Source organism: Geotrypetes seraphini, chromosome 3 (genome assembly GCF_902459505.1).
Source record: "Geotrypetes seraphini chromosome 3, aGeoSer1.1, whole genome shotgun sequence".
NCBI lineage: Eukaryota > Metazoa > Chordata > Amphibia > Gymnophiona > Dermophiidae > Geotrypetes > Geotrypetes seraphini.
The window spans coordinates 277,968,686-278,941,089 of NC_047086.1; the positions used below are offsets into that span (position 1 = coordinate 277,968,686).

The window sequence follows — 972,404 nt, forward strand, 5'->3', positions numbered from 1 at the left end:
AGGAGCTGACACCATTTGAGGCCTCCCAGATCTTTGGTCTCGAAATCTCCATGCTGAAAGTTTGCACACCACTTCTTCACTGTGAAGTATGATGGGCATTTGTCACTCAATGTTTGCATCATACATTCACAGATTCCTTTGAAGTTTTCTTCTGCAGGAATAGGAACTTCATGACAGCTTGGAGGTCCACACTTGAAAATTCCACACTTTTCATTTCTATGGTTCAATCAGTGATCTGAAACAATGTCAAAACACAGCAATACCATTCTGCAAATTGACACATTGCAAAATAAAATAACATTTTTTTCAGCAACAGTGGAAAAATAACGCTCAGAATTTAGGAAATTGATTGGACTGAGAACTTTTTAGCACTCCCCCCCTTCAGTTTTTAATGCTATAATGAAAATGACAGAGAATGACTCACCTTGGATGCTTTGGAAATGCGTTTGCTCTGTTTTCTGTAATGAATAATTACAGTGGGCCTCAGGATATTCATTTTTTATTCAGAATTTGTGGGCTCTTGTTTTTTGTTTAGTGTAAATAAAGTTCCATTCTGACTGTCACGTAACTGGCATTGAACACTATTGTATCTGGACTCTTATTATGCTGTGAGCATACAAAAAAAACTAAAAAAAAAGTTCCTGAATAAATCCATTCAAAGCCTGGTTCCTCCCTTCTTTGACAAATGGAAGTTGAGGGGGAGGGGGAATTCCATAACCCTGCCTCTCTTTTTTTTTCCGGCGCTGAAACGCGGCTGGGACAAATCTGGGCCTCATCCCAGGCTTTTTCCACATAGGATCTCCCCCTGACGTCATGTCTGCTGGAGATTGGCTGTCGGAGCTGACAGGCTGCCCCTGGCGTACACATACACAAACTTTTTAAAGCCTGGGAGCATCATCTGCCTTAAATAATATTTCTGAAGTGCACATGCACGGCACGCACTACAACTATTTCCAGCTCGCCACAGAAGTCCCGGACAACACCCCCCTCGGTTATTTCGCTGTACTGCTGTTTTAGGCAACTCTTGACGGCGACAGGATCTTTTCAAATTTTTTCTTTTAACTTTGCAATCCCCAGGTTGTTTGCCGAGGAGACTTTTTCACTTCCTGCAGAAGCCGGGTGAAGTAGCCGCGCTTCTTTGGGTTGTTTCCCCCTCTCCTGCTAGGCAGGTTGACGGCGGGAGTTGCGGGCTCGCTCAGGCCATGTCCGGGCTCGGCTGGGACCGCGCGTTCTTTCTCCTGCTCGTGGCATGTGCGCTGTTGGCAGCGGCGCGCGCTCCTCCGGACAGCAGCAGCAACGGCGGCGGCACGCGGAGGAGCAGTAGTAGCAGAAGGATCACGTACGTGCTGCAGCCAGGCCATCAACGGACTTACCTGCAATTCAGTGCCGACTATAATGCGCAGGAGCGGAGCCGTAGGACGAGTAGCAGCAGCAGCAAGCCAAATCCCGGGGCACAGATCCAGCAAAAGCAGCCTCTGCAGGGGTAAGGTCAATGGGTCTCTGGGCATTAAGCTTCTAAAATCTGGCAAGCCTCAGCTGCTAATTTTTTCAAGATATGCTCAATAATTATTGCATCATGGAATAAATGTGCATACTTTAGAAACCCAGTGGGTCATATTAGAAAAAAGGCGCCTGTAAGTCTCCACAGTTGCCTATGTGGTTTATAAAATAGATTCCGCCAGTAATCACCGGCTGCAGACCAGTGTCCTCCCTCCATCTCTGAAAATGGTGTACTGTATATTTGGTATGCACATCACAACTTCATCCTGAGAACACCTGCATGCAGTCTCTCATTTCATCTTCGTGTGCATGTACTGTACCTCTGTACAGTTTTTTTAAAGAGCCCTTTTTCACATATAAAGCATCACAGAGGAAGGAAGTTGTGGAAATAGTAACTTTTATGGCTAATCATAGTGAGAGTTGAATTTAGTTCTATGTTGAGAGCCAGCTGTGGTGTTCAGAGTTTTAAATTAAATAATAATCTCTTCTCCCAGAATGAAAATCCTTTTAACAATGCTGCCCCTAACCCAGTGTCTCTCAAACTTTATTTTAGCTCTGGCACTAACCCCCTCCTTTACAAAGCGCCGGCCGCAGCGGTAACAGCTTCAACGCTCATAGAATTCCTATGAGTGTTCGAACTGTTACCGCCACGGCCGGTGCTAAAAACGCTAGTGTAAAGGAGGGGGTAAATAAAGTAAAATGTTTTTCATGGCACATTATAATTGAAATTATAAAATTGCAAAACCAGCAAAAAAATAAATTTGAGAATTATTTAAAATTCTTTAAGCTATGTTTGGGTAATTGTAACAATGTAATGTAATGTAATTTATTTCTTATATACCGCTACATCCGTTAGGTTCTAAGCGGTTTGAAGAAAATATACATTAAGATTATAAATGAGAAGTAAGAAGGTACTTAAAAAATTCCCTTACTGCCCCGAAGGCTCACAATCTAACTAAAGTACCTGGAAATTAATAAAGAAGAGAAAATAATGATGGTGAAACTAAAGTAAATAGAATAGAATTGCTAATCATTGTGATGGATGTGCTTATTTTTGTGTAGAAATTAACTCAAAATGTGGCTCAATAGTCGACAAGCAAACACGCATTTCATCATCCACCATCTGTAGTCATTCTCTTTTTTTCGATTTAATTTCTGTCAGAGCTGAAAATCCAAGTTCGCAAAGATAACAAGATCCAAATGGTAACAAAGCCTTGATTGTTTTGTTGCTCAAGTTAGGATAACTACAAAAAAATAAAAATTAAATTACTTGCCTTTAGTTTTCAAGAATGATGCTTGTCTGGACGGTTGTATCCTTACACATACAGTCTCTCATAACATTGACAGACTTTTGCATACACGGTGTACATGTCATCTATTCTAGTGCATACTTAAGAAGGGAATTTTTTTTAAAATAAATGCCCCCTTTTACAAAACAGCGAAAGCGGTTTTTAATGCAGGCCAGCGTGCTGAATGCTCTGCGCTGCTCCCGATACTCATAGAACTCTGTGAGCGTCGGGAGCAGTGCAGAGCATTTAGCGCGTCAGCTGGTGCTAAAAAACACTTTTTCAGTTTTGTAAAAAGGGGGGAAAGTAAAATTCTGGAATTTCCCGAAATCTCTTTGGGGCACACAGTTTGAGAGACACTGCTCTATGAAAGGTTAGGGTTAAAGCAGCAAGAAGATCAGTTCAGGTGCTAGTGGTCAATAGAGTATTAAAATAAAATGTGTGAAATATTTTTTTCTGTAGCTTTCATTTCTTTTAAATTCATGACTTCTCACATCTCAGCAATATGTCTGAGTTTACAAAATCTGGACATGAAAATTACTGAAATTTAGACTTGAGCTAAGTAAATAGCTTTTTTCACATGCTGCTTTTCAGCAAGGTCATACTTTTTGCAGGAGCATGCACTGTAGTATTAAGACAAACTGCAAGAAATGCAGCAATAAGTGACTTTGCATTAAGTAAGGTCAATTGGTGGATAAGGTCAATTTAAATACTGGCTACCCAGTCCTATCTATAGTTCTGGATCTGTGTGCACATGTATGTGCTGTTGAGGAGACATGATTAGTAGTTCAGTATTTCTTGTACATGTGTAATCCTGTTTCTCTAACCCTTCTTGGCCATATTACTGGAGAATCACAAAATCCAGATTAGTTTTGATCCATCTTTAAATTTACCATTTTCAAAAAGAAAAGAAAGGTGGAACAAGAGTTGAATGCCATCTAATTTTAAGTAGACTGTATTCTTTGCAGGGTATAAAACCTTTTTCTAATGGGGATACAAGAATTGTTTAAAAGATGATGCTGTAGTGTAGAGAAGCATTCAAGAGCCCCTTTTCAGTCATACCAATTCAGTCGACAGGAAACACCAAACCTCACTATGGCCAGCTTTTATGAAATTGTGCTAGAGGTTTTTAGTGCGGGTCAGCATGGTAAATGCTCAGACACAAATAGAATTCATATGAGCATCGGAGCACTTACCTCGCCAGCCCATGCTAAAAACCTCTGACAGCTTGATAAAAGAGGGGGTATATGCTGCCTGAGGTAATATTCATATATGACAAAAGCGAAAAACCAGGAGCCTGTTTTCTCTGTATTTATGAAGCAATACAATAGTGCTCGGAAGTAAAAACTAGACTAGCACTAATCTACTACTTCTCTCAATCAGAAGTGAGAGACCTCACCAGTCCAAAAACTTGAATTACTTAGATTGCTTTGACATTGCACACAGAAAATGTTCACTTATCTCATTCCACGTTGATGGGTTCTGACGTGTTTCACCAAAGCTGCTTCAGAAAACCCAAACTCCAAAAACATTCATAAAAACTGTGGTCTCGGTCAAGCTAAAAACATTCATTAAAAGTATGGTCTCGCTCTTACGAAGAAGTCATACACAGCTTGAGCGAGACCACAGTTTTTTATGAATGTTTTTTGGAGTTTGGGTTTTCTGAAGCAGCTTTGGCATAACGCATCAGAACCCATCAACGTGGAATGAGATAAGTGAACTTTTTCTGTGTGCAATGTCAAAGCAATCTAAGTAATTCAAGTTTTTGGACTGGGGAGTTTTCTCACTTGTGCAGTGATTAAGAGAAGTAGTAGAGTAGTTCTGGGCTTGACCCTGTCTTTGGTCTCTTGTTTTTACTTCCGAGCAATATTGTACTACATCACAAATACAGAAAAAAAAAGGCTGCTGGGGTTTTGGGGCTTTTGTTTTGCCTTTTCATATACAAACAGCAAAAAAAAATCCAAACACTTGTAAGAAATTTGTAAGATCTCCACTGATTAAACTTGTTACAAGTTTTGTTGTCCTTTTTATAGTAACAGATACAAATCATCTGAGCTGCTCCTTCTGTCATCATCTTTGGATAATCCTTATGGTAGTTTTTAGGCAGGGGTTAGGGGCAGAGCCGGCACGTGAATATGGAAAAACCGCGAATAATATTTGGGCCGGTTCTGCCCTTATCCCCGGCTTCCCCTGGCTACTTTTAGCCCTGTAAGCCCCCCTTTAAGCCTTACCTGGTGGTCTAGCGGGTTTTCAGGCAGGAGCAATCTTCCCTTGATCCTGTTCCATGCAGATCGCTCATAGGAAATGGCTGCCTTGAGCTCCTGTAGTCTCTCGAGCCATTTCCTGTGAGCGATCTGCAAGGGGCAGGAGCATGGGAAGATCGCTCCTGCCCCCAAAACCCGCTAGACCACCAGGTAAGGATTAAGGGGGGGGGGTGGCTTACAGGGCTATAAAAGCCCCAAAAAATTAAAATTTACTTTTTTGGTCAAAAATCGCGAATAACCAAATCCATAGATACGGAATTCGCAAATACGGAGGGGAAAGTGTAATTCAGTTTTATCCAGAGCCACTACAACTACTGTATTTGCTGTTTTAGAGAGACATGGCGCAGTTTTCATTCATTAATTTTCACGGATAACAACAAAATCTCTTTTGAGCTCTGCATCAGACTGTACCATTTTGAAGTCTTTTGCCTGATATTTTTGATAATCAGAAAACATGGTACAGTTAATAGGGCAGTTTGTTTCTCTCTGAGTAGTGCTTGTTTGATAAGTTGATCAAATTTAGCAACAAGGAAAAAGTTGACTTTGAAAAACCAGGAGCAACCAAGAGCAAATGCTTTTAATATTCCATTAGGGTTATACTAAAAATGTTTCTGCAAGCCAGTGAAAATACCGTCTATCCAACATCTCATGTGAATGAATTCTCTAAGAACCTGTGGGTCAAAAGTGAACCAGTACTAGGTAACCACTTTGTTTTAAACCGCACTAGAGAGTTTCTTTTCTTGCTGCTGTTGCAGAGTGAATGTCTGTGGAGGACAGTGCTGCCACGGTTGGAGCAGAGCTCCTGGATCAGTGAGGTGTACAAAACGTGAGTACAGTATATTGGTTGTATGTAACAAAGCTGCACCCTGTACCACGGGTCATTTCAGTAGGAGCTGGAGGGATATAAATGCCAGTGGCTGTCACTTTGAGCAGAAGCTGAATTCCTAGAGTGCTTTTGCCAAACAGAACTGGCACTCTCTCCTAGAACAGTGGCTGCGATTTTCCTAAATACTCATTAAATTATTCCTTTTGACTAGTATTAAGTTGCCGCTACTTGCCCTGGGATCGGTAGCATGGAATGTTGCTACTATTTGGGTTCCGCCAGGTACTTGTGACCTGGATTGGTCACTTTTGGAAACGAGATACTGGGTTAGATGACGTTATCAGACACAGACGGCTCCAGTGAGAAAGTCGCGAAGCAGCCTGTTAGTGCTGCTGGCCTGACGCTCCTCTGTAGCAAGGCTTTTATGGTTATGGTCGGCGGTGATCGATTGGGAGAGAAGGATAGAGGGTCATTGGTGGTTTGGCTGCGTTGCGAGTGTGGTGGCGGGTGCTCAAGAGTTCTGCTGCACGTGGGATGGGAGGGAGGGAAGGATGGAAGCTGGGCAAAGGGCTCTGCTGCACGAGGGATGGGAGGGAGGGAAGGATGTAATGTAATGTAATGTAATGTAATTTATTTCTTATATACCGCTACATCCGTTAGGTTCTAAGCGGTTTGAAGAAAATATACATTAAGATTATAAATGAGAAGTAAGAAGGTACTTAAAAAATTCCCTTACTGTCCCGAAGGCTCACAATCTAACTAAAGTACCTGGAAATTAATAAAGAAGAGAAAATAAAGATGGTTGAAAAAAGAAAAATTCTATGTGAACTTATAGGATGGAAATTAAACTGACAGTGAAGAACTGTATGAAAAATACATATGGAAGCTGGGCAAGGGTTGTGCTGCACAGGGGGATGGAGGGATAGAAAGATGCTGCAGAGGGAAGGCACAAGGGTATGGGTGAGAGGGGAGGAAAGATGTTACACATGTGGGGGAAAGCAAAGAGGAAGAATTGGGGTGAAGGAGAGGAAGGGAGAGATGATCATGTACATGAAAAAAATAAGCCCTACCCGAAAATAAGACCTAGTGCCTTTTTTGGGCCCCAAATGAATATAAGATACTGTCTTATTTTCGGGGAAACATGGTACTACTACTACTACTATTTATTATTTTTATAGCACTGAAAGGCGTATGCAGCACTATACATTCTAACACAGAATGTAGAGTCTAATCTAATTTAGACAGGACATTTACGGGTTGGGGAGATTATAGTGGGTAAGGTATCTGACAGCAGTGAGTGGGAGTTAAGAATTGAAAGCAGTTTCAAAAAAGTGGGCCTTTAGCTTGGATTTGAACACTGCCAGGGATGGAGCATGACGTATTGATTCAGACAGCCTGTTCCAAGCGTACAGTGCTGCATGAAAGAAGAGACTGAGTCTGGAGTTGGCAGTGGAAGAGAAGGGTACAGATAAGAGGGGCTTGTCTGGTCATGTTCAGGCACTGACATTGAATTTCTGGGTTTGTGGAGCTGGCTAATGCACTTAACTGGCCTTGGGGTACATTATAAAGATAAGACTGACTTTTATGTGGTCCTGTGTATGCAGTTACCTCATCCAGTGCTGAATATTGGCATATAACTGGAAAAGTGCCAATTTCACTCTCAGAATGTCTCCACTATAGTTGGTTTTCAGTTTGGTGCTAACTGGCTATTTTCAGCAGCATTCACCTGCTGAAAATTAGTGATTAGCCCTGATAAGGCAAGTTAATCACTTAGGAACCTCTTCAGGCCAGTTATATCACTTTGAATATCATTAGGACTCATCCAGGTAGCGCCTTCCTAAATTTTTTTCTAGATATTAAGTGCTGGATTTACTAAATGATGTCCTAGGTGCCTTTAAGATCCGTGCTAAGTGCCAATTCTGCAAGGTCTAGAGGTGTAGTCAGGGTAGAAGCAGTGGATTTTACAACCTATGAGTGTAAGTGCCACTGTTTACACAAGCAATAGACATGGCATAAGTGGCCGTGTCCAACGTTTGGTGCATAACTTCAGACAAGCTGCGGTTGTGTAACAGAGGTGGCATGCAACTCTGTTGTTACAGAATACTAGCTTAGTGACCAATTTTTGGCACCTAACTTTTAGCAACCTAGATATATATATATATTTGTAAAACTTTATTAATTTTTCAATCAGAAACAATGCATTAAAATGTACATATACATATTATTAACTTCAAAATTGCATTTTCATCAATCATAGAAATACTTCAAAAACATTTCACTCCCCTCCCTTCCCAATACAAGATTGAAAACAAAATACATTAGTTCAGTCCTGTAGTGAAAATCATATTGAACTTTTTGATCAATGATGACATCAAAATATAATACCTATATTGAATTTACCCCTATATGGATAGAGCTACTGCTACTGCATTTCCTTACAAACTGCCTCAGTGCTATCCAGGTACTGCCAGGGCAGTGAGTGGATGAAGTAAGGGCAGACTAATGGTATTCAGATTGCTATACAGATTATTATCCAGATAAATTTAGGGTAGCAACTTAACCGCTTGTAATCCAGATTATCCTTAAAATCTGTGGCCGCCATTTTAAAATAGAAAATGTCGATCACGTTGTTTAAATTTTCATCTGATTTGTTTTAAGTGAGAGGCATTACCTGGGCTGGACAATGGTTGACATTTTTATTTTTTTGCATTTTTATGGAAAATTTATTCTCTTTAACTCCTAATCTATGTGATTAATTTGAGCACTGTTCAGGTAAATGTGAACTTAGGCCCTCTTTTACTAAGGTGTGCTAACCGATTAGTGCACGTTAATCGACTTAGCATGCGCTAAACGCTAACGCGTGTATGTTAGTTTATGGACGCATTAGCGTTTAGCACACCTTAGTAAACGAGAGGGTAAGTAGCTGGAGATTTCAAGCAGTAGTTGATTTTATTCAAGAACTTGTTGGCTGCAATATATTTAAAATGTAGGCGGGTATAGAGTAACTCATGCAATGGATGATAAATATTATTTATTTATTTTAAGAATTTCCATACTGTTTAAGACCTAAACGGTTTACATGATATTACGTACATAATATTATAAGACAAAATAAAAACAGGTAAACATAAATAAACAGATCCTGGGGAAATCAGCAATAAAAATCAAAATGAAAAGAGGCTATGCAAACAATTGTAGAGAGATTCTCAGAAACCATCAATCATGAGGAATGAATATCTAGAAGAAGGCATTTACGAACAGTTGAGTTTTAAGTAGTTTCTTAAATTTGCCTTTTTCACCACATTTCCATACTTGACTCACGAGTGAGTTCCACAGTTTAACCCCTGCACAACAAAAAGTCATTGCGCTGGTCTCAACATATATGGGGTTAACATTTGCCTTTAATAGGGCTAAGTTCTCAGAGCGAAGTGATCTATTTGGTAGATAATTAGTCATCTTGCTCTTAAAAAGTTCAGGTATAGTATAAATAAATGTGTGTTTACGGTCCATGTCTTCTCTTCAAGTCATCATCCTCCTGTGTGTAACCAGGGGGGGATAATGACTCTTGGGAGGCTGGCCAAGGTTCTTATTGGGTGCATTTTGCCTAAGTATTTGCTCCTATTGAAGTGGCTTCATCCATATGTTTATTCATATATGCACATATATACCTTATACAGCCCGTCACCCCAGCAAGAAAAGTCTTACTATGTCTTTTCACACCTAGTCCATGAATAGATATGCATGTTATTTTTTAAAAGGATGAAATGGTACCAGGATGTATGCAATTTTCAACTTGTATATCTAGGCTCTGAGGTGAGAATACCGATGAAATTTATTAATTTTATTTTTTTATTAATTCAGTTTTTTATACCGTTCTCCCAGGAGAGTTCAAAATGGTTTACATGAATTTATTCAGGTACTCAAACATTTTCCCTTGCCTGTCCTGGCAGGCTCACAATCTGTCTAATGTACTTGGGGCAGTGGGGGAATTAAGTGACTTGCCCAGGGTCACAAGGAGCAGCGTGAGTTTGAACTCACAACTTCAGGATGCTGAGGCTGTAGCTTTAACCACTGCACTACACACTCCCCCATTACTCTCACATTTTCTGAAACGAATCCATTTCAGGAAATGTGAGAGTAATGTAGTATTTTCACTTCTTGTCCTCTGTAATAGTTACTGAGACCACATATTGAGGTATAACTATTCTTTTTTTTTTTAAGTTCTATGGGTTTTACTTCAGTCTATCTTTCAAACAACTTAATTTAAATATATATTTCAAAATACATAGAATCACCTTGAGACTGCTTTAGGAATCCTCTTAAAATGTAAGGAATAGTAGGTGAGATCCCAGTGAACGATATTCTAGTGGAACATCCCGTGTTCAGAATCTCTTATTTATTATACTAATTATATTTGCACCGAAAACAATCTTTTAAAGTAAACAGAGACAAGGAGGAGATTAGACTTGCCTGGCACAGCTGAACAGTTGTTTTCTTGTCATGGAGACTTGTATACTTACCTTTTTGGGGATAAGAAGTTCTTTTTAGGCATCAGAGTAACGGGATTAGTTTCTCATTCTTACAAGATGAGCTAGAAAGTATCTGAAAGTAGTGGCTGAGCTTCTTGCTGTCTTTAATAGATGTTCATTTCGGTTGGCGGTTCTGCCGGTTTTCTGTCACCGTAGTGTTTTGTTTTGCCCCCTTTGGGAAGTGTGGCGACGGGTGCTGCCTTTATGGCGACAGGATCCTCATGTTAGTGTGTTACTGCCTCTGACTGGTAATCTTTCCTTTCTCCCGGGGCTACTTCCCTCGAGGGTTTGAGTTTCTTTTTCATATGATGCGGGATGATGGGACGCTCCTCTCTTGCGCTGAGTTGCTGCGTTGTGGTCTGCCTTCATCGGGTCTTCTCTTTGCTCATTGTCAATTGCGGCATTATGAGCAGTCCCTTCCTCAGAGCTCTCTTTCTTTGGATTTTGGGATTAGTTTTCGCACCTTTTTGGAGGGGGGGGAGGACCCTGCCTCTGGGATCTCGGTCTCCGTATATCACAAACAGCTTGGGGCTCTTGGGCCACCGAGGGATTTTACCGTGGTGCTGGAGGCTTGGCAGAGGGATTTGGGGCGGGAGCTCGGGGTGGGGTTTTTGCTTCGGGCTATTCGCCATATCCCTACTTTGGTGCATAGTACGGAGCTTCGAGAGTGCCACTTCAGGACCTTGATGAGAGCGTATGCCTCCCAGAGCCGGGCCTACCATATGGGATGTGTCGATACCCAATACTGTCTCACCTGTCATGCGGAGGTGAACTCTTATTTTCATGGTCTTTGGGAGTGTGAGAGTATTCAGAGTTTTTGGGGGGCCTTGGCTTCCTTTCTTCAGGGTCTACTACGGGTTTCTGTTCCTGTCTCTGCATATCATATGCTGATCGCTCATTTTTCTTTATTTTCTGTGAATACCTCTGCGGAGAAACTGTTTTTGAGCAAATGTTATATTTTGGGGAAAAAGTGTATATTGAATTTCTGGCTGGCGGATGTCCCGCCCTCCTTCTGGTACTGGAGGAATAAATTACATGACCTTCTAGGATGGGAGGCCACGCTGGTTTCTTCCTCTCGTCGACGGAGCAGAGACTTTGTTCATATTTGGACTCCCTATTTGGACAGTTTATCTCCCCGGGTTCGTAGTCGTATCTTGAATAGACTGCAGTTGTATTCCATTCCGCCTGTCTGATCTGGGGGGCGGGGGGTTGGGGGGGGTTGGGGGTGTGGGGTTTTGGGAGGGGTCTGCTTTTGGGGGGGATGGGGGGGTGGGGCGCTTTGTAACCTGAGAGGACATAAGAGTCCAGTCCTCTTGGGGGAGGGGAGCCATGTTTTCTATATTTGACTTTTTGCCTGCTGTTTGTACTTGTTGTAGTTTGTCGCTTAATAAAAAACAGATTTCACCTTAATAGATGTTCAGTTTCTGGGGAAGAGTTGCCTGTGAGACCTTATGAGCAGTGGGAAAGGGGTGTGAGTGTCTGGGGGAGGGATCAGGAACTGAATTTTGTTCAGAAGTCCTGCTTTTAAATGAAGCTTTTATATTAGTAGTGGGTTTATATCGCTGTTAGGGAATAATATAAAATTTTGCTTTTGGGGCTGAGGGTCCTGACTCTAGTATGGTGCATTTCACATAATTCCTCCCCCTCTTTCTACTCCTTATGGTTCCTATACTGGTATGAAGACAGACTGGTATTCATTGAGAGTCAAGTATAGCTTACAATCAGGTCATCTTGGGTTTACAACCGGGTTACAATTTAAGTTAATATACTTAGAGGGGCATAATTTTAAAAAGTCTGTTTTGGGCCTAGAATGCTAGTCATCCAAAGTCGGCTGCGTCCAAGGTCCATTCTCGAAAAATACATCCCCAATTTTTTGGGAGGAGATAGTTCTACTTCTACATCCAGACTGCTAAGTCGTGTATCTTCATACCACATTCTCATCCAAAAATTTGCCCATGTCCCAAATGCCTAGAAAAAGACCTTTTGGACATGGGAGAGGTCAGCCAAGTGATGGACTGACCACCCAGACATGGGTGTCTGGGTGGCCAGTCCATCTGGCAAAGATGTTTCATCTTAGGTTTAGAATTTATATAAGCTTGCTTATTCTATAAACTTAGATTCTTTAGCACTCTCCAGACCGGTATAGGATTAATCTTACAAGTGGGTATATATCTCATCATGACCAGCAGGTAGAGACTGAGCCAAAACTTTGGAACTGTACATATCATGTGACCCCTTCCTAATTACCTCAGTATTTTCTCAGTCTCCAGCAGGTGTGATGAGGTATACCTATCTCCCTTGGTAGGGCTGTTGGAATTTGTTTAGGAATTTTTGTCCCTTTTTGTTGCCGGATTGAGCTTGGGTGGACCCTGTTTGGGGGTCCATCCAACCTCAAGGGTGTCAAACCCGGCAGGTATCAAACGGGGTCCCTCCCCCCATCTTCCTTCACCTCCCTACATTTTTGTAGAGGTGCCTCAACAGTAAGCCTTACCTCCTGGTGGTAAGGCATATTGTTTAGAGAGCCAGTGGAGTCTGTTCAGTGAAAAAAAAAAAAAAATCCGGAGGCAGTGCCGATCTAAAGGGTTGCTTTCCCTTTAAATATGCTGTAAATTACTGTATTTTTCAACTAACCGGCATTTTTCTTTCAGCTAGGTCGCGTATAGAGCAATTGAGCACTTCTCAGGGGGAGAGGTGCAAAACAGCTGGCATGAAAACAGCTGTTCGGTCTGGTGCAGTTGTGGACGTCTCATCAGCATCGGTTGCTGATATTCAAGGCTACTTGCTGCTAGTGCTTTGTGGCCGACAGAGCTTTATATGGAAGCCCAGTCTTTTCCTGCCGCCCATGGAGGGATTTCCTGTTAGATATTTTTTCTCTCAGCTGATGCTGGCTTTTGCCTGTTTTAGCAGCTGGGACAGTTCAGTCTTCTCAGCCGCTACAGGCTCTGAAGGGGCTATTTTTGGCATGTTTTGTGCTGTTTTTCCTCAGATAGCCCCTCCATCTTGTATTTAGCCTCAGGTACCTTCTCCCTGTTTTGACAGAACAGGAACAGGTTACAGTAGGGTCCCTTGCTGGGGTTCCCCCCCCTCATTTTCTTTTTGCTTTGTGTAAAGTATATAGGCAGTCGGGGGTCCTACTTGTGTCCAGGGGGTGTCGGGGGTTTGTTCCCTCTGCGCCTCCTGATGTTTTGACCCCTTAATTCTTTTTGCATCCCCCCTCCTCCTCCCTCGTCCAGGCGCCCACATTCCGCTTTGGACGAGGACTTGTTGTCTGAGGAGAGTTTTAACTAATGCATGAGGACGTAGACCCTTGGGGACACCTCCAGGATCCTCTCGAGGGGACGGCCGCTGGTACCGGGGACTTGTTTTTTTCTGTCTACCAGTGAGGACGCATTTGAGATGCGCCTTTTTCAGAGGGACAAGCACTCAGATCTGATTCAGCAGATCTCCTCGGTGTTGCGCTTTGAGGAGGCACCGCCTGCGACCCCAAATGTGGAGGACCCTCTTCTTTGGGGGATTTCCTCTGCTTCTCTCTCTTGTCCAATACATCTGGTTTTTATTTCTGGATTTTATCCTGGCGCAGTGGACTTCACCGGAGATGTCTTTTCAGTTTGCGCACTCTGTGGCTTGTTTGTATCCCGTCCTGGTGGGGGATAGGGCTATGTTAAAGTCGCCAGTGATGGACGCGGTGGTCTCAGCTATTGGTATGCAGCAAACTGTGCCCGTCCAGGGCAGTTCTGTCTTAACAGACTCTGAGGAGCGTAAGTTGGAGACCATTCTTAAACAGAATTTTGATGTCTGCCTTGGGGGTGTCCAGGCAGCTATTTGTGCAGGACTGGTGACTCGGGCCATATTTCAGTGGGCTGAGTGGGCCCTTGGCAGTGAGTATGATGGTCAGGAGGTGGCAAAGATTCAGATGGCTGCCTCTTTCCTCTCAGACGCCCTCTATGACTTCTTGCGGTCGTCTGCCAAATCCATAGCTGCACGTCAGACCTTCTGCCTTCGGGCTTGGTCGACGGACACAGTGTCCATCTCTAAACTCTCTAAATTTTCTTTTTCGGGGGTCTTTGTTGTTTGCCAGAGGTTTTGGACTAGTTAGTTCAAACTCTGATGGGCTATAAAGTGCCCTGTCTGCCTGAAGACAGTGCTTGGCACTGCTCAGGGGAGTCTGCGAGATTTCCGCAGGTACTGCCTTGAATACGGGACTGCTTACTACCCGACCTCTGATTTTGCCAGGGGTTGTTTCTTTCAGCGAATACAGTCCTGTTGGGCCTGTCAGGAGGCTGAGAATCCCTCCGTCGATTCCCCCGCTGTCTGTCCTGCCTAATGACTCTGTGCCCGTGCCCCCTCTGGTTCCGGTGGGTGCTCGACTGGAGGTGATTCGGGATGGTTCTGCTCTGCAGTTTGCCCATTCCCTGCTTGGCTCGCTCCAGTCTTCGTTGGTGGCTCCAGACCTCCCATCTTGTTCAAGGGATGAGTCTGGATCAGCCACTGTGGATGGTGCTTCTCACGGATGCCAGTCTTCTCAGTTGGGGAGCTCAGTGTCTAGGTCACTCAGCTCAGGGCACCTGGTCCACAGAGGAAGCGTCCTAGTCGGTCAATGTTTTGGAAACCAGAGCCATCCATCTGGCGCTGTTAGCCTTCCACTCCTTCTTGTCAGGCAAATTGGTCCAGGTTCTGTCAGACTTTGCCATGGCGGTGGCCTATGTCACTCGTCAGGGGGGCACCAAGAGCACTCAGGTGGCCTAGGAGGTGACTGCTCATGCTCTGAGCAGAGTCGCCTCTTTAGGACATCTCAGCCTCCCACATAGCCGGAGTGGAGAATGTTCAAGCGGACTTCCTCAGTTGTCACACATTGGATCCTGGAGAGCGGTGTCTAAGCCACGTGGCCTTTCAGTTGATGTCTTGGGGTCAGCCCCTAATGGACCTGATGGCCACACAAGTCAATGCCAAAACTCCCCGCTTCTTTAGTCATTGTAGAGATGGTCAGGCTGAGAGTCTGGATACTCTGGTTGAACCATGGCTAACGGAGGGGCTGTTATATGTATTCCCTCTGTGGCCATTAGTGGGCAGAGTTCTACTCCGCATTGTTAATCACCCGGACATGGTGGTTCTGGTGGCTCTGGATTGGCCATGCGACCGTGGTACGTGAATTTAGTAAGGCATCTGGTGTTGGATCCTCTTCCTATTTCACACAATCTTATGACTCAGGGCCCCTTTCCTATGTTCGATCCGAGTCCCTTTTGTCTTACGGCTTGGCTCTTGAAAGGTCTCACCTAGGTAAGAACAGGTATTCAGACAAAGTGATCTCCACTTTCTTGGGGTCCCACAGACTTTCCACTTCTCGGACTTATGTGCGAGTTTGGCATATATTTGAGTAGTGGTGTACGGCATGAGGAGTGGTTGCTTTTCGTGCTTCCCTGCCTAACATCTTAGAGTTTTTGCAAGATAGCCTGGACAGAGGTCTGGCTTGGTTTTCTCTCCGGGTTCAGCTTGTGGCCCTTTCAGACTTTCGTGGGTTATTACGGGGTCAGCGTCTGACTACCATTCCTGATGTCGTTTGCTTTTTGCGGGTGGCCAAGTTTCTCAAGCCTCCCATGCGACCGTCTGTTAAGAACATAAGAACATAAGCAATGCCTCCGCTGGGTCAGACTTGTGGTCCATCGCGCCCAGTAGCCCGCTCATGCGGTGACCCAACAGGTCCAGGACCTGTGCAGTAATCCTCTATCTATACCCTTCTATCCCCTTCTCCAGTAGGAGAAGGGGATAGAAGAATCTTGTCCTGTCTGGGCTTGTGCACCCCCCTTTTGAGCCTTTGGGTGCCTGCACATTGAAGGACCTTACTTTTAAGGTGGTCTTCTTGGTGGCTATTACTTCTGCTAGACATGATTCGGAGCTGCAGGCTCTCTTTCATCAGTCTCCCTTCCTCGGGTTTTCTAGGGAGCGGGTAGTGTTGCAGCCTGTTCATTCCTTTCTGCCAAAGGTAGTTTTTCCTTTTCAAGTCAATCAATCAATCAATCAGTGGTCCTCCCAGTCCTGGGTAGTCGGGCAGGTTCTTCTGAGTAGAAACAGTTGCGCAAATTGGATGTTGGACAGGTCCTTTGCGTCAACTTGCGCAGGACCCAGGAGATCAGGAAATCAGATCATCTTTTTGTCCTTCTTATGGGTCTTCATAGGGGGATGGTGCTTCCAAGGCTCCCATTGTGCGCCGGATCAAGGATATTGCTTCCGCTTATCTTCTTCAGAAAAATACTGTTCCGGACTTTCTCAAGGGTCATTCTACTTGGGGTCAGGCAGTTTCTTGGGCTGTCTTCGCTGGTGCCTTCTGTGGATATTTGTAAGGCGGTGGACTGGTCTTCCCTACATTTGTCAGTCACTACCGTGTGGACGTTCAGGCACATCAGGACGCGGTGTTTGGTGTGCGTGTTATGGTGTCAGCCCTTTGTGGGTCCCACCCATGATGGGGACTGCTTTGGTACGTCCCAATTGTAAGATTACTCCTATACCAGTCTGGAGAGTGCTAAAGAAGGAGAAAATAGGTTCTTACTTGCTAATTTACTTTCTTTTAGGAACCCACCCTTTCTATTGTCGTATTCTTGCGTGCAGATTTTCATTTTGTAATCGGTTTCTAGTATTTTTCTAGGGCAGAGGAGATTAAGAACAGCGTCTGTGGCTTAGCTGGCGAACTGTGGGGACCTTTGCTATTTGCATTTGTTCCTTTGCATTTTCCAACAGCATTTCTGGTTTTATTTGTTGATACTCTTGTTCGGAGTCTTGTTTGTTTTTCTGTATATAGTTCTTAGTTCTGCTTGGCTATTCAGCAGACTAAGGTAATTAGGGAGGGGTCACATATGTACAGTTCCAAAGTTTTGTGTCAGTCTCCACCTGTTGGTCATGATGAGATATATACCCACTTGTAAGATTAATTCTATACTGGTCTGGAGAAGCTAAAAGAAAGTAAATTAGCAGGTAAGAACTTAATTTCTCCTTTATTTATATACTGTATTTGGTTGGTAAGTTGGGAGGGGCTTATATAAATACCACTATGTTTCATCGCTTTTTAGGCAATAGCTCCAATGAATATTGAGCTATAACTGGAGGGGCTCATAGGAAGACTTATGTGCTATAACTGGAGGGGCTCGTAGGAAGACTGTTTTACTCCTTTTAGAATCAGGGCTAATATAGGGGTGTCAAGTGCAGAGGACAAAGTTTTAGCAATACATTCCTCTCATTTATGAAGCCACATAAGAGGGTTTTTAGTGTCAACCGGCGCGCTGAATGCTCTACACTGCTCTGACATTCATAGGAACTCTATGATTATCAGAACGGTGCAGAGCATTCAGCGCACCAGCCACGCTAAAAATCTCTTGTGCAGTTTTGTAAAAGGGGGGGGGGGAGGAGAGGAGGTTTCCGCTTTCCTCCTTCCTCTTCCCCTCCCCAGGGCCGCCATCAGGGCAGTACTACCAGTCCTGCATTCAGGGGCCCGGAGCTGACAGGGGGCCCGGGCTCCCCCAGGGTCCTAGACCACAGTCTAGGGAGGGGGCGGGCCGCCCCAGGTGCACAGGAGAGAGCTGGACGGTGAACCCGCGGAGTTCAATACATCTCGAGCCGCGAGGCTCGTCTTCTGTTCCTACCTGCTCTGCCGCTCACATATAGCCGATCGGAAGTGTTCCCCGATGTCAGCGCTGACGTCGGAGGGAGGGCTTAAGCAAAGCCCGCCCTCCGACATCAGCGCTGACGTTGGATAACACTTCCGGTTGGCTATTTGTGCGCGGTAGGGCAGGCAGGAAACAGAAGACAAGCCTCGCGGCTCGAGCTCCGTTTTGCTGAGAAAATTGCAAAGATTGGTTGGGAGGCAAACGTGGAACACAAAAGGGGGGAGGGAGTGCGTTTTGGACACAGAAGGCATGGACTTGGGAGAGAGGAAGGGAGGAAAAGAGATGCTGAGGTGGGGGAGGGAATGGGTTTTTGGACACAGAAGGCATGGACTTGGGAGAGAGGAAGGGAGGGAAAGAGATGCTGAGGTGGGGGAGGGAATGGGTTTTTGGCACAGAAGGCATCGATTTGGGAGAGAGGAAGGGAGGGAAAGAGATGGTAGTGTACACGGGGAATAGAAGAAAGGAGAATTTTTGGTCATAGGGAGGGAGTGAGGTACAGATAGTGGCATACCAAGGTGGGGGGGGGCGGTCCACCCCGCCCCGGGTTTATGTCCCAAGGGGGTGCACAACTGGCCACCCTCCAGTGTTCTCCCTAGGCTGGCAAACTGCGGCTCTTTAGCCACTTGAGTGCCACCGCCGCCATCGGGAACAGGCTGGCGACGAGTTCTCCCTGCTTTTCCCTGTGGGGCCGACCAACTCTCGCCACTCACGTCAATTCTGACATTGGAGAGGACGTTCTGGGCCAGCCAATCGCTGCCTGGATGGCCTAGAACATCCTCTCCGACGTTAGAATTGACGTCGGGTGGCGAGAGTTGGTCGGCCCCGCGGGGAAGAGAAGCAGGGCAAACTCGGCGCCGGCCTGTTCCTGATGGCGGCAGTGGCAGCCTATTCCCCAGTGGCGGTGGCAGCATTTTCCCAATGGTGGTGGCATAGGGGAGGGCAGGGAGAAAGAAAGAAAGGGGGGGGGGGGACAGGAAGCCAGAAAGAAAGAAAGGGGGCAGGGTGAAACAAAGAAAAATGGGGCACGGAGAGAGAGAGAAAGACAGACATACAGAACGAAAGAGGGTGTGGAGAGAGAAAGAAAGAAGGGGGCAGGGTGAGAGAGAGAAAAACAGACATACAGAAAGAAAGGGGGTATGGAGAGAGAGAAAAAGAAAGAAGGGGCAGGGTGAAACAAAGAAAAAGTTTGGGGAGGGAATGAGGTCTGGAGGAGAGGAAGTATACAGGAGGCTGAAAGAAGGGAAGAAATATTGGATGCACAGTCAGAAGAATAAAGTGCAACCAGAGACTGATGAAATTACCAAAGGTAGGAAAAATGATTTTATTTTCAATTTAGTGATGAAAATGTGTCTGCTTTGAGAATTTATATATGCTGTCTATATTTTGCACTATGGCTCCCTTTTACTAAACCGCAATAGCGTTTTTTTAGCGCAGGGAGCCTATGAGCGTTGAGAGCAGCATGGGGCATTCAGCGCAGCTCCCTGCGCTAAAAACCACTATCGCGTTTTAGTAAAAAAGGAGGGGGAAAATTTGTCTATTTTTGTATAGTTACTGAGGTGACATTGCATAAAGTCATCTGCCTTGACCTCTTTGAAAACCCGCGGAATATAAATGATAATTAACATTTTCTCTGCGTACAGCGTGCTTTGTGCTTTTAAAATTTTATTATTGGTAGATCATTTTGACTTGGCCACAAAGGTAAAGGGGAGGGAGGGGAGCTGCTGAAAGACATCTAGTAATCTTTGCAGGCTTGACTGTGCAGGGAATTATTTTTGTAAAATCATGTTTTGTTATGTGACTGGCATTATTTAGACTTTAATTTCTATGAATGAATAGAATGAAAATGATATAAATTACTTGCTTGTTTTTATGTGCGTGCGCTGAAGGAAAGTGGAGAGAGTGGGCTGAGGACGCTGAAGGGAAATGGGGAAGAGAGAGTGGGGAGAAGATGCTGATTTATAAATTGACAATTGTACAGAATATTGTTTCTTTTTTATATTCATCCATAGCTGCATGTTAATGATGTGCTCATATGCACTTATTTATCATCATTAACATGCAGCTGTGGATGTGTAAGGACAGGCTGAGGAGGATGGATGGGAAGGAAGGAAGGTGCACATATCAACATATCAGGCAAGCTGAGGAGGATGGGATCATACAGATGTGTATGTTCAGATATGCGCTCAGATGTGTAGTTTTTTCTGATATATTTATTAAGCTTACAGTATTTATAAAAACACATTTAATACTTGTTACAAAAAATATTGTGCAATTGTGATCTACTTCTGGCCTACAAAGGTCAAAAGAAATCCTTAACTGAGATTTTATATTCAAAAGTGAATTATAGCTACTAGCACTATTATTTATTAGTTATTTATTATGCAGATGTTTGCTAGTTTGTTATTAGTTCAGTATTAGACATATGTTAGTTTAGAATAGATAGGTATAGATTAGTTTAGGTTAGGTTAGGTCCCTGCTGAAAGAGTCTACCTTGACGTGGTTGCAGGCTTACAAATATTTTGGTCAAAGAGTGCGGCGACAGAGAAAAGTATGTGTGTATTCGGCCCATGGAAGAAGGGGGGGTCGGGGGGAAGGGGTGCATGGGGGGCCCAATAGGATTGCTCAGTAAGGGGCCCAGAAATTTCTGATGGCGGCCCCTTAATTTTGATAATTAAACACAGCAATGATCATCTTTGAACCAAAATGCATAATTGAGCTTTCTACTTTTTGATATAACATTTGTTTGAGTAATGGGCTATTTGAACACTGCTTACCTTCTTCTGGTAACAGTCTATGCTGATGATTCTTTATGCTAGTGTGATTCAGGACCTACTATTTTGCTTTGAATGTACTGCTTTTTGCCACTCGCCCCTCAGAAGCTGCCACCCAAGGCAGCCATCTCATTTGTCTAATTGTTAAGCTGGACCTGCTTTTTGGAGGAGTGGCAGCAGGGAGGTAGTGCAGTGTTTTCAAAAAATTGTGATAATAAGTAATCTTCAAAGATTCTCTGGTAATGTGGGTCCTACTGTCAGGCAGGGTTATTTTTGTATCATCAACAGAGATCATGCAGAAATGGTCGGGTATGGTGAGAAGACTGTGCTGGGTCAAGACACAAAGAGTAATTATAAGCAGGCACCTGTGGTTACTTGCCCCTTGCATCTATAAATGAACAATTAGCACTTAAGTGCATCAGCGCCCCAAGTATTATTCTATAAGGACATGTGCAGTGGCATAGTAAGAAGGGGATGGGAGGGCAGACCACCCTGGGTACTGTGTTCATTTCGGCACCTCTCCACACCCAATGTACCTATTTAAATGTTCGTTAGTGTGAGCAACATCTTCCAATTGCTGCTCATGTTGGCTCTGGCTCCCTTCTCATGTCACTTCTGTTTGCAAGACCAGGACGTGTCGTCAGCAACGAGCCGAGATTAGTACAAGCAGCAGGTGGAAGATACTGCTCGCACCAGCGAACATTTCAAGAGGTAAGCAAAGGGGGAGGGCACATGGTGTGGTGATGCCGGGCACCACTTCCTGAGGTGTCAACCTCCCTCGGTATGCCATTGAGCATGTGTAAGTGCATGTTGAGAGGCATAATCAAAAACATGCCTGTCTGAGGTTGGACGTTTTATGCAAGATGTCTACAAACCCAGCAGAAAAATGTCCATTTTCAAAGCTGCCAAACGAATATCTTTTATTTTTGAAAATGAAGTAGATATAAGTTTTGGTTATTAGGACGTCTACCTTTCTTGCCCATTTTCGAAAATAAAAACGTCCATGTGAAAAATGTACAAAGCAAGTTTTGTAGACGTACCCACCCATCTTGTCTGATCGCGCCAGAAAGAATCTCCATCAGCTAAGCCGGTTTCAGAGATTCCTGGTAGCTTAGCTGATGAGGATTCCCCCTGATAGAATCAGCTGAGCTGCAGAGTCCTACACCCCTCCCCCTGACATCCCCCGGTCATTCCCGACATCCTCCTGACATCCCCCTGATATCCCATACCTCCCCTGACATCTCCATCCCCCACATCCCCCCAACATTCCTGGGCCCCCCTCCCACCTTCAGAAGAGCAAATGGCAGGAGGGAAGCTCACTTCCTCCTGCCTACAGGGCTGCGTGTTGCAAATGACAGGGCTTGCCCCTCCCAATGCATCTTGGGATATTTATTATATTCATTCCCAGCTATTTTTAGGCACTCACACTTACACCAGGACTATGGCTGGCATAACCACAGGCATATAAATTTTATATATACTATTGCCAGGTTACACTATTATTCTATAAGGCAGTGGTCTCAAACTCACGGCCTGCCAGGTACTATTTTGAGGCCAGCGGTATGTTTATCATAATCACAAAAGTAAAATAAAACAGTTTCTTGAACATATGTCTCTTTAGCTATAAATTACAATATTATTATTAAGACTTAGCCAAAAGGAAAGAATTATAAACTATAAAGAGTTTTACCTCAAGAAAAATTGTCATTTCTTTAATATGACATTAACTATTTTTTCTGAGGCCCTCCAAGTACCTATAAATCCAAAATGTGGCCCTGCAAAGGGTTTGAGTTTGAGACCACTGCTATAAGGGTCTTGCCTTTATAGCATTATAGAATAGAATCTCATACAGCATTCGGATGCCTAAAAGGAGGTGCCAACTTATAGAATTCCCCCATTGAATATAGCTTTCTGTTGTCTTCAGCATTCGGTTAGGGATTTTGTTTTTATTATGATTGTCTTGGGTAATGTCAAGTGCGGTACTCACAAGCACTGGAATTTGCTGATGCAAGACATTCATTTTGGGGTATTCTGTGTGTTATGCAGCATTGCTTAAATGCTTCGAATCATGAAAAAATGATTGAAAGGAACCAGTCCAAACTATCAGGTCCATATCCATCCTTCACCCTTCAGGCAAGACCCACTGCACCTTTAAACCATCGACAGGATCCTCAACAGTGTGGAAGAAGAAGATACGGCGGTGGTGATCCATGTGGGTACGAACAACGTGAGCAATAGGAACTATAACAGGGAAGTACTGAAGGACCAGTTCCGGATGCTAGGAAGGAAGCTGAAGACCAGAACGCAGAGGATAGCATTCTCGGAGATCCTGCCGGTACCCAGGGCAAATGAGAAGAGGCAGATGGAGCTGCAAGCAGTCAACGCGTGGATGCGGCGCTGGTGTGAGGAAGAAGGATTCCACTTCGTGCGCAATTGGACAACGTTCTGGGGGAAGAGCAAGCTCTACAGGAAGGATGGACTCCACATCAGCAGAGACGGAACGAGGCTACTTGCAAGCAACATCAAGAGAGAAGTGGACAAGTTTTTAAACTAGGAAGAAGGGGAAAGCCGACAGTCGACAGAGAGAGAGAGTCGATGGTTCAGGAACCGATATACCCAGAGGATACCATGCAAGAAGATAGAGGGAAAGACTCACCGGATTACAGGCAAGAGAGATCGAAAAGGACACAAGAGGGAAGGAAATGCAAGAAAGGAAAAAGCTGCAAACTCAATTGTATGTACACAAACGCAAGGAGCCTTACAAATAAGATGGGTGAATTAGAAGCCATAGCACAAAAAGATAACGTTGACTTCATAGGCATCATGGAAACATGGTGGACTGAGGAAAATGTCTGGGACATTGTGCTACCGGGATACAAACTATACCGCAGAGACAGAGTGGCTCAAAAAGGTGGGGGGCGTTGCCATATACGTCAAAGAGGAAATTGAATCTGCTGGAGAGAACACGCCACAACTGACGGATAAGTTAGAGTCTCTATGGGTCAAAATTCCAGGAACAAATGGCCTGGAAACGAAGATCGGTATCTACTACCGACCCCCAGGGCAGTCCAAAGAAATTGATGGAGAAATGACAGACGAGATTAAACGCAACTGCAAGGGAGGCAACACAGTTATCATGGGTAACTTCAACTTTCCGGGAATAGACTGGAACCTAGGCATCTCTGGCTGCATTTGAGAGACCAAGTTCTTGGATGCTGTAGGCGATTGCTTCCTGGAACAACTTGTCAAGGAAAATACTAGAGGAAATGCAATTCTGGACTTAATTCTAAATGGCCTGCGAGGACCAGCACAAGAAGTAGAAGTAGAAGGGATGCTGGGAAGCAGTGATCACAATATGATCCACTTTGATCTGGATGCAGGGGAGAAACATCGGTCCAAAACGACAGCCACGGCACTGAACTTCCGAAAAGGGAATTACGAAGGGATGAGACTCATGATAGGGAAGAAGATTAAGAAGAGGATAAGCACTGTAAAAACGCTAGAATAAGCTTGGTCCCTTTTTAAGGACATAGTCACCGAGGCGCAAAATATATATATACCGCGTATCAAAAAGGGATCCAAGAGGAAAAAGAACAAAGAACCGGCGTGGCTCACTGTAGAGGTGAAGGAAGCGATCAGAGACAAGAAAACTTCATTTAAGGAATGGAAAAGGTCAAAAACGGATGAAAACTGGAACAAGCACAAACAACATCAGCGCAGGTGCCATAAAGTGGTAAAAGGGGCCAAAAGAGACTACGAGGAAAAAATAGCCAAGGAGGCAAAGAACTTCAAACCGTTCTTGCGATATATTAAGGGGAAACGACCCGCAAAGGAAGTGGTGGGACCATTGGATGACCATGGAATAAAGGGAGCACTAAAGGAGGACAAAGCAATCGCTGACAAACTGAACACATTTTTTTGCATCTGTATTTACCGAAGAAGATGTACACAGCATACCGGAACCCATCAGGCTATATGCTGGAAACTAAGACGGAAAGCTGACAGGATTGACGGTCAGTCTAGAGGAGGCATGTAGGCAGATTGATAGGCTTAAGAGCGATAAATCCCCGGGACCGGATGGCATCCATCCGAGGGTCATCAAGGAACTGAAAGAGACCATAGCTGAACTGCTTCAACTAATAGCCAATCTGTCGATCAAATCGGGAAAGATTCCGGAAGACTGGAAGGTAGCGAATGTTACACCTATCTTCAAGAAAGGTTCGAGGGGAGATCCGGGGAACTACAGACCGGTGAGTCTGACCTCTGTACCGGGAAAGATGGTAGAGTCACTGATAAAGGACAGCATCGTTGATCACCTTGACGGAAACGGGCTGATGATGACCAGTCAGCACGGTTTTAGCAAAGGCAGATCGTGTTTGACGAACTTGCTGCACTTTTGAGGGAGTAAACAGACAGATAGACAAGGGCGTTCCAGTCGACATTGTATATCTGGATTTTCAGAAGGTGTTCGACAAGGTTCCGCATGAACGACTACTTCGGAAAATTGCAAGCCATGGAATTGAGGGTGAAATACTCACGTGGATTAAAAACTGGCTGGAGCATAGGAAACAGAGAGTGGGTGTAAATGGACAATACTTGGACTGGAAGAGCGTCACCAGTGGGGTGCCGCAGGGCTCGGTGCTTGGACCTGTGCTCTTTAACATCTTTATAAATGATTTGGACATAGGTACGACGAGCGAGGTGATTAAATTTGCGGATGATACGAAGTTATTCAGAGTAGTAAAGACGCAGGGGGATTGCGAAGATCTGCAACGTGACATAATCAAGCTTGAGGAATGGGCATCGACATGGCAGATGAGGTTCAACGTGGATAAGTGTAAAGTGATGCATGTCGGTAACAAAAATCTCATGCACGAATACAGGATATCCGGGGTGGTACTTGAGAGACCTCCCAGGAAAGAGACTTGGGAGTTCTGATCGCCAAGTCGATGAAGCCGTCCACACAATGTGTGGCGACAGCAAAAAGGGCAAACAGAATGCTAGGAATGATAAAGAAGGGGATCATGAACAGATCAGAGAAGGTTATCATGTCGCTGTACCGGGCCATGGTACGCCCTCACCTGGAGTACTTCGTCCAGCACTGGTCGCCGTACCTGAAGAAGGACACGGTACTACTCGAAAGGGTCCAGAGAAGAGCGACTAAGATGGTTAAGGGGCTGGAGGAGCTGCCGTACAGTGAGAGATTAGAAAAACTGGGCCTCTTCTCCCTCGAACAGAGGAGATTGAGAGGGGACATGATCGAAATATTCAAGGTACTGAAGGGGATAGACTTAGTAGATAAGGACAGGTTGTTCACCCTCTCCAAGGTAGGGAAAACAAGAGGGCACTCTCTAAAGTTGAAAGGGGATAGATTCCGTACAAACATAAGGAAGTTCTTCTTCACCCAGAGAGTGGTAGAAAGCTGGAACGCCCCTTCCAGAGGCTATTATAGGGGAAAACACCCTCCAAGGATTCAAGACAAAGTTAGACAAGTTTCTGTTGAACAAGAACGTGCGCTGGTAGGGTTAGTCTCAGGATGCTGATCTTAGACCAGAGGGCCGCCGCGTGAGCAGACTACTGGGCATGATGGACCACTGGTCTGACTCAGCAGTGGCAATTCTTATGTTCTTATGTTCATTCAAAACAATATGTTTTTTGAATCATCCCTTAAATTCAGGGTGTATAAGATATGTGAACAAAATCTCAAGTTATTTGTTTTTTTGAGTGTACATTTGAAATGGAGAATGTTCACCTCACTGAAGTGACTAGAACATTGGTTTCAGATCCAATCTTGAAATAGTAATATATAAAATTCTTAAATCTGATTGAGGTATGAATGCTAAGAACAGTGAAAGGAAGCTGAGATTCTGTCCCATGCTTAGAGGTCATGTTTACACGATTGTGGAGGTCACTTTAAGAATGCATCAGATGAAAATAGACCTGCTAAGAATTCCAATGACAACACAAATGCATACTGGGTGTTCTATGTAGGAAACCAACTCCCTCAAACCCAGAAGATAAGAGACCACAAAGCCCATGCAGAGAAAGATTTCAGCCTCTTTTTTTTTGAGAAAAAGTCTAGGCTGCCCTACTCAGCCTCTTCACTCACAGCACATTTATTGAGTTCACCACTTTCAATTCTGGCCTTGCTTACTACTGTTCCCTCTCTCTAACTGCAAAGTCACAAACATGATCAGGGGAACTGGAGCGCCTGAATCCAGTAGTTTTTGACTTCGAGGCTGGAAAAGGTAGGGTGGCTGGAGCTATTATTTTGAACTTTTATTGATTTAGTATAAAACTATTTAGCTTGTTCATCATTTGTAGTAGAAGGGTATGCTGGATAGGGGGAAAGGTACTGATTTATAAGGAAGTCATCTCAGATAATTTATGAGAGGCTATAAAAATCAAAGCCTCCTATAGTCTACTAGTGGTATTTTAATTACCTTGAGAGAACAAGAGAGAGTTTAGAATAGGGAGGAGAGGGAGTATAAAGGGGGGATTGCTTGGTAAGGAGTTGAGAAATTTTAGCTTTTATTGCAGTTTTTATAATCTGAGAATCTGGCAAAGATGCTTCATCTTAGGTTTAGAGTTTATGTAAGCTTGCTTATTACCTTTTGTAATTCCATAAACTTTGATTTATTTATATATTTGGTTGGCAAGTTGGGAGGGGCTTATATAAACACCACTATGGGCTCCTTTTATTAAGGTGTGGTAGGGGTTTAACACGCGGAATACTGCGCTTTAAACCGCCTGCTGCGCTAGTCACTAACGCCTCCATTGACGAGGCATTAGCGCGTGATGAAATGTCCGACGCACTAACCCCCATAGATCACCTTGATAAAAGGAGCCCTATGTTTCATTGCTTTTTAGGGAATAGCTCCAATGAATATTGATGGATCTTTCTTTGTGTTCTAATTATGTAAACTGAATCGAGCTTCTAATTTTAGGAGATGATTCGATATATAAGACTAAGAATTAGATTAGATATAATGAATATTGTATACTATTTTTCTGTGTTATCTTTATCTTTATATTCAATAAAAAGATTTCATAATAATAAAACTATTCTTCCAACATGCCAAAAACTAACCCCTGCAACTGCCCTAACTCCCTCTCTCTCCAGCACAGTACATGCAATGCACACATGGAGCACACAACAGAGATGCACATTAATATAAAAATACCTACTGTTCCTGATTTGTACTGTGGTTCAATAGCATTTGGGCTTTAGGTGGTATGTAAGAAATTTAATATAAAAATATAAAATACATACAAACAGAGGTTGGAAAGAATATCAGGAGCCATATCTTGCATACTAAGAAAATAAGAATTGCTGCTATTGGGTCAGACCAGCAGTCCATCATGCCCAGCTGTCCGCTCACGCAGCAGCCCTCTGGTCAAAGACCAGTGCTCTAACTGAGACTAGCCCTTCCAGCGCACGTTCTTGTTCAGCAGGAACTTGTCTAACTATGTCTTGAATCCCTGGAGGGTGTTTTCCCCTATGACAGCCTCCAGAAGAGCATTCCAGTTTTCCACCACTCTCTGGGTGAAGAAGAACTTCCTTACGTTCGTACGGAATCTATCCCCTTTCAACTTTAGAGAGTGCCCTCTCGTTCTCCCTACCCTGGAGAGGGTGAACAACCTGTCCTTGTCTACTAAATCTATCCCCTTCAGTACCTTGAATGTTTCAATCATGTCCCCTCTCATTCTCCTCTGTTCGAGGGAGAAGAGGCCCCGTTTCTCTAATCTTTCACTGTATGATAGCTCCTCCAACCCCTTAACCATCTTGGTCGCTCTTCCTTCTTGGTTGAAACTGTACGTAAAATAATTGCTTTTGTTGGTACTGTAGGCATCAAATAATACCTCTTCATCTTTTGTTCCTAATTTTCCAGTATTTTCAGTATACTTTACTGTAAGTAGGCATACATTGTTATCCTTGATTTAGCAGAAGGGATTCTGAGAGCTAGCTTCTAAATTTGGGGATATCAATTGCATATGATCCAAACGAGAGTACACAGTTTGTAAAGCAGGAATATTAGGGGAATGCCAACATTATGCCCAAGCCAAGCGAGCAACCGTAAATACACAGGCTGCTAACTTCTGTTCTGGGAGAGCAAAACCAGGAACTTCCACATTGAGTAAACAGCATTCCATTAAAACACAACAATGTTTCTGTAAGATTTTAACTAAAACATAACCTACCTGCTGCCAATATAAACACACACCCGGACATGTCCACCAAATATGGATAAAATCCCCCTTCTGCCCACAGTTGCGCCAACAACGTTCATTGCCCAAATGGAATATAGAAAACAGGCGTTCAGGGGTATAATACCAACGGTAATACATTTTATAGCCATTTTCTTTTCTTTATTTATTTATATTTTCAAACATAAATCAATCAAGCATTTACATCTTGTACAGAAAGTCAGTTTGAGATAATATAAATTCACATCCATATTGAAAATATGAATTTAAAAATAATAAAAGAAAATAAATACATTTCTCAATCCATCTCAAGTCCACAGTGGTAGAAGATCCAAGAATAAGTCAGAGTGATTAGAAAAAGTAAAGAAATAATTAAGTACAATAGCTGTAGTCTGCAGCTGGTAAGAGAGTTTTTCTATTCTTTAGAGGTTGTTACATTATTTTCTTTTCCAAGACTCTTGAGAGATATAAAACTAGATAACTGAGAAGACTCGAAGAAAACATGTTTAACTGATTGATATCTTATTATGCACTTGCACAGATATCTTAGAAATAAAATTCCATCTATTGAGGTTATTCCAGGTCTCAATAAAAGAAACTGTTGCCTCTTTTTTTGTGTTTCCCTTGAAACATCAGGATAAATCTGGATTTTATATCCAAGAAATTCTTTAGACCTATTCTTAAAGTACATTCTCATTATCCAGTCTTTATCTGATAAAAGTACCACTGTTAATATAAGTGTTGCTGGAGTTGCAACACTTACATATGAGGCTTCCTTTAAGTTTGTTTCATCCAACGGGGTCTCTTGTTGATTTTTGACATCGACTTGTTGCCCTTGTTCTTCGGAATATAATAAGCTCTGACAAAAGGAGGAATAGACTGCTTGGGTACATTTACCGTATTTTCACGCATATAACGCGCGCATTATACACAATTTTTACGAACCGTGCATAACCTTGCATGTTATACACGTGAGCGAGTTTTACAACTTTTTTTTTACATAGTTCCCCCCCCGACGTCCGATTCACCCCCCCGCAGGACCGCTCACACCCCCACCCCGAAGGACCGCTCGCACGCACCCGCACCCCCACCCCGAAGGACCGCTTGCACGCACTCCCACCCGCACCCGCACCCCCACCCTGAAGGACCGCTTGCACCCCCACAGCCTCCCGACCCCCCCATCCTATAGAAGCTCCTACCGGTGTCCTGCTGCTTCCTCTTGGCGGTCCCAGCTCTTCTGTGAGCCCTGCGTCTGCGCTGCTTCCTCTTCCGGCGGTCCCGCCCTTTCTCTGACATTGTAAGTAGACGTGGCCGCTATACTTAATCGCAGCAAGGGAACTCCCTGCCGTGATTAGTAGAGCAGCTGTGGCTGCCAGTCTCCCCCTCCCCCTAAACGAACGAGGCAGGAGGGATGCCTAATCCCTCCTGCCGGTAGGCCCCCCCTATGATCACGGCAGGCCCAGGCCCCCCCGACGATCACGGCAGAAGGGTGCCCAACCCCTCCTGCCCAATGACTGCCCACCCTTTCTCGAAGATCGCCAGCAGGAGGGTGCCCAGTCCCTACTGCCAGACCCCCCCAATGAACCCTCCCATCCCTGAATCCCAATAAAACTCCTGAGCCTCCTCTTCCTGGACCCTCCCCTGGGCTCACCTAGCAAGTTAGCCGGATGGGTCCTCGTGCCTTACGGCCGTATGCCCGCCTTTGTCCAAATGAGGCAGACACACCCCTCCCCTGCCCAACCCACAGGAGCCTAGGGCTTGATTGAGTATAGCGGCTGCATCTACTGTAACCCGGTTCTGTAACAGGTTTATTTTGGGTGGGCCTAGGCCCGATTCTGTATAAGACGCCATTCCCAGGCATCCTAAACAGAATTTGGGCCTTGGTGTGGAGGTGAAGGATGGGGACAACCCCTCCAGTGTGTGATCAAATACTGTGGGCTTATGAATTACTGCCTCCCTCACTGCCGAGAAAAGGGTTTTAGCTATTAATATTCTAGTCATGCATAAATATTATAAGTATTTGAATAAAAAGTATAATCATTGTAATATGGGTGAAGGAGGCGCCATATGTCCAATAACTCTTAAGTGTTGAGACAGGAAATTTTAACCCTTCCCTAATATCATGGTCTTCTGTGCATTCCCTAGGGGGATGACAATCTATCATTGGATCATCAGTGCTATTAAAATATCCCCCATAATCACTTTGTAATCAAGGTAGCATGACAGATGAGATAGGATGGTAGAGAAAAATGTATGGCAATATATATATTCAGAGCGTAAATATTGCATAGCAACAATTTTAACCCCAAAGTTCTCCCAGGACTATGATGAACTTACCATCCTTATCTTGTATTTGTTTGTGAAACTGAAAAGGTAAGTGCAGGAGAAAATCCCTATGAAGTGCCTAAAAATGAAGTTTCAAGTTTATTTAAACGTTCTCATACCGCCCAATCAGCCTTCTAGGTGGTGTACAAATTCATAAAAACATAAAACATGCTTTAGCTAAAATACAAGTTTAAGCTGACATTGTGTCACCAAACTGTAACAATAACTTTCTAAGACTTTTAAAAACAAAGACAAACAGGAACAAAAGGTAAAAAGGCAAGAACTACAATAGTCAAAGTAAAAGAGAACAATTAAGGAAAAAACAATAGGAGGGGCTGCTATAAATAATGTTGAACTCAATTGCCCTTAAAAGGATAGTTAAGTCTCAAAGACATCAAGAAAGAGAAATGTCTTTAGCTTCATCTTAAAATTATTAAGAATTGATTCTTCGCTTAAGTAATTTGGGATACTATTCCAAAGAGAGGGGGTAGTAACAGAGAAGATAGTAGGCCTCATTGTATTTATATACTTCAGTGACGGAATAGAAAAAAGGTTATTAGCTATCGTTCTTAGGGTCTGTAATTGCTTTTTTTGCCACTATAGTAGAATTCTATTGTACTACTGTATTTCTGGAGTAGAATGCTATGGGGGTAATTCTATAAAGTAGACACTAACATTTATCCACCGATTTTACAGGTAGGTGTACACATAGGCAGGGCCGGATTTAGATGAAAAGAGGCCCTAGGCTATTCCACTTATGAGGCCCTTTCACCTCCCATTTTTAAGTTTGTAAATTACATTACTGTGATATATATCAATATGTTAAATGAAACATGTTGTTATTGGTACTAACCGTTATAAAAAATGTGACACGGATAATAAATAAAAAAAAGTCGAAAACACTTATTTGGACATTTATTCTCAGCACCATATATAGTACTTGTAACAATAACTAATCAAACATAACACACAACATTGCCCCTTCCTATGTCCATAGTGCCCCCAGTGCGTCCTTCCTCACCTCACCCCCCCTCCGATGCCCGCCTGCCTCCCATCCCCCTTCCATTGAACACTCCCATGCCATCCTGCCTGCCTGCCTGCCTTCCATTAAACCTCCCCACCCCCCCTCCGATGCCAGCCTGCCTGCCTCCCATCCCCCTTCCACTGAAACACCCCCCACTCCCCACCCCCCCGATGCCAGTCTGGGCCGCCCTGTCCTGACGGATCCATGTTTTGCCTCTCTCCCCGCGGGGCTGGGCTTTGCCCAGGTGTTTCTGGACTGAAGTCTTTCCCTCCCTGATCCTCCTCCCAGGGCAAAAAAAAGAAAGGGAGAAGCCGAGTTGGCGCCCCGTTGCGGCCGGAGCCAGTTCCGATCCCGAAGCATAGAATTTCTCCTTATTTTCAGTTCAGTGTTATAGTGTTCACTGTTTTTAGAATAGTGTAATTTTAATTTTGCTAACAATTTGAATGTAGGCCCCTCTTGATCTTGAGGCCCTAGGCTGAAGCCTAGTTAGTCTATAGGAAAATCCGGCCCTGCACATAGGTGGCGAATTCATATATGTTCAAGCTAATGGAGATTTAAATTTGTTTCAATCATTTTGTAGAACACTGAAAACATTATAATTCTCTAAGTATCTAACATCTTGTTCCTTTTAATTTTCTTATTGCCTTCCCTACGTCTTTCGGTTTCTTTTTCTTTTTTTTAAATTTAATCTTTAATATTATTGTGGCTATTATTAGTTCACTAGTATTATAGCCCGTTACATTAACGGGTGCTAGAATATATGTCTGTCTGTCTTTATTTCTGTCTCTCTCTCTGTCCCGCTGTCTTTCTTTCTGTCTGTCTCTCTCCCTGGCCCCCTTTGTCTGTCTGTCTTTCTGTGTCTCTCCCTGTCCCTGTGTCTTTCTTCTTTTCTTTCTGTCTCCCTTCCTCCCGCTGGTGGTAGAATATATGTCTGTCTTTCTTTCTGTTTCTCTCACTACCCCTGTCTTTTTCTTTCTGTCTCTCTTCCTCCCGCTGTCTTTCTTTCTGTCTCTCTCCCTCCCTGGCCCCCTTTGTCTGTCTGTCTTTCTGTCTCTCTCCCTGCCCCTGTCTCTGTGTCTTTCTTCCTATCTCCTTCCCTGTGCAGCAGCCGCCGCATTCCCTCTCCTTCCATTTACCGCGAGAGGAGCCTGCACGGACCGAACAGCCTGTGCCCCGACCAGTGTAACTTTCTGGCAGCTCCTCACAATCGCCGCCTTCTCCGACGCAGGAGCGGCTCGTGAGAGGAGCCGCTGAAGCGTCTTTTAAGCTAAAACAGAAACTTTGGCCCGGCCTGTAGGTCAGGGGTTTCTTCGGCTGACCGCCACCTGCTGCTGGTGGCTCCGTGCTCCGCCACCTACTACTGGTGGCTCCGTGCTCGCCCGCTGCGGCCTGCAGCTGCCGACAGCCGTGGCGGCCTGCAGTTGCCAGCAGCCGACAGCCGCCACGACCTGCAGCCGCCTACAGCCGCCGCAGCCGACATCTGCCTCGGGGGAAGAGAGAAAGAGAGAGAGATTTGCACGCATGCGCACTCCTACCTGCGGTGCCCTACAGCGCACAGAAAACGGGAGCACGCAGTGGGAGTGCGCATCCGTGGCTTAGGGTTTTATTATATTAGATGATTGTTAACCGAGTCGAGCTCCATTTGCATGGAGATGACCCGGTCTGTAAACTTAAGTTTTAGTTTAGTTTAGTCTTGGTGCACCATGGAACTCACACAGGTGTAATTTGAAGATTACTATAATAAGTGCATATCTCTGGTATTCAGACACAAGCACTTACCTGAGCTCTATGGCTGATGTAAGTGCTTGTGCTGAAATTAGAAGTGTGTATTTTACCTGTTGCACTACATTATATAAAGTACTTACTTTTCTTTATAGCAGTGTGTTGCAAACTGTGTGCTGTGGTGAGATTTCAGGTGTGCTGCAAGATGCCGGCGAGGAGTAGAGGCGCCGGCTGACTGCCTGCAGGACGTGCCTCTCACAGCAAGAGGCACATCCTGTAGGCAGTCAGCTGGCACCCATGCCTCTTCTCCTCGCAGCTGCCTCTCCTCTTCTCTGTGCCTCTCCTGCTCCAGCTTGCCCCACCCCCCCACTGGCGGCTCAGGACCCTATCTGGAGGGCCTTCACACATGTGCGTGATATCATCACATCGACATCCACGCATTTCTGGGTGCCCTCTAGCCGTGGCCCGGAGTTTATTGTGCTGCCGAGTAAAAAAAGTTTACGGGACACTGCTTTATAGAATAGGTGTCTGTGCATATGTTTATACTGTAGGTGCACAATATAAACGACTGGGGAGATATAAGAAGGAAGTTCCTAAAGGTCAATGATATCCTGACACTGGTAAAGGAACCAATTAAGCTACTTTAAATGCTTTTAACCTAGAGTAGTGCTCAGACTCCAAAGATGGATTGTAAGAACTCAATATGGGGACAAGCCCCTGTAGAGATTCTTATGGTATCTATCATTGCACCATTTTGTGGTTAAAGGTAGTTTAAAGTATTGTTAAAGCCTTGTTCATGATTGAATTAGTCCATAAAGAAGCGTAATGTCCAATAGTAAATAAACTTCAAATTGATAATCTCAAAAATAGACTTAGCTTGAAAAATATCAACAGCAAGTGTTCAGCTGGGTCCTGACGCGTTTCGCCGCTATGGCTTCCTCAGAGAACCCGCTAAATAGCTGGAAAAGTTCAATGCTGTGAATATCCTAAACATACAAAACACAGTGCATGAGGTTATAAAGCTGAAAATCCAAGTAAATAATCAATACCTATAAAACACTCACAGCACTACCGGCTGAGTACCTGATTCAAAAAGTAGTTTTTTCTGTTTCCTGTGACGTAAGTGCTCAGCTGAGCACCCCATATTTATACTGTGGAAGATGTGTCAATCACCTAGTGGAGAAACGCCCACCACTCCACTTCTTTGTTAAGGCCAGCAGGAGAAACCGTCTGCCAGTGATAAATCCACTTTTGCTCATGCTTCCACAACCAAGCTTTATCATTTCCCCCTCTGATGTTATGAGCCACTTCCAAAACAACAAATTGTAAGTCCTGTAGCTGATGTGGTGTAGCGTGCCAGTGCTGAACAAGAGGGGCATTCATATCTCCCTATTCTGATTGGCCCACGCGCCTTAGGCCCCACCAGTAGGCGGAGCTTTAGGATGGATGGGCCAATCCGGCCTCATTCCTTCGTTGGCTGCCTGCCGGACAGGCGGGTTTGGCTCCCGTCTGTCCGGCCAACTACCAAAGGTACGGGGAAGGGGGGTGGGGGGGTCGTGGGGGTTGCCAGGGGGGTCGCAGGTCGGCTGGGGGAGCGGTCGGAGGTTCTTGGGGGGGGCGGTCGTTGGGGGGGGGGGGGGGTTTGCGTCGAGGGCAGGAGGGCCTGGGATCCCTCCTGCCCGTAATGTAGTGCGGGGTGGGGTTAGGGGGTCGCCGTGGCCAGGAGGGTTTGGGCTCCCTCCTGGCCCAACTACCAAAGGTACGGGGAAGGGGGGTGGGGGGGTCGTGGGGGTCACCAGGGGGGTCGCGGGTCGGCTGGGGGAGCGGTCGGAGGTTCTTGGGGGGGGGCGGTCGTTGGGGGGGGGGGGGTTTGCGTCGAGGGCAGGAGGGCCTGGGATCCCTCCTGCCCGTAATGTAGTGCGGGGTGGGGTTAGGGGGTCGCCATGGCCAGGAGGATTTGGGCTCCCTCCTGGCCCGATATTGTTGGGGAGTCGGCGGTCCTTCGGGGGGAGGGATGTATCGGACGTCGGGGGGGGGCATCAGGCTTTCAGGATGGGGACAGACCTTCAAGGGGGGACAGTGCACGGAAGTCAGGGGGGGTGAACGGAGAGTCGGAAAGTCAGGGCGGGCGAAAGGAGCGTCGGGCAGCATGCGCGGTATACCCGTGAGCGCGGTATACCAAAGTTTTTGTACATATCATCGTGATTTCTGCGCGCTATACCCGTGTGCGCGTTTTATACGGGTGCGCGTTATTTGCGTGAAAATACGGTAGGTATACAATTGATGAGCCCATTTAAAAATACATATTATTTCTTCAAGACAACATGTTATAATATGATAGAAAGACAGTGTCCAGAATTACCGTTGTAAAGATATCAATTGAGTTCCCATCTAAGGAAAAGTATGAGAGAAAAATACAAGTGGAATTTTTCAATTAATACACAAGTGGAATTTTTCAATTAATTTACCATTTTCAGCAGGGACTACACTTCCAATTAAATCAAGTCAGACATAACCATTTGAAATACCCAAAACATGCATTATATCATTGTGTGATTATGAAGAATGTCTTTGAGGCTCTCTGGATTTAGAAAACAACAACAAATAAAACATCATGTAACAAGATCACAGACTTAACAAACGATATCCTCGTGCTAGTATTAAAGTCTATATTTATCTTTGAAATCTGTAACTGATTTTTCAAGACCTTTCTGTAGTCATTGAGGGTCTTGGCCTCTTATGTACTGCAACTGGTGTTGTGTCATTCTAATTCGGGCTTTTACAAAAGTGTGTTGCTGAGCAGTGGCGTATATAGGGTGTATGACACCCTGGGCCGATCAGTTATTAATACTGCCCCCAAATCAGTTGTATGACTATGCCACTGAATACAATACAAAAATAATTGTTCAGACAACAAAGTAGAAAAAATTGTTTTCTGGACGTTTTGTTTTAAGAACATAAGAAGCGCCATCTCCGGAACAGACCCTAGGTCCATCAAGTCCGGCGATCCGCACACGCGGAGGCCCTGCCAGGTGTACCCTGGCATAGTTTTGGTCCCCATATTGCTCTAAGCTTCTCGTAAAGAGAAGTGCATCTAGCTTACCCTTACCCATGTCACTTCATGCCACTCATAAGGAGATGTACATCTAACTTACCCTTAAATCTACCCCTCCAGCCCCAACCTAACCCTTCACCTCTCTCTATCCAATTCAGTAAGGCCCAACATGCCTAATTTCATAGGAAAACTGCTAACCCTCCTCCTTCTCTATCTACTCAGCACGAGAAACTGGATCACCAGAACCTTAGCATTCGAACTCATCCCCACCTACCTCACTTGGAACAGAACCATCAAACCAGACAAACCACTTCTCCTCTCCAGTACTTTCCATGACTACAAGGAAACAGGTCCATTCCCGATCGCCGTAGTTAACACCACCCGACACTCCTCTAGACCAACGCAAAAAAGAAACAGACTCCTAAAAAATCTACCAAGTACACAGTCCATCACTCCCCCAGAACACCACACAATTTCGGGTGCCTATCTGAGCATTCGCTCGGCTAGAAACAAAGCCCAACTAATCAAGGACTGGCTAGAAGAAACCCACCTCGACATCCTACTCCTTACCGAAACATGGCTAATTTCCGATCAGGACACCATCATCAGAGACCTACTCCCTCTAAATTACAAAATCATTCTACTATCAAGAAACTTTAGAAGAGGAGGCGGCCTAGCCATAATCCTCCGTGACCACTTCCAGTTCCAAATCCTCGATTCCAAACTGACCAACGCCCTGGAAATCCTCTCCTGCAAAATCTCCAAAGCTGACTGTAAAGATAATCTAACCATTACTCTATTCTACACCCCCCCAGCAAATGAAACCAAGCCAAAGAAGATTTCTACGAATTCCTCCTCACAAATTCCGTCACGGGCACTCACAATCTTCTCGCAGGCGACGTCAATCTACACCTTGAACAGGAAGAGAATTCCAACGTGGCTGATCTCCTCTCCTTCCTAACATCCCTAGGTTTCTCTAAACCACCTCCTACAAAAACCCATGACAAAGGCCATCACCTAGATCTGATCTCTTTCCTCTCCAATACCCCTTCCATCCCCAGCATAAGCTTTAAAGAAGAAAACTGGACCACCACCCCCTGGTCTGACCACCTCCGATGCAATTTCAAATTACACTGGCTTAAAAAACAAACCAAAAGACAACCAAGAACCATCCACAAAAAAAAAACAATATGGTCTAGAGGCCAACTTAACCCTGAAGAATTCTGGTCCCACTACATTCCCAACATCCATCCCAGACCTTGACCCTAATTTCATCTCAGACTGGAACAATTTCAGCAATAAGGTCCTAAACGACATTGCTCCACTGAAACTTTGCAAGAAAAAACACTGCTCCTCTGCTAATTGGTTTGATGCTGACCTACTTACCCTCAAACGAGAAGTACGCTACTGGAAAGAACCTGGTGCAAATCAGGCACAAACACTGACAGACACTCCTGGCGAATTAAAGTTACAGAATACAAAAAAATGATCAAAGAAAAGCGCCACAAGCACTACTCCCAATCTATCAACACCCCATCCCTGAACACCAATAAACTCTTCAGACTAGTTAACTCCTTATTTGACACCGTCCCACATAAAAGCTCCCCCACAGATCTACCACCCTCCCCGACAAATCTAGCTGGCCACTTCGCCAACAAAATTCTTAACTTAAAAACAACGCTCATATCCACCTACCTTCTCCAGAAAACGATGGCTCAACTGCTGACATGACCTGGTCTCACTTCAAAAACCCAGAATGGAACCTATTTCTCAAGCTATACTCAAAATATTCCAAATCCAACTGCCTACTAGATAACTGCCCTCCATCCATCATGAAAACTGCCCCCCTCCCCTTCAAAGCTGAACTCTTCAACTGGGTCACCCTCTGCTTGTCTACCGGCCACTTCCCACTGGAACTTGGCCAAAGAATCTCCCTCTGTAGCCTCCAACTACAGACCCATCGCCAATATTCCTCTCTTCCTTAAAATCATGGAAGGACTTGTCAATTACAATCTCATGTCATACTAGAGAAATTTAACATCCTTCACGACTCCCAGTCTGGATTCCGCACTAACTACAGTACGGAAACCGTTCTAGCCTCACTAACCAATCACCTCCTCCAACTATTCTCACTGGGAAACAGTGCACTATTACTCCAGTTTGACCTCAGCAGTGCTTTCGACCTAGTAGACCATGACATTCTGATTAGTTGCCTCGACTCCATTGGCATTTCCGGACAAGTACTAACCTGGCTCACAGGCTTCCTAAAAAACCGAACCTACCAAGTCCATAACGACGGAACCTTCTCCCATACCTGATGCAACCCCAGCGGAGTTCCCCAAGGCTCCCCCCTATCCCCGTCACTATTCAATATCTACATGGCATCACTGGGACACAAGTAGTATAATGGGTACACCTCATGTCAAAATGATTGACAGCTGTCAGAGATAAGGATCGACCAATCAGCGTTCACTTCCGGGTTAAGCCCCACCCATTGTCCCGCCTTAGTCTCCGCCCATGCCCCGCCCCTCCCATAGGAATGAATTGTGGTAGCCCCGCCCATGGCCCCGCCCCACCCATGGCCCCACCCCACTCTTCACCTATGCTCTGCCCCTCCCATAGGAATGAATGGTGGTAGCCCCACCCATGACCCCACCCCCCCATGACCCCGCCCCTCAAGCCCCACCCCTCCCATTGCCCCGCCCCCCTCATGTCCCACCCCGGAAATGCACTTTTTGATGACATCACTGGAAATGGGGGCATGTTTGACCCCGGAAATACGCTTTCTGATGACATCACTGGAAATGGGAGTGCCTGCCCCTACCGGAAATGCGCTTTTCTGATGACATAGGCGGAAATAGGGTAAATGAAGCGACGGAAATGCGCTTTTCTGACCACGTAGGCGGAAATAGAGTAAATGACGTGGCGGAAATGCGCTTTTCTGACCACGTAGGTGGAAATAGGGGAAACAGACAGTCAAAACCCCCACCCGGAAATGATGTGGCCAGAAAAGAAGCGTCTTTATTTTAACAGTTTTTAGTTAAAAGACAGGGTTTAAGAGCTCACGGATAGAGCAGATCACAAAACAAAAGGCATTCACAAAATCTTTCCTGCTTTTAAAACAGAGCAGGGGCAGAAACAATCGAGAAAAGGTTGCATTTGCTTTTAACACACTTTCAGTAGGAATTCTGAGCTAATGGTTAATGGGCCAGCTCCCCTATTGTCATGGTAACATCTGATAAGCCCCTTGCAGCCCCCCTCCTCTGATAAAGCCAAGGGGGGAGAGAGGTGGAGGTGTGTTTAAACATGTCTGAACTTGTCCCGGCCCCCTACTGTTGTCTTAACAATCTGAAAAAAAACAAAAACAAAAGCAGCTGTCACCTAACAGGGCTCTGTTAAAAAGGCAGAGCTATGAAAGAATCTTTATTGAAGCAAATTTATTATGATCCATACGCGGCAGGAAGCTATGGAGGCATTAACCCTCTACTTCAAGCAGCTAAAAAGAGTGATATAACAGTCTGGAGAAAAGATGTGGTGGATTGGATCACCGGTCAAAACGCATACAATTTACACAGATCGGCTAGAATCCATTTTAAAAGAAATAAAACAATTGTGTCGGAAGTTGACAGACAGTGGCAAAGTGACTTAGTCGACATGTCAGCCTTTGCCCGTTATAACAACGGTTACAAATACATCTTAACGGTAATAGATATCCTGTCAAAATATGCATGGGTCGTTTGTTTAAAAACAAAAACCGGTCATGAAGTTACCGAAGCCTTTGAAACAATATTTAATTTAGGGCGTACACCTGAAAAACTTCAAACAGACAAGGGTAAAGAATTTTTAAATAAGTCTCTGAAGAATTTATTAAAACAAAAAGGTGTTAGCCATTTTGTGACCCATAATGATGTTAAAGCAGCTGTAGTGGAAAGATTTAACAGGACTTTAAAATCCAAAATGTGGAGATATTTTACAGCCCATAATACCTTTACTTATCAAGACGTCCTACAGGCTATAGTGCACAGCTATAATTATAGTTTTCACAGAACGATACAGGCGAGGCCTGTAGATTTGACACCCTCAAACTCTTTGCAGATTTGGAAAACAGTCTACGGCAGTAACATCAAATGCGATCCCACCAAGGATCTCTTAATGAAAGGAGACCATGTAAGGCTATCAAAACTTAAAGGAAGATTTCAGAAAGGTTACGAGCAAACATGGACGGATGAGATATTTATAATAAAAGATGTTTTAAACAGGGGTCAGAGAACAATATACAAGATACAGGATTACGATAGCGAAGCTATACAAGGTTCTTTTTATCCTGAAGAATTACTAAAAGTCAAGCCTCTAGAGGACAGAATATACCATATCGAAAAGGTTCTAAAGATAAAAGGAGGGGGTAAGAACAAAATTTGTCTCGTGAAATGGAAGGGGTGGCCTGATAAATTTAACAGTTGGGTGAAGGCCTCAGAGATTCAAGACATCTGATTTTGTCTTTTGAAGCAGCACAGAGAGAAAAAAACCAAAATGAATGACGGTGGCTTTTATATCACATTGCCTAGCAATGCTTCGGCAGCTATGTTTCCCCATAATACCAGCTCTAATTTCACCATACAAATATATAGGCCTTTGGAGTTACAAGGTCCGTGGGAAGCGGGGCTGGTGGAAATACAATACCCACATACTTGGGAAAATATTAAGGAAGACATAAAGTACGTTGTCACCTCTGCAGAAGGAAATGTACGCCAATTTACAATCCAGAGAGGATATTATGCGACCATGGGGAGGTTATTGGAAACCATGAATCATGACATTAGAAGCGCCTATGAGTCTGAGAGACTGCCAAGAATCATATATGACCCCAATACGCGAAGAATTCATGTAAAATCAGAGGATAAGTCTGTTATTTCTGCAAGGGGTGATTTGGCAACCATTTTGGGGGTAAAGGCTAACGTTAATACAAGGCTTTCTCATTTCCCAGCAAATATCAAGACCGGCTTTAATACCCTCTACGTGTACACCGATATTGTAGAGCACCAGTTAGTAGGTGACCATTTTGTACAACTTTTGCGCTGTGTTTCAGCTCTGGGGTCAGCGGATAAGTTTATCACCCTCATGTACGATAAACCGCACTATGTACCTGTGAACAAGCAGCACATCGATACCATCACATTTGAAATAAATACAGATCATAAGAACATAAGAAGTTGCCTCCACTGGGTCAGACCGAGGTCCATCTCGCCCAGCAGTCCGCTCCCGCGGCGGCCCATCAGGTCTGCGACCTGTGAAGTGGTTTCTGACCACCTCTATAACCTACCTCAAGTTCTATCTGTACCCCTCTATCCCCTTATCCTCCAGGAACCTATCCAAACCCTCCTTGAACCCCTGTACAGAGTTCTGGCCTATCACATCTTCCGGAAGCGCGTTCCATGTTTCCACCACCCTCTGGGTAAAAAAGAACTTCCTAGCATTTGTTCTAAACTGTCCCCTTTCAATTTCTCCGAGTGACCCCTAGTGCTTGTGGCTCCCCACAGTTTGAAGAATCTGTCCTTGTTCACTTTCTCTATGCCCTTAAGGATTTTGAAGGTTTCTATCATGTCCCCTCTAAGTCTCCTCTTCTCCAGGGAGAACAGCCCCAGCATTTTTAATCTGTCAGCGTATGAAAAATTTTCCATACCTTTTATCTGTTTAGTCGCCCTCCTCTGCACTCCCTCGAGTACCGCCATGTCCTTCTTGAGGTACAGCGACCAGTATTGAACACAGTACTCCAGGTGCGGGCGCACCATTGCGCGATACAGCGGCATGATGACTTCCTTCGTCCTGGTTGTGATACCCTTTTTGATGATGCCCAGCATTCTGTTTGCTTTCTTTGAGGCTGTCGCACATTGCGCCGATGGTTTCAGTGATGTGTCGACCATCACCCCCAGGTCCCTTTCCAGGCTACTCACCCCTAGCAGTGTTCCCCCCATTTTGTAGCTGAACATTGGGTTCTTTTTCCCCACATGCATGACCTTGCATTTTTCTACGTTAAAACTCATTTGCCACTTTTTTGCCCATTCTTCCAGTCTCGTTAGGTCCCTTTGCAGGTCTTCACAGTCTTCCGTGTTTCTAACCCTGCTGCAGAGTTTGGTGTCATCAGCAAATTTGATAACTTCACATTTTGTCCCTGTCTCCAGATCGTTAATAAATATATTGAACAATAGAGGTCCCAGCACCGACCCCTGTGGAACTCCGCTCGTGACCCATTGCCAATCTGAGTATTGGCCCTTTACTCCAACCCTCTGTTTCCTGCCTGCAAACCAGTGTTTGATCCATCGGTAGATATCCCCTTGCACCCCGTGGTTCCACAGCTTTTTAAGTAGCCGTTCGTGAGGTACCTTGTCGAAGGCTTTTTGGAAGTCAAGGTAAATGATGTCTATGGATTCCCCCTTATCCATCTGGCTGTTTATTCCCTCAAAGAAGTACAGCAAGTTCGTAAGGCATGACCTTCCCTTGCAGAAGCCATGCTGGCTCGCCTTCAGTTGTCCATTGTTTTCTATGTGTTCGCAGATTGTGTCCTTTACCATTGCTTCCATCATCTTTCCTGGAACCGAGGTCAAGCTCACAGGCCTGTAGTTTCCCGGATCACCCCTTGATCCCTTCTTAAAGATGGGCGTGACATTTGCTATTTTCCAGTCCTCTGGGATCTCCCCAGTTTTTAGGGAGAGGTTACATATTTGGCGAAGTGTCTCTGCTATTTCGTTTCTCAGTTCTTTTAGTACCCTTGGGTGGATGCCGTCCGGGCCTGGTGATTTGTCGCTTTTTAGTCTGTCTATCTGTCTGAGGACATTCTCTTTGCTTACCTCTAGTTGTACCAGCCTTTCGTCGTGTTCTCCGTTTATAATCACCTCGGGTTCTTGGATATTAGATGTGTCCTCTCTGGTGAAGACTGACGAGAAGAATTTGTTTAACCTGTCAGCTATCTCTTTTTCCTCCTTTATCGCTCCTTTCCTGTCTCCATCGTCCAGTGGTCCCACTTCCTCTCTGGCTGGTTGTTTCCCTTTCACATACCTAAAGAAGGGTTTGAAGTTTCTTGCTTCTCCTGCCAGTCTTTCCTCATATTCTCTCTTTGCTTTCCTGACCTCTCGATGACATTCTTTCTGGTGTCTTTTGTGCTCTTCCTGGTTTTCCTTTGTTGGTTCCTTTTTCCATTTCTTGAAGAATGATTTCTTGTCGCTTATCGTCTTTTTAACTGCAGTTGTTATCCATGCTGGGTTTCTAGTTCGATTTTTTTGCACCCTTTCCTAAACCTTGGGATGTACAGGTCTTGTGCCTTTAAGCAGTGTCCAGGCTTCCTTTACGGTCTTCACCTTCCCTGAGCTATTCCTGAGCTTTTTTCCTACCATTTTCCTCATGTCCTTGTAGTTTCCTTTTCTGAAGTTGAGTGCTGTCGTTGTGGTTCTTTTCACTTTTGATGTTCCCATGTTTAATTTGTACTGGATCATGTTGTGATCGCTGTTCCCTAATGGTGCTAGTACCACCACTTCCTTAGCGGGTCCCTCTAGCCCGTTGAGGATTAGGTAAGGAGTGGCATCCCCTCGCGTTGGTTCCGTGACCAGCTGCTCCATGAAACAGTCCCTTATCACCTCTAGGAATTTAGTTTCTCTCGTGCAATTTGAGTGCCCAATGTCCCAGTCTATTCCTGGATAGTTGAAATCCCCCATAACCACCACCCTTTTGCACACCTGCCTCAGTTCGGCCTCCAGGTCCAGGTCGTTTGCTTCTGGCTGTCCTGGTGGGCGATAGTATAGTCCCAATTTGATGTCAGCTCCTTCCCCTCTTAACCCATAGTGACTCCAGACTGTCTGCCCTTATTGTTGTTTCTGTTCTGGATGAAGGAATGGAGTCCTTTATATACAGTGCTATTCCTCCCCCCTTCTTGTGTTCCCTGTCCCTCCTGTAGAGTTTGTACCCTGGTAGGGCCACATCCCATTTGTTGTCCTCTGACCACCATGTCTCTGTGATTCCTATTATGTCTAGGTCCTTATTTCCGGCTATAACTTCTAGCTCCCCCATTTTAGTCCTTAGGCTCCTAGCATTTGTATATAGGCAATTTAAGTCCCAGTTTGTTACCTTTTCTTTTGGATCTACTCTTGATTTGTTGCTCCTGCTGGTCTCCTCATGTGCTGCCTCCTGTGGTGTGTCTATCCCGTCCTCTGCCCGCTTCTTTGTTCTTTGATAGCCCTCTGGTTCCGGCTGTTTCCTCCTTGTCTTTAGCTCTAATTGCCTCTCGGGTCCCTGTGCTGCATCTTTGGGTTTATGTCCATAAAGTGTCCATTTTGTCTCTAGTCCACTATCGCCATTTCCTGTTTCAGTATCCTTGCTCGATACTGTGGTCCGATGTGTCGAGGTCAGAACGACTATCGGCTTTCCCCTTGTTATCAGTTTAAAGTCATGTCTATGCAGGTCTGGATGTTACGTGCCAGCATCCTCGTCCCAGCCGTGCTCAAATGCAGTCCGTCTCTCCTGTAGAGCTTGTTTTTCCCCAGGAAGGTTGACCAGTTCCGTACAAAGAGGAAACCCTCCTCGTCACACCATCGCCTCAGCCATCCATTTGTTGCTTGCAGCTCGGTCTGCCTCCTCGCATCTGCCCTTGGTACTGGCAGGATCTCTGAAAAGGCTATCTTCCCTGTCCTCAGCTTCAGCTTCCTCCCCAGGATCTTAAACTGCTCAGTGTAGTCATGTTGAAATTCCTTCTGCTGACGTCATTTGTTCCGACGTGGATTATCACTGCTGTGTCCTCTGTCTCAGCTCCCTCCATGATTCTCTCGATTCTGTCGGAGATGTCCTTTGTCCTTGCCCCTGGGAGACATGTCACTAGGCGATCCACTCTGCCTCCTGCTATGTGAATGTCCACCTCTCTCAGGATTGAGTCTCCCACCACGATAGCAGATTTTCCTCTCCTCAGCTTCCTCCTGGGTCTCAGGTCTGTGTCGATGATTGGGTTCTACAATCCTTCCTTCTCGTGGTTGGTTCCTCCGCAAGGTTCCTCTCCCTAGGCTCCTGGTGGGTCCTGGTGGCTCCTGGCGGGTCCTGTCCTCCATCCATTTGTTCCCTTCTGAAGAGCGGGTGATCCTGTGTTTCTACCATCTTGCAGGCCTCCTCGATGAATCTTTCGAGCTCTCTGACCTGTTCGTTGATGTGGTTTTCTCTGGTGGTGTCCTCAGTTGGTTCAAATTCCCTTGGTTCCTCTATGGAGCGGAGTCCCTCTAGTTCCTGTACTTTGATCTGCAGTCTCCCGACCTCCTTTTTTAGGCTAGCCAGTTCCTGACATCGACTGCATATGTAGGCCTGCCTCCCGGAAGGGAGGTAGTCATACATGTGACAATCAATGCAGTATACTGGAAAGCTTCGCTGGCCTTCTGCTGCCTCCATTATTCCTTCCTTGTGATTAAAGTTGTTGCACTGGTGTGTGCCCGACGTGTATCTAGGTGGAGAAGTAGAGAGAGAAGAAATAATGAGTATAGAAGAAAGGGTATATATATATATATATATATATATTTTTTTTTTTTTTTATTTAAGAAGATTGAAGATTGAATTTGCTGCTGAGCAGCCTGGACTCCTGGCTCCTTCTCTCGGCTCCTTCGCAAAGGCGCCCTCGCTAAGGCGAGCGCCTTTGCCGTGCGCCGAACGGCTGCGCGCCGTTGGCTCGCCCCCTTTTAAGGGGGAGCCTGGGCACCGAAGCGACCTCTGACGCGGAGGGGGTGGGCGGAGCTATTTCTCGCCGCTACCCCGATCAGCCTTCCACCCTTCCTGGCTTCCCCTGCGTCTCTCCTCACAGCCCTCTCAGCCCTGGCTTCCTCCCTGCTGCCTCCCGATCCTGTCCTGTAAGTAGAAATAAGCAAGAACAAAAATTAGAACGCCGTCGCGGTCTGCCTCGTGCTCAGGCTTCCTGCCTTTTAAGGGGGAGCCTGGGCACCGAAGCGACCTCTGACGCGGAGGGGGTGGGCGGAGCTATCTCTCGCCGCTACCCCGATCAGCCTTCCACCCTTCCTGGCTTCCCCTGCATCTCTCCTCACAGCCCTCTCAGCCCTGGCTTCCTCCCTGCTGCCTCCCGATCCTGTCCTGTAAGTAGAAATAAGCAAGAACAAAAATTAGAACGCCGCCGCGGTCTGCCTCGTGCTCAGGCTTCCTGCCTTTTAAGGGGGAGCCTGGGCACCGAAGCGACCTCTGACGCGGAGGGGGTGGGCGGAGCTATCTCTCGCCGCTACCCCGATCAGCCTTCCACCCTTCCTGGCTTCCCCTGCGTCTCTCCTCTCAGCCCTCTCAGCCCTGGCTTCCTCCCTGCTGCCTCCTGATCCTGTCCTGTAAGTAGAAATAAGCAAGAACAAAAATTAGAACGCCACCGCGGTCTGCCTCGGGAAGGTGATCCTTAAGCTTCACCTGCGGCCTAGGAAGACTGTTGTGTTTTAAAATGTTAGTGTCTAAAGATTACGGAGACCCCAAAGCATACAAAAATTATTACACAGCACAAGCCGGTTATGGACTTTCAGGATATCACGGAGCCCCTGTCATGTACGGTGCCGGTGTAGGTGGTGTATTTCGTAGTCTCTTTAGAAAAGCAATACCGCTTTTGAGAAGGGGTTTTGAAATTATTAAACCACAGGTGAAAGGAGCCGCAAAAAACATAGCTAAAGATGTCATGGGCCATGTCGCAACAACCGTTCTAAATAAAATAAACCATTCCGCAGAGCAGGCGGGGTCTGCTGTGGTTAGACGGGCTGTTAAAAGAAAGAGGACCCACCCTCAAGATATTCTGCAAGGACCTCCAAAACCTTTTAAAAGAAAGAAACCTTAAGGTAACAAATCACAGAAGCTATCCAGCGGATCCAAGAAGAGAAGGACCCGTTCTACGAAACGTGATATATTCTAAAAAACCATGGCTTTTGTACACAACGGCTCTAAAGAATGCGTTAAATCAGAACTAGATCTGTTTGAGCTATCCCCAACCCAAACCAGTATTGAAAAAAGCATCTATGTGGAAATACCACCATTATCAGCTTTATCGGAAACAGCACCTTTGGACTTCTACATAGCAGGGCACGGTGAAGACTACATTGATTTAAACAACACTCTCCTGCATCTGACCTGTAAAATTGTGAAAGAAGACGGTTCAGACATTGACGCAGCCGCCAAAGTAGCCCTGGTAAACTACCCGATTGCATCTATTTTTAGCCAATTGGATGTTACCCTGGGAGACCAGCTGATTAGTCAGAGTAATAACTATTACCCCTACAGAGCCCTCATAGAGCTGATCCTCAATTACGGTGAAGGAGCCCTCAAATCACAGTTCACAAGCGGCCTGTTTTATAAGGATACAGCCGAACATCACGACGTTAGAGATATAGGTGCACGTAATGTGGGTTTTACCGAAAGGGCTCACTTTACAGCATCTAGCCACAAGGTGGAACTGTTGGGGCATTTACACAGAGATCTATTTTTTCAAGAAAAGCTACTCATAAACGGCGTAGATCTTAAAATAAAACTGTCACGTAACAAAAACTCTTTCTGTTTAATGAGCGGTGATGCTGACCAAAATTATAAACTCCTTATCTTAAACGCTGCCCTCTTTGTAAAGAGAGTTAAAGTGGCCCCTGGAGTGCGCTTGGGACATGCTGAAGCTCTACTGAAAGCTAACGCCAAGTATGCGATAGACCGTGTGGGGTTGAAGGTGTTTAGCATACCGGCCGGCGCCCGTGTGACTAATCAGGAAAATCTCTTTTTGGGGCAGTTACCAAAGCTCATCGTGTTGGGCTTTGTGGATAATGACGCTTTCAGTGGTAATTACGCTAAAAACCCTTTCAATTTTAAACATTACGATATTAATTTTGCAACTCTGTATGTAGATGGTGAACAAGTACCCGGAAAACCTCTACAACCTGACTTTGAAAATGGAAATTGTGTGAGAGAATATATGCAGCTTATTCAAGCGACCGGTAAACACCTGAAAGACAACACCCTCCTGGTTGATCGTCAGGAGTTTTACAAAGGTTATATGCTGCTAGCCTTTGACCTATCGCCGGACCAGGAGTGCGCTGACCACTACTTGCTGATCAAAACCGGTAACTTGCGGGCTGAAATACGTTTGCCAGAGCTTTACCTCACACTGTGAACATGATTGTGTATGGGGTTTTCGACAACGTGATAGAAGTTAATCATAGAAGGAATGTTCTTTTTGACCATTCTTGAACATGAACACCGTACAGATCTTCCGTGTTTTAAAGAAGGACTCCTGTGTTGCCGAATCTTTTTTAGATGTACTGCCCAGTGACTGGTTAACAGGATTAGAAATACCAAGGAAACCTGTGGGAATTGTCATGAACACACACCCACACAACCTACCAGGTGAACACTGGTTGGCCCTCTATGTGACCGGGGACGGAACAGGAGAATTTTTTGATTCTTACGGACAACCACCGGATAGTTTATTCTTTCCTAACAGCATTATGAACTTTTTCAATAAACACTGTAACGCTGTATTATATCATAATAGAAAGTTACAGCCTGTGGCTATCACTGTGTGTTTTTTTTACATCATCACTGTAAAGGGCAACCTTTTGAAAATATTTTAGAAATGTATTCTGAAGATTTAATGCAAAATGATGAAATGGTACTGAAATTTGTAAAAAATAAAAACAAGTCTTGTGTAGACCTTTTCAAAACCCGTTTCATACACCCCGGGGCTGTGTTTCCTACCATGAATGTCATGCTGTTTCTAAATAAAAAAAGTAAACCTTAAAATCAAAATGTCTGCAGTCTTTTATTTTCATTTTTAAAAAACATTCTTTTATTGAAGATATGTTTTTATACACTCAGCCATCGGTAACTGGGTAATAATTTACGTCTTTTATGAGGAAGGAGTTCTTTGGTCTTGGCAGGTTTTGTATATAGTTCAGGAACCTTCATAGCTGGGCTCTCCTTGAGGCGTAACAGTACCTCTCTGTTGGCAGCGTTACCCACAACCGAGGAAGGCATATTTAATTGAGCTAAGGTTTGCATGAACTCCCCCCAGCCTAGGGGCCTTCTTTGCTCTGAAAGAGCATGGATCTGCGTAACACTGCGAACGAGGTCGAGCAGGTTAGAACCACTGATAGGTGTTCCTTGGTATACAAGTGTACCATCTCCCACCCAGGATGCAACACTTTTGTTTTTTGACAGTTTGTTAAGCAGGACTTCGGCATTTTTCCTATAGCGCGTATTGATGCTGTTTAACACTTCTTGAACCACAGAGTCGGGTGGTATACTATTTTCTGGAGCAGAGGTTGTTGAAGCATCAACCGGTCCCTGTAGATACACATTTAGCTTTTCTTTCTCCATATCCCTTTGTCAGTTCAACACGAGATAACGTTGTAACACTTCTGAATAACGTTTAACTTTTTCATGGTCGGACATACCAGGGCTCTGCAGTATGTTTTTCATTTCCTCGTCTAACCTAAGTATGGTTGAGGTTCTAATATTTTCTTCCCGGTCTATGGGGTTTCTCAAGCGCTCGAGTTGTTGACTAGGGACCAGGTACATTTTTTCAGCGTGATGCATCAGCGGTTTGTCAGAAGACCCGTTATCAACGGTATAGCAAAACTTAACAAGGGCCCTATAAATCCGCCCGATTGTTTCACCAACTGCTTCTTTTTTTTCTTAAGGGTTAATCTTTTATCACACAGTCTTTTTATGGCGTGACGCTTCCCTTTTAAAACCTTTATCTGGTTTTGTGAAAGCGGGATGTTACCTTTTAGGGTGTTGAGAGCGATTTCAGCTATAGCAGCCACCAAATCATCAGAGGCTGTATTCAGGATGGCTTTTCTGTGCTGCGGCGAGGCTTGGACTAAAAGTTTTAAAAGGGGCAGGTTTCTCTTTACACGGCTAGACATGTTACCTGAGACACGCCCCAGCATATATGAAGGGATCTGGTTATGTATTCACAGCCTTTTACGGGTTGATTGTGGTTTTGAGTGCTTCCAAGACACGCAGGCTGTTTCATCATCGATAAAGTCACACGATGAAACCTCAAATTCAGGGGAAAACAGATATTTAAAGAGATCATCAGGCTCTCTGACAATGCTAACGGTAGGCAGGTTTGTCCTTTGACCAAATTTCCCCCACAGAGAATTTAAGAAAAGTTTTGCTATTTGGCGTTTAGCAGGGTTTAACTGAATATGGTCTGCCCGCAAAAGTACACCTTCTTTTCTATAGAAATCAGAGATGTACATGTTTTGTTTTTCTGTATCATTGCACCACCGGGGATAGTCAGAAGCCTCTTGTTTTTGACGGAGGTGTATTTTGATGTATTCAGAAAAGAGACTGTCAGATTTTTGTTCGAAATGCCAGATTTCATAGATTTCAACAACCACATAACCTTTTGCAATGGCAACATCCATCTCCACCGTGCACCAGGTCCCCACGAAAGCTCTCTCTTCATCCATATGGGCACACGTTTCTGGTTGCCGTGCGTCGGCACACGTACGGCACAAAGGAAACATAAGCTTACCCCCCACCCTGACGGGTAACACCGGGAAAAAGAGCTTTCTTGGAGGATATACTTTTGCTTTTATAAAACCAAAGTAATTTGTGGGTGGACCAAAGTTGTCATAAATGATTTGCGGATGGCCTGTTGGATATTCCTTTGTTTTATTGACAAATGGGTATAGGCTGGTAAAATCGTAATAGTGTATTTTTTCCCCAGGTTTTGTTTTGTAGTATAGAGAAACAGCATTTGTTCTACCCCCAAAAAGGGCATCTCGTGGGGCCAAGGGTTGCGGTAATGCAGCGCTAGCCAGGAAGTCTGCACAGCCCCTATCATTTTCTTTGACCATCCACTTCCACTCATGCTCCCACAGACTTACGACCTTGAAGCCCAGGCTTTCCAGGTAGGCTGTCTTTAGCTGCTTTTTGTAATAAAGAGAGCCATAGGTCGTGGCTGCTACAGGATTCTGGTCTTTATCATTATAACAGACCGGACAGCCGTGATAAAAGCAACTATTAAATTCAAAAGCTGTTTCTACCCCATCAATGACAGCGTAACCGTCAAGAAAATAAGACCCCACCTTTCTTTCACCACCGTTCAGAGCATGCATGATCTGTATATTTTGTGCAGCCTCTTGATACAGCAACCATTGAATAGAGGGGGATGAATATCTCTTTTTGTGTCTGTGATAGTTATCCGGGGGGATGAGCGCTATGGTCTTGGATTCTAAAAACATAAATCTGAACATGGCCATACATACAGAGGCTAGGGTTATATATTGGAAAGGGTCTAAACAATTCATTAGAATTTCTGAAATAACCTCACGTTCTACAACCACATCTTTCTGTGTCATTTTCATGATTTCTGCTCTGTAGAGAACACATGCCTGTCGCAAAATAGCCACATCCTGTTGACAGTAATAAGCCAACTCTTTTTGCAAATCAAACGTCTTGTGCTGGTTGTCCTTGTACCATTTTAAAAATTCCTCTTTTTCTTCAGGCATCATGTTTCTCACACCAAAATGCTCCTTATCCGGCATACACCCCACATAGTTTTGATTTTCCTGAGTATTAAAAAAATGCGGGAAATAACCCTTACAGCCTGGAAAACCTAAGGCCTTTGGAAGTTTGCTAAGTTTAATAGGTAGGAAATTTAGAGAGTCTATGAAACGAATAGCTAAAGGTTCTACTGTGATTTGTAAAAGCTTACCACCTTGAACCAACAGATCTGTGTCCATCTTTTCCTTTAACAGTTGGCTAAGAACAAAATACCCGTCATAGCCTTTGGCATTATGGGCTATGAAGATATAGTCTTTAAATTTTTTGTCACAAAAAACCTGTATAAAAGCAAAAATACACTCAAGACCCTTGAATTCCCATTTTCTTGTTTCGTACAAGTCCTCGTCATATATGTAATTAGGAATGTGCCAGCCCGTTTCCTGCATACATTCGCAATCGTAAATAATATACTTTTCAGATGTTTTGAGTTTATCGATGGGTTCACGGCATAGCTTACACATCCTACCCTTACATTTATGTTTTTCGTTCACATAGGATTCACATTTCAGACACAGTGTTTTAGATAAACACTCCACTTCTTTTTTCTGCGCCAGCTGCATATGTCTATCTAAACAGTCTTTAGAGCGACAACACATCTTGCAATTAGGACACCTCTGCTGTATACCGTCATTGTTCAAACATGTCTGTGTCGAACAAAGACGGCACCATAATGTACAGGAGTGGTCGTGACTATAGGGCTTCTGGCAAAAAGTACAGCAATTACGCTCCCCATAGAATTTTTTGACATCGGTTATGCCGTAGAAATGATCGTCATGTAGCAATAAGAAAACCGTTTTTGGATAAATGGGCTGGTCTGATGTTTTAAAGCAACACCACGAGTTTGTATAAAACACAACTCTTATATTTATCTTTAAATGTTGTTCTATGGTTGCTACATCATTGAGCATGACTTTTTTATGTACCGACCACCCCAAATCATTATGTAGCTTTTCAGCACCTATTAACAGTTCAGCATCTGTGAGTTTTACGGAGGACATAAGGGTTGTAAGGCTACCGGCAAAACACAGGTTATTGCCTGTGTTATTCAAATCTATTAAATACATCCTTTTTTTCTGCAAAATCTGGCTAAACAGTATAGATTTTAACACCCTACGACCCCCACTACCCTTGTTTCTTATTACAAGTACAACAACACGGAATAAATCACAGACCTGTATTTCTCTGTGACTTTGAAGGAGTTTAGCAACCTGGTCTAAGAAATCATCAGCATCTAGCAATTCGGGATTTAATTTACCAGAAAACAAGGAGTTGTGAAAAAGTGACGAATGTAGATGCACTTGTAGGTAGTCACCGGGCGATACTCTGTTGCTAACATCGTCCAGGATATGTTGAATGCATTGGCGTATAGCATTTTGAGCATCACTTAATGATGCTATCCTGTCTAAATTAATGAAACGAAATTCTTCTGAATAAAGCACACCATGAAACTCGTCCAGTTTACGATCCCATCTTTTCACAAATTGGACATAGTTGATTGGTTCTGAATCTTCAGAAGGACCTGATGCACCCTTATTTGAACCATCCTCTGACACTTTGCTGCTATCAGAATAATTATCAATTTCATAACATTCTCCTTCTTCTGTGCTGTCTGGCTGTGCTTCTGTGCTGTTAAACTTTTCTGTCGGCTTCACGGTATCTGCTTGTGACTTTCTAACATTTTCCCGATCTACAATTTATAACATAGCATAACCGTTAATACTTTTTCCCCATCCTTGAGGATCTGTCTGTGCTTAACATTTTCTTCATCAATCATTATAAAAGTAATGACATTTTCTTTTACACTAGTCTCCTTACAAAATCAGAATACTTACTATTTCGTTTATCTTTTGGTTTCCTGTAAGCAGCTTTGGACTCTGGTTCCCCGTGTAAGAAGCTTTTCCTGTTATACTTTTCCGTCAGGTTCATGGTATCTGCTTGCGACTTTCTAACATTTTCCCGATCTACAATTTATAACATAGCATAACCGTTAATACTTTTTCCCCACCCTTGAGGATCTGACTGCCTAATATTTTCTTGATCAACCATTATAAAAGTAATGACATTTTCTTTTAACCCTAGTCTCCTTACAAAACCAGGATACCTACTATTTCGTTTATCTTTTGGCTTCCGGTAAGGAGCCGGTTGTTGGTTAGAACTTGTCGATGTAGAAGGTGTCGGCTCTCCAGCCGTTTCTTGGTCTAATCATAACGAAAAAAAGAATGTTTTGTAGATGCTGTTTTTAAAAACCAACATATGTGCCAGATAATACATTTGTCACTTACTGTTTAATATCTGTTGTCTTTTTCTGGTAAGAGATAGTTTATTTCTACCATCAGATCCCCGTTCCTGTTTTTAAATGCAATGATAGAAAATATGCAGAGAAATATGCAGAGAAAGAAAATATGATGTCCCTAAAACCAAAAATAAAAGCCCCTTTTCTACTCACCATGTTAGCAGTTGATGTATCCGGGGTCCGGTGTAGCTCCCACAAAAACCAGAATGCTTGCTGGTCTTCTCATAGTTTATTTTATACACTTACACCCCCCTCTATAGAGGTTATCCATTCACAAAGGCTTTATTGTATGTCTAAGGCCTCTGCTAGAGCTTGTTTGTCTTGGTTAGTCATTTTAGATCCAAAATGACCCCTACGTGTCTAGAGCCTAGTTCCTTATAACCTGTCACACCTTCTATTGTTTTAGTTTGGGCTGATAATACATGTGGCTAGCCATTTCTAAAACACACCACACATTTTATAATTTTTAAGAAAATCTTTATTTTACAACAATAAAATGTTTAAACTTTTATACAAACAAACATACCATTACACACTGTATTTCCCACAATCCCGAGAATAAAAACAAAACAAAACAAAACATGTTTTAAAAAGCATTTCTTTTGAAGAATGATTTATAATCGGTGTCACGGATTAAATCATTTACAATCTCTACATATGCACCATCTCTCATGAAATTGACCAATCTATTGAGTAGTCGTGGCCCGTTTATAGAGGTCTTAATATCTCTGATTAAATCAATGATTATATTAATGCTTTCATTACAAAGCATCAATATTTTCATTTTATAGCCTACAAAAGTGACTACATTTACCACACGTCCCAGGCATAGCATGTCACAAGTTTTTTTGAGTTTCTGCTGTATTTCCTTATGTCCCCATATCAAGCAATCATGGTGTTTTTGCCCACCAGCACGTATTAAGCAGGCTCCACAATCTTCATCCTTCACGCCTTGCAGACATTTATTTAGAATGCAGTATACAGCTACCTTTATAACTGATTTAAGTTCTGTTGGTGTTTTGGAAAGGCCTATGCCGGTCCACAGTCCATAATCACAAGAATCTTCAGGTTTACGCTCATTCACCGCTGGTTCTCTTTGAAACGAGCAGAAAAAACACAAACATGATAGATTTATCATCGGCATGTACACCTTGTCCACAGGTTTCTGTGATCGTGAAGATCCGCCACTTCCCTACAAAAAAAACAAACATACAGAAATAAATTTTCCTTTTTAAAACACATGAACACATTCAGCTTCATAAACCCTTCAACGACCCCTGGTAATAAAAAGTGCGTGTGTGTCTCTCTCTTACTGTGGAAGATCCTGGCTTTTCCAACATGTCTGTTGCTTCGGCTTCAGCAGCGGCTTCATAAAATTCAATATCTGAAGTATTATCCTCTGGTAGTTCATAGCCTACATCTTCATTTTCTGTGTCTGAATCATATAGCTTTTGAGCATCTGGAAACTCTTGTATTTCAAAATCTGTTAATTCGTGCGTATGCTCCCCGGTATCTGCCGTCATGTCAATCGGTTTTTCAGCCGGTGAGTAACCCTCTTTCTCCGCATTACAGTCTTTAAGAAAGTTACGAGGCCTCTTGGTAGGCCTTTTTTCAGTTACCTGCGTGTTAAAGGGGTCCATATTTTCTTTGTCTGATTCGTACAGTTTTTCTGTCTTTGGGTAACCCTCTTTTTCTACATCATGATCTTTAAGAAAGTAACTCAATCTACGAGCCTTCGTGACAGTCATTTTGTTTGACGGCTTGAGAACCTTTATTTCTGTTGCTAACAGCTGTGAGAACTTTTTATTTCTGATGTTAACAGCTGTTAAAGATCTAAGACATACGTCATTATGACAACACCAGGGGGACTGGGACAGGTTTAAACACACCTCCTCCCTCTCCCCCTTGACTTTATCAAGAAGGATGAACCAATGAGCTGTAAGTGCTGTTAAATCTTTCCACTACAGCTGCTTTAACAGGATTGTAAAATATCTCCACATTTTGGATTTTAAAGTCCTGTTAAATCTTTCCACTACAGCTGCTTTAACATCATTATGGGTCATAAAATGGCTAACACCTTTTTGTTTTAATAAATTCTTCAGAGACTTATTTTAAAATTCTTTACCCTTGTCTGTTTGAAGTTTTTCAGGTGTACGCCCTAAATCAAATATTGTTTCAAAGGCTTCGATAACTTCATGACCGGTTTTTGTTTTTAAACAAACGACCCATGCATATTTTGACAGGATATCTATTACCGTTAAGATGTATTTGTAACCGTTGTTATAACGGGCAAAGGCTGACATGTCGACTAAGTCACTTTGCCACTGTCTGTCAACTTCCGACACAATTGTTTTATTTCTTTTAAAATGGATTCTAGCCGATCTGTGTAAATTGTATGCGTTTTGACCGGTGATCCAATCCACCACATCTTTTCTCCGGACTGTTATATCACTCTTTTTAGCCGCTTGAAGTAGAGGGTTAATGCCTCCATAGCTTCCTGCCGCGTATGGATCATAATAAATTTGCTTCAATAAAGATTCTTTCATAGCTCTGCCTTTTTAACAGAGCCCTGTTAGGTGACAGCTGCTTTTGTTTTTTTTTTTTTAGATTGTTGAGACAACAGTAGGGGTCCGGGACAAGTTCAGACATGTTTAAACACACCTCCACCTCTCTCCCCCTTGGCTTTATCAGGGGAGGGGGGGCTGCAAGGGGCTTATCAGCTGTTACCATGACAATAGGGGAGCTGGCCCATTAACCATTAGCTCAGAATTCCTACTGAAAGTGTGTCAAAAGCAAATGCAACCTTTTCTCGATTGTTTCTGCCCCTGCTCTGTTTTAAAAACAGGAAAGATTTTGTGAATGCCTTTTGTTTTGTGATCTGCTCTATCCGTGAGCTCTTAAACCCTGTCTTTTAACTAAAAACTGTTAAAATAAAGACGCTTCTTTTCTGGCCACATCATTTCCGGGTGGGGGTTTTGACTAAGTCTGTTTCCCCTATTTCCACCTACGTGGTCAGAAAAGCGCATTTCCGCCGTGTCATTTACCCTATTTCCGCCTACGTGGTCAGAAAAGCGCATTTCCGTCGCTTCATTTACCCTATTTCCGCCTATGTCATCAGAAAAGCGCATTTCTGGTAGGGGCAGGCACTCCCATTTCCGGTGATGTCATCAGAAAGCGTATTTCCGGGGTCAAACACGCCCCCATTTCCGGTGATGTCATCAAAAAGTGCATTTCTGGGGCGGGACATGAGGGGCGTGGCAATGGGAGGGGCAGGGCTTGAGGGGCGGGGCCATGGGCAGGGGGCATGGGCGGGGCTACCACCATTCATTCCTATGGGAGGGGCGGGGCATAGGTGAAGAGTGGGGCGGGGCCATTGGTGGGGCGGGGCTACCACCATTCATTCCTATGGGAGGGGCGGGGCATGGCGGAGACTAAGGTGGGGCAATGGGCGGGGCTTAACCCAGAAGTGAATGCTGATTGGTCGATTCTTATCTCTGACAGCTGTCAATCATTTTGACATGAGGTGTACCCATTATACTACTGACATGTTATCGAACCATAACTTGAAATCCTATATTTACGCAGATGACATTACAATCATCATACCTATCACCTCACTGTCACATGAGACAGAACAATACATCTCAACTGTCCTCACCATGGTAGAAAACTGGACCACATGCTTCAAACTGAAACTAAACCCAGAAAAAACCAAGTTCTTCCTTGCAAGTCCCAACCACAAACTAACGACCACCACCCTGAAACTTAATGGTTTAACGTATCCAATCAATTCCACTATTAAAATTCTCGGAGTCATCTTGGACTGATGCCTCACTTTGGAAGATCACACCAATGCCCAGGTCAAAAAATGCTTTTCCACCCTTTGGAAACTCCGTTCTATCAAACTATTTCCCCACCTTCAGTTTGCTGGTCCAATCCCTAATCTTAAACACCCTGGATTACTGTAACATCATATACCTGGGCTCCTACAAGAAAACCATTAAACGACTAAGATTCATCCAGAACACCGCCGTCCGCCTCATCTATGGGCTCAAAAAGTCAGACCATATTAGCCCTTTCTACAGAAAACTTCATTGGCTACCGTTTGAAGCAAGGGTCATCTTCAAATTTGCCTGCCTCTGCTTCAAAACCCTAACTGGCTCAGCCCCGATATACCTGTCACGCCACTTCGTCTTCCCAGGCTCTAACCGTACACACAATGCCCACCTGTTTGCCTACCCCTCTCCAAAAGGATGCATCTACAAAAGATTCTTCAACAAAACCCTCTCTTTCCAAGCTGGCAAATGGAATGACTGTTTGACCACCCTCATCTCTCTTGCCCCAACTTATCTATCCTTCAGGAAATCTCTCAAATCATACCTCTTTGATAAATTCCTCTAACTCCCGCCCTCCCAACCAAACTACTAATCTCAACATCGCCTCCCTCCCTCCCCTTCCTCCCCCTCTTCCCCGGTTATTTTTCCTTTCCCCTTTCTGCACCCCCCTTGCAACAGTTATTGGATCATTTTGTAATTGCCATTGGTTTATACCATACACTTGATAACTAATTCTCTGTACCTTCATTGCATATGTACAGTTCTCATCTCCTGTAAACTGCTCTGAACTGTTTTCTGATATTCTGTAACTTCGCTGTATATGTACAGTCTCTTCTCCTGTAAACCACTCTGAACTGTTTTGTGGTATTGCGGTATACAAAAATAAAGTTATTATTTTTATTATTATTATTAAATCCTAGAATGAAGGATTCCACAATTACCTCTTCTGGGAGAGCATTCCAGGTGTCCACCATTCGTTGCGTGAAGCAGAACTTCCTGATATTTTTCTGGAACTTGTCCCCCCTTAGCTTCAGCCCATGTCCTCTTGTCTGTGCCACATTGGACATTGTAAATAACGTTTTTTCCTGCTCTATTTTGTCGATTCCTTTCAGTATTTTGAATGTCTCGATCATAACCCCTCATAGTCTCCTTTTCTCAAGGGAGAACAACCCCAGTCTCTTAAGTCTTTCCTCGTAATCCAGGTTCTCCATACCTTTCACCAGCTTTGTTGCTCGTCTCTGCATCCTCTCTAGCAGTTTGATATCCTTCTTTAGGTATGGAGACCAATGCTTCATGCATCATCTTGGTTTTTTTTAAAAAACATCTTTATTCATTTTAAAGCTTAAAATAAGTGCAATATATTATACAGACATTTTACACTTTAACGGCACTTAAATTCACTCAAATTATATTTCATAACAAATACATGTATCATCCCCCCTTCTATATGTCAAACAATTGCATGTAACCATAATTAAATTAAAAGTATTTCTCCACCCCTCTCCCACCCACCCTGAACGTGTATGTTCAAAGGGCAAAATTAGCAATCACTCCTTACAGAATTTTGTCAATGGCTCCCAAGCATCCTTAAATTTCCTATAATGTCCCTGCTGTATAGCAATCATACGTTCCATTTTAAAAATGTGGCATAAAGATTCCCACCAGAAATTATAGTTTAACCAGTCCCAGTTTTTCCAGTTCTTCAAAATAAGTTGTATGGCAACTCCTGTCATGATAAAGAAAAATTTATTATTATGGGAAGATATTGGGCTTTTAGCCCTCATTAATGTGCCAAATAGCACGGTATCGTACGTCAATGCCACTGGATTTTCCAAAATTTTATTCACTTGACTCTAAATGGATTTTCAAAACTTAAGTATGAAGGAACAATAGTACAGTAGATGATCCAATGTCCCTACATCGAGATGACAGTGCCAGCATCTATTAGACTTAGAACTATCCAATTTCTGTAAACGAACAGGGGTCCAAAAAGATCTATGTAATAAGAAAAACCATGCTTGTCTCATAGATGCATGTACATCTTATCCTCCAAGTCCAAATTCGTGGCCATTGAGACGCAGAAATCTGCTGCTTTATCTCAATGCTCCAAATATCACGAAGACCAGTTTTTGGTTTCTTATTCAAAAATTCAGATATTAATTTATACCACTGCGCAGCCTGATGCCCTAGGAAATATGTCTGGAAGCACAGGATTGGCAAGCTATACTGATTTTTAAGATTTTGCCAATCAGGCAACCCCTTCTGAATGGCTTGCTTCAACTGCAACCACTTATAGAATTGAGACTTGGCAATACCAAATGTTTGTTGCAGTCGTGAAAAGTCAAGCAGCTTTCCCTCTGATACTACATCATCCAGAGTATGTATGCCTGCCTGCATCCAATGCTTTCAGAGGATCTTAAACCCGCCAATTTGAATCTTGGAGTTCAGCCAAAGGGACTGACAGGTGGATTTATGAATCAGAATAGGTGTTAAATTATTAATAAATTTTAATGTCTGCCAAGTGTCTAATAAAATTCTATTATCCCTTATACATCCTAGGTAACTTGATACTTAAAATGTGTTTTTCCATCATCTTGGTCCCAGTTTCTCTTTTTGCTTTTTCTTTATCTTCTACTAATTCTCTTTTCAGTGTCTGCTCTCCATTTTTTCTCCTCCTCTCTTGTTCCATTTCCTCCTTATGCCTGTCTCCAATGTAACCCTTCTTCCATAACTCTTTTTGTAATCCGCTTTGAACCGAAAGATAATAGCGGAATAGAAATCTGTAATGTAATGTAATGTAATCTATCACATTTCTACCATTGTACTTGCTCATCTTGTCATCTCCCTTTTGACCTCATCCACATGGTTCACCACTTTCAGAATCCCCCTCCCTCTCTCCTCTGGTCAGGTTATAACTCCCTATCCCTTTCTCTCCATCCCCTAGCATCTTCTTATCCCAGGTCTCTTCCCCCCCCTGCCCTCCCATGGGTCTATCTCTCCTCTCTCCCCATGGTCCAACATTTTACTCCATCTCTTTTCTGTTGTTCTTCTTCCCTCCCCCCCCTTGATTCGGAATAATGCGTTGGAGGGAAAAAAAAAGAGATGCTGCATTTCTCTCTCCATCTCCAGGCTTAACATTTCTCTTTCCTTCCCTTCCATTCCATCTCTCCCCCTGCCTGCCTCTCTCCCTGAGATCTACCATATCTCCCTTTCTCTTCCCAACAGTTCTCCCTTCAAGTATCTTTTTCCCTCTTCTTCCACACCACCGCAGGTTCAACTTTTCTCCCTTCAGACCATTGCCCATCATTTTTCTCTGTCCTCTGTTTCAGGCCCCATAAGCTCTCCCCCCACACCCAATCTGGCATTTCTTTTAATAGCCTCCTCCTTCATACTTAAAGCCCAGTTAGTCCAGGAGGCTTCCTCAACCCAGCATGTTCTCCCCTTCTCTCCGTGCCAGTCCAGATGTTGCCCTCATCTTCTGTCTCACTGAAAAATCTTCAGACCTTGACAACGATTCAGTAACGTTGCCCACGGTTCTCCTTCCTGCTTTCCTTCTGCCATGGTCTGTGACAGAACTTCCTGTTTCCGCCTGGGTGGACTGCAGCAGATGGAAAGCAGGAAGGGGAACCAAAAACAATGTTTCTGAACCACTGCTGAGGCCGGTAGATTTTTCAGCAAGAGAGAAGGTGAGGGCAACATCGGATTGGCACAGAGAGAAGGGGGAAGACATGCTGGGCCAAGGGTCCCCCCACTCCTGAGCCTTGGGACCCAGGGCAGCTGCCCTGTTTGCCCACCTCTAATACAGCATAGTCCCTCCCATCCCCCTGTGCAGTATCTCCTGACTGAAACACCCCCTCCCCCCCACACACAAGCAGCAGCAGCAGTGGCCGGGCTGTTAGAAGCAGTTGCTGTGAACAGGCCATTTGTGGCCTTCTCTGCCATGTCATCAGTGATGCGGCAGAGGGAAGGCCCCTGTAGTGCAGGCTACAGGCAACCTGTTCAGAGCACTGCTTCTAACAGCCCAATCACTGCTGCTGCTGCTTTAGGAGGCAGCCAGCCCAGAGAGATATGTCAGTTCTGTCAACTTGCTGCTCTGCCAGGACCTGGCAGAAAGGAAGGCCCGACATCAGCACTGCCGGAAGGGGAAGTTCCAAGGCTGGAAGCACCCAGGGCGGACCACTCCTCCCCCTCTCTTTGGTACACCACTGCTGCTGAGGTAGTCATGGGTAGCTCAGCATTTAGCATGTACTGCTTGGCATAGCACCTTTGTAAGAGGATCTGTAAGTTTGTGCATGGAAAACAGTACATTCAGGATCAATTTTAAAATGTGTCCTCTAGAAGATCATTCATGATCCGCAAGTGAAGAAAGCCGAATGGCTTATAAATGTAGCCAATGCAGCTATAAATTAGGTATTGGTTGGGCCATGTATGCAATATCATTTGAGAAGAGGAAGATTTGAGATGAATGCTAAATGTAAAGTACCATATAGTATGATATTGAAACAGCAACTTAGGGAGTAGGAGACTGCTCCTGCTCCACGGCTAGACACTAGAGCAGGGGTGCCCAAAAGATCGATCATGATTGACTGGTAGATTGCGAAGGCAACACAAGTTGATCGCGTTGCCTTTGCGTTCTACTTGCTTCCTGACTCAGAAGCGCTGAGCCGACCAACTTCCCCCACTCGTCAATTCTGACGTCGGAGAGGAAGTTCCAGGCCAGCCAATCGCTGCCTGGCTGGCCTGGAACTTCCTCTCCGACATCAGAAATAACATCAGGGAGGGGAAATCTAGTCGGCCTGACGCTTCTGTGTGGGGAAGCAGGGAGAGCTTGTAGCGGCAGTGGTTTGGAGGCCTGTTCCCCGATGGCGGTGGCAGTGGCTTGGGAGCAGGCAAAGAGACAGAAAGAAGGGGGAGCAGGTAGACAGAAAGAAGGGAAAAAGAAAGAAAGGGGGACAGAAAGGGGGCATGGAGAGAGAAAGACAGACAGAAAGAGGGGCAGGGAGACAGAAAGAAAGAAAGGGGGGGATCCGGAAGACAGAAAGAAAGGGGGCATGGAGAGAGAAAGACAGACAGAAAGAAAGGGGTGGCAGAAAGACAGAAAGAAAGAAAGGGGAGGGGGAAGGGAGGGAGGGAGGGAGGGAAGAATAAAAAGTTGGCGGAGGGAATGAAGTCTGGAAGCGTACAGCAGGCTGAAAGAAGCAAATAAATATTGGATGCACAGTCAGAAGAATAAAGTGCAGCCGGAGACTGATGAAATTACCAGACAACAAAATGATTTTATTTTCAATTTAGTGATCAAATTGTGTCCGTTTTGAGAATTTATATTTGCTGTCTATATTTTGTACTATGGCCCCGTTTTACTAAACCGCAATAGAGTTTTTTTGCGCAGGGAATCTATGAGCATCGAAAGCAGCGCAGGGCATTCAGCGCAGCTCCCTGTGCTAAAAACCGCTATCGCGGTTTAGTAAAAAGGGAGGGGATATATTTTCTATTTTTGTATAGTTGTTCCTGAGGTGACATTAGAAACATAGAAACATAGAAATAGACGGCAGATAAGGGCCACGGCCCATCAAGTCTGCCCACTCCAGTGATCCTCGCTATCTATCTTTGCGGATAGATCCCACATGTCTATCCCATCTGGCCTTAAAATCCGCCACACTGGTGGCCTCAATAACCCGAAGTGGAACACTATTCCAGCGATCAACCACCCTTTCAGTGAAGAAGAACTTCCTAGTGTCACTGTGCAGTTTCCCGCCCCTGATTTTCCACGAATGCCCCCTTGTTGCCGCGGGACCCTTGAAGAAGAAGATGTCTTCTTCCACCTTGATGCGGCCCGTGAGATATTTGAATGTCTCGATCATATCTCCCCTCTCTCGTCGCTCCTCGAGTGAGTAGAGCTGCAAATTCCCCAACCGCTCCTCGTACGGGAGCTCCCTGAGTCCCGAGAACATCCTGGTGGCCATCCTCTGGACCGACTCCAGTCTCAGCACATCCTTGCGGTAATGCGGCCTCCAGAATTGCACACAATACTCCAGGTGCGGTCTCACCATGGATCTATACAGTGGCATAATGACTTCAGGTTTACGGCTGATGAAACTCCTGCGTATGCAACCTATGATTTGCCTTGCTTTGGATGAAGCTTGCTCCACTTGGTTTGCCGACTTCATGTCTTCCCTGACAATCACTCCCAAGTCTCTTTCTGCTACAGTTCTTGTCAGGATCTCGCCATTTAGGGTGTAGATCTTGCATGGATTCTGGCTTCCCAGGTGCATGACTTTGCATTTTTTGGCATTGAAACTGAGTTGCCAGGACCTAGACCAGTGCTCCAGCAGAAGTAAGTCATGCACCATATCGTCTGTCATTGCTTTTTTGTCTGTTGTGCTTTTGCTCACTACATTGCACAGTTTGGCATCATCGGCAAACAATGTTATTTTACCTCGAAGCCCTTCTGTCAGGTCTCTTATATAGATGTTGAACAAGATCGGGCCCAGGACGGAGCCCTGTGGCACTCCACTTATCACCTCCGACATCTCGGAGGGAGTGCCATTCACCATCACCCTCTGAAGCCTACCTCCAAGCCAGTTCCCAACCCATTTGGTTAAAGTGTCGCCCAAACCTAAAGAACTCATCTTGTTCAGCAACCTGCGGTGTGGCACGCTATCAAATGCTTTGCTGAAATCCAGGTAGACGATGTCCAGGGACTCACCAACATCCAGCTTCCTCGTCACCCAGTCAAAGAAGCCGATCAGGTTGGATTGGCACGATCTCCCCTTAGTAAATCCATGTTGGCGGGGATCCCGCAGATTCTCCTCGTCCATGATCCTATCCATTTGGTGTTTGATTAGGGTTTCCATTAGTTTGCTCACTATTGAAGTGAGACTCACTGGTCTGTAGTTTGCCATATCCACCCTGGAGCCTTTCTTGTGTAGTGGAATGACGTTAGCCGTCTTCCAGTCCATCGGGACGTTACCTGTACTAAGGGAGAGATTAAAGAGCGCGGATAGTGGTTCCGCCAAGACATCTCCCAACTCCCTGAGTACCCTAGGGTGTAGGTTGTCAGGCCCCATTGCCTTGTTGACCTTGATTTTTGACAGCTCGCAGTAGACGCTGCTGGGTGTAAATTTGAAATTACTAAACGGGTCTACTGATTTAGTCCTTGTATGTGGTTGAGGGCCGATTCCCGGCACCTCGCGGGTGAAGACTGAACAGAAGTATTCATTTAACAGTTGGGCCTTTTCCGAGTCCGTCTCCACATGGTCTCCGTCTGGTTTTCTGAGTCGTACTATCCCACCTGAGTTCTTTTTCCTGTCACTAATATACCTGAAGAAGGATTTATCTCCCTTCTGGATATTCTTTGCTAGAGACTCCTCCATGCGGAATTTGGCCTCTCTAACTGCCGCTTTGACGGCTCTTGATTTGGTCAGATAATCTACTCTGGAGTCCTGTGTCCCTGATTGTTTGTAAGAGATGAATGCTTTTTTCTTCTCTTTGATGAGGTCTGAGATCTCCATAGAGAACCACTGTGGCTTGTTGTTCCTACTCCATTTGCTTACTGATTTAACATAGCGGTTTGTTGCTTCCTGTATGGTGGTTTTCAAGGTTGACCACATTTCTTCCACGCTGTCGGTATCTGCTTGGGTTTGTAGCACCTGGTGAACGAAGTCTCCCATGTCCTGGAAGTTTGTGTCCTTGAACTTGAGAACCTTGGTCAATGTGGTAGATCTCGTGAAACCTTTCCTGAGATTGAACCATATCATATTGTGGTCACTGGAGGCCAAAGTTTCACCCACCGAGACCTCTGTGATACTTTCTCCGTTGCTAAGTACCAGGTCCAAAATTGCCTGATCCCTTGTTGGCTCAAATACCAGTTGCCTGAGTCCTGCTCCATTCAAAGAGTTTAATAGCTTCCTGCTGCTGCCGGAAGCAGAGGAAAGCGTGACCCAATCCACATCGGGCATGTTGAAGTCACCTACCAATACTGTGTCCCCCCGCAAGGTGATATTCTCTATATCTCCGATTAATTCCAAATCTAGGTCTTCTTGATGTTTTGGGGGTCTGTATACCACGCCAAGATATAGGCATTTGTCCTTCCCTCTGGCCAAATTTACCCAAAGGGATTCCCCAGTGTACTGTACATCTGTGATTCTGGTGACCTTAATGCCATCTTTAGTATATAATGCTACCCCACCTCCCATTTTGCCCTCCCTGTCCCGACGAAGCAAGTTGTAACCTGGTATGACCATGTCCCACCCGTGGGAGTCTGTGAGCCAGGTCTCAGATATCGCCACCACATCCAGGTCGGCATTCCTCATTTCTGTCTCCAAATCTAGTATCTTGTTTCCCAGACTGTGGGCGTTGACGTACATAGCCCTCCATGTTGTGTGCTTGTTGTATCTCAGTGGGGACAATCCCTCTATATCAACTAGACCACCATTAGTATTTTTCGCTTGTCTCTTACACTCCCTAGACCCAGAGCTACAGCGTGTACCTATCCCGGACTCCCCATAACTGCAGTGCGCTCCTATCAGAGACTTGGAAATGTGTGTACCCTGTGGGAGTATTCCCGTTTGGGCTACTTGAGCTCCTTTAGTGCAATTTGCAGCGTGTGCACTCTCGCTGGTCCCAGAATTACAGTGTGTACTCCCTCTAGACCTAGAATTGCTACGTGTACTCCCCTTAGACCCAGAATTGTAATGTGACCCAATGCAGTGTTTACTTAGTTCAGTTCCAAAATAGTATTGGTAGCCAACAAAATAGTATTGGTAGCCAACTCACCTAGTTTAAAGTTCGTACCCTCCCCCAACTTACTTAGTTTAAAGCCCTGTGTAGTAGGCGGGCTACACGGTGTCCAAGGACGTTCTTCCCCCTCTTGGTCAGGTGTAACCCGTCTGGTCCAAGCAGTCCTTGCAGTGCCTCTCCGTGGTGCAGGAACCCAAAGTTCATCTCCTTGCACCATTCCTGCAGCCAGTCGTTCACCCTCCGGACACGATCCTCCCTGGCACTGCCCTTGCCCCTCACTGGCATAAAGTCATCTGCCTTGACCTCTTTGAAAACCCGCAGAATATAAATGATAATTAACATTTTCTCTGCGTACAGTGTGCTTTGTGTTTTTTAAAATTTTATTGTTGGTAGATCATTTTGACTTGGTCATTTTAAAAGTAGCTCACAAGCCCAAAAAGTGTGGGCGTCTCTGCACTAGAGATTGCAGAGGCAGGTATGGGGGATGTTTACGAGAAGGTTAAAGGGGCTCTTGCTGGAAAGTTTAGAGGTACTGTTGGGGATGGGATTTATTTGCTGGGGAGTCTGTGTGGAGGGTAGCTGTCTGCTGGGGTAGGGTTAGTGGCTGGGGGTCTTATTTTATACACTGTCCCTGGAGCATCAGGTAATGTAACCGGGCAGAGCTTTGGATTCTTGCCCAGAAATAGCTAAGAAGAAAAAAAAAAAAACCCAACAAATTTTTAGATTGAATCAGGTTGAGCAGACTGGATGGACTATTCGGGTCTTTATCTGCTGTCATCTACTATGTTACTATGGGGGTAATAATGTTCCTCAGGCCCCGCCCCCAGGAGGGGCCTAAGGCTCCTGGGCCTATTCTGATTGGCCCAGGGCCTTAGGCCCCACCAGTAGGTGGGGCTTTGGGACGGATGGGCCAATCCGGCCTCATTCTGTCGTTGGCTGCCTGCCGGACAGGCGGGTTTGGCTCCCGTCTGTCCGGCCAACTAAACAAAGGTACGGGGAAGGGGGGTGGGGGTGTTGGGGTCAGCCAGGGGGGTTGCAGGTCGGCTGGGGGGGTGGTTGGAGGTTCTTGGGGGGGCAGTCATTGGGGGAAGGAGGGTTTGCGTCGAGGGCAGGAAGGCCTGGGATCCCTCCTGCCCGTAATGTAGTGCGGGGTGGGGGTAGGGGGTCGCCGTGGCCAGGAGGGTTTGGGCTCCCTCCTGGCCCGATGTTGTCGGGGGGGCAGGATCGGCTGGGCCAGGAGGGTTTGGGCTCCCTCCTGGCCCGAACAACTAGCGGGGGGGGGGGGGGGGCGCCAGGGCCAGGAGGGCTTGGGCTCCCTCCTGGCCCGATATTGTCGGGGAGTTGGGGAGTCGGCGGGGCAAGAGGGCTTGAGCTCCCTCTTGCCCCGATCGTGTCGGGGAGTCGGGGGGGGGGGCAAGAGGGCTTGAGCTCCCTCTTGCCCCGATCGTGTCGGGGAGTCGAGGGGGGCAAGAGGGCTTGAGCTCCCTCTTGCCCCGATCATGTCAGGGAGTCGGGGTGTCGGCGGGGCAAGAAGGCTCAAGCCCTCTTGCCCCCCCGACTCCCCGACACGATGTTGTCGGGAGGTGAGGGGGGGGGGGGGGCGGTCGCGGCAGGAGGGCTTGGGCACCCTCCTGCCTGGATCATTGTGTGTGGGGGTATTCTGTAACCGGTGTTGTTTTTGACAGACACCGGTTGCAGAATCCAGCTTTTAGGACTGGCTCCTCCTTCGCCTAAAAGCCCTTCTGTTGGACATTTGTGGCCTAGGCGTGTTTTTGTTTCATTATGGCTAAAAAGTGTAGACGTGCTGTGGGGGTACTTGTAGACGTAGTGGAGATTGGGTGTTTAGGCAGAGGAAGGCCGTAATCAAAACATGGACGTTTGTTTTGGTTATGGACACTTTCCCTGCTTCTGGCTTGAATGTTTAGGGACTTAGGCCAAAAGGGGACTTAGACACTTTTTTTGATTATGCCCCTCCACGTGTTTAAACATAATGATATTTATTAGAGTGATGTTCAGTGTAATAACAGGCCCATCTGGAAAGTCACCATTTAGTGTTAAAGGCAAATCTGTTTGGCTTTATATGAAAGTTCCTTGTGTATTACAAAAATAAAACCCCCAAACAGCCTCTGTTTACTACATCTGTCTTTCATTGTGCAGGAAAATAGGTATGATTATGTATTATGTTTTAACTCATTAATTTCTAGAATTAGGTAGCATGTTGAAACAGTTTGATATGATTGATGTGGAAAAAGTGCATCATTTATATAGTGAAATAAAGTTGGGGGTGAGTGAATGCAAGGTTTGTTAAAAATTGGTGTCCAACTATGATTAATACTTTGGCCCAGAAACTTAGGAGGGGGGGGGGATGTTGAAATGACATCATTTGCACAAATTGTGTGTTGTTTATAGTGACCTTATTTGATTATTATTATAGGTTCATTGCATCATAGCACTGATTGAACTTTTAGTAGTATAAGAGAGATTGATTTGCCTGCTACTTTCGCTGTTATTGAGACACAGCTGTAAGGTGTCCAAGCTGAGCTTTGTGAAATAATAACACTTTTATTAACTAATTACTGAATATAGAATCAAGCTGTGGAATTCTGTTGCTAGATGTGGTCACAGCATCCAGCAAAGCTGGTTTTATAGGGGGTTTGAGGAATTCCTGGAAGAAAAATCCTTAAACTATTATCATTTGGTTAGACTTAGAAAAGTCAGTGCTTATCACTGGAAATAAATGCTGGAAATAAAACTATTCTTAGAAATTCTTCTGGATTCTTGGAGAAGATTCAATATAGCATTCATAGTAATATATAGTAACATAGTAGATAATGGCAGATAAAGACCCGAATGGTCCATCTAGTCTACACAACCTGATTCAATCTAAAAATTTGTTGTGTTGTTGTTTTTTTTTTCTTTTTCTCCTTAGCTGTTTCTGAGCAAGGATCTAAAGCTCTGTCTGGTACTGTTCTTAGGTTCCAACTACTGAAGTCTACGTCAAAGCTCACTCCAGTCCATCTACACCAGTGGTCTCAAACTCAAACCCTTTGCAGGGCCACATTTTGAATTTGCAGGTACTTAGAGGGCCTCAGAAAAAAATAGTTAATGTCTTATTAAAGAAATGACAATTTTGCATGAGGTAAAACTCTTTATAGTTTATAAATCTTTCCTTTTGGCTAAGTCTTAATAATAATATTTTAATTTATAGCTAAAGAGACATATGATCAAGAAACTGTTTTATTTTACTTTTATGATTATGATAAACATACCGCTGGCCTCAAAATAGTACCTGGCGAGCCACATGTGGCCCTCGGGCCGCGAGTTTGAGACCACTGATCTACACCCTCCCAGCCATTGAAGCCCTCCCCAGCCCATCCTCCCTCAAATGGCCATATACAGACACAGACGGTGTAAGTCGGCACAGTACTGGCCTTAGTTCTTCAATATGTACTATTATTTTCTGATGCTAGATCCTCTGTGTTCATCCCACGCTTTTTTGAACTCCGTCACCGTTTTCCTCTCCACCACCTCTCTCGGGAGCGCATTCCAGGCATCCATCACCCTCTCTGTTAAGAAGAATTTCCTTACATTGCTCTTGAGTCTCCACCCCTCAACCTCAAATTATGTCCTCTGGTTTTACCATTTTCCTTTCTCTGGAAAAGATTTTGTTCTAAGTTAATACCTTTCAAGTATTTGAACGTCTGATTCATATCTCCCCTGTCCCTCCTTTCCTCTAAGGTATACATATTCAGGGCTTCCAGTCTCTCCTCATACGTCTTTTGTCGCAAACCTCCTATCATTTTCGTCGCCCTCCTCTGGACCGCTTCAAGTCTTCTTATGTCCTTTGCCAGATATGGTCTCCAAAACTGAACACACGAAGTAGGGCCTCACCAACGACTTGTACAGGGGCATCAACACCTTCGTTCTTTTTCTGGTTATGCCTCTCTTTATACAGCCCAGCATCCTTCTGGCAGCAGCCACTGCCTTGTTGCACTGTTTTTACGCCTTTAGATCTTTGGACACTATCATAACATAACATAACATAAAACTCACTTGTATACCGAATACCATTAAGTTCTATGTGGTTCACAAAAATTAGTAATACAAATGAATAAGGATCCAGATTCTAACTTCCAAAAGATTCCCTAAAAAGATACATTTTTAAGGCACGATGAAATTGTTGGTATGAAATTGGAAATGTAAATATATGAGTTAAATCCCTAATCCATGAGGCTGCGCAGTCATTCCTGAAATTTCTTGTATTTACTTCCCTTAACTGAGGGGAATGAAAACTGTGGATGCAATTTTCTAAGATGCTTAGAACTTGTGATAATAAAATATTCCATGAGATACTCAGGAATGGAACCTGTTAGTGCCTTAAAGCAAATGCAGCCAAGCTTAAACTTAACCCGCGCCTCAACTGGAAGCCAATGCAGTCGATGATAAAAATCAGTAATGTGGTCAAACTTCCTCAAGTTGAAAATCAATCTGACTGCTGTATTCTGAATTATGCGCAGTCTATGGAGGTTTTTCTGGGTACCAACAAGATGAACAATGTTGCAATAGTCTAACTGACTGAGGATAAGTGATTGAACCAGCAATCGAAAGGAATTAACAGCAAAATATGCTCTAATAGTTCTTAATTTTCACAAAGTATAAAAGCCCTTTCGAACCAACAAGTCAACCTGATTTTTCATTGTAAGAGTACGATCTAAAATTATGCCAAGTATCTTTATAGTTGACTGGATGCTATAAATTGTATCATTTACAACAATTGATGTAACATCTTCATTTAAATTTGGTGATGCAAAGAAAAACTTGTTTTTTTCCTTATTCATTTTCAATTTAAATTCTGACATCCAAAATTCAATTATCTGTAAGATTTCTGCTACAGTTTGATTTACTTGAGAAAGAGAAGTATAAACAGGGATTAGAATAGTAATATCGTCGGCATAACTAAATAGCTTAATTTTAAACTGAGATAATCTGTTGCCCAAAGAGGCCAAATAAACATTAAAAAGCAGGGGACAGAGGAGACCCCTGGGGTACTCCGCATAGATTACTCCAACTGTTTGAGAGCTTATTATTAAGTTTTACTTGATAAGTTCAAGATTTAAGAAAACCCTCAAACCATTTCAAAACTTGGCTGTGTATTCCTATAGCATCCAGACATTCCAACAATTTATCATGATCCAAGGTCCCTCTCCCCATCTGTGCATATCAGCCTCTTCCCTCCAGCATATTCGGCTCCTTCTGATTATTAATCTCCAAATGCATTACTCTGCATTTCTTTGCAATGAATTATAGGTGCCAGATTTTAGACCATTCCTCTAACTTTTGTAGATCCCTTTTCATGTTTTCCACTCCCTCCTCAGTATCTACTCTGTTACAAATCTTGGTATCATCCGCAAAAAGGCAAACTTTTCCTTCTAACCCTTCAGCAATGTCACTCACAAACATATTGAACAGGATCGGCCCCAGCACCAAACCCTGAGGGACTCCACTACTCACTTTTCCTTCCTCCGAGCGACTTTCATTAACTATAAAAGGGTAAATAAAATATCAAAAATGATTCTCAAGTGAGTCCACAGGACCCAACACAGTTCGTGTTTTGGAAAATACTCCTTCCTCAGATGTCCAAAATGTGATGCAAATTCACAAAGCACCTGACAAACCAAGCCCGTAAGGTGCATGAATCCTCTAATCCAGCAGCAGTTCAAAGTGCTTACAGACAGCGAAAATGACCCTTGAGGAAGGAGTGATTCTGAAACACGGACCGTGTCGTGTCTTGTAGACTCACACCTGAGAACCATTTTTGATATTTTTATTTACCTTTTTATTTATTTATTTTTGAATGCTACATTGAATCTTCTTTAATAAAGATCAGTTTCATACCTTGTACATCATATCTGCAGTTTTTCCTTTGTTTTGGTGTTTCGACTTTTAGCTGCAGTTTGTTTGGATATTGTTTTTTCGTTTTTGCTTTGTCTGGATTCTTGGGACCATGATTGTAGAAAGCACGTGAGCGCAGTGGACCCTTGGAGTTACACAACATGGGACATCTCATGTTTGTAACCATTTTTTCTTAACATAGAATTAGGAAATTCTTTAGCACATCTGGTCTAAAAAACTAAACAGTCGATTGAAAAACAAGTGGGGAAGGCATGCAAAGCTTGTCCCATGGAATTCTTTCTCGTTTCTCTGCATATGTTTGTTGGATTGTAGGGTAATTAGAGCATTGGGAGTAGGTTTTGCAGTTAAGGCAGTTTAAAAGGCAGTTGCAATGGGGCTGTGTTTGGGAGGGGGCAATTTGTAGGGCGGGGCAGGTTTGGGGGTGCGAACAGTTTGTGGAGTAGGGCTGGTTGGTGTAGTTTTTGAGGATGGGGTTTTTTGAAAATAAGGGCAGTTTGTGGAGTGGTAGTGTATTTGCAGGGGTATAGTTTTTGGAACCAGGACAGTTTGCAAAGTGGTGGGGTGGTTTTCTGTGTCATGGGGCAATTGGGAGGGTAGGTTATAGGGTGGTGTGGCAGTTTTGGAAGGGGCAGTATGGCATGGCGACAAAAATGGTAGGAGGTGTGCACCAAAAGACATATGAGGAGAGACTAGAAGTCCTGAATACTTGTATATATAACCTAGAGCAGGGGTAGGCAATTCCGGTCCTTGAGAGCCACAGGCAGGTCAGGTTTTCAGGCTATCCACAATGAATATGTATGAGATGGATTTGCATGCACTGCCTCCTGGAGATGCAAATCTATCTCATGCATATTGTGAATATCCCAAAAACCTGACCTGCCTGTGGCTCTCGAGGACCGGAATTGCCTACCCCTGGCCTAGAGCAGGGACTGGTGGTGGTCCGCAAAATTCCTGCTGGTCTGTACAGAGCTGGCAACAGTGGCTTCCTCCCTTCCCTTCCCAGCAGCTCTCAGTACTTGCCTGCAGCAGCGATTTACTTAGGCAGCCTTAGGACTTTTGCTGAGTCACGGCCCGCCTCTGATGATTCAATTTCCTCTTTCTTCAGAGGCGGGTGTGACCCATCAAAGGACCCAAGGCTGCCTAAGTGAACCGCTACTGCAGGCAATTACTGAGAGCTGCTGGGAGGGGAGAAGGGAATGGGAAGGGAAGAGAGTTACTGTTGGATAGGGGAGGAGGGAAGGGAAAAGGGGTACTGCTGGACAGGGGAGAAGTTAAAAAGGAAGGACACAGCTGGCAGGGAAGAGGGGAAGGGGTCAGGGTGGAATGGAGAGATCAGATGAGGGAAAGGGGAGAGACAAAGGAATGAGAAAGTAGAGAGAGATTGATGCTGGGAAGGGGGTCAACAGAGAAATAAGGAGAGAGGGCCAAAGATGCTAGAGCTGGTATAGGAGAGATAAAAATGAAGAGAGCAGTGAAGCTAGAATGAATCAAGTAAAAAGGAGGGAGGGGGCACAGGCTGGATGGAAAGGGCAGAGGGGCATAGAAAGAACGCAGATACCATATGGAAGGGGTAGAGGGCAGATAGTGGATTGAAGGGGCAGATGCTGGATTGAAGAGACAGAGGGCAGATGCTAGAAGGAAGAGAGTGAAAAGAAAATGAAAGCAGAAACCAGAGATGACAAAAGGTAGAAAAAAATAATTTTATTTGTATTTTGTGATTAGAATATATCAGATTTGCAATATGTAACCTGCTAGAGCTGGTGTTAGACATAACTGTGGGATTACAAAGCCCAGGCAGTGCTTCTTTAGCTTCCAGCTTCCAGTTGCCCTCGTTGCACTCCCCTAACACTATTCCTGTCATGTGTGACTGCGGTATTCTGTTAGCATGATATTTCTGTGTAGCATTCTGTAATAATTGGGCTTATTCAGTTTTATTGATAGTAGAGGGTATATATGTGAAGGGGAGGGGAGACGGGGTTTTTTGTTGATCCTTACTCTGTATTATTTGTATTCATAAAATGATAATTGTACAGAATATTGTTTCTTTTTATACTTTAATAAAATATGTTCATTATAAAATCATAACTGAGGCTTGTGCAGAAGGGATCAGATGGTTTGCGGGGACCGAGCTTTTTAAGCGTAAAAAGGTTGAAGAACACTGCCCTGGAGGACAGGAGGGACCGGGGAGATATGATTCAGATGTTCAAATATTTGAAAGGTATTAACATAGAACAAAATCTTTTCCAGAGAAAGGAAAATGCTAAAACCAGAGGACATAATTTGAGGTTGAGGGGTAATAGGCTTAACAGTAATGTTACAAAATTCTCCTTTATGGAGAGGGTGGTGGATGCATGGAATGCCCTCCCAAGGGAGGTTGTGAAGAGGAAAATGGTAACAGAGTTCAAAAAAGCATGGGATGAACACAGAAGATCTCTAATCAGAAAATAATGGGTATATATTAAAGAACTAAGGCCAGTACTGTGCAGACTTATAAAGTCTGTGTCCCGTATATGGCCATTCAGTCGAGGTTGGATGGGAAAGGCTTTGACGACTAAAATGATGTAGATGTGCTGGAGTGAGCTTTAACAGATACTCCAGTTGATGGAACTTAAACACAGTATCGGGCAGAGTTCTGGGTTTCTGGCCCAGAAATATCTAAGAAAAAGGACAATTTAATTTAAATCATGAATTTATAGAGTGTGTACTGTTGGGCAGACTGGATAGTCTATTTGGGTTTTTATCTGCCGTCATTTACTATGTTACTAAGCTCCTCTTTTCCTAGAGCAGTACACAGACTTTAAACTGAAGCTTATTGTGAGGTCTGACTTTAAACCTGAAGCTTGCTAAAAGGTCAAGCTGGAATAATAAACAATTTTCCTGCAGATGAGAACCAAACTTTCCAAAACAGTAAAGGAACAGAGGTGTTTTTTTTTTTTTTTTTTGGTGGGGGAGGGTGTTATCTGTTTGTTTTAACTAGCTGAAAACAGGGAAAGTTATAAGATGCTATGCTAAAATCAAAATCAGGATTACATTTCAGGATTACTTAGCTCTTAGAGACTTCCAGTGCTTTAAGCACATGTGTTACTACCAAGGCTTTGTCCCAGGAAATTCATCTGCTTTAGTGAGCCACTCCAAATTAATCAGCACTGGAATGGATTTACTGACTAACAGACACCACTGTCTACTAATATGTTCGATTTTACCCTTATCCAATTTATACCAATAGTTTTACATTTAAAGCACCCTTTTGATTGAAATCAGATGATATGGACTCTGTTCCCCAATGAACTTGGTTATAGTAAGAAGCCATATTAATATCATCCATACCAATGACTCTGCGCTACCTCCCATTAAATAAAATCCTAATAAAATTTGCCCAAAGAAAATGTATTTCTATCTTATCCAATCATATTTTCCAAATATGAACTTATTAAACGAGGAAATAAGTTGTTAAAATTCATTAAGAAGTTAAGTGTTGAATAAGAAAAAAGGGCAAATAAAAATACAGATATTCTCCTCAGTCTGAGGCAGGAGAAGTTATCAGCTGGCACTTTTATCTTCAGTGGTCCCAACAGGCTAAGTGCTAGTGTTGCCCGATTCAGTGAAAAATATTTTGATTCGATTCGATTCGATTCATTTTCAATGATACAGCTTTTTAAGTTTAAACATTTTATTTAAATAAGGCAATATCAAGGAAATCGGGTGGCACTACCATATTCCCCCTCCACAGCCCCCTTCCCCGATTCTCAGCTTCCCCAGAGCATCCCCAAAGAAAGGACCCCATATTCCCCCTCCCCAGCTCCCCCGATTCTCAACTTCCCCAGGCCCAGAGCATCCCCAAAGAAATAGGCCCCATATTCACCCTTCCCAGCCCCCTCCACGATTCTCAGCTTCCCCAGAGCATCCCCAAAGAAAGGACCCCATATTCCCCCTCTCCACCCTACAGAGATGAGTCTCAGCTTCCCAAGAGCATCCCCAAAGAAATAGGCCCCATATTCTCCCTCCCAAGCCCCCTCCCCGATTCTCAGCTTCCCCAGAGCATCCCCAAAGAAAGGACCCCATATTCCCCCTCCCCAGCTCCCCCGATTCTCAACTTCCCCAGGCCCAGAGCATCCCCAAAGAAATAGGCCCCATATTCACCCTTCCCAGCCCCCTCCACGATTCTCAGCTTCCCCAGAGCATCCCCAAAGAAAGGACCCCATATTCCCCCTCTCCACCCTACAGAGATGAGTCTCAGCTTCCCAAGAGCATCCCCAAAGAAATAGGCCCCATATTCTCCCTCCCAAGCCCCCTCCCCGATTCTCAGATTCCCCAGAGCATCCCCAAATAAAGAGTCTCCATATTCCCCCTCCCCAATTCTCAGCTTCCCCAGGCCCAGAGCATCCCCAAAGAAATAGGCCCCATATTTCTCCTCCCTAGCCCCCCTTCCCGATTCTCAGTTTTCCTAAAGAAAGGTCCTCAGCTTCCCCCTTCCCCTCCCAATTCCATGGCCTCAGGAAAAGAACAGAGCACTGCAGCAGAGAGATTCTTTACTTACGCTGAAAGTTAGATGCAGGGCCTCGAGAGGAGAAATGCTTTTGGGAATGAGCCAGGCAAGAGCCAACAACTACAAAAAAATCAAAGTGCTTGCAAGTTGCTGTCGCTGCCATCGCCACAGATTGCACACTCACTTTTCTTTCTCCTGCGCTCATTGGCTGTGAGCGCCTTCGCTTCCCCAGTCTATTTCCCCAGCCCGCTGCCCGGAGAGATGGGCTGCGACTATTCCACGGCTGCCACCGGCACCTACAGGGGAGTTAAATCAAGGGATCACTTACTTCCTGGAGAGAACCCACCCCTTGCTCCCCCCCAGCCCTGATCAGCAGCTCCCAGGTTTGCCTTTCCTGTTACCTCCGGCTCTTTCGCTTTGACATGTCTGCATTAGATGAAGGACTTCAGCGGCCATGGCAGAGGGAAAGCCTGAACGTGAGCGGGTCTCAAGGGGGCCGACCTTTGAATCGGTGACTTTGATTTTTTGTGCAAATGAATCGATTTGAACCGATTCACCTAAAGTGAATCGGCGAATTGGGCAGCACTACTAAGTGCTGTTGATAATGAGCAGTTAGCCCAGAACAAGCAATTAACTGGCCAGAGCCATTCCTAAGTAGGTTGATCACTCCATTTTCCAGGGTGAGTTACCTCATGAATGTGAATGTCCCTATTGGACTCAAAATCTAAATTTGGAGGGTTAAATTACTTGCCCATAGCCAAAAGGAACCACAGGAGAATCTGAACTTATTCCTTAGTTCTCAATCTAACCATTAGGCTACTCCTCCATTCCAAGACCATAAAGTGAGGGAACTAATATTACATGGACTGTTGAGGTTTAGCAGCAGCTGAAAATAAAGAACAGAGTGATTGGATCAGGGCAGAATGGAATGGGACTAAAGGAGAGATACAGCATAACAGACCTTTCCTAGTTGATAGAAGATCCAGTGCATGGCCATCAGCTGGGGCCACACTATCATCTTGTATTCTGAGTGGCTTGTCTGGGACAGCAGTCTTAGGATGGCCACAGCTGTAAAAATGCTCCCTTGGTCAAGTACTTGGATACAATTTTGAGTTACCTGAGTGCTTAGAATTTTAACACTTTGATTGAAAATTAGGCCAGCAGGGGCACTTGTTTGCACTGAGAGACTTAGTTTAATAATTCTGACCTGTCTCATTTTTTAAGTTTTCTACTTTGTTTAGCTACAGATAACTTTGTAGTTGCTGATGCCGTGTTTCCCCGAAAATAAGACCTACCCCGAAAATAAGCCCTAGTATGAGTTTCGGGGTAGGTCTTAATATAAGCCCTACCCCAAAAATAAGCCCTAGTCCCTGGATTCACTAGCAGCAGCTCTTCCCCCCTGCCCCCCTACTTTGCAGCCGAATCCCTGATGACCCTCTATCCTTCTCTCCCATCTGAATCCTGCTGACCGCGAGCCCTACATACCTTCCTCCAGAGTAGTGTCGGGCCGGCAGCTCTCTAAACAGGCTGCTTCATGGCCTTCTTCTGCCAGGGCCTTCCGTGTGCCGCATTACTGATGACATCATCCCCAGCAGGAGAAGCAGCCTGTGTAGAGTCCTGCCATCCTGACGCTGCTCTAGAGGGAGGTATGTAAGGCTCACGGTCGGTGGGGTTTGGCTGGGATGATAGGATGGGAGGGTCAGCAGGGCTTTGGCTGCATGGTGGGGGGTGCTTAAGGGTTCTGATGCACAAGGGATGGGAGGGAGGGAAGGATAGAAGCTGGGCAAGAGTTCTGCTGCACAAGGGATGAGATAGAGGGAAGGATAGAAGCTGGGCAAGGGTTGTGCTGGACAGGGGGATAGGAGGGAGGGATAGGAAAGATGCTGCAGAGGCGAGGCACAAAAGGATGGGTGAGAATTGAAGAAATATGCTGCACATGTGGGGAAGTGAAAGGAAAGAGGAAGAATTGGGGTGAAGGAGAGGAAGGGAGAGATGATCATATACATGAAAATAATAAACCCTACCCTGAAAATAAGACCTAGTGTGTTTTTTGGGCCCCCAAATTAATATAAGACACTGTCTTATTTTCGGGGAAACACAGTAGTTTGTTTTTCCTTTCGGTAGTGATTCATATAAGATACTGAAAACCTCCCTACAGAATCAAAGTCAGATTTTATAAATAATGCTTTGACAGGGGGGGTGGGGGAGAGGGGGAGGAGGTTATTTCATTCTGTTTTATTTGGCATGTGATCAATTTACTACTAGCAGCCACCTACTTTGTTCTTTTTTGTGGTTGAGGGTGGGCAACGGGGTTGATCTTGTCTATGTTCTGTAAACAATCACTCCTTATACTTGGATAAGATGGGAGGGAGGGAATCAATGTGTGCTCCACTGCTTCATAAAGTAAAGTAAAAACAAAATTTAAATTAGTAGTACATGTCTTCAAAGATGGGATGTGCCTATGGACTCAAAATGGGAGAAAACATTTTGTTGAATCTAATAAGATTCCAACAGCTATAACTTGAGAATATATTTAGTAATGGCAAAAATAGTATACTAAGAAGGGAAGTTACTTATGTGTGTTAAGGGCTCCTTTTACAAAGCCGTGGTAGTGATTCTCCTGCGGCAAATGCACTGAAGCCCATAGGAATTGGGGGTAACCGCTATTGCGGCTTGGTAAAAGGAGCCCTAAGGGAATAACACACATTGGGCTCCTTTTACTGGAGTACATTAGTGACTTTAGTGCATGCTAACGATTAGCACGTGCTAAATGCTAAGATGCCCATAGGAATAAAATGGGGCTCTTAGGAATTAACATGCATCCTCCTTTTTGTTGTTGTTTTTCTTCTATTATCCCTGATCCATATTGTAATTTTCCCTGCACCATGATGGATTCTATGATGGTGAGCTGGCCAGGTCCTGCTGCAGCAAAGCATCCCCAAACCATGACACTTCCACCTCGTATGTAACTAGGCATACACAGAATTGATTCATGGTGCTATTACATTACATTAGTGATTTCTATTCCGCCATTACCTTGCGGTTCAAGGCGGATTACATCCAAACTAAAACAAGAATTACATTCAAAATTTGAAGGACTAGAATAAGCGATGACATAAAATTTTTAAGGTAATAAAAAACGTTGGAAAAAGAGTTACCAACGGGAAGTAGAGGTCTTTAGGAGATAAGAATAGGGTGAATTATGGGGTTTTAGATAACGTTTGGTAGATAGAAGAATATTAGAGAGTACTAAGGGTATATAGAGTGTTGGATGTTGGGTTGGGATTGGTCGTACTGGATAGGTTTTATGTGTTTTTTGAAGAGTATGGTTTTAATATCTCTCTTGAAGGTTTTGTAGTTTGTAGTTGAAGATAACAGAGTGGTGATTTGTCTGTCCAGTTTAGCTGCTTTGGAGGCTATTAGGTTGTCATAAAGTTTTTTTCGTTTGACATTTTTGGATGATGGGTGAAAGATAAGTGAGTGGGTTCTTCTGTGTCTGGTTGAGGGGAATTGATTTAGTCAGTTATTCCAGTAGGTTGGGCTTTCTCCGTTGATAGCCTTGTAAAGTAAGCAGTAGAATTTGAAGTGTACTCTCGCTTCTATTAGAAGCCAGTGCGAGTCATGGTATGCCTCTTTGATATGGTCATATTTTTTTAGTGAATAGACAAGTCTTAGGGCTGTATTCTGTATTGTCTGCAATTGCTTCATCATGGTCGCGGGACATGGTAGGTATAGCATGTTGCAGTAGTCTATCATCCCAAGGATAAGAGATTGTACCAATAGTAGAAATTGCTTCTTTTCGAAGAATGTTCGGATTTTTCTTAGATTTCTCATGGTCATGAACGATGCCTTTATTATTTTGTTAATTTGGGGTTGCATGGTGCAGCCTCTGTCAATTGTGATTCCAAGCAATTTTAGTGTAGGTTGTATTGGGTATGAGAATGAATTTATTACAAGATTAGTTAATGTTGGAGATTTGTTGTTTTCTAGTAGGATGAAATTTGTTTTGTCAGGGTTAAGTTTTAATTTGTGCTCTGTCATCCAAATTGCAACTGATTCGAGGGTTTTGTGTATTATGCTTGTCATGATGGGGATTTTCTGTGGATTTTGGTTTTAGGTTTTTCTGGGGCTAGTTCGTTTAGGGTGGCCTTACTTCCGACGGTGGGAACGTCCATGTTTCTGACTTCATAGCTGCTACATGTCTAAAGGTTGAACGCTGCACTGTGTGTGTATGAACTATCCAACAGGCAATGTACGAGTACATATGTTATATTTTGCTAGCTCTGTTCCAGTTATCGCATAATTTAACAATTGCCCTTAATTTTTGATTCGCCCTCATATAACGTAAAAGAGATAATGGTTACTGTGGATGGGCAGACTAGATGGGCCATTTGGCCTTTATCTGCTGTCATGTTTCCATGTTTCTATTAGAAATTAATATAGCAACTAGTTAATAGCAATACAATACCAATGAAGCATATAAAAGGAACCAACTAAAAACATAAATAATCAATTGATGCATATATAGTTACTAGAAAACAGTATGAATCGAACTTCTACAGAAAAAAAAAAAAAAATCAATGATAAATACTACTGACCTGTTGGAATAAACTCAATAGTATGATGAAAAAGTCCAATTGAGCAGTCTAAATACATATCAATGAATCAATGTATCAATGTATCAATGAATATGACTTAAAATTTTTTTAAATTTAAAGTTACAGAATGAATTAATTAAAATAAGTTTGCAAATAAATTAAATAGCCAATAATTAATAATCAAAGTCAGAATGGGTCCATGAAAACAAATATCAATATAAATTCATGAAAAACTTTGCTAATGGTGTAGACAATGAGGCAAGGCAACATAATAGCATCATAGAAAGTTGTGAAAAAAAGAAGTAAAATGTACTTCTTAATAATATAATTATATAATACAATACCAAAAAGTCCAATATTACTTAAGAATATAAGAATTGCAGCTGCTGGGTCAGACTAGTGGTCCTTCGTGACCAGCAGTCCACTCATGTGGTGGCCCTTAGGTCAAAGACCAGTGCCCTAACTGAGACTAGCCTTACCTGCGTACGTTCTGGTTCAGCAGGAACTTGTCTAACTTTGTCTTGATTCACTGGAGGGTGTTTTCCCCTATGACAGCCTCCGGAAGAGTGTTCCAGTTTTCTACCACTCTCTGAGTGAAGAAGAATTTCCTTATGTTTGAACAGAATCTATCCCCTTTTTACTTTAGAGAGTGCCCTCTCGTTTTCTCTACCTTGGAGAGGGTGAACAACATGTCTTTATCTACTAAGTCTATTCCCTTCATTTTCTTGAATGTTTCGATTATGTCCCCTCTCAGTATCCTCTTCAAGAAAAGGCCCAGTTTCTCTAATCTCTCACTGTACGGCAACTCCTCCAGCCCCTTAACCATTTTAGTCACTCTTCTCTGGACCCTTTCGAGTAGTACCGTGTCCTTCTTCATGTACGGCAGCCAGTGCTGGACGTAGTATTCCAGGTGAGGGCGTACCATGGCCCAGTACAGCAGCATGATAACCTTCTCCGATCTGTTTGTGATCCCCTTCTTAATCATTCCTAGCATTCTGTTCGCCCTTTTTGCCGCCGCCACGCATTACGCGGATGGCTTCATTGTCTTGTCGACCAGTACTCCCAAGTCTCTTTCCTGGGGGGGGGGGTCTCTCCAAGTACTGCACCATCCTATATTCGTGTATAAGATTTTTTTGTTACCGACATGCATCACCTTACACTTATCCACGTTAAACCTCATTTGCCATGTCGCAGCCCATTTCTCGATCATGTTTATGTCACGTTGCAGCTCTTCGCAATCCTCCTATGTCTTCACTACTCTGAATAACTTCGTATCATCTGCAAATTTAATCAACTCACTCATCGTAACAATTTCAAGGTCATTTATAAATATGTTGAAAGCACGGGTCCAAGCACTGAACTCTGCGGCATTCTACTCGTGACGCTTTTCCAGTTCGAGTATTGTCCATTTACCCCCACTCTCTATTTCCTATGCTCCAGCCAGTTTTTTACCCACATGAGTATTTCACCCTCGATTCCATGGCTTGCAATTTTTTGAAGTAGTTATTCATTAGGGACCTTGTCGAACGCCTTCTGAAAATCCAGATATACAATGTCGACTGGGTCACCCTTGTCTATCTGCCTGTTTACTCCCTCGAAGAAGTGCAGCAAGTTCGTCAAGCAAGTTCTTCCCTTGCTGAAGCTGTGCTGGCTGGTCCTCATCAGATTGTGTTCGTCAAGGTGATCAATGATATGGTCCTTTATCAGTGCCTCAACCATCTTTCCCGGTACCGAGGTCAGATTCACTGGTCTTTAGTTTCCTGGATCTCCCCTTGAACCTTTCTTGAAGATCGGCGTAACATTCGCCACTTTCTAGTCTTCCGAAATCCTTCGTGATTTGATCGACAGATTGGCTATTAGTTGAAGCAGTTCAGCTATAGCCCATTTCAGTTCCTTGATTACCCTCGGATGGATGCCATCTGGTCCCAGGGAATTAACGTTTATAAGTCTATCAATCTGCCTGCATACCTCTTCTAGACTGACCGTCAACCCTATCAGTTTCCCGTCTTCGTTTCCTGCATATAGCCTATCAGCTTCCAGTATGTTGTGTATATAGTATCCTCTTCGGTAAATACAGATGCAAAAAATGTGTTTGTCAGTGATGGCTTTGTCCTATTTTAGCATTCCCTTTATTCCATGGTCATCCAACGGCCCCACCGCTTCCTTCATGGGTCGTTTCCCCTTAATATAGCGAAAGAATGGCTTGAAGTGTTTTGCCTCCTTGGCTATTTTTTCCTTGTAGTCTCCTTTGGCCCCTCTTGCCGCCTTATGGCACCTGCTTTGATGTTTGTGCTTTTTCCAGTTTTCGTCCGTTTTTGACCTTTTGCGTTTCTTAAACAAGGTCTTCTTGTCTCTGATCGCTTCCTTCACCGCTACGGTGAGCCATGCTGTTCCTAGTTCTTTTTCCTCTTGGATCCCTTGTTGATACTTGGTGTATATATATTTTGTGCCTCGGTGACTGTGTCCTTAAAAAGTGATTATGCATGCTCTAGCATTTTTACAGTGCTCATCCTCTTCTTAATTTTCTTCCCCACCATGAGTCTCATCCCTTTGGAATTCCCTTTGCAGAAGTTCAGTGCCATGGCCGTTGTTCTGGATCGATGTTTTGCCCCTGTGTCCAGTTTGAAGCGGATCACATTGTGATCACTGCTTCCCAGTGTCCCTTCTACTTCTACACCTTGTGCCGGTCCTCGTAGTCCATTTAGAATTAAGCCCAGAATTGCATTTCCTCTCATATTTTCCTTGAGAAGTTGTTCCAGGCAGCAATCGCCTACAGTATCCAGGAACTTGGTCTCCCTACTGCATCCTGAGTGGCCTAGGTTCCAGTCTGTTCCTGGATAATTGAAGTCACCCAAAATAACTGTGTTGCCTCCCTTGCAGTTGCTTTTAATCTCGTCCGTCATTTCTCCATCAATTTCTTCTGACTGCCCTGGGGGTCGGTAGTAAATGTCGATCTTCATTTCCGTTGTATTTGTTCCCAGAATTTTGACCTATAGAGACTCTACCTTATTTTTCGTTTCCGAAGTGTTCTCTCCGGTAGACTCAATTCCCTCTTTGAAGTATAGGGCAATACCCCCACCTTTTTGACCTACTCTGTCTCTGCGGTATAGCTTGTATCCCAGTAGCACAGTGTCCCAGACGTTTTCCTCGTTCCACCATGTTTCCGTGATGCCGATGATGTCAAGGTTATCTTTTTGTGCCATAGCTTCCAATTCCCCCATCTTATTCCTTAGGCTCCTTGCATTCGTGTACATACACTTGAGTTTGCGGCCTGTTACTTTCTTGCATTTCCTTCCCTCTTGTGTCCCTTTTGATCCATCAGGATTTTTGTCTTCCCTATGATCCGGTGAGTCTTCCCTGCTATCTTCCTTTTCGGTATCCTCTGGGTATACCGGTTCCCGAACCATTGACTCTTGGTCGACTGTCAGCATTCCCCCTTCTTCCTAGTTTAAAAACTTCTCAATTTCTCTCTTGATATTGCTTGCAAGTAGCCTTGTTCCGTCTCCTCTGAGGTGGAGTCCATCCTTCCTGAATAGCTTGCTCCTTCCCCAGAATGTTGTCCAGTTGCTCACGAAGTGGAATCCTTCTTCCTCACATCAGCATCACATCAGCGCCTCATCCATGCGTTGACTATTTGGAGCTCTGTCTGCCTCTTCTCGTTGGCCCTGGGTACCGACAGGATCTCCGAGAACATTGCCCTCGGCATTCTGGTCTTCAGTTTACCTCCTAGCATCCGGAACTGGTCTTTCAGTCCTTCCCTGCCGTATCTTCCTCTTCCACGCTGTCGATGATCCTGTCGATGCGGCTCACTATATCTTCTACCTTGGCTCCCAGTAGGCAGGTCACCAGCCGATCCTGTCTTCCTCCCGCTATGTGGCTGTCGAGTTGTCTGATGATGGAGTCCCCCACGATGATTGCTGTCCTCTCTATCTTCTCTTGCCTCTTTAGCTGCAGGTCCGTGTCCCTGGAGTATGACCATCTCTCCAGCCGTAGGCCCATATCCTCTGTGCACTTCCATCTGCCGTCATCCTGGCATTGGCTTGCACCAGACGTGTCTTCCTTGTGGTTGTCCTCCAGGTGGTCCTTACTCACTGTAGGTGTATCTTGGTCCTCGCTCACTGTAGGTGTATCTTGGCAGTGCCACTGTTGTTGGTTATTTTCCATGGCCTTCCTTTATGCCTATTTGATGAACTTTTCTAACTCCTTGACTTCTTCTTCAACGGTTTCCTCTGTCATGAAGTTTTCTGCCTCTCTATCCTCCTCTTCCACTGCTCGAAGTGCTTCTAGGTCCAGTATTCTGCCCTCCAGGAGTCTGACTTGCTTCTTCAGGCCCTCCAGTTCCTCGCATCGAGTGCATACATAAGACCACCTCCCAGAGGGGAGGTAGTCATACATAAGGCAAACGGTACAGAAAACTGGGTAGCTCAACATCCTGCTTCTGTCTGCTGCATCTATTGCTGTCCACTTGCTGGTCTGTCGACTGAAGTAGCTTCTCCTTGTGTAGGAATCTGTGTAGAGTCCTCGGTGTTTACTATGAAGTCCTTTTCTTGATTTTAAACCTGCTACCCCTGTTACTTGTGTGTGTCCTCTGTGTCTGCTGTGATTGCCCTCTGCTACTATTGCGTTTGTTTATCTACTGTTTGTCTGTCCTGTTGCCCTTGTGGTACTTGCAGGTTTAGGTGTCCTTCCTTAGTGTTTCTTCTTTGCTTGTCCCTTCTTAAGGCTCTTCGCAAAAACGCTCTCGCTAAGGAGAGCGCCTTTAATGCTCACCTTTGACGCGCGCCGAATGGCTAAGCGCCATTAGCCCCTCCCCTTTTAAGGGGAAGCTCCGGTGGATGATGTTGGGGGTGGGCGGAGCTACCTCTTGCCGATGCCCCTTGCTCTCTCCTGCCTTTCTTGTTCCTTCTTCCTCTCTCCTGTTCTCTTCTTCAGCTTTTCTCTTCTGCTTTCCTGCCTCCTGCTTGCCTGCCCAAGCCTGTTTAACTGAGCTCTGTTGGCCCCTCCCCTTTAAGGAGGAGCTCCAGTGGATGAGGTCGGGGGTTGGGCAGGGCTACCTCTCGCTGATGCCCCTTGCTCTCACTTGCCTTCTTCTTGTTCCTTTTCCCCCTCTCCTGTTCTCTTCTCTGCTTTTCTCTCCTGCCTCCTGCTTGCCTGCCCAAGTCTGTTTTTTTTTTTTTTTTGTTAAACTCTCCTGTTCTCTCCTTCTGCTTTCCTGCCTCCTGCTTGCCTGCACAAGCTGTTGTTTTGGGGATTTTTTGGTTAAACTTTAAAAACATATGGTCCATTTACTACACCGCAGCAGTCCGGCAAGGTGGCAACCCTGAAATCGACAGGAATACCATGAATGTCTGAGCAGCCACCCCTCCATCAGACTGCAGCAGATCCACCCACCATGGTCAGGCAAAACCCGTGAATCAAATGCTCTGCATGAATCAAATGCTCTGTGAACCATTACTAAAATAAACTACTTCTAAACACTAATGCAAATAAAACACAAAAATTGTGAAAGTGTCAAAAGTCATAATAAACAGTGATTCATAAGAAAGAGAAAATCAATATTACATTGAGATAAAATCTTCTAATTGTCATATGTGTAACACAAAGGTTATATTAAAGATATAACTTAGTAAATTAATATTCCACAATGATGAAAAAGAGATAAGTATTGTAAAAGTGATATCACCAAAAAATAAAATCACCATAGATTCAAATAAACTAAGAAATCATACCAGAATAAACCTTAGCTCAGTGTCAGTAAAAGCTGCTGCCAAATGGCATGAAAACAAAAGTGTATCAAATGAATCAACCTATATATATATTGACGTGGTGATGTCAGAATGAATGTTCTCCAGAATGGACAAAATAAAATTAAAAATGGCGAATTGTGACCTACTGAAACAAACAAGTTAACAGTCTATATGTATTGAAGTAAAGATGTTAAAATAATAGTCCTCTATGATGGACAAAATAAAAAATGGTGAATTGTGGCCTACTAAAACATCAGTTCTCCGTGATGGACAAAATGAAAAAGTAAGATGTTATGAAGATGTTATGTTACATTATAGAAAAAGAAGATGTTATGTTACATTATAGAAAATTTGGTATTAAACAAATATAAAGAAATGTTAACAATTGATTAATTGTAAACTGCTAAGTTGGTTGTACAAAACAAAAAAGTTAGTTTTACAAAACAAAACAAAAAAATCATGTTTCTAAATGAAAAATTTTTTGGAAATTCCATCCATACTGTATGAGGGGCATTTTTGATAGGACATATAAGTCTGAGATTGGATGTTTTGGGCAGGATGTCTATAAACCCATGAAAAAAAATGTCCATTTTCAAAGCTGCCAGACGTTTATCTTTTATTTTTGAAAATGACCTAGGTATAAGTTTTGGTCCTTAGGATGTCTACCTTTTTTGGCCATTTTCAAAAATAAAAATGTCCCTGTGAAAAACATACTAAAAGCAACTTTTGTAGATGTATCCAACTACCTTGCCTGATCGTGGCAGGGGAATTCTCATCAGCTGAGCCAGTTTTGGGGATTCCTGCCTGCTCAGCTGATGGGGATTCCCCCTGCCAGGATTAGCTAGAACCCTACAACTCTCCCCCTGACTTTCCCAGACCCCCCAACCCCCCATCACATCCCCCACATTTTTGGACCCCATCACATCACCCGACACCACCCAACATTGTTTATTGTTTATTTAGTTTTTTGATTAAACGCTTTTTCAATTCTACAAAGCGTTGTACAGAGAATAAAATAACATTTCAACAAAAAAATGTAACAATTAAGACATACTTTCTATGAACTACGAGGCTGACAACAATACATACTAGGTTATTATGGACTAACAAGCAATGGACACAAGTAGGAAAGGGGGGGGTGAAATACAATTGATATAGTAAATGGGAGAAACATTTAAGGTAAACACAAAAGGGACTGGGAAAATAAATGTAGTTAAAAAAGAACAGATATAGATTAATCTCTAAAATACAATACTTCAGTTAAAAGCATCTTTAAAAAGAAAGCATTTTAAGTTGCTTTTAAAATTTTTTACGTTTTTTTTCCATTTTTAAGTAAAGCGGAAGAGCATTCCAGATCGTAGGGGCTGTCACAGAAAAAGTGGAGGTGCGGCGTGTGCCAATAATTTTTAGAGAAGGAATATTAAGGTTAAATTGAGATATAGATCTTAAAGATCTCGGAGGGTCGTATGGAATCAAAACTCTATCTATAAAAGCTGGGGTATTAGTCTGCATAGTTTTGAATGTCAGAAGGGCGATTTTGTATGTTACCCTATGTGAGACCGGCAACCAGTGGGCATTTTGAAGCAGAGGGGTAACATGATCATATTTCTTTGCTCCCGAGATTATCTTAATGGCCGTGTTTTGAATAAGCTGCAGGCGTTTTAAGTCCTTATGATAGATTCCTTTTAAAAGTGAGTTACAGTAGTCTATTTTTGATATTACAAGTGTATGGATCAGAACGTTAAGGGAACTAATATCAAGAAGAGGGGCCAGCGATCGAATCATTCTTAATTTATAAAAACAGTTTTTAACCAATGCGCTTATTTGTGGTCGAAATGTTAGCTTATTATCTATAAGGACACCTAAAATTTTTGTAGTTGTAATTGGTGAAAGTGGGATGTTTTCGATGATGACTTGAGAAATTAATTGTGGTCCTCTTTTCCGGGGAATAGGAGAGTATTAGTTTTTGAAATACTTAATGAAAGCTTATTGATATTTAACCATTCATGAACTTTAGTTAATTTATGATTAATTGCCTGAATCTCGGATTGGTTATTTGGATCAATGGGATGCAATAGTTGGAGATCATCAGCGTAAGCATACACCGTAAACCCTATTGATTGACAGAGGGTCAGAAGAGGGGCCAAGTAGATATTAAATAATAGAGGTGATAAAATAGAACCTTGTGGGATACCAAAGTTAGAATGATAGGGTTTTGATTTTGAATTATTGAAATGTACTGTAGAGGCTCTATCAGAAAAATAAGAACGAAACCATTCGAGGGCTTGATCGGCTACACCTATGGAAGAAAGACGTTGTAATAAGAAATGATGGTCGATGGTGTCAAACGCTGCAGCAAGATCTAAGGAGATTAGAAGAACAGATTTATGATGGTCAAGATAGTAATTTATGGATGTAGTGAGACCAAGTAGTGAGTACTCTGTAGAATGGTTTATACGGAAACCAGTTTGATTGGGATGGAGTATGTGCGTTTTATCAACATAATCAGCCAATTGTTGAGAGACAATTTTTTCAGTGAAGCAACATCGCCCTCCCATATCACCTGATACCCCATTACCTTCCAATGCAAAATCAGCAGGAGGGAAGCCCTGCCTGCATGGGCCTTCCCCTTCCCAATGCATCTTGGGATGCGGTGGGAAGGGCCTAAGGCCCTGATTATTTTGAGCCAATTTTATTTTGGAGTAATAATAATTTTCTCTTTTTTATGAAACACTGTTGATATGACTTTTCACATTTTCACACTTTTTGTGCTAATTTGCATTAGTATATAAAAGTTGTTTATTTTAATAATGGTTCACAGAGCATTTGATTCACATAGAGTATAGTATTTGATTCACACTGGGTTTTGCCTGACTGTGGTGAGTGATTCTGCTGCTGTCTGATGGAAGGGTAGCTGCTCAGATGCTCATGGTATTCCTGTGGATTTCAGGGTTGTCACTTTGCTGGACTGTGTTGGAAAGTTTTGCTGCAGTGTAGTAAAAAGAGCCCTAAATTTGATACCTTATATATATTTTTTAGTTTAGACAATTTGAATATGCTTTACAAGTGATTTTGGAAGATTTTTATGTTGTATTTATATAATTATATTATTATCAAGCATGTTTTACTTCTTTTTTTCACAACTTTCTATGACGCTATTACTTTGTTCACACCATTAGCAAACTTTTAAATATGAATTTATATTGATATTTGCATTCATCGGCTCAATCTGACTTTGATTATTAACATTTTATCTATTTGCAAACTTGTTTTAATTCATTTGTTTTGTAATTAATTTTTTTTCATTTTAAGTCATATTAATGATATGGCTACATATTTAGATCGCTCAATTAGACTTTTTCAGCATACTATTGAGATTATTCCAAAACAGGTCAATATAATGTATTATTATTATTTTTTAATTTCTTTATTCATTATAAAGCCATGATATAATACAATCATATAACTCTATAAAAGCACTTAAATACATTTATAATTATAATTTATGACAGAGATATATCACCCCCCAATTTTATTAAAAAAATATACTCAAATTCAGAAATTGAAAAATACATTCCAACCCGCCCTCCCATCCACCCACCCACCCTTGACATGTATGACCAAAGGGCATAATCACTAATTACTCTTTGCAAAATTTTGTCAATGACTCCCAAATCTTCAGAAACTTGTTATAATGTCCCTTATGTATAGCCATATTTTGTTCCATCTTAAACATATGACATATAAACTCCCGCCAAAAGGTATATTTCAGTCTATCCCAGTTTTTCCAATTCCTTAAAATAAGCTGAATGGCAACCCCTGTCATAATAAATAATTTATTATTGATTTTTATGCTTTAGAAGTTCATTTCATACTGTTTTATAATTACTCTTTAAGCATCAATTTGATTGCCCCCCCCCCTTTTTACAAAACAATAGCGTGGTTTATAGCACCAGAATTACTATGAGCGTCGGAGATGTTACCGCTGTGGCTGGAGCCTTTTAGTTGGCTCCTTTTGTATTTGTTTCATTGGTATTGTTTTATATGTATTGCTATTATCTAGTTTTATAGTAATTTCTAATAATGCTTTTATGTTTTTACGTTATAAATGTCACTTTTTATATTTTGTCATTCATACTGTTATGTATTATTACATTTAGGGTTCCTTTTACAAAGCCGCGCTAGACCCTTAACACGCAGAATAGCGCGCGTTAGGCGGTAGATTTTCAGATAGCGTGTGCTAATCCGGTGCGTGCATTTAAAATGCTAGAGTACCTTTGCAAAAGGAGCCCTAAGACCTGAGGCAGGTATTTTTCACTGAAATCATGGACTGTGTTGGGTCCCACAATAAATAGAATTTAATTTTTCCGCTGTGCATGGTCCTTGGTGGGTTTTTTTTTTGCAGATATTCAGTGCTAGGCCGTTTCCAGGTACCATCATTGAATATTTGGTTTATTTTTGACCTTACTAGAGGTCAACTAAACCCTGAAGAATTCTGGTCCCATTTCAACCCAACACCCAACACCCAACACAGACCCAAACCCCAACTTCATCCCAGGTTGGAATAATTTCAGCATCCAGACTCTAAACGACTTGGCTCCACTGAAACCCTGCAAGAAAAAACACTGTTCATCTGCCAACTGGTTTGACGCCAACCTTCTAGCTCTGAAACGAGAAGTGCGCAAGCTGGAAAGAATTTTGTGCAAATCCGGCACAGACACTGACAGACACTCCTGGTGAAAAAAAGTTACTGAATATAAAAGAACGATCAAAGAGAAATGCTCTAAATACTACGCCCAATCAATTAACACCCCATCCCTGAACAGCAATAAACTCTTCAGACTAGTCAACTCCTTATTTGACATCAACTCTTATAAAAGCTCCGCCACAGATCTTCCACCCTCCCCAACAAACCTAGCCAACTACTTCGCCAATAAAATTCTTAACTTAAAAGCCTCTCTCGCCACAACAAACACCAGCCCATTAATCCATCTGCCCCCCCCAAATAATGAAGGTACTACCGCCGACATGACTTGGAATCGCTTTAAAAACCCAGACTGGAACCTATTTCTAGAGCTATACTCCAAATACTCCAAATCCAACTGCCTACTAGATAACTGCCCACCCTCCATTATGAAAATAGCTTCCCCCTCCTTCAAAGTGGAGCTCTTCAACTGGGTCACTCTCTGCCTATCCACCGGCTACTTCCCGCTGGAACTTGGCCACATCCTCATATCCCCAACTATCAAAAACCCCAAAGAACCACTCTCCACAGCCACCAACTACAGACCCATTGCCAACATACCATTCTTCCTCAAAATTATGGAAGGCCTTGTTAACCAGGACCTCATGTCACACCTTGAAAAATTCAACATTCTGCATGACTCCCAGTCTGGATTCCGCACTAACTACAGCACGGAAACTGTCATAGCATCACTAACCGACTACCTCCTCCAACTATTCTCCCAGGGAAACAACGCTCTGTTACTCCAGTTTGACCTCAGTAGTGCCTTTGACCTGATAGAACATAACATTCTGTTTAGTTGCCTTGATTCTATAGGCATTTCGGGACAGGTAGTAACCTGGCTCACAGGCTTCCTAAAAAACTGCACCTACCAAGTACACACTGAGGGAGCCTACTCCCATACCTGGTCCAACCCCTGTGGAGTCCCACAAGGCTCCCCCCTATTACCTTCCCTATTCAATATCTACATGGCATCACTGGGTCACATGTTGTCAGACCAAAAACTGAAATCCTACATTTATGCAGATGACATTACAATTGTCATCCCCATCTCCTCATTATCACAAGAAACAGAACAGCACATCTCATCAGTTCTCACCATGGTCGAACACTGGACAACTCGGTTCAAACTGAAACTAAATCCAGAAAAGATTAAACTCTTTCTTGCAAGTCCCAACCACAAATTAACGACCACCACCCTACAACTCAATGGTCTAACTTACCCTATTAATCCCACCATCAAAATCCTTGGAGTCATCCTAGACCGATGCCTGACCTTCGAAGATCACACCAATGCCCAGGTCAAAAAATGTTTTCATACCCTCTAGAAACTCCGCACCATCAAACACTACTTCGACTTCCTCTCCTTAAGACTGCTGGTCCAATCCCTAATCTTAAACACCCTGGATTACTGTAATATTATATATTTGGGCTCCTATAAGAAAACCATCAAACGTCTAAGACTCATTCAAAACACCGCCGTCCGATTAATCTATGGCCTCAAAAAATCAGACCACATCAGCCCTTACTACAGAAAACTTCACTGGTTGCCACTAGAAGCGAGAATCATCTTCAAATTCGCCTGCCTCTGCTTCAAAACCCTAACTGGCTTGTCACCGATATATCTCTCTCACCACTTTGCGTTCCCAGGCACCACTCGCACACGCAATGCCTATCTGTTTACCTACCCATCTCCAAAGGGATGCACTTACAAAAGATTCCTTAACAGAACTTTCTCATTCCAAGCTGGCAGATGGACAGATTGCCTGACCACCCTCATCTCATCTGCCCCATCTTACTCTTACTTCAGGAAATCCCTCAAATCTTACCTCTATGATAAATTTCTCGAACCCCTCCCCCCCAAATAACCAAACCCTACCACCTCTATCTTACTCTTTAATTCTCTCAAACAGTATTTTCACTATATAAATATCGATGCTGTAGATGTACAAACTCCTGCACTGTAATTCTGCTTTGTCTTCCGCTGTATTAATACCTATGCTAAACTATGTACAGTCCCCTGCATTGTAACTTGCTCTCAACTGCATAGTACATTTTATATACTGCGCACACCCGTATACCGCGCCCTTTCTCTGAAGTCAGAGAAAGGGCGGGACTGCCGGAAGATGAAGCAGCGCAGACGCAGGGCTCACAGAAGGGCCGGGACCGCCAAGAGGAAGCAGCAGGACACCGGTAGGAGCTTCTACATGATGAGCGGGGGTGGGGGGTCAGGAGGCTGTGGGGGTGCGAGCGGTCCTCCAGGGTGGGGGTGTGGGTGCGGGTGGGAGTGCGTGCGAGCAGTCCTTCGGGGTGGGGGTGCGGGTGCGTACGAGCGGTCCTTCGGGGTGGGGGTGCGAGCGGTGCTGTGGGGGGGGGGGTGAATCGGACGTCGGGGGGGGGCATCAGACTTTCAGGGTGGGGACAGGACTTCAAGGGGGAGAGGAGAATCAGGGCGGGGGAAAGGAGAGTCAGGGTGGCCAGAGGAGAGTCGGGGCGGGCGAAAGGAGAGTCGGGCGGCGACGGGAGAGTCGGGGCAGCATGCGCGGTATACGGGTGTGCGCAGTATATAAATTTTTTTTTACATATATGTCGGTTTCCCGCGCGCTATACCCGTGTGCGCGTTTTACATGGGTGCGCGTTATCTACGTGAAAATACGGTAATTTCCCACTTAATATTGACGGTTAACTGGCAAAGCACTATTTAATCGGCCAGGAGCTGTTCCTGGTTTGTTAAATAGCACTGAATATAGGCAACATGTGCCTTTCTCTCTTCCCCACCTTCTGCCAGACTCTGGGATACATGTTTTGTTCCTCCAAGGTATTTCTTCTGCAGGAGAGAATCTGCAAGCATCAGTTGCAAATACTTTAGGTCTTTCTGCACTTGACAGCCACAAGAGCCTGGAATTACCCTTGGCTTCTGGGGTCAATTTATTTCTATTGTGACAAAAATGATAACAATATCAAGTATTTGTTAAGAGGAAAGTATCAGGATGGAATTTGCACATTGTAGTACAAATCTTCCTGGCTCACTTTCTGTATCAACAACTATAACCCTAAAGGATAATCTGCCAGTAAAATCAAAACTCAGTTCCCAAGAGAAAACTGGACAGAACTCTAGTTCTTATGGAAAAAATGTTTGGAGAATAAAGGAACAGTAAAATTGTCTTTAAATAATGGACATCAGTATGAGCCTTGGTGATGCCGCACGAGAGATTATTTGGCTCAGGCAGAAACTCATTAGTTACTAGCACTAGACTTTAAGTCTAAATAAGGACTGCCTCATACATCACATTGTCCGTGTATATATAAATTTCAACAAACATTTTCTCCAGTGGAACTGACCATTGACTATCTCCCAAGACTAAAAAAATATATATAAAGTGCTAGGGTGCTAGGAAATAAAGTGCTAGAAAAATACATTAAAAAGCTTATAAAGTTATAAAGTGCAGGTGCAAACACTTAACAAACTATCAGGTTGAACCCAGTCCTCGATTTCAGGGTTGCCACCTTGCCGGACTGCTGCGGTGTAGTAAATGGACCATATGTTTTTAAAGTTTAACCAAAAAAACTCAGTCCATGAATCGTGTCTTGTTCCCCTAGGCGATAGCTTCATTTATACACTCCCTGGTGGACGGTGCTGACGGCCAGCAATAGTGGCCTATCGCCCGACGGCTTCAATAGTGGCTTGTCGTCTTTATTATTCTTCTGTATTAATCCCGCTCCTGAGGAAGGTGTCGAAACGGAGCTCTGTCGAGTGGAGACTTCTTCTTATACAGTTCCAAACGAAGCTAAGTATTTTGAGTTTTAGGACTTTGTATGTGCAAACAGCCTTTGGACTAATTTTAATGAATTTTCTTATGAATTGCTAAAGAAGACACACTCACATCAATGGAACTATTGTTTTTGTTATGAGTTATGTTTACTAATTTTTTTCATTTTTGATGTTTCATCGTATGATTAATTTTTGATGTTTCATTGCATGATTAATTTTCATGCTTATAGGTTTTTATGGGAACAAGACACGATTCATGGACTGGGTTCAACCTGATAGTTTAAGTGTTTGCGCCTGCACTTTATAACTTTTTCTAAGCTTTTTTATGTATTTTTCTAGCACTTTATTTCCTAGTACCCTAGCACTTTATATATTTTTTTTTAGTCTTGGGAGATAGTCAATGGTCAGTTCCACTGGAGAAAATGTTTGTTGAAATTTATATATACACGGACAATGTGATGTATGAGGCAGTCCTTATTTAGACTTAAAGTCTAGTGCTAGTCAATAATGAGTTTCTGCTTGAGCCAAATAATCTCTCATGCGGCATCACCAAGGCTCATACTGATGTCCATTATTTAAAGACAATTTTACTGTTCCTTTATTCTCCAAACATTTTTTCCATAAGAACTAGAGTTCTGTCCAGTTTTCTCTTGGGAACTCACTTTCTGTATGACAGATGGTTGATGTGTGAGGCAATGATTGTTTTCTTTTAGGTCTCATTGAAAATTAAATTTTGTTTAAATTTACATGTCTCCCACTCTGTTTAAAGTGTGGCTTAAGACCTGCAAAATCTGCTCAATATTCTTTCTACATTTTAGTTTTTAAATGTTTTTTACCCTTTCCAGCACTCTTCAGTAAGAGGCACATAATAATCTTTTAGATCTAATAACTTTTCTCACATTTAAAAGTATTTTTGTTAGACAGTGATTGGCTGCCAGCCTATTACCTCCCCCCCTCCAGTATTTAGGTCTCCACATCAGATTAGTGATGAGAAAAGTCTGTGAATCCCATAGGACTGCCTGTGGTTTAGCTCAATTTATACTTGAAACATGATTATGTCTAAATCATGATAAGAGAGAAAACTTACATCCTTTTTGTCTGATTTATTCATTCGATGAAATGTGTTGATTTTTTTTCCAGAAAAAAATTATCCTCATATGAAAAAGTATATGAGCCCTGAGTAACTGATTGCTTCTCTTTGAGTGCTAAAACTTCCATAGTTCCATGTAACATGTAGATGGTCAGTCTGTCACATCACATTTGAGGAATTTCGGCCCTTTGTCCCCTTTGTTAAGACAGCTTGCTTTGGATCTTGCCACAAAATTTCAGTAGAATTTAGGTCAGGACTTTGATTTGGCCAATCCAAAACAGAAAAATCTCTTCAGCTATTTTGTAGTAGTTTTACTTGAATGATTAGATCATTGTTTTACTGACAACCCACTTTTGATTCAACTTCAGTTCACATATGGATTGACTTACATTCTCCTATAAAATGTTTTGGCATATAGCACAATTCATGGTCTGTTAATGATGACAAACTAGCAAGGCCGTCATGCAACATGTAGTTGCACACATAACTCACCTCCATGTTTGAGAGATAGGTTGAGGTTCTTTGGAAGGTGATATTGCTTTTCACCAAACAAAATATTTGTTCTTTGACTTAAAAAGTTACATTTTTGACTCATCTTTGCAGAGAATGTTATTCCAGAAGCCTTGTAGGTTGTCCAGAGGCTCTTTGGTAAATCTGAGGAAGGCTGCAATGCTCACTGTAGTCTCTTGTTATCTTCCCATGAATGTCATTCTCATTCATTTTTTTCACTGATGGTTAATGCGTTAATCTTCATAGCAGCTGTAGGTAGGTAGGCCCACAGATCTGTAGATATTCTTATGATTTGTGAATGGTTTTCCAGTTTGCATTTGAGGCAGTCTTGCAAGTTGACCTGTCCTAGGTAGAGTCACTATATTTTTCGAGGGGGGGGGGGGTCCCATTTGTGGACTATCTGGCAGTGTCAGGATGTTTAGAATAGTCTTGTTAACCTATGCTTACAGATGAGTATGAACAATTTTTACGTAGGACATCTGAAACATATTTTGATCATGGTGTGATTAGCTCATAGGTGTTGGAATGGGAGAGGCCATAGGGGCCATGGCCTCCCCAAAAGTTGGCAATTGGAAGTATGGCTCTCCTGAATCCCCTACCTATCACCTCCCCGCCGCTGTAATTTAAAATCTTCGGGCAGCTGGTGGCATAACAAAGCGAGCCTCCCGCTGTCGGCCTGCCCCAGAAGTGTTCTTTCTGCAGCATCCTGCCTACTTGGGAAAAGGATGCGCTTGCAGAAAGAACACTTCCAGGGCAGGCCGACAGCAGGAGGTTCACTTTATTGTGCCGCTGGCTGCCTGAAGATTTTAAATTACAGCGGTGGGGAGGTGATAGGTGATGGTGTTGGGAACTGGGGAGAGGTCATACTACAGGATCCAGCTGAGAAGGGGGAGGACTGGGGTTGGGAATGAGGGAAGGACAGATGTTGCATGGGTGGCAGGGGTTGGGAAAGCAAGGAGGACTGATATTGCACAGACTGGGAGGGGTTTGTGAAGGCAGGGAAGGACAGATACTGCATAGGCTGGGGGGATGGGAAGGGAGAGAAAGAGATGTTTGGGTGGGGTTGTAGGAAGGGAGGGAAAGAAAGATGCTGCCAGTGGGTGAGGGAAGAGAAAAAGAGAATTGTTGGACATAGGTGTGTAGAGTGGGAGAGAAAAAGAGATGGTATACATGGGGAAAGGGAGAATTGCTGGACATGATGGTGGTAGAATGGAGAGAGTAAGAAATGTCACACTGGGAGGGAGGAGATATGACTCAAAGAAGGGAGAGATGTCAGATTCCAGAAAAGGGTGATGGAAGGAGGGAAGAGAGAGATGCCAGACTACTGGAATGGGAAGGAAAGAGAGATGCCAGACCAGGGAATGGAAGGGAAGGAGAGATGCCAGACTGCAGGAAGGAGAAGAGAGAGATGCCAGACTGTGGAAAGGAGAGGAGAGATGTTAGACCACAAGAAGAGGGATGGAAGGAGAGAAAGATGCTAGACCATGGGAGAGGAGAGAGATTCCAGGTTATGGGAAGGAGAGGAAAAAGATACCAGACATTAGGAAGGGGGAAAGGGGAAGACAGAGATGTCTGACCATGGGAGAGAGATGGATGAGATGGTGCACAGGGATGCAGGAGAAGGGTAGACAAAGGGAGGAGATGGCATGGCAGGGAAGAACATAAGAACATAAGCAATGCCTCTGCTGGGTCAGACCTGAGGTCCATCGTGCCCAGCAGCCCGCTCACGCGGCAGCCCCAACAGGTCCAGGACCTGTGCACTGATCCTCTATTTATACCCTTCTATCCCCCTTTCCAGCAGGAAATTGTCCAATCCTTTCTTAAACCCCAATACCGTACTCTGCCCTATTATGTCCTCTGGAAGCGCATTCCAGGTGTCCACCACACGCTGGGTAAAGAAGAACTTCCTAGCATTTGTTTTGAATCTGTCCCCTTTCAGTTTTTCTGAATGCCCTCTTGTTCTTATATTTTTTGAAAGTTTAAAGAATCTGTCCCTCTCTACTCTCTCTATGCCCTTCATGATCTTGTAAGTCTCTATCATATCCCCTCTAAGTCTCCTCTTCTCCAGGGAAAAGAGACCCAGTTTCTCCAATCTCTCAGCGTATGAAAGGTTTTCCATCCCTTTTATCAGACGTGTTGCTCTCCTCTGAACCCTCTCGAGTAACGCCATATCCTTCTTAAGGTACGGCGACCAATATTGGACGCAGTATTCCAAATGCGGGCGCACCATCGCCCGATACAGCTGCAGGATAACTTCTTTCGTCCTGGTTGTAATACCCTTTTTGATTTTACCTAGCATTCTATTTGCTCTCTTAGCGGCCGCTGCGCACTGTGCCGTCGGCTTCATTGTCATGTCCACCATTACCCCCAAGTCCCTTTCTTGGGTACTCTCGTTCACTAACATCCCTCCCATTGTATAGTTGTACCTAGGGTTTCTGCTTCCCAGATGCAATACTTTACATTTCTCAACGTTGAACTTCATCTGCCATCTTGTTGCCCATTCTCCTAGTTTGCTCAAGTCCCTTTGCAATTCTTCGCAGTCCTCTTTAGTCCAAGCTCCACTAAATAGTTTGGTGTCATCTGCAAATTTTATTATCTCATACTTCGTCCCTGTTTCTAGATCATTTATGAATATATTAAATAGCAGCGGCCCGAGCACCAAGCCCTGCGGAACACCACTCGTGACCCTCCTCCATTCCGAGTAGTGGCCCTTCACCCCTACCCTCTGTTTCCTACCCGCCAACCAGTTTCTGATCCATCTAAGTACGTCTCCGTCCACCCCATGGTTCTTCAGTTTCCGGAGTAGATGCTCGTGTGGCACCTTGTTAAAGGCTTTTTGGAAATCCAGGTATATGATGTCTATGGGGTCTCCTCTGTCCATCTGTTTGTTAATTCCTTCGAAGAAGTGCAATAAGTTAGTTAGGCACGATCTCCCCCTGCAGAAACCATATTGGCTTGTTTTCAGAAGTTTCCGCTGCCTATGGATTACCTCACTAACTTTTAGTGATGAAGCTCAAACTCAAAAACTTTTGAACCTTTTATATATACGTATATATATTTATATAAAATACCTAATATGAATTTGTCAATAATTCATAATCAATATATGAAATACTAACAGTGCCTTCATGTGCTTAGCACAGTTAATTGTATTCCGTCTCCTTCCCCCCACCAATATTTTACCGTGGTAGTTGGTGTTTTGGTAAAACACCAGCTGGTGCAGTTAAAGTAAAGTATATTGGACACCTGCTGGCACTTCACATCTGTTGACCAGCAGCACTATTCAGACTACCACCTGGATAAACTTAGGACAACCTTTTTGCTGTCCTAAGTTTATCTGGTTAGCCATATGCAGTGGTGTAGTAAGGGGGTGGTCCTCCCCAGGCGCCGTCTAGGTGCGGGCTCTGACATCCATCCTCCTCTCTGCCCCCCTGCTCCTTCCCACTCCTCCTCCCACCAGGTGCACGCCTACACTTCCCCCCACCGTACCTCTAGCTCTTCGCTGGCATGAGCAGCAACTCCAACCTGCTGCTCAAGCTAGCGTCGGCTCTCCCTCTCATGTCACTTCTGGGTCCCGCACCTAGGAAGTGATGTCAAAGGGAGAACAGATGCTGACCCGGGCAGCAAGTTGGTGATTCTGCTTGTGCCGGGAAAGTTAGAGGTACAGGGGAAGGGAAGGGGGGTGCGTGCGGCAAGTGGGGCAGGGAAGAAGCAGTGGGGGGAGGCAGACAAGAAGATGGGGGGAGGGGCGCCACTGCCTTGGGCGCCTCTCATCTTCACTATGCCTCTGGCCTTATGGTTTATTTGTCAAATTTATATCTCACATAATCCAGTGTTCTAAGTGGGTTACAAATTATACATTTCATAATTAAAATTACTTACATAATTAATATCATAGTAGCAACATAAAATCAAATAAAAACATATAATTAAATTATCAACAGGGCATTCATCCTGTGTACTAATTTTTTTTTTACAGATCAGAACACAAGTTGTACAAAAGTGCCATATATGCCTGCATAAATAAAATAATTTGGAACTCTTTCTTGCAAAGGTCAAAATTGGACAGACAGAATGTGGACCTCTATTGGCAACTGGTTCCAGTACTTAGGGCTAACAATTCTAAACAAACATTTTCTATAAGTCTCTAGATGGAAGATCGAAAAGAAGGGATTTCATTCTTAGTGGTGTTTTCAGCCCTTGTGGTCTCATTGTGGGGTGGTTATTGTGTTGGGATTTCTAATCATACATTATTCATAGGACGTAAATTTCTTGGAGAATAGTATATTGTTAGCATTGAAGCAATCGCTAAAGAAATTAATCTTTAAAAACAATATACAATATTTTGAACATGATCCTTTGCTCCAGAGGTAACAAATGGAGTGAAATCAAAGCAAGGAATGACCGTGCTTTGCATTGTTAATTAAAACTCTGAATATTGCTGCTAACCATATAACCTGTGGCTTCTCCCACAGACCACCCCCAACAGCATCTGAATAGTACTGAGGCAGTCAGAGGAAATATTCAGCAGTGCTATCTAATTGGTGCCACTGTCTGTCCTTCTCATCAGCATGTAACTGATTAGCTGCCAAGTGCCAACTGGATAAGTGACTTTGAAAATGTATGCCATCGTTTCTGCTTTGTGTGTTGTCATGGCTCAGAGAACATGGAATTGTTTGTTTTATGCTAAGCTTGCCCAATCCTTGAGGCTGCAAACAGGTCAAATTTGCAGGATATTCATACTGAATATGCATGAACAAGATTAGCATGCTTATTATCTTGGCTGTATGCAAATCTTTCTCATGCTTATTCATTAGGGCAGTGATTCCCAACCCTGTCCTGGAGGAACACCAGGCCAATCGGGTTTTCAGGCTAGCCCTAATGAATATGCATGAGAGAGATTTGCATATGATGGAAGTGATAGGCATGCAAATTTGCTTCATGCATATTCATTAAGGCTAGCCTGAAAACCCAATTGGCCTGGTGTTCCTCCAGGACAGGGTTGGGAACCACTGCATTAGGGATATCCTAAAACTCTGGCATATTTATGGCCCTTGAATTGAAATTGAACAAGACTAATTTCTACATGTTTTATTCCATAATATGATGGTTTTAAAGTAAACAAGGACATTATGTAATTCTTGTTATACAGGGTGCCCACAAAAACACTCCTTAATTTTAAATGGTTACAAAACCAAAATTTATTGCAATATTCTTTCACCTTTGAGGCTACAGTTTCATTAACTCATAAAGTTCATATGGTATCTGTTGATTACATACATTTGATGTGTGCCCCACCTGTTATTCAGCAAACATTGATGTGATAATCGAGCTCAGACCAGACTCTCTAAAGCATATCTGGCGTGATTGTGTTTATAGCTTCAGTGATACGTTCCTGCAGATCATCCATAGTTGCGGGTAGTGGAGGTACGTACACTCTGTCTTTCACATACCCCCAAAGGAAAAAGTCACAAACAGTAATGTCCGGTGATCTCAGGGGCCACTTGATGAACACCTGGTCATTTTGTCAAATTGCATTGTCTGAAGGTTGTAACTTCTGCACCAACTGCAGCTTATAAGGGTAAAAGTGCAAGCGATTGTGTAATATTTTGCTAACCGTGCTTTTTGGGACTTGTATTTGCTGTCATCTTATTTATAAACATATTCCAATAAGTTTTGATTTTGTAACCATTTAAAATCATGGAGTGTTTTTGTGGGCACCCTGTACTTGGGGTTCACGGACTTTTTCTTCCAGCATGGTATTTTGCTTGGGCTCAATTAAAGTAACACTGCTGGTTGCTGAATATGTGTCCATTGATCACACAGATGAGACAGTGTAGAAGAATTATACCATTCTTGCATTAAATGCATCTTTAGTGGAGGCCACCTCTTCCAGGCATGAAGTGTGTGCGTGTGTGCTGCTTCCATTAGGAAGAATGTTGACATAGATTACTGAACCATAATTCTGGCTTGTGACATGTGTGCTTCATTTATTATGATGTAAATCTTTACAGATGAATTTCTGGTTTAAAGTTACAGAAGAGGATGGATTTTGCATGATTCTTTTTGCAGACTTTTAGTAAGCAGCCAGCCAGACAGTAGCACAATTTTCTTGTTACAGATGTATTAAATCAAAATTTCATGTCCCCCTTTGGAATGGTAATTTTGGAAGATTTTGGCTTATTAAAAATAAGAGTCAGGTTTGTGTTGGGGGAGAACCCTCAACATGTGTTTATTTCATTGTTTAAAATGAATTTCTAGCCTGCTCATCCACAGTCCTGGGCAATTAACTTACTTTTCCATTTCTTTGTTTTTATACAAAACGCTTCAGTCTGTGTAGTGATTGTCATCAGATTTGTTATGGAAATCTACTTATGAATCTCACATGCAAGCAGAGTAGCAGGGATGGAAAGAAGTTTTAATTCATCTGACATTTCAGTAAGCGCTGTCTCACTTGGGAAATATTATATATAAATTATGTGGCAGTTGGATTATTTTATACATTTTAACCTCTTTGGGGGCAAAATAGAGCATCTAAAGTTAGTTGCCAGAGTGATGCATGCCCAAATGTGGATTCTGTGATAATAGTTGTACATGCAGTTACTATTATAGAATACTAGCATAGGTGTGTAAATGTAGACTTAACTGTAGGTTCAAACTCTTACAGTAGCTTAGTGGTTGGTGTAAATAGTCATGCCTAACTGTAAGCATAGGTATGAAAATTGTCATAGACTTACAGTATATAACCCCAAAGTTAATCAATGGATCTGTGTGAATCAAATTGCTTAGCAATCAACTGTGTGTTCAAAATTTTTTTTGCCTAGGGGAAAAAGACTTCAAGTGCTCATGGCTGCCTGAATTTAGAACTTGTCGTAACAGGTCAGCCTCTTGCGAGCTATCATTAGTTAAAAACCTCTTATTTTAAATATGTCTATTTTTAAATTATTTAAATATTTGTGCAATAATCAAAACAGATAAGCATAAATGAATAATCTTTGTTCTTAGCTGAGAACAGGGGTAGGGCACGCCGGTCCTTGAGAGCCATATTCCAGTCGGGTTTTCAGGATTTCCCCAATGAATATGCATTGAAAGCAGTGCATGCAAATAGATTTCATACATATTCATTGGGGAAATCCTGAAAACCTGACTGGAATACGGCTCTCGAGGACCGGAGTTCCCTACCCCTGGCTTAGAATCTTAATGTCCAAGCTTAGTGCTAAGTACAAAGATTATTCATTTATGCTTATCTGTTTTGATTATTGCACAAATATTTAAATAAGAGGATAGGTACTAAAATGGTTGGTGGGTTTTGTCATAAAGCATATGCAGACAGACATAAAGAAATCAGTATGTATACTTTGGAGGAAAGGTAGGAGAGTGGAGATATGATAAAGATGTTTTAAATGCATACATCCATTAACAAACCACAAACCACTGCTATGATCTTCTCAAAGATACAATATAATATGCAGAGTGCAAAAATGTTTCAACAGGAAACTGTGTTCAGAAAGAAACTTTAGTAGCAACTCAGACTAATATAAAGTGATAATGTGAATCCTCAGTGTGGGATAGTGAGCTATAAGGAATCAATCCCTCTGAAATGGGGGACCTCAGTTCTAGTGCTCAACTTGGCTCCGGTTTCCTTTTTACCGGTGAGAGACTTAACTTTCCGTTTTAGCCGCACGCCATCATAAGAATTCACATGTGTGCTAAAATAAATGTGATTAGTGACAAACTATATGTGATGTATTCCAATGAAGTTTCTTTCAAAGTCCACAAACACAGCCCTGTGATAGTAGCCCAAATTCAAAGTAAAGCATGAGTAAAAATACACTTAACTATTATCCAGCGCTACCACATTCATCAATATATCAAATGTCGGTGATTCTTTCCTCCATAGTTAAAGCACCAAAGTAATGGTTCAACCAAGCTTGGTTTCAGAGCAAAACATTCCTTCCTCAAGAACCCTATACATGCTGTAGCTTCCTACGGGCTGAAAGAGGGGAGTGACCCAGCAGAGCGTCAAAGGCATTTAAACTGATGTGATGACGGCGTGCATAAATCCAAAAGTCAATTTGTTTAAAGACCATTACAAAGTGTCATTTAAGAACACTACAGAGGGAAAACCACTCACAGGATGAAAGGGAGAGATGAAAATATAATGAAAAGATTTAAAACTGTAATGCACTTGTACATAATATCCCACTACTAAAATAATCATGTTCCATTCAATGAACTCATTAAGACCATAAGCTTGGACAGATTTTTTTTTTTTTAACTTTATTAATTTTTCAAGCCAACAAAAGTACAGAACAATATATATACAATCATTAATCCACCACAGTAAGCACTTATAATCTGTCAATAATAATACATAAAGAATAACCCCCTTCCCTTTCCTTCTATAACCTGTAGACATAGAACATAACAAAGCAAAGATATACCCCCCTCCCAACCTCCCGCCCTACCCTGGATGTGTGTATAATTCCACAAAAAACTAAAGATAAAAGACAATTATAACGAAGTAATAAAACACGTCAATGGGCCCCAAATCAAATTAAATAATGTGCTATGCCCCAACATATCAGCATTTCTCATACCTATAGCAGAGGCATACATTTGCCCACCAAAAAGGAAAATTAAGGCGATCACAATTTTTCCAATTACGAGTAACCATCTGCATGGTGTGACAAACCGGCTGGATCCCCAAGGTTAGTCACAGAGAAATATAGGAAGATATACAAACCCCGGTGCAGAAGAGCTGACCAGGTCAGTGCCCAAGAGAGTAATTCAGTTGACTACCCTGTAAGCAGTGAGGAAGACATGGAGACAGAACAAGAAAGCTTTGCCTTACCTAAGTTAGTGTCTAGGCAAAAGCAGAAATCTCTGCTCTCTCATTATCCAGTGCCTGGGAAGCAGAAGGCAGGCAAGCAGTTGTCCCTGAGAAACGTTACAAGCAGAGGGAAGGAAAGCCCTTCCCCCACCCAGTAAGAGGGGTTTCTTCCCTCAGCTTATAGCGAGGCTCTGTAGAGAGCTAGGGGAGATGGAGGAGGAAGGAACCAGGAGAGCCCTCGAGGCAGTAGTGCAGAGGCAGGGAGCCCAGCATGATGCTGTGTTTGCCTGGAAGCAGCCAGGGCAGCTTGTTGAGTCTGATTGGGACATGAAGGAGGAACAGGTTGGGAACTCTCCTTTAGAATCCTGTATGCCTGAGCCCATAGTGATTGAAGAAAGTAATGTTCCGTTTGAAACACAGCCTGAGCAAATGGAGATTGCATAAGAACTGTGAGTCCAAAAGGAAAGGTTCTTTTACCTTGCTGTTATGGCAGGAGTTATACTATTGGAAGCTGCCAGGTTTGTTTCCTGATTACATGGCTGGGTAAAGCACAGGAGCCTATATGTTTTCTGTACAAACCTTAATTTAGCTAAGACAAACACTGTGTAGAAAGACAGCCTGGAATTGCTCTGGTTTCATGTTACCAAACCTCCGTGCATGCTTACAGCTGTTAGCTAATTACTATAGCAACCTGTGAAAGACAATTAGCCCTGCCTGCCTAAGAAGTTAGAAAAATCTCTGACTAGAAGACTGCTCTGTTTGTCTGCTTGGTAACTTCAGTTCAAGCTCAAGGAATAGTTTCTATCTATCCCAGGGGTGTCCAACCTGCGGCCCCGTGAAGTATTTTGTGCGGCCCTGGTCGAGGGCAATGCAGTGTTTTCCTCTGCTGCCCTCGGGTGTTTACCGTCTTGCCGGCTCCCTCCTCTGTCTTTCTGCAGCGTTTGCACATTTGTGCAGCCCCCAAAACATTTTTTTTCGGCGAATGTGGCCCAGGGATGCCTAAAGGTTGGACACCCCTGTTCTAGCCATTTTCAGCAGGACTTTATTAAGGCTGAAAGAACCTTGGACTTTGATGGCGATTATAAAACTCTGGTGAAGAGAAATGCTAGGACTGTGTTGTATTTGATAAAGCCCAGAGCAGACTAAATTATGTTTTAGTTTGAAGAAGTCATTGATAGTTGGTAAAGTTCATGCCACTGGTGGAACCAGGATTACTTTGTGTTGCTGAGGCCAGTGGCCTAATAAAGCTTATAATTTCCACTGAAGCCATTCTGACTCATGGATTCTCTATAAAGGAACACACACTGGCTGTGCTAGGTGGTAACCTAGGGGTGTCCTACTTGAAAGGTTTCCCTACTTCAAAGGGGCTCATGCCAGTAGTTGAGCATATGTTGTTGCCTGGCTACCTAAAACCGCTCGGCCAAAGCATAGGTGGTGACAATGGCTACCTTGGTCATAATAAGGAGTAGCCAGCTTTTATATCGGTCCAAAGGGGGTTTAAGATGTAATAACGTCCCACATATGACTATATCATATGTCAGTGGGATTAAAGACTCCGGAACAATGTTAATCTGTCCCCATATCGACTTCCAACTTTAAACTAAGTATTAAAGGACAGGAAAACAACAGATGGTCCAATGTCCCAATGTCAAGAGGACAGTGCCAGCATCTGTTAGATTTAGAATTATCTAACTTCTGTAGATGAACCGGGGTCCAAAAAAATCCTATGCAACAAGAAAAAACAAGTTTGTCTCAGAGATGCTGACGTTGTACATCTCATCCTCCAAGACCAAATTCGTGGCCATTGAGTAGCAGAAATCTCAATGCTCCAAATATCTCTCAAATTTGTTTTTGGTTTCTTATTCATATAGCCAGATATTAATTTATACCACTTGGCTGCCTGATGCCCTAGCAAATCTGTCTGGAAGCATAGGACCAGCAAGCTATACTGATTTGAAAGGGGATAGATTCCATACAAACGTAAGGAAGTTCTTCTTCACCCAGAGAGTGGTAGAAATCTGGAACGCTTATAGGGGAAAACACCCTCCAGGGATTCAAGATAAAGTTAGACAAGTTCCTGCTGAACAAAAACGTGCGCTGTTAGGGCTAGTCTCGGTTAGGGTGCTGGTCTTTGACCAGAGTGCCGCCGCGTGAGCGGACTGCTGGGCATGATGGACCACTGGTCTGACCAAGCAGCGGCAATTCTTATGTTCTTAGTTTTTAGATTGCGCCAATCAGGGAACCCTTTCTGAATGGCCTGCTTAAACTGCAACCACTTATAAATTTGAGACTTTAAAATACCGAATGATTGTTGCAGTCGTGAAAAATCAAGCATTTTCCCATTTGATAAAACATCATCTAGTCTACGTATACCTGCCTGCATCCAATGCTTCTAGATCTTAGACTCGCCAATTTGAATCTTGGAGTTTAGCCATAAGGATTGACATGTGAATTTTTCTACTGTAATATCTGTTAAGTTAATAAATTTCAAGGTTGTCCTTAACATATCTGGGTAACTTGATACTTAAAACATGACACAATCTCAAAGGAGACATGAGTTGCCATTCTAAATAAAGCCAATCTGGAAGATGTTCCATGAGCTCAGGAAAGATCCAATACATACCCTGTCTCATGATAAAAGCTTGATGGTATCTGTAGAAATTGGGAAAATTTACCCCACCCTCCACAATTGTTTTTTGCAAAGATACTAGAGCTATTTTAGCAGTTTTACCCAGCCAAATAAAGTTAGTGAGAATTCTATTTAATTTCTTATAAAAGGACCCCTGAAAATAAACTGGCAACATTCCCATTTGGTAGCAAACTACAGGCAATATCATCATCTTGACAGTTTATACTCTCTCCCACCAAGAAAGATGTAAAGGGTTCCAATGCTCACACATCTCTTTGACTTTCAGCAATAAAGATTTTTCATTTACTGTCATTGTGTCTTCCAGAGTATTTTGAATCATAACACCTAAATATTTTACACCCTCTTCCTTCCAAAGGAATGGGAATGGATCAAATAGTCCTTTTACACAATGTACATTTAGCGGAAGAACCTCTGATTTACCGTATTTTCACGCATATAACGCGCGCGTTATACGCGTTTTTACCTACTGCGCATACCCCTCGCGCGTTATATGCGTGAGCGCGGTATACAAAAGTTTTAAAACATAGTTCCCACCCCGCCCGACGCCCGATTCACCCCCCCCAGCAGGACCGCTCGCACCCCCACCCCGAACGACCGCTCGCACGCGCTCCCACCCGCACCCGCATCCACGATCGGAGCAAGAGGGAGCCCAAGCTCTCTTGCCCGGCCGACTCCCTGACGTCCGATACATCCCCCCCCCGGCAGGACCACTCGCACCCCCACCCCGAACGACCGCTCGCACGCGCTCCCACCCGCACCCGCATCCACGATCGGAGCAAGAGGGAGCCCAAGCCCTCTTGCCCGGCCGACTCCCCGACGTCCGATACACCCCCCCCCCGGCAGGACCACTCGCACCCCCACCCCGAAGGACCGCCGACTTCCCGACAATATCGGGCCAGAAGGGAGCCCAAACCCTCCTGGCCACGGCGACCCCCTAACCCCACCCCGCACTACATTACGGGCAGGAGGGATCCCAGGCCCTCCTGCCCTCGACGCAAACCCCCCTCCCCCCCAACGACCGCCCCCCCCAAGAACCTCCGACCACCCCCCAGCCGACCCGCGATCCCCCTGGCGACCCCCACGACCCCCCCACCCCCCTTCCCCGTACCTTTGGTAGTTGGCCGGACAGACGGGAGCCAAACCCGCCTGTCCGGCAGGCAGCCAACGAAGGAATGAGACCGGATTGGCCCATCCATCCTAAAGCTCCGCCTACTGGTGGGGCCTAAGGCGCGTGGGCCAATCAGAATAGGCCCTGGAGCCTTAGGTCCCACCTGGGGGCGCGGCCTGAGGCACATGGGCCCAACCCGACCATGTGCCTCAGGCCGCGCCCCCAGGTGGGACCTAAGGCTCCAGGGCCTATTCTGATTGGCCCACGCGCCTTAGGCCCCACCAGTAGGCGGAGCTTTAGGATGGATGGGCCAATCCGGCCTCATTCCTTCGTTGGCTGCCTGCCGGACAGGCGGGTTTGGCTCCCGTCTGTCCGGCCAACTACCAAAGGTACGGGGAAGGGGGGTGGGGGGGTCGTGGGGGTCGCCAGGGGGGTCGCGGGTCGGCTGGGGGAGCAGTCGGAGGTTCTTGGGGGGGGCGGTCGTTGGGGGGGGGGGGGGTTTGCGTCGAGGGCAGGAGGGCCTGGGATCCCTCCTGCCCGTAATGTAGTGCGGGGTGGGGTTAGGGGGTCGCCGTGGCCAGGAGGGTTTGGGCTCCCTTCTGGCCCAACTACCAAAGGGACGGGGAAGGGGGGTGGGGGGGTCGTGGGGGTCGCCAGGGGGGGTCGCGGGTCGGCTGGGGGGGCGGTCGGAGGTTCTTGGGGGGGGGGCAGTCGTTGGGGGAGGGGGGTTTGCGTCGAGGGCAGGAGGGCCTGGGATCCCTCCTGCCCGTAATGTAGTGCGGGGTGGGGTTAGGGGGTCGCCGTGGCCAGGAGGATTTGGGCTCCCTCCTGGCCCGATATTGTTGGGGAGTCGGCGGTCCTTCGGGGGGAGGGATGTATCGGACGTCGGGGGGGGGCATCAGGCTTTCAGGATGGGGACAGACCTTCAAGGGGGGACAGTGCACGGAAGTCAGGGGGGGTGAACGGAGAGTCGGAAAGTCAGGGCGGGCGAAAGGAGCGTCGGGCAGCATGCGCGGTATACCCGTGAGCGCGGTATACCAAAGTTTTTGTACATATCATCGTGATTTCTGCGCGCTATACCCGTGTGCGCGTTTTATACGGGTGCGCGTTATTTGCGTGAAAATACGGTACTCCAATTTATTTTATAACCAGAAAATTTACCAAATTGGTCAATCAATTCCAGTAAATACGGAATGGTAAAATCAGGATTTCTCAAATGAAGTTAGATATCATCTGCATACACAGAGACCTTATATTCCCGACCTGCATAAGGAATTCCCTGTATCTCCTTTGCCTGCTGTATAGCCAACAACAAGGGTTCCAACACAATATCAAAAAGCAAAGGAGACAAGGGACATCCCTGTCTAACTTCTTCTCCAGACGTAAATGCTCTGAGAAAGTATTATTAATATATAATCTGGCCGAAGGGGAGCTATACAAGGTACGAATCATTTGTATAAATCCAGATCCTATACCAAACCAATCCATTGCTTGATACATGAAAGTACACTCCACTCGATCAAAAGCCTTCTCTGCATCCAAAGAGACAGAGAAAGCCGGATTATTGATTGTTTTTCATAAATTTAGCATATGAAATGCCAATCTAGTATTATTTGAAGAGTGCCTCTGAGCAACGAAACCCGTTTGATGCATACCGATCATGTATGAGAGAGCCTTGGTTAACCTTAAAGCCAATAACTTATCCAGGCCTGTAATTTGAGACCAACATGGGATCTCTATTTGGCTTTGGCAAAACAATAGTTAAAGACTCAGACATAGTACCTGAAATACAATCTTTAGTCAGTTGCGATTGACATAATTTTAGAAGATGAGGTAAAAGTGTAATTTGAAATGATTTGAAAAACTCCACCGTAAATCTATCACCACCCGGAGTGGATCCAGCTCTGAGGGACTTCAACGCTGTCTGAAGTTCTTTTAGTGACATAGGTGCATCAAGATTTCCTTTTATATGCTCGGGAATTTTTGGTCCCTGAGGGTTGGATAGAATTGATCTCAAAATTGTTCATGCAGTTGTATGCGAGCCAGTTTATCTCCTCTAAAATTGGCTGGAATCTGTTCAATAATAAACTATCTTAAATCCTGAAAAGAGTGTCTATTTTCCATGCAATGAGGCATTAGAGGGGCTGACATAGTCCCAGTATGTATTCTACTTTTATGTTCTGCTAATTGCACCTTAATTTGCCGTGAGGTGCGTCCCACATATGAGGTTGCACGGGCATATGATGACATATACAACCCGTTGGGATTTACAGGATGTCACGTCTTAATAAATATGTTGTCTGCCCGAAGTGGTTCCCAATGTCAAATTAATACTTCTCATGGGACTTTTGAGATAATTAGGCAAATTCTTGGAATGAGAAAATGCCATGCATGGTCCTTCCGTAAATATCTCATGCATCGCCAATATTTACCAATATTTAAAAAAAAATAATATTGGCTACAGTTTTAGCATGGTCAGAATATATGTAAATACACAGATTTGTTTATCTATAGCAGGTTTATTTTGAGATTGCAATTAAAAATTGGGGTTGGTGCATACAAGGCAGTGTACTTAAGTTTTCTTCTAATGGTCAGCAGCAATAAACATTGATTCTTGCAGCTTGCTCTCACCAAATGCACCAATATGGATGCAGGAAGTTACATCAGAGAGAAGGCTGTTGAATTGCTGCTGCTGCTGCTGCTGACACTGACTGCTAGTGTCAAGCAAATTTTAAAAAGGTAAATGGGGGGGGGGGAGGGAGGGGGTCAAGAAAGACAAAGTGAAATGCAGGATAATTTATTGGGGAGGGAACATGAAGAAAATTAGTAGTCCACTGGTGGTGATATCACTTCTGTGGCTCAAGAACTACTGCAATGCTGTTCCATTCCATTTTGGCACAAGTTAAGCCCTGGAAAGGCCTGGCCAGTGACTTTCATCGAGACAACAGTTGCTGTAGTTCAGATAAGCGCTTTTAAATGTTGGTCCTATTATTTTTTTACAGAAATGTCTATAAATTTGGTCCTTTTATAAATAAAGATTTTTAATAAATTGATTTTTAAAGAAAAGCCACTTTGAGAACCACATGGCTTATCGTTTATTTTTTTTTCTTATCTAGTTAGGGGTGTTCTTGGCAATTCATCCTGTTAAAGCAGATGTTTAATCTGACATTTCCTTCAACTTGCCTTGATCTACTCATAAAATGTTGAGCTAAGTAAAAAAAAAAAAAAAATAAAAAAATAAATCTTTTGCTTGCTACTGCTGTATGTTCCTGAATGGCAAAACAAGTATGCATTGAGAGGTGCAGAGCAATACACAGAAAATCCTAAGCCAAGAAAAGCAATACAAATTGTGTTTTCATTTTTTTATTGGTCAGAAACTGAGACGATGCAGTCATTACAACCACTACGATGGAGTTGCTCAGTGAACCTGATCACTCCCCAGTGTGGGATTTATTTCTAGAGGTGAAAAGGCTTTGTTATGTCTGATTCTTTCAAACGATTCAGGTTTTTTTAAAAAACTTAATATTTTTGACAGAATTTCAGGAGTCAATATGTTTTCCTCAGACAATAATGGAATGTTTCTTTCTACTATGTTTTAAGGATCCCTGCTTTCTACAAAATGAGAAGAAAAGATACAACGTGGGTGCTCCTAGCATAAACATTTTCCTTTTTATGTTTCCTCATTCAGTTAGTGATTTCCAGACATGTTTTGTGTCCTGAAGAGCCCTGCACACATGCACAAAATAATACCTCCACGTTTTCTTGTACTACTGAATTGGAGGCACTTCTCCAGAAGGTCTTGGGTCAAGACACAAATGAATTCACTGTGTCTTTAAATCAGACACTTGAGAAGGGGGCTTGCAATGTCTTGAGATCCAATATAAAATAACACTTTTTTTTGTTAGTCAATAACTCATAATCGCAGCTTCCAAGGCATATGATTGACTGAGATATATGGATTAAGAAACAATTTATAAAGCCTGAGAAGAGATTAAGTAGTCCTGTGAGTATGTATGTGCACTATGGAGCTGTTAAAACTTCAAGAACTCTTCTTGGAACCTGCTCAGGGTTTTCAAGGCTTTGGGACAGTGCTTTTTACTAAATAATAGAGATACAGCAGCGCAGAATAGAACAGGGAAGAAATTCCTTCTCAAGTTGAAAAAGGACAAAAAAGATTTTAAGGTGATTTGAGATTCACTTCTCTGCTTAAGGATCTCTGGGGGGGGGGGGCTCTTTACAAAAGGCTTTCTTTTATTTTGTGCTGATGGGAAATATGCATTGTAAATAAGACACCAAATAACAAATTTGGGTACATTAAGAAAAATATAAACTTATCCTTGTAAAGGTCACTAGTGAGGCTCTATCTCAAGTATTGTGTTCAGTTCTGGTACTCGATACTTTCATAAGGGGTGACCCATCAAATGTGTGCAGGACATTGGCGCGCCAACAGTCCCGCCCCGACATTTGCGTGCAGGACAAATGCGTGTCACCCTTTTACTTCCCGTTTACGCTCTGAGGGTGTGTGTGTGGGGGGGAGGGGGGGTCACTGGCACTCTCGTTCAGGGATGGTAGGGGGGAACCCCCTGACTACACCTACAACTCTTTCTGCCACCCTATCCATTCCCATTTGCACTTTGAGTGGGTATGTGTGTGTGTGAAACCCCCCCCAGTACATTTGTGTTCTCATTCAGAGGGTGTATGCAATGCTTTGCCGACACGCTCTTTAGAAGATTGCCACAAATCCCCCAATACACTTACAATTGCGCCCCGACAATTCCGCTCCCTTCATGCGCACACTTGTCTGTGCATGCATTTGACAGAACAGACTTGTCGGGGCACAATTGTCCAGCGCACTACAGTCGGTGTACCTCATAAGGACATTGAAAAGAGAGAAGCAGCTTAGATTGAGCTTCCAGGATAGTAAAAGGACCATAACACAAAGGCTACAAAAGAGTCTTTAAGAACTTAAAAAAAAAAAAAAAAAGTACTCAGAAGAAAAAGGGGATGGCAGAGGTAAGACAAAGAATTATATAGTTGGCTTTGATACATTTTATACTGTTTATTTATTTTTATTAACAGTTGGGGTCCTTTTACTAAGGCATGCTAGCCGTTTTAGTGCACGCTAAATATTAGCGTTCGTTAAACGCTAACACAGCCATAAAATATAATGGACATGTTAGTGCGTGCTAAAGCGGCTAGTACGCCTTAGTAAAAGGACTCCAGTATAATGAACAGTAAGTTTTATGTCAAGCTATATCTTCCGTACACTGCCTTGGGTGAATAAAAGCGATTAATATATCCCAATAAATAAGGTGTTATGACCCTTATTCTTAGATTCCCTTTTTTTTAATGGGCTGGAGTTGGAAGGAGTGAGGGAATTTGAGGAAATAGATCCCTAGTATGAGGGTGAAAGCCAGCCTGCAGAGGAACCAGTGAGCGAAACTTTTACAAAATTTTGGGACAGAATGAGCAGAGCAGTGAGAAGAGCAAGGGGAGAGGAATGGGGGAACTGCAAATATTCCCCTTTCCCTCCTGCTCTTATTTATAAAGAGGGAAAAGACAGGTTAAACTGCAAATCATTAGGCCTGTTTGCTCAATTCTTGCCTTAAAATATTTCTAAAAGTTCAGCAAATCATATTGGAAAGAGGTCTCTCCCTTTATATTGACCACAGATCAGATTGGGTTTCTTAAAGTTGATCTTTTGCAAACAGCACTAGGCAGCTTTTTAAACTTTGTATTTTTGGCAAGGAAAAAAGAACTAGTCATATCTTGGCTTTATTTAAATTTAATAAAGTTATGATAGAATCATTTCATCATGTTCTTTTCTCTGAAGCATACTCCCATCCTAGAGCTCAAACTTAATTAAGGGCCATCTTTTGGGTTACTTTCTTGGATAAGCGATGTCATGTTTTCAGTGGCGTACCTAGGGTATGTGCCCATCATTTTTTGACACCCCCCCCCCCATGTAAAAAAATATTTTTTGTAATGACCATGAAACGGAATAAATGGTCAGAATAGAAACAGGCAGTGAAAATTTTCTTATATTCCAAACATAACATAACATAACATAAATTATGTCTGAATTGTCATGACATCAGAAGTACATATGGAGTAGTTGCAGGTGATGCTTGGGACAGTTCTGATTGTGTTAGTTCGGTTTTATGTGTTTTTTGAATAGAAGGGTTTTTATTTCTTTTTGAAGGTTTTGCAGTCTGTGGTCGATGTCAATTGGTTGTAGAGTTGGGGGTCCAGTGTTGCAGCTCGAATGGCTAGGAGGTTGTCAAACAGTTTTTTTCTTTTGACGTTTTTGGTTGGAGGGTGTGTGAATGGTGCGTGAGTTCTCCTATGTCTGTTTGAAGTGGATTGAATTATTTAGCTGAAGAAATTAGTTACCCCCTCATCCCACACACATTAATTCTCTTCCATTTTTGTTCCCATTATAAAAAACACTGATAAGTTCCCAGAAAAAAAATACATTAAAATAAGAAGTGAAAACAAAGGCCCCTACAGATGAGAACATAACATAAGAATAGCCTAACTGGGTCAGACCAATGGTCCATCATGCCCAGTAGCCCATTCTCATGGTAGCCAATCCAGGATACTAATACCTGGTCAAAACCCAAAGAGTAGCAACATTCCATGCTACCGATCCAGGGCAAGCAGACACTTCCCCCATGTCTTAATAACAGATTATGGACTTTTCCTCCAGGAATTTGTCCAAATCTTTCTTAAAACCAGCTACACTATCTGCTTTTACCATAACTTCTGGCCACTTCATTTTTAAGTTTAGATCTTTCCTTTCAAACAGAGACCTTGCTAGATGTCAAATACAGCACAAGGTAACTTCACATGGACTTAGCTGTGCAGGAAATGTGAATCTCCTCATACACCCACCATATAGTGCAAAAATGTGCAAAGGTCTGTTTTTTTCTTTCGATCACTACATAGCCTAATGCCACACAAGCAGCGCTGTTACAAACATATTCTGTAGGTCAATGCTAAGGATAACAAAGTTTCCTTCCTTGGACCAGATAAACCACTGGAAGAGATCCCAACACAACACCCAATGACCCACTCAGTGTGTGAACCAGTTGAGTGGAGTGGACTAACTGGGGGGTGGAAATGGGCCCGGAGTTTGCTCAGCAGAATTTCCCAGACCACCTCTTCCTCTCAACACATTGACACGCTGCCACCACCACCACCACTAGAAACACCTCACTGGGTAGGCCAGCTATGCTATAAACTTTATAAAACACATTATTATATTTTCTTATAAAGCACATATTTTAACTGAATTCTCTGACATCCTCAGCCTTTCCATTCACAAAAATAGAAGGAAGAAAAATTCCCATTTCCTGCTGTTTCATGTCCCCGGCCTATACAATATTTTTTTCTGCAGACCCTTCAAAAGTCTGACCAAATCCTCGTTTCACTTGCATTATAAAGTACTGAGGATGCCATCTCTCCCCAATCCCAGGTCCTAAAGTCTAAGACAGTAGCGCAAACTAATGCTGCCAGATTCAGGAAAAAAAATTTCGATTCGATTCAGCCTATTGAATTGGTTTTTCAATTCGATTTTCCTGCCCAGTTGGGTGATTTTTTTCAAAACTCCTGGTGGGTTTTATAGCTTTTTCACCCCCTTTGGCTTCTCCTAACCACACTGGCGCTGTGGTGTAAATAAAATAAAGAAACAAAAAGGACTTTTCCTCTCTCTGTTAAATCCTAGCTCACGTTTGCAGTCCAACACCAGCTCTGTCAAGATATACATTTCAAATCTGACATATTATAATCACAAAACAGAAAATAAAATTAATTTTTCTACCTTTTGTTATCTGGTTATATTTCAAATCTTGTTGGTCCAAGGCTCTGGTTTTCTTCTGATAACTTGCTTGCCAGGGTCTCCTTCTTTCTGCATGCTAACCATCCATCTGCCAATTCTGTCCTCCCTTTCCATTTCCCTTCCCTTCCCAGGAAGTCTGGTATCTTTCCTTTTTTTCATCTCCCTCCACAGATCCACCTTTTCTTAAATACCCCTTCATCCGGCATCTCTCCCTCCTTCCCCACCACCCCAGAGTCCACCATCTCTCCCTTTCTTTTCCCAATTACCCTCCTATCCAGTATCTCTATCCCTCCTCCACACCATCCCTTGTGTCCAATTTCTCTCCCTTTCAGTTCCTTCCCTCCCTAAATCCCATGGTCCATCATTTCTCTCCCTCTCCTCTATTTTCAGACCCATTATTTCTTCATCCCCCCTCCAAAGTTTGGCATATGCACGTCTCTTTGAACACCCCCTTCCCTCTGTGTACTTCTAAACCAGGGTCCCCCCCAAAGGCCTGTCCCCCCTTAAAGATCTGCCTGTCCCCCCTTGAAGGCCTGCACCCCCCTTGAAGGCATGTCCCACCCCCTTGTAGGCCTGTCCCCCCCCCTTGAAGGCCTGTCCCTCCCCCTTGTAGGCCTGTCCCCCCACCTTGAAGACCTGCCTGCCTGTCCCCCCCTTGAAGGCCTGTCCCCCCCCTTGAAGGTCTGCACCCCCCCGAAGGCCTGCACCCCCCTGAAGGCCTGTCCCCACTTGAAGGCCTGTCCCACCCCCTTGTAGGCCTGTCCCCCCCCTTGTAGGCCTGTCCCCCTCTTGAAGGCCTGCCTGCCTGTCCCCCCCTTGAAGGCCTGTCCCCCCCTTGAAGGCCTGCACCCCCCCGAAGTCCTGCACCCCCCCTGAAGGCCTGCACCCCCCCTGAAGGCCTGTCCCACCCCCTTGTAGGCCTGCCCACCCTCTTGTAGGCCTGTCCCCCCTTGTAGACCTGTCCCCCCTTGAAGGCCTGCCTGCCCCCCCCACTTGAAGGCCTGTCCCTCCCCCTTGAAGGTCTGCACCCCCCCCCGAAGGCCTGTCCCCCCCCTTGAAGGCCTGCCTGCCTGTCACCCCCCTCCCCCTTGAATGCCTGCCTGCCCACCCGCCCCACCCCGAAGGACCGCTCGCCCCCCTGGCCTCCCCGCACCACCTATGAAGCAGCACTACCTATGCTCCCGGCCTTGCCGTTCAGTCCCCACCACCACCACCACCCCCGAAGGACCGCTCGCCCCACTAACCTTCCTGCACCACCTATGAAGCAGCCGCAGCAGGATCGCGACGTCAGCTATCCCTGCGCTGCTTCCTGCGCCGTGTTCCCGCCCCTCCTCTGACGTCAGAGGAGGGGCGGGACTGCGGCACAGGAAGCAGCGCCCAAGCAGCTCAGGGATAGCTGACCTCGCGATCCTGCTGCTTGCTGCTTCACAGGTGGTGCAGGAAGGTCAGTGGGGCGAGCGGTCCTTCGGGGGTGTGGTGGGACTGAACGGCAAGGCCGGGAGCACCCCTTCAGGGCTGGCACCCGGGGCGGACTGCCCCTCCCGCCCCCCCCTTGGTACGCCACTGCATGTTTTCAGTTCTTTGCTAATACAAGAAAAAGCATTCCTAGTTTTTAGTGTGTGGCCTATAGTATTTCATTTATATATGGATGATTCTGTAGTAAGTAAAGACTAAGACCACAGATGCCAAATAAGGCAATGCTTTGAATGAGAATATATTTGCCATGTAATTATTTACATATGTAGTTATTTACCTTTAACTCAGATGTCAAGTACATTTGTAGGCCTCTTATAGATTCGGTTGAAAAAGTGTGCCTAGTCTTTTGGGTCATAGAGAACCTGTATCTCCTGCCTTAATTTAATATAGACATTTTATTTATTTATTTAATTCAATTTGTATCCCATCCTCCCCAAGGAGCCCAGAGCGGGTTATATGATAACATACATAACAGTTAGCAAACAAAACACATTAACAACAAGGAACAGAAGACTTAAGGGCTGCTTTTACTAAGCCGCGTTAGGGCTTTAACGCGCGGAATAGCACCTTAACGCCAGCATTGAGCGCGGGTAATTTCCTGCGTGCGCTAAAAATGCTAGCGCACCTTAGTAAAAGGAGCCCTAAGGCAATAGAGTACAGTGAGATGTGTCTAGTTCAGTTGTTCTGGATTAGCAGACACTTGGAGCCTGAAGCATGCACAGAAAGAGAATCAATGTGTGCAAAGGGAGAGAGTCAGCTGAATATCTATTAATGGTCTGAATGCTAGCTTGTCCTGAGGAGTCAGGTGAAGAGGTAGGTTTTTATTGCTTTTCTAAAGTTCAAAAGACCATCATGGGATCTGATGTTAGGAGGCAGCTGATTCTAGTACTTTGGTAAGAAGTAAGACTATGACCTTCGTCTGGCACTTTCGAGTTGGAGGCTCCGACCAGGGGATATTTCAAGATGTGTTTCCTCCTGGGAGCAGAGGAGTCTGTTTGGGAAATAGGATGGGAGTTTGGCTGATACATAGCCGGGGGCCATGTCATATAAGGACTTGAATGTAAGTAAGCCTTTGAAGATGCAGTATTTGGCTACAGGTAGCCAGTGGGTCAACGCTAGCGCTTGGGATACTGAATCACGGGTGTGAAGGTTCTTCAGTAGTCTGACAGCTGCATTTTGTGCACGCTGGAGACGCTTTATATTTTTGGCCATCAGTCCATTGAATAATGCGTTGCAGTAGGTAGTCCATGTGGGTGAGGACAGAGGCATAGAGAAATTGCGTGAAATCCGGTTCAGAGAAATAGTTTTTTATTTTCCGTAGTTGTCTTAGACAGTAGAATGAAGCTGAGACCACTTGTGAGATATGGTCAGTAAGTGATAAATTAAGAGTTAAGAAGTACACCTCGGCTGTGGACTTGGTCTTTGGCAGTTATGGTAGTTGATTCCCAGAGTAGATAGGATCAGTTGTAGGTGCAATGTTCTTTGCGGATCCAAAGGTGTTGTATTCCCCTTAAACGCTAAGTTCTAAATTGATTGTAATGGTGAACATTATGCAGCATAAAATATATAATTCTGTACAACTATAAAACTAACAGAACAAATGAGTTTGGCTCACAGTTTTGATGCCCTGTATGTTTCAATATAATCTACAACTCCAGTGGTAAAGCCTCTAGATTCCACATCTTTTTCTCATAATATTCTTTCTTCTGGTCTCCTGTAGGCAAAATTGTTTGACAGTAGTCCAACCAAATCTGCACATACTGGCCGAACCTAACTGTTGTTCTGTAACATACTGTGATATAACCAAGTTCAAAAAATGTGGAGGGGCAAAATAAAAAAAAACGTCTAAGTCCCCTTTTGGCCTAAGTCCCTAAACGTTCAACCCAGAAGCAGGGAAAGTGTCCATAACCAAAACATACGTCCATGTTTTGATTATGGCCTTCCTCTGCCTAAACGCCTAATCTCCACTACGTCTAAAAGTACCCCCACAGCACGTCTACACTTTTTAACCATAATGAAAAAAAAAACACAAAACGTCCAACAGAAGGGCTTTTAGGCGAAGGAGGAGCCAGTCCTTCGCCTAAAAGCTGGATTCTGTAACCGGTGTCTGTCAAAAACAACACCGGTTACAGAATCCTCCCCCCCCCAACAACGATCCAGGCAGGAGGGTGCCCAAGCCCTCCTGCCATGTCAAACCGCGACCCCCCCCTTCCCGACGATATCGGGGCAAGAGGGAGTCCAAGCCCTCTTGCCCCGTTGAAGCCGCGACCCCCTCCGATAACATCGGGGCATGAGGGAGTCCAAGTCCTCTTGCCCCGTTGAAGCCACGACCCCCCTTGATAACATCGGGGCAAGAGGGAGCCCAAGCCCTCTTGCCCCAGGCACCCGCGGCATCCCCGACTCGTTCGGGCCAGGAGGGAGCTCAAGCCCTCCTGGCCCAGGCGACCCCCCTACCCCCACCCCCACTACAGTACGGGCAGGAGGGATCCCAGGCCCTCCTGCCCTCGACGCACCCCCATCCCCCCCAACGTCCGCCCCCCCAAAGAACCCCCGATCGGCCCCCTCAGCCGTCCCGCGACCCCCCCGGCCAACCCCACGACCCCCCCACCCCACCCCACCCCCCCTTCCCCGTACCTATTTTAGGTTGGCCGGACAGACGGGTGCCAAACCCGTCCGTCCGGCATGCAGCTCAACGAAGAATGGGGCTGGATTGGCTCAGGGGCACCAAACCCCCACCTCCTGGTGGGGCCTAAGGCGCCTGGCCAATCAGAATAGGCCCAGGAGCCATAGGCCCCTCCTGTGGGTGGGGCCTTAGGCACATGGGCCCACCTGGGCCATGTGCCTAAGGCTTGGGCTCCCTCTTGCCCCAATGTTGTGTTGGGGGGGGGGGAGTGATTCATCGCGGCAGGAGAGATGCCTCATCTCCCCTACAGTGATGCCATCACTCCTCTACCCGAACTGCTGCGGGTCGCGGCAGTTCGGGTAGAAGAGTGATGGCATCGCGGTAGGGGAGATGAGGCATCTCTTCTGCCGCGATGATTAAGTTTCCGGGCCGCTGAACTGATGGCGCCAGCAGCCATCAGCTCAGCGGCCCGTTTTTCGGCACTTAGACCTGGTTTTATTTTGTCTAAGTGAAAAAGGTCTAAGTGCCGACAAAACTGTATTGGTTATACCTGTTGTACGGCTAGGTGTAGGTCGGCCCGCCCACTGCCCGCCCTTTCCCCTCCTCTAAACACACCTCTTTTCTCTCTGTGCGTTTAGAGGCAGGGGAAAGGCCTAAGTTGGTTTTAGATACGTCTAAAAACCAGCTTTGGCTATGGGTACTTGGACGATCAGGCTTTTTGATCGTCCAAGTAGCCACTTAGGACACTTTTTAGACGTTTTTTTTTTTTTTTTTATTATGAACCTCATAGTGTCCAAACTGCACTTCTGCCCATAGTGGAAGCCAATGCAATTCAGTCAAGCTTAGTGTAGTTTAGTTTATTAATTTGTATTCTACCTCTTCCAAAGCATTTTACATCCATAAAATAACAAAAATAAAGGGTAAAAGGGATGAGATTTGTATACTGCTTTTTCTGTATTATATACAATTATATACAATTGCATTATATACAATTATATACAATTGCATTATATACAATTATATACAATTGCATTAGCCTCAGTGAATAAATGTGTTGTTAAGTTTTTTTATGTTTCAATCATTTTTATTAAACACCACAAAGCGCAACAAATCACATTGTCATAACAGAATACAACTCCAATCCCTACCCTCCCAACCATCCACCCTCCCACCCTCCACCCCACCCAGGCAGCAGCGGTAGCAGAAATTCAAATAAAGTTAAAAAATAATGTAAGAGGCAGACTAATTAATTTTTCCAAATTTGGTTTTGAACGTAAGGAGTAAAAGTCAAACTAAAAGGGTACCAACATTGATAAAACAATCGTCCAGCTTTAGTCGACATATCCACAATATCTCGTCGTTCCAATAGCATTTGATGTAACATTAATGCTCTCCATTGAGGGATAGTTGGAGGCTGTGGTGAGAGCCACTGCGATAAAATACATTTCCGTCCCAGCAACACAGTTTTTCGAAGGAAGGCTGTGCAACCTGGTCTAAATGGGTGAAAACTAATCTGTAAGGTGAAAAGGAAACTGGGGTGCAATCTCCAAGAGCAGCTCCAAAGCCGCACCACCAAAGACACCAATTATATCCAAAAGGAAGATACCAAGGGGCAAGTCCAGAACATGTGGCCAAAATATGCCATAGGATATGCACACTTCCCACAACAATGTCCCGCACTGATCCCCATCACATGTGCTCTCTTTGGTGTGTAAAATGCACGCAACAGGAACTTGTAATTTCTCTCTCTCTCTACCGATGACACGGTAGAGGCATTTCCCAGACGAATACCTTTACGGATCATATCAGCTGAAATAGGTAGCTGGAGATCTATTGACCACTTCTGGGCCAAGGTGGGAAAGTCCAAGTCGCCAGCACATTCCAGCAACCACTTATGATAGAATCTTAGCGGTATGGGCTCCTGAGCTGTGAGGGAAATCGCCTCCTGTAATCTGTCCTGAACATCCTCCCGTAGCACTGTCAGAGTCAAGGTCTGTAGATAGTGTTGAAGTTGTCGGTACGCAAACCAATCCATGGGCAATAGACAAAACTTCGTCTGCAGTTCAGTGAAAGAGACAGGAGAACCAGTATGTTGCACAGCCTGCGACACATATTGAAGGCCCGCACTGGACCAACGCCGGAACACTGTAGATTCCAAGCCAGGTAAGAAGTCCCCGTTGCCAACTATAGGAAGGCAAGGTGTTCTGCGTGAAGAAATCTGCAACATCTTACACAACAACTTCCAGGCTTTGCGCATAGCAGGTAAAAGCGGGTGAGACTGCAACTGGGGCAATGGTAAGGCTGAAAATGAAAACATTCAATCTCAGGTAATGAAAAATCAGCAGTATTACAAAACCAATCATGAATGTGACGTAATTGACATGCAAGGTTGAACCTAGATACACATAAAAGCCCTAACCCCCCTCTGAGCAATTGGAAGCATCAACTTAGCCAAAGAAATCCTAGCTCGTTTACCCTGCCACAGATATGCTGATAGATGAGACTTATGTAGTGATAAATGGTGTGCAGTTAACATAATAGGAAGCATTTGTAATATATAAAGCCATTGGGGCAGTATCATAAGAACATAAGAACATAAGCAGTGCCTCTGCCAGGTCAGACCACAGGTCCATCCCGCCCAGCAGTCCGCTCCCGCGGCGGCCCAAACAGGTCACGACCTGTCTGTATCACCAGAAGGGGCTCCCTTGCCACCTTGGTTTCTCATTTAAGTCCTGTCTTCCTATCGAGGTCCTAACCCTCCGGTCTTGCACATGCACGACCTGGTTTGGTTTCTATACTCATTACCTGGTTAGTTTTCTATACTTGTGTTACATCCCAGCTCCTCCCTCAGTATCCCATGATCCCTTTATCCTTCAGGAATCCGTCCAATCCCTGTTTGAATCCCTGTACCGTATTCTGCCTGATCACTTCCTCCGGTAGCGCATTCCAAGTGTCCACGACCCTTTGGGTGAAAAAAAACTTCCTTGCGTTTGTTCTGAACCTATCTCCCTTCAGTTTCTCCGAATGCCCCCTCGTACCTGTTGTCCCCTTCAGTCTGAAGAATCTGTCCCTATCCACCCTCTCTATGCCCCTCATGATCTTGAAGGTCTCTATCATATCTCCCCTGAGCCTCCTCTTTTCCAGAGAGAAGAGCCCCAGCCTATCCAACCTCTCGGCGTATGGGCAGTGTTCCAGCCCTTTTACCATTTTCGTTGCTCTCCTTTGGACTCTCTCAAGTACCGCCATGTCCTTCTTGAGGTGCGGCGACCAATACTGAACGCAGTATTCCAGATGCGGACGCACCATCGCCCGATACAATGGCATGATGACTTCCCTTGTTCTGGTTGTTATGCCCTTCTTTATGATGCCAAGCATCCTGTTGGCTTTTTTCGAGGCTGCTGCGCACTGTGCAGATGGCTTCAGTGATGCATCCACCAGCACACCCAAGTCTCTCTCAAGTCTGCTGTCTCCCAACAATACCCCCCCCAATTTGTAGTTGAACAACGGGTTCTTTTTCCCTATATGCATGACCTTGCATTTGTCCACGTTAAAGCGCATTTGCCATTTGTTTGCCCAGTCTTCCAGCTTGTCCAGGTCTCTTTGTAAGTCCTCACACTCCTCCCTGGTCCTAACTCTGCCGCACAGTTTGGTATCGTCTGCAAATTTTATAACCTCGCACTTTGCCTCCTTTTCCAGGTCATTGATAAATATGTTAAAGAGTAATGGCCCCAGCACCGACCCCTGTGGTACACCACTCGTGACTCCCCGCCAGTCAGAATATTGACCTTTTACTCCGACCCTCTGCAGTCTGCCCGACAACCAGTGCTTGATCCATCTGTGCACATCCCCTCCCACCCCGTGGTTCCACAGCTTCTTAAGCAGCCTTTCATGTGGCACCTTGTCGAAAGCCTTTTGAAAATCGAGGTAAATGATGTCTATGGGTTCCCCATTGTCCACCCGACTGCTTATTCCCTCAAAGAAGTACAGAAGGTTCGTAAGGCACGACCTTCCCTTACAGAATCCGTGCTGGCTTGTTCTCAATAGGTCATTTTTCTCGATGTGCTCGCAAATGCCGTCCTTGATCATAGCTTCCACCATCTTCCCTATAATTGAAGTCAGGCTCACCGGCCTGTAGTTCCCGGGGTCACCCCTCGATCCCTTCTTGAAGATAGGTGTGACATTCGCCAATTTCCAGTCCTCTGGTACCTCACCAGTTTTCAAGGATAGGTTGCAAACATGCTGGATTGTGCCTGCTATTTCTTGTCTTAGTTCCTTCAGAACCCTTGGGTGGATCCCGTCCGGGCCCGGCGATTTGCCGCATTTTAGCCTGTCTATCTGTTTGAGGACATCCTCCTTACTTACCTCTATGTGATCCAATTTTTCAGCCTGTTCCCCACTCATGAGCTCCTCTGAGTCCGGTATATTAGATGTGTCTTCACTCGTGAAAACCGACGAGAAGAACGTGTTCAACCTCTCAGCTACCTCTTTATCCTCCTTAATCACTCCCTTCCTATCCCCATCGTCCAACGGCCCCACCTCCTCTCTCGCTGGTCGCTTTCCCTTAACGTAACTGAAGAATGCCTTGAAGTTTTTCGCCTCTCTGGCCAGCCCCTCTTCGTATTCCCCCTTTGCTTTTCTAACCTCCCGGTGGCATTCCTTTTGGCATTTCCTGTGCGTCTGGTGATTTTCCTCCGTTGGGTCCTTTTTCCATCTCCGGAAGGATACCTTTTTGTCCTTTGTCGCCCTCTTTACTTCTGTTGACATCCAAACTGGGTCCTTTGATCGCTTGTTCTTGCAGCCTTTCCTGAAACTGGGGACGTACATTCTCTGTGCTTCCTGCAGGGTGTCCCTGAATAGGGTCCAGGCGCTTCCCACAGTCTCCATCCTAAAGATGTTTCTGAGCTTCCTCCCCACCATTTCCCTCATAGCAACATAGTTCCCTTTCTTGAAATTCAGTGCAGTTGTTGCGGTCCTCCTTACTATGGGTGTCTCTCTTTCTAATGTGAATCTGATCGTGTTGTGATCACTATTGCCTAGTGGTCCTCCCACTTCTATCCCTCTAGCAGGCCCCCCTAATCCGTTTAGGATGAGGTCAAGAGTAGTACCCCCTCGCGTCGGTTCTTTGACTAGTTGCTCCATGAAGCAGTCCTTCACAGTTTCTACAAATCCTGTCTCCCTAGTGCAGTTGGAGTGACCAGTACTCCAGTCTATTCCCGGGTAGTTGAAGTCCCCCATCACTGTTACACTTCCAGTCCTGCATTCCTGTCTCAATTCTGCTTCCAAGTCGTGTCCGACTCCCTCTGGCGCACCAGGTGGTCGATAGTTATGTTATAAAGAGCTATGCGGCCAGAGAGAGAAATAGGGAATTTCCGCCAGTTATGTAACAGACTTGAAGTTCGACGGAGCAAAGGCAAAATATTAGCTGTATAAAGCCTATTTAGATTTTGGGGAATAATCACTCCTATATACTTCAAATGAGAGGGGGCCCACTGCAGAGAAAACTCTCCAGGCCAAGTCAGTCGCACCTCAGATAGGGTAGGAAGCGCCAAAGACTTCTGCCTGTTGAGGACTAGACCTGAATAAATGTGAAATTCATCCAAGATTTCTAATGCTCGCGGCAACGATCTATGAGGATTGCCCAATGCAAGCAAAAGATCGTCTGCAAAGGCTAGTACCCTTAACTGCGAAGCACCCTCAGATAAGCCCATAATCTCATCATCTCTCTGGAGAGTGCGTAACAGGGGATCTAAATATAAAAGAAAAAGAAGGGGTGATAGCAGACAGCCCTGTCTTGTCCCCCTACCAATGGAAAAGGAGGGAGATCTCACTCCATTGACCAACACCGAGGCCGTTGGTCCAGTGTATAGCGCCTGTACCGATGTCAAATAACTGACGGGAATCCCCATATATTGTAAAACCTGAAATAAGTAATGCCAGTGAACCTTATCAAAGGCTTTTGCAGCATCCAACCCAACAAGCAGACCAGGACATTGTACCTGTTGCGCACGAGAAAAAGCTAGAAGAACCCGTCTAACATTAAGTACTGATTGTCGATTCCGAACAAAACCCACCTGTTCAGGTACAATAATAGAAGGCAAAATGGGTGCTAACCGATCAGCCAAAATTCTAGCAAATATTTTAATATCAACATTCAGTAATGATATCGGTCGATAGGATTCTATGTCAGCTGGAGGTTTAGATGGTTTCGGAATTAATGTAATCAGGGCGTCATTAGAATAACGGGGGAATACACCCTGTTCCTGAATAGTCAAGTAGTAGTCTAAAAGAGAGCCGCCTATGGAGAAGGATAAGATCTTGTAAAACTCCGGTGAGTAACTGTCCGGTCCCGGTGCAGTGCAAGGTTTCAATTTCTGTATTGCTTGCATCACCTCCTGTAAATGTAAAGGCCTATCCAACATGGATATCTGAGTCGCCGTCAGTCGAGGTAACCCCATATCCTCCAGGTAATCACACACATCAGGACCCGTGTAAGGACCTGGGGACGCGTAAAAGGCCTCAAAATAATTCTGAAAGCTAGCCAAGATATCCACCGAGGATGTTAAAATCCTCCCCGAGCTCTCCTGTATCATAGAAACGTATCTAGATCCTTTCCAACTTTTAGTTATAGACGCTAGTAATTTCCCGGCTTTATTGCCATATTTGTGAAAATGGAATTTACGAAAAAATAACAGTTTCTTCGTACATTCCTCTCTTCTAGAAATCCCGTCAATCACTCTTCCTCATACTATTAAAAAAATTCCTAACGAATTGAGATGTGGACTCATTAATGCCAGATCTATTAAATCTAAATTCCATCTATTAAAGGACGAAATTCTCCAAAATAAGTTACATATTCTCTTCATTACAGAAACTTGGCTCACCGAGGGTGAGGAAGCTTACTTATCCTATTGCTGTCCCTCCAATTATGATTACCTTTTTAACCATCGTCACAATCGCAAAGGCGGTGGGTTAGCAGTTATCTTTCAAAGCAACCTTTTAAATCTTTATGATCATTCCTCAAAAGACGCCACTATTGAATACCTTCACCTTAAATGCAACTCCAATAATAAACTCAACTTTTTACTACTTTACATGCCCCCTCCCCTAGGACAAAATAAATTTGCTCTCCTTCAAGACATCTTAACTGACTTTTGTTCTTCATCAACCATTCCCCTTATTTTGGGCGACTTCAACATTCACTTTGATAATATCACTGATTCATATACCAAAGATTTACTCAATACTCTAATCCCTCTTAACTTATACCCAAAAATAGAAGAGCCAACCCACACTGCTAACCATACTTTAGATATGATTTTTGCCCCACTATCTCACCATCTTATTCTTTCTGATCTGACTACTATTTCCGTTCCCTGGTCGGACCACCATTTCATCTCTTTTTCCCTGGAACTAAGCAAATCCAGACTATCCCAATCAGCACCTAAAACAAAAACCATTTCATTCCGAGACTATTCCAAACTAGATAACATAGACATAACTTCCTTTCTTGATCCAACTATTCTTACTCCTTCTTCCAATTCCATAGAAAACCTCTTATCTACATGGAACCAATCTTTGTCATCTTTCTTAGATAACAAAGCTCCACTAACTACTAAAATCATTTCAGTGCATAAATTATCAAATCCTTGGTTCTCGGGTGAACTCCTTTTGATAAAACAACAACTACGTTCATTAGAGCGAAGATGGAGACATAACAAAACTCAATCTAATCTCCAAATTTATAAGGATAACGTTATACTGTACAAAGATAAAATCAATCAAGCAAAAAAGACATATTACTCCAATAAAATTGATAAAGCCAAAAATTCTTCCACCTTATTCAATATTCTAAAGACAATAGACTCAAAAAATAAAATAAACAACACTACTCATAAATCTACATTAACAGCACAAGACTTAGCTGATGCTTTTACTCAAAAAATTAACAATATTCGTATTTCTTTTACCTCAAACATAACAAGCAATCCAATTAGTACAAGCCAAACAAAATCCGTACCAACAGCAAAATGTTCAAATTTCAAAATCCCCTCAATTACTGATATAGAATCTCTTATTCAACAAGTCAACCTAAAGAATTCCGGATCTGAGATTATTCCACCTTACTATCTAAAAAAATATTTTTCCCATTTTGGACCTTTTATCCACTCACTAATTCAGGAGAGTTTAATCACAGCCACCGTCCCCTCCCTCTGGAAAACCGCTATCATTACCCCCATCATTAAAGATCACAAAATTAGCATAAACTACCTATTTATTTAATTTTCTCATATTATTTTTATTGTACACCGGCCAGATACTTGCTGATGGTCGGTATATTAAAAACCAATAAACTTGAAACTTGAACAAACTATCGGCCAATAGCTAACTTGCCATTCTTGGCGAAATTAATAGAGAAACTCATATTTAATCAACTCTCTGACTTCATAGAGAGCACTAATGCATTACACCCAAACCAAACAGGTTTTCGAAAATTTCATAACACAGAATATTCACTAATAGGATTAACTTCAAACATTCAATATCATTTGGACCATCACAAATCCATCATTCTTTTCTCTCTAGATATCTCAGCAGCTTTTGACACTATAGATCACAGTTCTTCAACCGCCGGTCCGCAAAAAAATCTTGCCAGTCCGCGAAGGATTCGGTCCCCGCTGCAACGAAAGGCCGGCGTCAGCTGACTTGCAACTTCCTGTTGCAGTCGCTGTGCCGGGACTCCTGCCTTCCACCGCGTTTGCTTCCTGCCTTGTCTCCGCACCTCCAGACCAGCAGCGGCAGCTCTGCGTGCTTTTAACTTCGGCACAGAGCTGCCCCTAATCAATAGTTTAGCGCGGTTTCATAAGGCAGCCTCGGGGCCTTTGCTAGGCCGGCCCACATCGCATCATCGAAGTGGGCCGGCTATCAAAGGCCCCGAGGCTGCCTCATGAAACCGCGCTAAACTATTGATTAGGGGCAGCTCTGTGCCAAAGTTAAAAGCATACAGAGCTGCCGCTGCTGGTCTGGACTCTTGGGCCGCTGAAGGAGGGCAAAGAGCAGCTGTCCTGGAGGTCTCCCTTCCTCTCGCCTTTGCAGGTCCCTTTTTTCAACCTTTTTTTTTTTTTCCCTTCAAACGGCAACGGGCCCCAGCATCGACATCAATCAAGTAAGTTTCACTGTTCCTTGCAAGCGGTTCTGCTCGGCCAAAGCTTCCCCTCTGACATGAGCCACCCTCAGGGGAAAGAAAGTGACCCGCAAAGGTGAGGGGAAGGGGGGAAGATGATGGAAGTTGGGGGGGGGAGAGAGAGAGAGAAGGGGCAGATGATGGAATGGAGGAGATGAGAGAGAGAAGGGGACAGATGATGGAAGTGAGAAGAAGGGAGAGAGAGCAGAAGGCAGATGGATGTCAGTTGAGAGGGGAGAGCAGCTGCTGAATGGAAGTGGGGAAAGAACACATACTGGATGGAAGGAGGAGATAAATAAAGGGGGAAGAAAATAGTAAGATAATGGAGGGATGAGGGAAAGGGGTGACAAGCTGTGGGTAGACACAGTGAAAACAGGGAAACAGGACTAAATAGTAAGAAAAAATTTAATTTAGATAGAGGCAGAAAATAGAGAAGGAAGACCTGAGAAGAAAAGGGAAGAGAGAGCAGAGAATGATAACAGATCTGAGTGGAGGAAATGAGAAGAGAGAGATGCTAAAAAACACAGGGGGGAGGGAAGGACAGAGATGCCAGACCATGAGGGGAACAGAAGGAAGATGATGGATGCCAGACCAAATTGGGGGGGGGGGGGGAGGAGGAGTGATGGCAGGGAAAGACAGACAGTGACTGGAAGGGGCAGATGCTGGACTGAAGAGAACAGAGAAGGTTATCATGCCACTGTACGCCCTCACCTGAAGTATTGCGTCCAGCACTGGTCACTGTACATGAAGAAGGACATGGTACTACTCGAAAGGGTCCAGAGAAGAGCAACTAAGATGGTTAAGGGGTTGGAGGAGCTGCCGTACAGTGAAAGATTAGAGAAACTGGGCCTCTTCTCCCTCGAACAGAGGAGATTAAGAGGGGACATAATCGAAACATTCAAGATACTGAAGGGAATAGACTTAGTAGAGAAAGACACTATTCACCCTCTCCAAGGTAGGGAGAATAAGAGGGCACTCTAAAGTTGAAAGGCGATAGATTCTGTACAAACGTAAGGAAGTTCTTCTTCACCCAGAGAGTGGTAGAAAGCTGGAACGCTCTTCCAGAGGCTGTTATAGGGGAAAACACCCTCCAAGGATTCAAGACAAAGTTAGACAAGTTCCTGCTGAACAAGAACGTGTGCTGGTAGGGCTAGTCTCAGTTAGGGTGCTGATCTTAGACCAGAGGGCCGCCGCGTGAGCGGACTGCTGGGCATGATGGACCACTGGTCTGACCCAGCAGTGGCAATTCTTATGTTCTTAGGGCAGACGCTGGATGGAAGAGAGTGAAAAGGCAATGAAAGCAGAAACAGAAACGACAAAAGGTAGAAAAAAATAATTTTATTTCTATCTTGTGATTCAAATATATCAGATTTGAAATATGTATCTTGCTAGACATAACTGGGGAGTGCAAAGCCCAGGCAGTGCTTCTTTAGCTTCCAGCTGGCTTAGGGCTCTCTCTGACCAGGGGGCAGTTGCCCTAATTCCACTCCCCTAACACCATTCCTGTCATGTATGACTGTGGTATTCTGTTACATGATATTTGTGTAGCATTCTGTAATAATTTGGCTTATTCAGTTTTCTTGATAGTAGAGGGGATATATGTGAAGGGAAGGGGAGACAGGGGTTTTGTTGATCTTTGCCCTGTATTATTTGTATTTATAAAAGACAATTGTATAGAATATTGTTTCTTTTTATAGTTTAATAAAATATGTTCAATATAAAATCATAACTATTTGAGGCTTGTACGGATGGGATCAGATGGTTTGTGGGACCGACCTCGCGAGGACGGGGCGGCGATGGTTTTTAAAAAAAAATTTCAGTCTTAGTAGTTTGCCGGTCCACAAAATAATTATTTTATTTCCGCCGGTCCATAGGTGTAAAAAGGTTGAAGAACACTGCTATAGATCACGACTTACTCTTACGTAGGCTAGAATCAATAGGCATTACTGACAATGTCCTAAATTGGCTAACTTCATATCTTTCCAATCGCACTTCTTTCATTAAGTTCAATAATGACATGTCCAAAACTTATTCCTCTTCATTCGGTATCCCTCAGGGATCCATCTTGTCTCCTATTTTGTTTAACTTATTTCTTTCCCCTCTGCTAAATATTTGCCAATCCATAGGCTTCACCCCATTCGCCTACGCTGATGATATTCAACTTATACATCCCTTAGATCCAAAATGTGATAAAGAAATCAAATCCATTAATCACAAACTGGAAATAATACATACCTGGCTTAATTCAAATAAATTAGCTCTCAACATAAAGAAGACTAAATCTGTACTATTTACTTGGAGAAAAGATATAACGCTGTTAAATGCATTTACCCTCAATAACACTACACTAAACTTAGTCCCTTCAGTTAAAATTCTTGGAGTAGTAATCGATGAAAAATTTACCTATCATGATCACATTTCCCTCACTATTAAAAACTGTTTTTTCAAACTACGTCTTATTAGGTCGATATCTAAATTCCTGAGCCCTAGTTCCATTAGGATACTAATCCATTCTCTAGTAATAGCAAAACTCGATTATTGCAACGCACTTTTTCTTAATATCTCTCAGAAAGAAAAAAGGAGATTACAATTGATTCAAAACACCGCTATTAAACTAATATATAATGCCAGGAAATATGACCATGTCTCGCCACTACTGATAGATTCTCATTGGCTCCCAATTAGTCACAGAATCACCTTCAAAATAATACTGCTCATCTTCAAAACTTTGGCCTCCGACGAACCCCAATTCATATCTAGACTCTTAATTCCTTACAATTCCCAACGCTCACTTCATTCTGCTGGCCAGAACCTTCTTTCAGTCCCCTCCCTGAAAATCATTGGTACAAGAAGAGCAGACATATTCTCCGTGACGGGTCCCCTATGGTGGAATGCTCTTCCATAATACATTCGTAATGAAAAAGATATTTTAACATTTAAAAAACTTTTAAAATCCTATTTATTTAAAGACGCTTTCAATATTTAAATGCAGAGTTAGATTCCTAAGAATGCTGTGGCTTACTTCCCTTTTCCTTTTGTTATTTCCCTTCTTCTACCCCAATTGAAAATTGTAACTTTTATCCTTTCCTTCCCAATCTCACGTCTGTTTATGACATAAGAATATTGTTAAATGTGTACCTCTTTTATCTTACTATATTTTTGATTTGTACATCGCTTAGTGATTATAATAGGCGATTCATCAAATTTTATTAATAAACTTGAAACTTGAATAAGAGAGTTTAACGCTACCAACACCGTCTTATACGCCTCTCTATTGGCCTCTGAGGGATCATGCAATAAATCCCGTTTCAACAACACCAGCTGTCGTTCAAGCTGTACTATGCGATGTGCTATTCGACGAGTTCTAGTAGCCACATAAGCAATGATATCCCCACGTAATACCGCTTTGGCAGCATCCCAGAACAAGATAGGTTGGTCTACGTGTTGGGCGTTGTTATAGTAATACGCCTCCCACTTCTCAATCAAAAATTTCTGGAAATGGGTATCTTTGTGTAAATAGGAGGGAAATCTCCAACCAGACCCCGGGCCTACTGGACCACCCATCGCTACATCAATCTAAATCATGTTGTGATCTGATATTTCAAGGGGGCCTATTGTGGCTTCAGAGACCCGAGCAAACAGTGTTTCAGAAATTAAAGTGTAATCAAGCCTAGAAAAGGAACCGTGTGCTCTAGACTGGTGGGTATAATCTCGTTCGGTAGGGTGAAGCAATCTCCAGGGATCCACCAATCCCAAAGCTCGACAAAGATAAGGAATACCTTTAGTGTACTTCACCGTCGCCACTCCAGAACTCCCAGAGCGATCCACACCGGAGTCCAAAACTTGATTCAGATCTCCCATCAATATTAATGGGCAATCAGAAATCTGCAAGCAAATATTAACCAAATTCTGAAAGAAAGAGTGCTGATAACCATTAGGGCCATATCCCACCAACAATCGAAATGTCCCACCAGGTCCAACCACCTTTACTAAAAGGTAACGGCCCTGGGGATCACGTCTTAGGACCTGAATCTCGCATGGGAAGCCCTTTCGAATCAGTATAGCTACCCCCGCCTTCTTCCCAGGTGATGAGGCATAGTGTAACTCCCCCACCCAACCTTTCCTAAGTTTCTAATGTTCTAAATCAGTAAGCCTAGTCTCCTGGAGACAAGCTATATCTGCAGAGTGATGTTTCAATTGTGATAGGATTTTTGTGCGTTTAACTGGGGACGTGATTCCCGATACATTCCAGGAGAGTATACGTATCTTACGATCACCCATAAGGATCCCTACCATAAACACTAAAGCAATTAATCTGTAGAATAAGAACTGTCCCAGGGCGCCCAGCCTCACCCCAAGACATCACATACATACTCCAGTCATACCATGTGCACAGCTCTATATAGAGATACCTCAAACAAAAAGCAAAATAAATCACAACATACCCATACCATACCGCTGCTGCCCCCCAGAAATTAACCCCCACCCAACGTCTCCCAACTCCCCCAACTAATCCAGTAACCCCCATCCTATGGGAGGAATGCGGTCACGAAAGACATCTCTCCCAGGGCCACCCTGACCATCAAGGAATAAAGCCTCAGATGGCCTATTAGACAAGTATCCCATCAAGTGTGTAGCACAGAACTGTCTTATCCCACCAGCTAACCCCTCAAAAGAAAGAGAGGTCCCATCAGTCAATTGGCCCCAGAACCGGAGCCAGCAAGCTGTTTAATGTATTCCGCTGCTACCTCAGGGGTCGGAAAAGATTTCCAGACTCCATTACATTGAATTCGTAGCAGAGCCGGGTAATTGAATTGAAAACGCTGTTTAAGTTCAGATAATTGTGCACAGATGGGATAGTACGGTCTCCTCCGCTCCTGAAGCGCCACGGAAAAGTCCTGGCTCATACGGATCAAATGTCCATCATATTTTAATCCATCATTCTTGGTTCGATATTGTCGTAATAATTCCATTTTGTGCCTGAAGTTTAAAAGCTTCAGGATGACCACCCGCGGTCGCGATTCCAAACCAGGGCGAGGGCCCAAACGATGCGCCCGTTCCAGACGCAAAGGCCCCACCGAGGTCGAAAGAGGGAACTCATCCTGCAGCCAGCGTTCCAGTATCTCCACTAATAGCCGGTCAGCGATCGTTTCGGGGATCCCCATCAAACGCAGGTTGGAGCGTCTGGACCTATTCTCCAAATCGTCCAGTTTTTCCGCCTGAGCTCGTACCTGCGCCTGCAACGCGCTGAGGTCTGTGCCACGTGTTGTAGAGGAGTCCTCTAAATCAGATACCCGTTGTTCTAACTCCGCCGTGCGAGCTGTAGCAGCGGCCAGCAATAGCTCAATGTTTGAAATTTGTGCTGTAAGCGATTCCATTTTAGGACCTAGCACTTGCGACAATGCCTCCTTAATGTCACTCAGCACCGTCTCGGTGAGGTGGGAGACCGCCGCTGCGGGGCTTGTCGCCATCTTGGTTTCAAGCGGCCGTGCTCGCTCGCGGTCTTTCTGCGCCGATTTTGGTAGCATGGAGTCTTGGGACCTGGTTAAATATCTTTCCATGCAGGTATTTTATCTCACAGTGGATCTCGCTCTCGTTGAAAGTAGGGGAATAGTCTGTAGATGCGCAAATTAAGCAGGGTAGCCCCGGAGCGAATGAGGAGACGTCTTCACTCGTTCATGACATCACGTGACCTCCGTGTTGTTAAGTTTTTAAAATCTTTTCAGTGTCTTTCACCATTCAGATATGTAAGGGAGCTGATTCCATATTTTAGGGCCTGCAATTAAAAATGCTCTTTTCCTCAAAGTGTATCTTTTCTTTTTTTTATTTAAATGCTGGAATAGTTAGACATTGTACATCTTATGACTTAAAAGTTCAGTTTTGATGGTGTATTTTCAAAACTGTAGACAAGATAGTGATCTACTGTGAATGAAAAGTAATATTAAAAAAAAAATGTTTTTTTCAAGAACATCCAGATACTAGTCTAGCTGCAGTATTCTGGCCAATCTGCAAAGCCCCAATGCTTGATGTTGGTAATTTTAAGTATCGAGCATTGCGGTAGTCCAGACCATCAACTATTAGATTCTGAATGACCAATTTAAAGTCTTTCAATGAAATACAGCCTTTCAGTTTCCTTAACATCTGTAATTTAAAGAAGGAGCCTCTCACCACCCTTTGAATATGAGGTTTAAAAATGAGATATGCATCTAATGCCCTCAAATTATACACTTGTTGCACCAGACAGACTTCTTGATTATACAAATTGATTTTTTTCTGGAATATGTTCCCCATAAACTTTTCCTATCAACATCACTTCCATTTTGAAGGCTCACAGCAAACTTTTTTCTATATTTTTTGAGTCTTTGTGTTTCAGACTGCATGGCAAAAAAGTTTGATGTGAGTGGCATAAAATCAAATTCTGGGCCCCCACGCAAATATTCCAGACAGGGCAGTTTTCTTGCTGAAGATTCTGGAGTCCTCTAGGAGTAGCAAGGTGAGAGGGAGCAGTTGACACATCTTAGATCCTACAGTTCTTAAATCACCCTCCTACTCTTCTGGTCCTCACCTTGTTTGGTCGTAGACCAAGCGCAAGGCTTGAATCTTCCTGTCACAGAGCTACAGAAGCAGGGACAACATTCTGCGGTGCTCTTTGAACTACCACGATGCGAAAAAGGCCAACATAGAAACTGTGAGCAGGCACAAATCCATATGCCCTGCCATTGCTTCCACCTAGTCCTAAGGAAGCCTGCATAGGAGACAGGCCTGATGATAGCTTCCAGAGATCTCCACAGGAGGCAACGATAAATCCCATTTCAACAGCTTCAGGATATATACCGTCAGGCCCATATATGCTTGCATCTCCCACATGGCAAGGGGTGGCTTGGGTGGTAATATTGATGTGAACCCCACTGAGCAGCAAAGTCACTGAGGGGGTGGTTTACTTGCCATAAATGAAATATAGGGCTCAATTCATAAAAGGTGCTAAGGTCCAGTTCTATAACAATAATATCACACATAGTTACCATTATAGAATACTAGAGTGAGTCCATATTATGGTGTCTACTCTAAACATGAGCATTTATACCATGTCAAGGGCTGGTGTAATTGTATATGCCCAAATACTGGTAGCAGCATGTGAAACAGACAGTATTCTATAAGTTAGTGCTTAATTGCTTGGCACAGCCCTAACCTACCCTTAACCCTCTATGAAGAAGCGGGTTTCCATTAGAGAGTTGCGCGGGGACAGAATCCCACCCGTCCCTGCCAAAATCCCACCCATCCCCACCTGTCCACGCGAGGAATCCCCTTCGTCCCTGCCTGTCCCTATAAACTTCAGAAATAGTTATTTCATTTAATTATGCTACTGAATTAAAGGCTATGGTAGAGACCCATTTACAAATAAGCATAGACACTTTATTAATTTGGAAATATTAATTGGGAAAAATACATACTTTGTAAATGGGTTTCTACCAGAGCCTCTAATGTAAATATAAAATATAAATACTCAGCTGAAGAGAATCCCCAAGCTGTCAGCTGAGAACTTCCTTTGCAGTTGGCTGGGGCTCCCTTTTGCCAAGCTTGGCAGGCAGCATTAGCGTCCCTGAGTCACAGAGCTGGCACCTTAGTGGCTCATGGATGCTGCCAATGACTGCTGTGCTTGGTGGAGGGGAGTTCTGGCCATCTCTAGAGGAGGTCCTCTGCTGGCTGTGCTTGGGGATCTCCACCAGTCACAGCAAGGGTCAGCAAGTACTTCAACACTGTAGAAATAAAACCAGAAATGCATTTCCTTTTCTTTTGAACACAATACAAAGACATCTGCTATATACATTTCCCAAAGCTAACATATTTTAGTCAATAAATTCCGTTTTTTACCTTTGTTGTCTGAAGACTTATTTTTCCATAAAGTTGGTCCCAGTTTCTTTTTTCCGCTTTCCCATCTTCTGTAAATTATTCTGTTGCTGTCCATTGGTTCTTCCTACCATGGTCTAGCATTTATCCCTTTCTCATCTTTTGTGCCTGCCCACCAGCCCCATGCCCAACATTTCTCCTTCTACCACCCCTCTCCAGCACCATGCCACATCTCTCCCTCCATTCCCTTCACCACTATGTCCAACATTCCCCCCTCTTGCATCCATTTCAATCTGTCCCACTGTTCCCTTTCCACCACAATATTTCTCCCTCTTATCTGTACCTCACTCCCTCCCTATGACCAAAAATTCTCCTTTCTTCAATTCCCGTGTACACAACCATCCCTTTCCCTCCCTTCCTCTCTCCCAAGTTCATGCCTTCTGTGTCCAAAAACACATTCCCTCCCCCACCTCAGCATCTCTTTCCCTCCCTTCCTCTCTCCCAAGTTCATGCCTTCTGTGTCCAAAAATGCATTTCCTCCCCCACCTCAACATCTCTTTCCCTCCCTTCCTCCATCCTCTTTCCCAAGTTCATGCCTAGTGTCCAAAAACGCACTCCCTCCCCCACCTCAGTATCTCTTTCCCTCCCTTCCTCTCTCCCAAGTTCATGCCTTCTGTGTCCAAAAACTCATTCCCTCCCCCCACCTCAGCATCTCTTTCCCTCCCTTCCTCTCTCCCAAGTTCATGCCTTCTGTGTCCAAAAATGCATTTCCTCTCCCACCTCAACATCTCTTTCCCTCCCTTTCTCCATCCTCTTTCCCAAGTTCATGCCTTGTGTCCAAAAACGCACTCCATCCCCCACCTCAGCATCTCTTTCCCTCCTCCTCCATCCTCTTTCCCAAGTTTATGCTTTGTATCCAAAAACGCACTCCCTCCCCCACCTCAGCATCTCTTTCCCTCCCTTCCTCCATACTCTTTCCCACATTCATGCCTTGTGTCCAAAAATGCACTCCCTCCCCCACCTGAGCATCTCTTTCCCTCCCTTCCTCCATCCTCTTTCCCAAGTTCATGCTTTGTATCCAAAAACGCACTCCCTCCCCCACCTCAGCATCTCTTTCCCTCCCTTCCTCCATCCTCTTTCCCACATTCATGCCTTGTGTCCAAAAATGCACTCCCTCCCCCACCTGAGCATCTCTTTCCCTCCCTTCCTCCATCCTCTTTCCCAAGTTCATGCTTTGTATCCAAAAACGCACTCCCTCCCCTACCTCAGCATCTCTTTCCCTCCCTTCCTCCATCCTCTTTCCCAAGTTCATGCTTTGTATCCAAAAACGCACTCCTTCCCCCACCTCAGCATCTCTTTCCCTCTCTTCCTCCATCCTCTTTCCCAAGTTCATGCCTTGTGTCCAAAAACGCACTCCCTCCCCCCTATTGTGTTCCGCCTCCCAGCCCTCATCTGCAAGCAAATTACCAGCAAAATGGAGCTCGAGCCACGAGGCTCGTCTTCTATTTCCTGTCTGCACTGCCCCAGCACACATAGCCGACTGGAAGTCTTCCCTGGTGTCAGCGCTGACGTTGGAGGGAGGGAGGGCTTTGCTGATATCGGGGAAGACTTCCGGTCAGCTGTGTGCTGCGGCAGGGCAGGTAGGAAAAGGAAGACGATCCTCGCGGCTTGAGTTACATCAAACCCCGCAGGATCCCCGCGACCCTAGGAGGCGTCCCCATGGGATTCCCGTGACCCAAGGGGGCGTCCCCAGGGGATCCCTGCGACCCTAGGGGGCATCCCCACGGGATCCCCGTGATCCGAAGGGGGAACTCACGGGATTCCCGTCATCCCCGTTCCCGTGCAGTTCTCTAGTTTCCATACACAAACCGGTACAGAGTTCAAATTATACACAAGACCTCAAACACCCAAGACACTACTATAATGTATTTTGTGTCCTTACTGGGGGTGAAGTGTTCATCATCGTTCTTGTACAGGATTCATTATTTAGTACAGACAAAATAATTTTTGTACTCTGTTATGGTGGATGCTTTATCTTTGTGGTGTGAGGAGAGCACATGAGCACTTCTAACGTCAAAATAAACATAGGTGTGATTTTGAAGAGCATTAGCCCCTGAGGAAACTTACCAGTGAAATGGTTGGGTAGCCATCGAACCTTAAGTTAAGTGCTCTTCTTAATATGAATTATTCCACCACAATAGAGTACAAAAATTATTTTGTCTGTAATAAATAATGAATCCTGTACGATGATGAACACTTCACCCCAGTAAGGACACAAAGTACATTATAGTAGTGTCTTGGGTGTTTGAGGTCTTGTGTATAATTTGAACTCTGTACTGGTTTGTTCATAGCCAGTTGTGAATTTATAAGTTGAACAAACTGTTTTTCCATTCACAGTCCTGAGTTTCCATAGAATCACTCCCATACTGAGGCTGAAGTTGAACCACCTTACAGCAGGTGGTGCTAGACTGAGTTAGAGGGGTAGGGCTCAGGCAGGAAGGAGTTTTACTACCCTTAGGGTTACCAGACATCCTGGAAAACCCAGACACGTCCTCTTTATAGCGTGGGGTGGTGGGGTCGGCATGGCAGGAAGTGGGCATTCCTCCTGTCATTTCTGCTGGTAAAGGGGGGGGGGGTGTTAGGATCGGTTCTTCAGGGAGGGCCATCATCGGGGGGGGGGGGGGGAGATGCTTTTTTTCTAATGGGGCAGGTATTGTGCATGTGTAATATGCACAGTATCTGTGCCCATTAAAAAGAAAAAACGGTTAGACAGGTAAGCGACTGGTCTTGACCAGTCGGGATTTTTTTTTTTTTTAATCGCTAAAAGCAATCATTTTTTTAGTGCATCGAGAAGCCATATTAGAGCATCAATTGCTCTACTAGTTTACGTGGCACTTTAATATTAATCAGCTTATTTGCATGGTCGGATTGGGGAATGAGTGATTGTGCAGAAAAGCAGGCGGTAAGCCATTTTCTGCTTCAGGTTGACAAATGCAGTCGTCACTAAAGCTGTTAAAAACAGGTTTCACAATTGCTGGCATTAGTGCATCTGGGCCCCAGGTCTAAGTCATTTACATGCATAATTAAAAATTAGTGCCAATTAATGCATGTTGATGCCAATCATTGGTGCTTAATGTCAGCACTAATTATCTAATTTAGTTATGTGAGGAAATGACTCCTGAGGACCCAACTTTCAGTACCCTAATTATGGAACATGTAGACAAACATGATTTAATGAGACGGAGTCAGCATGGGTTCAGTCGAGGGAGATCTTGCCTCACAAATTTACTTGACTTCTTTGAAGGTGTGAGTAAACATGTGGATAAAGGTTAGCCAGTTGATATAGTGTATCTAGATTTTCAGAAAGCTTTTGATAAAGTTTCTCACGAGAAGCTCCTGAGAAAATTAGAGTCATGGGATAGGTGGCAAAGTTCAGTTGTGGATAAGGGGGGGACAGGCCTTCGGGGGGGGTGCAGGCCTTCGGGGGGGTGCAGACCTTCAAGGGGGGGACAGGCCTTCAAGGGGGGGACAGGCCTTCAAGGGGGGGACAGGCCTACAAGGGGGTGGGACAGGCCTTCAAGGGGGGACAGGCACACCTTTAAGGGGGGACAGTTCTTTGGGGGGGACCCTGGTTTAGAAGTACACGGAGGGAAGGGGGTGTTCAAAGACGTGCATATGCCAAACTTTGGAGGGGGAGGAAGAAATAATGGGTCTGAAAATAGAGGAGAGGGAGAGAGATGATGGCCCATGGGATTTAGGGAGGGAAGGAACAGAACTGGAGAGAAATTGGACACAAGGGATGGTGTGGAGGAGGGATGGAGATACTGGATAGGAGGGTAATTGGGAAAAGAAAGGGAGAGATGGTGGACTCTGGGGTGGTGGGGAAGGAGGGAGAGATGCCGGATGAAAGGGTAGTTAAGAAAAGGTGGATCTGTGGAGGGAGATGAAAAAAAGGAAAGATACCAGACTTCCTGGGGAGGGAAGGGAAATGGAAAGGGAGGACAGAGTTGGCAGATGGATGGTTAGCATGCAGAAAGAAGAAAGAAGGAGACTCTGGCAAGCAAGTTATCAGAAGAAAACCAGAGCCTTGGACCAACAAGATTTGAAATATAACCAAAAAAACAAAAGGAATTGACCCCAAAATATCCAGAAAGAAGAAAATCCAGAGAAAACCAAAAAAACTCTGTGGAGTGACGATGTTCCTAAATGGACTTTATTTGAAAATATCAAAGTTCCTTTTTCACCAACTCATTTTTATTAGTGCCATTTACATCACTGTGTCCTTTTATCACATATCTTTCATACTCTTTGCATGCCAGATATCATTCACAGTTTCACATTTTATCACCACTACTATTCATAACTTACATGCATTCTTAATGTACCCCTCATTATTTATAGGACCCCTGAAGAAGACTTTTTGTCGAAACGCGGACCGTGTTGGGTCCTGTATCCCTAGCGGACTAGGTCCTTTAAGGCTCTTATGTGGATGATTTATTTTTATGTGGATGGAATTATTTTATGTGGATGATTTTAGTGTACCTTTGGAACTTTGATATTTTCAAATAAAGTCCATTTAGGAACATCGTCACTCCACAGAGTTTTTTTGAAATATAACCAGACAACAAAAGGTAGAAAAATTAATTTTATTTTCTGTTTTGTGATTATAATATGTCAGATTTGAAATGTGTATCCTACCAGAGCTGGTGTTGGACTGCAAACGTGAGCTAGGATTTAACAGAGAGAGGAAAAGTCCTTTTTGTTTCTTTATTTTATTTACACCACAGCGCCAGTGTGGTTAGGAGAAGCCAAAGGGGGTGAAAAAGCTATAAAACCCACCAGGAGTTTTGAAAAAAAAATCGAATTGAAAAAACAATTCAATAGGCTGAATCGAATCGAAATTTTTTTTCCTGAATCTGGCAGCATTAGTTTGCGCTACTGTCTTAGACTTTAGGACCTGGGATTGGGGAGAGATGGCATCCTCAGTACTTTATAATGCAAGTGAAACGAGGATTTGGTCAGACTTTTGAAGGGTCTGCAGAAAAAAAATATTGTATAGGCCGGGGACATGAGACAGCAGGAAATGGGAACTTTCTTCCTTCTATTTTTGTGAATGGAAAGGCTGAGGATGTCAGAGAGTTCAGTTAAAATATGTGCTTTATAAGAAAATATAATAATGTGTTTTATAAAGTTTATAGCATAGCTGGCCTACCCAGTGGTGGTGGTGGCAGCGTGTCAATGTGTTGAGAGGAAGAGGTGGTCTGGGAAATTCTGCTGAGCAAACTCCGGGCCCATTTCCACCCCCCAGTTAGTCCACTCCACTCAACTGGTTCACACACTGAGTGGGTCTTTGGGTGTTGTTTTGGGATCTCTTCCAGTGGTTTATCAGTATCTCCTTCTGGTCCAAGGAAGGAAACTTTGTTATCCTTAGCATTGACCTACAGAATATGTTTGTAACAGCGCTGCTTGTGTGGCATTAGGCTATGTAGTGATCGAAAGAAAAAAACAGACCTTTGCACATTTTTGCACTATATGGTGGGTGTATTAGGAGATTCACATTTCCTGCACAGCTAAGTCCATGTTAAGTTACCTTGTGCTGTATTTGACATCTAGCAAGGTCTCTGTTTGAAAGGAAAGATCTAAACTTAAAAATGAAGTGGCCAGAAGTTATGGTAAAAGCAGATAGTGTAGCTGGTTTTAAGAAAGATTTGGACAAATTCCTGGAGGAAAAGTCCATAATCTGTTATTAAGACATGGGGGAAGTGTCTGCTTGCCTTGGATCGGTAGCATGGAATGTTGCTACTCTTTGGGTTTTGACCAGGTATTAGTGTCCTGGATTGACTACCATGAGAATGGGCTACTGGGCATGATGGGCTACTCTGGCATTGGGCTACTCTGGCATTGGCCTGACCCAGTTAGGCTATTCTTATGTTATGTTCTCATCTGTAGGGGCCTTTGTTTTCACTTCTTATTTTAATGTATTTTTTTTCTGGGAACTTATCAGTGTTTTTTATAATGGGAACAAAAATGGAAGAGAATTAATGTGTGTGGGATGAGGGGGTAACTAATTTCTTCAGCTAAATAATTCAATCCACTTCAAACAGACATAGGAGAACTCACGCACCATTCACACACCCTCCAACCAAAAACGTCAAAAGAAAAAAACTGTTCGACAACCTCCTAACACTCGACCCCCAACTCTACAACCAATTGACATCGACCACAGACTGCAAAACCTTCAAAAAGAAATAAAAACCCTTCTATTCAAAAAACACATAAAACCGAACTAACACAATCAGAACTGTCCCAAGCATCACCTGCAACTACTCCATATGTACTTCTGATGTCATGACAATTCAGACATAATTTATGTTATGTTATGTTTGGAATATAAGAAAATTTTCACTGCCTGTTTCTATTCTGACCATTTATTCCGTTTCATGGTCATTACAAAAAATATTTTTTTACATGGGGGTGTGTGTGTGTCAAAAAATGATGGGCCCCGGGTGCCACATACCCTAGGTATGCCACTGCTCCCAAAAATCCTTGTGTGGCTCACAGGAGCCCAGAGGAGCCAAATTCTTGTCAAAGGTAGCTCAGAGCACATTGCTCTGAAGGTGCCTATGACAACTTTCAGCACCTGAGTCAAATACCAAGGTATCACATAGTGTAATACTTTAAATATCAGCACTAAAACTTTATGCACAATTTGATATTTGACTGGTAACCAGTGGAGTTGTTTCATTAAAGGCATCACATGATCAAATCTGCTCCCTCCACAAATCAGTCTTGCAGCTGCATTCTGGATAGTCTGCAGAGATTTATGTCTCTCTGAGATCATCCCCAGATCAAGCGCATAACCCCCAAATCATAGTTTGGCAGCATTGGTTTTAACCTACTAAGAACTCGCATTTGGAAGAAAGCAGACTTGATCACAGCCAACACCCGATCTTTCATACTCAAGGCATCATAAAGAGGGGCATAACAACCAGGACACGGGAAGTCATCATGCCATTGTATCGAGCGATGGTGCATCCGCATCTGGAATACTGTGTTCAATATTGGTCGCCGTACCTCAAGAAGGACATGGCGGTACTTGAGAGAGTCCAAAGGAGAGCAACGAAACTGGTAAGAGGGCTGGAACACTGCCCATACGCTGAGAGGTTGGATAGGCTGGGACTCTTCTCTCTGGAAAAAAGGAGGCTCAGGGGAGATATGATAGAGACCTTCAAGATCATGAGGGGCATAGAGAGGGTGGATAGGGACAGATTCTTCAGGCTGAAGGGGACAACAGGTACGAGGGGGCATTCGGAGAAACTGAAGGGAGATAGGTTCAAAACAAATGCAAGGAAGTTTTTTTTCACCCAAATGCGCTACCGGAGGAAGTGATCAGGCAGAGTACGGTACAGGGATTCAAACAGGGATTGGACGGATTCCTGAGGGATAAAGAGATCGTGGGATACTGAGGGAGGAGCTGGGATGTAACACAAGTATAGAAAGCTAATAAGTATAGAAACCCAACCAGGTCGTGCATGCGCAAGACCAGAGGGTTAGGACTTCGATGGGAAGATAGGACTTCAATGAGAAACCAAGGTGGCAAGGGAGCCCCTTCTGGTGATTCAGACAGGTCGTGACCTGTTTGGGCCGCCGTGGGAGCGGACTGCCGGGCAGGATGGACTTATGGTCTGACCCGGCGGAGGCACTGCTTATGTTCTTATGTTCTTAAGGTAGAATCCAGCTAAGACACCCCCATACTTTTGAGATTTTCACATTATTAACCTTGATGTTTTCTGGCCACCTACAATCCTCATCCTTTCCAATCAACATCACATCAGTCTTAGCAATATTCAACACTAACTTATCATCCATCATGCACTCTTCAATGGCTTGCAAATATGCAGATAATTTGGGCTGCAACTCAATTCCCCAATTCTTCATCGGGGAAAAATTGGATGTCATCAGCGTAAAAAAGGTAGCTCACTTGCAAATTTTGAAATATTTAATTGCAGGTCCTTTGTTTATACTAGTTCTTTTCAACTGAAGTATTCAAGAGAGAACTAGATCTAGTCTCTCAGAGGAGCTGACTGAGCAGGTGGCCTCAGAATGAGCAATTTCAAAGGAGAATTAATTATGGTGCCTGGTGATCCTTGGAGCCTGGGAATAAATCTTGGGGGAGCAGGGTTGGGAAGACCTGGCTGAGTATGGAATGTTTGAATTAGATGCCTTATCTGCGTTTTTAACATCCTTCTTGCCACTTCATGCAGACCTAATGTTTCCTTTTTACTTAGAGCTCTGGCATAGAGATCCACTTTCAGTTTTATTAGTTTAATTTAGGACACATTTGAAAGAAGATGGATGACGAATGTTTTGGGTTAAATGTATACAATTTCTACACAGCTTGCCTTGAAATCAAGACTTTACTTCACCAGTGGTGACCCTGACTCCCACCTTCTCCTTTCATAATTAAACATTATTATTTAAACACTGCAGTCAATGCAGACTGCAAACGCTGACTGTGGCATTTAAATTTAATATCTGGATATTAAATCCTGGATATTTAGGGATGTTTATGCTTATTGAAAGCTTCTATACAACTACTAATGACTAAGTGAGTCAGTTTAGAGCGGTGTACATGAGCTTCTGCACAAGTGTTACAATACAGAGAGAGTGTTTCTGTGATGGTTTTTGGTATAGCACTCCTTTTGATTTTGGTGTATTTAGGCATTGTGATGCATTTTTATATCTTTTGCATTTACTCTTTTTGACTGAGCATACAGTGTTTACACACTATCCTATGCATTTGCATTGTTGCACTATTGTATATTTATGTTAAGTTTATACACATCCTACGTACTTCTTGCAAATGTATGATATTCAGGATTACAGTTAACCATTCTAACTTAGTTTACTATATTTACACCATCCTACTAGGTTAACCATTTCAACTAAGTAAATGTATTTACATGCATCCTAATTAGCTCCAGTAACGGTATTATATTATATTTTCCTCTTTGTTGTGTCAGTAATAAGATCTTGAATTTCACTCTGCTTTCATTTGGGAGCCATTGTAACTCTTTCAGTAGCGCTTGGCACTTGTCTGTCTTGATTTTCCTAGCAGAATCCTTGCTGCAGCGTTTTGTACTGTTTGGATTCATTTGATTATATACTGTATTTTGGTAATCCCAGTAAGGTTGCATTGCAGTAATCGAAGATTATGCGTACCAGGGATATTACTACATTGGACATTGCTTGGTGGGAGAGTGTGTGTGTAAGGGATTGTGTGTGTGTGTTATACACTCACACAACACATGCATAACAGCTGTGCCCTCTCCCATCCCCCCCCAAACCCCTTACAGCTGAGCAGGAAGCCCCTGCTCTCCCTGCCGGTGCATCTTGATCACTGCTGTGGAGCTTCAATCAGCTGAGTAGCAGGTAGCCTTACTTTCCATCAGACACTTTTGGGAAATCCTCAGGGGTCCAGTGGACCTCTCCTGAAGCCCCTGACCCACTTGAAGCTACAGCATATTGACCTCAAACTCTTCTACCACCCCTAAGCCCTCCAAGAGTGCCCCCTGATTCCTGCAACCACTGATTCTGCCCCCCTGAACCCAACAAAGATGCCCCCGCCCAAAAATAACTGTTGGTCTATTGGGCTGGGTCATATTAGACTGGACTTCCCAGCTCATGGACCCTCTACCCTAACTGGCCATAAGGGCTGGGATTGGGATCCCCCCCACAACACCCCTCAACCACCCCCATACTTTTGCATTGAAGATTGACAGGGGGAATGCCCATTCCCTCCTGTTCAGGGCCAATCTCTTCAAAATAGCGGCCCTGCCCCTGTCTGGTGTATCTTGGGATGTACTGGGAGGGGCCTAAATACTATATAAGGCTCCAGAGCATTGTGCATGAATATGTATGAGGAAAATTTAACATATAATAGAGGTGACAAGCATGCAAATCTGCCTCAGGTATATTAGGGATATCTTGAAAACCCGACTGGCTGGGGGTCCTCCAGGACAGATTTTAAGAACCACTGATCCAGACAACACAACGATTGGCAACAACTGGTTGCAGCTTTATTTAATTACCAATATCACATCTTACAATTTTCTTACATTCCAATCCATAAGCATTCATATACCTCAACCTTGCAGATGGTTAATAACAAACTAACCTTGGCAATAAGATTAATAATTAAACACTCCCTTGTCAGGATCTGCGGTGACACAAGATTCCAGCATGCGTTCCTCCAAAACATTCGGTCCATGATGGTGCTATACATAAACCATTTTTTAAACCCATTTTCTTACTCCCTATTTATCCTCACCAGTGTCATCATCATTCATAGTTGACTCTGCAGCTGTGACACCCCTCCCCCCTCAAACCCACTACCCATTCCATTATACTGCAAAACTCCGGACTCTTACACTTGGGTATGCTGAATGGCCCGTGCTGCTCCCGTGCTAAAACCGCTAGCGCGGTTTAGTAGAAGAAGGGGGTAAGTACTTAAAAACAATTTGCAGTACTTTTACTTGTAATTAGTTACAAGTGAACATTATATCAAAAAAGTAACTGTTTACAAATAAGCAGTACTTTTGTACTTAGTCGCACGGTACAAGTTTAAAAATTCTTTTTTTAAAGTATTTTCCAGGACTATAGATCTGACACAAGACAAGGGTATCATACGCATGCTCACGAAGCAATGTCGGCTTTTAACAAGCGCGCATAAAACATGCTTGTCTCTCTCAAAAACTCAAAAGAAGCGTGATTTCAATACACTGTCTTTTTTTTTTTCATTAGCCACAGTCAAAACAAGTGTTAGCGCTGTAACGGCACCCCTGGACCAGTCGCTGCTTTTTGTTGCCAAAAGTTGACACCGCTCTTCGAAAATGCCTCGGCGATTTTTAAAGAATGCATCGGACGGCTCATTTAAATGTTGAAGAGCACATTTGCATGCCATTGTCGGAGACTGCTAGAAACCTTGCTAAAGATAGAGATAATCAATTTTGATAATCTGCTGCTAAAATGCATGCAGGCTAAACCGCCGGAAAACAGTTTAGTGACGGTATTAAAGTTTTGAGAATCTTGCCCTGAAACTAAAAATGCAACTAATCAAATAAAATCTAGACGTGCAGATAGGCTAGAAGAATACTGAATAATTTTCTGCTACAGTACATTTGCTAGAGAATTTTTATCCACCACTACAACAGATTTTTCTTGTGTAACTTTTGAATAGTAGTTGATGCTTGAAAGTGAAATATTTCTATCCTGCTGCTCTATCATAGGTATTATTTGACCTTGGTTTGCTGATATCTGTGTACATATCAGTTTACCTTGTAGTAAGGCACTTGTGACATTTGTCCTTTCTATTGGCAACTTAGATGGAGGCCATATGTTAGTGTGCTACTCATTCATCTGCCCCAGAGATGACTGTGTATGCTGCGATTCATATTTTAATTCTAGAGTATTTAACTCATGGTGGTCAGTGGTTTTGAAGCCACTGGCAGCCACAGGCTGAAACAAGCCCAGATATTTAATGCTGGCCATTTGTGAACTTTGGCAAGGAATATCCTGATCAGTATGGTCACCTGGAAGTTAATCAGGTACCAGCCAATATTCAGAATGGTGTTCAGTTAGGACAAACTTTACTGTCCTAACTAGTGGTACACCTAGAACAGTGGTCTCAAACTCAAACCCTTTGCAGGGCCACATTTTGGATTTGTAGGTACTTGGAGGGCTGTAGAAAAAATAGTTAATGTTTTCAGCTGTGTATAGCTGAAATTATCAGAAGCAATTAAGGAAATATTTATAAACTTTAGTTTTACCTCATGCAAAATTGTGATTTAGATTCTAATCTAAAGTATCAACTGCAAGAGACAAGATTTTGGTGTAGTCCTCGGGGCTTTTTTGTAGAGGGGAGAATCAATATCTGACTTGTTCCTGGAAAACTTGTGCCTTAAGTGTCCGGTGGTTGCATCCGAAGCCGCCTTCAGCTCTCATCTCCTCTAGCACTGGACACAACCCCCATCTTACATCAGGCAGTCACCACCAGGAGAGGTGACAAATTTTGCGAGAGTTCACGAGATTACGTACACACGTATAAGCTGCACTGCCTCCAATGGTTACCTTACATTCTGGAACGTTGCCTGCCTCACTGCTGTAACCTCACGCAAGCACTTTCCTGCATCTGTACGCGATTGTGAGGTGGAGTGGAGAGGACAATCGTGGATTAACTATTTTTTCTACAGCCCTCCAAGTAGATACACTCTTGTTGTTCAACATTTGGATTATTACTAAAAATATATTTTTCATATAGAGGAGGGAAGTGTTAAAACATGATGAGCCCTGGGTGTTACATATTCTAGGTCAGTGGTCTCAAACTCACAGTCCGGGGGCCACATGCAGCCCGCCAGGTACTATTTTGAAGCCCTTGGTATGTTACCATTGTTCTGGAACGTTGCCTGCTTCACTGCTGTAACCTCACGCAAGCACTTTCTTGCATCTGTACACGATTGTCCTCTCCACTCCACCTCACAATCGCGTACAGATGCAGGAAAGTGCTTGCGTGAGGTTACAGCAGTGAAGCAGGCAACGTTCCAGAACAATGGTAACATACCAAGGGCTTCAAAATAGTACCTGGCGGGCTGCATGTGGCCCCCGGACTGTGAGTTTGAGACCACTGACCTAGAATATGTAACACCCAGGGCTCATCATGTTTTAACACTTCCCTCCTCTATATGAAAAATATATTTTTAGTAATAATCCAAATGTTGAACAACAAGAGTGTATCTAGCAAAAGGCAGCATCTTACACGTAGTAGAACCTCAATGCACCCATTGTAAAACTAAACAAGCCAGACTAGTACAGATCATAGAAACATAGAAACATAGAAATAGACGGCAGATAAGGGCCACGGCCCATCAAGTCTGCCCACTCCAATGACCCTCCCTATCTATCTTTGCGGATAGATCCCACATGTTTGTCCCATTTGGCCTTAAAATCTGGCACACTTCTGGCCTCAATAACCTGAAGTGGAAGACTATTCCAGCGATCAACCACCCTTTCGGTGAAGAAGAACTTCCTAGTGTCACCGTGCAGTTTCCCGCCCCTGATTTTCCACTGATGTCCCCTTGTTGCTGCGGGACCCTTGAAAAAGAAGATATCCTCTTCCACTTCGATGCGACCCGTGAGGTACTTGAATGTCTCGATCATATCTCCCCTCTCTCTACGTTCCTCGAGTGAGTAGAGCTGCAACTTCCCTAACCGCTCCTCGTATGGGAGCTCCTTGAGTCCCGAGACCATCCTGGTGGCCATTCTCTGGACCGATTCCAGTCTCAGTACATCCTTGCGGTAATGTGGCTTCCAAAATTGCACACAGTACTCCAGGTGCGGTCTCACCATGGATCTATATAGTGGCATAATGACTTCAGGTTTACGGCTGACGAAACTCCTGCGTATGCAACCTATGATTTGCCTTGCTTTGGATGAAGCTTGCTCAACTTGGTTTGCAGACTTCATGTCATCCCTGACAATCACCCCTAAGTCTCTTTCTGCTTCAGTTTTTGTCAAGATCTCGCCATTTAGGGTGTAAATCTTGCATGGATTTCGGCTTCCCAGGTGCATGACTTTGCATTTTTTGGCCTTGAAACTGAGTTGCCAGGACCTAGACCAGCGCTCCAGTAGAAGTAGGTCATGCTTCTAGATATCATCTGCCATCGAATTATTGTCTGTTGTGCTCTTGTTCACTACATTGCTTAGCTTGGCATCATCGGCGAATAATGTTATTCTTCCTCAGAGGCCTTCTGTCAAGTCTCTTATGTAGATGTTGAACAAGATTGGGCCCAGGACGGAGCCCTGTGGCACTCCACTTATCACCTCCAACATTTCGGAGGGGGTGCCATTCACCACCACCCTCTGAAGCCTACCTCCAAGCCAGTTCCCAACCCAATTTGTCAATGTGTCGCCCAAACCTAAAGAACTCATCTTGCTTAGCAACCTGCGGTGTGGTACGCTATCAAATGCCTTGCTGAAATCTAGGTAGACAATGTCCAGGGACTCACCAGCATCCAGCTTCCTCGTCACCCAGTCAAAGAAGCTGATCAGGTTGGATTGGCAGGATCTCCCCTTAGTAAATCCATGTTGGCGGGGATCCCGTAGTTTCTCCTCGTCCATGATTCTATCCAATTGGTGTTTGATTAGGGTTTCCATTAGTTTGCTCACTATCGATGTGAGACTCACTGGTCTGTAATTTGCCATCTCCATCTTGGAGCCTTTCTTGTGGAGTGGGATGACGTTAGCTGTCTTCCAGTCCATCGGGACGTTACCTGTACTAAGGGAGAGATTGAAGAGCGCGGGTTGTCAGGCCCCATTGCCTTGTTGACCTTGATTTTTGACAGCTCGCAATAGACGCTGCTGGGTGTAAACTTGAAATTACTAAACGGGTCAACTGATTTAACCCTTGTCTGTGGCTGAGGGCCGATTCCCGGCGCCTCGTGGGTGAAGACTGAGCAGAAGTATTCATTTAACAGTTGGGCTTTTTCCGAGTCCGTTTCTACATAGTCTCCGTAGATCAATCCTGCACATTCAATGCTAACAGAAAACCATGCCTTTTGTACACACAAAACACAGAAACACCCTCACCCAGTATGGAATATGTAATCACAAACTAAAAATAGAAATATCTAGACAAAATTTAAACTGAACCACAAAGTAGCCAGACTGCAATGCAACACCACAGAAACTGATGCATGCCCCTTAATGTTGTGCAAAATATAAAGATAGCAGATGTAAATTTGAAAAACAGAGAAATAGCAATCATCACTCTACAAATTAGCAAATAAAACAGAAAATGGAAAATAAGATACCATTTTATTGGACTAATACATTTTTCAATTAGCTTTCAGAGTCCAAAACCTCTTTCCTCAGGTCAGTATACTGCTGTTACGGTATCCTATCCTGTCCTGTCCTGTCCTGAGGAAGGGGGTTTTGGTCTCTGAATTAGTCAAAAATGTATTAAAATTAGTCCAATAAAAAGATCACCTTATTTCCATTTTCTGTTTATAAAAGTTTATCAGTACATCTACATACAATACTACTCTATCCTAAAGCAAAATAATAAATAAAAGAAATATAATTTTTTTTCTACATTTGTCGCCTCTGGTTTCTGCTTTCCTCATCTTCTCGTCATTCTCTTCCTTCCATCCATCCATCCACTGTCTGCCCTCTCTCTGCCCCTTCCATAAGACATCTTCTCTCTTTCTATGCCCCTTCCATCTCTCCTTTCACCCCCATTGGTCTGGCATCCATCTTCTTCCTTTCCCTCCCCTCACTTCCCCTAATGGTCTGACATCTCTTTGCTCTCCTCTCCTTCCCCCATTCCTACCATGGTCTGGAATTTGACTCTCTCCCTTCCCTTCCCGTTCCTTGTCTTCCTTCTCAATTTATTTTCTGTATCTATCTAAATTAAATTCTTTCTTATTATTCAGTCCTCAGTTTCCTTCTTTTCACTGTCTGCCTACAGCTTGCCACCTCTTTCTCTCATCCCCTCCAGTATTTCACTAACTCTGTCCTCTTCCCCCCAACCAGCATGTGCCCTATTTTATTTATCTCCTCCTTCCATCATATGCCTTCTTTCTCTACCCCTTCCATCCAGCATCTTCTCTCTGTCCTCTCCACTTCCATCCAGAGTCTGCTCCCCTCTTCACTTCCATTCAGTGTTTGCTCCCCTCTTTCTCTCCTCCCCACTTCCTTCCTGTGTCTGCTCCCCCCTTTCCATTTCCACTTCCATCCAGTGATGCTCCCTCCTCCCCTCCCTACTAACATCCAATGTCTGCCCCTACCCTCTTTCCATCCACCCCACTTCCATCAGCATTTTCTCCTTCTCTCTCCCTCCTCCCCCATCTTTCTCCAACACACCTTCCATACCAGTATCTCATTCCCTTCTTTCTCCCTCCACCCAGTATCCTGCTCCCTCACCTCTTCACTGCTGCTGTATGCTTCTCAAACCTGCAGCAGTAGCTGTAAACTTAAATGCAGTCATCACAGGACCTTTCTGCACTTCCCTGCGGCTGCCGGCTCTGCTCCGGAACAAAGAAGTGACGTCAGAGGGGGTGGACCGGCAGCCTTGGGAAAGTGTAGGGAGGTTCCACGATGGCTAAATTAAAGTTTATTGCCACTGCTGCTAGTTCAGAAGAGCAATAGTGGCAGAGTAGGGCAGGAAGTCCCAGACCTGGTGTGCCAACTGTGCACCTCGTTAGAGCACGCACCCGGGGTGGACCACTCCTCCTCCTCCCCTTGGTATGCCACTGGTCCTAACTTTATGTGCTTACTGACCAGGTTAAGTGCTAGTTCCGCCCAAGCACCAAGTGGGCAGTGCTGCACTGATTTGAGCCAGTTTTCAGCAGCAGGCCTGCTCAGCATGGTTTAAACAGGCAGGAGTCTCTCCTCTGCTTCTGAATGACGTTCATTCTGTTGAAGAATGCCATTATGTGTGAACAGAACCTGTTTTCCCAATACATTTTTTAAAACTGCATTTTTGTTTTGCTTCTCCAATGTTAAACTGACTAATATGGACCACCCTCTAACTATAAACAGATTGCAGATCTTTTTTTTAACCTGATAACCATAACTAATGATATGCAGACTTACACTGTAAGTAATACTTCTCTAAAGTATATGGACTTTAGTAGGATTATGTCTAGAGCTGGACTGTGTTCTCAGTAATACTCTGAATTCTTGGACCATTATAACATCATCTTTCATTTTTACATGCTGATGCATTTCTAAAACTTTTTGTGGGTGTGCATCTCTCTGTGTGAGGCATTTGGAACAGGGAGACTTTATTTTCTTAACACAGTTTTCTTTCCATCAAAAAGCATTAAGGAAATGTATAGGGATATGTGTTCTTTAGTACATACTCACTTTGTTAGTGCTCCAAAGAACATTTAGGACTAGATTCAGTAAATGATGCTGAAAAAAATCCATACAGAGCTCTGTTCTATAAATAGCACTCTTGAGTTGCATGTAGTTTATAGAACTGTGCATAGAGCTGATTTATACACCAAGGGGCTCATAATAAAAAAAAAACCCATCTAAAAGTGGCCTAAATGGCTACTTGGACGATCAAAAAGCCTGACCGTCCAAGTACCCATAATCAAAGCTGGTTTTAGGCATTTTTAGAGGAGGGGAAAGGGCTGGCGGTAGGCGGGAGGTGGGCTGACCTACACCATATAACCATATAGCCAGAGGGGCCTAAGGCTCCTGGGCCTATTCTGGTTGGCCCAGGCGCTTCAGGCCCACCTGTAGGCGGGGTTTGAGCTGCCTGGGTCAATCCAGCCCCATTCTTGGGACGGCTGGCCTGCCGGACAGGCAGGCTTGGCACCCATTTGTCTGGCCAATGATCTCAAGGTACGGGGGTGGGATTGGGGGTGGTGGGGTTGTGGGGTCGGCGGGGGGGCTGATCGGGGATTTGGGGGGGCAGTCATGGAGGGGGGGTTGTGTCGAGGGCAGGAGGGCCTGGGATCCCTCCTGCCCGTATTTTAGTGGGGGGTGGGGGTTAGAGGTTGTCCCCGGGCCAGGAGGAGTTGGTCTTCCTCCTGGTTGGATCGTGTGTGTGTGTGGGTGGGGGTTGGGAATCGCGGGGCAAGAGGGCTTGGGCTCCCTCTTGGCCAGATGTCATCTAGGGGGGTTGGGGATCGCGGGGCAAGAGGGCTTGGGCTCCCTCTTGCCCGGATCGTTGTAGGGGGGTTGCGGTTCGACAGGGCAGGAGGGCTTGGGCTCCCTCCTGCCTGGATTGTTGTAGGAGGGGGTGGATTCTATAATGGTGTTGTTTTTGACAGACACCGGTTACAGAATCCAGCTTTTAGGTGAAGGACTGGCTCCTCCTTCACCTAAAAGCCCTTGTTTTGGACGTTTGGGGCTTAGGCTTTTTTTAGGTTGATAATATGGTATAAGTTTAGACGTAGTGGTGGTCTGGGCATTTAAACAGCTGAACATAGAGGCAGGTCATTATAAAAAAAAACCTCCTTTTGGATGTTTTTTTTGATAATGGACATTTTCCCTGCTTCTACTTTCAACGTTTAAGGCCTTAGGCCAAAAGGGGACTTATACTTTTTTTTATTATGCCTTTCCACACTTTAAGGGTAAGGATTTACACTAATTGAAACCTGGTGTAAATCCTGTTGCATAATGTAGGTACGAATCTCCAGTATTCAGTAATACTGCACACTAGTGCTGCCCGATTCACAATTCAAATTGATTCACTGATTCGAATCAGGTGAATTGATTCGATTCAATTTTAAAAAAATTTGGCCTCCCGAATCGATGACTGACCCTTCCCCCCGTGCCTTCCTAAAGCAGGAGCGGCAGCGCTGCCTCTTGCTGGCTGTCCGCTGCTGCTCCTGCTTGAGGGGGGAGGGTCAGTCGGGAAGGCCTGCATGTCCCCCTAGCTTCCCCGCTCTTACCTTAAGCTAATACGGCAGCCTGCGGGATTTGTGGTGCTATAGTGATCGCTGCAGCTGCTGTCATCCTCAGCGGCACGTTCTCTCCTCTATGGTCCCACCCCTCCTCTGACATCAGGGTCAGGATCGTGGCAGAGGAAATTTGTCGCTGAGGATGATGGCAGCTGCAGGGATCGCTATAGCACCAGCGATCCTACAGGCTGCTGTATTAGCTTAAGGTAAAAGCGGGTAAGCTGGGGGAACATGCAGGCTTGCCGGAGAGCAGGCCTTCGCATCAGGGAGGCAGGCCTGTGCAGAGGGAGGAGAAGGAAGAGTGCCTTCATGGTGGGGAGGCAGGCCTGTGCAGAGGGAGGAGGAGGAAGGAGTAAGAGAGGTTAGGGGAGATGCCAGACCTGGGGTGAAGTGAAGGGAAGAGAGAGACCAAACCAAAAAGAGGGGAAGGAAAGCAGAGGAGAGGTGCTGGAGTAATGGAGAGAGGGAGAGAGAAATGCAAGACCACAAGGGGAAGGGTACAAGAGGGACAGATACTGCTCCTAAGTAGGTGGGCAGAGATCAGGATGGCAGAAGAGATAGTAGGAGAAAGCCTGGGGATACAGGAGGTAAGGAAGAGAGAAAGAAGAAGATGGTTATGGGGAAAGACATGAAACAGAGATAATATGCTGGGCATGCGGGGAGCATAGGAACAGGGACACAAGGGGGACACTACTGGAGAGGAGAATAGGGACAGGTACACAGAAGAGAGATGCTGGATGAAAGGGTAGTTGAGAAAAGGAGAGATGGTGGATCTGTGGATGGTGGGGTATATCGCTGCAGCTTCGGGGGGATGGAGATGAAAAAAAGGAAAGATGCCAGACCTCCGGGGGAGGAAAGGGAAACAGAAGGGGAGGACAGAGATGGAAGATGGATGGTTTGCACAGAGAAAGAAGAAAGAAGGAGAGCCTGATCAGAAGACAACCAGAGCCTGGGACCAACATGATTTGAAAAATGACCAGACAACAAAAGGTATTTTTTGTGATTACAATATGTCAGATTTGAAATGTGTATCTTTCCAGAGCTGATGTTAGTCCGTAAATGTGAGCTAAGATTTAAGAGAGAGAGGAAAAGTATTTTTTGTTTGTTTGTTTTGTTTACACCACGGGACCAGTGTGAGTAGGAGAGGGCAAAGGGGGTGAAGAGGCTATAAAATAAACTCACAGGATGTTTGGAAAAAACTACTCAATTGGGCAGGAAAATCAAATTGAAAAATCGATTCAATAGGCTGAATCGAATCGAAATTTTTTTCCCCTGAATCAGGCAGCACTACTGCACACATCTTTTGTGAATGCCCAGAACTAGGTTTACCATATTTTGGGCTGCAAACCCCAGGCATATGGCCATGCCCTGTTCCTCCTCCAGCCTCACTCCATTCTGCCCCATCCCCACCCTGTTACACCCCCCAGATACACAAAGCTCCCACACCATGGTAAAAAATACCTTGGTGGGAGCAATTTTTCTTTTACCAGTGATGCTCAGCACAATAGCATGCAAATTATATGCATGCTATTTGTGCAGAGAATCACAGGTAAAAGTGGGAAGAAACTATGCCTGACACTTGCTCCTTATCCTGCCTGCCATGGCAAAAAAAAAAGCAGTCCCTTGCCTGCCAGTACAGCTGACCGGGGCAGAGGAATCTTCCATCATCTGAGCTGGCAGACTCCCTAAAACCTGCAATTCCCCTTCCCTAATCAGCTCAACCAGGAGGCAGGCAGGGGCTGCTGTTTAATTTTTTTTAATGGGTGCAGCTGTTGTGCTTACACAGCTGCGCCCATTAAAAAAAATAAAGGTCATGTGAGCCCAAACTGGGATCCCCTGACACCCCTCACCTTCCATTCCCTCCTGCCTTGAAGGGCCACCTCTTCAAAACGGCGGCCTTTCCCCACTCCCGGTACATACTTTGGCATATCAGGCATCTCCCGGTACAAACTTTGGCATCTCAGGCAGCTCTTCATGACAACGAATTCCGAATATTGTTGCTTACTATCCATTCCTATGGCCATTTTAGAAAACAATTGAAGACCTATCTTTTTTCTAAATATTGGACTGTTTAACAAATCATCTTATTTCATGTAATGTTTACTTTTATAACTTTTTGTAAACCGTGTTGAACTTCTGGTTACGCGGTCAATAAGCACAATATTATGTTATGTTATGTTATCCTGGGATGTACTGGGAGGGATCTAAGGTCCTGATTGGCTCAGCTGACTAAGGTTCCTCCCTGGGGAGGGGCCTTATGTATCTTAGCCAATGAGGGCCTTAGACCCCTCCCAGTGCATCCCAGGATGCACCAGGAAGGAAAATGGTTGCCATTATGAAACGGCCCTTCAAGGCAGGAGAGAGTGGGCATCCCTCCTGCCTGATTTGTGACAAAAGGTATGAGGGGGTCCTTGAGTGTGTGAGGGGGTGTCTGACCTGACCCCCCCAAAGAGAGGTAAGGCCAGTAGGAAAAAGGAGGTATTGATGCCCCTGTATAAGACTCTGGTGAGATCATATTTAGAATATTGTATACAATTCTGGAGGCCGCACCTTCAAAAAGATATAAAAAGGATAGAATCGGTCAAGAGGAAGGCTAATAAATGGTGAATGGTCTTGGTCAGGGGTGCCCACACTTTTTGGACTTGCGAGCTGCTTTTAAAATGACAAAGTCAAAATGATCTACCAACAATAAAATTTAAAAATAAAATGTTAATTATCATTTATATTCTGCGGGTTTTCAAAGAGGTCAAGGTAGATGACTTTATGCAATGTCACCTCAGGAACAACTATACAAAAATAGACAAATATACCCCCTCCCTTTTTACTAAATTGCAATAGCGGTTTTTAGCACAGGGAGCTGCACTGAATGCCCTGCGCTGTTCTCGATGCTCATAGGCTCCCTGCGCTAATAAATGCTATTGCGGGTTAGTAAAAGGGGGCCATAGTGCAAAATATAGACATCAGATATAAATTGTCAAAATGGACACATTTTGATTACTAAATTGAAAATAAAATAATTTTTCCTACCTTTGTTTTCTGGTGATTTCATGAGTTTCTGGTTGCACTTTATTCTTCTGACTGTGCATCCAATATTTCTTTCCTTCTTTCAGCCTGCTTTATGCTTCCAGACTTCATTCTCTCCGCCAACTTTTTCTTCCTCTGCCCCCCTTTCTTTTTGTCTGTCTTTCTGTCTGTCTTTCTCTCTCCATGCCCCCTTTCTTTATGTCTTCCTGTTCCCCCTTTCTTTCTTTTTTCCCTTCTTTCTTTCTGTCTCTCTGCCTGCTCCCAAGCTGCCGCCATCGGGGAATGGGCCTCCAAACCACCATCGCCGCCATGAGGGAACAGACCTCCAAACCACCACTGCCCCAAGCTCTCCCTGCTTCCCCACACAGAAGCATCAGGCCGACCTTATTTCCTCTCCCCGATGTCATTTCTGAAATCGGAGAGGAAGTTCCGGGCCAGCCAGGCAGCAATTGGCTGGCCCAGAACTTCCTCTCCGATGTTGGGTGGGGAAAGTTGGTCGGCTCAGCGCTTCTGAGTCAGGAAGCAAGTAGAACGCAAAGGCAACGTGATTGACTCGCGTTGCCTTCACGATCTACCAGTCAATCGTGATCGACCTTTTGGGCACCCCTGGTCTTGGTTTTAAGGTGTTTGAGGGACAGACTTAAGATTTCAATATGTATACTTTGGAGGGAAGGCATAACAGGAGAGATATGATAGAGTCGTTTAAATACATACATGGCATAAATGCGCATGAGTCGAGTCTCTTTCTTTTGAAAGGAAGTTGTGCAATGAGAGGGCATAGGATGAAGTTAAGACATGCTAGGCTCAGGAGTAATCTAAGGACACTTTTTTACAGAATGGGTGGTAGATGTATGGAACAGTCTCCCGGAAGAGGTGGTGGAGACAGAGACTGTGTCTGAATTCAAGAAAGCCTGGAATTGTCATGTGGGATCTCTTAGAAAGAGGAAGAGATAATGGTTACTGCGGATGGGCAGACTGGATGGGCCATTTGGCCTTTATCTGCCAACATGTTTCTATGTTTCTATCTTGTTTGGAATAATGTTTCTTTCTGTTTGCCCTTTTCCATGCTTCCCTTAAATCTCTAAATATATAACCCAGGTGACAACGTTTTCTCACCCTTACTTCCTTGCGCAAGGAAGTAAGGGTGAGAAAACGTTGTCACCTGGGTTATATTTATAGATACCTGATCCTTGTGAATAAACTTTATTGTACTATATACGGCCAGATATATCAATCCCTTAAATCTCTGTCACCACTGCAGCTCCTCTAGCACAGTCACTGTAGCATTAACAGCAAAAGGATCAATTAAGAGGGCCACCGAGCCTCAGTGTTGAGGTGTTCTTCTGGCCCCGTCCCCATACTAGCAGGAAGTGTGCATCATGGGAGGGGTGGGGTAGTAGAGCCTTGCAGAGCACCTGAGCCAAGGCTTTGTATTCCCTTTAATCAGTCTTTTTGCTATTAATGCTGTCATAGCCATGCTGGAGATGTGACAGAGACCAAGGTTTGAGGGGAGCATGGACGAGGGGAAGATGCTTATACCATGTGGGTAGGAGATAAGCCACAAAGTGACAACACTCCCCAGCAAGTAAGATGGATTAGAAAGCCAAACTTGCAGCACAAACTAAAGTTGAAATTATGGCTTCTAGTAACAAATAAAAGGTGTTTGGTTTTATATGAGTAGAAAAAGGAACTCGGAAACCTGCTCAGAAGCTGATGAAATACTAAAAAATTTAAGTCTGAGATGCCATTGAAAAGAGCAGTCTGTTAGTACTCGGAGCTGACACTTTAAAAATCATCTTGAGCCAGTTCTATTTAATTCAGTCCTGTTTGTATCCCCGGAAGAAGCCAATACAAGTCTGGCGAAATGGGCTCCATCTGGATTGGACTGTTGTGAAACTTTAAGACAAGTTTGGTGGCTCTCTATTTTTTCTGTCAGCTATTTTCACTCTATGTGCATTTGATTACATTCCAGAACAACTTCATTCTTTAGACATAAATAAAGGGCTTAATGATTGCATAGTAGTGTTTGAAGTCAGTAAAGTTGAAATATACAAAAAAAACCCATATACATTTAAAAATATTGAAAATTAATTAACCCACAAAATAGGGTGTTTGAAAATATGAGAGGTTTTTTTTTTTTTATAGGACCAGTGATTGAAATCTGGAACTGATAAGTCTCAGACTTAAATCTTTTAGTATTTCATCAGTTTCTGAGCAGATTTCTGAGTTTCTTTTTCCTCTCATATAAAACCAAACACCTTTTATTTGTTACTAGAAGCCATAATTTTGCTTTAGCTTGTGCTGGTAGGAGATAAGCCCACATTCCCACCTCGAATGCCTGCAGCAACTACACCCATTCCTTACAGGTAAGAGAAAGGGGCAGCAAGCAGGATAATTATGGTGAAGCCAGGGCCCATGTACCCTTTTCTCTGTTCACCAAATATGGTTGAGGTGTCCGGGTAGGGGAGATACTCAGTTCCTCCAGTATTTCATAAAAGTCTCACTCAAATGTGGATCCTTTTGTAAAATATGTTGAAAAACACCAACATATAAACATGGCCTATGGGGGGGCATCGATATGAAAACTATATGTAGATTTAACATAATCATATAAAGTATTCTCTATTTCATAATGTTCACATTTAAATGCTAATACTTATATATATATATATATATATATAGGCCACTATACATTCAGATGACGCCAATCAATAAGGAAAACCACCAGAGTAAATTTTTTTTAATTTGAAGGGACAAAAAATAGGTAGGGGATTGAGGGCATTAACCTTTATTCTTTCATGTTAAGCCGTTTGAAAGGAGTATTTCTAAACATCTTGTATTTGCTGTAAATTAGATGCAAAACCCGACAGAGAAATGTAGAAACACAGTAACGTAGTAAATAATGGTAGAAAAAGACCCTCTTAGTCCATCCAATCTGCCTAACATAGGCATCACCTATTTTTAAATGCTGGTTGTGAAGTCACCACTGTGTCAACCATATAAGCAGCCAAACATGATGGGGATGATATGTGGTGTACTACTGACAGTATTTAACTGATCAGTCAAGATGACTTCCTCTCCCTCCTAAGCTGCACAATTCCCCCATTCGCAGTATGTGACAATAAAATGGTCATAAGTTTCTAACCTTCATCCACCTCTCACCATGTGCAGGACACAAGACTGTACACATCTATCCAGCATCAGCCTCCATTCCCCCTTGCTGGATATGGCCATGTGCAAGACTCAGACCATACAAGTCTGTCCGACATCAGCCTCTGTTCCTCCATGCTCAGTTATAATGCCAAATTATTACATGATAGCCACTGTGATAATTATTAGGTGTGTGCTCAATATCTTCCCAGTGCATTTACCATGTGTTAACAGCATTATAGATATTGGATACAGTCGAGGGCACCTACCTCTGTATTTAACAAAGTAGGGTACATTCTCCAGCCCATAACACATTTGATAGTTAAGATGGGAAATAGCTTGTGCTGTCAAGCTGTCTTACTGTTAGTACTCACTCTATCAACTGTGTTAAGTGTTTAGCATACTTTAGTATAGGGGTAGGCAATTCCAGTCCTCGAGAGCCACTTGTAGGTCAGGTTTTCAGGATATCCACAATAAATATGCATGAGATAGATTTGCATCTCAAGGAGGTGGTACGTGCAAATCCATTTCATACATTTTCATTGTAGATATCCTGAAAACCTGACCTGCCTGTGGCTCTCGAGGACCGGAATTGCCTACTCCTGCTTTAGTAGATAGAACCTTTTAGTTTTTCCTCACAAATTTATTTAAAACCAATGTAGTTCAGTATGCATTGCGAAGTAATTGAAGACAGCTAAGTTGTCAGTGATGAACTAGTGGTCTCAAAATGGTTGCAGATTCATTTATACCCTCTCTTATTAAGACGTGCTGCCAAACAACATGGTTTATGGTTTATTTATTTTTATCCTGCCTTTTCCAAGGTGGGTCACCAAATTTATCATCACGGCATGACGTGAGCTAAATGTCAAACCACCCGTAGGAATAGTCTGAGCGGCTTGGCGTTTAGCTTGCACTGTTTGCCAGTGTGGCTTGATTAAAAGGGAGAGAAGGGGGATTAATTAAAAAGTTAATAGAAGATTGTAGTTGAAGTGTTTTTGCAGCTGAATTTGGTGCTAGTCCCCACACAAAAGTTACCAGAATATCCTTGCTCATACCAGAACCCTACTCTGCCTTACATGGAGCAGGGTTACCTATTCAAACCATGCTGTATGCATCTTTGATATTTTTCACCAGATTTTACTTTTTTTTTTTTTTAACCTTTTAGCTAACTGTATACCACCGTGTCAGAATGGAGGGATGTGTCTGCGACCACAGCTGTGCATATGTAAGCCTGGGACCAAAGGTAAAACTTGTGAGGAATCCTCTGTCCCAGGTGCCACTTCTACCTCTATATCTGGAAGCCAGGGCCTTGCTGCTTCTAGTCGGCCCATTTCCCTGCAAAATGCCAAGAAGATCCCGCCTAAAGACAACAGAGGGAGCCAGATGACCTTGACATTGAAACAGAGACCAATTGTCCCCCAGCAGTTAAAGGCACCGTAAGTGTCAAATATATCTTCTTTATCCTCTCTCTCCACTCCTCCCAATATGTCAATTTATGATGATGCTTTAATGGTTTCATTTTTATATTTTATGTTTAAATATTATCTACATGGTAGTTGTGATATTTTTTTTGAGATGTAGGGTTGTGTTTTTTTGTGAATTCCATTGTTTATGCCCTTTTTAAAAAAATTTGTGAATGTCTTTACTGTATAGATTGATTTCTGGCTTTATCTGATCATTTTATATACTAGCTTTGCTAAATTCTTTTAGAGTTGTGCTGAAGCTGCAGTGTTTCTTAAAGCAAAGGTAAAGTTTGTGTTGGGGTAATAATGTGAAGGTGTAAAGGAGAAAACTTCTCTCTTTTTTTTTTTTTACATTTCCTGATTTCTTTCCTATACCACTCAGGCACTGCTTTACTCTGTGATATTCTATTCACTGAAGGACAATAATTTAAAATTAGTGTATATAGATGCCCCAGACTGCTGAACTAGATGTCCAAGTGCTTGAAACAGCAGGATTTGGACTTCCATCACTGCTGTATGTTGAAATAGCAAAGGACCGTATTGGGGGGGGGGGGGGGTTGTTTTGGGCAGGACGTCCAACAGCGATTACCGCAGGGGAAGAAATGTCCAAGTCTATAAAGGAAATCCTTATGTAGACCTGTTTCAGGAACATCCAGGGTAAAAAATGGTTCTCTGATTGAGCAGCTGTTCATTATAGGGTTTAAGGCAGGGGTATCCAAACTTTTGGCTTTCCTGGGCCGCATTGGCTGAAAAACTTTTTTTCTGGGGCCGCGCAAACACTGCAGCAAGACAGAAGAGAGAGTCGGCAAGATGGTAAACACTCGGGGGCAGCAGAGGAAAACACTGCATCGCCCTCGACCAGGGCCGCACAAAATACTTCACGGGGCCGCAGGTTGGACACCCCAGGTTTAAGGCATGACACCTCTTTACCTTTGGTAGGTAGATGCTGTAATTTTAATCCTCCTACAGGGTTTACTGGACCCCTGTTGTACGATAGGTAAACATTGTCCCAGTTCTAGCCTTGCCTTCAGTTCAGCCTTGACTAGAATTTTCTCTCCCTCTCCTGCTCCCTCCTTTCTCTTATTGAGAGTTCTTATGAATACACAGTTAGATCCTAAACCCACTGACAAATTAATGGGAAAACTTTTCTTATTGACCTTATGGGAAGATATTTACTATAGGCCCATGATTCAAAGCTCATTATAGCATAAACATTTCTAACAAAAAATTAACAGAAAATAAATGGTGGCTTATTACAACAGCTTAAAGGTCTCACCCTCTGTATTCTGTTCATATCCTGGTATCAATTTCTGTTCAGCTTTGCTGTTTTAATGCACCAGTTCTGAATAGTTCATGAGGATTTCCTTTTCCTCTTTTCCTTTCAGCTGTCAATATGTGTATTATTCACAAAACAGAATAATAATTTTGTCATGATATAAATATTTCCTGCAATAATGATTTTTGAGAGACTTCTAGAGGATCTTTTCTTATATGTTGATTAATAGCAAACATTGTAAATTGTCCATTTATGCAAAGTATCCTGTTTCTAACAGTGACCAACCCAGGTCAGAAGTACCTGGCAAGATCCCAAAGAGTAAAATAGATTTTATGCTGCTTATCCTGGGAATAAGCAGTGGATTTTCCCAAGTTCATCTTAATAATGGCTTATGGACTTTTGATTTAGGAAAACCTTTTCTAAACCCTGCAAAGCTAACTGCTTTCATGACATTCTCTGGCAACAAATTTTAAAGTTTAATTACACATTGAGTGAAGGAATATTTTCTCTGGTTTCTTTTAAATCTACTACTTAGTAGCTTGATTGCATGCCCCCTAGTCCTAGTATTTTTGGAAAGAGTAAACCAAGTGATTCACATCTACCCGTTCCACTCCACTCAGTATTTTATAGACCTCTATCATATCTTCATTGAGCTATCTCTTCTTCAGTCTGAAGAACCCTAGCCACTTTAGCTTTTCTTTCATAAGGATGTTGTAACATCCCTTTTAAAATTTTCATCGCCTTTCTCTGTACCTTTTCTAATTCTGCTATATCTTTTTTGAGATGTGGCAACAAGAATAGTACATAGTATTCGAGCAGCTGCACAATAGAGCAATACAAGGGTGTTATAATATTCTCATCTTCATTTTCCATTCCTTTTCTTATAATTCCTAACATTCTGTCTGCTTTCTTAGCTATTGCTGCACACTGAGCTGAGGGTTTCAACATATCCTCAACAATGTCACCTAGATCCTCTTCCTGGGCGAAGACATGGAACCCTGCATCATGTAGCTATAGTTTAGGTTCCTCTTTCCCACATGCCTCACTTTTCATTTGTTCACACTAAGGGCTCCTTTTACTAAGCTGCGATAGCGGTTTTTGCGTGCGCTGAATTGCCATGCGCGCTAGACCTTAACGCCAGCATTGAGCTGGCATTAGTTCTAGCCTTGTAGCACGGGTTTAGCGCACGTTAAAATCCTACATGTGCTAAAAACACTATCGCAGCTTAGTAAAAGGAGCCCTAAATCTTGCCATTTTGATGCCCAGTCTCACAAGATGCTCTGCAAGAGGATTGTGAAAAATTGCAAATTTAACAACTTGGTGTCATCAGAAAAATTTAAATTATCTCACTAGTTATTTCCATCTCTAGATCATTGATAAATATGTTAAAAAGCAGTGGTCCCAATTCTCATCTCGTCCCTGCGGACTCTGTCCTCATTTGCACAGGCCTCAAACACTTGTGATTTTATATTTAAATCTTTTTATTAAAGTATAAAAAGGGACAATATTCTGTACAACTGTTTATAAATCACAAATAAAGCCCTCCATTTTGATCTGGTTTTGGTACAATTTTCCCCAAGATTCAGTTGCCTATATTTTTACATCATCTGAGAAGGTAACTGAATTGGATTGTCTTTCAGACATGGGTGTAGAAGTGAACCTAAACAGTGTAGTGGATGAACAGGAAAATAAGTGCCTGTTATATGTTGGAAATGTTCCTTGATGCCAGCAATGATGGATAAATCTGTTGCAGTAACAGTAAGAATCTTGAACAGCTGGGCACATGATGGAAGGATGTTGCAGATGGTAGGAGTCTGATCAGCAGACACAGATGCAAATGATGTCATTTAACAGTAGTTAATATAAATCCAAAAGCAGCTTCTGCATTTTTAAAAATCACTGAATTCAGTTCCTAATTGTCTAAGACAGTGATCTTCAATACAAGGCCTGGGAGCCAGTGGCAGCCCCTGGATACCTTTGGTGAGGCCCTCCTCATCGTTCTGTTTTTTTTCTTCACTACTATCTGCCTTTATTTCTAAGCTTGTAACAGAAAGCAAGAGGGCTGCATGCTTGAAGGACAAGGCATTTCTCAGTAGAAGAAAAGTGTGAATGGAAATGTCTGCCTCCTTGAGGATATTCTTAATGAAGTTTCAAGTTTTTATTAAAATTTGATTGAGTCGCTTATCCAATTTCTAAGCAAGATACAAATTAAAATATAATAGGGAAACATCAAATAAATGGCGTACTAATGGTTGACAGATTGAACGACAAACATGAGACAGAAAGGAAGCTGGGTTGGAACTACAAGTTATATAGGAAAGAAAGACAAATAAGGAACAAACAAAAGGAAGGGGAACATTGCTACTTGTTTATGAAGGGATAGATGTCATTGTCACTTGCTAGTAAGTGTTGTGGCTTTATGCATGAAAATATTTTGCGGCTCTCCTTTAGCTCATTTAGATTCAAAGTGGCCCCCTCTTAAAAACTAGTGAAGACAACTAACTGGTGTAAGATATGTTAAGTTTCTACATATTGATACTGCTCAAGTTTTTAGAGAATAACACTGGGACAACGTTTTTGTCTCTATCCCATGGGCTCTGGCCCTGTCCTCACAGGCTCTGTCCCTGCCTTGTCCTCATGGGCTCTGCCCCTTTCCCCACCCCAGTACCCGTCCAGTGTCACTCTCTTATTTCTGATTTCCTCTAGGTGTCATTCTCTTATTTCTGATTTCCTCTAGGTGCCTAACTGTGGGCATCTTTTATAGAATCAGGGTCTTTATGCTTCTCAGGTGCAAATGTCTATGTGCAAATTACACGCATATATTAAAATATGCATGTAAATTACAACTCCACCTACACTCTGCCTAAACTCCTTTGTTGAGCTTGCCTATGCACATACTGGTACTGCATGCAATTTTAAAGGCACAACCTAATTTTGAGGCCTTCTTTTTTTTTTTTTTCACACACAAATCAGTGCATTACATGTGAAGAACGACATATGAAATTACTTCCGTACTCTTAAAATAAATAAATAGCATTTCATATGCATTTTTAACCAATGCATTCAAAGGCGTTAGGAAACACACAGATTACAGATCTAATTTGGATTAATTTTCTGGCCCATGGCTAATACTTCTTTAAATTAGAAGGGTATCATTTGCTAATGAGCTCAGTTAAGTTTACATGGACAGCTGGATTTTCTTTCTTTTTTTTGACATATGTAATGCTGGATACCTTACCGATTGCACTTTTTTCTCTACCTTTCTTTTAACTAATGCGTCCTCTGAAGACCTGGGTCTCTGCTTATGTTAGATGCACTCTGCTCTGAAGCTCCTGCTCCCATTGACTTTTGTTGGAGCAGGACAGGGTAGAAATTAAAAATTAGAAATGATTTGGATAGTCTTGAAGAGTGATAACTGTAAGTTTTAATACATAGAAAAGCATACATTTGGAACACAAAGTCTAAGGAACTAGTGCAGGGGCGTAGCCAGCCCTCTGACTTGGGGGGGAATGGATTCCCTCCCTCCCTCCACACCTCTCCCCCTGCGGTGCCAAATTTATTACCTTTCTTGGCAGAGATGCTGAAGCTCCTCCTACTAAACCTCATTCTCACACTGCTGCACTATAGAAGAAATTGGCGGCATGTCAACAACCGCTGATGCCAGGAACTCCCCAAGCATGCTCATTTCTTGCATGAATTAAGCATTTGCAAGAAATTTCAGCATTGGCAGCTGGGGGTACTCTGCCAACAATTTCTGTACTGCAGCAGTGTGAGGAGGAAGGGAGCAGCTTAGCAACAAATTTCTTTGGCTTGCCAGGGCTTCAGCATCCCTGCCAGCCATTTAATGGGAGCTGCACATTTGGAGAGGGCCTGAGCCCAAAGTGGAGGGGCCCGGGGTCCCAAAGATTCTCCTTGTGGCTACACTTCTAGTTAACCATGGAGGAACAGGCGAAAGAGAAAAATACTGACTTGCACCCAACAGAAGTCTGTTTTGTGTTCAACAATTTAAACACACAATATGACCTATGTTCCCTAGGTTGTTCAGATCAGAATTGAGACGCCAGGTCAGGATGTGCTCAGTGCTGCAAGAAATTTTGCTAAACATGGAATCTTTGAGGAAGTACATAAAACACCATGTATTTTCTGGCATATGGATAAAAAGAATATAATCACGTGGCAGCTTCCACATATGTGTCATTTCTACATTGAAGTGGCCACATATAAATGCTAACACTTATATGTATAGTAACCATTTATACTTTATGTATATTTTTGTAAAATTGAATGTCTAAGCCAGAGGTACTCTACTTATATCTGAGAACTTCCAGTCTACCACAAGCCCCAGAAATATGAGTTAGCTCACAATTTTTTATGGCTCAAAATGTAACACCTGGATTAAGGTATTTCCTCAAGAGTTTTACTCTACCTCTGCACAGGAGTACAGTGTTTAATCTTGTCACTTAAATGAACATAAAGATGTGCTAATTTTAGCTCACATTTTTACTCATGTTTCAATTCTTGCCAGTCACTAATGGTTCCAGGTGGTCATGCATACAGTTGAAATTACAGAGTAATACTTTTAAAACAAATAGGAGGAAATATTTTTTTTACTCAGAGAATAGTTAAGCTCTGGAATGCATTGCTAGAAGATGTGGTAAGATTGGTTAATATAACTAGTTTTTAAAAAGGTTTGGACAAGTTCCCAGAGGAAAGTCTATAGTTTGCTATTGAGACAGACTATGGACTTAACTACTGCTTGCCCTGGATCGGTAGCATGGAATGCTGGGTTTTTGCCAGGTACTTGTGACTTGGATTGGCCTCCTTGAAGATGGGATACTGGGTGGATGGACCATTGGATACTGGGTGGATGGACATTTTCAGATGTGACACGGACAAGAGGTCATAGCCTGAAACTGAATGGCAGCAGGTTCAGGACAAATGTCAGGAAGTTCTGTTTCACACAACGAGTGGTGGGCGCTTGGAATGCTCTCCCGGAGGATGTGGTGGCAGAGACTACTGTTCTGGGTTTCAAACGCAAGTTGGATGCACACCTTCTTGCAAATCATATTGAGGGATACGGGAAATCCGGGTCTCCAACAAGGAGCACCTAAATGGGCCTCCACATGTGCGGATCGCCGGACTAGATGGACCTTGGTCTGATCCGGTGAAGGCGTTTCTTATGTTCTTATGGTCTGAACTGGTAAGGCTATTCTTATGTAAAGATATGCTAAGCTTAGCATGCTTTATTATTTCATTAGTCTTAGTTTCCAATATGTTCTGCCTCCCTTAACCTTTGCAGCATTCTGCTTTAGTAATGCCAGATATTTGCTCTGATCTTATTCTTCAATTGCCTTGTTGTAGCTTCTATGGAAATCACAATTGCAGTAAGTTTAAAAAGGTTGTATTTGATTGGACAGGAATGCATTCAGATAAGCTGAAGAAATTCTTAAATTCTTATTTCATTTTCAGAAGTGTGATGAAAATATCATTAAGTGGCTCAGTTTCAAAGCACTTAGCCACACAAAGTACCATAGGTTTCGGTGGTACTTTGTGTGTCCATGTGCTTTGAAAATGAGCCCCTAAATCAAGTACCTTTTGCATATGTAGCATCTCTTTGGGTGTTGGCTGGAGTCCCTCTCTGGCATTGAATATATGGGTCAATTTTAGTTGGTGGTGGTCCACTGCTTAAAAAAAAAAAAAAAAAAAAGCACTTATCAGCACTGGCTGAATATTGGCCAGTTTGTCTGTGTAGGGAGTAGTGCTGCCCGATTCAGGATAAAAGAATTTTGATTCAATTCTGTCTATTGAATTGGTTTTTCGATTCATTTCGATTCGATTTTCCTGCCCAATTGGGTGTTTTTTGTTTTTTTCAAACACCCCCTTTGCCTTCTCCTAACCACACTGGCGCTTTGATGTAAACAAAATAAACAAACAAATAAGACTTTTCCTCTCTCTGTTAAATCTTAGCTCACGTTTGCGGTTTAACACCAGCTCTGGCAGAATACACGTTTCAAATCTGACATATTGTAATCACTAAAGTTCAAAATAATTGGTAAAATTTTCCCTTTACTAAACCAACAGTAGGATAGTAATTGCACCACCGACTAAGTGCCTTAAATGAGCTCAGTAATTTAATAAAGGGGTTTCAGTATGGGCTCAATTTTCCCCATAAGTGACCAAAAGCCCCGGGCAGGTATTCATAAGTGGCTAGCACTTAGACCGAAGTCTAAATAAATCCTGCCCCGTACATCATAATACCCTTATGTTTTTAAATAATCTTAACAAATGAATATAAAGTGCAAATATACATCCTCTGTGGAAACAAGGAAAAATATAAGAGTGTTAAAAAAAAAAAAAACCAAAACCAAAACAATTGGGAAAACTAAAAGAATGAAAAAAATAAATAAAAATAATACCTGAGTCCAAAGCCAAAAAGATTCAAAAATTCCAAAATTTATATGAAAAATAAGCAATCCGTATCAAAGTTCATATCCATAATCCATTTGTGTAATTCATATCCAAATGCCGTGTATATTTCCAGTTTCAATGAATAAAATAATAAATAATTGGATGAATAAATAAATAAATAACTTATCCAGGTGGATTAGCTAAATTTACAGTTCATATATTCCAAATCAAGTCGAAGTTGAAAAGAATAACATGGAAAAACATTTACAAAGTCAAAATGAACTACTTAGCTAAAGCAGCTGGAATCTAATTTTCATGTGCACCGATTCATATCGGCACTGCGTCTCCACTCGACAGGCCCTGTTTCAATATCTTCGTCAGGAGGGAGAGTTGAAAAAGCAGTAAGTTCGCTAGTCCAGGGGCGAATTACACAATGTAATAATCCAATGAACCCCACTACATTCACAGCGGCACAATCACGCTGAAGTTGAGAACGCAACGGCGTACTGGGAGGATTTTTTAAAACAACCAATAGCCCCGCCCATGGCAACACACAATAGCGTAATGACATATGTCACATAAGGTCATTGAATGAAAAAAGAAAAGAAAAAAGAAAAAAAGTGAAACAAAAAAAAAGTAAAAAAGTGAATACAGATGCACAATACCAAATGCATGTGAGTATTATGTAAAACACTTATCTACATTTTCATTTAGTCCATGTGGAGAAAACGCTTTAAGGTGGAAAATCCAATAGTTTTCTCTTTGTAACAGGTAAGCACTTTTATCCCCGCTGAAAGTACTAGGAAGTTGCTCCAAAATGCACCATTTTAATTGGGCAAAAGAATGATGGTATTTTAAGTTGTGGGACACCATAGGAGCTGTTTGCCTGTATTAAGACAGCTCCGGTGCTCAATAAGTCTAATTTTCACTGCCCTAATAGTGCAGCCTACATAAATGAGACCACAAGGGCAAGATATCACATAGGTGGAATCGCAAGATGTGATAGACTTAAGATGGCAAATCGTGCACTCAGCACTTGTTGCTCAACCCCAACCCCACCAATCACAAGACAATACTCCAATGCTCGTCAACAAGTGTGCAATTTTATTTAGCCGCAGCCATAACTTCAGGATACAATAAATCATGACCAGTAATCAACTGGACAATACAACAAATCATGACCAGTAATCAACTGGACAATACAACAAATCATGAGCAGTAATCAACTTATGTCAAGACTGAACATATGAACATAACATACCACTGTATGTACATATCACCTGTTACTAGTATGCAATGTAACAACCACATGATCAGGTGCACAGCATATGCCTCCCTATCAGCTCACATTGTGGGGTGCCGTACAAGCTTCCCCCTGCTCACCCTGACCCCGCCCGTTCAAGGATGGGTCCTTTCCATATGCTGTACTTTGCTGTGAATACCATGGCCTGGCCTCGCCGCCGTCCAAGCAAGGAGACATGCCCCATTTTCTTTAACCTATGGCCTCCCCGCACCATTTACCTTCGAGGAGCAGCCTGCAGACAAGATCACAGTGCTAGCGATCTTTGCACTGCTTTGGAGTTGTTTCCTCTGCTGCGGTCCCGCCCCTCCTCTAATGTCAGAGGCAAGATCGCGGCGGAGGAAACAGCTCTGAAGCAGTGCAAAGATCACTAGCACCGCGATCTTGTCTGCTCCTCAAAGGTAAACGGTGCGGGGAAGCCGGAAGCGAGGGGGGGGAAACCGAACGCCAGGGGGGGAAGCCAACACAGAACTTCCCGACTGACCCTCGCCCTCTAAAGCAGGTGTTTCAGCGGCCGGCCAGCAAGAGCAGCGCAACCGCTCCTGCTTTAGGTGGTGAGGGGGGAGGGTCAGCCGAATCGGGAAGCCGATTTTTTTTTTGTTTTGAATCGATTCGAATCAATTCACCCGACGTGAATCGGTGAACCGATTCGAATTGTGAATCGGGCAGCACTAGTAGGGAGTTTATACAGACTCTAGATATGTATATTCTTCCCTTTTAGTCTTAGAGTGCCATTATTTATATGTATTTAAATAATGTATGGGATATTTACTGTAGCTACCATTGAAAATCAGCAATTTTCATATGTTGCCACTGCAGTTTTTTCTAGTCTGAGGGGCCAATGCTGAAAGTTGCACGTTAGAACAGTGTTTCAGTGTCTCAGTGGCTTCTAACATGACTCTAAGGAAAGATTTTGCTCTCTGATGCAGTAAATTAACAGCATACAAATTATCACTATGTTAACAAGTATGTGTTTTCAGAAAAAAAAAAGCCATAACAGTAGTAAGCAGGCCAGTGCTGCAAAAGAGCAAAAATCTGCCTTCTTGCAAGTACATGAGCAGTGATTTGCCTCTCACATTGAGAGGAAGGGAAATGTTTTTAAAAAGCTCACTACTCCACCCCTCTCCAGATCTTCCAGTCCTTCACCCTGAAAAGCTGTTCTTCTGTGATGCTGTTTCAATTACCAAGATGACACTCTAATCCTCCCCCCCCCCCGATAAGCTTCCCATATCCCAATCCCCATTCTCCACCTGCCAGAGAAGACTCCATATCTCCTCTGACACTAACCCAAAATGCCTCTAGTATCTCCCAGCACTCTAAAACTAATCCCTAGTAGTCTAATGACTTCCCCAGGCCTCCTAGACTTCTCTTCTACATTGGCAATTTAGGAAAATCTCTACTGAGTTTTGGAATAATTTTTCTATTCAACTGCATGATCTGGACTCTTTCCAACTATTTCAAAAATATCTGAAAACTTGGCTATTTTCAAAGTTGTAAATTCAGCTCCTCTCCATACTATTCCAAATTCATATTGTAATTGTTCTCTTTACTAATCTTTGTAACCCGTGCCGAGCTCTATTGTTACAGAGAAGATGTGGTATATAAGCCTAAGTTTTAGTTTAGTTTACAAAGAGGAAGAAGCGACACCATTTTTCAATATGGCGGCCTCTAACCGACATGGTGCATCCTCAGATGCATCACATGGAGTTAGCCTGCCAAATAAAATAAATTTTTCTTTTATTAAAATACCAATAAAGGAAAAATTCCCATATTTGGCAAACTAACTCTGTGCAAGATATACTACCAGGAATCAGGTGCCATCATTTTGGAAAATGACTGGCATAAAGGCAGAATTGAGTAGTCATCATTCCTACCTCTTCCTCAAGGTAGATGGGGTTCTGGACTACACAGGGATATATTTTGGAGTGAGTGGGAGATCTGTTCTACTAATAGAATTTCTTTGGCTAGCATTAAGAAGAATTGGGGGTATCTCTGGCAGGTGGAGGAATTGGGACAGAGGAAGCGCTTTTCTGAAATGGGAGATTGGAAGGTCTGGGATGGGGGGATAGGAGTTATCTCCAAGAAGCAGAGAAGAGAACTGCATGGCAATCTTGGAGGTTGAAGCAGTCATTACAGATGATAATGTAATTCTTCACCTTCTTTGAGGGACAGTATATTCCATTGTATAGGACCTATGGAATGGAATAATCTTCCTGAGTATATTCAACGGCAGCAGAATATACAGAACTTTAAAAAACTGTTCAAGCGGCACCTTTTCTGCCAGACGAAATATAAGGTTTGAGACTGTTATTAATGAAAAGGAGAAGATGAAAATAAGATGCTGGTCGCCTATGTATTTTATGGTTTGCACTTCTTGTTTTGTATTATGGGAGTATTTATCGTCAAATATATTTTATTGAGCACCAAGAGAAACAACAATCAGAAACAAGTATAAAGAACAATAAAACAGCTCCAAATTTCACACAAGAATATAGCAAACCCACCCCACCAACCCAACCCACAACCCATCCCCCCCCCCACTCTCACTGATGGCAAACAAAACATAATATACAGAGGATAAAACAGATACCAGGGGCTAGCAGTTCAAGATGCGACTATGAGCCACCGGAGTCAGTGTTGTCCAAAAGGGCTCCCAAATTCGCTGGAAGGCCCGTCCAGACAAGAAAGAAATGTCCTGAACTCCACTCCGTTCCCAAGAAAGCAACATAATCATGTGACTACACCAGAGGGAATAGTCAGGTGCCTCCACTTCCATCCACTTAAGCAAAGTGCAGTCCAACGAAGGAATGCGGAGGCCCCGGGCCAGCGGGGATGAAAATGTAAGGAGGCACCAAATAACACCAAGGCAGATCTCTGAACTGTAATGTTCCAGGTGGTATCTACAAAAAGAAAAACAGCGTCCCAAAACGTCCATATGGATGGACAAGACCAAAACATGTGGCTGAGACCTGCGTCTGGAGCACCACAGCGCCGGCAGTCCGCAGTCGAACAATTATGGGAGTATTTATTGTTGATGGTGTATGTATTGTTTGATGTAATGTTATAGTTCTGTATGTAACCCAGGGCGGGATATAAATGAATAAACAAACAAACAAAGCTCCTGCCTTGTGCTCAGCCTTAGTGTTCTATTTCCTTTTCTAGATCAGGGTTTTAATGTTCATAAAGCTATTAGATCTTATTTCAATATGTGCTCTGGTGTCTTACACATGGATTTACATAGGGCTCCTTTTACAAAGGTGCGGTAGCGTGCGTGCTAAAATGCCGTATGCGCTAGCCGCTACCGCCTCCTTTTAAGCAGGCAGTAGTTTTTCGGCTAGCGCGCACTAATCTTGTGCATGCACTAAAAACGCTAGCGCACCTTCGTAAAAGGAGCCCATAGTGTGTTATCTTCTGCAGGAGACTCTGCATCATGGAGCCATTAAATTGCACACAGGAGTTAGGCTAGTCAATGCCTTCACAACTTTTCTGTATCGGCCCCTCAATTCAGCCTTTCTTGGTTACCCATTGATGGATCATGGGTTTTTTGTTTTTTATTTACAGGGATAGGCTGTCATTTGAAGAGAATGTTAATTGACAATAGGAGTGCACATTTAAGAAAAATTATCTGCATTTAAGAAAAATAGGAGTGCACATTATCATGCATGTAAGAAAAATCTTTAAAGACTTCAGCGGATCCAGAACACTGCAGCTAGGTTGATCTTCGCACAAAGCAAATTCGATCATGTTTCCCCGCTTCTGTCAAAACTTCACTGGCTTCCGGTGATTTCCAGGATTCACTTTAAATGTACCTGCTTAATTTTCAAGATCCTATATGGCATTCTTCTTCCCCTAATCCCACTATCCTGGAATTCTTCGAAACCTGATACTACCAGATCCGCCCACATACTCAAACTATCTTTCCCCTTGTTAAAAGGTGTCACGTATGCAGGTAAATTAGGGAAATCCCTTTTCTTCAAATTCACTGTGCTATGGAATAACCTCCCTGCCCTGCTGCGGAATCTAGGCTCATTCCAATTATTTCAAAAGCATCTGAAAACCTGGCTTTTCTCCAAAACGTAAAGCTATCTATTTAAAATGTAAAGCTAGCTATCCTCTTCATAACCTCTAATTTCTTATTATGTCCTTCCCTCATTTATTGAATTACCTGTAAACCGTGCCGAGATCTATCTTTATGGAGAGGATGCAGTATACAAATTTAAGGTTTAGTTTAGTTTGCATGTATAAAGGTTCATGCATGCATGCACTGTCAGGAAAGAGTATGCATAGATCTCCAAATTCTGTGAAGGGTGTTAAAATGAGGTCTAAGCATGCAGAGGTTATTTACATTATTAACTACATTTACTAAATGGTGCTAAATTGACATTAAGTACTAATAATTGGTTTCATCAAGCACTAATTTGTAGTTGTGCACATAAATGACTTGTACGCCTAATCTATAAACTTGGCATCTAATTTCAAAGATGCATATTTCAAAGGGGGTGTAGCCAGTGGTGTAGTGAGGGTGAGAAGCGCCCCTTCCCCGCCCTCTTCTCTGTCCCCCGCTCTATCCCTACCCCTGCCTTGGGTGCACACACTCTTTCCCTTCCTCGTGTCTCTTAACTTCCCTGGCGTGAGCAATATCACTAACTCATGACCCGTGTAGACTGTCCCTCTGACATCACTTTCTAGGTGCAGGACCCGAAAGTGATGTTAGAGGGAGAGCTGACACTGGCACAAGCAGCAGGTTGGAGTTGCTGCTTGTGTCAGTGAAGAGACAGAGGTGGTGGGAGGAGGGGAAGTAGTGCGAAGAGAAGAGTGGGAAGGAGCGGGAGGGCGTAGAGGAGGAGGAAGGGGCCAGTGCCCCCACTAAGATGGAAGCCGGGGCAGATTGCCCCCCTTACTATGCAACTGAGTATAGACATGGGAGGGGCCTAGCAGGTCTGGGTGTGTGCCAGGTAATTAGTTGTAAATTACAGAATACTGTCAGTTACATGCTCAACTGAGATGCCAGAATTTGGTTGCAAACATTTACACCAGCCATTGAGATGGTATAAGTCCATACATCTAGAGCAGTGTCTCTCAAACTTTCTCGAGCCGGGGTACACCAAAGGTAGTGGCCACGGCTTGAGGCACCCAGAAGTGCACAGACATTGCCGTGATGATGATATGCATATGCGTAACATCATCATGTTGACGTCCATGCATGTGCAAAGGCCCCCCCAGATGGGCCCTGAGACACCAGTAGGGGGTGCCAGCAGGGAAGAGAGCCGGGGAGAAGGAGAGGCACTGGTGCCAGCTGATTACCTACAACAGGTTTCTCAACTACTTCAAGCTAAGTGCCCCCTAAGTCTAAGAAATATCAACTGAGTACCCCAACCACAGACTTCCTAGGCCCACCCAAGCTGTGCCCCAGATCCCATCCCCTTTACTAATTGTAATGCAATTTTTTCCATTCATTTTTCCTATACACACAATATACACAGCAGATATAAATTCTCAAAACTGACACATTTCAATCGCTATATTGAAAATAAAATCATTTTACCTACCGACAATCCTCTGTAGGCTGCTGTAATTAGCTTTAAAGGTGAGACCGGGTGGCCAGGGGGGAAGCCAGAGGATGCTAGAGAGAAGGGGGAGACATGCAGGTCTTCGGCAAATCGGGCAGCGCTGGTGCTGTACCGCATAAGGAAGTCAACTGGCAGGCACCTCTCTTCCTCCTCAGTGTGCTGCGGCACACTTGGAATCTCAGGAGGCACACAGTTTGAGATACACTGCTCTAGAGTTTGGTTGGTATTCAGTATTAGTAACAATACACAATATTGATGATTATAGAATTAGGCATAGATTCTGTAAAGTGTGCCTAACTTTAGGCGTGCTTTAGGCGTCTAATTCAAGTGGATAATGAGCGATTTAAGGGTCTTAACAAGCGTTAATTGGAACTTAGACGGAGTTAGGTGTCCTTAGAGCACAGACGCGAGATAGGCGCAGATTTAGGGAATAGTTGCGTCTAGGTTTGTAGACGTGGGCGTACATAAGTACATAAGTAGTCGCCTCCGCCGGGGCAGACCAGAGGTCCATCCAGCCCAGCGGTCCGCTCACGCGGCGGCCCATCAGGCATATTGCCTGGTCAGCGGTCCCTGACTAATTTTATTGCCTACCTCTACACTTATCTCTAAACCTTCCACTGCTCTTATCTGTACCCCTCAATCCCTTTGTCTTCCAGGAACCTATCCAGGTCATCCTTGAAACCCTGTACTGTGCTATTTCTTATCACGGCCTCCGGAAGGGTGTTCCATGTGTCCACCACCCTCTGTGTGAAAAAGTACTTCCTTGCGTTTGTTTTAAACCTGTCCCCCTTCAATTTCATCGAGTGACCCCTTGTTCTTGTGGTTTCTTTCAAATTGAACATGGGCGTGGTTAAGGATAGGCACCACATAGACGCTAGTTAGACGACAGAGGACATCTAAACAGTGTGAAAAATGGAGGCGTAGGAAAAGCTGGTCTAAGTGTAGTTTTTGCTTCATTTCAATGCAGTTTCAGCTTTCGTAGCCGGAGACTTCCTATAGACACAGATTAGGTGTGCTTTCAGCTTTCGCAATATTTCCTATAGTGAGTTTGAATATGGTTTTTTTTTCTTCTTTCTCCCTCCTGATAGATTTAATAAGCCACCATATCAATAGAGCACATCAATATAAACATATTGCACGGAAAACATAGTACTTTTCTGCTCAAACAGTAATATGATTTAGTCATTACACCACCTTTGGCTTTCCTGCTTAAAAAGAACCCCCTTGAAGTGTTGGACTCCAAGTAGATTGGCTAAGATAGATCCCTCTATGTCCCAGCTGTGCTGGTCTTGCACTCTGCATGAAGGTACCTTACGTCACATGACTTTTGACTGCCCCATGCTCCAAACTTTTTGGAAATTGGTCTGGTCGGATATCTGTAGGATACTCAGTATTAAGGAAGACTTCTCTTATACCTTGCTTGTTACTGGCACTCCTACATCTCGATACTCCCCTACTGATCCTAAGAGTTTGTTATTGCGAGCGCTACTATTAATAGCTCTTAGGATCATATTTGCTAAATGGAAGAATTTTACTGACGTATCTCACGCAGAGTGGTGGTCACACTTAAATATCATTGTCAAATACGAATCTCTTTTTGCACAAAAGATGGGATCCCTGCATCAATTTCATGCTATATGGGACCCGATATTACAATATTGTTCTCAAGAAACTTCATGAGGATGACCTTGCTATTGCTTTTCAATTGACTGCACTGAACATCTGTATGATTCTATATATTGTATTTTCTTCTATCCTGTTTGGACCCAAATTCAGCATTTCACACTGTTGTACTACATGATTTCCCAGTATGGTTGTTTCACTCAAGCACAGATATTTTGTATGACTGATCTGTCTCTTAATCCTACTACTTGAATACGGACATTGATTATTTGTTTGTTGATTATCCTGTTGATAATTTTCATGTTTGTATTGTTTTTTTATCAAAAACCAATAAAAACTTTTTGAACTTAAAAAAAAAAAAAAGAACCCCCTTTTTTTCTCAACAAACAGTGCTGCAATCAGCTCTTTCATGAAAGCAAAGAAAGAACATGAAAAACATCATTATTGCACACATTACACTTCCCCCTCCCCATTCGTGGTTTCGGCAACTGCGATTTCACATATTCTTGATTTTTGGGGGAGAAAAAAAAGAAAAAATCCCATAGTTTAGCCTTCCCCCGGCGTCCCGGCCTTACCTGGTGGTCTAGTGGGCTTTCGGGGCAGGAGCGGTCTTCCTACTCTCCTGCCCCGTGTAGATCGCCAATAGGAAATGGCTGTGGGGAGTTCCTGTCATAGTCTCGAGAGACTACGGGAACTCACGGCAGCCATTTCCTATTCGTGATCTGCACGGGGCAGGAGCGTAAGAAGATTGCTCCTGCCCCGAAAGCCCGCTAGACCACCAGGTAAGGATGGGATGCCGTGGGGAAGGCGGGAGGGAGGCGGGGGTGGGTCAGAGCTGGACCAGAAGATATTTGCGGTATTTCACCATTCGCAGTCCAGTTCTGCCCCTATCCCCCGCGAATTCGGAGGGAGAAGTGTACTTCATTTCTCAGTGCTTAAAAAGAGAAAAACCAGATACAGACCTTAACATGCATTTTCCCTCATTGCAAAATGGAGCTCTTCAGCTTCACAAAGCTGACCTCATTGTGAGATCATCAAGCTGCACCTTCAAGGTAATATGCCACAATTAAAAGATGCGCTGGGTGTTGAACTCACAACCTTTGTATGAGGGCACAGGACTTTAACCCATAGAGCTTCATCAGCTTCTACTCAAGTGGATCTCACTGCCCTTTCATATCATAATTGACTGACCTGCCTATGTATCATCTGATTAGCTATCATATCACAGTCACCACAAAGAAAGCATTTGTGGCTTACCAGGTTAATTTGCCTTGTCTATCTTCTCAAGTACCCCGGTTTAAATCCTACCTTCACTCATTTTAACAGCTTCCTATTAGCTGTCATAAGAAGGTCTAGATGGTGGACTTTGCCATTTTTAGCAGCACATTTCCTTTTCCAGGCAAACATATTTTCTCCGTCCCATGGCTAGGACATCCTAAGGTGTCATGGGAGGAAACATTTCTTCTGACAGAAAGATGCCATTTGTGGCTTGCCAGATTAATGCACCTTATCTATCTTCTGAAGCGCCTGGGTTCAAATCCCACCCTCACCTTTACTCATTTTAACAGCATCCTAACAGCTCTCATAAGTAGTGGACTTTGCTGTTTTTCATCAGCAGTCTGCAGATTGCAGGCACAGGTGCATCAGATACACTCATTTTCTCTCTGCTACAAGCCATTGTAGTAGGAATGGATTTCCTTCTATGCAATATCTGCACAGGGCAACAGATAGAAGAGTTTACTAAAATTTCAGAGGGCTTGGACAGGTATTGAAGGAAGGTACATGTTTTTGAGATGTACCCTAGAGACATTCCTGTTGGTATATTCAGCTTGGCTGTTTGTGGTTTCATGCTTGAGGAGTGTGTGTTGGGGTGGGAGAGGGGGGTTTAGGAAGAGAGAACAGGCTGCTTTAGACATCTGAGAATTGCTGCAGATCATTTTAAAGATCAACTCAAATATGTTTAAGCAAAGGAATGGCCAATGAGTTTGAAGGTTTTCTGGTAGAAAAATTAATATCAAATATATGCCAACCGCACTCAAGACTTGAACCTCTGACCTATGGAAGATAAAAGTAGTATCTTAAGGCATAGAGCTATAGAAGGAACTTTGTTTAGCTATGAGATGAAAGCTAAGCAGATTGTACCTCAGCAGATCACTAAACTATGATATGACAGGGGAGTCAGAGAACCTGGAGTGGAAGGTGCTGTAGCTCAATGAGTAAAAGCGTTGTCCTGATCTACCAGAGGTTGTGAGTTCAACTCCAGGCCTGTCTTTTTACTTGTGCAGGTGCACTTTGATGATGTCATTGTGCAGCTCCATACCTCCATTTGCAATGAATTAGAAGCTACATTCAGGTCTGTTCTGTGTTTTATTCTGTTTTTAAGCTTGGCCAATTGAAGTTACGGGCTTTCTGTTTGCTTTGAAGAATGAGCTGATTGTAGCAATGTTTCATGACAAAGAGAGTGTTATTTAGAGCAAGGAATCACTTCTAAAAACCTCTCTCAAATAACATCTGTGGGATGCCCAGAGAAAGCTGATTGGATAACCTAAATAGCATGTATTGTGCTAAAGCCTTTCTGGAGCTTAAACCACGTCTATTTGAAGCCTATACGGAGCTCAAAATCCTATGCTTTACACTTCTTATAGGAGCTAATGATACCATTGCTCTACAAGTTTCTGTGTAGTACAGGAGTGGAACTTCCCCCCCCCTTCCATGCTGATGTTCTCAGATCAACTCCCACTGAAACTATTATATTATAAATATCCTTTTAAACATGGTATACTGTGTATTTATTATCCTTTTAATGGTGGTATACTTTGGGTTGATTATGTTAAAGCTTACAATCTTGAAATAATGCTAACAAATCAGTAAAAAGCACCTTTTTATATATAACATCTTAGGGACGTCTATCTGGCGTCTCTATGGGGTTTTTGGGAACGCATGCCTAATAGACGCCTAAGATACGCTTAGTGCATTAGAGACATCTGTATGATGCCTATATAGAGCCTAAATAACGCTGATTGCCATTTTTGCCACAAGGACGTCTAAAGCACACTTTACAGAATCTAGGACTTAGTGTTTAGAGTCCAAATTATTGGCACCTAAGTTTTTAGTGCCCTTTACTGAGTTGAGCCCTATGGGCTGGATTCTCTAAACAGAGCCGTTAGGGGTGGCCGCTTAGAAAAGTGGCGCCAATTGCTTGTCAATCGTATGATGGCGTTGTTTAGAAAATCGCAGCCATGTTGAAAGTAGGCGCCAGAAATGTAGGCCAGGGTTTTACAGGCCTGTATTTTCAGCGCCTACTTTCAATGAGAATCGCATCCATAGAAGTGCCTAGGGCCACCTCTGACATGAACCATGACTGCTTTAGATGTAGGTGCTTGTAGGCACCTCTATGGACTGGAGTTGGAAGCCATTGTTTGCAGGCACTTGCAAGCGACTACATTTTTAAAATTAGATTTTAATTGGTTTTAAACAACATGGCCAATTACTATGCCATTTATCACCAATTAAAACAAGTTACATAGAAACATAGAAACATAGAAATAGACGGCAGATAAGGGCCAAGGCCCATCCAGTCTGCCCACCCTAATGTCCCTCCCCTACCATTGCCCTGTGAATAGATCCCTCCTCTTCTTTTGCCCTGTGAATAGATCCCACGTGACGATCCCATCTGGCCTTAAAATCAGGCACGCTGCTGGCCTCGATCACATGTAGTGGAAGACTATTCCAGCGATCAACCACCCTTTCTGTGAAAAAGAATTTCCTGGTGTCAGCTCGTAGTTTCCCTCCCCTAATTTTCCACGGATGCCCTCTTGTTGTCGTGGGACCCTTGAAGAGGAAGATATCTTCCTCCGTCTCTATGCGGCCCGAGAGATACTTGAACGTCTCGATCATGTCCCCCCTCTCTCTGCGCTCCTCGAGTGAGTATAGCTGCAATTTGTTTAACCGTTCCTCGTATGGGAGATCCTTGAGTCCTGAGACCATCCGAGTGGCCATTCTCTGAACCGACTCCAGTCTCAGCACATCCTTACGATAATGCGGTCTCCAGAATTGCACACAGTATTCCAGGTGGGGCCTCACCATGGATCTATACAATGGCATAATGACTTCCGGCTTTCGGCTGACGAAGCCTCTGCGTATGCAACCCATGACTTGTCTTGCTTTGGATGAAGCTTGCTCCACTTGATTGGCAGCCTTCATGTCCTCACTGACGATCACCCCTAGGTCACGTTCTGCTTCAGTTCTTGTAAGGATCTCGCCATTTAGGGTGTAAGTCTTGCATGGATTTTGACTGCCTAGGTGCATAACTTTGCATTTTTTGGCATTGAAGCTGAGTTGCCAGGACCTAGACCAGCGCTCCAGTAGGAGTAGGTCGTGCATCATGTTGTCGGGCATTGAAACATCATCTATTGTGCATTTGCCCACTACATTACTTAGTTTGGCGTCATCGGCGAATAATGTTATTTTACCCCTAAGCCCTTCTGCCAAGTCCCTTATAAAGATGTTGAATAGGATTGGGCCCAAGACCGAGCCCTGTGGCACTCCACTGATCACCTCCGTCATTTTAGAGGGTGTGCCGTTCACCACCACCCTTTGAAGCCTACCTCCAAGCCAGTTCCCAACCCATTTCGTCAATGTGTCACCTAATCCTATAGAACTCATCTTGTTCAGCAACCTGCGGTGTGGTACGCTATCAAATGCTTTGCTAAAGTCCAGGTACACGATGTCCAGGGACTCCCCAATATCTAGCTTCCCCGTCACCCAGTCAAAGAAGCTGATCAAGTTGGATTGGCACGATCTCCCTTTTGTAAATCCATGTTGACGGGGATCCCGTAGATTCTCCTCATCTAGGATCTTATCCAATTGGTGTTTTATCAGAGTTTCCATTAGTTTGCATACTATCGATGTTAGACTTACTGGTCTGTAGTTTGCTGTCTCCATCTTGGAGCCTTTCTTGTGGAGTGGAATGACGTTAGCCGTCCTCCAGTCCGACGGAACGCTGCCTTTGCTAAGGGAGAAGTTGAAGAGCTTGGACAGTGGCTCCGCCAGGACATCACACAGCTCCCTTAGCACCCTGGGGTGTAGGTTGTCAGGCCCCATTGCCTTGTTAACCTTGAGCCTTGATAGCTCACTGTAGACACTGCTTGGCGTAAACTCGAAGCTACTGAACGGATCAACTGAGTCAACCCTTGTCTGTAGCTGAGGGCCAAGCCCCGGCGCTTCTCGGGTGAAGACTGAGCTGAAGTATTCATTTAATAGTTGGGCTTTTTCCGAATCCTTTTCCACATAGTCTCCGTCTGGTTTCCTAAGACGTACAATCCCGCTTGAGTTTTTGCTTCGGTCACTGATATACCTAAAGAAGGATTTATCTCCCTTCTTGATGTTTTTTGCCAGAGACTCCTCCATGAGAAACTTAGCCTCCCTGACTGCCGTTTTGACGGCTTTTGATTTGGTCAAGTAGTCTGCTCTAGAGACCTGTTTCCCTGATTGTTTGTAAGAGATGAATGCTTTTTTCTTCTCCTTGATAAGGGCCGAAATCTCTGTAGTGAACCACTTCGGCTTATTGTTCCTTCGTTGTTTACTTACTAATTTAACATAGCGGTTTGTCGCTTCCTGTATGGTGGTTTTCAAAGTTGACCACATTTCTTCCACGCTATCTGTTTCTGCTTGTTCTTGTAGCGCCTGGTGAACGAAGTCTCCCATTTCTTTGAAGTTTGTGTCCTTGAATTTGAGGATCTTGGTCAGTGTGGTAGATTTAGTGAAACCTTTCCTAAGATTGAACCATACCATGTTGTGGTCACTGGAGGCCAATGTGTCGCCCACCGAGACCTCTGTGACACTTTCTCCATTGGTAAGTAATAGGTCCAGTATTGCCTGATCCCTTGTTGGGTCCAACACCAGTTGCTTGAGACCAGCTCCCTTCAGAGCATTTAATAGCCTCCTGCTGCTGCCGGAAGCAGAGGTAAGTTTATCCCAATCCACATCAGGCATGTTGAAGTCACCTAACACTACTGTGTCCCCACGCAAGGTGATATTTTCTATATCACTGATTATTTCCATATCCAGGTCATCATGTTGTCTTGGGGGTCTGTAAATTACGCCAAGATACAAGCATTTGTCCTTCCCTCTGGCCAAATTAACCCAAAGGGATTCCCCAGTGTACTGGACATCTGCGATTCTTGTGACCATAATGTCATCTTTAGTATATAATGCTACACCTCCCCCTATTCTGCCCTCCCTGTCCCGGCGAAGCAAGTTGTAACCTGGTAAGACCATGTCCCACCTGTGGGAGTCTGTGAGCCAGGTCTCAGATATTGCCACCACATCCAGGTCGGCATTCCTTATTTCCGTTTCTAATTCCAGGATCTTGTTTCCCAAACTGTGTGCGTTGACGTACATAGCCCTCCACGTTGTATTTTTATTACGACTCAGTGGGGGTGTTCCTGCTTGAGCTACTTGAACACCTTTAGCATTGTTTTTATTCTCCCTAGACTCATAACTACAATGTGTACTCCTCTTGGACCCAGAATTACAATGTGTGCTCCCTCTAGACCCAAAATTACAATGTGACCCATAATTGTCATATGAACATACCCCCGATTCGAAAGTTTTCGTACTCGTCCCTGACCCAGAATTATGGTGACTACTTTCTTCAGCCCCAAAAAAGTATTGGCAGTTTAGTTCGCCAGGTATGTTGTATGTGCCTGTACCCTCCCCCGACTTACCTAGTTTAAAGCCCTGTGAAGTAGGCGGGCTAGACGGTGTCCAAGGACATTCTTTCCTCTTCCGGTCAGGTGTAGCCCGTCGTGTCCCTGTAGTCCTTGCAAAGCTTCTCCATGGTGTAGAAACCCGAAGTTCATCTCCTTGCACCATCCTCGCAGCCAGTCGTTCGCCTTCTGTATTCGATCCTCTCTGGCTCTGCCCTTGCCCCTCACTGGGAGAATCGAGGAGAAGACTACCTGCGCATCCATCCTCCTCAGCTTCTCCCCCAGGGCTTTGAAGTCCTCAGATATGCTGTCCGGGGTGCTCCTGGCGGTGTTGTTGGTTCCAACGTGGATTAGAATCATGGGGAAGTGGTCTCGGGGCTTGATGAGTCTGTCAAGGCAAGCGGTTACATCCCGGATCCTGGCCCCTGGCAAACAGCAGACCTCTCTTGATTGTAGGTCTGATCTGCAAATTGGTCCCTCGGTGCCCCTCAGCAGCGAATCTCCGATGACCACTACTCTGCGCTTCTTTGGGGTGGGTCTTACTGTTGATTTTGGAGCTGGAACCGTCTGCCGAACAACTTCTTGAACAACTTCTTGTACTTCGTTCTCAGGACCTTCTTGTAGCAACTGATATCTGTTCCTCAGGACAAGTTGAGGTGTCGATGTAGAGCTGCCCTGTATGTGAGAAAAAGAGACAGAGTTAGGTCCTCTGCGTTTTCCTGTGGAGGAAGTCACTAGCTGCCAGGAGTCAGCGTCTCCAGTAACTTCCTGCATTCCGACGGTTTGTCTCAAGTTAGCAGGTTTGGATGCTTTGGGTGTTCCCAGGGTGATCTTGTCGGGTTCCTGTTCCGTGATCTGTGACAGCTCCTGGATGACTCCATCGATGAAGGTCTCGTCGTCTCGGATGCTCCTTAAGCGCTGAACCTCCTCTCAGGCTCAGGCTTTTGTCCGGCTGATCAATTACTTCTGTCTGCGTTGAGACTGTAGCCATCTTTGAGGGGATGGCCTCGGTCTGTACAGAGGCCTCTGCCCACCGTCCTGGTTCCCCTTCCATCTGTACTCGGACCATAGCCATCCCCTGGGTACTCTCGGTGGCTGAACTACCCGTTTTGATTGAAGTCTTGCTGCTTCTAGTTCTACCTGCCATTCACAAAGATTTATGAAATATTTAATTTTAAATTAAATTTTTTTTTTTTTTATTTTATTTTTTTTAGATAAGATAAGAGTAGTTAGTTACCAGTTAGTTATTTGTCAGTTAAGGAAGTTTGTTTGTTAGTGTGCTAGAGAGGTCAGGCTGATTAAAGGTTAGTGTGCTGATTAAAGGTTGGAGGATAGCCTGTCTGCCTGTTGAAGTGGTATGGGAATAGAGTGATTTGTGAAGTCTGTTTGTCTAGAGAGAAGTGTTTTAGTAGCTTGTTGGTTAGATAGAAGTTATGAGTTAGATAGAAGTTATGAGTTTGAGAGTTAGTTAGCTAGTGTTATAAGTTAAGTGGTAGTAGGACACCTACCATCACCTAATTTATGACACACTATAGAGAATTTGAGCCCATTTGCATATAGTGTACACTTTTTTTTTTTTTTAAGAGTGCACAATATATACAATTGTGCACACTGTTAATGACATTCATTTTGAAACCCTAAAAAACCCCCAAACCTTTTATTGGTGCCTATCTCTAGTTTTTAATTCCTGTTTTGTAACTTCTGCCCTCCTATGTGTCTGAAGTATATTCCAGCAAAATAATTTTTCATTGTCCCCCAACCCCTGAACTTGGGGCGAGAGGGGTCCTCATGCTTTCAAGTGGTGTTTCTGTTCTTCAGTCAGTTGGTATTGCCAGTGCAGTGGAGAAGGGCTTTGATGAATCAGTTCCTCATCTGAAAGTTCTGACACATGTTTTTGTAAGTTTTAATATGTTTGGGCTTCCTGCTGTCCTGAAATCTGCCCCCCTAGAACTGTGGTGGGCAGATTTTCAGGGTTTAAATTCCACTGTAGCTCCTTAACTCTCCATTACCTCGAATACACGTATGGATGGTAAGCCCTCTGGGAGCAGGAAATACCTCCTATACTTGAATGTAGCTTGACTTTGAGCATACTACTGAAAAAAGTGTGAGTTAAATTCAAAATTATATTTTATGGGAGAGACAGGAACAAGACTGTGAGACTGCAGTGGTGAAAGCAATCCACCCTTCATTCCCTCAGGTAGAGGTGAGAGGAGCAGTGCTGAAAAAAACACCAAAAAAACTAGTGTGGATGAAAGGAGCAGTATCAAATGATATGCAGGCCGTGGCCAGGTTCGTGCTAGGAGGCTACAGGGCTCCATAAACAATATCATTATTGGTCCTGACTTATTACGGGGAGGAGGGATTTAGGAAGCATGTTTGCCTTTTTATTGTTAAACTGGTGATACGAACTGTATATTTAGCCAACAGTCTCTCTAGTTTGGTAGGTTTTAGTTTATTACACAGCTTGGGAAGGTGTGGGATATGCGATTGCATGTTGGATTAAGTATAGAATCTTCTGTGCTTACCTGCCTAGGAGGGCAGAAAGCCAAGGGTGAAGAAAACAAAAACTGTGTAGATAAAGAATGATATGTGACAAGCAGTCAGGCTTTCATAGCTAGCAGAGTGGGCGGGTTTAACTGGGCAGGCGTTAGTCTTTTCTGCCATCATCTGCTTTGTAAATATACTATATAAATTGCTATGTTTTCTTTTAATATTTGGGAGTGCATGGTTCTTTCAATACTATATTGAGCTGACATGTTTAGGCACCTTTGCAATGAGAGCGTCAGATGTTCAGAATACCTCAGAAGCAGTGAATTGAAATAAGACATTGCCAGCTTGGAAGCTGGGCATCATGGCTGGCTATACCATCTGGTAAGAGCAAAGAGCTGAGCTGTGAAACTTGAGTCTTCCAGTGACCAGTGTCAAATCCTGCCTCAGCTGCTGGTACAGGGTGTCCTCGAGGAAACCACTTGACCTATGCTTAGTCTGTCTCCTTCTCACCCTTCCCCCCCCCTTCAAGAATGCTTTTCTTTCACAGGCTGAAAGGTTTCAGTTGTTGAATGATATACATTTTACTTTGTATACATTTTTATAGTTTTAATAGTGGAATTCCTACAGTTTTCTAAGCCGTTCCCCCCTACCAGATGGCTGCCAAGGCAACATACGTACCAAGAGAGTGGGAGGAAAGGTCTCCTTAGCCAAAACTCTTGAGAAAAGCTCTTCTGCCAAGAGAATGGCAACCTTTCTACCCTTCTCAGACCTTGGATGTATCACTTCAGTAAAAAAAAAAAAAAGTTTAATTGATCGAAACAAAAAAATACAAATTAAAAGTGTGTACTTAAAGTATGACGCAATGACATGTGTCTCCTTTTTCTGCTCAAGAATTCTGGTATATCTGAGGTACTTCATGGGAAGATACACAGTAACATGTGTCTTCATAGAGTAATATGGGGGTAATGGGCAACACGGCAGAAGAACGGCAGAAAAATGCCCGGAAGATAGAAGGCTGCGAAGCAGCCTGTCTAGATTGCTGCCGACGCTGCCGGTTTGTCATAAAGTATTTATTTCGGTCTCGCAGTTTGGATGGGAGGGAGAGATGGGGGAGGGGAGCGCAGCTGCTGCTGCTGGCGACTAGGGCTTATTTTCAAGGGTAGGGCTTATATTAAAACCTACCCTGAAAATCATGCTAGGTCTTATTTTTAGGGTAGGTCTTATTTTCAGTAGTAGTTGAGCAACACTGATTACAATCACTTCCTTCTGGGATTCATAAGTTGTAACATGAATGATTGACGGACTATCCAAGTGTATTTGAGAATTCTTTTTGATCAGACCTATGGCTTTCAATACAATGTTTCTGTATTTTTCTGCTATATTTTCTTGGCATCTGACTGCATTTCTGAGTAGTTAAGGATCTCTGACCCTCTCTACCCAATTCACAGAATAATTGTTTGGAACTGACACCTCTATAATCAATGCCATTCAGGTATTTTTCTTCTTGAACGCACAGTGTTGTGATCTTAATGCTTTTATGCACGAAAGAGGAGTGGAACAGGTGTGATCATAAGTAATGATCATAAGATAGCCAGACAGATAGAAAAGAAATAAGAATTGCCATATTGGGACAGACCGAAGGTCCATCAAGCCCAGTATCCTGTTTCCAACTGTTTCTAAGGTGATAGCAAAAGCTAGAAAGATGCTTGGTTGCAAAGGGAAAAGAATGGCCAGTAGGTAAAAAGGTAATGATGCCCCTGTATAAGACTCTGGTGAGACCTCATTTAGAATATTATGTAGAATTCTGGAGACCACACCTTCTAAAAGATATAAACAGGATGGAGTCAGTCCAGAGGAAGGTTTCTAAAATGGTCAGTGGTCTTTGCCATAAAGCTTATGAGGAGAGACTTAAATATTTCAATAGGTATATATTGGAGGAAAGGCGTTATAGGGCAATATGGTAAAGATGTTTAAATATCTACATATATAAATGCACATGAAGCGAGTCTCTTTCAGTTGAAAGGAAGCTCTGGAATCAAGTTTCAAGTTTATTATGAGGGGTATAGGATGAAGGTGAAAATGTAAGTAACCTCAGAAAATACTTTTTCATGGAAAGGGTAGTGAATATATGGGATGGCTTCCTAGTGAAGGTGGTCGAGACAAAAAATGTATCTGAATTCAAGAAAGCTTGGGCTAAGTAAATTGGATCTTTAAAGGAGAGGAAGGGATAGTAAATGGCATGGATAGGTTGACTAGATAGGCCATATGGTCTTTATCTGCCTTCATTTTTCGCTGTTTCTCTGTTTTCTGGTATAGCAATGTTATAGTATTTATATAATTTCCAATGGATGAGATGTGCCACTTTTCTGCCATCAAAACTTTAACAACTACCTGTGAGATGTGTACCTATTTCTAGCTCATTTTTAAATGTAATCTATCTATTGGTTTTCCAAGTTTTTGTGTGCTTGCTCTGAACCATTTTGTCCCTAATTCACTGTTCTCGGCTGCAGCTATTAATCTATTATCCTTTTGATTCTAGTTCATTTCTCTATAACTATTCATGTGCTTGGGTTTGATGGATGTATGATTCCTGGAGTAATGCTTTGTTTTTCCTATTGTATCTGTGCAGATTTTTTTGGATTCCCTTGATTGCTGATACAGGTACACAATCCTTAATCTGAAATTCCAAAAAGCTCCAAAAGTCAGGTTTTGGCGCCTTCACAGTATTTATGCTTTAGCAGTTACTTTCAGTTTATGATTGGCGCATATGAATTTAAGATTTTCCTCCAATAATGCAGCATGTTTCAGTTTGATGTTTTGGGTTTTTCTCATTATCTTTGGTGGTCTTATTTAAATAAATATAAAATGTAAGAATATGAAGTAACTCATAAAATAAGTGCATAGCAAAGCGTAGGAGTAATTTTCAAAGCTTCAAAATGAATATACTGTACGAGATTTCACTTTGAAAGCCAACACAGATAAAAATACACACATAGAGGGACATAATCGAAAGGGATGTCTAAGTCCGTTTATGTCCAACTCGCAAGTTGTCCAAAGTAAAAAAAAAGCTTAAGACACATTTTCGAAAAATACGTCCAACTTTTTTTTCGTTTCGAAAATCGTCTAATTATACGTCCTGCCGATCTGATCGTCCAAGCCGCTAAACCATCCATCTTTATACCACATTTTCATCCAACTTTTCGTCTAAGTCCAAAACGCCTAGAACAAGCCCTGTTGGATGTGGGTGGGGTCTGCAAAGTGATGGACTGCACACCCAGACATGCCACCTAAATAGTGGGGTACCTTACAGGGCATTGCTGTGAACTTCACAAAAAGGGTGCCATGTCTTCTCCTCCCTATAGCTCCCTTATAGGTTACAGTGAGTCCCCCCAAACCACCTCCAGAATCCCCTAGACCCACTTATCTACCACCCCAATAGCCCTTATGGCTGCAGGAGCCACTTATATGCCAGTACAAAAGGGTTTTGGGGTGTATAGGAGAGAGAACACATGTTTAAGTATCAATACATTGATTACAGGGGCCTATGGGCATGTGTCCTCCTCTCTATGGGTCCCTAACCCACCCCCAAGACGACTTAAGCTGCCTCAGTGCTGGATGACTAGGCTTTCCTATGCCAGGCAGCCAGGTGATGATGGCTTGGAGATGGAATTTCAAAGATGTGATTAATATTTTTATGGGGGGGAGTCGGTGATCACTGAGGTAGTGTGTGTGGGTCTGTGTTATGTGTTTTCAATGCTTATCTGGTGAGTTTAGGTGTTTTTTTTGTGACTTAGACCACGTTTGTACAGAATCTATACCCTTTCAACTTTAGAGAGTGTCCGCTCGTTCTCCCTACCTTGAAGATTATGAACAGTCTGTCTTTATCTACTAAGTCTATTTCCTTCAGTATTTTGAATGTTTCGATCATGTCTTCTCTCAGTCTTCTCTTTTCAAGGGAGAAGAGGCCCAGTTTCTCCAATCTCTCACTGTACGGCAACTCCTCCAGCCCCTTGACATTTTAGTCACTCTTCTCTGGACCCTTTCGAGTAGTACCATGTCTTTCTTCATGTACGGCGACCAGTGCTGGACGCAGTACTCCAGGTGAGGGCGCACCATGGCCTGGTACAGCGGCATGATAACCTTCTCCGATCTGTTCGTGATCCCCTTGGACCCGTGCTCTTCAACATCTTTATAAACGATCTGGACATTGGTACAAGTGAGGTGATTAAGTTTGCGGACGATACAAAGTTATTCAGAGTAGTGAAGACACAGGGGGATTGCGAAGATCTACAAAGTGACATAATCAAGCTCGGGCCATGTGGCTAAGGCCCCACCCACAGGAGGGGCCTAAAGCTCCCAGGCCTATTCTGATTGGCCCAGGCGCTTAGGCCCCACCAGTAGGCGGGGCTTTGGTACGGCTGGGCCAATCTGGCCCCATTCTTCTGTGGGCTGCCTGCCGGACGGACGGGTTTGGCACCCGTCTGTCCGGCCAACGTAAAAAAGGTACGGGGAAGGAGAGTGGGGGTGGGGGTGGGGGGGTCGCGGGGTCGGCCGGGGGGTCGCGGGTTGGCTGGGGGGGGCGATCGGGGGTTCTGGTGGGGGCAGACATTGGGGGGAGGAGGGTTCATCGAGGGCAGGAGGGCCTGGGATCCCTCCAGCCCATAATGTAGTGGGGGGTGGGGTAGGGGGTCGCCTGGGCCAGGAGGGCTTGGGCTCCCTCCTGGCCCGATCGTGTCGGGGAGTCTAGGCTGCCGCGGGGCAAGAGGGCTTGAGCTCCCTCTTGCTCCGATCGTGTCGGGGGGGGGGGGGGGGTCTAGGCTGCCGCAAGGCAAGAGGGCTTGGGCTCCCTCTTGCCCCGATCGTGTCGGGAGGGGTGGGGGTTGGTGTACATGGCAGGAGGGCTTGGGCACCCTCCTGCCTGGATCATTGGGGGGGGGGGGAGATTCTGTAACCGGTGTTGTTTTTGACAGACACCGGTTACAGAATCCAGCTTTTAGGCGAAGGACTGGCTCCTCCTTCGCCTAAAAGCCCTTCTGTTGGACGTTTGGGGCTTAGGCGTTTTTTTGTTTCATTATGGCTAAAATGTGTAGACGTGGTGTGGGTGTACATTTAGACGCAGTGGAGATTGGGTGTTTAGGCAGAGGAAGGCCATAATCAAAACATGGACGTTTGTTTTGGTTATGGACACTTTCCCTGCTTCTGGGTTGAACGTTTAGGGCCTGATTCTCTAAAAGTGCGTCCCGATTTTAGGCAGCTGTAGACGTCCTACAGCTGTCTAATCAGCCAATCGGGATGCACGTTTTAAAAAAAAAAATGCTCCCCAGGCAGGCCGCCTATATTGAAGGCGAGGCCCGCAAGACACCTAGGCCCTGATTCTGTATAGGACGCCCGGGAGAGGCATCCTATTCAGAATCGGCCTAAACTAAACCCCGATTCTGTAACCGGCGTCCATGTTACAGACGCGGGTTAGAGCGGCCCGCTACACTTATCGCGGCAAGGGATCTCTCTGCCGCTATAAGTATAGCGGGCCGTGGCCCCCTGACCGATCACTGGCAGGAGGGTGCCCAAACCCTCCTGCCCGAAGACGCACCCCCCTCCCCGACACTACCGACCGCCCCCCCCCGACACTACCGACCGCCCCCCCGACATTACCGATCTCCCCCCCCCGACAATATTGGTCGCTGGCAGGAGGGTGCCCAATCCCTCCTGCCCGAAGACGCACCCCCCCCCCGGCGCTAACAACCCCCACTCCACCAAACCTGTTCTTACAGATGGGTCTTGCACGTCGAGCAAGCAGGCACGCCTCGTCGAAATGAGGCGGGCCCGCCCCTTCCCAGCCCATCCCGCCGAAGCCTAAGGCCTGATTGGCCCAGGCTCTAGAAGCATGGACCAATCAGGCCTTAGGAATAGCGGGTCCGCCCATCCCTACTAAGTCTAAGGTCTGATTGGCCAATCAGGCCTTAGATTAAGTGGGGATGGGCGGACCCGCTATGCCTAAGGCCTGATTGGTCCAGGCTTCTAGAACCTGGGCCAATCAGGCCTTAGGCTTCGGCGGGATGGGCCGGGAAGGGGCGGGCCCGCCTCATTTCGACGAGGCGTGCCTGCTTGCTCGACGTGCAAGACCCATCTGTAAGAACAGGTTTGGTGGAGTGGGGGTTGTTAGCGCCGGGGGGGGGGTGCGTCTTCAGGCAGGAGGGATTGGGCACCCTCCTGCCAGCGACCGATATTGTCTGGGGGTGGAGATCGGTAATGTCGGAGGGGGGGCGGTCGGTAGTGTCGGGGAGCGGTCGGTAGTGTCGGGGAGGGGGGTGCGTCTTCGGGCAGGAGGATTGGGCACCCTCCTCCCAGAGATCGGACAGGCCGCGGCCCGCTATACTTATAGCGGCAGAGAGATCCCTTGCCGCGATAAGTATAGCGGCCGCGTCTACTTACAATGTAGACCAGCATTTTGCTGGCCTACATTTTTAAGCTTCTCATCTACTAGGGAGACGCGTAGGGCCGCCTAGGTTCAGCCTAAGGCCCGCCTAAGGCCCTTAGACGAGCTTAGGCATCTTGCGCGTCTCCATAGGCTCCCGGAGGCGCCTTCAGGCCTGCCTGGGGAGCATTTAAAAAAAAAAAACATGCATCCCGATTGGCTGATTAGACAGCTGTAGGACGTCTACAGCTGCCTAAAATTGGGACGCACTTTTAGAGAATCAGGGCCTTAGGGCCTTAGGCCAAAAGGGGACTTAGACGCTTTTTTTGATTATGCCCCTCCACGTGTCTAAGTGCTTTGAAAATGAGCCTCTTAGATGCCACTAAGCGTGATTCTGTAATGGGTGCCTAAGAGTGATTGGCAGATGATAGGCACCATATTTATAGGCACCCATTACAGAATCTGGCCCTTACTGTTGCTTTTCCACAGTCTTAGCTGATATAAAAAAAAATATTTTCATTATCTTAAAACTGCTGTTTGTTCAAGCATTTTAGAGTTGTTTTTTGGCACAAAAATGTTGTGGTGGCCATCTTGGATTTTCTGATTTTTAAAAATTTATTTATTTTTAAAAAGCTCTCCAGAACGTTCAATTATCATTTTGCCTCAAAACTGTCATGGTTGGAGTCTTTGGGCTCCTTTAACTCTAATTAATGCCAGGTTTGAATTGGATGGTTGCCCAAAGAATGCCCTTGCATCACGTGCCATAAGGAGGGGGTGGGAGTAGTCTTGTTAGCCTCCCCTTTGCTCTCTGGGGCCGAGGGTGTCCATCGGTTGGGAATAAATCCCTTCCAGAGCTCTGGAATGGTGGTCATCCTAAGCACAGGGGTGCAGAGGCTGTGGATCTCAAGAGATGCAAGCTGGAGTCATCTAAAGGAGACTGCACTGCCTACTATGGTATTTTCTCCAGAATTTGTAAATCTAATGTAGAGAGCTTATCTGGATGGATAAGAACATAAGAATTGCCGCTGCCGAGTCAGACCAGTGGTCTATCAATCCCAGCAGTCCGCTCACGCGGCAACCCTTTGGTCAAAGACCAGTGTCCTAACTGGAGGCGCACAAGGAGGCTGAGGCTCCCAGGGTGTGTCTGCCTCTGTGTCAGAGGCTGGCCAGGACCCAGTGGGCCTTTCTAAGGGAGATTCAGAGGATGGGGAGGGGTCTATTTGGATGCCTTTAATGTCACAGAGTGAGCCCTCCCTGTCAGAAGATGCAGGGGTGAATGTGCAAGATACAGTGGTGGCCTTCGATCCAGGAGATGACCCCATGGTCCATTGCCTGTTCAGACTCTGAGCTCTGTTAGAGCTTATCGCTGACTCTTTGTGGGAGTTAAACTTGGACTACCAGCAGATCCCCTTTGCTCCTTGTTCTATAATGAGTAGAGTGAGAACCCAGCCTTCTTCGTTTCCCTGGCATTCTGATATCAGTGTACTATTCACGGAGCATTGGGATGCTCCTGAAGGGTCCCTTAAACTAGCTAAGATAATGGCTTGGCTGTATCTGATGGCACAGGAGTGTCAGCAGCTGTTCGCTCAACCCAAGGCAGATTCCTTGATAGTGCAGGTAACTTAAACACACGTCCCTCCTAAGTGAGGGAGGTGTGGTATTAAAGGATCTGCAGGATAGAAGAGTGGGATGTGATTCTTAAGACAGTTTGAAGCACTGGCCTTGAGAATCAAAGTGGCTGCAGCAGCTTCCTTTGTGACACTCGCCTATCATAATAGGTTGCGGGGACTTGAGCTGGTGAGCCTTTTTCCTAGCTCCTTTTAGCTAGAGTGGATTACATAGCTGATGCTTCTACGATAACATCAGAGTCATGAGCAAAGTTTTGACTTTTTCGATCTTAGCCCGCAGAATGCTCTGGATCAGGCAATGGGTGGGAAATTCCACCTCCAAGGCTTTCTTTCAAGGGACAAATGTTGTTTGGAAAGGGACTGAACGATCTCAGGACCATTGTGGCAGAACACCAGCCGAAATCTCTACCTGATAACAGACCACAAACTTATAGAAGCTCCAGGAGGTCTAATTTTCATGGCTCCAGGCGCTTTTGGCAATACTCAGGAGGAGCCTCATCTCAGAGATCCTTCCAGGGAGCCAGACAGAGATTCTTCATTCCCATGAAAGCACAATGACACCAGGTCTGGAGCAGTTTCCCTGAAATATCCCATCAAATCTTAAAAATTGAGAACTACCAATACAAAAACCCACAAACCAATATATAATGAAAATATATGTGAATGAGGCGATGCCCTCAGATAAAAAACTAACCTAAATTTGCAGCATATAGAACAACTAATGCTGTCTTAAATGTGACCTGAGTTTTCTCATTCATAAGGCTAATCACCACCAAGTGCTATAAATGTGAGATTTTTTTTCTTTTATATCTTGCTCTCCTGGCTATCTCTGACAGAGAGGAAGGTTGGGCGATGTCCAGGAGAGCAAGATTTTTTCTTCATTTTGGACACTTTTTTTCACCCAAGTCCATGAAGCAGTTTTCTAAATGAAACCCAAGGTGTTGAGCAATTTTAGGGGAGTGACTTATGTTTGTATCTTCTTCACTTTCGCAAACTCAGTTGGAACAATTGGAGAGATTTTCGAGAGTTTTCCATCAGTGTGTTCCGTTGAAGATATTGAATTTACTAGATAAAACATGTAAAAAAAAAACAAAAACCACTTATGAGCAACAATTTCAAAATATTATATATATTTAAAAAAACCTCACGTTTATGACACATGGTGGAAATTAACCCTATGAATGAGAAAACTCAGGTCACCTTTAAGACAACATTAGTTTTTCTATATGCTGCACATTTAGATTAGATTCTGGGTTTTGTTTTTTAATCTGAGGGCATCTTCTTATTCACATATATTTTCATTATATATTGTTGTGTTGGTTTTTGTATTGGTAGTTCTCAGTTTTTGGATTTAATAGGATAGATTTACATTGGGGGTGGGCCATGGTTCAGCAAACATTTTGCCCTATATGTTATCACTAGGTAAAGAGCTTTGGTGATGGGATGTACTTTGGTTAATTAGTTCCTCCACCAAACAAAAGTTATTTTGCTGCCCATGATATTGAGTCATTTTTTTGGAGGGGGGAGGGAGGCTTTACTTCACTGGGTCCCCTTGTTTGAGCTAGACAATTTTTGAACTGGATATGACTTTTCATCATTTTTCTCCCAGGCCATTTTCTTCAGTTTTCAGCCATTTTGCCCCCAGACATACATTCTCAACTACTTAGGTAATGAAAATAAAATTATACTTGTTGAGTTAGAAAGAAAGAAAAGGCATTATGTGATATTTGGGAGGCTGTCAATTCCTGGGAAAAAAAGATTGGAAACTGTGGTAGGGCCTAGAACTATAGGGGCTCAGATAACAATCAGACCCCATGATTAAAGTCTTTTGAAACGTCTACTAATTTAAGAATTTGTATTGTGCATCTGCCAACCTTTAATTTGCTTTTAAAGGGATGCATCTACAAGTAATCTTGTAATGAAATTAACATTTTGTTTTGTTTTGTTTTGTTTTGACCACAAAATAAGGGTAATTCTGTAGCAGGGCATGCACTATAGGAACTGATTGTGATGCCTATTTTAAGCCTGTTCTATAAAGAAAAGTAAGTTTCTATGTTTCTTTATAGAATAGTAGTGCAAATGACTGAAAATTCCCATGCTTTAAGGCAGTGTTCTTCAACCTTTTTACACCTATGGACTGGTGGAAAAAAAAGAATTATTTTGTGGATCGGCAAACTACTAAGACTGAAATAAAAAACCCCATCTTCGCGAGCTTGGTCCTCACAAACCATCTGATCCCATCCACACAGGCCTCAAATAGTTATGATTTTATATTGAACGTATTTTATTAAAATATAAAAAGAAACAATATTCTGTATAATTGTCATTTTATAAATACAAATAATACAAAGCAAGGATCAACAAAACCCCTGTCTCCCCTCCCCTTCACATATATCCCCTCTACTATCAAGAAAACTGAATAAGCCAAATTATTACAGAATGCTACACAGAAATATCATGCTAACAGAATACCGCAGTCACACATGACAGGAATAGTGTTAGGGAATGCAACTAGGGCAACTGCCCCCTGGTCAGAGAGAGCCCTAAGCCAGCTGGAAGCTAAAGAAGTACTGTTTGGGCTTTGCAGTCCCCAGTTATGTTTAATACCAGCTCTAGCAGGATACATATTTCAAATCTGATATATTCTCCACTTAAAATTTTATTGATTTTATGAACAAAATAAAACAACAGTCAAATTACAGAAGTAAAAAGTACAAAGGTCCATGAAAGAGAGTACAGCAACTTAACAAAATAGGTACAACCAATATTCTACTTCTGAAAAAACCCATGATTAATCAACCAAAACTATAAAGAGGAACAGGGGAAGAGCAGCTCTCAGTACTTGCCTGCAGTAGCGTCAGCACAGCAATTCACTTCGTTAGCCTTAGGGCTTTAGATGGGTCGCACCCGCCTTTGAGGAAAGAGGAAGTTGCATCATCAGAGGTGGCTCATGACTCATCAAAAGCCCCAAGGCTGCCAAAGTGAATTGCGCTACTCTGATGCTACAGGCAAGTATTGAGAGCAGAGGGGAGGAAGCCCTGATCTTACCGGCCTTACACAGACTACTGACAGGAAATTTTTGCACATCAATCTTGCCGGCCCTGCACAGATCGGCAGGAAATTTCTGTGGACCGACACCGGTCCTCAGACTGGTAGTTGAAGAACACTGCTTTAAGGCACAATCACTTACATCATCCAAGAATTTTGATTGATGACATACATACAGTATATAATATGCTGAAATTAAAATAATAAAATACATGCTCATGCATAGAGGTTAACACATATGTGTATAAACAATAATTTAGGTTCTCAGCTGTGTCCTTCGGCCATGCGCACATCCAATAGCAAAATATGCACCATCAAGTGGCATATACCATATTTTTCACTTCATAAGATGCACTTTTTATCTCGGTGCGTCTTATGAAGCGAAGGTGCAATATTTTAATTCCCCGCGAACCAGCTTTTTAAACATTGCCCACCGCTTCCTCCCCCCGTAGAAATGCAAAACATCCCAGGCATTCAGAAAGTGGCACGGGCCCAAGCGGGAGCATGCAAAGCTTGGGCCTGACTGCTGCGCTCCTGATTTGTACGCCCGCTGCCAGGAAATGATACAGAGCCGTCGAGGGAGGGAAGAATTTTAAAAAAGGTACAGTTTTTTTTAAAGGTACAATGGGGGGCTATGATTAAAGGTACAAGGGGGATATGATAAAAAAGGTACAAAGGGGGGGATATGATTAAAAAGGTACAAGGGGGGCTATGATTAAAGGTACAAAGGGGGGATAGGATTAAAAAGGTACAAGGGGGCTATGATTAAAGGTACAAAGGGGGGATAGGATTAAAAAGGTACAAGGGGGTATGATTAAAGGTATTGGGGATGATTAAAAAAGGTTCTGGGGGTACGTGGGGGATGATTTAAGGTACTGGGGGCATGTGGGGGTTATGGGGCATGCCTGCCTTCCACTAGGCCTGCCTGCTCTGTGCCATGTCCCTGCCTGCCCTGTGCCCTGTCCCAGCCTATCACTAGACCACCAGATTGGGGGGGGGGGAGGGGAGACAGGGTACAGAGCCTGGCAGGGAGAATTTGGTTCAGAATGGGTTTTTTTTCTTGTTTTCCTCCTCTAAATCTAGGGTGCGTCTTATGGTCGGGTGCATCTTATGGAGTGAAAACTACGGTACTTTTCCACTAGTTCTTATTTATAAGAGGTCAATAAAAGTGGCCACTTAAGCCCATAAATAACTAAAATATCATAATTTAAATGCTTTTTTGATGCCTAAAACTAGCCAGCTTCTTATAGAATTACTCATTGCATGGGAGAATGAAAAAAGTTTGTTTTAAGAACATAAGAACATAAGAAGTTGCCTCCGCTGAGGCAGACCATAGGTCCATCCTGCCCAGCGGTCCGCTCCCGCATCACAAGGTTAGGTTGTAAAATCTTAATTTAAGTGGCAGTTTGCACCTACTGGGCATACAGAAAATAGTTAGAAAAGTTAAAAGTAGGTAGAAAGGTTAGAAAAGTAGTTAAGAATAAGTAGAAAAGTTAAAAGTGTTATACAATGCTAGTTGCTGAAATCAAGACATCTGCAGAGTGGGCATGATAGAGGCGTGACATGGTCTTCATTATGGGACGTACATTCTGTCACCATAACAGATAATAAAATGATTAATTTGGGCATCCCACAACACACCCAGATTTAGACCTGCTTTGAAAGTGAATAAGGTGAGGAACAAAATGTCTTGACCCATTAGCAATTTGGCTGTGTTGGAGTTTGGTGTGCAAGAAGTGAGCATTTATCTGAACTACTGGAGAATTGCTGAGAGCTGTTGTATTTCCTGTCAGTCTATGTCCATGTTTGAACCTTCACCTAATCAGTCCTGCTCTTTTGTCTGCTAACTCTTTTGTCTGCCAAACCCCAGCCACTACCTTTCCCCACCCCTTCTACCTGCTTCTTGTCTCTAACTCACCTTTCATTCCATCTCCACTCCCAGTCAATCACTGTGCTCTGTGTCACCATTCTGTCTCTGTGTGTCTGCACTGTGTATCAGGAGCTGGAGAGTGTGTCTGGAATGTATATGGAGGTGAGTACAGCTGTTGCTGTGTGAGTCTGAGGGAATGTGAGAGCCTGGGTGTTATTTGTCAGGGGAGGGGGCACTACGTGGTTTTTGTGGGGATAGTAGGGCACACCTGTGGGTGACGGATAGGATTACCAGACATCAGGATTTACCTGGACATGTCATCTTTTCAGAGGACTGTCCAGATGACTTTTCCAAAATCTGGAACTTCCAAAATCTGGCAGATGCATTCCAGACCCAGCCCGAAGAAACGAGATTTGTGTGGGGCTTGGGTTGGGAGGCAGTATGGAGCGGGGTAGAACAGGGCAGATCTAGGGGCGGGCCCGAGGATGGAATGGGGCAGGGCTACGTGTCCTTTACAAGATGCACAATCTGGTAACTCTAGTGATGGATGACCTGAATGCACTGGTGGTGATGGAAGCTAAACTGCAGGCGGAAGAGAATGATCAGGGAGGGCCCTGCAGAAGATACCCTCGGATGAAAAGAGGAGACTGAGAGGGGACATGATCGAAACATTCAAGATAATGAAGGGAATCGACTTAGTATATAAAGACAGGTTGTTCACCCTCTCCATGGTACAGAGAACGAAAGGGCACTCTCTAAAGTTAAAAGGGGATAGATTCCGTACAAATGTAAGGAAGTTCTTCTTCACCCAGAGGGTGGTAGAAAACTGGAACGCTCTTCCAGAGGCTGTTATAGGGGAAAACACCCTCCAGGGATTCAAGACAAAGTTAGACAAGTTCCTGCTAAACCAGAACGTACACGGGAGCGGACTGCTGGGCATGACCCAGCAGCGGCAATTCTTATGTTCTTATGAGAGTGTTCAGGCCCTGCTCCTGCTTCCTGGACCTCACAGACCAGGAATGTATAGAGAAAGCAGGGCAGCTTTTGCTTACAAAATAATTATATAAGACTCTGTTGAATTTATGTAAAATCCATAAATTAAAGATTCTGATGCTGCATTTGATCAATGGATATCAATCAAGATTCTTTAATTATCTGTTTAGAAACATAGAAACTTGAAGTTAGATAAAGGCCAAATGGCCTATCCAGTTTTCCCACCCGCAACATCAGTCTCCTTCTCTCCCTAAGAGATCCCATGTGCCTGTTCCATTCTTTCTTGTATTTTTCAGACACAGTCTTTGTCTTTACCACCTCTACTGGGAGATTATTCCACACATCTACCACCCTTTCTGTAAAAAATAGTATTTCCTTAGATTACTCCTGAGCCTTTCTCCTCTTAACTTCATCCCATGCCCTCTCTCTCTGGAGTTTACTTTCAGTTGAAAGAGATCCACCTCAAGTGTATTTATGCCATGTAGGTATTTAAATGTCTCTATCACATCTCCCTTCTCCCACCTTTCCTCCAAAGTATATGTATTGAAATCTTTAAGCCTGTCCCTGTATGCTTTATGACATAGACCATTGACCCTGTTTATATCTTTTTGAAGGTGTGGTCTCCAGAATTATGCACAATATGCTAAATGAGGTCTCATGAGAGTCTCATACAGAGGCATCAATACCTTCTTTTTCCTGCTGGCCATTCCTCTCCCTATGCACCCAAACATCCTTCTAGCTTTTGGTGTTACATTTTCAACCTGTTTGGCCACCTTAAGATTGTCACATACTAACATACCCAAGTCCCATTCTTGTGTACAAAAGTTGTCCACCCTCTAAACTATTGTTTCTTTCCGGTTTTTGCAGCCTAAATGCATGACCTTGCATTTCATAGCATTAAATCTTAGTTAACAAATTTCAGACCATTCTGCAAGCTTTACTAGGTCCTTCCTCTTTTACACCATTAAGGGTGTCTACTTTATTGCAGATTTTGGCATCTATTTAATTTATGACGGCTTACTAAGTTTTATAATAAATTATCCAGAAAAATCCTTAAGTCCTCAAGAGTCCATAAAGAGGTAGGGAGGACAGAAAATAATTTCCTGCCTTTGCCAGCACTTCTGTATTCCTCCCATTTCTTATGCAGCTGAACTCAACGTGCTTATTTTACCTACTCCTCCTGCAACTGGCAGTTGATCTAATGAATACTGCAGTTCAAACAGCTGATCTGACTGAATGGGAGGGAGAGGTGCAGGCTGTAAGAGGTGCATTAAAGAAAGCTGAGCTACCAATGTCATACATCATCTGATATATAATATGTCACTCATATATAATAAAGTGATATATTGCCAGTGTAACTGCTTCAGATTGCAAGTGAATTATTTCAAATTCGGATGAAGAAAATCTCTATTTCTAAGCACTTGCCAACACTTTAATAGAAGGATGATATAAACCTCTGTTGGGCTAAATCAAGGAGAAAATATTATTCACACAGTAGGCACATTACTCAAACAATGATGTATATAACCATTTTTTTGGGTTATCTGATTTTTGTGGGTTTTTTGCATTGCTTGCCACAGAATTTCAGCTATCAGTTCATATACATTTTTTATATTTGTGGCTTTGCCATGATCTGACTTGTCAAGATAAGTCTAATGTTTCCCAAACATTGACCAAGTATGACCTCATGTAAGCACTTGAAAATGTATGACACCAGATGATGATGAAAAAGACAGCACCCCTGCCTTTCTGTCATTTACTTTATCTTTATCCCTTATTCAAACAGGAAGACAGCTGCAAAACTAACACCAGCCAGCACACGATCCAGTGTGTCAACATTCTCTTGCAAAGCCTGGGACTCTGCACGGTTTTCCAGCTTAATAGGAAGAGGTGGGAACAGGGCCTGTGAACATTCACTCTTACTGAGCCCATACTGACTGTCACTGTTGGCAGCGGAGACCTAGAGCAAAGAGGAGCTGCACTGTTTCAGTATTATCCTCTGATGATATGACTCCATTTGGAGTCTTGACCCATAATTTGGGGACCACTGTCCTAGAAGCATTGTGGATCTTTAAAGAATTATCAAATATTCAGAGCACTTGCTTAAAATGATAAAACTGATGGTGATAACACTTCCTTTTCTATTATTCAAAAGTGAAATTCTTAACTGATTCATAGTTTGGGACAAAATAAACGGCGCGTTAATCTTGCGATATATGGACAATAATAATAATTTTATTTTGTATATACCGCCTAACCAGGAATGGTTCTAGGCGGTTCACAACAAATAAAAACTGATCATACAGTGAAGAATTCATCAGATAATAAAAAGAAATGCATAAAATTTTAAAAAACAAAAAATGAAACCCTAAAGAGAGGGAGGTAGAAAAATCTCAAAATAGGCAAAAACCTCCCAAACCCCAAGAGACGAAAATGGATAGGGGAAAGAGGCAAAGGCAAACGAAGAACTCCACTAGCTTAAATTTGAAATTGTTGAAGCGGGAGAGCCCTCAGTCACACAGCCACCGCTGGGAATTCCCAGGGAAAGGCTGTCACGGGCTTACACCCAGAAGAGTGTTAACTGTGAAACATCCCCGGGCTCTCTCCGCGTGAATGAATAAATAAAGTGCATCAAAAACGTGCAGAGTGTGAAAAAATATACAATATATATAATAATCAAACAAACACACTCAAGTAACTAAGTTTGTGATTGTCTCTGTCCCCTAACCAGGGGGCCAAAAGGAAAAATAAGTGTCCAAATCTAGCCAAGCCAAACACAATCTGGAAGTACTTAGCTTCTCCGTGTGAAAACAGCCAGCAAATGATGACTTCGTTCGAATGGTGACTTCGTCCTACGGGACTCCATTTCGGGTGTGCACACCCCCTTCTTCAGGAACAACTTGACTGAGCTGAGTCTCTCAATTCCTCCGACGCAGCTTGGAGAGCAAGGTAGAAAATGGCCCCGAAACGGAGTCCCGTAGGACGAAGTCATCATTCGAATGAAGTCATAATTTGCTGGCTGTTTTCACACGGAGAAGCTAAGTAATTTTAAAAAGACAACAGAATACAATTAGGATACAAATTTATCAAATAATTGGGTCTTCAATAATTTTCTAAAATCAAAGATAGGAGGAAGCTCCTAGCATCATTTTTCCAAACCAACCATTCAATTTAGCAGCCTGAAAAGAGAGAGTTCTCTCAAGAAATCTTTTATAACAACACAATTTAACCTAAGAAAATGTAAACAAACAAACTCTACGTGTGGATCTATGTGCTATATAAAGAAATCATGTGTTTGGAATTTTACACTATACATATGGATTTCCGATATTTTACAAATGCAGTGGCTTTAGTATACTGTATTGGAGGGAATGTAGACATGTTGATACACATCTCCCTGTATGGTAACATTACAGACATGCACAGATCTTCTAGCCTGCCACAAAAGAAAAGATTTATATTACTGGTATCTGTTTTTTGGCTACTGGGGTAGTTTAAGCTGTAAAAAAAACCTTTTATAAGTAAATTATTGCATGCCGCAAGGCTTATCATAGCCTTTTGTATATCGCCTTATGTCTGATCAGGCTGGTCTTGAAAAATTGACTTGTCAAGAGAGAAAACAATGACTGCTCTGACTTTGTGTGAAATCTTTATTAAATTTGGGCTTAGAAGGATGCAGCCTAGATATTTTATTGTCTAAATTCAGGAATGTATAGCTCTGTTATCCATAGATTTTCAGATGCCTTATGGATAGTGTTGGGCTGGAAATCCATCTAATCAACCTGACACTATCTGTATACTGAAGGGATAGAGGGAGGTCAGAGCTGTGATGATTTTAGTTTAGATCTGCTAAATCACAGTCCTAAAGTAAATAGCAATTCAATGGCCAACGCAAGTATTCAGTTCTCTAATCTCTTTAGTCTTTTTCCACTTCTTATTCTGATCATCCTTTTTTACTGTCACATGAAGGGTAATTTTTATAACTACATGCTTAGCTTAAGGCAGAAAAACTGCACCTATTTCAAATTTAGTTATAAAGAAAGATAGGCACCTAATTTTCTTTATAAAATGCTAGTAAAAGTGGCTGACAACTCAACTTAATTTGAGGAACATGTACTTACATCATTCCTAGAGTTGGTATGAATGCTTGTGTCTAGATTCTGTCAAAACTACACAGGAGGAAAATAACTTCAAAAATCAAACAGCATGAAAAAATTCAAGAAAATAAACAAAAAACACGCTAGTGTAATTGCTGTAACTTCTTAAAAGTCCTCTTGAAACTCCATATTTCTTATACTTTAATCAGTGGATAGATTGTGCTCAGAGACATGGAGGAAAAAGGGGACAGAAAGTCCCCCAAAAACCTCACCACACAATCATTGCAAAACTTCCAACTTAACACACTTTTATATGTGCATGACTTGAAAGATTGTATTATTGAAAAAGCACTTATCTTTTGTGTACAGTTCTTTGGCCTTGATGTGCCACGTTTCAAAATTTCTTCAGAAAGCCAAATGGTAACAGCGAAAGACTCTTAAGTCTTCCAGAATGGGTGTCAGTCTCTGGTCTAACTTGCAATTCAGCTTTCAGTGAACAGGCCATTTATACATGTGAAAAACATCAATCCCAGTACGTATTCCTTGGGTGCTGTAATGGTATCTCTCCAGGTTTACCTCAAGTACATATTAAAGCATTACAAATGATACAAAACCCAGCTGCCCAGCTACTGGCTGGAGTATCTCGATACGAACATATTACACCTATTTTTAAAAGATTGCATTCGTTGCCGATATTGTTTCGTATCCAATTCAAAGTTTTGAAACTTGTCCAATAAGGTTTTTATGACACCTTACCAAATTATTTTTCAAAATGCCTAACACTATATATTCTGCCAAGGACACTGAAGTCACAGAATTGTTGGTTGTTAGACACAACAAAGGGTGAATATTGTACAATATGTACGGACCAAAAATTCATGTTTCTCTATAGCTGGACCATTGATGTGGAATGCATTGTCTGGTACATTACGCCTTTGTAGAAATCTATTGCAATTTAAAAAGTTGCTTAAGACCCATCTTCAAGATCCATTTGTTCAAGCTTTTCTAAGCTAATATCCTGCTTCTTAAGTTAATACTTTTTCTTCTGAATATCATCTTTTTTGTAGGTTATCAGATTTGTGCTGCTTTATTGAAGTAATGTAGTAGATGAGTGGTTGAAATGTAATTTAAAAGTTGAGATGAGTGGTTGAGATGTAATTTAGGAGTTGAGATGGTATAATCTTATGATTTTTGCTGATGTATTTGATTTTTAAGATGTTTAAATCCTGAAACGTGTATGTGATATTGTGAGCCACCTTGGATAAAGGTGGATTTAAAATGTCTTAAATAAATAAATTTACTGCTGTTTTCCCATCTGTTGGCCCTGTCCCCAGTCCATATTAGGAAATTGCCTATTATCCATGATTTTTTAAAATGATCTCAGGAGGGATCAGATCAAATGCTCTCTGAAAATAGAGGCATACTATATCAGTTGATGATCTTTATCTGCATGTTTATTAACTCTGTCAAAAAATGCTTGATGAAGCAAGACTTTCCGTAGCTAAACCCATGTTGGCTCTGTCCCATTAAACCATTTCTATTTGTATGTTTAGAGCCCGATATTCAGCTGGCAGCAGTCAGCAATTTTTAAGGTGCCGTCTGGCATGGGTTGAATTTGAACCACTTATTCATCTGGTCTAGGCTTCCAATGTCTGTCTGATATGAAGTCTTAACTTTTGCAGCTGCTCCTTTTATTCTAACAGTTTTCCTCATTTTACAGTATTGAAGTCTCCCTGCTGAAAGTTAAGGAAAACTACTGTACCAGCCTTTAGTATCCTGCCTTCACCTAAATTTAGGCATTTTAAAATTGAATGGGGGCTAGGAAATGAAGCTAGAGACCGTGATTAATGGAAATCCACAGCAGGCCTGATTTCAGATGCCACTGTTTAAGGAGCCAAAAATTAAGGACTCCATTATTCAGAAATAATTTTTAGGTGTGTTTTACTTTCAGAATATAGATGTCTAAGCTTCCAGTGCGGTGATCTGCCCCTTACAAGTGCCAGATTCTTAAAACAAACCTTTTAAAACTTTAGTGCTTTCTGCCTTCAGTGCTTGAGTCTGACATACGAGATGCTACCCCAAAGTTCGGGGAATGTGAACAGCCCGTCCACCACTAGAGGTGTCTTGCAGTATTCTATGGGCTTCTTTTACTAAGCTGCGCTAGCGGTTTTAGCGCATGCTTAGTGCGCGCTGACGCCAGCATTGAGCTGGCGTTAGTTTTTGGTGTGTAGCACGGGGTTAGCACGTGCGGCAATGCAGTGTGCGCTAAAAATGCTAGCGCACCTTGGTAAAAGGAGCCCTATGTGAATCAGTGTGCCAACGGGTGTGCAGATGAATGGTCGCATTGTTTTGTTCTGTGCGATTTTGTAAGGTTGTGTTTTAGTGACTCGGCGGATTTCAATATGATGGATTTTACTGAGCAAATTTTACTGCATCAAATTTTGTTTCAAACTTTAAAAAACTGTTGCAGAAACCCATCGTATGCTCCAGGAAGCCTTTGGAGATAATGCCATGTGCCAAAGCAAAACCTTTCTTTGGTACAAACGCTTCAAAGATGGCGAACATCAGTCCATGGTGATGATCGCTCCGGTCGACCGTCAACACCAGAAACCATATCAAAAGTTCATGAGATCGTAGGCAAGTTCGTGCAGATCGTAGGCAAACTATCCACGATGTTTGTGAGATAGTAGGACAGTCATATGGGACAGTTCAACAAATTATGTCGGATGAATTGAACATGAGACGCATTTCTGTGAAATTTGTGCCAAGACTGCTAACTGGTGAACAGAAGGCCCATCGTGTTTCTGTCTGGTCAGAACTTCCAGAAACATTACAGTGATTACGTACCCTCCCTGTTCGCCCGACCTTGCCTCCTGTGATTTTTCCCTATTCCCCAAAATGAAATTACAATGGAAAGGGCGCTGTTTTAACATGATTGAAGAGATCCAGGCAGAATTTCAGGAGGTCCTCAAGGCACTCACCCAAGATGACTTCCATAGATGCATGGACTAATGCGAAAAATGCTGGGATCGCTGTATACATTCTCAAGGGTACTACTTTGAAGGAGACGGTGGAAACTAGGAGTTTGGGTAAGCAATTTTTTTTTTACAATGGAATTCCCTGAAATTTTGGGTAGCATCTCGTAAACAAAGAAAAAACAATTTCACAATGTAAAGAAATAATAAGTAATAAGAGTAATAAGGGGAAGTATTCCTTCATCAAAATATTTTAGATGCAAAGACATGTCTTCCAGTAGAGGTTTTAGGGGCAAAACTAGTCATGAAAGCATAGGTGAAGCACAGAGAATCTAGAGTATTGAGAGTGAAGCCAAAAATGAAGCAGAGTCGACTAAATTGCAGAACAGGGCTACCTCGAGATCCACAGGCAGGCCAAGTTTTCATGATATCTACATCAACTATGCAAGCTTCTCTCTAGTGCAGGGCTGTCCAAGTCCAGTCCTCAAGATCTATTGGCAGGCCAGGTTTTCAGGATATCCACAAGGAATATGCATGAAAGAGATTTGCCTGCACTGCCTTCTTGGTATGCAAATCTCTCTCGTGCATGTTCATTGTGGATATCCTGAAAACCTGGCCTGCCAGTAGATCTCGAGGACCAGGCTTGAGCAGACCTGCTCTAGTGTGACAGCTTACCAAACAATCCAGAGTATTTAAACACAAAGAATGCAGTTCTCACTGGTACAAAAATTCAGCAGCGGTATGCTACAGCCTCAGCACCCTGAGGTTGTGGGTTCAAACTAGTGTTGCCCGATTCACGATTCAAATTGATTTACTGATTCATTTTGGGTGGATCAATTCGAATCGATTTACCCCGCCAAAAAATAGGCCTCTCGATTCGTTCACTGACCCTCCCCACTCACCCTCTAAACCAGGAGCGGCAGCGTTGCCTTTTGCTGGCCTGCCGCTCCTGCTTTAGAGGGCGAGTGGGGAAGGTCAATCGGGAAGTGGCTTACCTGCTGGCCTCCCGCTGCTGTGCTGTTCGTCTTCCCCACTGGCCTCCCGGAATCAATCTTCCTAACTTCAGCAGCCTGCAATGAGATCGCTGGTGCTAGCGATATTTGCAAGCTGCTGTATGGCTTCGGAGCGTCTTCTCTCTGCCGCGGTCCTGCCTCTTCTCTGACATCAGAGAAGGGGCGGGACTGCGGCAGAGAGAAGACGCTCCGAAGCCATACAGCAGCTTGCAAAGATCGCTAGCGCCAGCGATCTCATTGCAGGCTGCTGAAGTTAGGAAGATTGATTTCGGGAGGCCAGAGGGAACACGCAGGCCTTCTGGAGGGAGGGGTGTAGTCCTTTGGGGAGGGGTGCGTCCTTCTGGGGGGGGTGCAGCCTTCTGGGGGAGGGGGGTAAAAGCCTTCAGAAGAGATAGGCAGGCAGGTCTTCGGGGGAGATGTAGGCCTTCAAAGGGGGGGACATGCAGGCAGGCCTTCGGGGGGGATGCAGGCCTTCAAAGGGGGGTACAGGTAGTTAGGCCTTCGGGGGAGATGCAGGCCTTCAAAGGGGGGGACAGGCAGGCAGGCCTTCGGGAGGAATGCAGGCCTTCAAAGGGAGGGACAGGCCTTCAGGGGGAACAGGCAGACAGGCATTCGGGGGGATGTAGGCTTTCAAAGGGGGGGACAGGCAGGCAGGCCTTCGGGGGGATGCACCGATACAGGCCTTCAAAGGGGAGGACAGGTCTTCAGGGGGGACAGGCAGGCAGGCAGGTCTTCGAGGGGGTTGTAGGCCTTCGAGGGGGGACAGGTCTTCAGGGGGAGGTGCAGACCCTCAAGGTGGAACAGACCAGGGGAGGGTGGCCCTTGAGTAGAAGTACATAGAGGGAGGGAAGGGGGGTTCAAAGAGATGTGCATATGCCGGACTTTGGGGGGGGGGGAAGAAATAATGGGTCTGAAAATAGAGGAAAGGAAGAGAGATGATGGACAATGGGATTTAGGGAGGGAAGGAACAGAAAAGGAGAGAAGTTGGACACAAGGGATGATGTGGAGGGGGGGATAGAGATACTGGATAGGAGGGTAGTTGGGAAAAGAAAGGGCGAGTTGATGTTCCCTGGGGTGGTGGGGAAGGAGAGAGAGATGCTGGATGAAAGGGTAGTTAAGAAAAGGTTGATCTGTGGATGGAGACGAAAAAAAAGAAAGTTGCCAGACCTCCAGGGGAGGGAAGGGAAACGGAAGGGGAGGACAGAGATGGATGGATAGAATGGAGAAAGAAGAAAGAAGGAGACCCTGGCAAACAAGTTATCAGAAGACAACCAGAGCCTGGGACCAACAAGATTTGAATGACCAGACAACAAAAGGTAGAAAAACTAATTTTATTTTACCTTTTGTGATTACAATATATCAGATTTGAAACGTGTATCCTGTCAGAGCTGGTGTTAGACCGCAAACTTAAGCTAGGATTTAAGAGAGAGAAGAAAATTTTTTTTTGTTTATTTTGTTTACACCACAGCACCAGTGTGGTTAGGAGAAAGCAAAAGGGGTGAAGAGGCTATAAAATAAATCCACCAGGATGTTTGAAAAAAACACCCAATTGGGCAGGAAAATCGAATCGAAATTTTTTTTCCTGAATCGGGCAGCACTAGTTCAAACTCCTTGTGACTCAGGTACATTATTAGATAGAATGTGAGCCTACCAGGATAGAAAAGGAAAAATGCTTGAGTACCTGAATAAATTCATATGTGTTCTGAGCTCCCCTGGGAGAACAGTATAGAAAATCGAATGAATGAATGAATGGGTTGAGAACCCCTGCTATAGGCACCCACTTTCTTTTGTAGAATATTTGCATATCAGGTCCTCTTTGGATGCCTGGTTGTTACAGAATTACCCCATAATACAGTCCTAAGTATGCTATCTGGGTACAGATCTGAATATTTGCTGTAACTGGACATCTTCTGGGTGTCGCCAAACACCTTGAGATTCAGAACCGGTTCCTGAACTTCCACAGGTTGAATACTGACTGGGTAGATTTTATCTGCAGTTGTATCATTCTTGCAAGACAGACGTCTTCAGACCACGCCTAGGAATGAATCAGCAAGAGCACACAGGTCTGATGATGTGCCTGTTTTCATTCTTTTCTTCTGTTCTTGGTGGTCCTGCTGTCTTTGGAAAATCTGTAGCAACACCCGTATCATGTTTGCATTACCACACAAATACAGTTCAAAGCTACATTTTCGCTTTGATGCTTTAGAGGGCAGCTTGCCTCTGCAGGCTAAGTCTGTCATCACTGCCAGTTTCTAAGACTGTTCCTAATGTTCCTGAGGATTTTGGAAGATTGACCTCCTGGAATAGTCCATCATAAGCTCCTTTGTATGAGGCACAAAAACATTTCTACCAAGTTGGATTGTTATATTATCTTGCTTAGTAAATACTAGGGTTTTGGATTTTATTTTATTTTATTTTAATCTTCTGTTTAAACTCTGGTAGATACAAACTCTGTTTGTCAGAGAAATAATACTGCAAGCAGGTGCAGCGTATAGTAAATGTTTATTTTTCTACCACTGTGAACAAGCTTAATTTATTGTAAAAATTGGAAGCTAGATAGCACAATTACCATCTGTAGTGATTTTAATGCTATGTTAGAGCTGTCAGCTACGACAACTTTAACTATAACTATGGCAATTTTAACCTGTAAACTGTACATCAATAATAATAAAAAGCTAAGCATGCATGCGCTTTTCAAAAATCGTGATTCCTGGTGGCATGAGGTGTGCTTCTGTGCCAGTCCTCACGATGCCTGCGTGTGACTTTGCAGAAGACACCAGCGACTCCTCCCTCCCGCTCCTCTTCAAAGCGACCTGCTGAGGTTCGCCAGCTGCTGTAGCGAACCTCGCAAGCCGCTCTCCACCTCCATGCAGAAGAAGGAGTCGGGGTTGCCGCTGCCGCCACACTCACACGTCTTCCTGCAGCCCCGCCCACCGCCATGAAGCAGGAGAACCTGTCCTCGGCGCGTCACTGTCCGCCCTCACTCACTGCTGCCTCTCACTCACCGCCTGCCCTCTCTCCCTGCCCGTGTCCTCGCCGTGTCACCTCCCGCCCTCACTCGCCGCTGCCGCCACCGCCACCACCACTGATCCTCTTCTTCAGAGCAGCCTGCGATCGGGGCCGGCTTTAAAGAACCTCACAGGCCGCTCTCCAACCTCAGTAGCACGCTCCCTCTGATGCATGGGAACGCGTCAGAGGGAACGTGCTACCGAGTTGGAGAGCGACCTGCTAGGTTCGCTAAAGCCGTCCACCACGATCGCAGGCTGCTTTGAAGAGGAGCAGGCCAGAAGATGCCGGGATGGAAGGAGGGTAAGAATGTAGCCAATACAGGGGGGGGGCAGGGGGAACAGGAAAGAGAGATGCTTTGGGGGGAGGGGTGTGCTTGGGACAGACAGGTGTGCTCGGAGGGGGGGAGGGGGAAGACAGAAGGAGCCATGGAGAGACAGGAAGAGGGAAAGGGGGCTGCTTTGGGGGGGAGGGGTGTGCTTGGGACATACAGCTGTGCTTGGGGGGGCAGGGGGAAGACAGAAGGGGCCATGGAGAGACAGGGAGAGGGAAAGGGGGCTGCTTTGTGGGGAGGTGTGCTGGGGACAGACAGCTTTGCTCTGGGGGGGAAGACAGAAGGGGCCATGGAGAGACAGGGAGAGGGAAAGGGGGCTGTTTTGGGGAGGAGGGGTGTGCTGGGGGAGACAGAAGGGTCCATGGAAAGATAGGGAGAGGAAAAGGGGGCTGCTTTGGGGGGAGGGGTGTGCTGGGGGGAGACAGAAGGGGCCATGGAGAGATAGGGAGAGGGAAAGGGGGCTGCTTTGGGGGGAGGTGTGCTGGGAACAGACAGATTTGCTCTGGGGGGAACGACAGAAGAGCACCATGGAGAGACAGTTATGAAGAGGGAGAGGGAAAGGGGGTTGCTTTGGGGGGGGGGAGGTGTGTCCTGGGGGCAGACAGCTTTGCTCGGGGGGGGGGGGGAGAGGGGAGACACAGAAGGATACAGACAGCGGCCAAGGAGAGAGAGATAAAGAAACACAGACAGACAGACAGATCTATTCTAGCACACGTTAATGTAACGGGCTTAAAGACTAATTATGTATATTGGTATTAGATCCCTAGTGTGTGTCAAGTTAGGATAAAAACTTGTATTAAAAAAACTTCCAAGTTTCCAAGTTTATTAAATAGTTTGATTAATCGCCATATCAAAATTCAAGGCGATGTACAAAATAAAACACATAGTTATAAAACATAGGTAAAATATCATATAAATAAATAGTTACGAACACAAATCACAATATTAAAATAGACATAGATTATTAGACATGAATTAGAAACAAAAGGAAACTTGCACTTTAAGGATAACTATGTCAAATTGTAACCTGTAAACTCTGTTATGTTTATTGGTATTAGACCCCTTAGTGTGTTTAGAGTTAGGATACAACCTTGTAGCCAAATTTGTACTGTAACTATATCAAATTGTAACCTGATAACTGTATGTTATGAATGTTTACCTTCCTGTTCTGAGCTCTTCGGGGAAAATGGGATAAATCAATTGTTCTAGAGCAGTGTATTGCAAACTGTGTGCCGTGGCACTAGTGTGCCTCCTGAGATTTCAGGTGTACCGTGGCACACTGGGGAGGAGGAGAGGCACCGACGCAAACTGATTACCTACAGGATGTGCCTCTTGCGGTGAGAGGCATGTCCTTTAGGTCAGAGATTCTGAAAACACGGCACCAGTGCTGTTGGCCTCCCAACTTCATGCTTCTGTCGCATATCTCCCGGGACTCTCGCCTTCCTCATCTTTTCTCCCCACCCCCAGACCAGCTGTGGCAGCTTACTGTGTGCTTTTAACTTCCCCTCACACCTGCTGCTAGCATTAGTTTAGCCATGGTTTCATCAGGCAGCCTCGGGGCCTTTGTTAGGCTGGCCTGTTTTGATGATGCAACTTCCTCTTTAGTCTCCCCCCCCTCCCTATTGCAGTCTCTTTTCCCTTCTCCCCTACCTGGGTTCTAACCTCTGTCTCTCTGCCTCTCAACCAGCTGTTTTTCTAACCTGACACTCTCCCTCCTAGTTGAGCCACTGCAACAACTAAAGCAGCTAGCCTTGTGGAGGTGGCCTTCCCCTGTGATGCATTCTGCCTCCTCTGATGCAGCTTTCTGCTACCGCAGGTCACGATGTAGGCTTATTTCACTTCCTTCCTTGAGTGGGGTGTGTTTTTAAACATAGGGGTGTTAATGGGTAGTGAGACTGAGGAGGTTCATTGGGATATGGGGCGACTTGAGTGGAGGTATGCAGTGGGATTGGCAGTTAGAGCAAGGGTGGAAACTAAAGCGTAATAGGCAGAAATAGCATGCTTCGTATCCTCCATTTGTTTAATGGAAGTGACATAAATAGGAACAAAATGACATACTGGCACATGTATATCTATATTTTTCCCTTGCATGCCCCTAATGAACTACAGTGCAAATTTCCATACTACATAAGTATTTATTTATTTTTAGGCAGAGAAAAACTTGTTACCTTGTTCTGTGCATGGTTTTATTCCATGAACAAAAGTGATAAGGTTAAATTTGAAGCGGGTGATTACCCTTAGATTTATCATTGTATGGTATCAGGATTATTTATCTTAACATGTGTCATATTATTATTGTTTATACGACTGAATTATATCATGTCTTAGTTACCATTTATGTACCTTATGTTTCATATTTTTCTTATAAAACCAATAAAACATTTGAACTAAAAAAAAAAAAATTCTTACATATTAAATCACACTTAAAATTTTTAATCTTCCTGCAGCCCTAAATATATCTCCATGTACAAATGTCTAAATAATATCTATACAACTCACAAAAGATGATATTTTTGACAAGAAATAAGAATTCTTCTTATGAAACAAAAATTGCTTCATTGGCATGTAGTTAAATAGACTTTCTGCAAATAGGCAAGCTATTCCTAGAACTCTGGTATGCAGCATTGACCTTTGATCTCTGCACTTTAAGAAGAATAAAAAAAGGAGGCAAATGTGTTTTGGAACAAGTAGTACAAGTTATTTCAGATGTCATTAGTTTGGTCATCTGTCAGAAGCTCTTAATAGCTACCTCCTTATTAGAGCTAGGCATATTTTTAGAAGAACGAGATAGCCATTCTCTTTAGACATGTTTTTCTGCTGCTCATGGGCCTAAGTTGAATATAAAATGTTATTTTTATTTGTTTGCATTCCAGTCTGTTCCAAGGGCAGAGGGGTTAGGTTTCAGAAATGCTTGTGAATATTCTTTAGTAGATTCTTTACCTCTGATTCAAAGCTTGATGTACTGTTTACAAGTTATTACATTTGTATGTGTGATGAGCAGAGAACTGCTAGTGCATTGCTAGCATTCTTATTGAGCACTTGGATTCCGCAAATCTGTCCTCTCCCGGTTTGCCTTCTACCTCTCCCATCGTACCTTTCATGTGTGCGGTCCTTCTCTGCTGCTATCCCACTAGTGGTTGGTGTACCCTAGGGCTCTGTCTTAGGACCTCTTCTCTCTTTACACTTCTTCCCTCAGTGCCATGATCTGGCTTCCAGTATCACCTATATTCTAATGATTCCCAGGTCTACTTCTCTACACCTGAGATTTCACCTAAAATCCAAGAAAGTCTCAGCTTGTCTGGCTGATATTGCTGCCTAGATGTTCTGCTGTTGAACTGTTCCTCTTTCCTCCTAAACCCTCTGCTGCTCTCCCTCCATTCTCTGTCTATGTAAATAATGTTATTGTTATGGTCTCTTCTCGAAACCTTGGAGTCATCTTCAGCTTTGACCTCTCATTTTCTACCCACATCCAAAAGACTGCTAAAGCCTGTTGCTACTATCTCTACAGCATCACAAAATTTGCCTCTTCCTCTCTGAGAATATTACCTGGACCCTTGTCCACACTCTCGTAACCTTACACTTAGGACTAATGCAGTCTACTTCTAACAGGTTTCCCACTGAACTGTCCCTCCCTTCTGCAATCTGTACAAAACTTTGCTGCATGACTTATCTTCAAGTTTCAAATTTCAAGTTTAATAAAATTTTGATTAATTTAAGCGATGTACATAGTGATAAAATTACAAAGTTTTAGGAAACAATACAACGTATAAAAAGAGCTAAGTCTTACAAGACTATTGACAAACTTGACAAACGTAAGGTAGGGAAAAGAACTACAAATTATTTGAAAGTAAGTAAGATGTTTAGGAAAATACATGAGGAAGGGGAAGTTAAAATGCTTCAATAAGATTATATAGTAAAATTAAAATTAGCTAGGGAACTAGCTAGCTAATTATCAAAAGCGTCTTTAAAAAGAAAGCTCTTTAATTTACTCTTAAATTTCCCCAAGTTATGTTCTTCCCTCAAATAAATAGGAAGCGAATTCCATGTTTGGGGGGCTGTAATAGTCTTGTACTAATAATTTTAAGTGAAGGGATCGTCAGCAAGTGTTGTTCATTGGATCTCAGCGTTCTATTAGAAGTATATGGAATTAGTAATTTATAGATGAAAGCAGGAGTTTTATAAAGTAGGGATTTGAATGTAAGCAGACATAATTTATATGTTATCCGGTGAGCTACCGGAAGCCAGTGTGCTTTCTTAAGAAGAGGTGTCACGTGATCAAATTTCTTGGCTTTTGATATAAGCTTAATAGAAGCATTCTGGATAATCTGCAGTCGTTTAATTTTGTTTTGGGCAATTCCCTTAAATAGGGCATTGCAATAGACAATTTTAGAAATCACCAGAGAGTGGATGAGAATATTGAGAGATTTTGAACAAAGAAATTGTGAAACTGAGCGAATTTGACGGAGTCTAAAAAAGGTTGATTTAACAATGCTACTAATCTGATCATGGAAGGTTAATTTGTAATCGAAAATAACCCCTAGGATTTTAATGTTGTTTACTGATTGTAAGGGGGAACTCTTAATGGAAATGGGAAATTTAAGTTTTGAACTGTCTTTCCAAGGAAAAAGCATCACATTTGACTTGTTGATATTAAGCGCTAATCTATTGGTGTCCAGCCATTGGTGTATTTGTTCAAGCTTCTTATTAATTGTTATTGTGTCCAAAGGATTGTTAGTATCTAATGGATGTAGGAGCTGAATGTCATCAGCGTAAGCAAATACGTTAAAACCAATGGATTGGCACAGGGTCATCAATGGGGCAAGAAAAATGTTAAATAAAAGTGGAGGAAGAATGGATCCCTGGGGGACACCATATGTAGTTGAGAAGCTTTCAGAGGTTGAGTTATTAAAGGACACGATGGAAGTACGATCTGCAAAATATGATGCAAACCAGGAAAGGACCTGGTCTGTAATGCCGATGGATTGAAGTCTATCTAACAGAAGTTGATGATCGATCGTATCAAAAGCAGCTGAAAGATCAATGGAGATTAAGAGAACCGATTGATGAAGATCCAAAAAGTATTGTATGGAGGTGGTCATATCAATCAGTGAGTGTTCTGTAGAGTGATGCTGTCTAAAGCCTGTTTGGTTCGGATGTAAAATGTTGGTTTTTTCAATAAATTCAGATATTTGGTTAAATACCACCTTCTCAGTCAATTTTGCTAGGAAGGGAATGTTCGCTATTGGTCTGTAATTTGATTTATCCTTGGGACTAGTTTTTTGATCTTTAATAATAGGACAGATAATTGATTCCTTCCAGGCCTTTGGCATGATACTTTGTTGAAGGCTTTCACTAATTAGAGTAAGAATGAAAGGACCAAAAATCTTAAAGTAACGTTTAAGGATAAAAGGCGGTATTGAATCAGCTTGAGAACCCTTGATGTTAATAGATTTGATGAGAGATTCAATCTCTATAAGGTTTGGTATATTGAATTGAGAACATTTTGAAGATAGTGACCCTAACTCTGTTTGTTCATGATCTATTATTGTATGATGATATGTAGTGAAGATTTTTCTGATCTTATTAACTTTGTCAATAAAGTAGGATGCAAGTTCCTGGGCTGTGGGCAAGGTATTGGTTGTTTGACTTTGTTTTTTGCTAGGAGATGTAACTGATTTTAATATAATGAGATCAACTGTAAGATGTTATCCCACAGCTTTGCCGTACTTCATTCAACAGTATATTATTTAGTCTTTGTTTTCACTGGTCCTCAGCGGGCCAAAACGCACTCAAACTATCTCATTGTGCTGGGCTTTATGCTCCCACTCGTCATAGGATCCAGTATATGCTATTTAAACCTTCTTAAGAAATAACTTAGTATAAATGCTAAAAGTACTTAGCTTTTTGTAAGACGCTATTCAGGGGAGATAATACACCATATACCAACATGTTTCGCCCGTGCGATTTGAAGGGCTTTATCAAGGTTCCCACTCCCTCTTTAAGCTATTCCACCAAACCTTGCTGTATTGACCTTAGCACTCTTCTCAAACCACTTCACTGTCTCCCTGTCCGCCTTTGCATCCAGTTCAAACTCCTATTATTAACGTACAAGTGTGTTAATTATGCAGCCCTTCAGTATCTCTCCTCTCTTGTTTCTCCTTATACACCTCCCCGAGAACTTTGTTCCTCAGACAAATTGCTTTTTTCTGTACCCTTCTCCTCTACTTCAAATTCCAGACTTAGTTCCTTTATCTCGTCGTTCCTTTCATCTCGTTGTTCCATATGCCTGGAATAAACTACCTGAGTATGTCCACCATGCCCCTTTCCTTTTTCAAAAGTAGGCTGAAACCCACCTTTTTGAGACAGCCTTCAACTCATAACCCCTCTGCCCTCGTCTACCACTCTATTCAGTAGTTTAATCATCTCCTCTAACTATAACCCCTACCCTGGGATCCTGTTTGTCTGTCTTGATTGTTTAGATTGTAAGCTTTTTTGATCGGGGACTGTCTCTTTTGTGACTCTTTACAGCACTGTCTGGCAGCGCTGTAGAAATAATTAATAGTAGTAGTAGCAGTAGTAGTTGTACACAGTACAGCAAAAGGTGGTTAATTTGCGAGTGTTAAATTTGCTACTATAGGTTTATTAATCATTTTACTTAATCTCTACCAGAGTCCTTTTGATTTGTACACCAAACCCTTTTTTGTTAATTGTTCAGGTTTTAAAGTGCAATTAGCCATTTCTGCCCAATAACCACTCATAATTCATCACCTTACTGAGTTTGAATTAAAGAGTTTTGATTGGAGACTAAGAATTCTGTATGGTTGATTGTACCCCAAGGTTGATTAAAGTAGGCAAGGAACTTATGGCTATTATTAATTGAGATTTATTATCAGGAGCTGTAGAAATGCTGACTCTGGGGTTAGGGTGAGTAGAAACTTGGAGCTAGGTACTACTGAATGTGTCTGTTGTGACATTTATACACCATCAGCATCACCACCACCACCACCACACTGCCTATTTCATGTAGGTACGTACTAATGAAAGTCATCATGAGTGAGAATAATCATAACCAGTCATTAGTCTATTGCTCATTGGCTGTTGTGGCTTAAGAGAATGTGACTGCTGCTATCCACCAGGTACCTGTGGAGCTACTCTATTCCCACCATCATCATCATAACCCACCATAGTGTTTCATTTGTGGATTGAGAAGTAGAGTACTAAGTACCTCTGTATTGGCAGTATATCATGCGTAATGGGGCAGGTACGAAATGCTAGCCTCTTGTGCTGCTATTTCTACTTCCTATTCAAGACCTGCGAGTTCACGGAGAGAACGTGATCTCGCAGGCCTTGAGCATGCGCAGATGCTCAAGGCCCAGCAAGAAGAGGAGGCCGATCTTCAGACATTGGCACCAATGCACAGGACATGCCGGTGCCGGTGCCCAGATGACAGTAAGCAGTGGTGGGGGGGTGCTCAATCGCGGCGGGGGGGGGGGGGGGAGTGCCCGATCGGGGAGGGGGAGGGTGCTGGATCGTAGGGGGGCCTTCGGGGGGGAGCAATGCCGGTTCTTGTAGGGGGGATGGGGTGAGAACGTATCAAAGCGAGTTTCCATTATTTCCTATGGGGAAACTTGCTTTGATAAACGAGCATTTTGGATTACGAGCATGCTCCTGGAACGGATTATGATCGTAATCCAAGGTACCACTGTAATCGTGTAAGACATGACAAAATACAGATACTCTGACAAACTGGACGAATAGGAAAAAGGGAGAACTACAATTTGTATCGGAGAGAAACATGAAAGGGTAGAATGAAAGGAGGGAGCAAAACATAAAATGAAAAAAGAATAATATAATAATAATAATAATAACTTTATTTTTCTATACCGCCATAGTCAGGCGACTTCTAGGCGGTTCACATTGAAAGAAGGCTGGACATTCAGCGAATAACAAAAAGTCTTAATACAATACAATAAGTCTAAATACAATACAATAAGTCTAAATGGAAAACTTACATACTAATTGGAGTTCTATGGGTAAAGAATACATGAATACATGAAAGGAGCTTCTTGAGAGAAAGAAAAGGCGTTTACAGAGGGGGGGAAATCCTAGTGAGGGAGAGGACAGTTTTAGTCAATGAATTTGGCGAAAAGAAAAAGAATAAAAAAGTTTGGCATTGTCAAGAGGAAGTCAGTGCGCTTGTGGCCATTTTGTCGCTGCCGCCCCTTCACCCACCTTCGTTCCATGTGGTTCCATTGCGATGCCCACGTGTGCCGCGAGTCTCAGTGTCCACTTTCACAGCCGCCCGTGCCGGCGCCTTGTTCGGCCCTCCACCGCTGCTTTTTCTTCCTGTGCCCTTTGACGCCGCCTTGTACGGGGATCCCCAGCGAGACGCGAGGCGGATTGGGCACAGCTTGGCCCCGGGCTTCAGAGGTGGCAGCGACGGCTACCGGGGCTCAGAGCTCAAAGCTGTGCAGGGCCGCTGCAGGTTGACGTGCAGCGGCAGGAGCACGGCCGAGGCCTGCGGGAAAGCACCCAAGCCTAACCGCAATAACAACAACTTGAGAGGAATACAGGCGAGAGACATAGAGATACGCCACTGTTACTGGCCATTTATACAGCCAATCTACTATTGAATTACTGGTCAGGCTTGGTGCTGACGTTGCAGCTATAGAAAGCCAAAACCACGGTGTTGTAGAGGTCTGTGCACCGTATACAATTGAGTGCCTTGAAATCATTACACAGGTTGGTGGAAGGAAATTCTCATATGCAAAGAAAAGTTTGGAATTTGAATTGTATTATTCCTCTGATTCTACTTCTGAAAAGAATCTGAACTCAGCCTCTTCAAGAAGCCATTGCAGAGACAATGTGGGCACTGGTTGGGGCGAAGAAAGAAAACAGAAGAACCATGGCAGCTAAGAGAGGTGTAAATGTATTGGTTGAGTCCCTGGGATCTTTGGCTTACAAGATCCACATGATAGGATTAGAAGGGATTATTGCTCTTGTATAAGGCCCATATGACATGGGGACACACCTGTAAAATTATTTTCAGCTTCTATCAGATGACTCGGGAATAGATGGAAGACATGAACAGGAATGAAGACAGACTGGTATCCATATAATAGGCATATTTAAGATGGAGTGTTATATTTGAATACTTAATCTTAGTGACTAATTCAATTTTGATATTTAATCTTATATTTGTATTTGATATATGGTTTTATTTTAAGTTTCAGGTCTCACTGATGAAATTGTATTGATATATAGATAACCTAGTGGAGTGGGGTTTGGGTATATATTTCAAGGACTAATTAGAGGGGGTTTTATTATATATTTGTTTAAGAAATTTCATTGATTAATGTGTTAAGGATTGAATTTAATTTATGGTTATAATTTATTCATCATTTAATTTTATTTATTCATTTATTCAGGTATATATTGAGTAGTTTGGTTTATATGGGTAGATCAATTTTAATTCTAAGGAGGGATCTAGATTTATTGCCTGGGGGGGGGTTCTGGCTGCTAGTCTAAATGTACGTCTCCAAGCAGTTGAATGATGATGGGGTTGGGGAATTGGGGAGAGTAAAAGGGATTATTATTAAGGGGTATAGGATGTATATTGTGTCAAGGGTATCTTTAAGGGAAAAATGATTTGTGGTCTATTTTTATGTGGTAATTTCTTTTTTTAATTTTTACAATGAATTTTAAAATGTTTTCTGTAAATGTCAATGGCCTCAATCACCCTATTAAGAGGAAAAAAACGCTCAGTTTTTTAAAGCAGCAATATGTGGATATATATATGTTACAGGAAACTCACTTGTCTGCTGTGGAATCAATGAAGTTGGGAGGGGGGTGGGTCAAGCAATGTTTCTTTGTGACGACTGTGGGAAAGAAAGCAGGGGTGGCTATTTTAGTGCATAGGAAATGTTCAACAGTATTTAATCTTATTTCTGCAGATCCTTTAGGAAGATGGGTTCAGGCAAATATGACCTTGGGGAAACATGTTCTGATGATGTGTAATATTTATGCACTTAATTCAAATCAAGCAGAATTTTTCTAGTGGTAGCTGGGGACTGCAATGCTGTTATGGATCCAGTGATGGATAAACAACGTAGTAAACTTTTGAAATCATTGGGATTGGATAATTTAGGGCTCCTTTTATGAAGGTGCGCTAGGGTTTTTAGCACACGCACAAAATTACCTTGCGCTATAGCGCGCAGTAGCAGAAAATCTACTGCCTGCTAAAAAGGAGGTGGTAGCAGCTAGCGCGCTCGGGAATTTAACGCACGCCATTGCGCGCGTTAAGGCCCTAGCGCACCTTCGTAAAAGGAGCCCTTAGTCCAATCCTGTGGATTAAAAGATGCCTCAGAGGAAATCTCTTTAGAAACATTGTGGGATGCTTTTAAAGCTATCATGAGAGGGCAAATAATCTCATATTCGGCCTTTGTTAGGAAACAACTTAAAATGGAATATTCTAATTTGGAACAAAATATTAGGGTTTTGGAGTCTCAATTGGCTTTGAATTGGGAACAGACTACTTTACAGGCCTTCGTAAAAAATAAATATAAATACAATGAGATTTCCTCTCAAATGGCTAGGAAAGAGTTGTTTTCTCAACAGGTTCTGTATTATGGAAACTCAAATAAAGCGGGAAGAGTATTAGCTATTTACCTTAAAACTAAAAAAAAGGAAAGTAAAAATTGTGGCTATCATAGATGAGAATGGGGAAACTCATTCTCAAAATTGAAATATCTTAAAGCAATTCTTGAAATATTATAACGCTTTCTATTCTCCTGAGCTTTATTCAAATAAAGAACTTGAGGGTTTAGAGTTCTTGAAGCTAATCGAGGGGCCTAAAATTCCCAAGCATATATAAGGAACTCTTGACGCGCCTATATCAATGAAAGAACTATAAGCAGTGTTGAAGTCCCTTAGAGTTGGATCCGCTCCAGGTGGTGATGGGTTCACTGTAGAGTTTTACAAATCATTTCAAATTACCCTATTGCCTCATCTATTAAATTTATATCAGACTAAAGGTTGCATTACAGGTACCAAGGCAGAATCTTTAACTATAGTTTTGCCGAAGCCAAATAAAGATCCTATGTTGGCTTCAAATTACAGGCTCATTTCCTTGATAAATGTAGATGGAAAACTTCTGGCTAAGTTATTAGCTTTGCGCTTGGCCAAGGCTCGCCCTTATATTATTAATATACACCAAACGGGGTTCGTTGCTCAAAGATATTCTTCAAACAACACTAGATTGGCTTTCCACATGTTAAATTTAACAAAAGCCATGGAAGATCCGGCCTTCTCTGTATCCTTGGATGCAGAGAAGGCCTTTTTGATCGTGTGAAGTGGACCTTCATGTATCAAGCAATGGATTGGTTTGGTTTAGGATCCGGATTTATACAAATGATTCAAATCTTGTATAGTTCCCCTTCTGCCAAATTATATATTAATAATAATTTTTCAGAAAGTTTTCATCTGGAGAGGGGAGTTAGACAAGGTTGTCAGTTATCTCCTTTATTGTTTGATATTGTTCTGGAACTCTTGTTATTGGCTATACAGTAGGCAAAGGAGATTCAGGGTATTCCTTATGCAGGTCGGGAATATAAGGTCTCTGCTTATGTAGATGATATTTTGCTTCATTTGAGGAAACCTGAAACTACCATTCCACATTTATTAGATTTGATTGACCAGTTTGGCAAATTTTCTGGTTATAAAATAAATGTAAATTGTCCAAAAGGATTATTTGATACATTCCCTTTTCTTTGAAAGGAAGAGGGTATAAAATATTTAGGTATTTGGATACAAAAAACATTGGAAGAAATGATGAAAGTAAATGAAAAATCTTTATTGCTGAAGGTCACAAATGTGTGAGCAATGGAACCCATTACATCTGTCTTGGTGGGGGAGAGTTCAAACTGTTAAGATGATGATTTTGCCTTTGTTTTGCTACCAAATGGGCATGTTATCAGTGTTTTTCCAGGGGTCCTTTTACAAGAAATTAAATAGTATTCTTACTAAATTTATTCGGCTGGGTAAAACTGCAAGAGTTGCTTTAGTATCTTTACAAAAACCAATGGGGGGGGGGTAAATTTTCCCAATTTTTATAGGTACCATCAAACCTATATAATGCATCAGGGTATGTATTGGATCCTCCCCGAGCTCATGGAAAATCTTCCAGACTGGTTATGGTGGGAATGGCAACTCTTGTCTCCATTGAGATTGTGTCACATTTTAAGTATCAAGTTACCTAGGATGTATAAGGACAATAGAATTTTATTAGATACTTGACAGACATTAAAATTAATTAATAATTTAACACCTATTCTGATTCATAAATCCACATGTCAGTCCCTTTGGCTGAACTCCAAGATTCAAATTGGCGTGTTTAAGATCCTCTGGAAGCATTGGATGCAGGCGAGCATATGTACTCTGGAGGATGTAGTATCAGAGGGAAAGCTGCTTGACTTTTCACTACTGCAACAAACATTTGGTATTGCTATGTCTCAAAATTATAGGTGGTTGCAGTTGAAGCAAGCCATTCAGAAGGGGTTCCCTGATTGGCAAAATCTTAAAAATCAGTATAGTTTGCCTGTCCTATGCTTCCAGACAGATTTCCTAGGGCATCAGGCTGCCCAGTGGTACAAATTAATATCTGAATTTTTGAATAAGAAACCAAAGACTGGTCTTCGTGACATTTGGAACATTGAGATAAAGCAGCAGATTTCTGCATCTCAATGGCCACGAATTTGGACTTGGAGGATGAGATGTACGGCATCTGCATCTATGAGACAAACATGGTTTTTCTTATGACATAGAGCTTTTTGGACCCCTGTTCAATTACAGAAATTAGATAGTTCCAAGTCTAACAGATGCTGGCACTGTCATCTTGATGTAGGGACATTGGATCATCTACTGTACTATTGTCCCTTGATACTTAAATTTTGGAGATCTATTTGGGGTCAAGTGAATAAAATATTGGAAAATCCAGTGGCACTGACATACGATATCGTGCTATTTGGCATATTAATGAGGGCTAAAAGCCCAATATCTTCCCATAATAATAAACTGGAAAAACTGGGATCGGTTAAATTATAACTTCTGGTGGGAATCTGTATGCCACAATTTTAAAATGGAACGTATGATTGCCATACAGCAGGAACATTATAGAAAATTTAAGGATGTTTGGGAGTCATTGACAATATTCTGTAAGGAGTGAATGTTGATTTTGCCCTTTGAACATACATATCCAGGGTGGGGAAATACTTTAAATTTGAGTGCAATTGTTGGATATGTAGGGGGGGGGGGAATGATATATGTATTTTGTCATGAAATATAAGTTGATAGAATTTAAGTGCTGTTAAAGTGTAAAATGTCTGTATAATATGTTGCACTTATTTTTAGCTTTAAAATGAATAAAGATTAAAAAAAGAGGAAGTCAGTACTTAAAGATGGGAGAAATGTCATTATTAGAATTCAAATGCATTTGTGTTTTGGACTTTGAAAGTTAGCAGTACTATTTTGTATGTAATTCTATATGCCATAGGAAGCCAGTGAGCTTTTTTTCAGAAGAGGGGGTGACGTGATCGTATTTTCTGGAGCCACTTCGACAAATATACAGCCTATCCTTAAAAACCGGAGAGATCCCGAAGGACTGGAAAATAGCAAATGTCACGCCCATCTTCAAGAAGGGCTCAAGGGGAGACCCAGGAAACTACAGGCCAGTGAGCCTGACCTCAGTCCCAGGAAAGATGATGGAGGCACTGATTAAGGACAGCATCTGTGAACACATCGAAAACAATGAGCAGCTAAAACCGAGTCAGCATGGCTTCTGCAAGGGTAGGTCATGCCTCACAAACTTATTGCACTTCTTCGAGGGGGTAAACAGCCAGGTGGATAAAGGGGAATCTATAGACATCATTTATCTTGACTTCCAAAAAGCCTTCGACAAGGTACCACACGAAAGGCTGCTTAAGAAGATATGGAACCACGGAGTACAAGGGGTGATCCACCGATGGATCAAAAACTGGCTGGCGAACAGGGAACAGAGGGTTGGCGTAAAGGGCCATTACTCAGACTGGAAAGGGGTCACGAGCGGAGTTCCGCAGGGGTCGGTGCTGGGACCGCTCCTGTTCAATATCTACATAAACGACCTAGAGGCGGGAACCAAGTGTGAGGTTATTAAATTTGCAGATGACACCAAACTATACAGCAGGGCTCAAACCAGGGGAGACTGCGAAAATCTCCAAAAGGATCTAACGCAGCTGGAAAAGTGGGCCGAAAAATGGCAAATGAGCTTCAACGTAGGGAAATGCAAGGTCATGCACGTGGGGAAAAAGAACCCGATGTTCACATATAGAATGGGGGGAACACCGCTAGGGGTCAGTAACCTGGAGAGAGACCTGGGAGTGATGGTAGACGCAACACTGAAGGCATCAGCGCAGTGCGCTACAGCCTCAAAGAAAGCTAACAGAATGTTGGGTATCATTAAGAAGGGTATTACGACCAGGACGAAGGAAGTCATCATGCCGCTGTATCGTGCAATGGTGCGGCCGCATCTGGAGTACTGTGTCCAGTACTGGTCGCCGTATCTCAAGAAGGACATGGCAGTACTTGATGGAGTACAGAGAAGAGCAACTAAACTGATAAAGGGAATGGAAAATCTCCCATATACCGACAGGTTGAAGCGGTTGGGACTTTTCTCACTGGAAAAGCGGAGACTTAGAGGAGACATGATAGAAACCTTCAAGATCCTGAAGGGCATAGAAAAAGTAGACAGGGACAGATTTTTCAAATTAAGGACCACCACATGTACAAGGGGGCACTCGGAGAAATTGAAAGGGGACAGGTTTAGAACAAACGCTAGGAAGTTCTTTTTCACTCAGAGGGTGGTGGATACATGGAACGTGCTTCCAGAGGCTGTTGTAGACAAGAAAACATTAAATGGTTTCAAAGAAAGTTTGGATAGATTCCTAGAAGAAAAAGGGATTGAAGGGTATAGATAGGTATAGACCACTACTCAGGCGATGGGCCTGATGGGCCGCCGCGGGAGCGGACCGCTGGGCAGGATGGACCTATGGTCTGCCTCAGCGGAGGCAACTTCTTATGTTCTTATGGTGATAATCTTAATAGAGGTGTTTTGTATTATTTGAAGGCACTTTTTCTTCCAACGAATTAATTAACTCTAAAATCCATTGGAAACTAGAAAATTGGACAGACTCTTTATGGTCTGACCATAGACTTTGTAAATTTGGAATTGACTGGCAATCAAAGACAACTAAATTGAAAACTAAGAACAATAAAATAAATAAAAAATTTCATGCCAGTAGAGGTAGGAAAAATCCCAAGGAATTCTGGTCTCATTATGAGATAATTTCAGAACAAAATGATGAGATTGACCAATTTATGGACTCGGATTAATTCTAGTATCCATATCTTAAATAAGATGGCCCCAATTAAAATCCGTAGAAAGAGACTTAGAAATTTAGATGGATGGTTTGACACAGAGCTACTAACGGTGAAGAGGGACTTGAGAAAATTGGAAAGACAATGGTTAAAATCAGGAACCCAAGAGCACAGAGACGGTTAAAACTAAAAAATTATAAAAATTTGACAGAGGAGAAACGAAAACATTTTTATGCTCAAAAAATTGGCAATGTGTCAATTAATAGCAGCAGCCTTTTTAAACTAGTTAATGATTTGTACGATATAGAGATATAAACTGATACTGCAGAAGAATCTACCCTATCTGCAAACAGTTTGGCTGATTTCTTTAATACTAAAATACAAAATCTAAGATCAGCCTTAGTTAACCCCACTGATCTTCATTGGAGTTTCCCCATGCTGCTGGATTCTGATGTTTCCAGAGCAGATTTGAGTTGGAACAAATTTACAGCTATCGACTGGCAAACCTTTAGTAAATTATACAATAAATATGCCAAATCCTACTGTAGACTGGATACCAGCCCTCCGAATGTCATGAAAACAGCCTCGGTTAATTTTAAGGCTAAGTTGCTGATTTGGGCTAATTCTTTATTATCCTTAGGAAAATTTCCAGTGGAACAAGGTCAAATTGTGATCATACCAATTAGAAAAAATGCTAAAAAACCATCTAATATTGCATCCAATTTCAGACCTATTGCTAATATCCCCTTGGCCACTAAGGGGTCCTTTTATCAAGCCGTGCTAGCGGGGTTAGCGCGTCGGACATTTCATCACGCGCTACCCCCCCGCGGCCGGCTAAAAAACTAATGCCTGTTCAATGCAGGTGTTAGCGGCTAGCGCGGCAGGCGGTTTAATGTGCGGTATTACGCGCGTTAAACCCTTACCGCCGTTTGTTAAAAGGACCCCTAAATTATTGGAGGGGGTGGTAAATGTTGAACTAACCACATACTTGGAGAAGTATAACATCTTGTATGATAGCCAATCAGGTTTTCGATCAAGTTACAGCACCGAAACAGTATAGCTTCTCTGTTTGACTACCTGCACTCACTATTTAGTCAAGGTTCAAGCACTATGATCTTGCAACTTGATCTAAGCAGTGCATTCGATTTGATCAATCATAACATTCTTCTGGATTGCTTGGAATCCATTGGAATTTTGGGAAATGTCCTGAACTGGTTTCATGGGTTCCTGGGCAAAAGATCTTATCAGGTGTTTAAGGACGATATTCTGTCCTACCGCTGGGTTAATTCCTGCGGAGCTCCTCAGGGTTCCCCTTTGTCTCCCACCTATTTAACATCTATCTTGTTTCTTTGGGAAATTTTTTACAGAGCTTAAAGCTTAAATTCTATATTTATGCGGATGACATCACTGTAGTCATCCCGCTAATCTGCCTCTCATCCGAGTTTACAAATTCATTATCAACTATTTTAAATCAGATTGAACTCTGGATGGCTGCCTTCAAACTCAAATTAAATTCAGAAAAATACAAATTTTTTTTAGCAACTCCCAATGATAAAATCAAAGAAACAATGATACATGCAAATGGGATGGATTACATTATCGAGCAATCTTTAAAAATATTGGGAGTAGCTTTGGATAAACACCTCACATTGGAAAAACATTCTGCTTTAATATTTAAAAAAAGCATTTCAGTGCTTTGGAAGCTCCATCAAGAAGTACTTTGATGAAGCCTCTTTTTGCTTGTTAACTCAATCTTCCATTTTAAGTATTCTGGACTACTGTAACATCATATATTTGGGTGCTTTTAAGAAAATTCTCAAAAAGTTGAGAGTAGTTCAGAATACGGCTGTTTGTCATATATTTGGTTTAAAAAAATGGGAGCATATTACTACATTCTATCAAAGCTTCATTGGCTGCCATTGGAATACAGAGTCTTATTTAAGTTCTCTTGTATCTGCTACAAAGCAGTATTTGGCATGCTACCAGGCTATCTTACCCCTCATTTTACCCTGAGTTACATTAATAAGAGCTCTCGAAGAGTACATTTGTTTACATATCTCTCAATAAAATCCTGTCATTACAAAAGGTTCCTCGACAGAACCTTTTCTTTTCAGGCAACCACACTGAATACATGGCTTGCCAAAATTGCATTAGAAGCTTCCTCTTATCTTGATTTTAGAAAACAGATAAAAACTCAATTATTCAATAGACTGGCAACCTAATGTATCTTATTTTTTACTTATAATTTTTATCTCATTTTAAATTGTTTGTATTTTCCCACTGTAAGCTTTTAACTTTGCCGAAATTTTAGATGATTCCAATTTTGAATATCTATTTGTACTGTATGTATAATGATTGATTGATGTGAACTCCCGGGTAAGGCGGTATATAAAAATAAACTACTAGAAAAAAAGGAGAAAAGTTGAGATCCAAGATGGCGTTAGGTACCTTTTGACTGGAGGGACGCTGTGAGAGTTGCCGATTTGCTGGAGCCAATTTTCCTGTTAAGGTTTTTTCTGCGATGCCGAAGAGAAGGGGCAGAAGTGCTGCTGCAGCCTCGCAGCGCTCCGGAGTTCCCCCTCTCGCTACTATTGAGCAGTTCCTGCAGCGTCTACAAAGTGAGCCAGTAGCATCGGGGAGTCACCCGCTGAACCCCATCAGCGTGGAGTGAAGCTGACCCGGAAGTCCCTGGGCTAGAAAGAACTCTGAGCCCCGACCAAATGAATCTTCCTCCCCCACCCCTTGCTGAGTGCTAGTTCACCACGCATAAGGAGTGAGCCCAGAGTGGTAGCATTTCCTGAGCGGGAGGCTGAATCAACTGGGAGCCAGCTAATAGAAGTCTCAACGGACTGTTCAAGCCTTGAGACCATACCAGCGGCCAGATTACCATCGGGAGGAGATGACCAGGTTCAGCAAATAGAAGGTGGACAAGGTGAGCCGGAACAAACATTACAGGGAATTTATAGAAGCCAGTAGAAGTTACCCTGGATTCAATATGTGACATGGTTTCCAAACTAGGAGACTCTCTGACTAAACAGATTAAAGAAGGTGAAAAGAACTTAAAAACTCAGAAACAAGAGATAGAAGAAAATAGACAAGAAATTTCCAATGTTAAAGTTAATGTGGAGATCTTGAAAAAGAAGTGACAGCAATTAAACAAGTTCAATTAACAATAATAAAAGATAATCAATTTATGAGAAGGAAATTAGAGACAATGGAAAATAGTTATCGAGCTAATAATCTACGTTTTCTAAATTTTCCAAAAGTTCCTTCTATAAGTCCAAGGGAAATGGTAAAAAGATACTTCATGGAGATTTTGAAAATTCCTGAGAACTCAATACCTTCCTTTACCCAGATGTATTATCTCCCTAGTAAAGTATTGCAATAGCAAGTAGAAGATCAGAATAAGGAGCAGGACCTTCAATTAGATTTGACAGCAATTTTGGAAGTATCTGATAAGGACTTGGCTAAACCAGTAACCAATGTTCCCTCTAAGCGGGCGGGTGTTGTGAGCAAACTTTTTTCACCGTGAGCCAAAAATATCGGGCGCCAGCAAGTTATGAGCCAACTCGCCCGATTCTCCTCTCGCCGCCCTGCCATCTGCCGTACGCCTCTTCCGATCGTGCGCTGTGACGAGAAACGTGTGCGCTGCGATGTAATATTTTGTGCGCCAGCGCACGCCAGCGCAGCTTAGCGGGAACACTGGTTCAAATGGTTTTATTTATTTCCCCAAATTTATTTTTGTTATACGCATTGAAAATATTTGATATTGCGTTTAAATCAAAATCTCAATAAACTTGAAACGAGTGCCCGTGAGATTGTGGGAGGGTTAAATACTCAAAACTTAGAAGTTTTTGCTACGCCAGCTTTCTGGTATCTTTACATACAGTGGCGTACCTAGCATATGTAACATCCGGGGCCCATCATTTTTTGGCACCCCCCCCCATCTGTAAGAAAAACATGATTTTTAGTAACAAACCACACGTCACACATGAGTACCTAGGAAAAGGCAGCATCTTACATATTGCAGTGAGCAGTACATCAATACACCCATTGTAAAACTAAACAAGCCAGACCAGCACAGATCAATCCTACACCGTCAATCCTAACAGAAAACCATGTCTTTCGAACACACAGAACACAGAAAACACCTTCGCCTAGTAAGGAATATGTAATCACAAACTAACCCCTCCCTCTTTTACAAAACTGTAGTGTGGATTTTAGCTACGGAGGTAACAGCTCTGATGCTCATAAAATTCTGAGCATCAGAGCTGCTACCACCAAGGCTGGTGCTAAAAACGCTTCACAGTTTTGTAAAAGGGGGGATAAAATAAAAATACATAGACAAAGGTTAAATTGAACCAGCAAGAAGCTGGACTCTGCATACAATGCTTCACAGAAACAGTGACACATGTCTCCTAAAGCAATAAATAAATAGAAATTTTTTTCTACCTTTGTCTTCTGTGGTTTCTCCTTTCCTCATCTTCTTGTAACTCTCTTCCTTCCATCCACTGTCTGCCGTCTCTCTTCCCCTATATGGCATCTTCTCTCCTTCTATGCCCCTTCCAGAAACTGTATGCCTCCCCCTTCCATCTCTCCTTTCACCCCATTGGTCTGGCATCTCTCTCCTCGCCTTCCCTCTCCCACACCTCTCCTCATAGTCTGGTATCTCCCCTTCCCTGATTCTCTGGCATCTCTCTCCTTTCCTTTTCTTCCATCTTTCGCTCCCCCTCCATGCTCTCACATCTCCCCCTTCCTTTTCCCTTAGACTGGCATACCTTCCTCCTACGCTCCAAGCCCTGGCATCTCCTTTAATTCCCTCCCTCATCTTCCTTCTCCCTCCAGCTGGGTACCGCAACCCTCTTCCCTGCAGCTCTGCCCTTCCCCCCAATTGCCATGCTTCGGTTCCTCTTCTTCCTTCCTTCCCCCCCCCCCCCCCCCGCGGGACCCTGCGGCACCATCAACTCTTACTCCCTCTAATGTCGGCCCTGCAGCTCCAGACTTCCTCGCACCTTCTCCCCTCCCCCTTTGGATCGCTATTATTTTAAATGTTATAGCCGCGGAGCTGTATCCATCAGTGGAGATGTCTAACCTCGGCCTGCCCCGGAACTCTTACTGCAGCAGCCGCCCGTCTAGGCAGGAACAGGAAGTCACTGTTGCAGTAAGAGTTCCGGGGCAGGCCGAGGTTAGACATCTCCACTGATGGATACAGCTCCGCGGCTATAACATTTAAAATAATAGCGATCCAAAGGGGGAGGGGAGAAGGTGCGAGGAAGTCTGGAGCTGCAGGGCCGACATTAGAGGGAGTAAGAGTTGATGGTGCCGCAGGGTCCCGCGGGGGGGGGGGGGGGAGGAAGGAAGGAAGAAGAGGAACCGAAGCATGGCAATTGTGGGGAAGTGCAATCCCCCCAATGCGTCCCCTTACCTTACCGACGCGTGTGTGCGCTGTGAAGAGAAACTTTGCGCTGCGATGTAATATTTTGTGCGCGAGCGCAGGCCAACGCAGCTTAGCGGGAACACTGCCAGTAACTCTCCTATTGTCTGTGTCATTATTGCCAGATAAAGAATGGATACTTAAAATGTTTTTTTAAAATAAAGATAAGGAGTTTCTAGGTTTGAAAATTCAAGTTTCCCAGATGTTAGTAAAGAAACTCAAAACCGCAGACGACAATTTCTTTTATTGAAACCAGGAGTCACTCAGTTGGGTGGTATTTTTTTTCCTACGCTTCCCATGTAAATGTATTGTAAGGTATCAAAATAATAAATATGTTTTTCTTGAACCGGCCCAACTTACTGCCTTTCTGACACTGAAACGACTGGAAAAGTAAGGAACATCGGATTAGTTTATTAGAGTTAAGCTCCTCGCACCAGTCATAGATACCTTGTTTTTGCCTATGCATTTATTTAATTTCTTTAACGTTCACTCATAAAATTCTTGGATCATAATGTGGACTTGAGACTGTTTGAAGTAAAATTATTCTTGTATTTTTTCTTCTTAATTTTATGTTAAACAAACAATCTTTCTGTACAAAATGTTTGATTTTGATAAATGTAAAATTGATAAATAAATAAATAAAAAAAAAAAAATAAAAAAAATAAACTATTATTATTATTATTCCTTCAGTGTGTTACCCTTGTATAAAGAATTGCAATAGTCCAATTTTGAAATTATAAGAGAGTGAACCAGTATGTTTAATGATGTGTGGTCTAGGCAGCTTACGAGGGAGCGGATCATTCTCAGTTAAAAAAAACAGTTTTTAACTACAGCACTGATTTGTTCATGATAATTCAAGTTTTGGGCAATTATGACTCCTAATATTTTGACAGATGAAACCATTGCAAGTGTGGAGTTATCAATACAAATTGGAGAATATAGAGATATACTGGCTTTCCATGGAAAGAGAAGTTTTTGTTTTAGGGATGCTCAGTGCCAACATGTTTTCATTTAACCACTTGCTTATGCTGCCTAGTTTCTGATTGATATCTTTGATTTTGAAAATGTTTGTTGGGTCTAGCGGATGTAGAAGCTGAATGTCGTCAGCGAAGGAAAATAGGTAAAGCTCATAGATTTGCATAGTGTCAATAGTGGGGCTAGATAAATGTTAAATAATAGTGGGGAAAGAATATACCCCTGGGGGATGCCATGTTTGTTTATAAAAGTTTGAGATGACAAATTGTTAAGCTCCATTTTGGAAGTGCAGTTGGAAAAATAAGATCTAAACCAGTTATGTACCTCATTATTGAAGCCTACTTAGCCTGCATATATAATTCATATATAACTGTTTAGCCTGCATGTATATCTCGTACAAGCTGCACGTTCTTTAACTAATATAACTGCATATACATCATATACAGCTTATTATAGACTGTTATCAACTTGTATAATTGCATGTACACCTTACCAGACTGCCATAGAGGCGTGCGAACACTGCTCCGCCCCTCCCTGCCCTGAGCCAGCGAGGAGTAAGATACATTTACAGCATCGGGCTGCCCATTTCATTGGGAGCCCGCCCAAGGAGAGGTGTGTGACCCAACGAGGAGAAAATACATTCTCTTACTAAAAGCTACTGCCTACCTCTAACCAAGTTTCACATGAAACCAACACCTATCAAGCTGTTAGACTATTATACTGCAAAAAATTGCCTAACCCCTCTTCGCTTATCTCTCTAGCAGCAGTTAGTTATTCAGTCTTCATCAACTCAGCTTGTTTGTCTCTGGTTCCTTTCTTTTTTTCTGTTTCCTAGCTTTTTTTTTTTTTTTCTTCTCTAGTCTCTCCTCCAGTTGTCTCAATAGTAACAATTTGGCTCCAAGCTCCTGGCTTAACTCTGTCATATTTGACCCTCCATTAGACTCTAGCTACAACGGTAGGACTTAGCCAGGACTTGATAGTGAAACTCTCTTGAAATCCCTCCGGCCCAACTCCTCAAACCCCCATCCTGCCATGCCCCCAACTCTTCAGGCCACTACCTTCCCCTCCCCCCCTCCCACCACTTTTCAAACCACCCTCCCACCCACCCCCACTCCTACCACTTCCCCAACACTCCTTACAACACTATACTTCACCATCCCCATTATTACAGGCCAAGGCAGATACGGTGATCTCACCTCCCAACACAAAAAAAGCTGTACCAGAAACTCTGCCAACCTCATCCCCATTCTTCCCTCCCCACAAGCCCCTTCCAGCAATATACTCAAACTGGCACTCATCAATGCAAGATCAGTTAACAACAAATCCTTCCTCCTACACGACCTCATCTGTGACATGACTTGGGACGCCCTCATGATCACTGAAACCTGGCTCCAAGACAATGATGGGATAACACTAGGCGAACTAAGTCCTCCAGGCTACCAGGCCCTAGCCTGCTCACGTACCTCTGGGAAAGGAGGTGGAGTGACTACCATTATCAAAACCTCCGCCACACCAAAACTGATAAACTCCATCAATATTCCCTCCCTAGAAGCACTTGCGTTCACCATAGGCCACAAACACAAAATCGCCCTCATACTCCTCTACAGAACCCCTAGCTCCCCAGCAGATACCCTAGAGACCCTCCTCGAATTCATCACTGAACTATCCATCTCTCACAAACACATGACCATCCTGGGAGATTTCAATTTCCCAGACTACCCCAACACCTCAGGACAAATTGACAACTTCCTCTCCTCCCTCACCGACCTGGGATTTCATCAAGCTATAACCACCACCACATACTCAACAGGCAACATCTTAGACTTGCTCTTCACCCTCAGAGGCCCAACTGCAGAGCCCCAACAAACAACCTATACCACCACACCTGTTCCATGGTCAGACCTCATTGAATTCGAACTCCCACTCGAAACTACCCTAGCCCCGTGTAAAGACCCTACCCCTCCCACCCTATGTCAACTCCCTGACTCAGTCAGCCCTCCAGCCATGGCCGTGGGCATTCGCACCCTAAATGAAACCTGCACCCAACATCCCCAATCCATTGACCTGGCAGCCTCCACATGGCACTCCAACATCCAATCCCTCTATAATAGCCTTGCCCAGACAAAAACAACTCAAATAATCACCAACAAAGCTCCCTGGTACACCAGTGACCTCCGATCCATAAAACGATCAATGAGGAAAGCAGAAAGGATCTGGATCAAACACCCGAACTCAGAAACCAAAGCCCACTGGAATAACATATCCATCTCCTACAAAGCTGCCATCCTAGAAGCGAAAAAGACCCACTACTCTCGCCTCCTACAACTAGCCCCTTCTAGATCCAAACAACTGTTCACCCTCACAAACCAACTCTTCACCAATGCCCAAAGAAAAAGCCACAACAACCAACAGAACTTGATAGCGAGACTCTCTCGGACTTCTTCCAATCCAAAATACAAATCATCCATGATAATCTTGACACCAACACCAAACCCACTCCTGCTCAGCCCCAACCTATTCCAAATACCCCATCCTCCACCACTCTCTCCCAATTTAATATGGCCACTCATGCCGAGGTTCTCGAAACCCTGAGAGAACTCAAACCCTCCAACACCATCCTCGATCCCTGCCCATCCAGCCTCCTGCTGTCCACAGAAGACGCCATGGCAGAATCCATCCTCCCCATCATTAACACCTCTCTCACCACTGGGACTGTTCCCCTCAGCTGGAAGTCAGCTATTATCAAGCCCACTCTCAAAAAACCCACCCTTGATCCTAACGAACCCGGCAACTATCACCCAGTCTCCAACCTCCCATTTATCTCCAAACTCCTTGAACGAATTGTGCTCCACCGACTACACCCTTTCATTGAAGAACAAGCTGCTCTGTCCCCTGCCCAGTCCGGCTTCCGAAAAGGCCACAGCACAGAGTCAGTACTCCTTGATATCATTGATGACAGCTGGTCAATACTCGACAAAGGCAGTGATGCCCTACTAGTCCTACTTAACCTCAGTGCTGCCTTTGACACAGTCGACCACCATCTCCTCACATCCAGACTCTATGACCTCGGAATCAAGGACACAGCCCTCCAATGGGTCACCTCCTTCCTCCATCAAAGGACCCAGACTGTCCTACTAGGGACACACAAATCTAACCCCAAGTCTATCAAATATGGTGTTCCTCAAGGCGCCCTTCTATCCCCCCTCCTATTCAACCTCTACATCAGGCCTGTCATTGATATAGCGCAGAAATATAGCATTAAAATCCACTCTTATGCAGATGACATCCAGCTGCTCCTCCCACTAGGCGAGAACCGGTCGTCCCAAATTGCTAACCTCCAACACTGCCTCTCTGACATGAAAACTTGGATGTCAAACAATAAACTTCAACTGAACGCCTCTAAAACCGAACTCTTATGGATCAGGAAAAAAGCACCAAATACACACGTCCTACACTAGCATGGGACTCCACTCTACTAACGGCAACAGATCAGGTACGCAGCCTAGGAGTAACCTTAGACGGACACCTATCCCTATCTGCCCACATATCCCAAGTAGTCTCCACCTCCTTCTACTACCTTCGCCAACTGAGAAGGATCAAACCCTACATCTCCACACCTGACCTGGCCCAACTCCTCTACGCATATGTCCTCTCCAGAATGGATTACTGTAACTCCCTATTTAATGGACTAACCAAAAATAATCTCAAGCGCCTCCAACGGGTCCAAAATGCAGCTATCCGCCTCCTACACAACCTCAACTACCATGATCCCATCTCCCCAGCACTCCGCGCTGAACACTGGCTCCCAATTAGCCAGCGCTGTGCTTTCAAGGCCCTGGCAATAGCGCATAAGAGAATTTATACCACCACCCCCTCCTACATAAAATCCAAGCTTCCCATCTACACCCCCACTCGCACCCTCCGCTCAAAATCGGAGATACGCCTATGCATTCCCCCCGGAAGGTCCCTCCTCTCAGAAACTGCCTGCAAACGATCCTACAGCCACTTCATTCCACACCTCTGGAACCAACTCCCCCCCCCAACTCAGTCTACAGAACTCATTATTGACGTTCCGTAAAATGGTAAAGACCCTCCTCTTCAACTAAAGGTCACCCTCAGTCTACACCCCCCCCTTAAGCCCCACCTCTCTCTTTTCTCTCCTGTCTATCTTCTCCCTAAATTTCAGTATAGTCCTCTCTTAGTCTGTACTCTGATAAATTGTATCTAAACTCAAATAACTTGTATTTAAACTAAACTACTTATACTTAAACTCTACTCTTAATTTGCTGTATACTCCCTGTATTTAAACTACTGCACAGTCTTATATGTCCAAACATTTAAATCTATTGTATTTCTTATATGTCTAATTACACTCCATTGTGTATGTTCACTTGTAGACCGTTCTGAGCTACTGGGAGGACGGGATAAAAATCTAAATAAATAAATAAAATAAATAAATACAGAGGATAGTCTATTTAGTAAGAGTTGGTGGTGTTTAACAGGGTTTCTCAACCTATGGTATGTGTACCCTAGGGAGGGTACGTGGACTGCCTGTTGGGGGTACGTGCCTGACCGCCCCACCTACCTGCCACTCGCTGCCTGCCCGCTCCATTTAATTAACCCCCCCCCACTGCTGCCACAACTCCAGGAAGGGAAGGGCCAGGGGCATGCAGTGATTGCATGCTGTCAGCCCACAAGCCTTCCCCCAATGTCAATCACTGCTTGGCTGGCCTGGACCTTCTCTCTAATGTCAGAAATGACATTGGGGGAAAGCTTGTGGGCCAGCTGGTGCCATTCCTGCATGCACCTGGCCCTTCCCTTCCCTTTCCTCCCCTCCCTGGAGGTGCGGCAGCAGTTGGGGTGTATTTAAATGGAGCATACATTACATTGATTTGCATATGATTAACATTTAAGATATGTTACTAAACTGAATATGCACTAATAAATGCACATTCCTAGTATTCACTGTCTCTCTCTCCCCCCACCCCATTCCTTTTACAAAGCTGCGCCAGAAGCTGCCATTGCAGTAACAGCCCTGAAGCCCAAAGAGTTTTAAAGGGTTTGGGACTTTTGCTGTGTGGCTTTGTAAAAGAGGGGGTGTATATGGTGCTAAAGAACACCATTAAGATGTGGATATCAGTGTATGAATTTCTGGAAAAGTTATTAGACTGGATAGCAACTTCTGTTGCAAGAGGAAAAGGCAGAACAGAGAGTGTTATGAAGTTTAAAGCTGTTGCAAGAGGAAAAGGCAGAACAGAGAGTGTTATGAAGTTTAAAAAGCTGTTGGGTCTTATTTACATTCTCCAAATAACAGTGCAATGGTGTCCTCAGTTCCTGATGATTGTAGGAGTTAACAGAGCAGGAACTGACAGTAAGATAAATTTGCATTGGTATGCAGTTGAGTTGCTGTATTTTTTTCTTTAGCCCTGGGCTTTGCTAAGAAACAGACCTCTCTTTCATATTTCTAAATTATTGAGTAACACATTTCTCCTGTCAGCCTAAGCCTTGAAGTCAGCATAAATGGGATACATTTCTTTTTATGGAATAACTAATTTGCAATAAAGGTGGAATTTGTTATATTTAGTACATGTTTACAGCAGATATCTGTGCTTATTAGATAAAAAATTGTTTTCAGAAAGCATGATATAAATCAGAATTATTATGACTATTTTTACTATTATTTAAAACTGTGTTTGGGATTCCAATAATGTGTGTATGTGTGTGTGGTAATGAACGGTTCTTTAATAAAATGGATGATATATTGTATGATAATCCTCTAGTGCAGTGTCTCTCAAACTTTCTCAAGCCAGGGCACACTAAAGGTAGTGGCCACAGCTTGAGGCACCCAGAAGTGTGCAGACGTTGCCGTGATGACATCATGCATATGCGTGTCATTATCCTGTCAACGTCCGCGCATGTGCAGAGACCCTCCAGATGGGCCCTGAGATGCCAGTAGGGGGTGCCAATAGGGAAGAGTGCCGGAGAGAAGGAGAGGCACTGGTGCCAGCTGATTGCCTACAGCAGTGTTTCTCAACTACTTCAAGCTAATACCCCCTAAGTCTAACAAATATCAACTGAGTACCCCAACCACAGACCTCCCTAGGCCCACCCAAGCTCTGCCCCAGACACCATCCCCTTTACTAATTGTAATGCAATTTTTTCCATTTATTTTTCATATACACACAATATATGTAATATCTTGCATGTAGGAAACAGAAACCCGAAGTACAGCTATACGATGGGAGGGCTGTTAATGGGTGAGAGTACCCAAGAAAAGGACTTGGGGGTAATAGTGGACAAGACAATGAAGCCATCGCTAAGAAGGCAAATAGAATGCTAGGTACTATCAAGAAAGGTATTACAACTAGAATGAATATCCTGCCATTGTATCGGGCGATGGTGCACCCACATCTGGAGTACTGCATCCAATATTGGTCACCGTACCTTAAGAAGGATATGGCAGTACTCGAGAGGGTTCAGAAAAGAGTGACACGATTGATAAAAGGTATGGAAAACCTTTCATACGCCGAAAGATTGGAGAAGCGGAGACTTAGAGGGGACATGATAGAGACTTACAAGATCATGAAGGGCATAGAGAAAGTGGAGAGGGACAGATTCTTCAAACTTTCGAAAACTACAAGAACGAGAGGCCATTCAGAAAAATTAAGAGGGGACAGATCCAGAACCAGTGCTAGGAAGTTCTTCTTCACCCAAAGGGTGGTGGACACCTGGAATGCGCTTCCAGAAGGTGTGATAGGACAGAGTATGGTTTGGGGTTCAAGAAGGGATTGGACAATTTCCTGAAGGAAAAGGGGATAGAAGGGTATATATAGAGGATTACTATACAGGTCCTGGACCTGATGGGCCGCTGCGTGAGCAGACTGTTGGGCATGATGGACCTATGGTCTGACCCAGCAGAGGCACTGCTTATGTTCTTATACATAGCAGATATAAATTCTCAAAACTGGCACATTTCAATCACTATATTGAAAATAAAATCATTTTACCTACCGACAATCCTCTGCAGGCTGCTGTAATTAGCTTTAAAGGTGAGACCGGGAGGTCAGTGGGGAAGCCGGAGGACACTAGAGAGAAGGGGGAAACATACAGTCCTTCAGCAAATCGGGCAGCGCTGGCATTGTACCACATAGGGAAGTCTGCTGGCAGGCGCCTCTCTTCCTCCTCAGTTTGCTGCGGCACACTTGGAATCTCAGGAGGCACACTAGTGTGCCTCAGCACACAGTTTGAGATACACTGCTCTAGTGACTGTAATATGTAATGAGGTTTGTGAGTTCTTAAATATGCCTCATGTACAGTAATTGAGTTATGGTATATTTAGATTTGAATATATTTTACATGCCTATTTTGACAATCACCTGTAAAATGCATTGTCATGTATTAAAAATAGAGGAATACAAAATAGTACATTTTAAAATTATTTTCTAGTTTAGAAGATAAAGGACAGCAGATGGAGCTCATGGTCTCTTCTAAGACTATAGTTGATTTTTTACAAATGAGAAAGGAGATAAATTATGATTGTGTCACGTTAGATAACCCTTTTACAAAATTTTATCATGAATTTTTATTTTATCATGAAGAATTTAACATTTAGAAATAAATTCAGCTAGTTTGATGCTAGTAATCATTGTTAAGCAGATAACATTGGAAACTAATGTCCATTATTTTCACTGCTAAATATAACAGGAGATTCAATTGAATAAATCAGAATGTATACCAAACAAATTGAATATAGATTTTAGTAGCTGGACATCGTTCACACCACATTTAACAAAGACCTTCAGGCTACACACTCTCAATAACACAACATATGAAAAATAATGTAGACATAAAACAACGGAGAAAAATGAACCTCAATTGTGAGAGGCCAGGACTACACAAGTACCTGAACCAACTCACATCATCACGGGTTCATAAAAAAACTCCGTGTACATTTAAATAATTCTCATTCATACGTTTTGTCAAAAACTCTTTTTTCTTTTTCAAACTTTTTTGTGTGAGCCCAGTCAATAGTATTATTAATCTATTTTTCAGTGTGAACCGGAACCAAGCTAACCAAAAAATTTTTTCTTATGAGGGCAACAGCTCAACTTCACAGGTGTAAGTACCGTATTTTCGCGGATATAACGCGCACCATTGTAAAACGCGCACAGGGGTATAGCGCGCAGAAATCACGATGATATGTACAAAAACTTTTCTATACCGCGCTCAGGCATATAACGCGCATGCTGCCCGACTCTCCTCTGGCCACCCCGACTCTCCTTTCGCTCTCCCCGACTCTCCTCTGGCCACCCCGACTCTCCTTTCGCCCTCCCCGACTCTCATCTGGTTGCCCCGACTCACCCTGACTTTCGGTGCACTGCCCCGACTCTCCTCTGGTTGCCCCGACTCACCCTGACTTTCGGTGCACTGCCCCGACTCTCCTCTGGTTGCCCCGACTCACTGTTCACCCGCCCTGACTTTCGGTGCACTGCCCCGCCTCTCCGTGCCTGTCCCCCTTGAAGTCCTGTCCCCCCTTGAAGGTCTGCCTGTCCCCCCTTGAAGGTCTGCCTGTCCCCCCTTGAAGTCCTGTCCCCCTTGAAGGTCTGCCTGTCCCCCTTGAAGATCTGCCTGTCCCCCCTTGAAGTCCTGTCCCCATCCTGAAAGCCTGATGCCCCCCCTCGACGTCCGATTCTTCTCCCCCCTCGGCAGGACCACTCGCACCCCCACCCCGAAGGACCGCCGACTCCCCGACAATATTGGGCCAGGAGGGAGCCCAAATCCTCCTGGCCACGGCGACCCCCTAACCCCACCCCGCACTACATTACGGGCAGGAGGGATCCCAGGCCCTCCTGCCCTCGACGCAAACCCCCTCCCCCCAACGACCGCCCCCCCCAAGAACCTCCGCCCGTCCCCCAGCCGACCCGCGACCCCCCTGGCCGACCCCCACGACACCCCCACCCGCCTTCCCCGTACTTTGTGTAGTTGGGCCAGAAGGGAGCCCAAACCCTCCTGGCCACGGCGACCCCCTAACCCCACCCCGCACTACATTACGGGCAGGAGGGATCCCAGGCCCTCCTGCCCTCGACGCAAACCCCCCTCCCTCCAACGACCGCCCCCCCCAAGAACCTCCGACCGACCCGCGACCCCCCTGGCCGACCCCCCCACCCCCCTTCCCCGTACCTTTGGAAGTTGGCCGGACAGACGGGAGCCAAACCCGCCTGTCCGGCAGGCAGCCAACGAAGGAATGAGGCCGGATTGGCCCATCCGTCCTAAAGCTCCGCCTACTGGTGGGGCCTAAGGCGCGTGGGCCAATCAGAATAGGCCCTGGAGCCTTAGGTCCCACCTGGGGGCGCGGCCTGAGACACATGGTCGGGTTTGGCCCATGTGCCTCAGGCCGCGCCCCCAGGTGGGACCTAAGGCTCCAGGGCCTATTCTGATTGGCCCACGCGCCTTAGGCCCCACCAGTAGGCGGAGCTTTAGGACGGATGGGCCAATCCGGCCTCATTCCTTCGTTGGCTGCCTGCCGGACAGGCGGGTTTGGCTCCCGTCTGTCCGGCCAACTTCCAAAGGTACGGGGAAGGGGGGTGGGGGGGTCGGCCAGGGGGGTCGCAGGTCGGCTGGGGGGGCGGTCGGAGGTTCTTGGGGGGGGGGGCGGTCGTTGGAGGGAGGGGGGTTTGCGTCGAGGGCAGGAGGGCCTGGGATCCCTCCTGCCCGTAATGTAGTGCGGGGGGGGGTTAGGGGGTCGCCGTGGCCAGGAGGGTTTGGGCTCCCTTCTGGCCCAACTACACAAAGTACGGGGAAGGCGGGTGGGGGTGTCGTGGGGGTCGGCCAGGGGGGTCGCGGGTCGGCTGGGGGACGGGCGGAGGTTCTTGGGGGGGGGCGGTCGTTGGGGGGAGGGGGTTTGCGTCGAGGGCAGGAGGGCCTGGGATCCCTCCTGCCCGTAATGTAGTGCGGGGTGGGGTTAGGGGGTCGCCGTGGCCAGGAGGGTTTGGGCTCCCTCCTGGCCTGATATTGTTGGGGAGTCGGCGGTCCTTCGGGGTGAGGGTGCGAGTGGTCCTGCCGGGGGGGGATGTATCGGACGTCGGGGAGTCGGCCGGGCAAGAGGGCTTGGGCTCCCTCTTGCTCCGATCGTGGATGCGGGTGCGGGTGGGAGCGCGTGCGAGCGGTCGTTCGGGGTGGGGGTGCGAGCGGTCCTGCTGGGGGGGTGAATCGGGCGTCGGGCGGGGTGGGAACTATGTTTAAAAACTTTTGTATACCGCGCTCAGGCATATAACGCGCGAGGGGTATGCGCGGTACGTAAAATCACGTATAACGCGCGCGTTATATCCGCGAAAATACGGTAATTGTAGAAGCCTGAAAATACTGCCAACAATAAGAGCAAAAAACGTTCACTCATCTGAAAAAAAGATGGTTCTAACGATTCTTCAGGTCGTGTCCCAACAGAAAAGTCCTTCTGTTTCTCCTACAAGGCTACTTCAGGGGAGTATTGCATTATCCAGAATTTTCACCTCTACCAATATAGTCCATATAAAGCTGGCTCCTCTCCTCTCCAGAACCATTTTGGAGAGGAGCCAGCTTTATATGGACTATATTGGTAGAGGTGAAAATTCTGGATAATGCAATACTCCCCTGAAGTAGCCTTGTAGGAGAAACAGAAGGACTTTTCTGTTGGGACACGACCTGAAGAATCGTTAGAACCATCTTTTTTTCAGATGAGTGAACGTTTTTTGCTCTTATTGTTGGCAGTATTTTCAGGCTTCTACAATTACTTACACCTGTGAAGTTGAGCTGTTGCCCTCATAAGAAAAAATTTTTTGGTTAGCTTGGTTCCGGTTCACACTGAAAAATAGATTAATAATACTATTGACTGGGCTCACACAAAAAAGTTTGAAAAAGAAAAAAGAGTTTTTGACAAAACGTATGAATGAGAATTATTTAAATGTACACGGAGTTTTTTTATGAACCCGTGATGATGTGAGTTGGTTCAGGTACTTGTGTAGTCCTGGCCTCTCACAATTGAGGTTCATTTTTCTCCGTTGTTTTATGTCTACATTATTTTTCATATGTTGTGTTATTGAGAGTGTGTAGCCTGAAGGTCTTTGTTAAATGTGGTGTGAACGATGTCCAGCTACTAAAATCTATATTCAATTTGTTTGGTATACATTATTTTCACTGACCAGCACAGAGAGGGATGGAGCACAGCAAAAAAAGCACATATATTTTTAACAGATCCCTGATGCAGGCGTTGTCGCCAAAACATGGCTCGTGTTGGGTCAGTAAAGACAAGTAAGTCCCTGTTCATTGAGGCTTTTATGCTGCATTATTTTCACTGCCCATCAGCACATTGTCCTTCCTTTTTATTGAAACAGAGGAAATACTAGCAGATAAGGATCACTTAATTGAATTGTTTTGTTCAATAACATATGCTTGCTGTGCTACTCTGTAGTGTATTTGATCTCTCCCTCCTTTTCTTGGTTTTCCACTGAGATCTACTTTTGAATACTTTCAGTATATTTTGAATTTTCTTGCCATTAGGACTCCTACCACTTTGCCTGGATAAATGAGTGTTTTTTGTGAGCATTCAGTTCTTGATCTGTAGTATACAGAGATTACCAGCTAGGCAAACAGTAAAAAACATGGTGTTACTTTTGTTGGATCAAATAACACTAATCAAGGGCTTATTTCCAAAACCTGCTAAATCCATGTTGGTTCCATCAATGAAAATTTTAATTTTCCACAATAGATGAAGTAAATATGCAATCAAAAAGCTAAACCTGGCTGCAGGTGAATGATAAGCATACACTTTTGGTCTCAACAATTATTTACATTGGTAGATAACAATATCCATTATCCATATGATGAAACTATAGTTAATGTTTTGCCAAAAGTGGACTTAGTGGGTTTTGGTTATAAACTCTTGAGAGAGCTGGAACTGAAACTTCAGACTACTTCCATATGGATTGGTGAGAAGTTCCCAAAGTGGAGATAGATCAAAGGATATATATTTAAAGATCAAAGGCTATGTTGAAAAAGTCAAAACTTTCACAAAACAACAAATGATACAGTTTACACCCCTAAAATCCCTCCCACCCCTCCCTCTCCAAAGGAGAGCCTTTTTTTATTCCTTTCCAACATAGTCACAAAGTTGCAATTTGCTAAATATTATGATCCTTAATTTTGGAGTGAACGAGTTCAAAAACATTTTATAAACTGTTGGATCATTTTCTTCTTCCCTTCCATGTGTAGTATCTGATGTACTTGATTCATCTAAAGCATTAAGGTCAGCAGTAGAGATTGACATGGGGACAAACTTTGACATAGGGACAAGCTATGTCCTCATCCCTGTGGGTTAAGGTTACCAGACATCTGGACAATTTTTCAAAACTTAGCACTTTGTCTGGGATTTGAAGAGCTTCGAGCTCAGGGCCACGTCAGGAGGGAATCTGCATATGCTTGGATGCAACACGGTGACATCACATGCATGCATGTGACATCATCGCATCACACTTGCTCATGCTTAGAGGCCTTCCAAACGCGGCTCTGAGCTTGAGAAGAAGAGGTTCATGGTGGGTGGGGCTGGGGCAGAACGGGGCGTGACTTGGGAAGAACAGGGCTGGGCTATGTAGAACTGGTTGGACTGGGGGTGGAGCTATTTGTCCAGAATTTACAAGCCTTAAATCTGGTAAACCTACTGCGGGTACTAGTGCTGCCCGAATCAGGAAAAAAAAAATTGATTCGATTCGATTCAGCCTACTGAATTGGTTTTTCAATTCGATTCGGTTCGATTTTCCTGCCCAATTGGATGTTTTTTTTTCAGACATCCTGGTGGGTTTATTTTATAGCCTCTTCACCCCCTTTGCATTCTCCTAACCACACTGGTGCTGTGGTGTAAACAAAATAAACAAACAAAAAACACTTTTCCTCTCTCTCTTAAATCCTAGCCCACGTTTCCGGTCTAACACCAGCTCTGACAGGGTACACGTTTCAAATCTGACATATTGTAATCACAAAATGGGGGAGGCATTCCTTCGAGGAGGCCAGGAGGGAAGCCGGACTGCAGCACTTTCCGACTGACCCTCCCTCCTCACCCTCTAAAAAAGGTGTGGCAGCGGCCAGCCAGCAAGAGCAGCACTGCCACTCCTGCTTTAGGGGGCGAGGGGAAAGGGTTCAAATCGGGAAACTGATATTTTTTCCAAGTTTCCAAGTTTATTAGGTTTTTATATACCGCCTATCACGATTTTTACAATCAGGTACTCAAGTATTTTTCCCTAACTGTCCCGGTGGGCTCACAATCTATCTAGCGTACCTGAGGCTATGGAAGACTGAGTGACTTGCCCAGGGTCACAAGGAGCAGCGTGGGGTTTGAACCCACAACCCCAGGGTGCCAAGGCTGTAGCTTCAACCACTGCGCCACACACTAAATTTAAATCGATTTAAATCTATTCACCCGAAGTGAATTGGTGAACCAATTCGAATTGTGAAACGGGCAGCACTAGCGGGCACTGTCACTATCCCCACCTCATCCCTGCAGGCTCCATTTCCATCCTTGCTCTGTCCCTGCGGACTCTCTCCTCATTTGCACAAGCCTCTAACACTTATGATTTTATATTTTAATCTTTTTAAAAAGGGACAATATTCTGTACAACTGTTTATAAATAACGGCGTTCTTCTTCAATCTAGTTTTTGTCTTGAGCCGGTGGTAGGTTTTGGCCAGTGCGGGAGTTAGCGCGTGATAAAAAGTCACACGTGGTAACCCCGCTAGCGTGGCTTGATAAAAGGAGCCCTAAGTGTCTCATTCCTATTGTTTTTCCAATTGATCTATCTTTATTTGACTTTATTGTAGTTCTTCCCTTTCCCTCTCATTTGGTCTGTTATGTCTAAATTTTGTTTGTATACATCTTGTTTAATTTTTTGTCTTCCCTATTTTTATTAATTTTGTTTAACGCCTAGCATCTAGGATAGACGATCAATCAAATCTATATATATAAAATCGGATGTATGTATGTATGTGCCGCGATCACGCAAAAACGGCTTGACCGATTTGAACGAAACTTGGTATGCAGATCCCTCACTACCCGGGATGATATGTTCTGGGGGTCTCGCGGCCCACCTGCACACATGGGCGGAGCTACAAACAGATAATCGTATTTCACCCATTCATGTCAATGGAAAAAATGTAAAGAGCTGCCAACGCAAAAACGGCTTGCCCGATTTGAACAAAACTTGGTATGCCAATCCCTCACTACCTGGGGTGATATGTTCTGGGGGTCTCACGGCCCACCTGCACATGTGGGCGGAGCTACAAACATAAAATCAGATTTCACCCATTCATGTCAATGGAAAAAATGTAAAACAGCTGCCAACGCAAAAACGGCTTGCCCGATTTGAACGAAACTTGGTATGCAGATCCCTCACTACCTGGGATAATATGTTCTGGGGGTATCGCGGCCAACCTGCACACCTGGGCGGAGCTACAAACAGAAAATCAGATTTCATCCATTCATGTCAATGGAAAAAATGTAAAAACTGCCTCCGCAAAACCGGCTTGCCCGATATGAACGAAACTTGGTATGCGGATCCCTCACTACCTGGGGTGATATGTTCTGGGGGTCTCACGGCCCACCTGCACATGTGGGCGGAGCTACAAACATAAAATCAGATTTCACCCATTCATGTCAATGGAAAAAATGTAAAACAGCTGCCAACGCAAAAACGGCTTGCCCGATTTGAACGAAACTTGGTATGCAGATCCCTCACTACCTGGGGTGATATGTTCTGGGGGTATCGCGGCCAACCTGCACACCTGGGCGGAGCTACAAACAGAAAATCAGATTTCACCCATTCATGTCAATGGAAAAAATGTAAAAACTGCCTCCGCAAAACCGGCTTGCCCGATTTGAACGAAACTTGGTATGCGGATCCCTCACTACCCGGGATGATATGTTCTGGGGGTCTCGCGGCCAAACTGCACACGTGGGCGGAGCTACAAACATAACTTCAGATTTCACCCATTCAAGTCAATGGGAAAAATGTAAAAAGTTGTGGGACCGATTTGAACTAAACTTGGTATGCTGATCCCTCACTACCTGGGGTGATATGTTCTGGGGGTCTCGCGGCCCACCTGCACACCTGGGCGGAGCTACAAACAGAAAATCAGATTTCACCCATTCATGTCAATGGAAAAAATGTAAAAACTGCCTCCGCAAAACCGGCTTGCCCGATTTGAACGAAACTTGGTATGCGGATCCCTCACTACCCGGGATGATATGTTCTGGGGGTCTCGTGGCCAAACTGCACACGTGGGCGGAGCTACAAACATAACTTCAGATTTCACCCATTCAAGTCAATGGGAAAAATGTAAAAAGCTGTGGGACCGATTTGAACTAAACTTGGTATGCTGATCCCTCACTACCTGGGGTGATATGTTCTGGGGGTCTCGCGGCCCACCTGCACACATGGGCGGAGCTACAAACAGAAAATCAGATTTCACCCATTCATGTCAATGGAAAAAATGTAAAAAACTGCCATTCTCACAGTAATTCCAACTACCTGGGGTGATATGTTCTGGGGGTCTTGCGGCCCACCTGCACACGTGGGCGGAGCTACAAACAGAACATCAGATTTCACCCATTCATGTCAATGGAAAAAATGTAAAAAACTGCCATTCTCACAGTAATTCCAACTACCTGGGGTGATATGTTCTGGGGGTCTCACGGCCCACCTGCACACGTGGGCGGAGCTACAAACAGAACATCAGATTTCACCCATTCATGTCAATGGAAAAAATGTAAAAAGCTGCCATTCTCACTGTGACCAATTTGGATGAAACTTGGTATGCAGATCCCTCACTACCTGGGGTGATATGTTCTGGGGGTCTCGCGGCCCACCTGCACATGTGGGCGGAGCTACAAACAGAAAATCAGATTTCACCCATTCATGTCAATGGAAAAAATGTAAAAAGCTGCCATTCTCACAGTAATTCACAAACGGCTTGACCGATTTGAACGAAACTTGGTATACAGATCCCTCACTACCTGGGGTGATATGTTCTGGGGGTCTCGCGGCCCTCCTGCACACATGGGCGGAGCTACAAACATAAAATCACATTTCACCCATTCATGTCAATGGAAAAAATGTAAAAAGCTGCCATTCTCACTGTGACCAATTTGGACGAAACTTGGTATGCAGATCCCTCACTACCTGGGGTGATATGTTCTGGGGGTCTCGCGGCCCACCTGCACACGTGGGCGGAGCTACAAACAGAAAATCAGATTTCACCCATTCATGTCAATGGAAAAAATGTAAAAAGCTGCCATTCTCACAGTAATTCACAAACGGCTTGACCGATTTGAACGAAACTTGGTATACAGATCCCTCACTACCTGGGGTGATATGTTCTGGGGGTCTCGCGGCCCTCCTGCACACGTGGGCGGAGCTACAAACAGAAAATCAGATTTCACCCATTCATGTCAATGGAAAAAATGTAAAACGCTGTGGGACCGATTTGAACGAAATTTGGTATGCAGATCCCTCACTACCTGGGGTGATATGTTCTGGGGGTCTCGCGGCCCACCTGCACATGTGGGCAGAGCTACAAACAGAAAATCAGATTTCACCCATTCAAGTCATTGGAAAAAATGTACAAAGCTGTGTGACCGATTTGAACGAAACTTGGTATGCAGATCCCTCACTACCTGGGGTGATATGTTCTGGGGGTCTCGCGGCCCACCTGCACACGTGGGCGGAGCTACAAACAGAAAATCAGATTTCACCCATTCAAGTCAATGGAAAAAATGTAAGAAGCTGTGGGACCGATTTGAATGAAACTTGATATGCAGATCCCTCACTACCTGGGGTGATATGTTCTGGGGGTCTTGCGGCCCACCTGCACATGTGGGAATGGTGGGTTCACCCAAGAATGTATATGTTCTTGCTCCTGGAAGTGAAACTAAAAATGTTGTTTATAATCAATTTTTGTGTTAGTTGAATTGTATTCATTTTGTCAAATATTTCACATTATACTTTGAATATTTTACTTTTTATAAAGCTGTAACAAAATTATTTCATTCACCACTATAAAGTATCTTTATTTAAATCCATTTACAGTGTTATTGCTATAATTAAATACCCGTGCAACGCCGGGGCATCAGCTAGTTTTTAATAAAACTTGAAAATTGCAATGATGGATGAATGCGTTGCAGTAATAGTAAGATGTTTGAGCAGTTGGGCACATGATGTGTAAACCGTTTTGGAATAAAACCTTGGTACCTTGGATTACGAGCATAATCCGTTCCAGGAGCATGCTCGTAATCCAAAATGCTCATTTATCAAAGCGAGTTTCCCCATAGGAAATAATGGAAACTCGCTTTGATGCGTTCCCCCCCCCCAAGAACCGGCATTGCTCCCCTCGAAGGCCCCCCCCACGTGATCAGGCACCCCCCCTGCCATCCGGCACCCCCCTGCCTTGAACCGGCACCCCCCCGCCACGATTTGACCCCCCCCGCCACGATTGGGCACCCCCCCCTGCCATGGTCCGACCCCCCGACACGATTGGGCACCCCCCTGACACGATCCGACATCCCCCCGACACAATTGGGCACCCCCCCCACCGCTTCTTACCCTCATCTGGGCACTCTTGAAAATCGGCCTCCTCCTCTGCTGGGCCTTGAGCATCTGAGCATGCTCAAGGCCTGCGAGTTCACGTTCACGTTCACGTTCAGAACGTGAACTCGTAGGCATTGAGCATGCTCAGATGCTCAAGGCCCAGCAGAGGAGAAGGCCGATTTTCAAGAGTGCCCAGATGAGGGTAAGGAGCGGCAGGGGGTGCCCAATTGTGTCGGGGTGGGGGTGGTCAGATCGTGTCGGGGGGTGCCCAATCGTGTCGGGGTCGGATTGTGTCGGGGGGGGGGGTCGGATCGTGGCGGGGGGGGGGTGCCGGTTCGAGGCAGGGGGGGTGCCGGATTGCGGAGGGGGGTGCTTGTAAATCGAGCCATGCTCGGTTTCCGAGGCACTGATTTTGCAAATGTTTGCTCGTCTTGCAAAACACTCGCAAACCAGTGTACTCGTAAACCGAGGTACCACTGTATATAAATTAAAAAAATAAATAAAATACAAATGATGTAATTTAACATTAGTTCAATGAAATCCAAAAGCATCTTCTACAGTTTATTTTTATTATTGAATTCAGTTGCCAATTGTCTAAGATGTGTTACATTTTTACATATTGATACTTATCTCAAGAACATATAAGAACATAAGAACATAAGCATTGCCTCTGCTGGGTCAGACCAGGGGTCCATCGTGCCCGGCAGTCTGCTCCCGCGGCGGCCCCCCAGGTCCATGACCTGGAAGTGTTCCCTACCTAACCTAAAATATCCATACCCTATTTGCTCAATGTCCTGTAAGGTAACTCTATCTGTACCCTGTAATCCCCTTCGCTTCCAGGAAGTCATCCAGTCCCTTTTTGAACCCCAGAATTGTACTCTGTCTTATCACCTCTCCGGGAAGCGCGTTCCAGGTGTCCACCACCCTCTGAGTGAAGAAGAACTTCCTTGCATTCGTTATGAATCTGTCTCCTCTCAGTTTTTCTGAATGACCTCTTGTTTTAGTTGTCCCTGCTAGTCTAAAGAATCTGTCCCTCTCCACCTTCTCTATGCCTTTCATTATTTTATAAGTCTCTATCATGTCCCCTCTCAGTCTCCGCTTCTCCAGGATAAAGAGCCCCAGCCTGTCTAACCGTTCGGCATATGAAAGGTTCTCCATACCCTTCATCATCCTCGTTGCCCTCCTCTGGACCCTCTCGAGTATTGCCATGTCCTTCTTGAGGTATGGCGACCAGTATTGGACGCAGTATTCCAGATGTGGGCGCACCATTGCTCGATACAGTGGCAGGATAACTTCCTTCGTTCTGGTAGTGATACCTTTTTTGATAATGCCCAACATTCTGTTCGTTTTTTTTGAGGCCGCTGCACATTGCGCCGCTGGCTTCATTGTGTTATTCACCAATACCCCCAGATCTTTTTCTTGTTTGCCTTCCCCGAGTGCCCTCCCTCCCATCGCGTAGCTGTACATGGAGTTCCCTTTCCCTATGTGCAAGACCTTACATTTCTCCACATTGAAGTTCATCAAGGTTTTAGAGAATGCCACAGGGACAAAGTTTGTCACTGTCCCATCCCCATGTCATTCTTTAGTCGGCAGTTTGCATCCACTGAAGCATGATACAGTGCTTTGCTATCAAAGAAGCCTTTCAAACAAACGAGCAACGTTCATCTTGCTCCAGTTCTAAATCATTTTCCATATCTAGCAGAGTCCCAACAGACTCTGGGTTTTGCTGTAATATGTCCCAAAAGGCTTGCTATAATAGGACAATCCCTCCAACAATGAAAACGACAGATCTCAAAAACCTGTAAATTAACCACCACCAGCATTCCAAGAAAACCATCACCAGTACCACACCAGACATTGTATGTACACCATGGAAATCATTTTAAAAAATTGCAGTTTACATATCAGACCTTCCCCACATTATTGTAAATCTTTTTTAAAAATTTGTAATTAAATATATCTGTCATTGTAATTCCCCAAAATATATCCATAATATATGGGCCTCTTTACTTGTAAATTGCCTTGAACCTATTCTGGATAAGTGCGATATAGAAATTCAGATTAGATTAGATAATAAAAGGTCAATTTTATAAATGAATTAAGGGCTCCTTTTACTAAGGTATGCTAGCGGTTTTAGTGCATGCTGAAGATTAGCGCGCGCTAACCTCATGCTACACAAAAAATATTAACGCAAGCTCTATGGAGGCGTTAGCGTGTAGCGCACGCAATAGTGTAGCGTGCGCTAAACGCGCGCTAAAACCGCTAGTGCATCTTTGTAAAAGGAGCCCTAAGTGCGTAGAAGAGCACTTTATAAAATTGTTTAGGAGTATTCTTGCATAAAAATAGGCACTCAGTCAATAGCGCTCAACACCTCAGGAAGGGATATTCATCAGCACTGAACCAGACAGTACTGTTGTGCAGTGCCTGGGCAGTCGCAGAAGTTATGCAGGCACTACCAATATTCAGTGCTGGTGCCTGCATAACTAAGACTACTTAAAAAGGAGTCATAGCACATGGGCTTGTCGTGCCACTAGGCTTGTGCACATCTGTGAAGCTGGAAGCTATGTATGCCATTGGTAATTCCACTACAACAGGGCTTCCTAAGGCAGATAGGTTTCAGCGAAGATGTCAGACTAACGATTTATCCCAGGACAAGCAGGCAGGTATTCTCACAAGTGGGTGACGTGATCCAACGGAGCCCCGATGCGGACGTCTCGCAAGCAGTCTTGCTTGAAGAAACTCGAAGTTTCGAGTCACCCACACTGTGCATGCGCGAGTGCCTTCCCGCCCAGCGTAGGGCGCGTCTACTCAGTTTTTACTTTTCCGCGGAGCCGAGAAGTCTGTATTCGACTCTCTGCGTGAAGTATTTTCACTTGTGCCTTCTTAAGTCCGCGGTTTGGGGTGATTTTTTCTCAGAATCGTTGATTTTTGTCGTGCTTTCTTGTTTAAAAAAAAAAATATATATATATATATTTCTTCTATCCGTTCGACCGGGCAGGCCACGTGGCCACAGCACCACGGTTTCGATCTTGCGGCGGAGCTTTTTCGGTCTATGTCCCGGCCTGTGACCGGTTTTAAAAAGTGTTCCAAGTGCCAGCGCGCGATTTCACTGACGGACCCTCATCAACGCTGTCTTCGGTGTCTTGGGCCTCAACACCTCCCGAAATCGTGCCCGGGCTTTCAAGCGTCGTTGCATCTTGTGGGAGCAGCTTTACAGCATGGAGTCTCCGATGGAGCTTTCGTCATCAAAGGGTGCTTCACCTTCGACCTCATCCGAAGCTCTCCAGCCTTCCAAGTTTACTGCTCCGAGCTTCATCAAACCTGCTTCGTTTGTACCGGCTCAGCCTTCGACGCCAGCTGCTGTGTCTCTTCAGGTCAGATAGCGCAACAGCCCATTCCCCCGTAGTGCTCAAAGTGCCAAAGGCTTCTAAGTCCAAGCACTCTCACACTGCCTCGAGGGAGCATGAAGCCCGTGCAGGTGATCTCGTTGCTGATGCGGATCCATCCTTGCCGGCTTCGTTCCAGACCTTACTGGAGAAGCAATTCATTCAGCTCTTTACCACAATGGGGCCGAAGCTTCTCTCTCAACTCCAGCCTGGGCATGCGGAGGTTTCCCGCGAGGTCGAGCCGCCTTCGGTGCCTCAGCCGTACGTACACTCTCTACAGAGAGCAGAGTCTCTGTGAGTGTCTGATCTGGCATCGATGCATGCATCTCAAAGAGCAGTCTTTGCCCATGTCTCCATTGGAACCGATTCACTCAATGCAAGGAGTAGTCTTTGGGAGTGCCTCCTTTGGAACTTATCCACTCGATGCAAGGGCTCGAGTCTTTGCGAGTGCCTCGTGGTTCTTCCAGCCAACCACCTCTGCTTCGATCCACCGCTTCCAGCCCCATCCACTCTCTGGGGGCCTCATGAAGACACATTTGCCTCGTTTGTCAAGGCCTGCTTCGAGGCACAGCTCGCATCATCAATCGAGACATTCTTCGAAGCACTCATCCAGGCATGCCTCGCCTCATTGGAAGCAGCCTTTTCTTCAGTATTCCCCACCGGCTACTTCGCCTCCTCCACTACCGGATCTCGAGGACACGGTGGGGTCTTTTACTCCATCCAGATCCCCGTCCTCATTGGATCCAGAAGCCTCGACGTTCTCGAGGCCCGGCTTTGGCTGACCAGCTGTCTTTTTCTTCCTTTTTGCGTCAGATGGCAGCTGATTTGGACATTCAACTGGACACTGGGTCCAAATTTTCAAAGGAGTACCTCGAGACCATGCATCTCCCTCAACCTCCTGCTGAATCCCTCAAGCTTCCTTTTCATAAGCTACTGGATCAGACCTTTGTCCGATGTCTGGAAACCCCCTATTCCATCCCAGCTGTCCTGGGGAAGTTGGACTCCAGATACCGGACGGTTCATCATAAGGGGTTTGATGGTGCTTAACTATCCCATGAATCCCTTCTCGTGGAATCTTTGTTGAAGAGGTCTCACCCTTCTCAAGTATATGCCACTGTTCCACCGGGCAGAGAGGGCAAGATGATGGACAGATTTGGTCATCGGATTTACCAGAACTCCATGATGACCTCCAGAGTCCTCAACTATAATTTTCATTTCATTACATATTTTGAGTTTTTCTGTCCATCCTCCCCAAGTTCATGGCCTACTTGGATCCTCGAGCACATTTTGAATTCCAGGAAGTTCTGGCCTCATTGTCTCAACTTCGGCTATAATTGCTTCAGTCCTCATATGATGCCTTTGAGCTGTCTGCTCGGGCTACTGTTGCTTGGTGGCCATGCGACGCCTGGCATGGCTCAGGACCATCGACATGGACCCCAATCTACAGGACCGGCTGGCTAATGTCCCGTGTGCTGGCACTGACCTCTTTGATGAGTCCATAGAGGCAGCAACCAAGAAGCTTTCGGACCACGAGAAGTCTTTCCAGTCTATTCTCCGTCCCAAGCCTAAGCCTGCTCCTCCTCGTCCTTCATGCCCACCTTTGATTTACCAATGGCGTTTTCCACCAAAACAGGCTCCTGCCACTCGTCAGCCTGCCAAGAGGCAGCATCCCCAGAAGCAGCAGAAGCCTCAACCACCTGCTGTGCCCAAGGCTCCTCAGCCTTTTTGACTGTCTTCTGGAGAGCATAACGTCAGTCGTTCTGCCCTTCCCCGTTTTTCCCCCTATCGGAGGTAGTCTCCATCATTTTTACCATCGATGGACGACTATTACCACCGACCTCTGGGTCCTCTTCTTCGTAAGGGAGGGATACTCTCTTCAATTCCACCAAGTTCCTCCAGAACATCCTCCAAGAGAGTATCCTTCCACCTCTGCCCAGACCGCCCTTCTTCTTCAGGAAGTTCAGGCTTTGTTGCAGCTCCGAGCTATCAAGCCAGTTCCTTGTACTTTCTTGTTCCGAAGAAGACGGGCGATCTGCGTCCTATTTTGGATCTCAGGGTGCTCAACAAGTTTCTGGTCAAAGAAAAGTTTCGCATACTGACTCTGGCATCTCTGTATCCCCTCCTTGAGCAGGACGACTGGTTATGCTCTCTGGATCTCAAGGAGGCCTACACTCACATTCCCATCCATCCGGCCTCCCATCAGTACCTCAGATTTTGGGTGGGAAATCTGCACTTTCAATACAGGGTTCTCCCTTTCAACCTGGCCTCGTCACCCAGAGTCTTCACCAAGTGCCTGGTACTGGTGGCCGCAGCACTCAGGAACCATGGTCTTCAGGTGTTTCCCTACCTGGACGACTGGCTCATCAAGGATTCCACGTCTCAGGGAATCGTTCTAGCGACCCAGCAGACTATCTGATTCCTGCAGAGTCTGGGATTCGAGATCAACTTTCCAAAATCCCATCTTCACCCTTCTCAGACTCTTCCATTCATCGGAGCTGTTCTGGATACTATTCAACTCAGAGCGTTCCTCCCTCAGCAGCGTCTGGAAGCTCTTCTCCACCTTTGTCATCCGGTGTCATCTCGTCCGTCCATCTCGGCGAGACACATGATGGTTCTTCTGGGCCACATGGCCTCTACAGTACACATGACTCCTTTTGCCAGACTTCACCTCCGAATTCCTCAGTGGACCCTGGCATCTCAATGGACGCAGATTTCCGACCCTCTGTCTCGACACATCCAGGTCACTCCTGCTCTGACACAGTCTCTTCGCTGGTGGATGCTCTCTTCCAATCTATCCAGAGGCTTACTGTTTCACACCCCCCCCACAGAAGGTTCTCATGACCGACTCTTCGACTTACGCTTGGGGGGCTCATCTGGATGGTCTCCGCACTCAAGGCTATTGGACCAGTACAGACTGCCAGTGCCACATCAATCTCCTGGAACTCAGGGCGATTTTCAATGGTCTCAATGGTTTTCAACATCTGCTTCACAACCATGTAGTCCTCATTCGCATGGACAACCTCTGTCAGGAAGCTATGAAAGTTTGGGATTGGACAATTTGCCACAACACCTTCCTCAAAGCTGTCTACATTCAGGGGGCGGACAATGCCTTAGCAGACAACTTGAGTCGTCTTCTGCAGCCTCACGAATGGACTCTAAATTCCACGCCCCTTCATCACATTTTCTCTCTGTGGGGAACGCCTCAGATAGACCTCTTTGCAGCCTCCCACAACTTCAAACTGCCTCAGTTCTGCTCCAGGATCTACACTCCTCATCGCCTCGAGGCAGATGCTTTTCTTCTGGACTGGATGAATCTCTATATGCGTTTCCTCCATTTCCTCTCATTCAAAAGACTCTAGTCAAGCTGAAGTCCGACCATGCCACCACGATTCTGATTGCTCCTCGATGGCCCAGACAACCTTGGTACTCCCTTCTACTTCAACTCAGCAGCAGGGAGCCTTACCTTCTACCTGTTTTTCCCTCACTGCTTACGCAGCATCAGGGATCTCTGCTTCATCCCAACCTGACAGCTTGGTTCCTCTCAACATAGCTCCTCTCCAGTTTTCTCAAGCTGTGAGGGATGTTTTGGAAGCTTCACGGAAGCCTGCTACTAGACAATGCTATCACCACAAATGGACTAGATTTTCTACTTGGTGTTTTTCTCATCATCAGGAGCCTCAACACTCCTCCTTATCTTCCATTTTGGACTATCTTTTGCACCTTTCTCATTCTGGCCTCAAGTCTACTTCAATACGAGTTCACCTTAGTGCAATTGCTGCTTTCCATCAGCCTCTTCAAGGGACATCTCTCTCTGCTCATCCGGTGGTTTCCAGATTCATGAAAGGACTTTTCCACGTCAATCCTCCTCTCAAACCACCTCCAGTAGTTTGGGACCTCAATATTGTTCTTTCTCAGCTTATGAAACCTCTATTTGAACCCATTGACAAGGCTCATCTGAAGTATCTCACTTGGAAAGTGGTGTTTCTCATTGGCCTCACTTCTAGTCGTCAAGTCAGTGAGCTCCGGGCATTGGTTGCGGATCCACCTTTTACAGTGTTCCATCATGACAAGGTGGTTCTTCGCACTCATCCGAAGTTCCTTCCTAAAGTTGTCTCGGAATTTCATCTCAACAAATTCATTGTTCTTCAAGTGTTCTTTCCAAAGTCTCATTCTCATCCTGGAGAATCAGCTCTTCATACTCTGGACTGTAAACGTGCTTTGGCTTTCTATTTGGAACGCACCAAACTGTACCAAACGCTCCTCAATTTTTTGTCTCCTTTGATCCGAACAGGTTGGGACATCCTATCTCTAAGCGTACCATCTCCAATTGGATGGCGGCTTGCATCTCTTTCTGCTATGCCCAGGCTGGATTGCCCCTTCACAGTAAAGTCAAAGCCCATAAGGTCAGAGCGATGGCAGCCTCTGTAGCTTTCCTCAGATCGACACCGATTGAGAAGATTTGTAAAGCTGCCACTTGGTCCTCGGTTCATACCTTCACTTCTCATTATTGTCTGGATACTTTCTCCAGACGGGATGGTCAGTTTGGCCAAACAGTATTGCAAAATTTATTCTCCTAAGTTGCCAACTCTCCCACCATTCCACTTGGGTTAGCTTGGAGGTCACCCACTTGTGAGAATACCTGCCTGCTTGACCTGGGATAAAGCACAGTTACTTACCGTAACAGTTGTTATCCAGGGACAGCAAGCAGCTATTCTCACATCCCACCCACCTCCCCTGGGTTGGCTACTCTGCTAGCTATCTGAACTGAGGAGATGCGCCCTACGCTGGGCGGGAAGACACTCGCGCATGCGCGGTGCGTGCGACTCGAAACTTCGAGTTTCTTCAAGCAAGACTGCTTGTGAGACGTCTGCATTGGGGCTCCGTTGGATCACATCACCCACTTGTGAGAATAGCTGCCTGCTGTCCCTGGATAACAACTGTTACGGTAAGTAACTGTGCTATACCACCCATCTGTGCAGCAGCAGAAGGGCAGTATTGGAGGTGGAGGGTCACATTTGATGCGACAACAGTGACAACATAGAATTTATACTGCACAGAAGAAAGGCCTGGCAGGGTCATCCCCCAAATCCAGACTGTCAGGGTGGCCGAGGCGACTTGCCCCGGCAATGGTATCAGCCGGATCCAAAATAGAAGCCTTGTCAGGAGACAGCATGGGCATAACATCTAAATGGCAACTGATGCAGTAGAGGTCCACCACTGCAGGACGAGAGGATTTCTGAGCAGGAAGCTCTGCCACCAGTGCAATAGGCTGAGATGGATCCGATGCACCCGCTGGCAGCGATGAATGAGCGGAGTCCGTAGTAAAAGCTTTCTAGAGAAGCAGAATAAATTCCAGTGAAAAATCACACCCCGCATCTATGGCAGGGAGCTGTTGAGATGCATACGCTCCACCACAAGCGTCCCCAGACTTGGAATGCAGACGTTTTGTGCCAGATGCTAGTAGGACCACTGGATGATATATTTTTACTAAAGTCACAGACCCAGGTCGGCTCCCCAGCCCTTGAGTATGCGGAGGAGACCAAATCCAAAGTTCCCTCCCCCTCCCCCTGTGTGCTATGGCACGTGATACACGATCGCTGATCCGGTGCCAATCCAGCGCAATCACTGCACATATCCAGCAGATTAGGAGCTGGGGAGCGCATCCCAAATGATTTTTAGGCAAATTTAGGGGTTTTGAGGCAGAAATAAAACTTTGAAAAAAGAGCAATAAAAATCCAAGATGGCATCCTTTTCTCTGACAGAGGCATCAAGGCACTAAGCCACTGAGAAATGAACTTTAAGCAAAAAAATAAGAAAAAGAAGCAGAGCAACTGTAAAAGACTTCAGCACAGATTGCTTGCAGAAATTGTATTTGGATATGATTACTAGCAGCTCAGGTTAAGGGGGGGGGCATATAATCAGAAAAGTGGATTTCTGCAACTCCCAGATTGCAGGTTGGGATTGAATACTTAGCATATGGGATCCACAAGGGACATAACAGAATGACTATTTGTATGCCAGACTATCGTCAAATGAGACCTGAAGTATTCCACAGCTAATATACTGTACTTAGGACATTGATCCTGAGCAATCAACTTTAAATGTTCAGGAGGAAAAAGCAAAACCAGTCTAATACCAGTCCCCTAATACCTATATGTAGGCATTGAATTAAAGGAGAATGATCAAATCAAATGTGCTGAGGTTTAAAGAGACTGCTAGGACAATGCGTCCTGCATCTAATTGGAATGCACCTAGTATACATTGGCATTAACACACACCACATTTATGCATGCTCTAGCACCTAAATACAACACTTTAGCATGTAATTTATATAATTCTGTAAGTTATGCATGTAAATGTTGGTCCTGCCTCTGCCCATGATCTTCTCCCGTAACTCCCCCTTTCAAATGACAAAACAGTTTTGCGTGTATAACTGGTATTCTACAAACATATGTGCACAATTGAATAATGGGGTTACTGTACTGTACCTAAATGTAACTTGTCGAGCTCCTACTGAAAATGCATGAGATAGATCATCATCCATCATTAAGGCATCAGACAATGCAAAGCAGTTAGTCACCTCCATGTATTTTCTCTGCATTAATTGTATGGGCAGATAACATAAATCAGATAACTTCTGCTTATTCTAATTCTAATTTATTTTTAACTTGCTATACCTTGACAGTTCTGCCAGACGCAGATGAATTACATTTCGGATTACATTAATTGCATGGCTGAAATTCTTAAATAGATTTGTTGAAACAAATATATTCCGAATTGTAGGAATGTCACACAGGAAACACACACACGCAGTCTTAGAGTCGGGATGGAGGCGCTGCCAGGGGATAGCTCCGAGTCCCTTTTATTGAGTTTCTTATGCTAATTACATCAAAGTAACTCCCTCGATTACATATCTAATGATTGGAGGATACAAAGTTCATGCCTTTACAGCGTGGATACAAAGAAAGGTACATGCTTTTACCTCGTGATCACCCTCCCTTTACCTCGTGCTTTTACCTCGTGATCATCCTCCCTCTCAGCACTTAGACAAGGGCCTGATTATCAAGTGGACAGAACCTGACTCTTTGCACGCCCTCAAGCCTGACAGCTGATGTCCTTTCCAAATAAGGACAGCTTAAATAAGATAAGGGTTAATATGTGACAGGGGTCTGTGAATGCTTCAGTATTCTGTCACAAGGTGCTAGTATTGTTTAGAATGTCTACGTGGAAGGAGGGAAAAGGGAATGAGATGGGAAGCTTCTTTCACAGGGCCTCAGATCCTTACACAGGGCCTCAGATCAGTGTGCTGACCTTGCCTGTGTGTGGACCTTGCCCTGGTTCAGAACATTACTACACCGAATTATGTTATTTTTATGGCTGAGATTACTTAAATAAATTTATCATACAGATAAGATTTCACAGATTTCCTATACATTTGGTATGATAGTGAATTCACAGACCACTTAAGGTGTTGCTCCACGTACTGGCCTGGTAAGATAAAGTTTGTCCAGAAACCTTTTTACAATACATCCTTTTAGCATAGAGAAAGAGAACAAAGATTTTTTGCCTGGGTCAAGAGTTCGTAGAGAGTATAAAGTTATTAATAAGATAAATAGGAGCAAGTCCTACCAGCATTTTGTAACATAAACATGCTAGTTTGAATATAATTCTGGCCTCCACTGGCAACCAATGTAGTTTCTTGTAGTATGGGGTAACGTGATCCGATATTTTCAATACATATATCAGACATACTGTCACATTTTGAATGATTCTTAATCTCCTTATTGTTTTTTTTTTGTATGATCCTAAATAAATGATGTTACAGTAGTCCAATGTGCTCAGTTCTAAAGATTGAACCAATAGTCTGAAGGAAGAAAAGTCACAGAATGGTTTTAATGTACGTAATTTCCAAAGAGTGTAGTAGCATTTTTTAATCAGGATGTCGGTATAAGCTTCAAAGGTTAAAGCTTGATCTAATGTAACACTTAGAAATTTTATTTTGGGATTGATCAAATAGTTCATTCCATTTATCAGAAGGGAGGCTTCCGTGATTTTATTAGATGGACTTGCAAGAAATACATTTGTTTTTTCTGAGTTCAATTTGAGTTTGAAATTTTGAGTCCATCCAATGGGATTGAATATAGATGTTATGTAAGCCTTTGTCTCTAGCGATAATGTGATGAAAGAATGATTGTGATATCGTCCACATAAATATATGTTTGTAAGTTCAGTTTAGATAGTTCTCTTCCGAGAGAGGCCATATAGAGGTTAAAGAGAGGGGGATAGTGTTGATCCCTGTGGAGCACCACAGGTGTTAGTCCACTTTTAGGAAGTCTTCAAACCAGTTCAGAACCTGACCAGCAATTCCTATGGTGTCTAGGCATTCAAGCAAGATGTGATCAACGAAATCGAATGCACTGCTTAGGTCGAATTGTAAAATTAGTGCAATCTTTCCTACACTGAATAGTTGGTAGATATAGCCTGAGAACAAATTGATATCAAGTTTAATTGAATTACCAGACCTCAAATACCCAAGGCACTACTTGAATGATTTTTCATGCCCTTACTGGGGTGGTAAATTCATCATTGGTCTTGGTAAAGTGACATGTGCTATAAATATTTTTTATAATCTTAATTTCATAGCAATCAATAAATATAGTGCTTAAATTTAGTGCTTAAGGTACTACAGAAAGGAAGGCACTTATCTTTTGTGCCCGACGGCTACCCAACCGTTTCACACTCGGTTTTGTCAGGGGCTATTCTTGCACCAAAAACTATCAGAAACAAAACTTGATCAGTATTTCAAAAGTGAGAAAAACCTAGCATAACCAATAGATGTTCTCTTTAACTATTTTATTAAATCTATCACTAATTCATTGAAAATAAGAAAACTAAGTTATAACAATCTAATATCTAATTAAACAAAAAACTTTATTAAATAATTCCATGAATAACATATAACTAATAAAAAATTAATTGGAACGCTCAAAATATTAATTTTGCAAGATGATGAAGATCACATGTATAAGGGGAAAACCACATCCATGATGATATTCAACTCTATTATTCACTTGGACTCATTCGATCATCCGGTTTACAAAACAGTTTTCAAATTAATTTTTAATTGATTTCATTGTTTGATGACATTTGATTTGAATTAATTCATTCCATTTGAAAATAAATTGATAGTAATCTGAATTCTAGCTGATCTGTTATTTCATGAAACATATGACTGATAGAGAACTAGAACATTGAAATGAATGACCCATAAAATCTCAACAAACTGATAATGCAATGCTAACTTAAATGTATGTATTAAAAATCATTTAAACGGTAAACCTACATAGTAAATTTTCTATTCGATTTAAATGAATTAATTACGTTTACACGTTTCAACATACATAATAAGTTCCACTGACTAAAAAAACTTTAACTGATAAACCATAAATTTAAAAAATTTAAACGAGCTGACAATTTTATGAACTATAACCAATGGGGTCCAAAAATAAACTTATCGTATACTTGCTTTTAAACTAACTTATTCTATAGTTTATTTTTTCTTAGTCCTAAACTGCCTCAATGTAGCACAACCAGTGTCTAGTTCGAGTGCTTGCGATGAACTATAGTCAATGAAGTAAAAAAATAAACTTATGGTGTGCTCACTTTTAAACTAACTTATTGTATAATTTATTTTTCTTAGTCCTAAACTGCCTAAATGCAGCACAGCCTGTATCTGGTTCAAGTGCCTGCAACATGGCATCAGCGTTCTAAACAGATTGTGATATCGTCCACGTAATTATATGTTTTTAAGTTCAGTTTAGATAGTTCTTTTCCGAGAGAGGCCATATAGAGGTTAAAGAGAATGAGATAGTGGTGAACCCTGTGGAACACCACAGGTGTTAGTCCACTTTTAGGAAGTCTTCGAACCAGTTCAGAACCTGACAGGCTGGAGTGGAGAGCTCGGCGTTGGGCGGGGACGGGAGGGAGTCACTGGCCCTTTCGGGCACTGAAACATCGTTGTCTCCTTCAGCTCCCACGACGCCTCCGTGTCCGGCTACAGCCGAAACGCTGTGGCGAGAGACACACGCTTCCGGAAGTGAAAGCGTGGGGTCTCCCGGCGAGGGCTCAGCGTTGTCGGCGGGACGGCAGAGGGAATCAACAGCAGAGAGAGGGGATTTTTCCCTCTCTCAAACGGAGGTTTCTTTGAACAGCATCTGGCAATTGTTGCAGAGGATGGAAGGGAAAATAGAAAAATCAACTGATGAGGTAACAAAATTAAATGAAAAACTGGAAATTTTGACTGGGTCAGTTGAATCTATGAAAATGGAGTTTACAGGCCAAGCCAAGCAAATGCAGGGGGACATACAACAATTGCAACAATTTAAATTGGCTTCAATTAAAGACAGCTCTACTATTCATAAGAAATTAGAACAATTTGAAAATTTTAATAGGCGTTTGAACCTCCGCTTTCTAAATTTTCCTCAAACTTCAGGAATGTTACCTATTGATTTGTTGAAAAGGTACTTCATTGAGAATTTGGAAATTTCTTCTAACTGTATTCCTCCAATTAACAAAATTTATTACCTACCAAATAAAAAGATGTCTGACGGAAATGGAAAGGCAAATGGAAATGAGATTGGGAAAGTAAGAGAAGGAGAGACAAATGTGATAGATTTTGCAAATGTGACGGCTTTACTGGAACAAACGATAACATCTGAAATGGACAGAGCAACATTATTAGTATCATTTGTTTTTGAACAGGATGTGAATATGATTATGAAATTGTTTTTCAAAAATTCCCAAAAATTATTTGGGGGTCGGAAAATATGGATATATCCTGACGTAGCTAAGACTACACAAGAACGGAGGAAAGAGTTTCTTGCAATGCGACAACAGACTATAAATATTGGAGCAACATTTTTATTGGTGTATCCCTGCAAATGCCTGGTTAGGTACTTAGGTGTTAAATATGTTTTTTTCTCTCCTAACCATCTGAAGGAATTTCTAGATGTTAAGCAGATCATTAAGGATTAAAGATCAAGGGATAATAATAGTAATGGGCGCTAGATACATTATGCCTTTCTTCTTTGCTTTATTCCTCTAATTTCTCTCTAATTTTAGTTTTGGTCATCCCCTGTTTATTGTGGTCTAAGAAGGGGTTTATCAGTATGATGTTTGTTGTAAAAGTATTATTGTGTTAAAAATTTTTCTTCCCTGTATTCAATGTAACAAGAATTAATTCTTGTAAAATAAGATTGTATAATTATATAAATAAAAAATGACAAAAAAAAAAAAAAAAAAAAAAGAACCTGACCAGCAATTCCTATGGTGTCTAGGCATTCAAGCAAGATGTGATCAACGAAATCGAATGCACTGCTTAGGTCAAATTGTAAAATTAGTGCAATCTTTCCTACATTGAATAGTTGGTAGATATAGCCTACCATAGAAGCCAAAACAGTTTCAGTGCTATAATTTGATTGAAAGCCTGATTGAGATTCATGTAGGATGCCAAATTTTTCCATATACTCCATCAGGACAACATTTACCAGGCCCTCTATAAGTTTAGTAAAGAATGGAGTATTAGCTATAGGTCTGTAATTTTCTATTGTCGAGATGGATTCCTTATGTTTTTTGACCATCGGAGTGATATGCACTAGTTCTTCTGGGAAGTTTCTGTTATGCATTAAATGTGATATTCACTCAAAAAGTACTTATGATTAATTGGAGTACTTATATTGGAGTACTTATGATTAATAGTACTCCAATATATTATTGTACATGATTTATTTATAATTGGTATAGTTTCTTATGTTGCCTTGATCCATGAACTCATTTTCGAAAAATAAAAATGTCCAAAAAGTAGCATAAAGGAACAGATGGACATTTTTTTCTCCAAATCCTTCTAATTTGCTATTTTCGAAACCCATTTTTTAGATGGATTTCTATGGCGGTTATTTGCAGTGCATCTAAATCTGAAGGGGGCCTTTATCTCCCATCATGTTTCTATGTTTCTAAGAAAGGAGATGTTGAGGTCACACTTTCAGTTTTGTAGGCCATATCTGGTGAAAGATATAAAAAGACTTGAAGCGATGAGGAAGGTGACGAAAATGGTAAGGGGTTTGAACCAAAAGAAGTATGAGAAGAGACTGGAAGACCTAAATATGTATACTCTGGAGGAGAGGAGGGACAGGGGAGATATGATACAGACAATTAAATACTTGAAAGGTATTAATATAGAACCAAATCTTTTCCAGAAAAGAGAAAATGGTAAAACTAGAGGGCATGATTTGAGGTTGCAGGGAGGAAGACTAAGGAGCAATGTTAGGAAATTCTTTTTCACGGAGAGGGTGGTAGATACCTGGAATGCCCTCTCGAGGGAAGTGGTAGAGAGGAAAACAGTGATGGAATTCAAAAAAACATGGGATAAACATATAGGATCTCTAATTAGAAACCGAAGGATGTAAATTAAAGAACTAAGGCTGGTACTGGACAGACTTGCCCGGTCTGTATCCCATGTGTAGTGATTTGATGTAGGATGGGCTGGGGAGGGCATCAATAGGAACTTCACTAACTTGGAACATGAAGATGTTACTGGCCAAATTTTATGGTAGATATCCTGCAACTTCAGCATTTGGAACCTATGACAATACCAGGTGGACTTTACAGTCTATGATCCAGAAATACCAAAGAGACAAGTTAATTTAATCATGTATTTTTAATGGGTATAACTAATGGGCAGACTGGGTGGACCATTCAGGTCTTTATCTGCCGTCATTTACTATGTTGCTATGGTTTGGGTGGAACTAGGGTGTGGTTATGATTTGTATTTTTTTCTGCAATAACTGAACATTTTAAAAAACATCTAGGGTATGATTTGGACATTTGGGGCTAGACTTGTTTTAACAATCAATAAGTGCCAAAAAGGTGCCCAAACTGACCAGATAACCACTGGAGAAATGAAGGCATGACCCCCCCCCCCCCCCAGTGTTCACTGACCCCTCCTCCAATTCCCCCAAAGTACATACCTGCCAGTATGATAGCTTCAGATGTTATGGCCAGTCTTAGTAGAGCAGTAAGCAGCTTTCTGGAGTAGCCTAGTGGATGGTGGTGTCAACCATAGAGATGGGGTCTCAGACCTTTATCTCACTCTAACTAAAATAGTTAAGGTAGAATATGTGAACCTCCAAAAACCCACACTAAATCCACTGTACCTACATATAGGTGCCACCTGTAGGCATAAGGGCTATTGTTGTGGTGTATAGTTGGATCCAGTAGATTTTGGGTGGGTTTTGGAGAACTCACCATACAGTTTTTAAGAGGATTATGGTGAGATGTGTACCTGGGCCATTTTATGTGAAGTTTACTCCAGTACTACTTAAGTACTGCTCTGCTGGGATGTCTGTGTGGCCAGTCTACTAGAAATGCTGGCCCCCTTCTACATCCCGATGACTTGTTTTGTATGTGTTTTTCCCCCCCTAAAAAAGTAGTTCAAAACCATAGATATGCTGAAGACAAGCACATCTGAGACATGACCATTTTAGAAACAAAAAGACATTTTTCTGTTTTGAAAATGGTCATGTTCAATACTGGATTTTTGTGCGTCTTCCACAAAATGTCCAAACTCTGATTTCGATGTCATATTGAAAATGCCCCTCTATATCTTATTTAAAAGAGAGGAAAATATCCACACTTTTTTAAAAATTATTTATTGATTTTCCAAACTTCAATAGTGCAATACACAAATATATCACATATAACAAGTCAATATAAGCACATTTAACTTACAAATATACGTAATCAACTATTTTCTCCCACCCTTATTTAATAAAACACAGAAGCATATATTTCCCCAATAACCTTACCCTATTCAAATTAGTCATATCCTCCCATCTACCCCAAGTATAAATATTCAAAAATTATTGTAAAGAATGAGTATATATTTTTCTTCCCTGATTAGTACAAATGGAAATTGGGTAGGGGGAGGGGGGTATTTATTATTGGAAAATGTTTTTATGAAATATAAAAGGATGGGAGGGAAGGGGATAAATTTAATTTGATAAGATTAATTGTAGAATTTCAAGTGATATATCTATGCTAAAATGTTAATACCCATGTTCATGTACTTGATATAAGTTATAAAATGAATAAAGAATTTAAAAAAAAAATGAAAATAAAATATAAAAAAATCAAATTAAGACAGAAATAACCCCCCCCCACCCCCACCCTTCCCTGGATGCTTACGAAAAGAAACAAAAACTGACTCACAATCAAAGTCCTACTAAAGTAAGGTAATATAAGATGTCAACACTGTTAATTTTTCATTCTTGCAAAATCCAGTTTTCAATATCACCTTATCTATACAGTTGCACAAAGATTAGGGAATAGTCAAGTTTCTTGACTTATCACCTGCTCCATTTCATAATGGATATTAAAAAAATAACTTATTGCTCACTGGGGGATTATTAGGAGAGAATCTCTGCTGCAAATCAGTTTTTTGCAGCTGTTGCTCAGCATTAGGGATGGAGTTGGTGAATTGAAGAAAGCAGTGCTTGGATCAGGTTTAGCTTATTTAGTCTAGACAGGAGTTTTCATGCCAAGCGTTACTGGGCTCATTGCTGTCTGTCAGAGTTGTTTGATAAAGGCTCTCCAGGAATGTTTTACCTCAGCAGAGCAGTACTTTTGGAAAACTGGCACTTGTTCATAAGCCAGTTGGAGATGCTGTCATTTTCTGATTACTTGAAAAAAATAACCTCTACAGGCATTAAAAAAAAAAAAAAAAGAAAAAAAATTGAATTTGTACAGTGTGATTTGTTGCTAGGCAAATACAACTCAGAAGTTAAAACCAACATGGAAATAGGTGGAGGGAAACATTTTAAAGACCTGGTAAATTAAATGTGTATATATTTTTTTAGGCTGTAAGAGACATTCATCAGTATTAAGGAACTTTTTTTTTGAACACTGTAAGATAAAATAGTGTACCGAAAAGAAAAGAATATACGGATTGAACCAAATAGTTTATACATAAAATGAATGTTTCCATTATTTCTCTCCTCTTTTGATTGCAAAAAAGAACATGGATACTAATGTTTTTGTTTAAAAATGTGTTTTTGATCTAAAAACTGATTCAGGATTGTAGAGAAATTGCAGACCAAGATTGTGACAAAGGATAAATATCTTTGAAAGTAAGCTTTTAAAGCTGCAGCATAATAAATGCATACGGCATAATAAATGCAGTTATGTGGTACTCTAAAGCCAGTCAGGTTATCAGAATTACCATAATGAATATTGTGATGTGCCACCTATGTCTGCTAGACATGTCCCCAAAGTAGTGCACACACTGGATCAAGAGAGGCAAAACACAGCACAGTTTAAACCTCATGCAGATAGGTTTGAGGATATTCCCGCTGATTCCTCTAGAGCAGGGGTGTCAAAATCCCTCCTCGAGGGCCGCAATCCAGTTGGATTTTCAGGATTTCCCCAATGAATATGCATGAGATCTATGTGCATGCACTGCTTTCAATGCATATTCATTGGGGAAATCCTGAAAACCCGACTGGATTGCGGCCCTCAAGGAGGGACTTTGAGATCCCTGCTCTAGAGGGAGTTTGAGTTGTGAGCAGCCTGCACTTCCTACCACAGACCACTCTAGAGCTATTCCCTACAATTACAGAGGGGGAGGAAGATAGGCATCTAGAGTACCTGCATCACCCTGAGGTTTGGGGCGTGGCTGTGCCTTTTTACACAGGAAGGCAGAGCAGCTGGAGGAGGAGAAGGGAAAGGAATGCCAGACACAAGATATACACACAGTGCTCAGGGCTGAAGGTTCTAAATGGTCAGGAGAGGTCAGAGGCCATGGAATTGGTAGAAGCTGGTGAGGGACTGCTAGAAGCCAAGAGCCAGTGGGACCAGGTTATGGAGACTGCACCATACGAACAGTTGGAATCAGCAGAGCAATCAATGGAAGTGTGTTGAAACACTAAGACAAGTGAGCTTTAATGCCTTGTAAGCTTATGAAGTTTTTGTTTTTTTTTAATTTTTTTACAAGAAGACTAGAAGTCTAAGCCTGGAGCAGACTTACTTTTTCTTTTGCCCTGCTGCTGGTAATTCCTGAAAGGAGTGGGTTTTGTTTTCATGGTTTTTGAATGAGACTTAAAGGACTGTGCTTGCTGTGAGGACTGGACCAGACCAGAAGCAGAAGTTTTCTAATCACCTGTTTGTTTGCTCAGCACTGATTAGCCCACTGAGGGGAAAACTCAATGGCTACTGGAAGCCAGGACTGAGATAAGCTCACCCCTGCTGGGAAAGGGGTGAGACCAGTGAAGCTCAAGTGCTGGAAAATGAAGTTGTACAGGACAACACAAGTACTAACAATACTGAAAGACTGTTTAAAGGTTGTTTTTTTTCCCTATGCCTGCTGAGGCACTCATATATTGTAGAGCAGGGGTGTCAAACTCCTTCCTCGAAGGCTGCAATCCAGTCGGGTTTTCAAGATTTCTCCAATGAATATGCATGAGATCTCAGCATATAATGAAAGCAGTGTATGCCAATAGATCTCATGCATATTCATTGGGGAAATCCTGAAAACCCAACTAGATTGCGGCCCTCAAGGAGGGACTTTGACACCCCTGTTGTAGAACATTCTGACACTGTCTGAATCTTGTTTTTGCTTGTTTTTTTTCTTGTTGTACAAACTGCTTTTGTTATAACCAAGCTGAACATTTTGTTTTTTGTTTCTCATGAATAAACCTTTTGAAAATAAACCGCTTTGAATTTTGATAAGGCTGTATATCAAATTTTTAAATAAACCTGAAACCTGAAAAGTCTCTGATAGTGCAGTGTTATCACTCTGGTCTCCCAAAAATCATTGTGCAGTTCACAGTGGCCCACAGGAGCCAAATTCCTGTCATAGGTAGCTCGGAGCCCATCGCTCTGAAGGTGCCTATGACAATATACATGAGAGAGTTGTACAATATAATGAATCTCCAATATATGCTAAGTAATATCATGCACATTCATGATGCTTTTATCTGCAATTGCTCTTTCTCTCTGGATTTCTCTTTCTGCTGATATCAGAGCTGAACACTTTTACTCTTGATTTAGGGACCTAATCAAGACTTATTTATTTTCTTTGGCATTTTCTGAAGGTGCTCAGAGCTGATCCCCGTGGATGACCAACAACTTTCCCCTCCCCATCTCTTCTTAATAACTTGCCCGCTTTTTTGTTTTCTCTTTTTCACCTGTCCTATTATTGAGTTGTAGTTTCTTTCCTTTCCTTATTGTCTGTACACCAATTTGATTCACAACATGTGAAAAAAACTTTGAGAGTAGGTTCCAATTGTTACAGACCTAGGATTGGTGAAAGCTGTTTGTTGACTCCAGCTGGTAATATGGCCCTGATGCAGCCTTGTAGGTGAAACGTAGCCATGTCGACCACTATTCTTGGGAGCATTTTGATTAAATACAAATGCTTCATATGGTATGCTTGTTGTCTTCTGTTAAGCACAGAGTTCTGCACACATTTACACCTTTAGAATAGATTCAAAATTTGTGAGTGAGCATTTATGTGCTATTCTGGCTGGATCTGAGAGCCTTTTTTATAAAGGCATATAAGCATCAGTTTCCTTGAACTTCTCAAATAGGTATCCTGTTATAAAACCAACCCCAATATGTGTTTTGAATTATTACTATTGCTAATTAACTTGATCCTGCCTCTGACTGGCAGAGTCAATCAAGATTAGTTGTGCAGTGCAGATGGTGCCTTCGGTTATCAATGGTCCACTGAGCTGCCTATGGGCATTGTCATTAGTGAAGAGAGGAGCTAAAGTAGTTGGATTAAAAGGGCGATCAAAAAGGTAGGCACGCTGTGCCGCGGTAACATGTAGTCTCCCTACTGTTGAACTTCACAATTTGTTGGCATAAACCGTGTTAATACTGCTGCCTTTCCTGATGAAGCTCTCTTAATTCTAATATGAGCGAAACGGAGATCTTCCGTCGTCATGTCATGAAGCTAAGTACTTCATAATCTATATATTTTTGAATGGGAGAGTACTATTTAGTAGATGAAAATCAGTACTTTAACTAATTAAAAAACGATTTGCAAGTATTCAGATGAAGCAAAACAAGTTTTGTATAACATTCAACATATTAAAAAATTATATTTTAAAATTAAAATAATAAAAAATAAAAAAGAATGTTTTGATAAAAATTGAGACAATAGGAGAATATACAGGACCAATGATAGCTCACCCTATGGTTATTGGCTTGTAACATATATCAGGCCTTTAGCTGTGAGCGCTTGAGATCCTTAAGTATTTCTCCTCTATATCCAGTTTGGATATTTTCTCTTGTGTTTTAGCCAATTTGATGATTGTTTAGTGGATTAAAAGGGAGACAATATGAAAAGTGATACAGAATAGTGATAAAGGACTGTGGGGGCTTCAAATTCAATAGTGTCTCGACATCAATAGAAACATAGTTGGAACCTAAGAACAGTACCAGGCAGAGATTTGTATTCTTGCCCAGAAATAGCTAAGAAGAAGAAGAAAAAAACCCAACAAATTTTTAGATTGCATCAGGTTGGGCAGACTGGATGGACCATTCAGGTCTTATCTGCCATCATCTACTATGTTATAGAAATATGATAGCAGATAAAGGCTAAATTGCCTATACTACTACTTATCACATAGCGCTGAAAGGCATATGCAACACTGTACATTTTGGCATTTATAGACAGTCCCTATTCGGAAGAACATACAATCTAACTTACACAACATCCACTATCTCCTCTCCTCCCTAAGAGATGTCAAATGCCAGTCCCATGCTTTTTTGAATTCAGATACAGTCTGTCTCCATCACCTTTAGAGGGAGCCTATTCCACGCATTTATTACCCTTTCTGTAAAAAAGTATTTTCTTTGATTACTCCTGAGCCTATCGCCTTTTAACTTCATCTTATACCTTCTCATTCCAGAGCTTCCTTTCAAATGACAGACTCGCCTCATGCGCATTTATGCCATAAAGGTATTTAAACATTTCTATCATATCTCCCGCCTTTCCTCCAAAGTATTGAGATCTTTTAGTCTGTCCCCATATGCCTTATGACAAAGACCACTAACCATTTTATTAGCCTTCCTTTGACTCCATCCTGTTTATATTTTTTTTGAAGGTGCGGTCTCGAGAATGGTGCACAATATTCTAAATGAGGTATCATCAGAAACTTATAAAGGGGCATCAATATCTCCTTTTTCATACAGGCCATACCTCTCCCTTTGCACTATAGCTTTCACCGTCACTTTTTCGATCTGTTTGACCTTTTCAACCTAATCATCATATACTATCACTCTCAAGTTTCGCTCTTCTTTCATGCACAAAAGTTCTTCACCCCTTAAACTGTACCATTCCCTCGGGTTTGTGCAGCCCAAATGCATGTCCTTACATTGCTTAGCATTAAATTTTAGCTGCCAAATTTCAGACTATTCTTCAAGCTTTGCTAGGTACTTCCTCAAGTTATTCACACCATCAGGGGTGTCTGCTCTGTTGCAGATTTTGCTATCATCTGCAAAGAGGCAAATCTTACCTGACAGCCCTTCAGCAATATCATTTACAAAAATGTTAAAAAGAACAGACCCAAGAACAGAACCTTGAGGTATACCACTAGTAACATCCCTTTCCTCAGAGAGATCACCATTGACCACTACCATCTGTTGCCTTCCACTCAACCAGTTCCTGATGACCTGTAGTTCCCTACTTCTTCCTTACTTCCATTTTTTTGTAGAGAGGGGCCACATCCACCCTTCTCCAGTTCTCCGGTACCACTCCCGATTCTAGAGAAGCATTGAAAAGATCAGCCAGCGGATCCGCCAGAACTTCCCTAAGTTTCATCAGTATCCTCAGATGTACACCATCCAGTCCCATTGCTTTGTCCACCTTCAGATTAGCTAGCTCCTGTAGTTAGATTTATGGATGACTAATCAGTTACATAAACAAATTACGTGACTGTCTTAGTCAGGGAAAACCATAATACCTCATCCAGGTTCAGCAAGCTTTGCCTACTTACACGACACAGAGACCCAGGCTTTATGAAATACTTTTATTATGAAAATAGAAAAATATAATTCATAAGCCAGCAGCAAATAACTAATTATTATTCACAGAATATCCGAATACATAATTATCACACCACACTTGCTAGATAAATGAGTAAAACTAATTCTTACACACTAAATAATTCCTTATAATAATAATTCCTGATTAGCAGTAACTAAAAATATAGCTTATCGCCCCAAGTAACTTTACATCTCCTTATCCTATATAACAATGGAATACTTTTATCCAGCCCCAGCTGATAAGATAGATAATTTTGTTATCTCACCATCCGATTAGGCCTTAGCACAGAATCAGGTGAAAGGGAAGATGTCTTCTACTCAGCACTGAAGATAATAATTCTCTTGGTACAGGAACAAGAGTCCATTAGTCACCGGAACAGCTGTAAATTAGGTTGGCAACAAAGGTTTCCTTTATGTGATGGAATCCAGATCTGTATAAAACTCCAGTTTCTCTCTCTCAGGCAGAGAGTCACAAGAGGTAACTTTTCAGGTCTTAATTATTATAGAAGATGTTCAGAGAAACCTATGATAAGATGCAAGCTTCCTTACATCCCAACACAGACTAATCAATAATTAGGAACCTTCCACTTGGTTCTCATCAGATGACCTCTCCGGACCAATCCAGAAACAGAACTTAGATGAATAGCATTTCTGTATAGAGTCTCGCACAGGCTGTGTAACAGAGGTGCCTTCGTTAGATAAGAACAGCACAGGAGCAATGCCTCCTCCAAGATTCACACAGGCTGAGCATATAGGCATAGTTGGATGTCCTTGACTAGAATACAGTTCTGGTACATACCCAAAATGCATCAGGCATAAACAGCAAAGATGTTTTCTTCTTTCTCTTCTTGCATGGTTCAGGCTGGAATGATTTCTTACAGACAATGGTTCAGGCTTTATGATGTCAGAGAGGCTTAACCTTCAGGTGTGAATAATGAAACACCCCTACACTCCTCACAAACACAATCCTCTGAAAATCGATCGTGGTCTACCACACCTCTGCCACTATTTGTATTTTGTTTTCTGAGGTCTTGCTCCCAGTGTTTCTGCTTTGAACACAGAACAGAAATATCTGTTAAGCAATTCAGCCTTATCCTTATCAGCTTCTACATATTTCTTCCCTTCACATTTGAGGCTCACAATGCCACTTTTGCACTTCTTTCTATCACTAATATACAAGCCTCTGAGTGCTTAACTCACTTGCTTCTGCAAGTCTATATGTTGCCACTTCTTTTGCTATCAACAAATGTAACAAATGTAAGTGTTCTTTCTTATCTGTATGCTGTGCCTTTGACCCCACTATGATATTTTCGCCGTTGTTGCATCTATGGCTGCGACTGGTTTTCCCTTGGGGCGGAAGGGAGGAAAACGCTGCAACGCTTCCATGGCAAGGCCGAACTGCAGCTTCTGCTTCAGTTCAGGTCGCCTCACCATCACTCGCTCCGCCACCTTGTCCCTAATTGGCCCTCTGTGCCTGTTTCCCTCCCCCCTTTACCCTGTCCCTCCCCGTGCAATGGCCTCGGCCCTTTTCTCACTGCTGCCTCCCTATATGATGGGGTGCTTGTCCTTTCTTGATGTTGCTGTTACATAGACAGTGGAATAGGGTGGGCTTCACCAATGTTTTGCTCTACGCAGCATCACCAACTAGAGAGCTTGGGGGCAGAACTGGAGATTTGGTTTGTTTTGACCCCCCGTCACAGAGGTCCCCCCGTCACAGAGGTATTCTGCTTCCCTTTTTTTAGATCATATTTTATGATTTTGGTCTTACCTTATTGGGCTCTATGGGCTAGATTCTATACATGGTGTAAAAAATTTGATGCTTAACGCTATTCTACAAAGAACACTTTTCGATGCGCACTCAGTAATAATAATCATAATCATAATTTTATTTTTATATACAGCTGAAGCCATAGTAGTTCGAGGCGGTTTACAACAAGAAAAGTTGGCCAGTCAGCGAAAAAGAATAACAATGAAGTCTTTGGTTACATAAAGTCACAATGTAGGGATATCGAGTACATGTGATATGAGTGCGGGAAAGGTTTAAGAGTTCTTGGTTACAAATCGGTTAAACAGGTTGGTTTTAACTAGTTTTCTGAAGTTAAGATAGGATGTGGAGTGCTTGATGATGTTGCCTAGCCAGCCGTTCTGTTGACTTTCTTGGAAGGCTAGAGTTCTGTCAAGGGATCTTTTGTATCGGCAGGTTTTTATTGTAGGGTGGCTGAACATATGTATTCTATGTGAAGGCCTGGTGGAACAATCCAATTTAAAATGGGAGACCATATATAGGGGGGCCATACCAAGAATAGATTTGAAACAAAGGCAGGCAAACTTGAACAGCACTCTTGCCTCTAGGGGCAGCCAATGGAGTTTTCGATAGTAGGGGGTTATGCGATTCCATTTTTTTATGCCGAAAATCAGTCGCACTGCTGAATTTTGTATGATTCGGAGTCTTTGAATGGTTTTCTTGAGGGACCCCAGATAGATGATGTTACAATAGTCGAGCAGGCTTAAGATGAAGGATTGTAAGCGAAAGGATGCTGCATCGAAGTACTTTCTGATGGTTCTAAGTTTCCATAGTGTCGAGAAGCCTTTTTTGATCAGTGACTCTGTGTGAATATCTAGAGTGAGGTAATGGTCTAGCGTAACTCCCAGGATTTTTATGAAATCGATGATAGGGAAGTCCTGTCCGTTCAGGGAAATTGAAGTATCTTTGATTTTGTCATTCGGGCTCGCCAGGAAGAATTTGGTTATTTCAGAGTTCAGTTTCAATTTGCTTTAATGTTGATGCTAGATGATTCTTCGTTTCGGGAGTCAGGTTTGTTAGAGGATGGACTATGGTGCTGTCATCAGCATAGATGTAAAATTTCATTTTTAATTTTTGTAGTAGAGTCACCAATGAGGCTAGGTAAATGTTGAACAGGGTAGGGGATAGGGGGGAACCCTGTGGGACTCCGCATGGGTTTACCTAGCTGGAGGATTGAGTGTTATCGCTATGGACTCGGTACGATCGATTAGTCAGGAAACCTTGGAACCATTTCAATACATTACCGGTGAGTCCAATTGTTTCCAAGCAGTCAGTTAGGATGGCATGATTAGCATTGAGCTCTGAATTCAGCACTCAACTCTGGGCATGAGGACTTATGTCTGCCAAAACCTGGTGCAAATCCTGGTGCACAAATTGTGGGCGGATTCGAGATTTAAATGCGGTTTGACAGGACGAGTGGTTCTACCCTGATAACAGTAGAGAGCAAGGTGGCATGATGGCAGGAGTTAACCTGAATTTAATTAAGAATATGGTGTCCATTAGTGACTACTGACAGCTATACATGTTGGTAACTCTTAGTCACTAACAATGCTAATTGCTAGCATGTTGCTAAAATTACATTAGTAGTAGTATGCTGGGCAGCTGGGTTTCATCCACAGTGATATCTGATTCCTCATTTATTTGGTATAAATTTTCAACCTGTTCAATCATTTCACTAATTAGGGGTCATATTTGACTCACAGCTTACATTCCAGGGTTAATTGTCTTCAAGTACTTTGATCATCACCATGTCGACTTCATTCAGTTATAAGTTTGCTTAGTTTTTTCATCTCTGCAAACTCTTATTCAGGCCTTTCTCATATCACAGATTGATTATTGCAGCATTTATGAAGGACTACAAAAATCACATTACTTCATCTGCAAACCCTTCAGAATACTGCTGCTTATTTTCTTATTTATAAGTCCCACTGTTAGATAGACTGGATGCACAACTCAGTCCCCAAATACTTCAATTCTAGTCACTATTTCACAGCAATACTTTATTTTCTTATTCCTTTATTTTTGATGCAATATCAATGGGAGGCATTCAACATAATTATTTTAAGTCATTTCAATAAGTAAACTAATCAGTAGTTAAAAAGAAAGTGAATGTTAGCAGATAAGAAAATAAGATAAATGGACAAATGAGGAGGAAGGCTGGAAGAATAGGAGTCATAGAAAAATAGAAAAGTGATGGCAGAAAAGGGCCAAGGCCCATCGAGTCTGCCCACTCTATTGACCCTCCCTCCTAACTACCTTTTGAGATATCCCTTTAATTCTACCCTCCTAGATATCCGACCTGGGCATCCCATCTGTTTTTAAAATCTGACACGCTGCTGGCCTCGATCACCTGCACTGGAAGCTCATTCCAATTGGCAACCACTCTTTCGGTGAAGAAATACTTCCTGGTGTCGCCATGAAACTTCCCGCCCCTGATTTTTTGCGGATGCCCTCTTGTGGTCGAGGGTCCCCTAAGAGAGAACATATCATCTTCCACCTCGATACGACCAGTGATATACTTAAATGTCTCAATCATGTCTCCCCTCTTCCTACGTTCTTCGAGAGAGTATAGTCGCAATTTGTTCAGCCTTTCGCCGTACGGGAGATCCTTGAGTCCGGAGACCATCCTGGTGGCCATTCGCTAAACTGACTCAACTCTCAGTACATCTTTACGGTAATGTGGTCTCCAGAATTGCACACAATACTCCAGGTGAGGCCTCACCATGGTTCTGTACAGTGACATTAGGACGTCGGGCTTCCGACTTATAAAGCTCCTGCGGATACAACCCAGCATTTGCCTAGCCTTGGATGAAGCCTTCTCCACTTGATTTGAAAAAGAAAAAAGTCACTACTTGAAAAGATCACTTCATGAAGATGTAGTCATAAACCTTTATACATAGTCTTGTACAAAGAACTCTGCTCAGCGATATGAAGGCATAGTGTTCCGCCTCACCCGCGTAACACTATGCCTTCATATCTCTGAGCAGAGTTCTTTGTACAAGACTATGTATAAAGGTTTATGACTACATCTTCATGAAGTGATCTTTTCAAGTAGTGACTTTTTTCTTTTTCAAATTGCTTCCTTTAGTCACTCCACTGCATTCATTTGGTGGTTGAGTTTGTTACCCCTTCAGTGTATTTTTTCTCCACTTGATTGGCAGTTTTCACGTCTTCACTAATGATCACCCCTAAATCGCGTTCTGCTGCAGTCCTAGCCAGGGTTTCTCCATTTAATGTGTACGTTCTGCATGGATTATTGTAGTAGAGTCGCCAATGAGTCATATACCCAGTCAGCCACCTGAAGAGCCAAATAATAAAAAAATAAAAACAGAAAAAAAATGAAATAAGAAATATAAAATCTGTTTTAAGGAAAGTAGTAATATTTTCTTCTTTGTGCATAAAAATATGATCATATCATATCCCTTTGATATTCCCTTCACTGGCATCCTTTTCAATATCATATTCAGTTTAAAATTCTGTGTCTGACATTCAAGGCACTTTGGCTCTCCAGGCTTTCTGTCTTTGGCAATTATTCCTTACACCTGCTACAGCGCTTTGTGCTCTCCTTATGGACTGTTGCTGCAGCAAAAAAATAAACAAACAACCAATCCACCAGTGGCATAGTAAGGGAGTGAACTGCCTTGGGTGCTGTTTTGGTGGGAGCACTGGCATCTCTCCACTCCCCATTCCATACTTGTGCCCTCCTTTTCCCTCCCCCGTACATAAGAACATAAGAAATGCCTCTGCTGGGTCAGACCTGAGATCCATCGTGCCCAGCAGTCCACTCACGCGGTGGCCCAACAGGTCCAGGACCTGTGCAGTAATCTTTTATCTATACCCCTCTATCCCCTTTTCCAGTAGGAAATTGTCCAATCCTTTCTTAAACCCCTGTACCGTACTCTGCCCTATCACGTCCTCTGGAAGCGCATTCCAGGTGTCCACCGCATGTTGGGTAAAAAAGAACTTCCTAGTATTTGTTTTGAATCTGTCTCCTATCAACTTTTCCGAGTGCCCTCTTGTTCTTTTATTATTCAAAAGTTTGAAGAATCTGTCCCTTTCTACTCTCTCTATGCCCTCCATGATCTTATAAGTCTCTATCATATCCCCTCTAAGTCTCCTCTTCTCCAGGGAAAAGAGACCCAGCCTCTCCAATTTCTCAGCATATGACAGGTTTTCCATACCTTTTATCAGACGTGTTGCTCTCCTCTGAACCCTCTCTACTAACGCTATATCCTTCTTAAGGTATGGCGACCAATATTGGACGCAGTACTCCAAATGTGGGCGCACCATTGCCTGATATAACGGCAGGATAACTTCTTTCGTTCTGGCTGTAATACCCTTTTTGATTATACCGAGCATTCTATTTGCTCTCTTAGTGGTCGCTGCACACTGTGCCGTCGGCTTCATTGTCATGTCCACCATTACCCCCAAGTCCCTTTCCTGGGTACTCTTATTCAATAACATCCCTCCCATTGTATAGTTGTACCTCGAGTTTCTGCTCCCCACATGTAATACCTTACATTTCTCTACGTTGAACTTCATCTGCCATCTCGTCGCCCATTCCTCTAGTTTGTTCAAGTCCCTTTGCAATTTTTCGCAGTCCTCTTTAGTCCGAGCTCCATTAAATAGTTTGGTGTCGTCCACAAATTTTATTATCTCACACTTCGTCCCTGTTTCTAGATCATTTATGAAGATATTAAATAGCAGTGGCCCGAGCACCGAGCCCTGCGGGACATCACTCGTGACCCTCCTCCAGTCGGAGTAGTGGCCCTTCACTCCTACCCTTTGTTTTCTACCCTCCAACCAGGGTAGAAAAAAACCAGGGTAGAAAAAAAAGCTATATCACTCTACCCAAAGCCACAATCCACCCATGAACCTGATACACCAATTAGGCTCCTAATTAACCAACAGGAAGAAAGAGTAAATCATATTAAAACGATCACAAGTAATAACAGACCTCACCGTACCCTCAAAAAAAGACCAAGGGAGATAAAACTCATCAAAATCAATACACCCACCACTCTCAACACAACTACCACAGTTCCCTGCGCCTACCTTAACACCAGATCAGTAAGGAACAAAGCTTTCCTAATCAAAGACTGGATCGTCGACAAAAAGATAGCCTGCCTCTTTCTAACGGAAACATGGTTACTATCAGGAGAGGACCCAATACTAAATGACCTAATACCAGACAACTACAAAATTCACATGTTAAATCGTGAAGACCGCAGAGGGGGAGGACTAGCAGTCATCCTCAAGGAAGAACTCGAACTAGAATTAGTTGACTCCAAGATAACCAACCAACTAGAAACACTAGCATGCAAGATTAGCAATAAGGACCTAGAAGAGTACCTCTCCTGCATTCTGTTTTATATACTGCCAAAATGCTGGTCAAAGGCCAGAGAAGACTTCTATGAATTCATCCTACATAACTCAATTACTCCGTCTTACAATATTATAGCATGAGACGCAAACCTACATTTAGAAAACAAGAAAAATCCCGACACAAAAGATTTCAAAAACTTCCTATCCACACTCAACTTCAATCTTCCTTCACCCACACAAACCCATGAAAAAGGCCACCAACTAGATCTAGTAGCTATGTCCACAAAAGAAATCCTAAATCCCACTATTTCCACATCAAACGGCATTTGGAACCATGACATCTGGTCCGACCACTACACCTATTACTTTAATCTAAACTGGAACCAAACTAAAGTAAAAACTCACCCAAGGATAAAAAAAGAACATCTCACAAGGGGCCACATTAACCCTGAGGAATACTGGGCCCACTACGAAGCACGCGAGGAGATGAATGAAGAAGGTGAATTCTGGGAACAATGGTCAAAAACAAGCACAAATATCCTAGACAAAATAGCTCCCAAACAAAACAGAACAAACCGCTCAAATAAATATAACAACTGGTTCGACTCTGAACTACAAAAAATGAAACAATCAATACGACGATTAGAAAGGATCTGGAACAAATCAGGTGAAATATCCGACAGGAATAACTGGAGATCAAACATAAAGGAATATAAACAACTGATAAAAGAAAAAAGGAAAAAATTCTACTCATCCAAAATATACACATCCAACACAAGTGCAAAAGGAATTAACACTCATGAATTGTTTAATCTAGTAAAAAATCTATTTGACACCACACGCCACAGTCAATCAACGCACGACATAAAACTTCCATCAGCAGACGATCTAGCACAACACTTTAACACAAAAATTGTGAACCTAAGGAACAACTGCCCAACAAATAACACAGATGAACAGCAAATAGCCAACATACACGAAAACGAAATACCAGTGGACATGTATTGGAACTCCTTTCATGACCTAGAATGGAATAACTTCATAAAACTCTACAATAAATATACCACATCAAACTGCATCCTAGATCCCTGTCCACCCAACATAATGAAAGCAGCCCCTTTAGACTTTAAGATAACACTATGGATTCATATGTCCAACAATTTCAAAAAGGGAAAATTCCTATCAAAAAACGGTCACATTATAATCACCCCAATCCCAAAAAATCATAAACTACCCCTAACTTCAGCAACCAACTATAGACCAGTAGCATCCATCCCATTTTTCGTAAAAATAATGGAAGGCTTGGTACAAACCCAACTGATGGACTACCTAGATAGGTTCTCACTGCTACATGAAACCCAGTCAGGCTTCAGACCTATGTTCAGTACTGAGACGGTAATAGCAGCAATCTTAGATTACCTACGTAACTTATTTAGTAAGGGCCACAAAGCCTTAGTGATGCAATTCGACATGAGCTCAGCCTTCGACTTGGTAGATCACGAAAAACTACTACAATGTTTAGATTCAATCGGCATCGGAGGCGAAGTGCTGGACTGGTTCCGAGGTTTCCTTACGACCCGCACCTATCAAGTCCGCTTCAATAACAATCTCTCTAAATCATGGAGAAACCCATCAGGCGTTCCACAGGGATCCCCACTATCCCCACTACTCTTCAACGTCTATATAGCTACACTAGGCACGAAGCTAACCCAGCGAGGCATAAAAGTATTCAGCTATGCAGACGACTTCACAATCATAATCCCGTTTACAGCATCCTCCTCCGAAATCACCCCCATTGCAACTGAAGCGCTAAACACAATGGATCAATGGACCACAGACTTCAAACTGAAGCTCAATTCAGAAAAAACTAAATTCTTCATAGCCTCGCCACACGCACAAAATACGACAATATCATTACACATTAACAATCTAAACTACCCCATTCAACCAACGATGAAGATTCTAGGAGTAATACTAGACCAAGGACTAACCATGAAAGACCACATAGACTCCTTAATCAAAAGAGGGTTTTTCACTCTCTGGAAACTTAAATCCATTAAGGCGTACTTCCACACTTCAGCATTCAGAATCCTAGTACAATCCCTAATACTAAACCACCTGGACTACTGCAACATCACCCATCTAACAATCCCACGGAAGCAAATGTAAAGACTACAACTGATACAAAATGCAGCAGTCAGGATGATTTTCGGGCTGAAGAAGTCCGATCACGTAACCCCTTCCTACCGACTCCTACACTGGCTGCCGATGGAGGCGCGCTCGAAATTCAAGCTAGGCTGTCTCTGCTTCAAAGTATTAAACGGTCTAGCCCCAAAATACATCACAGACCTCTTCTCATTCCCAACCAATAAACATGAAAGAAAAACACACATGAAATTTGTCTCCCCACCGGCCAGAGGGTGCAAATATAAGAGACACCATCAACAACTGCTATCATATCAAGCAGCCATATGGGGTAAAGACCTAGGAAAACTAATCGCGCACACAAACAACTATGAAGAATTCAGGAAACACCTAAAAACCTACCTATTCCTGAAATACCTAGGTAACGAACCGGAACATCAACCCCCCTTGTAACAACACCACATACCTGAACTTGCAATCAATAAATATGAACACTCTATTCAACTCACGGAACATTTTTACTTCTGTTTAAACAACTCACACAACTCACAGACTGACGTTAAAATAATTAATGTTATCAGATGTACAATGCAATACTCTTTAATTCGCTGTACGAGATATTCACTGTTATACTCTTCAATTCGCTGTATGTAAAGTTTCTCTTTATATTTATTGTATTCTCAGTTTCTTGTATTGTAAACAGCTTCTTTTATTGTAAACCGCCTAGAAGTCGCAAGATTGTTGGCGGTATATAAAAATAAAGTTATTATTATTATTATTATTATTTCTGATCCATCTATGTACGTCTCCTTCCACCCCATGGTTCTTCAGTTTCTGGAGTAGACGTTCATGGGGCACCTTGTCAAAGGCTTTTTGGAAATCTAGATATATGATGTCTATGGGGTCTCCTTTGTCCATCCGTTTGTTAATCCCTTCAAAGAAGTGCAATAAGTTCATTAGGCATGATCTTCCCTTGTAGAAACCATGCTGGCTGGTTATCAGAAGTTCGTGTTTTTCAAAATGTTCATCGATGTTTTCTTTTATCAGTGCTTCTGCCATTTTCCCCGGAACCGAAGTCAGGCTCACCAGCCTGTAGTTTCCCGGGTCACCTCTTGATCCCTTTATAAAGATGGGCGTAACGTTGGCTATCTTCCAATCCTCCGGGATCACGCCTGTTTTCAGGGATAAGTTGCAAATTTGCTGCAGTAGTTCTGCTATCTCCTTTTTAATTCCTTCAGAATCCTTGGATGTATGCCGTCCGGACCTGGGGATTTGTCAGTTTTTAGTTTTTCTATCTGCCTGCGGACGTCCTCAAGGCTCGCATCTATGGATGTTAATTTTTCTGCTTAACTTCCATTGAAGAATTGTTCAGGTTCCGGTATGTTGGACGTGTTTTCGTTTGTAAATACAGACAAGAAGAACATGTTAAGCCTTTCTGCCACTACCTTCTCCTCCTTCACCACTCCCTTCCTGTCTCTGTCGTCCAGCGGTCCCACCTTCTCTCTAGCCGGCTGCTTCCCTTTAACATATCCAAAGAATGGTTTGAAATTTCTTGCTTCCCTGGCTAGCCTCTCTTCATACTCTCTTTTGGCTTTCCGAACCTCACGGTGACATTTCCTGTGCTCTTTCCAGTTCCACTCAGTTTTGTCCTTTTTCCATTTCTTGAATGAATATTTCTTATTACCTGTCGCTTCCTTCACTATTTTGGTTATCCATGCCGGGTCTTTTGCTCAATTCTTTTTGCACCCCTTCCTGAATCTGGGGATATACAGATTTTGCACCTCGCTCACCATGTCCCTGAAAAAGGACCAGGCATGATTTACCGTTTGCCATTTTTTGGAAGTGTTCCTAAGTTTCTGCCTTACCATTTCCCTCATTGCTTCGTAGTTTCTTCTCCTGAAGTTAAAAGTTGTCGCTATGGATCTCTTGCCTTTTGATACTCCTACCTCAACCTTGAACTTGATCATATTATGATCGCTGTTTCCCAACGGTCCCACTACTTCTACTTCCTTTGCAGGTCCCCTTAACCCAGGGGTGTCCATTGTCGGTCCTCGAGGGCCGCAATCCAGTTGGGTTTTCAGGATTTCCCCAATGAATATGCATGAGATCTATGTGCATGCACTGCTTTCAATGCATATTCATTGGGGAAATCCTGAAAACCCGACTGGATTGCGGCCCTCGAGGACCGACATTGGACACCCCTGCCTTAACCCATTTAGGATTAGATCCAGAGTGGCATTTCCTCTCGTTGGTTCTCTAACAAGCTGCTCCATGAAGCAATCTTGTGTAGCTTCCAGGAATTCTGTCTCCCTAGCACATTTCGAGCTTCCAAGACTCCAGTCTATCCCGGGGTAGTTGAAGTCTCCCATAATAACGGTGTTGCCGGTTTTGCATTCTCGCTTCATCTCGGCTTCCATTTCCTCATCGATATCCCTGATGGGCGATAATATAGGCCCATCTTTATTTAGGCCCTTTCCTTCCCGGTATTTTAACCCATAGAGATTCCAGCTTGTTGGTCATCTTTGCTGTGTCCATTCTTGTGGATTGTATGCTTTCTTTTATGTATAGGGCTATTCCACCTCCTTTTTGTCCTGACCTGTCCTGGCGATAGAGCTTGTATCCCAGCAGTGCTGTATCCCATTTGCTTTCCTCATTCCACCATGTTTCAGAGATTCCAATGATGTCGATGTCTTCTTCATCGGCCACGGCTTCTAGTTCCCCCATTTTGTTTCTTAGGCTCCTTGCATTAGCATATATGCATTTTAGATCCTGGTAATTTGTTGTCCTCCTTTCCTTTCCCTGTGCTTCGGTCTTTATTTTCTTCTCTTTTGCTGCAAACATTGTAACCTCTTCTTCTGGGTTAGTCGACTCCTGCAATTTGTCCCTTGTTTCTTCCCAGCCTTTTTTCCCCTCAGTATCTTTACGGGATACTGTATTCCGAATCGTCGACGCTTGGTCAACTGTCGGCTTTCCCCTTCTTCTTAGTTTAAAGCCTGTTCTATTCCTCTCTTGACATTGTTTGCTAGGAGTCTAGTTCCCGCCGCGCTCAGGTGCAGTCCATCTCTCCTGTAGAGCTTGCTCTTGCCCCAAAATGCCGTCCAGTTCCTAACGAAGTGGAATCCTCCATCCTCACACCATCTCCTCATCCACGCATTTATTGATTGTAGTTCCTCCTGCCTTTTCACATCTGCCCTCAGTACCGGTAGGATCTCTGAGAACGCTATCTTCTGGGCCCTCATCCTCAGCTTCTTTCCCAGAATCTTGATCAGCGTGTTTCTTCTGTAGTCTCTCCTGCTGACATCATTCGTCCCGATGTGGATCACTACTGCAGTCTCTTCTGTCTCCTCTCCTTCCAGGATCATTCCAATTTTGTCCACGATGTCCTTGGTTCTTGCTGCCGAAAGGCAGGTCACCAGTCGATCCTCTCTCCCTCCTGCTATGTGGCTATCCACATGCCTCAGGATCGAGTCTCCCACTAGAATCGCTGACTTTCCCTTCTTCAGTTTTCGCTTCGGTCTCAGGTCAATGTCCTCGATATGCTTCGCTCTTTCTTCTTCTGGGCCTCGACTAGCCAAATTCTCCCCCTCATGCGGTAGTCCTCTGTGGGTGTCATCTTTGAGGTAATCTGCTTCTTGCTCTCCCTTGCATGTTGGTATCCATGTAGCTTCTTCTTTTATCTGAAGTTCGTTCTCTTCCACCTTCGTCCTTATGCCTCTTCAATGAATCTCTAGAGTTCCCTGACTTCCTCCTCAATATGTCTCTCCGTGGTGCAAAATCCTTCTAGCTCCTATATCCTGTCCTCTAGTCGCTTGACCTCCTACTTCAAACTTTTCAGCTCCTGACACCGACTGCGTACATATGACTGTCTCCCCGAGGGGAGATAGTCATACATATGACTGTCTCCCCGAGGGGAGATAGTCATACATATGACAGTCTGTGCAGAACACTGGAAAGCTCATCTTCTGGCTTCCCTCTGCTTCCATTGTTATTCCTACTTTAAGATACCAGTTGAGATTACTTGTGACTTGTGTCTGCTTTGTGTCCTTTCTCTCTCCCTACCTGCTGCTGGTGGTGTCCTCCCTGACTCTTTCTGTGTGCTGGTGCCCTCTCTTTCTCTCTCTAACTGTCTCTGGTGTCCTCTCACTCACTGCCTGCTGGTGGTGCCTTCTCTGTCTCTCTTTCTGTGCTGGTGTCTTCTCTGTCACTCTCTCTTTGCTGATGTCCTCTCTCTCTCTGTGCTGGTGCTCTGTACTGGTGTCTCTCTTTCTCTCTCTACTTGCTGCTGGTGTCCACTCGCTCTCTACCAGCTGCTGGTGTCCTCTAGTTCTCTACCAGCCGCTGGTATCCTCTCTCTCACTCTCTCCCTCTGCCTGCTTGCAGCCTCCTTGATATACTTGTTTGAACAGCTTGGCCCTTTGTGTCTGTCTCTTTCTTACCTTCTGTGCTTTCCTTCTGTGCTTGCCGCTTCTTTACCCTTGCTTCTTTACCTTTCTGTCTTATTCCGTTATTCTTGGTAGTAGTGACTTGTCCCTTCCAAAGGCCCTTCGCAAAGGCGCTCTCGCTAAGGCGAGCGCCTTTGCCACTCGCCTTCGCTGCGTGCTGAACAGCTGCGCGCCGTTGGCTCCGCCCCTTTTCAAGGGGGAGTCCGACGCTGCCTCTGACTCGGTGGGGGTGGGCGGAGCGTACTCTCGCCACTTCCCTGAGTCCTGTTCTTCTTCCTGCCTCCTTCGCCTGTTCAAATCACTGTTTCTCCGGCTCTCCCTTGCTCAATCTGGCTACATGAGCACATTGCCTCCTTCTCATGCACTCGATACCCGATTCAGCGTTCACCGCGTAGGCTCCACCCCCTTTCAAGGGGGAGTCCGACGCTGCCTCTGACGCGGTGGGGGGTGGGCGGAGCGTACTCTCGCCACTTCCCTGAGTCCTGTGCTTCTTCCTGCCTCCTTCGCCTATTCAGATCACTGTTTCTTCGGCTCTCCCTTGCTCAATCTGGCTACACGAGCACGCTGCCTCCTTCTCCTGCACTCGGTACCCAATTCAGCGTTCGCCGCAATGGCTCCGCCCCCTTTTAAGGGGGAGTCCGACGCTGCCTTTGACGTGGTGGGGGTCGGCGGAGCGTACTCTCACCTCTTCCCCGAGTCCTGTGCTTCTTCCTGCCTCCTTCGCCTGTTGAAATCACTGTCTCCCTTGCTCAATCTGGCTATACGAGCACGCTGCCTCCTTCTCCTGCACTTTTTAAAATCTCTGCTCTAGCCAGCCTGGTTCCCTCTCTAATCACTTCCAGGTTGCGAGGCCAGGTTGTGATGTCAGAGGGAATGCCAGCGCAAGCATCAGGCTGGAGAAGCTGCTCACACTGGCAAAGATTGAAAGAGGTATGAGATGGGAAGTGAAGGCGTGAGTGGGGGGAGGGATGGAAAGGAGGGTGGTTGTGGGATGTCACAACCCTGGGCGCTTCCTACCCTTGTTACGCCACTGACTCCCCTACTACAAATCTAAGCAGAATTTGGCTTCTTTTTTACAGGCACCCAAGCTTTGGCATGCCCTACTTGCCTATATAAGATCTGATCCATCGTTCGCTCAATTCAAACATTATTTGAAAACCTGTTATCTTAAATCTGCTTATGAATCTTCTGTCACATAGTTTTTGAGTCCTCATGAGCCTGGTTTAGAGTTAGTGTAGTATACAGGGTGGGCCGAAAGTAGGTATACAGTATTTATTCATTTCTTTTTATTTTACAGGTATCGTGAATAACATTCATGTGAAATTTTTGTATCAGTTACTTCATTTCACTTTGACTTGATTATCGTTCAGTACTGTATTATATCTATTTCAGGGGTGCCCAATACGTCAATTGCGATCGACCGATAGATCGGGAAGGCAACGTGAGTCGATCGTGGAGCCCATCCTGTGATAGACTCATGTTGCCGTCCCGATCTACCGGCCGATCAGCCGACAACGCCGGGCATCCAGTTTAGTCTGTTTTTTGTCATTTCGGTGGGGGGGAGGGAGCGGCTGTGGCGGCGGTGGCAGCAGCCTGAAAAAGAAATCTTCCTGGCTGGGGTCGGTGTCATGTTCCAGAACTTCTACAGCCTTCCTATCTGGCCCTCTCCCTTCTACTTGCATCCGGCCACACCCCCGCTCCGCGGCTCTCTTCGGCAACTCAGCAGCAGCAATTGATGCAAGCTTCTGACGTCGAGGTCTTCCCTCTGCAAGTCCCGCTTGTTTCAACTTCCTTTTTCTACAAAAGCGGGACTCGCTGAGGGAAGGCCTTGATGTCGGCAGCCTGTCTTGATCACCGTTGCTGAAGAGGGCTGTAGGGCAGGGTGTGTAGCTGGATGCAGAAAGAAGGGAGAGGGCCAGATGCAGGACTCGTGGGTGAGGGAGGAGAAGAGAGAGGGGAGGGAAACAAAAGGAAATATTTCATACCGGGCTGGGCCGGAGTGGAGGGAGGGTGGAAAAATTCTGGCTACAAGAAAAGGGCGGAAAGCTGAAAATGGAGATAGTGACACAAAGAAGAGAAAGGGTAAGCAGGACCTACTGAATAAGGATAGAGATACAGAGGGGACATGAAGAGGAGGTGAAATAGAGACATAGAAATAATGCTGAAAAAGGGGGGGGGAGGAGATAAAGACATTGAAAGGGCAAATGGTGAACATGGGGTAAAGACAAGGACAGAGACAAATGAAGATTCTGAAAAAGTGGTGAGATAGGGATCTAGGTGAGATGGACACAAAGAAGGGTGATGCTGGAAAATAGGTGGAATGGTAATTCTGACAGACACAGAAAGGAAATGCTGGATCAAGGAGAGATGGGGCTCAGGCTGGAAGGAATGGGGAGAAATGCCTGGTTGGCTCGGAACTTCCTCTCCTACGTCATAATTGACGTCGGGGAGCAGAATGCTGGTCATCACAATGCTTTTGCAGGGAGAGCTTGGGGCAGCAGTGGCTTGGGGGCTGTTCCCTGATGGTGGCAAACCGAGTGGCTTGGGGGGAGAGTAGGGAGAAGGAAAGAAAGGGGGCAGGCATGAAGACAGAAAGAAGGGGGAACAGGGAGACAGAAAGAAAGGGAGGCAAGGAAACAGAAAGAAAAAGTTGGGGGAGAGGAAACATACAGGAGGCTGAAAGAAGGGAAGAAAGATTGGATGCACAGTCAGAAGAAGAAAGTGCAACCAGAGACTCATGAAATCACCAAACAACAAAGGTAGGAAAAATAATTTTATTTTCAATTTAGTGATCAAAATGTGTCCGTTTTGAGAATTTATATCTGCTGTCTATATTTTGCATTATGGCTCCCTTTTACTAAACCACAATAGTGTTTTTTAGCGCAGGGAACCTATGAGCATTGAGAGCAGCGTGGGGCATTCAGCGTAACTCCCTGTGCTAAAAACTGCTAGTGTGTTTCAGTAAAAAGGGAGGGAGTATATTTGTCTGTTTTTGTATGGTTGTTACTGAGGTGACATTGCATAGAGTCATCTGCCATGACCTCTTTGAAAAAACCCCGGAATATGAATGATAATTAATATTTTCTCTGCCTTTCAGTGTGTTTTGTGGGGTTTTTAAAAACATTTTCATTATTGGTAGATCATTTTATCTTGGTCATTTTAAAAGTAGCTCGCAAACCCAAAAAGTGTGGACACCCCTGATCTATTTGATACCTGCTAAATAAAAAGAAATAATGAATAAATACTGTATACCTACTTATGGCTTGACCTGTAAATAATTTTTTCCCCTTCTCCTTTCTTGTAATTAGTTAGTTTTCTCAGAAGTATGAGGGTTTTTATTTTTTCCTGTCTAGATTTGGAGTTCTTTTCCGTTTTCTGAATTTGTAATGTTATTTTATAGACTGCATTGGTATGATCCCATAGTATGAGGTATAGCAAGTCCTTGAATAAACAATAAACAAACACTTATACTAACAATAACTATAATAATAGCTGTCTTTATTCTGCCTAGAAAGTTTCAACAAATTACCTCAGATTTCAAAACCCTTCTCTGCACTCCATATCACTTCTTCCTGCACTCCCAAGCACCTCAGGTTATGAACCCCTGCTGTACTTCTTTAAAAAGTTGAATGTGAGAGACAGATTATTCTACCCAGAGAGGATGCAGGTTACAAAGAATAATGTGATCAAATCTTTTGAAGACTCAGATGTCCTCAGGTCTTATTGAACTTTTTGGTTAAATTTGGTAACTGGAGCTGGCGATATCTAAAGCCTCGCCTTTCTGTGGGTTGAGGGAGAATTGGACAACAGTGAATTTTGTATTGGGCATTGCCAAGAATTTTGGTTTTCTATTTTTGAAACAAGATGTTATGTGAGAATGGCTTATGGTTATTGCCCACCAGAAAGGGAAGGGTATATTTTCTGTTGCAACTGTCAGTGTTCATTGTGTGCGAGTTCTAGAACTTGTCAGACTAATTTGCACAGTCAAATCAATACAGGCCAGTGAAGGATTGATTGCTGTTGTGGCCATCATCATGGACTTTTTTCTGGGGCAATATAATGGATGAAAGGTGCGGGGCTGGGTATTTGAATTTTTTTGTTGACTATTACACAATCAGTAATTACAGAATCAATAATTTTTTAAAGATTAATTCCAGAAGTGCCCAGAAATATAAACTTGGTTTGCCTACCATAAAGATAATATCAAAATTACAGCCAATTTTTGTCATTCGCATACTTGCAAAGATTTGGAATGAGCTTCCGTCTAAGATTAGACTCCTTTCTCAATTATCAATTTTCTGGAAAAAGTTAAAAACTCGCTTATTTCAGAAGTCCCTAACAAATTTCTTATTAATGATCTTCCATCTGTCAATTTTGATCCCTTCTTTGTTTGATTTCTAATATTTGTAAATGGAGTTGAGCCCTCTCAGAGGGATGAATTGGTATATAAAATTAAAGGATTGGATTGGATTAGGGGCCGGATTCTATAACTGGCGCTAATATCAGCGACTGCCTTATAGGTAGCCGCCAATTGCGTGTCAATGATGCATCAGCGCTGGTTTCAGAATTGCACCTACAGGGTTTTCTGGGCCTATATTTCTGGCACTTGTCTTTGTGTGAATTGTACCTGCGTAGGTGCTTTAGGCCACCTAACGCCACTTCTGGCATTGACCATGCCTACTTTGGCATTCAGCAGACTAGAGCACCTACGTAGGTGTGATTCCAGCGCCATTTATTTAAGTGCTGATAGGTGCTTCAACCTTGTCGCATTTTGCCATTTCTAATCTAATCTAATCTAATCTAATCTAAACTAAACCTTAAGTTTATATACCACATCATCTCCATGAGTATGGAGCTCGACACGGTTTACAAGAACTTAAAATAGTGGGTAGAGAAGAAGAAAAAGGATTACATGAACTTATGTGTAGAAGGGGGGAGAGAAAGGGGGGAAGGATAGAGTTACAATTTGATGAAAAGCCAGGTTTTCAGTTGTTTGCGGAATAACTGAAGGGAGCTCAGCTTCCGCAGCGGGGTGGTGAGGTCGTTCCAAAGACCTGTGATTTTGAAGAGAAGGGATTTTCCCAGTTTGCCTGCATAGTGGATGCCGCGTGGACAGGGGAAGGCTAGTTTATGCCTTTGGGCAGTTCTGGAGGAGTCGGGACTGGAGGAGTTGAAAGACAGTGGGATAAGAGGAGGCAGGATTCAGTGAATGATCTTGAAAGCCAGGCAGGAACATTTGAAATGGATTCTGGAGATTATTGGGAGCCAGTGAAGTTTGGCAAGGAGTGGGGAGGCATGGTCAGATTTGCGTTTTGAGAAGATCAGTTTGGCTGCAGTATTCTGGATTAGCTGGAGTCTTAGAATACTTTTTTTTGATAGATTTAAGTAGATGGCGTTGCAGTAATCTAGTTTGGAGAGGATGATGGATTGGACAAGGATGGCAAAGTGTTGTTGGCTGAAGTAGGATCTAGCTTTCCTCAGCATGTGAAGGCTGAAAAAGCATGATTTTGCCAAGGAGTTGAGGTGGTCATTGAGGGAGAGAGAGGAATCGATAGTGATACCAAGGACCTTGCATGAGAATTCGAGCTGTAGTGTATCGCCTGTGGGTAGTGCGTTAAAGTGTGGGCAGGTGTTCGAATTTTGGGCGGAGCCAGAGTAGTTTTGTTTTAGATTCGTTTAGTTTCATCTGTACCGAGAGGGACCAGGCATTCTTCAATTAACAGGAGCCAGTAGAGCACCTACCAGTGCCTAGGTTTAGGTGCTGGTTTTGGGACAGGAGACTATTTCTGGGAAGCAGAGTAATTAATGAAGTCACGTATGATGGTACCTGACCATGCAAGATTTTAAAAACAAAACTGGAAATTTTAAATTGGATCTGGATGTCCAAAGGCAACTAGTAAACCTCTCATATTTCATTAAGCCACAGAACACTCTTTGGGCCTGAGCCTGTAAACGGCGCCTAACTCTTAGGCACTGCTTGGCAAGGTTGTCAATCAGCCGCTACGCACTGTTTATAGAATTATGCCTATCAGTACCTAACTTAGGTGCAGGAAAATTAGGTCAGGAATACTCTGGCCTAATATACCAGCGCCTAACATTAGGATGCCTAGCGATGCCTAACACAGACGCTTAACAACACTCAAATCATAGCACACCTATTCTCTGCCCCATAATCTTGCCCTCTTTTGAGGTAGGTGCCAGTAGGTGCATCAATTTAAGCATTGGTTGGTGCTGCACTGAATTCTACGTGCAACTTTAATTAATGACATTTTCAATTAAATCGCCAATTAAAGTCAATTAAGTTTGGAGTTGCATGTAGAATTTGGCTAGGTGTTGCCGATGTGGCCGCCACTAAGTATCTAACCTATGCACCATTTATAGAATTTCCCCTTACTACTGTGTTTTATAACTGATGTCTATTTGATAATTTCACAGATCAGCTTAAATACAAAACATTACAGTAATCAGTTGATTTAAGAGATTGAAGTAGTACTTGAAATTGTTCTTTATGAAAATAACTGCCTGAGTAAACATAGCTTCCAAAATACTTCAACTTTATAATAGAGACCTGTTTCAGTTTACAGAAATTTGTCCAGGACTCTACTACTATTTATTATTTCTATAGTGCTGAAGGGTATATGCAGCACTATACATTTAACATTCAATAGACGATCCCTGCTCTGAAGAGCTTACAATCTAATTTGGACAGACAGGACAACTCAGGGTTGGGGAGTTTCAAACAGAAGGTATAATCCGATGGGTTTAGGTATCTCAGTAAGAAAGAGTATTTTCTTACCATCAGAAATGCACTTGAGAGATACAAAGTACTAGTAATGTTATTTCATTTGCTTTATGGACATTCAACTGATTGTGTGTGTGTGTAAAAAAATTATTAGTCAGCCTACCACTAGACCACCAGATGCAATATTTGCTTCATAAGACGCACAGACATTTCCACCCACTTTTTTGGGGAAAAAGAGTGCATCTTATGGAGCGAAAAATACTGTCCTGATGCGCTCTGGGTAGCACTGGGGCAGTCTGTAATGTTTAAACAGCAGTCCCTGAAAATCATCAGATGGCCATGTTCAAAGGCCAGAATGATAAAATGAATTTGGGCCCTTACACACAAAGATGCTCATAACATTGACAGACTCTAGCATATGTAACGTGCATGTCATCTATTATAGTGTATACTTATAAAGGGAATTTTTAAAAATAACGTAAATTTCTGGAATCTCTCGTGACACACCCGGAATCTCTTTGGGGCACCCCACTGTGCTGTGGCACACAATTTGAGAGAGACACTAGTCTAGGACAACTGTACTCAACCTTTTTATTTCTCAGTTGGAATACACATGATGGATGCTCACATATGTGATACATCGCATAAATGAACCTCACAGTCCTTTGGTCTGACACAGCATAGCAATTCTTATGAGTTAGATGTAACAGGCTCTGCATCCACAAAAATCCAATTCCCCCTCCCCCAACAACAGATGCAGATAACAACTAGGAAATTTCTCTATTGAAGTCACAACAAAAAAATACATATTTTGATTCTGAGCAATAGAAACATAAATCTCTCCAATACCATGCACATTGTAAAATAATACAAAACCTGAAAAAATCCTAACTCATCATACATGTCACATGACAGTAGCACTAATCTTATCATGCAAACAGCAAGAATCTTACCTATGAATAGGCAGAACTACAACTATTATACTATGCCCTAAAACCTACTAAAGGTAAACCAGAACATGTGGGACAGCTACAGAGCTCTAAACAAACTACATGCAAACAGAATATTGTACCACACCTCAGTCACACTTTTCCAGTTTAAATTTAGAAGATTAAAACAAATCCTGTATTGCTGACCACGTATTATGAATTAAAGTAAAAGAGTGATTATATCTAATATACAAAATATAGACAGATCCATGCTAAATTCAGAACAAGTGATCAGAAATCGTAGAAATATGAAAACAAAAATTAAACTGGGAACCCCAAGAAGTTAAAATTGGCACATATAGCAGTATTGAAGAAATGAAAATAGAAATACATATTTCCTCTTATATTGAACAGAATACAAACTGTACTTTTTGTACTGATATATTGGTACAACAATTTTTCGGTGTATGTTTCTTGACAAGAAGTTCAATTACAATCCTATGCACACCGTGCCATTCAACACCCTCAGACTCCTGAGCCTTATGGCTGAAACATGATTCATGTTGAGTCGGTCTTCTGCATTAATAAATTCAGCTATTGGAACATTATAGGTGCTATTTTTGTCTGTCTCCTCCTCTGTTGTTTTTCTTGCTGTTTGGCCTGTGGGGGATTTTTTTTTTCTTTTTTGTGCTGCAAAAGTTTATATACCACATAGAAAAAAGTAGGATTAAACAAAGGACTTCCAGACAGGAGCCACAGATTCCTGGGTATGTTTATTAGCAAAGTTCAAAAAGACCTAACATGGCATAGTGTTTTGACATTAAAAAAGCACCTGCTTCAGAGATCAATACACTACAGTAAAACCACAAAAAGAATTGCAGCTCCATATGTCATGTCTGTTTGTCTGTCCAAGTTAGATTGTAAGCTCTTCCGAGCAGAGACCGTCTATGTCAGAACATACAGTGCTGCTTATGCCTTTCAGCGCTATATAAGTGATAAGTATTAGTAGTATATGTATTGTGCTATGCGATAAAACTTGTGACACATTAGGAGGCTTTCTGGATAGATTAAATAGTGGAGATCAACATCTATCCTTCAAGATGCAATGCCATGATTCACACATATCCTTTCTTTACCTCATTATTTAAAAAGATGTCTATTGGTTCAGTACACCTTTAAATAGAAAATCAATAGATAAGAACTAACTGGAAGACAATTTAAGGTGGTGAGTAAGGGAGAAGTCTCACAGGAAATATATGTTTATGTGGAGTTCTGGAGGGTTCGGCGCTATCTGCATTGCTTTTTAATGTTTATATGTCCTCTATTGGAAATGTTTTTGAACAGCTGAATGTTTATTATAGGCTTTATGCTGATGAGTATTTTTTTCCCCCCAGTTTCTGCATGGGATCAAGGATTTGTTGAGAAATTAATTACTTGTATGAATGCAATTGAAAAATGGATGACAGAAAATAATTTAGTATTGAATATAGGAAAGACAGCGGTGTTGATATTGGGAAGAAAGGAACTGGCATGTTGGCCTACTGAAGTATTTGTAGGGACATATAAGATCCTTGTCAAAAAGGAAATACGTTTATTATGAGTTTCTCTGGATTGACAATTGACATTGCAGAGTCAAGTAACACAAGTTGTGAAATCAGCATTCTTTCAATTGCATGTGTTGAGAAATTTAAAACCTTTAACATCCGAGTGATTTTCGGAGTATCTTACAGAATTTAGTACTCTGATTATTGTAATGCTTTGTATTTAGGAATTACAAAATGTAGACTGCAGGCATTACAAATAATACAGAATGCAGTGACAAGAGTTTTTGGCGGGAGTGAATAAGCATGTTTCAATGACTCCAATTTTGAAACAGCTGCATTGGCTACTGATAGGATGGAGAGTCCAATATAAAGCAACGCTAGTGGTTCATTGAGCTTTGTATGGTTAAGCACTGTCATATTTGCAAGCACTGACTAATTTATTTACCTACTAGGAAATAGAGATCAGAAATTGCTATGAGTTTGAGGATTCATACGGTACGATATGTGGCAACAGGTCAATCAGATTTTGTGTTGAGAAGTGTCATGAAGGGGCCTTTATCTTAGTGATATTTTTTTCTACCACTGTCACACACTGAGATGAGGATTTTTATTTTATTGTCTCTGCTGGAGACATTTTAGAATATTTTGTGAGTCCAATACAATAATGTCACTTAAACAGTATCTTGAGCTAGAGCAAAAAAAATTAGCACAATAATGTCTTCCCTGTTAGATTAAATTTATTCAGAACTTGTTATAAGGCAGATTTTGGCTAGTACATGTACAGGTCATGACGTGGAGAATTCCCATATTATTTTTCAAGAGGCTCTCCCAAATATAGAGACTCTTGTTAAAATAGGTGCAGCATGTTTTGACATATGCTGAACATTGTCGCTGACCTATAGTAATATGTATGTATTTACGATGTCACATTTCTTGTGTTACACTTGCGTACCTTTGCCTGTATACCAATTGCTTGCAGTGATGAAGATGTGATAGTTCTTCTTGTTCTATGTTTACATTTTTGTATTACTTTTCTTCAAAAATTTAATAAAACTTATTGAACAACAAAAAAATAGGTGCAGCACTGCATCTTGATGCTTCTCAATTTCAAAAAATTTTCATATGAGGGAAAAAATGTACAGTACTGTTCCACTTAGATGCTGGAACTTTTGAACCTGCTGCTTTCGACACCAGCTATGCCTTCATCCCCCACCAACATGGTAATAATCCAACATCTGCTCTCCTCTCCCCCCCCTTCTGGTCCTCTTTCACATGTCAAATCTTCCCTTCCCGATCCCACACCCCATCTCTTGCCAGGGATTCCTAGTATCTAGTGAAGAGCAACAATGAGCAATAGCCATTCCTGCTCTGTTGAAGTCCAGGGTTGCCAGGCACTATGTGGTAGGGGTTGTATGTGCCATTTTGAACCTCAAACTTCTGAACAAGCGTGACAGGGCCTTGCTCCTTTTCACCAGTAGACACCATTTTGTTTCATTTATTTACATACTATACCACTACAAAACTAGTTTACAAAACTAAAAACATAATTAAGAAGGAACCGGGGACACGTGGTAAGATTTAGGGTAGTAGGGGTCCTTGTCTGTGGGGGACTGGGAGAGGTTATGGATATATGTGTGCGTGGGATTGGAATGCTTTACCATAAGGAGGATAGGAAGGGGATATGAATATTGGGGGGGGAAGGGAGTCAGAAGGGAGAGTTGCCCTTCCAGGGGACACTCATACATGCCTCAGGGCAGGTGCAAATGCCAACATGGGTATTTTCTCATATCTATATGTAGTCCTATTGTAAAATGGGAAATGGATTGGTATGTTTGGCCTGTCCTAACCTCTCCATGCCTTAACCATTATCACCCTATCAATGCCTCTCGCATGAATAAAGAGCCTACTTTCTGAAATGACTTTTATATATGTATGCCAATCAGGGCCGCCATCAGAAATTTCTGGGCCCCTTACTGAGCAATCCTATTGGGCCCCCCACGCACCCCTTCCCCCCCCCCCCGACCCCCCCCCCCTTCTTCCATGGGCCGAATACACATATACTTTTCTCTGTCGCCGCACTCTTTGACCGAAAGATTTGTAAGCCTGCAACCATGTCAAGGTAGACTCTTTCAGCAGGGCCCTAACCTAACCTAAACTAAACTAAACTAATCTATACCTATCTATTCTAAACTAACATATGTCTAATACTGAACTAATAACAAACTAACAAACATTTGCATAATAAATAACTAATAAATATTAGTGCTAGTAGCTATAATTCACTTTTGAATGTAAAATCTCAGTTAAGGATTTCTTTTGATCTTTGTAGGCCAGAAGTAGATCACAATTGCACAATATTTTTTGTAACAAGTATTAAATGTGTTACTGTAAGCTTAATAAATATATCAGAAAAAACTACACATCTGAGCGCATATCTAAACATACACGTCTGAGCGCATATCTGAACATACACATCTGTATGATCCCATCCTCCTCAGCTTGCCTATAGCTGCATCATGCATGTTAAAAATGTATGATATGTTGATATATGCACCTTCCTTCCTTCCCATCCATCCTCCTCAGCCTGTCCTTACACATCCACAGCTGCATGTTAATAATGATGTATATGTTATGATGATAAATAAGTGCATATGAGCACATCATTAACATGCAGCTATGGATGAATATATAATGATGTTATGAGTGTGCACCTCTTCCTTCCCATCCTCCTCAGCATGTCACATACAGCATGTTACATTACACAGACTTTGTGTAATGTAACATGCTGTATGTGACATGCTAAGGAGGATGGGAAGGAAGAGGTGCACACTCATAACATCATTATATATTCATGAATCAATCTGATAATCATCACCACCAGGCTGTGTGTGTTATGGGATGGAGGAAGAAAGGTGCATGGGATGGAGGAAGAAAGGTGCATGTTTAAATTGCGCGGGGACAGAAATCCCACCTGTCCCCGTGAGGACTCCCACCCGTCCCCGCGAGGAATCCCTCCGTCCCCACCCGTCCCCGCGAGGAATCCCCTCCGTCCCCGCCCGTCCCTATAAACTACAGAAATAGTTATTTCATTTAATTATGCTACTGAATTAAAGGCTCTGGTAGAAACCCATTTAAAAATAAACAAAAAGACTTTATTAATTTGGAAATATTAATTGGGAAGAATACATACTTTGTAAATGGGTTTCTACCAGAGCCTCTAATGTTTATAAATTTTTATCAACACAACTAATATACTACTTTATCCTGAAGCAAAAAAAAAAAAAAAGAATTTTTTTCCTACCTTTGTTGCTTGGTTTCTGCTTTCCTCATGTTCTCATTTAATTCCTTCCATCCACTGTCTCTCTTCTTTCTGCGTCTTCCATTTGCTCTGTTACTGTGCCTCTCCCTTTCTCCCCCCTCCCAAATTGGTCTGGCACCCATCTTCTTCTCTCCGCTCCCCCCATAGTCTGGCATCTCTGTCTTCTTCCCTGCCAGTGTCTTCTCCCCACTCTCTCTTCCCCATTTCCTTTCAGCGTCCTTCTCCCCACCCCCATCTTCCCCATGTCCTGTCAGCATCCTTCTCCCCCCTCTGTCTTCCACATTTGCTTTCAGTGTCCTTCTCCCCCCTGTCCTTTCAGGGTCCTTCTCCCCCCTCTGTCTTCCCCATGTGCTTTCAGCGTCCTTACCCCCCCCTCCCGTCTTCCCCATGTCCTTTCACATCCTTCTCCACCCCTTTGTCTTCCCCATGTCCTTTCAGGGTCCTTCTCCCCCCTCTGTCTTTCCCATGTACTTTCAGCGCCTTCTCCCCCCTCCCGTCTTCCCCATGTCCTTTCAGCGTCCTTCTCCCCCATCTTCCCATGTCCTTTCAGGGTCCTTCTTCCCCTTCTGTCTTCCCCATGTGCTTTCAGCGTCCTTCTCCCCCCCTCCCGTCTTCCCCATGTCCTTTCAGCGTCCTTCTCCACCCCTTTGTCTTCCCTATGTCCTTTCAGCGTTCTTCTCCACCCCTTTGTCTTCCCCAGTGCTTTCAGCGGCCTTCTCCCTCCTCAGTTTTACCCATTTCCCTTAAGCGTCTTTTCTTCTCCACTCCACCTTTCCTCCCTTTCTCCCTCCCTGCCCCTTACCTTTGTGGCGTGTCCCCACCCGACCGACAACAGAACAGGCCCGGTCGGACAAACTTCCCTGCCCTGTAGCCGCAAATCTAAATTACCTTCTTACAGCAGCTGGAGTATTGAAGCTGCTGTAAGAAGGTAATTTAGATTCGCTGCTACAGGGCAGGGAGGTTTGTTGGCCGGGCCTGTTGTCGGTCGGTCGGGGGAAGCGCCACAAGGCTAAGGGAACCTGACCGGCTGTGCACACTCCCCCCCCCCCATGGCTACACCGGGGCGGACCTCCCCCCCCCCCTTTCGGTACACGACTGCCTTTTCCCTACCTGCTCTGCCACAAGCAGCCGACCGGAAGTCTTCCTGATGTCAGCGCTGACGTCGGAGGAAGGGAGGGCTTTGCTTAAGCCCTCCCTCCGACGTCAGCGCTGACATCGGGAATACTTCCGTTCGGCTGTGTGCTGCGGCAGGGCAAGTAAGGAGAAGGAGAGTAGACTATTCTTGCGACCCTGGGGGAGCCCGGGACCCTGTCAGCTCCGGGCCCCTGAATGCAGGACTGGTAGTACTGCCCTGATGGCGGCCCTGATGCCAATCTACATGTGTTAAAGCTGATATTTACACTTGGAGGGCTTCTAAAATAAGGGTCTAAACTAGAGAATGACATGGGAACGGGTATCCCAGGGACAGAGCCCGTGGGAATGGAGACGGGGACAAACTCATCCATCGTTGCTGGCATCAAGGAACATTTCCAACATTTAAAAGACACTTAGGGCTCCTTTTACGAAGCCGCATTAGCGGTTTAAGGTGCGTAATAGCGTGAGTTAAACTGCCGGCCGTGCTAGATGCTAATGTCAGCATTGAGCTGGCGTTAGTTCTAGCTATGTAGCATGGGTTTAGTGCACGCTAAAAAGCTGTGTGCACTAAAACTGTTAATGTGGCTTTGTAAAAGGAGCCCTTATTTTCCTATTCATCTACTAAACAGTTTAGGTTATTTTACATTACATTACATTACATTAATGACTTCTATTCCGCCTGTACCTTGCAGTTCTAAGCGGATTACAACAAAAAGATAACTGGACATTTCCAGGAATAGGAATACAATTAACGACGTAGGGCCTAATACATCTAAACGATAGCTGGACGTTTTCAGGAAGAGGAATACAGTTAGAGGCGTTAGGTCAAAATCACATTTTGAAGGGAGGATCCTAAGAAGGGGAGAGAGGGGAGAAGAGTGGGGTTAGGAAATTAGGATGTATTTCTTGAATAGTATGGTTTTGATTTCTTTTCGAAAAGCTTTGAGGTCAGTTGAAGCTGTCAGTAGGTTGGTGATGGAGGGGTCCAATTTAGCTGCATGTGTTGCTAGTAGGTTGTCGTACATCTTTTTGCGCTTAGTTCCTTTATAAGGGGGGTAGGAGAAAGGGGACTGGGTTCTCCTTTGTCTGGAATAGAGGTTCCTATTTAGGCGGTTGTTTAAGTAGGAGGGTGCCGTTCCGTTTAATGTTTTGAATATTATGCAATATAGCTTAAATTGGATGCGGGCTTGTATTGGAAGCCAGTGTGAATCTAGGAAGGCGTTGGTGATGTGGTCAAATTTTCGAAGGGAATAGATCAGTCTGAGGGCGGTGTTCTGGACAGTCTGTAGTTGTTTTATTAGGTAGGTGGGACAAGGAAGGTAGAGGATATTGCAATAGTCCAGTAGACTTAGGACTAGGGATTGAACTATGAGTCTGTATTGATCTTTGCCGAAGAATTTTCTAATTTTGCGAAGGTTGCGCATGGTAAAGAATGCTTTTTGAGTGATTTTGTTGATTTGCACCTGAAGAGTGCAGCATCTATCTACTGTTACTCCAAGGAGTTTGAGAGTGGTCTGTATAGGATATTTGGTGGTTTTTATTTCTAGTTCTGTTATCGAGGGGGTTTTGTCTTTTTCAAGCAGTAGAAATTTAGTTTTGTCTGGATTGAGCTTCAGTTTGTGTTCTGTCATCCAGTTTTCCACTATTTCTAGGGTTTTTACCAGGTTATCTGTTGTAGTGGGGTCTTGTGAGTCAAAGGGAAGGAGTATGGTTATATCGTCTGCATAGCTGAATGAGGTTACTTCGTGTTTGTCTAATAGGGTACCAAGGGAGGCGATGAAGACATTGAAGAGCATGGGTGAGAGAGGTGAACCTTGAGGTACTCCGCAGGGATTGGTCCAGGTTTCCGATATTAGATCTTTTGTTTTTACTCTGTATGTTCTTGTTTTGAGGAATCCTTGGAACCAATTGTATACTCCGCCTGAGATCCCTATTGCTTCTAATATCTGAAGAAGTATACTGTGGTCAACCAGGTCAAATGCGGCTGAGAGGTCTAGTTGAATTATCAGCATCCTTCTTCCTTTGCTAAGGTGTTGTCGGGCTGTATCTAGAAGGGAGGCTAGCAGTGTCTCAGTGCTGTGGTTGGATCTGAACCCTGATTGAGACACCCATGTCTAAAAAATAATCCAATTATCTTCCCAGATGATGTAAAAAAGTAGGCAATTGAATCTGTGGGAAGGTTGTACCAAAACCAGGTCAAAATGGAAAGCTCTACTTGTGATTTATAAACAGTTGTACAGAATATTGTCTCTTTTTATTATTTAATAAGATAAGATTAAATATAAAAGCATAAATGTTTGAGGCTTGTGCAACTGAGGACAGAGTCTGTGGGGACAGGACAGGGACAGAGCTTGTGGGGATGGGGACAGAGCCCACGGGGATTAGGCAGGGAGGGATGAGGGCAGAGTCTGCGGGGACAAAGACAAACTTTGTCCCTGTGCCATTACATATTTAACCATAGCTTGCAGCAGTTTTCAAAGAGAAAGTTTGCAAGGACCAGGGTTGATGCAAGAGTATTAGGTATCTATGGCAGATCTTCAGCTTTGTGCCCTCAATTAACTTTCAGATCCCTTGGGCTCGCAACAACCATAATCACACCATCACCTCTCCCAGAATAATTGAGGTAAATAAGCAATTTGAAAACAGCTCATCTTACCTCTGGTGGAAGTACCCTCTTTCCTTAATTTGTGTCTGGTTGTCAGGACCTGTTTTTGCTTTGACTGCAGCTGCTCTTTGGTGCCCTCTGGAAGCTCTTGCTGTAGGCAACTGCCTAGTGTTTTTGTAATTATTTTAATTATAAGAAAAAATATAAAGTACTGAACAACGCAATACAATCTTTCTGCAACCCCAAAGGTATACAGATACATATAAAAACTATCCCCCAAAACGACCCTAGAAAGCAGAACCCCATACCTCCCAAGCTCCTAGTATTTTCTGATGGTTGGATTAGCCTTGGTTTGAACTTTATTTGAAAGGTAACACTTCCCCTCTTTTACAAAACCATAATGTGGTTTTTAGCAGTGATACTCATAGTGTTCATATGAGCGTCGGAGCTGTTCCTTGGCTGGTGCTAAAAATCGTGCTAAGGTTTTGTAGAAGGGAGGGTTAGATATGAAATTGCAGTTTATCCACTGTGCAGTCTAAACACTCCTCTGGGAATTCCTTATTTGAATGCCAGTAATAGTCTGTGCGTTTTACAATTTGTGGGCTTTGACACATTGAAAGTGGTGAGTTTAATTTTTATGTGAGTTGAATGCTTTTATCCCCTTGTAAATCATTTTGAAAATTGTTTTTCTATTTCTAATTTTGTATCATTCATGATTGCTTTACTTATCTGATGTACTTTGCCTTCCCTTTTTTTCCTTTTTTTTTAAACAGAGCACCTATTTCAGCGCAAACCTTATCTATGAATCTTCATCATGAACAAAGTCAGCAATATGTCATTAAACCCAATTATTATACCAATGGACAGAAAGTGCTGTCACGGGAGCAATCCACAGAGGCTTCATCGTCTCTGAGAGCAGGCCAGGATCTTCTCACTTCTTCATTTCATTGTGAGCATTATATTTTTGTCGTAACAGTTATTTTCTGAACACTTTCAGTGTAATTTGAGCCCGCAGCAATTGTATCTTTTTGAATGCCTGCTTTCACAAGTAGAAAAATCTGAATATTCAGTAGAAAAAATTGGATATTCAGAAAATGGCAGCTGCTGAATATCCAGATCTAGACAGTGGTTAGGTTCTGGCATTAGCCAGATAGAGATATCCAGCCACTATCCAGATAGTTTATCTGGAAAGTCCTTAGGACAGCTTTTTTACTATCTAAATAGCCATACTGGGTCAGACCAATGGTCCATCTAGCCCACTATCCTGTTTCCAAAAGGGCCAATCCAGGTCACAAGTACTTGGCAGAAACCCCAATAGTAGCAACATTCCATTCTACCATTTATGCAGATAGCAGATGTTGCTTTTTAATATTAGGCCTTTTATTTCAAACACATATATTTATTTATAAAAATGTATATAACTCTCTCCTTGGCATCACAAAATGCCAATCAAGAGGGTATACAATTCTAAATCATCTTTTTACTATCGATGGGGTATTCCTAACGTGACCATTTATTTTTTTCATCAAAACGGGACATCTATTAATATTCAGTCCTGCCCCAACCCCGCCCTAGCCACACCCCTAATCCTGCCCTAGCCCCGCCCCAGCTCCGCCCCTAATTTCTTCCATTCATTTTTCATGTACACATAATATCTTATTAATTCATAATGCTAACCATAAAATTTTTAAAAAACCACAAAGCATACTATAGGCAGAGAAAATGTTAATTATCATTTATATTTGGGGGGTTTTCAAAGATGTCAAGGCAGATGACTTTAAATTATGCAATGTCACCTCAGTAACTACAGAAAAATAGACAAATATAGTACAGATATAAATTCTCAAAACAGACACATTTTGATAACTAAATTGAAAATAAAATCATTTTTCCTACCTTTGCTATCTGGTGATTTCATGAGTCTCTTGTTGCGCTTCCTCCTGAATGTGCATCCTTTCTTTCATGTCTTTCTTTCTGCACTCAGGCCCAACAGTTGTCCCTTTCTATTCCCTCCTCAGTGCCTTCAGTGCCTCCTTCCTATGTCCTTAGTGCCCCTTCCTGTGTCCTTAGTGCCCCCAGTGCCTCCTTCCTATGTCCTTAGTGCCCCTTCCTATTTCCTTAGTGTCCTCGGTGCTTCCTTCCTATGTCCCCCTCGCTGACTTCCAACCTTTGTCTCCACCCTCTCCCCTATGCTCTTGCATCTCTCTTCTCCTTTCCTTCCTTCCCACTCCACCCCATGGTCTGGCATCTCTATCTCCTTCACATCTCTCTCCTCTCTTTCCATCTCCCACTCCCACTACATTATCTAGCATCTCTTCTTCCTTTCTCTCCTTCCTTCCTCCTGGTCTGGCATCTGTCTCCTCCCTCCATATACCCTTACATATTTCCCCCTTCCATGGTCTGGTAGCTCCTTTCCTTTCCTTCCCTCCCATGGTCTTGGGATCTCTTTCCTCTCCTCTCCCTTCCCTGGTCTCCCTTCCCTGGTCTTCCTTCTCCCCTCTCTCTCCCCCCAATTGGGTGCAGCAATAGCACTTCCCTTCCTCTATCCCCTCCCCAATTGGGTGCAGCTGCAGCTTTTCTCTTCCCCCCTCGGGTGCAGAAGCTTTTCTTTTACCCCCTCCCCCTCGGGTGCAGCAGCAGCAGCTTTTCTATTCCCCCCTCCCCTCCTTGGGTGCAGCAGCAGCTTTTCTCTTCCCCTCTCCTCTCCTCTTGGGTGCAGCAGTAGCAGCACTTCTCTTCCCCTATCCCCTCCCCAATTGGGTGCAGTAGCAGCTTTTCTCTTCCCCTCTCCTCCCCCTTGGGTGCAGCAGCAGCAGCACTTCTCTTCCCTTCTCCCCCTCTTGGGTGCAGTAGCAACAGCTTTTCTATTCCCCCCTCCCCACCATAGATGCAACAGCAGCAGCAGCTTTTCTCTTCCCCTCTCCCCCCCTTGGGTGCAACAGCAGCAGCACTTCTCTTCCCCTATCCCCTCCCCAATTGGGTGCAGTAGCAGCTTTTCTCTTCCTCTCTCCCCCCCCTTGGGTGCAGCAGCCGCAGCTTTTCTCTTCTCCTCTTCCCTCCTTGGGTGCAGCAGCCGCAGCTTTTCTATTCCCCCTCTACCCCTTGGGTGCAGCAGCATCATTTCTCTTCCCGTCCCTCCCAACGGCAGAGTCGCAAGCTTCCCTCCATCGCTGACCTATCTTCTATAGGTCAGTGACGGAGGGAAGCTTATAACTTGCTGCTCTTCCTTGCTTCGGGCCTTCCTCGTTTCCGGGTCCTGCCTTCACGGAAACAGAAAGTAGGCAGGAGTCGGAACCGGCAGCGAGGAAGGCCCGAGGCAAGTTGTAAGCTTCCCTCCGTGTCTCCCTTAGCTTCCCTCCATCGCTGCCTGTAGTGAACTCCTGCTCCGAGGCTCGAATGTGTGCGTGCCGGCTTCCCTTCTCTTCTCCTCCCCTCCAGGACGTAACTTCCAGTTTCGGAGGGAAGCCGGCAAGCACACGTTAGAGCCCCAGAGCGTGGGCTCAATTTGAATGTTGGAGTCAGCCCGGGGTGGCAGCAGCAGGATTAGGGCATGGAGAACACGGCAGCAAGCAGGCGCAGAGAACACTGCGGGGGTTTGGCGCTGGACCGACTGTCCCCTTCTCCCCGCGCACAGCTTCGGGACAGTGTCCCTGAAAATGGGACATTTCGGTGTCCCGAAGCGGTGGCTCGAGACAACGGGACGGTCGGTCCACTAACGGGACTGTCCCGTTGAAAACGGGACGTATGGTCACCTTAGGTATTCCCTTTAAAGAAGGAGAAGTTAAGGCAAGAGGGTCCACATTCAGAGTTTGCAGCAATTATATAACTCTGCAGTATCTGGAACAAATTATTTTGGGTGGAAGCAGCAAATGTGTGTGTGTGTGGGGGGGGGGGGGGCGAGGGTGGGTAGCATGGCCTTAAGTGTTCACTCACAAAAATATAGTACAGAGTGAGCTGTTTTTCTAAACCAGAGAATTGTATTTAATATCTCAAAATTAAACTTAAAAGCATATTATTAAAAAAAAAAACAACCAAAGAAAGTTACAAAAACAAAATCTGGGAGAAGTGTATGGTTCAAGGATTCGGTGAAAATTCCCCACCAAAGCATAAGCACACCCTTGTTTTCCGTGTTTCACAGCTGCCCAGCCCCAAACAGGTCTAGCTCTAGTCAGATAGGGAACAAAAGTCCACAAATTTAGTGTGCTAATGGCTTACCTCAGCCAAGTAGAGAGCCATTCTGCTTCACTCAACTTTCCAGGGCTCTGCCTTAGCCCATAGCCTTGGAAAGCTGGAAGTCTCTGTCACTCATACTCTCTCTCTCTTTCTTTCTCTCTCTGTGGGACCTCTCCGAATGATTCCATTCTGGGGCAGAAGTACTTCTCCCTGCCTGAGTTCTACCACTCGGCAGGGCTGCATCTCTTCCCTAATGTCTCTCAGCACTGAGCTGCAAAGCTCAGGGCATTCTGGGACATGTAGTTTTTCCTGATTTGTCTGACACACCTTGCTACCCAGTGGTATAATTGTAGCTTCACTAAGGGAAAACCCCTGAATCTCTCACAGTCAAGTCAGGTTCTTTGGGTACTTGCTAGAAATCTTTGGCTTTCTACTGCAACTTCTGCTGAATCATGTTTTCTTGCCTCCAAAATACCGAGAAACACTTTGGCCTGATTCTGTTTAAAATGTCCGGTCTCAGCAGCTGCCTAAGCAGCTTTTGAGAATCGCATATGTGCATTCTATATAGCAGGGGTGTCAAACTCAAATCACATAAGGGGCTGAAATCTAAAACACAGGCTAAGTCGCGGGCCGGATTTTTTATTAAGATACTTATTCCCTCCTTTGTTGGCGGCTGCTCCGACGCTCACAAGACTTCTGTGAGTGTCAGATCAATCGCCACAGCCACAAAAACCCACACTGTGCGCCAGCAAAGGAGTGGGTTAGTCTTAATAGAAGTATAGGGATACAACTTCTCCAACCCCACGCCGGCTACAAAATAAATAAAAAAGACTTTTCCTCTCTTTTAGATCCTAGTTTAGGCTTGCTGTCTAACACCAGCTCTGGCAGGATACATATTTCAAATCTGAAATATTGTAATCACAAAATAGAAAATAAAATTATTTTTTCTACCTTTTTATTGTCTGGTCATTTTGCTTTTAGTCCTAGTTACTCTTTCTGATTTTGTCTATCTTCTAATTCTCTTTCCACCGTCTGCTGTCCATTTTTTTACTCCTCTTCTCTCTTGCTCCAGTCCCTGTCTCCAACATATTGATTTTTCCCTTTCAACTTTTCTCCTTTTTTCTTTTCTGCCTCTGTCACTCAAATCTCGCCCTCTTTCTCATCCATCTCCTTTTTAAATTTTCAGCTGCCTATCAATTTTCCACCTCCAGATCCAACTTCTCTCCTTTTCTCTTCCCAACTGCCCCCCCATCCCATCGCTCCCCCTGTCTGCCTGCCTCCCTCCTTCCCCTAGGTCCACCATTTCTCCCTTTCTCTTCCCAACGGTTCTCCCTTCAAGTATCTTTTTCCCTCTTCCTCCACACTACCCCAGGTTCAACCTCTTTCCCTTCATCTTGCTCTCCTCACAGCCCAGCTTTCTATTCCCTCCAGCGCCAGTCCCTCTCTCCTCACAACCCTCCTCACGGCGTGTCTTTCCCTCAGGTGCCGGTCCGATGTTGCCACCAAGCCAAGACGTCTGCTGGCCTCAGCGATTTAGCAGTGTTGTACCTGTCTCCCCCTCCTGCTTTTCGCCTGCCGCAGGCTGTCTCTAATGACATGCAACTTCCTGTTTCCGCCCTGGTGGAGCCATGGATAAAACTGGCAGACTTTTTGGTGTGATGGCAATGTCGCACTGGTGCGGGAGGGAAAATTGTGTTGCTGCTGAGCTGATCATGGCAAGGGAATCTCCCTGCTGCAAAAAGCTCAGCAGCAACCCACAGCTACAGGGAACTCCCAAAAAAACCCCTCCCACAAAGTCGGGCAGCAGGAGGAATGCTCACGCCCTCCTGCCACACACCCCGAAGCATCCCTCAGCAGGAGAAGTGCCCAATTCCTCCTGCTGGTACCCCCCATCCATCTGCACTAGGTAGGAGAGATGCCCACTCCCTCCTGCCAGAACACCCCTCCAAAAAATTCCACCACCCAACCGCGATAGGCAGTAGGGATGCTCACTTCCTCCTGCCAGAACACCTCCTGGGGGAGGGGTTTTAGATATCTGGCCAATCAAAGACTAAGGCCTCTTCCAATGCATCCCAGAATGCACTGGGAAGGATGCCTAAGACTCCGGTTGACTCAGGTGCCTAAGGTTCCTCCTATGGGTGGGCCTATGGCTGAGACAATCAGGGCTTTAGGCTCCTCCCCGGTGCATCCCAGCATACACTGGAAAGGGGAAGGCCCACCATTTTCCAGTGCTGGGCCTGCCTGCTAGATGGGGTATGCCTCCATCCAGCCAGACCTTCTGTTTACAAGATACTGTGTGTGTGTGGGGGGGGAGAGTTGGGGGTGGTGGTCTTCCCTTTAGGGAAATCACTGGGAGGAGGGGTGGTTACCACGTGGGTGGGGGGTTCTGACATGAGGGAGTGGTGATCGTGGTGGTGAGATTTCTTTGCCGCGATCAGCATAGTAGCTGCATCTATTTGAAATGTAGACCAGCTGTTAGTTGGCCTACATTTCGGGCACTTATTGTGGCCCTAGGAAGATGCGTAGGGCTGAAACTGTGCCCACGCCTACCCTTGGGCGAGCTTAAGGGTCACTACATGTCTCCCTCAACTGCGACAGACGCCTATGGTGTAGGCGGCCTGCTTTGAGGTTTAAAAAAAAAAGCAAACGTGCATCCCGATTGACTGGTTAAACAGTGATAGGATGTCTACCGCCGCCTACAGTTGGGACACCGTTTATAGAATATGCCCCTTTGTTTTCTCCTTCATGGAAAATCTACAAAACTTTTGGTGAAGCAGTGGTCTAGGACCAGGAAATTCTTGTTATATCTGAGGCATTCTCACCCTCCTATAAATTGCTTTTCTCAGAAGGGTGCTCTCCAATGCTCTCTTTGGAAGGAAAGACCTTTCTCTCTCTTTTTTTCTCTCTCTTTCTGGAATACCCTTTGGAACACAGACCTTCTGATTACCTCTCATATTTCTTTTGGGTCAATAATACTCTCCAACTTATGGGCTCTCTCTTTTATAGTTTGGCCCTCGCCTTTAGAGAAAAAGGGGCAGCACCTCTGTCTGACATCACCTCGACTAATCCCTCCCAAACCTGGAAAGTTCCTCATTTTGACATATAGAACATATATAGAATCCTAGTGGTCTCTACACCTTTGATTTGTACCAGAGTGGCTAAAAGATTTCCTTGATAATCTGGTAGCTGGACTCTCATACATTGTCAATAGCCCTAATGAATAACCTTGAGCAAAATGGAAAGGAAGTATGTTGTGGGTACTTATCTTTTTATTTTTTTTTACCCTGTACCATACTATTGATATGGAGGGTTTCACTATTAAAACAACCGGAATTGCCCAGTTTAGACTGACTGATTTTGGTTTTTTAGTATATACATAACATCTCTTGGTATGTTATGCTTGTTTGTGGAAAATTTTATATATTTTTTTATTGATAATGTAAATATACCATTGTAAATTCTGAATATTGCTGCAAAATTAGTTTCATGAACAGTGCCTGCTGATGATATATATTTTTATGGTTATGTTTTTTATTTCTTTTTGCAAAAAAGTGACAGTATGAAAAACTAGTTAAAGAACTGTTTCTCTCGGGTGAAAAGTTTATGTCAGACATCAAATTAGTTTCCTGTTTAGTGGTAAAATCTGACCATTTGGCAAATCAATTCCAGCCAAATTTAACTCCAGATTTAGGTAATATCACTCTTGCCTGAAGACTACTGTTAGAACAGAAGTGGATTGGACTCCCTTCTCTCAACAGGATGGGTACCTGTTCAGTTACCACCCTTCTCACCTGCTTGATTTATATTGCTTTTTTTGTGCATGGCTGTTCACTCAGGAGGTTCATGACACAAGTTCTAGTTTGTGTTTGGTGGAAAAAAACAGTGTATTGGTGCCCAGTTTATGTTCTTGGCTGATTGCCTTTGCTGTGGGAGCAGGACAGACACTGACTCAATGGCTGGGGAGTATGATGGATTGTGATAGGACTTTTACAGAATGTCTGCTAGTTTGATCTTGAGCAACTGACATTCTAGCTGAGACTCGAGTTAACTGGAAGAGTTACTATTTATAATCCAGGCCAAACACTTTTCTGCTTCAAAAATAAAATCTATGGTGCAACAGCACAAGTGCTCTTAATGTAACATAGTAAATAAAGTTTCAAGTTTATTTAAAATTTAATATACCGCCCAATCAGCCTTCTAGGCAGTGTACACTGACTTAAAAACATATATGGGATAACAATACATCATTTAAAACAATAATAGTTATTACAAACAATTTAAAAACAAAAACAAACAGAAACAAAAAGGGAAACAGGGTAGAACTACAATTATCAAGTAAAAAGAAAGAACATATAGGGAAAAAACAAAAGGAGGGGGGTGTTAAAAGATAGAATAAAACTATGTAGCCATGAAAATAATAATAATAATAATAATAATAATAACAGTTTATATACCGCAGGACCATGAAGTTCTATGCGGTTTACATAAGATTAAAAGAAGTTACAAGTTGATTGAGCTTAAAGGAGGTGAGAGAAAGTGGTTAAGAGGTCAAGGGAACCGTTATTGAGGGGAAAGAGATGTACGGGTCAACTGTCTAGATATTTCAGGAACAGATATGTTTTTAAGCGCTTCCTGAATTCCTCATAAGTAGTGGGCGAGAGCAATTGTTCTAGATCTTTACCCCATAATGCTGCCTGATGTGAGAGAAGGTGTTGATGGTGTTTTTTCAGTTTACATCTTCTAACTGGGGGGGAAACAAAGGTCAAATGTGAGCTTCTCTTGTGTCTGTTGGCTGAGAGGGAGAAAAGGTCAGTTATGTATTTAGGGGCTAGTCCGTATAATACTTTAAAGCAAAGGCAGGCGAACTTAAACTTTAAGCGCGCTTCCAGGGCCGGATTTAGATGAAAAGAGGCCCTAGGCTATTCCACTTATGAGGCCCTTTCATCTCCCATTTTTAAGTTTGTAAATTACATGAGAGATAATAAAATACATCATTACTGTGATATATATCAATATGTTAAATGAAACATGTTGTTATTGGTACTAACCTTTATAAAAAATGTGACACGGATCTTGAGGCCCTAGGCTGAAGCCTAGTTAGCCTATAGGAAAATCCGGCCCTGCGCGCTTCCATGGGCAGCCAGTGCAACTGCCGGTAGTAAGATGTCACATGATCAAATTTCTTTAGCCCGAAGATTAGTCTGACTGCTGCATTTTGCATTAATTGTAAACGTTGCATGTTTTTTTGGGAAATTGCTAGATAGGTGATGTTACAGTAATCAAATTGACTTAATACGAGGGATTGTACCAGGATTCTGAATGCTGATGTATCAAAATATGATTTAATGGATCTAAGTTTCCAGAGAGTGTAAAAACCCTTTCTGATTAAGGAGTCCACCTGGTCTTTCATGGTTAGGCGTTGATCCAGAGTTACGCCCAGTATCTTCATGGTAGACTGAATAGGGTAACTAAGTTTATTGATGCAGAGTGGTGTTTTGGTGTCAAGCGGATGAGGTGAGGTAACGAAGAATTTCATTTTTTCGGAGTTAAGTTTGAGCTTGAAGTCAGACATCCATTGCTCCATCAGATTTATAGCTTCTGATGCCTTGGGAGTAGTTTCCGAGATAGAGTTAGTAAATGGGATGATGATTGTAAACTCGTCTGCGTAACTGAATAATTTTATCCCCAGCTGAGTTAATTGCGTGCCCAGAGAGGACATGTAGACATTGAAAAGCAATGGGGATAGCAGTGACCCTTGAGGCACACCGGATGGGTTGCTCCAGGTATCGGAGAGATCATAATTTAAACGTTCTTGATAGGTACGGGACAAAAGGAAACCACGGAACCAGTTCAACACCTCATCCCTGATACCAATAGCGTCTAGGCATTGTAGCATTTTCCCATGGTCTACTAGATCAAAGGCAGAGCTCATATCGAATTGCATGATCAGGGCATTGAGGCCCTTGCTAAACAATAGAAACATAGAAACATAGAAATAGACGGCAGATAAGGGCCACGGCCCATCTAGTCTGCCCACCCCAATGACTCTCCTCTACCTTTCTCTGTGAATAGATCCCACGTGTCTATCCCATTTGGCCTTAAAATCAGGCACGCTGCTGGCCTCAATAACCTGAAGTGGAAGACTATTCCAGCGATCAACTACCCTTTCAGTGAAAAAGAATTTCCTGGTGTCCCCGTGCAGTTTCCCGCCTCTGATTTTCCACGGATGCCCCCTTGTTGCCGCGGGACCCTTGAAAAAGAAGATATCTTTTTCCACCTCGATGCGGCCCGTGAGATACTTGAATGTCTCGATCATGTCACCCCTCTCTCTGAGTTCCTCGAGTGAATACAGCTGCAACTTATCCAGTCGTTCCTCGAATGGGAGATCCTTGAGTCCCGAGACCATCCGGGTGGCCATTCTCTGGACCGACTCCAGTCTCAGCACATCCTTACGGTAATGCGGCCTGCAGAATTGCACACAGTATTCCAAGTGGGGCCTCACCATGGATCTATACAATGGCATATTGACTTCAGGCTTATGGCTGACGAAACTCCTGCGTATGCAACCTATGATTTGCCTTGCCTTGGATGAAGCTTGCTCCACTTGATTGGCAGTCTTCATGTTCTCACTGACGATCACCCCTAAGTCTCGTTCTGCTTCAGTTCTTGTTAGGATCTCGCCATTAAGGGTGTCTTGCATGGATTTTGGCTGCCCATGTGCATGACTTTGCATTTTTTGGCATTGAAGCTGAGTTGCCAGGACCTAGACCAGCGCTCCAGTAGGAGTAGGTCGTGCATCATGTTGTCGGACATTGAATTTATGTCTGTTGTGCTTTTGCCCACTACATTGCTTAGTTTGGCGTCATCGGCGAATAATGTTATTTTACCTCGCAGCTCTTCTGCCAAGTCTCTTATAAAGATGTTGAATAGGATCGGGCCCAGGACCGAGCCCTGCGGCACTCCACTGATTACCTCCGTCATTTCGGAGGGGGTGCCGTTCACCACTACCCTCTGAAGCCTACCTCCAAGCCAGTTCCCAACCCATTTCGTCAATGTGTCGCCCAATCCTATAGAACTCATCTTGCTCAGCAACCTGCAGTGTGGTACGCTATCAAATGCTTTACTGAAGTCCAAGTATACGATGTCCAGGGACTCCCCAACATCCAGCTTCCTCATCACCCAGTCAAAGAAGCTGATCAGGTTGGATTGGCAGGATCTCCCCTTAGTAAATCCATGTTGACGGGGATCCCGTAGATTCTCCTCGTTCAGGATCGTATCCAATTGGCGTTTGATTAGAGTTTCCATTAGTTTGCACACTATTGATGTGAGACTCACCGGTCTGTAGTTTGCTGTCTCCATCTTGGAGCCTTTCTTGTGGAGTGGAATGACATTAGCCATCTTCCAGTCCAACGGGACGTTACCCGTACTAAGGGAGAGATTGAAGAGCGCGGATAGCGGTTCCGCCAAGACATCATACAACTCCCTGAGCACCCTGGGGTGTAGGTTGTCAGGCCCCATTGCCTTGTTAACCTTAAGCTTTGACAGCTCACAGTAGACACCGCTGGGTGTAAACTCGAAATTACTAAACAGGTCATCTGCGTCAACCCTTGTCTGTAGCTGAGGGCCGAGTCCTGGTGCCTCACGGGTGAAGACTGAACAGAAGTATTAATTTAACAGTTGGGCTTTTTCCGAGTCTGCTTCTACATAGTCTCCGTCTGGTTTCCTAAGACGTACTATCCCGCCTGAGTTCTTATTTCTGTCACTGATATACCTGAAGAAGGATTTATCTCCTTTTTGGATGTTCTTCGCTAGAGACTCCTCCATGCGGAATTTGGCCTCCCTAACTGCTGTTTTGACGGCTTTTGACTTGGCCAGATAGACTTCCCTAGAGTCCTGTTTCCATGATTGTTTGTAAGAGATGAATGCTTTTTTCTTCTCCTTGATGAGGTCCGAAATCTCCGCAGAGAACCACTGTGGCTTATTGTTCCTTCGCCGTTTACTTACTGATTTAACATAGCGGTTTGTTGCTTCTTGTATGGTGGCTTTCAAAGTCGACCACATTTCTTCCACGTTATCGGTTTCTGCTTGGCTTTGTAGCGCCTGGTGAACAAAGTCTCCCATTTCTTTGAAGTTTGTGTCCTTGAATTTGAGGACCTTGGTCAGTGTGGTAGATTTAGTGAAACCTTTCCTGAGATTGAACCATACCATGTTGTGGTCACTGGAGGCCAATGTGTCGCCCACCGAGACCTCTGTGACACTTTCTTCATTGGTAAGTATCAGGTCCAGTATTGCCTGATCCCTTGTTGGTTCCAAAACCAGTTGCCTGAGTCTTGCTCCCTTCATAGAGTTTAATAGCCTTCTGCTGCTGCCGGAAGCAGAGGAAAGTGTGTCCCAATCCACATCAGGCATGTTGAAGTCACCTAACAATACTGTGTCCCCACGCAAGGTGATATTCTCTATATCTCCGATTAATTCCATATCTAGGTCATCCTGTTGTCTTGTGGGTCTGTATATTACGCCAAAAAAAAAAGGCATTTGTCCCCTCTGGCCAAATTTACCCAAAGGGATTCCCCAGTGTAATGGACATCTGTGATTCTGGTGACCTTAATGTCATCGTTAGTATATAATGCTACACCTCCTCCCATTTTGCCCTCCCTGTCCCGGAGAAGCAAGTTGTAACCCGGTATGACCATGTCCCACCCGTGGGAGTCCGTGAGCCAGGTCTCAGATATCGCCACCACATCCAGGTCGGCATTCCTCATTTCTGTTTCTAATTCCAGGATCTTGTTTCCCAGACTGTGGGCGTTTACGTACATAGCCCTCCATGTTGTATGTTTGTTACATCTCAGTGGGGATGTTCCCGCTTGACACAGGTTATCTAAGATAGCCTCAATTACTGTTTCCATGCTGAATAAAGGTCTAAAACCGGATTGAGTTTCATGTAGGAGAGAGAATTGATTAAAATATTCCATCAATTGGGTGTGTACCAATCCTTCCATGATTTTTACAATAAATGGAATGGATGCTACTGGTCTGTAGTTGGTTACTAGAGCTGATGATTCTTTACTATTTTTTAGAATTGGGGTAATTATTATGTGACCGTTATTAGTGAGGAATTTCCCATTTTTTAGGTTGTGGGCTAAGTAGTGCAGCAACGATAGTTTAAATTCTAATGGCACCGCTTTCATAATTTCTGGACATTTAGGTCTCGAAAGCATCAAGAAAAAGAAATGTTTTTAATTTTGTCTTAAAATGTTGAAAAGTTGATTCTTCCCATAAGTGGGCCAGAATATTATTCCAAAGAGATGGAGCGCTGACAGAGAAAATGGTAGACCTCATTGTATTGATAAACTTCAACGACGGGATAGATAAAAGATTTTTAGAAGATGATCTTAAAGTCTTAGAAGAACTATAGGGAATAAGAAGATTATTAATAAATTCGGGTTGACTATTTTGTCTAGTTTTAAAGGTTAGTGAAAGAATTTTGTATGTGATTCTGTGTTCTACTGGCAACCAATGAGCTTTATAAAGGAGGGAAGTGACATGGTCTAATTTCCTTGCATTAAATATAAAGACAGATAAAGACCAGAATGGCTGATGCAGTCTGCCCAGAGAGGCCAACACGGCTGTACCTATAACTCCAGGCGGGTTACCCCTCCCCCCTTTTTGTCTTTAGGCTTGTAACTGATGTCTGGTGCTATGTACTGCCCTCTTTGCCTCTTCCCACATCCACTTTTTTATTTTTTAGAATGTGAACGCTATTTAAGATTTAATCTTAATGGAAACACTCAATAGGGGAAGTCCCTGATTGGCTGAGGCGCCACAGGCGCCAGTGGAGGAGCCCGAGGCACCTCAGCCAATCAGTACCTTAGGCCCCTCCCTGTGCATCAGATGATGCATTGCGGTGTGGCCTAAGGCCAGTATCGCGGCAGAGGCAGGAGCAGGAGGACTTTGGGCTTCCTCCTGCACAAGAAGACAATCACGGGAGGCCTCAGGAGCAGGAGGGACTGGGCACCTCTCCTGCTCCCAACAATTCTAAAGGTACAGGGAGCGGGTGGGCTGGGCCGAGCCCGGCCAGGTGGCGTTTAAGATGGCAGGAGGGAGTTGGCTTCTCTCCTGTCTTGTGTTGGCGGGGCCTTGGCGCGGGGAAGGGGGGGCATTGGCGCGCAGGGCATTTTTTTAGGGGTTTGGGGAGGGAGGCGGCACTTTGGGTGTTATTTTGCATGTGTAATACATGCAAAATATCCGCCCGATTAAAATAAAAAATAAAAAAACTGTTAGAAGCCCTGACAGCAGTGAGAGGAGGCTCCTTCTCCTGTCACTACTGTCAGGATCTGTGCATGCTCCAGGATCTCTCTTTAGCAATCCGTGCTGTGTGTGTGTTGGGGTGTGGGGGGGGTGTGTGTCAATGATTGTCCCCATTTGCTTGCAGGCCTTTTGTGAATTTGTTGGCCTGCATGCAATCGGGAACGGATCGGAGACACAATCAGGGTTTAGTGAATCCGGGCCTTAGTCTGTTATGAGGCAACAATCACAAAACTTTAACCAAACATGTAAAGTTCAAGAAAATCTTATAAGTGAACAATATCACCATCCATTCCTTAGAGATTATGAGTCAATGAGCTATCAGAAGCGGCACTCCAACGTGTATAAACGAGAGAATGTTATGAAGTTTTGATACCATTATGCTTCCTCATATGCTCCTAATTATCTCTATATCATATTTTATAAGTATCTTAAATTTATATTTTAAATTAGACAACTTATCTTTAATGTCCAAATTCAGCAAAAGATTTAACTTGTGCTGAGTGATTTAATTGCTTCAGGGTGCGGTCATCTATCGACAATATATATATATACATACAAACAATAACTCAAGAATTTACAGGGAAACCATTACACTTCTGTGCTAGGAAAAAATACCATACCCTGCAAACATGAATCTCCTCCTGATTTTCCTGATCTGTCTGCTAATTGGCAACATCAAAGATGTTAACTTCCTCCACCCACAATCACAATCAATCAACTACTCTCACTTTTACACATCTCTATTCCACAAGAAAACATAACAAATCACATTACTGTTATCTCAAATAAAAGAAGACACCAACGAACCCTTAAAAAAAGAATAAGACAAGTAAAACCCATCAAAACCAATACCGCTACCAAACCTATCACACCCACATCTGTCCCCTGTGCATACCTTAATACTAGATCTGTCAGGATTAAAGCCTTCCTAATTAATGGTTGGATCATTAACAAGCAAATAGCTTGCCTTTTACTAACTGAAACATGGTTACTATCAGAAGATGATTCAATAATAATTGACCTCCTACCAGACAATTTTAAAATCCTTACGCTCAACCGCGTGGGAAAAAAAGGAGGAGGTCTAGCAATTATTCTTAAAGATGGATTTGAGTTCGAACTATTAGATTCCACAATGACCGACCAACTAGAAATTTTAGCCTGTAAAATTAGCAACCGTCATCTAGAAGAATCCCTATCATGCATATTATTCTATGTCCCACCAAAAAGCTGGCCAAAAGCCAAAGAAGACTTCTGTGCATTTGTCCTAAACAATTCCCTCGGTTCTTCTTACAATATCATCGCAGGAGACATAAACTTACACCTAGATGAAGAGGACAATACAAACGTGAAAGAGTTTAAAAACTTTCTATCCCTACTCAATTACAACCTCCCTCTACCCACACAAACACATGAAAAAGGCCATCAGTTAGATATGGTAGCCATGTCCACAAAGGACATCCCAAACCCTACCATCTCTATACGTAAAGGCACTTGGTGTCATGATATCTGGTGTGATCATTTTATTTATTATTTCAAGCTAATCTGGTCTTATTCTAAATCTAAAACATGCCCAATAATAAAAAGAGAACATCACACCAGAGGCTATATTAATCCAATAGATTTCTGGTCACAATATGAATTGCAATCAGAGATAGAAGAAGGAATCGATTTCTGGGATCACTGGATGACAACCAGCACATCCATTTTAGATAAAATCGCCCCTATACGCAATAGCAATAGCAAAAGCAATGCAAATAAATATAACAAATGGTTTGACACCAAACTTCTAAAACTGAAACAACTAGCTAGACGACTAGAAAGAACTTGGAAAAAAACTGGAGAACTAACAGACCGTAACAAATGGAGAGCTAACATAAAAATCTACAAACAAATGATAAAAGACAAACGTAAAGCATTCTACTCAATTAAAATCAACTCATCTTGTAATGGTTCACAAGGAATTAATACAAAAGAGCTATTCAACCTGATCACAAATTTATTTGACACCGCTCGCTACACCACACCCACACACAACTCTAAGTTACCCTCTGCAAATGACTTAGCACTACACTTCGATTCGAAAATTAAAAACCTTAGAATTCATTGTTCAACAAATGACCCTAGTGATCATCCGATACCTATCACCCAAGGAAATGATACACCGGCAGACATGATCTGGAGCTCCTTTAGAGTGGAACAATTACAACAGACTATATAACAAATACTCTAAATCCTATTGCGTTCTGGACTCATGCTCCCCCCGAAATCATGAAAGCGGCACCTTTAGTATTTAAACTATCGTTGATGCAATATTTGGCTCATAACCTAAAAACTGGGAAGTTCCTCTCTAATAATGGTCACATAATAATAACCCCAATTCTAAAAAATCGAAAAGAATCTTCAGCTATAATATCCAACTACAGACCAGTAGCATCCATTCCGTTTATTGTAAAAATTATGGAGGGATTGGTACACACCCAACTGATGGATTATCTGGATCAGTTCTCTCTCCTACTGAAACTCAATCCGGTTTTAGACCGTTATTCAGTACTGAGACAGTAATTGCGGCTATTTTAGACAATCTGCGCCTACTGTTTAGTAAGGGCCTTAATGCCCTGGTTATGTAATTCGATATGAGTTCTGCCTTTGATCTAGTAGACCACGGGAAACTGCTGCAATGCCTAGACGCCATTGGTATCAGGGACGAGGTGCTGAATTGGTTCCGTGGCTTCCTTATGTCCCGCACTTATCAAGTAAGTTTTAATTATGAATTTTCAGATACCTGGAGCAATCCATCCGGTGTGCCACAAGGGTCTCCGCTATCTCCATTGCTCTTCAACGTCTACATGTCCTCACTAGGCACGCAGCTAACCCAGTTAGGGATAAAACTATTTAGTTATGCAGATGATTTTACGATCATCATCCCATTCGTTAATTCTATCTCTGAAACTATTCCTAAAGCTTCAGAAGCTATAAACGTGATGGAGCACTGGATGACAACCTTTAGGCTCAAACTTAATTCAGAAAAGATAACTTTCTTTGTTGCTTCGCCACATCCGCTTGACACCAAATCACCACTATGTATCAATAATCTTAATTACCCTATCCAACCTACCATAAAGATACTAGGTGTAACTTTGGATCAGTGCCTAACCATGAGAGACCAGGTGGACTCCTTGATCAGAAAGGGATTTTTCACTCTCTGGAAACTCAGATCCATTAAAGCTTATTTCGATACAGCGGCATGCAGAACCCTAGTCCAATCCCTCGTACTGAGTCTACTTGACTACTGTAACATCGCCTATTTAGCAATTTCCCAAAAGAACATGCAGCGTTTACAATTGATGCAAAATGCAGCAGTCAAACTGATCTTTGGGCTGAGGAAGTTTGACCACGTGACACCCTACTACCGGCAGCTGCATTGGCTGCCAATGGAGGCGCGCGTAAAGTTTAAATTTGCCTGCTTCTGCTTCAAAGCACTACACGGACTTGTCCCTAAATATATAACTGACCTTTTCGTTTTCTCAGCCAACAGACACAAGAGAAGCTCACATTCCAACTTCGTTTCCCCCCCAGTGAGAGGTTGTAAACTGAAAAAACACCATGAACATCTTCTCTCGCACCAAGCAGCATCATGGGGTAAAGACCTACAACAATTGCTTTCACCCACTACTTATGAGGAATTTAGGAAACATCTGAAAACACACCTGTTCCTAAAGTATCTAGACAACTGATCCTCTCTTCTCTCTCCCCTCTATAGCGATTAACTTGTTCTATTGATCACTCTCTCCTCAAAAATGGATTTCCTGTCCTATTAACCCTCTTTCTTCCTCCCCTCTTAAAGTCAATCAATTTGTACCTTTGCTTAATCTTTGTAAACCGCATAGAACTTCACGGTTTTGCGGTATATAAGCTGTTATTATTATTATTATATATATATCAACAAAATAAGTATATAAATATATATATATGTATATACTTATTTTGTCGATATATATATAGATGACCATACCCTGAAGCAATTGAATCCCTCAGCACAAGTTAAATTTTTTGCTGAATTTGGACATTAAAGATAAGTTGTCTAATTTAAAATATAAATTTAAGATACTTATAAAATATGATATGGAGATAATTAGGAGCCTATGAAAAAGCATATAATGTGTATGTAGAAGATTACCAAACTGCTAATCTGTCTACCATTTCATCTATTTTAAAAAATGAAAATCAACAGAGTACTTACTACACTAATGGATTACAGACATTTCTTAATTTTCTCTTTACAAAACAAAAAGATGCATACCTATCACTTATAGTTTGTAATCTCTTCACAAATGGATTAAAAGCAAGTCTTTAAGTTCAGCATGGCAGAAATGTCCACAAAGTGTCCTTTTCATGAGCAGTGTTGATTTTATTTATTATGTCTTTGCTCAGAGCATGTTTGAGCCCTGAAGCAGGCATACTTCATGCCAAAAAACAGTGCTGTGTTTTCAAATTTCAAGTTTTTATTAAAATTTGATTCCATCGCTTATCAAAACTTCTAAGCGAGTTACAGATAGGATATAAAGGGAATTAAAAATAATTACACCAATAAAAACATAAATAATTATAACAAAAGTATTTTAAAACAGCATTTAAAACATATAATGTAACTAACGTGAGATGAATTGGACTTAATTGACATGAAACGAAAGGTAAGTGGGGAGGAAATACAATTGATATAGGAAAGAATTACAATTAAGGAAAGAACAAAAGATAAGGGGAAGCTGAAAATTGATTCTTTTGAAAGGTTGATGGATGGAAAAAAAGAGTAGAACTTAAATTTTGAACACATCTTTAAATAAGTGGTTCTTAAGAAGGCCTTTGAAGTGGTCTAGGTTTTTTTCTTTTCTCACGAAAATGGGAAGCAACTACTGAGAAGATGTCCTGGTGTTTGGTACCAATTATTTGCAATGAAGAATGATTAGTAGTCCACAGTCTGTGGATCAGAGGATATGGGAAGACTTGTAGGGAATAAGATATTTTTCAATGAATTGAGGGGTTTTAGTTTGTAATGTTTTGAAAGTTAATAATATGGATGATAATAAGTTTATGTATTTTATGATCCCTTTGGCTACTTTTCATTTGGAAGGACCGTTATCCCATCCCACTTATTGTTTGGATCATTGTGGAAAAACAATGATTCCCTGCTGCCAGAACATCCTCAGCCTAAACGGAAAAACTTAACTAGGAATGAAACCAAGATCCCGCCACTCGCAAACCGGGTTACTCGTAAACCGAGGTTTGACTGTATTTGGCGTGGGCCTTTAGAAAGGTACGACAGGGTAGAGGTGGGGTGTTTAAAAAAAACGTATCTTCACTGCATAAGACGCACCTATATTTCCACCCACTTTTGGGTGGAAAAAAAGTGCGTCTTATGGAGCGAAAAATACGGTAAGTCTGTTTGTTCTCAATACAGGCAAAGCTGAAGAAATGCTCCAAGCACAAAAATCCTGAAATAAAAGGACTAACAGCATTGAATTAAATAATAAAATGTAGAGAGCAGAACGAATACACTCCTGCAAGCATGCATGGAGAAGGAAAAAACTGTAAGTGGAGCTAAGGAACTCAGTGAAATACAGAAAAGATACAGAGAAAAATCCAAACTGGATTTTATATAGCTCTAAGAAGCAGTGTCAGGAACATTTTGAGAATGAGGCGTATATACTAGTTACTAAGAAGAAAGGTTGTTTACGTAAGCTATTACATCACCGCATCTCAGACTTAAACATGTAGATGGCACGTATAGATGGCACGTGGCCATGGGGACTATCCACTTGTCTAGAATGTCTCACCTATTGCACTGGAACAATCTTTGGTGCTTATATACTAAGAGGCTCATAATCAAAACTATGAAACATACACATGCCAGCCCAAGTCAGCACTTGGTAGTCCTAATAGCCAGGATGTCCAAGTGCTGATAATCGAAACTGTTGTCTGGTCTGCCTCTACTCTTCTGTTTTTCTATGGTTGCCATATGTAGAGTATTGTGCTTCTTTTTTCCTACATTTATAAAATACCTACATACATGCATTGAGTAAACGCACATATTTGCACCTGTCTATAGGAACAGGTGTACATTTGGAAAAATTTGTGCATTATTGGGAATATTTCTGGCACCCTGTTTGATTAAAAGTTTGTCTATATAAAATAATCCAGCAATAAAATCAGTCAGATTGTAAACAAAACAAACAAAACTCAGATAATAAATACTACATCAAAAAATTATAAATATAGGAGTAGGACCATCATAGAATTCTTTTGTCCCCATATAAATTCAGGGGAAGGGATTAAAGATATAATCATTGGCACTGCTCTGGGCATTAGAAAGTGGTGAGGACAGGCTTCTGTGGAAGAGAAAAGTGGAAATGAGCTTGTGAGGGGTGGGACCAAGAAAGTGGTGGGGCAGGCTTGGAGGGAATGGTTAGGATGAGCTTGGAGGTGATACAGTGCTGATGATATACCTCAGGGACAAAGAGTGATAATGACCATTGGATTGTGTGAGGGAGGGAGAGTGAGTGGTTGGATTTAGCATTAATGTCAGGGTCAGAACTGGGGCAGGGTAACCAGGACTTTGTCCCAGGCATGGTTTTTGGAGAGTAATTTTTGTGCTGCTTCGTGGGGAGTTGAAGATTAGTATGATAATCAGAGGGCACATTTCCTACTGCATGCTCATGGATACTGAAATAACTGTTTTGGCACTGGTTAATGTGCTTTAGTAAAGAAATCCATTATTGTTAAAGAAAAAGTTCTTCTGTCTGTCAGAAATTAATGAAAGGCAAGTATTGCCCAGAATAATCACTGAAAGGTTAGTCAAGGGCAAGCACCCTCTCACTTTAGTAATGTGACAGATGCGCATTTAATTGTTACAGCTCTGGTAGTGCAAGTCACACTGGTGCTCAGTGATGATGTAATATAATATGCAAATTTAAAGTGAAACGAAATAGTATTTGTTCGAAGAATTGAGTGTGAGGCACATGGGAATAGCTGCATTTGGAGAATTAATGATTAAAAAATGATTGATGATGTGTTTAAGTATACTTTATGCTTTGCATGGGGTAGGAATGTGCAAATTGCTCGTGTGCTTGGGACATCACTACCTCTTCAATTAAATCTGAGCCACCTTTGGGAATGGATTTTCCCAAAATAATTACAACACCACATTAGTAAAATCTTGAAGTATGTGTCCCTAGAAAGTTGCCTGAATCTCTGTTACTGTGTATTATTTAGTAACTAGTCTTTAAGCCCGTTACATTAACGGGTGCTAGAATAGATGTGTGTGTCTGTCTTTCTTTCTCTTTCTCTTTCTCCTTGGCCACTGTCTGTCTGTCTGTTTGTTTGTTTTTTTAGCATACCCCTCCTCCTAAGCAGCCCCTTTTCCCTCTCTCCCAGGCCCCCTGTTTTGCCCTGCCTACCTGCTCTGTGGCCCCCTTTCTGTTCCCCCCCTCCCAGAGCAAAGCATGATTGCTGCCTACTCCAGCACACCCCTCCACCCAAAGCAGACCCCTTTCCCTCTCCCCCTGGGCCGAGTGAGTGGTTAGAGCTATAGCCTCAGCACCCTAAGGTTGTGAGTTCAAATCTCATGCTGGCCCTTGTGACCCTGGATAAGTCACTTAACCCCCCATTGCCCCAGATACATTAGTTTTTTAAAATTTATTTATTAAATTTTATATGCCGTTCTCCCAAGAGAGCTCAGAACGGTTTACATGAATATATTCATAGATTGTAAGGCCACCAGGATAGATAGGGAAAATACCCTCCCCTGCCCCTCATCATCATTAAATGGTATATAAGACTATTTCTTTGTTGAGATACCACATACAATTTCAAAAATGACCTCCTTATGCTTATGGAAACTGAATCAGAAAAGGAGCAGTATGCACACTCCAGCAATGGCAAGGTAGAATGTGTTCACCATAGGGAAGAGGAAAACATTATTTTACTGAACAGATTTACAGGAATATGAGCAAACTTGTTCTAGGATCAATTAACATAACTTTGTATGGCCAATAGTTGGAAGACAACTACAGAATACAAATATTCTTACTCCGTATTATACAGTTTATGCCGCCTCCCCCTTCCCGCGGTCTGACAAACCTCTTGCCTCTAGCAGCAGCTGCAGCACTCTACACATGCTGCTTCGCGGCCTTCAACTGCCCTGATTTGGGCTGCCGCGTCTCTGATGATGTCATCAGGGACGCAGTGGAGCAAATCAGGGCAGTAGAAAGCCACGAAGCAGCATGTGTAGAGTGCTGCGGCTGCTGCTAGAGGCGAGAGGTTTGTCGGGACCGCGGGAAGGGGCGGCGGCAAGGGAGTAAGGGTAGCGCCCAGACCGTGTGAAGGGGTTCGTGTGCGCCAGGGGGGATGGGTGCGACGACGACGATCTGCCTTACACGGAAACTGACTCCTCCTGGCAGCTGCACTGCTGCGCGGGCCTTAAACTGACAGCCGAGGGCGTCCTGGAGTCCTTTGTAGTGGATGGGGAGTGTGATGTGGCATGGGGCAAGCGAGCGCCTCTCCCCCCTCTCCTCCCAACAACCAACTGTGCCGAGCCCTTTTCGGCGTCTGGCCTCTGCCAAATCCCGGGCCTGCTCTCCTTCGCATAAGTGCCGGTCCCTCACTCCCCCGCATGCGCACTCATTGAAAGCAGCGGCGCGAGGTGGAGAGCAGGGAGGCTGTGGTGATGTAAAATGCACGCATGCGCACTCGTGTTTCCGCGACGGATCAGGGAACACGATTTTTGAGTGCGCATGCGCGGCCTAGCATTTTATTATATTAGATTGAAATATTTTGCATTGTTGAAAGAAACTGAATGCAAAGCGCTAGTAGCAGCAATAGAAAATGAGCTGTCATTCTAACCCAGACTAACAGTTCATTCGTCTTCCCTTGTTCTGCTGTTTGGACTTTAATTTTTGACAGAAAGATGATAGGATATGGTGTGTTTGTGACTGGCAGGCATGTGTTGATTCTTTTATGATGTTCAATCCATCTGTTGTTTATATCTGAGATGCGGTGATGTAATAGCTTACGTAGACAACCTTTCTTTTTAGTAACTAGTATATACGCCTCATTCTCAAAATGTTCCTGACGCTGCTTCTTAGAGCTATATAACCAAAATAAGAAATGGAAATTAGTGTAGTATATTTAGCATTTTTTTACAACTTAGTTCAAGCATTTTAGGTATCTTTACAGTAAAGAAACTTTATCTGCTTGATGATGTGTCTAGGAGATAGTGTTCCAACTGTTATCTTGCAAAAAATTATGTTATAGGGGAACGCACCTTTCAGGGATTCAAGAAAAGGTTAGATAAGTTCCTGCTAGACCAGAACATGCGCAGGTAAGGCTAGACTCAAATAGGGCACTGGTCTTTGACTTAAGGGCCGCCGCATGAGCGGACTATTGGGCATGATGGACTACTTGTCTGACCCAGCAGCGGCAAATCTTATGTTCTTATGCATGCAAGTTTTAGAAAATCAGAGGGACAAAAGTTCAGGCACAAAGAACCAAGCCTTAAACAACCTGGTCCAATCAGAGCCTCAGGCCCCTTCCTGGTGCATCCTAGTATGCACCTGGGAGGGAAAGACCCACCATTTTGAAGAGCTGGGCCAGCTGGCTGGAGAGAGTAGGCATCTCTCTGGCCAGCCTTCGTAAGTAAGTTGAGGGGGTGGGGGGTCATCAGAGGCCTAGTCGCTGTAGCCTTTGCTCATAGGAAAGTTATCCCATCTCTTTTATCATTTTCATTGCCCTTCTTTGCACAATTCTCTCTCCATATTCGCAACTTCGGCACTCACAAGTTCGGTTATTTGCAGTTTTGTCTTGATGGCTCTATCCACAAATGACGTCATTCTGGAGTACTGAGAAAATTCAGTGCTTTTTTTTTTTCAGGGAACTCATGGCAGCTATTTTGAATGAGTGATCTGCTCGGGGCAGGAGCGTAGGAAAATCGCTCCTGCCCCAAAAGACCACTAGACCATCAGGTAAGGTCCAGGATGCCGGGGAGAAGGCGGGACGGAGGCAGGATGGGTCAGTCAGCCCAAAAGTTATTGGCAAATTTTCAATATTCGTGGGCTGGCTCTGCCCCTAACCCCCCACGAATATTGAGGGAGGAGTGGTAATACACTTCAAATGCAGTAATCTAGTATATGCTCAGAGACCCGAGACTCTTGAGATGTTAAGCTCAAAAAAGTCCCACCAATCAATCTTTCCTTTTCTATTCCTGAATGGAGTTCTTTTCTAAATTGTTTTGTAATATATATTGTAAACCGCTTGGATCCTTTTTTGGCTATTATGCGGTATATAAAGTTTTTATTAAACATAAACATACATTCTGTAGACTTCTCAAATGAGCAGTTAAACTCTAATGCTCTCAAAAAACTTTGCAAAAAGAAAAAACAAAACAAAAAACTTATCTCAATCTTGTAGGATCCCAACAAGAACCATGTTTCATTTTCTGCCTCAGGGAACCCCCGCATGGAGTTCTGTGTGGTAGAATGAAAATACACATGGAGTCAAGCAAGAGTCAATATTGCTTAGAGAAGTTTTTTTTTAATGTAGAGCAGAAAGTGAAGGAGAGAAAACCAGCAAATGGATAAGAAAGCCTGGAGGGACAAAAACAAGCAAAGAATCTAACAAAACTGCAGAAAAATATTGAATCGAACAACAACAACAACAAAAACTGCAGTAATGGTGTACAAGATGCCAAGTCTTTAATGAACAATTATAAATATAAAACAGTTTGTAACCAAAAGGGTTGATGAACCAGGACCCAACACGGTCCGTGTTTCGAAGAAACACTCCTTCTTCAGGGGACCTGATGTGGACATAAAAATGTGCAAAGAAATGTGTAAGAAAGCCCGGAAACAGAGTTAAGAGAATAGACAGAAGGAAGTGCAACCAGAGACTAGAAAAAGATGATTAGAAAAAACACAAGACAACAAAGGTAGAAAAAAAATATTTTATTTTCAAATTTAGTGATTGAAATATGTCAATTTTCAGAATTTACATCTGCTGTCTATATTTTGCACTGTTTAGGAAGAAATGCATTTCTTTCTATTTCTTTGATAGAATCAGGTATTTTAGGGTTTATCTGTGTTCTGCATGTGTGACCAAGGCCAGGTGTTCAGGTAGGAATGAATGTCAAGAAACGTTATTGATGTTATGGCCCCAAGCAGGAAGGTATTTGTCAGCTCTCCTTCAACCCTTTCCGACCAAAAAGACTCTGACTTAAAAAATTAGCAAAAATCACTGCCCTATCCTGATATCTTTAAGTGACAGGCACCTTACTCAGTATTAACTTTTTGACTCTTGACCTTGTTAGGTACTGTTTCAGTGATAGCAATTGTTATTTTGAAACACCAGTCTGGAATTATTCTTGGAAACTGAGACATTGCACTTCTGTGATACTTTTAAACATAAAACTATTTTCTTCGAGTTATTGTACATCTATGGAATCAGATGTGGGAAAGGGAGAGTGAGTATAGTGATTCAGATAGTGGAAGGAAGTTTTAACTTATGACTTACTATTTTAAATATGTCTGCTTACAATTTAGCTGTTCCATGATTCATTGATTAATGCTGTGTTTGGAAAATATCTTGAGAGAGAAAATAAACCCCAATGGACTTATACCTTGTGTTTTTTATTTTTTTGTTGTTGCTCAAGTATCTGTATTTCAATATAAAATAATGCTGTATACATGCAAGGGGGCTGCTGAAAGGTGTTCAGGTCAACCATGAAGAGAATGATGTGGAGCCATGAAACTTACAAGTTATTCTACGCTTTTCTTGACACTTTTCATTTCAATGATATGAAGCAAAGCAAAAAGTGTCAAGAAAAGTGTGGAATAACTTGTAAGTTTCATGGCTCCACATCATTCTCTTCTTGGTTGGGCTGAGAACTTTTCAGCAGCCCTTCGTACGGTATCATAAACCAGGATTGTTCTTAGGGAGGAGAGGAGGCAAAATAGCCTTCAACTTTAAAGGCCCTTGTTTGTTGCCCCATCTCCAAGAATAACCTTCCACTGGCAAGTCCCAGTGTGTTCTTCATTCTCCCTATCTTCTCTCCAGCTGGCAGGTGGCATAGAAAAGCTATTTCTTCTGTGCTGTGGCTGCCATTTCTATCTGCTTTCATAGGTCTGAACACAAAGAACTCCTTTTCCTTGAGTGAACTCTTCTACAATCATCTATTTTCTATCACATAACAGTTTCTTAAGAAACTTTTATAGCTTCTGACTGAACTCAGGTTACTGAGTGTTCTTAAGAGTTCTGTGTGAAACAGTGTTTAAGGCCTTAATGAAAGCTAAGCGAATCACATCTAGTGCTCATCCTTATTCTAATTCCTTCTTAATGGAGAAAGGTGACTAGTGGCGTGCCACAGGATCTATCCCAGGATTGATGCTTTTTAACATATATAATGACCTGAAAAAGGGAACAAGTAGCAAAATGATCCAATTTTCAGTTGACACAAAATCATTAGATGTTGTTAAATCATGAGAGAACTCTTTGAACGATATGACCCTCAAAATGTGGAACGATATGTCTCTTACTGGTAAGAAACTGACATAGGCATGTTGTAACATCTATCTGTGGCATTTTACACTCATCATTCTCCAATGTAGGAATGTGTTGCAGATTAGTGGCGCACAGCTGAAATAGTAAAGTACCTGGAGGTGTGCCATCTCAGATATGGAGGGCATTTTTGGGAGATGGAGTAGAGTCCTTTGCCAAATCAGATGAGTAACAGTAGACATTTCAGAGTTCTTTAGGCAACCCATTGCAAGCAGCACACTTTATATTGTTGCAGAGGATTCTGGGAAATGGGATACAGACTTGGGAATTGCTCTTCCACAATACTAAAACAAAATACTTCACACTGGTTCATCTCTGATTTCAGGAATTTATTCTGCCAAATTATAATCCAATTACTATAGACTATTAATTATTACAATGGCTAGGATGACAGAGAGCAGAGATATACATTATAGAGTTTATAGTAAAATAGTTACTTTTGCTAACCCCCCAAATATTGTAGTTTGACAGGCAAAGCCTTCCATGGAGAGGAGGAAGATAAGGGTAAACACTCAAGGAAAACAGTAGATAGTGTGTGTCTCCAAGGAAAATAAAGGGAATGAACAGAAAATCCTCCTTACAGTCCTGGTCTTGGTGCTACAAGAGCAAACAAGCCCTTTGGGAAGTGAGCTAGCTAAACAGGCAGCTTGCCAGAAAAGTCAGGACACCCTACAGGTGAGCAGACTAACTTATTAACTCCTCTCACAGTTGTAGAAGGGGGTATGGTTGAATGCCTGCATAAACAACGTTTATAGTTGGAGGGAGAGAGAGAGAGGTGAGACCAGTGTAACCGACCCCTATCTGTGATTGGAAGATTAGAAAGTCCATTCCTTTGCATGTGAGGCTAGAAAGTGTTTATCCCTTTGAAAAAGGGAAAATGAGGTTGAATGAAAGATTGGAAATTGCCTAAACTGTAAACTGGGAAAAGCATAAAGAAAGGCCAAGAGAAAATAAAGTATGTATCTTTTCTTTGGAGTGCTAAAACAGATTGTTTGGGTAATAAAATAGATCCTGTTGAGGTTTGAATAGCAGCCTAATTAGGAAAGAGGAAGGGGAGACTCTTACACTCGTATTGTGAGTCTTGATGGAATAAGGCCAGAAAAAACTGAGGTTTGCATAGAAACATAGAAATAGACGGCAGATAAGGGCCACGGCCCATCTAGTCTGCCCACTACAACGACCCTCCCCTACCTTTCTCTGTGAATAGATCCTACGTGTCTATCCCATTTGGCCTTAAAATCAGGCACGCTGCTGGCCTCAATAACCTGAAGTGGAAGACTATTCCAGCGATCAACCACCCTTTCAGTGAAAAAGAATTTCCTGGTAGCTAAAATTGAACTTTAGGTACTACAGTCTATCATGGGGGTGGATTCCCCTGTGTTGTTCAAGTATCCATTTTCCCAGCAAACTTTCCCATGTTAAGAAGGAATTGAAGTTTTGGGTTCCAGAACAGTGACATTTCAGAGAGAGATTAGGAAATTGTGTTTGGTACAGAATTAAATGGAAACTTTTGCTTTGTAACTGCCTTCATGGGAGGAAGGGAGAACTTTTTGTTTAGACACTGAGGAGAAAGCCAAAAAGGGCCTCTACGATGAGAGCAACAATCCAAATAGGAGAGTCGTGAGGAAAATATGTCGATCACCCAGCAGTGGATTACCGGTATTCAGAATAAACTTTATTTGGTAGCAGCACATGAATTGCTGTGGCTTGAACTCCAATTATAAATGGTGAGTAGGAAATTGGACCGTGCATAAACAATTCACTTGTGATCAAAGCGAGGCTGAGTGTCACGAGTTCAAGTCACAGTAATTCACAAAAAAAATAATTTAATCTGAGAGTCTTGATAAAGGCATAACTGCTACCAAATAAAGTTTATCCTGAATAGTCCACTGCTGGGTGATCAACATCTTATCCTCACGACTCTCCTCTTTGAACTTTCTGTTTAACCATAATCCTACTGTAAGTAAAATCTGTTTTGGTTAGTTAGAAGTAAGAAGAAACTTATGATTTTTAACTGTCTTCCTGAAAGGAGGAAAAGATGCTTTAATGTTTTGATTATCCCTTGAATACTTTAACAAAGAGGAAACAGTTTACTTAAGTGCTAGATCGCTGTGTTTGGGAGTTTATTTAGCAGAACCTGTAAGAGAAAGAATAGATAGCTGAAGGCAAGCTCTGTTAAGACAGATGTCTGGACCTGGGTAATGGTGTGAGTGTACCCTAGGGATATAACAGTATTTATGGATTTGTCTCATGCAAAAATATTCTAAGCCTATAGCTTTCTTGGAACTTCTTGTCTTCCTCTTCCTTCTGGTCAATGTGGGATTTTTTCCTGTTCTTTGTTGTCACAGCTTCTTCTCTTCTCTATTTGTTCAGCCCCTTTTAGCTGATGTCATCTGTTTTATTCTTTCTGCCCCTGACTCCCATAGCACGCCTTTATATCTTAAGTTGAATTTGTATGTAACTCATCATGTGAGACCCTTCTTGCGTCACTTTCCATCCATCCCACTTTTCCCTCTCCACCACCACATCCAACATTTTTCCCTCTCATCTCTCTCTTCCCCATGCATCTCTAATTCACTTCTTTCCCACCACTGTCGAATAATTCTCTCTCCCTATCTATGCCCAACAAATATCCACTTTCTTCATATCTCTTTCTTTTCTTTCCCTCTCACTCAGACACCCATGCTCAACAATTCTTCCTTTCTATCCCTCCCCCACCTTAGCATCTTTCCCTCACTCCCTCCATTTTTCCATCCTATGTCCAAAGTTCATGCTCCCCTCTCTCCCTCTTGTCTGTGTCCCCAGTTCATGCTCTCCTCCCTCCCTCCATTCTGTGTCCAAAGTTCATGCCCCCTTCCTTCCTTCCATCCTTTGTCTGAAGTTTGTGCTCCCTCCCTCCCTTCTGTGTCCCAACATGCTCCTCTCCCTCCTTTACTCCCTCCATTCTGTGTCCCAAGTTAATGCCTCCCTCTAATGGGTGTTTACCTGTTCTGGATAGCTGCCTCCTCCTCCTCCTCCCTTCTAGCCGTAATTGTTTCTCTTCACAAAGCTATGGGCAGTGGCTTCTCTACGTGGCCCATGATTAACCTTGAAGCCGAAGTCAGAGGGAAGGCTTCCAGGTCATCTGTGGGATGCATGTCGGAGCTGCTGTCCATGGCTTTGTGAAAAGAAATAAGAGCGACTGAAAGGAGGAGGAGAGAGCTGGCCAGAACAGGTAAACACTCGCAAGAGGGAGACATGAACTTGGGACACAGGAAGGGGGATGATTTGAGGGAGAGGGGTGCATTGGGACATGGAAAGGATAAGCAGGACCCTGTTCATAACTATATCCAGTGTAAGCTGGGCATTCATAATCCATGGACTATCTATATTCACTGAATGCTCTGGCTTCAGGCTATGCCCCAAATGATGTAGTCATGTGAAGGGACTTCAGGGTGGATGGACATGATATTTTACAGAGTCATATTGTACAAGTCAGTCTCACTGCCTCTTCAGTTCCCACCTGCATAAAAGGAACTGATAGCCAGATAATTTGCAGATGTCTGTAAAAATAAGTCCTCCCAGAGGGGGGAGGTCTATCAGTAGTAGGCTTTTGCTTTCATCTTCCTTGCTGGTTATACTTTGCAAATCTCAACCTGGCATTACCAGTTAACAGATTTAAATAAAGGATCAAGCATCTCAGAAGCAAAACAGCTTTGCTCATAATCAAGAATGGAGTCTGCTGATAGTGAGCTTCTTTTGTCCAGGCAATGTGCATTAAAAAAAAATCCTTCAGGCTCCTCTATTGCTATTACAGTAAGGTATGATGATGTCAATGGTTTAAGGTTAATATACCACCCTTCCTTATACAACAACATAATGGTTTACAAAACTTATAAAACATGCAATAAAATTATTTTCTAATAACAAAAAAAACAAACCTAAACATATGGAAATAAATAAAAGTAAAATAAAATAAAACTAAAATCAAGAGGAAGGAAAAATAAATGGAGATATTGCAGGCAAACAGTGCTAGTAAATCTGAACCATTTCTGAGCCATCCAAATGAATAGAAAAGGCCTTTTGAAAGAGAAATTTTATTAATAAGGTCCTAAATCTCAGATATGTTGATTCCAAGCACACTAAAGATGGAAGAGAATTCTAGAGAGATGGTGAAAGGCAGAAAAACGCTCTCTGTCTAGTAAGTTCATAATGAACTAAGTGTGAAGAAGGAATATGGAGATGTTGATCATTCAAGGAGCGTAAAACTCTTATAGAACAACAGGAATGAATAAGTAATAAAAGATACGGGGATCTTAAAAGAGCCTATCCATAACGAGGGGAAATGGGAGTGTCAAAAACTCCAAACTAAAACAAATGAAATTCAAGAGGAAAATTTTAGAAAATGAAAAGGGAGAGAGAGAGCCTAGTTTTAAAATTAAGGTCTGTTAGCTTTCACCTCCCAAGCCCTGACCATGTTGTGCTTGGGAAAAACTTCAGCCTTATACCCTGAAGAAATAACCTTTTAGATTGTGAGCCCACTAGAGACAGCGAAAGTACCTGTATGTAAACTGCTTTAGTTGTACCACAGAAAAACAGTATATCAAATGCTATACCTTATTACATAACCACAAAGGGAGTTATGCTTACTTAACCTAGTATCACCCAGAAGTTACAGAAAAATCTGAGAGATCTACAGTGAGACAGGCACATGGCATCTCTTAGGGAAAGGACCAAGTATGCAGCCTAGGAATATTCCTCGACTCCAACGTATCGCTTTCCAACCATATGTCTCAGGTAGTATCTTCTTCATTCTACTACCTGCGACAACTCCAAAAAATAAGGAATTACTTTTCTGAATCTGAGTTCTCAGACTCTGCCTTTGTCCTACTTATGCAAAGCAAACAACAAAAGGGAAAACCAACAAGGTTTGCAGTAAGCAAAACACAAGACAAAACAAAAAAAAAACTGCAGACAAATGTAGAAGGATGCAGGCAGGGTCCTTTGGTTTGGTTTAAGGTGGTAATATTAACCGCATTCATAATTTTGTTATAATAAACTTATCCTTTGTACATTTGTCCTACTTATGCCCTTATCCTCTCACGCATGGACTACTGCAACACACTATTCATCGGACTAACAGCGAAGGACATACGACGTCTCCAGCATGTACACAATGCAGCAGACTTCTAAAAAACCTCCATGCCCATCTTCCAGGCTTTATCATCAGCTCACTGGCTACCTATAGCCAAACGTATCTTCAAGGGCCTGATACTAGCGTTCAGATCCTTGCACAACATGGTGCCGGGCTATATAATGACCAAGCTTCCTCCGTACGTGCCGAACAGGTTCCTCTGCTCCCAAGATGAAATACGCCTCAAAACACCTTCTGGTCCTGACCTTCAACTGCAAACCGCCAAAAGACGTTCCTGCTCCCACTTCATACTGAGCCACTGGAATCCACTGCCCCCACAGATCAGATCCCTTGAAGGAATGCCTCTTCACCTAACTTCCCTGTCTATGGCCGATGGATTACAAATAAATATATATTGGTACTAGATCCTCAATATGTGTCATGTTAGGATAAAAACATACTGTATTAAGAAATCTTGCACTGTAACTATGGCAAATTGTAACCTGTAACCTGTATATTATGTATATTGGAATTAGATCCCTAGTATGTGTCGTTAGGATAAAAACTTGTATTGAAAAAACTTGTACTGTAACTATGACAAATTGTAACCAGTTAACTGTATATTATGTATGTTAACCTGTAACCCATTCTGAGCTCGTTGGGGAGAATGGAATAGAAAACAAAATAAATAAGTAGGGTGTAGTGGATGCTACAGATGGGCAGACTGGATGGGCCATTTGTCCTTTGCCATCATATTTCTTCACTTTTGTTTACATTGCATTTTACAACTTGGGCATCCTAAAATTTTTAGCTACATTTAAAAGATTTGAGAGAGAGAAAACATCTGCAGCTTTTATATCTGCAACCACTCATTTAGTAGAGAGACCTCTCATGTCATGCATTCCAGCAAGGACTAGGCATCTGCCTGTCTTCTACTTATTGAGAACTGTAGAACAGTAAGTTTGCTCCAATTTGAAAACTACAGTAAATATTACTGGCTGTTACATAGATATGAAAGGAGATGAAGTTCTAAGGAGAGAAAGAGGACTCTTCACAGAGCCTCACAAAAATGGAATAAAGGAAGTATTGTATACAAAGGAGAAGGAGAAATGTATATATCTTACAAAGCTCTACAAACGCAGGGAACATGAGCCGTTTGATTTAAGGGGGATTTCCTTGATAAAGCCCTTTGGGTGAAACATAGATCTATGTCGGAGTGCCTACCCCCACCCGCTTAGGTGAAGATGAGTATTTCTACTTATTTATCTAAAATAAATGATTTAAAATATCTAAAGTATGCATTATCGAGACCGATGACGACTAGGGGTGCCTGAATACTGTATGATCTAAATGTATAGTGGCATACAGGCGGTACCACTGAGGTTTATAAGTTAAACAAGATAAATAAGTCAAATAAGACTCTATATGTGATTTATGGTGATAGTTTGAAGTGGAGTCTTGAAAATAGAAACTGAGCTGGTTGCTTGATTTGTATTCACATAAATATCTGGCATCTACATATATTTGAAAACATTTTGATTAGCTGTTTATGTAACTATTCTCCTATAATGTGTCTTTTATTTTGCCTTTAATATGTTCCATGTGCTCTGCTAGTCCCTCTCCCCATCCCTCTGGACTCTGCAGAAAACAAGGCTTTTGTCTCAAGCTGGCATTACCAGTTAACAGATTTAAATAAAGGAAAATTTTATTATCATACCAATTCATGCCACTAATTAAGAACCAGCTGAAAAACCATAAACCATAAAAGTTGAAATGGTTGAAACTGGAAATCCTAAAATATTCCTTACTTGTCTGTATTGCTTTTCTTTGTGTGGCAGTTTTTAAAGTATTCTTTTTCACCGAGAGATGTTCCTCTATTGCTTGATTTTTTTAAAAGATGGTGATGGTAAGTCACACAGGACACAGCTATAGATTGATATGGTCCTAATCAACAGTTTATGTGTAGTAATTGCATTTCATAAAATTGTATTTGGAGTTAAACCTTTTGCACATATACCATGTGTTTGTCCCTTCCAGTGTTCAGGGGGTGGGTCTTTGTCCCTTCCAGTGTATTTTATAAAATATGGGCTGGAATCTTCAAACAGTATCGGTGGCCGCCTAAAAAACGGCCACCGATTGTGTTTCAATCACTTACCTGCACCATTTATAGAATCGAGGCTTCGTGAAAGATAGACACCGGAAATGTAGGCCAGGATTTTCAAGGCTTATATTTCCAGCACCTACTTTTTACATGAATGCAGCTATGGAGGTGCTTTACGATCCTAATGCCACTTCCAGCATTAGCTACACCTACAGTGGCATTAGGCGTTGTAAAGTGCCTCCTTAGCCGCAATTCAGGTGTCTTTTTTTAGGTGCCAGTAGGCATCTACATTTTTTGTTGTAAATGCTTTTTTTTTTTTTTAATAAATCCTCTACTGCACAGCTTTAAATGTAGTTAAAGGGAGCTTCAACTGTCAAACAATATCTCCGATAGTATAACTTTCTATCAGTTAACTTGCATCCCTTCACTTTTTAGCTTTTTTAGAACCTCAGCGCCACCACTCAGAGCTCAATTGGGTTTCATTGCTCTAAGCTTTATGTGCCAGCTCTTCATCGGTTCCTTAATTTTAATATCTGTCTTATATATTTAGTGTATTAGCTTTTGTATAATTTATTTTACTTTATTTAACTTATAAGCATGTACTTAACTTGCAACTTGTGGTCTCTGGCTAGGGGAAACATCACGCCGACATGTTTCGCTGCTAGAGCTTTATCAAGGCTTTGCCCCTAAAACAGAACAAAAGCTATCAGCATTACCTTGAAAAAAGAAAAGACAGACATAGCTACATTTGTTTAAAGCTAAGCTGTCTAACACCTCTCGCTTACCTATAAATTTAGCCGCCAACCTGTGACCACTCTGTCCTCAGATATGGCGGCGGCGTTCTTACTCAAATTTTAAATAGAGCGGAACCCTGCTTTAGCGCGACCACGTCATCACGTTAGCGCCGCGTCAGCAGGCTCTCCGATCGTAGACTGCTAACCATATTGATTACATTAATATTAATAAAGAAGAGCCCAATTTTTTGGCTCCCTCCTCACTCAGATACGTGTTACATCAAAGAACCCCATTCTAACTCGGCATTTAAGCCTTGTGGGGTCACTGTGTTTAGGGTGTAAATCCATCGCTGTTCTTTATGATTCAAAAAATCTTCAATATTGCCTCCCTCCCGTCCCCATTCCACCTTTTCTATTATCCGCCACTGTCTGTCTTTTCTTTTTTCAAGGTAATGCTGATAGCTTTTGTTCTGTTTTAGGGGCAAAGCCTTGATAAAGCTCTAGCAGCGAAACATGTCGGCGTGATGTTTCCCCTAGCCAGAGACCACAAGTTGCAAGTTAAGTATATGCTTATAAGTTAAATAAAGTAAAATAAATTATACAAAAGCTAATACACTAAATATATAAGACAGATATTAAAATTAAGGAACCGATGAAGAGCTGGCACATAAAGCTTAGAGCAATGAAACCCAATTGAGCTCTGAGTGGTGGCGCTGAGGTTCTAAAAAAGCTAAAAAGTGAAGGGATGCAAGTTAACTGATAGAAAGTTATACTATCAGGTGGAGATATTTTTTTTTAATGACATTTTGCACATAAGTTAGGCATCTAACTTAAGGCACTGTTTATAGAATATGGGCCTATGTGGATAAGCACATAAAATAAAATGTTAAATTTGTGCATGCCTAAAAGGAGGTGTAAACGTGTATGTGTATTCTTTAGTTGTCTGAACACAAGTTGATTGTTTACAACTTGACTGATGCATAAATAAAGTGCAGGGGCATACCAGGCCTCCAATTTGAAGGGGGGACGACGACCTAGAGGTGGATTGGGAGGGCAGCACATTCCTTCCCCCTTTCACTGGCACAACAAAAATAATACCTTTCCTGCTGGGCATGCTGAAGACCTGACAACCAAACCTCGTCCTCCTGCTTCTGCAGTACAGATGTTGACGGAGTGCCTCTAGCCACCGACAATGGGACTTCCTGAGCATGCTCAGTTCTTGTGTGAACTGAGCATGCATGAGGAGTTCCATTGTTGGCAGCTGGAGGCACACTGCTGACTTCTGTACTGCAGCGGCGTGAAGAGGAAGGGAGCAGCTCAACAACAAATGTTTTTTAGTTGGCAGAACTATGGCATCCCCACTAACCATTTAGTAGGAAATGCATGCTAGGAGGGAGCCTGAGCCCAAAGTGTGGGTAGGGAGGCCAGAACAGGCCCCTGTGGCTATGCTACTACTAAAGTGTACAACTTAGTTCTTAAGTTCCACAGTGCAGTGACCTATATCAATTATGTGTGTTTCTTCTTTTTTTTTTTTGGGGGGGGGGCAGGCGGGCTTATTTAGTCTTGTATTTCAGCATGCATACTCTACATTATCCTTAGATAAGCAGGGAGAATATTCTCACAAATGGGTGACGTTATCCACGGAACCCCGGCACGGACAATTAAAAGTATAGTATCACTTATAATCTTTAGCAAGCTTTTTAGACTGCCCACACTGCACATGCATGAGTGCCTTCCTGTCCGACGCCAGCTTGCGAGGTCATCAGTTTTTCATTTTCCACAGATTGAAGAGGACCTATCTCTTGTTTTTCTGTCCAGTTGCCTTCCCTCTTATTTTTTTTTTTATAAACTTTTTCAAGTTCTTCTCTCTATACTTTTCTTTTCTTTTGAAAAATAAGTAAAGTAGAAACGTAAAAAATAACTTTAGACTTTCTTCAAACTTTGTTTGAAGTTCAACGGCCTTCACAATTCCATCCCTACTTCCTTCAGTGATCATTGATGGATTTTTAGAATTGTTTCTACTCTACCCTGACTCGCCCTCTTTGACTGTATCTGACTCTGGGGCTATAGATTGCCAGAAGATAAACACTATTGATTAATGTAAAAGTTTTTCTTCTTTTGTTTCTTTCTTTTGACATATACGTCTGGAGTTGGACTTCAGTGACTGGGACTTGCAGGTACCGATAGACATCGATACCTCCATCTACTTGCATCAGTGGCGACTCCGGTTGATGCATATCTTTCTGTACCGATGTTTATTCCATACCTTCATCGGTGGCATATTATCATCGAGTCTATTTGATGCTTGCCTTCTGTACCAATGTTTTAACTATGTCGATGCAGACGCATCGCAGTGGATACTGCCCTGCCAATTAATCACTGAGTCCATTTGATGCATGGCTTTCTGGGTGATATAGGTTGTCATTTCCGAAGCACATCGCCTTTTCAAGCACTCACGCTTTGACACTTGTGGCACCTTCGATGCCATTTGATGTTACATGGTCATGGTGCCTCCTCTTTATTGATGAACATTGGTGCAGGTGGTTGGTTGAAGTACAGAGCCTCCTCTTTATACTTTTGATCTACATCAGTACCGATCCATGCTAAGTGTAGCATATTCAAAGATCGTACTTTCTCCAAGTTCTTCTTACATCATAGCATCAATAATTATCGAACCTGAATGCGGTATTGTCTCACATGTAGCAGTTTTTCTTCAATATTACAGTGCCTCTATCAGTGGTACCTTTCCAGGATATATTGTTGAGGATTAACTCCTCATCGCTATCGATGTTTCCTTCTATGCAGGCTGTCTCCTCTTGGGCGTACATCCTTGTTGAGGTCTTCTACCCCTCGACACCCTGCGGCATCATTGATACCCACTCAGTCTTAGGTATCGGTGCGGTACATAGATTCCAGTGTCGATGTCTTTATGCACTGGACAGAGCATTCATCGGAGGGGTACCAAAGACATTGGTTCTATTTCAGGTTCTATTCTTCAAGTCATTGTTGCTGTTCATCTTCAGAGCATTGGTCTGCATCCAGAAGATATCACTCCCAGTCCCAACATTGGCGATCATCTTCATTGGAGCACCGAGCATTATTGGAGCCTCATCGTCTGTCTGCACTTCAGAAATGTTCAGGTTCACAATAAATCTCTGACTGCGCATCTTCTTGTTTCCCGGTTTTTAGAAACCGCCTCCAGTGGTTTGAGATATTAATGTTGTTCTCAGTCTGATGAAACTTCCATTTGAGCCAATGTTTTGTACTCATCTTAACTATCTTACTTGGAAAGTGGTATTTTTCATCTCCATCACTTCTGCAGCTCGTATGAGTGATCTCAAGTTTCTTAATTTCCAGCAGTTTTGTACTTATCTTCCTATGGACTCTGCTGCACAAACTTGCGTGAGAACGGAAATTCATGTTAATCACATTTGGCATCGTTGTTATCTTGGAGCATCAGTATAGGTCCAAAAGAGGATTCGATCACGCAAAAACCAGTGGAGGAATCTAACATGGGTGTAGAGCCTGTTCAATTAGATTCCTTATCATGGTTTTAAACAAACAATATAATGGTGTTGAAACTATCTTTCCATACTGCTTCAGGAATTAACCATGGGAGTTTCCTGTGACGGTGACTCCAGCAGTAGGGCGGTATAGCTGATGCTGGACAGACTTCTATAGTCTCCGTCCCTTATGTGCCAAGAAAGATCAAGAGCAATTATAAGTATTTTATTGAAAGAGGGGAGGGAAAACATCTTATACTGAAAATTTGCAGGTAAAATGAATAATTACTGGTTGAGAATGAGTGTGACTGTTGGGCAGAGTGGATGGACCATACAGCCTATCTGCTGTCATTTACTATGTTACTATGGTCTGTCCCAGTATGGCAATTCTTATGTTCTTAAGATGTCCAGACCTATTTTTAAACTCTGCTAAACTACCGTATTTTTCGCTCCATAAGACACACCAGACCATAAGACGCACCGTAGATTTAGAGTAGGAAAACAAGAAAAAAAAACATTCTGAACCAAATTGTGTACTAACATATACCAGGTTCTGCACCCACCCTCCCTCACTCCCTGACAGGCTCTGCACCCAACCCCACACTCCTTGCCAGGCTCTGCACCCAACCCCACGCTCCCTGCCAGGCTCTGTACCCTGTTCCCCCTCCCTGCCAGGCTCTGCACCCTGTCTCTCCTTCCCTGCCAGGCTGTTCCTTTCATTTTTCATACACACACAATACACGCAGCAGATATAAATTCTCAAAACTGACAAATTTTGATCACTAAATTGAAAGTAAAATCATTTTTCCTACCTTTGTTGTCTGGTGATTTCATGAGTCTCCAATTTGTTTTAAATGTACTATTTAGTAGCTTAATTGCATGCCAGAACCCTTTCTATTACATCTCCTCAAAAGTTAACATAAGAACATAAGAAGTTGCTGCTGCTGGGTCAGACCGTTGGTCCATCGTACCCAGCTCCCGCGGCGGCCCCCAGTTCAAAGACCAGTGCCCTGAGACCAGCCCTACCTGCATATGTTCTGGTTCAGCAGGACCTTGTCTAACTTTGTCTTGAATCCCTGGAGGGTGTTTTCCCCTATAACAGCCTCTGGAATAGCGTTCCAGTTTTCCACCACTCTCTGGGTGAAGAAGAACTTCCTTACGTTTATACGGAATCTGTCCCCTTTTAACTTTAGAGAGTGCCCTCTTGTTCTCCCTACCTTGGAGAGGGTGAACAACCTGTCTTTATCTACTAAGTCTATTCCCTTCAGCATCTTGCATGTGTTTAATCAAAGCATACACTTGCACATTTTATAAAATATGCATGCTATACTTTTTATAAAATTTTGCACATTTTATAAAATTACAGCTATACTCGCTCGAGGAGCGCAGAGAGAGGGGGGACATGATCGAGACGTTCAAGTATCTTACGGGCCGCATCGAGGCGGAGGAAGATATCTTCTTTTTCAAGGGTCCCACGACAACAAGAGGGCATCCGTTGAAAATCAGGGGCGGGAAACTACGAGGTGACACCAGGAAATTCTTTTTCACTGAAAGAGTGGTTGATCGCTGGAATAGTCTTCCACTACAGGTGATTGAGGCCAGCAGCGTGCCTGATTTTAAGGCCAAATGGGATCGGCACATGGGATCTATTCACAGGGCAAAGGTAGGGGAGGGACATTAAGGTGGGCAGACTAGATGGGCCGTGGGCCCTTATCTGCCGTCTATTTCTATGTTTCTATGTACTTTGCAACTCCACACTAGTGCTGCCCAATTCGCGATTTGAATAGATTCTCCGATTCAATTTGGGTGAATCGATTCGAATCGATTTGCTATTGAAGAAAATCAGACTTACCGATTTGTTGGCCCTTTTGCTACCATCGCTTTTGCCTGGCCATGGAGGAGAGGAGAGAGCCTTGCTGTCCCGATCTGCACCAGAGATCTGTTCTGGCTTTCTCTCTGCCACCGGAGTCCTTGCTTCGATGTAACTTCCGGTTTTGCAAAACTGGAAGTTACATTGAAGCAAGGACTCCAGTGTCAGAGAGAAACCCAAATGGGTCTCTGGTGCAGATTGGGGCAGCAAGGCTCTTTCCTTCCCGGCAGCAAGGCTCTCTCCTCTCCTCCCTGGCCAGGCAAAAGCGGCGGTAGCGAATGCAATTCACTACCCAGCCGCTACTTCGGGCGTCTTCTCTCCATTCGGCCGCCCAAGCGGAAACAGGAAGTTTTCACTGAGGGCGGGCCACAGTGGAGAGAAGACGCAAGGAGTAGTGGCAGGAGTGAATCGCTACCGCCACCGGTAGACATCTTCCGGACTCTCTTTGGGAAAGGTGCAGGGGTGTGGTGGTATTGGGGGCTTAGGAGTGCCATAAAAAAATAAAAAAGGTAGATGGAGGAAGAGAGGAGATGGGTAGTTGGTGTACTGGAGGAGAGATGGGGAGAAGATAAATGGGAGAAATGAACTTGGTGGAGGGGGGAGATGGACTTGGGGTAGATCATGGAGAGGGGAGATGGGGGAAGGATAGAAGAAATAATGATCTAAAAACAGGAGTGGGAGAGAGACGGTGGATAATGGGATTTAGGGAGGGAAGAAACAGAAAGGGAGAGAAATTGGACACAAGGGATGGTGTGGAGGGGGATAGAAATACTGGATAGGAGGGTAGTTGGGAAGAGAAAGGGAGACATGGTGGACCCTGGGGTGGTGGGAGAGGAGAGAAAGATGAAGGATGAAAGAGTAATTCAGAAAAAGTGGATCTGTGGATGGAGACGAAAAAAAGGAAAGGTACCAGACCTCCTGGGAAGGGAAGGGAAATGGAAGGGGAGGCCAGAGATGGCAGATGGATGGTTAGCATGGAGAAAGAAAGAGATCCTGGCAAGCAAGTTATCAGAAGACAACCGGAACCGGGGACCGATAAGATCTGAATAATGATCAGACAAGAAGAGGTAGAAAAAATAATTCTATTTTCTATTTTTGTGGTGTTAGACCACGAACGTGAGCTTGGATTTAAGAGAGAGAGGAAAATTCTTTTTTGTTTGTTTATTTTCTTTACACCACAGCGCCAGTATGGGTAGGAGAGAGCAAAGTGGGTGAAGAGGCTATAAAAGGGGTGAAGAGGATGTAAATTAAACCCACCAGGATATTTGAAAAAAAAATCCACTTGGGCAGGAAAATCAAATAGAATCGAAAAATCGATTCAATAGGCTGAATCGAATCAAATCAAAATTTTTTTTTCCTGAATCGGGCACTACTTCTCCACACCCTTTGCACTCATGTAAATGTAGGTACATTCTTTCCATGCATGTACTTTTTAGATGGGTATGATTAGCTGTCACACATTTATAGAAAAGCTCTTTTCTGAATGTGAAGCAGGCTTTATACTCAGAAATATTTTATAAAAAACCCTAATCTGTCACAGTTCTTCCTTGTCCTACTCTCTCTGCTTACTTTGCGCAGACCTGTTGTGTCTGTACATAAATCACAGGCTTCATTTCTTAGCTGTGTATATTATTTATTTATTTGCATTTCAATATAGCATTTACAAGCATTCCATTTTGAAATAAGTAAGCACATCGTAACGAAAACACAAATAAAATTGTCAATTATTAATAAAAAGGAAAAAATTAGTGCATTATCAGTCCACTAGAAAGGGTAGATCCAAAAGGAAAAATACCCTTGAAGAAAAGGTAAAAAAAATATATAAGAATATCCTTTGGAGAAGCCTGTCCTAAAATACAAATTACTGTATTTTTCGCTTCATAAGACATACTTTTTCCAGCCCCAAAAAGGGGGTGGAAAAATAGGTGCATATTATGGAGCAAATATACCCACCTACCCGGTACCAGAGCATCGTGGGACCAGGCAGGCAGCGAAAAGCTCGAGCCTGCATTGTGCTTCACTCAGCTAAGTCATGGAGGCAGCCATCCAGTGAGGGAGGGGCAGGAGATACAGCACTGGACCGCCGGAATTTAGAAAAAAGGTACCGGTGTGTGTATATGGGGGAGGGGGAGGTGTCTCCCTGCCTGGACTGCTGAAATTTTAAAAAATTGGTACCGGGGGGGGGGGGGGGGGCTGTCTATCTCTCTGCCTGCCCTGTGCCCTGTACCCTGTCCCAGCCTAACACTAGACCACCAGAGGGGGGGACAGAGTACAGGTTACAGGGCAGGCCTAGTGGCAGGCAGGATACACTATTTGCTTTAGAATTTTTTTCTTGGTTTTTCCTCCTCTACACTAAGTGCATCTTATGGTCAGGTGTATCTTATGGAGTGAAAAATATGGTACACCTTGCTGTTTCCAAGTACAGGAGCCCCTATCTTCTTTGCAATTAGAAAACAATTGATATATCTATACTTCTTGTACATCACACATTTTACAAGGAAATTTCAAAATAAACTTGGCTCCAATCAAAACAACCCATTGCCTTCACTGAAGAAATTTTTTTCTATATTCTTGTATATTATCCAAATTTTCTGGTAAAGTTTTTTTCTATGGCAAAAATACTACTTCAAAATATGGTCACAATTTTGGGGAACTAGAAAAATCATCATTAGGGTTTCACAAGCCACGGTTTCTGTCTCAGATTTCTCTAGAAACTTAGTTAAATCTAAGCTGTCTTGAGATATGTCCTCTATAGCAAGAGCTTGAGCAGCTCCAACAGATTTTTCCTGCACGGATCCTTATTTTCTAGATATATGTAGTATTTCTTAGAATAGCCTCTTTGGGCAACATTAGAATTTTCTCAAAATAGTTCTTTAACAGGAGATCAGCTAAAAAATATGATGTTTAGGGAAATTCAAAAACCTCAAGGAAGTGTATAGCATTTTCCAAATTCTCTATTTGTCTGTGTGTGTAAGTCTTGTCTTTTATCAAGGCAGCTTGCACTTTCTATGATTCTGAACAATCTAAGGCAGTCTTTTTTTAAAACTTGAATCTGCAAAGTCAATACAGCATCATCCATTTTCATAGCAATAGAACTAAGTCACCACAGTCTTTGTTAATGCTGAAACTGCTACATGTAGAGAAGTCAGAGCTTCCTTTGCCATATCCAGTGAAATTTTCTCTGATTTCCAAGTTTATTAAAATTTGATTGATCGCTTTACATAAAATTCTAAGTGATTTAAAATTAAAATGGGGGAATACAAGCAGTCATATAAAACATGACGAGAGACAAAGACTCCAAATATGGACTGGAACAATAGGGAAAAGGGAGAACTACAATTTGTATAGTAAAGAAACATAAAAAGGGCAAAATGAGAGGAGAGGGAAGACAGCCTAAGGCAGAAGCAATCTCATAAGACTCAAGTAAAGATTTATGTAAAAGTACCTGTGGCAAAGCTTCAAAATTCTGTGGCTTTGAAACCGGAGCTTCTTTCTCCTTAGAAGCACTATATTGAGAACATAGGCAGCACAGTGGAATCAGCGTGGGGGCCTAAGGCCGTAGCCCCATATAGCATCAGCAACCATGGAGATGGAGAGTAGAGAGAGAGTTTGGTTTGTTCGGTCCTCCCAAGCAAAGTGATCTTCAACTCTTCTTGGTGGAAAATATCTTCATGTTATTTGAATCAAGGATTTATTAAACTGGCTTTGATTTTGGCTGAGCTCTATCCTATTTGTTGTGTATGTTTATATAGTGCTGCAAAACCTACCTTTTCTTTGACACTAAAATTTAAAAAACCCTTGTGTTTCATGAATGGATTTATACAGTAATTAATACAAGCTCTATTACCTCTGTTTAAATAAATCTTACAGTAATCCGCTTAAGTCTGGATTAGTGGGATCAAAAACTATTGCCTTCCTGAGAAGTTAGAACAACTTTCTATTAAGATTTTTCTTAAGATTTCTCTTTGAATCACCTGGCTTATAAACCACAGCATACTGTATACTTAGAAAGTATTACCAAGCTGCAACTTTTTTTTTTTTTTTTGCCGGGGTTGGGGGGGGGGGGGGGTTATTCGTTTTTAAACTTTGTGAAAAAGGAGAAATGCTGTACTCTAGTATAAAATATTTCTTGCTAAATAGATTGTATTAAAAGCAGACCATTTGTACGTAGCATTTGCAGATCTGGAGTAGTCCCAGTGGTTCTCAATCAGTTCTTAGGGCATACTCAGTTTTCAGGATATCTATAATACATATGCATGATAAAGATTTGAATGGGGGGGATGGAGGAGACCCAAGATGGCTGCTTAAGGAGAGGCATAGGAGGCAACTTCTCTGTTTTCTTGCACTGTGGAAATGGGCAAGAAACAAAAAGTAAAGCAGCAGAGAGATTTTTCCTCTGAGTCTCAAATTAGTCTTTCTTACTGCCAAGTGTCCATCACTGAAGCATTCTCCTGAATATTGATGCTGGATTATCTTGCTGAGCCGCTTGAAGCAACGGCTATGGAAGATGTCGATATGATGCTGAGCCTCGTCCAGCAACAAGTGCCTCTCCCCCTCCCCCCCCCCCACTATGAACTGCAGGCATATGTATCGGAAGTTGAGTGGTAACCTGTGGAGGTGAACCCTCGGAGTATGGTAGATCCCAGCTTCACGGGGAGAGAGAGGTCTTGTCTCAGTGGATCAACAGCCTGCAACTTCAGGTACTGTTTCTTCTAATTTACCTTCTGCAGTATTGATAGATGTACAATTGGAGTCATTGAGGGCATTAACTTCTCTGATTCGCCCTGAGAAGATTTTGTTAGTCAGTGTGGGACGCCTTATCTTTACATACTGCAGTTACTTTAACTAAGGTGGTGACAATATTTTGTTCTACAGTAGTTAAGAATGATTCTTTTTTTAATTCATTTACCCAAATTTAACAAGTAGAACTACTTGTTTCAGAAATACATAAATCATATGCCCAATACACTAAAGATCAAGATGAAGAGAAAAAAAAGAGATATCATTAATATCACTAATGGGTTTAGATTCTTTCTTAGACCTCCATAAGTGTTATCAAGAGGGAAGACATTAGAAATATAAGGGAGAATTTATGACAAAATTACATCATAAGAAAAGTTGACTTAGACGGCTTTCCCCATGGTTTATTAATTTGAGCCTCTGGCTGTACCGCTGGTCAACTCCTTGAGATCCAGAAAGGTTCTTAGATGTTCAGGGAGGAAGAAAACATATTTTAAATCTAAATATCTAATGACACATTTGCAAGGATAAGCTAGCAAAAAGGTGGCTCCTAGTTTCTTCGTTTCTTCCCTTAATAAGAAACTCTACGCCGTTCCTGTGTGGATTTGGTAACATCTGGATAGATCCACAATTTCTGACCACAAAAAGGAGTTCCAACCTTTTTGAAGTACATTTTCATAACCAAAGATAGGTCTTGACAGGGAGGATTGACAAGAATACTACCAGCACACTTGACTGTTTCACCTTCTCTCCCAGAGCCACTAAATCACTTTTTATATGTTCGGAGGGGCATCTAACAGTATTGTTAATGCCAGCATGGTTGAGCACCTTCAGATAATAGTCATTAGTCTTGATGAGTCTCAGCAAGCTCTCCATAACTTGTTGAATGTTGAGTCCAGGCAGACAGTACACCTCCTGGGACATCATTTCTGGTCTGTAGATGGATGCCTCTGTACCCCTCAGAAGGGAATCGCTATCCACCACTACCTTTCACCTCCTAGCAATCACAGATCCAGCAACTTTGAGGATTTCAGTCTTTGGTTCTTCATCTTTACACCACGGAGGACCCAATCAGGACAACTGAAGACTTCATGAGCGAGAGGCACATCGAGGAGGAAGTCAGGGAACTCGAGAAATTCATTGAGGAGGCATACAGAAAGAGGGTGGAAGAGAACGAACTTCAGATGAAAGAAGAAGTTACACCAACATCGAAGGGAGAGCAAGAAACAGAAGACCACAAAGAAGACACCGCCGGAGGAAAAACGCACGAAGGCGAGAAATTGACCAGTCGATGCCCAGAGGAAGAAAGAGAGAAGCATACTGAGGACATCGACCTGAGACCGAAGCGAACATTGAAGAAGGGAAGGTCAGCGATCCTAGTGGGGGACTCGATCCTGAGGCATGTGGACAGCCACATAGCAGGAGGGAGAGAGGACCGACTGGTGACCTGCCTCCCGGGAGCGAGAGCCAAGGACATCGTGGACAAAATTGGAAAGATCCTGGAAGGAACGGAGACGGAAGAGACTACAGTAATGATCCACATCGGGACGAACGATGTCAGCAGGAGGGACTATAGAAGAAACACACTGATAGAACAGTTCAAGATTCTGGGAAGGAAGCTGAAGATGAGGACCCAGAAGATAGTGTTCTCAGAGATCCTACCAGTGCCGAGGGCAGATGTGAAAAGGCAAGAGGAGCTACAATCAATAAATGCATGGATGAGGAGATGGTGTGAGGAAGAAGGATTCCACTTCGTGAGGAACTGGACGACGTTCTGGGGCAAGAGCAAGCTCTACAGGAGAGATGGACTGCACCTGAGCGCAGCGGGAACTAGACTTCTAGCAAACAACATCAAGAGAGGAATAGAACAGGCTTTAAACTAACAAGAAGGGGAAAGCCGACAGTCGACCAAGCGTCGATGATTCGGAAAAAGGTATCTTGTGAAGATACTAAGGAGAAAAAAGGCTGGGATGAAACAAGGGACAAATTACAGGAGTCGACTAACAAAGGAGAGGAGATTAGAAAGATCATAACCAAAGAGAAGAATCTAATGACCGAAGCACAGGGAAAGGAAATGAAGGCAACAAAATTCCAGGAGCTAAATTGCATATATACTAATGCAAGGAGCCTAAGAAACAAAATGGGAGAATTAGAAGCCATGGCCATTGCAGAGAACATAGACATCATTGGAATCTCCGAAACATGGTGGAATGAGGAAAGCAGATGGGATACAGCACTGCCGGGGTACAAACTCTATCGCCAAGACAGATTAGGACAGAAAGGAGATGGAATAGCACTATACATAAAAGAAAACATACAATCGACAAGAATGGACATAGCAGAGACGGCCAACAAGCTAGAATCGCTATGGGTTAAAATACCAGGAAGGAAAGGGCCTGAAATAAAGATAGGTCTATACTATCGTCCACCCGGACAAACCGGAGAAATCGATGAAGAAATGGAAGCCGAGATGAAGCGAGAATTCAAAAGCGGTAACACAGTTATTATGGGAGACTTCAACTACCCTGGGATAGACTGGAGTCTTGGAAGCTCAAGATGCGCTAGGGAGGCAGACTTTCTGGAGGCTGTACAAGATTGCTTCATGGAGCAGCTTGTTAGAGAACCGACGAGAGGAAATGCCACTCTGGATCTAATCCTAAATGGGCTAAGGGGACCTGCAAAGGAAGTGGAAGTAGTGGGACCGTTGGGAAACAGTGATCATAATATAATCAAGCTCAAGGTGGAAATAGGAATACTGAAAGGAAAGAGAACCATAGCGACAACTTTTAACTTCAAGAAGGGAAACTACGAAGCAATGAGAGGAATGGTAAAGAAGAAACTTAGGAACACTTCCAAAAAATGGCATACGGTAGAACATGCCTGGTCCTTTTTCAAGAATACAGTGAGTGAGGCGCAAAATCTGTATATCCCCAAATTCAGAAAAGGGTGCAACAAGAGTCGAACAAAAGACCCGGCGTGGATAACTAAAATAGTGAAGGAAGCGATAGGCAATAAGAAAAACTCATTCAGAAAATGGAAGAAGGACAAATCTGAGGGAAACTGGAAAGATCACAGAAAGTATCAAAAAGAATGTCACCGTGTGGTTCGAAAAGCCAAAAAAGAGTATGAAGAGAGGCTAGCCAGGGAAGCACGAAATTTCAAGCCGTTCTTTAGATATATTAAAGGGAAACAGCCGGCTAGGGAGGAGGTGGGACCACTGGACGACGGAGACCGGAAGGGAGCGGTGAAGGAAGAGAAAGAAGTCGCAGAAAGACTTAACATGTTCTTTTCATCGGTATTTACAAGCGAAGACACAACCAACATACCGGAACCTGAACAAATCTTCAAGGGAAATCAAGCACAAAAGTTAACATCCATGGAAGTGAGCCTTGATGAGGTGCGCAGGCAGATAGAAAAACTAAAAACTGACAAATCGCCGGGTCCGGATGGAATCCATCCAAGGGTTCTGAAGGAACTAAAGGAGGAAATATCGGCACTACTGCAGCAAATTTGCAACTTATCTCTGAAAACAGGTGTGATTCCGGAGGATTGGAAGATAGCCAACGTTACGCCCATCTTTAAAAAGGGATCAAGAGGGGACCCGGGAAACTACAGACCGGTGAGTCTGACCTCGGTTCCGGGGAAAATGGCGGAAGCACTGATAAAAGAAAACATCGATGAACATTTTGAAAGAAACGAACTTCTGAAAACCAGCCAACATGGTTTCTGCAGGGGAAGATCGTGCCTGACTAACTTACTGCACTTCTTCGAAGGAATTAACAAACAAATGGACAGAGGAGACCCCATAGACATATACCTAGATTTCCAGAAAGCCTTTGACAAGGTGCCTCATGAACGTCTACTCCGGAAACTGAAGAACCATGGGGTGGACGGAGACGTGCATAGATGGATCAGAAACTGGTTAGAAGGTAGGAAACAGAGGGTAGGGGTGAAGGGCCACTACTCAGACTGGAGAAAGGTCACGAGTGGTGTTCCGCAGGGCTCGGTGCTCGGGCCACTGCTTTTTAACATATTCATAAATGATCTAGAAACAGGGACGAAGTGTGAGATAATAAAATTTGCGGACGACACCAAACTATTTAGTAGAGCTCGGACAAAGGAGGACTGTGAAGAATTGCAAAGAGACTTGGACAAACTAGGGGAATGGGCAGAGAGATGGCAGATGAAATTCAATGTTGGGAAGTGTAAAGTATTGCATGTGGGAAGCAAAAACTCGAGGTATAATTATGCGATGGGAGGGATGTTTTTGAATGAGAGTACCCAAGAAAGGGACTTGGGGGTGATGGTGGACATGACAATGAAGCCGACAGCACAGTGCGCAGCTGCCGCTAAGAGAGCGAATAGAATGCTAGGTATAATCAAGAAAGGTATTACAACCAGAACGAAAGAAGTTATCCTGCCGCTGTATCGGGCAATGGTGCGTCCACATCTTGAGTACTGCGTCCAGTATTGGTCACCGTACCTTAAGAAGGATATGGCATTGCTCGAGAGAGTTCAGAGGAGAGCGACACGACTGATTAAGGGGATGGAAAGCCTTTAATACGCTGAGAGATTGGAAAAACTGGGTCTCTTTTCTCTAGAAAAGAGAAGATTAAGAGGGGATATGATAGAGACTTACAAGATCATGAAGGGCATAGAAAGAGTAGAGAGGGACAGATTCTTCAAACTTTCAGAAAATAAAAAAACAAGAGGGCATTCGGAAAAGTTGAAAGGAGGCAAATTCAAAACTAATGCTAGGAAGTTCTTCTTTACACAACGTGTGGTGGACACCTGGAATACAATTCCAGAGGAAGTTATAGGGCAGAGTACAGTACTGGGGTTTAAGAAAGGTTTGGACAAATTCCTGCTGGAAAAGGGGATAGAGGGGTATAGATAGAAATTTACTGCACAGGTCCTGGACCTGTTGTACCGCCGCGTGAGCGGACTGCGGGGCGCGATGGACCTCGGGTCTGACCCAGCGGAGGCATTTCTTATGTTCTTATGTTCTTATGTTATCTCCCTGGGTTGCTCTTATTTCCTCCACTTCCAGGACTACATACTAGCTCTTCAGTTTAAGGGCAGATGAAGTCACAGTATCGATCATGCATGATCCCGTAATCTGGATCCAGCTGTCCTCCCTCAGCATGGCCTCTTCTTCCCCACTGCTGTAAAAATCTATGATGCTTCATGAAGCATTTCATCGATGTACTCAGGATTAATTCATCAAGGACCCCTAGGCACACAAGTACACTGGGCCTCCTGCCCCGCCCCACCCCACCAAGCGCCCAGGCGGAAACAAGAAGCTGCATAAGAGGGAAGCTTTGGGCAAGCAGCACTGCTTGCACAATTACAGTTCCCATTGCCTTTTCTTACCCGCGTTGCTTGCTTGTCTTACTTTCCGTCATTGGGGGGGGGCATGATGCCAATCGGGGGGGGGGCCACGTTGCCGATCAATGCTGAAGGGGCCCATCGCCGTTTGGAAAAAGCAATGTTGATGCCCTCCTTCATCGGGTCCCCCTGACCATTTCGGGCCCTAGGCCTATTGGTTAATCCTGCCCTGGATGTACCTCTTGTTCTCGTGGATGCTTCTTAGTCTTGCTACCCTGTCTCTGTTTCTTCACTTCCTTTATGAGAGACTAGCTGATCACCCAGTGTTGCCCAGATATTTACCGTATTTTCACGCATATAACGCGTGAGTTATACACGATTTTTCTGCTCAGTCTTCACCTGCGAAGCACCGGGACACGGACCACAGTTGATGATAAAACAAGACGTGGATGACCCGTTTCAGAATTTTGTGTTCACACCTGGGGACGTCTACAACGAACTGGCAAGGCTAAAGGTAAACAAGGCCATGGGACCGGACAATTTACACCCAAGAGTGCTCAGAGAATTGAGAGATGTTCTGGCGGAACCGTTGACAGTGCTCTTCAATCTCTCACTAAGTACGGGGAAAGTTCCGTTAGACTGGAAAACAGCCAACGTCGTTCCTCTACATAAAAAGGGTTGCAAGGCTGAGGCTGCGAACTATAGACCGGTAAGCCTCACCTCAATAGTGTGTAAACTCATGGAAACACTAATTAAGTATAAATTAGATACGATCCTGAACGAGGAAGATCTCCGGGATCCCAGCCAACATAGATTCACCAAGGGTAGGTCATGCCAGTCCAATCTAATCAGCTTCTTTGACTGGGTAACAAGAAGACTGGACTCAGGAGAGTCTTTGGACGTCGTGTACCTGGACTTCAGCAAAGCGTTTGACAGCGTCCCACACCGCAGGCTGCTGAACAAGATGAAATCGATGGGATTAGGAGAGACTCTAACTGCATGGGTTAAAGATTGGCTTAGTGGCAGACTTCAGAGGGTGGTGGTTAACGGTACCCTCTCTAAAATGTCGGAGGTGACTAGCGGAGTGCCACAGGGTTCAGTCCTGGGCCCACTCCTCTTCAACATATTCATTGGGGTCTGACTCAAGGGCTTCAAGGCAAAGTAACCTTATTCGCTGATGACGCCAAACTATGCAATATAGTAAATGGCTATAATCTACAGGATGCTATGGAGCAAGACCTGCATACTTTAGAAAGTTGGTCCTTGAACTGGCAGCTGGGCTTCAACGCCAAGAAATGTAAGGTCATGCATCTCGGTAACGGAAATCCTTGCAGAACTTACACCCTGAATGGAGAAACTTTAACCAGGACTACGGCAGAACGAGACTTAGGAGTAATCATCAGTGCTGACATGAAAGCAGCCACTCAAGTGGAGAAGGCTTCATCTAAAGCACGGCAGATGATAGGTTGTATCAAGAGAAGCTTCGTCAACAGGAAACCTGAAGTCATGATGCCATTGTACAGAGCCATGGTGAGACCTCATCTGGAATACTGTGTGCAATTCTGGAGGCCACATTACCGTAAGAATGTGCTCAGAATTGAATCGGTTCAGTGGATGGCCACCAGGATGGTCTCGGGGCTAAAGGGTCTCCCGTACGAAGAAAGACTGAGAAAATTGCAGCTCTACACTCTCGAAGAGCGTAGGGAGAGGGGAGACATGATTGAGACATTTAAGTACATCACGGGACGTATCGAGGTGGAAGATGATATCTTTCTTCTCAAGGGACCCTCGACCACAAGAGGACATCCACTCAAACTCAAGGGAGGGAAGTTTCGTGGAGACGCCAGGAAGTACTTCTTCACGGAGAGAGTGATTGAGCATTGGAACAAGCTTCCAGTGCAGGTGGTCGAGGCACGCAGCATCCTAGACTTCAAGAACAAATGGGATACCTATGTGGGATTCCTACGAGGTCATGCTAAGGGATAGGGTCACTAGGACTTGAATGAGCGGGTCAGTAGAGTGACAGTATAATTACAGTTATATTTTAGGGGGTCAGTAGACTTAAGAGGGTGGGTAAATAGTGTGGGCAGACTTGATGGGCTATAGCCCTTATCTGCCATCATCTTTCTATGTTTCTATGTTTCTAACCGTGCATAACCTTGCACGTTATACGCGTGCAAAATTTGTTGTGAAAAATTTTGTTGTGCAAAATGTTTTTTACATAGTACCCCCATGACGTCCGATTCACTCCCCCCCGCAGGACCGCTCGCACCCCCACCCCGAAGGACCGCTCGCCCGCACCCGCAGCCCCACCCCGAAGGACCACTCGCACGCACTCCCACCCGCATCCCCACCCTGAAGGACCGCTCGCACCCCCACAGCCTCCCGACCCCCCCCCATCATGTAGAAGCTCCTACCGGTGTCCTGCTGCTTCCTCTTGGCGGTCCTGGCCCTTCTGTGAGCCCTGCGCCTGCGCTGCTTCCTCTTCTGGCGGTCCCGCCCTTTCTGTGGGGCTGTGGGGGTGTGAGCGGTCCTTCAGGGTGGGGGTGCGGGTGCGTGCGAGCGGTCCTTCGGGGTGGGGGTGCGAGCGGTCCTGCGGGGGGGGGCATCAGGCTTTCAGGGCGGGGACAGGACTTCAAGGGGGAGAGGAGAGTCGGGGCGGGCGAAAGGAGAGTCGGGGTGGCCAGAGGAGAGTCGGGGGCGGGTGAAAGGAGAGCCAGGCGGCGACGGGAGAGTCGGGCAGCATGCGCGGTATACGGGTGTGCGCGGTATACAAAATTTTTTAAACATATATTTCGGTTTACCACGCGCTATACCTGTGAGCGCGTTTTACACGGGTGTGCGTTATCTACGTGAAAATACGGTATTCCAATCTTCCGGTATCGATAGACTTGTATTCAGTGATTACGCCTGGTAAAACGGGAAGTATATGACAATTATGTTTACTTTCAAATTCCCTTGGATTTTGGTTTATATTCACTTGAGGATTAACATCACACAAATTTTCAATTTCCACTTTCTGTTTAGGCTTTCCACACCACACCACAGCTGCACTTCCTTATATACTGTTAAATGACTGTGTAACATCATTCCCCAAGCTTCACACAATCGGTCAAAGCAGCTCCATATATATTGTGGCGATGCCGGTGCCCGTGTATACGCTGGGCTCCCGATAGCGCGCAGAACGGCCTGCGTCCGACGCGCTTCCAGAGAAGGCTGGAAGTCCTGCTGGGCACACAGTTCAATGAAGAATCAAAAAAGATTCAAAACAGTCAATTTAAAAAAATAAAGTCCCACTTTATTGTGGAAATCAATTTTGAACAGGGTTCAGTTCATTCTTTTCCATAAACATAAGAAAACAGGAAAAAGTAAAATTGAGTTGGAAAAACAAACAACTCACACTTTTCTTGCCGGTGTCACAGGTAAGTAACTGAGTGCAGTCTTAATCGTTCTGCCTTTGCAAACAGGCAGTAACAAACTGTCACACTTCCTTTATCAATAAAGACAGTGTTGTGTCCACTAGATTGAAGCTGGCTTGGCCCCAGCCAACTTAACAGTAGTTGGTGGGGGAGGGGAGTAGCCGAATCCACTAATTATACTCTGTAAGAAACAGAATGCCAGAAATGGCCCCACAAACCCAACCTAGGATATTGTGTGGATTCTTCCCCAAAACTACCTCCCAGGAACACAATCACAATTGTAGCTTTTCTTGCTTTCAAAAAACAAAAACATAAACTAAACAGTCCAGCACAATTAAACCTAACAAAAAGGTTTCCAGTTCTAGGCACCTTTCAAGGAGCTCAGCACTGCTCCCTTACTGCTCACAGGTGCAAACAGGTTCCCCAGAAAGAAGCCAAAAAAGATTGCTAGCATGAGCATACAAAAAAGAAAAGAAAACCAGCAATGGTACTTAGCTCTCTTCCATAGGGCAAGCCTCTGTATTCATGGCAGTTTCTAGACAGTCCATGGGCTCTGGTTCAGCTAGCTGGTTGGCTTCAGGGACAGGGGCTGGATCCATCATCTCAACGTCCTGATAGTGGTGAGGCTCAGGAGAGCAATCCTGAAAACCTCCTTCCTGGGCGGCCCAGGGTAGACTAACTGCCTCCTCCTCAGTGCAGCCTCAAGAGCATTGAGGCGGCCACGCCCTGTTCTAAGAGGGGGCAGGGCAGCCTGTAGCCTGGGCTGAGATTTCCCTGAGCTTCTAATTAAGCTCTGCAGCTGTGGGTTAGCTGCACTGGTGGATTTGCTCTGAGGCTGTTCTAGGCTGTTCCCTCCAGATTCCTCACCTCCCCAGGGTTTTGTGAGCTGGGCTTTGAATGGGAATTCAGAATTTTCCCTACCACTGGTGTCTAGCCTGTCACAATGGTCAGCCCTCTTCAAGGCCAGGCCAGGGTTAGGAATAGCCTTTCCTGGCACAAGCCTAGCTTTAAGGTTAGGGTTGTGACAATATATATATATATATATATATAAAATTTCTATATAAAACACGTCACCCTCCTTCCCACCCCCACAGTATTTTGTCCCAGATAGTAAGTTATATGTATACCAAGTTTGGTTGAAATCTGTCCATGCATTTCAGAGTTCTGCTGGAATATGTTAAATTACTGTGTGACATTCCCCAAGCTTCATACAATCAGTCAAAGCAGCTCCATCTCTCTCTCTCTCTCTCTCTCTCTTTCTCTCTCTCTCTCTCTCTATATATAAAATATCTATATAAAATACGTCACACCCTTCCCACCCTCACAGTATTTTTTCCCAGATAGTAAGTAATATGTATACCAAGTTTGGTTGAAATCTGTCCATGCATTTCAGAGTTATACTGTAACATACATACAGATGCAGAACAACACTGTGAGGTAGTCTACGTCACCAGGATGGTCCTACCAGCCACAGCAATGGACCTAGGTTGTACAGAAGAAAAAATGTGGAACCAGGTCCTGGACTTCCAAGAGTTTAAAATTGTAAAGTTTATTGGTGCAAAAAACAAATAAAATGTATCACAATGTACTAAAAGTCAAACTCATACAGCATTTAAAAGCAATAATTGCACTGCATTAATAATGACCAGATCCTACACGGGCCGTGTTTTGGCTTTTTCAAGCCTTCCTCAGGGATCCTAAATACATATGATAATGTTATGAACAGGCAACATGCATGCAAAATAAAAAAAGAAAAAACAAAAAAGAGAAAAACAAGTCAGAACATGGTCAAAACCAGTCAATATACAATCCAAATCTGCATTAATATATACATTAGCATGCAAATGTATGTGAAAAATAAGCTTAAGATATAATGATCGGCATACAAAAATCAATAAGTCCAACAGATATAAACATAATTGAACTTAAGGAATGCGTTCATGACCTATCAGAATACACATTGGCATACACGTTGACATCCAAGTGTGTGTAAAAATGAATATGTACATGCACTGACCTTAAAATGAAGTAACAGGCATTCAAAAACCAGAAAGTTCTACGGACATAAACATTATGGAACTTAAGGAATGCCTTATGATACTATCCTAAGCACCAGAAGGCATTAAATAGGTCATGGCATGCCAAGGCAACCCACATGTATCATGTCAAGTTGAGTTTCCATGCTAAATGTATATGATAATACATATCATTGTATGTTTTTAATACTCATCAGTGTCACATTTTTAGCTTTCAAATTTTTGAACTAGTAAACATATATGTGTCCATATGGTTTTATGATTTTATAGTATTCTCATATTTTTTGGCATATATGGTTTCACCCATCTGAGTTTCTATACTTTATGGCATAGACTCTTTTTAGTGGTTTTCATGTGTTATGTTCCATTGCTGATTCGCCATAGGTTCAAATCACATTTGATTTAGTAAATGCTACAAGGACACAAGAGTGCCCTCTGCACATGTGGCTCTCTATACTTTTTTGGTTTTCATATTGTTCATTCATAGTTTTCACTTAAGGGTCTAATTCATACCACCATGTTGTCATCCTCTTTCAGCTTCAGGACCCACACTACTTAGACTGCTTTCAATCCATTGATGTTTTTATATGGACTATGGTTTCAGCAGCATAAATAGCACATTTTTAAAATTAGTTTTTTAATATGCATGGCACTTTTAGTTTGCAGAAGTTGATTGGACTATGTTTATCAGCGTGACTTTGTTTCAGTTTTTATTATTTATTTATATTCATATTTTTTTACACTCAATGTTCCTTATATTGTGAACCTTTGGTTTGTTTTTTGATGATGTCACACAGCTGAGCCTTTCCGTTCGTGCCGTAGTACTCTTTAATTTGATATAGCGTTGTATGCCCATGCATGCATTTATTCTTGGTGTCTCCGACTGGCTCACTTCTTAGCATTTTTCTGCCAGTAGGGTAACTATGATACTTCACAAGCACTCTTCTCACAGTAAGTTAAATGCGCAGTTTTTATACTCTTTGTATATTTTATTTAAGTTTCCAGTTTTAATGTCTGTGTCACTATGAAGTTTAGCTTTACGATTTTTACATTGGTTCTGCATACCGCGCTTTTAGTTTTGTTTTGCATCTCATGTCAAAGCTTTTAGTTTTACTGGTTTTGGAGCACTTTGGTCTTTCCGCATCATGCTAGATATTTCCGCATTTGACATTCTTATCTATTTAGTATGGGTCACTTATGTGCTTTTAGCCTAGGCTTTTTCACTTGCATGACCTGTGGGTGATCTACTCAGCTTGCTGTCAGATACCAGTTCAGTTCCCTTCACACTTGCCTAAACAGGCGTTCTTATCTCTTTGTGAATCCTTTTTTATATCTCACATTGGAGACATTTTATGCTCGATGGGTTGTGCTGACATTTTGGATATACTGTAAATGCACTATATGCCTTTGCTGTATTTTTAAACTTTATTTAGATATTAGCATGACTGCATTCTTTAAGTTCCATTATGTTTATGTCCGTAGGACTTTCTATTTTTACACACACATGGATGTCAACGTGTATGCCAATGTGTATTCTGATAGGTCATGATTGCAATCCTTAAGTTCAATTATGTTTGTCTGTTGGACTTATTGATTTTTGTATGCCTGTCATTGTATCTTTATTTTGATTGTATATTGACTGGTTTTGACCATGTTCTGACTTGTTTTTCTCTTTTGTGTTTTTTCTTTTTTTATTTTGTATGCATGTTGCCTGTTCATAACATTATTATATGTATTTAGGTATCCTGAGGAAGGCTTGAAAAAGCCAAAACACGGCCCGTGTAGGGTGTCACAACCCCAACCTTAGAGCTAGGCTTGTTCCTGCTAGATCTGCTCAGAACTCAAGTCTGAAGTTGAATAGGGCTGACCAATGTAATAGTCAGTCAGGCTCTGAGTTCAAATTGCATGACCCAGATAAGGAATCCTGGGGGGAGGAGGAATATGTGGGGAACAGCCTAGAGCAACCGGAGGTGACCTGTAGGAAGGAACAGCCTATGAGGCGGACTCCTAACTCAGGGAGTGCTCAGCTGCTGAGAATGATTAGGTCACAAGAGAAAGCTCAGCAAAAGCAGCAGTTTGCTTTTCCCCCACACAAACTAGGGCATGGCCAATTCAGACCTAAAGCCACAGAGCTCAGTGAGCCTAGGTCAGTGAGTGCCATGGCAGGAGGGGAAGTAGTCACCAAGGCCAGAGCTCCTGAATTCAAGCAGGGGAATGAAGTGGAGATGTTAGATTTGGAAACTCTCCCTGAGGTAAACCAGCCTGCCAGCACTCAAGAAGTTGAGGACATGGACACTTCTATGGAGCTTACAGAAGTTCAGATGGATGAAAGCTAAGTTTGTTTTTCCTTACTGTTTTTTTTATTCCTGTTTTTGTCTGAAAGAATGGGACTAATGCTGACCCAGTGAGCATTGCTGGACTTATAGCTGGAGATGGTGCCTCATTTCTGGGACTTGGAATGAAGCTTGTTTTTTATTTTTCCAGCTGGTATGTGACTGCCACTGAATGTGATAGAGGGATAATAGTAGTGGGGAGAATCCACAGAAGACCTTTTGTGGTTGGGATTGTGGGGCCAATTTGGCAAAGCATTATTGTGGATTCAACTATTCCCCTCCCCCACCAGCTTGTTAAACTGGTTGAGAAGGCCTGTGAAAAACCAGGCAAATTCAGTGAGTTGGACTAAGGCTTATGGACTTCATTAGAGCCTAGGAAAAGGACTTTGCAATTCTTGGAGTTACAATTTTTCTTTGTTTTTTTTTTTCTTGAATGTATTGGGACTATAGGACAAAGCTGCAATCAGATGGTGGTGCACTTACCTGGAAGAAAGGTGTGGGGACTGACTTTTGCAAACTCCAAGTTTTGGTTTGAAGTGCTTACAATTAAAATACCATGCATTATTTTTGGACAACACTGTATTGTCTGGTCTTTATGGTGTTATTCTTATTATAGAATCCAGCAGGACTTTCAACTTTGTGAAGGCACGCCAGGAACTGTATTGTTGGAACCCTGTCCGGTAGCCAAACCTCAAAGCCTGGTATCGGCAGGACCACAAGGGTCTGGTCATTATTAATGCAGTGCAATTATTGCTTTTAAATGTTCTTTGAGTTTGACTTTTAGTATATTGTGATACATTTTATTTGTTTCTTGCACCAATAAACTTTACAATTTAAAACTCTTGGAAGTCCAGGACCTGGTTTCACATTTTGTCTTTGGAACATACATACACACATAGATACATCTGATTTTATATATATAGATTCAAACTGAAGACATCATGCACATGGATTTACATCCTCTGCTTGTGTAACATTTTCTGTTTGCAAAGATGTAGAAGCTGTAAGCTTTGGTGACATGTTTCCCAGCCATACTGTGGTTGTAGAAATAACTTGCACTTGATGAAAGAAAAGAAAGAGAAAGTAGAAAAATTCCAAAGCAATGTATTTTACTTAATTGGGCTGAAAAGCTTATAAATCAAAAGATCAGTCTGGGTGAGGTGGGTGGTAGGGAATGAAACACTAAAGACTTCTTTTACTAAGGTGCGCTAGCGTTTTTAGTGCATGCAGATATTACCATGCACTAGGCAGCTAGAACTAATGCCAGCTCAATGCTGGCGTTAAGGTTTAGTGCGCGCGGCAATGTAGCGCGCGCTATTCTGCACATTAAAGCCCTAACACAGCTTAGTAAAAGGAGCCCTAAACCAAGGCTTTCTTCAATTGCTATCTGTGCTCTAAACTGATGTTATCTTATGCTCTGAAATGCAAACTAAAATGCTAATCTAGATTAAAACAATTTTTATTTAAAACCTAACAGAGACTTTAAAGGTTACACTGTTGATTTTGCTGAAAAAGCAGAGTAATGAATTAAAAAAAAAAAAAAAAGATAATATAACCTTCTAAAGCCCAAGTTTATCTTTTCCCAATTCTGAAAGCCAGTGGGTAAAATATTCCAATGAAATTTTTCTTCCTCTTAGTGGGTCCTGAGCACCTCTTCAGGCCAAGAAAGAGTTGCTGAGTGAGGAACTGAGGAAGTGCAGAGGAGCAGGAAGCAGACCTTGGTTACAGAGCTTAGACAAAGATGCAAGGTTCTTTTTTCCCCCTGCATACAAAGGGAGGGGGTTCAGGTATAGGCAAAGGGAGGGGGTGGGGGTTGGACCACCCTGGGCACTGTCTTGGTGGAGGTGCCGGCACCTCTCCAACCCCTCAGTACCTCTCGAAATGTTCACCTGCACTAACAGAATTTTCCACCTCCTGCTTTGGCTCCCTTCTGACATCACCTTCTGCCAGAGTCAGTGAGAAAAACAACATATGACAGGAGACTGCAGCATACCTAGATAGGTATCTCCCAGTAAGGAGAAAAAAATACAGGGTCACCAATAGATAAAGCTGGACCAGGCGCTAACAATTGCGCTGCATCCTGGCACTCCCCTGCTTACTTGAGGAAGTAGTTTTAGTGCAAATTAAGTTGAAGACAAAGTTCACCACCTGGTAGTAGCTGTTGCTTACTTCTCACTTGATCTCCTGCTCCTGTATGTTGGATTATCCTAGGACCAGCAGGCAGCAAGCATATTCTCACATGTGGGTGACGTCATCCACAGAGCCCGGTACGGACAGTGCTAAAGTGTACTGTCACTTTAAGCCTTAGCAAAGCTTCAAGACTGCCCACACCATGCACGCTCAAGTGCCTTCCCACCCAGCATCAGCTCGCGGATCCTCAGTTCTTCATTTTCTGCATAGCAAAGAAGTTTTGTCTGGACTCTGTCCATAAGAGTTGCCTTTCCGTCAACGGTTTTTCTCTTTTTTGCCTTCGGCTTGTTTATTTATTTTTTCTCATTATTGTTGTTAGTATTTCCTTTAATTTTTCTTCATTTTTTCATCAAGTTTTCGACTTCCAAAAATTATCTCAGTTGGACCTTGTGGCCGTTCGGCCTTCAGGCTTTGAACATTGAATAATTTCTCAGCATTTGCAACCATTGCATTTTTTTTATTTTGCCATTGAGATTTTTCCTTTCATGTCGAGGCGTTCAAGCAGGTTCAAGAAGTGTTCTCATTGTTCCTCTTGCTCACTGATCTACACAACTGGTGCATTCATTGTCTTGGGCTAGAACATCGAGTGGACTCTTGTTACCCGCTATTTTACATTGAAGAAACATAGTAACATAGTAGATGACGGCAGATAAAGACCCGAATGGTCCATCCAGTCTGCCCAACCTGATTCAATAAAAAAAAAATTTTTAATTATTTTTTTTAATTTTTCTTCTTAGCTATTTCTGGGCAAGAATCCAAAGCTTTACCCGGTACTGTGCTTGGGTTCCAACTGCCAAAATCTCTGTTAAGACTTACTCCAGCTCATCTACACCCTCCCAGCCATTGAAGCCCTCCCCTGCCCATCCTCCACCAAATGGAAACGCTTTCTTAATGCTCGACGTCTCCAGCAGGAGAATCTTTTTGGAGTGGCCATGGCCTCTGAGGACAAATTTGTGCCAGCAGTACTGGTGGTACCAGCATTGACATATCCTTTAGTGTCGGACTCAGTTCCTGCATCGGGTAAACCTGCTAAGAAGCTGTCCTCATATCAGATGGCATTCCAGACATCTTCTGCATTTCCACATTCTGAGTCCCTTGATGCATGCCAATTGTCAACACCACCACCATTCTCCATCAGTGCAGGCTGTGTCACCGCTGAGGTGTACCTCGTCATCGAGGTCAGTGATGCCTCAACATCCTGCCACACCAAATATACCAGCTGTTGATCAATCAGGACCAACTGAATGAGTTTTTCCATAGGGCGTCAAACTGCTACAAATGCAGTTGGGACCGGTGCTTGCACTGTTTCCCTCATTACTGGCCCAGCCTGAATATGGTGTATTGAGACCCTAGATACTGAACCTAGCTCTCTTGGCAAATCCACATCTTGTAGAGCATCGAAGTCCCACAGTACCAATCCTAGCTGAAGGAAAAGATAGTGAAATTCTTAGAATCTAATGGATTACATGATCCAAGGCAATATGGATTTACTAAAGGTAAATCATGCCAAATGAATCTGATTGAATTCTTTGACTGGGTGACCAAAGAATTGGATCAGGACGTGCACTAGTTGTAATTTACTTAGATTTCAGCAAAGCCTTTGAAATGGTTCCTCATAGGAGGCTCTTAAACAAACTCCATGGGCTGAAGTTAGGGCCCAAAGTGGTGAACTGGATTAGAAACTAGTTGATGGAAAGACGCCAGAGGATAGTGGTAAATGGAATTCGCTCAGAGGAGGGTTAGGTAAGTAGTGGAGTGCCTCAAGGATCGGTGCAGGGACTAATTCTGTTCAATATTTTTGCAAGTGGCATTGCTGAAGGCTTAGATAGAAAGATAAGCCTTTTTGTGGATGATACCAAGATTTGTAATAGAGTGGACACCCTGGAGGGAGTAAAAAACATGAAACAAAAATTGCAAAAGTTAGAATGGTCTAATGTCTGACAACTAAAATCCAATGCGAAGAAGTACAGAGTGATGCATTGGGGGGGGGGGGGGGGGGCTGTAGAAATCCAAGGGAACCGTACATGCTGGAAGGTGATAAGCTGATAAACACTGATGGGGAGAGGGACCTTGGGGGTGATTGTGTCTGAGGATCTAAAGGCATCTAAACAGTGTGATAAGGCGGTTACTATAGCCAGAAGGATTGTAGACTGTATAGAAAGAGGAATAACTAGCAGAAGAAGGGAGGTGTTGATGCCCCTGTATAGGTAGTTGGTGAGGCCGCACTTGGAGTATTGTGTTAAGTTTTGGAGGCCGTATCTGGTGAAGGATATAAAAAAAAACTTGAAGCAGTTCAGAGGAAGGCAATGAAAATGTTAAGGGGTTTGAACCAAAAGAAGTATGAGAAGAGACTGGAAGACCTAAATATGTATACTCTGGAGGAGAGGAGGGACAGGGGAGATATGAAACAGACATTTAAATACTTGAAAGGTATTAATATAGAACCAAATCTTTTCCAGAGAAGAGAAAATGGTAAAACTACAGGACATAATTTGAGGTTGTGGGGAGGAAGACTCAGGAGCAATGTTAGGAAATTCTTTTTCATGGAGAGGGTGGTAGATGCCAAGACTGCCCTCCCGAGGGAAGTGGTGACAAGGAAAGCAGTGATGGAATTAAAAAAAGCGTGGGATAAACATAGAGGATCTCTAATTTGAAAACAAAGAATGTAAATTAAACAGCTAAGGCTGGTACTAGAAAGACTTGCATGGTCTGTGTCCCATAACAGAACCTTGAGGCACACCACTAGTAACATCCCTTTCCTCAGAGTGATCTCCATTGATCACTACCCTTTGTCGCCTTCCACTCAACCAGTTCTTGACCCACCCTGTCACTTTGGGGCCCATCCTAATTGCACTCAGTTTATTTAATAGACATCTGTGTGGAACACTGTCAAAGGCTTTGCTAAAATCTAAACACACCACATTTAGCGCACATCCTCTATCCAATTCTCTGGTCATCCAGTCAAAGAATTTGATCAGATTTGTCTGACAAGACCTACCTCTAGTGAATATTTCTGTTCTGTGTTCACGGCTGAAGTGCCGGGAACAGGACTGCAGAAGATAAACGTGAATAGGGATGGAGGAGTAATAGATCCTGATCAATTTTCAGAAGGTTGTGTTCGTGAGGAGCTAGCTAAAATAAAGGTAGATAAAGCGATGGGGCTGGATGGTGTTCATCCGAGGGTGCTGAAGGAACTTAGGGAAGTTCTGGTAGCCCCACTAAATGACCTTTTCAATGCGTTTCTAGAGTCGGGGGGTGGTACCAGAGGACTAGAGAAGGGCGGATGTGGTCCCTCTCCACAAAAGTGGAAGTAAGGAAGAAGTAGGGAATTACAGGCTGGTAAGTCTGACTTCTGTTTTTGTTTTATGGTAAGCAAATTAATGGAAACACTTTTAAAACAGAGAATGGTCAATTTCTGGGATCCTGTGGATTACAGGACTGGAGGCAACATGGATTCACTAGAGGTAGGTCTTGTCAGACAAATCTGATCAATTTCTTTGACTGGGTGACCAGAGAAATGGATAGAGGATGTGCGCTAGATGTGGTTAATTTAGATTTTAGCAAAGCCTTTGATAGTGTTCCACACAGACGTCTGATAAATAAACTGAGTGCAATTGGGATGGGTCCCAAAGTGACTGGCTGGGTCAAGAACTGGTTGAGTGGAAGGCAACAAAGGGTAGTGATCAATGGAGATCGCTCTGAGGAAAGGGATGTTACCAGTGGTGTACCTCAAGATTCTGTTCTTGGGCCTGTACTTTTCAACATTTTTATAAATGATATTGCTGAAGGGTTGTTGGGTAAAATTTGCCTCTTTGCGGATGATACCAAAATCTGCAATAGAGTAGACACCCCAGATGGTGTGACTAACATGAAGAAAGACTTGGCAAAGCTTGAAGAATGGTCTGAAATTTGGCAGCTAAAATTTAATGCTAGGAAATGCAAAGTCATGCATTTGGGCTGCAAAAATCAGAGGAAACGGTACAGTTTAGGGGGTGAAAAATTTATGTGCACGACGGAAGAGCAGGACTTAGGTGTGATTGTATGTGATGATCTTAACTTAGCCAAACAGGTTGAAAAGGTGACGGCGAAAGCTAGAAGGATGCTAGGTTGCATAGGGAGAGGTATGGCCAGTAGGAAAGAGGAGGTATTGATGCCTCTGTATAAGACTCTGGTGAGACCTCATTTAGAATATTGTGTATAATTCTGGAGACCGCACCTTCAAAAAGATATAAAAAGGATGGAGTCGGTCTAGTTGGTCCAGAGGAAGACTACTAAAATGGTGTGTGGTCTTCGTGGTAATGCGTTTGGGGACAGACTTAAAGATCTCAATCTGTAAACTTTGAAGGAAAGGCGGGAGAGGGGAGATTTGATAGAGATGATTAAATACCTACGTAATATAAATGTGCATGAGTCGAGTCTTTCATTTGAAAGGAAACTGCAATGAGAGGGAATAGGATGAAGTTAAGAGGTGATAGGCTCTGGAGTAATCTGAGGAAATACTTTTTTTACGGAAAGGGTGGTAGATGGGTGAAACAGTCTCCCGGAAGAGGTGGTAGAAACAGAGACTGTGTCTGAATTCAAGAGGGCCTGGGATAGGCACGTGGGATCTCTTAGAGAGAGAAAGAGATAATGGTTACTGCGGATGGGCAGACTAGATGGGCCATTTGACCTTTATCTGTTTCACTAGTGGCCCTTTCCAGCCAGGCACCTAGTATCATCTACACCCCTCCCCCGTTCCAGCAGGGGAGAGAACTACAAAAGGAGCAGCGCTGATGGTGCTCGGTACCAATTGCCAGTTTCACTAGTGGCAGATCGGGAGCCCTTTCCAGCAGGGCACTTAGCATCATCTACTCCCCTCCCTGTTCCAGCAGGGGAGAGAACTACAAGAGGAGCAGCGCTGACGGTGCTCGGCACCAACTGCCAGTTTCACTAGTGGCCAGATCGGGAGCCCTTTCCAGCAGGGCATCTAGCATCATCTACAGGGGAGAGCCGACAGCTGAGAGCTGCAGTCTGATGCTCAAACGAACGGGGCTCCTTTCTGACTAACTCACCGCCCTCCCCCTCCTTGGCTTATCGAGATCCGCTGGGGGCCAAATTTTATTACTGTCTATACTCTTATTTTAGCTCCATTTTTTTTATTATTGTCCATGCTCTTGTTTTAGTTGCCTAAGTTTATTACTGTCTGTGCTTTTGTTCAGTGCCAAATTGTATTACTGCCAAAGGTTTCGCCTTTCTTCCCTACTTTTGATTATGCACTCAGCCAGCCTAATTAAGTCCCCTGCCCTTTCCTTAGCTAACACTAATCCTCCCCTGCTGCAGACTTTCACATACCAATCATCCGGCCCTAACCCCGCCATGAATCCTTTCTTCTGGTTCCTTCTCCTCCTATTCTGCTCACCTCTCTACTCTTCCCTCTGTCTGATACCCCCCTCCCCCAACCTACTCGACCCACCAAACACCAATAATATTTGCCCTGGCCTCAGAATCCCCACGCTGATACGCACCAGAATTCCCCCTTTCAAGAAAAATCTCCGAAAAGTCAACCTAAACTCACTAAAGCCCCTGCCCCCAGCCAATCTTCCCAATGCTGTCTCTGACTCTCTCACCCCAGTCCCGACTCTTTATTGCAATGCCAGATCAGCATGCAATAAGACCCAAATCTTGAAGGACCTTCTAGATGAGTTTGACCCTGGATTCCTGTGCATCACAGAATCATGGATCGCCAAAGATGATCTTTTTACACAAAACGAACTCCTCCCCCATGGTTATCAAGGCCTCTTCTCCCCCAGATCCAACCGAAAAGGAGGCGGACTGGCACTGCTCTACAAATCTTTCTTTGACGTCCAGCTCCTCGAGAAGGGCACTCACGCCTCTCTAGAATATATGCTTGTCTCTGTCAATGATGAACTCCGCACTCACCCATTGGGCATCTTATTACTATACCGCCCACCCACCCCTTGGAACAACTCCTCCAATCTAGTCTTTGAGGCTATAACAAATGCCTTTCTTAAATTTCAAAGACTACTGATTGTTGGTGATGTTAATCTCCACCTTGATGACACCAACAGCAAGGACACGATCGAATTTAACAACTTCCTTACCTCTCTAGGTTTTCCCTCACCTACTTCTTCTCCAACCCACGAAAAAGGACATACACAAGACTTCACCACTTTCCTCGACCTTACTGCCTTCAAAACTTCAACCGATGACACCCGTTGGGAACAAGTCCCTTGGTCTGACCACTTCTTAGGGGCTACTTGCATCCCCATTTTCATGTCACACCTTGAATCCCCATCCCATTCCTCCCATTCAATAACCTTCCGCAAGAAAATTTCGAGTAATCTTTTCTGGTCCAAATTTCTCAACCAACTCTCCTCCAATCCTAAGCCTACAGACTCTGAATCCTGCTGGTGCAATTGGATCTCCCTCTCCGAATCCATCTATCACTCCCTCGCTCCAATGTCCACAAAAACCATCTCCTACCCCCAAAAGGCCCCTTGGTATCTACCGCTCCATAGAGAGCTGAAACAGAAATGTCACACTTTGGAGCGCAAATGGAAAAAATCTAAATCCCCCTCAGATAGACAGACCTGGAGGGTCAATATTAAACTTTACAATTCATTACTAAAAAAAGCCAGGAAGAATTTCTTCGGAGAAAAAATCTCCAGATCCAACAACCAGAGCAGTGCGTTGTTTAACATTTGGCGCTCCTTAACTAGAAAAAAGGACCCATCCTTGCTCCCCTCGTCTCTATCAGCAGATGCCCTTGCAAAATTCTTCAATGAAAAGGTTACCACCCTAAGATGCTCCTTCCCGCCTACAGTCTCCTACAACTCCCTAATCTCTACTGACCTCAACCCTCCCCTACCTGTCTCCAATCCCATTCCAGCCGACAGACCCTGGACCGTTTTTGAGCTAGTTTCCGAATTGCAAGTCTCCAAACTCTGCCTCAAACTAAAAACTTGCAAATGTACCTTGGATCCTTTCCCCTCCTACCTATTCGAGAATATCTCTACACAGGCCATCGCTTCCCTCACCAAACTTATAAACGATGCTCTAACATCGGGCCTTTTCTCCTTCGAAATGGGACATATTGCACTAACCCCTCTACTGAAAAAGACCGACCTTGACCCCTCTATTCCCTCCAATTACCGTCCAATAGCAAATATCCCTCTCCTAACCAAGATGTTAGAATCCATCATATCCACTCAACTCTCATCCTACCTAGAAAGATTCTCTATTCTCCTACCCCACCAATTCGGCTTCAGACCCAACTTCAGCACCGAATCCCTATTAGCCTCACTAATCTCTAAGGTACAACAACTTCATTCTCGCAACAAATTCGCTGTACTTCTACAATTCGACCTCTCCGCAGCTTTCGACATCGTCCATCATGATATCCTAATCTTCCAACTCTCTGAAATAGGCATAAGTTCCACAGTCCTAGACTGGTTCTCGAAATTCCTACGCTTACGCTCCTACACCGTTAACATAAACGGTACCTCATCCCCTCCCTGGAAGCCGATATGTGGAGTCCCGCAAGGCTCACCCCTCTCTCCTATCCTTTTCAACATTTACATGTCCTCTTTGAAACTGCTTCATCTATCCCCCCTGGAAACTCTCTACACCTATGCTGACGATATCCTCATCCTCCTTGAGACCGACTCGAACCTCACTAACCTCCCTGAGAACATATCCGCATGTATAATGAACCTTCAATCCTGGGCACATTCTGTACAAATGAAATTGAACGAGTCCAAAGCAAAACTACTTTGGCTCGGCCCAATATTAGGTCATTTACCCACCTCCATCCCATTATCTTCCGGCTCCACTCTTCAGCTTGAGTTTTCAAGCAAAGTCCTTGGCATCATCATAGATTCCTCTCTCTCCTTCAATGACCACCTCAACTTCTTGGTAAAAAAATGCTTCTTTAGTCTTCATATGCTGAGGAAAGTGAGATCGTACTTTCATCATTCTCACTTTGTCGTCCTTGTTCAATCCACCATCCTCTCTAGACTGGATTATTGCAACTCCATCTATTTAAGCCTAACTAAAAAAAAACTCCATAGACTTCAGCTAATCCAGAACACCGCGACCAAGCTTATTTTCGCTAAAGGCAAGTTCGACCACGTCTCCCCACTCCTGTCCAAACTTCACTGGCTCCTAGTTCACTCCAGAGTCCTCTTTAAATGTGCCTGTTTAGCTTTCAAGATCCTACATGACATCCTCCCTCCCGTTATCCCACTCTTCTGGAACTCCTCTAACCCTAATTCCACTAGATCCTCCCAAAAACTGAAACTATCATTCCCCTCTGCAAAAGGTATATCCCGTGTAGGAAAACTAGGAACATCCTTCCCCTTTAGAACCACAGAACTCTGGAACAACCTCACATCCCCGCTCAGAATTTCAAGCTCCCTCCAATCCTTCCGCAAACACCTGGAAACTTGGCTCTTTTCAAAAACTAACACCTCCCGCTCTTTGGTGCCCTGTCCCTCTTTATCTTCCTAGCTCCTTTCCTATAACCCTTCATTGTAGCTCCTTTTCAACCTAACCCTGTAAACCGTGCCGAGCTCTACGCTTGTGGAGATGGTGCGGTATACAAACTTAAGGTTTAGTTTAGTTTAGTTATGTTTCTATAATAATCTGGTTTGTTCAGTTTTACAATGGGTGTACTAATAAACTAGTACTCACTGCAAAGGTTAAGATGATGCTATTTCCTAGGTGTGACTCGTGGATTATTACGAGAGGGTGTTTAAAAATGATTGACCCCAGGTGTCAAGGTATGCCACTGATGGCTGGACTCGGAGTTCCAGACCCGATACTGTGGCAGTCAATGCTGACGGTTATCGCAGATGCATAGCCTGCACAAATAGAGGTCAGCTCTGGTCACACTGGTCACCTTATCTTCTGGTGCATGCTGTGCGGCAAGCAAAAAGAGCCTCCTTCTCCTCCAATCATTTACATTGCACATAGCCAGCAGCTGCTAAGGCCAAAGGAGAGGAGGAAGGATTGAAGAGGCCAGCCGGGATCCGAGAGGGACTTACTGCACAGACAGTGCAGGTGTACCAGTGTTCTGCTGCCTAAGTTAGCCTGAAGCAGGGATAAAATAAAATAATGCTCTCTGTCCTAAAATTAAGGGCAACCGAAAGGAGGATGTATCAGGAAGTTCCTCCCAATTGCCTGTTCCCTGGGAAAGAAATAAAGAGAAAGCTACAGATTGGCTGTCAGGTCCTCAAGAAATAAACTCCAAATGGAATGGATGCTATGGATTTAAGATAAGTAGAGGATTTGTTTTGTTGGATGGAGGGTGGGGGAGGCAGGTTGGACAATCTGTAACTTGTGCTCTGCATGTGTTACTGAGACCCCTGGGGCTGTTTGCTATATGTGACCATTTGCTGAATGTTTTTAAAAAGTTGGGAGGGAGATGTACTGAATCTGACTATGGTCAGGAAAGAAAGCTAGTTTCTTCCTTGGCTAGGCTTTGAAATAAAGCCCACAGAGCCTGCTATTTTCGTGTTTGGCTGGTGTTTTCAATTGCCCCCTGATGCTTCAGATCTGTTAACAGCTGGAGGACTATTTAATGTTCTTTCCACATAGTTATCAACTCAAGGGTTGTTCCATTCTAACTCAGTATTTTATAGACTCACAACTGAAAGTCTGATATATCATGAGTGCAACACAAGAAAGGATGGGGCACCATGGAGGACAAGTTGCATGGAATGCAATTAAAGCTTGCTATGACCCTGACTGCACACAGCAGGCAATTGCCTAGGCGAGGGGTAAGGTGAGGGGCGGGACGAGGGGCAGGGCCATGTGTCCTCTCTTTTGGCTTCACAAATATGGTAACCCTATTCTCATATCCCAAGCCTTATTTGTTTAGTGCCTGCTCAGCAAAGTGTTTTGAGATGGGAGGAAAAGAGAAAGATACTAGGACATCTATGGTTGAATTGAAAATATCTGAGCAGTGAAATTAAGTCTCTCTTTTGTGTGGTTATTTTTGAACATTTCTGTTTCTCTAAGTGAGTTTGGAGGAAGTGGATTTTGTTAAAAATGACTAAATATGCTCTGGTATTAGTAAGTGTTTACAAAACAGATTGCTCTTGAATCAAGGTACAAAAGGCTTTTTGTTTTCTGACTACTCCTCTTAGTATCTACAATTTGGAGGAGTCATCTTCCTAATCATTGTGCTTCATATTAGACTTATCCATGTGGCAAAGTAAAAAGTAGCTATTTATGAACTAATGTCCGTTGTTTGATATCAGAATAAACTTATCCCATACTGTAGGGTTTAAACACATTTTAAATGAATTATATAGTTCAGTATAGGTTGTGGGGTTTGAATATCAATGGTGGTTTGAATATCAATGGTGTGTGGGTTATGCACCAAACAAGGGGTGCCAGCACTTTTTTGGCTTTCGAGCTATTTTTAAAATGACCAAGTCAAAATGATCTACCAACAATAAAATTTTAAAAAACACAAAGCACACTGTATGCAGAGAAAATGTTAATTATCATTTATATTTGGGGTTTTTTTCAAAGAGGTCAAGCCAGATGACTTTAAAATATGCAATGTCACCTCAATAGCAACTATACAAAAATAGACAAATATACCCTCTCCCTTTTTACTAAACCGCAATAGCAGTTTTTAGCACAGGGAGCTGTGCTGAATGCCCTGCGCTGCTCTCACCGCTCATAGGCTCCCTACGCTAAAATCCCCTACTGCGGTTTAGTAAATGGGGGCTATATTGCAAAATATAGACAGCAGATATAAATTCTCAAAATGAACACATTTTGATCAATAAATTGAAAATAAAATCATTTTTCCTACCTTTGTTGTCTGGTGATTTCATGAGTCTCTGGTTGCACTTTCTTCTTCTGACTGTGCATCCAATATTTCTTCCCTTCTTTCTGCCTCCTGCATGCTTCATCTCCTCCAGACCTCATTCCATTCCCCAACTAACATCTGTTCTTCCATGAATCCAACTTTTTCTTCCTCTCTCCCTGCCTGCCCCCCTGCCACCCGACACACTCCATTCCCCACCAACTTTTTCTTCCTCTCTCCCTGCCTACTCCCCTTTCTTTCTTTCTTTCTTTCTGTCTGTCTCCCTGTCCCCCTTTCTTTCTGTCTCACTGTTCTGCCCCCCCTTTCTTTCTTTCTGTCTCCCTGTCTGTCTTTCTGTCTCCCATTTCTTTCTCTTCAAGCAACCACCAGGGCTGTCTGGAAACAGGCCCCCAAGCCACCACCGACGTCTGGGAACAGGACCAAAAGCCACCGCTGATGCTACCGAGTTCTCCCTGTTTCCCAATACCACAACAGCCCAGCAGCCTTCCCCCAGACGCCAATTCTGACGTTGGAGAGGAACTTCAGAATTGGCATCGGGGGGATGGGTGTGGGTGGGGAGGCTGACATGCCCGGCACTTCTGTAGTTGCTGCTGGCCTGTTGTGGCATTGGGGAACAGGGAGAATGCAAAGGTAACGCGAGTCTATCGCGGAGCCTGAGATGGGCTCCATGATTGACTCGCGTTGCCTTTGCGATCTACTGGTTGATCACGATCGACTTTTTGGGCACCCCTGCACCAAACCATTGGAGATTTCCAAACAGGAGCAACATGGCCCCATGGAGCATTCAGCTGTACGGTTGATGAATGACAGTTAAAATATTTGGCATATCATTAGAGTCTGCATTATTGTGGAATGCATGAGATCAATGTCAATTAGAGTTCTTTGAAGTAGAATGTCTTATTTCTGAAGCCTTAGCTGAAATTATCCATGGCATGCTTCATTAAAATGAAAACTGTCGTACTTGAACTTTATTAAAACAGATGTTTGTAAATTCATAACTTCAGTGTTTTCAGGTGGCCAGCTGTGATCTCCAGTTATATGCTTAATGGTTCAGTAGACCCCAAGATAGAATCTGAAATGTAATGCAGTCTTATATTAGAGTTTATTTATTTATAATTTCCAACAATTTTACAAGAAAATAAAACTTCTTGTCAAAGAAATATAGCACAAATTTTGTTACAAGCAAAATAAGAATGGTATAATAGATTATCCCTCCTTAGACCACACCTACAGGGGAGTTAAGCAGAAAAAAAGCAAGAGGCTATAAAAAGGAAAATATTCCAAAGAAAGGCTATATCTTTAACACTGGGTCGACTTCAGGCCATCTTTTTCAGCTCCAGGAAGGATTTTAACAGATAGGAAGAAAGAATACGTATTTAAGTTGTGCATATTTTATAATGCACTTACAGGGATATGCTAATAAAAAGGAGGCACCCAAAGCTATTGTTTCCTGCCTCAAAGACAAAAACTGTTTCCTTCTCTCCTGAGTGATCTTCGTGACAGCCATATATGCCCATATTCTTTTCTCATAGAACAAAGATCTTGAGAACCTAAAATATAATTTCATAAATGAGTCCAAGTCCTGTTGAAAACCAAAGGAAATCAGTAGTGTAGTTCTCTCTGCCACATCTGAAATAGATTCTTCTAGAATTGCAGATATGTTGTTTAAATCTGTCTGAGGAACCTGTATCTTCTCTCCTTCCATAACCTCCTGGGCAGACGTTTTAGGCAGTGGAAGGTAATAAATTTTATTCAATGGTGGAATATGTTCAGAAGAATAAGACAAAATTTCCACTGTGTATTTTTTAAACATTTCATATGAAGAAATACCCAGAGTTTTAGGAAAGTTCAAAATCCTAACATTTAACCTTTGGTTGAAATTTTCTATGTTCTCTATTTTCCAGTGTAGCAGAACACTGTCTTTTATGGCAGCAGTCTTATAGTTAGCAAGGATTGTACTTCATTTTGTATTTTAGTTAAAGCATTCTTAGTTTCAGTGCTAGTTTGTTCAGATATTTTTATAAAGTTATCTAGCTTCATCCCCAAAGTTTTTACCTCCTGTGAAGTTTTCCTGGTCACAACATCCACTCTCCAGAGCGTCTTCAGGATGCTGCCAAAAGTGTCCTCTCTGTTGGGGAATAACTCCCCAGAGCTGGTAAACATCACCAGAAGCTCATCTGCCATGGATCCTTCCTCAGCGGGAACCTCAGGTACATCTCCAGCCACTGTGTTCACCGCTTCCAGGTCAGCAGCGTCAGCCGGACAGGGAAGCGGGATATCCGGTGCAGGTGAGAGCGAGATCTCCAGCCCCAGCAGGATCGATCGCCCCTGTATCTCTCCTGCAGCAGGGCTAAGCTCACATGTTCTTCAAGCAAGTGTCGTTAGGCACTACTCAATTGTTCACTGATTATGGGCAGCTGCGGGTGTTGAGGAGGTAGGCACCCTAACAATGCCCTTTCTTTTAGTATGCAGCATAGCACAGAAGAAAATTTCCCTGCAAATGAGAGCGTTCTCAGCGCGCCTAGCGCTGCCATCTTGGCCCTAGAGTTTTTTTTTATTGTTTTAGTATTGTGGCTTGTGTTAACCTGTTGTTGAACATTCTTTAAAACACTTTTAAATAAGTGGCACCTTGCTGTGTTTGTATGTGGAATATAGTGGCATAGAAGGAGGGAGGCGGAGGGAGGTGGACCGCCTCAGGCACTGGCACTTTTCCGCCCCCCCCCTCACTTAACACTCGCACTCTCCCTTCCCCCTGTACCTCTTTAAATCTTCGCTAACGCGAGCAACTTCTCCAGCCTGCTCTTTGCACCAGCCTGACTCCTCTCTGAAATTACATTGTATGTACACTAATGCAAGAAGCCTGAAGAACAAAATGGGGGAACTGGAAATCATGGCCAAGGATGAGAACCTGGACATCATAGCAATCACGGAAACATGGTGGAACGAGGAAAACAGATGGGACACAGGGTACAAGCTGTACTGGAGAGACAGGACACATCAGAGAGGAGGAGGAATAGCACTGTACGTAAGAGATACCATTCAATCGACCGGAGTGGATGCAGCATTGACAAATGACCAACTGGAATCAATATGGATTAAATTACCAGGAAGAAAGGGAACCGAAATAAAATGGGCCTGTACTACCGCCCAACTGGGCAAGCAGAAGCAAAGGATGAAGAACTGAGAGCCGAGTTGAGGCGAGAATGTAAAAACACAACCACCATAGTTGTGGGAGATTTCAACTATCCCAGGATAGACTGGAGCCATGGAGTTTCAAAATGCTCAAAGGAATCAGAGTTCCTGGAGGCAGTACGGGACTGCTACTTGGAACAGCTTGTCAAGGATCCAACGAGAGGGACAGCTACTCTGGATTTAATTCTCAACGGACTGAGAGGACCTGCCCACGAAGTGGAAGTAGTGGGACCATTAGGAAACAGTGATCACAACATGATCCAATTCAAAATGGAAATGGGTAGGCCAAAGAGGAGGAGAACCATTGCAACAACGTTCAACTTCAAGAAAGGGAACTATGATGCCATGAGACAAATGGTTAAGAGAAAACTTGGGGACAGGTCCAGAAAGGCACAGACGGTGGAGCAAGCCTGGACCCTATTCAAGGACACAGTGAACGAAGCGCAAAATCTGTATATACCCAGGTTTAGAAAGGGGTGCAGAAAGAACCAAATGAGAGACCCAGCTTGGTTAACCAATGAAGTTAAGAAGGTGATAAGAGACAAGAAAAAAATCCTTCAGGATGTGGAAAAAGGATAAAACCGAGGAACATTGGAAAGAGCACAGGAAGCATCAAAAAGCATGTCACCGCGTGGTCAGAACAGCAAAAAAAGAGTATGAAGAGAGACTTGCCAAGGAGGCATGGAATTTTAAACCATTCTTTCGATATGTAAAAGGAAAACAACCGGTGAGAGAGGAGGTGGGACCCCTGGATGAGGGAGACAGGAAGGGAGTGGTAAAGGAGGAAAAGGAGGTGGCGGATAGATTAAACACGTTCTTCTCGTCGGTATTCACAAAAGAGGACACATCCAACTTGCCGGAACCCAAAAAATTCTTCAAGGGGGACCAAGAGGAAAAATTATTGTGCATGTAAGTAAGCCTCGAGGACGTACTCAAACAGATAGATAGACTAAAAACAGACAAATCTCCGGGCCCAGACGGAATCCACCCGAGAATAATAAAAGAGCTTAGAGACGAAATAGCAGAGTTACTACAGCAGATTTGCAACCTATCCTTGAAAACAGGGGTAATCCTGGAGGACTGGAGGATAGCGAATGTTACACCTATCTTCAAGAAAGGATCCAGAGGTGACCCAGGGAATTATAGACCGGTCAGCTTAACCTCAGTTCCGGGGAAGATGGCCGAATCATTAATCAAGGACAGTATCAGTGAGCATATAGAAAAAAATAAGCTGATGAGAACAAGCCAGCATGGTTTCTGTAATGGTAGATCATGCCAGACGAACCTACTACACTTCTTTGAGGGGATAAGCAAAAAATTGGACAAAGGTGACCCCATAGACGTAGTGTACTTGGACTTCCAAAAAGCCTTCGACAAGGTGCCTCACGAGCGTCTACTAAGGAAACTGTGGAACCATGGAGTGGAAGGGGACATACACAGATGGATCAGAAACTGGCTGGAAAATAGGAAACAGAGAGTAGGAGTGAAAGGTCACTATTCTGATTGGAAAGAGGTCACGAGTGGTGTCCCGCAGAGGTCAGTGCTGGGACTGCTCCTGTTCAATATATTTATTAATGACCTGGAAGCAGGGACGAAGTGCGAAATTATAAAATTTGCGGATGACACAAAACTCTCCGGTAAGGTTAGTACAGTTGAGGAATGTAGAGAACTCCAAAGGGACCTGAACAAACTGAGTGAGTGGGCAATTAAATGGCAGATGAGCTTCAATGTGGAGCAATGTAAAGTTATGCACATGGGGAAAGGAAACCCGATATACAATTACACGATGGGGGGGATATTATTGGGGGAAGGCAACCTAGAAAGAGACTTGAGGGTTATGGTGGATAAAATAATGAAACCGGCGGCACAATGTGCCGCAGCCTCGAAAAAGGCGAACAGAATGTTGGGCATTATCAAAAAAGGTATCGCTACCAGAAGCAAGGAGGTTATCCTCCCGCTGTATCTGGAGTACTGCATTCAATACTGGTCGCCGTACCTTAAGAAGGATATGGCGGTCCTTGAGAGAAGAGCAACAAAAATGATAAAGGGCATGGAGAACCTTTCGTATGCTGAGAGACTGGACAGGCTGGGGCTTTTTTCCCTGGAGAAACGGAGGCTTAGAGGGGATATGATAGAAACTTACAAGATCATGAAGGGTATAGAGAAGGTAGAGAGGGACAGATTCTTCAGATTGGTAGGGGCAACAAAAACTAGAGTGCATTCGGAAAAATTGAAGGGAGACAGATTCAGATCAAATGCCAGGAAGTTCTTCTTCACTCAGAGGGTGGTGGACACCTGGAATGCACTTCTGGAGGAGGTCGTAAAGCAGAGCACGATTTTGGGTTTCAAAATGGGACTGGACAAATTTCTGAAGGAAAAGGGGATTGAAGGGTACAATTAGAGGGGTAAACTAAACTAAACTAAACCCTAGGTTTATATACCGCACCATCTCCGTAGACACAGAGCTCGGCACGGTTTACAAGATTTAGGATGAGAAAGGAACTCCAGTGGAGGGTTTAAGGATTAGGTGTAAGAGGGTGTGGATGGGTGGGAGAGGCCAAAGAGGGGGGAATGCTTTAGAGTACAATATGCTTTAGAGTTATTAATAGATCACTTACAGGTCATCGACCCGGGGGGTCGCCGCGAAAGCGGACTGCTGGGCATGATGGACCTATGGTCTGACTCAGCGGAGGCGATGCTTATGTTCTTATGAAATTACTTCCTGGTCACGGGTCCAGGAAGTGACAACAGAGGGAAAGCCAATGCCGACGAGCAGCAGGCCGGAGAAGATGCTCACGCTGGTTAAGATAAAGAGGTATGGTGGGGAAGGGAGGGCATGAGTGTAGAGAGGAGGGTACAGAAGGGGCAGAGAGGAGGGCGCAAAGAGGCACCATCACCCTGGGCTCCTTCCCTCACTATGCTACTGATGGAATGTAATGAGGTTATAATTTAAGTGAAAGCTTTAAAAATTGTCCAGAACAAGCAATGAAATTAGATTCAATTGTATTTCCTGCTATGTGAGCATGAGCTGTCTTCCCCCCTCCCCAAAGAACATCTGTAATGCAGCTGCTGGTGTCACTGATTAATACCACAGCAGACAGAATTATTGGCATCATTAATCTAATGACTTTAGTGGTCTCAAGAGCCAGTTACCATGCTCATTTAAATTCTTTTAAAGTAGAAAGATGTTTTCATTTTTTGAAGTCTTAGTAGGAAAAAAGATACCTAGAGAGCATGTCATTAAAAGGATCTGACATGCTGGTGATTTGTTCATTCTCCCTTGCTGCTGCAATATGGATTTGTTCATTCTTCCTAGCTTCATCTATGCAAATGGGCTAAAGCAAGCATGCAGTATTTGTAAAATTAGTACTTGTAATATAAGAGCCAAATTTGTGAAGAAAATATGTAGTAGGTGTGTTTCAAATGACCTTATATACTGTAAGAACTGTTTTAAATTCTTGTCAGTTTCTTTGAAGCCCCATTTTCTAAAAGAAACTTCCCCACATAGCTTCCTTTTGAAAATCCCTTTCCTGACAGGACTTGCAGATACCAAAGTTTTTCATATGCAAAGATAAATTGCTCCACATATACAGTACTTCAAGTGGTGGATGTGTGACTTTTAAAGGGGTTCCCCCCCCCTAGTAAATATCTATTTAATCATGGAAATTCTTTTGAAATTTTACTTCTAATTATTTGAGACCACAGCATTGTCTGGAACATAGGCATCAGAATGTTGGGGGGGGGGGGGGCACAGGGGCTGTGGCATCACCAAAAATTTGATCCCTGGTGGTTCAGAAGAGCAGTGGGCAGGAGCAAGCTTTCTGCGCTCCTGCCCACTACCATCGACGGGGAGGACATAGGAGGATGGGGAAGGGTGCACTGCAGAGCCTGGGAGGGAGGGGGCTGGGTGCAGAGTCTGACATGGGTTGGGAGGGAAGGGTGGCTGGGTGCAGAGTCTGATAGGGGATGGAGGGAGTGAAGGAAAGAGGCTGGGTGATGGGTTGGGAGGGAAGGGAGCTGGGTGCAGAGTCTGACAGGGGAGGGAGGGACGGAAGGAAGGGGGATGGGTGAAGAATCTGACAGGGGTTGGGAGGGAAGGGGGATGGGTGCAAAGTCTGACCCTGGAGGGAAGGAAGGAAGGAAGGGGGCTGGGTGAAGAGCCTGACAGGGGTTGGGAGGGAAGGGGGGGCTGGGTGCAGAGTCTGACAGCGGAGGGAGAGAAGAAAGGAAGGGAGGGGGCTGGGTGAAGAGCCTGACATGGGAGGGAGGGAAGAGGGCTCAGTGCAGTGGCTGACAGGGAGGGAGAGAAGGGGGCCTGGGTGCAGGGCCTGACAGGGGAGGGAGGGGGCCTGGGTGCAGAACCTGGCAGGGAGAGGCTGGGTGTAGGGGGTAAGGAGTTGGGAAGGCATGAAGGACAGATACTGCACGTACTGGGAGAGGGTTGGGAAGGACAAATGCACCGGCTGGGGGGGTTATGAAAGGAAGAAAAGAGAGATGCTGCACAGGTAGAGTAGTGTGAAGGGAGAGAAATAAATGCTGCCGGTGGGGGAGGGAAAAGGAACAGAATTGTTGGGCATAATTGTGTGGTATGAGAGGGAAAGAGAGATGATGTGTATGGGGAAAGGAAGAAAGAGGGAGAATTGTTGGACATGATATTGGTGGAGAGAAGGGAGGGAGAAATGTTACACTGGGAGAGAGGAGAGATGACCCAAAGAAAGGAGAGATGTCAGACCACTGGAATAGTAAGGAGAGAGAGATAGCGATGCCAGGCCACAGAAAGGAGAGTAGAGAGATAGACCTCGGGAAGAGGGAGGGAAGGAGAGAGAGATGCCAGACCATATGAGGGGTACGGGGGAAGACAGAGATGTCTGGCCATGGTAGAATGATGAGATAGTGCATAGAGATGGAGGGGAAGAGGAGACGGATAGAGGAGATGGTTCACAGCGATAAGAAGGAAGAGATAAAAATAAATGCTTCTTATGGATAGATAGGAGTAGGGGAGAAGAAAGAGGGAGGAGATGGTACACATGGATAGATGGGAAGGAAAGGCATGGAAAAGTAGATTTTGATAAGAAAGCAGAAAAATGGAAGAAAGTTGAATGTTAAAAGTTAATGCAGAAAGTGAAGGAAAGAAAAACAGCAAGTAGATAAGGTGGCTCTGGATACACAGTTAAGAGCACAGACAGAAGGACATGCAGCCAGAGACTGAGAAAGATGGTTTGAAAACCAAAATCACCAGGCAACAAAAGTAGGGGAAATGATTTTATTTTCAATTTAGTGATTGAATTGTGTCAGTTTTGAGAAATTGTATCTGCTGTCTATATTTTGCACTGTTCAGGAAGAAATGCATTTGTTTCTATTTCTGTGGGGATTGTACTGCATGCAGAGTCTTGAATCTTAGGGTTCGGTTTGAATATATTAGTACTTTTAGTTTGTGGTCCTGTATTTGCATAGGGGTTATCTGTGTTCTGCATGTGTGACCAAGGCCAGATGTTCTGGTAAGAATGAATGTTGAGAAACATACAATGTGCTTTGCATAGTTTAATTTATTGTTAACCATTATGTATTGTTAATAAGATTATATTGTGTGTGTATATATGAAAAATGAAAGGAAAAATTGTATTACAATTAGTATTATGGGGGCGGGGTCTTGGGCGCAGCTTGAGGGCCCCCCAAACAAAAAAGCGTTCTGCTGCCTATGGTCTGGAAGGTCTTCTTTTGTAGGAGTAGAAGTAAACTTTTCCATAGATGTAGAAAAAACAGAGCAGACCAGTAATATTAGAAATGCTCCAATTTATTAGAGAAATCAAAACCCCATGTAGCCACATTTTGCCCTCAGGCTGCATAATGGGGAAATTTACTAAAGTTTAATTAAAAACCAATAATTAACATATATAATAAATAAACATACAAATTATATTACAAGCAAATGACATATACAAACCAAGAAACAGGCTGATAAAGTGGGGAGCCATAGTACATGAATAAAGAAAATTATGAGGGTCTTTTACTAAGGCGTGCTAGCCGATTTAGCACATGCTAAATACTAATGTGCCCACTATATTCTATGACCAAACAGCACAATAGTTAAAGTGAAAGACTTCTGTGACTTCAAACCAGAAGGGTATATACTCTTTCAAACCCTTCCTAACTTGCTTCACGTTAAATATTACAACATTTATAGATCCTCAGAAGTATCTTCTAGTATCAAACAGATTCATTGTGTCAGGCTTTATGTACTACTTCCTCACCGAATCTTCCAAACTTTTTACTATTGAATTTATAAATACTTTTAATCTAATCTAATGCTTGACTTTATATACCGAATCATCATTCAAGGAAAGCTCGACTCGGTTTACAGTAGTTAAGTTAACAAGTAGAAACCATAAAAGAATAAGACTAAATTTGAAGAAGTTAATTTTCAAAGTGTTTAGCAAATAAAATGGTTTTTAAAAATTTGCGAAAAGATTGAAGTGAGCCAGAACTCGTTAAAAGAAGTGGAAAATCATTCCAAAGTTTGGATAACTTAAAAATCAGAGATTGACTAAAAGACTTGACTCCTTTAATCCCTTTTATGGAAGGAAGAGATAATTTGAATTTTTGGTCACCTCATCAAAAGAGAATCTATAAGCATTCCAGGATAGGGGAAGGAGAGGAGTAAAAATACCATATAGGATTTTAAAAACAAGACAGGCACATTTAAATTGAACTCTAAGACAAACCGGGAGCCAATGAAGACTCTGAAGTAATGGTGCCATGTGATCAAATTTACGTTTACCAAAAATCAATTTTGCAGCAGTATTTTGAATTAATTGCAATCTATAAAGGCAAGTTTTTGTGATACTGAGGTAAATAACATTGCAATAATCGAGGCGAGATAATATAATTGACTGAACTAAGGTGGAAAAGTGACGATGATGAAAGAGATGTCTAACCTTCCTCAGCATACGTAGATTAAAAAAACATTTCTTGACCACAGAGTTAATTTGATTCATAAGAGAGAGAGGAGTCGAAAAGGAGGAGTGGAGGAGTGTGTGGCGCAGTGGTTGGATCTACAGCCTCAGCATCCTGGGGTTGTGGGTTCAAACCCCGCGCTGCTCCTTGTGACCCTGGGCAAGTCACTTAATCCTCCATAGCCTCAGGTACGTTAGATAGATTGTGAGCCCACCGGGACAGAGAGGGAAAATGCTTGAGTACCTGATTGTAAAAACCGCTTAGATAACCTTGATAGGCGGTATATAAAATCCTAATAAAACTTGAAACTTGAAAAGGACTCCCAAAACCTTGGCAGAAAACTCAATCTGTAGAGAGGATCCAGAAAGTAAAGCTATAGAAAGAGGGAGACAGTCCAATTTTGGGCCTAACTATAATAATTTGGTTTTAGTTGTGTTAAGCTTCATCCGGACAAACTGAGCCCAGGCTTGAAGTTTTGAGATACAAAGATTTGCTTTAGATGCTAAGTCAGTAATATCCGGATCTATCTCTATCAATATGAAAATATCGTCTGCATAAGTGAATAGAGTTTCCCAATTTGACAGCTTAAAAATATTCAGGGTGGTCATATAGAGATTGAATAAGATTGGAGAGAGTGGGGAACCCTGAGGAACCTCACAAGGAGGCTGCCAGAAATTAGAAGTATTACCTTCAAAATTCACTGAGTAGGAATGATACAAAATAAATTTAGAGAACTAGTCCAAAACTGCCTGATGGAGACCTATATCTGAAAGCAACTGAAAGAGAATGCCATGATGGACTACATGATGGCGGTATAAATCCCTAAAAGCGTGACCACAATTTTAAAGCTAAGAGGGGGATAATCAAAAAAAACGTCCAAGTCCCCTTTTGGCCTAAGGCCTTAAACGTTGAAAGTAAAAGCAGGGAAAATGTCCATAATAAAAAAAAACGTCCAAAAGGAGGATTTTTTTTCATAATGGCCTGCCTCTACGTTCAGCTGTTTAAACGCCCAGACCACCACACTACGTCTAAACTTATACCCCATAATGAAACTAAAAAACGCCTAAGGCCAAAATGTCCAACACAAGGGCTTTTAGGCGAAGGAGGAGCCAGTCCTTCGCCTAAAAGCTGGATTCTGTAACCGGTGTCTGTCAAAAACAACACCGGTTACAGAATCCACCCCCCCCACGACATCGGGGCAAGAGGGAGTCCAAGCCCTCTTGCTCTGTGGCACCCCCGAACCCCAAATGAAGATCAGGCAGGAGGGAGCCCAATCCCTCCTGCCCAGGCGGACCCCTTAACCCCCACACCCCACTACAATACAGGCAGGAGGGATCCCAGGCCCTCCTGCCCTCGACACAACCCCCCCAATGACCTCCCTCCAAACCCCCGATTGGCCCCCCCGCCGACCCGCAATCCCCCCCCCCGCCGACCCCATGACCTCCCCACCCCCAATCCCACCCCCCATAGCTGTTAAATGTTGGCCGGACGGATGGGTGCCAAGCCCGCCCGTCCGACAGGCCAACTGGCTCCAGAATGGGGCCGGATTGGCCCAGACAGCTGAAACCCTGCCCACAGATAGGGCCAAAGGTGCCTGGGCCAACCAGAATAGGCCCCAGAGTCTTAGGCCCCTCCTGTGGGCGGGGCCTTAGGTACATGGGCCCAACCCGGCCCATGTGCCTAAGGCCCCGCCCACAGGGGCCGATCAGGGGTTTGGGGGGGCGGTCATTGAGGGGGTTGTGTTGAGGGCAAGAGGGCCTGGGATCCCTCCTCGTATTGTAGTGGGGGTGGGGTTTAGGGGGTCTGCCTGGGCAGGAGGGGTTAGGCTCCCTCTTGCCCGATCTTGTAGGGGGTTTGGAGGGACGGTCATTGAGGGGGTTGTGTTGAGGGCAAGAGGCTGGGATCCCTCCTCGTATTGTAGTGGGGTGGGGTTTAGGGGGTCCGACTGGGCAGGAGGGGTTGGGCTCCCTCTTGCCCGATCTTGTAGGGGGTGGGGGGTGAGAGGCCAGGAGGGCTTGGGCTCCCTCCTGGCCTCATCGGACTCGGGGGGGGGATTAGGGATCGCGGGGCAAGGAAGAGCGTTCCAGTTTTCCACCACTCTCTAGGTCATGGGTGTCCAATGTCGGTCCTCGAGGGCCGCAATCCAGTCGGGTTTTCAGGATTTCCCCAATGAATATGCACTGAAAGCAGTGCATGCAAATAGATCTCATGCATATTCATTGGGGAAATCCTGAAAACCCGACTGGATTGCGGCCCTCGAGGACCGACATTGGACACCCCTGCTCTAGGTGAAGAAAAACGTCCTTATGTTTGTACGGAATCTATCCCCTTTCAACTTTAGAGAGTGCCCTTCTCCCTACCTTGGAGAGGGTGAACAACCTGTCCTTATCTACTACCGTATTTTCACGCATATAACGCGCGCGTTATACGCGTTTTTACCTACCGCGCATACCCCTCGCGCGTTATACGCGTGAGCGCGGTATACAAAAGTTTTTATACATAAAATCGTGGTTTCTGCGCGTTATACCCGTGTGCGCGTTATACACGGGTGCGCGTTATATGCGTGAAAATACGGTAAGTCTATCCCCTTCAGTACCTTGAATGTTTCGATCATGTCCCCTTTCAATCTTCTCTTTTCGAGGGAGAAAAGGCCCAGTTTCTCTAATCTTTCGATGTACGACAGCTCCTCCAAGAGGTATAAATAAAATAATAATAATAATAATAATTAATTTTTTGTATACCGCTAAACCAGTAAAAGGTTCTAGGCGGTTCACAGCAAGATAAGGCTGAACATCCAGCCAATTTACAAGAAAAACTATTTCTAGAAGATATATAATACCTATAGATTAAAAGCATTAACATTAGAACACTTAAGTTACAAATTTATCAAATAGTTGTGCTTTTAGTAAATTTCTAAAATTATAGTTAAGAAGGAACTTCTAGCATAATTTTGCCAAATCAGGTATTCAATTTAGCTGCCTAAAAGCGAGAGTTCTCTCTAAAAATATCTTAAAATGACATAATTTAACAGGAGGGTATGTAAATAACTGGACTTTACATGTAGGCTTGTTTGAGTAATTTAAGGAGAAATGGGAAACAAGGTAACCTGGAGACATACCGAAAATTGATTTGAAGCAGATACATGAAAGGATATTCTAGCACCATCTTGTGTACCCAGATTAGTAAAGAAAGACATTTGGGGGGGGGGGGGGGGGCATTTTCCATGCCACAATTGCCCCGTTTGTAATGTTAATCCTCAAAATAATTTTTCCACCATCCTAAAAGTAATGAGAAATATGAATTACGCCATTATTCTGTTTGTAAAACTGATCATGTAATCTATGCAGCAACTTGGCTGTGCAGTTTAATTTACATTGGTAAAACTAAGAGAACATTAAATAAACATATTATAGAACATAAAGAGTGCCATTAAAAGGAAATCAGTTGAGAAACCTATGGTTACACATATGCTAGAGAAAGGACATAAGTTTGAAGAACTAAGATTCATTGCATTACAAGTTGTAAGATTATTCTGGAGAGGAGGTGACAGAGACAAAACACTTTTCTAGACAGAACAATGTTTTATTTTTAGATTTGATACTATAGCACTTATGGGACTAAATGTAGGGCTCCTTTTACAAAGGTGTGCTAGAGTTTTTAGCACATGCACAAGATTAGCGTGAGCTATAGCGCATGCTAGCTGGAAAATTACTGCCTGCTTAAAAGGAGGCGGTAGCGGCTAGCGCGTGCGGCATTTTAGTGCACGCTAAGCGTGTGCTAAAATCGCTAGCGCACCTTTGTAAAATGAGCCCTTAGTCTAATTTAATTGTTTTTTGTATAATTAATCTGCTTTTAATACATGATTTATCATTGCACTGTTTCAGTTGGTGTTCACAGCTTTTATTTTGTTTGTAATTTGTGCTTTCAAATGGCTTATTTATTTATGTATAAATTATTATATTTAATGGAAACTTTTAATAAGTATGTTTTTTCATGCCCAGAATGATATATTTATTGAAATGGTGGCTTTGGTCTCCCTCGCCTCGATTCTTTGGTTAGAACAAAGAGATGGTCCGATAGACAAAACTCATTAGTCACTTCCAGGTAACACAAAAGAACTCTTGTGGACATCTAGAAACTTTAAAGCCTTGTCTTTCCTCTTATAACCTGTAGGTTGAAAGACTGGTAGTCTGACTTCCTGGTTGATGTGAAATAGGAAGGTACTGTACTGCAAGGTCACTTCTGCTTCCGTGATCCTTAGGAACAGTTCCTTGCACAATGAAGCTTGCAATTCTGAAACTCTTCTAGCCAAGGTAATTGCAACCAGAAATACCGCTTTATAGTAAGATCTATGAGAGAAGCTGGCTCTAAAGTCTCATAAGGGGCCCTACTAAGATCCTCTAACACGATGTTGAGATTCCAGGAAGGAAAAGATCTCAGACCAGCAGCCTAAGCCTCAGTGCTCCTTTGAAGAATCTAATAATGCCAGGGTGAGCCACTAGCAAAACTTTCATCTCTCGGCCTCTAAAGCAAGCAAGGTCTGCCATCTGTACCTTAAGAGATGCCACTGCTAATTCTCTGTAGAAAGACCAGTACCAACGATACTGGGGTTTTGTCAGGCTCCAGATTCTCCTTATTACACAGGTGCCCAAAAGTCTCCCATGCCTTGGCATATGGCATAGGAGTGGATGGCTTCTTGGTGATAATGACCACTTCAGAATATACTTTCTTGGCTAGTGCTGCATGCTCAAGAACCATGCCATAAGACCAAAGTGACCTGGATCTTCTAGGGAAATCAGCTCCTGTGAGAGTAAGTCGGATATGCCTAGAGATGGAGACTAAACTAAACCTTAAGTTTATAAACCGCATCCTCTCTATAAAGACAGAGCTCGGCATGGTTTACAGGAACTTTAAAATAAGGATCCCCCCCCCCCCCACACACACACACATAATAAGAATTAGTGATTATAAAGAGAGCAGCAAGATTTACATTTTTGAGAATAGACAATCCAGGGTTATGAAGATTACCCTTCCTGGGTGACTTGCAGTATGACGGACCGCCTGGCCTGTCAGGGCCATTGGGGAAACACATATAGTTGTAAGGACTTCAGCCATGGTTGAATCATGGTGTCAAGGCCTGCACTTCTGATTTTAAATCTTTGACTAAAGAACCATGGTACTTTCTTGATGCATGCCATTGTCACCAGATGTAACGTTGGATACCCCCAGCATCCAACAATGTCCTGAAAAGCTTTCAGGGACAACGAACACTCTCCTGGGTCCATTGTCTGCTGAGGTAGTCTACTCCAGCTATGTGTGCTGTGATGGCTAGCAGGTGTTTTTCTGCCCTACTGAACAAGAATTACACCTCTTGCTGGTGTGATGCACTTCTGGTGCCTCCCTCCTGGTTGACATAGGCTACTACCATGGCATTGTTCGCTCTGCCTTCCAGCACTAACTAGTTTTCATAGTTCCAGGCATACCGCTCTCAGTTCCAGATTGTTGATCAACCACTTCCGTTGGGATGGTGTCCATTTCCCCTGCATGGGGCGACTGTTGCAGTGAGCCCCCCAGCTGAACAGGCTTGCATCCATCATCTGCGTAACTCAGAAATTTATCTGAAGTGGAATTCCCTTTGCTAGAGACTGCAGTTGTAGCAACCAGTGCATGCTGCCTCGGGCTGCCTCTGTCCAGGGCAGAGAAGTTTGTAGGGAGTCCCTCTGAGGAGGCAGACCAGACAGTGCATCCTGGAGGTGACGCATATGTGCACCACTTCTATGGCAGCTACCATCGACCTCAGCACCTGGAGATATTGTCACGCCATCGGCGCTGGTTGTAATAAGAGGTTCGTGATTTGCCCTGAAGCTTCTGTCTGCATGCTTCTGGAAAAAAACTCGGCCTTCTGCCATGTTGAATAGAACTCCCAGGTATTCCAAAGACAATAGGGGCTAACTGGATTTTCTGAAAATTTACAATACAGCCTAGACTCTGTAAGGTGTGTACTACTGCTAAGATATAGAATATGATGAAGTGAGGTAAACTGAAACATCCACAATGGCAAAATACCTCACTTCCGAGTGTCCAATATAGGAAGAGGTCTAAAGGGTCTCGAATATCCACTGTCTTTCACACCGATTGTGTAATTCAAACATTGTGTAATTCATAAATTGACTCTTTGTACAAAGTACAGTCATGCCCAGGGTTTGATAGGCTGCAACTTAAGCACCAGTCTGTGCTGGTTGAGTCGACTTTCAAGAAGTCTTGCTGTGCATGTGTTTATGCCAGTGCACCACTGGGCAGAGAAAATTGCACATTGGATAAGTTTGGATGTCATCTGTTTCAAAATTCCATGCTCGCAAGTAGAACTCTCAGTTATATTTTTTTAATGACGTTCTACTTTAAACAACTGGTAAAACACCTTGCTGTTTTTTAGCAGTATATCCCTTTGGATCGTCTTCAGAGTTTCAGTAAACAACTTTTAATTTACTCCAAACCAGGAAGTTCATGGCGTGCTTCGAATGATAGGCCTTCCCCCTCCCATGCATCTTGCACCCTGATTGGCTCAAAATTGTGATTAAGAAAGTGTGACATAATTATACAAGTTTTCTCTGATTTTGAAGATGAATTGACTTAATACAATACCAATTTTATTTGTATACCGCTAATACCTCAAAAAGTTCATAAATATATATTAAAAAAACAATGTAATAAAAAATTAAAATATTAGAAAATATTTACAGATTATTCAACACACATTCCTTAAACAAATATGTTTTCAAAGCTTTTTAAAAACTCTTATAATTATTTATTGAACCAATGATATGGTAAAGTTCTCCAGAGTTTGGCTACCTGGTATGCCGATATCAAAGTAAACACTCTTAAATTTGGAAATTGAAAAAAGGATTGTTGTCTCAGACCATATTATTTAATTTCCAAATAATATAACAATGGAAGCATATAAGTAGGAACTTCTCCATGACATATTTTGAACACCATGCAAAAAAATTTGAACTGAATCCTAGCTTCGACCGGAAGCCAGTACAGTTTCAACATGTATGGTGTAATTCTGTCGTCTTTTTTCAATCCGAATAAACGCCTGATTGCTATGTTTTGCAGTGTTTGTAATTTACACAGCAACAATATTAAAATAATATTATAGTAGTCTATTGATGATAGAAATAAAAATTGTTTCAATAAATGAAATTGATAGTGATCAAAATATTTCCTTATCCTTCTCAATTTTAAGAATAACCCAAATGATTTTTTTTTAATCAACTGAGTAACGGGAAGTATTAATGATAAATTATTATCAAAAAATACCCCCCAAGATCCTGATAATTGAAGCCACTGGATAATCTAGGTTATCAATCATCAAAGACTTATCATGGAATACCAAGTTAGGAGGGTTTACTATCAATGATTTTGGTTTTTCTCCATTCAGTTTCAATTGAAAGCCATTCATTGTTCAGTCAGATTTATACACTGACCTGATTTAGATTTCACTTTGTCTGAATTAATAATATAATAGATATATTAAACTTCTCGAGTTCATAACCTAACAAATGCTGGGAGACTCGCGAAACTACTTCTGGAAATCCTAGCAGCCATTTTTATTGCGGAGGAAGTATGGGCAGGAGCGAATGGGAATTTCTCCTGCTCCAACCTGCCACTAGACCATCAGGAGATTGTGGTAGGCCTGAGTGTTGTTAGTCTTCCTTGCTAGGGAGGGAAGGAGCGCTAGCTGACATTCCGGTGGTGCGCAAATGAAGGTATTCCTCTGGCTTGGGAAGGGATCAGTAGCTGAGGTTCCAGTGTGGGCGGGAGTGTGGATATGCACTGATCGCGGCAGCAAAAATCTGCCTGTTCAGAGGGCTTGCAGCGGTGGAGGGGGAAGAACTAATCTAAACCGAGACCCTCATTTTTGGACCATTTTTTGGGTTAAAAAATGTTGGTTTATATTTGAGTATATACGGTAAGCTGGTATTTATGGTCCACATCTATCCAACAAAGTTTGAGATGGATTGAAATGCATTGTGGAGATTGTTAAAAGAGAACACTACTGTAATCTTGATTTTTGTCTCTTAAGCAGTGGATTTATTGGTTATTAGTTTAGTTGTGCAGTTATTGGTTGTTGGTTATTAGTTTAGTTGTGCAACCTTATAGGAAGGGACCATTTCATGATACATTTAAAATAGTTGATTATAAATTAAGATATATGGATAAAACCCTTTTCTATTTGTGTTTTGAATGCTCATTAGCATTATTGAGTAGTGTCCATGGATTGGCAGGAAAATCATCTTGGGCAACAATGTTTCCTTACATTGGTAATAAGACAGTCATGTCTTACCTCCCACCTTATTAGCAGCCTATATACAGTTTTGATTAATTTTCTTAAGGATGAATAGCGGAATACCTTCTATTGCACTATCACTGAAGAAAACCTGGAGACTTATTTCAGTAGTGATGTTGATGGTACTCAAGGAAATACATTTTACCAGCAACCAGCATACATGCTCTTCTAGAGTCCAAATAACTTGGAGAAGTTGAATTTCATTTGCAAGTTCTGTGTTGTAATTCAGCCAAGGTTGGACTTAAAATCTTGAATAATTAAAGAGCAATAAAAGATGACTTAAACAGGACACCCTATAGCATAAACATCGTAGATGGGAATCTTGCCATTTTAGTTTCTGTACATGTTAAAATGGAACTTAATGTACTATGCAATAAATTTTAACATTTTAACATGGTATGTTAAAACTTTTGAGCATGGCCCCATACTTCAGCAAATTTTAGTAAAGGAGGATAAAGGCCACACTGCAGTCTATGACGCAAATTGTGTCAAAGTGGGATAAGGCCGTCTGCACTGCAGTATCTGTTCTGATCCACTACCTGTAACAAAACAAATCTTTACATTTTTAGAGCTATAAGGAATTGGAAAAAATTGTGGTGATCATGCCAGAGGCCCTCAGGGAATGCTTTAAACTTATGAATACACACTCTCCAAGCACTTATATTTCTTGCAATTAATATTTAAGGTATAAATTCACTGTTTTCCATTCAATAGTATAATATACCTTAAAAGTGTCAATCTTCAGACCTCAACAGCACTACTGTGTGTATTTAAACTTCACACACAGATTCAAAGCACCTTAATTGTCATTGGTAATAATTTTTAATCTTCATCTGTTTTAACCTTTTCATTTTATTTGGTATATTTATTAAGAATCTTAAGAATATCTTGACCCTGGGAAGCAAAATCCAAGAGAATGACAGGGATATATGTCTTCCCATTCCACAGGTAGTTAGTAATGCATTTCTTTAATTGGTGATAAGTAGTAGTGGGAAGGACAACGGTAACATCTGAAAGGTATATAACCATTTTGGCAGCACTATCGTATTTGGAAGGGAATAGGGAAAGCAGGTGGCTGGACCCTAATCCTCAGAACTGCACCAGCCCAGCGGTTTACTTAAGTGGCCAAGAAGATTACAAACTCAAAAAGGAAAACAAAAACATTTATTCCCTAAACTCTGGGGTGTTGAAGCAAGTATAACCAAGTTCAGTCCAGTGCTTCCATCATGCACTGATTTATTCAAAACAATAGTTTCAAATCAAAGCATAAACTTCTTGTCACAAAATGAAAGGCAAGCTGCTACAAACACAGTCTGTAATGCAAATGCAGGATTACTTTTCTCCTGATGCCACTTCAGCAACTTGACTACAACTCCCATGAGTCTTATGTCCATCAAATATGGTGGCTTCTGCCAAACTTTATTTACTGGTGCTGTTCAGACAGTTCATTATAGGCTTTGCTAATTATGCTTGAAACAGGCTTACAGCATTTTGCCTTGGCACTAAAGCTTAACTAATTTTGCTAAAGAACTGGACATTGAGTCCTTTACTGAGATTGCCTGAACTCAGAGAGAGGGCAAACCTTCCTGGCTGTATCCCTCACATTAAACAAAACTCCCTTGGTGAGCTGCAGTTAAGATTAAGGTTTTATCTGTAGGCTTTGGTACTGCTGCAGCCGTGTTTGTCAATTAGAAACAGAGTTAAGGATTCCCTTCCCCTCCAGTAAATCTTAAGGGAACTGAACTGTTCTGAGATGTGTCAGCTTTACTGCTCATTGTTTCTCACTGTAACACACATTCAGACAACACTACACTCATTCCGTATATTCTAGTCCCCTGGCTCCCACTGCATTTCACTATCTCCAATAAGTTTATTGTATCACATGCACACATCACACTCTGGCTGAATATCACTTTCTCAGATAAAGAAACTAGGTCTGGGTCAGTCCATGTCAACTGTACAAGTGGTCCCCACCTTACCATATTCAAGTTTAATGAAACTTGACATGTAGGTACCCTAACTTAAGGCACTAAACCCTGGAAAGTTTCAACTCCTATAACCTGAAATGCATATAATAAGAGGTGCCTAAGTAGAGGCCTTAAAATTTTTGTGCGTATCATACGAAACAAATGGGCAACTTCAAGTGCCTCCTGTACGCAGAGTATTGCTAACATCAGCCTGAAATCTAGTCTACTGGTGCAACGTTTTGTGCTTAATAAGCTTTTAGAGTTTTAAAAGTCTAGGTTAAGAGCTCTTCTGATGCCTCAATGCCAAAGTTGGCCAAAAACTCAATTCGCTAATTTTTGGCTTCATCTTTGGGGTGCCATAGATTTGTAACAAATTTAAGTGGTGATTTCTTGCTTAGTACACCTGCTCAACTATTGATTACTATTCATCTATGAAAATTTCAAGACCTGCTTTCATTTATTTGCAAAGATATTGCAAGTCAAACAGAGCAGCAAAAATATTAACACATTTTACCCATCTTTGAAGCCTTGTATTTCAGTTTTGACACCAGCAATTATTCAAAAAGCATTGGATAGAGCAACTTTTTCTCTACCAGATGTCAAATTTTCAGGAGGGTGTTTTTTGTATAGAGAAGAAATTTGTAATTGATTTCTGGTTAAAGCAGAATAACTTGAATTGTTTGAAAGTATCAATGCTATTTGTCCTTGGAGAATTCTTCCTATATTCATGCTGAACTGTGGAAGAACAATGCATCATTTATAATTTGCTGCTTATTATTTGTTTTAAAGCTTAATTGTGATGACATTGCATAATTATTACAATGCTGAATCAAATCTGTAGAATAACTTAGGAATAAAAGCAGTAGATTTTGTTTACTGTTTTTGTTACGCCATTGTTGTTCTTATTAAATAATTTATTGAAATTTTAAAATTTAAAAGGATACAGACAGAAAAGTATAAAACAGAAAAAAGTCATAGGGTATCATAATATATAAATCTAAACTAAGCATAAAACTTTAATCATTAATTTTCAATAAACATTCCCATACATTCCAAAATTTCTCTAAATTTCCACATTTAATTGCATATAATTTCTCATACTTACTATATAGACATAACATATTCCACCATGTGTTATATTGTAATTTAGAAAAATCTTTTGTTAATTAAAATACGTAGTTTTAATCGTTAACATTAGTAAGATCTTTAACAATTGTGCCTTATAGGTATTTAAGGAAGACTGTAGCCCAATACCTCCTAATATAATTATCGGATAAGACAATGGCTCTGTTATAGACAACAAATGTGAAATTGTTGTCCATATCTTATCTCAATAAGAGGCAACATATGGACATTTGAATAGCATATGCTCCAATGTACCAATTGCATCTTTATATGACCAACAGAGCTGTCCCTTGCATGCATCGATTCTATATAAATGAAGTGGAGCCCTTAGAGCCTTGTGCAATAAAAAAAGGACTGCATCATATATGCAGAATGTAGTGACATGGTAATTGATTTCCATATTAATTTCCATTGTGATTCATCTAAATTGATGTTCAAATCAAATTCCCACGTTCCTTGCAAACATTAACGTTTATACCGTCAAACGTTTATACCTTTGGGCAGCTGCCCCTGGACAGGAGGATAATGCAGATCAAATTGCTATACAATCTGGCTGTCCCTTCTGCATCGTAATTTGAGGATGTACTGATGTAACACAATGTTTAAGCTGAATCCATCTGTAGAATTGATGTTGAGGAAGCTTATATTTGTTAACAATTTCAGAGAATGGCATTCAATCCTGGTCATGCAACAATTGTTTAATTTGCCACATACCAGCTTTCATTCATATTCTCCAATTAATAATAGATCCCTGTATTTTATATTTTGGATTATTCCATATGGTAGCCCAAGATGTATCACTCCATTTAATGTTGATATTTTTTTGTAATTCTTGAAAGGCAGATTTTTTTTTAGCAATAAGCACAGGGTTCATACCAAGCTCCCCTAGAGTTGTGAAAGGAATCGGCTATAACAGAGCCACAAATAAATTTTCTTCATACTGAAGCCAAGCCGGCAAGAGTGTTTGCGATTCTGCGATCATCCACTTTGAACTCTGTTGAAGAATGAAGGCTAAGTGGTATTCATAGAAACTTGGAAAGTTAACTCTGCTCCAATCTTTATCACCCTATTTTTTTTAGACTTATCTTTGGTGGTTGTTTATTCCATAAAAATTTAACCAGCAAGCTTTCCATCTTATGATATATAGATTTTTCAAATAAGACAGGCAGCATACTAAGGATATAATTGATAACGGGTAGAATCATCATTTTGAATGTATCTAGTCTACCCCACCAAGATAACTTAAGACACGAACACTTAGTTGTCATTCTGGTAATATGATCATACATATACATCATATTATAGGACATTGTTTCTTCTGTAGTTGATCCAAAGTAAATACCTAAGTATTTAATTTTGCAAGGGGGCCATTTACATCTCATCCCTTTCACCAGAAATTCTACCTCTGGACAATTTAACGGCATAATTACACCATTGTTATTGATATGAGTAAATTTGCTTGCGAATACCAGGCGTCTTAGTAATGTAATAATAATAATAATAACTTTATTTTTCTATACCGCCATAGTCAGGCGACTTCTAGGCGGTTCACATTGAAAGAAGGCTGGACATTCAGCGAATAACAAAAAGTCTTAATACAATACAATAAGTCTAAATACAATACAATAAATCTAAATGGAAAACTTACATACTAATTGGAGTTCTATGGGTAAAGAATACATGAATACATGAAAGGAGCTTCTTGAGAGAAAGAAAAGGCGTTTACAGAGGGGGAAATCCTAGTGAGAGAGAGGACAGTTTTAGTCAATGAATTTGGCGAATAGGGCGGTTTTAATTGATTTTCGGAATGCAGTGTAAGTCAGATTGGGTTCATTTATGTAGTTTTTCAGCCAGACTTGCTGTCTGTTTGCTTGGAACTTAAAGGTTCTATCCAAGAATGATTTGTATCTACAGCCTGTGATCTTTGGGTATGCAAATATGTTTTTGTTTCTGGTTGTTCATGTGGGGTTGTGTAGGATGAAGTGAGTTTGCAGGTATGAAGATGCTAGTCCCCAGACTTGTTTGAAACAGGTGCAAGCAAATTTGAATAGTATTCGTGCTTCTATTGGTAGCCAATGCAGTTTTTTATAGTAGGGGCTAATGTGGTCATTTTTTCTTAGTACAAAGATTAGGCGAACGGCGGTGTTTTGTACTAATCTCAGTTTTTTTACTGTTTTTTGTGGGATACCCAGGTAGATGATGTTGCAGTAGTCAAGAATGGATAGGATCAGCGCCTGCACCAGCAACCTGAAGGATGTTAAGTCGAAGTATTTTTTAATGGTCCTTAGTTTCCATAGCATGAAGAAACATTTTTTCACTAGTGAGTTTGTGTGGTCAGTCATGGTTAGGTGTGTATCTAGAGTGATACCGAGTATTTTTATGTTTTTTGGATATTGGGTATTCGTGATTGTTTATTTTTATCAATGTTCTCGTAATTTTGTCATTAGGGCTAGCCAGAAAGACTTTTGTTTTCTCTGCGTTTACTTTCAGTTTGAAATTGGTGGTCCATTTATCGATTTCTGTCATTATGTTTGAGAGGTTGTCTACAATTTCATTTGTGATGTCGTTTAAGGGGATTAGAATGGATATGTCGTCTGTGTATATGTAGTGCTTTAAGTTTAGTTTTTGTAGGAGGTGACCTAAGGAGGCGATATAGATATTGAAAAGGGTAGGCGATAGGGGGGAGCCTTGAGGCACGCCTGACGGGTTTTTCCATAGGTTGGAGTAATTTCCATTGCTGATTACTCGGTAGGATCTGTTTGTTAGGAATTCTTGGAACCATTTCTTTACCTTTCCAGAGATTCCCATTACATCAAGGCACAGTAGCATGATTTCATGGTCTACCAGGTCGAACGCGCTGCTGAGGTCTAGTTGTAGGATCAGTGCGCTTTTGCCTTTGCTAAAGAGATCATAAAGGTGGTTCAGTAAGGAGGCTAAGACAGTTTCTGTGTTGTATCCTTTCCTGAATCCTGATTGGTGATCACTAAGGATGTAAAATCTTTTGCTTTTGTTTTCACATGATTTATTTCCAGAGCTTGAAAAAGTGAGTTTATTTTCTGAACATTTGGATAATAAGCAGTGGATCCAGAAACTATTGATACAGTCGATGCTTGCACCATTGGCAAAATCAATTAATCACAATGTCATTTAATATTCTATAGGGCAGAGAGGGCCTTAAAACTCATAAAAGACCTTCACACAAATCATCAGAAATTACTGACTTTATGAATATCTCAAAATTTCGATGAAAGTTCAACTATCTATCTCCATCATGAGGCAATGTTTTTAACACAATTTGATTTTTTACAAAGGTCATGCTGCAATCCATTCTTGAAATTTAATCATCAGGTTAGAAAGAGTCTGAAGCTTATCAGTGACATTGTTGCAGAGCAATTAAAGACTGACAAAAAAATCAGTTCACTCCTGGTCAAAAGTTGTGCACAACTTGTCGAAAAGAGATAAACACTAGAATGCCTGCACAAGCTTCATTATCTGACCCATCATTTAATGAAGAACAAATTGCAAAAATTGAAAAAGTTAATACTAGCTTGGTGGCACTTGGGAAGCCTCCTTTAAAGCTGAAGAAAGTGAGTAAACGTGACTCCAGAGGTTATGTGAAACATAAAATTGCTCAAGCACACCTTCACTGAGTCATCATATTGCTTCTGTGGGTGGTTTTGAACCTGATGAAGTTTCACAAAAACCTTGCTCTAACTGCAGTCATCAATGTCAAACCTGTTCAGATTATGCTGAACTTTTACTGTGCTTAAAAGAAAACTAAACTTGACTTCAGGTCGTGCAGAAAAATTACAAATTCTTACACTAGCTCCAAAGAGCTGATCTATTGAAAAAACATCTTCTGAATTCGGCATTTCAACAAGAATGGTTAGACAAACAAGGCAGCTTAAAATAGAAAGTGGCATACTAGCAATGCCAAGTAAAAAGAAAGGCAAATCACTTTCAGATGATGTGACAAAAAAGGTGTCCAACTTTTATGAAGATGATGAGTACAGTAGGCTGTATCCTGGAAAAAAGGACTATATTTCAATTGGAGTTGATGGGGAAAAGGTTCAAAAGCAAAAGAGGTTGCTGCTAAGCAATCTGAAAGAGATGTTTGTTGAATATCACAATAAAAATGGCCCAGAGTTGAGTTTCTCATAATTCTGTGAATTAAGAATAAATTGGTATGTCACTGTTGGTTCATCTGGAATGCACTCAGTTTGTGTATGCTCTGCACATCAGACTATGCTGATGCTTGCAAGCAGCATAGTCTAGGACAGGGGTGTCCAATGTCGGTCCTCGAGGGCCGCAATCCAGTCGGGTTTTCAGGATTTCCCCAATGAATATGCATTGAAAGCAGTGCATGCAAATAGATCTCATGCATATTCATTGGGGAAATCCTGAAAACCCGACTGGATTGCGGCCCTCGAGGACCGACATTGGACACCCCTGGTCTAGGATGACTATAAGGATTTAATGGGAAAAACAGTTTGCAATTTGGAGTAAAAAAAGTTGTATGCTCTACAAGTGTGATGAGTGTCCTGGTAAAGGTGCACTTGAAGCCTACCTTTTCAATGAATACAAGGATATTGTTCCTGAAGAAATTGTTGAATTCAAGCGGTGGATCCAAACAAATTGTGCAACTCTAGATGTGAAACAAATGGCAGTCGAAGATTTTATAGCAGTACTTGCTGAAAAGATTACAGATCTTTTAATACATCATTAAATTTCAAAACATCAAGCACATTACTTGAAAACAGTCAAAGAAAATTTAAATCCTGATGAACTTGTTATTCTAATGGATTTTGCTGAAAATTATTCCTTTGTTCAAGATTCTTCATATAAAAAGCTTACACAATGACCATCAAAGAAACTGTAACTGATGCCATTCTGCTGCAGTTCCTCCTCCAAACTGTGCATCCAGCTTTTTGATAGCAATGTCCAAGTGAGTGATGAGTCCTGTATCAATCCAGGCAGCAATAGCAATCTCTGCTGTCTCTGTTCAGTATGGGGTCTTAAAATGGCAAGGACAATACTGGTTATATTCTCAGTATTATATTTGATGACTTCCTAGCTTTTTTTAGAACATTGTCTCTCAAACTTTTTTGAGCCAGGGCACTCTAAAGGTAGTTGCCACAGCTCAAGGCACCCAGAAGTGCATGGACGTCGCTGTGATGACATCAGGTTCATGTGTGATATCATCACGCTGACATCCACGCATGCATAAGAGACCCTCCAGACAGGCCCTGAAATGCCAGGAGGGCGTGCCAGCAGGGAAGTCTAACAAATATCAACTGAGTAACCCCAACCACAGACCTCCCAAACTCGATTCTAGACCCACTTAAGCTCTTCCCCAGATCCCACCCCCTTTACTAATTGTAATGCAATTTTTTTCCATTCATTTTTCATATACAAACAATATACACAGCAGATATAAATTCTCAAAACTAACATATTTTAATCACTATATATAAAATCATTTTCCCTACCTTTGTTGTCTGGTGACTTTATTTTTCTGTGCTTTTAACTATGTTTTCAGTGCCTTCTTATCCATTGACTGTTTTTCTCTCCGTCTTCACTTTCTGCCTTGCATCCATCTTTAGGACATCAGGGCAACACTGCCCTTGTGGACAGTGCAGGATGTGTGTACACAGCGTTAGTTTGAAAGATATGCATTTTAGGATTGATATTCAGCATAAATTTCACTGTTTCGCGACTGACTGCAATTCAAAACAGGTCGTGTATATAATTCAATGTTCATGTCATCTTCAATATGTTGGATATACCACCCGTAGCATTAAAGTTCGAATAGGTGAACACATTAGAAGAATTCGCTCGGGAGTCAAAGAAGCCCCCCTGGTCTCTCATTGGTCAGAAAAACAACATAATCTGATAGATTTGCAATACTCTATTTTGGACACAGTTTTAACAACTAGAAGCGGTGATGTAGCGCATATGCTGTGGAAGAAGGAACAGAAATGGATTTACATTCTTAACATGCTTCACCCACACGGTCTCAATAACGAGATCGAGTGGTTGGCATTTCTTTAATTTTTCTCTGTACTGTTTTGTACTGACATTGTAACACAGTTACCTCTATATTGTGACAGGGATGCTCCTGTCACAGGTAAAAAGACTATGGGACCAGTCAGAAATACAGCCCTTAAGGCTATCAGCTCTAAAATAAAGCCCGGTTACCCTGGTAAAAGCTGCAGGGTAGCCCAACCAAATAGCATGGAGGAAAAGCAGGGGTGGAGCCAGCCAGGAATTTCGGAAGGGAGGACACTGAAACCACAAGCCAAGCCCTATTACTCCTTTCCCAGGATTAGGGAAATCAAGGTAGAAGGGGGTGAAGCTGGTTACCGAGCCCTGCAGCCATGCAAACCTCAAATAGGCAGAAGGCAGAGTAATCAGGGAGGAGGAGGAGGAGGCTTAGCTGTTCCAGAGTGCAGAGCTCAGCAGGACTCCAAGAGAGCTGCTATCTCCCTTCTTCCCCGAGCCAGCCAAGAAAGTTCCCAGGAAGCCAGCCCATCAGGGGAGAGAGATTACCTCCAGGGAAGTATAACCCCTTTTCTAACACATTTTGGGGTGAGGGGCTGGAAGGTGTACCTGAAGGGGAAAACGATTGGAGAGGGCTGGCCAGCATCCAGAGAGGGGGATGGGAAGAACTGGCAGAAGTGCAGGACTTCATAGAGAGCCCTAGTGCCCTGGAGCCAGCATGGGAAAGGCTCAGTGAGGAAGGCATTGAAGAATACATGTGTGGGGAAGACATGGACATTGAGTCTTGAGCTGGAAAAGGCATGGCAACAGTACCTAATTAAGCAAAGCAAAAGTAATTCCTGGAACCTCAGTTCTCCTAGATGCCCTTTGAATTAAAGTTCTGGATGTTAGGGGCATGTTCGGGTGGGCTAGAAGACCTTCAGCATAAGGGAGGTGTGCCCGCACAACCTGTGTTCAGGTTGTGAACGTCCTTCAAAGGGAGAGACCAGGTGAGAAAGAGGAAAAGTAATAAAAGTCAAAAACGATTTTTCTGAAAGTATAGTGGAAAGCTTGCTGGCACCTGTTGTGCTCAGCTGTGAATTAGCCAAATAACTCTGGCTGGGAGAAGCCTTAGTCCGGAGAGGGGACCCTACAGAGGCAGTGAAGAAACTGCAGAAGCATTGTTCTGATTTTTGTTTTATGAGGAAGATTGACCGTCCCAGGCAGAGGCACATCCAGCGTGACCAGGACTTGTGTAATATACTTTGAACTCAATGACTTTGCCCTGAGACAACTGTGCGTTCAGTGAAGGTTTTTTTTTTTGCACTTTAATAAACCCGGTGAAGTTTTATGAAAAGTCCAGTGTCCGGGTTTTCCTTTAACCAACCATACAAAAGACGTTCCTAAAATCTTACCTGTGGTCCGAGCCAGGGTTTCCCACCTACTCGGGATCTGGCCCGGCCACAATATGTTACGCTCCATTTTCATATTGAAAGCTCCGTAATGGAGCCGCCCCTTACATTGATGTCATCACGTTGCCTCGTCATGATGTTTCGACATCATCACCTTTTTTCTTGAAAAGCAGCGCTAGTAGACCGCGGTCGTTCTGGCGGTTGGAAGTTTTTTCGGATATTTAGAAGTTACCTTTTCAACCACCCAGCAGCGGTATGTATTACTATTGAACATTTTGCGCTTCTACTCTTGGTTAGCTCAGTGAGTTTCCAAAGCATGTGTTTCAGTGTGAGCATTGGATTTTTACTCACAACTGACACATAGAATTTTGTTATCTTTAATAGTTGCATCCATCTTTGGCATTAAATTAACATTCAATATTTCCATTTTTCTGCTTTCTTCTCAAAATCTACTATCTCTCTCTCCTTCTCTCCCTATTTCCATGGTCTGACATCTCTCTCCTTCCCTCCTTCCCCGCCAGTGGTCCGACGACATCCCTCTCCTTCCTTTCCCCCCCTTCCTAGTCTGGCATCTCTCTCCTCTCCTTCCCATAATCTGGCATCTCGCTTTACTACAACTATTATTATTTCTATAGCGCTACCAGACTCCCCTCCTTCCCTTCTATTCCCTGGTCTGATATCTCTCCCTTCCTTTAGTCATCTCCCCCCCCCCCCCAATGTAACATTTATCTTTCCCTTCCTCCTTTCTGCCCCCTGCAGTCCATCTTCCTTCCTTTCCTCCTTTCTGGCCCCCTCCCAGTCCAAAATTTACCCTCCTTTCCACCAGTCTAACATTTTTTCTCTCTTCCTCCTTCATGCTTCTCCTCTGGTCCACCTTCCCTCCCCCAACCAACATCTCTCTCTCTCTCTCTTTCTCTCTCTCTCTTTCTCTCTCTTTCTCTCAACATGAGTCCAACTTTTCACTCTCTGCCCTCTCCTTCCCTCTTTTCTATCCTCCCCATCCATCTCGCCCTCTCCATGAGTCCAACACTTTCTTTCTCCTGCACGTTTTCTCTCTCTGTCCTTGCCTCTTCCCTTGAGTGGCATCCCTCCAACCCAACATGCTCTCTCCCCATGCATCATTTCACCCTCCCCTCCAGTGTGAAGCATTTTTCCTTTCTGCCAGGTCCAGCAGCACCTCTTCTCCCTTCCTTTTACCTCACCCCTGTCCAGCAGTACCCCTTCTCCCTTCCTTCTTCCCCCATCCAGCAGTACTACTTCCCCCTTCCCTGATCCCAATGTTCAGCAGTACCCCTTCTCCCTTCCCTACCTCTCCTGTCACTGCTAGCAGCAGCTCACTGTGTGCTTTTAACTTCAGCAGTGGCAGCTTTGTGTGCTTTTAATTTTGGCACACAGCTGCCACTAGCAGTAGTTTAGTCCAGTTTCATTAGGAGGCCTCGGAGCCTTTGCTAGGCCGGCCTGCTTCGATGATGCAATGCGGGCTGGCCAAGCAAAGGCCCTTAGGCTGCCTAATGAACCAGACTAAACTACTGCTAGCGACAGCTGTGTGCCGAAGTTAAAAGCACACAAAGCTGCCACTGCTGGTCCAGGGGCACGGAGACAAGGAAGATAGGAGTCCCGGGGCGCGGAAACGAGGAAGGAAGGAGTCCTGGCAGATACGCACACCGCAACGGTAGAAGTCAGCTGGCACAGGCGCTGGAGCCTCTGTTCCTGCCCTGTGAGCTGCAGCAAAATCTCAAAAGGCACACTAGTGTGCGATACACTGCTTTAGAACAACAGGAACTTCCTCCATTGACTCTTCCACCACATAATCTGAATCTCTCTATTCCATTTCAAGCACATATCTCTCCATCATCTCTTGCTGTTCTTTATTCACTCTTCATTCTCCTCTTTTCTTCATCCTCCTTCCTTTTTGCCTGCCTTTCCTTCTGTACTTCTTATCTTCTGGTCTCAGGAAAGTCAATTAGTCCAATCTGATGAGGTCCAGCACTCTAAAATGTCTCTCTTTGAGTTAGTCTCTGTAAAAGGTCAATCGTAGGAATCTTCGCTCTGCTGCAGTTACAATGTACTGTATGTGTATTCCACTGACAAAGGCAGAATTGCATCCCATATCAATACAACTCTTTACTTCACACTTACAGTATGTCCATCAGTGTGTCAAACTCAGTAGCATACTAAGGGGGGGCGAGGGGGGCGGTCCGCCCCGGGTGACAAGCCCTGAGGGGGTGCTCCTGGCCTTGCCGTTCAGTCCCCCCCACCCCCCGAAGGACCGCTCACCCACCTGGCCTCTCTGCACCACCAAGCAGCAGCCGGCAGCGGAGGAGGGCGGGTCCGCGGCGGAGGAAGCCGCTCCGAAGCAGCGCAGGGATCGCTGACATCGCGATCCCGCTATGGGGTGCTTCATAGGTGGTGCAGAGAGGCTAGCGGTCCTTCGGGGTGGGGCAAGCAGGCCTTCAAGGGGGAGGGGGGGTGACAGGCAGGCAGGCCTTCAAAGGGGGGGGACAGGCAGGCCTTCAAAGGGGAGACAGGCAGACAGGCCTTTAAAGGGGGGACAGGCCTTCAAGGGGGGGGCAGGCAGGTTTTCAAGGGAGAGACAGGCCTTAAAGGAGGGGACGACAGGCAGGCCTTCAAGGGGGGGATAGGCCTTCAAGAGGATCAGGAAGGCAGGCAGGCAGGCCTTCAAGGGGGGGATAGGCAGGCAGGCAGGCCTTCAAGAGGGGATGCAGGCCTTCAAGGGGGGAGCAGGCCTTCAAGGGGGGTGCAGGCCTTCGGGGGAGGTGCAGGCCTTCAGGGGTGAGATGCAGACCTTTAAGGGGGGACAGGCCTTCAGGGAGGGGTGCTCTGGTGTAAAAATACACGGAGGGAATGGGGGGGGGGTTCAAAGAGATGAGCATATGCCGGACTTTGGGTGGGAAGAAATAATGGGTCTGACAATAGAGAAGAGGGAGAGAGATGATGGACCATGGTTTTTAGAGAGGGAAGGAACAGAAAGGGAGAGAAGTTGGACACAAGGGATGGTGTGGAGGGGGGGGATAGAGATACTGGATAGGAGGGTAGTTGGGAAAAGAAAGGGAGAGATGGTGGACCCTGGGGTGGTGGGGAAGGAGGGAGAGATGCTGGATGAAAGGGTAGTTAAGAAAAGATGGATCTGTGGAAGGAGACAAAAAAAGGATAAATGCCAGACCTCCTGGGGAGGGAAGGGAAACGGGGAGGACAGAGATGGCAGATGGATGGTTAGCATGCAGAAAGAAGGAAGAAGGAGACCCTGGCAAGCAAGTTATCAGAAGACAACCAGAGCCTTGGACCAACAAGATTTGAAAAATAACCAGACAACAAAAGGTAGAAAAACTAATTTTATTTTCTGTTTTGTGATTACAATATGTCAGATTTGAAATGTGTATCCTGCCAGAGCTGGTGTTAGACTGCAAACATGAGCTAGGATTTAACAGGGAGGAAAAGTCCTTTTTGTTTCTTTATTTTATTTACACCACAGCACCAGTGTGGTTAGGAGAAGCCAAAGGGGGGTGAAAAAGCTATAAAATAAACCCACCAGGATGTTTGGAAAAAACAAACAAACACCCAATTGGGCAGGAAAGTTGAATCGATAAACCAATTCAATAGGCTGAATCGAATCGAAATTTTTTTTTCCTTGAATCGGGCAGCACTAGTTTGCGCTACTGTCTTAGACTTTAGGACCTGGGATTGGAGAGAGATGGCATCCTCAGTACTTTATAATGCAAGTGAAACGAGGATTTGGTCAGACTTTTGAAGGGTCTGCAGAAGAAAAATATTGTATAGGCCGGGGACATGAGACAGCAGGAAACGGGAACTTTTCTTCCTTCTATTTTTGTGAATGGCAAGGCTGAGGATGTCGGAGAGTTCAGTTAAAATATATGCTTTATAAGAAAATATAATAATGTGTTTTATAAAGTTTATAAGCATTGCTGGTCTACCCGGTGAGGTGTTCCTAATGGTGGTGATGGTGGCGGCAGCGTGTCAATGTGTTGAGAGGAAGAGGTGGTCTGGGAATTCTGCTGAGCAAACTCCGGGCCCATTTCCACCCCCCAGTTAGTCCACTCCATTCAACTGGTTCACACACTGAGTGGGTCTTTGGGTGTTGTGCCTGGGTAGTTGTTTTGGGATTTCTTCCAGTGGTTTGTCAGTATCTCCTTCTGGTCCAAGGAAGGAAACTTTGTTAACCTTAGCATTGACCTTCAGAATATGTTTGTAACAGCGCTGCTTGTGTGGCATTAGGCTATGTAGTGATCAAAAGAAAAAAACAGACCTTTGCATATTTTTGCACTATATGAGGAGATTCACATTTCCTGCACAGCTAAGTCTGTATGAAGTTACCTTGTGCTGTATTTGACATCTAGCAAGGTCTCTGTTTGGAAGGAAAGATCTAAGCTTAAAAATGAAGTGGCCAGAAATTATGGTAAAAGCAGATAGCATTGCTGATTTTAAGAAAGGTTTGGACAAATTCCTGGAGGAAAAGTCCATAGTCTGTTATTAAAGACATGGGGGAGGTGTCTGCTTGCCCTGGATCGGTGGCATGGAATGTTGCTACTCTTTGGGTTTTGACCAGGTACTAGTGACCTGGATTGGTTACCATGAGAATGGGCTACTGGGCATGATGGACCTTTGGTCTGACCCAGTTAGGCTATTCTTATGTTATGTTCTCATCTGTAGGGGCCTTTGTTTTCACTTTTTATTTTAATGTATTTTTTTTCTGGGAACTTATCAGTGTTTGTTATAATGAAAGAGAATTAATGTGTGTGGAATGGGGGGGTGGGGGGTTACTAATTTCTTCAGCTAAATAATTAAATCCACCTCAACCAGACATAGGAGAACTCACGCACCATTCACACACCCTCCATTCAAAATTGTCAAAAGAAAAAAAACTGTTCGACAACCTCCTAACGCTCGACCCCCAACTCTACAACCTATTGACCTCGACCACAAACTACAAAACCTTCAAAAAAGAAATAAAAACCCTTCTATTCAAAAAACACATAAAACCAAACTAACACAATCAGAACTGTCCCAAGCATCACCTGCAATTACTCCATATGTACTTCTAATGTCATGACAATTCAGACATAATTTATGTTATGTTTGGATTAATGGTTACATATATGAGGTTCAATAAAAGAAAATTTTCAGTGCCTGTTTCTATTATGACCATTTATTTTTCATGGTGGGCCCCAGATGCCACATACCCTAGGTACGCCTCTGGTCAAACTTCTCCATATTTTTCTTCTCCAGTTTTGCTCTGCCTACAGAAACTTTGCTGGCTTGTCCCTACAATGGTTTCAACTTTGCTGTAATCCTAACATGGCTGTTTATAACACGACCACAGAAATCTGGATTTGCTTTGTACTATTGAGCAAGTAATCCAGTCATTTGATCATTGACTAGTTCATCAGTGCTGTAACTTGTCTGTTTTGATCACTAATGTCTCTCAAATATAACTCACATCTAATGAGATCCCTGACAATTAATAGTTCACCTACAGATCTCTTCTTAATACCACCAAATGATGTAAATGAGTCCAAACTTGTAGTATTGTTTTTCTTTTGCACATTTTCAATATTAGATTATCATTATGATGATGCTATGTTGAAAACCTGTGAACAGGGCTGGATTTAAGGATAGACAAAGTAGGCTAGTGCCTCAGGCTTGGAAGGTTCAGGGGGCCCGGTGCACTGATCTAATGACATTAACACATGGGCCATGCTGATGCCCCACTCTTGCAGCAACATGTTGAGAGTGGAAGTCATTAAGATCCATAGTTTATTGTTTTCTCAAGACTCACAGCATAGCAAAGAAGACCAGCTGGTGGCTACCCTTGAAAGAAAGAGGAGGACTTTACTTTGGAGTCTTCTGCTGTGCACTGCCTGTACTGCTACAGAATACAGGGGTGCACACTGCCCAGGCTGAGTACTTCAGATATGACCCATGTCTGACCTCGGGAGAGAGAAGTAACAGGAGTCACTGTTTCTTGCGCCTGTGCATATGGCTGAGCCACATGGAAGTGAGCCAAGCAGAAAGGAGTTGCTTGCTTTAGGAGCCAGGAAGTATCAGATATGAAATGAACAAAGAGACTACCTTAGGGGAAACAAAAGTGAGCTGGGGGTAATTTGAGTCTGGGTAAGAGGTGTGTGACCTTGAAACTTGGAAGGAGAAAGAATATGAGCTGGGGAGGCTGGCTAGAGTGATCTGAGAGGGTACTAAGCCTGGGAGGGGAGCAACATGATCAGGTGGCCTGCTGTCTTCCAAATGGCAGGCCTTACTCTTCCCGGTGTATTGTGGGATGCATTGTGGATGGGCCTAGGGCTGTATTAGCCTAGATGCCTAAGGCCTGCCCATAGGAGAGGCCTTAGGCAACTGGGCCAATCCATCCCATGCGCCTAAGGTCCCACCCATAGGAGGGACCTCAGGCAACTGGGCCAATTCTGGTTGGCCCAGTTGCCTAAGGCCCCTCCTATGAGCAGGCCTTAGGCACTTGGGCCAATCAGGCCCTAGGCCTCTCCCCAGTGCATCCAACAATGTACCAGGAAGGGGCAGGCCCACCATTTGGAAAATGGGCCAACAGAAAGGTTAGTGTGGGGGGCCAACGTAAAGGGTAGTGGGGGGGATTTGGGGGGGTGTATGGGGGCCAGTCTTCGGCAGGAGGGCTTGAGATCCTTCCTGCCGGTTCGGGGTTTTGTCGGGAGGAGGGGGATCATAAATGCGGCAAGAGAGATTAGGCATCTCTCCTGCCACGATCGTTGCGGTGGGGGGGGGGGTGCAGGTTGCCGGGGCTGCTGAGCTGATTGCGGCAGCTGCGATCAGCTTACCAGCCCCTATTCAGAACTTATACTTGTTTTGACTTGGTCTAAGTCAAAATGTATAAGTTCCGACTGGGCGATCCCCTAGACTTTTGGTTATACTTAGCCTACCTCCCGCCCTTTCCCCTCCTCTAAAAAGCCTCTTTTTGCTCTAGGTGTTCAGAGGCAGGGTAAAGGCCTAAGCTGGTTTTAGATACGTTTATAGTTTATATAGTTATAGTTTATTCAATTTTTGATTAAACGCCTTTTCGATACTACAAAGCGTTGTACAGAGTAAAAAGTATTAACATTTCACAAAAATGACGATGAAACATACTTTCCTATAGTAAACTACAGGAATACAGACCGTACAAACTGGGTAAATGTTGACCTATTTGCCATAGAAACATAAGGATAAGTGGGAAGAAATACACTTGTAATAGAAAAGTGAGAAACATTTAAGGGAAAAACATTTAGGACCAGGGGAACAGTATAAAATTAGTAGTTGAGGAAAAGTGGTTCAATTAAAAGCGTCGTTAAAAAGAAAGCACTTTAAATTGCTTTTAAAAGTTTTTAGGTTTTTTTTCCATTTTTATATACAAAGGAAGAGCGTTCCAGATTGTAGGGGCTGTAACAGAAAATGTAGTGGTGCGACGTGTACCAATGATTTTTAAAGAGGGAATATGAAGGTTATATTGAGAGATGGATCTTAGAGTTCTTGGGGGGTCGTATGGGATCAGCTTTGATTATCGGTACTTGGACGATTTAGGCCACTTTTTGAACGTTTGTTAAAAATTATGAGCCCCTTAGAGTTTGAAATATTGCTCTTTCACAGGATTTAACGTAATGCACATTACTTAGCATTTTAATACATATGAAAAGTTTTCATGTCCTTGGTACAGACCAGAAAAAAAACAATCAACTTTTGGCCCTTGTTAGCATTTTGCTCTGATTTAATTCCAGTCTTGATATAAATAGCTTACAGCAATAGACAGAAATCTATAATTTGTAAATTTGCAAGGAGAAATATTGCCAAAATGTTGTGAAAACACGGGCTTGAATAGATGCGTCAGAGGTTTACTCACTTCATGCTAGGGTGCCAGGAGATTTGAGACAGATGTTTTCAGACATGCCGCATGCTTAAAACATTTCCAGGGGTCGGGCTGCGCAGAGTGACTTAAATGGAGGAATGGCAAAAGTATGCAGGACAACATGAGTTAATTCACTCCTAGGTGCACAGCCGGCCTCTTTACATTACATCTGCCTGTCAGGGCTGGCTATTTAAACTGCTGTACCCTGAGCTTTGCTTTTTGTCTGCTGGTGAATGAAGTTCGACATTGTGATTATTAATCCTACTCCAGTGGTTTAACATTAGATGTGGTTTTGGAGTACATCCCGGAGTTCTGTATGCTAAGTTTCCTACTTCTGTTTCAGAGACACCATTGGATATCGAAAGGAAGAGCAGGAGGCTGCCCTCCTTTTAGAACTGATTTTTTTCTCCCCTCTCTGCTCTTTTTGTATGTCTAGGAAATCAATGAATACCATGCTGATTTGTTTGCTTTGCTTATTTTCTTTGCTTCCACTGACAGTGGGAAACCAAACTGGCCGCATCAAAGTGGTCTTTACACCCAGCATCTGCAAAGTGACATGTATCAAGGGCAACTGTCAAAACAACTGTGAGAAAGGGAATACAACTACTCTCATTAGTGAAAATGGCCATGCTGCTGACACCTTGACATCCTCCAACTTCCGAGTAGGTAAGTATGCAGAAATCGCAATAAAATAAAAATAGCACAGTGTGTTTAAAAAAAAAATTTCTAACAAGAGAAGTGAATTTTACTTGTCATAGGAGCATATTAACCCATGTTGTTACAGGTTGTTGTCTGTTTTAACCAAAATTAAAGAAATTGAAATTCCATTCTTTTGACTTCTCTCTTTCACTCATTCTTGGAGCTGTCTTTGCTGGTTCTTGAGTCAGTGGTGTAGCTTCAATAGGGAAGAATAAGGCAAATTTTACGATGGAAAATTGCAACCTGTATTATACAACTGCAGATAGGTTGTATAAGAACCCAGTAATGACACTGGTCCTAGGTTATTCCCCAAATGTGAACGCACAAGTGCAGAAGAATGTAGCTTTCTGGACTTTTTGTTTCAGGATATTTTCGTTTGTTTGTTTGACTGTGCTCGTTAGAGGTGCTTTCATCAGTTTATATAATTTCTGTTTCTAGCTCATAAAACAGATTTATAAGCCCCCAGGGCGGTTGCAATTAATATGTCATTTTACTGTAATTTCACAAGGCAGTTGGATTGCAGATGCATTCATACCTGTTTTATAAGCTAAGGATGGAATTTGATGGAAATATTAATAGCCGAGTAGAAATGTAATAACCTTGGTGAAATTGGTTATCATGCTTATAAGCTACTTTACTATTCAGTTCCATTTCATTGTAATCTGATCTCTGTTCAGGTACTTAGTCTGAAAAGCCTTGAAACTCTGCTTGTTACAGCATGCTTTGTACATCTTTCTTCTCTGGCATCCAACCAGCTGGTTTAGTATAGTTTGTATTGTATCTTTTACAGACAGTAAATAGTAATTTGTATTAGAAAAGAAAACTAGCATTCTTTGAGAGTAGTGAAAATATGCACCAATAATGTGTGTAATTATGTTGTTAACGGTAATAAAGCTGTAGTATTCAGAATTGCATACAATACTGAGTATATGATTGCACTGTGGATTGATAGAGGTCACTGCTACACACAGTGCTAAGGATGTCAATATATTGCCCACAGTAATTCCAGGGTCCTTGTCCTATGTAATAATTTGTTATTGTTAGTAGTACACACTTTTCCATAGCTTCATGGTCATAAAAGGTAAGAAACAGCAATATCTATCTATCTATCTATCCATCCATCATAACTTTTCCCTTTGTATATCATTTAGATACCCAGTTCTTCACTGAAGCAAGGTCCCCCTGCATATCCTTGCAATTTGCTTGTTTGTGTACTACACTGAATAATTTTGTCATCTGTAAATTTCATCACTTCACTTTTCTAGGCTGTCAGGGGGCAATTCTATAACATAGGCTCTAGCACGTGCACGTTATGTACATAAATATTTAGAATACCAGTACATATTCTTCTATATGTATACCTTTATATATATGCCAGTCTTCTACCTAACTACTATACTATGAATATACACGTATAGTATCTTGCTTGGTGTGTACTAGTGCTGCCCGATTCACGATTTGAATCAATTCACCGATTCACTTCGGGTGAATCGATTCAAATCAATTTAAAAACAAAAGAAAATCGGCCTCCCAATTCAGTGACTGACCCTCGCCCCCTAAAGCAGGATCAGCAGCACTGCCTCTTGCTGGCCGGCTGCTGTCGCTCTTACTTTAGAGGGCAAAGGGGGAGGGTCAGTCAGGAAGTGCTGTGGTGTCCGGCTTCCCCCCTGGCCTCTTACTCATCCATTTACCTAATGCCAGCAGCAGAGCAGCCTGCAGAGAGGATTGCTGGTACTTTAGCGATCCTTGCAGGTTGCCATAGGCCTCAGGAGCTGTCTTCCCTCTGCCGCGATCCTGCCTCTGATGACAGAGGAGGGGCAGGACCGCGGCAGAAGGAACACAGCTTTGAAGGCCTATGGCAACCTGCAAGGATCGCTAAAGTACCGGCGATCCTCTGTAGGCTGCTTCGCTGCTGACATTAGGTAAATTAATGTGCGGGAGGTCAGGGGGGGAACACGCAGGCCTTTTGGGAGGGGAGGGAAGAGAAACGGAAGGGGAAGACAGAGATGGAAGATGGATGGTTAGCCCGGAGAAAGAAGGAAACAACAAATGGGCAGGAGACCCTGGCAAGCAAGTTATCAGAAGACAACCAGAGCCTGGGACCAAAATGATTTGAATAATGACCAGACAACAAAAGGTAGAAAAAATAATTGTATTTTCTATTTTGTGATTACAATATGTCAGATTTGAAATGTGTATCCTGCCAGAGGTGGTGTTAGACCACGAACGTGAGCTAGGATTTAACAGAGAGAGGAAAAGTCTTTTTTGTTTGTTTATTTTGTATACACCACAGTGCCAGTGTGGGTAGGAGAGGGCAAATTGGGTGAAGAGGCTATAAAAGGGGTGAACAGGCTATAAAATAAACCCACCAGGATGTTTGAAAAAAAACATCCACTTAGGCAGGAAAATCGAATCGAAAAATTGATTCAATTGGCTGAATCGAATCGAATTTTTTTTTCCTGAATTGGGCAGCATAAGTGTGTACTGTATATGCTTCAACATAAACCGAGATTTTTGGGCCCAAAAAATGGCCCACAAATGGGGGTCTTGGTTTATATTCGAGTCTACACTTGTGTACTTCTCTAACTATTTTAGTTTAAAAAACATAAAAATCTAAATCTACCATGGTCTGACTGTGGGGAATAGTCACGGGACAGGGGCAGGCCTGACATGCAGTCAGGCAGCTAATTTCCCTTGGTTGCGGCTGCGGCAATCCTTCATGCTGTTTGCCGGTTACTGGAAGGAAGAGAAAGTGAGGAGTCAGTAGCACATCCGGATTGTGAGTGGCCCCACCTTCATCCTGGCCTTGCTAAACCTTCTGACAATAATGAAGCCTGATGCCATGGGTGCCTTCTCTTTTGCCAAATTTCTATAGGCTCTGCCGATTTCGATCCTGCCCCTCAAAATCAGGAAGTAACTTCAGAGGGGGGTGGGATTGAGATGGCAGAGCCTATAGCAATTTGGCAAAGGGGAAGGCCCTCGCAGTATCTGACTTCATTTTTTCCAGACAGTTTAACTGGATGTGCCCCTGACTCCTCACTCTCCCCTCCACCTGGCAGCTGGCAAATAGCATAGAAGACCACTGCAGCCGCCGTTGGGAGGAATCAGCTACATGCCTGCATGTCGGACCTGCCCCTGACCCGTTACTCCATTCCCCAGAGCCCCCAGTAGGTAGTGTTGAAAGAAGCAAATGAAAAAAGGTGACGGGGAGAGATTTTAGATGGAGTTTAAGGGAGAGAGAGAGATGAGGTGTTAGAGGAAAGAGGGGGGAGGATGTGCTGGAAGGAGGGAGCAAGACAGGATAGAAGAGTGAAAATAAAGGGGGAAAGAGAAAACGGGAAGATGCTGGAAGGGGGGAGAGAGGGAAGAGTTAACAAAAAAACTGGAGAATAATAGGATGAGGGAGATGGAAGGCTGTAAATAGAAGCAGATAGAGATGCAGAAAAATAAATGGAGAAAACTGAATGGAAACGGTTAGTCAGAGATGGATGTAGGAGAGGAAGTAAAGACAGGAAGGAGAGAAGAGACAGATAGACTGCAGACCCTGGAAAGAAAATTAAGAAAAGACAGAAGAAAGCAGAAACTGGAATAAACATAAATTAAAAAGGCCAGACAACAAAGGTAGAAAAAAAAAGAATTTAAATGTGCACTGCTTTCTTTTTCTATTCTAAAGTGTACAGTGCTGTTTCTCTTTCTCTGGTGTTGAACTGCATATCTTACCAATCTTGAGGTTTAAGTTTGATTTTTGTCTACATTTATTGAAATTTGTGGTTGCTTGTAGTTGCGTTTTCCTATGTAGGGGCCTTGTTGTGATAGGGATCCGGAAGGTTCGCCCCCCACATTTCGCCCCCAGCAATTCGCCCCTCACATTTCGCCCCCCACATTTCGCCCCCAGACACATTTCGCCCCCACACATTTCGCCCCCGCACATTTCGCCCCCCGGATGTTTCGCCCCCACACATTTCGCCCCCGCACATTTCGCCCCTGAGTGTCAGACTATTCCTCTCGCAGGCGATTTCTTTGCCGACACGACGGCGCTCTCGATGAGGGAGAGGACGGTGGGGGCGGCCCGCCCGGAACTTGCATGCGGGTCCGCCCGCCTTAGAGTGCTGCGCCTTCTTGCCGATCGGCTTTCTGCCCTCGGCGTTTTTTAAACTTGTTGCCGGCTCTCCCCGCGTGGAGCTGGTGCAGGAGGGGGGGTGCGGCTTGCAAGGAGTCGGGGCGTCGGCCGCGCCGGCTTTCAGGGCCGCCGACTCCCTCCTCCCTGGCCGCAGGTTGCTTTGCCGTTCGGGGTCGGCTAATCGTTGGGGGGGGCGGCACCTCTGCCCAGGCCGCGGGCCGCGTGTGAGCCAGCGGCTCGCGGCACCGAACAACTCTCTTCCTGGCAACTATATGAGCGGGGCGGGTCGCCCCACACGTGCGGGCTGGTCCGCCTGCCCGGGAGCGTCGGATCGGATTCCTACCCTTAGCCGGTAGTCTTCCCTCCTCTCATACCGCGGGCCGCGTTGGAGCCAGCGGCCCGCGGCGCAAAAACGCACCGTACCGGCGCTCCCCTCCTCCCGGCCGGGCCGCTTGGGGGCTCCTTCTCCCCCTCCGGCACCAATGGCCGACCGCACCAGACCGGCGCTTCCTTCCTCCCAGGCCGTGAGCCGCGTAGGAGCCAGCGGCCCGCGGCAAAAAACGCATTAGACCGGCGCTCCCTTCCTCCCAGGCCGCGAGCCGCGTTAGGGCCAGCAGCTCGCGGCGCAGAACGCGCGTGCCGGCGCTCCCCCTGTAGCGGCTGGCGGCGCCGACCGCAGCGGACCGGCGCTCCCCTACTGCCGGGCCGCGGGCCGCGTTGGGGTTGTCTGCTCGCGGTGGCGTTCGGGGTCGGCTGGTCGTTGGGGGGGGCCGCGCCTCTGCGCGGGCCGCGTTTGGGCTGGCGGCTCGCGGCGCCGAGCGACTCTCTTCGCGCTGGGGGGCGGCGCCGGCGTTCGGGGGCGCATCAGCATACTCCCTGACTCCTTAAAAAAAAAAACCGCTACAAATTCAAAGTGCACAGCTGGCGGCCCTGCAGCTGACTTCCCCACACCTGCTCTCTCCCCCCCCCCCCGATCACTATTATTTTAAATGTTATGGCAGCCACGGCGCTGTATCCATCGGAGGAGACTTCTAACCTCGGCCTGCCCCGGAACTCTTCCTGCAACAGCAACTTCATGGCCGAGGTTAGAAGTCTCCTCCGATGGATACAGCGCCGTGGCTGCCATAACATTTAAAATAATAGTGATCGGGGGGGGGGGGAGAGAGCAGGTGTGGGAAAGTCCGGAGCTGCAGGGCCGACATTAGAGGCAGTGAGAACAGCCAGCTGTGCACTTTGAATTTGTAGCCTGCCGTCGTGTCGGCAAAGAAATCGCCTGCGAGAGGAATAGTCTGACACTCAGGGGCGAAATGTGCGGGGGCGAAATGTGTGGGGGCGAAACATCCGGGGGGCGAAATGTGCGGGGGCGAAATGTGCGGGGGCGAAATGTGTGGGGGCGAAACATCCGGGGGGCGAAATGTGCGGGGGCGAAATGTGAGGGGCGAATTGCTGGGGGCGAAATGTGGGGGGCGAAACTTCCGTGAACCGTTGTGATATATGCCTCACAGATATTTGTATTATGATTAGTGACTTACGAGATAGCTGATGGAGAGATAGCTGATTGGCTCACCATAATAACTCAAATTTCTAACCTTGGTTTATATTCGAGTTAACCTTTTTTCCACCTTTTTGAAGGGAAAAAAGGTTACCTCAGTTTATATTCGAGTATATACGGTATTTGCATGTGCTCATACAAAGGAACAGAACATGGACAGAGTTCATAGTTAAGCATGTATCTTATACTATATTTTCTACATATCTCCAGGATGGTGCCAAACTTTTAGGTACATATGTACATGGCTAGATTAGTATTCTACCGTGTTTCCCTGAAAATAAGACAGTGTCATATATTAATTTTGGGCCCAAAAAACACACTAAGTCTTATTTTGGGGGATATCTTATTTTTTTAATGTACATGATCATCTCTCCCTTCCTTTCCTTCATCCCAGTTCTTCCTCTTTCCTTTATCTCCTCCACATGTGCAGCATCTTTCTTTCCCTCTCACCCATGCCCTTGTGCCTTCCCTCTTCAGCATCTTTCTATCCCTTCCTCCCTCCCTCCCATCCCCCTGTGCAGTAGAACCCTTGACCAGCTTCTATCCTTCCCTCGTGCACCAGAACCCTTACCCAGCTTCTATCCTTCCCTCCCATCCCATCCCTTGTGCAGCAGAACCCTTGCCCAGCTTCTATCCTTCCCTCCCTCCCATCCCATCCCATCCTTCGTGCAGCAGAACCCTAGCCCAGCTTCTATCTTTCCCTCCCTCCCATCGCTTGTGCAGCAGAACCCTTGAGCACCCCCCCACCGCGCAGCTGACCCCTTACTGACCCTCCTATCCGAACTCCTCCGACCACGAGCCCTACATATCTAATGTACTTAATATAAGCCCTAGTCCCTGGATTTGCTGGCAGAAGCGTTTCCCCCCGTCCCCCTCTGACGCCAACCTCCCACCATGCAGCTGAACCCCTGCTGACTAGTGCTGCCCGTGATTCAGCGTATTGAATCGATTTTCCAATTTGATTTGATTTTGCTGTCCAATTAGGTGGTTTTTTTTTTTCAAATGTCCTGTGGGTTTATTTTATAGCCTCTTCACCCCCTTTGCTTTCTCCTAACCACACTGGCGCTGTGGTGTAAACAAAATAAACAAACAAAAAAGACTTTTCCTCTCTCTGTTAAATCCTAGCTAACGTTTGCAGACTAACACCAGCTCTGGCAAGATACATGTTTCAAATTTGACATATTGTAATCACAAAACAGAAAATAAAATTATTTTTTATACCTTTGTTGTCTGGTCATTATTCAAATCTTGTTGGTCCCAGGTTCTGGTTGTCTTCTGATAACTTGCTTGCCAGGGTCTCCTTCTTTCTTCTTTCTGCATGCTAGCCATCCATCTACCATCTCTGTCCTCCCCTTCCGTTTCCCTTCCCTCCCCAGGAGGTCTGGCATCTTTCCTTTTTTTCATCTCCCTCCACAGATCCACCTTTTCTTAACTTTCTTTTCATCCAGCATCTTTCCCTCCTTTCCCACCACCACAGGGTCCACCATCTCTCCATTTCTTTTCCCAACTACCCTCCTACAGAATCTCTATCCCTCCTCCACACCATCCCTTGTGTCCAACTTCTCTCCCTTTTTGTTTCATCCCTCCCTTAATCCCATTGTCTTTCCCTCTCCTCTATTTTCAGACCCATTATTTATTCCCCCCCAAAGTCTGGAGTATGCACGTCACTTTGAAACCCCCCCCCTTCCCTTCTTCCCTCCGTGTACTTCTACACTAGGGCCCTCCTCCCCTGAAGGTCTGTCCCCTCCTGAAGGCCTGCTCCTCCCCCCTGAAGGCCTGCACCCCACCTCTAAAGGCCTACCTGTCCCCCCTGAAGGCCTGTGCCACCATCCCTGAAGGCTTGTCCCCCCCCTTAAAGGCCCGTCCCCCCCCTTAAAGGCCTGTCCCCCCTTAAAGGTCTGCATCCCACTCCTGAAGGCCTGCCTGTCCCCACGAAGGCCTGTCCTACCCTTGAAGGCCTGTCCCCCCCCTTGATGGCCTGCATTCCCCCTGAAGGCCTGCCTGTCCCCCCCTTGAAGAACTGTCCACCCTTAAGGCCTGCCCCCCCTTGAAGGCCTATCTCCCACCCTTGAAGGCTTGTTCCTCGCTTAAAGGCCTGCATCCCACCCCAGAAGGCCTTCCTGTCCCCCTTGAAGGCTTGTCCCCCCTTAAAGACCTGCATCTCACCCCTAAAGGCCTGCTACCTGTCCCCCTGAAGGTCTTCCTGTCCCCCTTGAAGGCTTGTCCCCCCCCTTAAAAGCCTTCATCCCACCACTGAAGGCCTTCTGCTTGTCCCCCCTGAAAGCCTGTCCCACCCCCCACCCCGAAGGACTGCTCACCCCCCCCCCCGAAGGCCTGCGTGTTCCCCATGGCCTCCCACTGGTGACCGGCTTCCCCCCTGGCCTCCCTGCACCCTTTGAGGAGCAGCCTGCAGACCAGATTGCGGTGCTTGCAATCTTTGCACTGCTTCGGAGCTATTTCCTCTGCTGCGGTCCCGCCCCTCCTCTGACGTCAGACGCAGGATCGTGGCGGAGGGAACAGCTCTGAAGCAGTGCAAAGATTGCTAGCATTGCGATCTTGTCTGCAGGCTACTCCTCAAAGGTAAATGGTACAGGGAGGCTGGGGGCGGAAGCGGGAGGCCATGGGGGGGGGGGAAACGGACGCCAGGGGGGAAACCGGACACCAGCACTTCCCGACTGACCTACCTCCTCCCCCTCTAAAGCAGGTGCGGCAGCGGCCAGCCAGCAAGAGCAGCACTGCCGCTCCTGCTTTAGGGGGTGAGGGGGGATCAGCCAAATCGGGAACCGATTTTTTTTTTTGTTGCTTTGAATCGATGAAAATTGATTTACCCGAAGTGAATCGGTGTACCGATTCGAATCATGAATTGGGCAGCACTACTGCAGACATAAGAACATAAGAACATAAGAAATGCCTCCGCTGGGTCAGACCTGAGGTCCATCGCGCCCAGCAGTCCGCTCACGCAGCGGCCCACCAGGTCCAGGACCTGTGCAGTAATTCTCTCTCTATACCCCTCTATCCCCTTTTCCAGCAGGAAATTGTCCAATCCTTTCTTAAACCCCAGTACCGTACGCTGCCCTATAACATCCTCTGGAAGCGCATTCCAGGTGTCCACCACACGTTGGGTAAAGAAGAACTTCCTAGCATTCGTTTTGAATCTGTCCCCTTTCAACTTTTTCGAATGCCCTCTTGTTTTTTTATTTTCTGAAAGTTTGAAGAATCTGTCCCTCTCTACTCTCTCTATGCCCTTCATGATCTTGTAAGTCTCTATCATATTCCCTCTAAGTCTTCTCTTCTCCAGGGAAGAGAGACCCAGTTTCTCCAATCTCTCAGCATATGAAAGGCTTTCCATCCCCTTAATCAGTCGTGTCGCTCTCCTCTGAACTCTCTCGAGTAATGCCATATCCTTCTTAAGGTATGGTGACCAATACTGGACGCAGTACTCAAAATGCGGACGCACCATTGCCCGGTACAGCGGCAGGATAACTTCTTTCGTTCTTGTTGTAATACCCTTCTTGATTATACCTAGTATTCTATTCGCTCTCTTAGTGGCCGCTGCGCACTGTGCCGTCGGCTTCATTGTCATGTCCACCATTACCCCCAAGTCCCTTTCTTGGGTACTCTCATTCAATAACATCCCTCCCATGGTATAGCTGTACCTCGGGTTTCTGATTCCCACATGCAATACTTTACACTTCTCAACATTGAACTTCATCTGCCATCTCTCTGCCCATTCCCCTAATTTGTCCAAGTCCCTTTGCAATTTTTCGCAGTCCTCCTTTGTCCAAGCTCCACTAAATAGTTTGGTGTCGTCCGCAAATTTTATTATCTCACTCTTCGTTCCTGTTTCTAGATCATTTATGAATATATTAAATAGCAGCGGCCTGAGCACCGAGCCCTGCGGAACACCACTCGTGACCTTCCTCCAGTCTGAGTAGTGGCCCTTCACCCCTACCCTCTGTTTCCTACCCGCTAACCAGTTTCTGATCCATCTATGCACATCTCCGTCCACCCCATGGTTCTTCAGTTTCCGGAGTAGACGTTCATGAGGCACCTTGTAAAAGGCTTTCTGGAAATCTAGGTATATGATGTCTATGGGGTCTCCTCTGTCCATCTGTTTGTTAATTCCCTCGAAGAAGTGCAATAAGTTGGTCAGGCACGATCTCCCCCTGCAGAAACCATGTTGGCTGGTTATCAGAAGTTCGTGTTTTTCAAAATGTTCATCGATTTTTTTTCTTTTGAAAAACACGAACTTCTGATAACCAGCCAACATGGTTTCTGCAGGGGGAGACACTCCATCCTTCCCTCCCATTTGACCCCCGCCAACCACGAGCCCTACATACCTCCCTCCAGAGCAGCATCGGGCCGGCAGCACTCTAAGCAGGCTGCTTAGCAGCCTTCTCCTGCAGTGGAATTCCCTCTGCCGTGTTACTGATGACATCATCAGTGATGCGGCAGAGGGAATTCCCCAGCGGGAAAAGGCCACAAAACAGCCTGTTTAGAGTGCTGCCGGCCCAACGCTGCTCTGGAGGGAGGTATTTAGGGCTCATGGTTGGAAGGGTTCAGATGGGAGGGAAGGATGGAGGGTGAGTGGGAGTTCGGCTGCGTGGTGGTGGTGGGGCGCTGCTACCGGCAAATTGAGGGACTAGGGCTTATTTTGGGGGTAGTGCTTATATTAAGACATACCCCCAAAATCATGCTAGGGCTTATTTTCGGGGAAACACGGTACAAAGGAAAGTAGGTGCCTACATGCCTTTACATAATAGGCTACTACCAGATGTCCTGTTATAGAATTGCCCTTTTAATGCATAACAAAAATAAAACTGGTCACAGTACAGAACCCCTAAGGCTTAGAGCCTAAGCCATTCTTCTTTTTTCATCAAACTGATCATTTAATTCTACTTTTTCCTAGCCTTTAACTGTAGAATATTGCCTTTCAATATTCCCGCTAAGCAGTGTTGAGCTGCTTAAGAGTCTTCCACCAACATTCTTGCTAATTGCAAGTGGTGATTTCATTATTGCAGTTTCAATCAGGAGGGACAGGCAGGTTGTGAGGGAACTGTCTTTCTCTCGATTTTGAAAGTGGGATGATATAGCATCTTCCCTACTAGCAGAAATGTTGGCAGAGGACTCTTTCAAGGCTCTACACTGCTTAGAAGAAATATAGATTGCCTACCATGAATTTTTAAGTTCTTTAAGAAGAACTTTCTCAAATGGCTTGTTCATTTCCCCATGTGTCACAGATCGGTCCCTTTAGATACACTGAGTGCGGTGAATGCTTCTCTTGGGTCTATCTTACAATCCCTGGTGATCTAAGGGTAGGGTTACCAGATTTCCGCTTTGAAAAGAGAGGATGCCTTGCCCCGCCTGTCCGCCCCCAGTCCTGCCTCATTCTGCCTCCGGCTCTGCCCCGTTCCTCCCCCCAACCCCCCCCACACACACACATACAAACCTCCCCAAGCTTGAAGGGCCACATTTGGAAGCCTTCGTGCATGCGTGGATGTTGCCACAATGACATCACACGCATGTGTGTATGACAGCCGCGCATGCACAAAAGCTTCCAGACACAGCTTCCAAGCTCAGGACTTCCAAAACATGGACAAACTGATGGGCTTTGGAAATCCTTCCGTGCGCCCGGACAGTCCTCTAAAAATAGGACATGTTTGGGTTTTCCCTGATGTCTGGTAACCCTATCTAAGTGTATAGTCAGTTGCTGCTGCCCATGCAGGTTCTGCTTTCAATGTGGTTCCTGCCCAAGCTGGTTCTGCTCTCAAAATAGCTCACATGACTTCCCATGGTAGTCTCAAGAGACTGCTGCAAGAGGTCACAGCAGCCATTTTGAGCCGACATGGGCATGTCCAACTGGGGATTACTTCTGCTCTGACTACACCACTAGACCACTAGTGATTGTAAGGTGTGTGTAGGGCTACTCTTTCCATTATTTTTTTTTGTGTATAATGCAATTGAAAGTAAATGCAGTTATGATCATGCATAGTGGTTTATATCTCTCTCTCTCTCTCCCGCTGTCTTTTTTTCTGTCTGTCTCTCTCCCTGGTCCCCTTTGTCTGTCTGTCTTTCTGTGTCTCTCCCTGCCCCTGTGTCTTTCTTCTTTTCTTTCTGTCTCCCTTCTGCCCGCTGTCTGTCTTTCTTTCAATCTATCTGTCTCTCTCCCTGCCTTCTATGCAGCAGCATTTCTCTCCCCCCACTTCCCTATGCAGCAGCCACAGCAGCATTCCCTCCCCCTACATTTCCCTGTGCAGCAGCATTTCCCCCACCCTATTTCCCTGTGCAGCAGCAGCATTTCGATCCCCCCCACTTCCCTGTGCAGCAGCCACAGCAGCAGCATTCCCTCCCCCTCCATTTCCCTCCCCCCACACCACTTCCCTGTGCAGCAGCAGCGTTTCCCTACCCCTCTTTCCCTTCCCGAGGTCTGGCCGGCTCCCTTAGTCCCTTGCTGCCTCCCCCCCTTCCCTTCAGGCGGTCCTGACAAACCTGCCGACTCCAGCAGCGTCTGCAGTACTCTACACACGCTGCTTTGGGGCCTTCTACTGCCCTGATTTACTCTGGCACGTCCCTGATGACATCATCAGAGACGCATCAGAGCAAATCAGGGCAGTAGAAGGCCTCGAAGCAGCGTGTGTAGAATGCTGCAGACACTGCTGGAGTCGGAACGTTTGGAGTCGGGACCACGGGAAGGGAAGGGGGGCAGCAAGGGACTACTTGAGCCAGTCAGATGTCGGGAAGGGAGGGGAGGGTCAGACAGCGAAGAACTTACTTTTTTTAAGTTTAAAGATGTCGCCACGGCTCCTCTTGATCCCCGCCAGCATCGGAAGCCTTCTCCGACGCTGGTGCGGCTCGTGAGAGGAGCCAACACCGCGATCTTGTAGAGAGCAGGGAGTCCAGCGCTGGCGGTCAGTCCTGCCTGTGAGTGTATTTAGGTGCTGTAAGGCTGGGGACTCGCACATGCGCACTCCTGCGGCCACAGACCTACTGATCACAGATCAGAGATCACGGAAGCACGCAGGTAAGAGTGCGCATGCGTGGCTAGGATTTTATTATATAGGATAAAGTGCTCCAAATAAATGCTTTTGATACAAAAGTTTAGCAGGAATTTGCCTATAAATTTGGGATGATAAACTCTGTAGGAATTAACCTGTCTGTGGAGATATGACATAAGAAAAAAAGAATAGCCTTACTGGGAGAGGAACTACCTGTATCATTGGAGTAATCGAAGGGACTGTTTCCTGCTCCTGAAAGGCTCAGCAGTTCTTTTTACCATCTTGAACTGTGGCAATCCATGGTGCTGCTCTTCCAACAAGCACTGGAGGAGATGGCTGACTGACGTTATCTGGGTCCATCTCTTTCATGTGAAAAGGATACTGTGGTGCATGGCTGCAGGGCACAGCCGTGGGGCATGGCCAAAGGGGCATGCCCTAAGGACATGCAAGGCCCCTTGGGAGCCCCTTGGAGCCATGGTGAGCCACAACAAGCCAAGAGGTATTGGGTGAGAACTTTTTAATGTATTTTTCTTTCCCCATATGGTATTAAAAGCTCGATTCATGTTTCAACCGGCTCTATGGACCGGTATCTGATGCCGTCTAATGTGATGTCAGCACCAATAAAAGATGCTGACTCACTATCGGGGCGTCTCTCAGCCTCTTGGACAGAACTCCTCCTCCCCCTCCTATAGGATCAAATGGTGTGGGTACCGAACAAGTTTCTATTGTCTCTCCAGGGGAGTCCATAGACTCACAGATATCCTCTTTGATAACTTTTAGAGAGATGCCTAAAATCATTCATTTGCACAAGGACCGTGCTGTAGAGCAAGGAACCCAAGAGACCCCACAGGATATTTCCTTAAAAGACTTGTGGATAATACATTTCACAGTTGAGGGGTTGTTGAAATCAGTGGTAAAACAAAATGCAACATTTTCTCAAAAGGTTGTTCAGAAGTTTGAAAATATGGATTCTAATTTGAAAGTATGTATGTAGTTTATTTGATATACCGCTTTTTCCTACAATTATTGTTGGATCAAGGCGATTAACACTAGGTGCTTAAAACTTCCTTATCTTTCCAAAGATGCTCACAATCTAACTAAAGCACCATATTAAACATTTATTAACATAACAAAATAAATTAATGCTTCCATGGCATGCAAATTAGGGCATCTAGGGATTTTCTTGAAGAAGTGTTGAACCAATACAAAAGAAACAGTTATGGAAGCCGAAGGAGGGAAATATGAAGAATCTAAATGCAAACATCTATTAGATAAATGATTATTGATGACTGAAGCACAAGTCTCTACTTTGCAGAAGGTTTTGTCTTCTGCGGTTAAAGATTCCTATATTATATATTCCAAACTTGAATTAATGGAAAATATATATCGGTCAAGGAATCTGCAGTTTGTTAATTTCCAAATTACTCATTTACTATCTCTAGAAAATTTACTTCGGAAATATTTCAAAGAGATACTGAGTTGCCAAATGCAGATTCCCTACTTATTTCTAATTGTTACTATATCCCACAAAAAAAGAAGATTGTTTCAGAGCAAGGGGTAGTAGACCAGTTGGCTTCAATCGATTTTGACCTAACTAGATATTTAGAGGATTCACAGGATGTGGTGCAAACTAGGTCTACCCTGTTGTTGACTTGTGCTAGTGAAGTAGATAAGGCATTAATTATGAAAACATTTTAAAAACAAGAATACAAAATTCTGTGGTGATGTAGTATTAATATTTCCAGATGTGGTTAAAGTCACTCAGCTTGCCTTAGAAGAAAGGCATTTCTTTCATTGACGTCTAGAGTTTTGGCTTTGGAAGCCACTTTCTTTTTGAAATTCCCTTGCAAATGTATCTTAAAATTTCAAGAAAAGGAATTTGTTTTTTGGCATCCTATGCAGTTAGAACAATTTCTAAATCTACAGGAACAACAAAAGAAGTAACACTGACTTATTTAGGAGTTATTAATGAATCACCAGATTTTGCAGATCAAGACTTGATAAGCCTTTTTTTTTTCCTTCTTTTTTGGGTTTTTTTTTTCTTTTTCCATCAGAAATTCTATCTTGTTTAGCTTTGACTAATGGATCCTAAATTTCTAAAACTTTTCTCTGTATATAATTCAGGCTATATCCTCTCGTAATGTGGGCTAGATGGAAGTTTTAATTTATTTTGCTATTATGGATTTTATATGTTTGATGTAATCCATTCCTTACTGTTCCATGTAAATTGTATTGAAAATTATAAAGTAAGAAAAAAATAGCCTTACTAGATCAGACCAATGGTCCTTCTAGTCCGGTATCCCGTATTCGCAGCAGCCAACCCAAGTCACAAGTACCTGGCAAAAACCCAAATAGTAGCAGCATTTCATACTACTGTCCCATGTCTGTCTCAACAGCACACTATGGACTTTTCCTCCAGGAATTTGTCCAAACCTTTTTTAAAACCAGCTACATTAATTGCTCTTACCAAACTCTGGACACACGTTGCAGAGCTTAACTATTCCCTGAGTGAAAAAATATTTCCTCCTATTGGTTTTAAAAATATTACTCTGTAACTTTGAGTGTCCCCTAGTCTTTGTAAATCTTGATGCAGTAAAAAATCGATCCACTTCTACCCATTCTACACCACTCAGGATTCTGTGGACTTCAATCATATCTTTCTTTAACTGTCTCTTTTCCAAGCTGAAGAGCCCTATCCTTTTTAGTCTTTCCTCATACAAGAGGAGTTCCAACCCCCTTTATCATCTTGGTCGCTGTTCTTTGAACTTTTTCTAGTTCTGCTATATCTTTTTTGAGATAAGGAGACCAGAACTGAACACAATACTCAAGGCGAGCTTGTTTACCATTCCTTTTCTAATAATTACTAGCATCCTGTTTGCCTTCTTGGCCGCCGCCACACATTGAGCAGAAGGCTTCAGCGTATAGTCCACAATGACACCCGGATCCTTTTATTGAGCGCTGCCCCCCCCCCCTAAGGTGATCCCTAGCATCCCTAACTATGATTTGGATTATTCTTCCCAATGTGTATCACTTTGTATTTGTCCACATTAAATTTTATCTGCCATTTGGATGCCCATTCTTCCAAATTCCTAAGGTCTTCCTGCAGTTTTTCATAGTCCGCATGCATTTTAACAACTTTGAACAGTTTAGTGTCGTCTGCAAATTTAATCACTTCGCTCCTAATTCCAATTTCTAGATCATTTATAAATAAGTTAAATAGCACCTGTCCCAGCACAGATCCCTGTGGCACACCACTATTTACCCTCCTCCACTGAGAAAAATGGCTATTCAACCCCTGTTTTCTGTCCAATAACCAGGTCTTAATCCACAATTAAATATTGCCTCTTATCCCATTACTCTTTAATTTTCTCAGGAGCCTCTCATGAGGAACTTTGTTAAAAGCCTTCTGGAAATCTAGATACACTACATCAACTGGTTCGCCTTTATCCACATGTTTAGTCACACATTCAAAGAAGTCAAGCAAATTGGTGAGGCAAGACCTCCCTCGGCTGAACCCATGCTGACTCTGTTTCATTAAATCATGTTTGTCTACATGTTCCACAATTTTATTTTTATAATTGTTTCCACTATTTTGCCCGACACCTTGGTCATATTTCCTGAGTCTCCCCTGAAACCCTTTTTTAAAAATCGGCATAATTTTTGCCACCCTCCAATCTTCAGATACTGCAGATGATTTTAACAACAGGTTACACATCACTAACGGCAGATCAGCAATTTAATGTTTGAGTTCTTTCAGTCATTCCAAATGTGCAAAGTTAGTCATTGTAAAACCACTGTGGCTTTTAATTTCAGTTTTCATTAGCTGTGGTCCCTGTGTACGGAGGCTATTTTGCTTGGAGGTATAATATGGCCTTTCAATTTTTAAATTATATATAGTCTGTCTTGGATACTGTTTGGGTGATTCTAAGGAATTTCCAGGCTTTGTTGGGTATGATGAAGATGCAGTGTTTTAATCAAACTTGTGGCATTCAGAAGCTAGATTCCTTGAGATAACTGGCAGTGTTTGTTTTCAAGCAAAGGTACTGGTCAGCTTATCATGTTAGTAGGGAATTGATATTATAATGAAATTAAGGGCTCCTTTTACTAAGGTGCGCTAGGGCTTTAATGCGCGGAATAGCGCACGCTACATTGCTGCGCGTGCTAGACCTTAACGCCAGCATTGAGCTGGCATTAGTTCTAGAAGCGTAGCGCGCGGTAATTTCCTGCATGCGCTAAAAACACTAGCGTACCTTAGTAAAAGGAGCCCTAAGTTTATATATTCAAAAATAATTTGAGAAATGTATTTCTCTTGATTGTAATTTTTCAGAGCATATAGTCCTTGCATTCAGTAATGTCAATGGGCATTTTTATTCTGGATTATTCATCAGGTTGGTATAATGTCTGCAGTGTAAAGCAGTGTCTAGATTCCTATAACCTATTTTGGTAAGCATCTGTATCATGTTTGTCATTTAATCAGTTTTATAACTAAATACAAAATGGGAAACCTCGCAATGCTACTTTCTTCTTGTTACTTGTGCATAGTTTGAGTAAGCTTAAAAGCCGATAACCATTATTTTTTTTACATATTCTCCCAAAGTTCCTGCATTGACTTAGGAATGTAAAGTGCCAGACTTATTGAAGCCCTTATTAAAATGACTGTCCCTGATGTCAGCCTGTACTTGCATCTCCTGGGACTGCTGACTGCAAACTCTGACAATCCCCAGTGGTCCTCATTGGCTCACATTCAAACAAGCAATCTCTGTTTTTTTGGTTTTGGTTTTGACCATACCCAGACAAGAAGTTTCAGCCATACTTTCAGTTTCAGGGGTGTCAAACCTTTTGGCTTCCGTGGGCCAAACTGGAAGAAAAAATTTGTTTGGGGCCGCACAAACACTAACACTAGCTGATGAGCAAAAAAAACAAAAAAAAAGTTAAGCAGGTCCCAAATTTGCAATCACTAATAGCTAAGTGACGAGCAGTGTTTTTCAACCTTTTTACACCTGTGGACCGGCAGAAATAAAAGAATTATTCTGTGGACTGGCAAACTACTAGGACTAAAATAAAAAAAAACCGTTTCCGTCCCATCTCCGCGAGCTCGGTCCCTGCAAATCATCTGATTCCATCCACACAAGCCTCAGTTATGATTTTATATTGAATGTATTTATTAAAGTATAAAAAGAAACAATATTCTGTACAATTGTCATTTTATAAATACAAATAATACAGAGCAAGGATCAACAAAACCCCTGTCTCCCCTCCCCTTCACATATATCCCCCCCCCTACTATCAAGAAAACTGAACAAGCCAAATTATTACAGAATGCTGCACAGAAATATCATGCTAACAGAATACTGCAGTCACACATGACAGGAATAGTTTTAGGGGAGTGCAACTAGGGCAACTGCCCCCTGGTCAGAGAGCACCCTAAGCCAGCTGGAAGCTAAAGAAGCACTGCCTGGGCTTTGCAGTCCCCAGTTATGTCTAACACCAGCTCTAGCAGGATATATCTTTCAAATCTGATATATTCTAATCACAAAATAGAAATAAAATTATTTTTTTCTATCTTTTGTCGACTCTGGTTTCTGCTTTCATCTTCTTTTCACTCTCTTCTTTCCAGCGTCTGCCCTCTCTGTCTCTTCAATCCAGCATCTGCCCCTTCCATCCACTGTCTGTCCTCTCCCCCTTCCATATGGTCTGTCTTCTTTCTTTGCCCCTCTCCCCTTTCCATCCAGCCTGCGCCCCCTCTCTCCTTTTTACATGATTCATTCCAGCTTCACTGCTCTCTTCATTTTTATCTCTCCTACACCAGATCTACCATCGTTGTCCCTCTCTGCTTATTTTTCTGCTGACCCCTTCCCATCATCAATCTCTCTACTTTCTCATGCCTGTCTTCCCCCTTCCCCTCCTCTAATCTCCCTGCTATCTGTTTCCATCTCCCTTCCCTCCTCCTCCTGTCCAGCAGTAACTCTCTTCCCTTCCTCCCCTCCCAGCAGTATCTTTCCTTCTCCTTCCCTCCAGGTCCAGTAGCAGCTGTCCCTTTTTTCCCTTGCCCAGCTTCTTCCCAGACTCCTTTCCCTCCTCCCCTCCCAGCAGCATCTCTCCTTCTCCTACCCTCCAGGTCCAGTAGCATCTGTCCCTTTTTTTCCCTTGCCCAGCAGCTTCCCAGATTCCTTTCCCTCCTCCCCTCCCAGCAGCATCTCTCCTTCTCCTACCCTCCAGGTCCAGTAGCAGCTGTCCCTTTTTCCGCTTGCCCAGCAGCTTCCCATAATCCAACAGTGGCTTTCTCCCCTCCCAGCAGCTCTCCTTACTTCCCAGAGCAGCGATTCAGGAAGGCAGCCTCGGGTCCTTTGTTGGGTCGCGCCGCCTCTGAGGAAAAAGGAGGATGCATCATCAGACTCAGCAAAAGCCCCAAGGCTGCCTTTGTGAATTGCTGCGCTGGGAAGTAAGGAGAGCTGCAGAGAGGGGAAAAAGCCACTGTCGGAGGCTCCCCATGATCTCTCTGGCCCAGTGCGGACCAGATGAAAATAACTCATCGATCATGCCGGCCCTGCGCAGACCGGCAGGAAATTGAAGTTAGTCAATCTCGCCATCCCTGTGCAGGCTGGCAGAAATTTCCTGCGGACCAGCACCGGTCTGCGGACCAGTGGTTGAAGAACAGTGGACTAGAGGGTACCATTTAACATTTTTCTTCCTCCTCGTTTGACAATTATTTTACTGGCCCAATAGTAATGGTAACAGGCCTCCTACCTGCCATATGTTTCTCGAATCGAGTGCAGATGAGCTCACTTGGCCTGCAGCGGTGTTTAACAAACCGGCTACACTACTTTGACAGTCCTGATGCTCAGAGATTATTTTCTTATTTTTTGGTTTTTTATTTAAATTTCTTAATTTATCTGGAAAGGATGATTGCTACAAACTGATCTAACTTTAACTACTCCTCTGTTTTATTTTTATTTCATTTTTGTTATTTTGTTTTTTTCCTTTTTGTACTCTTAGAATGTAAAAAAATTGTTCTTATAGGTTCTTTAATCAGATTGTGAGCCTTCGGGACAGTTAGGGTTATTTTTCTAAGCACCTAATATTTGATTGCTTTATTGTTTGTGAACCGCTGTGAACTTCAGAGGTATTGGCGGTATACAAATAAAAACTGTATTGTATTGTAGAAGTTGTACGTTCTAATAATAAATTTTCATTAAAGGGACCCTGTGGAGAGGAACCCCAAAAAAGCAGTAATATTTACCCTGACTGAGCGATCCTCCACGTGCACCACTGACAGCGGGAGCAGACACAGGCTTCCTCATCCTCATCCCCTCTCTGTTGAGCAGGGATGCACGCTCTTGGTTCTCCCATTCACTTCTTTTACAGCTACAGTGAACCTCTTCAGAATGGGGATGTGGAATCCTGTGGCTGCTCCTGCTGTCAGCAGCGCATGTGGAGGATCGCTCAGTCAGAGTATTACTGCTTTTTTGGGTTCCTCTTTACAGTGTCCATTTAAAATTGTTTTTGATATTTTTTACTTTAATTTTTTTTTAGTAATGTCTCCTTTAATAACAGATCTAACATACATAACTGAGGTACAAGCCAATTGGAAATTTCATGTTATTAAAAATTACTTTTCCTTCTCAGTATGCAGCTATCCAAAATGTGGAAAATCAACCACCCATCTTCCTGTCTCTTTGTCTATACATCTTAGCTCCAATGCTAGAAAATTTACTTGCTACTTTTTGGCTTTCCTTGAACTGGGAAGTTTTTTAATTACACTGCTGTGTTGAGTGGGTCCTCACTTGTCGCATATTAAGTGCATGTAGCAGGGGTTCCAAATATCAGATTCAGTCACTTCCATGGTCCTCCCTAGCTCACTCATAATTTAAGATTTGGAGAGGGTGTGAGAGCTGAGTTTGGAGAGCCTTGGTGAACCTAATCCATAATAATAAAAGGCTAAGCGCGCATGCGCTGTCGAAAATCCGTTAGTCCTGGTGGCGTGATCTGTGCTTCTGTGCCAGTGCTCATGGCGCCTGCGCTAGCGCGTGTGCCAGTGACTCCACCCTCCCACTGCCGGTCCTCTTCAAAGCGGCCTGCTGAGGTTCGCCAGCCACTGTAGTGAACCTTGCAGGCCGCTCTAGCAAATCCAGGGAGGCAAAGGCGGGACAGAGGTTGCAATCGGCAGCGACTGCTGCTACTCCTCCAGCTGCTTAGCTCCTCTCCGCCGGCCCCGGCTGGCAGCCCCCTCTGCCCAGTCCTCTCTGCTCCGGTGGCCTGCACAGGAGAAGGAGCGGATGAAGCAGGGAGACTGTGCAAAGGGAAACAAGGGGGTTGACGGGACGGGAAGGGGAAAGGGAGGGGGAGGAAGCCGAGGAATCTCTAGCACCCGTTAATGTAACGGGCTTAAAGACTAGTACCTAATAAAGTGCAAACAAAGGGCTGGATTCACAAAGCAAACCGATCGTGTACCGATCAGTTTGTGACCCCTTTACAATCAAATTTCCCTCTGGCCCCATTCAATAACCTCTCCAGCAATCCGCTTCAAATCCGTGCATGCAAATGAGGAGAAACGCATGCAAAGTAGGCAGGGATTCACAACACACATTTCCCAATTTGACTGGGCTGGCTGATCAACTCCAGAAGCAACTGCTGGGGACCAGTAGTAGACCTTCTTTTCCTACTCTCCAGCGCCGCCCCGCTCTCTGCTGCCCCGATCTTGCTGCCTGCTTCAGGGGCTGCAGAAGCCCTGGGGCTGGGGATGCAACTGAAATTCCTCTCGCCCCCAACTGATCTCTGCTGCCTTCCCTGCAGTGCGAGCCCGCGGTGTGTAGCCCCGCTTTAAACCCACGGGCGCGCTCTGCAGGGAAGGCAGCTTCTTTTCCCACTCTCCAGCACTGCCCTGTTCTCTGCCCTGCTATCTTCTGCCCTGATCTTGCTGCCTGTTTCAGGGGCTGCATAAGCCCTGGGACAGGGGGGAGAGCAGTGCCTGTTGGCTCCCAGACTAATCTCTGCTGCACTGCGCCTTCCCTGAAGTGCGAGCCCGCGGGTTTAAAGCGGGGCTGTACGCCGCAGTGCAGCCTCGCTTTTAACCCGCAGGCTTGCACTGCAGGGAAGGAGGGAAGATGTTGCCGTCGCCGGAGGTTAGGAGCAGGAGAGTCGGGCCCAGGAAAAAAAAAACAGTTAAAAAAAAAAAGCACACAAAATGCATGCGCAGACCATCTGCAGGGAAAGCAGATGGTCTGCGCATGCGTGGGGATCGCACACCAGTGATCCGGGCAGGCAGATGGGGGCGTTCTTCTGATCGCCCCCATCTGCATATTTTTATTTTTTGAATTCATCGGACCTGCCCGGATCCAGCCCAAAGTTATTTATAATATCTAAGCCACCTCAGCTTTATCTGAATATCCAAGTATCTTTGATTCAGAAATAATGAAACTCCTCAGTAATTGCCTCAGTCTCACAGCTTCCTCACACAGAGCCTTACAGTGCTGTATATGAGGAATAGTAACTGGAAATAGCTCTGCCACAGAACTTCTTAGAATCTCAAGACAATAGATCACTCCCAAGGCTCCAGACCCTGAGTGCTCAAAAGAACATTTAGCCCCCCACATATAGTTTCAGATTCTCTATATGTCACACAACGGTGTACTAGGTCTGTTCAGAAAGTTCCAGGACAGTTTGAATTGCATGCCAACAGGAAGTTCTTTTGAAACGCGCTAGGTGGTGTTGAGTAGCTTGAAACTTTTTTCCGTTTGTTCCGTTTTCATCTCCAAGCTACAGCAGTTTTTATGAAAGTGTGTCTTCGTGAGCAGCTATTTTTCATCATGTGCAACCACAATGAACAGCGCTACAATGTGAAGTTCTATTTTAAACTGGGTAAGACCACTACAGAAACTTATGAAATGTTGAAAGTGGCTTATGGGGAACATGTCATGAGTCGTGGAAGATGTTTTGAATGGTATTCATGCTTCAGTGAACCAGTGGAAGACGATTCGCAAAGTGGAGGACCATCAATGTCAACTGATAGAAACATTGAAACATGATGGTAGATAAAGGCCAAGTGGCCCATCCAGTCTGCCCATCCGCAGTAACCATTATCTCTTCCTCTCTCTCCCACGTGCGTAACCCAGGCTTTCTTGAATTCAGACACAGTTTTTGTCTCCACCACCTCTTCCAGGAGACTGTTCCACGCGCTAATCGGTGAATAACTCATAGAGAATTGGCAGCAGAATGCAACATCTCCATTGGTTCATGCCACAACATTCTAATAGAGAAGTTGGAGCTGTCTCACATTGCAGCAGTTTGTTCGATGGCTGATGACCGACCAGAAAAACAAGCAAAAAAACGCGATGACAGTTCTTCCCCAGCCAACTTATGCTCCTGACTTGGCCCCTGTTGACTTCTTCTTGTTTCCTAAACTTAAATCCACGCTGAAAGGAAAGCAATTTTTCACCATTGAAGACACAAAGCAAAATTCAACGCAACAATTTTTGGCAATTCCTGAAGATGCATTTAAGAACTATTTGTAGAAGTGGGAACGACATTGGGAAAAGTGTATACATAAGGAAGGGGAATACTTTGAAGGGGACCCAATGGAATAAGTTGTAAAATTGTTTAATATATTTTTATAAAATCAGTCCTGGAACTTTTTGAACAGACCTTGTATACTGGCTAAGGTCTCAACAACCAGCAACCAGAAAAGACTACACTCCAGCAAATAAAACCAAACAAACAACCCCCCAAAACAGCTGAACACTAAATTAAATACAAAATATTTGCCTTAAACACAAATAATAATAGGCAATCTGATTTGAATCAGTGGTCTTGCACAATGAAAGGTTTAAAACTCTCTTATTTCTCAGTACTTTTTAGCAATAGGAGTCACAAAAATCTAGTTCAAATTCTAAAATATACTTTAAAAGTTCTTATCAAATTTCCTTTGAAATATAACTCCAAACTTAATTTAGAAATCTTCACAGCTTTCTTATTACACACCTGAGATCAACAGCCCATAATCAAGTTTAATTTGCAACATTTCTAATGAAATCAAACATCTACAGGAAATATTTCAAAAATATCCACTCCTTGCACATACAAGAAACTCCACAACAGACATAGAAACCCTCTTCCAGCAGCTACAAACCATTTCCTCACCAATAACTTGTGCTGACTTAACCTTTCTTCCTGCTGCAGACTCTCTGTCCCTCACCTCTCTGATTAGTGGCTTAGTAAAAGGGCCCCCCCCTGCCCCAGACACCATCTTCTCCACCCCTCACTCCTTCCCTACCCCTACTGCTATGCATATGCGCCACTTCCCTTCCCCCATACCTCTGTAACATTCCTGGCATGAGCAGCAACCCCCAATCTGTTGTTGCACCAGCGTCGACTTTTCCCGTGATGTCACTTCCTGAACCTGTGCTTAAGAAGAGACGTCAGAAGAAGAGCCGACGCTGGCACGACAGCAGCTTGGGGGTTTCTGCTTGCGCCAGGAATGTTACAGAGGTACTAAGGAAGGGAAGTGGCAGGAGGTGTCAGGGAAGGAGCATGTGGAGATGGAGGGGGGAGGAGAAGAGGGTAGAAGAGGGGCGCCTCTCACCCTCATATACCACTGTGTCTGATCTTCCTGAAGTTCAAGGGCTCTGTACATGGGCCCATCCCCCAAGCAGCCCTCATCATTTCCTTCCTGCCTCTCCTCTGTAAGTGCTCCAAAATTATTACTTTTTCTTCCTATTACAATTGCAACTTGAGGTTACCCAATCTCAGAAACAAGTGGAAGAGCTGCTCAGGGAGTTACAGGAATCAAGGGGGAGATTACTTGACTGAGGAACATAAGAATAGCTATACAGGATCAGACTAATGGTCCATCTAGCCCAATATCCTGTTTCCACAGAGGCCAATCAAGGTCACAAGTACCTGGCTGAAACCCAAAACAACATCCCATGCTACTGATTCCAGGGCAAGCAGTGGCATCCCCCATGTCTGTCTCAATAGCAAATTATGGATTTTTCCTTCAAGAACATGTCCAAACCTTTTTTAAATCCTTCTATGTTAACCGCTAACCGCTTCTTCTGGCAACATGTTCCAGAGCTTAATTATTCTTTGAGTGAAAAACTATTTTCTCCTATTGATTTAAAAAGTATGATATGAGAAGGCAAGTGATGAAGTCAGACAATTGCAAAAGGAGTTGGCATTTGCAGTATCCTGATACTGTAGTAGTACTTTGAGCTGCAAGTCAACTGATGGGAACTCAGTGAAGATATGATATGGCACTAAAGCAAGTCCAAATGCTGGTCAGCATGAACACTGAGTTACAGCTTCAAGTGCAAGAACACCCAGGAAGCAAACATCCCTGGACCATACCACCAGGATGCTACTTCAACATCTGGTACAGATCCAAGCTCAGCTGACTCAGGCTGAAGTGCCCAAACAGATGTACAAGGAGCTGAAAAATGTAGCTACTTGGCTCAAGAAGGCTTTTTCCCAGTAGAGGTGGTGGAGACAAAGACTGTCTGAATTCAAGAAAGCATGGTGTAAGCACGTGGGATCTCTTAGGGAGAGGAGGAGATAGTGGATTCTGTAGATGGGCAGACTGGATGGGCCATTTAGCCTTTATCTGCCATCATATTTTTATGTTACATGCTGTTAAATTTATTTTTATTGTGGTATACACCACAATAGTGCTTTAAAATGCTTATTTTGATTCCCTTTTAAATTCTATTTAAAAAAAAAAAAAAGATGAGATTAGTTTATAAATCTATTTTCTGAAAAATGGCCTTAAATTGTAAGGAGTTGACTGCTTAAACCATGGCCTTATTTGGTAAAAGACATTTGACTCTGCTTTTACTTGCAATAATTATCATTTCCTTTCTATCAGTCTTGATTGTCTTATGTTGTGTTTTCTGCCAGATGAAATCATTTTCTCCCTTTTTTATACCTGGCAACCACAAGAGAATGTTAGAATTCTTGGAAGCTTATTTTTATTGTTGGCTGGAAGTGCTGGCAGGGATGAGGGTGAATGGGGTGGTGAAGTTAGAATTAAGTGTTACGTATTTTGTCAGCATATCAGACAATTTCAGTTCCTGATCAGTGTGTGCTGTAGAAAAGCACAAAAATGATTATTTCCTTCTATTTTCAAGCTGCTTATTTAAACTGCCTGAGACATCAACATTCTTTCCAAATCTAGTTTCAGCAGTAGGGGCTAAATTACAGTTAGGAACTGAACCTTTCTTTACCTGGAAAATAGAATAAATGGACTAACTAAAAGAGAAATTCTGTGTTTCTGGAAATATTATAGCCCTCTGTGCTATAAATACAAATACAGTGGTATGGTTCAGTTAAGACAATCTGTAAACATCCCTGGTTGTACCACAGAAAGGCAATATATCAAGAATCTAACAAACTGTCAAGATGATGATTTTGCCTGTGGTTTCCAAATGAGTATGTTGCCAGTTTATTTTCAGGGGTCTTTTTTTTTTTTTTTATAAGAAATTGAATGGAATTCTCATTAAATTTATTTGACTGGGTAAAACTGCTAGAATAGCTTTAGTATCTTTGCAAAAACCAATTGTAGCGGATGGGGTTAAATTTTCCAAATTTCTATAGATACCATCAAGCTTTTATTATGCGGCAGGGTATGTATTGGATTCTTCCTGAAGTCTTGGAGTATCTTCCGGACTGGCTTATTTTAGAATGGCAACTTATGTCCCCATTACGGTTAAGCATACACCAAGGAGTGGACATGTCCAAAGACTGGTGAACTCGGATGTATTGCATAAAAATCCTTTATTTCTTGAAAACAACTGTGTGTTCTGTTGAGGTATGCTGCTTTGGGTCCTAGGAACTGGTCTTCCTTCAATACTCTGTCTCCTCTCCAGCTCAGGTTGGTTCGGTGACTGCCAATACCCTCCTGATTCCCCAAAGCAACCTCATCTACTCTATCTCCTCTAGAAATTACCAGATATCTTCTTCTTGTAATACATTTTTTGTAATTATTTTGTAATCCACCTTGAACCGCAAGGCAATGCAGAATAGAAATCTAATGTAATGTAATAATAAATAGAAATAAAAACAAAACAAAAACCTCCAAATTTTCATCTTTTCATTCTTATAAAGTCATAAAAAGCAATATATGAATCACAATTAACATGGATTTGTATTGAAGTTATACAAAGATGACCACAGAAGATTTAGGAGTAGTTTTTTGAGATTTGTGATTATATTTTAAGCCACTTTCACGAATCAGCCCCCAGATGTAGTCTCCCATCACGTTCTCATTATATTGTCCTTGGTGGCAGCATTCGAAGTCCAGTATATCCTGGTGTATGTGCTCACTTTGCTCTTCTGAATATCTTCCCATGTTCTCCTTTAATGTCTCAAGATGAGCATCAAGGACATGGACTTTGAGAGACATCCTACTACCTATTTTACTGTAATTCTTCACCAGATTCACAACTCTTCGTAGTTTTCAGCTTTGTGATTGCCCAGGAAGCCTTGAACCTCTGCACCAAAGCTGTTCCAAGTCACTTTCTCCTTCCTAGTTAGCTTCTTGGGAAATTCCTTTATCTTGGGATCTTCTTTATTTGTGGTCTGACGAAGACACCATCTTTGACCTTTGCTTCAGACAGATTAGGAAAGATGTCTTGAAGGTACTTGAAAGCTGACGACTCCTTATCTAGAGATCTGATAAATTGTTTCATTAGGCCCAATGAGATGTGCATTAGTGGCATCAGCACCTTCTGGGGGTCCATCAGTGGTTCCAGTTTGATGTTTCTCTCCACAGAGAACTCAGTCCACTGTGGCTAGTCCTGCCTCTGGTAGTCCACCTTTGTGTCCCTGCTGTATCAAAGGCAGCGATAGCAGGGAAACTTGGTAAAACCGCCTTGGAGATCCATTAGTAATGCTACCATTTTGAAGTCGCTGACGTCATCCCAGCCATCATGCTTCAAGGAACCTAATAAGGTCTTGATACTATTGTAATCCTCTTTTCAGATGGGTACGTGTTCTTTTAATGGTGCAGCATGGTTTTGATGCTCCTAGATGAGCTGTCAATGAAAAGACACCACTCTCTTGGTTTTCAGGTGATTCCAATTACCTCAAACAGACTGATCACATTGTGGCAGAAGCTGAGCCCATTATGATGGGTGAAGAAAGTGGAAAAAACTTGGTAATGCTTCTTCTGATCTGTGACTTGCACACTTTCATCCAACAAGTTCCACTGCTTGAGCCTCGACATCAAAAGTTCAGCATTAGATTTGGTGAGACCAAGATCTCTAGGCAGTCATTGAGGTCTTTTTGGTTTGGATATGGGTTTCTCATCATCTGCACCACTGATATTGTAAACTGGATTTACAATGTTTCCCTCACTCTCTTGCTGCCCTCTTCTGAAGACAGCTGATCTCTCTCTGGGGAAGTGGGTATGGCGAGGGCATGGCGATGTGGCACTACTGCGATGCATAAATGAATGTCAGGATATGTGACTGCAGATCATGCTACCATGCAGAAGTAGCAGTTGCTTGAGTAGTCAGTAGGTTCCTACCAAATTCTTTGGATAGCAAATTTCGCATCTCTCTTTTTCCTTTTGTACCATCCTGTAGAAGAACAAAATACAATTGTGGTAATGAAAACAATATATCTATTTCACCCATGACTAAAGTGTACGAGATTCTCACAACATAAGAACATAAGATATCTTTTCAAATGACATTGAAATTGTTTAAATTTAAATATTTTTACAAATTAAACATTCTAAGAAAATTTATAATAGAAATACTGCCATCCTAGTCAGAAAAAATTTCTTACTGTCCAGAGTGTTTTTGGCAGTTCTCACATGTGAAGTAAGGTGCCCAAGGTTTATATTGATCCCCAACAGGCATGCCGAAATATACCTTGTATTCATCACACATCTTAGCAGATTCTTCTATGGAGTACTTTTTCCCTCTTGTCATGATAAATCGGCCAATATGTAGAAAATACATCTGCCGATGTTTGCAATCTCTGTATGGAATTTAAAACAATGCAGATACGATCTCTATAGTTATGCTGTACTACTATTTATGTTGATGGAAAGTTCTAGAAAGTTCTTGAAGTTACTCTAAGGGGCCCTTTTACTAAGCCTATGGCCAAAATTAGCTCAGCAGGTGCCTACCACTGATTTTGGCCTGTGATAATTCAGCATGGCTCGTAGGCATGTCTGTCGAGAGGTAGGTTTCCACTTAAACATGCTGCAGTAACTACATGTCAAAAAAGCCTTTACCACCTGTCTTTCTGCAGGCAGTAAAGGCTTCTGCACTAACCCAGTGGTAAGAAGCGCTGTGCGCCTTTACTGCAGCGTGCCAGTGCATTATGAGTATGTATATCCACAACACACCCCTTCCTCCGCTCCTCTCTGCCCACAGCCACGGTAAGCCTTACCGCCTGAATTGCCGTACAGTAAATCTTTTTTACTGCAGCATACATGTGGTATTGCTTGCCACGCAGCAGTACCCTACTGCGCCTTAGTAAAAGGGCCCCTAAGTTTATTCAGCTTGGAACCAATCTGGAATGTTCTCCAAAAAGATAAATTTAAAAATATCATTCTTCTGGTCACAAAAGCAAAGTTTGAGGGGAATGATAACCATTTTTATACTTCTGTGGCATAGGCAATTAAGAAAGAACACATGGAGGGGCATAATAAAAAAAACCGTCCAAGTCCCCTTTTGGCCTAAGTTCTTAAACGTTCAAAGCAGAAGCAGGGAAAGTGTCCATAACCAAAACAAACATCCTTGTTTTGATTATGGCCTGCCTCTACTAAACGCCCAGATCACCACTATGTCTACAAGTACACCCCCACGATGTCTACACTTTTTGCCCATAATGAACCAAAAAAACGCCTAAGCCCCAAACGTCCAACACACAAGGGCTTTTAGGCGAAGGAGGAGCCAGTCCTTCGCCTAAAAGCTGGATTCTGTAACCGGTGTCTGTCAAAAACAACACCGGTTACAGAATCCCCCCCCCACAACAATCCAGGCAGGAGGGTGCCCAAGCCCTCCTGCCCTGTTGAACTGCGACCCCCCTGATGACATCCAGGCAGGAGGGAGCTTAAGCCCTCTTGCTCCGCGGCAGCTGCAACACCCCCAACGATATTGGGGCAAGAGAGAGCCCAAGCCCTCTTGCCCCGGCGATCATGCCCCCCCCGACTCGATATGGATAGGAGGGAGCCCAAGCCCTCCTGGCCCCGGCGACCCCCCTCTGATACAAGGGGCCAGGAGAGAGCCAAAGCTCTCCTGGCCCCGGTGACCCCCCTGACTGGATTGAGCCAGGAGGGAGCCCAAGCCCTCCTGGCCAGGGTGACCCCCTACCCCCCATCCCCCACTACAATACGGGCAGGATGTATCCCAGGCCCTCCTGCCCTTGACACAATCCTCCTCCCCCCAACGACCGCCCCCTCAGAACCCTCGATCGGACCCCCCCCGCCGACCCGCAACCTGTCAACCCAGCCCATGTGCTTAAGGCCTCACCCTTAGGAAGGGTCTAAGGCTCCCGGGCCTATTCTGATTGGCCAAGGCGCCTCAGGCCCCACCTGTGGGCGGGGTTTCTGCCGCCTGGGCCAATCCGGCCCCATTCTGAACCCGGCTGGCCTTCCGGACGGGCGGGCTTGGCACCCGTCCATCTGGCCAACGTTAAAGGTAGAGGTGGGGGTGGGGGGGGTCGTGGGGTCGTGGGGTCGGCCGGGGGGTGGCGGGTTGGCGGGGGGGTCCGATCGAGGGTTCTGGGGGGGGGAGCAGTCGTTGGAGGGAGGGGAGTTGTGTCGAGGGCAGGAGGGCCTGGGATCCCTCCTGCCCGTATTGGGGTGGGGGGTAGGGGGTCACCGGAGCCAGGAGGGCTTGGGCTCCCACCAGGCCCAATCCAGTCGGGGGGTCGCCGGGGCCAGGGGAGCTTGGGCTCTCTGCTGGCCCGTTGTGTCAGAGGGGGGGTCGCCGGGGCCAGGAGGGCTTGGGCTCCCTCCTGGCCATATCGAGTCGGGTGAGGAGGGCACGATCGCTGGGGCAAGAGGGCTTGGGCTCCCTCTTGCCCTGATATCGTCGGGGGGGGGGGGGTGATGTATTACGGCAGGAGAGATTGGCCATCTCCCCTGCCGCGATGCGATCACTCCTGTACCCGTACTGCCACAACCCGCGGCAGGAGAGATTGGGCATCTCTCCTGCCGTGGGTTGCGGCAGTTTGGGTAGAGGGGTGATCACATCACAGTAGGGGAGATGAGGCATCTCTCCTGCCACAATGGTTGTGGTGGGTAGGTTGCTGGGCCGCTGAAATGATCGCGCCAGCGGCCATCAGCTCAGCGGCCCCTTTTTCGGCACTTAGACCTGGTTTGACTTTGTCTAAGTCAAAAAGGTCTAAGTGCCGACTAGGCAACCTGTCAATTGTTTTGGTTATATGTGTTGTACGCCTATGTGTAGGTCGGCCCACCTCCCGCCCTTTCCCCTCCTCTAAACACGCCTCTTTTCTCTTTGTGCGTCTAGAGGCAGGGGAAAGGCCTAAGCTGGTTTTAGATACGTCTAAAAACCAGCTTTGGTTATGGGTACTTGGACGATCAGGCTTTTTGATCGTCCAAGTAGCTATTTAGGACACTTTTTAGACGGGTTTTTTTTTTTTTTTTTATTATGAACCCCATATTACCCAGGAACAAAAAATAAAATTTTGTTACATAATATGGTTTTCTGGTACCATATTGCTTTTATATTGGGACCAGATCAGGTTATGTTTCTGATGCTACATTTGCTTAATAAATATTCTATATAAAACAAGAGAGAGAAAAGAAAGATGTGGCTTCTGTAAGTTGCAGAGATAATAGGAAAAATAAGTATTTTGAAGGGACAAGTGAAACTTTGTTCTTTTCTGGAAATATTATATACACACACTGTAGATCTCTTTGGAAATGAACCCTTGTTTCTCAGTTCCTTGATTTCCTTTCTTTTTCCTTAAATAAATAGCTTCCCAGCCTACACCCAGTGGTTACATATATCCTTACCATTAACCACAATTGACTATAAACACTAGTTGCATTTCCAACAATTTGCTGATATACTGTAATAATGACACATGAAAATTATGATCAGGCTAGAGGTTTGGCATAACATCTAGAAACATACAGCTCCTCCCCTTTCTGCTGACTTTAATTAGTGACTACTGTTTTGGATTGGATGCAGTTCAAGAATTATATGTAGACTCTTTATAAAACAAAATAAACTGAAATACCTAATCCATCCTCTATTGATTCATTTTCCTTCAACAGAGACAGTTCAACATTTTTTTTGTAATAGAGTAGTATTCAGTCCGTTTTCAGTGGTGCTGGTCTGATAAAAAGCCCAGTTATACTCAGAGCCGCAGCATGGATATTCTGTAGTGTTGAATATCTGAATTTACTGCTGACAGCTGGCTACTATCCATATAGCTTGAATATTGTAGTTCCTGTAGTTGCTGCATCCTAACTCTGCCCAAGCCCTATATTGGTAATACCAAGGCATTCAGAGCAATTTTAACCCAATCACTATCATTATAGAGGCTAAATATTAGTGGATAGAGAAGCAATATGTTTATCTCCCCTATTATGTTCTAAATAATGATCATTCCTGTCTTGTGACTGGTAGATGGTGCTCACCTTGAAGCTGGTTTTTGTTTTCCTCTGTCTTCCCTTAACTATCTTGCCAGACTCTCTTTGCCTATTTGTCTTCATCTTCCCTATGTGTCCCTTATTCATCCTATTTGGCAATTCTCTTCTATATTACTCTACCGTCCTCCCATGTTCCTCATCTGCCTTCTCAGTGTCCTTGTACCTATCTCTCTCTCCCCCCCCCCCCCCCCCGTGTTCAAAATTGTACCTCCCTGTCCTTAGACTTCCTCTATGCTCAGCATCTTTTCTCTTTGTCTCTGTCCCATCCCTTGTCTAGTATATATCTTCATTCTTTTCCTTTTATAGCACTCTACCACAAGGCCAACATATCTCCCTCTCTCTTCTCCATCCACCATTGCAGTCCAGCATGTTTCTCTCTCCCTCCCTTCCTTCATTGATCCAGCATCTTTCAAAGTCTCTCTCTTTTTCTTTCTCTCTCCATTTCCCCCACCAGGAATACAGGGTCTTTCCCTCTCTACAGTCTGTTCTTTCGTGCTCTTCCCTCCACCCCCCTAATAGTTCAGAATTTTTCCCCTTTTCTTCCCCTTCATGGTCTGGTCTGGTATCTCCCTTCCTCTGACAGATCTGGAATTTCTCTACCCCTGTCCCTCCAAAAACAATGGGTCTAGCATCTGTTCCTCTCTTCCCCTCTCCCTACAGATCTAAATGCTCTCTTCCTCTTCCTCCTCCATACACTGTTGGCCCAGCATCTGTGTCTCCCCTTTGGTCTTTGAAAAACCAACAAGTCCAGCCAGTGTCAAAGATGTGCTGCTGTTTCTGGCTGCCCAAGTCCTTCTCTCTGTGTGGCCCTGTGCATAGAAAGTTGCATTAAAAAAAAAGATGGGACCACGTAGAGAGAAGTACTGGGGCAATCAGAAGCAGCAGCACAAATCTTCGCTGGTTTTCGAGGATCATGGTGGGAGGGAAAAAGAAGAGATCCCATTGAAATTTGAGGAAAAAGGAGGAAGAAACGGCTGCTGGACTGTGAAGGCAGCAAGCCTGGAGTGGTAAAAACCAGCTGGTTGGCAACCCTAGTTGAAGAGCAGGGAGCCAGTGCATAAGATTGAATCTCTTAAGCATGTGATTTGGAGAAGGGGCCCAAATGTGTGTGACTTGGCATGTCTCACTGAGCTGGAATTTAATGAAAATCTGGTTAACTAATTAGGAACACAGAATTCTGAGTCATGTTATATAGTCTCTTGTCTGGGTTCCCTATAACTGAAAATTGTACTTATTTGAAATTCAAGATCGGTCACAAAGGGTTCAAATGTATTTACTAAGCTGTAGTAAAATGATGCATTTTTTCACCATTTTATTCTAAATAAATTACCACGGAATTCACTAAACTAGCCTATTTCTGAAATGTAATGAACTGTGGGAGCTTACATATGTTTCCTCTTCTAGGACAACCATAAATTTTGGCTGCCATCTCATAAAGAAGCCCTTGCAGAGTCTTCCCTCCCTCTCTACCCCTACTCCTCCAAATAAAATTCTCTTTATGCATTTCCTTGTTTTCGTGCAATACTTAGGTTGGGCATGCATTTTTTTCAACATGTTAAAAAGAGTGGGCCCATTATTCAAAATAATCTGAGCTCCTAAGATAGGTGTTAAAATTTGTCCTTAGTTTTCATCCAAATTTAGGAGCCTGAATTTTCAGTTGGAAATGGTGCATAATTTAGAGCTGAATAGTTATGCTCTTAAATTTAAGTCTAACATTCATTTGTCTAGATTTCAGGGGTGGGGGTGGGGGGTGGGCAGGGGTAGAAGAAGATGGGAAAGGGAGGGGGAGTCATTAAGGCGAACTTTTACCAGTCCTTGATTTACATAGAAACATAGAAAATGACAACAGATAAAGGTCATGTGGGCCCATCCAGTCTGCCCGTCTACATAATCTGTTATGTCTTCCTTATCTTAAGAGATTCCACATGCCTGTCCCATGCTTTCTTGCATTTGAATACAGTCCTTGATCTTGACTACCTCCACCGGACGGTTGTTCCATATATCCACCACCCTTTCCATGAAGAAGAATTTCCTTAGATTACTTTTGAGTCTATCCTCCTTCAATTTCATCCTATGCCTTCTCGTTCCAGAGCTTCCTCTCAATTGAAAAGAGACCTGCATCCTGTGCATTTATGCCACTTAGATATTTAAATACTTCAATCATATTTTTTCTCTTTCATCTTTCTTCTAAAGTATATATATTGAGGTCCATGCGTTTGTCTCTATATGCTTTATGATGAAGAACACTGACCATTTTAGTAGTCGGCCTCTGAAATGACTCCATTCTGTTTATATATTTTTGAAAGTGCAATCTCCAGAACTGCACACCGTACTCTAAATGGGGAATTGGAGTAACAGGTGTCACCAGTCTGTGGTATAACATAGAAAATGAAGGCAGATAAAGATCATATAGCCTATCCCAGGGGTGCCCAAAAGGTCGATCACGACAGACCAGTAGGTCGCGAAGGCAACGCGAGTCGATCAAAGAGCCCATCCCAGGCTCCATGATAGACTCATGTCGCCTTCGCATTCTACCTGCTTCCCGACATGATAAACAGAAGCGCCGCGCTGACCAGCTCCCCCCCACCCTCCCAATGTCAATTCTGACGTCGGAGAGGAAGCTCCAGACCAGACAATCGCCTGGCTGGCCAGGAACTTCCTCTCTGATGCCAGAATTGATGGGGGGAAGGCTGGTCGGCCCGGCGCTTCTGTTTACCGCATCAGGAAGCAGTGAGAGCTCACAACTCGGCGGCGGGCAGCTTGGGGGCCTGTTTCCAGATGGTGGTGGCTTGGGGGGAGGGCAGGGAGAAAGAACGGGGGCAGGCAGGGAGACAGAAAGAAGGGAAACAAAGAAAGAAAGAAAGGGGGGGACAGGGAGACAGAAAAAAAGAAGGGAAACAGAAAGAAAGAAAAGGGGAACAGGGAGGCAAAGAAAAAAGGGAAACAGACATAAAGAATGGGGAGACAGAAAGAAGGGGGCAGGGAGAAAGAAAGGGGAGGGGCAGGGAGAGAGGAAGAAAAAGTTGGGGAAAGGAATGAAGTCTGGAGGAGAGGAAGCATACAGGAGGCTGAAATAAGGGAAGAAATATTGGATGCATAGTCAGAAGAAGAAAGTGTAACCAGAGACTCATGAAATCACCAGACAACAAAGGTAGGAAAATGATTTTATTTGCAATTTAGTGATCAAAATGTGTCCTTTTTGAGAATTTATATCTGCTGTCTATATTTTGCACTATGGCCTCCTTTTACTAAACCGCAATAGCGTTTTTTAGCGCAGGGAGCCTATGAGCATTGAGAGCAGCGTGGGGCATTCAGCGCAGCTCCCTGCGCTAAAAACCGCTATCGCGGTTTAGTAAAAAGGGAGGGGGTATATTTGTCTATTTTTGTATAGTTGTTACTGAGGTGACTTTGCATAAAGTCATCTGCTTTGACATCTTTGAAGAAACCCCGGAATATAAATGATAATTAACATATTCTCTGCGTATGGTGTGCTTTGTGTTTTTTAAAATGTTATTGTTGGTAGATCATTTTGACTTGGTCATTTTAAAAGTAGCTCGCAAGCCCAAAAAGTGTGGGCACCCCTGACCCATCCAATCTGCCCATCCATGCTATTTATTGTTCCTTCCTCATTCCTAGAAATACTATGTTCTTGAATTCAGATACAGTATTTACAGGCGTGGGTGATTTCCATTCAAATGAAACTGAATGCTTCAAAAACCAAACTGCTTTGGATCAGTCCTAGATTAGAAAATCTCCCTGCTAATGTTATATCGAAAACAGGTATCTCATTACATCTAGATTTTTCCTCCAGAATCTTGGGTATTATTCTGGACTCTTCACTTACATTTCACGATCAGATAAATTCTCTGGCAAAGAAATGTTTCTTTAGCCTGCGTATGCTGAGGAAAGTTAGATCACTATTCCATCAAGAACATTACTTAGTATTGGTACAGTCCACTGTGCTTGCTCAGTTGGATTATTGCAATTCTGTTTACTTGGACATCAAAAAGGGTAGTCTAGATCAGCTGCAGTTGATACAAAACACGACAGCTAAACTCATCTTTGGAAAGAGAAAGTACGATCATGGCTCCCCTTTATTGAGAAAGCTTCACTGGCTTCCAGTTTGTTTTAGGATACAGTTTAAGTGCGTTTGTGTCATCTTTAAGTTCCTTTATGGAATATTTGACCCTTCAAATCCCTTTATATTGGAATATTACTAGATCCTGTTATACGAGGATTATAACGACATACAAATTATCGTTCCCCTTTTTTAGAGGACTCAAATCTGCTGGGAAGCTTAATAAATCTATAAACTGGTAGAAATTTGGAATAGGCTTCCTGACTCTGTCAGATTGATAGGTCAGCTACAACAATTCCGGACAGATTTAAAAACTTGGCTGTTCACTCAATATCTTAAAGGCTTACCTATTGAAGTGCCGCAGTAATAGTATATTTTATCCTTTTAGTTTTTATTCAATATTATATTGGGGCGGGGCCACCTCATTTTGACAAGGCGGGCCTGCCGGCTGGACGGAAGCAAGACTCGTCCATCCAGCCAACAATTAGAGATTAGTTGGGGGGGGAGGTTAGGGGGGTCATCGGGGGTGTTAGCGCAGGGGAGGCATTAGCTTGAGGAGGTCTGGAGGGGGGTGTCCTCCAGCAGGAGGGAGTGTTGGGGGGGTGGCCTTCCGGCAGGAGGGGTTGTGTACCCTCCTGCCGGCGATCGGACAGGCAGCCGCGGCCACTGTACTTATCGCGGCAGGGAGATCCCTTGCCACGATATATCTTCATTAAACAGTTCATACATGTTGAAATCTTTAAAATGGGGAAGGTGTGGCTCACTGGTAGAACTACTGCCTCTGTACCTAGAGGTTGTGAGATCAAATCCCAGTGTTACTCCTTGTGACCCTGAGCAAGTCAATCCTTCAGTGCACACAGTTTTGAATGCCATCCCCCTCCCTATGCACTCAAGCATCCTCCTAGCTCTTACCATTGTCTTTTTGCCCATTTGAAGATAATCATATACAATCACACACAAGCCCTTTTTCTCTTCTCCATACGTAAAAATTCTTCACCCCTTAAAATTTACTGTTCCCTTGAGGTTTAGTAGCTTAAATACATGACCCTACATTTTTCAGCATTAAATTTTACCTGCCAAATTCCAGACCAAGCTTTGCTAGGGTTTCTCAGGTTATCCAAACCATCAGGGTTGTCTACCTTGTTGCTGATTTTGGTATCATCTGCAAAGAGACATCTTTAGAACAATCTAGATAAAAGGTATCATGAGCGTTTTAGAAAGTGGTGCTGGTGTTATCAGAATAGTTATTAGCACAATGCAGGTATTCTCTAGAGCAGGGTTTCTCAAGTCGGTCCTGCAGTACCCCCTTGCCAGTCAGGTTTTCAAGATATCCACAATGAATCTTCATAAACTTGATTTGCATATACTGCCTCCATTATATGCAAAATTCATTGTGGATATCCTGAAAACCTGACTGGCAAAAGGATACTTCAGGACTGACTTGAGAAACACTGCTCTAGAGATAGGTTGAATTTTGACTAGCAGATTCTGTTCATGACCCTGAAGGAGTAACTCTGGAGTCATCCATTGCTGAGATGCATTAATATTGATGCATTAGTGCAGCAAATTCTGAGTCACAAATAAAAATGAAGAGTAACATGTTAGTGGTAATGTAGATAATCTGTGTTCCCAACAGAGTTAAATCAGCAATTCTAGCCAAATGTGTTCTAAATTATTTAGTTGGCAGTTGGAACAATGAAATTACTTAGCTCCTTCTTTGTTATTTTGATTTCATTTCATTCCTGAGGAGCTATTGCCCAAATCAAGTCATGCAAAATTCTGATCTGAGATCACAAAAACTGGGACCACTTTGGGAAATACCCAGATTTTGAGACTCTACAGTATACACAATCTTCAAATAATTGATATGATTTAAAGCATTTATGACTCTTGCTTGCCTTTGAAAAGTAGAAAAGATGCAGAATTTATTTGGAAAATGGCCAAAAATGTTGCAGCTTAGACATTTTTCACTGATCTCTTGGGGATCCAGCTCCATTAGAATGTGTCATAACTGGGCAGCGGGCTAAAGTCTTCATATAGTCATGCAGGATTTCAATTCCATCTCATCCAGCCCAGCCATCAAAGTACCAACCCATCAGCTGAAAATAATTTTTTCTGGAGCCCAGCAGATGTGATTTCTTATACAAGTGCAGGGATTTTCCGTATTCTAAGTACTGTACATACTCTCTCCACAACACCCTCAACCCCAGTTGCCTGTAAAACAGAAGCTGAATTTGAGAGTTGAATCCCCCGTATATAGTATTGTCCTTGGATCATTGGGCTGCTTGTGCAATGTTTAGGGAGAAAAATCATTGTTAATGTGTCTTCAAATAATTTTCAACCATTAGAGTAAATATGTCCATATTTGAGCTCTGAATTTATGAAATACTAAATAATGGAAGATATTTCTCATATTTATTTAAACCATCATGAAAGGATCATATGGTTAAACAGAATGGGGGGAATTATCAGACAACTACAGCAGATCAGTTTTACGCTTAGCTTTAATCCCTATACTCAGCAGCTTTTTCTAGGCTATCAGTACAATACAGAGCTAAATTTAAAATTCTTTGTCTGATCTTCAAGGCTTTCAACAGAAATGGCCCAGAGTACTTGAAGAAAAGGATCTTTCAGTACATGAGGTTATGACCATTTTAGGAGTTGGCTAGATTCTGGCCTTACAATGAAGTTGCAAGTAATTAAGACTGTACAAGTATGTTTTGCACAAATGTATTTGCTATACTGACTAAAACCAATGCTATCGCCATATGACTTTCGCACTATAGTCCAGATTATGATCTTGTTGAGACTTGATTACTGCAATGCGCTGTACTTTGGCATAACAAAAGCAAGGTGTAGGGCATTGCAGGTTATACAAAATGCAGCAGCAAGGTTGATGATGGGATTGGCAAAATATGATCACATTTTGCCATATCTTCAACAACTACATTGGCTACCTGTCACCTTCAGAATACGATATAAAGCAGTAATGATTTGCCATTAATTTTTGTATGGTAACATAACAAAATTGTTTCAAAATAATAGGCTTAGCTATACACCAAACAGATCACTATGTTCTGAGAATTTAGCTCTACTGAAGATGAATGTTAACCCAGGCTTGTTGAGACTGGCAAGATGACTTTATGCTGTGCAGGAGTTAAAATATGGAACTCCCTTGTAGGCCAAATACAAAACTGTAGTGAAAAGGGCATGTTTAGAAAATTACTCAAGATGCAATTATTTGTAGATGCTTTTTTTATCCAATAATTTTCCTCTCTGCACAGTTGATGAATTATTATTCATGATTCTCATTATATAAGCTATGGTATTATTTTGTAGATATGATTTCTGATGAGTTTGTGTGTCTGTTTTATCATGGTTTTGCAAAATTATATATGTAAATTATGTAAACCGTTTAGTTTTAAATGGTATAGAAATTTTTTAAATTAATATACACCTTCACGGTCACTAAGGTCCTCCTAAGGAGTATCCCTAACCACACCCTCTTCAAAGGACATCACACAATGTAATACCCGCCAGCGAGCCTTCTCCAGAGTAGCCCCACACTCTGGAATGCACTCCCTGAAAGGCTTTGCTTAACACAAGACTATCTTTACTTCAGGAAGCGTTGGCTTGCAAAAAAGAGGTGGGAGGGGGGTTCAAGAACTCATGGTTGTCATGGGAGGGAGGGGTGTGTGTGATGGCTGTCCACATTGTGAGGAGGGCTGGCAAGACTTTTTTTTTTAAATGGATACAGATATTGTGTGTGGGTAACACGCACATCTGTGTTCATTTTTTAAAAAAAAGTTTTCCTGCTTCGAACAGCTTAGTGGCAGGAGGCTGTTTTGGGGCTTCACCTGCCTCTTAGCTGTTTGAGCTTCCCCTGATGGCTCTGCACATGTGTGAGAGTCCCTCTCACAGTGATCCATCGAACGGGAGAGATGGGGATTTTGGTGAACCTCCACGCAAATCATTTGCATACAAACTTGTTTGTGCATTAATCACTCTTTTGGAATTGGCCAAAAATTGGATCGCAGCGGACCTATGCAGTATTACCTACTCTGTTTAGTGCATCTATCGCTCAGAGATTCAAAAGTTGCTTGCCGTTTGAGCTGGGATTCTGTTGAAAGAGAAAAGGATTTGTCTCTGAAGATTTTATAGAAAGAGAGATAGCCTTGCTTTTTATTAGGGTTAACTCACACCAGGTCCTGATCGAAGCAATTTTATGTTTGCCATGAGTAGAAATATTCAGAGATGCAAGGATGGATGATAAAGTTAACCATTGTGAGTTACAATTTATTATTAAAGGATACATTTTAATTAAACTTTGAAAAATTTGAATATTACCATTAGAGCAGTTTTGATCCAGTGACCAAATTCCATTTTTTCCCATTATTTCCAGAAGATAAATCTGTTTTTATATTTAAGTTTTGGATTATTTCAAAAGGACATTCAAAGTTGTGAAAATAAAGAAATATCTCCTAATTTATCAAGGTGATTGATAGCTGTTGTTTGTGTTGCCTGAAATAAGTTCTTTTTCTTTTTTAGAAAGTTGTTCTTTTCCAGACTATTAAACTAATAATTTCCCCCTCACAGAGAAGCTACGTAAGCTTCCCATAAGGGGGCGTGGCTTGAAGCATGACAAAGATGGACGGCTAAAGTGCCTAGGTATAAGAGGCTCTTATACCCAGGCACTTTATTGCGATCTTATATTTCCCAAAGGTGTTTTTTTTTACTTTGTCACTGAGAGTCTTATACTGCTTAGTGATGGCATCAAACAAACGAAAATTGACTCAGCCTTTACTGCGGGAGCAAAATCAAAGAGACTTAAAACGGAAACTTCAATGGCCTTAAACGCTCCCTTACCTGTAGATGTAACCTGCAGAGGAGGGCGACGAAAATGATAGGAGGCTTGCGCCAGAAGACGTATGAGGAGAGACTGGAAGCCCTGAATATGTATACCCTAGAGGAAAGGAGAGACAGGGGAGATATGATTCAGACGTTCAAATACTTGAAGGGTATTAACGTAGAACAAAATCTTTTCCAGAGAAAGGAAAATGGTAAAACCAGAGGACATAATTTGAGGTTGAGGGGTGGTAGATTCAGGGGCAATGTTAGGAAATTCTACTTTACGGAGAAGGTAGTGGATGTCTGGAATGCGCTCCCGAGAGAGGTGGTGGAGAGTAAAACTGTGACTGAGTTCAAAGAAGCGTGGAATGAACACAGAAGATTTAGAATCAGAAAAAATATTAATATTGATATTAATATTAAATATTGAACTAGGCCAGTTACTGGGCAGACTTGCACGGTCTGTGTCTGTGTATGGCCGTTTGGTGGAGGATGGGCAGGGGAGGGCTTCAATGGCTGGGAGGGTGTAGATGGGCTGGAGTAAGTCTTAACAGAGATTTCGGCAGTTGGAACCCAAGCACAGTACCAGGTAAAGCTTTGGATTCTTGCCCAGAAATAGCTAAGAAGAAAAAATTTTTTTAAAAAAAATTTAAATTAAATCAGGTTGGGCAGACTGGATGGACCATTCGGGTCTTTATCTGCCGTCATCTACTATGTTACTATGTTACTATGTAACTGATTCAGTGGATATAGGAGAAGAGCTTCGAGCCATTAAATTGATTTTAAAAGAAGCCGTTGATAACATGATTGTTATTAAGGAGGAAGTAACCCAGTTGAAAAAGCAGATAGAAATCGCCAATCAACGAATGGAGCAGTTAGAGTGTCGGGTTACAAAAAAAGTGAAGCAGGGCAAGACCTGGAAAAGCAAATGGAGTCATACGAAAATTATTCACGTAGGAATAATTTTAGGGGCCTAGGAATTGCAGAAGGGGTTGAAGGAAAGGACTGTATTTCTTTTTTGGAAAATTTGATTCCTAAATTACTCCCCCTTTCTGCTTGACACCCATTAGAAATAGAAAGAGCCCATAGGATTCCTACACATAAAAATAACGTCAAACAAGACCCAGATCTTTACTATTTTGTGTACTACGCTTTCAACAGGCACTCGAGATCCTGCAACTTGCTAAAACAAATAGGCAATTGAAATTTCAAGGATCCAATATAATCATTGTGCCAGACTTCGCAAGAAAGACTGCTAAAATACATAAGGAATTTTTATCGCTTTGACCACAACTTCAGCATATGGGAGCAACTTTTTTACCCGGAGATTATGAGGGTAACTCATGAAAACCGGACTGTTAAATATGAAGATCTAAATAAATTAAGGGGCTACATTTCTCAGCAGAATGAGCCAATGTATTAAAAGAGGTAACGTTCTCCTATGAAGATCTTTTTAAAGCCTCTATTAAGGGGAATAGAATTGATTCAAGCAGTAACTTATAAAAAACGTTTGAATGGAATGCTGCAGTTTTAAAAGTATTGCACGAGACTGCTATATTTGAAATTGATTTTGTTGCTCTTCTTAATTCATCTATCAATGGGAATACACTGGAGATAAGGGAGCTTTGAAAAAATGATTTCTTAACAGTGAAAAGTAATTGAATTATACTTGTGTGAGACTCATATAACTGGCATCCTTAGTTAATATAAATACAAGTATCAGCTGTCAGTAAAATCCAGGATAGAAAGCAGGATTACTGAACATTTCTATATCGGGCTGACAGTCTTCTTGAAGTTTCTAATCAACTTAACATGGTGGTTTACTTTATGACGTTCATCAGATGCTTTTTAGATTGGATCGTAATAAGATTACATCAATAGTTCCCTGATACTATAAAATATATAGGATGGTCACAGTAATTGGGTTCCGTACTCGTGCAGTGGTTCTGTGTCATAGCCTACAGCTTACAGATGCATAAAGATACAAGATAGATGAATATGAATATCCTTTTTAGTGGAAGTAAAATATGCAACTATATAAAATACACAAAAGTTATAATGAATCGCTTCAATTGATTTTAGATGGATTTTACTAATATTTGTCATTTTAAAATAGATTTAAGAAAAGGTAATATGATAAGGTACTTGTGGTTTTGAGATTCATAGTGAATTAAAAGAACTAGGAAATTTTTGCAATATGATGGTAGCTAATGAGGAATGGGGGTTCTTATAGAGTGATCATTAGATGAATTCTTTAAGAATGATATAGTAAGTAGGATCTTAATGGATTAAATTTATAATTATAATTTTATAATTAACTATAATTAATTTTAGGACTCAAAAGGGTAATTTTCCAGGCATACATTAATTATTCATTGTAAGATATAATGAAACACTTAAAAAGTAATCAATTTTTGTTTTTGAGTACTATGGAAATATTGATGATTTTATAATAGATAGATATTATAGTTAGGCCATTTAATTCAACTTAATTAATTTTTATATATAAGTAATTATAATATGTTTGGATGATATGATTTGAAGTATGGATGTTACATTAACTATTTCTTCAGTGTAAATGAATTAAATGAAAATTATATTTTATGAGGCTAAAGTTTTTATACATATATTTGAAGTTAATACTATAGCAATGATATATGTTGTCTGTCCTGATATAGCTAATTCTAATTATATTTATAAAATTGTATTTATAGTTATTGATTTTATGAATATTATAATTACATATAGTATATTTATTTGAATATTAATTAAGTAAATTATTTAATATAAGTTATAATATATAATTTCTTACTTGTTCATTATAAAAAGGTATAATGTTTAATTACAAACATATCAAATGATACATAATATACATAATGATAGTATATACAAAGTGATAATAGCGTTTATATTATTGTTATTAATAATATTAATTCTTATTCATTATTAACTATAATTAAGAGAAATCATTTAAAGGTTTAGATAATAATTTGCCTGGGTAAGCCCTGATTGCTGGTCTTGATGTGCGTTATCAAGCATTCATATTATATAAGGGTTGGGGGTGGGTGGAGGGAATGGGTTTATTATAGGGGGAAATGGATGTGTATTAGATATAATAATTCATGTGGGAATTGGTTTATTTTAGGTCTATTATATTGGTTCCTTGTGAAATTGAAATGAAATGTCTTTGAAAGTATATTCACTAAATGTTAATGGGCTCAATCACCCTAAAAAAAGAAAAAAAGCACGTATTTTCTGAAAAGGCAAAATGCGGATACAGTGGTGCCTCGCATAACGGACGCCTCGCACAGCGAACGCTGCGCACAACGAACTTTATGTCTTGATTCGTACAACGAACTTCGTTTCACACAACGAAGTCGCCCGAGCTGCATCCTTCCGCGCAGGCACTGCGCTTAACTGCCCTCTCTCCGCCTGGCTCCCTCTTGCCCCCCCCGACTCCCCGACACGATCGGGGCAAGAGGGAGCTCAAGCCCTCTTGCCCCCCCCCCCCGACTCCCCGACACGATCGGGGCAAGAGGGAGCTCAAGCCCTCTTGCCCCCCCGACTCCCCGACACGATCGGGGCAAGAGGGAGCCCAAGCCCTCTTTCCCCCCCGCCTCCCCGACACGATCGGGGCAAGAGGGGGCTCAAGCCCTCTTGCCCCCCTGACTCCCCGACACGATCGGGGCAAGAGGGAGCCCAAGCCCTCTTGCCCCCCCGACTCCCCGACACGATCGGGGCAAGAGGGAGCCCAAGCCCTCTTGCCCCCCCCGACTCCCCGACACGATCGGGCCAGGAGGGAGCCCAAGTCCTCCTGGCCACGGCGACCCCCTAACCCCACCCTGCACTACATTACGGGCAGGAGGGATCCCAGGCCCTCCTGCCCTCGACGCAAACCCCCCCTCCCCCAACGACCGCCCCCCCCAAGAACCTCCGACCGCCCCCCAGCCGACCCGCGACCCCCCTGGCCGACCCCCACGACACCCCCAACCCCCTTCCCCGTACCTTTCTGTAGTTGGCCGGACAGACGGGAGCCAAACCCGCCTGTCCGGCAGGCAGCCAACGACGGAATGAGGCCGGATTGGCCCATCCGTCCCAAAGCTCCGCCTACTGGTGGGGCCTAAGGCGCCTGGGCCAATCAGAATAGGCCCGGGAGCCTTAGGTCCCTCCTGGGGGCGGGGCCTGAGGCACATGTGCCTCAGGCCCTGCCCCCAGGAGGGACCTAAGGCTCCCGGGCCTATTCTGATTGGCCCAGGCGCCTTAGGCCCCACCAGTAGGCGGAGCTTTGGGACGGATGGGCCAATCCGGCCTCATTCCGTCGTTGGCTGCCTGCCGGACAGGCGGGTTTGGCTCCCGTCTGTCCGGCCAACTACAGAAAGGTACGGGGAAGGGGGTTGGGGGTGTCGTGGGGGTCGGCCAGGGGGGTCGCGGGTTGGCTGGAGGGGCGGTCGGAGGTTCTTGGGGGGGGCGGTCGTTGGGGGGAGGGGGGGTTTGCGTCGAGGGCAGGAGGGCCTGGGATCCCTCCTGCCCGTAATGTAGTGCAGGGTGGGGTTAGGGGGTCGCCGTGGCCAGGAGGACTTGGGCTCCCTCCTGGCCCGATATTGTCGGGGAGTTGGGGAATCGGCGGGGCAAGAGGGCTTGGGCTCCCTCTTGCCCCGATCGTGTCGGGGAGTCGGGGGGGCAAGAGGGCTTGGGCTCCCTCTTGCCCCGATCGTGTCGGGGAGTCGGGGGGGCAAGAGGGCTTGAGCTCCCTCTTGCCCCGATCGTGTCGGGGAGTCGGGGGGGCAAGAGGGCTTGGGCTCCCTCTTGCCCCGATCGTGTCGGGGAGTCGGGGGGGCAAGAGGGCTTGGGCTCCCTCTTGCCCCGATCGTGTCGGGGAGTCGGGGGGCAAGAGGGCTTGGGCTCCCTCTTGCCCCGATCGTGTCGGGGAGTCGGGGGGGGGCAAGAGGGCTTGGGCTCCCTCTTGCCCCGATCGTGTCGGGGAGTCGGGGGGGCAAGAGGGCTTGGGCTCCCTCTTGCCCCGATCGTGTCGGGGAGTCGGGGGGCAAGAGGGCTTGGGCTCCCTCTTGCCCCGATCGTGTCGGGGAGTCGGGGGGGCAAGAGGGCTTGAGCTCCCTCTTGCCCCGATCGTGTCGGGGGTGCCAGGGACCACACGGAGTCACCCACCGTACCACCCGATTCGGGTAAGCGCAGGTATCGGTGGGTGGCTTATTTGCGGGGGGGTGCCTTATTTTACATTTTTTTCTAAAAAGGGGGGGCTGTCTTATTTGATGGCCCTGCCTTATCATCGGGGAAACACGGTAGAAAAAAAAAAAAAATGAACAGTTAAGTCCCAGTTTTTGCCGCTGAGACTCTGCCCTCTCTCACTGTAAAATTAGACTCTACTTAGTCTGTCTTTAAATTTAAAAAATGTGTGTTGTTTTAATAAACAATTATGTTTTTAGATGTATCTAAATAAAAATAATAACCAAAAATTTATCTTTTTTTATGTCATCTTAGCATATTTTATGCTGCAGAACGAATTATTTTTTTTTACATGTATTCTTATGGGAAAACGCGTTTCACATAACGAACGTTTCGCATAACAAACTTGCTCCTGGAACCAATTAAGTTCGTTGTGTGAGGCACCACTGTATATATTGTATTCAAGAGACCCATTTGTCAGCATTAGTCAAAAAAATTGGAGGGGGATTGGGTTAAAAAAAATTTTGCCCCTGCTATAGGAAAAAAAGCTGGTGTAGCTATTTTGATACATAAAAAAATGTTTAGCGACATTTAATATGATAGCTATGGACCCTGTACAGGTCATTGGTGAGGCCCCACTTGGAGTATTGTGTTCAATTTTGGAGACCGTATCTGGCAAAAGACGTAAGAAGACTTGAGGCGGTCCAGAGGAGGGCGACGAAAATGATAGGAGGTTTGCGCCAGAAGACGTATGAGGAGAGACTGGAAGCCCTGAATATTTATACCCTAGAGGAAAGGAGAGACAGGGGAGATATGATTCAGATGTTCAAATACTTGAAGGGTATTAACGTAGAACAAAATCTTTTCCAGAGAAAGGAAAATGGTAAAACCAGAGGACATAATTTGAGGTTGAGGGGTGGTAGATTCAGGGGCAATGTTAGGAAATTCTACTTTACGGAGAGGGTAGTGGATGCCTGGAATGCGCTCCCGAGAGAGTAAAACTGTGACTGAGTTCAAAGAAGCGTGGGACGAACACAGAAGATTTAGAATCAGAAAATAATATTAAACATTGAACTAGGCCAGTACTGGGCAGACTTGCACGGTCTGTGTCTGTGTATGGCCGTTTGGTGGAGGATGGGCTGGGGAGGGCTTCAGTGGCTGGGAGGGTGTAGATTGGCTGGAGTAAGTCTTAACAGAGATTTCGGCAGTTGGAACCCAAGCACAGTACTGGGTAAAGCTTTGGATTCTTGCCCAGAAATAGCTAAGAAGAAAAAAATTAAAAAAAATAAATAAATAAATAAATTGAATCAGGTTGGACAGACTGGATGGACCATTCGGGTCTTTATCTGCCGTCATCTACTATGTTACTATGTTACTATGTTGGGAAGATGGATTCAAATAGAAATGATCTCAGGGAAAGATACCTTGACGCTGTTTAATATATATGCCCCTAATTCGAATCAAATGGAATTTTTTAATAAGCTTCAAAAATTGATATTATCATCATCAGCCTCCAATTTAATATTGGCAGGGGACTTTAATACGGTTATGGATCCGATATTGGATTTTAAAAAAACCTAGTAAAATTTTAAAATCTTTAGGTTTGGATAATTTGATAAAATCTTGTGGATTAAAAGATATTTGGAGGATTTTTCAGTTCAATGATCGGGAATTTTCATTTTGCTCTCATGTACATAAATCATTTTCAAGAATTGATTATATATTTGTATCAGATAATTTAGTTCAAAAGGTAACAAGGGCATCCATAGATCCGATTATTTTATCGGATCATGGAGGTGTTTGGATTGATTGTAGTTTAGGTGGACAAGAGAATAATAGTCCTGTATGGAGATTCAATAATACATTGCTGGCAGACTCTAACTTTAAAGAAGAATTTCAGTTGAAAATAAATGAATTTTTTCAGATGAATGATTCAGAAGAAATAAATACAGAAACAATATGGGATGCTTTTAAGGCAACCTTGAGAGGTCATATAATTTCATATTCTTCATATATTAAAAAACAATTAAATAAAGAATTTATTATATTAGAACAAAATATTGCTAAATTAGAGTTACAATTGAAGTTAAATTGGGACTCAAATACTTTTCAGGCTCTTTTAAAATCAAAGTTTAGGTATAATGAAATTTCTTCTCAGTTGGCTAGAAAACAGTTGGTGTCTTTTAAGGCTTTGCATTATGGAAACCCAAATAAGGCGGGAAGATTACTGGCTAATTATTTAAAAGCAAAAAAGAGGAGAATAAATATTACAGCAATTAAAGATGAAAACATGGTAATTCATTATCAAAATAACAATATAGTAAAACAGTTTTTGAAATTTTACACAAGCTTGTATTCTTCTGAGCATTATTTAACTAAAGAAGAAGAAGGATTGGAATTCTTAGTTGATTGAGGGTCCCAAAATTCCTGAACATGTGAAAGGAAAATTAGAAGCACCCATATCACAAAAAGAAATACAATCTGTATTGAAGTCCCTTAGAGTTGGATCTGCTCCATGTGGTGATGGTTATACAGTTGAATTTTATGCATCATTTCAAAACATATTGTTACCCCATTTATTAAATTTATATCAGGATCAACTGAATAATGGTTGTATAAAAGGTACTATAGCGGAATCATTAACTATTGTATTGCTGAAGCCAAATAAAGATCCCTTGTTGGTTGATAATTATAGGCCGATTTCATTGATTAATGTAGATGGGAAAATATTGGTGAAATTATTAGCTTTACGCTTGGCCAAGGCTCTTCCTTATATTATTGGTATCCACCAAACAGGGTTCTTTGCTCATAGACATTCTTCAAATAATACTAGACTGGCCTTTCATAAGCTAAATTTGGCAAAGAAAATGGACGATCCGGCCTCTTCTGTTTCTTTAGATGCAGAGAAGGCTTTTGATCGAGTAGAATGGTCCTTTATGTTTCAAACTACGGAATGGTTTGGTATTGGTTCTGGATTTATACAAATGATTCAAAACTTGTATAGCTCCTCTTTTGCTAGATTGTATATTAATAATACTTTTTCAGAGCGTTTTCGATTGGAAAGGGGAGTGAAACAGGGATGTCCGTTATCTCCTTTGCTGTTTGATATTGTTTTGAAACCTTTATTGTTGGCTATTAAACAAGCGGAAGAGATTTGTGGTATTCCTTGGGCAGGTTGGGAATACAAAGTTTCTGCATATGCAGATGATATTTTGCTTCATTTGAGAAATCCTGAAGTTACCATTCCATGTTTACTGGAACTGATTAATAAATTAGGAAAATTCTCTGGTTACAAAATAAACTGGAGTAAATCAGAAGTTCTTCCATTGAATGTACATTGTATGAAAGGATTATTTGATGAGTTTCCTTTTATTTGGAAAGAAGATGGTATTAAATATTTAGTTTTATGGATTAAAAATACCTTGGAAGATACGATGAAAATAAATGAAAGATCATTATTATTAAAGGTCACGGAGATGTGTGAGCAATGGAACCCTTTACATTTATCTTGGGGGGGAAGAGTTCAAACAGTCAAAATGATGATTTTGCCAGTAATTTGTTACCAACTGGGTATGTTACCAATTTATTTTCAAGGGTCCTTTTACAAAAAGTTAAATGGTATTCTGACAAAATTTATTTGGCTTGGGAAAAAAGCAAGAATTGCTTTAGTATCTCTACAAAAAACCCATAATGTCTAAACAGGTGGAAGAATCACAATTAATCAGAACAGAAATTGAAACTGTTAATGTGCAATTCACAGACGCTCTTCATAGAATAGAAGCACTTGAGGATTTTACTTTAAAGCAAGCATATGCTGTCTTGCTCATCCCTAAACATGATAGAGATCATGCTTCTGAAAAACAATCTCGAAGACTTAGCTAATAGGAGCAGAAGAAATAATATTTGAGTACAGTGCTCCCCCGCAAATTCGTGGTTCGCGATCCCGGTCATTCGTGGTATTTTACAACCGCAAAGGGGAAGCTAGAGAGGCAGGAGAGGGCAGCCGGAGTGCTGGTGAGTGAAGGAAATCACTCAAGGTATGCTCTGACTGCATCTTCCTGTACTAGAGTCGGGCCTCACCAGTCAGGAGCTGCGTGTCAAAGAGAATTTCGATACATAAATTGAAAGCTTCTAAATACAATGGAGGCCTCAATCTCCATGATTTTTATAGATACCATTTAGCCTCTTTAGCAAAATATGGTTTTCAATTGATCTTATTTGATCCACAACAAAATTTTTCTGCCATTTCTTCTTGGCTGGATTTGGAAATTCACATATGTAAACCTATACCAATAAATGTACTCCCTACTATGAATCTACATAAACATCTGAAACAATATACCGTATTTTTTGCTCCATTAGACGCACCTGACCATAAGATGCACCCTAAATTTAGAGGAAAACAAGAAAAAAACCATTCTGAACCAAATTCTCCCTGCCAGGCTCTGCACCCAACCCCACACTCCTTGCCAAGCTCTGCACTCTGTCCTCCCTCCCTGCCAGGCTCTGTACCCTGTCCCCCCTCTGGTGGTCTAGCGGTAGACTGGGACAGGGCAGGCAGGCAGGTGGGGACAGGGCGGGTAGGTAGGGAGGGAGGCAGGTCTCTCCCCCCTCAGGCAGGCAGCAGGAAAGCCCCGGCCTCTCCCTCCAGGCAGGCCCTGGCCTCTCCCCCCCCAGGCAGGCATCAGGCAGGCCCCAGCTTCTCTCTCCTAACTCCCTACGCCCCAGGCAGGCAGTAGGTAGGCCCCGGCTTCTCCCTCCTAACTCCCCAGGCAGGCAGCAAGCAGCAGGAAGGCCCTGGCCTCTTCCTCCTCCCCCCTGTAAGTGGCGCGGGACCAGGCAGGCAGCCTGGTGCGCTGCTATGCCGTCATTGAACAAAAGAGGAGGCAGCTGCGTATGCCGTTTTTTGCGGAAGTGGTGGGGACCAGGCAGCCAGCAACCCTTGTGCGCCGCTCTCAGCGAGTGAGGCTTCAGAAAAAAGTGCATCTAATGGAGCTAAAAAACCCTTTTAGTTGCAACTCAGTTTAGAACATGGGGAGCAACAGTTCAGAAGGATGCCAATGAAGTCAAATTTCAAGTTTTTAATGGAGTTTGATATGTTGCTTGGGGAACAAGACATCTAAATGTTTTTTTTTTTTAAGGGGCTGATTCTATAGACGGCGCCTAAATTGGCCAGTGCCTAGAAAAATGGTACTGGCTGCATGTCAGTCACGTTTAGGCACTGTTTACAGAATCGCGGCTAACTATTTAATGGAGCTCGGACAAAGGAGGACTGCGAAGAATTGCAAAGGGACTTGGACAAACTAGGGGAATGGGCGACGAGATGGCAGATGAAGTTCAACATTGAGAAGTGTAAAGTATTGCATGTAGGAAACAGAAACCCGAGGTTCAATTTCACGATGGGAGGGATGTTATTGAATGAGAGTACCCAAGAAAGGGACTTGGGGGTAATGGTGGACATGACAATGAAGGCGATGGCACAATGCGCAGCGGCTGCTAAGAGGGCGAATAGAATGCTAGGTATAATCAGGAAGGGTATTACAACCAGGACGAAAGAAGTCATCCTGCCGTTGTATCGGGTGATGGTGCGTCCACATTTGGAGTACTGCTTCCAATATTGGTTGCCGTACCTTAAGAAGGACATGACGTTACTCGAGAGAGTTCAGAGGAGAGCGACACGTCTGATTAAAGGGATGGAAAACCTTTCATACCCTGAGAGATTGGAGAAACTGGGTCTCTTTTCCCTGGAGAAGAGGAGACTTAGAGGGGATATGATAGAGACTTACAAGATCATCAAGGGCATAGAGAGAGTAGAGAGGGACAGATTCTTCAAACTTTCAAATAATAAAAGTACAAGAGGGCATTCAGAAAAATTGAAAGGGGACAGATTCAAAACAAATGCTAGGAAGTTCTTCTTTACCCAACGTGTGGTGGACACCTGGAATGCGCTTCCAGAAGATGTAATAGGACAGAGTACGGTACTGGGGTTTAAGAAAGGATTGGACAATTTCCTGCTGAAAAAGGGGATAGAAGGGTATAGATAGAGGATTACTACACAGGTCCTGGACCTGTTGGGCCACCGCATGAGCGGGCTGCTGGGCACGATGGACCTCAGGTCTGACCCAGCGGAGGCATTGCTTATGTTCTTATGTTCAGTGCCTATGTAAAATTTAGGCGCCTGAAATATAGGCCAGGGTTTTAAAAGCCTACATTTCAGGCACCTAAGATTTTGGAGAATTGTGCTTAGTGGCACCTAAGTCATGCTCTGCCCATAGAAACACCTACTTAGGCATTAGGCGCCACTAAGTATCATATGATAGGTGCTTATTGCTCAATTCTTGTTTTTGCCAATTAAGTTAGGTTTCCTTTATAGAATCAGCCCCTAAGCCCTAGATTCACTAAGCCCACCGATCTTACCTGATCCTTGAGCAATCCAAGGTAGGCCGACCAATTCATTACAGGTCCATTTTCAAATGGGGGCTATTGGAGGAACGTCCCCCACCGACCGCACGCATTGCTCTTCAGCGATCCTGATGCATGCGCAGACCATCTCCTTTGCCTGTAGATGGTCTGCGCATGCTCACCACGAAGATAGTGCTTGAAACTTTTTTAAAAATCATCGAGCTGGAAACTTTTCAGAGCCCATGGTTTTAACCCGCGGGTTGAAAGCAGGGCTGCACCACAGGTTAAAACCACGGAGTCAGGGCAGAGAGCAGGAGAAGCAGAATCGGGGCAGAGAGCTGGGGTTTTTAAACAAGCGACTGGTCCTCAGCAGTCGCTTGTTATATGATCGGACAGCCCAGTCGGTGTTCCTGAAATTGATTTGTGAATTGCGTCCTTCCTACTTTGCATGCCGTTCCTCCTCCTCATTTGGATGCGCGGATTGGAAGATGATCGGCAGAGAGGTTAGTGAATCAGGTCGGAGGAAAATCGGGTTGGTACATGATTGCAAACATGATCGGTGGGCTTAGTGAATTATCCCTAATTGTTATAAGTAGTGGAGAGACACTATCAAATTTGGATTTGTAAAGAAAAATTCTGGCTGCAGTGTTCTGTAACACCTGGATTCTTGCTATGGAAATTTTTGTTAGACTTAGATATAATGAATTATAGTAGTCAATTTTTGAAAAAGCATGAATAATCTTTTGCATGTCATCCAAAGGAAAAAAAAATGAATTTGCTGAAGCATGCAAAGTTGGGAAAAATGTAGAGGAGGATAACCATTTAATTTACTGTCACCTTTCATCAGAGTGTCGAGTCAGAAACCCAGACTATGGACCTCATTTGGTAGTTGCATAGATTGACCAGTTAAGACAGTAGCTGGAATAGAAGGGGATTTACCATTTATCCAGAATAAAGTCATCTTTTCTGAATTTAATTTTAAATGGTGATTAGTCATCCAAGATGAGATAATCCCCAAATACTCATTCATTTATCTAAAAGACCTTGTAGAATATTCTTTACTGGAAAAATAATTTGAACATCTGCATATATAAAATATAATAATCCCAACATTTTTAATTCTTTTCCCTAAAAAACTGAAAAAAACCACAAAATTAAATAAAATTGAAGACAAAGGAGACCCATGTGGAATTCCACAGCTAGGGTTCTAAGTGAGAGAAAACCATCCATCTCTTACCACTTTTCTGTGCATGAGAGAAATTGGCATATAGTGGTGATGACAGGCATACAAAATTTGTCTCATGCATAATATCCTGAAAACTTGACTCGCTGGTGGTCCCCAAGAACAGGTTTGAGAATCACTGCTGTAAAAGACTATATATTCTAATTATTATTTTTCTGCTTGTGTGGAAATGTTTTTTTCTTCAATGTATTTATTCTGTTTCTCTGCTTTTCATTTGTGTCCATTCTTCCCTGGGACTCTTTCTTAACTATTTCTTTTTAACCTCCATCTCTCTGTAGCATCTGTCTTTTTGATCATCTCACCTCTCTCTAACCACCTCCCCATCTTTTACATCTTGATCATCTAGCCTTCTCATCCCCCTTTATGTGTCTCTTGCTGACTCACCCATGTTTCTACCTGTTTTTTCAAATCTCTATGCTCGAATCCCCTCTTGGCCCAATTTCAAACCCCTTCCACCTGCTCTGTTTCCTTCATCATTTCCATGTATGTACAGTCTCTTTTCCTTCCAGCTACCAGTGCTTCTTCTATTCTACCAACTGTGTCCCATGCTGTGTCACTTTTTCTCAGGTTTTCACCGTTCTCCAGTGGCATAAATTAGACTCAGACAACCCCTGCAGTGGGATCCAGGGAAAAAGGGGGCTTACTTGTTGCCACTCTTGTATCTACTGAGGTAGATCCCCCCCTTGTCTTTTTCAATAGTGCTTGGAGACCCTTCATGTGAACTTATGCCAGTGCCATCCTTCCAGTGTCTTGTCATGTCTTCTTAAGATCTCATCCCTCTGATCTCGACTCTATTGTCGGTAATAACTGTGCAGATATTCCATAATGAGCTGGATGCTGTTCAGCAACATTCTCACCTCTACTTTGCCTTGCAGGCATCCAACAAGATTTTCAAACTCAGTTATATGCAAAGACATAGGGGACTAGCATTTTGACTCCTATACTGTATACTTGAAATATGAAGACTGAAAGTAGAAAGCTCATTATTCGCCCTTCTTATTTTTAAATAATCTCCCCATAGCTCATAAAAACTAATTTTGTGATCCCTGTTTACTGTATACTTTTTTTTTTGTAAAATCTTTATTCGTTTTCAAACTTACAATAAGTGTGTCAATATGTTAACACAGATTAACAATAAGTATATCACTTAATAATTATCAATAGTACAAATGATATATTCTTATCTCCCACCATCCCACCCCTTCCTATTATATAATAAATACCTTGTACAATATGTAATCATAAAATTACTCCCCCCTCATAATTGAACCCGTAAATGGAAAAAAATGTCATCTAATCAGTACAATATTTTGTTAATGGCTCCCACATATCTTGAAATTTCCTAAAACATCCTCGCTGTAATGCAATAAATCTTTCCATTTTATAAATATGACATAAGGAATTCCACCAGAAATTATAATTTAATCTACTCCAGTTTTTCCAATTATATGTAATTTGTTGAATGGCAACCCCAGTCATTATAAGTAATAATTTGTTATTTGAAGAAATCTGACTTTTTGCACTTATTGCCATACCAAACAGCACAGTATCATATGACAATGCCACTGGATTGTCTAATAAACAATTAATTTGGTCCCAAATTGATTTCCAAAAAGTCATAATAAATGGGCAATAGAATAATAAATTATCTAAAGTCCCTGCTTCGAGATGACAGTGCCAACATCTATTAGACTTAGAGCTATCCAATTTTTGTAACCGAACAGGAGTCCATAATGCTCTATGTAACAGAAAAAAAACCATGTTTGCCTCATAGATGCTAACACTGTACATCTCATCCTCCAAGTCCAAATTTGTGGCCATTGAGACGCAGAAATTTGATGCTTGATCTCAATGCTCCAAATGTCTCTTAGACCAGTGTTTGGTTTCTTTTTAATAAATCCAGTCAGCAATTTATACCACTGGGCAGACTGGTGACCCAGGAAGTCCACCTGAAAGCATACTATATACTCCATACTATATTGAGATAAGAGTTATTCAAACCACACAGTGATTTAAACCATATTAGGAGCAGGAATTGTTTCTGGAGTTACTGGTTTTCTGATGTTCCTTAGTTCCTTAAACTGCCAGACTTATCTGACAATTCAAAATACAGACATTCTTTCCACCAATAATGACCTTTTATAGTAGTAGCACTTCTATCACAAGAACTAGTGTTTCATTATATCAGAGAAAAAGTTTTCTGTTTACTTAATTTCCTGATAACGACATGCTGCAGCATAATCAATCAACAGGGAGAGCTTTAGAAAAATGTTGATCCTCTGCATTTCAGTCTTTTACTGCTTAAATTTTAACTGCATTTTCTTCTCATGTGGCCCTTGTAATATCATGAGGAAAACTGATGTGTTTTGCTTGATTCTGGTGCTAAGCAACCTGTAAAATATAGAAAATTAATAAAATATTGAATAGTGGCAGGTCAGGGTTTCCCATGACTTGTACAGATGTATGATTTTGATGAATATATAAAGGACCAGTGGATAGTGTTCACTCCCCTCAGACAATAATGGGGAAGAAAGCCACAAAAATGCCCCTTTGAAAGTGGTGTTGGGAACATAGCCCTAAAGCAATCCGTATATAGTTGTCTAAAATTTAGCCTGGTAACAGGGTGAAATCTGTATAAATTCTGCATCTATGAGTGCGTGACAAGTACATGTGTTATTGAATGGTGGCCTAAACTTTATTTAGAGATTAAATAGTACATGTAAATTTAATTTAGTTGAATATTGCTGCGTAGCCCTGTATAATCATTCTGCTATAGTTTTTTGAGATACATTGGCCAGAATTGAATGTAATACGCAAGGTGAAGTCGTATCATGGAGCAATGCAGAGGCATTATTTGTCTTATTTTCCATCCCTTTCCTAATAATTCCTAGCATTCTATTTGCTTTTTTGTGGCAACTGCTGCACACTGGGCAGAAAATTTATGTGTATTGTCTACAATTACACCTAGATCATTTTTTAGGGTGCTAATTTCTAAAGTGGGCCCTAGCATCAAGTAATTATTATTTGCAAAGTGCACACTTTGCATTTGTCCACATTAAATTTCATCTGCCATTTGGATGCCTAGCCTTCCAGTTTCCTAAGTTCATTCTGCAATTTTTTATAGTGTTTGTGTAACAGATTAAAAGGGTTTTCTTCCCCCATGCAAATATTATATCCCTGGGCAGCATAAGGTGCTAATCGAATGTGGAACTACAGGATCCAGCGTGCACTGGGCTATGGAGCTCAGTGTTGAGTCACTGGGGCAGAACTCACAGGAGAGAGGTATTTCTACCCAGGCTGAGTTTATTCTAGAGAGGTCTCCAAGGGAGAAAGAGGAATTCTCAAGTTTTCTCTAGAGATAGGCAGAGGCAGGCCTTGGGAAAACAGACTGGTGCATGTAGCAGTTTGGCTGAGGTAAGCCAAATTCATTCTATTTTGTGTGAGGCAAATGATAACAAATAAAATTTCTCTTTATATGCAATTGTGTCTTGGCTGTATATGTGCTAACCTCCCTGGGCAAGCTAGGCTAGCCAACCAAACCAGGCTAGTCTCCCACATATGGTGAAGAGAGGCTGACCAGGTGTCTGTAGAGACTGGGGACCTCAATACAGAAAGTTTCTTTTTCTTTTTTTTTTGTGGAAAAGCCTGAGGAGATGAGCTCCAGCTGAAGAGCAAGAGGGAATTTATAACAGGTGTTTACAGCTGGAAAGACAGGCATTTGGTTTCCTTTTGTTTCCTTTTCCTGAACAGAGTAAATTTGATCACGTAACCCCTCTCTGCTCAAGGAATTACATTGGCTTCCAATGTATCTCAGAATTCAATTTAAGTGCATTTGTATTGCATTTAAGTTCCTATTTGGCATTTTTGCCACTTTGATTCCTTTAGACTGGTATGTTCATAGATCTCATCTTGCCTGAAGTTCTCAAAAATTAAAACTTAAATTTACTTCTCTCAGTGGTAAAAACAGAACCTTTAAGAGATTTATTATTCTTTTGCTTTTAAATTAACCGAATTCTGGAATGCTTTACCGCTTACATTAAGAAGTTTAGGTTCTTTTGCTTTATTCCGGAAAGTTCTGAAAACTTTTTTGTTTGCTAAACATTTTGGAAATTAACTATTTCAGTCTACTTTTCCTTGTCAAATTTATGTATTATGTTTTACATTATTGTTAACAGAGTCGAGCTCCTCTTGGTTGATGACTCGGTCTATAGAACTAAGTTTTAGTTTAGTTTAGTTTAGTTTAGTTTAGCTTGTGTGTATTCACTTTCAGTGTGCTGACTTGGTACCTGCTAAAGCCTGTCTATGCATTGCAGCAGTGAGAAAGTGAGAACTGCCTTAATTGCCCCCACTGAATGCAGCTGGGAATAGCTACCTGAGTTGTGCAGAGAAAAGAAACTGCTGTAGGAACAGGAACTATTCGAAATCCTGGAGTGGATATCAATAATGATAAAACGCTAGAGCGCACATGCGCTCTCAAAAATTCGTGAGTCCTGGCGCTGTGAAGTGTGCTTCTGTGGCAACATTCTAATTGACACCTCACGGCGCTTGCAGGGGCTGGAGGTGCGTGCGCGCGACTGTGCTCTCTCCAAACCTCCCGGCTTCAGCGGCGTAGGCATCACCAGTAGCAGCAACCGAGTGGTGGACAGCAGCCCCGCTCCGGCCGTTGACCCTCCACAAACCTCCCGGCTCCAGCGGCATAGGCAGCACTATAAACACGCTGCTTCGCGCCCTTCTACTGCCGATTTCCTCTGCCGGGTCTCTGATGACATCATCGGAGACAGACGCAGCAGCGTGTTTAAAGTGCTGCCTGCGCGGCTGGAGCCCCGAGGTTTGTCGGTGGTGGGAGGGTCAGGAGCAGGCCAGATCGAGCAGGAAAACGGCAGTAAAAGAAGGGGGAGGGGCCGAATGGAGCAGAGAAGAGAAGGGAAAGGGGGTGGGGGAAAATGCTGCTACTGCTGCACAGGAAAGGGGGGGAGGATAGGAGGGAAATGCTGTTGCTGCTGCATAGGGAAGTGGGATGTAAATGCTGCTGCACAGGGAAATGGGGAAAAATGACAGACAGACAGCGGGAGGGAGGGAGACAAAAAGAAAGAAAGACACAGGGGCAGGGAGAGGGACAGAAAGACAGACAGAGAAAGGGGGCCAGAGAAAGAGTCAGCGGGAAAGGTAAAGGGGGCTGCTTTGGGGGGAGGTGTGCTGGGGACAGACAGCTTTGCTCTGGGGGGAAGACAGAAGAGGGTCATGAAGAGACATTTGGGGGGGAGGTGGGTGCTGGGGGCAGACAGCTTTGCTGGGGGGGGGGGGGGGAGACAGAAGGATACAGACAGCGGCCAAGGAGAGAGAGATAAAGAAACACAGACAGACAGACACATCTATTCTAGCACCCGTTAATGTAATGGGCTTAAAGACTAGTACTAGATAAAGGCAGTACTGCAGACTGTGCAAGAGAAGGTGCAGCTTGCTGCAAAAAGGAAACAAGTGTTTACTCTGGAAATTGTGACTGCTACCTAAGTGTGGAATAAAAGCAGTGGAATTTCTGCAAGGAAATACTGGTGAAAGACCAGAATCTGAGAACTCAAAATGGGAATTTGGGAGCAAGAGTAGCAAGCATCTGGGAACACATCGAAAACAATGGGCAGCTAAAGTCGAGCCAGCATGGCTTCTGCAAGGGCAGGTCATGCCTCACGAACTTATTATACTTCTTTGAGGGGGTAAACAGCCAGGTGGATAAAGGGGAATCCATAGACATCATTTACCTTGACTTCTAAAAAGCCTTCGACAAGGTACCATACGAAAGACTGCTAAGGAAGCTATGGAACCATGGGGTGCAAGGGGTGGTCCACCGATGGATCAAAAACTGGCTGGCGGACAGGAAACAGAGGGTTGGAGTAAAGGGCCATTACTTGGATCGGAAATGGGTCACGAGCTGAGTTCCGCAGGGGTCGGTGCTGGGACTGCTTCTGTTCAATATATTTACTAACGACCTGGAGGCGGGGACAAAATGTGAGGTTATTAAATTTGCGGATGACACTAAACTATACAGCAGGGTCAAAACCATGGAGGACTGCGAAGACCTCCAAAAAGATCTGACAACACTGGAAGAGTGGGCCAAAAAGTGGCAAATGAGCTTCAACATAGAGAAATGCAAGGTCATGCATGTTGGGAAGAAGAACCCGATGTTCACTTACAAGATGGGGGGATCACCGCTAGGGGTGAGCAACCTTGAAAGAGACCTGGGAGTGATGGTGGACACAACATTTAAGGCGTCGGCGCAGTGCGCCACAGCCTCAAGGAAAGCAAACAGAATGTTGGGTATCATTAAGAAAGGTATCATGACCAGGACGAAGGAAGTCATCCTGCCACTGTATTGTGCAATGGTGCGCCCACACCTGGAGTACTGTGTCCAGTACTGGTCGCCATACCTCAAGAAGGATATGGCGGTACTTGAGAGAGTCCAGAGAAGAGCAACTAAGCTAATAAAGGGTATGGGGGACCTCTCATATACTGACAGACTGAAAAAGCTGGGGCTTTTCTCGCTGGAAAAGCGATGACTTAGAGGAGACATGATAGAAACCTTCAAGATCATGAAGGGTATAGAAAAAGTGGACAGGGACAGATTTTTCAAACTATGGGGAACCACAAAAACAAGGGGGCACTCGGAGAAATTGAGAGGGGAAAGGTTTAGAACAAATGCCAGGAAGTTCTTTTTCACCCAGAGGGTGTGGATACATGGAATGCGCTACCGGAGGATGTGATAAGTAGAAGCACGCTACAGGGCTTCAAAGAAGGTCTGGACAGATACCTGGAGGACAAAGGGATTGAGGGGTACAGATAAGAGTAGAGGTAAGGTTATAGGGATAGGATTAGAGGTAATTTGTAAAATTAGTCAGAGACCATTGTTTCAGGCAATGGGCCTGATGGGCCGCCGCGAGAGCGGACCGCTGGGCGAAATGGACTTCTGGTCTGACTCAGCGGAGGCAACTTCTTATGTTCTTATGTTCAACCTAGCCGATCTTGCAACAGAATCCTGGCAGGTTCAGAGGAGCACAAGGGATTAAATGCCCTGGAACCAGTACACAACCAGGAGGCAGTCAAGGGACTAACCAGCAGAGCAAAGCAGGTTTTAAACCCAGGAGAATGTGTAGAGATGCCATTCTGCCATTCTGAAACAGGGCGAGATCGGCACACTGATTTCACCGCCCCTGTGAAAGAATTATGAATTATTCCCATTCCCTCTCCCCTCATTAAGGAAGGAAAGTGTTAGCACTTTGTGACAGAATGCTGAGGCATTCCCCCCTCCTTTCTTGTCATAAGACCCTTATCTTAATCAAGCAGTCCTTATTTGGAAAGGACATCAGCTGACAGGCATTGAGGACGTGCAAAGACTCAGGTGCTGTCCACGTGTTAATCAGGCCCTTGTCTAAGTGCTGAGTTGGAGGATGATCACGAGGTAAAGGGAGGGTGATCACGATGTATAAGCATGTATCTTTCTTTGTATCTACCAATGTAAAAGCATGTACCTTTGTACCCACCAATCATGAGATGTGTAAACGAGGGGGTTACTATGATGTCATTAGCTTAAAAGCATAATAAAAAGGGACTCGGAGCTAGCCCCTTGCAGCGCCTCCTCCCGACTCTAAGACTGCATGTGTGTGTTTCCTTTGTGTCATTCCTACAAGAATGAGAAAATGGAAGCCCAAAAGTTTCAAGAAGGGAAAGGAGATCCGTGATGGGCACCAGGTGGCAGCCCAAACCCTGATTCAGGGACAGCCCAAGAGAAGGAGCCCAGTCAAACCCTGTGATTTGTAGCCCACTGAAAAATGGAATGGGGTATCTGCCATGTTATCTCAGCTGGAAAGGGAGACTGAGCTCCAGGAGGACTACTGGAAGAAGTCCAAAGTTTCCAGATCTAGCTACTGAGCTAGGCTAAGCACCAAATTAAAGACCTGTTAGAAGACCATCTATTTGATGATGAACATGTAGCTAAATTAAGATGGGGAAAGAAAAACCTCCAGAGACAACTGGTGGAAGTCCAGGACCAGTTTTTTAGGCAAAAGGAAAGTACGGAAGAGGCCAACAAGAAGCCAACAAAGCTGTTCAGACTCAGCTGATTGAGCATAAAATAGTGAGGGAACTGAATGAGGAAAATAGCAATCTCAGAACAAGGAATGAGGTATTGTCCTAAAAGTTAAAGGAACAAGTCTGCCCTGTAACAATCCAGAATGAGAGCTATCAGGCCAAAGCAGAGGCTGTAGAGGCCAAAGTGGAGCAACTGCAGCAGGAGTTGGCAGCGTCAGCGCCAGATTGGCAGTATACCAAACTACAGGAGCAGCTAAATGAAGCAGCACTGAACTGTGTGGCAATGAAAGCCAAGGCAAAGAGGCTGGAAGAGCTGAATGGCAAGCTCCAAAGAAAGTTATAAAGAGATTCACCTTTGGGAGGAAGAGGGGCAAAGATGGCTAGAAGAACCCAGCAAGAGTGCAGTTAGCTAAGAAAAAAGAATTATGTGTTGTCCCAGAAGTTGAAGGAGACCCAGGCTCAGCTTGCTACCGAGAGTGCTGCAGGACAGGAGTGCCAGAAGCAAAAAAAAAAAAAAAAAAAATAGATTTGGAGTTGCAAGCCGTTCAGGAGCAGCTAAGAAAGAGATGAACCCATCGAAGAGAAGAAAAATCAGCCCAAGGTCCTGAGAAGTGGCTTTCCAATGCACTTATGGGGCTGAAAGGGACTACCTGGGAAGAGAATACCCAGGGTGACCCTGAAAAAGAGGACTTCACAACCTCTACATAACTTTGGAAGGAGTTAAGACAGGCATGCCTGCCTAGTGATGGGGTACGAGTGAAGAATGCCATGGTAGAATTCTCAAAAAATGGGTTTGCAGTTCAAATTCTACCCTGCACCAAGGTGCCAGTACATTAACTTTAGATGAGAAAGACTCAGTTCGCAGGACATACCCAGATTTTCTAGATGAAGGGAGATGGAGTTCAAAGTCTGGTGATGGGAGGAATGAATTCTGATTTGGTTACAAGGGATAACCATACTCTTAAACCAAAACTCAAGTCTACAGATTCAAGAGCTAAAGTGTCAAAAAGTCAAGTGTGTTAAATGCCAAAGAGCACATTGATCCAGGACTCTCCAGCAGGGAGAGAACCCAGAAACTGATAGCCAGTAGCCCCATCACTATTATGGGCTACAAGAAGAAGAAGAGATGGACTCAATTTGAGACATGATGGTACTTCTTGCTGTGCCATGTTAAGAACATAAGAATAGCCTTACTGAGTCAGAGCATCTAGCCCAGTATCCCATCTTTGCAGAGGCCAATCCAAGTACCTGGCAAAAACTCAGATGGTAGCAGCATTCCATGCTACTGTCCCATGTCTGTCTCAACAGCAGACTAAGGACATTTCCTCCAGGAATTTGTCCAAACTTTTTAAAAAAACAGCCACATTAACTGCTCTTACCACATCCTCTGGCAACACGTTCCAGAGCTTAATTATTCTCTGAATGAAAAAATATTTCCTCCTATTGGTTTTTAAAAGTATTACTCTGTAACTTCTTTGAGTATCTCCTAATCTTTGTAAATCTTGATGCAGTAAAAAAATTTATCCACTTGTACCCGTTCTACACCACTCAGGATTTTGTAGACTTCAATTATACCTCCCTTTAGCTGTCTCTTTTCCAAGCTGAAGCACCCTATACTTTTTAGTCTTTCCTCATACAAGAGGAGTTCCAACCCCCATTATCATTGTGGTCGTTCGTCTTTGAACTTTTTCTAGTGCCGCTATATCTTTTTTGAGATAAGGAGACCAGAACTGAACGCAGTAGTCAAGGTGAGGTCGCATCATTGAGCAAATTCTTAGTCTTGTTAACCATCCCTTTTCTAATAATTCCTAGCATCCTGTTTGCTTTCTTGGCCGCTTCACATTGGGCGGAAGGCTTTAGCGAAGTATCTACAATGACCCAGATCCTTTTCTTGAGCACTGACCCTCAAGGTGCATCACTTTGCATTCGTTCACATTAAATTTCATCTGCCATTTGGACGGCCAGTCTTCCAATTTCCTAAGGTCTTCCTGCAGTTTTTCACAGTCCATATACATTTTTACAACTTTGAACAGTTTTGTGGCATCTGCAAATTTAATCATCTTGCTCGTAGTTCCAATTTCTAGATCATTTATAAATAAGTTAAATAGCACCAATCCCAGCACAGATCCCTATAGCACAACACTATTTACCCTCCTCCACTGAGAAAAATGGCCATTCAACCCTACCCTCTGTTTTCTGTTCCTTTATGTATGCATGAGGCATGGAGAGTAACAGTCGGGGTTGTGGCCCTGGGATGGTCTTGGCGATTTAGAATAGTAGATAAGGTCCTAAGTGCCCTGGGAATGTCTTATCCTCCACCCTTGGGAAAGGGACCTCTGGTAAAAGCAGGTGCTCATGCTATTAAGGATGAACATAAGAAGTTGCCTCCGCTGGGTCAGACCAGGGGTCCATCGCGCCCAGCAGTCCGCTCCACGGCGGCCCATCAGGTCCATGACCTGTAGGTGATCCTTTGTCTAAAACCTTTCAATCCCCATTATTCTTCTTCTATCTACACCCTTCCATAATCCTATCTCTACCTCTATCTATATCCCTCAATCCCCGTATCCTTCAGGAACTTGTCCAATCCCTCATTGAATCCCCTTAATGTACTCCTACCTATCACATCCTCCAGAAGCACATTCCAGGTATCTACCACCCTCTGAGTGAAGAAAAATTTCCTAGCATTGGTTCTAAACCTGTCCCCTTTCAATTTCTCTGAGTGCCCCCTTGTTCTTGTAGTTCCCAATAGGCTGAAGAACCTGTCTCTTTCCACCTTCTCTATGCCCTTCATGATCTTGTAAGTCTATATCGTCTCCTCTGAGTCTCCGCTTCTCCAGAGTGAAGAGCCCCAGCCTTTCTAGCCTGTCTGCATATGAAAGGTTTTCCATATATTTTATCATTTTTGTCGCTCTTCTCTGAACCCTCTCAAGTATCTCCATGGCCTTCTTTATGGAACGGCGACCAGTATTGGACATAGTATTCCAGATGCGGGCGCACCATCGCGCGATACAGCGGCATGATGACTTCCTTCGTTCTGGTTGTAATACCCTTCTTAATTATACCCAGCGTTCTGTTTGCTTTCTTTGAGGCTGCTGTGCATTGTGCTGTTGACTTCATTGTTGGGTCCACCAGCACTCCCAAGTCCTTTTCAAGGTTACTTTCCTCTAGTACTAATCCCCCCATTTGGTAGCTGAACATCGGGTTCTTTTTCCCTATATGCATGACCTTGCATTTCCCTACATTGAAGTTCATTTGCCATTTAATCGCCCACTCCTCCAGTTTGTTCAGGTCCCTTTGTAGGTCCTCACATTCTTCCACAGTTCTAACCCTGCTACAGAGTTTAGTGTCATGTAGCAGGCTTAGAAGCTGAGCTGAGGGGGAGGGTATGTAACAGATTAAAGGGGTTTCCCTCCCCCATGCTAGAATTTAATGAATTTCAGGATTGTCCTGTCTGATCATGATAAGTTCAGGGCTCAGGTTTACTGCACATCAGTCATGTTCTTATGTTCCATCTCTCAAAAATAAAGGGACACCACTTCAACCTTCAATTACATAAAAAACAGTGTCTTTTTTATTCCTTTCCTGCAATGGGAGAGATTACAAAAGTATACTGTCAAATCAGCCTCAAAGGCTCAAGCATAGAGAAAAGAAAAGACTGCCCACACAAATTGTGCTTTTATTGAGCACAGGAGCATATCATTGGCTGGTGTTGCCAGAAAAAAGAGCACTACTAAAAACCTACTTGCCTATAGGAAAAAACAATGTGCTCAAAAAAAAACATGGCATCACAGACAAACAAAATTTATCAAAAATAGGTCAAACACATTATGTTCCATCTTACATGAGCAATATCATATTGGAACATCAAGCCCAGCATCCTGTTCCCAAAAGAGGCCAACCCAGGTTGGAAGTACCTGGCAAGACCACAAAGAGTAAAACAGATTTTATGCTGTTTATCTTAGGATTAAGCAGATAATTTTCCCAAGTCTATCATAATAATGGTTTATGGACTTTTCTTTTAGAAAATTATCCAAACCTTTTTTAAACCCTGCTAAACTTTCAACACATTCTCTATCAACAAATTCCAGAGTTTAATTGCAAGTTGAATGAAGAAATATGTTCTCCAGTTTGTTTTAAATCTACTACTTAGAAGCTTCATCGCAAGATAATGCACTTGGGCAAGAGAAACCCGCGTAGAGCTTATGTACTAAATGGCGAGACTTTGGTTACGACCACGGAGGAACGTGATCTAGGAGTGATCATTAGTGAAGACATGAAAGTTGCCAATCAAGTGGAGAAGGCTTCCTCCAAGGCAAGACAAATATTGGGGTGTATCCGCAGAGGTTTCGTCAGCAGGAGACCTGAAGTTATGATGCCGTTGTACAGAGCCATGGTGAGGCCGCACTTGGAGTACTGTGTTCAGTTTTGGAGACCACACTACCGAAAGGACGTGCAAAGGATCGAGTCGGTTCAGCGAACGGCCACCAGGATGGTCGTGGGGCTCAAGGATCTCCCATATGAAGAAAGACTACAGAAGTTGCGACTGTACTCACTCGAGGAAAGAAGAGAACGGGGAGATATGATCGAAACGTATAAATACATCACAGGACGCATCGAGCCAGAAGATGATATCTCCTGGCCCATGGGTCCCTCGACCACCAGAGGACATCCGCTGAAAATCAGGGGAGGGAAGTTTCACGGCGACTCCAGGAAGTACTTCTTCACCGAAAGAGTGGTGGATCATTGGAATAGACTACCACTCCAGGTGGTAAAGGCCAGCAGCGTGACGGATTTTAAGAATAAATGGGATACTCTTGTGGGATCTTTAAGGAAGTAAATTCAGGGGGGGATACTTGGAATGGGCAGACTTGGTGGGCTGTAGCCCTTTTCTGCCGCTTTTTTCTATGTTTCTATGTTTCTATGCTCCCTAGTCCTAGTATTTTTGGAAAGAGTAAACAAGCGATTCACATCTACCCACTCCACTTAGTACTTTATAGACCTCTGTCATATAATCCTGAGCTGTCTCTTCTCCAAGATGAAGAGCCCTAGTTGCTTTGGCCTTTCCTTATAAAAGAAATAGTCCCATCCCTTTTATCATTTTTGTCTCCCTTCACCGTACATTTTCTAATTCTGCTATATCTTTTTTTAGATACTGCGACCAGAATTGCACACAGAATTTGAGATGCAGCCTTTTTTTTTTTTTTTTTGTTCAAATATATTTTATTGAATTTTAAATGTAAACAAAGCTAAAATAGAAGTAGTACAATATCATATACACTGAGTGTACAAGGGGTGTGAGTCATACATATGAGTATGGAGAAGTACAATATTACAAGATAAGTGATATAGGTATACAGAATCCTTAATACATAAATTAAATTCATGTGCTAAAGGTAGATTGCACAATGTTTACTAAGCACAATAAGTCAGTATCGGTGACCATAAGTTCATATTGGAGAAGGTTATTTTTCCGTTCAGCTAATACCTTTTCAAACTTCCCAGTCAAGCATACATTATTCCACCATGCATGGAAATCTACTTTGGCAAGACCTTTCCAATTAGAAAGTATAGTTTGAACAGCTAATGCTATTAGCAAAGAGAACAGTTTACTCTTATATGTATCTGACGGTGTGTGTAGACCATGGGCCATCAATATTAACATAGGAAAAGTGAAAGGTTCTGTGATGTCCAGAATGGAGGATATGACACTCCACACTTTGGACCAGTAATCAGCAAGAAGATTACAGTCAAATAAAAGATGTAATAACGAACCGGCTGTTGTTGACAAGACCAGCAATTTGGGGACAATGTAGGATCAATTTTATGTGAAAGAAGAGGGGTCCAAGTGGCTTTGTGAAGCAAAAAATAGATGGATTGCAACAGTGACGCTGATCTAATGGATTTGAAAAAATTAAACCAAACTAGAGCCCAGTCAATAGCATCAGAGGGAAGGTTCAATTCCTGCTGCCCATGTTGGATATTTGAGTGATATGAGAAAGCAAACTTGGAGGGTGATCTACTGCAGTTATAGTAGGAAACGACTGTAACAAGCAGTGTCGAAGTTGCATCCATTGGAAATATTGGTTTGAATGTAGATGATATTTATTAGATAGTTCAGTAAAGGAGAGCCATCAATTTCGATCTAGTAGGTCTTGAAGGAACCATATCCCATATTGTTGCCATCGTGACCATGCAATCATTTCGTCTTGAATCTTGATTTGTGGGTTGTTCCATATAGGGATCATATTAGATTTAGTCCATGGGATTGGCAAGCCAGAGTCAACTGCCAACACAGCTGATTTCATGGCAGTAAGGATAGGATCCAACTTGTCCTGTTTGGTGGAAGGTAAACAAGCAATACATTGTAGGTTAACGCGACCATACAAGGCCTGTTCCAATACTGACCAGGCAGGTATGGGGTCCAGAGGGTGACAAGGTAGTAGTTGGGTCCAATGCAGAAGTATGAAAGCATAATGATACTGAAGAAAACAGAGAAAGTTCACTCCACCCTTCAGTCTAATGGCTTTTAGTTTGGATAGAGCTATCCGTGGTTGTTTCTTATTCCAGAGAAATCGGGATAGCAGTGTATCTAGTTGTTTATTTACCTGTTTGGATAGAAGAAATGGAAGCATACTCAAAACATATGTAATTTTGGGGGATATCACCATTCGGATTGACTCCAATATTCCCCACCAAGAAAGATTAAGTGGAGACCATTTTTGGGTGAGGGATTTCACAGTATCTAGCAAGAATTCTGCATTGAGCATAAGTGATTCTTCAATAGTAGGGCCCAGGTACACACCTAAGTATTTCATTTTTGAGTCAGACCACTGAAACCCATGTTGTACAACCTCATATTTGACTTCGGGGCAATTAATGGGCATGATTATAGATTTTCCAGTATTTAGTTTGTAACCAGATTCCATAGAGTAGCGAGCTATCACAGATAAAACATGTGGCAGAGAAGCTGGGGTGACATACAACAAGATATCATCTGCGTAAGCTGAGATTTTCAGCTCCTGACCTTTATAGTGGAACCCGTGAATATCAGGGCTAGAACGGAGAGCAATTAACAAGGGTTCCAAGGCAATATCGAATAGGAGCGGCGAAAGTGGACAACCTTGCCGAGTACCCCTACTAGGAGAAAATGATGAGGACAAGTTTCCATTTATACAAGTCCTAGTGGTTGGAGAGGTGTAAAGTAATTTAATTTTTCTGATGAAATCTGGAGAGAATCCAAACCACTGCAGTACTCGAAAAAGAAAGGGCCAGTCAACCCTGTCAAAGGCCTTCTCTGCGTCGAGGCCTATAGACAATATAGATTGTTTAGTAGAGGAATGTTGAGTATGGAGGAGGGATATTATGTTAGAGAAAGTACCGTATTTGCCGTCGTATAGGACGACTGGGCGTATAAGACGACCCCCCCAACTTTTAGTTAAAAAATAGAGTTTTGTGTTATACTCGGCGTATAAGACTACCCCTTCTTCCGCACACCTTCTCTACCGCCCCGGGTGCAGCACAGCCGGCCAGGTCCCCTTACTTTTGTGGCACTTTCCCGACCGACCGACAACAGCCCCGGTCCGACAAACCTCCCTGCCCTTAACCGCGAATCTAAATTACCTTCTTACAGCTGCTGTAAGAAGGTATTTAGATTCGCGGCTACAGGGCAGGGAGGATTGTCGGACCCGGGCTGTTATCGGTCGGTCGGGGAAGTGCCACAAAAGTAAGGGAACCTGGCCAGCTGTGCTGCAACCGGGGCGGGGCGGCCGCCCCTCTCTCTTGGTACCGCGAGGCTACTCTCCTTCTCCTTACCTGCCATGCCTGCAGCACAGAGCCGAACGGAAGTCTTCCCGACGTCAGCGCTGACGTCGGAGGGAGGGAGGGCTTTGTTTAAGCTTTGTTTAAGCCCTCCCTCCCCTCCGACGTCAGCGCTGACGTCGGGAAGACTTCCGTTCGGCTCTGTGCTGCAAGCAGAGAAGGTAGGGAGAAGAAGAGCCGCGCGACTGAGTACATCCAGCCCCGCAAGTAAGGGCATGTAAACTGTACCCGGCGTATAAGACGACCCCCGACTTTGGGGAGGATTTTAAGGTACTGAAAAGTTGTCTTATACGCCGGCAAATACGGTATATGTGTTGTCCGAGGAGCATCTTCCTGTAATAAAGCCACACTGATCAGGAGCTATGAGTTTAGTAATAATTGATTGAATCCTGCACGACAAAACATTGGCATAAATTTTCACGTCCACATTTATTAGGGACAGGGGCCTGTAATTAGAGATGTGTTTCGGATCTTTGCCAGCCTTTGGTAACACGATAATTGTCGCTTCCGTGAAGGAACCAGATACCACACCAGTTTCCAGAAGGTGTTTGATATAGCGAAGATATTGGGGTAATAAAACATCTTTAAATTCCTTATAAAACTCCACAGTCAGACCATCAGGACCCGGAGATTTACCGAGAGCCATAGTATCAATGACATGGTCCAATTCTTCTATTGAGAGAGGAGTATCCAAAACTGTGGAGTCAGAGGAGTCAAGCTCAGGATGAGGGAGATTATCCAGAAAGGAACAATGGATGGGAGCTTCAGTTAATTCAGTGGAGTACAGTGTGCAATAATAGTCCTTAAAGGCCTGGGATATATCTGATGATTCAGTAAGAATAGAGGCATCATCAAGTGTTATGCTGGCTATGGAGGATTTATCTACCCTGGACTTTAGAGAGGCTGCCAACAGGTGCCCGCATTTATTATTCTCGGCGAAGTAAGAGGCAGACCTCTGGAAAATGGTGTTTGCAGCAGAACTGCTCAATTGAAAATTGTAACGAAATTTCAACTTGCCCAGCGACTTTAGTAAGGACATGTCAAGAGGAGTTTGTTGATGTAGAGTCTCCAGTTGTTTGATCTCAGATTCCAACTTACTTAATTCCGCCTTTTGGGTCTTGTGTTTATGGGCCACATACGTTATGATGATTCCTCTAATATATGCTTTGAAAGCATCCCACCAACTACATCAGGAGGTATGTTCAGGTAGGTTAAGAAGAAAATAATTAGAAATAGCAACCCTAATTCTTTCAGTAAATTTGGGATCCTGAAGGAGTGCAGAATTAAATCTCCATTGTTTGGGGGGGGGGGGGGGGGGATGGCCAGAGCTTTGATGTGAAGCGTTAAGGTGATGGCAGCATGATCAGAAACAGTGATCAGGTGTATGATAGACTCCACAGCATGTGGGATTAGAGAATTGCTGATTAGGAAGTAGTCAATCCTAGAGTAGGAGAGGTGTGGGTGGGAAAAAAAGTAAACTTGTGCTCTGTAGGATGAAAGATTCTCCAAATATCAGCCAGGTGCATAGAACCCAGCAGGTGTTTAAAAGCAAGCCAAGATTTTGATTTTTTATAACATACTTGAGACTTACAGTCCAGAATTGGGTGAAGCACCAAATTGAATTCACCCCCAAGAATTATTTGGGAATCAGTATCGGATAGTATAACAGCAGAGAGCTCCGTGAAAAAATTCAGGACTATCAGCATTCGGTGCATATATATTATAAATAGTGTATTTTGATTTGCCACACAATAGGGTAACTTTCACCCATCTCCCATTGAGATCTGAGGAAGATGACACAACAGATATACCCGGACGATTTCGGATGAGAGTTAACACTCTACCCTTCTTATCCACTGCAGAGGAAAAGAATGGCGGTAACGACCATGGCAAAGTTATTTTCTTGGAAGCACACCCATCTAAATGGGACTCTTGCAATAAGATGATGTCTGGGGAGAGACTCAGAGTAGGAAAGGATTTTTTTAGCTTTGATCTTATTGTTAAGACCTTTAGCATTTAAAGACATTATCTTAAGGGACATGAGCAGGCATAGGCACAGGAGACCAAATAAGGAGCAAACACAAGGTACATAAAGCATGAAACCCATATGTATACATGAAAACTGATAGCAATAAAACAAGGAGTTGCACAGTATAAATGAAACAAGACCAAGTGCAATAAAAAAACACAGTGAGATAGCGATGGTAACATCTCTATAAAGACTACAGTGAGTGAGTGCAGCTAAAACAGCAAGCAAAGAACAGCAGGGAACAGAGCACCCATCATTATAACAACTAGTAACATATATAGATAAACTACTCAAGAACCACAAATGGTACATGCATGAATAAGAGCGTCCAGTGAACTGTGAGACAGCATGCTGTGAAATAAAGGCAACCAAGCATTGAGTGTGATATGCAGAGCATACAGTGCAGAACTCCGTGTAGAGTGAACATAGCACACATCAAACCTGGTGAATTGGTGTAGGAGAATGTTGTTCAATGAATGCTGCAAGGTCCTCCAGATTAACAAAGTCTTTCGTTTGATTGTTGAGTGTCACACGCATTCTAGCTGGGTATAGAAGGCCATACTTAGCAGCGAGTTGCTTAAGCTGAGGTCTGTAGGAGAGAAGCTGTTTGCGCTTGTAGGCTGTCATCTTACTGAGATCAGGAACGAAAAGAATGTTGGCTCCCTCATGCTTCAGGGGTGCACGGATTTTGGCACGCTGCATTATGTCAAGCACTTGCTGGTACCGAAGGAGCTTGACTACCACCGGTCTAGGGTACCGATCAGTAGGGGCACGGTAAGATGGGACACGATGTGCCCTTTCAATTTCAAAATCTTTTTGAAAAGTAAGGTCCAGGAACTTCGGGATCCAGGTTTCCAAGTGCTTTATGAGGTCCCGGTCCGGAATCCCCTCCGATATCCCAAGAATACAAAAATTAGATCTTCTGGACCTATTGTTGCTATCCTCAAGCTCTCTCTCAATTGCAGAAATGCGTTGAGTGCATTTGCGAAGTTCAGCCATATTAGTCGTCGTCGCGTCCATCTTGTTTTCCAACATGGTTACTCTGGTCTGTAGCAGTGAGAATTCCAACGTTAGGTTAGTAATCTTCTCGTTGATTTCAGTCATCTCTGCCTTGGTATCCGTAAGCAGCTCCTTCAGTTCTGCCATAATTTCCTGATTGCTTTCAGCGGCAGACTCTGGTAGAGGGGCCTTAGAAGGCGATGTCGGCTCGGGTTTGTGGTGCTTGTTTACCTTCTTGTCAGCCATGTTCAGCGTTTATACAGCACAAGTCACAGGTCTGTGTAGTATGCAATGTCTCACGTAAGTTTTAGAGAAGAAGAGACTGATTTTGCAGTGAGTAGAATATCGATTCCAAAAATTGGGTGCAGGAGCTCTGGTCTCACGCTGCCATTCCGCGCGGGCTTGATAGTGCCCCCCCCCTCGAGATGCAACCTTATTATAAAGCGATACAAGGGCATTATTACATTTTATCTTTGTTTTCTACTTCTTTCCTGATAATTCCTAACATTCTGTTTGCTTTCTTAACCGCTGCCACACTTTGAACTGAGGGTTTTAACTTCTAATCTAATCTAGTATTTGTGCGTCGTGCATACCTGTTCAGGCTCTATGCGACTTACAGTGTAACGAGAAAAGGATACATATATATCACATGGAGGGGATTTGGAGGGAAGAAAGGGAGAATAGATAGGAAATAGAGAGGGAGGCCTGGTCAATATCAACAATGACATCTGGATCCTTTTCCTGGGCCGTGACTCCTAACATAAAACCCAACATCACATAGCTGTAGTTCAGGTTCCTTTTTCCCCCACATACATCACTTTGCACTTGCTCACATTAAATGTCATTTGCCATTTTGATGCCCAGTCTCCCAGTCTTGCAAGGTTCTCTTGCAGTTTTTCACGATCTTCTTGCAATTTAACAACTTTGAAAAACTGTGTCATCATCAAATTTAATTGCCTGACATTTAGCCAGTAGCATTCCTGGAAATTCAAAGCTGAGTCATGTCTGGCCTCCAACATTGAATTTGAGTATATGGAGCCAGCAAATAAAGCGCGGTCTGTGTGGTCCTAGTTATGCAGTTACCTCGGCTGGTTCAGTGCTGAATATTGGCACTTATCCTGCCAAGTGCTTTCTCTTCCCCCAGAATGCCCCCCAAATAGCTGGCTTTGTGTTGGGTACTAACTGGACACTATCTGGTCAAGAGTTGCTGAATATGACTGGTAGACCCAAATGGGTGATTTAACTGGCCAGGAGCTGTTTTGGGCCAGTTAAATCACTTTGAATATCAACTGCCATATTTTTTCCCAAGAATTTGGTTTATTTATGTTCAAATATATTTTATTGAGCTAAGCAAAAGCACCAAATAGAAGAACAGAACAAAGTGCAAACAAGCTCAACATTTTCAAAATTACATACCCCAAACCCCACAGATCATCCCCCCGAATAACCCCACCCCACCCCCAAACCAACCCCCCAAACCACCCCCCCCCCGGGTCCTCCTTCCAGGTACAACATGACTAATAAAAACACAAAAGAAAACAGGTACACCAATCGTAACAAGGTGGGACAGGAAACAAGATTCAACAGTTAAGCAAACGGCTACGAGCCAGAGGAGTCATGGTTGTCCAAAATGGTTCCCAAGTGTGCTGAAAGATGCGACCCGAGAGAGAAGAAAGGTCCATCACATCCCTCCGCTCCCACATCAGGAGAGTAATCATCCGACAGTGCCAAAGGGAGTAATCCGGAGCATCAGTCTCAAGCCATTTCAGCAAAATACATTTCAGGGCAATGAGAACAGTCCACTTAAGAAAAGCTGCAGCCCCCCTTGTTCGAGGGAAGTAATGAGGGACAGCTCCAAACAACAACAAAGGAGAGCGTTGAATGGTAATTGTCCAAATGCGCTCCACAAACACAAAAATAGCATTCCAAAATTCTTGTACCTTAGGGCAAGTCCAAAACGTGTCCCAACCCCGCTTCCGGGGCCTGTTAACGAAGACAGGCAGCAGTCTCATGCAGTCTTGATAAGTAAGCCCTCTTAGGAGAAATGTACAAACGGAAGATCAACTTATAATGTTGCTCCCAAAAGGTGGTATATTTTCGAAAGGCAGGCAGCCTACGGACAGCCTGCAAAAGCACATCATCAGGCAACGTTACTGCAAGGTCACAGGCCCAAGCATCCCGCAATTTAGCATGATTAAACAAGGGGGACTCATCCTTCAAATGGCGATGATGAAATTTAAGGAGAACAGGAAGTTGGGAGCCAATGGTAAAAGCCGTAGACAGCATCTCGTGGCACGAGGCTTGCAAAGAAGAAGAACATAAGAACATAAGAAATGCCTCTGCTGGGTCAGACCCGAGGTCCATCGTGCCCAGCAGTCCGCTCACGAGGTGGCCCAGCAGGTCCAGGACCTGTGCAGTAATCTTCTATCTATACCCCTCTATCTTCTTTTCCAGTAGGAATTTGTCTAATCCTTTCTTGAAGCCCAGTACCGTACTCTGCCCAATCACGTCCTCTGGAAGCGCATTCCAGGTGTCCACCACACGTTGGGTAAAAAAGAACTTCCTAGTATTTGTTTTGAATCTGTCTCCTATCAACTTTTCCGAGTGCCCTCTTGTTCTTTTATTATTCGAGAGTTTGAAGAATCTGTCCCTCTCCACTCTCTCTATGCCCTTCATGATCTTATAAGTCTCTATCATATCCCCTCTAAGTCTTCTCTTCTCCAGGGAAAATAGACCCAGCTTCTCCAATCTCTCAGCATATGACAGGTTTTCCATACCTTTTATCAGACGCGTCGCTCTCCTCTGAACCCTCTCGACTAATGCCATATCCTTCTTAAGGTACGGCGACCAATATTGGACGCAGTACTCCAAATGCGGGCGCACCATTGCCCGATACAATGGCAGGATAACCTCTTTCGTTCTGGCTGTAATACCCTTTTTGATTATACCAAGCATTCTATTCGCTCTCTTAGCGGCCGCTGCACACTGTGCCGTCGGCTTCAATGTCATGTCCACCAATACCCCCAAGTCCCTTTCCTGGGTACTTTTATTTAATAATATCCCTCCCATTGTATAGTTGTACCTCGAGTTTCTGCTCCCCACATGTAATACCTTACATTTCTCAACGTTGAACTTCATCTGCCATCTCATCGCCCAATCTTCTAGTTTGTTCAAGTCCCTTTGCAATTCTTCGCATTCCTCTGTAGTCCGAGCTCCATTAAATAGTTTAGTGTCATCCGCAAATTTTATTATCTCGCACTTCGTCCCTGTTTCTAGATCATTTATGAAGATATTAAATAGTAGCGGCCCGAGCACCGAGCCCTGCGGGACACCACTCGTGACCCTCCTCCAGTCGGAGTAGTGACCCTTCAGTCCTACCCTTTGTTTTCTACCCTCCAACCAGTTTCTGATCCATCTATGTATGTCACCTTCCACCCCATGGTTCTTCAGTTTCCGGAGTAGACGTTCATGGGGCACCTTGTCAAAGGCTTTTTGGAAATCTAGATATATGATGTCAATGGGGTCTCCTTTGTCCATCTGTTTGTTAATCCCTTCGAAGAAATGCAATAAGTTTGTTTGGCACGATCTTCCCTTGCAGAAACCATGCTGGCTGGCTGTCAGAAGTTCGTGTTTTTCAAAATGTTGATCAATGCTTTCTTTTATCAGTGCTTCTGCCATTTTCCCAGGAACTGAAGTCAGGCTCACTGGCCTGTAGTTTCCCGGATCACCTCTTGATCCCTTTTTAAAGATGGGCGTAACGTTGGCTATCTTCCAATCCTCCGGGATCTCGCCTGTTTTCAGGGATAAGTTGCAAATTTGCTGCAGTAGTTCCGCTATCTCCTCCTTTAATTCCTTCAGAACCCTTGGATGTATGCCATCCGGACCCGGAGATTTGTCAGTTTTTAGTTTTTCGATCTGCCTACGAACGTCCTCAATGCTCACTTCTATGAATGTTAATTTTTCTGCTTGACTTCCATTGAAGAATTGCTCAGGTTCCGGCATGTTGGATGTGTTTTCGTTAGTAAATACAGACGAGAAGAACATGTTAAGCCTTTCTGCCACTACTGTCTCCTCTTTCACCACTCCCTTCCTGTCTCCTTCGTCTAGCGGTCCCACTTCCTCTCTAGTTGGCTGCTTCCCTTTAACATATCTGAAGAACGGTTTGAAATTTCTTGCTTCCCTGGCTAGCCTTTCTTCATACTCTCTTTTAGCTTTCCGAACTTCACAGTGACATTCTTTTTGATACTTCTTGTGCTCTTTCCAGTTCCCCTCAGATTTGTCCTTTTTCCATTTCTTGAATGAATTTTTCTTATTGCCTATCGCTTCCTTCACTATTTTGGTTATCCACGCCGGGTCTTTTGTTTGATTCTTTTTGCACCCTTTCCTGAATCTGGGGATATACAGATTTTGCACCTCGTTCACCATGTCCCTGAAGAAGGACCAGGCATGATTTACCGTTAGCCATGTTTTGGAAGTGTTCCTAAGTTTCTTCCTTACCAATTCTCTCATTGCTTCGTAGTTTCCTTTCTTGAAGTTAAAGGTTGTCGCTATGGATCTCTTGCCTTTTGGTATTCCTACCTCAACCTTGAACTTGATCATATTATGATCGCTGTTTCCCAACGTCCCCACTACTTCAACGTCCTTTGCAGGTCCTCTTAACCCATTTAGGATTAGATCCAGAGTGGCATTTCCTCTCGTCGGTTCTCTAACAAGCTGCTCCATGAAGCAATCTTGTGTGGCTTCCAGGAATTTTGTCTCCCTAGCGCATTTCGAGCTTCCAAGCCTCCAGTCTATCCCGGGGTAGTTGAAGTCTCCCATAATAACCGTGTTGCCACTTTTGCATTCTCGCTTCATCTCGGCTTCCATTTCTTCATCAATATCTCCGGTTTGCCCGGGTGGGCGATAATATAGGCCCATCTTTATTTCAGGCCCTTTCCTTCCCGGTATTTTAACCCATAGAGATTCCAGCTTGTTGGTCATCTCTGCTGTGTCCATTCTTGTGGATTGTATGCTTTCTTTTATGTACAGGGCTATTCCACCTCCTTTTTGTCCTGACCTGTCCTGGCGATAGAGCTTGTATCCAGGCAGTGCTGTATCCCATTTGCTTTCCTCATTCCACCATGTTTCAGAGATTCCAATGATGTCGATGTCTTCTGCATCGACCACTGCTTCTAGTTCCCCCATTTTGTTTCTTAGGCTCCTTGCATTAGCATATATGCAATTTAGATCTTGGTATTTTGTTGTCCTCCTTTCCTTTCCCTGTGCTTCGGTCCTTAATTTCTTTTCTTTTGCTGTAAACATTGTAACCTCTTCTGGGTTAGTCGACTCCTGCAATTTATCCATTGTTTCTTCCCAGTCATTTTTCCCCTCGGTATCTTCACAGGATACCGTCTTCCGAATCGTCGACCCTAGGTCAACTGTCGGCTTTCCCCTTCTTCTTAGTTTAAAGCCAGGTCTATTCCTCTCTTGACGTTGTTTGCTAGGAGTTTAGTTCCCGCTGCACTCAGGTGGAGTCCATCTTTCCTGTAATGTTGAATTTGCATGTAAGCAAAATAATCAGTGGGTGGGAGATCAAACTCGTCCCGCAGCTGTGCAAAAGGCTTCAGTTTGCCATCATCATCAACCAATTGAAACACATAATGAATGCTCCTTGTTTCCCACCGAGCAAAACTCAAGCCATCAATCCCAGGTAGGAAGGAACTATTAAAACAAATAGGCAGAAAGGGAGTTACAGAAGCAGAAAGAGCGTGGAATTTACAAACCCAGTGCCAAACCTTCCACAAGGGACGGTGAAGCACCTTCATAGAGAGAGGTTCAGGCAAAAGAGAAGGAAGAGAATGAATATATGCACTAAAGTGAGTAGAACGAAAACAGGAGAGTTCCAAAGAAGTATTAGTGAACGCTGAAGTACCCCTGAAAAGATCATTAATGAGGCGCATGCCATATCCAATAGTCAGGTAGCGAAGGTTCAACAAACCCAATCCGCCCTTATACCTCGGGGCTGCCGCCCATTTGTAAGGCAGGCAAGGCCGCTTTCCAGCCCAAAGAAAACTCTGAACCAAACGTGTGAGACGGTGTTCATCTCGAGAAGTCAAGTAAAGAGGAAGGACCTGAAAGACGTAGAGCCAACAGGGAACAATGAGCATATTATAAAGATGCACCCTACCTAGAAGTGAAAAGGGGAAAGATCCCCATAACTGCAGTTTATTCTGAAGGGCCTGAAACAAAGGTTCCACGTTCAAGCGATACAAGCTAGATAAATCCTGAGGAATAAAAACCTCCAAATATTTCAAAGTGGAGTCAGCCCAACGAAGAGGAAACACACCCCTCCAGTTGTCACGTAACTCAGGGGGGAACAGCAAGGCAAAGGACTTATCCAAATTAAGAAACAAACCAGAATAAAAACCAAATTCAGAAATGAGGTCCAATGCCGATGGTAAAGAATTTTTGGGCCTAGTTAGAATCAAAAACATGTCATCCGCAAATGCCAAGGTCTTTAACTCTACCCCATCAACATGGAGACCCTGTACCTCTGCAAACCCCCGAAGAGTACAAAGCAAGGATTCTAAAGAAAGGAGGAATAGCAAGGGGGAAAGGGGGCACCCCTGCCGGGTACCACGAAGGATGGGGAAAGAGTCCGTATGGATCCCATTGACTAGAAGCAAAGCCCTCAGGTTAGAGTAGAGAGAGCGTATTGCATTAAGATAAAATCCTCTCAACCCAACCTGTTCCAGAGTATGAAACAAGAAAGACCAATGGACACTATCAAATGCCTTTGAAGCATCTAAACTGACAAAGCCGGTATCTGGTGAGAATGACAGTGAGCAAGTGCAAAGAGAACCTTTCATACATTTCAAACTGATTGACGTCCCCGGACAAACCCAACCTGATCCTCATGAACAATCGTAGGAAGATGGGGAGCGAGACGGTCGGCCAATATGCGAGCAAAAAGCTTAAGATCCACGTTGATCAGGGAGATGGGACGATAGGAGCCCGGTGAATCAGCCTCCTTACCAAACTTCAACAATAAAGTGATAAGGGCCTCATTAGAATAACGCGGAAAGGAGCCCTGAGCTATGGCAGCGTTAAAGTAGGCCAATAATGGACCGCAGAGATGGGGAGAAAGAAGGCGGTAAAAGTCTCCCGAAAAGCCGTCCGGGCCCGGAGCCCTATCAGAGCGGAGAGCTTTAATTGCGGACTCTAATTCAGCCACCCGAAATGGGCTATTGAGGGAGACAGTACATCCTCTGGTGAGGAAGTCCCAAGGACTGATGATAATCTGTCAGTAAGTCCGGAGAGACATCATCGGGAGCAGCATAAAGCTGGCTAAAAAAGTCAAAAAGAACTGCGGAGATATCAGCCGTCTTAGTCACCACACCCCCACCGAAGAGACAAGATCGGTTTTCTACTAGTCTCAGCCCTTATCAAACGTGCCATAAGGCGCCCAGGCCTGTTACCAAAATGTTGAAATCGATGTTTGTGAAAAGCCACCCATTTTTGAGAACGGGAATGAAGTAGCGAATTTAAAGCCTCCTGGGTAGACAAATATCGTTCTCGAGTCTCCCTCGAGGGAGTTGAATGAAAAGCCCGCTTAGCGACTCGCAAGGCACGTCTAAGTTAATGACACCTCTGTGGATACATTTGTTACGAGCACTCAGAAAAGAAATGATATATCCCCGAATCACCGTCTTAGCAGCCTCCCAGAACAAAATAGGATCATCCATATGGGGAGCGTTGTTAGTAGAGTAATCCTCCCATTGGGCCTGCAAAAAGGCTTGAAATTCCTGGTCCTGAGCCAGATAGAACGGAAACCGTCAGGAGGATGTCCGAAGATACGCAACGTCCAGATGAATATCAACCCAAATCGGGGTATGATCAGAAATATTCAGGGGACCAATCTCGGCCGACACGACTGAAGAGAACAAAGTTGAAGACAGAAAAACATGGTCTATCCGAGACCAGGTACCATGAGCCCGAGAAAGATGAGTATAGTCACGAACTTCAGGATGAAGAAGTCGCCAAGGGTCTACCACAGAAAGAGTATCACAAAAGTCAACAAGGAGACGACCCTTAGCTCCCAAAGAAGACCGATTCCCCTGAGTTAGGGCCATAAACCACAAGTAAGAGATAGGAGCGAGCACCCAAGATCAGGCGCAAAAGCAGATGTCTACCATCAATAGCTTTATCAAGAACCTGCACTCCAAGAGGCAAAGACTTGCGGACCAACACAGCTATGCCCCCATGACGACCCTGAGAGGAAGCAAAATATACCTCTCCTACCCAGGAACGTCTCAACTTAAGATGTTCAGCGTCAGTCAGACGAGTTTCTTGCAAGCAAGCAATATCCGAGCGATAACGCTGCAAAGCAGCTAGTATTTTAGACTGCTTAATCGGAGACGTAATGCCCCCAACATTCCAAGAGGTAAGCCTAAAAGGGGTACTCGGGTCAGAAAATCAAGATAGGAACAGAATAGAAAAGAAAGAAGAAAAAGGTGAAGACTAATAATAATAATAATAATTTTATTTTTATATACCGCCATACCTGGTGAGTTCTAGGCGGTTTACATCAGTTAGATTAGGATCTACGTTTGCACGCAGATTTACAAACAAATTAACAACAGTGTAACAGGAAAACTGAAATTGACAGAGTATGGAGAGAGCTTGTTGAAGATAGGGAAGAGAGAAGCTATTATGAGGGGGGAGGAGAGCAGGGGGGGAGGAAGGGGCGGGCGAAGTGTAAATATGCAAGGGAGGGGCCGTTAGGGGTCTTGTTTGCTGAATAGATAAGTTTTGAGTGATTTTCTGAAGTCGAGGTAGGAGGGGGCCTCGAGTATCATTTGGGCCAGCCATGGGTTGAGCTTGGCTGCTTGGTAGGCAAAGGTTTTGTCTATGAATCTTTTAAGGTGACAGAGTTTAAGCGAGGGGAAGGCGAACAGTTGAGTTCTACGGGATTTCTTGTTTATGTGATGGAGGTTAAAGTGGGGGTTGATGTAGCTTGGTGAAGAACCATTTACCGATTTGTAGAAGAAGCATGCAAATTTAAAAAGGACTCTTGATTCGAATGGCAACCAGTGTAGTTGGTGGTAGAAGGGGGTGACGTGTTCCCATTTCTTTAGGCTGAAAATGAGGCGCACTGCGGTGTTTTAGATTATTTTTAGTCTCCTGGTGGTTTTCTTCGTGGCATTAAGGTAAATGATGTTGCAGTAGTCAAGAATGCTGAGGATAGAGGATTGTACCAGTAGGCGGAAAGAGGTGTCGAAGTATTTTTTATGGTGCGCAGTTTCCATAGTACGGAGAAGCTTTTCCTGACCATGAAGTCCGTGTGGCTTTCTAAGGATAAATTTTTGTCCAGAGTGACTCCCAGAAATTTTAGGGTGGATTCAAGGTGGAAAGTAATTCCTTTCAGTTGAATTGTAGTGTTTTTGATTTTGTCATTGGGGGTGACTAGGAAGAATTTTGTTTTGTCGGGATTGAGTTTGTCTGAAAGAGAGCATCCATAGTTCAATAAGAATGTTTGTAATGTGGTTAAGTAGGTCTTGTGAGAAATTGGTTAGTGGGATGGCTATTGTGATATCATCTGCATATATAAAAAATTTGAGCTTGAGGTTGTGTAGGAGGTTACCTAGGGAGGCTAGGTAGATATTGAACAGGGTGGGTGACAGGGGGGAGCCCTGCGGGACCCCACAGGTGTTGTCCCAGCTGTATGAGAACGCATTGTTTTTGAAGACCTTGTAGGATCTATTTCTTAGGAACCCCTGGAACCAGTTGTGGACCTGATCAGAAATGCCGATGTGGGCCAGGCAATCTAGGAGAATGGTGTGGTCGACCAGGTCGAAAGCACTGCTCAGGTCAAGTTGTATTATCAGGGCACTTGAGCCTTGGCTGAAGAGCGTGTGGAGGTGGTCGAGAAGGGAGACTATGATGGTTTCCGTGCTGTGATCTGCACGGAAACCTGATTGATTGTCACTTAGGATGTTGAATTTTTCAAGATATGCTGCGAGTTCTGCCTTTACCAACCCTTCTGCTATTTTAGTAAATAGGGGGATGCTTGCAATCGGTCTGTAGTTAGTTGGGGAATTTGGTGGTTCTTTTATGTTTTTTATAATTGGAGTAATCATAATATGACCTTGCTCGGACGGGAAGTTTCCTGTGGATAGAAGGGAGTTAACCCATGTCATCATGTTTGCTTTGAAGTGGAACGGGGCTGCTTTCATGACGTTCGGAGGGCATGTGTCCAATTTGCAGAAGGAGTGTGTGTATTTGTTGTAATAGGTATTAAAGGTATGCCAGTCGATTGTTTTGAACTGTTTCCAGCTTAGGTCTGTTCTAGTTCCTGGGTCCGGGTTAGATATATCCGGGTCCGGGAGAATTGGAAACTGCTCGAGGGGGTTGGGTATGGTGGGTAGTGTAGACTTTAGTTTATGAATCTTGGTGTTGAAGAAGTCTGCAAGTGTGTTAGCCATTAGGGTGGATTCTTCGTGTGTGTTAGTGAAGGTCTCGATGTTGTATAGGTCATTGACCAGTTTGAAGAGGTTACTACTGTTGGTTTTAGAGTTACTGATTTTGTGGGAATAGAAATTTTTTCTTTTTTCATTAGTGAGGTTTTTGTATTTTTTTAGTTTTTGTCTCCAGGCCAATCTGTGTTCTAGGGATCCGGATTTTTGCCATAGTCTTTCCTCTTTTCTGAGATCCTTCTTAAATAGCAGCAGTTCTGAATCGAACCAGCCCTCTTTGTTTGTAGTTCTTATTCTGCGTGTTTTAATTGGGCTATCTTGTTTAGTATATTGGTACTATCCTTGATCCAGGTGCTCATGAGTTGTTCCGTTTCTTCGGTTGGCTTGGTGTTGATTTCGAAATGGGACCAAAATTCCGTAGGGTCGATTTTTCCTCTGGTAGTGTGGGTTTTGGTAGTTCTAGTTTTGCTATTTTTGGGGTGTTTATGTTGGCATCCAATGGTGAAGCTACATAGACGGTGGTCAGACCATAGAGAGTCTGACCAGTTGCCTTGTTTCCAGTAAAAAGTGGGGTTGATCTGTTCCTTGTTGGAGAGAGTCACCAGGTCTAGTTGATGGCCTCTTTGATGGGTTTTGATAGGGGGGTGTTTGTCGTAGCCTAATTGGGTGAGCAGTGACCAGAAATCCGAGATTTCTGATTGGTCAGTTTGTTCGAGGTGGATGTTAATATCCCCGCATAGTAGGTTGTAAGGACTGGTTAATGAATTGGTTAGTAGCGTTTCCGCGAAGTCCTCTTTGGACGTGGTCCATTTTTTTGGAGGGATGTAGAATAGAGTGATGGTTAGTGCGGAGGACAGTAATTTTGATGTTAGAGAGATGGTTAGAATTTCTGCATTGGGCGAAGATATTGTGTTGAGAGTGGTACAGTTTAGTTGGTCTTGGAAGATTATTGCAAGTCCTCCGCCTCTTCCCCAAGTTCTGGCTAGTGAGAGGATCTTGAATCCTGGGGGTAGACAATCTTTGATGATGATGTCCTTGTCAGATAGCAACCAGGTTTCAGTAAGAAGGACGAAGTCGGGGTTTGTTTCAATCAGCCAATCTTTGATCAGAGTCGATTTGTTCCTCATTGATCTGATATTTAGGTAACAGCCGCGTAAGATCAGCCACCCCCCAGAGTAGTAGTGCCAAACAGGTGGCATTGCCTGAAAAACTAAACAAGAGTAATACAAGTGCTGAAAAATCTGAATACACATTCTGAAGGAGGACCCCCCACCCCCACAAACCCAACCCACTCCAACCCAACCACTCCCCCCACCCGCCCAAACCAATCCCCCCATAAACCCAACCACTATCTCACACCCTGTCCCACAAACGTGGAGTGGAGAGGGAGTCACGCTATGATGTAAGTAGGGCCCCCAGCCCACCCCACCCAAAACAAAACCCCCCACATCTGCACCCACACCGAACCAACCATTCCCACGCTCTCACCCATCCAAACACTCAATAAAGAGCTCCAGTCCTCAAAAAGCCAAAGTTACAATGGAACCAAGATGCATCAGCGTCAAGTGGCCCCAGAGAGTACCAGAGCCCTCCAGAAATCCCAGCTTTAAATTATCTCCAAGGCTCACGTTCGGCCATCCCTCAAATTCACACATACACAGGGGCCACTCACACAGTCACAACACCATAGAAGCAAATCCAACCCTGAGTCAGGAATAGAGCTCCAATCAAACAAATAGACATTCGCCCCCCCCCCCCCCCAAGAAAATCAACCCCTACCTAGCATATCCAGACAATCAACCCCCAGACAGAATCAAAAACCCAATTAACATACCACAAACATTCAGAAAACATCAATCACCCAAACAAAGCAGTCAGCGAGGGCACCAAGAGTCCAAGGATGCCCCACTCCATCAAATGGCCAGGAACCCAAAAGGTAGCAGTAAGGAGGGCCGCAGCCAAGGAATCATGCCGCCACCCCTGGGTCCCAGCCAGGCACTGAGGAGAAGGGAACAAGTCCTGCAAGGGAGCCGAAGCAGACCCCCCCAAAAAGGGCCAACCAGCAAACCAGAAGAACAGAGGCAGCAAACATGCGAAAACAACAGCAACAAGGTCGGAACAGCACAGGAGGGTGCATCGGCCATCCCGTCAGGCACGCTGGAGAAATAGGTAGCCTCTACACAGGATCCAAAGGCCAAACCATGTGCAGTGTCAAGAAGAGCACCAGCAGAAAGGCACAAACAGCCACCACAGGCCTGGAAACATCAGGGGGCCGAGGAAAGTCCAGACTCCCCAGGCAGAGCATCCAAATAGGCCTGTGCCTCTTCCACCGATGCATAGCTCTTCCATCCAGCTGTCATCCAAATCCGTAGCAGCGCTGGATAAAGCAGCTGGAATCGCTGTTTGCGCTCATAGAGCCCAGAGCACACCCTTGAAAAGCGGCGCCGTCGCTCCTGGAGCACAGGGGAGTAGTCCTGGAACAGACGGATCGGGGCTCCCTCGTAGGCGAGGGTATTGCGCTTTTGACGATAAGTCCGCATGAGTTCCACCTTGTGGGCTGAATTATGCACTTTAAAGATAGTAACTCGGGCGCGGGTATGGTTCTCGGCATGCCGCCCAAGACGATGGGCCCGGTCCAGCTGCAGCGGCCCCATGCCAGCAGGGAGAGGCAATTCAGCCCTGAGCCAGCATGGTAAGCAGGCGGGAATCTGGGACCATCTCCGGCAAACTAATCAGTCGTAAGTTGTCACATCTCGAACGATTCTCAAGATCTTTGATTTTATTTGCATGCCGCTGAAGTTGCGCTCTTAGGGACACCGAATCTGCCGCGGAGGCAGAACTGGCATCCTCCACGTGTGCCACTCTAGTCTCTAGTTCGCCGGTACACCGAGTCGTCTCCAAAAGAAGGGACTCAAGTGAGGCTAGCTGGCCCGATAGTTGGTCGAAGCGGGCGTCTAAAGCCCTTACTACTGACACCGACAGGGCCGCAATATGAGCCTCCGACAAAGGGAGTTCGGAACCCGATCCCGTCGCCGCCGCCATCTTGGGGTTGGGCTGCAATGCTCTCCCCTCCCGTTCTTTATTCCTGCGAGTCACCTTGCTGCTCATAACTGGGCTGCCAGGCTGGAGAAACCGATCCATGCACTAGGGAAACCGCAGGAGCCGATGCAAAGGCAATGAAACAGGGTTGGCAAGGTGCGGGGGGACCCAGGGCCCCGGAGCTCGAGCAAGGCACGACCTGCTCGGCTCAGCACATCACATGACTCCATTTGGTTTATTTATTTATTGACTTGATATACCGCTTACACCAGTCAAGGAACAAGGTAGTGTTCATAATCAAATTATGAAAATGAAAGGAACTCCAATGAATAAAAGGAAAGAATTGGCATATATTCATTCAAGTCCATAAGTACAAATACAAATAAAATTTTTAATATATCATTTGACTTCAGCCGACCCATCTTCCAATATCGCCATCCCTGAGCCACTTGAAAAAAAGAGTGAAAAAGTGTTCATACCATAGCTTTCCTAATAAAGGGATAGTTGATTTTTACAGGATGGTAGCTAAAACATTCAGAGGTCAGCATGAAACTCTAATACCAGACAATGTGATGACCTCTTAACATTATAAGCAGAACCCAGAATTCAAAACAGATGGAGCAGATCTAAGACAAAGTTAGTAAAAGCTGCTATAACTTTACATATGGTACTGAAATAGGGTCAAGGGTCTTTGACTACATCTAAGTCAATGTCAGAAAACTTAAACCACTTGGAACATGGTAGATTCCAAATCAGCAATTTTTGTATTATGAAAAAGAGCAACTGAACTCTTATCAACACACTCATGAATAATACAAAGAAATATGAATATATGATACACAGAAACTATAATAATAGTATATGTACATAGATGGTATAAATAGGTAAGATATACATATATTTAACTCATTTACTGTAACACCTTTACCGAAGCTCATGTATTGTAACACTATTACTGAAGCTGGTTGGGTGGAGTCAGGAACAGAAATGCTGGTTAGCGGGCGGGCAGGGGGGATGTAATTAGAGAATGACACGGTGACAAAATTCATCACCGTTCCCATCCCCGCGGATAACCGCGGGAAATAATCCCATGTCATTTTCTAGTGTCTATTTCAACCTCAGTCCTTCTACACCAGCATTCTTCAAAGCAAAGCTTGCGGGTCAGTGGTTGTGTCCAATTATACTCTGATTCTTTCCTCTCTCCTTAAAGAATGACATGAAGATGGTTTCCTGCGGTTATCTGCGGGGACGGGAACGGTGATGAATTTTGTCACCGTGTCATTCTCTAGATGTAATCCTTGGAGAGAGGAAGGGACAGAGGGAGGAAGCAAGAAAGATCAAGACTCAAATATAAACCAAGATCCACATTTTTTTTGCTCCAAAATCTTGTTTTTTATTGGAGTATACTATAAACGGTAATTAATGCATAGAATACATATGATGTGGACTTCTAAAATGGTATTTTTAAATAACATTGAAAAACAGAAGTAGAGATAGATCAAAAGAATTCCAGCAGCCAGATGTAAACAAATCAAAACTTTATTTCCAAAGCACTCAGAATTGAAGAGACCTGACATAACGGAATACTAGGAAATACAGCTGCTTCTAGCTCTTACAGGTAAATCAAGCTGCTGTATTTTATAGTATTCATTTTGGCTTTCAATCACTGGAACTGTATGTTTCCTCAGCATATCACTTTACAGTTTTACAGAGCATCTTGACCCCTGAAACAGGTGGCTCACTGCCAAAACATGGCCCCATGTTGGGTCTTTCAATTTTGAATACTTTGGAAATAACCTTTTGATTTATTCACACCTGGCTGCTGGAAGTCTTTTGGTCTACCTCTACTTCTTTTCAAAGTTTTTTCACACAGGGGTTTTTGTCTTCCTACCTCTCCAGTTGTTCAGAGTCATTTTATGCTATTTTAAATGGTCATGGCTGTTTTAAAGCCCTAATTTGTGCAGCTGATCTTTATAAACCATTTTTTCATAGTCACCCTTTCAAAAATTAAATGCTGCTACAGTAGATTTCCTTAGTGATTTCACTCCAGATATTAGCTCAAATGTGATCTAAAATGCTCCCCACACTCTTGTCAGTTCCTGGACCAGCTACTCCAAGAAGTGGTCATTTGTTACATCTAGGAATTTTATCTCCCTAGCATTTCCTAATGGGCATTTATCCAGCTATTATACTTGTAAAACCTCCTAGTGGTCCTGCAGAAGGCAGAGCTTCTACTCCAAGTACTTCCCAATAAGACAGGAGTATTACATTCCATTTTAGATCTAAGGAAACTCAACTTGTTTTGGTCCAAATTAAAGTTCAAAAAGACCACTCTCTTACCATCCTTGCCATCCTCCCATAACTGATGAAAGGAGGTTGGCTGTATCTGCTACATTTTAAAGATGCCAATAGGAGTATCCCAATTAATCTTATATGGAGAAAATACTTGCTTACTCTGAGCATTATTGTCCTAGTGAGAATGAGTACAGTTGACATTGCTTACAGTTGTGTTTAGGACAGGGATCTCAAAGTTCCTCTTGAGGGCCACAATCCAGTTGGGTTTTCAGGATTTTCCCAATGAATATGCATTGAAAGAATATGCATTGCAGAAATCCTGAAAACCCAACTGGATTGCGGCCCTCAAGGAGAGACTTTGAGACCCCTGGTTTAGGATGAGTCAGTTGTGTTTAGGATGAGTGAGGTAAGAAGAAGGAGAAAATGTTTGTAGCATATGGTACAAGCATGGTGGTGGGGGTTGAGCAAGAGGAATATTTTGATAGTTTGGGGGGGGGGGGGAGAAATGCTAAAGATGGAGAAGTAAGATTAGTATGGCTAAGCTGGGAAGAGAGCATATTTTGTAGAGGTCCTTTGGTGAGGCAGAAGATGTTCGAAATAGCAACCAGATTTGGCATATTTGAAGACAGCTGGTACAAATGGCAGTAGGAGCAGTAAGGTTTGGAGACTGTTGTCTTCCACAACAGAAGATAGAATTTACCTCAACATTTGTGGTCTTAGCATTTTCTGATATGGATTTTTATTGAATTGAAATCCAGAGTATAAATACAGCATGTGATATTCAACCTGGAAAGTGAGTCAATGTAATCTGGAAATGCAATTCAAGCATCCGATAGCAGTTTCGCCTAGTAACTGTTCAGCATTGCAGAAATCACATAAATATTGTACAGTTGTATGAAAAACTCAGTAGCGCATCTTTCTAATATGCCTTTCATTTTCCATCTGTTACTGACATGACATGCCAGCAGAATGAATAAATATAAAGGGGCCAGTATTCAGACTTCAGGAAGCAACACAGCTAAGTCCTGCAGTCGGCGGTGAGCCTGGATATTCAGTGTCAGGCCATATCCAATGACCAGCATTGAATATCCAGGGTTTTTTGTGGGGCCGACACTAACTTAACCAGCTAAGTCAATTTTGAGCACTGACTGATTAAGTTAATAGCAGGCAAAGATAGGCCTGCTATTTACAAGGCCTGATTTGGCCACTAAACTTAACCAGTCAGCACTGAATATTGCCAGTTATCCTGTGATATAGCCGGATAGCTTTTAGCTGCTAAGCACAGATATTCAGTCGAAACCATTATCTTTTGCTGAATATTCCAGGTTAGCTTATTAAATGCTATGTAACCAGTGGTCATTTCTGGCTGGTTAAATAGGTTTGACTGTCAGCTAGAAAGTACTGTATTTTCAAAACCCACTTTATATTTTACTATTGTTTCTAGAGCCAAGCATCAGCAAGCCTTAATATTTATTTTGACGTTTAGGGAGTAAATGGATTTTTCTTCTAGTATTAAGCAGATTATTTAGTGATGTCAAAAGTGTCAGCAACAATGATTATCAATTTTCATGACATTAGAGCTGTCACTATAGGGTAATGTTCTTTATTTTAAGGCCAGTAGTAGCTCCCACTGGCATATAGAAGATAACTGTGTAACAGGACGTCTAAGATAAAAGGGTAAGCAGGTGTGTATTTACAGAAAAGTAGGTGCCTACTTTTCTTTATAGAATATAGTGCAAGTGGCAGAAAATGCACCTGTTTTTGTGCAATCCAAGCTCTAATAGTGGTGTAAATGCTTTCACCTAGATATTAGTCAGAATTTGCATAAATTATATTATTATGTGCGTGTTTGCTGAAACTTCACTCATTGGCAAAGTATGTACTATCACAACAGGGTGTGTACTTTTCTGTTAGCCATATAAGTGGCAACTTATAGAATACAAATGACTAGATTAGTGCCATTTATGCACATTCCAGTTGCCTAAAACTAGGCAATATCCCCAAAATGCAGCCGCATGACCCTTTCCCTAACACACACTCCTACCTTCTCTGGATGCTTGCTACTGACTCAGTCGCTATAACTCTGTTTTCTTCTTGAAGCATACAATGCTCCATGAGTTGTTTGTTGCTCAAACTTCTACATTATTTTTACAATACTGAAAAAATGTTCTCTTAGGCTTCTGTGAGTGGCATCATGATTTTTGCAGTTGTCCGGGTCTTGCCACGTCTGGGTAGGTAGAACCCATATTTCAGCCATCATGCTGTGGCTTTATTCCGAGTATGCTGTGAGTTCTGCAATTTGTGTATGTATGTATATATAGATATAGATATAGATAGATATAGATATATAGATATATGTACACACACACACACACACACACTATATACTATACTATATATATTGTGGGACCGGGATCCTGGCGAGGCCTAGTAGCTCCGCAGAATCCTAGTCTTGGCGCGAGCATAAAGGTGGTGGAACACAGCTTGCCTGGTGTCTCCCATAAATTGCACATCAAAATGGCCTGGTTTGTCCAAATATCACACTTTTATTGAACATCAATGAAAGTTCCAAACAAAAAGTCAAAATTTGGCATCACTAAAAAACCAAACATTCCAGTTTTCTCTGCTGCTTTTTTTCTCATACACGCAAGTTCTAATCCCAGCATCAACTGTGCTTTCAGAGATAAGTTCAAAACAATAATAAAACAAAATACAGTTCATCCTATATGCCACCTTCAAGGTAAGATAGAACAGTTTATGCCTCTGGTAATAGTTTAGGATATAAGGCTTTTACCAGTACTAGCTCTAAAGCTGGTTTGGAGTAACCTTGAACAGCAGCTCCCCCTAATAGCAGGAGCAGAGAGGCTGGTTCTCCTACAGGTGTTGCCACTCTTTCCAATCATCTAAGCTCAAGGTAAATTCTGCAGCTTCTAGCACAGGTTCAAAACAGTGTATAAAAATACTTTCAAAACACAAAACTCCAAAAAGGAAAAACCCTTCACAAAGGAAAAGAAAATTCAGGCTTTCCAAACCTACTCCCATTCCATGGGGTGCTCTTCCCCATGAGACATAACATTGTTCTCCAGCCAGTCCATATCACAAACCTCAGACTGTACTTCAGGGTTTTCCATTTCCCACTCCATGTGAGAACCTTCCTGTGCTGGCCATAAGTTAGCTGCTCTAGCTGACTTCCTTCTCAGCTTTTCCTCAGCTTCCAGTCCCAGCTGCCTCTCCTCTCCTTCTGACAAGGGAAGCTCAGAAAAAGGGAGCCTCGGCCAGCAACCTCGCCCCCTAACAACAGAGTCAGCTAAACTCTTAAAGAGCCCTGTCCTTCTAGTTCCTGCCTGAGCTCTGTGAACTTTTAAAGGGGCAGGCTCACTCTTTACATTGTGCACAGGATTTCCACTATACCCAGGATGTTTCTTCCACTTAGTCACTGGAACTTTAGTAATACTTACAGGAGCTTTTCCCTTGGCTTTATTAGGCCTAGCCGGATCCCTGTCACAATATATAGTACATATATATATAGTAGTACGGTGGTACCTCGGTTTACAAGTGCACCGGTTTGCGAGTGTTTTGCAAGACGAGGTGGTCGTTGGGGGGGTTGCATCGAGTGCAGGAGGGCCTGGGATCCCTCCTGCCCGTATTTTAGTGGGGGGTGGGGGATAGAGGGGGTCGTGGGCCAGGAGGGCTTGGGCTCCCTCCTGGCTGGATCGTGTGGTGGGGGGGAGATGGGGAGATCGCCAGGCCAGGAGGGCTTGGGCTCCCTCCTGGCCCCAACGGATTCGGCCCGGGGGGGTTTGGGGATCGTGGGGCAAGAGGGCTTGGGCTCCCTCTTGCCCCAATCGTACTCGGGGCCAGGAGGGCTTGGGCTCTCTCCTGGCCCAATTGGAGGGGTGGATCGCTGCAGGAGAAATGGGTCATCTCTCCTGCCGCTTTAGTGATCCCAAGTGCCGCGTTTGGTGGCACTTGGTGGTATCACTATTGCGGCAGGGGAGATGACCCATCTCTCCTGCTCCATTGGTTGCAGTGGGGGGTGGGTAGGTTGCTTGGCCACTGAGCTGATTGCGCCAGTTGCCATCAGCTCAGCGGCCCCTTTTTCGGCACTTATACCTGTTGTGACTTGGTCTAAGTCAAAACGTATATGTGCCGACTAGGCAACCTGTCAAATGTTTTGGTTATACGTGTTGTAGTCCTAGGTGTAGGTTGGTCCACCTCCCGCGCTTTCCCCTCCTCTAAAAACGCCTCTTTTCTCTCTGTGCGTTTAGAGGCAAGAGAAAGGCCTAAGCTGGTTTTAGATACATCTAAAACCAGCTTTGATTATGAGTACTTGGACGATCAGGCTTTTTGATCGTTCAAGTAGCCATTTAGGCCATTTTTTAGACTTTTTTTTTTTTATTATGAGCCCCTGTGTGTTTACCAGTGGAAGAGTTCCTACAGTTTGTATAAGGAGTCTAAAGCAGTCCAAATGGACTCTAAGGTGAATTCCAGTGGCCTTACCAACAGGGGGACCGTTGGATTTTGTTCCCCTTCTGCTGGAGGCGTCACAGCCTTCTCCAAAAATGATGGTATCTCTGCCGGTAAGCTCTCCAGCTCTGTTAGGGCAGTTTCCCTCTCTCACAGCTTTTGGGAAGGCACAGGTCCTGCTAGACTAAGTGATATCTAGCCCCCAAGCGCCGAGATTTCCCTCTGACTCAGCGTTGCCGGTTTGCCCCGAGGGGAAGATGTAAAAAACCCACTATCGACTCCTGCCTCTGAGAGGTGAGCTCAGGCTGCCGGGCTGTAGCAGCTTCTCTTCATCTTCTTTTAGGCATTATTATTAAGCAACTTGCCCCAAAGATTGGAGCTGAAAGTAGCCTGGCAGGAGAACGTGTAGTGAGCGTCCTCACTGCACCACAGCCCTCTTGCCTCTCCCAATTTCGGTTTGGGATCTAAAGTTCTAAACACTTATAGTATAGACTGCCGCAGCACTGGAGTCACGTCAACACAGGAGGGACTTATCAAACATTCCCTCTCCTCTTCTCTATGTTCAAATACTGGAAACAGCTGCCAAAAACAGAAAACCACAACAAGGTAAGAGACACCCAGCAGAGCATTAAATCAAGACGTCATCTTAGTCCCAATCTACCTGTGTCCAACTTATCAAATATTAGAAATTATACATGTTGCATGGTGCACTTAGGTGCCAATTTGCGCTAGTGGTCATGCTTAAATTTAGATGTGTGAATGCAGGCTTATTCTAGTATTTTACGTATAATAAAATCAGGGTGCCCAGATTCTGTTATAGGTGTTCACCACTTTGCTCTGAGGCCCCTAGATAGAGGTGCCCTGTTATAGTATTTGAAAAGTAGACTGCTTGGAGTGGAGAATGGAGAATATTTGGAGTCAAAATAGCAGAATTGGGCAAAATTTGGCATGTGTAAAAAAAAAAACCCCAAACAACCCAAAACCCAGTGACAAAACACATTAGGCATAATCCTATAAGGAGCTGCCTTGGTTTAGGTAGCATCAACATACAAAAGTGGCAATATTTACCGGTAGTCATTTACCTGCCTATTTGGACATATAGGTAAATAAATGATCATTTTCTGACTAAGTATATGTCAGTATGAGTAAGTATGCGTCAGTATGTGATGGCGTCTACTTTGCAGATGGATATTCATATGGGCAGAGTTTGGGAAGAACATGTGCAGGATGCATATGCATTATTTTATAATTTAGTTGTCTGCATTTATACCAGCTCTGTGGCTGGTGTAAGTTGCTACAGCATTGCAGTGCTATAGAAGTGCTAAATAGTAGTAGTAGAACCTAAAATATAAGTGTGCATTTGACCAGTTATGCTAGTATTCTATAGTGCCTATTTTCATTATAGAATAGGATCCAAATTAGCATGTTCTTAGGATTATCTTCATGGACAATGGGCCAGAACAGACTGAGGATTCAAAAGAAATAGGTTATAAAAATAAATAAATAAATATGCTTTGGGCACAATTCTGACTAAACAGAAACAGCTATAAATTTTAAGATATATATTCTGGTTCATAGAATCTTGATTCTGACTGTTCCATTGCAAAAGAAGAGAATGAATCACCGAAGATGAAGTAGAGCGCTTTTATTAAAATTAGTCCAAAGTGGTCATGTTTTGCCTATTACAGGTTCCTTCAAGGACGGCGACTGTCATATAAAAACAAAGATTAAACATATGCCATAAATTATAATCACATAAACAACACATATAAAAAAATCTTTACAAAATGAACATAATTAAAATTATAATCAATTAACATACTAAATTAAAATCATTAAACCATGCAAAGTCATAAAGATCATGCACTATACCAGAAGGTATCATTAATACAATAATTTAACCCCCTCCTTTACAAAACCACATTAGCGTTTTTAGTGCTGGCCACGGTAGGAATTCTATGAGTGTCAGAGCTGTTATTGCGGTGGCCGGTGCTAAAAACACTAGCGTGCCTTTATAAAGGAAGAGGTAACTGACAAATATAATGAATAATGTAAAAGTATATTAAATAACATAGAAGTGAAAGAATAAAAGTATAAAAATCAAGTCCATGGTGAGATCAAACATAGTGCATCAATTCACCCGAGAGTTTTAAAAGAACTGAAGGTTGAAATCGGAGAGCTTTTGCAAAAACTTGCCAACCTGTCAATTATAACTGGACAGATACCGGACGATTGGAGGATAGCGAACATCATACCAATTTTCAAAAAATGATCAAGAGGAGAACTGGGCAACTACAGACCTGCGAGTCTTACGTCTGTCCCTGGAAAGATGGTTGAAACATTGATTAAAGATAGCATAGTCCGGCACTTGGATACACACGACCTGATGAGAGCCAGTCAACATGGCTTCAGGAAAGGGAAATCATGTCTGATGAATTTACTTCAATTTTTTGAGACCGTGAACAAACAAATTGATAGTGGAGAACCGGTGGACATAATATACTTGGACTTCAAGAAAGCGTTCAACAAGGTTCCACATGAGAGACTTCTCAGGAAACTACAAAGCCATGGAATAGAGGGAGATATACTAAGATGGATAGACAAATGGTTGGAGAACAGAAAGCAGAGAGTGGGCATAAATGGGAAGTTCTCAGACTGGGAGAAAGTGACTAGTGGTGTACCCCAGGGCTCGGTACTTGGGCCCATCTTATTTAATATTTTCATCAATGACCTAGAAGAAGGAACATCCAGTGAGATCATCATGTTTGCACATGACACAAAGCTATGCCGGGCAATCAGATCGCAGAAGGATAGCAAGGAATTCCAGAGTGACTTGTGTCAGTTAGAGAAATGGGCAGAGAAATGGCAGATGAAGTTTAATGTGGAAAAGTGCAAAGTAATGCATTTAGGCAGAAAGAACAAGGAACACAAGTTTAGAATGTCAGTTGCAACTCTGGGTAAGAGCGAGCAAGAAAAGGACCTGGGTGTACTGATAGATAGGACCCTGAAACCGTCGGCACAATGCGCGGCAGCGGCAAAGAAAGCAAATAGAATGTTAGGCATGGTAAAGAAAGGAATCACGAGTGGATCGGAGAAAGTTATAATGCCCCTTTATAGGGCAATGGTCAGATTACACTTGGAATAATGTGTCCAACATTGGTCTCTCAACCTAAAGAAGGATATAAAACTGCTGGAGAGGGTGCAAAGACGAGCAATGAAGCTAATAAAAGGTATGGAGAACTTGGAATTCGAGGAATGACTTAAGAGACTGAGATTGTTCTCCCTTGAGAAAAGGAGACTGCAAGGGGATATGATTGAGACTTTCAAAATACTGAAAGCAATCGACAAAATAGAGCAGAAAAAAAAGTTATTTACAATATCCAATGTGACACGGACAAGAGGACATGGACTGAAGCAAAGGGGTGACAAGTCCAGGACAAATATCAGGAAGTTCTGCTTCATGCAACAAGTGGTGGACACCTGGAATGCCCTCCCTGAGGAGGTTATTGCGGAATCGACCGTTCTGGGATTTAAAAGCAAACTAGATGAACATCTCCTTACGAGAAGCATAGAGGGATATGGGTGACTAAAATAACGCCAGGTGTACACCTGGCTGGGCCTCCGCGTGTGCGGATCGCCGGACTTGATGGACCGAAGGTCTGATCCGGAGATGGCAGTTCTTGTGTTCTTATGCATCTTGTTAAAGTGACTCATGCCTACATGTTTATCAAGCAGTAAGAGCACATACCTAAAAGGGTCTCTGACAACACAGTTCCTTTTAGTAGAGGAAAAGAAAACTGGCAACCTACAGATTCATAATCACGTTCAAGGTCAGTAATTGTGCTTGTTTATTGTTTATGCATGATGTACTGCAATTACCGGTAGTTTTCTAGCAGATCAATGCAGTTTACAAAAGGCAAAAACATTAGATATCAGCAAGAAAAGGAATGCAAATAAATGAATAGAGAAGTTAAAACAGTCATACCACTCAGAAGGGAACAAATGTATTCCAAGAGAGAGCTGGCATACAGAAGACTCAGAGTAAATGTTTTCTCAAAATAAAAGGTTTTCAGGAGAGCTTTAAATTTAAGAACTTAAGAACAGCCATCGTGGGTCAGACAAATGTTCCATCTAAACCAGTTTCTAAATGTGGCCAATCCCAAGTCATCAATACCTTATTTTGATTCTGATTTTATATACCGGTACTTTTATCCTTTTGTATCTATATTACTTTTTATGTTATTATATTTATATCAAATTATTATGTTGTTGATAAATTTTGGTATAGTGCATGATCTTTATAGTTTTGCATGGTTTTATGATTTTAATTTAGCATGTTCATTACTGTGTGCTATTTAGTTGTCATTTGTTATGTGCATAGAAAGGTACCTTGGTTTATTGGAGCCTATTTGTAAAAATAAAAGGTACTTCACCAAAGTGGGGAATTTGCCCAAAGTGATCAATCAGATTTCATGTTTGTGTCCTAGAGAAAAGATGAAAATGAGTTGGTCATTATAGGGAACATCTGTGGAGAACTTTATTTTTCTCTGTTTATTTAAATAGGCCCTGTCTAAATCTCATTGTTTGTTTTTACTCAGTTTGATTTTTATTTTTACTCAGTTTGTAAAATCAAACACAAGACCTGTGAAGAAGCCAAAGTTTATATGAAAATTTATAACAAAATCTGGTCAACTGTGTTTTGGTTTGTATGCCAGTTATAGTGACCTGTATTGTTATCTATGTTGTCTAGTTTAACAATAAGAAGTCCATTTCAAAATTTATGGAGGTTAGAGCTTGGGGTACTCTTGAAATTTGTTCAACAGGGGGTACTTGTCATGAAGAAGCTGGGAAACACAGATCTAGTGCCATTTACCTGATAGAGTTCTGCCAAGAGTAGGGCCAGAGTTAGGGGAGGGCAACCTGGGCCCCCTTCTCGTCGCGCTGGTCCAATGCTATCCTCACCTTCTGTCTCACTGAAAAATCCACCGGCCTCAGCAGCAATTCAGAAACATTGCCCGCGGCTCCCCTTCCTGCTTTCAATCTGCCACAGTCCACCCAGACAGAAACAGGAATTTGTGTCAGTAGGGAACTGACCACGGCAGATGGAAAGCAAGAAGGGGATCTGTGGGCAACATTTCTGAATCATAGCTGAAGCTGGTGGATTTTTCTGCAAAACAGATGATGAGGGTGACATCGGACCAGCGCAGAAAGAAGGAGAACATGCTGGGCTGAGGAAGCCCCCTGGACTAACTTTTTTTTTTAAGTATAAAGGGGGAGAGTATTAAAAGAAGTGCCAGACTAGGCGTGGGGGGGGGGGAGAGCTTATGGGGCCGGAAACAGAGGAGAGAGAGAGAGATGGTGGGCAATGGTCTGGAAGGAGAGAAGTTTGACCTGGAGAAAGAGATACTTGAAGGGAGGGAAGAGAAAGGGAGAGATGGTGGACCTGGGGGAGGGAGAGAGGCAGGCAAGGAGAAATATGGGATGGGAGGCAGTTGAGAAGAGAGAGGGAGAGAAGTTGGACCTGGGGATGGAAGGGAGGGAGAAATGTTAGGCTTGGGAGTGGAAGGGAGAGAGAGATGCAGCATTCTGAAGTGGTGAGCCATTTGGATGAGGTCAAAAGGCAGATGACAAGATGAGTGAGAGAACAGTGAGTACAGTGGTAGAAATGCGGTAATGGGGAGTAGATAGGAGGCTGGAAAAGGAGTGAGATGGGAAATGGGAGAGCTAGGAATTGAGAGGAGATGGAGAATTGAGAGGTAGCTCAAAATTTAAATAGAAGAAGGGTGAGAAAGAGGACAAGATTTCAGTGGACAGAGGCAGGAAAAAAAAGTTAGGAAAGCTGAGAGGGCAAAATCAATATTTTGGAGACAGGCATAAGGAGGGAATGGAACAAGAGAGAAGAGGAGAAAAAAAAAATGGACAGCAGACACTCGAAAGAGAATTAGTAGAAGCTAGACAAAAAGCAGAAAGAGAAATTGGAACCAAAATGATGGAAAATCAAAATGCCCAGATAATAAGGTAACTTACATAACATAGTAAATGATGGCAGATAAAGACCTGGACGTCCATCCAGTCTGCCCATAAGTTATACCCATTATAAAGTACATGATTAAACTAACTTGTCTCTTCTTTGATATTTCTTGTCTATAGACTGTAAAGTCTGGTAGAAAAAATTGTTTTATTTTGAATTTGTTAACTGGAATATGTTAACTTTGGGATATGTGTATTGTATTCAGTGACAGTCATACAGCCGATTTGGGTGAGGGAATGGAATCCAAGATTAGTGGATGGGCACCAAAGTTTCTCCTGGCCTGAATGCAATCTAATATAATAAAACGGTAAGCACTTCCTATGCGTGCGTCCGTTTTCCGTGAGCTGTAGCTAGGAAGTGCGCATGCGCGGCTTACGGTCTGGCACTTCTCTGCTCTCAAGGCGAAACGAACCGTCACACAGGGAGTGAACGCCGAGTCCTGTGGCCAGTGGCGTACCAAGGGGGAGGCGGGAGGGGCGGTCCTCCCCGGGTGCCTGCCCTGAGGGGGTGCTCCCGGCCTTGCCGTTCATTCCCCCCACCCCCGAAGGACCGCTCGCCCCACTGACCTTCCTGCACCACCTGTGAAGCAGCCCGCAGCAGGATCGTGACGTAGGCTGAGCTGCTTGGGCGCTGCTTCCTGTGCCGCGGTCCCGCCCCTCCTCTGATGTCAGAGGAGGGGCGGGACCGCGGCGCAGGAAGCAGTGCCTAAGCAGCGCAGGGATCGCTGATGTCGCGATTCTGCTGCGGCTGCTTCATAGGTGGTGCAGGAAGGTCAGTGGGGCGAGCAGTCCTTCGGGGGTGGTGGGGGGGATTGAACGGCAAGGTCGGGAGCATAGGTAGTGCTGCTTCATAGGTGGTGCGGGGAGGCCAGGGGGGCGAGCGGTCCTTCGGGGTGGGGCGGGCGGGCAGGCAGGCAGGCTTTCAAGGGGGAGGGGGGTGACAGGCAGGCAGGCAGGCCTTCAAGGGGGGACAGGCCTTCAAAAGGGGGGGACAGGCAGGCCTTCAAGGGGGGGGACAGGCCTTTGGGGGTGTGTGCAGACCTTCAAGGGGGAGGGACAGGCCTTCAAGGGGGGGCAGACAGACCTTCAAGGGAGGCAGGCAGGCCTTTAAGGGGGGAACAGGTCTACAAGGGGGTGGGACAGGCCTTCAAGGGGGGTGCAGGCCTTCGGGGGGGTGCAGGCCTTCGGGGGGGTGCAGACCTTCAAGGGGGGGACAGGCCTTCGGGGGGTGCAGGCCTTCGGGGGGTGCAGACCTTCAAGGGGGTGCAGGCCTTCAAGGGGGGGGACAGGCAGGCAGGCCTACAAGGGGGAGACAGGCCTACAAGGAGGTGGGACAGGCCTTCAAGAGGGGGGACAGGCCTTCAGGGGGGTGCAGACCTTCAAGGGGGGGGACAGGCCTTCAAGGGGGGACAGGCAGGCAGGCCTTCAAGTGGGGGACAGGCCTACAAGGGGGGACAGGCCTTCAAGGGGAGGACAGGCCTTCAAGGGGGGGACAGGCCTTCAGGGGGGTGCAGACCTTCAGGGGGTGCAGACCTTCAAGGGGGGAACAGGCCTTCAAGGGGGGGACAGGCAGGCAGGCCTTCAAGGGGGGGACAGGCCTACAAGGGGGGGGGACAGGCCTTCAAGGGGGGTGCAGGCTTTCAAGAGGAGACAGGCAGACCTTTAAGGGGGGACAGGCCTTTGGGGGGGACCCTGGTTTAGAAGTACACGGAGGGAAGGGGGTGTTCAAAGAGACGTGCATATGCCAAACTTTGGGGGGGGGAGGAAGAAATAATGGGTCTGAAAATAGAGGAGAGGGAGAGAGATGATGGACCATGGGATTTAGGGAGGGAAGGAACAGAAAGGGAGAGAAATTGGACACAAGGGATGGTGTGGAGGAGTGATAGAGATACTGGATAGGAGGGAAATTGGGAAAAGAAAGGGAGAGATGGTGGACTCTGGGGTGGTGGGGAAGGAGGGAGAGATGCCGGATGAAAGGGTAGTTAAGAAAAGGTGGATCTTTGGAGGGAGATGAAAAAAAGGAAAGATACCAGACTTCCTGGGGAGGGAAGGGAAATGGAAAGGGAGGATAGAGTTGGCAGATGGATGGTTAGCATGCAGAAAGAAGAAAGAAGGAGACCCTGGCAAGCAAGTTATCAGAAGAAAACCAGAGCCTTGGACCAACAAGATTTGAAATATAACCAGACAACAAAAGGTAGAAAAATTAATTTTATTTTCTGTTTTGTGATTATAATATGTCAGATTTGAAATGTGTATCCTGCCAGAGCTGGTGTTGGACTGCAAATGTGAGCTAGGATTTAACAGAGAGAGGAAAAGTCCTTTTTGTTTCTTTATTTTATTTACACCACAGCGCCAGTGTGGTTAGGAGAAGCCAAAGGGGGTGAAAAAGCTATAAAACCCACCAGGAGTTTTGAAAAAAATCAACCAACTGGGCAGGAAAATCAAATTGAAAAACCAATTCAATAGGCTGAATCGAATCGAAATTTTTTTTCCTGAATCTGGCAGCATTAGTTTGCGCTACTGTCTTAGACTTTAGTACCTGGGATTGGGGAGAGATGGCATCCTCAGTACTTTATAATGCAAGTGAAACGAGGATTTGGTCAGACTTTTGAAGGGTCTGCAGAAAAAATATTGTATAGGCCGGGGACATGAGACAGCAGGAAATGGGAACTTTTCTTCCTTCTATTTTTGTGAATGGAAAGGCTAAGGATATCAGAGAGTTCAGTTAAAATATGTGCTTTATAAGAAAATATGATAATGTGTTTTATAAAGTTTATAGCATAGCTGGCCTACCCAGTGAGGTGTTCCTAGTGGTGGTGGTGGCAGCGTGTCAATGTGTTGAGAGGAAGAGGTGGTCTGGGAAATTCTGCTGAGCAAACTCCGGGCCCATTTCCACCCCCCAGTTAGTCCATTCCACTCAACTGGTTCACACACTGAGTGGTTCTTTGGGTGTTGTTTTGGGATCTCGTCCAGTGGTTTATCAGTATCTCCTTCTGGTCCAAAGAAGGAAACTTTGTTATCCTTAGCATTGACCTACAGAATATGTTTGTAACAGTGCTGCTTGTGTGGCATTAGGCTATGTAGTGATTGAAAGAAAAAAACAGACCTTTGCACATTTTTGCACTATATGAGGAGATTCACATTTCCTGCACAGCTAAGTCCATGTGAAGTTACCTTGTGCTGTATTTGAAAGGAAAGATCTAAACTTAAAAATGAAGTGGCCAGAAGTTATGGTAAAAGCAGATAGTGTAGCTGGTTTTAAGAAAGATTTGGACAAATTCCTGGAGGAAAAGTCCATAATCTGTTATTAAGACATGGGGGAAGTGTCTGCTTGCCCTGGATCGGTAGCATGAAATGTTGCAACTCTTTGGGTTTTGACCAGGTATTAGTGTCCTGGATTGGCTACCATGAGAATGGGCTACTGGGCATGATGGACCATTGGTCTGACCCAGTTAGGCTATTCTTATGTTATGTTCTCATCTGTAGGGGCCTTTGTTTTCACTTCTTATTTTAATGTATTTTTTTTCTGGGAACTTATCAGTGTTTTTTATAATGGGAACAAAAATGGAAGAGAATTTAATGTGTGTGGGATGAGGGGGTAACTAATTTCTTCAGCTAAATAATTCAATCCACTTCAAACAGACATAGGAGAACTCACGCACCATTCACACACCCTCCAACCAAAAACGTCAAAAGAAAAAAACTGTTTGACAACCTCCTAGCCATTCGAGCTGCAACACTCGACCCCCAACTCTACAACCAATTGACATCGACCACAGACTGCAAAACCTTAAAAAAGAAATAAAAACCCTTCTATTCAAAAAACACATAAAACCTAACTAACACAATCAGAACTGTCCCAAGCATCACCTGCAACTACTCCATATATACTTCTGATGTCATGACAATTCAGACATAATTTATGTTATGTTATGTTTGGAATATAAGAAAATTTTCACTGCCTGTTTCTATTCTGACCATTTATTCCGTTTCATGGTCATTACAAAAAATATTTTTTTACATGGGGGGGGGTGTCAAAAAATGATGGGCCCCGGGTGCCACATACCCTAGGTACACCACTGCTTGTGGCACATCCGGATTGTGAGCAGTCCTGCCTTCGGTCCTGTCCCTGTTAAAACGGCTGGCAATAACAAAGTCAGATGCCATGGGTTCTTCCCTTTTGCAAAATTACTAAAGGCTCTGCCGGTCTCAATCCTGCCCATCTCTGAAGTTACTTCCTGATTTTGAGGGGCGGGATCAAGACCGGCAGAGCCTATAGCGATTTAGCAAGAGGGAAAGCCCCCGTGATGTCTGGCTTCGTTATTGCCAGCCGGTTTAGTGGGACCGACACAGGACCGAACTCCCCCCTCCTTCCAGCGGCCGCCAAACAATGCCTTCCTCCCTGCCATGATCCTCAAGGCCTAGACTGCAACACACTCAAAACGAGGCTCCTGCACTCCTGGACCACAGAGCACACCCGATGCCACTGCCGACACGGCAACGGCTGTCTCCTGCTTCCGACAGGGCAAAGCGACTGCTGACTCATGCAAGCAACCACACGAAGGGCCGGCATCTTGCAATTGGGCCCACAAGCCTTCCTCTGATGTTAATTCTGATGTCAGAGATAAGATCTGGGCCTGGACCTGGACTTTCTCTCCGATGGGAATTGACATCGGGGCAAGACTTGCAGACCGCTGGTCCTTCTCTTCCTTTCCTGCAATGGTGAGCAAGTCAGAGGGCGGTGAGGGGATGGTGGGGTGGCAACGAGCAGCAACAGAACGCCAGGGGGCGCAGAGGTATATTCGCTCCATAAGACACACACCCTTTTTGGGGGGTGGAAAAAGTGCATCTTATGGAGCAAAAAATACGGTAATTAAATCGGTTAAGTTTTAGTTGTTGAGGACAGGGCACTGCAGTTTAACCATGTGAGGAACATATGGTAGGTGACAAAAATAGCAGGCAAGGGGTGATGGTGGACAGCCAAGGAAAAAAAAAAGAAAGAAAGATACAAATACAGAAAGCGGCTAAGGAGAGAGAAAAATAAATAAAGACAGACACACACACATATATTCTAGCACCCGTTAATCAGGGGAGGGCTGCAGGGAATGAGAAATCAAGTTTCAAGTATTTACATAAAGATGTACCATTCAGTGTCCCAGTGCTCCAGAGCAGGGAGGAAAAGGAAGGGAGGCCTACTGCAGGACAGGGTAGGTAAAAGGAAGGGAGAATGGACAGGGGGAGCAGGCAAGGGGTGGTGGTGGACAGCCAAGGAAAAAGAAAGACAGAAAGCGCAAAGGAGAGACAGAAGAGAGAAAGAATTAAAGACAGACACACACACATATATTCTAGCACCCGTTAATGTAACGGGCTATAAGACTAGTATATAAATACTTGAGCAAGCCCTGCCAACTAAAGACATCTTCTTCCAGTCCAGCAACCAGAAATATCCAAGCTTTGCAGTTAATGGCAAGATCCTCAAGTTGTCACTGCTATCATGCATGCATGAAAGCCAAGTGGGGACAGGGAGGAGGGAAGGCAGCAACAACAGCTCTGCACTATTGCTACCAGCTGCAGAAACTTAGAAAGTTCTGGCCACTGAACCTGAGGAGGGGGTTGGGGGGAGATGACCGTCAGTTGATGAGGTTTGGGAAACCCCACAAAGCTACAGTTAATTTTGAGGGGCGTCCAAGCTCAAAGTGGGAGATCCATCCCCCTCTCATGGTTATGCCACTGATTGTGTTCAAAATGAAGTACAGTACTTGCAAAGTTTAACTTGGGGATTTCCAGTTCAGCTTTATTATTCATATTTCTAATATGTGATCCATTGTTCTATATTTGGTGAAGGTCTGTCTGTTTTGTGTGTGAAGAAGTCATTTAAAGGTGTGTGTGTATGTGGGTATTCGGAGACAGGCAAGCAGAAGAGGGACCCCCTCCTTAATTTCTGTCTAAAACCGTCTCTGCCTGGGCCCCTTGCTCCAAGCATCTCATCCCCTTGTCAGGCCATCTCCTTCCCATCCCCTTACTTTCACGCTGCTTTTCAAAATCAAAGTTATTTCTCTCAAAGTGCCATGAAATGGCAGTTGTTCTCATAAGTTGCGTGTGGCTGCCTCAAAGCTTCTCCTCTGATGCAACTTCCTGTTTCTCTCAGGGTGGATCGCAGCAGAGAAGCTTTGGGGCAGCTGCACACAACTTGTGAGAATGGCTTCCACATCATGGCCCCTCTGAGAGAGAAAACTATGGTTTTGAAAAGTGTCTGCTAAGGTTAGGGGAAGGGAAGGAGATGGCCTGACAAGGAGAAGAGGTTGAGTGGCGCTTCAGGTTTGTGTGCTGCTTCAAATTTATTGTGTGGAGAAAGAAAGAGGCAGGCACTGGATGCAAGTTGGGGGGGGGGGTGAGAGTAGGGAGCAGATGCTGGAAGTGGGGAGGAGAGCGAGGAGAACAGATGTTGAATGGAAGTGGAGAGGATAGAGAGGAGAACAGATGCTGAATAGAAGGGGAGAGAGTGAAGGGAGCAGATGCTGAATGGAAATGGGTTGGAGAAAGAGAGAGGAGCAAGTACAGAATGAAAGTGGAGAGAGAGGGAGAGCAGACACTGGATGGAAGTGGGAAAGAGAGAAAGGAGCAGTCGCTGGAAGGAGGAGGCACAGAATGGAAGTGGAGCGAGAGGGGGAACAGACACTAGATGGAAGTGGGGAAGAGCAGTCACTGTAAGGGGAAGGAGAGAGATGGAAGCAGTTGCTGGAAGGAAGTGGGGAGGAGAAAGAGGGCACATACTGGATGGAAGGAGGGGATAAAAAGGGCACATGTTGGATTGGGGGAAGAGCAAGTGAGATACTGGAAGGGGCGAGGGAAAAAGGTGGCAAGCTGTAGGTGGACACAATGAAAAGAAGGAAATTGAGGACTGGATAGTAAGAAAGAATTTAATCTAGACAGAGGCTGAAAATAAATTGAGAAGGAAGACCAGGGAAGAAAAGGAAGGGGAAGGGAGAGGAGAGAGAGGTGCCGAGCAAGAGGTAGGGAAGGAGACATATACCAGATCTGGGGGGAGGAAAGGGGGATGGAGACAGATCTGAGGGGAGGAAAAGAGGAGAGAGATACCAAAAACTACTGGGGGGTGGGAGGGAGAGAAAGATGGGAAGAAGACAGATGCTAGACCATGAGGGTAGCAGAGGGAAGAAGATGGATGCCAGATCAGTGGGGGGGGGGGGGAGGGAGAGATGGAAGGGAGAGGCAGAAAGTTTCTGGAAGAGGCATAGAAAGAGAGCAGATGCCAAATGGAAGAGGCAGAGAGAGGGCAGACAGTGGATGGAAGGATGAAAATGACAAGAAGATGAGAAAAATAGAAACCAGACAACAAAGGTAGAAAAAAATGTGTCTCTGAGCTGCCACCAGCTGCAGAACTTGGAGATTACTGGATGCCAAACTGGAGGAAGCGATCTTCAACTGCCAGGGTTTTGGGATCCCACTAGCCACAGCAAGAGAGATAGCTAATTTTTGGTGGACCTGAGCCTGGGATCCCTGGGTGTTCAGTACAGAAAGAAGTGCATATTTGTTTTTATTTCTTCAGTGTTGTAATACTTGCTGAGTTTAATTTCATGGGGTTCTCAGTTCAATTTCTTTCTATTTGTGATCCCTTGTTCTATATTTGGAAAAGGTCTGTCTGTGTTCTGATTGTGAAGAAATCATTTAAAGTTGTTTTATGTGTGTTAGTAATGGGAGGTGAGAATATCTGGGGGGAGGATGTAGAGAGGAAAGGGGATCAGGGACTCCTTCTTTAATTTCTGCTCTGGGCCCCAGCATTTCTAAAACCAGCCCTGGCCAAGAGGCCCTTGTATTATGTTTATATTTGTTTATTAAGAACTTTATATACCACATAACAGCCTAAAAGGATCTAAGAGGTTACAATAAACCAGTTGAAAGAGACTTTTGATTAATGGGTGATATTTTCTTTCTATCTTTTTCAGTTATTTGCCACCTTCCTTGCATGAATGGAGGCCAATGCAGTTCGAGAGACAAGTGTCAGTGCCCTCCTAATTTTACTGGCAAACTCTGTCAAATTCCAGTGCAGAAGTATCAGAAACCACAGCAGACTGCCAAGGCCAGTGGGTCACAAGTTGTTCATTCTACACATACCTTACCACTCACTGTACCTGGACAGCAAGGAGGAAAAGGTAATATTTGTCTCTTGCAGCTTTTTTCCTCTCTTGCAACTTTTGATAGCTGTGCCATTATGCACATGCTCCTGAATTCTATAAAACACACTAAAAATTACATATGTAAATTTGTGAGCCAATTTGTACATGCAATTTAATTGAATAATGAACCAATTAGAACCAATAATTGAAATCATAGCAAGCAATTATTGGTGCTAATTAGCGTTAATTAAAATTTATGTCCATACATATAAGCATGAGATCCATGCCTAAATTTTACACGGGAGTCTAAAAGGGGAAGTGGAAATGGGAGGATCATGGGTGGATTGAGGGGATTCTTTGGTGGGGTTTTCTTGGCACAGATTTTTTAGGTACCATATACTGTATAGAATTTAGTCCATTGTGTCCATTACTATTTTATTTATTGTTTATTAGAATTGTTATACTATCATTCAAAAAAATTAATGACATGACACAGTAACATAAAGAGCAAATCTACTCTATAAGGTGTGCCTACATTGAAGGTATTAATTATGTGCCACTGTTTACAGAACCCTAGCACACATCAGCTGATGCAGGGGTCCTTGTGTCTTATGGCCCCATTCAATAAGATGACAGTTTATATATTTTTTACAGAAATTATATCCTACCCTCTCCTCTCCCCTCCCAGTTCACAGAGTGCAGAAACTAGTTCCATATTAGTGCAGTATATCCCTGATTACATTTGCAATTGATTCAGTATGAGGCTGTGAGCTCTACCAGGAACGTGGTGAATATATTTGTCCCAAATAGAGAAAGTGTGTTTTCTTTTTAGCGTGAACTTGGCATCTTGTTATTCCCTGATAAGAAGAATGTGGAGTTTATTGCATCAGTGCCAAAAAGATGGTACCTCTACCTAGGTCCAATATTGTAATAGTACCTTATGGCCCAATATTTTCACTTTCTGAAGAATAGATGCTTTCCAGTTGTGCTGCCCAATTTGCCAATTCAAATCAATTCACCAATTCATTTTGGTGAATCAATTTGAATCGATTCATGATCAGTATCTCCCACTCAGTGAGACCTGACATACCTCCAGGCCTCCTAAAGCAGCAGTAGCGGTGGCTGGCCAACAGAGGCAATGCTCTGAACAGACTGCTTGCGGCCTGCCCCACTGGAGCCTCTCCTCTGCTGCATCACTGATGACGCAGCAGGTATGTGGCTGTGCAGGGACATTTATTTGACAAAGAGATCTGTATACGCACCTAATTCACATCATAGGTCCATTTTCAGAAACCTACTAGCTACTTTAGCCCCACTAATAACTGCACAGTTGCCTATGGTGGGCTTGGGGTCTTTAATACAGTGATGGATGCTAAATTAGATACATCAACAGTTTCCAATTGTATAACCAGACACTCGGATCAGGGCCTTAAATTGTTTGTTGCATCCTTATAGTGATAGTTGGAGAATCTTCCACCAGCAGGAGAGAGATTATACTTAGGGTTCATTGCTCAAAATGTAGAATTTTATATTTTTATCTCCTTGCAGCACAGGGCAGATATTGGACCCCTTGAGATCTTAGACCACAACATGGTTTGATTGGATTTAGGAAATTTAAGGGGAAGTGCCTCAACAAATCTTAGGTGAAAGTTCCCCATAAAGCTATATTATGATAAGGATTTGGGAATTTGTAGTCTTATTTAGAAAAGAGATGGCATGATTATTGTCTAAATAACTCTCAGCATAAAGAGAAGCCTATATTGTTTTGGGGAAAAAAGCAAAGGCTGTCTTGAGGGGAGATATTTCCTATAGTAGCCAGAAAAAATGCTAGCTAACGGCTGAGATTTTAACACTAGAAGCCAAGGTTAGATCCCTTCAAATGTATAGGTTTGGCAATAAGCTTAATAAATTGTTAGTAAATCTGACTAGAACCCATAGTAGTCCTAAAGGATAAATCTGGAAGACTGCTGTGGCAATGTAGGGAGACTGAGGAATAGTTTGTACAATTCTTTCAAGATTTATATAGTTCTGATAATTCTTGCTCAGTCACACAACTTAGGGCTCCTTTTATTAAGGTGAGCTAGCATTTTTAGCGCATGCTACATTGCCCTGCGTGCTAACCTCATGCTATGCGCCAAAAACTAACACCAGCTCAATGGAGGCATTAGTGTCTAGTGCACGCAGCATTGCAGCGTGCACTAAGCGCGTGCTAAAACCGCCAGCGCAGCTTAGTAAAAGGAGCCCTTAGAGTTTTGTGCCTAATGAAGGTTCTGAAATTTTGCAGACTATTTGTCATCTTAAGTTGCAAGGCCTAGATAGTTTTTAGCAGACATTATTTTAAATGACTAAAGATGCACTTACTGTAGTAAACCTGCTTGAAGTGTATTACAAGATGGCTCCTTTCGGTATTAATAACAGTCCTTCCTAAACCAGGAAAGGACCCTATGTATCCTGAGCGATATATAGTAGGCCTATCTCTCTATTTAACGTGGACCTGAAGATTTTTGCAAAAATAATGGTGGATAGATTGGCCACCGGTATCCCCCAGTTAATAGGTAAGGAGCAGGTGGGTTTTATGCCGGGCAGGCAGGCTCTAGTAAATATAAGAAAATTAATTTTGGCTATTGAGAAATGTAAATTGCAATCTACGCCCACTCTGGTGATAGGTTTTGACTCAGAAAAGGCCTTTGACAGAGTAGAGTGGTCATATTTGTTCCAACTGCTTGGCTTTTTTAGTTTTGAAGGTTTTTTTCACTGATGTTTTACATGCTTTATACATTCACTCCTCTGCCAAAATAATGATAAATAATAATCTTTCTACAAGTTTTCTGTTAGGAAGAGGCACCAGGCAAGGTTCCCAATTTCCCCCTTACTGTATATTTTATTTTTGGAGCCCTTGCTGTTTACTCTAAAGCAACATGTAGACATCCCAGGGGTTAGTATTTGCAGATGATATTAAGATGATAACTTCTGACCCTGGCAAGGCCTTACTGCACATTTTGCATATCTTTCAAGGTTTTAGAACAATTTCTGGGCTTAAGTTGAATGTTACCAAATTGGAGGCTCTTCATTTAAATTGCATAGTACAGGATTTGGGAGAACATTTCCCTCTAAAGGGAGCTACGGTAATGCTTACATGTCCACCTGCTCTGAACCACAGCCGTTGTGAGTAGGGATTCTCTTCTTATTTTCTTAGCCTTTTCAGAATGAGGTTTAGTATGATATATATATTTCATGTGCTTTGCTTGAGTAATGCATTATTAAACATCTTTTTCTATTATTATGAAAGAGGAGTCCTCTATACCCCCCAAAATAGAAGGTTTAGTATGCAATATATATGTGCTTTGCTTGAGTAATGCATTATTAAACATCCTTTGACTTTAATATCAAACTGGAGTCCTCTATACCCCAAAAAATAAAGCCCTGTTCAACTATATGCAGTCTTCTCCGGTATACCTAAGTAACGTCTAAGTCACGCTTTCCATAGTGCCCAGCTCACGCTCAAAAGTAGACCTGCTTTTGTAACACCTACATTATAGGCGTTAGGTAGATGCATTAGGACGCTGCATGGCATGCGATTCTGTAAATGGATATCTATTTTGAAGCCACACCTATACCACACCTACACATACCCCGTTAGGCGCATCTTTTTCTGATGGGGATGCCTATTTTGTGAATTACGTCCAGCCTTTGGATGTCTAACTTCCAATTATTGCTTGTTAAAGTCGTTAATTGGGCTTATTATCCACTTTATTTGGATACCTAAGTCTATGGATGTCCACATTATGGATGCCTAAAGTTAGATGTCCCTTACAGAATCTGCCCCTTAAAGCTTTAGGCAGTGAGATGTTTTGAGCATAGAGTGGTATCGCTGAGGATCTGTAATATGAACTAAAGTGGGGGAGTAGAGTATGTTTATATTGTATACAGTATAGTATATTCACATAAGAAGTGTTTGGAATATTAAGCACCCCAATTGAGAGATTGTGTGTAATATAGTGTGAATTTGGAAAATAAACAATAAGCATTTTTGGCATATAAAGCATGTTTTACTTACAGAAAATGATGTTATATAGTTATGTATTTGAATATGCATATAGAAGTATGCACATGGACAAGATTGCCTGTACTTGTACACACATGGGGAAATTCTATACCTGGGCACTACAGATGCTAAAAGTAAGCAACTAATGTGCCTATTTCATAATTGTAAATTCATGTGTATGTTAGCATCTAAATGGGACAATATTCTATAAATGATGTTCTTAAATGTTAGCCCCTCCCCTGTGAACATCCACATAATAATTACAGGCAAAATTAATGTAGCACATAGATGGTGCTTGGGTACACAACTATCATTTATGTGCATAAGTGTGAATGACATTCTATAAATTTAAGCATGCAAAAAGTTATCAAATGTAGATGACCTCTTTATAGAATGAGAGGAATGGTGCATAGACATACCTCAGGGCATAGTAACTAGGTAGAGCTGTGAAAGAGTTAGGTGTACAAATGCATTATAGAAATCACACGTGGAACAATACAGTCTGCTTACACGCACACATTTAGAACTTTGAAGCAAGTATAAATTTATGTGAAAAGATTAGTATGCTGCTTAAAAGAGCTGGGAGTCTATTTTATAAAGGCAGATAGGTAACTTTATTGGTTCCATAAAACAGGCATAGAAAAGGATCATTTCTAGATATATCTCACATGCATCCTGTTATGAAATTACTTCCCGTATCCAAAGCTTCATGAAGTAGGAATAAAGAGTTTTAACAGTAGATAAGTGTACATATTCTTCTGAATGCTTAAAGTTTTAAACATTATATCTTCCCTTTTTCCTTGGATTCTAAATCACAGCTGAGTTGACTGCACTGGGAGGTTAATCAGATACTTGCACATTTCAAAAAGAAACTGGGTATTCTTTGTGTTGTTTACATTGTAACTTCAAGAATTCCTAGCTGGGGCTTCTCTTTTCTTAATTAACCCCTCCATTTTGGGATAGTCATTTTTGGTAATCTAATAGTGGTTTCTGATGTAACATTTGACTATATTCTCATATATCATGTAGATACAAAGCAGAAGGAACAAAGAAATTAAAGCACCATTGAAGACTTTCAGAATGCAAACTATTCAACTTAAAAAAAAAAAAATTAGCTTCAGACCTGTCACATATAAGAAGAGTTTTATTGTAGTGCATTGATTCTCTGTATTTTTAAAATCTATTTTTTTCTTTATTCGCTACAGTGAAGTTTGCTCCTAACCTAGTAAACATCCATGTGAAACATCCTCCTGAAGCCAAAGTACAGATCCACCAGGTTTCAAGGTTTGACAGCTCATCAGCAGGGCAGAAAGTGAAAGATGCACAGCCAGGCCATCCTCAGGTCACTTACCAAAGCATACCAGTCCAGAAACACCAAGCACATTCCTCATACTCTCATCAGCAGACTATTTCTCACCAGTATCCTGTTTCAGCTAAAACTCAGCTTGGACGCTGCTTCCAGGAGACAACTAGCTCACAGGTAAGAAATCTGCATACTTCCTCGTTTAATTTAAGGTAATGTATAACCTCCTGTACCAACCAAATTGAAAGCAAGGAACAAAGTAAAGAAAGAAAGAGAAGAAAGTATTTTATTTACCACCCGCCCCCCTCCTTTTACAAAAGCGTAGCACAGTTTTTAGCGCTGGCTGTGGTGGTAACAGCTCCTACGCTCCTAGGAATTCTATGAGCGTCAGAGCTGTTACCATCTGCCAAAGGTGCTAAAACTGCACTACACAGGGGGTTAATAAAGAGAGGGGGTTAATAAAAGTTTCTCTGAGTTTTTGGGAATCACACTATGGGGCTCATAATCCAAAAAAAAAAAAAGTCTAAAAAGTGGCCTAAATGGGTACTTGGACGATCAAAAAGCCTGATCGTCCAAGTACCCATAACCAAAGCTGGTTTTAGACATATCTAAAACCAGCTTAGGCCTTTCCCCTGCCTCTAAACGCATAGAGTGAAAAGAGGCATTTTTAAAGGAAGGGAAAGGGCGGGAGGTGGGCCGACCTACACCTAGGCATACAGCAGGTATAACCAAACCTTTTGACAGATTGCCTAGTCGGCACTTATACGTTTTGACTTAGACCAAGTCAAAACAGGTATAAGTGCCGAAAAAGGGCCCACTGAGCTGATGGCGGCTGGCATGATCAGCTCAGTGGGCTGGCAACCTACCCCTCTCACCCCCACCGTAACCATCGCGGCAGGAGAGATGGCTCATCTCGCCTGCCGCGATACAATCACCCCTCTACCTGAACTGCTGCGATCCGTGGCAGGAGAGATGCCCAAACTCTCCTGCCGCAGTTTGTGGCAGTTCGGGTAGAGGGGTGATTGCATTGCGGCAGGGGAGATAGCCAATCTCTCCTGCCGCGATGCATCACCCCCCGACAAGATGGGAAGAGGGGGCCAAGGCCCTCTTACCCCGGCGAGCCGTGACTCCCCAACAACATTGGGGCAAGAGGGAGCCCAAGCCCTCCTGCCCTGGAGAGCCGCGATCTCCCCCCCCTCCCCCGCCGATTACTATCGGGCCAGGAGGGAGCCCAAGCCTTCCTGGCCAGGTGAATCCCCTACCCCTCACCCCCACTAAGATATGGGCAGAAAGGATCCCAGGCCCTCCTGCCCTCGACACACCCCTCTCTCACGATCACCCCCCCACCCCAATCCCCCTCCCCGTACCTGTAGAAGTTGGCTGGACAGACGGGTGCCAAGCCCATCCATCCAGCAGGCCAGCCATCCCTCGAATGGCTGTCCTTAGGTCCTGATTGGCCAAGGCGGCTCAAACCACACCCACAAGTGGGGCCTGAGGCACCTAGGCCAACTGGAATCGGCCCAGTAGCCTTAGGATGTAATGGTAGTCTGGGCGTTTAAACAGCTGAACGTAGAGGCAGGCCATTATAAAAAAAAACCCTTCTTTTGGACGTTTTTTTGATAATGGACATTTTCCCTGCTTCTACTTTCAATGTTTATGGCCTTAGGCCAAAAGGGGACTTAGACTTTTTTTTATTATTATTATACCCCTCCATGTGTTTTTTGGATGTTTGATTTTCACTGTTTTAGATTTATTTTGATGGGAGCTAATTGTTACACTATTGGACACGAGGATTTATTCATGTCATGAACAATGTCGTAAAGAAAAAGCCCCCAATTCATTTATGAAGAGGAATGCTTTGTTTGACCCATTGCAACTGCTCTTCCAATAAGATAGTTTCATAGTGTATTAAAATTTGATTAAACGCTTAACATAAAATTCAGAGCGTTGTACAATAAAAGTTGTTTAAATATTAATTAGGGGACTTACAAATAATAAACATAAACCTTATGATACCAACAAACTTGAATGGGGAGAGGATAAGAAAACAAAAGGAAAAAAAAGGGAGAGCTACAATTTGTGAGAAAAGAGAACATAAACAGATAGAAACAATAGGATATGACAGGAAGGGATTGTGTAATAATAATTTTAAAAAAATTATTTAAAAAAGGATAAATCAGTTGTAGGCATCTTTAAAAAGAAAGCATTTTAAACTACTATTGAATTTATCCACGTTTTGTTCTGTTCTGATGTATAAAGGGAGAGAGTTCCAAATTGAAGGAACAGTGACTGAAAAGATAGGAGCTCGATAGATGCCAATTATTTTTAATGACAGAACATTAAGGGCTCCTTTTATGAAGCCGCGTTAGCAGCTTTAGCACGCCCGACTTTTAATCACGCGCTACCCCCGTGCTAGCCAAAAAACTACCACCTGCTCAAGAGGAGGTGGTAGTGGCTAGCACATCTGGTGGTTTAGTGTGCACTATTATGCACGTTAAACCGCTACCGCAGCTTTGTTAAAGGAGCCCTAAGAATATGTTGTGAAGTGGATCTTAGGGTTCTGGGGGGATCATGTTGAATTAGAAGTCTATCTATGAATGTGGGGATGTTAGTCTGTAGAGTTTTGAAAGTTAGAAGAGCAATTTTATAAGTAATCCGAAGCGGGAAGGGCAACCAGTGTGCATTCTTCAACAAAGGAGTGACATGATCAAATTTTTTCGAGCTCGTGATGATTTTTATTGCCGTATTTTGAATAAGTTGAGGACGCCCAATATCCTTTTGACATAACCCTTTATATAATGAATTACAGTACCGTATTTTCACGCATATAACGCGCGCGTTATACGCGTTTTTACCTACCGCGCATACCCCTCGCGCGTTATATGCGTGAGCGCGGTATACAACTTTTTTTTTCCAATCCGATCGGCATCCCTCCTACGAACCGGTATCCTCCCCCCCCCCCCGCTCACCCCTCCCCCGCGATCCTACATCCCCCCCCAGCACCGCAAAACATGCCTTACCCGATTGGGCACCGGCACCAGCACCAATGCACAGGATGTGCCAGTGCCAGTGCCCGAAGATCCTCCCTCGTTGGTTTGGGTTGGTTTGGGCTGGGCTGAGCTGGGCGGTGCGGTGCAGGAGAGATCCTCCTTCTTCCTGCGCCGGGCTGGACTAGGCTTTGAGCATTTGCGCATGCTCAAAGCCTTCTGGTCTCGCTCTCTCCGAGATTTCGAGAGAGCGAGACCAGAAGGCTTTGAGCATGCGCAAATGCTCAAAGCCTAGTCCAGCCCGGCGCAGGAAGAAGGAGGATCTCTCCTGCACCGCACCGCCCAGCTCAACCCAGCCCAAACCAACCCAAACCAACGAGGGAGGATCTTCGGGCACTGGCACTGGCACATCCTGTGCATTGGTGCTGGTGCCGGTGCCCAATCGGGTAAGGCATGTTTTGCGGTGCTGGGGGGGGATGTAGGATCGCGGGGGAGGGGTGTGTGACGTGAGCGGGGGGGGAGGATGCCGGTTCGTAGGGGGATGCCGGATCGGATTGAAAAAGAAAAGTTGTAAAACGCGGGTAAGCTAGCGGGGGGGAGGATGTCGGTTCGGAGTAGGCGGGAGAGGTTTTAGCATGCGCGGTATACGCGTGTGCGCGCTATATTAAAATTTTTTTACATAGATTTGTGTTCCCCGCACGCTATACCCGTGTGCGCATTTTACACGGGTGCGCGTTATATCCGCGAAAATACGGTAATCGATTTTTGATATGATGAGAGAGTGAATTAGGATATTAAGAGAATTAGAGGAGCATAATCAAAAGAAACGTCTAAGTCCGTTTTGGGCCTAAGTCGCCCAAAGTCAAACACGGGGAAAGGTCCATTTTTGAAAAATACGTCCAACTTTTTTTTTTTTTTTTTTCGAAAATCGTTCAGCTGTACATCCAGTTGTCTGATCGCCAGACTGCTGTCGTCCATCTTTATACCCCATTTTCGTCCAAAAATTCATCCAAGTCACAAACACCTAGAAAAAGACCTTTTGGGTGCAGGAGGGGCCAGAAAAGTGATGGGCTGGACACCCACACATGGCACCAGAGTAGTGGGGTACCTTAAACTTCACAAAAAGGTTCCCACATAAACATCTCCCTATAGCTCTCTTATAGGTCATGGTGAGCCCCCCAAAACACCCCCAGAATCTACTAGACCCATCTATCTACCATTAATAGTCCTTATGTCTGCTGGAGCCACATATATGGCAGTACAAAAGGGTTTTGAGGGGTGCACTTTTACCTCCATGAATGCATGTTTAGAGTAGCTTATGGGCCTGGGTCCTCCTCTCCATGGTTCACTAACTCACCCCCAAGACCACTTAAGCCACCTCTGTACAGCTCTACTAGGCTTTCCTATGCCAGGCTGCCAGGTGCTGATGTTCTGGAGGCAGATATGTAAAGTTATTATTACGATTTTTATGGGGGTGGGGGTCAGTGATCACTGGGGCAGTGTGTGGGGGTCTGTACTTTATGTCTGCAATGCTTATCTGGTCACTTTGGATACCTTCTGTGGACTTAGACCTGGTTTTAGATGGCCTAAGTCACAACGTCCAAGTTCCGTCTTGACAGTGTTGTAACACATGAGCGGACTGCTGGGCACGATGGACCACTGGTCTGACCCACAAGCGGCAATTCTTATGGTCTTATGTTATGTTCTTAAGTCTAGGACAGTCCACGTCCCACCCAAATCCCACCTTCGACACTCGTCCTGAAACACCTTTTAGCTCTGGTCGTTCAGCAGCACTGTGAAGGCCTAGGTTGTTTTTAAATACGTCTAAAACCCGGTTCGATTATCGGCACTTGGACGTCTTGTCTCACTGATCATCCAAGTGCCGATTTAAGCTGGGTTTTAGATGTTTTTCTGTTTTGATTGAGTCCCTCAGAGTCTAGGAGAGGGACCATATAATATCTAATGCAGGGGTGCCCAAACGGTTTATCGCGATTAACCAGTAGATTGTAAAGACAACGCGAGTCGATCACGTTGCCTTTGTGATCTTGTTCTTCCTGCCTCCCTGATCCAGGCCAGGCAAGTACAAGCTCCGGACTCACAAGCCTTCACCTCCGATGTCAATTCTGATGTCGGAGAGGGTGTTCTGGACCAGCCAATCGCTGCCTGGCTGGCCTGGAACTTCCTCTCTGATGTTAGAATTGACGTCAGGTGTGTGTGTGTGGGGGGGGGGGAAGGCTTGTGGAGCCAGCGCTTGTACGCGCCAGGCCTGGCTTGGGGAAGCAGGGAGAAATTGGCGGGGTGGCTTGGGGGGGTAGCTTGATGGAGGGGGGGTATGCAGCAAGAGAGAAAGAATGTGGGAATTGGAGAAATTGGCACAATGGCTTGGGGGGGGGCAGGAGAAAGAGAAAGAAAGAAAGGCAGGCAGGGGGAGAGAGAACAAAAGGCAGGCAGGGGGAGAGAGAAAGAAAGACAGGCAGGGGAAGATAGAAAGACAAATGAAGAGGGGCAGGGGGAGAGAGAAAGAAAGAGACAGAAAGAAAAGGGGAGGAGGCAGAAATAAATAAATATTGGATTTACAGAAGAAGGAAGTGCACCCAGAGACTCATGAAATCACCAGACAAAAAGGTAGGAGAAATGATTTTATTTTCAATTTAGTGATCAAAATGTATCCATTGTGAGAATTTATATCTGCTGTCTATATTATTTTGACTGTGGCCTCCTTTTACTAAACCGCGATAGTGGTTTTTAGCGCAGGGAGCCTATAAGCTCCCTGCGCTAAAAACCTCTATCACAATTTAGTAAAAGGGGAGGAGCTATATTTGTCTATCTTTGTATAGTTACTAAGGTGACGTTGCATATTTTAAAGTCATCTGCTTTGAACTCTGGATTAAAAAACCAAATACAAATGATAATTAACATTTTCTCTGCGTACAGTGTGCTTTTTAAAATTTTATTGTTGGTAGATCATTTTGACTTTGTTATTTTAAAAGTAGCTCGCAAGCCAAAAAAGTGTGGGCGCCCCTGATCTAATGGGTAGTATTTGAAATGTTGCATTGATTTTGCAACATTATTATAACATTTTGGTAACAAAGTAAAGGCTCAAATAGTATCTCTCACAGAAGGAACTTTGGTGGAGCGGTGATGGTTCATCTTCATTACCCACTGATGACTTATATGGTAGAGCACTGAGCACACGATAAACAACTACTATATACGTTTATTATGATATAATACATATAATAAGTTTTTCTTTAACATTTTTGTTTTAAATAATTTTTTGATTTATCAACTGCATATTTTGGGTTAGTAGATAACTAATTTTCTTCCAGCAATGAAGTTGCCCCCTTAAATTCCCCCTTCCTTCTACCCTCTCTTCTCCATTCTTAACCTGTACTTAAACTACTGTATAGTCTTTGTACTGTCTAAATGTATTCCACTGTGAATGTTTGCTTGTAGGCCGTTCTGAGTTACAGGGAGGATGGGATAGAAATTGAATTAAATAAAATAAATAAATGAATAAATGTGAAACCTGGGATTGGTATTTGATGGCAACCTCTGTGAAGGCTGTATATGTTCAATCAAGAAGCTGTCCTGTACATACTGTGAGATTTACCAGTACATACAGTTAAGTCAGATTTTGTTTTTTCGTAATTATCAAAAATACAAATTGCCAAATTTTTCTTTAAAAAATGTTAAGCAAAATCAGATGTTTCAAACTTTTGCACATTTGCACATTGGTATTTTTACTTTGTAAAGCTTTTTAGGGTTTTTTTTCATAACATTGAAAACTCCAAACTCTATTAAACTTAATAATTGTCTAAAGCAGGGGCTCTTAACTAATGGTGTCTGCCCCTCCCCCCCTCTTAGGGGCTCAGAAAGAGATAAAACAGTGTTTGGAGAGGGGTCTCAAAATTTGAGTCAATTTATTGAGACTTTCTAGACCAGGGGTCTCAAAGTCCCTCCTTGAGGGCCGCAATCCAGTCGGGTTTTCAGGATTTCCCCAATGAATATGCATGAGATCTATGTGCATGCACTGCTTTCAATGCATATTCATTGGGGAAATCCTGAAAACCCAACTGGATTGCGGCCCTCAAGGGGGACTTTGAGATCCCTGTAGACAGTGTGAAGGTAGTTATTAGGACAGTTATTGTAGTATAACTGTACCTCTGTAATTATAGCAAAGTGTTAGCACTGTTAGCAGATAAGTTACCCTCCCCCACCCTTTTTACAAAAGTGTAGTGCAATTTTTAGTGCCAGTCACGGCGGTAACAGCTCTTATGCTCATAGGAATTCTATGAGCATCAGAGCTGTTACCGCCACGGCCAGCGCTAAAAACCACACTAAGCTTTATAAAAAGTGGGGGAGGGGTTAATGACATAACTGTCAGTAGTTACTAGTGGACATGTGGTTTAGGAAAAGAGTGCAAGGGTTTCATTGATTAGTTAGTATTGGAAACAAAAAAGGTTAAGAATCATAGTCTAAAACTTCTTTGGAGCAGATGTTTTGGCTTAATTATTTTTGTTTGCTTGTTTTTGATTTAAAATACTAGGGTGCTTATTTTCCAAAGTATTTGAAATCTGAAAATTTCCAAATGGACATCCACATCCTTAAAGTGTCTAAATCCTGATTTTGGAAAGGCGTGTACTGTATATACTTAAATATAAACTGAGATTTGGGGGTCAAGAAATGACCCAAAATGGGGGTCTCAATTTATATTTGTCTTCCCTCCCAGTAATATTCCTATACCGCTGCCACTGTCAGCCCCCCCCCCTCCAAACTGGCAGAATTTGCTGCCATCAGCAGCACCCTCCCACCATGATATGCATGTGCCCCCTCTCCCCCAAACAGGCAGCATCCCTCTCCACCTCCCAAACAAACATGACCTCCCACTCCTGGCCCCAGCGCTACGATCGCAGGCCTCATCTTGCTTCCCTGGTGGTCTAGTGGCATGTTAGGGCAGAAGCAATCTCCACTCATTTCTGCCCATGCTCTCTCTGTGGTAAAAATGGCTGCCAAGAAGTATCGGCAGCCATTTTTACCATGGAGAGAGCATGGGCAGGAGTGAGTGAGGATTGCTTCTGCCCCAATGCACCACTAGACCAGCAGGGAAGCAAGGTGAGACCTGGGGGTCAAGAGGGGGGTTGTATCTGTGCGATGAAGAGGGAGAGGAACGCTGCTTGTTTGAGGGAGGTGGACTTGTGTGCTATGTGTGGGGGGAGGGGGTGCCAGTTTGGAAAGGGTGCTGGGTTTGCTCTTGATGGCAGGAAAACTCTGCCAGCTCGAGAGGGGGAGGGCTTATCAGTGTTAGTAGAGGAGGAGAAAGGACGTTACTGGGAAGAGGGGCGGGTGTGTGTTAGAGGGAGGAATGATGGAATATAAACCCTGAGTTTATATTTGAGATACCATTTTTTCCCCCCTTTTAGGGGAAAAATGGTATCTCGGTTTATATTTGGATGAGTTTATATTTGAGTATATACAGTAAAAAGGACATTTTTAAAACAGTGGCAGTGCTCTGAACGGCAGTGCCTCCAAAAACAGCAGCAGTGCTCTGTATGTGCTGCTTCACAGCATTCCCCGCTGGGGCTGGGCCTTCCCTCTGCAGCGTCTTTCTATCCCTCCTTCCCCTCCCCTCTGTGCAGCGGAGCCCCACCGACCCTCCCACCGTGAGCCTGACATGCCTCCAAAACAGCTGCTTCGCTGCCTTCGGGGGCCTTTCCTCTGCCGCGTGACTTCCCTCTGTGGCAGAGGGAAGGCCCTGATGGGGAAGCCCGTTCATAGTGCTACTGCTGTTTTTGGAGGCCTTGGAAGCTGCTGTACAAGGGGATGGGTGAGAGTCAAGGAAAGATGCTGCACATGCCAGGGGGGGAGGGGGGAATAAAGGAAAGAGGAAGAATTGGGTTGGAGGAGAGGAAGGAAGAGATGATTGGCAAATCGGGCAGCACTAGTCTCAGGGATGGAGTTGAGGATTGTCGATGTGGCTTTGGAGGTCGATCTAGAGGGCTTATTTTTGGGGTAGGGTTTTATATTAGGAGCAACTTAAAAAAATTAAGCTAGGACTTATTTTCAGGGTAGGTCTTATTTTTGGGGAAACATGGTAATAGCATTTTTAGCAAATCAGGAAGTAAATCTTTTAGGGCAGTAGACTTTAAACCAAGGGACCCAGGTTCAAATACCTCTTTTATTTAGTTGTTTATTTTTATTGTGAGCCCTTCAGAAACAGAAAAAAAACTACTATACCTAAATATATAAGCCACCTACCGGTATATCAGGACAGTAGGTATTTTTCTGTTCCTGGAGGGTTCACAGTTATAAAATAAGAGTTAAAGTGGGATTTGAACTTGGGTCCCTTGATATAAAATTCACTGCACTGACCACTAGGCTGCTGCTCAGCAGGGATGTCTGTGGGACCATTCTTCTAAGAACACTGCCAGACAGATGGACTTTGTTGTTGCAGTTCCTGTGTTGGACAATCCAGTTTGTAAAATGACTGTTTGTGCTGGTCGTCCTCAGTACATGGATATCTATTCTGACATATTTCCTGTTGGAAAATACATACAAGATGAATATCTGTTCTGGATACCATGAGCTAAATATCTTGATTCTGACTTTTGAAAATGCCCCTTTATGCTTTCGAGCATAGGTGTGCATTCATTTATAGGATTCATGCACTTTGCTATAGCTAACTCTAAACTAGCCAAAAAATTATTAGAGAATTAGAACTGTATTGAATACCAAAGTAGGCCCATCTTATTTGAAATTGCACTAAAGTTGGAAATCCTGATTAATTTTGTTTTCTACTTTCATTTTTGAGGATGGGGGGAGGAGCAGAGTAGTACACAGAAAATTCAGGCGTCAAGGTATTTTAGAAGAGTTAAGGAAGTAAAGAAGGAATATTTGTCTCATGAAAGCAATGCTTTATATCAGTTTCCTAAACCTATTTTTAGGGACCCTTAGATTTAGTTCTGATTGTGATGATTTTGCAGATATTTTATTTTTCTTGGGGGGGGGTGGAAGGGCAGAATTAAAAACTTTTTTTAGAGCAGTTCCATTGTGAGATGGTTTTGGAGGGTGATAGAAGCAGAGCATAGGGTTAAAGTAGATGGGGGGGGGGGAGAAGTTAAAAGGGAAATAAATGACTTCATCCATGATATTCTTAAATGTCTTAAATAGAGTAAATGTAACAATTTGTGTTCTAGAATCATGCCTATTGTTGCTGGTTTCTTATATTTCAATAGAAAAGAATGAAGTTGTAGTAAAGGCCTGAGTGTCAGGATTAGTCTTTGGTAGTTTTTATTATTATTATTTATTTATTCATTTTTATTCAAATGATACATCAATTACAGTATTTGTATTCTGGCTCTCCTGGAGGATCCCAGCAATTAAATCCTTAATACTATATGTCTAAGACAAGTGTTTTTCAACCTTTTTACACCCGTGGACCGGCAGAAATAAAATAATTATTTTGTGGACCGGCAAACTACTAAGACTGAAATTTAAAAAAACACAATTCCACCCCGTCTCCACAAGCTCGGTCCCTGCAAACCATCTGATCCCATCCGCACAAGCCTCAGTTATGATTTTATATTGAACGTATTCCAGTACCTCCCCTCTTTTCTCCATCTTAATCCAGCAGATACCTTCCATCACCCTACTCCCTCCATTCCTTTTTCAGCATCTTCTCCTCATCTCCCTATTCCTCCTTCACCATGTCCAGCATATCCCCTCTGTCTCCCTACTCCTTCTACCCATGTCCAACATCTTACTTCTGTCTTCATACTCTACCCTCCTGTTCAGCATATCTCTCTACCCCCTGTCTTTGTGTCCCTATTCTTCCAACTCCCACCTATTTCCAATAACTATCCTCCCCCCAAGGGGATCCACCATCTCCCTTCTGTCACACCAATCCCCCCTCCTGGGTCTACCATCCCCTTCCCACAACACCTATATAACATTTTTCCCTCTCCTCATAATCCAGCATCTCTTATTTCCTCCCTTGGCTGCTGGCCCCGATCCACTCTTCCAGCACTCGATTGCTATCAGCCCTGCCTTCGACCCTGGTCCTGCTAAACTTGGCAGCAATAACAAAGACAAAACCTACCCTACCTTCAATTGTGGTCCTGCTAAATCAGATGGCTAGAATGAAGACAGAAGCTGCGGGACCTTTCTTCTTACCTGCATTGTTATTCGCTACAAATTCTGCCGATCTCAATCCTGACCCTCAAAAACAGGAAGTCACTTCAGAGGGGGATGGGATCAAGATCGGCAGAGCCTATAGCGATGCAGGCAAGAGGAAAAGTCCCGCGGCTTCTGTCTTTTTGTTTTTGCCGTCCATTTGTAGCAGTACCGCAGCCAATCCTAATGCCGGCCCTGAAAAGGAAAGGGGAACAGATGCCCGACAGGAAATTTAATTTGTAGATCTCGCTGGCCCTGCGCATACCGGAAGAAATTTTCTGTGGACCAGCACCGGTCCACGGACCGGCGGTTGAAAATCAGTGGTCTAAGATGCACATTTTTCTTTAATGCAAACTTAAAGAAAATAAACATAGTTCAGTTGTTTTCCTAGAATTGTAGCATCTGCTATTGGTCCACTCTCTACTAGTGTTTCTCTGAGGGTCTCAGAGACCTGGGAGAATAAATTCAACACTTATTGAGGATAATGTATTTTTATGGAAAGGATGAATAGAATAGCCGCCTGGTGGAAGTATGAGACAAGCATGTAGGATCTCTAAGGCAGAGGAAGGGGATAGAAAATGGTGACAAATAAAGGCCACATAAGGCTCCTTTTACAAAGCTGCAGTAGCGATGCTGCTGCGTTAAATGTACTGAAGCCTATTCAGTTCCTACGGGCTTCGTTGCATTTACCGCAGTAGCATCGCTACTGTGGCTTTGTAAAAGGGGTCAACAGTCTATTAAGTCAGTTCACCATTTTCCATGCAAATACAATTTGTAAAACACAAAACAATTTGGAGTAGTTGCTCAGTCTGATAAATCCAAAGCTATTTTTTAATTTTTTTTTACATATTTCCTTTTTGATCCATATGTCCAGAAGTTTCCAAGTTTATTTTGTATTTGATATGCTGCCCATCAGCACAGCCATCTGAGCAGTTCACAATCTAATCAGGTACTCTAACACATGAACACGCTAACCTCCCTTAACATGAAAACTCCATTAGAGCACAGTAAGTTGAGAATTAATGGAGATTTTGCTTAGGAGGCATTACTGGGCAGAGGTTTGTGGGCATGGAGTGCTCCCTGCAGTTAACGTGGTGGACTTTCTGTAAGTAATGTGCCCTTAATGCAGAGGCTTTTAGAGCCAGATTCTCTAAAAGACACCTATGTTAGGTTGCGTAACTTTGGAATCTGCATGCAACTTTATTTTTAATTGGCATGGTAATTGACCACACTTATTTTCAGCCAATCCCCCCACCCCAAAATTAAATTAAGAGTTCTACATGGAACTCTTAGGACGCCTAGCGATGCCTACCTGAAAGTACCTGAAAGTAGGCATGATTAAGGGCCAGTAAATTAGTCCCAATTTAACTTGGCCTAATGTATTGTCACCTGCCTCCACGGTGCTTAGCAATACCTAAGTCCACTTAAATGCCGCTAGGCGTGATTCTACAAATGACGCCTAGCAGTTGCTTGACAACCACACTGAGTGGCACCTACAATGTAGTGGTGCTTAGGCGCTGTTTATAAAATCTGGCCCTTATTGCCTCCTAAATAGGAGGAGCTAAGTGCATCTGTGTAATAAGCAGGTTAATCCTGTACATTAATGACAACTTTAATGCATGAATTGAATAAGAAAATGTAGGAACTTGAACTTATGAAGTAGTGATTTGTGGGACTATATTGTATGTTAAAGATCCCTTAGATAAATATAGAAGGCAATTGTTTTTAATTATGACAGGTACAGCTATACAATTGATTATGCAAAACTGGAAAAATTGGGATCGTCTAAATTTCACATTCTGGTGGGCAAATTTATGTTTAATTTATAAATATGAGAAAATGATTGCTGATTTGTCAGGGAATATAAAATTTTTAAAATTAATATGGGGCCCATTGATGTCGTTTGTAGAATTATTATAGTTTTGAATTTTGTTGATATATCAAATGCACATTCAGAGGGAGGGGGGTGGATTTTTCTTTGAATTTAATTTTTGAATTTTTATTGATTGATGGGGTGAGTTGGATTGGTTTGGGTTTTAAATAATTAAATATTTATATAGGTGCTTAATATTTCCTTATAAAGATGAAAAGTATGTTATTTGCACTTTTTGAAGGATATGAATATATTTCATTAATAACTATATAATAATTTTTTGATGGGAAAAATATATTGATCTATTTATATAAGATTTTAAGTGATGTATAAAGTGTAAAATGAATTTTTCTTGTATTCACTTAATGAAAGTGTTAAAAATGAATAAAGATATATAAAAAAAAAAAGAAAGAAAGAAAATGTAGGAACACCCCTTCTAGGTATCACATTAGGTCTGGACTTGGTGTGTAATAAAATCCTGCTTTATAGTGTATTAAGCCCAGATTTTAGCACACTTTAGTAAAAGGGCCACAAACTAAATAGTTGGTTTAGAGCAGGGATCTCAAAGTCCCTCCTTGAGGGCCGCAATCCAGTCGGGTTTTCAGGATTTCTCCAATGAATATGCATTGAAAGCAGTGCATGCACATAGATCTCGTGCATATTCATTGGGGAAATCCTGAAAACCCGACTGGATTGCGGCCCTCAATGAGGGACTTTGAGACCCCTGGTTTAGAGCAACTTTACTGAAGTCAGTTGAGTTACTGAATGAATGTAATTAAAAATCTGATAAAAGCTGCTTATTGGACTGTGTAAGCCAGTCCTGGCCCTGATCCCAACAGCCAATAAATTATGTTTTATATACTGAGTTCCACCACTCTAGGTTCATGCTAGGCAATTGCCTAAGTGAATAACAGAAACTCAGATTACATCAGAAACTTAACTAAACATCTGTATGGGAACATAAAAAATCTCTCAATGCAAGCATTCAATGCTTTTTAAATGCAGAAAAGCCTTACACTTTAATTATGTGACCTGACCACATCTGGAAATATTTATTGTTCTCCACAAAAGAGAGGTCCCCCCCCTGAAAGTATGCCCTAATAATTAACATCGATATACAGTATATAACAAAGGTTACCAGAAGGGTGGCACGAGAAGTGATTTCATTGTTAATATTTTCAGGAATTTTGTTAAATCCAAATTAGGCACCATCATATGATAGTCCACACTTTCTGCCCTTTCTCTTACAACATTGATAGGCCACTAATATATTGAGGGGGGAGGGGGAGGGGAGGGAGTCTGACCAACATTATAGACAAGACTAATTTTTGAGTCCCACGGCACACGGCATTTAGTGTGTTCTAAGCTTCAGTAAAAGGGCCTCTTAGATACTTCATGAACAAAATCTCAGGTGATAGTAAATGAATACAAAGAAAGTTTAAGAACAACATCAAGTTTTATTTATATACCACAATACACCAAACAGTTTGATGTGGTTAACAATTCAAATAAACTGAACATTCTCGGCTCAAATATAAAAACCAAATACAATATTCAATGCTCATTCACAAATTTACAAAACAAATAAGTTTTCAGACTATGTCTAAAACGCTTATACCAGGGGTGCCCAATACGTCGATCGCGATCGACAGATCGCTCGCTCAGGCGACCCCAGTCGATCGCAGAGCGGGTTCCCTTCCCTTCTCTTTTTTCCCCTCCTGATTAGCCCACTCCTGAATTCTGCTGCTGCTGCCGCTGCTCAACATTTAAAAAAAACCAGCTTGAAGAACTTATGCTCCGGGGGCTAACGTGTGCTTGTACCGGCTTCCCTTCTCTTCCCTCTGAAACCAGAAGTTATGTCGGGGGGAGGGGGGAAGAGAAGGGAAGCCGGCACGCCCATGTTAGAGCCCAGTTTGCGGGCTAAAGCGGGAGACAGGTCAGTGAAGCTTGCAATTTGCTCTTCTTGCTGCCAGGTCCTGCCTACTTTCTGTTTCCTCAAAGGCAGGACCTGGCAGCATTTCTCCCAATAGGTCGATCTTGGGCCGATCAGCCTTCCTCTCCCCGACGTCAATTCTGCCGTCGGAGAGGAAGTTCTGGCCAGCAGAACTTCCTCTCCAACGGCAGAATTGACGTTGGGGAGAGGAATGCTGTTGGGCCCGAAGCAGAGAAAGCTTGGCCGGCGGCCTGTTATCTGATGGCAGTGGCAGTGGCTTGAGGGAGGGCAGGGAGGGAGAAAGAGGGCAGGCAGGGAGACAAGGAAAGAAGAGAAACAGAAAAAAAGAAAGGGGGCATGAAGAGAGAAAGAAAGAGAGGGCAGGGAGAGAGGAAGAAAACGTTGATGGGGGGGGAATGAGGTCAGGAGGAGAGGTAGCATACAGGCTAAAAGAAGGGAAGAAAGATTGGATGCACAGTCAGAAGAAGAAAGTGCAACAAGAGACTCATGAAATCACCAGACAAGGTAGGAAAAATGATTTTATTTTAAATTTAGTGATCAAAATGTATCTGAATTTATATCTGCTGTCTATGTTTTACACTGTGGTCCCCTTTTACTAAACCGCAATAGAGGTTTTTAGCGCAGGGAGCCTATGAGTGTCGAGAGCAGCGCTGGACATTCAATGCAAGGTCATGCATATAGGGAAAAAGAACCCGTTGTTCAACTACAAATTGGGAGGGGCATTGTTGGGAGAAAGCAATCTTGAGAGAGACTTGGGTGTGCTGGTGGATCCATCACTGAAGCCATCTGCACAGTGCGCAGCGGCCTCAAAAAAAGCCAACAGGATGCTGGGCATCATAAAGAGGGGCATAACAACTAGGACGCGGGAAGTCATCATGCCACTGTATCGAGCGATGGTGCGTCCACATCTGGAATACTGCGTTCAATATTGGTCGCCGTACCTCAAGAAAGACATGGCGGTACTTGAGAGAGTCCAAAGGAGAGCAACGAAACTGGTAAGAGGGCTGGAACACTGCCGATATGCTGAGAGGTTGGATAGGCTGGGGCTCTTCTCTCTGGAAAAAAGGAGGCTCAGGGGTGATATGATAGAGACCTTCAAGATCATGAGGGGCATAGAGAGGGTGGATAAGGACAGATTCTTCAGGCTGAAGGGGACAACAGGTACGAGGGGGCATTCGGAGAAACTGAAGGGAGATAGGTTCAAAACGAATGCAAGAAAGTTTTTTTTCACCCAGAGGGTCGTGGACACTTGGAATGCGCTACCGGAGGAAGTGATTAGGCAGAGTACGGTACAGGGATTCAAACAGAGACTGGACGGATTCCTGAAGGATAAAAGGATCGTGGGATACTGAGAAAGCTAACCAGAAAATAAATATAGAATCCCAACCAGGTCGTGCATGTGCAAGACCGGAGGGCTAGGACTTTGATGGGAAGATAGGACTCAATAGGAAACCAAGGTTGCATGGGGGCCCCTTCTGGTGATTTAGACAGGTCATGACCTGTTTGGGCCGCCGCGGGAGCGGACTGCTGGGCAGGATGGACCTGTGGTCTGACCCGGCGGAGGCACTGCTTATGTTCTTATGTTCTTAATGCAGCTCCCTGCACTAAAAACTGCTATCGTGGTTTAGTAAAAAGGGAGGGGTGTATTTGTCTGTTTTTGTATGGTTGTTAGTGAGGTGACAGTGCATAGAGTCATCTGCTTTGACCTCTTTGAAAAACCCTGGAATAGGAATGATGATTAACATTTTCTATGCGTACAGTGTGCTTTGTGTTTTTTTTAAAATTTTATTGTTGGTAGATCATTTTGACTTGGTCATTTTAAAAGTAGCTCGCAAGCCCAAAAAGTGTGGGCACCCCTGGCTTATACAATGTAGCAGATCATATAATTGGAAACAACTCAAAGCCTAAGTGGGCTGCCTGAAAAGATAAAAACTTTTTTGCATTTGTCCTCCGCATTCTACTTCTCAGAGGGAAAAGAGAAAATAGAATTATTATGCAAAACACGAGTGGGGGCAGCAATTTCAAACAAACCCATCATGTAATTTGGTAATAGACCATGTAATGCCTTATACATAAGGCAGCCAAATTTAAACAATGAATGTACCTCAATAGGGAGCCAATGAAGCTGCCTATAGTAAGGTAAAAATGAAATAGCTAATTCATTTACAGATTTCTTAGATAAGATTTATCCAGGAAAAAGGAGAAAACTCCTGTAGGCCCAGTGACATAGCCTTAGGTGGGCTTAGGACCACCCAGCAGTGGCACATCTCTGATATGGCTGGTGGGGCTCACCAATTTCTGCCAGCTGAAGACTCCTTGCATCTGTCCCTCCCCTCCACCACAGATGTTCTGGCATCTCTCAGACTCCTCCCCCCTCCTCGTACCTTGTAAATATTTCAGTTCTTTGTTGGCAATGACTCATACTCACTGTTCACACCAGCACAGAGCTTTCCCTCTGATATAATTTCCTGTTTCTGCAGAGGCGGAAATATATCAAAGAGAAGACTCTGGGCTCACGTGATCAGTGATTATATGTCACTGCTCACTGCCTGCAAAGAACTGAAGCATTTGCAAGATATGGGGGATGGGTAGGTGTTGAATTGAGAGACGCAGGAATGTCTGCAGGGGAGGGAATGGAGAGATTCCGGATGACAGGGTGACCACCCATTTGGGGTTCAGGCTCACCCAAAATTGATTGCCTGGGTAAAACACTGTTTAGCCTGTCCTTCACAAGAAACTTTTAAATACTACTGTGAATTAACACATACCAAAGAGATGAGAAAAAAAAAAAAGATCTCAGAAAATCTTAACACAGGACACATAATATTATAGTGCTTGTGGTACCTGGTTAATAGTGTCTTTCATTGATCCTCAAAAAAAAACACTTCCCATTGAAAATTGTATCATACTGTAAATACAGTAATACTTGAATAATGCTTTGTACTTCAGTGCATCATTGTTATATAGAAATTGTACTTAAGGGGGGCGGAGCCTGCGCAGCGATGTGAGCGGACGCATGGAGTGATCGCTCCTTCACACCCGCACCAATTTTCTGATATTTGCGCGTTCCAGCCAAATCTTACAACGCCTCTCTGCATCCCCTGCAAAGGGCTCCGTTCACCCATGTCGCCACCGAAAAACTCCAAAGGAGACTCGACCCTGACTCAGCCTCTGAGCGGTAAGCGGCCTAAAACTGAATTGCCGGAAAAAATGGCGCCCAACCATGAGGAGTCGCAACTTGACATTATGATCCGTGAAATGCGCTCCTTCAAATTAGTAATGGAGGAACAAGTTGAGGCTACAAAAATGGTGCGTGAGGAAATTGAGTCACTTAATTCTCAATTTGTTGATGCTAGACATCGCCTTGATGTATTAGAGGAACAGACCGATGCACTGAAAACTAAATCTCTCCTCGTGGACAAACACGAAAAATTAATCATTACCCTCCAAAGGGATATTGAAGATATTGCCAATTGCAGCCGCCAAAATAACCTACGAATCATCGGGATTCCTGAATCGTCTGAGGGATCAGACATGATTGCCTTTCTCACATCTCTCCTCCCGAAAATACTGGGCCTTACCTTCACGACCCCGCTTGAAATAGAGCGCGCCCATCGGGTCCCGTCTCATCAATCTACTGCCAGGCCAATTGTCGCAAAGGTATTGCGGTTCCCGCATTTGCTGCAAATCATGAACGCTGCCAAATCGCATCAGCAGCTCCTTTACCAAGGAAAAAGTTTTTACATTGTTCCTGACCTTGCAAAGTCCACTGCATCTAAACGGAAAATGTTCCTCTCTCACCGTCAAGATCTTAAAGACATGGGAGCTAAATATGGTCTTATGTATCCAGCTCGTATGAAAGTCACATACAACAATCGCACCTCCTCATACACTGACCCGGAGGACCTCAAAGAATTCATTCTTTCTGTAAAGAATGCTATGACTTGATCACCTGATGTTATTGCTCATTTTTGGCTGGAACCACAGTGTTCAATTTCTGAAATGGTGTGGAGCTGTTTTCTATGTCACTCCTACCGTCTCTCACTCTCTCTTGCAGGTGCACCCATAAATTGTTCTGTTTATGCACATACCAAATGTGTTTGTTTTACATTTCTATGATATGCGCTTCTTCTCTTTCCTTATCTTCTCTGTTTCTCCTTTCCTTTCTTTCTACCTTGAAAATTAGATATATACGGAACAGTATGGTTTGGTATTGCTTTTATTTGCATATACTTGATTGTATGTTCTTTCATTCTGATTATGGCTGATTTACACATAATGTCACTCAATGTTAATGGGCTAAATTACCCCATCAAAAGGAAAAAAATATCTAATTATATTAATTCCAAACACCCTGATGTGGTCTTCCTCCAGGAAACCCATCTTCCCTCTGCAGCTTCACTTAAATTCTCCATCACTGGTTACTCCTCTTCTATTTCAACCCTGCTTCCCACAGAAAGAAAAATGGTGTAACCATACTTTTTCATAAAAACCTTCCCATAACTATCCTGGCACAGAGGACTGATACAGAGGGAAGATGGTGTATGGCATATGTTATGTTACACTCACTAGAATATGTGTTCTTAAACATTTATGCCCCTGTTTTGGACTACCCAGATTTCTTTCGAGAACTGCAGACCGCCCTCATTGAATTTAATTCTTATCCCTTGATTATAGGGGGAGACTTTAACCAAATACAAGATTATTGTCTAGATTGTTTTTCCTCTTGTAAGCCCTCACAATCTAAATCTTATCAAGAATTGATCAACCTTAAATCAAATTTTTCCCTGCAGGATCCCTGGAGATTATTACATCCGAAAGGCAAGGAGTTTTCTCACTTTTCTCCACCCCACCAGACCTATACCAGAATCGATTACTTTCTGATCTCCTCCCAACTTATTCATGTCCTCTCCTCCGCGCTTTTACACCCGATAACACTAACTGATCATGCAGCTATATCCCTACACCTCACATTACTGTCCTCCAATTCCAGATCCCCGACATGGAGACTGAATAATCATTTGCTACTAGATCCCGACATTGTTGACAAAATAAAATCCTTCACCTCAGAGTTTTTTGCTATTCCAAAGATCCTGAAATTTGTCCCTCCATCATTTGGGAAGCATATAAGGCCTCCCTCAGAGGTGAATTTATTAAACTTTCCGTATGGAAAAATAAAATCTTATTGCAGAAAGAAAAAGATTTAGAAACCCACATTAAACAACTTGAATCACAACATATGTCAGGGCTCTCCTACGACCCTTCTATCTATCAACAATTATTGAAATTGAAGTATGAATATAATTGTCTTTCTTCCTCCAGAGCTAGGAAGAATCTATTTGTGCTGGCTTCAGGATATTATATAGGAGATAACACTATGGGTAAGCCCCTCACCAGATATCTTAACAATAAAAAAGCAAAAATCAATATCTCCTCTATTCACACCGCGCCAGGCCAAGCGGTTACCTCTACAGATGCAATCTTAAAACAATTTGAATCGTTTTATACTAACCTTTATTCATCTGAACTTCCCTCACAAACACCCAATTTCCACGCTTTTCTAGACTCAATTGATCACCCTAAATTGGACGAAGTAACCAAACTCAATTTGGACTCTCCTATCACGTCTTCTGAAATACTTACTGCAATATCCCTACTAGCCAAAAATAAAGCTCCAGGCCCTGATGGATTTACTAACGAATTTTTCAAATTATTTGGATCCTCTCTAGCTCCATACATGCTAAATTACTACAACTTCATCCACCTTACTCTGGAGAAACAATATAATTTTGCTGAGGCTACAATAATAGTCTTTCCAAAGCCTGACAGAGATCCCACATTGGTTAAGAATTACAGACCCATATCCCTCTTAAATTTGGATTATAAAATCATGGCTAAAATTCTTGCTGTTCGTTTAAATACAGTTATAGCTACTTTGATTCATAAAGACCAGGTTGGATTCATAAAAGGTCGTTACATTGGTGATAACCTGCGTCTTTTTCATCATATCAATGCTCATGTCAAAACATCTCCCTGAACCGGTGATTGGATTGGCCATTGACACGGAAAAAGCATTCGACCGCGTGGAGTGGCCTTTTCTCCTCCAGGTTCTTCAATGTTTCAATTTTGGCGAATATTTTACTGCCTGGATAAAAACGCTATATTTTCAACCTGCCTCTAGAATCTTGATAAATAATAACCTTTCTATGAAATTCCACTTACACAGAGGCACTCAACAGGGCTGCCCCTTCTCACCCTTGTTATTTAACTTAGCTTTAGAACCGTTGTTAATCGCCATTCGTCAAAACTCTCTTATTGACGGAATCTCCACCTCAAGTAGACAAATCAAGGTTGCTGCATATGCAGATGACATACTTCTATTCATTCGTAATCCGATCCATTCCCTCCCTGCACTCATCAACATCATCAATGAGTACTCCTTGCTTTCTGGATATTCTGTTAACTGGGAAAAATCTGAACTTTTCCCTCTCAATGACCTTATCTCACAATTTGATTTAGAATCCTTTCCGTTTCATTGGTCACATACTGCTGTCAAATACTTGGGTATTTTGGTTCATAAAGACCCCTCCCTTGTAATGGAACTCAATCTTTCCAAAGTTAAATCCATTGTTAATAAGACTATATCCAACTGGTCCCCATTATTTCTCTCAGTTAAAATGACCCTAGCCCCTAAACTTAATTATATTCTATCCATGCTCCCCTCTAGAATTAACAAATCCCTTTTTCAATGGATTAATCGTAAAATCTCCTCTTTTATTTGGAACAATAAAAAACCACGTATAGCCTACTCCAAATTAAACGCTTCCAAAGAAAATGGCGGCATGAACCTTCCTGACTTTCAACTTTATTACATGGCCTCTTCAGCAAAATATGGTTCCTATTGGATTAGACCTCAACCTCCAAATGATCTCCCTCCCTGGCTAGAAATGGAAACATATATTTGTCAGCCATATCCTTTGTTAGCCCTATGTGCTATGAATATCCCCCGTCACTTGAAATGCTATTCTTTATTGAGTGTGACTCAGCATGCTATACGATGTTTGGATGACTTAGCAGAACTCTCCTTTCTTGATTGCCATACCATGTCTCTCTGGAATAACCCAAAACTTACACATAATGGCAAACCTTTTTGCTGGAAACACTGGCAAAATGCAGGCTTCTGGACGGTGGGTCAACTTTTTCATAATAATTTGATCATCCCTTTTCTACTCTTTGATCTCTTAACCCTCTGTTCAAACCTAGCCACTCTCAATGGAACTTACTTACCTCAGCTATTATCTCTCTAAATCTGCACTCAGCTTCCTCTTCTTCTCCTCATACTTTATACCAGTGGAGTGACAAAGCCCTTTCCTGTGGAGGGGCTATATCTCTATTTTACAAACTTCTTAGGGATCATCGTTATGTACTCTCCTCTTCAGACTTACAACAGTGGGCCTCCATGCTCACTATTTCGATATCATCAGTTGACTGGATGACTATATGGACCAAAACCAATCGCCCACTCCTCTCATCCAGAGTATCTCAGTCCTTATATTTCCTCATGTGGCATGCTGTCTGGACACCTCATCGTATGTGGAAAGCGAAACTGAGACCGGATCCTAATTGCTGGCACTGTATGTCTGCAGAATGGAACCTTGGACCATATGTTATATCATTGCACCGCACTCCAATCATTCTGGTCTCGTGTATGGAAAACTATAAAAGCTATTACCTTGTGTTCACATGATCTTCATTTCGATATGATTATTCTACGCTCACAACATCCACATTTTGCTCACTCGCTCTGTCCTCCTAAGCTGATTGACACGATGTTCGCCACAGCCCTTATGCACATTGTCAAAAACTGGAAATCAGCTTCCCTTCTGGATTACACTTTTTGGTGGAACTCACTCTGTTTATATCATCGATATGAACAATTAACATCTGAAAAATTAAATATAACAAGACTATCGAGACTTGCTACCTCATCCTCCACTTTACATTCTCCTTGGCAATACTTGGACACCTTTATGCAATCTCATTCTCAATCTCTCCTTTGACTGTTCCGACTTCTGCTGATTCACTTACTTTCTAACCTATTTTTCTCTTCTTTTCTCTTTACTTCCCCTCTTTCCTTTTCCTTTTACCCTACATTGATACTGGGTTATTTGCATACTTTTATTGTAGCAGAGTTTTATTCTCTCCCAGATGCATATATTCCTGTTCAGTCTCTATGCATCTTTTGTTTGTAACATTTTGCACCTTATTGCTGACCATTGTTTGTATTTTTAAAATCCAATAAAAATTTTGAACTAAAAAAAGAAATTGTACTTAAGCTTGCAATGCCCCAATATCCTTTGCTCAACTGGAATAATCCGGCTTCTTCAGGGGTTAAAACTGATAAATGATTTACTTAACACAGAATGTAAAATACAGTGCCAGTCAAGTTATTTGTAACAAAGATTACCCATGAGACTGTTAATTATGACTTTTAATATCTTTTTATTTTGGTAGTTTTTATGATATTGTTTAGCCCCAAAAATTCAGGGGATCAATAAAGAAAATAAACCAAAAATGAAAAAAGCAAGGCAAATTCTAGGTAGTTCATGCAAGGGTTACAGGATTTTCCCTAGCAATCAAAAAGTCAACAGGTTGGCTAGGTTTAAAAAACAGAAAACCATAAAAAACAATGACAAGGAAATTTCAACCAAAAGGTTCTTCTAGGGCCAGAACCCTAATGATGATTATATACAGTATAGTCTTGATTATCTGACGTAAACAAGACTGTCAGATAATAACAGACAATAATGAAGGGGAAGAATAAAAATATAGTACTGTAGTGTACACTTCTCCCTCCTTATTTGCGGTGGTTAAGGGCAGAACATGACTGCGAATACGGAAAAACCGTGAATAACTTTTTCTTATGTTATTTGCGGAGTTTTTTTTGTAACAGGCTTCCTTTAATATATTAAAATCATGAATAATAGCAGCGATTGTGAAAGCTGGAAAGCAGCGATTTTTCAGGGTGAAAGCTGGGAAGCACCAAAATTTTTATTGGTACTGTACTTTACTCATGACATGATTTGGGGAGGAAGCAGCGTGTGAAAAATCGCAAATAAGCGAAACCACAAATACGGAGGGAGAATTGTATTACCTATTAAAAATGTTGCAGATCTGATACAGAAAAAGAGTAAAACTCATTGTGCTCCAGAATCTCACTAGTACAAACAGGGTCTTAGATCACAAAGGTACTGTTTTACAGTAAAAAGCAGGGTCCTGGGTTCAAAGCAAATTGTCTAAGATGCAAAACTTCCCTCTCTTTTACACCAGAAATGGAAGGAAGCTGTGCACTTAATGGCAATGCAATGACATTACCAGGGAGCTTTGTCGGATATGCCGGATGGGCAGATTAGTGAAGGTCAGATAATCAAGACGGTATTGTATTTCTGATGTTCAAATTTTATTTCTTGAATGTAAAGTCTAAACGTGAAGCATGCAACCAAAGCAGACCATCTACTGATCTGCTTTGTGTTAGTTGCTTGATTGCTTGCAGATCATCGCTTCTCTATCTTCTTTTGAAGTCTAAAAGTGATAAATAAATTAAAAAATACAAAGATTCCTAGATTAACTTTAATTTTATGCCTGTAGCCCTAGTGGCTTAAAGAATAGTCAAATAAGGTTCTAGGTCAGGAGTGGGAAACTCCGGTCTTCAAGGGCCGGAAATGCAGCTGGGTTTTCAGGATTTCCCCAATGACTATGCATGAGATCTATTTGCATGTACTTCTTTCAATGCATAGTCATTGAGGAAATCCTGAAACCCCGACTGGATTCCGGCCCTCGAGGACCAGAGTTGCTCACCTCTGTTCACTTTATTTTTATCATCTGAAAGTTGCTTAAAGAAATCACACAACTGAATTACTGAAGCTTGCAGTATGCTTTCCATCTGATGCACTACCTGCCGTACATCTAATAAAGATATATCCTTCTTAATAAGTTGCTTTGACTCAGCAGTAGTCTTGGAAAATGCAACTACTTTAAATTTTGAAACCCTTTGAATTAGTTCTGGTAGGGAACTCGCTAAAATTAGAGACTTTAAGCAGCTGTAGCCCAACTGCAGTGGGAGAACCAATGGAAAATCCTCCCCCCCCCTCAGGCTTTGGTTTTTTAACAGGACCCAGTGCCAGAAGATGACATCAGCTCTGATCCTCACCAGAAGGACACCAGCATAGGGTTGCCATATGGCTCCAGAAAAAGTAGGACAGATTGAGACATCTGGGTTTTACCTCCATTTAAAGCAATGGAAGTAAAACATGGATGTCTCAATCTACCCTCCTTTTTTTGGAGTCATATGGTAACCCTACACCAGCAGTAATGGTAAATAGAGCATAGCTTTTTCTGACCTGGCAGGAGACTGTGGAACTGATTTCGTTCTTATACAGTGGTATGCAAAAGTTTGGAACCACTTGTAAATTTTGCATTCTTTCAACTCTCTGACCTTTTATTTTAAAATTTTTGTTGACCCACATAAGGGATACATTTGGCTAATCAACTTTTTATTCTAGCTTGGTCTTAAATTTCTGAGTTTGTTTGTTTAAGTTGCCATGTTAATCATTTTTCTGCATAAATCAAGTAAAGTACCTTGCGGGCCAAAAAAGTACATATGAGCGTCATCTATCCTTCATATTCATGTAGGTGGCCTTGAAGAAGGCTGTTTTGTGTGTCAATGATGGCTCAGTATTTGGTGGTTCAATCAGCCAAATAAGGAAAAAACTAAGGGGTTCTTTTAGCAAGCTGCAGTAGGGGTTTAACGCGTGTAATACTGCGCGTTAATCTAATCTAATCTAATGCTTAGTTTTGTATACCGGGTCCTCAATCTGGGAAAGCTCGACTCAGTTTACAGTGGTTAGATAAGATAATAAAAATATAAAACAGTGATTAAATTATACAAATAACAGTATAGCAGAGATGGAAAAGAAATTAATTACCAAAGTGTTTGGTAAACAGAATGGTTTTCAAAGACTTGCGAAAGAATAAAAGAGAACTAAAGCTTCGTAGAGAAAGTGGAAGATCATTCCAAAGTTGGGTGAATTTGAAAGGCAAAGATTGACCAAAAGCTTTGATTCTTTTGATGCCTTTACTGGATGGACAAGATAGCTTAAATTGTTGATCGCCCCTTGCGAAAGAGAATCTATAAAGATTCCAAGATAGAGGGACTAGCGGAGAGAAAATTCCAAAGAGAATTTTGAAAATAACAAAAGCACATTTAAACTGGACTCTAAAATGCACCGGAAGCCAGTGTAGATTATAAAGTAATGGTGTTACATGATCAAATTTATATTTCCTGAAAATCAATCTGGCAGCAGTGATCTGGATCAATTGTAATCTAGAAAGACAGTTTTTTTGTAATACCAAGATAGAGGGCGTTACAATAGTCAAGATGGGATAAAATAATCGACTGAACCAGAATGGAAAAATGTTGTTGATGGAAAAGATGTCTGACTTTCCTCAGCATAAGCCGCTAACACCTGCATTGAGCAGGCGTTAGTTTTTTAGCCGGCCGTGGGGGTTAGCGCATGATGAAATGTCCGTGCTAACCCCGCTAGTGCGGCTTGATTAAAGGACCCCTAAGTTGGTCGAAAAACAGGCTTAAAGTTGGTAGTGTGCTTATCAATAATAATAAAATCCTTAGCGTGCATGTGCACTTCAAACTTGGTGGGTCCATGATCCGTGGTGCCATGCCCGTGGGCATGCGCAGTGCCTGCCTCAGTAGATTTCCTGGTCTCTGATGCCGGCTGACTTCTGACTAAGCTGTGCTTGCCGGCTTCCCAACCCTGTTCTTACGAAACCGGAGAGAGGAGAGGGAGGAGAAAGGAAGCCGACAAACACAGTGTTAGAGCCCCTGGAGCATGGGTGAAGTCGCTTCCTGGCTAGGGTGGCATTGGCGGAACATAGGGCAGGGAGGGAGGCTTCAACTCGCTGATCCTGCTTGCTTTGGCCCTTCCTCTCTGCCAGGTCCTGTCTTTGCGGAAACAGAAAGTAGGTGGGACCCGGCAGCGACGAAGGCCTGAAGCAAGCAGGATCAGCGAGTTCTGAATCCTGCGCTGCTGACGGCTGTGTGAGGGAGGGGGGGAGATAAAGAATGAGAAATGCTGCCGATGGCTGTGTGAGACCGCAGGGAGAATTCTGTTGCAGTACCCTTTTGGGGAGACATAGTGAAAGAGGGAGAAAAAAGAGGAGGGGGGGAAGAGAAATGCTGCTGTTGCACAGGGGGGAGGTAAAAGGAAGGGAGAAAGCTACTGCTGGACAGGGGGAACAGGAAAGGGGTGCTGCTGGACAGGGGGGAGGTAAAAGGAAGGGAGAAGGGCTACTGCTGGACAGGGGGAGCAGGAAGCAAAGAAAGAAAGAATGGCCTCAGTGCCCCATTGTGCTAAAAGTTTCCACATCTATTCTAGCACCTGTTAATGTAACGGGCTTAAACACTAGTGGTTTGATAAAGGTAAAGCACTTATCTTTTTGCTTAATGGCTGCCCAACCGTTTCACTCTACATTTTTATCAGGGGCTGTGCTTCCTCAAATGTTGGCACATTAACCAAATTTTATATTCTTAGTTTTTTATTCATTTTTTAGAATGACCTGCACAAAAAACAGCCTGTTTTACTGGGAACATTAAAGATACGGTGTTCTCATTGTAATTCCTTGACACAGACTTTTGTACCTTATATACATTTGGTTTTTATCATTTGAGGAATAAACATTTAATCATATTAAACTTTCTGCTACTCTAGGAACCTGTGTTCCATTTTGAGTGGATTTTGATAATCTTGATTTCATGTGGAACATTGGTCCTTCTTTGTGGACTTTCTGTTTGCTGTTCAATAAAGAAATTAAAATAAAAAGAAAGTTGAAAGAATGCAAAATTCCCAAGTGGTTCCAGACTTTTGCACACCACTGGACCCTACACCAGAAGATAACATTGTTTGGGTCCTCACCAGAACAAAATGCTCTCACTGTAGGATACTAACAGGAGTGACAGATTGAACACTCTTCCAACCTGGCAGGCAACTTCCTCTTCCTTCAAGGCTTTTTTTGTATTCAGTAAAAAATTTTTAAAAAAGCATATTGCACATGTGGGATTGACAGTTCATCCTAGTGATTAGAATAAGGTCAATAAAATCTAGAGACACTGGTGTGTGTCCCATCCAAGTCAAGATTTACCACTAAGTGAATTAGGCACGACAACTGCATAGGGACACTGCCTTCTCTCTCTCAGCAGCACTTTTGCTTAAGCAGTGATCAACTTGTGTGGCAGAATCTTGTCAGACACTCCCCCTTCAGGGTACAGGGACTTACAGGCTGGTGGTATTTAAATAAAAATCACTGCTAGCCTGCTCCTGAACCTTGACATTCAGGCTGAGTAGTGCATTTGAGAAATTGCTACTGTGACAGAAAGCATCAGTTTTCTTTATATGCTCAGAAATAAACTCATTCTTGGAGGACTCCTCCCCAATTTCTGCTGCTCCAGCTGAGGTCCTTAAATTAAATCTGGCCCTGATTCTGCCTCCGACATCGGTCAATCCCAGTTGTATAAGATGCATGGTTTTAATTTATACTGGTGCTGAGTAAGTCACGCAACATTACTGTTTTTGTACTCTAGTAAGCAATGTTGCAAGAATTTGATTTATATTGTAGCGTAGTATACAGTGACTGATGTTGATAGATGAAAACCACTGTTTTGCTAGTTGATGGGAATTGCTTTACAAGGTATCCGGTTTGACCGTAGTAATTCTGGATATTAGGGATTGTAATTACTTTTATAAGAAAACACTATTCTGTCCTGTTTGGATTCCTTTATTAGTCGTGCAGCATTCATACTTCTCTCTTAATAGTCTAACCACTGACCTTTTTGAAAGGGATTTCAATCTACTTGCCAAATAGCCTTAACTGAAAAATTCTCCCTCAAATGTGGTTAAAATACACATGAATCCCATAATGCAATTATTTCTTGCCTTATTAAAAAGAGCTATTCTAGTAGGAATGTTTAGTTCAGGTGAGCAATAGTTTTTCAATTCACATACTCTTTGGCCCCATTCAACGCTAGGTTGCCTCTGTTCACAGCCATGTCCATAAATAGCAAGTTTAACATACATAAACATTCTAACACTTGTATTTGGTAGCTGCTAAGTTTCAAAGAGAAATAATGTGGGTATTTTCTCCCTGTACATGGATTAAAAGCTTTTAATTTGCAACTGCACAAGCTATTTGAAACTTGCTACCCTAAGCACTAATGCTTTTGAATGTGACCAATAGCCCTTTGTATCTGATAGTACTTGTTCATTTATCTTGTTTTCCAGTGCAATAGGTGAGACATTCTAGACAGTAAGGTTATTTCCCTATAGTCGCATGTTGCTGCAGAAGGAATCCACTCAGGATTTTTCACTCTGCCTCTGTTATACTTCACTGGGCTCTCTAGCTCCACCTTCAGTTCTTCCCTTCTGCACGCATGCCTGCCGGAGTATTTGTTCTGCTCGCCCCGTTTTATTATATTTAATTTGATGTAATCTCATCCCCTTTTCGGGTCATTTAGTGCTTGGAGTGAATTTGAAGCCAGTCTGCCAGTCTGCATAGTTTTCTCTGGAGCTCAGGGCCGTCCCTAAGGTGGTCTCAGCTGCTGTTAATCAGGGGTCGCGTGCAGGCTGTTAGGCACCCTTAAGAGGCTTGGCAGTGTCTCAAAGGGTGCTGGCTGTGTTGCGCCTCTGCCTGTACCGGTGCTCTTGCATTGATCCGCAGGGTGGAGGTGTAGTCAGACATAGGAGCCTGATTGACAGCCCGAAGATCAGCCTTACAGAACCATTCCCAGCATTGTGGCAGTGAATTTTCTCATCCAGCTACTGAGAGAACTGAAAGCAGGCTACAGTACAGATCCTGTCAGGTCACAGTGAATATACAGGCTGACAGCCTGAGAGAAGAATCGGGGGAGGTTTGAAAAGTGGGCTTTTGAGTGTTTCTGAATGTTTCACTATGATCCCCTCCTGAAAAATCCTAAAATCGCTGTTTTTAGTGTTTGGGATGTATGAAAAATATCGTGATTTTGGTGTGAATTTTTTGACAGCAGCCATCTTGGATTTTTAGCTATCTTTTTTTTCTAAAGCTCCCTGCTTCATCAAAACTGCGAATTTTGCCTACAAACCTGCTGGGATGGAGTTCTTGGCTCTCTTCATGTGGATTCTTGCCAGGATTGTGAATATTTAGCGTTTCTTAGAGTGTTTTTGCACCAAGTGCTGCATGGTACAGCTGGGGGGAGGGGGGGGAGAGCCATAGCATCCAGCTTAGCTTCTCCCCTGCTGAAGCAGGTGACCAAATGCTCAGCTAACCTGGCAGGGCAGCCTTCATGACTTTCAGGGCTCAAAATGGCTGGTAATTCTGTTTGCCAGGCTGTAGACCCTTCACAGCCTAGGAAACTCAACTTTTTTGTTTAAATCATTTTTATTATTTCCAGTAGAACAACACAAGAAAAGTACAACTTCTTAGTTACAGAAGTTCAGAATTTCCAAAACCTACCCCCATCCATCCCCAGCCCTCCCAACCCAACCTAGGAACAGCAGCAATAATAGAGGGTTGATGACTAACTGACAATTCTTAATTGAGTAGTCTGCTTCTAGCTGTAGGCATAAGAGTATTACAAAACAGTAACTAACATTGACAAAATAAAGACCCTTGTCTTGAGTCCAAGATAGCTTGATGCTCAAGCCCAGCCAATTGTATCAGCAGGGTTCACCAGTGGGGAATTGCAGTCCTACCCACTATAATGGCTTTCTGGATGAATGCCGCACAATCCAGGGCGAAACAGAAGCATATGGAGTTGCAGAGTAAATAGAAAAGTGGGTTGTAGTCACCATGAACATATCCAAAATTGTGCCACATGAGTAAAGACTGCCTTGTGGATGTGGTCCTCCGGAAACTCTTTGACACAGCTGCTTTATGCATTAAAGCTACTTAGGCGACATTTTATGTTGCACGCGCCTGTCTCTCTCAAATGTGCACACTGAAGAGTGAGGCAGTGGTTCCTCCTCCTCAACTTTTTTTTGACGGGAACAGGTTACATGGTGGATGCATTGTTTGACCTTATGCTAGTTTGGCAAAGATGTTGACATACTCCTTCTCTACCCATAGAATGCTTTGATTCAGACAGTGGTCTGATGATTCCACTTCCAAGACTTCTTTGGCTAGCCTGCCTTTTCAGGAGCAGTTATTGTTTGGCAAAGGTCTAGACGACATCATGGATTCTGAGATGGACCTTCGCCTTAAGACTCTGCCTGATAGCAGACCCAGACCCTCCTGGGGTTCTGGTCATTCTACTTTTGTGGCTCACAGTGATTCCGACCATATGTGAGTGCCACGTCACAGAGATTTTCACAGTGCTACTGATGATGGCTACAGGCATTCCCAGCCTTCCATCTCCAGTTCTGCGCCCCCTGCTGAAGAGGAACAATGGCGCCAAGCTGAGAGATGCTCCTCTTCAGATAGGTCTTGGACATTATTTGGTCAGGCTACAAGCTGGAATTTTCTCGATACCTGTAAGATTGGTTCATGGACTGACCTTTTTCAATGAGTCTCTAGAGTCGGGAGTAGTACCGGAGGATTGGAGAAGGGCAGATGTGTTTACTGTCCACAAAAGTGGAAGTAAGGAAGAAGTAGGGAATTACAGGCTGGTAAGTCTTACTTCTGTGGTAAGCAAAATAATTGAAACACTTTTAAAATAGAGAATGGTCATGTTTCTGGAATCCTGTTGATTACAGGACTGAAGGCAACATGGATTCACTAGAGGTAGGTCTTGTCAGACAAATCTGATAAATTTCTTTGACTGGGTGACCAGAGAATAGAATAGAGGGAGTGCGCTAGATGTGGTGTATTTAGATTTTAGCATCGCCATTAACAGTGTTCCACACAGACGTCTAATAAATAACCTGAGTGCCCTCGGGATGGGTCCCAAAGTTACGGGCTGAGTCAAGAACTGTTTGAGTGGAAGGCAACAGAGGGTAGTGATCAATGGAGATCACTCTGAGGAAAGGGATGTTACCAGTGGTGTGCCTCAAGGTTCTGTTCTCAGGCCTGTTCTTTGTAACATTTTTATAAATGATATTGCTTCAGGGCTGTCAGGTAAGATTTGCCTCTTTGCAGATGATACCAAAATCTGCAATAGAGTAGACACCCAGGATGGTGTAATAACATGAAAAAAGACCTGGTGAAGCTTGAAGAACGGTCTGAAATTTGGCAGCTAAAATTTAATGCTAAGAAATGCAAGATCATGCATTTGGGCTGCAAAAGCCCAAGGGAACAGTACAATATAGGGGGTGAAGAACTTATATGCATGACAGAGCGGGACTTGGGTGTGACTGAATGTGATGATCTTCATGTGACCAAACAGGTTGAAAAAATGACAGTGAAAGTAAGAAAGGATGCTAGGATGTAAAGGGAGAGGTATGGTCAGTAGGAAAAAGGGGGTATTGATGCCCCTGTATAAGACTCTGGTAAGGTCTCATTTAGAATATTGTGTATTCAAAAAGATATAAAAAGGATGGAGTTGGTCCAGAGGAAGGCTACTAAAATGGTGTGTGGTCTTAGTGATAAGGCATATGAGGATAGATTTAAATATCTCAATCTATATACTTTGGAAGAAAGGCGAGAGAGGGGAGATATGATAGAGACGTTTAAATAAAAAAATCAGAAAAACACAAATGTTACTCGCCAAAGGTGGATTGCTTCCCAGAGATCAACATTTAATTCTTTTTTTTTTTTTTTCCAATTCTTTATTCATTTTCATATCTCATAACAAGTATACAATAATCATTCAATATTCATACAATTCACTTGTTTACTTCATATAATATTAAATCTTATATTATCCCCCCTCCCCCCTTCCCTTCCACACATATCAACATTTTATTTGAATCTCACACATTATACCCTCCCAATCCCATATCATATTATTCTTCTATATAAAAAAAAAGTGTCTAATCATTCGAATATTCAATCAATGGCCCCCAAATTTTTTTAAATTTGTTATAATTTCCTTTTTGCATAGCAAGAATTCGTTCCATTTTATAAATATAACATATAGAATTCCACCAAAAAGTATAGTTAAGTCTTGTATAATCTTTCCAATTTCTAGTTATATTTTGAATGGCAACCCCTGTCATAATCATTAGTAATTTATTATTATTTGCTGAAATTTGACTCTTTGCTCTCATCATTGTTCCAAACAAAATTGTATCATATGACATAGCAACTGGATTTTCTAGAAAATAATTAATTTGAGACCAAATTGACTTCCAGAAGGCGTTAATACAAGGACAATAAAAAATTAGATGATCCAAAGTCCCTGCTTCTAGATTACAGTGCCAACATTTATTAGATCTAGAGCTATCAAACTTTTGTAAACGTACTGGGGTCAAAAGAGCTCTATGCAACAAAAAGAACCAAGTCTGTCTCATAGATGCCGACACTGTACATCTAATTCTCCAAGACCAAATTCGTGGCCATTGAGAAGCAGAAATTTGATGCTTAATCTCAATGCTCCAAATCTTTTAGACCCGTTTTTTGTTTTTTATTTGTAAAACCATATATCAATTTATACCACTTAGCGGCTTGGTGACCCAAGAAATCCGCCTGGAAACACAGGATTTCCAAACTATATTGAGTATCAAGATCTTTCCATTCAGGGAACCCCTCCTGAATAGCCTGCTTCAGCTGCAACCATTTAAAACTTTGTGACTTAGTAAAACCATATTTAATTCTATTGTGGAGAAATTCCAGGACAGGGTAGAGAAAAAGCCTGAACAAATACAGTATTTTAACAATTTCCCGCTACAAATTTAAACCTGTGCACAGAGGTGGGTTTGTTACCCTGATGATGGTACATTTTCTGAATGGAATTTTTTATGTCAATGAGAGGAATGATAGCAGCTTGAAATCTTTACTGATTGCTGCATTGTTGAAATATTTGTTCAGGCTTTTTCTCCACTTGTTAGAATTAAATATTGATTTCTGGGAAGCCATCCACCTTTGGTGAGTAACATTTGTGTTTTTCTGATTTTTATTTTTTTGTTACTACTTAATATTTTCTTGAGAGACGTGTAAATGCCTATGTGGTGTAAATGCAAATAAGTCGAGTCTCTTTCATTTGAAAGGAAGCTCTGGAATGAGAGGGCATAGAATGAATCTAAGGAAATACTTTTTTACAGAAAGGGTAGTAGATGTGTGGAACAGTCTCCCGGTAGAGGTGGTGGAGACAGAGACTGTGTCTGATTTCAAGGAAGCCTGGGATAAGCACGTGAGATCTCTTAGAGAGAGGAAGAGATAATGGTTACTTCAGGATTGGCAGACTGGATGGGTCATTTGGCCTTTATTTGCCATCATGTTTCTATGTTTCAGGTCGCCCGGACAAAGCACTCAGGGTTTAAACCACCGGTCAGTGCTTGCTGGATATCCAAGCTATAGAGCCAGTACCGCCCAACTTCTCGGACTCAGGCAGATACTCCATATACTTTATCATGCCAAAGAAAGACTCAGAAGATTGGAGGTCTATTTTGGATCTTCAGCACCTGAATGCGGCTCTCAAGATTTCCTGCTTCCGAATGGAAACCGTGCGTTTGGTCATTGCAGCAGTGGCCCCAGGAGAATTTCTTGCCTTTCTGGATCTCAGAGGCGTACATAAGAACATAAGAATTGCCGCTGCTGGGTCAGACCAGTGGTCCATCGTGCCCAGTTGTCTGCTCACACGGCGGCCCTCTGGTCAAATACGAGCACCCTAACTGAGACTAGCCCTATCTTCGTACGTTCTGGTTTAGCAGGAACTTGTCTAACTTTGTCTTGAATCGCTGAAGGGTGTTTTCCCCTATGACAGACTCCGGAAGAGCATTCCAGTTTTCTACCACTCTCTGGATGAAGAAGAACTTCCTTACGTTTGTATGGAATCTATCCCCTTTCAATTTTAGAGAGTGCCCTCTCGTTCTCCCTACCTTGGAGAGGGTGAACAACCTGTCCTTATCTACTAAGCCTATTCCCTTCAGTACCTTTAATGTTTCGATCATGTCCCCTCTCAATCTCCTCTGTTCGAGGGAGAAGAGGCCCAGTTTCTCTAATCTTTCACTGTATAGCAGCTCCTCCAGCCCCTTAACCATCTTAGTCAATCTTCTCTGGATCCTTTCGAGTAGTACCGTGTCCTTCATGTACGGCAGTGGTGTCAAAGTCCTTCCTCGAGGACCGCAATCCAGTCGTTGTTTTCAGGATTTCCCCAATGAATATACATGAGATCTATTTGCATGCACTGCTTTCATTGTATGCTAATAGATCTCATGCATATTCATTGGGGAAATCCTGAAAACCTGACTGGATTGCGGCCCTCGAGGAGGGACTTTGACACTCCTGATGTATGGCGACCAGTGCTGGACGCAGTACTCCAGGTGAGGGCGCACCATAGCCCGGTACAGTGGCATGATAACCTTCTCCTATCTGTTCGTGATCCCCTTCTTTATCATTCCTAGCATTCTGTTCACCCTTTTTGCTGCCACCGCACATTGCGTGGATGGCTTCATCGACTTGTTGATCAGAACTCCCAAGTCTCTTTCCTGGGAGGTCTCTTCAAGTACCCTGTATTCGTGCATGAAATTTTTGTCTTATCCAAGTTGAACCTCATCTGCCATGTTGATGCCCATTCCTCGAGCCTGATTATGTTCCGTTGCAAATCTTCGCAATCCCCCTGTGTCTTCACTACTCTGAATAACTTTGTATCGTCCACGAATTTAATCACCTCATTCGTTGTACCAATGTCCAGATCATTTATAAAGATGTTGAAGAGCATGGGTCCAAGCACCGAGCCCTGCTGCACCCCACTGGTGATGCTCTTCCAGTCCGAGCATTGTCCATTTACCCCCACTCTCTGTTTCCTATGCTCCAGTGTGTGTGGAGGAGTGTGTGGTGCAGTGGTTGGATCTACAGCTTCAGCACTCTGGGGTTGTGGGTTCAAACCCCGCGCTGCTCCTTGTGACCCTGGGCAAGTCACTTAATCTTCCATAGCCCCAGGTACGTTAGATAGATTGTGAGCCCACCGGGACAGAGAGGGAAAATGCTTGAGTACCTGATTGTAAAAAAAACCCGCTTAGATAACCTTGATAGGCGGTATATAAAATCCTAATAAACTTCCAGCCAATTTTTAATCCACGTGAGTATTTCACCCTCGATTCCATGGCTCACAATTTTTTGAAGTAGTTGTTCATGTGGAACCTTGTCAAATGCCTTCTGAAAATCCAGATATACAATGTCAACTGTGTCGCCCTTGTCTATCTGCTTGTTTACTCCCTCAAAGAAGTGCAGCAAGTTTGTCAAACACGATCTGCGTTTGATAAAACCGTGCTGACTGGTTTTCAGCAGCCCATGTCCGTCAAGGTGATCAATGATGTGGTCCTTTATCATCGACTCTACCATCTTTCCCCGTACCGAGGTCAGACTCACTGGTCTGTAGTTTCCCAGATCTCCTCTCAAACCTTTCTTGAAGATCAGTGTAACATTCGCCACCTTACCATTTTTCGCACCTTCCCATTTTTCTACTGCACCACAAATTTTTGCGTTTTCATATACTGAAACAGCATTACCAGTTTTCAGCCCTGCCCTTTGGTTGGCGACAGCGCCCCGGACCTTCACTAAGGTGACAGTGGTAGTAGCAGCTTACCTGTGAAAGATCGGTCTCCAGGTTAACCCTTGCTTGGACGACTGGCTGATCAGAGCTCCCTTGCTGATTGAGGGAAGACACACTTTGGAGTGGGTACTCCACATGCTGGAAGATCTGGGCTGTATTGTCAGCTTCAGGAAGAGCCGTCTGCCACCCACACAGTCGCTGGAATACCTGGGAGTCCTTTATGACATGGTAGCGGGCTACGTAAAGGCAATGTTGAACCAACAATCCAGTACATTATTACATTTTATTTGCTATATTCCACTATAAAATGTCCTCTTCCCCCAAGATATGCAAGACCTGTACTCAGACGATATGAATGTGGTATAAAATACGCATACTAGTTCCTGATCCATCCTTGCTGCTTTTGGGGCTCAGACCATAAATACATCTGCCCTGTATTGACTCTACTTCCCAGCTACCAAGGTGCCATCAAAATTTACGCTAGGCCATCCTGATCTATCTTGCCACATATGGGACACAGAATGTAGAAGGCCTTCTAGTATCAGCTTCACTTCCCTACTGCTGGAGTTGCCATCAAAGCTAACTCCAGCCCAACCTGATCTGTCTTGCCATACATACACAGTGCACAGACCATAGAAGTCTGTTCAGCATCGCTTCACTTCCTCACTGCTGGAACTGCCATTTAAGCACCATTCCTGTGCATCATAAACAAAATTATAGTTGTTGACTTTTGTTTCAATTCTGACCTTTTTTCGATTTAGGGATCTTTTGTACCTTTCCCACGCATTTTTGAACTGTCATTGGTTTTATCTCCACCTCCTCTACAAGGTGGGTATTTTAGGTATCTACCATCCTCTCTGTGAAAAAGTATTTCCTGACATTACTCATAAGTCTACCACCCCACAACCTCATATGTCCTCTATTTTTATTGCTTCTCCATCTCTGGAAAAGATTTGAATTTAAACATTCAAAAATTTAAACATCTGTATCATATCTACTCTATCCCTTCTTTCCTCTAGGGTATACACAGTCAAGTATTCAAATATCTTCTCATTTGTCTCTTGGCACAATCCCAATATCTTTTTCGTTGTCTTTCTCTGGAAAACTTCAAGTCTTCTGATATCCTTAGCCAGATAGGGCCTCCAGAACTGAACACAGTATTCCAAGTAGGGCCTCACCAACAACTCCTACAAGGGCTGTAACTTCTTCCTTTTTCTGCTGGCAATTCCTCTCACTATGCATTCCAACCTCCTTCTGGCTATGGCCATCACTTTGTCACATTATTTTGCAGTTTTGAGGTCTTCAGATATTATCACCATAATATTCCTTTCCTGGTTCATGCATATCAGCTTCTCACTCTGTCACTGGGCGAAGCCACGCCCAAGCCGGGTCTGGCCAGTAGCATCCAGTGCGCACAACCCTGACCAAGTGGAGTTCAGTTTGGAATGGCGGATCAAGTGGTGCAAATAAAGATTTTAATGTCTCTCCCAAAGGTCTCTGGTATGAATGAATTTTATTTTCAGTTATTGGCAAAACATTCTCCAGCAGTTCAAAAAGGATAAGAAAACCAAAACAATTTCATAAGTTTCAAAATAAGTCTCTTTCAAATACAGGGTTTCAACACCCAACTCCACTGAGTTCTAACAGTTCAAAGGCAAAACAAAAATTAGATTATAAATTCAGCTTGCACAGCCTTTTTGTCTACCCTTAGGCAGGTCTTCTATCCATACTACATCAAGCTAGGTGCAAACAGGATTCACAGTCCAGGTAAGCACTAACTTCATTTTTCCAAATCTTTTAATCTAGGTTTTCTTCAATTGCAGAGCTTTACTTAATTTGCCTCTCTGAGTTTTATTTTAACAGCCAAACTCAGGGGTAAGAGGGACCAACCTCCCACAATGACCGTTGGTAATGGCCCCTCCCCAAGAGGACCCTCTTTAGCAATACTTTTAAAGTCCAGTGGCCTACTGTGTCATTCCAACTGACACAACACTTTCAAAACAAAACTTTTCTTCACATAATTGCTTCAGAAAGTTAGGATAGTTTCAAAACAGCTCTAGTGTTCAAGACACACAGTAGAAATAATTTTCCTTTTCCTCAGGCAGCTAGCAACAGCCTAACAGCTAATCAAACACAGTCCTGGAATTTCTGTTATAAGCAGCTTAGGTATCCTTTTGGCAAACCTGGATTCAAATGTAACCTTCCAAAGTTTAGCCTAACTTTGCCTTTATTCACAGTCAGTTTCCATTTGATAATCTGTTTCTTCAAAATCAGCCTCACCCAGCTCCATACATTCTTTTGATCCCACAGGTTCCTGATTATCAGAAAAATCTGACAAACAATCCTCTTGCCCTTCAAGTTCTGGGTAATCACAAATATACTCCGGAAAATGTGTGACCTGTCTTTTAGGAAGTGCTGGCTTCCTCCTTTCCCTTGGAATGGGTTTATCCTTTTCACTCTATTCTGTGTGACTCCTGTTGCTGATCTGCTGCTGCTCTCTTGTTACCTCCTCATGCCTATTTTTATTGGTGCTGAGGTAATGAGGAACAGGTGTAGGCTGTTCCATGATAATCTGCCAGCTGTTGTGTGCTGTGTGTTGCCTCAAACTGGTCCCCTGCTTGCTACTAGGTGTAACCTGCTTAACAGCACCTCCAGGAACTCTGACACCAGGCACCATAGTTCCTCCAGATTCTACATTAGCCTTCCGAATACCAAGACTAGGTGAACATAAATGGGTCAATGATTGCTCAATGATGCTACCTTGGTTCATGTCCATAAGTGTATTTATTCTCTTTCCTGTTTTGGGTGGTAGCACAGGTCTAAGATGATCAGAAAATGTTTTTATTTTTTCCTGCCTAACCCCAGGAACAGGTTTCTTTGGGCTAACACCAACAGGCACAGGGGCTTCCCTGTGACAACCCATAGCACATACAGCTCCTTTTTACTTCTCAAATACATCACTCTGCATTTCTTTGCATTAAATTATAACTGCCAAACATTAGACCATTCTTCTAACATTCACAGATCTCTTCATATTGTATACAGGTTTATTTAAACTCAATATATAGTTTTCTATTCCCTCCATGATGTCCACTATGTAGCAAATCTTCATGTCATCTGTAAAAAAGAATACATAACAATGAGATAGAATGCCACAGATTTAGTCTAAAAAGTGGAGAAAAGACCTCAGTGTCACGTTGAATTTAGTAAAAAAAACTTAATCCTCTGTACAAACCAACTTTAAAAAAAAAAAAAAAGATGCAGACACATCCTCGGTCAAGAAAAACTCCACTCTATAAATAAATTATTTGCTTGAGTAAAAATATTGATCAGATAAGTAGCATAATTACTCTCAGACATGTTTCCACAACTTAAGAGCTACATAACATCATTCCTCACAAAACTCAAAGCAAATAAATAAATAAAAACTTATCTGCAGCAGAAATTTCTTCCACAGAATATGTAAGCAGGGTGCAGAAAGGTGGTATTGACAAAGGGTCCAAGTATATCCAAATCTAAACGGTGCTCTTCAATGGACTCCCTTCAGTAAACTCCCGACAGGGCCCCTGTTTCGCTGTATCAAGCTTCATCAGGGGAAATATTCTGCAACAACAAAAAAATCATACATCAAAAATAAAATAAGCTATAAAATAATATCTCAATATTCGATAGTCTCAAAGTACCTTTAGCTTGAGCTAATTGCTTCAAATTTCCTGCCATCAAAATGGCTCCTCAGTGTCCCAGAAATAGGTTTCCATATGCATCAAAAAAAGTGATGTCAGAAAAAGTAGCGCTAAAAATAAAAAAAACAAAAAGGAAAGTTCAAAAAAGCAAAAATTTCACTACAAACATACAATTTTGTGCGTGGGCATTTTCATGACCGAGGATGTGTCTGCATCTCCAAAATTTTGGGGGAAGTTGGTTTGTCCGTAGGATTAAGTTTTTTTTTTACTAAATCCAACATGACACTGAGGTCTTTTCTCCACTTTTTAGACTAAATCTGTGATATTCTTTCTCATTGTTATGTATTCCTTGAATACACTCTATTGTTGAAGATTTAAGGAGCATTCTATTTGATTATATTTTTATTATCTGTAAAAAAAGACACGTTTCCTTCTAACCCTTCAGAAATATTGCTCACAAATATATTGAACAGAACAAATTCCAATACCGATTCCTAAGGCATGCTATTACTCGCCTTTCTTTTCCTCAAGTAAATTCCATTTACCACCACTCTGTTGTCTGTCAATGAACCAATTTCTAATCCAGGTTACCACTTTGGGCCCTAACTTCAGCCCACTAAGGGCTCCTTTTACGAAGGTGCGCTAGCTTTTTTAGCGCATGCTAGATGCTAATGCCTCCATAGAGCTGGCATTAGTATTTTCCGTGTAAGAACATAAGAACATAAGCATTGCCTCTGCCAGGTCAGACCAGGGGTCCATCGTGCCCAGCAGTCCGCTCCTGCGGCGGCCCCCCAGGTCCATGGCATGTAAATGATCCTTTACCTAAATCGTGTATTCCCTATTCACTTAGTATCCTGTATAGTTACCCTCTATCTGTATCCTTCAATCCCCTTCTCCTTCAGGAAGTCATCCAATTCCTTTTTGAAACCCAATATTGTACTCTGTCCTATCACCTCTTCTGGGAGCGCATTCCAGGTGTCCACCACCCTCTGAGTGAAGAAGAACTTCCTAGCATTTGTTTTGAATCTGTCTCCTTTCAATTTTTCTGAATGCCCTCTTGTTTTTGTTGTCCCCGCTAGTCTGAAGAATCTATCCCTCTCCACCTTCTCTATGCCTTTCATCCTATATAATAAAACCCTAGAGCGCGCATGCGCTCTTGAAAAATCGTGATCCCTGGGGCCGTGTTTTCTGATCCGTGGCCGCGTTCCATTTTAGAACGCGGCCAGGGATCACTCTGGCCACTCCCCCCCCCCCTCACTCACCAACCCGAAGCAAGCTCCTCACCAACCGGAAGCAAGCACCTCACCTCCCGCCCTCGCTCACCGCTACTGCTGAGCCTTCTCTTCGGGGCAGCCTGCGATCGTGGCCGGCTTTGGCGGGCCGCTTTCGGTGGCACGTTCTCTCTGACGCACGGATCGCGTCAGGAGGTAGCGTGCTTCCGGGTTGGGGAGCGGCCTGTGAGGTTCGCTGGGGCCGGCCACCACGATCGCGGCCTGGAGCAGGCCCGAAGACGCCGGGATGCAGGGAGGGTAAGCATGGGAATCAATACAGGGGGCCAGAGGGAGAGGGAAAGGGGGCTGCTTTGGGGGGAGGGGTGTGCTGAGGGGAGACAGAAGGGGCCATGGAGACATAGGGAGAGTGAAAGGGGGCTGCTTTGGGGAGGGGTGTGCTGGGGGGAGACAGAAGGGGCCATGGAGAGACAGGGAGAGGGAAAGGGGGCTGCTTTGGGGGGGAGGTGTGCTGGGGACAGACAGTTTTGCACTGGGGGGAAGACAGAAGGGGCCATGGAGAGACAGGGAGAGGGAAAGGGGGCTGCTTTGGGAGAGGGGTGTGCTGGGGGCAGACAGCTTTGCTCGGGGGGGGGGGGGAAACAGAAGGACACAGACAGCGGCCAAGGAGAGAGAGATAAAGAAACACAGACAGACAGACACACATATATTTTAGCACCCGTTAATGTAACGGGCTTAACGACTAGTGATTTTATAAGTCTTTATCATGTCCCCTCTAAGTCTCCACTTTTCCAGGGTAAAGAGCCCCAGCTTCTCCAGCCTTTCAGGTTTTCCATACCCTTTATCATCCTTGTCGCTATTCTCTGGACTCTCTCAAGTATCACCATATCCTTCTTAAGGTACGGCGACCAGTATTGGACGCAGTACTCCAGATGTGGGCGCACCATCGCTCGATACAGTGGTAGGATAACTTCTTCGTTCTGGTAGTGATACCCTTTTTGATAATGCCCAACATTCTGTTTGCTTTCTTTGAGGCCGCTGCACATTGCGCCGCCGGCTTCATTGTTTTATCCACCAGTACCCCCAAGTCTTTTTCTAGGTTGCTTTCCCCCAGTACCCTCCCTCCCATCGTATAGCTGTACATCGGGTTCCCTTTCCCTATATGCAAGACTTTACATTTCTCTACATTGAAGCTCATCTGCCATCTTTTTGCCCACTCACTCAGTTTGTTCAGGTCTGTTTGTAGTTCTTTGCATTCCTCAACAGTTCTGACCTTACTGGAGAGTTTTGTGTCGTCCGCAAATTTTATAACTTCGCACTTCGTCCCTGTTTCCAGGTCATTAATGAATATATTGAACAGCAGTGGTCCCAACACTGACCCCTGTGGGACACCACTTGTGACCTCTTTCCAGTCAGAGCAGTGTCCCTTTACTCCTACCCTCTGTTTCCTGTCCACCAGCCAATTCCTAATCCATCTGTGCATGTCCCCTACCACCCCATGGTTCCACAGTTTTCTTAGTAGGCGCTCATGAGGTACCTTGTCGAAAGCTTTTTGGAAATCCAGATATACGATGTCTATGGGGTCACCCTTGTCCAATTGTTCGCTTATCCCCTCAAAGAAATGCAGTAGGTTCGTTTGGCATGATCTTCCTTTACAGAAACCATACTGGCTTGTTCCCATCAGATTATTTTTTTCTAAATGCTCATTTATACTTCCCCGGAACTGAGGTTAAGCTCACCGGTCTGTAGTTCCCTGGATCGCCTCTCGATCCTTTTTTGAAGATAGGTGTAACGTTCACTATCCTCCAGTCCTCCGGTATTACCCCTGTTCTCAAGGATAGGTTACAAATCTGCCATAGTAACATCCTCGGTTTCGCGTCTGAGCTCTTTCAGTATTCTCAGGTGGATTCCGTCTGGGCCCGGAGATTTGCGCGTGCGGCATTGTAGCGTGCGCTAAAAACGCTAGCGCACCTTCGTAAAAGGAGCCATAAGTTTATTGATGAGCCTCCTTTGAGAAACTGTGTTAAAAGCCTTGCTGAAATCCAGGTAGACTACATTTAGGGCATGTCCTCTGGTCACCCAGTCAAAGAAATCAATCAGATTAATTTGGCACAATTTTCCCTTGGTGAAACTGTTGTTTCGGATCTTGTAACCCATTCAGTTCAAGTAATTCACTATTCTTTCCTTCAGCAGAGTTTCCATTATTTTTCCAACTACCAAAATAAGGCTTACCAGCCTGTAGTTACCAACTTTTTCTCTGTTACCACTTTATTTTGTGAAGCGAAAACACATTCATTCTTCTCCAATCCCATTAATCTCTCCCGTCTCCAAGGATTTATTAAACAAATCTGCAAGAGGTCTGTCTCACAAGAAGTTCTCTGAGCTTCCTTAGTATTCTAGGATGGATTTTGTCTGGTCCCATGGCTTTGTCTACTTTTAGTTTGTCCAGTTGTTCATAAATATTTTCTTCTGTGAATGGTGCAATATTTACTCCATTCCCATATATACCTTTGTCAGCCAACTGAGGCCCTTCTACAGACTTTTCTTTTGTGAACAAAGAACAGAAGTATTTGTTTAGCAAGTCCGCTTTTTCCTCATCACTTTCCACATAGCAGTTCTCAGCATCTTTCAGTCTCACAATTCCATTTGTAGTCTTCCTCCTTTCTCCAATATACCTGAAAAAAGTTGTCTCCTCTTTTTACATCTCTAGCCATTTTTTTTTCCACTTGCACTATTGCCAATTGTATTTCTCTATTTACTTTTTTGAACTTTATGTTATTGTCTGGTTTTCTCTTGTTCTGTTATTTTGTATTCCTTGAATGCCATCTCTTTTGCCTTTATTTTTTCAGCCACCTGTTTTGAGAACTATAAGTTTTCTTTTCCTCTTGCTTTTTATTAATTTTCTTTACATAGAGATCAGCTGCCATTTTTATAGCTCATTTCAGCTTGAACTACTATCTATCCATTTCTCTTTCTTCAGGAATGCTCTCATTTTACTGAAATCAGCATGCCTAAAATCCAGGACTTTGAGTTTTGTGTGTCCAAGGTCCACTTTAGCTTTTACATCAAACCATATTGTGTACTGGTTTATAGGAAAACTTATGGTTGCAAAATAGCTAAGTCTGATAACCAGAGTGGTATCCTTTTTAAACTCTGGCGTTCTTTGACTAACTCTGATTCCAAATCTGACCAATCCTCATTTCCCTCTGCTAATATTCTAGCTTGTTTTTTTCAAGATAAAATCTCTCTTATCAGGCAATCTTTTCCCGTAGGTGAAATTGGATATCTCTCTATATATTCCAAAAATTCTATAGAGGAGATACCAGCTGATCGTTATTGGTGTTCATTTAATCCAGTATCTGAACTTCAAGTTTCTAAACTGTGTGAAAAGATGAAAAAGTGTAAATGTTCACTGGACCCTTTTCCATCATATCTATTTCTTAATATTTTGTCTCAAGCTATAGCATGGTTGACTACTTTATTGAATTTCTCTTTGGAAAATAGATACTTCTCACAATCCATGAGACAAATAACACTTATTCCTCTTCTAAACAAAGTAGATTTAAATCCTAGTTTGCCTTCTCACTACTGACCAATTGCCAATATACCTTTGTTAACAAAAATGTTAGAATCAATTGTAGCTGGTCAACTTACTGATTATTTGGAGAAATTCTCATTACTCCAGCCGTTTCAACATGGGTTTCGTTCTAATTTTAGTACTGAAACCTTATTGATCTCTCTTCTTTCAAAAATTCACAATTACATCTTCAAAATAAATGTTATATTTTGCTCAAATTTGATTTATCTGTGGCGTTCGATGTAGTGCATCACGACATTTTACTTTCAGATATAGGTCTCCATGAGGTTGTTCTGGATTGGTTCTCTAAATTTCTTTTGTCTCGCTCTTATTCAGTGACATTGAGGGTGATATCTCCAATTCCTGGTGGCCTCCTTGTGGGGTTCCCCAGGGCTCTCCGCTTTCTCCAATTTTATTTAATCTCTATATGACTATACTGAATACTTTTAAGCTGTCAGCTTGGGAAACGCTATTCACCTAAAGTAAATCATTGCATTTCCAAACTTCAAGCCTGTGCTCTTTTCTGTCCGGATGAAGCTTAGTACAACTAAAACTAAACTTCTGTGGTTAGGTCCAAAATTGGATTGTCTTCCTCCTACTGTAGCTTAGGAATCTGGGGCCTCTTTGCAGATTGAGTTCTCATCTAAGAAATTGGGAGTCCTTTATGATTCCACTCTTACCTTTAAGGACCAAATAAATTCCCTGGTCAAGAAATGCTTTTTTAGTTTACGAATGTTGAGGAAGGTTAGACATCTTTTTCATCATCGACATTTCTCTGTCTTGGTCCAATCAATCATATTATCTCGACTAGATTACTGTACAACTACAAGATGGGGGGATGGTATTGGGGAAAAGCAACCTAGAAAGGGACTTGGGGGTTTTAGTGGACCAATCAATGAAGTCGGGACCACAATGCGCAGCGGCCTCAAAGAAGGTGAACAGAATGTTGGGCGTTATCAAAAAAGGAATCACTACCAGAACCAAATAAGTTATCCTGCCGCTATATCGGATGATGGTACGCCCACATCTGGAATACTGCGTTCAATACTGGTCGTCGTACCTTAAGAAGGATATGGCGACACTCGAGAGGGTCCAGAGAAGAGCAACAAAAATGATAAAGGGCATGGAAGACCTTTCATATGCTGAGAGGCTGGAGAAACTGGGGCTCTTTTCCTTGGAAAAACGGAGATTTAGAGGGGACATGATAGAAACTTACAAGATCATAAAGGGTATAGAGAAGGTAGAGAGGGGCAGATTCTTCAGACTGGTGGGGGAAACAAAAATAAGAGGGCACTCAAGAAAATTGAAGGGAGACAGATTCAGAACAAATGCTAGTAAGTTCTTCTTCACTCAGGTGGTGGATACCTGGAATGCGCTTCCGGAGGAGGTGGTAGAGCAGAGTATGATTTTGGGTTTCAAAAAGGGGTTGGGCAAGTTCCTGAAGGAAAAGGGGATTGAGGGGTAAAGTTAGAAGGGTACTATATAGGATAAAATGTCTTAAGTAAAGGATCACTTATAGGTCACTGACCTGGGGGGCCGCCGCGGGAGCGTACTGCTGGGCACGATGGACCTATGGTCTGACTCGGCAGAGGCGATGCTTATGTTCTTATGTAACGCTATCTATCTTAGCATCACAAAGATCTGTCTCCAAAGATTACAATTAATCTAGAATACTGCTGCGAAGCTGATCTTTGGAAAAAGTAAATTTGATCATATTGACCCCTTTGCTCTTGAGTCTTCATTGGCTCCTGGTTTATCTTAGAATTCAATTCAAATGTGCCTGCATCTCTTTCAGAATTTTATATGGCATTTTTATTCCCCCTCGTTCCCTTATTATAGAATTCTTACAGATTTTCCTTTGCAAGAGGCATCCAACAATTCAAACTCTTCCTTCCATCTAGAAAAATAATTAAAGGAGTTAAGATCTTCAGTTAATCTCTGGCTTTTAAACTTTCTCAACTATGGAATGAACTCCCCTTAATTCTGAGGAGCCCCAGTTCTTTCCAATCTTTCTGCAAACTTCTAAAAACTTTTCTTTTTGCCAAACATTTTGAAAACGCATCTCTTTGAAACTTTTGCTATTACTTTCTTTTCTTTTTTTATTTATATATTTATGCTTTTACAAGTTGAATAAACAACACTGAAAGAAAATATAACAATCCAAAAACAGGAAACAAATAATACAGATTATGAAATAATTTCACACTAGTGACTATGACTAAAGTCCACATTATGAGGAGAGAGAATCACTGTTAACTGAAAGAAGTGACCAAATTAAACAATAAACACTCATGTTATTATTGTCCCAGCTTTCAGCTGACAGAAAGGTTGTCAGTTGTATAGGATCAAAGAAAACATATTTTTGCTTTTGGTATATTATCATACATTTGCATGGGTGTCTTAAGAAGAAGGAGGCTCCAAGAGCGATAACTCCCGGCTTCAAAATCAAAAATTCACGACGACGCCTCTGGGTATCTCGAGCCAGATCCGGAAATATTTGTATTTTAAATCCCAAAAATTCTTTTAACTTATTTTTGAAGTAAAGTCTCAGCAACCAGTTTTTATCCGGTGCTAAGGCAACAGTGAGAAGTAAAGTTGCAGGTGTCACAATTTCCTTATCCGACTGTTCCAATATCAATGAAACATTTAAATTCTGTTGGACCTCTATAGGTAATTGTGGTTCTTGATGTTGTTGTTGTTGTCCTTCAATCTTTCGTATAGGCAGGTAATAAACCTGTGTTAAAGGTGGAAGCAATTCTTCTGATATATCCAATATTTCTATCATATATCTTTTTATCATCTCTCTCGGAGATATTGTTGCCACTCTGGGAAAATTGATCAGCCTGAGATTGTTATTGCGAGAAAGATTATCCAAAGCTTCCAATTTTCTTCTCATATTCATATTATCTCTCATTAATGTTTCATTAAGTTGTTTGGTGGCAGCATTTGAATCTTTAAGGTCCTGCATATCAATTTGTATACATTTAATATTTGTTTCATGGGTATTTAACTTTAGTTCAATTTGGGAAATTTGAGGTTTGATAGATTTTGTCAAATCTGCCACCAGATCCCATATCGCCTCAAGAGTTATTTCTCTAGGTTTCTCTATTCCAACAAATTGTTCATTCTTAATAGGAAAATTAACTATAGCTAACCTTTCTTCCTGAATGCTGTTCTCCTGGAAGCTGCATTCCCTCTTGCTGTTCTGAACCTCAGCCATTACTGGACTCACAGCATAGGAGTCCAAATCCAGTCTCCCCTGTCCGATGATTGAAGCCTCACAGGGCAGGAGCTCACCGACATCTGATGGCTCTACTGCCCGAGGGGAGCTGGAGTTCTGAGGAAGAGGGGGTGGAGTTCTGGCGTCGGGGCTTAACGAGATCTCTAAGCCCGGGGAGACCACATCCTGCTCACCACTAAGAGCCCCCAGTGGGGAAACCAACGCCGACGCCGATACTTCCTGCATCCGGTGGATTAGATCTTCGATATTGTCGAGCCTTGCGGGGTCAGGATGCCGCGAGGCTACAGCGGCACTTCGGCCCCTTCTCTTCGGCATTGTAGGTAAGGGCAAACGCCGCACAAAGAAGAAAAACAACCTGGTATTCAATCTGGGATCTAACCGGGACGCTCAGCTAGCTGTCCCATCGGCCATCTTGGATCACTCCCCTGGTTTATATTCAAATCAAGATTTTTTTCATCTATTTTATGGGGGAAAAAGGTTACCTCGGCTTATATTCGGGTCAGTTTATATTCAAGTATATACAGTAATAGCATGGATTGGTTCAGGGTTAGCATATGAATTTTGCTAGTCTGGTTGTGTCATCCCTCCCCTTCACCCCAGGATCCAGCATGCTAGGAATTAGGAAAGGGATGGTAAATAAGACCAAGAATAGTATAATGTTTTTGTATCACTCCATGGTATGATCTCACCTTTAGTACTGTATTCAATTCTAGTCACTATATCTCAAAAAAGATATAGCGGAATTAGAAAAGTTTTAAAAAAGAGTGACCAAAATGATAAAGAGGATGGAACTCCTTTCATATGTGTAAAGGCTAAAGAGGTTAGGGTTCTTCAGTTTGGAAAAGAGATAGTTAAAGTGGGATATAATATCTGAAGTACTCTTAACAATTGAGCAGTGGATGGCCGAATTTAAACTAAAACTTAACCAAGAAAAGGCAGTGAATGCAGTAACTTATCACATCCTCCCTATTATTAAAATCCTAGGTATTATTCTGGATTATAATTTAACAATGAAGAAAACAGAGAATGTGTATGAGATGAGATTTTTTTTCTCTTTTGAATTCTGAATACTGTCTTGGAGGTAATTTTGAGGTGGGCTGCTATACTATCAATGATGGAGTTCCTTTCACCCTTTTGTTAGGTGCCACTGACTCATGTTCAAGTCCTTGAGACTTGATAAATTACAGATCTAAAAGAAATTGGTTTTATGCTAGTCCAGTAAGGTCCTCCAGTGTCATCCCCAAGGTTATTTTCAATGTGTCCAGCCATCTGATTCAATGTGTCCAGCCGTCTGGTTCCTTCGATCTTCCCAAATACCATGATTTTATTGTACATTGCTGATTTACCGTATTTTCGCGGATATAACGCGCACCATTGTAAAACGCGCACAGGGGTATAGCGCGCAGAAATCACGATGATATGTACAAAAACTTTTCTATACCGCGCTCAGGCATATAACGCGCATGCTGCCCGACTCTCCTTTCGCCCGCCCTGACTTTCCGTGCCTGTCCCGACTCTCCGTTCACCCCCCCTGACTTCCGTGCACTGTCCTCCCTTGAAGTCCTGTCCCCCCTTGAAGGTCTGTCCCCATCCTGAAAGCCTGATGCCCCCCCCGACGTCCGATACATCCCCCCCCCCGGCAGGACCACTCGCACCCTCACCCCGAAGGACCGCCGACTCCCCAACAATATCGGGCCAGGAGGGAGCCCAAACCCTCCTGGCCACGGCGACCCCCTAACCCCACCCCGCACTACATTACGGGCAGGAGGGATCCCAGGCCCTCCTGCCCTCGACGCAAACCCCCTCCCCCCAACGACCGCCCCCCCCAAGAACCTCCGCCCGTCCCCCAGCCGACCCGCGACCCCCCTGGCCGACCCCCACGACACCCCCACCCGCCTTCCCCGTACCTTTGTGTAGTTGGGCCAGAAGGGAGCCCAAACCCTCCTGGCCACGGCGACCCCCTAACCCCACCCCGCACTACATTACGGGCAGGAGGGATCCCAGGCCCTCCTGCCCTCGACGCAAACCCCCCTCCCCCCCAGCCGACCCGCGACCCCCCTGGCCGACCCCCACGACCCCCCCACCCCCCTTCCCCGTACCTTTGGAAGTTGGCCGGACAGACGGGAGCCAAACCCGCCTGTCCGGCAGGCAGCCAACGAAGGAATGAGGCCGGATTGGCCCATCCGTCCTAAAGCTCCGCCTACTGGTGGGGCCTAAGGCGCGTGGGCCAATCAGAATAGGCCCTGGAGCCTTAGGTCCCACCTGGGGGCGCGGCCTGAGACACATGGTCGGGTTTGGCCCATGTGCCTCAGGCCGCGCCCCCAGGTGGGACCTAAGGCTCCAGGGCCTATTCTGATTGGCCCACGCGCCTTAGGCCCCACCAGTAGGCGGAGCTTTAGGACGGATGGGCCAATCCGGCCTCATTCCTTCGTTGGCTGCCTGCCGGACAGGCGGGTTTGGCCCCCGTCTGTCCGGCCAACTTCCAAAGGTACGGGGAAGGGGGGTGGGGGGGGGGGGTCGTGGGGGTCGGCCAGGGGGGTCGCGGGTCGGCTGGGGGGGGGGGGGGTTTGCGTCGAGGGCGGGAGGGCCTGGGATCCCTCCTGCCCGTAATGTAGTGCGGGGTGGGGTTAGGGTGTCGCCGTGGCCAGGAGGGTTTGGGCTCCCTTCTGGCCCAACTACACAAAGGTACGGGGAAGGCGGGTGGGGGTGTCGTGGGGGTCGGCCAGGGGGGTCGCGGGTCGGCTGGGGGACGGGCGGAGGTTCTTGGGGGGGGGGCGGTCGTTGGAGGGAGGGGGGTTTGCGTCGAGGGCAGGAGGGCCTGGGATCCCTCCTGCCCGTAATGTAGTGCGGGGTGGGGTTAGGGGGTCGCCGTGGCCAGGAGGGTTTGGGCTCCCTCCTGGCCCGATATTGTTGGGGAGTCGGCGGTCCTTCGGGGTGAGGGTGCGAGTGGTCCTGCCGGGGGGGGGATGTATCGGACGTCGGGGAGTCGGCCGGGCAAGAGGGCTTGGGCTCCCTCTTGCTCCGATCGTGGATGCGGGTGCGGGTGGGAGCGCGTGCGAGCGGTCGTTCGGGGTGGGGGTGCGAGCGGTCCTGCTGGGGGGGTGAATCGGGCGTCGGGCGGGGTGGGAACTATGTTTAAAAACTTTTGTATACCGCGCTCAGGCATATAACGCGCGAGGGGTATGCGCGGTACGTAAAATCACGTATAACGCGCGCGTTATATCCGCGAAAATACGGTAATATTTGGTAGTAAAGCAGTATATTAGAAATGTTTTTGTGTTAGTGTGGTATATTTTATTGTGTATATATGGTTGTTTTCCGCTCTGGACAAGGGCGGGCTATAAATAATAAACTATAACTATATTAAGTTTAAATAAACCTAAACTAAACTAAAGCTTTACTTTATATACCAGGTGGTCAACCTAAGGAAGCGCGACTCGGTTTACAACAATTAGATAAAAACTAAAGAAAGTTTACAATGATTAAATAAAAACTAAATAAAGTAATAGCAGGGGAGAATCAAGATGGTGACGGAGTGAGTCACGCTTATAAGTGGCTCCTGCTCTTGTCGGCAACTTTTACATTTTTTCTACAAAAAATTTACTTTTTTGCCATGCCTAAGCGTAGGGGTAAGCAGAGGAGTGTGCTTCCTGCCTCCTCTTCCACTTCACTGATGCGACAAGCGGCAATAAGAGCTTATGCTGTTCCAGCTGGAGCAGGAGTTTCTGCTTACCGAGGAGGGCAGACCTCGGTCTTGGAGGGTGAAGTACCACTCAGCACTTTGGGGCCTGGAGTTCCTCCGCGTCCCGGGACGATGTCGGGGACGCCCTCAGCTGCACAGGAAGCACTGGAATTGATGTCTCCGGTGGCGTTGCAGGTCTCACCCCTGACCCCGAATGGGAATCACAGTTTGCAGACTTTCTCACAGTCGGCATTAGTGTACAGAGGACCTGAACTTCAGAGTGTAGCAGGGAATGAGGAAGTGAAACCTTTCTGTACAATTCATACTTGATTATACTTTCTGTACAATTCATACTTGATTATATGATTTAAAAATCAATAAATATAATTAATAATAATAAACCAGGGGAGTTTATATTCAAGTAACCTTCCCTACCAGACTCTGCACCCATTCCCCCTACCTCCCTGCCCTGACAGACTCTGTACCCTGTACCCCCCCCCTTCTCCCAATGCCTTGCAGGTCTCCACCAGGCCTGCCGTAAGCCCTAGTGGTCCAGCGGTGGGCTGGGACAGGAGGGATCTCTCCTGCCTCTTGTCCTGGCCAACTCTAACAATTCTCACCTCCCTGATTAGTGAAAAGCATATCTTTAAAATCCCTGACGATTCAGTGGTGGGAGGGGAAAGGGGGGATCCCTCCCACCTCCTGTCTTGGCCAACTCTAACAACTCTCTCACCTCCATCCTGCCTTCCCAATTAGTAAAAAGCATACCTTTAAAACCCCCTGTTTTGTGGGAGGGCAAATGCTCAGCCATTTATTATTTGTGTGGACATTTGCTGGTACTAAGCAGTAGGGCTGTGATAGTTTGCTATACCTTGTTATACATAAAGCAAGTACAGTAAATGCATTGGATTCAAGCTTTATTTTTGTTGATTTGTAAGGGGTCCTATACAAAAATGGAGTAAAGTTTTCAAATAACTGCTTAGCGGCTGCCCACATTATTGAATGGTAAGTGCAGCCTGTGTGCTAATTGTTGGGGGTATGCCCAGTTACTGCACAGATAAATATCATGCAGTAAGTGCAGTGCAACTGTCTGCATCAGTGAGCATGTGGTAAATTACTATGTGTTTGCTACAATGCACAATCCGTGCCCATCTTCCCACCAGGATATAAAGCTGGTGCATTAATTAAAATGCACTGTTAGTCACACCAGTGCAATAACAGCCATGTGCTGTTACTGTGCACTCATTCACATGGTAACTTCTTACCGATGTTAGTAAAAGACATCCTTGATATATTTTAAAGGATATGCAAGATGATAAATAACTGGGGAGATAGAGCTTTCTTCATATGATCCTTCGTGAAGAGAGCTGTGCTTATCAAGCGTTGTAACTCTGTCTTCATAAGCAAGTGAGGATAGAAGTCTTGTCTCTCTGTACACCATTATATACAGGAGCAAATCAGCTCAGAGAAGCGGCCAAATCATATTGTTCTTGTCTACTGAGTAGTGATACAAATGCTTTAATTTGGCAGGCCTCTAACAAAGTCATCAGTGTTCCTCAAAGTTGTAGGGTTTTTTATCCAGCTTCTTAAAAGTCTAATTTGTCATTGTTTCAGCAAGATTAACATCTTTGACTGTAGCTAGTTCTTACCCATAGCATTTTAAAACACTGGCCAAATGACTCCGCTTTTGGAATTGCTCTCTTATGCTCATGTTTTATATGGAAATTTGAAAGAAGCCAAAAGTATATGGTGTAGTTTCTAATAGAGCCTTTAGCTGTACCTTCACTTCAGGATAACTTGTATGAAAAATAAAAATGTAGGCCCTCCTCTATCTAGAAATGAACTTTTCTTTCCATCATAATTATGGTGAATGCAAGAATTCAGTTTAACTGCTGTACTTGTATTTAGGGCTTGTATTGATCCTGGTCCAATTTATCAGAGAGAAAAGATTTATAAAATGTTCCTCAGAAAGCTTTATATTCATGATTCACACTTGCTGTATGCCTAATTCTGCTACGTGTTTTCATTGAGTCAAGGGTAAAGCATAGGGGGGTAATAATAATTAAAAAAAATGTCTAAAAAGTGTCCTAAATGGCTACTTGGACGATCAAAAAGCCTGATCGTCCAAGTACCCATAACCAAAGCTGGTTTTTAGACATATCTAAAAACAGCTTAGGCCTTTCCCCTGCCTCTAGACGCACAGAGAGAAAGAGGTGTGTTTAGAGGAGAGGAAAGGGCGGGAGGTGGGCCGACCTACACCTAGGCGTACAACAGGTATAACCAAAACATTTACAGGTTGCCTAGTCGGCACTTAGACCTTTTTGACTTAGACGTAGTCAAACCAGATCTAAGTGCCGAAAAAGGGGCTGCTGAACTGATGGCCGCTGGCGCCATCAGTTCAGCGGCCCGGCAACCTACCCACCGCAACTATCGCGGCAGGAGAGATGCCTCATCTCCCCTACTGCGATGCCATCACTCCTCTACCCGAACTGCCACGACCCTGAATGGCCCAGGCACCTTAGGCCCCACCTGTGGGCGGGGCTTTGGGACGGCTGGGCCAATCCGGCCACATTCTGGAGTCGCCTACCTGCCAGACGGGCGGATTTGGCACCCGTCTGTCCGGCCAACTTGGAAAAGGTACGGGGAAGGGGGGTGGGGTGGGGGGATGATCATTGGGGGAGGGGGTTGCATCAAGGGCAGGAGGGCCTGGGATCCCTCCTGCGGTATTGTAGTGGGGGTGGGGGGGTCGCCGGGGCCAGGGGGGCTTGGGCTCCCTCCTGGCCCATTCCAGTAGCGGCGGGGGGGTCGCCGCGGGCCAGGAGAGCCTGGGCTTTCTCCTGGCCCACTCGAGTCGGGGGTCGCCGTGGCTGCCGCGGGGCAAGAGGGCTTTTGCTCCCTCTTGCCCCGATGTTGTCGGGGGGGGGGGGGGTTGGCGGTTCAATATGGCAGGAGGGCTTGGGCACCTCCTGCCTGGATCATTGTGGGGGGGGGGGGGAAGATTCTGTAACCGGTGTTGTTTTTGACAGACACCGGTTACAGAATCCAGCTTTTAGGCGAAGGCCTGGCTCCTCCTTCGCCTAAAAGCCCTTCTGTTGGACGTTTGGGGCTTAGGCGCTTTTTTGTTTCATTATGGCTAAAAAGTGTAGACGTATGGGTATACTTTTAGTCGTAGTTGTGATTGGGCGTTTAGGCAGAGGAAGGCCATAATCAAAACAAGGACGTTTGGTTTGGTTATGGAAACTTTCCCTGCTTCTGCTTTGAACGTTTAAGGACTTAGACCAAAAAGGGACTTAGACGTTTTTTTTAATTATGCCCCTCCACGTGTTTTCTGGTATGGCATGTAAATTATGGAATTTAGTACTTGTCTTGTAAGAGCTGAAAAAGACTATATAGGGGTAGACTCAACTCTTTGATAGGCTGGTATCTTAATGCATTCTGCTTCATTTTTTTAATTAACTTCCTTATATTCAACTTGATGTATTTTATCTGTTCTATGTATTACTTCTTTCCCTGCCATGCTGGTATTTTCTGCATTATATTGTAAATGCTTTCTGTCTTTATCTGTTTTTAAGTCCATTATTCTTATTTTGTATTTTATCTGAATCCCATGTATTAGCTCACCTTGTTGTGAACCGCCTAGAACTTTTTCGGTATGGCGGTATATAAGAATAAAATTATTATTATTATATTCAAAGCATAGCTAACTGGAAATATTCAATGGCATTTAATTGAACAGTGCCACTGAATATCCTTTCTAACCACCCATGCCAAATTCAGCTAGTTTGTGGGTGGTCCGGGGACATAGTTAGGGATTAACTGGCTGAGCAACCACATAAAGTTAGAAAAAGAGGCTATCCTAATTTTAGGTGGAGAGAACCGAGCACTAGTCTGAACATCGCCAATGCTTGATTAATTTCTGGGTCTCAGACTGAAGTGGTGCCATCACCTCCCCCCCTCCAAGGAACATGCTGAATCCCCCTCCCTTAGGGCTGCTTGCAGAGTAAAACAGCATGAAGGAAGGAGTCGGATGAAACAGCATGAAGGAAAGTAATAGGTGGGAGCAGCCTCTACCCAGTTAACTGGAGAGTATTGCCTAATATCTGCTCTGACTGCCTCTGCAACAGGGATGAACCAACAGCCCAATTTTGGAGGGGGTGGAATGATGGACTGGGAGGCCACCCATTTCTCTGTACTCTCTTCCCCTCTGTTATATATTTTAGCTGTGCTGGCAGGGATGCCCAGAAAAGCTCTGCAGCCCAAACCTCCCCTGGGATGAAGAAGTTGTCCACAAGCTGAACATGCACGAGAAGTGCCAGCATCAATGTTTGAAAAGCACGCTGCCAACTTCTTCGCACTGGGATAGATTTAGACTTTGGAACTCTTCTTCTGGCAGGGCTTGGACGTCCCTGTTACCTCAAGCCCAAATTGGAAGCCCAGGCCTCTAAGGTCCCTTTGTGGCTACACCACTGCTCCATACAATCTGGGTATTGGCAGCAATGTCTGGAGTTATAAGTTAGCCAGGGACTGCTGATAGTGCCAGTGCCTGGATAACTATCCAGGCAAGTGGATCAGACTAAAGGCTATCCTAGCTTTCCCAAATAGCTATCTGGATATCAAATTTGATAACTTTTGGCAGCCAGCAAAGACCTAGATATTTAGCACTTGTTTCCAGATAGGCCACTGGGCTGAATATTTGTGTCTAAAACAGCTTGTGGTAACCAGTGTTTACAAAAATACTGATCATTGTGGGTTCACTGTCGGAGAGCAAACATTTTTCTAGCTAAGTACCCAAGTGAGATGTACCTAGAGGAAGAACTAGATTGTTTTTCTTATCTTATTTAAGGTATTGGTTTCTTTTCTACTAATCAGTAGAAAGCATTATATCTTGTTAAGGCAGAGACCTAAGTACCATTCAGATCTTAGGGCAATTAAAATGGAAATACCATTACAAGTTCCAAGTTTCTGTCCCAGAAGCAGTCTGAGCTCTAAATGGGGAAGATCTCTAGTTGCTTTGAGAGGGTTCCCCTTGTTATTATTCACAGTGGTAAGGGACAAGGAATCTGGAGCAACCTAGAAGCTTCTAGTGGGAGGGGTCTGTTGTTGTTTTCCTTGGGAACCAAGAAAACAAGGAAAGGAATGTGACATTTTGAAGGCGATTTCTACAGGAATAATTCCTGTTGCCAAGAGCAGTGAGGCGCCCAGTGATATGGGACTGGAGCCAAGCTGGAAGGCGGAACTCTTGTGGAGTTGACACAATTGGGGTAGAGAATAAAAATTCCTTAACAAAGATTAGAGAGGAGTGTTATAAAAGTGAGAGAATTGGAGAGAGCATATATGTTATTATAAGGGATGGTTTTATAAAGTAATTTTAGTGTGTATTGTGAGCGTGCCAGTGCCAGGTTTAATGCTGGCCCCCGGTCAATGCTCAGTAATGACCGACCTCGACGTGCCTCCAGAAGAAGTTGGAGGTCCTGCTGGCTTATATTAATTAAAAAAAACAATTAGTCAGGTTCAATAAAGTTCTTTTAGCCACTGGTGTCTCACTTTATTGGTCATGAAACACTTGGTCAGAAACTAGGCTTTCACCTCAAAAGAAACATGAACAAAAATCGGGGCTTTAAAGTATAGCCCACACCTTCTTGACAGGTACAAACAGGTAAGTGTCCTAAATAATCCTGAATAGCTCAGCCCTATCAGTTCCAGTGTCTGAGCCGAGTCAAAAGTAAAGATACCAAACTGTCCAGATTTATAAGAGTCTTTCGCAAGGTTGCTCCTATAGTTGAGGGCAATGCTGCCGAGGCCTGGCTTGTAACCTGCCGTCCCAACCAGCTAGGCACGCTGGTGGGGGAAGGGAGTAGCCGAATCCACCTTAAATTAGCTTTTAATCAGCTTGCTAAACGTGGCCCCACAATCCCAACCCTAGGATGGATGGTGGATTCTCCCACTACTAGTCCTTCACTCAATCAGCAAATGCAAGTCCCAAACAAACCGCAAAAGGCAAAACTTAAAAATTGCCAAACAAAATCAAACTTGCTTTAAGGTCCCACAAAAACAGGCACCCTTGTAGCTGTGAGCTCAGCATTGCTCACTTGGCTTTAAACTGGTGCTTGCAGACATTCAAAAACAAAAATCTCCAAAATTTCAAACACAGAAAAAAGTAAAGTTATTGCACTTAACTTTCATCCATAACTGTGTCCTCAGGTTCCAAGGCAGTATCCATAAACTCCATTGGTTCAGGGCTGGCTGTTTGGCTGGCTTCAGGGACAGGAGCTGCCTCTGACATTTCAATGTCCTGGCTTTGGGCAGCTTCAGGAGACCGGTCCTGAGATCCTCCTTCCTGGGCTGACCCAGGGTAGACTGACTTAGCCTTTCTCAGTTCAGCTTCTAAAGCGTTCAACTGACCACGCCCTGACCTGTGAGGGGAAAAGGCAACCTGCTGTTTCTGCTGAGTTTTTTGTTGAGCCTTAATTAGGCTCAACAGCTGTGAATTCTCTGAGCTAGGAGCCTGCCTCCTAGGCTGTCCCTTTTTGAAAGGCACCTCCTGTTGCTCCTGGCTGTTCCCCCAATATTCCTCCCCTCCCCAGGGTTCTAGATCAAGCTGGTTCAATCTGAACTCAGAACCCACTTGTCTGTCTGAGTAGAACCTGTCACACTGATCAGCCCTTTTAAGGGTAGGGCCTGGGTTTTGAGGAGATTTTACCTGGCACAAGCTTAGCCCTAAGGCTGGGGTTGTGACAGTATGCAACATTTCCTTGTGAAATAGTTGGTGCCTGGTGCCTTCACTTGGGGAAGAAAGGTATTAGTAGATGGGATTTCCCTCCTTTCCCCAGGAAATTCAAAAAGACTGCTATGAACAAGGTTGGCTGAAATGTTAAACAGTTTAATATACTATTTACAACTTATATATATGAGAGCATTAAGACTAGGGTTACCATATTTGGGAAGACAAAAAAGAGGACTCGTGACCCTGGCTCGTGACCAACACCCCACCCCTGCCTTGCCTTGCCCTGCTTCCCACCAGCCCCAACCTTGCTCCTTTCCCGCTCCTCCACCTTTCCATTATTTCCTTAGTCCCCCTTTCCATCCTCTGTACCCTTTAAGCCCTCATCTACCCTCTACTGCATCTCATCACCCTTTCAGTCCCAGTTATATCCCTATCTCTCCTTCTTTCCCCTGCATCCAAGGCCATTCTTCTATCCCTATTCTCATATTCCACCTCTTTTTAGAGGCCTATCTGGGTGCCCAGATGTCTTTTTTTTAATGGAGGAGTCTGTCCAGGTTCAGCCTGCTCTCCCAATTCCCCCCACCTACCCCCTCCATGGCCGCTGCACTGAATCTTTGGGCAGCCAGCAGCAGTGGCAACGAAGTGAGCCTGCTGCCATGGTGTGCCCCAGAAGCCACCTCTCTGCAAGTCCCGCCTACGTGGGAACAGGAAGTTATAGACACCTAGACCAGTGGTCTCAAACTCAAACCCTTTGCAGGGCCACATTTTGGATTTGTAGGTACTTGGAGGGCCTCAGAAAAAATAATGTCTTATTAAAGAAATGACAATTTTGCATGAGATAAAACTCTTTATACTTTATAAATCTTTCCTTTTAGATAAGTCTTAATAATAATATTGCAATTTATAGCTAAAGAGACATATGGTCAAGAAACTGCTTTATTTTTCTTTTGTGATTATGATAAACATACTGAGGGCCTCAAAATAGTACCTGGTGGGCCACATATGCCCCCCCCCCCCCAGGCCATGAGTTTGAGACCACTGCCAAAGACTGTTTTGTCTCTTCATCTCCTCTGCTGTTGCTGGTTTGGATTTTTGGTGGATTTGCTTCCCCCTTTTTTGTGTTTACATGTACTAATTTTGCCATTAGTGTGGTACCATTAAAATTTTTTACCTCATGACACTCGCTGCCACCTGTGTTGTAGGTAGTATGAGGTATTCCTTTTTTTATAAATCTTTATTCATTTTAAAACATACACAAAGTGCATATAAAAAATACAACAATTGGTACAATAAAACAGCACTTATAACTACCAAATAATAATAGAAATATCTTTTCTCCCCCTTATACACATCCACATCCTGGATGTGTATAAAACTATTTAAAAAGGAAGGCTTATACTATAATTGGTGATTACAAAATTTGCTAATGGGTCCCCAGATCTCCGAATTCATACGTTCATATCGATAGAATAAGCACAGGGATTCCCACTAAAAGGTATGTCTATCGCAATTCAGTCTATCGCAATTCTTCCAGTTTTTTGTGATCATCTGTATAGCAATCCCAGTCATCACAAGAAGTAATCTGTTCTTAGCTGCAGAAATTGGAGACTTGGGTTGTAATATAGTTCTGAATAGAACAATATCATATGACATTGGAATGGAAGTATCCAGTATCCTATTAATTATGACCCATATCGACTTCCAGAAGCTGAGTATTAAGGGGTAATAATACAACAGGTGATCCAGTATCCCTATATCAAGATGACAATGCCTGCATCTATTAGACTTTGAACTATCTAATTTTTGCAAACGAACAGGGGTCCAAAAAATCTTATATAACAGAAAAAACTAAGTTTGTCTCATAGATGTTGACGCTGTACATCTCATCCTCCAAGACCAAATCCGTGACCATTGAGTAGCAGAAATCTTTTGCTTTGTCTCAGTGCTCCAAATATCCCTTAGGCTCATTTTTGGTTTCTTATTCAATATTCCGATATTAATTTATACCACTTGGCGGCCTGATGCCCTAGGAAATCTGTCTGGAAACAAAGGCCCGGTAAGCTATATTGATTTTTAAAATTTTGTCAATCAGAGAACCCTTTCTGAATGGCCTGCTTCAACTGCAACCATTTATATGCTTGAGACTTTGTAATACTGAATGATTGTTGCAGTTGTGAAAAATCAAGCAGTTTTCCATTTGATAATACATCATCCAACATACATATACCTGCCTGCAGCCAATGTTTCCAGAGGATCTTAGACTCGCCAATTTGAATCTTGGAGTTCAACTATAAGGATTGACACGTGGATTGTTGTACTGGTACAGATGTTAAATTATTGATGAACTAACATCCAGGGAGGGTGAGAGGGTGGGGGTGTGGAATATTTATTTGGAAGAGTAAAATTAATTCTTTTTTATTATATTGATAGTATAATATATAATTTTATTATTTACAATTAGGATAAGAAGGGGATAAAAATTGTTTAATGTAATAATTGTGATGATTACAATGTATTTTCATACAGTTTTTTTCTGATTCTTCAATTGTATTCATTATAAAGTTTGAAATGTCAATAATGATTAAAAAAAAAAATTATTGATGAACTTTAAGGTTTTCCATGTGGCAAAAAGAATGCTATTGTCCTTATAAATTCTGGGTAACTTGATACTCAATATATGACATAATCGTAATGGGGACATAAGTTGCCATTCTAAATAAAGCCAGTCCAGAAGATGTTCCAAGACTTCAGGAAGGATCCAATACATATTCAGACATAGAATAAATGCTTGATGATATCTATAAAAATTTGAGAAATTTACCCCACCCGCCACAATTGGTTTTTGCAAAGATACTAAGGCTATTCTAGCAGTTTTACCCAGCCAAATAAATTTAGTGAGAATTCTATTCAATTTTTTATAAAAGGACCCTTGAAAATAAACCGGCTACATACTCATTTGGTAGCAAACTACAGGCAAAATCATCATTTTAATAGTTTGGACTCTCCCCCTCCAAGAAAGATGTAATGGGTTCCAATGCTCACACATTTCTTTAACTTTCAGCAATAAAGATTTTTCATTTACTGTCATTGTATCTTCCAATGTTTTTTGTATCATGACACCTAAATATTTTATGCCCTCTTCCTTCCAAAGGAATGGGAATGGATCAAATAATCCCTTTACAAAATGCACATTTAACGGAAGAACCTCTGATTTGCTCCAATTTATTTTATAACCCGAAAATTTATCAAATCGATCAATCAATTCCAGTAAATGCGGTATGGTGGATTCAGGATTCTTCAAATGAAGCAAAATATCATCTGCATAAGCAGAGACCTTATATTCCCAACCTGCATAACGAATCCCCTCTATATCCTTTGGCTGTTGAATGGCCAACAACAAGGGTTCCAAAACAATATCAAAAAGCAAAGGAAATAAGGGACATCCTTGTCTAACTCCCCTCTGCAGACAAAAACACTCTGAGAAATATCATTTAGTCTGGCAGAAGGGGAACTATACAAGGTTTGAATCATTTTAATAAATACGGATCCTAAACCAAACCAATCCATTACTTGATACATGAAAGTCCATTCTACATGATCAAAGGCCTTCTCTGTATCTAGAGAAACAGAGAAAGCCAGAATGTCCATCTTTTTTGTTAAATCTAGCATATGAAATGCCAATCTCTATTTAAAGAGTGTCTTTGAGCAACAAAACCCGTTTGGTGCATACCGATTATATAAGGGAGAGCCTTAGCTAAGCGCAAAGCCAATAACTTAGCCAGAAGCTTTCCATCTACATTAATTAAAGAAATAGGCCTATAGTTTGAAACTAACATGTGATCTCTATCTGCCTTCAGCAAAACAATAGTTAAAGACTCCGCCTTGTCCTAGTACTTGATATACAACCCTTAATCAGTTGTGATTGATATGAATTTAAAAGATGAGGTAGTAATAAATTTTGAAAAGATTTTAAAAACTCTACTGTGAATCCATCACTGCCCGGGGTGGATCCAACCCTGAGAGACTTCAGTGCTGCCTGGAGTTCTGCAGATGAAATAGGCGCTTCAAGATTTTTCTTTATATGCTCCGGAACCTTCTGCCCATTTATTGAATTTAAAAATTCCCTACCATCTTGTTCTTTATCTGAATAAAGCTCAGAAGAATATTAAGCCTTATAATATTCCAAAAATTGTTTTAAAACATTTCCAATATGGGTATGAATTTTACCATTGCCATCTTTAATGGACATAGTTTTAACTTTTCTTTGCTTTGCGATAATTAGCCAATAATCTGCCCGCTTTATTCGAGTTTCCATAATACAGAGCCTGCTGAGAAAACAAATCTTTCCTAACCAATTGTGAGGAAACCTCATTATATTTATATTTAGCATTCAACAGGGCATTCAAAGTAACTTGATCCCATTTTGATGCCAATTGTGACTCCGTCATAACAGTTTGCTCTAATTTGGAAAAATCATATTTAAGTAATTTACTAATATTTGCTGAAAATGAAATTATATGCCCTCTCATTGTGGCTTTGAAAGCATCCCAAATAATTTCCAAAGGGATTTCCTCCAAGGAATTGAAATGAAAATATTCATTCATTTTAGTTTGAATTTCCTCAAGGAAGTTTGAGTCTGCAAGCAATGTATTATTGAATCTCCAAACAGGTCTATTAGTATCGTCTTCAGCAAATCAATATTCTATCCAAATGCCAGCATGATCTGACAAAAGAATCAGATCTATGCAAGCCTTAGTGACCTGCGGAATTAAATGATCTGAAACAAAAAAAAAAATAAATTCTAGAGAATGATTTATGAACTTGGGAACAAAAAGAGAATTCATGAGCATTAAAATGAAAAATCTGCCATATATCTTTCAAATCACATGAATCGCAAAAATTATCAAGACCTAATGATTTTAATGATCTAAATGGTTGTTTGTCCATTATAAGATCCATGACAGCATTAAAGTCTCCAGCTACTATTAAATTAGTTGTAGCTAGTGACAGAATTATTTGTTGGAGCTTTTTAAAGAAATCTGCCTGATTAATGTTAGGTGCATAACTATTAAAAACTGTTAGAGTATCTTTTCCTGAAGTCATATTAACATGGAGCCATCTACCCAATGGATCTGCTCTAAAATTATCAAATGTGGCAGAAATATTCTTGTTGACCAGGATTGCTACCCACGCCTTTTTCTAATTGGAGGAGCAAAGAAGCAATGCTTTATCCAACCCCCTTCTAACTTAGCAGATTCGATTGCAGACAGATGGGTTTCCTGTAGAAAATAAATATCTGCATTTTGATTTTTTTTTAAATGTAAGAATTTTTTTTCTTTTTAATGGGATGGTTAAGCCCGTTCACATTCAAAGAAAAAAGTTTTATCACTATTGCAATAATTTAAACAATATTAAAGCATAAGCCACCAAATTTCTATTAATGGAATATAAAATTCGAAGTATGAGTTATTCCTAATGCTAACCAGTTAGAGCACAGGTGTCAAAGTCGGTCCTCGAGGGCCGGAATCCAGTCGGGTTTTCAGGATTTCCCCAATGAATATGCATGAGATCTATGTGCATGCACTGCTTTCAATGCATATTCATTGGGGAAATCCTGAAAACCCGACTGGATTCCAGCCCTCGAGGAGGGACTTTGACACCCCTGAGTTAGAGCATGGCAACGTAGCAGTACTAACTGATTCTGTGTCTGCCCTTTGATGTGTTGCCTCAAAAGACAGTTATATTTTTTAGCATGTGATTTAGAACGCACTAATTTGGCAGTTACGACAGGACCCTGAGCTTGTCCTGCGATATACCATTTTAAGTTGCGTTGGGTGCATGTTAGCATGGGTGTGCAAATCTGGAGGTCTGATACATTGACTTTAACACTATGGATTTGTCAGTTGCTTAAGGGCTCCTTTTACAAAGGTGCATTAGGGCCTTAATGCGCGGAATAGCGTGTGCTAAAATGCGGCGCGCGCACTAGCCACTACTCCCTCCTCTTGAACAGGTGATAGTTTTTTGGGTAGCACGCGCTAATCCGGTGTGTGCGCTAAAAACGCTAGCGCACCTTTGTAAAAGGAGCCCTAAGAGTCCTTTTGTAAAACTTAGAATGTTGAGTAGATTAAAGTCTTCTCTACCTGCATCAGGTTTCTACTCTGTAGTTTAGTCTTAAACTGACTAGTCTAGACTACTGCAACTCTATATCTAGACCTGCATGCATCAAAAAAGCGAGCATTGCAAGTAGTGCACAATGCCACAACTTGTCTTATTATGGATGGTTCATGTTTTCAGCATGTTACACCAGTTCTGAGTGCCTTCTATTGGCTTCCAGTAGAGGAGACAATTACTAGTTCTAATTCTGATACTTACACGTATTGCATTAAAACAAGAATCTTTTTGTTCTTAAAAGTTTATATGCCAAATCGATCACAGATTGGAGAAGTCTGTTTGTCTGTTCAAGTATTGTAAAAGATTCATTTTGAAAAAACTCAGTAGAGTGTTTCTTTTGTAGCAGGTCAACTGATGTGAAATTAATTGTCAATATACTTTAGAATAGCTGCAGATACAGTGCAGTTTAAGAAATCATTGTCTGTTTTGTTAGTTTATTCCTTAATATAAATCTTGAGGTAGCAGATAGTTGTAGAATGTGATTTCAGCTTGTGACAAACAATAGTGGGAGTCGTTAAGGGGGCACATAGTGCAGTTTGATTTGTGATAATGGAGAGTGTTATTTGATTATGTTGTTATTTGATTATGTTATTTGATTATGTTATTTGATTATGTTATTTGATTATGTTATTTGATTATGTTATTTGATTATGTTATTTGATTATGTTATTTGATTATGTTGTTTTTTTGTATGGTTTTTGATATTTTTTTGTTAACAGTTATGTATGTTTTTTCTGCTCCGCTTTTATAAGTGGAATATGTGAGTAAGTAAATAAACTAAACTAAACATTAGGTATAGGTATTCTGAGAGCTACCGTGACTTCCTCCTGCCTGGTCTTGGTAAAGCATGGGTACATATGGACTAATCTATCATGGACATTGAAGAAATTTTAAGTTATCAATTAATTTCTTTTCCTTGAGTCCTGCTAGACCAGTCTATAACTCATCTACCACCCATGGTAGTCACAGCAGTCAAGGGTTCTTGATTTGACAAATTCAGAAAGCTAACATAGTGGTCTTTACTAACAATTAGTGCTGCCTGATTCAGGGAAAAAAATTTCAATTTGATTTCAATTTGGCCTATTGAATTGAATTTTTGATTCGATTTTACCGCCCAATCAGGTGTTTTTTTTCAAATGTCCTGGCAGGTTTATTTTGTAGCCTCTTCACCCACCCCACCCACTTTTGCCCTCTCCAACCCTACCTCAATGCTGTGGTATAAACAAAACAAACATAAAAGTATTTTCCTCTCCTGTTAGGTCCTAGCTCTGGTAGGATACACATTTCAAATCTGACATATTGTAATCACAAAATAGGAAATAAAATTATTATTTTTTTACCTTTACAGCCTGTTTACAAAGTCACGCTAGCGGCTGCCACGCGGCAACAGCCCCGAAGCCCTTTAAATCTTTATAGGCTTCGGGGCCGTTACCGCGCAGCAGCTGCTAGCGTGGCTTTGTAAAACAGGCCCTTAGTTTTCTGGTCATTTTATTATTCAAATCATGTTGGTTCTTCTGTTAACTTGCAGGGTCTCCTGCCTTTTTGACATTTTCTCTGTGCTCCACCATCCATCTTCTTTCTCTGTACCTTCCCTTCCACTGCCATATCCATTTCTGTTTCTTTCCCTCTGTCTACTATCTCTCTCCCTCCCTCTCTCCCTCTCTCCATGGGTCTCTCTGTCTCTCTTTCCTTTGTGGAGCCTTTCTTCCCCCCTCCCCCAGTCAGGTATCTTTCTCCTTCCTTTCTAACTCACTCATTCCCCCCTGCAGTCCAGTCTCTTCTCTCTTACATTCCCTCCCCCAGCTATTGGTCTCTCTCTCCTCGTTCCCTCCCCTGCGGCCCCCTTCCACATTCCTACCTTTCCAGCAGTGTGCCATAGAGAGGAGACTCGAACTGGCCAGCCAACCAGCTAGCAGTGCTAGCATGTAAAGCAAAGCAGTGCCAGCTGGGAAGGTAGGAGTGTGGAAGGGGTGGCCATGGGGGAGGGAATGAAGAGAAACTGAATGACACTATTTGGGGGGAGCTGTGGCCTCCATGTCCCTCTGTTCCGAGGACTATGCCTGCAGCTGCCAGCCCCCTGCTGCTATGCGTGTGCAGCTCTGCCCAGCCCAGAGACCCATGCTTTGTGGTGTAGCTGATAGCTGCCCACCTCAGATTGGTGGGGGTTTAGCTTTAGGAGCCTGCTCCCAAGGCTCTGTAGCAGGAGGAAGCTCTGCTCTTACAGCTGCCTCCTATGACTGCACCATCACTCCAATTGCAGTCCTGTTGTTGCTGCGGGAGAGAAGGAGCTGAGATCTAACCACTGAAAAAGTAAGGCCGATTAAAAAAAAAAAAAAAAAGAATCAATTCAAATTGATTTAGCCAGAGTGAATCAGCAAATCAATTTGAATCGAGAATCTGGCAGCTCTACTAACAATCATAATAAAAGGGCCCAAAGAAACCCTTAAAGACTAAGTTGTAGCCCATTCTTATTCCTGGGTTAGTGACCATGAATTGTAAATTGATGATTTTAACAGCACCATGTTTGATGTTGGGTCTCAATTGGAAACTCAAAACATAAGAATTGCTTCTGTAATCTTAGTTTTAACATAGGATGTTGAGGAGCTGAAGGAAGCACCAGCCTCCTATAAGGGGATTGAGATATTTTTCTGTTGCTGGTAAAAGAACAAAAAGAACTGGACAAATCTGGCAAGATTCAAGGAAAGGAAATCAACAAATAAGTCCAAATTTCCGCAACTTTAGAAAAAGGTCCCTCATTCAGAATGCCTTTTGTAAAATGTATCACAAATGTTGAATTCCCCTTTTCTGTCATAGGCAAAGTATGAATTTTATATTTTACTGAAAATGTGCACATCCAGCATATGGTGCAGCTGTGTCCTAAAATGACAATGGATGTTCAAGTTATTTAGGAAACAAAAATATGATCAAGACAGAAAACAGGTTTCTTTAAGGTTAGAAGAAAATATGCATGAGAAGCTAGTGCCAGTAAAAGATTATTAACTTGAAAATATATTCATTAATCTCAGTGACATATTTTTTCACGCCAGTTTGACTCTTTGCAGGAAAATTAAAATAGCAAGATAAAGATGTAATGCAATTTCACAAACTTGTAAAACGTGAGAAGAAAAATGGTCTAGTGGTTGTAACATTTAACTTTAATTTATTAAATATCCTGGGGCAGATAGGGTCATCTTTAGGCAAGTACAAATAATACAACTGTACTAGTCCCTGCAATTGGAGCACTCTCTCAGCTGCTACACCTTTGGCTTTTCTTTATAGAATAGGCTTAAAATTTGCACCATAAACTGGGCCCCCCATTACAGAAATACCCATATGCCATTCAATTATGATTTACCCATTCCCCTTTAGATCAAGATGCTCTTTTTATATTGGTTCATTAGTTGATTATAAGCATGCTCGACTGAATTACCTTTATATTTTTTTTCAAAAGTCTCTTTCTAAACACTGAAATCAGCTTGTCTGTTCTACATATAGATGTAATCCTATCACTTCCCTATATATATATATATATATATATATATATATACATATACATATATATATATATATATATACATATATATATATATATATCACTTCCATATAGATAGATAGATAGATAGATAGCTATACATATAGTTGAAGCCAATGAAGCAATGTTCACCCTATTGCAATTTAGGGATTTTTTTTTTTTTTTTTTGTTAAGGCCACAACTGATTTTTAGGTCTGAATATTCAGTCCCAAGTCATATCTGGCTCCAGACACTGAATATTTGGTCTTGGATGGCTGCTAGAAATTATCCGGGCAGCAATGATATTCAGAACCAGTACTGTATGGTTATTCTGGTGAGTTAGGACTGCCATTTATGCATTTTTACTTGTCCAGACAGCTATCTGGCACCAATACTGAATATTAGTGCTGCCCAGATAAATTCCAGCTCTTCATCTGAACTGTCCTGACACTAACTGGGCAGGAGTCATTCCAGCTGAATGTTGATCCCCAAGGTTCTTAAAATTAAAATTTCTAGTTGCTCATGTTGTTCCAGTACTCTCACTCTCTAAAGTCCTATATGCGTATTATAGTTAAAAATAAACTATTGTTGTCCTTCCACTTTCCTGAGTTTAGTTGGACTGCTCCATTACTATGAAATTGTAGCACCTTAGGTTCAAGAAGGCCTTAAAGACCATTTCTTTATCTTATTGTTTGGTGTGGAGTAGCTAAGAAAACAGCAAGGTAGATGGCCTGTGATATCTAAGATGGAAGATACACAAAAGCAGACCTTAATGAGAATTCTAGTGCAATGTGTTTAGTGGTCCTTAACACTAGGGTCTTATATTTGAACTAGCAAGCTGCTTGCAGAAAACTGTCAATCATGTTTTTAACTACATCTCCTTCCCAGGGAGCTGTTACTTCCCCCTCAGTTTGTTTTGTGCAAGCAAGTTGCTCAGAAGTGTTTTAGATCTGCTCCGTGGTTTTATTACTTTCAGGTATTTTTTTCTCAGTGTTCTTTGTAGGCTTGGTGCCTGGAGGTTCCCCCTTGGTGGGACCTCTGCTTAGGAGAAGGCATAGATTCGCACAGCAGAAGTCTGATGCTATCAGGATCAGACCTTGAGGACACCTAGCTAGCCAGCCTGCTTTTATATTTTTGAGCTAAGGGGCTGCTCCTGCATAGCTGCTTGCATCCCTAATTTAGTCAGGAGCTTAAGCACAGGCTGTTTGGCTCCTTCCTGGCTTGGTCAGGACCAATAGTGGGCCAGCTTCATGGTCTTCCCTCCTGTCGTGGTGCAGTTTTCTGGAGGTTGAGGTTCAGACTGACCTCGGTCCAACTAGCATCCAGACCACCAGGTTTGTTCAGCAAATTTGTGAGGCAGATTACTTCTCCATTGATTCCAGCTGAAATCCTATGTTGAAGCAGGCAGGCACCATATGTCAAATATCATGCCAGGTTTGTGCTGGATTGAAGACCGAGGAGTATCCATGTTCTGCATGCGACAGCGTGCACGGGGGAGGCGTAAGAGCCATGGAATCAACCTCTGAGTTCTCCAGGGCATGGGATCTGCAGGAGGCATGTTCTCAGGAGAAGAAACCCTTCCCAGGATCCTCCAAAGCTGTATTGGCCAAGGCAGTTACATGGGGCCCACGGAGCCCAGGAGGAATAAGAGGATGGCAAGTCTGATTGCATGCCACTTTTATCCCAGGAAGAAGTTTCCCTGGCAGATTCTGCTTCTGTGCAGAAGGACAGCAGTCAAGAGGTGGTGGCAACCCTGGATCAGGGGGAAGACCCCACAGTAAGCTGGCTGTTCATGGTCTCTGCTGTTTCAAGCATTATGTCTACCTTTCTGCAAGAGTTAAAGCTGGAAGTCCTGCCAGCTTCCTCATCTCAGTGCTTAGTTATGAGCAGTTCTGTGGCTCCAACCACATTTTTTTTTCTTGCATCTGAACATCAATAAGCTGGTCAGTGACAACTGGGAGTCATCATAGGGATCCCTTTGAGTGGCTAAAACTATGGCCAAGCTGTATCCGATGTTGCCAGATTTCCAGCAGCTGCTTGTTCAGTCGAAAATGGATTCGCTGGTGGCACACGGCACTAAACAATCCTCCCTGACTAGTGAAAGAGAGCTGATGTTAAAGGATACTCAGGACCTTAAAGTGGACTTGCTCCTCATGTGGCAATTTGAAGCTTTGGCCCTAGGGATTAAGACAGCAGCTGCATCTTCCTTTGTGGCACATGCTTGTCACACTCGCCTGTCTCAGTCCTCAGACTCTATAGACAGTGAAATGCTCTCTCTGCTAAACTAAATTGCGGATGCTTTGTATGATCTTAGTGTTATGAGCAAGGTCTCGGCCTAAGCTATCTCTGCCTGATGGATGCTTTGGATTAGACAGTAGGCAGTAGATCAGTGGTCTCAAACTCGCGGACCGAGGGCCACATGTGGCCCGCCAGGTCCTATTTTGAGGCCCTTGGTATATTTGCCATAATCACAAAAGTAAAATAAAACCGTTTTGATCATATGTCTCTTTACCTATAAATTGCAATATTATTATTAAGACTTAGCCAAAAGGAAAGATTTATAAACTATAAAGAGTTTTACCTCATGCAAAATTGTCATTTCTTTAATAAGAAGAAATTAACTATTCTTTCTGCGGCCCTCCAAGTACCTACAAATCCAAAATGTGGCCCTGCAAAGGGTTTGAGTTTGAGACCACTGCAGTAGATGCTACCTTTAAAGCTATGCTAAGCATGTTTCCCTTTCAGGGGAAAATGCTATTTGGCAAGGGCCTAGATAATATGATGGCCAGTGACAATCCGTCGCACTAAGTCTTTACCAGATAACAGAGCCTGGATGACTTGGAGTTCAGGATGGGGAAATTTTTGAGGCTCCCAAAGATTTTGTATGTATTCGGGAGGCCAAATTACACAAAGACCCTTTCAGGGACCATATCAGAGATTCAGCGGGGTAGGAGACAGCAAGCCTTGGGCTCTCGCTCCTCACCAGCCATTAAAAAAGCACAATGACACTAGGCCAGGGACCAAGCTTCCCCAGATAGGGGCAGACTGTTGGCTTTTTGATTGATCTGGTCTCAGAGTGGTACAGACTACTGGGTTCTAGACATAATCCTGGAGGGGTCCAAAATCGAGTTCTGTGCCCCCCCTGTCAGACCACTTTGTATCTTCTCTGGCTGGCCGGAGAGAGCCCTTAATGTTCGGGTTATGGTATAAAAGCCAGTGGCGTACCAAGGGGGGGTCGGGGGGGGCGGTCTGCCCTGGGTGCAAGGCCCGAGGGGGTGTACAGCTGCAAACTTACCGGGGAATAGGCTGCCGCCTGGGAAAGGCGTCATCAGAAAGAAACCGGCACCTAATTCTCCCTCCCTGCTGCTTCTCTTCCCCGAGCCGAGCAACTCTAGCCGTCCGACGTCAATTCTGACGTCAGAGAGGACGTTCTGGGCCAGCCAATTGCTGCCTGGCTGGCCCGGAATGTCCTCTCCGACGTTAGAATTGACATCGAGCAGCCAGAGTTGGTCGGCCCACGGGAAAAGAAGGAGGGCGAATTCGGTGCCGGCCTGTTTCCGATGGCCAGTGGCAGCCTTTCCCCGGAGGTGGTGGCAGCACGGTGGTGGTAGCAGCGGTGGCATTGGGGAGGGAAGGGAGAAAGAAAGAAAGGGGGGGAGCCAGAAAGATAGACATAGAGAAAGAAAAGAGGCATGGAGAGAGAAAGAAAGAAAGAAGGGGGCAGGGTGAAAGAAAGAAATGGGGTACGTTGAGAGAGAGAAAGACAGACATACATAAAGAAAGGGGGCATGGAGAGAGAAAGAAAGAAGGGGACAGGATGAAACAAAGAAAAAGTTGGGGGAGGGAATGAAGTCTGGAGGAGAGGAAGCATACAGGAGGCTGATAGAAGGGAATAAATATTGGATGCACAGTCAGAAGAAGAAAGTGCAACCAGAGACTGATGAAATTACTAAACAAAGGTAGGAAAAATGATTTTATTTTCAATTTAGTGATCAAAATGTGTCCATTTTGAGAATTTATATATGCTGTCTATATTTTGCACTATGGGCCCCTTTTACTAAACTGCAATAGGAGTTTTTAGCGCAGGGAGCGTCGAGAGCAGCGTGGGACATTCAGCGCAGCTCCCTGCGCTAAAAAACGCTATCGCGGTTTAATAAAAAGGGAGGGGGTTTATTTGTCTATTTTTGTATAGTTGTTACTGAGGTGACATTGCATAAAGTCATCTGCCTTGACCTCTTTGAAAACCCGCAGAATATAAATGATAATTAACATTTTCTCTGCGTACAATATGCTTTGTGTTTTTAAAATTTTATTGTTGGTAGATCATTTTGACTTAGCCACGAAGGTAACGGGGAGGGAGGGAGGGGAGCTGCTGAAAGACATCTAATAATCCTTGCAGGCTTGACTGCAGGGAATTATTTTTGTAAAATCATGTTTTGTTATGTGACTGGCATTATTTAGACTTTAATTTCTATGAATGAATAGAATGAAAATGATATAAAATTACTTGCTTGTTTTTATGTGCGTGCACTGAAGGAAAGTGGAGAGAGAGTGGGCTGAGGACGCTGAAGGGAAATGGGGAAGAGAGAGTGGGGAGAAGACGCTGATTTATAAATTGACAATTGTACAGAATATCGTTTCTTTTTATACTTTAATATAATAAGTTCAATATAAAACAATTCAAGGCTTGTGTGGATGGAATCAGGTGATTTGTGGGGATGAGGACTGAGCTTACGGGGATTAGTCCAATAAAATGGTATTTTCGTATTTCTCATTATTTGTTTTATTTTTATTTGTTAATTTGTAAAGTGGTGATTGTTATGTATCAGTTTTTCAAATTTACATCTACTGTCTTTATATTTTGCACAGTATTAGAGGACATGTATTACTGTTTTTGTGGTGTTGTGGTGTTGCATTGTATGCAGAGTCTGGTTTCTTGGCAGTTCAGTTTAACTTTTGTCTACATATTTCTATTTTTAGTTTGTGATTATTCCATATTGGGCAAAGGTGTATCTGTCTGTGTGTATGAAAGGGACATGGTTTTCTGATAGCATTGACTGTACTGGATCAATTGACTGTGCAGGATCTGGTTTGTTTAGTTTTACAATGTATGTGTTGGTGTTCTAGTGCTCACTGCAGTGTTTAAGATGCTGCCTTTTCCTAGGTACACTCTTGTTGTGCAATATGTAGATTGTTACTAAAAATCATATTTTTCATATAGATGGGGGGGGTGTCAAAAAATGATGGGCCCCGGGAATCACATATGCTAGGTACGCCAATGATAAAAGCCACTGGCTCTTCAGGCCATAGAGCCAGTCTCAGATGCAGTCTTGGGCTCAGGCAGATATTCTATAAACTTTATCGTACCAAAGAAAGGCTCAGATGCTGCAGACTGATTCTAGACCTCGAGGACCGACTTTGACACCCCTGCTCTAAGGTATACATATTCAGGGCTTCCAATCTCTCATCATATGTCTTTTGTCGCAAACCTCCTATCATTTTCGTCACCCTCCTCTGGACCGTTTCAAGCCTTTTTGTGCCCTTCGCCAGATAAGGTCTCCAAAACTGAACACAATACTCCAAGTGGGGCTTCACCAACGACCTGTACAAGGGCATCAACACCTTCATTCTTCTACTGGTTACACCTCTCTTTATACAGCCCAGCATCCTTCTAGCAGCAACCATCACCTTGTCGCACTGTTTTTTGTCTTTAGATCTTCGGACACTATCACCCCAAGGTCCTTCTCCGTGCATATCAGCCTCTCCCCTCCCAGCATATACGGCTCCTTCCGATTATTAATCCCCAAATGCATTACTCTGCATTTCTTAGCATTGAATTTTAGTTGCCAGATTTTAGACCATTCCTCTAATTTTCTAGATCCTTTTTCATGTTTTCCACTCCCTCCTCGGTGTCTACTCTGTTACAAATCTTTGTATCATCCGCAAAAAGGCAAACCTTTCCTTCTAACCCTTCAGCAATGCTACTCATGGACATATTGAACAGGTTCGGGCCCAGCACCAAACCCTGAGGGACTCCACTCCTCCGAGCGACTTCCATTAATCACCACCCTCTGGCGTCTGTCCGTCAACCAGTTTCTAATTCAGTTTGGGTCCTAACTTCAGCCCTTCAAGTTTGTTCAAGAGCCTCCTATGAGGAACTGTATCAAAGGCTTTGCTGAAATCTTAGTAAATTATTACATTACAGATTTCTATTCCGCCATTACCTTTCGGTTCAAAGCGGATTACAAAAAGAGTTATGGAAGAAGGGTTACAACGTTAGATCAGAGAAGGTTTCCAAGAGAGGGAAAAGTAGGATCTGGGGTTAGGGAGGGGATGGTAAGAGGGGGGTTAAGTTTTATCATGGTATTAAGCTTTATTAAGGGATTTCTTGAAGAGTATAGTTTTTATTTCCTTTCTGAACATCTTGTAGTCTGGGGTTGATGTCAATAGGTTGAAGACTTGGTTGTTTATCTTCGCTGCCTGAGTGGCCAGTAGTCCGTTGTATAGTTTTTTCCGTTTTACTTCTTTGATTGGGGGGTAAGTGAATGGGGTGTGTGTTTTTCTATGCCTGGTAGAGGTGATTTGGATGAGGTGGTCGTTTAGGTAGGTTGGGCTGTCTCCATTTATAGTTTTAAATAGTATACAGTAGAATTAAAATTGTATTCTTTCCTGGATTGGAAGCCAATGAGAATTGATGAATGCCTCAGTAATGTGATCATGTTTTTTCAATGAATAGATGAGTCTCAGAGCTGTATTCTGAATTGTCTGTAGTTGTTTAATCATTATTGCAGGGCAGGGGAGGTAGAGGATGTTGCAATAGTCTAGGATACTTAGGATTAGAGATTGTACTAGGAGCTGAAATTGTGTTTTTTCGAAGAATTTTCGGAATTGTCTAAGGTTTCTCATAACTGCGAAAGATTTCTGTATTGTTTTGTTAATTTGTGGTTGCATGGTGCAGCCTCTGTCAATAGTCATACCTAGAAGTTTTAGGGTGGTTTGCAAAGGGTAGTTGATAGAGTTGATTTCTAAGTTGGTTATGGTTGGGATTTTGTTATTTTCTAGGAGGATGAATTTAGTTTTGTCTGGGTTGAGTTTCAGTTTGTGGTCTTCCATCCAAGTCGTAACTGTAGCTAGAATTCTGTGTAGTGTGTCTGACATTAAGAGCATTGGTTGGTCGAAAGGAATGAGGATGGTGATGTCATCAGCATAGCTATAAGAGGATAGGCCTTGTTTGTTCAGGTAAACGCCAAGAGAGGCCGTATATAGGTTGAAGAGAGTAGGGGACAGTGGGGACCCTTGTGGAACGCCGCAGGGGTTGGACCAAGGTTTGGATTTTTCTTTGTCTGATTTTACTTTGTATGTTCTGGATCTTAAGAAACCTTCAAACCATGAGTATACTTTATCTGAGATGCCTATTGAGTCCAAGATTTGCAGTAGGATGTTATGGTCTACCAGGTCAAATGCCGCCATCAGGACCAACTGTATGAGCAGCATTTTTTTTCCAATGCTGAGTTGTTGTCTTGCTGTGCCGATAAGGAAGCCTAGTAGTGTCTCTGTGCTGAAGTTAGTTCTGAAGCCAGATTGCGTGGGATGGACTAAATTATGGTCCTCGAGATAGTTGGTGAGGAATTTGGCTACTAATCCTTCTGTTAGTTTGATATATAGAGGTATTGAGGCTATTGGTCTGTAGTTGGATGAGAGGTCTGTTAGTCCTTTTGGGTCTTTTAAGATTGGGGTGATGATGATTTCGCTGAGGTCATTCGGGAAAATGCCATCTGTGAGCATGGTTTGTATCCAGTGTAGGAATAAGGTACGGAACTTAGTGCTCGCTGATGACAGGAGATATGACGGGCAGTGGTTGAGTTCACATGATGTGTGGCTGTACTTATTGTAGAGTTTGTTGAATTCGGTCCAATGTATCTTAGGGAATTGGGACCAAGATCTGTCTGCAGCACAAGATTCATTTTCTGTGGGAAGTATTGTGACTTCGAGAAGGTGGGTTGGGTTACTAATGAGAGTAGCTCTGGTGTTTGTAATTTTATTCTTGAAGTGTTCAGCTAGGAGGGAGGCTGAAGGGGAGGAGTTATTGTTAGTGGTCAAATAGGGTATGGTGTTAGTTAGATCTTTTAATATTTGGAATAGTTTTTTGGTGTCTTGGGTTTCCGTGCCTATTAGGTTGGTGTAATGTTTTTTTCTCTTTTCTTTTAATAGAAGTTTGTATTGTTTGTTAATTTTTTTCCAGGTGGTTTTCGTATGATCTTGGTTGGTTTTTCTCCATTTTCTTTCCAGATGTCTACATTGTCTCTTGAGTAGGAGTAATTCTTCGTCGAACCATTGGTCTGATCGTCTGCATGTTCTGGTTTTGGTTCGAAGTGGGGCCTGTTCATCAAGGATGTTGTTGCTCAAATAGCCCCAGTGTGAAATGAAGTCTTTGGGGTTATCTTCTTGGATTGTTTTGTCTACTTTTGACCAGAAAATGGCGGGCTCGATGCGTTTGCGTGATGTGTAGGTTACTATTTTGAATATTGGTTTGGATTTGTTTTTGGTTCAGATGATGTTGAAGGTGTAAGTGTAGTGGCCTGACCAGAGGGATGGGGACCAGGTTCCATTAGACGTTTGAATTTCTGAAGTAGATGTTTGATGGGTCATGAAGGCTGCAATGTCCAGTTGGTGTCTATGTTACTATGTTTTTCTCATGAGTAGTTTGTGGGTTTAAAATTTGGAAGGATAGGGCATTGAGGAAAGAAAGTAGATTATCTACTGGCTTGGATGAATGGTCTTCAAGATGAAGGTTTAGGTCTCCTAGGATAAGATTGTGTGCTGCTGTAAGTGAGTTTTGGTATATGAAGTTTTCAAATTCGGATCTAACCATGGCCCAGTTTCCCGGTATTATATAACAGAGCATGCAGTTTAGTGAGTTTTTCAGTGAGGTGGAAGAGATTTGACATGCTAAAAGGTCCATGTAAGGGGTGGAAGTTTTTTCCAATATGTTTAAAGTTAGGGAGTCTTTGAGTAAGATCGCTAATCCACTTCCTCTTTTTTTCTCTCTGCAGGTTACCTCTGCAGGTAATTTTGTATCCTTGAGGACAGACTTCTGTAATTCTTGGGTCTGTGTCCGATGTTAGCCAGGTTTCTGTGAGGAAGAGGCAGTCTAGGTTTTCGTTTTTTATCCAGGTTTTTATAAGTTCTGTTTTTGGACCTAGGGCTCTGACGTTTAAGTAGGCACAGTTAAGGGTGGTGGTTTCTGTTTGGTGGTTGTGAATCGTTTTAGGGTATATCTAGCATATGTCCTCGATCCAGTTCTCCGGTCACCCAATCAAAAAATTCAATCAGGTTTGTTTGGTATGATTTACCTTTAGTAAAGCCATGTTGCCTTGGATTCTGTAACCCATTAGATTCTAGGAAGTTCACTATCCTCTCAGCAACACTTCCATTATTTTTCCAACAACTGAAGTGAGGCTTACCGGCCTATAGTTTCCCGCTTCATCCCTGTGACCACTTTTGTGAATAGGGACCACATCCACTCTTCTATAGTCCCCAGGAACCACTTCCATCTCCAGAGATTTGTTGAACAAGTCTTTAATAGGACCCGCCAGAACATCTCTGAGCTCCCTCAGTATCCTGGGATGGATCCCGTCCAGTCCCATTGCTTTTTGTCCACCTTCAGTTTTTCAAGTTGTTCATAAACACTTTCCTCCGTGAACAGTGCAGAATCTACTCCATTTTCTAGTGTAACTTTGCCAGACAATCTCGGTCCTTCTCCAGGTTTTTCTTCTGTGAACACAGAGCAGAAGTATTTGTTTAACATGTTTGTTTTTTCTTCATCACTCTCCACATATCGGTTCCTAGCATCTTATAGTTTAGCAATTCCATTTTTCATCTTCCGCCTTTCACTGATATATCTGAAAAAAAATTTGTCTCCCTTTTTTATATTTTTAGCCATTTGCTCTTCTGCCTGTGCTTTCACCAGGCGTTTCTCCCTCTTGGCTACTTTCAGTTTCATCTGGTAGTTCTTTCTGCACTCTTCGTTGGTATTTTTATATTTCAGGAACGCCAACTCTTTTGCCTTTATTTTCACCACCACTAGTTTAGAGAACCACGTCGGTTTCCTTTTTCTTTTGTTTTTATTTATTTTCTTCACATAAAGTTCCGTAGCCATTTTTATAGCTCCTTTCAGCTTAGACCACTGTTTTTCCACTTCTCTTATGTCCTCCCATTGTAACAGCTAATTCTTCAGGTACTCTCCCATTTTATTAAAGTCCATACGTTTGAAATCTAAGACTTTTAGTATCATGCTGCCACCCTCCACTTTAGCCATTATATCAAACCAAACCATTTGATGATCGCTACTTCCCAGGTGAACACTCGCTCGTACATTAGATATACTCTTTCCATTTGTGAGGACCAAGTTTCAAGTTTATTAAAATTTTGATGTAAACGCAATATCAAATATTTTCAATGCGTATAACAATAATAATTTTGAGGGAGAAAATAAGAGAATTTATACTAATAAATATACAGTCGATATACATAATTAAATAGTGATACATAAGGAAAGAGGGGGTGAATTACAATTGTTTAAGAAAATAGAAAAACATTTAAGGAGAAACAACATCAGGAGGGTAATTAAAAATATTTTAAATAAAACTAGGTCTAAAAGTGAATAGGAGAAATTGTGACCTATATACAGATCTGGTTAAATTTAAATGTTTGATCCTAAGATTGTTGATAGAAAAAGTTATCCAATCTATGATTCATATGCATCTTTGTATAGGTGGCTTTTTAGTATGCTTTTAAATTTTTCTAAAGATCCAATATCGCTTTTTCCCTCCTGGGTTCCGTCACCATTTGTATGAGCATAGCCTCGTGAAAGACATCCACAATCTCTCTACTTCTTTTCAGTTCCGCAGACAGAACTTTCCAGTCCACATCCAGCAGGTTGAAATCTCCCAACAGCAGCAGCACCTCTTTCTTTCTAAACTTTTGGATATCCACAATCAGATCTTTATTAATTTGCTGTGATTGAGTCAGAAGTCTGTAGATTACACCCACATAGATAGAAGTTCTTTCTTCTCTTTTCAGAGTGATCCATATCGCTTCTTCTTCTCCCCAGGTCCCTTTCATTTTAGTCACTTGGATATCAATCCTAACATAGAGAGCTACTCCTCCACCTTTTTGACCATCTCTGTCCTTTCTAAAAAGATTATATCCTGGTATGTTTGCATCCCTTCCATGGGATTCACTGAACCACATCTCTGTGATAGCAACAATATCCAGGTCTCCCTCTAACATCAGGGCTTGCAGATCATGAACTTTATTGCTTAGACTGAGCATTTGTGGTCATCGCTTTCCAGCTATTTTTCAGCGGTGATCTTTTTTGTATAGTTTTTTTGTTTTGTTTCACTTCCCATTGCAATGCTAAAAAGTGAGCTGCTAATATATTTTGTGATGCAATCTTTACTACCATCACATCTTGTCTTGTGCTGGGGGGGTGATCTCTATAATTGTCCTACATACATATGCCACCCCCACTTTCTAGTTTAAATGCCTAGAAACGTGGAGGGGCATAATCAAAAAAAACCGTCTAAGTCCCTTTTTGGCCTAAGGCCTTAAACGTTGAAAGCAGAAGAAGGGAAAGTGTCCATAACCAAAACAAAAGTACTTGCTTTGATAATGGCCTGCCTCTACATTCAGCTGTTTAAACGCCCAGACCCCCATTATGTCTACACTTGTACCCAAACGACGTCTACACTTATACCCCATAATGAACCAAAAAAACGCCTAAGCCCCAAACGTCCAACACAAGGGCTTTTAGGCGTAGGAGGAGCCAGTCTTCGCCTAAAAGCTGGAGTCTGTAACCAGTGTCTGTCACCGGTTACATTATCCACCCCAACCCCCCCCCCAATGACATCGGGGCAGGAGGGATCCCAAGCCCTCCTGCCCCGCGATCCCTAAACCCCACCCCCCCTGATTACGGTTGGGCAGGAGGGAACCCAAGCCCTCCTGCCCCGGGCACCCGCGGCACCCTGCGACAACATCGGGGCAGGAGGGAGCCCAAGCCCTCCTGCCCCGCCAGCCGCAGCACCCCGCAACAACATCGGGCCAGGAGAGAGCCCAAGCCCTCCTGGCCCCAGTGATCCGCGACCCCCCCCCCACCGATTACATTCGGGGCAGGAGGGAGCCCAAACCTCCTGCCCCGAGGGCCCCTCCAATTACGATCAGGCCAGGAGGGAGCCCAAGCCCTCCTGATCTCTCGCCCCCCACCCCCTTACACGATCGGGCAGGAGGGAGCCCAACCCCTCCTATCCAGGCAGACCCCCCTATCCCCCACTCCCCACTACAACACGGGCAGGAGGGATCCCAGGCCTTCCTGCCCTCGACACAACCCCCTTGCCCCTAACGTTCGCCCACGCTGAACCCCCGATCGGCCCCCCCACTGACCCACAGACTCTCCCACTCCCACCCCCCTTCCTCGTACCTCAAATTGTTGGCCGGACGGACGGGTGCCAAGCCCGCCCATCCGGCAGACCAGCCGGCTATGGAATGGGGCCGGATTGGCCCAGGCGGCTGAAATCCCGCCCACAGGTGGGGCCTGAGGCACCTGGGCCAATCAGAATAGGCCCGGGAGCATTAGGCTCCTCCTGTGGGCGGGACTTACGCACATGGGCCAGGCACCTCAGGCCTCACCTGTGGGCAGGGTTTCAGCCGCCTGGGCCAATCCGGCATCATTCCGGAGCCGGCTGGCCTGCCAGACGGGTGGGCTTGGCACCCGTCTGTCCGGCCAACGATTTGAGGTACGGGGTGGGGGTGGGGGGGAGTCATGGGGTCGACAGAGGGAGGTGGGTCGGTGGGGGGGTGATCGGGGGTTCAGGGGGGGTGGACATTGGGGGGAGGGGGGTTGTGTCGAGGGCAGGAAGGCCTGGGATCCCTCCTGCCCGTATTGTAGTGGGGGGTGGGGGATAGGGGGGTCCACCTGGGCAAGAGGGGTTGGGCTCCCTCCTGCCCGATCGTGTAGGGGGGTGGGGGGTGAGAGGACATGAGGGCTTGGGCTCCTGGCCTTATCGTAATGGGGCTGCCCACGGGGCAGGAGGGCTTGGGCTCCCTCCTGCCCAGAACGTAATCGGCAGGGGGGGTCGCAGACCGCTGGGTCCAGGAGGGCTTGGGCTCCCTCCTGCCCTGATGTTGTCGCGGGGTGCCGCGGATGCCACGGGGCAAGAGGGCTTGGGCTCCCTCTTGCCCCGATATTGTTGGGGGGGTGATGTATCACGGCAGGAGAGATTGGGCATCTCTCCTGCCGCAGGTCGTGGCAATTCGGGTAGAAGGGTGATCGCATCGCGGTAGGGGAGATGAGGCATCTCTCCTGCTGCGATGGTTGCAGTGGGTGGGTGGCCAGTGGCCATCAGCTCAGCGGCCCCTTTTTTGGCACTTAGACCTGTTTTGACTTTGTCTAAGTCAAAAAGGTATAAGTGCCGACTAGGCAACCTGCCTAAGATTTTGGTTATACCTGCTGCACGCTTAGGTGTAGGTCGGCCCACCTCCCGCTCACCGCCCGCCCTTTCCCCTCCTCTAAACACACCTCTTTTCTCTCTGTGCGTTTAGTGGCAGGAGAAAGGCCTAAGCTGGTTTTAGATACGTCTAAAACCAACTTTGGTTATGGGTACTCGGACGATCAGGCTTTTTGATCGTCCAAGTAGCCATTTAGGACACTTTTTAGACGTTTGTTTGTTTTTTATTATGAACCCCATATTGTCTAAATTTCTCTGCAAGGATTCGTTTTCCTGATATAGTAATATGTAGCCTGTAAGCACAATATAGCTTCTTGTCATTCCATGTATTTCCCCTTCCTCCTATGTACCTAAAGCCTTCTTGATGACACCAGGCTTTGAGCCACCTGTTGAAGTCCTTTGTGTTTTTAATTCTTTGCTTTCCCTTTCCATATGCTGGCAGTACTTCGGAAAAAGTTGTTGGCTAGGTCATTTGTTCCCAGATGGATAACAACATCAGCTTTAGACTTTTTAGTTTCTTCCTTAATTATAGATAGTATCTGTTCTGTGCTTCTAGTAGCCGAGGATCCTGGGAGACACTTCACTATTTTAGGCTCCTTGTCTTGCATTTCAATGTTAATACCTTTGATGATAGAATCCCCTAAAAGCAATAATTTATTGGCTTGAGGTTTCTTACTCTTCCTTTGTGAGTGCTTTTCTTTATAAGTTACCTTCACTGGTTCCAGTTCGATTTCAGTTCTTTCTTGAGCACTGCAATGCTCTAATGGAGCAAAGGAATTCAGTAGGTGCAATTGTGAGGGTGTATGTTTTTGTGTCACGTGTCGCAGTCTGCCTGACCCTGTGATCCATTTATTCCTTGATTGCATTACTCTTTGAGGCAGTGGTGGCAAATTGGTATTTTTCAGTGGAGTGTTGGAAGTTGCTTTGATTGCATTCAATTCCTGCTTAAGATTTCTGAACTCCTCCTTAATACTAGAAGGCTGGAGACCATGGGTATGATTCTGTGGAGTGATGGAAGTTGCTTTGATTGCATTCAATTCCTACTTAAGATTTCTGAGCTCCTCCTTATTACTAGAAAGCTGAAGACAGATGGGGCAAGCCCTAAGTATCCAGATGTTGCATCTTACAGTCAACATGCAAAAGTGCGGAAGGTCTCAAAACATTTTCAAAATAAACAGTAGCTTGTATCTCACGGACCTCAGTGGTACCGTCTGCATGCCACTAAACTTTTAGAACATGCAGAATCAATGGCACCCCTAATTGTCATTGGTCCCTTATATTTTTAACATTTTTAAAGATAATTTTGTTTTAAATTTATATTTCAAAAACGTATTACTTATCTTTAGCTACGCGGGTGGGGGTACGCACTCCGACGTAGACTACGTTTCGCCCCTCAGGGCTGTATCAAGGAATCCCCCTGCAAAGTAGTAAAATATATTATATATATTGTATATAATAGTGTCAATTCACTATAATAGTTTTAACATAATTCTGAACAGTATATAGTTAATTAGGTTACCTCAAATATACCAGCTCATGCTCCCCGCGTCAGGTTTAAAGACAGGAAACATGGCCGCGGCGTTCACACATTTAAATACCCTAAATCCTTTTCAAAACGTGATGACATCAGTCTTAGCGTAAAACAACGCCCCCTTTTTTTCTTTTTGGCCTCATAGTAAAGTAGTCCATTCTATTTCGGCATTCAAGCCAGTAGGAGTCACTGAATTTAAAGAATAGATCCATTTTTGCTCCTTATAATTTAATTTACTCTTAGAGTCGCCACCCTCCCACCCTACATGAACCTGATCAATAACCCTCCATCTTAAATCTGTAATTGTATGTTTATTATCCCTCCAGTGTTGTACTAAAGGCGCTTCAATATTACCGGTATTAATACGAGACTTGTGTTCGGTCAAGCGAACACTAATCTTACGACTAGTCCTCCCAATATAGAGGAGTTGACACGGGCATTGGATCATATAAACGACCATGGAGCTCTGACAGGAGGTGTTAGAGATCACATGATATATCTTATTGGTCCCCGGATGTCTCCAATTGGGACCAGTAATAGCGTACTCACACCATTGGCAATCATCTTACAGTCAAACATAAGAACATAAGAAGTTGCCTCCGCTGAGGCAGACCAGAGGTCCATCTTGCCCAGCGGTCCGCTCCCGCGGCGGCCCATCAGGCCTACTTGCCTGAACAGTGGTCCTTGACTAATTTTATAACTTACCTCTAATCCTCTAATCCTATCCCTATAACCTACCTCTACTCCTATCTGTACCCCTCAATCCCTTTGTCCTCCAGGTACCTATCTAAACCTTCTTTGAAGCCCTGTAGCGTGCTCCTGCTTATCACATCCTCCGGTAGCGTGTTCCATGTTTCCACCACCCTTTGGGTGAAAAAGAACTTCCTGGCGTTTGTTCTAAACCTTTCCCCTTTCAATTTCTCTGAGTGCCCCCTTGTACTTGTGGTCCCCCATAATTTGAAAAATCCGTCCCTGTCTACTTTTTCTATGCTCTTCATGATCTTGAAGGTTTCTATCATGTCTCCTCTAAGTCTCCGCTTTTCCAGGGAGAAAAGCCCCAGCTTTTTCAGTCTGTCAGTATATGAGAGGTCCTCCATACCCTTTATTAGCTTTGGATGCTCTTCTCTGGACTCTCTCAAGTACCGCCATGTCCTTCTTGAGGTACGGCAACCAGTACTGGACACAGTACTCCAGGTGCGGGTGCACCATTGCACGATACAGTGGCAGGATTACTTCCTTCGTCCTGGACGTGATACCCTTCTTAATGATACCCAACATTTTGTTTGCTTTCCTTGAGGCTGTGGCGCACTGCGCCGACGCCTTCAATGTTGTGTCTACCATCACTCCCAGGTCTCTTTCAAGGTTGCTCACCCCTAGCGGTGATCCCCCCATTTTGTAAGTGAACATCGGGTTCTTTTTCCCCACAAGCATGACCTTGCATTTCCCTATGTTGAAGCTCATTTGCCACTTTTTGGCCCACTCTTCCAGCGTTGTCAGATCTTTTTGGAGATCTTCACAGTCCTCCATGTTTTCGACCCTGCTGTATAGTTTGGTGTCATCCGCAAATTTCATAACCTCACATTTTGTTCCTGCCTCCAGGTCGTTAATAAATATATTGACCAGGAGCGGTCCCAGCACCGACCCCTGTGGAACTCCGCTCGTGATCCATTGCCAGTCTGAGTAATGGCCCTTTACTCCAACCCTCTGTTTCCTATCCGCCAGCCAGTTTTTGATCCATCGGTGGACTTCCCCTTTCACTCCGTGGTTCCATAGCTTCCTTAGCAGTCTTTCGTGTGGTACCTTGTCAAAGGCTTTTTGGAAGTCAAGGTAAATGATGTTTATGGATTCCCCTTTATCCACCTGGCTGTTTACCCCCTCAAAGAAGTGTAATAAGTTCGTGAGGCATGACCTGCCCTTGCAGAAGCCATGCTGGCTCGACTTTTAGCTGCCCATTGTTTTCGATGTGTTCCCAGATGCTGTCTTTAATCTGCGCTTCCATCATCTTTCCCGGGACCGAGGTCAAGCTCACCGGCCTGTAGTTTCCTGGGTCTCCCCTTGAGCCTTTCTTGAAGATGGGCGTGACATTTGCTATTTTCCAGTCCTCCGGAATCTCTCCAGTTTTTAAGGATAGGTTGCATATTTGTCAGAGTGGCTCAGCTATTTCGTTCCTTGAGTACCCTTGGGTGAATGCCGTCCGGACCTGGCGATTTGTCTCCTCTTTAGCCTGTCTATCTGCCTGAGGACATCCATCTTGCTCACCTCTAGTTGGACCAGATTTTCATCCTGATCTCCTTTTACGATCTCCTCAGGTTCCGGAATGTTGGTTGTGTCCTCCCTCGTGAAAACTGATGTGAAGAACTCATTTAACCTGTCAGCTATCTCCTTTTCCTCTTTTACCACTCCCTTTCTGTCTCCATCATCCAAGGGTCCCACTTCCTCCCTTGCTGGTTGCTTCCCCTTGACGTACCTGAAGAATGATTTGAAGTTTGTTGCTTCCCCCGCCAGTCTTCTTCATATTCTCTTTTTGCTTTCCTAACCACTCGGTGACACTCCTTTTGGTGTTTTTTATGCTCCTTTTGGTTGTCCTCTGTTTGGTCCTTTTTCCATTTCTTGAATGATGCCTTCTTGTCACTTATCGCCTTTTTCACTGCATTGGTTATCCACACTGGGTTTTTTGTTCTATGTTTTTGCACCCTTTCCTGAACTTGGGGACGCACAGGTTTTGTGCTTCGTGCACCGTACCCTTGAGTAGGGTCCAGGCTTTTTCTACGGACTCCATCTTCCTTGCGGTGTCGTTGAGTTTCTTTCCCACCATTTTCCTCATGGCCTCATAATTCCCGTTTTTGAAGTTCAGTGCTGTCGTTGTAGTTCTTTTCACCTTTGATGATCCAATTTCTAGCCTGTACTGGATCGTGTTGTGATCGCTGTTTCCTAGTGGGGCTAGTACCGCCACCTCCTTAGCGGGCCCCCTAGTCTGTTGAAGATTAGGTCAAGAGTGGCATCTCCCCGTGTTGGTTCCATGACCAGCTGTTCCATGAAACAGTCCCTCGTGACTCCAGGAATTTGGTCTCCCTCATGCAGTTTGAGTGCCCGATACTCCAGTCTATTCCCGGGTAGTTGAAGTCCCCCATCACCACCACACTTCCGCTTTTGCATACCTGCCTCAGTACAGCCTCCAGATCCTGGTCGATTTCTTCCGTTTGTCCAGGTGGGCGATAGTACAGACCCAGTTTTATGTCTGCTCCAGTTCCTCCTGGTAGCTTAACCCATAGTGATTCCAAGTCATCCACCCTTACTGTTGTTTCCATCCTGGTTGAAGGTATGGAATCTTTTATATATAGCGCTATTCCTCCACCCTTTTTGTGTGACCTATCTCTTCTGTAGAGTTTGAACCCTGGTAAGGCCACATCCCATTTATTGTCGTCAGTCCACCACATTTCTGTGACTTCAATTATGTCTAGGCCCTTTTTGCAATGTAAGTCCCAGTTTTTTACCTTTCTTGCTGGTTTTCCTCGTGGTTTGGCACTCCTGGCGACCCCCTAGTGAGTTGCCAGTCCCCAAGCCTCATCTCGGTCATCCTCCTCCTGTGGTGTGTCTGTTCTGTCCTCAGCCTGTTTCCCCATTTTTGGTTGTCCCTCTGGATTCCGTTGTTCTCTGTTAGTCCTGCTTGCCAATTTCATTTGTGTCCTAGACCCCTGCAATTCGTCCTTAGGTCCTTTTTCAAAAAATACCCACTTAGTCTTGAGCCCTCTTTTACAGTGTCCTTGTTCAATGTCCTTGGCCCAGGTCCCCTGCAATGCGTCCTCAGGTCCTTTTCCCAAAAATTCCCACTCAGTCCCGATCCCTTTTTTACAATGTCCTTGCTCAATGTCCTTTGCCCTGGGCCCCTGTTTTGCATCCTTAGGTCATTTTTCCAAAAATTCCCACTCAGTCCCGAGCCCTCTTGTTCAATGTCCTTGTTCAGTATCCTTATTTGATACTTTGGTCCGATGTGTCAGATCGACTGTCGGCTTTCCCCTCTTCCTCAGTTTAAAGCCAAATCTATGACGCTCTTGACGTTGCGTGCCAGCATCCTCGTCCCAGTCGTGCTCAGGTGCAGTCCGTCTCTCCTGTAGAGCTTATTCTTTCCCAAGAAAGTTGTCCAGTTCCGAACAAAAAGGAAACCCTCCTCTTCGCACCATCTCCTGAGCCAACCGTTTATTGCTTGTAGTTCGCTCTGCCTCCTTGCGTCCGCTCTCGGTACTGGCAGGATCTCTGAGAAGGCTATCTTCCTTGCCCTCAGTTTCAGTTTCCTCCCCAAGATCCTGAACTGATCAGTTAATGCAGTCCTGTTGTAGTTCCTCCTGCTGACGTCGTTGGTTCCAACATGGATTACTACAGCTGTCTCCTCCGTCTCGGCCCCTTCCAGGATCCTCTCGATTCTGTCGATGACATCCTTCGTTCTTGCCCCCGGGAGACATGTCACTAGTCTGTCCTCTCTCCCTCCAGCTATGTGACTGTCCACTCCTCTCAGGATTGAGTCTCCCACTATGATAGCAGATCTCCCTGGTCTCAGGTCTGTGTCAGTGGCGCAGTCCGCTAGTCCTACCTCCGGTTTCTGTTGGGTCTCTTCCTCATCTGCCTGTCCAGATTCTCCGCAAGGTTTTACTCCCATAGTGTCTGGTGGATTTTGTCGTCCGACTGTTAGTTCTCTCCTGATGAGCTGGTGGTCCTGTGCCTCCACCATCCTGCAGGCCTCTTCGATGAACTTCTCAAGCTCTCTCACTTGTTCCGTGATGTGGTCCTCTCTGGCGGTGTCTTCAGTTGCCCAGCACTGTTCCTCTATGGTGCACAGTTCCTCCAGTTCCTGTACTCGAACCTGCAGTCTCCCGACCTCCTTCTTCAGGCTATCCAGTTCCTGGCATCGACTGCATATGTATGCTTGCCTCCCGGAGGGGAGGTAGTCATACATATGACATTTGATGCAGTATACTGGGTAGCTCTGCTGGGTTCCTGTAGACTCCATTTCTTTATCCTTGCTCCTATGGTCCCTCGGTGATTGGGAGTGGTGCCCGGCGTGCAGCTAGCTGAAAGAGTAGAAAGAGAGAGAAGAATAAGAAGAGAAGAAAAGTACCTTGGTTTTATTTTTTAGAAGTTAGATTTTGCTGCTGGGCTGCCTGGGCTCCTTCTCATGGCTCCTTCGCAAAGGCGCTCTCGCTAAGGCGAGCACCTTTGCCGCTCGCCTTCGTCGCGCGCCGAACGGCTGGGTGCCATTGGCTCCCTTCTTCTTAAAGGGGAGCCCGGGCGCCGATGCGACCTGTGACGCGGTGGGGGTGGGTGGAGCTACCTCTCGCCGCAACCCCGGTTCTTCCTGCCTGCTCTGGCTTCCTCCCCTCGGCTTCTCCTGCCCTCTCCAGCCCTCTGCGCTGTGGAGAAGAAAAAAAAGCAAGAAAAAAGAAAAACCGCCGAGGTCTGCCTCGCATCCTGGCTTCCCTTCTTCTTAAAGGGGAGCCCGGGCGCCGATGCGACCTGTGACGCGGTGGGGGTGGGCGGAGCTACCTCTCGCCGCAACCCCGGTTCTTCCTGCCTGCTCTGGCTTCCTCCCCTTGGCTTCTCCTGCCCTCTCCGGCCCTCTGCGCTGTGGAGAAGAAAAAAAAGCAAGAAAAAAGAAAAACCGCCGAGGTCTGCCTCGCGCCCTGGCTTCCCTTCTTCATAAAGGGGAGCCCGGGCGCCGATGCGACCTGTGACGCGGTGGGGGTGGGCGGAGCTACCTCTCGCCGCGACCCTGGTTCTTCCTGCCTGCTCTGGCTTCCATCGGCTTCTCCTACCCTCTGCGCTGTGGAGAAGAAAAAAAAGCAAGAAAAAAGAAAAACCGCCGAGGTCTGCCTCGCGTCCTGGCTTCCCTTCTTCTTAAAGGGGAGCCCGGGCGCCGATGCGACCTGTGACGCGGTGGGGGTAGGTGGAGCTACCTCTCGCCGCGACCCTGGTTCTTCCTGCCTGCTCTGGCTTCCTCCCCTCGGCTTCTCCTGCCCTCTGCGCTGTGGAGAAGAAAAAAAAGCAAGAAAAAATAGAAACCGCCGAGGTCTGCCTCGCGTCCTGGCTTCCCTTCTTCTTAAAGGGGAGCCCGGGCGCCGATGCGACCTGTGACGCAGTGGGGATGGGCGGAGCTACCTCTCGCCGCGACCCCGGTTCTTCCTGCCTGCTCTGACTTCCTTCCCTCGGCTTCTCCTGCCCTCTCCGGCCTTCTGCACTGTGGAGAAGAAAAAAAAGCAAGAAAAAAGAAAAACCGCCGAGGTCTGCCTCGCGTCCTGGCTTCCCTTCTTCTTAAAGACAGTGTTCCTGGTGGCAATTACGTTGGCAAGATGAGTTTCTGAGTTACAAGCTCTTTCCTTAGGATCATGGAAGCAAGGCTATCCTTACACAAGGTTCCTGCCTTCTTACTGAAAGTAGTCTTGGCCTTCTACATCAATCAGGAAGTCTGTTTGCTTGTTTTCTGTCCTATGGGGTGTAAGAAACGGGAGAAAGGGTTGCTTTTGCTGGATGTCAAGAGAGTGCTTCTTCATTACCGCAGAGATACCAATGAGTTTCGCCTTTCAGATCTCCTTTTTGTTCGGACCAGTGATGCCAAGAAAGGGAGGCAGGCGGCTAGAGCTTCGATTTCTAGGTAGATTTAAATGGTCATTTCCTCCATGTTTGTAGGCAGTGGTAAACAGCTACCTAATGCATTGAAAGCCCACTCCACCAGAGGGGTTGCTGCCTCTTCGGTGGAGACTGGGGCTGTCTCACCTGAGGAGATTTATAGAGCAGCTACATGGTCTACCCTTCATACCAGGTTCTATAGGGCAGATTTAGCAGCCAGGAAAGATGCTGCTTTTGAGCCCTCTGTTTTGAAGGCATACACAGTGGGGCCACCCTAGAATCTGGGGACTGTTTTGGTATGTCCTTAGCATTCAGGACTACTAGACACATTTAACTAGAAAGATTAGATTCTTATCTCTGAAATATTTCTTGTAGATGTGTGTAGTGGTCCTAAAGTCCCACTCTGTGTAAGGGCTTTGCCTGTCTTCTGCCTTAGGATCAGTCTGGATTTGAAGAATTTTCTGTTTTTCAGAAAAGCTGAGAAGAAAAAAAAATGATGCACAGGAAAATCCTCATGACCATACAGTCTGGCTTAAGACTTTGCTTGATAAGAGGTCATGCAAATAGTTATGACCTCTATACATAATTAGTGCTGATTGTATAAGTTTTGGATGTTATAATGTTTTTCACTATGTTATAGAGCAGAACAAAATTGTAGTCTTGGGGAATTTTCCCCGTTTTCCTCCTTTCAGTTATGTCTTTTATTACAGTGCTACTTGATTGCTTTTGTACAAACTGAGGGGGTAGGAACAGCTCCCTGGGAAGGAGGTGGAGTTAAATACATGATTGCCAGTTTTCTGCAAACAATTTGCTACTTCAGATACAAGACCCTAGCATTCAGGACCACTAGACACATTTATAAGAAAGATAACCAAGCTAAGCACCTAATCTTTCTATAGTCTTTATTGTTTCTTTTAAAAGCTCCCAGGTATAAAAAAAAAACACTGTAGCCTGATGTGGCTATGTTTCACCTGTTGGCTGCATCAGAGACAATAAATACCAGTTGGTGATCCATTCCAGCTTCCACTAAAACTGGTTAGAACAACACCTCAGCTATCTGAGATAGCCAGCTATCTCCTGCTGAATATCCCGGTCATAATTGGCTGACTGGCTAGGCCTAGCAGCCAGATAGACCTGCCTAAAAAGTAGGCCGCTTTTTCTATGCTGCTTTACAGCATTTTTGAACAAAGCAGTTTACAATAAAAACTAAACATATCTCCATGAACTAGCTAAGAACTCCAATTATCAATAGGAAAGCCTGACCATCAAACAATGCTGAATACAGCCCTCAGATTGAATATCTGGGTTCGTCGCTGACTGAAGGAGGTAGCTAGGCTACCTCCTAAGGTCTGAATATCTGCCCCAAAGAAAAATATAAATTTTCTCAATTTGGCTGGTTGAATTTAGCCAAGTTGGGTTATGTAGCTAAACCTAGATGGTTAGCACTGAAAATCAGTGTCAACCTCCTAAATCATAAGTACACAGTAGGAACACCTCTGAAGTTGCCCAATTTTTGCCTGGTTAAATGTGACTACCTTTTGAACTTAGATAGTTTAATTTAGGTGGTCAACAGGGGAAGAGTTTGAACCAGCTAACTCTCAAGATTAGCCAGTTAAGTCTTTGAAAATTGACTCCATAATAATAATAATAGATAATATAGCCATCTTTAAAGAGTGATTATAAAACTGAATATCTTTCAGATTTGGCTATCTCACTGTAATGTTAACTACTGCATCATTTCTTAATTATTTCAGTGTGGTAAAGCACTTCCAGGCCTTTCAAAGCAAGAAGATTGCTGCGGGACTGTGGGGACTTCATGGGGCTTTAACAAATGCCAGAAATGTCCCAAGAAGACTAGTAAGTGGCATTTTATTGGTTTTGTCATAAAATAAAGTTTTTGTTCCTTCCAGATACAGAATATCCTTTGACTATATGTCTCTATGTATAGTAGAACTGTTTAGGTAGAAAGTGTGTTACTTCAAAAGGTGGGTTTCCTTAACATCTATACCAGACCAGTCCAGACAAGTGGTGTTATGTCCGTTGACCTTTGGATGGTGATGGAGAAAAGAAATAGTTTGTTGTGCTTTGCCCAGAAAAGGGATTGTGCAGCGCTGAATGCTTAGTATTCCCTGTCTCCAAGCAGATGGTGGATAAACTGTACACTCCTGGTTGGTTCTTCTGTGCCAGCTTCTGATCCAGATATTTTTTTCTCATGGTCAGTAGAACAGTTTCTTTTGAAAGGATTATACTCCTTTTCTTCATAATGAAGATTTCAAAAGTTTTATTGGAGCTGGGGTAACACTTGGTGCTGTCTTTGCCCTCCGCCCCCCTACAGTTTCCTCAGCAAATTAAAGGAACCAAAGTTATATATGTACTGTATTTTTTGCTCCATAAGGCTCTAGAGGAGGAAAAACTAAGAAAAAAAATTCTGAACCAAATGGTGTGCCCTGTAGCCTGTCCCTCCTCTGGTGGACCAGTGGTAGGCCGGGACAGGGTACAGGAGACATCTAGTGGTGGGCATGTCTAATGGTAGGCAGCCCCAAGCCAGCACTCCAGCCCCAGGCCCGCCAGCCTGAAACCATCCAGCCAGCCCCAGGCCAACCAGCTAGATCCAGGCCAGCCAGCGCCAGGCCAACCAGCTAGCTCCAGGCCAACCAGCCAGCCCCAAGCCAGCCAGCCAGCTCCAGGCCAACCAGCCCCAAGCCAGCCAGCCCGCCAGCCCCAAGCCAGCCAGCCAGCTCCAGGCAAGCCCCCACCCCCATACCTTTTTAAATTTTTCCTAAAGCTCCAGCCAGCTTCGCTTCCTCCTTGCCTGCCACGGCAGCCTTCGCTCTTCCAGGCTCCTCACAGCGGTGAAATAAATCAGCAGCACAGCCGTCAGGAGCAAGCTTTACGCTCTCCTGCTCGGCCCAGCGCTGCTTTCTGAATGGCTGCCTTAGGTTCTCACGAGACTTGTGAGAACTTACGGCAGACATTAGGAGAGCAGCGCGGGGATGAGTAGGAGATCATAAAGCTTGCTCCTGACAGCCGCGCTGCTGATTTGTTTTGCCACTGGGGAAATGAGGAGCCGGCTGCACATTGGACCACCAGGTAAACAGGAGCAACAGCGATGGTAGGCAGGCGGATGGACCGAGGGGAGATTTTATAAAAAAGGTGGTGCTGCGGCAGGTTTAAAAAGGAAGTGCGGCGGGCAGGTTTTACATTGGTACCGGGGGGAAGGGTAACAAAATTTGTACCTTCGCTTCATAAGATGCACTGAGATTTCCACCCACTTTTGTGTGGAAAAAAGTGTCTTATGGAGCGAAAAATACGGTAATAGCCTTGCTTTTATGTGAGGCACAACCAACAATTTTATTTATTTGAATGTTAATGAGTTTGTTCTCCCACTGCTTTTTCTAGTTTTAACTTCAGATTCTTATAAGTTCTGTTTTCTTCTCAGCTGAATTTATTACAACTGTTGCTCGCTGGGCAGGAAGCTTCTCGTATATTCTGCTCTGCATTCTCATACGCTCCTGCCACTGGATTGTGAAACTAATGGGTCTAATAATTTAAAGCTCAGAGATCACAATACAGCTCTCTGTCTTTTGTAGTTTACTAAACTAAACTAAACTAAACTAAACCTTAGGTTTGTATACCGCACCATCTCCACAAGCGTAGAGCTCGGCACGGTTTATAGGATTAGGTTGAAAAGGAGCTACAATGAAGGGTTATAGGAAAGGAGCTAGGAAGATAAAGAGGGACAGGATACCAAAGAGTGGGAGGTGTTAGTTTTTGAAAAGAGCCAAGTTTTCAGGTGTTTGCGGAAGGATTGGAGGGAGCTTGAAATTCTGAGCGGGGATGTGAGGTTGTTCCAGAGTCCTGTGGTTTCTAATTTTCCTACGCGGGATATACCTTTTGCAGAGGGGAATGAAAGTTTCAGTTTTTGGGAGGATCTAGTGGAATTAGGGTTAGAGGAGTTCCAGAAGAGTGGGATAACGGGAGGGAGGATGCCATGTAGGATCTTGAAAGCTAAACAGGCACATTTAAAGAGGACTCTGGAGTGAACTGGGAGCCAGTGAAGTTTGGCCAGGAGTGGGGAGACGTGGTCGAACTTGCCTTTAGCGAAAATAAGCTTGGCCGCGGCGTTTTGGATTAGCTGAAGTCTATGGAGTTTTTTTTTAGTTAGGCTTAAATAGATGGAGTTGCAATAATCCAGTCTAGAGAGGATGGTGGATTGAACAAGGACGACAAAGTGAGAATGATGAAAGTACGATCTCACTTTCCTCAGCATATGAAGACTAAAGAAGCATTTTTTTACCAAGAAGTTGAGGTAGTCATTGAAGGAGAGAGAGGAGTCTATGATGATGCCAAGGACTTTGCTTGAAAACTCAAGCTGAAGAGTGGAGCCGGAAGATAATGGGATGGAGGTGGGTAAATGACCTAATATTGGGCCGAGCCAAAGTAGTTTTGTTTTGGACTCGTTCAATTTCATTTGTACAGAATGTGCCCAGGATTGAAGGTTCATTATACATGCGGATATGTTCTCAGCGAGGTTAGTGAGGTTCGAGTCGGTCTCAAGGAGGATGAGGATATCATCAGCATAGGTGTAGAGAGTTTCCAGGGGGGATAGATGAAGGAGTTTCAAAGAGGACATGTAAATATTGAAAAGGATAGGAGAGAGGGGTGAGCCTTGCGGGACTCCACATATAGGCTTCCAGGGAGGGGATGAGGTACCGTTTATGTTAACGGTGTAGGAGCGTAAGCGTAGGAATTTCGAGAACCAGTCTAGGACTGTGGAACATGCCTATTTCAGAGAGTTGGAAGATTAGGATATCATGATGGACGACGTCGAAAGCTGCGGAGAGGTCGAATTGTAGAAGTACAGCGAATTTGTTGCGAGAATGAAGTTGTTGTACCTTAGAGATTAGTGAGGCTAATAGGGATTCGGTGCTGAAGTTGGGTCTGAAGCCGAATTGGTGGGGTAGGAGAATAGAGAATCTTTCTAGGTAGGATGAGAGTTGAGTGGATATGATGGATTCTAACATCTTGGTTAGGAGAGGGATATTTGCTATTGGACGGTAATTGGAGGGAATAGAGGGGTCAAGGTCGGTCTTTTTCAGTAGAGGGGTTAGTGCAATTTGTCCAATATGTCCCATTTCGGAGGAGAAAAGGCCCGATGTTAGAGCATCGTTTATAAGTTTGGTGAGGGAAACGATGGCCTGTGTAGAGATATTCTCGAATAGGTAGGAGGGGAAAGGATCCAAGGTACATTTGCAAGTTTTTAGTTTGAGGCAGAGTTTGGAGACTTGCAATTCAGAAACTAGCTCAAAAACGGTCCAGGATCTGTCGGCTGGAATGGGATTGGAGACAGGTAGGGAAGGGTTGAGGTCAGTAGAGATTAGGGAGTTGTAGGAGATTGTAGGCGGGAAGGAGCATCTTAGGGTGGTAACCTTTTCATTGAAGAATTTTGCAAGGGCATCTGCTGATAGAGACGAGGGGAGCAAGGATGGGTCCTTTTTTGTAGTTAAGGAGCGCCAAATGTTAAACAACACACTGATCTGGTTGTTGGATCTGGAGATTTTATCTCCGAAGAAATTCTTCTTGGCTTTTTTTAGTAATGAATTGTAAAGCTTAATATTGACCCTCCAGGTCTGTCTATCTGAGGGGGATTTAGATTTTTTCCATTTGCGCTCCAAAGTGCGACATTTCTGTTTCAGCTCTCTATGGCGCGGTAGATACCAAGGGGCCTTTCGGGGGTAGGAGATGGTTTTTGTGGATATTGGAGCGAGGGAGTGATAGATGGATTCGGAGAGGGAGATCCAATTGCACCAGCAGGATTCAGAGTCTGTAGGCTTAGGATTGGAGGTGAGTTGGTTGAGAAATTTGGACCAGAAAAGATTACTCGAAATTTTCTTGCGGAAGGTTATTGAATGGGAGGAATGGGATGGGGATTTAAGGTGTGACATGAAAATGGAGAGGCAAGTAGCCCCTAAGAAGTGGTCAGACCAAGGGACTTGTTCCCAATGGGTGTCATCAGTTGAAGTTTTGAAGGCAGTAAGGTCGAGGAAAGAGGTGAAGTCTAGTGTATGTCCTTTTTCGTGGGTTGGAGAAGAGGTAGGTGAGAGAAAACCTAGAGAGGTAAGGAAGTTGTTAAATTAAATCGTGTCCTTGCTGTTGGTGTCATCAAGTGGAGATTAATATCACCAACAATCAGTAGTCTTTGAAATTTAAGAAAGGCGTTTGTTATAGCCTCAAAGACGAGATTGGAGGAGTTGTTCCAAAGGGTGGGTGGGCGGTATAGTAATAAGATGCCCAATGGGTGAGTGCGGAGTTCATCATTGACAGAGACAAGCATATATTCTAGAGAGGCGTGAGTGCCTTCAAGGAGCTGGACGTCAAAGAAAGATTTGTAGAGCAGTGCCAGTCCGCCTCCTTTTCGGTTGGATCTGGGGGAGAAGAGGCCTTGATAACCATGGGGGAGGAGTTCGTTTTGTGTAAAAAGATCATCTTTGGCGATCCATGATTCCGTGATGCACAGGAATCCAGGGTCGAACTCATCTAGAAGGTCCTTCAAGATTTGGGTCTTATTGCATGCTGATCTGGCATTGCAATAAAGAGTCGGGACTGGGATGAAAGAGTCAGAGACAGCATTGGGAAGATTGGCTGGGGGCAGGGGCTTTAGTGAGTTTAGGTTGACTTTTCGGAGATTTTTCTTGAAAGGGGGAATTCTGGTGCGTATCAGCGTGGGGATTCTGAGGCCAGGGCAAATATTATTGGTGTTTGGTGGGTCGAGTAGATTGGGGGAGGGGGTATCAGACAGAGGGAAGAGTAGAGAGGTGAGCAGAATAGGAGGAGAAGGAACCAGAAGAAAGGATTCATGGCGGGGTTAGGGCCGGATGATTGGTGTGTGAAAGTCTGCAGCAGGGGGGGATTAGTGTTAGCTAAGGAAGGGGCAGGGGACTTAATTAGGCTGGCTGAGTGCATAATCAAGAGTAGGGAAGAAAGGCGAAACCTTTGGCAGTAATACAATTTGGCACTGAACAAAACCACAGACAGTAATAAACTTAGGCAACTAAAACAAGAGCATGGGCAATAAAAAAAAAATATGGAGCTAAAACAAGAGTATAGACAGTAATAAAATTTGGCCCCCAGTGGATCTCGATAAGCCAAGGAGGGGGAGGGCGGTGAGTTAGTCAGAAAGGAGCCCCGTTGGTTTGAGCGTCAGACTGCAGCTCTCAACTGTCGGCAATCCCCTGCTGGAACGGGGGAGGGGTGTAGATGATGCTAGATGCCCTGCTGGAAAGGGCTCCCGATCTGGTCACTAGTGAAACTGGCAATTGGTGCCGAGCACCATCAGCGCTGCTCCTCTTGTAATTCTCTCCCCTGCTGAAACGGGGGAGGGGTGTAGATGATGCTAGGTGCCCTGCTGGAACAGGCTCCCGATCTGACCACTAGTGAAATTGGCAGTTGGTGCCGAGCATCGTCAGCGCTGCTCCTCTTGTAGTTCTCTCCCCTGCTGGAATGGGGGAGGGGAGTAGATGATGCTAAGTGCCCTGCTGGAAAGGGCTCCCGATCTGGCCACTAGTGAAACTGGCAATTGGTACCGAGCACCGTCAGCACTGCTCCTTTTGTAGTTCTTTCACCTGCTGGAACGGGGCAGGGGTGTAGATGATGCTAGGTGCCCTGCTAGAAAGGGCTACCAATCTGGCCACTAGTGAAACTGGCAGTTGGTGCTGAGCACCGTCAGCGCTGCTCCTCTTGTAATTCTCTCCCCTGCTTATATTATATATTATATGGGAAATCTGCTTCCTTGTTTTCAGAGAACATAGTAACCTTGGCAAGCTGCAACTATCTCTAAGCCATATGCCTGCACCATTCTTCTCTTGTGCTCCATGCCAGTTAGGGGAAACTGTTCAACAAAGGAAACAGCCAGTCACTGTGCTAATTACTAAGCATTACCATACAGCTGATTCCCTGTATCTCATGTTCTGAAACTCAGCTAAAGCTTTGCCACAGAAAAGTATCTGGAAAGCAATGACCACAAATGCTCACAGTCTAGGCATCAAAAATCATGATTTGCACTTCCTGATGTTAGAGACAGACTTGGATATTGTAGCGTTCATAGAGACATGGTTCAATGATTCCCATGAATGGGCGCAAACATTATTTTCTTGATATCCCACAAATCACATAGAGGGGCATAATTTTTTTTAAAAATGTCTAAGTCCCCTTTTGGCCTAGGCCCTAAACGCTGAAAGTAGAAGCAGGGAAAATGTCCATTCTCAAAAAAAAAGTCCAAAAGGAGGTTTTTCTTTTATAATGGCCTGCCTCTACATTCAGCTGTTAAAATGCCCAGACCACCACTGTGTCTACACTAACAACATATAAACAACCCAAAAAAAATCTAAGTCCCAAATGCCCAACACAAGAGCTTTTAGACGAAGGAGGGGCCAGTCCTTCGCATAAAAGCTGGATTCTGTAACCGGTGTCTGTCAAAAAGAACACTGGTTACAGAATCCACACCCCCCACCCCCCCCCTCCAGCAACGATCACAGCAGGAGAGATAGCTAATCTCTCCTGCCGCGATCCACCCCCCCAATCGGATCGGGCAGGAGGGAGATCAACCCCTCCTGTCCTGGCGACCTGTGACCCCCCCACGACACGATCAGGGCAGGAGGGAGCCCAGGCCCTCCTGCCCCAGCAACCGGTGACACCCCCGACACGATCAGGGCAGGAGGGAGCCCAATCCCTTCTTACCCGATGACCTGCGACCCACCCGACACAATCGGGGCAGGAGGGAGCCCAACCCCTCCTGCCCCGCTGAAACCCCACCTACACCCGGCCGACATGATCGGGGCAGGAAGGAGCCCAACCCCTCCTGCCACACCAAAACCCCCAACCCCCACTAAGATACGGGCAGGAGGGATTCAAGGTTCTCCTGCCCTCGACGCACACACCCCCACGATCGCCCCCCCGTGACCCCCCCACCTGGCAACCCCGAACCCCCAACACCCCCCTGTACCTGAACAAAGTTGGCCGGACAGACGGGTTCCGAACCCATCCGGCAGGCCCGCCATCCTCAGAATGGCAGGCCTTAGGGCCTAATTGGCCCAGCGCCTCAAATCCGGTCCGCAGGTGGGGCCTTAGGTGCTTGGGACAAGCGCAATTGGCCCAGTTGCCTTAGGCCCCTCCTGTGGGCGGGGCCTTAGGCACACCGAAGTGCCGAGGTTAGGGGGGGTGACCGATCACCGTCACAGCAGGAGAGATGAGCCATCTCTCCTGCCACGATGGTTGCGGTGGGAAGTGAGCAGGTTTCTGGGGCTGCTGAGCTCATCATGGCAGCCGTGATCAGCTCAGCGGCCCTTTTTTTGGCATTTATACCTGTTTTGACTTGGTCTAAGTCAAAACGTATAAGTGCCAACTAGGCAGCCTTTTTTTGGTTTTGGTTATACCTGATGTACAACTATGTGTAGGTCGGCCCACCTCCCGCCCTTTCCCCTCTAAAAATGCCCCTTTTCGCTCTATGCATTTAGAGACAGGGGAAAGGCCTAAGCTGGTTTTAGATATGTCTAAAACCAGCTTTGGTTATGGGTGCTTGATCGTCCAAGTACCCATTTAGGCCACTTTTTAGATGTTGGGGGTTTTTTTTGATTATGAGCCCCATAGTAACTAAGCGGCTTACAATAAAATCAGTATCAATAAAATTTAAATTTAACCAAAAGTATTAAAGAATGTGTGAGGTTTGAAGTCTAAGATTGCTAGGAAGCAGATTCCATAATTCGTGACCCTGAACCCCCCAAAATTGAATTTCAAATAGACTAGAAATATCTCTCTAAATGTTGGGACTGCTGATTTTGATTGAGAGATCTCAGTGTAGGAGGCCTTCCTGTAGGGCCAGAGGTTCTCAACACACGATGCAGCGCCAGCGCTGCATGTCTAACAACTTCTGCTGACATTGCATATCTCCCGGGACTCCTGCCTTCCTCGTCTTCTCTCCCCACCCCCGGAGAATGAATAAAGTCTTCAAGGGACCCGAAGGGCCAAAACTGAAAAGTTGAAATAACTTCAACAAAATGGAAAGAAGAATAAAAACAAGAAACAATGAGAAAAACAAAAGAAAAAATTAAAGGGAATGTACAAAAAAAGCAAATGTTTGACACACCGAGAACTCTGAAACACAGATTCTCAACTCTGCAGAAAACTGAGAATTTAAGGTCCTGTGAGCTGATGTTGGGCAGGAAGAAACCAGCTTGTGCAATATAAGTGGTGCTAAAATTTTTTAAGTGATAGTATATTTTTTAACTGTCCTTACCAGGTTGAATGGATGATGTCACCCATATGTGAGAATATATAACCGCTTGTCCTTGGAGAACATTTATTACAAACTTAAGATAGCCAAATAGGTAGAAAGGGTGATGGCCAATGCCAGAAGGTTCTTTGAATGCATGGGAAGCAGAATAGCCAGCAGGAAAAAGGATGTGATAATGCTTCTGTATAAGTCTCTGGTGATGTCCAATTTAGAATACTCTGTACAATTCTGAAGAATGCACTTTCAGAAAGAAATAGGATGGAGTCAGCCCAGAAGGTGGCTACTAAAATGGTCAGTGGCCATCATAAAGCATATAGAGACAGACTCATAAAACTCAATATGCATAGTTTGGAAGAAACATGAGAGAGAGGAGATATGATTGAGACATTTAAATATCTCTGCAGCATAAATGAACAGGTGTCGGGTGTCTCTCAACTGAAAGGAGGCTCTGGAATGTGGGGCATAAGATAAAGTTTATAGGGGACAGGCTCAGAAGTAATCTAAGGAAATATATCTTTATGGAAAGGGTGGTAGGTGTTAAAATGACCTCCTGATGGAGGTGGTAGAGACAAGGACTACTGTATAATGCAAAATGCGGTGGCCAGGCTGATTTGGGGTTAAAGAAGTCCGATCATGTAACTCCTTCCTACCGACTCCTGCACTGGTTGCCAATGGAAGCATGTGCGAAGTTTAAGTTTGGATGTTTTTACTTCAAGGTACTATTCGGTCTAGCCCCTAAATATATAACTGACCTTTTCTCTTTCGCAACCAACAGACATAAGAGAAGCTCACACTTGAAGTTTGTTTCTCCACTGGTTAGAGGATGTAAATTTAAAAGATATCATCAACATCTTTTCTCTTATCAAGCAGCATTATGGAGTAAAGATCTAGAACAGTTACTTATGCATGCTAATAATTATGGGGGAATTTAGGAGACACCTAAAAACATATCTGTTCCTGAAGTAATTAGGTAGCTGGTCTGCACAATCTTTCCCACAACAACTGATCTCTAGAACTGTTAGTCACTAATTTCTAACTTTGTTAGTTCTACTCAATTTTTAGCATTTTTAATCATTGTAAACCGCATAGAACTTCACGGTCCTGCAGTATATAAACTATTATCATTATTATATCTGAATTTAAGAAAGCATGGGAGAGGTATGTGGGATCTCTTAGGGAAAAAGAAGACATAGTAGATGATATGGATGGGCCATATGTTCTTTATCTGTCATAATTTTCTATGTTTCCATTAGCCAGGTAGGCGTAGGGTTTACAACCTTTCATTTTGGGGAATAAACAACATGGAATCAGCATTCTTACTCGAATCTCCAGAGTGCTTCTGAGAAAGAATGTCAAGTTCAGTGGAATACTGGTCTGATCTATCATTGCACCTCTTATGTATTTATCGTTTATTGCAATGCATTATATTGTGACCCACCTAATAATAGTTACATCACTTTGCAATTAATTCAGAATACGGCGATCTGTTTATTAATGAGCAAAAGTGTGTAAGATCATCTTTTACCTTTGCAGGAAGGAAATGCATTTCCTCTGTCAAACAGAGAATACAGTTAAAGACAGTCTGGTCCATATTCAAAATGATTTAATTGGCCAGAAACAGCAGCTGACTGGTTAATTTGCATGTTTGGGGCTATTTGCTAATTTTCAGTGACACTATCAGTTATCTCAGCTGAAAATTAACAGCTAACACCCTAAGTGAAAACTGGCTTTTGGGGGGACATTCCAGGGACAGAGAAAGCAGTTGGTCAGTTAAGTGCCATTATTCAGCAGGGTAACCACATAAGTGGGACTGCAGTCATTGGCGTACATAGCATATGTGACACCCGGGGCCCATCATTTTCTTGAATCCACCCCCATCTGTATGAAAAACATGATTTTTAGTAACAGTCCAAACGTCACACAAGAGTATACCTAGGAAAAGGCAGCATCTTACATACTGCAGTGAGCAGTACATCAGTACACCCATTGTAAAACTAAACAAGCCAGACTAGTACAGATCAATTCTGCACAGTCCATCCTAACAGAAAACCATGTCTTTCAAACATACAGAACACAGAAAATACATGGAATATGTAATCACAAACTAACTCCTCCCCCTTTTACAAAATTAGAGTGTGGTTTTTAGCCATGGTGGTAACAGCTCAGACTCTCATAAAATTCTGAGCATCAGAGCTGTTACCACCACGGCTGGCACTAAAAAATGCTCTACAGTTTTGTAAAAGGGGGGATAAAATAGAAATACATAGACAAAGGTTACATTGAACCTCCAAGAAGCTGGATTCTGCATACAATGCAACACCAAAGAAACAGCGATGCATCTCCCGTAAAGCAAAAAAATAAATAAATAGAATTTTTTTCTACCTTGTCTTCTCTGGTTTCTGCTTTCCTCATCTTCTTGTCACTCTCTTCCTTTCATCCACTGTTTACCCTCTCTCTGCCCCTTCTATAGGGCATCTTCTCTCCTTCTATTCTCCTTCCAGAAACCTTATGCCTCCCCCTTCCATATCTACCTTCACCACTATTGGTCTGGTATCCATCTTCTTCCCTTCCCTCCTCCAATGGTCTGGCATCTCTCTCCTCTCCCACACCCTCATGGCCTGGCATTGCATTCTCTCCTCTCCCTTCCTCCCACTTCCATCAGCATCTGCCCCCTTTCTTTCCCTCCAACCCAATTCCATCGAGTATCCTTCCCCCTTATGTCTCTCTCCCCTTTCCCTGCACACCAATTCCATCAGCATCTGCCCCCTTTCTCTCCTTCCACCACCCTTCCATACCATCCTGCCCCTTTCTCTCCCTCCACCACCCTTCTATGCTCCTCTCTCCCTCCAAACTAGCAAGGTCCCGCGATGACTGCTTCTGCTGCCTCCGCTCCGGAAGACATAAGTGACATCAAAGGGGTTGGCAGATGCAAGGAGTTGCAGCAAGGTCCTGCGATGACTGTGGCTGCCGGTCCACCCCCTCTGATGTCACTTACATCTTCTGGAGCAGAGCCGGCAGAAACAGTCATCGCGGGACCTTCCTGCACTTCAGTGCGGCTGCCGACTCTGTTTCGGAATAAGTACGGCAGCTGCGTTGAGGTGCAGGTCCCATTGAAGAGCAGCGCGGGAGGTTCCAGATCTGGCCGGCTAGGCACCTGGGGCGATCTGCATCCCCCGCCCTTGGTACGCCACTGACTGCAGTCCTATCTTTATGCAGTAACCCATAGCCACTTAAGTTAACCAGCTATCTGATAGCCAGCTCCACATAAACTAGATATTCAGTGTCAAAACCCAGACATGGCCCAGCATTGAATATCCGGGAATATGCTGCTCATCACTGCCTGCTGATCCTATTATGTTTAGTATTTACAGCACTTAAACAAGATGGAACAGTATATTTGAAAGAACATCTTAAGGCATATATTCTTTCTAGACAACTGCAGTCAGCTCAGTTAATTATTAAAAAGTCCATGGAAATATATAGATTTAAAAGAATGATGGACAGTGTATTTAGTCATGTGGGTCTGAAGTTATGGAATGGTACTCTGCTGGAGCTTAAATAATTAGGGGTCCATTTACTAAGGTGTGCTAATAGATTTAGCATACACTAATGATTAAAACACACTAAATGCTAAGAAGCCCATTTTATATCTATGGACTTCTTAGGATTTAGTACATGCTAATTAGTGCACCTTAGTAAAAGAACCCCTTAGTTTGTAATGGATCATTTAAAAGAAAATTGAAAGTTTGTTTCTTTAATGTTTTAAGTAGGTTTATTTTTCTTTTAATAGCTTATTCTGGATAAAAAAGGTTGGTTTTATTTTAACTTCAAGACTTATTTGGGTGAAGCAAGTAATGAAATAACAGTAAACTTTTAAATACATTTTATTCTTGGTGTTCTAGATACTAAAACAAAAATAATATATTGTTTTGAAGCACTGCAGAACAGATGGCTGTTGGATTTTTTGTTGTTTAAAGCATATTCTGAGGATGGTACTACACTGGTTATATGTCTTTTGTGAAATAGTTTCCAGGCCTGCAACCCTCAGGTCCATCTATTTATTTTATTTTCTATACCATTCTCCCAAGGGAGCTCAGAACAGTTTACATGAATTTATTCAGGTAGTCAAGCATTTTTCCCTGTCTGATCCGGTGGGCTCACAATCTATCTAATGTACCTGGGGTAATGGGGGGATTAAGTGACTTACCCAGGGTCACAAGGCGCAGCGTGGATTTGAACCCACAACCCCAGGGTGCCAAGGCTGTAGCTTTAATCACTGCGCCACACACTCTCCTAGGCTCCTGGTGACAATTAAGTGCTATATATTGCACAATGCAAACAGAACTGCAAGTCCAAAAAATCTCAAGCAAAAGCCAAAGTAAGCTATCATAAATAAGGAAAATAATGTTAGATTTCTCTTACTTATAAAAGAAATATATCTGTAGAGCCAAAATTATGAAAGAAAAATGTACAAATTGGAGAGGAATCAAGTGACAATGAACACATATCTTGAGAATGATTCAGCAATATAGCCAAGGAGATATGGAGTGAATGTTAAACTGTTAATCATTTGCTTCATTCATTCCTAAGCAATATTGTCATTTCTCATGGCAGTCTTTTTGCATAACTTAAAACAGTGCGGTAAAAACATGAAAAGGTCAGTGTGGAAGGAGTGTGTGGGAGCTTGGCTCTACAACAGATGAAGTTAATGGTGTCAGGATAGTCTGGAACTAGCCTTCTTCTAAAGACATCACACATCTTTATTTAAGAGATCTAGACTAGGATCCAAGATGGCTGCTTCAAGCTAGACGCGCTGAGCTGTTCGTGTCGGGTTAGCGACTCAACTTAGAGTTTTCCTTGCACTGTATACTTATAATTATGCCCAAGAGAAGAGGCCGGAGTGCTGCTGCTGCCTCGCGGCGTTCTGAAGTTCCCCCTCCTGGCAATATAGACAAATTCCTGAGGCGAATGCAGGAGGTCTCCCGGACGTTGGATGGCGGCCTGCTGAGGACACAGGGAGGTGAACCCATAGTTGTTCCTCCAGGACATGATATTACACTGAGCCCCGATGTAAGGGCGCCGCCCCCACAACCTCAAGTCACCAGCTCTCCCAGGGGTGGGGAAACCCTGGAGCCCATAGTGTTCTCTCCCTCAGAGGCAAGTTTGGATCCGGGAGAAGGTCTGGAGGTAGGGGCTCATAGTCAAGGAGCCCTAATGGACATACCTGGGGATAATCCAACTTTAGAAGGGGGCGATAGCCAGGAGGCATGCCCTGAAGAACACCCACAGACTGGTGAGCACTCTACTATGTTATAAACTTCAATTTCTTTGGTTAAACATGCAGAGGTAACGTTAGATTCCTTATGGGATCTTATCGCTGGCTTTGGAAAGTCTATTACCCCTAAATTTCAACACTTGGAAGAGAAAATTACAAAACATACTAAAGAATTGAATGATTTAAGAAAGGAATTGACTAATTCAAATGCATCTATACAGAAATTTGAAAAGGAAATCTCCATGTCTAAACAACTTCAAGAGACTCTGATTAAAAATAATATCAACTTGAGAAGGAAAGTTGAAATGCTTGAGAACAATTCTCGTAGTAATAATTTAAGGTTAATTAATTTTCCTATGCTTCAGATGGTAACTCCCAGAAATATTCTTAAGAGATATTTAGTGGAAATTTTAGAAGTATCAGAGGAAATGTTACCACCATTTTCACGTGTTTATTACTTATCTGTTAAAGCTTGTGAAGAGCAGCAAAAAAATTTGGCTCAACAAACCTTAAATGTTTCAGAACTATTAGAGACCTCCGATAAAGACTTAGCATTACCAGCAACTCTGATTATAACTGTTGCGCTTCCGTTAGATAAAACATGGTTGTTAAGACTTTTCTTTAAAAATAGACAAAAAGTTTTTCTTGGTTGTAAAATACAGATGTTCCCTGATCTTACAAGGGAGACGCAGAAGCGCCACCGTGAATTTCTTCTTTTGAAACCTGGTGTTACATCCTTGGGACTACCTTTAATTTGAGACACCCATGTAAATGTATTGTGTGTTAACGTTCTGTTAAGTATGTGTTCTTTGAATCATTTCAAATGAAAACCTTTGTGGCAATGTCTCGTCTGGATAGAGGACTATCTTGAACCCTATATAATAGATATGAGATCTCACCTTCAGTGCTATAGCTTCTAGCATCTTGCTATAATATATTTTACTTTTCCTTGTTTTTGTTATTTTTTCGCTGTTTCTAAAACTTGGATCTAGAGAGAGGACTTGAGCATAAATAGTTAAATAATGTTTTCTTTATTGGATGTATAATTAATTATATGTTACTATTATTATTGCTTTCTGTACAGGTGTTATGCTTGAATTTTAAATTGAAAAACAATAAAGATTTAATTATTAAAAAAAGAGATCTAGACTCTAGACTAAGAGCTGCATAAATTAATACATATTAGGACTCATACTCTAGGCATGAATAGAACTGAGCCAATCTGCCCACTGGGAACCTAGTTTTAGCAAACAGATTTTTCACAGTAACGTATTCCTTTTTCCTAGTGAAACTAGTAACTCTTTTATATTACTTTAGGAAAGTAACTTCCAACACTTTTTACTCATTATTTTAAAAATAATATGTTACTAGTGATATGTTGCCAGTAATACTCATACTACCGGTAATATGAGTATTACTGGTCCTATTATTTCTTTACATTTTCCTTCAATTTATTTCCTTTCTTTTGACAATTGGTATTCTTTCCTCTCATATATAGATTTATTGTCTGTTGTTCTCTGCTTTGCTCTCCCCTCCAGAAAGATGGTATATTAAAATTATAATAATAAATCATAAGATATTGCTTAGTGATATATTACTTGCCTAACACTGTATGTAGTTCGGTGACAAGGAACGACTGCATTTGGTGGACAAGAAAGCTACAATTGACTGTATATTATATTGGGACACAAGAAAAGCACAAAGAGCCTTCAAGTTCCGGGTAATCTTACTTTAATAATGGACCTGACATGGGCCATGTTTTGACATCTCTGCTTGTGTCAGGGATCAGAAAGTCTTGTAGTTCAGTATAAAAGATCAAAATACTGAGGTCACAATCAACTGCTGCACACCAGATTCATTTTCCAGCAAAACAGTGTGCCAACACACGTAACATGCATCACACAGGACTGACTCTGGGCTAACTGTCCAGATTTTATTACAAAGGACCAGTGGCCTCCAAATTTGTCTGACCTAAACTCCTTGGACTAATATATCTGGGAAGCAAGGTTGGAGGCCTATCATAAGCTCCACCCAAAGCCACAAACAATTGCCACACTTAACGAAGGGCTGCAGATGATCTGGGACATTCTTCCGCAGGGACCAAATGCCAAACTTGTTAAGAACTTCCCAAAGTGACTGAACCCTGTGTTAAAGCTGGAAGCGGACACTTTGACCATTCACAATGACAGAAACATTGTTAATTGTATCATTTGAGTGACTCTATTTTACTGTGTTTTAGCTCAAACATTTTTAACTTGCAAAAATCACTAGGCACTAGCGCTAAAAAGGGGTGTCCAACCCGCGGCCCGCATGCAGCCCCGTGAAAAATTCTATGCGGCCCCGCTCACAATGCGGTGTTTTCCTCATGAAAAATTCTGTGTGGCTCACTCACGATACGGTGTTTTCCTGTGCCAGCTCTCTCCTCTGTCTTGCTGCAGCGTTGGCTTAAAGTGAGCAGCGGATCCTATATGCCTCTTGTGGCTGACCCGGAAGTGTTCCTTCTGACATTGTGACATCAGAGGGAACGCTTCTAGTTCAGCCGCAGGAGGCGCATGGAAGACGCTGCCCGCGGCTTTGAGCAAACGCTGCAGGCAGGGCTTTTGCTCCAAGAGCCGCAAGTTCAGTGCCGCCTGTAACTTCAGCCAGATCCTAGGGAGCCCATAGTGACTGAGGCCACTGAGGAGGAGCTGATGACCTTGCCAGGGGTGAGCCAGGCTGGGGCAGCTGCAGGTGGCACGTGCACAAGTGCTGACCCTTGCTGCGCGTGGCCATGTGGAACCTACAGTGCTGCTCCATGGACAAGGCAACAACCCAGTGCTCTGCATGACCCTGCTAGAGAATGGGTAAGGGATCAGCGGTATTAAGCAAATGCTTCACTTGGCCCTGAGGGGTAATTTGGGGGTGAATGCAGTGCTACTGATTGTTGTGTGAGAGGGGGAGAAATGCTGCTTCTGCACAGGGAAGGGAAGGGGGGAAGAGAAATGCTGCTGCACTCAATTTGGGAGAGAGAGGGAAGGATGGAGAAGGAAAAGGGAGAGGAATGAGAGATGTCAAGTCCATGGGAGGGAGAGATTCCAGGGCATGGGAGGGGAGGGAAGGGAAGGAGACAGATGCCAGGCCAGGGGAAAGGAAGGAAGGAAGGAGAGAAAGGAATGAGAGGGGATGCCAGATAATGGAGTGGGAGGGGAAGGGGGAGTTGGAAGGAGAGGAGAGATGCCAGGGCATGGGAGGAGGGAAGAGAAACTAAGGAGACAAATGCCAGACCAGAGGAAGAAGATTTGCCAGAAAGGAGGTATCAGAGCATGGGGGGAGGGAAGGAAAGGAGAAGAAAGAGATGTCAGAGCATAGGGGAGGGATGGAGACAGAAAAATGGAGAGGGGGTGAAGCTGAACTGAATCATATACAAAGGAGAGAAGGGGCACAGGATAGACAGTTTATGGAAGGAGCATAAAAAGAGGGAAGATATCGTATGGAACGGGGAGAGAGCAGACAGAGAAATAGAAGGGGCAGAGAGAGAGAGGGCAGACAGTGGATGGAAGGGGCTGATGCTGCATGGAAGACAGAGAGAGGACAGATGCTGTCTAGAAAGAAGAGAGTGAGGATAAGATGATTAAAGCAATGGGAATTTGTTCAGAGATGGTTTTTTGGGGTGGGAGGGTATTAACAGAAGTGCCAGATTGGGCGTGGGTGGAGAGCTTATGGGACCAGAAACAGAGGACAGAGAGAGATGGTAGGTAATGGACTGAAGGGAGAGAAGTTAGACCTGGGGTAGTGTGGAGGAAGAGGGAAAGAGATACTTGAAGGGAGAACTGTTGGGAAGAGAAAGAAAGAAATGGTGGACCTGGAGAAGGGAGGCAGGCAGGCAGAGGGAGAGATGGGATGGGGACAGTTGGGAAGAGAAAGGGAGAGAAGTTGGATCTGGGGATGGGAGAAAGGGAGAAATGTTAGGCCTGTGGATGGAAGGCAGAGAGATGCAGCATCTCTCTTTTTTTTTCCCGTCCATTTCGTTGTTCAGCATCAAGGGGGGAGGGAAGAAGAAAAACAGAAAAGAGAGGGAGCAAATTGTTGGACCATGGAGATAGAGAAGGAGAGATGGAACCATGGGAGAGCAGGAGGGAAGAGAGCTGGGATAAGATGATGCTAGGGGATGGAAAGAAAGGGACGGTGTTATAGCCAGACCAGTGGAGATTGGGAGGGGGATTCTGAAAGTGGTGAGCCATGTAGATGAGGTCAAAATGGAGATGACAAGATGAGTGAGAGAGCAGTGAGTACAGTGGTAGAAATGTGGTAATGGGGAGTAGATAGAAGGGAATAGGAGGCTGGGAAAGGAGTGAGTTGGAAAATTGGAGAGCTAGAGACAGAGAAGATGGAGAATTGAGAGACAGTTGAACATTTAAACAGAAGGGTGAGAAAGAAGGCAAGATTTGAGTAGACAGAGGCAGAAAAGAAAAAGTTAAGAAAGCTGAAAGGGAAAAATCAATAAGTTGGAGACAAGCATAAGAAGGAAATGGAACGAGAAAAGAGGAGAAAAAAATGGACAGCAGACACTGGAAAGAGAATTAGTTGAAGATACAGAAAAAACAGAAAGAGAAACTGGGATCAAGATGATGGAAAAACAAAACATCCAGTCAACAAGGTAGAAAAAATGGTTTTATTTTGAATTTATTAACTGGAATATGTTAGCTTCGAGATATGTGCATCACAATTATTTTTGTATTCAGTGTCTTAGTCATATACAGCTGATTTGGGGGAGGGACGAGCCCAAAATTAGTGGATGGGCACCAAAGTTTCTCCCTGCCTGAGTTCAATTTATAAATACTTGACGATTTCTGGGAGAGTGGCTTTCAGATCGTCAGGACTTTATTCCAAAAGCCTATGAGAAGGAATTCTTTGCGCCCTGGCATATTTTGTCTTTGGTACATGCGCCCCGTTCTGCCTTACCAGCGCCCCTTCGGGGGAGTTTGTTGTTGCACTCGCTCCGCATTATTTGGTCTTATGTGTTGGACTCATGGAAGGGTACTCCCTCGATTACTAGATACTTACCTATTCAGGGGAATTTACAATTCAGCCCCGGCATGGAGAATGCTAGTTTTCGTAAACTTTAGTGCAATACCAGTGTGTTAGTTGTTAGTTCTAACACCAACCCTTCTTAAATGATGGCAAAGTTAAACAAGGTTGGAATATTCAAAAGTAAATGGTTTTTCTAAAATACCTCAGCCCCACCACTCCACCGCTATGTTAGCTTCAAAACAGCGGGAGATTTACGTGGCAACTCATCATAGGTATTAAATTTATCTAAATGCTGTGATAGTTTTACAAAATTATTATCATTTTTATAAACTGATATATTTTTATTGGTGTGTATACTTAGCTTTTAACCACACAGCTGGACCTGGGAGTCAGACCCGACATGTTTCGCACAAACAGTGCTGTTTCAAGGGTCTCCCGAGGCCGCCGTTGTCATCCGACTCACAAGTGCAACTTCTGTGCAACTTCTTTTCACAGAAGTTGCACTTGTGAGTCGGATGACAACGGCGGCCTCGGGAGACCCTTGAAACAGCACTGTTTGTGCGAAACATGTCGGGTCTGACTCCCAGGTCCAGCTGTGTGGTTAAAAGCTAAGTATACACACCAATAAAAATATATCAGTTTATAAAAATGATAATAATTTTGTAAAACTATCACAGCATTTAGATAAATTTAATACCTATGATGAGTTGCCACGTAAATCTCCCGCTGTTTTGAAGCTAACATAGCGGTGGAGTGGTGGGGCTGAGGTATTTTAGAAAAACCATTTACTTTTGAATATTCCAACCTTGTTTAACTTTGCCATCAGTTTTTGTAAACTGGCATCCCGGGATTTCACGTTACTTACCCATATTCTCCAGGTTGATGGCTCTTTAATATCCTGGGACGCTCTGGTCAGGTCGGGGGTTTTTTCAGCGGGCGACTTTCTAGCGTTTCGGCAACTTCATCATTACGTCCGATCCCTCCCCCGGACCGCTTTGGCTTTTCCTATTGAGGACAGATTAGCGGCACTGTTGGATCCCTATTTGGAAGATGGGTTTACAGTTTCAGGTCTTTATAAAGACTTCCACCGTTTATTGGGTTCGCCCGATCGTGCTGTCCTACATGCTCGTTGGTGTCAAGATCTGGGGATAGCGCGAGACGCTTTGAATCTCCCTTCCTTGATTGCACGAATCCCGGGAATCTCTGTTAATGCGGATCTACGGGAGTGTCAGTTCAGGGTATTTCACCGTGGATATTTCACGAAGAGCCAATTGTATTATTCGGGTTACACGGATTCTCCTTTATGCCCCAAATGTTTCCAGCTGCCCCATTCGTTTCTTCACGCCTTTTGGACTTGTGTGAAAATCAAACATTTTTGGCGTCAAGTTCTATCTTATGTGGAGCGTGTGTTAGGCACTACATTACCTTTTTCTGCAGCTGGACTCCTGCTGGATAAGTATGAGGCCTTCCATTTATCAGATTCGGGTCAGCGGCAGTTTATGAGACGGGTGGGTGTCTTGGGGAAGAAGGTAATTCTATCTGTTTGGATTGGGGAAACTTTACCTTCCTTTTGGGACTGGAGAAATCGTTTGCAAGCTCTGCTGCTGCTGGAGTGGAGGGATGCGTCTCTTAGCTTGCGAAGAAAACGCCAGTTTCTTCGGACCTGGGATTCTTATCTTTTTTCCTTATCACCACGGGCTAGAAGTGACATTCTAAATTCCTTGTGATTTTTTGCCAAACGGGCTTGATCTCCATCTTTGCGGGGCGCCAGGTATACTTCTCTTTCCTTTTCTTTCCTTTCTTTCCTTCTCTCTTTCTTCCTTTTTTCACTGTTGGAGTCAATCATTGTCTTTAGCAGTGGGCTATCAGAGTCCAAGCCTACTGCAGCACGCTATCTCTGCTTTAGCCTAGGGGTTTGGGGATGGGGGTGGGTTGGGTGGGATTGTTGGATCTATTGTTTGTTTTTGATTGTTTACTTCAGTTGGTGTGGTTATTGCATATGAGATTGTTTCTTGTTATTTGGAAATAAAAAATCGATTCAACATAAATACTTGAGCTAGTGGGGATTCTCAAGCCCTGCCAACTGAAAACATCTTCCTCCAGTCTGGCAACTCAAAATCTCCAAGCTTTGCAATATCCTCAAGCTGCCCCTGCTTTCATGCATGCATGAAAGCCAAAGGAGGGGCAGAGAAGAGGGAAGGCAGCAGCTCTGCAATATTGCTGCCAGCTGCAGAACATGGGAAGTTGGAGGGGGAGGAGGTGGCTGTCAGTTGGTGAGGCTACAACAGGGGAGATGTTCATTTTGAGGGGGCCTAAGCTCAAAGTGGGAGGCCCAAAAAAGTAGTAATATTTACCCTGATTAAACGATCCTCCACATGTGCTCCTGACAGCTGATTCAGCATCCCCACTCTGATGAGGCTCACCTCTGAAGAGGCTCACCGTAGCTGTAATAGAAGTGAATGGGAGAACCAGGAGCGCGCATCCTTGCTCATCAGAGTGGGGATGTGGAAGCCTGTGGCTGCTCCCACTGTCAGCGGTGCACATGGAGGATCACTCAGTCGGGGTAAGTATTACTGCTTTTTTGGGTTCCTCTCCACAGTGTCCCTTTAAATGAAGGTTTATTATTAAAGACGTACATCTTCTATATTAGTGATTGCAAATTTTGGACCTGCTCAACCTTTTTTTGGCTCATCGGCTAGTGTTAGTGTTTGTGCGGCCCCAGAAAAAAATTTTTCAGCCAATGCGGCCCAGGGAAGCCAAAAGGTTGGATACCCCTGCACTAAAACGTCAGCAACATCAAAGTAGCTTAAGATAATTAAATGTTGTTTAATTGTAATAAGTATGATGATTAAGGAGCTCATAATAAAAATTTTTTAAAAACGTCTAAAAAGTGGCCTAAATAGGTTCTTGGACGATCAAAAAGCCTGATCGTCCAAGTACCCATAACCAAAGCTGGTTTTAGACATATTTAAGACCAGCTTAGGCCTTTCCCCTACTTCTAAACGCATAGAGCGAAAAGAGACATTTTTAGAGGAGGAGAAAGAGCGGGAAGTGGGCAGGAGGTGGGCCGACCTAGACATAGTTTACAGTTGCCAATATTTGGGCATTCTTCTAGTTCCAGTAGATTCCTCCTTATTCTAGCCATACCATCAGGGGTGTCTCCCTATTACAGAGTTTTGTATGATCCGTAAAGAGATAAATCTTACCTGACAGCCCTCCTGCAATATGTCTCAAGTTTCAAGTTTAATAAAAAATTTTATCAGTCTTCTAAGTGGTTTGTACATAAAAAAGATGTTAAAAAGTTCCAGGCCAAGAATCAATCCTATTGGTATACGACTGGTAGCAACCTTATCCTCAGAGTGAACTCCATTTACCCTCTGATTCTTCTACTTGGCTGGTTTCTAACCCAATTAGTCACTGTTTTGTCTAGAACATTGGGCACTCAGTATATTTATCTGTTGCTTGTGTCAAAGTACTTGATATCTAGCACTCCACTTAAATCCAATTGTTCAGTCACCCAGTCAAATAAGTTAGTCAGATTAGAATGACAAGTCCTTTCTCTAGTAAAACCGTGGAGGGGCATAATCGAAAGGGACGTCTAAGTCCGTTTGCATCCAACTCGCAAGTCATCCAAAGTAAAAAAACAGCCTAAGACACATTTTCGAAAAATACGCCCAAAATGTTTTTTTCTGTTTCGAAAATCGTCTTAATTATACATCCTGCCAATCTGATCGTCCAAGCCGCTAAATTGTCCATCTTTATACCAATTTTCATCCAAGTCAAAAATGCCTGGAACAAGCCCTGTTGGACATGGGATGGGTCTGCAAAGTGATGGACTGAACACCCAGACATGGCACCTAAATAGTGGGGCACCTTACAGGGCACTGCTATGAACTTTACAAAAAGGGTGCCATGTCTTCTCCTCACTACAGCTCCCTTATAGGTCATGGTGAGCCCCCCAAACCACCTCCAAAATCTCCTAAATCCACCTATCTACCACCTCAATAGCCCTTATGAATGCAGGAGCCACTTATATGCCAGTGAAAAAGGGTTTTGGGGGTGTATAGGGGAGTGCACATGTTTACTATCAATGCAGTGATTACAGGGGCTTATGTGCACGGGTCCTCCTCTCCATGAGTCCCTAACCCACCCTCAAGATGGCTTAAGCCGCCTCTGTGCTGGACGATTAGGCTTTCCTATGCCAGGCTGCCAGGTGATGATGGTCTGGAGGCTGAATTTTAAAGGTGTGATTAATATTTTTATGGGGGTGGGGGGTGGGGGGCCGGTGATCACTGGGATGGTGTGTGGGGGTCTGTTTTATGTGTTTGCAGTGCTTATCTGGTGACTTTAGGTGGGTTTTTGTGACTTAGACCATGTTTTAAATGGTCTATGTCACAACGTCCAAGTTCCATCGATCCTGGGCTGTATAACTTTCGGTTATGCATGCTGTACGACTAAGTCTAAGCCAGCCCACGACCCGCTCAACTCCGACCCTCGACACTCCTCCTGAAACGCCCCGTTTAGCTTTGGTCGTTCAGCGGCACTATGAAGGCTATGAAGATCGTTTAGAAATACATCCAAAACCCATTTTTCATATCGACACTTGGATGTATTTGGATAATATTCATCCAAGTGCCGACTTAGACCGGTTTTTGGATGTTTTTCTCTTTAGATTATGAGCCCCATCAGAAGGAATATCTTTATCCTTAACTAGATTCTCCAATAACATATATCACAGTTTGACTGGCATTAACTGAAAAAAACTTTAAAAAATTTTCTTTAAATCTGCTACCAGTTTCCTAGTATTCCCTATTCCTAGTACAGCATTATGGGAACATGAGTCTGATTATTTGAACAAATAGACAACGTTATATACACCTGCAAGGTGTTTAAGATCTTAACAAGATTTTAGGCTTACATCTCCCGCTTTTAAAATGGCACATTGGGCCATTATTAGAGCAAGAGCATTTTTTTGGGCTCGCTCCAAACATTTTGGAATTCTCGCCCAAAGGAAATTAGAGCAGATGTAGTAAAACCTTCAAAGGTCAATTGAAATACTTTTTTTTTAAATGGCTTTTGACTATTAACTAATTAGTTTGAGGGAAGTTCAGCGAAAAGCTCTAAGAATTGATGTGTAATTTTTGGTTTTTATTATTTGAAGTCTTGTTACAATTGTATGTATGACTATACTCTAGAAAGAATATATCTCTGTATGGTTGTGATAGGTCTTTCCTATTAATTATTTGGAGTTCTTTTCTGCTAAATATCGCTGGGTTTTATTAAACAGCACTAGAGGTTTTTAGTGTGGACCGGCAAGGTAAATGCTCTGACGCTCTTAGGAATTCTATGAGCAGCGAAGCATTTTCTTCGCTGGCCCAAACTAAAAACCTCTAGTGCCGTTTAGTAAAAGGAGCCCTATGTGTCATAGAATATTGTAAACCAATCTGATCCGATAAGGCTGGGCAGTATATATTTATTTATTTAAAAAAATTCTATACCATTTATAACTAAATGGTTCACAAAGATACATACATAATTGAAAAACAGAATCATCATGACATACAAATAATCCTAAGAAATCATGTTAAAAAACATTATTACAAACTAAAACCATGATAAAAATGATTGTGGACAGTTAATCAACTTTGCCAAAAAAGGCAATTATTAACTAGAAGAAAGCATCTACAAATAGCTATGAATTGAGTAATTTCCTGAACATACCCTTTACATGGCAGTTTCGTATTTGGCCCACAAGGAAGTTCCATTTTTTAACTCCTGCACAGCAGAAAGTCATTTTGTCAATCTCAAAAATCCTTGGGTTAACATTCGTCTTCAGTAAAGCTGAATTTTTAGAATGTAATGATCTGTGTGGTGTATAACTGGACATGTTAGTTTTAAGCATAAGAAGCAATCATTTGGAGAGGAATGCTTGTAATAACTCTAATAAAGATTTCTTAGTACTCTGATGGTTGATTGCTCCTGGTAGTGTTTATAGTAGTCTTGAAAAGCTGACATCTCAAAATGCTTATTAGTCCCTTTAGGGTTTCATCCTATTCTGCTTTGTTGGTTTACTTTTGACTTTTATTTCCATAACACTTCTGCCATGAGTGGGAAAAGGAGGTTTTGCACAAAGGATTTAAGTGCAGGCTATTGCATTATATTTTGGGCTGTATTTCAATTAAATTTGTAATCATGATTTCTTGATTAAAAAATTTACCACTGCAGCTCCTTGTGCTCTGGGCAAGTCACTTAATGCTCCATTGCCTCTGCTACAAAATAACTACCTATCTATAATATGGAAACTGCTTTAATTCTAACCTCCAAAATGCATTATATCAAATCCCATCTCTTTTCCCTTCCCTAAAGGACTGATAATCTCCCTCCCACTCTCCTCACCCCCTAGATAAGGGGTGTCAAAGTCCCTTCTCGAGGGCCACAATCCAGTTGGGTTTTCAGGATTTCCCCAATGAATATGCATGAGATCTATTTCCATGCACTGCTTTTATTGTATGCTAATAGATCTCATGCATGTTCATTGAGGAAAACCTGACTGGATTGTGGCCTTCGAGGACCGACTTTGAAACCTGTGCCCTAGATATTACATGGCTCCATATCCCTTCCTTCCCTCACTCCTCTCTTCCCCAAGGTTCATTATATCTCTTTCTTTCTTGGGGTCCATTATCTCTCTGATATACACAATAAAGATGGTAAGTGAGACCCACTGGAACAACTCCAAAATAACAGAAAGATCCCACTGTTCAAAGCATAAGAAAGTAAAAAAGGGGAGGAAAAGGATCTCAGAAACCTGCTTGGTGACAGGAAATAAACCTCAGCCAAGTCTGACAAGGTTCCATGTTTCATTCATTGATCCTGAAAAACCTTCCCCTTCCTTTTTTATTCTATTTCTTTTATATTTATTATGATTCTTTCTTCCTTTTAATATTAATTTTTATAAAATCTTCTCCACTGAGTCTTCTCTTAAAACTATATTCGTTTGAATTACTGTTCAAAGTATCTTCAAATTTACTTATCTCAAATGTTGCAGGCTGCCACAGCCCAACGGGACCCGTTTCACCAGAATTGCTGGCTTTTTCAAGGTTCACCTAGGTTGCTGCATATTTATTCAGCATCATTTAGTCAATAGGCTTCATGCTGAGGACTGTAATTCAAACAAATATAGTTTTAAGAGAAGACTCAGTGAAGATTTTATAAAAATTTAAATAGTGCATCGGGAAGCCATGTTAGAGCATGAATCACTCTACTAGTTTACATGGAATTTTAATATTAATTAGCTTATATGCATGGTTGGAATGGGGAATGAGCGATCGTGCAGAAAACCAGGCGTTGAGCTGTTTTCTGCATTGGGTTGGCAAGTGCAGTCATCAAATGTGCAGGGAAAAGGCTTTTAATATTAAACACAAGCCACTAAAAGTATGAAAATATAGCATGTAATTAGACTGGGTCTGAATATATACAACAATATAGGGAAGCATCCTTCAATGAGAGGCTATTGAACCCCCTCCCTTGCATTGGATCCTGTCCATAAATGGAACTTCTATGAATTTCTATGAGCGCCTGAGCTGTTACTGCCGCGGCCGGCACTAAAAACACTAGTGCGGCTTTGTAAAGGAGGGAGTTAATTAATAAAATGAAACATCTAAAATAAAAACAAGCAACGCCGGCCTGCACTAAAAACCACTTCCGCGGTTTTGTAAAAGGGGGAGTGGTGGGTAAGTGACAATGAGGTAGGACAAATAAACTTTCTTCAAAGGGTATAAAAATAGTTTCAAACAAATTTCATAAAAAAGTGATGAATGACGTGTATGCCAGAAATAAAATTAAAATGCCATAATAATGAACAAGGCGGAAGTACTGAAGGAAGTGAAAGCACCGTGATAACGGAATCAGGAATAAAAGAAATGGTACCATAATACAGACAAAAATGATATCTGGAATGCATCAAGCCCTGCTACAATTAATACAAGAAACTATCGAGTATAAAGCTAAGAACAGTACAGATAGAAAAATATTGATCCCCAAGGTGAAAAATACGTTTTGATCACCTACCAGATTCGGATGTTATGGGAATGCTGTCCACTAAAAACCAACTATAAACATAAAATAAAATCACACCAAACTAATATGTTAATGGTGAAGCTTAATATAAAAAACAGTAATAACCAAATGCTCTGTAGTGAAAAGACTAGACTCTCCAAACGCAGTTAGGGCCTGATTGTGTATAGGACACCGGTCTTGGCGGCCACCTAAGAAGTGGCTGAGAATCGGGTACCGACATCCTATGCAGAATTGCCTCTGCCCTAACAGATGCCTGATCCTCTGATTTTCTAACCTGTGCCGGTTAGAGAATTGTGCCTTAGCCTGATTGCAAAGATAGGCGGCTCAGCCGCCTATCTTTGCCAAGAGATCCTATGCCAAGTGAATTCTTGGCTGGCAGGACTCCCCAAAGCAGCTCACTCACTCCTACTGCCAGTAGGATCCCCCGACACCCCCCCCCCCACCATGGTGGTTTAGCAGGAGGGATGCCCACTCCCTCTTGCCGCCAGCCCCCTGAACTCCCCTAAATTCCCCCAACCGCCAACATCCCCTTCCCTTCTCCACTTGTCCCCTCCTCACCCACCCACAAAACTTTACATTCATGCTTGCTATCCTTGGCTTTGTTTTATTACTGATGTGTCTGAATGCCAGGTTTACATTCAACTGTTGAAAAAGTACTTCTTCAAGCAGGCAGACAGAATATGAAAGTGGGAACATTTTGTTAGTCCAGATTTCTTTTGTTAAATAAATCAAAGTTCTCAAAATGGCATCACAGGAAGGTGGTATTATAAAAGAAAGGATGTGGGTCAGGATAAACAGGCTTCTTTTGCCTAAGTAGGCTAGTCATACAGTTTCTCGGGGCCAGAGCTGACAAGAATGGGTTCTTTGTACTTTGCTGCATAAGATTTATTTTTCTTCTAGTGCTGGGTTAAAAAAGGACATGTTCCTTCTACCTTTGCAGAAACTTCATTGAGACTCTTTCATTTAAATATACAAAAGCTTGATTCATCAGAGGTCATTCATGTTTGCCTTTGGGTAAAAATTCTTGATGAGTGAGGATCAGAATGTTTTTTTGTAACCTGCCTTTTTTGTGTGATAATTAATATAGTTTAACAAACAGCTCAAGAAAAGTGAATCAGAATAAAATCATTCAAAATAAGAAGAAACAAATAATATATAATGGAGGTAATTTTATAAAGCCTTCTCTGTATGTAAAGCTTGTTTTACATGCAGACAAGGTCTTCTATAACATTGTGTAACCACATAGGTATGTAAAAAGTATGGAGATTTTAAAATAAAGAATACATATTTCCTGTATTCTCACAACATGGAGGAATTACATGTTCTCACATTTTAAACTCCTGCAGTGCCACTAGAGTTGAAAAAAGATGCATAGAGTAATGGGAACAAAGACACATACTCCCATCTCTATGTTCTGGTTTTCTGTGGGAAGGAGAGGCTAGATGATGATGCTGGGATTGAGAGAAAAGGAAGACGATGATGATGATAATGCTATTTGCAGGTATATATTGCGCATGTGTTGATCATTATCACCAGCGACTCATCCCATGCAAATATAGCGACCCTCTGCGATTCTCCCCAAACCTCATTTGCATTTGTGTTTTTTTAAAGAATAACTCATCTATTTGAAATTGTTACAATAAGCAGCCAGGATAGCAGCCAGTTAGATTTTACCACAAACATTAGAGAATCTTCCCATCAATCACCTCAGCACCACTGATATTGCTGATGGTAAAATTATCACGTTTCTTTTACCATGTGTAGTGGTAAGAACTTAAGCCTAGATTCACTAACCTGCTCGATTCACTCCGCTCCATGTCCGATCTGACGCAGGCCAACTGATTCACAACGGGCTGTATTCAAATGGGGGTGATCGGAGGAACGCCCCCCACCGACTACACGGGATTGATCTCCAGCGATCCAGACGCATGCGCAGACCATTTACTTTGCCTGTAGATGGTCTGCGCATGTGTTTGATGTCTGTGTTTTTTAATTTTAGAAAAAAACTTTTTACTCGCGAGCCTGTGGTTTTAACCTGCGGGTTTAAAGTGGGTTAAAACCATGGGCTTGCACTGCAGGGAAGGGCAGAGAAGATCGGGCAGGAGAGTTGGGGCAGAAAGCAGGGCTGGAAGAGCGGGGCAGAGCTCAGGGCAAAGAGCAGGGCTGGAAGTTGGCAGGGATTTCAGGGTGACAATGGAGCAGGAGAGTCGGTAGGGACGTGTGCAACTGGTCCTCAGCAGTCGCTTGTTTTGGTATTGGCCAGCCCAATTGGTGTTCCTCTTTTTTTTAGGTGAATCACTGTCTGCCTACATTTGAATGCTGTTCCCTCTCATTTGCATGTGAAGATCGGTAGATGATTGGGACAGAGGTTAGTGGATCGGGTCGGAGAGAAATTGGGTCACAAAGGGGTTGCTAAGTGATCAGAACTTGATCGGTGGGCTTAGTAAATCTAGCCCAGGGGTGGGCAACTCCGGTCCTCAGGGGCCGGAATCCAGTCGGGTTTTCAGGATTTCCCCAATGAATATGCACAAGATCTATTTGCATGCACTGCTTTCAATGCATATTCATTGGGGAAATCCTGAAAACCCGACTGATTTCCAGCCCTCGAGGACCAGAATTGCCCACCCCTGATCTAGCCCTTGTTGTTTTGCTTTATGCACAGTTGCTCTTTGATGAACTGATGCAGCTCCCTAAGTGACTGCCTAGTCCTGCCTAATAGTTGTGCCATCCCTTATCATATCGATGAGCTCTTTCATTCCATAGCAAGCTTCAACCCAGTGTCTGGACTGGGTTTACCTTTACCTCTCCTTCCCAGCTTTCCACACTGGTCTCATCTGTTACATTAGAATCTACAACCCAAACCTAATGAATTATAAGGTGAAAACATAGTAGCTTGCCCTAGCACACCTTCACCCTCCCTTCCAGTGCCTGCAGGCACCAGTATCTCTCCATCTTTTACTCCACTCCAGCAGAAACACTTCCACAGGCCCATCTGGAGAAAGAGGTTCTTTCCTCAATTTAGGGCTTAGTGTTGCATCCTAGTCAATCTTGGTGGGTGTCTGTAAGTCATTAAAGCAATGTGTCCTATAAGAAAATGACTGATCAACACCTGTCTGTGTGTGTGTGGGGGGAGGGAAGAGGATTAAAGTCCAAGGCAGTTTCTCCTTTACCTCTTTCCAATTTACAAAGCCGCAGTACTGATTCTTCAATAGCAAATGCACCTAAGCCCATAGCAATTGAATGGGCTTTGATGCATTTGCTGTGGGAGAATCGCTTCCTTAGCTTTGTAAAAGGGGCACTTAAATTGAAGAAATTAGTTAAAAATAAAAACAGTTGCAGAATGTTCCTGCTTTCACTCAGAGTAGGAAATCTTGGATCCCCCATTACTTTGCAGTTTCAGTGGTAACATTTTTTATGGTTCTCAAATTAGTGTGTGAGTGACACAAAAGCAACCATGGGGATGATGCTGGAGGACCTTACCAGACTAGCACAAAACCAATTTTTTTTTTAAATCTGTAATTCATCAAGTCGCTAGGACTTAAGCACAAGTCAATGGCACAAGATGCTGCAAGCTTTTAGCCGTGGTGTCTAATTGTAAATACAAATTATATCGTCAAAAAAGCTTTACCAAAAAATAAATAACAGACAACAAAACATCCAGAAAGTCTTCCTTAAGCTTTTTAACAATGTCACAAACATAAGTGTAGGGATGTTATTTATGGTGTTCACTGGAACAGTTGGAAAGAACATCTCAGAATGTTTAAGTCAAAATATAGCTGCAAAAAATTAAGTAGAAGTTAAGAATTTTCATAGGTTGAACACGTTTGTGAGGGGTTTGTGTATCTATAGGTATATACAGTATCTACATAATTTCAGTGCAAATACTTTCTCTTGTATGATTCTGGGTACCACCACATATATTTATCAAATTAAAAGCATTTACAGTTAATTTGGGAATCATTTTTTGTAGTTTCTTGCAAGAATATATGCTTATCTTCATTAAAACAAAATAACTGTGATCATTTTCCTCTTAACACTAATCAATGTTGTTCACCAATGTTTGACCTCCAAACCGTACCGATTTCTTGAGTCATGTTAAAAAAACCAAAACAAAACTTTAGACTGTACTTTATCTACTCCAGCAGATAACAAATGATGTACTCTTTTCAGATAATCCTGGATATGGACAAATGTCAGAATGCCCTCAAGGATACAAGCGAGTCAATGCCTCCTATTGCCAAGGTAAGATCTTGTGAATATTTAATTTCTGTTTTATTTATCATCTGGTTACAGCATATATGGAACAAAGAATATTGTCTTGTATTTGAGTATATTCAGCTGATTACTTCTGAAATTAAAGTGAGGACAAGAAACTATGTTAGTGTTAGCTCACTGACCCCACCCCACCCTTTTTATCAAGCTGCACTGCCAAGCAGCACAAGTTAAATGCTGAGCTGCCCACTGTCCACAGGAATAGAATGGGCAGCTTGGCATTTAGCTTGCGTTGCTTGGCTATATAGCTTGATAAACGGGGATGGGTGTGGGGTTGAGATTGGAAATGGATAATATATAATTCTGTGGTCATAAATAAATATATTAGAAATTCTGGAAAATCCACCATGGAGTCATTTTACTAAAGGGCCTAAAGCCCTTAATTTGCATTAGTGTCTTGCAGTATTTTGCCTGTTTGCATGTGCTAACCTGCACATTATAGATTTTTTTAAAGAAATATTTTTGGAGGGGGCATGTCATGGGTGAAGAGTTGGAGTTTCTATGTTATCCAGAAGGCAGTAGGCACTCCCACAATCCTTTGCAGTTACCGTATACTAATGGGAATATTAGCGTATGACCTGCATTGAAACAAAAGAAGAACCCTAAAAAAATGCTATGGGCAATCTGGGTTTAGCACTCAGAAAATTCCATGATAAAGCTTAACCCCCCTCTTACCATCCCCTCCCTAACCCCAGATCCTACTTTTCCCTCTCTTGGAAACCTTCTCTGATCTAACATTGTAACCCTTCTTCCATAACTCTTTTTGTAATCCGCTTTGAACCGAAAGGTAATGGCGGAATAGAAATCTGTAATGTAATGTAAAATTCCAATATTAACCTGTGTTAAGCCCAGATTTTTCCCATTTCTGTTTGTTTAGGTTTTATGCTATTTTATGTGGATGTTTTGAAAAGTTTATTTGGAAAGATTGACTTTAGCAATGACAGTGCCTACACTGTCATTTGAACTCTTATGGTATGGTCTTCAGGAAAGCTGGAATTGTAACAGTGAGATCAGATTGAAAACTCTGCCATGCAGGGATTGTCTCTTACGAGTGTATATGTACAGAACTGCATAGTTCTATTGCTATAGAAATTAGTAGCAGTAGTAGTAGGTAACAGTAGCTATTAGGAATGTGTACAGGAAAGAATGTTTGTGTTTGGTACAACAAAGGAGTCGTGAGGATTAGATGTCAGTAATTCAGCCACGGATGTAAAGTCCATCTGTCTTTGCAAATTGATTTTATCATTTTCTGTTTAATAATACATATATTTTCTTTGCTTGATGTGCTTTTATTAGTTATGATTTTATTAGTTTATATTATGTGTTTCATATTATTTTTATTATTGTTTTTAACTTGTCATGGCTCAATAGACTCTTGACAAAAGCATAGATGCCGAAACACTGTAACTGTTCATCCACTGTTGAGTCTTCGAGTTCGCAATGCTACTATCAATAAAGTGAACTTTGAACATTACACCAGTGGCTGAATTATTGACATCTTATCCTCACGATTCTTTTCTTGTGCCTTGATTGTCTCGTCGCTAAGGCCTCTTTGGTCTCCCTTTTTACTAGGTTTGTATTTGGTACATTTGGCCTTTTCCTGATTTGCAGACCTTTTCTGGATTTGTTTTAATACATGTTTGCTTTTTAACCTGCTCTAATTGACTAACATATGTTAACTCAATTTGGCAAGCACTAAATTTTTTTAGAGTTCACTGAAGAATTTAATATGTGAGTTTCTGCTCCTTGATGCTGCCTGATGCTGCCTCCTTGGCTCCTAGATTCGGTACCTAGCTGTGTATACAGCTGCACATTTTTTTAGACAGAAACTGTGATTCTAAGTTGAGTGGCTGAGAGCTAGTCAAAAAATCCAGAATAGCTGTGGCTCCTGATTGGATGAGCTCTTACAGTCAAGAAGCAAGTAAGGAAACGAAACTAAATTTACTGTTTTCCCTGCATTTCAGATAAAGTACTCATGGAGGAGTACAAAAATAATTAGGAAATTCCTAGAGAGGCATGCCTTCAGGAATATTTTTCAGGATAGAGTTGTGGAAGCGTTTCTGTGAGGGTTATGGGTATGTGCTTTCAGAGAGAATGGGAGTCTAGATAGGATGTGTGTGTGGAAAATGTGTGCGTAAGTTGGTAGGGTGGGTATAGGAGCAGGTAGTTTATGTGGTTGTAGGCGTGATTAGGTTTGTCAGTTTATGTGGAAGCATGGGTGTCTGAGTGAGGAGTGTGCCTTGTGAATTAATATAGAAAGTGGGGACCAGTGCATGGAAGTGTACATTATGGGCCAAATTCTATAAACAGCATCCCAATTGTAGGCAGTGATAGGTGTCCTACTGCTGTCTAACCAGCCAATCAGCACACATGTAAAAAAAAAAAAAAAAAAAACACACCCCGACGCAGGTCACCTACACTGTAAGCATTTTCATGAGCCTAGGGAAACGCATAGGGCCACTTAACTCACTTAAGGCTAGGCAAGGGTGTGGTTATGCCCGGAAGTGGCCTTAGGTGACATTAGGCGGCCCTAGGCATCTCCCTAGGGCCGCAATAGGTGCCTGAAATGTAGGCCAGCAAAATGCTGGTCTACATTTCAAATAAACACAGCCACTGAGCTGATCGTGGCAAGGGAATCAGTTTAGCGGCCACAGCAGGGAACCCGTCCTCCCCACAAAGTCGACCAGCAGGAGGGATGCCCATTCCCTCCTGCAAGAACTCTCGAAGCCCCCCCCCCAAATGTCCACAGCAGGAGGAGTGCCCAATTCATCCTGCCGCAACAGCAAACCCTCCTGACACAGTCCGCATTGGGAAGAGTACCCAATTCCTCCTGCCGCCACCAAGATATCCCCAGCAAGAGGGATGCCCACTCCCTCCTGCCAGAACCCTCATGAAGATATGCCCACCTGACACCCCAAGCCCACCTTAGACCCCCCTCCCCTGTCCCTATTTCTTGCAGGCCAGCCAGAGGGATGCTTGCTCCCTCCAGCCTGCAGGCCCGCCTCCACAGAATGTCTTGCCTTCCTCTTCCTGGTGCATCCTGGAATGCACCAGGGAGAGGCCTAAGGCTCTGATTGGACCAGGTGCCTAAGGAGGGGCCAACCGGAATCTTAGGCTTTCCTCACAGTTCATTCTGGGATGTTGGGAGTGGCTTAAGACACCAAATGACCAGATCCCTTAGGCAACTCCTGTGATGGGGTGCCGACAGGAGGGACTGGGAATCCTTCCTGCCGAGGACATTCAGGGGGGGCATGCTGGCAGGAGAGACTGGGCATTCCTCCTGCTGGCTGATTTCGCAGCTGGGGGGTTTCCTGCTTTGGCTGCCCAGCTGATTGTGGCAGAGAGATTAACTTGCCACAATCAGCTTGGCAGCAATGTGATTCTCTAACTGGCACCTGTAACATGGACTCCGGTTAAAAAATCGGGGTGGTTAGGTGGGGTTCGTGATTATATAGGACGCCTGTGTGCAGTTCTCAAAAACCGCTTAGGTGGCTGCTGAGACTGGGCATCCTATACAGAATCAGGCCCTATGTGTTTGTTTATAGAGTGCTTGTGCCTTTGGGTCATAAAGGAGGGGGGTGTATAAGGAGTAGGAGTGTGTGATGATCTGTGGGGATGTAAAAGTTTGTGGGGCTTGATAGACATGTAAGTGTGGGATATTTTTGTGTTTATGTTCGAGTTTGTTTGGATGTTTCTGAATGCATGGGGATAATAGAAGATCAGAAGCATGGCACAGTGCCAATATTAAAGAAAGTTCCTGTTGTTTGCTATGTTTTTCCACTGCCAGAAATCAGCATTTCAGTACACATGATATCCTCTGCTGCCTTCAGTAGTGAAACTCTTGAAAACTGGTACATATTGTGAGTAGGCACCACAGATATCCCAGCACAGAGAGTCAGGTACAAACATCCCATTGCAGACTGTTTCATCAGTACAGAGACATGTGCTGGACTGGAGAATCCATTTTTCTACTAGAAAGCTACCATCTTCAACTCCATTTTATTTATTGTTACAGATTACTCATCCCCTTCGGTATCCTTACCACTTCCAGTACAGCCACATTTCCTTTTTACAGAAAATGTTCAATGATTTTTAAAAGGATATTGCAAGGAAATTCACGGGTGTCTTTTATAAGGATCCTCAGTCCATTGAGATTACACCAGTGCTAGGGTTTACCAGACATCCAGGAAGACCTGAACATAACCTCTTTTTACAGGACAGTCCGGGTTCATGGACGGACTTTCCAAAACTCAGTTTGTCCCTCCAGCTGCAGCTTGGGGGTTGTGAAAAAAGAAATGAAGCTGGGGAGGTGGGGCTGGAGGCAGAACAAGGTGGGGGCCATGTCTCCAGGTTTGTTCATTGTTAAATATAGTAATCCTTCAGTGCAAAGAGCATCATAATCTTAGAATCTAGTGAGTTTGCTCTTATCTATATTGGATTCTGAGTCACAGGAAGACCATTTGCTGCCTTCATTTCCTGATTTGGAAGAGTTTGCAGATCCGCAGTCACCATCATACAACTGCACCACTGATTAGGATGTATTCAAATATTTAATCTCAAATCAATCTAAGATCTATTTAAATAATTCCCTTACCCTCTTCCCTTTTGTGACTTTCCCTCATAAGAACATAAGCCGTGCATCTGCTGGGTCAGACCTGAGGTCCATCATGCCCAGCAGTCCGCTCACGCGGCGGCCCATCAGGTCCAGGACCTGTATACTAGCCCTCTATCTATACCCTTTTATTCACTTTTCCTTCAGAAAATTGTCCAATCCCTGCTTGAACTCCAATACCGTACCCTGTCCTATCATTCCCTCTGGACGTACGTTCCAGGTGTCCACCACCCATTGGGTGAAGAAAAACTTCCTAGCATTGGTTCTGAATCTATCTCCTTTTTTTAATTTTTCGGAATGCCCTCTCGTTCTTGTAGTTGTCGAAAGTTTGAAGAATCTGTCCCTCTCCACTTTCTCTATGCCCTTCGTGATCTTATAAGTCTCTATCATATCCCCTCTAAGTCTCCGCGTCTCCAGCGAAAAAAGCCCCAGTCTCTCTAATCTTTCAGCGTATGAAAGGTTTTCCATACCTTTTATCAAATGCGTCACTCTCTTCTGAACCCTCTCGAGTATCGCCATAGCCTTCTTTAGGTACGGCGACCAATATTGGACGCAGTACTCCAGATGTGGGCGCACCATCGCCCGATACAACGGCAGGATAACTTCTTTCGTTCTGCTTGTAATACACTTCTTGATTATTCCTAGCATTCTATGCTTTTTTAGCAGCCGCTGCGTATTGTGCGGATGGCTTCATTGTCATGTCCACTATTAGCCCCAAGTTCCTTTCTTGGGAACTCTCATTCAATAACAGCCCTCCCATTGTGTAGCTGTACCTCCAGTTTCTGTTTCCTACGTGTAAGACTTTGCATTTCTCTACATTGAACTTCATCTGCCATCTCGTCGCCCACTCCCCTAGTTTGTTTAGGTCCCTTTGTAAATCTTCGCAGTCCTCTTTAGTCCTAGCCCCATTGAATAGCTTGGTGTCATCCGCGAATTTTATTACTTCGCTCTTCGTCCCCTGCGGAACACCACTTGTGACCTTCCTCCAGTCCGAGTAGTGGCCCTTCACTCCTACCCTCTGCTTTCTGCCCGCCAACCAATTCCTGATCCATCTGTGTACGTCTCCTTCCACCCCATGGTTCTTTAGTTTCCGAAGTAGGCGTTCATGGAGTACCTTGTCAAAGGCTTTTTGGAAGTCTAAGTATACAATGTCTATGGAGTCCCCTTTGTCCATCCGTTTGTTAATTCCTTTGAAGAAGTGCAATAAATTCGTCAGGCACGATCTTCCCTTGCAGAAGCCATGTTGGCTTGTTTTCATAAGTTTATGCCTCTCTAGATGCCCCTCGATGCTATCTTTTATCAGCGCTTCCGCCATTTTCCCCGGAACCGAGGTCAGACTTACCGGTCTGTAGTTCCCTGGGTCACCTCTTGATCCCTTTTTAAAGATGGGCATAACATTGGCTATCTTCCAATCCTCCGGGATCAAGCCTGTTTTCAGGGATAGATTACAAATCTGCTGTAGTAGTTCCACTATTTCCTCCTTTAGTTCTTTCAATACTCTAGGGTGGATTCCATCCGTGCCCAGCGATTTGTCAGATTTTAATTTTTCTATCTGCCTGTGTACGTCCTCAAGGCTTACTTCCATGGATGTTAATTTCTCTGCTTGGTCTCCTTTGAAGATTTGTTCAGGTTCTGGTATGTTGGATGTGTCTTCTTTTCTAAATACTGACAAAAAGAACAAGTTTAGTCTTTCCGCCACTTCTTTCTCCTCCTTCACCACTCCCTTCCTATCTCCGTCATCCAGCGGTCCTAGCACCTCCCTAGCCGGCTGCTTCCCTTTAACATATCTGAAGAACGGTTTGAAATTTCATGCTTCCCTGGCTAGCCTCTCTTCATATTCTCTTTTTGCTTTTCTCACCATGAGGTGACATTCTTTTTGATACTTCCTGTGTTCATTCCAGTTTTCCTCAGTTTTGCCCTTTTTCCATTTCTTGAATGAATTCTTTTTATCCCCTATTGCTTTCTTCACTTCTTTAGTTATCCACACTGGGTCTTTTGTTCGGCTCTTTTTGTACCCTTTTCTGAATCTGGGGATATACCGATTTTTTGCCTCGCTTACCGTGTCCTTGAATAAAGACCAGGCTTGCTCTACAGTCTGCCATTTCTTTGTGTTGCTCCTGAGTTTCTTCCTTACCATTACCCTCATTGCTTCATAGTTTCCTTTCTTGAAGTTAAAAGTTGTCGCTGTGGTTCTCTTTCCCTTTGGTATTCCTACTTCAACTTTGAACTTGATCATGTTATGATCGCTGTTTCCCAACGGTCCCACTACTTCCACGTCCTTTGCAGGTCCTCTTAGCCCATTAAGGATTAGATCAAGAGTGGCATTTCCTCTCGTCGGTTCTCTGACAAGCTGATCCATGAAGCAGTCCTGTATAGCTTCCAGGAATCCGGTCTCCCTAGCGCATTTTGAGTTTCCAAAACTCCAGTCTATTCCGGGATAGTTGAAGTCTCCCATAATGATCGTGTTACTGTTTTTGCATTCCCGTTTCATCTCGGCTTCCATTTCTTCATCGGTAGTTTCGTTTTGCCCAAGTGGACGATAGTACAGGCCCATCTTTATCTCAGGCCCTTTCCTTCCCAGTATTTTAACCCATAGCGATTCCAATTTGTTGGTCGTCGCTGCTGTGTCCACTCTGGTCGAATGTATGCTTTCTTTTATGTATAGAGCTATTCCTCCTCCTTTCTGCCCTGACCTGTCCTCGCGATACAGTTTGTACCCCGGCAGTGCTATGTCCCGTTTGTTTTCTTCATTCCACCATGTTTCGGAGACCCCAATGATGTCTAGGTTCTCAGTTTTGGCCATGACTTCTAGTTCCCCCATTTTGTTCCTTAGGCTCCTTGCATTAGTATATATGCAATTTAAGTCCTGGTAATTTTTTGTCTTCATTTCCTTTACCTGTGCTTCGATCTTTATTTTCTTCTCCTGTGCTACAATCCTCTTATCCTCCTCCTCTGGTTCAATCCGCTCCTGTGTTTTGCCCGTTTCTTCCCAGCATTTTTCCCTCATAGTATCTTCACAGGATACCTTTTCCCGAATCATCGACACTTGGTCGACTGTCAGCTTTCCCCTTCTTCTTAGTTTAAAGCCTGTTCTATTCCTCTCTTGACGTTGTTTGTCAGAAGATAGTTCCCGCCGCGCTCAGGTGTAGTCCATCTCTCCTGAAGAGCTTGCTCTTGCCCCAAAACGTTTAGTTCCTCACGAAGTGGAACCCCTCTTCCTTACACCATCTCCTCATCCATGCATTTATTGATTGTAGTTCTGTCTGCCTCTTCACTTTTGCCCTCGGTACTGGTAGGATCTCTGAAAACGCTGTCCACTGAGTCCTCATTTTCAACTTCCTTCCCAGAATCTTGAACTGTTCTATCAGTGCACTTCTGCTATAGTCCCTCCTGCTGACATAATTTGTTCCGATGTGGATCATTACTGCAGTCTCCTCCGTCTCTGCTCCTTCTAGGATCTTTCCAGTTTTGTCCACGATGTCCTTTGTTCTCGTTCCTGGGAGGCAGGTCAGCAGTCGATCTTCTCTCCCAACTGCTATGTGGCTGTCCACTTGCCTGAGGTTTGAGTCTCCTACTAGGATTGCGGACTTCCCCTTCTTCAGTTTTCACTCCGGTCGCAGGTCTATGTCCTTGGAGTGCTTCGCTGCTTCTTCTTCTATGTCCTCGGTGTGCTTAGCTGCTTCTTTTTCTGGGAATCGACTAGACCATTTCTCCCCTTCCTGCGGGATTCCTCTGTGGGTATCTTCCTTGGAGTCATCTTCCACTTGTTCTCCCTTCCATGTTGGCGTGTCTTCATCTTTCCTCTGATGTTCGTGTTCTTCCACCCTCCTCCTGTAGGCCTCCTCAATGAATTCTTCGAGTTCTCTGACTTCTTCCTCAATGTGTCTCCCTCTCATGAAGTCCTCCGCTGTCCTGAGTGGGTCTTCTGTGATGTAATAATAATAATAATAATAACTTTATTTTTGTATACCGCAAAACAGTTCAGAGCGGTTTACAGGAGAAGAGACTGTACATTTACTGTACATTTACAGCGAAGATGCAGAGTCTGATTAACCAGGGTAAAGTAACCAGTAACAGAAACAATTAAAATTAAAAAGTAAGATAGGTACTTAGAAATTCCCTTACTGTCCCGAAGGCTCACAATCTAACTAAAGTACCTGGAGAATAACAAAGAAGTGAAAAATAGAGATAGAGGAAAAATAAGAAATAAACATTCTAACAAGACTACATTGATCTAAAATACTTTGGAAGGATGAAGAGAGGAGAGAAAGGAATATATACAGTTACAAGGGAGTGCAGGATGAGGATAGTAAGATCCGGGGAAGAAGAGGTATATAGGTGAGGAAGGAGAGGAAAGGAAGGAAGGATGGGGTTAGAGAAATTTATCAAAGAGGTAAGCTTTGAGAGATTTTCTAAAGGATAGGTAGGATGGGGCAAGAGAGATGAGGGTTGTAAGGCAATCATTCCATTTGCCAGCTTGAAAAGAGAGGGTTTTGTCCAGGAATCTTTTGTAAATACATCCCTTTGGCGAGGGGAAGGCAAACAGGTGGGCATTGCGTGTTCGGTTAGAGCCTGGGAACACAAAGTGACGTGACAGGTATATCGGGGATGATACAGTCAAGGTTTTAAAGCAGAAGCAAGCAAATTTGAAGATGACCCTTGCTTCAATTGGAAGCCAATGAAGTTTTCTGTAGAAGGGGCTAACATGGTCAGACTTTTTGAGGCCATAGATGAGGCGGACGGCGGTGTTCTGAATAAGTCTAAGGCATTTAATGGTTTTCTTGTAGGCACCCAAATATATGATGTTGCAATAATCCAAGGTGCTTAAGATTAGGGATTGGACCAGCAAACTGAAGGTGGAGAAATCAAAGTAGTGTTTGATAGAACGGAGTTTCCAAAAGGTGGAAAAACATTTTTTGACCTGAACATTGGTATGATCTTCAAAGGTGAGGCAGCGGTCTAGGATGACTCCGAGAATTTTTTTTTTTTTTAATATAAACTGTTTATTCACAAGAGCAGAAAATACACGCATAACATAGGAATCTCAATTATTTTTTCAATACAAAATAAAAGGCAATCACCCAACAAGAGACCCTAGACAACAGTGAGAGTCCAGGCCTGTGTTCTGATAGCCCGGAGCCCTCCAGATCCAATCCCAAAAGCAACCCACCCACCCACCCCAACCCAAGACCCCCCAACCCCCAAAACCCCTCCCTCAACCCACTGGCAATACGGGGACTACTGGCTTCCGCAATCGATTGACCACCTGGCTTTTTATCATAGGGGGCAAAGTATCCAAATAGGAGGCCCAAATGGACAGAAAAAGCTTGCTCCGAGATCTAGAAAACCGAGCGGACATGGACTCCCTGACCATTAAAAGATTAAATTTATTGCGCCAATACCAGATGGTGGGTGGGGAGTCCTGAAGCCAATGATTAAGAATACATTTCTTCCCCACAATATAACACTTACGAATAAGCAAACTGTCGCCTGCAGAAAGTCCTCCCAAATAACCATCCGCCAAAAAAATAATCCCTTCCACCGACGAGGGGAGCTGATAACCCACCAAAGATTCCAAATAACTCCGGACCTCCAACCAAAAGGCAGAAAGGCACACAACCACACCCCATGTGCCAGAGAGTTAGCAACCCGGCGACATTTCAGACAAATAGCTGTAGGGGCACACCCAAAATAAAAGGCCTGTTGCTGGGAGACATAACCCCGATGGAGAACCCGAAATTGACATTCCTGGAGCTCAGCACTCTGCACCACCCGAGGAATCTGTCGCACCAAAGGAGCCAAGGACGCCACCCGCGGGCGACATCCCAGGTCCCGGGCCCATAAAGTCAAGAGCCGCTGGTAATCCCGCCTAGGCTGTAAAGCCACCAATCTACGATGATATTGAGAAATAGAAAGCCAATCCCACTGAGCATCAAAGAAAAATTCATGCAAAGTGACAGCAAAAGACTGAGTCAAAGAGTCCCTGGGCAAAGAGGCTACATAATGAGAAAGCTGCATATAAGCAAAATGATCCGTCGTACCCAAGGACCAGGACGCCTGGAGAGTCAAAAAGGGAACAGCGCTGCCATCCGTCTGTAGAAACTGCTCCAAACAGCGGAGCCCTTTCCCAGACTCCGAGAATTTTAATGGTGGGATTGATTGAATATGTTAGACCTTTGAGTTGCAGGGTGGTGGTCGTAAGTTTGTGGTTGGGACTTGCAAGGAAAAATTTGGTTTTATCTGGGTTTAGTTTCAGTTTGAAGCGAGTGGTCCAATTTTCAACCATGGTGAAGACAGTTGAGATGTGTTGTACTGTCCCTTGTGACAGTGAGGTAATAGGGATGATGATTGTGATGTCATCTGCATAAATGTAGGATTTCAGGTTTCGCTTCGATAGCATGTGTCCTAGTGATGCCATATTGATGTAGAGTCCTTCCAGTTCATGAATCCAGTCCTTCAGTTGCCTGACTTCCCTCTTCAAGCTTTTCAGCTCCTGACACCGACCGCATACATATGACTGCCTCCCCAAGGGGAGGTAGTCATACATATGACAGTCTGTGCAGAACACTGTAAAGCTCATCTTCTGGATTCCCTCTGCTTCCATTGCTGTCCACCTTTCTGGAGTACTCTCCTTTCTTTTACTGTTGCTTTTTGCTTGTGTGAGTGTGTGTTCTCTTCTGTGCATGCTGCTTGCTACTTCCTTATTTCCTTGTTATATGTTTTTCCCTGTATCCACTCCTAATGTGCCGCATTTGTCTAGTGTCGACTAGTGTTGTGGTGTCCTGTGTTGGTTGGTGTTCCTAAACTTAGGATAGCAGTTTGAGTATGTTCTGCTGTTGTTACTTATATATGTGCACTTGTTTGGTTGTTTGTTGGCTTCCTTACCTTGATTGCCCCTCCTTGGTGTCCTTGGGTGTGGTGACTCTGCCCTTCTTGAGGCCCTTCGCAAAGGCGCTCTCTCTAAGGCGAGCGCCTTTGCCGCTCGCCTTCGCCGTGCGCCGAATGGCTGTGCGTCGTTGGCTCCTCCCCTTTTAAGGGGAAGCTCGGATGATGACTCCTCTGATGCGGTGGGGGGGCGGAGCTTACTCTCGCCGCTGCCCCCTGGATCTCTCTCTGCTTCTCTTCTCTGTCTGTCTCTCTCTGCTCCTTTCTCTCTACTGCTGGCTCTCTTTCTCTCTCTATCTGCTCCCTGCTGTTTTTCTCTTGTGCTAGCTCCTGCCTTAGTCGTCCATTGGCTCATCCCCTTTTAAGGGGGAGCTCGGATGATGACTCCTCTGATGCGGTGGGGGTGGGCAGAGCTTACTCTCGCTGCTGCCCCCTGGATCTCTCTCTGCTCCTCCTCTCTGTCTGTCTCTGCTCCTTTCTCTCTACTGCTGGCTCTTTTTCTCTCTCTCTATCTGCTCCCTGCTGTTTCTCTCTTGTGCTGGCTCCTGCCTTAGTCGGCCGTTGGCTCCTCCCCTTTTAAGGGGGAGCTCGGATGATGACTTCTCTGATGCGGTAGGGGTGGGTGGAGCTTACTCTCGCTGCTGTCCCCTGGATCTCTCTCTGCTTCTCCTCTCTGTCTGTCTCTCTCTGCTCCTTTCTCCCTACTGCTGGCTCTCTTTCTCTCTCTCTCTATCTGCTTCCTGCTGTTTTTCTCTTGTGCTGGCTCACTTTCTTTTCTATCAAAATATTGTAGTTCTTCCCCTGTTCCTATTACACTCTTACCCTAATGTATTCTTATGTCTATTATTATTATTATGTACTAGTCTTTAAGCCCATTACATTAATGGGTGCTAGAATAGATGTGTCTTTCTCTCTCTCTCTCTCTCTCTCTCCTTGGCTGCTTTCTGTCTGTCTTTCTGTCTCTTTTTCCTCCGCTGTCCACCACCACCCCTTGCCAGCTCCCCCTGTCCAGCAGTAGCCCTTCTCCCTTCCTTTTATGTCCCCCGTGTCCAGCAGCACCTCTTCTGTGCTCCCCCTGTCCCTCTTCCCTGCTCCCCAGTCCATCAGCACCTCTTTTGTGCTCCCCCTGTCCCTCTTCCCTTCCCCCGGTCCATCAGCACCTCTTCCGTGCTCCCCCTGTCCCTCTTCCCTGCTCCCCGGTCCATCAGCGCCCCTTACCTGCTCCCCCTGTCCAGCATGTTCGTTTGCAGCCTCTTTCCTGTTCCCCCGTCCATCTGCACCTCTTCCGTGCTCCCCCTGTCCCTCTTCCCTGCTCCCCACTCCATCAGCACCTCTTTCGTGCTCCCCCTGTCCCTCTTTCCTGTTCCCCCATCCATCAGCACCTCTTCCGTGCTCCCCCTGTCCCTCTTCCCTACTCCCCGGTCCATCAGCGCCCCTTACCTGCTCCCCCTGTCCAGCATGTTCGTTTGCAGCCTCTTTCCTGTTCCCCCGTCCATCAGCACCTCTTCCGTGCTCCCCCTGTTCCTCTTCCCTGCTCCCCAGCCCATCAGCACCTCTTTCGTGCTCCCCCTGTCCCTCTTTCCTGTTCCCCCGTCCATTAGCACCTCTTCCGTGCTCCCCCTGTCCCTCTTCCCTGCTCCCCGGCCCATCAGCGCCCCTTACCTGCTCCCCCTGTCCAGCATGTTTGTTTGCAGCCTGGTGAGGATAGCGGCCAGCTGTAGCGAACCTCGCAGGCCGCTATGCATCTCAGTAGCAAGTTCCTTCTGACGCAATCGCGTATGTCAGAGGAAACGTACTACTGAGGTGCTGAGCGAAGTTTGTTACAGGTGGTCGCTATTCTCACCAGGCTTCTTTGAAGAGCGGCGTCAGCAGTGGTACTGGGCGGCGATGATGCGGCTCTGGTGCCGCTGGGAGAGAGCTTGCCTGCAGCTTCCTCCAGCAGCAGCGGTTGGTGAGTGAGGGCTGGAGGAGGGGAGAGGCCAGAGTGTTCCCTGCCGCCGGGTTCTAAAATGGAACACGGCCACGGATTACACACCACGGTGGCAGGGAACACAAAACCCTTAGGGTTTTATTATATAGGATGTATGTCTTTTATTATCATGTATGTATCCCTCCTTAATATATAATTTCTCTTTTTATCCCCATTTTATTGTACATCACTCAGTTTTACAATGAGCGGCATATCAAAACCTAAATAAACTTGAAACTTGAACTTCATGGACTAATGAGTCGTGTTTTTGATACACTGCCTTTTGTAGTACAACCATATGCAGGTAATTTCTTTGTCCCTAGTAGGCTCACCATCTAATTTTTGTATCTGGGCTAATGGAGAGTTAAATAGCACAAGGATCTGCGATGGGAATCAAACTCGGTTCCACTGGTTCTGCTATGAGAAACTGCTTCCTATATGATGATTAACATATATTCTAGGTTCTTAGACTCTGAAGAGAGTGTGGAGTAGTAGTTAGAGCTACAGCCTCAGCACCCTGAGGTTGTGGGTTCAAACCCTGCGCTGCTTCTTGTGACTCAGGACAAATCACTTAATCCTCCACTGCCCCAGGTACATTAGATAGTTTGTGAGCCCACCGGGACAAATAGGGAAAATGCTTGAAGTACCTGTATGTTAACTGCTTTGAGTATGGTTGTAAAACTACAAAAAGGTGGCATACAAGCCTCAATCCCTTTCCCTTTCTCTTTGTAACAAGTAACTGAAGCTGAAATTGTATTTATTCATTACTTATTTATTTATTTAAATATTTATATCCTGCCCATTTATTCATTCTGAACCGCTTACAAAATCAAAGTCCTGAAATATCAGAGTCTCAAATACTTAACACAGGAAAGTGAAAACAAATACATAGAGCAATACACTGAAATGTTGATAAACAATAACATTGTGAACCCGACCCTGAACCTTATGGGCTTTTACAAAGCTACGCTAGCAGTTTTCGCGAGCTAAATTGCCACATGCGCTAGATGCTAATGCCAGCATTGAGCTGGCGTTAGTTCTAGCCATGTAGTGCAGGTTTAGCACGCGCTAAAATTCTGTGTGCGCTAGAAACGCTATTGCAGCTTTGTAAAAGGAGCCCTATGTCTTTGGATAGGTGAAGCTCCTAAAGGTATGATGGTGCTCAGACTGCTTTAAGAGCAGCAAGCTTATATGTGGGAAACCCCAATGTCTGTGCAGGCTGGATTTAAAAAAAAAAAATTGGACCTTAGATATAAATTGCAGCCCTGAGTTGGATTAAAATAAACAGAAAAGGCAAGCGAGATGTCGTAAAACAACCATGAATGATAAAAAAATTGAAGCATAAATATCATGTGAATAAAACAGTACAAATGACACTAAACTAAACTAAACCTTAGGTTTGTATACCGCATCTTCTCCACGATCGTAGAGCTCGGCACGGTTTACAGGACTAAGATAGAATGGAACTCCAAGGGTGGTTGTGGATTAAGAGTAAAGGAGGAATAGAGGGTTTTAGGGTACCAGAGAGGGGGGAGGTGTTATATTTTTGAGAAAAGCCAAGTTTTCAGATGTTTTCGGAAGAGTTGGAGGGAGCTCGAATTTCGGAGAGGGGATGTAAGGTTGTTCCAGAGCTCGGTGATTCTAAAGGGGAGGGATGTCCCTAGTTTTCCAGCATGAGATATACCTTTTATAGACGGGAAGGATAGTTTTAATTTTTGGGAGGATCTGGTGGAATTGGGATTAGAGGAATTCCAAGATAGTGGAATAACGGGAGGAAGAATGCCGTGAAGGATCTTGAAAGTTAGGCAGGCACATTTGAAGTGGACCCTGGAGAATATAGGAAGCCAGTGAAGCTTGGACAGAAGTGGTGAGACATGATCAAATTTACTTTTTGCAAAAATAAGCTTAGTCTGCTGGAGTCTGAGGAGGCTTTTCTTAGTTAGGCTTAAGTAGATAGAGTTGCAGTAGTCTAATCTGGAGAGGATGATGGATTGTACAAGGATGCCAAAGTGTTTTTGATGGAAACAGGATCTCACTTTCCTCAGCATAAGAAGGCTAAAGAAGCATTTTTTTTACCAGGGAGTGGAGGTGATCATTGAGGATAGTGAGGAGTCCACGATGATGCCCAGAACTTTGCTTGAGAACTCAAGCTGTAGTGTGGGGCCGGAGGACAGTGGAATGGAGGTGGGTAAATGGTCTAAAATTGGACCGAGCCAAAGTAGTTTTATTTTGGACTCGTTTAATTTCATTTAAACAGTGAGGGCCCAGTTTTGGAGGTTCGATATACATGAGGATATGTTCTCGGAGAGATTAGTGAGGTTTGAGTCGGTCTCGAGGAGGACAAGGATGTTATCAGCATAAGTGTAAAGTGTTTCAAGGGGGGATAGATGGAGGAGTTTCAGAGAGGACATATAGATATTGAAAAGAATAGGAGATAGAGGTGAACCTTGCGGGACTCCACATGTCGGTTTCCAGGGGGAGGATGAGGTGCCGTTCATGTTAACGGTGTAAGAACGGGAACGTAAGAATTTTGAGAACCAGTCTAGAACTGTGGAGTTGATGCCTATCTCGGAGAGTTGGAAAATTAGAATATCATGATGGACTACGTCAAAAGCAGCAGAAAGGTCAAATTGTAGAAGAACAGCGAACTTATTACGAGAATGAAGTTGTTGAATCTTAGAGATGAGTGAGGCCAATAGGGATTCGGTGCTGAAATTGGGTCTGAATCCATATTGGTAAGGAAGGAGAATAGAAAATCTTTCTAAGTAGGAAGAGAGTTGGGAAGATACGATAGACTCTAGCATCTTGGTTAGGAGAGGGATATTTGCTATTGGACGATAGCTGGATGGAGTGGAGGGGTCTATATCAGATTTTTTCAGTAGTGGGGTCAAAGCAATGTGTCCCATTTCAGAAGAGAAAAGGCCCGATAGAAGGGCAGAGTTTTAAGTTTGGTGAGAGATGCGATGGCCTGTGTGGGAATTTTCTCAAATAGGTAGGAGGGGAATGGGTCCAAGGTACAGGTACAAGTTTTTAGTTTGAGGCAGAGTTTAGAGACCTGCGATTCGGAGACGAGCTCAAAAGCAGTCCAAGATCTGTCAGTTGGGATGGGGTTGGAGATAAGTAGTGTAGAGGTGGAATCGGTGGGCACCAGGGAGTTGTAGGAGACCGTAGGCGGGAAGGAGCATTTTAGAGAAGTAACCTTTTCATAGAAGAATTTTGCTAGAACATCAGCTGACAGAGAAGAGGGGGGCGGGGTGGAGTTGTTTTTAGAGGTTAAGGAGCACCAGATGTTAAACAATGCACTATTCTGGTTGTTGGATCTGGAGATCTTGTCTCCATAGTAGTTCTTCCTAGCTTTTTTTAATTTTGTATTGTAGAGCTTAATATTGACCCTCTAGGTCTGTCTGTCTGTAGGGGAATTAGATTTTTTCCATTTGTGCTCCAAAGCTCGACATTTCTGCTTCAGTTCTCTGTGAAATGGAAGGTACCAGGGGGCCTTACGGGGGTAGGAGATGGTTTTAGTGGATAATGGAGCAAGAGAGTGGTAGGTGGATTCAGAGAGGGTGATCCAGTTGTGCCAATTGGTTTCTGAATCTGCGGGCTTGGGAACGGAGGAGAGATGTTTAAGGAAATTGGACCAGAACAGATCGCTTGTAATTTTTTTGTGGAAGGTAATGGAGTTGGGGGAATAGGATGGGGCCCCAAGATTCGACATGAAAATGGGGAGAGAGAAAGCCCCTAAGAAGTGGTCAGACCAAGGGACGTGTTCCCAACGAGCATCATCGGCTGAAGTTTTGTAAGAGGTAAGATCGAGGAACCTGATGAAATCTAGTGTGTGCCCTTTTTCATGGATTGGAGAGGGAGCAGGGGGGGGAGAAACCTAGAGAGAAGAGGAAGTTGTTAAATTCAATCGCGTCCTTGTTGGTGATGTCGTCAAGGTGGAGATTAATATCCCCAATGATCAGTAATCTTTGAAATTTAAGGAAGGCGTTTATTATGGTTTTGAGGACTAGATCAGAGGACTTGATCCAAGGGGTAGGAAGGCGGTATAGTAGCAAGATACCCAGTGGGTGAGGGCGGAGTTCATCATTGACTGAGGCTAGCATATATTCTAGTGAGGGGTGGCTGCCCTTTTCAAGGAGCTGGACGTCAAAGAAAGATTTGTAGAGTAGTGCCAGGCCGCCTCCTTTTCGGTTAGGTCTGGGTGAGAAGAGGCCTTGGTAACCGTAGGAACAGAGTTCGTTTTGTGTAAATAGGTCGTCTTTAGCAATCCATGATTCTGTGATGCACAAGAATCCAGGGTCAAAATCATCAAGAAGGTCTTTCAGAATTTGGATCTTGTTGCATGCGGATCTGACATAGCAATAAAGTGTCGGGACTGGGGTGAGAGAGTCAGAGGCATGGATGGGGAGATTAGCAGAGGGCAGAGGTTTTAAGGCCGCATGGTTGGCTTTTCGGGAGTTTTTTTTGAAAGTGTGACTTCTGATGCGCATCAGCGTGGGGATTCTGAGGCCAGGGCAGATATTACTGGCATTTGGGGAATCGAGTGGGATGGGAGAGGGAGGTTTCAGGCAGAGGGAAGTGTTGAAAGAAGAGCATAGTAAGAGAAGAAGGAGCCAGAGGGGTGGCTTCATGGTGAGGCTAAGGGAAGCCTTTGGGCTGGGAGGCAGGACTAAATTTGGTTCGTGTGTGAGTAAACTCAGCATTATAATATGAGCAAATATAAAGGCATGATCAGTAAAATGAGACATAAATATCACATAAAATATTGAAATCATAAAATTTAAATATATAACCAAGCATGTGTGTAAAATGAACATATGCAAATGAGAAATGCTTAACACATAAATAGCATTAAAATGCTAATGAATATTTGGCATTAAATTCATCTTAAGTCATAGGTAATAAAAGAACAAACTTAAACATCAAGTGGATAGGATGAGATAAAGTCAAATGTATCAAGCATAAACTCGCAATACAAAACCATCATTCATAGTTTCTGACTTATGTCTTGTGATTTGAATGTTCTTTGAATATACAGCTGAAACTGGAATCCTAGTCGGGACTTTAACTTTGTGGTTTTACCAAGTAAACGTACTAAGACTTTTTATGCTAACAAATTTATTCTTTGGTTGTTGTATGACATCTCACTTGCCTTTTCTGTTTGTTTGACATATATTGAGGCAAGGCTTTTTCCCTTTTCTTGCTTGTCTGGATTAAAACAAAACAGAAAGAAAAGAGTTTTTAATAGTTAAGTGGATGGAATCAACAGTGAAAAATGCTGAAAAGCGCAGAGATCGCTTTAATAGTCTTCTTGAAAATGGCCAGAACTTTCTAAATCATCTAGGTGACCCTTTGTCTACTTGGACGTTCAAGATCTTACAGGCGGAGTTTAAAAAGTTTATTTGGGCGAATAAAGCGCCTAGAATTTCCCAGAGGGTTATGTGGGCCGATAGAGCCTGGGATGGTAAAGAAGTTCCCAATCTTTACTGGTATTATCAGGCTGCGCAATTATGGATGTTATTGGAATGGGACTTGAGTCCCCACAAGTGGGGGGTGTTGTTAGAACAATCTCTGGTACCTCAACATCGACTGTCTACTGGGCTTTGGTCATCGCAGACAATTCGCCAGTGGGAATTGGAAACTGATAATCCCTATATATTGCACCTGCTTACACTGTGGGATAGCTTGAAGAAGGAGTGTAATCACCTGGGCTTCCTTGAGGGATGAACCCTGATTTGGTGTGGGTAAAACTAATCCAGTATTTGAAAGGTGGGGATAGTTTGGGCTGACCCGCTTTTGAGACTTTCTGAGTACAGGGACTTTGATCTCGTTCGAAGCATTGCTTCGCATCCCGGGTTTGAGGCTGGGAGACTATCTGGTTTATCTTCAAGTGAAACATTATCTGGGGGCTCAGGGTTGAGATAAAGCATCTCCTCTTGAGACCGAACGCTTAGAACAATTATGGGAGACTTTGCAGAAGGTGCCCAGGACTATCTCTGTTATTTATAAATACTTACGGGGGAGGGACATACCTACTATGGTCTTCCGACAACATTGGGAGAGAGACCTGCAATGCATTTTTACTGTTAAAGAGTGGGATGCTATTTGTGCTGAGGTGGGTAGAGCATCTGTTTGTGCATTAATCCAAGAGAATGCCTATAAAGTGTTGAGTCGCTGGTATTATACACCAGAACGACTTCATAAGAAGTATCCTCAGACCTCGGCCTGTTGCTGGCGCTGTCACAATGCTGTGGGATTGTCACAATGCTGTGAGATTGTCCTGTGTTGGTGCCTTGCTGGACCACAGTGGTACGTTCCTTGTTCCACTTATTGGGGGTCCCTGTCCCAAACTCTCCTCAATGTCTATTGGGGTTATCTACTATTTGTGTGACCAGATGGCAGACCTTCTTATTGTGCATGGGGCTTGCAATGATTAAATGTCTCATAGCTACCTATTGGAAATAGTCCCTGGTGCCTGATGAGAATGAATGGAGGGTGAAGCTTTCATTGCTAGGGAAGATGGAACTTTATGTGGCTAAGCGTCGAGGGTATTATCAGCAATCGCTACAGACCTGGACTGTTATTGTTCGGAAATTGGACTTATAGGGATATGGAGGGTCCCTGATCCTAATGTGCTCTTTGGCAGTGGGGGGAAGGGGGGGTTTGGGATGTGTTTGTGGGTATTTCCATTGTTATCGTGGACTGGGTACTTTGTGTATGGCGGTGTTGGTTCGCCGCAGAATTTTTTGTGTTCTTTTGGTTGTATACTTTGCTAATTTTTGTTTGAATTTCAATAAAAAATTTAAAGATTGAAAAAAAATCATCTAGGTGAGAATCACCAGATTTTCATGGTTCACTATATGCATACTTCACTTCAGAAAGATCAGGCTATATCTGAGAACTGATTTCTTCTACATATCTCCCCACCCCCCTTTTGCTAAGCTGTGGTAGAGGGTTCTACCGCTGCCCATAGTGCATGCTGTTCTGATGCTCATAAAATTCCTTTGAGCATTGGAGCAGTGTCGGAGCATTTAGCACTCTGGGCCACGGCTTAATTAAAGAGAACCCTAATCTGAGTTAAACTGACAAATTCTTTTGGCACTGACTCATAAATTTTTGCTTTAGCCATTTCTGCAAGTAGGCAAGCATTTTTAAGGGCTTCTAGACTAGGGGTAGGATTTTTTTTTATTGCCGGCCGCTGCAGTAAAAGCTCCAATGCCTAGTGATGCCCAACCCTACCATGCCTATTATCCAACCCTAATCACACCTAGCTTTCAGGTAAGCATTGTTAGGCATTTGAGAGCGCCTCAACTTAGGCTTCGCTAGGTGCCATTTGAGTATCCCTGTGCAAATCTAAATAGGAATTAAAATAATCTTTAAAAGGGTTTTTAATGGCATGGTCCATTACCATGTCATTTAATCCATTAAAAAACAATTAAGTTATGCACAAATTTTAGTTAGGCGTATGTGATTAGCATGCCTAGCTGTGCCTAACATAGGCGTCATTTATAGAATTTCCTCTTTACTGCTTCACCTGTGCTAACTGCACAAGTGACAGCATACAATATACACTATGACCCTGATTTTATAAATGGTGCTTTCTGTTAGGCACCTAGATCAGAGAGCCTGCCAAGTTAGTTGCCTAATTATTTTTTTAATTGGTTTAATTGGCATGATAATTAAAAGTGCCATAAAACCAAATTAAAAAAATTAATTTTCAGATATGCACCTAACTCGGTAGGTGCCATGTAGGCATCTACACTAAGGCGCCTACCCAAAACGTGGGCATGGTTAGGGGCAGAGTTTGAGTGTAGATTGCCTCAGGCACCAGTAGACGCCAATTATAGGCACTGGTAAATTAGACCAAGAAAGCTCTGGCCAAATACACCAATGCCTAACTTTATGATGCCTAAAGGCACCCAAATTTGTTAGGTGTCGCTTGGCGCAATTCTTCAAATGGCACCTAAATTTCTTTTAGATAAAACAACTAGTGTGTACTTTATTCTTTTTCTTTCCTGCTGAGGGTGTGACATATATATATAATATAGAAAAACAGCCTCAAAGACTCAACAAGCATAGAGCAGGGCAACTGCCCAAACGAACTATGCTTTTCTGGATCACAGAAAACTATCACTGGCTGGTGTTGCCAGAAAAAAAAGAGCACAACTAAAACCTACTTTCATTGACATGTGGTAGGCACCATTTTTCTAGACACCCACTGATTTATATGCTGTTTATAAAGTCAGGCCCTATGTGTTAACTGCAATGTGTAATCCATGCTCATTCTCCACTCATAACTTACCCAATTTCTATCCCCTACAGACCTGTGAGTCTTACGTCTGTCCCTGGAAAGATAGTTGAAGCACTGATTAAAGATAGCATAGTCCGGCACTTGGATACACACGACCTGATGAGAGCCAGTCAACATGGCTTCAGGAAAGGGAAATCATGTTTGATGAATTTACTTCAATTTTTTGAGACCGTGAACAAACAAATTGATAGTGGAGAACCGGTGGACATAATATACTTGGACTTCCAGAAAACGTTTGACAAGGTTCCACATGAGAGACTTCTCAGGAAACTACAAAGCCATGGAATAGAGGGAGATATACTAAGATGGATAGGCAAATAGCTGGAGAACAGAAAGCAGAGAGTGGGCATAAATGGGAAGTTCTCAGACTGGGAGAAAGTGACTAGTGGTGTACCCCAGGGCTCGGTACTTGGGCCCATCTTATTTAATATTTTCATCAATGACCTAGAAGAAGGAACATCCAGTGAGATCATCATGTTTGCACATGACACAAAGCTATGCCGGGCAATCAGATCGCAGAAGGATAGCGAGGAATTCCAGAGTGACTTGTGTCAGTTAGAGAAATGGGCAGAGAAATGGCAGATGAAGTTTAATATGGAAAAGTGCAAGGTAATGCATTTAGGCAGAAAGAACAAGGAACACAAGTATAGAATGTCAGGTGCAACTCTGGGTAAGAGCGAACAAGAACAGGACCTAAGTGTACTGATAGATAGGACTCTGAAACCGTCGGCACAATGTGCGGCAGCGGCAAAGAAAGCAAATAGAATGTTAGGCATGATAAAGAAAGGAATCTCGAGTAGATTGGAAAAAGTTATAATGCCGCTTTATAGAGCAATGGTCAGACCACACTTGGAATACTGTGTCCAACACTGGTCTCCCTGGAGAGGGTGCAGAGATGAGCAACGAAGCTAATAGAATGTATGGAGAACTTGGAATACGAGGAATGACTTACGAGACTGGGATTGTTCTCCCTTGAGAAAAGGAGACTGTGAGGGGATATGATCGAGATTTTCAAAATAATGAAAGGAATCGACAAAATAGAGCAGGAAATAAAGTTATTTACAATGTCCAATGTGACACAGACAAGAGGACATGGACTGAAGCTGAAGGAGGACAAGTCCAGGACAAATATCAGGAAGTTTTGCTTCACACAGCGAGTGGTGGACACCTGGAATGCCCTCCCTGAGGAGGTTATTGCGGAATCGAACGTTCTAGGATTTAAAAGCAAACTAGATGCACATCTCCTTACGAGAGGTATAGAGGGATATGGGTGACTAAAAACACACCAGATGTACACCTGGCTGGGCCACCGTGTGTGCGGATCACCGGACTCGGACCGAAGGTCTGATCCGGAGATGGCAGTTCTTATGTTCTTATGTTAATACTACTATTTATCATTTCTAAAGCACTGAAAGGTGTACGTAGCACTGTACATGTGCATTTAACATGTAATAGACGGTCCCTTCTCAGAAGAACTTACAATCTAGTTCAGCTAGACAAACAGGACATATAGGGCGTTTCTCACAGAGAAAATGTTTAGATGGACATAGCTATTTTATGGCGAGTGGGAGTTAGGCGTTAAAAGCAGCCTTGAAAAGGTGAGCTTTTAGTTTGGATTTTAATACTGCTAGAGATGGAGCTTGACGTAATGGCTCAGATAGTCTATTCTAGGCATACGTCGCAACAAGATAGAAGGGACAGATTTTGTAGTTGGCAGAGGAGGAGAAGGATACTGATAGGAAGAACTTACCCGATGAATGGAGTTCGCCGGAGAGAGCATAAGGGGGAGATAAGTGAGGAGAGATATTGAGGGGCTGCTGAGTGAATGCACTTGTAGGTCAGTAAGAGGAGTTTGAACTGTGTTTGAAAATGGATGGGGAGCTAATGAAGTGATTTGAGGAGAGTGGTAATGTGAGTATGGTTTCTCTCACGGAATACAAGTCATGCAGTAGAATTTTGGATGGATTGAAGAGGAGAGATATGGTTGAGTGGAAGATTTGAGAGAAGCAAATTGCAGTAATCTAAGGGAGAGGTGATAAGAGTGTGGATAAGGGTTTTGGTAGTGTGCTAAAAGAGAAAAGGTTGGATTTTGGTAATATTATAAAAGTGGCAGGCTTTAGTAGTATATTGGATCTGAACAGAGAAGGAGAGAGAAGAGTCAAAGATGACCCCAAGGTTGCAAGCAGATAAGACAGTGTGGATGAGAATATTGCCTACAGAATTAGAGAATGGAGGGAGGGGGGGAGTGGATTTAGATGGAAAGATAAGAAGCTCGGTCTTAGCCATATTCAGTTTTAGGTGATGGTGAGACAGGCAGGCTGAGATACAAGCCTGGATTCCTGTAGAGATATCTGGTGTGGAGAGGTAGATCTGGGAGTCATCAACATAGAGGTAATATTGAAAACCATGGGAAGAGATAAGTGTTCTGAGGGAGATCAGTGCACCAAGAGAGTGGGTATAGCAGGAGAAGAGGAGAGGTCCCAGGACAGAGCCTTGGGGGTACTCTGATTGATAGTGAGATAGCAGTGGAGGAGGATCCACCATAGTATACACTGAAAGTGCAGTGGAAGAGATAGGAAGAAAACCAGACGAGAATAGAATCCTGGAATGCTAATGAGGATAACGTATCAAGGAGTAGGTGATGATCAACAGTGTCAAAAGTAGTAGATAGATCGAGAAAGATGAGGATAGAGTAGAAGCCTTTGGATATGGCCAGGAACAACCATTGGATTTGGCCAGGAACAATCATTGGAGACTTTAGCAAGGGCAGTTTCTGTGGAATGCAGTGGGCAAAAGTCTGATTGAAGTGAGTCAGGAATAGTTTGAGATGAAGGGAAGTCCAGGCAGTGGCGGTGAACAGCATGTTCAAGTTGCTTGAATAAGAAGGGGAGGAAGGAGATGGGGCTATAATTGGAGGGGTATTTTGGGGAGAGGTGTAGCAAAGCATGTTTGTAGACATCAGGAACAGTTACAGTGGAGAGTGATGGGTTGAGGATGTGACAAATAGGAGGGATGAGAGTGGGAGAGAGAGCGCTAAGTTGATTGGTTTGCAGTTAATGCGCAAATTAATGCATGTTATCATCACTCTTAGTTACTGCACTTACACACTAAAGGGTTTGTGCATTTTTTTAGGTTTAAAGTATATGCCTAACCGAGGGCTAGATGCACTAAAGAGGGTCGGTAAGACTGTGTGGGTCTGCTCCAATACAATTTTTAGACGATTCAAAAAGAGCTATTGATGCACTAAAAGGTTTGCATGCAAATGATTCTGGAAGAGTCGTAATCCACAACTCTTCAATCTGATTGATAGCTGTGAGAGCAACTCAGGTGAAGCCCGAACAGCTAAGAGGCAGGGGAAGCCCCCAAAACAGCCTTCTGCCACACAGCTGTTCAGGGCAGGAAACCTTATTTTTTAATGGGCACAGATGCTGTGGTGTTATACACGCACAATATCTGCCCCATTTAAAAAAAAGAAACATCCCCCCTTCCACCGATGATTGCTGTCCTCAATGACTCCCGTTGAACGTGGCACTGGGAATCTCCCCACCTCCCTGTCCGCACTAGTGAAAATCGGCAGAAGGGATGCCCATTCCCTCCTGTTATGCTGCCCCCCCAGCAGGAAAAAAAAATGGCAGGAGGGATGCCCATTTCCTCTTGCCATGGTGACTCCCCCCCACCGGAGACATGCCTACTTCCCTCCTGCCATGCTGATACCACCCCCACCCTGTGAGATTAAATTGGTAGGAGGGATGCCCACTCCCTCCTACCAACAGAGTCCCTTGTCCTGAACCCTCCCCTCCCCTCCCCCCCAAAAAAAGAGGCTGGAGGGGATGCCCATTCCCTTCTGCCACCGGATGCTCCCCTGAACAACCTCCCCCCCCTCGAGTACCTTTTTCTGAAGATGGAAGCAGAAGGGAAGCACGGTCCCTCCACTTTCAAGACCCGCCAAACCAAGATGGCAGACCCTCCCTCCTCCTGTGATGCACGGGAGATGCCATTCAGAAAGCCATGTTAGAGCATCATTCACTCTGCTAGTTTACATGGCATTTCACTATTAATGAGCTTATTTGCATGGTCAGATTGGAAAATGAGCGATTGTGCAAAAAACCACTCGGTGAGCCATTTTCTGCATTGGGTTGGTAAAGGCAATCGCCGCTAAACCAATCAAAACTGGTTTAGCGACGATAGTTAGACAATCACTGACTGTAGTGCATCTGGCCCTGAAGGTTATTTTAGTCATTAATGCATATATTGGTAACATATGTAAGTAAATGACTTCTTATAAAATCAAAACTAGTGTAAAAGTATTCGTGTTGCTTTGCATTGGCTTTAAAGAGTGCTTTGCTATTCTTCTGTCAAGACATGCTAATAAAATCTTTTTGTGGTATTCCCTTCTGGAGTCTTTCATGCTTATGATAAATTAACAATCATGTTTTGATTCATTTGACAAATATTGGCTTCATTAAAAGTGAAGATCGGTTTGAAGGATTAATTTTAAGTGGTAACTTTTTCTGGCCTCAATTATATAGCAGGGTCATTGGAATGTGAACTTAAAGCAATTGCACAGCTCAAGAGACAGATGTTGGTCCCAAAATGATGGTATTTGCAATCATTTTATTATTCTGCACCCTTAACTACAAAGTATAAGCCCTTTTGTGTGAAATTGCAGTTGTAGGTTCAGCATAACTGAAAGAAAGAAAATACGGTCCAGTTTTCAAGATTTCCACAATTCATATGTATGAGATTGATGTGCATGTACTACTACCATTGTATGCAAATAAATCTCATGCATATTCATTATGGAAATCTTGAAAACCTGACTGGGTTGTGGCCCTCGAGAACTGTGGTTGCCACCCCTGGTTTTAAAAGGTGGACTTCCCTGCTCTTCCAAACCTCCAAACTGCCCAACATTCCAAAAACTTACCTCCTCCACATAAACATCTGCCAAACCACACTCCAAACTACCTCCTCTCCAAAAACTACCCTTCTGCAACTGCCTTAGCCTTCAAACTGCCCTACCCCCCAAAATGTGCCCTGCAACTACTTCACACCCAAAAAATATCCCCTGCAACAGCCATATCCTTAAACTGCACAACTCTGTAAAATAAATTCCTGCAAACTGTCCCTCTCCAATTCCCTATTACCCTACAAACTGCCCACCCTCCAAAACAACCTTCTACAATCTATTTCACACCCCAAAACTGTCCCAATGCCACAACTACCTCCTATAATTGCTCCACCACCATACAAATTGCACCACCTCCAAAACTAGTCTCTTACAATTGCCCTTACATGGTCCTAATTAACCCCTTCCCCTTAAATTTGCTACCATACAAGTATCCTCCATGCCAAGCTTCCTCCCCCACAGCATACACACAACACAAAGATGTACACATATACCTCCAAACACATGAGACCTCACAGATGTACACACAGGGAAAGTAAACTATCCTGTTATTTCATTTTCTTTGTTGTTAATTGTACTGTGGGAACTATTTCAAGAATCATGCAGTTTTCTTTTTGTTTTTGTGTGTGTGTGCGCATAGTGTGTGCGTGCGTGCGTGCGTGTGTGTGCGTGTGTGTGAGTGCATAGCCAGATTGGCAAACTTTACACATACTTTGTGTCTACTTGTTTAGGGTGTGCCCTGTTAGAAGTGCTGAAGACTCAAGAGGTTAGGATTGCCAACTGCCTGGCTTTTCTCGGAATTCAGCAGTATTTTACGATGCATCCAGGGAATAAATAATAGGCAATGTACAGCAGCAGAGTAAGGGAGGAAATGACCTGGAGAAAGTTTCTCTGTGCTAAAAGTGGAGTTTTTAAATCTGATGGGAGTCAGAAAATGCTCCAAAATACACCATTTTATTCTCTGCAGAAATGTCCAACTTGACTCTCAACTCCTTTAGTTATAGGGGGTGATTTTATAAAGGATTTTTCTTGTGTTAAGGCCTTTTGCAAAAGTCTGTGTATGATGCTTGATAAAAACTTTAGCATAAAATTAACCTCTTACAACAACAATGTACCGGTAGTTTAAAATTACTGGAAGTAGAAATGTTTTTGCAAAGTTAATATTTTGGAATATGAGCAACTGCTTTTTTTGCTTGTACTTTGCTTTAAATGCAGATGATGGAAGATTTTTTTTTTTTTATTAAGTGCAAAGAAATGTGATTTCAAATTGATAAATATATATTTTGATTCTCTTGGCAATTTTATATTTGCAGACATAGCAAATTGGAGGCATGTTTCAAATTTGTTTTGCTTTTTTTGAGACACTGGACCCAGAATGTCTTCACCTAATTCAAAATATTGTTTTAGGCTCCTATTATTGCAAGACTCTTCCAAAACCAAGTTCAGCTAAATAATTTCACCCTTCTTGATACATAGCCATAAATGGATAAACATGACTATCCTGAGGATACTTTCACTTGAATACCAAACATGCCTAGAATATATAAAGCAATTGCTTATCAGACATTGGGGCATATTCAATATGACATCTAACTCTGATTTGGAATGTTTTATGAAAAATTTCCAAAAATCAAATGATGAATAGAGCAATTTTTAAACCAGAAACTTGTCTATTTTTTGTTTCAAAAATTCCCAATTTTTAGATGTTTTTGTTCTTAGTGCATCTTTCTTTAGGTACTATAAAAAAAAGTCCTAAGGAAAACCACAAAAACAAGCCATCAGGATGTTTCGGGGGTCAGCATTTTTAGTAGACTGACCAAACAAACATCCCAACATCACATCAGCGATCCCAGATACAACTTTCACAGTAACCCCCTTATATTGTGCTGTGAGCCTTCCAGGAACTGAAATACAACAAAACCCCAAAACCAACTGTACCTCGCTGCGTATTGCAGATGCTGCCTATATGTAGGTACAATAGGTACTTTCCATCACAAGTGTACCGGTTAAAGTGGGATATGGTCCTGGGTCCCCTTCTCTACAGACACAACAAGAAAAATACCTCAATGCTCCATTTAAAAAAGGAAGAACCACAGCAAGTCTCCCCATCTCTACAGTCCACTGCGCTAACATCTAGTTTAATCCTGAGACCAACTTACTGTTCTAATAAGTATCTGAAGGTGTCATAGAACCTGGTATGTACTGTCGGTGTCACATTTTTGTGGGTTAGAGGGGTTCAGTGGCCACTTGGGGATTAAGGATGGGTCATGCCTTAATCTCTGCGGTGGTTATCTGCTCACTTATAAGTTGGCAACTGTCTCAATTTTTGCCCCATTTTGACTTTGTTGCACTATGGCAGAAAACATGTCCCCAACATACACCCTTGATGTTGGACGAATGTGATGAAAAACATTTCAAATCAGAGTTTCAATTACAAACTTCCAGTGCAATAGGGATGGTTTGCTGAACTGTAGGGTTATCCATGCGTGCTTGCAAGCACAGTACAAAAGCTGGCAATCACAGCTTTTCGCTCGTCCTCCTTCTCCCTGGGCTGTGCTGTCCCCCAAAGTTCTTCCTTCTGCAAGCGAGCATGGAGGTGCCTTTCTGACAGGCTCATTGCAATGGTTACCCAATCCAAGGACAGTGAACTCCAACTTAGTGGAGATGGTCTATCAATAACTAGAGCTCAGACCCCTTTGACTGGCACTGCAACAACTGGAGACCTTGTTAGGGGGCAAAGCAGTCAGAGTCTTCCAGTGCAGCGCCATTGCAGTGGCCTATGTCAACCGGCAGGGAGACACCAGGAGTGTACCGCTCCATCAGGAGAAAAAAACGTTGTTCTGTTGAACAAAGATTCACCTGCAAGCCATCTCAGCAGCGTACAGGGCAAGAGTGGACTATGTCCAGGCGGATTACGTCAGCAGACAGACTCTAATTCCAGGAGAATGGACACCCTCCCCCAACATGTTCCAGGACATAGTAGGGACAGGACATAGTGGGGTCAGCTCACTTTTGACCTTAGGGCGACAGCAAAGATGCTCTTCAACATCTTTATAAATGATCTGGACATTGGTACGACAAGTTAGGTGATTAAATTTGCGGACGATACGAAGTTATTCAGAGTAGTGAGGACACAGGGGGATTGTGAAGATCTGCAAAGTGACATAATCAGGCTTGAGAAATGGCAGATGAGGTTCAATGTGGATAAGTGTAAAGTGATGCATGTAGGTAACAAAAATCTCATGCACAAATACAGGATGTCTGGGGTGGTACTTAGAGAGACCTCCTAGGAAAGAGACTTGGGAGTTCTGATCGACAAGTCGATGAAGCCATCCACGCAATGTGCGGCGGTGGCAAAAAGGGCGAACAGAATGCTAGGAATGATAAAGAAGGGGATCATGAACAGATCGGAGAAGATTATCATGCCACTGTATCGGGCCATGGTGCGCCCTCACCTGGAGTACTGCGTCCAGCACTGGTTGCCGTACATGAAGAAGGACATGGTACTACTCAAAAGGGTCTAGAGAAGAGCGACTAAGATGGTTAAGGGGCTGGAGGAGTTGCCATACAGCAAAAGATTAGAGAAACTGGGCCTCTTCTCCCTCAAACAGAGGAGATTGAGAGGGGACATGATCAAAACATTCAAGGTACTGAAGGGAATAGACTTAGTAGATAAGGACAGGTTGATCACTCTTCCAAGGTAGGGAGAATGAGAGGGCACTCTCTAAAATTGAAAGGGGATAGATTCCGTACGAACATTAATTAGGAAGTTTTACTTCACCCAGAGAGTGGTAGAAAACTGTAACGCTCTTCCAGAGTCTGTCATAGGGGAAAACACCCTCCAGGGATTCAAGACAAAGTTAGACAAGTTCCTGCTGAACCAGAATGTACGCAGGTAGGGCTAGTCTCAGTTAGGGTGCTGGTCTTTGACCAGAGGGCCGCTGCATGAGCGGACTGCTGGGCACAATGGACTACTGGTCTGACCCAGCAGCGGCAATTCTTATGTTCTTAAGGCATGTTACTTCTTCAGCCAAAGAAATGAACCTGGAAGTGTTTATGTATTAAAATTTGGTATCCTGCAATTTACAACAGATCAATTCAGCTTACAAAACACAAGAAAATCAGTTAAAATAAGAAAAGAACATCATTACCAATAGGAAAGACCTAATCTAAATATTGAGGAAAGAAAAATAAAAACAAAATCTCTCTTTGTTGAAGTCTTATGAATGCATTTTTTCATGTTCATTGACAATCTAAAAATTACTTCAAATTAAATGCCAAATTGACACCTTGGTTCAACCTTGGCTGGAGACTGGGCTACATTATATGTTCTAGCCATGGCCTATTGTCGGAAGGGTGATTTGCAGGATTGTAAACCATCCAGGAGTAGTGATTCTAATGATGCCGGAATGGCCAGGATGCCCTTGGTACGTGGATCTGGTCTGTCTTCGGAAGGAGCAGCCTCTCAGACTTCTAGTACACCCAGACTTGCTCTCCCAGGGACCAATTGCCCTAGAAGATCCAGGTCTCTTTGATCTTACAGCATGGCTTTTGAGCGCACTGCGCTAGCTCAAAAAGGATACTTGCAGGTGATCATTGCTACCCTCAAAAAACAAAAAAAGGAAGTGAAAATTTCAGCATATGCCAAGGCATGGAAGACATTTCAGTGCTGATGCAGTAGTGAAAAGGTAGAGTCTGGCAAAATACCACCATTCTCATCCATCCTGGCGTTCCTACATGAAGGCCTTGACAACGACCTGGCAGTGGCATCTCTTGAAGTCCAGGTGGCCTGGCTCTTATGTTTATGAGGTGGAGAGTGAAGAGCTTCCTTAACAACCATACTGACATTTTCCAGTTCCTGAAGGTAGCCCTGAGACTGAGGCCACCAATTCAGAGTCCATTTTTGTCTTGGATCCTTAATATAGTGTTGGAAGGGCTTAGTAGGGCTCCATATGAGCCTTTGCAGGAAGCCTCTCTTTTAGATCTACCAGTCAAAGTGGTCTTTCTGATGACAATTACTTCTGCCATTAGAGTTTCAGAATTGCAAGCACTGTCATGCAGAGAACTGTTCCGCAGGATCACGGGAGCAGGAATTACTTTATGTATGGTTCCCTCCTTCTTGACAAAGTGTTTCAGTGTTTCATGTCAATCAAAAGGTTAGACTGCCAGCGTCACCCCACAGGTTCTAAGAAGCAGGACAAGACCTTAAATGTCTTGGATGTCTGAAGAGTTCTCACTAATGAGTTTCGCTTCTTGGATCATCTTTTCGTCCTGACAAACAGTCGAGAAAAGACAAACCCACTTCCAAGGCTACCATTTCTAGCCTTGAATACAAAGAGCGATATCTTCTGCATACATCAGTTGCGGAAAACAACCAACCATATCATTGAAGGCACATTCGACAAGGGGTGTGGCCTTCTGGGCAGAATCTCAAGCAATCCCGCCCAAGGAGATTTGTAGATCATAGACTGGAGCCACTCTGCATACCTTCACCTAATTCTACAGATTGAACATAGCAGCAAGGGAGGATGTTATTTTGGGCTCCTCAGTACTGCGCGCAGGCTCATCAAGCCTGCCTTGCATTTTGGGAACTGCTTAGGTATATCTCTATGGGTCTGCACACCATCCCTCTCTCTCTCTCTCTCTCTCTCTCTCTCTATATATATATATATATATATGGTACACCGTTAAAAGCGTGGTGGACAAAGCCGTGCTGACAAAATCACACCGGACATATGCGCGTCGCCGGTTCACCCTATTTAAAGCCTTATCTTTTGCGCTCTGAGGGTGTGTGTGTGTGGGAAACCCCCCCAACTACAGTTAGAAGTGCTAGCACTCCCATTGGGGGGTTGGGGGGAACCCCCCCAATACCATTTTTCCCTATTCAGGAGTTTTCAGTGTAGTGTGTGTGGGGGGGGGTTCCCCCATACACACACCCCTCTCAACAGAAACGCCAGGACTTCTAACTGTAGTGGGGGATTCCCCCACACACACACACCCCCTCAGAGCATAAAATATAAGGTTTTAAATAGGGTGAACTGGTGACGTGCATATGTTTGGCACATTTTTGTCAGTGCGTGCTTGTTGGTGCAGCTTTGCCCGCCGTGCTTTTGATGCATCACCTAGATTTTATATATATATATATATAACCAGTTGACTCCCTGTGTGTGTGTATATATATATATATATATACACACACAGAGGGAGTCAACCAGTGGGAAGTTTCTAAAAAGACCAAATCTGACCAAGGACTCTTCAGGAGGGACCAGTCGAGTAAACAGATAGTAATATAAAAACAGGAAGAGGCTTGGGCACTTTTTCTTCTTTAGGTTCCATTAACAGCATGCATTTTTGACTATGTGGACACTACTGCATTTTCAAACTCAAATCCACATTCTTCCACCAGTTCATTTCCAGATCAAGCTAATTGACATATCCTTAATTTTTTGTTGTTGTAGGTCTGGCATCATTTACATAGTCAGATCATCCTACATTTAATTTGATTACTTGGAAACTCACCTATCTAAATGTTTGTGTAGATCCCAAACCAACATATGAAATAAGTAAAACAAGTACAAACAAATAATTTCAAATTATATATAAAATCAGATAGTTCTGGTAGGAGCTATGAATGCCTTAATGCCTTGTTCTCTGTTGTTCCTTGGTGTTTGACTTGTCTGTTGATAATGAACCTATTCTGCATGCCCTGACTTCTGTCTGTTTTGGGATCCTACCTTTACCTACCATTTGGGATTAGATCCCTCTTGGCACTTTTCCTGCTTCCTGTCTGGTGGCCCCTCCCTTCTCTTCAGGACACTTGAGTGGCAAGTCCTGGTAGCAACTAAGTTCCATAGGGTTCACCTGAAAGGGAAAGGGAGCTGTAATAGGTGAAGAGGTTTTCCAGCCATGCCACAAGCATATTTTCCACTAATGTGGGCAGTTACAAATATATTCCCATAGTTTCTGCTTGCACAATATCGATTGTTTAGATGACAAACTGATGTTCAGTGTTGATTTGTTATACCCTTTCATAGTTTGAATAAATGTACTTGCTAGCTACTGAGTTTTAGTTCTCATAGATGAATAACTAATCTAATCCAGGAATTTCCGTTCTCAAAGTAGCTCCGATTGACCTGAACTGGTAGGCAATGACTCATGCAGAGACATCTTCTTGGAAACCAATTTGGCAGAAAATCATCTGCATTAGGGCTACCCTCCACAGTCAAAATGACTGTTCAAGGTCTTGTGCAAGTCCAGAATTCTTTGCTTCATTGGCATGGGCTTTTCTGTTTGTCCTGGAAAATAATTGTACTGTTTAATACAGTATTTGTATGAGAAAAACTGAATACTGATTTGAATATGGACATGAATAGTAAATACAGTATATGCAGAAATAGATCCTCATGCACTCTTATATATGACCACTATAGTATAAGGAACAGAGTAAATGGATTCTTTTTTTTATCTAGCAGTTCCTTCTTCACTTTTTGGACATCTAATTCAGTTGGAATCAATTTGGAATCTAAAACCAAGACTAGATTTTAAACTTTAACATCCATAGGCACTTCATTTAGAGACACCCTTTATGGGAGAGGGGTTGCCTAAGAAGATTGGTTGAGAGAGGGCCAGTCTCCTCTCTCCCGTCTGTCCTCACTTCAGGCAGCATCTGCACCACCATCAAGAGGAAGAAAAGACTGTATGGAACCTTTGAGTTGGTAGGAGTTCACAGAGAGTTTGGTAGCTAGGATATCTCCTCCATCTTGTGCTTCCTTACCAAAGAAAGTTTAGGTAAGTGTGTGTGGGGGGGGGGGAGGAGTGGCTATGCTGGGCTGTTGTAGGGTCTGTGAGCATATAGTTGCTTCTAGGTCTGGTGCTGTCTTTTCTGATTGCTGCTGTACAAGTAGGTGCTGAAAGATTCTCAGCCCAACCAACTTCCTAAATTCTGAGCATTATTTTGCCACTATAGCTGAAAAAAGTGTTCTTTTATTTTGTAAAGTGCTTATTTGCAGAACTGCAATGCTATGTTTTACATAGCATGGTACACATGCCAACTAAAAGTGTGGAACTCCAAGCCATAATGAAATTCTTATTCCTGCAGAAGAAAACTCCAAGGAAATCCATGGATGTATGATAGAAACATTGAGTGACAAATGCCCATCATACTCCACAGTGAAGAAGTGGTGTGCAAACTTTCAACATAGCGATTTTGAGACCAAAGATGCAGCAAGGTCTGGGAGGCCTCAAATGTTATCAACTCCTGAAATTGTTGACCATGTCCATGACCTGATTGTGGCAGATTGGAAAATATCAGCTAAAACAATTACTGAGACACTATAGATATCAAGGGAATGTGTTGGGTGCCTAATTCACAAGCACTACATCGATCCCACTGGACACCGCATAAACTTGCTAAATTTTCCAAAGAAGGCTCCAATCTATGCTGGTCCTGTGGAAAATTCGAAGGTACACTGCCTTACATGTTATACCAATGCTCATATATTAAATTGTATTGGGATAAAGTCTGGAGCACCATATCCACCATTCTAAATATTAATGAACCCTTACATATTAAAATTATTATTCTTGGACAACATGATCTCACTTATTCTATGCCCGAACCCAATGCTCGTTTACTTAACATCTTATTATTCTTGGCTATTAAAAACATCTTGCACTGTTGGAAGGACTTATCCAAGGTAGAGTACATTGGAATACAGTATGCATAACCAACAAATTTGAAAGTGTAATAGCTGAAAAACATCATTTTATTAGCTCATTCCTTAGTGAATAGAGACCTGTCCAACTTTATTGTGACTTGGACCATTGACATAAATTATCTCAATGTAATATCAATGTAATATTTATAAAATATATAGAGAGTCACTTCTTGTCAGTTAATTAAGTCGCTTGGGATGCTCAGTATGATGCTCATTGGGAACTCTCTTCTATGCTTTACACGTATACTCTCAGCTGTAATTATATGTACTGGCCCTGCTGGATTTGGTTGACATGAGACACTGATTGTATTGACTTATAATTAATACTATCGTCCCGCTTATTAACTATGATATGTACAACTAGTCTGTTTCATGTTTGTTATCCTTTGTATATTTGCATATTTATAATAATTATTTGAATACTTTGTATATTTATTTTGAAAAATAAAAAATTTATGAAAAAAAAGATGGCAGACTGTGTTTGATGGTGTTTTGACTGCTTTGCATACCGCGTAAATCTTTCTGTCGATTAATTATCTCAAAATTGCTCACTGAATGCCACAGTCAAAGAGGAAAGGAATGGTTGGAGCCGCGATGTCACTGGCTCTTTTCTCCTCTACGATTCAACTAACGCTTCCCCAGGTTTTGTAGTGGCAGTTGGCCTCCACGCCTTGGCCGGAAAATCAGGGGTTGGAGCCCACTGTGGAGTCGAGTGTGGGACACTCGACTCACTGGAACAAAACATCTTATTGTCACCCCCGATGATTGCTGTGCCTCCTTGTCTAGAGGAGGCATGAATCTTTGAGTATCCATTTTGTGCTGGAACCGTTGGCTCATGTTCATCTGAAAACAGCATAGGCTTTTGTTCATTATCAGTTTAAATTGCGGTTTGATTCAAATCCTTATCAACCATGGACCCCTGAAGAAGGCATGTTTACCAAAACACGGACCATGTTGGGTCCCTTGGTTTGTAAAAAGGTGGTATCAATGACCGCATTTAATAATTGATATAATAAACACAGCCTGCATCTTGTACAAATTGTCTGCTGTTTTGTGTTTGTTGTTCCTGTACTGCAGTCTTCGTTGGATTTTCCTTTGGTTTTTACTTTGTAGACACAGCCACAATTTCATGGACGCTAAGCTGTCATATCACAGGGCAGTCAGAGACACCTGCCTGGAAGCTGTTATAGCTCAATAAATAAAAGCCCTGTGTTCCTCTTCCAGAGGTCATAAATTCAAATCCCAACCATCTCCCCCAAAACATATTTTAATTGTGGCATTCTACCTTGCAGGTGCACCTTGATGATCTCATAATGAGGTCACCATTGTGCAGTTGCAAACTTCCATTTGCAATGAAGTAGAAGCCATGCTAAAGTCTGTATCTGGGGTTTTTTTTTCCCATTTTTAAGTTTTTGCAAATGAAGTTATGTATGCAATCTATATATTTTTGTCATGTGCTTTATTTTCTGAATCCACCTGTTTTAAGAATGACCTAATTGGAGCAATCTTTAGTGAGAAAAAAGGGTAGCTTTTTAGCAAGAAACATAAAGCTGTTTTTGTCATGTGCTGTGCATCAATTAATGGATCTTTCCCTTTAATTAGCAAATAGCATTGCTGTTTGCCCAGAAAGATAGAAGGTTTTGCATGCAATATCTTTGTATTGATGTGCCCTGTTTATATGGTGGCTTATTAAATGTATTTTGAGCTTAAAGCAAAAATAAAGACCCAGAGAGCTATTTAGCAGATCGCATTAAGGACATCCAAACTGTGTCTAAGTTCCGTCCATAGAACTCAGGTCTATCTGAAGGCTAAACTGTGTTCAAAAGTAGACTTCCTTACAATGCCAATAATCAGGGCCGCCATCAGGGCAGTACTATCAGTCCTGCATTCAGGGGCCCGGAGCTGACAGGGGGCCCGGGCCAGTAGCGTACCTAGGGAGGGGGCGGTGCACCCCGGGTGCATGCCCCAAGGGGGTGCACAGGAGAGAGAGCTGAACGGGAACGATGGGGGGCCCGCGGGGTTAAATATAACTCAAGCCGCGAGGCTCGTCTTCTACTCAGACTGCCCTGCCGCTCACACAGCCGATAGGAAGTCTTCCCCGACGTCAGCGCTGACGTCGGAGGGAGGGCTTAAGCAAAGCACGCCCTCCGATGTCGGCGCTGAAGTTGGGGAAGACTTCTGGTCGGCTATGTGTGCGCGGCAGGACAGGCAGGAAATAGAAGACAAATATGATTTATTTCTGGCTCCCTGTCCCCCCTTTCTTTTTTTTTGTTTCTCCTTGCCCTCCCCTATGCCACCACCATTGGGAAAATGCTGCCACCGCTGCTATCGGGAACAGGCAGGCGCCGAGTTCGCCCTGTTTCTCTTCCCCGCGGGGCCGACCAACTCTCGCCACCCACGTCAATTCTGACGTCGGAGAGGACGTTCTGGGCCAGCCAATCGCTGCCTGTCTGGCCCAGAACGCCCTCTCTGATGTTAGAATTGACGTCGAGTGGCGAGAGTTAGTCGGCCCCGCGGGGAAGAGAAGCAGGGCGAACTCGGCGCCCGCCTGTTCCCGATAGCGGCGGTGGCAGCATTTTCCCAATGGTGGTGGCATAGGGGAGGGCAAGGAGAAAGAAAGAAAGGGGGGACAGGGAGCCAGAAAAAAAAAAAAGAAAGGGGGCTGGCTGAAACAAAGAAAAATGGGGCACGGAGAGAGAGAGAAAGACAGACATACAGAATGAAAGGGGGTATGGAGAGAGAGAAAAAGAAAGAAGGGGGCAGGGTGAAATAAAGAAAAAGTTTGGGGAGGGAATGAGGTCTGAAGGAGAGGAAGCATACAGGAGGCTGAAAGAAGGGAAGAAATATTGGATGCACAGTCAGAAGAATAAAGTGCAACCAGAGACTGATGAAATTACCAAAGGTAGGAAAATGATTTTATTTTCAATTTAGTGATCAAAATGTGTCCATTTTGAGAATTTATATATGCTGTCTATATTTTGCACTATGGCCCCCTTTTACTAAACCGCAATAGCGTTTTTTAGCGCAGGGAGCCTATGAGCTTCAAGAGCAGCATGGGGCATTCAGCGCAGATCCCTGCGCTAAAAAACGCTATCGCGGTTTAGTAAAAAGGGAGGGGGAATATTTGTCTATTTTTGTATAGTTGTTACTGAGGTGACATTGCATAAAGTCATCTGCCTTGACCTCTTTGAAAACCCGCGGAATATAAATGATAATTAACATTTTCTCTGCGTACAGCGTGCTTTGTGTTTTTAAAATTTTATTATTGGTAGATCATTTTGACTTGGCCACAAAGGTAAGGGGGAGGGAGGGGAGCTGCTGAAAGAGTCTACCTTGACGTGGTTGCAGGCTTACAAATCTTTTGGTCAAAGAGTGCGGCGACAGAGAAAAGTATGTGTGTATTCGGCCCATGGAAGAATGGGGGGTCGGGGGGGAAGGGGTGCTTGGGGGGCCCAATAGGATTGCTCAGTAAGGGGCCCAGAAATTTCTGATGGCGGCCCTGCCAATAAGACCCAGTTTTACAATTACTCTGTAGCACACTGGTTAAACCTACACCCTTTTATCCTAATGTTGCTGGTTCAAATCCCAGTCACTCTGTCTGACAGAAGAAAAATAAATAAAAGCATTAAACAGATCCAACTCCTAGAATTGCAATTATAATGAAAAACAGCATAAAATCACCATTCTAATAACATAATAATAAAATATTATAACATTACGGACATTGTTTGGACATCTAAATCTCACCTAAAACCTGATTCTTTAAAGGATACCTAAACAGTGCTGAGCTCTGCTGAGTGCAATTCCTCAAAGGATGCCTAACTTTAGATGCATTTTGCAGAATCAGGGCCTTAGCACCCTGGGCTGCAGGAGAAACCTTTACCTCAGCTTAGTAAATTTAGCATTATGTAATTGAATTTACCCAGAAGTGTTGCCATCTGTTGCCTTGATACCTATCCCTAAGATGCTAGGATTAGATTTGACAAAAGTTGAAAATTAGAGCACTGGTGCGGACATACTTTGGACAGCCAAGTTATTAGATTTCTGTGAATATTCAATTGTTGAAATTTTTATTCTTAACAGATAGATTTCATAGTTCTTAACATGGGTTTCGTGCCATGCATAGCACAGAATCTGTTATTAGAATTGATTTCAGAAATTGGACCTCTCTTGAGTAAGGAAAGATAATTTACTTTGTTGGAATTTGATATATTGGCTGCATTTGATGTTTATAGACCATTTGCTTCTGAATAGATTGAGTAAATGTGCTTTACATGGTACAGTATTAAAGTGGTTTGCTGAATTTCAAAGAAGAGAACTTATGAAATAAAAAGGGGTACTTGTAACTTTCAACCCCGGAGTTCATTTTGTGGGCTCACTATTGTCCCACTCCTTATTCAATGTGTATTTGAGGACTTTAGATGATAAACTCAACATTCAGATGTATCGGTATATTCTTTTACAGACAATATTATCTTATTATATTGTGAAAGAGATACTTTTTATGATATCTTAGATTTTTGAAGGAAATGGTAGAAGTAACGAGTAATTAGGTTCAAACTATTTTTTTGAAACTCAATAAATTAAAAACAAAGATATTGTAGTTTGGAGCTTACAATGTGCTTCCAAGAAAAGAGTTGAAACTGAGCTCAGGTGAATTACTTAATACAAAATACTGCTAAGATTCTTGTAATTATAGTTGATTACAATCTTACATTTGAACATCAGATTAATGCCCAGGTAAAAAAAAAAAAAAAGTATTTTGTTTCAATTGAGGCTTATTAAAGACAATATAGTCTGTTTTGACTCCAATTAGTTTTAGGAGTATTGCCCAAGCCATTTTACTTCCTTATTGTAATTCCCTTTATTGTGGTTTGACTGAGAAGATGTACAGGACATTACAACTGCTACAGAATACAACTGCTGAATTGATCTTTCATATGAGCAAGTTTGAAAGGATTACTCCTTTGTTAATTGAGCTTTATTGACTCCCAATGAAAAAGAAAGTATAGTCTAAGATGGCATGTATGATCCATAAGGCTATTTTGGGGGCTTGTCTTGCAGATTAGGTTACGTGCTGAATATTTCTACAGTAATTCATTTATCTCTGCAAGAAAAACAGCATAAGTTAAATTTTCCCTCTGTTTTGCATTTACATTTTTTGAGTTATTTTTTGTATATCAGGATCTGGAATAGTCTGCCTTTTCAATTAAAGGGTAAAGGGGATGAGACTTTTCAATTAAGACAGACTCTTATTATAGGTTTCGTAAAATGTTGAAAATGTATCTTTTTGATGAAGCTTACTAATTATGTCATACTATTTTTTATTCCAATATTTGTAATTCCCTAGATTGAGGATAAATATTTTTGTGATCTGCATAGAATCCTAGTTGAAATTTGTGTGCTCTAAGAAACAGAATAGATTAGAATTCCACAGCCTTAGTTGAACCAGGAAGTGGAAGACTGACCAAGCTTGCAAGTAATGTCTTAAAGTGGTATGCTTCATGCTAATTAATTCTTACCTTGTATCTTCTTTTAGATATTAATGAATGCCAACTACAAGGGGTATGTCCGAATGGTGAGTGTTTGAATACCAAGGGCAGCTACAGATGCACGTGCAAGCCAGGATTTGTGCCGGATTCTACACTGTCGTCTTGCATACGTAAGAATTATAAGCTACAGAAATGATTCATCCAATGTTATGTAAAGAAAATCTTTTATATGCTCAGCTTTATGTGAATGAACCCAGGAGGAAGTAAATGAGATGTGAGATATCAAGCGACTATAGGCTCTTTTTGGCACATTGACAAAATTTTGAAACCTATGGGCCAATTTTCAACAACAACACTTATTACATTAATTAATTTAAACACTGATGCAAATATTTACATTTTTATTTATTTTTAGCACCACTACACCTGTCAGCAATGCTGACTATATATGAAACACATAATTTCGCCCATGTTGTATTTTCTAGTGTGTTTTCTGTTTTGGTTCCTGTCATGGTCTAGCTTCCTTTACATAACTCTCACCAATTGCCAGTTTGTTTCTGGGTCTTTTAAAGATCTCATACTGCTCTGGACTTATTTTCCGTTGTGTTTTCTGTATCTTCTGTTGTGTTTTCCGTTCTGGTAATGGTCCAGCCTCTAATATATATACCTGTTTGGGTTTAGCAACATTTTTTAAATCAATCGCTGGTTTATTTTGTGTCTTTAACAAAACCTTTTATATGTTCCCTCTGTTGGTTGATTTTGTGTGGTTGCTCTTCTACCATGCCTTTTTAGGTTCATCCATTTTTAAGCTCAGCATTTTACCCAGTTGTATTTTACCCGGTTGTTGTTTTTTTAAGTTGTCCATAATTTACTTTTTATTTGTTTCAGATTGCGATACTTTTATTAGTTTAGTTTTTCAGCTTGTTTTACATATTCCCGGTATCAGTTGGTTCCTGGTATTTGGAACTTTACTCAGCTTTTAATTTTTTTTTGTTTGTTTTATTCTGTTCATGGTTTTTATCACTCTTAAATCGGCCTTTCACTTTCTATTTAGTTCAGTTACAGTATCTCATTGAATATTTTCTTGATGCTTTCGTTTTTTAGTTTGTTAGTTGTTTAGTCTTTTAGTTATGTATTCACGTATGCTATATTGTTAATTGATTTAGTATTATTTACTTGTTTTAGGCTCCTTTTTGATTTGACTTTATCCACAATTGCGTCTTTATTTTACAACCACTTTTGGGTATGTATCTTCGGTGCTATCATTGAATCCGGTTTTCCGTTTCCCTTTATTACCATCACTTCCAGGTTCACTTTGATTAGCATTCATTATGCACTAGTTCACTTTTACAGTAATCATAACATGGTTGCCACTGTCTCTATTTGCTCTTTATTATATAATTTTTTGTCATTTTCACTTTTATCATCACACCTAAGTATAAAACATGGTATATATGTGGCACTGTTTTGCCTCTTCACTCTCTTCACACACATATTTTGATTTCTGCATCATTCTTCCATAATATACATATATACATTATTTCAGTTACACATTTTTTATCTTAGGACCCCTGAGGAAGACAACAGAGTTGAAACACGGCCTGTGTTGGGTCCGCTCTCCTTTTAACTCTTCGTACTGTGTGGATAAAGTGTATGATATAGAGCACTATAAACTGTTGTGCGATTCAATAAATCATGAACATCTATTCTGCAATGCTTTTCTTTTGGTTTCCTGCTAGCACGTCCTCACTGCAGATCGGTTGACTGGCTGTTTTTGTTTGCCATTTTTCACCAGCAACACCTATTGCATTAATTAATTTAAACACCAATGCAAGTATTTACGTTATTATATTTTTTAGCACTACTACACCTATAATCAGCAATGCTGGATATGCATGAAACACAGTGACTGCCACTGCTGTGCATTTAGTTTAGGCCTGCTAAGTAGCATGTCTAAAATAAGATAGCTTATTCATATAACTATTGATAATAGCCACTATCCAAACAATTTCTTTGTTCTACCTTTACTCTGCTTCAAGCCCCTCACTGTACTTGTGGTATTGAACGCATTAGAAGGATTTCAGACCTTATGATTTCCAATTACATTCTCCAGTTGCTGGTGAACATATAACTTCTTTGGAATATTGGGCCTCTAGAATATAAACAACAGATAACAACCACTAGGTCTGTATTTAAATAAACATAAATATAAGAATAGCCATACTGGGTCAAACCAGTGGTCTATCTAGCCCAGTAAACCTGGCAGAAACCCTTAAAATAGCAGCATTTCATACTAAAGATCCCAGGACAAGCAGTGGTTTCCCCCATATCTGTCTCAATAGCATACTATGGACTTCGCATCATAATACTAGTACCGTATTTTTACGCATATAATGCGCATACATGTATAACGCGCCCACGCGTATAGCGCGCGGAAACAAAGCATTTATGTAAAAAAATTTCCTTATAGCACGCCCACGCGTACACCGCGCTCCTCATCTTTCTTCTCTTCTTCACTATCCATTTGTACCATTTCCTCCCCTTCCATTAAGTATCACATCTCTGCATCTTTATTCCTCCCCTTCCAGCATTATTCCATGTCCCTGTCCCTATGCTCCTTCCTCCTTCAGCATTTCTTTGCTCTCTCTTTCCCTCCCCATGTCTAGCTTCATTTCCTTCCTCCTGTACTCCTCATCCTCACCCCGAGGCAGGCAGGCAGACAGGGCACCCCACCCCCCAAGGCAGGCAGGGCCCTCCTCAAACTCCCTCCGACCTCTCCCCTGTACCTTATTTTAGTTCCTCCAGCGCAGCTTGACAGGCCTGTTCCTCTATGTCCTGCCTGCTGCGGGGGCTGAGGCGAAGGAGTCAGAGGAGCGGCGGTGGAGGCGGCTGAAACCCGAATGTGCCGCCCAGCACTGCCATGGGGGAAGGGAGGGAGGAGAGCGGGAGGCTGGAACTAGCCGCTGCTGCTGCCATTGCCTTGCCATAGCTGCTAACTCTCTTGTCAGGGCCGCCATGCCGGGACTCTCAGCGGCTTCCGGTTCCGAAGGCTGCTGCTTGTGTCCGGCCCGCGGGGAAGATGATGTTCATGTGGGAAGCAGGACTCGCTGTCTCCAGCTGCCTCCGTAGCAGCAGAGCAGCGCACAAGGCTGCCTGCCTGGTTGGCTGACGTGGCTGCCTCTTCCCTTCTCTAGCGACAGAGTGTCACACAAGGCTGCCTGCATGGTCCCACACTGCGTGATCCTGGTGTATGGGTGTCGCCGAATGTATCAGCAATGTAAAAAAAAAAAAAGTATAACGCGCTCATGGATATTACGCATGGTTATTGCGCAGTTTGTAAAATCGTGTATAGCGCGCGCATTATATGCGCAAAAATACGGTAATCATGTTAATTACGATTAACTGAAAAGCATGAAAGGCAATTCTATAAACTAGGTATTAACATTAAGGTGCCCATTGCCCTCTTTTACCTCCAGAAGATTCACCTACCTTCAGATAACCTTCCCCCAAATTACCCACCTTAACACCTTCCAATTAAACAAATACCATAAATAGATTGTAACCTACCCTCTCTAACTGCATTCCATATGTATTTTTCATACAGTTCTTCTTCACTGTCAGTTTAATTTCCATCCTATAAGTTCACATAGAATTTTTCTTTTTTCAACCATCTTTATTTTCTCTTCTTTATTAATTTCCAGGTACTTCAGTTAGATTGTGAGCCTTCGGGACAGTAAGGGAATTTTTTAAGTACCTTCTTACTTCTCATTTATAATCTTAATGTATATTTTCTTCAAACCGCTTAGAACCTAACGGATGTAGTGGTATATAAGAAATAAATTACATTACATTACATTATAAATGTTTAGAATCCTAGCCATGTATGCTGGTGCAGATGCACCCTTACATACATAGATGCCATTATGCTGCCTAAGTGCTATTCTGACTGTCTTGTAGTCATAGTGCATATTTGCAAGGAGGTATACACAGGGACGAAGTGTAGGTGTGACATAGGTGGGGCTCCACTTACATGCATAAGTTACAGAATACTGTAAGTTATATATATTTGTCTCCGCTGAATTTAGACACCTCTTACACCAGCAATATGGCTGGTATAAGTGCGGATGCTTAAATGTATGCTTGTCAAATCTGGGTTGCATTAGTATTACAGAACCTAAGCCCTTAACACTTACGTTTGGAGCACTTAATTGGAGTCACCCAGTTCCAGAATTTCCCCTTTTGTTTTGGCCTTTAAATTCTAGGCATGCAACAATATATGCAGTATGATATTTTCTAGAGCTATCCCTGAAATGATATGTACCCATAACATCATGAGTGAATTATCATGCTGTTTTGGCTTGCATGGTTAAGTTCCTTATGAAAATGTGAAAAATTTTGAACATCCTGTGAGTAGCACTTGAGTCAATAGCATTGAACTGATGTTTAAAATAGACGGCTTTGGATAGGAGTGTTGTTGAAATATTTTGCTTGCGACATGACCTTCCTGTATTAGGTAGTGACACTGTGGTGAACTTATTGTAATAACTTATGCAAACATAGACAACACACTTCTTTGACTTAAATTAATGTGTGAATTAGGTCATATTAACTACTACCCCAGAAATGCACTAACAGATACTGCTTTATTGTGACTTTTTGTGCATGCTAACTGTTTATTGTGTTAGGGTGCAGGAACTAGGCGGGTCATGGGTGAAGAATAATCATTTATTTTAAAAAATTTCTATCCTGTACCATTAGGGTTACCATCTGGTAAAGGAGGACACCCTGTTCCACCCTCAGGCCTGCCCCTAGATCTGCTCCATTCCACCCCGTCCCTGCCCTATTCTGCTGCCCAACCTCAGCCTCACGCAAACCTCATATCTTCGGAATGGGTCTGGAATGCATCTGTGCATGCACAGATGTGACGTGATGACATAACACACATGCACGCATGCATGTGATGTCACTGCATTGCATCCGCACATGCACAGATGCATGCCAGACTCAGCCCCGATCTTACCAGCTTTTCAAAACCCAGACAAAGTGCCGGTTTTTGAAAAGCCGTTCGGTCGCCTGGACAGACCTCTGAAAAGAGGACATGTCCGGATAAATCCGGACGTCTGGTAACCCTGCACACCATCAATCATTCTGGACTGCATTATGCAATGAGCACACTGTGCTGTATATACTCAAATATAAACTGAGATTTTTGGGCCAAAAACTGGAACAAAAATCAGGGTCTTGGTTTATATTCGGGTCAGTGCCCACCTACCCCACTCCCGGACCTGTTGCAGGCCTCCCCCAAGCCTGCTATAAGCACTAGTGAGCCAAGATAGGAGGAATCCCTTCTGTCCTGTCATATCCCACCTCTCTCCCACCTCCCAGACTTTAAAAAACCCCATACTGGTGGTCCAGTGGTGAACCAAGGCAACAGCGATCTTCCTACACTCCTGCCCCGTGCAGAGTTGCTGTCTAAATGGCTGCTGTGAGTTCTCTTGGTAACCTCGTGAGACCGTGGGAATTTACAAGGTTGCTGTGAGAACTCACAGCAGCCATTTAGATAGCGGCTTTGCACGGGGCAGGAGCATAGGAAGATTGCTTCTGACCCAGTTCACTGCTGGACCACCATGGCAGACTCAGGGGAGGCCTGCAAAGCAAGAGGTGAGGGAGAGAGGAAGGCCAGGTGCAAAGCCTGGCGGGGAAGGATGCAGGGAGGGAGGGGGTTTGGTGCAGAGCTGGGCATGGCAGGATGAGAAGCCTGGCAGAGCAGGGGAAGGAGTGAGGGAGGGGGGCTGGGTGTGGAGCCTGGCAGGGGAGGGAGGAAGGCTGGGTTCAAAGTCTGGCAGGGAAGGGGCTGGGTGTAGAGCCGGTCATGGCAGGATGCAGAACCTGTGGGGGGAGTGAGGGAGGGGGGCTGGGTGCAGAGCCTAGGGAAGGAGGAAGGCTGGGTGCAAAGCCGGGCAAGGGAGGGAGGGAGGGAAGGGGCTGGCTGCAGAGCCTGGCAGGGAGGAAGGGGCTCTGGGTGTAGAGCCTGGCAGGGCAGAGCACTTGAACATAAACCCCTGGTTTATATTTGAGTCAACCTTTTTTCCTCCTTTATTGGGGAAAAAAGTTCACCTTGGTTTATATTCGGATCAGTTTATATTTAAATATATATGGTAATCAATGGGCACTAACTTCCATTTGAACATTAAGTAGCAATTTACTTATCAGTTCCTCAATTGGAAGCACTAGGGAGGAAATTCTGTAAATGTTCAGTGTTTCGGCTAACAGCCTGCATCAAGGGTCTGTATAGTTGTGTCTCATGAAAAAATCCATATTATGAAAGTTAACAAAATCCTTTCCAAAGCACATAAGGAGTTCTCATGAAAATGAATGCTAACAGTGTTCCTTGTTTATCTAATGTAGGCCAGGGTTTTAAAGGTCTACAATAAAGGCACCTAAGTCCTTCAGAGAATCGCGCTTAGCAGCACCTAAGTCCTCTGTCCCTAAACACACCTACTTTGAAGTTAGGTGCTATGCAATTGGCGCCTATCTTTTGTAGTATCGTGCTTAAGAAGATTAGTGTCTATACGTCAATTAATTTTTATTTTTTCAATTATAAGCTTGTTAAAGCTCATAATTGAAGCAAATGTACTAATTAACCTCCCTTTATATAAAGCTACAATAGTGACTGCCACGTAACAAACACTCTACCACTCATTAAATCCTGCTTCCATGGCTTTGTTAAAGGAGCCCTAAGTTAGGCACCTATTTATTTATGCAACTATCTTTAGGTTCCTCTTATAGAATTTCCTCCTAAATGCAGCCGAGCTAATTGTGACTTGGTTGTACATATGCTAATGCACGCATTCATGTGTTAATTGCTGATGATGTGGTGGATATGACCCCAACAATTAGCATGCAGCCATTGCATCTAACTTGCATTGATTTAGGGTTGCATTAGGTGCAAAAATTAACACACTTTAGTTAAAGACCTGCTAAGCAACCCGTGCAAAATGGGGCTTTGGGCATTGAAAATCCTGTTTAAAAATTTCCCTCAGTTTTAATTGTTTTTCTGTACGTGATAAATAGGGGAAACAATCTCACAGTATACAATACATATGTATTTTAAATCAGGAAATATTTCCTATAGCAGTTTGCATCACTGACTTTCTGTCTCTTGATTGTTTCTATGGACTTGTTTTTTATACATTCTTGTTTTACTTTTGCCCTCTCCTTCAAATTTCTGGGGATCATCTGCTGCTCAGTGAATTGACATTTCTCTAGAGGGGATTGAATATATTCTTCAGCTTAAAACAATATTTGTGATAACACAATTATGGTAATACTGCTTATTGTCTTGACTCTGCTTGCTTCTGTGTGCCAACATAATACTCCTAAAAATATCGCAATATTGATTACTTCAATTAGACTTCAAACCAGGTTTGGTTTTTTTTTAAACCCTATATAGATTAGTAATGTTGCTCATTCCAATCCAACATAATCAATCTCTTATAACTCAAGAGCCATCAGAAGTGGCACTCTAATGTACATAAAGTACAAAGCTTATAGAGTATTCATCGCTGTACTTCTTCATCGTCTTATATATACAGTATAGTTTTATATTAAACCTATATATATTTATTCAAACATATTAATTTTTGTTAGAATTTCTCTGAGAAACTCTGATGTGGCATATTGCTTAACTTTTATCAGTAGTTACTAGATTGCACTGCTGCCGACATGCATGTTTTGTATGTAACTAACTGCTTAAGGGCGCGGTATTCTACAAACAAAGCAGAAGGGAAGCAATTACTAAGTCTGTCTACCAGGTAAAATATTTAATACCATGAAAATAGCACAAACGCTCACTTCAGCGGAAAAACCTCTGAAGGGAGCCCCTGCCCACTCCATGTCATAAAAGATAATAATAATGATAATAATAAGTGAAGCAAACTGATTGGCTACACATAAAAATAAGCTCTATATGTCCAATTGAGAAAAAAAGGGGGGACTAAACTGTAGCTTAATTCACAAATTCAAGTAAGGGATATCCAGTCTATTTCTGCATTAAGCTCCTTAGGTTCTAGAGTCTGCAACTTGAAAATCCATCTTTGTTCTTTATAATTTAGCAGAGACTCTATGGGCTAGATTCACTAACCTCACAGATCCGATCCGTTAGCGATCTGATCTGTGAGGTTGCCGGCCGCCCGATTCACGACGCGATTGCATACAAATGGAGGCGATCGGAATCATGCCCCCAACCGACCGCACGGATCGCTGAACAGAGATCCTGATGCATGCGCAGACCATCTTCTTTGCCTGTAGATAGTCTGTGCATGCTTACAGAGTTTTTGAATTTTTATTTTTTTTTTTTTACTTTTGTACTTCGCGAGCCCATGGTTTTAACCCAGTTAAAACCACGGGTTCGCACTGTGGGGAAGGGTAGGAGAGTTGAGGCAGAGAACAGCGGCAAGAGGAAAGTTGAGGCAGAGAACAGGGCAGCAAGAGGAAAGTTGGGGCAGAGAGCAGGGCAGTCAGAAAGGACCTGAGCGATTGGTCCTCAGTAGTCGCTTAATTTTTGATCAGCCAGCCCAGTCAGTGTCCCTAATTTTTTTTAGTGAATCGCTGCCCGCCTATATTTGCATGCCATTCCCCTTCATTTGTATGCGTGGATCGGATTGGGCGCCGATCGTATCGGGAACAAGGTTAGTGAATCGGGTTGGGGTCGCTAAGTGATCTCAAAGTAGTCGGGACACGATCAGTGTCCTTAGTGAATCTAGCCCTTTATTGCCACCCTCCCACCCAAATACAATTTCTTCTAATGCTCTCCATTTGAACTCCATTGGTGAGTGCGTTGCCTGTTCCCAATGGGTGATTAACGGGGCTAAGAGAGTGTGATTTTTCAATTTAGATTTATGCTCTATTAACTGTGTCTTAATCAATCTTATTGATCTCCCTATATTTAATTTTTCACTTGGACATATTATAACATAAATCACTCCTTTAGATGAACAAGAGGTGTTTGTCCTGGAGACAATGGAGCGATTTGTATTAGGGACTACCCAGCAGGACCCTTCCAATGTGGAATCACACCATTGGCACGAACCACATTTGGCATGCCCCAATAGAGATACTTGAGAAGACTCGTAGTTTAGTTGTTTTGTATGTCAATATTTCTCCAATAATTTTGTCTCTGCAATATTGATTAAGCGGTGTTGCATTTCCATTGCACCCCTCATAACCACTAAGCCCACTAATCAGGCAGAGGGCAGAATCCCTAAAATTAGAAGCACTACAAATGCCAGATTTATATTTTGTCCTGTTTTATTTCTTTTTAATAATATGGGGCCCCTTTTATCAAGCTGTTCAAGAGGTTTTTAATGCGAGCTGGTGTGGTAAATGCTCCAATGCTCATAGAATTCTTATGAGCATTGGAACACTTACCTTGCTGGCCTGGTCTAAAAATCTCTAGCGCAGCTTAATAAAAGGGGTTGGTTAGATAATATTTATCTGGAAAAGGGCTGTCTATTCTCATTTCTAGGTCAGAAGGGCTTGCAGTTCCATGCAAGACTCGCAGATACTGTAGGAAAATCAGTTGGAAATACTACATGTCGGTTTTTGTCAGTTGCAATCATGTCTGTCTTTCTAAGCTTTCTTCTTGTCTTGCTGCTTTTGTTCTGTTCTATTATTCTGTTGTCAAAAATGTAGCACATTAATGTACTTTAATCCATTTCTTGTTCCTTGTAGGATTTTGTTTGAAGTTTGCTTTGCATGCATTTGTTCTTAACTGCTCCCTGCCTCCACATACCTGTGTCGTATCCTATCCTCATAAATTTGTTTGCCCCACTCCTTGTGTAGTGGACTGGAGGAATTTTAAATCTTATTGAGACATCTAGGGGTCAATTAACTAAGGTAGGGTAAAAGTTGGCAATTTACTGGGTAAGTCAGTATGGTGACTCAGGTTATTGACTCCCGTGGAACATAAATAGAGTTCACACTCTAGTTTTGTGTCCTTTACTGAGAGAATGGTCATATATATATATATATATATATCACTTTGGAAATGAAATATATATATATTACTTTGGAAACGAAATATTCTTGGTGAAACTATTTTATATTATGCAATTAAAAGCATAATAAAATAATGAAATGCACCCAGAGCCACACATTACCATCCATTTACTGAAAGTTGTGTCATTGTGGATGAAATTCTCACCGTACTTCAGCTCTGTGTTTTTGTGTTCTTAAGAGTGATGCTTATTGTTGCTTGTTCAGTGTTCTGCATTGTTGCTTACCTCTTGCCTTACAGTGCATTTCGGATTCTTTCTTTTAGTGCAGCCCAAGCTTCCAATCCTGAAATGCACTTCGCCTTTGTGTTTTGTGTTTTCATTGGTTTGAACCTAAAAGTCTTGTTGTTCCAAAAAGGACAAAGGCTTCACTGTGTTGTCAGTACCATATGTTGCAGAAATTCTTAATTTTAATGTTGGTTATTAGCTGTGCTTGAGTGGTGATGGAGCTCCTGTAGAGTGTTTGTTTTGTTTCTCATGTAAACTGTAGCCACCTCCTTCCCTTTTTGCTACAGCTGATAATCCTATGGTCTCTGAAGAGAAAGGGCCCTGTTTCCGGTTTGTCAGTGCAGGAAGGCAGTGCATGCACCCTCTCTCTGTTCAGCTCAGCAAGCAACTCTGCTGTTGCAGTGTTGGCAAGGCCTGGGGCCCACAGTGTGAGAAATGCCCTATTCCAGGAACAGGTAAGAGGTTTCCACAGCACTACACACAAGCGCACATAAGATCTGTATTCTTCAAATGATTATTTATCAACAGATATGTATACATTTAAGTGTATTAATAAAATTTCTTCGGCCAATATTCAGCTTTAGCCAGCTACAGACCGGTTAAATTGCTTGGTTTAGGATAGCTGCTAATTTTCAACAGCACTCAACTGGCTAACTGCTGCTGAAATTTGCAGTTAGGGACTGATTCTATAAGTGGTGTCTGAAATGGCAGATGCCTACAAAAATGGCACCTACTGTGTCATTCACATTCAGGTGCCACTTAGAGAATCACAGCTACCGGCACCTAACGACAAACTTAGGAGCTGGTAATGTAGGCCAGGGTTTTAAAGACCTATATTTCCAGGACCTAGGTTCATTGTAGAATCACCCCTAGCAGTGCTTAGTGACGCCTAAAGCCTGCTCTGCCACTACACACCTAAATAGGCATGCAGCATCACTAAGCATCGCTAGGCGCCAACAGTCCTGGGAAGCGCTTAGTGGCACCTAAGTTTTTTTTTAAAAATTGGTTTTTAATGGTGCAATCAATTATTGTGCCACTTAGAGCTGATTAAAACAAGTTAGGTGCCAACAGGCGCGATATACGCACCTACTGGCACCTAACTTTAGACGGTCCTTACAGAATTTCCTTCTTAGTGCCTGCCTCAAACCTGACTATGTTGGGGGCATTCTGGGGGCAGAATCAGCATTTCATATTCAGCCCTTAAGCAGTCAGGTTTAGCACATAAATGGGACTATATAAAAGTCTGTCCTATCTTTATGCACTACCCCATGGCCACTTAAGTGCTGAATACTTACTTAAGCAGCAATGTGTTAGCTGGCTCAAAAATAACTGGAAATTCAAAGCTGAAGCCCAGCCATGGTCCAGCTTTGAATATCCAGGAATAACTTCAACAGCGATGAGCAAAACGCTCAGTGCAACCAGTTAAATATCAGGCCTATATGTTCATGTTGGGCCAGAATCTATAAACGGTGCCTAAGCACGCCTACATTGTAGGTGCCACTCAGTTCGAGTAGCAATCAACCGCTAGGCACCATTTATAGAATCATACCTAACGGCACCTAAATGAACTTAGGCATCACTAGGCGTCCTAAACATAGGCATTGCTCCAATAGGCCAGCTTTTTACTTACCTAATATGGCAGCACCTTTGTCGGACACCTAGCAATGCCTAACTCCGCCAATATGCCTATTCTCAGCCAATAACCATGCCTACTTTTTAACTTAGGTGGTGTTAGGCATGGAAGGGCGCCTCCACCTGGGCATCACTAGGCATCCTAAGAGTTCGACACTGAACTCTTAAATTGCTTAATTAATTATTATTATTTTTTTTAAATTGGCTGATAACTGGTTTGGTCATTTCCCATGCCGATTAAGCCAGTTTAAAAAAGGAAGTTTGATGCGGATCCCGAACTTGGGCATCGCTAGGCGGCCACAATTAAGGTGCCTAATATAGGCACCGGTTATAAAATATGGCCCTAAGAGCCTAATCCATGTTGACATTTTTGATTGCACAGGATTTTCTTACATGCACAGGGGAGAATCTTTAAATCATACTAATATAGTAGAGAAGACAACAGCAGAAAAAGGCCAATTAGCTATTCTGCTCTGTCTATGAATTCCTGCCAGACTGCAAGAATATATATTCCAGCTGTCAGCAATGGAAGATTGGCTGCTTATAGGATAGCATTTTTGTTTTATCCAACTTGGTAGTTATACTTTACAACCCAACAGAAGCTGAAAAGAATTATACATGAGGGGGTAGAGAATGTCTGTGATATTCTGGAAGAAGAATAAATCAGAAAATTTAATAGAATAGCAAGAAATTTGGCATGGATATAAAACAGTAAAAAGATGTTTTGGATTAAAAAATGAGCCAGATCAGACTGGGACTTCCAAAGAAATTAGCTCCCCAAAATATTGTCCCAGTGCATTTTTAATGTAGAGACAGTTCCAACTATAGTGGACAAACAAAAGAGGTAGAAACCCTATTGATTAAAATATGTTATAGACATGTTAGTGTCCTGCCACTTCCCTGCTTCCCCCAAGTTCAATTTTCATTTTGCCCCTTACCAGAGCTCTTTAAGTGGGATGATTGGTGGAAGGAGGAGTAATCCCTAATTGCACCTTCCCTGTAGGATCTGCTTTTCAAAATGATCCTGACTGACCTTCTGGGCAAAAGATAGTTGGTGCTGGTTATTGTAGTGGAGCAGGAACAGCTGGGGATTGCCCCTGCCATCTAAGGTTACCAACTAGAACCAGATTCACCTGCCAGGGTTGATCAGTCCATACAGCTCCCTGTAATAAGGCATTATGTGGTCCAATTTGAGCCAGATTTTTTGGGGTTGACTGCCAGATGCACAATATTGCAATAGTCCAGAGTACTCTGGACAAAAGACTGAACCAATAGTCTTAAATGATTTTTCATAAAAATATGATCATTTTTTTTTTTAGTTCAATCTTTATTAAATTTTAACATTTCACAGAGAAATGCAACGCATAAATATATTATAAATATATGTAAACATACTTTAGAAAATTCTTAGCAATAACATGTCATTATCTACCCATACCTCCCTCCCATTTGTCTGGCAGGTCAATCATTCCTTCATTCATATTGCTTAATGAAACCCTCTAAGTGACTCCAAACATCCTTAAATGAGGTCATATTCCCCAATCTTTCAGCCAAGTTAGCTTCATACCTATAGAAGAGACACAGTTTCCCACCAAAAGTGAAAATTCAACAGTGTGGAATCCTCCTTCCAGTTTATAACTAATGACTGTATTGCCACTCCAGACAGAATCAAGAACAATTTGCTTTTGTTTGTTGGCAATAGTGTTGCTGAAGTAGCACGTGCTCCATCTATCACCATGCCATATGATAAAGGTACACACAAGTCAGAAAATCACTCAAAATGTATAATGATGAGATTCATACGTCTAGAACAAACACACTTAGAATTCAAAAATATGCTCAGAGACACGAAGGCAAAAACAAGGAGCCACAGCCTAAGAGAAAATTGCCTCACCACCCAATCATTGCATATTATAGATTCAAGTGAAAGCAAAATTTGTTGCTGTAAACTAGCATAGAGCGAATTTTCTTATACTTAAAGCTGTTACAAGCAAAACACTTAGCTTGATCAGAGGTTCCAATGGGACCCGTTTTGATCCTGTGTCAGGGAACTGAGTGGAGCACTCAACAAACTCTCAAAAAATGTGGTGTTGTCTCAAAAATTCAAGTTTCATTCATATATATGAGCCTCCTCCAATATGCTTTGTATTTTATTCCACACATCATGCCAGAATGTTTGAACCAATGGGCAGTAAAACAAAAGATGGTCAAGTGTTCCCACTTCTTTTTTGCAGCTCCAACATTCGTTAGACTTATTAGGGTTTTGGGAGACTTCTTTTAGCATCTTGCAGTCTGCTTTGGGGATCAACTTGTTTGGATGGCCAGACCTGGGCATGTTGGCAGTTGTTTGAAAAGTCCTCCACTTGTACACTATTTTCCAGTCTGTGGAATGGCTAATGTCAAATTCTTTTAAGATCTTTTTAAATCCCTTACCAGACTTATAAACTGCTACAATCTTCTTTCTGAAGGCCTCAGACAGCTCTTTTGATCTCACTATGGTGTTCACTCTCACCGCAGCATTCATGAGCACACCAAACTAATTGTCTGAGGTTTAAGTGGGGCAAACCTTCTTCAAAATGCTGAATAATGATGTTCTAATCATGTGCACCTGATGTGATACTACTGTGTGTGATTTGAGCCACTTTAAGTGGGAGGATATGTGGGGGTGTGCTAATTTATTCCTCAGTTAGAATACACATTTTTGTGGATATCTTTTGTTTCATGAGTAAATCAAGGAAACTTTTTGTTGTTTATCTGCAATTACATCACTTTCTTTTCCAGAGATAAATTTTTAAAAAAGGATTTGACCTTGATATGTGAACATTTCTTAAGAAAAACGGAATATTTCATGGGGCATCCTAATTTTTTCACATGACTGTATATTCAGCATCTTTTATATGCAATTTTTGTGCCTTCCCTTTTTATTCGGTTTAAAGCATTTTCATTTTTCACTGCACTTTTGTTTTGGGTCTTCAGGGTCTCTTCAGCATGTCTTCAGACAGGGAGCATTGAACCTTTTTCAGTCTGCCATCTATTCAACCTCCCTGGACCATTAAGTCCTTTGACTTCTCGTTGGCAGTTTTCCTTCAGTGTCCAAGGCTCCTAACTGCTTTAAGTAGTGCACTCGGTATAATAAGACCATTTTAGGTAACTGTTGTGTCTAGTGCCTAGGTCCTGAACACCTTAATATTAGCTTGCTAAAAGCCAGGAAATTACAATACAAAACTTTTCAGGTCATCTACATCGAGAATGGCTGGAGATGCCAATGCTCAACATCCAGCAACTCCAGCATTGACACTGGTACTGATGGCATCAGCAAAATCTACTTAATCGGTGCTTCCCTCCATGGGGAAACCTCGTAAAAGGCTAAGAAGTATAAGCATACTTCCCCCTCCATGCATGCTTCAGTATCATCTCAGCACAAAAATACTCTCACAGCTACTCCTAATGTTCATATATCAAACTTAACTTGCAGCACCACCTCTTGGGAACTGCAAATTAAGTTTGACACTTTCTTATGTCATATTTAAAAAAGATAAAAATTTTAAAAGCTAAACACATGAAAATTAAAAGAAAGATATGATAGATATTTAAGTTGGATCAATGAGAATTGCAGCCCAGTTGGGTAAGCTACCTGATGGGCAGTCTGAAGATCCTTCATTCTAACGTATCCCTCTTGCTATGAAGGCTATACAGTTTGTTATGGTGTATATATCAGCATCATCTCAGGCATCTTCACCAACAACGTGCTCTAAGCATCTATGCTCTGATGCTAGATTGCCATCCTTACAGTTGGTGTCACCTCTGAAGCATGCCTTGACATCAAGGTCCCCAACGCTTTGACACACAACTTCTGTGCCTAATATACCCGCACTAATAATGATATCGGTGTCATCTCTGCAAGAACAGCTTTGTATGCTGTTGCAGACGTAACTGGCTGGACTACTACAGGCACACATAGTGCCAAATCCTACTTCTACACTCCCAGCCTCAACTCAGTCTGAGCAACTCTCAAAGACTTCATTGAGGCATCAAACTCAGATACCAAGACATTGAGTGCCTACATCGAGGCATGCATCCACTTCAGTGGAGCAAAGTTCATCCTCTCTTTCTTGATGCTCATCAAGACTCTTGCTCTCAATCGCTCTCAATCTGCAGGACCAGACGTCAAGGGTTATGACTGACTTATCTCTGGATTCCTCCAGTGACTATCCAGATCCATCTCCTCTGCCTCGTAGAAGATCACCCCCAGAAAATTTGTCTTTTTACATAAGACAGATGGGGCAAGCACTCCCAATAAATATGTAGTCTGAAACAGAGCCTCAGGCAGAACTTATGGAGGCACTTGATTATAAAGAATAGCCTAAAGATTGCATAAAGGTTCCTCTTCACAGCCTCATGAAGAAAGCCTTGTTTAAAAACTATGAATCTCAACTTCATGTCCCAGTAGCTCCACGAAAGTTGGATACTCTGCTGGATTCAGTCTTGTCCTGGCATTGGTCTATCAACACCAGTCTCTGGTCATGGAGTCTGCCTTGAAAAAGGCTCATAGTTCTAGGATCTATGCTAGAAGAGAAGACAGAACTCTGGATAAGTTTGGCCGTATACATAAGCATGGATTAATGAGAGAAAACCAGCATTGATTTAGTCAAGGGAAATCTTGCCTTACCAATCTACTCCATTTCTTTGAAGGGGTGAATGAATATGTTAATATTATGTATTTGGATTTTCAAAAGGCATTTGACAGAGTACCTCATGAAAGACTTCTGAGGAAATCTGTTTTTTTAGCATATTTATTAATGATCTAGAGAGATGTGAATAACTAGTTTGATAATTAAATTTGCTGATGACACAAAGTTGTTCAAAGTTGTTGAAATGCAAGAGGATTGTGAAAAATTGCAAGAGGACCTTGTGAGACTGGGAGATTGGGCTTCAAAATAGCAGACGATGTTTAATGTGAGCAAATGCAAAGTGATGCATGTGGGAAAGAGTAACCCAAACTACAGCTATCTGATGTAGGGTTCCACGTTAAGAGTCATTACCCAGGAAAAGGATCAAGGTGGGAAAGGAAAACAAAGATGAAAATGTTATGATGCCCTTGTATCACTCTATGATACGGTGAAGCTACTAAGTAGTAGATTGAAAAGAAATCAGAGAAAATATTTCTTCACACAACGTGTAATTAAACTCTGGAATTCGTTGCCGGAGAATGTGGTGAAATCGGTTAACTTAGCAGGGTTTTTTAAAAGTTTGGATAATTTCCTTAAAGAGAAGTCCATAGTCCATTATTGAAATGGCTGGGGAAATCCATTGTTTATTCCTAGGATAATCAGTATAAAATCTGTTTTATTACTTGGGATCTAGCTAGGTATTTGGGACCTGGGTTAGCCATTGTTGGAAACAGAATATTGGGCTTGATTGACCTTTGATCTGTCCCAGTAAGGCAGTTCTTATGTTCTTATCTCTACGGTCTCTATAACCATCCAAAGACGAGCCTGGCTGAGAATCTCAGATCTTGACACTAACATTCAAGACTGTCTCTCAAACATACCCTGTTTAGGGGATGATGTATTTGGAGACCATATAGAGGAGGCCACTCAAAAAATCAAGAGACATACAACTGCATGACTACCTTGTCCTCTACAAAATCTCATCACAAGATATTCCTACACCTCCAGAAGATCTACTTACTATCCAAGACAAAGATATTGCCAGCCTTCTGCGTCTGCTCAGTCAACAACTCAAAGGTGTCCTAGGTAACAGAGGCAGCTGAAGACCTCTGCAGCACCTCAATCCAAGCAACAGCAGTCCTTTTGACTTACTACTAGAGAGCATAGTCAGTATTTCTCAACCCTTGCCCCAGACTCTATCCATAGGAGGTCAGGTCATCCATTACCATCAATGCTGGCCATAATAACATCAAATTGTTGGATCCTTCATGTGATCAGTCAGGACTATGCCCTTCGTTTACAGAAGAAACCTCTAAACCATCCTCTAAAAGAATCTCTTTTCAACTCCCAGCATAAGACCCTCCTAGGAATGATTAAGAAGGGGGATCACAAACAGATCGGAGAAGGTTATCATGCCGCTGTACCGGGCCATGGTACGCCCCCCACCTGGAATACTGCGTCCAGCACTGGTCGTCGTACATGAAGAAGGACACAGTACTACTCGAAAGGGTCCAGAGAAGAGCGACTAAAATGGTTAAGAGGCTGGAGGAGTTGTCGTACAGTGGGAGATTAGAGAGACTGGGCATCTTCTCCATTGAAAAGAGGAGACTGAGAGGGGACATGATCGAAACATTCAAGATAATGAAGGGAATAGACTTAGTAGATAAAGACAGGTTGTTTACCTTCTCCAAGGTAGAGAGAACGAGAGGGCACGCTCTAAAGTTAAAAGGGGATAGATTCCGTACAAACGTAAGGAAGTTCTTCTCCACCCAGAGAGTGGTAGAAATCTGGAACGCTCTTCCGGAGGCTTTTATAGGGGAAAACACCCTCCAGGGATTCAAGACAAAGTTAGACAAGTTCCTGCTGAACCAGAACATACGCAGGTAAGGCTAAACTGAATTTGGGCACTGGTCTTTGACCTAAGGGCCGCCACGTGAGCGGATTGCTGGGCACGATGGACCACTGGTCTGACCCAGCAGCGGCAATTCTTAAGTTCACCAGGAGCTCTCAGCCCACCTCTAGTTCAGTGCCATAGAACAAGATCCCCTACAGGAGATAGACTGAGGGTTCTACTCAAAATATTTCCTTATACTGTAAAAGACTGGAGGTCTCTGTCCAATTCTGGACTTCCGAGCTCTCAACAAATACTTAGTGAAAGAGAAGTTTTGTATGGTCTCACTGAAAACCGTATTACCAGTATTGGAGAAGAACAACTGGCTCTGCTTTCTAGACCTCTGCTTTCAAGTGGGAACATACCATTTTCAGTACAAGGTGTTTCCATTTGGTCTGGCATCAGCACCTAGAGCTTTCACAAAGTGCTAAGTAATAGTAGTTGCACGCCTCCACCCTTACAGTTTTCACGTGTTCCCTTACCTAGACGATTGGTTAGTCAAGGTTTCTATGCCTCATCTGGCTCTCCAATCCATGACTGTTGTTACAGTTCACCTACTAGAACACCTAGGTTTAGCAGTGAACTATGAGAAATATCATCTAGAACCTATTCAAACTCTGTTGTGGTAAGAAGGCACGAATTTGAATTGTGTCTTGTACGGCTCCTATAAATTCCAGAGACTCAACACACTGATTTGTCTTGGCTAGAAGGTCACCTCTTCTTGTTACAAAACATAACATCGTTCTTCTTAACCGTATAACCATAAGTTCTACATGGTTTACAAAAGATTATAAACTAAAGACAATTTAAGAATGACAAAAAGAAATTATTTAACTAGCAGCATGGACAAATTGATAACCTAGCAGCAGTAACCTAGCAGCAATAACAAATGAGAAGAGACGATGAGAAGATTATAAACTAAAGATAATTTAAGAATGACAGAAAGAAATTATTTAACCAAGTATTTTGAAAAAAGATAAGTTTTCAGTTGAGTTCTGAAATCTTTATAAGAACAGACTCCAAGCAATAACAATCGAAATTCTCTGTCATGTGAAGCTGCTTGGAATGTTAAATGCTGCGAGTCCTTGGCTACATGGCCTCCTACAGTACATGTAACTCCATTTGCCCTTCTACATCTCAGAGAACCTCAATGGGCACTTTTGACCCAATGGTCTCAGGCCATGGTCTGTTCTCCCAATAGATAAAATTGATCTCATATGTCCAAAAGTTACTTCAATGGTGGTTATCACCAAACTTTTTCTCCAAGGGCCTCCTATCCCAGGTGCCACCACATCAAAAAGTCTTAACAACCGATGCCTTCATGCTTGATTGGGGAGCCTATCTTGATGGCCTCCATACTCATGACAGTTGGACTTCTTACAAGAAAACTCTTCATATCAACCTCAAACTTCAAGCAATCCATAATACTCTATGTACTTTCCAAGATCATCTCCTCAATCAAGTTCTGCTGATCCGAACAGACAACCAAGTAGCCATGTATTACATTAACAAACAGGATGGAATAGGATCTTGCTGACTGTCAAGAAGTGATACAAATCTGGTCTTAGCAATTCCTCGTATATTTTCCTGAAGGCAGTCTACCTAGCAGGAAAGTAGAATGTCTTAGCCGAAAAGTTGAGCAGATCCTTTCAAGCACATGAGTATTCACTCAACTCCACCAGATCTTTGCATATTGGGGGACTCCAGAGGTAGAACTCTTTGCATCCCCCTACAACATCAAACTTGCACTGTTCTGTTCCAGACTCTATTCGCCCAATTATCTGGAGTCAGATGCATTCTTCCTCAACTGGCAAAACAAGTTTCTTTTGCTTTCCCCCCAATTCCTTTAGTCAGAAAGACTTTGCTCAAACTTTGATAAGGCTGAGCTACCATGATTCTCATAGAACCTCAGTGGCCACATCAACCTTGGTTTCATCTTCTCCTCCAACCCAGTGCATGGGAATCCATTCCACTTCCTTTGTTTTCAACATTGCTGACACAGAACAAGGGATCTCTTTTCCATCCCAATCTACTTTCATTAGCACTCACAGCATGGTATCTCTCCCCCACCAAGTAGATTCTTTTACACTATCTGTACCATTGTCAGCTATTGTTGAAGCTTCTAGAAAACCTTCCACACAGCATTGCTATTGTTTCAAGTGGACTTGCTTCATAATTTGGTGTAATCTCCACTCACAAGATCTGATCACTTGTTCTCTCCCATCGGTTCTGGACTATCTTCTACACCTTTCTAATTCTGGTCTCAAGACTACTTCAGAGTTCATCTTAGTGCTATTAATGCTTTTCATATACCACTGAACATGAAAGACCTTTACCATACCAAGCCACCTCTCAAGCCTCCTCCAGTGACTTGGGATTTAATGTTGTACTTTCCACTCTGGTTCAAATGAAGGCTTCATCATTCTTCTTTCCTCTAGCATCTCACTTGGAAAGTAGTAGTCCTCATATAGTAACATAGTAAATGACGGCAGATAAAGACCCAGGTGGTCCATCCAATCTGCCCAACAATCTTTTTATTTTTATTTGATATCTCTCACATCTGCATGTCGGGTCAGTGAACTTCAAGTGCTTGTGTTAGATCCACCTTATACAACATTGTACTACAATTGGGTGATTCTTCGCACTCATCCCAAGTTCTTCTGAATTTCATCTGAACCAGTATATAGTTCTTCGTCTCTTCTTTCTAAGACTTCATTCTCACCCTGGTGAAACCGCACTCCACATATTAAGACTCTTGCTTATTACTTAGATCAGACCAGACCTCACAAAACTTCCATTCAGCTGTTCCTCTCATTTTAACCTAACAAACTTGAGGCTCCTGTAACCATCTCCAAGTTCAAGTTCAATTTATTTAATATACTGCAAATATAAAACCAAGGTAAATCTAAGCTGTTTACAATAAAATGTTAAAATGAATTTTTTAAAATGAATAAAAAAAAACAAGAATAAAAATAAAATGGGGTAGGGAAAATAAAAAATAGACAAAACATGAAATGGAGAAACAGTAAGACAACCATAGAAACTTCAGGAGAGGAAAGAATTGGTAGGTTACAATGAAACAAACAAGCAAACAAAAAAAGAGTTGGGGAGACAAAAGAAATGAACGATGTGTTTAGGGATGTCCACACTAAGTGAAAATGAAAAATTTCAGGAATGCCAGTGTATGTAAATGTTGCCTGCTACATTTACAGAGTAAGGAGATTAAGAACAAAAAGCCAAGGAAAAATAATATGCCTTTAATTGTGTCTTATAATTCACAAATGATTTTTCTAAGCGAAGATAAAGAGGAGAGAATTCCAGAGAGTGGGAGCCATGACAGAGAAAGAAGAATTTCTATGAAAATCAAGGAAGAATTTTCAAAAAGAGGGCTGGCAGACTATATCTCTTTTTGCTATGCACAGGCTGGGCTGACATTTGAAGGCCATGGCAGAAGATGACGAGACAGCTACCCTACATATGGCTGACCCAGAAGCCTCTCTCCGACGTGAACTCTGACGTCAGAGAGAAAGCTTCTGGGCCAGCCACTTACAAAAGAGAGTGCAGCTCCAAGGGGCGGGACGAGGCAGTGCAGCAAATTGCCAGTGCAGGATCAGGGCAGCAGGATCGCGATGGTGGCAGTGGCAAAAAACGGGACATTTTGGCATCTCGAATCAGTGGGTCAGGACAACGGGATGGTCGGTCCAATAATGGGACAGTCCCGTTGAAAAAGGGACATATGGTCACCTTATCCATGAGTCTCCTTCAATCTACCGAAAAGTAAGACCCACACCAAGAGAAGCCATTGTGGCTGGAGGCTGAAGAAAGCCCATGATCTTTGACTGGCTCAAATTCAGAGAGAAGACTGTCCAAGCTTTCTGCTTTACTCCCTTTTGTGAGGAATATCCAAAAGAGAAACTAAAGGACAAAAACTCTAGTAAATATTTGACTAATCTGTGTGCCGCTTTCTTGCCCCCCTAATTTTTTTTTCTACTTGTATTTACTGCAAAGATGAAAGCCATTTCAGCCATTTCTTTCTCTGAATAGCTTCCAATCAGTGTTCCATGCTATGTGTATGCCAATATGGGGGTAAAGCTGTGTATAAAGTACTTTGGGCCTAGGCCAGCCTAAAATTTGGTGTCTAGCTGCACTCTTGCTCCATGGGTTGTAAATGCCAGGATAAAGTAATCTATTTCAAGTCCCTTAACCCTCCTTTGTCTCAGATATAAACAGACTAAGCTCTACATTACCTGAAAATACACACAAATTCTCACAAGTTCCGTGTTATATACAAATCTGACTATAAAACAGCTTTAAAAACGTAACTTGTTCTTAACGTGGGGACTTCCTGTTTAGCAAGAGGTGGGATCAAAGCAAAAGTAATGATATAGAAGGAGGTAACCTACACGGAGCAGCTGGTCCATTCATAAACAAAGGCACAGAGCAGGTAATCTGCAAATTGTTCATAGAGCAGCGTGTGCGACTCAAGTCACCTAGCTGGACAGACTGAATAGACCATGCTGGGTTTTTTCTGCTTTCTAAGATCAGAAAATTATCTTAAATCTTAGGATTAGCCCTTTTTCCTAAAATATAAAATCATACTCACATTACAATATTTCATTATGGTGTCAATGGACAGGATTTGTGTGGGAAAGGTATGACATTTTAATTGTTTCTTTTTCTTTAAGCAAATTGGACTTTTTAAAAAAGATTTTTATGAATTTCTTGCAGTATAATACATGTTCTGTTAAAATCTATATATAGGGCTCCTTTTACTAAGCTGCGATAGCAGTTTGAGCATGCGCTGAATTACTACACACGCTAGACCTTAACACCAGCATTGAGCTGGTGTTAATTCTAGCCATGTAGCATGGGTTTAGCGCATGCTAAAATCATGCGTGCGCTAAAAACGCTATTGCAGCTTAGTAAAAGGAGCCCATAGCTTTCATTTTTTAAAATATTACACATGATTTTGAAAACTTACCGATAATACTACTACCAGTACATTTTCTGGGGTTGCATCACAGCTTATAAAGATATCAGTATTTTGACCCTTTCCTTCATTCTCAAGTCTGTATGATGTTTCACTTATTAAGAAGAACACCGCAATAACAGCAATTACTGGATATACCACATCTCAGTTTAGTTTATTTTATCTATTTTTTTTAGAAACAATAAGGGCTCCTTTTACGAAGGTGCGCTAGGGTTTTTAGCGCATGCACAAAATTACCGCGCGGTAGCCAAAAATCTACTGCCTCCCAAAAAGGAGGCGGTAGTGGCTAGCGCGCTATTGCGCATGTTAAGGCCCTAGCACACCTTTGTAAAAGGAGCCCTAAATACATGGTCCATGAGAAATAATCAGAATGTCAAAAACAAGATAAAACAAAAGAAATATTTAGAACATTAGGGCCCTCTTTACTAAGGTGCGCTAACCGATTAGTGCGCGCTAATCGATTTAGCACGCACTAAACGCCAACACATGCATGTTAGTCTATGGACACGTTAGCATTTAGGGCATGCTAATCGGTTAGTGCACCTTGGTAAAAGAGGGGATAGGTGTGAATATGGACCCAAATATTTTTGAACACAGTATTATATGTGTCAACAGCACATCCACTAACCTGTGAATGATCAAAAACATTCATCATTTGGTGGGAGATGCAATAAATTATTATTGTCAGAAATCACCATTGTTGTATGATATTGCATACTTCTTCATAGATTAGTGGATAGATGAGACCTGCACTGAATGAGGCTTGTTAGTGCATATTAACACATTCTAATGTGGTAGCATTCTTTAGTAATAATAATAATAACAGTTTATATACCGCAATACCATTAAGTTCTATGCAGTTTACAATAGATTAAGCGAGGTACAAATTGATTGAATTTAAGAGGGGGGAAGAGGAGAGTTAATAGGACCGGAAATGCGTTGTTGAGGAGAAAGAGATTAATAGAACAGAGGAATCACTATGGAGGAGAAAGAAGATGGGTGGGTCAGTTGTCTAGATATTTTAGGAACAGTTGAGTTTTTAGACGTTTTCTGAATTGCTCATAAGTAGTGGGCGAAAGCAGTTGATCTAGGTCTTTGCCCCACAATGCTGCTTGATGTGAAAGAAGGTGTTCATGGTGTTTTTTCAGTTTACAACCTCTAACAGGGGGGGAAACGAAGTAGGAATGAGAGCTTCTCTTGTGTCTGTTGGCAGAGAAGGAGAAAAGGTCAATTATGTATTTAGAGGCAAGTCCGTTTAGCGCTTTAAAGCAGAAGCAGGCAAATTTAAACTTTATGCGTGCTTCCATCGGTAGCCACTGTAACTGACGGTAGTAGGGTGATACATGATCGAATTTCTTTAGTCCGAAGATTAATCTGACCACTGCATTTTGCATTAGTTGTACACGTCGCATATTTTTTTGGGAAATAGCTAAGTAGGCGATGTTACAGTAGTCAAGTTGACTTAGTACGAGAGATTAGACCAGGGTTCTGAATGCCGACGTATCGAAATAAGCTTTAATGGATCTGAGTTTCCAGAGAGTGAAGAAACCCTTTCTGATTAAGGAGTCCACCTGGTCTTTCATGGTTAGGCATTGATCTAGAGTTACGCCTAGTATCTTTATGGTGGGCTAGATGGGGTGATTAAGTTCATTGATGCATAGAGGTGTTTTGGTGTCAAACGGATGTGATGAAGCAATGAAGAATTTTGTTTTTTCTGAATTAAGTTTGAGCTTAAAGTTTGTCATCCATTGCTCCATCATGTTTATGGCTTCTGAAGCCTTGGGAATAGTTTCCGAGACAGAGTCAGCAAATGGGATTATAATCATGAAGTGATCTGCATAACTGAATAGTTTTATCCCCAGCTGAGTTAATTGCAAGCTCAGTGAGGATATGTAGATGTTAAATAGCAATGGAGACAATGGTGACCCTTGTGGCACACCGGATGGATTGCTCCAGGTATCGGAAAGCTCATAATTGAAGCATACTTGATAGGTGCGGGATGTAAGGAATCCACGAAACCAGTTCAGCACCTCGTCTTTGATACCAATGGCATCTAGGCATTGTAGCATTTTCCTGTGGTCTACCAGGTCAAAGGCTAAACTCATATCGAATTGCATAACCAATGCATTGAGGCCCCTGCTAAAAAGTAGGTGCAGGTTGTCTAAAATAGCTGCAATTACTGTCTCCGTACTGAATAAAGGTCTGAAACCGGATTGGGTTTCGTGTAGAAGAGAGAACTGATTAAGATAGTCCATCAGTTGGGTATGTACTAGTCCCTCCATGATTTTTACAATAAACGGAATGGATGCTACCGGTCTGTAGTTGGTTATTAGGGCTGAGGGTTCTTTGCAATTTTTTAGAATTGGGTTATTATGTGACCGTTATTAGAGAGGAACTTCCCATTTTTTAAGTTGTGGGCCAGGTATTGTAGCAGCGATAGTTTGAATTGTAATGGTGCCGCTTTCATAATTTCTGGGGGGCATGAGTCCAGAACGCAATAAGTTTGTTGTATAGTTTGGTGTAATCACTCCATTTTAGGTCTTGAAAGGAGCTCCAGATCATGTCTGCTGGTATGTCATTTCCTTGGGTGTTAGCTATTTGATGATCATTAGGGTCGTTTGTTGAGCAGTGGTTTCTAAGGTTTTTAATTTTTTAATCGAAGTGCAGCACTAAGTTATTTGCAGAGGGTAACTTATTGTTGTGTGTGGGTATGGTGTATCGAGTGGTGTCGAATAAATTCGTGACCAGGTTGAATAGCTCTTTTGTATTGATTACTTGCGAATCATTGCAGGATGAGTTAATTTTAGTGGAGTAGAATGCTTTACGTTTGTCTTTTATCATTTGTTTGTATATTTTTATAATAGCTCTCCATTTGTTACGGTCTGCTGATTCTCCTGTTTTTTTCCAGGTTCTTTCCAATCATCTGGCTAGTTGTTTCGTTTTTAGAAGTTCGATGTCGAACCATTTGTTATATTTGTTACGTTTGGGGGCAATGTTATCTAGAATGGATGTGCTGGTTATCATCTAGTGATCCCAGAAATCGATTCCTTCTATCTCCGTTTGCAGTTCGTAGTGCGACCAGTATTCTTCTGGATTAATATAGCCTCTTGTGTGGTGTTCTCTTTTTATCATTGGACGTGTTTTAGTTTTACTATAAGACCAAATTAACTTGAAATAATAAGTAAAATGGTCAGACCAGATATCGTGGCACAAGGAGTAGAGAGATGACAGGGTCTGGGATTTCCTTTATGGACATGGCTACCATATCTAAATGATGACCTTTTTCATGTGTTTGTGTGGGTAAAGGGAGGTTGTAGTTGAGTAGGGATAGAAAGTGTTTAAATCTTTCGCGTTTGTGTTATCCTCTTCATCTAAGTGTATGTTTATATCTCCTGGAATGATATTGTAGAAAGGACCAATTGAATTATGTAGGACAAATTCACAGAAGTCTTCTTTGGCTTTTGGCCAGCTTTTTGGTGGGACATAAAATAATATGCAGGATAGGGATTCTTCTAACTGGCAGTTGCTAATTTTGCAGGCTAAAATTTCTAGTTGGTCGGTCACTTTGGAATCTAGTAATTTGAACTCAGAACCTTCTTTAAGAATAATTCCTAATCCTCCTCCTTTTTTTCCCGGGCGGTATAGCGTAAGAATTTTGAAATTGTCTGGTAGGAGGTCAATTATTATTGGATCATCTTCCGATAGTAGCCATGTTTCGGTTAGAAAAAGACAGGCTATTTGCTTGCTAATGATCCAATCATTAATTAGGAAGGCTTTATTCCTGACAGATCTAGTATTGAGATATGCACAGGGAATAAATGCGGATGTGGTAGGTTCGGTAGAGGTAGTGGTTTTGATGGGTTTTATTTGCCTTATTCTTTTATTGAGGGTTCGTTGATGTCTTCTTTTATTTGAGATGGCATTAATGTGATTTGTTGTGTTTTCTTGTGGGTTAGTGATGTGTAAAATAGATGTTTCAGGGTAGTTGATTGATTGCAATTGTGGGTGGAGAGAATTAACGTCTTCGATGTTGCCACTTAACAGGCAGATTAGTAAAATCAGTAGGAGATTCATGTTTGCAGTGTAGAGTATTTCTTCCTGATTCAGAAATTGTGTTGGTTTCCCTGCAGATTCTTGATTTATAGTTTGTATGGTTGTTTAGTGGATTGGTGTAGTTCTAGCCCTTAGATTGTAAGCCCACTGGGGAAGAAAATCTCAGAATGTAACCCACTGTGTGCTGGGGTTTGGAAAGACAAATAATCAAATTGCCCAAATCCTTCAGTTTTGGTCAAATGGAGCTGTGGGTAAACAGTGAAGTTTTAAAATGTGGATGTTGGCAGTATTGCTCTTGTTCCCTGAAAACTCCCATATGGTTAAGGTATATCCCCAAAAGGAGGTGCTTATCATATAAAAAGTGATATCATAGCTTAGTAAATATTCTAGTGTAGTTGATTGATCCCACTTAGTAAACTCTGGTGGAATAAATTGTTGTTTAGTCTTGGGTCTTAGCTTGGAAGAAATGAAAATTGAATGCTTCTCTGATAGAGAAAAAGAAAAATTCTAATTCTTAGCTGCTTGGAGAGACTGTCAAGCTGCTGCTAAAAGATGACAAGATCTCACTAAAATAGAAGCCCTCATTCTATGATTTCTAGAAGTCTTAATAGACCATCCAGGTATCCTTTGTAATGCTACAAAGTAGGTTCTACAAACACTTGTTGAAGCTATATGTGAAAATGCTGGAGTAGGCTTGCTCTCTTTCTGCCAGTAAATATTTGATCAGTTTTGCTATAAGAAATAGACACGTACATAGGTATTTTAAAGTGAACTACAAGACACCTGAATACCAAGCTCTTAACAAGTTAAAAGAAAACAAGTTGTCTAGCAGCACTTTTTCATTTACCAAAGCTGAATTTTTTTCACCCCAAATTTAGCTGCTTTTAAGGACATATGTCCCGGAGGAATGGGTTACACCGTTTCCAGTACCTACAGAAACAAGATGAGCGTTTACCACCCAGCAGTCAGAGTACAGTCTCCTTCCTTTGGCAAGGTCCAGACACCACAAATAATGATTAGAGTGACTTCTGCACCTTTCCCAGCAAAACATGAGCCAGTGGAAGCATTGAGCTTGCCAGAGAAAAATGAGGCTAATGGACATTTGCAAGAAGGTGAGAGCAGTCTTACATAAATTAAAATGTAATTTTGTTGCTGTTCGTGTGTAAATATAAATTGTGAATGGGAGTTTAGGCTAATATGTTGTTTGTTAGGGAGTCTGTTAACATAGTTAACTTTTAACAGTACAGCTGTTAGTGGTGATGCCATCTTTTCTTGCCCCTCTCTCCCACCCCCCTCCGCAATCACTCCTGATCCCCCAAGCTCCCTCAATCTCAGAATTCAATATCACCCCCGTCAAGCTTGACCCACTGAGGATTCCCACTTCCCCTGGATTCCCATTCAGCATTTGGACTTACCATATACTGTATACTCGAATATAAACCGAGATTTTTGGCCCCAAAAATGGTGATCTCAGTTTATATTCGGGTCAACCTTTTTTCCTCCTTTTTGGGGGGAAAAAGTTACCTCGGTTTATATTCAGGACATTTTATATTCAAGTACCATTTTTTTCATTCTATAAGACGCACCCGACCATAAGACGCACCCCCCTATAGAGGAGGAAAAGTCAAGGAAAAAAAATTTGGTTCAGAATTTTTTTTTCTTGGGTTTTTCCTCCTCTACAGGGAGGGTGTCTGGAGGTCTGGTGCGTCTGGTGTTGGGAAGCCCAAAGCAGCCCGAAGCAGCCCGCAGCCTGAAGTAGCCCACAGCCCGAAGCAGCCCGCCCACAGTCTGAAGCAGCCCGCAGTCTTTCCTCCGGTACGTTTTTAAACTGGTGGAGGTCCAGCGCAGTCTCCTGCTGGACAACTGCCTTTCATTGCAGAGCAGCGCACAACGCAGGAGCGTGACCATTGCGCTTCCTGCCTGGTCCAGCGCCGCTCTGTGATTGGATGAGGTCAGTTTGCGTTGATGGGAAGTGGCCTCAGCCAATCACAGAGTGGCGTGGGACCAGGTAGGAAGCGCAAAGGTCGTGCTTCTGCTTTGTGCGCTGCTCTGCAACGAAAGGCAGCCATCCAGCAGGAGACCGCGCTGGACCACCGTCAGTTTAAAAAGGTGACAGGAGCTGAGGTGTATTCACTCCATAAGACGCACCCACTTTTCCACCCCCTTATGGGGTGGAAAAAGTGTGTCTTATGGAGCAAAAAATGATAAAACAACAGGTGCGGGAGACATTTTTGGTGTCCCATTTGAAAGAAGTCTGATCGGTTGGGATACACCGTGAGGCAGCAGAATTGTGAAACGCTGGCCACCTTTGGTGTACCGATCAGCCGAAGATAAGTGGAAACGTTTTTCTTTTATCTTTTTTTTCATTAGTAAAGCACAGCATAAAGCTCTTATTTCATTGAAGGTTTTTTGTCAATGAGGTGACCGCTCAAACATCTTTAGTAAACCACTTCAGTGGAGGTGGGAAGGCCCTTGTCTGAGGCTTTTTCCTTCATTTTTAGTCATTTAATAGCCTATGCTGTCCTTATATTATACTACAGGACATTATAGCATCATCATTAAAAGTGTTTACTATTTCATACAACTTGTTTTCATGACATCTGAGTCATTTGTGGCATCTAACTTATATTTGCCATTTTTGACCACAAAAACGTCCAAGTTAGAAACATCCAAATCAGCACCATTTGGATGTGGGAGGGGGCCCCATTCTAATGAAGTAGCCACATGGACATTCCAACAGAATAGTGGGGCATGTTAGAAGGCACTGCTATGAACTTCACTTAAAGGGTGCCAGATATACATCTCACCTTGTACCCCTTATAATTTATGGTTAGCCCTCCAAAACCTACTATACCTAAATGTCTACCACCCCAAAAGCCCTTATGGCTTTAGGTGGCACCTAAATGGTGGGTTTTAATGGGCTCATAGTTAACACCATACATGATGTGGTTGGAGTGCCTTATGGGTCTGGATCCTCCTCCCTATGGTTCACTAGCCCACACATCTGGCTACTTAAATCTGTGTGATGCTCTACTGGGATTTCCCATACCAGATGCTGATGTTTCAGAGACATTTATGTACTGTTATATTCAGTTTTGAAGGGGAGCTGGGAAGGTGCTTGTGACCACTGTGAGAATGTATGGGGGGGTCATTACCTAATCCCTCCAGTGGTCATCTGGTCAGTTTGGATACCTTTTTGGTTCTTAGACACTTCTAAAAGAGGTCTAGCGCAAAACGTCTTAAGTTTCCTGCAAGACATCCAAGTCTAGCATGCCCATAACACACCTCTTAACACGCCCCCTTGAACCCTGAACATACAGCAGAGGAAACATCTTTCTAGATGTCTAGGAAAACGGTTTTGATTATCGGCACTTGAACATCCCGGTGATTAGGATGTCGTAATACTGATTTAGGCATATTTTTGGATGTTTTAATTTTTTTATTATGCCCCTAAAAATGTTAAAGCAGTTAATGCAGGAATTAACAAGTGTTCATAGCACTGAGCTTTACTAATACTGTATGTACTCAAATATAAGACAATCTGAATATAAGTCAAGGTAACCTTTACCCCCAAAAAAGGAGGAAAAAAGGTTGACTTGAATATAAGCCGGTGGAATTAATATTCATATGCCCTGCCCTGCCAGGCTCTGCACCCAGCCCCCCTCACTTCCTGCCCGCCAGGCTCTCCACCCTGTCTCCCCTCCCTCCCTGCCCTGCTAGGCTCTCTACTCTGTCCCTCCTGACTCCCTGCCAGGCTCTGCACCCTGTCCCATCTCCCTACCCTATCCCCCCTCTCTCCTGATGTCCGGCAGGTCTCCACTAGACTTGCCGTATGACTTGGTGGTCCAGTGGTGGGCTGGGACAGGAGAGATCCCTCCCGTCTCCTGTCCCAGCCGATTCTGACAAATTCAAATGAAAGAAAGAACACAAAAATAATATTAAACTGAACGAAAATGATAATGTGAAGAAAATGATATCCCAAGGATAAAAGAAGTTCTTCCACTTTTACTACCTCATTCTTAAATTTAATGATTGGAATGTCAATATCTTAGGCTAAAGAAACACAGAGGGCCATTTTCGATAGAACATTTAAGTCCAACTTTGGACATCTCCCGCAAGACATCCAAAAATTGGGGCAGCAAAAGGACCATTTTTGAAACTGCAAGACGTCCAGTTTTTTTTTTTTTTAAAGTGACCCATCTAGATGTCCTGGCCCTTAGGACATCTCTTTTTTTTGGCCATTTTTGAAAATCAAAATGTCCAAAATAAGCCCATTAAAGCCCATTTGGATGTGGGAGGGACCAGCATTTTTAATAGACTGGCCACACAAACATGCCAACAGAACAGTGAGGCACCTTAGGGGGACATTCCTGTGAACTTCACATAAAGACTGCCAGGTACACATGTCATCATAACCCCTTATAGCAGTGGTCTCAAACTCAAACCCTTTGCAGGTCCACATTTTGGATTTGTAGGTACTTGGAGGGCCTCAGAAAAAAATAGTTAATATCTTAGTATAGAAATGACAAATTTGCATGAGATAAAACTCTTTATAGTTTATAAATCTTTCCTTTTGGCTAATTCTTAATAATAATATTGTAATTTATAACTAAAGAGACTGTTTTATTTTACTTTTGTGATTATGATAAACATACCAAGGACCTCAAAGTAGTACCTGGTGGGCTGCATGTGGTCCCTGGGCCGTGAGTTTGAGACCACTGCCTTATAGTGTATGGTGAGCCCTCCAAAACTTCCTCAAAATCTACTATATCCACCTGTCTACCACCCCAATAGCCTTTATGGCTGCAGGTGTCACCTACAGGCAGTCCCCGGTTTAAGAATGTCTGACTTACTTCAGACTTGTATTTATAAACCTCTCCCTTCCTGTGCCAACGCACCCCCTCTTCCTCCCTTGCTGTCCAAACATGGCCCTCCTCCTCCCTTCCATGTCTCAACTTGCCCTTTGTCATTCCCTCTGTTCTGAATCCCAAATTTGTGCCTCCCTCCCTCCCGTGGGTGTTTGCTTCCTCCCAGTCACACTTATCTTCAGAAAGCTGTCAGAGGGAAGTCATAGGAACTGTGGGCTACGGGCCACATGTAGGAACCACGGTCATGGCTTTGCAAAGAGAAATGTGGCTGGGAGGAGGGAGCTGGCCAGATGAGGTAAACACCTATGTAAGGGAGGGAGGCACGAATTTGGGATGTAGAACAGAGGAAGGGAAGGACAATGAGGGTTGTGTTGGGACTTGGAAGGGAGGAAGAGGGTCATGTTGGTACAGGAAGGGAGAAGCAGGGTCGCATGGGACACAGATGGAAAGGAGTGAGCACAAACTTCGGACAAAGGATGGCAGGAAGAAAGGAGGGATGGAGCATTAACTTGGGACAAAATGGAGGGATGGGAGTATAAACTTGGGACACAGGATGAAAGAATAGAGAGAGTGAAGGAAAGAGATGCTGAGGGGGGAGGAAATGGAAAGGGAGAATTGTTGGGCAAGGATGTCTAAGTGAAAGTAAAACAGAGATGGTGCATATGGGGAAATGAAGAAAGAGGTGAATTGTTGGGCATAGAGAGGGAGAGAGAAATATTGGACAAGGTGGTGGGAGAGGCGTGAGGTACAGATGCATGGGGAAGAAAGAGATGAAAGGTCCACTATAAATGCGCCTGTTTAACTTTCAAAATCCTATATGGTATCCTCCCTCCCTTTATCCCTCTTTCTTGGAATTCCTCAAACCCTAATACCACCAGATCCTCCCACAAATTAAAACTATCCTTCCCCTCGCTAAAAGGCATTTCCCACACAGGAAAGCTAGGGACCTCCCTCCACTTCAAAATCACTGAGCTCTGGAACAACCTTACCTCCCTCTTCGGAACTTGAGCTCTCTCCAAGTTTTCCGCAAACATCTGAAAACCTGGCTTTTCTCAAAAAATGTAAGTCTCCCTCCAAGTTAGGAATCAAGGAAACTCTTATATCTTGGCATCCCAAGTCCTCTAAATTTTCTTCACACTTCTACCTCTAACCCTCTGTTGTAGTTCTTTCCTATTTCTCCTACTGTAAACCGCGTCGAGCTCTACGAACGTGGAGATGATGCGGTATACAAACCTAAGGATTAGATTAGATTAGATTAGATGAGATGAAAGGGAGAAATATTGGATGTGGTGGTTTAGAGCAGTGGTTCCCAACCCTGCCTGGAGAGAGATTTGCATATAATGGAAGTGACAGGCATTCAAATCTGCTCTATGCATATTCATTAGGGCAATCCTGAAAACCCGATTGACCTGGTGGTCCTCAGGACAGGGTTGGGAACCACTGATTTAGAGGGAACTATGGAAGAGATGAAGAACAAAAGTTAAGTGTAAGCTTCTATGTTTTTATAGACTGTGTACTGTACAGAATCCGAGTTACATACAAATTCAACTTAAGAATGGTTTAAAAAATGGAACTCAAGGACTACTTGTATATGGCAGTACAGTAGGGTTTGGGTGGGTTTTGGTGAACTCAAATTTTCCACAATAAATGTACTGGGTAGCATGGCATATGGGCCAGGACTCTATGGTTCACTACACCGCCCACTATGCTACTCCAGACACCTGCTTGTTGCTCTACTAGGATGTCCCATAATATCTGCAGCTGTCATAGAGGCTGGTAAGTACTGTTTCTTTCACATCTTTGGAGGATGGGAGGGAGTCAGTAACTACTGGGGAAGTGTGTTTGTGTGTTGTGGGGGCATGCATTCATCCCTCCAGTGGTCATTTGATAAGTTTAGGTACCTTTTTGGCACTTAGACACTTTTAAAACAGGTCTACCTCCAGATGTCTACATGGCATCCTGGATGTCTTGGGAAATGTTTCATTATCCCAGTAAGACATCCAAGTGCTAAGACCACCCAAATTCTGCCCTAAACATGCCTCTAACATACCTCCTTAATATTTAGATGTCTTGGAGGGTAAATGGCCTGCAAGCAGTGTTCCCTCTAAGCGGGCGGGTGTTGTGAGCAAACTTTTTTCACCGTGAGCCAAAAATATCGGGCGCCAGCAAGTTATGAGCCAACTCGCCCGATTCTCCTCTCGCCGCCCTGCCATCTGCCGTACGCCTCTTCCGATCGTGCGCTGTGACGAGAAACGTGTGCGCTGCGATGTAATATTTTGTGCGCCAGCGCACGCCAGCGCAGCTTAGCGGGAACACTTCAAATGGTTTTATTTATTTCCCCAAATTTATTTTTGTTATACGCATTGAAAATATTTGATATTGCGTTTAAATCAAAATCTCAATAAACTTGAAACGAGTGCCCGTGAGATTGTGGGAGGGTTAAATACTCAAAACTTAGAAGTTTTTGCTACGCCAGCTTTCTGGTATCTTTACATACAGTGGCGTACCTAGCATATGTAACATCCGGGGCCCATCATTTTTTTGGCACCCCCCCCCCATCTGTAAGAAAAACATGATTTTTAGTAACAAACCACACGTCACACATGAGTACCTAGGAAAAGGCAGCATCTTACATATTGCAGTGAGCAGTACATCAATACACCCATTGTAAAACTAAACAAGCCAGACCAGCACAGATCAATCCTACACCGTCAATCCTAACAGAAAACCATGTCTTTCGAACACACAGAACACAGAAAACACCTTCGCCTAGTAAGGAATATGTAATCACAAACTAACCCCTCCCTCTTTTACAAAACTGTAGTGTGGATTTTAGCTACGGAGGTAACAGCTCTGATGCTCATAAAATTCTGAGCATCAGAGCTGCTACCACCAAGGCTGGTGCTAAAAACGCTTCACAGTTTTGTAAAAGGGGGGATAAAATAAAAATACATAGACAAAGGTTAAATTGAACCAGCAAGAAGCTGGACTCTGCATACAATGCTTCACAGAAACAGTGACACATGTCTCCTAAAGCAATAAATAAATAGAAATTTTTTTCTACCTTTGTCTTCTGTGGTTTCTCCTTTCCTCATCTTCTTGTAACTCTCTTCCTTCCATTCACTGTCTGCCGTCTCTCTTCCCCTATATGGCATCTTCTCTCCTTCTATGCCCCTTCCAGAAACTGTATGCCTCCCCCTTCCATCTCTCCTTTCACCCCATTGGTCTGGCATCTCTCTCCTCGCCTTCCCTCTCCCACACCTCTCCTCATAGTCTGGTATCTCCCCTTCCCTGATTCTCTGGCATCTCTCTCCTTTCCTTTTCTTCCATCTTTCGCTCCCCCTCCATGCTCTCACATCTCCCCCTTCCTTTTCCCTTAGACTGGCATACCTTCCTCCTACGCTCCAAGCCCTGGCATCTCCTTTAATTCCCTCCCTCATCTTCCTTCTCCCTCCAGCTGGGTACTGCAACACTCTTCCCTGCAGCTCTGCACTTCCCCACAATTGCCATGCTTCGGTTCCTCTTCTTCCTTCCTTCCTCCCCCCCCCCCCCCGCGGGACCCTGCGGCACCATCAACTCTTACTCCCTCTAATGTCGGCCCTGCAGCTCCAGACTTCCTCGCACCTTCTCCCCTCCCCCTTTGGATCGCTATTATTTTAAATGTTATAGCCGCGGAGCTGTATCCATCAGTGGAGATGTCTAACCTCGGCCTGCCCCGGAACTCTTACTGCAGCAGCCGCCCGTCTAGGCAGGAACAGGAAGTCACTGTTGCAGTAAGAGTTCCGGGGCAGGCCGAGGTTAGACATCTCCACTGATGGATACAGCTCCGCGGCTATAACATTTAAAATAATAGCGATCCAAAGGGGGAGGGGAGAAGGTGCGAGGAAGTCTGGAGCTGCAGGGCCGACATTAGAGGGAGTAAGAGTTGATGGTGCCGCAGGGTCCCGCGGGGGGGGGGGGGGGGGAAGGAAGGAAGAAGAGGAACCGAAGCATGGCAATTGTGGGGAAGTGCAATCCCCCCAATGCGTCCCCTTACCTTACCTCCCCTTACCTTTGCGACGCGTGTGTGCGCTGTGAAGAGAAACTTTGCGCTGCGATGTAATATTTTGTGCGCGCGCGCAGGCCAGCGCACCTTAGCGGGAACACTGCCTGCAAGACATCTAAAAATTAGTTTTGAAAATCAGCACTTGGACGTTTTGGTGATTAAAAGTGTGCAAACCTTGGTACAGATGAACAGATTGTGTTTCATCTGAGTTAAAATGTCTATAACACTCAGCTCATAAAGAGTTTGAAATGCAGATCATAGGTTATCCTTAAGAAGAATGGAGTTGTTTTTTTTTTTTTTTTTTAAATATACGCTAGCTGTAAATTGTCAAGTATATTCAATGATAAGTTTTTAATTAACAACATAAAAACACACAAACTGCTTTGGGAAATGCCTGGGTGGCTGTAGGGATCATAGACTACAAATGCTTATCAGCAAGTCTCTCCTAAAATTATGGTGGGGGCATCTTTTGCATATTTCATCCTTGTGGTACTGCTTGATATTGAATGTACAGTGGTGCCTCACACAACGGACGCCTCGCACAGCGCACGCTGCGCACAATGAACTTTATGTCTTGATTCGTACAACGAACTTCGTTTCACACAACGAAGTCGCCCGAGCTGCATCCTTCCGCGCAGGCACTGCGCTTAACTGCCCTCTCTCCGCCTGGCTCCCTCTTGCCCCCCCGACTCCCCGACACGATCGGGGCAAAAGGGAGCCCAAGCCCTCTTGCCCCGCCGATTCCCCAACTCCCCGACAATATCGGGCCAGGAGGGAGCCCAAGTCCTCCTGGCCACGGCGACCCCCTAACCCCACCCTGCACTACATTACGGGCAGGAGGGATCCCAGGCCCTCCTGCCCTCGACGCAAACCCCCCCTCCCCCCAACGACCGCCCCCTCCAAGAACCTCTGACCGCCCCCCCAGCCGACCCGCGACCCCCCTGGCTGACCCCCACGACACCCCCAACCCCCTTCCCCGTACCTTTCTGTAGTTGGCCGGACAGACGGGAGCCAAACCCGCCTGTCCGGCAGGCAGCCAACGACGGAATGAGGCCGGATTGGCCCATCCGTCCCAAAGCTCCGCCTACTGGTGGGGCCTAAGGCGCCTGGGCCAATCAGAATAGGCCCGGGAGCCTTAGGTCCCTCCTGGAGGCAGGGCCTGAGGCACATGGTCGGGTTGGGCCCATGTGCCTCAGGCCCGCCCCCAGGAGGGACCTAAGGCTCCCGGGCCTATTCTGATTGGCCCAGGCGCCTTAGGCCCCACCAGTAGGCGGAGCTTTGGGACGGATGGGCCAATCCGGCCTCATTCCGTTGTTGGCTGCCTGCCGGACAGGCATGTTTGGCTCCCGTCTGTCCGGCCAACTACAGAAAGGTACGGGGAAGGGGGGTGGGGGTGTCGTGGGGGTTGGCCAGGGGGGGCGCGGGTCGGCTGGGGGGGCGGTCGGAGGTTCTTGGGGGGGGCGGTCGGTGGGGGGAGGGGGGGTTTGCGTCGAGGGCAGGAGGGCCTGGGATCCCTCCTGCCCGTAATGTAGTGCAGGGTGGGGTTAGGGGGTCGCCGTGGCCAGGAGGACTTGGGCTCCCTCCTGGCCCGATATTGTCGGGGAGTTGGGGAATCGGCGGGGCAAGAGGGCTTGGGCTCCCTTTTGCCCCGATCGTGTCGGGGAGTCAGGGGGGCAAGAGGGCTTGAGCTCCCTTTTGCCCCGATCGTGTCGGGGAGTCGGGGGGGCAAGAGGGCTTGAGCTCCCTCTTGCCCCGATCGTGTCGGGGAGTCGGGGGGGCAAGAGGGCTTGAGCTCCCTCTTGCCCCGATCGTGTCGGGGGTGCCAGGGACCACACGGAGTCACCCACCGTACCACCCGATTCGGGTAAGCGCAGGTATCGGTGGGTGGCTTATTTGCGGGGGGGTGCCTTATTTTACATTTTTTTCTAAAAAGGGGGGGCTGTCTTATTTGATGGCCCTGCCTTATCATCGGGGAAACACGGTAGAAAAAAAAAAAAAATGAACAGTTAAGTCCCAGTTTTTGCCGCTGAGACTCTGCCCTCTCTCACTGTAAAATTAGACTCTACTTAGTCTGTCTTTAAATTTAAAAAATGTGTGTTGTTTTAAAAAACAATTATGTTTTTAGATGTATCTAAATAAAAATAATAACCAAAAATTTATCTTTTTTTATGTCATCTTAGCATATTTTATGCTACAGAACGAATTATTTTTTTTAACATGTATTGTTATGGGAAAACGCGTTTCACATAACGAACTTTTCGCATAACAAACTTGCTCCTGGAACGAATTAAGTTCGTTGTGTGAGGCACCACTGTATGTGTTTTTGTTTGTTTTTTTTGTAATGAGATACATTGCAAAATATGAGGAATACTTTGTACAAGCCTATTTGTTTTAATTGTTGTTTTATCATTTTTTTGTAGTACCAAACCCAGCTTCTGACCAGGTACAGTGATATCTCTATATATAATATACTTAGCTGTTGTTATTTGTTGCATAGCCATGCTAGTGCAGCTCTGATGGTCTTAGCCATGAGGGGATGCTTTTTTTTTTTTAAACCCAACATATGCTTATTCAAAGCAGAAAGGGCCACAAAGGGCACAATACAGGGCAAGAATGAAAACACAGAAACAATCATGTGCAGCAAAGGCAAAAAAAACAGAAAAACACCCTGTCCCCCGGAGAGAGCCCCTGTAGGGAACTCAGCAGAGGGAAACCAACCTAGGGATAACAACGAAGGACAGGGACAGCAGGGAAACAAGGCCAATATGACAAGCAAGCCCAGACCCCAACCACTAATTTTAAATAAGCCCCCTACCATTCAGACAGCACACCCACCCAATGCTCTCATGCACAGACACACCAACCACCACAATTCACAACACACAATCCGATGCGCACCCCACACAAACCCAACCCACCCAACCAAACCCCCACCCCCTGAGGCACCCACAAAGCAAAGTAGAGCGTGGAAAAAATCCTGGGAGTCTGAGAAGAGGGAGTTAAACATACCAAAGTTCACTCAGGCCACCATATCATGCAATCGGGGTATTCAAAGATGCCGCCTGTGCGGCCTCTAAATGAGGCATCCCCAACCCCTTAAAAAATTCATCCAGAGCATTCTGATCCAAAGGCCTACCACTATACAAAGTTTTATAGAACCGGACAAACTGCTGTGCAATCTGTTGCTCTCCTTCATAGCGGATCCCCTGGGTATCACGAATGGCCGTGGTAATTTGACGTTTTTCATAAGAGTGGACAAGATTAGACAGAAGCTTCCCAGTCTTGCTCCCCCATCGATAAAGCTGATATCTATGATAAGAAAGTGAGTGCTCTGCGTGCGAATTGAGCAAGGCCTCTATTTTACTGCAAAGAGTTTTGTATTCCAGATGATCCGATTCAGATAGTGAGATAATATGTGCCCTCCGGTAGTCATGTAGCTGCTGGGTCAGCTGAAGAAGTTCCCTATCACGCTCTTGCCATTTAGTGGCAGTGTATGCAATGATGTGGCACATAACACTGCTTTAGAAGTAGCCCAAAAGGTCATTGGTCCCACATCAGGAGTGTCATTCAGGGTCTGGTAATCCACCCAACAAGTTCTCAGAAACACTCAAAAATCTGAGTCAGCATATAAATGAGGGGATAACTTCCAAGACGAGGCCTTATGAGTAGGGGATACAGTCCGAGTGAGCACTACAGGCGCACAGTCAGAGACAGTGGCTTCAGTTATCTCCGTCTTGGTAGCCCTAGCAAATATCCGTTTATCAAGAAGGAGATAGTCCAGCCTGGAATACACATTATGGGCATGGGAGTAGAAAATAAAATCCGTGTCAAAGGGGTGTAGGGCTCGCCACACATTCATAAGATCCAGGTCATGATCTCGAGGGCGTGATCGGGCGGTTTACAATCCATACTCAGATCCGCAGATCACCCCCCAGAATTAGCTGGTAATCTGGATAATCCGTGAGGTGGGTAAGAATCAAGGAAAAAAAATTATGACAGTAGACATTTGGGGCATAGATGCTGCAAAGTGTAATTTTCATCCCCTACAGTTCCCCCAGAACAATAATGAAGCATCCCTCTCTATCTTGAATTTGTTTATGTAGAGTAAATGGCAATCTCTTATGCAATAAGATGGAAACTCCACGCTGCCTCCCACTGAAGGAAGAAGAGTAGACTTCTCCCACCCATCCCCTCCTGAGCTTGGCATGCTCAATCTGAGGATGGTGGGTCTCCTGCAAATATGCAATATCGGTCCCCTGTTTCCTAAGCAGGGCAAGTATCCGGGACCACTTAATAGGGGACTTAACCCCATCAACATTAAGCGTGGTCACCTGCAAATCGGCCATCTGCTTGGAGTGTCCAGACACCAGCCCTGCGCAGGAGGTCAACCCCCCCCCCCCTTCCCAGAGCAAAAGCAGTGATTTAGCCATACTCCTCAAATACATAGAGACTCATAACGAAAGATCCGAAGGCTTAACAGCGCGAACAGAGCCTCCCAGCTAAGCTCTGCTGCAGAGGCAATAGCTTAGCTGGGTTTGGTGATTACCCACCAAACCCCGGTGCCTCAGCCCACTCTCCGCCCTCACCCCCACTATACACACCACCCAGACACACACTCCAGACACACTCCAAGCAGTCTCCCTCCCCCACCAAGCTCAATCTATCCCCATCAGACCAACCCATAAACATATCCCCAGCCTGCCCAGAGAGGACCTCCCCCCGCCCCCACCCTTGAACGTGGAGAAACCTACACAGTAGAACTAAACAATAAACCAAGTAGTCTAGTGCACCCCCAAAAGGCCGCAGGACCCAGTCAAGGAGGCCTCAGGACTGCAGGGCCCATAAGTTCCATGGAGGGTCTTCCACCCGGGCAGTAGCAGAAACGCCATACGAGTTCCAGTCCAATGCCAATCACCAGAGTCCTGGCCAGATCCGCATGCAAAAGGGTCAAGTTGAAACAGAGGCCGCAGGACCACCCAGGGAAGCCATGTTTCAGGTGCAGTGAGATCACACCACCACTTCCCTAGCAATTCAGCAAAGTAGAGGCAATGGTCAGTCTGCGGGCCCCAGGGAAGCAGGCAGATGCCACAATGTACTAATTTAGGAAGGCCAAGCAGCACCCCAAACAGACCAGGCCACCCCCCATAATGTCGATGAACTCATTTTATATGAGGCCTCAGAAACGCAATGCCTGCAGGTCCTGGGCAGGGTCCCCCACCTGGCCATTGGCAGTTGAAGGCTTTAGCAGACACAAGTCACCAGGTCACAACCAGAGGGGGACCCCGCAGGCAGCGGGAAACAGGCAAACTGGGCAAATGTAGAGGCCAGAATTCCAGCCAGGGGGGTTGAGCTGCAGGTCCAACGAGGTCAAATCGCCGTGAACCGCAGAATCCAGCAACAGAGAAGTAAAAGTCATATAGCAGGCAGTAGAGAAGCAGGCAGGTACCACATATCAAGCAGGGAGCTGCTCCAGGAATGCATGAGCCTCCTCCACTGTAGCAAGGGTAGTTGACTTTCCATTCTGCCACACATGCAGCTTCACTGAGAAGACCAACGCAAATTGGGTGCCACGGTTATGAAGATCTGTGCAAAAAGGTGACATGAACTTGCACTGTGCCGCCACCCATACGGAGTAATCGTTAAAGAGGAGAACCTTGGCGCCATCATAATCCAAGGCTCCGGTCTTATGGAAGGCTTGTAGGAGCAGTTCTTTTTCTCTCCAATTAGTGAATTTTACAATAGCCATTATAGCTCTCCCCTCTCCTGTAGGGCGAGCTTCAATCCGGTGAGCCCGCTCACATTCAAACCGGGCAGCAGGATCGGCTTGGCCAAGCTTTTCAGGTAACCACGTACTGAAAATGTGGTACAGGTCATGCACCGTTTCCAGCAGTCTCACCAGTGTTTTCGACTTTGTCCAGTTTATCAGCAAGCTCAGAAGCCAGCATCCGCAGCTCCTGCACCTGCGTTGCCACACCAGAGCACGTGTCCCTCCTGATCAGACAGCTGCCGCTCGACCTCAGCAATCCTCCAGTTGTGGGTATCGAATTTTTCATTCATTTCATCTACCGCTGACTGTATCTTATTGAGCTGGTCTGCTAATGCCACTGATACTGATTTGGTGATGTCCTGGATCCAGTCCCCGGAGGGAGTTGTAAAAGTGGCTGGCTCCGCCGCCATCTTAAGAGGGATCTGAGGTTGTTTCTCTTTGGCATTTCTCGACGCCTTTAGCGGCATACCTGGCACTGCTGCATGATCCCAAACAGCTCCAGGCAGAGATCAAAGCTTTTCCCAGCGTTTGGGTAAGAAAAGTACAGGGGGATGCAGAAACAGCAGAGAAAATTGCTGATTTAGTTAAGGTGGGAACAGAGCTCCTCTCACACACGTCTGCTCAGGCAGGCTGCATCTCGTGACCCCCCGCCATGAAGGGATGCTATGCATTGTCGTATGTCTATTTGCAAAGCCAGGAGGCTATAATGTCAGAAAGATTCAGGGGTTGTGAGATCAGAAGCACACAGTGGCTCCTGAGGTCTCTTTATTCCTTTTGCCCATTCTGCCCTACTTGGGTTTTTTTATAGGCTGATCATTTCTTGAAACTTTTGTCCAATTGGATCAAGCGGTACTAGTCCTCAAGTGAATTCCATATATTTATTCTCTTTCTAGAGCTACATGTACCTTGGTAGTTGTTTATTATAGACTTCCAAGAGGCCTCTTTCCTTGCAGAAAAGAATTGTGAACTGCAGCCACTCTCCATCTGACTTATGCATTCAAGTCTGAGCATAAACACAGCAAGAGTAACTTTAAATAGATAAGTTGATTTTCAGTGCTCAGACTGCAGTTTCCTGTCTGAAAATCTGCATAAAGCTATATGGTCATCCTGCTGAATTTTGAGCTCATGATAATACCGTAATGCAGTTAAATTTGCCATAATCACTGGATGAAGAGTAATAAAGTGACTACGGTAGCATTTTAAGAGGCACATAAAAGGAAAATAAAAAGCTATTTGCAGGTTATGTATAAAAATTGTTTAAAAATATCATATTGAAAGCCCAGACAAATTGTATTCTATTATGTATATTCAATTGTTCTCCACTCTGGATCAGAGCAGGTTACAAATAATAAAATTAAAATTAAAAAGGGTGAAAAGAATAACTTCAGCAGTGTTCGTAAGCTGTTATCCTTATTGTATTCTTTATTGTGTCAACAGAAAAACAATTTTGCTTGATTCAACACAAATCATGTTTCAGTTTGTGGCCTGCCTCAGGAATGGAATTGATTCATAAACAGATCATAATAAGCACAGCAGGCTGCACATACTCAGTTTGCTGCTAAAGATGTAGGGGAAATACCAACACTGGAACCATTGATTCAGATCAGCTGAAACATCTCACTTTTCAATTTGGAAGAGATTTTAGAGCAATAGCAAACTAAACAGTAGGGAATTATTAGTACCTGATGTTATTCAGCCCCCATTGCTGGCCCAACCACTAGGGAGACTGCAGATACTGTACTATACTGGGCCCTAGAACACCAATACACCTAAACAAAATGAGACAGCTATTGATCTCGATACAAACTACATGCAAACAGAATGCTGCACCTTAGTCACAGGCAAAACATCCATAAAAGAGCCAGCTCTGTGAATCCAGTGGATATTAAGCCCCCCTAATACTGAGCAAGTGTCTTTATTGGTTCCTGGGAGGGGTTATTTGCAATGTGACTGGCACTCCCAATCATTTTGTAAAGTTGGTCCTAAGCAACGATAGACTCCTGCCAAATACAGATCACAAATTAGAAATAAAAATATGGAAACATCAATTTAACTGGTTTACCACAACACTGTGGAGAGAAAAACAACTTAATTTCCTCTTGTTCTGAACATAGAACAATGACAATTGTGATGCACATTTCCCCAAACTAATATATTGCCTCCTTATAGCCACTGCCACTATTGATTGATGGTGCCCCCTTCCCTATTGCCACTGCTTACTAAACTTTTATTGCAGCCACTACTAGGCCCCTTAAGAGATGTACCCTACTGGTGCTGGCACTGCCACAGCTTAATATGCCTGCTTAGAGTAGAAAGTTGTTATCAGGAGGAGCAACAGCCACTCTTCTAAGCTCAGCAGAACAGGTAGAAAAAAATGGTGGAAGCTACAAATCAAGTGCAGGAAGAATCAAAAATGCTTAGAGGGGGCAAAGAGATAATAATGGCTGTCTGTAGGAGGAGGGGGAAAAAGAAAGTGCTCTCCTGTTGGTAGAGTGGGGGGGGCAAGAGAAAAAAAAAATTACTGCCTTGAAGGGAATAGAAAAAATGTTTTGTGTCTGTATGTTGAGGTGGTGGTGGGGGGGGTATTACGTATTGTCTTTGAGGTGGAAGGGAAAAAAATGACTGGGTGGAGAAGGGAAGTGAAAAAATTGGCTGGGTATATTTGAGTAGGGTAGGGAGTGGGACGTTCTGGATGGTTGTGTGTGTGAGTGGGGCAGGAAAAAGGGCATACTTGCTGGTTATCTGTATGTGTGAGTGGAGCAGAAAGAGTTGTGTAGGCAAAAGTGGTGAAAAAAATTGGCTATATATCCCTGAAATACAGTAAGTGAGAAGCACAATAGTACCCAATGCCTCTTTTATAGACAACATCAATTTGCTTAACTTTCATAAACATTCAAAATTCACATCTTGGTGGTCCTTTTTCACACAGTAATTTATTTTTCATTTTTATCCAGTTTTAATGTATCAGCATTTCTGAGGAGTGGTGACTGGAAATAAACCTTACGAGAGGGGTGTGTTTGGATAAGACTGCAGATAATGTAGTGTACTGTACGGAGCAATTGAGAGTTTTTATTTACTGTTTGCTCTCATTATATGTGCAGGATGTTGATTCTTTGGGTGATCAAGAGAGATCGCCGCTGGATCCTGGACGGCCTCGGCTTTCTCCGGGTATTTCAACAATTAACCTGAAACTCCAGTATCCAGGTTGTGCATTTCTTAAAGAATTGAGCATACAATACAAGATGAAAAGATCAGGGAGCACGATTCTATACAGTTTATTCCTTGTTTTAATAGCACTTAATTGCATTATGTTTCCATTATTCATTTAATCCTCAAGCTTTGTCAGATGTAGTGTTGATGCATGTTAAGTTTCTTTTATGGCAGCATTAGTGCTGATTGGGCCTGCTGAACTCCTCAGCCATGCTCAGCTGTTACTAGAGAGTTGCGCGGGGACAGAAATCCCACCCGTCCCCACCCGTCCCCGCCAAAGTCCCACCCGTCCCCACCCGTCCCCGTGAGGAATCCCTCCGTCCCCGTGAGGAATCCCTCCGTCCCCACCCGTCCCCGCGAGGAATCCCCTCCGTCCCCACCCGTCCCCGCGAGGAATCCCCTCCGTCCCCGCCCGTCCATATAAACTTCAGAAATAGTTATTTCATTTAATTATGCTACTGAATTAAAGGCTCTGGTAGAAACCCATTTACAAATAAGCAAAAAGACTTTATTAATTTGAAAATATTAATTGGGAAGAATACATACTTTGCAAATGGGTTTCTACCAGAGCCTCTAATGTTTATAAATTTTTATCAACACAACTAATATACTACTTTATCCTGAAGCAAAATAAAAAAAAAGAAATATAATTCTTTTCCTACCTTTGTTGCCTGGTTTCTGCTTTCCTCATGTTCTCATTCAATTCCTTCCATCCACTGTCTCTCTTCCTTCTGCATCTTCCATTTGCTCTGTTACTGTGCCTCTCCCTTTCTTCCCCCTTCCAAATTGGTCTGGCACCCATCTTCTTCTCTCCGCTCCCCCATAGTCTGGCATCTGTCTTCTTCCCTGCCAGTGTCTTCTCCCTACTCTCTCTTCCCCATTTCCTTTCAGCGTCCTTCTCCCCCCCATCTTCCCCATGTCCTGTCAGCGTCCTTCTCCCCCCTCTGTCTTCCACATGTGCTTTCAGTGTCCTTCTCCCCCCTCTGCTTCCCCATGTCCTTTCAGCATCCTTCTCCCTCTCTGTCTTCCCCATGGCCTTTCAGCGTCCTTCTCCACCCACCCCCCGTCTTCCCCATGTCCTTTCAGCGTCCTTCTCCACCCCTTTGTCTTCCCCATGTGCTTTCAGCATCCTTCTCCCCCCTCTGTCTTCCACAAGTGCTTTCAGAGTCCTTCCCCCCCCCCCCGCCCTTCCCATGGCCTTTCAGCGTCCTTCTCCACCCCTTTGTCTTCCCCATGTCCTTTCAGCATCCTTCTCCACCCCTTTGTCTTCCCCATGTGCTTTCAGCATCCTTCTCCCCCCTCTGTCTTCCACAAGTGCTTTCAGATTCATTCACCCCCCCCCCCGCCCTTCCCATGGCCTTTCAGCGTCCTTCTCCACCCCTTTGTATTCCCCATGTGCTTTCAGCGTCCTTCTCCCTCCTCTGTCTTCAAGTGCTTTCAGAGTCCTTCCCCCCCTCCTCCCGTCTTCCCCATGGCCTTTCAGCGTCCTTCTCCCCACTCCTTCTCTACCGCCCTGGGTGCAGTACAGCCGGCCAGGTCCCCTTACTTTTGTGGCACTTCCCCGACCGACTGACAACAGCCCCGGTCCGACAAACCTCCCTGCCCTTAACTGCGAATCTAAATTACCTTATTACAGCTGCTGTAAGAAGATAATTTAGATTTGCGGCTACAGGGCAGGGAGGATTGTCGGACCGGGGCTGTTGTCGGTCGGTCGGTTGGGGAAGTGCCACAAAAGTAAGGGGACCTGGCCGGCTGTGCTGCAACCGGGGCGGGGTGTGGCGGGGCGGACCGCCCCCTCCCTTGGTAGCCACTCGAACCGCGAGGCTACTCTCCTCCTTACCTGCACTGCCTGCAGCACAGAGCCAAACGGAAGTCTTCCCGACGTCAGCGCTGACGTGGGAGGGAGGGAGGGCTTTGTTTAAGCCCTCCCTCCCCTCCGACGTCAGCGCTGACGTCGGGAAGACTTCCGTTCGGCTCTGTGCTGCAAGCAGAGAAGGTAGGGAGAAGAGCCGCGCGACTGAGTACATCCAGCTTTGTTTAAGCCCTCCCTCCCCTCCGACGTCAGCGCTGACGTCGGGAAGACTTCCGTTCGGCTCTGTGCTGCAAGCAGAGAAGGTAGAGAGAAGAGCCGCGCGACTGAGTACATCCAGCCCCGCAGGAACCCCGCGACCCTCGGAGGCGTCCCCACGGGATCCCCGCGACCCTAGGGGGCGTCCCCACGGGATCCCCGCGACCCTAGGGGCGTCCCCACGGGATCTCCGTGACCCAAAGGGGGAACCCGCGGGATGCCCGCAGGTCCCGCGGGATTCCCGTCGTCCCCGTTCCCGTGCAGCTCTCTAGCTGTTACTCCCATTCCTGGAGCAGAACCTGTTGTTACAATGCTATAAAAGTGTAGAAATTAAAATGTCTTCAAAAAAATATTTTAAAAACAACAACCAGCAACCTAGCTTTTCTACTTTTATTCCTGATTTCTTTAGTTCTTTATCTCCAAACCTTCCAAAGATACCATTTCATTCTATCTTCAAAAATCAAAACATTATGCAAAAGCTAGACATTGACCTGTATGTGACAAACAGACTTGTTGCATGAATTCAATGTACTCTGGTGTTATTTTTGATCGTACCCTTTAGAAGATCATATTGAGATAATTACAGATACAAGAACACACACTTTTTTTACAAAGCTGCATGGCAAATGCAACGAAGCCCAGTCAATTCCTGAGGATAGTATCATATTTATTGCGCTGGCCTGTGCTGTTGGCTTTACTAAAAGGATACATTAGTTGGTTAGAAGTTCATTAGGGTTGTCCAGAAAAACTTAAAGTTGAAAAAACCGTGCGAATTGAAGCCACTGATTACATAAAACACCATTTTTCTTAAAATTAGTTTTTTGGGGTGTTTTTATGCTTAATGGAGCAACTTCTTGGTATTATAGCTATAACTTTTATGTTTTCAAATTCAGCAATGATACATTAATTAAAAGACATTTTAAGCAAAAAAATCTAGCAGTATTTTATTAAATGAATCTTAAATATCTGCACTTTATTGTGGAAATAGCAGAAATTTAACATGTGCTAGTAGCTGAACACGTACATTTTGGGGTGTAGTCATCTACCAATGGCATTCCAAACACTCAAGCATTCAAAGTCTTCTTAAAATAGGTTAAAGCCTGCGATGCTGTTCAACTCCTTGCAACAAGGCCTCATGCTGCCCTGGGTCTCAGTGTGAGGCCTTGTTGCAAGGAGTTGAACAGCATTGCAGATTTTATTCTGATTCTCTCAACAAGACATTGAGGGATGGATTCAATCACGCAATGGTACAGTTTGGAGAATCATAGCTACATGAAAGATAGGACACCAGCAATGTAAGCCAGGGTTTTAAAGGCCTACATTTCCAACGCCTGCCTTTCATGAGAATCTCATCTAAGGAAGCGCAAAAGGCCACTTCCAGTGTTAACCACAGCTACAGCTGCCTTAAGCACTGCAAGGCACCTCTTTAGACAGGACACCAATGCCCATAGGCACTGTTTCTGGAGGTGCCTATGGGTGCCTCCATTTTTTAAACAGCTTTTTAATTAGTTTTTAAACGGTGCAGTCAATTAAGCTATGCAGCAGTAGAGCTCCTACCACTGTCTAACAGTGCCATTTATAGAGTTTGCGCCTGGATTTTTGAGTATTCAGAATGCCATTGGTAGATGACTACGCCAAAGTGTGTGTTTAGCTATTAGCAAAGAATGTTAAATTTCTGTTATTTTTCCATAATAAAGTGCAGATATTGAAGGTTCATTTAATAAAATTCTGCTAGAGTTTTTGCATAAAATATTTTTTTAGCAATGTATCATTGCTGAGTGTGAGAACATAAAAGTTATGGGGGTAATAATATTTAAAAAAAAAAACGTCTAAAAAGTGTCCTAAATGGCTACTTGGACGATCAAAAAGCCTGATCGTCCAAGTACCCATAACCAAAGCTGGTTTTTAGACATATTTAAAAACAGCTTAGGCCTTTCCCCTGCCACTAAACGCACAGAGAGAAAAGAGGTGTGTTTAGAGGAGGGGAAAGTGTGGGCAGTGGGCGGGAGATGGGCCGACCAACACCTAGATGTACAACAGGTATAACCAAAACATTTACAGGTTGCACTTAGACCTTTTTGACTTAGACGTAGTCAAAACAAGTCTAAGTGCCGAAAAAGGGGCCGCTGAGCTGTTGGCCACTGGCGCCATCAGTTCAGCGGCCCGGCAACCTACCCACCGCAACCATCGCGGCAGGAGAGATGCCTCATCTCCCCTACCGTGATGCCATCACTCCTTTACCCGAACTGCCGCGTCCCGCGTTAGGAGAGGTGCGCTATCTCTCCTGCTGCGGGTCGCAGCAGTTCCAGTAGAAGAGTGCTGGCATCGCGGTAGAGGAGATGAGGCATCTCTCCTGCCGCGATCCATCACCCCCCCCTCGCAATTAACATCGGACCAGGAGAGAGCCCAAGCTCTCCTGGCCCGCTACTGTCAGAAGAGGATCCAATACTTAACGACCTAATACCAGATAACTACAAAATTCACATGTTAAGTCGTGAAGACAGAAGAGGAGGAGGACTGGCTGTCATCCTTAAGGAAGAACTTGAACTTGAATTAACAGACTCCAAGATAACCAACCAATTAGAAACACTAGCATGCAAAATCAGTAACAAGGATCTAGAAGAGTACCTCTCCTGCATTCTATTTTATGTCCCGCCTAAAAGCTGGTCAAAGGCCAGAGAAGACTTCTACGAATTCATCTTACACAACTCAATTACTCCATCTTACAATATTATAGCAGGAGACATAAACCTACACTTAGAGAACGAGGACAATCCTGACACAAAAGATTTCAAAAACTTCCTATCCTCACTCAACTACAATCTCCCTTCATCCACACAAACTCATGAGAAAGGCCATCAGTTAGACTTGGTATCTATGTCCTCAAAAGAAATCCTAAACCCCACTATTTCCATATCCGACGGCATCTGGTACCACGACATCTGGTCCGATCATTTCACCTACTACTTTAACTTAATCTGGAATCAACCAAAAGAAAAATCTCACCCAAAGATAAAAATAAAAGAACATCTCACAAGGGGCCACATCAACCCAGAGGAATTCTGGGCACACTATGAATCGCGCGAGGAGATAAATGAAGGGGATGAGTTCTTGGAACAGTGGACAAAAACAAGCACATCCATCTTAGATAAAATAGCCCCTAAACGAAACAGAACAAAATGCTCAAATAAATATAATAAATGGTTCGACTCTGAACTATTAAAAATGAAACAATCAGTAAGACGACTAGAAAGGATCTGGAACAAAACGGGAGAAACACCAGACTGGAACAACTGGAGATCCAACATAAAGGACTACAAACAACTGATAAAAGAAAAACGAAAAACATTCTACTCATCCAAAATACACACATCCAACACGAGTTCAAAAGGAATCAACACTAAAGAACTGTTTAACCTGGTCACAAATTTATTTGATACCACACGCCACAATCAATCCATGCACGACATAAAACTCCCATCAGCAGACGATCTAGCACAACACTTTGACTCAAAAATTGTGAACCTAAGGAACACGTGCCCAACAATCAACACACAAGCACATCAAATAGCCAACACACATGGAAATGAAATACCAGTGGATATGTTTTGGAACTCATTTCAAGATCCAGAATGGAATAACTTCATAAAACTCTATAATAAATATACTAAATCACACTGCATTCTAGATCCCTGTCCCCCCAACATTATGAAAGCAGCTCCTTTAGACTTTAAACTAACACTATGGAGCTGTATGACCAATAAGTTCAAAAACGGGAAATTCCTAACGAATAACGGTCACATTATAATTACCCCAATTCCAAAAAATCGCAAACACTCCCTAACATCAGTAACCAATTACAGACCGGTAGCGTCCATTCCATTCTTCGTAAAAATAATGGAAGGTTTAGTACATACCCAATTGATGGACTACCTTGACCAGTTTTCTCTACTACACGAAACCCAATCCGGCTTCAGACCTCTGTTTAGCACTGAGACGGTGATAGCAGCGATCCTAGAACACTTACGCAACCTATTCACCAAGGGCCATAACGCCTTAATCATGCAATTTGACATGAGCTCGGCCTTCGACTTAGTTGGCCACAAAAAATTACTACAATGTTTAGACGCGATCGGCATTGGAGGTGAGGTACTTGACTGGTTCCGAGGATTCCTTACGGCCCGCACCTATCAGGTACGCTTCAACTGCAACCTCTCTAAAACATGGAGAAACCCATCAGGCGTTCCACAGGGGTCCCCATTATCCCCTCTACTCTTCAACGTCTATATATCATCACTAGGCATGCAGCTGGCCCAGCGAGGTATAAAAGTATTCAGTTACGCGGATGACTTTACAATCATTATCCCGTTTACTACGTCTCCCTCCGAAATCACCCCCACAGCAACAGAAGCACTAAACCTGATGGAACAATGGACCACAGAATTCAAACTCAAGCTCAATTCAGATAAAACTAAATTCTTTATAGCCTCGCCACACCCACATAACACGACAGAATCACTACGCATTAACAAACTCAATTACCCTATTCAACCAACAACGAAGGTTCTAGGGGTAATACTGGACCAAGGTCTAACTATGAAAGACCATGTAGACTCCCTAGTCAGAAAAGGATATTTTACCCTCTGGAAACTTAGGTCCATTAGAGCATACTTCGACACCTCAGCATTCAGAATTCTGGTACAATCCCTAATACTAAGCCACCTTGATTATTGCAACATTACCCATCTGGCAATCTCTCGGAAGCAAATGCAGAGACTACAACTTATACAAAATGCAGCAGTCAGGTTGATCTTCGGGTTGAAGAAGTCCGATCACATAACCCCTTCCTACCGACTCCTGCACTGGCTGCCAATGGAGGCTCGCACGAAGTTCAAGCTAGGATGTCTCTGCTTTAAGGTATTATCAGGTCTAGCCCCTAAATATATAATAGACCTCTTCTCATTCCCAACTAACAGACATGAGAGAAGCACACACCTGAAATTTGTTTCCCCACCGGCTAGAGGATGCAGATATAAGAGACATCATCAACAACTTTTATCGTACCAAGCAGCCTTATGGGGCAAAGACCTAGGAAAACTAATCACACACTCAAACAACTATAGCGAATTTAGGAGACACCTAAAAACATACCTGTTCTTGAATTACATAGGTAACAAACAAGGACAATAGCCCCCTTCGTAATTCCACCCATATCTGATCTTGCAAACTGTTAACCTCTAATCTCTAAACTATGAATGTCCCAATCAATTAATGAAACTTTTCTAACTCATTGTAAATAGCACGGAACTTCCCGGTCCGGCAGTATATAAACTGTTGTTATTATTAATGTTGTTAATATCAGATGGTCACTGTTATACTCTGTAATTCACTGACTGTACAGTTTCACCTCACTGTAAACCGCCTAGAAGTCGCAAGATTGTTGGCGGTATATAAGAATAAAGTTATTATTATTATTATCATGTTTCTATGTTTCTAAGTTATGAGATGAGCACTTGAGATATGTAGAAAACCCAAAACATCTGGGGGGTATTTCTATAACAGGACTCCTATATTTGGCTTCCAAGATGCCTATTTGGAATCTATTCTGTAAAGGAGAGTAAGGGCCAGATTCTGTTTAGGATGCCTATATTAGGTGCCACAAGGCGCCCTAGTCAAGGATGCCTAACTTTGGAATCTGTGAGCAACTTTTTAAAAAATTGTCTTAATTGGTGGGGTAATTAATCACACCACACCCGTTTTCAGCCAATCAGAATTGAACTTTTAAGATGCCTAGAATGCCATGCAAAACTCTTAAGATGCCTAGTGATGCCTAAGTCAAGGCGTTCTCTAATGCTAATGATGTCTACCTAAAAAGTAGGTGTGGTTATTGGCAGAAAATAGGCAGGGTTGACTTAGATGTTGCTAGGCATCCAAGTTAGGGGCTTGTAAATTAGGCCAAGTTAAACCTGGTCTAATATACTGGCGCCTACTTCTAGGATGTTTCAACGTTTTTTAGAATGTATTTCCTAATGATCTATCTTAAAATCAACATATCTTTGTAACCATGTTTTTATTGTAAACCAAGTCAAGCCCTATATCTTTAGGGATTATCTGGTATATAAATCTAAGATTTAGATTAGATTAGTCACTGCTAGGTGGGATTTTTTAAAGGATGCCTGGTGGTTGTTTGACAACCATGCAGACCAAAGCCTACAATGTAGGCATCTTAGGCGCCATTTATAGAATCTGGCCCTACAGTAAGTGCCTATATTTTATGGTGACCACTTAACACGCTTGAGAAATGGGCCGCAACATGGCAAATGAGGTTTAACGTGGATAAGTGTAAGATGATGCATGTCGGTAACAAAAATCTTATACACGAATATAGGATGTCTGGTGCAATACTCGGAGAGACCCTCCAGGAAAGAGACTTGGGAGTACTAGTAGACAAGTCAATGAAGCTGTCCGCACAATGTGCTGTAGCGGCAAAAAGGGTGAACAGAATACTAGGAATGATTAAGAAGGGGATCACAAACAGATTGAAGAAGGTTATCATGACGCTATACCAGGCCATAGTACTTCCCCACCTGGAAAACTGCATCCAGCACTGGCACCGTACATGAAGAAGGACATAGTACTACTCGAAAGGGTCCAGAGAAGAGTGACTAAAATGGTTAAGGGGCTGGAGGAGTTGCCGTACAGTGAGAGATTAGAGAAACTGGGTCTCTTCTCTCTTGAAATAAGGAGACAGAGGGGACACGATCAAAACATTCAATATAATGAAGGGAATAGACTTAGTATCTAAAAACAGGTTGTTCACCCTCTCCAAGGTAGAGAGAACGAGAGGGCACTCTCAAGTTAAAAGGGGATAGATTCCGTACAAACGTAAGGAAGTTTTTTTTCACTCAGAGAGTGGTAGAAATTTGGAACGCTCTTCTGGAGGCTGTTATAGGGGAAAACACCCTCCAGGGAATCAAAGCAAAGTTAGACAAGTTCCTACTGAACCAGAACTTATGCAGGTAAGGCTAGACTCAGTTAGGGCTATGTATGTTAATGCACACAGTTTAGGCAATAAGATTATAGAATTAGAGACTGAAATAATGAATGCCGACCTTGACGTGGTGGCAATATCCGAAACTTGGTTCACAGACTCTCATGGGTGGGATATGGCTATACCGGGATACAACTTATTTCGTCAGGACAGAGAGGGAAAGTCAGGGGGAGGGGTGGCACTATACATTAAAGAAGACATCAAAACTACCAGAATCACAGATGTCAAGTACACCAGGAAATCCCTCTGGGTAAACCTGGCCAGAGGCAGGGGAAAATGCCTGTATCTTGGTGTAGTATATAGACCTCCAAGACAACTGGAAGACAAAGACTCCGAATTAATTGAAGACATAGAGAATATCACTCTACAGGGAGATGCTGTTCTGCTAGGGGATTTCAACATGCCTGATGCAGATTGGAACTCATACTCAGCAACAACCAGCGGCAGCAGGAGACTGTTAACATCCATAAAGGGAGCACGACTCAAACAAATGGTATTGGAACCCACTAGGGCCCAGGCGATCCTGGACCTGGTACTCACCAACAGGGATAGCGTCTCGAAGGTCTCAGTAGGAGATACGCTAGCCTCCAGCAACCACAAGTGGTTCTACTTCAGGAAAGGTTTCCCTAGATCAAATATGAAAACAAAAGTACTCAACTTCCGAGGCACTGACTTCGAATGCATGGGAGATTTCGTCCACCGGACACTGCAGAACCAAGCTACGACTGATGATGTGGAAGCTATGTGGTCATCCCTGAAATCTACCATACATGAAGCGACAAGCCTCTACATTAAATCAGTACACAAATGGCAGCGAAACAACAAACCCCAATGGTACTCCACAGAAATCTTGCACCTCGTCAAGGAGAAGAAAAAAGCATTTATTTCCTACAAACGAACGGAGACTAGGGAAGCTAAACTAGAACATAGGGCGAGATCTGCAGCGGTCAAAACGGCAGTCAGGGATGCCAAACTTCGAGTGGAAGAGACTCTGACAAAGAACATGAAGAAAGGGGACAAATCCTTCTTCAGGTATATTAGTGATAGGAAAAAGAACACAGACGGGATAATACGCCTTAGAAAACCAGATGAGAACTGCGCAGAATCAGATTCCGATAAAGCAGAACTACTGAATGAATACTTCTGCTCGGTCTTCATCTGCGAGGCACCGGGGCACGGTCTGCAGTTGCAGGCAAGGCCCAGTGTGGAAGACCTGTTTCAGAATTTCGAGTTCACACCTGGCGACTTCTACTACGAACTGGCAAGACTCAAGGTGAACAAAGCCATGGGACCGGACAATCTACACCCCAGGGTGCTCAGTGAGCTGCGTGATGTCCTGGCAGAACCGCTATCAGGACTCTTCAATCTCTCCCTAAGTTCGGGGAGAGTCCCCATAGACTGGAAAACAGCTAACGTTGTTCCACTGCACAAAAAGGGTTGCAGGGCAGAGGCTGCAAACTACAGACCGGTGAGTCTCACATCAATAGTATGCAAACTCATGGAAACACTAATCAAACGTAAATTAGACGCAATCTTGGATAAGGAGAATCTACAGGATCCCAGTCAACACGGATTCACCAAGGGTAGGTCCTGCCAATCCAATCTCATCAGCTTCTTTGACTGGGTAACAAAACAGCTAGACTTGGGAGAATCCATGGACGTCGTATACCTAGATTTCAGCAAAGCTTTCGATAGTGTCCCGCATCGCAGGCTGTTGAGCAAGATGAAATCAATGGGGCTGGGAGAAACACTAACTACATGGGTCAATGATTGGCTGAGTGGCAGACTTCAGAGGGTGGTAGTTAACGGTACCCTCTCTAAAACATCGGAGGTGACCAGTGGAGTACCGCAGGGCTCAGTCTTGGGCTCGCTCCTTTTCAACATATTCATAGGGGACCTAACTCAGGGGCTTCAAGGTAAGATAACGTTATTCGCTGACGACGCCAAACTATGCAATATAGTGAGAGATGGCAATTCACCCGATAGTATGACACAGGACCTACATTTGTTGGAGCTTTGGTCCTTGACCTAGCAGCTGGGCTTCAATGCTAAGAAATGCAAGATCATGCACCTTGGCAGCAGAAATCCATGCAGAACTTACACCTTAAATGGTGAGACCTTAGTTAGAACTTCAACAGAATGAGACTTGGGAGTGATCATCAGCGCAGACATGAAAACTGCTGATCATGTGGAGAAGGCTTCATCTAAGGCAAGACAGTTGTTAGGTTGCATCCGCAGGAGTTTCGTCAGCTGGAAGCCTGAAGTCATAATGCCATTATACAGAACCATGGTGAGACCTCATTTGGAATACTGCTTGCAATTCTGGAGGCCACACTACCGAAAAGATGTGCTGAGAGTAGAGTCGGTGCAACGGATGGCCACCAGGATGGTCTCGGGGCTCAAGGATCTATCGTACGAGGAAAGACTGAAAAATTTGCGGCTGTACTCACTCGAGGAACATAGGGAGAGAGGAGACATGATCGAGACGTTTAAGTATATTACCGGCCATATCGAAATGGAAGAAGAGATTCTCTTTCTCAAAGGACACTCAGCCACAAGAGGGAATCCGCTCAAACTCAGGGGTGGGAAATTTCATGGCGACACCAGGAAATATTTCTTCACCGAGAGAGTGGTTGATCCTTGGAACAAGCTCCTGGTGCAGGTGATCGAGGCAAACAGCGTGCAAGAATTTAAGAGCAAATGGGATGCCCATGTGGGATCCCTTAGAAGGTTAAGCCAAGGGAATCTGTCACCAGGAGTGGGATCCCTAGGATAGTAGACTTGGGGGTGGGTCAGTAGAGTGGGCAGACCTGATGGGCTATGGCCCTTATCTGCCGTCATCTTCTATGTTTCTATGGTCTTTGACCTAAGGGCCGCCGTGGGAGTGGACTGCTGGGCACGATGGTCCACTGGTCTGATCCAGCAGCGGCAATTCTTATGTTCTTATGTAACACTAAATTTATCCAAACAACACTCAGTTTTTATATATAACTGTTCTTGTGAGGATCACCAATCAAACTCTCACCAAGATATAATACCAAACTCAGTATATATCTCAAATTCCTCATCTCCAATATATAAGCCCCAGCTCCTCAGAAGTAACACCTGTGCTCAAAAGTTTTCACTGCCCTAGGCTTTATGTGCTACCTCCTCACTGGAGCTGCTATCAATTTTTACTAATAAACTTTACTTTTAAATTTTAAATTTTTATTTAACAACCCTTCTAGCATATTTCAGGGGTACTTAGCTTTTAATTGTGGTCTTCTTTTCAGGGAAATAGGCTCCACAAATTCTTTAACGGGTAGCCATATTTTGTCAAATTTTGATTTATTACCTCTTTTTTTCCATGACAACCGATTCATATTTCCCAATTAGATGGACAGAATTTCACCAAAACATAAATGATAAGGAAGTTGAGTCCTTCCAAACTCATAAAATTGATTGGATAGCCACTGCTGTTAAAATAGCTACCAATTTCCTATGACTTTTTTATTATAACAATCGAGTCATCAAAAATATTAAAGAGAGCTCCAGCATATGATAAAGGAATATTAAGAGGTATTAGTATTTGAACATGACTCCAAATCCTCTGCCAAAATGCCTGCACTATTGGGCAATGAAAGAGCATATGATCCAATGTACCCTTTTCACCTTTACACTACCAGCATAATGGAGAAATCTCAGTGTTGATTTTACTGATCTTAACAGGAGTCCAAATTACCCGTCTTAACATAAAATCAAGTCACTTAATCCCTCTTTTCCCCAGATACATTAGATAAGAGATTGAGACCACTGGGACAGTTAGGGAAAAATGCTTGAGTACCTGAATGTAAACCATTTGGGCTGCAAGTTGTATAGAAATACTTAAATAAAATTAATTTGATCCTTCTAGAATATACTAGGGTTTGGAGGATTCTTAGAATCTGAGAATTTTAAAAGAGCTTGAAATATTTTTAGATGATGTAGATTTTATTGATAAATGTAACATTATATTGTATAAATGTTCACTTAACCTCATGATTTCATCGATCAACGCATTAAAAAGGGCTGAGGTAGTCAAATACCGTATATACTCGAATATAGGATGAGATTTGGGGGGTCTCGTCCTATATTCGGGTCATCCCCCAGTGACCACCCGAAACCCTCCTGGACTTCCTGTAGGCCTGCTTTAGGCCGGGACAGGAGGATTCCCTTCTGTCTCCTGCCCCAGCCGACACTAATAATTACCACCCTCCCTCCTTCCCTCACGTACCTTTTCCCTGGTAGTCAGGCGGTTTATCCCTCCTGCCGATTGCGAGTAGCCAGCGGTACACCCGGGCCGGCACACAGGAGTGAGCTTTTCATTCTCCCGGCCGGCTATGCACCGCTCCTTGATAGGCTGCCACCAGTTCTCGCAGCAACCTATCAAGGAGTGGTGCAGGGCCGGCTGGGAGCACAAAAAGCTCGCTACTGCGTGCTGGCCTGGGTGCACCACTAGCTACTTGCAATCAGCAGGAGGTATACACCGCTGGTCCACCAGGGAAAAGGTACGCGAAGGAAGGAGGGGGTAATTATTAGTGTCGGCCGGGGCAGGAGATGGGAGGGATCCCTCCTGTCACAGCCTACCACTAAGTGGTTTCAGTTAAGGGGAAGAGTTAATCTGCTGGCTGGGTTGGAGGGCAGAGGGGAGTACAGGACAATCAAGCCATTGTGACATCACTGATGAAGTTGGATCTTTTTAGTGGGAAGAAGGTACAGGGAAGGAAGGTGGGACAGTGTTCAGAGCCTGGCAGGAAAGGAGGCTTGGTTCAGAGCCTGGTAGGGAATGGGACTGAGTGCAGAGCCTTGCAGGGCAGAGCAGGGAGGGAAGGGGGCTGGGTGCAGAACTTAGCAAGGAGGGGGGGCTGAGTGCAGAATCTGGCAGGGGAGGGCATGAGGGAGGGGACACTGGGTGCAGATCCTGGCCGGGAATGGCACTTGAATATTAAGCCCCCATCTTATATTCGAGTCAACCATTTTTCCTCCTTTTGGGGGGAAAAATGGGGGTCTCGACTTATTTTAGATCGACTTATATTCGAGTATATACAGTAACCGGATTCAGAACTAACTGAACTTAAAATAAATGACTCCTGTTGTGACATGTTATCTGATTATAATTAGAACAGTTTTAGAAATACTGTATTAAACATGATGATTGGGAATGCACCTTATACTCAAATAATGTCTTATAGTCAAAAGGAATAAGGAGTAGCTATTGCTATATATATGTGTATAGATATATAGGTATTAGCTAGCACTAGAATAAGAATGTGGGGAAAATTAAATAAATTAAGAACATGGAAAAGGGCATGATGATTAAAAACTACAGGTATAATTATTTTTTAATCAGGCTTTCTCTTTTCTTTCTAATAGTAGTAATTGAAAAAACATCACCTCCCATGCCAGTCGAAGTTGCCCCTGATGTCTCTACATCAAGTGCAAGCCAAGTAATTGCACCCACTCAAGTTACAGGTATGTAAAAGATCAAATACTGAAACACAAACACATGTGAAAAACAGCACTGAAGCACTGTAATTTCATCTGGCGAACACATCTAGTTCTAGCATGTCTTTGTTGGAAAAGCAGTTGCTAGGTTTAAAGAATGTGAATCCAGTGAAAGGTTATGCTGGTGAATTTGTATAATGCACGAGATATTTCATTTGAATTCCACTGACACAGCACATTGCCTTCTGTGCAAGACTCCAGGGAGATTTTATTGAAAGTCTTTTCTTAGGATCTTTAGTTTTAAGAGAAGCAAACTGCCTGCTTCCTTGATTTCTTCTCCATTAATGAATGATTAGTCAGCTGTAAGGCATGGGAAACTGGAAGTGTGTCTGAAATAGAATATTGAATTGGCATGTTCATCTTTAGGCACCTTTTATAGAATTTCACATAGTGTATAGCCCTCGATGGAAATTGTTGTTTTAACTTGTTTTGGGTTTTTTTTTACCAAACTTTTTACCAAACCACCCTTGTATATTCTGATTTTGTTGAATATTTCTAGTTTTGCTTTCAGGTCTAGTATTAACTTTTTGTTATATGTTTAAGTTACTCTTATAGCTATTTGGTCCCAGCATCATTCTCCTGGTATCAGCTGATGTCCCAGCACCACTGCCAGTGCCATCTTCTCAAACTTACTAAAAGTAGTCATGGAGAGAAGGAATAAGCAGAGTGTGAGAGAGATAGGAAATAGATGCCTATTGGGCTAAGAAGGAGCACAACATTTTTTTTTATATCTGTGTTATATCAAATAAACTGAACAGAACAGAATCAGGGGGGAAGATAGGCAAAGATACAGTCGGGGAGGACAGGAAGATCAGGAAAGAAAATAAGGTTTTAAGAAAAAATTGCCAACTGTTTTACACATTGGTCCCTAATAACTATCCTAACACTATCTGCAAATCTTTTACATTGAAATCATTTACAGTGATTATCAGGTATCAAACAGCAGCTCATTCATTATATTCTTTTGTAGCTCAGTCTGTTGATGATATAATTTGGCATGCTGCTTCTTTACAGAATACAAAAAACATGAGTAATGCAAAAACTATTTTCTTATTGTGCTTCATTCATGTTAAATCCTGTCATTTTATGAATAGCCAGATGGCATCCATCTGCAGTAAGCAGGTAACGTATACTTACTTTCCATCCCATCTATGGGCAGCTGTTTTCAATGGCATTATCCAGATAATAATAATAATAATAACAGCTTATATACCGCAATACCGTGAAGTTCTATGCGGTTTACAGAAGATTAAGCAAAGGTTAGGAGCAATCCATGGGTGGAGTGAGAGCAGTCCTCTGTGTTACCTACTAGGGGCAATTTTGAATCTACCAACTAGATAAGTATCTGAATAATAATAAACATAAACATAGTAGTAGACTGAATATTACTGCTATCCAGATAGCATTGGCACTCACTGGATATCAACCTACCGTGTTTCCCCGAAAATAAGACCTAGTGTATTTTTAAGGCCCAAAATTAATATGACACTGTTTTATTTTAGGATATGTACATGATCATCTCTCCCTTCCTCTCCTTTACCCCAATTCTTCCTCTTTCCTTTCTCTCCCCCACATGTGCAGCATCTTTCCTCTCCTCCCTCCCATCCCCTTGTGCAGAAGAACCCTTGCCAAGCTTCTATCCTTCCCTCCCTCCCTCTTGCAGCAGAACCCTTGCCCAGCTTCTATCCTTCCCTCCCATCCACCTGTGCAGCAGAACCCTTGCCCAGCTTCTATCCTTCCCTCCCATCCACCTGTGCAGCAGAACCCTTGAGCACCCCCCTCGCCTCCGCCGCCAAACCCCCACTGATCCTTCATCCTTCCCTCCCATCCGAACCCTGCCGACCATGAGTGAGCCCTACATACCTTCATCCAAAGCAGCGTCGGGCCGGCAGCACTCTAAACAGGCTGCTTTGGCCTTCTCCGCTGGGGAATTCCCTCTGCCGCGTTACACGCAGCGACAACAACTTTTTCTTCCACCATTTCAATAGGTAACAGCCACTATGTCATTCTCTATTGTTTCTTCTACAAAAAAGAAAATCTAATGTTGTAATAAAATATATTAAGAGTATAAATATTCAATGATAGTGCTCAGTGAAAGCCATTCAGAACTTCAAGGCATGAAGAGCACGGGACTCTACCAGTTCTGGCTTAAATCCATCATGGCACTCCTCCCTTCCTACCACTATAACTTTTAAAGATTTCAAAAAGCTAAAACTGAAGCTGTAAATTTATATAAGTATATAAGTAGAGGAGTACTTATCTCAGCTGGTGTGCTTTGTTGTTAAGGAGCCCCGGCTTCTGCTTCAAGTCCTATCAAATGCTCAGTGTTCAGTGTTCCCAACCATTCAAAAATCCCCACACGAAAAACAAAAATACAAAAAAGTCACAATCCAACCAATCCATGAGATAAAAATCCATATAATATTCTGTTAATCCTTCAACTTCCTCACTTCTCTATCGTATACCATACCACTACAAGTCAAGAGGCACTATTTTGAACCCTTCCCTTAGCTACACAGGGTAGGAGCAACTGGGGATTGCTCCTACACTATTCCACAAATATGCCTAGGCTGGGAGCAGGGATTGCGCTGAGTATCTTAAAAAGTATCTTTGAGGGTAGAAGGGTGTAAATGTCTGCGTTTGTGCACAATATGGTCACTTATTTTTTTTTAAAGATGCATAGAATCCCATGATAGAGAAATACTATTTTATTTGCTAATTGAAAAAATTGAAAATATTGGTCTTTGTCTCATGTTTGAATAAAAACAGGAAATGGTTATATACTGTTTGACTGAAAATGAGAATGAACTGAAAACTGATAATTGATTTGTGCAGCTGATATGGTTTCCAGCATGACTTTAGTAGTTTTGTGTAATTTGAGGTTTCCATATTTTTCATATATTTAAAAGTACAATGCCATAGCTTTTCATATACCGTATATACTTGAATATAAGTTGATCTGAATATAAATCGAGACCCACATTTCCCCCCAAAAAGGAGGAAAAATGGTTGACTCGAATATAAGTCGGGGGCTTAATATTCAAGTGCCCTGCCCTGTCAGGCTCTGCACCCAGCCCTCTCCCTGCCAGGCACTGTACCCAGCCCTCTTCCTTCCCTCCCTCCCTGTCAGGCTCTGCACCCCCCCCCTGTCAGGCTCTGCACCCCCCCCCATCAGGCTCTGCACCCAGCCCCCCTCCCTCCCTCCTCTGTCAGACTCTGTACCCAGCTCCACTCCCTCTCAGGCTCTGCACCCTTCTATGTCTTCATAATTCCTCTGCCGATCCCTGGTGGTCCAGAGGTGCAGCTGGCAGGAGCGAGCTTTCCGTGCTCCTGCCCCACTGCCAACCCGATTGGTGGTTGCTGCCGCAAGATCAGGTTTCTTCATCCACTGAGTAGGAGCGCACTTTGGTGCTCCTGCTTGGCACTGAGCGGCTTCTTGCCTGGCTCCTTCAAATTCTCGCCCTCCCTTTGGCTATTTACCTTTTACAATAAAAAAAAATATCTCCCTCCCCTTTGCTATTTGCTGCTTAGAAACATAAGAGAAGCTTAGCTGTCCTCAGTGTTTTTCAGTTACTGCCTGCATTCTGCATATTTGCTATGAACTGCTGAGAGGTCTAGGAATCCAAAGCAGGGGTGTAATTCTGGGAGGGGGTGTTGGCCCGAATATAAACCGGGACTCCCATTTTTGGGCCCAAAAATCCCGATTTATATTCAAGTATATACGGCAGCTACTTTTTGTATAGCTTTTATAAAATAAGCATGGAGCAGGTATGCTATTCACATTTCCCAATAAATGAATAAAATTTCCTTATGTGCTCTTTTATTAAAATCTTCTCTTCATATATTATTTACTGTTCTCTTAAAAAACCATTAGAGAAATTGTCATCTAATTTTTATAGATTACACTAGGTGGTTAATGAAATAAAAGAGTAGTCTTGTATTAAGTTGTCTCTGCCTTATTGATTAACTCAACACAAACCCCTCCCCTTAGTGCAGTTTTTAGCACCGTCCGCGGTGGTAACAGTTCCGACGCTCATAGAATTCCTTTGAGCGTCAGAGCTGTTACTCCTGCAGCCAGCGCTAAAAACTGCGCTACGGTTTTGTACAAGGGGGAAAATATCACGGCTCCAATAAGGTCATAAGGTCCAATAAGGTCACGGCTCCAATAAGGTCATATAAATTTTCCAGTTCATAGGTTCATTATTATTTTATGATTGTGATACTGTGCAATCAACAACATGCCAAAAGAAAATGTGCAATGATTTGCTTCACAGTTAATAAAAGCAATTTTAAATGAAGACGGAAAGACCCATTTAAAATGGATGTGAATAAATATGTCTCATAGAATGACATAGGGCTCCTTTTACGAAGCCGCGGTAGCGGTTTAACGCGCGTAATAGCACGCGCTAAACCGTCAGCCACGCTAGCCGCTTGAACAGGTTTGTTGGTTAGCGTGGGGGTAGTGCATGATTAATGTTGCATGCATTAAAGCTGCTACCGCGGCTTTGTAAAAGAAGCCCATAGTGGAGATCAGAATAAAAAAATGTTCCTAGGAACCAGTGATCTGACAGTTGCTGTACAAGTATGTCATCTGTTCATTTTTTTTTCTTATTTTTCTGGGTCTGATAAGTTCATGGATTGCTCATTGCAAGAAGTTCTGATTTTTTAAATGTTTGTTCCTTTCTTATAGAGATTAATGAGTGTTCAGTGGACCCTAATATCTGTGAAGCAGGCTATTGTATTAATCTACCTGTGGGCTATACCTGTGTCTGCTATTCTGGATTCAAGCTGAATGACCAGAAGACAAAATGCATTGGTAGGAAAGCCTTTTTGTTCTACAGGATTATCTGTTTTGCAAACTGGATGACTTATCAGCACCTTCCAGAGAGTGCTGCTGAATATCCTTACAGACCATCTTGGCACTACCCGGATAGCTCCGGTGCCGGTACAGGGCAGAACATGGGTGGAGCAGGAAGTCATCCTGTTAGCAGCCAATATTCAGCTCAGAAGCTGTCCTAACTTTATCTAGATAGCGAGTTCAATATCACTGTTATCCAGATAATTCTGATACTGACCACACTGTACAAATATTCAGCTCTGGATGAATCCAGATCCTGGCCCTGAATATCCCTATTTTATTTAACTTCTGCAGCCAGTATTTAAGGAAGCTGAGCATAGACATAGAATGGAACCTATTTGCTAAAGGTTTTCTTCCATTGTCAGTTATGTATGCTCCCTCTGCCATTTTCTATAAACTAAGGTGTAGATCTAACACATTGCTCATTTTGTGTTCTCTCCAGTGAGTCTGAAGTGCATTGAATTTGAAAAGTTCAGTTAGGAAGAAATACTCTTAAATGCACTGGAAACTTAAGTGGGAGGTCTCCCAAACTCAGCTGAGACAAAATTAGATGATAACTGTACTATAGAAGAAGGAAGGTAGGTACTATGGAGTTTTTTTCCCAAGCTAAAAAAATAATGATGACTTCCAGAATGGTTAGTTTTGGCAACCAAATATTGACAACTGGTAGTTAAGTCTTCACCAGCCCACAGAATGATTTGTTCCATCCTCTGGAGCTCTGTTTCCTCTCAGACAAACATATTCTCAAATACTGTAATAATAACCCAGACTGTCTACTTTTCTTACAATATATGTGAGATAGCCATAACCATGCTATTCATAAGTTATAATCTGTCAAACACATATATTGATCCTATCAGTTAACAGCAAAGTAACATACATTTTATGTCTAAAGAATGGTCCTTTCCATGACTGACTGAAATGCTTCTTACTGTTGCTTAAATAATTTCAAAGCACATTATTGATATATTGATTCAATTTTTAATGCCCTTGTATAATTTTTTATGCTTTATACAGATATCAATGAGTGCGCACAGATATCTCACCTCTGCTCACATGGGCACTGCGAGAACACAGAGGGAAGCTACCTTTGCATTTGCAACATTGGGTTCATGGCCAGTGAGAGAGGAACTGACTGCATTGGTAACAGTTTACCCCCTTAATTCAACTCAAAAATGCATATAGACATTTTAATTCAAAATGCATATAGTTATCCAAGACAAGGGTTTTGTTTTTTGTTTTTTTACTGCTTTGACATATTATCTGAAAAGCATATCAATTTTCAGGTGGATGAGAGCTTGCAACAGGACTTCTAAAAAGCACTTATTGGAAGTTTTTGTTTCTCCCAGGATGAGAGCATTCTTGTTCATTATTTTTATTAGCAAAATGTGTACTGTTTGCCCACTTTTGGAAACAGAGCCTTGTTGGTATGGGGGTTGACATTCAAAAGAAATGTATGTAGGAGAGGCCAGGACAAGGAAATTTAAGTTAGCTGCTCAATGCTAATTTACAGTGCTAGGCGCAAACTTAAGTACCTAAATTTAGAAGAAGCAAACACAGATATAGATTTAGGTGGCTCTGTTTGGCATCCTAAGATTGAGAAATTTTTACACTAAAATGGCTGAAGTTTTTCCAAACTGTAGGCTCCTAAAACTGAGGCATCTAGGACAGGTCAGGCTATCATTTTCAATGAAAATGTGCCTAAGTTTGTACTGGAATGATCACACACTCTCATAGACCTGTGAATGTTGACAAGCCTTATCTGTAATGTAGTCTGGGGAAGTCAGAAGAAGATAAAACATACTGTTTTTTAATTAAATGGCTATAAATCCATTGAAAACCCCTTTACTCCATATGCTACCAATTGATCAAAGCTGCTATGCAGTCAATTGTCGCAGTGATGTGGAAGATAGTGTTACATTAAGAAAGATGGTTCAATATGTGTTTAGTTGTATTTGGTGTCCTGCCTGTTCATTGTAACTCTACAATAATGGGTTATGGAGCTTTCATTAAAGCAGCAGTGCATAGTTGTAAGAGCCCTGCAGAAACATATATGAGTGTGCTATTTGGAAGCAGCACTGTACATATTTGCGTGCATTCTTCAAACATCCTTGTAATTTTGCAAGTGGAAACTGAGGAAGAGACAGAAAGTTATGTCTCCTTGGCTTATCTTTTTATAACTGGCTTACATAAGGCAGAGGGGACTCTGGTTGCTCTAGTGCAGGAGTTCTTAACCAATGGTGCCCGCATCCACAAGGGGTACAGAAAGAGGTCAAATGTGGCATAGAAAAGGGTCTTGAAATCTAAGGCAATTTATTTAAACTTACTAGACTCCCCACTCCTGTCCAATCTTCACTGGCTCCCAGTGATTTCCAGAATCCATTTCAAATGCTCCTGCCTGGCTTTTAACATCATTCACGGCATCCTTCCTCCCCTAATCCCACTATCCTTTAACTCCTCGAGTCCTGACTCCACCAGACCCGCCCAAAGGTATAAACTATCCTTCCCCTCTCTACACGGTATTCTCTATGCAGGTAAACTGGGAAAATCTCTAATGACCTTACTATCCCATTGCAGAACCTGGGCTCTCGCCAACTATTCCGCAAGCAACTGAAAACTTGGCTCTTCTCTAACATGTAATTCTATTTTCCCCCTTACTCTTCCATTCTATATATAAGCTCATGTAAACCTTTTCCTTTCTCTTCTTATATTAATAGTATAACTGTACTGCTCTAATTTTGGCGACATTTTAGCAGTTAGCATTATTAGTGGCTAACTATTAACAATATATATAGCTATCAGTAGTCACTAGTGGACAGGTGAGTTGGAAGGGGGTGCAAGGAATTTGTGGATCAGTTAAAGAAGTGCAGGAACCAAAAAGATTTAAGAATCCCTGTTCTCACAGAATATGCAATGGCTGGCTTTTCGAATTTCTGCTGTTTCTCTCAGCTTCTGCCCCATATGACAGAAGCCAATTCAACAGTTAGGAACTGCAGCTAGAGCATCTTCTTAGTGGCCTGGGCTATGAAGGTCCTAAAAACAGATAGGCAAGCAATCTGCTGGTCCCACAAAAATGGAAGATTCAGAAGCAGACATGTTGATTAAATAAAATCCTGTGGGGTCACGTGATGCCGTCTTGGTGAGCCGACGCGCGTGAAGGGAGCTCCCGGGCCCGCTCGCTTTTCCTGTGCTCTGCCGGCGTTGCTATCGGCGCAGTTTGCTTTCCCCGACTTCCGGTTTCGGAGGGGAAGTCCCTGCAGCGTTTCGTGCTCTCTTTTTGGGGAGCTATGGCTGCTAAAGTGACCCGCAAGGATCGGGAGAAGCCTCGGGTTGCTGACTCCAAGATGGCGGAACCGGCCCTCGTGTCTCCTTCTTCACCACGCTCCGAGTGGGTGGCGGATATTATCACGGAGGTGCGGGCAGCGATTCAAGACACCCTTACCTCCCAGCTCCAAAAGCTCTCTGACAAAATGGATGGATTGGATGATTCTGTGAGCCATCTTAGAGCGGAGTTTGGTTCCTTTCAGCAAAGGGTGTCCGATTTGGAGGACTCGGCTGGGCAGTCTCGGGAGGCCCAGACAGCGGCGGACTCAAAAATACGGCAGCTGGAACTCAAGGTGGAGGACCTGGAGAATCGCTCCAGGCGCAGCAATTTGCGACTTGTTGGCGTTCCCGAGTCGGTGTTGGATGGGCAGCTGCATTCCTTTCTGGAATCCTGGCTGGTGCAGTCTCTTCAGCTTCCTTCGACTGCGGGGCCCCTGCGGATTGAGAGAGCGCACCGTCTGGGAGTTCGCCGCCAGGATGCTACCCGTCCTAGGGTGGTAATCTTCAAGGTGTTGAATTATGCCCACAAGGTGGAGATCCTGCGGGCTATTCGGGCGAAAGGCCCCCTCACCTATGAAAACCAGAAGATTTTGTGCTTCCAGGACTTCTCGGTTCAATTGGCTGCCCGGAGGAAGGAGTTTGCCGCTGTTTGTCGTCAACTCCATGAGCGGCACATCCAGTTCGCGCTTCTCTATCCTGCACGCCTCAAAGTTCAACATGAGGGTCGCTCTCACTTTTTTGACTCTGCAGCCGATGCCTTGGCTTATGTGCAACGTCTGGCGGGAGCGGCGCCTAGCCCCTGATCGTCCTCTGTTTCCTAGTTTCTGGTTTCTGGACTGTACTGGGCTGGCTCTCTTGCTGTTTTGCTGCTGCTAGCAAGCAGCCTTGGACTTTGCCATGGGCTGCCGGTGGGGCGGTGGTGCTGGAGTTTTGGGAGCTGCTGCCATCTTCTCTGCCTGACCCATGTCCGCGGACTCCAGCCCTTTGGTTTTGTTTCTGCTGTTCTTGTTTGCCTGTGTATTGGATTATATGGCGCTGTTCCCCCGTGGGGGATGGCCTGCTTTCCTGCCATGGTGCCCCCTTCTGCTTTTGACATAGTTTCTCGTTTTGTTCTCTCTCAGCATAAGGGGGATTTTTTTTTATTTTATTTACTGATATGTTGTATTCTTTGCGGTTTATATTGGGACAGTTTCCCCGCATAGCTGCCTGTTCCTCCGCAGTAATGGTTCATTCTTATTTTATTTGTTGAGGTATTTCTTTAGTCTATTTCCAGTACTTCTTCTTCGTGGGTTAGTGTTTAGTTTATCTGGAAGTTGGGGGGTGGGCTCGGGAGGGCTTTTCAGCGTGACTGGTATCTGGGTTTCTCCCAGATCTGTACATGAGAATTTGGGGGTTGGAGATTGGGAGGTTGTTGGGGGGGGGGGGAGGGCTGCTGGGTGGTTGGGGGCTGGGCTTGGGAGGGGGGTTTGTATGTGTGGAGTGTTTGGAAGGGTGTGTTTGGGTGTGACTGGAGGTGGTTGTGGGACCCGGGGTATTGGTGTTTGGTTGTGTTTGTGTTTTTTTTTGGACTATGGGTGAATTTTTGCTCCGGGAAGGAGCCGCTGGCTGGGACGGTTCCCCCGGTTGTCTATTCAGCTATCTTTCTTTTTATCTTAGCTTTTCATACTCATGGTAATTAAGTTTATCTCCTGGAATGTCCATGGTATCACATCTCCTGTTAAACGCCAAAAAATTCTTAGTGCATTGAATCGACAAAAGGCGGATATAGCATTTTTGCAGGAGACCCACCTCTCTTCTGCGGAACATGTTAAACTCTGCCGGTGGTGGGTTGGCGAGATCTTGGAGTCTTCGGGTCTGCACCGGAAGGCGGGGGTGGTCATCTTATGTCGTAAGGGTCTGCATTTGACTACCCATAAGGTATGGTCTGACCCGCAGGGACGTTATCTGGTAGCTAAAGTGACACTTAATAGGCAGGATTTGCTCTTGTGTAATATATATGCTCCTAACACTTGGGATGGGTCCTTTATGCGTTCACTCACCAGACTCCTTCATCAGGACCTTCCAGTGGTGTTGGGTGGGGATTTTAATCAAGCTTTTGATCCCACTATTGACAAATCTAATCCCCTTCCTCACGACAGGTATGCCCCGAATAGAGGCCTTCCCTTATTTGCCTCTTCTATGTCTTTGATTGATGTGTGGCGGGTGTTACATCCTGGAGACCGCGACTACACTCATACATCTAGTGCCCATGCAACGCAGTCCCGTATTGATTATTGGTTGCTCACGGACTCCCTGTTTTCGCAGGTGAGCTCGGCGGAGATTGGAGGATATGATGTTTCGGATCATGCTATGATTGTTCTTATTTTAGAGTTTCCTGGAGATACCCCTGGGGGCTTTCATTGGCGGTTTCCTCTCTCGCTCTATTCTGATCAGGAGTTTCATGCTTTCTTGGTAGATAAATGGAAGGACTATGCTTTTCATAATGCGTCTCATAGGGGTGACTCCTTTCTTTACTGGGAGGCTGCTAAAGTGGTGTTGCGGGGTGAGATCATTGCTTACTCTAGCCGAAAGAAAAAAAGGCGCGACCGTCAGGTGCTCCGGTTGGAGCGCCAGGTTCAGGATGATCGTCGCCGCTATGGGGCTCATCCCACCGGAATCAATAGAGCGTTATTATTGGCTTCGCAGTTGTCGTTGCGGGAACTATTACATGATCGGGCTATGAAGTCTTTGGCATACTATAAATTTCAACTGTATTTGCATGCTAATAAGAGCGGTAAGCTTTTGGCAAATTTGATTCGACGTGCTAAGGGGTTTTCCCCAATTCTCCATCTCCGCCGGGCTGATGGTGGTTTGGTCCACAAGGATGAGGATATGGCGGCGGTGTTTCACCATTATTTCCAGGAGTTGTATGCTGCTCCACCGGTTTCTTCGTTGGCGGGTGATCTTTATTTGGATCAGATCTCTCATCCGGTGGTGACAGACGCTCAGAATGCGCGTTTGCAGGCTCCTTTTACAGTTGAAGAACTATCGCTGGTTCTTGGTAGTTCTCCGCTGCAAAAGGCGGTGGGGCCCGATGGCTTTCGCAGTGAATTCTATAGACTTCTACTTGCGGACGTGGCCCCAGTTCTGGTTGATGTGTTTAACACTGCGGTACGCGATGGGGCTCTCCCGCCTTCTCTTCGGGTTGCTCAGATTGTGGTTTTGCTTAAGCCCGGCAAAGACCCATTAAGGGCCTCCTCGTATCGCCCCATATCCTTGTTGAATGCTGAAGCTAAATTCTTTGCTAAATTGTTGGCCAACCGGTTGGCGGGTATTTTGCCCTCACTGGTGGCGGAGCCTCAAGTTGGGTTCGTCAAAGGTCGGTCGTCCACTCGCAATTTACGTACTATACTGGCTTCGCTGGAGTGGGTGGAGCGGGAGCAGGTTTCTTCTTTGTTGGTCAGTTTTGATGCCCATAAGGCCTTTGATAGGGTTTTGTGGGATTTTTTGTTTTGTACTCTTCAACATTATGGTATGGGAGGTTTCTTTAGTGATGCGGTGGCTGCGTTATATCATGATCCGCAGGCCAGGGTGCTGGTTAATGGAGTTTCTTCGGCGGTGTTTCCAATTCAGCGGGGTACTAGACAAGGATGCCCCTTGTCTCCTCTTCTTTTCGTGCTCACCTTGGATCCCTTAATTCGCGAAATCTCTGCTAATCCGGCGGTTCGGGGTGTTTCTCTCGGCGGCCGAGAGTTTAAGATATCGGCATTTGCAGACGATTTGTTGGTTCATTTGACCTCCCCGTGGGAATCCTTTCCTGCTCTTATGTCGCTTTTTATGGAGTATGGCGATTTTTCGGGCTTCCAATTGAATTATGATAAATCTTTGGCATTAGCTACTGCCGAGGCGGTGCGCTTGGAGTGGCCGGGGCAGTTTCCTTTAAGGTGGGCGGATGGTGTATTCAAATATTTGGGAGTGCAACTCACGAGCTGTGTGGGACGGTTATATTGTGCTAATGTAGATGCGTTGTTGGCCGCTACGGAGGGTTGTTTTGCAAAGTGGATGTCTCTGCCTCTCTCTTTTTATGGTAGGGTTCATTTGTATAAGATGGTTATTTTTCCCCGCTGGTTGTATGTACTCCAGTTGCTGCCTCTTTGTCTTCGTCGTAACGATCTTCAACGGCTTCATAGGCAGCTGACCCGATTCCTCTGGCAAGGCAAGAAGTCTCAGATATCGATCTCTTATCTGTTCGGCTCGGGAAGGATCGGTGGTGTGGGACTCCCGGATATCGGCCTCTATAATCTGTCTTGCTTGCTGCGATTTTTGGGAGACTGGTGCTTACGGAGTGATGACTATCTTATTCGGGACTTTGAAAATGCTCTTTTCTCTCCTTGGCACTTGTTTTCGTTGTCTCAGTTACCTGTTCGCCTCTTGCCCCCCGCGTTCCGATCTAGTTTCATCCTTCGGTCGTGGCGTTTTTCTTGGAAGGCATTGGTCGGGTTGCTGGGGGGGGACCATCAAGTTTCGGATCAGTTGTCTATACGGGGGAATCCGCAGTTTCTGCCTGGCTGTGATAACTCGGTCTTTGTGCGATGGACTGGAGAGGGTTTTCTTCTTCTTGAGCATTTATTGGATGAGGAGGGGGCGATAAGACCTTGGGGAGACTTTCCCATGCTTCATTCCTTGGGTGTGGGAGGTCTGTTTGCGTATCGGCAAATTCATCATTATGTGAGGTCCTTGGCGCGCCCGGGCTTACGGTTTCGATTGGGTAACCAATTTCGTCTATTTTTTGCCCAATTTCATGCTTGTGGCTTGACGGTGTCTGCGTTGCATGGGGCTTTGCGGCGGCTTACTCCTCAGAAGTCTTATACGGCTTTGGAGAACCGCTGGGGTAGAGATCTGGGCATACCTGGTGAGTCCTTGAACTTTCCTTCCTTTATTGGTCGTATCTCTTCTATTTCTATTAGTGCAGAACTGAGGGAATGCCAATTTCGAGTGGTTTATCGAGCGTATTTTTCCCAAGAGCAGGTCCACAAGGTTGGGGGCATTTCTTCTCCAATCTGCCCTAAGTGTACACTGGGGTGCAACTCCTTTTTTCATGCATTTTGGGGATGCCCTCGAGTGAAAGTCTTTTGGAGAGCCATACTCCGCTTTTTGGAGCGGCTGGTTGGTCACGCTATTCCGATGTCTCCGGTAGGCTTGCTTTTGGATAGATGTGAATCTTTGCGAGTGCCTGCTCGGAGACATCGGTTGCTGATCCGGAAAGGCGCTGTTATAGGAAAGAAGGTCATTCTTAGCGTTTGGACGCAAGACATAGCGCCTGCTTACTGGGCTTGGAGGAATCGTTTTCATAATTTGATGCTCTTGGAGCAGCGCCATGCTCGATTATCTGTCAGGCGGTCGAAGATTTTCCTGCAGACCTGGGACCCCTACATTTCCTCGCTTTCCCCTAGGGCCAGAAGTCTGGTCTTAAATTCACTCTGTTGCTGATACCTTATGCTCTCAGCTGTTTTCCCCGGGTTGGTGGGTGGATGTTTGGGTGAGTGTGAATGGTGGGTATGAGTGGTTGGAAGTATGTGGAGTTCGGTGGGTAGGGTGGGATTACACATTGTGGGTGGGAGGATGGGATTTGGTTCTCTTGTTTTGTTTGATATGTGCTGAGCGGCATAAGCAAACAGCTTGCTCAGCATAATCCTTTCTTGCTGGGGTTTTGGGTATGGATTGGGTCTCATGGTGTGGGTTTGGGTTGGGGTGGGGGTTTGGGCTTTGGAGTGGGTGGGGATTGGGGGGATTCTTTGGTTGGGGTGAAAATGTGTTTGATGGTACGTTTGGTGTTCGCGACCTTGTTGTACTGTCGTGCTGTATTGTGTATTTACTGCTGATGTGCCAATAAAACATGATTTATACTAAATAAAATCCTGTACTGTAGAAATTACAGTAGAAAAGATTGTTCCTGCCTATACTAGCTGTGATCCCATGATGGCTGCCAAGACTTTCAGTGGCAGTCTTACGCTTGTGCTCATGACATTCATTCTGGTGATGGGTATGGTTGGGGAGAGAGCAACTGTGAATCACTCTTGCCCTGGATAGGCCACTCGACCACCAGGGCACCTGAGATAGGCCTTGGTGAATGGGTGGATCTCGTGAGGGGAGTGAGGGAAAAGAAGCTGGGTGCAGTAGTGACAGCAGTATTGGATGGGGGTAGAGGAGTTTTGGTTTCAGCCAAAAATGCCCTGAATCCAAATTTCAGATTGGTCTCGGTGCTGAAACCAAAATTCAGTTTGCCTCTAAAGTATGTTTTTAGGACCCATCTCACATGACATCATTCTTTGCAATTTGAGATTTGGCAGCTCAGAATACCCAAGAAGGGTCTGCTGCAGGTGTTTGAATTGATTTATGCTCTCTGCACCTTTTTCACAATCTACATATCTCTTTATGTATTTTCTTCTTATCTCTATTGATAGTATTGGATCTCTCTTATTGTGGACTATAGCCAGGTATTTAGAGGTAATGATGATTTGATTTATGTTACTTTAGGGCTAGAAATTATTATTTTGCTTTTCTTTTTACCTGGCTTTTCTGTACATGTGTAGTTCAAACTTATAAATAAATTAAAAAGAAAAGAACTAGAATTCCCAAGGTCAACAACGTGCAAAAGAAGTTAGATTTTTTTTTAAAAAAAAAAACTAAATATATAATATTAGGCTGATAATTTGTGTGAATGGCCTAATACTATCCATATAATATAGGCCAAATGTAGGGTGGAGCAAGGGTAGGTTCAGTTTACTCTGGGTGGGGTTCAGGTTTTTCTCAGACTTTTTGTCTGAGTTTTTTATTGAACCTTCCCCCCGACTTGCATGAGGAGCCTGTGATTATAGACTTATAGCCAGTTGGCTTAAAGCACTTTGGTTTGGAACTGCTAGTCCAGCCTGTATGTCTGAGGCTCGTTTTGATTAAATATTTTGAGAAGACAGTGACAGTTCACAACGGAATGATAATTTTTGTCTTTGCATTATGTACTGGATAAAATAAAAGTGTGACAAAAATCCCTGAAAATATTTTTACAAGTGATTTGGGTTTTCAAATTATCAGAATAATGGTGATGTTTATCTACTATGTAGATCATGCATTTACCAGCCAATATTTAAACTCCTTGGTATTGCTTTAAAACACCAACTGAAGTGTTTAAAAGTAAACCAGGATATTCAGCACCAGCCAGCACCCATATACTGGTGCTGAATATCCAGTCATAAAGGACTATTCTATAAATTGTGTTACTTAAAGAACAGCACATAGCACTGAGATCCATGCCCAACTTTTACGCACAAGGATTTACACCAGCTGATTTGAATCATTATGGGTTAAATTACCAGGAAGAAATGGACTTGACATAAAATTGGGACTGTACTATCGTCCACCTGGACAAACAGAAGCAAACGATAAAGAACTGGAAACAGAATTGAGGCGAGAATGCAAAAATGGAAGTGTGATGGTAATGGGGGATTTTAACTACCCCGGGATAGACTGGAGTATTGGAAACTCCAACTGCGCGAGGGAAACAGAATTCCTAGAGGCTGTGAGGGACTGCTTCATGGAACAGCTCGTCAGCGAACCAATGCGAGGGGATGCCACTCTCGACCTAATCCTCAATGGGCTAGGGGGATCTGCAAAGGAAGTGGTAGTAGTAGGACCACTAGGAAACAGCGATCACAACATGATCCAGTACAAATTAGAAGTAGGAACATCAAAAGTGAAGAGAACTACAACGACTACGCTCAACTTCAAGAATGGGAACTATGATGCTATGAGAGCAATGGTGAGAAAGAAACTCAGAAACAGCTCAAGAAAGATGGAGACCGTAGAGAAAGCCTGGTCCTATTCAAGGACACGGTGCAAGAAGCACAAAATCTGTACATCCCCAGGTTTAGGAAAGAGTGCAAAAAAAATCGAACAAAAGACCCGGTATGGATAACAAATGAAGTGAAGAAAGCGATAGGAGACAAGAAAAAATCGTTCCGAAAATGGAAAAAGGACCAAACCGGGGAAAACTGGAAGGAACACAAGAAACACCAAAAAGAATGTCACCGAGTGGTTAGGAAAGCAAAGAGAGAATACGAAGAGAGGCTGGCTTGGGAAGCAAGAAATTTCAAAACGTTCTTCAAATACGTTAAAAGGAAGCAACCGGCAAGGGAGGAAGTAGGGCCGTTGGATGATGGAGACAGAAAGGGAGTGGTAAAGGAGGAAAAAGAGGTAGCTGATAGGTTAAACAAGTTCTTCTCGTCAGTCTTCACAAGCGAGGACATATCCAATGTACCAGAACCCGAAGAGATCATAAGTGGAGACCAAGAAGAAAAACAGATAGATAGATTGAAAAGCGACAAATCATCGGGCCTGGTCGGAATCCACCCAAGAGTATTAAAAGAATTAAGAAACGAAATAGCAGAAACACTCCGACAAATTTGCAACCTATCCTTGAAAACTGGGGAGATCCCAGAGGACTGGAAAATAGCAAATGTTACACCTATCTTTAAAAAGGGATCGAAGGGTGACCCGGGGAACTATAGGCCGGTAAGCTTGACTTCAGTTCTGGGCAAGATGGTAGAAGCGCTGATAAAAGACAGCATCTGTGAGCACATAGAAAAAAATGGACAAATGAAAGTGAGACAGCATGGCTTCTGCAAGGGAAGATCGTGCCAAACGAACTTACTGCACTTCTTTGAAGGGATAAACAGCCAGATGGACAAAGGAGAACCCATAGACATCATTTATCTCGACTTCCAAAAAGCCTTTGACAAGGTACCCCATTAGCGGCTACTTAGGAAACTATGAAACCATGGGGTGGAAGAGGACGTATACAGATGGATTAAACATTGGTTGGCAGGCAGAAAGCAAAGGGTTGGAGTGAAGGGCCACTACTTGGACTGGAGGAGGGTCACGAACAGTGTTCCGCAGGGGTCGGTGCTCGGACCACTGCTCAATGTATTTATAAATGACCTAGAAACAGGGACGAAGTGTGAAGTTATAAAATTTGTGGATGACACAAAACTCTGTAGCAGGGTTAGAACCGCGGAGGAATATGAAGACCTACAAAGGGACCTGAACAAACTGGAGGAATGGGCTAATAAATGGCAGATGAATTTCAATGTAGAGAAATGCAAGGTCATGCATATAGGGAAAAAGAACCCGATGTTCAGTTATAAAATGGGGGGATTAGTACTAGGGGAAAGTAACCTTGAAAAAGACTTTGGCGTGCTGGTGGATACAACAATGAAGTCAACGGCACAATGCGCAGCAGCCGCAAAGAAAGCAAACAGAATGATGGGTATTATTAAAAAGGGTATTACAAACAGAACGAAGGAAGTCATCATGCCGCTATATCGTGCGATGGTGCGCCCGCATCTGGAGTACTGTGTCCAATATTGGTCACCGTACCTTAAGAAAGACATGGCGATACTTGAGAGGGTTCAGAGAAGAGCGACAAAAATGATAAAAGGTATGCATACGCAGACAGCCTTTCTAACCTGTCTGCGTATGCATACGCAGACAGGTTAGAAAGGCTGGGGCTTTTCTCCCTGGAAAAGCGGAGACTCAGAGGAGACATGATAGAGACTTTCAAGATCCTGAAAGGCATAGAGAAGGTAGAGAGGGACAGATTCTTCAGCCTATTGGGAACCACAAGAACAAGGGGGCACTCAGAGAAATTGAAAGGGGACAGGTTTAGAACTAATGCTAGGAAGTTCTTTTTCACTCAGAGGGTGGTGGGCACCTGGAATGCGCTTCCGGAGGTTGTGATAGGACAGAGTACACTACGGGTTTTAAAGAAGAATTGGATAAATTCCTGAAGGATGTGGGGATTGAGGGATACAGATAGAGGTAGAGATAGGATTATAAAAGGGTATAGATAGAAGCATAAAGGGGAATAAAGGGTTTTAGACAAGGATCACCTTACAGGTCATGGACTTGATGGGCCGCCGTGGGAGCGGACTGCTGGGCGCGATGGACCTCTGGTCTGACCCAGTGGAGGCAAATTCTTATGTTCTTAACCCTGGTATAAATCCCTGTGGTTTACCCGAATTCTATAATAGTGCATGCATTTTTATTGAATCCCCTGACTTGGCCATGCTCTCTTTTCAGTTGTATAAAGAATTTTTGTGCACATTTTTATAGAATAGTGTTTAATAAGATGTGTGCATATATTCAAATTGTTGCCAATACCAATAATTGATTGCTAATAGTCATTGCTGAAATTGTGCTTGCAAACTGAGCACGAGCCCAAATTCCTCTGAAACTGCCTGCAGATCTTATTTTTAAAAAATATTTGATGAACTGCCTACTAAATTTTCTTTCACTATTTTTGTCGGTAACCCTGCTTTTAAGTTAGAGCAAGAATAGTGTCTGTACTAGAGGCAACAAAGGCAATAGATGCAGATTTTAAGAGAATCACAAGGAAAAACTATGCATAAATACGTACAAGCTGAATGCTTTGAAATTCTTAGTTGCAGTCTTCAGGTTAGTGCCTTTCTTTTTTCTTCTAGATTTTGATGAGTGTTCCAAACCTCGCATATGTGGGGAAGGGCTCTGCATAAACACTGTTGGATCCTTCAGATGTAAACATTGTGAAAATGGTTACCGCATGAACAGGAGAGGCCAATGTGATGGTAAGTTCATAGCAAATATGCAGAATGCAGGCAGTAGCTGAAAAACACTGAGGACAGCTTAGCTTCTCCTATGGTTGTAAACAGCCAGCAGTACACCAAGTATTAGAAAGTTCATTTTTTTTTTGGGGGGGGCGGGGTTATTTATATTGTTTATTATCTTTTACAATAAAAAAACATATCCAACCAGATACTTGCTTCCAAATTAAAGCATTGCATTACAGAAATCCAGGTGAAGAAACTGCTGAGAAGAGTGAAACCAGGCCCACCATCCCTCGACTCCTGCCCGATCCAAATGAGGAGAGAGCTCAAAGGCCCAGGACTCTCCTACCTTATGGACCTCATCAATGACTCATTATAGACTGAACAAGTTCCACTCAAATGGAAACGCTCAGTCATCAAGTTCATTCTGATGAATAAACAAAAAGACCTAGAAAATCTCTCTACAGACCATGAATATCCAAACAACCAGACATGGATATCCAAACTAGTAGACAAACTAGCATGCCAACACATATCAGACTTCCTGGAAAACTAATTGAAGCTGGACCAAGCACAATCAGAAATCAGAAGACACCTGAGCACAGAGACCATTCTAGTAGCAGTGCAGGACTCCATTCTTAAACACCAGGCTAACGGAGAAGACATGATGCTGGGGTTCATAGACCTCTCATCATCTTTTGATCTAGTCCAACACACTGCTAATAACACGATGCAGAGAAGTAGGCATTAAATGAAAATTCATGGCATGGAGAGAATCATTTCTATCTAAAAGACTAGCCAGAGTAGAATGGCTGGGGGATACCAGCAACTAGAAAGAAACAGACATAGGGGGTACTACAGGAATTTGCCATGTCACCCATGCTGTTCAACATCTTCCTCCAACCACTGGGAAAATTAATCAGAAAACTGGGATGAGAATGCTACATTTACACAGATGACGTCCAACTGATCATCCCAATGAGGAGACAAGACCAGAAGGCTAAACAGATGATCAGGACAGGCCTAGAGAAAATCTTTGGATAGTTTCAAGCAAATGGACTAGCAGCTAATAAAGAAAAGATAGAACTATTCTCATAAATAAATAGGAAGGAAACAGACCAAGATTCCAACTAACACTAAACGGCAGTACCATAAAATCATCCAAGAATGGAGTGAGAAACCTAGGAGTTTTGCTGGACCCATGTATAGACATTACAACACAGATCCAATGAATCATCAAAAACGCTTATGGCAAAGTTTACTGGTTTAGAGCACTAAAGCCCTACCTCTCCCACCAATGAATGTCCAATGTAGTAATATCCCTGGTACTCATAATCTTCGATTACTGCAATGCAACCTTACTGGGATTACCGAAATACATGATCAAACAGTACAAAACACCGCAGCAAGGTTTCTGCTAGGAAAATCAAAACAGAAATGTTACACACCGCTACTGAAAGAGTTACACTGGCTCCTGATTCAAAGTAGGGTGAAATTCAAGATTGTTTATTGTTAGCTTCTATTCCGCTACTAATGACTGGGAAGTCAATTCAGAGCAATTTGCATGAGCTTCTGTAAAAGGTGTTACAATACTTGAGCTTCTGTGGAGGTGTTATAATACAGAATTACAAAGAGCTTCTGCAAGGTGTTACAATACATGGGCTCTATATAGAGTTACAGGATCTTCTGTAGCATTGTTACAATACAGGGTTATTAATATAGGCATAATTATGGCAGACACACCAAATCATTCACCTCTCAGAACCACAATATCTAGACTACATAACCATATGCCACCATGCACTCTGCGCTCAAGCCAAGAGTCCCTTCTACAAATACTCTTTCAAAGACATCGAATACAAAAGCACCAGAGAAAGAACGTTCTCTGTAATGGCTCCAACATGGTGGAATGCCCTGCCAAAGGAATTAAAGCTAAAAAAGGACATTGGAAAATTCAAGAAAGGGATAAAGGCTATTCTATTCTCAAACTACTTCAATCTGAAACTGTGAACTGACAGAGGGAGGAAGCAACATAGAGGAAAACTAGCAGGCTGGCAACATGATAAAAGGACAAGACGTGAGCACACAGTAGATTTTTACAGAAATGCTTAAGATATGATGAAGATAGTATAAGGAACTATAATAAATTAGGATGAATGTAACTAGAATAAGAGTAAATAGGGCAAATTAGGATACATGTAAATACAGTTACTTAGTTGAAATGGTTAACCTATTTAGGACTATATAAATATAGTATATACTATGTTAGAATGGTTAACGGTAATCTTGAACAGCATACATTATTTGCTAGAATTATTTAGGATGTGTGTAAACATGGTATTCATATTGGCAAAGGCACCTTCAGGGCAACAGCTCTTGGGAATACCTGTGACAGGTTTTGTTTGCCTATGGGCCAATTTGGATCACATAGGAAGGCACGTGAGCATAAAATTCAGACACACTACCAGAAGTACAGTTTGGTACTGATGATTCTTTATTATTCTCAGCAAAAGAAAAAGCAGAATAAGACTTCTGGCTCATAGGCCACAATGCACAGTTCATCAGCAAAGCCAAAATCCAAAAGTCAAAACCTTTCAGAAAAACATAATCAGAAAACAAGCTCTCAAGAGTCTCCCGGTATCAACAGTTCATGCACAGTCCAGGCCTGCTTTTGTCTTCAGCCACGGGCAAAAGAAGAAAAAAAACCCTCAATAGTTTAAACACCTTTCATTCAGGTAAGTGTTGTTGCTCTAAACAGTCCTTGGCTTCAGCAAGCCTCTAGTTCACTTCAACAACAGTTCTTTTAAACAACAGTGAAGAAACAGTTCTTTCTCAATTTAAAGTCAGGCTTGTGTAGCATTTAGCATAGCCTGTACCAGTGTTTGGACACTGGACACCAGAGGGTTGTTTGCTGGCTAGAGTGTGTCTCTGTATGATGGAAACATTAAATTATAAGGCCCTCGTTTCCCACCACAGAATAACACTCTCAATGGGTTTCTGCTTGCCCAACCCCCACTTCACACAGGGAAAAAACAAATGCTAGCAGTAAGGAAAAACTTTCACTGCTTTCTCCAAGGTTTTGTATTTCTCAGTCCTTAGCAAGGGTTACCAGCACAAAACCAACAGTCTTTTCAATTTCTTCAGAAAAAACACAGCTTGAAAAGTCCTTTCAAAAAAATCATTAATTCTTGCTGGCTTTTACAGAACAACATACCTCCATATCTTGTTCTTGGCTTATTTGGTTCTCGTCCAGCCCCACCTCCATAAGATGTTCCATCTGGGTCTCAGGTTCAGTCATCTCCTCCTCAGGCAACTCCAGCTCTATGGCCTCTGGTGGTTATAATATCTCCTCACGACTGACACCTGAACAAATCATCATCTGGATCACCAATCTCCTAAATAACTCCCTAAATCAAGGCAATTTACCGGAAGTAATGGGAAAAATAGCACTCACCCCTATACCAAAAACATCAATCACAGATCTCTATACAGCCTCAAACTACAGGTCCATTGCCGATATTCCCATTCTTACCAAACTTCTTGAAGCCCACATAACCAAGCAACTTACAACATACATCGAGCAACTTTCTTGCCTTCACCCATCCCAGTTTGAATTCCAACAACACAGCACTGAAATACTTATCCTCACCCTAATCACTAAAATCAAACTACTACTAAGTACGGGCCGACAGACAATACTCCTTCAATTCGACATTCCTGCAGCCTTCAATTTCATGGACCACCACTTACTCCTAATAAAACTGTCAGCGATTAGAATAACAGGAGCAGAGAATACATTGTCAAAAAGGACAGGGAGTTCTCCAACCCCTGGAAGGCCTTCTATGGGGTTCCGCAAGGCTTCCTGCTTTCCCCCATTCTTTTTAACCTATTCATGAGTTCACTCGGACACATCAAATGTGAAGACGAAAGCATAATGTCCTATGCAGATGACATTTTTCTCCTCATTCCTACAACCAACAACCAATTAGACACCACCAAAAAAATCTCAGTCAACATAGAAAAAATCTAAACTTGAGCAACAATCAACAAATTAAAACTAAATGCCTCCAAAACCAAAGTTATCTGCTTCCACACTGCTCAGCAGACAGCACCAACAAGCATCATTTTTCTATTCGGCAGCATCCTCATAGTAGATAAAACTTCCAAAATACTAGGCTGCATTCTAGACGCCACACTTATGATGGAACCTCAAATCTCTCACCTCTGGAAAAAGTCCCTCTTCACCATGAGACAAGACTCATCTAACCATACTTTCATCAGCACCATTTTACCCTGATTGTGCAGATGATAATTCTTCCACAACTGGATTACTGTAACTCCGCGTACAAGGGAATCAACACTACTCTAGTCAATAAAATGCAGCTTTTTCAAAACACAGCTGTAAGACTAATTTTCATCCTGAAAAAATATGACTCGGTCTCAGCCTTCATCAAACAATTGCACTGACTACCTATCCCATCGTGAATAAATTTCAAAGTATCTTGTATCATTCACAACATACTCCATGGAAATTCAGCAGCTCTTCTTATCCAACTCTTTTTGATGGCATGGTTCTGCCTCTCGCAGAACCCTTAACAGAATACATCTAAATCTCCCAACTACAAAAAAACTCCAGTACAGATGTATTTTTCATTCCATGCTAACCTTCCTAGGAGTGAAAGCTTGGAACGACCTCCCAGAAACTATCAGAACAGAGCCTAGCTACACCTTATTCTGGAAGAAACTAAAACCCCTTCTCTTTGATACCTGAACTTTACATGAACCTCTCAGTATACCCTTCCTTAAGTCAATAATCCTCCTTTAATTCTCCTCTAATTTTCCCCCTTCCTCCCTAACTCTGCCCTGCTTCTATATTCTACCTTTCTTCTCTCTGTAAATTGCCTTGAGCTTGCATAGGTATGCGCAACACACAAATAGAAGATTAGATTCTAAGCCATTCAGAACTCTCAGCCCTTCCAACTCTCTGTTCAATATGTATGTAAGTGACATTGCTGAAGGGTTAGAAGGAAAAGTGTGCCTTTTTGCAGATGATACCAAGATTTGTAACAGAGTAGACACCGAAGAGGGAGTGGAAAATATGAAAAAGGATCTGCAAAAGTTAGAGGAATGGTCTAATGCCTGGCAACTAAAATTCAATGCAAAGAAATGCAGAGTAATGCATTTGGGGATTAATAATAGGAAGGAACCGTATATGCTGGGAGGAGAGAAGCTGATATGCACGGACGGGGAGAGGGACCTTGGGGTGATAGTGTCCGAAGATCTAAAGGCGAAAAAAACAGTGTGACAAGGCAGTGGCTGCTGCCAGAAGGATTCTGGGCTGTATAAAGAGAGGCGTAGTCAGTAGAAGAAATAAGGTGTTGATGCCCCTGTACAGGTCATTGGTGAGGCCCCACTTGGAGTATTGTGTTCAGTTTTGGAGACCGTATCTGGCGAAAGACGTAAGAAGACTTGAGGCGGTCCAGAGGAGGGCGACGAAAATGATAGGAGGCTTGCACCAGAAGACATATGAGGAGAGACTGGAAGCCCTGAATATGTATACCCTAGAGGAAAGGAGAGACAGGGGAGATATGATTCAGACGTTCAAATACTTAAAGGGTATTAACGTAGAACAAAATCTTTTCCAGAGAAAGGAAAATGGTAAAACCAGAGGACATAATTTGAGGTTGAGGGGTGGTAGATTCAGGGGCAATGTTAGGAAATTCTACTTTACGGAGAGGGTGGTGGATGCCTGGAATGCGCTCCCGAGAGAGGTGGTGGAGAGTAAAACTGTGACTGAGTTCAAAGAAGTGTGGGATGAACACAGAAGATTTAGAATCAGAAAATAATATTAAAGATTGAACTAGGCCAGTTACTGGGCAGACTTGTACGGTCTGTGTCTGTGTATGGCCGTTTGGAGGAGGATGGGCAGGGGAGGGCTTCAATGGCTGGGAGGGTGTAGATGGGCTGGAGTAAGTCTTAACAGAGATTTCGGCAGTTGGAACCCAAGCACAGTACCGGGTAAAGCTTTGGATTCTCGCCCAGAAATAGCTAAGAAGAAAAAAAAAAAAAAAAAAATTTTAAATTGAATCAGGTTGGGCAGACTGGATGGACCATTCGGGTCTTTATCTGCCGTCATCTACTATGTTACTATGTTACTAAGCTTTTCCAGTCTGGCTTTTTCTGTTCTAGCTGCTCAGCTTTCCTGTGCAACCAGGTACAGCCACGCCACAAACCTCCAGGCGAAGAAGATTCCCTGATAGTTCTTGTCCCTTCCCCTATATGACTAGACGGGAAAACTCTGGCATGACGCTTACTGTTGAATGCAGGCAGTACTGTGCTCCTACTGCCTCTAGTGGTTTTCACAGGAACACCCTCAGACTGTCTAGAAATGGTGTTTTAAATTCAGCAGTGGTATAGGTGTCAGGTTCCTGTGTGTGCACTGCCTCAGGGACACAGCTAGAAGGCATGGGCTGAATATCACAGTATATAATTGTGTAACAATGCAAATAAATAAAATAGTGTGTAAATACTGTGTACACAGTCAAGAAGACTAAATGTAAAAGATATGTAAATGCACCACACCACCTCTCAAGCCACCTCCAGTGGTATGGGATCTTAATATGGTTCTTGCTAAACTGATGAAGCCTCCATTTGGACCAATGTCTACTGCTCATACCTTACTTGGAAAGTTGTCTTTCTCATCTCTCTCACTTCTGCCAGAAGAATGAGTGAACTTCAAGCATTAATAGCAGATCCACCATTTAGTGTTCCACCATGACAAGGTTGTGCTTCACACTCATCCAAAGATCTTACCATAGGCCGTCATTAAATTTCATCTCAATCAATCGATTGTTCTTCCAGTATTTTTTCACAAGCCTCATTCTCATCCTGGAGAAATGGCTCTTCAAACTCTAGACCAGTGTTTTTCAACCTTTTTACACCCATGGACCGGCAGAAATAAAAAAATAATTTTGTGGACCGGCAAACTACTAGGACTAAAATTTAAAACCCAGTTTCCGCCCCATCTCTGCGAGCTCGATCTCCGCAAATCATCTGATCCCATCCGCACAAGCCTCAGTTATGATTTTATGTAGAATATATTTTATTAAAGTATAAAAAGAAACAATATTCTGTACAATTGTCATTTTATAAATACAAATAATACAGGGCAAGGATCAACAAAACCCATCTCCCCTCCCCTTTATATATATCCCCTCTACTATCAAGAAAACTGAACAAGTCAAATTATTACAGAATGCTACACAGAAATATCATATTAACAGAATACCGCAGTCGCACATGACAGGAATAGTGTTAGGGGAGTGCAACTAGGGCAACTGCCCCCTGGTCAAAGAGTGCCCTAAGCCAGCTGGAAGCTAAAGAAGCACTGCCTGGGCTTTGCAGTCCCCAGTTATGTCTAACACCAGCTCTAGCAGGATATATATTTCAAATCTGATATATTCTAATCACAAAATAGAAATAAAATTATTTTTTTCTACCTTTTGTTGTCTCTGGTTTCTGCTTTAATCTTCTTTTCAGTCTCTTCCTTCCAGCGTCTGCCCTCTCTGTCTCTTCAATCCAGCATCTGCCCCTTCTATATGGTATCTGTCTTCTTTCTATGCCCCTCTCTCCTTTCCATCCAGCCTGCGCCCCCTCTCTCCTTTTTACATGATTCATTCCAGCTTCACTGCTCTCTTCATTTTTATCTCTCCTACACCAGATCTACCATTGTTGTCCCTCTCTACTTATTTTTCTACTGACCCCTTCCCATCATCAATCTCTCTACTTTCTCATGCCTGTCTCTCCCCTTCCCCTCCTCTAATCTCCCTGCCAGCTGTTTCCTTCCTTTTTCCTTCTCCCTTCCCTTCTCCTCCTGTCCAGCAGTAACTCTCTTCCCTTCCTTCCCTCCCAGCAGTATCTCTCCTTCTCCTTCCCTCCAGGTCCAGTAGCAGCTGTCCCTTTTTTTCCCTTGCCCAGCAGCTTCTCAGACTCCAATAGTGGCTTTCTCCCCTCCCAGCAGCTCTCCTTACTTCCCAGCGCAGCGATTCAGGAAGGCAGCCTCGGGTCCTTTGTTGGGTCGCGCCACCTCTAAGGAAAGAGGAAGTTGCATCATCAGAGGCAGCCGCGACTCAGCAAAAGCTCCAAGGCTGTCTTCCTGAATCACTGCGCTGGGAAGTAAGGAGAGCTGTAGAGAGGAGACAAAGCCACTGTCGGAGGCTCCCCATGATCTCTCCTGCCCAGCGCGGACCAGCTGAAAATATCTCCATCTTGCCAGCCCTGCGCGGACAGGCAGGGAACTGAAGTTAATCAATCTCGCCAGCCCTGCGCAGACCGGCAGAAATTTCCTGTGGACCGGCACTGGTCCACGGACCGGTGGTTGAAGAACAGTGCTGTAGACTGCAAATGAGCATTAGCTTACTATTTGCAACTTTTCATCTCTTTTAATCCTAACAAGTTGGGGCATCCTGTTTCTAAGAGAACGATATCCAACTGGTTGGCTGTGTACATCTCGTTCTGTTATGCTCAGGCTGGGCTACAGCTGGAGAGTTGTGTCACAACCCATAAAGTTCGAGTTATGGCAGCTTCAGTAGCTTTTCTCCACTCTACTCCTATTGGTGAAATATGTAAAGCTTCTACCTGGTCCTCGGTTTATACCTTCACCTCACATTACTGTCCCAGATGGGATGGGCACTTTGGCCAAACTGTATTACAAAATTTATTTTTCTAAAAACAAAGCCAATATTCCCACCATCCCCTTCTGGTTAGCTTGGAAGTCACCCACATGTGAGAATATGCTGCCTGCTTGTCCTGGGATAAAGCACAGTTACTTACCGTAACAGGTTTTATCCAGGGACAGCAGGCAGATATTCTCACAACCCACCCACCTCTTCTGGTTGGCTTCTTAGCTGGCTTACTGAACTGAGGAACCACACACCTACGTCGGGCGGGAAGATACTCACATGCGTGGTGAGGTCAGTCGCAAATTTTCTAAACTTCTTCAAGTGGTGATGCACTTGGGACCTTCCGTACCGGGGCTCCGTGGATGACATCACCAACATGTGAAAATATCTGCCTGCTGTCCCTTGATAACACCTGTTAGGTAAGTAACTGTGCTTTCTGTTCCTCTATGCATTTCCACTAATCCCTCTCATTCTAAAGATCTTAGTCAAGCTCAAGCACAACAGTCAAGTCAGTCACCCAGATCCTGATAGCTCCTCGGTGGCCCAGACAACCTTGGTTTTCCCTTCTTCAGCTGAGTGCCAAGGATCCATTCCTTTACAGATCTTTTCATTTCTGCTCACCCAGTCTGCAGTCTCTGCACCTATCAGCTTGGTATCTCTTGGTCTGACTTCAGCAGATTTTAATCTTTCTGACTCAGTACAAGCTATTATAGCTGCTTCCAGAAAACCTTCTACTCAGCAATGTTATTAACATAACGCCTTAGAACAGCAGACGGGATTTATGTGGAAACAGATTCCGAAAAAGCCAAACTACTGAACGATTACTTCTGCTCAGTATTTACCTGCGAGGCACCTGGACACGGGCCACAGCTGGAAGCAAAGCCAAGCAAGGAAGACCCATTTCAGAATTTTGGGTTCTCACCAGCTGATGTTTACAGCGAACTGTCAAGACTCAAGGTGAGCAAAGCCATGGGACCAGACAAATTGCACCCACGAGTGCTCAGGGAGCTGTGCGATGTCCTGGCGGAACCGTTAACCATGCTCTTCAATCTCTCCCTAAGTACGGGGAGAGTCCCCCTGGACTGGAAAACAGCTAACGTCGTTCCTCTTCACAAAAAGGGTTGCAGAGCGGAGGCTGCGAATTACAGACCAGTGAGTCTCACATCAATAGTGTGTAAACTCATGGAAACACTACTTAAATGTAAATTAGACACGATTTTGGATGAGGGGAATCTAAGGGATCCTAGTCAACATGGATTCACTAGGGGTAGGTCATGCCAATCCAATCTTATCAGCTTCTTTGATTGGGTAACAGGAAAGCTAGACTCGGGAGAGTCTCTGGACATAGTGTACTTGGATTTCAGTAAGGCTTTCGACAGCGTCCCACACCGTAGACTATTAAACAAGATGAAATCGATGGGGTTAGGTGGGACACTAATTGCATGGGTCAATGATTGGCTGAGTGGAAGACGTCAGAGGGTGGTGGTCAACGGCACCCTCTCTGAGACATCGGAGGTGACCAGCGGAGTGCCACAGGACTCGGTCCTGGGTCCACTCCTTTTTAACATATTCATAAGGGATTTGACCCAAGGGCTTCAGGGTAAAGTAACTCTATTCGCTGATGACGCCAAACTATGTAATATAGTAAGTGAAAGCAATCTGCAGGATAGTATGACGCAGGATCTGCTTACGTTGGAAAACTGGTCCTCGACATGACAGCTGGGCTTCAACGCTAAGAAATGTAAGGTTATGCATCTCGGTAGCAGAAATCCATGCAAACCTTACACCTTAAATGGAGAAACACTAGCTAGGACTTCAGAAAAAAGAGACTTGGGAGTAATCATCAGTGCAGACATGAAGGCCGCCAAACAAGTAGAGAAGGCCTCATCCAAAGCAAGGCAACTTATGGGATGTATCAATAGAAGCTTCATTAGCCGCAAATCTGAAGTCATAATGCCACTGTACAGAACCATGGTGAGACCTCATCTGGAGTACTGTGTGCAATTCTGGAGGCCACATTACCGTAAAGACGTGCTTAGAGTTGAGTCGGTTCAGCGGATGGCCACTAGGATGATCTCGGGGCTCAAGGGTCTCTCGTACGAAGAAAGACTAAACAAATTGCAGCTCTACACTCTAGAGGAGCGCAGGGAGAGGGGGGACATGATTGAGACATTTAAATACATCACGGGACGTGTCGAGGTGGAAGAAAACATCTTCTTTCTCAAGGGACCCTTGGTCACAAGGGGGCATCCGTTCAAACTCAGAGGAGGGAAATTCGATAGTAACATAAGGAAGTATTTCTTCACAGAAAGGGTTGTAGATCACTGGAACAAGCTTCCAGAGCAGGTGATCAAGGCCACCAGCGTTATTGACTTTAAGAATAAATGGGATGCCCTAGTAGGATCCTTACGAGGGTCGAGTTAAAGAACTAGGTCATTAGTACTCAGACTTAATGGGGTGGGTCAGTAGAGTGGGCAGACTTGATGGGCTATAGCCCTTTTCTGCCGTCATCTTTCTATGTTTCTATAATTGGACATGCTTCAATTTGTGGTGTAATTTCCATGACCTGGATACTTCTTCCTCTTCTCTTCCTTCAGTTTCGGACTGTCTTCTCCATTTATCCAATTCTGGACTTAAGACTACTTTGGTTACAGTTCATCTCAATGCTATTAGTACTTTCCATGCTCCAGGAAATATAAAGTGGGATGTCAGCTAGTTGCTAATATAGCAACCGTGGATGTCATGGGGGAAAAAAAGCACGATTTATCAGACATTGAAAAAGGCATGATCATCGGCTACTGGGCCAAGGGCAGCAGCATTTCAGAAACATCAGAGTTTGTGAACTGTTCACAGGCTGCTGTGATTAAAATGTACTGTGAGTGGATGAATGGAACCTTTTTGATGACTCGATGTGGTAATTGTGGGGCAGCACAACAGGTACGCATCAGGTGAGCATCAGCTGTGCAGGTTGTTGCGGGCTATTTGGCACGCTACCGTGAGCAACTCATCATCCAAATGAAACAGGGGATTTCCAGATGTGTGTCCAAAATGACTGTGCAGTGAATTCTGTTGCGAATGGGGCTCGTTCATCGCAAAAAATGACTGCAATTTGCACAGGACTTGCACCAACTGGCAGAGGGTTGCCTTCTCCGATGAGTCATGTTTTAAGCTCCATCAAACAGATGGATGTTGGCGTGTCAGGCATGAAACCGCCAAGAGCAAACACCCAGCAACCATTGTTGGATATACACAAGCTGGTGGCAACAGTGTTATGGTCTGTGGAATGTTTTTTCTTGGTATGGTATGGGTACCTTGATACTTCTTGAAGGCTCTCAGTAAATATGGGTATCTCTCCATCCTTAATGATCAACTACACCAATATATGTTGACTGTCTTCCCTATGGCCAATGAGTTCTTTCAAAAAGACAATACAACATGTCATACCACCAGAATTATTCACAAGTGGTTTACAGAGCATGACCAAGATAGCCAGTTACTTCCCTGGCTTCTGAATTCCCCAGACCTTATCCCAATCGAGCACATTTGGGACTACCTCCATTGACAAGTTCGACCACTGGATCCACCACCATGCACCTATCAGCAAATGTCAGATGCATTTCAGTCTACATGGCTCCAGATATCTCTAGCAACCATCCACCATCTTATTGAGTCACTCCCATGACATCTGGCTGCCATCCATTCCAGAGGCAATTATTCTGGATATTAGCAGGTAGTCATAACAATGTGACTTGACCATGTATATATATACTGCATATAATATATATAGGTATATGTATGTAAACTGCTTTTGTTGTTGTTAACCTTTATTTTCATGTATTCAAGTAGAGTAAGTAATATGGCATGCACACTCTAGACAATCTTATCTTGGAATCTGAATATATTAAAATTCAGCTTTCCTCTTTTACTGTAAAGTGACAAACAGTGTGTCAGGAAACTTGTTTTTCCATATGTTTTAGGCTTTGTATCTGATTCTTTTACAGATATTGATGAATGTCTGTCTCCTAGCACTTGTCCATCTGAAAAATGCATCAACTCCCCTGGCTCATACACATGTGTTCCTTGTTCTGTTGGATACAGGGGCTCAAATGGGCAGTGCTATGGTATGTGCCATATAGTTTACTTTTCAAGATGTCAGGTGTTTTTCTGCTTTTCTTTTCTAAAATAATATTTTATTTACTGTATTTCGGTTAAGAGAAAAGTAAGACTTTCTATTAAACTTTCTATTAAATTATAAAATTTAGGTTACCCACAGTTATCAAACATAGAAAAAAAGCATAAAATTTCCCCCACCTTTCCTGGTTTCTGCAATTGCACAATAAAGCCCCACAAAAATAGTTTCTTTTTGAGGAAAAGTCAGCAGTAGTTGTGTTCAAATCTGATAATCCTTTGATAGGATGCAATATTGACTTTTTGACACAATATAAACTGGATTGTGAAATAACAACTCCTGCTACTTTCTATTATGATAATTTAACTACCACAGTTTTAGATAAAATAACGCCTAATCGTCTGCACACAGAGAAGGATAAAAAAACTAAATAAATGGTATGACAAAGAGTTGTCAGAGTTCAAATGCTCTATTAGAAAGCTAGAAAGAACATGGTATAAGACTAAACGAGCAGAAGATCACGTTTTATGGAGAAAGGAAGTTTGAGATCTCAATTTGCAATGAAGTTATTGACTGATACATTAGGTAAAACACATTATAGAAGAACACAAGTAACAGCTATTTTGGTCATTGGTCCATATTTATGGAACACTTTGCCAGGGTGCTTAAGATTATGCAAAGAGAAAATGTTATTTAAGAAACAATTGAAAACCTTTTTATGTGCCAAAGCTTTATGTTAGCTCTGTATAATAATGTATTTTATGGTTCATAGAGGATGAACATTTTTACGAGCATTATGTTAGTTTTAGCGATTATATGTGAAAGCATTGCACTAGTTTTAGCGATTATATGTTGAAGAATAGGATAGGATGCATATATTATAGTATGTTTGAGGATGCTTATATTATAATATGTTTGAGTATGTTAAACCTTGGTTTGCAACTGTTTTGCAAGACGAGCAAAACATTCTCGCAAACCGTGATTCGAATTGCGAGCACCCCCCCCCCCGCTTGAACTGGTATCGTTCCCCCTGCCCGCAAACGCCCCCCGAGAACCGGCATCGCACACACCCCTGTTTGAAACGGCATCACTCCTGCCTGTGAACGCCCCCCGAGAACCAGCATCACACCCCCAGGCTGGAAGCAGCATCCCCCGCCCAAACAAGCCCCTTACCCCATCTGCCACTGGCACCAACTCACAGGACGTGCCGGTGCCAGTCAACGAAGATCCTGCCTCTTGCCTGGGCTGAGCCTTGAGCATCTGCTCATGCTCAAGGCCTTCTGGCTCTTGTTCTCTTCGAGAATCTCGGAGAGAACGAGGATTGGATGAGGATTGGATGAAGGATAACAAATTAAAACTTAATTCAGACAAAACTAGATTTTTCTTGGTCTCCCCATCCAAATTCAAAGAAGAGAGTCTGATTTTGAATGGAATCAGATATCCTGTTGTTTCAACCATCAAGATACTGGGCCTCCATCTGGATAGGAATTTATCAATGACCACACAGGTTGACGCCTTGGTCTGAAAATATTATTTAATATTATGGAAGCTTTGTTTAATTGGGATTTATTTTAATGATAATTCCTTTCAATTACTAGTTCAGTCACTTGTTTTGGGTACTCTAGACCAGTGTTTCTCAACTTCTTCAAGCCCCTAAGCCTAACATACCAACCGAGTACCCCCGCCCAAGCTCCACCCCAGACTCGCCCAAGCTCTGCCCCTGACCCAATTTCTTCCATCTCTTTTTCATATACACACAATATAATCTTATTAATACACTAGTGTTTAAGCCTGTTATATTAACGGGTGCTAGAATAGATATGTGTAGACTTTTAGCACAATGAGGCGCTGAGGCATTTCTTTCTTTTTTTTATCTCTTTGTTTTTCTTTCTCTCTCCCTGCCCCTTTTCTTTTTTTCTGTCTCTGTCCCCCTGCCTGTGTGTCTCTGTCTAAACTAAACTAAACCTTAAGTTTATATATCGCGTCATCTCCACGGAAGTAGAGCTCGACACGGTTTACAGGAAATTACTAAAGAAAGGAACTCCAATGGGAAAGGCTTGGTAAAAAGGAAGGAAGGAGGGGACAGAGTAGAGAGGAGAGGGAAGAAGTGGTTACATTTTAGAGAAAAGCCAGGTTTCCAAATATTTTCTGAAGCGTTGGAGGGAGGACGAACTTCGAAGAGGGGCAGATAAGCTGTTCCACAGCTCAATGATCTTGAAGAGGAGGTATGTTCCAAGTTTTCCTGTATGGGTGATGCCTTTTAAAGAGGGGAATGATAGTATGAATTTTTGAGTGGATCTGGTGGAGAGGATTCGGGGAGAGCCAGGAAAGTGGAAACAGGGGAGGAAGGATGCCGTGTAGAGACTTGAAGGCTAGGCAGGCGCATTTGTAGTGAACCCTGAGGAGAACCGGGAGCCAGTGAAGCTTAGACAGAAGCGGGGAGACGTGGTCGAATTTGCTTTTTGTGAAGATTAATTTGGCCGCAGTGTTCTGAATCCGCTGAAGTATGTGGAGACTTTTCTTTGTTAGGCTTAAGTAGATGGAGCTGTAGTAATCCAGTCTAGATAGAATAATAGATTGAACGAGGACAGAGAAGTGTTGTTGGTGGAAGCAGGATCTGACTTTCCTTAGCATGTGAAGGTTGAAAAAGCATTTTTTTACTAAGGAGTTGAAGGACAGTGTAGAGTCAATGATGATTCCCAGAACTTTACTTGAGTGCTCAAGCTGCAATTTAGTGCCAGAGGATAGTGGGATGAGGGTGGGCAGCTGATCTAATTTTGGACCTAGCCAGAGTAGTTTTGTTTTGGTCTCATTAAGTTTCATTTGAACGGTGAGAGCCCAGGATTGGAGATTCGTTATACAAGAAGAGATGTTATCAGAGAGGTTGGTGAGGTTGGAATCAGTCTCGAGAAGGACAAGGATGTCGTCGGCGTAGGTGTAGAGTGTCTCGAAGGGGGATAGTTGGAGGAGTTTCAGGGAGGACATATAAACATTGAAAAGAATCGGGGATAGAGGTGAACCCTGAGGAACTCCGCAAATTGGTTTCCAAGGGGAGGATGAGGAGCCGTTCATGTTAACGAAGTAAGAGCGCGAACGTAAGAATTTTGAGAACCAATCTAGGACTGTGGAGTTTATGCCAATTTCAGAAAGTTGGAGGATTAGTATGTCATAATGGACAATGTCGAAGGCTGCAGAAAGATCAAATTGAAGAAGTACAGCAAACTTGTTGCAAGAGTGAAGATGTTGGACTTTTGAAATTAAAGAGGCCAGAAGGGATTCAGTGCTAAAGTTGGGTCTGAAGCCATGTTGGTAGGGTAGTAGAATGGAGAATCTCTCAAGATAGGATGAGAGTTGGGTAGCAATGATGGACTCCAGCATCTTGGTTAGAAGAGGGATGTTAGCTATTGGGCGGTAGCTGGACGGTGTGGAGGGGTTTAGATCAGCTTTTTTCAGTAGAGGGGATAAGGCAATGTGTCCCATTTCTACAGAAAATAGGCCTGAGAGTAGGGCGGAATTTATAAGTCTGGTGAGAGATGAGATGGCTTGTGTGGGAATATTTTCGAATAAGTAGGAGGGGAAGGGGTCCAAGGTACAGTTGCAGGATTTTAACTTGAGGCAGAGTTTGGAGACCTGGGAGTCAGAGACGAGATCGAAGGCAGTCCAGGATCTATCGGCTGGGATATGGTTGGCATCGATTAGATTAGGGTTGGAGGCGGCGAGCACCAGAGAGTTGTAAGAGGGTGTAGGAGGGAAGGAGCGTCGTAAGGTAGTGACTTTCTCATTGAAAAATTTTGCTAGCTCCAGAGCTTCTACCTCTTCCAGCAGCCTTCTATCTGGCCCTCTCCCTTCTACCTGCATCCGGCCACACCCTGCTCCGCGGCTCTCTTCGGCAACTCAGCAGCAGCAGCGATCGACACAAGCTTCTGACGTCGGGGCCTATCCTCTGCGAGTGCCGCTTGTTTCAACTTCCTTTTTTCACAAAGGCGGGACTTGCAGAGGGAAGGCCTCTATGTCGGCAGCCTGCCTTGATCACCATTGCTGACGAGTTGCTGAAGAGGGCCGCAGGGCAGGGTGTGTGGCTGGATACTGGTGGAAGGGAGAGGGCCAGATGCAGGACTCATGGATGAGGGAGGAGAAGAGAAAGAGAGAGAGGGGAGGGAAACAAAAGGAAATATTTCATACTGGGCTGAACCGGAGTGGAGGGATGGTGGAAAGATTCTGGCTACAGGGTGCAGTAACAAAGGAAAAGGGGGGGAAAGCTGAAAATGGAGATAGTGACACAAAGAAGAGAAAGGGTAAGCAGGACCTACTGAATAAGGATAGAGATACAGAGAGGACATGAAGAGGAGATGAAATAGAGACATAGAAGTAATGCTGAAAAAAAGGGGGGGAGATAAAGACATTGAAAGGGCAAATGGTGAACATGGGGTAAAGACAAGGACAGAGACAAATGAAGATTCTGAAAAAGTGGTGAGATAGGGATATAGATGAGATGGACACAAAGAAGAGTGATGCTAGAAAATAGGTGGAATGGTAATTCTGACAGACACAGAAGGGAAATGCTAGATCAAGGAGAGATGGGGCTCAGGCTGGATGGAATGGGGAGAAATGCCTGGTTGGCCTGGAACTTCCTCTTCTATGTCAGAATTGACGTCAGGGAGCAGAATGCTGGTCAGCGCAATGCTTTTGCAGGGAAAACTTGGGGCGGCGGTGGTTTGGGGGCTGTTCCCCGATGGCAGCAAACCGAGTGGCTTGGGGGAGAGCAGGGAGAAAGAAAGAAGGGGGAACAGGGAGACAGAAAGAAAGGGAGGCAGGGAGACAGAAAGAAAAAGTTGGGGGAGATAATGAGGTCTGGAGGAGAGGAAGAAGGGAAGAAAGATTGGATGCACAGTCAGAAGAAGAAAGTGCAACCAGAGACTCATGAAATCACCAAACAACAAAGGTGGGAAAAATGATTTTATTTTCAATTTAGTGATCAAAATGTGTCCGTTTTGAGAATTTATATCTGCTGTCTATATTTTTCACTATGGCTCCCTTATACTAAACCGCAATAGCGTTTTTTAGCACAGGGAGCCTTTGAGCATCGAGAGCAGCGCGGGGCATTCAGCGTAACTCCCTGCGCTAAAAACTGCTATCGCGATTTAGTAAAAAGGGAGGGGGTATATTTGTCTATTTTTGTATGGTTTGTATGGTCATCTGCCTGACTTCTTTGAAAAAACCCCAGAATATGAATAATAATTAACATTTTCTCTGCCTTTCAGTGTGCTTTGTGTTGTTTTTTTTTAATTTCATTGTTGGTAGATCATTTTGACTTGGTCATTTTAAAAGTAGCTCGCAAGCCCAAAAAGTGTGGGCACCCCTGAGTTAGACAAACGTTTGCATGGATGTTAAGGTTGGGTGCTGACACCGCAGCCAATTTTAACACTATTCTGAAAACTCCACAGTGAACGGCAACAACAACAGGCTGTAAAGCGCAACAATCAGAGGCTCCTTGCAGGGTAAATCGCCGTACAAAAAAACCAACCGTCATTGAGGAAAGCAACACAACTGTTGCTGGGGAAACTGCCGCATGCAAAGTGACAGGCTCTTTTTAATGCGCATGCGGGGGCATGGCACCACAGAGGCACAGAGCCATAAAGATTTAAGTGCGCATGCACGCTAAGGGTTTTATTATAGCGGATAATGGTAATCACAAAATAAAAATAAAAAAATACAAAGCACATTGTATGCAGAGAAAATGTTAATTAGCATTTATATTTGGGGGGAGTTTCAAAGAGGTCAAGGCAGATGACTTTAAAATATGCAATCAGTAACAACTATTGAAAAATAGACAAATATAGAGCAAAATATAGATAGCAGATATAAATTCACAAAACTGACCCATTTTGATCACTAAACCGAAAATAAAAATTTTTTCCTACCTTTGTTGTCTGGTGATTTCATGAGTCTCTGGTTGCACTTCCTTCTGACTGTGCATCCAATATTTATTTATTTCTGCTTCCTGCACACTTCCTCTTCTCCGGACCCCATTCCATGCACCAACCAACATATCTCTCTCTCTGTCCTTCCTTGAGTCCAATGTTTCTTCCTCTCTCCTCCACCTCTGTTGGCTATATGTCTCCCTCTCTCTCTCTCACTGTTCATCTGTCTTGAAACATCCAGGCATTTCTCTCAGCCCCTAAACTAAACTTTAAGTTTATATACTGCATCCTCTCCATAATTATAGAGCTCGGCACGGTTTACAAGAGCTTAATATAGGAAGGAATAACACATTGGGTTTGGAGGTTGAGTATAGGGGGGAGGAGAGCATTACATTTTTGTGAAAAGCCTAGTTTTCAGGTGCTTACGGAATAGTTGGAAGAAGCCCTGATTCCGTAGTGGGGCAGTAAGGTTATTCCAAAGCCCTGTGATTCTGAAGAAGAGAGATTATAGAAGGGTAGTTTAAGTTTTTGGTAGGCCTGGTAGTGTCAGGACTCGATGAGTTCCAAGATAGTGGGAATAGGGGGGGAAGGATGCCATGTAGGATTTTAAAAGCTAGGCAGACGCATTTAAAATGAACCCTGGAAATTATTGGGAGCCAGTGGAGTTTGGACAGAAGTGGGGAAACATGATCAAATTTGTGTTTTGCGAAGATCAGCTTGGCTGCAGTGTTCTGAATTAGTTGAAGTCTTTGAAGACTTTTTTTAGTTAGACTTAGATAGATGGAATTACAATAGTCTAGTCTGAAAAGGATGATGGATTGAACAAGGACTGCAAAATGTTGCTGGCGGAAGCAGGATCTCACTTTCCTCAGCAGGTGGAGGCTAAAAAAGCATGATTTTACCAAGGAGTTGAGGTGGTCGTTGAAGGAAAGAGAAGAGTCGATGATAATGCCTAGAACTTTGCTTGAGAACTCAAGCTGCAGTGTGGTGCCAGAGGGCAGTGCGAAGAGGGTAGGCAGCTGTTCTAATTTTGGACTGAGCCAGAGAAGTTTCATTTTGGACTCGTTCAGTTTCATTTGAACTGAGTGGGACCAGGATTGGAGTTTCATTATGCAAGCTGTTATGTTCTCAGAGAGGTTGGTAAGGTTCGAATCTGTCTCAAGAAGGACAAGGATGTCGTCAGCATATGTATAGATTGTTACAAGGGAAGATAGATGGAAGAGTTTCAGAGAAGACATGTAGATGTTGAAGAGAATAGGGGATAGGGGTGATCCCTGCGGGACTCTGCAAGTCAGTTTCCAAGGAGCAGACATGGTGCCATTTGTGTTGACAGTGTAGGAGCGGGAACGTAAGAAGTTTGAGAACCACTCTAAGACTGTGGAATCAATGCCTATCTCAGAAAGTTGATAAATTAGAATATCGTGGTGGACGGCATCAAAATCTGCAGAGAGATCGAATTGTAATAGGACAGCAAACTTATCATGAGAGTGTAATTGTTGCACCTTTGAAATTAATGAGACCAGAAGGGATTCGGTGCTGAAGTTGGGTCTGAAGCCATATTGGTAAGGTAAGAGAATGAAGAATCTCTCTAGGTAGGATGAGAGCTGGTGGAAATGATGGCCTCTAGCATTTTAGTCAGGAGAGGTATATTTGCTATGGACGGTAGTTAGAAGGTGAGGAAGGGTCAAGATCAGCTTTTTTCTGCAGAGAATAGGCCCGATAGTAAAGCAGAGTTTATAAGTCTGGTGAGGGATGAGATGGCCTGCGCGGGAATATTCTCGTACAGGTAGGAAGGGAATGGATCCAGGGCACATTTGCAGGATTTCAGTTTGAGGCAGAGTCTAGAGATCTGGGGTTCAGATACAAGTTCAAAAGTAGTCCAGGATCTGTCTGCTGGGATAGGGTTAGAGTTTTTGGGAGCCAGAGAGTTGTAAGAGACTGCTGGAGGGAAGGATCTCCTTATGGTAGTGATTTTTTCATTGATGAATTTTGCTAGGTCGTCTGCTGATGGGGAGGAAGGGGAAATAGTGGAATCGTTTTTAGAAGTTAAGATGCGCCAGATGTTAAACAGTGTGCTACTCTGGTTGTTGGATCTGGAAATTTTATCACTATAGAAGTTCTTCATTGCTTTTTTTAGTACTGAGTTATAGAATTTGATATTGTCCCTCCAGGATTGTCTGTCTGAAGGGGATTTGGATTTCCATTTGCGCTCCAGTGCTCGACATTTCTGCTTCAGTTCTCTGTGGAACGGAAGATACCAAGGGGCCTTACAGAAGTAGGAGATAGATTTGGTAGATAAAGGGGCAAGAGCACAATAGGTAGTCTCGGAGAGGTTTACCCAGTTGCACCAGTTGGATTCTGGGTCAGCAGGCTTAGGACAAGAGAGAAATTGGGTCCAGAAAAGTTCGCTCGTGATTTTTTTGCGGAAGATGATAGGATTTGTGACACGGGATGGAGATCCAAGGTGGGACATGAAAATGGGGAGGCAGAAAGAACCTAAAAAGTGATCGGACCAAGGGACATGTTCCTAACGAGCATCTTCGGCAGGAGTTTTGTGCTGGGTCAGGTCAATGAAGCTGATGATATCTAGTGTGTGGCCCTTTTCGTGGGTTGGGGAAGACGCAGGAGAGGGGAAACCTAGAGAAGTGAGGAAGTTGTTGAATTTGGTTGCATCCTTGCTGGTGTTATCATCTAGGTGGAGATTAATATCGCCAATGATCGTAGTCTCTGAAATTTTAGCCCCTCTACTGCCACATCCAACATTTCTCCCTCTCTCATCCCCTGGATCATGTGCAGCATTTTGCACCACTGCCCACCAGCCCTATACCCTTTCTCCTTCTCCTTTTATCACAAGTTTCAAGTTTTTATTAATATTTGATGGATCGCTTATTTAGTTTAAACTAAACTAAACTAAACCTTAGGTTTGTATACCGCGCCATCTCCGCAAGCGCAGAGCTCATTACGGTTTACAGAATTAAGAGGAAAGGAACTACAATGAAAGGATAAAGGAGAGGGACTAAGAGGATAGAGAGGGACAGAATACTAGAGAATGGGAGGTGATTAGATTTTTGCAAAGAGCCAAGTTTTCAAGTGTTTGCGGAAGGATTGGAAGGAGCTTGAGTTTCTGAGTGGGGATGAGAGGTTGTTCAAGAGTTCTGTGGTTCTAAAGGGGAGAGAAGTTCCGAGTTTTACTGCGCGGGATATACCTTTTATAGAGGGGAATGATAGTTTCAGTTTTTGGAAGGGTCTGGTGGAGTGTGGATTTGAGGAATTCCAAAAGAGTGGGATAACGGGAGGAAGGATGCCATGTAGGATCTTGAAGGCTAAGCAGGCACATTTAAAGAGGACTCTGGAGTATACTGGGAGCCAGTGAAGCTTGGAGAGGAGTGGGGAGATGTGATCGAACTTGCTTTTTGCGAAAATAAGCTTAGCCGCGGCGTTCTGAATTAGCTGGAGTCTATGGAGGTTTTTCTTAGTTAGGCTTATATAGATGGAGTTGCAGTAGTCCAGACTAGAGAGGATGGTAGATTGAACGAGGACGGTGAAATGAGAATGATGAAAGCAGGATCTCACTTTCCTCAACATATGAAGGCAAAAGAAGCATTTTTTTATCAAGGAGTTGAGGTGATCATTGAAGGAGAGAGAGGAGTCTTATGACGATGCCTAGGACTTTGCTTGAAAACTCAAGCTGAAGAGTGGGGCCAGAAGGTAATGGGATGGAGGTGGGTAAATGATCTAATGTTGGGCCGAGCCAAAGTAGTTTTGTTTTGGACTCATTCAGTTTCATTTGTACAGATTGGGCCCAGTATTGGAGATTCGTTATACATGTGGATATGTTCTCAGCGAGGTTAGAGAGGTTCGAGTCATAAGAACATAAGCAATGCCTCCGCTGGGTCAGACCTGAGGTCCATCATGCCCAGCAGTCCGCTCACGCGGCGGCCCAACAGGTCCAGGACCTGTGCAGTAAACCTCTATCTATACCCTTCTATCCCCTTTTCCAGCAGGAAATTGTCCAATCCTTTCTTAAACCCAAGTACTGTACTCTGCCCTATAACGTCCTCTGGAAGTGCATTCCAGGTATCCACCACACGTTGGGTAAAGAAGAACTTCCTAGCATTAGTTTTGAATCTGTCCCCTTTCAACTTTTCCGAATGTCCTCTTGTTTTTTTATTTTCTGAAAGTTTGAAGAATCTGTCCCTCTCTACTCTCTCTATGCCCTTCATGATCTTATAAGTCTCTATCATATCCCCTCTAAGTCTCCTCTTCTCAAGGGAAAAGAGACCCAGTTTCTCCAATCTCTCAGCGTATGAGAGGTTTTCCATCCCTTTTATCAAACGTGTCGCTCTCCTCTGAACCCTCTCGAGTAACACCATATCCTTCTTAAGGTACGGCAACCAATATTGGACGCAGTATTCCAGATGCGGGCGCACCATCGCCCGATACAGCGGCAGGATAACTTCTTTCGTCCTGATTGTAATACCCTTCTTGATTATGCCTAGCATTCTATTTGCTTTCTTAGCGGCCGCTGCGCACTGTGCCATCGGCTTCATTGTCATGTCCATCATTACCCCCAAGTCCCTTTCTTGGCTACTCTCATTCAATAATATCCCTCCCATTGTATAGTTGTACCTCGGGTTTCCGCTTCCCACATGCAATACTTTACATTTCTCAACGTTGAACTTCATCTGCCATCTCGCCGCCCATTCCCCCAGTTTGTTCAAGTCCCTTTGCAATTCTTCACATTCCTCTTTAGTCCCAGCTCCACTAAATAGTTTTGTATCGTCCGCAAATTTTATTATCTCACACTTCGTGCCTGTTTCTAGATCATTTATGAATATATTAAATAGCAGCGGCCCGAGCACCGAGCCCTGCGGAACACCACTCATGACCCTCATCCAGTCCGAGTAGTGGCCCTTTACCCCTACCCTCTGTTTCCTACCCGCCAACCAGTTTCTGATCCATCTATGTACGTCTCCGTCCACTCCATGGTTCTTCAGTTTCCGGAGTAGACGCTCGTGAGGCACCTTGTCAAAGGCTTTTTGGAAATCAAGGTATATGATGTCTATGGGGTCTCCTCTGTCCATCCGTTTGTTAATTCCTTCGAAGAAGTGCAATAAGTTCGTTAGGCATGATCTCCCCCTGCAGAAACCATGTTGACATGTTATCAGAAGTTCGTTTCTTTCCAAATGTTCATCGATGTGTTCTTTAATCAGTGCTTCCGCCATTTTCCCCGGAACCGAGGTCAGACTCACTGGTCTGTAGTTTCCCGGGTCACCTCTTGATCCCTTTTTAAAGATGGGCGTGACGTTGGCTATCTTCCAATCCTCTGGGATCACGCCTGTTTTCAAGGATAGGTTGCAAATTTGCTGCAGTAGTTCCGCTATCTCTTCCTTTAATTCCTTCAGAACCCTTGGATGGATTCCGTCCGGACCCGGGGATTTGTCAGTTTTAAGTTTTTCTATCTGCCTGTGTACATCATCAAGGCTCACTTCCATGGATGTTAATTTTTCTGCTTGATTTCCATTGAAGTTTTGCTCAGGTTCCGGTATGTTGGTTGTGTCTTCGTTTGTAAGAGAAGACGAGAAGAACATGTTGAGTCTTTCTGCGACTTCTTTCTCCTCCTTCACCGCTCCCTTCCTGTCTCCTTCGTCCAGCGGTCCTACCTCCTCCCTAGCTGGCTGTTTCCCTTTAACATATCTGAAGAATGGTTTGAAATTTCGTGCCTCCCTGGCTAGCCTCTCTTCATACTCTCTTTTGGCTTTTCGAACCACACGGTGACATTCTTTTTGATACTTCCTGTGTTCCTTCTGGTTCCCTTCAGTTTTGTCCTTTTTCCATTTCCTGAATGAATTTTTCTTATTGCCTATCGCTTCCTTCACTATTTTAGTCATCCATATCGGGTCTTTTGTTCGACTCTTTTTGCACCCCTTTCTGAATCTGGGGATGTGCAGATTTTGTGCCTCGCTCATCGTGTCCTTGAAAAAAGACTGTTTGCCATTTTTTGGAAGTGTTCCTAAGTTTCTTCCTTACCATTTCCCTCATTGCTTCATAGTTTCCTTTCCTGAAGTTGAATGTTGTCGCTATGGTTCTCTTTCCGTTCGGTATTCCTACTTCAACCTTGAACTTGATCATGTTATGATCGCTGTTTCCCAATGGTCCCACTAATTCCACTTCCTTTGCAGGTCCCCTTAGTCCATTTAGGATTAGATCCAGTGTGGCATTTCCTCTCGTCGGTTCTCTAACAAGCTGCTCCATGAAGCAATCTTGTATAGCCTCCAGGAATTCTGTCTCCCTAGCGCATCTTGAGCTTCCAAGACTCCAGTCTATCCCAGGGTAGTTGAAGTCTCCCATAACAACTGTGTAACCGCTTTTGCATTCTCGCTTCATCTCGGCATCCATTTCTTTATCGCTATCTCCGGTTTGCCCGGGTGGACGATAGTATAGTCCCATCTTTATTTCATGCCCTTTCCTACCCGTTATTTTAACCCATAGCGATTCCAGTTTGTTGGTCGTCTCCGCTGTGTCCATTCTTGTCGATTGTATGCTTTCTTTTACGTATAGGGCTATTCCTCCTCCTTTCTGTCCTGACCTGTCCTGGCGATAGAGCTTGTACCCTGGCAGTGCCATATCTCATTTGTTTTCCTCATTCCACCACGTTTCAGTGATTCCAATGATGTCTATGTCCTCGCTATTGGCCATGGCTTCTAGTTCCCCCATTTTATTTCTTAGGCTCCTTGCATTAGTATATATGCAGTTTAGATCCTGGCATTTTATGGTCTTCATTTCTTTTCCCTGTGCTTCGGTCTTTGGTGTTTTCTCTTTTGCTACAATCTTTCTAACCTCCTCCTCTGGGTTAGTTGACTCCTGTAATTTGTCCCTTGTTTCTTCCCAGCCTTTTTTCCCTTCAGTATCTTCACTGGATACCTTCTTCCGAATCATCGATGCTAGGTCGACTGTTGGCTTTCCCCTTTCTCTTAGTTTAAAGCCTGTTCTAGTCCTCTCTTGATGTTGTTTGCTAGAAGTCTTGTTCCCGCCGTGCTCAGGTGCAGTCCATCTCTCCTGTAGAGCTTGCTCTTGCCCCAGAATGTTGTCGGTCTCGAGGAGGATGAGGATGTCATCGGCGTAGGTGTAGAGAGTTTACTAGTGAAAAAAGAACTACTGATTTGTGGTGGTCTAGGTAATAATGGATGTTATTTATCAATCCTATCATTGAATATTCGGTATTGTGAAATTTCCGAAATCCGGTCTGGTTCGGGTGAAGTGCATTTGTGGATTCAATGAAATCTGAAAGTTGGTCAAAAACCAGTCTTTCGGTTATTTTGGCGAGGGGACGATTAGCGAGGGTATGTTAGCGATGGGACGATAATTTGAAATTTCATCAGGACTAATTTTATAATCTTTCAATATTGGGGTAATGGTGGCAGTTTTCCAGTGAAGGGGGACAGAAGCAGTAAGTAGACTTTTTTGAACTTAAGAATGAATAAATGGACCAAAGCAGGTGAAGAACTCTTTGAGATAAAACGGAGGAATGATTTCCGATCGTGAACCTTTTGGATTGATTTTCTGAAGAAGGGATTCTATGTCGTTAATGGAGGGAATTTTGAAATTAGTGCATTTAGCTGTAGATGTGAATTCAGATTTGCTATTATTCGCGAAATTATCTGTTGTACTCGGTTGAAAAGTATTTCGGATGGTACTAATTTTATTGCAGAAATAATTAGCCAGTTCTTGGGCCGTGAGATGGCATTTTTAGTGCCATTTTTTTTGTGTCAAAGGGGTAATGGATTTCAGAATGGAATATAAGATGGACGGGTTTTTTGCTTTAGAAATTTTATTGTTATAGTGATTGCTTTTGGCTTGGTTAATTTTCTTTTTATAGAGGATGGCCTGTTCCTTGTAGTGTTGTAAGTTTATGTGAGATTTATTGTGTCACCATTTTCTTTCTAGTGATCGTAGTTGTTTTTTCAGGAGGGAAAGTTCCTCCATATACCAGGGATTTGAGAGTTTACGGAGGGAAAGTGTTTTGGAAATTATTGGTGCTTTGTTATCTATAAGGGTTTGTAAAGAAGAGTTCCAAGTTGTTAATTGTTCGTCAAGTGAAGTGGAATTGGAAGTTGGGATTGAAGGATTAAAAATAGTCAGGATATCAGATAGTTCTAATTTTGAAAAATCACGAAATGAGACCTTTTTAAATTCTGGAAATGTTTGAATTGGTTTAGGTTGTTGGAAATTAAGGTTAAGCGATATGAAATGGTGATCGGACCAGGGCACAGGAGAAATAAATGGGGCAGAGTAATTAAAAGGTTGAGGATTGGATATGAAAATCATATCTAATGTGTGATTAGCTGAATGAGTTGAGTCATGAATTAATGTTTGTAGATTTAATGTTTTAAAAAAATTTAATATTTCGTTTGTGATTGTATTTGAGGAATCCTCGAAATGAATGTTAAAATCTCCTAAAATCAGAGGGTAAGTTGTTGCGGAACAATAATCAAATATTAGGTTTTGAAGTAAAGTTAAGTTATTTTGTCCTAAGGGGGGGGAACCATAAGTAATACGAGATCAATTTTGGCATTCAAATTGAGTCTGACTTGAAGGTATTCGATGGCGATGTTTCCGGTAGAGAGGTCACAGGTGTTAATTAAATTATTTTGAAAAATAACAGCTAGGCCTCCGCCTTTACGGTTATGACGCTGATTCCAACAAAAATCATAATTTGGTGGGCAGCAGAAGGAGAGATATGCTTCTTCGCCGTCGGAAAGCCAAGTTTCGGTGATGCAGAGAATGTGTAAGCCTTGACAGAGGATACCATCTTTTAAAAGGTGATATTTACTTTTGATGGATGTGGAATTGATAAGACCTATTTTTAAGCTTGTATTGTTTTCGATATGGTTTATAAGGGAGGGCGAAGAGGTGCTTACTAATCTATAGTTAGAAGACTTTGATAAGATTGGGATTTCCAAAATTGTAGGTGAGCGGGTTGTTGTAATTCTCTGAGACAGAGGACGATGACCCCAAAAGACAGGGATATTAGAGTAGGTTTTAGGCATGGTAGTGTCTATATAGATGTTACTGGAATTGGTCAGTAAACCTAATGCTAGAATAAAGGAACAAAGGAGAATATTGGGTATAAATGTGGACCTAACTGAGATTGAAAGATTCGAGTTAAATTTCAAAATGGGGGCGCCCACAGAGAGCCCGGGTAAATGTAGCATGGGCTGACCTGATTGGGAGGCGGAGTCCGGCGCAGAGGAAGGAGACACAAAGAAGGCTACAAATATTTACTACAGACCACGCGCTACTCGTCTCCCCTCTCCAGCACAATGCCACATTTCTCCCTCCATCACTATGTCCAACATTCCTCTTCCTTGCATCCCTTTCAATCTGCCCTCCCCTCCACCATATCCAACATTTCTCCCTCTCATTCTTCTATTCCCCATGCATCTCTACCTTACTCCTCTCTCTCTTTGCCCAATTTTCCTTTCTTCCTTTCCCCATGTGCACCATCTCTCACTCACACACTCATGCCCATCAATTCTCCCTTTTTATTCCCTCTCTTGTGTCCTATGTTCATGCCCTTTCCCTTCCTTCTGTGCCCCCTCCATGCCTTCCAGCTTTGTCACAAAATTAAGTTGCACGCCGGGGATCCCTGCCTGCCCCGCCCGCACCCCCATCCCCCAAAGCTGACCCGTCCACAGAAGCCGAAGGCACTGCTGGGGATCCCATCCCCCTGCTGAAGCCGCTGCCGGTCTCCCTCCCTGCCTGCCGCATAACCCCCAAAGCCAACCCTGTTACTTTGTTGGAGCTGGAGTCGCTCCATCCACCCCCAGCAGCAACTCTGTGCAGAGACGGCACATGTAGTGGTTCACACACTGCACATGGCTGGCCCACAAGTCTTTCCTTTGACGTCAATTCTGACATCAGAGAGAAGGTTCCTGGTCAGCTACACAGTGTATGAGTTGCTGCCTGTGTCCCTACATGGAGTGCTGCTGGGGGAGGAGGGAGCCAGTTCGGCTCCAACAGAGTAACAGGGTTGGCTTCGGGGGTGGGGGGGGTGCAGCGGGTGGGCAGACTGCCAGGGAGGGATCCCCGGCGGCGGGTGGGCAGGGAGGAATCCCCAGCAGCAGCTTCAGCAGCAGGCAGGCAGCAGAAAGGGATCCCCGCTGGAGGCCAGGCTGTGTACCTCCCAAGGGTACACGTACCACGTGTTGAGACTACTCTAGACTACTGCAATATTGTACATCTGGGAGACTTTCATAAAAACTTTAATCAACTTTGATTGATTCAAAATACTGCAGTATGTTTAATTTTCAGATTGAAAAAAGTATATCATATATCCCCATGCTATAGAGAATTTCATTGGCTCCCTGTTAAGGCCAGGGTGCTGTTTAAATTGGGATGTTTGTGTTACAAGGTCCAGTATGGTATGCTCCAGGGTATCTAGTTAGTTGATCATTTTAACTTTTCCAGTTGTAGATGTTCCTCATGCATATCAACATTATTTGATTTTTCATCAGTTATTACCGTAGATGTCATTATAAAAGATACCATAATCGATTGCTTTCGTATCAATCTGCTACTTGGGATTCCGACCTTCAGTGGCTATTTTCCACATCCATATCTTATGTGAATGTTAGGAAATTGTTAAAAACTTAATTATATGCAAAATTCTTGTGATATTATTTAATTGAGATGTTTGGAAATAGTTTATTTTATAGTTTGCTGTTGATGTTCAGGTTTTCTTAAAAATTTGTTAACCGCAAGGATCCATAAGGTTTTGTGGTATATAAATGCTATGTTATGTTATGACAGGCATGCAAATCTGACTCGTGTATATTTATTATGGATACCTTGAAAACCCGACTGGCTGGATGTCCTTCGGGACAGGTTGTTGGTTTTTTAATATATGTATCTTTATTAATTTTTCAGTCTAAATACAGTGCATAAAGGAATACATACAAATAATTTGAAAAACAGCACATCCATCCATCAATAAATACATGAGAAATCATTTTCTCACCCTTCCCACCCACCCTATTCCAATTTATTCAATTAAACCATACAACAGTACATAAATGTAATTAATAAACAAATCCTGATATAATATCCCTTTCCCTCCCACCCACCCCCCTTCCATGGATGTGCAAATCAAACCAGTAACATGGGAATAAACCCTTTAATTAAAATTAATAAAATTGGTTAATGGACCCCAGGTCAGTTTAAACAACTTATTATTACCCATTTGTTCAGAATTCATTTTCTCGTATTTATAACACAAGCATAATGAATTCAACCAAAAAGTGAAATTTAATCTGTCAAAATTCATCCAATTTTTAATGACCATTTGCATGGCTACCCCAGTCATTATACCAAGTAATCTGCTATTATGTCTATCTATTGGAGGTATAGGAGATAATGTCGCATAGATTACCGCTTCATACGACAGCGGAACCTCAGTCTCCAGAATCAAAGTAATATGTCCCCATATAGATTTCCAAAAATTGAGTATCAAAGGACAATAGAACAACAAATGATCCAGTGTCCCTATTTCAAGATGACAGTGCCAGCATCTATTAGACTTAGAACTATCTAACTTTTGCAAACAAACAGGGGTCCAGCAAGTTCTGTGTAACAAAAAAAACCTCAAAAAACAGGTTTATCTCATAGATGCTGATGCTGTACATCTCATCCACCAAGTCCAAATCCATGGCTATTGAGTAGCAGAAATTTGTTGCTTTATCTCAATGCTCCAAATGTCTCTTAGACTAGTTTTAAGTTTTTTATTCAGATATTAATTTATACCACTTGGCTGCCTGATGCCCTAGCAAATCTGTCTGGAAGCAAATCTGTCTGGAAGTTGCGCCAGTCAGGGAACCCCTTCTGAATGGCATGCTTCAACTGCTTTAGACTTTGTGATACCGAATGATTGTTGCAGTTGTGAAAAGTCAAGCACTTTCCCATTTGATAACACATCATCTAAAGTACGTATACCTGCCTGCAGCCATTGCTTCCAGAGGATCTTAGACTTGCCAATTTGAATCTTGGAGTTCAACCATAAGGACTGACATGTGGATTGTTGTACTGATATAGGTGTTAAACTATCAATAAATTTTAAGGTTTTCCAGGTGGCAAAAAGAATGCTATTGTCCTTCTATATTCTGGGTAACTTGATACTCAACACATGACAAAACCGTAATGGGGACATAAGTTGCCATTCTAAATAAAGCCAGTCCAGAAGATGCTCCAAGACTTCAGGAAGGATCCAATACATATCCTGACACAGTATGAAAGCTTGATGGTATCTATAAAAATTTGGAAAATTTACCCCCACCTGCCACAATTGGTTTTTGCAAAGATACTAAAGCTATTCTAGCCGTTTTACCCAGTCAAATAAATTTAGTGAGAATTCCAAACAATTTCTTATAAAAGGACCCCTGAAAATAAACTGGCAACATACTCATTTGGTAGCAAACTGCAGGCAAAATCATCATCTTGACAGTTTGGACTCTCTCCCACCAAGAGAGATGTAATGGCTTCCAATGCTCACATATTTCTTTGACTTTCAGCAACAAAGATTTTTCATTTACTGTCATCGTGTCTTCCAATGTTTTTTGAATCACGATACCTAGATATTTTATACCCTCTTCCTTCCAAAGGAATGGGAATGGATCGAATAGTCTTTTACACCAGGGGTGCCCACACGTTTTGGGCTTGCGAGCTACTTTTAAAATGACCAAGTCAAAATGATCTACCAACAATAAAATTAAAAAACAACACAACGCACACTGTACGCATAGAAAATGTTAATTATCATTCCTATTCCAGGGTTTTTCAAAGAGGTCAAAGCAGATGATTCTATGCACTGTCACCTCAGTAACAACCATACAAAAATAGACAAATATACCCCCCTCCCTTTTTACTAAACCACGATAGCAGTTTTTAGAGCGCAGGGAGCTGCGCTGAATGCCCAGCGCTGCTCTCGACGCTCATAGGCTCCCTGCGCTAAAAAACTCTATTGCGGTTTAGTAAAAGAGGACCTTAGTGTAAAATATAGACAGCAGATATAAATTCAGACACATTTTGATCACTAAATTTAAAATAAAATCATTTTTCCTACCTTGTCTGGTGATTTCATGAGTCTCTGGTTGCACTTTCTTCTTCTGACTGTGCATCCAATCTTTCTTCCCTTCTTTTAACCTGTATGCTTCCTCTCCTCCAGACCTCATTCCCTTCCCCAACTTTTCCTTCCTCTCTACCTGCCCTTTCTTTCTCTCTGCCTCCCTTTATTTTTTTTCTGTTTCTCTTCTTTCCTTCTGTCTCCCTGCCTGCCCTTTTTCTTTCTTTCTCCCTGCCCACCCCCAAGCCACTGCCACTGCCATCGGGGACCAGGACCCAAACCACCACCAATAACAGGCCCGAAAGCCGACGCCGCCCCAAGCTGTTCCTGCTTCGGCCGACCAGCATTCCTCTCCCAGACGTCAATTCTGCCGTCGGGGAGAGGAAGGCTGATTGTCCCAAGATCGCGATCGACCTATTGGGGGAAATGCTGCCAGGTCCTGCCTACGCGGAAACAGAAAGTAGGCAGGACCCGGCAGCAAGAAAAGCTGTCTCCCGCCTTAGCCCATAGCGAACGCTTGCTTCAGGGCTCTCAACATGTGCGTGCCGGCTTCCCTTCTTTCCCCCCCCCCCCGGACATAACTTCCGGTTTCGGAGGGAAGAGAAGGGAAGCCGGCACACACACGTTAGAGCCACGGAGCATAAGTTCGCTACGGGCTGAAATCTCCAAGCCGTTTTTTTTTGTTTTTTTTTAATGTTCAGCAGCGGCGGCAGCAGCAGATGACAGCTGGGCGGATCGCCCAGCTAAAAGGCCCTAGAGAGAACCCTGGAGAGGAAGGCTGATCGGCCCGATAGATCAGGACGGCAACACGAGTCTATCACGGAGCCCGGGATGGGCTCCGCGATCGACTCGCGTTGCCTTCCTGAGCTACTGGTCGATCGCGATCGACGTGTTGGGCACCCCTGTTTTACACAATGCACATTTAATGGAAGAACCTCCGATTTACTCCAATTTATTTTATAGCCAGAAAATTTACCAAATCTGTCAATCAATTCCAGTAAATGCGTAATGGTAGATTCAGGATTCTTCAAATGAAGTAAGATATCATCTGCATATGCAGAGATCTTATATTCTCGACCTGCATAAGGAATCCCCTATATCTCCTTTGCCTACTGTATAGCCAACAACAAGGGTTCCAAAACAATATCAAAAAGCAAAGGAGATAAGGGACACCCTTGTCTAACTCCCCTCTCCAGACAGAAATGCTCCGAAAATATATTATTAATATATAGTCTAGCTGAGGGGGAACTATACAAGGTTTGAATCATTTGTATAAATCTGGATCCTATACCAATCCAATGCATCACTTGTTATATGAAAGTCCATTCCACATGATCAAAGACCTTCTCTGCATCCAAAGACACAGAGAAAGCAGGATCATTCATTGTTTTTGATACTTAGCATATGAAATGCCAATCTAGTATTATTTGAAGAATGTCTTTGAGCAACGAAACCCATTTGGGACAGGTTTAAGAACCACTGGGATAGACATAAACAGAGAATAGTCAAATAATTTTTTTTATAATGTTGTATATGCATAATTACATCAAATCTGTTTATATCAGTTTTCTTTAATATCCTAGAATCCAGTCATTGGTGACAGCCATCCTAATTTACAAGTTGCCTTGTAGCTTGTTAGGTGCTTCAAAGTTTATCATTAATTAAAATCCTTTATTTAATATAGCAAAATATATATTTTAAAAAAAGGGGAGAAATGCACAATTTACCATTTTTATGATAAATTTGGCCTCATTTTCACTTTCTAATTTTGTTATAGATGTTGATGAATGCCAAGAAGCCTCTTTATGTGCTAATGGTGAATGTTTAAATCTTGAAGGCTCCTACACATGCACATGTCACAAGGGTTATGAGCTGAGTCATGATAAGAAGTTGTGCAAAGGTATAGTCATTAAAATTTTAATTTTCTTTCATTGTGTTACTTTATTTTGCAGTTTTTGTAACAAGTTACCATATATACTCAAATATAAACTGAGGTATCCTTTTCCCCCCCAAAAAAGGGGAGGAGCTTGACTTGAATATAAATCAAAGTTAGACACTCATCTATAAAGACTGCTCACCCTCCTTCCCCATCAACTATCTCATAAGTCACTACACTTAATAAAAAGATCTGTGATGCATACATACATATGCATATGCTTCACAACAAAGTCCCTACATAGGAAAATGCAACTACAAGCAACCACAAACTTAAATAAATGTAGACAAAAATTAAACTTAAACCTCAAGAAGCTATACATTGTATGCAGTGCAACACCAGAGAAAGAGACATAGAAACAGCACTCTACACTTTGGAAAAGAAAACAGTGTAAATGTTCAGTAAAACTGCATTTTCAGTTCATGAATTTGAAAATAATTTTTTTTTTCTATCTTTGTTGCCTGGCCATTTTATTCATGTTTATCCCAGTTTCTGCTTTTTCTGTCTTTTCTTAATTTTCTTTCCAAGGTCTCCAATCCAACTGCCACTTTTCTCTCTTCCTTTTTTTACTTTCTCTCTTACATCCATCTCTGACGTTAACCTTTTCTTTTCAATTTTCCTCCATTTATTTTTCTGCATCTCTAACTGCTTCTACTTACAGCTTTCCATCTCCCTCATCCTATTAAGCTATAGGGTTTTTGTTTTTGCTTTTTTTTTTTTTGCTAATTCTCCGCTCTCCCTCCTTCCAGCATCTTCTCTTTCTCTCTCTTCCCCCCTTTATTTTCACTCTTCTAACCAGTATCGCCTCTCTTGCCCCCTTCATCAGCATATCCTCTCCCTTCTTTCCTCCAACACCTCAACTCTCTCTCTCTCTTCACCTCCTTCCAAGATCTTTAATAACAAAACCTCAGGAACTGCATTTGAAGAAAATTGCCATAACTTTTCATACATTTACGGGTCCTAAATAGCTTAACACTAAAAAGATTTTTCATAGACTTACTTTCTCAATCTTTTCACAAGTATGGCAGCTTATTAAACTAGAACATTGACAGGACATGGCTTTCACCAATTAGGAACCATAACGTGGGGTCCTTCGATTGGTGCTCTCACAGACCTGGGAAATTCAATTGGAAGATGTTTCATAAAACTGTATTCAGTTCACAAAAAAAAACCCTTTCTGGTTCTTAGCATATTTAGCAGAAATGCTGCCATTTAATCTTAAAATTCAAACCAACAGGTTCAACAGAGTTTAATCAATAAATCCATCTTTGTTCACGCTGTGCCATAAACTTACAGATAGCTCCCCCTCTCAATCCTAAAATGACCCAATCTATTATTAATGCTCTTAACTCTTCAAATCAATCTGAAGATTGTAAACAGTGTTTAACCAAGGGAGCATTGGTTTTCTCACACTTAATATTACTTTTGTGTTCTGAAAGTCTTATCTTAAAAACAGAGGCATATTTGCATATTCCCATCTTTCTGGCTCACCGAAAGTTCTTGAGATTCCATATTCTGGACAAGCATTTCAAATTCTCTGCTCTTCCCTTTGGCCTAGCTACAGCACCACAAACCTTTACCTAGGTGATTGGTTGTGATGGCAATGCACCTCTGCAAAGCGGGAATTTAGGTGCATCCTTACCTGGACAATTGGCTCATAAGAGCACACTTGAGAGATGAGGGAGCAACAGCGGTGGATTAAGTGGTCCAGCTCCTACAGACATTGGGCTGGGTAGTCCAAGAGTCGCATGATCCCTACTCAGTCTCTGGAATACCTGTGAATCCATTTTGAGATGGCACAGAACAGGATCTTCCTCCCAGAAGCACGCAAAACAAAGCTCGTGAGGCACATTCGGGAGATTTGCGGTCTGCCGGCCTGCATTGCTTGACAGTATCTTCAACTGCTGGGATCTATGGTAACCCTGGGCAAGAGCACATTTACGCCCTCTTAAGGAGTTGCTCCTTTCAAGGTGGTATCCGCAATTGGACTCCCTGGACCTCCCACTGCTGAGGTCAGGCAAGGCATGGAGCAGCCTGGATTGGTAACTGGAATCACAGTCCTTGACCAGGGGAATGCTGCTACGCTTCTCCCAGTATGCAGTTCTGACAAAGAATGCCAATCTTTTTGGCTTGGGATCTTATTGCGAGGGACATCTACTGCAAGGGCAGTGATCCCTATCTCAGAGGAAGTGGTTGATCAACCACTTGGAGCTGAGAATAATATGGTTAGCTCTGTGAACTCTAGGCAGTGCCCTGGAAGGAAAGGCAGTCTGAGTTTTCTCAGACAACGCAGTCGCAGTAGTCTATATAAACAGGCAAGGAGGCACCAGGAGTGCACCACTGAGCTTGGAGGCTCACCTGCTCATTCGGTGGCAGAAGCCAATCTTTTGATCATCTCGGTGACTCATATCACTGGGGTGGAAAATGTGCAGGTGGACTTCCTAAGCTGGAAAACCTTGAATCCCTTGGATTGGTCTCTTTCTCAGAGGGACTTTGACAGCATAGTCAGGTGCTAGGGGCACCCAATGTTCGACCTCATGGCCTTAGCCTTCAATGAGAAGGTGGCTTGTTTCTTCAGCTGAAAATACGAGACCGGAAGCACTAGGCTAGATGCTTTAATCCAAGCTTGGACTGTGGAGAAGCTCCTCCATGTGTTTCCCCCATGGCCAATGACAGGCAGAGTACTTTTTTATTTATATATATTAAATTTCCAAATTAATTCCAAGTGTTAACGTCTTGTACAGAAAGCGTAATTAAGATATAAAAATTAATTTTAAAAAAATCATCAAACATATGAGGAAATAAAACTTACTTAATTACACTCAAGCCCTCATAAATGATCCAAAAAGTAACAAAAATCATAAGAACATAAGAAGTTGCCTCCGCTGGGTCAGACCAGAGGTGCATCCCGGCCAGCGGTCCGCTCCCGCGGCGGCCCATCAGGCCTATCACCTGTGCAGTGGTCCCTGACTATTCCTATAACCTACCTCAACTTCTATCTGTACCCCTCAATCCCCTTATCCTCTAGGAACCTATCCAAACCTTCCTTGAAGCCCTGTAGCGTCCTCTGGCTTATCACGGCCTCTGGAAGTGCGTTCCATGTGTCCACCACCCTCTGGGTAAAAAAGAACTTCCTAGCGTTTGTTCTAAGCCTGTCCCCCTTTAATTTCTCCGAGTGCCCCCTTGTACTTGTGGTTCCCCACATTGTGAAGAATCTGTCCCTGTCTACCTTTTCAATGCCTTTCAGGATTTTGAAGGTTTCTATCATGTCTCCTCTAAGTCTCCGCTTTTCCAGGGAGAATAGCCCCAGCTTTTTCAACCTGTCAGCATATGAGAAGTTTTCCATACCCCTTATCAGTTTAGTCGCTCTTCTTTGGACTCCCTCAAGTACTGCCATGTCCTTCTTAAGGTACAGCGACCAGTAATGGACACAGTACTCCAGATGCGGGTGCACCATTGCACGATACAGTGGCATGATGACTTCCTTCGTCCTGGCCGTGATACCCTTCTTAATGATGCCCAACATTTTATTTGCTTTCCTTGTGGCCGTCGCACATTGTGCCGAAGCCTTCATTGTTCTGTCTACCATCACCCCCAGGTCTCGTTCAAGGTTACTTACCCCTAGCAGTGATCCCCCCACAATAATTTACTAGAACATAATATTAATATTCAAATATTAATATTAATATTCAAAATAAGTATATCTGCTGCTGCAACAAAGAGCTTAATCTATTTATATAGGAGCTGTTACACCTTCATTCTCCAAGCGTTTTAGGGAGAGAAAACTAACTAAATGAGAGGGATCTATGAAGGCATATTTTAAAGAGCGGTATCTAATAATGCATTTGCAATGTACCGAGGAAAGAAAAGACCCCCTATCTGGGTCACCCACGGTTTCAGAATTAAGAATTCTCATCTCCTCTTCTGCATTTCTCTCGAATATCTGTATATTGGACCCCAGGAAGTCCTTAAATCTATTCTTAAAGAACAATTAAAGAATCCAGTCCTTATCAGGGGATAGTGCAACAGTCAACAAGAGAGTAGCTGAGGTAGCTGCTTCTCTATCGGATTCTTCTAATATTGCAGTAACATCCAAAGGACCTTCCTGATGGTCACGATCCTAGTTCTGGTTATCTTGAGACTTTGTAGGTAAATAATAAGCACTCATAATGGGAGGTAGGGAATTTTCCGATATTTCTAATACCTCCATAAAGTAGCATTTGATCATATCACGAGGAGTAACTGAGGAAATCTTGGGGAAATTTATGAAACATAGGTTGTTGGCACGATTACTGTTTCTCAAGAGTTTCAAGCTTCCTCCTCAAGATAATGTTGTCTTTTACAATTTGATCTTGATTTTGTTTAATTGTAATTATCTCTTTGTCCATTTTCTGATTATCTGCTGTCACCAAAGTCAAATCCTGTTTTAAGGACTTAATTTTCTCTTTCTGAGTTTTTAGTTCCTTATCTATGTATTTTATTTGTGGACTAAGAGAATTACCTAGATTTCGCCACCAAATCCCAGAGGGCATCTAGGGTGTCCTCTGGGGGTTTAACTGCAGAAAAAGCTGCTTCAGGTGTAATAAGATACAGTTCTTTAGATTGTTTTACCTCCTGAAAACCTTGTACCTCAGTAGCTTGAGATGTCCCAGCCACAAGTCCATTCAGAGAGGTTGTTTCCACCAGCGAGCTGGCCTCTTGAGACGAGAAAACTTCCTCTTAAGGGGTAGTCTGGTCTCGTGGTGAGCTAACTCCTTGCGGCTTCGGCTGTAGAGGCAGAGTCCTAAGGTCAGGGCTCAGAATAACATCTAGCCCAAGGATACTCACCACGGCATCTCCAACGGGAAATTCCTCAACAACAATTGCTCTTGTTGGAGGCATCTGAGAAAGTCATCTATTGTAGCAAGTGGTGGTTCTGAGCGTCAGAAGGTTCCACCGACGCTTTTCCAAACTAAACCTTAAGCATATATACCACATCCTCTCTATAAAGATAGAGCTCGGCACGGTTTACATGAGCTTTAAAGTAAGGAAAAAAAACATAATAAGAATAAGTGATTATAAAGAGAGCATCGAAATTTACATTTTTGAGAATAGCCAAGTTTTCAGATGATTTCAGAATAATTGGAAGGAGCCCAGATTCCGCAGCTGGTTAGAAAGGTTATTCCAAAGCTCGGTGATTTTGAAGAAAAGAGATTTCCCTAATTTTCCAGCATAGATAAGCTTTGTAATGAGGGGAAAGATAGTTTAAGTTTTTGGATGGATCTGATAGCATCAGGTCTCGCAGAATTCCAAGATAGTGGAATTAGAGGAGGAAGAGTGCCATGCAAGATCTTGAATGTTAGGCAGGCACATTTAAGGTGCACCCTAGAAATTACTGGAAGCCAGTGAAGTTTTGACAGAAGCGGGGAGACATGATCAAATTTGCTATTTACAAAGATCAATCTAGCCGCACTATTCTGGATCTGCTGAATTTTTTGAAGGCTTTTCTTGGTTAGACTTAGATAGCTGGAGTTACAATAGTTCAACCTAGAAAGAATGATTGCTTGTATAAGGACAGCAAAATGTTGTTGGTGGAAACAGGATCTCACTTTTCTCAACATGTGGAAACTAAAAAAATATTTTTTTTACCAGAGAGTTAAGATGGTCATTAAATGAAGGTGTAGAGTCTATAATGACACCCAAGACTTTGCTTGAGATTTCAATCTGCAGTGTGGGTCCAGAAGGTAAGGAAATGAGTGAGGGTAGCTGATCTAATTGTGGGCCAAGCCAAAGTAGTTTTGTTTTGGACTCATTCAGTTTCATTTGTACAGTGAGGGCCTAGGATTGAAGTTTCATTATACATGCTATTATGTTCTCAGCGAGGTTAGTAAGATTTGACTCTAATCTCAAAAAGGACAAAGATGTCATCTGCATATGTATATAATGTTGCAAAGGGAGATAGTTGGAACAGTTTCAAAGTAGACATATAGATGTTGAAAAGAATAGGGGACAGAGGTGATCCCTGCTGGACTCCGCATAACAGCTTCCAAGGAGATGACATGGTGCCATTCATATGAACAGTGTATGAGCGAGATCGTAGGAATTTCGAGAACCAATCTAAGACTGTGGAATCAATGCCCTTCTTTTCGGGTATGTCTGCAGAAGGACAAGGTTTTCAGACTTCCTTATCATTAGAATCTTCTCTCTCAGGGTCCCATTGTCCTGGAGAATCAAGAACGCTTTGGTATTATGACATAGCTCTTGTGCGCAAAGCCTTAGGGCATAAAGGCTATTCAACTCAACTATGCCATGCTCCTGAGGTATAAGAAGCAGTCCATGTTAGCGGTTTAAGCAAAAACCTAGAAGTGTTTCTGTAATTGGTGTGAGCAAAAATGTTTGGACACGGTGACCGCAATGGTTTTGGTGGTTCTGGCCTTCTGCAGGAAGATCTGGCTTGGTAGTTGGCTCTCTCAAAGTACAGATAGATGGACTTTCCTTCTTCAGAGCACAGTTCAGCAAGCACATGTTGGCGTCCTATTTGGATTTTTCCAGATTTTTGAAGGGAACCTTATGTCTTTGCCTTCCAGTGCGTCAGCCCTTTCCATCTTGGGATCGTTATCTAGTTCTGCGGGCCCTTATGAAGGCCTCATATGAGCCTTTGGAAAAGGCATCCCTGATAGATCTGATGGTTAAGACAGTTTTCTTAGTGGCTGTAACGTCGGCGAGAAGAGTGTCAGAGCTGCAGGCTCTGTCCTTCAGGGAGTCCAATCTTCGAATTTCAGAGGCTAGTGTCTCAATCCAAATTATTCATTTCTTCCTACCAAAGGTCGTGTCTGGTTTTCATGTAAACCAAGAGGTACGTCTCAGCCTTCACATCTATGGAAGTGAAAAAGGCAGATTGAGTGTTGAAATTTCTGGATGTACGAAGAATTTTGCTTTGTTTTCTAGAGGTAATCAACAAGTTCCAGCTCTCTGATCACCTCTTTGTACTTACAAATGTGGCACGGCAGGGAAGACCAGCATCTAAAGCAACTATATCCAGATGGATTAAGATGGCCAAATCTTTCGCCTTTGTTAGAAGTCAAAAGAAGTCTCCAGTGGCGCTGAAGGCAAATTCTACTTACAGCATGGCATCATCCTGGGCAAAGTCTACAGAAGTTTCACCTGCAGAGATTTGCAGGGTGGCCATCTGGTCTAACCTCCACACATTTACTAAGTTTTACAGGGTGGATGTCGCATCTTGACTGGACACCACCTTTGGTTCTTCCGTGCTGGCAGCAAGCTTATCTGTTCCATCCTAGGAACCTAGGACTGTTCTGATAAATCCCGCTGGTCAATACTATCAGTTCTGTTGCACAAAAAGGAAAAATTATTTGGGGGGGGTAAGGGAAGGGAATTAAATTGGAATTGATCATGGATTTTATGAATAGTTCATGAAGGTTTTGTTATATTTGTGTATTAGCTGGGAGGGTGGGGGAAATTTCATTGTGCAGTAGTATTTGTAAGTTTTGTTGCACTTATTATGTAATGTACAAATATGTGAATCATTTATTGTGCATTTGTAGTCTGAAAAATCAATAAAGAATTAAATTTTTTTTAAAAAAAGGAAAAATTAGGTTCTTAACTTGCTAATTTTCTTTCTTGTAAATAAGAATGGTAATCTTGACGCCCGCCCTGTCAGATGTATACTAGCTTGCTTTCTGTTTCAGACATGCCTGATTAGTCAGATGTCTTGTTTCTATCACCTGCCTGGTGGGGTCAGGAATAATGAGAAATTCCCTCATAAAAGGGTCATCTTAAATACTGAGCAACAGAACTATTGGGGCAGATGGCACACAGGTAGCTTACCCCTTTTTGTTTCCACCTTGTTTGTTTTGTTTTGACGGAAACCACAAGGGAAAAAGCAATATTGGATCTGGTCCTCACAAATGGAGAGAGTATCTCTATTGTTCGAGTGGGTGCTCGCCTGGGAAGTAGTGATCATCAAACGGTTTGGTTTGATATAACGGCTAAAGTGGAGAGCGGCCGCACGTTACTTAAAATCCTAGATTTCAAACGTACGGACTTTAATGCAATGGGAGAATACCTGAAGAAAGAGCTGTTAGGATGGGAGGACATAAGAGAAGTGGAAAGACAGTGGTCTAAGCTGAAAGGAGCAATAAAAATGGCTACGGACCTTTATGTGAAGAAAATCAATAAAAACAAGAGAAAAAGAAAGCCGATATGGTTTTCCAAACTAGTGGCGGAGAAAAAAAGGCGAAAGAGTTGGCGTTCGTGAAATATAAAAAAACCCAAGAAGAGGAGTGCAGAAAGGACTACAGGGTAAAACTGAAAGAAGCCAAGAGAGGGATACGTCTGGCGAAAGCACAGGCGGAAGAACAAATGGCTAAAAATGTAAAAAAAGGGAGACAAAAATTTTTTCAGATATATTAGTGAAAGGAGGAAGATGAAAAATTGAATTTCTAAACTAAAAGATGCTGGGAACCGATATGTGGAGAGTGATGAGGAAAAAGCAAATGTGCTAAACAAATACTTCTGTTCTGTGTTCACAGAAGAAAATCCTGGAGAAGGACCGAGATTGTCTGGCATAGTTACACGAGAAAATGGAGTAGATTCTGCACCGTTCACGGAGGAGAGTGTTTATGAGCAACTTGAAAAACTGAAGGTGGACAAAGCGATGGGACCAGACGGGATCCATCCCAGGATACTAAGGGAGCTCAGAGAGGTTCTGGCGAGTTCTATTAAAGACTTGTTCAACAAATCTCTGGAGACGGGAGTGATTCCTGGGGATTGGAGGAGAGCGGATGTGGTCCCTATTCATAAAAATGGTCACAGGGATGAAGCAGGAAACTACAGGCCGGTAAGCCTCACTTCAGTTATTAGAAAAATAATGGAAGTGTTGCTGAAAGAAAGGATAGTGTACTTCCTTGAATCTAATGGGTTACAGGATCCGAAGCAACATGGCTTTACAAAAGGTAAATCATGCCAAACGAACCTGATTGAATTTTTTGATTGGGTGACCAGAGAGCTGGATCGAGGACATATGCTAGATGTAATTTACATAGATTTCAGCAAAGCCTTTGATACAGTTCCTCATAGGAGGCTGTTGAACAAACTTGAAGGGCTGAAGTTAGGACCCAAAGTGGTGACCTGGGTTAGAAACTGGCTGTCGTACAGACGCCAGAGGGTGGTGGTTAATGGAAGTCGCTCGGAGGAAGGAAAGGTGAGTAGTGGAGTCCCTCAGGGTTCGGTGCTGGGGCCAATCCTGTTCAATATGTTTGTGAGTGACATTGCTGAAAGGTTAGAAGGAAAAATGTGCCTTTTTGCAGATGATACCAAGATTTGTAACAGAGTAGATACCGAAGAGGGAGTGGAAAATATGAAAAAGGATCTGCAAAAGTTAGAGGAATGGTCTAATGCCTGGCAACTAAAATTCAATGCAAAGAAATGCACAGTAATGCATTTGGGGATTAATAATCGGAAGGAACCGTATATGCTAGGAGGAGAGAAGCTGATATGCTCGGACGGGGAGAGGGACCTTGGGGTGATAGTGTCCGAAGATCTAAAGGTGAAAAAACAGTGTGACAAGGCAGTGGCTGCTGCCAGAAGGATGCTGGGCTGTATAAAGAGAGGCATAGCCAGTAGAAGGAAGAAGGTGTTGATGCCCCTGTACAGGTCATTGGTAAGGCCCCACTTGGAGTATTGTGTTCAGTTTTGGAGACTGTATCTGGCGAAGGATGTAAGAAGACTTGAAGCGGTCCAGAGGAGGGCAACGAAAATGATAGGAGGCTTGCACCAGAAGACGTATGAGGAGAGACTGGAAGCCCTGAATTTGTATACCCTAGAGCAGCGGTCTCAAACACGCGGCATCCGGGCCGCATGTGGCTCTCCAGGTTTTATTTGCGGCCCGCGGTCTGGAGGCGATCATTCTCTTCCTTTTGGAGCAGCAGCCGGCTCGTTCGTTCAAAGCCGTGGGTTGGCAGCTCCTTGCGCTATCCACTCCTGCATCGGAAGCCTCTCTGATATTGTGTCCAACACTGGTCTCCATACCTCAAGAGGGATATAACTCTGTTGGAGAAAGTGCAGAGGCGAGCCACGAAACTTGTCAAAGGAATGGAGCATTTGAGCTATAAACAACGACTCAGGAAACTGGGATTGTTTACCCTCGAGAAGAGAAGACTGAGAGGGGATTTGATAGAGACTTTTAAAATATTAAAAGGATTTGATATAATAGACCAAGAAGCAGCATTGCTAACATTTTCTGATGTGACACGGACAAGAGGTCATAGCCTGAAACTGAGTGGCAGCAGGTTCAGGACAAATGTCAGGAAGTTTTGTTTCACACAGCGAGTGGTGGGTGCTTGGAATGCACTCCCGGAGGAGGTTGTGGCGGAGACTACTGTACTGGGATTCAAGCGCAGGTTGGATGCACATCTTCTTGCATATCATATTGAGGGATACGGTAATGTCGGGTCTCCAAAAAGGAGTACCTAAATGGGCCGCCGCGAGTGCAGAGCACCGGACTAGATGGACCTCGGTCTGATCCGGTGAAGGCGTTTCTTATGTTCTTATGATGTCACAACATCAGAGAGGCTTCAGACGCAGGCACAGATCTCGCAAGGAGCCGCCACCCGCAGCTTTGAACGAACGAGCCAGCCAGACACGCTGCTGCTCCAGTGGCGTACCAAGGGGGGGGGGGCGGTCCACTGTTCTGCCTAGAGTGTGGCTCGTGGCTCGTCTAGAGCAGTGGTGCCCAACCTGCTTCCCTTCCCTTCTCACTGCTGCCATCGGGGATCAGGCCAGCACCATTTTTCTTTGATCTCCCTGTACGTCCCCAGGTTCAGAAAAGAGTGCAAGAAAAATCGAATAAAGAACCCAGCATGGATAACGGCTGCTGTAAAAAAGGCGATCAGTGACAAGAAAGCATCGTTCAAAAAATGGAAACAGGACCAAACGCAGGCCAACCAAAAGGAACACAAGGAAAGCCAGAAGGAGTGCCACCGAGTGGTTAGGAGAGCAAAGAGGAATATGAAGAGAGACTAGCGGGAGAGGCAAAAAATTTCAAATCATTCTTCAGGTACGTAAAGGGAAAGCAACCAGCGAGGGAGGAAGTGGGGCCCTTGGATGATGGGGATAGAAAGGGAGTAGTGAGGGAGGAAAAAGAAATAGCTGACAAGTTAAATGACTTCTTTACGTCGGTCTTCACGAGGGAGGACACATCCAACATTCCGGAACCAGAGGCAATAGAAAATGGAGATCAAGATAGCAAGCTGGTCCAACTAGAGGTGAGCCAGGAGGATGTCCTCAGGCAGATAGACAAGCTAAAGAGCGATAAGTCGCCAGGTCCGGACGGCATTCACCCAAGGGTGCTCAAGGAATTAAGGAATGAAATAGCAGAGACACTTCAGCAAATATGCAACCTATCCCTAAAAACTGGAGAGATCCCGGAGGACTGGAAAATAGCTAATGTCACGCCCATCTTCAAGAAGGGTTCAAGGGGCGACCCGGGAAACTATAGGCCGGTGAGCCTCACATCGGTCCTGGGAAAGATGATGGAAGCGCTGATTAAGGACAGCATCTGTGATCATATCAAAAAAAAAAATGGACAGCTAAGGTCGAGCCAGCATGGGTTCTGCAAGGGTAGGTCGTGCCTCACAAACTTGTTGTACTTCTTTGAGGGGGTAAATAGCCAGGTGGACAAAGGTGAACCCATAGACATAATTTGCCTAGACTTCCAGAAAGCCTTCGATAAGGTACCACATGAGCGGTTGCTCAGGAAGCTATGGAATCACGGGGTGCGAGGGGAGGTCCACCGATGGATCAAAAACTGGCTGGCAGACAGGAAGCAGAGGGTTGGTGTAAAGGGCCACTACTCGGACTGGCAAGGAGTCACGAGCGGGGTTCCTCAAGGGTCAGTGCTGGGACCGCTCCTGTTTAACATATTCATTGACGACCTGGAGGCGGGAACAAAATGTGAGATCATCAAATTCGCAGATGACACCAAACTATTCAGCAAGGTTGAAACCACGGTAGATTGCGAGGATCTCCAAAGGGATCTTACGACACTGGAAGAATGGGCGAAAAAGTGGCAAATGAGCTTCAATGTAGGGAAATGCAAGGTCATGCATATAGGGAGAAGGAACCCGATGTTCACTTACAAAATGGGGGGATCAATGCTAGGGGTCAGTAAGCTGGAAAGAGACCTGGGAGTGATGGTAGACACGACATTGAAGGCGTCGGCACAGTGCGCCACAGCCTCGAGGAAAGCAAACCAAATGTTAGGTATCATTAAGAAGGGTATCTCGACCAGAACGAAGGAAGTCATCCTGCCACTGTACCGGGCTATGGTGCGCCCGCATCTGGAATACTGTGTACAGTACTGGTCACCGTACCTCAAAAAGGACATGGCAATGCTTGAGGGAGTCCAGAGAAGAGCAACTAAACTGATTAAGGGTATGGAAAACCTTACATACACTGACAGACTGAAGAAGCTGGGGCTGTTCTCCCTGGAAAAGCGGAGACTCAGAGGAGATATGATAGAGACCTTCAAGATCCTGAGGGGCATCGAAAAGGTTGACAAGGACAGATTTTTCAATTTAAAAGAAACCACAAGAACAAGGGGACACTCGATGAAATTGAAGGGGGACAGGTTTAGAACAAACGCAAGGAAATTCTTTTTCACACAGAGGGTGGTGGACACATGGAACACCCTTCCGGAGGCCGTGATAGGAAATAGCACAGTAAAGGGTTTCAAGGAAGACCTGGATAGGTTCCTGGAGGACAAAGGGATTGAGGGGTACAGATAAGAGCAGTGGAAGGTTTAGAGATAAGTGTAGAGGAAGGTATAAAATTAGTCAGGGACTGCTGCTCAGGCAATATGCCTGATGGGCCGCCGCGTGAGCGGACCGCTGGGCGGGATGGACCTCTGGTCTGCCCCGGCGGAGGCGACTACTTATGTTCTTATGTTCTTATGCTTCTCTTCCCTGTGGGGCCGACCAACTCTCGCGGCCCGACGTCAATTCTGACGTCGAGAGGATGTTCTGGCTAGCCAATCGCTGCCTGGCTGCCCGGAACGTCCTTTCCCACTTTAGAATTGACGTCGGGCAGCGAGAGTTGGCCCCGTGCAGAAGAGAAGCAGGGAGATCTCAGCCTGTTCTCGATAGTGGCAGCGGCAGCAGCCTATTCTGCGGCGGCGGTAGCATGGGGGAAGGCAGGAAGGAAGAAAAAAGAAAGAAGGAAGGTGGGGTGGGGACAGGGAGCCAGAAAAAAAAAGCAAAAAATGGGGCACGGAGGAAGGAAGGAAGAAAGAAAAAAGGAGGGGGGACAGGGAACCAGAAACAAAGCAAAAAATGGGGCACGGAATCAGAGAAAGACAGACATAGAGAAAGAAAGAAAAAGTTGGGGGAGGGAATGAGGTCTGGAGGAGAGGAAGCATACAGGAGGCTGAAAGAAGGGAAGAAGTATTGGATGCACAGTCAGAAGAATAAAGTGCAAACAGAGACTGATGAAATTACCAAACAATGGTAGGAAAATGATTTTATTTTCAATTTAGTGATTGAAATGTGCCAGTTTTGAGAAAGAAAAGATATTGAACTTTAAATGTGGGTGCTGCAGAAAAAAATAGAGTACTTGGAGGGCCACAGAAAAAATAGTTAATGTCTTATTAAAGAAATGACAATTTTGCATGAGGTAAAACTCTTTATAGTTTATATATCTTTCCTTTCAACTGTTAAAGGAAAGTTTTATAAACTATAAAGAGTTTTACCTCATGCAAAATTGTCATTTCTTTAATAAGACATTAACTATTTTTTCTGCGGCCCTCCAAGTACCTACAAATCCAAAATGTGGCCCCGCAAAGGGTTTGAGTTTGAGACCACTGCTCTAGAGGAAAGGAGAGACAGGGGAGATATGATTCAGACGTTCAAATACTTGAAGGGTATTAACGTAGAACATAATCTTTTCCAGAGAAAGGAAAATGATAAAACCAGAGGACATAATTTGAGGTTGAGAGGTGGTAGATTCAAAGGCAATGTTAGGATATTCTACTTTACGGAGAGGGTGGTGGATGCCTGGAATGTGCTCCCGAGAGATGTGATGGAAAGTAAAACTGTGACTGAGTTCAAAGAATCATGGAATGAACACAGAGGATCTAGAATCGTAAAATAATATTAAAAATTGAACTAAGGCCAGTACTGGGCAGACTTGCATGGTCTGTGTCTGTATATGGCCATTTGGTGGAGGATGGGCTGGGGAGGGCTTCAATGGCTGGGAGGGTGTAGATGGGCTGGAGTAGATTTTAACGGCAGTAGGAACCCAAGCACATTACCGGGTAGAGCTTTGGATTCTTGCCCAGAAATAGCTAAGAAGAAGGTTGGGCAGACTGCATGGACCATTCGGGTCTTTATCTGCCGTCATCTACTATGTTACTATGTTACTATGGTTAGTAGTGGTTTTAAAACGTTGTTGTTTAATGTTTGTATTTCAAGCAAAACAAGCTTATGTGGTTTCAGGGAGTTTGCACTCTAGGACGCGCTAGAACAGTGTCTTGCAAACTTTCCGGCCAGTGGCACACTAAATCCAGTGCCTCGGCCGGAAGGCACCCAGAAGTGCGCAGAGGCCCATCTGGCCCCGACCCACTTCAGTGAAGGGATCTGGGAGTTGTGGGGAGAGGAGGAGAGACGCCGGCCAGGAGGAGAGTTATCTGCGCCAGGTGACTTCCTGTAGGACATGGCTCACCAAGGCATGGATGACTGTCCTCCTTGCCAATGTGTCACGGCACACCTGAACTCTCAGGAGGCACACTTGTATGCCGCAGCACACAATTTGCAATACACTGCACTAGAAACCTTGGTACCAACTGAGGCGGGTGGAGCTCATCCCAGAGTGATGGGAAGTGGAGCATGGAAACAAAACAGTGGGCTCTCTATAACCTTCACAGCTAATAAAGGTCTTGCTCACTGTCAAGACTACCATTCCTGTATACAAGAAAGAAGAATAGCAAGGTAAGAACTTAATCTTTCCTTCTGTGTTAGGTATCTAGCCTGGCAATTAGCTCACCACTAATTGTAAACAGGGTGCTGTTCCTTTTGTGCATAAATATACAGTGTAGTTAATAAATAGGCTCCTAAGATTATAACCTGATAAGATTAGAAATGATGATGATCTTCTTTCATTTATAGACATTGATGAATGTCAGCTTGGCAGCCTCTGCAGAAATGGACAGTGCCTGAACCTAAAAGGGTCCTTCCAATGTACATGCAGCAAAGGTTATCAATTATCTATATCAAATGACCAGTGTGAAGGTAGGAGCAAATGCAAATAACTATGATAATGCGATGAATGATTTGTTGTAAAATCTGAATCTTTTATGCCTGATAATATTGACTTAATAGGACTACTATTGACAGAGAAGTGTATGCAGACACTAACCCCCTCTTCTACGAAACCATGCTAGCGGTTTTTAGCGCAGAGAGCCGCGCTGAATGGCCCGCAGTGCTCCCGACACTCATAGAGTTTCTATGTGGGTTGGGAGCAGCGCGGGCCATTCAGTGCAGCTCTCTGCGCTAAAAAACGCTAGCGCAGTTTCGTAGAAGAGGGGGTAAGTTAGTAATATCTTGTGGAGTACAGATCAGACTAACAGTTATAAGGCACTCTGCCTTCTCAGTTGCAAACCTTTTGATATGGAATTATTTACCTTACCATCTTAAGTTTGAAAAAGATTATTAAACTTTTAGGAAGAAAAATTTTGTCTTATAGTTTCAAACATTTTTTATTCATTTTTCTACTATCACAAACAGGAAATATACTGCAATAATGCAAAGGCAATTTGTCCCCTTCCCTCCTTTCAATCCCTCCCTCCCTAAAAAGAATAGGACCCAGCTTTCATCATTTTAGCTCTTATAGCTAGCTATCAGAGGTGAGTACAACATTTGCTATACACAAAAAAGATAATAGAGTTAACCCCTACTTTTACTTTCTCTTTTACTAAGTCACGGTAAAGATTTCTACCACGACCCGGAGGGCTAAATGCTCCGACACTCATAAAATTCCTATGAGCATCGAGCAGTGTCAGAGCATTGGGCTTAGCAAAAGAGGGCCTTAATTTGTTCAGGCATTTTGGGTAGATTAAAAGCAAAGTTAGTATAATTATTGTGTATTTATTACAGAACGGGAGTTCTCTGTTTGATTTTATGCATATATTCATAAAATTCATCTAGAACAGTGGTTCCCAACCCTGTCCTGGAGGACCACCAGTCAGCTGGGTTTTCAGGATAGCCTTAATGAATATGCATGACAGAGATTTGCATATAATGGAGGTGACAGACATGCAAATCTGCCCCATGCATGTTTGTTAGGGCTATCAAATAATCATTTTGGACAATGTACATTCAGTGTAAGAACCTCCATTTTACTCCAATTTATTTTATATCCAGAAAATTTACCAAATCTATCAATCAAATCTAATAAATGTGGAATGGTAGTTTCAGGATTCCTCAAATGAAGCAAAATATCATCTGCATAAGCAGAGACTTTATATTCCCGACCTACATAAGGAATACCCTATATCTCCTCTGCTTGCTGAATAGCCAATAACAAGGGTTCCAATACAATTTCAAAAAGCAAAGGAGATAACGGACACCCTTGTCTAACTCTCCTCTCCAGACGAAAACATTCTGAAAAAGTATTATTTATATATATATATAATCTGGCAGAAGGGGAACTATACAATGTTTGAATCATTTGTACAAATCCGGAACCAATACCAAACCAATCCATTGCTTGATACATGAAGGTCCACTCTACACGATCAAAGGCCTTCTCTGCATTCAAGGATACAGAGAAGGCTGGATCATCTATGGCTTTTGTTAAATTTAACATGTGAAAAGCCAATCTGGTGTTATTTGAAGAATGTCTTTGAGCAACAAAACCCATTTGGTGCATAGCAACGATATAAGGAGAGCCTTAGCCAAGCGTAAAGCCAATAACTTAGCCAAAAGTTTGCCATCTACATTAATAAAAAAAAAATAGGCCTGTAATTTGAAACCAATGTAGGATCTTTATTTGGCTTCGGCAAATCTATAGTTAAAGATTCTGCCATAGTACCTGTAATGTAACCTCTAGTCAGCTGAGCCTGATATAAATTTAATAGATAAGGTACGAGGGTAATTTGAAATACAGTGGTGCCTCACACAACGAACTTAATTCGTTCCAGGAGCAAGTTTGTTATGCGAAAAGTTCGTTATGTGAAACGCGTTAAGCGCAGTGACTAACGACTGCCTGCAGTGCCTGCGCGGAAGGATGCAATACATCAGCAGCGATCGTGGAAGCTCGGGCGACTTCGTTGTGTGAAACGAAGTTCGTTGTATGAATCATGACATGAAGTTCGTTGTGTGCAGCGTTCGCTGTGCGAGGCGTTCTTTATGCGAGGCACCACTGTATAAAACTCTACAGTGACCCCATCACCACCTAAAGCGGATCCAACTCTAAGGGACTTCATGCTATTTATTTTTAATTTTAGTTAGGTATGTGCATAGTAAGGTGCTATGATTCACTTTGGTCTACTTATTTAAAAAAAAAAATTAAAAAAAATAGAAGTGGAGAACTTGCCCATAGTGGCCAATCTGATTTCATGTTTCATTTTCTCAGAGAAATGAAAGTGGATTGATCACTCTTGGCAACTTTGGTAGAGAACTTTCTTTCCTCCTGCTCTTTTTAGAGGACTGTCCGGGTGCCTGGATGGATTTTCAACCCCTGGTAGTTTGTCCGGATTTCCCAAGCTCAGGGCAATGTCTGGATGGCCTCCGAGCATGCATGGATACGACGTGCTGAAGTGTGATGTGATCGCGTCGCATCCATGCATGTTCAGAGACCCTCCAGACACTACCCCAAACTCTGGAAAAGAGATGAGGGGTTGGGGATGGGGCAGAATTGGGTGGGGCTGAGAGCGGAACAAGAAAAGGCTTGGGCCTAATGGGGTATGGTCACATGCCCTCTTTTCTTCGAGAAAAAATCTGGTAACCCCATCTGTATGCCAGTTGCAGTGACTTGGATTTGTTATGTATGTTGCCTAGTAAATTAACTGTTTAACAATAAAATGTCCATTTCAAAATCTCTGCTGCTCAGAGCTCAGAGGGTACTTGGTTGAAATTTGTTTGACTTAGGGGGCACTTGGCTTGAAGAAGCTGGAAAACACTGGACTAGAGGACAGGATATGAAGTAATATATTTTAAACAAGAAAAACCATCTTTTTCATTCAATTAATCTTTGGAATTTGTCAGGGGATATGGTAAGAGCAGTTTTAGCTGGGTTAAAAAGTGTTTGGAGAAGTTCTTAGAGGAAAAGTCTATAAATCATTATTTTGGGGAAGTCAATGCTTATCCCTCGGGTTAAGTAACCTGGAATCTTATGTTCGGGATCCTTCAAGGTACTTGTAATCTGGATTGGTCTCTATAGGACTCCTAGTATGACCCAGTATTGAAATATGTGGGTTCTCATTCACCTGCTTCCAGATTCTGTAAATGGCGTCCAAAGTTGTGCGCTATCCTTAGATCTATGCACAAATAAATTAGTTAACGAACTATTAACAGTCAACAATTGGCTGTTAGCAATCAGTTATTGATATTATTTGGCTCTAATTTGAATTTGTGTGCGGATCTACACCCAAATCCTCTCACATGTAACCCAAAAGAAGACGTGACTATGGGAGGGGCATGGACGGATCAGGAACATTCCAAAGAATTACTTGAAGTGTTATAGAATTTGTGGGCTGGAATAGTCACTGATGGAAGCAGGATACTGGACTAGATGGACCATTGGCCTGCCCCAGTATGGTTATTATTATGTTTTTATGAATACATGCTAAACTTTACTCTATAAAGAACGCTTAGTCCAAAGCCTTTAGAAAATAGCACCGAGCCAAAATTTTTCCTGGTGCCTAATTTTCTTCACCATTTACTAAATCTGGCTGTTGATGTTCTTCCTGGAATTAGGTTTAAACCCTTTATAAAATAAAATATGTTAAATACCTTGACCTTATCTGGCAAAAAATTAATTTTGTGTATTATAAGAGTAGCCTAGTGGTCAAAGCAGCAGACTGAGACCCAGGGAATCTAGGTTTTATATCCTAGTGATATTTCTTAAAACCTCCATTGCCTCAGGTAAAAAACCTCCATTGCCTCAAGTAAAAATTTTACACCCTGTGTAGACAGAAAAATATTTATCATACATGAAGTTAACTCACATGGATCTGCCAGTAAAAAAGGCATGAGCTAAATGTAAAGAAATAAATGCATTGAATGAAAAATTATTTTCTCCAATATGTTTTAAATATACTTTACATTATCATCATCATTTATTCACAACTGCATTTTGTGTTTGAACTAGTAGAGTATGATTCTGCCCCCTATGGAGAGTCAAAAAAGACATCATAAACACATTTACTTTTTATTCATAGATATAAATGAATGTCAGAATGCCAGTCTTTGCAAGAATGGCAAGTGTAAGAACATCAAAGGGTCCTTCAGTTGTGTATGCAGCAAAGGATATAAAGCAACGGCCACTGGGGACCAGTGTGAAGGTACAAGTGAAACAAGAGGAAAAATGCAGTGGTTCATAACGAGAAATGTTTAATGCTTAGTATTTATTTGTATTTACCTCCTCTTTTTCGAACGCATAGCAAGGGTTTTAGTGCTGGCAGTGGTGGTAACTGCTCTGACACTCATAGGAATTCTATGAGCGTCTGAACAGTTGCCACCACTGCTGCGTTCTTAAAAGAGGGGGTTAGTTATTTATTTGGGTTTATTAACCACCTTTATGAAGAGATTCACCCAAGTCGGTTATTTATGGAAATCATCAGAAACCATTATGAAGAGCTAGCTGGTTGAACTGGTGTCTACAACGAAAATGTGCAAAGATTAAATAACTATACTTTATCCCCTAACTCCCTACCAAGTGCAAAAGTTTTATTTTTTCGTACAGCTTTATCCAAAATGCCACAGGTCTTGTGTACCTGTTCTTTTCCATTGTGTTTTAAAATAAAGTGGTATGTTTTATAGTTAATTACCGGATTCACTCTACTCATAGGGGGCAATTCTATAAAGGGCATCAAAAGTTAGTGCTAAGTTGTAGCATTCTAAGTTCTAATTTTATAATAGCATCTAGGCATCCAGATTCCATTTTATAATACTAGTGTAAGTCAGCATTTTCATACAGGCATTCCCACTTACTATATATGCCATATTTTTCGCTCCCTAAGATGCACTTTTTTCCCTCAAAAAAGTGGACGGAAATAAGGGTGCCACTTCTGAATGGCTGTCTCAGTAGAACTGAGCAGCCATTCAGAAGTGGCACCTGCACATGCAGCAGCGTGCTTGTGTGCCACTGGCCCCGACGTGCCGGTAATCAGCAGGCAGCAGCCCTGCGAAGCACCAGTGACCGGCTCAATTAGGAAAGTGTCCAGGCCCAGGCATTATCGTGCGTGTGCGCCGCGAACTCCGACAAGCAGCAGGCAGCCATCCACCTACCTCCAGCATTTAAAGGTACCACAGGGGGGGCAGGGATTGAATTTATCAGTGCTGGGGGGTATGTAAAAATGATGATTGATTGGGGGGTGCTGGGAAAGAATTTAAAGGTGCTGGGGGGCTAGGATTGAATTTAAATGTCCTGGGGAATATGTAAAAATGATTGATTGGGGGTACTGGGTCGGAATTTAAAGGTGCTGGGGGCTGGGATTGAATTTAAATATCCTGGGGGGTATATAAAAGTGATAATTGATGGGGGGGCTGGGACGGAATTTAAAGGTGTCATGTATATATTAATATACAATTTGGTTCAGAATGGGTTTTTTCTTGTTTTCCTTCTCTAAATCTGGGGTGCGTCTTATGGTGAGGTGCATCCTATGGAGCAAAAAAAATACGGTACTCAAATATAAACCGATCTGAATATAAACTGAAGTACCCTTTTTTCCCCCAAGAAAGGGGGAGAAAAGACTTGAATATAAACCGAAACCACCCCCCAAAATCTCAGTTTATATTTGAGTATATATGGTAGGAGGAGCCACAGGTACACAAATATTTATTGTATTAAAGAGGGTAGAGGATGGAAGGAAGGGTTTGGGTGTTGGTCCAGTTTAAAATATAGGTTTGCTGCCGATGAAGAAATGGAAGCCAAGATGAAACGAGAATACAAAAGCGGTAACACGATTATTGTGGGAGACTTCAACTATCCCGGGATAGACTGGAGTCTTGGAAACTCAAAATGCGCCAGGGAGACCAGATTCCTGGAAGCTATACAGGACTGCTTCATGGATCAGCTTGTTAGAGAACCGACGAGAGGGAATACCATTCTGGATCTAATCCTGAATGGGCTAAGAGGACCTGCAAAAGAAGTGGAAGTAGTGGGACTGTTGGGAAACAGCAATCACAGTATAATCAAGTTCAAAGTTGAAGTAGGAATACTGAAAGGAAACAGAACCACAGTGACAACTCTCAACTTCAAGAAAGGAAACTACGAAGCAATGAGGGTAATGGTAAGGAAGAAACTTAGGTACAGCTTAAAGAAATGGCAGACTGTAGAGCAAGCCTGGTCTTTATTCAAGGATATGGTGAGTGAGGCACAAAATCTGTATATCCCCAGATTCAGAAAGGGGTGCAAAAAGAGCCGAACAAAAGACCCGGCATGGATAACTAAAGAAGTGAAGAAAGTGATAGGTGATAAGAAGAATTCATTCAAGAAATGGAAAAAGGGTAAAACCGAGGAGAACTGGAAAGAACACAGGAAGTATCAAAAAGAATGTCACCTCGTGGTTAGAAAAGCAAAAAGAGAATATGAAGAGAAGCTAGCCAGGGAAGAATGAAATTTCAAACCGTTCTTTAGATACGTTAAAGGGAAGCATCCGGCTAGGGATGAGGTGGGACCATTGGATGACAGAGATAGGAAGAGTGTGGTGAAGGAGGAGAGAGAAGTGGCAGAAAGACTAAATACGTTCTTTTCGTCAGTATTTACAAATGAGGACACATCCAACATACCGGAACCTGAACAAATCTTCAAAGGAGAACAAGAAGAAAAATTAACATCCATGGAAGTAAGCCTTGAAGACGTACACAGGCAGCTAGAAAAATTAAAAACTGACAAATCACCAGGCCCAGACGGAATCCACCCTAGGGTGCTGAAAGAGCTTAAAGAGGAAATAGCGGAACTCCTAAAGCAAGTTTGTAATCTATCCCTGAAAACAGGCGTGATCCCGGAGGATTGGAAGATAGCCAATGTTACGCCCATATTTAAAAAGGGATCAAGAGGTGACCCGGGGAACTACAGATCGGTAAGTCTGACCTAAGTTCCGGGGAAAATGGTGGAAGCGCTGATAAAAGATACCATCGAGGAGCATCTAGAAAGAAATAAACTTATGAAAACAAGCCAACATGGCTTCTGCAAGGGAAGATTGTGCCTAACGAACTTATTGTACTTCTTTGAAGGAATTAACAAACGGATGGACAAAAGGGACCCCACTGACATCGTATACTTAGACTTCCAAAAAGCCTTTGACAAGGTACCCCATGAATGCCTACTTCTGAAACTGAAGAACCATGGGGTGGAAGGAGACGTACACAGATGGATCAGGAATTGGTTGGCAGGCAGGAAACAGAGGGTAGGAGTGAAGGGCCACTGCTCGGACTGGAGGAGGGTCACGAGTGGTGTTCCGCAGGGTTTGGTGCTCGAACCGCTGCTATTCAATGTATTCATAAATGATCTAGAAATAGGGACGAAGTGCGAAGTAATAAAATTTGCAGATGACACCAAACTATTTAGTGGGGCTAGGACTATAGAGGACTGCGAAGGTTTACAAAGGGACCTGAACCAACTAGGGGAGTGGGTGATGAGATGGCAGATGAAGTTCAATGTAGAGAAATGTAAAGTCTTGCACGTAGGAAACAGAAACCCGATATACAGCTAAACGATGGGAGGGCTGTCATTGAGTGAGAGTACCCAAGAAAGGGACTTGGGGGTAATAGTAGACAAGACAATGAAGCCGTCGGCGCAGTGCGCAGCGGCCGATAAGAAAGCGAATAGAATGCTAGGTATAATCAAGAAGGGTATTACAACCAGAACAAAAGAGGTTATCCTGCCACTATATCAGGCGATGGTGCGCCCACATCTGGAGTACTGCGTCCAATATTGGTCGCCGTACCTAAAGAAGGATATGGCGATACTCGAGAGGGTTCAGAAGAGAGCGACAAGTTTGATAAAAGGTATGGAAAATCTTTCATACACCGAAAGATTGGAGAAACTGGGGCTCTTTTCCCAGGAGAAGCGGAGACTTAGAGGGGACATGATAGAGACTTACAAGATCTTGAAGGGCATAGAGAAAGTGGAGACGGACAGATTCTTCAAACTTTTGAAAACTACAAGAATGAGAGGCCATTCAGAAAAATTAAGAGGGGCCAGATTCAGAACCAATGCTAGGAAGTTCTTCTTCACCCAATGGGTGGTGGACACCTGGAATGCGCTTCCAGAGGGTGTGATAGGACAAGGTATGGTATTGGAGTTCAAGAAGGGTTTGGACAATTTTCTGAAGGAAAAGGGGATAGAAGGGTATAGATAGAGGGTTACTATACAGGTCTTGGACCTGGTGGGCCCCTGCGTGAGCGGACTGCTGGGCATGATGGACCTCTGGACTGACCCAGCAGAGGCACTTCTTATGTTCTTATTGTCCAAGAAAGTTCTGTTATATTTTTATACATGTACTTTTACCTAAGAACATAAGAATAGCCTTACTGAGTCAGACCAATGGTCCATCATCCCAGTAGCCCATTCTCACGGTGGCCAATCCAGGTCCCTAGTACCTGACCAAAATCCAAGAAGTAACAACATTCCATGCTACCGATCCACAGCAAGCAGTGGCTTCCCCCATGTCTTTCTCAATAACAGACTATGGACTTTTCCTCCAGGAAATTGTCCAAACCTTTCTTAATACCAACTACGCTATCCGCTCTTACCACAACCTCTGGTAATGCATTGCAGAGCTTAATTATTCTCATCTACTGTCAGACATTAATACTTGATCTTATTATTATTTCACTATTTTCTAAGGAAGTAGTAGGAGAGAATGACATGATGGCAAAATTCCTCACTGTTCCTGTCCCCACGGGAAACCATCCCCATGTCATTCTTTAAGGAGAGAGAGAAGAATCAGAGTATAAATGGGCACAACCACTGACCCTCAAGCCTTGCATTGAAGAATGCTGATGTAGAAGGACTGAGGTTGAGATAGACACTAAAGAATTACACAAGATGGTTTCCCGTGGTTAAATGTGAGGAGGAGAATGCTGATGAATTTTGTTACCGTGTCATTCTCTAGGAAGGTACCCTCAGAATCATTCAAGACAAACAAACCTTCTGCCTTCCTGTGAAACAATATAACAATATCTAAACAAATGACCTACCCTCCATGCGCGCTCCCACCAGTGCTGTAGTCACACGCCTATCCCACAGAAGAACACCAGTACTACTATCCTACCACCCCCAAAATGACCCATGCCATTACCCTCCATGCTTGCCCCCACCAGTGCTGAAGTCACATGCCCTCCCTCCCTGAAAAACACTGGCGCTGCTATCCTGCCACCCCTAAGATGACCCTTACCGATGCCTCCATGTACCCCCCAGCTGACATTGTGCTTATCTATCAACTCTTGAAGAAAAAAGTTGCCATCGCTATTTCTCTGTGTTGATCTGACACGGGGCCTTGAGCATCTTCGCATGTCAAAGACTTCTGGTCCCAGCCCCTCCGAGATGCTGGGAAATTCTCGGAAGAGTCGGGAGCTGGCAGGCCTTGAACATGCACAGATGATCAAAGCCCCACACCGGATCAACACCCAGCACTAGTGATGGCAGCTTTTTTCTTCAACAGCTTCTTCAACAGCTAATGGGTAAGTGCGACGTTGGCCAAGAAGGGGTATGCATGAGAGCAACAGCAGAGGCCATCTTAGGGGTGGCAGGATAGCAGCACTGATGTTCTTCGGGGAGGCGGGGAGCGTGTCACTACAGCACTGGTAGTGCAGGTCATTTTGGGGATGGTAGGATAGCAGTGCTGGTGTTCTTTGGGAGTAGGCCTGTGACTACAGTGCTGGTGGGGGCGTGCATGGAGGGCAACAGTGTGGGTCATTTTGGTGGTGGTAGGATAGCGGTACTGGTGTTCTTTGGTGGAGGGTAGGCATGTGACTACAGCACTGGTGGTGATCATTGGGGATTAAAGAGAGGACATAAGCACTGGTGGTCGGGTGGTAGTTCAAATATAAACCAAGATCCTCATTTTTGGACCACATGTACACCCCCTTGCATTTATGCACTAAAGCCCAAATTCTATATATGCCACCTAAAAATGTAGTGCAATTCTGTAAACCATCTCCAGCACAGTTTATAGAATCATGTGTAGTACCCATCCGTGCAACTAACATTGTGTAGCCTGAATCTCATGGAGGTCTCAACTAGCTTTCAGAGGTCAAAACCTCTTTCTTCAGGTCAGTATCCCTGTCCTGACTTCAGGAAGGGGGTTTTGGTCCCTCAGTTAGTCAAAAATATATTAAAATTAGTCCAATAAAAAGGATCACCTTATTTCCATTTTCTATTTACAGTCAAACCTGGGTTTCTGAGTGTTTTGCAAGATGAGCAAAACATTCTCGCAAAACTTGTCTCACAAACCGAGTGTTGAATCGATTTGCGAGCACCCCCCCCCCCCCCGATAATCGGCATCACTCCCCTACCCGCTCGCAAAGGCTCCCCCGCTCGAACCGGCACCCCCCCTGTGCGAACCGGCACCCCCTGCCCGAACAACTTGAACTTACCCCCCCCCCCATCTGGCACCGGCACGCAGCCCACAGGATGTGCCGGTGCCGCTAGAAGATCTTCCTGCCTCTGCCGGGCCTTGCGCATGCATCTGCGCATGGTCAAGGCCTTCTAATTCTCCCTCTCACCGATTCGCGTGGATGGGGGGAGCAGCGCCGCTGGCCTCGGGGGGGGGGGGAACGTATTAAAGCGAGTTTCCATTATTTCCTATGGGGAAACTCGCTTTGATATACGAGTATTTTGGTTTACGAGCATGCTTCTGGAACGAATTATGCTCGTAAACCAAGGTTCCACTGTATAAACATTTATCAACACAGCTACAATACTACTTTATCTTAAGCAAAATAAATAAATAAAAGAAATAGAAATATTTTTTCTACTTCTGTTGTCTGATTTCTGTTTTCCTCATCTCATCATTCTCTTCCTTGCATCCACTGTCTGCCTTCTCTCTGCCTATTCCATATGGCATCTCCTTTCTTTCTATGTCTCTTCCAGAAACTGTCTGCCTCTCCCTTCCATCATACATACATACATACTTGCTTGCATCAATGTTATTTGGTACATAGAAACATGATGACAGATAAAGTCCAAATGGCCCATCTATTTGCCCATCCCCAGTAACCATCATCTTTTTCTGTCTTCGAGAGATCCCACGTGCCTATCCCAGGCCCTTTTGAATTCAAACACAGTCTCTGTCTCCATCACCTCTTTTGGGAGGCTATTCCAAGCATCTACCACCCTTTCTGTAAAAAAAAAAAAAGTATTTCCTTAGATTACTCTGGAGCCTATCACCTCTTAACTTCATCCTTTGCCCTTTCATTGCAGAATTTCCTTTTAAATGAAAGAGACTCAACTCATGTACATTTACATTATGTAGGTATTTAAATGTCTCGATCATTTCTCCCCTTTCCTACCTTTCCTCCAAAGTATATAGATTGAGATATTTAAGACTGTCCCCCCATATGCCTTATGATGAAGACCACATACCATTTTAGTAGCCTTCCTTTAGGCTGACTCCATCCTTTTTATATCTTTTTGAAGGTGCAGCCTCCAGAATTGTACACAATATTTTAAATGAGGTCTCATCAAAGTCTTATACAGGTGCATCAATACCTCCTTTTTCCTACTAGCCATACCTCTCCCTATGCAACCTAGCATCCTTCTAGCTTTCGCTGCCACCTTAAAATCATCACATACAATCACACCCAAGTCCCACTCTTCTGTCATGCAAAAAAGCATATCTCATGCACATATGATTTGCATAAGTTGAAAAAAGGCTGAAAAACTACTTATCTCAAACGCATCAGTGAATCAGTTTAAGCCCAAATAGCATGCATATAATTTGCATGTTATTTGTACAGAGCATCACTTGGGAAACAAAAATTGCTCCTGCCATAGTATTTTTTCATCTTGGCATTGGAGTTTGGAGCATTGTGTATCGGGGCCCTAGTACCTGATTTTTTGCATGGTGTATAGTCACTTTGGTAATACAATCATAGCAAATGTGCACAAAGAAAAGATATCCTCATTCATGGAGGTATATTGCATTTATCAGGGAAGGTACTTGACTAACTGAAGAATTTGAACTTAAAAAGCATAGAACAATTGCAGCCAAACAACTGAAGTTAAAATGGAACCAAGAGAAAAACTCTCCTCCCTCTCTTGAGATAGTGGAGATTTGCTATCTAAAAAAACAGAGGAGAGACTTGTCTTTGTCTCCTGAGACAACCATGAGATTTACTCATATGGACAAGTACAGTTTCTAACTCTATCTGCTTCCCCCAATCCAGCATGTGTCCTATTTTCTCTCTCTTCCCCAATTCCATCCAGCATGTGGCCTTTATGCTCTCTCCTCACCACATCTGTCTCCACACAATAAACCTAAAGCGCCACTCAACCTCTTCCCCTTGTCAGGCCATCTCCCTCCCTTCCCCTCACCTTTTTTGAACGTTTTTCCAAACCAAATTTCTCTCTCTCAGAGGGGCCCTGACATGGCAGCTGTTCTCACTAGTTGCAAGCAGGTGCCCCGAAGCTTCTCTGATGCAGCTTCCTGTTTCCGCTGGATCATGTCAGAGGAGCAGCTTCGGGGCAGCCACGTGCAACTAGTGAAAATGGCTGCCACGTCAGGGACCCTCTGAGAGAGAAAACTTTGGTTTGGGAAAATGTCCACAAAGATGAGAGGAAGGGAGGGAGATGGCCCGACAAAGGGAAGAGATGCCTGGACCACGGGGCCCCCTGGAGCTGTGGGGCCCAGGGCAGCTGCCCTGCTTGTCCTCTCCTAACACCTGCTCTGCTGTCAGTGCCTACCAATCAGCATTCAGGCACTGGCAGGAAAGCAAGGCTATGACAGCTCAGACCCTGCCGGTAAAGTTTGCATGGGAAATAACGCTCTTTGTAATGCATTAGCATAGGACTCTCGGTGGATGCTACGATGAGCAGCCACAGAGAACCCTTATGAGCATTGGTAGGAGAGTTTCCTTGCAAGTAGGACTGGTTAAAACCAGTCTTACTTACAAGGAAACCTTTTGTGCATCGGGGCCTAGAGGAGTGCCACTGTTCTTAGCATTCCAACTTTTATTGGAAGAGAAGAAGCAACCAGGCTCTTTGCAGAAACTCCCTGCTTATTTCTTCTCCAGTAAATGCCAGAATGCTTAAAGAAGTTTCTGGGTGGTCCAATTTATTATTGTTGGTTTTACAGTATCAGATGAATTTCCAAAACTATTATGGCATAGGTATCTGAGTAACAATACCAGACTTGCATGATTTTTTAAAAAACATGTACATCATTTACATTGGAGTGCATGAGACGAATGAAATTGCATATTGATTTTCTGGGAACATTGTTCTGTAATTTCTTTTCAGTTTATTTGTTCATAGTCTGTTCTTTCACAAATGTTTTCACTATATTAGCTGCAAATTCTTTCCAGTACAGACTGTTTTAAAACAATGTTCTTGTTGTAGCCAATAAAAAAAAAGACAAGGCTTGAAAGATAACACTGTCTCTTGTATGGTTAAAGGAAATGAGCTAACTCAGTCAGGTTTATAATCAAAGGGGGATATTTGTGGTTTTAAACAGTGTGTGTAAAACTAGGACCCAGCCTTTAGTACTGTATCATTTCAAGAAATATGAGATCAGAATGGAGACAAAGGGGAACATTTTTAAAGATTGCTTGTCCCACGTAATAAAGTATAATGTCCTTTTACTTTAAATATATCAGCCTAACAATCTAAGTAATGTTTGTTTAGATTAATAGACTGACCCATAAGGAAACCATTTAAATTTCTGGCTATAATTTTATTACAGACCTGGATGAATGCCAAGAAATGGATGATGCTTGCCAGGGAGGTGGGAACTGCACCAACACTTTGGGATCTTATGAATGCACATGTCCAGATGGCTTCCAGCTGATTAATGGCAGGCGTTGTCAAGGTAATTTAGTCATAGACCTGTACATAGAAAATCACTTTGGGGTTAATTTTATAAAGTACTTCATGTACATAAACTCCATTTTACATGTTTTTTCAGGGGCTTATTACCCTAGAATGTGTTCATATAAAAGTATGCATAGTGCTAAAGAAAAACCATACTTTCATGTGTCTCTCCTCTCCCTATGCACCCAAACATCCTTTTAGCTTTCACTGTTGACTTTTCTACCAGTTTGGCCACCTTAAGATTATCATATATGATCACACCCAAGTCCCACTCCTCTTTCATATACAAAAGTTCTTCAACTACTAAATTGTACCATTCTCTCATGGTCCTGCATTTTTTAGCATTAAATCTTAGCTCCCAAATTCCAGGCCATTCCTCAAGCTTCACTAGGTCCTTCTTCATGCTATCAGGAATGTCTACCTTATGCAGATTTTGATATCATCCGCAAAAAGGCAAACCTACCAGATAATGCTTCAGTAATAGTGTACTCAGACTTGAGATACCTTAACTATATTTGGATATAGATATGGAATCCTTGAAATAATTTCACATGAAGCAGGATATAGAGAGTGCAATAAACTAAAATGTGTGTGTGTGTTGGTTGGGGGGGTTATATCACTGCCCATGCCAATCTTAGGCCCCTTTTACAAAGCTGCGGTAGCGATGCTGCTGCAGTAAATGCACCAAAGCCCATTCAATGCCTTTGGGCCTTGGTACATTTACCGCAGAAGCATCGCTACCATGGCTTTGTAAAGGGGCCTTTAGTGAGGTATCCTACATTTGATTTGATTTATTGATTTTATATACAATGCTATTAAAGGTCCTTGTTACACTACCAAACCTCCATTTTTCCTTGGATACAATTTCATTCATTATTCGCACTTAGGATCTAATTCATTATGGTCTTTTCTCATAGAGCTGGGTTGGAAACAACTTACTGTACCCTCAAAACAGATTTCTTAACTTTTAAATGCCTTCCATAATAATTGAAGAGGATTTGTTTTGTCCTAATGCATTAGATAACTATTTTATAAAGATTGTATAGGACCTGTATGTTATCTTCACTGAACAGTATGGCTCTATGATGGGAAATTTAGCCTATAATGACTTATTGGTGGTTAGTTTAATATCATAGTTCATGGTGCTATGGAATGCTGTTATAATAGCTTTACACTCATATCAAAGTTTATCGGAATCCTCGAATGCCTTGTATTCTCTGCATCTTCTAGATATCGATGAATGTGAGCTCTCTGAATTCTGTTCTTCTAATGGGGAGTGCTTAAATACAGAGGGCTCCTATCGCTGCATCTGTGAACAAGGCTTTGCAGTTTCCTCAGATGGGCGCACATGTGAGGGTAAGATGAGTAAGGACTGAGTACCTAAAACCAGCAAAATTTAATAAAGGAATTCATTGCTTTAAGACAGAAATAATTTAAACTGTCCGGGCGTGTCAAATAATGCAAGTGCAAATGAAAAGAAGAGAAATCTGCATTTTTGTAATGCAGATTATTTTCTTTTGTTCTTGAGAACTGTTCTGTGTTGCCATGGCTTTAGTATAACATGTATAACATGTCTCCTGCAGGGATTATATAGTTGAACAAAGAGTTCTGATAAACTGGAAATGTCTTCTTAATATTGGTAAGAAATTAAAAGATACAAACTATAAAGATGTAGTTAAATGCCAGTGCAATCTTTGTTTTTTGGGGTTTTTTTTTGGGGGGGGGTTAAGGATGTTATTTTTAAAATTGCTTAACCTAAACTAAAATTTAACATCTATTTTTTTTTTCTCAAATTGTCTTTACTTTCTAACAGATGATTCTATAACTGGGTGCATGCAGTGACATGTTCCTTGCTTGCATAATTTGTGCCTTATTTGGCCCTTAGGTATACAAGAGCACTACAAGCTATTCTGTGAGGCAATACATAAGTGCTATAGCATGTAATTGCAAGGGGGTGTACACATGGATGAGACATTGATGTCACCTACTTACACCTACATTTTATAGAATACTATAAGTTGTGCACCCACTTATGACCCATAGACCTTGACTTAAGTGGGTTCACCTCAATGTGGGTGCATCAGTGCTGACTTATACTAGTATTCTGTCTTGGCACTGATATACCATTATAGAATTGGCGCTTAGCATATGGCATCAACATGCCTAATGAGGTACCAAGTTATAAAATTAACCCCTTTTTTTGGATGTAACTATAATGGAATCTAGAAAATGGTAGCCATGTAAGAAAACTCAGAATGCTAAAATCACATATCTTCGTTCTTTCTGTGTTTTTGTTTACTATAATGTGTAATCTGTGAGGATCCAAATGAAAAGTTATGTAAACTGGATTGTGCTTCAGACATTTCATCATGCACTAACCCCCGCGGCTGGCATAAAAACTACCACCTGCTCAACGCAGGCGTTAGCGGCTAGTGCAGCAGGCGGTTTAACGCACGGTATTACGCGTGTTAAACCTCTACTGCTGCTTGATAAAAGGACCCCTAAATTTTAGATGTCAGCCATGCATGAATACTTACCTATATGTAAGTTCAAATGATATACACCAAAGACTGTCAATAAATAAGATTACTACTACTACTTATTTCTATAGTGCCGCTAGGCATACACAGTGCTGTACATTAACATGTAAGAGACAATCTCTGCTCCATAGTGTTTACAATCTAATTAAAATAGACAAACAGGACAAATAGGGGGTTAGGGAATTACAGAGGGAATGATAAAACAGATTAGTTGGAAACTTTAACCAGGAGGTTGGAAAGGAAGTGCAAATAAGAATACCTTCAGTTTTCAGTTGGCCTACTACTTTCAGTGTTCAGTAACAATGGTTAGTAGTACTGGTTGACTTTTCTGAGATTGAAGGAAGAATGAAAAGAATCTGACGTTTATGGTAAGGAACATTTGATTTTGAACGCCATAAAGAAAACGTTGGTGAGCTATCTAGAAGACTGTTTTTTCAGCTACACAGAAAGTACACTGGCACTGGATTTATAGCCAACAGTCATCAGATGGTCACCATTGACTTTTCTGTCCGTTTGGCCACTTTAAGATCATCACATATGATCTACCCAAGTCATACTCCTCTTTTGTGCATCTCTAAGTTGCACTGTTCCCTCAAGATTTTGTAGCCCAAATACTTGACCTTGCATTTTTTAGTATTAAATCTTAGCTGCCAAATTCCATACCATTTTTTTAAGTTTTGCTAGGTCTTCTTTCATGTCATCTATACCATCAGGGGTGGCTACCCTATCACAGATTTTAGTATCATTTGTGAAGAGACAAACCTTTCCAGCCAGTCCTTCAGCATTATCATTTACAAAAATGTTAAAAAACCAGCCCAAGAACCGAACCTTGAAGCTCACCATTGGTAATGTACCTTTACTCAGAAAAAGCTCCATTTACTACTGCCCTCTGTCACCTTCCACTCAACCAGTTCCTAATTCAGTTTGTCATTTTAGGGCCCATACTGAGGATACTCAGGGCTCCTTTTACTAAGCTGCACTAGCGGTTTTAGTGTGTGCTAGACGCTAATGCCTCCATTGAGCTGACATTAGTTTTTGGCGCATAGCGCAGGGTTAGCATGCACGGCAATGTAGCGCGCACTAAAAATGCTAGCGCACCTTAGTAAAAGGAGCCCTTAGTTTATTTATTAGTCATTTGTGTGGAACCATCTCAAAGGCTTTGTTAAAATCTAAATATACCACATCTAGTTCTCTCCTCGATCCAACTCTCTGGTCACATAGTTAAAGAAATTAATCAGATTTATCTGACAAGAACTTCCTGTAGTAAAAACATGTTGCCTCAGGTCCCTTTAATTCATTGGATTCCAGAAACATGCTAATTTTTGTTTTAAAAACTTGGAATGTGGGGGGAATCAATTCCACTAGAAATAAATTCTCAAGGATTAGGGCCCGAATTTATCCCTTATTCACTCAAAAACAAGCCCCACACGGACAAACGATACACACACCCAGCAACACTACAAGGCCTTACTTACAACCCACAACATTCACACTCCCCAAAGAGAAAGGGAAAAAGGAAAAAGAAAAGAAGTGGAGAAAAAGACCTCAGTTCAGCTTCATCTGGAATTTTTGGCCAGATGAAGCTGAACTGAGGCCTTTTTCTCCACTTCTTTTCTTTTTCCTTTTTCCCTTTCTCTTTGGGGAGTGTGAATGTTGTGGGTTGTAAGTAAGGCCTTGTAGTGTTGCTGGGTGTGTGTATCATTTGTCCGTGTGGGGCTTGTTTTTGAGTGAATAAGGGAATCAATTCCCCCATTAAACGTTCAAAAATTTTGCAACAATTACATCATAAAGTGGACGTGGCCTTTCTTCAGGAGACTCATTTGACTGATCTTGAACATTCGAAATTAAAGCAATGGTGGGTGGGGAAATGTGTGGCAGCTTCTGCTCAAAAAAAAAACACAGAGGAGTAGCGATTTTGTTTTGTAAGGGTCTTTTGGGCTAATTTTGTCTAAGGATGGTGAGGGACGATATGTGCTCTGTCAAGGGGTGATAGCGCAGCAAAATTTTGTATTTTGCTGTGTATATGCTCCTAATGATAATGATCCGGCATTTTATGCCAAATTAACTCGCTTATTGTTACCTTTAACTCGGGTCTCTTTAATTATTGGGGAGACTTTAATGCTGTTTATGATTCTAGTTTGGATTGTACGGGGCCAGGGAGTGCTTTGCATTTGGTAGGGGAGAGGGAACTCCAAAAATTTAATGAAAATCTAGAATTAATAGACCCTTGGATGGTTCTACATGGTTCTGAGAAAGATTATACCCATATGTCTCGAGCACATGGTTCACAATCTCATATAGACTATATTTGGGTAACAGAACTGGTGTTTCGGCAGTTGGTGCGGGCGGATTTAGGTCCTTATACAACCTCTAATCATGCATGGGTAAATGTGAGGTGGCAGGAAGGAAGAGGATATGGCATTGGGTATTTCCGTTAGCATTGTATAGGGACCAAAATTATAGGGAACGGCTTTTGGTCACTTGGAAAGATTACAAAAGGCATAATGTCATGCAGAAGGAGATTCTATTTTATTTTGGGAAGCGGCGAAAGCAGTATTGAGGGGGAACATTATAAGTTATTGTAGTCATGTTAAAAAAGCTCGAGATAGGGAAATTTTGCGTTTGGAGAGGGATATTGTAAAGGCTAGGAGGAAATTTGGACAATCTGGTGACTCAGTGCATAGACAGGAGTTGATGGAATATCAAGTAACTCTCAATTCTCTTCTACATCAGCGGGCACACAAATCCCTTGGTTATTATAAGTACCAACTTTATAAACATGGGAATAAGGGGGGAAAACTTTTGGCCCGGTTAGTTTCATCTAGAATGGGTCCCAATAGGGTTTGGGCCTTGATAAATGAACAAGGGAAGCAGGTTATAGGGTGGATAGGGACAGATTCTTCAGACTGAAGGGGACAACAGGTACGAGGGGGCATTCGGAGAAACTGAAGGGAGATAGGTTCAAAACAAACGCAAGGAAGTTTTTTTTCATCCAAAGGGTCGTGGACACTTGGAATGCGCTACCGGAGGAAGTGATCAGGCAGAGTACAGTACAGGGATTCAAACAGGGATTGGACGGATTCCTGAAGGATAAAGGGATCACGGGATACTGAGGGAGGAGCTGGGATGTAACACAAGTATAGAAAGCTAACCAGGTAATGAGTATAGAAACCAAACCAGGTCGTGCATGTGCAAGACCGGAGGGTTAGGACTTCGATAGGAAGACAGGACTTAAATGAGAAACCAAGGTGGCAAGGGAGCCCCCTCTGGTGATACAGACAGGTCGTGACCTGTTTGGGCCGGCGGGAGCGGACTGCTGGGCGGGATGGACCTGTGGTCTGACCCGGCAGAGGCACTGCTTATGTTCTTATGTTCTTATGTTATAACAGATCAAGAGATTGGAGATATTTTTTTCGCTATTTTAAGACTCTTTATGATACCCTGTTAGACAGGGGAATATTGGCAGGTCCCTATTTGGATGAGATAAAATTGCCCTATCTCTGAGAGTGATAGGGAGTGTTTGAATGCGCCAATTACTCCGGAGGAAGTGTATTGGGCAATTAGGAATAGTCCATTGCTGAAGGCGCCAGGTGAGGTTGGCACGCGTATTGAATTTTATAAACTATTAAGTGAAGAGATTATCCAACCACTTGCTAGGATGTTTAATATTATGGTTGGTGCAGAAGCTTTGTCGGAAGGTATGAATACGGCTCGAATTCTGGTGTTGCCTAAACCGAATAAAGACCCCGAAAAAGCGGCATCATATCGTCCTATTTCTTTATTGAATACGGAGGTTAAATTGTTAGCAAAAATTATGGCTAATAGGTTAGCTGCTGTACTGCCCTCCATTATTCATGAGGATCAGGTGAGATTTGTGAAGGGAAGGAAAATAGCTAAAAATGTAAGAAAATTGTTACTGTCTTTAGAACAGCGGGCAAGATATAATTTACCTTCTGTGCTGATCAGCTTTGATGCTGAAAAGGCTTTTGACAAAGTTAGGTGGGATTTTCTTTATGAAACATTAACAGCATATGGTTTTGATGGTTTTTTTATATCGGCAATACATGCATTGTATGCTCTTCCACAGGCTAAATTGGTGTTAAAGGATTTTGAAACTGATAAGTTTCCTATTTGTAGGGGGATGAGACAGGGTTGTCCTTTATCTCCGTTATTATTCGTAGTTACTTTGGACCCCCTTATTCGAGAGATATATGAATTGCCATCTATACGAGGGATTGATATTGGAAATACTACTTTTAAGTTGTCGGCTTTTGCTGATGATATTTTAGTACATCTTGCAGATCCTTTGTCTTCTTTAACAGCATTATTGGAATTAATTAAAGAATATGGTCACTATGCAGGTTTTCAATCAAATTTAGATAAATCAGAGGCGTTAGCATCCTCTGAGGCGGTAAAGGCCTTATGGGGATCGGTATTTTGATTTGGGTGCAAGGGCAGTTTATGTACTTGGGAATAGTTTATGTACTTAGGGATAGTCATGACTATGTTGACTTCCCAATTATATCACCTTAATGTGGACAAACTACAACAAAAAATGGAACTCTTATTAGATACATGGCAGATGTTGCCTCTTTCTTTGATGGGTCGTATTAGCTTGGTTAAGCTGTTTATATTTCCTAAATGGTTGTATATGTTACAGACTTTGCCGTTGTGCTTATTGAAGAAGGATTTACGTATCTTTTATAAAAAAAAAAAAAGTTACTCGTTTTTGTTGGGGGGCCAAAAAAACTAAATTAAAGTTGATACATTTGCTGGGGAATTGGAATAAAGAGAGGTTAGGTTTACCGGATATGTGGATTTATAATTATGCATGTCTGCTTCGTCATTTGGGAGATTGGATTAATGAGACAAGTATTTACACTCCTCTTCGGATGGAACGGGAGTTTTATGCTCCTTGTGATGTGTTTGCATTATTACATAGTGCACGGAAGGCATTGACTTCTCATATTTGTTCAAGTTTATTATTCAGCACATTACGGATGGCATGGTGTTGGCTTGTGTGACTCTTAGGTGGGAATCCGATGATTACTGATCTTTTGCCTTTGCTTTTTGGTTTTGTCCCATTATTCAGCATTTTTGGAAGCGAATAATATCTTATATGTCTGAGTTAATTGGAAGATCTTTGCGCTACTCTCCATCCCATTTTATTTTGGATTTGCCAGAAGCTTGTAGTCATTTGCCTAAGGGGCATAGGGCACTGTGTAGGAAAATGAGTCTACTGGCCAAAAAATGTATTCTTCAATATTGGACAATCTCTGACCCTCCAAAGTTTTGGCATTGGCAAAACCAGTTGCATCAGTTGGCCATCTGGGAAGCTAGAGATGCTGGAAGGATGAGGAAGCGAAAGATGTTGTTTATGCAAATATGGGATCCATATTTGCAAGCCTTATTTCCTAAAGGTCGTAGTGCGGTTTTAAGATGGGTATCCTAACTGAGATTGAGGAGGGGTAGAGAGTACCTTTGAATGGGGAAGGGAAGGGAGGGTTTGGGGAGGGAAGGCAGAGGGTATTAAATGATTTAAAACATGTAGTCATACATAGATTGAGTGGGGTTTGATGGGGGATGAAGGTATTTTCTAGGTTTATATGGGATATATTTTACTCGATGCCTCACTAGTCCAACAATAAGGCAAAAAATGGTCAAAAGTTCCGTGAGTGATTGCAGAACAGCAAAAGCGCCAAATCAAATTGAGCTCAAAAGAAATATATAAAAGTGATAGTAGTGCAAGGTACCCTCAGTGCACAGGATAAGCGACGTGAGAAAAACTCCAACGCTTCAAGCGAAAAGGTAGAGGCTAATTAGCCCCCACCTACACACCATCATGGGGTACCAAGAGTGCGTTTTGAAATTAAATAACACAATACCAAAAAAGTGCACAATGAACACAGGTGAAGTGGTGAATTCACAAACTGCAATCACTCAGGGAACCCTCCAGCCAACTCCCAGCAAAAATCAAAAAAAGCAACTTAGCTTGAAGAGTCTTCATTCAACATCCAGGGGTGTGGGAACAGAGCAGATGAAACACTGCAAAACCAGGTTCAACCAAGCCTGGTTTCGGGAACAAAGTCCCTTCCTCAGGAACCCATGATTCAAATATCCAAACGGACCTCAAGGAAGGCTGGAGAGAGGGAGGAGTTTGTTGCTTCATTATTATACTAAGCACCTTGGTGTTGTATGTAATATTGACCACATCAATATGTTCATTATATTTGATGCATCATCATTGTTATACAAGTTTTAATGTTGTATTTGTTGTTGTTTGCATCAATAAAAATTGTTTGAACTTAAAAACATTTCTATTAATTTACTTACCACAGGGGTCAGACTAACTGGCGTTTAGTTCCCAACCTCTTCCTAACTTCCACTTTTGTGGAGAAGGGACCACATTTACACTTCTTCAGTCCTCCAGAACCATGCCTGACTCCAGAGAGGCATTGAAAAGTTCAGCCAGTGGAGCCGCTAGAACTTCCTAAGTTTCTTTAGAACCCTCGATGTATGTCAACTGGCCCTACTGCTTTGACCACATTTAGTTTAGTTAGCTCCTCACATTCACGGTCCTCTGAAAATCATTCAGGGTTTATCAAACCTCCATTCCTATTTATGTTTGTGTTCTGTAGTCCTACTTCCAGCCCTTCAGCTGTGAAAACAGAACAGAAATATTTGTTAAGCAGTTCCACCTTAGTTTTATCAGCTTCACCATATTCCTCACCCCTTTACCTTTGAATCTCACAATACCACTTTTGCACTTCCTCCACTTTGCTTTTCTAATTACTGTGCCAGCTTCTCTTAGCTTTCCCAGATATTTAGGTATTCATTTTAATGAATTCTAGAGCCTAAGTTTTTGTGGCTCTTCTGAAAAACCTCATAGCGAGCACATGAAATATTATGATACAGAAAATTTTTCAGTGACCTTTGATCGGAATTTGCTAAGACTGTGCTCAAAATTGAAAAAAATAAAATTTAATTGGGAGATAAACACCTATCTTAGGTGCGATTCTACAAAAGATAGGTTCCAAACGCCAGAGTAGGTGTGTTTAGGGGGTAGAAAAAGAGTTAGGCACCTCTAGGCGCAATTCTGTAAAGGACTTAGGTACCTATAATGTAAGCCTTTAAAACCCTGGCCTATATTACAGGTGCCTAAGTGTTAAGTTAGGCACCACTAAGTGTGATTGACGTGCAATAAGCACCTAACTTTAGGCACCTATCTTTTTTAGGCACCAAGTACAGAATCTGGTCCACAATGTATAGAATTCAGAAGTGTCCAGGCTTTGACAGAACTCAACTTCAACATCATTCATTAGTTGTGGAATTTGCCCTCAAACAATCATGGAGCTTACAATTTACACTTCTATTCCTCCAGGCAGAGAAGCCAGGATATTTTACTCTTTTGGCAAACACACTGGAAAAAGCTTAGTTACTTAACTGTAGCAGGGGTTGTCCAAGGATAACAGAACAGATATCTTTAGATCCCCTCCCACCTCCCCTTGAAGTTGAATTTTTTTTTTTGTTTTTTAATGTTACTGAGGGTCCTGCCTCGCATGTTGGTTGGGAAAGTACTTGCATATCAAGCAAGAAGGCACTCGTGCTTATGGGGCTGCTACCAAAAGCCTTTTAAAGAAACAGCGTGCTGGGCAGCATCCACACTGGGCTTCATCGGAGTGACATTATTCAAGTGTAAGGATACCTGTTCTGCTGACTACATATAAGTAACTTTGCTATTTATGCATGTAACTATGCACTTGCCCGTGCTCCACCCATGTGTACATCTACCTTCAAATGTGCACCATCACATTTAAGCACTATGAGCCTATGTAGTCATTTATGCTCATTTTATGTGTCAGTGCCCTCCTCATAGAATTAGCCCTATAGTGAGTTAAATGGCCTTATCTTATCTATATAATAGCTGAAAATATACAGATAAGTGAGTTATGCATGTAGAACCTTTCAAAAAATTAATAACTTGCTTTGAATATCAGGACCATGGTTTTACTTTCTTTCCATACAAAGGATAACTACTCCTAACCTCATAAATACATAAACATTACCATACTAAAACAGACCAGAGGTCCATCAAACCTAGCATCCTGTTTCCAACAGTGGCAAATGCTGGTCAAAGCCGGTACATGGCTTCTTCTCCCTTAGAGACCCTATGTACATGTCCCAAGCCTTCTTGAATTCAGATACAGTTTTTGTCTCCTCTACCTTTAATAGGAGGCCATTCCATGAATTCACCACCCTCTTTGTGAAGAAGTATTTCTTCAGGTTACTCCTCAGTCTGTCCCTTTTCACTATCATCCTATGCTCCCTCATACCAGAGCTTCTTTTCAATTGAAAGAGACTCACCCCTTGTGCATTGATACCACAGAGGTATTTAAACTTCTCTCTTATATCTTCCTTCTCCTGTCTTTCTTCCAAAGTGTACGTATAAAGATCTTTGTCTGTCCCTATATACTTTATAATGAGATTACCGACCATTTTGGTAGCTTTCCTCAGGACTGACTCCACCCTGTTTATATCATTTTGAAGGTGCAGTCTCCAGAATTGGGTAAATTTGGCCAGGGGGAAGGACAAATGCCTGTATCTTGGCGTAATATACAGACCCCCAAGACAACAGGATGACCTAGATATGGAATTAATTGGCGATATAGAGAATATCACCTTGCGTGGGGACACGGTGTTGTTAGGTGACTTCAACATGCCTGATGTGGATTGGGACACACTTTCCTCTGCTTCCGGCAGCAGCAGGAGGCTATTAAACTCTATGAAGGGAGCAAGACTCAGGCAACTAGTGTTGGAGCCAACAAGGGATCAGGCAATACTGGACCTGATACTTACCAATGGTGAAAGTGTCACAGAGGTCTCGGTGGGTGACACATTGGCCTCTAGTGACCACAACATGGTATGGTTCAATCTCAGGAAGGGATTCACTAAATCTACAACACTGACCAGGGTCCTCAAATTCAAGGACACAAACTTCAAAGACATGGAGGATTTCGTTTATCAGGTGCTGCAAAACCAAGCAGGAACTAATAACGTGGAAGAAATGTGGTCGACTCTGAAAGCCACCATACAGGAGGCGACTAACCGCTATGTTAAATCAGTAGGTAAACGGCGAAGGAACAATAAGCCACAGTGGTTCTCTGCGGAGATCTCGGACCTCATCAAAGAAAAGAAAAAAGCATTCATCTCTTACAAACAATCAGGGAAGCAGGACTCTAGAGAAGACTAACTGGCCAAGTCAAGAGCCGTCAAAACTGCAGTTAGGGGGGCCAAACTCCACATGGAGGAGTCTCTAGGGTAGAACATCCAGAAGGGAGATAAAGCCTTCTTCAGGTATATTAGTGACAGAAATAGAAACACAGGCGGGATAGTACGCCTTAGGAAACCAGACGGAAACTACGTAGAAAAGGACTCGGAAAAAGCCAAACTGTTGAATGAATACTTCTGCTCAGTCTTCACCCGCGAGGCGCCGGGACTCGGCCCTCAGCTACAGAAAAGGGATGACTCAGTAGACCCGTTTAGTAATTTCAAGTTTACACCCAGCAGTGTCTACGGTGAGCTGTCTAAGCTCAAGGTTAACAAGGCAATGGGGCCTGACAACCTACACCCCAGGATGCTCAGGGAGTTGAGTGATGTCCTGGCAGAATCGCTATCCACACTGTTCAATCTCTCCCTTAGTACAGGTAGAGTCCCGTTGGACTGGAGGACAGCAAACGTCATTCCACTCCATAAAAAAGGCTCAAAGACAGAAGCAGCAAACTACAGACCAGTGAGTCTCACATCAATAGTGAGCAAACTAATGGAAACTCTTATCAAATGCCAATTGGATACGATCCTAAATGAGGAGAATCTACGGGATCCTCGTCAACATGGATTTACCAAGGGGAGATCCTGCCAATACAACCTGATCAGCTTCTTTGACTGGGTGACGGGGAAGCTGGATGTTGGGGAGTCCCTGGACATCGTATACCTGGACTTCAGCAAAGCATTCGATAGCGTACCTCACCGCAGGTTGCTGAGCAAGATGAGTTCTATCGGATTGGGCGATACATTGACAAAATGGGTAGGGAACTGGCTTGGAGGTAGGCTTCAGAGGGTGGTGGTGAACGGCACCCCCTCCGAAACGACGGAGGTGATCAGTGGAGTGCCGCAGGGATCGGTCTTGGGCCTGATTCTATTCAATATCTTTATAAGAGACTTGACAGAGGGGCTCAGAGGCAAAATAACATTATTCGCCGATGACACCAAACTAAGAAATGTAGGCAAAAGCACAACAGACAAAAACTCAATACCCGACAACATGATGCACGACCTACTCCTACTGGAGAAGAGGAGACTTAGAGGGGATATGATAGAGACTTACAAGATCATGAAGGGCATAGAGAGAGTAGAGAGGGACAGATTCTTCAAACTTTCGAATATTAAAAGAACAAGAGGGCACTCGGAAAAGTTGATAGGAGACAGATTCAAAACAAATACTAGGAAGTTCTTTTTTACCCAACGTGTGGTGGACACCTGGAATGCACTTCCAGAGGATGTGATTGGGCAGAGTACGGTACTGGGGTTCAAGAAAGGATTGGACAATTCCTACTGGAAAAGAGGATAGAGGGGTATAGATAGAAGATTACTGCACAGGTCCTGGACCTGCTGGGCCACCGCGTGAGCGGACTGCTGGGCACGATGGACCTCGGGTCTGACCCAGCAGAGGCATTTCTTATGTTCTTATGTACTGGAGCGCTGGTCTAGGACCTGGTAACTCAGCTTCAATGCCAAAAAATGCAAAGTCATGCACCTGGGCAGCCAAAATCCATGCACGACTTACACCCTTAATGGCGAGATCCTAACGAGAACGGTAGCAGAACGAGACTTAGGGGTGATCGTCAGTGAGGACATGAAGACTGCCAAGCAAGTGGGAGCAAGCTTCATCCAAGGCTAGACAAATCATAGGTTGCATACGCAGGAGTTTCATCAGCCGTAAGCCGGAAGTCATTATGCCATTGTATAGATCCATGGTGAGACCCCAGCTGGAATACTGTGTACAATTCTGGAGGCCACATTACCGCAAGGATGTGCTGAGACTGGAGTCGGTCCAGAGAATGGCCACCCGGATGGTCTTGGGACTCAAGGATCTCCCGTACGAGGAACAGCTAGATAAATTACAGCTATACTCGCTTGAGGAACGCAGAGAGAGGGGAGACATGATTGAGACGTTCAAGTACCTCACGGGCCGCATCAGGGTGGAGAAAGATATCTTTTTCTTCAAGGGTCCCACGGCAACAAGAGGGCATCGTGGAAACTCAGGGGCGGGAAGCTGCACGGTGACACCAGGAAATTCTTTTTGACTGAAAGGGTGGTTGATCGCTGGAAAAGCCTTCCACTTCAGGTGATTGAGGCCAGCAGCGTGCCTGATTTTAAGGCCAAATGGGATCATCACATGGGCTCTATTCACAGAGGAAGGTAGGGGAGGGACATTAGGGTGGGCAGACTAGATGGGCCATGGCCCTTATCTGCCGTCTATTTCTATGTTTCTATTCTAAATGGGTCTCACTGAGCTTTATACAGGGGCATCATCACTTCCTTTTTTTCTACAGGCCATTCTTCTCTCTGTATTCCCAAGCATCCTCCTAGCTAGTGCCATCACTTTTTCTACCTGTTTGGCCACCTTAAGATCATCACATACTATCAAACACAAGTACTGCTCCTCTTTCTTGCACAAAATTGTACCATTCCCTCAGATTTTTGCAGCCCAAATGCAAGACCATGTATTTTTAGCATTAAAACTTAGCTGCCAAATCCTGGACCATTCTTTAAGCTTCACTAAGTCCTCCTTCATGTTATCCACACCATCAGGGGTGTCTACAATATTGTAGATTTCACAAGAGTCACAAAGAGACAGACCTCACCAGATAGCCTTTCAGCAATATCTCTTACAAAAATCTTAAGAACTAGCCAAAGAACTGAACTTTGTGGCACACCACTGATAACATTCCTTTCCTCAGAATGATCTACATTTATGGCAGATCCAAGATGGCATTTAGGGCAGATGCTGTGTGAGGAGCTCCTCACCAGCACCATTCAATTGACCCTCTCTCCCCTCACCTGAGCCTCATTAGCAGCTAATTAGCAGTTTCTTTTACTGCTGGAAGCCGGTGAGCTCCAGCAAATTTGTTTTTCCTTATGGGCCCATTTAGTGCACGACCAAGTGCGAAAACCCAACCCAACTAACAAGGGGAAGAGGAAGAGAGCAACCCGGCCAACTCCTTCAGTGACCGGGACCTCCAAGAACCTCATTCAGACAATGCTGGATTGTGGAATTACCCGCCAGACGAGGGAGACACCCCCGACTTTGGAGGAATGCAGAGTGTGGAGGCATCCCTCAGTGATGATTGGGTTTCCCTAAGCCCGATCCAGGGGTGAATTCCTATTGAACCCGGAAGTGGAAGCCCTGAATTGACAGTGGCAAATCAGTCAGCCCAAGAAGGTGTTGCACTGCTGAGCCCCAGAGGAGCAGAGGGAGGAGAAGTAGTGGTGCAGGAAAGATCCCCCACTGAAGCCCAGACATCGGCAGTCAAGGCAGTGGCTAGTGAAAGCTCAACTTCTGCAAGTAACATCATTCAATTTGGACAGTTGATTAAGCCCGCAGTAGTTAACTTAGAGGAACTTTGGAGGGCTATAGCAGTCATGAACTCTAACCTACAGAAGGCAATGACTATGGTTCAAGCAGACTATGTGTCTATCAGCTCTCAGGTAGTGACCCATGAGAAAATGCTAAAAGATCAGGGAGAAACTATTAAGAGGCATGAAGACCAGATAACTCAAATAAAAAAAATCTAGAAATGGAGATTGTTAAAGAAAGATCTTTTATTCAAAAGAAACTAGAATATATGGAAAATAAACAGAGAAGAAATAATTTAAGACTTAAATTTTCCAAAATCTCCAGTAATATCTCCACTTGAAATGGTCTGGAAATATATGAAGGAAGTTTTAATAATTCCACAAGAAAATCTACCACCTATTACTACTGTCCAACATTTATCTCCGGGAAAGAAACAGAAAAGTTCAATTCCTACTGAAATGCCAGCATTGCAAGAGAAAGGAAAGGACTTAACAAATTTCTTGGAGAACTACCCTCCTGGTGACATTTGCTGTGGAGCATGATAGAGATTTAGGGGTCCTTTTATCAAGCTGCGGTAGGGGTTTAACGCACGTAATACCACGTGTTAAACTGCCTGCCGCACTAGCCGCTAACGCCTGCATTGAGCAAGCGTTAATTTTTTAGCCTGCCGCAGGGGTTAGCACGTGATGAAATGTCCACGCTAACCTCACTAGCGCGGCTTGATAAAAGGAGCCCTTAATTTTCAGATTTTATTTTAGAAATATGAATGAAAAGTTTTTTGGTTCGGCCATTCGTATTTTCCCTAATATTGCTCAAGTATCACAGAAGAGGAGAAAATATTTTTTGCTTTATAAGTCCAGGGTCTTAGCCCTAAGTGCATCTCTTATTTTGAAATTTCCAGCAAAGTGTTGTATTTCATTACAGAGGAAAAATTTCTTATTTTTCGAACTGAAACAACTGTTATTCTGGCCAAAGAAGGTGGGAATGTGACGAGTGGTCCGAGAGCTCTTCCTGCAGTTTAAATCGGCTGTTGGGAGTTTTTCTATATTAGTTTCTCATCGCTGCCCTTAAGATTGTTTTATATTTCTGGATATGATAATTCTAATACTTGGATCTCTATTATTGTGAACTAAATAAGGTATGACTATTTCCTATACTAAATCACTGGTTTAAGTGATGTTAGGTTTATATTTTCTTTGAATTACTATTACAAATCTGTAGCAAGTATTTGTTTTGCTTGTTTGAAATTTGAAAAATTGAATAAATAAATAATAATAATAATAAAAGAATGATCTACATTTACCAGTACTCTGTTGCCTTTTACTCAACCAGTTCCTAACTCATTCAGTCATTTTAGGGACCATATTGAGGGCACTCAGTTTATTTGTCATCTATGCAGAATCTTGCTAAAATCTAAGGGCTCCTTTTACTAAGCCGCACTAGCGGTTTAATGCGAGTAATGGCTTAGTAAAAGGCTTAGTAAAAGGAGCCCTAAATGCACCAAATCTAGCACTCCCCCTTGATCTAATTCTCTGGTCACCCAAAGAAATTAATCAGATTTGTCTGACAAGACCTGCCTCTAGAGAAACCATGCAGCTTCAGATCCTACAATCGAATGGATTCCAGAAACCTGGAGAGCTAGTATTCAGAATTACAAAAGTGAAATCAAAGAGAAAAGACACAGTTACTATTCTTCTAAAATTAGGACCAATGTACTTAACACTAAAGAATTATTTAAGTTGGTTAATACAGTATTTGATGTGAGCAATTTAAAACAGCCACCACAAGTTTCTGAACCTAACTCAGATGAACTGGCTCAATATTTTTGCTCAAAATTGCAAAAACTGAGACAAACTTTTGTTGATACTGACATTTCAGATCCCAAGATAATGTTTTATTCTACAGCTGCTTGTCAGGCAGACTTAATGTGGAACGAAAAACTCCAGATTGGGAACAATTCGACAAGTTATATAATAAATATGTAAAATTTAATTGTCCTTTAGACCAGTGTTTTTCAACCTTTTTTGGGAAAGGCACACTTGTTTCATGAAAAAAATCACGAGGCACACCACCATTAGAAAATGTTAAAAAATTTAACTCTCTGCCTATATTGACTATATATAAAGTAATTCTCTTGAATAGGAATCAAATAAACACAAAGAAAGTATTTTATAATTACTTTATTACGAAATAAAAATTATAAAATACTTTATTCAGTGCGAAACCTGGGCCTGTTTGGCTGAACACAAAGCTGATATTCTGGCTGGAATCGAAGAAAGACACACACGTAGCTCTTCGTCAACAGCTCTCAGTCTCTCTCTGTATTTGGTTTTTATAGCATACAAAAATAGACAAATATACCCTCCATCCTTTTTATTAAACCACAATAGCAGTTTTTAGCGCAGGGAGCTGCGCTGAATGTCCAGCGCTGCTCTTGACGCTCATAGGCTCCCTGCGCTAAAAACCACTATTGCGGTTTAGTAAAAGGTGACCATATTGTAAAATATAGACAGCAGATATAAATTCAGAACTGTGCATAGTAAGTGAAGGGAAGTTTTCATCTCTGGGAATTTACCCAGTTAACTATTAAGTTATTTGGGCAAATTCCTTTGAAAACTGTGGTAATACTGCCTCCACTTTGCTAAATTTAAAATGAAATCATTTTTCCTACCTTGTCTGGTGATTTCTGGTTGCACTTTCTTCTTCTGACTGTGCATCCAATCTTTCTTCCCTTCTATCAGCCTGTATGCTTTCTCTCCTCCACACCTCATTCCCTCCCCCAACTTTTTCTTCCTCTCTCCCTGACCTTTCTTTCTTTCTTTCTTTTTTTCTGTTTCTCTTCTTTCCTTCTGTTTCCCTGCCTGCCCCCTTTCTTTCTCCCTGCCGTTCCCCAAGCCACTGCCACTGCCGCTGCCATCGGGGAACAGGACCCACCAATGGATAACAGGCCCCAAAGCCGACGCCGACGCATGCTCTCCCTGACGTCAATGCTACAATCGGAGAGGAAGTTCCGCCCAGCCAGGCAGCGATTGGCTGGCCCGAACTTCCTCTCCGACTGCAGAATTGACGTCGGGGAGAGGAAGACTGATAGGTCCGATAGATTAGATCGCCAAGACAAAGTGAGTCCTGGGTGATCGACTCACTTTGCCTTGGCGAGCTACTGGCGCCCCTGCCTCGGGCCCCCTGTCAGCTCCGGGCCCGGCGGCCCTGCGGCACACCAGGCAACATCTCGCGGCACACTAGTGTGCCGCGGAACAGCGGTTGAAAAACACTGCTTTAGACAATTGCCTTCCAGTTATTTTAAAATCAGCTCCTTTGAAATTCAGAAGAGATGTGTTTGATTGAATTACAATATTACTGCAGAATGGTGAATTTTCAGCAAATGTAGGCCATATTCTAATTACACCCATAACCAGGAATTCAAGTCTTTAGCCATCATTAGCAATTATTGTCCAAATATAGCTATTCCTCTCTTCATAAAAATAATGGAGGGACTAGTGAGTGTTGAATTCAGAAATTATCTAGATAGATTCTCAGTCATACATACATCCCAATCAGGATTTCGCTCTTTCCATAGCACAGAGACTGTATAACTTAGACATGTCTGGACAACATCATAGACATCCCCCCAATATAAAATATCAAAAAATCAAGGCAAAATCACATACACATCAAATCATATGATCAATTCTAAGGTAGATAGCCAAACCAATTCACATTAGCATTCAAAGCAAGTCTGATACCATCAATTCAAAAATGGATTACAGAGATAAAAATATTAATTATATAAATGAATGCATGAATGCCAGCATTTCCATGTATAAGCTGTGGATTTTGCAACCTATTTGTGCAAGATCCATCACTTAGGGGTTCTTTTACTAAGGCACGCTAGTCTATAATCTATGGATGCGTTAGCGTTTAGCGCACTAAAAGGGCTAGCGCACATTAGTAAAATGACCTCTTAGTTATTTTCAGTATCAAATTTTACAACCTTCAAAATCCTAATTTTTATTCACACCCCAGGTCCAAACAGGCACTCAGCTAACATTTATGCCTGCTTCAGCATAGGCATGCATGCTGACATCTAGTTCTTATGCATGTATTGGCAAATCAGAAATTCATGCATATTTTTCAGTTTTATCTTAACCACATCCCATATATATGGGGTAAATTATTCAGTAAGAACAAAGACTGCAGTTATCTTTACTACACTAAACTCCCTACTCAAAGCACCCTCCCCCTCTCAATTTTTCCCCAAACCATGGGAGAGTTCTTCTACAATAAGATCATGAAGATTCACCTTGAATTCTCAAACAGCCTACTTCCCCCTCCCCTCCCTCCACCTATCCCTTCTGCTGACCTCCCCTCAGCATCTGCCACCCTCTCCTCTTCCATAATCACAGAGGAGGAACCTGCACATCTTCTCTCATCTTCCAAACTCACTACCTGCTCCTCTGATCTGATTCCTACTCAGCACTATCTCGCCTGCTGTCATCCCTCCTATCTGTCACATTCTCAACCTATCTCTCTCATCTGCAACAGTCCCTGATGCTTTCAAACATGCCATTGTCACACCCCTCCTCAAAAACCCCTCTCTGGGCCCCACGTGCCCCTCCAACTATCACCCCATCTCCCTCCTTCCCTTCCTGTCCAAGTTACTTGAATGTCCTCCCAAGCTATTCTGGATCCGCTTCAGTCAGGCTTTCGCCCATTGCACTCCACGGAAACTGCCCTTACCAAAGTTTCCAATGATCTAAAGGCTTCTACTCCATCCTCATCCTTCTCGATCTATCTGCCACCTTTGATTAGCCCCTTCTCTTTTAAAGATGCTGTTTAATAGCAACCGTCCTTCTAAGGACAATCTAAGGACAATTTGAGTCCCTTTCTTTTAGCCTCTCCCCTACCTTTTGTTCTCTCCTTCAGTGTTTCTTTCCTATAAGATTGTAGTACGACCCCTTCTCTCCTTTTGTATAAGTCTGTCTGTTTAGTTAACTGTACCCCCAAATATGTTTGTTAACTTGAATGTTTTTATTGACTAATGTACACCGCCTAAAAGCCTGATTAGGCAGTATAACAAATTTTTTAATAAACTTAAAACTTAAACTGTTGATCACTGCCTACTCCTTGATACACTGTCTTCGATGGGATTCCAGGGCTCTGTTCTCTCATGGTTTTCTTCCTAGTTCTCCCATCGCACCTTCAGTGTATGCATTGGTGGTTCCTCTTCCACAGCCATCCCTCTATCGCTTGGTGTACCTCAAGGCTCTGTCCTGGGACCACTCCTTTTTTCAATCTATACTTGCATACTCGGAGCACTGATCTCCTCCCGTGGCTTCTAGTATCACCTCTATGCTGATGACTCCCAGATCTACCTCTTAGCACCAGATATGTCTACTGAAACCCAGACCAGAGACTCAGCCTGTCTGTCCGACATTGCTGCCTGGATGGCTCACCGCCATCTAAAACTGAATATGGTTAAAACAGAGCTGCTCATCTTCCCACCTAAACACACCTCCTCACTTTCCCCGTTATCTGTGGACAACACTCTCATCCTCCCTTTCATGTCTTTTCACAATCTCGGGGTCACCTTTGACTCCTCTCTCTCCTTTGCCACCCAGATTCAACACATCGCTAAAACCTGCAGCTTCTTCCTCTATCTATAATATTACCAAAATCTAACCCTTCCTCTTTGAGCACACTACCAAAAACCTTATCCATGCCCACATCATCTCACGCTTAAGACTACTGCAACTCGCTACTCTTAGGCTTCTGCTTAGACATCTCACTCCCCTCCAATCCATCCAGAATTTAGCTGCATGGCTCAAATTACCCTTCTCTTAAAGACACTTCATTGGCTTTCAATCCACTTCCGAATACAATTCAAACTCCTCTTACTGACCTATAAATGCACTCCACTCGGCTACCCTCTCTTCACTTGTCTCCCCCTATGTTCCCATTCCCTGCAATCTCTGCTCAGCCAGTAAATCCCTCCTGTCTGTGCCCTTCTTGTACTCCGCCAACTCCAGACCCAGACCCATCTAGCTTGCTGTGCCATATGCTTGGAACAAGCTGCCCTAAACCATACGGCTGGCTCCATCTCTGGCAGTGTTCAGGACGCACTTAAAAGCCCACCTCTTCAAGACGCTTTCAACTCCTAACTCCTCTCACCTTGGCTTCTGCATCCTTGACCCTATATGTCATCTCTGTCTGTCCAAGTTAGATTGTAAGCTCTTCCGAGCAGGGACTGTCTATCAAATGTCAATATGTACAGTGCTGTGTACGCCCTTCAGCGCTATATAAATGATAAATAGTAGTAGTAGTCATGTAGTTATCTGCTTGTTTAGAATGTCGGATTTGCAATTTACAAACAGAGGAGTCAGCTTAAGTTGGTCATTTTAGAAGCCTTTCATAGCATTTACATGTGTAAATGACAAGGGTGGGTAAATGACAATTTTAGAAAAGTTGCTACGTATGTACTTAGATCTGCAGCACATACAGTGGTAATCTTACCTACTCTAACTATATTCTCTTTGTCTATATCACACAGTTCGGCACTGTCATTTTACTATCCAACCCCTAAATCCCCTTAGGAATCTATCCAGCTATCTCTCCTTTGTAAAAAAAATTGTATCTTCACTGGAAAATGTCCAGTAAAATCTTTTGTAATCCGCCTTGAACTGCAAGGTATAGGCGGAATAGAAATCCGTAATGTAATGTAATGTAATGTAATACAGTTTCCAAGAGGGTGAGTTTTTTTAAGATGGGCTGGAAAAGTGTGTTTCTGATTTTACTGTATATATCCCCTAGGATCCTTGTGTTTTTAATTGTCTATCTGTGTTACCTATAGATACATCATTGATGTCTGCCTATGGTATAAAGATTTGCCCATTTGCCTCTGTATAATGTATGTCTGATATTGGCATGTTTTGTTTTCAGATATTGATGAATGTATGAATAGCACTCAGTGTGGAATTCATGGGTTCTGTGAGAATATAGCTGGCTCCTATCGCTGCCTCTGTCACCAGGGCTTTCAAGACTCCCAGGATGGGCAAGGATGTATGGGTAAGTTTTGCAGCTGCCTCATCACCCCAGTGCATGAGAACTAATGACTCTTAGGGGACAATTCCCTTTGGTGTGAATAGCCTCTCATGGTTTCAAGCTCAATTCTTTGAAAATGAAGCTCCTCCTCTTTCTTATCACTTGCTTTCCTACTTTGGACTATCCTCTTTCGATCTTCTTTTCTTATGTAGCAGGTGGTCATGTCCTTCCAAGCTGCCTGAAATTTTTACCATTTTTGACCCCTACCACATCACTTTATTTATTTATTTGGATTTTGCTCACGTATTTCAGCAGTAGCTCAAGGTGTGTTACATTAGGGTACACTAGATATTTCCCTGTCCCTGGAGGGACATGAATTCATGTTTCGCTCAGTGTGGTATCAAGGCGTTTTCCCTATACAAACAGCCAAATTCTAGCATCAGCACTTATATTCAGAATAAATGAGAACATGACTGTCATTGAAAGTAATCATTTAAATAGTAGTTAAGTACATCATCCTTCAAAGGTCACTTAAATATGGCAGCAGCATCTACTCACTTCCTTGATATCCCCTTCAATCACATGATCATTCCAACCAATCAGCGAATACTCCCCATCCCCCTCTTGTGGGCACTGTCAATGGTGTGGTTTGTGCATATCTGGGAAAGATTGGGTAGATCTTCAGACTGGTTGGGTTTATAGAGCATTCTGTCATGCCACATATGTGAGATCACAGGTGATATACATTTTTGTGTGTCTCTCTAATCTTATATATGTCAGCAGTAAAATAGCACTTAGGACTAGGAGTAGTAGACAGATAAAACTGAGATTAACAGATCATAAATCTCGTATTAATACCAGCACTATGCAAGCTCCTTTAGTTCAACATTGGTTAGACAAAAACCATTCAGTTGATGATATTAGATGGAGAATAATTGATCAAATTCAATTAGGGTGGGAGGGTGGCCAATATTTAAACTACAGAGGACAAAGGTTTAAACTACAGAGGACAAAGGTTGATTTATAAACTTAACTCTGTAAATCTATTTGGTTTAAATACTGAGCTGGAATGTATGACGTTGCTGTGAAGACTAGGGTGTGAGTGTGTGTTCTCTGATTGGTTGGAAAGATCATGTGATAGAAGGGGATATAAAGAAAGTGAGTAGATGCTGCAGCCATCTATAAGAGACATTTGAAGGATGACGGAGCATTTTGAATGGTTAGTACTACTTAACTACTATTTAATGATTACGTCCATTGATGTCAAATCTATCACCAGCACATTTATAAGTAGGTAATATCAATGTCAATGTCTATAAATCTTCAATTATCCCTTACCTTAAAAATAAGAACAAAGCCTAAATTGTTTAATGTGGTTGACCTCAGCGGCTCTTCTCTGAACAATAATCTCCATTTAAGAGCTATGTAAGCCAACCTCATCATAGGTCGTCAAAATTCACTTATAGTTATTTTCAATAATCTTTACATCTTTAAAATTTATTCAGACTTATTCATTTTCTCAATACTTTAGCAATAAGAGGTAATTCTCATCTTTGTCAAAGGTCTTGGGGACCCCCAACATGAATTAATGTTTTGCAAAAATGCTGCTTCAAGGAACTTTCCCATACAAGAGGCCCGTCCTCTAAGTCAGTATTTTTCAACCTTTTTACACCCGTGGACCAGGAGAAATAAAAGAATTATTTTGTGGACCGGCAAACTTCTAGCACTAAAATTTAAAAACCCCGTTTCCGCCCCATCTCCGCGAGCTCGGTCTTCACAAATCATCTGATCCCATCCGCACAAGCCTCATTTATGATTTTATATTGAATGTATTTTATTAAAGTATAAAAAGAAACAATATTCTGTACAATTATCATTTTATAAATACAAATAATACAGAGCAAGGATCAACAAAACCCCTGTCTCCCCTCCCCTTCACATATCTACTATCAAGAAAACTGAATAAGCCATGCTACACAGAAATATCATGCTAACAGAATACTGCAGTCACACATAACAGGAATAGTGTTAGGGGAGTGCAACTAGGGCAAATGGCCCCTGGTCAGAGAGTGCCCTAAGCCAGCTAGAAGCTAAAGAAGCACTGCCTGGGCTTTGCAGTCCCCAGTTATGTCTAACACCAGCTCCAGCAGGATATATATTTCAAATCTGATATATTCTAATCACAAAATAGAAATAAAATTATTTTTTTCTACCTTTTGTTGTCTCTGGAAATTGAAGTTAATCAATCTCGCCGGCCCTGCGCGGACTGGCAGAAATTTCCTGCGGACCGGCACCGGTCCAAGGACCGACGGTTGAAGAACAGCGCTCTATGTATTAAGAAAATGAATACATTTGAATAATGCAGACAAGTTACAGCACAGAAAAAAAAAAACAAATTTCCCATTTGCCATGTTGTTTCAAATGAATGCTCATCCCAAATTCTTACTGCTCTTATTTCCTACTTTCCTTCCTTCTCTTTTATAGCAGCTTTACTTGAAAGATGAGTATGACAACACGTAATCTTTTGTCCATTTAACCAGTGAATATATAAAGAATTGAAAATAAGTGGTTTCTCATGAAGTATGTGCTGTAGAACATTGTATTATTTGACAGTTAAGCTGTGTTACTGGATAATATTTGTATTACATTGTTTTCTCTCTATTGCTAACAGCACATTTTCAGGTTTTATTTCAAAATCTATGTTCTTATCAGCAGAATGCAATATTTTCCTTGGCCAAAGTAAAATAGGTTTTACTCATGAAAAGTGCTGTTTCAAAAAGTATGTACCTGATACATATTTAAAAGTATGCATATGCAGTAGAGTCTGATCAAATTTTGGTTTCAAATTTGGTACCGAAACCAGCCCAAAATTCAGGTTCAGGTTTCAGATGAAAATGCTGAAACCGAAACACTCTTCCCTTTCATAATCACTCAGACCTCCCTCCCCTCCCCCCCCCAGTAAAAGACAGACCCAATAGCAGCTCCTGAGTCCCACCGCCTGGAGGCAGCTTCCCCCTCCCCATACCCACCTGGCAGCAGGTCCCCCTGTGCCAACTCTTTTCTCAAGATGGTTCTGAGACCTTTTGTAGTAGTCTTGCAAAACTACTGTTGGAAATCCTGGAAGCTATTTTCTGGGCCAGGCATGTGCAGGAATAGGTGCTGGAGTGAGTTTGTATGATTCTGCACCCACTACCCACCAATGAAAACATAGAGCTAGGAGGGGGGGCCTCATGGGGGGTCTTGAAAAGGGGGGAGCTAGCGCCAAGGGGATCTTGATAGGGGGGAGCTGCTGCCACCTTGAGAGGGGGGCCTCAGGAGGGGAAAAACTGCCACTGGGTGAGGGGGAGCTCAGGAGGGAAGAGCAGCCACAAAGTCTGGGTCCAGGTCCGGGTGTACAGTCATTTTTCAACTTCGGTTTCTGCCAATTTGGTTACAGATTCAGTTTTGGCAGAAACTAAAGATCCTGGTTTAGGTCAGGCTGTAATACGCAGCAGCACTACACAAATTTTAAATGTCTTGTAAGAATATAAGAACTGCCATCTCCGGATCAGACCCATGGTCCGGCGATCCGCACACGCGGAGGCCCTGTCAGGTATACACCTGATGTAGTTTTAGTCACCCATAACCCTCTATGCCTCTCGTAAGGAGATGTGCATCTAATTTGCCTTTGAATCCTAGCACAGTGGATTCCTCAATAACCTCCTTTGGGAGAGCATTCCAGGCGTCTACCACTCGCTGCGTGAAGCAGAACTTCCTGACATTTGTCCTGGACTTGTCCCCCCTTAGCTTCAAACCTCTTGTCCTCTTGTCCGTGTCACGTTGGACAATGTAAATAATTTATTTTCCTGCTCTATTTTATCGATGCCTTTCAGTATTTTGAACGTCTCGATCATGTCCCCTCGCAGCCTCCTCTTCTCAAGGGAGAACAGTCCCAGTTTCTTGATTCGTTCCTCATATTCCAAGTTCTCCATACCTCTTATTAGCTTCGTTGCTCGTCTCTGCACCCTCTCCAGCAGTTTTATATCCTTCTTTAGGTTGGGAGACCAATGTTGGACACAGTATTTCAAGTGTGGTCTGACCATTGCTCTATAAAGTGGCATTATGACTTTCTTTGATCTACTCGTGATTCCTTTCTTTATCATGCCTAACATTCTGTTTGCCTTCTTTGCCGCTGCCGCACATTGTGCTGTAGGGCAAAGTTTAGGATTTGCACTGTCACTTGGTGAAATGCAAAATTGATATTTTTAATTGTGGCAAAACACAAGTATATATTTATGTATGTTGCACCTTATACCACCAGGAGGTGGAAGGTTTCAGCATTGGCTATGATCACACAATATTTGCCAGCCACAGCAATACACAATTGCAAACTAGCACTACATAGGATTTATTAAACTATTATATTTGAGAACCACAGGTTAATAAATCCCTCAGAAATTTTGCACAGTTAATAGCACCCCCACACACACACACTTCTGAATTTTGTGTGGAAAATGATTTAAAATTTAGGGTTCCATGCTTTCACTTCTATAAAGGGGAAGCAGAAGCAACAAGGACCATCTTATGCATACAATTTCTTTTTAAAAGCAATCCTCCCATCTGCAAACTGTTACAGAGTTTTTTTCAGGCTCTGGAAGCACAGATCTAGCTTGTTTAGCATGTTATACAGTTAATATATGGCTAATAGTTCATAGCAGAGATAGTTTAAGTTGTAAAGACCTGTCTGAGTAGAGTATTCCTAAAATAGCATATACTTTGTTTTGCAGATGTGAATGAATGTGACATGCTGAGTGGCATCTGTGGTGAAGCCCTCTGTGAAAATGTGGAGGGCTCCTTTCTGTGCCTGTGCTCTGATGAAAACCAAGAATATGACCCAATGACAGGACAGTGCCGCTTCCACACCTTGTCCCCAGGTACCCCCAAACTGAGGCTTTGTTTGCAGTTTTAAGTCATGAGACATTTGTATATTTTCTAATTTCTATTACACTGACACACACCACACCACATCACAAATATTCAGCTGGCATGACAACTGGAATAAATGAAACACTAGCTACAGTGTTTTACTTATGTACAAACAATGCTACTATAAAACAGTATCAACCTAATTCTATTTCTAGTGCAATAGGTGTGTCATTCTGGACAGAGAGGTAATATCCCCATACTTGCGAGCCATGCAAAATGAATCTTCTCCAGCTTTTGAATCTCTCCTCCTTCACTAGAAGGTTTGCTGCCCCCTTCAATTTTTCCTTCTGCACTCAAGCTGGAAGGAGACTTTCTGATCTGCTCTGTATATTTCTTTATTTTTTTCAATCTTTTGGGGTGTTTTTGTTTTTTTTTTGTGAAGTTTTGACAGCTTTCAGTGCTTCAAGCTCCCCTCCTCAACGGTTCAGCTCTGCCTATATGGAGAAGAAGCAGACTGAGGTTTGCAGCTGACAGGCCAATCCCTCTTTAGTACTTGTTGGCCAGCCTGCAGAAAATTTTTCTGGAGCTCATGGCCCATTCCTCTTCTTGCATTGCTCACCTACTGCATTGCAGGGTCTTGAGCGTAGGCTGTCAGATATTCATAGGGGACTCAGAGTGCCGGCTGTGTTTTGCCTCCCCCATTTCATGTCTGTGGGTCCACGGGGGTTCAAAGCTCAGTTAGACACTGGTTCGACTGACAGCCCGAAGATTCAGCATTGGAAGAGCGGTCTGTTTTGAGGCAGTAATTTCTCCTCCCAGATCCAGCTACCTTAGAAGCTGAGGCAGGCTGTAGTACATTTCCAGCACAGTGAGTAAGGCTGTTACAGCCTATGAGGATAATCGGGGTGAGGTGGGGTTGTCTTGAAAACCTTTTCAGGTTTCTGCTCCTTCTCTTTGGTTTCCCCACCTCCAAAATCCCCAAATCGCTGTTTTTTTTTGGTTTTAGGTAAAGCATTTTGGAGCGTTTTTTTTGGCGCCAAAACACTTGAAATTCTGATTATTTTTTTTTCAAAGTTCTATAGAACCTTCAGATCACTTTGTTTTGCCTCAAAACTGGCTGGGATGAAGTCCTCTGGCTCCTTTACCCTTAATTCATGCCAGGCCTATGCCGGATGGGTGCCTGAAGAGTGCATTTGCATCACATGCTATATAGCATGGGAAGTGAGGGCTGAAGAACAGTTGGGGTGGGTCTATAGGTTGGGAATAAATCCCTTCCAGAGCCCTAAAATGGTGGCTATTATAAACATAGGAGCATGTAGGCTGCAGAGCCCAAGAGATGCAAGCTGGAGTCATCTAAAAGAGACTTCATGTTGCCTAATATGACATTTCCTCCAGGATTTGTCATTTTGATGGGGAGAATGTATCTGGATGGACAAGATCCCCAGGGGAAGACTGGCAGCACTTCAGGAGACATGCAAGGGGGCTTGGTCACCCAGGACACATCTACATCTACATCTGCATCTGTATCAGAGCATGGCCAGGATCCGGTGGCCTTTCCGAGGGAGACTCAAGTGATGAGTCTATTTGTATGCCTTTACTGTCATAGAGCGAGCTTTCCCTGTCAGAAGATGCAAGATCGCAGGGTGGTGCAAGTGCGCAAGATACACTGATGGCCCTCGATCAAGGGGATGTCCCCATGATCTGCCGGCTGTTCAGACCCTGAGCCCTGTTAGAGATAATTACGGACTCTTTGCGGAAGTTAAACTTGGTCTCCCAGCAGATCCCATCAGCTCCCTGCTCTATAATGAGCAGAGTGAGAGCCCAGTCTTCCTTGTTTCCCTGGCATCCTGACATCACTGTATTAGTCACACAGAATTGGGATGCTCCTGAAGGGTTCCTTAAAGTAACCAAGATAATGGCTCGGCTGTATCTGATAGCACAGGAATATTAGCAGCTGTTTGCTCAGCTCAAGGTAGATTCCTTGGTAGCACAGGTAACCAAACCCACGTCCCTAACAAGTGAGGAAGGCATGGTATTAAAGGATATGCAGGATCGCAGAGTGGATGTGATTCTTAAAACACAATTTGTATGTTATTTTTGATTATAATTTTGTGAAAAGGGTGGGTGGGGGAGGGAGATATTTTTATGTATTTATGATGATATATGGAAAATTTCAAGTAATGTATATGATTCAGTTGATATAATATGGAGTACTTGATGTAAGATTAAAAAATGAATAAAGATTTAGAAAAAAAAACCAACCACAATTCGAAGCACTAGCCTTGGAAATCAAGGCAGCTGCAGCAGCTTACTTTGTGACATGCGTCTGTCATACCAGGCTGTGGGGGCTTGTGCTGGCTGAGGGTGAGCCTTTGCCCCACCTCCTATTAGCTGGAGTGGACTATATAGCTGATGTTCTCTATGACATAATCAGTCATGAGCACAGTTTCTGCTTATTTGATTTTAGCTTGCAGAATCCTCTGGATCAGGCAATATTCCTCCAAGGCTACCCTCACCAGACTTTCTTTCAAAGGAAACAACAGACTGAGCCTCTAAAGGCTCTGGGCAGTCTAATTTTCATGGCTCCAGGCACTTTCAACAGTACTCAGGTGGAGCCTCCTCTCAGAAATCCTTCCAGAGAGCCAGACAGAGATCTTCAGGTCCCAGGCAGAATCAAGTCTCCAGTTCTCTTACTGTTACAACCTCCAAGAAGGCACAATGATGACAGGTCTGGAACAATTCTCTTGAAAATAGAGGAATGGCTCTTGGAGTATAAAGAGGCCTGGGCACAGATCTCATCACATAGTTGGGTTCTGGAGATCATTCAGAGTTTTCCTGCACAAATTTGTTACAAGCACAAATTTGCACAGCACTTAATAGACTGGTTTGCAGACTCCCTGGCAAGGCGACCAGAGAAAGCAAGCAAAGTCACAACGACAGTTCAGAGATTGTTAGATATTCAGGCCATAGTTTGTGCCACCTTAGGATTTGGGCTCAAGCAGATACTCCATATACTTCGTCATACACAAGAAAGGCTCAGACGATTGGAGACCCATTCTGGATCTTACACATGTCAATGCAGCATTGAAAGTGCCGTACTTTCGCATGGAGCCAGTTCAATTAGTCATAGTGGTGGTGACCCTGGGGGAATTTCTGACCTTGCTGGATTTGACAAAGGCCTACCTTCTCATTCCCATCTTTCTGGAACACAGAAAGTTCCTGAGATTTCATATCCTGGAAAACCATCCCTCCAGCCAGCAGGCCCACCTAAATGGCGAGCCTTCCTCTTCCCAGTCCCTTAGGAGGGGCCTTAGGCACATGGGCCAATCAGGCATCCCTCCTGCCGATTTCAGGGGAACATGTTGGGTGGGGGTCTCTGCCACTGCTGGCTCAGCTGATCGCAGCAGGGGTTATTCCCACCCAATCAACTGAATCAGCAGGACTCTCTGAAGCCGCGGTTTTTGGGAAGTCCTGCTGGCTCAACTAATCAGGGATTCCCTTGCCATGATCAGCTGATGGCAAGGGATCCCTCAGCAAAAATAAGTGGATGAGCCTCCTATCTTTGTGATCAGGCTAAGGTATGATTCTCTAACCAGCAATGGTGATATGGATGCCTATTAGAGAATCGGGGAGGATTAGGCATCTGTCTGTTAGGGCAGATGCAATTCATTTAGGGCCCTGGTACACAATTTTCAGCCATCTCTTAGGCGGCCACTGAGACAGGCGTCCTATGCAGAATCAGCCCCTTACTGAATATCTAAAGTAAATGCTAACTCTGATTTTTGACTAATCAGAGTTACTGAGATAACTTTGGATGGCTAGTGCTGAATATCAGCTCTTATTTTCCAAAGTGCAGCCATGCTTCAGGCATGCTCCTAATGCTGGCTTTCTGGTTGGATACATGTTGTCCACTGAGCAGCATGGGAGAGAGGCTAGCTCCAATTGTTAGCCCAACAAACCCTTTCAGTATAAACCTTTGTTTAAAAAATATTGTGAAAGCAAAATACATCTAATAACCACTTGTGTGCATCTGAGCTTTTACCTTCTTTAGGCAAGCATTCTCTCTGAGAGTTTTAAAACTAGTAGAATCTATCTGCTGTGGGATTAAAGTGTTTCATTTCTTGCTTCTTTCTTATGTACATAAAGGACAATCCAATGGTGAAAAGAAAGATTGCTACTACAATCTAAATGATGCCAATTTCTGTGACAATGTGCTGACGTCCAACGTGACCAAAGAAGAGTGCTGCTGTACTTTGGGCGCTGGCTGGGGCGACAACTGTGAAATCTTCCCATGTCCAGTCCTTGGCTCTGGTAAGCAGAGGAACTTAGCTCTGTGGAGCTGTATCCCATTCTTCATTATGGCATACATTTTTAACACAGTTCAACGGGAATGTAAGCAGGGCATCAGCACTGAAATTAACATTTTATTCAGCATTGCCATCTATCTAGATTGCAGCACTGAATTCACATATTGTTTAGTGAGCATGCTGGTACTGTTTAGTGTAGGCCTAAACTAAACAGATAACTTATACTGTATATTTAGGGCTCGTTTTACAACTGTGCGTTAAGGCATTAACGCGCGGAATAGCGCGTGCTAGCCGCTACTGCCTCCTTTTAAGTAGGTGGTAATTTTTCGGATAGCGTGCACTAATCTTGTGCATGCGCTAAAAACGCTAGCGCACCTTCGTAAAAGGAGCCCTTAGTGGCTGAATATTGCCACTATGTTTGTTTATTTGTATTTATATACTGCTAATTTATAGTGATTCCTCTACTCCTTCCCTAACATGGCCCATAATTCTAAGGACAATACCTGTCTGATTAGAAACTGAAATGGCACAATATTATCCATATAAGTTTCCAAAAATATACAAATAAGGAAGTTAAGTGTTTTGCCACCTACACTATCAGTTCAAGGATTTAACAGGTTAAGTGTGCGATGTTGAAGGCCATTGGCTGCAGTTAATTTGCACAGCAATTTTTCTGACCAATTTATCTTTAACCAGATAGTGCAGAATATTGGTCCTAGCCAGTTAAACAATAATTTTACCACTCCTGCCCAAGATAACCAATTAATTTTTAACTGGACAATAAATGACCAGAGGGGATAGCGAAGATTGCCCTATTAACTCTCAGATAAAATTAGTGAATATCGGCTCCTTAAGAACACAATTTTATTTATTTATTTTATTTCTACAATTTCTTAACCGCCTATAACTAAGCGGTTTACAGCATAAAACATTCACAATGATTCAAGGAGCAACATATAACAGTACTTTCAGTATACATATTTAACCCACTAAAAATAGCAGGGAACTACAGTAGGATTACATATCATCAATCGTTAACAGACTGCCACCATTTAGGTGCCATAATAATGTGGATAATAAGCCTATTTTATGACGATGCTTAGTGTCCTTATAAGAATACTAGCATAACCCAGCATGAATGCATCTAAATCTTGGCACTAACATATGGCACAGGAGCTCTGTGGCTCATGGAAATGGTCATGCATGAATGCAACACATGCACACATAACTTCTGTAAATAGCCTCACCTGCTTTGTAACAATTGCATACTATGCATTGTAGCAAGAGTTATAGAGTAGCGCTTAGGTGTCCTTCTGCCATCTATGCTTATGCGTGTACACTTACCACATGGATGGCAGTAATCTAAAAATTTAAATGCACAAATGGCACTTAAATTTAGGTGACCTCTTATAGAATAAGGGGAATACGTGTATTTATAAATTAGTCAGTAGTATTAGAACATGTAGATTATGCACATTTGTGATATACTTTCTGCCCTGCAGTAGCTGATTAATTTTGCCAGTTCTGCTTTAAGACAAGTAATGATGTACTGTGTTGCAATTTTCTAAATTTTATTTGAAGGTTTTATTAGTTAACACTTTGTCCATTTCATTTTCTTCTGCCTCACCAGATGAATTCACTGCTATGTGTCCTGAAGGGAAAGGCTACATCCCCACTGGTGGTGAATCCTATGGTCTCAACGGACAAAGCTATAAAGGTGAGAGCAATTATTTTGGTAACTATGCGTAAGAAAAATATGCTCTAAGTACTCTGGTAGTGATATATTTTTAAAAGATGTGTGCCTCATCCAGTATACGCACTGATTCCTGTCTAGATTGTCAAGGCTATATCCAAGGTGCCAGTCATAAAGTGTATCATAAGAGGTCTCTTAAGAGAGTGATTAGGAGACCAAGTGATGATGTGATAGGGAGGCAGAGTACTGGGATGGGCCTGTGCAAAGATATTGCTAATTGTGCACCTAGGAAAGGAATAGAGAACAAAACTGAGAGTATTCCTAAAAGAGAAGTGCATAAGCCATTACTAAGATGGATGTGGGTAAATCCACTGTCTATTCCTAGAATAATTAGTATAAAATATGTTTTACTCTCTGGGATTTTGCCAGGTGCTCATGATATGGCCACTGTTGGAAACAGGATACTGAGCTTGATAGACCAGTGTTCTGTCCCTGTATGGCAGCTCTTATGGTCTTATTATAATGCCTTTGTATTGCTCCATGCTGCAACCACATATCAAATATTGTGTGCAAATCTGGTCACTGCAAAGGTGGTTTGGCCAAGCATAGTTGCCTGGGTGCCATGGAGTCCAGGAGGACCAGCAGGGAGTCCTTGCCATGGTATTTGAGAACCCCAGTACTCCATATTTTATGAGCCTTATGTGAAATTCCTATTTGAACTGTCGAGGGTTCTCAGCGTCTGTTTTCAGTGCACCAGTGATGATGGTGCCCTGACCAAACAAGGACACAGACCTGGACTAGAAGGTTCAGTCTGTTATAGACTGGGAGAATGTAAAGTCTGATTCTGTTCCACTTCTGTCCCAGGATGAAGTTTCTCTGGCAGATTCTACTTCTTTGTAGGAGAACAGCGGTCAAGAGGTGGTGGCAGCCCTGGATCATGGAGTAGACTCCACAGTATGCAGGCTCTTCAGTGTTTTTATGCTCTCAGGCATTATTTCTGCCTAGCTGTGAGAATTAAAGATGGAAGTCCCTCCAGCTTCCTCATCCCACTGCTCGGTCATGAGCAACTCTGTTACTCCAGCCACATTCTCTCCATAACATAAATAACAGTTTATTTATATACCGCAGGACCGTGAAGTTCTATGCGATTTACAATGATTAAAAAATGCTACAAATTGAGTAAAACTAACAAAGTTAGAGATTGGTGATTAACAGTTCTAGAGATCAATTGTTGTGGGAGATTGTGCAGTTCATCTATCAAAGTACTTCCGGAACAAATATGTTTTTAGGTGTTTCCTAAATTCCCCATAGATTCCTCACATACAGACATTATTAAGCTGGTCACAGTCCACTGGGAGTCACCAAAAGGGTCCTTGCGAGTGGCCAAGCTTTATCTGACTGTGCCGGATTTTCAGTAGCCAAAAGTGGACTCGCTGGTAGCGCAGGTCACTAAATGCAGGACTGCAAAGTGGACTTGCTCCTCAAGCAGCAATTTGAAACTTTGGATCCAGGGATTAAAGTGGCAGCTGCACCTTTCTTTATGAAGCGTGCTTACCATACCCATCTGTCTCAAGTCTCAGACCTACAGGACGACGAGGATCCCCAAATGATCCTATTTGGGGTGAATCATATAGTGGATGCTCTGTATGATATCAGAGTTATGAGTAAGGTCTCAAACTATGCTATATCCACCCAACAGATGCTGTGGATCAGATAATAGGTGGGTGATTCTGTGTCTTCATCTACGCTAAGCAGGCTTCCTTTTCTGGGTCAGATGCTCTTTGACATGAGCCTGGATGACCAGATGGCCACTGTTGTGGCTCATCACCCCAAGGCCTTACCAGACAGCAGACCTCAGAGAGCCCAGAGTTTGGGATGGGGCAATTGTTGAGGCTCTTGAAGATTCCGTCCTTATGCAGTAGTCCAAGTGATGCAGAGGTCCTTTAAGGGGCCACGTCAGAGGTTTGGTGGGGGCAGGAGACAGCAAGTCTCAGGCTCTTGCTTTTCCCCAGCCTCTATGAAAGCACAATGAAGCCAGGACAGGAGTCGAATCCCCACAGGTAAGGGGGCAGGCTGCCAGCCTTTTGGTCAGTCTGGTCTCAAATTAGTGCAGACCGTTGGGTCCTGAAAGTTGTCTGGGAGGGGTACAAAATCAAATTCTTTACCCTCCTACCAGACCAATTTGTGGATTCTCCAGCCAGCCAACTGGCCAGCTGGAGAGTCCTAAAATTTGGGCTATGGTACAAAGGCTACTGGCTGTTCGGGCCATAGAGCCAGTCTCAGACGCAGACTTGGGCAAATTCTCCATATACTTTATCGTGCCAAAGTAAGGCTCAGATGACTGGAGGCTGATTCTATACCTTAAGCCAGTCAATGTGGCACTAAAGGTATGGGGACTGTTTGGTCACTCATAGTAGCAATGGTGCTGGGGGAAATTTCTCATCTCCCTCGATCTGATGGAAGCCTATCTTCACATTCCCATCTTCCCAGTCCACAGGAGGTACCTGCAATTTCAAGTGCTGGGGCAGCATTTCCAGTTCTCTGCTCTCTCCTTCAGCCTGGCTATGACACCTTGCATCTTTACCAAGGTGATGGTTGTGGTAGTGGCAGTGCACTTCCGCAAAGCTGAGATTCAGGTGCATCCATATTTGAATGATTGGCTCATCAGAGCTCTGTCCAAGGAGGAAGGCAAGCTGGTGGTTTTGAGAGTGGTGCAACTCCTCCAAAACTTGGACTAGATAGTCAGCTTCAAGAAGAGTCAGTTGAAACTGACTCAGTGCCTAAGTAACTGGGAGTCTTGTTCAACACAGCCCTGGGCCAAGTGTTTCTTCCAGAGCCAAGCAGACTGAAGTTCTAGAAGCACATTTTCGAGCTACTACAGAGACTAGCTACCACAGCGTGGCATTATTTACAGGTCCTGGAGTTGACCCTAGAGGTGGTTCCATGGGCCAGAGTGAAAATGAGATCCCTCCAAGACTCTCTTTTCTCTCATTGGTCCCCTCAGGCAGACTCGCTTCAATAGCCACTCCCCTGGCTACCTACAGTGAAGAGCAGCCAGCGAAGATGGCTGAGGTCAGATGCCGTTTCAAGGGACATGCTTCTTCACATCTCCTCCTGGGAGATACTAACAACCAATGCCAGCCTTTACAGTTGGGGGAGGGGGGTCATTGCAACAGACACCCAGTCCAAGGATGTTGGACTCTGGCTCAGCAGAAGTGTTCCATAAATTGACTGGTGTTCAGACTCATTTGTCTAGTGCTTCAAAATTTCAATAAACTTGAAACTAGGTGTAAAGAAGCACTCCTATTGCCTCCTTGCTTGTTGATATATGCTATCACATTGTCTGAGAAGACTGACTGCCTTGCTTTCTAGATATCACTTATAATCGTACATTCAGGTACTCAAGCATTTTCCCCTATCTGTCCTGGCAGGCTCACACTCTATCTAATGTACCTGGGGCAATGGGAGACCTCTCTAGTAGAGAGGTCTCCCATTGCCCCAGGTACATTAGATAGAGTGTGAGCCTGCCAGGACAGATAGGGGAAAATGCTTGAGTACCTGAATGTACGATTATAAGTGGTATAAGTGGTATCTAGAAAGCAAGGCAGTCAGTCTTCTCAGACAATGTGATAGCATATATCAACAAGCAAGGAGGCAATAGGAGTGCTTCTTTACACCTAGTTTCAAGTTTATTGAAATTTTGATTTGAACGCAATGTCAAGCATTTTCAATGCGTATAACAATGATAATTTATGGGAACCATTTAAAAACAATAAGCATACAATCATATCCATAGTGAACTGAAGATACATAAGGGAGGCAGGGATAAATTACAATTGTTAAAAAAAAAAAAGACCAATGAGGAAGGGACAACATCAGGAAGGGTATTTAAAACCAAAGTTTTTTTGTTGTTTTTTTTAAAGTAAAATTTGATCTAAAAAGAAATGTTTAAATGGGACTTGATCCAAAAGTGAATAGAAAGGTCAGTGACCTATTTACAAATCTGGTTAAAGAAAAAAAAAGAGAAAAATCCAATCTAAGATTCAAATGCATCTTTATATAGGTAACTTTTTAATCTGCTTTTAAATTTATCTAAAAAAGTTTCAGCGCATAAATAGATTGGTAGCTGGTTCCAAAGCTGAGGTCCCAGGATCGAAAAGATTGAAGTTCTTCTAGTGCCTATTACTTTCAATGATGGAATGGATAGCAAATGCTGATCTGTTGATCTTAAAGATCTAGTTGGGGAATATGGTATTAAATATCGATGTAAAAATGTTGGAGTATTGGTTTGCTGGATTTTAAATGTTAGCAATTCGATTTTATATGTTATTCTATATGAGATCGGTAGCCAGTGTGCTTCTTGCAAAAGAGGAGTAACCTTAACCTTTTTTTTTAGTTATTAGTTATTAGTAATTTTTATTGCTGTTTTTTGTATGATTTGTAGCCTTCGTATTTCTTTCTGTGTTATGCCTTGGTATAATGTATTGCAGTAATCCAGCCTGGAGATAACCAAAGAGTGAATTAGAACATTGAGAGCTTTAGGTTCTAAGACTTTGGCTAAAGATCTAATGAGACGTAGTTTGTAAAAGCAATTTTTAACAACGGAACTGATCTGATCATGGTAGGATAGTTCGTGGTCCAATAATATTCCTAATATTTTAGTCGTCGTCACTTTTTGGAGTGGAAAATTGTTCAAAAAAATTTGTGCTTCAAATGTAATACCCTTTTTCCATGGCAGGAACATTATTGAAGATTTAGATGGATTCAGAGCCAGCATGTTGTCTTTTAGCCATTGACTAATTTGTTTTAACTTACTGTTTATATTCATTATCTCATTAGAATCGGCAGTATTTAATGGGTGTAAAAGCTGGATGTCATCTGCGTAAGCAAAAACGGAAAATCCGATGGATTGACTTAGTGTGAGAAGTGGAGCTAGAAAAATATTGAATAAAAGGGGAAACAAAATCAAACCTTGAGGGATACCATATGAGTTTGTATAGTTACTTGATGATATATCATTGAAAATAACTTTAGCTGACCTATCCTGAAAGTATGAATTAAACCATTTTAAAACTTGTTCAGAAATTCCAATGGGTAAATGATGGTCAATAGTGTCAAACGCTGCCGAGAGGTCAAGTAAAATCAAAAGTACCGATTTATGATGATCCAAATAATATTGAATGTTGGTTGTAAGGCCTATCATAGAATATTCTGTTGAATAATTGGCTCTAAAACCTGTCTGGTTAGGATGTAATGTATGAGTTTTTTCAATAAAGTTGTTTACATGATAGAAAACAACTTTTTCTATTAATTTAGTAATGAATGGTAAGTTGGCGATTGGTCGGTAGTTTGATTCAAGTGAAATTGAGACTTTAGGATTTTTAATTGTTGGGCGGATGATTGCCTCTTTCCATTTCTTTGGTATAATTCCTGTTGTTAAACTATTTTCGATCATTGACTGAATGAAAGGACCAAAGAAGGAAAAAAACATTTAAAAAAAAAGGGAGAAATTGAGTGAGAATCTGCACCTAGAAGCTCAACTCCTCTTCCAGTGGGCAGAAGCTCATTTGTAGGCTCTCTTGGCTGCACACATAGTAATGGAAAATGTACAGGCAGACTTTCTCTGTCATCAGACTCTCGACCCTGGAGAATGGTCACTGTCTTCACAGGCATTTGACACCATAGTTTAGCAGTGGAGGCCTTCACAGATGGATCTGAGGGCCTCAGCAATGAACACCAAGACGCCTTGTTTTTACAGCTAAAGATATGAACTCAGAAAGGTTGAACACATTAGTCCAACCATGGCCAAAGACAGAGCTCATATACGTGTTTCCCTCGTAGACCCTTCTCAGTCAAATCATATAGGATTGCGAACTATCCAGGATTTGTGGTTCTTGTGGCACTCAGTTAGCTGCGCGGACCTTGATATACAGACCTGGTTCATCTCCAGAGGGATGAATGTCTCAGATTGTTGGTCCAAGTGGATCTTCTCACTCAGGGACAATTCCCTATCAAGAATCTGGAATGCTTTGTGCTTACAGCATGGCTCTTGAGTGGGTGGCCCTGACAAGCAAGGGTTATTCAGACATGGTCATTACCACATTTCTCAGTGCTAAGAAGCCATTGATGGCGGCAGCTTATGCTAAGGCCTGAAGTCCTTTCAGCTCTAGTGTGTGGGAAAGGATATATAGCCTTCACAAGCTTTGATTTCGGTAATCCTGGACTTCTTGAAGGAGGGTCTTCAGAAGTGGCTGTCGGTAGGATCACTGAAAGTGCAGATGGCAGGCCTTTCCTGTTTCCAAGCTCGGGGAGGGGGGAGGGGGGAGGGGTAAAAGAGGCTTCTTGACCTCTCACCCAGATTTCACCTGGTTCATCAAAGGGGGCTCTGCTGTTACGCCCGCCGGTGCATCCTCCTTCTCCCTTCTTGGACCCTTAACATCGTGTTGCAAGGTCTCAGTACAGCTCTGTATGAGCCCTTATGGGAGGCTTCACTTTTGGATCTTACAGTCAAGACATTATTCCTGGTGGTGATTATGTTAGCGAGATGAATTTCCAAGTTATAAGCTCTTTCCTGCTGGGAGTTCCATAGAATCACGGAAGCAGGGCTCTCCATGTGGTGAGCAAGGGTCATTGACGCCATTTGTGAAAGCTTCAGGTTTGAAAATAATTATACATGCAAAATGACACCAGCGCAAGGTTTTAAAAATTATAACCAAGATTTATTGAATTATTGTTTCTATTTTTCCATTATTAGATCAAAAGAACAGCATCATTGCTTACCGATTGCGCTAATGGGAGATCGTTAATAGTGGCCAAAACGCTGGCCTTCTCCTAACGGTCTCGTTTTTCTAGCTCCAGAGTTTCTATTATATACTGTTGGCTTTTCGGTGACATCATCATCATAATAGCCAATAACAATCCTATGGGTGGTCTTAAAGTTGGACAAAGAAACATTCCTCCACATTTAAAAGTTAGACAAAGTTTCAGAAAATTACTTTTGATTTCTGAATTAACATTAACATATTCAAAAGAATTCTACAATTATTAACAGGGTGCTGAGAAATTCTCAACCTCTCCCTAAATTGACAGTAACTTTAGTCTGGAAGAGGAAAGCTGACAGCTTCATGTTACACACAGTGATAAGCATGGGCTTTCAATGCCCCCCCCCCTTCCTATGCTGGAGACTGACTCTAATTATTTCCAGATGTTGTGCTCAGGATTTTTCCTTAGTGTTTCTTCAGGTTTAAAATATATAAAATATGTTTTTTCAAAGCAACACAGTCATACACTTCATTTATACTTTGCTTCATTCACTCTTTGCTTGGCCAAGCTTTTCCATTCAATAAATCATAATTTTCATTCAAAACTACATCCAATTCAGTTTGAGACACGTTATCCTTCTTTACCAGTCTAAAGCAAGCCCATGTGATATTAATTAACACCACGAGGCTGGGAGCGGGAAAACTCAGAGAGGACAAAGACAGAATATTATTCACTGGCCCAAGATGGTGGCCGAAGACAGGACAGATATAGTACACACAAAGAATCCAAACTGGATTCCATGTAATCATGATTTCCACCATGATTTGGCTCAACAGCAAAGTACATACACAGATATTATTATGCTTTCCCTTATAGTAATCCTTAGTGTGTTTTTCTCTGGCCTTAGCTACATTATATTCAAATTTTTATTTACCTGTTTTTCCGTACGCTTCTATTTGGGCGTGGTCCTTAACTGACACAGAATTGTCTCTAACTAGAATTACCCAGAATCATATGAAAAACTGGCGCTTTTGTAGAAAAACTTCACAAAAATACTGCACTATCATGCTCCGACATCCATTCCATTATCGTCCCATAAATAGCACCCCCTGCTGACCACGAGCCACTACTCAGTGATTCCGCCCTCCCTATTGAAAGTGATCTTGGCCTTCCACATTAATCAGGAAGTCTGTTTGCCTGCCTTTCATCCTACAGGGTCTAAGACAAAGGATAAAGCATTGCATTTGCTGAATGTCAAGTGAGTGCTTCTCCAGTACTTCAAAATTACCAATGAGTTTCGCCTATTAGGTCACCTTTTGGTCCAATAATGCCAAGAAAGGGAGGCTGGCATTTAAAGCCTCGATTTCCAAATGGATTAAAATGGACATTTCCTTTGATTATGTGGGCTGTGGTAAACAGTCAACCATCGCATTGAGAGCACACTCCACTAGAGGAGTTGCTGCTTCATGGGCAGAGACTAGGGTTGTCTCACCCAAGATTTATAGAGTGGTTACATGGTCTACCCTTCATATCTTCATCAGGTTCTAAAGGGTAGATGTAGCAGCTGGGAAGGATGCTGCTTTCGGGGTCTCCCATCTTAAAGGCAGGCGCTGTGGATTTGCCCTAGACTCTGGGGACTGCTTTGGTATATTCCAGGACCACCAGACACATTGCACTAGAAAGAAAGATAGGTTCTTACCTCAGTAATCTTCTTTCTTGTAGAGGTCTAGTGGTCCTGAAGCCCTGCTCTATGAATGGGCTTCACCTGCCTTCTGCCATAGAATTATCTTTCTCTCAGAGGAGCTGAGAGGATATCTATAGATAGATAGATAGATAAAGGATAATACATAGGAAAATCCTCAAGACCATACTGTCTGGTTTACTGCCTGATAGCAGGACATGTGAGTAGCTCTGCGCTCTATATATGGTTAGTGCTGGTTGTACAAGTTTTGATGTTCTAATGTTGATTACTATGTTTGTTACAGAGTAGAACAGAATTGTAGTGTTGGGGATTTTTCCCCATTTCCCTCCTTCTAGTTATTTTTATTATAGTGCTACATGATTGCTTTTATGCGAACTGAAAGGGCAGGAGCAGCTCCCTGGGGAGAAGACGGAGCTGAAAACATGAATGAGAGTTTTCTGCAAGCAACTTTAGAGTTGAGATACAGAACCCTATCGTTTCAGGACCACTAGACACATCTACAAGAAAGATTACTGCGGTAAGAACCCAATTTTTCTTTCTGCTACAAAAACGGGCCAAGATATAAAATAATGAAAATACTGAAAAATCACACATCACATATGCTATACTTCATTTCTCATAGGATTGTCATTACCACTTTCTTCCTCAGTATAAGATGTCATGTTGATTATGGTGGTTGTTTTTTAATACACTATAGCTTATGCTCTACACATGAGAACTTATAGAATTTTGCGCTTGTTTCCAGGCACTGATAATAATAATAATAATAATTTTATTCTTATATACCGCCATACCAAAAAAAGTTCTAGGCGGTTCACAACAAACTGGGCAAGTACATAAAATACAGATGAAATACAACAGATTGGAATAAGAGAAACTTAGCAATAATGAGTAGAATGCATTTACAATATAATGCGGATAAAATACATTAAAAAATGCTGTTTTTCCTATAGATGCTGATGAATGTCTGCTCTTTGGACAAGAAATCTGTAAGAATGGTTTCTGTTTAAACACTCAGCCAGGCTATGAGTGTTACTGCAAGCAAGGTACATACTATGATCCAGTAAAGCTTCAGTGTTTTGGTAAGTACTATGTGGTTCATTTGTAATGTGTTATGACACCATAGAGTTGAACTATATGCAAAAATGTACAAAACATTTGGGGCTAGATGCACTAAAGTCTCCGATCGTCTAATGATCGTCGCTAAACCAGTTTGACTGGTTTGACTGGTTTAGCGACCGATCAAATTTGCTGACCCTATGCACAAAACAGCTCACAGCATGAGTTTCCATGCAGTCATACATTCTCTGATTCTGGCATGCAATTGAGGTCATTAATATTAAAACCAGCCATCCAATAGATGGCCTAACATTGCATGCCAGAATCGGATCGCTACTACTGACCTGGTAGGTTTTGGGTTTAAGATGTGGTTTGTAAGATACGGTTCTTGAAATCATGTTGATCCATGTTGAGCCAAGACTGACTTTTTGGGCATTAGGCACCAAGCAACCCCTTTCTTTTGCCTCCCCTCAGCATCTGTCACTTGCTTTCCCTTTTCTCTTCCCCTCTCCCCAACATCAAAATTCAATAATAGATACTGTGGCTAGCAGGGATCCACAAGCCCTGCTGGACCAGCTGAAGATATTTGGAGCTTGAGTCAGCTGAGAAATGTGGCACTTAGCAGGAGTACTTTAAGCCACTATTGCCAGCACCATTATTTGTTTATTGGGATTTAACAACTGCCATTAATATTTTGAATACTGGCAGGCTGACCTTGGTTAGAATTTGATATACCACCATAGCATACAACTGTTCATGACGGTTTACAATACAATATATTAAGAGGAGAGGAACTCCATTAAAAAAAGAAAATACCTATCTGAAATAGAAGTACCGGCAGGACTTTTGAACAAAAGTTTTAGTGGTTTGATCTTAAATTCTTCTTACCAGGCCTTTAGAAGATCATTAAAAACTTATCTGTTTGATAAATATGTATAATCTAGATAGGATAATATTTTCTTAATGTTATATTTATATTTTACTGTGTTTTGTGGTGTAAATTTGCTGTGTTTTTACAATTCTTACCTCTTATTGTAAACTGTTCTGAACCATGAGGTATTGCGGTATATAAATACAGTTAAATAAAAACTATACTCTTCAAGAAATCCCTTAATAAAGCTTAATACCATGATAAAGCTTAACCCCCCTCTTACCATCCCCTCCCTAACCCCAGATCCTACTTTTCCCTCTCTTGGAAACCTTCTCTGATCTAACGTTGTAACCCTTCTTCCATAACTCTTTTTGTAATCCGTTTTGAACCGAAAGGTAATGGTGGAATAGAAATCTGTAATGTAATGTAATGTAATTATTAGTATCATTATTTTATATTGCTGTTTTTGCAGATTAATTCCCTGGATCCCACCCGGAGAGGATTAATACAATAATAAATAAGGTCATACTGAGAAATGGCCTGCCCAAATACTAGATTGAAAAATATGTTTTCAAAAGTGTTTTAAAAGCTTTAAAATTCAATTCTAACCGAAACTGACTAGGAAGCTGGTTCCAAAGACTAAATAAAAGAATGCCTTTGAATGGGTAAATTCCTATTTAGTCCTTTTGACTGATAGTAAAACCAACCTATTATCTTGTAGTGATTTTAATGTTCATAATTGAGTATATGGTATGGATAAGTGCAAACAATTTTTTATTGAACAATAAAGGAAGATACACTCAACAAACGAACAGTGATGGTGTTCAATATAAAACAGAGACAGACTTCAATTTAGAAAAGGGACGGCTGAGGGGAGAAATGATTGAAGTCTACAAAAACCTGAGTGGTATAGAATTGGCACAAATTAATTGATTTTCTAATCCATCAAAAATTACAAAGACTAGAGGACACTTGAAGTTATAGGGAAATACTTTTAAAACCAATTGAGATAGACATGGGATAAGCCCTGGGATTGGTGCTTGTGACCTGGATTGGCCACTGTGGAAACAGGATACTGGGCTAGATGGACCAGTGGTCTAGCCCAGAATGATTGTTCTTATGTTTTACAGACAACATCATTGCTGACTACATAAATGCTTCTAGGTGTTGACCTGAATAATTTTTGGAAACTTTATCTGAGTTTCATAATATGACAAACATGGTTTTATTAATTACAGTTACCAAGGGTTTGTTTCTGAATAGATTTTCCTTTTTTTTTTTATTTGAGACACTGATGAGTGCCAAGATCCAATCAGCTGCATTGATGGCCAGTGTATAAACACAGATGGCTCTTACAATTGTTTCTGCACTCACCCCATGGTTCTGGATGCCACAGGAAAAAGATGCGTCAGACCTGCAGAATCAAGTGGTAGGTTTCACTGTGCAAAATGTTATATGCAAGGCAGTATCTAGTAAGTATGTGCACAAGCTAAAAAATTTATATCACGTTTCAAGTTTATTAAAATATTTGTCATACCGCTTATTCAAATTTCTAGGCGGTGTATAGCAATAAAAAAATAGGAGTTTTTAAAACAAAACATTTGGTATTAAAATATTAAAAACAAGACAGTGTTAATCTAATAGACGTTGACAAAGAGCACGTAAGTTGACTACACACAGATGGAAAAGAGGGAAGAACTACAATATTTTAAGTAAAGAGAACATTAAGAGTAAAAACAAGAGGTGGGTAGAGAGACTGGCATTAATTTAGTCCTGAAAAGGACATTTTTATCCGAAAGCATCCTTAAATAAAAATATTTTGAGGTTTGCCTTAAATTGCTTTATTGAAGATTCCATCCGTAAATGAGTTCCATAGGGTAGGCGTGGTGACGGAAAAATTATTAATTCTTAAAGTATTGATAAGTTTAAGAGATGGAACAATTAAGAGATTTTGTGATGTTTTAATTAAATGTTTTCCAATTTTTGGGAGTGTTTCTCAGGTTTACACATTTTTTTTAAATAGAGAATTTTAAGTGTATACTAAACTGATTTAAGACTCACTAATAGAGAATGACACAGTGACATTGTCACCGTCCCCACAGATAACCACAGGAAACCATCCCCAATTCATTCTTTAAAGAGAGAGGGCAGAATCAGAGTATGAATGGGCACAACCACTGGCCCTCATACCTTGCATTAAAGAATGCTGGTGTAGAAGGACTGAGGTTGAGATAGACACTAAAGAATGACACGGGATGGTTTCCTGCGATTATCCCTGGGGATGGGGACAAATTCTGTCACTGTGTCATTCTCTACGTTACTATCCAAGAATTAAGGACTCCTTTTACTAAGCTGCACGTGCTAGATGCTAACGCCAGCATTGAGCTGGTGTTATTTCTAGCTGCGTAGCGTGGATTTAGTGCAAGCTAAAATTCTGTGCGCACTAAAAACACTATCACAGCATAGTAAAAGGAGCCCTAAGGCATGCTAAATCAGTGTGCATTCAATACATTGAGCATGCTGCGTTTATTAAGGTACGCTAACAAACTGAATGTGCATAAAGAATGCATGCCCTTAGTATCTGAAATTTTATGGATTGGATCTTCAAAAGATCTTATCTTTATACTGGCCACAGATAAGTTCCTCTCCATGAATTTTCAGCGGCATTATGCTTGAGTCCTTGATGATTTTAGACCAGGGAGAAGACCAGATAGTTGCTTTGCAAATGTCCTCAATGAGAGTGGAATGTAGATGACCATGACCACCTATGAGTAGCCCTTGTATGCTAAAGCCTTGCACTCAAGAGCCATGCCTTAAGCCCAAAAAGTTCCAGATCCTCCAGGGCCACCAAACCTTGTGAGAGAATATTCAGATCAAACAGCCTAAACTAAGGTTCCGCTGTCAGTAGTCCTAGTGTTTCTTCAGAACAGGCTCGAGAAAGGCCTAGCGGTTGGTTCTCAAGGTACAAGTGGCTGAACTCTCTTGCTTTATGTCTCGAGTGAAGAAGGTTTCTATGGCTTCCCATCCTGATGTGGCCAGGTTTTTGAAGGGAGCAATGCAGCTGCATCCTCTTGTGTGACAGCTTTTTCTGACTTAGGCACACTGTTATAGACTATGCCCGTTCTACACACAACTTAGGTGCAGGTATTTAGGCCTGGCTTTCATTGGCCTAAATGGTTGTGACTAAATGTTAGTCATATGCACAGGCATTACATTTGATTTTATAAACTGAGCCTAACTTTGGAGGCATTTTTATAAAATTGCACTAATTTCGGTGCCAATTTTTGTAGACATCATATATAGAATATGGCCCACTATGTTTATTGAGTAAAAGTGCCTCTGTATTGTCAGTTTCAAAAATTACTTTAGGTAACATATTCACAGAAATTCACAATTATTTCTCTGCAGATACTTTTCCCAGCTAATATAGCACAAGTAAATTTGTAAATACAAAAATGATTGTAGCAGTTGCTGCTTTAACTTCAGTCCTTTTAAAAATAAACAGGTTGATTCAGAAAACATATATTCTTACCTGCAGACATAGTCGGGGGGGGGGGGGGGGGGGGGGGAGAGAGAGAGAGGTAATCTATAACCACATTGCAAGCATTTCTGCATGACTCTGGTGTAGGTTTGTTTGGGGGCAGGTTTGGATCATATGTTTTGGCATTGCCATGATCACCAGTTTTTAGCATATTGATTATTGCTGATGCTTTAGCAGGTTTGGAACAATACAATCTTATAGGATCCTTTGTTGCTCTGTGGGCATTACACTGTGGATGGTGTAATGATTTAAAAGTAAACATTTTATAAGGAAATTGATATTATTTGCTATAAAGTCAATTCTATCCATTTGGATGCCCGCGTGTAGCCCATCAGTGCAGCTATGTCATGGTTTGATGATAGGCCAATTGCGTATGGAACACCTCCAAGTACGTGATTTTTCTCATCTATCAGGACAGCTATTATAAGATACAGTGGTAGCTTGGATTATGAGCATAATCCGTTCCAGGAGCATGCTCATAATCCAAAATGCTCGTTTATCAAAGCAAGTTTCCCCATAGGAAATAATGGAAACTCGCTTTGATACGTTCCCCTCCCCCCCCCCACGAGAACCAGCATTGCTCCCCCCGAAGGCCCCCCCTGCGATCCGGCACCCCCCCCTGCGATCCGGCACCCCCCTGCGATCGGGCACCCCCTCACCCGCCACGATCCGGCACCCCCCCCCCCGAAGCGATTGGGCACCCCTCTGCCACGATCCGGCACCCCCCCCCCCCGACGCAATTGGGCACCCCCCGCCATGATCCGGCACCCCCCCGACGCTTCTTACCCTCATCTGGGCACCGGCACTGGCATGTCCTGTGCCGGTGCCCGAAAATCGGCCTCTTCTTCTGCTAGGAATTGAGCTCTGAGCATGCTCAAGGCCTAGCAGAAGAGGAGGCCGATCTTCGGGCACCGGCACCAAGCACAGGACATGCCGGTGCCCAGATGAGGGTAAGAAGCGTCGGGGGGGTGCCGGATCATGGCGGGGGGTGCCCAATCGTGGCGAGGGGTGCCGGATCGTGGCGGGGGGGTGCCCAATCATGTCGGGGGGGGTGCCAGATCGCATCGGAGGGGGGGGGGCTGGATTGCAGGGGGGAGGGTGCCGGATTACCGGGGAGGGGGCGCTCGTAAATCGAGCCATGCTCGGTTTCCGAGGCACCAATTTTGCAAATGTTTTGCTCGTCTTGCAAAACACTCGCAAACCGGTGCACTCGTAAACCGAGGTACCACTGTACCTGGGAGGACTTCTGGATAACCTTGCCAACAAGAGCCCATTCTAGGTTGCTGAACTATTAAAAGTTTATGAAGACTAGAGAAGCTAATTTATTCCTTATACCATGGTTGGGTGGGTGGGTGGGAGGTAGATTGGAGGTTAATGGAAAAATTTTACTTGTATCATGCCATGGGTTTTTTTTTTTAATTTGACAGTTGGAGAGTACTACAGTGTTTTGTAACAGTTAAGACATTTAATAAAAATGATTTTAAACATACACTTCTCCCGCAGTATCCATGGGGGTTAGGGGCAGAGCCGGCCCGCGAATATTAAAAAAATCACGAATAATATTCAGGCCGGCTCTGACCCCCCCCCCCCCTTACACACACACACACACACCCCGCTTCCCCCCAGCATCCCTTAAGCCAGAGGTGTCCAATGTCGGTCCTCGAGGGCCGCAGTCCAGTCAGATTTTCAGGATTTCCCCACTGAATATACATGAGGTCTATTTGCATGCACTGCTTTTATTGTATGCTAATAGATCTCATGCATATTCATTGGGGAAATCCTGAAAACCTGACTGGATTGCGGCCCTCGAGGACTGACATTGGACACCCCTGCCTTAAGCCTTACCTAGTGGTCTAGCAGGTTTTCGGGGCAGGAGCGATCTTCTTACACTCCTGCCCCGTGTAGATCATTCATAGGAAATGGCTGCCATGAGCACCTGTCATAGTCTCGAGAGACTACGGGAGCTCACGTCAGCCATTTCCTATGAGTGATCTGCATGGGGCAGGAGCATAGGAAGATCGCTCCTGCCCCGAAAACCCGCTAAATCACCAGGTAAGGCTTAAGGGGGGTCTAAGAGGGTTTAAAAATAGCACGAAAAATGAAAATGGATCTTAAAAAAATCGCGAATAACCGAATCCGCGGATGCTGAAACCACAGATTCAGAGGGAGAAGTATAAATGGATCTTTAATAATACCTTAAATTGCAGCCAAGAAAGTTCCATTCAAAGGTTCAGCAGTAAATTATTCCATAATACTAGGCCAATGAAGAAAAAAAAGTGTTGTGACATGTTGACTCATACTGTGCAGAAGGCAGCCCTGTAACGCTAACTGATGTTCAGTTTGTGACTATAAAACATGAGCGAGAGTGTAAGAAACAATAAGATCAGACAAATAAGGTGTTGCTTGAGCATTGTGACCAATCAGACTCTGTGCCTGACATGTTCCCATTTAAAATTCCTAGGAAACTCAGAACTAAGGCCAGAAATGTTATTCCCAAGCCCAGAAAAGTTCAGAAGTCTAGATTTCCCAAGTACACTGAGGAAAACCTTGCAGAAATTGAGCTTTTTTCTGATAGCTCTGAAGTAGAGGAAATAGAGAGACAGTCTAGCACTGAAAGGTTTATCTCCAAACCTATCAACATAAGGTTCAAGCAAAATGCCTCTGTCAGAAAGCCTTGCACTTTCCCAGACATCCACAGGAGGAGCCTAGGAGAGCCTCAGAGCAGAGCAGGTACACAGAGAGTAGGGCGTGGCTCTCATACTGAAAAGCCAGCAGTGTTTGCTCCATAGTTGTAGAGGACAAGGAAACGGAATGGTTCTCTCTCTATTTCTCAGCCCGCTTGCAGCAAGCTAATAAAATAGTTCCAAGCCCGGAAGCTGAAGCCCTACAGTAGGAGGAACAGATGGAATTCTGTGAGGAGGTATTTACACCAGCAGAAGCTATGGAGGTTGGAATAGTTTGCAAAGCCTTCTAACTTTAAAACTATGCTTGTTTTTTTTCTGCTGGAAGTTTTCTAGGCAAGCCACTGCTATGAACAGGTTTTTTTTAATTGCTGTTTTGGAGTTCCTGAATGACCAGTGCATTATAGCCAGGAACTGTGATAGTTTTTTTTTCTGTTTTGCTTGGCTGAATGAACCCTAGCTCTGCTCTAGCCTCATGCCGGGCAGGGGCAGAGCATTCTTTTGTGCTTACTGTGTTTGATGCACTAACAGTTTTGGTTTTGGGCTGGCAATGCTTTGCCTTAAAGAATTATATATATTTTTTTGAATGAAGAAATTCAATGGAACTGGGGAGAAGTTTGTCAAGACCTTGGGCGGGATTATATGAATGCTTTGTAAGCTGTGAGGACAAACTCGATAATTCTCCTGCCTCAGCTCATGAGCAGCGCTGAAGGCTTCCAGGACATTTTCTTTTGTGTTTTGGAAAGCTTAGTAGTGAATGATTAGTAGTTAATGTGGCTGGATTTGAACTCCATTCAGAGCAGGCCTGATTTGAGGGCCAGAGTAAGGCCTAGGCCCAGATGAGGCCTAGTTTCTGTAGGCTGTGCTGGATTGCTAAGGCACAGTGACTTTTTGAAAATCCTAAGCTGCTGACCAGGATTTTTGCTATAAGTTTTTTTTTTGTTTGTTTGTTTGCCATTTTGTTTTGAACTCTTATGCAATAATCCATCCTGAATAAGAATACTGCAAGGATTGCAAATACAGCATTGAATGTGTGACTGGTTTCCTGATTCTTTTTGTTTCTGTTTCTTGAATCTTGGCCTGTAGGGCTGGTCTCCCTATTGAGCAGCGCGCCTGGAGCAGTTATCCTGTGGTCCACTAGGGGCCACAGCATACAAAGCTTTATTTATTTATTTATTTAAAATTTTTGTATACAGTTTTCAAAAACTAAACGGTTTACATCAATAAAAACTTACTGGATCCTAAATTGCACAGGAAGCCTTGCAAATAATAAAACATAAGCTTTCTTTTTTCTTTTTTTTTATTTATAATTTTGAATACTTTACAATATCCAGCAATTCCAAAGGAAAAAAGGAAAATCACATAAAACAGTACATAATCAAACCATACATACATAATTCCTTTTAAGCCCACATTAATGGGGAGCACATGTTACTATTTCTCATCAAATAAATTCAAGAAAATAAAGGACAATAATTCTCGGTTCACACTAGAGAACCTTGAATCATTCCTTAAAATGGGATATTAATTTGAGTTAATTCTCCTCATATTCTCAGTTAGATGAAACAAATCTCATTTCTGTTCTCTTGCAACTAAAAATTGTTGTAGTTGTATAGGATCCCAAAAAGCATACTCAATATCTTGTAACTTAACCAAACATTTACAGGGAAATTTCAGGTAAAAGGATGCCTCCAGGGCCAAAACTCTATCCTTCAATTTCAGAAATTCTTTCCTCCTCAATTGAGAGGTCCTAGATACATCCGGGAAAATCCTAACCAAATCCCCACAAAATTTCATTAACCTGTTTTTGAAGTAAAGTTTCATTATCAACATCTTGTCCATCTCACTCATACATGTTATTACCAGGGTGGACCGACTCTGAATCACATCCTGTGTATCTTCCAAAAATTCAGTCAAATTTACCTCTGGTGTGGTCAGATGGTCCACCTCCTGGGCAGATTCAACTTTTTTTGGAGGAATATAATAATAATTATTTATTGGAAAATTCTCCGCGTTGGCCATTCCCAGTACTTCTTTAAAAAACTTCCTTAATAAAATTTCAGGTGACAATAAATGAGTTAATGGAAAATTGACCAAGCGGAGATTTTTCACTCTATTCATATTCTTCATAGATTCAATTTTGGAATGTATCACAGTAGAATCTTTAACAGCTGATACCGAGACAGCTTGTAAATTATTACATTGAGTTTCAACAATATTCAATCGTTTATCCAAACAACCTAAATTAGAATCCACATTTTCTAATTTGGAAGAAACTAACTGAGAAAAATCCCCCATTTGTTTCATCGTTGTCCTGAGAAACCCTTCCACTCTAGTTATTCCTAACCATAAGTCCTTTAAAGTAACATCCTGTTTCCTCTGTTCGTGGATTTTCCTCCACTCCACCAGAAAAAATCAATGGTTTACGTATTTCAGCATAAACTAATTTACTTGTATGGGTAGATGAAACCACTTGTCCATCGGATATAGTAGGGTTTATATTCCTACTATCACTGGATACCGGGTGAAGGGGAGGAGTCCGTTCGAGGGGACTTATTGAAGCTCCTGACAAGGAGGAATCAACATTTAATGGTGTCACAAGTGGATTATCAGAAAATAATGTTAAATGTCTGTCCATGGGACCAGATACCACTGGTGTTGAACTTTTTGGTTTAATTTTTCTTTTCCCCATATTCAAACAAACATATAAGAAATTATAAGAAATATAAATAATGTTACCAGCCAATTCTAGCTCCCGGACTCCTCGTGGCTCCAAGGGGCTCCCAAGGGGCCTTGCGTGCCCCTTAGGGCACGCCCCTTCGGCCACGCGGCGGCGGCTTCTTTTTAAACTGTAGGAGACGGACCTGATGACGTTAGGGGGTCCGTCTCTGTAACTGATGCCTGTCGGCGTTGGTGTAGGGAAAACACAAACCGCTGCTGCAGGAGACTGGGACCAGCAATAAGCCCCTCAGTAATATCCTCCAGGTCAGAGCAGGACTCCCAATGCTACCGCGGCGGCGGCTTCTTTTTAAACTGTAGGAGACGGACCCGATGACGTCAGGGGGTCCGTCTCTGTAGATGCCTGTCGGCGTTGGTGTAGGGAAAACACAAACCGCTGCTGCAGAAGACCGGGACCAGCAATAAGCCCCTCAGTAATATCCTCCAGGTCAGAGCAGGACTCCCAATGCTACCGTGGTGGCGGCTTCTTTTTAAAGTGTAGGAGATGGACCCGATGACGTCAGGGGGTCCGTCACTGTAGATGCCTGTCGGCGTTGGTGTAGGGAAAACACAAACCGCTGCTGCAGGAGACCGGGACCAGCAATAAGCCCCTCAGTAATATCCTCCAGGTCAGAGCAGGACTCCCCGCAAGGTTTCTTTTTCCTGTTGTAGTAATATGTAGCCCATCAGTGCAATATAGCTTCTTGCCCTTCCATGTATTTCCCCATCCTCCTATGTACCTGAAGCCTTCTTGATGACACCAGGCTTTGAGATATCTATTAAAGTCCTCTGTGTTTTTCACTCTTTGCGCTCCCTTTCCATATGCAGGCAGTATTGCAGAAAAAGCTAAAGTCTTTACAGAAGGTTTCACGCCCTTCACCAAGCTTCCGAAAAGCTTTCTGTGCTGCAAGTGTGGAGTTGTTGGCCAGGTCATTTGTTCCCAGATGGAAAAGAACATCAGTGTTAAAAATCCTTAGTTTCTTCCTTAATTATAGTCTGTATTTGCCTGGAACTTCTGGTAGCTGAGGATCCTGGAAGACATTTCACTATTTTGGTCTTCTCGCCTTGTGTTCCAAGGTTAATGCCTCTGATGATGGAATCCCCCAACAGTAATAGTTTTCTGTTTTTGGCTTTTTTATTTGTGCTTAGGGTGCGCTTGTTCTCTTGAGTTACCTTCATTGGTTCCAGTCCCACCTCCCTTCTGTTTTCCTGAGTATCGCAGTGCACTAGTGGAGTGAAGGAATTCTGTAGAGGTAATATTAGTGAAGGTGGATGTTTCTGTGTTACATGTCGCAGTCTTCCTGAGCCTACTGTGACCCATTTATTCCTGGGCTGTTTTATTCTTTGAGGTAGAGGTGGTAAGTTGGCATGATTTTGTGGAACGATGGAAGCTGCTTTAATTGTATTCAATTCCTGTTTAAGTTTGCAAAGCTCCTCCTTAATACTAGCAAGTTGATGACAGATGGGGCAAGCCTTAAGCCTCCAAATAGTGTGTCTTGGAATTAAAGCACCACAGTGATTGCATAGAATAAAGGTCATCTTGCTTGGTTGTGAAGTGACTTGATTTGAGTAGTCCTGATTATTTGGGTCTCTATATATGAACAATGGTCCCTGGGGTGGGTGGGACTATAAGTCTTACCCTTAGTCCTATGAAGAGGAAGAGGAAATAAGATTTAACAAAGGAATGAGAAGGGTTTATTTTTTGTGCTTTTTTTTGGGGGGGGGTTTAAGTAAGAAACAGGGAGGAGAAGAGAAATTAAGAAGCTATAATGCTGAAACTAGGACTAAAATTTAAAAACCCCGTTTCCGCCCCCATCTCCACAAGCTCTGTCACCTCAGTAACTATAGAGAAATAGACAAATATAGTGCAAAATATAGACAGCAGATATAAATTGACACATTTTGATCACTAAATTGAAAATAAAATAAAATCATTTTTTCTACCTTTGCTGTCTGGTGATTTCATGAGTCTCTGGTTGCGTTTCCTTCTGTCTCTGTATCCTTTCATTCATTTCCTGACTACTCCCGACTTGCTAAGCTGATTGACTTATTTGTAACATCACTGTATATGTACAGTCTCTTACTCTATTAACCGCTCTGAACTGTTATGGTACTGCGGTATACAAAAATAAAGTTGTTATTATTATTATTTCTTTCTTTCTGCACTCAGGCCCAAGAATTGTCCCTTTCTATTCCCTCCCTCTTTCCTTCCTATGTCCTTAGTGCCCCCAGTGCCTCCTTCCCATGTCCTTAGTGCCCCCAGTGCCTCCTTCCTATGTCCCTCTCATTGCCTTCCACACTTTGTCCCACCCCCACCCCCGAAGCTTGCCTGCCTGTCTACCTCTCTCCCTCCATCCCTGGCCAAAGCCAGCCTGCATGCCTGCCTACCTCCTTCCCTCCCTGCCGCGCAAAAAAAAAAAAGCCTCCCTCCTTCGTTTCCCCGGGTTGGCTGCTATCTTACCTCCCTGCTGCTGCTACTGCTAAAGCCGACACAAAATCTTCTTTCCGATGTCAATTCTGACGTCGGAGAGGATGTTCTGGGCCAGCTAGGCAGCAATGGCTGGCCCAGAACGTCCTCTCCGACGTCAGAATTGACGTTAGAAAGAAGACTTCCTGTCGGCTTTAACAGCAACAGCAGGGCGGTAAGATAGCAGCCGACCCGGGGAAACGAAGGAGGGAGGCTTTTTTTTTTTTTTTTTTTTTGCGAGACCATTAGGGACAGGAAATGTTCGCCTGTCCCGTTGTCCCCGAGCACAGCTTCGGGATGCTTTCCCGAAGCTTTATGTGGGGACAATGGGACAGGAGGTCTGAAAACGGGACCTAAGGTCACCTTAATCTTGCCGACCCTGTGCGGACCGGCGGTTGAAGAACAGTGTGATAGACAGTATTAAAGCAGCTGAAATGCAGGGAACCTGGAGAAAAGAGAAAGTGATATGGATTGTCCTGGCAAGAGAAGATGTAACCTGTATCTATACAGGTGTCATAAACCTCCAGCACAAATAGAAAATCTGAATGGAGATCTGATTGACGATATCCATAAGCTGGGATTGAAAGGGGAGTTAATATTGCTAGGAGATTTTAACTTGCCTGATGTAGATTGGAATGTCCCATCTGCAGGACTGGAAGGGAACAGAGAGATCATGGATGTCTGCCAAAGTGGTGTTCTCAGACAAATGGTAACAGAACCCATGAGAGAAGGAGTGATGGTGAATCTGGTGCTCACAAATGAAGAAAGTGTTTCTAACATCCAGATGTTTGTTTGTTTATTTAAAAAGCTTGATATACTGCCCAGTCTTCTTGGATCAGGGCAGTTTACAATAAAATATGCATCAAAATTTATTGTACAGGAAAGATCTATCACTAACATACCTAACATAACAAGAAGAAAACATACACAACTCATTCATGCCTAATAAAATTTTGGTAAACTGTTCTAAAATTATTCTTATACCCTAATTCATTCTTATACCCTAATGGTCATTTCCTGCATACCAGTTCAAACCTCGAAGGCCATGCAGAAAAAGTAAGTCTTCAACAGGCCTTTAAAGCTTTTATAGCTCATTTCAGATCTAATCTCTTTTGGCAGGGTATTCTAAAGAACTGGAGTGAGCCAGAAGAATGCTCTTTCCCTAGTAATGGCCCAATGGGCCATTTTAAATTGAAGGGATGCCCACCTAAGAGATGAAGATCATCACACAATATGGTTTGACATAAAAGGATTTATTTAATAGATATGTGGAGATGTGACAGGTACCATGGGAATGGAAAAGGGCAGATGTAACATAGTAACATAGTAAATGACGGCAGATAAAAACCTAAACGGTCTATCTAGTCTGCCTGTAAGTTATACCCATTAAAAAATACATGATTAAATTAACTTGCCTCTTCTTTGATATTTTTGGGCCGTAGACTATAAAGTCTGGTATTGTCCAAATGCTGAAGTTGCCATCCAAGCTCACTCCAGCCTATCCAACCATCCCGTTGTTTGCAGGATATCTACCGTAACAGTAACATCCTCATGTTCCATATTAGTGGAGTTCCCACTGAAGCCTACCCCAGCCCATCCTACACAGAATCAACACCTGACAAATTCCCTCCAACTTTCTCCTTCTTCCCTCTCACCTTCCCACCCCAAACCTATGTTGTCAGATCCCGATGCTTCTATACTAGCTACAACCTGTACCTGTAGCTCTTCCTGTACCTTGTAATCACTTTGTTTGCTACAATACTGTATACTGTCTTGAACTGAAAAGGTATGACTGGATATAAATAAAGCTATTATTATATGGGACACAGACCGTTCAGGTCTGTCTAATACCGGCCTTAGTTCTTTAATTTACATCCTTCATTTTCTAATTAGAGATCCTCTATTATTATCCCACACTTTTTTGAATTCCATCACCGTTTTCCTCTCCACCACTTCCCTCAGGAGGGCATTCCAAGCATCTACCAACCTCCCTGTGAAGAAGAATTTCCAAACATTGCTCCTGAGTCTTCCTCCCTGTAACCTCAAATTATGTTTTCTAGTTTTACCATTTTTTTTCTTCTCTGGAAAAGATTTGGTTCTATATTAATACCATTCAAGTATTCAAACATCTGTATCATGTCTCACCTGTCCCTCCTCTCCTCCAGAGTATACATATTTAGGTCTTTCAGTCTCTTCTCATATGTCTTTTTGTTCAAACCCCTTACCATTTTCGTTGCTTTTTTCTGGATCGCTTCAAGTCTTTTTATATCCTTCGCCAGATACAGCCTCCAAAACTGAATGCAATACTCCAAGAAGTGTGGCCTCACCAATGACCTATACAGAGGCATCAACACCTCCCTTCTTCTGCTGGTTACTCCTCTTTCTATACAACCTAGCATCCTTCTGGCTGCAGCCACCACCTTATCACACTGTTTAGATGCCTTTAGATCCTCAGACACAATCACCCCACGGTCCCTCTCTCCATCTGTGCTTATCAGCCTCTCATCTGCCAGCACATACGGTTCCCTTGGATTTCTACCCCCCCCCCCCCAAATGCATCACTCTGTACTAGAGGTCTGCACAGGAACGGGGATCGCGGGAATCCCCCCTTAACCCACGGGACTCCCACAGGGACCCCCCTCTAGCCAATGGGACTCCCACGGGGATGGAAGGCTTTGGAAGCAGGGTTCGTCCATATAATATAATGGACACGTCAGCCTTACTAAAAGAGGGGGTTTATAAGTTAATTACCTGAACAGAAAACAAAAAAAGGATTCCACCAAAGAGATTCCACAAGGAAAACAGAAGCGCAAACACAAAAGAAACTGTGGAATTGATGATCCTGTCAGAAGTAATTGCTGCTTTTTATGGGGACGGGCGGGGATGGAGGTAATTCCTTGTGGGGACGGAGAGGATCCTGGTGGGGACGGAGAGGATCCGGGCGGGGATGGGTGGGTTTTCTGTCCCCATGCAACTCTCTACTCTGTACTTCTTCGCATTGAAGTTTAGTTGCCAGATGCTAGCCCATTCTTCTAACTTTTGCAGATCCTTTTTCATGGTTTCCACTCCGTTACAAATCTTGGTATCATCCGCAAAAAGGCTAACCTTACCTTCTAATCCTTCAGCCCCACTTCAACAACGAGGACAGAGAAATGAGAAACTACAGGCCTGCAAGCCTTACATTGATGGATGGAAAACTAAGGAAACTCTACTGAAGAAAAGGATGGTGAATGTCTTAAAACAGTGCTCAGGGCACACCTAGTCTCATTGGGTTTTCAGGATATCCACAATGACTATTTATGAATTATATTTGTATACAATTGAGGCATTACATGCAAAAATAATTGAGGCAACCTCACGAGATTGCCACGGGAACTCGCGGCAGCCATTTTTTCAGCAAGACTGCATGAGCAGGAGTGTAGGAGAATCACTCCTGCCCACTGAACCATCAGAGATAAGGCAGGTGACAAGACTTTTGTGAGATAGGAGGAGGGCTAGAAATGTAAGACTGAAAGCTGCGTATTGTCACTATGGGCTCCTTTTACTAAGCTGTGATAGCGTTTTTAGCGCACACAGGATTATAGCGCACTCTAAACCCGCACCACACGGCTAGAACTAATGCCAGCTCAATGCTGGCGTTAAAGTCTAGCGCACGTGGCAATTCAGTGATCAGCCCTGACTAATTTCACTGGGCGATTTCCGGGGCTCTTCACTGGCACAAGACCGGAACCGGGATCGGGCTTGTGACACTACGGAACCCCCATCTCAAATACTCAACAATCCACAGAGACTACACTCACTAAAGTCTGCAAATCGTCAATAGGAAATGGCTGCCGTGAGCTCCCGCCATAGTCTCGAGAGACTATGGGAACTCACGGCAGTCATTTCCTATTGGCAATCTGCACAGGGCAGGAGCGTAGGAAGATCGCTCCTGCCCCGAAAGACTGCTAGACCACCAGGTAAGGCCAGGAAGGTGGGGGTGGGTCAGAGCCGGACAAGAAGATTTGCGGTTTTTCTCCATTCGCGGTCCGGCTCTGCCCCTATCCCCCGCAAGGGAGAAGTGTATGTCCAAGACTGAGCTGCTGCTCTTTCCTCCTAAACTCTCTGCTCCTCCTCCTCCTTTCTCCATCTCTGTAAATAATACTGTCATTGTTCCAGTTTCCTCTGCTCGCAACCTTAGTTGTCTTTGGTTCTGACCTCTCATTTTCTACGTACATTCAACAAGCTGCTAAGACCTGTCGCTTCTATCTCTTTAATATCATCAAAATTTATCCCTTTCTATCTGAGCACACTACCTGGACCCTTGTCCACGCTCTCGTTACCTCACGCTTAGATTACTGCAATCTGCTACTCCCGCAGTGTCGCCTCTCCCCCTTGCAATCTGTGCAAAACTCTGCTGCACGACTCATCTTCTACCAACCTCACTACACTCATGTCACTGCTCTCTTTAAGTCACTTCACTGGCTCCCTATCCACCATTACATACAGTTCAAGCTCCTATTGCTGACCTACAAGTGTGTTCATTCTGCTGCCCCTCAATATCTCTCCTCTCTTCTTATACATTTCCCAGAGAACTCCGTTCATCAGATAACCTGCTCTTAGCTTTACCCTTCTCCTCCACTGCCAATTCTAGACTTTGTTCCTTTTATCTAGCTGCTCCCTATACCTGGAATAAATTACCCGAGTTTGTCCATCAAGCCCTTTCCCTTACCTTGTTTAAAAACAGACTGGAAACCCATCTTTTGATATAGCCTTCAGTCCTTAACCCTACTCCTCTGCCCTCCAACCCAGCCAGCTGATTAACCATTCCCCTTAACTGTATCCATGACATCCAATTTGTCTGTCTTGGCTGTTTAGATTGTAAGATCTTTCAAGCAGGGACTGTTTTTTTCTTCTTTGTGATTCTGTACAGCACTGCTTATGTCTGGTAGCACTATAGAAATAATAGTAGTAGTCATCTGGAACTCATTCAACCAGGTCATAGAGGAAGCTCTTGAAAAAATCCTGAAAGTTTTACGACCTACAGCCTGCCCTCTCAACTCCTGCCCAGCAAAGATAGTGCAGTGAGCCTCATATTTAATAGATCCTTGGAGATGGGAGATATTCCACAGTACTGGAGCTGAGCAGATATGGTCCTACTTCAAAAATTGCAAACAGGGAAGAAATAGGAAACTAAAGGTTGGTAAGCCTCATTTCACTAGTTGGAAAACTAATAGAGACATTGCTAGTACTAGATGTAATCTACTTGGATTTCAGAAAAGCCTTTGAGACAGTTCCTTACAGGAGGCTGATGAATAAGCTGAGTTGGATGATAGGACCCAAAGTGAACTGGATTGGAAACTGATTGGCTGATAGACGACAGAGTATAGTGATAAATAAAATCTGCTCGGGGGAAAGGGGAGGACTTTTATACCGCCTTTTTGTTGCTTTGGATTTCAAAGCTGACATTCAAATCCGTGGGGATTGGAGGATTAAGTGACTTGGCCAGGGTCACAAGAAACCGGGATTTAATCTCAAAACCTCTGGGTGCAGAGCCCCAGGAAAGGAAGGTGAGTACTGGAGTGCCTTAAGGACCAATTCCATTTAACATTGCCTAAGGGTTAGGAGAAAAATTTTGCCTTTCTTGCAGATTTCATAGATTAAAAACAGTGGATATTTGAGAGGGTATAGAAAACATAAGAAGAGCTCTACAAAAATTAGAAGAATGGTTGAAGGACCAGCAGTTCAATTTATTTTTTTATTTTATCTTTATAATTTTTTCCAAATACAATCAAGCGGACATTTGAACAAGCAAAATATCCTTCATATAGAAAAGTACTCAATATAATAAAAGAAAAATATTTCTCAAGTCATCAAGTACAAAACAAAGGAAATAAAGAAATAAACTAATCTAAAAAAAAAACAAAACCAGGGGGACAACATAAAATCCAGTTCCTTAGGAGACTTTTAAAAATTATATTAAAAAAAAAAGGAAGAATTTTTTTTTTAAATCCTAGGTGAGGCTGAGCTAAATTAAAGCAAGACTAATTCAGGTAGAACCAAATGATGGAGTAGAGACTATTAAAGGAAATGGTGGTTTCTTTGGTATTGGAAAATGTTTTAAATGATCAAGAGCAAGAAAAAAGTAAGTTTTAGTCTCAAATTTAACATAACATTTGCATGGAAACTAAGAAAAACTTTTGCTAACAACTGAGGTTTGCGAGCCAAAAAGACTTTCCATCTAAGCTGAGTGGCTCTGCATAGGTCAGAAAATATATGAACCTGTTGACCTAAAAGTCTTGGTCTTTACAGCTAAAATATAGTATGAGGATCCAGATATTACTGGACAACATATAAAAAAATTTTGAGAGATCTGCTGACCCTCCTTTCTTAGCTTCCTGTTGGTCATGACCATACCAGTCCACATAATAAACGTGCAAAATTGGTGGTAAAGTCTCTTTGGGGATCTGCAGAATTTCCAGAAAATATTTCTGTAACGTATCAGTAGGTGACAAAACTGAAAATTTTGGAAAGTTAAAAGAAAACGCACATTCAGATGGCATTCATGATTTTCTAAGACATCCAGCTGATGATAGGTAACAAGCTTATCTTTAATCAAATACATTCCTCCTTCAAATTTTCACCTCCTTTTCCATCATCTGCATCTTACTTTCCTGCTGTTTTAATAGTTCCCCCTGATGAGTTATCTGAGACTGGAGAGATTCTTGACCTGTTTCAAACTTTTCTAATTTGTCTAACAAGGACTCCTCCAACTACCCTATAGCATCCCAAACCTCTTCCAGCTTTACCTTCTTGGGTCTATTCTTACCCCCTAACAGAGACATCACTCTGGGCTGTGGCTGTCCAGCCTGGCCTGCTTCCTGTCTTCCTTTATGAACAAGATGTTCACTATTTTTGGTGTATACACACGTTCCAAGCGCAGGTCAGTGGCAGCCTACACAGGAATCACCACTACCCTGCTAGAGGAAGCCGTAACAGCTATAAACAAAGTCTCCCTTGTCCAGCACTCCTCTGCTCAGTGGCATAGTAAAGGGGGCAGCGGGGGTGGGGGGTGGCGCAAGCACTCGTCCTCCTTTCCACCCCCCTCTCCTTCCCTGTCCCCCCACTGCTGCAAGTGCGCACCGCTTTCCTTACCCTATACCTCTGTAATGTTCCTGGCGTGAGCAGCAATCACCAACCTGCTGTCGCACCGGCGTCGGCTCTTCTTCTGATGTCACTTCCTGGATCCGCACCTAGGAAGTGATGTCAGAGTAAGAGCTGGTGCAACAGCAGGTTGGGGGTTGCTGTTCGTGCCAGGAACGTTACAGAGGTATGGGGGAAGGGAAGCTGTGTGCATATAGCAGGAGGGGGCGGGGAAGAAGTGTATGGAGGAGGGGAAGCAGGACATCACCTCCCTGGGTTCCTCTCACTCTCGCTACTGCACTGTCTCTGCCTGTGCATTGCCAGCTGCAGGAACAATGAAGCTTGTCAAAGTCGGCAGGTAAGTACGTAGCGTCCCTTTTCACTTAACAATTGTACCACCGAAGAGTCAGCAGTTGTAGAGCTCAGTGTCCAGACTTCTCATCAAATGCCATATTGTCTTAGCAGTTCAAATTTAATATGAAAAAAACAGATTGATGTACTTGAGATGCAGAAATCCAAAGAAGACATACCAGATTGGAGGCAAGAAGCTGATAAACACAACTCAGGAGAGGGACCTTAGGGTGTCAGTGACTGAGGATCTCAAGGTAGTGAAACAATGTGACAAGACAGTGGCTGTAAATTGAAGGATTATAGAATGCTTAGAAAAAGTTATAAGCAGCAGAAGAAAAGAGGCATTGGTGCCCCTGGTAAGTCATTGGTAAGACCTCACTTAGAGTATTGTGTTCAGTTTTGGAGGCTGTATCTCACTAAGGATGTAAAAAGAATTGAAGCAGTTCAAAGAAAAATGACATCAAAATCTCTTTTGGGAAATATAAACTCCCCCTCAGATCAGAACTCAACCTTGGAATACAGCTTGACTCAACATTTATGCTGATCTCCCAAATCCAATCAACCTTCAAAAGCTGTGTCTACATTTGTGACAACTACACTGCTTCTCTCCTTACTTGAGAAGGCAAGTCTTGTCACAGTTGTGCATGCCATGATAACATTAAGACTAGATTACTGTATTGCACTCTACACCAGCTTCAGTTGATTCAGGATGCTGCAGCAAAGGTTGTAAGAGATGACCAAATCACACCTTTTTTGAAAAAACTTCACTGGTTTCCAGTACAATGCAGAGCTAAATTTGCAAGGCCCTTGAAGGAAATGATCCAGAGTACTTGAAGAATAGGATATCCATCTACACACCTCCAAGGTCACTAAGGTCCTCCCAAGGAGAATCTATAACCACAGCCTGTCCAAAAGACATCATGCAATGTGATACCCATCAGTGAGCTTTCTCCAGAGTAGCCCACACCCTCTGGAATGCACTCCCTGAAAGGCTTTGCTTAAGACAAGACTATCTCTACTTCAAGAAGCAGTTGAAATCTTGGCCCTTCATCCAGGCCTTTAATGGAAGAAGTAGCTAACTTTCTGGTCAAACACAGGCATACTATAGCAGGACATATTTATTTTATTTAAAAAATGTATCTACCGCCTATATCTAGGTGGCATTACTGTACAATAATAACATGCACAGAATATGACAAACACTCCTACCCTAGCTGAGATTATATTCATGTACCTTTCTGACTTTGCATTTAAATAAGTCCTCTTAGTTTCTAACTCCTGTTACTCTTTCTTTTCTATCTATGTATTTTTTCTTTGCTTACACTCTATTAAAATGTTATTGTGTATTATGTTTTTCTCACCAAACCCTTCCAATTCACTATTTTTGGCACCCATTTTTTGGATGAATTTCTATGGTGGTTGTCTGCAGTGCATCTAAATCTGACAGGTGTGTGTTGAAGGTGTGGTTTGGGCAGGTTTATGATTTGGACATTTTTCTGCAATAATCTAACATTTTAGAAACCGTCCATGGCACAATTTGGACGTCTGGGGCTAAACCTATTTTAACAACAAATAAGTGCCAAAAAGGTGCCCAAACTGACCAGGTGACCACTGGAGGGATGACCCTGACCCCATTCTCCCCTAGTGATCACTGACCCCTTTCCACCCCCCCAAAGATGTGAATGAAATAGTACATATGTGCCTGTATGACAGCTTTAGATTTTATAGCCAGTCCTAGTAAAGCAGCAATCAGGTCTCTGGAGTAGCATAGTGGGTGGTATAGTCAACCATAGAGATGGGAACTCGGGCCAATATCCCATTCTAACTACTATACTTATAGTGGACCATGTGAGCCTTTCAAAACCCACCCTGATCCCACTGTACCTACATATAGGTGACACCTGCAGACTTAAGGGCTATTGGTGTGGTGCACAGTAGGTTTTGGAAGCTCACCATACAATATAAGAGGGTATTCTAGTTAGTAATTTACAATTACTACTAATAAAGATAGTCTATATTCAAGGGATAAACATAATTGGGCAAAACTTTATTATTCACAGGCTGTCTACAGATAAAAGAGCAACTTTGAGAGAGGCAAAAATATCCCTCTATTTTCAATAAGTGCCTTTCTCAAGTTAATTCCATACTACCCTATTCAAAGGTGTCGAATAACGAAAGAATAGTTCATTTTATTGGCTTTGAAAAATTAACACCTACAATACAGTGATCCTGAAAAGAAATCAAATGGATTCAGTTATTAAAAAAGGGAGTCATTCAAAGATAGAGCTCTCTTTAGGTTAATAATAAAGTTTAAAATGTAGAATTAAAAGCTTACAGCTTGATTTATATTGTGGTCAATCAGCTGGCAGTGAACATTTTAAAACATGACATCTCTCTTTCAGAGCAAACAGAAGAAACTGATGTCTTCCAGGACCTCTGCTGGCAACATCTAAGTGAGGACTTTGTTTGCAGTCAGCCTCTCGTTGGAAAGCAGACAACATACACAGAATGCTGCTGCTTATATGGTGAAGCCTGGGGTATGGATTGTGCACTGTGCCCCATGAAGAACTCAGGTAAAATGTAGCAGGATCTTCACAGTAAAGTCATAACTGAGTTACATGATTTAAAGGGAATACTGAAGAAATTATTCTTTTGCTTCAGGGCTTAGCCACATCCTTGGAACGGTCCATTAAGTATGGACTCTTGCTTTCGTTCTTATTCTTTTCACCTCTATGGGCTCCTTTTACGAAGCTGCGTGACTTTTCATCACGCGCTAACCCCCGGGCTAGCCGGAAAACTACCGCCTGCTCAAGAGGAGGCGGTAGCGGCTAGTGCATCCGGCGGTTTAGCGTGCGCTATTATGCGCGTTAAACTGCTACCGCGCCTTCGTAAAAGGAGCCCTATGTTTTTCCAACTTCTTTTTTCTTTTCATCTTTTCTTTGTGTATGCTTCTCTATATGGGCTTATATTCAACCTTTAAAGCCCAATTTTGTATATGTTGCCTTTGCAGGAAAAGGAGTATCCAAGGCAGGATATTTACATTTTGCAGTGTATTTTACAGAAGGCTCTATGAACACAGAGATGTTTGTAATATACTTAGAAGGCTATGATAAAAATGATTGTATTATGGTAGTACATAGAGCGGCCAACACAAGAAGAAGGGAAGAACCAAATCCTGCAAGTTGCAAAAGCAAGAAAATTCAGTAGGGATAACCAAACAGCTGAGAAAAAGGAAACCTGATTCTTGAAAAATCTTTTTTTTATTAAATAAAAACACATCAACTCTCCAATCGCTAATTGCAAAAGGACTTGACGCAGGCTATGTTTCAGCACTACTGCCTGAATCAAGAGTCCATTAATTCTAAAAGATAAAGGCAATTTAAAAAAAAATTATAATAATAAAATACCAACATATACATTCATAAAACATATTGGTCCTTTTACTAAGGCATACTAATGGATTTACCGCATGCTAAATGCCATATAGCCTGTTATATTCCATTGGGTATTTTGCACTCACTAATCGATAGCACATACTAAGAGGGACTTTTGCTAAGGCGCATTAGCCGATTTAGCACGTGCTAAATATTAGCGCATGCTAAATACTAACTCATCCATGGAATATAATGGGCGCTAAATTGGCTAGCGCGCCTTAGTTAAAGGACCCCTAAATACATTAGCACATCTTAGTAAAGGCACCCCATAGTGAGTTAATAAATATGTGTTAATTATAGTGGGTGATAATTGTAACAAACATATAAAATACATTTTTTTGAACGATGAGAAATCAATCCAGAAAACTATGGGGCTCATAATAAATATATTAAAAAAAAAAACATTCAAAAAGTGGCCTAGATCAAAAAGACAGATCGTCCAAGTACCGATAATCAAAGCTGGTTAGTCCAGGCGCCTAAGACCCCACCAATAGGAGGGGCCATAGGCACCTGGGTCAACCAGAATTGGCCCAGATGCCTTAGGCCCCCTCCTGTGGGTGGGGCCTTAGGCACATGGGGCCAACCCAGCTGATCACAGAAGGGATATTTCTCCACGATCAGCTGAGCCATCAGGATACCCCGAAGCTGCAGTTTCGGTGAGTCCTGTCAGCTCAACTGATTGGGGATGCTCGTGCTGTGATCAGTTGATGGCAAGGGATCCCTCAGCAAAGATAGGTGGCTGTTCTTTAAGATAGATGTAATTCTGCATAGGACGCCAGAGGTGAAATCCTATCTTGCCACTTTGTTGAGAGGGGGGTGTCAACATAATTTCTAGCGCATCTACTGCCTGCACAAACTCTGTACTTCTTGTACGCACAGTTGAGACCTTTCTGACTTTGGCTATTTGGTTCCTGGCTAATTGCGATTTGATTACGCAAATTGAATGTATAGAACTGTGGCCGGAGCAAAACTACACTGCCAACTTTTGGCATTGCACATCTGTGGCTTTTTTTTATATCTCTGCCTTCCCTGTGACTTCCGGAACCTTTGCTTTTGGTTCTTTGAACTGAGTGGCAGAGGTACTTGTGGCTTCTGAAAATCTGGTGGCACCCTCTCTGATTTCAGCCTCTGCCAAATCATGCCTCTCATTTCTTTGGGGAGCTAAGTTAGCCACGGGAAGAGGGAATTTGTGACTCTCTCTGTTTCGTCAAAATATCTGGCTCTCCCCTGCTGTTGCTCGTTTAAATCTGTTCTTGTTTGCCTCTATTTTGAACTAAATGGGGGCATAGTATTCATAAGTGCCGAGATCTCTTTTGTATCATGACAACAATTTTGGGGGGAACAATGTGGGGGGTTGTCCTTACATCTGACCATGACTCCAGTGTCTTCAACCTCCGTTGAAGATAGATGTGCTGGACAAGGTGAGATATAGGTACCTAGGGTATGTTGCACCCGGGGCCCATAATTTTTGACACATCCCCCCCATGTAAAAAAAATATTTTTTGTAATAATCATGAAACGGAATAAATGGTCAGAATAGAAACAGGCAGTGAAGGTTTTCTTTTATTGAACTTCATATATGTAACCATTATTCCAAACATAACATAACATAAATTATGTCTGAATAGTCATGACATTAGAAGTACATATGGAGTAGTTGCAGGTGATGCTTGTGACAAGTTCAGTTTTATGTGTTTTTTGAATAGAAGGGTTTATTTCTTTTTTGAAGGTTTTGTAGTCTGTGGTTGAAGTCAATAGGTTGTAGAGTTGGGGGTCGAGTGTTGCAGATCGAGTGGCTAGGAGGTTGTCGTACAGTTTTTTTCTTTTGACGTTTTTGGTTGGAGAGTGTATGAATGGTATATGGGTTCTCCTATGTCTGGTTGAGGTGGATTGAACTAGTCGATTGTTCCAATAGGCTGGGCTGTCTCCGTTTATTGCTTTAAATAGTAGGCAGGAAAATTTGAAGTGTATTCTCGCTTGTATTGGGAGCCAATGGAGTCGTGGTATGCCTCTGTGATGTGGTCGAATTTCTTCAGTGAGTAAACCAGTCTTAGGGCTATGTTTTGTATTGTTTGTAGTTGTTTTATCATGGTTGTGGAATCTTGACTGTTTTTCTCCATTTTCTTTCTAGTTGTCTGCATTGTCTTTTTAGTAGGAGTAGTTCATTGCTCTGGGAGTTGGTAAGTATGAGAGAGAAAGATGAATGTAGGCAAACTTGTTGGAGACAAAAGACTTTTCAAAGGGTACATGAGAAAGAGAGGAGGAATAGGAATAAGATTGGAAAGGTGGCAATTTGAACCAGTGGGGTAAGAGTCCAGATATTTGTTTGATGGTCAGTATATCAAACTGTAAATAAACTTGGAAACTTGGAGTTTAAAGAGTTAGGATTTGGACCGATAGCCCAAGCAGAGGAGAACAAACAAGAGAGAGAATATGGAGAACAGAACGGAGATGGCTGAATGAAAAGACCAGTAAAAGCCATCAAATTGTTTCAGATCAACTGTGAAAAATATGATCTACTCTTTGGTATTTGCCAACTACTTGTGATGCAGACTGCCCAAGGAACTTGGCTTGACATAGCATGGCTTATCTTAAGAACATGTGAGGAAAGTGGATACTGGAAGGGATGAAAGAAAGAGGAAGATAGGTAAAAAAAAGGAGACATTAAAAAGTTTGGGAACCTTTATTCTAGGGATCCTATACTGTTAGTATATCCATTTTTAATGGCCTGGCTTCTGAACACCAAAGTAAACTTATTTAGCTGAAGAAATTAGTTACCCCCCCCCCCATTCCACACACATTAATTCTCTTCCATTTTTGTTCCCATTATAAAAAAACACTGATAAGTTCCCAGAAAAAAAATACATTAAAATAAGAAGTGAAAACAAAAGCCCCTACAGATGAGACCATAACATAAGAATAGCCTAACAGGGTCAAACCAATGGTCCATCATGCCCAGTAGCCCATTCTCATGGTAGCCAATCAAGGTCACTAGTACCTTGTCAAAACCCAAAGAGTAACAACATTCCATGCTACCAATCCAGGGCAAGCAGACGCTTCCCCCATATCTTAATAACAGACTATGGACTTTTCCTCCAGGAATTTGTCCAAACCTTTCTTAAAACCAGCTACGCTATCTGCTTTTACCATAACTTCTGGCCACTTCATTTTTAAGCTTAGATCTTTCCTTCCAAACAGAGACCTTGCTAGATGTCAAATACAGCACAAGGTAACTTCATACAGACTTAGCTGTGCAGGAAATGTGAATCTCCTCATATAGTGCAAAAATGTGCAAAGGTCTGTTTTTTTTCTTTTGATCACTACATAGCCTAATGCCACACAAGCAGCGCTGTTAAAAACATATTCTGAAAGTCGATGCTAAGGTTAACAAAGTTTCCTTCCTTGGACCACAAGGAGATGCTGACCAACCACTGGAAGAGATCCCAAAACAACTACCCAGGCACAACACCCAAAGACCCACTCAGTGTGTGAACCAGTGGAGTGGACTAACTGGGGGGTGGAAATGGGCCCGGAGTTTGTTCAGCAGAATTTCCCAAACCACCTCTTCCTCTCAACACATTGACACGCTGTCACCACCACCACCACTAGGAACACCTCACCAGGTAGGCCAGCAATGCTTATAAACTTTATAAAATACATTATTATATTTTCTTATAAAGCATATATTTTAACTGAACTCTCTGATGTCCTCAGCCTTGCCATTCACAAAAATAGAAGGAAGAAAAGTTCCCATTTCCTGCTGTCTCATGTCCCCGGCCTATACAATATTTTTCTTCTGCAAACCCTTCAAAAGTCTGACCAAATCCTCATTTCACTTGCATTATAAAGTACTGAGGATGCCATCTCTCCCCATTCCCAGGCCCTAAAGTCTAAGACAGTAGCGCAAACTAGTGCTGCCCGATTCAGGAAAAAAAATTTTGATTCAATTTGATTCAACCTATTGAATTGGTTTTTCGATTCGATTTTCCTGCCCAATTGGGTGTTTTTTTTCAAACATCCTGGTGGGTTTATTTTATAGCTTTTCACCCCCTTTGGCTTCTCCTAATCACACTGGCGCTGTGGTGTAAACAAAATAAAGAAACAAAAAGGACTTTTCCTCTCTCTGTTAAATCCTAGCTCACGTTTGCGGTCTAACACCAGCTCTGGCAGGATACACTTTTCAAATCTGACATATTGTAATCACAAAACAGAAAATAAAATCATTTTTACTACCTTTTGTTGTCTGGTCAGTATTCAAATCTTGTTGGTTCCAGGCTCTGGTTGTCTTGCTTGCCAGGGTCTCCTTCTTTCTTCGTGCTGACCATCCATCTGCCATCTCTGTCCTCCACTTCCGTTTCCCGTCCCTCCCCCGGAGGTCTGGCATCTTTCCTTTTTTTCGTCTCCATCCGCAGATTCAACTTTTCTCAACTACCCTTTCATCCAGCATCTCTCTCTTCTTCCCCACCACCCCAGGGTCCACCATCTCTCCCTTTCTCTTCCCACCTATCCAGTATCTCTATCCCCCTCCACACCATCCCTTGTGTCCAACTTCTCTCCCTTTTTGTTCCTTCCCTCCCTAAATCCCATTATCCATCATCTTTCTCCCACTCCTCTGTTTTTAGACCCATTATTTCTTCCCCCCCAAAGTCCGGCATATACACGTATCTTTGAACCTCCCCTTCCCTCCCTCCCTCCGTGTATTTCTATACCAGGACCCCTCCCGTGAAGGTCTGTCCCCCCTGAAGGCCTACACCCCATCCCTGAAGGCCTGCACCCCCTCCTGAAGGTCTGTCCCCCCCGAAGGCCTGCACCACACCCCTGAAGGCCTGCACCCCTCCGAAGGACTGTACCTCCCCCTCAAAGGTCTGTCCCCCCTGAAGGCCTACAGCCCATCGCTGAAGGCCTGCAACCCCCTGAAGGCCTACACCACACCCCTGAAGGCCTATACTACACCCCTGAAGGTCTGCACCTGAAGGACTGTCTCATCCCCCCCCCCCCCCGGAAGGCCTGTGTGTTCCCCTATGGCCTTCCGCGCCTCCCTTTACCCGATTGCAGCAGAAAGCCTGCAAAAAGGATCACGGGTACTTTAGTGACACTTACAAGTTGCCATAGGCCTACATTAGGCTATGTAGTGATCAAAAGAAAAATCCAGACCTTTGCACATTTGTGCACTATATGAGGAGATTCACATTGTTGTCCTTCTGCCGCGGTCCCACCCCTCCTCTGATGTCAGAGGCAGGATCGCGGCAGAGGGACAACAACTCCTGAGGCCTATGGCAACCTGCAAAGGTCGCTAAAGTACCCGCGATACTTTTTGCAGGCTTTCTGCTGCAATCGGGTAAAGAGAGGAGCGAAAGCCTTGGGGTCGGGCCATGAGAAGGGAAGTTCCTGGGCCATGACTCCAAGGCCGGGAGCACCCTCCTCATGGCTTGCACCTGGGGTGGACCACCCCCCTCCCACACTCCCCCCTCCTCTTGGTATGCCACTGGATATAGGGAAAATTGGTGAAAGAATTGTGGACATAAGACCCTCAGGTCTGGGGTTGTCATCCTTCTTTTGTGGTAATCTAACTCTTAGAGTGCAGAGCCGATTGCGATCACCTCAAGTGGATTAGGGGATTCTCACTAGCCACAGCAAATGTACACCAATTTTGGATGAGTCCCTGAGGTCAGGCTCACCAATCTATAGTTTTCTGGATTAGTCTGGAATACTTTTTAAAACTGTGATTACACTGGCCACTTCAGATATTGTAGACAATTTTAATGATATGTTACAGATTATAGTTTCATTTTTGAGTTCTTTCAGGACTCTGGAGTGATTTGCTGCTCTTTAGCTTGTCAGTTTCTTATTACATCTTCCAGGTTTACCAAGATTTGTTTCAGTTCCTCTCTTATCATCATCTGTAAATACTATTTCTGGTATGGATGCTCCCTAACATCTTCCTCAGTAGACTGAAGCAAAGTATGGCTTTGTCCTTCCTGAATCCACCTCTTACTTCTCGATGGTCAAACTGACTCCCTCTCAGGCTTTTTGCTTCAGGTGTACCTGAAAAAGATTTTATTATCAGGTCAATATTCAAAATTATTTAACCAGCCAGAAACAGTTGCTGACTGATTAAATCACTTGCTCAGGGCTATCTGCAAATTTCCAGCATCACCTAACTGATTACCGCTGTTGAGATTTAACAGTTAACGCTTAAGTGAAAGCTGGCTATTTTAGGGGCATTCTAGGGTAGAATCAGCAGTTGGCCAGTTCTGATATTCAGCCCTTAACTGGGCAGGATAACTCAGTGACTTAGTGAAGGTGAGTGGCACCTGGGGTGTTGCCGCCCCTCCCCTCCACACGCATGTACCCCTTCCCTGTACCTTTTTAACTTTGGCATGAGCAACCACCAACTTACTGCCCATGTCGGGTCCCAGGAGTGACATCCCAGAAGTGACGTCAGAGAGAGTGCCAAACCTGAAGCGGACAGCTATTCATTGGCTACTCATGCTGAAGTTAAAAAGGTACAGGGGAAGAGAAGGGGTGCATGTGCGGAAGGGGGTGGAGAAGGGGTGGTGGTACCCCAAGCAAGATGGCGCCCAAGGTGGACCCCCTTACTATGCTACTGGGATAACTGCATAATAGGACCACATAAAACACAGTACTAAATTTATACAGCAACCCATGGCCACTTAAGTTCTAAATATCAGCTTAGCTGGCTGAGTATTGATCTCTGTGAGTTTCTGCCTTTTTGCCTTCCTTATTAATGCTTTGCATACAGCTTGCCAGTGCTTATGCGGCTTCCTGTTCATTCAGATCATTTTTCAGTCTTTTGAGCAAGAAATATTTCAATACCTTTGTTCTCTTACCAAGCCTAGAATGCATGTGGTGAGGAGGTGTTCATAATTGGTGAACCTTTCTCAGGAATCTCCCCAAAACTTTCAAGAGGTAATGCTTTATAGCAAATATTTGTTTAATAGTAACATAACAGCATAGTAAATGACGGCAAATAAAGACCCAAATGGTCCATCCAGTCTGCCCAAACATAGACGCTCTATAATGTAATGATTTAATTTAAATTGTTGTTTTTCTTAGATATTTCTGAGCCAGAAACCCAGAGCTCTGCCCAGTACTATGTATCTACTGGAGTCTCCGTCAAAGCTCACTCCAGCTCATCTAAACTATCCCAGCCGATCCTCAACTGAATGGCCATATACGAGACATAGAACCGTGCAAGTCTGCCCAGTACTGGCCTTAATTCTTCAATATATACCATTATTTTCTGATTAGAGATCCTCTATGTTCATTCCATGCTTTTTTTAACTCTCCTTATTAGTCTGTCATTTCAAAGCATTAGAACCATGCTCAGTAATAGGAAGGTTTATTAGTCAACATCACTTTCGTGAATGTTACATCAGAAACTTGTAGAAGAGTATAAGACGAGCAAAACATTCTCGCAAACTGAGGGTTGACTCGATTTGTGAGCACACACCCCCAGAATGGGCATCGCTCCCCCCCCCCGCTCGTACCGGCACCCCCCGCCTGAACAACTTGAAACTTACCCCCCGTCTGGCGAGAGGGAGAATGAGAAGGCCTTGAGCATGCGTAGATGCATGCTCAAGGCTCGGCAAAGGCAGGAAGTTATTTAATCGGCACCGGCACATCCTGTGGGCTGCGTGCCAGTGCCAGATGGGGGAGTAAATTTCAAGTTGTTCGGGCGGGGGGGGGAGCAGCGCTGCTGGCCTTTGGGGGGGGAACGTATCAAGCAAGTTTCCATTATTTCCTATGGGGAAACTCGCTTTAATATATGAGTATTTTGGTTTACGAGCATGCTTCTGGAACAAATTATGCTCGTAAACCAAGGTTCCACTGTATTTTGAAACTGTTACCACTAGCGAGACAAAGTTTTAGCATTTAGTATAAAGGAACTACAGTTCACCCAGTGTTTCAAACTAAACGGGCAGAGTGACCTAGATATTGCCAGTACCAAAGTATTTAAATTGAAATCTTAAATAAGCACAGAGTGCTGTTTGTAAAACATAGCACTGTTCCTTAGCTCCCTGGTAGCCAACTTTCCCACAACTTTCTTCAGCTAATTTTAGAGGCATCACATCATTCATATTAGAATATTTAAGAAAATCCTTTGAAATTCCATCTTCCCGTTTGAGCACCCCAGCCATCCACAAGATCATATTAACTAAGGAATCTGCAATCTAGAGTTTGCCCCTTACGGCATCTTTGTATACAGTGGACTAAATGAAATTATTATCCACAGCAAAGAACTAAAATGAATGAGTGAAGAGTTTTACAGTAAATTTCAAGGTTAGAAGAAGTACAAAAAGTCTGCGAGTTTGTGTGCTTGCACAGTTTTGAAAAAGCATATTTTTTGTTCAGTTACTTCATTTTGGGCAATTTCTGGGAGAGTCTGCATAAAAGATTACTCAATTAAAATCTTCTACAAAAATAACTTTGGAGCATTTTCCCATTTCCTAAATTTCTGGAAAATGTCCTGCAGTGGTATCACAAAAATTTCCTACTTGTACAGTTGGTTTTTTTTCCTGTGGACATGTTTTCTTCCAGAACTTGCTATAAATAAGATCCTTAGATAAAAGATGTACTATTTTAAAGTTGCACAAGCAAACACTTTTAGACATACATTAGTTTGTACTAATTATGCCTGCAACTTAAATATGATCCTTCATGTTAATTTTATTTTTACCAATTTTGAGCGATGATGGTCAAAAAGTCTAATACTATAAACATTTCCTCTAGCATTATGTTTTTGCATATGCTTCCCTCGCACACCTTTTGATCCTTTCACTGTCTCCCCACATACGCAGATGACATCTTTCTCCTTATTCCCATAACCAACAATCACTCGGACATTACCGACAAAGTCTCACATAATATTGAAAGAATCCAAATCTGGGCAACTACCAGCAAACTAAAATTAAACACAACTAAAACCAAAGTTCTATACTTCCACACACCTCAACAGATGGCACCTACAAGTATCACTCTTCGATAGGGCAAGACACTCCCTGTAGAAGAATCCTCCAAAATCCTGGGTTGCATACTGGACTCCACACTTACTATGGAACCACAAATCTCCAGTCTCCAAAAGAAAACCCTCTACACCTTGAGACAACTAAGATTAATCAGACCATACTTTCACCAACACCACTTCTCCTTAATTATACAACTGATGATACTACCACAACTAGACTACTGCAACTCCATCTACATGGGAATCAACACCACTCTAATCCACAAAATGCAACTCATACAAAACACTGCTGTTAGACTAATCTTCAACCTGAGAAAATATGTCTCGATTACAGCCTTCACCAGGCAACATCCCATCACGAATAACCTTCAAAACTTCATGCATCATTCACCGCATAATTTACGGAAATTCCGCGGCTCCTCTCATCCAGCTCTTCTCCAAGGCATGGTCTACTTCCCACAGAATCCTCAACAGAATACTTCTAAATCTCCCTTCCACAAAAAATCTTCAATGCAAACGTGTTTTCCACTCCATGTTCACCTTTCTAGGAGTAAAAACTTGGAATGACCTTACAGAAACGATCAGAACAGAACCTAATCACACCATATTCTGGAAGAAACTGAAAACTCATCTATATGACACTTAATCACCTATATCCTCTCCTTCCTTCAACACACTCCCTTCTTCCTACCTCTTCTCTTCTCCCTTCCCCGCCCCTCTCTATAAGTCGCCTTGAGCCTGCTCTAGGTATGAGCAATGCAGAACTAGAAGATTAGATTATCTTTAATCTTGTAACTTACCACACATTACTGCCAGTCCCTCATTCATTCTTATCACACTCAATTTGATCTCCTTAGTCACTTTCGTCCCATATTTTCTTCTGTTCTTTCACTGCCATGAATGCCAGGCCAAATACAAGACCTCGGAGGACTCAGGATCTTCAGTCTCAAGAAATCAGGCAACTGTTGTAAACTAGAGCTGATACTTAAAATTTGTACTCCAAAAGTCCTTCAATGTGATGATGATACTGGGTAATGCTGTGCCACTCTCAACCAGAAAGGTGGTCTTTTTAGTCATTGCTGACACAAGAGCATCCACTTTGGGCATACAAAGCTTCTCCATCTCTTCTGCTGCAATTAAATAAAACCTTGTCAACCTTGCCGTTGATCTGCTGATTTTTAGAACAGCATCTAGAGAATCCCACTCTGCTCTAATCATTTCTCAAATCACCCTATGAACCAGAAAGGCTTTGGAAACATTTCTGATACCCTGCAAGAAAGGATCTTCCAACTTTGCTGTTTGTCGACTACTCATCAGCCATCTTTCCAAACTGCTAACATCTGCAACATTAGGGTGAGCAGATCATCCTTATGGAATTTGTGGATGAGAAGGTATTTCTCCCTCCAGAAGCTCCTCCCTAAAATAATTTTCTAAACTCAGGGATTCATTTTAGAATCCTCGCTGCAGTTAGAAACTGTTGACCCAAGGGGGAGAAGAAGTGTGCTGGTGAGCACCAGAGGATGGTAGCATAGGTGGTGAGCTCTAGAGGAAAACAAACAGAAAAATGCTTGTGGTTTGAAAGTACTCTAAAGCAGTGTTCTTCAACCACCGATCCATTGACCAGTGCCGGTCCACAGAAATTTCCTGCCGGCACGTGCATCAGGCCCAAAACAGTGTTCTTCAACCGCCGGTCCATGGTGCGATCGATGCGGCGTTATCTTCGAGCCAGCTCCCTCTTCCTAACTGATTCAATGCACAAAGCCACGGGCAGTGGCTCCTACTGGCATCCTGCGCCTGAACCGAAGCCTTCTCTCTGACTTTGCAACATCAGAAGGAAGGCTTCCAGATGAGGCACAGGATGTGCAAGGTGCAATTAGTACTATTATGGGGTGGTGTCTGGGGTGGAGATTGGGTAGAGATGGGCGGGGTCTGGCCCACGACTTAGCCCAGTTTCTTCAACTGCTGGTCCACGGACCGATGCCGGTCCACAGAATAATTATTTTATTTCTGCCGGTCCATAGGTGTAAAAAGGTTGAAAAACACTGCTCTAAAGTATATAATAAACCTCCTTCTCTGAAATAAATCTTGTATGGCTTCTTCTTTGTAATGAAAATTTTTTTCTTAACCTTGGTTGTATACCTCAGATTTTGGTGCAGTGTACCCAATTCAGGGTTTTGATCATATAGCCTTATACATGCTCCTGTAACATCATAGGATGCCAACCATCTCCCAATTTTTTACTTGTAAAATGCTTAACTTTATTTTAATATTAATAAATTACACAAACTCAAATTTATAAAAAAGGCAAACTACTGCCTAAAGGTTTTAAATAATGATTGATTTTCTTCACGCTATTTCATTTGCCACACAAGTTGTTTCAAATGGAAAACGGCAGAATGGTGTAAAGCAAAATTTTTTATATTGCAATCTTTCAAGGTTCATGTTCAAAGAGTGGTACTTATTTCTCAGATGCTATGTTTAAGCAATTCAACTATACCACCCATATTGCCTGGAGGAGCCTGAAGCCGTTGCTATTATGAATTAGTTTTGGGGGGTTTTTCCTGAGCGATTGAGTCAGTGCAGAGCCCTGACAGTAGCGACAGGAGAAGGTTTCTATTATAGAAATTAACATTTAAGAACTGAATCTTTACTTAAGTTTCTTACTTTAACCTTAACAAGTAGTGCCATTAAGGACTTGGACAACTGGGACTCCCTGTGAGAAAGAGGAAAGAAATAAAAGAATACCTCCCTGAGGACCAAGCTACTTTAAAGATTTCCCACAGCAGGACAGCTTACTACCAAGATAGAAGAGCAGACAGATGCTGGAGGATATAATACTTGGTCTCTTTTTTGACAGAGCTTTCAAAATTGAAAGAGCCATCACAAAAAAACCAAAAAGATTGCTATCCACACCCCTTTGTCTTAAAAGTGTTTGTTATACCCAAATGCTAGAAATCATGCAGTGTGCTAGGTCTAAAGCTCTGGTCAAGATTAAAGGTCTAAAGCTCTGGTCAAGATTTTTATTTTGAACCTTAACAAAAATACAGTGTGTTTTCTTAGACAGCTTCTGGCACTATGACCTGCAGTTAAAAGTAGTCAACTCCCAATTCAGTATGTTTTACCTTGCACGAATGCAGGTCACTCTCCACAATCGCACAAAAATTTCATGGAACACTTTTTCTAAAGGAGAATTGCCCTACTCGTATGGATGATAATTGACTGCAAGTGGTCTCTCAACTTGTACGGAATACTCGCTTACTGATAAGTGAGATGATAAGTGAGATATTTGGAGTTGTTTATGCATATAGATTTTGAATTTCTTTTCTTTGTATATTCTGCATAGCAGTTGTGACTATTTTATAGGCTATCTTGTTTTCTCACCCCGGATATATGTCTACTGCAAGAGTTCTCTGAGGACAAACAAGTCAATGAGATTACCACAGAGGAGTGATATCACCAGTAGAGCCCCCATGCGTACATTGTCCAGCATTCTAAACCTTCTGAAAACTTTTGCATAGAGAATTCAGGGGAGGTGTGAGGGATGTAGTAATCTGTCCTAGAGGAACACCAGCAACAGGTGAATAACTTTCTCTCAAGACAAGCAGGATAATGAGATTACACAGATGGGAATCCCTAGTGCCAGGCTATTGAGTCTTTTTGCATCAGTCTCAAAGTGTTAGATCATCAAAGGCTGCATGGCGCCTTTTCTCCTCCCCATACCTCTTTAACTCTTCACCAGCTTGTGCAGCATCTCCGGCCTTGGCTCTTCCTTTGACATCACTTCCTGGTCCCGCAACTAGGAAGTGTCTTATAGTTTATTAAAATTTGATTAAACCCTTAACATAAAATTTCAAAGTGTACAATAAAATCTAAGATAAACATATAGAGGGGCATAATAAAAAAAAAATCTAAGTCCCCCTTTATCCTTAAACGTTGAAAGTAGAAGCAGGGAAAATGTCCAAAAGGAGGTTGTTGGTTTTTTTTATAATGGCCTGCCTCTACGTTCAGCTGTTTATTTTATTTATTTATTTAGATTTTTATCCCGTCCTCCCAGTAGCTCAGAACGGTCTACAAGTGAACATACACAATGGAGAGTAATTAGACATATAAGAAGTACAATAGGTTTAAATGTTTGGACATACAAGATTGTGTAGTAATTTAAATACAGGGAGTATACAGCAAATTAAGAGTAGAGTTTAAGTATAAGTAGTTTAGTTTAAGTACAAGTTATTTGAGTTTAGATACAATTTGTCAGAGTATAGACTAAGAGAGGACTATATTGAAATTTAGGGAGAAGATAGGGGAGAGAGGAGAGAGGTGGGCTTAAGGGGGGGAGTAGACTGAGTGTGATCTTTAGTTGAAGAGGAGGGTCTTTACCATTTTACGGAATGTTAATAATGAGTTGTCTGAGTTGAGAGGGGAGTTGGTTCCAGAGTTGTGGAATGAAGTGGCTGTAGGATCGTTTGTGGGCAGTTTCTGAGAGGAGGGACCTTCCGGGGGGGGGGGGGGGGGGTGCATAGGCGTATCTCCGATTTTGAGCGGAGAGTGGGAGTGTAGATGGGAAGCTTGGATTTTATGTAGGAGGGGGTGGTGGAGTAAATTCTCTTGTGGGCTATTGCCAGGGCCTTGAAAGCACAGCGCTGGCTAATTGGGAGCCAGTGTTCAGCACGGAGTGCTGGGGAGATGGGATCATGGTAGTTGAGGTTGTGTAGGAGGCGGATAGCTGCATTTTGGACCCGTTGGAGGCGTTTGAGATTATTTTTGGTTAGTCCATTAAATAGGGAGTTACAGTAATCCATTCTGGAGAGGACATATGCGTAGAGGAGTTGGGCGAGGTCAGGTGGGGAGATGTAGGGTTTGATCCTTTTCAGTTGGCGAAGGTAGTAGAAGGAGGTGGAGATTACTTGGGATATGTGGGCAGATAGGGATTGGGCATCTCTCCTGCTGCGGGTCGCGGCAGTTCAGGTAGAGGGGTGATCGCATCGTGGTAGGGGAGGTGAGGCATCTCTCCTGCCGCGATGGTTGCGGTGGGGGGGTGGGTAGATTGCCGGGCCGCTGAACTGATCGTGCCAGCTGCCATCAGCACAGCGGCCCCTTTTTCGGCACTTATATCTGTTTTGACTTGGTCTAAGTCAAAATGTATAAGTGCTGACCTAGGCAACCTGTCAAAATCTTTGGTTATACGTTTTGTACGCCTAGGTGTAGGTTGGCCCACCTCCCGCCCACCGCCCACCCTTTCCCCTCCTCTATAAATGCCTCATTTCTCTCTGTGCGTTTAGAGGCAGGGGAAAGGCCTAAGCTGGTTTTAGATAAGTCTAAAACCAGCTTTGATTATGGGTACTTGGACGATCAGGCTTTTTGATCATCCAAGTACCCATTTAGGCTACTTTTTAGATGATTTTTTTTTTTTATGAGCCCCATACCATATTGGGGTGGGGGGAAGGGTAATAAAAAAAGGATAGAAGGGAAAAATTACAATTCTTAAAAAAATTAAAACGTATGGATAAAAACAAAAGGGTAAAATGGGGAAATATTTTAATTTTAGAAATAAAAATAAATTAAAAAGGCGTGGGATAAATCAGTTGTAGGCATCTTTAAAAAGAAAGCATTTTTAACTACTCTTAAATTTATCCAGACTGGCGTGAGCAGCAGGTTGGAGATGCTGCTCGCATCGGCAATGAGCCAAAGAGGTACGAGGGTTGGGGGGAGGCAAAGAGGAGTCTGAAGAAACTACAAAGCCATGGAATAGAAGGAGATATACTAAGATGGATAGGCAAATGGCTGGAAAACAGATTGCAGAGAGTGGGCATAAATGGGAAGTTCTCAGACTGGGAAAAGGTGACGAGCGGTGTACCCCAGGGTTCGGTCCTTGGGCCCATCTTGTTCAATATTTTCATAAACGACCTGGAAGAAGAAACAACAAGTAATTTAATCAAGTTTGCAGACGACACAAAACTATGTAGGGCAGTTGGGTCACAAAAGGACATAGAAGAACTCCAGAGAGATTTGAACCAGCTAGAGAAATGGGCAGAAAAATGGCAGATGAAGTTCAACATAGACAAATGCAAAGTGATGCACCTGGGTAAGAAAAACGTAGAACATGAATATAAAATGTTAGGTGTAACATTGGGCAAGAGCGAACAAGAAAGGGACCTGGGGGTGCTGATAGACAGGACCCTGAAGCCATCAGCGCAATGCGCAGCGGCAGCAAAGAAAGCAAACAGGATGTTGGGCATGATAAAGAAGGGGATCACAAGTAGATCGGAGGACATCATAGTGCAGCTTTACAGAGCAAGGGTCAGACCACACTTGGAATACTGTGTCCAACACAGGTCTCCCTACCTAAAGAAGGATATAACCCTGCTGGAGAGGGTGCAAAGACGAGCCACGAAGCTAGTTAAAGGTATCAAGAACTTGAGCTACAAAGAACGCCTCGGAAAACTGGGGTTGTTCACCCTCGAGAAGAGAAGACTGCGAGGGGGACATGATAGAGACTTTTAAAATATTAAAAGGATTCGACAAAATAGAGCAAGACACATCGTTATTCACCTTGTCCAATGAGACTCGGACAAGAGGTCATGGATTGAAGCTGAGGGGCACCAGACCCAGGACAAATATCAGGAAATTCTGCTTCGCACAACGAGTGGTTGACGCTTGGAACGCACTCCCGGAGGAGGTTGTGATGGAGACCACCATTCCGGGATTCAAGGGCAAGTTGGATGCACACCTTCTCGCAAATCACATTGAGGGATACGAGTAAACAAGGTTTCTCAACAGGGAACACCTGGCTTGGCCTCCGCGGGTGCGGGTCGCCGGTCTAGATGGACCAAGGGTCTGATCCGGCGAAGCCATTTCTTATGTTCTTATGTACCCCATTAAGATAGCGCCTGGGCAGTCCGCCCTCCCCCTTACTACGCCCGCTATTGTTGATCATTCATCAGCATCTAAAAGCAATACAAAAATGTTCTAGAACAGGATAACGGACTTCTAAATGTAAGTCTTCAATGAGATAATTATCTTTCTCTGTTACTTATGGTCAGTAGGTATGCTCAATCCAATATGGGAGTTAGCAAATAAATCACTTGAATTTCTTAAGCAACTCTTTCTTTTAAAACTTTACAAGAAGGTTTTGCTATTGTGAATGAATAGGAAAGGCTTTAACTTGGCCCTATGCCTGCCTGATTCTTGTAGTTCTCATTTCTCTGCACTGGGGAATAAAAGATAGCCATGACAGAACCCAGACAGAGGACATGTATTTCCTGGTTTTGGCAAAGACATGAAGACAACCTGCCTGTTTTAAATAGTCTCAATCTTGTTGTGTCTGCTGGCTCCCCTTCAAAGAGAGGCAGAGCTCTTAAATAAAAAAGAAAGAAACCTGATAGCCTTTCTTGTAGAGTCAGACAGTGAGCATGTTAAATACAATTCAGATGTGGCCACTTGTTTCCTATGTTCTTATAAGACTGATGTAGTAAACTGTAAATACATAAACATAAAAAAATGCAAAATAAAAAGGCACAGCAAACATGATTTCTCCAATGCAAACAAAAACGAATTCCATATTAATAGCCAAGAAAAGCTAGGGCACGAGACCTCAATCAGTTTACTCTTTGGAGATCTATTATCAAGTTTTGTAATAAATTTAATTTTGTTGGGGGAGGGGGTTATTTTTGTGTTTACTTTTTATTTTAAAATATATATATATTTGCCATAGTGACCAGCACCAAGTACAATTTGAAGAACCTGAGTAAAGAAAAATTGCACTATGATAACATTGAACATTACTAGACTTTAGCATCCACAACTGTCCTTAGAAGTGAATGGATGTGTAGCCACAGGCATACATCAAGGATTTTATCAGTCTGTGCTCAAAGGATCAATTTTTGATAGAACTATGAAAGAACAGATGTTTTCAAGAGGCAGAAGTACTGTGACTTTACATTTTGAAGTAGATAAGAATAACCATCTGAGTGGGGTGATTATCAAGTCTTAGGGAGATGATATAAAAAGTGCTTGTTGACATTAAGAAATTTAAAAAATAACTGAATATCTCGGCAGAAACAGAGTTAAAATGCTGTCAAGTGAATGAAGACTTAAATATAGAACAGAGATGTAGATTATCTCTTTCTTCCTCCAGCAAAATAACTATAAAAACTTCAAATGCTGCTGCATATTTTATGTTAAAGTTTTAAGGTAGGAAGGGAAAGAGGAGAAACTTGTGATCTCTTGAAACATGCTTCATTACTGCACTTTGGGGCCTGTTAATTAAAGTGTGGTAAATCTGTGCACTTGCCACACCTTAAATGAAAAACTTATAATGCAGTAAGTGTAAAGCCTGTGTGATAAATATCAGAGCATAGTAAACATCTGCCCTGCATTTATTGCACAGGGCTAGCGCTTAAATAGGTTTACCATATTTTTCTCTAGGAAACTCCAGACACATGACCCTGCCCTGTTCTGCCTCCAGCCCCACCTCATTTTGACTCAAGCCCTGCCCCTACAAAGCCTCCTTCCGGATGAGCTCCAGCCGCTTCTGGAGGGCTTAGAGCAGTGTTCTTCAACCTTTTTACACCTATGGACCGGCGGAAATAATTATTTTGTGGACCGGCAAACTACTGAAATTTTTTTTAAAAACCATCGCCGCCCCGACCCCACGAGCTCGGTCCTACAAACCATCTTATCTCATCCGCACAAGCCTCAAATAGTTATGATTTTTTACTGAACATATTTTATTAAAGTATAAAAAGAAACAATATTCTATACAATTGTCATTTTATAAATACAAATAATACAGGGCAAAGATCAACAAAACCCCTGTCTCCCCTCCCCTTCACATATATCCCCTCTTCTATCAAGAAAACTGAATAAGCCAAATTATTACAGAATGCTACACAAATATCATTACATTACATTACATTAGGGATTTCTATTCCGCCTGTGCCTTGCGTAACAGAATACCACAGTCACACATGACAGGAATGGTGTTAGGGGAGTGGAACTAGGGCAACTGCCCCCTGGTCAGAGAGAGCCCTAAGCCAACTGGAAGCTAAAGAAGCACTGCCTGGGCTTTGCACTCCCCAGTTATGTCTAGCAAGATACATATTTCAAATCTGATATTTGAATCACAAGATAGAAATAAAATTATTTTTTTCTACCTTTTGTCGTCTCTGGTTTCTGCTTTCATTGCCTTTTCACTCCAGGGCCGCCATCAGGGCAGTACTACCAGTCCTGCATTCAGGGGCCCGGAGCTGACAGGGGGCCCGGGCTCCCCCAGGGTCCTAGGCAGTGTTCTAAGGCAGGGGCGCCAGTAGCTCGCCAAGGCAAAGTGAGTCGATCACCCAGGACTCACTTTGTCTTGGCGATCTAATCTATCGGGCCGATCAGTCTTCCTCTCCCCGACGTCAATTCTGCTGTCGGAGAGGAAGTTTGGGCCAGCCAATCGCTGACTGGCTGGGCGGAACTTCCTCTCCGACGGCAGAATTGACGTCGGAGGAATGCTGGTCAGCCCGAAGCAGGGAGAGCAAGCGTCGGCGTCGGCTTTGGGGCCTGTTATCCATTGGTGGGTCCTGTTCCTCGATGGCAGTGGCAGTGGCTTGGGGGAACGGCAGGGAGAGAGAAAGAAAGGGGGCAGGCAGGGAAACAGAAAGAAGGCAGGGAAACAGAAGGAAAGAAGAGAAACAGAAAAAAGAAAGAGGGCATGAAGAGAGGAAGAAAAAGTTGGGGGAGGGAATGAGGTGTGGAGGAGAGGAAGCATACAGGCTGAAAGAAGGGAAGAAAGATTGGATGCACAGTCAGAAGAAGAAAGTGCAACCAGAGACTCATGAAATCACCAAAGGTAGGAAAAATGATTTTGTTTTAAATTTAGCAAAGTGGAGGCAGTATTACCACAGTTTTCAAAGGAATTTGCCCAAATAACTTAATAGTTAACTGGGTAAATTCCCAGAGATGAAAACTTCCCTTCACTTACTATGCACAGTTCTGAATTTATATCTGCTGTCTATATTTTACAATATGGTCCCCTTTTACTAAACCGCAATAGTGGTTTTTAGCGCAGGGAGCCTATGAGCGTCAAGAGCAGCGCTGGGCATTCAGCGCAGCTCCCTGCGCTAAAAACTGCTATTGTGGTTTAATAAAAAGGATGGAGGGTATATTTGTCTATTTTTGTATGGTTGTTACTGAGGTGACAATGCATAGAGTCATCTGCCTTGACCTCTTTGAAAAAAAAAAAGCAGAATAGGAATGATAATTAACATTTTCTCAGCGTATAGTGTGCTTTGTGTTTTTTAATTTTATTGTTGGTAGATCATTTTGACTTGGTCATTTTAAAGTAGCTCACAAGCTCAAAAAGTTTGGGCACCTCTGAGCTAGAGCGTTGAAACTGTGTATTTCTATTTTATCCCCCCTTTTACAAAACTGTGGAGCGTTTTTTAGTGCCAGCCGTGGTGGTAGCAGCTCTGATGCTCAGAATTCTATGAGTGTCAGGGCTGTTACCACTGTGGCTAAAATCCACACTACAGTTTTGTAAAAGAGTGAGGGGTTAGTTTGTGATGACATATTCCATACTAGGTGAAGGTGTTTTCTGTGTTCTGTGTGTTCGAAAGACATGGTTTTCTGTTAGGATTGACGGTGTAGGATTGATCTGTGCTGGTCTGGCTTGTTTAGTTTTACAATGGGTGTATTGATGTACTGCTCACTGCAATATGTAAGATGCTGCCTTTTCCTAGGTACTCATGTGTGACGTGTGGTTTGTTACTAAAAATCATGTTTTTCTTACAGATGGGGGGGTGCCAAAAAATGATGGGCTCCGGGTGTTACATATGCTACGTACGCCACTGTATGTAAAGATACCAGAAAGCTGGCGTAGCAAAAACTTTAAGTAAATTGTTATTCTCTAAGTTTTGAGTATTTAACCCTCCCACAATCTCACGGGCACTCGTTTCAAGTTTCAAGTTTATTGAGATTTTGATTTAAACGCAATATCAAATATTTTCAATGCGTATAACAAAAATAAATTTGGGGAAATAAATAAAACCATTTGAACAATAAACATACAAACATATCCATAGATGATTAAAATTACATAAGGAGTACAAGGATAAACTACATTTGTTTAAAAATGCGTTCTCCGCGCCTGCTCATAAATTTGTTGACTGGAAGGATCCAGCAATATGGCCAGATGTCATTCAGGACAAAGACAGAGAAAGAATTGTGCAATTTGGATTAATGATGGAAGATGATTTAAAGCAAATGGCACAGTCTATGAGTAAAGATCTTGACGGACGTTCTTTTTATGAATATCTCCTCTATGCCAAATCACCCAATGGACGTGAGAAGATTTTAAGGGACTGGCTTAGGTGGAGCATTAGCAGAAAAGTATATGTGTATTCAGCCCATGGAAGAAGGGGGGGTGTCGGGGGGGGGGGGGAAGGGGGGCGTGGGGGCCCAATAGGATTGCTCAGTAAGGGGCCCAGAAATTTCTGATGGTGGCCCTGTTTCACTCTCTTCCATCCAGCATCTGCCCTAAGAACTTAAGAATTGCCACTGCTGGGTCAGACCAGTGGTCCATCATGCCCAGCAGTCCGCTCACGCGGCGGCCCTCTGTTCTAAGACCAGCACCCTAACTAAGACTAGCCCTACCAGCGCACGTTCTTATTCAGCAGGAACTTGTCTAACTTTGTCTTGAATCATTGGAGGGTGTTTTCCCCTATAACAGCCTCTGAAAGAGCATTCCAGCTTTCTACTATTCTCTGGGTGAAGAAGAACTTCCTTATGTTTGTACAGAATCTATCCCCCTTCAACTTTAGAGAGTGCCCTCTCGTTCTCCCTACCTTAGAGAGGGTGAATAGTGTCTTTCTCTACTAAGTCTATTCCCTTCAGTATCTTGAATGTTTCAATCATGTCCCCTCTTAATCTCCTCTGTTCGAGGGAAAAGAGGCCCAGTTTCTCTAATCTTTCACTGTACGGCAGCTCCTCCAACCCCTTAACCATCTTGGTCGCTCTTCTCTGGACCCTTTCAAGTAGTACCGTGTCCTCCTTCATGTATGGTGACCAGTGCTGGATGTAGTACTCCAGGTGAGGGCGTACCATGGCCCAATACAGCGGCATGATAACCTTCTCTGTCTCTTCAGTCCAGCATCTGCCCCTTCCATTCACTGTCTGTCTTTCCCTGCCATCTCTCCTCCTGCCCCCCCCCCTCCCCCCAATTTGGTCTGGCATCCATCATCTATCTTCTGTTCCCCTTATGGTCTGGCATCTCTGTCCTTCCCTCCCCCCTGTGGTTTTTAGCATCTCTCTCTTCTCATTTCCTTCACTCAGATCTGATATCATTCTCTGCTCTCTCTTCCCTTTTCTTCTCTGGTCTTCCTTCTCTATTTTCTGCCTCCATCTAAATTAAATTCTTTCTTACTATTTAATCCTGTTTCCCTCTTTTCACTGTGTCTACCCACAGCTTGTCACCCCTTTCCCTCACCCCTCCATTATCTTACTATTTTCTTCCCCCTTTATTTATCTCCTCCTTCTATCCAGTATGTGTTCTTTCCCCACTTCCATTCAGCATCTGCTCTCCCCTCTCAACTGCTCTCTCTCCCTTCTTCTCACTTCCATCATCTGTCCCCTTCTCTCTCTCATCTCCTCCATTCCATCATCTGCCCCCCTTTCCCTCACCTTTGCGGGTCACTTTCTTTCCCCTGAGGGTGGCTCATGTCAGAGGGGAAGCTTTGGCTGAGCAGAACCGCTTACAAGGAACAGTGGAACTTATTTGATGTTGATGCTGGGGCCCGTTGCCGTTTGAAGAAAAAAAAAAAAAGGTGGAAAAAAGGGACCTACAAAGTTGAGAGGAAGGGAAACCTCCAGGATAGCTGCTCTTTGCCCTCCTTCAGCGGCCCAAGAGTCTTTAGGCAAGCGGCAGCTCTGTGTGCTTTTAACTTCAGCACAGAGCTGCCCCTAAGCAGTAGTTTAGCACGGTTTCATGAGGCAGCCTCGGGGCCTTTGCTAGGCCGGCCCACATCGCATCATCGAAGTGGGCCGGCCTAGCAATGGCCCCCGAGGCTGCCTCATGAAACCGCGCTAAACTACTGCTTAGGGGCAGCTCTGTGCCAAAGTTAAAAGTACACAGGGCTGCCGCTGCTGGTCTGGAGGTGCGGAGACAAGGCAGGAAACATATGCGGCAGAAGTCCCGGCACAGCCACGGCAATAGGAAGTTGCAAGTCAGCTGACGCCGACACCTTTCGTTGCTGCGGGGACTCGAATCCTCGAATCCAGCACCGGTCCGCAGACCGGAGGTTGAAGAACTGTGGCCTAGAGCATGCGCAGATGTGTGTAACATAATCTGTGCATGCTCAGAGGCCCTCCAGATGCTGCTGTTCTCGTCAGGGCTTTCCAAAACCCGGACAAATGCTGGGTTTTGGAAAGTCTGTCCGGGAGCTTCTAAAAAGAGGATATGTCCAGGTTTTCCTGCACATCTGGTAACCCTACGCTTATATATGTATGCACATGGCCTGTATAGATCTGAAGGGAGCATATTCTGAGTATGGTTTGAGCTGTCCTGAAAAGTATACATGGATTTCCTCTCTTGCAGTGGAAATAGATGTATAGATCTAAAAATTTCCCATCTGTATTTACACCTGTTCCCAGGCACACAAACATGTGGACCTGGAATTTGGAGGAATGATTGTGGGGGCAATTGTACTTACTTATTTAGCATTTAAGGCCACCTTAAAAGTAAAAAAAAACAAAAAGCAAACATGAGTTTTGGCTCTTTACTTGGGGTCTCCTTGGATGTACCTTAAATGTAAGTGCTAGCATTTTTATATGCATGAACATCATGAAACTCCTCTTTAAAGATACTTATCAAAATCCCAACTGAAATCCAAATAAAAACAGGACAACATCCTCCCCTCCTCCCCTCCTTTTCTCATTTTATTTTTATTTATACAATGTAATTTAAAAACCTTCCCTTTTCTTTTGTCTCATATCCTTCGTAATCAAGTTTTTGTATCAACATTATCCCCTCTATTTTTATTTTGTTTTTTTTATATACAATCCTATATAATAAAACGCTAGCCGCGCATGCGCACTCAACTGTGTGCTTCCGTTTTCCCTGATCTGTGAGATGTAGGTCCGTGGCCTTGCAGGAGTGCGCATGCGCGAGTCCCCAGCCTTACTTTCCAGCACCAACCACTCGTCGCCAGCGCTGGACTTCCTGCTCTCCGTGTCGGCTCCTCTCACCAGCATCTGAGAAGGCTTCCGACGCTGGCGGGATCGAGAGGAGCCGTGGGGTGGGAAGGGAAGCCCAAAACACCCCAGCCGCGAAGGGATGCCGCGGTCCCCACTCAAAACTAGCTGATTCCAGCAGCATGTGCAGCACTTTACACACGCTGCTTCAGGGCCTTTTACTGCCCTGATTTGCTCTGCCACGTCTCTGATGATGTCATCAGGGACGTGCCAAAGTAAATCAAGGCAGTAAAAGGCCCCGAAGCAGCGTGTGTAGAGTGCTATACACGCTGCTGGAATCGGCAGATGGTCGGACCGCGGGAAGGGAAGGGTGGGGGCGGCAAGGGACTAAGGGAGCAGTCAAGACCGAGGGATGGGAAAGGGGGGTAAGGGAAACGCTGCTGCTGTACAGGGAAGTGGTGTGGGGTGGGAGGGAATGCTGGTGCTGCTGTGGCTGCTGCACAGGGAAGGTGGGGATCTAAATGCTGCTGTACAGGGAAGTAGTGGCGAGTAGGGAATGCTACTGCACAGAGACATGGAGGGGGAGGGAATGCTGCTGTGGTTGCTGCACAGGGAAGTGTGGGGGGGGAGAGACAGATGGATAGAAAGAAAGCCAGACAGCGAGAGGAAGGCAGACAGAAAGAAAAGAAGAAAGGCACAGGGGCAGAGAGAGATACAGAAAGACAGACAGACAAAGGGGGCCAGGGAGAAAGACAGACAAAAAGAAAAACAGCGGGAGGGAGAGAGACACAGAAAGAAAGAAAGACAGACAGACATATATTCTAGCACCCGTTAATGTAACGGGCTAAAATACTAGTTTTTTTATAATTTTTATCTCATATTATTGTAAACCAACCAGATACTTGTGATGGTCGGTATATCAAAATTTTAATAAACTTGAAACTTGATTTGTAGAATGGCTGTTTCTTCTGTATATGCCACCAAATACTTGTGCTTTTCCTGTGGCTGTATAGGTATATTACAAAATGCTCTATATTCAGTGACATTTTTGTAAAGAGCTCTGCAAATTTTGGATGGCCTTGCATCCCTTTTTCAACCTAAGCAAACTATGTATATCAGGTTTATAGCAGGTCTGTTTTCAAATCAAAACTTAGGTGCTTAAATTTGACTGATATTTTACCTAGCTTTAGATACTTAAAACTAAGGCATCTGTGTCAGCAACTCAAAGTTCTTGAATATAGGCTGCTATGAGTGTACCAAAAATTTGTACCCCCCTTTAATAAATTCAGCAAAACATCATACTCACAGGAAGCCTAATTGGTTTTGCAACATGGACCTGAGTAAACATAATACACGCATTTGTAAATGAACATAGGTAAAGCCTAATTTTCATAGGTTTTTATGATAGGAAAGGGATGCCAAAGTCAAGATGTCCAAAATGTGCAAAGTAATTTACGGAAGCTGCATTGACCAAAGAGTCTTTTGTAAATACCTATAAGTATGCTGGAAAAATGGCACATATAGTAGAAACAACTGTTTTACAAATATACTTCTTAGAAAAAAAGAGCAACATCACTTTGGGCTCTGCACATGTAAATGCTGTTGAGAAATTTTGCAATCTACCGATGTAAGTGTCAGATTTCACAAAATTAGACATCCAAGAGACCAATTAATAAGCCAAGCTCCAAAACTCTAATTTTTTTGTGGGTTTTTAATCTATAGAGAGGTACAGTTGCCCCTCAATGCAAGTGTTCGAAAGCAGGCAAAGAAACATAACTGATGGCAACTGGACTTCCTGAGCAAAATTTCGTAAGATAAATGTTGTTTTCAATACAACTTGGCAATTAAGGATAGTAAAAGAGTAAGGAATTATCCTATATAATAAAACGCTAGCCGCGCATGCGCACTCAGACCTGCCTGAACTGTGATCCCTGATCTGTAGGTCCGTGGTCAGAGTGCGTATGCGGCTGACAGATCGGGAAAGCACAGCACAGCCGGCAACTCCCCCCCTCCCTCCCGCCCTCACTCACTGCCAAAACCACCACCTCCTCCTTCTCACCGACTCACCCGCTTTTAAATGAAGAGAAAAGCGCTGCATCGCACTAAAGCTGGCTTTCCTGTCTGTCCTTCTGTCCACTGCGGCCCGCCCTCTCTGACTACTTCCTGTTTCCGCTAGGGTTGGCCGCAGTGGATAGAAGACACCGAAGCCAGCGGCTGTAGTCGCCGATCTCCGTTCCTCCAGGGGGTGGGGGGGGGGTCTGGGAGGAGAGGGATCGCGGCTGCTCAGCGCCCCCACCGAGGAGCCCAGCAACTTTCCGCTGCCCGGGACCCGAGTCATTTGCCGCCCCCCCTTTCCTTCCCGCGGGCCCGACTGGCGATTTAAGCAGCGTGTGCAGCAGTCTTCACACGCTGCTTCGGGCCCTTCTACTGCCCTGATTTGCTCCGGACTTCCCAGAGTAAATCAGGGCAGTAGAAGGACCCGAAGCAGTGTGTGAAGACTGCTGCACACGCTGCTTGAATCGCCATGTGTAGTCGGGCCCGCGGGAAGGGAAGGGGGGGGGGGGCGGCAAAGGACTCGGGACCGCGTTTGTAGTCGCGACTGTGGGAAGGGAAAGGGGGTAGAGGAAACGCTAATGCTGCTGCACAGGGAACTGGTGGGGGGAGGGAAATGGAAGGGGGAGGGAATGCTGCTTTGGACAGACAAACAGAGGGAGGAAGGGAGACAAAGAAAAGAAGAAAGACACAGGGGCAGGTGCACAGGGAACTGGTGTGGGGGGAGGGAAATGGAGGGGGAGGGAATGCTGCTTTGGACAGACAGACAGAGGGAGAGAGGGAGGAAGGGAGACAGAAAGAAAAGAAGAAAGACACAGGGCCAGGTGCACAGGGAACTGGTGTGGGGGGAGGGAAATGGAGGTGGAGGGAATGCTGCTTTGGACAGACAGAGGGAGGAAGGGAGACAGAAAGAAAAGAAGAAAGACACAGGGGCAGGGAGATATACACAAAGACAAACAGACAAAGGGGGCCAGGGACAGAGACAGACAGAAAGAAAGACAGCGGGAGTCACGTCAGGAGGGGTGCGGGATGCCGCAGATGGAACTTTTCCAATGGGTGCAACTGGGCGGCTGTCAGGAACCTCTGATCAGGGGCAGAGCAAGGTAAGTGTATCATAGGGATAAGAAGGAGGAGAGGGGGAGAAAAAGGAACGGAGACTTAATGTTGGACAGGGGGAGAAGGAAGGTGCTGCTGGACAGGGGGGAGGTAAAACAAAGGGAGAAGGGCTGCTGCTGCATAAGGAGAGCTTTGAAGGGGTGGTGGTGGACACAGGAGAGGTAAAAGGAAGGGAGAATGGACAGGGGGAGCAGGCAAGGGGTGGTGATGGACAGCCAAGGAAAAAGAAAGACAGATAGAAAGAAAGCGGCTAAGGAGAGAGAGAGAGAGAGAAAGAAATAAAGAGAGGCACACACATATATTCTAGCACCCGTTAATGTAACGGGCTATAAGACTAGTTAAATATAATCACATAAAAATTGGACCGATGAATATTTATGGCAAGCATTATACAGCCAATTAAAGTGATTTGGGTGGTAACTGACTCTGTTTGATCCAAGAAAAAATAACATGTTTATTGAGAAAAAAAAAAAAATGAAATAATATACTCGGCTATATATGAACATTTAAGAGTTTGCTATATGGTGCTGGGAGAAAAAGAATGTAATTGTAACTTTGATAATTAGTAGTATCTAATCTAATCTAATCTAATCTAAACCTTAAGTTTATATACCGCATCATCTCCGTGAGAATGGAGCTCGACACGGTTTACAAGAACTTAAAATAGTGGGTAGAGAAGAAGAAAAAGGATTACACGAACTTATGTGTTGGCTGTGGTTTTGTCATATCTTAAAAACATGTATATATTTTCTAATTTGCAATGGCAATACATATATACTTTTAAAAAACAGCCTGTTGCTATTTAAACTTAATCTGTTAACCACTCATGGACCTAGGCTTTGGAGGAGCCATTGAGGAGCAATTGAACTTGCCTCTCTATTGTTTTAAAAGCCCTCAAAAAATCCCAAAATGTGAGTTTTGGAACTTGGTTCATTAATTGGGTTCTCTTTGGATTTCCAATTTTGTGAAATCTCAACACTTGCATCTGTAGATTGCAAAATTCTCCAACATTTACATGCGCAGACCCTGAAGTGATGTGACATGGAGGGGCATTTTCAATGGTACATCTAAGTCTGATTTTGGACGTTTCCCATAAGTCGTCCAAATGTCAGAGTGTGGAAACATCCATTTTAAAAATTGCTAGATGTCCAAATGGTTGTGGGTTTTGGATTTTTTTAAATTACTTATTTGGACATCTTGGCCCTTAAGGACATCTAACTTTTTTGGCCATTTTCAAATACAAAAACATCCATGTTCACAACATCCAAATTAAGCCCATTTGGACATGAGGGACTAGCATTTTAATAGACTGGCCAAGCAGACATCCCAACAGGGCAGTGAGGCACTTTAGGGGGCACTGCTGTGAACTTCATATAAAGAGTGCCAGGTACATATATCACCAGAACCCCCTTTTAGTGTATATTGAGCCCTCCAACAACCTACTATACCCACATCTCTACCACCCCAAAAGCCCTTATGGTTGCAGGTGGCGTTTGTGTACCTTTTGGGCTATTATTCACTTTTAAAACAGGTCTAATTCTACTAGTGCGCAATGCTGGAGACATTATGGAGAGCGAGGGGCCTTCTTCCATATTTGGTGGTCTTGTCCGAGATCAGTTCCTTCTGGTCAGCAATCTTGCAGATGTTAAGTGATATGCTTCGTGTGATCTATCCTCAGCGAGCAGAGTATTATTTATTACATGCCCGGCCCTCGGGTGGCCCAAAAGTTTGCAACTTTCTTTTTTGTGGCCACTAAGGTAGTAGTGGCCAGACATTGGAAAAAAGCTACTGTTCCCTCTTTGGATGAAGTCTTGGTGAAATTGGATTATATATGTCTGATGTCTAAACTTACTGCTGTTAAATATGAATGCTTTGTTTTGTTTCACAAAGTTTGGGACTCCTATATGGACTGGCGGAGAACAGTGGATTAATCGAGTTGGGCCTTCCTTTGCGGAGCTGGATTTTTTCTTTTTTTGTACTGGGGGAGTAAATGTTCTAAAATCCTTTTTTTCACTTGTAGGATTATTTGCATATGTAAACCTGCTATTTATACATGTAAACGTCACTAGCCCTTCTAAAATAGCCTCCATAACTTTTATGATTCTAATATAAATATAGGAGAATGGTAGAGATTAATCATACTGCAAAGACCAATCTTTTACCCATATTTAGCAGCACATATGCTTGAGAATTGATTTGTGAGCCCCTGAGATAGCCTTTGGGTGAAACACTGGCCATTATTGGGCAGGCTTTATGTCTCGCTCATTTATGGCAAGGATTGATTTTTTATTTATTTTTTTTCATTGTGTTATAAAGAATTTTGGATTCAGTTTTGAAGTTTAAAAGGACAGAAATTATAAGGGCGTTTTTGACCTGTGACTGAAAGTGTACTGCTTTATACAAATCTAGAAGGGAAAGAGATTGGGACTTGTATACCACCTTTTTGTAGTTTTACGACCACACTGAAAGTGGTTTACATACAGGTACTTCAAGCATGTCCCCAATCTGTCCCGGTGAGCTCACAGTCTATCTAATGTACCTGGGACAGTGGAGGATTAAGTGAATTGGCCAGCGTCACAAGGAGCAGCACAATATTTGAACCCATAACAATAGGGTAAAGAGGCTGTAGCTCTAACCATTATGTAACACACTTCTCTGGTTGCAATACTGGATCTGGATGTTTTCCTCATTTTAAATTATTAGCGAAGGCTGCACTAGTAGGTTGATTTACTGCATTAAAATAATTTGAATAATCTGGGTAGAATTTCTTTTAGTCTAATATCCATAGGATATTCCTCTAGTTAATGTTTTAAAGTACTCATTAGAACAAACATTATTTGCAATACAAACTTGTGAGCCACTATTAAACTTCACATTCAATAACAAGTATGTATTCTGTTTTGCTCTTTTGCCTCCAGAGGATTATGCCCAGCTGTGCAACATTCCAATTCGACGACCATATGGACAAGATGCTTTGATAGACTTTGAGAACCACTATGTACCTGTAACACATCCATACTTAGTTCAAGACCGTAAGGAATCCTTTTAATTTTTTTTTTCAATACCACAATATATAAAAATAGTGAAATCAGCCCATTGCTATGAATTAACCTGCAAACACAGTAGTTGCCTAAATATGGAGACGTGATCTTGAACAGTGATCTAAGATTCTACTCCATTAGCAACACTGAATAACAGACCATGAAGTAAAGTAAAAAACAAACTGTGTTATGCCAAGAAGTGCCTAGTGCTTTGTGTCGCTGAGAAGCTTTAAAGTGGCTTTTACATTAAGAGAGTCTGCATAGCTCATAAGATCCATTCTGGAGCAGAAGCCATCAAAGAGAGGGCTGCTGTTTTGCTGTAAACATTGTTCCAACATTTCTAACGTGTTTTACTTTGCAGAAACTGGATGTGTAAAATAGATTTTTTTAAAGTATTTATGATCTGAAAGTCATAGAGGAGAGACACAAACTAGAGGACCTCTTTAAAACACTAGGAAAAGCCACTAAGGCCCAGATTCTATAAATGGCGCCATTGTCAACGGCCACTGATCGTGTGTCAATTACACAACAGCACCATTTGTAGAATCACGTCTTCAGCAAAGGTAGTTGGTGGAAACGTAGGTCAGAGTTTTCAAGGCCTACCTTTTACATAAACCGTGCCTCCAGAGGCACTTCATGAAGCCTAACACCACTTCCAACATTAGCCACACCTACATTGACATTAGGCATCATAAAGTGCCTCTAGAGGCGCAATTCTGGTGGCGTTTTTTAGGCACTGGCAGGCGTCTTTAATTTTATTTTAAGTACGCTTTAAACAGCGTTTTGGACTTAACTTAGGCCCCAGTAGGGCACCTACTGGCGCCTAAGTTAAGTTGCCGTTTATAGAATATAGGGCTAAAAATTGTAATTACTAATTCCTGACAATTTTTTTTTCAAGGGGTCACTGATGACTGTTTCTGTAAACTGTTAAATATGTTTTTAAAAGATAATTTTCAAAGCCATTTATACAGATAACATGCATAATTTAATATTGAAAAAAGACTTTCCCAGGATCATGATTAAGGGGACCTTTTCCTAAAGAGAGTTAAGTACTGTTTCCCCGAAAATAAGACATGGTCTTATATTAATTTGCATTCCAAAAAACGCACTAGGGCTTATTTTCGGTGAATGTCTTTTTTATTTTTTTTTTTCATGTACAACAAATCATCTCTCTCTTCCCATCCTCCACCCCAATTCTTCCTCTTTCCTTTCTCTCCCCCCTCCTCCCCCCCCCCCCGATGTGCAGCATCTTTTTTCACCTCGCCCATCCCCTTGTGCAGCAGCTCCGAGGCCTCCAAAAACAGCAGCAGCACTCCAAACTGGCTGCTTCACAGCCTTCCCCGCCAGGGCCGGGCCTTCTCTCTGCAGCGTCTTTCTATCCCTCCCTCCCATCCTTCTGTGCAGCGCAATCCCACCAACCCTCCCACCATGAGCCTGACATGCCTCCAAAACAACAGCGAAGGCAGCGCTCTGAATGGGCTGCTTCATGGTCTTCCCCGCTGGGGCCTTCCCTCTGCCGCGTCACTGATGACATCAGTGACGCGACAGAGGGAAGGCCCCAGCGGGGAAAGCTGCAGTTTTGGAGGCTTCGGAGTGGAGGTATGTGAGGCTCATGGTGGGGTTATGCTGCACAGAGGGATAGGAGGGAGGGATAAAAAGACGCTGTAGAAAGAAGGCCCGGCCCTGGTGGGGAAGGCTGTGAAGCAGCCAGTTTGGAGTGCTGCTGCTGTTTTTAGAGGCCTCAGAGCTGCTGCAGAAGGGGATGGGTGAGAGGCGAGGAAAGATGCTGCACATGGAGGGAGAAAAAGGAAAGAGGAAGAATTGGGGTGGAGGAGAAGAAGGGAGAGATGATTGGCAAATCGGGCAGCACTAGTGTCAGGGATGGAGTTGGGGAGTGTCGGGGGTCAATCTTAACTAGGGCTTATTTTTGGAGTAGGGCTTATATTAGGAGCATCTTTAAAAATCATGCTAGGGCTTATTTTTGGGGTAGGTCTTATTTTGGGGGAAACAGTTTTTAGGAGCAAATTCTATAAACAGCTTCCCGATTGTAGGCAGGGGTAGGCATCCTACTGCTGTCTAACCAGCCAATTGGAATGCACGTTTTCTAACCCCCCCCCCCCCCCCAAGCAGACCGCATACACTGTAGGCATCTGTTGCAGGTGTAGGAAGATGTGTTGGGACTCTTAAGCTCGCCTAGGGCTGGGCATGGGCATTTTTTCGCCTAGCTACTGAGCTGATCATGGAAAGGAGGGGCCTTAGGCACCTGGGCCAACCGGAGTGTCAGGCCTTCTTCCCAGTGCATCTTGGAATGTAATGAGATTGGCCTAAGACTCTAATTGGCCAGAAGCCTAAGTCCCAGGAACAGAACCTTGAAGCACACCACTGGTTAACATTCCTTTCCTCAGAGTGATTTCTATTGACAACTACCTTCTGTTATCTTCCACTTAACCAGTTCCTGGCCTGTATTTTTCCTGAAACCTCATTCCCATCCTGGAGAAACAGCTCTTCATACTCTAGACCACAGGTGTCAAAGTCGGTCCTCGAGGGCCAGAATCCAGTCGGGTTTTCAGGATTTCCCCAATGAATCTGCATGAGATCTATTTGCATGCACTGCTTTCAATGCATATTCATTGGGGAAATCCAGAAAACCCGACTGGATTCCGGCCCTCGAGGAGGGACTTTGACACCCCTGCTCTAGACTGTAAACGTGCCTTGGCGTACTATTTGCAATGCATGAAACCACACAGGGCTTTTCCTCAACTGTTTATTTCTTTTGATCCTAACTGACTGGGAGTTCCTGTCACCAAACGTACTATTTCAGCTTGGTTGGCGGCCTGCATTTCTTTTTGCTATGCTCAGGCTGGGTTTCCACTAGAGCAGGAGTAGGGAACTCCGGTCCTCGAGAGCTGTATTCCAGTCAGGTTTTCAGGATTTCCCCAATAAATATGCATTGAAAGCAGTGCATGCAAATAGATCTCATGCATATTCATTGGGGAAATCCTGAAAACCCGACTGGAATACAGCTCTCGAGGACCGGAGTTCCCTACCCCTGCGCTAGAGGGATGTGTAAGAGCACACAAAGTCCAAGCCATGACAACCTCCGTAGCTTTTCTCAGATCTACTCCCATTGCAAAGTCCTCAATTCATACCTTTCATTTCATTATTATCTGGAAACATTTTCCAGACAAGATGGTAGATTTGGCCAAGCAGTACTTCAAAACTTATTTGCTTCTTGAAGACCAACTCTCCCTCCATCCTATTTTTCAGTTAAGCTAGGGAGTCCCATATGTGAGAATATGCTGCATGCTTTGCCTTGGATAAAGTACAGTTACTTACCGTAACAGGGGTTATCTGGGGACAGCAGTCAGATATTCTTACCTACTCACCCACCTCCCCTGGTTGGCTTTGTAGCTTTCTTACAGAACTGAAGTACCATGAGCTGAAGTCACACGGGAAAGCACTTGCACATGTGCGGTGCGGACATTCATGAAGCTTCTATGAAACTTAAGTGACACTACACTTTTCACTGTCCTTACCGGGCTCCATGGATGACGTCATCCATGTGAGAATATCTGCCTGATCTCCCAATAGCACCTGTTAAGCTAAGTAACTGTGCTCTCAGAGCATTCCAATATTGAGCCAAAAGTCAAAAGGCTTTCCTGTTAAACTTACTAGCTTTAGAAAGGCAATATTATTATTTTCCTTTCCATCCATATTCATTTGGTAGACTGGGTGGACAAAAAGTATGTGGGAAAATCAAAAGGGGGAAGTGCATGTGGGTAGAATTGCCACTGCAATGCCTTTAAGTTTTTTAATTTGGGGCAGAACCATGCCATGTTAGTACTACAGGTAATGCAGTTCTTCAATAGATACTTCGGTCATCACAGAAATGTCTTCTTTAGCTTCCTGTGTTTGATGAGATAAAACTGTCAACTACTAGAAAAAGAGAGTTCTCTTACATTGATCTTTCCTGTGGAATTTGTTTCCTAATGAGATTTGTGATGCCCCTTCTTAGCTGGGTTTTCGTAAATAATGCTTTGTTTAACTATTATATCGGATTTATTGATGAGTTTGTAATGTTTTATATTTTATGGTATATTAGTTGTAAGCCACTTTTACACCCTGGTGAAAGGCAGTATATAAAATTAATAAATCCAATCAAATACAGGGCAGAAGCTGGTCACATCTGCATATACTGCACAGTTCTCGCATGTACCACATGTTAATATTTGCCTTTAACATGTAGGTTCAGTTAAAAAAAAAACCTCTTTAAGTTAGTCCAACAAAAATGTGTTGCCTATAATTTGGATGTTGACACATATTTCTTCATATCCAAGTGGAATAGCAATTCTCTCATCAGGTTTAGAAACTATCAAAATGATATTGTAATTTTGATTTAAGAACAGGTTAAACATTTGTTGACAATTACTATCAAAATTAAATAACTTTTACATCATTTTAATGGATTTACCATTAGCTGATACTTTCAATCTGATTCTGACATCCTCTCTATTGAGATTCTTTACTCAGTGGTGAGATTTTGCTGCCATCTATTGCTCAGTTAGAACAGTTGTGATTAGGATAATAACATCTTTTTTATTGAGATTTAAATTTGCTTCACAAGAATCTTCTTGTTACAAGTAAAACAGAAAGAAAGCATATAACAGGAATTTCAGCAATTATGCTAATTGACAAAAAGTAAATAAATTCAATCTTTCTCAGACCACTACTTTGAAGGAGGAGGATATAATAAAGAGAGACTCAAAAGAAAAATCTAGGAATAAGCTTAACAGCAATAATCCCATAGTTTTAACTACTGTTCTACAATTTCTGAACCTCCCCCTTTGCCAGGCTGTTCAGATCCAAGAAGGATCATAATTGTTCTGGTATGAAGAAAGCATATTTAACTCCCAGAATCTTTACTAAACGGGTGCAGGTGCTTTGATCTGCGCATGCGCGCTCAGTGTTTTAGGTTCATAGTCACATGCGCGCGAACGACGAAACTTTGATCTGAGCATGCGCGCTCAGCGCTTTATTATATATAAATAACCATGTAGTCGCGCTTTTATACAGCACCCTATTGTTGCTACACTCGTTTATTTTACAATTCACTAGCGCACATTTTATATAGCTTAAACTGTTAGGTGGTGAAATTATGCGAGTGCACGGGCGGCAAAACTTTCATGTACATATGTGCGCTCAGCGTTTTATTATTATACACTCGCTTATCTTGCGATTCTGTTGCTCATCTTATATAGCTTTCAACACAACCATGTTCATTCGTATTCAAATGTGCGCAAGACACAAGCGTGCGGACAAGCGCATCTTATATAGCTTTCAACACTAAACCACATTCTAAAGTAAGGAAATGAAAATATGAACATACCTGCAAATGAAGAAATTTGGAAGTAGTGTCGCTCTCACCAAAGGCGAGTGAAATCCGTGCAAGACAAATACCAGTTTTTCACTCGCCTAATTTGGCGGCACACATATCAGACACCTAACGACACCTTTATCTGCCATCGTAGTTCTATGTTTGTCTCGTGGGATCTCTTAGAGAGAGGAAGAGAACGGTTACTGCAGGCGAGCAGACTGGCTGGGCCATTTGGCCTTTATCTGCCATCATGTTTCTATGTTAACTATTATCTGTCCATAACCACATCTACTTTTTCACATAGGCATCCTTGGGTGTGGGAGGGCACCTCCACTAAGGTATCACTAAGTGTCCTAAGAGTTCGGCACCAAGCTCTCTTACATTGTTTAATTGCAGAGGTCATGCTAGACATGTTCCCAGCAATTATTACACAGCTGTTGCACTTAGTTCATTTTAATTTTTGCTGTTAAGGAGGGGTAAGCATAAAAGCAACGCACTTCAGTCAAAGAACCCTTAAATTAGTAAACTTTATTTACTCGTATGTAGTTTAAAGTAATTGGAAGTGTTAAGACTGGTTCAACTTGGACATTGAAAAGCCAAGCATGACTTGTTTAATCCTGCACAATATTAACTCCCCTTCTTCAACCTCAACAAGAACATTAAAGATATATCAACCCTGCAGGGTGACTGTTTCAACATTACTTTTTTACTTTAGATATGTTCATGATGTCTTTCCAGGTTTCTTGAATAGCTTTGAAGAGTTACAAGCAGAGGAATGTGGTATACTGAATGGTTGTGAAAATGGCCGTTGTGTGAGGGTACAAGAAGGTTACACTTGTGACTGCTTTGATGGCTATCACTTGGATATGGCCAAGATGACTTGCGTTGGTAAGAGTTTTTTTTCTTTGGACTGTTTCCTCTAGCAAATATATGATTATTCCACTAAGAATGTGAGATCTAGAGTACATTAGCAGGATTGCAGATGCTGAAAGCTGTTTTTTAGAAGAGCATTCCAATTTGCTTACCAAGTTTCAAACAAACTTAACAATTATTGGATTGGGATTTAACTCACACTTTTTCCAACTGAAGGACATTGTAGAAAAACCTAACAAAGTCACAGAAATTAATTAATTTTTTTTTTATTCTTTATTGATTTTTAATCAAAAACAGTGTCATACAAATGAAAGAACAAAAGATATTCCACATATTACACTATTATCTATACAGGTAACATAAATATTCAATAATTTCATTTTCCTGCATATAATAATATCATAATATATCCTAATATACAATACAAATAAAGAATAAAGTTACCCAAATATCACTATCGATATTTATTCCCCTCCCTCCAACCCCCCACCCCCCTGGATGTGTAAAGATAAATAAACCAAAGAAAAGAAGAGATATGATGAAAATACATTATTATGTTTTTACAAATTTAGTCAATGGGCTTCAATTTTTATTAAATGCCCTAATGCCGCCTAACTTAATGGGTTTAATTGGTGCAGTAATTGACTGCACCAATTAAAAACAAAATGCAATTTTAAAAAAATGGAGGTGCATAAGAACGCCTCCAAAACCAGTGTCATTTCCTCATCTAAGGAGGCACCTTAGGTCACTATGAGTGTGGTAAACGCAAAAATTGACCTTAAGCACCTACATTTCTGGCACCTACCTTTCACGTAGCCATGATTCAACAAATGGCGCCATTGTGAACGCCATCATATTTTAAGGCGCCACCCAATAACGGCACTGTTTACAGAATCTGGCCCTTAATGGTTACCATACTCAAACCATAAGAGATTGTTTTGCCTTGTAGCACTGAATGATCAGCTAGGCTAGCACATGCATAGACCCAAAACATGCATTGCTATAAAACTATCACTACAAATTAATTAAAGTGACCTAAATTTGCTATTTAAAATTAATTATAGCAGTAGTTAGCAGATGCAAAAATATTGTGCATGTGAAATGATTAATACTCTATGCGAGGGTGGTTTGAAAAGTTTGATTTAAAAAAACAAGTTAAACATAGTTTCCATTGAGGGCTATAGAGTAGAGCTGCATACAGGTGTCTTAAGTAGCCTGGTGGGTGGGCTAGTGAATAAAAGGGAGGAGTAGCAAGTCACATAAGCCACTCTAACCACTACATTCATGGTGGAAAATGTGAGCCCACCAAAAAAACCCAAACCCTACTCTATTACCATATAGGTGCCACCTGCAACCATAAGGGCTATTGGGATTGTAGACAGGTGGGTATAGTAGGTTTTGGGGGACTCACCATAACCTATAAGGGAGTTCTGGTGAGATGTTTATCTGTCACCCTTTATGTGAAGTTCACAGCAGTGCCCTGAGTGGAATAGAACAGGTACAAGTGGATTGATTTTTCACTGTCAAAAATTACAAAAACTAGGGGACACTCAATAAAGTTACAGGGAAATACTTTTAAAACCAATGGGAGAAAATATTTTTTCACTCAGAGAATAATTAAGCTCTGGACCGCATTGCCAAAGGTTGCGGTAAGAGCGGATAGCGTAGCTGGTTTTAAGGACAGGTTTGGACAAGTTCTTGGAGGAAAAGTCCATAGTCTGTTATTGACAATGACAGGGGGGAAGCCACTGTATGCCCTCGAATAGTAGTATGGAATATTGCTACTCCTTGGGTTTTGGCCAGGTACTAGTGACCTGGATTGGCGACCATGAGAATGTGCTACTGGGCTTGATGGACCATTGGTCTGACCCAGTAAGGCTATTCTTATGTTCTCTCTTGCCACGTCTGGGTGGCCAGTCCATTACAGGACTAGCCCCTCCTACATCCAAATGGTCTTGTTCTGGGCATTTGGGACTTGGACAAAATTTTGGCAGTCCCAAAATGTAGTATAAAGATAGACATCCTGGCGGTCTGAGCATCCCAATGGCCTTGACGTCCAGATAGAGGGTTCCCCCCCCCCAAAAAAAACAAAAAAAAACCCCAACTATTTCTAGACATATGGGTGGTTTGCCTTTCGAAAATAGGCATTTTCTCACTGCCGACTTTGGACATCTAGAACCATGCATCCAAATTGGTCTTAGACATATGTTTTGAAAATGCCCCTCCACGTGTTTTAATTTGCATTTTTACCAAACCTTTTAAATCACCCTTGGCTTAGGAAATTAGTCTTTTTTTTTTTTCTCTCTCTCTCTCCTGTGGGACTACTTCTTGTGGATTTAACAGGATTTTGTACAAAGCCATAGACACAAATTTCGTAATGGTTCAAAAGAGAACTTGAAATGTTTTTCAGCAAAAAGAACTAGTAGATAATGAACAGCCCTAGGAAAGAATATGTCAGTAAAAAAAAAATCTCACTTACCTGTGTTTTATAGAATATGCAAATATATACATGTATTTGCACCTTTTCATTAAAGTTATAAAGAGAATTCTTGCACTTTTATGGCTGGTTCTTCAGAGCAATTTTATATAATTGCATAATCACCTGTGTTTGCCTTTATAAAATAAGCATGAAATAAGTACCTTTTTTTTTTTTTCAAATTTCAACATAAACTTCCTGTTATGAAATTACTCCCATTGTGGATTTATCACACAGTGTAGGTAATAAATATATCTGTCCATCTTAGTTGATAGAAATTTCTTAAATGTCTGCTTGCACTAGACTCAAATCTTTTAGCTTCCAAAGGACTAAATTGTCTCATGCTGATTCTTCTTCCACAATGGTGGCAGATTAATTATAGATTTGTGTGTTTATGAATGATGTGTAAATCATTTTTCATTGGTTGTAACTTTGTCTTTTCCAGATGTGAATGAGTGCAATGAGCTAAATAATAGGATGTTCCTCTGTAAAAATGCTAAGTGCATTAACACAGAAGGTTCCTACAAGTGTTTGTGTTTGCCAGGCTATGTACCCTCAGACAAGCCAAACTACTGCACAGCATTGAACACAGGCAGAGAAGACAGCGAACTGGAGTAAAGGCAAACCACCCAGAGCCAAAGCCCATATACTCTGCACTGTATAAAGAGGGGGAAGATACATATTTTTCTTGATATGAAGATTCAACTTAAACCAAAATGTTGGCTACACGTTTAAAAATAGCACAAAATGTATACTCTTAGGAAGTAAAATACAGCTGTCAAAATGCTGTTACAATATGTCACCTTCACTGAAGTGACAAACCAAATGGACGCATTTCTCTGTATGAAAGAAAGCAGTCAAGTATATATAGTCTGTGCATATGTAAAATTAAGTGGGAAATGAACCAAGCTGTGCTGTTATTTTAAACAGAAAGTTGTTTGTTTTTATATTATTCTTTAATTTGACATTTCATTAGAAGTAGGGAATGCTTTACATAAACTTCTGCATTGCTCAGCCATGCAGGACTTCTGCCATTGTTTCTCTATAGAACTTTATTGTTCTGCAAAAAACAAAACAAGAACAAAATAATTTTTTGAAACAAATGTTTTTTTAAGTCATTGTGAGAAAATATTAGATGAGATTATTATATTCTGAAACATTGGTCAACTGCATTCTTTTCAAACACTTGTCTGCACTGTGTAGCAAGCATCAATTTCTTCCTTTTAGTTTTCATTTTTTATACCTCTTGGTGGAACAAAATATAATTTTTTTCAGTTTTAGAGTCTTTACTGGCTTTTGCTGCACTTAAAAATCATTAGATTCTTATTTGCCAAGTTTTTAAAGCTGCTAATAGAAAACTATTGAATTCTTTCTTTGTACATTAAAGCTAGAGAAATGAGATCATGTCTTTATTGATACGTGTAAATTGAGTACAAAAAAAAGACCTTGTATAATTTCTTTAATGTATCAAAACTGTATATTAAACTTCAACTGAATAAATCACTTTGTTTTTTAGAAAAAAAATTGACTTTATACAATCTTTGCTCTGATTATTTCATGTATCTGCATTTCTTTATGTGTAAGTTTTCAGAACACAGAATTTAGAGGCCCTTTTACTAAAGCTTAGCATGCACTGGTGCCTGATTCTATAAACTACGTCTAGTTTTAGACGTGCTTTAGACGTCATCGCGGCGCAAGTGCCAATCAGCGTTACTTAGGCATTTGTTTAAAAAATCCATTTTCCTCAGATAGACGTCCCTACAATGTTATATATAAAAAGGTGGTTTTTACTGATTTGTTATCATTATTTCAGGACTGTAAGCTTTAACATAATTAACCCAAAGTATACCATCATTAAAAGGATAATAAAAACACTGTATACCATGTTTAAAAGGATATTTATAATATATTAGTTTCAGTGGGAGTTGATCTGGGAACATCAGCATGGAAGGGGGGAAACTTCACTCCTGTGCTACACAGAAACTTGTATAGCAATGGTATTAGCTCCTATAAGAAGTGTAAAGCATAGAATTTTGAGCATCGTATAGGCTTCAGATAGACGTGGTTTAAGCTTCAAGAAAGGCTTTAGCACAATACATGCTTTTTAGGTCATCCAATCAGCTTTCTGTGGGCATCCCACAGATGTTGTTTGAGAGAGGCGATTCCTTGCTCTAAATAAAACTGTAGCAATGTTTCATGAGAAAATCAGCTCATTCTTCAAAGCAAACAGAAAGCCCATAACTTCAATTGGCCAAGCTTAAAAACTGAATAAAACACAGAACAGACCTGAATGTGGCTTCTAGTTCACTGCAAATGGAGGTATGCAGCTGCACAATGGTGACATCATCAAAGTGCAACTACAAAGTAGAATGCCACAAGTAAAAGACAGATCGGGAGTTGAACTCACAACTTCTGGAAGATCAGTACAGCGCTTTTACTCATTGAGCTACACCACCTTCCACTCCAGTGTCTCTGACTCCCCTGTCATATCAAAGCTTAGTGATCTGCTAAGGTAAAATCTGCTTAGCTATCATTTCACACTTAGCTGAGACAAAAGACTGGCTTAAAGCAATGGTTCCCTTGTCCCAAAAGCCAGAATCTTAAGTAGGGTTCAATAAATGTGACATAGATTAAAATACTGCTGTTTTTATCAAATGCAAACTCAACTTTTGGAATAGATTGTTTCTAGTATTGCTAATGTTGTGCTGTTTGAGATGAAAATTAGATGTGATTGGTCTGTAGCTTGTCATTTTTATTAAAATGAGTACTTTGTTAGCTGAAGGACATGAGGGAGTCGAACCCAGACCAGGCTTTCACCCCAACCTTCATTCTAATCGCTGTGCTAAAGAATCAACCATAAAATCAAAGCAATTCTAATTGGATTATACTGTTCCATTTAGGCGTCGTTTGAGCAGTAGCATCGGCATGCTTGCGACTCCATAATGGAGCGCCCGAAGCATGCCGAATCGACTGCAGTTCAGCATATCTCAAGCTGTCAGGGTAGGAAACTGACTGAAAGAAGCCACCAAGTTAAGGCACCTGGTTCATCCTCTCCACCTCTCATCTAATCTCATGTTCTCAAATATTATGCTGGTTTGCAGGCTGTGAGGCAGGAGACATGCCAGCTACCCTGTTTGCCACCCCAACACCCCCCCTTTGCAGCCTGAGCCTCATGGAACACTAGATAAGACAAAGGTCAATGTGACCAAGTAGCTGAAGTAGTGCTTATTAAGGAAACACTAATGCCCAGCTGCTACTCAATATAAATAAGCACAAGGAAAGCAGCATACAAGTGTAATATCAGGCAAATGCAGTTTGATGAGATGGATGACAGGTATGCAGAGTAAGCCACTCGTAGGTCCAAGTAGTTACTGTGATAGAATTGTTAAGGTTCCAGAATCTGCTCCTGGTAGGAGAAGGCAGGCTGAAGAAAAAGTAGATGGATTGAGACAAATTAAGAGTTGATTGGTGAGTTTTAGGCTGTCTTTTACAAAGGTGTGCTAAATCCACGCATGCACTAACTACTAATGCGTCCATAGGATAACATGCACATGTTAACCTTTAACACACGCCAACGGTGCCTAAACAGTAAACTTTAACACGTGCATGTTATCCTATGCACGCGTTAGAAGTTAGCGCATGCGTGGATTTAGCGCACCTTTGTAAAACTGACCAATTGACTGTTTTCTCAGAAAATCTTCAATAACTACACCCTTCTGCAGGAAATAAAAGTGTAAAGCATGTTAGTATTTTGAAAATGTAGATAATTCATCACAAGGGCAAAGAAAGGTTGCAATACATCATTCTCAGCTATTCTTTCAGTTTTGGGATTTGAGCTTGGCCAGATGCAAGCTGTTGTGCTGTACCCAGTTTGAACAGACCTGCTCTGGCCTCTGGGAAACACAAGGGGAGTCATTAGCCACTCTGGGAGCCTGAAATCAGGAGAAAAAATTAAGATAGACATCTGTGACAAAAATAACAAACACAAGTCTTGGGAAAATATGTCACACCACAGTATCAGAATAACAGCTAGAATGAACGGTTCATAGTCTAAAGCGCGTGAGGACAAAGGCGCGCTGACAACCCAGCGCAGACAACTGAGCGCAGGGCTTGATCGCGCCAAAGAAAAACGGTATTTTAAAGGGCTCCAATGGGGGGTGTTGGTGGGGAACCCCCCCCCCCACTTTACTTAATAGAGATCACGCTGGCGTTGTGGGGGGTTTGGGGGGTTGTAACCTCCCTCATTATACTGGAAACTTAATTTTTTCCCTGCGTTTTAGGGAAAAAGTTAAGTTTTCAGTATAATGTGGGGAGCTACACACCCCCAACATGGCAGCGTGAGGCAGCGCGATCCCTATTAAATAGAGTGGGGGGTTTCCCCCCACACCCCCATCAGAGCCCTTTAAAATACGGTTTTTCTTCGGCCCTGCGCTCAGTTGTCTGCGCTGGGTTGTCGGCGCCTTTGTCCTCGCGCACTTTTGACCCATCACCAGAATGAACAGAAGCAAAAAACATTGTTCCTTTTTTATAATAAGGATGCCTATCAATTATGACTCTAAAAAGATTTACCTTTAGCTCTATGAGGAAAAGCACTGCTTCCATCTTCTCAACATCATAGGTTCCACATATTCATGTAACTTGCATATCCATTTTGCTGGCACCAAAGTTTCAAACAGCATGGGGGGTTTTTCAGCCAAGACTCCTGGAACTCCCAGACCTACTAATGACCCTGTGGAATGGAGAGAGTTGTGGTAGATATAAGGGGGAGAAAAAGTTAATGGAGAATCACCATAAGCAATAACAAAGAAGAAATTAGTTCTGCCTGAGCTTTTATCTAATAAAGACACCTAAGTTGCTAGCAATATATTATTCTCACCTAGAATTGTTCTTGGAAAGATGAAAAAGGTTAGACAAACATCAAAATTGCAAATTACTATAGCTGCTAATGGTCCTGTGAAATGGAGAGAGTTGTGGCAGATATAGGAATGAAAAGGTTGAAAGATAATCAAGAAAAGTAAAGTCTCAGAAATCAGTATAAGCAATAATACAGAATAGGAGTCCTAAAGAGAAAACACTGCTCCGATGGACCTTCTTATACTAAGCATGTCTAAGTAGCATCTGACGTCATAGGCACCGTTTGGACTTCCCACCAGAAAACTTTCAAATCTTATTGGGCGTGCTTTAGGTGTGGTTTGAGCAGACACACCTGTACTGACTTTTAATCAATTCAATTCCTTCACTTCTCAAAGCTTTTACTAGAAGCCATTTGTCATCTCCTTAGTCTGTAGAGGCTCTGCTACCAAATTCTAAACAAAGTTCCCTCTATAGCCTTAAGGTGCTGCTTTTATCATCCATACATCAGGGGGTACAAGTCTTGAGTGCAGTTAGCAAATATATGATATTCATTTTCCTACCAGAAAACCTTCAAACTCTTTGGCCATTCCTTTGCTTAAACATATTTGAGTTGATCTTTAAAATGATCTGCAGCAATTCTCAGATGTCTAAAGCAGCTTGTTCTTTCTCATCCTAAACCCCCTCCCCCACCCCAACACATACTCCTGTAGCTTGAAACCACAACCAGCCAAGCTGAATATACCAACAGGAATGTCTCTAGGGTACATCTCAAAAACATGTATCTTCCTTCAATACCTGACCAAGCCCTCTGAAGTTTTAGTAAACTCTTCTACCTGTTGCCCTGTGTGGATATTGGATAGAAGGAAATCCATTCCTACCACAATGGCTTGTAGCAGAGAGAAGATGAATGTATCTGATACATCTGTGCCAGCAAACTGCAGAATGCTGATGAATAACAGCAAAGTCCACCACTTATGAGAGCTGTTAGGATGCTGTTAAAATGAGATCGGTGAGGGTGGGATTTGAACTGGGGAGCTTGAGAAGATGGACAAAGTGCAACAAGGCGCATTAACCTGGTGAGCCAAAAATGGCTTTGCTCTGTCAGAGGAGAAGTTTCCTTCCATGACAGCTTAGGATGTCCTAGCCATGGGAAGGTGAAAATAAGTTTGGCTGGAAAGGGGAATGTGCTGATAAAAACGGCAAGTCCACCATAGACCCTCTTATGACAGCTAATAGGAAGCTGTTAGGAAGTTGTTAAAATGAGTGAAGGTTGGATTTGAACCAGGGTGCTTGAGAAGATGGACAAGGTGCAACAAGGCGCATTAACCTGGTGAGCCAGAAATGCTTTTTTGTGGTGATTGTGATATTATAGCTATTCAGATGATACATAGGCAGGTCAGTCAACTATGATATGAAAGGATAGCGAGATCCACCTGAGTAGAAGCTGATGTAGCTCTATGGGTTAAAATCCTGTGCTGGCAGTGTTCTCCCCAGAAATATTTTCCAGCCGGGTGGCATGAAAAAATAGCCGGGTGGGGCGGGATGGGGAAATTTGGTGGTAGGGAAAATGAAAAGGTCCTTTTACTAAGGCTTGCTAGCCATTTTAACACACATTAAACGCTAAGGTGTCCATTATAGTTTATGGGTGTGTTAGCGTTTAGTGTGCGCTAAAACAGCTAGCAAGCCTTAGTAAAAAATATCACTAAATGTGCACTATTATTATTAATTATTTTCCAGTGCTCAATATGACTTTCTTTTTTTAAGGTTTGACACTTAGGCAGTGTTCCAGTAGCATTTAAGCCACCCTTGAAAAATGGTAATGCAGATCCTCTTATTCCGAATAACTACTGGCCAGTATCAAACCTGCCATTTCTTTCAAAACTTGAGAGTGGTATTCAACTGACTTCAAACTCATGTTGAATCAGTTAATGCTTTGCATCCCCAGCAATCTATGTTTTAAGACACAGCACAGAGACAGTAGTTCCTGCCTTAGGGCTCCTTATACAAAGCTGCGATAGCAATTCTGCCACAGCAAATGCACTGAAGCCCGTAGGAATTGGATGGACTTTGGTGCATTTGCCATGGGAGAATTGCTACTGTGGCTTTGTAAAAGAGACCCTTACTGAGTGAACTCCATACTAGTCACCTAGAGACCAATGTTTCTCAATTTCTTCAAGCCAAGTACCCCCCTAAGTCTAACAAATACCAACTGAGTACCTCAGTCCCAGCTCCGTCCCTGACCCCACTCCCATTATAATAGTACTAATTGTAATGCAATTTCTTCCATTCATTTTTCATGTACACACAACCCTACTGTACAACCATTAAAATACTCCTCCCCAATGTCAAAATTATAAAAATCCTATTAATACAAAAATAATAATAATGCAGAATATATTTATAAGTCCAACTTTAAAAGCAAGGAAAAGCCTCCCCCCAATACACCCCCAAACAATAAGATGTATATTCTAGAAAAGTTTCTCTACAGCACTGCAACTGCATCAATAACCCCAGGACTACCATACTAGGAAAACAATACCTTCCTTGAATAAGTCAAAGGATACTAAGGAGAAAACATGTTCATTCAGGTGCACACAGGAGCAGAAAGATGCACACTAGTTCTATTCATGGTACTCAGAAAAAACCCAAAAAAAGACATCCTTCAAAAATCGTGCTCAGGGTTTACAGTTTTTACTCTATCTCCCTCAACAGCCCATCCTTCCACATTACAACTTTGTACACCATTCAAAACACAGATGTCATAGTCTAATGCATTTGTCTACGCCAGGCATCCTTGTCCATGCTGTACCAACCTGCTACAGATAAACTATAAAACTAAGTACAAAAACATTTTGCCATCCCTTGCCTCCAACAAATCAGCATGTCTAATCATAATGCCTTAAAACCTCTTATCGCCTATATACTGTTTACAGCTCACATTGGACAGTTAAAAATTATCAAATTCTTCAAGCATCCAGTCCCTGCTCTATTAAATAACACCAGTTACGACCCTCCCACTGCAGAATCTTTTTTTTCGGGGGTGGGGGGCAAGGTCGCAACGGTTCAGTCATTCGCACGCGGGACTTCAGTGCGCCGACATTTCAGCACAGACAAATCAGTACAAGACTCCAGCACACCGCCTAAAAAGTTACTTTTAAAGAGCTCTGATGCGGGGTGTGAGTGGGGGAACCCCCCCCACCAGTTTACTTCATACTGTTCGCGCTGCCATTGTGGGGGGGTTGTGGGGTTAGAACCCTCCATTATAGAGTAAACTTAACTTTTTCCCGATTTTTTAGGAAAAAGTTCAGTTTTCTCTATAATGACACTCCCCCAACGTCAGCATGAAGAGTATGAAGTAAAGTGGGGAGGTTCCCCCCCATACCCCCATCAGAGCTCTTTAAAAGTAACTTTTTAGGCGGCGCACTGGGGTCTTGAGCCGATTTGTCTGTGCTGAAAAGTCAGCGTGCCGAAGTCTCACGCACTTTTGGCCTAACACCGGTCGGAAGTAGCTTTCACTATGTTTTATGTTCCCAAATACCTGTAAACATAAATAAATGTGCTTAGACTTCCAGACTTGTGTGTTTAAAGTCAAGGGTTGAATGGAGAGAGTTAATCCTAAATACCAGAAAGTCCCAGGCAAATAATGAATCAGTTTAGTCACAGTGGCACTCGGCGTCTTACCTCCTGGGGCTCCGGCTGTAACGGCCTTGGGATAGATGTGTCTGGTTAGCGGTTCGGGGCTTGTGGGCACTGCCAGAGCCAAACTGCGGTGGGCAACAGGAGCCGGGCAGCCAGAGACATGGCCGCCGTGGTGCCAGCCCCGATGCCGGGCATCTTCCTCCTCCTCTTCCCCCGGTAGCCACTTGACTTGCCCCAAACCGATGCTGCGCAGGAGCTGCCGAAAGCCTTGCACCATTAGCGAGCTGTTGTCGCCGTAGCGTGTGAAAAGCAGGTGCAACTGCCACCGCTGAGCCAGCAACGCCCGCTCCCGGCCCATGGCAGCCAGCTCTAGCTCTACACTGTTTCCGCCACCAGCCACGCAATGAGAACAAGGGTGGTGAGATGAGCATCGACAGCATCAGCCCTGCCCAGCTGCCCCTTCCCTCCCAGCTCACACATCCATCGGCAAAGTCGCTAGGCAAGTCGTAAGCTTCCCTCCATCACTGACCTATCTTCCAGAGGTCAGTGACAGAGGGAAGCTTGCAACTTGCTTTGGGCCTTCCTCGTTGCCGGGTCCTGCCTTCGCGGAAACAGAAAGTAGGCAGGACCTGGCAGCGAGGAAGGCCCGAAGCAAGTTATAAGCTTCTATTCGTCATTGACCAGTCTCCTGCCTTAGCCCGTAGCGAACTCATGGTTCAGGGCTCTAAGATGTGCGGCACAGCTTCCCTTCTCCTCTACCCTCCCCCCCTCCCCCCGGATGTAACTTCTGGTTTCGGAGGGAAGAGAAGGGAAGCCGGCACGCACACCTTAGAGCCCCGATGCATGAGTTCGCATCTCCAAGCCGGTGAGAGGTGGCTTTTGGGGGGGATTTTCTTTATGTTGAGCGGCGGCAGCAGCAGGATTCCCGATAGATGACAGCCAGGCGGTCATCTAAATTAGCCGGGCGGAACGCCCGGCTAAAAGGCCCTGGGGAGATCACTGTGCTGGTCATACAAAGGTTGTGAGTTCAACACCCAGTGCATCTTTTAATTGTGGCATACTACCTTGAAGGTGCAGCTTGATGATCTCACAATGAGGTCAGCTTTGTGAAGCTGAAGAGCTCCATTTTGCAATGAGGGAAAATGCATGTTAAGGTCTGTATCTGGTTTTTCTCTTTTTAAGCGCTGAGAAATGAAGTAATGTGTGCAATAATGATATATTTTTCATGTTCTTTCTTTGCTCTCAAGAAAGAGCTGATTGCAGCACTGTTAAGAAAAAGGGGGTTCTTTTGAAGCAGGAAAGCCAAAGGTGGTGTAATGAGTAAATCATATTACTGTTTGGGCAGAAAAGTACTATGTTTTCCATGCAATATGTTTATTTTGATGTGCTCTATTGATATGATGGCTTATTAAATTTATTAGGAGGGAGAAAAAAAGAAAAAAAAACATATTCAAACTCACTATAGGAAATATTGCGGAAGCGGAAGGCACGCCTAACATGAGTCTATAGGAAGTCGCCAGCTACGAAAGCTGAAACTGCATTGAAAGGAAGCAAAAACCACACTTAGTCCAGCTTTTCCTTTGCCTACATATTCCACGATGTTTAGACGCGGTCTGCCGTCTTACTAGCGTCTATGTGCTGCCTATCTTTAACCACGCCCACATTATGTCCCTGTTACACCCCCGCCCACATTATGTCCCTGTTACACCCCATCTACAAAGTTAGATACTTTTCCCTAAACCTGCGTCTATCTCACGCCTGTGTTCTGAGAACGCCTGACGCCTAACTCCGTCTAAGTCCCAATTAATGCTTGTTAAGACCCTTAACTCGCTCATTATCCACTTAAATCGGTCTAAAGCACGCCTAAAGTTAGGCGCAGTTTACAGAATCGGGGCCTAAATGTTGTATGTTCTGTTTTATACCTATGGAACCACTTGGCATTTACTAGTTAGCACAAACTGATGACATGCCTCATCAAAAGATTTGAAGCATCTTACCAGATATCAATAAAACACAGAAGCCCTCCACTCCAACTGTTCCCACCAACTCATCCTATCCAATTCCCTCCATCCTAATTTCATCTAACTCAACTGCTTGTTCACCCCAATCTACAAAAAAACCCACAAAAACTTTGCTTTCATCTTATTCCTCAGTGCCATATATCAACTAAAAAAACCTCAGCGCAAAACCAAGACTTTTACCTTTTTTTTCTGAATCCAAGTAATATCATTCAAAATGAAGCCCAAAAACTTGTAGTTGCATAACTTAGGTAGGCATCCTAACACTACTAGAGATGTTAAATAAAACCTGCTATGATGACATCAAGAAGCTGATGCTGATAAGGAAAATTTACTTTAAGTTGTGACTTGTGAGTAATCCTTATCAATATATATCTCAGAGCAATTATAAACTGGCCCTCCAAACAATTGTATTATCGAGCTTGGATTACTGTAACATAGTGTTGTTAGGTGTCACCTTAACTGTGCTAAATGCATTGCAGGTTATGCAAAATTCTAGTATTCGTGTACTGTTTAGGTTGTCTAGATATCAGATTTTTACATTAGGTTGTACTGTCTCAAATTGGAATAGAGTTACCGTATTTTTCACTCCATAAGACACACCTGACCATAAGACGCACTCTAGATTTAGAGGAGGAAAACAAGAAAAAAAAAATTCTGAACCAAATTCTCCCTGCCAAGCTCTGCACTCAACCCCCATATAAAGCACTGCATCCAAAATTGTTCCATCCCGCCTGGGCCTGATCCACATGATCCACAGCCCAGACCCACTGCTATACCCTAGCCCTCTAATTCAGCAGGCTAACCCCATTACCTGTACCTACCAGTCTACCAACTCAACACAGAATTTCTGGAAAAATAAACACACTAAACAACAAGAAACACTGCCCAAACTCAGTAACCAAACTGCCCTCCCACAGCAAAACCAACTTTGAATGCATTACTCAAACCCATACTGTCCTGTACTAACCAGAACACCCTCAACCCCTTATACACTATCCAGCCACCAAGATTACAGACCCCACCAGCCCACCAACAAATACACACCACTGTCACCTTCCAATTCAAATACAATCCTACCCACCAGTTCACACTCCTTCCCATTGCACAATACCCCAGACTAGACCTTCTGCACATCTACCAGGTCAAACACCCCCAGAGATCCACACTGCCTTTTTGCACCTCAACCGCCACCCGACTGCAAGGCAGCTACACAGAAAATGCCCCTGAAAACCTTGAGCAGTTCCACATCACAGCAAGAGAAAGGCCACACTGACCCTCTGGTTCAGCCCAGCAGCGTCAAGGAATCCATGCCGTTCTCCCATACACGCCGGGCCAATGTAAACAGGCAACATATCACCCGCAACAAGGGGTGGGGGCATGGAGAATCATCGAACAGCCGCCAGCAGGGGCACAGCCAGCAGCAGCTCTGCATCACTCCCATCTGCGCAGCATGAGTCTTCCCACCCTACAGACGCACAGCCAAGTAGGCCCCACAGCCGCAGCCGCACAGCCAAGGAGGCCCTGCAGTGCCACTCCAGTCTCCACATAGGATCACAAGCAAATCCACAGTGGACTGACAGCAACCCACCACCACTGCTCCTCATCATTGCCTCTACTCCTACAGACTCAGCACACAAACACCAACATCATTCAAAGAGCAGTACAGGACAAGGCAGGCACGTGAAAAGCACATGCTTGCCTTTTGTGCTGCTCTGACGCTGCTGCAGCTAGTTCAGAAGTCAGCCAGAGGGTAGGGAAGGGCAGGGCAGGACTGCCGGAGGAACTAGATAAGGTAATGGGTTGGGGTTGGGTATTCGCTCCATAAGACGCATCCTTATTTCCATCCACTTTTGGGGGGGAAAAAAGTGTGTCTTATGGAGCAAAAAATACGGTACCAATCCCTCTGGTTACCACTACTAAGATTCTTGGGGTAATATTAGATACTAAGTTATCTTATCAATCACAAATTTCACGGGTGGTTAAATGATACATTTTTAAATTACATCTTATTAGATCTATTTGTTCCTTGCTCTTCCCAGAGGCTCTGAAGTGGAACCTCGGTTTGCGAGTAATCCGGTTTGCGAGTGTTTTGCAAGACGAGCAAAACACTTAGCAAACTTTTGTCTCACAAACCGAGCATGTTCCGATACACGAGCACCTTCCCCCGCTCTAACCGGTATCGCACTCCCCGAACCGGCATCGCAAATCCCCCCCCCCCCCGCGAGAACCGCATCACACTCCCGTGCTGAAAGCGGCATCCGCCCTCCCTCCCTCCCAAACATGCTCCTTACCCCATCTGTTGCTTGTGTGAGTGAAAGAAAGCTCCCGCCTCTTGCCTGGGCTGGGCCCTGAGCATCTGCGCATGCTGAAAGCCTTCTGGATCTCGTTCTCTCCGAGATCTCATTCTCTCTGAAAGAACGAGAGCCAGAAGACCTTGAGCATGCGCAGATTCTCAAGGCCCAGCCCAGGAAAGAGGCGGGAGCTTTCTTTCACTCCAGCAGATGGGGTAAGGAGCATGTTTGGGAGGGCGGGCGGATGCCACTTCCATCACGGGGGTGCGATGCGGTTCTCGCGGGGGGGTTGCGATGCCAGTTCGGGGGGTGCGATGCCGGTTAGAGCGGGGGAGAGGGGGTGATGGAGCAGCGCTGGTAGCCTCGGGGGTGGGGGGGAGGAGGAGGAGGTAGAACAAATCAAAGCGAGTTTCCATTCATTCCTATGGGGAAACTTGCTTTGATATACGAGTAACTTGGTTTACGAGCATGCTTCTGGAACGAATTATGCTCGTAAACCAAGGTTCCACTGTATATTGGTACATTCATTACTGATCCAACAACTAGATTACTGTAATGCTTTCTATGCCGGTGTGCATCAAAAAGATATTCAAAGACTTCAGATTACACAAAATGCAACTATTTGGTTAATATATAATATCCATAAATTTGATCATATTACCCCATTTTTGAAAGCAGCCAATTGGCTACCTATTAATCATCATTTTACCTATAAAATACTCTTACTGACTTTTAAAGTATTAATGACAGGAGAGTTTACCTATTTTGTTTGTTTCTTAAAACCATATACACCTTCGAGAGCTCTCAGATCAGAAAATCAAAATTGTCTTATAATTCCATCACATTGAGAAATTGTTCATGAACAAACAGTTACTTTTTCCGTACATGGTCCACAACTTTAGAATTCCATACCTTTAGTTCTTTGTTTATTGAGATCTATATCCAATATTGGTGAAAGTGGGTAATATATAAATAATCTAAAAAAGTGCTCCACTTATATAACTAAAGGGCTCACTCTCAACGGAAGAAAAAGCCTCAGGCTTAAAGCTCAAACCTCCTCCACCAAACATCATCGGCCAAAAAACTTCCGGAGAAGGTATGCTACACTACCGCATTTTATTCTTCTTTGCAGGACTGAAGTAGCTATCGCTCGTGTTTGTGGGAATGCAAGTGATAATTAAATTTTAGCCAATGTTTCACGGTAATAAAAGACCATTTCTTCAGGGCTACTATGTTCTCACTCTTCACCAATACATCTCTGTAAAAATAAATAAATAAAATACTGTGTATCTCTCCATTTCATTCTCTGCAATCTATAATAAAACCCTAAGCGCGCATGCGCACTCCTATCTGCGTGTTTCGTGATCCGTATGTCCGTGGCAGGTAGGAGAGCGCATGCGCGCTTCAAATCCCCCCTCACTCACTGTAAGGTAGAGTTCGTCGTCGTCGCTCCCTCCGCCACACCCCTCCCCGGCGCACCCGAACCCCCGTTGACCCTCCCATCCAACCCTCCCACTATTGAGTCCGGCGAGGAAAGGTTCCCTCAACAGGAAGCATCGGCTCTAATTCAAATGCTCCTGGCAGGTCGGGAGGGGGCGGAGCAGGCTCGCACGCCCGGCGGGGACAGGGCAGGAACGAGGCTCCCTGCAGGAGCCGGCACAATGGCTGGAGATCGCCGCTGAGTCCGGCGAGGAGAGGTTCCCTCAACAGGAAGCGTCAGGTCAAATTCAAATACTCCTGGCAGGTCAGGGGGGAGCGGAGCAAGCTCGCACGCTCAGCGGGGACAGGGCAGGAAGGAGACTCCCTGCAGGAGCTGGCCTGATGGCTGGAGATCGCCGGACTGGACAGGGGGAGCAAGTAAGGGGTGATGCAGGGGGAGCAGGGAAGAGGTGCTGCTGGACAGGGGGGAGGTAGCAGAAAGGGAGGCCTACTGCTGGACAGGGGGAGCATGGAAGAGGTGCTGTTAGACAGGTGGGGAGGAGATAACAGGAAGGGAGGCTACTGCTGGATAGGGGAAGCAGGGAAGAGGTGCTGCTAGACGGGGGGGAGGTAAAAGAAAGGGAGCAGACCTACTGCTGGACAGGGGGAGCAGTGAAGGGGTACTGCTGGACAGGGGGAGACTTGAAATGAAGGGAGAAGGGTTCCTGCTGCACAGGGATAGCAGGGATGGGGTGCTGCAGGACAGGGGGGAGGTAAAAGGAAGGGAGAAGGGCTACTGCTGGATAGGAGGAGCAGGCAAGGGGTGGTGGTGGACAGCCGAGGAAAGAGAGAGACAGAAAGACAGAAAGCGGCCAAGGAGAGAAAAAGAAAGAAAGATACACATACACATATTCTAGCACCCATTAATGTAACGGGCTTAAAGACTGGTATATCATAAAAGCTATGTAAAGACATCCTGTTGCTGTGGCGTGTCCTCTTTACTGTTTTAAAGAGAGCTCCTCCTATCAAATTACTCTACGTCCATTATGTGGACAACGTAGGCTGCTCTTCTATGATTTGCTGGTCCAGCCCCGATCTTCTTGGATTTGTCTCCTTCAGCAGCGCGATTTCCTCAGATATTTAAAACAGTGTATTATGTTCATTCTAGTTTGTCTAATAAAAATAATACCAGTCAATGCCTTGATTTAAACCCCCTGGGGCTACAGACCCAAGTTCATAAATCCAGCACTGTTATCTTTGTTGAAGATATAAACGACGATTGCCACCACGTATATCAAATTGAATGTGCCCAAGTACAAAACATTGAAGCATAAAAAAATCATGCTTATGTTCCCAACAGTGTTGCACAATCGGGGCTTGTAAATCTCTTCTCTTTAGTGCACTTCTATGTTCATTTAGACGTATCCTCAATTGTCTACTGGTCTGACCTACATACACTTTATCACATGGACATTTGATACAATACACTACAAACTTCATGGTGCATGTTGTCCTATGTTTAAAATGCATATCTTTTTTTATTTAAAGGATTAACAAACTCCGTTGATGTTACCATAATCGGGCAATTCATACAGCTTCCGCATGCAAAACGTTGGCTAAAATTTAATTATCACTTGCATTCCCACAAACATGAGCAATAGCTACTTCAGTCCTGCAAAATAGAATAAAATGTGGTAGTGTGGGACACCCTCTCTGGAAGTTTTTTGGCCGATGATGTTGGTGGAGGAGGTTTGAGCTTTATGCCTTACCTAAAGTAAACCTGAGGCTTTTTCTTCCATTGAGAGTGAGCCCTTTAGTTACCATTTTTAGTTTGACTTTGATTTTAGATTGTAAGCCGCCCAGAAGGCTTTGCCCTTGATGCGGAATAGTAAGATTTGAATAAACTTGGAAACTTGCTTTGATACAAACTGAGAATTTACAGCCTAGAGTGATGGGAGGTGGAGCAGAATAATGTAAATGAGGATCTCTACACCAGATCTCGCGATCAGAGGATAACAACAATCTACAGGTTCCAGAACGATGTGTCTGTTTACTAGACAGATTATCAAGGTCTATAAAGTTTGGAATCTCTTTGTTTATGAGGATACATGGGAAAGCAATGATCTTGACGTGGCGTTTATTAAGACAAATAAAATAAAAATGAAAAATAAAAGATGCATATAAAATAAAATGATCTCCAGTTTATGAATAACTGACGGATGATGTAATATGGATTGAGCAGCCAGGTTTGCCCATGGGTGGGTAAAATGAATATGACAAATGGCACATGATGTAAAAGGTTCCAAAATATTATTTTTTATTAATTATTAATATTAATTCTCAAAAGGTTATTACGTCATCAGAAGGTCTTTATAGTTGCCAAACGCTGGCCTTCTGATAAAGATCTCAACTCGATAATTTGTTGCTCCCCAATATATATCTTCAGTCCAGTTTGACATCATTGGCTGTCAGCCAATCCACTAACAGAGGCTGTCCTTAGATTTGGACAAAGGAAATTCCTTTACATATTTTTCACATTCAAAACAAAGTTTTTAAAATCATATTTTTGTTTACATTCATTTCTGAATATACATAAACCCATTATTACATATCCAATATTCTTTTTTGTCCTTCTCAAAAAGGTATTTCAAGAGAACCTGTATTTGTTATAAAAAAGTGCTGAGAAGTTCTTGTCTCTCCCTGTCAGCATCCGAGAAAGGAGGGGCTGTTCCCCCTTGCTCTGAACAACTGGCATTCCTAAGTGTGGGCTACAAGTGCCCTCCCTTCCTATGCTGGAGACTGACACAGTGTCTCTGATTCTAACCATTCCCAGATGTTGCCTCCCAGGCTCCCTTTAAGTTTCTTTAGGTTGCAAATATATAAAATATGTTTTTCAAAACACACTCTCATGTTTAGTATACCTTCACACATCATTCATATATCATTCCTTCATTTGGGGCCCCTTTCACACATCCAGCACAATATATTACATTCATACTGAATACACGTGATATATTCTTCCTAACCAGCCTAAGCACATCTGGTATCAATTAGACCCATGATGCTTAAGGCGGGAAAACAGACAGAGAGAGAACGAAACATGGAGGCAGTTTCATACCTCTAGAAATGTGTCCTGATTTCCCTTATGGTCTTGCTTCACTGAACAATTCACTTACATATGAAATTCCCATTTTCCTACGCTACACATCGATTTCCTGGTCTTTTGTTAATTATCCTGACTTTTTCAAAGTTTAAAATGTGTTTGCATGTATATAAGACCCACTGATCAAAACTAGGCAAGACTCTGCCACGCCCTAACGCTTCTGCGTAGTATGCGCCAACCCAGGCCTCTTCAGGATCCTACACGGTCTGTGTTTCAGCAAAAGGCCTTTTCCATGGGTCCTAGTAGGGAGAAAAGGTGAAGCATGAGAAAAGGCTTGATGAACATATGAATGTGAACTGAGGTAAACAAGTGTGGTAGTACACACAGATGTTAGAGAGACCACAAGGGAAAGCAGAGGTGAGCTAAGTGAATCTGAGGATGGAAAGTAAGTGAATAAGTGTTATAAAAATATAATAAAGGTGTATGAATGTGAATGTGGGAGCAAATATAAAAATAAGTGCTATAAAAATGTAATACAGATGTATGAATATGAACATAGAAGCAAATATATAAAAAAGATATGGGAAGCATAAGGGCTGGGAAAACCCAGAGAATAGAAGAGCCAGGAAGATCAGATAATCAAATAAGGATGAACCCATGAGGGAGTTTTTTTCTTTTTCTCTTTTTGTATCTGGTCTTCTGGTTTTTGACTGTGGAATACCTGGGCCCCCTCTTTCTTTGTTCTTGATACATGGGAAATGCCAAATCACCAGCCTCTTCCCAGAATACAGTAGCTGTTGATAGGTTGTTTAGTGGTGTGTTAGGTTGTCAGTTGGCTGCCCCTAGAGCAGGGATCTCAAAGTCCCTCCTTGAGGGCCACAATCCAGTCGGGTTTTCAGGATTTCCCCAATGAATATGCATTGAAAGCAGTGCATGCACATAGATCTCATGCATATTCATTGGGGAAATCCTGAAAACCCGACTGGATTGCGGCCCTTGAGGAGGGACTTTGAGACCAAAATTTCTTTCAATTCCTCTGCCTCATCACCCATTTCCGGTTCTGGAAGATTTCTTAAATTTTCTTCTGTAAAAACCGAAGCAAAGAATTCATTCAATCTTTCCGCTTTGACCTTATCCTCCCTGAGCACACTTTTTACTCCTTGATCATCCAAAGGTCCCACGGATTCACTCACAGGTTTTCTGCTTTTGATGTACCTAAAAAAATTGTTACTATGAGTTTATGTCTCTTTGGCAAGTTGTTCTTCATATTCTTGTTTAGCTTTCTTTATCAATGCTTTGCATTTAACCTGCCAGTGCTATGTCTCTTCTTATTTCTTCATTGGGATCCTTTTTCCATTCTTTAAAGGTTTTCTTGGCTGTAATAGCCTCCTTTACTTCGCCTTTAAACCACACCAGCTCTCCTTTTCTCTTCTTTCCACCTTTGTTAATACGTGGAATACACCTGGTCTGCGCTGTCACGATAGTATTTTTGAACATCCATGCTTGGTTTACACTTCTGACCTTTGCCACAGACCCTTTTATCTTTTTTTTTAACCATTTTCCTCATTTTATCATAGTTGCCCTTGCGAAAATTAAATGTTGCTACAGTAGATTTCTTTAGTGACGTCACTCCAGTCATCAGCTCAAATTTGATCATGTTATGATCACTGTTTCCCAGCAGACCCAACATAGTTACCTCCCGTACTAAGGCCTCCATATGGCCCAGATTCACTAAAGATAGCAACTCAATCGCTGTTGGCCGATTCTCTGGCCAATTTTCAAACAGCGATTGATTCATTATCAAGTTTGCATGGAAACTCACCGACTCAATTGCTCAGTGAGCGATTGAATCAGTGCAGAGCCCTAATAGTAGTGACAGGAGAAGCAGCCTCCTGTCACTGCTGTCAGGGCTTGTCTGGTTTTTTTTCATTTTTAATGGCACAGATATTTTGCGTGTATTACACATGCAAAATATCTGCCCAATAACTCCCCCCACACACAAAGCGCCCCCTCCTTCCCCGAACCCAAAAAATGGCAGAAGGTATGCCCACTCCCTCCTGCAACCACACGTTCCCCCCCGAGCGAATATGGCAGGAGGGATGCCCACTCCCTACCTTCATGCCGGGTCCCTTCCCCTCCCAATACCGTTAAGTCGGGAACAGGAGGGTTTTCTGTTCCTTCTGTTCCTCCACTGGCAGCAATGCGGGCCTTAGGTACCACCCCAGTGCATCATGTGATGCACGGGGAGGGGCCTAAGACCCTAATTGGCTCAGGTGCCTCGGGTTCCTCTCTTGGGAGGGGCCTGAGGTGTCTGAGCCAATCAGGGACTTCCTTAGGCTCTTCCCTAAGGAAATCCCTGATTGGCTCAGATCCCTCAGGCTCCTCCCAAGGGAGGAGCCTGAAACCTGAGCCAATCAGGGCCTTTGGCCCCTCCCCATGCATCAAAAGATGGCAGCCTGAGGAAAAGCAGGAGGGACCGAGCACCCCTCCTGTACCCCCCCCCATTTCTCTCTTAGGCTGTCACAGCCTCTCTCACTGTGCCATGCTGCCGATTGTCCACTCAATTTCTTAAATTCAATCCATTTGGAATTACCATATCTAATATGAAGATCCATCTCTGTTCCCTGTAATTTAACATACGCTCGTAGTTTCCACCCTCCCACCCTTCTATTATTTGATCAATGATCCTTTCTTTGCTTTCAGGAATGAGCTGATTGGAACGCTATTTAGTCAAACAAAAAGGGTAGCTTTTTAGCAAGAAACCTAAAGCTGTGCTTTTCATGTGCTGTGCTTCAGTTAATGGATCTTTTCCTCTAATTAGCAAATAGCATTGCTGTTTGTCAACAAAAATAGGTTTTGCATGCAATATATCTGTTTTGATGTGCCCTGTTTATGTGGTGCCTTATTAAATGTATTTTGAGCTTAATAAAGCAAAAATAAAAACCCAGAGAGTTATTTAGCAGATCATATTAAGGACGTCCAAACCGTGCCTAAGTTACATCCAGAGAACTCAGATCTATCTGAAGCCCAAACTATGCTCAAAAGTAGATCTCCTTTACATTGCCTATAGCAGTTCTTCAACCGCCGGTCCGCAGGAAATTTTTGCCGGTCTGTGCAGGGCCAGCAAGATTGACTCCCTTCAATTTCCTGCCAGTCCGCGCAGGGCCGGCAAGATGAACAGCTGAAGTCTGCGCTGGGCCGGAGAGATCTTGGGGAGCCTCCGACAGTGGCTTTCTCCCCTCTGCAGCTCTCCTTTACTTCCCAGCGCAGCGATTCACGAAGGCAGCCTCGGGGCTTTTGCTGAGTCGCAGCTGCCTCTGATGATGCAACTTCCTCTTTCCTCAGAGGCGGCGCAACCCAACAAAGGATCCGAGGCTGCCTTCTTGAATCACTGCGCTGAGAAGTAAGGAGAGCTGCTGGGAGGGGAGAAAGCCACTATTGGAGTCTGGGAAGCTGCTGGGCAAGGGGAAACAGGGACAGCTGCTACTGGAGAGGGAGAAGGAAAGATGCTGCGAGGAGGGAAAGGAATCTAGGAAGCTGCTGAAACAAGGCTGCCCTGTGAACTTCTAAAAGCTAAGTTACTCAGCATTTCATATTCTGCTCTTTTCACTGGTTTTCAGCATTATATCTGCTTAATTTCTCTTCTCCTCCCTGTTTCTTACTACAAAAAAATATAAAAAAGCACAAAAAAATAAATCCTTCTCTTTCCTCTGTTAAATCTTATTTCCTCTTCCTGCATTTTTGTTTAAAATACTGTGTTTTAGGTGGTATAGAGCCTATATTTCTGGTGCCTGTGGCTCAGGGTGACTAAAGTAGGGAAAATCCTGTTATAAATCCTGTGTTTTAGGGTAGCACTGATAGAACCTGCATTTTTGTTTAAAATACTGTTTTAGGTGGTATAGAGCCTATATTTCTGACTCACTAGTTTTTAGCCATTGTGTCTGATTAGGTGGAGAAGGGAGGGGTTCTGTTTTACTTCTAAGGTTAATTGCATTATCTTTGGGACATTGCTGAAACAAGGCTGCCCTGTGAACTTCTAAAAGTTAAGTTACTCAGCATTTCATATTCTGCTCTTTTCACTGGTTTTCAGCATTATATCTGCTTAATTTCTCTTCTCCTCCCTGTTTCTTACTAAAAAAAAATATAAAAAAGCACAAAAAAATAAATCCTTCTCTTTCCTCTGTTAAATCTTATTTCCTCTTCCTGCATTTTTGTTTAAAATACTGTGTTTTAGGTGGTATAGAGCCTATATTTCTGGTGCCTGTGGCTCAGGGTGACTAAAGTAGGGAAAATCCTGTGTTCTAGGGTAGCACTGATAGAACCTGCATTTTTGTTTAAAATACTGTGTTTTAGGTGGTATAGAGCCTATATTTCTGGTCACTTCACAACCAATCAAGTCACTTCACAACCAATCAAGATGACCTTTATTCTATGCAATCACTGTGGTGCTTTAATTCCAAGACATACTATTTGGAGGCTTAAGGCTTGCCCCATCTGTCTTCAACTTGCCAGTATTAAGGAGGAGCTCTGCAAACTTAAATAGGAATTGAATACAATTAAAGCAGCTTCCATCACTCCACAAAATCATACCAACTTACCACCTCTACCTCAAAGAATAAAACAGCCCAGGAATAAATGGGTCACAGTAGGCTCAGGAAGACTGCGACATGTAACACAGAAACATCCACCTTCACTAATATTACCTCTACAGAATTCCTTCGCTCCACTAGTGCACTGCGATACTCAGGAAAACAGAAGGGAGGTGGGACTTGAACCAATGAAGGAAACTCAAGAGAACAAGAGCACCCTAAGTACAAATAAAAAAGCCAAAAACAGAAAACTATTACTGTTGGGGGATTCCATCATCAGAGGCATTAACCTTGGAACACAGGGCGAGGAGACCAAAATAGTGAAATGTCTTCCAGGATCCTCAGCTACCAGGAGTTCCAGGCAAATACTGACTATAATTAAGGAAGAAACTAAGGATTTTAACACTGATGTTGTTATCCATCTGGGAACAAATGACCTGGCCAATAACTCCACACTTGCAGCACAGAAAGCTTTTCGGGAGCTTGGTGAGGGCGTGAAACCTTTTGTAAAGACTTTAGCTTTTTCTGAAATACTGCCTGCATATGGAAAAGGAGAGCAAAGAGTGAAAAACACAGAGGACTTTAATAGATGGCTCAGAGCCTGGTGTCATCAAGAAGGCTTCAGGTACATAGGAGGATGGGAAAATACATGGAAGGACAAGAAGCTATATTGCACTGATGGGCTACATATTACTACAGCAGGAAAAAGAAACCTTGCAGAGAAATTTAGACAATATTTTTCTAGGCATTTAAACTAGAAGGTGGGGGTGGTGTATGTACGAAGGACAATTATAGAGACCACCCCCGGCAAAAGAAAAGATGTGATAGTAGTAAAGGCTGCAACATAAGCAATATCAGCAACTCATTTCTTAGTATTGCAACGGAAAGTGAAACGACACAAAAATCCATACGAAAAAGGAGATTATCGCTGAAAAATAGCTGGAAAGCGATGACCACAAATGCTCGCAGTCTAAGCAACAAAGTTCATGATCTGCAAGCCCTGATATTAGAGGCAGATCTAGATATTGTTGCTATCACAGAGACATGGTTCAGTGAATCACATGGATGGGATGCAAACATACCGGGATATAATCTTTTTAGGAAGGACAGAGATGGTCATAAAGGTGGAGGAGTAGCTCTCTATGTAAAGATCAATATCCAAGCGACCGAAATGCAAGGGACCTGGGGAGAGAAAGAAGCGATATGGATTGCTCTGAAAAGAGAAGATGGAACTTCTATCTACGTGGGTGTAGTCTACAGACCTCCGACTCAATCGCAGCAAATTGATAAGGATCTGATTGTGGATATCCAAAAGTTTGGAAGGAAAGAGGAGGTTCTGCTGTTGGGAGATTTCAAACTGCTGGATGCGGACTGGAATGTTCCGTCTGCGGAATCGGAAAGAAGTAGGGAGATTGTGGATGCCTTTCAAGAGGCTCTGCTCAGACAAATGGTGACGGAACCCACAAGGGAAAAAAGCGATATTGGATCTGGTCCTCACAAATGGAGAGAGTATCTCTAATGTTCGAGTGGGTGCTCACCTGGGTAGTAGCGATCATCAAACGGTTTGGTTTGATATAACGGCTAAAGTGGAGAGCGGCCGCACGATACTTAAAGTCCTAGATTTCAAACATACGGACTTTAATGCAATGGGAAAGTACCTGAAGAAAGAGCTGTTAGGATGGGAGGACATAAGAGAAGTGGAAAGACAGTGGTCTAAGCTGAAAGGAGCGATAAAAATGGCTACGGACCTTTATGTGAAGAAAATCAATAAAAACAAGAGAAAAAGGAAGCCGATATGGTTCTCCAACCTAGTGGCTGAGAAAATAAAGGCGAAAGAGTTGGCGTTCATGAAATATAAAAAAAACCCAAGAAGAGGAGAGCAGAAAGGACTACAGGGTGAAACTGAAAGAAGCAAAGAGAGAGATACGTTTGGCGAAGGCACAGGCGGAAGAACAAATGGCTAAAAATGTAAAAAAGGGAGATAAAAATTTTTTCTGATATATTAGTGAAAGGAGGAAGATAAAAAATGGAATTGCTAGGCTAAAAGATGCTGGGAACAAATATGTGGAGAGTGATGAGGAGAAAGCAAATGTGCTAAACAAATACTTCTGTTCTGTGTTCACAGAAGAAAATCCTGGAGAAGGACCAAGATTGTCTGGCAAAGTTACACGAGAAAATGGAGTAGATTCTGCGCCGTTCACGGAGGAGGGTGTTTATGAGCAACTTGAAAAACTGAAGGTGGACAAAGCGATGGGACCAGACGGGATCCATCCCAGGATACTAAGGGAGCTCAGAGAGGTTCTGGCGAGTCCTATTAAAGACTTGTTCAACAAATCTCTGGAGACGGGAGTGATTCCTGGGGATTGGAGGAGAGCGGATGTGGTCCCTATTCATAAAAGTGGTCACAGGGATGAAGCAGGAAACTACAGGCCGGTGAGCCTCACTTCAGTTGTTGGAAAAATAATGGAAGTGTTGCTGAAAGAAAGGATAGTGTATTTCCTTGAATCTAATGGGTTACAGGATCCGAGGCAACATGGCTTTACAAAAGGTAAATCGTGCCAAACGAACCTGATTGAATTTTTTGATTGGGTGACCAGAGAGCTGGATCGAGGACATATGCTAGATGTAATTTACTTAGATTTCAGCAAAGCCTTTGATACAGTTCCTCATAGGAGGCTGTTGAACAAACTTGAAGGGCTGAAGTTAGGACCCAAAGTGGTGAACTGGGTCAGAAACTGGCTGTCGGACAGACGCCAGAGGGTGGTGGTTAATGGAAGTCGCTCGAAGGAAAGGTGACTAGTGGAGTCCCTCAGGGTTCGGTGCTGGGGCCAATCCTGTTCAATATGTATGTAAGTGACATTGCTGAAGGGTTAGAAGGAAAAGTGTGCCTTTTTGCAGATGATACCAAGATTTGTAACAGAGTAGACACCGAAGAGGGAGTGGAAAATATGAAAAAGGATCTGCAAAAGTTAGAGGAATGGTCTAATGACTGGCAACTAAAATTCAATGCAAAGAAATGCATTTGGGGATTAATAATAGGAAGGAACCGTATATGCTGGGAGGAGAGAAGCTGATATGCACGGACGGGGAGAGGGACCTTGGGGTGATAGTGTCCGAAGATCTAAAGGCGAAAAAACAGTGTGACAAGGCAGTGGCTGCTGCCAGAAGGATTCTGGGCTGTATAAAGAGAGGCGTAGTCAGTAGAAGGAAGAAGGTGTTGATGCCCCTGTACAGGTCATTGGTGAGGCCCCACTTGGAGTATTGTGTTCAGTTTTGGAAACCGTATCTGGCGAAAGACGTAAGAAGACTTGAGGCGGTCCAGAGGAGGGCGACGAAAATGATAGGAGGCTTGCGCCAGAAGACGTATGAGGAGAGACTGGAAGCCCTGAATATGTATACCCTAGAGGAAAGGAGAGACAGGGGAGATATGATTCAGACGTTCAAATACTTAAAGGGTATTAATGTAGAACAAAATCTTTTCCAGAGAAAGGAAAATGGTAAAACCAGAGGACATAATTTGAGGTTGAGGGGTGGTAGATTCAGGGGCAATGTTAGGAAATTCTACTTTACGGAGAGGGTGGTGGATGCCTGGAATGCGCTCCCGAGAGAGGTGGTGGAGAGTAAAACTGTGACTGAGTTCAAAGAAGCGTGGGATGAACACAGAAGATTTAGAATCAGAAAATAATATTAAAGATTGAACTAGGCCAGTTACTGGGCAGACTTGTACGGTCTGTGTCTGTGCATGGCCGTTTGGAGGAGGATGGGCAGGGGAGGGCTTCAATGGCTGGGAGGGTGTAAATGGGCTGGAGTAAGTCTTAACAGAACCCAAGCACAGTACCGGGTAAAGCTTTGGATTCTCGCCCAGAAATAGCTAAGAAGAAAAAAAAAAAATTTTTAAATTGAATCAGGTTGGGCAGACTGGATGGACCATTCGGGTCTTTATCTGCCGTCATCTACTATGTTACTATGCTGGGTAAGGGAAAAAAGGGACAGCTGCTACTGGACCTGGAGGGAAGGAGAGATGCTGCTGGGAGGGGAGGAGGGAAAGGAATCTGGGAAGCTGCAGTGCAAAGGAAAAAAAAGGGACAGCTGCTACTGGACCTGGAGGGAAGCTTGTGGGCAAGGGAAAAAAAAGGGACAGCTGCTACTGGAGAGGGAGGAGAGATGCTGCTGGGAGGGGAGGAAGGGAAGAGAGTTACTGCTGAACAGGAGGAGGAGGGAAGGGAGAATGAAAAAAGAAATGAAAGAGCTGGCAGAGAGATTAGAGGAGGGGAAGGGGAGACACAGGCATGAGAAAGTAGAGAGATTGATGATAGGAAGGGGTCAGCAGAAAAATAAGCAGAGAGGGACGATGATAGATCTGGTGTAGGAGAGATAAAAATGAAGAGAGCAGTGAAGCTGGAATAAATCATGTAAAAAGGAGAGAGGGAGGTACAAGCTGGATGGAAAGGGGAGAGGGGCATAGAAAGAAGACAGATACCATATGGAAGGGGGAGAGGACAGACAGTGGATGGAAGGGGCAGATGCTGGATTGAAGAGACAGAGACGGCAGACGCTGGAAGGAAGAGAGTGAAAAGAAGATTGAAAGCAGAAACCAGAGACGACAAAAGGTAGAAAAAAATAATTTTATTTCTATTTTGTGATTAGAATATATCAGATTTGAAATATATATCCTGCTAGAGCTGGTGTTAGATATAACTGGGGACTGCAAAACCCAGGCAGTGCTTCTTTAGCTTCCAGCTGGCTTAGGGCACTCTCTGACCAGGGGGCAGTTGCCCTAGTTGCACTCCCCTAAAACTATTCCTGTCATGTGTGACTGCAGTATTCTGTTAGCATATTTCAGTGTAGCATTCTGTAATAATTTGGCTTGTTCAGTTTTCTTGATAGTAGAGGGAATATATGTGAAGGGGAGGCGAGACAGAGGTTTTGTTGGTCCTTGCTCTAAATTATTTGTATTTATAAAATGACAATTGTACAGAATATTGTTTCTTTTTATACTTTAATAAAATACATTCAATATAAAATCATAACTGAGGCTTGTGTGGATGGGATCAGATGATTTGTGGGGACCGAGCTCACGGAGATGGGGCAGAAACGGGGTTTTTAAATTTTAGTCCTAGTAGTTTGCCGGTCCACAAAATAATTCTTTTTTTTCTGCCGGCCACGGGTGTAAAAAAGTTGAAGAACACTGGCCTATAGGACCTAGGGCTCCTTTTACTAAGCTGCGATAGCTGTTTTAGCGCACGCTAGACCTTAACGCCAGCATTGAGCTGGCGTTAGTTCTAGCCGTATAGCACACGCTAAAATCCTGTGTGCGCTAAAAACGCTATTGCAGCTTAGTAAAAGTAGCCCCTAGTTTTACAATTGCTATGCAACTTGCTAACTCATTGTGTAGCACACTGGTTAAACTTACAGCCTTCTACCCTAATGTTGCTGGTTCAAATCCCAGTCACTCTCTCTGATGGAAGAGAAATAAATAAAAGCATTAAACAGATCCAACTCCCAGTATCACAATTATAATGAAAAACACCATAAAATCACCATTCTGATAACGTCATAATAAAATATAACATTAAGGACATTGTTTGGACGTGTAAATCTCACCTAAAAACTGATTCTCTAAAGGACGCTTAATAAGTGCTGAGCACCGCTGAGCATGATTCTACAAAGGACGCCTATCTTGGATGTCTAAATGGCGCCTAACTTTAGACATGCTTTGCAGAATTAGGGCCTGAGAGTTGGAAGTCATGGCTTGTGAAAGGAGTAAAATACAAGAGAAGAAACATGGGCTGTGGAGAACATCCATGAAGTCAGTGCAAGCTGAAGTGCAGTGGGGTGGGGTGTGCATTGGTTGTGATACAAAAAGGGGTGGGCTTAAGAAAGAGAAATAGATGAGGATAGGGAGAAGAGCTGCGTGGGACTCAGGAGGGAGGCTAATAGAGGGGATAGCTTTGAGAAAATAGCTCTGAGAGAGGATCATAGTTGGAGTGTAAGAGGACTAAGAGGTAAAGAGAAGGATGGAAGTGACAGGAGTGATACTAGGAAGAGAAACAGAAAAAGAGGATAGATTTGAGCCATACATACATACAATTTAAAATGATCAGCTTCTTCCCAAAAATGAGCAAGTAATAATAACTTTATTCTTTTATATCGAACAGCTGTATTCTGAATTATCCTTAATTTCCTTAGAATTTTTTTGGGTGCTCCTAAATAAATGATGTTACAATAGTCTAAAATAGATAAAACTTATGCCTGCACCAATAGTTTGAACGATAAAGGATCAAAATATTTTTTTATGGTTCTTAATTTCCACAATGTAAAAAAGCATTTTTGTACCACTAAGTTCATGTGTTCTGCTAGTGTTAAATGTTGGTCTAGTGCAGCGGTATCAAACACGCGGCCCGCGGGCCGCATGTGGCTCTCCAGGATTTATTTGCGGCCCGCGGTATGGAGGCCATCATTCTCTTTCTTTTGGAGCAGCAGCCGGCTCGTTCGCTCAAAGCCGCGGGTTGGCGGCTTCTTGCGCTATCCACTGCTGCATCGGAAGCCTCTCTGATGTCACATCGGAGAGGCTTCAGACGCAGGCGCGGATCTCGCAAGGAGCCGCCACCCACGGCTTTGAACGAATGAGCCAGCCAGACACACTGCTGCTCCAGTGGCGTACCAAGGGGGGGGGGGGGGGGTCCACTGTTCTCTTCCCTGCAGGGCCGACCAACTCTGGCGGCCTGACGTCAATTCTGACGTCGAGAGGATGTTCTGGCTAGCCAATCGCTGCCTGGCTGCCCGGAATGTCCTTTCCGACGTTAGAATTGACATCGGGCAGCGAGAGTTGGTCGGCCCCGTGCAGAAGAGAAGCAGGGAAATGGCCTGTTCCCGATAGCGGCAGCAGCAGCAGCCTATTCCGCGGCGGCGGTGGCGGCATGGGGGAGGGCAGGTAGGAAGTAAGGAAGAAAGAAAGAAGGTGGGGTGGGGACAGGGAGCCAGAAAAAAAAGCAAAAAATGGGGCACGGAGGAAGGAAGGAGGGGGGACAGGGAACCAGAAACAAAGCAAAAAATGGGGCACGGAATCAGAGAAAGACAGACAGAGAAAGAAAAAGTTGGGGGAGGGAATGAGGTATGGAGGAGAGGAAGCATACAGGAGGCTGAAAGAAGGGAAGAAGTATTGGATGCATAGTCAGAAGAATAAAGTGCAACCAGAGACTGATGAAATTACCAAACAAAGGTAGGAAAATGATTTTATTTTCAATTTAGTGATTGAAATGTGCCAGTTTTGAGAAAGAAAAGATATTGAACTTTAAATGTGGGTGCTGCAGAAAAAAATAGAGTACTTGGAGGGCCGCTGAAAAAATAGTTAATGTCTTATTAAAGAAATGACAATTTTGCATGAGGTAAAACTCTTTATAGTTTATATATCTTTCCTTTTAACTGTTAAAGGAAAGTTTTACAAACTATAAAGAGTTTTACCTCATGCAAAATTGTCATTTCTTTAATAAGACATTAACTATTTTTTCTGCAGCCCTCCAAGTACCTACAAATCCAAAATGTGGCCCCGCAAAGGGTTTGAGTTTGAGACCACTGGTCTAGTGTGACTCCCAGAATTTTGATAGATTTAATAATCAGGTAGTCATGACCATTAAGATGAAGCAATGAGTTTGTTATTTTGTCGTTGGGGCTAGCCAAGAAAAGTTTGGTCTTTTCTGAATTGAGTTTCAGTTTGAAATTAATTGTCCACTGTTCTATCTGAGTCATAATAGAAGATATCTGGTTTAAAATTTCAGTGGTAAAATTATTTAGAGGGATTAAAATAGAAATGTCATCTGCGTATATATAAAATTTTACATATAAACTCTGTAATAAATGTCCTAAAGGGGAAATGTAGATGTTGAATAAGGTAGGCAATAGTGGAGAACCTTGGGGCACACCAGATAGGTAGCTCCATGAATGAGAATAGTTACCATTACAAATCACTTGATAAGATCTTTTCTTCAAAAAACCTTGAAACCAGTTCCAGACCCTTCCTGAAAGTCCTATTGTGTCTAAACAACTCAACAATATTTCATGATCTACTAGATCAAAGGCACTACTAAAATCTAGCTGAAGAATTAAGGCACTAGTGCCTTTGCTTAATAGATCATGAAGATAATCAAGCATTGAAGTTAAGACAGTCTCTGTACTATATCCTCTTCTAAATCCTGACTGATGGTCATTAAGGATATTAAATTTATCCAAATAACTTACTAATTCTAAATTAACTAAACCTTCCAGTAATTTGGTAAACAAAGGAATGCTTGCTATGGGTCTATAATTGGATTTCGTGGCAATTGATACCTTATGGTCTTTAAGAATAGGGGTAACCAAAATTTGACCCAATTCATCAGAAAACAGTCCCTTAATCAAAGAAAAAGTAGCCCATTTAAATAAATCCGCTTTAAAAGTAGATAAACATTTTTCATTACATTTGAGGGACAATCGTCCTGCAAACAGTTTGATTTGACATTTATTGAACAACTTTAAAAAAACTTTTGCCAGTCTCGCGCTTGGAAATGATCCCAGGACATATCTTCCAAGTAACTAAGTTGTGAAGCATTCTAGTTGCAAGTAGGAGATTGTAATGTTGCTCTCAAATCTAAAATTTTATTATTGAAGAACTCTGCAAGAGTATCAGGAGATGGCAAGCATTCATTATCCGCTTTTAAAACCAGTATAGTATCGGTTAAGTTATTAACCAGTTTAAATAATTCTCTACTATTTATCTTGGCTGATCCTATTTTCTGTGGGAGATGTTTGGGCTGGGTTCAGTTGAGAGGTGGCAACTGGTATCTGCTTTTTTTCCAGTCTTGCAGTTACTTGGATAAATAGGGTATTTTTTTTTTTTGGGGGGTGGGGGAGGAGCTTGTGGTAGCATGCAATGCCATGAAAATTCACCTTTTTAAAAATTATTTTCCTTTGCAGCTCTGGGAAGGAGATTGGCATTTGTATACCACCTTTTTGTAGTTTTACAACCACATTTAAAGCAGTTTACATACAGATATTTCAAGCATTTTCCCTATTTGTCCTGGTGGGCTCACAATCTATCTAATGTACCTACTATTGAGAGGAACTATGTTTAAGGATTAAGTTGAAGGGGAATGAAGAGTAGCACTGTTGCTATCCTTCACATGAAAGAGGTGACAAGAGTAACAAGCAGTTTCTAGGAGTATCAAGAGACATATTACATCACAGATGCTGTGTTTCCTGGCTTTCCTTCTGCTTAATTGCTGAATCTTTGCTTCCCTCTTTGCTCTGCAGCCACTTCTGAGATCTCAGCTTGACTCCCTGAGCTACATACTT

At 43.2% G+C, this 972,404-nt stretch overlaps 1 protein-coding gene across 7 annotated transcripts; it reads left to right on the top strand.

Moving 5' to 3' along the window:
* Positions 1 to 1,031: 1,031 nt before the first annotated feature.
* On the top strand, positions 1,032 to 942,691 carry LTBP1 (latent transforming growth factor beta binding protein 1). Of its 7 annotated transcripts, none has more exons than XM_033937066.1 (34): positions 1,032 to 1,483; positions 5,806 to 5,876; positions 165,823 to 166,093; positions 310,549 to 310,724; positions 418,444 to 418,611; positions 525,871 to 526,077; positions 531,292 to 531,566; positions 623,296 to 623,398; positions 654,361 to 654,432; positions 695,405 to 695,527; positions 705,928 to 706,095; positions 723,755 to 723,988; positions 734,210 to 734,232; positions 740,658 to 740,760; positions 755,277 to 755,375; positions 760,099 to 760,224; positions 761,284 to 761,409; positions 774,105 to 774,227; positions 786,889 to 787,008; positions 807,832 to 807,954; positions 823,149 to 823,271; positions 827,423 to 827,545; positions 837,113 to 837,238; positions 838,471 to 838,596; positions 859,354 to 859,479; positions 864,222 to 864,368; positions 868,507 to 868,671; positions 870,298 to 870,384; positions 879,778 to 879,906; positions 882,043 to 882,183; positions 902,037 to 902,207; positions 932,313 to 932,426; positions 938,548 to 938,697; positions 941,604 to 942,691. In XM_033937066.1, the coding sequence occupies exons 1-34, from the start codon at positions 1,203 to 1,205 to the stop codon at positions 941,774 to 941,776; spliced, it is 4,893 nt and encodes a 1,630-aa protein (XP_033792957.1). In that variant the 5' UTR covers positions 1,032 to 1,202; the 3' UTR covers positions 941,777 to 942,691. The 7 variants fall into 7 exon arrangements, with proteins under 7 accessions (XP_033792957.1, XP_033792958.1, XP_033792959.1 ...); XM_033937067.1 differs by having other exon boundaries at positions 755,280 to 755,375; XM_033937068.1 differs by having other exon boundaries at positions 740,658 to 740,724.
* The last annotated feature ends 29,713 nt before the right edge of the window (positions 942,692 to 972,404 follow it).

Coding starts and splice junctions, on each gene's coding strand:
- LTBP1 (XM_033937066.1), top strand. CDS start 1,203: ATGTCCGGGCTCGGCTGGGACCGCGCGTTCTTTCTCCTGCTCGTGGCA. Junction 879,907..882,042: donor AGTAAAGCTTCAGTGTTTTG/GTAAGTACTATG, acceptor TTTTTATTTGAG/ACACTGATGAGTGCCAAGAT. Junction 882,184..902,036: donor CAGACCTGCAGAATCAAGTG/GTAGGTTTCACT, acceptor TCTCTCTTTCAG/AGCAAACAGAAGAAACTGAT.